General features: G+C 37.1%; 2 protein-coding genes, 1 non-coding gene and 3 pseudogenes across 11 annotated transcripts; 2 read left to right on the forward strand and 4 right to left on the reverse strand.

Moving 5' to 3' along the window:
* Window positions 1-65,389: 65,389 nt before the first annotated feature.
* LOC112863290 (peroxiredoxin-2 pseudogene) lies at window positions 65,390-96,559 on the reverse strand (annotated as a pseudogene).
* Window positions 96,560-139,740: 43,181 nt separating this feature from the next.
* NAV3 (neuron navigator 3) lies at window positions 139,741-738,127 on the reverse strand. 9 transcript variants are annotated; one of them, XM_025927005.2, is made up of 40 exons: window positions 497,840-499,217; window positions 394,730-394,847; window positions 394,029-394,081; window positions 375,189-375,261; window positions 372,506-372,689; window positions 350,204-350,272; window positions 346,868-347,007; window positions 335,580-336,606; window positions 319,457-319,572; window positions 301,974-302,082; window positions 300,863-301,246; window positions 288,561-288,680; window positions 232,925-233,057; window positions 231,725-231,995; window positions 229,856-230,564; window positions 227,330-227,818; window positions 221,983-222,024; window positions 220,414-220,574; window positions 214,944-215,132; window positions 211,500-211,552; window positions 205,523-205,546; window positions 202,875-202,952; window positions 195,125-195,208; window positions 187,404-187,515; window positions 180,428-180,549; window positions 179,392-179,412; window positions 178,536-178,708; window positions 178,176-178,241; window positions 176,757-176,910; window positions 175,139-175,313; window positions 170,365-170,462; window positions 167,508-167,603; window positions 167,070-167,238; window positions 165,573-165,808; window positions 154,530-154,684; window positions 153,416-153,487; window positions 152,617-152,813; window positions 151,281-151,399; window positions 146,804-147,007; window positions 139,741-142,323 (listed from the first exon to the last, which is right to left on the reverse strand). In XM_025927005.2, the coding sequence occupies exons 1-40, from the start codon at window positions 498,080-498,082 to the stop codon at window positions 142,204-142,206; spliced, it is 7,158 nt and encodes a 2,385-aa protein (XP_025782790.1). In that variant the 5' UTR covers window positions 498,083-499,217; the 3' UTR covers window positions 139,741-142,203. The 9 variants fall into 9 exon arrangements, with proteins under 9 accessions (XP_025782790.1, XP_086568881.1, XP_025782791.1 ...); XM_086712755.1 differs by lacking the exons at window positions 178,176-178,241; window positions 497,840-499,217 and adding an exon at window positions 737,991-738,127; XM_025927006.2 differs by lacking the exon at window positions 178,176-178,241 and having other exon boundaries at window positions 497,840-499,212.
* LOC112863985 (U2 spliceosomal RNA) lies at window positions 356,618-356,694 on the forward strand (annotated as a pseudogene).
* Window positions 738,128-738,261: 134 nt separating the features above from the next.
* Window positions 738,262-974,796, reverse strand: LOC147579025 (uncharacterized). Its single transcript, XM_086715103.1, has 3 exons — window positions 974,723-974,796; window positions 973,724-974,354; window positions 738,262-738,399 (listed from the first exon to the last, which is right to left on the reverse strand). The coding sequence occupies exons 1-3, from the start codon at window positions 974,794-974,796 to the stop codon at window positions 738,370-738,372; spliced, it is 735 nt and encodes a 244-aa protein (XP_086571229.1). The 3' UTR covers window positions 738,262-738,369.
* LOC112864001 (U6 spliceosomal RNA) lies at window positions 755,474-755,580 on the reverse strand. The gene has a single exon (XR_003223932.1). It is a non-coding gene; the product is annotated as a U6 spliceosomal RNA (small nuclear RNA).
* A 58,742-nt stretch (window positions 974,797-1,033,538) lies between the features above and the next one.
* Window positions 1,033,539-1,034,815, forward strand: LOC112863483 (heterogeneous nuclear ribonucleoprotein F-like; annotated as a pseudogene).
* The last annotated feature ends 29,370 nt before the right edge of the window (window positions 1,034,816-1,064,185 follow it).

Genomic DNA, 1,064,185 nt, shown 5'->3' on the forward strand with positions numbered 1-1,064,185 from the left:
AAAAGTCAAATAGTCTCTTTTATTGTGAAGTTAAGTTCCCAATCTCTACTTCGTTCTTCATTAAATTTCTAATTGTCCAGAATTATGTATTTAGCATTATGTAGCTTTAATGTGTACAATGATGCCATACAGACAACTAGTTTTGTTTAAAGTCACCATGGGACCACTATCAATGACTCTCTATTTTTGAATGGATTCTACATCATGTTTGAGGAATAACAGCATTGTTGCAGTAAGTGAATACCTTCCTAAATATTATTTGAAGAGGCGAAAACTCATTCAGATGTATAAGTGCTAGTAAATTTGTTCAAAACAAAAAAGGCACGGCCATATAATCACACTACAAAGCTGATGACAACAGTAATAATAATGATCCCCTAGATGTGGCGAGTGCGTTAGGCCTTACTAAACCGTTTCCCATCCATAATTTCAATCAGTTCTCAAGACAGATGAGAGGCGATTCTGGCAAGCTGGCTCGCTCATTCAGGATGGGTGTGGAACTGTGTGCCCACCCGAGAGTCCATCTGTTGTCCTCCAGCAAAAGGGGCTGGATAGTTAATACTATGATCATTGTTTTAATGAAAACAATGTTTCTATCATGATTGTTTATTCCGTTTTTAATCATCAACTTTGGAATATGAAAATAAAAGTGGCAAAATTGAACCAGGTCTGGACAGACAATACTACTCGAGCAGGACGCACAGGTTGGAAGGGATCACCTATGTCATATTTCGGAAGAGGAAACTGAGGCCACAATAAGAGACATAAAAAAAATGAGGCAATCATCTGTGGGGAGTGTGTTTACATTTATCAATTTACCTGGCAATTTACCAAGTAATTAATTATTATTAATCACCGATTCTTATGATCTCTGCATTTAAAAATGTAGTATTACTCAATACTACACTAGACCGAGACATTAAAAATTCAAAATGAGATCTCTCTGAGAAAATGTTGACAGAAGGCCTGTCAGCGAGATGTATGTGCTAGTTCCTAGCTAGGCTGCTTCAAAGACAGGAAAAGAGTAAAAAATAAATCAAACATATGGATGCTCATGAAGACAGGAAAGATTATTTAACTTCATTATATTAAATATAACTATATCCTTTCTGATTTGATAAATATTTAAGGGTCTTTTATATTCAAGGATCAAAACTGGCTACGGATGGAAAATAGTCTGGCTTCAAAAATGTAGTTTAATGTGAAATGTGATAAGCAATTGAAATAAGCAATTAAAATGAAATAATGAATGTTGTAAGTGCTATGAAAACACTACAGGTAAAAATTACAGACAGCTAATTCTAACTAGTGGTAGGGAGGAAGACTGCATGAAAGAGGTGGCCGTTTTATTTATTTATTTTTTAAATTTTTTTTTTAACGTTTATTTATTTTTGAGACAGAGACAGACAGAGCACGAACGGGGGAGGGTCAGAGAGAGAGGGAGACACAGAATCTGAAGCAGGCTCCGGGCTCCGAGCTGTCAGCACACAGCCCGACAGGGGGCTTGGACTCATGGACCATGAGATCATGACCTGAGCCAAAGTCGGACCTCAACCGACTGAGCCACCCAGGCACCCCTTTAAAAGAGGTGGCCATTTTAAAAGAAGAACAGCATCCACACCTTTTAGTCAGAGAAAACAGCTTGAGCAAAACACAGAGGTTTTCTAAAAAAGTTCAGATCATGTAGAAAGTTCGACACACATCATGATTTGAGGAAAGAGCAATGCAGAGGAAGGATAAAAGCAAGAGATAAAAGCTCCGGGGAGTGAAATTGGGAGGGCCTGGGTTCCATACCAGGGAATGGGCTTTATTTTACTGACAATGGGGCACCTTCAGAGGATTTTTAGCAGGAACATACATGTTTAGTACACTGATGTAGAAATATTCTCCTATTAGCTATATTAAAGAGTATTAAAAAAGAAAAATGGTAGAGATGGTTGAGAAGAGAGCCAACCAATCTCAAAATTAGGAAGTGAAAGTAGGGAATGAAAAACAAACAAGACAGTTGAAGGGAGAAATAGCATGGCTGAAACCACCTGTCACATTAATTTGATGTTTCTACTTGACAATCAGTCATTTGTGTTCATACTTGTATTTGAGTTTCTAAATGATGTAGTTTTATAACACTAACAACCATATCAACTGGATAACAGTATAGATGTACATGGTTTTATTCTTTCTGGCATAAAAGGTTACCTAAAGGGGTGCCTGGGTGGCTCAGTCACTGAAGCACCCAACTCTTGATTTTGGCTCAGGTCATGATGTCAGGGTCTATGAGACCAAGCCCTGCTTCAGGCTCCACATGCTGACAGCAAGATCCTGCTTGGGATTCTCTCTTCCTCTCTCTGCCCCTCCCCTGCTTGTACGCATGCGTGCTCTCTCTCTCTGTCTCTCTCTCAAAATAAAATAAACATTTTTTAAAAATGGTATCTAACAAGGCCTACACAACATTTAATAAATTTTCATTTAATGAATTTTTTTAAAGGTCAAGTATGAAAAATTGTACTCTTTAAATGCCAGATTAACTAAAGAGATAGCAGTAATCACTTGCCTTGGTTTTAGGTTTTAGTAACCCAGCTGAGAAACCACCAAAGACCACAACCATTAAAAAGCCTATCTGCATATTCATGTATAGAATCACTCAATGTCTATATATAAAGTATATGGCTGGAAATAATATGTAAAAATGTATATTTTGGGGGCCAGAATGAGTTCTCAATCTTGGGAAGGATTTGTATGACAAAAGGAGGGAGAATTAATCCAGAAATTAAATTTTATATCTGAATGAAAAAATAAAGAAATCATATGATGATCAATTTGTTGCCACCTAGAAAGAAGAGGAAGTATAACATGGTATACTACCCAGTGTATATGAATATTAGAAAGAAAACATCTGAGTAGTTTATGTTTCTCTTTGTGACAGAGAAGCTGGCACCATCTGTGAAAGGAAAGCCCTCAACATACTATGTAGCATCAGGACTTGTGTCAGATTTTTGTTTCCATTTTATGTCACATTTCTGAACATAACTCAATTCAACATCCTGTTGCAAGATACTGGAACAAATAGAATGCCAGTTAATTTCTAGTGTCTTCATGTCACCTGGGCCCCTTGGGGTCTTACTGAATGCTACCGCCACTCGATCAGCCAGCCAAGGGTAGCCCCAGGGGACTATTTGTCTCCCTTTTTTGCTGTATTTTGTTGCTTTAGTTATTACTTTATCATGGGAATCCTTTTCTATGTAATTAGCTTTTCTCTTTCACTTTTAAATGTATTCAATCTCCTCCCATATTGGATTGAAGCATGTGTTTACCTATGGTTAATGAGGAATAGGGACAAGATGGGATCATTACAGCAGGCATACAGGGACAAGTGTTAATATTTAGTTTCCGATCACATATTGTTCATAGCGTCTTAAACTGACCTGGAGGTGGCCATACTCCATTTACTCATTCATTCATTCATTCATTCATTCACCCAACCAATAAATATTTCCTGAAAACCTATTTTATTCCAGATACTGTTCTAGACCCTGGAGATATATTGTGAACAAATCTCTTTTCCTCATGGAACTTATGTTCTGGCTATGTTTCTAGAAAAGCAAATAGGAGATACTTCAGATGACATTTTATGGGAAAACAAAGAATACTAAGGAGGATAGTGTCAACTTAAGGTTGGGGTGGGGTGAAGGGGAAGGGCTATCTTTAAGGGGGACTCAGTGAAGGCCTTGCTGATAAGATGACATTTGAGCACATCCTGAAAGAAAAGAAGTACTGAACCATGTGAATAAATGTGAGAGGAGAATTCCAGGCAAATGAAAGAGCAGGACAAAGGACCTGAGAAGGGAGAGTGCTTGGTTTATTTGAGGAAGAGTAAAAAGATTGGCCAATGAGGCCGGAGGGGAGTAAGTGAGGTAACCATGTGATTTGTGCCTGGGTCTTAATTTATTAAGCTGACCTAGTGATGACACAGATTGGAAAGTATCAGTGAAAGAATTCATTGCTGACAGTTCCAGGGAAAACGACATGCTACACCACACAAAGCCACACTGGGAAGACTAGTGTTGATCAGGAGGTGGAGGCTTGAGTGAGGGGAAAGCACAGAACACAGCTGTCACTGGGATTTCTGTATGAAAGGTCAGACAGGGAAGGGTAAACAGCTTAGGATTGGCTAGTTTCAATACTTCTAGCAGATTTTGGAACGTTGGGGCTGTCTGTAGTTTTCTGATGTCTGGCCCTCATTTGGTTTGGGGCAGGAGAAATATTGGCTTGCTGTGGAAGTTAGGTATAGGAGGCTCAGGAAATATGGGCTCAGGAATGGCTGGAGGGCTTTCAATACAATTTTCAGGTGCCTGTGAAAACTGGATTACAGAGGGTTATAAGCAGGCTTGGCCATTAATTTGTCCCTGTGATTAGTGGATGCCACACAGACAAATATGAAATTGGGGGAAACACAGTACATAGTAGTAGGACACGAGGCCAGAAAAGTAAAAGGCAGGAGATGATTGATTCAGGTGTCTATAAGCCACTATAAGTAATCTGGATTTTACTGGAGGTAAGATAAGAAAGCAGTTGAAAAGTCTTGAGCAAAGGAGTGACCTGACCTGACCTACATCTTAAAGGGGCCTCCGCAGCTGCTGAACTGCACGGTAGAAGCAGGTTGGGGGAAGAGAGAAGAACATTAGTAGTATGATTTTTTACTTATTAAGTCTGCGGTATCTATTAGATATCCAGGTGTTGAAAGGCAAGTAGTTTACATGAATATGTCCCTAAGTATATATATTTGGAAATCTTTGGTGGATTTCAGACTTTTTGAAGGCCATGAGGCTGTATAAGGTCTTTCTAGAAAGTGGGCATAGCTATACAAGTTCAACTGAGCTCTGTGGCATTGCAGAATTGTGGGGTCAGGGTAATGTGAAGAAACCAATAAAAAAGACTCAGAGGAAAAGTCAGAAAGAAAAGAGACTATAGTGTTTTGAAAGCTGTATGAAAAACCTGTTTTGAGAAGGAAGGGATAATCAAGTGTCAAATTCTCTTCAAGATTTTTCACAAGATGAAGTTGACTGGATTTAGCACTTTGGAGGTCTTTAGTAACATTTATGTGTTTTGGAGGGATAGCATGGGTGAGATACTAATTAAAGAAAATTCAAGGAAAAATGTGAGGAGAAAAATTTGACAGACTATAGACCTTTTCATAGAGTTTTGTTGAATAGGATTTTGGAGAATGGCAAGGTAGAGGGACAGTTACAGATAAATACTGTGTCAAGGAAGTTGCTTTGTTTTTAACATGATTGCTATCACAGCGTGTTTTATTTCTATGGGACTGACCAAGTAAAATGGGGAAAAAATGAAAATACTGGACAGAGAAAGGGAAATTAATGGAGAAATATTCTTAGGTAAAGGGGGGGGGATAAAAATCAAGTGAGAAAACAAGAGAGTTAGTCTTCTATAAGGGCAAGTGCATTTAATCCATGGTAATAGTAGATATGTAATGGCAGATGTGATGGAAATTATTTGCTGATTGCTTTTTATTTTCTTCAGTATAATAAGAAACTGAGATTGCAGAATGGAGAGGAGGTATTGGATCTTTTCTACTTCCCACCCCTGAAATATATACCATCTTTCCATCATGGACAAACAATAGCTAAACTACTTTAATGTGTGCTTTCACTGGGCCACATCTCTGGAGAAGGGTGTATCAGTCTACACGACAGCTAAGGATACCCACCTCCATGTAATTCAGATGTGCCTCTTTGGAGAAGAGTTGCTTTATCCCTCCTCCATTGGGAATGTATTGCTTAAAATGAGTTTTCTCTAAGGATACTCTCTGCCCTTTGCAAATATGTTTTTACTAAATCTCTTACTGCTTGCTAGACATGTCCAAACTTTTACAATTCCTGGAAATATATTCAAGCCTGGTTCCAATGGAGATAGATAATAATGTTACACAAATATGTGTTTACCAATTCTGTTAAGTGCTGTGAAAGGAGGAGGTGAATGTTGAGCTGAAGTCTGAAAGAGGAAGAGAAGAGGCACAAGAGGAAGAGAAGAAAGACCATGCACAAAAACCCTGAAATAGGCCTTGAAGAAAAGATAACAAGCCAGTGAACCAGGGGCAAAGAAAGGGGAAGAGAGAAGCTTATAGAAACAGGGAGTGATAAGGTTGGGGAGATAGGCAGAATCTTATAGGTCCCTTTCTGAATTTCGGTTTTTCTCATAGTACCAATGGAAAGCCAATGCAGTCATTTATGCAAAAATATGACACGATCCGATTTGTAAACTTGCAAAGTGAGTTCAGATCTAAGGCAGCTAAAGATGAGACATTGGTTTTCCTTTTTATGCAGTGAGCTCCAAGTGTAGGTGTGGTGGTTTAAAGCAGCAAAAGAGAATCATGCGCACTTTACATGCGCAAAGTGCTATAGGTGTTTAAAGGACAAAATAATAAACATATGAAACAAAGCTGGGAAGATAAGACAGATCTTGTCCATCAGTTAATGCTTCTATCTTCCAGTTCTATATCACATAGACTTTAACCGTCTCAATATTTGTCCCACCAATATGTTCCTTTCCTGAATCTTCCCTTACTCTACTTTCCCCAAATCCAGTACTGATATCTTCTTCTCACCGAATCTTAACAACTGTCTTCTCTCCAGCTTTCCCAAAGCCTCCATATGCTCAGAACTCATCCTTCCCTCCACTGTACTATTTCTTGCTTCTGAATTTCCACCATTATAGCTGTATTAAGGTAGTGGTACTTCCTTACTTCCAATAAATTACTCACAGCCTATGAACTAGAGCTCTCTCTTCTTCTACCAATCTGTGAGAAACCCTCAATCTTGGGGCAGCATTCAATAATGAAATGAAAATACTTCCCAAGACTAAGCAATCATTTATTTGAAGACAACCAGGTAGAATTAATTCAGTTAACAATTTTATCAATTTGAGAATTTTGTCAAAATAACAGTGTGCTGAGGAATTACTATTATACCAGATACTGGTTTTCAGCTATATCTCCCCATTATACTCATCCAAAATTTCCTCATGGAGGTGGGAGCTCCAATTATAGAGCAAAGAGGGTAATACAGTTTTTCTTTTAATATGAGCAAATGTTACTGAGTATACTGAGCATTAATCAAGTTAAGGGGTGTTACAAACACTAATGAAGAAGAAAACAGAAAGTTAAAATATTTTTTAAATGGTAAGTGAATAATGTTTTCATATGGCCTACTTAAAAGGTACGTATCATTATCCTAAAGCATAAGGCATTATCCTAAAGCATAATGACAATAACACCTCCTAGGGTTTGTATTTTTCACATAATATGTGTAGGCTTACATACGTCAGCATGATTTTTAAATTATAGACCTGTTCATAGTGGTGATGAATTACTAATAAGGACAATATAGTAGTACTAATTCAAAAATCCTTCTTAACCATCTTTGAGACTTGCTTTCTATCTCTGCTTAGAGATTAATTTGATTTAAGGATCTTCTGAGTTAATTCCACGAGTGAGTTCTCATGGGTAGCATTCAATTTTTCCAGTCAATGGCAATTTTAAATGAAATTTCATCAAAGTTCAGTATAAGAGATAAGCTCTGGGCTAGGAAGACGTGCAGAGTTAAAAAAAATGACAACAGTCTTGCTCTTTATATTTCACATTAGAAATGACATTTATAAGGTGCGGAGGAGGACACTTTTCAGTTGCTTAAATAGACATTCCCTTCTCTGCCCTGTTCTTTGCTTGGTAGATCCTACTTTCCACATTATAGAGGTGAAAAATGCGACATAGTCACTCCACATCTCTAAAGTAGACCATGGGCATATGACTCAATCTTCATTAATGAAAACCATGGTTGAGTTTGTTGATAGGTTCCTGAGAAACATTTTTGTTCTTCGTAAAAAGAGAATATGGCAGCCTGCTAGTGATCATGAGGAAACAAACTTATGGACAGAAGCCAACACACTGAAATGGCAGAGCAGAAAGGGGTAAAGAACTTGAGTCCCTGATACTATGACAAAGTCTCTGAACCAATTTTGGAGCCATTCTACATTTGTACACACTTTGATCTATTACTTTTTCCCCTTATGTAAAGCCATCTTTATTTGGGAAAAATGACCTGATTAAATCTCTAAATAAGCATTTTAATTAAACATCTTACTAGTAGTTCCAGGTAGAAAGGTAATGGAGAGTTCTTATCTCTAGATGCTTTTAACAGAATCTATCTTGATCATTCAGATTGTTAATGGTAAACAAACCTGGAATTTATGAATTTATGAGGCATGGCCAGCTATAAAATGCCATGCCAGCTACATAATTAACAAAGTATAAAATTAAGAATTTTATGACCATCACATCTCTCTTTGTGTCAGCAATGCCCTACATGCATCACTTAGAATTATACTAAATCTGGGGCAGGGTGGATACTAACGTTTTAAGAAAAGGCATAGAAAACTGCTATTAGTCGCAAACTTCACCGTATTTCACCTCGATTTCCTTTGAGTTATAGAAAAGTTTGATACAGGGTCAGATCTCTGGATTTTGTGAATATAATTTGACAATGGAACCCTTAGTGGTATTTCACTGTCAGTCTTTATAACTTTCATTTTTTAGAGAAATATAAAATAGCAGCTCAAACAGGACAATAATATTTTCAGAAGATGTCTAAACAGGAACACTTGATGCTTTCTTCCTTCTAATTAACTCTGTGTGGGTTCTTCCTAACAAAAAGCCAGACTCCAAACCACCATGGATGAAATCTTTATTTGAAATTGTGGTGTGAAATCTGAAGAGAAAGGCTATACATTCTCAAGAAATCCTGGGTTTTGAGCTGAGTTCAATAAATGGTTGTCACATTTGAGGAGGGGTGCAGGGAGCAAGCATAAGATAGAGGGAGGACTATGTGCCTGGATGTTTGAATGTGTTATTGTGGAGACTAATGTGCTCTCAAATCCACTCTTCCTTCTTACATAATAGTAGGAATTTTGGTTGGGCACAAATCTGCTTAATGTAAAATAACATTCCCTCACTTCCTTACAGCTACATGTGGCCTCAAGACTAAGTTTTGGCCAATAAAATGTGAATGGGGTTGTCACGTACGAGTTCCAAATCATGACCAGAAAGGAAGCGAATACGCCCTCTGTTTTCCATTTTTATTCTCCTTTTCTCTGACTAGCAAAATCCATATTGTACCATGAGATGGAAGCTGTAAGATGAAAGGGCAACGGAATAGAAGGAGCCTGGATATTTGATATTTGTGGAATTACCATGCTAGCCAGGACTGAGTTCCTAGGCTTTCACATGAAAGAGAAAAAATTCCTTTTTGATCAAGCCACTATTATCTTTGTTCTCTGCTACTGAGCTGAACCAATATTTAAACTATTATATTCATTCACCCCCATAATAATTCAGCATTCATCCTCTCTCTCTCTCTCTGTCTCTAATATATATATATGATATTTGGTCCTTTAAATATATAAAATTTTCATTTTTTTCCCATTCTCTCATTAAAAAAATCTTAATATGCTCAACTCTAAGTGTTATTATTATGCAAGAAATGAATAGATAGTGGGCAACAGCTAGCAGTTTCTGACATATGAGTTTATTTTGGTAAATGAAAAAAATACAATTTTTAGTGGCACATGGGCTTAAAATATTATTTAACAAGTGTATTTCTCAATTATCACCATCCACAGATTTTCCTCACCTGTTATTTTAAGAATATGCTAGCATTTGCCTAAAGTTCTCAATATAAACTCTTTCTTGCACCATGAGTCTTCCCAAAATAATGAGGTACTTTAAAACTTGTTCCTAGAAAATTATTTTGGTTGGAAGAATGTCAATACAGAAGCTCCTATACTCATGAACTTTTAAATAAAGAAGTTTTGTGCATGTTGAAAAGCTGCATTCAACGGCAAAAGTACCATAATTCTTTATAAGCATTTGGAGGAAGGATAGTATAAGGTTATTTCATTTTCTTCCACCTATTTTGGAGAGCTTTTTCCTGTTTAGAATTGGTTTTACATATTTTATGAACTTATGCTTACCAACTTTGAGAAATACAAAAGCAGTGAGAATGTGAAAAGTTCTTGGAAAAGAAGACTTCTGATTTGGAATGAAAATAGAAAAGATAGAACTCAGCAATCTGTGAGAAAATAATGTTGCATGTACTGAAAGAAGTAATAGTAGGAAGTATTACCTTTAAAAAAAAAAAAAAGAGTAAATCATGCAATGTATGGAAAGAGCTACCAGCCTTTACAACACATAATTACCAAGTGATGGGAAATGGGAAAACCAGATCTGTGTGGCTAGATCCATAGTTGACAGACTTCACCAGATGTTGAATTCATTGTCAGGGCATTAAAAATATTGATTTCTGCTTGCCCCTCATCAGAGATTCTAATTTAATTAGCCTGTAATGTAGTATGTGGCCTGGCTATCTAGATTTTTTAAATCCCTCCACATGGTTCTAATGTACTCCCAAGATTGCGGATCACTGAATTAAGGTAATAGCATTAAGCCAGATGCCAATTAGTATAATGTTAAGGCAGGAGAAGGTTGGGAATTCATTCAAAACCTTAAATTTAAGACTGCAGAAGGGTCTGGTTATAAAAATGTTTCAAGCCACAGAAGGCCAGAGTCTCTTTCTCCATCTATATAGAAGTAGATCTGTAAATTCTGCAAGGGAACACCGGCCAATAGAACTTTCTGCAATGATGGAAATATTCTGTATCTTCGTGGTCTACTACAATAACCACTTACCACGTGTGACTATTAAGGGTTGTAAATTATGGCTAGGATGACTAAAGAAATTGCTAATTTTAATAGAGTTATAAATATCGAATATTATTTTGCAAATAAATATTTTAAAATATTATTAAATTTTAATTAATTTATGTCTAAATTTAAATAACTATAAGTGGCAAGTGGCTATCTTACTGGATAGCACAACTCTAAGATAAACTTAAAGAACATCAAGTTTGGGGTGCCTGGGTGGCTCAGTCAGTTAAGCGCCTGACTCTTGATTTCAGCTCAGGTCATGATCTCACAGTTTGTGGATTCAAGCCCCACGTTCGATTCTGTGCTGACAGCTCAGAGCCTGGACCCTGCTTTGGATTCTGTGTCTCTGTCTCTCTCTACCCCTCCCTAGCTCGTGCTCTGTCTCTGTCTCTGTCTCTCTCTCAAAAATAAACAAACATTAAAAAAAAATTTTTAAACAAAGAACTATAAGCTTAAATTATCTTTTGTAAATCTTGAGCCACTGTACAAATAGATTTATAAACAGACCTTCAGAACAAAAATCTGGTTGTAAATATATATCGTTTTTATTTTGATGATTTTTTTTATTAAATCAACCACTTAATCTACAACTATAAAAGTATGTCAATAAGTGTCACGTCTAAAATAAATTCTTATGAAGACACACATATGGAGATACAAATCAGGTATCTGTGCCTATAACACAAGCATGCATTCTTTTTTTTCTGTCTTTATTTGAATAACTAGAATTGTGTGCTTCCTATAAACTAGACACTGTATTTCTAGCTTTAGATGCAAATTCTCATTTTATTCCCATAATCATCTAATGAGGTAGGTACTACTATCCATGTTAAACACAGGAGGAAATGAAGGATCATAGCAGTTCATAATTTTTTAAAAATCCACTCAACTCATGAATGTTAAAGCTGAATGCTGCATTCTGTATTTCTTATGGTAACAGTTCACAAACACTTTTATAATTACATAGGGACATTTAATAATGTTAATTTTATTGCTATTCAACATTTCAATACCACCACTGAAATGAGTGCTCTATCAACAGAAAATAATTGGCTACTGGCTGAGCAAGGTGTTATTTATGCGTATTTGTGAATGCATTTTCATTTTGTTACTATACCACTTATATTTCAACAGCTCTAGCTCTCCAACAGTAGCGTGAACAAAGCCAAATTCTAGAAGCCACAGTAACAAAAATTCATTACTATTCATAAATTAGAACAATTGTCTGTTTCCTATTGGCTCCTGTAGTTTTGCCAAGGTAGCAAAAACAAAAGAAGGATAATGATTAACACCCGTGCCTTTTGTTTTGGAACTATTCATTAAGTAAAGATAATTTAGCCAAAATACACTTCAAAAAGACTTGCTGATTTGCACATTTCTTACAAATGCATTCAGCAAGTGACAATGGCATTTAAAAATCTAAATGTATAGTAAAAAGATATCACAGGGTTCTGAAGCAGCACAGCCATTTCCAGCTGCTGAAATGCAAGAATGAAGAGACAAAAAAAAAAAAAAAAAAAAGAGACCTTGCGAACATGTCTAAAAATGTGACACCAACACACTGAACATCCATCTCAAACTGTCTCCAGAAGGCTTGATGTACACTTAAAATGCACGGCACTGCCATACCAGGGACTTTTTCAAAATTTATCACCTGATTTTGTATATGTTACTCTAGATTCCACTAGAAAGATGTAGAACTAACTGAATTACTGTCACCAGCCAGTGAGTTCTTGCAAGGTTATTCTCCAGAAACTTTGAAGATGAGTATCTCCACGGCCTCATCTAATAGACTAAAGTTGCCATTTTCAATCAGTGATATGAGACAATACATTTGAAGATTTATGTTGTCATATATCCTCAATGCTGCCTTTACTTTGGGTGAACCAAATGTGTATGTTATTAATATTTCCATCTTTTAAAAATATGGAGTCATCTAAAATAAAATGGCTTCAATATCGAATAAGAGCTATTTATTGAATAATATACGATATGTATATGCCAGGCACTGTACTTGTTTAATCTCATTTAATCCTTTCAGTGCTATGAAGAAGGCATCATTTTTCCATAGTTTGCCTATGAGGAAACTGAAGCTAAGAGGTAAATAGCAACTGATGGGGAGATATACCTAGTGTGCTGTGCTTTTGACCATGCTCCTCTAGGCCTCACTGGGAATACACCTGGAGATAATTAAGCACTCTGGGCCTTTCTTGTCTGAAAATAGCCTACCATGTCTTTCCCAGAAAAAACAAAAACAAAATCAAAAACAACCTACTTTGAAAGACAGGAAATGTAGTCATATATATATATACTCCAAAGATACCCTTACTTTTTCCACAAGTTGTCCAGAAATGGTCAACAGAAATCATTTGTTTCACTTTTATAATATGTTGGAGTCTTTCTTATTTTTCCAATATTAAATGAATTTAAAACCATAACTTTATTAACTCAAATTCATTTTATTATGTCTGTATTCTACACTATGAACTGACTCCTTATTGAGAACCCAAATTGAGTCAGAAGTAAATTATCACAGAGCAACAGAACAGATGGTAACCTAAGTCTAGAAGAGAAAACAAGGCCATGTAAATACTAGAAAAAAAAATATGGGCACATTTCTTCATAGTCTTGGAGTAGAGAAAACCTTCCAAAGTATGACCTCAATTCCAGAAGTCATTAAAGGCTCTTTTGTATGAAAAACACTATAAGCAAAAGCAAATCACAAACAAAACTTCAAATTATATATCTCACAGCAAGAATAGATAAGAAGTTCCTGGTGGATTAAGAAGTTAAAAAAAACAACACTCATTAGAAAAATGAGCAAAAAATATGAACTTAACATTTATAGGCTAAACGTCTCTTAAACATAGGAAAGCATCATCAACCTCTCTCATAATTAAAAACGAAACAGCAAACTAAAAACTATACCAAGATATAATTTTAACCTATATAGATAGAGCAAAAATCTAAAATTTATAGCAAACTCTCTTAGCCAGTTTGTGAGAAAATAATTCCTCTAATATATTGCTAGTGGGAGTAAAATGGTGCAACCCCTGTGGAGGCAACTTGACAATGACCGAAAACAAAAATGCAGATACTGTTCAATCCATCCATCCCAACTACTAAAAATTTATTCTGCCAATTTACGTGCATGTGTACAATATGGCATGTCCTTTTAACATTTTTCTGTAATATAGCAAAAGACTGAGAAAGAAAAACAACAATGATCTATCAAAAGGTACATATAGCATAATTGACTCAGCCACTATCCTGTGGTTGGATTTTTTTTTTCTTCCTGTTTTCACTGCTCTCCCCCAATATAACATGCCCCAGCCTAGAGGGGAAATGATGTAAATTGGGCTGTGACAACATGGAATTCTGGGAGTCAGCGAGACCCAGATGGAACCAAATTAAAGGTTGCCAAGGAAACAGGGCAACAGAACTCACATGACCTCCCTGCTCTAGAGAGAATCTGGTGTGGCACAGTCACCAAGTCAGAGGGAGGGAGGCAAACTTGAGCCACGTCCCAGGCAGTAATTAGTGTTCAAAAGGAAATATAACTCTAAGGAAGAGGATGGAGGTCCTGGCATTAGAAGAAGAAACAGATGGAAGAGTCATTTGAAAGATACCCAGGTCTTGCAGACGTGATGAGAAAGAATAAGTACTTCAGATAATTTTGCTGAAAAATTTGCCTCATAATTTGAGAGTAATGTCAGAGACCTGAAGAGATAGGAAATACCTCAGGCAAAAACAAATCAAAACAAAACAAAACAAAAAACAAACAAAACCCACAAATAAGCAAATGCAACCTTCTTTCCTATCCTTACTTAGCCTGGTTAGGACAGATTTACTAAGATGTTGCCTGATAGGATTGTCAAGTTACATGTGTCTCTCCAGACACTTTTGCAGTTGGTCTTAACACAGTATAGGAACATTTCAGAACTTGATTCATTACTGGTAAGAAAGCTTTTAACATATTACATATTTAACATATTACATATTACATGACCAAAATATGGTCTTACTTGCCAGGCAGCAGACCTCCAGATCTTGTCGGTAAAAAAGAGACTAATATGCAATAAATGCCATTTATTAATAGAGTACAAGTTCATCTTCTGCTGATTGATATCCTTAAGCTGAATTACAATTACACAGACAGCAACCAATTATTTTCTATTGATAGGGCATTTATTTGTCACGGTTTTGAAATGTTGGATAACAATTATGATGGATGGCAGAGGGAGGGAAAGACAAGAGATAAGCATTAATTATATTTGTTTTTATTTTTTAACATTTATTCATTTTTGAGAGACAGAGACAGAGCGCAACCAGGAGTGGGCAGAAAGGGAGACACAGGATCTAATGCAGGCTCCGAGCGTTGAGCTGTCAGCACAGAGCGCATTGCGGGGCTTGAACTCACGAACTGTGAGATCATGACCTGAGCAGAAGTCAGAGGCTTAATCAACTCAGCCACCCAGGCGCCCCTAATTATATTTCTTATATGTGGCAGGAAAAGTATCAGCACGTGGCTTTCATTTTCTCACTTAATATTTTCATAAACATTAAAAATTAAGCATTTTTATCCTCTATTTTGGAAATGAGGAAACTGGGATTTGGATAGGTTTTATGATTTATCTAGTGGCAGAGATCAAACTTGAATATGGATGGTCTGATTCTAAAGTTTAGGCTCCTTCTAAATCACACTGCATTGTCTCTATGCCAAAAGCCAAGAAATGAGATTTCCAAACAGGTTAGACTTCCATAGTTTCATGGATGCTGGCAGAACACACGAAGACTCCTGGATCAGAGACCTATGATACTTTATTACTCACCGAAACAGAAATACCCAGAATATCATAAATTTTCATGTGTCAGTTCCTCAAGCTCCAGTTCCTTCAGGGTGACATAAAAAAAGGCACGTAACACCTACATATGTAATGGGCTGTGTTACAGGAGAAGAACCCTCAGTTTTCTTAATAATCCAAATTTCTTATAATGGCTGATAAGTGCAGCTGCCTTTTGCCTCAGGGGGCGATATTATTTCTATTATACTCAATAGTAAAAAGGCACTATCCCTATCTTCCAAGGCTATTTGCTATAAAACAATCTTAAAAAGATTATCCACAAAAAAAGCCATCTGTGCTTCTGTTCACAAGATGTACAGAAATGAGAGAGTCCTGTGAAGAACTATCTTCCAATACCAAATGAAGAATCATGTTATAATATTGTCTCACAAAGAAATTGTAAGAATTTGCAAATTCCTTGTGAAGAGTTTATATGTATAACCTTCCCAATAAATTCATCTGTACTTGGATAAAATCATCTTTATAATATTATTAATTTAATAGGTGTAGAATTATTCTCAAGGTTGAATCAACATTTGTTACTATAATTATTTCCATGCAGTTATATTTAATATTTGTTTACTCTTCTGCGAAAATTGTTCTATTATTTCCATGTTTCTCACTCAGAATTTTAAAATGTATATTTATGTGAGCTCTTTATATAATATAGATGTTAACTGCTTGTATCTAGTAAAATAGCTTTCCATTTTGTCTTATTTTCATCTTATTATATCTTATAAAAAGAATTTACAAGTTTTTTTTAATTGTAGAAGGCTCTATCAACATTTTCAATTACGTCATAAGATTGATAATTATTAAATTTTAATTTCACTACTTTTTCAAAAAAATTAAGTTTATATTAAATTGCTTCTGTATAACTTGGAACTTGAACTATTAAAATTAAAGACTTAAACTTCCCTCAAAACATAAGTTTTTCATAAGTACTTCTATGTTTATTACCTCAGTTAATCTCCAGAAAAATCTTATAAAATAGGTAGGATGGATGTTAGAGTCTTGGAAAGGATATCATCTATCATTTTATCTTATTTATTTAATAGCTGAACTTCTAAAATTATATATTTATCCAATAATGGTCTAGCCTATTCTTGAATACGCCCAAATTAGGAATCCATTATTCTTCAGTGACTCTATCTTGGCACAGGACAACTCTTTTACAAAATTCACCTTTAAATCAAAGTTAAATCTGTCTAACCCTTGGTTTCCTGTTTATACCCTTGGAGCCATGTAGAGTAAGCTTCGTCTCTAATCCTGTGACAATGAAGAAAACTTTTTTTTGTCTCTCCTAAATCTTCTCTTCTGTAGCATGAACATCCCTAGTGCCTTCAATCCTTCTTTTTGTCTCTTCACTGTGTGATTTACTATAGGCATGAACATAGGAAATCAAGGTCAGCTCAGGTCATGACCTTAGGGCTCCTGAGTTCGAGTCCCCTTCGGGCTCTGTGCTGATGGCTCAGAGCCTGGAGCCTGTTTCAGAATCTGTGTGTCTGTGTGTGTCCCTCTCTCTGCCCCTCCCCGGCTCACACTTCTCTCTCTCTCTCTCTCTCTCTCTCTCTAATAAATAAACATTAATTTTTTTTAAAAAAGATACATAGGAAATCAAAATTCTGGTCATAAACTGACTAATGAAAATAGTCATCTTTCCCAGGCTGATTTGAGATATTATACCAATTTGGATAACTTCACTTAGATTTCAAAGTCTTTTTTGTCATTTTTTGGTTCAGAGCCGTATCTCAATCTCACTGTCCTTCTTTCAATGGGGAAAGGGGTGATGTTACAAAAAAAGTTGAAGTCCTGGACTTGATTTATTTGATTCAGCCCAAAAAACTGCCATGGCATTTGACATCTTGATATAAAAATACATTGCATTTATAAATCTATATCTTGTATCACAATTTTATGAATATGCCTATATAAATCCCCTATCTGTGAGTAACAATACTGGATCATATACCCTCAAGCTTACCAGTGGATACTTCCTTTCTGATTAGCAATTGTTATAATTTGTTTTCTCATTTAGTAAGTTACTTCTTCTTTTTGCTGATACTCAAAGTTTAAACATGAGGTTTTCATGATAAATCCTCTTAAATGTCCTGTTGTAGTCCAGATGTGGTAGCTTTTCCATACTTCCATTATCTACACTATCATAAACATAAGAACGTAGTTACTTATAATACTCATAGCAATGAAGTTCAACATTAAAATGCTGAATCTTATCCCAATCATACTGGCATTATTCTAGGCAACTGTCAGGAAATCAAAAAGATGGGAAAAAAGTTGTTCAGCAATCAGATATGGTAGATACTATAGTAACAGGTTTGAGTCAGTTATTTAGAAATTTGTTATAGTTGCATTAAACAATAGCCAAACAAATTTGAAAAGAATCACTTCAATTGAGCATAAAAGGGCAGGAGGAATTTTTCTCTGTGCATAGGTCTAGCTGTACCTAGTACATTAAGTTTTCTTTTCCTCTGTGATTATTTAAAATAGCTTTGCAAGTGCTAAGGCTATAATTTTGGAATATGTAAAGTTTCAGGAGGCCATATTTTAGCCACAGAAATCTAATTGACCAGATATTGACTATATTTTGTAATATATAATTTAAGTTTCAATTCCTTAAGCTCAGGTAATCATAACTTTATTAGTTAGGAGTCAGTGGAACTGAGACTATAAGATATACTGACTTTTAATTATACACACAATTGATAGGAACATCTTGCTCCAAATGACTACTTGATTATTCAGTCAGTTCAAAAAGTAGTCAAACTAATTTTGTTTGAGTTTACTGGACTTTTTTAAGAAGAGTGATTATTGGGGCGCCTGGGTGGCGCAGTCGGTTAAGCGTCCGACTTCAGCCAGGTCACGATCTCGCGGTCCGGGAGTTCGAGCCCCGCGTCGGGCTCTGGGCTGATGGCTCAGAGCCTGGAGCCTGTTTCCGATTCTGTGTCTCCCTCTCTCTCTGCCCCTCCCCCGTTCATGCTCTGTCTCTCTCTGTCCCAAAAATAAATAAACGTTGAAAAAAAAAAAAAATTAAAAAAAAAAAAAAAAAAAGAAGAGTGATTATTTAACTAAATTAACTGGACATTTCATGCAAAAGAGTCTATTAAGTGAATATATATCTTTAATCACTGTGTTTTAGACATGAATAAATGCGAGTTAAAAATTTGACCTAATAATAAGTATTTGTCCATTTATCTAATCTAATAACATTTAAAAAATTTTTTTTCAAAGAATTCCTGTCTCCAATTATTGTTATAAGATGGATCCACTGGTAGGACATATATGTCACTCCACAAAAAAAAAATACAGTACTTACAAGATGATGTAGGATATGATTTATTCTATTTGAAATAATATCTTCTTGTAAATAAATTACAAACAATTTCATTAGAAGGATTTTTGAGAGTCTGGTTTTTTGGATTGATTATTTTAATAGGCTTGCCATGCATTATAAAATTGTTTGTTACAGTGCTTGTGGAATTTGAGCTGTAAGAATTGAACTAAATTAATTCTGAGTCTTACAGTGTTATTAAATCATATGAGACCTTGCCAATGTACTGCCTATGATGTCAGGATCAGATAGGATTTTGAAGAAAATACCCATTTAAACTAAATGCCAAAAAAAAAAAAATGTAGATGAAGAGTATCCATTGTAGAGAGATTTCAATAAAATTCCGTGCTTGAATTTTATTAGATGTTGAGAGAGAATATGGTGACCCAAATGCTTTGTCTACAAAAGCAGAACAACTTGGTTATAGTCCCCTTCATTGGCTGGGAAAAGAAGTGTCTCTAGGACCAGAAGCCTCATAGCAGGCAGATGAAGAGAGAGATCCAGGACTGAATTCACTCTGGTCATATTTTTCACTTATAGAATTTAAGAAATTTTAGGTATTCTCTACAATTCTATCGACAGTAATCCTCAGAGGCCAAAAAGAGTTTAGAAACAAATTGTCAGAAGTGGTCAAAAATAACCCGAACACCTTTACGCATAGTATAGACAAGATCAACTCTGCTTCTGGTATAGGCAGATTGGGACTTCAGGTAAAGTATATCTTAATTATCCAGGAGCATTGTTAGCTGCTCTCCACATGATTTTTAAGAATGGAAATACTGATATGCTAATATTTATGATAATATTTCTTATCTATGGAAAACTGCTAGTTGTTTCCTAACATCCTTTTCTCCTTCTTCCATAATAATAGGATTGTAGCTGAGCATGTGGTTACCCAGCTCGAAACAATATACCCTTGCAACGTATGGTCTTATGACCAAAGTCACAACAATGGAATGTGAGCTTACTGGCAACTGCCTCCTCACTTACTTTGAATGAAATTGATGCCATCCATTTGTTGTTTTTATCAGCTTCCACGAGTGGGTAATGACCTAGCTTCAACCATACACTACCTTTGAGGGAGGAGGGATAGAATCGAAGGACATGTTCCCTACCACCTCCTAGGTTGAGTTAGTCTGCCTCACCTAGCTGTGACTGGTTAGATTATGAAGTTTTAAAACATTTGAATCCCAGCATATTTGAATAACAATATTTGAGGATCTCATTGATAAGGCAATTTAGCCTTTACCCTAAGGAATATAACTATTCTCGTCTATATCAGTATAGCATCCTATACTGTGAAATTCTTAAAGGAAAGAAAATGACTTATTTACCTAATCCAGAGCCTGGCACTTGGTAGCTTTCAAAAACTATGTCCTGAATAGGTAATAAATTCTCTCCACAGGGTAACCAATTTTTGCAGTCTACCACAATGTTACACACACACAAAAACTGCATCTATTTGAAGATAGTAATCATATTACGCCTCTCCAGGCTAAATGCCAATTCTTCTAACCTTTCCATGTAAGACTGACTTTTCAGCCCTTTAATCATTATGTCACTGTCACTCTTGTACAAATCCTGTTTAGCTTCTCAACATGTCTTTAAAATGTAATGATCAAATATGCACATAAACTATACAGTGAAGGAGTTCAGAACGTGTCACCCCAAAATATGCTGCTTTTCATACTGACTACTGTGAGTTAAAGGCACTTGAAAAACACCAAATACAAGAGAATCACTCTGGCCTCCCATCTTTTTCTTAAAAGCAGGTGAAATTCCAATATGAAAGATGTCCTGCCTATACCAGAAGCAAAGGGGCATTCTTATTAGGAACAAGAAGTTGAGATAGAGAATTTTATATGCCTGGTTAAAGTAATTCTTATCTGCCTTTAGCTTCCTCACAATTATCTTTGTTTGACCTAATATTAAAAGCAAGTAGGTTTTGCCATTTCTTTGTCTTCATTCTTTATGATCACCCCATGTCCCATAAAACTTAATATAAATGTGTGTGCTTTTCTTCTGCTAATCTGTCATTTGCCAGTTTAATTCTCAGGCCCAGACGAAAAACCCTAAGAGGATCAAGGTAAAAATTCGCTTCCTCTGCAACATAAAGATTTTGACTAATGGAAATTAAAATGGAAGGATTATTTTCCAAGTGCTACATGTGACAATTCAGGCATATTTTAGTAGATTGGTAAAAAGGATTAGTTGTTCACCAGAGAACCACAGTAATAGCTATATTTATGTCGGGATCTAAAAAATGCTCTACTCTTTCTCTAAGCTATTTCTTTCCTACTGTAAATTATTATCTTTACTACTAGTACCTACTCACTGATGTTTCTTCTTCTTTTGAATTCTGTTATATTTTGTGACTATGTCATTATTATATTCTACAAATGTAGTAGCCAGTTTTGATTCATTTCACCAGGTTATCACAAAACTATCAAATAAGATAGAGAATATTTCTGTGAATTGTCACCTGAAATGTGACTCAGGTTGATTCAGAGCCACTGATATTTATCTATGCTGTGATCTTATTGGGTATCAACTAGTGAATCAGCTCCATGTAATGAAACTTGCTTTAATCAAATGGATTTTAGTTCTCTCATCTAATCATAAGCCCAAGAAGGGAACAAGGGAATAGCTACCATATCTGTCTTTTTAATGTACTGGGAGAGTCCAGATGATAAGAATTAAGCAGAATAAAAAAAAATAAAATCAATAATCATGTCTTTATTCACATTAGTCAACACAACTCTGTCTTCACTAACAGTGCTACGACATAACACTAACTTTGGTGATAGCATGATGTTTGATAATCTATTTTGGTATTTATGTTAAGCTATACTTTCTGAAACTCCTGGTTTTACTCCTCATGAAAAAGATTTCAGTATTTCTCCTTAACCAGCCCGCTGGGAATATGAGGCCCATGCTGCCAAGGAACATCAAGAAATACACAAAACCAATGTTTTGAAACTGTTTGGGCCCTCCCTTCAAAAAAAAAAAAAGAAAAAAAAAAACAAAAAAAACAAAAAAACTCATGGTGCTCTTCCTTCTTCAAATTAAGTCTCTTGAGAAGAAAATGGATGTGGATTTATTGAGTCTCTGATCAGTTGTGTCTATTTAAATAGATTAGAACTGCCCTATTTAGTGCGGAGTATTTTCTGTATACAAGATTCTTCAGATACATGCTTGATATTTGGTTGTTTTGCAGGTGGTTTACGGTCATCATCCTGGAGAGAACAAGAATTTTTTTTAATTTGTTTATTTTTTAATTTACATCCAAGTTAGTTAGCATATGGTGCAACAATGATTTCAGGGATAGATTCCTTAATGCCCCTTACCCATTTAGCCCATCCCTCCTCCCACAACCCCTGCAGCAACCTTCAGTGTGTTCTCTAAATTTAAAGTCTCTTATATTTTGTCCCCCTCCTTGTTTTTATACTATTTTTGCTTCCCTTCTCTTATGTTCATCAGTGTTGTGTCTTAAATTCCTCATATGTAAGTGAAGTCATATGATATTTGTCTTCGACTAATTTTGCTTAGCATAATACCTTTCTCGTTCCATCCATGTAGTTGCAAATGGCAAGATTTCATTCTTTTTGATTGCCGAGTAATACTCCATTGTATACATATACCACATCTTCTTTATCCATTCATCCATCGATGGACATTTGGTCTCTTTCCATACTTTGGCTATTGTTGATAGTGCTGCTATAAACATTAGGGTGCGTGTGTCCCTTCAAAACAGCACACTTGTATCCCGTGGATAAATGCTAGTAGTGCAGTTGCTGGGTTGTAGGGTAGTTCTATTTTTAATTTTTTTAGGAACTTCCATACTGTTTCCAGAGTGACTGCACCAGCTTACATTCCCACCAACAGTGCAAAAGAGATCCTCTTTCTCTGCATCCTCGCCAACATCTGTTGTTGCCTGAGTTGTTAATGTTAGCCATTCTGACAGGTGGTTTTGATTTGTATTTCCCTAATGATGAGGAGGACAATAAGCTTTTATGGTGCATATCTTCTATGTTTTAGTGTGACTATTTAATCTGTTCCCAAATTAGTGGATTAAGGGAGAATCTCAATACCTACTACATGTTTTTATTTAGGAGCCCTTTGACAACTTAGTAAGCCCTCAGAAGTCTCAGAACATTCTGGCCATATGGCAAGTATCATGGAAAAATATCTTGACTTTGAGATTAGATATCCCTTGGGTTGAATTCTCTACTTCTTATTATGGGGTCACCCTCATCAAGTCATTGGAAGCTTCAGTCCCTATATCCTTATCTGGGAATAGAATTTATGCTATCTCCCTGCAAGATAGGAATTGCAACGGCCCCACTCCATTTCTGTCGAACCTCATATTCTTTCCCAGAATGTCTTACCAGAGTTAGGATTTCACAGCAATTATTTCCAACTTTGGCAAAACTTTACTATGAGGAACTTAGGAAAAGACATTTTAGCATGCTTTGCACCTCCGAAAGTTGACAGCTTTGGTACACAAAGGCAATTATTGTTCATCCTTCTAGTTCCCAGAATTATAGATCTGTAAGTAAATAGTGGCTCATGTCACTTTTGAGATATGTATGCTATATTGCTAAAATAATGCACTAAATGTTGAAACACTGACAGCTAAAAAGATACAAGCCCAGCATTTACTCATCGTAATTCCATCTGAATCTCTGCCTCAGTAACGTGTTTCTGCCTTCCACTTTGCCTCTCTGTTTACTGTGTTTTTCACATTCTCACTGTCTCCACACTTATTATATAAGCTTGGGTACATTGTGTGTTTACTAAGTTTTACCATAAGAGGAAATTATTATTTCAAAATTCTATAAAGCTTCTATTGTAAGGATGACATACTTTATTCACATTGTCTTGTGGCTATTTTTCAGTTTTTTAATTCACATTTTACCAAAGGAATTTTAATGCCTTTATTCAAAACAAACCTGTTTTTCAGGTTGTGTGGATTATATGAAGTTTTAAACTTATCCTCGGATGCACAGTGAGTATTTACTTTTTAATGAAAAGCATGTTTTAAATAATCAGCATGCAATATTTTCCTTTTAACTCATATGCAATAATGGAGCAGCGAGAGGAAAATCTATGATCTTCCCTGTGAGAAACACAAGGGCTAGTTCAAACTCTATCTGCAGGCTAAAGGATGAGGCTGCATCCTGAATATTTCCGGCTACATGGGGAAGCCATTATGGCTCACAGACATGGTTCTCACTTGGCTTTGTCTCTGTAGATTTCTTCTTATAAGGACACAAGTCATGTTGGACTAGAGTCCCATCCTTATGATGTCATTTAACTTTAATTCTCTCTTTAAAGGCCCTATCTCCAAAAACAGTCACATTGAGGGTTAGGGCTTCAACAAAATGGAGTACATGTAAGGCAGGCAGGGGGAAGGGGGGGTACATAACACATGCAATTCAGTTCATAACAACATCGGTGCTATTCATAGTAGAGGAAAATGTGTCCTTTGCAGCTCCTAACCCCAACACCCTCACATAGCTTCATTGGTAAAGAAACAAGAAATTTACATTTCTGGGGTAACTGTTGATGCATGTTGCAGAGGAGATGGGAAAGTAAGGGTATAATTTGGTCCCACCTACACACTATGGGAGAGAAACTCTTTTCCAATGAGGGTTTCAACAAAGGCTTTCATTCTGAGGAATTACAAAAAGGTACTTTCTTAGTCACAGTAAGAAAGATCACTTATAGGACACATCTATGCATGCAACAAATATGCTTTGAGTGTCATTACTATGTGATTGCTATGGTGGACACAACTGTAATTAAATCAGATTCAATCTCTGTATTCATGGCACTTACATTCTGATAGCTCTTAAATACCTGTTAATCGTCTGAAGAAGAAAAAGAGAAAGTAATATTCCCTTTTCTAGAACAGGTGAAAAAAAGAGACTAAGGGGCTAGAGGATGATGGGGAGTGATGGCTACAGGGTACAGGGTGTCTCTGAAAGGGCTAAAGAAAAGTTTTAAAATTAGACAGTGGTGATGGATACACACTTTTGTGGAAAGATATTGGATTATTAACCTTAAAAAGGTGAATTTTAGTATACATCATTTATATCTCAAGAAAGTTGCTATTTTTAAAAAAGGCACCAGGCAGATTTCCTATCTTGGCCTTCTCTTTGTGGATGGTTTGAACACTTCCCAACCACTATCATAGGACCTTCCATTTCCTCTGAATTTTACCACAATGTTAGAGGCTGCCATTTATAAAAATACCCTACTATTCAGCAACTGCACTATTAGGTATTTATCCAAAGGATACAAAAATACAGATTCAAAGGGGACATGCACCCCAATATTTACAGCAACATTATCAATAATAGCCAAACTATGGATAGAGCCCAAATGTCCACCGACTGATGTAAGGATAAAGAAGATGTGGTATGTATGTGTGTGCATACACACACATACATACATAATGGAATATTACTCCGCCATTAAAAAAATGAAATCTTGCCATTTGCAATGACGCGGATGGAGTTGGTATGTATTAAGCTTAGTGAAATAAGTCAGTCAGAGGAAGACAAATAACATATGATTTCACTCATAGCTGTAATTTAAGAAACAAAACAGTTTGCTGTCATATAGCAAACTTGGGAGCTCAAAATGAGTTACTGGTACCGCTCTCAGTATTATAGGTTGAGCAGGCACACCTGGTACGTTTTTGTTCAAGGTTTCCTATGCAGCTGCAGGCAGATGTTGGTCCGGGGCAGCAGTTACCTGGAGACTTCACTAGGCTAGACATCCAGCCTGACTTACACACATGGCTGCAGCTGATGTCGGCTGTGGGCAGAGAGCTCAATCAGCGCTGTCTACTGTGGCCACTCCATGGGGCTTCGGTTCTCACAGCATGGACACTGGGTTCCAAGAGGGAGCATCTCAAGCACAGTGAGGTGCCAGAAGTCCAGATCAAAACAGTAAGTTTCTAATGAACTAACATTATAAGTCCTTGTATGTCACTTCTGCTGTATTTTATTGATGACTGGGCATTTATTCTACAAATCTCAGGAAGCTGTACCATGTAATGGTTAAACCAGCCTCGAATGCAGCTCCTGGAGCACAGTTCCTCTCAATCTGCCGACCTGTGAACCAACAAGGCTCTTTGCTTATCTGTCCCCACCAACACTCAACTTACAATGGTGAGGCAAGCATAGGATGAGGGCAAAAGATACTCCCAATCCAAAAGGAAAGGAAGGGAAGGCATGGAACTGTCACTGGTCCACAGCAGTCATTAACATTCTTCAAGGATGACTTAGGTGTCCCACTTACGCTGTCATATAGCATCACAGGCTTACTTTATTATTAAAATTATTATATTCCACGTAATTGCTTTTCTTCTCTAGCTTGTCCACTAGATGACAAGAGTCCTCATTCGTCATTGTTCTCCCCTACTGCCTACCACTTAAAAGATGCTTAATCAGTAGTTGTTGAGTAAATTAAGACCAGAAAATATGGAGTTGCTTTCCCTCTGTTATTGCGTGGCCTTGAATAGTCATTTAATTTCTCCATACTTTCATTTCCTCATCTGAAATGTGAGGAGTTCAGATTAGAAGACTTCAAAGACTCCGGCTGTTTCCATGATTCTATTCTATCACATCTGTAGTGACATCCGTGACCTTCAAAGCCAACATGAAATCTCAGAGGGCACAGGTAGTCAGCATTTATTTCAAAGTGCCCTGATGGGTGTTGAACAATGGAAATAAGGTGGCTCTGAACAACAACTCACAAAACAGTGACAAAGGAGACCGAGTTGCACAGCCACATCTGGCAGAATAGCAGAGGAACAGATTTCATCCTCAGGTGAGAGGGCAGTCCTCAGGAACACAGTCCAGCCATATCACAGCACAGACATCTGCAGCGCTAACTCAGAGGCCCCTTGTAAGGGTCTGGAGATAGGAGCAATTTATGCTCATTCCACCGGCTTTGCAATGCTTCCAAGATTCCAAGATCTCTGTTCTTGTTTGCATTAGGAAGAAGAATGTGGGTGCAAGCCTTTTTTGAAATTCTCTTTGTATTTTGAATTATGTCTTTCCATCATAGTCCTCTGAGTTCCTCCACTACAAGGTGTTGCGAAGGCAAAAGTCTACCTTTGGAGCCCTGAACGTATGTCTAAGTCATTTCCAAAAGACTTTTATAAGAGATGACCTTTCTCCTTGTCTTTCCATCACCCTTTCACATTCTTCCTTAAAAAAAACCCTCTGCAGCAGGATTTGTGGATCTCTCTTCATCTCCTTCCCTCCCTTGAAATCCTCATTTGCAATTCTAGGTCAGTGCTTCTCAAATTTTAGCTTGAATCAGAATCGCCTGGAAGGTTTGTTAAAGCAGATTGCTGGGCCCCACCTCCAGAGTTTCTGATTCTGGAGATGGGTCCGAAAATCTGCAATTCTAACTAGTACCAAGTGATGTTGATGCTGCCTTGGCAGGAGAAACACGGTTTCAGAACCCCACTGCTTTAGGGTATCCACCAAGAACAAGGTTTCAAATTATTTTCTGCACTTTTTAATGGCAAACTATTTTACTGCCTCCCCAAAATGGTAATTTTTGCTAACAGCATAGATTTTGAAAGCCCGAACTCTCTTGCTTCATGTGAAAATGAGACCTGTTGGCCTGCTTGCCTAAATTCCTGAATTATACAAAATAACAGGATATCTGAACAGACATCTGAGATGAGCCTTGATGAGGTAATGTCCCATCCACTGAGTTAGTTACATAGGAATTTTAATCCAAGGGAGAGAAGAGGGTTCCTCCTCATCTTCTTTTCCTTCCTGTAGAAGCATATATTGAGTGTTTTCTTCCCCATAATACCACCTAGAATGCTTATAAATAAGAACATTAAGATGACTAAATTCAGGGCATAAAAGAAAGAGAAAGGCCAGTTCTTCCAGGTGAAACTGTCCCCCAGATTTCCTATTCATTATTATCAACTCAACCCTACGCTCTCATAAAGTGGACAGCACTTTTTTTGAAACCACTTATAATCTGAGGATAGGAGGCAGGCAATTTAACCTCTCAATGCCACAATTCCTTCATTTATAAAGAGAATGGAATTTGCCTCCTAGTATTTTTATTAGGAGTACATCTCTAACATGCCCCATCATTGAGCCATGAAATTCTGCTGATTGCTTTTTCTCTTTCCTCTCTTCCTCCTCCTATCTCTGATTATCCTAGTATTTCATAAAAAATAAAGATTAAAAACAGATATTATGGGGAAGTGCCATAATTCACTATACTTTTATGTTTTATCTTGGAGTAGAGTATAACTGTTGTAAAGTTAAGATCTCTGTTGAAAAAGGATTCTTTCATGCTGTTAGCTTTCTAAGTTGACTTTCATTCATTTCCTATTTTTATTTATTAGTATTTAAATTCATAGTCACTCCATAGACAACTACTCTCTTTCTTTGTGTTTTAGTCAGTCCCCTTTCCAGAGTTTAATGCTTCCTTAAATTAGTGTTAAGACCTTGAGCAGGGCAGAAAATGCTTAGCGCATTAATTTACATATTCCATTTCGTCTTTTATGCATTTATGTAAGATAGTTGAGAATTTCCAGGGTTTGATAGAGAGAAATAGCAATAATACACATTTTTTGAGCACTTATGACATGACAACCATTGCTCTATTTGCTGCTGCCTTCTTTAATTTCCACCACTCTTTGATGTATTGTACCCAATGAAAATGTGTAAAAGGAGGCACAAATAAGTCAGATGACACACAAATCTCAACATCGGTTTCAGAGCCAGAATTTTAATCCTATCTGATTCCAAAGATCATGAGCTTACTTATTACACAGATTCCTGCTTAGACTTAGAATTGCTTTGGGTTATTAATACAATTCCCAACTATTATGTAGCAGAACAATTGCGTAAGAATTGCATCATTGATAAATGGGATTTTTACTTGGTACTCCCACGGGAGGCATAATAGTGACATATTCTCATTATCTGCTGACATTTTAACCATCTCTACTCTTTTCTCAATTCTTTTCTCCATCTTTAGCCATCAGTCTCCATGCTCTATACACACCATCAAAAATATATAGTTAGAAAAAGTCAGTTTCATCAGCTACCACATATAAAAGTCTAATCTTTGTCACTACATTTTTATATATCAGATTGTGGTAAAGGATGAAGCCAGAAGAGCTAACAGCTTTGTCCAGCCTTTTAAACCACTGCAGTTACAGTGCTATCTTTGTCCCCTGGCTGTGAAAGCAAATGTGCCTAAGCACTCTATCTCGTCTAAGTCAATTATTTTCTAAAATGCTCGGGAAATTTTATTTGTTGCTATTAAGACAAGTCAAAAAACTTCCATTATTTATGACCAGAATCTCTCAACATTTTTCGACTTAAAAATGCTGGAAAGAAACAAACTCAGCAGTTACTGTCTAAATCAGTCTGCTATGATTTTTAGGAGGACGGCAGGTACTAGCTTACATATATTACATAAAGGATATTGATAATCACAAGAGGACAAAAAATACACACATCACTAAAAACAGGAGAGCTTACATTTGTCAGCCATCCTTTTTCTGTATATTCCATTTGATTGGCATTCCTCTATGCTATGATCAGTTCTTAAACTAGAATTTTCTCCAGCAAGGGCCAGCAGTTGCAAGAGCCTTGATTAAAAAGAACAACAAACAAATAAACAAACAAAAACAACCTTCAGAGTTTTAAGAGACACAACATTTTACCTGGAAGAAAATACATTTTATCAACCTAAATCTGGGATTGATAACGAGAGCAAAGAGGGGAAGGCAGAAGGAAGGATATACATGAGAAATAAAGCCACTGATGCTGAAGTGGGTGGATTTGGAATGGGATGATGCCTAAGAGCCAAAAGAGAGTGTTTATAGAAGGAAACAGAAATAATTCAAAGCCAGTGAGATGGCTTCCTCAGGTTCCAACTAGCTCATGCTCTCTCAGGTCTCTGCACAGGCTGACAAAGGGTATGGGTGAGTGGAGGGATGCTGGCGAAGCCACACCTACCACATACTCAAATATTGCATGTACATCACATATTTCATCCCATGGTCCTCTACGGATTAGTTTCCTGTGGCTGCTGTAACAAACTGCCACAAACTTGGTGTCATCAAACAAGACAGAAATTTATTCTCTCACCTTTATGGAGGCTATAAGCCTGAAATCAAGGAATCAGCAGGGCTGTGCTCCCTCCAGAGACTCTAAGAAAGACTCTTTTGTTCCTAGCCTCTTTCAGTTTCTGGTGGCACTTGGCATTTCTAGACTTGTGGCTGTATCACTCCAATCTCTGCCTATGTGTCACATCACTTCCCCCCCGCCCCGTTTGGCTCTTTCAAATCTCCCTCTTTCTCTTCTATAGACACTTATCGTCGGATTTAGGGCTCACTAGGATAATCTAGGACAATCTCACCTCAAGATCATTAACTTAATCACATGTGCAAAAATCCTTTTTCTAAGTAAGGTAACGTTAATTGTTTCCAAGGGTGTGACAAGTGTGTATCTTTTAGGCAAAGGGCAGGAAGCACCATTCAACCAACTACATCTTGATTGAATACTTCTCATAAATTCAGTCTCTGATGGAAGTGAAATGGTCTCTTTATCTGGGACTAATTTTCTCTCCCTCAGGTGAGTTTGAACTTGGTCTTCCCTTAGTGCAAGTGTGGTTGGGAGAGAGAGAAGAAACAGAGTGGGATCCAGCTATACTTTACAAAGATTGGACCTTTTCTCCAGCCCATATAAAATCCCAGCTCTTTGAGAAATGCTCTAAGGATGGCTTAATATTATGATACTACCAAAAGAAATATGTGAAGAAAAGGAAAAAAAAACACACCCTTTCCATCACCAAAAGCAATTTTCTTAGGACAAGCTGCAAGTTGAGAATAAATCCTCACTCTCTCAGGCCACCAGGGATCTACTGAATGTGTATAATAGTCATAAATCCCAGGCATGAACAAACTAAAAAAGAAATGTCTAATCTGCACCCAGGACCAGAGTAAATCCTGCCCTTGAATATCTGGCTTGATGTGATATTTAAATGTTATTGTCTATGTTTCTGCAATAGGCATCCTCACCAGGGATGTTAGAAGCTTAGTCAATTTCCTAACATTAGAGGTGAAGGACTAATTATTGGTGACGAAACAAAGGGTTGCTTCTCAATTCTTATCTGATAGAATACTTCCCATTTTCTTTCCTAAAGCATATGGCTAAGATCTTCAGAAGGAGTTATGAATACTAATGACAATCAGACCCACTAATTGAGTTTTTAAAATCAAATTACAAATACTAGAATGGACTTCATGAAAGTCATTCCATTTGGCCAACTAATAGTAGATAAATGGACATAAGAACTTGAAGATTTTAACTAGTGTCATCTATGTCATACCCAGGAAGAAGCAGAAAAAAAATCATGCAACAAAAATAGTAACATGACAAAAAAAAAAAAAACACCTGAGATCCATTTCAAAAACCTACTGGATGTCTTGCACCTTGTCTTTTTCATCACCCATGTATGTATACACTGAGACAAACAACTGGCAATGGAAAAAAGAAAACAGCACTTGCAGAGTTTAGTTTCCAGCTTAGTTATTTTATTCTGCAAATGCCTTTCCTTTTAATTCAGTATTAATTCCATCACAGAGCACCTTCTCTGTTTCGCATTCCCTCCATCACCCTCATCTGTATGCTTCTTTAAAGACAAAGGTAACTTACAAAAACAATCTGCTTCAATGGAGGGAATAATGCAATGCATATTGATGTGGGAAATTTCCATCCCTAACTCTTAACGGGTTAACAATTGCAAAGGCAACCATAAGCAGATCTCTCACTTTGGTGTCTCTCTCTCTCTCTCTCTCTCTCTCTCTCCTCCCTCCATCCTCCCTTCCTCTTTCCTTCTCACCCTTTGTGGTTCCCACTTCCCGGATTCTGTTCCCAGCTTTTAAATGAGGACCCAGCTGTCCACATTGTGCTGTGATGGGAGGGGTGTCAAGGACATTTTGCTAGGCAGTGAACAGGACCATTGATCATTGTTTATCTTCATTGTTTACAGAGAATCTCTGGGCAAAAGAAGTGCTTTTGCCAGTCAGAAAGAATTGAGAATGTTGCATGGATTTGGCTTTTTTGAACAACACATGAGGCTTATTAAGTTCAGAATATTCAGCACGTTAAAATAGCTGTTTGCTTTTCATCATTGTTGCCTCAGTGAAGAAATATATGTACTTACATCTAAAAACATAAATCCAGAGTCTCTGTACAGCAAATATGGGGAGGAAAATCATTACTCCTACATTTCTATATTGAAGCAACGTGAGTGACCAAAAAAAACAAAACAGTCAAGCATAACCATTTTAGTCTGATAACTGTGCATTTTGTAGACAAAAAGAACAAAAGTAAAGAACACTCAAATTACCATTTGCAAAATAGCCATGAATTTTTAGCATACAGCATGAACCATGGGAGTGATACAAGTTGTTCTTTAAAAGCTTTGGATAAGCTTTTAAAGTTATGGATCTGCAACACAAACAAATTTAAACCTAAGAAGACATCCTGTTGCCATGACGATATGATATACTAGCTCCCTGTCATCATGAATCGTGGGCTTCTGGAATATGATCATACCCTGTACTTCAGGGCTCTCTGATAACAATGTGCTGCTTTTAAATCTTATTAATTTATTACTCAGATGTTTGTTTTTAGTCTTAAAAAATAGATATAATGTCAGGCAAATGATCTAGCATAAAAAATTTTACGTATGATTTCCTTTAAAATGTTTTTATCTAATGCTTGTGTTAACTGTGAACTTCACTGCAAAATCTTTAGAGAAATAGAGTCTATTGTTCAAAAATGATGTGTCGCTTGTCAGAATCACTAGTTTTTAATGCTTCTACGACAAGCCATTTGCTAATCTGAACCCTCACAGATGTTTATTTGGATATATTATTCATTAGACAATAATGTCTACAAATATGCTTTTTAAAAAAGAGAGAGAGGAACAAAGAACAGGCCCTAACTTGTCACAAACAGCCTGAACCAAAAAGAATCTCTTTTGAAGCAGGAAACAAACAGGGTAAGAGGCAGCCTACCCTGATTCCCTTCTTCCCGAGATTTTCCTTGCCTTCTCCTTATCTTAGTGTTTTGGAAGTGATAAGAAATGAAAAGCTAAACTGCATTGCCATTTTTCATTCTCCCAGTAAACATGTAATGAGCATTTTTATTTTTTAGTAGAGAAAAAGATCAGAGAAAAATAAGCTCAGCCTAGAGAGGAAGGCAAATGTGAGAAAAATAATTATATTACAATTGACTTAAGGGCTTTCGTCCTGAAATGTAAAAGAGTCCATAAAATCACAAAGAAGCATAGGCCTCCAAGAGCCTCTTGGCACAGATAAAACTCCAGAGAAGAAGTTATGTTTGAGGCACACAATTTCCCAGGCAATGAGGGATGAAAAGGAGGGGGACTATTTCAAGGAAAGGACGCATACGCAGATACAAAACTGGGGAATTCGTACCCTGTTCTGGAAATCCCACCAGGTCTGGATTCCTAGAGTGAAGTGCAGATGGGAAAACAGTATTAAAAATGTTTGCCATAATATGGAACCCGTACTTTGTCCTATACAGTACATGAACCCATCAAGAAATTACAAAGCGTGAGAAAGCAAAGTGTTTTAGAAAGATCACTCCAGCAGAATGGTGGAGGATGCATTTGGCCTGAGGTGAGGAAGCTATTTTAACAGTCCAAGTAGAAGAGACCTGAACACATACAGTGTCTATAAAAAGATTTGGGAAATCTTTGAGAGATAACTTTTTTTTTCTTTGAGTGGTGACTTTAACAAACCTTGGTAAGTTAAAGAGGAGGAACTATTTCGGGCATGAGTGATTGGATGAATGTTGTTAACAGTTATCCACAATGAGACATACGATTCTGGAGACAGTCAGGGCCAGATGGATTAGTGAATTGCAGAAAATCTCAACCAGTAAGACTACAAGAAGTGAAGACAGGAGATCAAATACTAAATGATGCTTACTTATACAGAGGTATAGAAACAAAAATGATAGCCAGAAATTGGTAGCCTTTCTTTCAACAAAGGCATTTCAAAATATTGAAATGTATTTCATATTGAAATGTATTTAAGTGTTTGTAGTGTGATAAAGATACCCACTGTTATAAGTCATACAGAGAAAGACAGATACGATATGTTTTCACTCTTATGTGGATCCTGAGAAACTTAACAGAGGACCATGGGGGAGGGGAAGGAAAAAAAAAAAAAAACAAGGTTAGAGAGGGAAGGAGCCAAAACATAAGAGACTCTTAAAAACTGAGAACAAACTGAGGGTTGATGGGGGATGGGAGGGAGGGGAAGGTGGCTGATGGGCATTGAGGAGGGCACCTGTTGGGATGAGCACTGGCTGTTGAATGGAAACCAAGTTGACAATAAATTTCATATTTTAAAAAAAAGTATGTATCATATGTAATACTTTATAGTACATTCACATACAATGTATAAGCATCATTTGTTCTCTGCCACAAATCTGTGTGACTAGATAAGGTATTATTACTTCTCTTACTTTCCGCAAGAGAAAACTGAAGGTCAGAGAGGTTAGCTAACTCCCCCAGGTTACGCAGCTGGTAATCCAGGACTGCTAAATCCATATTCTCCAGGTATTTTGTTAAATACTCTAGTTGTGCCTGCACAGGATATAAAGGTTTATTTCATTAAAGTATATAGAAAATAATTTCATTAATTAAGAAAGTACAGAAATGATTTCTCAAGTACACAAGTACAGAAATGATTCCACATCTTCTCGAGTACAGAAATGATTTAAATAACTAAACATATAATATCGAGATAATTGTCCTCAATATGACTCTAAGCTCATTTTTACTCTGAATTTGTGGAACTGAGATAGGACAGTTACAAAGAGAAAGAAGAAGTAGAAGAAATTGTCCTAACGTTTTCTGAAGAAGGTATTTTTAATCAAGTCAGAAAATCAATATAATTTTTACTCTCAAGTGAATACTGCTGGCCTTGAGCTGATAATTATTATCCATTACCTATTACAGATACACAAACAGGATACTCAGTTTTGGACTCACTAAGTAATGTGGCAACTTCTTAACTGAACCAATGAAAATAATCAATAGAAAGGATAAAATTAGTCCAAGTATTACCTCAGAAACGTTTCAAAAATAGCACACATAAGTCTCTTGCATAGATGCTAAAAGGTAAATGGTAAAATGCTTGGGAAATCTGCCTGGTTCCCAAAGAGTGGCACACACAAAAAATTGAAAACATCAGATTAAGAACTAAAACCAAAGCCACATTTTCACAGGAGCGCCTGGGGGACTCATTTGGGTAAGCAACAGACTCTTGATTTCAACTCAGCTCATGATCTCACATTTCCTGAGATCAAGCCCCACATAGGGCTCTGTGGTGACAGTGCGAACCTGCTTAGGATTCTCTCTCTCCCTCTGTCTCTCTGCCCCTCCTCTGCTTGAGCGATTTCTCTGTGTCTCTCTCTCCCAAAATAAATAAATAAACTTTAAAAAAAATCACGTTTGGACAAATAGCATTCAGAACTGTAACAGATTCTGCAAGAGTCATAGAGAAGTCAGCAAGTATCTTAGGAGCCATGTTTACCTTAGTGCGGTCACAGAGAATGTCTCCCTCTTATTAGTCCTTTGTAATAATGAAAATTAGTACTTGTGACGTTTAACCAGCATTTTATGTCACTTTACAATTTATTTCTTTTATTTCAGTCCAGAAGTATTTGTGTGTGTGTGTGTGTGTGTGTGTGTGTGTGTGTGTGTGTTAGGTGAGCAGATACTGTTTCCACCATTTAAAGATGAGGAATTGTTGCCTCAGGAAGGTTGATATCTGCCCAGTTTCATCAGAAGGAGAAGAAAGAAAATCAGAATGTGAATTCTTGTGCTCGGACTCTAAGTTTGTAGATCAGATCACAATACCACTCTATGTTTTTTTTTTTTTTCTATAACCTTCTAATGTAACACTCCCATGGTAAAGCCCATGGAATAATCTTGTACCAGATAGGAAGAAATCAGATCATATTGAGATGTCAACTGTCTCATGGCAATTATGTTTTATTACGAGATTACTCATCTGGTGCATAGATAGGTAATTCCTTTTTCTTCTCTAAACATAAAGTATGTTCACAATAGCCAAGGGTGTGTCCTAGGTCGTATTAAACCTCTAGTGTGTTACTATAGGACACAAAGACTGTATTTTAATTATATACAGTGATTTCATAACTCAGTCCCATGGCAAATCATTATAATAAGCACTTCAAAAGAAGCGTTATTTCTTTATGCATAATGCAAGTATCAAACACAATGACCTTTCTCATATTTGCACATTAGTAATTTTATTTTAGTAAGGGTAATAAACTCCTTTGCTTCTGGATTTGATCTTTGGTTTTGTAAAATATTAATAATCTGGCATTCAGAGTCCTTTATAAGCCAAATTTTAATGTCTCTTTGCTATAACCAAAAATATAAACATAGAATTCTCAGATAATAATTATGGATTTCCTAAGCCTCTTAACAATATTTCAAGTAGGCCAGCTAAAACATGCCTGCAAACAGAAAAGAAAGTCCCCAAAGCTTTAATCCTGGGACATTCTCAGACAATGAAGCAGCTGTGCTGGGCTTCTTTGGAGAGTCCTATGGATTTGTGCATAGTGCCATCAACGTTGGGCTTCCAGAAGGAGGCAAGTATTTAAGTTATGATTAAATTAGGTTTGGGATGCATTTATGAGGTACATGTATGTACGAATTTCTATCCACAAGTCTCCCAGACTAGATAAGACCCGAGTTTGAGCCTTGTCAACAGGTATATTGCCCAAAAAAGGAGTACAGATTCACACACTGTAATTATTATTATATTTTAATACTTACATACTTGTTGCAGTTATAGTTAATTATCATGTATTCTTTTCTTCAATACTTGTTGAAGCACCTACCATGTGCCAATCACTCTGCTGGATGTTAGAAACACAAGGAAGAGGAACATAGCTGTTCTCAAGAAGTAACATAATCTCCATCATCATCATTATCATCATAATAGCAAGTTATTATTATGAAACATATCTCGATGTGAATGTAATTTTTAGAAAAATGATTGCACAATGAAAAACAATTTTCCTACACATAAATTGAAGTATTTCCTCCTGAATTTTTAGAATTTTAGGGCCAGAAGAGTGTTCCCACCTATTTTCATCTGTTAAAATTTATATTGTCCAATTAACATCTTGGTGGGAAAAGTCAATCTTTAAGGCTCTATGTGAAAAATAAAAAAAATCCTGGGCATGCTCCCAAATGCAATGCTACCACCAATTCTAACAGGCTAGGAGACCGGCGATACAGAGAAAGAGAAACAAAGGAAAATTGCTGGACAATCTGAAGCAAAAACGATGGGGAGACACAGAGATAGAGGGAGAGAGAGAAAGATTACGTTATAAAAAGAAGGAAGGCAAAAAGGATCACAAAGCATGTATGAAGAAAAAAGGTAACTGAGGTTATTAGAAGGTAAAAAGAGAGTCAAGCAATATTCTTGTCCATGGCAGCAACACCATGATTAATCACATCACTGGTCACTAGTAATTTGTGAGATGTAATGCCTCAACGCCACCTATGCTACATTATTTATACCTGAAATAAAATCTTTGCACAACTATTATTCCACGTATAGTTACTCCCAAATCATTTCAAGAAAAATTTAATAACGTTGCTTGAATTGTTTGTAGGTCCAGTCAACATGCTGAAAGATTAAGATGCATTACCTATTCTCAATATGCAACACTCCACGATTGAGATATATATAAACTATGTCCATTTGTCCCTCCACGGCCTCCCCAAAACTTGACATAATTGCTGGGGTCTAGAAGTAGAGTTCAGATAATTAACTGTAATTTTGCATAAGTTATTTTACCCCTTGAGGCCTTAATTTTTCATATATAAAATCAATATAATAAAAGTATATCAGTATCATTATTAGAGTCAAATAAGGTAATTCACATAAAATTATTTTATTTATGGCTGGAACAAAATACTCAAAGAAGTTAAAAGAATTATCATCCTTACTATCATCATCTGTGTTAGCAGATTAGAAAGCAATAGTGAGCATCAAGATCGTAGAGTTCCGCTCATGGTTAACTGACCAATATTTTATAATACACCAGGGTGGATATTGGTTTAAAAATAAAAGGCTTCAGTTCTGTATCAGATTACAGATTTCTGAAAAAGTTTCTTTAACAGGTGTCTAGAATATGAGACCTCAGCTATCAGTACTGAGTTTAATGTAATTAGATGGAAATGCATAAATACTGTTAATATTTGGCATTATTGGAAATATCTGAGGGCCTCTGCATTATGGCACATGCCATTTCTGCCCATGGCTCTGAAAAGTGTTGTAGGTGACATGATAGGGTTACTACTCCTGCTGTAGTACACAGGGACCAGTATGCGGTTATATCTCTAATGTCTACCATGCAGGGTAGAACAATATTTTTGAAATTGTAAATAATTTCCCCCTTGCTAATTTCCTCTTTCACCCTCTGCTTCTCGGCTCCTGCTCTGCCCTCACACATTGCTTCCCCACGGCCTTTCTACTCATGTGATTGGGCTGTTCAGTTCCTACTCAGGGAGTGGAAAGCAAAGCAAAAGAGAAGTCACTTAGCGGCGATTTGTAAAAGCTTTGTAGTCACTTTAGGGGGAAGGAGAGAATTTTAAGCACAAACAAATTCTTTGAGAAAGGTAGGTTGAAGAGAATAGACACAGAATTAGGAGTAACAAGAAAAAATTAGAAGACTGTCAGATCATACCTGATGTGGCCAGGCAAACAAGAATAAAGCATGTTTTAAGAGACTTGTGTGGACCAGACGGGTCAATTAAGTGAATACCTGCATACTCAGACAACACATAAGACCATATGCACCCCCTCTACAGGAATTATTTAGTCCCTTCAGACTGCTGTAACAAAAATACCATAGACTAGGTGACCATTTCTCATATTTCTGGAGGCTGGGAAGTCCAAGATCAAGATGCAGTCACATTTAGCATCTGGGGAGAGCCCGCTTCCAAGTTCATAGATGGCCAATTGTTCACCATGTCCTCACACAAAAAGAGCAAGGAAGCTGTCTGGGGTGTCTATATTTTCTTTCCTTTTTTAAAAATAGAAACTGGCAGGTAGACCACACCAGGTGTGGCCCCCAGAAGCCCCTGCTTGCGACATGACCTACTTCTACCTACCCCAGACCCAGGACTGATCTTAAGGAGCCTGAATGCTGAGTCATCAGGCAGGCACCTACATAGTTTTCACCCACACGCCTGCCTTCAGTCGGGCCCTCCTGGCCTGTTGGATAGTCCCTGCCCTAGTTTACCAGATCATATTCCTAGAGCCAGAGCTTTCCAGACCTATGTCACTGATGAGGAGATTGAAATGGTGGTTCCCATCAGACTCCTTCTGGTCCTACTGTCCTTATGGGCCTTGGCGCCAGTTTGCCAATCATGATTTCCAGCTGTCTCCCCTGGGATCTCTTTACAGGAGCACTAATCCTATTCATAGGAGCAATGCCCTCATGACCTAATCACATTCCAAAGGCCCCACCTGTGAATACTATCACAGTGGGAATGAGGTTTCTACATAGAAATTTTGGGGAGACACATTGAGTCTATAGCAGAGATACTACATAAGCTTCCAGAATTATCCACAACCCTAGTAAAGGGGACAGATTTCAACCTGTTATTACAGTTCTGTCATGTGAGTAGCATGAAAGCTCAGACTGGAAATCGAATGTTTAGATGAGGTACAATGTTATTTTGGACTCAGGTTTATTTTTAATTTTTATTTTTTAATTTTTTAAAAATCATTTCTTTTATTTAAATGTAAGAATCATCTGTGGACTCAGGTTTATACCCACTCTACATATCCTAACTCTGTGTCACTTCATAATGTCTATATGTGTATTTAAATATACATACAGGCATATCAATATAGCCATGCATTATGGATTTAATTTCTATAAATTATACATAGTAAATACTACATATTTTTTCCCCAGGAATCTGTAAACATCTCAAAGCCAAGAATGTTCTTTTATTCATCTTTATATTAGCAAGACCAAACACAATCCCTTAATTTAGTAAGTACTTACCGTATCTCTTTATTAAATAATCATTGAGTTAAATTAAATGACTTAATTAAATGACTACATTAATTAAACTACTACTATTCAGTAGTACTTTTCATGTGTAAGAAAGTTACATGATTGGAAAATGTGCTTGAATATGTTAATTTGGAAGCCATGAGTAGGATGCCTTGAATAGTTCAAGGCTATTGAACTAATAGTTCAAAGAGCTACTGAAACTTTAGGAAAGAAGGGTGCAAGGATCTGAATGATGTTGGTCGCATTGGAAACACAAGTAGGACATGACTCAGATAGCCAAGTGGGAATTGATAAAACTGACAACAGTTCCCTATTTTAGAACTAGACCTTTAGTTGGGTTGAGCCTAATATGGTTTCTATCTCTTGGCCAAGTGCTTGAGGATACAAAGTAAATATTAGCTGTCAGAGATAATGAGGGACTAATAGAGACAACTTGAGAAATAATTCTGTTTTAGAAAGAATAGTATTCAAGCAGCTCATCTATTTAAATTTTATGCATTTAAATATTCTATTTATTAAAAAAAGCAAAACACATCCATTAAGACTTTGGAAAAGCCCTATGTAATATAAGATCATTAATGTGGTTCCAAGTACTCATCTTTAATAATAACAGTAATAGCAATTATTACCTGTTTTCAATAAACAATCCACATGAGTAAATTCATATGTGATACAACTTGCTGGACTATATATATATATGTGTGTGTGTGTGTGTGTGTGTATTTCAAACTGGAACTGGAATTGTTGCCAATTCTACACTTAAAGAAATAATAAGTACTGCAGTGCTTGGGGTCTTTATTACCTTTGAGCTTTGATGAAATAGAATTTATCTCAGAGAAGAAATAAAAAGAAGATATTCAAGTCTCCATGGTCACATCAAGGTGAAAAATAAACTTTATCATCACAGTGTGTAAAATTTAACCAGTATACCTTTTAAATAAAAAAAAAATGCAAATGCACTTTTAGCATTTGAATTTTAACTATAAAAAATAAGAAGAAAAACTAGTCAAAAATACCCTGAGTATATATAGAATCTTATAGCATTACGTTTGCCAGTAAATTTTATGCTTTATTTAACAGAGTATACCTTAGATGGAGTTGGTAGAAAATTACAATTTCTGGCCTTCTTTTGTGAGTTCCTTTCTAATATTAGACTCGATTTTGATGTTCTTTGATACAAATTCTGAAGGAAACCAATCTCTATTACGGAGAATTCTTTAGAAGTCATATTTGTACAACACAGTTTAATGAAATCCCAATAATTATAATACGTAGTAATGGAGTCAAATGTTTTTATTATATTTATGTTTTTAGTTAAAACATCATAAAAATTCCCCCAGTGCACACCAAAAAATGTTAGTTACACATTTAGTTAGTTACACATAGTAAACAGAGGGAATCAAACTCAAACTGAAAGGCAGGAAATAAAAGAAAAATTTGCAATCATAAAAATGGCAACTTATTAATGATGGAAATTAAATAATCAGAATAAACCACAGTGCTGTATTTAGAAGCCTTAACCTCTTGGCTGGGGGACTATTATGGAGTTAAGGAAGACCACTGATGAACTGCTAATGATCTAAAAGAATCTGAATGAAAGGAATGTGACTGCACAATAGGACCTCTAAAAAACATCTAGGTAAAAAAGAGGAGAAAACCATATGCCTCTAATGGCATATCTCACTCCAGGAATAAAAGTCCCATGCTCAGAGCCTACTTGTTCCTCCGTCACTAGGGTTTTCTAAGGAATATGTGGTTTCCAAGCTTCCTTGTGCACCTATCACAAAACTGCCTTGTATGCATAGTTGGGCCCTAATTCTTAACAAACTTTACAAACACTTTATTACTGTATTATTAACTTATTTCTAGTCTTGGGAGGAATGGCAAAGGTAGGAGAGAGATAAAAAAATAACCAGTGCACTTGCTGATATGGGAAACAAAGGCAAACGAAAAATTAAATTCCCTGTCTACAGCCCATTGACAAGTCCTTGAAAGAGGCAGACTGACCTTCCTCTAGGAGCTCAGCTGCCTCGATGATGATGACACTTTGCTATGGGCAAAAGGGAATCTTAGCTTAACGTTATCCTGACCCTCCAGGATCCTGTAAATCTACTTTAACATATAAAAATTCCTTCAGAAACTTCCCTTATTTCTATCTGCGCCCCCCCACCCCCTGCCAAGATATAGACTGGCAATCATATCCCAAGCTTATGGCCCACCAACATACATCTTAAGTGTCTCATGCCTGAGTTTTTACTAAACAAAAACAATAAACAAATTGTTTTCCTAACAAGAGCTAGCCCCCTAAAGGTCCTGGAAACCTTGCTTCCAAAACTCCTTAGAGACTTACACTATGCCTAACCCCCTCCCAATCTGAAGGTATATAATCAGTCACCCACTGCAACCCCAGTGCAGCTTCTTCTGCCCATGGGTCCTTTCCCCAGGCTTTAATAAAATCACCTTGTTGCACCAAAGACATTTCCAGAATTCTTTCTTGACCATCAGATCCAGACCCCCACCACTCCAAAACCACATCACTTGCATGCAGTGCCCACAGGCCATTCTGAAGAAAATGTTCAGGTCCATTGCTGCTTTCTGCTGGAGGTAGTGGCATAGGCAAGTGGCATTCAGGAGTATAGCCTACAATGCTCCCATCCCTTTTTTTTTTTTTTTTTTTTTAGAAAATTTTTTAATGTTTGTTTGTTTTTGAGAGAGACAGAGACAGAGATGGAGCTTGAGCACGGGTGGGGCAGAGAGAGAGAGGGAGACACAGAATCTGAAGCAGGCTCCAGGCTCCCAGCTGTCAGCACAGAGACAGACACAGGGCTCGAACTCACTAACTGCGAGATTAGGACCTGAGATGACCCACCCAGACACCCAACTGACCAAGCCACCCAGGCACCCCTACAATGCCCCCATCCTTAATATGAGAAATAAGAATGATGATTCATTTTCAGAAATACCAAATAAAAGCTGTGCTGTCTAGTAAACAGTAGGTTTACAACCTATTGGAAATATGTACGACACTTTCCACTCCCCCCAACAGTGGAGTCCCAAACCCTTAGACACTTCACTTCCTGGTTCTTTCCCTCTTCATTTTTTGGGCTTACTTTTGCGGGATTTGCAATGAGCATGCACCAAAGAACAAATGAAGGAGGGAATGAAAGTCTCTGTGTCATCTCAGGGAATGTACATTTGTTCCAGTCAGACTACTTTTTGCCTTACATGGGCATAGGTGACCTCCAGATAGGGCTGTAACCTCTGTAGTACTCAACCAATGAGGAATTCGGGGATAGACATGCACACTAGGAGATAAATTGTCTGTTGTAACTGCCCTGAGTGTGCCTGTCCATCGGACACTCACTCTTGCAAGAACATTAATTAAAGCCTTGTTTCACTGTGCTCTGGGTCCCTGTGTCCCTCCTTGATTGGTTTGGTGGGCTTATTTATTCCACTTAACTAAAGGTAACTGCCCAAAAAAGTTCCTTCATTTTCTGACCCACAGGATATCTGTAAGTATCTTCTAAGGGGACAGGAATCAATCTGAAATTTCTTCAGAATTATTTGGTATGAATATCCCTCACTGTCCTGTTGCCTACAGTGATGTTGGCTATGTCATTGACTACCAAACTATAGGATGGCCACTGGTCTATGCAGCAAAAAGCCCTGCCCCCAAAGCATTCCTTGAACCAGATGGTCAAGTTGCAGATCAACCAGATTATTCTTTAAGGATGAGGCCTGCAGAGAGATTCTGATGATATTTGCAAAAGCTCTCAGAAAGTCAAAGCTATGAAAAATATAAGCCATAATGATGAATAATTTAAAAGTAATTATAGATCTCAGACATAGGCAGACATAGAACAACAAAAAAAAAAGTCACCAAAATCATAGAACAGTTGGCTCCTGTGTCACTTTGACATACCCCCATCACATTGTGTGTGTGTGGTAATACTGCCTTACTTTCTGGAATTACAAGATGCTCCAGCTCATATGTATTTATTGAGTTGTCCTAGAATCAGTCATGTCTCCCAAGAGCCCTCATAATCAAAATCTATGTACTAGTTGTGCTCACTGCTACGGAGATGATATTAATGTAACTTTGGCCAAAATTGTCCAAGGCTGACAAACTTGGCCTTATCAATATAAAAGACCATTTACCACTCTTGCTACTCTACTAAAATCTAGTTCAACCACTAAACTTTTAATCCATCAGATCTATTTTATCCATTAGAACTCAGTTTATTCACTAAAGACAAATATAATGTGTAGACAAAGTACATGGCTCAGAGTGAAAGGTTGAAAATATCCTCACAACAATCTTCTGAGGAAAGACAACTACCATCCCAATTTGCCAATGAAGAAACAGCAACCCAGAGAATTCTAATGGCTTGTTCACGTCACACAGATTAGATAGACCTAGGTTGGAGTCCTCTTTTTTCCTTCCTTCCTTCCTTCCTTCCTTCCTTCCTTCCTTCCTTCCTTCCTTCCTTCCTTCCTTCCTTTCTTTCTTTCTTTCTTTTTCCTTCCTTTCTTTCTCTCTCTCTTTCTTTTTTTGAGTCTTGTTCTCTTAATCCCCACAGCAAATTGCCTCTTTTCCCCCCCTAAAATAATAATTTTCACTAATACTTTAATTCTTAAGGATTTCTCTTCTAAACCAGGCAAGGAAGCCTGGTTCGTGTAACTTTCCAGAATGTAGACTGCCAGTTGGCAACTTCAACAGAGGGCAAATGCGGGGTGTTTTTGCAGATGGCAGACATCACTGATGGATTTTAGTACTCTGCCAATGAGATCCTGCTGGCCCTCAAAGCCTTCCTCATCAGGCTCCAGCAGCCACCATGAACAAGTCAATGTCACCATCCCTGTGTACAAAATGTTGGCAATGTCATTCTAAAAAGGTAATTACATGTATATATGAGGTTAAATGGCTCTGACCAAGACAAGTCATAATTGCTGGTTCCCATTTAAAGCACATATAATATGTGGAAAAGTTGGCCTCAAAACAGAGATCCTTTGGACCAACTCAAAATATGAAATGGGCATCACTTCCTATTTTAGAAGTTGGGAATTCAAACCACAGATTTATTTCCCCCTCTGTGTTTTTCTCAACACAGAGATTAAAGAGCTTTACAGACCAGAGTCCTGAGGTTGAGAGCCCAAAATTATGACTTCTCCAATGTTATTTATGTCCCCCTTTTCCAGCCCCTGGCATTGATATAGTAGACAATCTTTGGTGATATGTTGTACCATATCAATAAAGATCATCTGTTCATTCATGTCAAGAATAGCACCAAACCTTCATCTTTGGCAATCTAAAGACTGTACATGAGATTTTACAGAAGTTTCTATGAGTAGAAGGTTAAAACAACGTTTCCAAACTCAGATTCCCAAAGGAGGAATAAAAGCTTCAGGATTTTTGTGTTATATTAGTCAAGTCATTAAATAAACAGATTATTTTCTTTTCTGCATCCATCTCAGGCAAAACAAAACTGATTTTTTTTTTGTATACATTAAGGCCAGGCCTCAGAAAGTGGAATAAATTGTACCTGAAATTGTGGGAAAATACTACTTGAAAAGAAATATAAACACTGAATCAAAAATCCTCACAGAGGTTTTAGCATGGTTCTGATGGTAGTTGAAAAGAGAAGTTGTCCTTTTTATTCCATGTAGAAAATGTTGATAGTCAGAAACTAACCATAAGAAGAGAGTATAATGCAGTCCATGGAATAACCAAGTTCAAATGAAAGAATAACAATATAAACTTCTAACATAAAATATATGCTATAATCTAATGGACTCCAAATTCAAGTAACAAAATCATCTGAAAAATTGAACAAGGCATTATAAGCAAGAAATCCTGCATATTTAGATCATAAAGATATGTTCCAAAATTCCCCTAAAATTATTTTTCTTTGCAAGACTGCATGTTCTTTAAATAATTGATATTCAATGAATTACATTTAAGTAAAATGGTATTATTGTTAATCATAAAATACAACATACTTATTACCAAAAAATGAAATAATACCAAAAGCTTAAAAGGAAAGCAAAAACAAGAAATCTAGCCATTCAGAGATCATAGCTAACATTTGGTTATTTTTTCAGAAAATCCATTATGTTTACACATACTAAGAACATTACATAAATTTTATAAAACAAAAGTTACATACTCTAACTTATTTGTTACAAATAATTATCACCTATGGGCAATTTTTAATATCCATGACCATCAATCAACAGAATAATTTATAATAATGAAATAATATTTACTGTGCGATTGTATCACATTTAACAATCCTATACTGATGCACGTATTTCAAATTTTTGTTACTATAAAATTGTGAGCACATCTAGTGTATACATCTTTATGTGTGTATGTCTGATTATTTATGACACATTCTTAAAAGTAGAGTTGCTTAAAAGTAGAGAGTAAATCTATTCATTTTAATTTTTTTTTTTAACATTTATTTATTTTTGAGACAGAGAGAGACAGAGCATGAACGGGGGAGGGTCAGAGAGAGAGGGAGACACAGAATCTGAAACAGGCTCCAGGCTCTGAGCTGTCAGCACAGAGCCCGACGCGGGGCTCGAACTCACGGACCGTGAGATCATGACCTGAGCTGAAGTCAGACGCTTAACCGACCAAGCCACCCAGGCGCCCCAATCTATTCATTTTAAATATGAATGTATTATGCCAAGCGATTATGCTTAGTTTTCAATAGAAAACTAGCTACAAATTTTCAAGGAAAATGCTTAATCGTAGTTGGTTAGACTAAATTTCTCAAGCTTAGGGACTGCTGTTGTCTTGGTTTCTGCCCTATTCTCAATGTCAGAACTGTGTCTAGCAAGTAGTCAGCATACAATAAATATTAGTTGAATAAATTAATAATGATTAGGTTGACTTAAAAACATTAATTTACATCTAATTAGTTTTATATGTGAAACTAAGTGCAATTGTTATTAGTCCCTACTCTTCAACATAACCTTTGAGAAAATTTTGGCTAGGAAGTTTAAGGACACATTCTCTCTCCTCACATTGCACATGAATTATGTACTCGTTGGGGTCTGCCACTGGTATACCGTATGGCAGTATACCAGTATCTATGACCTTGGGCTAATGACTTAATATCTTTGCATCTCCAATTTTCCATCTGTGGGATGAGTATAATAAACCCCACTTTACCAGATCGTGGGGATCGTTGTAAGATCTAAACAATGTAATGTGAGGTAAAAGCACTTGGTATACAATAAAATGGTCTACAAATAAAAGAGATTAACAATTAAAGACAGGTTTAGCTCTGGAACGCATTCCACTAGATTCATGTTAACCTGAAAAAGATTTCTGCAAACATCCTAAAGCTCCAGGCTCAGAGTCTACACGTTCCAGTGCCCACCTGCACAGGACGCATCACAATGGCGATTTCTTATAAGATTGGGAAATGGCATTTGTTTTCATTTTTATCTGTCCTACTTAGCCGAACAATGCTTCTTATTGATTTGCAGCAACAAAGTCACTTCCTTTTTCCAGGCATGACATTTGCTATTATCTCTTTGCAAGCACACAAATCTAAAAGCAACACCATAAAAAAAATAAAAAATAAAACCCTCATAGCTTAAGTATTGATTAAAATCAAGCTTGGTTCATTAAAAACACTGCTGGGATTTGAAGCACTTAGAAGTAATCTTTTCCTCAGCATTAAAAAATATAGTGATTTATAGATCTCTGTGGCTATAAATAGGAGTTAGTTGTTATTTAAATAAGCTTTAGATTAAGAAAAAAATTATAAATCAGAGTCCAAATTCTCTCCCTTATTCTATTTGGTACTAAAATATGGGGAAGATAATTTTCTTCTTACAACAATAATATATCTCATCAATTTTTCTTTAGCACTTTTTCTATTGTAAGGATCTTTTCTGTAGTATATTCTCTAGCTTTGTCTCATTCCTGAATTTCTTAGCCCTCTTCCAAAAGGGACAAGGTCAGGGATATGGTAGAGGTGAGGCTGAGCAGTCACTAGCTGCTGTCTTTAGGGATCCTCTCAGAGAGGGGAAAATCTGTGCTCCTGTCAAAAGGAAATATGTGTCCTGATCTCAACCAAGTGCACTGTGTTCTGCTTCCAGCCAGGTGTCATCTTGGTGGAAGGAAGAGCAGAGAGTCATATGACGACCCAGACCCTGTTAGAAGGGCATTCAGCTTATACCCTACTGTAAACAAAGGGAATAAATAAAAGACATTGAAAAGAATTCTTAAACTTGCTTAAAACTCTTGGAGACTAAATTCGGTCTTACGTTTGTGTGTTTAGTATGTTTTTTTGAACGCTGATGATCCTAGACATCAGTGGTCTTACACTTCAGTGTTAACACACATTCATCATCGTTTTTGCCCTCTCCGTGTATCAACTCTACTGTTATTGTCTCACTTTCTTTAAAATTGATAATTGTTTACTTAAAATGTATATTAAAGGCAGTTTCAAATCTACCACACTTTCAAACTATACACAGAAAATAATTATAAGTAAAAGTGCAATAAAAACAAAACAATGGTTAAAAACCTACTTTGTTATATTTGTCTGTCAAAAGCTATTTCTCCCTTTGTAAAAGAGTAGTAGAAAAGCGATAGGACGAAGTCTCAAAAACGCTTGATCTTAGTTGATCAGAGGATTGAGAGACAACTGGACATGGAGTCATGTTCTCAGCCGCTGCTATGAAACACTGTGTCCATGTACCACCTCACAGATCTCTCTACATCCAGCACTATCTCTACATCTACATCTCTACATCTACACAGCAACGCTGTATTATTTCATTTGGATCTGTGAAGTCTACAGAACTTTCAATTTTGGTGTCTCTACTTAAGAGGATAAAGCAGAAGCATGACAATCATTTTAGGGTGGAAACAAAATATTCAGGATGAATTTTCTTATATTCATCCAGATTTATTGATATTGCTTGGATGTAACCTCTGACCTTGACTAAAAAATCTTAACAAAAGCCATAGGAACATAAGGTATTCTATGAACCCAGAATTACCTCCACCCAAACGCGTCTTGGATGCAGAAGCAGAATGCAGTGGGTCTCAAACTTTTGTGTGCATGTAATTTCCCTGAAGATGTAAAAATGCAGGGCTGGGGTAAGCCTAAAATTTTGTATTTCCAAAGAAATTTCAGATGATACCAATGATTCTGGTTAGGGTGTGCAGTTGAGTGGGAATATTAGAGCAGAGGCTCTGGACTCAGGTTCTGGATTTCTAACCCACTAAATACCAGATCCATCTTTTTATAATTATGTGAATATGGATATATTATTTAATTTCTTGAAGTCTGTTTCCTCATCTGTTAAATAGAATGATAAAAAAGAAGGGGGGTAATCTACTTCACAAAAGAACACTTCATCTATTCTTTAAACAAAGACCTGTTGGTGCATGGGCCAATTTTAGTATTAACAGATCTTGAAAGCACCTGCAATATCTGATCATATTCATTGTTATCTTTTACTACACTTCTTTTAGCCCTGTTAAGGCTACATTGTAAAGTCACAATTCACTGACATGGTTGTAAAACTTAACCTGGCTTGTGATTATCCCTGTAACACTACTCTCTTTTTTTCTCCTTCTTTTTGTTTAACAATCCAATTTTCTGTCTTATTTTTTTTATTTCTTCTTTTTATTATTTTTTTAGAACAACATAAATGTATTATCTTACATAATACATGGACTAAAATGGACTAAACAGACTAAAATCAAAGTGTTAGCAGGGCTGTGTTCCTTCTGGATGCTCTATGGGAGAATCGCTAGAAAAGTTCCCTTGCCTTGTCCAGTTTCTAAAGGCTTCCTGCATTCCTTAGTCCATGGCCTCTTTCTCCATTTGCACAGCCAGCAATGTAGCACTTTCAAATCTCTCTCTGATTTTGATCTACTACCTCCCTCTTTCAAGTAAAAGGCCCAATGTAATCAGGCCACCCAGATAATCCAGGATAACCTCTCCATCTCAAGACCCTTAATTTAATTACATCTGCAAAACCCCTTTTGTCATGTAAGGTTACATATTTGAAGATTCCAGGGATTAGGATGTGACCATCTTTGGGGGCCATTCTTCTCTTTCTCCTCCTTCTCCTCCTTTTTACATCCAAGTTACCATATAGTACAACGATTTCAGGAGTAGATTCCTTAATGCCCCTTACCCATTTAGCCCTCCAGTAACCCTCTGTTTGTTCTCCATATTTAAGTCTCTTATGTTTTGTCCCCCTCTCTGTTTTTATATTATTTTTGTTTCCCTTCCCTTATGTTCATCTGTTTTGTCTCTTAAAGTCCTCATATGAGTGAAGTCATATGATATCCATCTTTCTCTAATTTTGCTTAGCATAACACCCTCTAGTTCCATCCATGTAGTTGCAAATGGCAAGATTTCATTCTTTTTGATTGCTGAGTAATACTCCATTGTGTGTGTGTGTGTATACACATATATACCACATCTTCTCTATCCATTCATCCATCCAGGCTCTTTCCCTAATTTGGCTATTGTTGATAGTGCTGCTATAAACATTGGGGTATATGTGCCCCTTCAAAACAGCATACCTATATCCCTTGGATAAATACCTAGTAGTACAATTGCTGGGTCATATGGTAGTTCTATTTTTAGTTTTTTGATGAACTCCATACTGTTTTCCAGAGTGGCTGCACCAGTTTGCATTCCCATCAGCAGTGCAAAAGAGATCCTCTTTTCCTGCATCCTCACCAACGTCTTTTGTTGCCTGAGTTGTTAATGTTAGCCATTCTGACAGGTGTGAGGTGGTACCTCATTGTGGTTTTGATTTATATGTCCCTGATGATGAGTCATGTTGAGCGTTTTTTCATGTGTCAGTTGGCCATCTAGATGTCTTCTTTGGAGAAGTGTCTCTTCAAGTCTTTTGTCCATTTCTTCACTGGATTATTTGTTTTTTCGGTGTTGAGTTTGATAAGTTCTTTATAGATTTTGGTATTAACCCTTTATCTGATATGTTGTTTGCAAATATCTTCTCCTATTCCGTCGGTTGCCTTTTAGTTTTGCTGATTGTTTCCTTTGCTGTGCAGAAGTTTTTATTTTGATGAGGTCTCAATAGTTCATTTTTGCTTTTGTTTCCCTTGCCTCCAGAGACATATTGAGTAAGAAGTTGCTGTGGCCAAGGTCAAAGAAGTCCTTGCGTTCTTTCTTCTTGAGGATTTTGATGGCTTCCTGTCTTACATTTAGGTCTTTCATCCATTTTGAGCTTATTTTTGTGTATGGTGTAAGAAAGTGGTCCAGGTTCATTTTTTTGCATGTGGCTGTCCAGTTTTCCCGGCACCACTTGCTGAAGAGACTGTCTTTATTCCATTGGATATTCTTTCCTGCTTTGTCAAAGATTAGTTGTCCATACGTTTGTGGATCCATTTCTGGGTTCTCTATTCTGTTCCACTAATCTGCATGTCTGTTTTTGTGCCAATGCTACTTTCTTGCTCTCCATCTTTAGCTAGACTAAAGTATCAGACTAAATAGGTCATGTTTTCTTATATCTCTGTGCCTTCAAGATACCAACAGCACTGCAAACCAAGGGTATTTCACCTTCTGGAGAGAACCAGAGTATTTTCTATCATATCCTCACCACCTTATTCTTTTTGCATTATACCCTTTATCCCATAACTTTTTAAATGATGCATTTTATGCCCTTGATTCTCTCATTATGATATGTTATATACCTTGCAGTAAGAACCCTGCATCAATGTACCTTCAGCACCAGGTAGTATAGGGAGAACTACGATTTTAGTCTTCACTATACTATTTGGCATAGAGGTACTAAATACTTGTTGAATTAAGGAAAATCAGAAACTAAGAGGATACATGCATGCTTATAAAGCCATTCCTCTCACTCATTCAGACAAATTTTCACTCATCAGGGAATATAATAATGTTTAACTAGCCACCACTCAAAACATGTTAAAAGATCATTATTTTAAATAATTTCTAAAATGATGAAAAATTTACTCATTATTTACAATCAGTAATTCTCAAAGTCTTTTCAAAAGAACTCTAGGTGTATCATGCTTACAATCTTTTTGTACTCTATTACATAATATACATTTGTGTGTTTATTTTAAAACACAAAGATTTTATCTTTTCATAAAGTAATGTTTTAAAAATTTCTTATCGGTTTCATTAAAGATGCTTGCAAGCATATCTATCAACTCCAGAAATAAGACTGAATTAAGAAAAACCCACATTAAATATCATATTTTTATAATAGGCAATGTTTTCTTTCCTTTTCAATATTTTGAGATCTCATGTTGAATTCTAAAAATGATTTTTCCTCCCATAAGAAACTATATATAGTTTATATTAATATATTGGTATATTTGAAATTAAGAAGCATTTTAAAATCATTGACACTTTATGATTATAATTGTTAAAAATTCTTTAAGTTGTGATATATATCATGTAACTTCTTAAAATCAATATATTAAACAATAAAGTTTAGTGGACAAAATGGCAAGAAGTTTTAAGCAATTTTTTATTTGCTATTTTTATTAAGTTATTTTATTGTGTTCTATAAACAGTATGTTTCTCTCTTTATCTGTAAAATCTTCTGATGGTTTTTATTGAAATTGTCCAGATTATCATTTATATACTACAAAAATACATAAATTTATATAATTTTTTTCTCAGGAGGCTGATTTATTTTCATCTTTGTATTGATATTTTAAGTATTTATTTATTTTGGGAGAGAGATCGAGCATGAGCAGGGGAGAGGGGCAGAGGGAGAGGGAGAGGGGGAGAGAGGGGGAGGGAGGGAGGGAGGGAGGGAGGGAGAGAGAGAGAGAGAGAGAGAGAGAGATTGAGAATGAGAATCCTAAGCAGGCTCCATGCTCAGCACAGACCCCAATGCAGGACTCGATCCCATGACCAGAGATCATGACCTAAGCCAATACCAAGAGTTGGACATTTAACTGACTGAGCCACCAAAGCACCCCTTTGGTATCCATATTTTAAGTAAACATGTAAACACATCCTACTTTTTATTAATTGTTTATTGCCACTTATCACCATGTCACCTGTTATAATTGGAATGATGATAGCATCTTCTTTGCTGTTGTCTTAAAACTTTAATGTTCCTTTAAACTTACGGTGTTGTTACACATTTTAGCAGATTCATTCTCATACTTCTAAGTTTCTTCAACTTTCTAAATCTCTGAATTATTGTTTTAAGTTAACAGGTTTTAAACGAAGTGTTGTGAATGAAAAATTATGAATGCAACCGAATCACAAGTCGCAGACTATTTGATACTCTTATTGATGAGAAAGTAGAACAAGCAATACAACATGTGACCAAAAGATCTGATCTACAATCAGGAAGAAGAATGGATTTTTGAGAGTCAACTTGTTTTATTTTTAGGTAGTTAAAACCAAAACTTAAGGTGATCTAAAGGTTTGAACCTTATGAACTTAAGATTTCATAAGGTGATAACATTTACAAAAGAGATTTTCAAGATCACCCTTCTAGCTTTCTCACTTCAGCAAGAAATCTTCCCAGATCATCCCTGCCATACATTAGTAGACTTTGTTTAATCTACACTAGTGCACCCTGTTCACACTGATAACAGCTATACCATAGAATTCCCTAGTATCACAAAACCACTCACTGCTAAAAAACATCTATGAGATTGGCTGACACAATAAAGTAGGATTCTACTGACTGCATATGAGCATGTATTAAAATACTTTTAAAGGCTATATGCTTTCAAAACCATTTTTCTCTAAATACTCATGGAAAATTTGCATTGAAGTGAAATGCATTGTGGTTATCCTACAGAAAACAACAGTATCCTGTAGAAACTCATGGTCATGCTTCTACGAGTGTCATCTGGAAGGTACTCTAGTTTGGGAAGCATGAGTCCAAGTGCTCTAAAATCCACCCCTGATTTAAGCCAGGTCACCAGAGAATTGGCTGCATAGAATAGACTTCTTCAGTCTTCTTTATTCAAACTGCGCTTTGGTATGATGCCTTCCCTGAATAGACAAGGAGGTGTCTTTTCTGGATGTATTCTAGCTGTTATTGCTGCTTGGTAGAAAACTCCTACTACTTTAAGAAAGTCCATTGCAAGATATAGCTAGAACAATAAGAGAGATGAAATACCAGCCAAATCTAAAACTAGTAACTGGGAGGTGTTTGGTGATCAAGAGTGACTTCATTTCTGTATCCCGACTCCCTACCTCCCCCCACCCCAACCTTTGTGCATATAATATGAAATGAATACATCAGATAATTGTATGTAAAATTAGTACATATTGGGTTTTAGTGTAAACTTTTTTTTACTGAATTGTAGTTAACATATAATATCACATTAGTTTCGGTGAGGCAACATAGTAACATACTTCATTATTTATATACATTATGAAATGATAACCACAATAAATGTAGCTATCATCTGTCACCATACAACGTTGTTACAATATTATTATTTATATTCTCCATGCTGCATATTACATCCTCATGACTTATTTGTGTTATAAGTGGATGTTTTTACCTTTTAATCCCCATAATTGATTTTATCTCAGTAGGATGACTTTAACAGTTGTGAATGTAAGGTACAAATATATCTGTGAAGAATATCTAATGTTAGTTAATATGCTTATTATCTGTAGAAATTATGGTTCCAACAGATAAGAAAGAAAAGTATACACAATTCAGAATTGAATGACTGAGGAAACACATTAGTTATATCCAACTGGTGGCATAGTCTTACCTCACTGAAGATTAGAGACTCTAATCTGACTTGTAAATTGACAATATTAAGACTGAAGTCCTCCATTTTGTGCTACCTGACTAACGTTCTCAGTAGCAAACGGCTCTCAGAAGGGGTTTCACTGAAGCAGTCAAAAGAATGCCAAACAACAACAAAAATCCCCTTACTTTTGAGCACCTGGATGATATATCCCTGGATTAGACTCTGGTTGATAAATAATATCAACTAAAAAGCCAACTCTAAAAAACTTGTCCTGTGGAGACACTCCTAAATTATTTGGAATGAATTTATCTCTTAAGACTTATGTCTCAAGATTTATCTCTCAATCTCTTAGTTGATATTTTAAAGTTTTTAACTTAAAGTATTTTCTTTTTATATTTATTTATTTTGGGGAGAGCACAACCAGGGGAGGGGCAGAGAGAGGGGGACAGAGGATCTGAAGTGGGCTCTGTGCTGACAGGCTAACATCAGCGAGCCAGATGTAGGGCTAGAATTCATGAACTGCAAGATCATGACCTGAGCTGAAGTTAGACACTCAACTGACTGAGCCACCCAGGTGCCTTATAACTTAAAATGTTTAAAAGCATTTAACTTTCCAAGTTTATAAAAGTGATAACATACTAATCAAATGTCTTCTTACAAGTGATTGTTCGCAATTACTAGACTTACAAACAAAATAACAATATTTATAAAGATTAAATCCTTAAGGAAGATCTAGCTTCTTTTTTCCCCTAGCTTTTTTATAAATAAAATATAGCTTTTAAAACCAAAATTGACCACTGAATAATCTTTTGTGTCTGAAAAAGCCACTTGGAAGCCATCAAAAATATACTTTAACAATACAAAGTTTAAAAATTGGTGAAATTACTTTTTCATAATCCCAATTTACACTATTGGTAAATTGGAACAGATATTACCAATCATAGCATGGGTCCTATTGTGCCTCTGGAAGGAAACAAGTTTTCACATGCAATTGATCAGTCAGTGATCTTCACTGGATATGGTATGACTTCTGAAAACTGTCATGATGCTCATATAAGATATATTCATTAATATGAAATAAAGTGGGGTGCCTGGGTGGCTCAGTTGATTAAGTGCCCAAATGTTGATTTCAGCTCAGGTCATGATCTCATGTTCATGAGTTTAAGCCCCACTTCAGGCTCTGCACTGACAGTGCAGAGCCTGATTGAGATACTCTTTCTCTTTCAAAATAAATAAACTTAAAAAAAAATAAAGTTATCCAGCCCACTGTATAACTGGAGTTCAGATATTTTCAATGGGATCTTTGTTACTATATTTAAATTTCAAATGTTGCATAATACATATCCAAATTTTTATTTTACTCTTTGTTGAGATTTGAATATGAATAAACTGGTGAAGAATAATTGTCAGTGAGCTATAGGACCCCAGGGCATACTTTTCATAGTATAGTTTATATAAACAGTACGACCTAAGATTGGCAGCTTGGCCAATGATCATCGATAAGCATAATAACTTTTCTAAAAATGGTACATTTTTTCAAGAGAAAAGTCATAAAGTTACTGAATTGTTTTTTGCTTACTATGGTTCATCTGAAATGTTAATTCACCATCTAGCACATTTTAACTTACAAGACAATATTTTATTTTTCATCTCCCAGCAGCATGCTGTTGTAACGACACATTTTTTTTTAATGGCAAAGTGAATTGAAGATTATCTAATATTGCTTCGTAATGTTATGAAAGGAATTATAGGCGTTGAAGTAATGCACATTACTCCCACATCTTTCACCTCTCTGTGCAGTCAGCCAAATTATATATTTATTAATTTTGTTAAGCTGGCCTCATGAGTCAATAGATTGAATAGAGTCCCTGTTAATTAAGTTTGCTGATGAAATGACTAGAAGCTTGGAGAATAGATTTGGAATTAAAAATTAGTTTAACCAGCTGGAGGGGATTCATGCATGGATAAGGATTGTACCAGATGACCTCTGTGGTCTTTTTCAACTCTGGGATTCTATAAAAGACTGAGAAATCAATATAACAAGAATTTATATAACATTTGTTCAATATAACAAAATGTTAGATGAAATGCATTCATTAAAAAGTATATATTACATATGATTAAAAGCAGCAATGAATGGTAAACACAGACATGGTTTTGGATTCCAGTTAGCAAGTTAGGTTGATTTAATCATGGCACTAATATACCTTGCTTGCTAAAAATTTTTCTGCAGAATATTTTTCACTACCAGCCAGAGACTGACTAGGTATTCAAACAACTTATAGTCTCTATATCAAGGTTAACCAATAAGGTTATGTTTTTCTGGAACTAATGGTACTCTTGTAGCTAAATTAAAATGTGACCAATGAAATGTGTATAGAAGTGATATACATCAATTTCAGGCCTTCCTTAGAAATGTGTTCTCATGCAATCCTACATTCTCTTTTTCTTTCCTTTTTCTCTTTTTTTATTTCTTTTTGACTTTGGTTGTCAGGTCTATTTTTTTAAATATAATTTATTGTCAAATTGGCTTACAGACAACACCCAGTGCTCATTCCAACAAGTGCCCTCCTCAATGCCCATCACCCATTTTTCCTTCTCTCCCACTCCCCCCTTTTCTTTCTTTTTTAGATTGACTCTCATGGAGTAACCCCCAGGGCAAATCTGGATGTCCTATATCAAAGATAGACTCAGATCTAAAATGATACATGCACATACACATACACATGTACATATATATATATGATTTTTAAATGCACAATTAGAAATAGCAGAAGTCATGAGTAGGTATTTAAAAAGAGACTATCAAAATATACAGTAAGGATATAAAAGGATACTCAACTTCATTAGTCATCAAGAAAGTGCAAGTTAGAACGTCAATGAGATATCAATGCATACTACCAAGATGGTTACAATTTAAAAATAACTTACAATGCCAAGTAGTGGTAAGACTGAAAGAACAGAAATTTTTATGCACTGATAGTGAAAATATAAATTGAGAAAGAGTTTGGTGATACTGCTGAAATTAATCATATGCATAACCTGTGATCTAGCAATCCCACTCCTATGTATTTACCCAATAGAAACACATAGATGGTTGTATCAAATGACATATACAGGAATGCTCAAAACAACTTTAATCATAGTAGGCAAAATGGAAAAATAAATACTCATCAACAATAGGATGGATAAGTAAATTGTGCTATATTCATTTAACAGAATGTCCTAGAACAGTAACAACAAAGCAAATTCCTTCATTCAAGACAGAATTACATTATGTTGAACCAAACAACCCAGAAACAAAGACTAACAAAAATAATTATATTTACATGAAGTTCAAAAATAGGAAAACTAATTAGTAGTAATATAAAATGGTAGTTACTTTCAGTGTGTTTATATGGGGGAGCTATTGACTTGTACTAGATTCAAGGAGGCTTCTGGAAGGCTGAGAATGTACATGTTTTGATCTGGTTTGTAATTCCACTAGTGTATTCATTTATAAACACTCGTGGAGCTTTAAACATAAAATGTGTGCACTTCACTGCAATTTTTTTTAACAAAAAAAAGTTAGTCTGATGAGTTTAGGTTAAATGTCCCAAATACGCATCTGAAATATTAAAAACAGTAGAAATCTTGTACCATTTCCTTTCTTGAAGGAGATTCAATTGTTTAAATGCAATCATGCCCAGAGGCAGGCTGAGAGATTAGATGACCTTTCTGGGTCTCTCTCAGCCCTATGATCCTATGATATTTCCTACAATGTGTTGTTTTCTTAAAACCCCCTTCAGTCTTTCTATTTCTCTAGTATCGTGCTGTCCAAGTCTGAATTTAATACTCTAAGGGGTTTCTCACAAGGGCAACCTAAGTAGAAAGCCTGTCACCACCCTAATAGGTAATATGATGGAGTTGTATCCAGTGGGAAACTTCAATGGCATTTTGTGCGGCCCTGCTATACAGTTGGATGGATAATGCAAGGTCATACACTATTCTCTCTCTGCTCTCACCTCTGGATATTTTAACATTTCTTCACAAATTTTCTTTCATGTTGCATGCTTTGTGCAAGACTTATTCACCGCCATTCCCCACCCCCAGAGATACTAAGTTGAATTCCCTTTTGTCATCTTCAGAACAATTTTTTTAATGTTTATTTATTTTGAGAGAGAAAACATAAGCAGGAGATGGGCAGAGAGAGGGACAGAGAATCCTAAAATCAACATGGGGTTCGATCTGAGTGACTGTGAGATCATGACCTGGGCTGAAAATAAGAGTGTGACACTTAACCAACTGAGCTACCCAAGTGCCCCCAAATTTTTAAACATTCTAAGTCTGTGAATATATGAGATGGAGAATATTGGTGATTTTAAGAACTTTTGTGGAAAAAATTAGTAGAAATATTGTCATTATGTAAACAAGGTGTAAACAAGGGGATTAATTGATCAAAAAACTTATTTTCTTTTAAACACATGCTACTGAAAGAGGATGCAACCAAAGAGAGAGAGTCTTGAAAAGAGATGAAAAACATTTATATAAAATACTGTATTGTAACTACAGAGATTTGAGATTTTACTTCTCAATTTTCTTTCATGACAATTATAAATGTTACTATCAATGCTACTAGTAAAATATTTGATTGACTCAGCTGCAGTTGTTAAATGAACTAATTCACACCAGAGTATGTGGCAATATGAATAAAATTATTACTGCTAAAATTTGGTAAATTTCAAATAAAATTTAACACTAACTTCCTTCTAATTTATGAAATGTGATACATGTATTTTGCATTGGCATTGTTGATTTTCCAAAAAAAACAATGAAGAATTGGCTTCCTCTCAACCATAGATATTTTAGGGACATTTTTAGCGGGAGAATTCACTGGGTACTGGAAGCTTATTATTTCTGGAAGTTACCCAAGTAAACCATTTACTCTGGAATAATAAGCTTATGCATTTGAAGACAACTGCATTAATTGACACCACAACATTTGTTCCAGACTTAAAGCTCTACAAAGGCTGTCATTTTAGGACACTTGTTCAAACTTTATGCCACTGAATGGTTTGGGGCAACTACAGAAAAACAGCATTCCATTGGTACTGTGCATCTGTGTATATAGCTATCTCTAAATGCAGCTAATGGAATCTCAGCATGAAACCAGAAAGATTTTTCCAAAGTCATTACAGTTGCAGGTTACTCTAGTTGAAAAATTGATTTTGCACAGGAAAGTAAAAATCTAACTTCACAATGTCATCAATCACTGGGAAAACATAACTGAAGCCTGGGTGTAAAATTTTTCCTTTCACTGTTCTTAGAAAATCTTTAAGTCAGTTAAATGTAACCAAAATATCAATACAATTTTAAGGAGAACTTATAGGAATGCAAATAGAATATTAGTGTTTATTTTAGAGGAAAAAAAAACATTAATACAAAGTCAATTCCTAGATATTGCAGTCCATGGAAAATTTGTAAGAAAGTACAAGGCAACATATTTTGTTTTCATTCAAGAAGAACCTCCTTGTTCAGATAACTAATGTCAGAGCTAAGAATCCTAAATGACACCTATCATATCAGCATGCCTGATAGGCAAATGAGTTTCATTTATTCACTCATTCAAGGATTTATTTAACATTTTTTTTTAAGATTTGACTGTTTAAGTGGCCTAGAAGGATAGATTTTATAAACCATATTAGCTTCATGTTTCTAAAAGCAGAAAATCAAGAAAGCATTTCTCAACATCCAAGGATTTCAAGGATACCTAATAGAAAAACACTGGCCTAGTTGATTTAAGATAAAAAATGATATCCTCATAAAGAGCTTTGTGAATGTGGATCCCCCAACCAGGGCCAGAATCCTGTTGCCACCTGTTAAACACACATTTGTATAAGTCAGAGAAGAATTTTCATTAATTTCCACTTTCTATATTTATAGATTTGGTGTTTTAGGCATCTTCTGCTTTAACGTTATACCTAACCTGGGGAAGGCAGCCTCCAAGATGGCTGCCAACAGCCAACTTCCTGGTATTCACACCCTTGCTTCACTTGAGTATGGGCTAGGCTTACTGACTTCCTTCTAACAAGTAGAATATACTGAAATTAATAAGAATGTCATTTATGAGATAAAGTTGTAGAAAAGACTATGGTCTCTACTTTGTTGCTTGTTCTCTCTTGCTCTCTTACTCATTTGTTCCCAGGGGAGCCATTTGCCACATTGTGAGCTGCCCTATGGAGAGGAGATGAAGAAGGTCTCTGCTCAACAAATGTTAAGGAATTAAATCCTGTCAACAACAATGAGGAAATTCTCCTGCCAACAAGCCATCAAATAACTAAATCCTGTGAGGAACTGAATCTTACCAACAACTATATTACTGAGTTTGGAAGTAAATCTTCTCCCACTTGAGCCTTCAGATAAGACCACAACTGACAGCCTAATTAAAACATCAAGAGAGATCTTTAGGAGTGGCACCCAGTGAAGTTGTGCTCAGCTTCTAGAAACAGAGAAATTTTAAGATAATAATTGTGTTCTTTTTTTTTTTTTTTATTTTTTTTTTCAACGTTTATTTATTTTTGGGACAGAGAGAGACAAAGCATGAACGGGGGAGGGGCAGAGTGAGAGGGAGACACAGAATCGGAAACAGGCTCCAGGCTCTGAGCCATCAGCCCAGAGCCTGATGTGGGGCTTGAACTCCCGCACCGCGAGATCGTGACCTGGCTGAAGTCGGACGCTTAACCGAATGCACCACCCAGGCGCCCCAATAATTGTGTTCTTTTAAGCCACTAAGCTTTGGGTCAATTTGCTATATGGCAATAGACAACTCACTTTTTTTTTTATCCCTAGCAAAGTAGAATTAACTTGTCTTTTCACGTCTTGTGATTAGCATTTATATTTAAAAATACTTTGAAAATATTAATAATTATTAAAATCGGGTTATGGGTATACTGGGGTTTATGATACTCTTTACCTTTTTATGTTTAAAAAACCAACACAACTTCTTAAAATGCTTTATATAATCAGAAAGAGATCCCAAATTTCCTCTTCTCGTTTTCTCCTCAGATTAAATATTCTTCCTTTTACATTTTCTCATAGGAATTATTCCTCATTTTTTAGATTTTTCCACATATTTTAGATTAATTTGATATAATTAGATACATTTGTCCAAAAGCAACTTGACACAAAAAAGAAAGCCTTAAGATATTTTATTTAATGTAGAATCTGTAGGATAAAAAGATTTCTAACTCACAAGTCTGTGCAGTAAGTGTGGACTTTATAATAAAATAAACCTGAGTTCAAAACCATGCAAGAATAGTTATTATTACAAATCTTCAATTTTTAATCTTTATAATCTGTTTAATAAAACTTGCCTCATTGGTCTATGACAGAGTATTAAGATAATACTAGCTCACATTTGGTGAATACTTATTATGTATCCAGCAATTTTTCTTTTTTTCCTTAAATCTCATATAATCCATAAAAGAACTAGTGAGATAGAATCTGTTATTATTTTTCTATTTATCAACAAGAAAACTAGACACTAAAATATTAAGTTAACTTTCCCAAGGACACACATGTAGTTAAGTGATGAAGCTGAAAAATGAACTGATATTTTAATCACTAAGCTATACTATTAATAAGATAATTATGTTATGTGTCTAAAACAGTATCTAGGACTGGCTTAATACTTTTCATCATCCTCATACAAAGATATATTTGAGAGGCAGTGAAATAGCTATATGTATTTGTCATGTTTCTGTTGACATACGCTGTATAACTATCCCCAAATCTCCATGGCTTAGAGCAACAAGCATTTAATTCATGCTTACAGGTCTGTAGGTTGGCTGGGAAAGCTCTATTTCACACTGAAGATTAGATTCAGGACCACATTTTTCTCATTCTAGTCTACTAAATATGTACTCAGGTCAAGTGCTTTTTATTTCAGATGGAAGACTCCAAGAAAAGCGAGCAAAAGTATTTAATGTTTCTTGTGGCTTCAACTCAGGGTTGGTATATTCTCAATGCACCTTCATTTCATTACCAAATGAAGTCACATGGCCAAGCCAAAGACAATGGCACAAAGAAGTATACTAGGCTCACAATGAATCATGCTAGGGAGGAGAAGAAAGGAGGAATTATAGATAAATAATACAGTTTACTATGGCATTCATGGAAATGTTATAAAATATTGACAACATAGAGTATTTAATGTTTAAACTCTATATACTGAAAGATTCTACAATTTTAGCATAATTTAAAAATTGTTTTCTATGTAAGGAAACCATCAACAAAACAAAAAGGCAGCCTACTGAATGGAAGAAAGTATTTGCAAATGAAATATCTGATAAGGGGTTAATATTAAAAAAATATAAAAAAAATTATACAACACCAAAAATAATATTAATTCAATTAAAAAATGGGCAGAACTCCTGTATCCCTTGGGTAAATTCCTAGCAGTGCTATTGCTGGGTCATAGGGTAGGTCTATTTTTAATTTTTTGAGGAACCTCCACACTGTTTTCCAGAGTGGCTGCACCAATTTGCATTCCCACCAACAGTGCAAGAGGGTTCCCGTTTCTCCACATCCTCTCCAGCATCTATAGTCTCCTGATTTGTTCATTTTGGCCACTCTGACTGGTGTGAGGTGATAGCTGAGTGTGGTTTTGATTTGTATTTCCCTGATGAGGAGCGACGTTGAGCATCTATTCATGGCACTTGTACCCCAATGTTTATAGTAGCACTCTCAACAATAGCCAAATTATGGAAAGAGCCTAAATGTCCATCAAGATGAATGGATAAAAAAATTGTGGTTTATATACACAATGGAGTACTACATGGCAATGAGAAAGAATGAAATATGGCCCTTTGTAGCGACATGGATGGAACTGGAGAGTGTTATGCTAAGTGAAATAAGCCATACAGAGAAAGACAGATACTATATGGTTTCACTCTTATGTGGATCCTGAGAAACTTAACAGAAACCCATGGGGGAGGGGAAGGAAAAAAAAAAAAAAAGAGGTTAGAGTGGGAGAGAGCCAAAGCATAAGAGACTCTTAAAAACTGAGAACAAACTGAGGGTTGATGGGGGATGGGAGGGCGGGAAGGGTGGGTGATGGGTATTGAGGAGGGCACCTTTTGGGATGAGCACTGGGTGTTGTATGGAAACCAATTTGACAACAAACTTCATATATTGAAAAAAATAAAAAATAAAATAAATAAATAAATAAAAAATGGGCAGAGGACCTGAATAGACATTTTTCCAAAGAGACGTATAGCCAACAGACACTTGAAAAGATGATCAAGGTCATTCATCACCAAGGAAATGTAAATCAAAACCACAATGAGGTATCACCTTTCACCTGTCACAATGACTAGAATCAAAAAGACAATAAATAACAAGGGCTGGCAAAGATATGGAAATAAAGGAACCCTCATTCACTGTTGGTGGGAATGGAAATTGGTACAGTTACTATGGAAAACAGGATGGAGGCCCCTCAAAAAATTAAGAATATAATTACCATGTAATCCAGTAATCTCATTGCTGGGTATTTACACAAATAAAATGAAAACACTAATTTGAAAAGATACATGTACCCCTATGTTTATTGCAGTATTGTTTATAATAGCCAAGATATGGAAGCAGCCCAAGTGTCCATCCATAGATAAATGGATAAAGATGTGAGGTGTGTGTGTGTATGTATATGTGTATATACACATGTACATATGTACATACATATATATCACTATTAATCCTAAGTGAAATAAGTCAGAGAAAGACAAATACTATACGATTTTACTCATGTGTAATTTAAGAAACAAAACAAACGAGAGAGAGAGAGAGAGAAAGACAGAGACAAAAGAAAATAGATTCTTAAATAATGAGAACTGGTGGTTGCCAGAGAGAAAATGAGTAGGGGGAGGGATGAAATAGATAAAGGAGTTTAAGAGTACACTTACCATGGGCACCTGGGTGGCTCAGTGGGTTAAGCAACCAACTTGATTTCGGCTCAGGTCATTATCTCATGGTTTGTGAATTTGAGCTCTGCATTGGGTTCTGTGCTGACAGTGCAGAGCCTGTTTGGGATTCTCTCTCCCTGTCTCTCTCTGTTCCTTCCCTACTTGTATTCTCAATCGCTTTTTAAAAATAAATAAATAAACTTAAAAAAAAAAAGTACTCTTAGCTTGATGGGCACTAAGATATGTATAGAATTGCTGAATCACTATATTGTACACCTAAAACTAAACTAACACTACATGTTCATTGCACTTCTAGCTGGCTGGATAGCAATTATGTCTGTCCTAATTTTTCATTGGTCACCTCTAGGCCTGTGCCTAGCTAAGTGGGCTTGAGGGTGGGGGTCACCACTCACCAGCTCCCAGCTAGAAGAAAGAGAAGGTCTTGGCCCAGCCTTCCTGGGTCAGGGTTTGAAGGGGCAGATCTAGCCTTTCCTGGGTCAGCAGCGGTATCCACGTAGGGGCAGAGGTGGGGGCCTAGAGCCCAAGCTCTCCACCTGTCAGCCTAGCTGTGTTTGGAGAAGTATTACTAGCTGTTGACCACGTCGTGATTGATTGTGGTGCTGCCTGGCTTCTATCCAATGGGACAGATTTCCCTATGGTCACCTGAGAACTGAAAGGCCCGGGCCAGTCCCAGAACTTTGTCCATGGAACCCCACAGGCAAATCATTGACAGTGATCTGGCCAAGGGCACCCTTGCTGGGGATAATAAAGAGGCCTGGTAGGCAATGCCTTCATCTTCCTTCTGTATGCCATAATCTTGGGGTAAGCTTATGGTTATATCTGCCGGCAGAGGCATGTTCAGGAGGCCCGAACCTCCTTCCTTCTCTGAAATGTTTATCCAAGACAGGTGGGTGAATTCAGTAGACAGAGACCCCCAGCACCTCCCAGCCCAGCTCGGAGAAGTCCTCAGCATGCTCTCTGAAAGTGATAATCTCCACGATGCAAACAGACAGAAAGAGGACCAATCCCTCTGTAGTTGGAAAGCTTCACCTCCTTGAAGGCGCCATCCACCAAAGAGGTGGTTGGAAGTTTGCAGTGGGCTTTTGGATATGCGTGTTGCCAGAGACCTTGACTGAATGCTGTGTGTGCAAGGGCGGGATGTGTGGACCGGCAGACACATGAACACGTATTAAAGGGGCCCATTACACTTCAATTAAAAAAAAATTAAAAAGGAAATAAATGCTTCCTGGCCTATAAGTCATTCTCTTGTTAGTACTGTGTATCTATTAACACAAGCCACTCTTTTATGTTTTTATGCCTTTTTTTATTTTTTTAGTAAGGAACACATGGATCTTGAGTCATTCTTAGGAAACTCTCCCTAACTCCTCTACTTAATGCCTAATGGCTCATAAGTAATATCTGTAATAATTATTTTAGAAATTATGTCCACAGTTACTATGATTTTAAATGTTCTGTTTTCTAGATACCTCTGAGCAAAAGCTTTCACAATTTTTGTCTGATTTTCGTGGGTAGAATACAGCTGACATTTGTTTTAACTAATTCTCCACAGCTGACCTCTTTTGCACTAGAGAACTTAACAAGGAAAGACTTAGTGTTTCAATTAAACTCTGTTATGCCTTATCGCTCTTTGACTATCAAGAACACAGAATTTCTACTGTTGCCTTTACCCAGGGACACCTCTCCTCAGTACTTTCACTTTACTCATTGTTTTGTTTGCTTGTTTTAGGATGAATGGTTTATGTGTCTGTCTCCCTCAAGAAAGGGATTGACCCTTACTTACCTCAGTACCATTTGTGCCTATTCCAGTGCCTAAAACTTAGTAGGTCCCCCAGCATGCTAATTAACATAAGATCGACTGAATAAATAGATGAGGTAATTTTCACCATATAGCCTGCCTCTCAAAGTTACAGAGTTCTATTTTGAAAATAATAGTTTCTGACTAAAAAAAAAAATATCCAAATTATTTTATGTAGAAGGGAAAAACTTCAATTATCACCAAGTAAGATAGAAAATGACCATCATTTGTAAATCCATCATGCAAGGCATGTTGGGGCCAAGACGGTAAAGTCAAGGAAATCTACACAGTTGGCATGTGTCTCCACCAGCACATGAAGACGCAACTCTAATCGCAAAGAATACAGGCTACCACACCGTGCAAGATATTAAGCATCCTAGGTATACGCTGGACCTCACACCCAGGGTTGCTGGTTAGATGGAAAGTAAATCCTAACAGGCATTACTGGGATTAAATTATTATTGTGGTCAGTTTTAAAGGCTGTCAACGTTCCTGTCCCAAGTTCACCTTTAGTACATAAGGGTTTGTGTTCATGTTGGCAACAGATCTCAACTTCAACCTTAGGAAGGAGAAAAACAAAAGAAGGAAGAAAGAGCATCACTGAATACTATTTTCTAGGAATTCCGCTGAATGCTCGCATATACATTATTTATTTATTCAATACATGTTTAATGAGTGTGTAGTTGTGCTATGCATCATTTTATGTGCAAGGAAGAAATAAAGGAGAGTGTGAAGTCCAGTGAAGGAGATGTAGAATTAGGTCTAAAATAATAAAGATGGTGTAGGTACAACTTGTTCTATGAGAATATACAAGAACTCCCAACCTGGACATGAGGGTTTTAGGAAAGCTTCCAGTGAAAGGAAGCAAATTCTAAGCTGAGAACTGGAAGGTGAATGAGAGCCAGAAGAACATTTCCAAAGAAACAAAAACATGGGCAGCTCAATTTATTTCTTTTATAAGTCATGTTGTGCAGTTTGGACTGAAGAATTTGAGGACCACTGTTGACTTTCATTTGTCAATTTGACATTGCCTTATATGAACATTCTTCCTTTTGGTAGAATTCCCAAAAGGAAGGCATAGAGATATTCCCTCCTCCAAACCCTGGAAAGTTAGGGACCTATGAGGGGTTGAACTCAGTCAATCAGAGAAGAATGTGCCTGTAAGATAGTCTTAGCCACAGCTGGTTGCTCTTATTTGCAACAAATTTCCTGACAATTCAGCCTTTAAAGGATTATAAGCAGAAAAGTAGCAGAGATTTGCAGTTTAGGACAATCTGTCTAGTTGTGCCGTTTGTAACATGAAGGAGGGTGGCCAGTCAAGGAGTCTAGTTCTGGGGGCCTGTGATCACCCAAACTAGAGATGCTGTTGGCCACCCATAGAGGTGTCACTGGGCAAGGAGAACAGCCAGTGGCCTTGAGGGACATTGACGGAGAATTTTGTTGGAGAACTTACAAATATGGAGTTAGGGAGGAAGAAAAATGGTGGCTTTCTTCTTTCCCATGGAAAACATTTACTGACCAACTTCTGAATGTACCTTATGGTATAGAGGCAACTATGTGGAAACTGTAACAAAGATTGCTAAGGGAAAAAAAAATAGAGGAAACCTAAAGGACATAACAGAAAAGAAATAATAGAGGTCCAACAGTTAGGATTTAAATAAGCAAAACTTTTTCCAAGTGCCATAAACAGTAAGAAATTTTTTTGCCTCACTTATCTGAAAGCTCAGAGATAGGATTGTTGATTTAATTTAGTAGCTGAATCTAAATCTCCCTGATATTTGCTTGACTATTTCATCCTGTTTCAGTGCCTTTTCTGATTGGGATGATATGAATAGGATTAGAGCAGTTTGGAACCACAAATCTGCCCAAAAATGCTCAGAAGAAACAAGTCACCTCTTTTTGTATCTATCTCTTGAGGGAAAGCCCATATTTTCCAAGGAGTCCCGAAAACCTCTCCCCCTTTGCCACGGTCACATATTAGGGCAGGTGTCCATTCCTGAAATAATTACTACAGCTACAAAATTACATGCACGACAGGCTTAGGCATGGGTTCCAGTAACAACATTGATTACGGAAAAAAAAAAAAAAATATATATATATATATATATATATATATAATAGTAATAAAAAAAAGAGGGTACAAATAAACAGTATTAGCAATTTCAAGAAACAAAATGGTAATAGTCCATTAGAGATTATTGTTCTATCAGAAGATAATATTACAAATAACTTTATGTGAACATATTGGAACAGATAGCTGAAATAGCCAATTTTGTATAAAAATAAGTTACTAAAATTGATTTAATAAGTCGGGGCGCCTGGGTGGCTCAGTCGGTGAAGCCTCCGACTTCAGCTCAGGTCACGATCTCACGGTCCGTGAGTTCGAGCCCCGCGTCGGGCTCTGGGCTGATGGCTCAGAGCCTGGAGCCTGCTTCCAGTTCTGTGTCTCCCTCTCTCTCTGCCCCTCCCCCGTTCATGCTCTGTCTCTGTCTGTCTCAAAAATAAATAAACGTTAAAAAAAAAAAATTAAAAAAAAATAAAAAAAAATTGATTTAATAAGTCAAAAAGTGGACTAGACCAGCAGCCATGAATAAACTGAACTGGTTGGAAAAAAAAAATAATAAACTAAAAACCTTTCTCTAAAATAGGCAGTAGATCCAGAACATTGTACCTGTCAGTGTTGCTAGATATTAAAGTTATTAGTAATCCTTATACTACCAAATTATTTTAGAAACAAAAAATTATGGAAAAATACCTTACCCATTTTATGAATCTAAAATAGAATACATGGGAATTAGGCAAGAGTATAATAGTTAAATCTAACCTTTCAAAATACATGAAGAAATCAAAAGAAAATATAGAAACCAAAGTCAACTCAGTGTGGAATTTAAAAGAACTCAAAAATACCATGAATGTTTATTCCAGGAATGCAAGGTTGGTACATTAAAAAAAAATAGCAGTTCAATATAAAATATGGCTCCGTTAAACTGACAGAGCATATGATGGAGAAAAATAGGTGCAGGAAAAAAAATCATTTAGAAAATTCAACACCCATTTATTTAAAAAGCAATTTAGGAGTAGAAGGGCACATCTTTACCTAATAAAGTACTATGAAAAATCTTTAGGAATATTATCCCTACAAGTAAAATATAAGAGTCATTCCTATTAATGTCAGAAATCAAACAAGTGTTTTATCATCATTCAATTATTGAACTTTGCATGGGATGTCCTGGCCAATATTTAATTCAAGAAAAATAAATATGAAGCATACAAATTTAAAAAGGAGTTACAGAAGAGTCATTTATATAGAACATCTAAGACAATCTTAGACAATCTGAGTTTAGTAAGTTTGCTGGATATAATAGCAACATACCAAAATCATTAGAATTCTTATAAATAAGCAATGACAAATTAGTAAGTGCTATACTAGACATGAACATTCACAGTAGCAAAGAAATTTCTGTTTACCTTTAGTACCTATTGAGAGTAAGTTTAACAAAAATTGTGTGAGATACTCAAAGAAAAAAATATATTAAAATATACAAAAGATGAATAAGTGGATAGAAATCAGATTCATATTTATACAGAAAGCAGAACATGTCCATATTGGCCAATTTTGTGTAGTGGGCATACTGGTTTATGTTATATTACTTATTGTACCTTGCTGTATTTTTTTAACTTTTCAAAACATAAACAAATCAATAAAAGGAGCTTCATGTTTCTGAAGAGAAAAATATATTCTACTACATGACTCAACAACATAAATTTTCTACTAACAATTTTCATAAATACAAGTTGGACACAAGTATTTCATTCCTAGAACCAAGCAGAAATGTTTCGTAGAGTATATGCCCAAAAATATTTGCTTTTAGAAGCCAGAAAATATGAAAGTCTATTTAAAAGCAAGTAGAAAAATATTACAATAGGATTAAAATCTTAAGTGAAAACTACCAAAGCGATTTTCTGTCCCCTTTTTTCCTAAAATGACATGTCAATATAGACTCTCAAGTATATGATAAAATTGTGATAGTTTTTAACCAATCAGAAAGCAATCAAATAAGCTAATGTGACTGAAAAGTGCTTATGAAGTAAAGTGACTAAGTGTTGAGAAAATATTTTTCAAGTTTTCCCAATGTATTTTTTAACAATCTCTATTTTTTTCATAAATATTGAATTCATTTCTGCTAAGACACAGAACCATATATATCTTCTGCCTGAAAGTTGCATTAACACCTTTCAGCATACATAAAACAGGATTATTTTTCCAGAGAATTAGTGAAGGATTTTTTTTCTTATCCTAGTTCCAAATTTTATTAGATATTTGACACTTTTAGATGACTTAAATTACTTTCAATGAGCTCAAGATATAGTTTTATCACATTGCTTCCTTGAAGGAGAGAAAACTGCATATTTGTTTTATCTTCTCTCCAAGACTAGACTAAACTAAAATGGGAATAAGCGCAATATTTTAAACCAAAAAAAGTATATTTGGGGGTCAAATATTGGCCTGTATGGGAACCTTGAATGTAGTTATTATCCTTATAAAAGCTAGGCGCTTGGAAAATCATTGGTGGTTAAATACAGGATCCAGACAGCTTCATGGCAATGAACTATAAATCCTGAATATATTCCTGACTAAATATGCACCGCTGTTGTCTCAACTATTAAAATTATACACCTGATTAAAATCCAATTTAAATTGTATTGTTCCTAAATATTTTCTCAATTGATTAGAATTAGATATGATCTCTGCCTGAAAGCTGATTTTGGGGTTTATGTGAATCATGCTTAGAATTGTACTCTGCTAGAGTTGGAGAGGAACACTCAGATCATCTGGGTCAAGCCTCTTTTCAATGTATGAATGATTTCCTTATATAACAATGCTGGCAAACAGGCCAGCTTCTGCTTTAACACTGCTAAGTACTTACAAACTTCAGTAGATAGTTTACATGGTCAATCTAATACCCAATATCACTACCTTTCTTTCTCTCTACTCACCCAAACCAGAAAGCCAAGTGTCATAAAAACAAACCCAGGCTTAGATAAGAAGACACTTTATTTAGAAGAAAGACTATTCCATTAGAAAAAGCTCCCTGATCTCAGAAATCTAGAAGTATTTCAAAATCAAAAAGAGAAAAACTTTTCTTATAGAGGGAGGGGTAAGCAATAAGGAAGAAGTTGGCAAAAGGAGGGAGATTGCCTATTTGGTGCAGTTTGACAGAGTACCTGTCTTGCTGTGGTCAGCTACTTTGCCGCCTAAGCTGATAGGGGGAGTGTGTTCAGCATTTTAGTGCTTGCTTAGGGGTCAAACTGATGTTCAGGGCCCTGTGGAGAAGACAGAAGCCAGACTAAAGTTTGGTCAAAGCAAAGCAGAGATGTAATAATGGTCAATTTGTGAGCACTAGGTGAGAAGCAGTAACGTGTATCTGGAAGATAGTTATGTCATATTGTCTTGGCTCTTGAGATGCAAGCAGAAGATAATTTCTGCTTTTGTTTTCTGGATGAAAAGGAATCCACATGGTGGGCAAACACCTTCTGCAGTCGTGATGCCTGGAAGTAGAACAGCAATCTGAGGAATATGAGGAAGAAAGCTACAAATGAGGGATGAGAAACAGAAGGACCCAGATCACTCAGCATCATTGAGTTAGCATAAATGTCTAGACTGAGACGTCTTTTTGCAAAAAATAAATAAAATAAAATGTTGTTAGGTTAAGTAGCGGTAGTCCAATTTCTGTTACTTGCAACCAAACAAAATCTTAGCTGGTAGGAAAAACATTTAATCATCTACTCTAAATTTTTTGCCAAAAATCAACATTAATTTATTCTTAAGATACCTAAAACCTCTACTGTACTATTCTTGAAAAAGTTTTCACATGTACAAATCTCCAGTCCTGTGGATTTTCAATGATTTTTCATAATTGTTTTCAAAAATGAAATGAAAGTAAATATATGCATATTTTACAAGAAACCAAATGTTAATGTTAGTGTATATGTATATGCATATATATGTTTTCAATCTGCCAATTCCTTTTATATGATAAATACTCCACAAATATTTTTGACTAATTCCACAAAATTTCTAAACCTGACAAATTATAAACATTGAGAGGACTTGGAAAGCTTCCTCAGTTTTCGTGTAATTTCAAAACATTACCACTGTGCTAATAGCTACATGACAAGCATTAACTAAAACTAAATATGGATATCTTTCTGAAAGTCTTTTTTAAAGTTAATTGAATTATTTCAATTGCATTAGAGAAGTACAATATTTAAAGAATTCCTGTGGTGAAACCTTTTACAAATGTAATGTCTCCCTTACCCATAATTTATCTGCTGGATTTTTCTATTACTCTAGGCAAAACTTGGAAGACACTAATGTTTGTTATGGTCTGTTATATAAGAATTAACCCAGACATCAGCAAACAATTTGAATAGTTGTCAGGGAGACAGGAGAAGCAAAGGGTAGCTCAGACAAAAACAAACAAACAAACAAACAAACAAAACTCTTCCAACCAAGAATAAGAATTCTACTAAATGAGTTGATTTACATCTGGAAGCAGCTTGATTCTAACTGACCAGCTTTGCTGCAGGTTGGTCTAGGTGCCACTTTTTGGTCTATGTAATCTTCATCTCCTAAGTAAATCTGCATGTCTCTTGGTTTATTAAGCCCCTCATTGTATCTATGAAGTTTCAAACTTGAAAGCTCACAAATTCCCTTCTATCAGATACATGTGCCTTTGTGGTTGATCAGAGTTCTGGCAGGTAGAAGATCTGATTGAAGGCTTGAGGCTGCCTAAGAGGGAGTCCTCTAGGATCCATATAGTATTATAGGAGAACTAGAAAGCAAAGACCAAGGGGCGCCTGAGTGGCTCAGTTGGTTAAGTGTCCGACTTCAGCTCAGGCCATGATCTCATGGTTCGTGAGTTTGAGCCCCACGTCGGGCTCTGTGCTGACAGCTCAGAACCTGGAGCCTGCTTCGGATTCTGTGTCTCATTCTCTCTCTTCCCCTCCCCCACTTGTGCTGTCTCTCTCTGTCTCTCAAAAATAAATAAAAATGTAAAAAAAAATTTAAAAAGAAAGCAAAGACCAATAAAATAAGTAAGTCACAGGGATGAAAATGACAGCAAAAGGAATATAGTCAATAATATTGTAATAACCTTGTATGGTGACAGATGGTAACTGTACTTATCATGGTGAGCATTTTGTGCTGTACATAATTGTCAAATCACTATGTTGTATGCCTGAAACTAATAATATATGTCAACTGCACTTCAATTAAAAAAAAAAAAAAAGATGCTCTCTACCCCACATCAGGCCATCTTATTTGTTTTGGCCAATGTAAGTGAAACTGACACATGGCATTTTTGAGCAAAATATTAAGATCCTTCATGAGGTTCTGCCATTTCTCATTCCCTTTGTTTTTTTCTGTCAAATGAGCTTCATGTACTAAGATGTTAAGGTCTGTTGTTCCAACTTTGTCCTGGATTGAAGATGTGAAGTAGAGTCACAGCCGAAGTGAAGGCAACATGTCATGTGATTTTAAAAATTATTTATTGTTGTAAGCCTTTGAGATTTGGAGGCTCTTTGTTATCAATCTATGCCAAGCTGACTAATGGAGCATTATTCTAAAATGGTAGGAATAAAAGAATGTCTAAAAAAATGAAGCAAAGACCAGATAATATATCCTATCACTGTCATAGTTAAACAATTTCCCTCAGGGAAGATAAATATCAAAATAAGTTTTAAATGTGTCTCTCCATAGACTTATTGAATGCTCAATGAGGAAAAAAATTAATCCAAAGAGGGATGCTATGTTACCATGTATCAAAAAATTATCTCCTTCAAACATAATGAATGACTGCAAAAGTTTAACAGTGTCCATTATAGGTATTTAAAATACATTATAAAGGGTTTATAGTTAGGAATTCAATTATTCATAAGTAAATGCATACTTCTATATTTTATGTTTCCAAACACAATATTCAGTATATTTTAGTTCTTTTAAAACATTTTCTTGGTGAAACATCTGGGTGGCTCAGTCAGTTGAGTGTCTGACTCTTGATTTTGAAGCAGGTCATGATCCCAGGATTGTGAGATTGAGCCTCACATTGGACTCCATGCTGAGCCTGGAGCCTACATCGAATTCTCTCTTTCCCTCTGCTCCCTTAAATTTAATGTTAAAAAAAAATTTAAAAGACATTGTCTTAACAATTCACTTTGAATAATCCAGTTTCTTTAGCAAAACTTCTAATCGTGAAATGCAAAAGCAAGCTTCCTATTTGGTGCTAAATGAAAGATGATGCATTCTCAACTAAAATCTGAAATATGTGTAATACTGAGTTTTCTATTAATATAATGCTCTTTATATAAGGACACAAAACAATAGAAATTATTGATGGCAAAATTTATAACATGAAAACTATCACCAAAGCCTTTAAATAAAACCATCATATATCAGAAAATGTCTGATATTATTTGAAAGGCATTCAATTCTGGGCACTTTCCTGGTATTTATAAAGAATTTTTACCTGAAAGAAGAAATGTGTTTCTTTTAAGGCTTTTACAAAGAAAGTGTTAGATTTTTTTTTATTGTTTTTGTAAATATACTCAACTATTATATTGATCGAGTTACAGTCCCAATATTTTGGCCAGGATTTCTGACCATAAGAGCTCTGCAAATCAAGTTTATATAATGTTTACTGCAGATTGAGTTCAGGGAGGAATAAGAGAAAGAAGAAAAAATTGGGAAACTAAAAGAATATACCTGTGGTACAATAACTGCATGTTTAATATTGAACAAGTGATAATTATTCTGTCAAATCTGCAACGTTTTTGCAGATCAACTGGCAACTGTTTTAAGGAAAAGGAACATTATTGTACCTTTTGATACACTCGTTATCTCTTCAATCCCTCTCAGCTGTTGTAACTTTGAGAAATCTATTTGCATTGGATGCTTACATCAGGGGACTTGAAAGTTTAAGCGTTGCTTTCTCTGAAAGCAGAGGGCACACGGAGCCAAACCGGTTACGGTGACTAATCATAACAGTCCCTGTGCCTGGGCTGGCTGCCCTCAGCCGGAGACCTCCACAACACTGTCATTACCGTGGGCTGTCTGCTGGCTGGCTGACCCCAGCTTCCCTCCGCTCCTCCAGAGCCCTTTACCCTCAGTGATTAATGAACTGTAAAATAACAACCAGTCTTAGAGCAAGCCAGAGTTCCTTCCCATGAATACTAAAGGAAATGCACTTTCTTCCCTGAAGCGGTCAAGATTTTATGGGCAAAACTTCCGTTTTCTTTTTCTACACTCTAGCTCTACTGTTTTGTCACCAGTCAATGGAGGAATCAGACATCAAACCAAGCACCCAAAGACCACTTCTTTTCTATGGTAACACTAAGGTGCTGTTATAGGTTCTCATCCATTTATTCCGAACTCCTCCGACCATTATGATTCATGATTAGCTCTTTCAAAACTTCCATCTTGGGGCCAGATCCCAAGGCACGAGGGCCCTTGCGAAAAAGAAATAACGCAGCGAGGCAAACACAATTTTAGAGCTGAGAGCAGGCTGACATTCTAAAGCTTGCACAACTGAATCAGGAGGGCTCCATGTGCATACCAGTGTTTCTTCGAACAATAATATTGTTTTCTAAAAAAAATAACAAAAAAAAAAAAAAAAACAAAAAACAAAAAAAACAAAGTGCGAATGCAGTGAGATCATAAGCCAAGGGGAAAACCACAAGTTTAGGAGAAAAGAAAACAAAATCTCAGGAAAGAGACGAGACCTGATTTAATGCTAGCATATTGATTTCTAGACTTCTCATCTAAACTGCGTTTCCCAGCAAACCCTTCTTGCTTAGGAATCACAATTGCAATTGATCTCAAAGATTATTATGGATACTGAGTATGAACAACTAAAAGCTGACTTTAGCTCTCCATGTACTTGGATTTAGCAAACATTTTGTAATTGAGTGCTTCTATGAATGCAATAAATTCATTCTTTGGAAACCATGCTTTGTCATCTCCCTTTTTATTACAGAAAAATAGTAAATGGTGAAATAACACATTATGCCAATTATAAACACTTGTAATTCCATCACTGGCTCCTAAAATTGCATTGGCCAAAGACACTTTTTTATTTTGTATTTTGTATTATCCTTTATGGCTTTTGAAACATTTAAGCTTCCATGTAGAATCCTTGTTTATTATATTCCAAGAATAAATATTTTAGTGTCCTTTGACATAGAAATTAAATTTGAAACTCTTCAGGCATCTTACATTAAAATTTATTTCTTTTTCTTCCAACACTTATTCTTCCTTGCCAATATCTAAGTAACAGATTATACATATAATTACATATATAATATTTTTTTCTGAGGCATGTGAATTCACGTCATATTAGGATAGTGTAACATTTGGATAGAGCACAAACATTATTTTTGAGAATTTAGAACAATAGTTACCCAATAACCTTGAGTTAATAATCTTCAATTATAGTGGCCAAAAAAAAAAAAAAATTCTAAAAACTTAAGGCATCAGAAAATGTTTTAAAATGACTACTATTTGTTTCCTAAAAATATGCTTTGTTAAAACAGAAACATTTTTGCGCTCGGCATATATAAAGGTCTTTCCTGATGAAAGTTTAGTTTCAAATATTTTTTACTTGTAGCTTCTGAATCACAATTGTCTTCAACTTCTTAGTATAGTGGGAAAAGCAACAGAAAATGATATGATTGGGAATTCATCTATTGAGGATTAGTGTGGGTGTTTGGGCTCTTTTAAACAAATGTTTATTATAGGGGCGCCTGGGTGGCTCAGTCAGTTAGGCCACTGGTTCTTGGTTTTGGCTCAGGTCATGATCTCACAGTTGTGAGTTCCAGCCCTGCATCGGTCTCTGTGCTGGTGGTGTAGAGCCTGCGTGGGATTTTCTCTCTCTTCTCTCTCTGCCCCGACCCCACTCATTCTGTCTCTGCCTCTCTCAAAAATAAATGAACTTAAAAATAATGAATGCTTATTATAAAATTCGAAATGACTAACAAAATAGTAAAAAATGCTGGGTTGCTCAGTTTTTTTCAGGTCCATCTGTTTTTGATTGTCTGTTTGTTTTTCCACTTGGAATCGGCCTTACTGTCATAGGAGTTCGGGTACGCAGAGATACATAACACGGGCCTAAAAGTTCCATTAAAAGGTCTCATGTTTTTCACAACTGTTTCAAGAGATAAGACAGCAGTACAAATTTTTAGAAGGTTCAGCTCAACTTTCTTGTTTATTTGTTGTTACTCTTTTCCTTGAGTTTTATCCACTCTCTGGTATCTTTCTCAGGCGATGATACTCTACAGCAAGGGCACAGGACAGCAGTTATGCCCTGATGAATCAAGGAAATGTGGCCGCTTAGAGCAATCACTCGCCTCATTGGCTGCATGGCATCATTGTGAAAGCAACTCATTGGTTGGCTTTTTCTATATCCAGGTGCTTCTTGATATAGCCATCAACCATCAGTTCTTTATATACACTAGGAACTACCTCTGCCAAAGCAAAGCAAGGCTCTGACAGACAAAAACGGGAAAATTACAAAAGAGTGAGAACAATAGAAATGCTTTTTCTTTAACCTTTTTGTATACTTCAACATCTTTCTTTGAAAACAAAATGAACCATGTAGGATAATTACTCTAAGGATTCATTTTATCCATAAGGATGTATCAAAAATGAACTTACTGCTCCCAAATTAGTCAAGGTGTAGGATTTACACCTGTCAGTTCTGCAAGTAGATGGCCCATTCATACATTCAATCATTTATTCATTCATCCAACAAATATTTATTGATAATATGTTGATTCATAGGAATTCTTCTGTGTGCCAGGAATTAAGTAGTATACAGGCAAACGAAACATTACCTAACCCCAAAGAATTTCTGCATAGAGGAAGAAGACAGAAAAAAAAATATTAGTTGACGATGAAAGATGGTAATTTCCCAAGTGCTCTGATTGACAATAAAACATGATGCTGTAACACAGTGTCTAAGATAGGACGGAAACAACTTCAGAGTATTCAAGGAGGGATTTTCTAAGCAAGTATTGTTTGAGTTTTGACATGAATGAGGAGTAGGAGGTGGTCATGAAACAGTTAAAGTAAAAACACTCCAGGCAGAAAGCTAGGGTTTGAGATTGAAACAAAAGTGTGTGTTTGAGAACTGAAGAAAGTTCAATATGGTGTTCTATTTTCCTCATTCTCATCTGCCACAATTTAAAATTTTGCAGAGAGGGACTCAGTATTCTTAGAGCCTTTTGAGGGCACAAAATCTTAACTTTCTGGTTTGAGGATAGTAGACTATTTTAAACTATTTTTACATCAACCATTATTCTGGAAGTGATTGGTGGGTTTGGTCTTTAGCTAAATGATCTGAACCCTAAGTTCATAGGCCACACAATCAATATTTATTTTAAGTAGTGTTACATGCATACACACTTGTGAAATTCAGAACAAACCTATGAGGTAGACATAACGCCATTTAGAATTGCCATGAAATTTTGTGAGTAGGTCTTAAATAGTTGAATCCAGAAGTATGAAATCCAGCATACCAACATTCTAAAACTCACTCTTATTGTGTGTGCAGATATATATATCTATATATATATAGATATATATATAGATATATATAATCTTATTCTCCTCATTTCTGTTGCATAACTTATTTTTCCTTCAAAGTGCTTTGCATCCATCTTCTCAACTATTTTTTAATGTTTATTTATTTTTGAGAGATAGAAAGAGTGAGGGAGGGACAGAGAGATAGGGGAACAGTGGATCCAAAGTGGGTTCTGTGCTGACAGAAAAGAGCCTGATGCGGGGTTTGAATTCATGCACCATGATATCATGACCTGAGCTGAAGTAGGATGCTTAACCAACTGAGCCATCCGGGCACCCCTCATCCATCTTTTTTTTTTTTTTTTAATTCAACTATTGTCTGATTTTTTATTACTTTGTGTTTGTTCCTATTTTTTAATGCCTTTCTGGTCAGGTCTTCCTGACTAAATCCTACTTATCTTTCAAAGTCCAGCTTAAAAGCTCTCCCTACCTTGATGTCCCTCTTATGCCAGAAGTAATAACATATGTCTCTTTCACACTTTGCACTTTGGGCATCAAGTTCCCTTCTATACCAGATTGCTTTAGGGGCAGAGAATCTGAGTTTCCTACCTTCATCTCTCACAACACCTAATGAATTGTCGACTTGGAACACATACTTGGAAAGGGGCAGAGATGAGGAGGTGAAGTCAAGTCTCTATCTCATACTTTTCAGACAAATGAAGGAAAATGTGCACAACTAGTAGAGAAAAAACATGGAAGCACATGGAGCCCGCTCCTTCCCAAGGAGGATAGTGACACATCTAATTAGTTAATTAGGGGGAAGAAACCGAGCCTGTCAATCACTGCCCCAAGATTTCTTTCCAGCAGCTTCACCTCAAGATGCACAGTTTCTCTGCTTTCTGAAAGCAGGCTCTGCCTCTGTCAATGAGGCATCTGCTTCTGAGATGTCTGCATTTCTGAGTGTATGGATTTTATTTTGAAGGAAAAATATGAGGAAGTCTGATTGTAGATACATATCTGAAGCACATTTTCTATTTCAACTTATTAGTAATAAGGCTGTGGTATTTTGATCTTGCTCTATCTTAAAACAAAACAAAACAAAACATTCACAACTGCTTGATGAACGAATGAAAGTGCAACAAGTAGAGGTTGATAACCCACCCACCTATCTCAGTCTCCTATTTGGGCTTATGAAAAATCACTACTCTTGGAAGAGTGAGGAAAGAAAGCAAGACTCTGAATCAGCATCCTCTTAGCAAAATTACCTCACCTGGCAGCCAAGATAGCACAACAATGCGGCAAAGGTATGCTTTGATTTTTTTTCGCCCAAATAAAGACCCTCTCAACTTTAAAGAATAGAGGTCTGAGTGCTAAATACCTTCTCAACTGACATTAACGAGAAGTTTCATCAGGGAGAATGCTTTACATACATCAAGAGGCCAGTGTTATGCATTATTAATCAGCCAGGTATCCTCATTTACATCAGTTCAACTTTGTATCCCTGAAGACTGATATTTTAGAAACTAGGAATTTTAAATTCTCAAGATAGCAAGATAAACGTAAATATTCCATGATTAGTTTTTACATAGGAGACTAATATCTAATATTCTTTCATATAAACTAGAACCGATGCATAACAGATACTTCCCCAGACCCTCTTGAAATTCTTGAGAGAGCCCCTTTGGGAAAACGTTATTGGGTCATATTGGAGGCAAAGAAATCTTTTAAGAAATATTTAACGTCATCAAAATGAAAGTTATTGAAGAAAGTATATAATGATTTTTGATCTTGATGTAGTTGTTAGGAATAGCTCCTCCAAGAAAATTCCCAAGATCCCAACAACATCTAAACAGTACATTTCTAAAACAAAGACCATGAGTCACACCAAAGAACTAGAGTCCTAAATTGATCAGCAAAGGAAAATACAAGTAAAAATCACTTTGTCTTGTTTTAAAAAGTGACATTTTCTTCTCTCTTAAAAATTTAATGTTTTCTAGCAGTATTTCTTTTCTAGAGTGGTCACAACTTCATCTTCAATAAGTACCAGATAATTTCTGGGAAGCAAACTATACCCAATTATTCTGTTAGGATACAACAATTACTTAACAATTTTATTGTCACTGAAAAAAATTTTAAAAAACACAATCTTTGTTTCATACAACTCAACACCCTCAAATCCTGCAGAACGTTAATTTAGATTTGAAACCTTTTTAATATTTATTTATTTTTGAGAGAGAGAGGAAGGGGCAGAGAGAGAGAGAGACACACAGAATCTGAAGCAGGCTTCAGGCTCTGAGCTGTCAGCACAGAGCCCGACACAGGGCTTGGACTCATGAACTACAAGATCATGATCTGAGCCAGAGTTTGATGCTTAACTGACTGAGCTACCCAGGTGCCCCTAGATCTTAATTCATCTTTTCCACCCTTTGGAATTTTTTCAATTTTTTGTCCATGAATTTGACATTTGATTTGAATTCACTGGAAGGGAATTGAAACTTAAGCCATTATGGTCAGTATTAACTACCTGTGCCAAGACTTGCCTATTAACAATTGCCAAAAACATCTGAGATGGAAACACTACATCACTGAGGTTATTCCATTGAAGCTAGGCTTCCTTCAGATGTGATCTCACCATCTAATCACATTTTCAAAAATTATTAAAAAACAGTATTGGTTAGGTGGAAGAAGCACCAAGCTTCAGTGAATCTAGAAATATCACAATCAAAGAAGCAACTTACAGTTGTTAGCCACTTGGCATTGCATGAATACCAGACTCTACTGAAACATTACCTCTCAATGGTTCTCTCATAAATTTCCACACCACCCGAAGTTTGTGTACAAATTGTTACCCACTCAAAAGTCTGTTAGCACCCATCCCTTGGTTGAGTCTTGGCCTTAGAGGAAAGGGATCTTTGGGCAGCTTTTGGTAAGGAAAAGTTGGCCCCAAATTTATCATATTTAAGTGAATTTTCCAAAGGAGGAAAATTCAGAACTGGGGATATCTCTCCAACTTACCCATCTGTACTTTACTACCTATGATCTATCTAGGTTCAGTTCATCCTCTGAAAACTCCATGCATGAGTACAGTGGAACTCAGGAAGACACTCTGGCCTGCTTGCCCATGGGCTTGCCCTCTCCTTCATAATAGACCTTCCCAAGACCATTACGTTTTGATGCTCTTTTCTTAAACTTTCCAAAGCCCACATAGCAAAAGCAGTTCTTCTATTCTGCTAGTACCACCACCATCTTTTTGTTTTCTTTCCAAGCAATGATCTACTTTTCTCCTCATTACCTAGTGAATTATGCCTATTCTGAAAATATGAAACAGAAATTAACACTTTGTTAGACTTAGTCTTTCAGTCTTTATATCTACAAAATAATACGATATATTCTGACAATTGCTCATGTCAAAAATACAAGACAGAGTTAGGACTTATAAAAAATTATAAGACTAAAACAGAGTAAATAAATGTGTTTTATTTGGGAGAGGGTGGGGAGGATACTTTTTCATTCCTCTGGTGTTCCCATTCTCATGGAGGAGACTCCAATAGGGTAACATTTCTAGGCTTTCTCTGTTCCATGACTCACTTCTCCCAAGGTGTAAATGATGACTTAAAATTATTGTTTATTTTGCAGTTCACTCACTTCACCTTCTCTTTCTCTTTGGAACCACAGTGTTTGCAGGATACACATACTTGCTTTGCTTCTCTATGTTCATACCCTAAGCATGAATGCCTAGCCCTAAAGCCAGGGTTGCCTGTGGCTAAGTCTATCTAATTCTCTGGTTCTGTATTAGATATTCCACCTTCCTTCAGCTCTAAGCCACCATCCACAATATCAGTCTTATCAATAATGCTGCTTTACTCTTTCATCCATATACCTCAGTTGTTCGGAACTCAGGTGGAGAATTTACTTTTGTTTCTTAGGCTCCCCAAACCCTAGATTGTTTGAAAAACAATGACAAGTAAAATGTAATGATACCACTTACTAAGGTCTATTCTAAGGACACATGGGAAAAAGGAAGAACTAAAGGAAGCAATCCCAGCTGCCATATAGTCAGACCTTATGGAGAACGGCGATGCTGTTCAATGTATAAAAACAACTTCAGCAGCACCTCAATTAACTCAAATATCTCATGCCCTGACATAATGGTGACTCAATAGTTCCATTTCTGTTTCTCTCTCCAATGTGTTTTTTTTTTTTTTCTATTCTAACTGCCTTTAATCTTCTCCATGATTTCTGCTTTTCATAGACATCAATTGCTTCATGGCTTTCGTTACAGATGAGTCTAACTTAGATCATTGGCTTTCTGACTTGTTCAGAGCCAAGCTATCATAGGTTGATGGATTATTGTTTTCATGCTTTTGACTTCATCCTACTCTAATGCTATATAACAAGCAATTTTCTTCCTAAGGCAGACTTTCTTTTGCTCATCCTGAAACCTCTTCTTTGATGTCTCCCTATGTTTGATCCTAATTATTTCAAAGAAAAGACAATGTCTTTGATGATATCCTTACTTGGTTAAGCGGCATATAGATATGCTCTAAGACACAGTACGTAGCCATTTCATTTACATTCTTTTTTACTTCTGTGTCAGTCCATCAGCTTTTCATTTTGTTTTCTTTTAATTATTATTGATGTTGCTGCCAGTTACCTAGTGCAGCATGCATTGGTATTAACATCCTGCACAGTGATAAAGAGGTAAATATATGTTTTAATCATTATCGTATCAGAAAATAGTGCAAGTTAAGCCATCTGTAGTTTTTTTTTTTCCAGTAGACGTCATGTCGCCCCACCCCATCACTTTCCATAATGATACATTCCACCTTCCTGTTCACAAAGATGAATTTTGGTCATAGTGTCCTTTGCTCCTGACCACAGTAAGTAGCCCAGAAATAGGTTCATGACCCAAACCAAATCAATCAGCCCTTTGCCAGATTTTATGGACCCAAGGCTAGAAGTTCGTCTTTAGAAAAATTCTCTAATAATATGCTTCCAAAACTATCCCATAATCCCTAATTTTTACAACAAGGAAAACACTTGTCTATTATAGAAAGAAACCATCAAAGAGACATAGTCAAAGAGAGACCCGGGTTGGTAGAGAGAGAGAAAGGAAAAGTTTTGATTGTGGCCAAGCCCCGGTTTTTATTCCTTAAACCTCCAGAAGTGCTCAAGTCCTTAATTTGTTCCTTCATATTGTGAACCATTCCAGTCCCCTTCCAGTAAATCTTCTTTATTGCTTAAACTAATTTGTGTTAGGTTTCCATCACTTGCAACTGAAAATGTGATTTGGCATCCTTCTTAGACTATCACACATCTGTGCTTCCTAATACAGAAAACCCTGAGTTTGTCTCTCAAACTCTATCTGGTACAAAGCATCTTTGTTTAATAGATTTCTCATCCAAGTCTACTTGAATATGCCTCTAATTCACCATGTGTAACACATATAAGTTCATCCTTTAACCTCTGATTACTTTTCCTATGTAACCTCCTATGTGTCTCTGTGATACTATTTTCCCCCAAAGTTGAAAAGCTTAAAAATCTCACCAAAGTCTCTTCCTTCTTATCTGTTTCACTTTAGTCTTGTCCATTTTCCTCATTATCCTTTTGATTTTTCACTTTTTAAAAAATGTGTATGATTTATTTTTGAGAAAGAGAGAGCCCAGTGGGGGGGGGGGCAGAAAGAGAGAGGAAGATAGAGAATCCAAAGCAGCCTCTGCGCTGTCAGTGCAGAGCCTGGTGTGGGGTTTTGGGGGGGTGGGTGCATGAATTCACAAACCATAAGATCATGACCTGAGCCGAACGCTTAACCCACTAAGCCACTCTGGTACCTCTCAATTCCTCACTTATTATTCATTTTCTCTAGAATAGCAGTCCGGATTTTTATGCAAACCTGTGTCTCTGGTTTTTATCCCTTATGTCTTTTACATGCCATTTGCACAGCAATTTATTTAGATGTCATTGAGCAACACTGCTTAACTTCAGATAAAACTTTTAAAGCTACAGGATAAATCTCAACTTTCTAAGTTGAAATTCAAGGCTATTTTGGTGGCCTATACCTACCATTTCTACCTAAGCTCCTAGTGTTCTTTCATAAATACTGCAATTATTCACATAATGTCCTCTAGTCACATATTTATGTTTCTACCTCTGCACCATCCATTTTACCTAGAATGCCTTCCTTATTTTCATCGTATTTTCCAAGCTTTATCAAGCTCTGTTTTTTCCTTGGAGAATGTGTTTGCCCAGAGGCTAGATAAACTAATCAAGAGGAACTGAAACTAAATGTGATGAGGGAGGAGAAAAACATCTAGATAAATATGTAAATCAATTTATTATGGAAAACAGTGGCTATGATATTCAAGGAAGGAAAACAGTGTGGGAGGTGCTAGTGAGTCATATGAGAAACCAATTGGACCAAAAATCATTAATTACACTTATAACCCAGATGCAAATATATATTATTGTGCAGGTCCCAAGTAATGTGAATGTTAAATTTTAAGAAAAAAAACAATTAAAATGGATGTGTAGACTTTGTAGAGTTTTGTAAGAGGGGAATACAGTGTTAAAAGGACATACAGACCTACAAAGAATGGAATTGTTTCATGTTCACCTAAAAAACCCAGTGTCTTAAGAAGTAATGATTACTGAAGAACACCTATATGTGTGTGTATGTACATGCACACACATATACACATATACATACATCCATACATCTAGGAGACATATATATATATATATGTACATATATATGTATATATGTGTATATATATGTATATATGTGTATATATACATATCCATATATGTCCTCCTATATATATATTTATATATATATATATACATATATATATATATGTATATATGTGTATGCATATGTATATATATTGGCAATGATTGCCCCAGTGAGGTTTTGCTATGGGGTTAGAGGTTAGATCACAGGGTTAGTCCTGGAGTTAGGGGCAAAATTAAGATTAGGGCCACCAAATGGGGAATAAGAAACTCTCTCAGGAGTAAGATTTAGTAGTATGTTGAAAGAATCATTTGAGTAAAAAAAGAGGGTCTTACAGGTTCTATATTAGCTTTGCTGAAAATTAAAACTCCTGAAGAGAGGAGAACTTATCCAAGGGAGATTATTTAGAACCTAATTGTGACCAATAAAAATGAATGATTGGCAAAAAGAGTAAGATACAAAAATTTAAAAAGATGTTAAAATACCGTGAACATGTTAGCCTGAAGAGAGCTGACATGACCGCATTGATGACAAGCACAATATGCTTTAAGATAGAAAGCACAATTAGGAGATAAAAAAATGGTCTCTATGTAGTAATAAAAATAATACTTAACTGGTAAATATGACAATTTAAAATCAGCATATACCTAAGAAGAAATCTCAGAATACAGTTGAGATAATTATCTAGAAAAATTAGAAATTCTGCTATCATAGACAGAAATATCTAAATACCTCCTCCAGGAATTGGAATATTCAGCAGATAAACAGTCAATAAGAATATAAAAGATTTGGGGCGCCTGGGTGGCGCAGTCGGTTAAGCGTCCGACTTCAGCCAGGTCACGATCTTGCGGTCCCTGAGTTTGAGCCCCGCGTCGGGCTCTGGGCTGATGGCTCAGAGCCTGGAGCCTGTTTCCGATTCTGTGTCTCCCTCTCTCTCTGCCCCTCCCCCGTTCATGCTCTGTCTCTCTCTGTCCCAAAAATAAATAAACGTTGAAAAAAAATTTTTTTAAATAAAAAAAAAAAGAATATAAAAGATTTGAACATATCTATTAACAAATTTGGTCTGATGACACATATAGAGAACTATCCATGCCAAGAATTAAAGACTCCACAGTTTTTGTAAACTCACGTGATACATGTACAAAAAAACTTATAATGCACCAAACAATAAAATGATTTTCAAACAAATACCAAAAATAAGTATCATATAGATTAAGTTCTTAATGATGAAGAACTTCATTTAGGTATACATTATTTTTAAATAACTTAGGAAACACATTAAAAAACACACAAACATTTGAAAAGTATGAATAGCTTTTTAAGCAGCTCATAAATTTAAAAAATAATAGAAATTAGAATAAATTCAAAACATTCAAATGTGAAAATGCTGCATGTTTAAAGTTATTAAACAAGCCAGAGCTTTACAAGTATACCTCACTACACAATTTTTTGCATAAACGATAAATTGCAAATTTTTGCCCAAATTTACTACCTGAATTGAAACTTCCTATAAAAAAATCCATATTTGTATACCAGAAAAAGTATTGAATTTATACACTACACAAGGCCATAGAAGGCAATGTGGCTTCATTTTATACTGGATTGTCTCCCGAGGATAGTATTTTGATCTCTTATTAATTAAATGACTCTGCACAATTGCTACATATTCCCATATATTCCCTGGGTACTATGGTTTGCTTATACTGAGCAACTTAGCATAGTATCAACCTGGATCTGGTTGGAATTAGTTATCTATAACCTACTATTTCATTGATTATTTCTGTTATAGAACATACAATGTATGTATGCATTAGTAGAATGTATACATTACAAATGTCATTTCCATCTGATATTGTATCATTGGTTAACAGTGAAAATAATGGAATAAATGGTTTTAGATGCTTTCTATTATACAAAAAGCCTTATATCAACGTTTTAGTGGTATGTGGAGTAACTTGACTAAGGGCTCTGGGTGGCCTGAGAATGCATTTTGTGTACCATTTAAAAATTGAAATAGAATATGCAAGAATGTTCAGGTTAACATATATCCAGGTACGTATTAGACATTGATAACAAAGGATGCCCATATTAACAATCACTGTATGGGGACAATAAAACCTTAATGCAAGTCTAGATACAAACAACTGAGGAAAAAAACAATGCAAGAATTTTATTTATGAGCATAGATAATATAATCCTAAATAAAATATTGTCAAAGAAAATGAAGCAAGGTACATAAAAATATCATAAAATTTGATTTACCATACACATTCAAAGATTATTTAATATATGAAAATGTAACTAATTATGCTAATAGATGAAAGGAAAAAACATAATTGCAACAGAAATGAGAAAGAGATTTGGAAAAAATTAACTTTTTGAAAACTATGATGAAACGGAAACTTATTTAACCTGTTGGAGGGTACCTGCCAGAAAACTACAGAAAACATTATGCTTAGAAGTAAAACAGGAGAAAGATTTTCTTTAAAGTCACCAGAAGAGAAGAATCTCACCATTACCACCGTAACAGTTACCTGTTGCTGTGAACAAATGGCCCCGCAACTTTGTGCTTTATGAAAACAATGATTTACTCATCTTCAGGGTTCTGTGAATTGACTGGGCAGATCAGGTGGGATGATTTGTCTCCTCCACCTAAGTCCCAGCTGAGCTTGCTAATATGGCTTTAGTTTGGCAGGAGGAACTCAAAATGGTCTCACTCACATGCCCAGTTCCTACCCTGGGATAGCAGGGTCCTCTCTCGCTACTTGTATGCACTTTCTCCCTGGATAGGCTTTCACTCCCTAGTGTCCTTCTCTCCATGGGACCTCTTCAGTGGAATTCAGGCTCCTTTACATCGCATCTCAGAAATCTCAGGGGACAAAAGCAGAAACTGCAAGCTTTCAAGTGTAGGCTTTTGAACTCAGATGCCACTGTATCTACGATATTCTATAGCTTAAATTAAGCTGGGATGCCTAGGTGGCTCAGTCCGACTTTGGCTCAGGTCATTATCTCATAGCTTGTGAGTTCGGGCCACCTCCGGCTCAGTGCTGACAGCTCAGAGCCTGGAGCCTGCTCTGGATCTTGTGTCTCCCTCTCTCTCTGCCCCTCCCACACTCATGCATGCTCTCTCTTTCTCTCTCTCTCTCTCTCTCCCTCTCTCTCTCTCTGTCTCTGTCAAAAAGTATAAACATTAAAAAAAAATCTAAATTAAGCTAAATACTAGGCCAGATTCAGTGTGGGAGATTACACAAAGGTGTGAGTACAGAGAAGAATTTGTTCATTGGGGATCATTTTGTATCAATCTATCACAGCCATTTCATCTCAAAGTTATATTAGAGATTTTACCCATCATACTAAAATGAGAAGAAGGAGAAGCATGATAAATGTGCTAATGATGATGGTATTAAGGATTGGGAGGAAACTTATTTAAAGATTATATGATTGCATATAAAATTGCATTTAGATTACATTATTGCATAGAAAATCTAGAATGAAAAAAGAAAATCTAGGAGAATTAACAAAAAATAAAAAATGGAAGAACAAAACCATTCCTGCTAATAATCTGAATATAAAATTTGCATATAAAAATAATTTTTATATACCACAAAGAAACACAAAAAACTTTTCAATTACTTGAAAAGATATGTACATTAGTAAAAAGTCAACATAAAGTATATAAGAATACCCAGCAAAGATGTTTAAGACCTATTTGAGAAAACTGAAAATATTTTGTTGACTGACATTTAAGAATACCAAGTAAGTGGAGAGATATTGCAAATGGAGAAGGATTCTCAGTATCATAAAGCAAATAATTTTTCCAATATCAGTCTATAAATTTAATGAAATTATAATCGAAATTACAAGGCTTTCCACAAAACCTAATAAGCTAATTCTAAATTAATGTCAGAGAGTAAAAAGCCAAGAATAGTCAAGACAAATCTGAGAAGGAAAATAAACGAGAGTTGGGGGTCTTGCCCTACTACTTATCAAGACCTAATTAGAGACATTAAGCCAATGTGCCATTGTTGTAGGGATATCACTAAATGAAAACCAACAGAATAGTCTAGAAACATGTATTCATATTTTCACAAATTACAAATGGTAGAAGTGTCATTAGTAAGTAGTGAGCCAAGGATGTGTTATGATCTTGACACAATAATTCATCCGTAAGGAAAAAATAGTAATTATATTCCTACATACTGTATAGGAATATAGCTTTAAAATAGAATAAATATTTAATTGTATAAAGTAAAACACTGAAATGTTTCTATTTTTTTTTTTTAATTTTTAAAAATGTTTGTTTATTTTTGAGAAGGAGAGTATAAGGACGGAGACAAAGAGATTGGGGGACAGAGGATCCAAAGTGGGCGCTGTGCTGACAGCAGACAGCTCAATGCAGGGCTCAAACTCCCAAACCATGAGATCATGATCTAAGCCAAAGTCAGATGCTTAACTGACTGAGCCATCCAGGTGCCTCAGTTTTTTGTTTGTTTGTTTGCTTTTTGTCTTTTAAAGTGGGCTTCATGCCCAGCATGGAGCCCAACATGGAGCTTAACTCATGTCCCTAAGATGAAGACCTGAGCTGAGATCAAGAGTTGGACACTTAACCAACTGAGACACCCAGGCGCCCCTGCAATGTTTCTGATAAAAGATAAAACATTTTTCAAGCTTTTGAGTAAACAGGAAGCAAAAAGCAGAAGGAATAAAGTAAAAGACTAATAAATTGGATTACATTAACAATGATAAGTCTCTGCACATCCAAGACACTGTAAGAAATGGAAATGACAACAGTACAGGGGAAAGCATACGCAATGATTCATCTGATAATGCATTATTACCAAAAAATGTTTTTAAAACTTTCAAATTAATGAGAAAATGAAGATAAAATAGAGAATTGAGCATATAATATGGACAGACAATAAAGATAGGAAATCCACAATGTTCAATAAGTAAATTAAGGTTACTCAGTTTTTCTGAAAATGCAAAATAAAAATTTATTTTTTTTTTAATTTTTTTTTTCAACGTTTTTTATTTATTTTTGGGACAGAGAGAGACAGAGCATGAACGGGGGAGGGGCAGAGAGAGAGGGAGACACAGAATCGGAAACAGGCTCCAGGCTCCGAGCCATCAGCCCAGAGCCTGACACGGGGCTCGAACTCACGGACCGCGAGATCGTGACCTGGCTGAAGTCGGACGCTTAACCGACTGCGCCACCCAGGCGCCCCGCAAAATAAAAATTTAAACAGGGTTTAGTAAATTTTAAGCCACCTGAAGATTATACAAGTTTTTAAGAGAGTAGAGACATTTACGTAGTGCTCATAGAGGTATGGATTGGTGCAATTTATTTGGAGAGTAATTTAGCAATAATATAAATTTAAAAATGCCTGTGAAACCTTCACACACTTATCATTGGAATACAGAGACAAGAATGTTTTATCAGCATTGTTTATAATAGCAGAAAACTGAAGTCCAATCTATCAAAGGAGAAGCATATTTGGAGTACCCATACAATGGGATAGCACATAGTTGTAAAAATTAATAAAGTAGAGCCATCTTATAAACACAGATAAATCTCACAAATACAATGTTGAAAGAGAGAAAATAAAAGGAAGTTGCCTGAGGCCTGTATAATTTGATACAAATTATATAAAATTATAAAACATTCAACTCAAACCAAATAACTTATATATGTTTATGTGTTCATATTGTTTGGTAAAACTATTTTTAAAAGATGAATTAGATTAAAAAAGCATTCAACCCAGCGGTTAGTTCAATTTCAAAAATATCTGTAATGTTTTATTTCATCATCTTGACAGTAAGCCCACTGATGTTCATACTGTATGCTTTTGTGTGCATGCCCTTGAAATATTATAAATATTAAAAACTAGAATTACAGAGATTGGGAATGATGCAGGAAATCTGAAATGTGGCAAATGACGATTTTCTATTTTTAAAAAGAAAACAGGGATAGATTTTTCATTCATTTTTCAACAAATATTTGTTGTAATTCCATTCTGTGCCAGACGCTGTCCTAGGTGCTAGAGCAACATCAGTGAGAAGAGAAATGCCCTCACTGCTTACATGGTATCTATATTCTGAGTATTACCTGACCTACAGTCAGAATTTATGTGGTTCCGATTCAAAAATTTCCAAACTAATTGTTTAAGTGCTGTGACTTGTGACAAAATGGAACAAGTCATAGCAGGCTAACTTTATTTAAAGCTTACTTCATTTATTTCATTTAAGGGATCCCCCCCCCGCACACACACACACCTTTTATGGGGGAATATTGCACAACTCAGTTCTTTACTTTGATCTACTAACATGTTGTTGTGTTTGGGTTTTTTTGTTTTTTGTTTTTCTTCTTTGTGGCTTGGGCAAAGATATAGATGATATGTTTATTTTTATTTTTCCACTTGAAACTTAAATAAAAAAATGTTCGTATGCAAATACCAGTATACCAAGTTAACCAAAATTATGTCAAATTTTTTCTTCTCCAAAACCACATTGCTTGCCATAAGTTTACAAATACTCTTGCAGCATGAATATATATATATATATATATATATATATATATATATATATATGTGTGTGTGTGTGTGTGTGATCACAAATTTTATATTATATAGATATAATCACTCTCTAAAATTTGTGATTATCAATTGCAGTGGTTTAACTGCTTTGTCCCAACTAGTTGTAAATTATGTTGATAGTTATATGCCATTAACAAATAATAGGTCCTGTTTTCAAATGATTTTCTTTTTCTAAAAGAGTAGATACATGTATCTCAGCAAAGAATTTATTAATAACTGTTACTTTAGAATGCATTATATTTCATTGCCACTTTTCATTTTGCTTGGCTTTTGATTGCAGCAGCTTATTAAGAAATACTTTCCAAAGGAGAAAATTGGCCCTTTTGGTTACCAAGATTCAATAAAAAGAAAAGATCCATCAGAGCAGAACATTTTGGCAATGTATACAATGTTAGTGCATATAGGAAAACTTCAGACCCCCAAAAAGGATTTGAACTCAGATGATCTGAACTCTACAGTCTACACTCTGACCTATCCACAATGTATAGCTGATCTGTTGTGCAGCTCCATCCATCCCAAATTTAAGCAGACAAGAGAATCACTCACAATACTGGTTAAAACACAAATGCAGCCAGCACTGGAGATTCTAGAGGTCAGGTAATTTGCATTTTAAAAAGCTATTGGGTGGAGCTGATACTGCTGATCCTGTCTGTGGTTTAAGGGGTTAAAATTGGCTCCCTGAGCATCTTTAAAGCAGGCGAAACTTTATTAGTCCAGCAGAGTAATTTGAAATCTCACTTCAGGCCAGCATGATGGAATAAACCCCTTTCATTCCTATGATTACATGAAACCCTTTCCCAAATCAATGTGGTTTAGAGCTCAAAGACAACAAAAGCATGGTTTACATAATAATTTGAAAGCCTGTCAAAATGAAAAAAAAAAAGGAAGCGCTAGGAAGCACTTTCTTATGATTGTTCTACAGTGAAAGTGAGGGTGACACGGCAGTAAGCGTCCAAATTTCTAAAATCTGTTGGGCTTAAGGGCTAAACCCTGTCCACCATCAGCTTACAGGTACAAACTCAAGAAATAATATTTCAGCCAAGACTGACTTCAGCTTAGGAAACAAGATGGGCATTTTATATTAGAAGCTTCTCACACACACTTTGGTTTCTAAAAGAGGAAGCTAACTTGGGGAAAACATGCAAATCTCAGCTCCAGAGATAGAGTGGGGGAGGCTGCTTTGAACAAAGCCTGAACATTACATTAGTCAGGTTCTCCCAGGCCCAGCCTATCTGCAGAAAGACAGCTGCTTGAATTTAAGCACCAATTAAAGATTTTGCAGGCTTTAGTCACTTTCTGTTACAAGAACATTTGACTTGTGTACTTAGAAAGAAAATCAGCGGAATATTCTATTTAAGGGGGAAGAAAGCATATGCTGTGAGTCTTTTACCATAAGAAGTAAATATTGGGGATAATAATTTTCAAATACAATGGCAATATAGTTTGGCTATGAAACCTCTTCACCAAGTGTCTGCTGGGCATGTCCTAAAATGACTAATTTGTCAACTTTCCTGCAGTGAACTCTACTTCAGAACTTGCAGTTTCAGGTCTTAAAGATGTAATTTTCTGGTATGCTTTACCTTGGTTTTAAGGTCATATCTTGGTACACAGTGATTTCTCAGAAGTCAAAAAGTTTGTTCAGAAATATTGCTAATTGTGCGGCGCCTGGGTGGTTCAGTCCGCTGAGCATCCAACTTCGGCTCAGGTCAGGATCTCGTGGTTCGTAAGTTCGAAGCTCGCATCGGGCTGTGCTGACAGCTCAGAGCCTGCTTCTGATTCTGGGTCTCTCTCTCTCTGCCCCTCCCCTGCTCACACTCTGTCTCTCCCTCTCTCTCAAAAATAAATAAACATTTTAAAAAATTTTTAAAAAAGAAATATTGCTACTTCTGTATTGGGAAAGAACTTGTTTTGAACCTGTTTCCCATATTCACGGGAACAGTGAAGAACAGTATTTCTTGATAGTTCTGCTCATTAAAAACAAACAGAAATGAGGGGGATGTGGAGAAACAGGGTATGAGCATTAATTCATGCCAGTTCACACCGTATTTTCAGTGCGTGTTATTAAAAGTGTTTTTGTTAGCAATTAAACCTGAGGAATGGGCTCTTGCTTTGGGAAACAAAATGTAGGTATATCCAAAATTCCCATAAATTATATTACTATTGATTGATATAAATTCATACTTTACAAGAAGCCTATAAAAAGTGACTACTGATTAGAAAAGGAACACAATGGAGCCATACACCTAGAGACTCTCAGTCAAGAGTCTCTTTCCACTTGATTCCTTAGACAATTTAGAATGTACCCAGAAGATTCCTTTTTATAACCCAGTGACAAGCCAAGGAGATGCTGTAATTTTACTACGTTAAATCTGTTTTAATTTTTCCCCTGTTCCCGAGCACGTAAGCACTATCAGGAGAACAGAAAATGCCTGTTTAGAAATTATTTGTGCTGACTACCATGTCTTAATTGTTTTTAAACTGCTCTGTTAAAAGATTTATTTTGAAATAAATATAATGATACAAGTTTATATCTGGGCATCCAGTAAATATTTGTTTTGAGGAACCTACAATATTCAGGACAAATTCTTTGGGGAGTCCATACAAAGAGCTTTATATCCAAGAGGGGAAAGGTTTGAAGGTAGATTTTGAGGGACTCCTTTTATTTTATTTTAAATCATGGCAAAAAATAACTCACTCATATGTCCAGTAGGTTTCAAAAATCATTTAAATGCATATTTCTTGCATAAGTCCTAGAGAGGAAAATCCTAAGAATTATCCAAGGGCATCGTAGCTGGCAAGGAAGGAAGTTTTTTCTAAGGAACTGACTTTTGACCTATGTTTTTCTCAATTAATATAAATCAGCTAAGTGGGGGCAGCAGGTGGAAAGGGTAAGGAAAATCTTGATCAAGCCATAGGGAACACTGGGTGTGAAACTGTGAAGAAAGAGGCAGTAGGAAGACCTTGAAAAATGGAATAAGAGCCACTGTGACCAAGCTAGAGAAAGCAATGGCAAAGAAAAGTCTGACATGAGGCTGGGAGGGGCCAGATCAGGAGGGCTTTGTTGGTGGCATTAAGGAGCTCAGACCATACTCTAAGAGTGATAGGGGATCACTGAGGGTTTTAAGCAAGGAGATGTTATCACAGCATTTACCTAAGAAAACCTCTCTCCACGCTGTGTGGAGAATTGATTGTTAAAAGTGGAAGCAGAGAGACCATGAAGTAGACTTTTGCTTAGTCCAGGAAGATGACGGCACTGTGAACCAATTTAGTGGGAGTGGAGAGGGATAAAAATGCTTATTTATAATGGAAAAGAGATGGAAATGAAGAATAAGGAAGAAGGAAGTAGCAAAGATGAGTCCCACATTTCTGGCTTCAGAAATGGTAAGACAGAGAAGCAGTAACGTGGACCAAGAATGAGGAGACAGGAAAAGGAAAACAAATTCAATAGTGTGGAAGTTTTCTGCTGCTGTTCCAATCAATGGAGATTAGTCCTGGAATCAACATAAAGTGAGAAAGGTGAATCTCCCATAAATTAGTCAGTCTTGGTTCCCAATTGCCTCCCCAAAACCAGCACTTCTCCCAGAGAAGTGGGTGTGGTCCTTGTGTTAAGGCTCATGCTCCACTTCCCCAAATACAACTGCTTCATCAGGTACACATATGGAGGAACTAAGGCATCTTACATCACTCGATACTAAGACATCATTTATCGCCAAAGTGACACCTTCCAAAGGGACATTGTGCTTCGATTGTGTTGATCCCATTTGTGCTACAGATTTCCATTCCGTTCCCTGTTGTTCTCTGCAACTCCCAATAATAGCATCACACACCCCCACTCAGTGCCTGTGACTTGCCACATCTTTCCCAGTGGAAGCGATATAGTTCCCACTGTCATCATCTTCATCCTTGGCCATGTGACTTACTGTGGCCAGTGGCACACAAGCAGGGGTGAAATTTTTTATAACTGAATTTAAAGAGTCATCAAATGGTTTCCCCTTGGCTCTTTCATCTTCTACCATGAAAATAACATGTACCAGAAGTGAGCTGTTCCTGAAATCTGAATCCCAGAATGAAGGAGACCCATAGAATCAACCTGCAAGTAAATCTAACCAGTATCTAACATGAAAAAGAAATAAATCTTTGTGTTTAAATGGTTGAAATTTGGGGGCCACTTATTACTGCATGACAACATAATCTAAATTGACTGACATAAAAATCCAAAACTACTTTTGCCTAAATTTGGATATATGAGAATTTCACTTTAAATTTAACTTTAGAACCTATCCCACACTAAGATGTAGCTCCAGGTACTTTTAGGGAGTTTCTATTACCTTTCTTAACTACAGATGGGCTCAGATCTCATACCTGAGGCCATTAATAGAAGACCTACAAGCAGGACAGTTTCAACTTCAAAATGATAAACATTGTTTTTGGTCCCTCCAACAAAAGCTAAAGATCTTCAGAGGGGCTGGCCCTGGACCCCCATCTGGCTCTAGTAACTTGTAATGACTTCCCTCATTCTGGTCCTCTGCCTGTAAGATTAACAGCATTAGAAGTTTTGTCATAAAAGCTTTTCTGAAGAAAACGGAATGGCAGTAATGACAAACACACACCCAAGTATTTCTTATCCATTTGTTCTCCCCGATCTTGGTTCAAGATGAACATCTCATTTGTGCTTTTACAGACAAATGTCTGGCTGCCTGCCACATTTCTTAGACTGGAAATCTGATTTTGAATTTTTCCAGAGGTAATGAATATTTCCTTTATAAAGTCTGTGCTAATTTGCCATATACACCTTCAAAAACTCAAGGTTTTTTTTTTTTTTTTCAACGTTTATTTATTTTTGGGATAGAGAGAGACAGAGCATGAATGGGGGAGGGGCAGAGAGAGAGGGAGACACAGAATCGGAAACAGGCTCCAGGCTCTGAGCCATCAGCCCAGAGCCCGACGCGGGGCTCAAACTCACGGACCGCAAGATCGTGACCTGGCTGAAGTCGGACGCTTAACCGACTGCGCCACCCAGGCGCCCCATCAAGGTTCTTATATAAACTCCTGGGTTTTGCTGAATTTTAGTCTTAGTATCAACTAACTTCAAACCCTGTCCATAACAATCTCTGTCTCTCTGTCTCTGTCCCTGTCTCTCCACACACACACACACACACACACACACACACACACACACACAAGCAAGTCCACAGGCCATCTATCACTATTTCTGAACATTCTCTTCTATATTTGCTATCTGGCAATGATGAAAGGTAGAAGAGGAAGGGACACAACACACCTGAGAGAGCGGGTCTACATAAACTCAGCATGAATAACCTGAGACGAGAAGAGGAAGACAGACAAGAGTTCATGGAGCTTTTCCCCTGAAGACGTATAATTTAGTATAACAAGATGGCTAGTGAAATGACAATAAGGTCCCTTAATGGGGCTTGAGCACCATTTGTCTCCTCAGTCCTTGATTTTTTTTTCCATATACAATATCACATAAAGAAATGGTCATGTAAGTTTACCCAAGGAAAGAGGGAATGTGGCCCCAGTAGTACCAATAATTTGAAATTAAACAATAAGCTCTAGGAAATAAGCCCATAGGAAATTATCATTTTGACTTAAGCTGTGACAAACAGATTTCTGCTCACTTCTTTTCTGGACATTAAATGGAAAGAAAGTGATTCTTTCCTTTAGCATTCTTCTCAGTCTTTGTATGCCAATCTTGCTTATGAGCTGTTTTTTCCTTAAAATTTAAACACCCTTTTCCTCCCACCCACAAGATAGAATGCCAAGTGTTATTCTCTAATCAGCTATTGATTTTGTGCCATCTGTTACCTATGAAGCATGATTTCAAGAAAAGCAATGGTGTGGCATCTCTTAGCTTAAATTGTTCTAGTCAACCTCTTCTTCCAAAGTGCTAGACACAAACCTGTTTATTCCCTGTCTGCCACCCTGATCTATGATTTTTTATTATTTATCATTTATATCTAAATGAATTTGCAAAATATAATGGAAATTCACATTTAAGTTGCTAGGTTGAACAGAGGCTTTTAAACCATTATTTTCCTCAGTCAGGAGGTTCTCATGGGCATGCCAGTCACCCATGTGAACTTTCTAATAAACATCAATTCCTATAAGTTTTCTTCACTTATTTCTGGCACTGCTAATTCTTATACCTCTCCCTCATTGGGATAAGAAAAAAAAATATCAATGAAGAAAATCTACACCATTCTTCAATTTGAATGTCACCATTTATTAAAAATAGTGTGGAGTCAAAGGATATTCTTTAACTGCTGGTTAAATGGAAGTTTGATATGATGTTATCATAGGAATCATAATTACACTCATTTTAAACATGTATTAATGAATGAACCAAATATCTCTACTATTTCACATGATGCAATTTCCACTTTCTAAATTTTTGGTCTTTCCCTTCTTTGTTTACCTAACCGCCTATTTATTTTATACACATTTTCTCTAATTATATTTCCTTTGTTTTCAAGAAACAGATATATATTAAGCCAAAACAGAAAGAGAAAGTAGGGTTATTATGATAATCATAAACATTGTAATTTATTGGACACTCAGAAATAGAAACCAAAGTACAATTATATCTAACTGGGACCATGACAAGAACATCATGGATTAAGAGAACTACCTCATTCTCTCAGGTCATAGTGTCTCTAACACATATATATTGAGTAACCTCTATGTTCCAGGCACTGTCTAAGCAGCAGAAAAATGAGACATTAGCCAATTATTGAAAATACTTTAAAAGTAGTAAAATTGTACAGAGTAGAAATATTAGATGCAGAGCTCAGTTGATTTTGAGTGTATAGTGAAGACTTCTGAGAAATGAAGCAGAGGTTGGAATCTTGAGAATAAATGGAAGGTAATCATGCAAGTGGTGCTATGAACTTTCAACTAGCACAACTGTGTGTTGTCTAAACCCCTTCTTTTATATGTGTGTTTCATTCTTCTGCCTAAGAAGTTTCTTTTGGCTATTTATAAGTTTTACATAGACACGAAATACAGATGACTTCAAATCTGGAAATTACACAACCATTAAGCTGTTACAAGGAAGGCTATGGTCTCTCTTGTTAGAACGGACAATCTAATTGACTTAGCCTGATCTACGGAGGGCTTGGCTAATATTAAGTGCTGCCATAGTCGAATTAGCCTCTGGAGCAGGAGTAGGGCAGAGAGGGTCTTGAAGTAAATGGCTGTGGTTACAGTCGAGGATATGTAAGAAAGAAAAGTAGGGGCGCCTGGGTGGCGCAGTCGGTTAAGCGTCCGGCTTCAGCCAGGTCATGATCTCGCGGTCCGTGAGTTCGAGCCCCGCGTCAGGCTCTGGGCTGATGGCTCGGAGCCTGGAGCCTGTTTCCGATTCTGTGTCTCCCTCTCTCTCTGCCCCTCCCCCGTTCATGCTCTGTCTCTCTCTGTCCCAAAAATAAAATAAAAAAAACGTTGAAAAAAAAATTTAAAAAAAGAAAAGTAGATTGCAGCAGGTGAACTGATTGACATGTCTAGAATACATATCTTTTGGTGAACACACACATATACAGTGCCTCATGGGCAGTACTCTATGTTGTTTCTCACTGGTGGTGAGCAGTTGTGCACACCCTAATCCAGCTTTCTCTGTGATTACTAGGCAGCTTGTGGCATGGGCTGAAGAATAGCCAAAGGCACCAACAGATTGTGGCTACTGAAATAAGTCCAACTTTCTTGGGAAAGGTATTCACGACCTTGGCTTGATTAGCTATGGTCTCTACCCCTGCATAAAGTACTATTACTGATTTGAAAAGAATGCTGTTGAATTGTACATGATGTGGGTATTGACATTAAAATTAATTTTGTTAATAAAATTAATACTATCAATATTAATCTAGTAGCAAATTGTTGGGTTCTAGAGTCAAACAGACTCTAGTTTGAACCCAAATACTATAAAAGCCTCATAACATGGTTAAGCTATAAGATTCTTCTTCCATAAAACTGAGATAATAATACCTGCATAGCAATTAAGAATCCTGTGGGACAGCACGTAAAAGACTCTCCCAAACAACAATGGCTTAAACATCGATGGCTAAATCTCTCTCGTACAAGAAGTACAAATATAAGCAGTTTACAACTGGTACAATGGCTCCAGAAAGTTATCCAGAACCCAGGATTCTTTGATCTGTCTGTTCACTTATGCTCAGCACTGGCTTCTATCCTCAGGCTACCATGGCCCATACTAGCTACTGAACCATTAGCAATCATCGCTGCATTTCAAAGAGTTAAAAAAGAGGAAGTGGGGGTAGAGGTTGGGTTCACAAAGAAGGATCTCCCAATGGCCTAAAGTTTCACACAGCAGATCTGTGCACACCCTACAGGTCAGTACTCATTCATGTGGGTGCGTGAAGGTGCAAGGTGGGCTAGGAAATTGAGTCCTTTAGCGAGGGCTGTGTCACTTAGATAACGTTTGGATGCAAAAGAGAAAAGGAAAAGTAGATTTGTAGGCAACCAGCCTTCTCTACCACAATGTTCCCCACAGGATTGTAGTGCTGATTTTCTCATTAAATGAGTTAATACATGTTAAACTCTGAGCACAGTGCTTGATACATTGTCAGCACTCAGAAGCTGCCATTATTATTGTTAGCCAATTGCCAGGGATAGAAAATTCTATTATTTAAAACTCATTGACAAGGGAATTATCTGTAATTATGGAATATGTAAATTCCTTTATTCTATTTGTACTGATTAAATGTTAAAGGAAATGATTTTTAAAAGTTACACACAAAATATGTAGGAAAAACAGTTTAAGCCAGTAGTTAAAAATTATGCTTAAACAATTATGCTTTGGAGAGTTCATAAATCAACAAAAATTTATGAAGTAAAAGGTCCAAAAGCTAGGAAACTGCAGAAAACTATATAGGAAAGGAAATGGTTTTCTTGATTTCTATAATAATTCTCAATAAATAACTTAGAAGAGATGATAATAAAATGTGGGTTTTTCCTCAATCCTTCACAGATTTTCACACAGTTCAGCACAAGTGCTTCTGTGGGTGGAGACGAAGGGGAAGCAGCATGTTCCTGTTCTTCTTAGACGTTTTCAGTCCCTGCTCACTGACTCTCCTTTTTCTATTTTCTCCATCCTCCTTTCTCTCCTTTTCTCGAAGTCTCCATATTCTTTCCCCCTCCCTTTGCAATTTCCCCTGGGACTGCTCTGTTGTGCTACTTTGCAATGTTTTTGAGGTTTGATGCAAATCCTCATCAACGTTTTTCATTCTTTTTTAGAGTATACATCATTCTGAATCACTGTTTCCAGGCAAGAGATGATGCCAAGTTCTCTTAATGCTAATTCTCTTGTCCAATGCTCCCTCGAAGTAAAATGGAAATAAACTGCCAGAAACATAGCAGAATGGGTCTCAGCATAACACAGACCTAGGTGTGTACTCCCTGTGGGAACTGAACTACTTATTCTCAGGCTCAGTTTTCCTTTCCCTGAAACTGATATAATAGCATATATCACGTGAGGACTTTTGTTACGGATTAAATATGATAGTGCATTTAACTTCATATTACAGTAAGAAACACGGAGCAAATAAATGTTAGCCCTGATAATAATGATGATAATAATGAAACTAGATATAGAAATTCTATAGCCAAGCCTCTGGTATCTACAAAGTATTGTTGTGAAATAATAGTAACCCTGCTATTAGGTAGATTAATGAGCACTTTCCACATGGAGCCAAACAAATAAACAAAAACTCAAAAACAAATATGCTATGTTTGATTCATCTTTTGGGTAAATTTCATTCCCTGGTAGGATACCACAAATAGCCCAGTCTGTCCTTGTGGCTATAGTCCAACAGCTAATGCTATTATGTACTTTCTGTATAATAATATAGGATGCCTACTGTCAGCCTTCCATCATTTAGTCTAGCTCAGAAATAAATCATCTCTCAGTATTTTTCTTGTATCTTGAAATTATTTCCTCATTGTTCATCATTCTCCAGGCAGAATAATCTAGACTTAATCTGGTAATCTACACAGTATCAGTCCTCACTGATAAACCTTTAGTCTAATTATCGTGGATATATTGATTCTTTGCCTGACCATCTGAAATAAATGCTCCCACTGATTCACTTCCTTCCAAAGCACATATGGTGTTTTTCTAATAGTTCTTTTCCCAAGGCACTGACATATCTTGACAGACCTTCCCTACCTCTATCAAAAGCAAAGGTTCTTAAGCTGTTTTGGCTGATGGATGTTTCTGAAAATCTGATGAAAAAGATAGCTATTTTGGAGGGGAAATTTTTACACATGTTGCTTTAGACTGAATATTTGTGTCCCCCACAAAATACCAATGTTAAAATCTTAAACCCCAAAGTGATGGAATTAGGAGGTGGGGCTTTGGGGAGGTGATTAGATCATGAGGGTAAAGCTGTCATGAATGGGATTATTGCCCTTATAAAAGAGACCCCCGAGAGACAGATGTCACCTCTTCCACCACGAAAGGATAAAACAAGAAGTCTGTGACCTGGAAGAGGGCCCTAACCCAACCATGCTGTCACTCTGAGCTCAGATTTCCAGTCTTCAGAACTATAAACATGAAATGTCTGCTGTGTATAAGCCACCCAGTGTATGGGATTTTGTCATAGCAGCCTGAACAAACTAAGACACCACTTAACCGGCAAGTGGCACTTCTACCTTCCCTTTTGCCTTTTTCTCCCCAGAAGCTATACCTTTCAAAGACTGCCCCCCAAAATCTCACAAATGTTCAAACTCCTTCCTGCGGTCTACACTCGGATCTATTGGGCAAAAGTTTAGTATTTTCAGACCTCCTAGGGGAAATTGATATTTCCCGCAGTAGCTTTGGATCAACTCTAGGCTAACTCTAGTTCCCATCCTCTCCCTCCATAATGGTTCATGGCCTCCTTTGCTTACCTCAAGGCCTTGGGGTAGGAGGTACTGAATGGCAGTGTTAGAAATCTCAACTTGGATTTACTGTTTTGGCTTTCTTAGAATTTACTTATTATAAATAAGTTTATTATTCTCTGTAAATTATGCTGAAGGTGTTGTTTTGGTATAGTTTTATTCTTCCCTCCTTATTGATCTATATTGTTCTGGAAAGAAACACCAGGACATAGGGACATAGGTAACCACTTGGCAGCCACTTCAACTATTTGAAATTTCTCACAGATAATTCTGCTACCAGTGTGAAGGGCAGGTTGGAGGAGAAGCTAAGAAATAAAAAGACTCACTAGGAGCTATTTCAAAAGTTTAAGTAAAATATAACGAGGGCCATGATTAACTCTGTAGACGAAGATGTGGTGGGTTCAGATGATATTAACGATTTGACAGGAGTCAAGCAGAACGAAGGAAGTATGACCCCTAGCTTTCTAGCTTAACCATTGCTGTCACTATGGTAGAATCATTTGGAGATAAGGGAGATAGGACTGGGGCAGATTGGGGCAGATGGGGAGTACAGATAGAAAGAATTTAATGAGTTTTATTTTAAAACTAAGAGTTTGGGATGCCTGAGAATTATCTAGGAGATTGTACTCACTGGGAACTTTAGAAATAGAGAATACACAAAAATGTTACTACTAAAGATAGAAATCTGGAAGTCCACAGCATAAAGCGGATAGAAGAAGCTGTGTTCATGTGTGAGGTTTTCCAAGGAAAGGGGAGCAGGAAAGAGTAGAGAGGAGGAAAGGATGCCAAGATAAAAACTGGGGAGACACTTTCATTGTCATCTCAGATCTAGGGAGAAGAACCAGTGGAGAGAGCTAGAAAAAAGAAGTCAGTAAGCCAGGGGGAAAAACTAGGACAGGCCCAATTTGGAAGCTGAGGGTGAAACCAGTTTATTGATGGAAAGGTTTGTCCATCTTGTGACTACTGACTGAGCAGAAAATAAAGGAAGAAGTGAAGATATGAACATCAAGTTGCTTGAAGAGTGAAGATCTACTGAAGGTTTTAGCATTAGGAGGTCATTGGTGATGTTTGTAAAGAACATTTCTTATGGGCTGCTGAGGGTGAATGTCAGACGACAGTGGGTTGAGGAATCAGTAAAAGGTGAAAAACTGGGGGCAGGAAGCATAGACCTCTTATCTATAGTGCCTTCTCCATGGCAGTCCCTAAAGACAAAATAAGGACAGTCATTAAAATAATACACCTAGTGATAGTTTCATAACATTTAACTTCTGACCTGTGGCACTTTTGACTATATGTGTACATACTGTTTCTCTCATTTTGAATTGGAAGTTCCTTTATATAAGAATATGCATCTAAGTCACGTTTGTATCCTGCAGAAGTGTGTACCTATGATGAATTCAGGAAGAATCTGTTGGCTAAATGAATGAACCAATGAAAGACTCAAAAAAACTAAGACCCAGCTGTGTTCCAAATCCTAGGCATAACTTAGTTCTCATTTCCAGGTGTCACTGCCTTGAAGAATGTTTAGCCTCCAGTTTGAAACAATGAAGAGATGCCGACTCTTAGCTTATTTTATGAGATGTGAATGACAGTCCCTGGCAGTCACAGCAGAGGAGCTATTAGGATGCACAGAAGACTCTGACAACCAGCTGAGGTATGTAAATGGCCACTCTGACAGCTCTTCTCCAAAAGGGCCCTTCAAACCCTAATGTGCTTTACCATTTATCTCTCGTTGTACAAGTAAAGAAATATTTTTTTCATCTGCAACTACCCACAGGCATTTATATAATTTTATTACTGCTCTCCAGTGCTGCCAGGCAAATGTCCTTTGAGCCTATTTTGATTAATAATATGGTTTGCATTGATTGTTTGATTTCCAAGCACGTCTCCAAGTGAGACCCCAGTGTGGACTTCCAGATCTTCTCCACGTCAGTTCTGTTTTGAAAGGAAGGCTCTGACTGATACAAGTTTCAGAGAACACAGCACTGAGCACAAATACAAAAGCAACAGCATGTACACAGAGCCACAGAAAGGAAGAGAAAACAACCCAGAACAAATGTGCCAGAGCTTAGTTTTTAAGAGGAAAGAAAGGAATGTGGGCCAAAATACCCCATGCAAGATTTCATAATCCTTTTGACTTTCACCCCAGGTGTGGCTTCCTATATAGGCCAACAATGTTTTTAGAAAGCCAAATAAAGAACTGTGATAGGAATGTTTCTTGTAATATAAACATATAGAAATGCTTAATTTGTCCAGCTGGTTGTGGTGGTTAGATCCTTAATTATTTGTAGGACATTAGCTTGAATTCTTCAAATGCCTTATGATTATTTGGGTAGAGATGTGGAGGGCATGATACATTTCTCCATATTATTTCAGCTTGCTTGTCAATCTCCATTCCAAATTATGTCTACCATGTATATAATACTTTGTTCTATACCCCACAACCTCTTCTAGTCACAGACTGATACATTTATTCTCCCCAATTCCTCCAGCCCAAGATGACAAATATTTCAGTTTTTACTTAAGAATTTAGAGACAATAGTGGGAGAGGTAGGTTTACTTAGCTGCACAGGAAAAACAACATTAACTATTAGACATCTCTAGCCCTAAAAGTCATTGAGCTTATCCAGGGAATTTGCAGTGATCATTTTTTTTTTACTAGGATTTTAGCTTTGCACCATATTGCCCCCTTTTTCCTCAAACCAAACTCACTCGGCCGTAGCTCCCACCCAATGTTTTAGATAATTTCTGTTGCAGAACAATTTAGCTGGCCCTCTGTTTTATTGCAAAACAGCTGCTCATGCCTAAAGGGCCTCATCCTCATATTTATAACCAAACATGACTCTTCTCTCCCTAGAAGGAGTTCTGCACCAGTCCTGAAAGGAATGCAGTTGTTCCTCTCTCTGCTACTTCAAAAGAGAACTTGCATGCTGGGCTCTTCCGTTACGGAAATTATGTACTTCTCCCATCACATTCTCACAAAAAATAAATGGAGCTACAAGGATTTACTTTGCCTCTTTTGCTTTTGCCCCCAAAGAATGTATCCTAATCCTCCCCATCTGGAGCTAATCTTTCTGTAAGGAGTCCCGACAAAATGGTTAAAGAAGGAAAAGTGGAGACCTTTAGTTTTGAGCACATCCAGTCCCCCACCCCCATCTTAGTCCACTACATTCAGAGAGTTTATTATACCCTGTGATGATTAATATTATGTGTCAACTTGCCAAGGCCACTGGATGCCCAGACATTAGGTCAAACATAATTCTGGTGTGTCTGTGAGAGTTCTTGAATGAGATTAGCATTTGAATCAGTAGACTGGGTAAAGCAGATGTAGGACATAGAATAGCTGTATCATGTTAGTCAGATTTATTACCTTGTCATTGTCTCTATTTGAAGATTAAGTATGGTTTAAGGAGATGTGTATGGGTACCAGTTTGAAAACAGATGGACCTGTGACGGTTAATTTTATGTGTCAACTTTTTAAAAAAGCTTTTCACTAACATGTAATTTTATCCATTTTAATGTAAGCAGATTTTCATCAACCCAAACAAAAATACTGAGTATATTTTGCATCTGTTTTTAAATATATTTCAATTAAATACAAGGTTTTCGGGGCACCTGGGTGGCTCAGTCGGTTAAGCAGCCGACTTCGGCTCAGGTCATGATCTCGCGGTCCGTGAGTTCGAGCCCCACGTCGGGCTCTGTGCTGACAGCTCAGAGCCTGGAGCCTGTTTCGGATTCTGTGTCTCCCTCTCTCTGACCCTCCCCTGTTCATGCTCTGTCTCTCCCTGTCTCAAAAATAAATAAAACGTTAAAAATTTAAAAATAAATAAATAAATAAATAAATACATACATACAAGGTTTTCTGAAACACCCACTTTTAAACCAATCATAGCTTGTACTCCACATAAAGCTGCATTAAGGCCTTTAGATTTTCTTAATACTGGGAAGATTGTGGTCACAATATCCAACGCTGCATACAATGCATAGTTTTGAATTTTCAAAAAAACAAAGGACAAAAAAAATGGACGCCTGGACACTTGGGCAAACATTCTTCTGAGTATCTTGTGTGCTTTTTAATAAGATTAACATTTGAGTCAGTAGATAGAGTAAAAGAGATTGCCTTCCCTAAGGTGGATGGCTTTCATCCAATCAGTTGAAGACTTAAATACAACAAAAAAGCTGTGTAAAAAGGTACTACTTTAGCCTGATGGTAGAGATGAGACATTAGTTCTCTTGGTTCTCAGGACTTTGACTCAGATGTAACTTACATGATCAGTCTTCTGGGTCTCCAGCTTGCTAAATACAGATCTTGAGACTTCTCAACCTCAGTCACATGATACAAGTCCTTATAACAGATCTCCCAGATCTATTTTACACCCCCCGCCCTCACACACACACACTTGGGTTCTCCAGAGAAACAGAATTTATAGGATTTATCTATCCATCTAACCATCTATCCACCCACCCACCCATCCATCCATCCAATCCTCCTGTAGGCAAATTCCCTCTTTCATTTTAGGCTATTCAGGACTGCCACACTCTCAAGTTCAGAGTCTACTATATCTTTGATAAATTCTTGATTTGTGTTCCTTTTCTTTTGCACACACCCTGTGCTAAGAGATATACATCTGTTCAATGTAATTTCCTGAATGAAAATTCTATTTCCTAGATACTATTTGGGTGCTGCACGCAAAGCAGTGAACCAAGCAGACCAAAGTCTTCCCTCATATAACCTACCTTCATTGGAGAAAGACAGAAACAACCAAAACAACAGGTAAATTATTTAATAGGATGGCAATGGCTACAGAGAAAATTAAAATCCAGGAAAATGAATAGAGAGGGGGTATGGAGGTTGCAGTTTTCAATTAGGCTGCCAGAGAGGAGCTCAGTGACAAGGTGACATTTAAGCAAATACTGGTATATGAGTTTCTTATCGCTGTTGTAACAAATTATCACACATCGAGTGGCTTAAAACAATATACATTTACTCTTTTATATTTCTGATGGTCAGAAGTCTGAAATCAGTTTCACTGGGAGGAAATCATGGTGTCAGTAGGGCCACGCTTCCTCTGGGGCCCCTAAGGAAGAATTTGTTTTCTGACCTTTTCCAGTTTCTAGATTACGTTCCTTGGCTCAGAGCTCCTTCCTCCATCTCTCAAGCCAGAAATACAGTATGTGGCTTTCGTGATCACATTGCTTTTTCTGCATCTCATTTCCCTCTGCATCGTCTTATAAGCACACTCATGATTATACTTAGGACCCATTTGGATAATTCAGGATAATCCTTCCATCTCCAGATCCTGAATTTAATCACATCTGAAAAACTCCATTGCCTTGTAAGAGAACATTTGCAGGTCCCAAGGATGAGAAACCAGATATCTTTGGGGGCCATTACTGAGCCTACCACAGAGTAAAAAAGCAAGCCATGCTCCTGTGTGTATGGGGGGAGATGTCTCCATGAACACAGAATGGCAATTACAAAAGTGCTGAGAAATGCATGTTCCCATGTATTCAATGAATAGGTGGGAAGCCAGTATAGCTGGAGTGAAGTGAGTAAGCAGAGTAGCATATGAGGTCGGAGAGATAAGGAAGAGGGTCTAGTGACAGAAGAGATAGGCCAATCCTCCTTGTGAGCTCATTTTAATTTAATCTTTTCCTTAAAGGCCCAAATATTAGAATCACATCCTAAATATTGGAGATTAGGGCTAAGAAAATAATACACTATCACCAAGTAGGATTCATTCTAGGAATGCAAAGTTGGCTTAATATTAAAAAATCTATTAATTTCAAATATTATATTATTTCTAGGGGAAAATTACAATTATATTCATAAGTGCTACAAATACCTTCGGCAAAATTCAACACCCATTATTATTTTTTTTTTATTTTTTTTTCAACGTTTATTTATTTTTGGGACAGAGAGAGACAGAGCATGAACGGGGGAGGAGCAGAGAGAGAGGGAGACACAGAATCGGAAACAGGCTCCAGGCTCTGAGCCATCAGACCAGAGCCTGACGCAGGGCTCGAACTCCCGGACCGCGAGATCATGACCTGGCTGAAGTCGGACGCTTAACCAACTGCTCCACCCAGGCGCCCCACAACACCCATTATTTAAAAAAAAAAAAAAAAATTAAAAAAAAACCCAAGTAAAAATTTGCACATACATGTTTTTTCAAAATGTGTGTGTGTGTGTGTGTGTATACTGTACTTAAGCTATTATCTTATTTAAATGGGAAAATACTACATGCATTTCTACTATCTCTTCTGTTAGTTGATACTGTACTAGAATTATTAGCCAAAATAATTAGACAAGAGAAGTCAACAAAAGGATAAAAATAAGAATACTATCTTTACTTGCAGATAAATAGTGCACTTGAAAATCCCTAGAGAATCAGATAAAACTAACTCAAACAATTAGATAATTCAGTGAAGAAACAAAATATTAACATGAAAAATCAATATCCTTCATATACACATGTAATAAAGTTAAGCATAAAGGTAGAGGGAAAATTACGTTTAAAAGAGCATCAAATAAAATAGACTACTTAGGAATAGATCTAATACCAAATGTATAAAATTTCTATGAGGAAAACTATAAAATACTCCCAAAAGTCATAAAGTAGATATGAAAAATGGAAAGACATGTCCTGTTCTTGAATAGAATGCCTCAAAATAAAGATGTCTGTTGATTCATAAAATTAATGCAATCCAAATAAAAATGCAAATAAGCTATTTTTGCAGTTAGATAATATGCTATTAAAATTCATATGGAAAAACAAACATGCAGGAATAATCTGGAAAATATGGCTAAAGAAAATTTATGAGGGCTAGCCTAGTAGATATTAAAACATACTCTTATAGAGTCTCTATAATTAAGAGTGTGTTACTATACATTTCTAGACAAATAGATCAGTAGATTAGAATAGAAAGTCCATAACTGGACACAAAGAAATGGAAACTTAAAATCTGACAAAGATAGCGCTGTGAAGCTGGACATTCTGAAATAAATAGTGCTGGGTCAAGTAAGGGGTCATTTGGAAAAAAATAAAATTAGATCCATATCTCACACCATAAACAAGAATAAACAACAAATGAATCAGGAATATAATTGAACAATGGAACCGAAAAAATAATAAGAGAAAACAAAGATGAATTCCTCTTTAACCTCATTATAAGCAAAGGCTTTCTGACTGTGTCTCAAAATCCAGAGGCAATAAGATAGGTAAACTTGACTGTAGTTGTTTTCTTTTCTTTTTTTTTCTAATTTGCATGAAAAAAACCACCATAAATGAAGTATAAAGAAAACTGAGAGAAATTATTCACAATGTATATCAAACAGCTAATGTCCCTAGCATATAAATAACTCTTCAAATTGAGAGAAAAATTACAACCCAATAAAAATGTCACAAAGATATGAACAAACAATTGTCAACACACACACACACACACACACACACACAAAATTCTCCTCAAACACAAGGAAAAAAAGTTCAAACTCACACATAATGAAAGAATCGCAAATTAAGACAATGCTAAAATATCATTTTTCATATATCACACTGCAAAAAAAATACAATAGAACATTCTGTTAGTGAGACTGTCACGGGAAATTGCCAGGTAGGAATGCAAATACGTAACAGCCCTTCTGGAGAGAAATTTAGCAATATGCAACACAACTGCATACGCATACATCTTTCAACCTAGCAATCACACTTTTAGAAATCTGCTGTAAAAAGACACCACCAAGAATAAACACATATGCATCAGGTCATTCATTGTTTGTAGGAACAGAATACTGAAACAACATAAACATCCATCCATACATAGGAAAGTGGTTGAGTACACTCTAGCACATCCACATGATGCAAGTCCTGTATAGCTGTAATATAAGCATTAGGAAGACATCTACAAACTGATATGGAATGATTTCAAGGATATGCTGTTAAGTGAAAAACACAAAGCATAAGATAACAGGGGATGTAAGAAAATACACATTTATAAGCTCATTTGTGCAAAATAAGTACTGGAAGGTCAAACCAGAAACTAAGAAGAACTGATTACCTATAAAGAGTGAGGGAAAAGGATGGCAACAAGGGGGGCGGGAAAGCAACAGGGTAGCAGGAACAGGACTAAATCACACTTTTCTGAGGGTATTTTTTGGTATAGCTCTGATGTATAGATCCATAGTAATGTTTCACATACTCAAAAAAGAGACAAATGAAAACCAGTGAGGTTGGGGAGGAACCCAAAATAGAATATAAACACCAACAAATGAACTCTATTATATGAGTCATATGAAGAGCAACCACATTTATTTGCAGTAGGAGAGAGGTAGGAAAAAAAGAACTTACGTACATAACTTGGGATACTTCAAGGCCAAAAAAACTGTGTATAAGTGCTGTGATCCAGTGATAAAAATGGTTCTTACAGAGATATGAGTGAGAAATTCAGAAACAATTCTTAAGTATACTAGATTTAAACAAATAAGTAAACATATGGTAGGTAGTAAGAGCCAGGTTTGTCACTGTTGGAGTACAAAGATAAAAAGCAAAGGATGAAAGCCAAAAATGAAGCTTTTGTTGGATTAAAAATTCAATATCTCAGTGAAAACTCATGGTCTTTAATATATGTCCAAGTGATAGATACATAAATATTTGAGGGTGCCTGAATTAGTATTCATACATGTGTCCCTTACCTCTGTCTGAAAATAGGTGGAAAGCAATGATATATCGGTAACAATGAGCACACATAATGCCCAGATCTGGTTTCTTTAATTTTTTTTTTTTTTTTTTTAGCGTTTATTTATTTTTGAGACAGAGAGAAACAGAGCATGAACAGGGGAGGGGCAGAGAGAGAGGGAGACACAGAATCGGAAGCAGGCCATCAGCCCAGAGCCCGACGCGGGGCTCCAACTCACGGACCGCGAGATCGTGGCCTGAGCTGAAGTCGGAAGCTTAACCAACTGAGCCACCCAGGAGCCCCTGGTTTCTTTATTTTTTGGTTTATTTATTTTGAGAGAGAGAGAGAATGCATGTGATCACGGGAGGGAAAGAAAGAGCAAGATGAAAAAAATCCCAAGTAGGCTGTGTGCTGTCAGTGCAAAACCCAACATGGGTCTCAATCTCAGCAACTGTGACATCATGACCTGAGTAGAAATCAAGAGTCTGACTCTTTAACTGACTGAGTCACCCAGGTGCCCCACCCAGATCTGGTTTCTAAACACTCCCTTCAATAAAAGGAACCAAGGATCCTTGAAGAAATAGTTGGTTTCAGGACCGGGGCAGTGAAAATATAAGACGAACCTGAAAAATACATGTTAACAGATAATATGAAAGTGTTTAAAAAAAAAGATAGAGACTTGTCAAAAACATAGACACCAATCCAAGTAAGTTTCTGATGGCCTAAGCCCAAATATTTGAGACCACACACACACACATTAGATTATAACCCATAAAAAAATCAATATCCCCAAAATGTTAAAAGGAGAACTACCATATGATCCAACAATTCCACTTAAGAATATTTATCTAAAGAAAACGAAACCTCAACTTGAAGAGACTTATGCACCCCTATGTTCATTGCAGCATTATTTACAATAGCCAAGATATAGAAGCAACTTAAGTGTCTATTGATGGATGAGTGGATAAAACAAATGTGGTATATATAAAAATTGAAATATTACTCAGCCATAAAAAATAGGAAATCTTCACATTTTTGACAACATGGATGAATCTAGATGATATTATTCTAAGTGAAACACAGCAAACAAAGAAGGACAAACACTATCTGATTTCATTTATGTATGGAATCTACAAAACAAAACAAAACAGAAACAGATTCACAGATATTAGAAACAAACTGATGGTTCCCAGAATACGAGTTTAGGGAGGTGGGCAAAATAGGTGAAGAGGATTAAGAAGTACAAACTTATAGTTATAATATAAATAAGTTATGGGGATATAGTTATAATATAAATAAGTTATGGGGATATAATGTATAGCATAGGAAATATATAGTCGACAGTATTGTAATAATCTTGCATAGTAACAGATGGTGACCAGACTTATCATGGGGATCCTTTAATAATGTATAAAATATTGAATCACTATTATCAACACCTAAAACTATTACGATATTGTATGTCAAATATACTTCAATAAAATAAATATTTGTGGAATAATAAAAAATCCACAAGTCCATATTTATACAAATAAATACAATTAAATAAACACATTAGGAAAAAAGATAGCCCTTGAACACAAAATTTCAATGAGTAACATAGAGAGAAATATGAAATCACCATTGACAGACACCAAAGTAATAACATTTTGCAGATAAGATCAACTGATAGATGCTAAAATTATTGGTCAAAATTTTGAAGAGAAAGTGGATTTGTCTCAGAGTAACTCCTGAAGATATTTATTAATGACAAAGGAAATGACAGTAATTTTACAGTGGAGGAATCCAACGGAAACCACCTTAGGCGAGCAATCAAGGTCAGCATCCCTAGTAATCAAACATATCAACATCACGAACTCCATGATACGATGTATTGAGGAGGACACATATCATTTCTGTGGTATACTTCAAAAATATAACTTCAATTCAATTATGAGAAAATTTCAGACATCCATGAATTCAAGAATATTCGACAAATCACTAATTGATAACTTTCAAAAGTGTCAAGATCATGAAGGACAAGGAAAGACTTATAAAAGATAGGAAAAGACAAAGGAACTTATAAACTGGAGGAGACTAAGGAGAAATACAATGTTATTTTTTTCATTTTAAAATAAGATGGGATTCTGAATGGAATTCTGGAATAGACACACAACATCAGTGGAAAAAACGGTCAAATTCAAATAAGGTATCTCGTTCAGTTAAGACTACACCAGTGTTCACTTCCTGGTTTTAATAGTTGCAGTATGGTACAGAGCCATAAAGAAGAGATGTATGGAAATTCTGTCCTATTTTTGCCAATTTTCTAAAATTGTAACTCTGAAATTACCTCAAACATTATTTTTAAAAATTGTTGAGCTCTGATTTATCTCAACAGCAATGTCCAAAATAATCTTATTGTTTCTTCTTGCAACCCAAAGTATTGGAACTATCCTGTGATCTATTTTTTAAGACTCCTGGTTGTTTGGCTTCTCTTTTGAGTGAATGCCCTGCTGCCTGGTAGCTACCCAATACATTTGCTGTTGCTCAGGATAACCAAAATCAAGTTCTGCTTGCTTGTAATCAAAGAAACATAACTGACACTGGCTAGTTTATAAGTACAACTTTTCAAATCTATTCTTAAGGTTTAGTTTTTCTTTATACAAGTGGAAAATGTATTCAAAGAAAAAAAATTTAAAGCGTGTTCTATTTGAGCTCTTTCTCTTTCATGTAATGTAAAATGCTCACATCCTGTTGTCTTAAAAGTTAAAACAAGCTTTAAAATTTAGAGAAGTTCTTCATTCCAAGTACAAGGATTTGGACAGAAGACATGGTAAAAGGAGACGAAGTTGGCTTTTGATAATAATTTTTACTGCTTTCAGTTTTAACGTGCCATGACTCAACTTCCTGTGTGACTACACCTGGAAGCCTCTTCTGTACTTAGTTATATAAACCTAACAGTGATATCAAATGGGAGGGGCTTACTCACTGGAAATATCTATTTCCTCATTGTGAATCTTCAACACTAATTTTCTGGCTTATTTCTCTCTTCACTCTTATCTCTGCCTCTCTCGCTATCTATTGTGGCTCCCAATCCTCTCTATGTCCACCAGGATCCAACAGCATTAATTTTAAAAAATAAGAGTTAAAATACCTTCTGACTCTCTCAGTTCGCAAGAAAAACTTCCTGATTCTGATGTGGGTCTGTATCAGAATGCAAACATATGTAATGATAGTTAGGACTAGTTCAGAACTAGGCAAATTGTGAAGAAATTGAAATTTATCTACTGTTCTGACCTTCCTTCTCATTTTTTTCCACTCAAATGTTCATTTATTTATTTGAAAATTATATACAGAGAGAGAAAGGAGAATACACCCATCAGAATTTCATACTTTTGTAGGAAAACAGAAAAACAAGCAAATATGGTATCATATAAGGGCTTTAATATGTGTATGAATCTTCTTTGATTTAAACACAATCTGAATAAATATGTGACTGTAATTAAAAAGTATGTTTTTAGCTTAAACCAATAACGACAAAAGAAATGATGGTGTAGACCTGGCAACCATTAATTTAAACTCTGGCTATAATTTAATTGTTTTCTTCCCCTGGCACTAATTTTTTTTTTTACCTTTCTTGTGCTAATCATAGCACTCTACTTTGTCTACAAGTTACCTTCAAATAACCATTTTCTCCGGTACTTTCATGGTATCTTATTTTATTTAAAATTTTTTTTATATTTATTTATTTTTGAGAGAGACAGAGAGACAGCACGAGAGGCAGAGGGGCAGAGAGAGGAGGAGACACAGAATCTGAAGCAGACTCCAGGCTCTGAGCTGTCAGCATAGAGCCCGATGTGGGGCTTGAACTCAGAGAGTGCAAGATCATGACCTGAGCTGAAGTCAGCGGCTTAACCAACTGAGCCACCCAGGTGCCCCACTTTTGTGGTATTTTAAAAGTGAGGACTATGCCGTATCTTTCCTCTTGTCTCTTAGCACTTAGGAATACTCCGCCTACACTGAGAATTTTTTATTACCCACAAATATTTCAAAACAACAACAACAGCAACAATAAAACAAATCTTATTTGGTAAAATCATTTTGGTGTGATGAATCCAGTCAAGTGAAAACATTGGGTTGGTTCCTATGTTTAATTTCCTGTTTTGTCTAATAACCCATGAAGAGCAGAGAACAAGAAGACCAAGGACTGTTATTTATTTTTAGCCAGCATAACTCACATTGCTGTCAACATGCAATTTAGAGCTGTCTGGAAGTCTAGAGTAACTCCTAAAGTTCTTTCCTTGGGTTCTAGCAGTTCCTTGAAAGCTATAATTTTCCAAGTGCTGGTTTTGCACTCCTGTGCGCTTTCCCACATGGCTGTGTTACCTATTGGACATGTCCTTAAGTGATTACCTTTTGTAGTATCAAAGTGATGAAAGTCATCCTTAGATTGTTACCTAAATAAAGAATTCTCCTCTGATTTTTCTGTGAATTATTGGTCAACTGATTTCTTTGTGTCTAGCCCATATATACACTAGAACCCATATGCTATAGTCATTAGGGCTATTTACTAAACAAGAAAGAAACAAACTTTTGTTGTGTTAAGCTTCTATCATTTGGGAATATTTATTACTGCAGCAAAACCTAGCCTATCTTTACTGGTACACTGCTGAGCTTACGTGATTAAATTCGGTGAACACAATGATTTCCTTTCCAGGACCTAAAGGTCTGGTGGCAGAAAAGAAGAATAAAGAAACAATTATGTCCTGGATGAAAGCATTCAATCTTTATTCATTCAATGACTATTTGAGTGCCTACTATGTACCAATCAGAAAAATGGAGAGCAAAAAGGTGGTTGCAACCCTGTCTTTATTGAGGCTATGTAAACCATTATCAAGAAGCCTACAATGCTGCTGATGTATGTAATGGCTATGGTGCTAAGAAAATACAAAGTGGGGAATTTTAAACAGGTCAGGGAACTCAAGAAAGGCTAACTGAAGTAGTTCGATGTATGCTGAGATGAATAATGAAAATGAATTAACAAGGAGATGTGGAAAGTGTTCTGAACACAGGGATCAGCATGTGCAAAAACCTAGTAAGAAAAAGGTAAGTGGGACAAATACCATATGTTTTACTCATATGTGGAATTTATGAAACAAAACTGATAAACATAGGGGGAAGGGAAAATAAAAAAGACATTGGGAAGGAAACAGGAAGAGATTCTGAACTATAGAGAACAAACAGAGTTGATGAAGGGAGGTGGGCAGGGGGATAGGCTAAATGGGTGATGGGTACTAAAAAGGGCACTTGTGACGAGTGCTGGGTGTTACATGTAACTGATGAATCACTAAATTCTCCACCTGAAACCAATTTTATCATATATGTTAACTAACTAGAATCTAAATAAAAACTTGAAATTTAAAAAAAGAAAAAGAAAAGGGTGAGTGGGAAAACTCAAACAAGGCCAGTGTGATAGGAGCTGAGTGAACAAGGAATGAAGTGGGATGAGATAAAGCTAGAGGTATAGGTAGTTCATGTTAAAAAGTTTTGTCTTAATCTTAAAAGCACCACAGACTATTGAAGGTTATTGAGGGGGTCACTGGAGATTAGATTTGTATTTCCAAAGAATCGTGTGGAGAACCAATCTGAGGGGCTACCAGTAGAGCAGAGGTTATTACAGCAGTCTAAATAGAAATAGAAATGGTGGATTCATGAGGAATCTAAAAGATAAAATCAACAAGGCTCAGTAATGAATAGGAGTTGAAGATAGAAAGGAGTAGGAATCAAGAATAATTCCTAGGTTATTGTCTTGAGTAACTGCATTGCTTATGGTTCCCTTCACAGAAATATGGCAATAGGGAAAAAGCGCCTGTGGGGGAGGAAAATCTTTTCCCTCGATCCTCCTATGTTCAATGGGTGGGGCCCATGAATCAAACTCCGAAAAGACAGATTAATAAGAGAAAATATGATCTTAAGTAAATACGTGCAAAACTTCACAAGGAAACATGTGGCTCAAGGAGGCAGCCAGATGACTGATGTTTATATTCCACCTAGGCTGAACAAAGGAAGAGGAGATTTGGGGTTTTGGGCAAGGAAGACAAGTTATGGGAAAGGGAAGGGAGGAAAGTATGGTAAGTAAGAGTTGCAAAAAAAAAAAAAAAATAGTATGCAGGTAAGTCTTTCAGGTAATAAAAGTTGTCTCCATGAGTAGCTCCCTTCCTGATAAGCAGATTTTCTTTACAAACAGAAATTATCTTTACAAAGGGGAAAATGTATACTCTATTCTTAGACAGTTAGGGGAAGGTAAAAAGCTTTTTCTGCCTCTCTTCTCAATTGCCTTTAACTCAAAACAATCCAAATGACAGGAGGCTTATTTTCAGGTAGCATGTTCTTGCACCCTTCATGCCCAACTTAGCAGAGCTGAGGATGAATATGAATTACTACTGAGATGTGCAAGAGGAAATGTCAGTAGTATTCAATACCACTGATGATCTTGTCTTTATAAAATACCTTTGTCTCTTGGTATCTACCTGGAATTCTTCCTATCTTTCTATACTCTCTTATTAAGTATATTTGCCTCTCCTGAACTCTAAATGTGAGCGTGCCCCAGGGCTCTGTCCTTGGACTCCTCTCTTTTCTCCCTTACTCATTCCCAACATGATCTCATCCAGTAGCGTGGCTTCCCATACCATCTACACTGTGACAACTTGCCAATTTGGATTTAAATCTCAGATGTCATGTCATCTAGAAGCTGGCATTTACTTCACAAAAATTTTATAGGTTTTCTCTCATGCACAGCATCTCCTGTTACCCATCTGCCTCCCACACTGAAACACACGAGGGCTTCCTTTGTGATTCACAGAAGAAGGAGGGCCTTGAACTCACAAATAAACAAACTTTAAAAGGCTATTTGAAAGGGAGCAGTTGTTTGAAAAGCATTCAAATATACATTTGAAAATATGGGGGAAAATCACCTGTTTCTTTTAGAAGGTCAACAAGAAATATGTAACTGAACATTACTTAAAAGTTTAAGATGACCAAGTAAGTAAAACAGATTATCTTTTTGTTATTTTAGTTTCCTTTAATGTTTTGAATTAGTTACACGGAGTCCTATTCGTTGAAGAGGGTCTGATTTCATAATATCCAGATGTGATTGACGTGGAGAACAAAGGCAAAAGAAATAAAAAAAAAAAAACATAAATTTACTTACAATAACTTACAGGCCACTGACATGTCCTTGAGACAGGTAGAGTGACCTTCCTCTGGGAACTCAACTACATTGATTTTAATACTTTGCTAATGGCAAAAGGCAGTCTTAGCTTAATATTAGCCCTACCTCCAAGATCCTATAAGTCTACTTTAACATAAAAATTCCTTTGGAAAATTCCTTTTTCACTACCCCCCAAGATATGTGATAACAATCATCCTCCAAGCATATGGCCCCCTGATAAACATCTGAAGAGTCTCATGACTAAGCTTTTATTAGACAGTGATAAGTGACCTTTTCCTAAAAATATCTAGCCCCCTCAAGGTCCTGGAAACCTTGCTTTCAAAATTCTTTAGAGACTTACACTATTCCTAACTCCATCCCAACTTGAAAGTATATAATCAATTGTGTGTTTGTCAAAGAGAGAAAGGGGGATGGACAGATGCAGAGGGAGAGAGAGAATCTTAAGCAGGCTCTACACTCAGTGGGGAGCCCAATGCAGAGCTTGAACTCATGACTGTGGGATCATGAAATGAACTGAAATCAAGAATCTGATGCTTAACCAGCTGAACCACCCAGGTATCCCTCAAGAATTCTCTCTTGACCATTCACTCCAAACCCCCACATTTCCACATCATGATTACTCCACAGAACAACATATTGTGTATGGAACGTCTCACCAGGCATCTCTACTAGGATGTAAAACCCATATCTCAAAGTTAATATGTCAAACCTGACCTCTTAATTCTTCCTACCAGCCACCTCCTGCCCTAGTTACCATGGCAGAAATGGTGACATCATTTCAGCTTCACATGGCCAAAATCTTTGGAGCTATAGTAGTCAGAATTCTATGGAGAAGCAGTGCACCAATAGGATCAACAACTTCTAGAAGGGACCTAAGAGTTTATTTGACTGAAATGCAAAGTTCAAGGTGGAGACAATTAGTGTGGGATGAATTTGGATTAGTTTGCAGGAGCTGAATATCAAATGCCTTATGGGAACTTTATGCACGATAATGGAGAGACATTGGAAATTTTAAGGGAAGCAACAGACCTTATTTTCACTCTAAAAAATAAAATCATCAATTCCAATTTAGACAATGTAGTAGAGGGCTAAAGAGGAACGGTTGTTTATAAAATGATCTTGCCTACAGTTAGTTAACTCTCGGCATTATTGTGTCTTCTTGAGAGAGACACAAAAGGGCCAACAACATTGTTAAAGATGGGAATCCATCCCCTACATTAAATATAAACAAAAATTATTAGGGAAAAATGATGTGATTATAGGTTTCTAAGTCTGTGTTGCATTGAAAGAAAAAGTCATTTTGAAGTAATAAACAAATATAATTGTAACAATGATTTGGGTACACATGAGAGCTGAGGTACTAATTATTTCCCCCCTCTAAAGTGCCTACTGCTGTTTATCAAGTTTGCAAGATAAATGCTTTAATTCATTACATTTACATAAATCCCCTTGCAGAGCCTTCTTTATCAGTGCACTTACAAAATGAATTGATTTTCTAACACTTTCTAACTTTTTTCAATTAGCATACTTACACTTGCACTTTATTAAATTCAGTGTTTCTTCAGTTAAAGTATCTTATCAACTTATCACAAAAAAAGTGTGGATTCCAGAATCAATCAAAATTTGAAAATTTAATTTCCTCCCTTATGAATAGAATCCACCTTGTCTCACCTTCTGTGAGATACCCACTGCTTTCATTAAATCAAAACCAGTGACTTTGCCCTTGGTAGGTTTAGCTGCCATAAAAGAACTGAAAAATTAAATTTCAAGGTGGTACAAAAGCTTGGTATATCATGAAGAAGACTGAATAAATTTTTTTTCAAAAAAATTAAACTCTCCAGGCATGAATTATCCTTAATATGAATTGTTCCCCCTTTTCTCAGAACATAGAACTTAGTTCATTTACAATTACACTACAGTCAAGAAACAAATTGGCACCCTTTATAATACTCGCTAAATATATCAGTATCATGACTATCAATATACATTTCTGTTCTTATTCACTTCTCTCAGTACCTCCTAAAAAAGGATGAAGTAGCATTTGAGAAATGGGAGGAAGAAACAGGAGGATATAGTTATAACTTTAAGCACGTTAAAGAATAGAATAGCTCTGAGGTGATCTATTGTACAAAGAGCTCTTAGGCACTCCCAAATATTAGCCTGGACAAGAGAACAAGCTGCCTGTTCCTCATTCTTTCTGCCTGGATACAGATTGACTCAGATTTGATTTAGCGCCCGTTTTCATCCATTTCTGAATCTTCTGATTGCAAAACCAATACATCCACCTTAACTAAATTTTAGACAGTTTTCTTCCTAACTATAGGCTCCTGACATCACTTTTATTAGAGCATTTACTTCGTTCTTTCTTTGACTGTTTGAGATATAAATTTTCTACCACCCAGAAATGCCATTCTCAGACCTGCGAACCACCTTTTTGAAATGTAATCATCAAGAAAGATGGTCTCAAAAAAAAAAAAAAAAAAAAAAAAAAGAAAGAAAGAAAGGAAATAAGAAAGGAAGGAAAGACAGAAAGAAAGAAAGGTCTCAGTCTCCCACTCTCTGTGAGAGGACTGGGGCCTAACTTTATAAGCACCAATTAGCAAATTCAGATGGCCTAATCACATTGACATCTAGGATTCTCCACTACTTTCCCCCTAGCTCACTCCAGTGCTGAAAAACTCTCCCACCTTTTGTTTCAGTGAAATTTAGTTCATTCCCTCTCTCCTATTGGAATAACCTTGACTCCTACTGTAATAGCCTTGAATAATGTCTCCCTTGTCTCTAGAACTCCGTCAGGTTCAATTGTCTTTGACATCACAGGCTGATGTTCTCCACTGATGGAGAAAGTCACAGACCTGTTTAAGAATAGTTTTAATGGTTAAGCCCAAAAAGGAACAAGCATACAAAACTGGAGGTTTGGGCAGTTGTGTCTGCTGACCAAGTGAGTTAGGGAATGTCTTTCCCTTGGTTTCCCCTTCTCATCTGCAGAAGCTCCAGTAGATAATTCCACTGTCCTGTCCCCTGCCTTCCAGGGGAAGAGGAGTGAATTGTTTATATGGTAACCTTCAGAGTAAGAGATCTGCTGACAATAAGATCATCTCGGCAGGACAGCCTGAGAGAGACTAAGCATTATATAAAGTGTTTGTTAAATTAATCAACCGAAATATAAACAAATAAGTTTCAAACTCAGGCACGGAGCAGGTAGATCATTTCTGACATCTTCAAATGCTGTTTTTCAGGTCAGTGCTTACAGCAAATTGAAGATATTAGACTTATAAATTCTGTTTAAAATACTTAAGGGAATTTAATTAACTAAGTTGCTCAAGGAATTGATTGTTCAAGAGAGTTTAAATCATAGACTTGAGCTAATCAATTTTAATTAAAGAATAAGCAAAAGAGTAAACGTGACTGCTCTTTCTCAAATACAATTTTTAGATCTATAAATGACATACAATTTGTGAAAAATAGCTTAAAGGCCAAAGAAAAATGTGGTTTTTGAATTTGTAACTTCGAGAAATTGTCAGTTCAACTGCAAAATGTAAAAGTATATTCATTGCCAAAAGGCATTCTAGAAACTCCCATTAACCATTAACATACCTTACTAATAATTCCAATCTTTCAGAGATTATTTTGAAAAGCATGACCACAGATGTGAATATCACTAAAAGATCAATGAAAGGATTTTGAATATTGACTATGGGCAAATTATCTGTATAAACTTCTTTGGATAGTTTTTTAAAAAAGAAACCAACAATCAAAAGATATGGCTCTTTAAAATAAAACTTCTGTATTCTAAAATGTCAAGAAAAATATTATTTGCCATTCTTAATTTATATTTATTTTAGTAAGCATATTGTTAAAAACAAGACAACAGGCCAAAAAATGGAGCCCTTTATGCCCCATATCACCATAGCAAGGCTTAACTTAATCAGTTTCAGCTCTCCCAGAAATAAAATCTTAAACCAGTCATACCTGAATCACCTGATCAGCACTAGTTAGGTAATCTGCCTCATATACCCCTACAATCCCCTAACGGAAAATAACCTTGCAGCGACCAACTCGCTTCTTTGTCTACCATAACTTCCTTGTTCACACTTACCTTCTGCCTATAGAAGTCTTTCTTTTGTACAGTTCCTTAGAACTCCTTCCTATCTGCTAGATTGGATGCTACCCAGTTCGTGAATCATTGAATGAAGCCAACAAAATCCTTAGGGTTTACTCTGTTGAATGTTAGTTTTTTAACAATATAAAATTTCAATAGGTCCTTCATTACCCAGTGATCCAACTCTACACATGAGTAGAGTTTTAGTTTTTAATGTTGTAGAAACAAACTAACACAGAGTCATTTATACTGGGAATAAAATGGAGGCAGCCAATGCAGGCATTAAAGAAAATAAAATTTAGCCTTACCTAAGTTGCAGGAATTTACAGCTCTTTTTAGAAATCAGCGGAGGACACCTGCCAGTCCCTGAACGCCAAATCTGTACCAGCACTGGACGTCCTTACTTCCCAGACGCAACCAGCCTCGTCCAAATGAGGAAGAAGACAACTAGGGTAACCAATCAGCTAGAAAAGCCAAACAACTTCCGCATTTGCCCTGTGAAGACTCCAGCTGTAAGCAACTAAGAACTCATTGTTCCCATAGCGTTGAGTCTTTAGATTGAAACCCTTGCAACAAACTCATCTTTTGCTTTTGTTTTACTCAGTGTGTGGAGTTTCATTTTTGACAATGTTTTAAGGAATGGGAGACACCTTTGTACTAGAAATAAGTATGATACAATTGTGCCCATTTAGAGAATTGCCACCTAATTTTATTACTTTAAATTATTATATAGGTAGAAGGCATTATGCTAAGTACCTTAACCTGACCATTGAGTGTCCTAGTGATGAATGTTTGGACACACAGACAAAATAGTTTTATTAAAAAAAAAAAAAAATGAAAGGAGAGAGCTGCTCTAGAAAGCACAGTAAGATTGCATTTTTTACTGGAGTTCCCAAAGAATCAGGTATATTTGCTCTAAGTTATAGAATAGGTAGGAACATGACAGTGGCTCTGATGCAAATGTCTTATATGTAACTAAGTGTCCATTGTCACATGTGACATCCCCAGTCATGAAACTGCCCCTATGGGAAATATAATACATTTCAAGGGGATGCAATTTATTCTGTAGCATCAGGAAATAATTTAGTGAGAAAATGGGAACTTCCCCTACTCAAACTTATGAAGCCAGGTCCTGTTTCTTCTTTGAGTAAACCTATCACAAAGATAGCATTACCATGGAAATGGACGACAGTGGAAAGTCAGTAGCACCTACTAAAAAAAGTTAATTGCAACATTCAAGAGGAAAAACCTGGAGAGACTTCTCAGAAGCTAAGTGAAACACAGGTTTGGGTTTTAAGTGTAATTGAAGGGAAATAAACTACACAGGAATGAAACATAGTGTAATGTGGGGAGCTGACAAGGCAGAGTGGAAGGAGGTGACAGAGACTTTTGTAAATGGATTTGAGGGAGAAGAGGACAGAGTAAGCAGGAGCAGAGAAATTCAGAACAGCAGTTACTAAAGCAAGTTTGGTTGCTCCCATCAATAACAAAGGGAGGCCATCATTGCACAGGTAGGAAAAAGAGAACACTGGAGAAGACAGCATGTCCCAAGTCCAGTCTGTTTTACCCAGCAAGGATTGACCCAGCTCTGTGAGCTACTGGAAAGAATGGCATGTGCATACCTGAGGGAGAAATTCAGACCTATTTTTCATTCAGTTCAATAAAAACCAAGACACAATCGACATAACAAAAGGTGTGCCGATTACTTAATATAATTCTAGTGCATTCATCAAAAGCCTTTCTCTCTTTAGAAGCCTGTTCTGCATAAGTTTTTAGGTGTCTCACAGAGCTCTTGAAATGCATCATCAAAGGAACACTCGTATTTACATGCATTAGGGAAAGCATAGGCAGGGCCACCTACTGGATATGCTGTGAAGTACAAGGAGAGGTTCCCCATTTAAAAATGCCTCCCTTGTGGGCTTGCTACTGTGGGGGTGGGGGGTGGGGGAATCTGCTGTGCGGAGACATTCAGGTTTAGGCAGTCTTTTCCTTGAAGTCCCAGCTTAAAATGTAAGTCTGCTTACTGGAAGGAAAACAAGATTTCTTTTTTTAGGCAGTATCCTCATACATAATGGTTAATAACCCTGTTGATGGCAATGTGGGGCTATCTCCCCAACTTATCTTCTTTGTGAAGAACCCCCATTAATATGAGTTGGCTAGATAGAAATGTTTTATTACTGTGAACCTGCTGTCTTGATCATAGCTCGCTGGACAAGGGAGGATACATGATTCCAGCTAGGCTAATCAAAATCTTTTGCTTAAGAATTTACACTGAAGTCTTTCATTCATTTTGATTGTATTTTTGTGCATCGTGTAAGGAAGTTTCATTCTTCTGCATGTTGCCATCAAGTTTTCCCAACACCATTTGTTGAAGAGGCTATCGTTTTTCCATTGGATATTCATTCCTGCTTTGTGGAAGATGAGTTGACCATATAGTTGTGGGTCCATTTCTGGGTTTTCTATTCTGTTCCATTGATCTATGTGTCTGTTTTTGTGTCTGTACCATACTGTCTTAATGATTACAGGTTTGTAAAACAGCTTGAAGTCTGGAATTGTGATGCCTCCAGCTTTGCTATTCTTTTTTTTTAAAATTGCTTTGGCTATTTAGGGTCTTTTGTGGTTCCACACAAATACCATATGATTTCACTTACACGTGGAATTTAAGAAACAAATCAGATGAACATAGAGGAAGGGGGAAAAAAGAGAAGGAAACAAATCATAAGAGACTCTTAATGATAGAGAACAAACCGAGGGTTGATGGAGGAGAGGTGGGGCGGATGGGCTAGATGGGTGATGGGGATTAAGGAGGGCACTTGTGATGAGCATGGAGTGTCATATGTAAGTGATAAACCACTAAAGTCTACTCCTGAAATCACTATGATCCTATTTAACTAACTAGAATTTGAATAAAAAGTTGAAGAAAAATTGAAACTGAGATACGCAGAAATAGGGAATTGCAAACTGAGATAGATAAAATAGCTCTAGGATTTTTCCCCTCAGATCTGAATTATGTAGGCATCACTTTTAAATGAGAAAAATATCATGGAATTCTGGTATGATCATAATAATTTTTTTCTACAATAAGACAAAATAATGGATAAGAATAAAACTATGTATTCATAACCACTACCCAGTTACAAATATAAAAAAAACTATATAATCAATAATAGTCAAATTAAGGTAATAAATATCATATGAAGAGAATGTTGTTTTGCTCAAAGTAAATCACTGAATGCTCAAAGTGTTATGACGATGAACCAGTTTTCCCATGACTAACCTTTATTTCAGCATGGTTGACATGATGGGGTTAACGTTACCAACATGTTATGCACCCATTGTTATAAAATGGCTTCGACTTAGTTCTTTTATCAATAGCCCTCAACATTTAGAGCAGCACTGCCTGCTTGGAACTCCATTATAAACATTCAAATTCAAGGTCTTAATGAAGCACAGAAATTCATTTACAGTATTTGGTTTTAAGATGGTTGTCTAAATGATTCAGAAGGTGTTTATTTCCTAAAAAATAATCATCATGCCAAACATCTCATATATTTAAATCCAAATAAAAATAACAAAATATATTCATGTTTTCCTAAGTCTCTGCAGGTTCCAATTTGAGCCTCATTGCTCCAGAGTAACACTATCTAGTAGAACCCTCTGAGCTCATGAAAATTTCCTATATCTGCACTTTCTGATACAATAGCCACTGACCACATGTGGCTATAGAGTTACTTAAAATGTAGCTAATGTGACTGGCAAATTGAATATTAAATTTTATTTAATTTTATCTAATTTAAATTTAAATAGCCATATGTGGCTGGCAGCTGCTGTAATAGCCAGCACAGCTGTACCTTTTTTTTTTTTTTTGAATACCTGTCAAATGTTGGCTTTCCAAAATATTACTAAAGCAACTTTTTGCATCACAAATTACCCATGAAATTTAGTACGTTAAAACAACAAGCATTTATTTGCTCACATAGTCAAGAATTTGAAAGTAGCTTAGCTGAATGTCTATATGAAATATTAATATTAATACTGTTAATATAATTGTATAGTATTAATACTTTCATTAATATTTCATATAAATATTAAGACACAGCATAAAAATAGTTTGTCCCGAGTCATTTGAATCCACACAATCTGGCTTCAAAGGCTATGCTGCTGCTGCTGCTGCTATTTCTTTTTTTAAATCTAGCATTTATTTATTTATTTGTTTATTGTTTACTTTCTTATTTTTAAGTAGGCTCCACATCCAGTGCAGAACCCAACACAGGGCTTGAGCTCAAGATCCTGAGATCAAGACCAGAGCTGAGATCAAGAGTTGGATGCTAGGGGCACCAGGGTAGCTCAGTTGGTTAGGCATCAGACTTCAGCTCAGGTCATGGTCTCATGGTTCATGGGTTCAAGCCCCACATCGGGCTCTGTGCTGACAGCTCAGAGCCTGGAGCCTGCTTCAGATCCTGTCTCTCTCTCTCTGTGCCCCTCCGCTGCTCATACTCTGTGTGTGTCTCTCTCTCTCTCAAAAATAAATACTAAAAAAAAAAAAAAAAAAAAAAAAAAAAAGAGTTGGACGCCTAACCTATTGAGCCACCCAGGTGCCCCCCAAAGGTTATGCTTCTAACTGCTGTACTGTCTTGGTACTCTAAATGAGATCCCTGTTCACTATAGAATGATTTCCAAACTTCTTACCTTGACATGTCGAACCTCCACAATCTAGCTCACAACTGTAGCTAATCCCATTACTTTAACGCTCATTGACCCCAACCTCCCTCCACACTCACCCCCAACTCGCTTTGCACCACCTCTCTCTGCACCTGTACGCCTTCTGAAACCGGAAAATCTGACTGAGGGCGTGATCACAGAGAAACCAGCACATGAGAAGCAGCAGGCCTCCCAACTGCCACGGTTTCATACATCTGAATTCAGAGGCTGTAGAATCCAACTTTGACTAACAATGCGATCTTTCAGACTGTTTCGTAAGTGTTTATTTAGACTCTCAGCTGAAGAACAAGGAAAATGAAATTTAGTGCCGAGCTGTGTGAACATGGTCTGACTCTTGGATAATTTATTTTTTATGACAGATTCCATTTTCTGCTGCTGGCATGATTACACGGGAATACATTTGTCCACTGAGAGTGCATTTGTGTCCTTTGCATGGGCAAACTCAGTGGTAGCACTTCATTTGTGCAATATTATTCACTTATCAGCCCCAAAGACAGAACATGCTCAGAATTACTAAGTTATTGGGATGTTATTACAAGAATCGGTCTTGAGAGGCAAACGGAACATTAGTGTGTAGCTTGAGATGGTCTCATTATCTTTAAAGTGCAGATAGCATTGAGATGATTAGTTTCCTGGATAAATTTAGGCTTGAAGAGGTATGACTATGCACTCTGTCAGAAATGTTGTGCTGCAGTGTTACTTATTGCGTAATGCAATTGTTGAAAACTAAAATATGTACAGGGTGAACCAGGTGGACGTGCACTAATAGGGGCTGGTACAATTCATTGGAGAATGCTCCTCTGAAAGACATCGTCACTTATCAAGTGTAGTCAGTCGTAACAGTGGAATGTGGCCCAATGTTGCTAGAAATTACGATTTTAAGGGAAATCAGATATGTGGATATCTATACCCTGATGTTGAAGTTTGGTAAGTGTGGTAGGCATAGTTCTAAGAATGATCCCTGATGACCCTCTTCCACGTGTATAATTACGTGTGTATAATTTCCCTTAGAATGTGGGTGGTATCCATTACTACGATGAGGTATTACTCCCATGACTTTTACATCTTGTGGCAGAAGGCTGATTATCTAGGTAGGCCTAATATCATCACATACTATCTAAGGAAGAAAGCAATAGAAAGATACCACAGGCTTTTGGTAGCCTTGAAACTATAGAAGGCTGAACCCAAGGACTGAGAAGCCCGTAGATGCTGAGATTAGTCCCAGGTTGTCAGCCAGGAAGAAAATGGGGACTTTGGTCCTTTAACCACAAGGAACTGAATCCTGCCAGAGACCTGAATAAGCTTGGAAATGAATTCTTCCCTGGAGTTTTCAAGCAAGAGCTCCTTCTAGCCAACACTTTCATTTTGGTCTTGTGAGACCCTGAGCAGAGAACCCAATGGAGCCCAGTTGACTTATGAATTACAGACTGTGAGCTAAAAAATGGGTGATGTTTTAGGTTGCTATCTATGTGGTTATTTATTACCCAGCAACAGGAAAGTAATATAGAAAGCAATTAAAATTATTTTAAAAATTGTTAGTAGATCAGTTAGTACACATCAATCAAACAGGCATTAGTTTGCAAGCTCTGGTGTAACTAAGGTGAGCTGAGCCAGTTCAGATGGAAGGGGGTCTAGCTTTCCTCCATCTTCTAATATAACAAACTATGCACGGTGCTTCTCATGCTCATTACTTAAAGGCATTCAAAAGAAATAATCTTTCGACTTGAAATGCAAATAAAATTGTCCACATTTTCGCTAATGGGTGAAAGCATTAGAAGAAATGCATGAGTGTGTTAATAGAGACAATTTGTTGGCTTTGTGGATATTTTCTGTATATTCAGTCATTGAGGTAAATGTTAGGTCACTGAGGTAAATCAAAAGGATGGGAAATTTCCTTAACATTTTTTTTCCCCTAAGAATGAACTGGGGATACTTGTGTCCTTAAAACCCTTTAATGTCCCCCTAAACAAATCAGTTTTATTTATTCTTGATCGAGGATACAAGGATGTATCTTTAAATACATGGCGACCAGGGACACCTGCGTGGTTCAGTCGGTTAAGCATCCGATTTCAGCTCAAGTCATGGTCTCATGGTTCATGAGTTTGATCCCCACATCAGACTCTCTGCTGTCAGCACAAAGGAAAGTCATGCCCTTTCCCCACTCGCATGTGCTCTCTCTCTAAAATAAACAAACACTAAACAATTTTTAATAAAAAAATAATAAATAAATGGCGACTATTTGCATCCCTAAAGTTTTCTAGCTTGAATGCCATGTACTGAATATGGGAAAGTTTAGAAACTCCATAGGAGGTAGTTTCTCTTTCGGCAAATTTTGGAAGATTATTCCAAGTGGCTCTGGGAATAAATTTGTTCTCGTTTCATGACCCAGTAACAACATTCTTTGGCTAACCTGTTTCTTAAATGCAAATATGATTAATCAGTAAGTACCTTCTCTTGCAGCCCTTAGAAGACTCTCATTTATTCAGTGTAGTTAACACCTAGTGTGTTCAAGGCACTGTTCAAGGACGCGAAGGGACAGATACGACTGAAAAGACATGATAGCTATCTAGCTTCAAGTATCTTACTACGTCCTTTTCTTTCCAAATTTTTCTGTTATAGTTAAAAGTGGGCCTATGTGAGTTCTATTAAAGATGCTACCAAGATTTCCCAACTATGCTCCCCCTGACACAACCAACTTGAAGACAAAAGACAGTTGGACTCACTCAGCTGTGGGTGAAAAAGCTGGGGGAGATTCAGCGTCTCCCCAGTATGTGTTTCCCACTGCTTTCAGAGACTCTGCCCAAGGATGCTTACTGCTTGAAAGCTGGTAAACTGGATTTGCACACAAGCGGATTTAAGCGACTGGTTTGCCCTCTGGTAGATAAATGTGAACAGTTGCGTGTCTTATTCACATAAATTACTCTTGCTCTGGGCAAGTTCAAGTGAAGGGTAGGGCTTATAAGAGCAGGTTAGGGCCTTGGAGAAGTTTTAAGGGTAACCCGAGTCATAATCTTCATGTGAGATTTTTACAAATGCAACTTCTTTGGGCTCTGGCTTAGCCCCCCCCCCCCCCACCCCCCAGCCTGCCACACCTCACTCTTCCTTTCCAGAATATTAGGACTTTATTTGCACAAGCCCCTCACCCTTGCGGGGGGGGTGGGGGGGTGGGAGGGGAAGATGCAGTGTCCTTCTACTGCTCTTCCCAGGTGAAATGTCTCTTCCCTATGGCCTAAGGGCAAAATGTGGGGCAAGGAGAAATATTTCCTTTCATTGGCACTTACAGTGCCTTCAAAATTAGCCATTTGTTTATGCAGCGGAGTCATAAGATAATGGATGTTCATTAAATAAAACAAATATCATAACTTTAGAGAACACAGAGGATTCTTGGTATCTGTTTGGAAGTGCTAAAACTTACATAAAATATAACTGTCACACTATCGTTGTTTCTTTTGGCATTTTCCTGTTAGCGTCCTATGCATATTAAACAAGGCATGCATTTAATTAACTTGTTCTCCTTTGATTGCACAGTAGAGTTTACTCTAGGATTCCACTTGTTCTTTAGGTTTATTGGAAGAGTTATATAAAGTTATTTAACATAATTTTTTAATACTTTCTAAAAATTGGATACCCTACTTTGTAGGTATATCTCTATGATATTATTAACACATCATAACGTTACAGAAGTTACAATTTCTTTGGCCACAAAATCTTTTTTCCCCCCTTCAAATTAACCCCTGGGTTGATTTCTCAATGAAAGGTAACAATGTAAAATTGCCTATGGCATTTTTCTATAGAATGTTCAAACTTACAATGTTCAAACTCCTGTCCCACTTTTGCCTTACTGATGTTAAAATCTGCAACTTGACCTTTCTTTGAAATTAATGGTCACACAGTAACTGCAGGTCGGGTTCTAGCAGTATCAATATTTGCTTGGCTGGAAAAATGTTTTCATCTGTTTGCACATGGTCTATTTTCTAGTTCTCTGAAGGTCCTGCATATCTTTTGCAATTCATTCTGTGAGGAGGAAATTTCCAGAGCAGACTGCAAATCCATGGTGTTCTGCAGGAGCAACCCAGGAATCATTCTCATGCCAGCTGGTCACCCAGAAACTTTCCTCTTCACTCGTGTCTTATGCCAATGGCATTTTATTTTCAGGCTGACAGTTAATACATTAGTACCAGTTATAATTTTATTTGGTAGAATCGTCAATTCATTTTACTTCAACCCCAATGTGTGCTTGGGCTATTAATAATTTCAAATTTCTGGGGGCACCTGGGTGGCTCAGTCGGTTGAGCGACCGACTTTGGCTCAGGTCGTGATCTCGCAGTCCGTGGGTTCGAGCCCCGCGTGGGGCTCTGTGCTGACAGCTCAGAGCCTGGAGCCTGTTTCGGATTCTGTGTCTCCCTCTCTCTGACCCTCCCCCATTTATGCTCTGTCTCTCTCTGTCTCAAAAATAAATAAACGTTTAAAAAAATTAAAAAAAAATAATTTCAAATTTCTGAATGTGCCACCAGTATGACGGACATGTTTTTTTTTTTTTTTTTTTTTTAAAGCTCGTTAATAAAACTCTTGGTTGATGCTGAAAAAAAAGCAAACAGCTGAAGAGCACACTAAAAAAAGAAAAGGCTAATTACTGTGCTACATTAGCAAGAGGACTACTTGCGGAATGTTCTTTATAGTCTGTTCTGTGGCTTCTGCAGATGAACTAAATTTCTAGGAGCAGAACTTTAAAAAATGTAGTCAAGGAAAGAAATAATCACTGAACTTCAATATATAAGGGGAAAAAAGGGGAAAAAACCCACGTAATATTTGAGAAGTACTTATACAGGTTTCAGGGTTTCTAGGAAACCAGATTAGCAATTAGAATGTTTGGTGAACAGTGAATGTGGGCAAGGAAAGTGAATCGCCCTGAGGGATATTTTATGCAGATGAGGGAAAGCACTGCTTTAATCTGCTTCTTCTCGTTCATATTTAGTACACAAACCCATGTTTTATGTATTTGTAGATATTTCTCTTATTCTGTCTCTAATCTCTTAAAACATTCTCTGCATTTATATATGTCAATATTATTGATAGTTTTGCAGTGAAGTTCGGATCTCGCTTTGGGGGCCATTCTACTATTAAAAATGTCTTTGAATGGTTACACTTTCTTTCTTTTTTTGTTTGTTTTTAATCTCAAGAAGAGAATCATTTCCTGACAGGCCAAAAAAAAAAAAAAAAACCACAAAACAAAACAATTTGAGGAAAGTTCCTTCTTTATCCAAATGTAGGATGAGTAGGCATCATTTATCGTGGGATTACAGAATAAGAAATATATATAGCAATTTGGAATTTAATTTTTTTTAAATTTTTAACTGTTTTATTTTTGAGAGAGAGAGACAGAGCAAATGGGGGAGGGGCAGAGAGAGAGAGGGAGACACAGAATCCGAAGCAGGCTCCAGGCTCTGAGCTGTCAGCGAAGACCCCAGTGTGGGACTTGAACCCACAAGCTGTGCGATCATGACCTGAGCCTAAGTCAGACGATTAACTGAGCCACCCAGGCACCCCAGAACTTAATATTTAACTTAATGGTAATTATCAAAAATCTAACCTTAAAACTCATGCTCAATTTATGTTAACTCTGTTTGGAATAAGTTGCCTATGTGAATCTACTTTTTAACTGTACATTTTTGAATTCTAAGTACAAATCCGGTTCTTCTGATAAAGATTGTGTCCAAACTGACATGCGTTATAAGTACAAAATACATGCTGGATTTTGAAGACTTAGTTAAAAAATAGAAGAAAATGCAAAATATATTAAACATCTTCTTTAAAACATTTCAGCTTGAGGCTGAATGGCTCAACTGGGTGGCTCAATCAGTTGAGCATCCGACTTCCGCTCAGGTCATGATCTCACCATTCCTGAGTTCGAGGCCGCCTTGGGCTCTGTGCTGACATCTCAGAGGCTGGAGCCTGCTTCAGATTCTGTGTCTCCCTCACTCTCTGCACATCCCCCACCCCACTCGCATTTTGGTTTTCTCTCTGTCAAAAATAAACATTTAAATTAAAATAATAAAATAAAATAACATTCAGCTTGATTATATGATGAAATGATAATATTTTTGATATGTTAGGATAATAAAGTACATTGTTATAATCAATTTCACTTTTCTAATATTATACGGCTACTGAAAAATTTTAAATTGTGTGTGGCTCTATTTCTATCATAGGTGCTGCAAGAGTCCAGAATATGAGGCCTCCCAGCAAACATAGTCCATGTGTATTTCCCTCCTCTGAGAAACCACTGGTATGGGAAACACCCTCCTCTAGCTTCCAGTGGCCAGACTGGAGGATTTATCTCCAATCACTTTGAGCCTGACTCTGGCTGTTCATTGTGCTTGCTTTTGACCTTCATAGTTCAACCAATACCAGGCTCCTGGTTGCATTTCCCCATCACTCTCAGAGTTTCTAGCCCACCAGAAACCAACTACAGAGATTGCCAGTCCGTACAACCAGTGGTAACTCACAGCAGGGCTAGACAAGGGAATGAAAGCAGTTTACCAGGACAGCCATTTGGGAACTAGGCAACTCACCTTCGGAGAGGTGCTCATGTTAGGCAAATGATCATTCCACCATTTGGGAATTTGGTCCAGCTTCTATACCTTGGACATCTTATACCCAGCTGCCTGAAATTGACACACTGAATACAGCTATTGAAAATACAAGGACTCAAGTGTTCATGGATGGGCTATGACTAGACTTCTAGATTTTCTACTATTCCCTGGGAATATGGTTTTTGGGAACTGATAAATACACATCATTTGTATCACAATGATGTCTAGAATGACTCTTGTTACATTACGCGTATTTAATTATCTATCACCATCTTTAGGGGATAAAACCTAGATGAACACAGATGATGGGTTAATTGATTCTTCCTGGACAAATCACAAAACATCACAAGGTTACAGATTTCTGACTCCAAATTAATGGTCTTTCCATTACATTATACCCCTTCTTTATAAATGTCACATTAAATGGGCATATATCATGCAAATTGGAAAATAAAGGCCAAATGAACTATAAAGATGTCCACCACACCTCTCAAGTTTTAGTCCCAGTCTTCTTGACTTGGTCAACATCTTTCCTGTGGGAAAACATCCCAGAATGAAATTCACAACTCCACTTCTCATTTCTATGTGAAGAATTCCTATTTTGATCTTTTCAGCCTCCACTTGTCTTCTAGGCTCTAGCACTACACTTCCAACAGTTTTATCCATTTCCCCAAAAACCCACACGCTTAAATTGTACTATATATAACTAAGTCATCTTCAAAGAACTTGAAAAGCTGAAAGAAAAAGAAAACTTGGTAGAAAGTATGGTAGTACATTACATCTAAAGGGAAAACAAATCCTAAGTGGGAGGCAGTATTTTGTCTGTACGGGGTTACACACACCCTCAGGTTATCCACTTCCTTCCTTGGTCACAGTTTTTTTTTTTTTTTTAAATTGTTTTAAATGTTTTTATTTATTTTTGAGACAGAGAGCATGAGCAGAGGAGGGGCGGAGAGAGAGGGAGACCCAGAATCCAAAGCAGGCTCCAGGCTCTGAGCTGTCAGCACAGAGCCTGACGTGGGGTTCAAACTCACGGACTGTGAGATCATGACCTGAGCTGAAGTCGGACACCCAACTGACTGAGCCACCCAGGCGCCCTTCTTGGTCATAGATTTTAATTTATATGGCTTCCCAGGAAGCTCCTCACCTGTAATAGTGGCTCTTCTTGAGTTCAGTGTTTTTGTTTTACAAAAGCTAAAGTTCCGTTGCTATCTCCATGTACAGAAATAGTTTTTTTTCCAATATGTATGCATTCAGAATACACTATATTGCTATATTCTAAGCCCTGAGATTGCATGATAAGTGGCATAAGCCTGTAAAAAATATATATACATATGTATATTATGTAAGATGATTATATATAATTTCTAGAAAAGCAAATAAATCAGACTCTTGACTCAGTCTGGAGGACCAGAAAGGCTTATCTAAGGTAATGGGATTGGAGACTGTGTAAAGGCCTTGGGGTAAAAGGAAGTAAATTACTGTAAAAGAAATATTGTTTCAAACCTAGTCTGGGACAAAATGTTATCGCTTGATATAATTAGCAATCTCCTTATTTGAATAGCTCAGAACTCTGGTAATTTGTTTCGCAATTTCCATAATTATTTAATTATTTATGGGATAAATATTGGTCTTGGGAAACCAGTCACTCCTGCCTCCACCCGACAATCAAGGGTGAAGGAGAGAAACTTTTAAATTGGCCCACTAGAGGTTTTTCCCATGTAGCAAGATTATAATAAAACTCTGACACATGCTCATAGGTAAATTGTCTGGAAAGCTGTGGTTATTGTCTCAGTGATTACTTCCATGTCTGCAATTAGGTTACAATAACAGAGAACAGAACCAAAATAGGGGCACTGGATGTGTGAAAAAGGCAGCTCAGGGAGAAGCAAAATCCAAGTTGAGAAAGGAATTGTCCTTTCATATTGGAATCATATTCATTAACACGAGATATAAAAGAGAGGGGGTGTGTGATCACATTTACATTTTATAAAGATCAGTCTTTCAATACTGGTGCTATCCGACAGGAATAGAAATATGTGTGTCACAAATACGGGCAACATATATTTAATGGTAAATTTTCTAGCAGCCACGTTAAAAAGGTAAAGAGAATCAGGTGAATTACTTAATTACTATACTTAATACAACCCAATATAAACAGTATTTTAAGATATAATCAATGTAAAAAATCATTTACTCCGTTGTTCATCAACTTAATACCATGCTATTCTAAAATATTAAGGTGAATTGTTAAAAGTTCCAGTGACAAAGGAAAGTTTATTATTATTTTTCACAATTTTATGGAAAACAGCTTGACAACTTTCATTTTCCTCTACTAAAATAATAGTTCAGGATGTCTTATGTTTAATTTCTATGAATATGTTTTCTTATTGGTGAACTCCTACCTAAGAGATAATGGATACTTGACAAAGAAATCCTCTGCATCATTATCCAGATCATTTCCACTAAACTAAAAATACTGCACTCTGTAATGAAATAGTTTACTTGTTGGTGTCACCCTACAACCCAATAAAGGAAAACACAACAGAAACTTCTTTTTTAAACATCTTCACTGATCAAAGACATAGAACTAGACATTTTTAAGGTGGCTTATTTCTTATAAAAACATAGGGCCTTTTAAATGTGAAAATCCAAAAGGCTGAAATGAAGACATTTGAATTTCTCCGAATTCAAATATAATTCATGTGATCATTCATTCTATCAGTGTCTGAAAACAATCTTATGAATAGATACTATAATTATCCCACTTTATAGGTGAGAAAATTGGATGGAAGACATGTTTTTAGCAAGACTCTAATATTACCAGTTTACAAATTGAATCCTGAGAATATGTTATACTACTGATATAATTCTTATCATGGCCGTGTCATTGCAGCAGCTAACATTTATTCCAAGTTTCATGAATGCTTGACATTGTTCTAAGTGCTTTACAGATCTTAACTCAGTCCTCCAACAGCCCTACAGGTTGGTATCCTTACTCTCTTTCTTTTCTACATGAGGAAATTAAATTAAAAGATAAATGCTTTTCTTTTTAAGTTTATTTTTAGAGAGAGAGAGAGTGAGTGAGTGAGAGATGCGAAGGGGCAGAGAGAGGGAGAGAGGGAGAGAGAGAACTGTGAGATCTCACGAACTGTGAGATCATGACCTGAGCCGAAATCAAGCGTTAGACACTTAACCAACTGAGCCCCTCTGGTGCCCCTCATTAAATCCTCTTTTAAACTTTTAGTTCTAAAATATGTTAAAGCAGAATAATTTTTGGGGGGTGCCTAATTTTTTAATTGAGATTATAAAAACTCCCTTTATATTAGAATTTTTTTTCAAAATACCTTAGGTACCAACTCCAGTAAATATAATGTATATTTGGATGATATAAGTAGGTTTTTGTAAAAATTTTTTTTTTCAACTTTTATTTATTTTTGGGACAGAGAGAGACAGAGCATGAACGGGGGAGGGGCAGAGAGAGAGGGAGACACGGAATCGGAAACAGGCTCCAGGCTCTGAGCCATCAGCCCAGAGCCCGACGCGGGGCTCGAACTCATGGACCGCGAGATCGCGACCTGGCTGAAGTCGGACGCTTAACCGACTGCGCCACCCAGGCGCCCCGATTTTTGTAAAAATTTTTAATGTGTATCTATTTTTTAGAGACAGATAGAGATGGGGAGGTGGGGGGGCGGGGAAAGGGCAGAGACACACACACAGAATCTGAAGCAGGCTCTAGGCTCTGAGCTATCAGCACAGAGCCTGATGTGGAGCTCGAGCTCATGAACTGCGAGATCATGACCTGAGCCAAAGTGGGACGCTCAACTGACTGAGCCACCCAGGTGCCCCAATATAAGTAGGGTTTTGAGTTTCTTAAAGTTTATTTATTGAGAGACAGAGAGAGCGTGAGCAGGGGAGGGGCAGAGAGAGAGGAGAGGGAGAATCCCAAGTAGGCTCCACGCGGTCAGTTTGCAAAGCCCGATGCAGGGCTTCAACCCACAAAACTGTAAGATCATGACCCTGAGCCAAAATCAAGAGTTGGATGCTTTTCTTTTCTTTTTGTTCTTTTTGAGAGTATTTATTTTTTTATCTAAATCAAAATTGGTGAACATACAGTGTAGTAATGATTTCAGCTATAGAATTTAGTGATTCCTCACTTACATAAAACACCCAGTGCGCATTCCAAAAAGTGCCCTCTTTAATGCCCATCACCCATTTAGCCCAACCCCCCACCCAACACCTCTCTAGCAACGCTCAGTTTGTTCCCTGAATTTAAGAGTCTCTAATAGTTGGGGCATCTGCGCGGCTCAGTTGGTTAAGTGGCTGACTCTTGATTTCGGCTCAGGTCATGATCTCACAGTTCGTGAGTTGGAGCTCCACAGCCAGCTCTCAGTTGACAGCGCAGAGCCTGTTTTGGATTCTCTGTCTCTCTTTCTCCCTCTGCCACCCTCCTCCTCAAAAGTAAACTTAAAAAGAAAAAAAAAGTCTCATGGTTTTCCTAAGAATTGGACGCTTAACCAACCAAGCCACCCAGGTGTAGAGAGAGCCGCCCTCTCTGCCCCTTCCACATGCTCTCTCTCTCTCAAAATAAGTATTTTAGAAAATCGAGGATTTAATGAAATATAAACAAAGAAACAATAAGTTGATTTAGGTAATATCAATATTCTATTTTATATCAATTCTTATTTTATAATCAAACATTTACACTAGTCAGAGTTTTCTAAAAATACTCACTGAATAAATTTCATTAAAAAATATTTCTAGTACCCTCAGTTCATTTCTAGTACCCTCAGTTTATTTATTTCTAGTACCCTCAGTTTATTTATTAAAACCTATGGGTTCTTTCTGTAAGATATAAAAAATGAAAATTTACACACATCCCTGTTGATGGCGTATTAATAGTACAAGCAACGTTTGAAGGCTTGACACTTTTGGCACATGGTTATTCAGTTTTTCTCCATACACAGACACCACACCTCGTTGTCAATAAATAATTCCACTTTAATGGCAAAGTAATAATTTAGACAGATACAGGGTGCACGTTTGCAAAAAAATATATGCAAGCTGGTTTACAAGCTAGAGGAACAATAAACCAATAGAAAATACATCATCCAGTTAAGTCCATTGACACCAAGTACTTATTGTCGGGGCTTTACAAAGACTACAAAACTTTTCAGATGATTTATTTCACTGTTTCTGCCTATTTACATGATATGTTACATCAAAAATGTACAAAATATAAAATGTTTACAGACAAATGTTTCACAAACTAGTTTAAGTTGTAAACTAGGTGAACCTACTGGGATGTATTGCAGGGATTTCTGTTTATGATCATGTTTGGACTGTGTTTCTCGAAATGGCAGGGAAAGATTAGCAATTGTTTTAGATCACGTATTATACAAGGGCAACTAGTCACTCATCCAGCTACATATAGTGATGTTTCAAAACAGCTTTGATCCATGTTTGAGGCTTCAAAGTCAGGGTGACAATTCTATGTGCATAAATTCGGTTCAGATTTCCCTTAGGGCAATAGCACCGGGTAGGACCTAGAGACTTAGAGACACTCTGAAAACTGCACAGATGTCTTGTGTTGTTATTGTTCTAGAGCAACTGACCCACGGGTGGTCACAGAGAGTAGCACCAATTGCACCTCCTGAAAGCAACATATTTTCACGTGCATAGAACAAGTCTACACCATGGCCTAGCCCTTCGGTTCTAAAAACTTAAAGACCCGTCCTGTGTATGGTGGTAACTTCTCCAATGATTCCCATCAGTTTTCATGCACTCTCTTTAAAGCCTGCCACAACAGATGCACTTTTGGACATTTTTCTTTTCCAAATACGTATTGGCTTCATGAACAGTTTTGAAGCATGCTCACTCTAGCACTGATAGCTCCTGCATAGTCATAACAACTGTAAGTACAGGACAAACACGCCGGATAATAACAGCTTCGAGGGTTTGCATTCTGTATTTGTTCGCAATGTACAGGAAATCTCAGCAAGCGAAACACCGCTTAACACCAACGGGATAAGATACATTTTCGTGTGTGTCTGTTTGGATTTGTGCGAGTTTTTAAAATGATTATTTACAATACCTACCCAGTAGACTGTGCAAATCTAACCTTCTTTTACAGTATAAACGCTTCCTCTTCCACAGTGACTACACTGCTTCAGTGTTCTTTAATGCTGAATTTCTCGTGTACGACAATAGCAATCGAAACAACATGCTCAAAACTAAGAGTAACAGTAATAAGAAGAAAAGGAATCGGGGAGGAAAGCCAGACAGTTGTGCTCATGTTGCATCTCCAAATCTCCCTCCTTCTAAAACTCTCTTGCCTATAACTGGATGGAGTTCAGCCACATGTCTTCGCTTTTAAGTGACGGTCAGAGAGGGTTTCCGGGTTACTTGAACATTTTGGAGAAAGGGCAATCTAAACACCCCAGGTAAAAATACTGATTTTTTTTTTTCTTCTAACCAATTCTTCCAAAAAAAAAAAAAAAAGATATATAGAGATGAGGCTATTGTATTAACTGGCATTGCTTGGTTGTAAATGAAAAGACAGTGGAAATTACCAGTGGTTTAGGATTTAAACCAGCTGTTAAACTGTTGTAGAAATCTGTTTTAAGGCAGTGAGACAGCACCATAGGAAATGTTCCTTCTTTCACTGAAAAGGCTCAAACGAACGAAGCCCTAAAAAAGCCTTTTGTCAGTGTCGACTAGTAATTGGTATAAAACTCTTGTTAAGGGAGTGGGCAGGTGGTTTACAAAGACCACTGTGGTAAAAACAACCTTATAAAACCTGTGACTCATACACGGAAAAGTGCGCGGAGCACATCGTGTGAACGTGGCAGTTAGGAATCACATTGGCACGTATCCAGCTCGCCGCAGTAGTGTTTTCCTGGCGGTAGCACAATTCCCTTTGTGCTGATGGAGGGCTGGCCTCGCGGCTGCATTTTGCAATGGGGTGAGCGCACCACACGAACACTACTGGAGCCCTGGGACCAGCACCATGTGGCACAAAGGAGGCTGGACGGAGAAGGGGCCCTGCCTGGGGAGGACGGCCCGTCAGAGGAAACGAAAGGAGGGGACAAAAAAAGGTCTGCACTGTAAACTTTTAAAGAGGAGAAAAATAAAGTCCAGTTTGGCTATCCCGTGTGCAATCTATTCGGTTGCCCTGTCATTAGGGTCCTTTCCAGTTGAGCAGTGGAGCCGTACGTCACTCCACGGATATAAAAATGCCTAGAAACAAAATAAAGTTAAGCTCCCATCTCAATTTAGCATCTTGGCGGTTCAGACTCGGTTCAGCTGCCTCCTTGGAGACCACAACTCTGGGTCAGGGCCCCTGACAGGGTGCTTTCATACTGGCAGTGGTTTAGTGAAAATACTTTACTTTTTACACATTTCGAAAAAGCATGAGTCTCTTCCCCTAACTTTTTTCACCCTCTAGAGAGTAGATTCGAGAGATGAGTCTAAAATGTCTTCTTGGTGGCTGGTGCTATCGCTGTCACAGCTTTGTGTGCCCGAGTAATTGGCTGCTTCTTGGAGTTTCATTAGCATATTCATCTGAAGAAAGAAAAAGAGACATCCATGTAGGCAGTGATGCAGTGAGCGAGCCAGCCCCACAAAACACACGGCCCTGAGCCACACGGAGGCACCGTCTCATCCCGTCCAAGTGAAACGGGAAAACAATCTGAGATTTTTATTAGTTGCCTCCAGCTCCTACACGGTTTCTCCCAAACACGGCTACGCCACCAAACCATAAGGACAAAACAGGGCCTCGAGACAGCTCTTTTATTTGGGGTCGTGAATGAATACTGCTCCAGCAGGGCGACTGGGAAGGAAACCCTATCACAGCTGGACATCTGGGCTCTTTGCTGGAGAGTTCGCCAAGCTGCCTAGCTTTTTGGCGGGGAGAAGCAGAAAGCATTGAATGGCAACGGAAAGTCGTGAATGTTCATACACACGCAGACGCGCACACTGGCGCCCACTCGCGCTCCCCTGAGAGAAGGAGGGGACGGAGGGGGATGAAGCCAGCTGCCGCACTCAAGCACACCATCTGCTGTTCAGGAGCTGACCTCCAAGGAGGTGAGTGAATGAAGCCGACCATGAGTGTTGGAAGAGGGAGAAGGAAAGAATCCCTGTCAAGTTTCTGACGTTGTTGCAATTTCTGGCTAAAATATGATTGCTACGCCACTGAAAACAAGAGCCGCCTTCTGGAACAGCAGCAGCTGTCTCAGGTCTCCCAGCTGATAGGACAATGGCAATATGTGTTCCAGTAAAAGGGGCATATGCGTGAAAGCACCTGGGGAGAAAGACAGCTAGCGTTTCCATGTCTTACAAAATAAAAGGCAGCCACCTTGCTTGGCTTGTGGTAAGATCTGCAGACCCACTTTGGAGACAAAAGAAAAATTGTTTAAAAGCAAATTGTGGATGGATTGTGCAACCATCTGAGAAAGCGCAGAAAAACTGGCACCTGTCTTCATGAAAGGAGTGGACTTGTTTTCTTGTCAAGGGATTCTATAAATTGTAATCATCTTTCTGTTGTTTAATGCAGACTAATGTATTATTTTATAAAGTCATCAAAGTTGTTCTTTTTTTTTTTTTTTCCAACCTAGAGAAATAGAGAATCTGATCCAAAAGAAAAAAAATCTTAAAAAAGGATCCCTTAGTGATACGTTAGGCTATGCATGCTTGCGGGCTCAGTGTAAAATGTGTGTTCAATAAATGCTTTTGAAATAAATGATAAACTGATAATCACCAATTACAGCAAGTATGCCTTTCTCACCCCAAGAAGTTCACAGTTTATAGCACATTTTAAAGTCATTTTCATATTCTTCAGGACAATATTTTTCAACATAATTGTTAGTCTAACTCTCTGAATTTATTCAATCAGCTACATACAGATTTGAAAGTAGTGACAATCTCTCAAACCCAATAAGGCAAAAAGCCAAATCTCCATCAACGCTTCCTCTCTCTGTCTCCCTCTCTCCCTCTCTCTCTCTCACCCACACACCCTAACCTCCATTCACATTCATACTGTCTCTCTCCTTTCTGGTGTCAATTCCTCCCACATTAGTCGCCAGCTGTATGTTCAAGCATTTGAGTAAAGAGAATTTGTGAAATGCAATTGTGTGTTGAGCGTCCTCCTGATTTACTAAGAGTAGAAATTGTAAATGAAGTCTGTTTAAAGGGTTATTATTCTATCTCACTCATAAATGTTTCAAATCGCTTGAATGCTGAATGCTATAAACGTTTTATGATATAACCGAAGTGTTATTAAAGTCTCAATCTATGAAAATTGTGCCATATAGTAAATACATTTTGTTAGAATAAGTTCCAAGTCTCAGATCCATAATAAATGTACACAAGGGATTTACTTTGCTTTCTCACAGTTCAGGTCAAAGGAGATTACAAGAGGGGGCAAGGTTACATCTGAACCAATAATCATGGGGATAAATCATTATTTTCTGCACAAGAATTTCCCTCCTCTCCTCTGCCTTGTCCTTGGTCAGGTCCTTATCACCCCTGCTATTTACAAATCTGCTGGGCTCCCAGCCTCCAGCCTCTCTCTTTTAATCTGTCCTCAGTTCTGTTACCAAAGTGATCTTTATAACTTGCAAATCTAGCTAAGGTAAATTAAGTGCCCTGCCCAAACACCTTTGGTAATGCCTCATTATCTGTGTGATTCCTTCAAAGATAAAAAAGCCTTGGGCATAATGTAGCAATTGCAGACTTTTGTAGCTTCAATTGTTCTTGCCCCTTTTGTTCTAATCTCACCAATCTGCATATAGCTTCCTAAACTCATCATTTTTATTATACTGTTTCACAGTTCCCCTGCTGCTTCCTTGATCTTGGATGTTCTCCAGCCAACCTTAATCTTGGATGTTCTCCAGCCAAGGATGAACTTCTATTCATCCTTCCAGATGCAGCTCAAGTATCTCCTTCTCTGTGAAGCTTTCTTCTAATCACTTCCTCAATGGACTCACAACTTCACCTAGCATGTGACTACTATTCTTTAACTATAATTTATATAAGTAGACATCTCTCTCCACTAATGGACTGTGAGCTTCTTGGGATCAGAAATGATATTTTATTTATGTCCTGACCACCAGGTCTTAGCCCTGAGTACATACTTATTAACACTTATGGAACTATGAATGAGTTTATTGATAATGAATCAAATACTGGGAGATGCATCAAAAACCTGAATCCTTGTTCATATCCAAATATGTATTTCTGGCATTAAATAGTGGATTTTTTCCCAAATACTTTTTATTTAGATTGGACCACAAATATATTTTACTTGATGTTAGTAATTATAGAATTACAACAAAATAAAAGCAGACCAAGAGGATATTTATTTTTTTATCAGAATATGCCTGATCCAAGATTTACTTTTAGATAAGTCTTCTATTTAACATTTCATAATCCCTGTTTCTTAAGATATTTAGTTGAGCAGCTGTTTAAGAATCAGATTTTTTTTAACCCTAATTTTCCCTCAGTATGGGAGATTCTGGACCTCTTTTCCACACTAGAAGACAAGAGCACTTAGAGCCAGGGAAGATTGCAGGGTTTAGCTGATGAGGAGTGTGGGAATTGGGAAAGCTGAGGGCATAACTTACTCTACAGTATAATTCTCAATACAAATGCTATAAAACCTCTCCCTACTGCAGACACAGTCTATCAACACTACAAAGGTAAGACTAGAAGTAATAAAAAAAATTCATATGTGATAACCCATACTTGTACTCTAAAGCTTATATTTACTGTTAAATGTTAACCATTCTGTAAGCAATTAATTAGTGTATGCTCACAATTATGTTGCATCCAAACCAATCCCTCTACCACTGTTGATTTCAAGCTATGTACAAGCTAAAGGGCCAGCTACCTGTAATAAAAATACAAGTCTAGGCCCTTAAGGATTTGATGGTCTAGAGCAAAAGTCCAATATAGGAAGTCCTATGTAGGAGTCCCCCAGACTCTAAGCAGGTCTATAAGTGTACTTCCATGACTCTATGGAAGCCTTTGAAATAGTATGCAAATTTTCCTGTGTGTGAGTGCACTTTGCTGGGGAAAAGATCTTAAAAATCTCTGAGGCTGTTCACATGTAACCCCCAAAATGTTAAGAATGGTCATCTGGGATGATAACGTTGTATATGTATTGGGGTTGAGGGTATAGGAATATTCCAGAAAATATCAAGTCATTTTATGTTCTTGGGTATAATCATAGGTTATGATTTTTAATCATTTTCTTTTTTGTTCATTTGTTTTAAGTAGCAAAATGGCTTTTTTTTTCAGTATCTTTTCTTCCTGTATGGAATGTGCAAGTCCAGTGATTTCTTTAGAATGGCAAGCTAATAAACACACTACATTTGATACCAATCTATATAAATGCATCTACAAACATAAAAAAATAAATACATAAAGATAAAATATTTTCCTAATAATACCCTTTACTTAATATTTTCAGAGTACTCATACTTTGGAGTTTTACTCATCTTTATGAAGCTACACACAATTGCAAATTAAGCAGGACAGGGAGAATCAGGGAGAATAAGTCCCCTTTGATTTCCAAGTCAGTTTATTCTTTACCACAGGCAACAAAAGACTAATTCTAAATTTAGTCAAACTAGTTGATATATGTAAAATATTCTTTAGTTCTCCAAGTGTATGTTACATTATTTTCTTTTTTAAAATTTAAACACAAAATTCAGTGTTCTCTTAAATACCTAGTGAATTGAGTCTGTAATGTTGAAGATTTATTAATTTATTTACACAGTTTTACACCTAATAAGATAAAAATTAGGGTCAAAGAATACGGCCTAGTTTTAGAGTTTCTTGATTTTTAAGCATTCAAGGTTGGCCTTTAAGAATTTCACCCAATGAAAGCAGGCCAAAGGTAAGAGTTAAAACTAAATACCTATATCAGGACAGTACCAAATCCTACCTAAGATAACTATATCCTTGGTACAAATGACTAAATAGTGATGACCACACACTGTAATTAAACTTATATTAGAAGGATCACACGTCAGTTTCTTACCAGAGGATCCCCTTCCGTGTCACTTTGTGGAATGTGCTTTGAGGTTGTGGCTTCCTTAGTGGCTATGCAGCCTTCGTACCCAACATCTTCTGGTCGCAACTGAAGTAATGCTGGACCATCCTGAGGCAGAGACGCTGAGCTCCATGGGTATGTGTCAAGCACCCACTTTGAGGGGTCTTCCCAAGGTGCCCGTTTCCCATACATCTAAAAAATGGTTACATATTTAATAAACATAAAATATATTTCTATTCAGTAAAACAGGTGACACTAACTTACTGATTCCTTTGCACCCTGAGTTCTTAGGGGCCTTTCAAGCGGACTGTGTCTGTGTACAACTTTTCAGATTATAAATACACATCTGTGTACATATCTCTCTCGAAACTTGAAGGAGAAACAAAATGAAGGCTGACCATTTGGGCTAGGTGGTGGTCACCATTTGGGAGACAGGGTGAGGGAGGTTTATGTAAAACGCATATAAATATCACGGCGCACATTTATCTTTATTAGTAATTTTATTAACCAAAAGAAAACTCACAGCTGAGAAAGGAATGTTCCAGTGAGGGAGAACTGAAACAAGGCATGCTAGACAGTAAACAGAGTTCTCTACTAAAGTGCACTTTGGGAAGATGATAAATCAAATAAGAGACTTTTTCTCTGTCAACCTCATTCTACTCAAACTTTCTTTGAAAATAAGGATCCTTTCTCTGATAGCCATTTTCTTTGGATTAATTTCCCCCAATAATTTCATTGTTCCCTGTAAAAACTCTTTTTAGATATATATTTATAACGTCAGTGGTAAAAGAAGAGAAAAATGGGAAATGGAAGGACTCAAGTGGAAGGAGAGTCAGTATGAAAGAGATAATAAAGCCTTGTTAAAGTACTGGCAGTGGATTCGAGGGGAGAAGACGAGTACAAGATATGCTAAAAGTTTTTTAAGCTGGAAGAAAAAATGAAACTATTAAGAAGGGCACACTGAAGAGAAAGGGGTAGAGGGGACTTTGTAAACAATCACAAGGCCGCAGGGGGGACAGAAAGACAAGCTAAAATGAAGAGGAGACAGCAGTAACATGGGCAAACTTGTTCTTTGATGTACTTCCCTTTCCTTGACCTGCTCGACTGAGGGCAATCCTGGTTACCAGGTGCATATTTGGTCCCAGATAGCATACTGTGAGCTGTTCTCTATGGCTTATTGTGGTTCAGTTAGACAAGAGCAAAATGGTGGACATTGACACCATAAAAGACACATGGATTGCCTTCGAATTATCTTTTGGGTTTCTCCTGGAGGAACTATGCAGGGTTGTGTCAGCCGTGACTTGAGAGAGAGAGAGAGAGAGAGATAGGAGGCCAGGTCCTGATATCTGTGTATTTCCTGGGAGATGATGGCAGGAGTAGCAATCCTAGATTTTTTTTTTTTTTTTTATATAGTTCTCTTGTTTTGGAGCAAAAGTTTTCTCTAGTTAAAAACCTGCTTTATAGATCTGTAAGACAAAACATGCTATACAAGTTAAGCTAATTGAACGAAAATTTACATTTCTTGGAAAATATATGTTACAAAAAGAATATGAAAGTCTAGAATCAACTGATGCCAACCTTTTAATGAATCACCAAGGAGAGCAAAATTGGAGGTGGCTAATAAAATGCTAAATTGGGGTGCCTGGGTGGCTCAGTCGGTTAAGTGTCCGACTTCAGCTTAGGTCATGATCTCATGGTTTGTGAGTTCAAGCCGCACGTCAGGCTCTGTGCTGACAGCTCAGAGCCTGGAGCCTGCTTTGGATTCTGTGTCTCCTTCTCTCTCTGCCCCTCCCCAACTTGTGCTCTGTCTCTGTCTCTCAAAAAAAAAAAAAAAAAAAGAAATGTAAAAAAAAAAAAAAGAAATGTTTTTATATTAAAATTAATAAATAAATAAATAAAATAAAATGCTAAATAGGTCCAATTCTATATTTCAGAGTAAAATAGATACTATATAAAAGTAATGGAAAGCAGATATAGTTAAGTATTTAGAATACTATAAGTAGATTGTTCACATTTCAAGAAAGGTAGAATCACCAGAATAAAAATCAGAATCCATTGTTATCACCAGAGGTTTTGTTTTTTTTTTTCCAACTAGAACATCTGGCAGAGAGTATCCCCATATGATTCCTCATCAAAGCATTCATTTAAAAAGAAATTTTTCCACTCCTCTCAACTCAGATTTTCATTTTTTGCAGTCAGGCTTTGTTTTTTCACCTCTTGTTCTAATTCAAGGTTTTGAATCCAAGGAAATGGTTTATAACACAGGCGATTCCCTTTCTTCCTGCTCTTACAGAAAACATATATGTGGACCGCCCCAGGAATATCATCTGCCAATGGATTTCTGGATTTCTTATCTCTCCATTGTGTTAGATTTCCCCCTCTACACTCCCTGCATCATGGTTGATTTAGTATCCACACTAACCTATTACTAAACATCTACACCCACAGCAAGAAACAAGACATTTCTACCCCTCTTCAAAAATAATTTTGAGGGGTGCCTGGGTGGCTCAGTTGGTTAAGTGACCGACTCTTGATTTTGGCTCAGGTCATGACTGAATGTAGATTGATGAGTTTAAGCCCACATTGGGCTCTTAACTGACAGTGCTGAGCCTGCTTACGATTCTCTCTCCCTGCCCCTCCCCTACTTGTGCGCATGCACGCTTGTCTCTCTCTCAAAATAAGTGAACTTAAAAAATTGGTAATTTTGAAATATCTCCCAGTTTTAGTCTGGGAAACACATTACTCTAATGGTCATACGTTTGCCTAAATGGAAGCTGTATAAAATTATAATTTTCAGAATAGTGTTTTATAAATAATACTGATTAAAATATTAAAAAAAGAACTTATGTACTTTTTTTTAAGTTTATTTATTTTGAGAGAGAGAGAGAGAGAGAGAGAGAGAGAGAGAGAGAGAGAGAGACCATGAGTGGGGGAGGGGCAGAGAGAGACGGAGACAGAGAATCCCAAGCAGGCTCTGCATTGTCTGCACGGAGCCTAACATGGGGCTCGGATCCATAAACCCTGACATCATGACCTGAGCAGAAACCAAGAGTCAGATGCTTAACTGATTGAACCACCCAGGCACCCTAGAACTTATGCCCTTTTCAAAAATGATATCTAAGGAAGCTCAGTATTCTTAGGTATTAATGTTTTTGAGTTTGTAAAAGCTTCTTTTTCTTTATATGTATTAGCAAGTACAAAATAAAGAGAATTTTATATATAAAGACTTGGATGATAGCTTATTAATACTGAAACTATCTGAAGAAAGCATATAATTCATTTAGATATTGGTTTTCATAATTATGACTTCTAGAATATTATACATTTTCATATAATTTTTTTTTGCATAAATGATTGAAATTGAGAGACTCACATCTTAGCCTAATAGTTTTAGAGGAATCCAGAAAAGTGATATATTATACTTAAAAAACAGAAACCTTTGGTATAGTCTTTTATTTTGTTGAAACCATTTACTGGCGCTAGATTGGCTCATACTCTTAAAATACGAAAATGGATTATTTAAATCTGCAAACCAGTTGATAGCATTCTCTAGGGTTATTATCTCTGAACATCCTCATCCACATAATATTTATCATGTTTACCAGAACCATCATGATGGTTCCAAATGCTGCCAGACTGTTATACTAGGTGAGGAGAGCATGCTGGGAAAGAAAGGGGAAGGACACTGCAAATGGCAAGATTTCATTCTTTTTGATCCTACCATAGTTTTCATTTATTTTACTTTTAATTTTTTTAGTGTTTGTTTACTTTTTGAGAGTGAGTGAGCATGAGTGGGGGAGGGGCAGAGAGAGGGAGACACAGAATCTCCTGAAGCAGGCTCCAGGTGCTGAGATGTCAGCACAGAGCCTGACACAGGGCTTGAACCCATAAACTGTGAGATCAAGACTGAGCCGAAGTCAGACGCTTTACCGACTGAGCCATCCAGGCCCTCCCCTACCATAGCTTTTAAAAAGTCAACTGCCTTAGAATTTAGAGCACTCCCTCAAGATAGTAAAGGATCTTACAAGTGACGTTAAAGGGCTTCAAAAAATGAAACATGCTAAAAACAGGGAACCTGTAAGCAAAAACTATTTGTTGCAAATTACATGATAAAAGAATAAGTGTTCAAGACCCATGTAAACATGCCTGTCTTATAAGATGTAGCACTGTCCAATTAACTGGCTATCAACTAACTGCTATTATCCATGGCAATAAATTTGGCTTTAAATGGGTGGTTGTTGGAATAAGTGTTTTCTCTTTCTTCTACATATTTATTCTCAGAAGAGAACACATAGATAAATAAAGTGCGATATATTAGCTGATCTTTAGAATTTTCCCAGTATTTTTATGTAGTTCATGCCTTCAGTTTTCTGTACATATACTGAGAGAAAAAAGTGTTTTTGGCTTTCAAAAGGATGATATTATTTGTTTGTTTTTAAACAGTAAAGAAAATTGGGTGCTATACCTGAAGACCTTCTCTCACTGCTTCCAGAATGTAAGGAACCAAAGAATAGTTCCAGAGATCCATGAACCAAACTCTAGAAGCTTCTACATCCATAGGGCAAGGAAGGAAAAGTCGGGGACCTAAGAAGAAGAAAACAAACCATTTTTGAGAAGCATTACATTTAACAACCTGAACACATAAATATTCAGACATCATTTTTTGGGAAGTAATAATATGCCTTGCAGGATTCTTAAGAAATTATAATCTTGCCCAGCTTGATTATTATCAAAGTACATTTTACTGATGACTCACTCTTCTGAATTCCCCTTCCTTTGACCCTAAAATCTTAATCTAAAATATAATATATTAGAGTTGGAGAAACCTTACATGTCATAATCCAAACCCCATGCCCCATTTTACAGATAATGAAACTGAGCTGAAATAAACTGCCAAATATAAAATATGTCATTATTTGCAGAAACGGGACTCAGCTTTGGTCTTCTGATCTCAAATGTTAAATTCTTCTTCTCATTTACATTGTATCTTATTGACTGCATCTTTATGATCCATCAGTATGGGAAAGAGACTTTTATACATGCAATTTAAGGAGGAATAGAAAAATAAACATCTTTATGTCAACTAACAGGAAGTAATTCAGTTTTATCTCAATGAAAAATATAAAACAACTTCAATTATCCATAAAACACCTAAAGTGTTTCTAACTAAAATCTTCTCTCACAACTATATTTGATGTGAATCACTGATTAAAATTTGTTTTTAGGGGTGGCTGGGTGGCTCAGTCGGTTAAGTGGCTGTCTTCGGCTCAGGTCATGATCTTGCAGTCCATGAGTTCAAGTCCCGCGTCAGGCTCTGTGCTGATAGCTCAGAGCCTGGAGCCTGCTTCTGTTTCTGTGTCTTCCTCTCTTTCTGCCCCCCCCCCCATTCATGCTCTCTCTCTCTCTCTCTCTCTCTCTCTCTCTGCCTTTCAAAAATGAATAAATGTTAAAAAAAATTTTAAATAAAAAAATAAAATAAAATTTGTTTTTAGCATAAGAAAGGACTTGAAACAGATAACAATTTATTTCAAATGATTATCTGATTTTTAAATATTTGTCTATGTTAAACTTATTTGATTTCAGTCAAATCTTAGGAAACCATAATTGTCAGCCAAAATGAATGTAATCAGAGATATAAAGCTTACAAGAAGGCAAACTTTCAGAAGGGAAAGAGAAAACTTAAATCTTTGGAAGCCTGAAAAAATTAGCTTCACTTGTTATTTTCTACCATCCAATCTGGCCATCTTCAGCACCGTACTCTTAGTTCCTGGAAAATGGCATATTGCAATTTTGGAACTCACCAATGGTAACATCAGAAGAACTGTGTGTTTCCAAAAAACTGTTGAGATGATGCCATGTCTTAGGAATCCAATCTATAATTTTGACTAAGTCGTTATTGCGTATATTCCTTTCAATTTCTATCTCTATCAGTTTTCTTCGAAGATATCTGCCTAAAAATCCTTTCACTGGTTCTGTGTGGTTTGCGCATAGCACCCACCTACAAAAAGGAAAAAAAATCATAAATCTTTAAATAAATTAAGTTTTAAGCCCACAGCATTCTCTTTCCAATTAAAATTAAGAATGTTCCTATTTTAATTGGTGGCTCACTTTAATGCTCAAAGGGGTTACAGATCCATTAGCATTAGAGGCATATAAAGCAACTAACTTTTCTTTTTGAGCTAAAGGGAAGCTCTTGTGTGTCAGAAGTGAGTGGGAGTATACACGCTGAGTCGTCTTCTGTAGGAGAATCACAAATCCTGAAATAGGAACTCTCTTCACATTCCTCACACTTAGAAGAAAAATGCTCTACTTTAGCTGGTGACAATGCGAGCAGGACAAACATTTCTTTCCTTTTCTTTTCTCTCTCTCTCTCTCTTGTTTTTAAAGAAACACTTCTGATTATGGTTGAGGATTACAAAACGTCTGCTCGAGAAAGAATGTCAGAAGAAGTGAGAATTATTTTCACACCACAGGTCACCATGGGCAGGAGTTGTCAATGTACAAATGGAAGAACACTAACCAAAAGCAAAGAGAAAGAGATGCTACAAAAAAATAAAATAAATAATAATAACAAAAGTAAAACATTCGGTTTATCTTTACCTGAAATTGTGATGCAACTCTAGATTTGGTGATGAAGAAACTCCCTGATTCATTGTTCCAATAATATATGGACTGGAAAATAAAATAAAATGTGTGGATGTACTGAAGGTAAAAGAGATTAGTACATTAAAATTGCCTTAAGAAAAAATTTAGGTAAATATGGATTATTCCATTTTAACATTAGGCTTTAAAAGGGTAATACTGTCATGTTAGGTTGAAAAATAACAAAGAACATTGAGCGGAAATTTGGATTTGGGAGTCTAATTTCAGGTCTGGCATCCTAGGAGAATTCTTGTACCTTTCTGAGTCTGAGTTTACTCATCTATAAGATAAAAAGGTTAGATAGAATAATCACAGTAGCCTCATTTCACTAAGATATCTTATGGCTCTTACGATTATAATCAAATGCATTAATTTTTCCTTTTTTTATTATTTCATAGATATTTTAAAGTTTCTTAATAACATGAGAAAACTTGCATTCTTGTTTCAGTGCTTATCTTATGCTGATCTATTTTTAGCATTTAAAAAATCTCTAGCAGAGATTAATTGGGATATTTGCACCATTAAAACTAATATTTAGCTTGCTCATGTATACCCTTTCTTTAGAGGCCATACTATAGTGAATCTTTAGTGGGTTTTCAGATTTTTTTATATCCGACTTCAACCTTTTACTTTCAGAGTAAATAGTTAAAAATTAGACTCATTAATGGAAAGAGATATATCTGAATGCATTAAGTTTATCTTTATGGGAAGGATGAATTGAAACTTTGATATAGAGTAAAAATGAAACCAGAGCCCTAAAGCTTCATTTTAGTTCTTCATTTCCTTGATCCATTCTGTCATGGATACTGGTCTCCCAGACCTTCAGCATATCTGTAGAAGCTAACACCATCAAGTAAAACATGTTTCCATAAAAGTTGCCTGGGACTAAGTGTTGAAGGAATAAACAGACGTTTGAAAAAATGCACAGGGAGTTTTTAAAAATGCTTTATAATATTAATGAAGCTTCTCACATTAATAGCATCCACTGAAAACCATGGGTTTTAAAAGGTGTAAAGGCATAAGAAAGCAAATTTTATTATCATTTCATCATTCAAACCTTTCATAAGCATACCATTTGTTGTATTTACAGTTGAGAAAACCATTGAAGATATCACTCAAAGAGCCCACATGATGAAGATTATCAAGAATTATTACAACAGGGAGTTCTACACCATTATTATCAGCACTGCACTGTTCAGCCAGGTTAGCTAGATACTGTTGCAACTCCTTGAAAAAAAAAAAAGAAAACAAATATTAATGATAAATTTATATCAGTGGTAAGCAATTCATCGTTTAGGAAGAGCACACTTTGTCTTCCATCCAGTATCTTTTAAAAACCCATAGGTCATTCCAGTGATATAAAACTTTATTCTACAAAACAAAAAAACATATGATGCTGAAAGGATATATTTTATAAAGAAACGAGCAAAGAGAAAAGCCAATACACAACGCCTGCAGCAAATATAAAACTTTAAACACAAAAGCATGTTTTCCAGTTGTTGTCTCCCCTTAAGAAAGAGCAAAACAAACAAACAAACAAACAAATAAATAAGAGTGAGGGAGAGAGAGAGAGAATTCTGGATATGAACTCTTACAATAAACCACAAACATCAAGACAAATACCATTCTTGCTTTTGGTATTAAAATGATAAAAGTGGATTTAAGCAAACCTTGTAATTTCAAAGCTAGAATAAATCCAAAATGGCACAGCTAAGTTTGTGCTAATACTTCAACTATTTTAATTCCAATTTATTTTGATAGGATGCATGAAAGCACCGCCCCAGGACTTAGCCAAAAGTGTGGTTATTTACTTATCTATAATCTGCATGAAACTTCCGTGATTTTAAACAAAGACAAAAATTTTTATATTTCACTGGGTCACTTGACATCAGCATTTCTTCAACTTCTTGAGTTTTTTAACAGGTATTATTCCTTTCTGATAGCTTTTAATCTAAATATGATAACCGGTTTACTGTTTGACTGCTCTCACAGATGGGTAGACCAGGAACATAATTAGTTTTCTTAGAATTATCCTAATCAGTAAGAGCATTTCCATAATATTTGCATATTTACAATGACATTTTCAATTTGTAGATCTTGCTCAGGGTTAAAAAACAATTCCATGATTCCAATTTTTGCCTGCCAGTAAATATCTGAACTCCTCACCCTAGATGCCACCTCTCTCTGTCTGTAATACCATTTTCAGAACTAAAAGCAGAAAAGGATAAGGGCACCCGGGGGGCTGAGTCAGTTAAGTGTCCAACTCTTGATTTTGGGTCAGGTCTTGATCTTATGGTTTGTAAGTTGAAGGCCCAGATTGGGCTTTGTGCTGACGGTGTGGAGCCTGCTTGGGATTCTGTCTCCCTCTCTCTCTGTCCCTCCCCCACTTGCTCTCTATTTCTCTCAAAATAAATAAAAATAAACTTGAAAAGAAAGGAGAAAAGGCTACAAGCAATGGCCAGGATTCTGAGGCATTTAGTAATATATTCATTTAAGTTTAAATATAAAATTTGTTAGGAAAACTAATGCACTATTAATCTTATATTGAGCCAATCACATTGAATAAATATTGCCTAAATCAGAGAATACAGAAAAAAATGTTCAAACTAATGAATGGTCTGGACAATTTCATTTACCTTAAAAGACAAAAATGGAATTTATATCAATAATCTAACTATATTAAGTCATTCATTGATTTATAAAATATTGACTGCCTCTCTATTACGTTCTTAGTCCTAGACAAACCCCTGGAGTATACAAAAATAATGAATCACTGCTCAAGTTAGTTTAACATGAATTATGAACTGAATCAAGTACTTTTTTGAGCATAGAGGTTAAAAAAGTCTTCCCTCGTAGGCTTTAAGAATGTCACGTTAGGTACTAAAATTTAAATATGATAAATCATTTGAAAACAAGGTACTAGTGTATTAGGAGCTGTGAGAGGTCAGGGGAGGAGATTTTGCCTAGGTAGTGGGTATCAAGGAAAACCTTCCAGAAGAGGTATGCTGGAACTTGGGTGGTAGAAACAGCCACAACTAATAAATTCACAAAATGAAATGTAAAACATCCCATGAGAAAGGTTAAAGGAGGGATGTGGCCTGTAGAAGGAAAAAGGATTAATTCCAACTGGGGGATCCTGGTGGACTCCAGAGCAAGGTAGAATTCGAGATGAATTTTGAACAATGAATGGGCTTCCAAATGAAAAGTATGTAGTTAATCTATCCTTTCAAAATAGCTTTAGCAAGCACCTATTATGTTCCAGGTACTCTGGCACTAAGGATTCCAAGATAATCTCTGCATTCCAGGAATTCAGAGTTGATAAGCAGAAAGGCAGGTCAACAAGTAAATCAAAAACACAGTGTGGTTAACGAAATGCACAAAACACTACAGGGACATTTAAGAGAGGCACCTGATCCAGGCTTGTTGTTCGGGAAACAACAGGGTACATGGGGACAAATTATTGAAGTCCAAATAATAAGGAGTGAAAGCTGGACGGTATGAGCATATGATGTGCTTGGGGAAATAAGTGTTCTGTTGTTGCAAGAGAAATGGTACATGGTACTGATGGTTGCAATAAAAAAGAAAATAGAAAAACTTTGAGTCTGTGCAGAAAAATTTGGATCTTACTATATAAACAAATGAGAACCATTGACATGTTCTTTTCAGTAGGGAAAGGGCAGTTTATTTATCAAAGGAAACACAAATATGAAGGAGATGATGATTAATTAGAAATGGGAAAAACACTCAAGAGCCTATTGCCTACAATAGAGGGTTACACATGTGTGTGTATAAAAACAAAACAAAACAAATTCACAGTAAAAATATATCAAAAAAGCATACACATAAGATTTTGTTCAGAGCATGTAAACCTTACTTGTACTGCTGGGAAAGACTTCCTGGTAGTAGTATTATTTGATATTAACCTTTTATTTTTAATATTAGGTAATGTTTTGATACTTAAAAAGTGGAAGAAGAGCTTTCCAATTAGAGGGAGAAGAATAATCAAAGGCCGAAGTGCACGCGCGCGCGCGCACACACACACACACACACACACACACACACACACACACGTAGTATCCAAGCAGGAAAGAACTAGTAGAATATGTTTTGCGTATATGAATAATGGTAAGTAAATTGGAAAGAAGAGTTTGCAACCCTGAATGATTTGAAAGGTTACCGGACTTTTCCCGTCAGCAACAAAGAAACATTGAATGTTTGTCTGGGGTTCTGAGCAATGTAGCCAGGATCATGATTTCAAAGTATGGTAAGTATAGTGTAAAGGAGGAACAGAAACCAGTCAAAGAGAATAACAAAATTGTTGAAGCCAAGAGACACTATGGGATTCAGTAGGGATAGTAGAAGTGTGGGAAGATTTTTGATCTAGTATGGAAAGCAGTGGGAAAACATTGCAGGATTTTAATGCAGTCAGACTTCAACAGTGGAAAAATATTCTGTTTTCCATGAGGTGAAGGGATAAATGCATAAAGAGAAAAGGAAAATTTAAAAAAAAATTTTTTTTCAACGTTTATTTATTTTTGGGACAGAGACAGAGCATGAACGGGGGAGGGGCAGAGAGAGAGGGAGACACAGAATCGGAAGCAGGCTCCAGGCTCTGAGCCATCAGCCCAGAGCCTGACGCGGGGCTCGAACTCCCGGACCGCGAGATCGTACCTGGCTGAAGTCGGACGCTTAACCGACTGCGCCACCCAGGCGCCCCGAGAAAAGGAAAATTTAATAGAACTTTTGAATCAAGCAATTAGAAGACAATTGCAGTCATCCAAGTGATAAGTGTTAATTTGGGTGGGAGGGTGGTGGTACTGGAGATGGATGGAAAAAGATGGATTTAATATTTTTCAGAGCTGAAACTGGGTTTTCTAAATATGTGCACCTCGTATGCTGATAGAAACATATGTGTAAGCTAAGGGAAAGGCCTACTATTTGGAAGAGTCGGCATGGCTAACAGTGTCCAACTGGAGTCAACACAAGTTGAAACCAGGAGAGTCATCCAGGGGAAAACAAATGGGAGATAATAGAATGTTGGGGTATATTTTCATTTACTGGTAGGTGAAGGAAAACAGTCAGTGAACGAGACTTTTAAAGAGCTTACTAGAGGGAAAGAAGAAAACCCGGAGAGAATTATAAATCATGAAAATTAGAGGGATTTCTAGAAAGGGAAGATTACCTACAGCAATTTGCTATACATCAGCAAAAACCAGAGAGAGAGAAAAGATGCCAAGGGCAATGAACTTGGTAATTAAGACATCACTGAGTGATTTTGGAAAAGAAGGGCCATTAGATTCTATTATAATTCTCTCATCTTGAGAAAGGTAGTAGACCTCTTTGGGTACCTAATGAAAGCTGTAGGCCAGTTGCGAGTGGAAATACGGATACACAAATAATTTTGTCATATAACTTAAAAGAGTTTTTCTCAGACCCCTTTGAAATCACTTTATGATCCCCGCTGTAGCTTAATTGGTTTTAAATGTTAGATTGAAGTATTGATGCATTAGCATTAAAAGTTTCATGTCCAAGATCTAATTAAGCAAAGGAAAACAGGTATATCTACCAGATGGACACTGATAATGAGATGAATCTCATACTTTGAAAATACACATGGAAACCTGCAGTTATATAAAACTGTTGATCATTGCTTTCTCTGGTTTTGACTCCAGACACATCAAAAATGAATCTGCCAAGTCCAGTTTTCTGATCTTTTCCTACCTAACATTCCAAGTGTTCTCAGCTGGCCACGTATTATTTACTAAATCCATCTCTAGCCTTCTGGGCCCGCTACATCAAATGTCACAAAGTGTAATTGTTTATGTGTACCGCTCTCGATCAAAACATTCCAGCTGGCAGTTTGAGGGAGGGCTGGGACAATGGGAAGAGGACAGAATGTAAGATGCAGAGGTACCGAACACATGAAAAGATTTTTTCCATTTCATGGTTTTATTGTTCGATTTTTTTTAATCCGCAAGTGCCTTTTGGCTTTGTCTCTTCCGTGTTATCTGCAGCAAAGCATAATGCACGTCAGCCATTACACGGCTTCATTTTTCAGAGATGGGGTCTATTATTTCATGCCTCATTCACACGTTACTTTAGTAACTCCACACTGCTAGCAGCTGTCCCTCAGTCTCAGCTAGTCATCCCTAGTCCTTTATAGCCGTCCCACCACCCCCACCTCACAAAAAAGCAAAGCAAAGCAAACAAAAACCACTGTGGATTCTCTGGTAACTTGGCAAGAATTGCCTAAATTCTCTAGCAAGAATTGTATCCAGCGCTGCCCACAGCTCATTCATATCTTATAAACAGAAAGAAACAATAAACATTTGTTAGTTGTATTTTGTGCTTTCTTGGTGCCAAATGCCACCTGATTTGTCCACGGGTTTTTCCTATTATTGTTTCCTAGCATCATTCATTCTGTTCCAATGCTCTCGGCAATGATTTTTCATTATATTGTAATGAGAAACATTAAACTGACCCATTAATGACACAAGTGATTTTATTCAGAACAAGAAGAAAACAAGAGTGTTGGTAATATTTGGTCAAATTTTTTTTTAAAGATTTATATAATATTATTAAGAACATCTCCAAACACTAAGCCTTTTTTTTTAAACTGAAATAAAAAGAACCTATATATAATAGTGGGTTTGGGTGTGAGGCAAATTTTATAAGTGCAAATTAAGTGTAAGTAATTTTAGAAGCATACATTTTATTAGTATAAATTAACTGACTATATCATGCCATGTTAAACTACATCCTAATGAAGCCCAAATCACTCCAGTTGATTAAAAACTTGATTTTAAGTGATCCGCAATTTTATCAAAAGAAGTTGTAATAACTCTGTTCTTCTCCTTTTACAACTATTTGTTTGTTTGTTTGCCTTTCATAAAGAAACTTCTCAAGAGTTCTATCACAACAACGTTGGGGGAAATCCAAAGAACACACTGAAGATGGCTAAGGGACATAATCCTTTCTTCATTCTGGCTGAAAAGAAAAATACTGGTGGTAAATGCTTTTTAAGTAAAGTTCTGAGGAGACCCAAGATTCACAGGAAGCATTAAAAACGTAGACTGTAGGGGCGCCTGGGTGGCGCAGTCGGTTAAGCGTCCGACTTCAGCCAGGTCATGATCTCACGGTCCGTGAGTTCGAGCCCCGCGTCAGGCTCTGGGCTGATGGCTCAGAGCCTGGAGCCTGTTTCCGATTCTGTGTCTCCCTCTCTCTCTGCCCCTCCCCCGTTCATGCTCTGTCTCTCTCTGTCCCAAAAAAATAAATAAACGTTGAAAAAAAAAATTTAAAAAAAAAAAAAAACGTAGACTGGAGCAAACAAACAACTGAGCTCTTCCTACTTCTGCTGAGAGAAGGGCCAAATATTCTGCCGCAGATTACATGCCTCTCCTTGGTTGAAATGAAAATGGGTGGTTCAACCACAATTCGAATGGTGCTGAGTTCCAAGGAATTATTCAGAATTCATGTGCTATAACGTTTATTTAACTTTAAGAGATCCCAGCATGTTTTATGTACATCACTGTTCTCTGTGAAAAGTACATACAAGATAATTTTCAACAAAGGTCTATGTGTGTATCTGGGGGCTGGTGTCTGTATGGGTCTGTACTTGTGAAAGAAATATTTATTGAAAGCTATTTACATTAATTATATAATTAATAACTGCAGGCGACCCTTATACTGATTGTGTTTGCTACCTGTACTGTTATTTCTCTCTCTCTTCTTCCTTTTGTCCCTCCCCTGCTCTCTCGATCCTTTTCTCCCTTACCCCCTCTGTCTCCCTTCCCTCCACTCTCTCTCTCCCTTTTTCTCTCACACACACAGACACACAGACACTTAGCTTTTGCCATGACCATATTACAGTTGGGAAAACCATGGCAAAGGAAATTCAACAATCTGCTGTATATTCCACAGGTGGTCAGTGATAGGGACTTAAAAAACTACTTCGTTAAGAACATTTTTGTTGAGAAAGAATTAACAGACATCACTGTATAAGTTTAAGATGAATAGCATGATGTTTTGGTTTATACATATTGTAAAATGATTACAACAGGTTCAGCTAACATCCACCTTCTCAGATAGATCTGATAAAAAGAAAAGAAAAAAAGAACAAAATTTTTCTTGTGATGAGAATTCTTAGAATTTACTCCCTTAACAACTCTCATATATATCATACAGCAGGGTTAGCCGTGGTCATCATGTTGTATATAACAACACTAGTATTTATTTACCCTGTAAGTGGAAGTTTGTACCTTTTAACCATTTTCCTACAATTTCCATCTCTCCATACTCTACCTCAGGTAATTTTTTTTGTTTTGTTTTGAGATTCCACATATAAGTGAGATCATACATATTTGTCTTTCTCTGACTTATTTCACTTAGCATAGTGACTTCAGGGTCCATCTATGTTGTAGCAAATGGTAGGATTTCTTCATTTTTTTATGGATGAATAATATTCCATTATATTATTAGAATTCCATCAAATATACCATTTTTTAAATCCATCTATCCTTCCATGGACACTTGAGTTGTTTTCATGTCTTGGCTATTGTAAATAATGCTGCTATGGACATGGGAAGGTGCAGATACGTTTCTGAGTTGGTGTTTTCATTTCCTTTGCATATATTCCCAGAAGTGGAGCTGCTGGATCATATGGCAGTATTTTTAACTTTTTGAGGATCCTCTGTACTATTTTCCATAGTGAGTATACCAATTAACAATCCCACCAGGAGTGTACAAGGGTTTCTTTTTCTCTACTTCCACACTAGTATTTATCACGTCTTGTCTTTCTGATGATGTCCATTCTAACAGGCATGAGGTGATACCTTTTTGTGGTTTTAATTTTCATTTCCCTAGCGGTTAGTGATATTGGGCATCTTTTCATGTACCTGTTGGCCTTTTGTATATCTTTTATGGAGAATATCCATTCAGGTCCCTTGTCCTCTTTTTAACTGGGTCAAATGTTTTGTTGCTATTGAGTTGTATAAGTTTTTTCCATATCTTGGATATTAAGCCCTTATCAGATATAGATGGTTTGTAAACATTTTCTCCCATTCTATAGGTTGCCTTTTCACTTTGTTTCTTTTGCTGTACAGACGTTTTGAGCTTGATACAATGCTACTTGTTTATTTTTTTATTTTGTTGCTTGTACTTTAGGTGTCTTAACCAAAAAATCATTATCAAGATCCATGTTAAGGAGCTTTATTTCTATGTTTTCTTCCAGGGGTTTCATGGTTTCAGGTCTTACTTTTATATCTTTAATGCACTGCAAGTTAATTTTGTGAGTAATGTAAATATGTGCCCAGTTTCATTCTTTTGCATGTGAATATCTAATTATCCCAGCACCATTTACTGCAGAAACTGTCTTTTCTCCATTGAGTATTCTTGGTTCCCTTATCCAGCATTAGATAATGGTATATGCTTGGATTTATTTTCAGGCTTTTGATTCTGTTTCATTGTGTCTGTCAATTCTACATGTCTGTTGCTGTGCCAGTTCCATACTGTTTTAATGACTATAGAGTAGAGATGAAATTAGGAAGTGTGATGGCTCCTGCTTTGTTTTTCTTTCTCAGGATTTCTTTGGCTATTCAGAGTCTTTTGTGGTTCCATATACATTTTATGAGTGGGTTTTTTTTTTTTTTTTGACTTCTATAAAAAATGCATTCGAATCTTGATAGAGATTACATTGAATCTGTAATGGCTTATGCTACTATTGATACCTTAATAATACTAATTCTTCTAATCCATGAACATGAGATACCTATCCATTTATTTGTGTCTTCTTCAATTTCTTTCATCAATGCATTGTAGTTCTCAGAGCAGAGATATTTTCTCTCCTTAAAGTTATTTCTAAGTATTTTATTGTTTTTGATGCTAATATAAATGAGATCAACTTCTTTCTTTCTTTTTCTGAAAATCCATTGTTAGCATATAGAAACATAACTGATTTCTGTGTGTTAATTTTATATCTTGCAACCACTAAATTCATTGATTAGATCTAACAGTTTTTTTTGTGTGTCTTTAGGATTTTCTATATATAAAATGTCACCTGCACATAGAGATGATTTTACTTCTTCTTTTCCAATTCTGACACCTTTTATTCTTCCCCTTCTTTTTTTGCCTAATTGTTCTAGCTAGGATATCTCATACTATGTGAAATAGAAGTGATGAGGGTGGGCATCTTTGTCTTGGTCTTGATCTTAAAGGAAAAGCTTTCAAATTTTACCACTGAGTATGAGGTTAACCATTGGCTTGTCTGTATGGCCTTTATTATGTTAAGATGTTTTTCTTTGATGCCTAATTTGTTAAAAGTTTTTATCATAAGTGGATGTTGCACTTTGTCATATGCTTTCTTTGCATCTATTGAGATGATCATATGATCTGTTGTCTTTCATTCTATGAATGTGACACATCACATTAATTAATTTCTATATGCTGAACTATCTTTGTATCCTAGGTGTAAATCCCATTGGATCATGGTGAATAATCCTTTTAAGGTGCTACTGAATTTGATTTGCTAGTATTTTTTTAAGTTTATTTATTTATTTTGTGAGAGAGAGAAAAAAGGGGAGAGGCAGAGAGAGAGGGAGAGAAAGGTAATTCCAAGCAGGCTCTGCACTATCAGTGCAGAGCCCGACAGGAGGCTCGAACTCATAAATTGTGAGATCATGACCTGAGCTGAAACCAAGAGCTGGACGCTCAGCTGAATGAGCCACCCAGGCGCCCCTGATTTGCCAGTATTTTTATTGAGAATTTTTACGTTTATATTCATCAGGGATATTGCCTGTAGTTTTCTTTCCTAGTGGTGTCAGGATAATGCTGGCCTCATAGAATGAGTTCTGGAATGTTCCCTCATCTTCAGATTTTCAGCAGAGTTTGTATTGGTGTTCTTTAAATGATTGATAAAATTCACATGTGAAGTCATGTGGTCCTAAGCTTTTCTTCTTTGGGAGATTTTTGATGATTGCTTCAATCCCTTTACTAGTAATTGGTCTATTCAGATTTGCCATTTCTTCCTGGTTCAGTTGTAGCAAGTTGTATGTTTCTAAAAGCTTTTCCATTTCTCTTAGGTTGTCCAGTTTGTTAGTATATAGCTATTCATACCATTAAGAATGTTTTGTTTACTAAGCTATACGTCTGGTTTATTTCAAGAATCCAGTGGGTTTGGGTTGCTTTCGTGTGTTTATTTCTGAAAAATTGTAGGGCTGAAGCTTCTGAGAGACTGGGTCAGTTTGGATCATCTAACCAGGTTATCTTTGGAAAAATAACATGACCCAATATCATGTGGATTCCATCAAGTTATTGCTTATAACAGATACAGTTTCCTAAGAGATGCTTAGGTTAAATTGATTGAGGAAGTAATTAATTATTACAGGCAAAAATATTATAATGTCAGGAATATGTTAAACATTAACAATTTTCTGTTTAGAATTCCTTATTCTATTCATAATATATGAAATTACTGGCTAGGTTTTATAGCTTCCTCATGCCTATTTAATAGCTGAGAGTGTTCAAGCTGATTATTATGGTACATTAGAACTTAGTTGATGGCAACATGAAATATCGTTCAATTTCCTAAGGTTCCTAAGCAGAAATTCTAATAGAAATATAATGTAAGCAAATTGCTGTTCCCAGAATTTCTGCTTAGACTATTCTAATCATACCCATATCCCCTTTGTTATAATACCCCAGTTTATTCCCACCTATTTGTTAAGATACAGGTCAAGTTAACTTTTTATAAAGCTCTAATTCTTACAGAAGAGTTATTCTTCCCTCTTGCTTCTATAGAACTCTGCATGGATCTCTTTCTACTCCAACACCTCTTAAATGGATGTCTAAGAGAAATCGGACAATAGAGACCATCATTTTCTTCTGTATATTCCCAATGCTTGTGAAGTTGCCTGATAAGTGAATGCTACTGAGTATCAGTCTTGCTCAAATTCATGAAACAGGGTGACGTCATCCATCAGATTTCAGTTTTAGTCAGAGATAGATATGTCTCCATGTTCAAATTGGGTAATGGGTCTCACACAATCTTATAGCTTAATTGCTTAAGACACTTAAATCCATAAGTAAACAATGACAGTTCTCTTAGGAGTTTGTGACTTACCTTACTTGACTTGTGGTCCACATTAAAAATGGCAATTGCATCCTCTGTTTTTTTCCTTCCAGATTTGGTTATTACATATTCAGCAAGTTTGTTTGCTAAATAGGTCTTTCCAGTACCACTAGGTCCCGAGAGTATAATTCTGTGATGCTCCATCAACAAGTTAAAGTACCTTTGGGTAATTGGTTTAGGAATCAGTGTATCAAAAACAAAACTGTCCAAACTGTTTTCTTCTACCCCTGAAGGAAGAAACAAAGGGAATAGCATGCCTTATTGTTCTACATAAGCTGGGATTTAAAATACAGTGCTGACAACAGAGTTATTAGTTTCAGGGATGCAGGCCTTGTAAAATTCTTTCCTTGATATTTCTATCTCACAACCGTGTGCTGCCGTTTTAGCCCCCCCCCCATAAACAAACAAACAAACACATCAGTAATAAGGCAGAGTGAACATCCCAAAGAAAGTTAGCTGTTTCCTTTGGTTCAGGCTTAGCTCTATTGTCTACTTCATGTTTCCCAAGTAGGTTTCCAGACAGAAATGGAAGAATTACTATAATTTCTATCATAATATTTTCCTTGCCTTTGAAGGTGATAGTTTTGTTAAGAATAAATGTAAATATTAAAGCATATGTGTACATTCTTCCCTTTTCTTTCTATTTTTCCCTTCTCTTTGTTTTCTCCTATCTCTCATTACAAATCCTAGCTGTACAACCACTTAAGCTTTTGAAGAATAGAAACTGTGATATTTGGCAAGGAATTAAGAAGCAGAGCAACAGTATCTCCTTTTACTAACCTAAGCACCTTAATCACAAAATCAAATATTGGCAAATTCCTCTATTAATCCAGTTTATGTAGATGTGCTCTGGCTCTTTAACATATATGAGCAAGGAATTATGGAGACAAGTATACTTTAGATATTCCATTTGCCTATAATTAATCACATCATCCAAAGCAAACAGAATTTCTCATCCCCGATTCTTAACATCTATTCTCTATCCCCAGTGGGTATTTATTGGGTACACACACATATTTTAAAATCAAAGATACAGTGATGAATATATTACTTTGGGATATGCAATGAATTATTTGAATCCTCCCTAAATGAAAGATGGTACTGGAGAAAACCTAGAAATTTGAAATTCCCTCACCACATTCCTCTTCTTGAGTCTTAGAGAATCTTCAAAATTTCACATCCCAGAACTCAAAGAATTTCATTTACTTCAATTTTGGTGTTTTTAGTAGGGTTTTAGTGTTTTAGTAAGATTTTAGTGTTTTAAAAATAAGTATGTCTTGTTTCATATTAAAACCATTGATGTGGTTAAGAGAGCTTTCAAGTAACGAAAACTTGAAGTGAAATTGCAAACAAAGAGGAAGAAAGAAAGAAAGAAAGAAAGAAAGAAAGAAAGAAAGAAAGAAAGAAAGAAAGAAAGGAAGGAAGGAAGGAGAAAGAAATGTTGGCTAAAAGATACAGTTGTGTTTTTCTTTTCATTTTTCTTTTTACCTTTCAGGTTCACAGTAATGACGTTATTATCTCCAACAAGATATCCACAAGGCAGCAGTTCAGGCACTTCTAGGCTATGGGATCTAATTAAATCTCCTATACAGTAGCTAGCAATGCAGTCCGAGCTCAGACCAAGGCTAGTGGATGTATCAATTCGGAACACATATTCCTAAAATGATACACACAAAAAAGGAAGTCAAAACAGAGATTCAACTCATCTACTACAAATACAAAACTCCTGGGGATATGAAACTAGCTGTCAAGATTTTTGAAATGGGCAATAAAAGAATTATTAATATCACACAGCACAACGAGAAAGCTTTCCTTACTATTTGAAAGGGAGGTAGGAAAAGCAAAGTCCACGTTATTAAAGCTAAGGAAAGCATGTAAAATAAAACATATGTGAAACTTAGTATCAGGAAATTTTGTACAACTTACCTTAAAGAGACGTCTGATTACACCATCTAAGACATCCCACTTGGTTTTTCCACTAACACCAATGGATCCTATCAAATAGGCCTGAGACTTCTGATCCTAAATAAGAACAAAGAGAACCCAATAAAACCCAGTCATATGTCTTATTACTACATTTCCTACTAAAACATATTAATGTACTACTACTAAGGACTAAAATGTTTATTAAGCCTATAGGTCTTATTGTAACAGACCTGCATGGTATATTATATAAAATAAAACACACCCCAACAAACTAACTAAACAAACAAACAAGGTAACATCAATAATAACAAAAACAAGAAAGAAAGAGATGAGATGAAGTGGTATGGAAAACTAATTCATGACCTGTTTGGTAATAGGGAAAATAGTCTTTTGCTTTAATGCAGCGGGTGCCTTCTTGAGTAGATGCAGCTTGGTAGAAGGGAAATGGTGATCGAGAGGCAAGAGAACTATTTCATATGAGACCTACAACTTCCTCCTACTAATTTTGTGGCCTGATCTTTGTTAAGTCTAAAATTCAGGTTGTTTTCATGTATTGATTTAGATGATATCAAATCCAGCTTTTAAAACTAAGTTATCCACAGTAGCATGGCCTTCACATATTTACAAAAACAGTTTCCACTTTGAATTTATCAAAAAATTTACTACAAGAACATGTCAGGGAATCCTACAGGAGCCATTTTATCGAGCAAAGAATGGTCCCAAATTTAGTATCTTCTTTTGAAAAAAAATTTTTAATGTGTATTTATTTTTGATAGAGAGAGAGACAGAACACGAGCAGGGGAGGGGCAGAGAGAAAGGGAGACACAGAATCCAAAGCAGGCTCCAGGCTGTGAGCTGTCAGCACAGAGCCCGATGAGGGGCTCAAACTCACAGACGGTGAGATCGTGACCTGAGCCTAAGTTGGACACTCAATTGACTGAGCCACCCAGGTGCCCCTATTATCTTTTTTTGTGGGATGGGATTTTGAGGACTTTTTACATATATTGGACAAATAAACAATTCGAGATTTATAGTCTGAGTGGGGCCTCTTTTATGATGACTGGAAATGGTTACATAAAATAGTGATCATGACTCCAGTAGATATAATTAGCTAGTTGCTATGTTACAATCTTGGTTCTAGTCACTAACTGTATTATCCTCAAGAGGTGGTAGAATAACAACTGAATCAGATATTAGAAGATAAGGATTCTACAATGCACAATATCTACCACCTCACTTAAGAAATGTGACTTTAGGTAAGTCACCTAGCCATCTCATCAAGAAGCCTTGATTTCTTCATCTATAACATTTGCCTCTATAAGGGTAAATGATTATTACCACTATTTAGATATAATCCAAGTTAGAAGTCAATACCTTTTTCAGAAAAGGTTAAGAAATTCACAACAAACCATTGTGATTTTTTTTTTTTTTTTTTTACTACTCTTATGGACTGAGTGTTTGTGTCTTTCCCAAATCCACATGTTAAAGACACAATCCTGTGTGATATTTGGAAATGAAGCCATTAGGAGGTAATCAGGTTAAGTCAGTAGAATGGCGCTCTCATGATGGCATTAGTGACCTCATAAGTGGCGGGGGGTGGGGAGAGGGAGACACCCAACTTTCCCTCTCCCCAAGTACACACACTGAGGAAAAGACATGTGAAGACATATTGAGAGATGGCTATCTGCAACGCAATGAAAGAGTCCTCACTAGAAACCAAATTAGCTAGCCCCTTGGTCTTGGACTTTACCATGGTGTGAAAATAAATTTTTTATATGTAATACAGCCAGTCTATGGTATTTTGTTATGGCAGCCCAAGAAGACTAAAACAATTCCTTTCAATGTTCAAAAACATTGCCTTTTAGAATTATGTTAAAATGGAAAACTTGCTTTCTAGTAGTATTATAACCCAGTCAAAACAAATGTGTTCATACAATGCTTTGTAAGTAGCTGCTTTCAAATTAGAGATAGCTTAAGCTTCACTGAGACTATTAGAATCTTTCACATGAAGACCCACTTGGGAAAATCAAGCAAAAATCTACAGCTCAAGAAGAAAGTTTATGGCATTGGACTTCTTGGAATATTTTCTCAGTGTAAAAATTCACAAGTGCTATCTTACTTTTTAAACTTCAATATTTCAACTATTTTAAAATTCCAAAGGACTTTTCTGTTTTTCTGTTTGATGGGAACAAATTCAGATACTTGCAGATTTGTATTCTTGGCCACTCGACTACAAACTCAACTTGAAATAATATTTATAGTTTTCAAAAAAGACTTGAGTCACAAGGACACTGTCAATTTGATAGCAATAATTGATTCCAGAAAAATTAAAATATTTGCCTTATCTTCTAAGACTTTGCTTATAAATGACACATAGGTAGCATCAATAGAATTTTCATACTAAGTTCATTAAATACATCTTTCTAGTGTCTAGAATATTCATCTAGCATATAGTCTCTTCTTTGTACAAAAACTATATTGACAACCCTGGCAACGTGTTACTACACATCATAAATATCCCCTGTATTTTACAGATGACACCAAAAGAATGTTAGACAAGATGTTTATGTCAAAGAAAATAATGATTCTTTTCTGAAGCGATAGAAATGAGAGTGGTTGACAATCACTATTGTCATCAGTGAATGAACATGAGATATTGAGACATATTTCTCCCTATATAATGATGTAATTTCTTTTGAGTCCCTAACTTTCATGCTTTTATGACATATTAAGTGAATGACAAGATACACACTGCTGATAGCATATTTACCAGGACAAATATCCAATATAAGATACATTTGATTCACGGTCATGTTCATCCTTTAGGAATATTTAGAATTTAAGATTAAAAACATACCTTTGCTCGGCCGTAGCCCTTGCTTATGGAAACTATAATTTTCACACTGCGGCCATCTTTGTGTCCAGTTGTATCACCAGCATCGTCGAGCAAAATATCTACCAAATTTTCAAAGAAGTAAGTAAACACGTGTGCGTGTGCGCACACACACACACACACACACACACACACACACAATAGAGTCATATTAGCTTGGAATTGTTTACTATCATTGTTTTCTCCCTCACAGTTTTCTATCTATCAGTAGGAATATATGGCCTTTTTGCTTCCCATTCTAGCCTAACTGGTTTGAAAAATCTCAGCTTTCAAGAAGATGAATTACCGTGGTTGGGCTGAAGGTTCAGTCTAAGAATTTATTTCTGCTTCCAAAGATCTTCACTCACATGCTGGGCCATTGCCCTCAGATGGGGAAATGAAGGGTTTCTTTTCCTATTGCACACACGTCTGAGTAATACCTGGGTAATATTCAGTTACCATCATTGCAACTGTGACACACTGAAAAGCCATTTGGTTTTTCTATCCAACCTAAAATATCCAAGCTCAATACCCATGTAATTTATGAAAGCTAAGGTGCTGAGATTGGGTGTCAACTAAAATTAGTGCTAAGCATTTGGCATATATCCAGCTATGTTACTGCTTACCTTATATCTATAATTATTAGGTACTGTTACTGAATTTCAACCACAGCATTATACTTCCCTATAGAAGTATATTAATTATCACTCTCCTGTACCCTTTATGCTTATGGTTTTAAAACCAAAACAGTATTTCTAGTAATCAGCTAAGACTTACAGAAGCCTGATAAAGCTAGCTAACCTGCAAGCACCAGCCTTTAAATATAATTGAAGATTAATTTTCAAACTATACCATATGAGATTAACATCCAATTTGGATAATTATTAATGTCAACTATCCCACATATATGTTACTATAGAGCCACATTTAATATGGCTTTGAGGATAATGTTATTATAGAGCCATGTTTAATATGAAGATAGTGCTTTGTGCAAAAAGGAACTCAGTTACGTGCTAAAGAGCACATGAGCCTGGTGACAAGGGGAGTCAATTACTGTGACTAAATTTATAGAGAAAAGGGATGTGAATGTACTCGCAGAGAAACAATAATTTAATCAAATAGTTTTTGAAAATAGAATGGTTCTATTATCTTAATAATTAAGAATATGTCATTTCACAAAGGAAAGAGTAAAAAAATGCCTTAAGATCATAACAATAAAAACATCCACAGATTTTGAGTAAAATGGATATTTTTGCCAAAAATTTTTAAAATATCAAAGACAATCTCCCTACTGGAAATTCAATTCTTTTGCCAGATCAACATCCTCACAATCTCTTACTTTTTTGCTTATCTCAGTCAAAAATAAAACCCTTTTTTAAGTGTCATTTAATCTTCTTGCTCTTTTTCTTAGAAGTTTAGAGTGGCTTATGTTGGCTGCATGCATGTAAATTTCTGGTATCCCATGACCAAATTATCTATCTCTTTAGTACTTTGCTCAATTAGTTCTAAATGTTCATAAATATTCAAAAATACTTCTTAAGCCTAAAAGATACCAGGAACTGTGCTGGGTATTGGGAAGGAATACCCATTCAGGTGAAAAGGTAAGAAGGAAAATGAATTTCTTGCTCTTTTGGCATGTGTTAAGTGCCAGAAATAAAGGCATGAGGCAGTGAAATAGAGTAACTGAAGGGAGGCTGCTCTACACAGATAGGGCATCCTAGAAGGCTTCCATGGGGAGGTCGTATTTGGAGATAAGACCAGGTGGCTGAGAAGTGCTACGCAAGTAAAGACCAAGGAAAAGAGGTCCAGAAAACAAGAACAAATGCAAAACCCTTGATGAAAGAGCTATGTGTGTTCAAGGGTTTGGGTGGTAGGAGGGTGGAGATCAAGGGGTTGGGGGGACTAGTATGGAATGATGTGGAGGCAGCTAAGGGCCAGATCATGAGTGGCCTAGTACTCCACATCAAGGTATTTAATCTGATTTCTGATCTACTTCTCTGCCCAAGTTTGTCTTGGAGCATGTTTCTCATTTCACTTTATGCTCACTCTTAAAAACTGCCAGACTGTGAAATTCTTCCTGAAGGCAGTGACGTACATGTCTACCAGTAAATGAATGAATGACTGTCCTTGGCTTCTCATACGGCTACTTAAAGGAAAAGAGTATGGGAGTTAAAAGATCAGATGCTGGATTCATCCAGACCTGGGTTCAAATATTAACTCTACATCTTACTAGTTGCATGATCTCAAACAAATCATTATAGTTTCTTTCCTAAGTGTTGGTTTCCTCATCTGTAAAATGGGGCTCAAACAGCCCTTACTTCATAGGGTTACTGAGACCATAAGAGATAATGCTTTCACAACACTTTTTCCCCAGTGTTTAATATCGCCAGCTGTTGTAACCACTATTCACTTTGTGCAGGTGTTTACTGTAATCCCTTCTCCGCACAGTGGGAGGAGTACATCCTGACTCACTCCGTGTCCCCTCCTGTCCTCACCATATCAACAGGATGATCACCTGAAGAAACAACTCCAAGAAAAAAATGAAAACCAGCAAATTTGAGGTAAGGGTTCTCTGTGGGGTTTCCTTAATGGAAAATAAGTTATGGTTCTCTGTCAATATTTTAAGGAAGAATAAAAAGATCTGCCATTTTGGTTACAATTCAATGAAGTTATGACAAAAAAAAATGAAGTCTTTTCAAATTTATGTCTTTACTAGATGTATGGAATGTGTAGTTATATTTCAGGAAATGAAAGTTTGTCAATTATCCACTCTCCTGCCTACTTCTCTCCTTTTTAAAAAAAAATTAATCATGAAGCCTAGAAATTTTTTTTTTTTGTTAAAAAGCCACAGCATAAAGGCATTTTTGATTTCCAATTCTGAATCCACTAAACAAGAGTGAGGACAATGAAAACAGTATCCTAGTCATGTGATTTAATGTTTTTTTTTTAATTCAGATACAATTATCACTAATGAAAAATGATTAAAGAAATAAAATAATATAGAACTAAAGATAAAATGTATACTTAAAAAGTACATCTTTGAAACCCCCTCAAAACATTTGCCCCAAATTCTGATTCACGGACATCAGTATTTTCAGGCTGATGAATACAGAGATTATAAATTTGATTTATTATATTTTATATTTATCTTTATGAGTTTTAGTTTTTCCTAGACATGAATTTTTAGTTTCATTTTTACATGGCTTCTGTTTCTAAACTATCTTTAGTACTAACTGTGCCTCCTTTAAACTTTACTGTATTTCCATGAGATAAAACAGTATCACATAACAAGCAGTGAAATCCTGCCATTAAGGTACCAGCCCTTGCTCGTCTTTCCTTAAGGAGTCCAGCGAGGACACAGACACTGACTGCCTTTGGCTGTGGACCCTACTTTCACTTCTCTGTTAGGCTCATCACGGACAACATATAGGATTTTGCTCAGGGCCACCAGAATCTATACATTTAAAGTTTTGTTTTTTTTTTTTTCTTTGTTGACATCTTTTGAAGAGTGTGGATGATGACACCTTACAGACAATTTACACATTCAAGTTACGACCATAGTCCCATAGTTTGATTCTGCTGAATGATTTTTAAGTTCGTTTAATTATGACCTCTCTCTGTTTCTTCTTGGCTACTAACATTGGTTTTACTTGATGCTTAGTCTCAGAATTCATTTCCCTCCCCCAATACCTGCCAAATGTTATATACAGTGTTTTCCTGAATTTCAGGGAGTTCCTACTTGTCTTTTAGTTGCCACTTGCCTCTTCTAAGAAGAAAGCAAGTTATATATTTAAGCCCTTCATTTTACATTATGAACAGCAGATGTAACAGAATTGTTAACATTCTGACTTTTTAGAAGAGGTATGACTTATTACAAATTTTCATCAATATCAGCATGCTGTATCTCTGTTTCTCTTCTTCATCTCTATTTTAGTGTAATTTAAGGCAAGCCGGGAAGAACTATATAGTTGTATAATGGAATCCAAAGTTACCCAGGAACATGCATATCATTGGTTTCCAAGCGTCATCTGGTGGCTATGCTTTGCAATTACCACAGATCTTCATGTAACTCTTTCCTAAACTAAATCTTATGTACATAAAATGATTCACTGCTATATACTTTATAACTGATAGTTCATCAGATACGAAGACAACATTATGTCATATGATTCTATTTGCGATGAAGTAAAACTGTACCCTGGTTCCATCATTAGTACCGCTGCACACAATAACAGAATCCAGTGAATTCTTTACATTTGTTGAAAATTTAATAGAACTGTGATGTACTAGCATTATGTTCTCTCCAGGTAACGTCATGCACAATCATCTGGTCAAATTTAGGAATAGGTCCTGATGCACTCGTAAATGGGCTTTGTACACTTAAAATACTGTACGACTGTGTGGGATTATTAGCATTATATTCATAAATACTAACGATCACCACTGAGAATATCATTTCTTTATTGTGTTTGTAATCACCAAGGAAGTATTTCTCAAGCACAATTTTTTAAAATGATATGGAAACCATTATGTCTTACGTCTGTCACTCTTTCACAGAGCATATTCTTTTAAAAATATAACAGAGTAGAATACATTTTTAGGAGAAGAATAGGACTATTTCTGAGAATTCAGAGTGCTAACATGTTTAGGAGAGTGAGTTTAAGAACAGCGGTGGGCACGATTCTCCAATGCCAGCCCCCTCTCCCCTCATGAAATCATAGGCATGATTTCATTCAGGCAGGTGTGTGCACAAAATTACCTGAGGTAACAGATTCTGTGATATTCAGGTTGTTCAGAGAAAGTCCTAGTGACTGGCGTGAAGATGAGGAGGACGAACTACTTGAGGACTCTGACGGAGGACGAGCAGGCTTAGCTGCGTGACCAGTTTCTGCCTTCAGGCGGTCATTTTCGGCCTTCAGTATTTCAATTTCATTCTGTTGTGAAGACGGAAAATACAGGAAAACAAAATCCGGCCAGTTTGTGTGAGAAAATGGCACCAACTCTTTCATCAGAGGTAATTATTTTGTTTATTAAATAAAGCATGTGGTGATATGTTAAGTAAACAAATATAGATTATTAAAACAGGATTTTCTTCCAAAGAAGGTAAATTATTAACCTAGTCTCTGTTTCTTACATACATACATAGATTCATGTATTCACGAATATAGACACACTAACCCTTAGAATTTATATAAGTATTTTTTGAATGTATCATATATTTGAGGGGTCTTCTAGGACTTGGTCCCATTTGAATTAAGAGTCATATATTTGAAGAGTTTGCAAAATTTCTCATTTTAAATGCATTGTTAAATCTCACAGGTAAATAACGTCATTTGTAATAGTCTGAACTCACGTAGAGTCGACAACCCGAGCAAAACAGAAACAGTATCAATAAGGTGACTTAACATTACTGCAGAATTCCATCCAACATCTGAAAAGTTGTTGTTCCTTCAAAATGGAGCACTAAGCTCATAAAAACAACAAAAACCTTTTGATGAATACATATGGTAGCAGATAAATCTGCTCAGCAGTGAGTTTTTCTTATTTCAGTCAACTGTGGTACGGAGTGATGACTGGTTTACAATAATAAAATGAAAACTTAGTCTGAGCCCAGCCTGGTTCTGAAATTAGCCTTCAGATGCTTCCCCAAAATACAAAAGCTTTACTTTTACAGATGGCCTTCCACACCACTGTTACTTTGCAGATTTAGAAGGCTTGTGTTAAATTTCTGTAGTTTCCTCATTACGTTTTTTTCCCAATAGAAAACAGGTAAAAGTAATTGAAAGTCAGATGTCAAAAGAACGGAAAAAAAACAACACAAAGGCAAATCGTGGAAAAGTGTAGACACAAGGGTTGTAGTAGTTCCTTTAAAAACCCGGCCCTCGGGGCGCCTGGGTGGCGCAGTCGGTTAAGCGTCCGACTTCAGCCAGGTCACGATCTCGCGGTCTGTGAGTTCGAGCCCCGCATCAGGCTCTGGGCTGATGGCTCGGAGCCTGGAGCCTGTTTCCGATTCTGTGTCTCCCTCTCTCTCTGCCCCTCCCCCGTTCATGCTCTGTCTCTCTCTGTCCCAAAAATAAATAAACGTTGAAAAAAAAAAATTTAAAAAAAAAACCCGGCCCTCAAGTGAATCCAGTCACTAGTACACGTGTCTTGAATGGCCCTTGAGTGCAACTGGCCAGTCTGTGCTCCTCATTCCAGTCTTGGATTTGACAAAATGCTCCATTCAGTATTAAGAAATGAGGTGCAAAGACTGAATAAACAGACTGTGTTTCCACAGTGGGTTTAAAAGTGAGATTTGTTTTTATAATAACCAAGAGTGGAAAATAAACAATATTTTCAATCTCTCCTCTGTTCCTTGAAGGTGTTTCAGCACTGACCTGCATCCGGTTCATGGCTTCCCGGATCTGGTCAAGGTGATGAGCAGAGCTGAGGGCCTCCAGTCGGATATCTGTTAATTTTAATTCCTTTTCTCTGAGTTCGCTCTTCAGCTGCAGAATTATCTCTGCCTCAGCCTCGGTGCATTCACAGATCCTAAAGAAGGAAACAAACACAAAATCAGCGGTAGGGGAAAGCCGGAGGATTCGGAAAAGCAGTGCTTCTTTTAAGGCTGAGCTGCAATATTATCCAGCAGCTACAGAAGTTATTTGCTACCAGCAATACCTAAAGAGAAGGAGAAAGAGTTTTACAAACGGCAACACATTCACAGGTTCAAAACTGAAAACAGTAGCTGTCTTTTTCCTTTAATCCTTTCTTCCTATTTTCTGAACTTTAAAAACAATCCATTATTACTGAATACCAAGTAATCTTCAAAATTCCCTTGTTGCTCATATTCATGGGGCTGTGGAGTCATAGTATGACACCATTTCATTCTACCATTGTTCAAGGGACTTAAATCTCTATTTGCAGCTTATGAAACATTCTTTTTTTAAAGCAGTTATGATATTCTTAAAACATTGATTTATTTTTCTTTTTTTTTTTGTAAACCGCCAAAGAATAACATTATTTGCCACAACAATGTCTTCAAGTTACCATGAAAATCCAATATAGATATTGTAGAAAATAAATCAGAGAGATTAGTTTTGGATATTTAACTCATGGAGGAGGGTTATACAACCCTCCTGGTAGGCTCAGCTGATTTAGGAGATCGGACTAATGAAGCTAAATCACAGGTTTCAACCCATGCAAGCAGGCTAGTCGAGGGCTACCTAAAAGTCATATACATTATTTCTTTATTATTTTGTTATTGTTGTCTTGTGGGCAGTTTTGCAGGAAATATGGTGAAAGAACTTGTTTTATATTAACTGATATCTCTTCCATTTAAAATGCGAGGACTACATTTTTGCTTTGTTTGTTTCTTACCAAAATGATAGTGTTATGTTCCTCCTTCCTATACACGTGATGGAATTATCTAGGATCTACAAATGTCTTAAATGGTCCTACTAGTGGCTCTGTGCTACGTGAGAGTTCTCTGCTAGTCACAGTCAAGAAAATTTGATTCAAATAGTATCTAAAACAAGGAATCACCACATCGAGTACATGTTCTACATCCAAAGGTTTCATTCATTCTTGTAACAACAAATAGCAATGATAAAAATGCTATGCTAGATTATCTCGTGGAATTAAAGACAAATGGATTACAGCTTGGTTTTAGGAAAACAGCTTTGACTTCAAAAAGAGAAAGACAGAGGTTTTTATCATTGAAATGCATGTGAGTGGTTTTAGAAAGAGCAAAAGCAGACGCTGCTTAGGTTAGAATCTGGGTCTTTGCAAATTTCATGCATCACACGCCATTTTACCGGGATCTATGCTTGTAGATCACAGGGCCATTTTGCCGTTTCTTTGGTGGCCAGACAAGGGGTGACCTGCATTGAATGCACAGTGAGACAGATACACGGACAAACGCAAGTGAAAAGAAGTGAGAATAAATGACTCATAAAAGTGGAGAATGAACTTCAAAAACATGCCAGTTCTAATATGTGAAAAGCAAAGGAGAAACAAATGCTGTCCATAGTTCTAAGGAAGATCTGAAAACGATCGGCACAGATGGTGTTGCCGCTGTGAAAGTACAACCGGACTGCGTTTAGAACACAAACATGGGCTTGGCCCAAAGTTGCTTTTGAAAAATACTTCAGCATCCTGCTGACGGAGTGACTTACGCTGAGGCGGATTGTGAGGGCTTCATGGACGCGGACCCACAGTCACCTGCATTATGGGGCAATTTAGGGGATGCTGGAAGGGATGAGTCTGTAAGCTCTTCAATGTCCGAATGTGAGGAAGGAGGCTTGGTGGACTTTTTCTTCCCAAAGGCTTGTTTGAATGAGCTTCGCAGCTGCAAAGAGGACAGAAATTACCTTTCTTGTCTATTTGCACTTGGCAAATTTTGCTTTGGGGCGTTAGTTTGCAGATGCTATCCTAGCCACTGCCTGGGGTCAGTATGTACAAGCAGAGGATTAAGAGTTGCAGCACGGTATCTCTAGAAAAAAATGATACCATGTTTTGTGGTTTGTCTTATTCTTATATTAATCCAGCGCAGCGCAAACACGGAAGGCTTTTCAAATAGTGCAAGGTCAAGGGCATGGCTGTCAGATCACTCATTTAAAACTAAGTACCTTGAAGGGATCTCCACTCCCAATGCTTCTCTCTTCAAGGCAATTTGTTTTAAATGGCCACTTTAGCGCTACAATCAAGTCATGTCCTGCTGACAGTATAAACTTAAAAAGCAAAATGAAATCAAATTCACCTAACACTTCATTAATTGTGATTTTCTATTCAAATTTTTCAATTCCCGTACTATTCAAAACCAGAATTGGTATCCCCTACAGCGCTATTCAGAAAGTGGTTTTACCTCCTCTTGAAAATTTGAGATTAAAATGAAAAGACACAAAGAAAAGACATACAAGGTAATCTGTTTTTAAAAGGTATAAAAAGCCTACTGCCAAAATGAATAGCATTCATGCCAAGGTAGGGTATTTTTTATAGATGCATGCCAAATTGTCCACGGTTTATATTCACCTCACTTCCTCTAGAGTTCACCTTGCAGAAACATGAAAGAGTGTGGAATTACAAATCAAGGGAAGGAAGGCTGATCAGTATTTTAAAATATTACCTGTATAAACATTTTTTTTAAACAAAAAAATATATATATTTCTTTCATTATTTATAGTAGGCACTCCAGTAAAATCCTCTGATGGTTTAACGTTTTGGATTTCATCAAGAGTTGTACTTCTTTCAAAAATCGACCTTTGTTTCATGGCATTCAAAGAAACCCTTTACTTCGTGGTTTTTAAACATTTTGCTGTGATAGCATCTTCTCCGTTTTTTTTAGCAAATGCTTTGTGCTATCATAAATTAAATCTCTAGCAAATGTAAGGCAGTGCTCTGTTGAAGCAGTTCTGTTTCTGCTATATTCTCTTGGTAAAAAAAAGATAGAAAGCAGACACTCATGTAGTTCATTTCTCGTGAGGCGAAGCTTTATTTACACTATAAGCCCCGTGGAAGTGAGAGGTGCGAAGACCGTCAAGGTTTCTTCTGTCCCTACTTTTACAATCTATTTCTTCTCCTCTTCCCCCAGCCCCACCATCAGTACCATCACCACCACCACCACCACCACCGCCACCACTCCCACCATCTCTCTTTCTTTCTCGCCTCCACGATAAATCCCTGCCCTGTCATTTACTAACAGACGTTATCTTCTTTTTCCTTACAACAACTCTATAAAGTCAGTGTTGATGAACCTATTGTTACAGATGGGAAAAATGTAGGCCCCCTCAAAGGGTGAAGGAGCCTGCCTATGGTCCCAGTAGTAAGTGGCAGAGTGGGGATTCAAACCCAAGCCTGGTCCTGACTTCAGCACCATGCCACCCTAATTTTGGTGACGAGTCCAGCATTCAAGAGGCCAGTTACCTGAATGACAGTCTTTGTAAACCGCTACAGATTTCTAAATCTCATAAGGAAAAAACAAAAACAAAAACAAAAACAAAAACAAAAACCTGACTCATTGTGCAATAATATGCTTCTGAATGAGATGAAATGACCATGGCTTACTTACCCAGTTTTTCTTTTTCTTTTTCTTGGAGTCAGCATCATTACCACTACCAATGCTGGAATGGCTTGTGGCACTGTTGATACTAGAAACACTTTCAGAGGAATGTTGTCTTCTGATACGGAGATCTAGCAACAGATAGACAATATCACATTAGCTCATACACTTTCACTGGGAACAAATGAGACCATTAGGCTTCCTGAGAGGAAGTCTGCTAATAAAAGTCAACATGGCTTTGTGCAAATCGTTTCAGGGCAGCTTTGGTTTTTAAGTGTAATAAAATACAACCTTCTTTGCTTTAATTAAATGCGTTATCTTCATTAAGATTCATTGAACATCTCATATAAGTCTGTAGCATTGGTGGTTTAATGAGTTCCAAGTTTTTACCCAAAAATGAAATGCTATGCTACTGATTTCCACTGAATACCTGGATCAAACAGATCTTCCAAGTGATTTATTCCAAATGATTACTCCCATGGAGTAAATGGAAACTCATAACTGCATGAGAATTAATTGTGTCTTTTTAATATTAGTGCTTTGGATACAGCTACCGAAGCCAAGTATATTAATTTTCCATTTCATAGAATCATACCATGATAGAGCCAAAACAAACCTTGGAAGTCATTTAAGCACTTCAATTCACAGATGAGGAAATTGAAGTGCAAAGAAGTAACCTGACCGAGGTCAAAGAGTCAGTGGGGGGAAGACGCTCAAGAGAGAATCTGGGTAGATGACATGTATACACTAAACGGAGCACATATTTAAGACAACGCATCATAATCCCTGCCCATGACGTGGAATAGTAATGGTGACAGTAACAATAACCACAGGTAATAACAAACCTAGCTTTTACTCTGTGTTGACTCTGACCTGGGATTATTTAATTTCATTCTTAAAGCAAGTGTTGAAATGAGTTTAATTACTAAAAATCATTTGACCAGAGTTACAGAGCTGAAACACAGTAGAGCCAAGCCGAGACCTGGACAGATTGTAATGTCTGTCGTGCTAACTGCCATGTGATACGGGCTTGCCGTGCTTCTACAAAGCATGTAGTGCTTCTCTAGTCACACAAGACGATTTGAAAAAAAAAAAAAAAAAACTTTTGGCATTTATTCACATTTTGAAGATATCCACTTACTCCATAAAATCAGCCTATAAGATTAATTTACAGTTGTTGAAATTGAAATTTTACTGAGAGTTAAATAAGTAATTTTACTTACTGCTTACAGTGAACTAATATTAAGTGTTAGCGGAGACACTTCCAATTCATAAAATTACTTTTAAGGCCCAGTCTACTTTAAGGTCAAATCTATTATTATATTTAATTGGCATCAACGCAGATTAGCCGAGCAAAAAATTTCAGTAGAACTTATGTCAGAAATCACTATATAGCTTTCAAAAAGTTTCCATAGAAACAATAGTTTAAAATCAAAGCTTTCCAGTTGACAGATGTATTTAACAGTACAATGCCCCATGACAATGGAACTATAACTGGTTCCTTTTAAAACATATAATCAGTGAACATGTGTGTGGGTATGTAATATATGTATACATATCTCCATCCTTAGTCATATACATATATATCAACATATACCTCAACTTTTTCCCTTAAGATATTCAATACGCTAACAAATTTTATAGGAGCCAAAAATAAAACTATTTTTCAGACTCTGTAGATTGTGGCCTCTTAAAAGTGCTTTAAAAAATAATGATGTGTTTACATGCCCCAAACATTACCAATGTCGCAACTTAAGGCATTTATAGTATCTTTTAATCAACTAATACTAGAAGTTGTATGAATAAAGAAAAGAAGAATATGTTGGTACTTATTTGTATCTTACATTTCTGCTGTGCTTGGCTATAAGCTTTTGTGATCAAGATACATTATTTTTTAGGTTTTTTTCCTAGTAATTGACTTTCACAACTAAAGCAATGGTACTGGATGTTAAGGTACTCAAGAGTTTTTATTATATCCAGTATTAATAAATTGTATTTGGCTTTGATTAACCTTCAAAATTTGAGAAGAGAGGTAAATTCTTATAATCATAGGTCAAAAGTAGTCCTTGTAGGTATTATTTATCTTCAGTTATGAATGCATTCACCAATAAAGAATAAAGAGAGAATCTGGGCATAAAACATACTTGTTGAATTATTATGAACCGAATTCATTATACTGAAAAGCAAATTTCAGTAATATCATGGAATGAAAGGAATTTATTTTATTCATCTCTAACAATTTCTTGCTAGTGTTTGTAAGTATTTGATTCAGTACATGTGACACTATAGAGCTTGGAAAAGAACGGTTGACCAAATGGATGTGAACCTTATGAACGAACGGAGAAGCTTATTTTAAAAGTCTGTATTTCAGTTACGTGTTTGTTCATCCATTCATTCCCACTTCCCACCCTTCTTACCACCGATGCCCCAGCTGAAGCTATTACTAACGCTTCTCTGCTTTACGTCAAGAAGAGCTGTCCAAGTTCAAACCATTCTGTAAACAGTAGCTAGAGAAATCTTTAAAAGGAAAATGTCATCATCACTCCCTTACTTCAGACTTTTTAGTAGATTACCATTTTAAGAAGAAAGAAAATATTTCAACTCTTAAAAATGGCCTAAAAGTCCCTCAGTAATCCGGTCAGTAATTGTCTCTCTAACCTGGTTCTTCTTATTTTACCTCTGCTCATTGTATCAGCTCCATAAAGGCAATAGTCTGCTTTCTATCTCAAGACTCTTCTGGAATACTCCTCTTTCAATATTTGCCATATACATTGATAATTGTTCCTTGGATCTCCCCTTAAATGTTGCTATCTAGGAAAGGCCTTTCCTGACTATGCACCTCCAGTAGGTTCCCTGCTACCTTTGCTTTCTATGGCACTAATTCTTGTCCATTTTTTAACTTATAACTGTTTTGCCATGCATATTCAGCTATACCTATGATCACAACAATTGCTAATTTTCTGCTCTCCCACAAGATTTAAGGGTTATTTTTTTTAATGTTTATTTTTGAGAGAGAGAGTGCGTGAGAGAGTGGGGTAGGGGCAGAGAGAGAGGGAAACAGGATCCAAAGCAGACTCTGCTCTGATAGCAGAGAGCCGGATGTGGGGCTCAAACTCATAAACCGTGAGATCATGACCTGAGCCGAAGTCAGACGCCCATCTGATGGAGCCATCCAGGCACCCCAAGTGTAAATGTTTAATGGAGACAAAGATTATATCTGTTTTGTTTACCGTTGTAGATCCAGGACCTTGTGCACACTATGGCTTATGGTAGGCAATCAATAAGTGCTTATGGGCAATATTATTCTTATTCATTCAGCACAACTGTTTGCCTAACATTCCTAAAAATGTATTCACTGTTGATAGCAATTTACTACATGTTTTGTTAAATTGGTACATCTCAAGGAAAAACTATTCTATGTTTATATACAGAGGTAGTGACTTAAAAAAAAGTGTATTTTGAAAAATAAAAGTAAAATTTTCTATTATTTTACCTTTCATATATGGTTATATATATGTATCTCTGTATCATTAAATTTACCCAGAGATATATTTATAACCTTTTGTGGCAGTGGACTGTGAGTCCTTGAGAGTAGGGGGCTTTGTTTTTTTATCTTTGTATTTCAAGATCTAACAGAGCGACTAGTATATATCAGCTATTCAGATAACATTTGTGCATGAATAAATAAATTTATTCTATTATAGACTGCTATTATTTATCAGGCTCTGTTAATAAATGGGATGAACACATAGAAAATAGAAAGTTACATTAATTACGTGATTTTGTCTCAGTTTGACCTGTCTATAAAACTGTTGCCTCACTCCAAATATATATTGTAAGACTACATGTTACAAATTTACCTGACATAAATGTGTAAAGCTCTCGAAAACCAAATCTCAATATGATTTCGGACTATAAGTTTATAGCTTATAGCTTATACAATCACCATAATGACCCATGGAAAGATACATAAACAGTCCAACAGACTTTATTTTCTGTATGTGATGCCAATGGTCAGATAGTAAGAATCAGTTTGTGTTCACTGAATATATATTATTGAAACATAAATATCCTATATACACTTATAATTGTTTTTGTCAGTTTTAAATCTTATAAAAATATTTTTTAATCTTTCTTGACCAATTTGAATATTAACTGTTATCATTTTACTTATTTTATGTACCCCTCCCACATTAGTGAGCAGAGGAATTCCTTTTTTCAATTCCAGTAGATACATTAGGGTACTTGTTGCCTAAGATAAAAGGAATCCTTCCAGAAAGTTTTACTTCAGTGACTTGTACTGTGTTAAAGAAAGGATTAAGTCTTTTTCAATCCCTTCTCTGGACCTATTTACAACATGAAGATTCAGAACATAAGCTGCTTTATTATAGCTCTAAGATAAGCTTTAAATATGCAGTAATTTTCCATGTAGCATATAAATCAACTCCCCCGCATGGAAAGTTGCTAAATTCCTAACAGAAGTAGCCCCTAGAGGACTAGTTTGTCCTTCAGTTTAAGTATCTCTCACTTTATAATTTTTTTCTAAAATTTGAATTCTAGTATTTAAAAAATTGCATTTTTTAATTTTATTATTAAAAAAAATTTTTTAGTATTTATTTATTTTTGAGAAAGAAAGAGAAACAGAGTATGAGCAAAGGAGGGGCAGAGAGAGAGAGGGAGACACAGAATCCAAAGCAGGCTCCAGGCTCTCAGCTGTCAGCACAGAGCCTGACGCAGGGCTCGAGCCCATGAACTGTGAGATCATGACCTGAGCCAAAGTTGGATGCTTAATGGACTAAGCCACCCAGGCACACCAAAAATTGTATTTTCTTAAATTAAAATTCAAATAAACCCCTTTTATGTGTACAGCACCCCCACAGTCACTTGGATTGAGAAAACATACCACCCTACCATTGATTAGAAAAGGCAGACCTTACATAAATTAGGGCACCAAAGTACAATGCAAATTTTGATAGAGGAACTACAGTTATCTCCAGAAACATACCACAAGGGGACCTCATTAATTTTAAGGGTCAAGGAGGCATATTTAGGCTAACTCTCTTAGGTCTCAAAACGTTTTTATGCTGAGCACACAAGGCAGAAAATTTTAAGTAGAAATAAACAGAACATACAAAAAACTTTTAGAGAATTAGAAGAAGTCAGGGTAGCTGAAATATACAATGTGACAAAAAAGCAAAGCATAAGGTCTAGACCAGTGTCTAGCAAATAACTGATAATCATTATATATTTGTTGAGTGAACAAAGATGACGAAGAGAAATTATGTCATGTTAAGAAGTTTGTATTTCATCCTAAAGGCAAGGGATACCTATAGATATTTGTTGTTGACTAATGCTCTGGTTTCAGTGTGAAGAATGATACAAAGTGGTTTTAAGATGAAGGGCAGGAAGGATTTAGGAGTTTGTGGTCACAGTTCAGGGGAGAGATAAGGGATGGTAATAGTAGGATCTGAGAAAAGGGAACACATCCAAGAGATATTTAAGGGGTGGAATCAATAGAACTTGGTGACTTAATGAATGAGGAGAGGAGGATATATGAATGAACATCTAGGTTTATGGCGGGCTAAATGGAAGAATGGTGGTGCCACTTACTGAGGCAAGGAACACTGAAGGCAAAGCAGGTCTGAGAGGGAAGATGACAAGTTCAAATTTGGAGATGTTGAATTTAACATGACAAAGAGACATCCAAAGATAACCAAGTGGAGCTCTCTCTTATGCAGCTCGATTTATAGATCTGCAACTCAAGAGATGAGCCTGGCCTGAAGAAATATTTTTGACAGTTATCAATGCATAAATGATAATTATAGCTAGAGTATTAGATGAGTTTATAGATTTTTAGATAGGAGAAGGGAATCACAATGCACAAAATCATAATGGAAGAGAGTTTAGGACTGGGTTCTAAGAAATATCAGCATTTAACAAAACGATACAAATGAGTAAACCTGCAAAAGAAACTTTCAAAGAGATTTCAAAGCAGCAGGAGAAAAAACTAAGAATGTGAATATTACAAATATTACAAGAAATTAATGTGTCAATTAGGATGGAATGGACATCAGTATACAATGCGGTCTGCATGTTAAATACAGTAAGAATTTTAAATGTGGTACTAGATTTCGTGTCGTGTAAATCATTATTGATCCTGGAGAGAACCCTTTTGGGTTGATGGTAAGAGATGCCACACTCGAGGAGTCCAAAGTGTGACTGGCTGCTGGAGACATTAAAAGATTCCATAAAATGTTCCCAGAATTCCCCTGGAAATGGAAACATACATGATAGGGCATTCAAGATTTATAAAAGCATTTGTTTAGCTGGTGAAGAGTTGAGCATGTTGAATGCCATTGAAAAGAGGTAGGGCATGAATAAGTAGAACCTATGCAAAGAAAAAACTGACATGACATTAACACAAAGCATTTCTACAGTGGGAAACTAAGGGGTGGGGGTGATGGCAAAGGAGATTATCTTATTATTGTTTAGAACTGACAAAGCATAGTAATAATTAAAAGTAGACTAACTTTTAGTCCTTTTTCTTATTGTTTTTAGCATTTTCATAAGAAGTGTCCCTTTTTAATGCCTCCACCCAGAAGGAGCTGTTCCACACACCTTCTCCTTGGAATTTGACCATATTAATTAATTTATTTTCTTTACAGATCTAGACTTTGATGGTCTTTACAGGGTTTGTTTTGCTTCAAGTCAGAGATAAATGTATTAGCCAACCTCCCCAGCCCCACTTTCACCAAACCAAATGGAGAGAAAGGTGTGTCCTACTATAGAAGCAAATTCCTTAAACTTAATTAAAAATTTATTTGATGAGGAAAGCTACTGTTCTTAAATTCTGGGATTCTGACTGCCTTAATACCAACTTATTCCTTATAAAGGACAATGCCACTGAGTAAAAGCAGCTTCACTCTAATGAATCAAATAGATATTCATTACATTGAATGAAAAATGGCAATACTTCTAAATATACCTTTGGGAGGGTGGTCTGGACCATTCAGTGCTCCCTGAATAGCTGCCTGGGCAGCAGAGTTCTGGGCCTTCAGCATTTCAATGGTTTCTCTTAGTTCTATAAGTTCAGACTCCTGTGAAACAAATAGAATTTAGAGGTTTTAGTACCTAGAGAGAAAAGTAAAATGCCCTTGCTTATAATTCACTACCAACTGGGTTCAATTGTACGTGATGTGAACATCCTGAGAGATTTGGATGCCTGACTAACCTTGTCAAGTTGCATTTAACGACTTTTCATTTAGTTAAATGTAAAGGAGAATAAAAACAAAAAAATGCCTTGGCTATTTTCTTATGAATGTGACCTGCATGGTCTTTATTCCTTTCAAAGGGTGGCGCCTAAAGCTGGACAGTTCAACACAAAGCAAGATGTCACATGGCTCATTTTATACCAAACCTATGAATACCACCAGATTACATCACAGGGTTAGCTATCAGGATTGTACTAGTGAATCAGACTGCATTTTACTGTCAGCCGGAAACCCTGAATGAATGACTTCAGATTTTGTCTCTTTGATTTTGCACTTGGGGAATTGATTCTTCATACCCAAGTATAAAAAGAGGTACTCATCCCTAACTCATTGCTACTAAATATCATATCATTAAATTCTGCTTTGCAAATCATGGTCGTCTTAGATTCTGCTACTTTTTATCCAGTAAGATTTTTAGCATGGAGACCTCAATTTTACCAAGCCAAAACAACACAGGAATTTTTTAAAGTGAATAAAAATATATGCAATGTGCATTCCTTAAATAATAGTACATCAAAAAGAAAAAAAAAGGTAGCTTACAAATCAATTTTTTATACAACATCTGTTTTCTTATTGAACTTAGGGTAACTTTAAGATGTGTCTCAAAGAACATACAAATATGATCTTTCACAGTTATCTAAATGAATTATTTAACCACAAGTGACTATGAGGCAGCATCAGGAAGACATGTGCCTCACTGCAAAATGAAGTAGAGTGTTTTTCTAGCATTGGCAGTATTTCCATTGGGAGCCCCCAAACCAGGAGTATCCAGAATTCTTGGCCGTGATAGCAACTCTAAAAATTAGAATTTTTGTCAGCCTCTTAGAGGGAGAATTCCTAGGTAATGTAATTGTCATTTATCATTTTCTCTAGCATCGTTGGCAGAAATCCAAAGAATCAGGCTTGGGTTCTTCCCTCCATAGTCAGTAGCTTATTCCTACTCTCTGTCTTCCGAATATACAAAAAAAGGTAAGATCACAACATTGCCTTTGTAGGAAACTGCTTCAGATATGAGAACATCCAGAGACTATTCGAAACTTAGACACTTAAAAAAAAAAAAGGGGGCAATGCTAACTGAAATGATATCCGAGTTTGGAATAGATACCTAGCACATCCTGGAACTATTATCACTGGATATCTGACGTATTTCTAATGGACACAGATATTAAAAAAATAAACCCTCTTACAGACTTCTAATAGTTTGTAAGCCAAAGAATTACATAATGAAAATCAGTAACAATCTCGTGGATTCATAGATGGATCCTTAAATACTTGACTGTAATTCATTTGCATGTATTTTTCACAAAAGAAACAGGTTTGTGGAAAAGCTCCACTGTCATAATACAAATTTCGTCATAATTTCTGTCTCTCCAAGTTCTATCTAAATTTTGTCCCTTGCTCAATTAGTAATAGGTAAGTTTACCAAAATTTAACGTATTTTCCATTTAAAATACATTTCCCAGTAGATAAAATGTTTACTGAAAATTCATTCTGCCTTTACCAGAAAATTATTCACAAAAGGAGATCTACTGTACATACTTAATCAATCACATAATTTAAAGAGTAGTTTTACAACGTGTAAACTAGAATACAAGTTAAATTTTGATTAAAATCAGATTTTCATCCTTGAATTTAAAATCAACAGTGCCTGTACTGTGGATTAAAATCTGCTGAAATATGTGGCTTTAAGTTGAAAGAAGTAAAATGGAAATGAGATCTCATACTTAATTTTATGAGTAAGCGGACTTATTTCAGGGTCTAAACTTTAATGTTTTCTACGGAAATCTCTTCTCAAAACTGTTATAATGAAGATTACAAATGGAATGTTCAGGGAATATTGCTTTTTCAGAAAATAGCTTTTAATGTGAGGTAGAAGAATGCTCACTTTTAAAACTAAGTATCTTCTAAAAAAACATATTAAGCACGTTAGTTATTATGCAGCATGACACAGTAGACCCAAAGGAAGAATAACTAGGTAACAGATATATTCATTATATAGTTTGGGAAAATCACATACATGAAAAAATTAGTTTAGCCAAATTCATCTTAGTAGTTCTTTAGGGGAACTTCATAAGTACATGCAAGCACCTATAAAATATTCCAGTGTCTTTAATTAAAAGGATAGGTAAATTTGACAGTGATAATCTGTTCAAACCTGAACTAGGTATCTATATACATGCAAAAATTCCTTCCTTCTTTCTTATTTCAGTTGATGAGATCCATCTTCCACATCACTTCAAACTACAGCTATCCTTTTCTCTGAGTCTTCCCATATGATTTTTCCCTTTGCTTTAAATATTTTTCTCACCATTAAAGGCCATGGTAGAATGAGCTTGAAACCTCTTAGTTTGCCTTTCAGAAAAACTAAAGCCCTTCTCTGTGCTTCCAGATCATTTAAAGCATTCAGCTTATTTAGCTGTTGTAGACTTTATCTTTTCACCTGACTTAGGATCTCAGTAAATGTTGGGGTGATTTTGCTCAAATGTTCTAGTCTATGTTAAACAGGTGTTTATCTCCTAAGAATAATGTAAAGCTTCAATTCTACTTATATTTTAACAACAGGGTGTTTGATCACCTATGGTGCCATATAAAAACATCAGTGACTTTATTATTCATTATAAACAGAAAGTCTGGATATGGCTAAATCAGTGAAATCATTTCCTTGGGTTGGCAACAAAGTCAGGGTTATCCTTTCTCTCTTTTTCCAGTAGTAAGTATATAAAGATTAATAGAAGGCACTTGAAAGTGAAAACTTGACTGAGACATATAAATTGTTTTTAAATAGTTTATTTTTAGTTTTCCTTTTCTTCTCCTTCATAATTATAATTGATTGTTCACATTTATTTTTAAGCCATATTTTTCTAAGGTTATTATAATGCTTGGAATTTGCAATGCTGCTTCCAAGTACAATTATGAATTCCTCTTTTTTTGCCGTATAATTAGAAGCAAGTTCTAGAAATAGCCAAATATAAAATCATTTGATACTCTGAAATATTTTCATATAGTGTCTTTATTTTGAAAGTGACCAAATAGAAGATACTTGAGTTTTAAGAATATTACACTTTCAGGAAATAAAAAAAAAAACTGGAAAATGTATATGCCATCAGGATAAGGATTTAAAGTCTCTCCTAATTCAGTAGTATCCATTTTCCTACTCTCTTCATATATACTAAGGAGAAGATTGAGGCTAGGATAATTCTGTACAGGATCTTGGGAATAGATGATCAGATCATATTTCATTGATGTTTCTCACTTTTCAAACGTGGTACTTTAAAACTTGGGAACCAAAAATTTATTCACTTACAATAAGCTATTGTAGATAATGATGTCCCAAATACCTGCCATTGATGTAAGATTCCAGTTTTCCATGAAAGTTTCTTGTGTACAAGAAGGTGGATGGAGGCAGTATCTTTTCCAATTGTTTTGTACATGTCTCTGAGGCTAAATTAGTATCAAGGTCAGGCTTGGAATGCTTCAAAATGAGATGATCAAGTAGTTTGTCATAATACTCACCTTGCTTGGTATCCTCTCCAACCTAATTTCCTAACTGCATCTGACCTCTTTCCAAGTTTCTCCTGGAAACTTGCAAATTTCCTACAAGCTTGGCAATAAATCTCATCAACCAACTTGACCTTCTAGGCAAGGTTCTTAAAAATTTCTGCTAAACCTGTCTTTGGTTTCATCACACTGACATTCAGTTAATCTTACACTATCTAGCTGTAGTTTCTTTGAACACATCCTACTCCCCATCCCCGTGTGTGTGCCTTGAAATCTTGTAAATGTTTCTACTGAAAGAAACCAGACAGCCCTGATTCTCAGAAAATACACTAGTTCATCAAATCCCAGTAGTATAAGTAACTTGCATCCATGAAAAATTTATGGATTCAAATTACCCTATGGGAGGGACAGAGAAAGACAGAGAATCTCAAGCAGGGCTTGAACCCACAAACTGCGAGATCACGACCTGAGCCAAAACCAAGAGTCAGATGTTCAACCAACTGAGCCACCCAGGTGTCCCTTGAAATCCTATATTTTTATCATAATCTGTCAACTACTGGAATATATACTCTTATAACCAGTTATACACAGTTTACATATATAGAATGCATATATTATATATGTACACTATAAAATATATGCCATATACATATAGTTCACTGCTAAATTCTCAGTAGCTAGAGCAGTGTCTTATACAGAGTAGAAATTCAATATAACTTTGGTGAATGATTAAATGGACAAATGAGCCTTGGAACTCCAAGAACAGAGTTTCAAAACCTCTGCTCTATATGCTCTAATCTTTTTCCCAGGATTGTTGGATCACCAGAGAGCAATATACCCTTTTATCTCAGCTCCCTGAAGAAATGACTTTACTGAAATATGATTAAATGTTATGCCCTCAGCTTTTAGAGAAATGTCTATTTGAACAGTGATTTTGTCTTTTGTTATTCCATGACCCCAATTTTAAAAACTTTACAATAAATTTGTCCTTGAATTCAGTGCCAAAAAGTTTGTCTCTCCGATCTAAATTATACTCTTCTGGTCAGAAAATGAGAGCTACACATGCCAAGCCATCCCCCTTTGTGTGCTGGCTTCCTTGACATTCAATTCCATTTTGTGCTTTGCAGTAGTAATTACATAGGCTCAGGCGTCTTGTTATATACATTCTTCTACTGGTTTTCACTAGATTCCGTTACTGAGTTGTGCCATATCGTATTACAATTAATTTTATGATTCTCAAAACCACCTTGGATATAGGCAAGTTATACATCTCAGATGTATAAAATAAATTACTTACTAACACTGTTGTGTGCATACAGCTTGCAATGAGACAAGCAATCACTTTATTTTCAGTTAAAAAAGGGCAAGGCAATTTCAGACATCATGGCATCTTCTGAGAAAATTTCATAATTTTGGCAATGTTACGTTATGGATAATTTTAAAATTCCAGGTACTATGCAGATGTATTTAAAAATATTTGGGCATTATTCATAGGCATTATGAAAAAATTAACAATGCGTAGTTTTCCAATTTTTGTAAGAAATTTTACTTATAAATGTAAAGTAATTAAAGGAAATATGGGGGGGTGAAAAACATTAATTTTGACTTCTTAAAGATATGAGACTTAAATACTAGCTATGATTTCTAGTGATATGCCTGGCTTATGGACAATGATAAACTTGGTTTATCCTATATCTCTTAAGGGGAAAAAGGAAAGCAATGTAAGAAAGGTAACATTTTTGACTATCCACTGTATGTAGTGTTATATAGTACCTTATTTGTTCCTCATAATGCTTCTGTAAGGTAGTTATTATAATCCTGATTTTTAAAATGATGAATTTAAAATAAATAAATAAATAAATAAATAAATAAATAAATAAATAAAATGATGAATTTGAGGGTCAGAAAAGGAAAATTCCTCAGCCCTTACAGAGGTTCCACTGACGGGGTGCCTGGATGGCTAAGTTAAGTGCTGACTCTTGATCTCAGCTCAGGTCATGATCTCATAGTTTGTGAGTCCAAGCCCTGCATCTGCTCTGTGCTAAAGGCATGGAGGGAGCCTGCTTGGGATTCTGTCTCTCCTTTCCTCTGTCCCTCCCCAGCTTGTGCATGCTTTCTCTCTCAAAATAAATAAATAAACTAAAAAAAAAAAAAAAAAAAAAAGAGGTTCCGCTGAGATCCACACTCAAGCTTCCTTATATTCTTTCCCACTTGGCTGCCCTAAAAGACCTTTGTAATCCTATTTGCCAAGTTCTTAGGTTACATAGCGAAGTGGTAAACTGTACTGCCCCTCTCCTCTTCAAAAAAGATTAAGATAAAATTCCTGTGCTCAAAAGGCATTTGTCATCTTCCCTTACAGAACAGGTTTGACAGGCATGGATAGTGCTCTCTTTCATGGGCAAGAGGGAAATCTGTGACACAGGAGCATCGAAGACAAGGGCAAATAACGTTAGAGTTTGCTAATTACACCAGGCTACAAGAGGAATATTTGATTTTTCTCTTTAGTGTAATTGGGCTGTTCATTCAGGGTTTTTTTTTTTTTTTTAATGTAAAAATTGGTAAACGAACACAATGGTAACATATGCTAGCTCTCTAAAGCTAATGACATACTTTACGGAACTAAAGACAAAACTGAAACCATCTCTAGGGACAGATATAGGTACAGATTCTGAAAATAGCCAAAGCTTTTCAGATTTTGGATCTCTGAAAATTAGATGAAAACTGGACATCTGCTCAGATCATGCACATATGCAGGTTTTACAAATGTTTCCATACAATTTTAGAGACTGCATCTGTCTCTGACACCCATCCAAGGACCCAGGTTAGGGCCAAAATAATGGCAGAGAGGTAAGTTACTGGTCACCCCATGGAAACTGTCCATACTCTTTCTAGGCAACGTGAACCTTTTTGATATGTCTGCCTTGTGACCTAAATTCTGTTTCTTTCTTTTTAGAATTCCTTCTCCCACTCCGTAAAAACCCGTCAGGTTTATTTTAAAGCTTTTCATATAAATTAGCTTTACTTTTCAAAGACAGCATCCCCAGATGCCAACTAGTCCTTGTTAGTGCAAACGACCCAAATCTTCATTTAGCATTCCGCATTTCTAAACTTCAGCTCAGGATCAGTGTTTCAGTCTCATCTCACAGATGCTGTACCCTGAGTCCCTTTACTTTGTAGAGTCCTCACTCTCCTCCAGACTTTCCTCACGCTTATCTCAGATTATAGCCATGGTCTATAACTGGGTTTATAGACCATAAATTTGTGAAAATTCTTGTCAGACTGTAATTCTTGTCAACTGCATAACAAATTGTTCCTGGAATATTCTAACTCTTCCCCTATACAACTGCTTCTCTTTCTTAAAACATTTGGTATTCTTTTATTTTTTTTTTTTATTTTTTTTTTTTATTTTTTTTTTTTTTTAAATTTTTTTTAATGTTTTATTATTTATTTTTGAGACAGAGAGAGACAGAGCATGAACGGGGGAGGGTCAGAGAGAGAGGGAGACACAGAATCTGAAGCAGGCTCCAGGCTCCGAGCTGTCAGCACAGAGCCCGACGCGGGGCTCGAACTCACATACCGTGAGATCATGACCTGAGCCGAAGTCGGACGCTCAACCGACTGAGCCACCCAGGCGCCTCAACATTTGGTATTCTTTTAATGGGTCTAGTCAGAAGTGAAATAGATGGCCTAGAAAGAACTTTGTGTGTGTGTGTGTGTGTGTGTGTGTGTGTGTATTCTAATATAGATGAATCTGAATCATAAGTCTTTAAAAATTAAAATCTGACAAGAAAATGTATTATCTTGTCATTGTTCCAATCTAATAAGGAAGGGATCCTCTGAAGCATTATATTTAAGGAGCTGCATCTCAGGCATTGTTTAAACATCCTATGTAACTTGCTGTCTTATTCGAATCCCCTGTGGTGATTCTTGAACATACCTTCTGTTCCGCTGTCATAGTTAGACTTTGCAGTCGACCAGTCATATTCCCTAAACTCTTTTCAAAAGCTGCTACAAGGTGAGCCTGTGAACAAAACGGAAGGAACACATTTTAAATGTCAGGACCTTACGCAGATGGATGAAAACTCTTCATTTTATAAAATGCTGAACTTCAGGTGTTCTAATTCTTTAAATACTATGACCATCTTGGTTAGCTCTCAGTGATGACTCTCCTTTAACATCAATCTTTATTTATTATTTCTAAACTTCAGTTTAAATTCAGTGTTTCCATTTCTTGACATTTAATGTGAGTTCAACTTCTGAAAAGGGATGGCATTTTGCAAATAATAACACCTTCCGGCCTGCATCTCACAGAGGATTTGACACCCAAAATGCTGAATAAAGTTCTGAGTTGCCAAGTTTTTAGACTTCAAGCTCAAGGGGAGGTCACTGCAGTAGTCAATGGACAAATGTTTCTCCTTTTTATACCTGCATGATGACCTTTGGAGATATTGTTAGTTCCTTTATTGTAATGACACTCTCCTTCAAGTGTCAGACATCTGCTGACAGCTTTAACATTATCTTTCCTTTTTTTGTGCTTACAAAGAATTCAGTCGAAAAGAGTTGTCTTCATTCTCCAAACTCTTTTTAATAAAATGGCTTTTATTTCTACTTTATTCCCTTCAACTAAGGAAGTGCAGGTTGGCCGGCTAGAAATAACACTCAGTCATATTTTATTTAAGTTTTCATGGCTTTCGGGTTTTATTTTAAATCTCCCGGAATTATACATATTGCTGTATAAAACCATAACTCTTATGATTAAGAAGTATTTGACAATCTTACGGCTCTAAAATAGGCCCGATTCTGTCGACATGCCATTATCCAACAGCTTCACCCACAGAATATTAAGCATGAAGAAGAGGTCCTTCAAGCTTTCACGGTAGCTTGAGGAGAGCTATAGGGGTGTTATCTCACACTCATCCAATCTTATTGTGCCCTTACAAAGGTGCAATGATGGACTATTTCACAGCCTACACCTACAATGAACTATGTGTGGGAAGAAATTTGGTAATCTTCGGCAAAAGATTAATTCTTTGAGGGAAGGGAGTAAAGGACTTCTTAAAATACATCACCTTGTAACTCTAGCAGAGCTGAAACGCTGAGGTAACTATTATCAGATGAATCACAGGAGTCCAAGGAATTAGGGCACTAGAAACATTCCATTATTGGTAACAGCTAGAGGTTTATTTCATTATTAATAACAGCCAGAGGTTTATTCCATTATTGGTAAGAGCTAGAGGTTTATTTCATTGTTGCCAACAGCTAGAATGTACAAGTCCCTTCCATTAGCATCACGACACAAAGGTGTCTTTGTTCTTAGCTCTGAGCTTATGCTGGGCTGGGCTCCCTTTCTTTTCCTGACATTGCTATATAGAGAAGGATAATTGGTGGAGAATACTTCTATTCATCTTCAGTCTACCAGAACAACTCTTTATTCTTTTTCCACTCCCTCTTCTCTCTTTCTCCCTCCCCCCCAAATTGTCTCTCTCTCTCTCTCTCTCTCTCTCTCTCTCTCTTTCTCTCTCTCTCACACACACACACACACACACACACACACACACACCCTTGAGAGTTCTACTCCAGGGTTCATTAGCAGATTTAATTGGAAAAATAACAGTCTTTTAAAAAAAAAGGAATAGTAGGGGTGCCTGGGTGGCTCAGTCGGTTAAGCATCATGACCTTGTGGTCCATGAGTACTGGCCCTGTACCGGGCTCTGTGCTGACAGCTCAGAGCCTGGAGCTTGCTTTGGATTCTATCTCCCTCTCTCTCTGCTCCTCCCCCACTCGTTCTCTCTCTCTCTCTCTCTCTCAAAAATGAGTTTCAATACTTTTTTAAAAATTAAAAAATAAAAAAGGAATTGTATCTTGTAGTTTAAAATGTTTTCAATGGCAAGGAATAGCATTACATCAGACTTAATATTTCAGAAATTAACATAAGGTTATGTTGTATTTTCTCTCACGCGTAAACTTTTTTATTGTGAAAATAATTCCTGCCATATTAAAAGTGAACAAAGTGAAAATGCGGCTGTAGTTTAAAATGTTTTCAATGGCAAGGAATAGCATTACATCAGACTTAATATTTCAGAAATTAACATAAGGTTATGTTGCATTTTCTCTCACGCATAAACTTTTTTAATGTAAAAAAAATTCCTGCCATATTAAAATTGAACAAAGTGAAAATGCAGAGCTCACTGGTTCATCAGTCACCAGCCAAGTCCAGAAATTGGACATTTGAAGATGTTAGAAGTTCTCTCTTACCTCTCCCCTATTACTGTCGCCTCTCCCTGCCCCAAAGATAACCACCATTATCGCAACATTGGTGGTAATTATTGTCTTGCTTCTCTCTATAGTTGCACCACTGAGCTTGCATTCCTAAACACTATGTTTTAGCTTTGTCTATTTTTAAAACTTTCAGAGTGGAATCATATGGCACAATTATTTTGTGACTTTTCTTTTGCTTAACATTGAGTTTCTGAGATTCATCCAGTGGTAAGCAGCAGGAGTTAGATTTTGCTGTAATGCATTGCTCTATGTGATTTATAATGTATTTGTCTATGACTGACCATTTTGTGCTGATTCTAGTTTAGATTATAATCAATAATCATGCTGTGAGCATACAATAGGTTTCTAAATCCTAAAATAAAATTGCTCATTTTCTTTTAAAATAGTGAAAATTCTGGCCAAAAACCATTGTTAACATGTACTAAAAGAAATGTAAGAATGTACTCAATATTGCAGTTTTAATTCTCTCAAACAACTGTAATGCCTAATTATTGGATGTAAAAACTAGAAGAAAATTTATACTTTACCTTCTATGCATATTTTATCAGTTGAATGGGAGTTAAAATGACAAAGAATGTAGGAATGTGAGTATGCCGAATAAATATATTGTCTGTATTTTGGAGCTATAAATATATTGCCTATAATTTGTAGCTATTAATTAATACAAAATGTTCACTATGAGAATGTCAGTTTTCAATCTTTGGAACATTGCTACTCATTAATTATTCATAAGAAATGTATAACTGGTTACCAAAGAACATTTTGAGTCACATCGTTCTCCATGAAAAATATGTTAGAGGTATGTTACTGAAATACTGCTTTTAAGTTTATTTGTCTTGGCTTACTAACTTTGTTACTTTGAAGGTAATAAAAGGATAAACTTCTCACCAATTGGATTAATGGAAAGAGAGTACAAGATACAAATAAAAGAAACTAAAATGGAAAGTAAAACTGATTAAACTATAGGACAATATATCTCGTCCGAAAACCTTAACAAAATTATGACTTTTTAAAAATTGTGGATTTTTAGAGGGACTACTGATCATGATTTACTTGGGTCTTACTTCTCCATTACCAGCTGCATAATTTGAAAGCCAGAGTAAAATTGTGTCAATATGATAATGACTACATCCCAATGTGTGTTAGGTGAAGTCTGTCAAGGTAATAAAATAAGCAAGACTGAAGAGTAGTTACGGATGGTATTTCTAATACATACTGACTTCAGTTTTTGAATCCTAGAATACAATCTGAATAGACATGTAAAGAGAATTATCATACTGCTAAACAGTAAGGTGAAATATTATGAAAAATGCCTGCATTATATTTGTTCCCCCAGAATTTAGTAATGGTCCACCAAACAAAAAATATACATAGGTTTTGGTGGAGATATATCTATCTATCTATCTATCTATCTATCTATCTATCTATCTATGACTTTACTTTGGAAATCAATAGATGAACTGAAAATAAATGAAACTATCATAATTAAGGTTTCACATTTCTTCTACACATTATAAAATTGTCCCTTCAGTTTTTGTCATTGTTAGTATATGCAAAACTGTTTTCTGTTAAAGGAGATGCAGAAAAGCAAGAGTAACTGCCAGGTTATATAAAAATATTAAATAAAGCAAAAAAAAAAAAAAAAAAGGACACAATCCTAAACAAAATAATACATTTGAGATTTGGGGCTAAAATACCAATGCGCTGAAAGGAAAAAAAATAAGTACCTTTTTTTTTTGTGACATGTTCATTCAATGGTACCTTTGAAAAATGGTAACAATAACTAGCCTCAGCACCTACTTCTAGATGATCTAAGAGCTGAGATTTGTACAACAAAATATATTAGAACACAAAGAAATGCTTCCCACATGTCTTGGCTGCAGAAAGGTGTGAGTGAAAGGCCAGGGGGCACCTGACTGTATGATGTGACTATACATTTGCAGCTGCTTGCTTGTGGGGCTTCTGTTTTCTTCCTGTGCATGTGTGGGGTATTGATTTAGCTAAGGTCCGACCACATACTTTCTTTCCTTTCCTTTTTTTTTTAATTTTTATTTATTTTTGAGAGAGAGAGAGAGAGAGAGAGAGAGAGAGAGAAAGTGCTTGAGCAGGAGAGGGACAGAGAGGGAGACACAGAATCAGAAGCAGGATCCAGGCACTGAGCTGTCAGCACAGAGCCTGATGCAGGACTCAAGCCCAGGAACCCTAAGGTCATGACCTTCAGGTGATTTCAGAAGATTTATAAAATGCATTATGAAGTAAAAAAAAAAGGAGCATGAAAAATAGGATATAATTTTAGGCTCCTTTTCATGTGCAAAAAGTTCTGCTAATGATAACATAGATGTAGCCAGAGGAAGCTGGATACATTTGGGCATTTTCTCTAAGACTAGCACTTTTTAAACAAAATTATCTATTTGACACTACTTCCTCTAATTCTGTATTCATTCTTTTTTTTTTCATTATTATTCCTTGAGGAGATATTATAGATGCTTTTTCTTCTTTTTTTTTTAACTTTTTTTTTCAACGTTTATTTATTTTTGGGACAGAGAGAGACAGAGCATGAACAGGGGAGGGGCAGAGAGAGAGGGAGACACAGAATTGGAAACAGGCTCCAGGCTCCGAGCCATCAGCCCAGAGCCTGACGCGGGGCTCGAACTCCCGGACTGCGAGATCGTGACCTGGCTGAAGTCGGACGCTCAACCGACTGCGCCACCCAGGCGCCCCTAGATGCTTTTTCTTCTAATAGCACCCTTCCTCCATGACATTTTAGCACCAGAGATATGCTGGATACTTTTTTATGCACTCCATGTATATCTGTGCTTCCATGTATATCTGTGCTTTGTGCATAAAAAGAGTAAGTTTTTTTTTAACCACACACACACACAAAAAAAAACAATTTTCACCCTCTGGTGGTCATATCAATGCTCAGCTGAGAATATGTGAGCCAAAGTCATGAAAACACATCAGTGAAAACAGTGTGGTATGCATGATTAAAGGAGAAGTGGTAGGTAGCCAATGGCTGACAACTTTAAAAAATTTTTGCTCCCTTTCCAAACAATGGCACAGAGTCGAATTTCAGGACTGTTCCCTTATGTTAAAATTTGGTTGCTCACGTGTGTGTGTGTGTGTCTGTGTGTATGTCTGTGTGTGCGTGTGTACAAGCCTTTGCAGGTGTGTGTTGCATCTATGTATTCATGGGAATAAAAAGATCAAAGTTGGAAGGATACATAAGAAACCAACAACCGAATGTTACACAGCCATACAAAAGAATGAAATTTTGCAATTTGAGACAACATGGATAGACCTAGAGGGTGGTATGCTAGGTGAAATAAGTCAGACTGAGAAAGACAAAAACCATATGACTCCACTCATACATGAAATCTTAAAAGAAATGAACAAACAGAAGGCAGAATCAGAACCGTAACTACAGAGAACAAATGGATGGTTGTCAGAGGGGAACGGGGTGTGGGGGTGCTGGGCAAATAGGTGAAGGGGAGAGGGAGATACAGGCCTCCAGCTATAGAAGGAGTAAGTCACAATCATAAAAAGCAGAGCATAAGGAATACAGTCATATAGTCAGTGATATTGTAATAGTGATGTAATGGGACAGATGTAATGGCACTTGTGATGAACACAGAATAATGTATAAACTTGGGAAATCACTATGTATATAGTGATATGTACAAATCACTATGTATATAGTGATATAATATATAGTATATATATAATGTATAAACTTGGGAAATCACCTGAAACTAATGTAACATTGTATGTCAACTATACCCTCCCCCCAAAAAAGAAACCAATAACCATGTTTAGGAAGGGAGTTTTCTGAGGGAAAAACAAATACACACTTTTTATTGCATCCATTTTTCTAGTTTGAGTTTTCCTTTTTAACAGAATATTAATATAATGCGTTTTAAATGGAAATAGTTTTAAAAATACCGTGTAAAGCCCAAATTCCATAATGTATAGCAGACATTTATCATCCTAACATCTGAATATATAAACCCATGCAAGAGACATTTATGAAATAAAATAAAATCCTGAGTAATCATTAAAGACATCTGTAAATATCTTGACTCTCCAATCCATAGGGTCTATCATTGAGCCTTCCTCATTGCAGATAAACACAATTCATGTGTTTCTGGCATTTACATTGTAATATGTTCTCTGGGTGCTGAGTCAGGAACCTAGACTGAGTGTTTTACAGTGTTATTCATCTAGCCTATAGTATAAAATTTACAGTTGCTTCTGAACTATTTCTTTAAGAATTATTCTTAAACATAAAATATAGGTTAAATAATTCTGTCCTCTTTCAGTACTGCCTAAAAATTCTCTAAAACCTGCCATTATTTTTAACAACCCCCTAACAACATCGATAAAAATGAATACAGCCAACCCCAAATTAATTTGATTCTTCCCACGTTGAAAAGATAAAATCAATTCAAATCCAGTGCTGAAATGAATACATGGTGGGTTAAAAAGACTTACTTCTATACTGTGGAAGTTATATTGCACAATAATTTTTATCCTTAAAATCTCTCTTAATCAGCTCGTACCCCATGGGCCTACACCTGCTCTCTCTTGCCCTGTCATGCTTTGTCTAGGAGATAGAAAACCTCAATGGAGAGCAGAGTGGTGAGGCAGAGGAAGGGCCCAGAGCTACACGCTTCAACTGAGCAGATTAATGTTGAGTGCAGGTGGCAGGGCGTATGGCAAAACAGTGGGAGCTTCCTTACCCCTCACTGGTGTTTCTAACACTAATGTTCCTTAGGACCAGGCACAATGTCACAGGCTCTCCTTTCTTATTCTGCATCTATTCTGAATATTCCTGGCACATTGAAAGATATTCAATAAATGTTAATATTATTGATGGTCATTGGCATCATTTTTGCCATTCTCAGCTGGTCAAACTGCTATGAGAAGACTGCCCAGGTTTTTTAGGGAACTCTCTCTCATTTCCAATATAGCTTGGATACCCAAATGTAGACCTAAGTTAATTTTTTTTATAATTAATTGGGTGCTTAACTAATTGCCCAATAAATTGTGCTGAAGAATGCAGGGCACATAGAATTTTTTATCTTCCAAAGTTAATCGCTGTCAACCACCAACTGTATTGTGGTTTGAAAAATATCTACGGAGAGTAATAAAAATAAGACATAAGAAAAGAAATAGCCCTTGTAACTCTTACTAATGTTTCCAACCTAAGAAGAAACAAAAGCCCTTTAACCACGTCAATTTGGGTTTACATTTTATTACTTGGCATGCAGGGAAGTTTACGTTTGTATGAGTGACTGAAGGCTGTTTTATTTTTGGACACTTAAAGTTTGTGAGGCTGTTACTAAAATTATTCCATTTACTATATAAAAATCTATTCTAATATATCAAAAAAATCAAGAGTGACTTACATTTGCTGAAAGTTGAGATGTGAGGGTAGCAACTTTTTCTTGCGATGCAACCAGCTCTCGCCGCAGTTTATGGATTTGCTGAATGTAATTTAAAAAAAATCAATTCAATATGCTAGTGGATTGTTACTTAAAACTAAGAATCCAATCCAAGAAAGCAAATACTATATTCCGCTCATGCAGCCCCTTAATTACTGTATCAGCACCAATTCCTGAAAAACCAAAGAAATGTGAACACTAGCTATACAGTAACAGTCAAATACCATGTATAAGAGAAGTAAGTGACTATGTTCAATATGACCTTCAAGGTCAGGACTCACATTTGCAAATTAAAATTTTTTTTAACATTTATTTATTTTTGAGACAGAGAGAGACAGAGCATGAACGGGGGAGGGTCAGAGAGAGGGAGACACAGAATCCAAAGCAGGCTCCAGGCCCTGAGCTGTCAGCACAGAGCCTGACGCGGGGCTCGAACTCACGGACCACGAGATCATGACCTGAGCAGAAGTCGGATGCCCAACCGACTGAGCCATCCAGCTGCCCCTCAAATTTGCAAATTAAAGGAATGTACTGAAAGTTTTAGCATGGAGGCTAGCATGGAGTTTTAGCAAAGAAAAAAAAATACTTTTTGTTTTGTTTTGTTTTTTAGTATGTGCTTTTAAAAATTTTCTAGTTTGGCAACTTCGCAGCATTAGACTATCCCTTAGCCACTGAAAGTTGGCTCCGATCCAATGTGTAATGATTCCATATTTGAAAATAATTTTATTAGCTGGAGTTTTAATGGCTAACATTCTGAGAGATGCCTTCCCGAATCTTTATTATAATGCCTTTTATTCATTGAGCTACTATTAGCTCAGACTAAAAATGTTTTATAGATTAACCATAGCTTAAGAGGGGAAAAAATCAGTAATGCTGTTCAAATAATGAGATAAACCAATAAAATAAATATGCTAAAACGTCTACCTCTTTAGCTAAGTTCACACTGTACCAAAACTGAACCAGAGGAAGAGAGTAGTTCATATCACATTTAAATTGTTAATGTAAGCACTTTCTGCAGTTAAAACTCTGTGTGTGTCTCATGTTGCTAAGAAATGTAAACAGCGATTAGTAAGGGTAAAACATCTACAGTCATCTGAGACTAAGTCTACTGGTCTACTTCTGGTCTCCAGGGATTTTAGTTATTTAGATGCTAAACATTCTACTCTAATTCTTCTCCTTTCTCTAAAAAGAAATCTTCTATTCTTGTGGTTGGACTGTTGGAATACTGTCTCAGTTTGAAAGAGCATTCTTGACACAGTTCAGCGTCTTCTCCCCCACTTTTTGGCAGAAAAGAAATGGTAGTCAATGTCGAGAGACTCTAAAGACCTTGTGAATTTTAAGCTGGAAGCAGAGACGGTGAACATTTATATAATTTCAGCAAATGTGATCCCATTTCACTCCAGTTTTTTTTTTTTTTTTTTAATAGATACACCAGCCCCAAATAGCATTGCACTGACTTGCATTCAAATGATGATGACCAGACAGTCCCAGAAAACAGACCATATACTTTATCCTAAACCAACACAAACTTAAGGAGCCTTTCTCAAGATAATAGCCTCTATTACATGATCCTTTACAAATTAACCCAGGAAACCTTAAAGGAAAGGAAATTATTTTTTAAAAACCGTCATCCATTAGGAGGCAGAGATGACAAAAAGGGGAGATGGGTAAGGACTAATCAGGCAAATAGGCAGCATTTGTTTATCTCAGCAGCCATATTACGACCAAATTAGCACTGTCAGGTCCATGCAATATAAATAAAACACTTTAGGTTTTTTTTTTTAAAAAACATACTAACTTTTTGGTCTAGCAGTGATAAAGATCAAATGCTATAATCAATACTATTTCAGTATTTTTAAGCATAGCATAAATTTTCCTTTAAGGGCTAATAAGGGCAGAGATCCTTTGCAAAGGCTATTGCCAAGACATTGATTTTCTCTGTGGTCTGACTGCCTCAGTGTAAACCAATCAAATATCATTACCACACCTTGAATAAAGTCCTAATTAAAGTCCTCCCGCTCTCCTTGGATAGGAAAATTCTTTTACAAAGTGAAATAAAAAGGATACTCTCTCCAGGTTGCAATCTGATTGGTACATGATTGAGACAAAGTGCATTTGTGAAATGTGTGTGATTAGAACAATATACCACACTAGACATGAAGCGGTGATTAGAGCGGCAAAGTCCCGGCATGAAACAGATGGACTGTGATGCTGGTAGCTCTGTTATGGAGGTCTGATGCCTAAGGTTCAACGGTTTCGTTAATCCTATGCAGTTAGTCTCACAGGCTTGGGGAAAAGAGACTACAATGAATTGGAAAGACCACACATTCATTCATTCATTCATCAGATCTAATGAGTGCTTACTACTACAGGCAAATTTTTGGTTGTTGATCTAAAACTCCATTCTAGAATGTAAGAGGTAAGTTTGCTTTTAAAAACTTCCTTTCATTTTCCTTAAGAGTAAATATCCGAGACCATTTATCAACTAGAGGATCACTTCTGTTGGCAGTGCTGGAGAGCTATGCTACTGTATCACACAGCCCTCTAGTGGTACCTTCATTTCATCACAGATGTAAACAAAGAGTGGAATATGAAAACGCTACAAATTTTACCTCTGAATGAGCTTTTTCTTCAGCCTGTAAAAGACAAAAGGAAAAAAAAATTAACTATAAGTGACTAATGTCATTTTGCTCCACAAGTATAAATGTATAATTGTACTGTATTAAAAATATTATTATGATCCAACCTAAGACAATTTATAAATTATTATTATTATTATAGTAAAATACATGTTAAAATTTCATAGTATTATAAATTATTGTTATATTTATACTATACTTACATGTTATAAATATTAGACTAATATTCTATTATTATAACAGGAACCGTTAAGATTGCAAATGAGTACTTCCTTATATACAAATGATAAAATTTTTTGAAAATGTAGGTTATTTGATTCATGGATATATAATATGCCTTAAAAGCAAAGTTAGAATTAAAAGACAATGTTATTCTAAGATTCAGACCATAAGCAACAAAAACAAAAGTAATCATAACATTTCACTCTAAAAAAGATGGGTGTAGGAAAAAATGAAATATTGGACTTTTTCATACATATTAGAAAATACACTCCATGATATTATAGACATCATTAGCCACGACTTGGGAGTCAGAATTTTATTCTGTGATTTACAGATCATAAAAATGCCAAATAAAGCTGGAGGGAAAATATTGACCTCTACTGATAACTGGGTAAAATCACTTTATTAGTTTCTGTCTTCTTTTACTGTCGCTAATGATTATTAAGTTTACTGAGCTGCAAGTCAGCAAAACATTAAAATTCTCCGCGTCAAGATGGTGATGAAAGTGGCTGACAAACATCTTTGGTCATACACATTATGCAAATAAGGACTGCTTTAGGAAATTGAAGGCTGTTTTGGACTCAGTTGCAGAAAATTCCCAGCTCTGTTTTTCTTCTTTGTGCTGGGCTGCAAAATGCCAGAAAATGAGTTATGTAAACCATTACATTTGGGAAGCTCCCTTATTCTGGAAAAAGGTGGAGAATGAATAATACCGCTGAACAGTACAAATCGGCTCATTGCACTGATCAATTTCGAAGCTAAAAAAATTTTTAAAAACTCTCATTTCCTATCTTTCTTTTGGGGACATTTCCTGGTTGATTGATACAAAAGTACCTGAACCACTTTTTTTTTTTTTTTTTTTTTTTAGAAAATATACAATAAAACAAAGTAACAACATAAACATCAAGGTATTTTTTTATGCATAAGCATTTTTGAGTTTTCCCTTTCCTGTATTTTCTCTACTCTTAAAAATAATGTATCGTTAGTAATATTGTGTTGGAATAACAGAGTGGTTACATAGTAAAATCCTAATAGCCTTTATAAGAAAACTGTGTTTTAAAAATAAATGCTAACATAAAGCTTGAATATTTTACATCTCAATTTTAATTTTTAAGTGAAGATTTTATTTTTTAATTCTAATAGTTTTAAGGTTTCCTCAACAGTTGGCGTTTGAATCGGAAGTAGGGAACTAATTTTAAGATGGAAATTTCACCTTAAAGAAAGCTGGAAGTTATTTGCCTTAAGATATATGGCACAATTAGCTATGACGATTTGTTTTCCCTAGAACTTGGCATGTTTATTGCCACTATATTTTGCCCAAATCCTGCTTCAAGGCCTGCTAGCATTATATAAAACTGATAATAAATAATTTGTATCTTAAAAAACGCAATGCATCCTATTTAACAAAAAAGTCAAGAAAGATATTCATATTTCTCATTAAAAAAACCTTGACTAAGTTATTTATAATACTCATAAGTATAACCATTACATATTAATTCCATATGGGTTGTATATAATGATTTTTCTCATTGCTATATTTTCACAACTATCTTTTCCTTTAATCTTTGCCTTCTTTCATACCTCATGGCTATTAGTACTAGGTAGGTGTTACCATAAAGTGGAAGCACTGAGGCAGAATATCAATATTATACTTCTTTCAGCAATTCAGGCACAGAATTAATAACATCATGAAGAAATATGATTACTTGCCATTTTTAAATGATGGTTTTGAACCAAGTTCAATGTCTGGAGAATGGTAGACAGTATAAAACATTTTGCCTAAATAAAATTATATCAGATGATTCTTTACTCCATAAATCATTAATTAGCCTTTCATTCACCCATTCAAATTTACTAAAAAAAATTACTTCAGTATTAGTTGTGTGTTAGGAAATATGCTAAAGGGATCCACAACAAACCAAACATGTCCTCTGCTCTTATTAAATCAATATAAATTAGATTCCAGGTACAAAAAAGATTCAATCAAGTTTTTAATATACAAGTCCAGTCAGAAAAAAAAAGCTATTTATTGCAAGGATCAACAATTTCAGTGCTTAAAAGGACCAGGAATATAAAGAATATAAAAGGCTCTGGGAATTAAAAAAAAAAATCATACAGCCTCCCTAGGCTTTTATTTTCCCCACTTTTCATAAAGATACAGATAATCAGGAGTATGTCTTTCCTTCGAGAAATTAAACAGCACAATAATAACTAAGAACCCGAACTCAGCTTCAGTGTCAGGAAGAAAAAAGGTTGTGGAGGCGGGAACCGGCCTGAGAATATACTCCAGCATCTAAAGGGATGATGCCAAGTGACTGTAAACCTGGAGGAATTCATCTCAGTGTTACTAGATATTCAGGTTACATTAAAAAGAACTTAGAAATTTGAATTTTTAGATAAAACCTCTGGATTTCACAGTGTTGGCTTGGATTTTAAAAGAAGCACACAAACTCTAAGTTTGCCAAAGGTAAGAACTTGGCAGATCAGATTAGGCCTATGATTTTTTTAATGTTTATTTATTTTTGAGAGAGAAAGAGAGAGAGAGAGAGAGAGAGAGAGAGAGAGACAGAACATGAGAAGGGGAGGGGCAGAGAGAGATGGAGACAGAAGCCGAAGCAGGCTCCAGGCTCTGAGCTGCCAGCACAGAGCCTGATGTGGGGCTCGAACTCACAGACCGTGAGATCATGACCTGAGCTGAAGTCAGTCAGATGCTTAACCGAGCCACCCAGGTGCCCCTAGATCAGGCCTATGATTTCTGATCAATATGTAAATTCCCTTTCTGCTCAGGAATATTCTATCAGGTGATAATCCTCAACTTTGCAACACAATACTTTTGAAAAATTTACCAAACTGTAAGTTGTAGAAGCGTTAAAAGATCTATAGGTAAAGAATCCTTCCAATGAGACTTGTTAGATTGGTGATTTTATAGGCAAATGTTCTTTGCAACAGGCCATTGTTATTAGTTTGTTTTAATATCTTGAAGTGCAATACATCCAGCAAAATATATAATCCTGTAAGTTGTATAAGTGTTAATGTTATATGGATAATGTTAGAGTAAACATGGTTTATACTCATGGTTGACGAGAGCAGTGTTTTGTCTAGTAAGAGCAGATAGTGTCTAATATACTACTTAAAAAAAGAACTTTTTCTCCTCCTAGACACTTGAATTATTTGATGAAGGAAATAACCATGCACAGCTATGTTACTACACTACATAAATTCAAAAGATGCAATTCACATCAACTATGATATAAATGGTGCTCCTAGAATCACTGTGTATCAAAAATTTATAATTTTTGTTATTTTTGGTATACAACATTTCTGGTCTTCCCTAATAATTACACAAAACCCTTGAGACAGATGGGATAGATCTGGCTGTTGTTTTCCAATTTGATTTTACAGGTATAGTCCAAAGAAACTTAGCAACTTTTCTGATGTCACACAGTAATTGCTGATAGAGTTAGGCAAGAATGCAAATCAACTGAATCTTGATCTAGAGTCCTTAAGAAGGCATGAAAAATAATGACAAACTGACTTTTTACCTCATGGTTCAAAAAATACTTTCACAGATATTTTCTCATTGTCAGTGGAATCTAAGTGAATGATAATGGGGGACTGAAGTCAGAATGACTCCTCATCATCTTTGATTTTTGGTTTTTCTTTTTATTAGTCCTCCAAATATGCATTTATTTGAATTGTTTAACTATAGGTTATTTGTGAACTCAAGAATATAATTTCCATCATTTTCAGGACAACCACGTACAGTCTCTGTGGCTTGAAGACCTGATACATTCTTTTCACACTTAACACAAAGGTATATTTCATTTCTAAGTTTTGGCATATAGGTATATGTATGTAGTCACTTTCGTCTCTGTTCCTATCATATATTGCACTCTTACTACATACTCCTCATGTATGCTTTCTGATTGTCCTTATCGTACAACATCTACTCCTACTTATCTACAATTATTAAAATGAAGCCCCTTGTTCCTTATGAACCTGCAATACCCAATATAGAAGCTACTAGACATACGTGCCTATTTAAATAATTTAAATTAATTAAACTTAAAAATTCAGTTTCTCTGTTACCCCACACTTTAAACAGTCAATAGCCACATGTGGCCAGAGGTCACTGTACTGGACAGTGCAGCTAGAAAACCTTCTTATTGTCATATAAAGTTCTACCGGACTCTGGTACATACTAATCAGCCATCTGTTTTCCCTCAAACCAAGCTCCTTTTCTTCTGGAATCTTTCTCAGGCTGAATGAAGGCAGTTTTATTCAAATGGTGGTTTTGCATATATTTAAAATATTACGATCATGCTGCATCGTTTGATGCTATGTAGGGACTTCGGCCGCAATGCTTTAGGTCAGAGGTCATCTCCTGAGCACACAGTGGCCCGGGGCCAGTGAGGAGGGTTAAGTGTTAACACAGTTCTTTTATGTGTTTTTGCCAAAACATTTCACCTTTCTACTTCTTATCCACTTGCCTAAAGGATTACATTTAAACAATAATAGTGATTTCTTCATTTACAGAGTGTAATTGGCAAATTTAATCATGAAAAGGAGACATGATGAGAAAAATATTGCTTTTCCCAGTAATATTTCTGATCTTGTGTAACTATCCAAAGCAATAAATATGTGAGATGAGCTTATAAAATGAGGGCCCTAACATTTAAGCCTAATGAAATGAGTGAAACAATTAGCGTTGCCCATCAGGCTTAATTGCTCAGTGATGGCCAAGACTGAACTTTTTATGAACCTCAGCTCTGGCTAAGAACTATTTGCACTGCTGAAGTCTCAGTGAGATTCAGTAAATGAAATACACCTCACTTTTACTTAGGCATGAAGGAACCCTCCTATTAAATATAACATCCTATAGATTTTCTTCTTTTTTTTTTGCAAAAAAAATGAAATTATATTAAGTGGACAGGAAGCTCATCTTGGCAAAAACAGATTATAACTGCACACATCAGGAAAATAAGTTGAAACATCGGCATTTTTCTCTTTGCAGAAATAGTTTTAAAAATCATTCTATTTCAGGGGCGCCTGGGTGGCGCAGTCGGTTAAGCGTCCGACTTCAGCCAGGTCACGATCTCGCGGTCCGGGAGTTCGAGCCCCGCGTCAGGCTCTGGGCTGATGGCTCAGAGCCTGGAGCCTGTTTCCGATTCTGTGTCTCCCTCTCTCTCTGCCCCTCCCCCGTTCATGCTCTGTCTCTCTCTGTCCCAAAAATAAATAAACGTTGAAAAAAAAATTAAAAAAAAAAAAAAATCATTCTATTTCAGAAGGTATGTATTTTTAAGAGTCTCTAGGCCTTTTACGCCTTTACACTTTGGCACAGAGGAACTTGAAAAATTAAAATAAGAAAATGGAGAAAATACCATTGAAGAATTACCAGTCATGGCTCAGAGAACCAAACAAGGAAAACCAGTCAATATTATAAATTTATGGGAGAGTACATGGTTTCAGCGATTCCCAGTTATACCCCAAGAGGTCTTACGAAACTCAGTTTTTCATGCACTCATTGATTTTAATAAGTACATAAAAGTCCAGCGAAAGCGCATAAAACTGGGCCACAGAAGGTCCGGGAAAGCACCCGCCAGCTATTGGTTATGGTAGCTGAGCGTATGCCCTCATTTCACTGTGCAACTTCTGTGTAAATGTCAACCTATTTAATCACTGTGTGCTTGGCCGAGGCAGAAGCTCCTTGTTAACAACGGATACTTACTGTTGAGTAAAGAGAAGAAGTGCTGGAGACCAGTGATAATGAAGAGCCGTGAACTGGAAAAAGCAAAAACGAACAAGAGGTAAAATAATGAAGCGTGCTCAGAAACACCCGGCCTTTGCTAGAAAGTGGAGACTAGGCAATTAGGGAAATAAAATAATACAGCTAGATACAAAGATCTGAGAACAATTCTCCTGCCATTTCTTGGAGGTCGAAATGTTGAGACATGGGAAGGTCCCATACCTGTTCTCCTAAAATATCTCCCTCATCATGTTATGGAGAGGATTTGGCCAATACAAGCCCTGTAGGCATGCTGTTGACAGATTCAAAGTTACAGTAAACTTCCACATAATAAATTACCAGAAAATCATGGAAACCTAAAGTTGCCATAAACTTATGAACTTAAAAAAAATCTCTTTATTTTATACATTTTCTTTATTTATTTAATTTCATTTATATACAACAAAGGTCCATTTTCAATGTTTTTTCTCCATATACTTTCAGGGACATAAGCATTTTATTTAACTTGCTATTTCAACATTATCTGTGATGAGTTGATAATACTCATTTAAATGGAGAATTATTGTTTCTTTTGTAGTTTTAGTAATGGAAAATTACTTATTTCAAGGTGGTGTCTCAATGAAATTAAGAATGGAAATTGAGTACTGGCTTTTATCTAGGTATACCAAAATAACATCTTAGGCAAGTGGTAGACTGCTTTGTATTTCTCGGCAACTAATGTGTTAAGCCCAAAAGGTAGATAAAATTGTGCTTAATTATAGTTATAGAAAAGCCCTTCCTCTTTTCATTGTGGGATAATATAAAGTTATTTCTGCATACTCATCCATTAAATAGTAGTTGGTCCCACCCAATGTGACAGGTCCTTTCTGGATCCTGAGACTATAAAAATTATGACACAATCCTAGGAGCTTGAAAAGAAGTAGAAAGATATTCAACTAAGAAGATAATTATAAAAGAGTAACATAAATACTACTGAGAGCAATACAAGGGGTACAGCAAGGACACAAGGTTGGTGCTCACAACCTGGTCTGGAAAGGCTGGCAAAGCCGTGCAGGATTGTGGCAGTGTGGCTCAAAAGAAAGGGATGAATTTGAGGGACATCAGGAAGAACCTCTTTAAAACTGACTGACTATAAATGCGGGTCAAAGAGGAAAGAAGGACAACCCCCAGATCTCCAGCTGGAGCACCTCCTACCACTGTGTGAGATGTGCAAAATGTTAGTCATCTAAAGAACACAAAACAACCAAACAAAATCCCACATTCTTTCAACCTCTAATAACACCAGAATGGACTAAGATTTTCAACACGGTGTAATGAATTGGGAGAATGAATGGTGCAATGAATTGGGAGATCCCATTTTTTGGTCTGTTCCTGCTACTTACTATTTATAGGTCTATGGACTCCTAGTTCGTGGCACGTTCCTGATCTTCACTGTGAGCATTGAGCAGGGAGGGCATCAATAAAGCCCTTCCCATCTCACTAGTTCAATAATCCCTTGATTGCAGACCATATTGTAAGAATAATAATCGTTCAGTGTTCAATGGATGGGCATCAAGAAGACATCTTGCCCACTCAGGGTGCTGTTCAGCCATTTAGATTATTTAATCCTCATACACAGAAGGCCAGACTTCCTCAGCATATGAACAGTATTCTATCTGTAAATGAGCACTCTAGAGAGCCATCAGTATGCTTGGCAAATTATTTTCACAGTATTGTAAGATGCCTGTCTGTGAAGAGAGTGATAGAATCATCTCAAAAAAGCTATGACTTTATATTGCCAATTAGGTCAATTCTGTCTATCTATTCTGCCACAATCAGCAGACTCTCTGGATATAATCCACTCTCTGTCACAATGAACTCAGTGGTTTGCTTAATATCACAGAAGGTAGTGGCAATGCTGGTCAACGAAATTAGTGCCAGCAAATTAAGCATACAATGGTGGCCTGAAAACATTAAATCAATTTTCACAGCCATCTAAACTTAAAAAAAAATGTTTATTTATTTTTGAGAGAGAGAACACGAGTGAGAGAGGGACAGAGAGAGGGAGACACAGAATCTGAAGCAAGCAAGCTCCATATGGGCTCAAACCCATGAACCATGAGATCATGACCTAAGCCAAAGTCAGATGCTTAACTGACTAAGCACCCAGGTGCCCCCATAACCATCTAAACTTTTAATCAGAAAAGACTCTAAGAAAGCAAGAAGATGAAAGAGAAAGGAACGAAACTGTTCCCTAATTTTGTTTTCACGACAAACCTGTAAAATTACATCTGCAGGAATTAGGATTGATAAAGTTAAAAATCCTGCACAAGTTCATACCACAAATAAATGGGTGGCCAGAGGCTTAAAACCTGGTATGTTTTAAGATCTGGAGTCCTTCTTTTCTATGTTATTATTAAGGACTAGGATAGTTGTCTGATTTTATGTCTGATTTTATTGTGATCTGTTCAAACTTTTATGTTTACCTGTATTTTATCCATAGCTGATATGCTTTATAATATGTGTGCCACAATTTTCCTTTATGGATACTTTAAAAACTCATTCATTAAATCAAAGAGGAAGTCTCTCAAATATTATCAAATTTCACTCTTGAGATTATATAGTGTAGAAAATTATATACGTTTAAATATCAATGAAGCCTTTTTCAAATAGAATTTTTATAAAATATTCACATAGAACCTTATTGCATTGGATAAGGAAATGAAACTTATGAAGCAAAAGTAGACATAATATGAATTCTAATATGATATGATAACAGAAATTAACACCAGAGGGAGTTTCTGAGAATACAAGTTGTCAACGTGTGGTAGTTTCATAAGATAATTTTTCTGGTTTATGTATCTTTATGGTTCTTTAACTGAGATGTCAAACAAAACATCTGCTCTGATATTTGACACACCAGGACAAACAGGCTCTAAAATTATGAAGCTTTCTTTAGGAAAACACTGAATTTATTCTGAACTATTCTAGAACCAAGTAATAATCTAAACAATTTCTGGCATATTTGCAAATGCATAGAGAAACAGAAGGTAATTGGGGTGCCCGAGTAGCTCAGTCGGTTGAGCCTCCAACTTCAGCTCAGGTCATGATCTCAGGGTTCGGGAGTTCCAGCCCTGGTCGGGCTCTGTGCTGACAGCTCGGAACCTGGAGCCTGCTTCCGATTCTGTGTTTCCCTCTCTCTCTGCACTTCCACCGCTCTTGCTCTCTCTCTGTCTCAAAAATAAATAAACACTAAAAAAAAAAGAAAAGAAAAGAAACCGAAGGTAATGCAGACTCAAACTTCTTCAAGCTTCAGGGCTCCCTAAATGAGAGTTATACTTACTCATTTATCTACTCTTCAGAAATCCTTGTGATGTGTCTGATGTGACAGTTTTCATCTCTGAGTTAAATAAAGTTAACTCCGTCTTTATTTCCCCCTTCGCCTACCTTCTTCCATGCTGTCTCGGAAGGAGCCTGAATGACTGATGGCACGTGGCCTTTCTTCCAGAGATGTGGCACTCCCACAAAGCTGGGAGTCATCGTAGAGATCGAACGAAGAGTCTTGGGCTGGGATGCTATTTGAGCGCATCATGCTGGGCCCAGGAAGGTTAAATTGAGACAGATTGGTTGGGCTCACTGAAAAACAAAGCACACACAGCCTCGTTATTCTGAGGCTTGGATGATGAAAATAGTAGGTTGATGGAGAGTGAGAATGTGACCCCAATTCTACGGAAATGTGATTTTAACAGGTGTCTCTATTTAAGGTAGGCTGAGAGTCTGCCTCTGAAGTGGTCGATAACAGTTTCAGTGGAGTCCCTCTTTTCTCCTAACACTTTCATGGCAGGCAATATGTCAATTTCTAAAGCAACATTAAACAAAGCCACCAAGCAACCTCTCCTGTTTATGCTAGAAATACAGTAACAAGTATTTCCGGCTGGCAATTAAGAAGAAAAGACTGCCTTCATAGAGTCATCAGGTTTCTTTTAGAGAAGAATACATCTGGGAAAAACAAAAATGAAAAGGAAACACAAGGAATCTAAATTTCCCAAGAAGATCCTTTTGAAGTTCCCAACCAAAGACTTTTAGTCATTTTGAGTTCTGAATTTATGTCAGTTCATGGTCAGCACCATCACTGCTATCAGAGTTAGGTTATAAGAGAAGAAAATAATTTTTTAATGAAATGTAATATACATGGTATTTATAGCTCATCATAAGGTGAATCAATCACTTTTTCTGCTGTGTCTAAGACAACAGTGCCATAGTAAGACTGTCAAAAGTACAAACCTGTTGTTTCCCAAGCAGTACCTTATGTTCATAATTTGAAATACAAATTTATGTACTTAGTGCCAATTGCCAGAGTTCTAGTAACACTCAATTTTTTAGGCCAAATGATGGTCATGAATTTAAAGAAAGATGTGTGATTGACTGAATGTATGACTTCTTTTGAAACGATACTAACTTAAATGTGGAGTAAAAGCAAAGCAGAAAATTAAGAAATATATCATAAATGCTCATATTTAAGACAAGCAAGCTGTTGTAAGTATCTGAGGAAGCAGGCAGGAACCTCTTAAGCAATCACAAAAGCTGCTGGGTGCTTTCAAAGCCTTAAAGAATTTATGTCATTGGCTTAAAATTCATCTGATATCATTTCAAAATCTCCAGGTTTTTTTTTTTTTTTTTTTTTTGACACAGGCACTACATTTCTTAATATATAATGACTGGCTTTCAAAACAATGTAAAATAGGAGGCCTATATACTATGAGGTAGACAAAAGGGAATGCATTCTATTTTCTAGGCACTATGCTGAATATTTAATAGATATTGATGAATTAATACACAGAACAATCCTCTGATAGAGCAGTTGTGGACTGGATTGAAAAAAGGACAAAAAGGGAAAGAAATACAAGACTTAGAATTATATTGTGAGTGCATATTACATATAATAAAAAGTGAAAGAAACTATGGATTTGCAAAGTGTACAATCTGTAGGAAAGAAGGAAAGAAAGAAGGGGGACCAAGGAGAGAGAGGAGAAGGAGTGAGGGGGTGGGAGCGAGGGAGGGAGAGAGGGAGGGAGGAGAGGGAGAGAGAGACAGAGAGACAGAGAGAGACAGAGACAGAGAGATTTTTTTTAGCCAGCAGTGACTAATTCAATCTGATTGCTGACTGACTGCGAATAGATAACACTGAAGAACATTCTAGACTTGAATATTTATGTTTAAAGTACCTGGATTGGAGTAAATCATCCTATTCTATGTTCACAGTATGAACTGTCTCTTTGCTAAATGAATGAAATATTCAACACATTTATAAATAAATGTATTATGTCAATACATATCTAGAGGTTAGAAAGACATCTTATTCACTATTTGGCTTTGCATAATTCTTACCAAAATGGCTGCAGAGCTAGCCAAGTAAATTGTCCTTCTATAATTTCAAAACATAGGACTTAACTCATTCAAGAAATAGGAATGAGGATTAGAGTGAATTTTAAAGCATATAATTTGCCTTTACAAACACTTTTGATAGTGTATCCCTTGGAACTATACCCCTATGCTATTTAAGAATGTTCAGTTAATATCTATGACAGGTCTGATTTTTTTTGGTGCTGTGGTTGCATAGAAAGATCAACATGGCATGGCCCTGAATGCAAGAATGGCCACAGGGGGTAGAGGAGGGGGGCTGGGCATCTGACTGAAAAGTAGAAAAAATAATATGTGAATAAACCAAGAAAAATTATAAAATAGAAGACAAAAATATAATGGAAAAAGAGAATTTCTATAATGGGACACAAACTAGCACAAGCCTTCTAATGGTGGCCTTGCTTTCCAATTGTTTCAGGCAAATATTCCAATCTCTACCCTTCAATTTCTTCACAAATTATAAATTTGAAAAACGGCAGAATAAATGACCTCTAGGACCCATTCAAATCTAGGAGACACATTCAAATTTCTAAATAAGAGAGATGTAGATGTGACAATATATTAGAGAAAAGGGACCCACTGACTTTGCCTTATATTTCAGAGCAAAGCCACTTTTTAAATTAAATTAAATGTTAATTAGTGGTGATTTGAGGAGATAGGAACTAATAGAAATATGGAGTGGGTTTTTAAATACCTCAGAGTCCCTCGACTTTGCTACTATATCTTGACATATTAGTTACTGGGTTTCTGATATTATTTTAAAATAAGAATATTCATATGAACGCTAATTTTAACTTATTTTGTGGAATCTGGGACTCTAAGAACTAGGTAGAGATTCAAGAAAATTTTATTTGATCTTTTAAAGGAAGAACTTCAAAAGTCTAATAAATCTACATTTAGGTAGTTTCTGTTACGGGTGGGTTTAGACAAGAAGCTAGAGCTGTCATAAGAATTTAACTAAAAGATGAATAATTGAACCATAGGTAGATGTCTCCCATCTCCAAGATTCTATGCTCTCATGAGTATAGAAGAATGGGGTTAATTCTAAATAGCTTGAAAGGTGAATATGGAGAGGGAAATAGAAACTTCCCACACAAAGTTGTTTATAAACAATCCTCTATACGCAAAAGGGTCCACAAATACATAGGTGAGAGGCTGATAGTAATGCTTCTACATGCTAAACGTGCAGCAAGGTGAGAAATAAAGCTGAGTAATCGTCACTCACAGCAAGATGACAATGAGTCTCACCAGGTTATGAGATGCCTTGCAAGGACAATGATCAAGAGTAAATAAAGTTTCATCCAAAGATGTATTTTGCTTACTAAGTTATTCCGATTTGTTCTCTTGAGTGGAACAGTTTCTATTATAGGTAACATACATGGTGGGAATTGCACACAAACCAGTTTACTTTGGCAATAGCTTATGGTAGTCTACATATAATGATGTAACTGCAGTTCTCTTAAATTTCTGTTATATGTGACTTTTTATGGCAATATTTCTAAAAATTTTATCTATTAATATATTTTAATAGGTAGGAATGATAAAGAAACACATTGCAAATGCTGACTGTTAGTAGTAATCAGTTGCTGATCATTCAGAAGAGATAATGTTCAAATTGAAAACAAATGATGACCAAAGCAAAATGCAAGACAATGGAACCCATATTCAAGTTAAAAAATTCCATTTGGTGTATTTTTATAAGTTTAATGATAAAATAATCCTATTTATGATTATTTTAATAGTATCCACTGTTTTGCCTAATATGTTGTCATGTATGGGAAGGTCTTCCATCATAAGTATCAATGAGTGAAAATATTGAATATGAGAGTAGAGGCAGTAAGATCAATTTGAAATCTACAGCTATTGTCTCTGATAATGTAAGGCATGTTTTCTAATAAAAATGATGAGGTAACAGAGTCTATCAAGTCTTATACTCTCCTCAGTTTTGGTATACATTAAATCAGTCCCTCATAATATAACCTAGGTCTTATGGGTCCATTTCACAGTTGAGAAAATTGAGGCTAAATGACTTTGTTGAGGTAAGACATAGTAAGTGGTGAGGGTTTTTTTTTTTTTTTCCAAATAATAATGGAACAGATGGATTTCATCAGAATAATATAAATGAAAAAATAGTGGGGTAAGGATTCAATTACTCAAATTAACATCAGGTATTAAAAAGAATGGTAGGAGACATAAGATACCTAGCAAACAGCATTCCAGGTGGTTTGGGTTTGTTGCAAATGTTGCATAAAATTAGAGTTTATTTCATATTTCTAGGACTCCATAAAAAACCTTTTTAATCCATTTTTGAAGATAAAATTTTAAGCTTCTTGCCATGTTTTATAATTACAATTCAAAGTAAGTAAAAGCTATACCATTCTTTGCCATTATGAGGCAAAGAAGTCTCATCACTGTGTAGGTGTATATGTGTAGCAACAAAAACTTTGTGTCTAATAGGAATTCATTAGATCATATGGAACCATGACTGAAATAATGGTTTCTCATTGCCAGAGGCTTATTCTGTGTAGCAGGAAGAGTTACAAGAGAAAAGAAATAGCCTTTGTTGTCCTCACAGGACTGAAAATGTTGAAAAGTCCAAACTACTGAAGAATTTGGACAACCGGTGGGTCCGTTATTAGAAAAAAAAAAAGTTTTGAAGCAAAAAGAAAAAAAATGAGGCTACTTTATATGTAAATTTATAGAACATAAATCTGTTTTTAAAAGCATTGGCTCTATCAAATCATAGCTGGTACGTTTAGACTTTTTTTCTTTATTTTATCATGCTTCCCAATGTTTTCTGTGACATTTACACAAATGATGCTATATGTCATACAAATGATGCTAAGCACACAAAGTAGCCCAATGGTTAAATTATCATTTTTTTTCATTGCACTTATCCAAAAATGTTCCCATGGAATTCTGTTTATTTAAAGGACAGTTTTAGCTTTAAAATGGTATTAATTTTGATCACTTTTAAAGAAGCGATCTTAGAGTCATGGAGTTATGGGTTTTTTTTTTTTTTTTCTTTTTCTTTATATTTTATGCTTCTCTACAAAAGTATGAGAAATTCTGCTAAGGACTTTAAAAAAACATTTTTAAACAAAAAATAAGGAGCTGTTTTATTGGTTTTTAAGAGGACTCTGAGAAAACTCCACAGGCTTGAAGTCAGGTGTTCTGGGATCACTTACTGCTTGTGCCCCTGATGAGTGGAGAGACTTTTTTTTTTTTCCTCTTTTGCGTGAAATGACCTCTCTGTGCCTCTGGACCTAGACTGTAAAGTAACAACAGTAGTACCTATGTCACATTGTTGTCACGAGCAATAACCTGCATAACATTTGGGAAGTATTTTGTGAATAGTAAGCCATCAAACAAATAAAAGGTACTGTTGAGGTATCTTTGTCTTGTCTTTAAGTGAAGAATTTTTAAGAGATTCGAGGACTCCTGTGAGGGTAAGTGGTGAAAACAACACGAGGAAATTGGGTTTAGGCTATTTTACCCAAGTTGGAAAAGTGGTATTTTCCTGTCGCAGAAGATGACATGGCAGAAGGGGAGAGCAGAGGGGACTGGCTGCCAGCATCCTGCAGCCCTCCAGTGGAATGGGAACGCAGCCACTCTTTGCCCTCTTCTTGGTTGGCCTGCCGAGACGATGGGGTATATCTGCAAAACAGCACAGCTAAGACACGTAAGCACATCTACAAGGGCAAGGCAATACCAGGACAAGAAAACAATTGAGAGGAGCTTACTATTCAGATTGAACAACATTCTCCAACAGATTGAATCTAATTATAATTGCTTAGTTCTTCCAGATGATCTGACACCATCTGTTTGAATCTCACAGGAAAAGAAAAATAAAGGATTTTGAAAGGAAAATTATGCTTCTGTGAGATATGTAGTTGAAAATCATAAGCAATGAGCAGACAGCCAAGTTAATTGAGAAGGACTCAAAAGCACAGTGCTTGGAAGGATGTGAAGAGGGTGAAAGCATGGACTAAATATGGCAGACAGTGGAAGGCCAGAAGCCAAGAGAACTGAAGTGATGGATACAGAAAAGCACAGGAAATGGAACACAAACTGACAGAAATTGTTTGGGAAAAAAAAAAAAAAAAAGAAGAAAAAGAAAATAAACGTTTATCTCATTAAAATGCCACTTGACATCATGTCCAGATTTTTTTAAAAAAGAAAAAAAAATGGGCTCACTTTAGTGGAAAATAGATTTCTGAAGCAAAATATTGAAATGGAATAATTAATTACAAGCTGTTTGCTATTACTCAGGGACTGAAGAGGGAAAAAAAAAGATAACAGGGAAAGACCTATTTGGCCAGTGCTCATTTTCACCAGAGTAAGTTCTTAGCATCAAAGAACAGTCAACTCATTGTGTTCATATGTGTTATACCTCTATTCATAGTTCATTTTATATCCTCTCCTCAGATAAGAGTGTACAGTAAAGGATGGCCATGGATTAAATTTTCATTTTAGTTTTTATGATGAACTGAATGATTATTTTGATATTATTACGTAATACTGGAGTAATTCATATCTAAATTGACCAGCACTCCTGAAAAACAGAAATTAAAATTCCTGAGTTTCTACCAAAAGGATTCTGTAAAAATTCATACCTTAATTACAATATTTGTCCTCTGATGATGAAAATATATTTTCTTTGATTCAAATTAGAGCATCCTTCAGCCTTTCAACATTAACTGGCCACATCTGTAGACTATATGGGTTGAGGTTTTGCAAGCATATGCCTCCAAGATGCTAAAGTTAGGGAAGTCAATTTTTTTTTAATTTACAGAAGTTGGGTTCTGAAATCTACCAAATGTTGCTCCCCCCCAAATAATGGTATTTACATTGGATTTAATGAGTCTTGAGCCCTACAGGTATCTCTAACCTGAGGCTTATCCCACCAAATCTTCAGGCCAGAGAAAACATCAGGATGAAAAGTGATGCCATCCTCAATGGCAGATACGTCATTGCAAACAAAGAAAGAAGAGGGAGAGAGACAGCACACAAAGTTTACATAACAACAATGAAAGGCAGCAATTGTGCTGAGAGAAATATATACCTTAGTCCCTTTTTGGGTAGTGTATTTCTGTCAAGCTGCATGCTGTTAAAACAAAGAAAACCCCTAAGGACATAATGTAAACAAAAACCTCAAAATTACACATCCAACAAAAATGATTCACTAAACTACACAAAATAAAATTTCTGTAACACACATTTAATGTTTAACTTATTGGAAAAGGACAACTAAAGGTGACCAGATGTCCATTGTTGTAACACATTCAATGACAATTTAGTGACAGGATCATGAGCAGGTAGATTAAATGACATGTTAACATTATTCCCCAGTAGATTCTATTTATTTCCTCCTATGGTAGTTTTTGCTTCCCTGTGCAACTGACTAGACTCTCACTGTGATTTCATACGTAGGAGAGTCATGTGTGGAAATCAGATAGATCTGCTCTGCCTAAGTTAAAGTGACCACTTCTAATGGACAGAGGAGAGGTAAAACACCATTTGATATTTACTTTTGTATTCAGATTATTTTTATGAAAAACAAAGGCAGATTTATTCTATTTGCATGTAAGAGAAGAAAAATAATATGTAATAAATATCTGCTTGAAACGTCATGTTTTTTGGCACCATTTATTTAAATACTTAATGAAATTATGCCATCTTTTGGAAATTATAAGTTAGGTATTTCAAAGGCTATACATTGTATCAGTCACTATTTTAAAGAATCTCAATCGGTCATAGAAAGAGATGAAAGGATGTGTCTGGAGAAAATGAGAAATGGCCTCTCTAAAAATAGAAGAGGGTGTCAACAGGTAAACGGGACAAGTCTAGGGATTTCTGTTATAATCTCTGGCATGTGGATAACCAAAGAATAAAATTAATTTGAATTTGCAGAATAATAGCTCTCTTCCAGTAGAACCCCCAATGATCAAAATTAAATACACAGGATATGCATGATGGGAATGATATAACACAAATGCAAACACATCGACTTGAAAATCAATCACTCAAAATCAAAGCTAAAATGTTTTCTTCTGTGGGTACTCCATTATTTAGCACTGCTGTAGAAAGCCACCAAAGGCGTTATATGACTTTATTTATAGGGAATGTCCACCTAAGGTAATTACTCAGTTATGTAGAGGCTAGTTCTAGTGTACGTTTTGACTACAGAAGTTTTTTGAATAGTGTGGATAGGCAAACAAAAAGGAATCGTATTGAACAAATATGAAAAACCTGTAAATATGAACTACGATTGTGCTAAAGCATTAATATGGTCACAAGCCATTTTAAAGATGACCTTTGTCTTGTGTGCAAATTTATTAAAGCTGAACATTGCAGAGGAAATTGAAAAGAGGCATTGTTTGCCAACATTATCAATTGTATAACATGTATATGTTTCTAGCACACAGAGAATTTAATGGAAAAAAAAAACCTCAGAAAAAATGCATTTAAATTTGCCAATATAAGTTAAAACTTGAAGTAGAAACATCTGTTTGAATCTGGATATTAATGGTTTTATAATGTAGACACTTCTCACATATCCCGAAAGGTCACAAACTCACTGCTTGCAGGGCCAGCAGGCAGTGGGAATGAGGGAAGTAAGGCTCTCAGCCAGCAGTCTGAGGAGGTCACGTACTGTCTATTTAAAGGCAATAGATGCTGTGCAGAATTGTGCAGGCAAGTTTGCTCCATGTGATATGTAAAAACAAGCCAGCAATTTCTAAAGGTGGTTACTACTTTCAATTATTTTTTTAATGTTTATTTACTTTTGAGAGAGAGAGAGAGAGAGCACAAGCAGGGGAGGGGCACAGAGGATCCAAAGTGGGCTCTGTGCTGTCAGCAGAGAGCCCGATGTGGGGCTTGAACTCACGAACTGTGAGATAACGACCTGAGCCAAAGTCTGATGCTCAACCGACTGAGCCACCCAGGCACCTCAAAATTATTTTTACAGTTTGGTTATTTTACAAAAAAAGAAAACAAACTAAATAAAATAACCGTAAACTGGTTGTGGCTCCAGGGCCATCAATGATCTGGGGCAGCTAGAGAGAAAATTACTGAAGAGCTTTTGGTTATTATTTATTATTTTACGATATTTTAATGAAGAGGAATTTAAATTAAAAAACGACTGATTCAATAACATTGAGATGTGAATATATCAATAAAATATTTGAAATTGTAGATAAACAGGTAAGGCATGAACTTATACACATCTCTATCATATCATTCTAGTTACTTTGTTTTAAATATTTATACTCTAGCACACTTTCTCTCAGATGGCTCTTTGGTTTCCTTAGTGTTCCCAACATGCTGCTCCCTGCTTAATTAGAATTAAGCCAGGATCTCTGATAGGATCTAATTTTCTCTTCAATAGATCATAAACTTTCTTGAATGCACTTTAAAGGATTAGAATAAATTGCTACTGCCTGCAGTTTTGTTTCCAAGAAAGGAAAATACAACCTGTCATATCAAAAATTATTTTGATCCAGTAATTTACTAGGAGGAACTAATTAATATTTATATCACATATTATACCTATGAAAGTATTTTATTGTTCAAATTTAATATTCATCAGTACATTTCACTAAAAATCCAGGGCAAAATATGCATTTACCTAAAATTAGTCTTTTTGGGGCACCTGGGTGGCTCAGTCGGTTAAACGTCGGACTTCGGTTCAGGTCATGATCTCATGGTTTGTGGATGCAAGCCCCGCGTCGGGCTCTGTGCTGACAGCTCAGAACCTGGAGCCTGCTCCGGATTCTGGGTCTCCCTCTCTCTCTGCCCCTCCCCTGCTTGTGCTCTGCCTCTCTCCCTCTCTCAAAAATAAATAAACATTTAAAAAAAATTAAAAAAATAAAATTAGTCTATTTAAGATTTATTTTAGAAAAATTATTTATATTTTTAATACTGGGATACTTCCATTGGTAAAACTGGTCTATTTCAAAAACTGAACAACAATAATAACAAAAGATTTGCTTAAGGAAAATAAGTAACTGCATATTTGCTGGTGTATTTCTAAGTGAAAATATATATTGGCTACTGCTAAAATATAAATCAAAGTAAAATACTAACGTTGCATTTATATCTATAAACCTCAATGTTATCATCTGGTTTGATCTGACGGTTACTTGGTTATAAATAGTTACTTGACTATTTTTGATATCTGAATGCCAAAGAAATAGGTTGATGGCTCAAGAGTCAACTTGTTGCAGCCATATTTATGATTTAAAAAAAATCAGTTTTTTGGAGGGTGATTCGGGTTAATAAAAAATCACCTATTTGCAGGGTGCTTAGTTTGGTTATAAAAGTGTTATTTGGATTTCTCACATATGAGTACACAATCAAAGATACAAACTATAGACTGTTAACAGATTTTCAATATAGAGTAAAACCTTGGATTGTGAATAACTTGTTTTGCAAGTGTTCTGCAAGACGAGCAAACCTTTCTAATACATTTTAACTTGATAAATAAGTGATGTCTTGCAACAAGAGTAGTACGTGATGCCAAACGTCACATGATCAAAACTCAGACAATCGTTCTTGAAATTCGATTTGATAGGAGTGCTTTCGATTACAAGCATGTTTCCAGAATGAATTATACTTGCAAACCAAGTCTTTGCTGTAATTTGATTTACTCGTTAAAAGTTTTGAAAATGACATATGAGGATACCCATTCGCCTGAAAGGGCAGAAACTCAAATCTAAGATGCTGTAGAAAGCCTAACTTCTGAGATAGAAAATGAAATGAAACAGTACTTACAACCATTGTTTTTTGTGTATGCAGCTGGTCTTTATGCCTGCTATCTATCATGAGAAAACTAGAAGGTATATAGATGCAAACACCTACAGTTTAATCTCTATTACCCAGTTCTTTGTCTTGTGTCTCTTGGTCCAGTTATTTATTTATGCAGAAAAATGTTATTTTGTAATTAGCAGCCCACCATAGGAACTATCAAGCATAAATATTTCAGTTCTAAAATTCTTGGGTCAGGGGGATGTCTTATGGGCATTGCTGTCCATGTACCATGAGGGGGCAGGGATGTACGGTGGGATGGAAGCAACGCTCAGCATTTTACAAAGGCAAGAGAAACAGAAGAGCAACGGGAAATCCCGGATTAAGGGACAACCAGTGCCATGTGGTAAGAGCTTTAGTTGACCTTTAAAAAAATGATTCTGGGAATAAGGCTGGAAGTCTGGAAAAGAGGTGATATGTCAGAATGACTAACAGACTGAACAAAAGTTTAGGAAATGATCTGAGGCATTTTCATCGGCTAGTGCTTTTCCCAATAACATAATTAAGACATATGGCCAAGACCATTTCTGAAAAGTTGTAGGTGTGTCAAGAAACAAATAACATTAAGTTAATCTTGGAGAAAGTGGCCATTTCAGGGCATTTTCCTGGGGGAAAGAGTCAGTACCAAAGTATCTGAGAAAGGATTTTTGGGGTGAGAGAATCTAAAGGCATTTTGGTCAGCAGTGACACTTTCTGGTAAGTATATTAGGTAAGGAATACCTTCTTATGTTCTTTTTAAGTTAAAAAAAATCTCATTAAACCAATGGGAAACACCTTGTAATGTGATTTATTCTCAAGGGGCCTATTTTTTTTTTAATTTTTTAACGTTTATTTATTATGGAGAGACAGAGAGACACAGAGCATGAGCAGGGGAGGGGTAGAGAGAGGGGGAGACATAGAATCTGAAGCAGGCTCCAGGCTCTGAGCTGTCATCACAGAGCCCGACACGGGGCTCGAACCCACAAACTGCGAGATCATGACCTGAGCCAAAGTCGGTCGCTTAACCAACTGAGCCACCCAGGCACCTCAAAGGGTCTATTAAAAATATCACTGCTGCTACTAATTTTCTCTAAGCATTCATACCTGACAATTGACTTTTTTTTTTCCAATTCAGCTAGGATTCTCCAGTGATCTTTTTGCTATTTTCCCAGAGAAGTGATAATAAAACAAACTTAACATATTGCTCAGAGCATGATTGTCAAATCCATTTACATTCGGTCTTTAAAAATACTCAAATTATCATAAGGAGCTCTGTTATCTTGGAGCTCAGGCCAAATCGTTAACATGTCTGGAGAAGACATCACTTAATACACAAACACAGGCCTTGAATTTTATTCAAATCGCCTATCTGGTATATATGTACGCATTCATATTAAGAAACTTAATTATGCAACTATCCTATCCGTGATGGCTTTTTCCCCCCTTCTACATACTTGGTAATATGCGCAAACAAAAGGCCCGTTAATCTCACATCCCTTGAATCCTCTGTTCCCTTGCGGAGTGGCTCTCCCATGGACCTCAAGGGAATTTAGTGGGGCAGGAGGGTAGGCGCAGCGTAGGGAGGAGGCGGCGAAGACTTCGTCGATGCCTCTAGGAAAGCTCACCTTTCTGAGAGAGTAGATCTCACACTACCCGTTCTCATGAGCAGGCTTTGCACCTCGTGAGCGCCTGTGGTCAGTCCGGACAGGGAGCCATGATGGCTGAGGGGGAGGTCAATAGACTCAGAGCTCGTATGGAGGCTAGTCATGGACTGGTAACTCGGAGTGTCCTTGCTGCCGGCAGAGGAACTGCTCAGATTGGCAGCCCACACGAGACCACCCGAGGTGAAAGAGTGAACCGACGCCGGGCTGGAAGCCAACGAGTGACTTAAGCTTATAACGTCTGTAGTTAAGTCTGAGGGTTTATTGAAGAGAGGGCTGCTGCTGCCACTCAGCCCACCAGCACTGCCCATGCTGCCCGTACCAGACGACGGTGACTCCAGACTGCCTTGCCGCGCTAAAGTGGTACTAGGACTGGGCATTACTGAGGAGGATTTCACACCCTCAGTATTAGGTGCAGGGGCAGATTTGCCACCTGCCTTGGCACCAAACAACCTAAAAGAAAAACAAATAACAACTTCAGTTGTTCCAAGAAACCGACATCCACACTCAATATTTAGGGTTACAGTACACAGAGCCAAGCGTGCTTCGGTGTGCCCAGCCACCAAGCACTTCCCGTCTCCGTGTCAACGAACGTTACGAGCTTGCACTTCTTAATGTCGTGCCAAAAAATGTCTCGTATGACCATAAGGGTCAGTCGGTACTGGGCCGCCGCCCGCGTGGTGGGGGGAAGCGGGCAGAACAAAAGGAGATCAAACATGAAAGTCCCTGGCTTTCACAGTTTAAGTGATCATGAGAGTCTTTCAAGAAAGAGAGCTTGAGCACATTTGCTGGTACCTATTTACAGAGCCATTATAATGAAACAACTTCTACGCATTCGGTACGTAACACTTAAAATCTTTTCTCTCTTTTCTCTCTCTCTTTTTTCTCTCTCTCTTGTAACAGTCTGCTCAAAATCTAAAAGGAATGCTTAAGGCAAGGTTCGGGAGGTTATGTTATGTGACTGGTGGCTTGAGTGGCTGTCAGAGAGCAGTTGGTTAGAAACAATATTGGACACTGTTGGCAACATGTTGGTTTGTGTGCGTTTTCCTCAAGAAAGACCAAAGGGTTTTATGTCAGTTGCCAGTGCTATTCAAATACATATTTATAATAGTGATTTGAAACAGAGGTGGTGCTAACTTGGATGTTGGAGTTCAGTTCAGAAAACATTTTAGTTTTGTAAATGAAGCAGATGATATCATCGAATTTATGTAAATATGGAAATAAAGTGATATGGAGTAATGGCATAATGATTACTAACTAATTAAGTTGCAATGAAATCCATATTTCCTACAGTGAAGTATTTTATGGCGAATATGAGAAATTGTTTCATAGGTAATGGGCCACTGGAGGGCACTATTGGCTTTTATTTAAGCAAGAGAAATAATTACTCCCACGATAAGTCATTATTCTTTCGGATGAGATTCAACATTTCAAAAAGCCAGTTTTTCAGAATTAATATTGCTACTGAGGAATATAACCTCCAGGATTTCAAACAATCATGTAACTGAGATTGCTTGAAATGTAAAAGTAAATGTTTCAAGACCCTTTATTTCCCAGTTTGGTCATCATAATAAAAACAAACATTAAACATACTTAACACGTAATGAACTATAAATCATACTCTATCATATCATAGATGAGGAAACAGACCCAGAGAGGTTCAACCATTTGTCGCAAGTCTTTAACCACATGTATTTCCCTGCCACTTAAAACACAGTAGTATTTAAAAACAATGATATCTCACAGCAGAATTCCACATATTTAATATCGAAGACAGTCCTTGTATAGAAACTAAGTTATGCTGCTTATCAGTCATATAAAGGAAAGCGATGAAGCTAGAAAACCTAGCTCATTCCTTAGTTGTAACCCTGTGTGAAATATCCAAATGTTTTCAAATTCCGTCCATGATATCGTGCCTTTATTTTCATTAATCTGTCAAGATCGGGTACTACATCAATCTGTCCAATGTAATCTTTTACAAGAAAAACAATTTCGTCTACGTTCATGATCATTTGACTCATTAAGAGCCAGCAAGATAATAAACACTGGAAACAAATACCAACAGTCATAAAGGCCCATTTTGCTTTATTTGTAATTGTGGAGAGATGGAAATCTATGGAAATTTTATAAGCGATCACTTAGTTTATCACTACCCCTAGGTATTGCCATCTGCTCTTAAGTTTCTTATAAATGCTGTTTTTATGTTGCTAATATTAGATGAGAATGGAACTGGGAAGCTTGAGCATTTCTCAAAATGAATTCCATTTTTTATTTTTTGCTGGTTATTTACACGACCAGCTTTTTAAAACTCACTGTACTCAGAAACTGAATAAAAGATTCTAAGATTATACATACCTTACAATATACATGTAGGGTATATATACTCAGGATACAGGATTTTGGACACATATATTTTATCGACACACGGTTTACATGTCTCCTACGGCATAGCATACTCTATTTTCCCAGCATCATCTTACACACTCTTACCTTCGGAACGTAGGTGAGGCAATGTCAGGATACTTGGATCCCGGCTGCCTGAGCCCTTGTGTCCCGCAGGCGCTGGCAGAGGTGGGGCTGGATTTGGGGGACCCTGACAGAGAAACGCTCTCTGAATCTGAGACGGCCACTTTTTCCTTTTCCTTGTCTGTTTGGTTGACAGTGACGGGACTCGAGCGCCCTGACCCAATCTTAGTAGGTTCTCTGAGCTTCGAGGTGGTGGCGCCAGCCGACTTGCTGCTGACATTGGAATCAATACTGCTGGTGCTGGACCTGTGGCCGCCTCGGCCGGGGATGCCGCTCGCGCTGGACTTGGAAGGGCGGGGCAGGCTGCGGTACTGCAGGGACGACTTGGAGCTCACGTGCAGCACGCCGTCGTCCTGATTCTGCGAGCCGTCCAGACTGGTTTTCCTCCCGGCGCTGGACTTCCCACCGATGGCAGCCGACTTGGGAATTTTACCCAGTGTTGCCGATCCGCTTGTAATTGTGGCTCCACTGCTCGTGATCATAGTAGATGAGCCTACCCCGCTTGACTTCTTAAATCCAAAAGAGCCGGGAGCAGTAGATCTTCCAATGCCCGAAGGGGGCTTTTTCCCCTCGTCTCCACTGCTTTTTCCTGCATCTGAAGGAGACCTCTGTAGAGATGATCCTTTTAGAGGACTTTTGCCTTTCTCGGAAGCTTTGGCATCATCGGTTTTCCCTAATTAACGAGAAATACACAAATATGCATGCCGGCACGCTTCGATTTCATAATACTCTTTCTCTAAACCATGTGTAAAAAATGTGAACACAACTTTATGTTACTTCAGTTCCGAAATATGGATTAATATATTGAGAGGGTTGAGTACAATGCTATAAAATTATGGCTCTTAGAGGAAATGTGATGACTGATGGAGATAAAATGCAAACACATATTTTTGCAATTTATTATTGTCTTTTATCTCACAATTCTCTTCTTTTATCAGGATAGCACTTAATCTTATCAAGCTAAGTGCCAGAAAAAGAATTCACTTGAATATATATAAGATTATTATATTTAGAGTACCCTGGTACATCATTAATTCAGGTGGCATTATTTAAAATTGGGCACCGTTTCCTTTTTTTCTTTCTTCTAACTTTATTTATTTATTTTGAGAGACAGAGAGAGAGAGAGAGAGAGAACATGAACAGGGGAGGAGCAGAGAAAGGGAGAGAGAGAATCCCAACCAGACTCTGTGCTCCTAGCACAGAGCCTGACGTGGGGCTTGAACCCACAAACTATGAGATCATGACCTGAGCAGAAATCAAGAGTCGGACACTTAACCAACTAAGTGCCCATAAAATTAGGCACCATTTTAAAAACAGGGAGAGAATCTTAAAAAGAAGAAAAAAAATGGTAAAATTTGGCAGAATTATTTCACTCTCTTCTTTCATAAAGTGTAATTCACAAATGATGTTTCAAATCTCCAGAATTCCAACCCATTAGATTAGTGTGATTGTTCTTGCCTCTCAGTGGTGGTAGTAAAAATTAGAGGTATGCTTACCATAAATATTCCCAACTTTCATAAGGAAGTCAGAAAGAATGCAATCTTGTTTTTATTAGGCAGACTTCTTTTATTTGCACACGAACAGAAATGACAGCGGCAGAATAGACACTCAATAGCCCCAAATTATGATGGTGCTCTCTAGAGAATGCCAAATTGTTGTATTCATGTGGACTTCTATGGTAAAGTATGTGAAATTTACATAGGAAAAAAATAACTATACAGAGAAGAATAGGATTTAATTAAAAAATAAAGCTATCATTAAAGAGAACCAAGACTGAATGGAAGCTATAAATTAAAACCTTTTTGCATAACAGCTGTGAAATGACAAGCCTACCAGGGGTCTTGAGTGCACTTGTTCCAGCTTTCTGCCTCGATGACGCTCCCCCTTGGGCAGACATGCCTCTTCTCCAGGAACCTGTCTGGGAGATGGACAGGGAGGCCTTCTGCCCTGTCTTCTCGGGGTCTTCAGGAAGTCCTGAGGAAATAGCCTTCCACTTGCCGCCACTATCCCCATGGCTGTCGAGGTCCTCTTCTGTTTTCTTCAGCTCCTGGGTAGCATCCCATGTCTCATCTGTTGTAGAACGTTTCTCTGAATCTGTCTTCAGCTATGAGGAAAATATTACAAAGAAACTTTGTGCAGAAAAATCTATGAAGTGTGAATAGGCATTGCAATGTACTTTCAGATAACTGGTTAAAAAAAAAAAAAGCAGCACTGATTTATATTTCAAAAGAATCCCAGAGACTCCTATTTTTATCTCTGCCTTCTTAATTTGTTTCATTAATTTTAGTCACATAATGCTCACTTGCACATATTAGAGAATGTCGGAATAAATATGTGCAGAAAACCCCAATTACATACTCCAGAGAGGAAGAAATTTTCTATGTCAAATATAACAAGGAAAAGTAAGACAAGATAAAACTTAATGATCTAATATCCATTCTTGATTTACGATTCTCAAGAGATGTAGTAATTTATTTCAGAGATCAATACAAAATTAATGAAGAACTATTTAAAGTTAGACTATTAAAATATTTTTTGAGTTAAAAAATATCAATATTATAAAAACAGATATGGTAAAAACAAGTCTTTCTGGGTTGGCTTATAATCAATAGAAAAAAATACATATACACAAGCTGCTTCAGTTTATGCAATTATTTCAGATTAAGGGGTCATGCTATATATATATATATATATATATATATATATATATATATATATATTTAATTTTATTTTAGAGACAGAGAGAAAGAGAATGTGAATGGGGGAGGGGTGCAGAGAGGAGAGAAAGAGAGAGAGAGAGAGAGAGAGAGAGAATCTCAAGCAGACTCCATGCTCAGCATGCAGCCTGATGTGGGACTCGATCTCACCACCATGAGATCATGACCTGAGCCAAAATCAAGAGTTGGAGGCTTAACCAACTGAGCCACACAGGTACCCCTGTGCTACATTTTAATCCAATATAAATAGTTGGGGGGGGGGCGGTTGGGGAGAATCCAGCAGAAGCACTGGAAAAAGAAAGAAGGCAATTCTCACCTGCGTGTTCTTCCTGGAAGGGACAGTGATGTTAGAGTAAGAGCTGACTGAGGATGTCGTATTCAAGTCATCTGTGCTGATATTATCGAGGGTGTCACTGAGACCACTGCTCACAGAGCTGCTGTCATCCCAGCTAAAGGCAAGACACACAGCAGCAATGAACTAAACACAGGATGCATAAGGAAGTCACCTATATTTCCATCTAACACTTATCATGTCTTGGAAGGATGATCCTCATTTTTTAAATCTCATGATGAAAAGTTATTGACTTTCCATTTTTGGAGAATCATATTAAATAAGAATTGAACCTCATCTGATATATGCAAAGAATCAGCGCAGATCTGGCCTCCAAGGGAGTGTCTCTAGAATGAATGAAAACACCACTACAAATACAACATGGTATTAGGAAAGAATAAAATTAACAATGACTTTTTTTCCCCTGGAAAAAGCAACATTGCATATAAGAATTTGTTCTTTGTTCTGAAAATTAAAGAAAAAAAAAAAAGAACTGTGCTTTAGTTAGGAATCAAAGTAATTCTTCATTCTTCCTCCTACCTTAGTAACTACTTCTAATGATTCACCAACTTTTGAACATTGAGTTTCACTTCTAGCATATCATTACTCCTGCCATACCTCACAATTTCTGGCCTGGACAAGAGACAATACCCTCTTATCTGGCCTTCCTGCCTTTGGTCTTTCTCAATACAACTTCATTGCTAAATTTGGGTCAATGATAAAAAATGATCAAAAATTCACATCTGGCCATGTCACCCCTCCTCTTCACAGACTTCTCTTTACCAAAGCCATAGATTCCAAAATAAAATGCACCTGCCACACAGGATGGGCAAAGCAATCCATTGGGGTGTAAGAAAAATATCTGAAATTCTGAATACATTTGTTTTTAATCTAAAGAAGAAAACAATCACATAAGCTATATTAATATTCATGTGCAGGCTAACATGTGCAACCTCATTTAGTCAATGTGCCAGATGATGCAGAAGTAATGTAGGATAAGCAGGGTAACTTGAATGAGAAGAAGAGCAGCTCCACAGTTCCAAGGAGTGGGACATGGTTCTCTTCTTTATTGTCTGTTTCTCAGTCTATTGTGATGTATTGCTGCTTACCTGTGCTCTGTTAAACAAAGTCATCCACATGGGATACATATGTTAGAGGCAGACAAAAGTTAAGTCTCATTAAATGACAAGTCACTTTAAAAACCTTCTACAAGTAATCCATATATTAAGAGAATATCCTTTTTAAAGTTTTATTTATTTATTTACTTATTTAGAGGTCAAGCCGGGGAGGGGCAGAGAGAGAAGAAGAGAGCATTCCACGCAGGCTCCGTGCTCAGTGCAGAGCCTAACACGGGGTTCCAGCTCACGAACCACGAACCTGAGCTGAAATCAAAAGTTGGAGACTTAACCGACTGAGCCATCCAGGTGCCCCAAGAGAATATCCTTAATGAAAGCATAAGCAAACCACAGAGGAACTGATACTTTTCCTACTTTGGTATACACACTGTTAATGATGATCCCGCCCCTGCTGTATTTTGTTTGCAATATTAGCTACTGATAGCATAAAGCATCATGATTACCAAAGATATTTATAAGTCAGATTGTTATCAATGACCGTATTTTAATTGAGATATAATTGACATGCAACCTTATATCACTTTTAGGTATACAAATAATGATTTGATATAGGTATATTTTGCAAAATGATTACCACCATAGGTTTAGGGAATATCCATCACCACACTGTTACAAATTTTTGTCTTGTGATGAGAACTTTTTAAGATTTACTCTCCAGGCAACATATATATATATATATATACATATATATATACATATATATATATATATATATATATATATTTATTTATTTTGAGAAAGAGAGAGAGATCACAAGCAGGAAGGGGCAGCAAGAAAGGGAGAGAGAGAATTGCAAGCAGGCTCTATGCTGTGAGTGTGGAGACTGACATGGGGCTCCATCTCACAAACGATGAGATCATGACCTGATCCTAAACCAAGAGTTGGATGCTCCACCAACTGAGCCACCCACGTGTGTCCAGAATCAGTATTTCTATTAATAGCCTCTTCCACTGTCAATCTTAGCATCAGTGACTATAAAGTCAAATGCCACAACTCTTATGGTAATCATAACCATCACTTATATTTTACAACCATTTAAAATCTCAGATGAACACAATAGCTTGGTGGTTTAGATGATATAAGTGACAGAATCCCAAACAATATAAAAACATTGCAATCTAGAAATAGAAAAGTAGGGGCACCTGGGTGGCTCAGTTGGTTAAGTGTCCGACTTTGGCTCAGGTCATGATCTCATGGTTCATGAGTTGGAGCCTGGCGTCAGGCTCTGTGAGGACAGCTCAGAGCCTGGAGCCTGCTTCAGATTCTGTGACTCTCTCTCTCTCTGCCCCTCCCCTGCTCATGCTCTGTCTCTCTCTGTGTCTCTCAAAAATAAATAAACATTAAGAAGCATTAAAAAAAAATTCTCTTTTTCCCTTTCTTCGACCCCTCCCCTGCTCACACTGCCTCTCTCTCTCAAAAAAAAAAAAAAGTATAGTAAAATATATCTAATTAATAAGTTAAATATCATAGATCATTATAAGAACATAAAGAAAAATTTTCCAAATTTAGCTTAGTGTAATAAAAAGACAAATAGAGTCATAAAATTAAAGTCTTTATGTTATACACCTAAAACTCATATAACTCTACATGTCAATTATGCCCAATAAAAAAATTAAAGTCTTTCATGTGAGTCTTCTTTAGAGGTTCACAGCTAGTATGTTCACTTGTTATTCTGACTTTACTAGCTCATAGTGTTGTGTGAGAAGCAAATGAATCACTTCCATAAACTATTTTATAATACCTTATACTTTTCCATCTCTTCCAAGATCTCAAATTCTGCAATCACATTTTTTGACCACAATATTCCATATTTCCAGCAAGCTAAAATCTACTGATTCCTAATTTTTATGTAAACTTTATAGAGAGTTCCTCTTATGCATTTTTACCAGCTTTCTTGTGTTGTTGTTGTTGTTTTTTTCATTTTAGTGAGCTCTTTGCCAAGCGATGCAAGATGCAAAGGTGCTGAAGCAAAAGGAACACTAAAATAATAGTGCAACCATTACTCTTCTAGTTCTTGCCACCCTCATAGTCTTCCATATCTGTCTTGACTTTATATTACTTAAATATATGTTTTCTCCATTCTTTTTTTTTGAAAAATACAAGACAGTCAGCTAATTATAATGACTAACATAATACATATTTTATTATATACAATACGTTTGATTATATAAAATAAATCATTGTTACGATTTCTCAGGGCTACTTAGAAATTCTGTTTTATCCTAAAGTAACCTTCCTGTAGTTTGGAGGAAGATGGCAGCAAAGTAGGAGGACCCTAGGCTCACCTTGATCCCTGAATACAGCTAGATAACTACCAAATCATGCTAACTACCCCAGAAAATGACCTGAAGACCGACAGAGCAAACTACAACTAAAGGCAGAGAAGAGGCCTCATCAATGAAGGTAGAAAGCGCAGAGACATGAGAGAAATCAATTGTAGCTACTGTGGTGGGAAGGGAGCACAGTCACAGAGAAGTGGGAGAGACAGAGTAGCACACAGGTGTGTGCACAGGAAAGACAATTCCCCATAACAACTGGTTTGGAAGCCAAGAGTGGCTGAATTTCAGAAGTTCTTGCAACCAGCAGGGCTGAGAGCCTAGAGTTTTAAAGGTCAGTGGGCTTGCCTCAGGGAGAACCCAGAGGGCACTGCACTGCTCTTATTGAGAGGGGAGGGCATACAGCCTGGGGCCATATAGCATGGAAACAGCAATCTGAAGAGTGCCTGGGGCACACAGCGTGGAGGTCATTTGCTCTTCTTGGAGTGTGTCCCAGAGAGGCAGCATTCATGGAGAGACCCCTTCAGGAGCAAAGGGACTAGCTAGCACCATTTCCTTTTCCTGCTCCTCTGCACAAGCACAGAGCCACCTGTGGAAACCAGTGTAGTGTCCACACTTGCTACCTAACTTCCATACACCAAGCCCCTCTCCCCAGTCCAATTCCCCTGCTCGGTGGAACCACCCCTCACAGTTACACTTGTCTTTGTCCCAACGTGGAAGGCCCCTCTCTCAGAAGACTGGATGAAACACCTTTCCATACTGTGCCTTTCAACCCTGGAGTTTCGCAGAGCGTCAGTTCCGGCAACAGTGGCAATAGGTCTCATTTCACAAGCAGACCAGAGCACATCTAGTTAAAACTCACCACATTCTGGACAGGGACCAAATACTTCCCGCAATAAACAAAGAGAACCTCTGCAGATGACTGGTCTGAAGGATAAAGTGGCGAGGACATAACAGCAGGGTGCACACAGCATACATTCGAGACACTCCTAAAGCAACAGGCCCTGAGAGACAGAGAACATCATACTACAGGGCATTAGAGAACCTCTTCTTCATAAAGACATTATCTTTAATAGCAGGAGACTAGCTGATTTTTCGAACACACAGAAGTAGGAAGAGACTGGGATAAAATCAGTAGACAGAGGAATTTGTTCCAAATGAAAAAACAGAACAAAGCCATGGCCAGAGATTTAAGGGAAACAGATATAAGGAACATGCCTGATAGAGAATTTAAAGTAATGTTCATAAAGATACTCGATGGGCTTGAGAAAAAGAGTAAAAGGCATCAGTGAAACCATTAACACAGAAATAAGGAAAAACAGCAGAGATAAAGGGCTCAATAAGTGAAATAAGAATTAATGATGGAATGAACAGCAGGCTGGAAGAAGCAGAGGAATGAATCAGTAACCTAGAAGAGAGTGATGGAAAGTAATCAAGCTGAACAAAAGAGAGGAAAAAGAATTATGCAAAATGAGAATAGACTTAGAGAATTCAGTGACTCCAACAAATATAATAACATTTGTATTGTAGGAGTCCCGAACGAAGAGAAAGGAGGCAGAAAATTTATTTGTAGAAGTAATAGCTGAAAATTTCCCTAATCTGGGGAAGGAAGCAGATATCCAAATCGAGGAGGCACAGAAAGAACCCACAACAAAATCAACAAAAGCAGGTCTACACCAAGACATATCGTAATTAAAATGGCAAAATGTAGTGATTAAGAAAACTCCTTAAAAGCAGAAAGGAAAAGGAAGACAGTTACCTGCAAGGAAAATCTCATAAGGCTACAAGCATATTTTTCAGCAGAAACTTTCCAAGCCAGAAGAGACTAGCATGATATATTCAAAGTGCTGAATGGGAAAAATCTGAAGCCAAGAATACTCTACCCAGCAAGGCTGTAATTCAGAATAGAAGGAGAGATAAGTAGTTTCCCAGACAAATAAAAACTAAAGGAGTTCATGATCACGAAACCAGCCTTGCAAGAAATACTAAAGGGGACACTGTCAGTGGAAAGGAAAGACCAAAAATGACAGTATGAAAGTAGAAAACACAAAAGCAGTAAAAATGCAGTCAAGGAAGTAACAAAATGAAAAGGATGCAAAATATAACGACAGGTACCTTAAACATGGGTTCAAACTTAAATGGCCATCAACTTAATAAAGGCTGCTATATGCGGGAGATATTATATATAAACCTACTAGTAACCACAAATCAAAAACCACTAAGAAATATGCAAAGAACAAAGAGAAAGAAATCCAAATACATCACTAAAGAAAACCAGCAAACCATGAAAGAGGGCAAGAGAAGAAAGGATCAGAGAAAATCTTCAGAAATAACCACAAACAAGTAATAAGATGGCAATAAGCACACATCTATCAATAATCATTTTGAATATAATGAACTAAATGCTCCAATCAAAAGATACTGGGTGACAGAATGGATAAAGAAAACAAGGCCCATCTATATGCTGCCGACAAGAGAGTCGTTTTAGAGCTAAAGATACCTGCCTATTTAAAGTGAGGGGATGGAGAAATATTTAACATGCAAATGGATGTCAAAAAAAAAAAAAAATAGAACAGCAATACTTCCATTGGACAAACAAGACCTTAACAAAAGACTCTTAACAAGAGACAAAGAAGGGCACAATATAATAGTAAAGGGGACAAGCCAACAAGAAGATATAACGACATAAATCCAATATTTATGCACCCAATATGAAAGCACCTAAATACATAAATCAGTTAATAACAAACATAAAGGAAATAATTGACAATAATACAATAATAGTATTGTATGGGACTTTAACACCCCACTCACATCTATGGACAGTTCATCTAAAAAGAAAATCAGGTCTGATCTCGGAGGCTGGGCAGGGTCGGGCCTGGTTGGTGCTTGGGTGGGAGACCGCCTGGGAATACCGGGTGCTGTAGGCTTTTGCCTTTTGCCTTTTGCCTGTTGCCTCTGGCCTCCTTGACCTCTCCTTTGGCGCCCGCCGCCCCTCCCCCCACCCTCCGTGTGTGCCTCTCTCCCCGGGGAGGGGAGCGCGGCTCCGGGGGCCAGGCACACCCCGGCCACTGCTCCCTCAGCCCCTCCCGGGCCGGCATGGCGGCCTGGCCTGGCCTGGTCTGGCCCCGCCCCGCCCCGCCCCCCCTCCCCCCCCCCCCCCCCCCGGGCCCGCACGCCCCACGGCACTTCATGGGGGGTCTGCTCCCCGCACCAGGCTAAATTCCACTGCACCGGCTGGAGGCCACGCCCCCCAAAAAAATAAAAATAAAAATAAATAAATAAATAAAAAGAAAATCAACAAGGAAACAATGGCTTTGAATGACACATTGGATGGACCCTATAGATTTAACAGAAATATGTAGAACATTCCACCCTAAAATTGCAGAATCCACATTCTTTTCAAGTGCACATGGAATACTCTCCAGAATAGATCACATATTAGTCCACAAAACAAGTCTCAACAAATTCAAGAAGACTGAAGTCATACAATGCATCTTTTTTGAACATAACTCCATGAAACTAGAAATCAATCACAAGAAAAAATCTGGAAAGACAAAAATACATGGAGTTTAAACAACATGCTACTAAGCAATGAATAGGGCAATTGGGAAATAAAAGAAGAAACAAAAAGAACATGGAAACAAATGAAAATGAAAACACAACAGTCTAAAACCTTTGGGATGCAGCAAAAGCAATTCTAAGAGGGAATTTTATAGCAACACAGGTCTACCTCCTGAGGCAAGAAAAATCTGAAATAAACAACTTAATCTTACACCTAAAGGAGCTAGAAAAAAGAACAACAACAAAAAAAAAGCTAAAACCATCAGAAGTAAGGATATAAGAGAGATTAGAACAGAAATTAATGATATAGAAAGTAAAAAACTCAATAGAACACATCAATGAAACTGGAAGCTGGTTCTTTGAAAAAAGAAATCAATAAAATTGATAAACCTCTAGCAAGATTTATCAATAAAAAAAGACAAAGGATCTAAATAAATAAAATTACAAATTAGAAAGAAGAAATAACAATCAACACTACAGAAATACAAATAATTTTAAGTGAGTATTATGAAAAACTATATGCCAACAAATTGGACAAGCTAAATGAAATGGATAAATTCCTATGGACATATAAACTACCAAAACTGAAACCGGAAGAAATAGAAAATTTGAACAGACCAATTGCCAGCAATGAAATTGTACCAGTAATAAAAAAAAAAAAATTCTAATAAAAAGAGTCCATGACCAGATGGCTTCATAGGCAAATTCTACTGAACACTTTAAATAAGAGTTAACACCTACTCTTCTCAAACTATTCCAAAAAATAGAAAAGGAAGGAAAACTTTTAAATTCATTCTATGAGGTCAGCATTCACCTGATAACAAAACCAGATAAAGACACCACACACACACAAAAAAAATTGAACTACAGGCCAATATTTCTTTTTTTTAAGAAATATTTAAGAAATCCCCCTCAGGGGAGGGGCAGAAAGAGAAGGAGAGAGAGAATACCAAGCAGGCTACACGCTGTCAGGAAAAAGCTTATCTATGAACTATGAGATCATGACCTGAGCTGATATCAAGAGTCAGATGCCTAATCAACTGAGCCACTCAGGCATACAGGCCAATATTTCTGATGAATATAGATACAAAAATTCTCAAAAAAAATTACCAGCAAACCAAATCCAAGAATAAATTTAAAAAATAATTCACCACTATCAAGAGGGATTTATTCCTGGATTGTAAAGGTGGTTCAATATTTGCAAATCAATCATTGTGATACATCACACTAATAAGAGAAAGGATAAGACCCATATGATCATTTTAATAGATGCAGAAAAAGCATTTGACAAACTATCCATTCATGATAAAAACCCTCAACAAAGTAGGTTTAGAGGGGACATACCTCAACATAATAAAGGCCATATATGAAAATCCACAGTTAACACCATACTCAATGGGGGAAAAACTGAGAGCTTTTCTCCTGAGGTCAGGAACAAGACAGGGATGTTGTCTCTCACTACTTTCATTCAAGATAGTCCTGGAAGTCCTAGCCACAGCAAGCAGGCAATGGAAAGAAATAAAAGGAATTCACATTGGTAGGAAGAAGTAAAACTTGCACTATTTACAAATGACATCATACTATATACTGGAAACCTAAAAGACTACCAAGAAACTGCCAGAACTGATAAACAAATTCAGTAAAGTCACAGGATACAAAATCAATGTACAGAAATCTGTTGCATTTCTATACACCAATAATGAAGAAGCAGAAAGAGAAAATAAGAAAACAATCCAATTTACAATTGCACCAAAAATAGTAAGATACCTAGAATAGATGTAATGAAAGAGGTGAAAGACCTGTACTCTGAAAACTATAAAACACTGGGAAAAACTGAAGATGACACAAAGAAATGGAAAGACATTCCATGCTCATGGATTGGAAGAACAACTATTGTTAAAATGTCTATACTACCCAAAGCAATATGCAGATGTATTGCAATCCCTAACAAAATACCAACAGCACTTTTCAAAGAACAAACAATCCTAAAATTTGTAGGGAACCACAAAAAACCTTGAATAGCCAAAGCAATTTTGAAAAAGCAAAGCAAAGCTGGAGGCCTCACAATTCTAGACTTAAAGTTATATTACAAAGCTGTAGTAATGAAAACAGTATGGTACTGGCACATAGACACATACATCAATAGAACAGAATAAAAACCCAGAAATGAATCCACAATTATATAGTCAATTAACCTTTCACAAAATAAGAAAGACTATGCAATTGGAAAAAAGAGTCTGTTCAACAAATGGTGTTGGAAAAACTGGACAGACACGTGCAAAACAATGAAACTGGACCACTTTCTTACATGACAAACAAAAATAAACTCAAATGGATTAAAGACCTAAATGTGAGACCTGCAACCATAAAAATTCTAGAAGAGAGCACAGCAGTAACTTTTTTGACATTGGCTGTAGTAACTTTTTTTTCTAGATAGGTCTCCTAAGGCAAGGGAAATAAAAGAAAAAAATGAATTATTGGGACTACATGAAAATAAAAAGCTCCTGCACAGTAAAGGAAGCAATCAACAAAACTAAAATAAAAGGCAACCTACAGAAGGGAAAAGATACTTGCAAATGACATAATCAATAAAGGGTTACTATCCATAATATATAGAGAACTTATAAAACTCAACTCTCAATAAAGAAATAATCTTATTAAAAATAATCAGAAGACATGAACAGACATGTCTCCAAAGAAGACATCCAGATGGACAAGAGACACATGAAAAGATGCTCATCATCACTTACCATCAGGGAAATGCAAATCAAAGCTACAATGAGATAGCACTTCACACCTATCAGAATGGCTAAAATCAACAACACAAGAAACAACAAGGGTTGGCAAGGATATGGGAAAAAAAGAACCCGCGTGCACTGTTGGTGGGAATGCAAACTGGTGCAGTCACTCAGGAAAACAGTACGGAGGTTCCTCAAAAAGTTAAAAATAGAACTACCCTACACAAGCAAATAAGTCAGTCAGAGACCATGATTTCATTCATATGTGGAATTTAAGAAACATAACAAATGAGCAAACGGGGAAAAGAGAGAGAAAGAGAGAAAGAGAGACCAAGAAAAGAATTTTTAACTAGAGAACAAACTGATGGTTATCAGAAGGAAGATAGGTAGGGGGATGAAATAGGTGATGGGGATTAATGAGTACACTTGTGATGAGCACCAGGTGATGTACAGAATTGTTAAATCACTGTATTGTACACTTGAATCTAATGTGACACTGTATGTGAATTAACTGGAATTAAAATCAAAACTTCAAAAGAAGTCATTTTCCTCAAATTCCAGAAGCATAGTGTTATTTCTCTTCTTCCTTTGTATTCCAAACTCTTTCTCCCAATACTGAAATTGTTTTTACAGAGGTCAATTAATCCATGAATTGAATGCTTACTATGTGTCCCACTCTTCCAATTACTTTATATTATATAATGCTCAAAACTATTGAGACAAGCTTTAAAAAGATTAAGAGGCTCAGGTTGGTTAAATGATGAGCCTAAGAGCCTGTGATGGAGCTGGGATTTGAACGCAGGAATTCTGTCCCAAAGCTGATTAGCATTATGCTCCCCTGCCTCCCGTCTCTTCACCCCTTCTCTCTTGAAATAGATCAATGATGAGTCTTTACAGGCTCTTCGCAAAGTTCACAGATCCCTCCAAACCCGTTACCTTTTCTTCTTATTTGGGATTCTTTTGAATTCCTCAATATTCAGAAACTAATCTTAACTCATCTTTTACTTTCTTCTTGGAAATTCCCTAGTCTTCCACAACTTCAATACCACCTGTATCATTAGGACACTTAGATTCACATCTTTAATCAGACTTATTCCTGACTACCAGATCAGCATTTCCAGCCTTCTACTGGACAGTTTGTCGTGGATGTCCTGTCAACATTTCAAAGCACTCTGCCTAGATTACATAATTTCTCTTTAAAAATTCTTCTCCCTTTCAGTTATTGACATTACCTATTAACCTTTCTGCCATGAAATATAAGTGTCATTGCCTCTCTTCTCTCATTTGGCTCCATTCTTAGTTGTCTCTAAACCTTGAAAATCCCCCTGGCCACAGGTGACACCCTTTTGTTCCACATACCCACTGCCTCTGCTTGTCCTTCCTTCCATAAAGCTATTAGTAAGTATCTGCTCTTATTCATTAAGTGATGAATAAATTATAGCCCCCCTTCTCGAGGAACTCAGTGTTTATTGTTGGAGACAAAAACTTAAACAAGTGATTACAATATAAAATGGTAAGTGTTGTAAAAGAAGTGTGTGTTAAATGTAGGTATGGCATGTCAAAGCTACTCTCACTTACTTGCGGAGTTGAAGAATTATTTCACAATAGGAAGGTCATAGAGTGATCAGATGAAATCTACGTTAATCACTGTATTGTAGCGTATATTGCCTGTGATACACATTTTTTTGTACTTTTCTATATTCTTGATCATGATTTGAATTACCTGAAGCCAGGGACTGTATTCGATTTATCTTTATAATCCTAGCACTTACCATGGTGTCTACTATTGAACAGATGACTAGTAGATGCTTGTTAAATGAAGGAAACAATTTTACTTTTGAAAATGCTGCTTCGATCCAGTAATGCTAAATTGAATTGAATCCAATAATAAACGTAGATTTTGAGAAAATGTTGTTTAACATATTTTTTTGGTAAACAAACTTAAAGGAACAAATTTTGATTGATGACAACATTATTTCCAGAATCTATTCTGTGATTTTGACTTTCATCTTTGATTTTGTAGATACCAGAATTCTCCCTAGCCAGGATGCAATTAATCTTGTTTATTATGGCACACTTAATTAAGTTGAAAAGCTTCATAAAATAGAGTTCTTTTTCCTGAAAAAAATGATAATTTACTCTTATAATTGGCTCTGAGTAGTAGGTCTCAAGCCTCATCAATATATTTTCTCCCTCCTTTCATTTTTAATTTCATTAAGATGTGCTAAGAATTCTTGATGATAGTCCTTATAAAAGGGCAACTTTTTTTCTCCTCCAAGTTACAGATCTGTCACTCTGCTAAATTCTTCTCAACGATCTAGGACAGCTCTATAAATTGCAGATCTGTGGATGTTATCACACAGATTGCATTTACACATTGGATTGTTCCCAGTTCTGAAATACTATGATTGAAGCTGTTAAGAACATTCACATACATTCCAATTATGTGACATTTTATAACAGGCAAAACTACAGATATACAGGATGATCGGTGATGGCCAGTGGTCAGAAGTGTGGGAAGATTTATAGTGGACATACATGATTTGATACATATGTCAAAACTCAGAGCTGTAGGGGAAAAACAAAAAATGTAGCCAATTAGCCTGTTGACAAATTACAATTTAGATATACACAAGATTACTAAGTATTCTAAGAGGAAAATGATTTTTTGGCATGCCTTTTACTATATATATTTTTATTTTATTTTTTCAAGTTTATTTATTTTGAGATAGACAGCGTGAGCAGGGGAGGGGTTAGAGAGTGAGGGAGAGATTGAGAATCCAAAACAGGCTCCATACCAGCAGCTGTGAGGGGCTCAAACTCATGAACTGTGAGATCATGGCCCGAGCTGAAACCAAGAGTCAGCCCCTTACCCTACTGGGCTACCCAAGCACCCCTGCTATGTATATTTTAAATGTTCAATAACTCAGTGGGGCCAGGTATCTATTTTACTTATCTGGTAGTGCACTTGTAGCTCTGACCCTCATGTTGACCTCTGGATTTACACTTAGAAGTAGAACTGTTTGAGGTGCGCCTGGGTGGCTCAGTCGGTTAGGCGTCCGACCCTTGATTTCAGCTCAGGTCAGTCTCATGGTTTGTGAGTCTGAGCCCCACGTCAGGCTCTGCACTGACAATGCTGAGCCTGCTTGGGATTCTTTCACTCTCTGACTCTCTCTCTCTCTCTTTCTCTCTCTCTCAAAAATAAATAAATAAAATAATAATAATAAAAAAAAGTAGACCTGATTGAAAACAAATGTGTTATACATTCAAGGTCTTTTTTTTTTTCTTTCTGCTTTTTACAATGAAGAATTCTGAAATATTAACTGAAAAATAGTTAAAATAAGTTTGCAGATTTAAAAATGCTAGTCCTATTTACAGGTAATTTTTCAACACAATCCTATTTTGGGTGTATTAGCAATTCATACAGGAGGTATTTGGTCAGGCTCTTCAACAATTCATATTGCAAGGTCAACTGTCCTACTTATACCTGTACCTGTAAGAAGGAGATTTTCTTTCAATAAATAACTAATTCCTATACTTCAGGCATTCAATAGTAACCTCAATCTCAATTTGCTAGTTCATTAAATATTCCATTAATGAAATAAATGAGGGTCCCCTGGTGGCTCAGTCAGAAAGTGTCCAACTTTTAAAAATTTTTTTTCCATGTTTATTGATTTTTGAGAGAGAGAGAGAGACAGAGAGAGAGAGAGAGAGAGAAGAGAGAGAGAGAGAGATACTGAGCATGAGTGGGGGAGGGCCAGAGACAGAGGGAGACACAGAATCATAAGAAGGCTCTAGGCTCTGAGCTGTCAGCACAGAGCCTGATGCAGGGCTCAAACTCACAAACTGAGATCATGACCTGAACCAGAGTTGGATGTTTAACTAACTGAGACACCTAGGTGCCCCAGTGTCTGACTCTTGGTTTCAGCCCAGGTTATGATCTCCTGGCTTGGTGCTGACTGTGCAGAGCTTGTTTGGGATTCTCTCTCTCCTTCTCTCTCTACCCCTCCCCTGCTCACTCCCCTTTTCTCAAAATAAACTAACAACAAACAAACAAATGAATAGGCAAACAAATAAATAAATGAACATGGGTTCACCAACAATTCCTGTAGTACTGTGTGCCAACCCCAATTCAAGTCCAGTTATGAGAATGTTGTCTACTAAGGTGACATTATTTTTGATTTCTATAAAAACATCTTCTTAGTCCAAATCATTTAACAATATACTTTTTTGTTAGCTTGTTTTATTACAAGTTAAAATAAGAAATAGCCATATAAACAATGTATATCTTCTTGAGTCTTTGATTACATATATTATGGCTGTTTAGAAAACATAACTGTAGACATTACAAAATTTTGCCAGTATCTGAGTGTTTCTAGGACAATGCTGTTGGAACAACTGCCTGAGGTATGCCATAGTGTTTCAAGAGTATAAATTCTTCCTCCAGGTACCAGCACATCACACTCCCTCATGCATTACTATCCAATGATATCCACCAAGTTCTTATCCTGACAGTAATGGTCCAGTTAGACTCTGGATACACCATGAATAGATTATTATACATGCTTTAGATCTTTGGTGCCACCCCCACTTATGTCTCTCAGTCCCCTAAGACATCACTTTGATTTATTGGACAGGTCTTACACCAAGTTCTAAATCCTTCCCCTACCACAACCTCACTCTGAATTCTAAATTAAATTTCATATACATTTGGTCCCATTTTCAAGAACCTCAAGATTACAAACATTTTAAAAATGTTAATTAAAAAAAAAGGTTAAGCAAACTCAACATTTTTATATAGTACTGAAATGCAAATTCTGGAGTCATGTTTGCCACTTGTAATCAATGTAGAAAATGTAAAGTGTTGATCTCAGTGTTGAGACCTGTGAACATTCATATATACAGGATGACACAGTAGATGTATTTAGGCACTGTAAAAACTCTCATGCGATAGACATATTGCTCCCTTCCAACCTAAAAATTGGCAAACCTTTTAACAATATATGACAAAGTATAAAATCTAAGTACTTTATTAAATATTTCTTAAGACTAATAACAATTATTGAATGAAGAGAAAAATGAAGTAACCTTAGCTATCCAAGAAATCATTGTGTAAAAACTTCTGGATATGCTTCTTGTTTCTAAGGGAAAACTACATAACGTTTGAAAACAAAAGGAAAGCACCACTTTAAAAAATATCCTGTTTCAGGATAGCTTTGTTTTCTATTTCCATTATTTATGGCAATTCAAATAATGCACATAAGGAGATACAGATACCTTTAATATATACTTGACACAATGACATTTGCAATAATAATTTTGAAAATACTAAGAGTCAGCTGGGTAGGTTTTGCGCTTTGCTATCAATATGTTAAATCAATTAATTTCTCCTCAAAACTAAATAAACACAAAACCATATAGACCTACACCATACTTTTTTTTTTTTAATCAACAAACACACTACACTACCTGTCAAGTTTGAGCATGGCAACCACCCAAGTGTAAATTCTGTAGTACTTCAGGGTCATTGACAGAAAGCAATGGAGTGTATTTCAACAAAGATTTATTCAGCATTTCCCTGGAAAAAAAATTATTACCAAGAAAAAAGAACCAGTCTTTAAAGGGACTTCTGAATTGGAAAACCCTAACTATATAACAACATCAACATACTAAAAATAATTTTATAATTTTATGTTAAAATATTCTCTTCCATTTATAAAATATTTATGGTTTTTAATTGCAGGATTTTTTTTGTTGTTCTAGCTTCTACCTTCAAAAGTGTTTCATCCTACCACTTTTCATTAATTATGCGATACAGTAGAGTTTGAGTAGTGGGTTTACATTCAGTTGAAATGCCATTTTCTCTATGAAGCCTCCTGTGATTTCCAAGCAAACTTTAATTCTTCTACACTGTGTTTACTACTAGCATGCTTCCATTGTACAGCAGTTGATCTGCTTACAAAGCAATTTCAGTCACAAAGTCATGGTTGAGGGCAAGGAGAGTGGCTTGTCTCTTGGAGTCTCCGTGCCCAGGTTGGCATCTGGCCCGTGAAAGGTTCTTGATGTTTGTGAAATAAATGCATAAATGATCTAGTCCTACATAGGCACAATCTACAGCCTTAGTCTGTGATTCATTCACTCATCCTAACCCTTAAACAGGCAAATAATCTTAAATTGTGGTTAATAAAAAAAAAACCAAGGGGAAAAAGTGAGAGAAAAAACGAGAGGGACCTGCTAAGGTTTGGGTGAAGAAAGAATGAGTGCTTTGAGGAGGTCATTTTCAATAAGCATTAAGCAGACAAGTGAAGGGTGAAGAGAGGCCCTCCATCAAAGTGGTGGGGGAGAGAGCATTAAAGGAAGGGGAAACAGCAAGTGTGAAAACCTGGAAGCAACAGAGGTCAAGGTACAGCAGGCAAGGGAAGTTCTGAGATTGAAAAAGTAGGTCTTACACACAGTGCTGAGAAGTAAGACTTCCTTAGAAGGACAATAAAAAGTCATCAAATAGCTTTAAGCAGTAAAATGACATGAGCCGATATATAGTTTTCAACTATTTTAGTCTTTTGAATATATTGGAGGTAAGTAAGATTGGATGCAGGAAGCTCCATGAGGAGGCTCTTGTGACTTTCTTTAGTTTTTGATCACGGGATACAAGTAAATTAACAAAAGGCAGTTTCAAGGTATATTTGGAGGTAGAAATGGTGGGATTTGGTCTCTATATACTTGGTCTCTATCCTGGATTCCTGACACAGAGCTCCTAAAACTTTTGTAATTTCTTGAGTGATAAGGTACTAGGATCATCTTTGTTCTAATAGTTGGTCTTTGACTGCAGTACATAATACAGGGCTCCTAAATCTCTTGGAATTTCCTGGGTGATAGGAGCATCTTTTGTTCTAATGAGGGAACACTTGATTGGCTCCTGGATAGCTCACTGATTGTTTTTACCCCAATTCATAATTATTTGCACATTTAAGCGTTAGAATGAGTGAACAGGGGGTGCCTGGGTGGCTCAGTTGGTTAGGTGTCTGACTTTGGCTCAGGTCATGATCTTGCGATTCGTGGGTTTGAGCCCCACGTCGGGCTCTGTGCTGACAGTTCAGAGCCTGGAGCCTGCTTCAGATTCTGTGTCTCCCTCTCTCTGCCCCTCTCCCGCTCATGCTCTGTCTCAAAATTAAATAAACATTAAACAATTTTTTTTAAAGAATAAGTGAATAAATCACAGATTAATGCCTTAATGTTGTGACCATATAAGACCAGATCATTTATTGATTTATCCCACACCTCTGTCCTCCAGGATGGGAAAGAGGCACAAGATTCAGTTAATAATGTATCATGCCTATGTAATAAAGCTTCCATAAAAATCCATGAATTACAAAGTTTGGAGCGCTTCCAGGAAGGTGAACACATGGGAGGTGTTGGGAGCGTGGCGTGCTGGGAGAAAGCATGGAAATTCTGGGCTCCTTCCCTATATTTTGCCCTATGTACCCATTCAATTCAGATGATGTTCAGATGATGTTCAGTATCCATTGTCATATCCTTTATAACAAGCCAGTAATTAAAAATAAGTGTTGCCCTGAGTTTGTGAACCATTCTAGCAAATTATCAAACCTGTGGAGGGAGACATGGGAACCCCCAACTTATAGTCGGTAAGTCAAAAATACAGGAGGCCTAGACTTGCAACTGGTATTTAAGTGGGGGAAGTCTTAGGGAATGAGCCCTCAACTTACGGGATCTGACACTCATTCCAGGTAGTTTGTGCCAGAACTGACTTGAATTCAACTATAGGACAGTCAGTTGGGGCGAGAGAATTGGTCAGTGTGAGAAAAAAAATCCCAAACATTTGGTGTCAGAAATATTCCACGAATAGAGATTTTTCTTTTAGTTGGAATGTGGTAAAGAGAAAAAAAAAAAAGGAAAAAGAAAAAGACTTTAGATCTTTTGCATACTTCCCACTGGCAATAGAGACATGAGTGATTTTTTTTGAAAAGTAAAGCATCCATCAATAGGATTCAAGACATAATTTTAAGCCCAAATTCAGTTTGCACTTAGTACCATTATTTTTACATACCAAGAGAAACTGATATGAATTTACTATATCATAATTTAAGTGTATAACCCTTGATAAACTGGCAATTCATATAAATATAAAGTCTTTCCATTTTCATTATTTTTAGTATGCACAAAATGCTATGTATTTATCCATGAAATATTTATAGAGACTATATTAATACCACGTGCGTTTTGGGTAAGGCGAGCAATCAATAAACTCTATGCACTGAACTTTTCATTCCCTTTTCTTTCTTCTAGGAAACAAATAATGAAGATTTATTCTATTGTAGCATCAGATAAGGTAAGATAAATGAAAAATGAAAGGCCCTGTTCTTTATAAAAGAAAGCCCTAGGTAGATTTGGTTAAATGATGAATGATGTTAGCTTGAAATGAATTTATGCAGTCAGGCAGATTTTTATGTTTTAATGATATCTGAGGCAGATAAGAAACATCTATTTTTGTTTTTATTATAATACGAGCTGAAATCAAAGAGATAAAATAAGCTTACTTAAAATTACTTTGCTGAAACACATTACTGGAACAATGCTTATTGTAATTTTGCTAGCTTCCTCCAGTGTTCATTTGCATCATGCTATTATATGGTTGAAATAGGTACAAGTTTATTTAAAAGCTTCTGTTAGTGATAAGCTGAGAATATAACATACGCAATGAAAGTTAACTCAAGGATTAATTAAGGTCCATTGGTATCCTTTTATTTCTTATATTAATTTAAAAACCAATATGTGTTCATTGTGGAAAACTAGGCAGTTCATAAATAATATGAAAGAGACAAAGTAAATCATCTGCCATCCACCCAGCAGTAGCCACCATTAACATTTTGATGATTTCTATCCATTCATTTCCTGGATGTATTATATGCACAGGTGTAAATTTACCTGGTTGAGACCTTCTGATTATAATATTTGCTCATTATTCATTTGTTTTATGTGACATTGTAATGATTTTAAAGTCCTTAAAATATTTTTGACGTAAGTGTATCATATGAACTATTATATTTTTAATCATTTCTGTTTTAGGAAATATAAAAAACTTTATAATTTTCTAACTACTTTAAGTATCATTGCAATGAATACCTTTGAACATTTACGTTGACATATCGGGTTACATTTATGATTATTTTCCTAGGATAAATTCCTAGAAAGAGAATTACTAATTCATGGGATATGAACATTTGAAACACTGCAGATGCAGCATATCAGTTGAAGAACACATCATTTTCTATTCTTGCCAGTCATATGACACTGATATCCTTACAAAATCCTGGGTAGTTTCAGGTCATGTGGCTTTCTTCAGTAATTTGAAAATTTTCAAATGTGAAATAGTTGATCAGTGTATTTTTAATTTACATTGATCAATTTATGAGTGAGATTACAAAATTTCTATAGGTATGCTGGCTATTTTTATATCCCTAAATTATGTCCTTTCTATATTCCTTCAACAGAGTTTAAACACCTCATTTGTATTAGATTTTTATGTATTACAAATTGCTTCAAATATTTTCCCCCTCCGTTTCTTGGTTTTTACTTTGTTTGATGGTATTTTAATATGTAGGGTTCAAAAATATTATAGCCAACTCTATAAATCTTTGCTTCTATAAGATCTTCTCCCAAGAATTTTTGTGCATATAATTCTATTCCTCTTCCTTCCCCTTCTTTGATATTCCATTTTTATGGTAAGGTGAGAAACTCTGATAAATATTTATTTCTATTTATTATTATGGTTCACTTATCAAGTCTTAATATATGAGATATACTAGAGTATTTTTAATGATTATCAAATATGTTCCACTGACCTAGTTGGTGATTTCTCTAGTAATACCATGCTGCCCTAATTATTACAATGAGTTTTTTTAAGGCAGACTATGACTTAAAAATATATACTTAACTAAGGATTCAAACCTTTTAAAAACCTCCAAATTATAGAAGTTAGCTATTATTCTAAAAAAATTATTACCATCCATAGTTCTACTCAGTAATGCATGAAACATTTATTGAATTGTTTCATTATGGCAGATATTGAGAATATAGAAATCAATGTGATAGTACAGAGAAACATTTGCTTAAATGTGGAAAATGTGTAATTCTTACTTTTGAGAGTTCAGATTATTTTTTTTTTGATATCTGAACATTTAGTTATAGGCATTTTACTTAATAAATAGCAATCATAGCTATTAACCCTCAGCAAAATTGTCTCCCTTCTCAAAAACCTTTATCACTTGAAATATTTTTGGCATTAGTTATTTCTTTCAGAAGAATAGAAATACCCAAATTACTATAATTTCAAGGTTGCATGAAAAGAGAAACGTTATATAGAAATAAAAGAGCTTAGACAAAGCTCACCAACTTAGCTACAAACCTAACTGCAAACAAGGTTGAAAATGGAAATCTGTTCTGTGTTATCTTGCTTGATAGAGCCTACACTAAAGTAATAAGAATTCATTAAAATATTTTTGAGATAAAATATTAATAATCAGAAATATTTTTGCTTTGAGATATATAAAATATGTAATATAAAAACATCCCAGATTCTTCTATTTTAAAACATTGGGAACGCTGCCTTGAACATTCCTTAAAAGAGTCAGTCTAGTGAGTGAAGATCTCTGGAAGGGGTGAAAGATAGTTCACAATGAGAGAGACATTTGCCAGGAAAAATCACATCTCAGCACTGAAGAACAACAGATGGCAGCAGTAATAATGACAACTTACAGCAGATCCTGTCTGGCACACTTTCAAAATGGTCATTTATATTTCCTATCACAAACAGCTAACTGTTGTCTCCTTGTATTGTGTGCATGGATAGAGAAGACAAAAAAATGCAAAAAATGACATGTGAACTGCCGTAACAGGGAAAGAATTAAACTGGAAGAGCAAGGCTGAGGTGACAACAAGACCCTGGTCAGGTGTCAGTTTCCTGAGATTTCCCAGGCATCGACCCCGTGCTGATGGTTTGCCTAAACTATCTCCAGGTCTGAAGTGTTGCCAGCCACTCCTGGTCAACCATCACACTTCTCACAGCCTGGGTTGATGTTTCTGAGCTGTGCCTTGACACTCTCATTTGCTTTCTGCTTTCTTCCAGATAGGCTTTTGTTGCTAACCCTGAACCATAATGCCTGATCAGATTTATTTGTGTTCTTCCCAGCAGGAAGTGAGGATTCATAAAATATGCTTAAAAGAGGAAGCAGGGGTACCTGGATGGCTCAGTCAGTTAAGCATCCAGCTCAATATCAGCTCAGGTCATGATCTCACTGTTTGTGAGTTAGAGCCCTGTGTTGGGCTCTGCGCTGACAGCTCAGAGTCTGCTTGGGATTCTCTTTCTCTCTCCCCCTCTCTCTGCCCCTCCCCTGCTCACTCTTGCTCTCTCCCAAAAATAAATAAATAAACATTAAAAATGATGAAGCAGTGGTTGGTCAACAGACCATCTCTCACCCCAGGCAGACAAAGTGGAGTCATGACACAGCCAAGAAGAAAGTCGCGGTAGAACAGAAGCAAGCAAGAGAGAGGTCATTGGGTCCTAGCACAGTGCAAAATTAGCAGATTTATAGGAGTTGAAAAGACTCAAAACATAAACAGAAGAAAAGATGTGATATTATCCAGATGTGATTTTTCCAAAAAAAAAAAAAAAAAAAAAAAAGGCTTTGGCAAATGGAGCAGTGTTTCATCTGAAAAAGGAAGCATTTATATCACTAGAACAGAAATCAACTTCCCAGGATTTGGTGAAGGCAAACAGAAGGGCTTGGCAGAATGATGTAAAGATGGGGAGGAAAGCAACTTTTTTCCTGGTTGTTTGTTTGGGATACAGGGTATGTTGTTATTCTTTGCTCTTCTCAAGAGAGAAGAGCCAGGTTGTATCCTATAAGTATGGGGGAAGTCCATTGGCTGGGCATATCCTATGTGGTGCTGATTCATAGGATTGGTCTTGAGAATTCTCTTTTTTCCAAATAGTGAATTTAATACCACTCTGTGTTATTTCAGTAATAATATATATGAAATACTCTTCTCAAGCAGAAATGAGGTAAAATGTTAGGATCAAACTGAATTTTATCAGTAGGGTTTATACCAATCTATTCTATCTCCTGTTTTTTATATGGGTTCTTTCTAGGGCTGCCCATAGCCTGTGTAGCAAGTACGTTTATATAGTTCCATGGGAACATGGTTTTGAAAGTAGTGTGGTCTAGGTTTTAGCTACACAGTCATTCAGCCATGTGTACTCGGTTGTGTACAACCTGTGCAATCCTGCATGACCGTCCTGGGTACTATCATGGAAGCATTTGCCCAAGACAAGAACCTGCATTTCTCCATCTTGCATAACCTTAATCTATATCCAGTTGGTCCCCAAGCTCAATTTGATCTGTAGTCCCTCCATCTGCACCTCTTCACCCCCACTGCCACTTTCTTAATTAATGATCTAACCACTTCCCAGTAGACTACTGCCACCTCATAATTGCTATCCCTGCCTTGGGTCCGGGTTTCCAATGTATCCTCCAAAGACCCAGAGTAAATTACTTAACATGGTTTGTAAAACTTGGCATGGTACAGAGACTCTTGAAAGTGTATGGTTCAGCCTGGTTCCCTATTGCTTCCTTGCATACAGTCATGTTGAGCTACTTTGTACTTCAAGTGTTCTCTCTGTTTGACGAATTCATGCATTCACTAATACATTTCTCTACACATACATTCTTCTCAGACTGGCACATGTCCTCAGTTAAATTGTCTTCCTTCTCAAAAACCTTCAAACACCTCAGACTCTAAATGACCTTCTTATGCATTCTGAGAGTGTCCAATTCAAATACTTTTAATTTTCATTATAGCACTTCTCTCACCAAATTGATATTGTGTATTTTATTTATATTTTTCATTGGTATGTGATCTGCTCGCAGGTATTTATGGACAGATTTTGGATTACATGATAAATTTTGTAAACCTTTATATGTATTTGCCTATATATGTGTGTGTATTTACATGTATACAAACACCCTAACTTATATTAGTAATAGGTTTATACAAGATTGGGGGATTTTAGGCTCAGAAACCTAAAAAATGACAAGTCCTCTAATCCCTGGTTATCTTTTAGAAAAAATTTCTGAAAATAAAATAATTTGTTAATTTTTCCCTCAAATGTGCACACATGAAAGACTCGTTTCAGAACAGTAAGAATTCAAATGAGGCAAAAGGTAGAGATGTTGGCATTCCTACACCACAGTCTTTCTTCTGATCTTCCTTTCTTTCTCCTACCTCCTCCCTAGATGGTCTCATTCAATCTCATTACAACATATTGCAATTTCTTCAGTTCAGTCTCTATGAAGTAGCTAAGTTTTACCGAGTGGCTGAAATACATGAAAGAAAAGAATCTCCAATTCTAGAAGCATTGTTTGTCTCACTCTAGAGAAGACAAGTAGAAACTAAGACTAAGTGAACTACAAATATAACTCTCCCATCTGTGTTCACTCCAGAGGGTGGGCTCTTTGAGTGAAGTGCTGAAATGAACATCAGGAATACTTCCATTCTGTTTATAAACCAGATTCATTCATGTTCTCTCTCTCACTTTACTCTTCTGTCAAGATTTGAGTTTGAATTCGTTGAGGAAGTTTACAGAAGTTGCTTCCAGAAACTGGATTATCTTCTTATTCCATCTTCATAACTTGCAAGACTTTCTGGAACTGAGGTCTCATGTAGTGTGCAAGGTCTTGACAGAGTAAATGCATAGCATGACACGCTTTGCTATTGTATCAATTATAACAAATCAAGACATACTTTGTAATATCTCTGATGTGCAAGGCACTATACAAGGTGTTATATGTTTCTAAGTTATAATCTGGCAATTCAAAACACCTTTACTTTTTCTTCAATCTCTTTCTTCAATCTTCACCATATTCCTGAGTTTTCTTAAGAATATAATAGCACACATTTATAGCTGTATATTTATGAAGTGTTATAATTATGACCTCAAAGAATTAAGTACTTTAGGATATTGATAATGATATGGCAAGGTTACTGTAGTCCTCAAAGTTTAAATGTGCAATTTGCAGTCATCTCAGTAATTGTCTGTAGTCTATCAAGTACAAATTTTTGGTTTGAGGAATTATTTTCTTCTCATTAAAATGTTATTACATCAATTGAATCATTTCAACTAAAAATAAACAGCCCATTACTTAACAACCTGGACAGAATGTTAAATGTAAGGCATTTGGAATTAATATTTTCTAGATTGCTTCTGGGATTAAGGACAAGCCAATTTCATTGTTGCATCTTAGAAGGAAATTCTCAGCTGGCTCAAGACTTCACAAATATCTCTAGTGTTTTTAATAACCTCTTAAATGAAGGGAGACAGCATGAATGACTAATCCTCTCTATTGAAATTGGTACTTTAGAACTTCTTAAAAAATAGGAATAAAATAAAATGATTATTATTTTTAAGACTCATGTCACTAAACAACATTTCTTTGAATGTGCTCTGGAATTAATATATCTCCTAATGTAAAAGTAAAGATGATTTTGGGTAGGGGATAATGTTTACTGGGCAAGAAAAAGCTTGTCTATTTTTCCACTTAATGATCTGCTGTCCTTTTGTTTTTGTTAATCCCTAGAGTCCTTTTGTTTTGCCAAACTGAAGTACAGATTTTATAGCTTCTAGTCTCCACAGCTTTTCCACTGCTCTGCAAATCTTTATACCATGGTAATGTTTGTTTTATTTCCAAATATGTAATATATGTATATATGTATGTAAGTACGTATGTGTGTGTGTATGTGTGTGGATTTGTTATATTACTTCCATCACAACTTTGTATACTATTAGAGGTAGAGTACTTTAGAGTTCCTAATCAAAGCAGAAAATGCCCCTTCTGTTCTTTTATTCCATTCTTGATTTATTGTGCACCTACTATATTCCAGGCTTGGTACTAACTACGGATTATAAAAGGATAAATAAAAATTAGATTTTGTCTTTGATGTACATATAGGATGGAGAAAAAGATAGATGGTAAACATCTGTAACTAAGAACCTGAATTTTTGCTTATTTTCAGTCAAATAACAGAAGAATAAGAGTGCATGATGTAAAACTTACATCTGAATCTGGTTATTCTCACAAAAAAGGCAGTCATTGATTTGGCCACAGAAATTTGAGAATTTTATTCAATGCATCATATTCACTGTTTATTGTTAAATAATTTCTTCTTTCATTTATTTATCCTCCTCCAAGGATTTACTCGGCAGTTACTCAGCCTACAAAGATGAACAGAACAAAATCCAGCCACCTAGGATGTGACCAAATGAAAATTACTGCAGGAAGTAGACATGACTAGGCAAGTTTCTTTGGGGGATTTGACCAACCAACCAGCTAATACTTAATCAATATATTAAAGTCAAATACATACCTTCTCTGTGCTATGCAACAGGGAGAAACACAATGTTTGCATCCCCTTAGAAGGAAATAGCCTTAGAATTTGGTTTAAGGTCCACATGTGCATGGATGAGACAGTTTGGAAAATAATAAACACTTTCAAAGGGTGAGTTTCTTTCTTGCATTAGAAAAATATTACCATACCAACATGAGCACATATTTCAAGATGTGTTTATTTTATATACTACAATGCTCCTTCAATATAAGCCAACTATCTCATATGGGGCTGACCTCTCCCAGCCTTCTCAACTCCCCATTTACACAGGCTCCATTTGCAATGTTACTTAAAATGGCCTTGAATTTGAATGTGAACTTTCCACAAATTCAGGAAATTCAGCAAAAAGCTAGGTGAAATGGAATTTGTGCCCCTGGTTCATCCTGTGCGTTACTGTATTCCCCGTGCTTTGTATACAGTAGCTTGTGTATTGCTGAAAGAATAATGAATGAATGCTGAAGGCTGAAAAAATATTAGGAAAATCAAAATACCATTTTCTTGCTTTATCATAATTACTGCTCTTTAAGTGAGAGCTAATTTGAGAATGGACTGAGCATGATAGTGCTTCTTTATATGATGCCTGGCTTTAAAAAGAAGTCAAAAAGGAAGAAAAGGAGAAACTGAACAAGAAATGTAGCCCATTAACAGATACATTTCTTGCTGTACTATGATTAATACATTGTTTTAACATTTATTTTGAGTTAAGTTTTCGGTCAGTTGAATCTGCTGAGTAATGAGGATTTATCATAGGATCAGTTGCTGAATTAGTAATTTTCAACAGTTTAAGAATTTTCAACATTAATCTAAGAACAATTTATTTTAGCAAGAAAGGGCCAATAATGCACCTCTAAAGAACCCAGCAAAATCATCTCCTGAAGCCAACTTGAAGTTTACAAAATGAAGGCTTTATCATCAAAGAGCTTTTATTTTTTTTTTTTTATTTTTTTTTCAACGTTTTTATTTATTTTTGGGACAGAGAGAGACAGAGCATGAACGGGGGAGGGGCAGAGAGAGAGGGAGACACAGAATCGGAAACAGGCTCCAGGCTCCGAGCCATCAGCCCAGAGCCTGACGCGGGGCTCGAACTCACGGACCGCGAGATCGTGACCTGGCTGAAGTCGGACGCTTAACCGACTGTGCCACCCAGGCGACCCAAAGAGCTTTTAAATAAACGTCAAAACATCAATACGAATCAGTAGGTATTATTCCTATGATCTTTAACACTTCAGGCATATATCTTCAGCAGAGTCTCCTTGATTAACTAGGTTAGTAATCAGTTGTATTTCAAAAAGGCATTTTCAATGTAAACTACACTCTTTTCAATTATTGTATGCTATTTTCCAATATCATAGTTACTTGAGTAAAAGGCCAAATCTCTTTGGATATATTCCCAGAGAGAGAGAGAGAGAGAGAGAGAGAGAGAGAGAGAGAGAGAAGGCAAAAATAACTCTGACACTTTGCAAGATACTATTCATCTTTCACTTTTATTGTTAGAGCTTGGAAGTGAAAGGATGGATACCATGAAAAGATGTAGGGTATTTTCACATCTTTTTAACATTTATCTCTAAAATCAGTGAATTTTTGAAAAAGGAAGGCAACTGTTACAGGGTCTTCTTTAGCACCTTAATGATAGGTCATAAAGACAGTTGTATGATGTGTCAGCCATAGCAGTTTTTGTTTTAGAGAAAATTTAAAACAAACAAACAAACAAAAAACCCCACATGGTGGTTATTTTAAGAACATACAAAGCAAGATCCCAGGGTTATTCTAGAATAAAGTTCACAGTATACCAACAACAAAGCTCTGGTTAATGTCAATCGTATCGTGACCATTGGGAAAATATTCCAAAAAGCTCATTCATCCTATACTTCATATTTTTCTAACAGTTTGGAATCATTTAAGACACAATTTCTATAGTGAGATTTGACAGGCATCTTTACGTAATGTGGCTAATGTTAGTAGCCGAGGCTTTAATTTCAGATAAGCTTATATCTGAATCTTGGATAAATATCTCAACACCTATAAATTTTCTATTGCTTAATATGATACCATCTACATTCATTCGCAGTACTCGAAGCAAAGAGCATGGTTGTAAGAACACTTGCAAATTAATTCAACTTTCAAAATATTTGGATGGTTCTGTATACAAAGTACAGTAGCCATCACTTGATGCAGGGGATAGTGGAGATACAAGAGAAGGAGAAACCTATGTTATGATTCTAATTTCGCAAAAAAGTGACAGAGGTGAATTAATAAAATAAGTAAACAAAATCATATAAAAGTCAGGCAGTGGAGAGTAGAGAGAGAGAGATTATATCAGAGTTTGAGAAGTGGGTAATGTTTAGTAGATGCAGAAGAGAGAGCAAAGGCTTAGAGGGACTGTAGACACCAGTCCATCTGGAAATCAAGATGTAAACTGAAAAAGAATAGAAGATGAGGTTGAATAGATACACTAGGGCATTTTGGATCTGAAATTAGTTTTTATTAGATGAGATAGTGGCTAAGGAAGAATGGTCAAGCAGGATCGATGTATGGTGGGGATCACAGGTATCAACCTACATATGGTAAGGAGGGAGAAGGGAAAAACAAAAACTTCCTCAGGCACTTAGTATCTCATCATAACTCCAAAGCCTTACTTTCTATCTTTAATTCTGTTACTAACTGGTACATTCAAATTGAATATTCAATTGGATAAAAAAAAATCATTCATAATGCTAAACCTAAAAACCATCAACCCAGCTAATAAGATAACTGAACTGAAGTTTATTTCATCTAGAAATAAGGGAAGGAAACTAGATAAAGAAAACCTTTGGAAAGCCAAGTATATATTTGAAAAAAACAAACTGTTCAGGACACTATGGACTACTTTTTGATAAATTAGAAACACCAGTATGTTTGGTTCTTTCAATATGTTAAGATGAAGTTTAATATGGTTATAAGTTCATCTGAAGATCTCACCATATGGCTTAGCATTGATTTCTTTCTTGTTAATTTCACCTGTATTAGCTTTATTTCTACTTGAATTGAAAACTCAGAGGGAAGAAATATAAGCTTATAAATGGGTTGAATTCTACAAAGTTGTTTTTCTGCAGGGCAGTGGTAGGGAACAATGAAGAGCCAGTGCACTACATCACAAATATAAATTACTCTCCCTGCCATATTTGCAAAGAGAGTACAACACACAATCATGCCTATTATGCTGATCTCAAAATGTATGGAGGGTAGAGTCCATTCATAATCTCGAATTCTAAAAGATCAATAAGCAGTTACTATCAATGAACTGTACAATTTCTTATGAAAGGTCAAAAGCTAAAAGCACTAATTCAAACACCAGGAGGAGATGTTTAGGAGGTTATAATATGCATAGATGTTTTCTTGGACCCCATCTTTGCTGGTACAGTTTGTCTTTGGTTCCACTATGTAGTGATTTGATCCAGATCATGGTCTCAGATTCTGGGTGACTTTCAAATTCTCTGGGGACCCCAGCTGGTAGTTGCTGTCTAGGAGAAGGAGGACCTTGAGAGATCAGTAGTCAAAGGGGCAATTGCACTTACATGAAGTTCTGAGTTAGAGGACTTCAGTTGCTCCCTGAGCTTCTCTCAAAAGAAGGACAGAAAGAGAAAGAAATGGTATAAAGATCTGATTCTCTCTTCTAGAGAGGACACTATCAGCATCACCTGTGAGTTTATACTCTCGTGCATTTCAACAAACTTCTAAAAGTCTAAAAGGACAGTTGCAAAACTAATGTGATCATTGGGTCTGCCTAGTTGAGAACGCCCTGTTTGTAGGGACAATCCATTCACACGTTGGATAATAATAGTGTTTTATTTTTTGTTGGAAAGAAAAGAATGATTGAATGAATTTTACCTTTTAATTTGTTATCTTTGTCTATAATATGCTATACATTTATTTTTCTTCACATACATTTCAGAACGATTAACGAATTGATTTTAATGTATTTTATATATTACATGAATTATATATCTATAATATTATTGCTATCATCATAAAAATATTTATATAGTGGGTGAATAACCAATATATAAAATTTAATGAAGCTTATATACTATATATGTAAAAATAAATCGGGGGGGGGGCGCCTGGGTGGCTCACTCAGTTAAGATTCTGATTCTTGGTTTCAGCTCAAGTCATGATCTCGTGGTTTGTGGGATTGAGCACTGTGCCTACTTGGGATTCTCTCTCTCTCTCTGCCCCGCCTCTGCTCTTGTGCCTGCTCTCTAAATAAATAAACAAATAAATAAATAAATAAATAAATAAATAAATAAATAATTTAAAACCCAAATATGCATAGGAAGTAAGGTTGGAAACTAAAAGAAAAAGAGTAACATCAACTGTGTTTGAGGAGATGTGTTGTTTTTTTTTAATTGAGCAGAAACTTCCTATGATGTCCTATTACTTTTGCAATAAAAAATAATTTGTATTAATCATGTTGATCTATAAGTGAATATTCAAATTATTATTCTATTAGGAGTTCTTATATAAAACTAGAGAAAATAAATATATCCTAAGTAAATAAAAAGTATAAGACTATGCAAAATAATCAGCTAGCCATTGTAATTCTAAAATACCTTGCATAATTTACAAGGTAAAAAAATCAAAAGACAACAATTCATTTTAGTGTTTATATGTTATAAACTATTATTTCTAGAAACAGACAAGAGGTGAGACCTTCTACTTTATGAAGAATCTTTTTGACCATAGTTAGATTACTTTACCATCCACTAATACAGCTGTCATCAAATTTAAAAAAAAATCAAACAATTTAAAACCGCATGCTAAAGCCCACCCAGGTCACCACCACAGTTCCTAAATACCCATTTCTTTGACTGTTCATTGTAATTTGGAGGGATTATGTTGGTAACGTATAGATGCTTTGGGGCTCCTTCTGAATACACCAATTACCTTCTAAGCTCATTTGTGCAGGAGAAGATAGAATACACATGTGGATACCAACAACATCCTTAATCCTCCCTGAGGCTGTTGATTTTCAGCTAAAAGTCTGATTTCTAGAATTAGATCATACATGTCAAGGTCTGTTACAAACTCAGCTCTCATAGAAGATTTATGCATCTTGGCAGCTCAGCAAAGAAATCCCCGATTTCAGTGAGATCAAGAGAACCATTTTTAGAAAATCACTGCCAGACCTGAAGCTAATTTCCTCTAATTCTATGACATCTGTAGGCCTCATATGGGAGTCTGGGTTTTAATCAGCCCTGCAGTCTAACAAATGGCTAGTGATGCTTCAAGAAAATAAACACCAAAAACCATTTCACAGGAAAACCACAAGATAAAATAAAAGAACAATATGGGCCCCAGGCTCTAGAATACATACTGTATCATTGACAACTTTGAAGACTTTATAGGCATTTAATTCAAAAATAGGAAAAAGTGTTGGTGTCGCAAATGGAATGTTCTTCACTAAAGACTTTTTTTTTTTTTTACTAGTATGAAAGATGGCCAAAGAAACCACTATATCCTGAACACACAGATATCTTTCAATGGAAACCATATTTCAATGGAAAGAAGTGATGGCAGAGAATGAAATGCAAAAACGAATCTGGGCCACAAGTGGGCTATGGAAATACCGAGCGTGAAATAGATACATGTTTTCAAGTGTTTAATTCTAGCCAACTTTTAAGAGTTGCCTTCATTATTTCTTCAAGCTAAACGGAATAGTCCCTCAATGGGGGACTATAAAATTGTTCAGCACCATATGATTTTTCATTAAGCATAAAGCTTAAGAAGGTGAAGGTAAATAGTAACAACATTGTCCAAATTGTCTTTCCTAATTTCACTGTGCTAAAAATATCGGTAGCAATAAATATGCATGCTGCACAGTCATACTCCTGCAAGGAACAAGAAGTGAGCATTTGGGTGTAATGAATCTGGAAATAAATATGTTATTACTCAAAGTCCTGCATACATTTTCTAATTGAATTTAATCTTATTTGCATTTTTCACATAATTGGCTAATAATACAAATCCCAGGCATTCTTGTTAAATTGTCAAATGAATCTTTAACACTAGTAAATAAAGAACATATGCTTATGGGAAAGGCTTCTAGAAATGCAAAGGTAAACAAAATCAGAGTCAATGTTTTCTTTTTGTAATCGTTAACAATACTACTAATACCAATTCAATATTCAAAACAAGCCAGGAGCTGCCTTAACATTTTACAGGCATAATCTCATTTAAGTTTCTCAACAATCCTATAAGGTAAAAGTTATTGTTACTATTTTGTTGAGGAGGAAGCAGGTTTAGAGCAATGAAGTAATTTGCCCAATCTAAAAGAGTTATAAGATGGCGGTAGGGGAAGGTAAACGCCTATCTTTGACCCCTGAGCATGTGTTTTCAATTTCTATGCCATATTGTATCTCTGATAAATTCACGTAATTTGGAACATATTGCTGAGTGTGTCGACGTGATTTAATAGTGGATCACCAATCCACATGTCTATCAGGACGCATTTTACTTCACATTTGAGCTTGGATTTTTTAAAATTTGTGAACCAGGTTACTCTGTTTCTTATAGTTACACCCTTCATCTTTCTTTGCCAATGATCTGTTCTTGGCTTTGTTCAAAATCCCCAGCCCTGATCTTTCCCTACGTGCCAAATTTTCGTTTCAAACTGTCTGCCTGATGTTCCTGGATATTCAACCTGTATAATATATATTTCTTCCTGAATTCATCTTCTTCCTTCCCAAATCCATCCTTTCTATTAGATTTTCTATTTCTGCCCATTATTTTGACAATCACTTAGGAGGACAGAAACTAGTGTGAATCACCACAATCATTATAATAATGGCATTATTATTCATAAATGTTCTATACCCATTGTATAGAATGGTTTATGTGGTTTATACATGTCTAGGTTTGACTTTGATCTTTTTTTTTTTTTTTACCATTTATTTTATTTTTGAGACAGAGAGCTTGAGTGGGGGAGGGACAGAGAGAGCGGGAGACACAGAATCCAAAGCAGTCTCCAGGCTCCAAGCTGTCAGCATAGAACCCGATGTGGGGCTCAAACTCAGAAACGGTGATATCGTAACCTGAGCCAAAGCCCACGCTTAACCAACTGAGCCACCCAGGCGCCCCTTGACTTTGATCTTGGCCATGTGATGTGTTCAGCCAATGAAATGGAAGCAGGTATGACATATCCTACATTCTTTAGGGAGCAATGAGCGTTTCTCTCAGCTCTCTTGTTCTTCCTCTCTGTCTTAAAAAAAAAGATATTGCAAACAGGGGCTACTTGTTTGGTCTAGATCTAGGTGTGAGAAAACAAGTCAGGCCACAGCATTCAACCCACAATTTGGCAAGCATTGAAAACAAGGAGTAAATGCTCGTTATGACAAGCCACTGACATTAGATTATTTATTGCTACTACCATTAGAGATTTTTGTCTTATTCTCACCTGGATATCAAATCCATTGCAATTTTCTTTAGTTCTACATTTGCAATGTAGCTTCTATATTTATTTATATACTACCATTACCACTACCCCCACTGTTCTATACTACCTTACCCATTTCTGATGATTGCAATTCTTTATGCCTGTCTTTTTCTCTAATTTCTTGTTTATCAAGATAACTCTTTCTCAAATGAAATTTGATGAGTTCACGTCCCTATTCAAAGACCATAAATGATTCTCCAAGGTTGGGGTGAGGGAGGTCTCACAAAAGACTAAGTAACCATTTTTTCAAATAGTGCTATAGGTCCAATCAGAAAGGAATGAGAAGTAACCACTGGATTTAGCAACATGTGTCTGATGTGAATGAAAATCATTCTAACCTTACTAAGAAAGTCATTTAATACTTTAGTAAGAACACTTTTGGGGTAAAGTGGAGTGGATTTAAGAGACAACAGAAAGAGAGAAATTGGAGACAGCAGGATAATTTTTAAAAAATCTCTTTTCAAGAGTTTTGGTTAAAATAAAAAGGACAGAGAAAGAGGGCAGGCTCAAGGGCCATATGGAATTAGGTGAGAGGGCTTTGCTTTGTTTTGCCTTATTTTGTTTGTGGGGACAGAGAAACTTCAACCTTTTGGTGCACTGATGCTAATACCCTAGCAGACAGAAACGAACACAAATTGATGATAGCAGAAAGCTTAGAAATAATGGAGCTATACCTTTGAACAGAAGAGAGGGGATAGGACCCAGTGCCTAACTGGAGAATTTGGCCTTGTATAGTACCTGAGACAGTTCCTACAGAGCAACAGGAGGTAATATAAGTGAGTTGTAAGGAAGGAGGTCACAAGGGTGATGAGAGCGTATTTGAACTGCTTTTTTTTTTTTTTTTTTTTTTTTTTTGTCTTAGAGAAATCTTAAACATGCTAACTGCGAATCAGAACGGAAAGAAGAGATCAGCGGTTTGAGGAGAAAGAACAAGCGTGAATTATTTGTCAAGAGAATGGAAGAATAAGTGGACCAGGGAAATGTAGGATTTCTGGGAACACTAGAAATCCACTTGGGATTACTACCAGTCTGTCAGATTTTTCAAACTTTCTCATCACATTCAGCTGGGAAGGTGCAGAACAGATGAAATGTTGGGCTTAACTAAAGGTTGAAGTTCTGCTAGCCAGTTAAGGAAAGACAGAAAGAGGAAGTGGAGTAGAGGGGTGTCTATATCCAATAAAGAGAGTTTTCTTTATGGACCATGGACTCTAACCTTTACAACGAAGAATTTGAGGGTGCAGTGAAAGTATGGGATTCCGACAAATTTGGAATCGGTGGACTGCAGGTGCTGGTAGACTATTTTTCATGATGCTGGGATAATAAAAAGAGTGAAGTGGAAAAGTAGAAGCAGTTATTGCAAATATGATACTCAAAATCATTTCAGTGGAGAGGGTGAAGCTTTTATTAGCAGTGGGAATGTGTGGCTAAGCTCAAGTAGAAGGCAAGATCATTGGAGGATAAGGTGCCAAGGCTCTGAGAAACTAGGCTGTTGCAAAGTATATGTAGCTACTGATATTATATTATGGCAGGAGCAGTGTTAGAGAAAGTGACCAAAAAGGGGGGCATGGGAGTTAAAATCTTGAATAACTAAGGGAGAGTGGCTTAAGGATCTTGGAATTACAACACCAAGGAGGGATGATAGGTAGGTGATGTAGACGGATGGTCTTTTAAAACTCGATGTTTTCAGGGAGGAGAAGGAGGGAAAATGTGTTCAAGGAAGGAGAGTGTTTACCTTTCTTAAAGGAATATCTACTGATCAGAGTCAACAAACATTATTAAGCCTTTTATTGCGCATAGATAGGTACAACTAATGAGCCTATTGGTTCAGCTCTGCAAGGCTCAGGATGGGCCTAGCACAGAACTCTATCTGAAAGAACATGCTATTCTTAAAACTTGTGCACAGATATTTTTCAAAACAGGTCATTAATTTGACAAAACAGTTGAGTGAAAATAATTCATCAGCCCATACATTTATATTTGAAAATGTGCATATGTCAGGGAATGAACTAAATTAAATAGCACCCAGGGAAATAGCTAATTAACGTCCCGGCTTTAGGAAGCTTGACATTTTGAAATGGAAAATTCTCTGTGTAATGTAGTCAGAGGTAAAAATACAGTGTGGGTTCCAAAGGGAAAGGGACCAAGAAATGTGGAGGACTCAGCACTGAGACGCTGGACTCCAGGGAGGACACACAGTAGCCCTAGGCCCTTCTCCTGGGACAGGGAAAAACAGTATCCTTTCTACATAAGAAGAACAGCAGAACACCTCAGACAAGACTCTCTCCTCCTTCAAGATCTGCCCCTCTCAAATACCCGCTATGTATAAATAGGTCTCAGCCAGGGGGGTTCAAAGAGAAAGCAAGAGACAAGGAGAGTGAATGGTCGTTGACAGTGAGCAAGAGACTGTCAGGAGGACAGACAGCTAAAATAAGCTGAGAGGGGCATTAATGACAGCATACACTTCCTTTATTCATCTCCTGCCATTCACATCCCATAAAGGGTTGCAGTCGGTACCTTGGGGCCCTCGAGCTGTGCTGAGCACCAAGACCTGTGTCTGTGCGAGGCCCACCCTGAGCCTTGCAGAGCTAAACTAACAGGCTCATTAGCTGTGCCTATCTATGCGCAATAAAAGGTTTAATAATGTTTGTTGACTCTGATCAATAGATATTCCTTTAAGAACATGCCTTTGAATCTGAAAAATCAACCTCAGTCTCTCTTAGCACATTATGGTGTTACACACTTCATAGGGTATCAGAGATATTATAACACTTTAAGTAACTGAATGCTTCATATACCCTTTAAACAAAGACTCCTATAACTTGATAGGTTTTTCTCCTGAGGTGGGGCGGGGGGGGGGGGGGGGGAACCAATTGAGACTCCTTTATTTTCTGCCTTATTGCTTTTCCCCTTCAGACCTTCTAGCTTGTCACATACATACAATCTCTAAAATGCGCCAGACTCCATTTATGATTACTAAATTGCCTGTAGTTGACAGGATTTCGAATTAGCCTATTTGTTATTACCGCATGCGTGTGCTCTGCTAAATAAAGTCATAAGACAAACAAGTTTGAGATAATTAGATGGGGCTGATTGTACCTGCAGTATGCACTTGACTTTCATGATTAATTCTGTATTGAAGGCTACACATATTATCGCGCTCTGTGAAACAGAGCACCACAGTAGGAGAAAAAAGTCCAGGGTCCCTAGTGACTACCAGCATCAATTTCAACACTATTATCTTACCATGACTCCAGGAGCTTGGAAAAACTCCAAGGCGGCAGCCAATCAAGGGTTATGATCTATTTTAGATAAAAACTAAACTATAGTGGGAAAAAGTAAAATCTAAAATCATAATCAATACAGACACCCACTGGGTTAATGAGTTGCCGTTATTACAATAACAATGGAATCAGAAAGTTAAGGAAAGTATCTCTTCAAAGTGTAGTGATTACGCCTTTAATCCAAAGAGAGCATTTATGCAGGTGAAAATTTATTTTAAAAGCATGTTTCAAGATTAAAAAAAACATTTAAAAGTTAATTTACAGCTCACTCTATATATCACACGGACGACTTAATTTTACAAAAGGGTTCCTACTGATCTTTAGAAAATGAGAGAAAGAGGCCTGTTCTACAATTGATGCCTGCTTATCAAGTGGATGCAATATTCTTCTCATACTTTCTTTGTACCTTTATACCTCAACCCATACCATTTGAGTATATACTATGGAAAAGATAATTTCAAGTGAGAAAAATCTGAACTATACCACATCCTTAAACTATTCTAGTCAGAAATGTCAGGAAAGAAAGCTCGTGTGGATACAGTCTGCGATCTATTATCAACAGGGTGTGTGTGTGTGTGTGTGTGTGTGTGTGTGTGTGTGTGTGTAAGAAGGACCATGTTCAGGGGCGCCTGGGTGGCGCAGTCGGTTAAGCGTCCGACTTCAGCCAGGTCACGATCTCACGGTCCGTGAGTTCGAGCCCCGCGTCAGGCTCTGGGCTGATGGCTCGGAGCCTGGAGCCTGTTTCCGATTCTGTGTCTCCCTCTCTCTCTGCCCCTCCCCCGTTCATGCTCTGTCTCTGTCTGTCCCATAAATAAATAAAAACGTTGAAAAAAAATTAAAAAAAAAAAAAAGAAGGACCATGTTCATAAGGTATTAAAATATTAAATGAACCCATTTAATATTATAAATGTATTCACTCTCAGTGCCTCAGTTACCTTATTTGCAAAATGCAGAATGTAATATTTTTGATTAGTAACATAAAGCACTTAGCACAGCATCTTTTATGTAGTTAGACAAATATAAGTCTCCTTCCCCTTCTTCCATTTATAGGGAATAGCCCTCACTTATCCCCCATGGAACTGATAGAAATTCCACTTGGTGAACAGGCCTAATCACTTCCCGGTGTTCTCTTTGAATATGGTTCCATTCGAGAGATCCGATCAGTGCACCAGGGTATCTAACCATTCTATAACTGAAGAAGATTCACGTTTGTTTTCTTATTTTTACAGAAGCGAGCATTTTTAAAAATCGACACTTTCTTCTGTGAAGACAGGGAAAAGGGGGCATTGTTCTTGAAATGAGGTAAATACTTTTCGTGTATCTCATGTATTTTCTATAATGGTCCTACTGACCATGGATGTTTTTGGAATGATGAGGCAGATGTTAAACACCAGATGTCAAACAACACATACCAAAAAAACACCGCTTGTTACTGCAGATAAAAAACTCATCAGTCATGAAAATAACACATAAGTCGTTGGTAGGCTTCAAAGGAAGATGATACCATGCTTTGTTTCAAAGCATAGTTCTTTAAAAATTGATCTCCATGGACTAATTTTTCTCAAGACAGTCTCAGGTATGTGAGCTATCAATCTAAGTCTTTATATTTAAGAAACACACACAGTATTTTCATTAAAAAAATCCTTTAGAATTCCTGCACTAACCCACCCTTAACCTGGTTGTAAGACTCAATGGCATGTAGACTGTGCCTGCTGTGACAGCTCTAACGACAAAAGATCTGACACTTCCTAACAACAAGGCATATTCACAGCTGGGGACTTCAAATGACAGATTTATTTTAGGGTCAATTCTGTCTGCTGCTTGGACGCAGAAGGATGTGATTTGTGTGAGTCTTCTTGATAGACTTAGGGAACCAGTGAGTTAAGGCTCTTAACCAGAGGAATATTTATCAGAAATATAATCAAAATTAATTTTTTTCCCTATAATCGATTTTTGTAAATAATTTTAGCCCATTCGCTAAAATGATTAAACACTCAGATGACTGAGACTATGCCCCATTTTCTTCTGGGTGCTTTGTAAGGTTGAGGCAGCAGGTCTCACAGGGTCGTCTTTCCATTTTCTGTTTTTAGTCGTCTGTTACCGTGCTGCAGGGTTTCTGAGAAAGAAGCTATGGCTTTAAATTCAGAAGGGCAGAAAGAATGAGACACAACTCGTACCTGTTACTTTACCTCCTGGCAATGGGGTTTGATGTAGTACAAAGAGAATGAGAGCGTTAGGGTCAAATGGTATGCCACTCCCTCCCCCAGCCAAAATAATGTGCCTCAGTCCTAACCTACAGAATGTGACATTATTTGGAAATAGGGCCTTTACAAAGTTATTAAGTTAAACTGAGGTTAGTAGGGTGTGCAGTAATCTAAGACGACCTGTGTCTTTATAAGAAGGGGACATTTGGACACAGACACACACAGAGGAAGACAACGTAAAGCCAAAGAGAGAAGGCAACAAATACAAGCCGAGGAGGGAGGCCTAGAACAGGTCCTTTCTTACGGCCCAGAAGTGTTAAACCTGCCAACACCTGGGTTTTCGATTTCTAGCCTCCAGAACTGTGAGACAACACATTTCTATTGTTTAAGCTACCCACTTTAGGGTTGTTATGGCAACCCTAGCAATCATACAGAGAATAAATATCAGGCCTAAGAGTGGCTTGGAAGAGGGGTCAGCAATCCATGGCTGCGAACCAAATCCAAAGTGTAGACCCCGTGAACTAAGATTGGCCTTTACATTTTGACAGAGCTGAAAATACTTGTACGTTTGTTGTTCCTTTTATCATCCGATTTCTTGATTTTACATCTCACCCTGAAAAGATTAAAATATCTTCTGTCTGATCTTTTCCAGAAAATATTTGCTAATCCTTGGCCTAGATAAGGAACAAGTTGAGCTCACTTTCAACTTACCTTTTAATTATTGCAAGTTCAGTTAACCTCACTGACCCTTCCTAATTTTATTCATAGAATAAGTCTTTTTAACAACTTTCCTCACTTCGCAGAATTCCTATCAAGAAATAAACAAAAAATGACAACGTGGGATAACTTGAGATATGTAGAAATGTCCATACACATATAATTATAGCTTTTCCCAGAAATATTAATATAAACTACATGTACACCAAATTTCAAAAGTCTATACTTTTACTCTATAAATTTTCTAAACTCAGAGATCAGTTCTGTGTTGTTTTAGACAAAATCAAAATATACTTCAGGATTTTTGAGGAACATCGCCATCAGATGGCCTAGTATTATACTTTGCTATTTAAATTTCTGGTTTGAGTGTCTTGGTCAAAATTTTTAAAAGATCAACAGCCAGAATCAAATTAACACATTGTACACCTTAAACATATACAGTGTTATACGCCACTTATGTCTTTTTTTTTTTTTAAAGAAGAAAATAGCAATAATCTAGATGATATGGTTTTGGAAGACATTCACACATAATAAATTATTTTCCATAGTGCCTTCAAGTGTTAACAACCTTAACTACATTTTTCTTTTTAGACCTATGCTTTAAAAAAACAAAAAAAAAAAAAAAAAAAAAAAAACCTCTCCACAAAATAAAGCATTAATGCATCCATCTATTCATTCATTAAATAAATATTTATTGAGATTCAGCAGGGCATCAGGCTCAGTGCTAAATGCCAAAAATATAAAGTCACATAAGGTACGGAAAAATATTTTTGATATGATGTGTAGGGCATTATATAACACAAGGATGCACATGATGAAATGGGGTTTCAGGACAATGGATGTATATTTGGTAACAAGAACTGCATTTGGATTTGGGGTTACAGGGATGAATGGGACATAGTCCCTATCCTTGGATACATCACAGGCCTCTGGGAGAGACAGAGACATAAACAGGGTCTTCAAAATAGTATAGTAAATTATAAAGTTGAAGTACAACCTAGTTCACAGGGGTGGTGCACCGAAACTGCTAAGGTTTTGAGGGGAGTTCACAGAGGAGACAACATCTGCAGTGAATCTTGCAGAATAAGTAAGAGTTATGAAGGAAAACAGAATGAGTATTCCAGATTGAATATGGGATTCCAGGTCTAAGCAAAGGCATAAAACAGCAGAGTTGGTGAGGGGATAAAGAGTTGGATATTTTCTTTTTTATTTTTTTAACGTTTATTTATTTTTGAGAGACAGAGAAAGACACGGCGTGAGCAGGGGAGGGGCAGAGAGAGAGGGAGACACAGAATCTAAACCAGGCTCCAAGCTGTCAGTACAGAGCCCAACATGGGGCTCAAACCCATGAACCGTGAGATCATGATCTGAGCCAAAGTCAAACACTTAACCCACTGAGCCACCCCAGGCTTCCCAAGAGTTCGATATTTTCAAAGTGTAAACTGTAAGGCCAGGCAAGGCCTGAGACCAAGTAAAGCTGTGAACAGAAGCCAGGATGCCCAGGTTTAGAAGAGAAGGGAGGGAGGGAAAGGGTGCACTGGTAACTGTCTAGAGTAAGCATGTTAAGATGTAAGTAAAGACTTAGGCAGTTAATGTGCGTCTTTGGCTGTGTTCACTGGTTCAAGAATGCACATATGATAGCCTGTCCAATCCTTGTAATTTCTAGAAATCTGGCAGAAGCATGCTTTTTCCCCCATTGGACTTGAGCCTTGAATTATGTAAGGACTGAGAATAAGCTGCCGTAATAAGAGGAGCACTAAGCCTACCCATGCAAAATACCACAGCCCAGCCAACTGATAAAGAAAACTGGATACTTTATTCAGCCACATCTAAACTCAGAACTACTTATAGACATTTCAGTTATCGGAACAATGCATTTTTTTTTCTTAAACCACTTTGGGTAGGATTTTTCTGTCAGGTACAATGATGAAAGACCTAATAGTATTTATTACTAGTTGTTACTACTATTTCATACAATTTGTAAGTATCAAAATGAGGCCGAGAGGCCACTAGCTTAGCTGTGATCAAACCAAGAATCCAAACTCGAAAACCCTTTTAAATAACCAATTATGCTAAATTCTATCTCACAATACTATATTTTCTCCAAATGTATACTGCTTATTTAACGACTTATGGTAAGTACATGGCAGATACATGGCAAAGGTGGAGGGTAAATGATGGTGCTGATCGAGTGGAGTCACACCTGGTTGCCATGATTATGGGGCTAAGTAAGGGGGAAAGTTCCATGTTTATCACACAAAATGTATTTAATTACTTCCTGGTCATCCCACCAAGATTCCGTATTTTCCTGCTCCAGAGAATAATCTCATCTTTTGCTATGATATTTGAACAGGGGCAGTTGCCTAGTTTTTCATGTGTTTGGCTGGGAATCTGGGGGTCTGATTGCTTCTTAAAAACGTTTTAATACAATTCCTTCCATTTTTACTTCACATTCATCCCTACATCCCAAGGTAACCAATCCTAAAATTCCTAAGCTTTTTGGCATGCCTACGATGTGACTTGCATCGCTTCTTGACCTTACCCACAGTGTTCTACAGTTCACTCAGTGCTTTCCTGGGGCTGCTAAATCAGTCTTCATTCTTCCTCTGTTTTGCCACTTTCACAGTTTTTTGTTTTGTTTTGTTTTGTTTTGTTTTTACCATTTTTGCCCTCTGTATTCTGGCCCTTGTGGCTTTATACATTCAAGAAAATCTTTTCACTAAAATATTTGGACAGTTTTTAATAGCATTAGGACTGGCATGATATTTGAATCTGAAAATATTCCTGCTATAAAATCAACAACATCAACCTATTCTAAAACTTTAGTGGTTAATTGGAATCAGAACAGCATTTCTATTGGTTTTTACTATGAACAACCTGTTCTAGCCATTAGCTGATCAATCTGGCTTAGAAAAGAAGGTCAGGGGACAATTAAATTACTGAGTCAAACTGAAGCTGGAAAAGATTTCAAAATAAAAATATACATTAATGTCATTTTTAATTCCACTTATTTGTTTTACTTCACCTGCCCCAAATTATTTTTAATTTTAGCTAGTATATATCCTGGTTATCAAGTGGACATGGCTGGGACAAATCGGCCGGGGTCAGAGTAGAATATACTGTTAGAGAAACAAATAATAAGGTTTTATTCTGTAAGAAATAAAGTACGCCCCAATATTTAACTAAGTTGAGACTCCTAAATACAAAGAACAAACGGAGGGTTGATGAGGGCGGGGGGAAGGGGAAAATGGGTGATGGGCATTGAGGAGGGCACTTGTTAGGATGAGCACTGGGTTTGTAAGTAAGCCATGGATCATGGGAATCGATCCCCATAACCAAGAGCGCACTGTATATACTGTTAGGCAACTTGACAATAAATTATATTTAAAAATAAATAAATAAATAAAAACATTTAATTAAATTTAAAGAAGAATCACAGTTTCAGTCAATAGTGTTTCCCTTCTATTTTGTCAGCGGCAAAATCTGGCTGAAAAAAAAATTTTTAACTATTTATTATTTTTTTATTTTAATTTTTCATTTTTTTAATGTTAATTTATTTTAGGGAGACACAGAGCATGAGCAGGGGAAGGGCAGAGAGAGAGGGAGTCACAGAATCAGAAGCAGGTTCTAGGCTGTCAGTGCAGAGCCCAATGTGGAATTCGAACCCATGAGACGTGAGATCATAACCTAAGCTGAAGTTGCATGCTTAACCGAGTGAGCCACCCAGGTGCCCCTGGCTAACAAAATATTTTAAATTTATAACAAACTCATGAATCCTAATAGTGTACAAAGCCCTAAATATATACTTGAAATTAGAAAAAAAATCTAAAATGAAAATAATTTATATAATCTTAAGGAATGATATTTACACAGAAAAATAAAATAAAATTCCAAATGTTCATATGTGTATGTGTATACACACACACACACACACACACACATACATATACACAAACATGCCCATGTAGACATCTGAGGGATCTTCTATAAGTTCAAAATTTAATCTTTTTAGAAAAAAATACATAGATATAAACATACAATCAGATAGGTAGGATTCTGCTAATGACTACCAATTAAACCAGAACTTTGATGAATATCTTAAATTTAATGGTTGACTACACAAACTCCTTAGATATAATTCATTCCATGACAGAATAGCATACCATCACTACAAGTCATAACTTAAAATAATATTTACTACTATGTGTATTGTTTATTATGTAAGTTAAGCAAGCAGGATAATATATCCTATAGAAGGTACAACCCAAACTATGTAAATGGAGGGGAGGAACATGCCTGGGAGGAAATCTGTCAAGGCAATTGTTTGGGGGATGGAAGGGTAATGGATTACTTTGGATTCTTCTTTATGCTTATACGTATTCTGTGAATTTTCCTCAGTAATCACAGAAAAGCTTTAAAATAACAAAATAACTATTTAATTCAGAAAATAAGCACTCATTTGTAATGAAAACACTTTCATTTGCAACTTATCTGAAAAAAACATATGGAAGCTCTGTTAATGCTTAAAAAAACCGCAGCTCGCTGCAAATAACTTTAACCATTTCAAACACAAATTAAGTCAAGCAAGGAAAAAGAATATAAACGAAGCACACATGACTATTAAACAAGTCCATGTAGCCCACTCTATACAGCTGGAGTGAGCAAGATGCAGAATTTATCAGCTGCCAGCCGGAAGCTCTCAATTTAATGATCCCAACTTGAATGTCTCACTCCATTAGTTGGCCTATTAAAAAAAGAACTCATCCCTAGTTCTTGCAGGGGAAAAAAAAATACGCAAGTGATTCATGTATAGATGCAACCTCTTGAATCAAATTAAACAGTTAAGTTAGCTGATATAGTCTCTCCTATATTTTGCTCTTTATGAAAAAAAAAAATTCATGTCCTATAAAATCCCACCTTGCTTTTCCCTTCATATAAGTACTCTTTTAATATTTTCCTGTATATAAGCTGAACATATTTCTCCCTTTTCTATTTTTTCTAATGTTTCCTTGAGCCTGTTAGAAATAGATATTTCAACAGACATTGGGATTTAAGACTATGATACATTATATATATATATATATATATATATATATATATATATATATATACACATACATATATGAACAAACCACTGCTAAATTGCTTTACTCATGTTAACAGACTAGCCAGCATTTTAGAAGCTGTAACACATGTGAAAATATTGTTCTGTCAGTTCTGTTTTTAGGTTTATCAAAAATCTGCAGTAAAATAGAATAGGATTATATACTGAGGGAACTTAACCAACATTTATGAAGTCGAGTAAAAACATAAACCTGCTCATATCTTACAGATATGTTTAGACCAAAGGGAAAAATGAAACAATTTACAAAATCAGAAAATGTATATCCAGGCAAATTAAAAAACAAACAAACAAACAAAAAACTTTTATCTAGGGGCACCTAGGTGGGTCAGTCAAAGTGTCCGGCTTCAGCTCAGGTTATGATCTCGCGGTTCATGACTTTGAGCCCTGTGTCGGGCTCTGTGGTGAGAGCTCAGAGCCTGGAGCCTGCTTCGGATTCTATGTCTTTCTGTCTCTCTCTCTCTCTCTCTCTCTCTCTCTCTCTTTCAAATAAATAAACATTTAAAAAATAATTTTTTTTTCTAAATTAATGATATTACAAATAATAGAGCACAGGAACTGGATTCAAATTTTACCACTACAGTTAATTAACAAAGTGTCTATAGGCAAGTTTATTAATCTAAGAACTCTTAGCCTTATAAAGCGGCAGCAACAAAACAAAACAAAACTTCATAGGGCTGTTGTAAAGATAAAATGTAACAATGTATCTTTTAATATGAAATTTATTGTCAAATTGGTTTCCATACAACACCCAGTGCTCATCCTAACAGGGGTTTCCCACCCCTAAAGGGGTCACCCACTTTCCCCTCCCTCCCACAACCCTCAGTTTATTCCCAGTTTTTAAGAGTCTCTTAATAAGGTTTGGCTCCTTCCCTCTCTGTAACTTTTTTGTTTGTTTTTTCCCTTCCCCTCCTCCATGGTCTTCTGTTAAGTTTCTCAGGATCCACATAAGAGTGAAAACATATGGTATCTGTCTTTCTCTCTATGGCTTATTTCACTTAGCATAACACTCTCCAGTTCCATCCATGTTGCTACAAAAGGCCATATTTCATTCTTTCTCATTGCCAAGTAGTACTCCATTATGTATATAAACCACAATTTCTTTATCCATTCATCACTTGATGGGCATTTAGGCTCTTTCCATAATTTGGCTATTGTTGAAAGTGATGTTATAAACATTGGGGTACAAGTGCCCCTGTGCATCAGCACTCCTGTATCCCTTGGGTAAATTCCTAGCAGTGCTATTGCTGAGTCATAGGGTAGATCTATTTTTAATTTTTTGAGGAACCTCCACAATGTTTTCCAGAGTAGCTGCACCAGTTTGCATTCCCACCAACAGTGCAAGAAGGTTCCCGTTTCTCCACATCCTCTCCAGCATCTATAGTCTCCTGATTTGTTCATTTGACTGGTGTGAGGTGATATCTCCGTTGTAACAATGTATTTAAGTAACATGGCATGTTGGCTACACATAACTAGTCCACAATGCTGAAAGCTACTACAGCTAAGTTTTATCATAACAACCTTGACTCCTCCCCTTCTTTCTCCTCATTACCATCTTCGTAAGATTATTAAGAAATTATTTTGGAAGGAGATAAGGTAAAACTACTGCATATATAAGAGTACTGAGGAATACCTCTTCAATGGGAAGAATATTCTGTAATAGTAAAGTTTAGCTTCAGCCAACTTTAATGTCAGGAGGTGGGAGAGCTTAAAGTCACCTGTATGCATGTTTTGAAAAACATTAAGCAGTATCCTAAACAAAAATACCTATAGCCTGGGCTAGTTGTATTGTCCCACTATCCTTGCAATCTCAATGGCCTTTCAAACTTTAATAATTTGTACTCTAATTCCCTTGAAAACAGGGTCCCCAGGATTGAACACAGTGCTTGGTAGAGGGTAGGTTCTCAATAGTGCTTCTGGTGTGAATTAATTCTGTGAGGGGTATTACTTAAGAGTACTAGAAGTTTATACGATTATTCACAATGAAGTCAGTTAATTCTGAGAATTGGAACCCCAAAAAGAAGTTCAGCAGCAGTTCATAAACCTGCAATGGTGAGCAGGGTGTCAAAGGGAAGTTGAAAGGACAAATCAGACTTTTTCTGCTTCTCTAATAATTTGCACTGGTCTCTTTCTACTTAAGAGTAAAGAAACAAGAGCAAAAAAGGCAGACCATCTGATTATGAAGTGAAATAATTATATTTACTTTATCTATTTCCATCTCAGCCTATTAATCCTTTTTGTGTTTGCTTTTAATTACAACGGAAAGCTAGTCAGCTAATGAAGGAAATACTTAAGATACGGGACTCTACTGATTCTGTGAGTATGCTAGGACAAATCAACACAGAATAGAATGAATTATTAGAATGTACACACACTAGGGAGAAGCATCATGAATCTGACCCCTGGAGATATTTGCTTGATGGCTTAGGAGAAATCTCTGTTGCCGTCACTTCTCCTATTTGGACAAGTTGTGGAAATATCAAAGGCCTCCCATTCTTAGAACTAACTCTTCACAGGATTTTGTGAGAATTTGCATGTTGCATGGCTCCCTTTGTAAAGGCAGTACTGTATTCTGCACATTGATACCAACTGTAGATTTAGGGCAAAGGGACCCAGAATATACCACTGTGAAGAGGTTGTTGGATTTTTTTCCCTGAACTTTTGTTATTGCCTAAAAGTAGAGCCTCCCAAAATAATTCAACTGTCATAAATCCCCTCCCTGGGAGTTCTGTAACCAGAGAAGTTTGAATCCTATCACCCGAGATGAGAAGTAAGGACAATAATCACTTAGACATGGTTATGAAACTACGTATCTCTCATCTCTTCTTCTAAGTGTCCATTTATTTTTCCCAGAAGTCATCTGTCTTCCCACAAGTGCCCTTCTCCCTCTCCCCTTGTCCTATCAAGGGAGTAAATCCAAAGAGTACTTTTTTTTCTAATATGAAATCTTTGTCAAATTGGTTTCCATACAACACCCAGTGCTCATCCCAACAGGTGCCCTCCTCAATGCCCATCACCCGAGGAGTTCTTCTCACAAGAATTTTTTTCCTCTTTTCTTTCCTTTTCCTTGTATCCATATGAGAAGATGGATATTAGTCGACCCTAATGTGGCAATCATTTCACAATACACGCAAACCAAACTGTCAGGCTGTATGCCTTAAACATATGTGGCAACGCAGGTCAATTATTTTTTAATAAACTGGGGGGGAAATAGATGGTACTTAGTCCCAAATTCTAGTTTCCTCTTTGAATCACATTTTCTGTCAGTTTCCCACATACATATGCAAATAAAAAAATCTGTCTTTTTTTTTTTTTTTAATAATCTCCTTTTGTCATTGTATTTGCAGGCCCCAAATTCTAAACCTAAAAGGACAGAGGAAAAAGCCCCTGACTGCCCACAACAAGGGATTCAGTACGACTAGACGTTTCATCCTAGGCTTCCCTTTACATATTGAGTTATAATGACTGATAACCTGAGAGCCATGTAAAATCACGACAGTCCCTTAATGCCTTTTGTAAACTCTTCCATCAGCCACGATTTCAGCATCCGGACTATAGTGTAACAAATAAAACCAATCTATCAGTGAATATACTACAAAAATAATTTCTATGATGTATTATGCTTTTACTTTTCAAAAGGTCATGGTTCAACAAGCAGAAATCAGTAAAAATGTCAATAGTTAAATTGGTTAGCTTACAATTCAAAATAACAATCACTGCATTTAAAAATATACTTTAGATAGTAACATAATAGATAATCCAAAATGGACCTGGAGAATAGTATCTTTCTCATTACAATACATGGGATTTTGTTAATTTTCCAAAAAAGAGTTTGTTACCTGGCGGTTTATCTTCCTCTCCTTTGAGACTCATTCTGTCATTATATGGACTTGACGGTCACATGGATAATCCATCTTAACCAAATTTTGACTTCTATGGACACTTTACTTGAGTAACTCAGGCTATTGCTTATACCTCGCTCAATCATCTCAAATGTTAAGTTTCATACTATTTTATTTTATTCTTTTGCATAAACCTTCTCCAATTAACTTCATTTGCCCATGGAATTTGACATTGTTGCCCATTTCCTCTACTCTCCATTTCAAAAATATCAGAAAACCCCATTTGTTCTTCAGCTTTGTGTTGCAGCTATTTTCTCTCTCTCGCCAATGGTTACTTTCCCTTTCTTCACTCTTTAAATGCCAAGGGTTCATTCTCAGTGCCTGTTTTCCCACTCCACATCACAGATACAAATGTGCTCGTAGCCTGCACAGCGCTCATTCACATAGCGGTTTAAACTAAATAAATTAGTTATCATCATAATAAGCCTCCGGCCAGCTCCATGGAGGGATGCTAAGGCTGGGAAACTGACCTGAGATCATCCTGTCATGCATTACAAACTTGGGAATGTGCTCAGATAGGTTTGCCTCAATTACTTGCCTCTGGTAGGCTGGCTTCTCATGACTGCTGGCATTTTCTTTCCGTACAGCCAATATCATCAAGAGCGTTATCTCTGTGGGAATCTTTAAGGCACTAGGAGTTTACATGACCATACATGAGAACGTTCACTGTCTCTTGCTTTATATAAGCTTCTCTGTAGTTTCCTACGTTATCTGCCATTGAAGAAAATGTATATCTTTATCTATCTTATAGACCTATTAAGGTTCAGTTACAGATATTTAAAAATTGGAAGGTTTCTCACAAAAGTCCAGAGTCTGACTTCACTTGAAAAATCAAATGGCTTGGCAGTCTTTAGCCCCTCCTTTCCACATTTCTGCATTTCCACAGGCAGCAACCTCTAGAGCTAAGGGTGTCTACCTCCTTCAGATTGATCATGTTGAACATAACCCTTCTGCTTTATTCATTTCACGTGATCTTCCTGATCCCTGAGGGATTAGAGATTAATAATAGACATACTATATAGAGTCAGTACTTTAATCCAGCATTTATACAGGGACTAACCTATATCTCCAAGGAGAAAACCACCACAGAATGATACAGTGTTATGAACTGAATTGTGCCCCATTCCCCCCAGATGCCAATGTTGAAACTCTATTCATCAATGTGACTATATTTGAGGTAGGGCCTTTACAGAGGTAATTAAGGTTAAATGAGGTCATAATGGTAGGGCCCTACTCTGATAGAACTGGTGTCCTTTTAAGAACAAGAAAAGACATGAGGCATCTTCCTCTTTCTCCCTGAGGGAGCACAGGGGAAAGGCAGTATGAGGACATAGTAAGAAGGTAGCCATCTACAAATCAGGGAAAAAGCTCTCACCAGATAATGACTTTTGCAGCACTGTAACCATGGATGTGTTGCCTTCAGAACTGTGTGATATCATATAGCTGTTGTTTAAGCCACCCAGTTGCTATATTTTGTGCATAAGCAGAGTACTGTCCACAGACCAAACCCATGTTCCTTCAGAAATGGTGCCCCTGGGGCATCGGGGTGGCTCAGTCAGTCAAGCGTCCGACTTTGGCTCAGGTCATGATCTCAGGTTCATGAGTGCAAGCCCCACATAGAGCTTTGCACTGACAGTGAGGAGCCTGCTTGTGATTCTGTCTCCCTCTCTTTCTGCCCCTCCTCCACTCATGCTTTCTCTCTCAAAATAAATAAATAAAATTAAAAAAAAATAAATAAAACAAGAAGAAATGGTGCCCCCATTCCAGCTTCCTAGCTGGGAGCTCATCTTCTTTCACTGGACTCTTGAAGTCACTTCCTGAGCCGTCTGCCTGTCTTTGTGCCATCTCTATTCACTATTTGCTGTGGGGGAGTTCTTTTTAAAATACAGTAATTATAACATATGCTCTTGCTTTGAAGTTTAAAAATAAAATGAATTAAAATAGTAAAATAGCCCCTTATACTTATAGTTCCTCCAGGTCCTTTGTCTCTTGTCACCCTCGCCCACATTCCCAATGCACCAGCAAAATCACATCATTAACGGGTCTGACAAAGACTCTCTTCTTGACCAAACTTTAGTTAATCTCCTGTGAGGTCTCTTCTTGGACTAGGCCTTGACTTTGACCCATTGCTGGGCCTCCAAAGCCCAGTTTTAGCAAGAATACTGCCTACTAGGGCATTTTCGAGAGAATCCTCTGCCTTTGATATCAGAGCACCTGTGATAATCTGATAGTGGTCCTCATCCCCCATGCTCAGGATCTGATCACCCTGGGCTGTCTTCAGCAGGGATCCTAGTGGGCTTAACAAGAATTCCCCTTCCCTTGATGTCTGCTCTCAGTAATTTTCCATCCACTGACCCACGCCCCGCCATTCTGCTTGTTGGCTATGAATCCCCACTCGTTCCTGTTGTACTCAGAACTGAGCTCAGTTGTATACGAAGATCTCTTTTCCCCTATTACTAGAGTTCCTTATGAAATCTGTTTTCATTGCTTTAAAAATGGCCCACATCTGGTTTTCTGTAACATGCCCTTAAACTAAACTCTTCTATGCTTCTATGCTCTCCACCCCCACATTTCTTCAGCTATCTCCTAGGCCATATGTCAAAAAGTCTTATGTTTGCCCCATTTAAATCACACTGCTTTTTGAAGCCTTTCCTTATTCTCCCAGGTAGGAAGGAACTTCCTGGGGTGCTTCTAAGGTACTTTGTATATACATCTATTACAACTGACTCGATTTTATTATCACTTTTAGTTTTTGCTTATATTACATTGTCTGACCATTAAACTCAGGGTCTCTCATCTTTATTATTTTGTCCTGTTTTTACCCAAGGAGCTATTATGCTGTCATGCAGTTAGGAGGTAATTATACATTTATTAATCAAATATTTGTTAATGCTAGCAGAGGAACTAGTGTCAGGACAGTAAAAGGAGTTAATAAAAACCCAAACAGCTATTCCCCAACTATCCCCTCAAATTACCTTTCAAATATAGTGCAACCCAATTGTATAAGTGTATATGAATTAGGATTGACTTCATTATAACCAGAGTCAAATGGGTAAAGCCCACACATTTTGTCTACTATGAGTTTATTTGTGAAGTTCCCAAAGCATCTCCAACATGTCTACAAAGATTAGTCCCATTCTGTAATCTTTTTTTTTTTTTTTAGTCACTGTAGTGAAGAAATGGGGTTGGTATTGGATTGATATGGAAAATGAACGAACTGCAGTATCTTTGAGTACTAAAATACTTAAAATATATCATAGTTATCTGTTCAAAGCCCTCCTCTTTACTTTGGGGCCATTTCAATTGTTGGGAAGAAGATTTCAGCTGTTGTCTATGGCCCATCAGATTTTAACCAGACGTTAATCAAAGGGGAACCTTATAACCTTCACTAAAAAAAAAAAAAAAAAACAAGCAATTCAAATCCATTGCTATCCTAGCCAGCTGGCTACTTTGCTCTTATGTAAGTGCTTTTTATTGATATAGCTTATAGAAAAAATACCTAAGAAATTTGAAAACTTAACTGCTGGGTTTATTTTTGCTCTTCAGCTTTCTTACCAGTGAATTATTGCAAGCCTTACATTTGCCAATTTGCTAAAATGAACCAAGCACTAATACTTTTCATATTATTTAAAAGAACCTTGACTAAGATAGCTGGGAAACCACAAATACAGGAGGTAAAAGATCTAAGTCCTTGTACAATTATATCCACTAAACGAAGGCATTAAGCAAAATAGTATTTCTCAAAATATCACAAAAATAAATTGTTATAGAGAAAAAAGCAGGGGAATCAGTGAGTGATAAAAAAAGCTTTTGGGAAGCAATGAGTTAAAAAAAAGTTAAGCAGTTTTTAAGTACAGAACTTCTCAGTATTTTTTTTAAGTAAAACTGAGCAAAGAGGTATCACCTTACAGCTATTCTTGCCTATCTTATTTGGAATGGATATCAGAATTAAGAAAGCTTTATGAAACAACATCCTGTACAAGGAGATTTTTAAATTAACAGAAGGACTTACACAACTATAATATTTAATAATTTATTTATTTATTTAGTGCAACAGAAGGACTTACACAACTCTTTTATTTATTTATGCATTTATGTATTTATTTATTTGCTTACTTACTTACTTACTTATTTTTAGTGTGAACAGGGAAGAGGGTCAGAAGGAGAGAGAGAGAATCCCAAGCAGGCTTCACACTGACCATGGAGCCTAACATGGGCTCCATCCCACAACCCTGCGACCATGACCTGAGCCGAAATCAAGAGCAGGACACTCATATGATATTTGCCATATGAGAAATTTAAGATACAAAACAGGTGAACATAAGGGAAGGGAAGCAAAAATAATATAAAAACAGGGAGGAGGACAAAACATCAGAGACTCTTAGATATGGACAACAAACAGAGGGTTACTGGAGGGGTTGTGGGAGGGGGGATGGTCTAAATGCATAAGGGGCATTAAGGAATCTACTCCTGAAATCATTGTTGCATCATATGCTAACTTGGAGGGAAATTAAACAATAAATAAATTAAAGGAAATGTCAAATAAAAAAAAAAAAAGGGTTGGACACTCAACCTATTGAGCCACCCAGGTGCACTTGCATTTTTAAAGTTATATACATCCTTAGGGGCGCCTGGGTGGCGCAGTCAGTTCAGCGTCCGACTTCAGCCAGGTCACGATCTCGCGGTCCGTGAGTTCGAGCCCCGCGTCAGGCTCTGGGCTGATGGCTCAGAGCCTGGAGCCTGTTTCCAATTCTGTGTCTCCCTCTCTCTATGCCCCTCCCCCGTTCATGCTCTGTCTCTCTCTGTCCCAAAAATAAATAAACGTTGAAAAAAAATTTTTTTTAAAGTTATATACATCCTGATTCACTTCCTGAACACAGAATTTTAAAAGAGCTTTGGACTTATCTATAATAAAAGACAAATCCCTCTCTCTGTTGATAGCAGGATTTTCCCTAGGACTTTATTGGTATTTAATATATACAAGTGACTAAAGTGGTTTTTGTATTCCTTAAATTATATAATTCTTTCACAAACCTCTTAGGCAATTCTCAGAAGCTGAATCTAATGAATGGAGACAATTTATTTCTGGTGCAACATGTCATTATTTGATCTAATTTAAAGATTAGTGCCATTGTTGTTTTTATGTTGTCTTTCCCTTGACACAGCACAGCTAATGAAGTGAATAAAAACGTCAATATGTCATTTTTTAATGTTTAAATGTTTATGTTAAGTGTTCGTGTTTTCATACACCTGGCATCTGTTTGTTAATTTTAGGATAGTGATTCGCTAACTTGAGCACACACAAGAATCTCCTGGAGGGCCTGCTGGAGCTCAGATTGCTGGGCCCACCCCAGTGCTTCCTACTCAGTAAGTCTTGGATAGAGCTGATCTGCATTTCTATCAAGTCCCAAGTGCTGCTGATGCTGCTGACGCAGTTACCACACGTTAAGACCTGCTGCTTTCACAGGCCTCAATTTATTAGACACACATCTGGGTTTTTCTGTTGCTCTGAGGCTCCTCAGCCAGGCCCCAATCTGGAGTCTTAAAGGAGTCGGAGAGTTATCCCAACTGTCTCCAAAATAAGGCACCTTTGTATTGATCCCACAATCTCATTTCCTAAAGACCAATAGACTCTCCCCTTCCTTTAATATTCTCCACTGTCTGCTAAGAATGTGCAGGTCATTAGTCTCAAAATGTAGTCCACACTGTAGATTTTTCCCCCTCAAATCACTGCTCCCTGTATTTCTACATAACCCATTCCCTCTCTTATACGATATCCTTGCAGTATGTTGGGTCTTTCCTGGCCTCATTTGCCTGTGTACCTAGTTGGACTCTATTGCTAGTCTATATGAATGTAGAGCTTATATTCATTCCTTGGTTCATTCACTCCATAGCATTTGTTAAAGGCTCAAAGTGTAATGATGACAAAATTCTGCATTCATGCACTTACACTGGAATGCGGAATATATAAGACAAACGCGTATACAACTAAGTATGATATAAAGACGGGATGTGTACACTGAAGAAAATAATATAAGGTCACAGGTAAGAAAGTGACTGGAAATCAAATGCATTCTAGCCTCTGTGGAATCATTTTTCTGAGAAGGAAACATAAAGCTGAACTGAAATATCGTGATGGAGAACACAATGTAGAGAATGTAGAAAAGGGCATTCCAGGCGGAGGAAGCATCAATTCAAGGGCAGAAAGAAGTCCAGGGTTGTTGAAGGAGTCAGCAAGGGAAAATGGTTGAGGAGTTCAGGTTAGGGGTAGGGAAACAAAAATTGTTCATACTGCTTTTGTAACCACATGATTCTCTCACACACAGCTGGTATGCAGACTAGGAGACTAGGATATATATATCCTGGGGGAAACTGCCCTCTGGCCAACAGGAGTTAAAATATCAACAGCATCATTTAAAGAGTATTCAGAACCCCAAATCCCCTCCTTGCCTCAGCTCTGTAAATGGCTGCCATGTCGATTCTCACTCCAGCAGATGTCTGAGGTTTTATTCTCTGGAGAGGTCTCTGATCTACGGATGCCAGGCACATATCCAAACCCCTAACTCATACCCTCCAGCCTAACCCTAGCTGTAACCCCCTGGACAGGTCTCTGAACTGCAGGATACCAGGCACATACCCTCAACCTCACCCTCACGCAGATCTTAGAAAGCAGCTTTCTGAACACATGGTAAGAAAAGCTGAGAAGCAGCCAACTTAACCCAGAGAAGACCCCCAAATATGTAACAAGTGATGGTATTTCTGAAAATGGGTGTGACGGCAGGATTAAAAACAGAAGGACCAACTGAATATCTATTTAAAGCATATTGAGAGCCCTCAACCCATCCCCCCGCCAATATATCAACACCATTTGAGTGAGGAGAAACTGACGACTAATATCAGAATCTAGCCTCTAGAGTTGGCTATGTTGAAATGCACAATGAATTGTACACAGTTCTTATTTCAGAATGCAGATACATGAAGCCACAACCCTTTGTCTTCATAAATGCTGACTTTAGTAAAGAACCACTCTAGGTATTGATATATCATAGTTTTGGAAACGACAATCCCTTCCTGACGAATGAAGTCAAAATTCTGAATGATGAGAGGGAAAAATCAGGTCAGAAGTATACCTTACAATAGTATTTTACAAGAACAAGATTCTTTAACAGCAGTGATTGTGATCAAAGTGACAAAACAACTCCTGGCAAAATAATAACTAGCACATGCATCAAACACACACACACACACACACACACACACACACACACACCTTTAAACAATCTGAAACAATTACAACACAGAAATTAGCCTAAAGCAAGAGTTTTATGCTTTCAACAAACCCCTCAAGAAAAGCATCCTGTTTATTGTACCTGATAATTTGAATTATGTTTCAATCTTTGTATCATTAGCCTCCAGGTAAATCTGAGAATATCTGAACTGAAAGGAACTTATTAGCCAGGGTTCTTTTCAAGTAAAGAATGTAAGTCTATGTTTACAATTTTGCTTTTACGGATATTAAAATTTGCCACCATGTAAACTGAAATTTGTTCGATATTCTCACCAGTGCAATTGTTTTAAGTATACAGGACTAAACAAGTCTTGTAAGAAAACCCACCTTAGTTTTTAAAATATTCCAAAACGACTATTAGATAAATATTAGAAGTCCTTTCATTTATACTGTAAAACTTCTCAGATCTCACTCAGGAAATTGCTTTATGCACTTCTCACCATCACATTACTGACACCATTACCTGTCGGCATCCACTGTCACATCGTGAACCCCTCTTTGGATGACATCCCTGGAAGTCGCTGTGTCAGGTATTCGGTTCAGACTTCTAGTATATAGGTTGAGCCCTCCATCTGTCATGTACCTGAAAACAAATGTGTCATTAATCAACAGAAAATTAAATGATCTCATCTGTATAATTTAGTTTCATAAAAAGTATTCACAATTTTCAATAATTATGTAAATGTGCCCTATCACAGTTTTTTCTATATAAACATTTTACCCACCAGGAAAAGTTAGAGCATCTTTTCAAGTTTATTAGGAAACCAATCTTACTTGCTACACCAAATAACTAGCCTATGTAAAACCTCCATTTATTTCCCTTTGGTTATCAAAATTTTAAACAAGCTTGGAGATAATATAACTCTTAGCAAAGTAAGAGCAAGATCATTTCATCTTGTAAATCTCATTTTTGAAGATTGAAGGTCATAGGAGTAATGTAATATTATTAAACTTAAAATTAGATGAATTTTTTTGATAAGTAAAATGTATGCTACCAATCGGCCACTATGATAAAATAATAGCCTAGATGCATTGTTTAAAATGTTTCCATGAACTGTTCTAAATAGTTTACATGTAATAACATTACGACTGTCCCATTAGAGATAAAATGAGTGAACATGAGAAGGTTAAGTCACCCAGTGTTCCTCAACCAGTCGTAGCAGAATTAAGAAATCAATCTAGGAATGATCTGAACCATCATGCATTACTGTCTGAACTGAAGGGCCACACTGCCCCACTTCATACCTTTGAGAGATACTTCCCTGTCATCATGGGACCATCACCATTGCCCAGGGATGGTCATGTTACTAATGGTCATCTTCCTTCCTTGGCTATGGAGGATTAGAACACATTGTTTATATAGCCTCATGCTGGGCTATATATCAAATTTTTCTTTCTTGAGAACTAGGATTAAAAGATAGGTCATCAGTCTTTCTATGCGAATAGAGGTGATGATCATGAAAACTAAGGAGATGTATTTATTTCCACAAGATGTAAGGAGTCACAGAGAAAGTTGGTCAGCAAAGTAAAAACAATGGCACAGATGCACAAGAGGAAGCAGACACTTGGCCATGTGGTTTCAACTTGTCCTTGGGTTCTAGGAGATAACCTTCTTTACAATCATGTTCCCAATCTGTTTAAGCAAATTGGAGTCAATTTCACTTTTTGGAATAAAAAAATATTCAATCACGGCCATATTGAAGACTGACCAAATAGTTAAAGCTAGGATTATCAAACTGGCGAATTGCTTCGATGATTATGAATTCTGCCCTTACTAGTTGAAGGGCCTTGAACAAGTTTCTTAACCTGTGCCTCAATTTCTTCCACTGAATTTGGGAAGAATAAAATCTGCAGATAGATTTTTAAGAAAATTAAAGGAAGAATACCCAAAGCTCTTACTATGAGAGCCCTATAACTAGTAGCCACTTGTGATTCACAAAGTCTCTCCCACATATTTTGAAAAGGAAATATATGCATTTTATTTACAAAACAACACTAAGTCATTCTGAATTATCCTTATAAGATAATATAGGTAATAAGGTAAAAGTGTTTAGTTAGTGGCAAATATTTTTCTCTTTCAAAATTGTGTTGTAAAAGTTTGAGGGAAGGGGCACTTGGGTCGCTCAGTGGTTAAATAGCCAACTCTTAATTTTGGCTCAGGTCATGATCTCACCATCCTGAAATTGAGCCCTGCATCAAGCCTCACATCAGGTTCCTCATGAGGCTCTGCACTGGGTGTGGAGCCTGTTTAAGATGCTCTCTGTCTCTCTCTGTCTCTCTCTCTCTCTCTCTCTCTGCCCCATCCCTGCTCTTGGGTGTGTGAATGCATACACATCCTCTCCCTCTCTGAAAAATAAAAAATAAACAAAAGGTTGAGGGTAGTAGAAATCTTCTCTCCAGACAAGTGAGACACTCTTTTTCTTCTTCTTCTTCATTTTCTTTTTTACCAACATGCTTAATCCTAAACTTAGTTTCTGGAGGAAGTTATAACAATGTACACAAGTTATGTTTCATGTATGTCTCACTGGTCTGCTTATTCATTTGTGTATCTCCAACAGTGTTTAGCACAATGTTTTGTATATCATTTGGGATCAACAAATATATCGAACATTTGTTCAGCTGAACTTAAAAGGCTTCCATATTGTAAAAAGAAAGCATCATAGCAGATCTTGGGGCAACTTTACCCATGATGGTGATGCATGGAAACAAGAAATAAGATGACAGATCACTTCTATTAGAAACATAACCTTTCAATTATTTAATACTTACAGAAAAGTAAGTTCTATAGACAAAGGTCAACTGCTTTGAAAACCAATTTGCAAAAGGAAAAAAATGTTTAAAACTTCAATAAATTTACTAAAATCTTTTTTCAAGAAGTATTTTAAAGGATATTCCTTTTTCTTGGGCTCCTCGATTTTCCAAGTAATATCAAATAGGTTTCCAACAGGTATCAATTAAAACAAAAAAATGAGTCAGTTCTAATTCCTCTGTCTACAGATACTCTCATTTGAATGTTGATAGGGCATCTTCATAATAGAACCATGAGTTTATTATTTATTTTTTTAATGTTTATTTTTGAGAGAGAGAGAGAGAGAAAGAGAGAGAGAGAGAAAGAGAGAGAGAGGAGGGGCAGACAGAGGGAGACAGAATCCAAAGAAGACTCCAGGCTCTGAGATGTCAGCACAGACCCTGATGCAGGGGCTCGAGCCCACGAACTGTGAGATCATGACTTGAGCTGAAGTCGGACACTCAATTGGCTGAGCCACCCAGGCATCCCACCATGAGTTTGTTATTTAAAAAACAACATACAGGCACCACACAAGACAAATTTCTGATTTAAATTATCTTGGTAATTCTTCCTTCTTTTCATTCTTTCTAGAGGATTTAAAAATCTAAAAGAACATGAATTTTATAGTTCCTCTACAAGAATTATGCTATAGTCTTGGGAGCTATAAATGTTAGGGAATCATTTTGAAAGAATAATGTAAAATTTGAAAAATGATTTCCTAAGAACATTATATCTAAACTGCAAAACTGACAGCCAAGATGAGTTTAAGAAGAGATAACAATCACAGGGAAGATTGTTAGCACAAAAAAACTGCAAAAGAATCGTGAAGGTTACTGACAAAAAAAATAAATTATCTCAAAATGTGAAAGTATTAGAATAATTTTAGTCACATTCAAATTCTATAAGCTATGAGGGGTGCCTGGGTGGCTCAGTCGGTTAAGTGTCAGATTTCAGCTCAGGTCATGATCTCATGACTCATGAGTTCGAGCCCTGTGTCAGACCCTATGCCAACAGCTCAGGGCCTGGAGCCTGAGCTTTGGATTCTGTGTCTCCCTCTCTTCTCTCTCTGCCCCTCCCCTGCTCACACTCATCTCTCTCTCTCTCTCCCCCTCACAAATAAATGAACATTAATTTTTTTTTAATAAAAAAATATTCACATGAAAAAATAGTCTCACAATTTTTTTTTTTGTGTGAGAATTTTTCCTAATTCTTCCTCACTTACACTGCTACTCTGCTTCTTTCTGTACAGGCAAATTTGCATACTTATGGCATATTTGCCTTAGGTGTCTATTACCTAAATTAGTATTTCTAGCCCATATCGTTTCACCTTGTTGTAAAATAAGGTATTAAATTGCTTCCAAGGCATGGATAGGTGGATGTCTCATAAGCATCTCAAATCTAGTATAAACTGACCATATGTTATCTTCATCACTAAGGCTCGTGTTCCTTGTGTGTGTGTTAGTATAGTTAAAGGCAAAGACACCGTCTACCCAATCAACAATATAGATACGTGCTGCTCGTCACTCACCACACTCAGCTATTACAAGATGGAGTCTGTTCAAATCTGTGAATCAGTATCATTATGCTCTAATTATGTCTGGAATTCACTGCAATAGAGAAACTTTGGAAAAATCTTATTTTTCTAAATTTGTTTATTTTGAGAAAGAGAGACAGAACAGGGAAAGAGCAGAGAGAGAGGGAGAGAGAGAGAATTCCAAGTGGGCTCTGCACGGATATCACAAAGCATGAGATCATGACCTGAGCCGAAACCGACTCAGACACTTGACTGACTGAGCTACCCAGGCTCCCCTAAAAATCTTATTTTTTATATTGTTTAATCCTACTTTCATTTCTCAATGAACAGAAAGATATACAATTGTACCATCATAGCAATTTCATGCTTTTTGAAAAAAAATTTAGAGGGAGATATATACTTTTTCAGATATATAAGGTATAAAAATACATATCAAAATAATAATAAAAATAATATCAACTTTCATGTACTTACTACCTGGCTTCAGAAATAGGACATTTACAGTTTTTGCAATGGCCATATAGCCTCCCACCCCTCATATCCCCAAACCTCCCCTTCAGAGATAACTAATGTCCTGGATTTTGTAAGCATTCCTTTACTTATATCTTTGCCACATAGGCATGTATCCTTAAAACTAAATTGTTTAGCATCTCCTGGATTTGAACTTCCTATATATTGAGCCACACTACATGTTTTCTTGTGACTTCTTTCCTTCACTCAAAATTACATTTTTATAATCAGCTATTCTCATGTGTATCATTGTCTTATCCATTTTATTTTTAATTTTTCAATGGTTTTTATTTATTTTTGAGAGGGGGAGAGAGAGAGAGAGAGAGAGAGAGAGAGACAGAGAGAGAGACAGAGTATGAGTGGGGAGGGGCAGAGAGAGAGGGAGACACAGAATCAGAAGCAGGCTCCAGGCTCTGAGCTGTCAGCACAGAGCCTGATATGGGGCTCGAACTCACAACACCATGAGATTATGACCTGACCCGAAACTGAGACTCAACGCTTAACCGACTGAGCCACCCAGACGCCCCTGTCATCATCTTTTATGTATAAACAATAATTATGATTTTGCTTTGCGGTTTAGTTGCTTTTTCTGTTTTTGTGGGGATTTGGCAAAATTCAAAACCGATAATGCACCACAACTTACTAGAATTCTGTGTTTTTACATTCGAATTTCTTATCAGCGACTGCTACAATGAACTACTTTTTAATGACATGAACATGCGAGGCATCTAAAGTTTTTGGATTTGTTTTTCAATCTCAAAGGCACTCTAGTTCAGCATCTTCCTTTAGCTGAACACAGATAATATTAAGTATTGTCCCCTAGATCAAATATGCTAGCTTAAAAAAAAGAAAACTATACCAATAATGAATGCTTGCTGTGAAGCTCTGTTATATTATAAAAAATCAACTCCTAGGAGAGAAATGTGCACATTCAGACACGGAGACAATCTCACAAGGTCAGTATGTCATGATGGCTGAGTACAGACTGGAGCCAAACTGCTTAGGTTCAAGTCCAGCATTGCATGCTTTAAGGAATTTTGAATTCCCAGAAGCCAGTTAACAAATTTTCTGAGTTCTAGCTAAAGTCACTTAAACTGTCCAGGCCTCAGTTGTTTCATCTATAAAATGGAGATAGTAATGATAGGCTTCCCTGTTAGAGTTATGGTGAATCATATGTGAGTTAACACATGTAAAATGCATAGAACATTGTCTAGCACTTAGTACGTGCTATGTAAGTGTTGGCTATTATTACCAGCTATTTTTCCATTAGGATCTCCACATTCACTAAACATAACTCTCATATCTTGAATATGCAATTAATTGAAGCATTAGGATTAGGAATCTGTGGTTTGCCATATAAACCCTTTCAACTCACTGCTTTAACCCTGCCCTTTCCAATGTTAGTCATACTTCCTATCACCAAGTTTACTAAGTGTGAATTGAGGGAGGATCCAGAGAGAAGGATCAAAGCATTCACCTCCCTTTCCAAAAAGTTAATTGCCTAGAATTAAATTACTTTGTGTTTGGGCCATGTGACTTTAAGTAGAATTTCAGGTTATATTCTGGCCCAGCTATTTACACTGTGACATCTGCAGATAACTTCAATTTCCACCCAGTTAAAATATGTAACTTTCTCCCCAATTTTCCAGCATGTTCTTTCTTTGCTTCATAAATGGAGACTTTTTCAGGGCCTCATTATAAGCAAGAGGCTTTCTCTGACTAATTCCTAATTACTGGCAGATTCACATTCCCCAAGTGTTTAAAGTAATTTTAAAAAGAGAAGAAAGAGATAAGTCTTTACATGCTTCAGGAAATTCTGAATTCTCAGAATGCCGATTAACTAGTTTTCAGAGTTCTACTTAAGGTACATGAGAAAATGAAACTCCATTCCCATTCACTTCATGACATTCCTTGTGATTACAGGAGAAAAAAAAAATCCTAAATTAAACACCTTCATTCTTTACTATGTCTTTTGAGCTCTTTGTCCCTTTAATCAGTGAAACGTACTTTTTAAAAATTGGGAACAGAAAATTAACCTTGTGACTCAATTTCTTCATGAATCGTAGCGCAATTTCTATGCCCCTTTTTCTTGCTTAAAACATCATCAAATTAAAATCCTCCTGGGATGTCTCTAGTCTTCTCGTCTTCCCACCTTTTAATTCTAGGCTGAGGCATCAGGCTACATCCTAGAGATGCCAAATTTTTTTGTGTGTAGACTGGTGAGCAATTAAGTGCAGCACACCGTGGGATGTCCTCCACACAAGACCCCTCAATCCCACTTGAGCTGAAACCAGCCATACCGCCTGCTGATCACGGCTAGTCACCTTCTGCCCAGGGGACAGCATTCTGAGTCATTCCTTACATGTCCATGTTCTGTACTCTGCCATGGCAAAGAGAAAATGTATAATGCCAAACAGGTCAACCACACCAGGGGAAGTTTTCATACAGGATTTGTGTTATTTTTAGCCTTTTTTAAATATACTGAATACTGATGACAAAAATAAAACATGTGAACCAGTGATGATACTTAAATGGGCCCATTTGTAAAACACTCCAAGACTTCATTTGAAACACGGACAGGAACAAAAATGAACAGAAGCCTGAAATGGGTTCCACTGAGGTATGAAACAAGTAGGAAGGACAATGGATATGACTTTTTTTGTGTTTCTCAGGAGTGAATTCAGCAGAACCTAGCTAGCCCTCCTCAACCAACTTCCTCTTCCTCTTGGGCACACAGCTAACCCAGATTTCCTGGCCTCCCTCACAGTTAGATGTGGCAACAGAGCCGTTTTGGATAAGGAAGTGTGGGTAGAAGTCATACGCGCAACCTCCAGATCTCGTACGTAGGGAATATTCTCACACCGCAGTTCTTCCTTTCTTTTTCCATCTGCCTGTTGAATATCAATGCTCAGGGTGACACTGGAAACCTGGTGGGCCAGAAGCAGAGTAACTTCCATCCATCTTATTCTCTGAGAGACTATATGGTATACACTCCCAACTGAAGTATGCCTGTAATATGTATTATTACATACAGAACTCAGCTGTTTCAAAAAATTACCTTAAGGAAAAACTCCTGATCCAAGAATCTATACACACACACTCACACACATGTGTGTATATAGGACACGTTCGTTCACTGAATAAACGAGCGTCTACAAAAATATTTTAAAAACGAAGATGTGGTTTATACATACCACGGAATACTACTTGGCAATGAGAAAGAATGAAATCCTGCTGTTTGCAACAACAGGGATGGAACTGGAGGGTATCGTGCTAAGTGAAATAAGTCAGTCAGAGAAAGACAAGTATCACATGTTTTCACTCATATACGGAACCTGAGAAACTTAACAGAAGACCATGGGGGAGGGGAAGGGGAAAAACAGTTTCTTTTTTTTAAAATTTTTTTTTTTCAACATTTATTTATTTTTGGGACAGAGAGAGACAGAGCATGAACGGGCGAGGGGCAGAGAGAGAGGGAGACACAGAATCGGAAACAGGCTCCAGGCTCAGAGCCATCAGCCCAGAGCCCGACGCGGGGCTCGAACTCACGGACCGCGAGATCGTGACCTGGCTGAAGTCGGGCGCTTAACCGACTGCGCCACCCAGGCGCCCCGGGAAAAACAGTTTCAAACAGAGAGGGAGGCAATCCCCTAAGAGACTCTTAAATGCAGAGAACAAACTGAGGGTTGATGGGCGGGGGGGAGGGAAAATGGGTGATGGGCATTGAGGGGGGCACTTGTTGGGAGGAGCACTGGTTGTTATATGTAAGCGATGAATCACAGGAATCTACCCCCGAAACCAAGAGCACACTGTATACGCTGTATGTTAGCTAACCTGACGATAACTAAAAAACAAACAAACAAACAAACAAACAAAAAAGGCCGCATGTAAGTCACATGGCGCTGTGTCTCTATTGCTCACCACTGCACACACGGTCGCAAAATGCTGCTTGGCACATAGGATGAACTTAGACATATTTTTTGGATACATACACCCGTATTTACTTCAGCTGAAGATCCCTCTTCTGTCTCTCCATTCTTTCCCCAGGAGTCCTCATGCCCACAAGTTCTACTGTCTTCTCTGAGACCACACTCTCCATCGTAGCTCTACCCCGAAAACTACTTCTGCATTTTCAACAACAAACTTTTATACCACACTGTCTCCAACTCTACATTGGAAACTCTACACTCAGCATCTCCTCTCTGCTTTCTCAAAAATAAAAATCATTTCTCTCTGTCTGCCTATTTTCTCTAAAGGTATAGTTTCCTACCTCCTGTGCTTACGAAATGGGCATCGTATCTGAATTTTCTGCCTCTCTGAAGCCCTCATGAGTAGCCTATCATTAATTCTGTACATTTCTCCTCTCTGGTACCTCCCATTCAAATTCTTTCCTTCTTTCACCCCTGTCAAGGCCACTGTCATGTTTCTGGACTACAAAACTTGGACGTGGACTTTTGCAGTAATGTCTGAAACCTGCCATCAGAGCTGCTCCCCTCAATCCATTTTGCAGATTTACCCTAAAGGGGGTTTTCAAAAATCATCATCATATCTTATTCTGTGACTATTCGATAATCTGCTTTCAATTGTTTAGAGTACACTGTGTAAACTTTTTAGCATAATGTTATTGAGGTCTGGTCACGATAGTCCCCATCTCTCAAAATTAAGTACTCAGATTCCATGAATCTCAGTTGGGGAAAAGGTCAGTGAATATCATCCAATCCAAGTGTCCCTGTGACTTTGAAAATTATTTTTTTAGTGAAGCTTATCAAATGACATTCTTTCTACAATATTTATACTTTTCTTACAAACATGCTCTTATTACATTTCCCTCCTCTTTAGATATTTATTTGTTTATTTTTATTTTTTAGAAAGAGAGACAGAGTACACAAGGGAGAGTGGGGAGGGACCCCATGACTCTGGGATCATAACCTGAGCCCAAATCAAGAGTTGGGTGCTCAACCAACAGAACCAGGCACCCCCATAGCTATTTCAGTGACAGAATGTAGGGGCACTTGCATGGCTCAGTGGTTTAAGCATCAGAGTCTTGGTTTTGGCTTGGATCATTATCCCAGGATCATGGGATAGAGTCCTGCCTTGGGCTCCAGCTGAGCTTAGAGCTTGCTTGGGATTCTCTCTCTCTCTCTCTCTCTCTGTGCCTTCTTTGCTCTGTCTTTTTTCTAAAATAAAAAATAAAAAAAAATAAATCAGAGACTATAACTAAACTATTTCCTTTTCTTATTCCCTCCTTTCTATTTCATGCCTGTATTTAGCACTTTCTCCCTACTCTGAACTCTTACCTCAGTTTTTTTTTCTGCACAAGACCTTTGAAATGACTCACATGTTACATTTTCAATGTCCATTGATTTCTGGTTTAAACTGCTCCCAAGATATGCTTTCCCTCTCCAGATAAACATTTTACTTGTTTATAAGTAAATATAATCAATCCTCATTATTCATAATACCACATTTGCAAATTTGCTTACTGGCTAAAATTTGAAGCCCCAAATCAATAATTGCAACATATTCATGGTCACTCACGGACAGGCACAGAACAGAGAGAAATTTAAGTTGCTCATGAGGACATTCCAGGCTGAGGTCAAATAAGGTGATATTCTGCCTTCTTGATTCAGCTCTCCTACTGCCAATGTGTCCTCTTTAGTCTATTTAGAGCCACATTTTTCACATTTTTGTGCTTCCTGTTTGAGATTCTGGTGTTAAGATGTCCCCCAAGTGTAGTGCTGAAGTGCCCTTGTGTTCCCAAGTGTAGGAAGGCTGCGATGTGCCTTATGGAAAAATATGTGTTAGATGAGCTTCATGCAGGCATGGATTATACTGCTTTTAGGCATGAGCTCAATGTTAATGTATCTACAATATGTATTAACAGTACAATATGTATTAATAATATCTACAATAATGAATCTACAATATGTATCCCCAATATGTACTAATAAATAAGCTCGCTTTAAATTGAAATACACATACAACAAGACTATATTCTGATGGTTTGATGAAACTATTATGACCAAAAGATCACAGGAACTATATCTGTATTTCCCCTAGGAGCAATGGTTCAGTGTTCACTAATTCAGTGTATGTAGTGATTTTATAGAATGTAACTACTGTAAATAATGAGATTGACAGCTTGTGTGTGTATGTGTCTGTATATTATATATATACACATATATGTATGTGTGTCTCTGTATATATAAATATGCATATACATGTGTGTATAGATATGATATTTATGTGTATAATTAAATCTTCATCCAGTAGTAAATATAAAAAATGAATACACACATATGCTCTCATTTAAAGAGACAAAGAAAGAAAAAAGAGGATATAGGAGGGAGAGTGGAAAGAATGGGTGAGAAAGGAGAGAGATGGGAGAAAAAGTTCATGCCTTAGATGTTCCTGCATTGCCACCATGCTCCCTACACTGGTGGCATCTAACACGTACAAAAATGATAACAATAGCATCCATAAATCAGTATGAGTGTGAATGATAATAAATGGAATTATGATAGTGACACATTTATTCAACACTCATACTGTGACAGGCTTTGTGGAAGTACAATTTTGTAGATTATTTCCTCGATTCCTAATGGTTTTGGAGAGATTCTGCCATTTTATCCTTATTACAGATAACAAAAAGGAGTTTGGATAACTTAAGGCCCCAAGCGGTCCACAGATAGCTATGGTCAAAAGGAATTTAAATTGCACTCTGACTCCAGTGGCAACTCAACTATTTCCTACCCTAACTGACCACCATCCGTCTCCCTAATTCTAAATTGTTGGAATTTAGCCACCACGTAAGGTGGTCACAAGGAAACACTGGATACAGAGCAGAGCTATAAATCTGATCTAAAGCTTGTCTGAATTATTTTAAGGTCTTGTCACCTTTCAAATAAGATTTTCTTTTTTCTTTTCTTTTCTTTTCTCTTCTTTTTCTTTCCTTTCCTTTCCTTTCCTTTCCTTTCCTTTCCTTTCCTTTCCTTTCCTTTCCTTTCCTTTCCTTTCCTTTCATGAATGAAGTCAGGGTTACTCATACAGGAGAATGATTTCCGTTACTGGTCCTCTCAGATGTCTAAGGACAAAGAATAAGTCAAAACCCAGACTCCCATGAAAATGACAAAATTGATTGGGAAGCTTTTTGTTATATCACAGACCCTAGGTTTTGAAGTCAGATATATCTGAGTTCTAATGCAAGTCCAGCCTTTCTTCAGCATTACACAATTGTGGCCAGCTCAGACCAGTTTTCTTGTCTGTAGGGAATTACAATTAACAGAAGCAGTTTTAATAGAGTTTCCTATTGCCTTTGTTCATCCTCAGATTGAACTAAATATTCCAAACTGCCAAAATCTTTAAAAGTTTTATAATCACAACAGTGTTTTTTGGGAATATGATAGGAAACAGAAAAACAACAACAACAACAACAAAGGCTAAGATTTAAAAAAAAATATCATCAAAAGAGATTGAAGCTTTCAATTTGAGGTACATAACTGAAGAATGCTAGAAAATATTTGTTCCTCCAAGCAGTTATAGGCAGCTTTGATAAGCCAAATTAAAACAAAAAAAAAATTGCAGCAGCTCAGCAAAACTCCTCCTGTCCCCTTCCCACGTCTTTCACTACAAAATCTGTTACTTAAGAAGCATGTGAAAATCACTCTGAAAAGCCCAGGGCACATTTGTTTCTCTAAACTAACAATAGAAAAATTTAATGGCTCACAATGAAAAGATTTTATAGAAATTTTAGATATTTTACTTTTCAGGAATGAGCAGACGAGAGGGCCTGATATACCTCCAAATAACCTTTGATTTATTATGTTTTCTAATGACTTTGTAAGCTCACCTATATACCCTTCCTATAGCTAATGCATCTTAGGAGACCACCCTCCCTGTTTGCATAATGCTGGTAGAGCCCAGGGCCACTTACCCACTGTTGATGTCATCAGCTCTGAGACTTTTCCCAAGGATATCACCGTCACTCATGTATCCACCAACGTCAACTTCAGAAGACATGTCCAGGTCACTGCTTGCTTTCTCACTCATGTCCATCTGTGATAGGTTTCCCAGTCGAGACACAGCTGCTCGACGGAGAGGTGTTGTGTACATGAATCTCGAAGGGTCTGTGTGGATAAGTCGGCTGGTACCACTGCGAGGGTAGCCAGCCCCCAGGGAAGGGGCATCCCCAGCCTGAAGTCGAGGACACGCCTGACCCAACCTCCAGGTCATGGGAGTGGGGCGGCTTGTCAAGTTGGGTATGGTCCTTCCGTTCACTTCTGTTGTCACAGTGCTGTCAAATGTTGTCTCCAGGGTGCTGTCAACAAAGCGAAGAAGTCACTATACTCTGATTCACTTGGGGTCATAGACCGAGAATGCACTACATGAGGACTGGAAAGGCTAGAGTTTCTTAGAAGCATGCCATTTTCACGCAAGCCAAATGATGCACTCATCGTGAGACGTTATCTCGGCATTCTTATGAGATGCAAGACACCTCTGCAGAGGTCAAAATGTGGGAGGGGCATTCTGAAGTTTGTTTGTTTTACTTTCGTGCGTTCAAAAGAAAGGCCATCATCACAGTTTAGATAAAGCAAATTTTTGTTTCACACTTTCAACAAACCCTGAACCGAACCCCTTACAGCTTCTCAGAACGATTCTGGAAGTTGACCAAAATTATTCTAGAAAGTCTCTCTCCCCTCCCCTCCCCCCTGCCAGATGCATTTCAACTGCAACGTCCATCGCGTTCTGTGGCACAGGTATGCGAATCTACTTAGTAGTGATGGTGGCAATTTCAGTAGCTAATTCAGTTTGAATGGGACACTCTATTAAAGACGAGACGGATAGGAGAAAAAAAGTCCCTGGGTTTGTGCTAAGAAGTCACCAGTTGAATGTCATGTAAAATTTAAGTGAGAAAACAGTTAAGGAAAATTAAATTCTTTATCATTATAATAAGTTAGTGCTCAGTTGTCATTTGTCTTTATTGGCCCAAAGAAATGTAGAACTGAGAAAAAACAAACAAACAAAAAAACAAAAAAAAAAAAAACCTGTGGCTTATCTGGGTCCCACGAAGACTGGACATAGTCTCCTCTAAATTTTGCCTCAAGTCTGCTATATTTTTAACTGTTCTCATTCTTCTTGTTTCAGGATCTTCACCTAAAAAAGTAACATAATAATAAACTTGTTAGTCAAGTCATTTCCTGGTCTCAGAATAACTGTATACATAGATAAGTAATACAAATTCCTCTCCTTAAAAATAAAATAAAGGTAAGACATTCCAAATGCCTGTTATCTGAAAATTATGATTCTCCTTTCTACAAATAAAATGTGAATGGAAACAAATGTGACATTACAAGTAATAAATTGATGATAAGAAGTGATGATAACCCAATAATATTTTATAGATTTGTGACCTTAATCATTGCAAAGTGACAGTGCTTAATTCAGCAATACACTGTAGAGTACTGCATGCTACTGAGCTTAATTTAAAAAACTGAAATTATTGGGATTCTAATTATCACCATAATTACTTATTTCTAGGTATATTCAGAATAGTAAGATAAACTTACCTGGTAGCAATTATACATTTGGACTCTGGGGAGTAAGATAGAGGCCTTTTTTTTTTTTTTTTTTTTTTTAGAAGCAATACATTTGTAAGTCTTTTATTTTATTAGACTCATGGATCAAAATTCACAACATCAGATAGCTTTATTCTCAATTCCTTCCCCGCTTTCCACAGGGACTCACAGCATCCACATGTGACATTACAGTTCCAGTAAAGTCCTTGGCATCTCAAGTCAGCATGTGTTTAATAGGCACGAGACAAGCAGCTTTGCCAGTGTGACAAATGCTGGCCTTACACAACCACTACCCATCATTTGGAGGTAGAGGTGCCAGAAAACCAGTTTGATTATGCGACGTAACACCTTCCAGGCCAGTGGCCATTTGAAACTTGTCTGGATAATGAGAAGAACATGGGGAGATGGCAGGGGAAGTACAGTTTCTCTTCTGTTCAATTTGGGCTCAAAAGGATGTTCCGTGATGGGAAATTTTAACAAGAAGGAAAGATGCAGGAGGACAGGAAGGGAGAGAGGGACACTGATAGAGTAAAGGGAGGACAGGAAGGGAGAGCGGGGCACTGATAGAGTAAAGGGAGGGAAGGTATGAGAAGGAGAGGGGGAGAAAAGGAAGGCAAAGGAAGGGGATGGTGGGAAGGAGAAGGGAATGGAAGCAAAGGAAAAAGTGGAGGGAAAGTGAAGGTAGAAAATAGCATATATTAAACTCCAGTATGAAGACTGCCACTATAGACAAGTCAAGATACATATCTACAATCTGTTTCAAGAATAGAAGTAGATATTTGACGTGTTCATTTTCTTCCTCAGAATTTATGCCAGATTAAAAAAAAAAAGACACATACGCAACAAATACACCCATTTAACATTTACAGTATAATCATAGAGTTGGTAGGGATTCCAGAGAATGCTTCTTCTTACCTCAGCCAGTGAGGAAACTCATCTATGCCTCACATGATCTATGCCTTACACGGGTGACAGCCATGTGCCTCTGCCTGAAACCTCAAAGACTGGAAAGCCTTCCTCTTCAGGAAGAGATGGCTCCTTCTATTAGAAACTTCTAATTGTGAAAACATTTCTGAGGATGAATAATTTGCCTCCCTTTCATTTCCATCCAGAGGTCCTAGTGGCTCTGAAACTGACAGAACAACTTTATACTACCTTCACCATGGGCAGTTAAATACCAGAAGACATCACCCAAACATTACTACATTGTTCATTATTCCTCATCCTGGATGGTTGCCAAAACAACCATCATTTTGCTTCCAGTCCGTAAATTTCTACTTTTTAATTTATAAATTATTTGAATGATTAAAATATGTTTAAAAGTAGCATTATTATTTCAAACTTGAAAGTATAAAAATGGTCCTAAAATATATTTTCAAGAGCTAGAAAAATATATTTCGTACCCTCGTGCACATGGCATCAACTTTTCCTACACTAACTCAAGTTAACACAATCCTTAACCTTATAAAGTAACATCACTTTATGACTCAGAACTGTTAATAACCCTTAAGATTCTAATCATGATACTTCTGGAACTTATTCCCATCCTTCTCATAAATATAACATCATATTTTAGAAATGGCTAGAAAGCCTACCTTTTACTTCAAAATAATCTGGTAAAACCCTGAAGACAAAGAAGGATTTTTTAAGGAAAATCTTAAAGGGAAGAATATAATTACAGCCAAAGGAAAGTCAGAGGTCAAGAAGAGATTTTACTCAAAGTGGGCAAAAAAAATAGTGAAGAATGGGACAAAATCAGACAGGCACTAAAGCCAATATCAGAATATAAGATCTCATACAGTAATATACCTAAGTTTCTAAGTGATGGTAAGAAGTGACAAGTCTTCTTTTTTTAAGTTTATTTATTTTTTTTGAGAGAAAGAGAGCATGCACAAGTGGGGGAGGGGAAGAAAGAGAGAGGGAGAGAGAGAGAGAATCCCAAGCGGGCTCTGCACTCATGACATGGAGTTCGAACTCCCGAATCGCAACATCATGACTTGAGCCCAAGTCAGAAGTTTAACCGAGTGAGCCACCCAGGCCCCCCAAGAAATGACAAGTCTTAAAGGAGGGAGTTGTTGAGATAACCTTTATTGGAAGGAGGAAGGGATGTAGTCATTGACCTTACACGAGGTGGTAGAATATACCTTTACATGTCCCCTGGCCCTGGTCCCCTTCCCTCTGTGAGAACTTCTACACTGGAATCAGGCTGCCTGTCAGCCACTTGTCAACTCACATAATAACACTGATATCTTAATTTCTTTCAATATCTTTTATTTTTTTAATTTTTTTAACGTTTATTTATTTTTGAGACAGAGACAGAGCATGAATGGGGGAGGGCAGAGAGAAGGAGACACAGAATCTGAAACAGGCTCCAGGCTCCGAGCTGTCAGCACAGAGCCTGATGCGGGGCTCGAACTCACAGACCGCGAGATCGACCTGAGCCAAAGTCGACTGCTTAATCAACTTAGCCACCCAGGCGCCCCTCAATATCTTTTTAATATAAATTATAGAAACACTGTGTTTTCAGACATTCCATTTCACCTAAATGTTTTTTCACATCTTCTTCAGCTCCTTTTATATGTTTTATTTATATACTTTTTAATTTTTTTAAGTTGATTTTGAGAGAGACAGAGACAGTGCAAGTCAGGGAGGGGTAGAGAGAGAGGGAGACAGAGAATCCCAAGCAGGCTCCACTCTGTCAGCTTAGAGCCCTATGTAGGGCTCGAACCCACAAAACCATGAGATCATGACCTGAGCCAAAACCAAGAGTCAGACACTTAACTGAATGGGCCACCCAGGCACCCCAGCTCCTTTAATTAATTAATTAATTAATTAATTAATTTTTTACTTTTTAAAAAAGTTTATTTATTTTTGGGGGAAGGAGCAGAGAGAGAGGAAGAGAGACCCAGCAAGCTCTGCGCTGTCAGCACAGAGCCCAATGTGGGGCTCTAGCCTATGAACGAAGAGGTCACGACCGGAGCCAAAACCAAGAGTCAGACACTTAACCAACTGAGCCACCCAGGCACCCCTCAGCTCATTTTAAATGTCCTTCTTCCAATCCAACAGGCATCTTAGATCCTAAATTTTTCCAATTGAATCCATTTTTGTTTATATAGCTTCTCTCATATTACAAAACCACACCTTCTTCCCTCCTTTGGTTTTATTCATTCATGATATTTGCTCATAGGGTACTGCACTGTTCATGAAAATCAGACAAATGGATCTTTTCTCCCGGTCCTTATTGAGCAAAACATAATTTCTGCCTCATTCATGTTAAGAAAGATAACAACCAAATCAACATTTATCACAGTAAATGTTCTCAATGACCCATAAAAGGCAAAATACAATTAAATACACCTACAATCCCCTTAAGGATTGCACAAATCTTAAAACATCCTATAAATGTGTATCCAAATGATGCCTAGAGGATTGGGGGAGAGAAAGGAAGTTCAACTGAAAAGGCCAAATGTAAAAGCACAAAGTGGATTATTCAGTAACAACCAAAGTTAGTAGAAAAAACACACGATAAGTTAATTTAGTCTCAAAAGCGTTGTATCCCCTCTCACTTTCATAATCTCTGTTCCACTAAGGCTCAGTTTAGCCCTACTCTTAGCCCCACTTGCAAAGGACACTTTATAAGCAATGAGAAAGCAGTTTACAACAACGTTAAAAACATGAAGATAATCACAGATATACCATTTGGGAAAATGTGCATAAGGCCTTACTATCCTGTCTGACACTCAAGAGGCTTCATTCAGGAAAAATAGTGGCTTCTGCATTTTTGCTTAATATGTGGTCCTGCTCTTACATTTTAGGCTTTAATTATATACATTGTAATTAAGACTGTCAGCACTGTCATCTTTTAATAGCAAATCAAATTATATATGAATGAACCTGGTTCACAAAGAATTATAGCCTCTACACCAACCACATTGCAAATGTTATTTAGAGTACAGCTGCCTGATGTATTTTGAGAACCCTAATTTTGTAGATGACCCCAACAATGAGTTGGACGGAAATTTTTCAACTCATCTCAAGCCAGATATTTTGGGCAGAAAATAGCAAAAACATGGCTAGTTATCTTTTAAAATCCCCCTGTAAAGTTATAGCACAGACCTTAGTCTAATCTATTAGGATACACAAGTTTAAATTTTTTTTTTTTCAACGTTTATTTATTTTTGGGACAGAGAGAGACAGAGCATGAACGGGGGAGGGGCAGAGAGAGAGGGAGACACAGAATCGGAAACAGGCTCCAGGCTCTGAGCCATCAGCCCAGAGCCTGACGTGGGGCTCGAACTCACGGACGGCGAGATCGTGACCTGGCTGAAGTCGGACGCTTAACTGACTGCGCCACCCAGGCGCCCCAGGATACACAAGTTTAAAGAGCAGAACTCAAGGAACTCTGTCTAAAAATTCACTTGGAAGAGGCCATTTTGAGTCAGAAGCAGAACCCAGTCAAGCACGTGGTAGAAATCTTGAAATTCCCGTGTGCTCTGGGCTTGGATATATTTACCAACTTAACATGCATCATTATTTAGGAAACTGCATTGGAGTGCTTCATTATCCTGACATGATTATTCATGTCACAACTATTTGAATAAACTCTTCCTTACTTTCTCACTTGCATTTTCAAAAACTGGCATAAGTTGGGGTGGGGGGAAGCCTTAAAAAGAATAACCCTATAAATATAATAAGCAGATGTTTGGTTTAAAAACCTTGGAACATACAGACTTCTATTGAGAGATTGCCCTCTGACAGTAATGCTCCAAGTTATTTATGCACAAAAAGGCGAATGTCATATATACACCCACGCACAGCATGCTATAATTTACCAGAGCAACCAACAAATCCTGCCAGGGGACTGCTCTCTGTTCATATCTTTGAAAATACTTATGTAAGAGGTACTTAGAACAAGACAAATGCTACTATTTTAAAGGCAAAAGATGAATATTATTTGATTCCACAGTTTCAGAAGATCAAAAAAAAATTAAAAAGATCCTTAAGGAATAATACTCCCTCTCTTGCCTTTGTACTGCATAGAGGTCTTTTATGAGAAACAGTTCATCACAGAAATCACACAATGGTGAAGAAGTAAATCTTCTATGTCTAAGCACCTGGTGTATTCAGATTCAGATTCAGGAATCACTATTCCCACAACTGTGGAAACATTACTCTTTTAAAGCCAAACTGACATGAAAAATTGAGCCATATTTGCCTCTGCTGTCTCTCTAGGCTTTCTTCTTCTAAAGCTGGTTCACTAAGACTCCGGAGAGCCTCATAAAACATCTTGTAATAGGAGGGTCTACATACAGAATAAAAACACATCTACATTTAGCATCAGTTGTATGAATCAGAAACAAAGAGATCACTGGTCAGGTTTAATTCTTTTACATGTGAGGAGTCCTATAGTGAGGTGTTTTTTGTTTTTGTTTTGTTTTGGTTTTGTAAACATACATGGTAACCAAATATGACGTAGTCAGTGGTTTAAAACTTATGGATTTTTGAAGAAGGAACTGTGTGATATAAATGTCCTTTGGTAGAGCGCTCAATTTAGACATGACAACTAAAATGTATGCAGTCTGGCTATTTAGGCAGGCAGCAAAGTGGAAAGCGAAACAACACTGAAGAATTACTTCAGACATCTCCATATCTAGTTAACTAAAGATTATGTCAGAAGTTATCACTGAGACCTATGTCATCAAAAAGCCCACTTTGTGGGAACAAACAGTTCATGGTCATCTACATAGCAGTTTCAATCATTACAATGTACACGCTCAGGAGAATTTGTTGCCAATCACCACCCCCTCCCCCCAAAAAGTGGTGCGTGAGCAAAGCTGTCAAAAGATACCTCTGCATTTCTGGAAGTGTTCCTAGAATACATGGTACTTACCACTGAGGCACAAACAAGGACCGTCTATGTGGATGCCACTGAGGCAGTAGAAGAAAACCAACTTTACAACAAATTTACCCAAGAGGCCCTTCATTGTTCATTCCATATTTGTGGCGAGGTCACCTTGAGGGAAGTTAAAAAACTAGGCCCCATTAATTACTAAGTAAAAAAACATGTTGGAATTTTAAGACGTTACCACTCCTTTATAGATATCTAGAATATCCTGGACATCAGGCCAAGAATGCCCAGGGCAGATTGCTAATTATTTTCCTCCAATAGACTTTACACCCGGTTCTCACAGCTTAGCTTTACAAAGCCAATAATCACAACAAGTAATTAAAAAAAATTTTTTTTGAGTAACGACAGTTTAAAAATCCAGTCAGAAGAATGGAAGCTATTTGGCTAATGCAAATGTGCAGCTTCTTCAAATCCCCTCCTCATCTTAGGAACACACCTGACTTACCTAACAAGTCAGTGTAAAGTGCCTGTTCCAGGTCACCCAGCATCGTAAGGATCACGTCTTCATCCAGATGAGCTGTGCCTTCCCGCAGGCAGCTTTCTCCCTCTTCTTCAGCCCAGCTTCTGCTGATGCTGCTTTGCCTGGAGGACACGTTCTCATCTTCGGACCTGCTGTCTTCATCACTCTCCCCTTCCAAGCCTTTTCTGGAAGACCAGTCCTCCAAGCCCTCACTGCCCGACTGGCCGGCAGGCAGGAGGTTCCAGGCGCCGGGGCCGCTGGCGTGGTACAGGGACTGCACAGAGCGCGAGAGAAATCTGGACAGCGAGCGCCTCTCTGCATAGTCGGATTCTCTCTGGCTGGCCTTTGCAGCGTTTCCAAACCAGTTGGAAATGCGCACAGTGGGTCTCCTGTCCCCCTCGCTGGTGAGGGCAAGATTGGTCAGAGACTTCTGTTTCTGAAGGCAGGCTCCCTTTCTCCTTACTTCTTTGCTCCGAAACACAGAGAGTTCAGCCGGCCGCTGCATGGCTCTTCTAGGGGCTTCTTCTTTTCAACTGGACTTCACATTGTCTTTTTACACGGAGATGGCAACCGGCGCTTTTTGGTTTTAATTAACACATGCACTTTAGTAAAAGCCCCAGCAGGCTCCAACATTCACATAAGATTCTAGAGCGACAGTACAATCAGTCAGTTGCCCACGATTTAGCTTGCCACATTCTCCCCCTAATCAGCAGTACTTACAAACATTTTGCTGGAGCGTATCTGAAGCAGAAAAGAGTTCACCAAAGACACGGCTCCAGCTGAAAGTAGCACAGGAAGCCAACTACATTTTCCAGTCTTCATCCAATCACATATCTCAGCAGGACGATGGGTCCACATTTCCCTCTACCACCTCTATGTTCTCAAACGCGAGGTAGTGAAGCACCAGTGATCTCGCTCACGTTTTTTTTTTTTTTTTTCCTACCTCTCACCAGCCCTTCACTGATCTAGGTCTGCAGCCCTTGACTCTAGATGAGCTGACACAGCGCAGCATGTACAGCCTCCACAGCAGAGCCCCCTAAGAGCAGAAATTAAGCACTGAAGCCCAGTGCTGCACGAGCGTCTGGTGTTTTAGTATTCCACCTGCATTCTCAGATCTATGGCCCTTCCTTGCTGCTGCAGTGGATGCTGCTGGCTGCCATGGCAGCAAACATCCTGCTAAATTAAAACAGAAGCACTGAAGCGGCTGTCCAGCCCAGAATGCCACAGGTTTCAAAGCCAAGCCTGAATGAGATGCTACACTATTCACCCTATGCACATTTAAATCACTCCTGGCCACCCAGCCCCAGACACGGACACACACACACACACTCGCACACACACATTCTCCGACTCTGGAGAATGACAGACTAATTCTCTATAGCTGCAGGCAGCTGAAGCAGGCAGATCTGCCTTCTGAATGTTGGGATTTGTGCTGTAAAAGCACAAATCAAATTCAAGAGTGTAAAGGACCTAAAAAACGTAGCATGACACTCTCCACTGGCTGTCAGATAATGCTTTAAAGGGAAAGACTTCACCTCATCTCTCAAGGGCTTATTATTCTGAAACTATTTTGTAAAATCCTACCACGACAATAAAAATCAAGATTTCTTTACAGAAAAAATAGCCAAGAAAATAACACAAGACGGTTCCCCCCCCCACACACACACAGTATTTTCACTCAAAGCACAAAATTAAAAGTTGTTGGCCAAGTAAGTAGAATATAACGATGTGACAAAAAATATAAATATGGTTTTTGATACTGAGCATTTTTTCTGGTCTATTCTATTAACCTACTGTAGCATCATCAGCTCTTTATTTTTTGATATTTTAATAAAAACAGAAAACCTACAAGATAAATTTATTGTATTTATCTCACACTGCTTATGTATATATACGACACCAGCACCCTGAAATCTGATTTTAGGAAAACTTTTTTTAAGTTCATTTATTTATTTTGAGAGAGAGAGAGAGAGAGAGAGAGAGAGAGAGAGATTGAGCACGAGCAAGTAGGATAGGGGCAGAGACAGAGGGAGAGAGAGAGAATCCCAAGCAGGCTCTACACTGTCAGCACAGAGCCCGATGCAGGACTCAAACTCACCTTCTGTGAGTTCATGAGCTGAGCTGAAACCTAGAGTCAAACCCTTAACCACGTGAGTCACCCAGGTGCCCCAGGAAAACTTTTAAAACACTTACTAGGTGTAGTAGGGACCATGTGTACCATTTAGAGCCAGGGAGAAAAGTACTATCAATTTTCTTTTGAGGTTTTGTGCCCATAAACATTCCATATTAAAAGGAGGAAAATGGAGAAATACGTAGAAATAATTGTGCCATTCTAACTGTTACATAAGTCGCTGTCATTTTCTGAACTAATATCATCTAATTACTTCTGAGTCTACTTCATACCACTTACCTCAACTATGGGAAACACCCCAATTTCTTAACTATAGAAATTAGCATTATAATGCACACTACCTACGCCTTTACATATGATAATAATCTACTTTACCAAGTTAATTAATTCTTCTACCCAGGCTCAAGATAGATCATACATAAATCCTCCGTTTTACACACATATATAAAAGGGAATTGAAATGAAAATCACAATTATTTCCAAAAAAATTTTTTGCAATGAAGCAAACACATAAACTTGTGATTGTGAATACTGATTCTCAATACATCTGTCTTTAAAAATAAATGTTTTGGAACACGTGGTGGCTCAGTCGGTTAAGCCGCCGACTTCAGCTCAGGTCATGATCTCACGGCTTGAAGGCTCATGAGTTCAAGCCCCGCATCAGGGTCTGTGCTGACCGCTCAGAGCCTGGAGCCTGCTTCCGATTCTGTGTCTCCCTCCCTCTGCCCCTCCCCTGTTTGCACTCTCTCTCTCTCTCTCTCTCTCTCTCTCTCTCTTTCTCTCTCTCTCAAAAATAAATAAACATTAAAAAAATTTTTTATAAAATTTATAAATGTTTTTATAAAATGTGCTTAAATGAGGGTACAAATGTCAAATCACAGAAACTGATGATTATCCTTATAAAAACAATCATTTTACAAAGAGTTTTTTAAAAGATCAAAATGCCGCTCCCCTTTTGATTCGTAAGTAAAACATTTCTTTTTATTTGCAATTACTGTGACCTAGTGAATCACCAGGTTATAAGACTACAGTAAATATACTGATGTTACAATACTTCACTTCGTTTGACGTGTATTACACTAAAGCACCCATGTAGTATAAGACTTATGAAAGCCTTCTAGATTCACACACACACAAAAAGGGAATTCTTATGCTTAAGACATCAAAATAATGGAAAGCAATAATTATGTCCTCTTTATACAAAGGAGTTTGTGTACCAGTCAGTTTAGACTAGCTCAAACTTTCATGTTCAGAACTCTTGGAGGGCTCATTAAATTATAGCTTGCAGGGCCCCAGCCCCATCCTTACTCATTCAGCAGGTCTGAAAGGGGCTTGAAATTCTACATTTCTTACATATTTCCGGGTGATGCAGGTACTGTTGGCTCTGGGACTCCACTTTGTTAACTCCTAGGCTGATACTAGTGGTTTTCAACTGGTTCCCCCCTAGGGGACATTCAGCAACATCAGGAGACATTTTCTGTTGTCACAACTGGGGAGTGTGGTACTTCTGATACCTAGTAGGTAGAGGCCAATGATGTTTTTATACCCCCTACAATGACAGGAGCCCCCCCCCCCCACAATAGAGAATTATGCAGATTACAATGTCACAAGTGCCAAGGTGGAGAAATTCTGGCTTAGACTAAGTTAGGTTAAATTTACAAGTGCTCTCGAAATTCCAGTGGCTTACAAACCCAAAGATGCATTTTTGCTCACATTAATGTTCACTTTGTTGGCTGCAGCTCTGATTCAGGGACCCTATAGACCCATGCTAAAAGCACAATACCAGTCTTCAGACATGTTGATCTTATGACATGATCATGAGAGATCTTAGCACTGGCTCTTAAAGCTTCTGCTCAGGAACGGCCCATGTCATTTTTCCACTCGCATTTCATTGGTCAAATCAAATCACACAGTCCCTCCTGATTCAGTGGGTCAGGAAGTAAAATCCTCCAGTAGGGGTGAACCCAGGAAGGGGCTGGTAAGGAGGAGCTAGTTATTTTGAAGAAATAACCCTAATAGAAAACCTCAAAAGGGTACTTTTTTTGTTTGTTTGTCTAAAAACACTGTTGTCAACTCACAGCTACAGAAGTTTTTCCCCTGGAACGACATCAGTTTGTCAGTTTACCCTGAACAACAAAGGGGATCCCACTCATTGCTTCCCTAGAGGCAGCTATACCTGCTTGTTTCGGATGTGCATTCATATATGGGTATAATTATACTTATTTGTATTCACCCTTATAAATGTATGTTACACGAGGTGGAAGAAGCTTCAGTGCATAGGAGATGAATATCCACAATCAGTACTAAAACTCTCTGGTTTTGCCAAGACTTAACATAAAGCATAGCTACTGTAATGTTCTAAAAAGGAATGTTTCTCAGTGTTTTAGTAAACATAATTGTAAAGTGACTATTTAAGTAAAAGACCTTAAGTGATTTAAATTACCTGAGCTTGATTTCTTAATTTTTATAAAAATTCAAGAAAAATGCGACTTAAGTGATCATTTACAAAGGTCTTAAATACCAGATATTGACCATTATTCAAGACAAAGTCTGGTAAGTCCGAAAAGAAAACACATGTAACCATTAACTTATCCTTCTGCTTAAATCCTCACGTCTAAAACGATTTCCTGAATTTGTCAAATTATTTTATTACTTTTTTACATATGGCATGCCAGCTTTGCTAACATTAAGTCAGCCTAGCATCTTTCAATGTTTTTCATTTGAATATAAATTCTAGATAAAGATTAAAAAGGGCATTAAACAAATGTTATACATGTTGGTAAAAAGCCTTATGTGTGTGTGCACGCATGCGCATACACACACACACACACACACACACACACACACACACACACACACACACACAAAGGGCAAGTGTGAACCTATATATAAAAAAGAAAAAACTAAACTAAAATCTTTCCTGAATGATTCCCGTGGACTAAAAAATAAAGCTCCCTTTATGTTTGGCAGGATCTCTTGGCACTCAATGAATGGGATGGTCTCTGAGGCCAATGAACGTAAGAATGAAACCCGAGCCAAAACAATAATATCTGAACCATCATTTTGGCTGGACTTACAGTATCAAGGCTGTGGCATGAATCTTAAAGGATAGGCTGGAAGCAAGAAGCTTGTTCACCTGTTGCCACAAATTATTTAATAACATTTCACCTGACTGTAATAATTAATGGGACCACCATTATTAGATTGGGTAAATATCATTAGGTTTTTTCCCTTGAGAAAATGACAAATAATAGGACACTTGAATGATTAACAGTATCACCAACCTTTATGTGTCATACATCTTGTAGGTCATGCAATAGGGATGTTTTTCACATTGTTTAAGCACAAACAGGGATTTTCCTTTCCCTTGCGGAAGAGTGCAGGGGTGGAGGGAAGGATAGTATCAGGCATGGCTTGTTCACAGAGGCTCAGACATCCCCTACAATGACCTGGAGCTCATTCTCTTCTGTTCTAAGTTCCGTTTTCTCAATGTTTGTTTCACTTGAGGATGAAGGTAACTGCCAGCAGCTACCCGCTTCTTTTGATAGCTTTAGGTCTCGTGGATAAACAGTGTCTCTTTTCTAACAGTGTTAGGGAAAGTTCTGAGATTTATTCTCATTAGTTCTGACTAAACTGAATTGGGTCACATAGTCCATTCCTGAAAGAGTTACTGTGGTCAAGGGAAAAGATTGTTTTGATTTGATCTGCTTGGGTCAATTTCACTTGAGCCACTTAGACAGTGATTGATTGATAGGGAAATGGTTTCCCCCACCAAAAAAGAAAAAAAATATATTAAGGTGCTATTATTAGTAGATGGGGTAAGGGAGGCTGGTCAGGCAAAAGTACACCAGGACATCAAGGTGTATTTATTGTGAAGCCAAAGGTTCTTAAGATACAGAGGTCTAACCAGCTTAAGATACTTCCTAAAATACTACATGTAATTTTATATTTCTATTTTTGCATTTATTTTCAGGTTCCCTCAAATTGCATAGGCTTCAAAAATTCACAGAACCTGGATCTTATCCTGCCAAGACTAAATCCATCAGAGTTCTATACCATTAAGTCTACCTCCCTTGGAGAACAGAACAGAATTCTTCCCCAGGGAGGACGCCACACCAACCATTAGCAGTATGAATTCAACAACAGCAATAGTATTGATATTTTTTATTATAGAAAACCAGCGAGTTACCAAGATTTCAGTCAACTGAGTGTCCAGTTTTACAATAAGAAACTAATGAAAATAATAAGGTAAGTAGAATTTCATTTTTCAAATTGTTTTTACTGAAGTTATTTCTTCCTGGAATATTATTTTAAGCCCTATATAACTCTTTACAGCTAATTTAGTTGTTCCTAGGTATCTAGTAATTTAATTATCTGTGGTGTTAAAGTTTAATTCTTACTCTTCTATAGGAGGACTCATGTCTTAGTCATGTTTGTCTTCCCAACCTTTGGAAAGACTGGCATGTATACACAACCAGGTGAAGATTACTGAAAACATGGATGGATGAATGAAACTGTATTTTAGAACAATCCTGTGAGTTTATTAAGTATTACAGTCATCTCTCTCTCTCTCTCTCTCTCTCTCTCTCTCTCTCTCTCACACACACACACACACACAAAGGAAACCAAGGAACAATTCAGCTAAATAATGACAGTGCAGGGGCCAAAATTATTTTCTCTACTTCCTAGAACATTTCATTTCCCCTAATTCATTTTGTCTTCAAAGGAATATTCTGTGGGCTTGGCAATAATTTCCAGTGATTTTGTGGTCTATGGTTTCTCTAGCAGCCAGAATGTAGTAAGCAGCAACAACAGAAATCAGGAAGAGAAGAAAGAAGGAAAGGAGGGGTCAAGAGAAGTTGTTTTTTTGCTTTTTTGTTTTTCAAAAATTGAAACTGGAGAGATATCGTATCCTGAGGACTAAAGAGAATGATTTGGTGTAGAGGGAGCTCTTAAGGAGGTAGAAGAGAAAGTAATCCAAGAAAAGGTGGTAAGAATGGGTATAAATGTTGTGTATAGGCAGATGTGATGGCAGGGTTGTATAAAATTCTTTTCTCTCTGCTTTAATCTTTTTTTCAGTGAAGTCAACATCAAGGTCATCAGTTAGAGGATGGGAGAGTTGGTATGGTAAATTTGAGAAGAAAAGGCATGAAATTATCATCTAAGAACTTGAGAGGGGTCTTAGATGAAAAAAAAAAAAAGAGTGAATGGACTGGGGAAATACAGAAAGATTGCTCGGCCACAACAAATACTCATTTGAGGTTGGTGATCATAAATGTAAAGTGAATCACATCCACATGGGACATGTTTTTTTCTCCAGGTTCATTCACTTATGGTACGGAACTGGTGGAGAGTTTAATGTAACCAGGTCTGTGATTTCATCAAATGAAGTGAGAGAGGAGGAACAGTAAAGAGTATATGCAAAAGTCAAATTGCATTCAGTTACCACAGGGATTCAGCTGATTAAGGGGGGGAGGGTGGTAAGAAAGAATATGAAGAGTTTGGTGAGGGTCAGTAAAAAGCTGTAGGATCAATGAATTTAGAAATCCTAGCAGAACCAGTGGTAGAGTCATGGAACAAAAGGAAGACCACTGAAAAGCTAGTATTTAATCAGTAAGAATGGGGTGCACAGAAGTGAACTGATAGAGAAGCCGCAGATTCTGATGATGCTCAGCTCAAGGGTGTGCCAGTGAAAATAAGTAGCTCAGGAGGGATTAGAAGACAAGATCATTGGAAGAAAGGCCAGGGGATGCTAATCATTCTCTCATCACTGGTCTACCTGTATACTCTCATCTGTGTTCTTCCAATTATAGTACTCAATTTTTACCCTACTAATCATAAATGAATATCATCTTTGTTCTGGGAAATCCCAAGCTTGCACTGAGATAAATTTTATTATTTTTATTATCATTTTAAATAAATGTTAACAGAAATGACACAATCAGGAAAAGACGCATTTCACCATTTATGCTGTTTTCTTTTATTCCTATCTAAATCACAGACTTGAATCTATTATTCTATAGAAATAATTAATAAAAATGCAAAATAATATTATACCCTGTGATAAATCCATTAAATTATTGGGGCGCCTGGGTGGCGCAGTCGGTTAAGCGTCTGACTTCAGCCAGGTCACGATCTCGTGGTCCGTGAGTTCGAGCCCCGCGTCGGGCTCCGGGCTGATGGCTCAGAGCCTGGAGCCTGTTTCCGATTCTGTGTCTCCCTCTCTCTCTGCCCCTCCCCCGTTCATGCTCTGTCTCTCTCTGTCCCAAAAATAAAAATAAAAACGTTGAAAAAAAAAATTAAAAAAAATTATTATATTCTGTTAAAGTCTACTTTATATTCCACTTTCAAGTGTTATATTTATTTTTTTAATATGTTCATTTACTTTGAGAGAGCGAGTGGGGAAGGCGCATACAGAAAAGGAGAGAGAGAATCCTAAACAGGCTCCACACTCATTGCAGAGCCCCACAGGAGGCTTGACACAGGGCTCAATCTCACGACCTTGAGATCATGACCTGAGCCTAAATCAAGAGTTGACGCTCAACCGACTGAGCCACCCAGGTGCCCCCCACTTTCAAGTGTTATACTTAAAAACATCAGAACGTTAAATGGAAATATCAACTAAAAATGTGAAAGAAATGATCAAATGATGGACAGAGTAAGAAAATGGAGGAAAAATTCACATGTGGATTATTTATTTAAACAGATACTCAGTGATATACTAAATTCAAAGAAACAATGTTCCTTTGTGAAATTCCCATAAAACCTAAAATTCAAACTGTATAAAAGCATTTTATCCTACATATTTGAGCTCTGGTATTTCATAGGCATACTGATACATAACTGAAGACATTCATGAATAAAGAAATGTGTGAAGTATATGCATCTCCATGCCACACCAGGTTTTAAAAATATCTAGTCACAATACAGATATGCATCATCATTCTCATTATGAGACTATCTGGAGCTATGGGAAAGCCAAAACTTCCCCCAAGTACTTGAAAATTCTGTAAATACAATCCCAATAGCTATGTCTTAGCATTACCATATCTACCTCTACCCGGAACTGGCCCATTGCAATCTTCACACAAAACCTCTGATGCCTGATGATACCATTGATGATTCCAAAGGAACCCTCATAATGTTGTGTTGTCAACGGGATCAATATCTACTGGTGGATATTGCAGGAATGGCTAATGCCTGCCACAGTGTTCAAATCTGCCAAAGAGCTTCTGCCAAAGAAGCTCTTTAACCCCCAAATTTGTAATATGTTTATTTCCATGAACTTCAGGACAATATTTTGAATCTTTTGAGCACTAGAACATTTTTTAAAAAAATTAAATAGTTCTTTCATTTTTTTTTCTTCAGAATATATAAAGGCTGACCAGAAACTTATTGGAATAAGAGAATACCTCTACTTCTATGAATTCTTACTCTTAGAATTAGAAAAACTGTCCTCAAACTCTCTTTCCCCTTAGTATGTTTTTCTAAAAAATTCTTTAGTTGCTCATGAATACAGATTTTTATATATATTAGTATTAATTAATATATATAATATATATAATATAATTATACCAAAGGCCTTCCATATATGCCTACACTCATTTGGGTCCTATAAAAACACACTGGATTAAAGCAGAGAAGCTGGTTTTATATACTTACAAACCTAACAAATTGTATATATGTTTTTTTCTTACATTATTTATATGTAATGAAATATTTCCATAATTAGAATTTTTCCTAAATACACATTTGGAGCCATTGTGTAGGAATGTTCTAAATAGTAGAGAACTGAAGACAGAACAGGATGGGATTGGCCATGGAACATTTGTATTGACATCTGATCCTTAACATATTTTAAAATCTCCAAATACATTCAAGGCTGTCTTATTTTATTTTTTTTTATTTTTTTATTTTTTTAAATTTTTTTTTTCAACGTTTTTTATTTATTTTTGGGACAGAGAGAGACAGAGCATGAATGGGGGAGGGGCAGAGAGAGAGGGAGACACAGAATCAGAAACAGGCTCCAGGCTCCGAGCCATCAGCCCAGAGCCCGACGCGGGGCTCGAACTCACGGACCGCGAGATCGTGACCTGGCTGAAGTCGGACGCTTAACCGACTGCGCCACCCAGGCGCCCAAGGCTGTCTTATTAACAATGAAGCTTCCCCAGGTTTTCCATGATTATATTGAACTTGACTGAGGGCAACAATGACTTGAAGGCCTCAGCCTCTAAAAGCCCTACCATTCTTCACAAAATTCTTCACAGAACAACAAAGAGATCACCCTGAGCAAAGTAGACAAATATCTAAGAATCTCTGATGTATAAGATGCACACAGTCCATTTATGCTTAAGAAAAAACAGTACAGCACAGATATGACTTTTATTAAAAAGACTTATGGAGAGATTGCAAAAATTCTGAGGTTTGTCCTACCCATCAGTCAGGTCACTTACCAGATATCTCCTCTAGGCACTGCTTAGCAGTTTTATTATATGATACATCCATCTTAGTAGGACTGGTACAGGAGTCAGCAGATGGTAAAGAGGTGCCTTCGTTTTCTGAATGTGATCTGAAATTAACCAAAAAGACAGAAACAAATAGCAATTGCTGTCGTCAGTGACTCAAAATTCCCTAGTACAAGCAGAAGTCAACATTTCTATTGTAGTACAAGCAGAAGTCAAGTTTTCTGTTAAGGCAAGTAAGCACTTCCTTATGACGACGACATTCCTAAACTATTTGTAAGAGAATATCCTTATTTTCATATACAACCCAAGTAGGAGTGAGATATTAAATCATATTTCTTAGCCTTTTCTACATCTGAAAGCCTGTAATTACCCATAGTTACATTTGGGGAGAAGCACAAAACTTGAAAAGATCCAACTTTTTCTGCAGTTTTAGATAAAGTCTGGCTAAATTGCACTCTTGTGAGAATAACTAATAAAAATACTGAAAGCATCCCTATAGTTTTTTTTCATGAAAATTCTAGGAAATATATCCTAAAACAGAAAGTGTAAGTAAAAAATTAATGTTGAATTTGTTCTGAGCCATAAACATCGCTATAATGTCTCAATTTCAGAAAAGCCAAAGTCAGTCAGAACCAAATTCTCATTATTAAAATTTCATCTACCTTATGTTTTATATTTGTGTGTGTATATGTGCGTGGCTATGTATTTGTGTGTGTGATTAACATGTAGAGAGTAGGTCTCATCAGATAAAAGTACACAACAGATGGACTGCATATATTTTGATATTCTAATCTTCATGCATTACTTCTTTTATGCACAAGCAAATGTTTTAAGAGGCATGATCTTTCCTGATGCAGCTTCAAAATCCACATATATTTGATCCGAACCACCACATCTTAAAAAAAACCAAAAACTAGAGGATGAACTAAGATACAGGAGGAGGCAACCTTGAAGCCCCATTTGTATTACTGGGTTTGGACCATGGTGAGTGACCACTAAATATTTCTCACTTTTAAAAACTATACAGAATATTCAAAAATGTGAAAGAGGAATTCAGTATGCTTTTTTTTCCTGAATCAATTTCTTTAAAATTTATTTATTTATGTATTATTTATTTATTTTTGAGAGAGAGAATGCGCATCTATGCAAGCAGGGGGGAGGGGCGCACCAGAGGGAAACAAGAATCCCAAACCAACTCTGCAGGGTCAACACACAGCCTGATTCAGGGCTGCAACTTAAGAACAGTGAGATTATGACCTGAGCCGGAAAAAAAAAAAAAAAGTCAGACGCTTAGCCATGTGAGCTACCCAGGTACCCCTGAATCAAAGTTTAATTAATATGTTACTTTTATTCTAAGACCTCATGTTGTTTGAGAGAAAATAAAGTGTAATCACTGATATCCACAATACTTTATATGAAATGACATATCCAGAAACTCTGAAAAGCTCATTAGGATTTTAAGAAATCGTGGAAAACATTATCCTATATGTATGGACGAATGTGTATATATAGGAATTAATATACAAAAGAAAGAGCTAAGTGAGAATTCATATAAATGGCCTCTGTTGATTTCTAGCAGACTGTCCTTATTTTATTCTAACTTGAAACTGAATATAAAAAGCATGGCAAAATTAAGAAAGAGGATATACTGTTCAAGTGAAAGGACATGACATAAAGGCCAGTAAAGACCTCAATGTTGCTAAAATCAACGCCTTTTAGTCTTTACCTTCCTTGATGTCTTGGCAGCATTTAGAACAGCAGACCATCATTCCTTTCATGAAGTCATCCTACCCTGGCTTCTATGACAAAAACTTTCCAGTTTGTTCCCCATTCTCTCTGGATGCCACTTTCCCCCTCTTTTGCTCTCTTTTACCCAATCATTAAATATGGTTCTGGGTAGTGAAAAGAAGGGGATACAGAGGGCAAAACTGTGGGTTCCTCAAAGCAGTATCTTAAGCTTTTTCCAGTTTTCATTGTAGTCTCTTTAGATGATCTCAAGCACATTCACTGTATTCATGATTACCTAGCCACACATGAATTCCATATTCTAGCTCTAACCCAGCACTTTCCACTGAATTCCAGATGTATAGCACAGCTATTTAATTGACATTACTTCTTAATTGTCACAAGATATCTCAAATCTATCATGTACAGAATTAAACTTGTAATCTTTTGTTGTAATCTAAACTTGTAATGTCCCTTGTTCATGGTATCCTGGATGAAACCTTTAGGGAAACTATAAGGTGGCTTTGTGTGGTCTGATCTCTGTCTGCCTCTCCAGTACCATCTTGCATGTGAGTCTTCTTATCTCTCATCTCTGTGGTCACACGAATTTTCTACCCACTTCTCATAGCCCCCTGCCTCAATCGGGCTTTTACACTCCATTACTTTCCTTCTCTCTTCTTCCAATTAAGTCCCTCCCTTCAGTTCAAGTAACTCTTAAAGAACCATCTCTAATTTTCAGGTAAAGTCCCAAATTGTAAGTACTTATCTACTCTCTGTATCTATCTTGACAGTACTTCGTACACTTCCAATGCAAAATCTAATTATTTGATCAATGTTTATCTCCCAAACTAGACTCCACTGCCCACGTTTAAGCTCGCCGTTGTACCCCAACGCCTAGCCTTGGTCTCGCAATGTATTGCACTGAGAAATAAATAAATGAACAAATCTTATTAGCCATCATCATAAAATAGTATTAGTGTACAGCATATGGAGGGAAGCATGGTATAATGGTATATGCAATGTATAACTTGGGTCTCTAACTAACTAGTTATTAACTCATGTGACCTTGCTAAGTTACTTAGCCTCCCTAAACCTCAGTTTGCTCATGTATGAAAGAAAAATATGTGCCTTCCAAAGTAATTTGAACTCAAGTGTTATTATTACTAATAATAGTAGTTCATTTCTTTTCTTCTCTGGCCTCCAGGTTCTCCTATATCCCCTGTCTTTTGATAGCCCCACCTTCCTCAATGCTAAAGCCCACTACAGTCGGTTCTTCTACTTGGGCTTATTTCTTGTGGGCCACTGCACCTCCCTGACCTGTTCCTTAGCCAGCTGTCCCTGAATGAAGGGTTAAAATCCGCTGAAGTTTTCTAAGGATATTTATTACTTGCTGAAGAGGTTTAAATGGAGAGTATGTAGTGAGATTGGAGACCCCAGGGAAACTTTACTGGCTGTCTGCCAAGAAGCCTCAGAAAGGCAGGGTGCCTTGGTGAACTGGCTGTGAGCCAGGATTGGCCTATAGTCCTGCAGACTCAGTATTCATAGACTGATCTCTCAGAAGCTGAGTCACATTAAGTAGTTCACTTTGATGGCTGGCTATAGCCCAATGCCAATTGGTTCTTACGAGAACAAGATCAGTAGCTGTTACCGGAGCCTGAATGCATGTGATCATGCTAGTTACAAAGGTTCTAGAAAAATCTGTGTCAAGTAAAAATGTATTTTGAATGTGTTTTGAGAGTAGAAATTCTGCTTTGCTCTGAATAAACAGATCTTAAAAAGTTGCTCAGGAGCTGACGGTAGCTATCTTCCTCAGCGTATGAGACTTGGTACTCAATTCCATCAGCTGTCTTCAGTCCCTATTATCTGAGGCTCTTATAAAAAGTATGCACACTACTAGGGGCACCTGGGTGGCTCAGTCAGTTGAGCGTCTGACTCTTGATTTTCGCTCAGGTCATGATCTCACAGTTCATGGAATTGAGCCCCATGTCAGGCTCTGTGCTGACAGTGAGGAGCCTGGCTGGGATTTTCTCTCTCCCTCCTTCTATGCCTTCCCTGCTCATATGTGCTTGCTTTCTCTCAAAAATAAATAAATAAATATACATATATTTTTAAGTATGCACACTTCTGACAGCTCAGTGATCTATTAGAACATTTCATTTTATTTTGGTTTTTAAAAATCTGTCAGTGTGTATTTCTGGCTGATTCCTGCTTTATTATCTTTTTTATTTTAATTTACAGGAGGTGATTTTTTTTAATCCTATTTATTTTCGAGAGAGAGTGAGAGACATGGTGTGAGCAGGGAAGGAACAGAGAGAGAGGGAGACACAGAATCTGAAGTAGGCTCCAGACTCTGAGCTGTCAGCACAGAGCCCAATGAGGGGCTCAAATTCATGAACCATGAGATCATGACCTGAGCCAAAGTCAGACATTTAACCGACTGAGCCACCCAGGCGCCCCGACAGGATACAATCTTATTTACCTTATTTTCAAGTTCTTTGGTGTATTTTCCATGGTATTACCTAAATTATCAACAATAGGGAAGCAGATTGATCAAGGAAAGGAACATGGAAAGGGTTAAATTTTAAATAATTTATAAAAAGGACCTACAAGACATCTCGTTTCATATGTGCATGTAAATGGATCCAGGTCTCTGGTCTACATATGCTACAAACCATCCATTTCTCCAGATTCCCACTCATTGTATTTTAGAGTGGATTCAAATTTTAACTCTAGTCTCCAGAGGGGCAATCACTGCTAACTGGTAAAGATTTAACTTTTATACAAATGATCAAAGAAGTTCAGTTAAATCTCTGAGGACTCCCAACATGTCCTCTCTTTTTGTGCATGTTTCACTCTGATAAAATAAAAGGGCTTGGGGTTGATTCATGAAACAATTTATGAAGACTTCAGAATCAATACTGTTCTCCAATCAAAGGGTTCATTTTGACAGATACAGTGAATAATGCAGTGGCATCATTCACTGTTCCTACATAAACTGATACTACATTTTCCTCATTCTGATTGGAAAAAGGAAAAAAAAAATAAGTGTCATGATGTTCCTGTAAAATATTTAAAAGACCTGAATTGTGCAGACTAATTACTGTGTATTCACAACGTGGTCAACATGTTGCAAGTACCTACTGAAACTGTCAAATATAGCATTGCAAAAACACCATATTTAGAGTGTTAACAAGCCAGGCTCTCAGGGTTAGTATCTCTTACTAAGAGTGGTAGCGGTGAAAAACGTAGAGTTCACTGATGATTAACACAAAAGCGATTTCCTGTTTCTGTGCACTTACCATGTGCCAAATACTATGCCTGGTATTTTACTGATGGCATTTCACTTAAATGTCCCAACAATCCTATTGTTATGGAATGAATGTCTGTTTCCTCCCCCAAATCCTTACATTGAAAACTAATCTCCAATATGATGGTATTAGGAGGTGGAGGCTTTTTGGGCTGATTAGGTGTTGAGAGTGGAACGTTCATGCCTGGGATTAGTGTTGTTTTAAAAGAGACCCCAGAGAACTCCCTCACCCCTTCTGTCATGAGAGGGCAGAGTGAGAAAATGGTCATGTGTGAACCAGGAAGCAGCTCTCACCAGACTTGGAAATTCCAGCACTTTGATTTTAGACTTCCCTACTTCCAGAACCATGAGAAATAAATGTTTGCTGTTTAAGCCACCAGGTCTATTTTTGTGACAGCAGCCTAAACAGATTAAGACACCTATAATATAGGTGCTATAGATAGATTCAGGCTTCTAGAGGTTTAATAATTTGCCTTATATAACAAGCTGGTAGACAGTTATCCCATATGTGACCCTGGCTACCTCTAAACACTGTTCTATTAACCACTACCCTCCAGTTTAACACCATTCAAATGCCTCTGGACACTATTTTAGTACACTTGAGCTCTCCTTAGCTGACAGATACTTCAGTCACTAAGTGAATAACACACAGTATTTGAAAATGACAATAGCTACTGATCTACCTTAAATATTATTCTTTATTCTTTACTACCTTAAGTTTGTACTCTTACAAAAAAGAAGCTATTATATATACCACTCAAAGGACTTCAGCAGTAAGTCCTAGATACTATCAATTAGAAATTTCAAATATCATAAATATGAGTGTTTGCTCATTAATTTATATTAAAATATATCCTCCCCTGGATTCATCTTAATATGGATATAGTCACACATGTAAGCACAAATGCAGCTGGGTTGAGACAGCAACATTAATAGTCTAATAGTTTGATTTATAAATCAAACAAGGGCAAAGAAAAGTAAATATCTTTCTAAAACTACCATGGTTTTGCTCTCTTCTTTCCTTCCTGTTGGGAAGGCAGACAGGTGACACCTAGGGCCAAGGACAGAAATGAGTCAGGAGGAACAGTACTAAGTGTGGATGGGAAATTTGTTATTTCAGGATGGGTTGAGCAAATAAGAAGATATATGGAGAATAATGTGAGCCAAGTTTCTCAGTTAACAAAAGGAAATACAAGTATGGAAAGGAAATATGTATGTATGTGTGTGTGTATATACATATACATAAATTATGTATTATATGCATACATATCTATGTATTGTCCTTAATTTATGAAGAGGTTACATTCCTATAAACCCGTTGTAAGTTGAAAATATTGTAAGTTGAAAAGGAATCTAATATACCTAACTGACCTACCATCATAGCTTAGCCTAGTCTACTTTAAATGTGTTCAAAACACGTGCATTAACCTACGGTTGGGCAAAACCATCTCATACAAAGCCTATTTTACAATAAAGTGCTGAATACCTCATGTAATTTATTGCATACTGTACTTAAAATGAAAAGCAGAGCGGTCGTATGGAGACACAAAGGTTGTCAATGCATTGGTTGCTGACTCTTGTGATTGCCGGCTGACTGAGCTGAGGCTCCGCCTGCTGACGGGCATCACGAGAGAGGACAGTGCTGCATATCACTAGCCCCGGCAAAAACCAAATTCAAAAGTATGGTTTCTGCTCAGTGTGTATTTGCTTTCACTCCATTTTAAGCGGAGGACTATCTGTCTGTGTGTATATATATCACAGATAGCTCACAGACACTGAGATAAATAATGATATAAGTGTGTGTGTGTGTGTGTGTGTGTATGTGTGTGTGTTTGCGTGTGTGTGTGTGTACCTACATATATTTTACCATTTAGGAAACCAGGGAGCAGTGAGATCTTGGTTTCTAAATATCACTGTCTACAAAAAGAAACCAGGACTCCTTAGTAAAAGCTGCAGCCAAGAGATAGGGAGAGTACAAGATGAGCCTGAACACCTGGAGCTGAAAAGAAATAAAGTTCTCAAAGAATAATGGGGCAGAAGCCAGCTTGAAGGGGATCCCAGTAGTGAAACCTGAGAAAATTTAAGCATTAAAATAGTCATATCAATGGGTTAGAATCCACCTAATACAATGGGAATCCATTAATCCATACAATTTGAAGAGAGGGGAAGAGGGGGAGGGAGAAGGAAAAGGCAAAGGAGAAGGGGCGTCTCTTAATAAAGAAACCCAAGGCAGAAATGTGGAAGGAATGATAGGATTAGAAGTCATTTGACCTCCACTCAACTAAAATATTAATTTATGGGAAAAAATCTCAATGGATGCTGAATCCTAGAGGCAAAAGAAGATCCAGGAACAGAATTTTTACAAAGAGTCTCAAGATACCTTTCCACAAAAATACTCACTGAATACAAACGGGGAAAACTCTAGAGTGAAAAACTATGGCAAAATTATCTTAATCGAGGGATTAAATTTCACATCACCAAAATGGGAAGTATCAGTGTTGTTGCTGTCTGATAGGATGCGATGGGAAGAACACAGCATCACTTCTGTGGCATTCTGAATAAAAATATATAATACACATCTAGTGATGAGCAAATATCAGACAAGCCCAAATTAAGAACCAGTCTACAAATGCTTATTTTCACCACATCAGCGTCATGCAAGTCAAGCACAGATCAAAGAACTGCTCCAGATTGAGGGAAAATAGGCAGAAATGCCAACTTGGTACAACAGTCATCCTGAATTGGTCAAAGGGTATCTCTGGGACAATCAGTGAAACTTGAAAAAGTCTCTGGCTGCCGTGAGTGAAGTATGTATGGGAGTTCTTTGTACTATTCTTGCAAATTTTCTGTAAGCTTAACATTTTTCCAAGAGCAAATAAAATATAGAAAGAAGAAACAGCAGTGGTTTGATTGGGCAATCTGGCAGCAAACCTCGTAAGCCAACTACAGAAGGTATTCGATGAAGCTTCTCCGCTGAGAGAATGCCAGCTCCTAGCACTATCCCACACAACAGGCCCTCTTCTAGTGGTGTCTCTATATTCCATCTTAAAAATACTGCTGTGCGAAGGAGTTTAAACTGCTACCCGATGCACATATATATCTCAAACCTAGCAAAAGACAAGCTCTCAAGGCCGGCATTCAATAAGCTGCACTTTGTACTGATGACCAATTATGCCCAGTTCACATAAAACCACAATTGCAGCATAATCTGTAATAGTAGCTGCAGGGCTTACAAAAGCTTTTTCTGCATGATGGTTATCTGCTCTCCATCTCAATCTTGGTATACTCACAGCTCCTCCTACTCAGTTTACTGGTTCAACAAATTAGCCAAACTTAAAACCATGTGCGTAAGCATTTTCAAAATTAATGTTTTGCATTCTTTACCTTTCAGAACGTAGTATATTTAAGTGTCAGTTTTTCTTGTCACTTTGTAGGCAAATCTGAACTCTCACAAAAACTGGCTACAACAAAAATGTCTCCTGAGAACCCATGATGCTGTTGTGTAAGATACATTTTGTGAAGAAAAAAACCGAAACCTCTACATTCAGACTTTACTGACCTAATTTTACAATTCAAGTGTGTATAGAGGGTCTCCTCCTATATTTAATTCATACGTTTAAGATGCATGATGGTTTTCTTCTCTGTATAACAGTGTCTTGCCTTATCTATGTGTTGGGTTCTTTCTGCGTGTGTGCGTGCGTGTGTGTGTGCACAAATGTGCATGCAAGTGCAAACGACCCCCACTCCTGATTCTACTCCCTTTGCCTTAAGATGTTTGCTTTATATCCAATGCACTGTTTTCCTGGCATTTACTACAAGTGGTCAGAAAATAAAGAAAAGAAGGTGGACCTTAAAATAGCAAGTTAAGAATCTGGTTAATAGCTCTTTTGAAAATTATTGGGGGCTGCTAAAAAGACTGAGGTTTGGGAAAAATGTACACGTCTCTCTTTTCTCTTTAATTGACTATTTACTGCACTATTTGACTTAATATGTCTTTACCATCACGAGGAATTATAGCTCTAAAGTGATGAATACACAAGCTATGTAAGAAAAATGACATGTAGGTAGAGGGGAGGCATTTTTTTAAAAATAGAGCAAAGGTAGTAACTTTTGAACTCCAGGTGAGGAAAACAAGTTTGAAGAAGACAGCATAGAGTCAAACCAAGAAAGAATACCAAGAAAGAACAAGAAGAATGAAAAGCTTCTTTTCTGAACGACGCTCTTCTTTCCCTTTCCTTTCCTCCTGTAATTGGGACCTCTAATTCAAATCTTAACAAAGCTACCTCTGAAAGTCAGGAAATTTCTCCCTCATATAGCCATTGAGCATTTTAACCTATGATGTTGTCTTCCAATAACAATCTAACTTACACAGTGAAGACACAGCAATTTTCATAATCATGCTTCACACACTTGTGCTCTCTCTCTCTCTTGCACACACACACACACACACACACACACACACACACACACGCACACAAGTCTAAGGGCCTGATATTCAATAATTTCTGTTACAATTAGGCTCCAATCAACCTTCATTTTCCCGGAAATCTATTTTACTTGTTGACTGCCCTACACATCTGGTATTCATCCTGTTTATATGGTTCCTTCAGTGTTGCAATTCCTTCCTTGTCCCCCTCATTTCGGCATGCCTAAATCCCACTTATCTTTCAGAACCCAGTTCAAGTGCCACTTTCTCTGATTCCGACACCTAGCAGTAATTTTCCATGTTTTGAAGTCTCAATGTACCAAATCTGGTTCGCTGTTGGAGAGCTTTAGACATCTCACTTCATTTTGTAGTGATCTTTGAATCAGTCTCTTGCCTACTATACTGTGGACAACAGAAAGAAAATGACATTTGGGATGTGTCATGTTTCACTCTATCCTCATGTTTTATACATAATAGATTTTAGTAGGGAGTTACTGGAAGAAGAACAAAATAAGTGAATGAATGTCCTGAAGAGAAGAAATTTCATTCTTTAAATATTTTAAAGCTGTTTATATTTCAGTTAAACCATCTAGCTCATTTATAGGAGGTAAGAGATTTCAGAAGTTTCTCTGTTTCATTATACATTGCTGCTAATTGTTCTATTCAGCTATAGCAGGTGAGTCTAAACCATGTTGATGGTGTTTCATTCAACAATTTCACATGGTGCCCATGGTAGGTAGGTTCTGTTCTGGGCATTACACTACTAAATAAAAAATATAAGAGCTGGTATCAATGAGCTTGTTATTTATAGCTGGAAGTGGCTGAATTTTTTTTTTGAGAGAGGGAGCAAGTGAGCGAGGGGAAGAGAGGGAGAAAAAGAGAAGGGGGGCTCACCTGAAGCAGAGCTCTTGCTCATTGGAAGTGGGGCTTGAGCTCACCCCATGCAGGACTCAAACTCACAAACCGTGACCTGAGCCGAAGTCAGATGCTTAACCGAATGAGCCAACCAGGTGCCATGAAATCATACTTATTAATAAGTTATCAAAATAATAGCAGGGGTGCCTGGGTAGCTCAGTTGGTTAAGCGTCCAACTCTTGTTTTCGGTCAGGTCATGATCTCAGTGTTCGTGAGATCGAGCCCCACATTGGGCTCTGTGCTGATAGCATGGAGCCTGCTTGGGATTGTCTCTCTCCCTCTCCCTCCCCCTCTCCCCTGCTTGAGTGCTCTCTCTCTCTCTCTCACTCTCTCTCAAAATAAATATTTAAAAAATAATAGCAGATAATAATAAACTTTATGAATAAAATATAAGAAGATGATGTCATAGAATTCTGGCAAAAGGCATACTGAATGTTTCTTTGGATTAGATGGCTGGAGATAGCTTGTGTGAAGAGGTAGCATGTAAGCAGAGATCTGATGAGAAGTAGCCTGCTTTGCTCTGGAAGAGGATTGTCACAGGTAGAGAGATCATCTATGACAAAGGCACCAAAGCAGAATAGGTTAGTTTGTTGAGAAACAGAACGAAGGCAGGGGTTTAGTGCCCTACAGGAGAAATGGTATGAGTGTGGCCTGTGGGTTAGATAGAGGGTCAGATTATGTAGGGACTTGTAGGTCTTGGCAAGGTGTCTGGGTTTCATTGTTTTCAAGCGTAGTGAAAATCCAATAGATTGTCTCATAAATTGGAATGACATATATAATGTACACTTTTAGGAGGTTAGAGCCCCTGCTGTGTGAAGAATGCTGTTGGAAAGGGCCAGAAGTGGAATCTGGAAGACTCACTGGAAACTAGGTAAGTACTGGTGGTGACATGACTTGGACCAGGAGAGGGGGGTGGAAATGGAAAGAAATGCCTGATTGAGGGTATGTTTTGAGGGGGAAGAGCCAATAGGACTAACTGAAAATAAGATGTGCAGGGAGAGAGTGATTGAAAATCAAGAGTAAAATATGGATTCTTTCCAAATTTTCTTCTGAATTTTCCACTCAATAATCCCACATCCCAAACCTCTACTCTCTTCTACATTATTTCTTGTATATACTTCCATAACAGCAATGATTTTTAATTTTTATTATATTTTATCATTATGTCCAATAGACTGAACTCCCTGAGGGCAAGGCAACATCTTTTTTTTCAATATATATATGTAATTTATTGTCAAATTGGTTTCCATACAACACCCAGTGCTCATTCCAACAGGTGCCCTCCTCAATGCCCATCATGCAATTTCCCCTCTCCCCCACCCCCCATCAACCCTCAGTTTGTTCTCAATATTTAAGAGTTTCTTATGGTTTGACTCCTTCCCTCACTGGAACTCAAAGTCTTTTAAAAAAAAATCTTTGTAGGGGCGCCTGGGTGGCGCAGTCGGTTGGCGTCCGACTTCAGCCAGGTCACGATCTCGCGGTCCGTGAGTTCGAGCCCCGCGTCGGGCTCTGGGCTGATGGCTCAGAGCCTGGAGCCTGTTTCCGATTCTGTGTCTCCCTCTCTCTCTGCCCCTCCCCCGTTCATGCTCTGTCTCTCTCTGTCCCAAAAATAAATAAACGTTGAAAAAAAAATTTTTTAAAAATAAAAAAAAATAAAAAAAAAATCTTTGTAGTTCTTAATACATAGTATTTGCAAAATGAATGATGAGTACATAAATAAAAACGTATTTGGTATTTTCCCTTTACCTAAACAATGGCAACCTGTCATTCTACCACTTATTATTTTTCGTTACATTTATTTATTTTTTGAGAGAGAAAGAGAGAGAGCAAGGGAGGGGCAGAGAGAGGGGAGACAGAAGATCTGAAGTGGGCTCTGTGCTGACAGCAGAGAGCCTGATGCAGGGCTTGAACTCACTCACCGTGAGATCATGACCTGAGCCAAAGTTGGAGGTTTAACTGACTGAGCCACCCAGGCACCCATATTTCTTTTCTCTCCTTTTCTTTTCTTTTCTTTTCTTTTCTTTTCTTTTCTTTTCTTTTCTTTTCTTTTCTTTTCTTTTCTTTCTTTCTTTCTTTCTTTCTTTCTTTCTTTCTTTCTTTCTTTCTTTCTTTCTTTCTTTCTTTCTTTTATATATATAGAGAGAGAGAGCACATGAGCGGTAGAGGGAGAGAGAGAATCTTAAGCAAAGTCCACACCCAGCACAAAGCCTGATGTGGGAATCGATGTCACAACACTGAGATCATGACCTCAGCCAAAATTAGGAGTGGGATGCTTAACTGACTGAGCTACCCAGGCGCCTCATCATTCTACCAAATCTTAAATATCTCTGGTAGCTGGCTTAATACAATGGCAGTCTATTCCATTCAAATAGGTTTAACTATTGGGAACTTTTTATTTTAAATTGAAACATTCTTTCTTAAAATTTTCCACTTTTGATTTCAGCTATATCCATTCATTAAATGGATAAAGATATACTAACTTAAAAACTACTTTTATCACACTATAGAGATAAATGAGTCACAAAAACTTAATTTAGAACATGCTTGCATTGTATAGGAAGTAGGACTAATATGAAATCCATTAACTTCCAGAACTCAACATTATATTTATAGAACTCTGACATTCAATTTGTAACAAAGAGTATTATGAAGCATATATTAGAGTTCCAGAAGTAATAATTAATAGCCTAGCATGACCTAGAATCAGGGTGAAGAAAGGAGAAAAACATCACCCTCAGCCATAAATCTTCCCATTTTATAGAAGTTATTAAATTATCTTTAAATATCAAAACTATATACATTATACACACACACACACACACACACACACACACACACACACACACAACTTGAAAGCAATTTGGCACTTCCTATCCTAAATGGGTTCTGATTAAGAATTCTGCAATCTATGATAGACATTTTTCTGGCCAGAATCTTTCTAGTAACTATTTCTTGCAGGAAGAACTGGTGAACAAAGAAGGGGCTACTATAGGTCCAAGCACATTTGAGTTCAAAGGCAAACCCCTACCAGCCCTGTGACTTTAAATGGCAATTACTATTCTGATTTGAAATCTCTGATTCTTCATCTTTGTGAAATGGAAATAACATTTTTCCTCATTTGTTGATGATAAAGTTTAAATGAGAAAATGAACATAAATCTTGTGAAATACAGACTTGTACTAAGTACTCAAGAACATTATAAAATAGTCAGTTATGCCTGTTATCAAATAATTGGCAATCCAGAAAAGTCTGTCAGGCATTTTGCAGGAAGAATTCTTACACGGGGTTGGAACAACAGAGTCAAAAGTAAATCAAGGGTTACCTAATCCAAACAATATGATTCTGTAATATAAATATCTTTTACTGACAGTTAAAAAGCTTAAATATTGATTAATCTACCTTGAGGGGATTTACATTATCATTTACAAAATTATTCTGAATTTATAAGAGACTTCCAGCAACTATTGCCTCATACGCAGACTATGACGTGAAATTTTCTAATCAGACGGTTTTATTTTCAACTACCTTATATTATTCATAATAATACCACTAATTGGTGATGTTTATAAGCCATTTACTCTGCATCTGGATCTGTGCTAAAATCTTTACATGAGGTTGCCTTATTTCATCTTTAAAACACCCCGAGTGGACCTTCTTACCCACCATACTTCACAGGATTATACACTGAAATTTGGGGAAGACTGTTCACTATGCGGCGGGAACTATCCTAAGCCTTGTATAAATATCAACTCATTTCATCTTCAAAATAGCCTTAGGAGGCAGCTTCTCTTATTATCAGCCCCATTTTACAGATTAAGAAATCAAGGCTCAGAGTCTTTAAATACATTACCCAATGTCACATGGCTAACAAAGGACATTGTCAAGATTTCAACCCAGCCAACTTGGCTCCTGGGGTCATCTACTCACCAACACAAGATGTTGTTTCTGAACAGTGGTAGAACAGGCAGAATTCACAGCCCATAGTCTTAACTACTTGGCTGTATTATCTCAGTTTTATCATCTCCATTTTAAAAGGGGCAAACAGAAACTAAGAGGTAGGAGAATGTGGCAAGGTCACACAAATGATCCATACTTAAACCCCCAGGCTGTGCTGTTTCCTCTTTTTAATAGTGAGAGTTGCATTTTTCAAATGGAAACGACCAAATTTGTGTCCACTGGACACTTTATGATAAACAAACAAAAAACCCCCAAAAAAGCCTGTTGCCACTTCTAAAAACATGCTTGCTAACCTGGCAGGCACAATCTTTCTGCTTAGATTTACGCTTTCCTGTGAAATTCATTTGTGGTGATCTGAGATGACTGATGCTTCTACAGAATACATTTGAGATGCACATGTGTGCTGAGTGTGACATACTTAACACTTGATAATTTTTCTCACATATGTGAAATGTGGATTATGATTTTGACATCTTCAATTCTCATTTGTCACACAGAGACTCTGGAGTTAGAGCTGAGTCCCATCTGATCCAAATACAAAGGTTTTAAATGAATTACTGCTCCTAAAGGCAGAAAAGCAGACTTGAAAAAGAAGCTGAGATATAGTAATTTTAAATTTGCTTCGCCGAGTATATAAAGCACCAGAAAAGCACTAAGGTTTTTCACTGAAGGAAAACAAACCCTCATAATTACTTTCTTTACATAAAAAAAACCCCATACATTTAATAAATTTAATACATTATTAAGCTATATAATATTGACCCTGACTTAATTATAGCAGGTACTGCCTCCTATTCAGAAAACATCTTTCCTGTTACTGAACTGCCAACTTGCCAAAAGGGCAGACGTTATCCCTCCCTAAGTATCTCCTGGCAGAAAAGACCATGAATAAACATGGAGGCAAAGCAGTGACTGACATATTTCTAATCAATTAAGACAATCCGCACAATAGGCAAAACATGCCATTTTTATAACTGTATAGAATATTTTAAGATATAGCACATGTTGGCATATTTTAATACACATAAGTACAATGCAAGAACAAATTAATAAAGCACGAATATAGTAATTATATAGATCATTATGTGTGCCTAGAAACTAATGCTTAGCCAGAGAAAAGTAATATAAATTGTATGCTGGGAAACCAATACCTTATAAACAATATTCAACAAACACTTACAATGTTCCAGAATATATAGCAAACATAGGAATTTTCCCTATTACTCTTCTCCGCGCTTTAAGGTAGATACTATTATTCCTATTTGACGGTTGAAGACAATGAGACCAAGAGTCGTAAAGTCACAAAGCTGGTGCGGGCCAGGGCAGGACATTAAAGCCACGTGTGTCTGACTCTAGAGTCTGCCCCTTTAGGCATTTGGGTGTACTTGCTCCCAAGGGTGAAAAGAAAACTATCTGTAAACGTTATAAAACTGAGAATTGTTTCAAAAGACCGATAATAAAAATGGTAACAGACACAGGGAAAAGTCATGGCATCTGGGTTTCATTTCACCTTTGAGAACAAGTTAGTTAACTTCCTAAAGCCTCAAGTTCTTGAAAAGAGGAGACAAGAGGGCAGAAGAAGGGAAGAGGAAGCGGAATAGGACTAGAGAATACGGGTTACGTTTTTCTTAAAAGATGAAATTCGAGGCCTTTATCTTCAGGATGAAACATTGTTCCAAAATGACCACCGCAAAACACAATGCTAGTAACCGTGTTTCTTACACTGTGAGCATGAAGGCCTGCAGGAGATGACAGCTGTGGACCAACAGGGGCCACCTTACCTGTAAATGAATGGAGCCACCGTGGCAGTGTTGGGGTGGCTGTGTTGCTGCTGCTGAGGCAGGTGGACGGCACCGTTCCCCGCAGTCTGCCCACTGCCTTGTGCCCCTAGCACGGCACAGGAACCGGCATGAGAAGCTTGGCCGGCTTCCCTTCCTTCCAAAGGAGCAGGGCAATTGGATGTGCTTGCTTTTTCAGTGGTAACGGGCTTAGGTAAGGACTGGGAAGGGCTTCCCTTGGTAGTCCTGAATTTTTCTGACTCTTTGCTCACTGCACTGCCAGATGAAATGGTTTGCTTTGCTGTTGGCACCTTCGAGCCCGGTTTGGGAATGCCGCTGGAAGAGGGGATTAAGCTTTCTTTCTTGGCTGCTGTCGTCTTGCTACCCTTTGGGATCAAGCTTGCGATTTTAGAGGTCTTTTTTGGAGCCGTCTCTGTCACCTGATCCTTCTCGTCCTTGACTGGTTTTTCAGTGCAAACTTTATTTTTGTCCCTGTTCTTTTCCTCTTTTTCCTTTGGCTGTAGCAAAGACTTTTTATTGCTGAGGTTTTTGCTTCCAGCTTTTGGAGGAGCTAATTTAGGTGACACTTTGGGGCTGCTGTTGGTTGAGCCACCGCTATTCAGACCACTGCTAAAACCTTCCATTTCACCAGATTCAGAAAAGGCATCGTCATCCTTCCCGCCATCACTGGGTCCTGAACTGGGAGACTGTGGGGGCCGTAAAGCAGTCCGGGCATTGACCAGCTTGAATTTTTCAAGCATGGATTTCTGTCCTGAGGGAGCTGTTTTGGCCCCTTCTGACCCAGGAGGCTTCAGTCTGTCTGCAGAGGGTGTGGGAGAGGTGGCTGGGCTTGGCTGCTTCACGGTCAGCATGGTGGAGGTGGCGCTGTGCTTGACATTCATGGACTTGCTGCGCCAGGGTTTGCTGGCACTTGGGGAAGGGATGGCGGAGGCAGGCAGCTGCCCGGCAGTGCCAGGGGGCTGTGTGTTTCCATTTACACCTGAAGACGGTTGAGGTCCTTTGGAGGAATCTGGACGTGAAGAAAAAAATGATCAAGAAAAGGCTGATGACTTTTGATCGTTTATTTCACACCACAGAGTACTGCTAACGACAGACACAGGAAAGGATCTCTCCTGTAAGCAGAAAAGAGACATGCTATGGGGCATCGATCACTCTGTGCTATGGTTGTCTTTGCACCACGTACCACAGATTCAGGATCTGAGAGCCACTGGTTTTAGAAAACAATTATTTTCCCTTCTAAAATTTTCCTAACCCAAAGGAACTTCGCTAGTCATACACATCCAAAGAGAAAACACTATCCTTTCTTAAGCAGTTCTTTGTATTTCTCCCAATTATTGCTGTAGTTCATAGCAGTAAATTGACATTCCACATAGTTTTATAAAATACGTTGTATGATAAGTGTTGAGAAATCACTTTAACCTACAGGAGACTAGCTTTTTGTCAGCTGATTAAATGTGCTTATGAATCATGATTTAGCTCTCAGTATTGTTTGTTTTAATCTGAATTTAAAAAAAAGCATGAAATCTATGCTTATATGGGTCAGATAATGTACTGTTACATATATAGACACACACATTATATATAACATATATAAATATACATCATATGTAACATAAAATATATGTTATATATTACATATATTACATATCACACATATTACATATAATTTTAATATATACTTAGATATATTACATATAATATATATTACATAAAACATATGTTATATATGCAACATAAATTACATATATACTATATAACAACCCCGTAAGGTATGTATTGATATTATTCCTGTTTCACAAATAAAAAACTCGTAACTTGTTCAAAGTCACTCATCCTGGATTTGAACACAATTCAGAGCTGGTGCCCTTTACTAACATACCTCCTGAAGTGATGTGAAGAAACTCTAAAGACTACTAAAAAAATCAAGCTATTTGGGGGGGGGGGCTATGAAAAAAAAGTACTTTATAATGCATGTGTTTACTCACTTTACTTACTTTCCACTCAGAAATCTCATTATGAAATGAACTGTTATATGACTGTTTTAACACTGATTAATGCCTGATAAAAAGTCTCATTTTTAAGGATGAAAAACTAAATCAAAAAAGAGATTTTATAACAGGGCATAGAATAGAAAGAACTGAGCTTGGAGTTTAAAGACCTCAGTATAAATGTTATTTAATATTGAGGAACAGTATAATTCTGGTCAAGTCATTTACTCTAAATTTCATCTACCATAAATGCCTCCTTCTTTCATCTTTTTTTTTTTTTGAGACATGAAATGATCAATGATTAAATTAGATATTTATGTAACAGAGGCATCATTTAGCACTGTTAACACACTAGACATTGACAAATAAATGCAGAGCTGTTTTTGACGAAATGTCCAAAGGAAATATTTTATAAATAATATCCTTTTCCTAATATTCAAGAATTAGAGCCCATTCAATTTCATCAAATATTTACAACTATAAAACTACAATACTTTTATTTTTAAATGTGTTCTTCAAAATGCAGGGAAAATAATATGTAATCAAGCCCATTTGTACCAAAAACTACTTTTAACCATTTTTCAGAAAAGGAAACTACTATAAAACAGAGAAAATAAAGAAATTAGAGACACAAAAATAGGTTAAATTATTAGTTAAGTATTTGTGTGAGTTAAGCTTTTTAAAAATAAGTGCGCCTAAAATGATATAATAGATTTGTGAAATTTATATTAACAAGAATAGACAAATGCATTTTATAGTTAATATTCACTTTTTATTCCAAATTCTCATTTAAATTAAAGTTAACATACAGTGTAATATTAGTTTCAGATGTAAGATGTAGTGCTTCATCACTTATACAAAACACCCACTGTTCATCACAAGTGCCCTCTTTAATATTTCTTTTAAAAATTGGTATACAAACATTAATTCTAACTCTCATTACCTTTCTACATTTCCATATTTCAACTGGCAAAAGTTACTGTAAGACTGTACATGTATACTTTATGTTAAAATGTAATAGTCTACTGAAAAGTCAAAATGCTTACATGGCATATTTAAATTGTACAGCCTATGATGATAAATTGATGTTTTTCAATATTCAGGTAATATCTGTAATTGTGTCCATTTCTAGAATGTCTGTAGAAATCCATTAGGTTTGTATATAAACACTAAGGTATTCTGAAAAACAGTAGGAGTATCGACTAATTCAGGACAAACAAATCTAACAAGCTTCAAAATAACCCGTCTCAAATACATTCACTCTCTGTTAATGGATTTCAATCTTTTACTTCAATCTCTTTTAAGTACAGGTAGTTCCAAATTTATTTCGCTTACATGTTAAGATCCCTTTCAGAGACTGACAACATGTCACCAAAATTTGAATCTACCTGCAGGTAGAAATGCCTACCAAATATTTCTTCAGAATAATTTCTATTTAGTGGTCAGGTCTCAACTTTGACCTCGCTTCCTCTGGACAAAAAGAAAACAAAACAAAACAAAACACAAAAGCATTATCCCCACCCCCATTTCTGATCATCCTAGCATCAAGTCTGGGTCTGGTGGCTCCTTTACATTTTTCCATAGCTTATTATTTCCTCCCTTATGACCATTATTACTCGAGTGTAATTGCCTGTTTCCTATACTGCACTTTGCGTTCCATTAAAGCAAAGACCAAGTCTGTTATTATGCATAGAATGTCTAACACCCTAAGTGTTTCCCATAGAGGTTCTCAAACTTTAATGGGCACAGAAGTTATCTGGGGATCCTATTGAGCACACAACACATTGTGATTCTGCAGATCTGCTATGGGCCCTGAGATTCTGCATTTCTAATAAGCTCCAGAGGCTCCTGCTGCTGCTGCTGCGTCACAAACCATGTTTTGAGTAACAAAGGTTGAACAGACTCGGAAATCCTGGCAGTTGCTGACATCAGTTTTCAAGAATTTTTCTTATGCCAGTACCCAATTTGGTTGAATTTGTCACATGGTCCATAGATGTGCAGTATTAATATTCTTTGCCTTCTGAACTTTCAGAGTTCGGCCAGTTCGATATTCATGGGATGCTTGGCAATGTGTGGCTAGGGATATGGCAAACAAAAGAAGCCTGTCAGGTTCTCCTGACGGCCATACATATAGTGTGTATCCTCTTTGTATTTACAACTCGATTAAGAAGTCGGGAGACTCCTGTCCCTGCGTGCCTGGGAGTTTTGATGGGAATGAGAAGAAAAGGTAGGAAAGAATCCACCAGGATGTTTAAGTGTTCTGCCATTAGCTAGATAGACTGCTATAGCAGTTCAAGTACAGAAGAGGAATTTCAACATCACCACTCTCAAAAATGAGACAGGAGGGACTCCAAATTATGACATCCACATCCAAACCATGGACACCATCACAGCAACAGCTGTAAAACTGTTCTCAGATGAGTACACACATATAAGACACTTCTCTAAGCTCCACTCTAAATCTGTCCCCAGCCTCTCTCTATAGAGCAGCAGTGAGGTGCTTTGGGTCTCATTAAGAGGACAAATCATAGGTTGCTGTGCATCAGGAAGGCACTGGAATAATAAGAGTCTCCCCGGACTCCTCACAATAAAGGTTGCACAACAGCAGCCACTGAAATGGGAGGGTCTGTAGCTCCGACAGCGCCACGAGTTCTAGTCTCTGTGCAATTTCCATGTTCAGTATTAAATAGCCTGGTCTCACGGATATATTTCTGAATGTTGATAACTCAGCTTCTGACTATGAACGGGTTGTTATCTGGGTATGAGGAAAGGAACAGCTACCCAATGCACATATTTAAGGGCATTCTTGCAATGGATCTGTCTTGAATCTGCAGGACCTATGTCTACAGTTCTGGCTTCTTGTCTCTAACCTCTAAAGAGACATTTTCTCCCACTTGCTCTCCTTTCTCTCCTCCCCTTCCTCCGCCTCCACCTCCACCATCATCAACCCCACTACAACCAAATAATATTATTTATCAACTGCTTACTTTTTCCAAGTACTCTGATACTTGCTATCACGTTTAAAGCTCTTCATATGTAGGATCTCACTTACACCCATAATAACCTGTAATATACTTATGATTTCTCATGTTATAAATGGGAAAACTGAAACTTAAAAAGAGAAAGTAATTTGTTCCAATTCACACATATAGTAAAGCTCAGAAAAGAGAGAGGCAAAATTAGAGCTCAGGTTTTTCTGACTCCAAATTTTGGAGGCTCTTCACTCTCTCTTTCTTTTCCCATATGTTCGCTGCACGCCCAGAAATTCTACTGGTGTGGCTCTCTAGAAAGCCACGTTTACCACAATAGTGAAGCTAATTGGGTACCTCCTTGAAGCATGGTGTCTTTCTTTCTCAAGAAGCAGAATACAAATGGGGAGAACAGTACAGGAGACACTCTCTACTTGGTACATTATATACTACCTCCTTGGGCACTCGACTTGAACCACCCGGCTGAGTTGACATAAGAATAGTATTTAATTCATGCTCAGAAAACACGTACATTGACAGAGTTAATTTTTAGTCATCTCATCTTAAAAAAAAAAAATAACATTGATGACCTGGAAAAAAGTGCCAATCTAGCTCTAAAATTAATACATGTTGATAAGTGTGGCAGTCACACAGGCATATGGCTAAGTTTAGATAAGACATTTCTCTGTGGAACTTCAGCTAGCTTTAGAGTTTAGCCCCATGTTGCCTGCTGTTACCCTGAGAGAGGTGACAGGGGTGGTCCTCAACCTATTTACCTCTTCTTCCTCCCTGAAGAGTATGTTGCTTAGATGGAAGCAAACTAGCTTTCAACTTACAAAGTAACACCAAAATAACCAAAATGATGACAATAGCACCATTCGTTGGAAAGTATTCGCTGAGTAGCAGACATTGTACTCCTTGATACACAGGATCCCTGCTAAATACTGGGCAACGTTAACATCACAGGTCATTGGGAAAGGAAGAAAATGATTTGTCGATGTGACCCTGGCAATTAATTAATTTAGACTCGCATTTCACAATAACATATCAAAACACATTTGAACATTTTAAAAAGTAAAAAGAAAAAAATGCAGAATTCAAATCCAAATATGTCTTGTTACCAACTGGCCCCTTATTCACCTCACCGCACTATCTTCCATAAACAATTGCCTGTGCCATGCACAGGCAATCATCAATGCAATCGATGCATTGACTGCACAGGCAATGCAATCATCAACTTTATGATGACTTAACAGAAACATGGAATGGTATTACCGGAACCCTAGAGGTGCTATCCATTCTGCACGTGCTCATATCGTACCACTTGCAATGTTACAGTGCCACTTTGTGGAGCATTGTGAAATTTAGGGAAACTTCTATTCGCCAGCCACTTTTTTTTAAGTATGCAATTTATGTACTGGCATGAATAACACGTGTACACCTCAATATGGGATCATTTATACATAAGGAAACAACATATATTCTCAAGTCTATTGATTCACATCATCTAATACACATACTGAATTATGTTACCTCATGAAAAATCTCTAAGATTAGCCTGAAATTTTCATTTAACATTATATTTTAGGCTTCTATAAGTATCAAGGAAATAAAGCAAAAAGTCATGGTGGAACACATAAATAAATCACTAGTAAAGCAATGTAATAAGTAAAAGATAATTGCATTATCTTGAAAAGAAAGTACAACAGTTTAGTTCTTTAATGCTATAGTAATTCAGAGCATTAAAAAAAAAAAAAGGAAAAAAGTACTTAAGAACCAGATAGTTATGTTTTAGCAGTCAACATTCCATGACTGATGTAACCTTCACATTAAGCTTTACAAAAGCTCATTACTTTTCAAAAGTTCATTGCCAATGCTGCCAAATTCTCCGTATCAGTCCTTTTAAATCTATGTTGAGTGTAGATGAAAGTGAACATGTCCACACCAGAAGACACTTCATTAGGATCCAGGAGAACAGAAAGGACATCTCCTTAGTAGATACACAGGTACAACGTAAAAATCACTTGGGAGAAACAATGAAAAGATGGCAAAATGCCCTCTGGTACTGTGGCATGTTTCTTAGCAACACAGAAAAACAATTCTCTGCTAACAAACTGTCAAGCAGTAATTGTTTACAGATCATAGTTCAGAAACTGAATTCCAAATGAAGCTAGGGATATTTATGTCCCTAATAATATTAAACTGTATCACCTTTTGCAGATTTAATACCCAGATTTTATACAACAAGAATGATTTCTTAAGATAGTTTGCTTCAGGCATATAGAGTGTGTATCTAAATGAACCAGGGCATCATCTTCACAAGATCACAAGATGGGTATTTAATTTTTTTTACAGCATAGATCTATGTGTAGTGTATGAGCAAAGTGATAAATGCTGGGGTCGGAACGTATTATTCGATGTCCGTATCTGAATGGCAGGTCGCCAAGAGAAGAAATTTGGACTCTCGGAAGAAATGCTTCTCTACAAACAGAGCTATCTTCATTTTCCCACTTGTTCTGAAAAATGTGTTCCCACTTTCAATTTCAACAGAGGGTGACATGGCATTGCCCCCAGCTGTGACAACGTTTCTCTCCTGCCTTCTCTGCAAGCAAGCATCTATGGCCATGCTCACGGACATTTAATTCATTTGCTAAAATGGTGAAATGAACACCCTCTTTTTTGAATTGTTTTATTATTAAAATTATGTTAGATATATCTTTGGAAGTTGGTGACTCTCTACTGATTTCCTTTCATTGGATAAGTCACACAGTTTGCAAGTAAGTTAGTTTTACAGTGCCATACATGTGAAAAGCTGTGCTTTCACAGTATGTTTTTTAATAGAGAAATGAAACTGTTTTTGCTGTCAATAAATATTTATTATCGATTACAAATTCTAGAGATTCTTCAAGCGTTCATGTAACTCATCACCCAAAACTTATTAAAGAAAGTAGAAAGTATACTTCCTCTTAGAAGCATTTCAGGGAGCATGTTGTGGATAATGTGGATAATACCTCAAGTAAAATGTATTAATTTATTAAACTTAAATATTACAACTTAATAACTAAGACAGGAAGAGCAATTAATTAGAATACTCAAGTTAGTATTTTCTGAATTCTGTCCTTATAATACTATAACCTTTGAAAAATCTTATTTAATGTTCCCCTTACTTGATCATATTTAGGATATGTATGCAAACTAGTCTGTGATAGAGATAAGCTTGTCAGCAGAAGGAATCTTACGTTTTATATAAATTACACTACCACTATAAATATCCATGACAAAAGGGTAAATAAAACATTCTTACCCAAAAAATATACCACTCTAATAGTCTAAAGAGTAAAGTATAAATGGTTTCATTTGTGATGTTTGTTATTGTTTTGTTTGCTCTTATAACTTAAGATAATATTTTAGAAATATAAAATAGAATGACAATGATTAATTTTGAAACACTGAGGGGTGCTTGGCTGGCTCAGTTGGTAGCGTGCATGATTTCTGATCTCAGTGTTGTGAGTTTGAGTCCCACCTTGGGTGTGATTACTTGAAATAGACAAATGAATGAATGAATGAATGAATAAATAAATAAATAAGTAAAATCTTTTAATAGAAAGAAACATTGATATTGCATTTTTCATTAAGTTGTAACTCCGTGTTAATAGAAAATACTATGTAGCAATCATATGATGCAATTTATGTTTCAGTCATTTTTGACAGTTTTCAGGCATCTAATGCCTATATTGGGCATATTATAATATTTGTGAAGGTGTGATCACACACCTTAATGCTTTAGAACTTTTAGTTAGTTGGAATCAAAAGTAAAGAAAACTCTGATATTTTGCTGCAGTTACGGATCTGAGGAAATCTGCTTTACATTGTCAAAAACTTCATAATGTATGTCATCTGTCTCCACCTTGTGGTGGTTGTAAATATTGCTACATCCTAGTTTTGCATTACTTCCTAGACATATGTAAGAGAGGTTGGTTGAATGGCTATGGAAAAATAGAAATGCTTGTCTACTTTTAGATTTTTACTTTTAGACACTAGAAATACAGAAAATAATTTCACATGACAGAAAACTTCAGATACACCATGATATCAAAATGTTAGCTCATCCAAAGCATTTCTAAATTTTTTTGCCAATGTTATTAGTCATTTCTTGCAAAAATTTCAGATAATTATATAATCTCATAGTTTAAAATTTTTTTTTCAACGTTTTTTATTTATTTTTGGGACAGAGAGACAAAGCATGAACGGGGGAGGGGCAGAGAGAGAGGGAGACACAGAATCGGAAACAGGTTCCAGGCTCCGAGCCATCAGCCCAGAGCCATCAGCCCAGAGCCCGACGCAGGGCTCGAACCCACGGACCGCGAGATCGTGACCTGGCTGAAGTCGGACGCTTAACCGACTGCACCACCCAGGCGCCCCTATAATCTCATAGTTAAATTGGATATATGAAGAGTTCATTCAACATATCTCTATGTCTAAACAAACTTTCGCTTAGAATTTCATAGCACATTCAGGCTCTGTATGACACTTTCTAGGAAAGTCACAAAACAAAGAAAATTGTTGTCTCCCTTTTCCTCAGGAAAAGTGTAAATCTTCAGTAATATTTCTCAGATTCCTGAATCAGAAGCTTTCTTCTATACTTTAAAGAAATTCCTAACTTACAATTATACATTATTTTCTTCCTTTGTTCCATTTGATACAAGAACAGAGGGTATTGCAGGGATCCAGGGACATTGCTTTGCCTTCAGGGATTTATGGTCTGTTTTAATTTTTTGTCTGTTTGTTTGTTTGTTTTTAAATATTTGTTTGTTTATTTTGAAAGAGAGCGGTGGGGGGGAGGGGGACATGCATGAGCAGGGAAGGGGGAGCGAGAGGGAGGGAGAGTGAGAATCCCAAGCAAGCTACTTGCTGTCAGGGCAGAATCCCCACTTGGGGCTCCATATCACGAATCATGAGACCATGCTCTGAACCGAAATCAAGAATCAGAAACTTACGGACTGAGCCACCCAGGAGCCTCTGTTCCAATTTTGTTTTAGTGGCTGGGAAATCTTCACAAAAAATGTCCAATTGACAGATTATCTGTCAGTTCATGTCTAAGTTAGAGAAAGCTGTCTAATCAGATACTCTTAGGAAACAATTTGACATGATCTAATCTGAGCGATAAAGTTCCTATCCGGCTGAGTTTGCCTGCTATTCTATTAACTAAGCATATTTTCCACTTATGGACTTCATGTTTTGCTGCATGGAAAGCTAAATACTGTAAAGAGAAGTTAAAATTGTATTGGTTTGCAAAAACTACCACAAAATCCACCCGAAGGCCTTAGTCCCTCACGCAGTCACACTGCCTATAACAGTAGAGTTTCTTGATTCCCTCACGGTTTTGATATACATTGAACGTGCTCTCACTTGTGTCCACGCTCCACAGTGCAATGTATCAAGCCAGCACCTAGTTAAATGCACACTGCACAATACAGAGAATTGTGTATCATCTAGTGAGAATATAATTTGTCTTTAACACAGACTTCCACCATACCTCCTTTCTTCCTGATGATTTTGTGATTTGATATTTCCATTCTGCACTCTTCAAGAAAATAAAACAAACATGGATAACTTGTCTCTTTAGGGAAAACTAAGGTCACATTATTTCTGTGATAGATTAAATATCTATCCTAATTATGCCTCAATTTCTGATGCCCAAAAGACTTACGGCATTTATGTTAACTGAAGCTAAATATTCAAATAAGTTTAATATAAATTTATCAATTTATAATAATTGTTCATAAAACATGAGAAGGCAAAAGAGGAGGAAATATTTTTGGGAGAAAGATTTTAGACTTGGGTATACAATTAACCACTTTAAATTTTTTATAATGTGTCATTTATTTTTGAGGGAGAGAAAGGGACAGAATATGAGCAGGGGAGGGACAGAGAGAGAGGGAGACACAGAACCTGAAGCAGGCTCCAGGCTCTGAGCTGTCAGCCCAGAGCCCGACGCAGGGCTCAAACCCACTCAAACTGCGAGATCATGACCTGAGCCAAAGTCGGATGCTTAACTGACTGCACCATCCAGGCACCCCTACAATTAAACACTTTAGAATGTATGAGTCTACTTCCTTAAAATGTTCTTTAGAATGAAAAGCCCTGAAGAAAGCTAGAATTCAGGAGGGGGCAGTTTGAAAACATGAAACTGTGCTGGTAAGAACTCCATTCCAAAAGCCATTAACACTGCTCAAATATTGGACTTAGTATGTAATTTACAAGGCTAATACCTTAGCCTTATGCCATAATGATGTAACAGGCAAACACTTACCTTTTTCATTTCCATTTGCATAATTTGGAGGCTTGTTTTTGTCAATGCTGTTAAAGCTCTGACTTCTCCTATTTAAATTAGAGGCTCCCTGGGCTTTACTGCTGCTGCCTGCAGCTGGCACCCTAGAGGGACCTGGAAGCCTGAAATAGTATAAGAAAAACTACATCATTATTGTATATTGCAAAAACATAGGGGTAGGAGGTGCTGAGCAGGGAAGCCTTAATGGGAAAGGCACAATATAGGATGTTCTAAAATCTATTTAGCAGAAAATTGGTGGCTTACGTGATAAATGGCTAAACACAAGGATTAAGAATCTTCAGAAAAATCTTGTCTCACTTTTCAATAAATCTGCCCTCAAATGATATTAACAATGTAGAACAATTAGAAATAATGTAACCTTTAACTTAAAAAGTCATTCTTACCATACCCCTAATAATAATAATAATAATAATAATAATAATAATAAAATTTTGACTTAAAACTACTATAACAATTACATGAAAAGCAAGGGAAATAACAACACAAATTTATTATGTTCTCAGGGTATTAATCACCTATTTGCAGTTATTATTAAGTTGTTCTTTTCAATGTATGGGGCATTTGTTTTTATCCTCAGCTCATAGCTGTAGCCTAAGTCAACTTGATAATAAGAAAAATAAAGGTACTGAAAAAACTGCTAACAGCAAATGCTTATAGTATATCTAAGGTAGTAAACTACTCTTATTAAAACATGGTGCAGAGACAAGGTCATGAATTAATTTATATTTCATTGGTCTGCCTCAATTTTTTTTTTCTGTAACTGTTTTACCAAAAATAAGTACCAAGACTCTACTGGTTATCTTGCAAGTGTGGCCAACTGATCACAGAGGTGATATAACAAGAAAGGATGAAGGTCTCAGAGCAAGAAAATCTCTATGAGCAGAATGATAATGTAAAATACACCTACAGTGACAGTAACTTTAGCTATTCTTTGTGTATGGAAGACAGACCACAAGGAAATACAGACAGACTGTCTTAAAATTAGGGTAAGTTTCACATTAGGGTGTGATTTAGAGTTATTTTACATGGACTAACACTAAATACCAATGTGGATAATTTATTTCACTGCTAAAGTAGTTTCCACAATAAAATTTCAAGTATCAATTATTTCATGAATTGTGCCTAAAACATACAATCACTATATTTTATTTTATACTATTAACATACTGTATGTATAATAAATAATCTGTATCAATTAAAACTAGTCATTAGGAACCAATGTTGGCGTCCTAGGTCCTATTTAAAAACATGATCTTAAAGGATGTCAGCATCTTTGCCAGCATTTGCTGCCATCGTGTGAATGTCACTGTGTACTTCTCTGACATTTTCTATTTTAAAAGAAAAAAATCCAGAACTTGAAAATGAAGCACTGAAATTTTTACTGTTCTCTCATATTATATTTTTTAAATGAAAGTATAAAATAAAAATAACTGTTATATTGATGCACAATATATCACAATTTCAAGATAAGTTGTTACTATATTCGTACTTTAACCCACCTTTATAATTGATACATTACCTCCATAGATTATTAGGAAATCAAACTCTTAAATACTATAGGTACCTTTAAAAAATAGCAACAGGTATTGCAACATGGAATGAACATCAGGAAAACTCAAGTACCAGCTTAAAAACAGAAGTTCTGCTTTCTTGGAATACTTGGTAATTTCAAAATGTTGATTGTATTTTGGAGTTTAAATACATATGGCTAATAAATAGCTCCTTCGGCTGTTTTGCCGATTAGAAATTGCCTCACACATGAGATTGGAACCTTTTCGATGATTCCAGCATTAACTTTTGCTCAAATGGATCCACAGGGTATGTAAGGACACCACAATTAACTACAGACACCAAGAATTTTGAGTACCAGTGACTGCACTCTGCAGAAAGAACTCAATTAATTAATTTGGCCAAATGTCCCAATCATAATAAATCTGAGAACTACTCCTGCAGACACAGCTACAGACTTAGAAAGTTCATTCCAAACTCACATGTATAAACACATTTTGTCACACAACTTGCCCTGCTTGCAATGAAACTTGACCTGTTTCTAGAAAGCAATTAAAATACATTTTAATCTTTACCGTGACCCATGAAGCCAAATGATCTTCAGTTCTCAGAAGAACAAATTAAAACAAATTAAAAAATCCATTTGCTCTTCTCATTACCCTAATGTGACAGGCAGCCAGAGTTCCAGATCATTCATCAAAGTAATAAAAAGAGAAATAAGAATGAAGCCAAAAAAAGACAAGAGAGAGAGATATTCTATTAAATCAAAGTACTAAAGTATATTTTATATGCATGAGCCTTAGAAGTGGTAATAAAAAAATGCTTATTGTACATGGCAGGTCACTGTTCTTTGCACATCTGATTTCATATAATTTTTCTTACTTTTAATTAAATACCCTTTACATTTTTCTCTCCAGAATCGTTTAAATTACTATGGAAATGAACATAACTTAGAAAACCAGGGCAAGAGGAAAAGAACATACCTCAAGTCAAGGCATCAGAAGCAGTCCTTGTGGTCAAACAGTGCATAGTATGTATGATACATTATCAGAGCAGTGATTAGGGAGCCACCCCTGAGATACTCCTCCAGTGAGAGAGGTGGCACATATAATCACATAATAATCAGGGGTGCAAAACACATTTGCTGTGGCTCCACTCAGCTGCACCATTGTGCCTTTGGTAACTTAACAGTTTTAAAAACACATCACTTTCAGCATCAGTTATAAAGCAGTTATTTTCCATAATGCAGTCATTTACTATAACAGACTGTCTTTAAAATATGCATGTCATAAAGAAGCAACAATTTAAACTATTATAGATAAAAGAACAGTCCAGGTTAACCTGGTGACCTGGTGCTAACCTACCCACAAATACCTGCCAATATTCCTCAATTCTGCTTCAAAACATGCAGTAGTTAATGCATGCCCATTTCAAAAAGCAATCACATTCTTGTGTGACTTCCAGATTCTGTAACCTGGAAAGAATGGGGCCTTCAAAGTCATGTTTTCCTTGACTTTCTCTAAGCCTAGAAGCTAGACTTCAGCCCAGTTATAACACTATATGTAACAAAACCAAAACAGAAGAAGCCAAAACCCATTTAATGATCTAACACAGACACGCTCATCCCTGAGAATGTGTATGCAAATCCAGTTGGAGGAATTCATCCCTCTAAACTTTTCATCCAGAAGTATGTGATTTATGAAAAAAATTTAGAATGATAGGACAAAATATCACTGGGCAGTTACTTTATTATCACTAACAAGCAATAAATTAGAGATATTAACTGACCTAGTAGGCTTTTTTTGACTGGTTGCAATTCCACTGTGATTAGATTGAGTTGCATATCTGGCTGCCAGACTGTATGAGGAGAAACAGAGAAATTGAATTAAAGAGATTCTTTGAACATGGAAAGAAAGCACAAAATTACAAGAAAACTAGGAGTTAATGAAATGCAATTGGAACATGTATAAGCATGTATAAAGAATAAATTAATTAGAAAATTATGATAATGCAACACATATACCATGAACTTTGATTAATGAACACACTATGAAATAATGCCATGCACCCCTTGTCACGGTATCATCAATGATGTTAAAATTATGGTTGTGTGATATCGTTCATATTATCTTAAGTAGTACTTCATTGCACAAAAAATTCAATGTTTGTAAATGACTATGAAAACTTCAGGAAAGCTAAAGTCTGACTTTACATGGTACAAAGATATCCTTCTCAAAAAGGTTAAAATGAACAGAAAACATGTAAGAGTCATTATCTTCTTTAACAAGTTCTTCTAATTTGATGCTTTAACCAAAATGCTATCTTGAAAACCAAATGACTAAAACATCTGGTGTCTGACAAATGTAATGTGTTGTATCTTGAATGCACCTAGAATGTTTTAAGGAAGTGAACAATACAAGATGTTTCTCTAAAGAGAGAGCTATGCAAAAGTCAAATGGATTAAACTAGAGTTAAATTCTTCAAAAACAAACTCAACAACTGTTAATGACAACTTCTGGGCATTCTTGAACAATAATTCTTAATAATTTTTTTAAATAAAACTCTTCACTCCAAGACACAAAACAAAGCATTATTTAAACCGAGCTCTAAAGAGCAGTGAATACTTTGCAAACAAAATGAAATTTTGCACTTGAAGTTAAGCTAATTTTGGAATTACCTGAATGTTCCGAAAATTAGTGTTTTGCAGGCTATGGTCAGACCCAACTAGACCTAAAACATGTTCAGATACCCTGTAGTGATCATGCATTGATGCCTGAGTGGAGAATCACTTTTCAGGTGAACTGTGAGGACCGTACATGATGTGCATGTAGTTTCCAAAGTCTCCAAGGAAACAGGAACAACATGGGGGTGTTAGAATCGGGGTAAAAGGGTCAAAAGAGCCCTGATGCAGTTCATCCAGTTGCTTTGCTGCCAAGCAACAGGGATTTTAGTCAAGGCAAGGATTTCTTACGGTGTTGACATGCTTCCTAAGTTAATTCTCCCTCCACTAGGGAGCAAGAAGACCTTTTAGACACTGCCTGGGTAGAAAAGGATAAAATCCGCATAGCTAAGGAGCTTTTCATAGCACTTATTTTTCACATTTGACATGTGAATTATTATTATTTGCACATAATAACATCTGCATTCTAACTCCCCTGGACACTGAGACAACTGGCCCCATCTGCTGAAACTACCTCGGGTGACAATGACATCAGAGAATAATTTAAAAATAAAAACCAAAGTGTGTGAATGAAATGAGATATTAATTTAAAATCTAAATTTAAAATAAAAGCACCCAAAGTGAAGGAATATTTTTTGTGAACTTCTCAGTCTACTTTGTGAATCTAAGAGAAAGAGACCTACCTCAAGGTTCACTACTATATCCTATCCTGTACTCTCCAAAATTGAACACACATATGAGCTGGAGAAATGACAATGAAATAATAAATCCTTCTTAAGGGAACCGAAGACACCTCATAGGGGTTTCTTCCATGATTTTAAAGAAGTACAATAATTTCTAGGAGGGAAGTGGGTAGGGGGAGAAAATCTAGAGAGGTCAACTGACTTGCTAAAATCAGTTTGGTTTTTATGGCCCATGTGTTTTCTAATTCATGATGAGATAATAATATTCTATGTTTGCCTAGATTTTTGCACCAAACCCTCATATTTTAATCCTTTGACGCTTGGCTTCTGTTCTGCTTCCCTCGCACTTGTGAAACTGTTATGTGAAGAACACGGAGTTTTCTTTAATTCTCACCATACTCTAACATCTTTGTATTTGGCCATATTGCTCACTCTGCCTTTTGCAATCTTTCTCTTTTATAGAGTGTAGCACCAGTGAGCTCACTTGATTTGCCCACCATCATTATTATCCATTTTCTCTTTCCTTCGCTGGGTCCTTTTCCTTTATCAAGGTCATAAAGGCATGGTTTTTCATATGCCCTCTCTCCTCACACACTTGTATGCATTCTTTCACTTAGCAATTCATTTCTTAGCTAAGATTTTAAATAAAATCTATTATAAAATAGAATTAATGTGTGCATTGCATCCCCAGCCCTCAACAATAACTGAGTAAAAGATGCCCGTTTCCATGATCTTCAAAGTCACCACATTAAGCACCATTTTCCTTCTTTTATCCCCCAGGTCTTAATCAGATCCCTCCTCTAATTTCTTGTTTCTATTCATAAGATCATCATTTTCTTTAGTCCAATGGGCTTGAGACCTCAACAGTTGACTCTTCTCTTTTTCTTTGTAATTATTGCAGATATGCATTCAATAGGCTGTCACGCTGATTCAGCCTCTATAAGTCCATTTGCATGTATGTTCTCTTTCAATTTCCTTGTTTACTGCACTAACTCAAACCCCCAGTACTTCCCACAATGCCTTCGGCTCCTTATTTTCCCCACGGTGCTTGTAATACCATATCCCAAGTTTCAGATGTACAAACAGTCTAGTAATAGAACAGGTGAGGAGGTACAGCTAATGCAATTTATTGGTAAAACAAACACAAGGGACATGTAGACACAGCTCTGAGGCAAGATGCAGTAGATAAATACAGTCAGAACATCGTTAAACTAGGAATTTTTAAAACATCTGGATTGAAGAGTATGTATTTTTTTCCTAGAAAGATTGTTCAATGAGACTTCTTCTAACTAGTGGATGATAAAAATATCAGAAACAGAAGCACAAAAGAAATATTTTGAGACTCATTGTGGGTTCCACTGAAAGAAGTATCTGCTCATCTAGCTGATAAAGTGAAATATCAAGGGAATGCTTTTTATTTCCCTAACATGGAAGACAAGAGGAAGAAACTAGAGGCGGTCAAATTAATTTTTAAAAAAATAATAAAACTCATCTGGTCTTCAACACACAGAAAGATCCAAACTACCAGACCTTTCTAATGTAACTTCAGCGCAAATGCCCATGTTGAACTATAATATCCACTTGTTATGAGGATAGAAAGCTTCTCAGAGTAAACAGATCCTGATTGTGACTTACCCATTTTTACTAACTGCTAGTACCTGACCACTCAAAGTGTTGTCCAAAGACCAACAAAACTGGCATCACCTGGGACTTTTTAAAAAATAATGAGGGGGCTCCTGGGTGGCTCAGTCAGTTGAGCGGCCGACTTCGGCTCAGGTCACGATCTCGCGGTCCGTGAGTTCGAGCCCCGCGTCGGGCTCTGTGCTGACAGCTCAGAGCCTGGAGCCCGTTTCGGATTCTGTGTCTCCCTCTCTCTCTGACCCTCCCCTGTTCATGCTCTGTCTCTCTGTCTCAAAAATAAATAAACGTTAAAAAAAAATTTTTTTTAAAGAAAAAAAAAAATAATGACCCTCAGGTCTCATCTGCATTTTAACAGGATTCTTACGCATAATAAAATTGAAAAGGCTGTGCTCTACAGAATACTCACAAATGTGCAATCTTGCAAAAAAACCCCACAAAAAACAACAAAAAAACCCCACCTTCCATTCTGTAAAGTCAAACAGCATAATCTAAACATCTCAAGCCATGCCTCATCTCCTATCCTGCAACAGCTTTAGATACTATTGATAGCCTCCTTCTAGAAATCCTCACCTCACATAGCTTTCCTAAAGAAACAGCTACCTCTCCAGCTACTCCTCCTTCCCAAATATAGATCGACTATCTCCACCCCCTAAATTTTGTACCATTATCATGAATATTTTCAAAATTGTAATCCTAGGCAACAGGCGATCTATTCTTCTATTCTTTTTACCTCAGGTGTTCATTTTATAGTCAAATCTCAACCCTAACCTCGAGGTCTCTTTCCTTTCCTAAATATCATCTTGACATCCCCTAGATATTATACCTGGATCTATCACCTAGATTTCTCCCAGATATTCCCAAAATGTTCATAACAATTCATTCCCCTTCTTTCATACCATCCTCCCTCTTTGTCATGTAACTTGACTGTCACCATTTTTTCTGTTGAACAGTATGGCATTGCCTCAGTCATTACCCACTACTTGCTTTCTCTGTCAGTCATCTCTCCCACAGAGCCTAATAACAGCTCTTCTTTGTTATCAGTCCATTTTTTATTTCCACACAAATCAGATCATTCTTCTCATAATCAACAGAATGAACTTTCCCAAGACAGAATGAATGTCAACCCCTTTTCTTGAAGTTGCTATTGACTCCTCATTGCCCACAGGGTAAAATCCAAGCCCTGTGACTTGGTGTGCAGCGTTTCTTTCTGCTTTCTCAGATTCTTTACAGCTTTGTCTCCTCTGTACATCTCTGCTCCGTTTTCTCCACTGTCACCACACCTCTGCTCCGTATCTATAACCTCTTCTCCCACGGGCCCATGGCTTTCTTCATGAGGTTTCCTTCATCTGAAAGACCAATCCTTCTCTTCCCTATATTACAAAACCTTACCGCTGCTTCAAAATCCTGCTCAAATGTCACCTTTTGTTGAAGCATCTCTCAAGTTTCCCAAAGTTAGTTTCGTCCTCCCATGGTCCACAGGTCTTAATTCTTCTCTAATTAGTAGGTTAATATGGGAGTTTATCACGATATTTGCCTGTGTCCTGAGCAGATGTATCGTTCACTAGGACAGGAATTGTGTTATGTCAACTTTTGCATTCTAATTCCTCTCATGGGGGTGATATGTGTTTAATCACTAAATACTTGACTGATATTAATTGAGTGTTATTTTTTGAACAAAGGTATGTTATATCCCCAACTTTTATGCAGGAGGAATCGTTTTAAGAATGGATATATTGGAAGTATATTAAAGGATGGAACAAAAAGACACTCATTTTCATTGTGTCCTTAGTAAGTGATCAGCAGTTCACATTTATTTTCTCACTTGTTCCTTACAATAGTCCTGCAAAGGTGAGACTCTATCCCTGACTGAAACTATGAAACTAAAGATTTTAAACATTCACTTACCTGTATACATTATACATCTTAAAAATAACAGTACTAAAATTTGAACTTTGGTCTGTTAGATACTATATAATCTGTGCTATGCTCTATTATACTATATCGTTTTCATGCAAACTGATTACTAATTGCAATATTTTAATGCTTCTTTTTCTATTAATTCATTGCCCTATGGATTTATATCTCCAAGACAACAACAATAACAACAACAACAACAACAACAACAACAAACAATTTCATTGCTGCTACAAATAGCAACTCTTCCAGTATCAAAGACATCTACTTTCAAAATATATTCTTTAGCACTCAGATATGTAATATTAATAATTTATTTCAATGGGTCACTTTATATAGAAATCTAGAATAGGCAATAATACAATTTGAAAGAGAAAGATACTTTTAGTACCGAAATAACTCTCCTCACAATTCTTCCACGTAAACAATATCATTTAAATTGTTAAGCAACAGGGGCGCCTGGGTGGCTCAGTCAGTTAAGCATCTGATTTTGTCTCAGGTCATGATCTTACAGTTCATGGGTTCGATCCCCACACTGGGCTCAGTGCTGACAGCTCAGAGCCTGGAGCCTGCTTCATGGATTCTGTGCTCCCCTCTCTCTCTGCCCCTCCCATGCTAGTGCGCTCTCTCTCTCTCTCAAAAATAAACATTAAAAAAATTTTTTTAAAATTGTTAAGCAACATTTAATCAGGGCTAGGAAATATGGCATAATAATTATAGCCCCCTGCTCCCATACCCATTGCACAGATGATTAACCAGTCAATCACATAATTCTTTCCTATTGAGCCCTGTGGTAGCTCCAAAATCCTTGGCCAAGACTCAGGTAATCTTTTTTGCCTGAATTGAGAGAATTTATTAATTGAGAGAATTAGAATGAGAATAAAAACTTATTTGAATCTCTTTATTGTCTCATCAAAACATTAAGAAGATTTGAGTGGCTCGGTACAGATTTTTATAGAAGGTTCTATTTCTATTATAGTTATGGGAACAGTAGAACTCCATGCAGAAGTGAAAGTTACATAATCTTAAAAATTATGTAAAATCTTAATGTTTAGTTTTTATTTTCAAAACCAAATTGGACCCATAAAAAAAGAACACATGAATCATTACAAGTTACCAACACATAATATCTGAGTCTCACACAATCCGTCATTCTTTATCTACATCAGCTATTACGAAGTTTCTTCTAAAAAAATATCAGTTGAAACAACTCATATTTGAGCTGTGTTTAATTATTACGATAATTGAACATACTTATTATGACATTTGAAAATATTTTATTCTATCGCTTCTTGGCCTTTTGGCTAAGATCAAGTGTGAAAATATTTTATTCTTATTTATTGATTCTACAGATATCCTTTTAACACCCATGATTTGCCCAGTTAAGAACCTGGAGAACCACAGCAACTTGTTAAGGAGTTGGGCCTTTGTCCTGAGGCAGTAGGGAATACCAAAAGCTGTTGACTGCAGAATAAAGGATAAATTCTCAGATTAGAGAGACTTTCTCTTAGGTGGGTAAAGGAGGAACTAGAGGAGGAAGAAAGTTGGGGTATTTGTCAAGGCTGGAACCCAGAGACCAAATAGGAAATCACTGCTATAATTCAGGCTAGATTTGAAGAGTGTCTGAATGAAGACAGAGGCACAGGAAACAGAAGTAAATGATTAATGAGAGAAGTTAATTGTACCTGGAGGAACTGAAGAAAAGGGAAGAATTTACGAAGGCTCCTGGTTCTCTGGCTTGAGTTGCACAGGATAGTTACATACATGCAGAGTAGGAAAAGCAGACTGAACATCCCTGGCATAGTGTATGAATGGAAAAAATAAAGACTCGACTTCTCAATCATGTCACTAGTCACAGGGTGAATGAATTAACAGGATATATTGGAAAGATGTATACTCGGTGGTGAATAAACTCACCTTTACAGTGGAGCTAAAGTCAAGATCACTTTAAGAGGAAATCAACTGCACATTCCTCAGAGTTTTTACAGTGGAAGGTAGATATAGATATTATGAAATTTGATTCAGTTTTATGTTGTATTTATTCTAATAAGCATGTATGTATTGATGTAATCAACAGGTTAATTAATCATTAAAGACTTTTATTGACCACCCATATGTATGGCACTGGGCTAGAAAAATTCAATTTGGAAAAATAAGATTTACACATGCATGGTTTAGGTTTTACTGTGAGAAGTATAACACTTAAAACCAAATATACTAATTCAAACTCCTGTCTAAAAAGTATAATTTGATATTCAATGGAAACTGAATTTACTTCAAGCTTGAAAGGAGCAACATGCAAATATTAGGCAGGTACATAAAAGTGATACATTAAAATTTTCATTTTCTCTAAATTATTAAACTCCAATGTCAGTAGTAAAATCTAGTGTATGCGTTAGTAGCACAGGATTTCGACTCAGGCTGCTCTATCTGAATCCCGGCTTAGCTGTTGCTATTCTCTTTGCCTGTTTCCTCATCTGTTAAATGAGGATGACAACTTTGCCTACCTCAAGTTTTTATAAGGTTTGAACTGTAAGTCACTTCAAAGGGTGTCTGGCTTACATAAGTGCTATGCCAGTTGAAAAGAAAATTCAGTGGGATTCAGGTGTACTAGATTTCACAATTTGAAAGACAAGGTTAAAATGTCTCAAAAGCTGAGGCATTCCTCAATAACAACAACAAAAACAATTTGTCTTTAAGAAGATATCAAATAAACTACCATAACTCCAAATGTATTGCAAAACAATCAAAAGGAAGTCTCTCAAATGCGGTTGTCCGAAGTTTGCTCTGAGTTTGCTCCCTTTTCCCCCCAGCTTTATCCTTTTTCCCTGAGCAATCTCTTCCACTTCTATTGTTTCAATCAATAAAACATGGTTAAACAAAGTTCCCATGCCTGCATCTCTGGCCCTGACCTCTCTACTGGGCTCCAGAGCCACGCATAAGGCACCGCCATCTAGAGGTCCCATTGAAATATCAACTTGAAGGCCAAGGCTGAACTTTTTTCTCTCCATTTCCTTCATCTGTTTTGATGATTGTATTGTTTTTTTTCCTGACTGAAATATATCGCTATCCAATGAGTCAGAAGGAAATAAAGAAAGAAAGGAAGAAAGAAAGAAAGATGATAATTTTATTTCACCCTTATCTCCAAACAATCCCCAAGTCCATTTCCTAGTCAGAACCTCATGTCTATTAACATTACACTGTTCATTTTCCTGCCACTATAGCTGCAGGGTCCCTCCCAATCCTCCCCCGAATGCACATCTTTTCTCTACTCTGTCACCAAGGTCATGTTCCTAAGTTATAAATGGCATCATTTTTTCTCTGCTAAAAAAAAAAAAAAAAATCTCCAAGACAATTGTCCTTTACGTTCAAGAAATGAGTCCCCACTCCTAGACATAACATCCAAAGCCTCCATAAATTGACCTCTGCCTGCTTCTCTAGTCTTATCTTTCATCACACCCTGTGGCAATTTAAACATAGAACTATAATAAATTCTTTGATGCTCCTTTCATTAAGAGGTGAAATCTTTGTTCCACTGACACTTTCCTTGAATTTGGGTGGGCTTGTCACTCCATTGACCAACAGGTCACCATGTGAGAAGTACAATGTCCTTGCGACTGCCGTGCTGGGGGAAGCTTTGTGTAATCACTATTCCCACTAAGCTGCCAGACACATTGAGTGAAAAAGTCACCTTGGAAGTGGGTTCTCCAGCAACAGATGTTCTGCCTCCCAGCAGTCTGTGACACCCCAGCCACTCCACCCTTCCCTGTAGAGGTCCTCAACACTGTGGGGCAGAGACAAGCCATCTCTACGGTGCCCTGTCTGGCTCCTGGGCTCACAAAATTCATGAGTATAATCAAATGGTTATTGCTTTGCACATCTATATTTGGGATATTTTTTTGAACAGCAATGGATACTCAGAACACACTTCTATTCACACTGTTTCCTTGTCCACATACTTGCAGTTTCCTGAATATAAATGGCATTTAATTCATCAGTGACTTCATATGAGCTCTTTCCTCTAACTGCGGTCACTGAGTAACTCTGTTGGATTAGTTAGCAAACCCTGATTGAACTATCTGTTTAAATATCTAGGTTTTCTATTACATTGTCAGCAATTTGAATGGTAAAATCATCACCATATCTCAACCACACATCGAACATAATTCTTGGCACACAGTGGGGACTGACTCTTTGTTTGCTAAAAGGTCACAGCTGAAATTTTAAGTCACCAATGAAAAAGAACACTGGGCTCTAATGTAACATATGAAGAATCATTAGGAACAATATCATCTTTCATTAAAATATTTCATTTCATTTCCATACAGCATTCTTTGATTAAGCCCAACTGCACAGTGATGTACTCATTAAAACAAAAATCAAGCACAAAAGAGTTAAAATTTATGTACTTAATACAAAAGTGATTGAGTAAACTAAGTTTTTTAGAGTAAGGTAGAATATAAAGGCAATTTTTCATCTACATACATTCTTTTAACTCCTCATCTATATTAAGAAACTTGAGAGAAAATTACTTTGGAAGCACCCTTTATTCCTCTCTTGTCTATTTACCATTAAGTCTTATAGTCACATAAACATATTATGAGTAAAAATCCCTCTACAGAACCCTTATGTAGTCAGACATTTTGTGCTTTTGATTCTCAAAGAAAGAGAAAAACACACTTAATCATAAAATCACATTTGTCTTTTTAACGGCACTATTCCCAAGGGACCAAGGAGACCTACAAAGAAATCACAAAATAGAAAGTAAGAAATTTCCTGGATATGGGTTTCAGTGGACAATTTATAAATTCCAATTGTACTTTTATTGTTATCATGTTAAAAAGTTAGAAATTATTCCCTTCCAAATACACTGAAAATAGCTTGAGATCTGGAAGAAGTCACCCAACATATATTATAACTAAGTCCATGGGAACAAAGTCTTAAAAGATTTTTAGACAACAATAGATACAACAAAATAAAAAGTTTTGAAGATAGGAAAGCACATCCACTAACATTTTAAGACTGAAATAGATTAAAATATATATCCTTATATATCCTATAATTGCTAAGAGTAGATAAAAACCCATGCATTCAGAATTAAGATTCAAAGAATTCTCTACACCAAATTCTTCCTTTATTATAAAGATTTTCCCTTTTATAGGATCCTTGTGCAGTGTTATAAAATGGTAACTGACAAGCTATTGGCTCTAAGAAAGATGAAGGTGTTCAACCACTTCTGTAAAAATATCTTTTGCGCCTCAAAACCAAATATGTTCCTTCAGAAATATTTAAGATATTCTGCAACAACTATACTCACCATCAGAGTATGTGATAAAAATACTCTGTCCCTATGCTTCAGTTTAGCTGAGACAACACTGAAAACAGTTATTGCCTAATCCATAGATGAGTCAGAAACTTAGCTTTCATCCACATGTGTTTCTTTTTAGTAGCTGGGTGGCTGAAATATCATCCTGATTATATGTGAGACAGGTTACTGTGATAACTTATCCCATTAGTGACATATGGTATGTAAATAGATTATAACCTCTGTGTTATCTTAAATTTCAACTGACAGTTAATAAGGCCACCTGCATGGTCTGTTTTTGTGGGATCTCAAAACGGTAACTAGAGAGGGAGATGCCTGTGTAAGATATTACCACATCAAAGTCTCATGCTTTTTTAGGAACGTAGAACTTCAGGATAAAGGGCAACTCAGGAAACCAGGCTCATATTTCTCTCACAATCTTACCATAAATGAAATTTCCCAACAATGCTTTTACTTACACATAGCTCAAAGCACTATCTTGCTCCATGGATCTTTGCCACTTATAATTTTCAGCATGGAGTAAAATTGTATTACAATAAATTGAATGCTCCATTCCAAAAGTTCATTTTAATGCAACTACACACACACACACACACACACACACAGAGGACCCTGACTACTTTGGTAAAGACTACCCTGATTAGTGAAAAATCTGAATTACTTAATACTTGTACGACTTAAAAAGTGCTGTAATAAGCACAAAATATGTTAACTATTTCTTAGTACATGTTTCTGAAAATGACTTTATTATACTTATAAAATAATTATGTAACTGAATGCTTACACAGTTTGAAGATCTAGGAAAAAGTCATTTTTTTAGAGTTCTTATAATTGGACTATTCTCAATTTATTGCAAAACAATGTAATCATCAATACATTCAGTTTCATGTTATGAAGGAGTGGCTGTGGTCTCAAAATATCTCTGATGGTGAGCTTTGGTCCAGAGTCTACCTGACAGTTCTTGCAGGAAAGAGGGCTGGTTGTGTTTGTACATCTTTTCAGACTAAGAGGTCAGTCAGAAAGGGGGAGCCTGTGGGGGTTGTCAGAAGGGGAAGCTCAGGAAATGGAATATGAAGAGGCAAATGTTAACAGTGTGCTTTATGATAAGGAGGGACCCTTGACTAATGGTTGAAGTCTCATAGGCAAGACTGTCTCAGCTACAGAAATGTTTACAAGTCCCCTAAATCTAACTCGGTGCTCACCCTGTCATCCCCTGATTACTATTTGGTTTTCTATGTAGCTCTAACTATGGGAAAATAATTCAATGGTCATACTGGCATGATTATTATAGTTATTATGACAGTTGCATTCTCTATTGTTAAGTCAGTAAGTTGAATGCAGTCTCTAGTGGAAAACAGATTAATATAAAATAATTTCATATGGTATAACCGGAGGTATAATAATTAAGTCTACATTATCAGTGCTCTATTTGAGAAGTGCCCCCATACATACTAAAAATCAAATCGAACCAAACAACATCTAGTGTTTGGGAGACAATGTTTGTAAAATATATAAAAAGGATGTGAAAATGTCCTATGGTAAAATGTTGAAGAAATAAATTGCAAGTTATCCTGAGTCACAGGATACAATGATACACAAATCACATTGTTGGTTGTTTTAAGAGCAAACTATAAAGCACTGGCTAACTATTGTTTTTACTTATACATTTATGTCAAAAAACACAAGTCTTAAGTTAAAATCGAAATTAGTAGGCAGTCTAATACTTTATATATTATATTCTCCTAACTCCCTCGAAAAAGTAGGGTAGAACTACAATATTTTTATTATCCATCTGGAGACTTAGACTCAGTTAATGGATTTTTATTTTTTTTTAAAGAAGAAAAAAGAAAGTTATCAGAACCAGAAATGATTCGGTCCATGCCTTCTGAGACTCAAATTCATGTTATTGTTTTCAACGTTTATTTATTTTTGGGACAGAGAGAGACAGAGCATGAACGGGGGAGGGGCAGAGAGAGAGGGAGACACAGAATCGGAAGCAGGCTCCAGGCTCTGAGCCATCAGCCCAGAGCCCGATGCGGGGCTCGAACTCACGGACCGCGAGATCGTGACCTGGCTGAAGTCGGACGCTTAACCGACTGCGCCACCCAGGCGCCCCCATGTTATTGTTTTCCCTAATGTGATGCCATTAGCACGCTTAAAAGGGAATAATGAAGGTTTAAGTTCACAACATCAAGAATAACAGGATAGAAGAGCCATCAATGGACAAGAGACTTCAACAGACTTTGAAAAACTGAAAATAAATGGAGTAATGTTAATGGAAAATACATAGGAAGAGAAGCTTCATCCCAGTGTACACATGCAGGGAGGATTCAGTCTAGAAGAATAAGGAGGAAAGCTGGACTAGGAAATTGGAGGTAAAATGAAGAGACTACAAAAAGGAGATTAATCAAATATCCACATCAATCACTATCAATGACCGCTCTATGGCCGGATATAAACAAACCAATTAATTAACCTTCCAAACAAACAAGAAGCAATTTTAACTACCAACAACTGAATAATCCAAGAAAAGGAATGCTGGCATGGAGGGGTTCCTCAATACACCTGGACTCATCCTTCTAAAGCATCATTAAATGAACATTGGCTCATTATTTCAATTTTTTTTTTGAGTTTATTTATTTGAGAGAGACAGAGACAGGGTGAGTGGGGGAGGGACAGAGAAAGAGGGAGACAGAGAATCCCAAGCAGGTTCTGCACTGTCAGCACAGAGCAACCCTAGACCATTCTTAAAATTGTCTATTAGTTAATGGCTGCATTCAAACAAATATCAACTTTCAATAGAAACTCAAGACAGCTGTTGAAAAGGAAAGAATCACAGTATATGTTTTGATTCCGCAGAACATATTTCTAATACCCATTATAGAAGTACTCCATTGGTTTGAAAAATCTTGGAATCAATCTGTACAAAATAGAATGTAAATCTTATGAGCCTTAATTTTAAGAGTGCAGATGACAGAGGATGGAAATTGTTAGTGGAGGCGGAGAACTGAATAGAAATGTTAATAGCCATATTTTATAATACAGAACACCCAAAGATATTCTACAGTTGAGAGAGAAGCAAAGATGTTCCTTCATTATATAAAGTTACAAAGTTAAACAATAAAAGAGCTAAAAAGAGTGAAATTTCACTACATTAGTAGCAATCCTAGGAAGACCTGTCCACACACTAATGACCACCTCTAATTCCTCTCTCTCTCCTTTTCCATTGATTGTCCATTTCTCCTTGATTCTCATCAAGTTACCACAGTGACCACTCCACTGAATAGCTCTCATCAGAGTCTCCAATGAAAAATCCAGGAATCAGATCTCGGTGCTCATCCTGCTTTTGTGCAAGTTTTGAGGCAGTTGACATTCTGCAGGTAGGTAGGCAATGGTTAGAACCACAAACTCTGTAGCCAGATCGCCTGGATTAAATATACAGTTCAGTAACCATGAAACTTTGTGCAATCTAATTGGTCTTTCGATTTCCAGTTTCGTTTTTAATCTGATCACTACGATTACTTACAATAGCTATATCAGAGGGTTGCTGTGAGGAATGGAATAATTAATAAGTATATAAAGTACTTAGAATGGTGACTGGGGCTACATATAAATTATTATTATTAATCTCCTCCTTCTCCTTAGCCTACTTTCTTCACTTGCTTTCCAGGCAAACAAATTCTGGTTTTCTTCTGACTCTACAGGCTGCCCTTTTTTTAGTTTCCTCTAGCAGGTCTTGCAATCACTCATTGTCTAAATACAGTCTGGCTCTTGGCCCCAGTCCTCATCTTCTCTTCATCTGCATACAGACTTTTGGTGACTTTATTGTATCTAGGCTCACAGTTTTTATAATTTCTATATGTTTGTATTCATAGAATTTTCATATATGGCCTACACCTGTCCCTTAAATACAGTCTTGCAATTCCAATTGCCTTCTTCGTATTTCCTCTTGTATATACCTAGTAGACATCATAAAATCGACATGTCCATAAGTAAATGTCTTTCTCCATACCAAATCTGCCCCTCCCACATTCTTTCCCTTTGCAGTAAATGGAATTGCCTTTCCAATGAGAATCTCCTCTCTGTTTACCAATCCCACTTCAAATCTGTCAGCTAATTCTACTGACACTGCCTTCAAAACCTATTTTGAACTTAACTTCCTCTCCACTTTCAATATGGTACTCCAAGCTTTTCTCCATGACCTTCTTCCCTTCTTGTTTTTACCTTCTCCCCATTAAAAACTATTTCCAACAAAGCAGCCAGAGTGACCCCTTGATTTTTATACCTGTTTACACCTCTTTATGGAATATGGTGGCTTCCCATTTCTCCTGGAATAAAATCCAATGTCCTTGCAGTGGCAAAAGGGTCACATCATGCTAGTGTCTCCCTGCTCTTCATCTGAATTAATCCTACTCTTTTCCTGCCTCCTTCCCTCTGATCCATCCCAACTGGGTTATTTACTCTTCTTAAAATAAACCAGACAAGCTCCTAACTCAAGGTCTCAGCTCTTGTCTTCTGTCAGCTTGAAACTCTCTCTCCCAAGATAGCCACACTGCTGATTCTCTTACCTCCTCTGCTCAATGTCATTTGAGTGAGGGCTCCATATTTAAATTTGCAGGAATATGGCTTCTACACAGCATCTTTTTTTCTGGTTTGTTTTTCTCCACCATCAGCTGTCCAGTTAGTGATACATATTTTAATTTTTTATTGTCTCCCATCACTAGGGTAGATGTAAGCTTCAAGAGGGCAAGGATTCTTTAATCTCTTTTGTCCTCTGCTGTATCTCAAGTGCCCAGAAGAGTGTCTGAAGAATGCTAAGTGCTTAAAAAATATGCATTGAACACATTAATGGAGGATGGGAGAGATGGGGAGTGTGTGAATCAAAAGAGAATGACCAAATCAATGAATACAAACTAGTGTAGAAGTATTTTATTTAGCTATATGGGAGTAACTACCAAAGGAAATACCTGAAATAATTAAAGTGTTTACCTCTTTAATAATAACTAAAGGGTTTATCAGACTGGGCATGAGACGGTCTGAGCATCAGGCCGTTGTTTTTAATAATGAGGATGTTATTACTTTGAATTACTTTCACATATTTAAATACAAGTTAGAAGTGGAATGGACAGAAGTGATCAGAGAAAGTGAGAAGGGAGAGACGAGGCTGACTTGAGGTTTCTAACATGGGTCAATATATTTTATTATACATATGACACGATATTTAAGGGGGAGAAGGTATAGCGTCAGTAGCTGAGTTGAGTGTCTATTACATGCCAAGTGTTGTGCTAAGGAGGCACTTTATACATGAATCACTCTCTGAGGACTTCTCAATGCCTTCATGAGGCAGTTACTTCCATTCCAATAGTAGAGGTAAGAACACTGGTATTTGAACAGGTTAAAATCATTTGCTCAATGCCACAACACTGGGAATTGGCAGGCAGAATTTAAACTCACGTTTGCCTGACTCTAAAATAACCAAAACTGTATAGATGCTGCTTCATCTATAACAACAGAAGTATGAGTAGTCGTCAAGCCTTTTGAACAGTGAAATAGGGGCGCCTGGGTGGCGCAGTCGGTTAAGCGTCCGACTTCAGCCAGGTCACGATCTCGCGGTCCGTGAGTTCGAGCCCCGCGTCAGGCTCTGGGCTGATGGCTCGGAGCCTGGAGCCTGTTTCCGATTCTGTGTCTCCCTCTCTCTCTGCCCATCCCCCGTTCATGCTCTGTCTCTCTCTGTCCCAAAAATAAATAAACGTTGATAAACAGTGAAATAAAAGCACAACGTAAGCAAACTGTGTATGTGCGTATTATATGCTCTTTTATTATTGCACTCTCTTGGTTTCCTAAATCAGGCAATTAACAAAAACTCTCTATCCCTTCAATTATTCCTCTCTAGAAAAGAAAAAGTCCCACTTAAAAAATATTCATAAATGTCCTTTGTGTTTCGTTTGTTTAAAGTTTAATTGATTCACTGACTTTTTTGAAGAGCACACTATAGGCCACAACACAGAGCTGAGTTAAGAAACTAATTGAAGCCAGGTTCACGAGGGCTTAAATTACCAGAGCCTTCCTGTCATCTTAAATTAAACTTCCTTAATATACTTTGCAAGATTTATAACCCCAGGCTGAAAAGCTGTAAGCAGTCCCAGTTTCTGAGTGAATCCCCCAGAAGGAAATGATGTTTCCTGGAAAAGAGACAGGCAAATGTCCTCAATGGAAAGAGGGTTCCAAGAGCAACGTGTGTGGCGGGGGTCGCGGGAACCTTTTCAAGGGGCTGCACAGGGAATAGATAAGTCACTCAAAGAACACGTGTCCATAGATTTTGCTATTTGGCGTGCGAGTCCTCTGAGATAGTTCGTATAAATTGCAAGTGGACACATATTTGATTTTCTCCTACAAATGAGAAGCAGAAGGGCAAATGATCAGCTGCGGAAATCATAATCTCCCCAATTCTCAAAATAGCTGTTATGGTAGTTCAGAAAGATATATCTTTGTCGCTGCCTTTCTTACTTCTATGATCTATGTGATTTCTTACCTATTTCTACTTTTACACTTAATTTCTTTTCTTTTTCACACGTTTTATTTCTATAAAACATGAAATCTCTGTTCATGTGATTCAGTGATCACTATTTGTGAGTTGGTAAAATTCACTATGTAGTAACAGGAAGGAAAGTTATTTAATCATCTGGATAAAAATTAAGCAAAAAGTTCCACATTTTAAGAAAAAAAACCCTCTTTCTTAAAGCTTTTAGCAAATAAAAATCATCATCTTTTACACATAGTATCATGTTAACACTTCATGTATAGCTGGACCAAGACATAAGAAAAATAATTTTTTGTTTTATAATCTTCTTTCACTACAATGATTTACCAGATATTCTTAGGAAGATTATCCATTCATGATATGCATTCTGCTCATTCCTGGCCAGTCTCATGTGTCAGACATTGTGTAAGATTTGGGTGAAATTAAACTTCCTGTCATCTTCCATGTCAACTAGAACTCTATGGTCAAAACTCAACACATGGAAAAGTATGATTAGCAGAAATAACCTGAATGCCCAAAACATACCTACTGATCAAATGAATTTTCTGAGTTTGAAAATTAAAGCATTCTTCCCTACTTTTTTTCTAGAAAAAGAAATAGTATCTTCTGATCTTCTAGTTCAAATTTACAGAAAAGAACGATGACTTCAACTCTTACTAAAGATTTTTATCAATTTTATTAAAACATTTCTCATATTTTTCCAGTTGGTTTAAGAAAGGGTCTTTACTATTTTCAAAATAAAAAGAAAAGCCAGAAAAATAGGAGGAACTAGTCTTATATTCACATTAAATAAATGCAAATAGGATGCTTTACATTACATAATCCAGCAAGATCTTTAATCTTTACTCATGCAAAGTCCTTCCAAACATCACTGACAAAGAGAATTTAATTTTTATGTTAAATATATTCACATTTTTGAGAATTGAAGACTTGATTAATCAAGGCTTTATCACTCCAGATATAACCAAGTATTCCCGGGGAACGTTTAAGAAATTTACAATCCGAGTCCCCGCCTTATTTTAATATAGATACTACAAATGGATAATTCCAGGAATAATAAGAATTTCCACTGTACATCATTTTGAAACTAATTGTATTTTAATAACATGACCACCCCAAGTCAAGGATATGTTTAATTATTTTTATTCTACTAATTTTATAAATATACACAATTGTCATTTGGAACTACTTACACTTGCAACTACCCATCTTTCTATTTAAAATTGGAAACAGGTGGAACACAGATTTGTTAATTCTTACATTATCTCATTTCAGAAATAATCGTAGAAAACTACTATGTGTAAGGCCCTGTGCTTATTATTATAATTATTACTATTATTATTACTGTTACGAGTACTACCACACCAGTAATTAAGATATAACAAATCTTGCTGTACTGATAGTGCTTGCCTTTTAAATTTTTTTTTTTTTCAACATTTATTTATTTTTGGGACAGAGAGAGCCAGAGCATGAATGGGGGAGGGGCAGAGAGAGAGGGAGACACAGAATCGGAAACAGGCTCCAGGCTCTGAGCCATCAGCCCAGAGCCCGACGCGGGGCTCGAACTCACGGACCGCGAGATCGTGACCTGGCTGAAGTCGGACGCTCAACCGACTGCGCCACCCAGGCGCCCCAGTGCTTGCCTTTTAGAGGGAAGTGGCAATAATAAATAACGGATATAAGAAGTGATTTGAGGTTAAAGGTTGATTAAGGCTAAGCTAAGGAAAAAAAGAAAAAGTATGGCGAAGTGCAATGGGGAGCAGAGATGGGACGCAGGCAGGGTTAAAAGGGTGGTTAGGTAAGCATCAGTGGGAAGGCAACAGATGAGCGGCTGACTTGAGGCAGATGAGAGATTTAGCCAAGCAGCTATCAGAGTATTCCAGGCAAAGGATCAGCAAGAACACATTGCCTAAGGTGAGAGAAAACCTGGGCTACTTGGAACCATTGCAAGGCTTTGAGCAGAGAGTGACCTGTGCCAGATATGTTCACAGTGTCTTATGCTGTACTGACCCAGTGAACCTAAAAACAACTTCATGAGATGGGCACAGAGACGTCAGGCAAGTTGCCCCAGGCCACACAATTAGGCAGTGGGAGAACTGGGATCCAGGTTCAGGCAGTTTGATTCTAGAGGCAAGTTTCTTGTTGCCACCTGAGCAGGATACACACACTTACACACACACACACACACACACACACACACACACACACACACACACACAGGTATGCTCTCATGTATGTGAGCCTACATACCCACAAACATGCACACGAAAGTGGAGAAAGAGCTGAGAAACCAAAAAAGGAGACTCTGTTACCCACACTCGATTCCTCTTGGTCCATGTTTTATTTTCTCTCTTGTATACTTATTAACCTTTAGGTCAAAGTGTCTGTTTAAATGAAAGATGTTCCAAATGATTGAAAACATTTGGAGATATTTTTAAAATAGCAAAACCAAGTTACAAATTCTTAATGTATAAAATACTCTGGGAATATATACAGTTACATCAATTTATTTTAAATAAACAAAAAGAATAAAACAAAATAAAACTCTCACTGAACTGAAACAATGTGCCCTTAAAATTTTTTGGAGCTGACAGAGAAAAATATAAGAACATTTTCTGGCTAAATATCCAGAATACTATAGCAACCAGTTATTTAAGCTATTTACTTGGGAAGAGATTTAGAATCAACAGAAAGGCTTCATAAATCATGACTCATGACTCACACTTCAGGAGAATGAAGATAAATGTGTCACTGGGTTATTTTTTTCTGCATTAATTATCTTGGTTCTACTATAAAGACATATAGTAGATATCCTTTCTTATGTATATTATCACTACGGGCTTTTGAAAAATACATACAACGATTGTTGTACATAAGTCCACATAAATTCTAATTCATAGGCTATTCTCTGACCAAATCTATACAAATGGAAATAAGTATTAATGTTTGAAATAATATTCTTCAAAACATATAATAAATTCTATTAAAATTAAGACTTGTAGCCCCTCTACATCAGAGACATAAGTGCTATATTTACTACAGCAAGTACTCCACATTTATAAATTATTGGTCTAGAAAGTAATTAAAAGTAATTAAATTTATCATAAGAAAAAATTATTTAGGAGTGTGCCTCAGTCTTAAAGGATACCGGTGAAAAGAATACTCCTCAAAACCTTTCAGAGAAAAAAATAAGCAGGCTCTCCCCAAAATGGTGTAAAATTACCATGCCTACTATATAGGGTTTTGTATCTTAAAAAAACACAATTCCATAACAGTCATGCATATCCAGTAAGAATGAGAAAAACAATCTCCCCAAAAGGGTCATAACCACTGAGAACTTCTGGGCAAGAAATTCCACATGGCAGATACAGAAATAGAATGAGGTAAAGCAAAGACAAATGATACTCCATATCACTTCCAGAGGTCACATGTTTTCTACAATACATACCACTTAACTTCCTATGTTTTTTCCACTACTATTCCTGCCTTTTGTCCGTGGTTTAAGTAACTTACACCAAACTCTAGGAATTATTATTTCTGGCAGTTTTTACAACCTAGATCTCTTTCTACCAACTCCTCCAAATAATAATACATAATAAAAAGCTATTTCCTTCCCCCCCCTCCCGCTCCTCTCCATTCTTAAGGAAATCCAAAGAACTTACTCCGTATTTTTTTTCACTTTGACTTTTGCATAATTTCACTTACATCATAAATAGCCCAGACGAGCTTAAAGAACAGAAACATATCTGCATTGAGTGATGAGAAATATCTTTTATCACTCCATGAACTCTGTAGTATACCCTATATTTTTTGATAAAATTCTAATTTTTCTATATCGATTTAATAATTCATTAGTGAATAAAATCTGCCAAAGGGAATAGAGTTTACATGTTCATATAGAGAAAAGAAATATTGGCTAATATGAAGAAAGGGCTAGTTGACAGGTGAAAGAGAAGAAGATTTCTGAACTGTTGAATATTTGACAATAAGGATGGGGCGTGTGCTTTGTGAATGTAATTTGGACTTTAACTTTTTGAGTCAATACTAAATATCAAAAACAAATTCAAGGTAAACTGAGTGTTACTAAGTTTCAGGTTTGTCTTCTAAGATGGAAAAAGTTAAATATTTACATATGTTTGATATGTATATATACTCTTCAACATGGTGAGTATTTTCATATTGGACATTCACCCCACTAAGGAAAAACAATCAGCTATTTACACAATAGAGCTAATGACCTGATACCCTGGTCATTGATGAGCAACAAATGAGCAGTATGCATGAAACTTGTTAACTTAATTTCATTCTGTGATGATTTTTTGATGTGTCAACTCAGTCCCACTTATTCAATCAAACACTAATCTAGGTGCTGCTGTGAAAGTATTTTGTGGATGTGGCTAAAATCCACAGCAGCTGACTTTAAGAGAGATTATCCGAGATAATCTGGGTAGGTCTGATTCCCCACCTGAAAGGTCTTAAGAGCAGGATGGAAGCTTACTTGAGAGAAGAAATTCCACCTGTATATAAAAGTTTTGGCTCATGCTGAGAGAAGTTCAGCCTGCCTTTCCTGCTCGGCTGCCTTTAGGATTTCAGACTTGCCTAGGGAGTCCCCATGATCATGTAAACCAATTCTTCACAATAAATCTCTTAATCCCTTATTGGTTCTGCTTCTCTGGCTGAACCCTGACTGATAGAAAGTCCAAATTGGAAAACGGCAGTAATGGAAGGGTAAGGAAGGTGCCGTGATTTGTCAGCACCTCACCCCAGGCTGTGTCTACAATGAGCCAACAGTATCAAGTCAGACGAACACATACATGTGTGTTTATAAATACACACACACACACACACAATCATACATTAAAAACAGTATGTCCCCAAACACTCAAATCCCTATGTTTAACAGATCTGAAACTTTTGACAGACTTAATGAATTTATCAAAAGACTCAAAGATAATTGAGTAGAGAATAGGAGTACACAGTAGGACTCAATAGCACATTCTAAGTAATAATTTGCAGAAGGAAATAACCCGCCGCATCGCTGACAAGAAAGACATTTCACACACTTTGATACAAACCATAATCATCTCTAGAAAACAAACACAAATATTTCATCCCCGAAGTGATAAATGTTGTTCATCCAACCAAAAGAAAAGTGGTTTTAACTTGTGTCACATTAGTCAAAAAATATCATAACACTGATACAACGACATAAATCGGTTTTTCAAACTCACAAACAAAAACTCATTTAAAAACGAGTTGTATCTAGACACGTTGATTTCAAACACATCTCTGCTTCCCTCCTTACCTGGACTGCATATCTTGCTGGCTTTTGGCCTGACTGGCTTCTGCCTGAGGGGAGGCGTGGCTGACTGGCTGCTGAAGCTCCACCAAGGACTGGTAATACTGTTGCTGATGGTGTTGTTGCTGCTTGTAGCGAGACAAACTGAAAAACAGCCCTAGAATGGCTTTTAAGTTTCCATTTCTTATTTCTGTATCAAAGGGAAAATATACAAACAGTAAAAACATACAAATGAATGTGGTTTTCCTTTTTATTATTTGTTTTACAACTGAAATTCTAGTTGCCATTGTCTTAGACTAAATCTGTGAAGATGGAAATGCAACTAGAGTCTCTCAGTCACTTGTGAATTTCTGACATGTAGCATTTCCGAATAGCTCGGAGCTTCAGGGACTGAGTCACGGGATGGGGGGTACAGAGAACAAAACTTGGATGAGCAATGCTCTTTGCTAATCCTTAACTGCAATTTTTCTGGAGTTTGCTTCTTCCTACAAACGGATGGGCTGTCTTGTGCTGATCATTTGATTAGCATTCTGCTGCCCTCACAAATACACAGCTGTTATCAACATAGTGATGGCTCTGAAGTGGAGAAAAAAAGCCACCTAAATGTTGGTTGTCCTGCATTATCAATCAGGATGGTATGGGTGTACTTTGTAATGGCAACTGGATTTATAACAGTCCTAAATCACCCAACAATAAATTTATTAATATAGCTATCTATCTATAAATATACATAGATGGACGTAGATAGATATATAGTACACATATATATCATAAAGTCAACATCGTATTAATTTTTAATACTCCAATTCTTTTATTTATAACTCATGTTATATATTAATAAATAATAAAGACCATGATATTAGATAACATAACTGAATTAATGTAAATGTCTAAATCCTAGTAGAAATACATCAAGCTCCTTTATAAACGTTTCTAATATTGAATAAAAAGTTAAATGTACAAAGTAAGCTACAATCTGACTCTAGCTTTTTTTCTCTTGTAGTTAAAACTTAGGAGTAGAGATGGAAGTAAAGTCTGAAATAAGGCTATGAAACCTATAATCACATTCTAAATAAAACATGCTGTTGGCAATAAAATATACATCCTCCTGTGAGGTCAGGGTTTTATGCCTCCTTTTTGTAGTTTAGGGGCATTAACAAACTATTCTGATTTGTTGCTCTCTGATGGTTTATAAATGTCACATGGAGTCCACAGTGGCATTATTCATATACAATGAGAACGAGAATCCTGCCCCCGCCAAACCTTCTCACAGTGGCCATGATATAGAAGAATTAGTCTGATCGATAAGAGGCTACAGTAAGAAAGTATTAATGTTCCCATGTACCCCTGGATGATCATAGCGGTTTTAAAAAATCTCTGGTTTTATTAATATGCATATTTAATTAATTTAGAAAATCATTTTTAGCATTCATATACTTTTAGAAGATAAATGAAGACCAATGGGTTTATGTTAATAAAGGATGTCCCATGAAAAGGAAGAGACATAAAAGGAACAAACTGGAGCCTTTCTAACCTGTTTTTAACCACTAAAAAAGTGAAATATTTTCCTGGGGAATTTTATAGCTTCTATTCAAAATTATAGAACCATCAGTTAGGTTTGAACCTAAACTTGTTGGCCACCAAATGAGTAATTTAATATTATGCAACATATATAAATATAAAAGATAAAAGAAATTTAAAACAACAAAAATAAATATAGAAGAAAAATTGGGAAAGCTCAATAATTCTACTAAATGTTCACTGTATTTCAGAAGCCACATAATTCCTTTTTCCATGGCAGCAAAAATTTTAAAACAGAGGTGTCTGATATTTCTAGTATGTGTCGGGTAAAAGGCTATTCGGAGAAAATAGTCATAGTAGAAACATTAACAGATCTAAATTGTCAGAGTATATACAAGTATTAAGCAGAATTTTTATATATAAATTAACATTCTAATAAGATGGTTTTTGTTAATGCAGATCTCAAAGGATTTGCTATTTCATAATTTTAACAACTAGATTTCATTAATAACACTTGAAAAGTTTTCCTAAAAATATATGTGAAAGAGAAAGTCTCAGAAAAAAACAATGACAGTACCAGTTCAGTCTTTTCCCACTTTTCTGTATTTTAATGATGATCTTTTAAGCCTTTAATGACTTTAAAGCTTTTATATATAACAGTTATTAAATATTGTTAGTGATAATTATTTAAGACCTCATGGTGCGTAATTTAAGCTCACCAAATATTTCAACTAGGACTACCAATTTTATATTATAGAAATTTTCTTGACAAAATAATATTTCCAAATTAATTATACTATTTTTACCTGTATTTAGGTCCACTATTACACAGCGTTATCTACGTATACATCTATCCCTCTACTTAAGACTCCAAAAATACTATACACTGGTAATAACATAAAGATTTTTTGTTAATCTACACCTCTCTCATACACTTATTCATGTAAGTAACAGTTTTGGCAAAATATGAAACATATATAAATAATTAAAGCATAGGTTAATAACCACTGCGTTTATGTTTCTATTATTTTGGAAACTTTACTGATTTCCTTTATATATTAAGAAGCTTTGTGCTCCCACTTTGCTTGTAATACAAAAAAAAATTTTTTTTTTTTTTTTTTTTTTTACAAACTTAGGTGTTATTTGTGACAACTATGCCTTTTCTTACCTTCAGCAGATAGACCTTGAACATTTACTCCTCTGGCTGCTAGAAAACTAAGGCAGACATCAACATTTTCAATCTGTAATATGAAAAGCAGTGAAAAAGCAACTTAGAGGGTTATTTTTAAATAAACAAATGAGCTAAAATGAAACCAGAGAGTAAGATAAAGAAAGAATGAATACTTTACATTCATTTCATACTACAGATCTTTACCAGAGTTTAACTAGAATTTTTCCAGCTAACTGAAGAACGAATATAAAGCTTGCATTGTCCAGTGTGGTATTTACAAACAATTCATAGAGGCCTGATCAAGAATGGCATTCTTACAAATTAGCAACCCACCTACTTAACATAAATCTGGATTTTGTGCTTCACAAATAAGTCTCAACGAAAGCATCCATAGAAGAAGACTGTTGCTTATGCAAGTTACAGAATGTTCGGATGTAGGTAATTGAGATTCAATCAGTGAGATTTGGTAATATGCCAGAAGGGTTGATACAGCATGAAAGAAATAAAGCGAATTTTCATCTTAAATCATAGCAAGTCTTTATTTTTAAAACTGTATTTGGGGGCTCCTGGGTGGCGCAGTCGGTTAAGCGTCCGACTTCGGCCAGGTCACGATCTCGCAGTCTGTGAGTTCGAGCCCCGCGTCGGGCTCTGGGCTGATGGCTCAGAGCCTGGAGCCTGTTTCCGATTCTGTGTCTCCCTCTCTCTCTGCCCCTCCCCCGTTCATGCTCTGTCTCTCTCTGTCCCGAAAATAAATAAACGTTGAAAAAAAAATAAAACTGTATTTGTATTTCTACAATTGTATATTCCTCTGATTAAATAAATATAGGTATTGGCTTTGTAATGTAAAATTGTGATGCCAGGGTGCCTAGGTAGCTCAGCTGACTCTTGGTTTCGGCTCACGGTTTATGGGTTCCAGCCCCACGTTGGGCTCTGTGCTGACAGCATGAAGCCTCTTGGGATTCTCTCTCTCCCTCTCACTCTCCCTCTCTCTCTACCCCTCTCCTGCTTGCTCTTTCTTTCCAAATAAATAAATCAACTGAAAAAAAAAAATGTGATGCCATGGCTAAACAGTTAGTTTTGATATGATTACTAGCTTGTAACCATTTAGAATGATATGCAAACAAAAAACATAAAACAAAACACAAACAAACAAACAAAACCCAAATGACTGATTTATGTTACTTTACAGGTTGACCTCAATACTGACCATCATGTTATACAACAAAGTGAAACAGCTAAGAATTTGTAAAAGAGTATAGGAAACTAGAAAGTCCTGTTTCTTTATGAGTCATCTCCCTGGGTTGTTTTGGTATTCCATAAATCTTGGAGTTCTAAAGTAAATAGAAGATTTAAAGTTAATCCTTGGCAAGGTATTGTTTTCTGTCATATTAAATTATCATCCAAATCTATGCATATGGACATACAAAGTTCTGCCAATGTCCTCTCTAGCTTAGCTTCACAGCAAGGTCAAAGTGTCTCTTAGAGAAAAGAAAAAGAAAAAAAAAGAGATTAAAAATCTGTCCTTATAAAATGGACAACAATTTACATTCCATTTTAAATGTAATTTTATGCAAAACTAAATTAATAACATTCAATTAGATATTCTTTGCTTAAAAATGCAGCCAAGATCTACACATTTGTTTTGTGAAAAATGATTTTACGGATTTATTTCAAAATAAGTTTTACTAAAAAACAAAAAGTAAGTTTTATTTAAATTATTCTATTGAAACAATAGATTTGAAGTCACTAAGTCCAACAGGATCAAACAGACCTTGTTTGCTCATTAGCATGTGAATATCCAATAATGCTAAGGTGCTGAAATATATTTTACATTCTTTATTTACATTTCACTTTGCTACTATAAAATAAGACTTGGAAGGAAGGAATTGAGGAGGAAGGAAAAGAAATGGGAAAAAGATGATATTCTATTGTATCCATCTAAAATATTATTTTGAACTTTTTTTCCAGGACCATTACAAACAAGTAAAAAAAAACACACTAAATAATTACTGTGGTCTAATACTGAGAAAGAGAATTGAACTGAATATTTTCAAACATTCACCCTAATAGTCTTGCTGTTGTTAACTCCATAGCAATTATATACCTTTTACAGAAAATAGGAAGATTCCTGATCCAAACATACATAATTTACAGCAAAATGTTCACAGGCTATTATTGCCTAAATTTCAGTTATTTTTATTATACCTGAACAGATTAATTCACTGTAAGAATCACAAAAGGTTAATAGATAGAGTCTGTAATTAAGAATGTAAGATAGGTTTTTTGTTTTTGTTTTTTCTTTTTGTTTTTGTTTTTTGGCTACCTTTGAAACCACTTAAAAGCAAACTGGTGCCTGGAGTGGGTATCGGAGACCAAGAGCTCTTTCAGCATGCACCATAAATTAGAAAGGAAAATAAAAGGGCCCTAAAAGAGTAGAGGAAAAAAATATTTAAAATGCATTCTATATTCCTTACATAGTTGATTTATCAGGGGCTTTCAACATTTTGGGATATTCCTTTATAGTTATTCATTAGGAGTACCAACAATTCAAGATAGTTAATTCAGTTCTGCATTACTGGTATAGTAGTTAAGTAACAGCAATAGAACAAGTAGTTGAATACTTAATTTCCAGTAGGACTATTAAAGCCTACTCTATTATAATATATTCAATGATATTTGTTTATATATTCAGGCATGGGGTTTTTGAGACTTCAAGCCCCTGGAACATAGGAACTACATTTTGTTGACTCATGTAGTTTCAGCAACCTCAGATGGTGTTTAGTATCTGATAGGTGCTCAGTGCACACTTCAGGAAGAATAGAGGTAAAAAGGAGCAGTGGCCAGCCCATCCCTGTACTTTTGGAAGAAAGGAGTGGAGGGGTGGTGGGGGGAGAGAAAAGGAGGAAATGGGGAGGAAAGGGGAGGGGAGAGACATCATTTGATTCAGAGTATACAGGTTCAATTATCTTTGGGATTTTTAAAAATATACTAATTTTCTGTGCCTGACTCCAGACAATATAAATCAGAAATTCTGTGGGTTGGGGCTGAACATCAATTTGTTGTCAGATTTTAGCTCCCAGGGTCAGCCTACCTTCCTCTTTACAGATTAAGCAACTGACCTGCAGAGATCTCATATAAAGATGAGCAGAGGAAGCCAATAAAAGAGTGTATACTTTTTATCCCCAGTTTACATGAAATCCAAGATGTGTAAAAGTAAATAATGAAAACAAAATCAGAATAGTGATGAACTTTGGAAGGGTAAAGTCTGGAAATCTGCAGGAGGGGACCAGGCATGCTGAAAGTGTCCTTTGTTCTGATCCGAGTGTGACAACACAGGTATATACATTTTAAAAAAGCAATCACCTATATACTTGAGATTGGAGTATTTTTTATACTTTCCATGTCTTTATTAACCTCAATTCATATTAGAGTACTTTACACTCTTTTATGTATGTTTTACTTCAATTAAAAATAAAAATAAAATGATCAGCCCCTATTTTATTGAAAATATAGGCATATAATGGGTGCCTTGTATGAAGGCTTGATGGGTGGCTGTTGCAAGTAATTAAGTGAATGACGATGGTGTTTAAGACAATGGTGGTGGCTGTGAAGGTGAGCCAGATTCTGGACGTAAGTTAAAGAAATCTGGTGGGAAGATATGGCCTGTAAGAGGAAGTGAGGAGTCAAGGATGACCATGATACTATAGAATTCATGCATTTTACATCTTATGCCTGTGGTATTTTATATACCTTATAGCAGGAATACAGAAAAATTCATTCTCAGTTCTGTGGGCACCACCCTTCTCATATGGCTCAAGAAAAAGTCCCATCCATACCTCCTAGTCACTCTAAGACTTTTATTCATTTATCTACTACTACGTCATGCACAATTTGTTGGGTCTATTTGTGGCTTACGTTTCATTGGCCCAGAACACCCATATTGCCTCCCTCTTCCTGTTCAATTTAAGCATGGCTACATAAAATATATAAAAATATTGACTTTGTAATAAAAATAAAACAAAGTTTCTAAGTTATAAATCTACTCATTAACATCCAATTTCTAAGTTCTAAATCCAGTAATAAGATCTAGTCGGAGGTTTCAAAATGTTTGGGTGCACTGAGCCTTGAGGCTTTTGGTTGTATGAAAATATCTGATGTTATCACAATGTCTAAACAAAAAGACAATTTTCCTCGAATAAATACAAAAATAGACTGCTGTATGTTTTCCTTACTGAAGACACAAATTCAATAGCAATTGGTTCATATTTTTACCTCAGTAGTTTCTATTTGTATAATTAATATTAGTATTTTGGAGCACTATCATTTAATTGTGTTTATGTTTTATAAAATCAAACCCTTAACTTATTCATTCATCAAGAATTTATTCAACTTATTTTATGCATGGAATTATGCTCAGTGTTGCAAACATAAATTTCAAGACATAGCCATGACCCTTGGATCTTTTCTAAAGAGCATTGACTCATTTGCAATATTTTCCACACTCTTGTGAAAAATCAAAGGCATTTTTCAAAAACAAATTTCGCTGATCATCTAATTTTATAAATGTACATTTATCTTGAGCCTTGCGAACTTGCTAAATATGAGCATGCATATTGCTAAATCACAAATTGGGTTTCAAATGAGGAAGAGAAGGGTTTTCATTATTTTCACTTACAAAAGCTGTAGATAGTCATCAGTGTATTTGTGCCTTCAAAATTTTTTAACCCTGAGGGTCAATATATATTTTCAACATTAAACGTAGTGAGAGGATATATTGGAAATATTTATATTTTTTCATAAGCTATTCCAAAAACTGCAGAATTTTAATTACCACATTTCTTTATAAGCTTCATGTTTTATGACACCTAGCCTTTTAGTATTTTTACCATGAAACTGGTATAATCTGTTTTGGAAAGTCTGACTGGAGGCATCTTTCACAATATTAACAAGGTTCTAGCCTGTCCATTCACATGTTTCTTTCACTTTTAGTTATCGATACTTAATTAAAAATATATTTAAGTCCTAAATATCTGGGTATGATTAATATCAACTTTATAGTTTGTCATTAAATTTAACATCAGCACCAACGCTTAACAATGAATGAGAAATTCATTCAGCAACGATTGGCTGTTTATTACATGCAAAGAGCTCTGCTAGATGGTGAAGGGATATAAAAATGAATTATAAAGTCTTTGCCTTTGTGAGCTTATAAAATAGCTGGAGACAAAAAAAGATTCATAAACCATCACAACACAAGGCATAATATGATAAATTCTAAAAAAGGATTATAAACAATATTTTTTGGCAGTAGAGAGAATGGACTTATCAATTTTCACTACAGACCCTGGAAAAGCTTCATAGAAGAACAATCATTTAAACTTGAGGGCTAAGTTTGACTTTGATAAGGTAGACAGGTATCAGAAGGAGGGCCAGTCATGCCCATCAGAGTTCCCAAGAGCAAAATTGTTCCATGAGAAAAGAGCATGCCAGTCTTTACTCTCTGCAGTTATGTTTACAAAGCTGAATTTTAGCTGGAATTGAAAAGCCTCTATTGCCCCTTGGATTCTGAAAACACTGCAGTATAAAAAGTTAAATAACTGTAAACCAGGTAGCAGACATAATCCTTCAAAGTTTGAGTTCTCTCTACAAATGCAATGCATCCCGGTTAGGGCATGTCTGAAGTGCCAGATAATGCTGTTATGAATCATACATAGAGAATGTCTACAAGAATATAGACTAAATTTAACTTTTGTTATCTCTGGATGGTACATTCTCTTGTGACTTGTGCTATTTTTGATTAACTACACATCTTATTTTTTCATTATAAATGTGTACTGGTAGTGTCACTATATAAATGAAATAAATGTGATTTCAACCAAAAAAAAAAAAAAAAGGTAAAATTGCTCAGTGTGAGTGAACTCCTGTCCCATCACGAAATTCAAACAGTAATATAAATTTTAGCCAAAGGTTTTAATCAGATACAAATTCATCAGGAGAATTTTTAAAATGCAGTCATGTTTCTGCATTCATTAAAATTCTTCATGTTTATTTTAATTCATGTATTTAACAATTAACTATTCATTGAGCATGTCTGGGTCCTTAAAAATATATAGTTTTATAGGAGAGAGAAGCAATTCCAATGTAATGCAAGGAATGTTATGGCCAGAAAAACACAGACTCCTGGAGAAGCATGAACAAAGGCCTATTCCTGACCAGAGGTCAAGTAACTAGGGAAGGAGAAAGTTATCAGTAACTAAGACTTAACTAACACTTAGAAAGATATCTTCATCTGAAGTTGCCATTACTATACCATTTTATACTGAGAAAGATGCTGATCAGAGCATTCAATTGACAGCCTCAAAGTCACAAAGAGAGAATATATCAAAACTAGAGCCATGTCATTAACCCCCACATTTTTCTCCTTAAAAGGAAGACTGAGCTAGTCGCTGAAAGGTTAGGAAGAGTTAACCAAATAAGAGGATGTGGTATGAGGTGAGTCCAAGGAAGGAACACTGTCTGAACTGGCCATGATTGAGAAACACCGTAAGTTAAAGGGCTGACAAAGAATTCAGAAGAGCCGGGAATATTGAGAGTAAAAGTCACCTAAATCTTTCTTCACTACTTCATTGTTTACCAATGTGAATAAAGGCTACTCCAAAAGGTGATAACCTTCAATCCGTTTCAAGATCCAAAGTAGGAGGAAAGATCATGCAGCAGGGACTCCAGGCATAAGCATCTTGAAATCTGGAGAATCTGGTGGCAGGAGAGAAGGCCATCGAGATAGACAGAGGATTGCTGGACAACATGTGCCATGCCCTGGTGGGAGTCTGGGCTCATCTCAAAGCCCAGGGAGCTAATGGTGTGTTTTATGCAAAAGAGAGAAATGCGCAGTGTTGCTTTGAAGACATGATCACACAGCACATACACAGATTTATTGACAGTAATAAAAGTTTCACACATCATTTTCTATTTATACTCTTTGCAATGCACTCTGATTTTTCAAAATTATACTTCAGTGTATTTCATTTTAAAATGTCATTTTTAACATATTGCCTTTACAACATACTAGGCAAAAAAAGCCCCATTTGGAAAAAAAACTCTATACTACATGTCACGAATAGAAGCAGGGAAAATGGCTTAGAAGCCACTTTTCTCCACCTCTCAATGACCTAGCACAGGGAGTTCACACAGAGTTTTAAGCACATAGGTTATTTACTCCAAATGCAAAACCCTTTTAATGTTCACCATCAACTCCAGTAAATTTTATACAATTTTTCCTATTCAATAGAGACTTGGAAAGATAACTTACTTTTAATAAATATAATATTAATATTTAATAAAAATATTTAATAAAATAGCAGAGCCAGAATTCAAATTCAACCCTGTCAGTCTCCAATGAACTTGAGCTTTCTTCCACACTAAGCTTTCTACCACTGTAATTTAGACATTCATTTAAAAGAATTTTTTTAGGGGTATCTGGGTGGCTCAGTTGGTTAAGCATTCGACGTCAGCTCAGGTCATGATCTCCCGGTTTGTGAGTTCAAGCCCCGCGTTGGGCTCTGTGCTGACAGTTCAGAGCCTGGAGCCTGCTTCAGATTCTGTGTCTCCCTCTCTCTCTGTCCCTACCCTGCTCGTGCTCTGTCTCGCTCTGTCTCTCAAAAATAAATAAATGGTAAATTTTTTTTTAAAAATTTAATGCTCATTTACTTTGAGACAGAGAGAGAGAGAGAGAGAGAGAGAGAGAGAGAGAGAGAGAGAGAAAAAAGCATGAATGGGGGAGGGGCAGAGAGAAAGAGACAGAGAACTGAAGCAGACTCCAGGCTCCGAACTATCAGTGCAGAGCCTGATGTGGGGCTCAAACTCACAAACTGCAAGATCATGACCTGAGCTAAAGTCAGATGCTAACCCACTGGGCCACCCAGGCACTTCCATGTAATTTAGACATTCTGACTAAGACATTTCTAGCCTCTGACTCAAGCTCTCTACATGACTGACAGATAGCCAGGACCCAGCGCCTGGCACAAAATAAGTGCTCAATAAATATCTGGTTGAATGTAAAGATGAAATTGTGTAGTATGAGGGGAAAGACAGAAATAGTATGCAAAATCCACTCATTCTGTATAAATTCTAAGTTCGCAAAGTTTAAATGCTTCCAAATTAATTCTCAAATATCCAATGTACTTTTATATGCTGGCATATTGACATATAGAATGACTGATGTGGCCACAAGCCAAATACTGGCAGTCTCCAGAAGTTAGAAAAGACAAGGAATGGATTTCTCCTACAGTTTCGGAAGGGAGCACTGAACTGCTGATACCTTCATTTTGGCCTTGTCATACTGATTGTAGACTTCTGGCCTCCAGAACTGTGTGAGCTTAAATTTCTTTTGCTTTAAGCCACCAAGTTTGTGATAATTTTTAACAGCAACCAGAGGTAATTAAAACAATTTTCTACTCGATAGAGCAGTAGACATAAAGAAACTTTAGCAAAGCTAAGGATGAGCTGGGATCCGTGAGCAGGCACATTTCCAGGCTCTGCCCTCTGAGTTTTGATTTGTTAAGACTTTGGGGAGGGAAGGTAAAAACATGGAGTTTGGATAGTTGCCTCCTGTCACTGCAATGCTAACCCACCCACTTCCCTTTTCCATTTCAAGTTACTTTGTGCTGTGGGATAGAGAGAGGCAGAAGGGATAGTAATTTTGTTTCACTCATCCCTTTCTTTTTGTGCTGAGTGGTCTGTGGTTAGATTCAAGGAGTCAGTTTATGAATTAAGCAGTAAGTATAATAATTGAAAGTTTTTCGGTCAAGTAAAACTGGGTTAGCATCCTACTTATGCAACTTATACAAGGTAAAAAATTTGCAAAGTTTTTACTCTCCTGAAGCCTCTGCTTCCTTATCCATGGGATTTTTAATCCATGGGATTAAAAATATTTTCCACATAATATACGAGGATTAAAGATATTTATAAAGAGCCGAGTTCCATACTAGGCATCAGTGTATGTGTGTATGTGTATATATCTACATATACGTGGATATATCTAATATATATATTATATCCATAATAGAAATGCTTTATGTAAACATATATATTCTATAACAGAATCTATGTGTGTATGTGTGATTAGACAGATGTATATGTATAGTGTATATATATACATATATACAGGTATGGATACAGATATGGAAAATCCATTAGTATTTTATCAGATAAAAAATTATTTTTTCTTTAAAATTCTACTATTCTAACTGGCTTGGTAATTAGAGAATAATAAATATTGTTTAATATTTTTTACAAATATAAAATTATAAATATTACCGCAGTATTTGTCGAGCTGAAGATATACTGTGTGGGTTTTAATGAATTCTTACTTTTCAGTTTGTTTCAGAAGACAAAACAAAACAAAGAATCTTACTATGAGGTTATAAAATTTTTCTAAACTTAACGCATACTTCTATATAGGACTAAAGTTACTTACAACAACTAATTATTTGCCAAATGCATAATGTTACCACAAATCTATGCACTCTTATATAGCTCACATACCCACACCCTCTCCCAAACTAACCAAAATTTATATTCCTTCCATACGTAGGAAAAATAAGTATGGTATTAAAGAAAAATAATGTATATTATAAGCTTGGGGGGAAGGGAAGAAAGAGGGACCAAAACATTAAAGAAGGAAGAGAGAGAGAGAGAGAGAGAGAGAGAGAGAGGAGGAGGAGGAAGACAAAGAGGAAGAATAGAAAGAGGAGGAGGCGGGGTGGAGGGGTTGAAAATCCAAAGACTTGAATTCTTCTGTTAAGCTTATTTATTAGTAAGTTTAAGCAATTTGGTCTTGACTCAGATAAACATGAGACCAAACACTGGTTCCTCTCCAGGCAGGCTCAGTGAGACCCCATTCCTTTGTCTGTTTGCTAAAATACTACGTAAAAACTGCAAGCCAATCATCTAGCATAGCACCCAATATACATGACTGACATTTAATCATTCATGTCAATCAGTAAGTGATGCTGATATTGCTGAATGCTGTACAATTTGGTTTCTATGATATGATTTCACAAAATGTTTTGCTAGGTTTGAAACATGGCTAACACAATCAATTGGGCAATATGATTTTTCAGAGGCATTCCATGTATTTTTGTCTGTGTCTATCCACATCTGCCAGTTTAACTGACTTTATATTAAAATCATTTAAACATAATTAATAAAGCAGCTACTTTGGGTGTATCTACTGACTTTCCAATAATTTATCTCATTCAAAATAAACTTTTCAGATGATTATACTGAGATCAGATGAATAAGATTCTCCCTAATTCATTTCCTTTTTCTCTTTTTATAGAAGTAATTTTTAGAGCATCATTTAATCTAATAGGTTTTAACAGATTTAAAAAGAGTTCTTATTTAAAATGGTCTCATATCTTAGTATATTATTTGCCTAACTACCAGTTTTTAAAATCGTTCCACTATTGGGGTGTCTGGATGGCTCAGTCAGTTAAGTGTCTGACTTCAGCTTGGGTCATGATTTCACACTCTGTGAGTTTGAGTCCTGCGTTGGGCTCTGTGCTGACAGCTCAGAGCCCGGAGCCTGCTTCAGATTCTGTGTCTTCCCCTCCCTCTGCCCCTCCCCTGCTCATGCTCTGTCTCTCTCTGTCTCAAAAATAAATAAAAACACTAAAAAACCCTTTAAAATTAAAAAATAAAATTGTTCCACTGTTAGGTATTTTACCACTGATTACTATAAGTGATAATTAAAAAAAAAAATTTTTTGAGACAGTGAGTGAGAAAGGGAGGGGCAGAGAGAGAAGGAACCACAGAATCTGAAGCAGGTTTCAGGTTCTGAGCTGTCAGCACAGAGCTCGACACAGGGCTCGAACCCACGAACGGTGAGATCATACCTGAACTGAAGTCCAGTGCTTAACTGACTGATGCACCCAGATGCCCCTGTAAGTGGTAATTTTCTAATAAATTTCAAGAAGGGGATTGAAAAACATGGAGGGGAAAGTCCTTTTAAAAAAGACCAGTTTATTGAAGGTAATAAAAACTAAATTTATGAAAGGATTGTTACAAAATATGCTTTCTAACACTAGGTATGATTGTACTTTGTGTTTACTGGGATATTGGCCTAGAGGTAGGAAACAATTAACAGTAATTATGTTAAAGATATCAGAATAAAGAACATGCTAAATGTTTAAGAAAGTGGTTGATATTCAAATATATAGTTGAAATATTAACTATAGTTCACAATGGTTATTATACATACATATATAAAGCTTACTAATTTTCCTCAAATAAAATAAAAAACATATATTCTCTCCAAAAAGAAAGAAAAACAAATTATACTGAATCCAGAATCCAATTCAGAATTGTTACTTTATTTAAAAAGAATTCTTTGTAAAAAATAAATGGGGTGCCTGGGTAGTTCAGTTGGTTGAGGGTCTGACGCTTGATATCAGCTCAGGTCATGATCCCAGAGTCATGGGATAGAGCTCCAGTTGGGCTCTGTGCTGGGCCGGAGGCTGTGTTAAGATTCTCTCTCTCCCTCTGTCCCTCTCCCCTGCTCACACACTCTAAATAAATAAATAAATAAATAGATATAGATAGATAGATAGATAAATTCTTTGCAAAGTTACTTACTTTATTTCAATTCCTTTGTTTTTTAAAGTTTATTTCTTTTTGAGAGAGAAAGAGGGAGCATCCATATGAGTGGAGGAGGGGCAGAGAGAGAGAGGAAGAGAGAGAATCCCACGCAGGCTCTGCACTCTCAGCACAGAGCCTGATGTGGGGCTCGATCCCACGAACTGTGAGATCATGACCTGAGCTGAAATCAAGATTTGGATGCCTCACCAACTGAGCTACCCAGGAACCCCACTTTATTCCAATTTCTATTTGTCCTACTAATAGCACAAACCAATTTAAATATTGATATTCATGAGAACATTTAAAATGTGTATTCCATAATATAAAGTTAATACAGAAAAGCATTCTTGTATTCTCAACATTTATTTAACTTCCTTAATATTTATTTATTTTGGGGCAAGAGCAAGCAGGGGAGGGGCAGAGAGAAGGGGACAGAGGATCTGAAGCAGGCTCCACGCCAACAGGCTGACAGCAGTGAACCTGATGAGCAGCTGGAAGTCATGAGCTGCAAGATTAGGACCTGGGAGCTGAAGTCGGATGCTCAACAGCCTAAGCCACGCAGGTGCCCCAACATTTATTTAATTTAATGGCAGACCAGACAACTCCCATAAAAATATAATTCTCATGCTATTACCGTTTTTCTTTTAAATTAGATTTAATATAATTTAGGAAATATCTTTCTCACCTTACTATGAATATACTTTTAAAAAGCTATAAAGAGCTAAACCCCAAATATACCTCTAAAACACTGAACAGGAGCCATGGTGTTTGCTGTTTTTAAATCAATCTAGCAAGTCAGAGTTCTATTGGTCTAATTTCCTCAATGCAGAAATGACCAGAGACTGAGCATTCACTGGATATTTTTCTCGGTCACAGAGTGACAACTGAATTCCAGTGACTACTGTCCTTTCAGTGTAACACCCCTCCTTTCAATCCTTCAAGTCCTTCGTTTGAACTTTAAATGCTAGGGGCGCCTGGGTGGTGCAGTCGGTTGAGCGTCCGACTTCAGCCAGGTCACGATCTCGTGGTCCGTGAGTTCGAGCCCCGCGTCAGGCTCTGGGCTGATGGCTCAGAGCCTGGAGCCTGTTTCCGATTCTGTGTCTCCCTCTCTCTCTGCCCCTCCCCCGTTCATGCTCTGTCTCTCTCTGTCCCAAAAATAAATAAATGTTGAAAAAAAAAAATTTAAATGCTAGTACACAGAGCAACTTCTAGAGACACATTCAGTTTTAAAAATCATCAGGATATTGTAATAACTTAAGTATACATTTCTTAACACTGGTAGTTTATTCTTTTGTTCCAAAGTGTGAGCCTATATGAAAAGAATGAAATTAAATAGAAAACCTCAAAGTAGAAATTTCCATTTAGCATTTCGTTAGAGATCAGAGCTATATTTGTAGTAAAGCATTTGTCTTCATTAAGCTATCTTTTTCCAGCCATTCCAGAAGATGAACAGTTTCAAAAATGGCAGGGGATCATGTGAATGGACTAACTTAGCAATATTCCACTCCTCTGAGTCATAGTGCGAGAATCCTGCAGTGTGCCATTTATAAGATTTTATTAAACCTTTAAGAGCATTCCAATATTTTATCTCTTCCCTATTTGGTTAGAAACCTCATCTTCCTATCTTACCTAAATAGGTCCTTTATGAGAGAACCAATTACAAGCAGTAAACTTTAAAGGACAGAATACTGATAAAAGCACCAAATATGTTTACTAGGAAGAATAGTTTCACTGTACAGATGAGTGCAAACTATTGAAATGGGATAAAGATGCCAATAAAATCCATCATGTTATTATTCTGGAAGTCACAACGTTGTGGGACTTGGAACTGGAGAGTTAAGGGAGAATGAACCTATTTTTTGTTTTTGTTCTTGTTTTTTTTATCTTCTAGGAACAAAAAGGGGTAAGAGGCACAGGGATAAACATTCCCCAAATCACCATCTCAGAAAATTTTAAACAACATGGTATGTTCAAAGGAAGATGGAAAGTTGTGGCTGAAAACAATGGAGCTCTTACCGTGAGATAATGGGAGGAGCCAGCAAAAAGGAAGGACAGGCTGTGAAGCACATTTGTCACATCCTCAGCTATACCGTAGAATCAGAATTTTGGCTTACTTCACATAAACACAGTTTCTAATCCCTCTACTGCATTTGTGAAGATCCTTAAATGTAACGGTCTATTTTAAACTAAAGGAAAATTTGTCTTCAAAACAACTTTTCCCAAACGTGTCTTACATTTTTGTCTAAGAACCTAGCACTTGTGCCTCAGCATTTCAAATACATGTTGGGCATTTTTCTGCTATTTTTAATCTGCTAGGCATTCTGGACATTCCTAGTATTTATAGTTTACTAATTTATTTCCTCGCGTAATCTCACCAAAGTGTGGCATGCAGCATATATTTTGAATTCTGAAACCACCCACCTAGAAATTACTCAACAGGTGCTATCCATATCAGTAACTTCATCTTTGGATAAGGTTAAATATAGTGTTGAATAAGCTCCTTCAAACTGAGTTCTGTTTTTCAGGATGAGTTTAGTCTCAGCTCATTAAGGAAGATAACTATGACTTTGAGACTTAGAATAAGCATGAATCAAATTCTTCCAAAAATTACACTAATAAATTGGTGCATTGACTAGCTCATATTTCTTTAAACATATGTTCTTTGGCCCACTTGAAAGAATTAGTTTTCTTCATCTATTTCTTTTTTTTTTTTCAACGTTTATTTATTTTTGGGACAGAGAGAGACAGAGCATGAACGGGGGAGGGGCAGAGAGAGAGGGAGACACAGAATCGGAAACAGGCTCCAGGCTCCAAGCCATCAGCCCAGAGCCTGACGCGGGGCTCGAACTCACGGACCGCGAGATCGTGACCTGGCTGAAGTCGGCCGCTTAACCGACTGCGCCACCCAGGCGCCCCTCTTCATCTATTTCAAGACAACATACGTGAGTTTTTCTATAAGGTATTATAATTAGAGAATCCCACGGAAAAGTGCACATTATTATTCTCTAATACTCTGCAGTTATGTTATTGATGAACTCCTTCAATTTCTATTTAATCCATTTTCAGGTACCTTCATTTCATGCAATCATATCCCCTTGTGACATGACACAAAGGAAAATGTACCCTCATTCTTTTCCAACATTAAATCTTCTACCCAGGGGGCGCCTGGGTGGCTCAATCAGTTAAGCATTGAACTTTGGCTTAGGTCATGATCTGGAGGTCCACAGGTCCGAGCCCCGTGTCGGGCTCTGTGCTGACAGCTTAGAGCCTGAAGCCTGCTTCAGATTCTGTCTCCCTCTCTCTCTTCCCCTCCCCTGCTAGCACTCTGTCTCTCTCAAAAATACATAAACATTAAAAAAAAATTTAATCTTCTACACAGACTTCAAATTTATTCCTTTGCCACTTGCTTTAGGATTTGGCATCATCTTTTGTCTCCCCAGTCCCCTGGATTCTTCTCTCTCCTTACTGCTTCCTCCTCCTCTGCCTATTTCCCCCCTTCCAAAAGCTCCCCTCACCCTTCCTTCGTCTCAAACTATAGCTATATTTTTGTTTTTCTCTTCAACAGGAAATTCCTAGAAAGATTATCCAAATCTCAATAGACAGGGGCACCTCTCTTACTCCTTAATTAACACATGGTCACCCTATAGAAGACATTTGCATCAAGGTCATTAATGCCTGCCTAGTTGCTAGAACCAACTTCTTTGTTGAGGTACACCAACTAGTTGGCTAAGTAGCATTTGACAACCTCCACCGCATTCTGCTCATCTTACTTTGCCCCATCTCACTGGGTTAGTCCAAGTACTCTAGTTGAAGCTACTCTAGCTACCCTAAGGATCAATAATCCCCATCTGTGGATCCATCCTCTTAAAGATGGGCTCACTCTCTCACTACTCTTCCCTATTTCTGATTCCTACACCTTTGCTCATCACATACATATTGATATTCCCCAGTGTGAGAACCTCAAATCTCTCCCCTCCTGACTTTATACAGGCCTTCTGTTGAAATCTCATCCTTTTTCCATGACTTCAATCATTACCTGTGCACTAGCTATATTCTACCTAACACCTTATTGTGACCTTCAGGAACACATGCCTAATTGCCTGAAGTCACCTCCTACTTGATGTTCCAACGGATAGGTCAAACTTTACTTTCAAAGTATGAATTTGTCATCTTCCCCCTTCTACCTTTAGTCTGTTTTCTCCCTCTGTAGTAATCACGTCTAATAGTAACTTCTCAGGAGAAACTGTGGGAACATTCATCCTCCCTATATTCGTCATCTCCCGTCCCACATCCAAATGAAGATTTAACGCATATTCTACAATTCCCAGAAAGCATCTAGGATGATTTTTTTTAAATACTTACATCAGATCATGCCACAGCCAGCTTTAAAAGTCCTCAAAAGGCTCCTCAACCAACCCCATACTTTAGCCCTGTGTGATCAGACTTCCATCGTCCCATACAAACACCTCACTGCACTCAAGCCACAGTGGACTCCCGTCACAGTACTTCTGTTCTTACCTATGCAGCACTGTTGCTATTATTTGTTTCAATATTTGCTCCTTTGATCCTCAAGGGTCCCTCAATCTGGTAGCTCAGGTGCTCAGCAAATATTGGCTAAATATGAATTACCTGACTACTATTCATCAAAATATTCATCAATATATTGTAGATTCATATCACAAGAGACTCTGTATTCTTAAAGGTTTAAAACCATCCAATAAAAGTTATCAAGTTTGAAATTTAAATAATTTGTGACTACAAACAGGAGCATACCTAGTTTTTACTTTACCTTTCCTTATTCCACACAAACAGCAAGCACCATAAAAAATCAGATATTCAAAAGGATGTGGTCAAAGCAGTTTTGTGAGTAAGGATAGCACTCACTGTTATTAATGTTTCACCTCTTGGTTGTTAAGCAATAAAGAAACAGGCAACATCCTGTTTGGAATAGATATATGAAATTTATAAGAACTTCATAAGCCCAGTCATACTCTGTCATAATTCTCTTTCCCCTAATTTCTTGTCTCAGTTAAAGTCTGGATCTTTATCCATTAATAATATAGTGCCAATGCCAATTCTCAGGAATAGAGGCAAAAGTAATTCAACTAGAAAGCTCTATTTTTGTTATATGCATTATTCTGAATCAACACATGGAGGGCATGTCAACTTCAGATTCAAAATTCAACCACATCAGAAAAAAATGAGGATACAAGTCATTCTTAACTCAAAATCCAAAGTGATTCCAACTAATACTGTTTGGCTGGAAAAACTACCTTTTTCATAGCATCTACATCCCTCAGGCTTTGGTTTTTCTGGTGTGTGTGTGTGTGTGTGTGTGTGTGTGTGTGTGTTAATCAAAAGCAGAAATATCAACACGACATGTATACTAGATGTTACATGACATTTGGGGGCTAATAAGGATTAGGAAGTAATAAAAAAATTAACAGAGTCTAATACTCATGAGAATGTTTTCACAGATTTGTAGAATCTTCGGTACAGATGTTTCAGATAAATATGTAGGGACTATATTCCTATCCATAGTTATGAACTTCGTAGGTTTTTTTTGTTTGTTTTGTTTTTTCTGTCATGAAATGTTAGCTTGGCTGTTTATTGGATTCTCTGTAATCAGAATCAAACTGGAATGACAACAGACAAGACCTATTTTACTATCCAACACCTCCTTATAATTGAAATAATGAAAGTAAACCCAAGTGTTGAGTTTAAGAAACATAAAATATGATATTCAGGGACTATACAGATTTTTAATATAAAGCTCTAAAAAATGTTTAACATGTGTTAATTCATGAATATGTCTTAACAAAGTTTATAGCAGCACTATTATATTTCCATATCAGTTTTGGTAGTAAAGAATATCCATAATTATAGGTCATTATCATATCCTAATTAGGGTTCATTATACAGATGAAAAAGCTGAAACTCAGAGAGGTTACATCATTTTCCAATATCACACAGCTATTATTTTAGCAGGGTCTGAAGGTATTATAATTGCTTTCAGTAAAATTATAATTAATTTCCATAGTGCCATGCTTGTGCCCAGAATAATTAGATCAAGAAGTCCCCTTAACACTGAATTATTTTACAGAAAATTGTTTTTTACCGAGATTTTTTTTCACAACAGTTATGCAGGGTTTATGTATTGTAATAGTGCCTTTGAGTGTTTATTAATCATATACACACACAGACACACACACACACAGACACAGACATACACACACACACACACGACATGCTAGTTAATCACTCTTTAAGAATAAATTCCTTTTATTATTTTGGATTTCAGTTTTCTGACATTAAGTAAAGCAAGTCAGCACATCAAAAGAGTTCTCCTTTTTTCATTCTCCAATCCCTGACAATCGAGAAGTCATTACATTCACTTAAAATGTCTATTTTGCGCTAGAGTTTTGAAGGAAGCCTCATCTGATGGATTTTGGCTATCACTCCTGATTATATCTGCTGATATAACTTTAATGAAGGCATTTGTATTTCAGGTTGTCCTAGAAACTTAAGTTGTGGCTATTTAATAAATAGAGGGGTAAGTTTTTACCTCAGCAGTTTATCAATCTATTTTTTTCATTATAAAACTTTAAACTTTACCAGTTGGTAAAGATAAAAAGAGAGATGGGAAAGGCACAGACCTCTAGATCAACAGCTTTCTGAAAAAGGCTATGAATCATATCTCATGATCAGTCACTGTTCAGAAAACGTCCAGCAGCATGCCTTTGGAGCTATTTCCAAAAGTGCTGAAGAGTCTCTGTGTTTACACTGGACTTTGTTATGAACAAGGAAAATACTATTTATGTATTTTTCAGATGCACATGGCCAGCTCTGTTCTTCAAACCAGTTGTTCAGACAAAAAGGCTCCACTTAAAATTGGAAATGGGATTTACTGCCAGCAAGACCAGTATTAAATTATTCAGCCATCAGAGCAACAACAACAACAAAAAGTCAAGGATCTGATAAAACACCTGGACACATGTTATTCAGGAGTCATCCATATTCAGCTGTGCTGATGCTATCATTTGCCCATAAACTGCACCCAAAGAAATACATATGATAGAATGTGATCGAATGGTTTCTTAAGCAGGAATGCATGCAAAAGAAATTTCTAGTCCATTTACAAATGCAGTGTAATCAAAAGTGAAGGTAAGCATTATATTTTAAAATAAATTTGATTCTTACCATCTGAGATTGACTCCTAGGACATCCATTGATATCTTCAACTTTTTCATTTGCTAAAGCCAAGAAATAAAATAAAAGAGAGAAAAAAAGAATGACATGCTTAAGCAATGAAGTGAAACACAAAAAAAAGGAGACTAAGAAAACACAAAAACCAAAACCAAAACCAAAACAAGCACAATGCTGCTGCTACATTCACTCTGTCTCCCCAGCCGCGTACAAGAGGACACACTTGTTAGCCGCCGCCAATTCCATATGCACAAATCAGGCAAAAAAAAAAAAAAAAAAGTGAGTGAGAAGGAAGTTGCTGCTAATTCTTTAGCCTGTGCCAAATGACTGCTGACATGAAACCTTTCACAATTGTCCCTGCTGGATCAGGATACAGTTTCAAGGAATCTCAGAGTGTATGAGTTGCCCTAGCTAACGAAATGCACACATGGGAGACATATGGTTTAATGAAGCGTTCATTTCTGACAATCCAGTGGATGTAAAGATACAGTTCTAGCCATTTAAAAGTATAGCCAAACTGCTTTTTTCAAACATTCTCACATAAACATTTTTAATTAAATCACGGGAGAGCTACATTAATCTCAGAGACACAGGGACTAAGTTCATATGCATTCAACTTAAATTGTGTTTGACCAAGGCGGGTGGGGGGGGGGGGGGAGAGACTTTCATGGTTTTTCCCAGAGGGCAGGTCTTACCAATGATCTGGATGATTTCGGCTAGCAGCACTCCATCTGCAATGTCTTGTTGCAAATCCTTGATCAGCCGCTTATGGCCTGATTTTGCTAGGTAGTGGTTGGCCCAGTCAGTGTAAATCTGTTGAACAGAGGGAGAGAAGAAGGGAGATGGTGTGAGAGAAAATAGAGACAATAAAAATGCTTAAGACAAATGTTGGATTCAAAGGGAAGCTATTCTGGATCACATTCCAGTTTAAGAAGTCATAGCTCAAAAGGAAATAGTTGTAAAATAATTTTATACAGCTCTCTCTCCCACTTATCTCTTGTTTCAAAGGAGGATGAGTCACTCTCTTTCAAAACCAGGGACTAGTCACTTGTGACACAGCAAAACTCCCTTCCCCAATGACTACCCAGGAAACTCCTGTTTGCAAGTCAGTTGGGTTTTCACTCTTTCCCCTGCTTCTGTCCTATCGAAAATAATCCTGCCTGTCCTCGTAAAAGGAAATCACCTGTACTGATTTATACAGGAACCTATTACAAAAATTTCTGTTTCTCTAACACTTTATTAGATTTGTCATGTGAGATACTACATGTGACAATATTTTGGCATCGTGTTATAAAATAATTGCAAATGCCAAAGTTATTTTATTTGGACTGCCATCTCCCATTTAAGCCTCTTGAAATGTGTTTATATAAGAAAATAGAGGAAGCAAATATAGTTATTACATAGAAATCACAACATAGAGTGTAGGAGTGGATTATAAATCTCAAGATTGGCAATCTGTCATAAAGTAGAAGTGACTGAAAGTAAATTACGATATAAAGAAAAGCTGGAATTGTTCAAAAATTGTCACAAAAATAAAAATCTACTAATTTTTCAAATGTTATGGGACACCCCTAAGGTAATGTAATCTAAGTATAAGGAAATAAATAAGCATTAAGATGTTTCAATTTTACAGACGGCTCTTTCAGATACATTAGTCAAGTTTATTACAAGGCAAACTACGGTATGTAATATGTAACAGAAGAACACAGTGTCTGAAATGATAACAGAGGAGGGGAATTGATTGAGAAATATACATATAAAAGTGTGTTAGAGAAGCACTGGAATTAGAACAGGGAACATAATGGAACCTGGGCATAAGAAGGGAAGGGAAGGGCCTTCCCGACAGAGAATACCAGTACAGAAGGGCAGAGTGGCAAAGGAATCAGGCACAGTTGGAAAATCTGTAATTAAGGCAGCAAGCCTTAATGAGGACAATTAGACTGAAGAGGTAACTTGCATCTTTTAGTCATAAGCACTGAAGGCCAAGAAAATTGGAAAAAAAATACTACTTTTTGCTTCTAACAAAACCAATATACGTGTTTTCATAAAAATAAAACAAAATAAGTCCGAAGTGTAGAAACTAAGAACTAAAAGTTTCCTCACAACTTTTCAATAATTTTTCCGCTTTTCAATAATTTGGTATGAATAGGTCTAGAATTTTGTTTTATGCTTACACACTGGACCACATGACACCGTATTACACACACATATATACACACACGATAGGATTTTTAACCAAAAATGTCTCAAATTTCACTTATCGTTCTGCACTTTTCAACTTTCTATGTAACAGTATTTTAGTAACACTGCTATAACCATTTTACATACATATGTCTCGCTATTTTTTCGATATTTTTTAAATGCTTATTTAATTTTGAGAGAGAGAGTGGGGAAGGGACAGAGAGAGGGGTGGGGGAGAGAATCCCAAGCAGGCTCTATGCTGTCAGTGCAGAATCTGACAGGGGGCTTGAACCCATGAACCATGACATCATGACCTGAGCCAAAGTCAGATGCTTAACTGATGGAGCCACCCAGGTACCCCAATGTCTCACTATTTTTGATATTATATTGTACATATCAATACCCCTGTTGAAAGATTTAATTTGCTTAAATCTGTCTCTACTACATATAAAGTTGTAAGAGAGAGCCTTAAAAATGTATCTTTCACACTTTCATGCTCCTATTTTTATAGGACCCAAACCTAAGCAGGGCTGTTAGGTTTTTTTTTTTTTTTTTTCTTAATGAATCCTAGGTGCAAACATTCCAAAATACAGTATAGTCAAAGAAAATGTTTATTTTAGAAAATATAAAGTAGAATCTTAATTCAACACAGTGTTAAGTTTCCTAAAAGAGTATAAACAATTGGAAGCATCCAGTTGCATAAGAAAAATAAATGAGATGGCAATGTTACACCTCCTTTCACCATATTCATAATCTTTATACCAAAGATATTAGTATAAGAAAATATGCTTGCATAACTGCTCAATTAGAAAGCAAACACACAATTTCTAGATAGACACTTTTTTTTTTATTCAGGGGTCATTTGCCTCAAAATTTTATTCTACTTGTATTTACTATTTTGCAATAGGAAAATTTATTTTTACAAGGATGTATACTGTTGAAAATCTAAAACATTGAGGACTTTCCCCTCTACACGCCAGGCAAATCATAACATTAATTGCTTGGCCTTCTACTAGAAATTTCAGGTTGAGCCAGACTTGATTTGTGCCATTGTCTCCATTGGCAGTGAGTTACAAGGACCGGTTGGCTGACTTTAAAGGATCCCTCAAAGATGAAGAACATGAGTTCTGGAGTCAGTAGACCTGGCTTTGAGGCCCAGGAGACCTCTTACCACCCATGGGACCTTTGGACAAGTTTCTTATCCTCTCTAAACCTCAAATTCCTCATCTGCAAAATAAGCATAATATTAATACCTACATTGGAGGGTTATGGCAGGATTAAATAAGACAGCACTTGTAAAGTATCCACCACAGAATTAGCCCTGAAGAAATGTCTGCTATTATTATCATCATTATGGCATCTAGTTTTCTTTGCTATGATGGCTTTCCAACAAATATTTATTAAGGTTATTGTTTTGTAGAGGTTAAAAATTTTAGAGGATTGGCAGAAGACTGAAAAAATTGTGCTCCTTAGGGTGTCTGGGTGGCTCACTCGATTAAGAGTCTGACTTCAGCCTAAGTCAAGATCTCACCGTTCCCTGAATTTAAGCCCTCTATCGGGCTCTGTGCTGACAGAGCCTGGAGCCTGTTTCAGATTCTGTGTTTCCCTCCCTTCCCCCCCCACCCCTACTCGTGTTCTCTCTCTCTCTCTCTTTTTCTCTATCTACTTCAAAAATAAATAAACATTTAAAAATTTTTTTAAATGTGCTCCTTGTTAATTCTGCCACTACTTGTATCTCTGACACCTCCTGCCTTCCAATTCAATGTGGCCACAGATCTGTCTGCCATCTAAACTCAGAGGAAGGTATCTAGTTTAAGGCTGCCATGTTCTCATTCAGGTTTGCAATGCCTCCATTGTGACACCACCCCCATCAAACTCTAGGTTACATGCATTGTTTTATGATGGCATTAAATTAGGCAAAAAAAAAAAAAAAAAACTTATTTAAATATACACAGAATGGGATATATTAGAAATGAAAACAAGAACACTTTCATTCTCCAAATGCATGTCAACAGTGCCTTAGCTTATATCCAACTTGCTCCTGGACTTAGGTAAGGAAACAGATGGGAAGCCAGCTGGTTGCCTTCAAGACTGACTGGAAAAGCCTCTGACTTAGCTCATAAAATGTTTTTCACTTGGTCCAGATTTCTTCCAGAGGAATCCCAAGCCTAAGTGCTTCGACTTGTATACCGTCTTTAATATGTGAAACATTGCTCAGACCATAATCTCTGACTTCAGTTGCAATCAGCAAAACCAATTCGGACTATATGAATAAACTAAAAATAAATCTCCATTTAAAAAAAGTCCTTATGCTTCACTTATCTTTCTTAAACATGTGTAAAAGATACTTGTGACCTACTTGAGACCTTTCCTTTGGAAAGGATGTTATTATCTAGATGAAATATAAAACAATTACAAAGTAACTTATAAGTAGATCTTTAATATTACACATAAATTTATTTTTGCCTTTTAAAATTTTATATATGTAAATTGAAGAAATAAGTGGAAATATGAGATGTATCTTTAATGAGACAGTTTTCAAACAAAGGACACATGGCATTTAAATATATGCAAAACGCATCAATAAACTTCCTGTACTACTCCAGTGAGAGAGGATACCAACAACCTCATCAACTGTCACATTAGAATCTATTGTTCAAATAAATACAACAGAATGGCAAAATCATGTCCAGATTTTGGATCTGAACTCCAAAGTTGCCTCTGGTTCATTACCAGACACACACACACAAAATCACAATATTTAACCACTTAGCTTCACTTGAGATACAAAATGAGTGGTAATGGTTTTTGTAGGATTACGCTATAAAGTAACTATAGGTTTTTAGTGAACAGACTGATATGATGGGGAACAATATCAAATTAATCATAAATTAATGTTCAGTCATCTAGGTCTGGCTGAAGCTTTAAATATAACTTATCTCTAAATATGTGGAGTCAATTTTCCTCACCTGTTTTAACTGCAATATTATAAATATAATGTTATCTGATATGGTAATTATATTTTAGAGATTCAGAAAATTAATGAGATTAGACTTAACAAAGGAATACTCAGTTCAGGTAAAATCATATATGTATTAATTCATTTACAGTAATTCATTATGATAAAATCAAAGATACCGTGGCATAATTTATATTTCATATTGATCTGCATGAATTTTAAGACCTATTATGCAAGACTATGTACTCCTTGAGAAATATTCCATATTGTTGGAAATTCTGCCCCACTCTTAAAAGCCGTGTGAACATGGGTTGAATGTTTATTTTCTCTCAGTTCCAGAGTTTTTCTCTTCTGTAAAATGGCAACAATAGTATTACATACTAATGGGATTATTGTAAGGATTGAATGAATTTATAGTTTTGGAACACAGCCTTTCACTTAATAAGTACTTGTTAAATGTTAAATATTACTATTCACTATTACTATTTTAATGTAAACTACATCTATATTAATTATAATGAGTTTATATTAAATATAATGATTATGAACGATTATCATTTCAAATCCTTAAATCTTAGCTATTTGCCCAAATGTAGTTAACCTAAGGAAAACTTTTGCAAAATGTAATGATCCCTTAGCTTAGCCATTTGCTCTTATATTTCTTTTACAGTGTTTTTTTTTTCTCATTATAAAACAATGGGTTCAAATAGAAGGCAATATATGTGACACCATATTGCTTCTGTCCAGTGAACTTGTCATAGTAAAACAACATCAGAAGATCTGATTTTCCACAGAGTCCTAAGCTTTTGTTTATAGTATTTTTTTTTACTACAGACAATATAACAAACAGCATCTGTATATCACAGCAAGCTGCCCCTGAACTTTAAAACCAATATTTAATTTAGCATTTGATGAGTGTATTATAAATAACCTAACCACAATATAAAAATAATTATGAGTACTTTTGTTATTGCATATACTACTCTGAGATATATAAATATTTCAAAGAGATACAATATTTTAATGAGTATTAAATGATCAAAGACATTAAAGAAGTAGTAGAAGAAAAACAGACTTCATTTAACCCCAGAGGTTGTTTTAATAGAAAGACGCAAATCTATAACCTGGTTAGAAAATATTATAAATGTAGTCACATGATTTTTACATACTAGCTGAACTAGTTTTAACCCTGCACATATTTATACACATTAGTTTTTTTTTCCCAACATTCAAGCAGTAGTTATATATCCCTATAAAATACTACTCTCTGATATGTTCAAATTATCAACTTTGAGAAATCATATAGGATTTTTTAAATCTTTAAAAGATAGAAATTGGGTTGAAAACAAAGAAATTCAATGGCAATAAGTAAGCTTCTATATCTTAGAAAGCAGTGTAAGACAAATTACATAAAGTTAACAAATAAATGGATCAGGGAAATGTGACTGTGACATAAGTATTCTTCCCACAAAGATGAAAACTATCATGGTGCTATGATCATTAGTAACCATGCTTACCAACCTGAACCAGTCATTCCAGGGAGAAAAGATGCACAGGGGAAGGGGAAGAATCTGGAACTGAATGAACTTTTTCCTCAAGACTGAACTTTAAACCAGAAGTGACTGAATTATCTTGCATTTGGAGAAATAAATTTTCTACTACTGCACATAAAGAAAGGCTTGGGAGGTGGACCTACATATTTATTATTTTTAAAAGTTGTAATTTTGCACATCTAAGTTTAGTACTCAAAAAGTCATGAATGTATGCAATACTGGATAAAGAAGGCTGGAAAATTACAACATGGAATTAAGACATAAGACATGCTATTTTTAGTTTAAAAAGCCAATCACAGACTGAATCTTCCGTTGATGTTACAGAACTAACATGACCACCAGATCCACTGAGTCAAATTTCATGACCCTTACAGACCTAGAATTCTCAATACTGAGGACCACGTGGTATTAGTAGGAAGTGAACCCATTCAAAGCTTTTGGTAATGTTGAGATCATCATAATATATGTAACAGATTCACCAAGTAAATGGTTGAACTCAGCTAATTTATTTCTGTTTTTACATCAAGGTAAATTCTGGCTCTTTATGGAGTTTCTCAATCTCTGTATAATTGCACCAAAAGGAATAAAATATCTAAGAATAAATTTAACCAAGGAAGTGAAAGACTTATACTGTGAAAACTTTAAGACACTGATAAAATAAATTGAAAAAGACACAAACATATGGAATGATATACCATGTTCATGGATTAGAAGAATTAGTATTATTAAAATGTCTGTACTCCCCAAACCAAACTACAGATTCAGTGAACTCTATATCAAAATCACAGGACTGAAACAAATATAGTTTAGTTCTAAACTAAAAAAGTATAGAACCACAAAATACCTTGAGTAGCCAAAGCAATCTTGAGAAGGAATAACAAAACTGGAGGTATCACAATTCCAGATTTCAAGATATACTATAAAACCATACTAATCAAAACAGTATGGTACTGGGACAAAATAAGACACATAGATCAATGGAACAGGATCCACTTCCCAGAAATGAACCCAGGTGTATATGGTCAATTAACCTATGACAAAGAAGGCAAGAATATGAAATGGGGGGAAAGACAGTCTTCAATAAATGGTGCTGGGAAAAATGGACAGCTATCTGCAAAAGAATGAAACTGGACCAGCTTCTTACATCATACACAAAAATATACTCAAAATGGATTAAAGACCTAAGTGTGAGACCTGAAACCATAAAACTCCTGGAAGAAAATATAGGCAGTAATCTCTGCTTTTGACACTGGCCTTAACAACATATTTATGGATATGTCTCCTCAGACAAGGGGAACAAAAGCAAAAATAAACTATTGGGATCACAGCAAGATAAAAAGCTTCTGCATAGTGAAAAAAATCAACAAAATAAAAAGGCAACCTATTGAACAGGAGAAGACATTTTCAAATTAATTCTGATAAGTGGTTAATATCCAAAATATATAAAGAACGTGTAGGACTCAACATCAAAAAGAAAACAATCTGATTTAAAAATGGGCAGAAGACCTGAATAGACACTTTTCCAAAGGTAAGATCCAGATGGCAAGAGACATAAAAATATCCTCAACATCAGGGAAATGCAAATCAAAAGCACAATGAGATACCACACCAGTCAGGATGGTTAATATCAAAAGCACAAAAAATAACAAGTGCTGGCAGAGATGTGGAGAAAAAGGAATCCTCATACACTGTTGGTGGGAATGTAAATTGGCACAATCACTGTGGAAAACAGTATGGAGGTTTCTCAAGAAATTAAAAATCGAAATACCATATGACCCAGTAATTCCACATAGGTATTTACTCAGAGAAAATGAAAATGTTAATTTCAAAAGATATATGCCCCCTAAGTTTGTTGCAGGATTATTTATAATAGCCAACTCAAGTTTCTGTTGATAGATGGATAGATAAATATGCGGAATATTAGCCATAAAAGAGTATGAGATCTTACTATTTGAGACAACGTGGATGGACCTAGAGGTTATTATGCTAAGTGGAATAAGTCAGACAAAGGAAGACGAACGTCTTGTGATTTCACTTATATGCGAAATCTAAAAAAACAAAACAAATGCACAAACAGAAACAAATCCACAAATACAGTGAATAATCTAGTGGTTGCAAGAGGGGAAAACGGGGGGGGGGGTGGTAAAATAAGTGAAAGGGATTAAGAGGTACAAACTTCCAGTTATGAAATAAATAAGTCACAGAGATAAAAAGTATTACACTAGGAGTATAGTCAATAATTTGTAATAATGTTGTATGGTGTGTATTTGTCATGGTGAGCACTAAGTAGTGTATAAATGTGTTTTATCACTATGCTATACACCTGAAACGAATATAACAATGTACATCAGCTATTCTTCAGTAATAATAATTGTTTTAAAAAATTAAGTTTCTGTAAAGTTTAAATAAATTGAATAAAATATATAAAACAACTTCTTAGAGGGGTCATTAAATTTATAACCATTAATTATAACCCCCAAAAGTACTGAAAAGCATTCACTTTTCCATCTAAATCTTTGGGGATTCTGCAAAAAAATAAAACTTTAAGTTTGTGTGAGAAAATTTTTTTTTCGAGTTTAAAGGTTGATTTAAAAGTGACTATTAAAGATTGAACAACTCCAGAAAATTCGTGAATGGTCTATAAAGGCAAGAAAATTCTAAAGAAAACATAAAATTGATTCCGATAATTTCCTCTAACTTTTTCTTTATTTCTCATATCCAATCTCTGACCCAGTTCTGTTAATTCTATATCCTGAATGCCTCTTGACCCCTCTGCCCCATTACTGCTATAATCACCCTGGTTCAGCTTTTCATCATCTCTCACCCAAATTGCTTTACCAGTCCTAAAAACAGTCTGAATGTAGGCAGGCTAAGCAATAAACTGTTTTATACACTATTGCTAGTGATGACTTTAAAATGCAAATCTGATCAAGTAATTTACCTTCCTACCTAAAAATCACCCAAGCACTCCCATTTACTTTCAGAAAAAGAGCCTCTTTATGAAGCCAATGTATTCTTTTTAAAAGTGAATTGGCTTCAAGAAAAGTGGCAGAAAGAAAGAAAGAAAGAAAGAAAGAAAGAAAGAAAGAAAGAAAGAAAGAAAGAAAAGGAAAAACGAAAAGGAAAGAAAGAAAAGGAAAGAAAAGAGGAAGGTACGGCTATGAAGGTTCTAGAAGAATGAAGATTGAGGAAAGCCACACAAAACGATGATATTTGATAAGCAGAAAGAAGGGGAAAGTATATTCTACTGACAGATACAGGAATAACGAAATCTACAAAGGGTCACAGGTATGAAACAGCATGCAGAATTCACTGAATATTGAATAATTCCATTTGGTCACAGCATGGGGAAGAGGCACATAGAAAGACTAGAAGTAAGAGAATAGGAATCAGGTGGAGTCATATATAAATATAAGAGGGCTGCCTCAATATTTTTAGGTTAATGTTAGCTTATTTATATATAGGGATATAAAAATGATAGCTCTGGCCGTGTTTCTAACTGCCGCTCTGGTGCCGCTATGGAGGATAGTTTCGAGCAGATAAAAACTGAACAAAGGGAGCCTACTTAAGAGGCTAGTGTAAGACTTCCACTTTCTAGAAGGTGCAGTACTTTTCTGCCCTGTATTTTCTAGAAAATTTCCCTCCAGACAGCCAGAATACAAATAAATAAATTAATTAAATAAGTAAATAAAAGTCAAACTCTATTTCCCATGACCACAATACATGGACACAGAAAACCGATGAAAGAATGATAAATGATTTAGCAAAGGGGAACAAAGGAAGAATAAACCACAGGAGCCTGTAGAGGGAGATATCAGAGCAATGTAAACAGATTTTCCCACAGAACCCCAGAAGAGCTCAGCAAGTGTGGGCATCAGACCAGATGGAAGGTGGGGTGGACCAGAGTGAAGAGGCCTATGGTTACATGCCTCCCCCTCGCTCCATCAAGAGCCAGTAAATGTTGACCAGGGAAAATCCAGCGTTGACTTACCAGTCAGACAGGAAGGTGGAGACATGGGAATGAAAACCGGAGGTTAAGTGAAATTATGCTTGCTGATATAAAGACTTGAGCAACTGTCTTCCCTTCTAGGCTCCTTCTTTTTCAGAAATGCAGGGTGGTGTATCTCCCACCCTCATTCCAGCCCCAAATGGAAACTCTTTCTCTGACTACAATGATCATACCTAAGACCAACAGGCACTGAAGTTCAAGGTACCCAGTCCATCAACCAGCTGGCCAGTGGGGAGCCTATAGTGAATCCCCCAGGACGTTAAGGATTGTGCGTATGTATGAACAGAGTTGCGGGTTACCAAATGCTTTATGAAAGCCTCTGAAATAAACTGTCGGTACTAGATAAACAGATCAAAAAGAAGTCAGAATAAAATGGAGTGAAAGTCAGGGGCAAAAGGAAACTTCAAGAAAATTTATTATTTTTTAATGTATATTTTAATGAGAAAAGAGTAACTTTTAACACTAGAGAAATCACTCAGTTTACCTGACAGTTGAATATCCTGCGTAAGTGACACAGAACCTCACACCTGCAGGTAAGAGAGAGTGGGCTGGAGAAGCTGATATGGGACAATTACATAAAATGCCACTTGGCAAGCAGAGAAAAAGAATGATTGCACATATTCCCTGGCTGGTAATTTGATCCTGCAGAAGGAGGTAAATACAATTAAAGAGGAAAATTGGGAGGCATATGAGAAAATTATAATCATGGTGTCTCCTACTTAGGCTCCAAAAAAAAGTCTGGCTTATAGCCTATAATAGGACCATCTTTAGGTGATCCATATTAAGGATACACTTAGAGTTGTACAGTTGTGTGTGGTGATCTTGACAGGCTAATATAATAGTACTCTAAAAATGCCTTTAGTTTTAGGTTTTAAGAAAATATAAATAATCCTTTAATGTTTTAATTCTTATTTAATTTTTTAAATATTTATTTATTTAGAGAGACAGAGAGAGGGAGAGAGAGAGCAAGCGAGCCTGCATGAGCAGAGAGGAGGAAGAGAGAGAGTGAGAGAGAGAGAATCCCAAGCAGGCACCACATGGAGCCCGACATGGGGCTGCATCCCATGAACCGTGAGATCATGACCTGAGCTGAAATCAAGAGTTGGACACTTAACCGGGCTAACTAGGTATCCCAATACCTTTCATATTTTTTAAAAAGGGTTTGATTTTATTTGCAAAGATGAAAACACCCTAATGCTGATGAATATATTAAAATTCCAGTCCATGTCACATATAGTACTAATAATACATTCCCTGTGAAGGGATTACCAGTCTTAAGCAAACATGACTAAACTTCATTTACATGCATAAATATCACTTTCCATTATTAGTGCATTTAAGTTTCCCAGTTCTTTGAGTTCATTCCTATCTAAGAATACACCTAAACTGTCTGATGTACTTATTGTGACCATAAGCCAGATGGAACAAGTAATCAACATCAATATTTTCAACTCTGATGCAGGCAATCCTACCCATCCTCTTCCTTGATATGTGGCTATAAAATGCACCCCTTAATTCAAGTTTCAGATTTTACTGGAACCAAAATTAGATTGATATTTATCTGTTTAAATTTATAGCCACAAATTATTAGCTTGGACTATAATGAATAGATGTTAGATGTTAGATCTGTTAGGTGAACAGGTATAGACCTCAGTGTAAGCTCGTAGGAAAAGAAAGGATGGGGCTTATTGTGCAAACTATAGTATGTTCTCATCTTTTTCACCTGTGGCTTCTTTACAGAGAAAAATAACTGAGGCCATATATAAACTGTGGCATCCTATTTGCAACTCAAACCAGCCAACAATGATTGAGCAGAGCTATGCTGGGTATTACAGGCAACACTAAAAGGATAAGACGCATAGTTTGTCCTTGAGGAGGGAAGGTGGGAGGAGAAAGGGAACAGGTTAGCCCATTTTGAGAACCTACTAGATCTCTGCAATACTGACTGCCTAGTCTTCCCCCATCTCACCCAGTGAGTGGTAGTGCACCCACCGGACTCTTTATCCAACCCACATTCTTGCGAAGACTTCTCAGCATTCATTTGAGCCCATGTATGGCCCTCTCCCATCCAAGTACTAACCAGGCCCACCCCTGCTTTGCTTAGCTTAGCTTCTGAGATCAGATGAGATCAGGCATGTTCAGGGTGGTATGGCCGTAGACATATGTGTCACTCTCTAATCCTTACTACTCCAAATGTAACGAATACTTTCGCTCCTGAGTCAGTATCTTCTCCCCTAACCTTACGTGTTAACAAACATCCTGGGCAATTTCATTATCAGTATAGACAATCTATCAAACACGATGCCAGAAATTAAATATATAATGAGGAACCATCTACCCTATCTTAAATGCACAGTGCCTATTAATGACTTTTTCTTCTACAGACAATATGGCACTGTGGGAATTCTTGAAAAGGGAGTTGAATATTATAATTATGTAGCATGATTCTAGTATTAACTTAGATTTTATTTCATTTAACTTCAGTTGCATTTCTACTGCTACCAGCAGTATGACAAAAAAAAGGACTGAGGGGAGGGGCTATACAGAATTCTTTCTCCAAGATGTAGTATCTATTTATAATAGTGTTGATAGTAAAGCACTGTTTTAAACATGTAAAGTGATTTAACTCACTCAATCCTCAAAGCTCCCTACGAGCTCCATTCCATTTGGAGATGAGGATCTTGAAATAGAGAAGTGAAGTATTTTCCCCACATCACAACAGTAAGCGCTGCATAGATCCCAGATTTTCTGGCTCAAAAGCCACACTCTCAGCCCAAACAAAAGGTAATATTTCAGTTATGAGCCTTCCTTAATTCCAGCCTCTTACAGTTATTTCCAATGTTTCTGACATCTATCTCAAAATATGGTGAAAAACTTCCTTTATCTGACTGCCACAACATCTGGCATTTATAGAATGCTCTATGGGGAATGCATCCTAACAGCTTGCAAAATTCTAATAACGCAGGTGACAACATGAGCTAAAATCTGCATATTAAACTGTACCAAAGAGTATTTTAGAAAAAGTTAAAAGAATTTTTAGTACTCACACTTTTCTAGTGGGGAAAAGGCATGTTACTTGAGATTCTTTTGTTGTTGTTGCTGTTTTGTTTTATTTAGTTTTTTTTGTTTTAATTTTTTAATGTTTATTTATTTTTCAGAGAGAGAGGGAGACAGAGAGAGAGAGAGAGAGAGAGACAGAGAAAGAGAGACAGAGTGCGAGTGGGAGAGGGGTAGAGAGAGAGGGAGACAAAGAATTGACACAGGCCCCAGGCTCCGCGCTGTCATCACAGAGCCCGACGTGGGGCTCGAACTTACGAACCTGAGATCATGACATCAGCTGAAGTCGGATGCTTAACTGACTGAGCCACCCAGGCGCCCTGAGCTGCTTTTTCTTTCATTTTATCACACTCTGTAATTGATGTAAATTGATAATGCAAATGAATTCAAGGTAAATAGTAACAACCACTCTTCAAACATCAAATAACATGGCAGAAAATATGTGAGAACATAATGTTAATGAAACATCAAGTTAAGAGAGAATAAATATGTCTAAGTCTTAGCATTTCAGAGTTTCTAGACTTCTGAACTGGGCATTTCTAATCGCATACCAATAATTAGCAGTGAGGAATTGACTAATAGAAAAACGCTTAGTGTAAGCCAATGGTTTTCAAAGTGTCGTTCCGGACCAACATCATCAGAGTCCTATAGGAACTTGTTAGAAATGCAAATTATCAGTCCTCACCCCAGATCTACTGACTTAGAGGCTCTGGAAGGGGGGCCAGTAATTTGAGTTTTAACATGGCCTCCAGGTGATTCTGCTGTGTGCTGCTGTATTTAAGAATCAAAGGTATAAATGAATGCTGTTCACAAATTTCTAACACTTTAAATTGCATTTTAATGTAAAGAGAATGCTATTTCATTGTAAGGGAAAGATGACAAAAGACTAATGGCTTATATACTATTGCCCCTTACCTCCTAAATGTTTCTTGCTACCAAGAAAAACACATGGAGCCCATAAAATACTGATTATAAATGCTCTTGGCAAAACATTCATCCTCATGTTTTAACTCCTTTAAATTATTAGAGATCGAGGTAGGCATTTATTTCAAAGTTTTTTTTTTCCAAAGAAAATCATTTCTTTATTTAGAAAGAGGTGAAGAAGGAGCAGTTCACATTTACTTAGGCTGAAAACACAGAACTTGGAAGCCGAGAGAGAACACACTCCCTGCTGTGCTAAAAAGCCACAGTGGAAAGTAATGGAAATACAAATGCAGTACCCTAGGGGTTATAATACACCCATCCAACCATGGAGAGGCAGCAGGAGTAACATTTCTGGGAGGGAAAAAGGAGACCTTTCAAAATATTTGTTTTCTTGACATCTTTCTTTCCTTTTTTGTTATGTAACTCTAAGCAAATGCAACATTAGGTAGAAGATTTTGTTGACCCTTACTAGAACATATTCTATTTCCATAAATAATTTGAAATGCTTGAAGCTATCACAAATTATAATAAAATACACACACATGTACATGCATGACACATGGTGAGATCTGCCATCCAGTTGGCTGTTTTCTAAAGACACTCTGAGGGGAAAATAAATTTTAAAAAAATAAATAAATAAAATAAAGACACTTTGATAGATCCAAGTTACACTCCATTCAGACACAATTATCTGTCCGCTTCCTGCAGGTGGTTTCTCTTCCTGCAGTGACATGCTATAGCTCCAAATCACCACGGGTAGGGGCTAGAGAGCCACGTAACTCAAGACCATCAGCCAAAGGCTGCGACTGTGCAGCTTTGTCACAGTGCAAATAAAACAGCTCACAGAATCAAACAACCGCGTTAGTAGTCTCCTGACAACTAAGAGAGCACCAAGACTTTAGAAATCGCCACACTAGCAGCCACCTTAAAAACCTCCGTATTTCTTCCTGAAATTCTTTCATTTTAAATGTACCCCTATTGCCAGATTGCTAAGGATTCCATTTGAAGCCCTTAGAAATTATTGCACTACATTAAATAAAATGGGAAAAAAGAGAACAAAAACAGTTTTCTCACCATGTGATTTTATATTGTATTTGTATACAAATGCAAGCAAATAACAATGAAAGATTCTAAATCGGCCAGTATTTTAAGTTCAAGCCCATAAACCAAATTTTACAGTCTGTTTTCCTTATAAAACCTATTCCCGTGATTGAAGTTGTTCCTTAAGAGGTATGTGAAAGGCTGTGTGAAACATTCATCCAACATGGATGACTCAGTCAGTTAAACTCACTAAGAAGGGAGGCTGATCTAAGTGGACGTTCTTCAGCTCCTAACCCCTCCAAGAAAAAAGATAAATTGTGAAGGGATTCAGAAGTGGAAAGTACGGAGCCTGGAGTGAGAAATTCTAGGCTCCTTTCCCAGTCTCACCTCTTACTATAGGATCCTGAGTTTCCTCTTTTTTCATGCAAGGATCACATCCTTATCTACTCAGCCTCTCTCAGAGGATTGTTATGAGGATTAACTGTGTAGAAAACATTTGCAAAAGCAAAATGTGTTACACATTGCAAGGCATCATTATTATAATCAATAACATGTTACCCATGAATAACATTCAAAACCACATTCCCCCAAAATAAACATACAATAAGTTCAAATAATATTGCACAGGCATAGTGAGGGAGACTACTCTTTGTTTTTAAATCGCCTTAATGAAACACAGAAACTAATTTGTTACCATGAAATAAACTTGTCTTGAACTTCTTCCCTGTCCATTTCTGATGTATTACCTAGTCTATTTCAAGAAAGGTTATAATGCTTCATCTGTGTATTTTGACAATGGATGATTGTACAACTACTCCTCACATTTTATAAAGAGTTGATCCAACCAGGAATGCCCCTCCAGCCTCCTTATGACGGGCAGTCCTCTCACAGCCACCCCTTGTCAGAGAACCTATTACACTTTAGCTGCTGTTTGGCAAAATCTGTGCTCTACCTTCCAGGCATAGAACATTTCTAGCAAGGAATTTCTCACACAGGGACTTTTTTTTCCTGAGAGAGAGAGAGAGAGAGAGAAAGAGAGAGAGAGAAAGCAAGCATGAGCAGAGGAGAGAGGCAGAAGGAGAAAGAGAATCTCCACGCTGAGCACGTAGACTGATACAGGGCTCAATCCTGAGCCGAAACCAAGAGTCAGATGCTCAACCGACTGAGCCCCCCCTCACCCACCCAGTGCCCCGTTCTCAGATAGGGACTTCATTTCTAGCTTTCCTTTCCTTACATTTAAGTGGGGACATGTGGACTAGTTCTCACCAATGGAATGTGAGCTGGAGTGATTGGAATCTCCTCCAAGCCTGACCCATATAATACCCCACACCTTATTCTTCATCCCTTTTGCCCTCGGGCTGGCTGGAAACACATACCTAAAACAGGACATAAAAGCCACATAATAAAAATGGCAGTTTTCATCAGTGTGAGTTTCTGAATGACCCTACACAACAGAACATCCCAACTCCACACCCAACAACCAGGAAACACCTTGGACTGTGTGTATGACAAATAAACAGCTATTGTGAGGAACCACTGAAATCTAGGAGTTTGTTACAGGCTAGCAATAATTAATTTATTTTTAATATTTTTAAGTTTATGTATTTATTTTGAGAGAGAGACAGAGAGAAAGAGGGGGATGGGCAGAGAGAGAGAGAGAGAGAGAGAGACAGATAGAATCCCAAGCATGCTCCCCACTGTCAGCACAAAGCCAACGTGGGGCTTGAGCTCAAGACCTGTGATGACCTGAGTCAAAACCAAGAGTCAGATGCTTAATTGACTGAGCCACCCAGGCATCCCATGGCTGGCATTAATTTAAATTACAGAGACACTCTCTTTGCAGCCAAAGACTCTTTGAAGAACCACTCCCCTATGTCCAAGCATTCACAATGAGTCCAATAGAGGGCTAACTTCCATTCCCAATATTGCTATTTCCCTTCCAGAGACCAACGTCCTGGAACCACAATCCTTACCAAGGACTTTCTCTTCATTCTTGGAAATCTTCTAATTAATTCATTGAATGTGCATCTTTTGGGCACAAGCTCTTCATCACTAGGAACTCCTCTCTCTTCTTTCTGAAGTTCTAAGATTGGACCCCCACAGCAGTTCTATTCAGTTTGTTACTATTGGTCCTGGGGTGGGGGTGTGGGCATAGATTGGTTAAATTTTCTTATCCAGGATCCCTGAAACTTGGTATAATATTTAGGTGTTTTTCTTGTTTCAACAAATTATGATGAAAACAGGACTAAGTATTAAACATCTAATATCTCTACATCTAATTGCTCTAGAATTTACAAATGGATCACGTCTTTTGTTCCTCACAATACTTTTTTTTTTTTTTAACATTATTCATTATTTGATAGAGAGAGAGCGCGCGCACACGCGAGTTGGGGAGGGGCAGAGAGCGAGGGAGACACAGAATCCGAAGCAGGCTCCGGGCTCTGAGCTGTCAGCACAGAGCCTGACTCGGGGCTCAAACTCACGGACCGTGAAATCATGACCTGAGCTGAAGTTGGTCGCCTAACCGACTGAGCCACCCAGGCACCCCACAATCTTTTGAGTTGAACAGAGTAGGTGTTATAATCATAGACCTTCTTATTTTTTTTCTTTTTGAAAAATGTTTATTTATTTATTTTTAGACAGAGAGAGAATGTATGTGAGCAGGGGAAGGGCAGAGAGAGAGAGAGAGAGACAGAATCACAAGCAGGCTGTCAGCCCAGGCTGTGCACTGTCAGCACAGAGCCTGATGTGGGGCTCAATCTCATGACTGTGAGGTCATGACCTGAGCCAAAATCAAAAGTTGGACACTTAACCAACGGAGCCACCCGGGCACCCCTGGAAGATGATTAATTTCTAAATCCATCGCTGCCTCTCTTCTATCTTAATTCTGACGTCTGCATATGAAATTAAATTCAATGGCTTAAAAGGTATGTAAACACAAAAAATGGGTTTTTAATTTCTTATTATTTTTTATTTTAGAGACACAGAGAACTTGAGTGGGGAGAGGGGCAGAGGGAGAGAGAGAGAATCTCAACCAGGCTCCATGTTCAGTGCAGACTTCGGTGCAGGGCTCAATCCCGTGACCCTGGGATCGTGACCTGAGTTGAAATTAAGTCAGAAGCTCAACCGACTGAGCAACACAGGTGCCCCATAAAGAGTGGCTTTTAAAATTCAGAATTCGTCACTGTCATAGTCCAGTTGGTAGAATTCTGCAGTGATAGAGAATGTATTTTTTAATTTCTCAAACTGGATTTATGTTTGCCATATCCTCCTGTGACATTCCTTTACTCTCCTCTTTATGTGCATTTTTGTGCCAAGAAAATACCATTGATAAGATTAATCATGGTATTTAAAAACAAAAATGAAATATCCAATAATAGGGAAATTATTACTAAGTATTATTTATTCACACTATGAAATACTGAGTAGCCATGAAAAATAAAACTTATATTTGTACAGCAAAATGAAAAAGGAGGATGCAAAAAAAAGTAGACTATAAAACCATCTTCAGATGTGGATATAAAAAAATACTAGAAGTAAATGCAGGGTATACCAGTATTTGGAATGAAGTGATTAGATGTACGGAATTTTTTAAAGATTTTAATTTTATTTTTATTATAAATATATTTATTGTAAGTATATGCTATTTATATTTAATTTGTTATGTTTATCTAATTTATATTTAATTTTATATTTTGAAAATTCTGTAATGCTATATTTCATAAATAAGTAAAGCTGATTTCTAAGCATCACCATTCAGGTATTCCAAGAAATCAGTGAGAATATTTTGAGAGTATGTTTTGGCTTTCTAGGGGGAAAAATTATGCAGTGAGACTTTGAATTCAAATCAGTAATATGAACTCTATTCACCATCATTCCCATAGAGAGAGCTGCAAGTAACAAAATGGTTTTGGACCACACATAGGTCGAGGTACTCCTGTCAAGCTGACAAGAGATAAGCCAACTCTGGACAAAAGTTGGGGCCAAAGTTGGCACATGGCCTGCAAGGGCAAAGTACTTGGGGGTGGCCCATTGATGTCAAGAAAGTCAGACTGATACTTCTGTAGGATAACAACAGACAGCAGGCACATGGGGACTGCTAAGTGAGAACAAACACGGAGGAGAGATTTTCCCAGAAGCAGAAAGCAGAGGCAGGTGAGTAACTAAAAGATCAAAGGATCACATGAGAAGCAGGATGTTCACAGGAGCCCAGTGAACAGAAAAGCAATTAGAGAATCGAATGCAAAGCAGTGGTTCACAGCTCAAAGATTTTCAAACACAGTGGCAGTGAGCCATCCCAGAGTAGCTACTCTGGCATCTTCAGGGAAAGCAGGTAATTGGAACCGATGGCTGAATTAAGGAGTGTCTTCAGGATTAACGGAGGCAGCAGCTTCCTTTAAGCCAAGGACCAGAAGCTCTTGCACTGCAAATTTACTGACACAAAGATTCAGAGATACAGCTTTGATCTAATTGCCACAGTCCCCACTAAGTCATGAAGGGCACCCCACCTCAGTATAGCATTTACTCCCACGTGCTAGGCACTTTACAGGTTTTGTATCATTTATTCTCCAAAGGATCCTATGAGATGGGCATTGTCTATTCATTTTACATAGGAGATGACTGAAGATCAGATCAGTTTACTAACTGGCCCTAAGTCAACAAACAGTGAGTCAAGGAGCCAGGTTAGAAACAGCTTCTCTCTAACACCCATGCATTTTCAACAACACCACACTATCTTCTCTGTTGGTATAAACAATAAAAAAAGGTAACTTTACATTTTCCAAGGTGTTTGTCCTTGTACTGCCCTTTATATGCCTGTGGAATAACTGCTTTCCCTAAGAATATGTCACTCTAACCGTATATTTTTCGGTAGTTTTTTCCATCTGTTCACATTAGAAAGCTCATTAAATTCAAGGTAAAGGTATTTAGCTATGAGAAAAAAACTCATTGTTAGACAATCTTTCTCAAGTCAGTTCCAAGCTGCAGCTCTTAAAAACAGCATTTGTTTTTGTTTTTGTTTTGTTTTGTTTTGTTTCTGGCTCTAATATATTTGGGTTAATAGCAGTAACAATTCATTGGTTATTCCACGATGCCAGTCTCTATGACTGGGTACGGAGAGCTAATTCGTGGCTGGAGGAATTATAAAGGGCCCTACTGTCCCATGGCTATAGTTCTCCAACAGTTCTGTGCATAATAAAGATGAAATGTTGATCATCATCTCTATGACTCCATAAACGATTTGCAGTTGGTATTAATTTAGCAGAAGAACATTTATTGGTCTCTAAAATCCCGAACTATAATTTGAATAAAAATTAACGTTTATAGAATTCCATATCTTGAAGATACATGTCCTCAGTTACTAAATTCATAATGAGAAAAAATTCACATCTTTTCTTGAAGATACATGTCCTCAGTTACTAAATTCATAATGAGAAAAAAATTCACATCTTTTCTCCTCTAAATATAAGGTTAAGCCTCTGTCAAGATGTCTATTGAATATTTCACATAATTCAAGCCTTAAATCTCAGCTTCTTCACTGGCAGTTGAGCCTTGAAAATGGGTATCCTTTTCATGTTTTTATAATGAGATAATTAAAAACCCACTTTTCCTAACAAAAATTCTCTACTCGGAATTACCAACAGCCCTTCCGTTCCCTTTGCGGACCTGGGTGTGGGAAGATAACCCCAAAGAATATAGAATGGTGATATTTGAAGGTCTCATACTCATTCACAAGGAAAAATGGTCATTAATGCCATCTTATTCTCTGATATCTTTTCTTTCCCAAGACAAGTAGCATCTCAAGTGTAATTTTTAAAATAAAACTTTTTTGACAAACCTTGATGGTTAACATTTGGATTTATGCTTGCAAATCAAGTCTAAAATGATGACGAATATTTGGGTACATGAGCTAAGCGTCTGAGTAATGGGGCATAAAAGTGAGTTCAATTTGTATTTGTCTTTCAGCCGGTTCTAATTTTCACAATAGGGCTGACCTCTGAACAACACAGGTTTGAGATGTACGGATCCATTTTTACACAGGTGTTTTATAATAAATACAGTACAGTACTGTAAATGCATTTGCTCTTCTTTATGATTTGCTTAACATTTTTTCTCTAGCTTACCTTACTGTTAGAATACAGTACAGAATACATGTAATATGCAAAATATGTATTAATCAACTGTTTCTTTTTGTCCTTGTCTTGCCCTTGTACTACTTCCAGTCAACAGGAGGCTATTAGATTTTTGGAGAGTCAAAAGTTATATGTGGATTTCAGAATGTGTATGGGAGGGGGGTGGCCCCTAACTCCCATACTGTCCAAGGGTCAACTGTATACATGTCTGTAAAACGTTAAGTTCCCATAATACCAAGTCAATTGTGTTTCAAGAAAAATTCAGTGAAGTTATTTATTTACTCGATGAAATTTGAAAGTAAAAAGGTCAGTTAGGACTTAATTCATTTTATAGTTTTTGGGCTTTTTATTGTATGATTTTTAATTTTATCAATTCCATTTTCTTCATGTGCAATATTAAACCATTCTTAAAACAAAATCCAATTTTTTCAGATAAAGGAAAACAGTTTGAGTTGGATGAAGCAATTGAGAAAATTAAGTACACTATGTAGCATGGTATTCTTTATTTAAATATTAATTATGAATTTAAGAGCGTTACTTATATGTGTACATTAGCAATAGTAATAGTAACAATAAAGTGTATTCAGCTCTTACCATGTAGAAGGCATTGTGCTAGGCTCTAACAGGTACAGTTAATGCAATCCTCAAAACGACAGCATTAAAAACAGTGTTATCACTACTCTTATTTTGCAGATGAGGAAACTAAGTTTAGAGATATTAAGCAAGTGGTCGATATAGAAGTGGTCATAAATGGCTGAGCCTAGACTATTAACCAAGTCTAACAAACTCTGGAGCTCTTCCTAATACGTGTTGTTTTAAAGGCATTCGGTGAATATTGCTTTAGATGGTGGTAAGTCCTACACCTGCCATTTTACAGTGTGGTTTCCAAAATAAAATGTAAATAATTTTTCCGTCGCCTACAGAAACCATGGGTTGTTCCCTTCAAATTGCAATCACATAGGTCCAACAGTGACAAAAGGCCACCAGACAATCAAAGCTCAATTAGGTTTTCATATTGAATTAACAGTGGCCCTCTGAGAGCCCGAATTCTGTTGATCTGATCAAATTTAAGCTAAGGGAGTATAACTGCCACTAAGCACAGTGTTAGATAGTGTAAGACAATGCAGATTGTCTGGATGAAAACAGATCTATTCTTATAAGAAAACAGGTGTTTGTTAAATTAACATGATTTATTTTGCCTTGAAATATACAAAGATGTCCTTCAGTGGTTGCTAGGTAACATTTTAGGTTACAAAATAAGCTAAATCATAGATTTTAGAGTATTTTTCTTAATTATACTCATAAAACAGGGGGTTAAAAAATGAGACACAAGGTCATGGCTTAATTTGACATGATATAGTCCTTGCTATCCCCACTGCCACTTAAGCAGATTGATGATAATGAGGTGTGAGCATTTTCATAAGCTAAGCTGGACCCCAATAGCTGAAGTCTCCTTTTCTACCTGTACCCCAATAGTTGAAATCTAATTCAGTAACATTCATGTGAGTCTTCTGATACAAAAGTACTATACAGGCTCATTCATCTATGTTTACACTATTTGGTTTGACCAATGTTTCGATTCATGTGGATGCCTGGTCAAGATAGCATAAAAAGGAAATCTTTGACCACACTTTGAATCTCATCTCAGACTAATCCATGATTAAGATCCTGCTCTCCATGCATCCATTTCTTTTTGCCCATGGGCACCAAATATTTGTTCCGTTTGTTCTCTTTCTGTAATAGTCATACTCATTCCAAACCTAAATTTCACTCCCCAGTTCAATCACTGAAGATTCCAATTCTTCTTCTTATTATCTGTGAAAATATCCTTTCTCTTATAGTCCCTACAAACCAGCCCTCTGGCTCATTCTTTCCCCTGGCATGAATAAATCACTTGGCTAATTGTGTATGTTTTCTTTGGTAATTTTTGCAATAATGGGCACAACTGTCACTTTCCTCATAATGATATGGAGTCTATTTCTCCATCCTTGAATTGAGGCTGGCTATTTGACTGGCTTTGTTCAGTGTGACTTTGGCAACATGACATACGCATAACCTGGAAAACCCCTGTGCAATGGGCCCTGCCTGTTTGACACTCTCAGAACTCTGAGCTGCCATGTGAAGAAGTCTGGACTACTCAAGGAAACACCATGCGGCAAGAAGCCCCAGGCACCCCAGCTCTACAAGATGAAGCCATCAAACACCACCCTTAGAAACAGTTACCCAGCTGGCTGGCAGCTGACCACAAATATGAATGAGCCCATGGAGCAGAGAGGACCTGCCCTCATGAGGCCGGCACAACTGTAAACTCACAAAGTTGTGAACCAAACAGATGGTTGTTGTCCTAAGATAGGGAGTTGGGGGTCGGTTGGTTTTGTATCAAAAGCTACCTAATACGTTTTCTAATAACTCAAAATAGGTGTGGATGTACTAACAGAATCAGTAGCTAATAGCTCTGGACTTGCTGGCATAAATTATCTCCATAATATAGACTGTAACCATACTCAGCCAAATGGATTCTGTTTATGGATCACTGGCTAACAGAATGTCAATCTAATAAGCATGCTAATACAGTTCCTAAAATAAAGTAGCCTTGACCATGAAAACTTATCCAAAGGAAGGGTTGCAAAGTGGTGTTTAATATATTTCATTTAGGAAGAACTCTAACAATGAAAGCAAGGGGAACCCCTAGGGTCCAGAGAGAAGACAGAAATATCACAACTGACCATTCCATATGGAAGGACAGATGCCAGAACACTGTTCTTTAGGAATAAGACTCTAATGTTTGATTTTGATGAGTTCAATCTGGACTTTATATAATTTGTTGATCTTCCTGTCTGAAAACAATGCTGTTGACTGCATATAGGTGAATGAAAGCTTTACTAAATGCCATCCCATGCCTTCTGTCTTTAAGAATAGAAAGTATCGGGACATCTGGGTGGCTCAGTTGGTTAAGCATCCGACTTTGGCTCAGGTCATGACCTCACGGTTCGTGGGTTCGAGTCCTGTGTTGGGATCTGTGCTGACAGCTCAGAGCCGGGAGCCTGCTTCAGATTCTGTGTCTCCCTCTCTGCCTCTCTGCCCCTCCACCTCTTGTGCTCTCTCTCTCTCTCACTCTCAAATATAAATGAGTATTAAAAAAATAATAGACATTATCAATTGAAAGGATCCATTTGATCACTACCTTTATTTTTATTTTAAGTATGCTCCACACACAACATGGCGCTCAAACTCACAAATCTAAGATCAAGAGTCACATGTTCTACCGACTGAGCCAGCAAGGCAACTGGTCCCTGCGTTTAGATGCAAAAAAAAAAAAATCACTGCATGAGTCAGGGTCCAGTCAGGAAAATAGAATCCACACTAGATATTTTACGTAGAAGGAATTAAATTTGTGGCCATTGACAAACGTGATGGAACAGTCATGAAGACAAACAGGGAACGTTTAAGCCGGGTGTTAGCAAGAGCAGGAAGCCATTCAGCAAGAGGGAAATTAAGTGTGGTATTCTGAATCCTAGAAGCAAAATGTAAGTGATGGAAGCTAGAGCTGGCAGGATATGAGGTCACAGAAAATGAGACACACCCACTGCATAAGATGCAAACCTGCCACCCAAAAGCATTCACTGAGTAAAATAGTTTTTAATACAACAGAAAAAAAAGATATGAGGTTGATTTTGTGCTTTTTGTACTTTCGTTGAAATGTATACTAAAATGTATGGAAAACCCGCCTTCCTCCTATTTCAACTGATGCCTGATCTTATTTACTCTTGTTTCTAATATGGTCTCTACACCATAGGTCCCTCTCTTGGTAGGCTTTTAATAATTTCTTCTTCCTTGCTTCCTGGGCCTTTCAGTGGAAAGCTGGACTCCCACAAGGTGCAATCAGAAAGAGGTTTTAGTCTTCTGCTTCTAAACAGTCCTCTGTATTTGTTCTCTCCTCTTCTCTAAATGAAGTATTAAGTCAGTTGTACATATTTTCCAATGATCTTCAAATAGCAGATAGTTCTTTATTTTCTGCATTAAGAAAACCTGTGCAATGGACAACTTTCATAACTCCAGGCTAGCTTCAGGGCATTGCTTTCACTGATCCCTCTCTTCCCTCATAATGCTTCCATCAATACATCGTTCATGTAACCATTTCATTCACGTCACCATTTCATTCACGTCTGTGTTCAGATGTCACAACCTCAGGGAAGCCTTCCTGAAATTCCTGGATAAAATACTTTCCCCACTGCAATTCTATCCCTAACACCATATGCTGCTTCATTTTCTTCACGTGCTTACCATCGCCTGATACACTATACACTTATCTCCCAATTCCCTCCATCCCCTCAAGTAGAATGTAAGCTTCACGTCATTCGTCACTCTGCCTCGTTCATCGCTGTATCTCCAGCGGCTTGAACAAGATGGGATAAACAAATATTGATGGGATAAAATGAATGGATGAGGAATGCATGACACCACAGAGTACACCTAGTAAAGATCTTACCGATCTTACAATGTTCTTATTGTTACAGCTCTACCAGAGAGGACAACATTGCAGTCCATGTGATTATTTCTTCCAGATAAAGTAATTATCTCCAAAGATCATAGAAAATTTACCTTTCTGATCCTGACATTTTCTTGCAGATAAAAAACGGCAATAATTACAGTAAAAGATGCAAACAATACAGTATTTAGTTGAATTACTTGATTCTGGCTAGAAAACCTTTTCTTTCTTTTAACATGAAAAGACCCAGTGGGAAATGCCTGGATTGCATGTCTGTTTTTGTCAAACATTCAACAGTAACTGATAATCTCTACATCTGTTATTTATTTGACAAGTCTCCAGAGGGCCATACAAGTGGAAATTTCATCGAAGCCCTAAACAAACTCTGCGTGCAGCTCGATGCAACGCCAGGAAGAAGTTTTAACTGTCATAGAAGTGTGAGGTTTAATTCAGTCATCCACACACATGGCAACTTAGTGATGCATTTTTCTGCACAAAGTACGTAATGGGAAATTCTGTGATGTGTCCGCTATCGCATTTAAAAATAAAAATCAATTACACATTGAAAGTAAGCTACTTGACTCTGGGAGGAGGCAAGAGTCAAAGAAAATTTGCAGCTGGTCAGGAAGTAAATCCAGGGTGGAGAAATCTTTGTGGAGCTCAGGAAGAGAGAAGGATTGTAAGGCATGAAGGAAGACATTTAGATTTTTTTTGTAGTGTTTTCAAGATTCTAACAACTGGAATGAAAAAGATGTATCCTAGCTCCTGAACTTATATTATATAACTAAACTCAATGATCTCAGAAATTAATGAACTGTATTTGATTTGGATTTTTTAAAACCTACAAATAATCTATTCTGTAAATAATATGTATGCTACAACACACACATTAGGCATAAAATGGAAAACTCCAGGTCATGAAACAAAGACAAAACATTTATGCATTTCCTCACTGCTAACAGGTTTTCATTTATAGTTTTAAGTTAAAAATATCTGTTTTCTGAATGTGAGCAGATATCTGAAAATTTCTTTTTACAAGCTATTCACTTCAGTCTGCAACAGACTGGGCAAAACCCCATCTCTATTTTCGTGCAAGGGGATGAGAAACAAGCAAGACACACAGGTTATCCCACTGGGCACCAACAAATCCTTTGAGGAAATTTACTCCATTCCTGGGACCATAATTTATTTTAATGGAATCACAAAACAAGAAGTTGTCCTTCCAGTATAATTTTCAGATCAAGGTAAAATCATTTATCTTGCAATTTCATGACATCAAAACATCTGCAGTAAAACACTAGAGAGCACTCCTCACTAAGGTATCAAAGTAACCGCTAAACTCAGAGGCCAGCTGAAGTACGAGCAGTACAGTCATCTGTGTACCTCCAAAAACATCTTCCACCTTCTCAAATGATTGACTGATTGACTGTTTGATGAGTGAGTAAATGATTGAAGTTCTAGGAATCAAAGGCATGCTGTCTTTACATGCCAGTAAGACCAAGTAGTACTAGTCTATAGAAGAGATTGTTAGATGATTCTCCCTTGAAGCAGTTTAAAAAGTTGGCATAGATACAAAATGTAAAAATTATGGGAAGCATTAACCAGCTAAACATCTGCTGAAATTTTCATTCAATTAAAAGCAGAGCATCATAGAACCTCAACTTGGCTTCCTTAACATGTCATGGCTCAGAAGTGGAGGGGAACTTCGGGTCTAGATATGATTAAGAATCACAAAGAATTAAGAACAAAAAGTCAAAATTCAATGAATCTTTATTATACATTAGGCACAATGCTGAAAAACAAAAAGCTGTATGACAAACCCAAGATCCACATCAGACTCAGAAAGGATATGTACAATCAACAGAAAGAACTGAGGAAACATACTTGTAAAATCTCTATAGAAAGCATGTAGCCCAGTATAAGAAATAGAGATCGATCCAGTTTTCAAAACCAGGGAAAATGTCTTGCAGATCACTAGCTTGATGTGTGAAATATTGAACAACTGATTTGCTATCATTTGCAAATTAAAAGATGTGTACAGCCATCAGATTTTGTTTACTAGGAACAAGTCAATTCAAATTAAGACCATATTATTGTACTAGGGTCAGTAAGTGTTCCTTGGCTTGTAGACTCATCACTCCATTCTCTGCCTCCATGGACACACTGTCTTTCCCTGTGTGCCTGTATCCAAATTTCCCTCTTCGCAAAAGGACACAAATCACTGGATAAGGGCCCACTCTAATCCAGTATGATTTCATCTTAACCTGACTACTTTGGCAAAGACCCTATTACCAAACAAGGTCACATTCACAGGTACAATAGGTTAGGACTACAGCATATTCTTTTGGGGGATGCAGCTAAGATTACATTGTCTTTTTTTTTTTTTTTTTTTAAGAATGACACGGCAAGTAAAAGGCAGTCTTAATTTAAAAATGGAACTACTTGATTACAAAGTCTATATTTCTGAAACTGGAGAATGAATGCCCTGGAGTTATAAAACATACAGTCATCAGTGGTATAAGAATCTTTTTGGTTAACATGGTCCATCCTCTGTGGAAATCAACTTTATCTACTGACAGGTGACTTAAAACATTACTTTTATATTAAAATTAAAACATTTTGTAATGGAATGAAAAGTTTTCAGGGGGATTATAAATAATTTTCATTTCAAATACATTTCTCAAGTCCAAAGGACTAATTTTTGGCAAACAATAGAGTGAATACTCACTCGAGGAGTCTATAGATGATGTTTAGGTTAAAAAGAAATTAGAGAAGTGTTGTTGGAATGATTATATGCTTTCACATATAGGATGGAACATCATTCGCCAAGCTGTTGTGGACAAAGTCCAGGATAAGATGCAACTCTTTGAATTGAAACTGGTAATAAACCAAAATATCCCATAATCTGTCCTCATTAGTTTATCTTCTAACAGAAGCACAGACACAGGCTTGAGATTGGAAATCTTAATTTTGGCAAGATAGTTCAACAGTTTTATAACTATGTGGTGGCAAGATTTCATGATCTCAGTCATCAGTACGTTAGGTACATTTTATGAAAATGGCAGATTCTAATCCCATTTCCTCAAGGAAACTCTACATCTTCCAAAAGCTAGGACAGACCACCCATCTGACTTTCTTTTGCCATGAAGTCTTAAGGGACTGGATCACTTTTCTCATTAAGATGGCTCTTTGCTCTCTCCACAGACACATTGCTACCTAATTATTCTACAGCCAATGTTTGGTTGACATGACATTGCCCTAAGGGTATTCATTTAGTCTTTCACTCACCCACAGTCTCTTTATTATGCCTCTACTATTTCCTAGGTAATACGCTACAGGCTAGTAAAAGTATAAAAAGAGAGCCAGCCACTCACTCACTTCTATCCTAAATACAGATATTTGGGGGATCTTCCTTCTACCTCTTCGGTTGTTTGTCTCTATTTATTAGCATCTATAAGTATCCTCACTGTCTAGCCCTCTAGCTCTGTCTCTCCATGGTTTTTATCATTTCTCATTTTTTCCCCCTTGCCTCAGCTTTCAAGTAAAATAGCTTTGGAGGCATATCACCATCCTATCAGGATGCACACTTTCTCTCTGACCTCCAGGGGACCCTTCTGAACATATTTGTTATAGGGCATGGCCTGTGTGCTTTCAGTTCTATCTTTCCATAGAGGTCACTTGTCTGCGTGCACTGGGCTTTCTGTGTCACTAATTTCAAGTGCAGAGCAAGTCGTTGAAACTATAGTTTCCCTGATAGGAAGATTTAATGCTTCTTGTGGCCATACATTAGCAAGTCGCTGAAGTTAAGGGCAAACATAGATTTAGGCATACACAAGAAAGAGTTTTAGATTACACTAAATTTTTAGCAATCTGTTAAACATAATACCCCAAATGTCCTCTGTAATTGAACTCTCTATGGAGCATAGTTTAAGAATGTGTTAATAATAAAATAGTGTTGTTCTAAAATGAACCTTAAAATAAAAATAGTAAGAACATTGTAAAGATGTCTCAAAAATGACAACAGCAACGGGCGACTGGGTGGCTTAGTTGGTTAAGCATCCAACTTTGGCTCAGGTCATGATCTCATGGTTTGAGTTTGAGCCCTGAGTCAGGCTCTGTGCTGACAGCTCAGAGCCTGGAGCCTGCTTCCAATTCTGTGTCTCCCTCTCTTTCTCCCCCTCCCCCATTCACACTCTGTCTCCCTTTCAAAAATAAATAAACATTAAAAAAATTTAAAAAAAAGAATGACAACAACAAGGCATTTAAATTATTGCTTAAATATGATTATACATCTTTGTCCCTAAAGGTATCTATCCCACCAAGAGAAACATACACTAAACCTATTTTTAGGCATTCATTTTTGTGTGTTTAAAGTAAATTGTGATACCTTTAAACACATACATTGTAACTGTAGATTCTGAGGCTAGTCCAGTCATTTCAACAGAATCTGTGATAAGTCATAAAAACTGGTGCAATTATTCCAATTGCTACAATTGTATCTAAAGTATTCATGAAAAATTATTTGTACAAGAAAAGTAGAAAATAAATTCTCCGTTTCCATTGAATCATGTTAGATAATGGATGATGCATACAAAAGGTGGCTGAACTTCATGCCAGTAGCTGATTTTTTTTTTTAAATTTTTTTTTTTCAACGTTTATTTATTTTTGGGACAGAGAGAGACAGAGCATGAACGGGGGAGGGGCAGAGAGAGAGGGAGACACAGAATGGGAAACAGGCTCCAGGCTCCGAGCCATCAGCCCAGAGCCTGACGCGGGGCTCGAACTCACGGACCGCGAGATCGCGACCTGGCTGAAGTCGGACGCTTAACCGACTGCGCCAGCCAGGCGCCCCTAGTAGCTGATTTTTAAAAGAGGAAAGTATGTCATATGTTCCAATAAAATGTTCCAAAAAAGAACAAGCTCTACTTATAAGAGAACTAACAAGCTGGTCTGCTTTTCCTTTTGTGACTACAAGCACCAGCAGGTAGTACCAAAATCTCCTTATAACATGATTTCCCTTTTTACACACTCAGTTGGCATCTCTTGTGATCCTTCCTCCTATCACACTATTCATGCTGACCGACCTTGACCAGGGTGAAATAGAGTCATTACATAGATGGAAACATGCCTCTCTGAACTGATGTTCCAGCAAAGCCAAAAAAGAAAAAGGTCCCTGAAAATTTTTCAACCAAATATGTTCTGATACATTTACTGATTTTTATTTCCTGTTCTAAAATTTATGTCATCTTTAATTATCAAACTGTTGCAAAATCCTGCACCTACAAATGTAAATCTTATAATGACAGTATAAGCCCTTGTTAGTATTTATATTAGGAGCTTTATATCTAGTACCTAATTTAATGCTTACAACAAAACTTTCAGGCAAATATTATTATCCAAGTTTTACAGATAAGGAAACAGCAGCTAAGAGAACTTAAGTATCTTGAGTAGTGCCCAACAACAAATGGAAGTGTTGTTATTGAATCCAGTCTGCCATTTTCACATCTATGCTCTTTTCACTGAACTATGGAATTTTGGGTTTGTTTTTACTTTCAAAGTCTTTAAATATAAACTGTTCAATCTATTTTCACGGGCAAGGATAAAGCGCTGTTATTGTACATAAGGAGCAATCTGATCTATAAATTATGCAAAGGAGAAAATCTCTTAGAATGATGTGCTGAATGTTTCCCTGAAACACTGTGAATAGTGAGGCGGTGGAAAAAATCCATCCATTAATCAAGGTATTTTAGCTATATCTAAGCCAGTTATCAAGAAAAAGCATACACTTTTATGATGAATACCATTTTCAAAAGACAGTGTAAAATCAAACCATTATTATGAAATGAAAATGATATGATCACCAAAAACTATTTAGACACCAGCAGTCAGAAAGTAACAAGAATATATTATTTTTAAGCTGCATTTTCTCACTCATAAAAATATTTGTTTCATTGTTTCTTTTTCCTCTAATGAACATATTTACGCACATTTTGATAAGCGATGCCCATTTGGAAAACATTTTATATTTCTGAAATAAATAAATACATAAATAAAGATATCTAAGCTTTCAGTGAAGCACAATATATTCAGCCCGTAAGAAACCATAAAAAATATGTCAGCTTCAATACTTTCTAGATGCATATGCAGTGGTTTTATACTTACAGTATGGCAATTATTTATGTATATTTTCCAATATGTAATTAGTAGTCTATGTGGAAACAAGCAATTCTGAATACAAGTTATTTTGAAACATCCTGCTGACAAATAAACATATAATCTGTGATTGGTACTTACCTACAAAACCTCATTATGTTTTAAAATAAGAATAAAATATAAGAAAATATGCCAAAAACCATGGTTAACCACAATTCTATAGTTTCGACATGGGGGTAGTTTATTTCTGGCTTTCCAGGATATTATGGAAAAAAATTATGTGGCAATCATTGTGTTCAGTACACAGACCACTAACTTTATGTAGCTATTCATCACTGTGAAATCATTATTCTCTTTAAAGTTATATAATGCTAGCTATTTTACTTCCAGTTATTAAAGTGTTATATAGTATAAATAGTTTAATAGCTAACATCTATATTGATTTCCTGTGAGCCAAATAATCATCTGAACCCTTATATGAATTAAATCATTAAGTCCTCACAACCACTCTGTGAGGTAGGTACTATTTTTATCTCTGTCTTACACAGAGAGGGATGTAAAAAAAAAAAAAAAAAAACTGTTGAAATCAGACACCTAATGTATGGTAGAGATGGGATTTGAACCCAGGCTGTTTGGCTCAGAGTTTTAATACTTTGCTACACTGCTACAAGATTATTTTTTAATCCTTTAAACCTAGTCCATTCCCTCAAGTAATCATTCCTTCCTGGCAGTATTGATGGTTGTCCTAATATGTCATTCAAATTACAAACAAAACAAAATACACCACACACACACACACACACACACACACACACACACACACACTTTTTTATATGGATTGCAATAACCGTAAACTCATGCAAAGATTTAGCTGAAAAGGGAGTTTATTATGAAGATGCAGAGGTCTGTCCTAAGGTCATTGTGCTGGGTCTGGAAAACCCATAAGCAAGTAAATGAAATTAACTAGAAAGCCCTTGGAAATAAAAGCTTGCTCTTTCCTCTCCTCTCCTCTGCTCTCTTTCTCTTTCTGTTTCTCTTTCTCTCTAATATCTTCCCATCTTCATTCTTTGCTGATGGGCCTAAATTGGCTTCTCTACTCTTAACATCCATGGCAAATCCAGGTCTGATATTTCTGAACTAATATACCCGTAACTCTACCTAAATACTTACACTCGTGGTCCATAATTTCTAGACAAAAGAAATAGAATGGGCTTGCATCAAAAAGCCACCCTTTATCTAATCAGAAGTTACCAGAGTGGTTAAGGTTGCATAGCATGCTACCTATTCAGTAGACTGTGGGAAAAGCACTCAGAGAAGTCAAGGAAGCAAACAGGCACCCATGACAGGTCTACTCCAGAATTTATCAGCAACCCAAATGTTCCAGTTAGCTCAGAAAGTTTCCTTTGTGAGCAACACACAAAACCACATTACTGTAGGGGCACCTACTGGCTCAGTCAGAAAAGCATTCAACTCTTGATCTTGGATTCGAGCCCCACAATGGGTGTAGAGATTACTTAAATGAATAAATAAATACAAACTTTAAAAAAATTTAAGTTAATTACTGTGTTAATATTTGTGCTTACATTTTTATGGGTCTGGGCAGTCACAGATAATATAGCTTTTATTAAACAGTAAGTTGTAAATGACAAACTTATTATTTCTAGATTCTGAATTGCATTCTGAGTAATTCAAAAACCCCCAAGAGTGAGAAATGCATTAAGCGAGGAAACAGAATCCACTGCATGTAAATATATAACTGAATATGTAAACTGAAAATATAAACTTAGTTTATTTGAAAGTCAATATGAAAAAGGAAAAAAAAAATACAAGTAGTTATGGCACCAAACTTGGACAAATCACTCAGGTTTTCTAGGTTCTTGCCATCCTATAATTTGACTTATACATTTTGAAGGCCTCTCTACTTTTAAGATTATATGCCACTTTTTTTTCCCTTCTATAAGTATAGTACTTGAGGAAATGATCTAGAATCTAAAGATAGATAATTTCTTTCAAACAAAATGATTCACTGACTACATAAAAAAAATCTATGGAAAAGAAAAACATATTCCCACTTGTACACTACCAGAGAATAATAGAAATAGAAATGATATATTTTGGGTTTTTTTTCCCCAAAGTAATTTCTATAGCTTGTAATACATTTATTCATCTTAAACTGAATTTTGAGATTCCAGTTGGCATTTAAAAAGAACCAGGTCCCTGAAGACATAGATAACATTTTGTTATGCCAAAAGGGGAGTTTTTAATGAGATAATTTCAGATATATCCAAAGGTGTTTAGAGACCAGGGAAAGAGCATACTGGATTTACTATCACCGTAAGTAAGTATAAGAATAACTTTTCATTCCTTGACTTGTGCATTAAATACATAATTTTTTCAGATCTTTTTCTTAGTATGTTTTTTAAATTGGTGTGGCATTGCTTAAGCATTGGGATTTTAAATGTTTATTTACTTTTGAGAGAAGTGGGGAGAGGGGCAGAGAGCCCTTGACACCAGGCTTGAACTCACAAACCATGAGATCATGACCTGAGTGGAAATCAAGAGTCAGACACTTAACTGACTGAGCCACCCAGGTGCCCCTTTCTTAGTATTTTTAAAACTAAGGTACTTGCTCAAACTAATGCAACCATATGGCGATACCAGCACAGAAGGAAAACATACACTGACTCTTGGGCAGATAAAGTGTAGAAGAAAAATTTGAGCAGATAGAAGGATAATGAAAGAGTCATGACAACAACTTCTGGCTCTAAGCCCAAAATAAGTTAGGAAAAAATTAAGAAAATCTGGCAGCAGGTCTAAAGTAAATCTAATAAGTACTGCCGTGCCTTTCTATTCCCCATTGCTTGGTTTTTGTGACCACCTACCGTTTGGAATCATCTTTATTGCATTTTTCATAGCCCCAGTCTCAAAGTCTACACAACATAAAAACAACAAAATAGTTCATTCCATCTAATGGCTGATCAGCTCGTCAAACTACTGGTGTTGTGAAACTGAATTGGTGGAACAATTTCACAGAGTCAGCATGGTCAGTCCAGAAGCCAATTTCAGTTGTAGCACCATCCTAATTAATGATGAAGTAATAAAGATAATTCAGAGAAGTTTCACTATCAATAAAATATCTAGTCAAAGTTCCAGAAGGTAATATTTGGAACAACTACAATTTAATACAAGAAATAAGAATTAAGAATAGAAATCACTTGTTTCAGAGACAGGACTGAAGGTAAAGACAATTATGATAAGATCACTTATGATGCAGCCCCAGCCCTTCCTCTCCAAGCACCGTATGGACATCCATATGGCGGACGACGATTGGTGAAGCCAGACGGTGACTCCATGTGCCAAGGAGAAAGACATTACTGGAGAATTTCAGAGCTGCATATTCATGAAAATCCAGGGACTCCAAACAGAAACTAAAGAAAAGAAGCTGCCTCTTTAAGGAACTAGGGTAGCTCAGCTGAGACTGGTAGAAAAGGGCAGCTACAGCTGAGTCTGAATCTGAATCAGAGACAAGGAATATAACAACAAGAAGAACAACAGCTCTTGCGCAGATAAAGTATAGAAGGAAAATTTGAGCAGATAAAAGTACAATGAAAGAGTCATGACAACAACTTTTGGCTCTGAGCCCAAAATAAGTTAGGGAAGAATTAAGAAAATCTGGCAGTAGTTCTAAAGTAAATCTAATAAGTACTACTGTGTGTATATTTGTTATGTGTACACACACACACACAAACACATAAATATATATATGTATATATATATATATACACACATATACATGTACACACACATATATATACATATAAACATTTGTTTTATATATAATAAATAATAATACTATTCAAAGGAATCAAGCAATACGACTGCCAGGTTTTCTTTCCATAAAGAAGCAAAGAGGCAGGCACCAGGCCCAACTTGCATGGAAGCCTTAATGAGATTCTAAATTAGAAGAAATTGGATGAGAACAAAATGGGCTCTTGTACTGAGAAGTCCATTTAGCAAATTTGGACGTGAAGGGAGCAAAATGATGGTCAAGATTTCAAGAGAGTAGCCAACGAAAAGAAGGTCAATTACCACATAGCAGAACACAGAGAAGAAAAAGATACTAGGAATAGAAATTAAGTTAATTAAGTTATGGGTCTCTGGTAGCTAGGAAATGAACAGTTTGTTTTGAAAAAGTATACAAAATTTAAAATTGTGAACATCTAAAATATGCCTCCCTTGGTGATTCAACTATTATGAAAATTTTAGACTTTATATGCTTCCCCACTCCAAAACTCACATTAAACCTTCAGGAAGAATCAGTTCAAATCTATTTCCTCAAGAAGTCTTGGACAAGTGATCCTGCATCCCTACAATTTAATCCTCACAAAACTCTTGCCCGTGCACTCTATGACTCCATGTTCCATCCCTCCCTATCCACGGCCTTTGTCCAGGTCAGTAATGACTTCCAAGTGCTAAATCTGCTGGCCAGTTCTTATCCACTTGCCTTGTCAGCAGCGTTTGATGTAGCTGATCATTTTCTTCTCCCTGAGCTCCTTCTTGACTTGGCTTCCAGGATGACACATTCGTAGGTTTTGCTCCTGCCTCCCAGGCCCCTGCTTCTTAGTCTCCACTGATGTTTTTTCCTCATCTCTCTGACCCCTACACATTGACATTCCTCTAGTTTCAGTACTTGAACCTGTCCTTTTCTCAATTAACACTCTCTCCCTTGGAGATTTCATCAGGTTGCCTGGCTTTAAATACTACCCGTATATTATTACTCCAAAATGATTAACTATAGTTATCACCCTCCCCCACCCCAAAGTCCAGATGCATATTTCCAATTGCTAACCCAATATTTCTACTCGGATATCCAAAGAGCATATTGTGATGATTAATTTCACGTGATAAATGGATGGAGCCACAAGATGCCCAGATACCTGTTAAAACATTACTTCTAGGTGTGTCTGTGAGAAATTTTCCAGAGGGAATTTTGAGTTGATAGCCCTCTCCAATGTGAGTGGGCATCGCCTAATCTCTTGACGGACTGAATAAAACAAAGAGGGGAAGGATGAACTCACGCTATGCATATCTGATTAAGCTGGGACATTGATCTGCTGCCTTTGTGACTCCTGGTTCAGGCCCTCAGACTCAGACTGGAACCTATTCCACTGGCTGGCTGGCTCTCAGACCTTCAAACTATGCCATCAGATTTCTTGGGTCCCCAGCTCTCAGTTGGCAGAGGGGCTTCTCAGCCTGCTAACATCATGAGCCAACACCTTACAACAGATATCATTATAGCCTTTGGGTTCTGTTTCTCTCAAGAACCATAGCATACATCTCAGACTTAACATTTCCACAGCTGAGCTGTTGAGCCTTGCTTCAGTCACACTGGCTTGTCATGCATTCTTTCCCATCTCATTTTACAGCAAGTGTACCCTTCCAACTGGTCCATCTAAACCTCAGCAGTCATCCTTGACTACCCTTTACTCTTACATTCTATGTATGATCTGTCAGAAAATTCTAGTAACTTGATGCTTTAATTTATATTTACCACATGTTTTTAACTGAATAAAAAACTGATATTCACTGAGTTTGACTAGTTTGATGACAGATGAAATGAAATGTAAATGTATTATAAGAAACCTTCTTTACCATGCTTGTGAGAGAAAGAGTGATAGGATATGATCCCCTCCCTCACAAGGAAATACCAAGGGCCAGAAATCTAGTGTCAGTTCAAGAGTGTGTGGTCTCAGTCTACTTAGCTAATTTCCATAATCTACATATTCTCTTCTATGAAATGGGAATACAGTTATCCAATCTGTAATGGTTGTTTTAGGAAATAAATGGAATGTAAATCTCAAAATCAATAAATGCCACGTGAAACTAGGTATTTATAATAAAAATCATTGGTGGGCACCTGCGTGGCTCAGTCAGTTGCGCGACTGACTCTGGATTTCGGTTCAGGTCACGATCTCACAGTTTGTGGGATTAAGCCCTGCATCGGGCTCTGTGCTGACAGCACAGAGTCTTCTTGGGATTCTCTTTCTCCTTCTCTCTCTGCCCTTCCCCTGCTCATGCATGCTCTCTCTCTCTCAAAATAAATAAGTAAACATTTAAAAAAATATTGGTGATTTAAAGCACCCCAGGATTAGGTCATATGTGGACTACTTGGTGAAAGAGTTATGAAAAAGCAAAGGGGTGTAAAACAGGAAGGTGAGCTCAACAAGAGGAGAATACATAACAAATACATAGATTTCCTCCCCTGAGACTTCATTAGAATTGTACAATTCCCAGTGTTCTCAATAACATGAATACTAATTAACACAGACATTTATACATGCATACCCCACACGCACCTGCCAAATCCCCTCTCCCCCACCAAACACACACATAAATGACAATATAAAGCAAAAATAAGAAATAGGAGCCCAGAATTCACTGATAAAAACTACAGGTACAATTCATGGAGAAATAATGCAAAAGAAGGAGCCACAACAGCCGGATTAGTACTTAGCAGAACTACAGGCTTACAATTTGAATTGCTGTGACAAAGTAACTTGCAACTGAAATCAACAAAGGTGTAACCAAAGCCTAGCTAGGAAAAGACCCCTTTGTTCCAGGGTATAAGAAATATGAGAAAGCAGAGACGAAGCAAAAAGGCAAGAAAGGACAACAGAGAGAATGAGGTCAGAGCTCTAACACTGCATGAAGAATGCCAGTAAATACTCAAACTTTCTATCAAGTTAAAGGAGGGATGTGATGTGACAGTAAGCACTAGTCATTTAATGAAACACCCTGTAATGGCTTCAGATTTATTTCCATGAGAGTTTAGATGAGCTGTTGTCTAGGACAGACCAAGTATCAGTGACAATCAATAATGGGCATGGGTAAAGCACAAGAAGAAAAAGGGAAGGACCTACAATTCAAAGTCACAGCCTTTAGAGAAAAATCAATTTGTTCTTTCTGATGCCTTCCTAGACTGAAGCTTGTCAAATATTTATGAGCCTATAAATCATCAGGGGCTTGTTGAAATGCAGAATCTGCATTTCAGATGCATCTCTTAGAAGGTCTGGGGCTGAGCCTGAGATTCTCTATTTTTATTTTATTTTATTTATTTATTTTTTAAAGTAATCTCTATATCCAACACGGGGCTCGAATTCATGACCATGAGGATCAAGGGCTGCATGGTCTTCTGCCTGAGCCCACCAGGCGCCCCTGAGATCTGTATTTTTTTTTTTAATTTTTTTTCAACGTTTTTATTTATTTTTGGGACAGAGAGAGACAGAGCATGAACGGGGGAGGAGCAGAGAGAGAGGGAGACACAGAATCGGAAGCAGGCTCCAGGCTCTGAGCCATCAGCCCAGAGCCCGACGCGGGGCTCGAACTCACGGACCGCGAGATCGTGACCTGGCTGAAGTCGGACGCTTAACCGACTGCGCCACCCAGGCGCCCCGAGATCTGTATTTTTAACAAACTCACAGGTGATGCTCTGGTCAGTGTCCAGTGACCACAGTTTAATTGGTGAGACTCTGGTGCATAAGCAACTTGAGAGCCTAAAGGGGTTTTCTGTGGCTGTTCATTGGCTTCTTGCAGCTTTCCTCTGTTTGACCCACACAGTTTAAAGTCCACATTTAAAAAGCAGATTTCAGGGGATCCTGGGTAGCTCAGTCGGGTTGAGCGTCCGACTTCATCTCAGGTCTTGATCTCACAGTTCGTGGGTTTGAGCCCTGCATTGGGCTCTGTGCTGACAGCACTGAACCCACTTTGGATCCTCTGGCCCTCTCTCTCTCTGCCCCTCCCCCACTCTGTGTACATGCACACACACACTCTATCTCTCTCTCAAAACTAAATAAATAAACATTAAAAAGTAGTAATAAAAATGAAAAGATTTCACCCAAAGATTGGGTTTCCTGGTTTGTTTAAAATACTAGGAGAGATGGCATCACTGGGTCTGAAGTGTTACACGTCAACAATCAGCTGGAAACGAGTGAAAGCCACCCCTTTAGAGAAGGCATGTTCCCCTCCAATCCCCCACAACCCCCTTGGTTACCAAGTACATCTCTGATAGAGGCAGGAGCCATTTGCTAAGCATCATGCAATTGTTAGGTTCATTTTGTTCAGTAGAGAAATATATGTCTCTGTCAAAACTGAGAAAATAAACTTTATCCAAGTTGTATCACGTTGTAGACATTTTCCGTATCAATCATTTATATTATCTGTCAATCCCCTTTCAATTTTTGACTTTGTAACACCTGGTCCATTTCAACTACTGATTTTGAGTACCTAGGACACAGCCCGGCAAACAGTAATGTGAAATGAATTTCTAATGGAAAACAGAGACTCAGCATCAAGGGCATTGTTTTGGAATCCTTTAGTGGTGCTCTGTTTTGTTACATTAATGTTTCCACCATAAAACTGGTTTTCCCATGCAGGTAGATCCATGTACTATATATCTACCTACAGTGAGCCCCTAAGTTCACAATCTTTTAGATGAACTTTGTAAACCGAAGAACTGAAATATTAGATGGGGCTACAGTGAACTGCCTCTTGAAAAGATCATGGTTACTGGCATCAGATATTTTAAAATTAAAAGTGCATCCTTACCATATATTGCGTAACTCATTAAGTTTCTAACATTAGCACTTTCTCAGATTTTGACATATTTCCATTGTCCTAAAAAACAGCATAAAAGTGGAACGCCTGAGTGGCTCAGTTGGTTAAGCGTCCGACTTTGGCTCAGGTCATGATCTCACGGTTTGTGGGTTCAAGTCCCACACTGGGCTCTGTGCTGACAGTTCAGAGCCTGGAGTCTGCTTCGGATTCTTTGTCTCCCTCTCTCTCTGCCCCTCCCCTTCTCACGTGCGCTCTCTCTCTCTCATAAATAAATAAATGCATAAAAGAGTGTCCTTTTTTTCCTTATTTACAGGAAATTGAGATAAAAAAGGAAACTAAATTTGCCTCAAAAGATCAGCATAAAATTAAATCCCACTTTCAGTAGTTGTAAATCATAATTTATACTTTTTATGAGCTCTTTGCAAAGAAAAATGACATATGACTTTTATCAGATCTGTGCCTTTTATTTAAAAAGAAACATTCAGGGGCGCCTGGGTGGCGCAGTCGGTTAAGCGTCTGACTTCAGCCAGGTCACGATCTCGCGGTCCGTGAGTTCGAGCCCCACATCAGGCTCTGGGCTGATGGCTCAGAGCCTGGAGCCTGTTTCCGATTCTGTGTCTCCCTCTCTCTCTGCCCCTCCCCCGTTCATGCTCTGTCTCTCTCTGTCCCAAAAAAATAAATAAACGTTGAAAAAAAAAAATTTAAAAAAAATAAAAAAATAAAAAGAAACATTTGGGTAAATGTTTCCAGACAGAATTTTACATCTATATATACATGGTATAGAGTGAAACGGCAATGAAGGAAGGCAGATATGAAACAAAATCATAATGCCTGCTTACAGCACATACTTTTAAAAAGTTAAGAAAATATGCAACTGTTAATATATTTTATATAAAACTCAAAAGCTCAGGGGTGCCTGGGTGGCGCAGTCGGTTAAGCGTCCGACTTCAGCCAGGTCACGATCTCGCGGTCCGTGAGTTCGAGCCCCGCGTCGGGCTCTGTGCTGACAGCTCAGAGCCTGGAGCCTGTTTCGGATTCTGTGTCTCCCTCTCTCTGACCCTCCCCTGTTCATGCTCTGTCTCTCTCTGTCTCAAAAATAAATAAACGTTAAAAAAAAAAATTTTTAAATAAAACTCAAAAGCTCAGAAATAAACTTTTGCATTGAGAATAGAACTGCTGAGAACCTTAACAACCACAATCAAACCCAAAATAATATGAAGGCAGGTTCTAATCAAAATGCTTATCTTGTATTCGGAGAGTATATTTTAAGTTTTCTATGCTACAGCATGTTTGAGAATCAAAACAATGTTCCCTTTATTGTTTACCATAAAATGATTGGCAAGTTTTGAAAATTCTACCATCCACAATCTCCTTTTCCCTTCCTCCTTCCTTCCCACAAAATGCACGTGCACCGCAATTTCGTTCTTTTTAAAATCTATTTTAAAATCCGGTCAGCCCCAGACAAACCAGCAACTCTCTGTTGACTCTTCACCTATTTTGTTCCTACTACTGGCTTTGTTTGCATTTGTATCTCTATACCCTTCATTGTACTTTGTGTCTAGGGTCCTAGATATGCAAAGCCCCAGTGGATAAATCTGTGAAAATACATACTTTTCAGGAAATATTGCTATCCTTATATTGTTTCTATCAGAATTCATGATCTTATTTTATTTCAAATATTTGCTAATACTTTAATGAGTTACTCCTCTACAGGTGGGACATTTGATGATGAGAAAATAGGAATATGTGAGAACTATCTGCTACTAGACCAGAGGTAGAAAACTGGATTAAGCCCTCCCAAGATGCCATGTTTGACAAACACAGTGTTTTAAAAATATTTGGGCTAGTTTTTAAAACTCAGAATATTTCACATAAAATTCCACATTTCTGGCTTCTTTTGAGAACCAGGAATTTCTAGGAACACCAGGCCCATATTCTTGAATGTCAATACAGAGCTGGAGCTGCTCTTTTAATATGGAGCCTGCACTTGTCAGTTGGCCACTTCTCTTCAACATCCCTGGTTGCTTTCCACACATTTACTCTTCTTGTCTGGTCACTGTAGACATTTCTTTGAGTTTACAATTCCTGTGCTGGATATTACCTTGTTCTTTCTAACTCTACTAACTGCAATTGGTAGGGTTGATTAAAATAATGAGGTCCTAAGAATTTTTTCCCTAATAATCAAGCCTGTTTTTCTAGCAGATTATTGTTCTCCAAACCCAAATTACTGTAATTTTTATCTTAACATGAAATAACACTTAGAGCGAGATTTAAAAATATATAGCAGACGTATATTTTCTATAACTTTTATCTTGGCTTATGAACTTTATTTTAAGTCTTATTTTAGGGATAGAAACCTTTCCAGGTTGTGTTCATAATTGTCATCCTGGAGGACAGTGACAACACCCTCTTGTTAGTTAATTGGAAAAATACCTGGGCAAAGCTCCAATGTCAACCAGACTACAATTAAGCTGCTGTAGTTTCTGGAAGTCAGGAGGTAAATAGGAAGCTGAAGTTCTGGAATTCAGATCAAATCACATGTTTGAAAGGAGAATCCAGGTAAAGTGTCAAGAAGTTAGAGGAAGAAGGCAGCACTGATGAGCAAAAATAAGTTTCCCTACACCATACTAGGCACTTTTTGTAGGAAATAAGCAGTTCTTGGTCTATGTTTTTTTTTTTTTTTTTTAATTTTTTAAATGTTTACTTACAGACTCAAAAAATGTTTCTGAGAGACAGACAGACAGACAGTGCGTGAGTGGGAGGGGCAGAGAGAGAGGGAGACACAGAATACGAAGCAGGCTCCAAGTTTTGAGCTGTCTGCACAGAGCCCGATGTGGGGCTCAAACTCATGAACAGCGAGATCATGACCTGAGCCGAAGTTGTACCGTTAACTGACTGAGCCACCCAGGCACCCCTGGTCTATGGTTTTTTTTAAAGAATGCATTAGTGTAACTAGAGGAGACTTATGATTACAGTTGAAGTTTTCATTTTTATACCAACAATTAAGAGGAAGATGCTTCTCTACCTCTGACAAACTCACCGCTTTAAACATCCCTGGGAAAAAATCTGATTGAAGTTACCAAAGTCACTATTCGAAAGTATTATCGGAGCAAGGTATCATTCTTGCCCTTTAACTCTATGATCTTGTACCCTAGATTTTATCTTTGAGCAAATCTCACCCTTTACAAGTCAGATTAAGCTTGCCTACACAATTTTAATTAAAAATTACCCTATTAGATTGATTCTCTGATTGTTTATATTAATAGATTTATTTTTATCAATTCATTTTGGTTAAGATTGTTTATTAATATGTGCATAAGACAATTTCATTATAAGTACTCTATGCAATTCAATTCTAATAAAAATGTATTAGTATTAAGGGCTTCAACTGTGTCTCTTCTTTTTTTTTTTTTTCTTTCTTAACTATCTTAGTCACTCTCCTGAGTTTTATGCTTGAGGAAAAACTTCCTATTGAACAGCAGAGGAAGTATGACTTAATAGTAAACTCCTAAGAAAATATTTAATTTGATAGAGTGGGACCTCCGTAAAATTTAAGAATAGAAAATTTATTTAAAAAAATTACAGTATGATTTACTTCATTCTTGAGTTTTTTAAAGATACTAACTTTCATTGATTAGTACCTGCATGTTCCTTTGAATCCTATTTTATATTCACAAAGACCTTTTCCACACCATGTAAGGAAAACAAACAAACAAACAAAAAAACACTACAGTTAAATGTAGAGTAATTTCTTATAAACATGTTGGTATTTCCAAACACTGTTCTTCAGTAAACTAACACCCAGTTTGATATTAATAGTCACTGAAAGGCAGTAAATGATTACCTTGAAACTCATCACTTACGAACACCGCTACTTTAGTGACTCAACTAATATTCAAGTTAGTCATCTATCCAATAATTATCACCTGTCTCTCCTTTACCTTTATAATAGATAACATATATTTTCACATTTTACCTGGTAATGTACTAATCACTTGACATCTAATTTCTCAATATTATTCCTATTTTGAAATAAAGAAAATGGGGACTAACAGATTTAAATAATTTTTTCAAATCATACAGATAATGAATTGTAAAGCTGAAATGAATTCAGAGTGTGTTGAGCTTGCCTCCTCTATAACTTAGGGAAATCTTTCACGATCATTTGATGCAACAAGAAATAATTTTCCACCAGCAAGATCTAGACAGCATTAATCAACTCAACTTTGCACTGAATTCTTCTATTCAGTGACTATAGGCTATGTCATTGGCTTACAACTTCCACATCTCTATTGGACATTAAACATAAGTCATATTGTGATAATTTATTAAGCAATTTTTTAATAAGACCATTTTTGCTTTCTATTTTAAGATTAGTTTGGATCGTTTCTCCTTATCACCTGCGGGTATATTGTTAATATAATACCCTGACCAAATATTATCATCATTAAAGCGTTCCATGGTCAGATAAGTTTGAAAACCCTTGCATGTAGATCAATTCCTCTAAACCCATGAACCCAACAGAGTGGGCGACTTGCCCTTTCAAAGGCTTCTGCTAGACTACTAGCTAAGAAATCATACCTGCAACCCTGCTGGTCACAGAGCAGCAAAGAGGAGAGAATGATGGGATCAATGACAGCTTTAAGTTGAAGAAAAACAAATGGACTTAAGATACATGGTTCATCCCTGGAAGGCAGCACGGTGTTAACAGAGTGCATTAGACTGGAAGAACTGCATTAGACTTCAAGGCCATCTGTATAGCTGTTGACTTTTGGGATTGCACACAGATCCCTCACTTCAACTTGTTTCATGGAAGGTAGTAAATTGCTATATCTGTTTGTGATTTACATGAAATAGTGCATCATATTAAATCATTTTAAATTAGGTTGTTACTGTTTCTTTTTTTTTTTTTTTAATTTTTTTTTTCAACGTTTTATTTTTATTTTTGGGACAGAGAGAGACAGAGCATGAACGGGGGAGGGGCAGAGAGAGAGGGAGACACAGAATCGGAAACTGGCTCCAGGCTCTGAGCCATCAGCCCAGAGCCCGACGCGGGGCTCGAACTCACGGACCGCGAGATCGTGACCTGGCTGAAGTCTGACGCTTAACCGACTGCGCCACCCAGGCGCCCCAGGTTGTTACTGTTTCAAAAAAAGTAACAAGTCACAAATAATAAGACTGGAAATTTGTTAGAGTCCTCAAAAAAAAAAAAAAATAGGCCTACATTTGAGAGTGAGATGGCCACTACCGCCAAATAGACATATTACCCGTCAAGAATATAAGCAAGGAAATATGAGACAAGGCACTTTATGGTATATGTTGAGTCCAACATAATATGCAAACAATGTTCACCACAGAAACAGTTACTGAGTTAATATCAAAATGAACTTTGGCAGTAAATTCATACTGAATCACAACATAGATACACAAGATACCATATCTAAATTACCAGGAAAATATATTTTGTCATTTCACTTGGTTTCACTTACCTATCTTTAAAGCTGTAATACTAAGAAAAAGTTCTAATATTTCATTACAAACACTAACTTAACAAGGAGTCCTACTTATAAAATGGGATAATCTTGCTTAAGAGAGGGTAGAAAATATTTGACTAACCACCCTTGCTTTGGAGAACCATGTTGTGTCTAAATTATTAAATAATTTATTATATTATTAATATAATAAAGTACATATATATGTATGTGTGTATGTATATATGTATATATATGTATATATATGTGTGTGTGTGTGTGTGTGTGTGTGTGTATATATATGTATGTGGTGTTGGGCACCACCACTTCCCTTTGAATTAGTTTCTGAAATGTTACAGGCATTTTAGGTATTGGTGCGATTTGAAGATACTTTCATAAGAACGTGCAGCTTTCTTTCAAGGTTTACATATAGCTCTTTAAGACACTTTGGGAGGGGCACCTGGGTGGCTCAGTCGGTTAAGCATCCGACTTCGGCTCAGGTCATGATCTCACGGTCCGTGAGTTCGAGCCCCACGTCGGGCTCTGGGCTGACAGTTCAGAGCCTAGAGCCTGTTTCAGATTCTGTGTCTCCCTCTCTCTCAGAACCTCCCCGTTCATACTGTCTCTGTCTCAAAAATAAATAAACATTAAAAAAAATTAAAAAAAAAAAAGACACTTTGGGATATATCCAATGAACACTTATCGTGGAGTACTTTGTGCAAAAAGTCATCTACATGGTTTAAATACTAATCTTCTAGTTCGTATCATGAGATTTAGGAATATTTTCTAGGTCAAAATAGAGCAGGTTATTTACCCTAAGAAGTACTGTAGAAATGTCAAAGCAAAACAGATATTCTCGCAATTAAAAAGGAAAGGTAACAAAATAGACATTTTAAAAAAAATCCAACCATGGATAGCCAGATATGAAGCAGACATGAGCTAAGGCATAAAACTGTATTTATCTTTATTTTGTAATTTCTTTGAAACTAATGAAATAAAAATAGGCTGCAAATAGCAAAGTTCTCACACAAAAAGTTCATTCATCAAAAAATACTTAGTCAAAGCTGAGATTTGATTGAATTTGGATTATAATTTGTTTAGAACAATAATTCATAAAATGACGCCATATGAGACTAATACACATACAGTTAAAAATTACAAGGATTGTAAAGATTTAGTTATCATTCTTAGGTTTTTCTTCTTATTTTCTCCTCCCACTAGGTATGGTTTCAGTTTTAAATAGCTACCCAAGCCAGGCCTCAGATAGTTACAGGACAAGAGAGGTATCTACTACGTGTATTTATACACAATCCAAATTTATAACACCTGTTCTTTGTATATTCTGAAGAAGATACCAGATGCATACGAATGGTATAACTATTAGGCACTATTTCTTATGCTCATGTGAAGACTATAATTTTCTTCACTATACTATGAGATTTTTTAATTACAATAAATAAATGACACCTATTGGAAAATTATGAATAAACCATGGTCTCCTATAGTCTACTGTGTTAGACTAAGAGATGGATAATGTATATTCAGTATAACATAAGTCTAGGACAGAGCCACATCCATTGCGATGATAGTAGGGGAAGGTTTCGAAGTTCAGAAGAGCTGGGAAGTTTTAACCACTAAACAGCAGGTTGTGTGAGAAGCCATTCAGTGTTACTAGAGCAGGGAAATGAGTCTGTAAATGAACGCAGGGACCAGATCATGGCGTTCTTGGATGCCATGCTGTGCAGATGGGACTTCACCTGTGGCAAGAGGGAACGTTCACATGGATGTGGTATGGTCACATCTACATTTCTCAGGCAGCAGGTGAAAGATTGGCTGGGAGTAGTAAGACAGAATTGAGACTATCAAAAAGGTGCTTTTAGGGAGTAAAGATGGGAAATGATAATGCCTGGAACTAGGGCAGTGATAATGGAGATAGAAGGGGGAGGACAGGATTGAAAAAAATACTTAATACTAGGACTTGGTGACTGATGTGATACCAGGAATGAGACTAGATATTTGGTTTACATAAATACATAAATGATGTTGCTTTTAACTGGGAGGAGGAATTGGCAAAAAAAAAAAATATGGATTGTTTCTTTAAATAAAAGTATTCTTAAATGAAAACATTTCATTGCTTCCATTGTCAGGAAAGGTGAAGAAGATCATGAAATTAGAGCTGTTTCTCAGTCTGGATTAAATTTAGTCTTAAGCAACAGGACAGTTAGGGGATGACTCACTTTGCTTCAGCAATGCTCTTTTAGGAATGTGGTCCCTCCGATATATTGAAGTTCATGTTAACATGAAGGAAATGGGCATCGGTAGATAAATTTAGAATGAATATTAGCAGTCACTTTGAAGTGAACATCATAGCATAACCTTATATTTTTGATTCATGAAAATACTCTTCTTTTTTTTAATGTTTATTTATTTATTTTGATAGAGACTATGAGAAGGGGAGGGGCAGAGAGAGAGAGGGGAGGGAGAGAGACAGAATCCCAAGCAAGCTCCGCACTGTCAACATAGAGCCCCACGTGGGGTTTGATCCCACAAACCTGAGCTGAAATCAAGAGCCTGATGCTCAACTGACTGAGTCACTGAGGTGCCCCATGAAAATACTCTTCTGCGGCAGATACAAACTATAAAAAGCAAGCAACCTCCAGGTATAACCAACATGACTATTATTTCTATATACAACAAACTATCACACATTTATTGAGCACTTCTCTGCACCAGGGAGTGTTGTGAACTATCATTTTTTTTCCTGAAAATAAGACACCATATATACATACCTAGCTATATAAAAAAAACACCCCAAAACCAAAAGACAAATAGCAGTGCAGCCTCTGCAAATTTCTTGGTTTTCTTAGACTTCAGATTGACTTTTTTGTATAATCAGATGACTGAATTCTAAGAGAGCTGTTCCAACCCTGTGACATATATGGGGAAACCCAGTCATACTTCACTATAACAAAACACTTACTAGCTTCTAGAAAGTTTAATATTATAATTGCTTTTTTTCTTAATCTGTATAGGAATCATCTTATATTTTCAGAAACAATGATGAAATACTTAGATGTTTAGACTCCTTTACCTTAAAGCAAAAGACACAAAATTTGACATGATATCCTAGTCACAGATGTTGTGTTCTATGAGTGCAACTTTTTCCAACAGTCAAGATAAGATTCCATAAATGCTTCATCTATCATCATTCTCATCCTTATCACCATACTTGTGATAAGACATAATTTTTCACAATATCATTTCGGAAAATGGGAACATCTCATAATTATTTGGCGTTGTCAATACTTTTTTCCTCCCTCTAAAGTTTCATTAAACTGATGGTAAATCTGAGAATTGAAGAAATAAGGAAATAATCAGAGCTACCATTTATAAAGACGTATAGTTGCTCTTAGGCACCGTGCTAAAGGGCACCCAGCTTTAACTGAACTGACTGGTCTTAGAAGGCAGATGTGTCTCCATGACTTGAAGGAGCTATAAAAAAGATCAAGGCTACAGTGAGGGCTGGGCTTCCCAGAAGGTTGCTTTGGACTTTATCTGAAGTTACTATAAAATCACATGAAAAAAAATTTTTTAGGTGACCAAATGTAATTTGTTTTCTACTTTTTAAATAAAATAATGGCAGGAAACAATAACCAATCTTTTCTAGGAAAGATTTTCAGCTAGACCTGTATTTCTGATTTCCTTGTGATAAACTGAAAGGAGAAACAGAAAAACAAACTGAGCAATATAGGTCACAGCAAAACCGATACCATCTTTGAGAAAAAGAAAAAGGAAATTAATTCTCTTTAATGTGAAATATGCTAGTCCATGCACATGCTCTCTCTTGCATGCTCTCTCCTAGCAAACATGTTAGAATAAAATGGCTTTCAAATGAAATATAATTTCAAATTATTTTGCTGACCAGTGGGAAAGCTGTTAATGACTGACAGCTATATTCAACGAATGCTAATGGATGGTTAAATATGATCCTCAGACTTCATGGAAGAGGCCAGCTGAGCTACTAAGTATTTGTAAACACTGTAGTGGCTTGAGGTTTCACCTGGGAATACAGTGCAGTCAACACTGGAGTGGGGTAGGGAGAAAACACAATCTTAAAGCCAGATCCTCAGGTCAAAATCACTACAATAAAAATTCCTTTGAAAAATGTTACGGCCATAATATACTCATATTTATGCACTCATATTTCTACCTGAGATTCACTGAGTTAACCTGAATGAAAGTTGCATGCACAAGTATCTAGGTATTTTGATTTAAAGATAATTATTAAATATCATTAACTGGCAAGGTAGGTAATGACAGCATCCAAGAACTGTACGAATCCAAAGGGCGCCATTCACATGCTGTCTACGTAGATAATATCTACTAAAGTTGTACAGTGATCAGTCTAAGCAATGCTTCATAGAGACTGTAGACAGAGAAGTTTAAAGATTCCTACTTGCCTTCAGGGTTCTCCTCCTTCTACTTAAAAAAGAGTCTCTATAAAGTAACTGCATTGCCCATTTTCTTCACAATTGCCCATTTTCTTCACAATTAGGGGGAATCGCATTTTACATGACACGACTCCACTAGGAGACATCTGTTATTTGCTAAAGAAAGGTTTCCTCCCTCAGGCTCCGTGCTGATGTCTTCCCAGAATGAGAAATACAATAAAAGGAACAGAATTATTCCACTTATTACATCTTTATTACTTTGAAATGGAGGTTCAGACAGGTTTTTGTGAAGTGCCATTCATTGGGAAGTTGGAAAGGCTTGGGACTCCTAATCACTCTTAACCCATTGCAGAATTATAAAAGGAAAACTCATATTAATAATAACTACTACCATTTATTAGGCACTGAAGCTAGGCACATTTTTACAAACATGATCTCATTTATGGTATCCCTGAAAGGAAGAGATTATCAACATTATGTATCAATGAGGAAACCAAGAACACAGAACTCAAGTAATTTATCCAAGGTCCTGGCTAGTAGGCAAGAAGGCCAGCTTTTGAACCCACACCCATGGGACTTCATTATCACTTGCTTTGTACTACAAATTATGGAAAAGATGACTTTGACTTAACATGAGAAAGTGCTTTTTAAAAAGTTATAGCTAACCAACAGTGAACCAAACTGGCTTGTGAGGCAGTGAACTCTGATAACTACACATAATAATTATGTACGTCTACATACAGGCCCTTTATAGTTGTAAAATAACGTTCACATCATGATCTCATTTAGCCTATATAGCTCTGTGGGGCAAATATTATTTTAATTCCCATTTAATATGAATTCTGTGAACATGAATTTTACATCACGTAGAGAGCTGATTTAGATACCTGCTAAAACCCTATGGTTCCCTGAAAGTGTGGAGGAGAAATTTTTGACCCTGGGGACTTTCGAAAGTTACTTGCCTAATCTGAACTGTTATAATTCTCCCTTCCTAACTTATAAATAGTTCCTCTAGCATCAGCTGTATATAGTGGGTGGCACAGAACAACTGACCTCGAGGAACTGTTAAATTCTTCGGTTCGAGGGCTGCTCTCTCTTGCAAGAGTCAGTAAAAATGAAGAAAATGCTATCTGGGACAAAGGGTACGTAGGCATAGACACAAATATGCTCAACCGGGAACAGAAATCTACAAATAGGGGTCTCCCTCCTATAAACACCTTATTGAACTGTACGAGGTTAATATAGTTAAATTTTCTCGGCCATTCTCAGAAAGCAATTCAGGTCTTTTCTGACAAAGGCTGTTTCTACAGCAAAGACAATAGAAACAATGGGAATTCTGAAAACCATTATGCAATTAAATATAGTCAGCATGTCTAAGCTCCATCCAACAGAGATATCACAGATCAAATTAACTTTGTTTTAAAAAGACCTTATTTTTAGTACAGTTTTAGTTTTATAGAAAATTGAGAAGATAGTACAGAGAACTCTGATATACCCAGCACCCAATGTTGTCTACTATTAACATCTTAGATTACTATGGATATTTGTTACATTTGATGAATCATCAGTGTTGCTACATTATTATTAACTAAAATCCATATTTCATTCAGATTTCCTTAGCTCTGAATGATTGTCCTTTTTCTGTTCCAGGATCTTATTTGGCACACTATGATACAATTTAGATGGTGTGTTGGCTTAGGCTTCTCTTGGCTCTTCCCAGTTTTTCACACTCCTCTTGATTTTGATGACCTTGACAGTTTTGAGGAGCACTGGCAAGGCATTTTATAGGATATTCATCTATTGAAACTTGTCTGATGTTTTTCTCATAATTACACTGGTATGAAGGTTTGGGAGAGAAAGACCACAAAGATAAAAGTGCTATATTTCTCATATCAAAGGTTAATACTACCAACGTGGGGATTAGGAATTTTGATGTCTTTTGATGTTGACTTTAGTCACCTAACTGAAGTAGTGTTCATCAGGTTTTTCCACTGTTAAGTTTTCCTAACCCTCCTCCCCACCTACTTCCCATACCTTATTCTTTGGGAGGTAGTCACTACATTTAGCCCACAATTAAGAAGGTGGGAGTTATGCTTTCCACTTTAGCGTGGCGTACCTATGTAACTTATTTAGAATTCTTATGCATAGAAGAGTTGTCTATTCTCCCCATTTATTTATTTATTCAATTCTTTATATTAGCATTGGCTCATGGGTATTTTATATTGTGCTATAAGCTATCAAACAATAATACTTTATTTTATTCTTCAAATTATTTCAATTTTGGTAATTGGAGGTTCATTTAGTTGACTTTTGTATGTCGCTTTAATGTACTCCCACCAATGATATACTCATTTCAGGTTTTGGTGACTTCCTTATTTTATGGCACTACAAGATGCTGTACCATCATCGTATGTGTTTCTTATTCTAAAACCAGCCACTTCACCAATGCTTTGATTAGAGAATGGTGTGAAAAACCAAGATCTGCATGGTAGGTATGCTCTTAACTACTGGGATGTCCTTGCATTCAGATCCTCTCAACTGACAGAGCAAAGAAATATGTATGTGTGTATACTACCCCATGTTTTTACGTGTGTCTATAAATATTTCTATATTTAACTATCTGTATTTATGTTAAGCTAAACATGAATTCAAATGGGTATCTCCAATTATAATCCATTACTGTATGGATTATTCTAGCCTCTCCGCTTGTTTATCTAAAAATTCCCACCTGACAAGATCACATTAACTTTGTTTTTAATGTTTATTCACTTTTGAGAGAGAGAGAGAGAGAGAGAGAGAGAGAGAGAGAGAGAGAGAGAAAGCAGGGGAGGGGCAGAGAGAAAGACACAGAATTTGAAGCAGGCTCCAGGCTGTGAGCTGTCGGCACAGAGCCCAATGTGGGGCTCAGTCTCGTGCACCGTGAGATCATGACGTGAGCTGAAATCAGACATTTAACCCATTGAGCCACCCAGGAGCCCAAGATCACATTAATTTTTGATTCCCAAATTTTAGTGTCACTGTCACCACCACCAGCATCTAACACGATCATGGAATCTTTGAAAATATATTCAAGGTAACTCTGAAAGTCCCCAGATGCCTACAAATGGATGTGCCAGGTGCAGCCACAACATGAATGGAATCTGCTCTGTCCTTTCTTTTCTTTCCTAGGTTCTATATGCGAGGAGGCAACCTCTGTAGGCAAGAAATCCATCCCCTTACCATGTTACAAGTCTCATAACAGACGAGTTTTGGCAGGTTTTTTAGTCTGGTTTTATAGGATTTAAGGTCATCACAGGTGCCAGGTGTCACAGAGAGTTCTCTGGGACCTATTTTCAACAAATGGAATATTAGATATATCTCACTTATGTTCAGGGGGGAGCAACAACATATGTCACAGTACTACAAGGGGGTTTATTTAAAGTAGCAAAAACAACAGCAACAATGATGGGACATACTCTGGGTTTACAAAATGTACTAAACACCACATAGGATTGTGAGCATACCTCTAATACAACCCAAATCAAAATAAAATAGTGTTTTAAGCACTGTATGGAAACAATGAAAAGAAACATCAATTTATATAGAAAACATACTTCTAGAGAAAAATGGATTATCTACATAGAAGCATGAAATTCATTGTTACCAGGTTTCTTATCAGATGTAAGAAAACACCTGGCAATGTCATTAGAGCTCTGAGAAAAAAGTATATAAATCTAGGCTTTTATATCTATCCAGCCAAGGTATTAATTACATATAAAGGCAACTCATAATTATTTCCAGACATGCAAAGCTAATGAATATACTAACCATATTAGAATAAATTAGTAGAAAATGTATTCTCATATTTTAAAAACTGATTAAAAGAGTCAAAAGAGATACAAGTGACCAAAGACCACTGGAATTATTAAGTTTAATACATTTACTAACTTAACAATAGTTAACAAGTGGAATTAAAATCCCAAAGATACTGATGTAGAGATGGAATCAGCAGGAGTAGGGAGAAAATAATAGGGACATATTCATTCATGTACATAATGTATATACTGTAAACTTTGTACAGCTTAAAATATTCTGGCATTTCTTATGAAACGTAAAATATAACACAGCAGTAGTTTATGATAAGTAAATGTAAAATAGCACCTAAAAGTTCTCAGTGAATTTTCTGCACACTGTTGAGTAAGGGTTGTAGAGGTTCACGGAGCATACTAAATATCTCGTGAGATATCCAAATCAGACAATTTCAAAGTAAGACAATTTCTTTTTTTATTTCACTTATTTATTTTAAAATTTTAATTCCAGTTAAGATACAGTGTTATATTAGTTTCAGGTGTATAATATAGTGATTCAACAATTCTATACATTACTCTTAAGGGTACTCTTCATCCCCTTCGTATATTTCATCCATCTACCACTCACCTCCCCTCTGTAATCATCAGTTTGTCCTCTATAGTTAAGAGACTTTTTTGGTTTATTTCGTCTTATCTTGCTTGTTCTGTTACCTAAACTTCACATACAAATGAAATCATATGGTATTTGTCTATCTCTCACTTATTTCAGTTAACATTATATCCTCTAGATCCATGCCTGTTGTTGAAAATAGCAAGACTTCATTCCTTTTTATGACTAATATTCCATTGTATGTATGTGTGTGTGTGTATATATATATATATATATATACCACTTCTTTATCCATTCACGTATCAGTGGACATTTGGGATACTTCCATATTTTGGCTATTATAAACAATGCTGTAATAAACATAGGGGTCCATTTACTTTTCAAATTGTTTTAATATTCTCTGGATAAATACATACTAGTGTAATTATTGAATCATATGGTAATTCTATTTTTAATTTTTTGAGGAACATCCATACTTTTCCACAGTGGCTGGTTGCACCAGTTTGTATTCCCACCAACAGTGAACAAGGGTTCCTTTTTCTTCACATCCTTGACAACACTTGTTTCTTGAGTTTTTGATTTTAGCCATTCTGACAGGTATGAGCTGATATCTCATTGTAGTTTTGATTTGCATTTCCTTGATGAGTGATGTTGAGCCTCCTTGCATGTGTATGTTGGTCATCTGTATGTCTTCTTTGGAGAAATGTCTGTTCATGTTTTTTGTCCATTTTTTTTAACTGGTTTGTGGACTTTTTTAGGTGTTGAGTTTTATAACTTAATTATAAATTTGGGGTACTAATCAAATATATCATTTGCATCTATCTTCTCACATTCAAAAGCTTGTCTCTCTTTGTTTTGTTGATCGTTTCCTTTGTTGTACAGATTTTTTTATTTTGATATAGTTGCAATAGTTATTTTTCCTTTTGTTTCTCTTGCCTCTCATATCTAGAAAAATAGTGCTATGGCAGATGTCAGAGAAATTACTGCCTGTGCTCCCTTCTAGGATTTTTATGGTTTCAGGTTCACATTATATCTTTCATCGATTTTGAGTAATTTTTTGTGTATGGTATAAGAAAGCGGTCCACTTTCACATATTACAAGTAGCTGTCCAGTTTTCCCAACACCATTTATTGAAGAGACTATCTTTTTCCCATTGTATATTCCTAACTCATCTATTAAAGATTAACCATATAATTATGGGTACATTTCTGGGTTCCTTATTCTGTTCTATTGATCTATTTGTCTATTTTTGTGCCAGTATCATACATTTTGATTACTATAAGAGACCCTATGATGCCCTGCAGTGCATTGTCCCCTGTTCACTAGAACCTGACACTTCAGGGTGTCTCCCATGTGGGTTGTGTGCGTCCTCCTGCTGTGGCTGACATACTTTTGCCTTCAGTCCATTTGTCTGCAGTGGTTCTCTTTCCCTGTTGTGGGCAGGGTTTGGTCGCTGGGTTGTTAGTGAGCCAGTCTGGGGCCACGTTGGGTTTAAGTTGAGTCAGATCAGGTGTTTGCCAGAGACGTGGTGGCTCTGAACTGCAGGGGAACTTCCCCTGAGAAACTTCAGCTGGTGGGTGGGGCCTGCAGTCAGACCAGACATCTGGCCCCCAATCCTGTGCTGGGTCCCAGACAGACTGGTGTGTGTGATTATTTTCCCCTCTTCCTGAGACAGGATCACTTTGGAATGATGTTGGCCCCTGCTGGGGCTGACTGCACACCACCAGGCTTGAGGCTCAGCTTTGGATGGGCTTTGGCCAAGGGCATATTGGAGGGGGGCAGGTCTGCAGGAGAACGTGGGGGCAGGGCATAGTCCCAGCAAAGTCCATGCAGGTACACTGCAGGAGGGGACCTGCTTTCCCTGGAGACCAAGGTGGCCTGAGTTGGATGAGGCCGCTCCACAGAAGAATGAGGGAATATGGTACACATTTTTGGCAAGGTTTGCTTGGGTCTGCTGTGGGAGGGGACCTGGAGCTAAGGCCTGGATGAAAGAGGTATCTTTGCAGAAGAACATAGGGGGCGAGTGTGCTGTTAGCAACTTAAGTGGGGAATGTGGTATGATACTGGTTTCTGTATGTGTCTGCGTGTCTAGGCTGGGAGGCAGGCAAGGAAATGCACCAGCCAGCTTCCTTGTTCCAAGAGAAGTCTCCCAAGGATTTCTGCCCTTCCTAACGAACACTTTGAGATTAGTAAAAAAAAAAAAAAAAAAAAGTCTCCCTCCCATATACTCCAGGCACTTTCAAACGGATACTTCTATGCTGTGTCTTTGTGGGCTGTTTGTTGTGGTGTCTCTTTAAGGATGAGGAATCGGTTTCCTTTTGCCCTCCCAGCTCTCCTGAGACCAGCCTGCTGATTTTTAAAGTTCCACTTTTGGTATTAAGCCCTGCTGATTATATGAACTCAGAAAATTTGGCCTGTCTGGTTTTCAAAGCCAAATGTTAGGGGGATTTGTCTTCCCCATGTGGATTCCCTGTGCCTGGTGTTGAGGGTCTGTTTTCACGCCCTCTCAGCACCCCTGGCATCCCTCCATCCCATGGACAGTCCCATGGGTCAATTCAGTTTCCAAACGTGTATCTGTCCTTCCTACCCTCTTTACTGTGGGCTCTTTTCTCAGTTAGCTATAGAGATTCTGTTCTTCCAGTCTTCTGGTCGATTTCTGGGTTATTTACACTGATGTGAGTGTCACCTAATTGTATCCAGGGGCAAGCTGAACTCAGGGCCCTCCTCCATCTTCCCAAAGTACCAAATTAAGACAATTCTCAAGCACGGTCATGATGGACACAGAGGATGATTTCTCTTATCTTTCAAAATGCACAGAGAATTCATGATCATTTTCATGGAGAACTGAAGGAAGAAAAAGGACTTTTCATCAGAAACACATAAAGCAGGAAAAAAAAAGTAAGCAGCCAAAACCTACTGTTCGAACAGCCTTGACAAACTGGTTCACCACATTAACTTTTACACTAACCCAACAGTCAAAAAATGACTTATAAATCATCAATATTTCTTTTTTTAATTTTTAAAAGAATTTTTAACATTTATTCATTTTTGAGAGTGAAAGAGACAGAGCATGAGCGGGGGAGGGGCAGAGAGAGAGGGAGACACAGAATCTGAAACAGGCTCCAGGCTCCACACTGTCAGCACAGAGCCAGACAAGGGGCTCGAACTCACCAACCGTGAGATCGTGACCTGAGCTAAAGTCGGACGCCCAACTGACTGAGCCACCCAGGCGCCCCATTTTTTTAATTTTTTAATCTTTATTTATTTTTGAGAGAGAGTCAGAGTGTGAGCAGGGGAGGGGCAGAGACAGAGGGAGACACAATCCGAAGCAGGCTCCAGGCTCTGAGCTGTCAGCACAGAGCCCGACATGGGGCTGGAACTCAAGAACCAGGAGATCATGACCCAAGCCGAAGTTGGATGCTCAACTGACTGAACAACTCAGGTGCCCCAAATAATCAGTATTTCTTAAATTTGATCACGGGAAATACAGTTAAAAACATATTCGCTTTTAACTATGATTTTTTTCTTTAGTCTTTAATAGTTTCTGCTAATGGAAAATTATCTTCCTCTTTATATTTAAATGATGTTACAAATAGATTCATCATACTTCGTGACAGTTTCCAACTAAGTTAAATGCATGTGTGTATGCATTATTGAAAACCATGAACAACTCTTCAATTTGGTTAAAGGCACACTAATAAAAAATAACTCATTCCTCATGAAACAGGCCATTCATCTCTTTCATGAATAAATTCAAATTATTATCATGTTGATCCCACTTTCCCATCTTCCTGCCCTGACTACCATGAGGGCTCTGAGTGGTCTTTAAATTAGAGCTATATGGATTATTTATTTCCCATTAGCTTTCCTCTATTCCATCAGTGTTAAAGACGGAGAAGGGTAATGGCCAATCTGCATAATCATAACATATGGTAGGAAGGTACAACTTCAACTTTGGTGAACTAGTATAACTTTTGTATCCAAAACAATTGACTATGAAACCATTTGAACACAGTAAAATTATATAATATATGGGGCGCTGGGGTGGCTCAGTCGGTTAAGCATAGGACTTCAGCTCAGGTCATGATCTCACCATCCGTGACTTCAAGTCCCGCGTGGGGCTCTGTGCTGACAGCTCAGAGCCTGGAACTTGCTTCAGATTCTATGTCTCCCTCTCTCTCTGCCCCTCCCCCACTCATGCTCTGTCTCTGTCTCAAAAATAAAATAAAATAAAACATTAAAAATTTAAAAAAATAAAAGGGGGGGCGCCTGAGAGGCTCAGTCAGTTAAGTGTCTGACTTCGGCTCAGGTCATGATCTCACAGTTCGTGGGTTCAAGCCCCGCATCAGGCTCTGTGCTGACAGTGTGGAGCCTGGAGCCTACTTCTGATTCTGTGTCTTCCTCTCTCTCTGCCCCTCCCCTGCTCACGCTGTCTCTCCCTGTCTCTCAAAAATAAATAAAATGTAAAAAAAAAAATTATATAACATATAAAACAATGACTATAAAATAATGATAGAACCATAAACCAATTATATTTCCATATTTGTTTTCATACCTACATTATTTCTTTTAGAATTTGATGGAAAGAAGGCCAATAACAGAACGTGGTGCCATTATGTCCTGGAAAAAGACTAAAACCTGAAATGCCAAGTTGCATCCTCAATACGCCATATTTTTCTAAAAAGATTATGAAGGCAAAGAGGAAATCATATGGATTGCTGTAAGTATTGCTTATTGATACAGGAACACACAAATAGAGGCAAAAGAATAATGTAGGCCACTTATTAATAATGGATTTGGACAAGACTATGAATGGAGACATAAAAGCAGACTGTGGACCACTCATTAATAATGTGTTTGAAATGTATTATCTAGCATGTAATTTGCACACAGCCTAAATATTTCCAGTCAATAAAATATATAACTCCTATGAGCAGGAATATAATAAAATAGTATCTATTTAGATAATCAAATGATACCTGTTTTATTCATTTTTACTAGATTCAATTTATTCATTTATTCATAGATTCATTTAATAAACATCTATTGTGCATGTTCTCTATGCCAGCCAATGTTTTAGGCACTGAGAACGCAACAGTGAATGAAACAAACTCCTTGCTCTCACAGAACTAACTTTGTAATTGGAAAATTAATTGATAATTTTAATGTATTTATAAGTGCTATGAAGAACAATAAAGTAGGATAATGAGTTGAAAAGTGATAAGATGTTCTTTTCAGAAGTATACTCAGAGAAGATCTTTTAGAAAAAATGCCATTTGAGCAGAAAACTGTATAAAATAAATAAATTAAATAAATAATTAATTAATAAATAAATTAAATAAATAAATATACAGAAAACTGTATAAAATAAAGGAATGAACCTTGTAAACAGCTAAGGGCAAGACATTTTATTTATTTTTTTAAATTTTTTAATGTTTATTTTTGAAAGAAAGATAGAGTGTGAGCAGGGGAGGGGCGGAGAGAGAGGAAGACACAGAATCCAAAGCAGGCTCCAGGCTCTGAGCTGTCGGCACAGAGCCCGACAGCTTAGAACTCACAAAGCAGGAGATCATGACCTGAGCCAAAGTCAGATGCTTAACCGACTAGGCCACCCAGGCACCCTGTGGGCAAGACACTTAAGTCCAAAGGTCCAGACATAATCAGTCCAAAGGTCCAGAGGTGACTATGTATGGAATGTTCAAGAATAGCAATTCTAATGTTTATAACCTTTTGGCAGTTTAAAGGTGAAGGGGATCTCCAAAAAAATTTTTTTGGAGAAAATATACTTTATAATGTCTTCCTCTATATAAAAACAAACAAATAACCACAAAGAGCTCCCTTTTACCTCTATTGATGGCAGCTAAAATCTTGCCACACAAAAACAAACAAAAACCCTTACTCTTGTGAAACAACTACTATTTATAAAGTTAAAATAAATGCGTTTTTCCTATAATGAAATATAAATTTGTTGTGTCACTTTGGTTAATTTTCTCTACACATATTTTTGTCATTTTTAAAATATTTTTAAGTTTATTCATTACTTTGAAACAGAGAGAGCAAGGGCGAGGGGTGGGTAGAGAAAGAGGAAAAGAGAAAGAATCCCAAGCAGGCTCTGCACCATAAACGCTGAGCACGCGGTGCTGGAACTCAGGAGCCATGAGATCATGACCCGAACTGAAATCAACAGTCAGACACTTATCCAACTGAACCACCCAGGCACCCCTATTTTTGTCTTTTTTTCATGGAAGCTATTAACTCCAAACAGAGCAACAAAATTGATAGAGGGTAAGAATGAAATAATCATTTACTGGGCCAGGTGCCTCCGAATGTATACTTTACTCATTATAATAATATAGTATGATAGGCTACTAATATTAGCCTCATTATAGATCATACATCTAAAGCCTCACGGGTTAGTGTAACTTGCTTCAGAGTAGCTCCCAAATTATAATTATAGTATGAAGCCATTCTGGAAGATCCCTAAGTTTCTATCTTAGACACAAAGAAGCATTCACTAGGAACTAAAACAATGCAAGTAAACTTAGGTGTTTTTAAAATCTACCCATCCCATTTGCAAAACTTAGAAGTAATGTTAACACCTAGTGTTGACTGGGCTATAAAGAAATGAACACTCTTACACATTTTTACTGAAAGAACAAATTGATACAATAGAGAGGAATTTCACATAATACAGTATGATCTAATATGCTATAATATAATACAATGTAATTTACATGTTTAAAAATGTTAACACGGTGTGGCTTTTCTAGATAGTTACCATAAAGGAAAAAAAAATCCACAATGGTTCTTTACTAAGACATTATACAAAGTTGTAAGCAAAAATTACATATAATAGCAATGTTAAATAATAACCATGTAATGAAATAAATTTTAACAGATCTATGGAAGAAACACTTTCAATCATTTAAAATCAAGTTCCTCAAAATATGAATGGATATGCAGAAACATTTAAGGAATATTAAAGGATATTATAAGATATATACAAAATACATATCTTCATACATATTAAAACTGAAAATACACTAACATGTTAAAACAGATTAGTATCTGATATGTGAGGTTACAGGCCTTTTAAACTTTCTTCCATAGTTTTCAAATTCTTTGAAATGAGCATACATTATACTTACTCGACACCATAGGAGAATTAAAAACATGATATAAAAATCAACTTCACATTGATTAAACCAGAGCCATAATTACATTATTTAGAGGGTTCTAGAAGTTTCAAAACATATAAAGGAGACATACTAAAATCTTAGCAAACATTATCTAAGATGCAAGTGGCCAAGGCTTCAGCTGGAAACAAATGAAATGTTTCAATTGACTTTTCTCAGTATCTGTGCCTCTATTATACATTTTCTTGTTCAGCAGGAATGTCATGAACTAATGATTTTATCCCAGAAACTTGGCCTGGGGTCCTAGAATCTTCAACCACGGCTTTTCAGAACCTGAGGCTCTGTCGCAACACCATGTTCTTTCCCCAAACAACTAACATTTCAAGGTTCTCTCTCTCAGCGCTAACGTTTGCATTTCCACTAACCGCTACCCTCATTGGTCTCTTCATTCTCTAAATCTTTTTGTTTTTCCGAAGTTTAGCACGTACACTAAAGTTATAATACAGGTAAAGTTAACATATATTCCACTGTAGTTAGGCAGCAACACATAGGACTCCTTTTTTCCTTATTAGCTGATCTCAAACACAGACTTACCTTATTTCATATTCAGTTAAAGAAATGGCAATCTGTTCCCATTCTAGAGAAAAAACGTGATCAATAAACTGCAAGCAGAGTACACAAAACTATCATGTGTGCTACCCTTCAATTTAGGAAAATCTCAAAAGTAATTTTTCTAGAGTTGATTCTCCTCTTGCATGCTGATTTATAAACGTTATTTCTTATATAAAATTCTATCTGCTTAGCTCTGTATTGAAATGTATTTCACATACGTAAATGGACCACAAGCTATTAAGGTTTAGTGAAGCTGGGCATATACACTTCCAATACCCTTGTAAATGCTCAGGTTCAAGAGCTGGAACTACCATAAATGGACCTCTAGCATGGACCACTTGCTTTTGCAGCTAGATTATTTTATCTTTGTCACATCCGTTTGATGCACATGTGGGCATGCCCATGCACAGGTGTGCAAATTTTTTTTATCCCTGTTTTCCCCAGAAAACCCTAAGGATAGGACAGAATCCAGAAGCAATGTGAAAATGTCGAAAAGGAAGCCATGTTTACATAGGCTTTCACCTTGGTTCTAAGTAAAAATGATCAACGTACTTGAATTTTATGAAAAATGACTGTTGTTTTCAGAATTTAATTTAAACCCTCTTCCTTGCTTGGTTTGTTAGATCCTCATGGATTAGCTTCTTCTTGCCAGGTCTGCCACTGTCTGGCTTTCTCTTCTCAACTCTTTTTAAACACTGGTTATTTTTTTCCAGTCTGCTCCCTTCCTTTTCGTTCCCCAGTGTGTGATGCACTCCCTGTCCACATGTTCTCTGGCATCAGTAACAGAAGCACCATGATGAACTTACTGACTTGTTAAAAATGTTTAAAATCTCACTTTCAGTCCCAATATTTCTCCCTATTTCTGATTCCTAATGTCTCACAAATAAGAGCTAATTGTTTTCTAGAAAATTTTTGGTAGAAATTGCCTTTGAAAATATTTTCTAGGCTTTATTTTGACTTATTTGATCACCTAAAATATATAAACTTTACCTCTATATATTCTCTCCTGAAAAGTACACAGATGTGATGACTATTAGAAGTTTTTATATATACTATTTATATATATATTATTTTTCAGTACATATTTGTATATTTTATTAGTAAATTGTCATGGACATAAACTTTGAAGTGGTAACAAGACTATATGTGTATTTACTTATTTTATATCCATTACAAAAATGATACGCAAAATAGAATTGAAGGTACACATCATGCATTAATGCATTCATCACATTGTATGTCTAGTATGCATTAAACACTGGAAATATATTTTTGGGCAAAAAAAAATCACAAATTTTGCACCCATAAAGCATCCGGCCTAGTGTGAAAAAAAGATATTCAACAAATAATTATAATCAGTATGTTATTAAAGATTGTTGCAATGACATGGGTGGAGCTAGAGAGTATCATGGTAAGCAAAATAAGTCAGTCAGAGAAAGACAAATACAGTATCATTTCACTCATATGTGGAATTTAAGAAATAAAACAATCACAGGGGAAAAAGAGAGATAAACCAAGAAACAGACTCTTAACAATAGAGAACAAACTGATGGTTACCAGTGGGAGGTGAATGGGGGGATGGGTGAAATAGGCGCTAGAGATTAAGGAGTACACTTCTGATGAGCACCAGGTGTTGTACGTAAGTGTTGAATCACTAAGTTGTACACCTGAAACTAATATTATACTGTATGTAGACAAATAGAATTCAAACAAAATTTAAGAAAATGAGATAAGGGCTCTGAATGAAAAGAACATGATATCAAAAGAGAGCACAAAGCAAAGGAAACTGATTTGGATTTGGAGGGTGGAGGCAGGTGGTCATGGAAGTTGGCCCTGAGGAAGTAAAGTCTGAACTAAAATCTGAAAATGACTTAGAGTTAACCAAGTCAAAAGCAAGGGATGAAATCTTCAAATAATAATGGCACTTCCAAAAATCATGAGGAAAGAAGTGGGGGCATACTATGTTCAAAATGGCGCACGTGACCAGGATCACATCTAATAAGACAAATTTTCATTTACTTAGTAAATGATCACGAATATAAACTGTCATTACATTGGATGATTAGTTTCACCAGGAACATCACCACCATAACATGTTTTTCTTTTTTTTTTTTTATTATTTTTTTTTTCAACGATTATTTATTTTTGGGACAGAGAGAGACAGAGCATGAACGGGGGAGGGGCAGAGAGAGAGAGGGAGACACAGAATCGGAAACAGGCTCCAGGCTCTGAGCCATCAGCCCAGAGCCCGACGCGGGGCTCGAACTCCCAGACCGCGAGATCGTGACCTGGCTGAAGTCAGACGCTTAACCGACTGCGCCACCCAGGCGCCCCCCATAACATGTTTTTCAATACAATATTGTTTCTACTTGATATTTATGGCCCCAAATAGGGTATTTACTTACTATATGTCAAGAACTTTATATCGTTATTTAATGGAATCCTATAACAGCTAGGGAACTGATGCTTATAGAGGTTAGGCAATTTGCCCGAGGTCACAGGGCTGATAAGGGGCAACCCTGGTTCAGTCATCCCTGTCCAAAGCCCAGCTTCTTCCCGCTTGACCTCATTTCCCCCATATTAATTAGTATTCCACATTCTCAGCTAATAGAGAAGAACATTCCCTCTCTTCTTAAATGATTACTTTAAATGGCTTGTACTGACCTGCAAGGGTAGTTTTCACACAGTGATGTTAAAGCATTCATACAATTATTTAATTGACGAGGATTCATCCAAGAGTTGAAATTTTTAGGAAGACCTATATTTAGTCCAGAGGAATGCCTCCCCTGGCTCTGTTTCTCTCATTATAATTCAGTGATCTCAGCATGCTGTTTATTCTCCTCAAATTCTTCCTAATTTTAACAGCTCTCTGCAAAGTTTGAAGCCTAAAAGAAAATGACTCAAACTTTGGTTACCATCGAACTGATGAATCCACAATGCAGGGTCTGGCTGAGATGAAGGATGGTATCTAGTGTGAACAGACTCCACTGTAATCTTCTCCAGTGCCTTACCGACACACGTCCGTACTTGAGTGGCCTTAGCACCCTGCAATCTACTAGGTCAGCTTAGTGCAAAATTGCAGACTACAAACCTTTTACACTGTTTTTGGCCTAAGAAGTGGGCTCACAATAGTACCTTAGCATCTACTCTATTGTCATTAAAAAAATGTTTGGTGTTTTGTTCTGTTTTGCTATACTACAGTTACTCTAACTAATTGCTTTAGTGTTCATTACACCATTGGATCTGTTCAAGGGTTTAGTGTCACAGCTCTAGGAATGGCCTGCTACCATGCTTGGAAACGGTCACATTTTATTCTTATACTCTAGAATATTCCACATGTCTGATCCTATTTAAAAGCACATCTGTTTCACTCCTTTCCTCACATCCATCTATTCATTACTTTCAAGGGCCATTCAACACTCACCTCCTTGTAACCATCAGGTTCAACTATATGCTGATTTCACTTAGTTTAAATAACTGTAGGACCTTATGTACTAACCTGTTTTTTAATAGCAACTTCTACATATTTTTAACATGACTTAAGCCCTGTGTATGTTTTTCAGCTTAGATATGCCAGACACACTTTTAGAGAAAAGATTAATGGGAACCAACATGTAATAAATACAATGGTCCAGCAGAACAAAGAATAATTATACTATCTTGGATTTCATCCATCTCCACCTTCAATATTTGCATTTGTCATTTCTAAATGTTGGCTATCTTTTAAACTGTTAAAGTTATCACTTGCTTTGACTGTCACGTTACTGAGTTTAATTTACACCAAGTTATTTGCATGTTCTAAAGAAAAAGTGTATCTTTTCATAGTTCTATTTGGTTACATTGAAAAGGAAGCTAAGTATAGGTGAGAGGTTTTCCACAATGTATCTTCATTGGGGGTGGATGTTTCTGGTTACTCGATGGAATAATTTAGCTATAAACCAAAGCACTGATTGGATATAAAGAGAATTTCTTTCCATTTAAAACTATTACAGGAGTTATTCCTAAGTTATTCAGGAATATACAGTACTGATATATCATTTATGCCTCAAACTTACAAGATTTTAAATTCTAATTAAAAGGCAAATTTCTTGAGGCGCCTGGATGGCTCAGTGGTTAAGCATCTGATTTTTGATTTTGGCTCAAGTCATAATCTCATGGTTTGTGAGGTCGAGCCCTACCTCGGGATCTGTGCTGACAGCACGCAGACAGCTTGAGATTCGCTCACTCTCACTCTCTGCCCCTACCCCACTTGTGCACACATGTATACCCAAGCACTCTCTCAAAACAAATAAACATGAAAAAAAAATTTTTTAAGTACTCTCTTCTTTAAAAAAAAGGCAAACTTTTTGTAACTAACCAACATAGTAAAACTATCTCAAGTCACTTCTCAACATTTTTCTATGATAGTAATTAAAACTGTATAAAATCTTAGTTATTGGTCTTGATGTGGGATAGAAAAAAAATGTTTGCTTCAGCATCCTGTGGTTGCTGGATCATCTTCCTTCTCTGATTCAAATCAAAGTTCCTCTGTGGCTGCATAGACCAGGAGGCCTGTGGAATTTGCATGAGCCAGTAGCCACTGAAGCTAACTCATTCCTACTGTACCAAGGTCTATAAAAAGACTCCTTTCTTGCATCTGGTATCATTGTATGAATGCTCAAACCCAGACTAATTGAAACTTAAGCCTCATTTGTTCAATTTCAATTCACTACATTCAAAAATTCTTCTTCTTATGGATATAGATTTTTGCTTTTTCTGCCAACCATATGCTCAGAACTTTGTTACATTATATAAAATCTATTTAGTAAACAATAATAGAAAAAATGTTATCACATATTGTTTTAGTGGTAGGCTGACAAACTTGTATACTGTGAGGTCAATGAGCAACATCCCTAAGAGCAGCATGTTGTCTTTTTATGCATTTATAAAGGCAAACATTGATCACCTATATTATACACAAGTTAAGAGACATCAAAACTTAGGAAAAAGGGAGAAGTAGGTAGTAGTCGCTAAGCAAACAGATTAGAGTGACAAAAAATATGCATATGGAAGAGAACAGTTGTTTATATATTGTAGGAAGTTATAGAGCAGAAGTTTTGTTCACTTGTTTTTGTTAAATAATTTATCTGGTGTGCCTGGGTGGCTCAGTCGGTTGAGCAACCGACTTTGGCTCAAGTCATGATCTCACATCTCACGGGTTCAAGTTCCACACTGGGATCTGCACTGACAGCCCGGAGCCTGGAGCCTGCTTCTGATTCTATGTCTCCCTCTCTCTCTGCCCCGCCCCCACTCTCACTCTGTCTCTCTCTAAAACAAATAAACATTTAAAAAGTTTAAAAAAATAATTTATCTTACAACTTATAAACATTCCTAAATATTATTATTGAACACTATTTTCTTAAATTTTAATACATAACAAATTTAAACAGAACACAATTTTTATTACTACTACCAAGAGCAGTAACCAAATACATTTTAAGGATCAAACATTAACCAACGAGCACATCTCAGATATACTTCAAAGACAGTCATAGTTCCAAAGTGCAAATTCTCCCTTGTAAAAGATATTGGTAATAATAGAAGATTAGAAAACAAAAACAAGTTCCATTATGCCTGTTGGAAAAGGACTTGAAATATTCAGTGGTCACACAGACATTATGAGGGTAAAGGGAAAACATCTATTCTTTCTTATTCATTGGAGATGTCTCACATATCAGATTTTCCTTTCACACAAAAGTAAAATAGGATAAAAACATACAGACTCATTCACATTAACTACAAAAGAGTTTTGAACTGCTGAGTGAATAACTTATCATTTAATCATATTTTTACACAAGAGGCTAATGTAAATAAACATATTCTAGATTTCCTCACCAACGATTCACATTTCATCTAAATTCATCATATGTTAACAATACAAATGCCCTTCTCATAGGTCTTATTATGAGACATTTCGTGTCCATTATAAATTAAAATAAATCATAAAATATGCCTGATGCCAGCAATGCTGGCAAGGAGAGTAGGAAGTGCTCTGAACCTTCATTGGGTTACTCCTGGCTTAGCTCATTCATATATTCCTTCATTTATTATTTATTGGAAATTATTGAGCACCGGCTTTGTGCAAGACACTACTTAGGACATAAAGGGGCCAGGGTTGGAAAAGTATAGGACAGGTAAGGCCTCTCCCCCTCATAGTACATACATTCTTCAACAAAATGAATAAGAGAATTATAGACTGAAATACCTACTGTGAAGGAAATTTTAAAAGGGTAACATGATATACACTGGATGGGTAGCGGGGACTTCCGAAAGGAAAGGGTTGCTCAGGAGGTGAGCCGAGACGGTGTTGGAATGTATTTCTGAGAGGAGTCTGCTTCGATTCAGATTAGCCACAGAATTTATATAATCTGTGTTCTCTTGGCCATCTCAGAAACTACAACTCATTACATCTTTGATGCGTTTGGAAACCTACTTTGATGCATTGGCCCTACTTCTGAGAAGATGAGGAACTGAAAAGGATAGAAGAAATACTATAACTTGCCAGTCCTTCAGTAAAGGTCTGAAAATGGAAAGAAAAGAAGATATAAATAAGGGGTACATGAAGGAGCTGTAGCAGGATGAAAGCACAAATCAAATTAGAGATGCCCTGATCATGGTATTTAAATAAATATTTCTGTTTACATGTCTTCTAAGATGTACCAAAGATGTGTCAGTCCTGTCCCATTTATATTATAGGCTCTGCTATAAGAGGCATCTTATACACATGCATAAAGGCATCTTTTTCATATACATAAAAAAATGAAATATATGTGTGTGTATATATATATATGTATATATATATATATATACATATATATATATACATATACATATATATATATATATATACAGAGAGAGAGAGAGAGAGAGAGTGAGTGTGTTTGGAGATCTGTTGCTATTAACTTGATTGTCCCGCAGGACTCTTTTAAATGATTTTTGTTTCCTGTTCTTATCTTATGGTTTAATAGATCTATTATTTAAAACAAAATAAACACTGAATTGTGAGGAAATGGTCTATAACTGCTTAACCTTAGCTCTAAATGTCCTTACTTTCAAAGGTCTGCATATACTTAATGTAGCCTTGAAACATGATATGTTGTGGTTATAGGATTTTTCCTTATACATGCAATTAAACTTTTTTAAACAAAAGAATACTTTAAAGACTATAGGAACACTGCTAACTAAAATAAACCCTACACGCATTTATGTCAATGAATGCAAAGAATCATAGTAAAAAGAAAACTAAAGAGTTAGATATGTCATGACCCAAACCAACAGATTTTAAAAATACCTGCTAAAATGTTCGGTAGAATAACTTATGCTATTATTTATGTCAGTAAAAAAACAAAAAAAAAGCTGAAAGACTTAATTTGTCCACTGAACAGCGATTATAAAGAAGGAACTATGAAAGGATCAAAAATAACTGGGTGAAGGTGCCTGGGTGGCTCAGTTGGTTAAGCATCAGATTCTTGGTTTCAGCTCAGCTCATGATCTTACGGTTTGTGAGTTTAAGTCTCACATCCAGGTCTGCACTGACAGTGTGGAGCCTGCTTGGGATTCTCTCTCTGTCTCTCTCTCTCTCTCTCTCTCTCTCTCTCTCTCTCTCTGTCACACACACACACACACACACACACACACACACACACACACACACAATGCCTGGAAGGTTTGCAAAAGTTTAACCACTACCCAGAGGGTCTTCCACACATATATACTGACATTGGTGAAGAGAACTGAGTTTCTATGACCTTAAATACAGATGAGTCATCGTAACAATCCTTAGGAAAATTACTTAAAAGTTAACCTTGTCAAATAAGCATGTATTCTGATATACCTATCTTGAGCAGAAGTGTTATTTGTTTACACTTTACATTTTGTTTCTCCAGTATTTGGACAGTTTGCACTGCCAGCCCTCCCATTTTAAATAGAAACCTGTTGTATTTGGTATGAGCAGCTGCAAATAATTTAACAAAGATTTTCAAGATGTCAATTTCTTAAGTATATGTATGCAGTTCATCAAGTCACTGGCAAAAGAGAGTTTTCATTAACAAAGAAGAAAGGGAATTCGGAATGGTAACATGCAGTGTTTAATATGATAGAAATAAAGAAATGGAATACTTCAGTTCAGTTTTTTCTTCAAGATGAGAGAAAAAAAGAAGGCAAAGGTTTCATGACCTTCTAAAATTGAGTGTGACGAGTATCCCCTTTCATCCTGCCCCCACTCAAGTTTTAAAATAAATAGTTACTTCATCCAAGAAACTTCTGCCTGATTAATATGGAAACATTAGATAAGCTATTTAATCAAAATAATGTTAAAAAAAAAGGTCACACATCACCCCAGTGAAACAATGCTTTCCCTTTGTACTTGCATTTATTTAATGAATTCAAACAGAAAGAGAATAATAATGTCTTTTTTATAACTTTTTATCGTTCACTTAGTATACTCATTAGGGCTTGCTAGGAAGGATTACAGAATGGATTATTAATTTAATAAATGTTTTCTCATTTGGTTCCACCTCAAAAACAGAACATCAAGCCAAAGTAAATACTCTCAGATTATTCTACAGATTCTATAGGCTGGCCACAGTGGATCCAGTATCAGTTTGAGATGATTCTCCAACTTTCTCTCCACCTCCCCACAAACTCCTTTGGCATCAAAAAACGCTAAACAAATTCGTCTTATTGACAAGCAGAACTGATTCAAGAGGGCAAGATACCTCATTACCTTTGTCATGAAACTAATTAAAATGGCACACCAAATTTTCCTTTGGACCAAAGGCTTGTCAGGGACAACTGATAAATTGCTCCTTTCTTTACAGTTCACTTAAAAGTATTTTTAAATTTTTTTTTCAACATTTATTTATTTTTGGGACAGAGAGAGACAGAGCATGAACGGGGGAGGGGCAGAGAGAGAGAGGGAGACACAGAATCGGAAACAGGCTCCAGGCTCTGAGCCATCAGCTCAGAGCCCGACGCGGGGCTCGAACTCGCGGACCGCGAGATCGTGACCTGGCTGAAGTCGGATGCTTAACCGACTGCGCCACCCAGGCGCCCCAAAAGTATTTTAAAAAACATTATTTTAATGATATAGAAAAGAAAATGAATTGTTACTTTATTCAATACTCCTCCAAACACCCATGAAAAGAAATATAATTCATTTTAATGTGTGTCCCACGTCTGGAGAAACCTCAACAGAACTATATTTGCCCATTATTTAAAATAACAATCATCACAATATTATACACTAGAAAAATTAGAGAACATGTCAGAAATGAGACAGCAGAACACTATCTTTCTCATGTGTGGAATTCTTTCTTGACCTTTGATTGTATATTTTAAAGGTACTTAGACACAGTTTCTATGTCAGTTGACAAAAATGAAATCAAACCTAATGTTTATTCACATTAATATTAGCCCGGTAAGAGAAGGATTATTTTTCTAATGGCTCAAAAGAATGAACTTCATTTTTACAATTACAGAATTTACACATACTATATGATAGAATATATCATAGTAAACAAGCTTAAGACAATTACTTAAGATCTCAGAAAGTTTCTTTAGAGCCTCCTCCAAGATTCTGGGGTGTTTTTTGTTTGTTTGTTTGTTTTTCCCCATAATCTACTCCCTCCCCAACCATAACAATTTAAAACTCAATAGGCTTCTATGATATTGGCTAGGAGGTAATAGGAATCCTAAAACACGCATCCTTTTGCTTACAAAGCAGGCTGCAAATGTCGAGGAGATTCCATGGGCCATACTTCATTTATTATTTATCTGCTTTATTTTTCCACAATACAACAAGAAACTCTACTTGCTGAAGCATTTCTGAATGTGCTCTTAAGAGAGATATACAAGATGGTTTCATTGGAACTTCCTTCCAGATTTCTTGGTATCTGACCAGAGCATAAATGGCAATAATTAAACATTGTCCTCTCTAATCATGACTGACACCATATAATAGGAGGACAGGAGAAAAAAGTCACAAAACCTCTAGACAGCCTTGATTAAGTAAGAGAGCTCATGCAGACAGATGTACATAGTTATTTGCACAAAACAGAAGGAAAAAAATAAAAAAAGAAGAATGTTTCTCTTTTTAAGCTGAAAAATGATGTAATCAGTCATGACCCCGGTAAATACCACAGAGCTATATGATTTTGTGCTCATTGGTTAATTTTATCTCTACTACATAGGAGACAACCATGGTTATGGCATCCAGCTGAACTCTCATGAACTGAGCTCATGAATGCTCAGAACAAATGTCTCCATGATAAAAAAAAAAAAAAAAAAAAAAGAAATTAATGGGATTTTCCAATGCCATGCTTTTAAATGACTCATCATTTCTTCACAAACATGCTTCAGATGAATATTGTAGAGTAGAGCCAAATAATTCAGACGAAATGATCAAGTTTACCCACTCTGTAAAGGATAGTTTTGATCCTCAAGCCCTTTATTTCCCTTCAATAGGCCAATTAAAACAGCTTGACTAAGGATTACTGAAATACTAAGTTCACTGCCATTCAAAATTGTATGAGACACTGCCAGCAATCCTTCGCATTTGATTGTAAACCCATATGGAGCTCTACATAAAAGTTTAAACCTGAGTTTAGGCATTCACATCTGCACCTAATATTTTGACAGTAAAAACTAACTTTATTTTCTTTAAATGTCAAATACAGACTTGGGAGTGTTGTATTTTATTCAAATAAAAGACTGCCAATTTATTGCAATCTCAAAGTAGTAATGCTTTATTGAATAATTGCAATTTTTGCCCTATATTCAGAAAACATTAAAAAAAAGACAAATATTGTTTAGCAACTAGAAAAATAAATATAACTATTATTTTGTTTGAATATTTATGATTATCAATTTTGGTGTAGCACTACTTTGGATATGGTTATTTCTAATTCAAGTATAAAAAAGGATGTAAAAGTTATTATTTAAACATCAGCTACATTTTAATTATTTAATTTTAACTAATATACATAATAAAGGTTAACAATACATATTATATATGTGTATATCTGTTTATATGTATAGTAATATATATACACATTTATATATGTATGTGTTATATGTACAAATATATGTGTATTTTTATGTATATGTTTGACATACATGTATCTATAGACATATAAAAGTAAAGTAAGCACCCCTCTACCCTTGATCCCTAAGCTTCTCGGTTTCCCTTTCCTCCCTGGAGGTAATCACTGTTACTACATTCTTTTTTTTTTTTTTTTTTACATTTATTTATTTTTGAAAGAGAGAGACACAGCAGCAGTCGGGGAGGGATAGAGAGAGAGACACAGAATCAGAAGCAGGCTCCAAGCTCTGAGCTGTCAGCACAGAGCCCGACACGGGGCTCGAACTCACAAACTGTGAGATCATGTCCTGAGCCAGTCAGAGGCTTAACTGAGCCACCCAGGTTCCCCGACTATATTCTTTTTTTTTATTTTATTTTTACATTTTATTTATTTTTGAGAGACAGAGAAAGAGACAGAGGGACAGAGGACAAGTGGGGGAGGGGCAGAGACACAGAGGGAGACACAGAATCCGAAGCAGGCTCCAGGCTCTGAGTTATCAACACAAAGCCCAACATGGGGCTTCAACTCACAAATGGTGAGATCATGACCTGAGCTGAAGTCAGATGCTTAACCGACTGAGCCACCCAGACGCCCCTACTATTTTCTTAGGTATCTTTCCAAAGCTTGTTTGTACATAAATAAATATATATGTACCTGTACGTATAAATATATTTTTTGTGTATTTGATTACAAAAATGAAAGTACACTACCCACCATGTTCTGCGCTTTACTTTTTCCACTTGAGACCTGAGTCTCATTCATTATTAGTACATGTAGGTCAATCACATTCTTTTTAATGAACAGCAAAACATTTTAAACGTGCTTTATTATTAATAGAAGTTGATCTAAAATTATGACGAAATAGAACTAAGCATAAAATAAATGAAAATGGTGACAGTGTAGGCAAAAGAAGAATAGGATAAATGTAAGAATTATGAGGCATGCCAAAGTTCAAATTCAAGGCAAAGTTATCATTTTAAACATTTTCTTGAAAAGCAGAAATAATACAGCAAAAAGGTTATCAATATAGTGTTTGCTATCACCAAAAAACTGTTCTTTCAATAGAGTCACAATGATTTTCTTCAAGACTGAAAAATTACTTACTCTATCAGACAATCTTCGCCCTGGGGGCCAAAAGCTATATTTCAAGGAACTATGTATTTCTCTTAGACAAAACTGAATAATTCTAAGACGAGCATTACATGTCAGGTTATTTCTGAGATACGTTTGCAGTAAAACTTTCAGGGATTTACAATATAATTTCTAAGGTGGTAACAAGAGCATAACCAATTCCAAAGGGAAGTTTATTAGTCTGATAAAAATATACAAAGAGTTTCATGAATTAAATATAATGACAACTAAATTGATTTTTTTTTCTCCTTTCTCTAAAAGATTGAAGAGAGATCTCGAACAGTTGTGATACTGACTTGTACTTCTCATTCATTGATAGTGTGGCTGAAACTACGTCATTGTGAATGACACACCCTTAACTCATTTAAAATAGAGTAAAAGTCTACATTTTTTATAATTGTAATGAAAATAAACTAGAAGAAATACTTGTGAACACATAATGCCAGTCAATCAACATAAAGGGTTTATAATCTTAAAACCTTATCTTATAATCATATGGGGTAAAGAAACTTGCATCTCTCTCAGTAGAAAACTGTAACAGAATTTATACAAGGTAACATATCCTCTCTAAACACTGCACGTGCAATTGTATACTTAATGAGATTTTGTTAGGTTTTATTCCAATTGGTTTGGGCTTTGGTAGAGCAGCTATGGTTATATGGATAAGCATGCTTATGGTGCAGGATTTTCCTTTTAAATATTTTCCTGGGGTCTAACATGAGCAAACTTTTGGTTTGTGAACTTTTGCTTTCCCTGAAGAAAAGCGGTCATACTACAGTGAAAGTAGAGAGGCTCCCCTATTTCTGGAAGTCGAATTCCCACAGTGTGAAAAACCACAATGAGATAGTGGTAATAAAATATGGCTGTAAGTTCCCGATCTCTCTTCAACAGAGCTGCTTTCTCACTGACGCTTCTGGTAAATCTCTGTTAAAATCATGTATGTAAACAACTGGAGTCTTAGATATTAACATGGAGGGTATAAACAGTATACTTCCTGAGAACCTGAGGTATTGCTGAACCTCTGGAAATCTTAATTAACAGCACAGTCCTCACAAAACATTTCCTGGAACATATGTACTCAGAGTCAAATTCTTCATCCACATGGAATCCAATCCCCCCCCTAAACCTCCTGTCTCCCATTTTCATTTTCTTTTCATGTTTTCCACCTCCCATGAATAGTGAATTTTTCAAGCCATACTCCAGAGCTTAAAATACTGCAATGTACTTTACAATGTGGATGATGGATAACTTCTGAAATATTATAAGCTATTGTGTTTTATTTTAGAAGCCACTGCCAAAAGTAAAAATCAGAGGCCAGATTCCTAACTCCCTTGGAACTCTCCTATAGAAGTGACCCCTTGAAATTCCTAAGCCCATGAAATAAATATGGATTGTATTTTGTCTCAAATGCAAACTGTATTTTTATTCTTGGCAAATTACAGGGGTAGAATTTGGTATGTAATGTGAATTTTCTTACCACTCATATAATCTTTATCCTTACAAGATATTAAAAACAAATAAACAAACAAAACAACAATAACAAAACACATCAAGTCTGTGTCATAAAAATGTAACCAACTCCATAGCAAATTTAAGTATGTACATGTGAGGGGTGGTCACTTGTCATCTATATATTTCATCTGTGTAATACAGATTTTTATTATCCCCAGTTTCAAGACATGTTTTTTTTTTTTTTTTTTAATTTTTTTTTTCAACGTTTATTTATTTTTGGGACAGGGAGAGACAGAGCATGAACGGGGGAGGGGCAGAGAGAGAGGGAGACGCAGAATCGGAAACTGGCTCCAGGCTCCGAGCCATCAGCCCAGAGCCCGACATGGGGCTCGAACTCACGGACCGCAAGATCATGACCTGGCTGAAGTCGGATGCTTAACCGACTGCGCCACCCAGGCACCCCAAGACATGTTTTTATATATGAGGATTTAATTAAACTTTTTGCAACCCTCAACTATGATTAATTCCTTTGAGGAAAATATTACACAAGGCAGACTTTTTCCCAAAACCTTGCTTCTTCTTGTCCTCGAAAAAAATCCAAGAAATATCATATATAACTAAAGACAATAGTTTAAAATTCAGAGAAAGGGAACTGTTGGGAACCAAAATGATGAAACCTGAATATTCATCATTACAAGTATTGCTGAATATTTGAAAGAAATAGAATTGATTACACTTTAATTTTAGGAGCTGAATTAATGAGACCTAATATTTTTGAAATGTTTTAGTTTCGACTTTCCTATTTCATGTAACCATCATCACAACAAAACAACAACAACAAAAAAAAAAAAAAAAGGAAGGAAAAAGAAACAAAAAGCCCTCCATGATTATCATATAATTTCAAAGAAAACTGAAACCACAATCTTGAAGTATGTGACAATAGTCACCACTTATTAAAGGGCCACTTTATCCCAGGCCCTGTAAAAAGATATGTAATCCTTACAAAAATTCATAAAAGGCATATTATAAGCTCCATTTTGGAGACAAAGGACAAGCACTCAGAGAGGCTAAAAAATATGTTCAAGATTACTCCCTCAATAAGTGGCAGGGTTGGAATTTGTATATAATACTGTCTGGTTCCAACATTCATGCTTGAATTACTCCTCAAATTTATCAGAAACAAGTAAGTTTGAATGTCGCAATTGGTATCTTATTTTTCAGGTTATCAAATGAATATATTTGTTTTAAAAACGTTAAAGATTTATTCAAAGCAAACCAGAAAAATAGTTTTAAATATTCAACAATGCTACGTGAAGTCTAAACAATTAGAATTTAATCCTTTTTATCCTTTCATTGTCCAAAGTAAGTAAAAATTTAGAACCACTCAAGATGTGTAAAGCTAATATTCAGAAAATATCACATCTTATTGCCAAATTAAACTATTCAGACTGGGGGCGCTTGGGTGGCTTGGTTGGTTAAGCGTCTGACTTCAGCTCAGTTCATGATCTCACGGTCCGTGAGTTTGAGCCCTGCGTCGGGCTCTGTGCTGACAGCTCAGAGCCTGGAGCCTGTTTCAGATTCTGTGTCTCCCTCTCTCTGCTCCTCCCCTGTTCATGCTCTGTCTCTCTCTGTCTCAAAAATAAATAAACGTTAAATTTTTTTTTTTAAATAAAAAATCTATTCAGACCATAGAACACATAATACCACACAATCTGGGGGAAAATTTTTAAAAAGGCATTCCCTAATATTCAATTATTTAATGTTATTCAGAAAAAGGATGTGGATAATTAACTATATTTTCCCTCTTTTCAACCTAACATTTTAATGCTATATATTCCCAAACATTATAAAATAATTTAATCGTGAGAATATTATTTTTATTAATTTACTTTTTGCTACATCAATTCAAAACTGTGACATTTTTCTACTAGACAATATTCCAAGAGAGTATTTTTAAATTATTTCTGGAGTTAAAAACTTTAATTGAAAGATTATAGTAAGCTGAAAATAAGCCCAATGTAGTCTTAATTCAAATAAATCTAAGCTTCCAAAGTGTATTTTTACACTTTAAAACAAAGGCAAAGAATCCTGTGTGAGAACAAAGCCCCCAAGACTCAGAGGATGCCAACAGCCAACATTCAGAATTTATGAACAATTTATCAGTATTTCCTCCTAATTTTCACCCTGTCATTATCACCTCATAAAGTGGTATTTTCACTCAGATTTAAATAGCTACATGTTACAAGAAGAAATAATAGGAAGAATCCTCTAGCAAATAGAAGACCAAAACCTGTAAGCCCTACCGTTTTCTGAAAGGTAAAAATAAGTATATAGTGCTCCTTTCACTCCATAGCACAGGTGCCAGAATAAATCGGATTTCTGAAAAAATTATATTGATATGAAATTAACAATATTCCAAAATTTATGAGAAAGAATTTTAATAATAAAACTTACATGCAAATAAAGTTCATAGCATTATTATGGAAATCCAGTACATATCTGTATGTTAGCATTTGCTGTATAATACACTATCAAAAATTTAGTGACTTCAACGATTTTTTTTTTTTTTTTAGCTCATGGTACTATGGGTTGACAATTTGGGCTATAATCATCTCAGATGTCATTCACTTGGTTTTGGCCAATGTCACGCAGGTAACTCCAATATGCTGGTATGCTGGGTAGTGGATGATTTTGTCATATGTCTAGCATTAGCTAGCCGTCAGGTAGGGCCCTGGGTCATATTGCCATTCATTAGCCAGTGGGCCAGCCCAGGCTTACTCACATACAGTTCCCAAGAAAGGCAAGTGGAAAAGCTACAGAATTTAGCTTGAAACTGAGGCTCAGAATTTCCAGCATCTCGTCAGTCAAGTACATTCCATTGCTCAAAGCAAATCCCAAGGCCAGCTCAGGCTCAAGACGCAGATAAAGAGACTCTTGTACCCTGCCTTGAAGGAGGGAACTGCAAATTACTATAGAATGTTTTCTATCACAATGTCATTAAACAAACACTTTATGAGAAATTTTTAAAAACTAATGTAATATTTTTAGGAACATCACAGACTTACTAAGAACAGATTCTAGCAAATTAAACTTCTTTCCTTTTGGGACAGTGTTACAAAGCTGGTAGCCAAGGAAGTGACAAAGACATAAATATTTTGATTTCAGCAAAAATTTTTGATGATGATATCATTTATTTTTAAACAAAAACATACTAAAATTCAGTCTATACAATATAAGAGTTGGGTAATTTCAAAAATATTTAGATAATTATAATTAAATAATGATGACTCACAGACCACTGTCTACATAAATAATTTTAGGGAACATTCAAAAGGATGTACTAATTAGTGTTTCTAAGTAATAGATGCTTATACTTAAAAGAATTAGATGGCATCCCATTCAGTTTAAATATTAGAAAAGGTAGTAGAAATGGCTAGCATGATTGATAAGTAAACAAAGAGAACTTAGCACCCTTGGATTTAAAATCCCATGTTAGGGGCGCCTGGGTGGCGCAGTCGGTTAAGCGTCCGACTTCAGCCAGGTCACGATCTCGCGGTCCGGGAGTTCGAGCCCCGCGTCAGGCTCTGGGCTGATGGGTCGGAGCCTGGAGCCTGTTTCCGATTCTGTGTCTCCCTCTCTCTCTGCCCCTCCCCCGTTCATGTTCTGTCTCTCTCTGTCCCAAAAATAAATAGAAAAAAAAAAAAAAAAAACTTTGAAAAAAAATTAAAAAAAAAATAAAATAAAATCCCATGTTATTATCCAAAGAAAAATGCTATGAATATTTTGGTGATTTAACTTTAATTATTTCAACATAGACAACACATACATGCACACAATTGGGTTACAGTGATCAGACAGCTTTATATCCTTTTTCATTTACCTTTATATTAAAAATATAGTCCTACATCATTAAATATTCTTGGAAGGCAAGGTTTCTAATGACAAGTAACTTTTGTGTGTCCATAAATTACGTGAAAATGTCAGGTCAGGTTGACAATAATCATAAGATCTAGGAGATTTTTTTTAAAATTCAATTTAGTATGTACAAATAGTATGAAACACTGCTGAAAAGATGATAAAACTTCTTTAGGTTGAATCAACAGAAACAGGCTGGTTTCCCACACAGGAATCATGGAGTGTTTCTTGGTAAAAAATCCTGGGACTGGAGCTTTCTTTAACTTTTAATTTTAAATTTAAAGATGTCAATAACTAATTAGGCTCTTTCTACAGCAGAATGACCAGGATGGTAAAGAATCCATATAATGTATGGAATAATTAAAGGCTTTTGCCCCAAAAGGAGGAGAAAAAGTTGAGGCATGTTCATATTTCCACCACCCTGTAAAGCTATGAGCTGTAAAAAATGTGTCCTTTCACATGCCTGCTTCCCAAGTCAAAGGCTGCACTCTTCTAGACTTTTATTCACCTTTGTATTCCTGACACGTATAAAGTCTGGGATGCAATATGACTCATATAATATCTGTTGAATAAATAAATAAACAAAAAAAATACATTAGTGAAGGAGAACTAGTAAATGAAAATTACAGAGAGGCAGTTTTTACCTCAGTATAAGAAAAAATGTACTTCGTGAGACACTAACCCCTCTTCATCAGAAGGATTCTGTCAAATTAACTGAAGGGGTCCTACATTAATATAAGAAATTTCACCAGATTACTTCATGAATTCAGAAATAATATGAGACAAAATAGAATGGACATTAATTTTTAGAAATATGGACAAGATAATCTCGATTCTATACCATGAATAATTCTGCATGTTTTAGTAAATATATGTAAATACATAAAAGTAGCTATCAAACATACTATACATATTCAATTTTCTATCTCAAATTTTTTTTAAACATGGAATAGCTTTGTGACCTTTGAATAGGCAGAATCTTAACAAGACGCAGAAAAATTGATACATGGGATTACGTTAAGAACTTATGTCCTTCAAAAGAAAACATTCCTAGAGAGTGCAAAGGCAATCCACAAGGTGGGAAAAGATATTGACAAAATGTGTATCCAACAAAGGAGCCATATCCAGAAAATATAAAGAAATCATACGGACCATTAAGGAAAAAGACTCATCACTCATTAGAAAAGTGAGGAAAAAAACCTAAACAAACACTTCACAAAATAGGATATCCAAATGGTCAATTAAATATATGAAAAGATGATCAATGCCATTAGACATCTGGAAAATGTAGATAAAAACTACAATGAGGGACACCTGGGTGGCTCAGTCGGTTAAGCGCCTGACTCTTGGTTTTGGCTCAGGTCATGATCTCATGGTTTCGTGACTTCGAGCCCACATCAGGCTCCAAGCTGACGGTGCAGAGCCTGCTTGGGATTCTCTCTCTCTCTCTCTCTCTCTCTCTCTCTCTGCTGCTCCCCACTTGCACTGTCTCTGCCTCTTTCAAAATAAATAAATAAAATTAAAAAATTTATATATAGGGGCGCCTGGGTGGCTTGGTCGGTTAAGCGTCTGACTTCATCTCAGGTCATGATCTCACGGTCTGTGAGTTCGAGCCCCGCATCGGGCTCTGTGCTGACAGCTCAGAGCCTGGAGCCTGTTTCAGATTCTGTGTCTCCCTCTCTCTCTGCCCCTCCCCTGTTCATGCTCTGTCTCTCTCTGTCTCAAAAATAAATAAACGTTAAAAATATATATATATTAAAAAAAACTACAATGAAATCCCACTACCCAGAAGATACTAAGAATTTGTGGTGTCATGGCCATAAGGATATCGAGTATGAGCAGAGATGTGGAACAATAAGTGGTAATGCAAGGTGGTAAGTAGTATCCATTAAAGTTGAGTATATGCATTGTCTATGACCTTGCAATTTCATTCCTAGGTATTTACCCAACAGACACCTTCTTATATGTTCACAAAAAGTCATGTGCAAGAATTTTCACAGCATTATTCACAAAGCCCAAACTACAAACCACCTAACTGGCTCTATTAATGCCAGAATTAAAAAAAAATAAATTTGGCAGAAACTCACACTCTGGAATAACATGAATCCATTAGCACAAACCATTCAACACCAGACACAACAATGTGCAAACATATGCGAACATAATGATGGATAAAAGAAGTAAAACAGAATACATATTTCATAATTTTCCTTGTATATAAAGGACAAAACAGGCAAAAATTAATATACACTGTTAGAAATTAGGATAGTAGTTTCGATCACTAGAACTCAAGGGATGAGGGGGCTCTGGGATGCTGGCAATGCCTGTTTCCTGTTCTGCACTAGTTGTACTGGTGTGTTCTATTTCCGAAAATTCAACAACTATATATTTATGATATGCATACATGTTTTTGGTTTGTGTTTACTGTGCTTCAAATTTATGTGTTTACTATGCTACAAATTTAAAAACAAAAGTTAGCAATGTTTTCTAACAAGCTAAATATTTTACCAAGTGCTTTCCATAAACTTACAGTGAATGATATTAGGCTATTATCCTTCTTAAATAGAATATAAAGTTTTAGGACAGTTATTCCATTTTGAAGATCAGTTAGTCTACTGCTAACCTGAATTACGTGATTACCCATACTTTGAAAAATCACTTCTTATTTCCTAAGAGTCGTTTCATTTATCCTCTAGCTCTGATTTCCCAGATGAAGTTTTCACTCAATTCCTGCTTCTACAGTAATAGTTCTTATTCCTCTATACAATCCACAGGAATTACATAAAAGGCAGTAGTAGCTGGGTCATTTGACTCCTGTCACTTGGCTCCTTTATTCTTTGCTTTCCTTGTCGGTAACACATGCCTAATAGTACACAAAAAGCCTAAATGGAAATGCATTTAAAGTATCCCCAACAGTGTCTGGAGAGAATTATTTAATGAGTGATAGCCAGTATCAGCAGTGGTGTTTCATGAGTTACATATAGACATTGAGACCACTATTAAAAAATGCTTTCAATATTCTACAATGCAAGTTGGGGAAAAATACAATAAGTTGTGAATTTCACCATATCATGATGTATACATCCCTATATTTATATAAAAGGGAATATATTTTTGAGACATATAACAGCATATTCTTGTCCTTATTTATCTTTGTTTTTTAGCTGATCTTTGGTTCCTCCATCCATTGAAAGGATGACATTTATTATTTCAAGAAGACACAATTTAGCCACTAACAACAACAACAAAACTCATGGCTCAACTTTATATCAAATATTTTTAAGTTCATAGTGACAAAATAGTCTTGAAAGCCAGGCTTTTCAACAAATTTCTTTCAACAAGAAAAAGTGTTTTCCATATTGCAAAAGTGTAACCTTTACCTATCAAATGAAAAACCAGAACACAGAGTTGTATGATAAAACAAAACACAGAGGATGCAGGAAGTATTTTCAGAGAAGCTAACTATGAGGGTGAGATAAAGAAAAGTACAAATAGCAGGAAAGAAGACAAGAGATTCAGAAGGGGTATGTCTCATATAAAACAGCTTTAGAATCTGAGAAGGAATCTGATGTCTCCGTACCCGGCTATTGAACTACCCCTGACTCTGTCCCATGACTATCGAATAAGAAAAATTCCCAGGTAGGATGAAGATCAGGGAGAAACCTAAGAGTACTTGTATCTTGTTTCCCATCTATAATGCAGCGTGCCCTTTGCCCTTTGTGAATAGCCACAGTACAGGGAAAAATGGCAACCGGGCACGGTTAGGCAAGTGGAGCTGCAGAAAGCATTCCTGATATATATGAATGCAGAAGTTTCTGTGTATCCCAATGGGGTTAAGCAAAAGTGTAGCAGACTAGTGTACCCAAAGAGAGCTGACATGAAGACAGGTAGATAGAGAACTTGGGCAATGGTAGCCCTCAATGGGTGTCCACACAGTACCCAAAGGCCAAGTCTTAACCAAGAATAATACAGCATGCCCAGTGACCAGACATATGGGACTATCTCAGCACAGAACAGCAAGGATCCAGATGGTAGCAAGCAAACCAGAGTTTCTCTCTCACTCCAGCACCAATTGCCCTGAGGACATACGGACTTCCCTAAACATACTGCATCCATACATCCACAGATGACCTTTTATAAATAAGAAAAAAATGAGAAACTTCATGAAGAAAGGAAAACAGCACTGACAAGAAGTTTGACCTTCAGATTACTACATATTTACTTTAATGAGGCTTTTTTTACCACCACCCCCCCAAAAAAAAGATCAAATTAGGTTTCTCCCATCCTTACCAATCTCCTTTTCTATCATCATCAGCAAGAATGGAGGTTTGAGAGCAAGAAGAGATATGTTGGAGAAACTACTGAGTTATATTTTCTTGTGTATCTAAGAAGTACTGTCTTAAAGCCCTTTAAGTAAAACATATAAATTACAATACACTTGGCTGAATTTACTACGGTACAATGGATTTGTGATTATTTAGAGGAAGATTCAGACCATACATCACCCTAGACAAGGAAAACTCTATTAACATCCATAAACCTACCCTGGCAATAGCACATGGACATTGTTACTGAATAAAGTGATCTCACCATTTATATTCTAACTGAAAAGGATATCAAAGAATGCCAAGATGTTTTTAGGTGTTGAAGCATGACTTGAACACATTCCATCTCCTTAGTGGTTCTTCAGCACAAAGCCATGGCTGGTTTGCTATTGAGACTATGAGTATCGGATTTGATGTTAAAGTTACATTCATTTTCCTAAACAGGTTTGTTAGAATAACCTAAGTAATAGTTATCAACAAATAGGACTCTCAGATCAGGGCTTTTATATTCACTTTTTAAGATGAAGTTGGTTTAAGACAGTCCATTTCAATTTTTTGGGACTTAATTTTACCAATGGGCAAAAAAGAGATACTTGGATTAGGAGATCCTCTACTCTCCCTTCCACTATTAATATGTAATATTTCGTGAGGCAGATTTAGAGACATAGGAGACCACCATTGAATTAGTGTAGATTTGTTCAAGAAGGACTAGTATAATACACTGAGGCCAAAATTATAAATATTTTGGCCTTGAATCACTGAAATAGCAGAAATACACCAGGATAGAAGAGCCAAAATTTATAACCAAGCCATCATGAAAAAAATCTAGGATAGCTCTTTGTGAAATACAGACATGAGGTAAACCATGGGGTAGAAGAAAAAAGTTACAAAACTCACTGTCAATTTTTCCATTCAACAGTTATGTTTAAATTCTTACTGCATGCAGGGCATTGTACTAGATTCAACAAATGGAACTGGGAAAACTGGACAGCTACATGCAAAATAATGAAACTGGACTACTTTCTTATACCATACACAAAAATAAACTCAAAATGGATTAAAGATCTAAATGTGAAACCTGAAACCACACAGGCAGTAATCTCTTTGACATCAGCCTTAGCAGCATTTCTCTAGGTATGTCTCCTCAGGCAAGGGGAACAAAAGCAAAAATAAGACTACTGGAACTACGCCAAAATAAAAAGCTCTTGCACAGTGAAGGAAACCATCAGGAAACAAAAAGGCAACCTAATGAATGGCAGAAGATGTATGCAAATGATATATCTGATAAGTGGTTAATATCCAAAATATATAAAGAATTATATAATTCAACACCAAAAAAAAAAAACCAAAAACCAAAAAACAATCTGATTAAAAAATGGGCAGAAGACCTGAATGGACATTTTCCCAAAGAGACATACAGATGGCCAACAGACATATGAACAGACGCTCAACATCACTAATTGTCAGGAAAATCCAAATCAAAAGCACAATAAGATATCACCTCATACTAGTAAGAATGGCTAGTATCAAAAAGACAAGAAATAACAAGCGTTGATGGGGATGTGGAGAAAAGGGAACGCTCATAAATTGTTGGTAGGAATTCATAGTGGTGCAGCCACTATAGAAAACAGTACAGAGATTCCTCAAAAAATTTAAAAATAGAAAAACAATACAATCCAGTCATTCCATTAGTGGGTATTTACCCAAAGAAAACAAAACCACTAATTCAAAAAGATATCCCTCCCCACATGTTTACTGCGTGATTATGTCCACTAGTCAAGAAGCAATCCAAGTGTCCACCAACAAATGAATGGATAAAGAAGATGGATAAAAATTTATATAATGGAATATTACTCAGCCATAAGAATGAAATCTTGCCATTTGTGACAACATGTACAAACTTAGAAGTATTATGTAAAGTGAAATACATCATACAGAGAAAGACAAATGCCATACGATTTCACTTACACGTGCAATCTAGAAAACGAAACAAAGAAACAAACATAAAAAGCGGAAAGATAGTCATAAATACGGAGAACAAATTGGTTGGTTGGAAGTGGGAGGAAGTGGGGATATGGGCAAAATGGGTGAAGGGGAGTGGGAGGTACAGGTTTTCAGTTATGGAATGACTAAGTCATGGGGATGAAAGGTACTGCGTAGAGAATAGAGTCCATAGTATTGTAATAGGGTTGTATGGTGACAGATGGTGACTACGCTCATGAGCAGAGCATAATGTATAGACTTGTCTAATCACTATGTTATCCATTTGAAACTTCAATTACAAAAAATACATTGCTTTCGACATCTCAGTGGATGTCAACTTGAATCAAATAGGCCTTTCCTTACAGTAAAGGATTAAATGAGAACATTCATTTCTATCAGATTAGGGAGAACTTTGAAATTACCAAGACTGCAGCTGTGCTAGGAAAGACTAATTTCTCAACAGTATCTAGGAAGGACTGGTATCACTTTCGTAGCCACAAAACTCAAAGAAAATACTACTGTTATACAATCACTGAGAGGTTCAGAACCTATGATCTATAAACCTCAGCTAACTGGCAAACATAGCACAATCTCTCTTTGGGAGCATATATCCAATTGAATGGAATCATGCTGGGAAGACTAATGTTTTTGGACCTTCTCAAGGAGATTTTTTTCTATTTACCTGGGTTCTGCCCTCTAAATTAAAGAGGCAATAGAATTGAAATCACCTACTGTTCCAGAACATATGAAAAATGTAGGACACATTTTGTTCCACAGATGATAAGGTAGGTACCTCTTTATCCTTTATGCCACTGCCAGGATAAACTGTTCCCAGTGTTTAGTAAATTATGGGCTGTATTAAAAATAGTATGAGCTCATTATTCCTTATTTGTAGTAGAGGACAAAGTTCCTGTGTGTCTCCAACTTGACTACTTCCAACAGAGAAATGGTTTTGATTTATTTGGACTAAAATATTTGGGAGTATAATGGAAGGAGGGTAAGAACTTCTTGCTGATTTTTCCCATTAAACATTCTTGGTCAAACCTGAGAAATTACTCCACAGGATGGATCTTATATTCATTCAGTAGCCTGAGTTTGCAGCAAGAAGCAAAATTCATCAGCTTAACTCAGAGCAGTCTTGTTATTTCAATATGGCTGTTTCTATTTATAAAGTTACACAACCCAATTGGTTCTTTCTTCCTCCCTGTCTGAGACACAGTTGACAAAAAAAAAAAAAAAAAAAAAAAAAAAGTACACCACAAAAAACCACAGTCATTACATAATTGCATTGCCAGGAAATCCAAGCATTTTCTGGTGGAGAGTAAAAGACCCACACCTTGACTTATGTCTTACTCATCCTAAATTACATCTGCTCTTTGGGACACTTTCTCCTGGCTCAAGAATTTGCTCTGAAGTTTTACTACATTCATTAGAAGACCGTTTTTGCTATTCTGACTATTCATGTTGTGGTTTTACAGATGTCCTGTAAATGAAAGCCTGCTGAACAGGAAGTACCCCACTGCCAAGTCCTTTGGAGACTAGCAACACATCCACAAGAGGAGCCAGGTGGTAAGACATTTGAACAAAAGTTTTTCACAACCACATTTGAAAAGAAGAAAGCAAAAGACAAGGCAGGCATTGGCACTCACTCTAACTCTATGTTCAACTTAGTGGCAGCTGCACTAAATGGATACGTTCATGCAAATCAACGTTGTGACAGGGTGGTGTATATAGGAACTTTCCTCTGGGAAGCAAAATAAGCTACAAAAGGAAAAGCATGAACATGAATAAAATGACAAAGATTTTCTTGCAACTTCTTAAGGTAGTAAATTTGATTTAAATTGAATTACTATTTTTCAAGTCTGGAAAGAAGAAAAGGATATGTCAGTGCTTGTGACATCCACACTCTACTGCGCATCTTTTCTCCTACTGCAAGCAGAATGAATTGTAGGTAAAGTCAGCACCTGGGTTACTCTGCCTAGAAAGACTTCTTTCCCTTTGAATTCTCCCCAACATTCTCTTTCAGTTGCATTTTATCTTCTCCCTCCAAATTTGCTCAGCTAGATTCACATAGACCATACATAAAGGCTAAACAAAATGTGTTTCGTGCCTGAGGGAATTAATTTTCTGCCCGGGATAACTAGACAAAATGTGATGCAATTCCTCCCTTGATTTTAAAATGTTTTGTTATCTTGAAGGCAACTCTTCTTGTCCAATAAAAACAGAGAAGGAGAATGGGTGCCCTTAAAAAAACATATTTCTGAAACCTAAGATTCTCACACACACAAATGCTTCTGATAATTCTGGGTGTAGACAGATGCTCTCTTCCTTTTTGAGCTTCCCAAACATTCTGTCAATGGTCTATTGTTAAAGTGGGGACTTTCTTCCAGACCACATCCTGTCTGTCTTACAGAGGAGAAGTATGCTGCTGCAGAAAGATGAAAGTCCTGTTCCTTGTGGTGTAGAAAGAACTAACTGCACATACTTCAAGGTATCACTCTATTCAACTCAGGACCCATAGGACTCATGTTGGAAATTACGTTGGAAATTCGTTTTACTGACAGCTCTAAGTCTTTCACACAAAACGGAAGAGAGGACATTCATTATTGTCAACATGAGTTAAAATTGTATGGATAAGGGGCGCCTGGGTGGCTCAGTGAGTTAAGCATCCTGCTCTTGATTTAGGCACAGGTCACGATCCCAGGGTCCTGTATTGAGCTGGGATGCTGGCAATGCCTGTTTCCTGTTCTGCACTACTTGCACAGGTGTGTTCTGTTTCTGGAAATTCATGAGCTATACATTTATGATATGTATATCTTTTGGTTCGTGTTTATTATACTTCACCACAAACTTAAAAATAAAAGTTAAAAATGTTTTCCAACAAGCTAAATATTTTACTAAATGCTTTCCACAAACTTACAGTGAATGATATTATGCTATTATGATTCTTAAATATAATAGAAAGTTTTAAGGCTTAGGGCTCCACACTGAGCATGGAGAGTGCTTGGGATTCTCTCTCGTTCTCTCTCTCTGGCCCTCCCCTAATCAGGCTTTCCCTCTCTCTCAAAGTAAATAAATAAACATTTTTTTAAAGTATTGTATGGATAAGGAAGGAACAGATGTAAACATTTGAGCCTCATAAAAAAATCACTATTCTTTGAAAAGCAGAACTTCCATAGAAATTACTTCTAATCTGAATAACTGCTGTTAAACAAAAGATAGATTGTTCTGTCTGAATAGAAAACTGACAATGTCTGATGATAAATTCTTAATTAAATGAGGCAATATCTTAAAATTGACTAATATAAAATATATTTTCATCTACAAAATTAAAATTCATAATTAATTCAAAAAAACAGAATAATGGGAAACCTGGGTGGTTCCCTTGGTTAAGCGTCCGACTTTGGCTCAGGTCATGATCTCACAGTCGGTGAGTTCGAGCCCCACATCAGGCTCTGTCTGAAAGCTCAGAGCCTGGAGCCTGCTTCGGATTCTGTATCTCCCTCTCTCTTTCTGCCCCTCCCCTGCTCATGCTCTGTCTATCTCTGTCTATAAAATAAATCAAAACATTAAAACAATTTTTTTTTTAAAAAAAACAGAATAGGGGCGCCTGGGTGGCGCAGTCGGTTAAGCGTCCGACTTCAGCCAGGTCACGATCTCGCGGTCCGTGAGTTCGAGCCCCGCGTCGGGCTCTGGGCTGATGGCTCAGAGCCTGGAGCCTGTTTCCGATTCTGTGTCTCCCTCTCTCTCTGCCCCTCCCCCGTTCATGCTCTGTCTCTCTCTGTCCCAAAAATAAATAAACATTGAAAAAAAAAAATTAAAAAAAAAAAAAACAGAATAAAACAAACAACAACCAAAAAAAAAAAAAAAAAAAAAAAAAAAAAAAAAAAAGAAAATCTGATTCAGGATGAAAGTGACTAACCATCCCAGTTTGTTCTGGGCTGCAAGATTCCCAGAACAAGAGACTTGCAATGCTAAAATCAGGACAGTCTTGTGAAAACCATTAAAATTGGTCATCCTAAGTGAATTTAATTGAAAATTTTATTTTAATGGTTTTGTATAGAAGGTAGGGATAAATACAGAAAACAATAACTAAAATCTGTAATAAAAATGTTGAGATAATTGTTACCTAAATTACATAAGAATGTCTCTATAGCTATCCATAGGAAACATTTCTTTGTTCACCCAGAAACAAAGATGTGAGTCTGCTGAGCAAATATTAGCTCATGCTTTGGGCACTGATTAAAACATCACTTGCTTAACCTTTATGTATCAGCAACTCAAAAGCTAAGATCCAAATGCGTAGATAGATGACTTCCAGCAATGATACAATACATCACAGCACAAATTTTATACACCAGCCTCTTCTGTATCATTATCCTTTTCTATTTTTTTCATCTTGTAATCCCATTTTATTTGCATAATTTTCAAAATCTTTTATGTCACATACATTTTTTAATTCTAGTAAATCCTTTTTCAAACAAGGCAGGATCTAAATCAGTGGTTCTAAACTGGGGGCAATTTTTTCTCCCGGGAAAGTCAATGTGTAGAGACATTTTTAATTGTCACAACTGGAAGGGACAAATCTATCCTAAATAAAACAGACATACTCTAAATGTATAATAAAAGTAATGATTATTGAAAATTGGAATTATAATCAATTGATATTTCTAGGTAATATTAATTAAAAATTTAATGTTGCCATAAAAAGAATGAATATACATTTTTAAAAGAGTCCTGGTTGTTGCATGTATATTTCCCATAAAGCCTATCACGCTAAAATAAGCTCATTTTATACACACACACACACACACACACACACACACACACACACACACACTTTGCCTTCTGCATGACAAGTATGCAATAAATAGGTAATGGTGGACAATAAATAGTTGATTGGATGAATGACTAACAAACACAAGAAAAGCCACCTAGAATCCATGAGGTATACCTAGAAGTAGCCATTGAGGGATTTACATTTGTGAATTAGCAGGCTGGTTTTAGAATACAATGGGTCTAGCCTGAATCAGAGGGAAAAAACAGAGAGAACATATTGTTGGAGATGATAAACTTTGTGTTCAATGGAAGAAAGCAACTCACAAGTGTGAATATCAAAAAGTCAGCCACAGGAAGGAAGAAACAGCTATAAAAAGCAGATGGTTTAGAGACAAAGGCAATGTGAAATACAATCCAAAAAAATATATGGGTCAAAATGATAACATGAAAGGTTCTGACAAAAATATCACTGTGTAGAAATTCAATAAATTTTCCAAAAAAGAAAGCACAGAAAATTATATTAAAAATGAGAGCATTCAGGGGCAATGAGGAGAAATACACAACCTGTGTATTTCTTAGAGTCTAAAAAAGGAGCAATTTAAATTGATTGTCAAACAGAAACACAAAACTGAGTAGAGATAGTCCCATATGCAACACTAAATCTAAAGACCGATTAAGTAATTTAGAAATTTATCTTTCATTTGAAAAGAGGTTGTTACAGGTACTGCTTCTTATATTTGCTCACCCTAGTCCGAAAGGATCAGTGGGTTGCTTCTTTCAAGGCTGGTGGTGGGTTTGTCAATGACCCATCCACACATTCCCACAAGGTCCACTTTGGAACCAATTTGCAATGTGCTGACCAAAGCTACATCCTATCTCTAGGCCAAGACAACAGATCTTCCCTCAGACAACTATGCCGCCACCCACTGGACCATATCTAGAAGTCAGCTAATGCCTCCCTCCTGCTGTGATGCCTGACTCCTATTGGATTCTTTCAAGGTCACTTCTAGAATTCACATCCTACACTGCCTTAGTTTTTCTGGTTTCCAGCACTGATAGAGAGTTTCCAGAACCAGCAAAAGAAGAATGCTAAAAACTGAGTAGTAAAGCAAATAGAAACAAGGGCACAGAACCAAGGTAGAGTTGCTTTCCGGATCTGAGTTTGGAACAGCAGATTAGAACAGGAGAAATTGAAGGCGGTTCACAAAATTGTAAGGTAAGGAACAGTCAGAGGAGTCATGAGAACACAGAGAGATTTTTATTTTTTTTTAATTTTTTAACATTTATTTATTTTTGAGAGACAGAGTGCAAGCTGGGGAGGGACAGAGAGAGAGGGAGACACAGAATCTGAAGCAGGTTGCAGGATTCGAACCCACACACCATGAGATCATGACCTGAGCCGAAGTCAGATGATTAATTGCCTGAGCCACCCAGGCGCCCCCACAGTGAGCTTGTTATATGATACTTCTATCTAGATGTGCCTGGTCTATTTTTTTTAAGCTGAGTTAACTACAAGATTTTCCTTCTGTACACCTAGTAACCTGAGTGTAATGATGGTCTTCCAGTTATTCAGTGTGCCCTGGACAGCTTGACAATGTGGAAGATAACTGAGTAGAGGTGACATGTGAAATTTCTAAGTCTCTTAAGCAATCTTCTATTTTCTCTTTTTCACTGACGGCTGGCTAGAAGTGGGATGATGGAACCAAAAGTTGGAAGGAATCTGGTTTCCTGAATTATCAGATGCATGTGTCAGCAAATGTTTCCTGTAAACGGCTAGATAGTATATATTTTAGTCTTTGTAGGCCATACAGTCTCTGTTGTAACCATTCAACTCTGCTGTTATAGCACAAAAGCAACCATAGGCCACACACAAACCAATGGCATGGCTGTGTTCCAATAAAACTTGACGTAATAAACTTGGGTGCCAGCCCAGATGTGACCTATGCACCACAGTTCCTCAAGCCCCCACTATATGTAACAGCTAAATGAATGAAAAGTAAATTCCTACTGTGTTGAGCCACTAAGACCTTGAGCTCATGTGTTAGAGCAGTTAGAATTACTTTAACTAACACAAAGCTATGTTGATGGTTTATAAAATGTAACACATTTCATGATGGAAAATTGTGAACCTGTCCCCCTCAGGTTTTCAGTTTTACAAAAGAGTTCTTCACAACATCGAAATATACAGAAAAGTAATGATTTGTTGTTTTGTTTCTTTTCTTTTATGGAGACTACATCATGTTATTTTATTGGGAAAATGGTAAATGTTTGACAATGCTGTCTCATCTGGTGACTTTATCTGCAGGCAGAATTGCGACACTTTTTAACAAATCATTCCATTTACTGGGAACAGTGGGGAATTCCTGCCATGTATCCAGTTAATGAACTCTCCCACAGATATTGAATTTCCCTATTGGCCCGAGTGACTAGAAATCCAAAGAAAAGCACATTTTAAAGCCAAAATGGAGCAATGGTGGGTGCTGGGGGGAAAGGAAGAATTAAGAGTGAAACTTGTGAAAGATTAATTCATTACTACTGGCAAGGATCCATAGTTTTCTTTCTTTTTTTCACCCCATATGTGACTCAATATCCACAAAGAGAGAAAAGAATACCATTGGTTTTTAACTCTAATTTATGAATTTTAATCAGAGAGAAATAGAGAGGGAGACTGACATAGGACTCAAATACACCTACATTGAAATTCCTGCTACACTTTGGCACCAATCTGAACTCAGTTCCCATAGACTTTCAATCATAGTAATAATAAACTGTGTAGAGGATGTGCATGTGGTAGGTACTCAAAAAGTATTAGTGCTTGTCATTAGCTTTGTTACTTGCTGCCAAGCTCACAAATTATCATGTCCAAGTACACTGTAAATTTTTGTTTGAAAAAATGCGTTTATCCTTCAAGCCTTAAACTTTTGTGAACTGGTGATAATTAATAAATGAATCCAAACATCGATAGCTTCCTTTACTAGATTTGCCCCTCTTCCAATGCTCTAAAGCTCTGTATTTTAGTCAAGATTTTGCTCTATCCGCACTCGTCTCCTCTTCTGTATTTTTTTTTTTATTTTTTTCAACGTTTTTTATTTATTTTTGGGACAGAGAGAGACAGAGCATGAACGGGGGAGGGGCAGAGAGAGAGGGAGACACAGAATCGGAAACAGGCTCCAGGCTCCGAGCCATCAGCCCAGGGCCTGACGCGGGGCTCGAACTCACGGACCGCGAGATCGTGACCTGGCTGAAGTCGGACGCTTAACCGACTGCGCCACCCAGGCGCCCCATCCTCTTCTGTATTTTTGAACTTCTCTCCCTTTAACTGAATCTTCCCAAGTTTCATTTCATCATTATCTTTCTAAAATACAGACTTACTCATTTCATGTTGACACCCTCCTCCCATCTGCTAAAAAGTAAGTTCAAACAGCTTACTGGAATCTAATGGCCATCTTCCTCATGCCTCAACTCAACCTCATCTCTCTTACTTGCATCCTGCATTCTAGGATTGGCGAATAATCTGTAGTGTTCTAAACACAGCACAATATTATACATCTTTGTAAATGCTAGCCCCCTAAAATGTTCTTTTTTCCAAATATATTTGGCTAAACAAATTGACTCAGCAAAATATGGCTGACACATTATTTTCCCTGTGCATGGACAATTAATCACTGCCTCTTTTGTTCTACTACCAATTCTTAACATCATGAATTTTTGTGTGAAACTGCTAGATATTTTTATAACACTATATCATAGGTAATGAATGTTCACCACCAACTATATATTGGGTGCTCTGTTGGAATATAGTTTATATGCAATGTCTCGTTTATTCTTCAAAATGATTTTATGAAGCAGTTTATCCTCATTTTATAAATGAAGAAACTAAGACTTCAGTATTAATTGACTCACCAAGGTCCCTGAGCTAGTAAATATTGGAATGTTCCAAAGAGAGAATTGTGCTTAGCAGATGTCAAGTGCTGCAAACAGGATGAAAACAAGAGCTAAAATGTTAACATACATATATACATACAAAAGAAATATTAACCAAGAAGAGATGTCTTTCAAAACCTGTTGGTAACCTCTAGGAAAACAGAAGGGGAGTCAGAAATCAGGAAAGCTTGGCATTGAATACAAACTACCCTTTCAAGAAATATATTTGCAAAGTTGAAACAAAAGGAGTGACCATCTGCAACAGATTGAAGGAAATAATACTAATATTAAAAAATAGTAGAGACCTGAAACCATAAAACTCCTAGAAGAAAACATAGGCAGTAATCTCTTTGACATTGGCCTTAGCAACACTTCTCCAGTATGTCTCCTCAAGCGAGGGGAACAAAAGCAAAACTAAAACTATTGGGACTACACCAAAATAAAAAGCTTTTGCACAGTGAAGGAAACCATCAATGAAACAAAAAGGAAAACTAATGAATGGCAAAAGATATACGCAAATGATAAACCCAATAAGGGGTTAATATCCAAAATATATAAAGAACTTATACAACTCAACACCATTAAAACATAGGCAGAAGACCCAAATAGACATTTTCCCAAAGAGACATACAGATGGATGGCCAACAGATACATGATCAAAAAGACAAGAAATAACAAGTGTTGGTGAGGATGTGAAAAGGGAACCCTCATGCACTATTGGTGAGAATGTAAATTGGTGCAACCACTGTGGGAAACAGTACAGGGTTTCCTCAAAAAAAATAAAATAGGGGCGCCTGGGTGGCTCAGTCGGTTGGGCGTCCCACTTTGGCTCAGGTCATGATCTCGCGGTCCGTGAGTTCGAGCCCCGCGATGGGCTCTGTGCTGACAGCTCAGAGCCTGGAGCCTGTTTCAGATTCTGTGTCTCCCTCTCTCTCTGACCTTCCCCCATTCATGCTCTGTCTCTCTCTGTCTCAAAAATGAATAAACGTTAAAAAATGTAAAAAAAAAAAAAACACACAAAGACAATATGATCAAGTAATTCCATTAGTGGGTATTTACCCAAAGAAAACACTAATTCTAAAAGATGGATGTACTCCTGTATTTATTGTAGCATTATTTTATAATAGTGAAGATATGGAAGTAATCCAAGTGCCCATCGACAGTAAATGGATAAAAAGGATGGGGTGTGTGTTTATGTGTATATGTGTGTGTATATACATATATATATATATATAGATATATATAGATATATAGATATATATACACATATATAATGTATATAATGGACTATTACTCATCCATAAGAAAAAATGGGATCTTGCCATTTGTAACATGAATGGACCTAGAGGGTATCATGCTAAGTGAAATAGGTCAGACAGAGAAAGACAAATACCATATGATTTCACTTATATGTGGAATCTAGAAAACAAAACAAATAAGCAAATAAACAAAAAGGAGAAACAGATACATAAATACAGGTGGTTGCTAGAGGGAAGGTCAAAACAAGTGAAGGGAACTAGAAGGTACAGGCTTCCATTCATGAAATGAACACGTCATAGGGATGAAAGATACAGCATAGGGAATATTTTAATGATATCATAATAGCACTGTATGGTGACAGATGACAGCTACACTTGTGGTGAGCATAACATAAAGTATAGAGTTGATGAAACACTGTGTTGTACATCTGAAATTAATGCAATGTGTCAATCACACTACAGTATTAAACAATGGCAAAAAAGTGACCACATGAGTATTTTTGGAAGCTGCCTGTAAAATACTGTTTCCTCAACTGAGTTTGATTTTGTGCCTCTCTCTGGAAACATTTCACAATGTCTGGACACATTTTTGGTGTAACAAATGAAGAATGGTACTGGTATGTAATCACTAATAGCATGAATGCTACTAAATAATCTATAATAGTAAGAATGACCCCCACAACAAAAAATTATCAGGTCCAAAATGTGCCAAGTTTGAAAAATCCTGGTCCAAAGGATCCATTGGAGGGGAAGATATTGAAAAAAATAAGAGAAAAGAGATAACGGATAGGACAAAATTGGTAAGAAGGAGAAAGGAAATAGATAAACATGTTACCTTTAAGAAATATTTATCAAGAAATATTAACTTCATTTTAGAGGATACAGAGATTAAAGTTCAGAGAGTTTAAATGACTTACCCTTTCAGGATATCCTGCTATCCTTTCAGGATCTAGCAGAAGTTTCATTCAAATCTTTGAGCACCCAATGTGATGTTCTTTTAACTATGCCACCTTATACATTAAGTTCAAGATTGAGGATAATTCTTGGAGATGTGATAGCATGCAGCCATGAAGCAATTTTGCTTAAAAATTAATGAAATGTCTATTGATTTTATATTTCTACTACAACATACTTAGTGCCTTTATTTATATTAAAGAAGAGAAACATATCTATAGTCCCATAAACATTTAAGTAACTCGGAAGGACATGTTCTGCAAATTGGCATCAAATATATATTCAATATTGACACCTGAAGAACAATGAAAAAAAAATTGTATGGGATTCTTAATAACACTTAATCACTTTTAATTTACCCAAGAATATTTAGTAATTTCGTAGTTTAAAGCATGAGATATAATTCTTTAAAGACTGGAAAGCACAAACTAAAATAACAGACAAGAGTATTAAATTGCTACATTTCTATGAATGGTTACTCAAGAGAAATAAATGTACAATATTGAAAAGCTTAGCATTTTTCCAGTAGAGAAAATGTTAAAATTCAAGGATCATTACAACATTCTGCATACCATTGCTACCACAAAGGCAAAAACAATTAAAACGACCATCAACAGTTTAACTGTGAAACTTGGAACATGAGCCATAACTAGAAAAAGAAACAACCATGTTTCTTGAAGTACAAATAAGTAAATGTGCAAGCACAGCAGAAAGAGGCAAGGAAGGCGGAATCATCTAGGGAGCGGAGGGCTGACCTGTGCAGCTGTAGGCCTGGCGAGCTCTGGAAGTGCTACCATGTGAGCCAGCCAACAGGAGTGTCGACAGTCCTCAGCAATCAGGCATCTTCTCCAAGAAGGAAACAGCTGGAGGCCAGAGCCAGATTCGACTCTATTGACATCTGCTGCTATAATCCTATCATGGCCTTTCTTATATTTATTTCTATTATTGGAGCAATTCGGTAGAGACCGTGTGTCAATTTAATTGTCTTCTCCTGATAATTCTAGGCACTTGGGCACACCAATGATGTATTTGCAATTCACTAGCAGTGTTAACCAAATATTTAAAACAAACCTTCCTCGTCTATATAGAACAAGTCAATCAATAGCCCTTCTTTTCTCCCCCTGACACAGCAAAATCTTCACTGTTGCAGTGTTAGTAGTTAAGAGTGATGTCTTCTGGAAGCACACAGCCTGGGTTTGAATCCCTCTTCTACCACACTCTAGCACTGAGATATTGGTAAGTAATATAACCTCTCTCTGCCTCAGTTTCTTTATCTATGATATGAAAATGTCAACAGTGCTTATATCATAAGGCTATTGTGACGACTGACAGGATACTCCATAAAGTGCTTGGCCCACTACCAGGCATATAACAAACCTCTGTAAACATTAATTAATATTTGTCCTTCTCTGTAATGATTTATCCTAAGTATCATTGTCAGCGTAATTCTGTCCTATTCTTACATAAGAGCCTTCCCCAACGTCTACTAATGAAGTCTGCCTCCATGTATAATTTGACCAGAACCTGCTCCTCTCCATAAACAGTCTCCTCAAGTTATAAAGGTTTATTCACTGGGCATTCTGTGCAAACATCTTCTCCAACAAATGCTTTTTGCTCCATATATCTGGGTCCTCTCTGCCCATTAAATATCAAATACTTGATGAAGTCTTTGCTGAATGCTCCATCCAAATTGGATTTCTTTCATCCCTTAAATATGACAAACATATTGCCCTCATTAGCAACAATATTCATATAATATATTTACTTGTCTACATTGCTCTTCATGTTTTTTTTTTTAATTCAATGTAAGGCCTTAAGTATCTTCTGTTTTTAAACCATTAGTGCTAGCACTCTATGAATGAAATGTTAAGAATATATCTCTACCTTAATTGTCCTTAAAAATGTCCATACTAACATGGACATAAAGGCAACTACTCTTTTTAGAATTTCCTTTAGATCTCTCCAACTGGATGTAAACTTTCCTTCCCTTTAACCTCCTCAACAATTTGTTTACTCTTTTCTTTGACTTTTGAACAGACTCAAGAATGGGTGAGATTTGGCAGGTAGGGCATATCTAGAAAAACTACTGCAATTACATCATGAAGAGAGAGCGTAATGCAACAGACAAATGAAATAAAATAAAAAGTAAAAAATAAAACCTTTGTAGAAACAAACCTGGATTCAAATTCTGGATCTTGGTACTAGTTAACCATCTGATCTTACGAATGTCTCCCACTGAGTTTATTTCTCTGTCAATGTGGATAATATATAAGCCTTCTCTGAAATGTCATGAGGGGAAAAAAAAAAGAAATTTCCCATAAAGCACAAAGTAGGTGTTCAAAAAATTAATTTTGATAGCAATGTAAAGAATCTTGAGTTTGCATAGGTAATTCAAGAGGGAAAAGGTAAGTGAGCCCAGAACTAGAAAGAAACTGAAATGAGAGTAAAAATGAGAGGTAAAAGAGAGGTGGCAGACCAAGGGGGAAGGAGGCTGAAGGAAGTGGTAGGTATGGCCAGGGGACTTTGAAGAACAAGCACGTGCCTAATCCTTAATTACATGTGATTTGCTAAGCTGTGACAAAAATAGAACCCCCCTTTCTCAGCTTTAATCTCTAGATTCTTAAGTAAAATTTCCAAAGCAAAGTGACTCTCTTCCTTATTTGGATGAATGCCCAGGAAGAATGGAAAAACCAATCCATATGAAGAGAGGCACTGGAAAATTCAAAGAAGTAAAGAAAGCAGAACAAGAGACATCTAGAGAAAACACAAGTCCTTGAGATATGGTGATGGAGTTTCCAAATTTATGTGGCACGGAATCTGGAACTAATGTTATTTATTTGGTAAAGGATAGTGAGACTAAGCATTCTGAACAACTGGGGACACCCAGGAAGGAGACATCTGGAAAATAGTAGCTACGTGGAACTACAATAGAAGAAGAAGAGGTGTCAACAATTGGAGAATGGAATGCCTGAATGAAAGAATTCTAAAACACCAGAAGTGACAAATTTACCAAGCAGTAAGCAGGATGGTGAATGTGTTGTATGTATGTAGTGGAGAGCCACAAGAAGAGGGGAGATCACTATGGAATTATTGCAATAATCAATAGGAAATGTAACAAGGGCCAGTAAATGAGATTGTGTATAAAGGAATAAACCCAAGCTCTAATATGGAGATAAACCCCCCCAACTTCTAGCAAGTTATAGAATGTATATTGCCAGATATTAGATTAGGAATTCAAGATCAGGTGACAGGAATGGTGGTATTTACAATAATCAGTAACAAGAATAGGAGAAGGGAGTGCTGGATTGAAGACACATTTCTGACACTGTCACATATAGATTTGTTTCCTCTAACCATACCATAAGGTTATTTGGTGCAAGGACTAGCAAAGTGCACCACATAAATGTTTCTTAATGATAGCCATCTACTGTGGGTACTGTACAGGGTCTCCTTTTCCTTAGAAATACAACCCATAATTTTTAGCTGGGCACATGGCTACCTAGAATAAACACTACATTTTTCAGTCTCCACTGCAGCTAGATAAGGCCTGGGAATGGTACACAGGCCAACTGGATGTGGAAGAATCCTTAATGAAACAGTAGGTGTCCTTCTAATTGAACAAAACTCAAATTATCCACTCAAGACTGAGAGACAGATGCCACAAACTGGTGATGATGGGCAAAAGACAGAGATAGATTCCCTGACAATTGCATGAGGCCACTTTATCAGTTATGGACTGCTTACTTCCAAATATTCCTTACATGAAAAAGAAATAAACTACTATGTTGTTTATCCTATTGTTATGTTTTCTACTCTTTGCAGTCAGATCTAATTATCTCTAATACAACGTCCTTGATCATTTTTGCTCTTTTCTTCAGTTCTATTTTTTCAAGGTTTATAAAATTCTTTAAATATACTTTTTTGTAACGTTGAGAAATATTCTGAAATGCTGACAAGTCATTCTTTAAATTTGTTTGAAAAAGTTTTTAATCTGATAAGTAGCATGTTAAAAAACATCCCATAAATACAAAACTGCTTACCACAGAGTCTTATTGGAATATCAGATATGTGATTGATATGTGTGTTAACCAAAGAGGTCAACCAAATTGGATTGAAAACAGTACTTATGGTGCACAAGTCTTAGGCCAGGGCCATTTAGCGAAGTGGAAGTTTGACTAAACCTGCAGATGTTAGCCATGGTCAGCAAAGAAAAAGGGCCTACCTATTCTTTCCATCTAATCCAGAGGAGTCATTGTGGGTACACAGAACATTAGAACAGGCTTATAGGGTATTTGCTTTTAATTATCTGCATAAAGGTAGATATTTTTAGTCTTTTGTTGATAACTTATACTTCTCTACTTTTACCCTGAATTGCTTATATTGGACTAAGAATTATAAGCCTACAATCAATTATTTTTTAACTGATTTTTCTTGTGTGACTTTCTAATGTTTTCTTAAAACACAGAAGGAATAACATAACTTGAGAGCTACAAATACTTTAAAAATCATTCACTCTAAACCCTATATTTTATAGAGTAAATGATACAAAGAGACTAATGAATTTAACCAAATCTTTCTCAGAATAATTATTCATTCATTGATTCATCCACTAATGTATTAATCCATTCAAATACTATTGAATTTTAGGCAGAAAGCACTAGGCAGAGGGAGCTGTAGCATAGCATAAATAAGGCCTTGCCATCTACATATTTTCACAGTGGGAATGGAAATAAATTATCCAGATAATTAAAACAGAATGTAAATAAATGTGCCTTAAGGATTACTACAGGCAAAGAATCATAAGAGAGGAAAGGAGGGGTAAGGGGTAGCTAGCAAAGACTTTAGGGAAAAAGTTGCATTTGGCTATTCCTTAGAGGATCTGAACAGGTGGGGTTTCAGGCAAACGGGATGGCTTTCTTTTTAACTTGTAGATTTTATTTCAATATAAAGTTAGTTTTTTTTTCTGAAGTCATTTGAAAATTACATTTGGGCGGGAAAGTAAAATCAAAGCATTTCCTAAGCCAGAGGTGACAATGCTGACTTTGATTAACGCTGCATTAAAAAGTGAGGTTTATCAAGGTACAAATGAATCCCCCTAAAGTTCAGCAACTGAAAGACCCTGTTACCCCTCAGCATCTGGAGAAAACGTGCAGGATGGCTTACACACCAAGAGCTAGGAGCCACTGCTCCCAAAATATCATAAATTAAATGACTGAAAAAGATGTTAGTAATAAGTAAAACAGTAGGGTTTCAATTTACAAGTGAAAAATCCAGACAAATGTACAATATCAAGGAAAACAATATTTCATTTTTTCATATTGCAATGAAGTAAGCATTCTAAGATACATACTTTCAAGCAGGAAGTGTTTAAACTGCAAGTGACATTGAGAAAAAAGTGATGGCATCTATATGGATTTTTACAGATAAATCCTTCTTTTATACTATAATATGCATGAAAAATAGGTCCCTCTTTTCTCATATTTGTGATTGGTTATGGTTATTAGAAATGAAGAAAAAGATATCTAGGACTAACTAGGGGCTTTATCAAGAAGTACTCAGTGACAACAAACATGCATTTTCAGAGAAATTTGTTCATGACTTTTCTACAACTGTAAGTTATCAATACACTTTTACATATGCTAAATATTTAGCTGTTCAGTCATGCAAACTACTTACTTTCTTACTCCGGATTTCCTCTACCAATCCCCATTTCACAACAGGCTTTATATCCCACCTAAAAGGAAATTTGCATTCAAAAGTCTTCAAGTAACCTTCAGCCACTAACCTTACTGTCTTCTGTCTCCTTAGCTTTCTCTTGGAGGGGTTTCTTCTCTCCAAATTCACAGGTTGCTTTTAATGTGAGCTGACAAGAAAGCATTGAGCTCTCCGGTTCAGTAAGTTCCAAAGGTCTTGAAGAATAGGGCTGTGACCCAGTAGTGCCAAGATTTGGTATCAGAAGAGCAGTATGAGCAGGCTTTGACCCAACAGCTGGCTGTCTCAGTTTTGAGGCAACCCCAAGTACAGGCATGGCTTCTATAAAAGTATCTTCTTGCTGCCAAAGAAAATGCTTCTAACCTCAGTCTGGTAGACTCCAACTTTAGTATTTCCAGAACAAATACTTTAAACAAAACTAGCAGTCATCATGATTTAAAAAAAAAAAAAAAAACCTAATAATATAACTTCCAGGAAGAGGCAAAACTTCCCTTCATCTTCAGTTAAGTATCTTTCTTTCTTGCTGGCTTGAATTCTCATATTCTCTCATCTCTCTCTCAACCTCTCTCTCTCTCTCTCTCTCTCTCTCTCTCTGTTCAGTGAGTCAGTGTCTATGTAATATTAAATACTCCTTTGGGGAGTAAACTTTTCTTGAAGGTAACTGCTACAAAGCTCCTTCTCTAGGATTAAAGAGCTCCTGCTTTTTTTCCCTCCTACCACGGCAGTCTGAGTCTGAGCACTGAGAATAAAGAAGTGGAGAGAAACAAAAGGAAACGTCCTCAGTCCAACTGTCAAGGCAGCCAAAAGACCACAATAGTGGAAGGACAGGAGTCCTTCCTGACTTCAGAAATAACCAGCCTATCTTCTCTTTTTAAAGAAAATCATATTTCCCCCAGTTTAAAAAAAAGAATGAACACGATTAATGGCCAAAACAAACAGCTGTTGGAAGAACTTTTAGCCCGGAAACAATCTCAGCAATGAAGCTGTTTGTCTGATTTCCAGCTATTTTTCACTACTGACAGCCATGAACCACGGTGCTCATTCTGTTTTATCCCATGAAATCAAGTTAAATTCATGCAATAGTGCAACTTGCCAAAGCTGTTAAATCAGCAGACTATACCTGCCTAGGTTATGAAAACACAGTAAATATGGACAGCAATCATATTTGCTATCAGTAATCATTGTTTCTAAATTTAACACCAATAGTGATTAAAAAAAATTCACAGCTATTCCATGTAGGTGGAACGTACTACACAGCAGTTACTGGACCAAGTACTTTATGTATTACCACATTTAGCCAATGAAATGACTCAAGAACACACACTTGTCTTCTCCACTACATAGAAAGGATAACCAAGACTCAGATTCTCTTAAATAATCTGACCAAAGTCATAGAATTAGGAACTGGAAGAGCCTTTACTACTTAGAGTAATTTCAAAAAACATCATAGAAACAACTTAAAATAATGCTGTTATTTGAGCTCTTCAGGTCCAAACTAAAATCCTAAGGTAATAAATACCCAAATATATATTCTGTGGCTACGAATAATGCTGCTTCTCTCCATAAAATTATTTTACTATGGTTAGATTATGTTCCATATCTGGAAAAAAAACATGTCAGGAACTATAACAAAAGCAAGGGGTACGTTTTTAAGAAAACATCTGTCATGAATGCATTATCGTCTGTAAAGTAGTTGCACTTAGATAAGTTTCTCTGTCATTCCATAAACATAATATTTATGTGACGGTGTTGAGATTTCAACAGCAATTTCCTATCTGGTAATAAGAATTCACTTAGTTCATATTCCTCATGTTTCTGTTGAAGAATCTAAAAGACACAGGTGGACTCCTTTTTTCTTTTTTTTTTTTATTTTTTTAATGTTTACTAATTTTTGAGAGTGAGACAGAGTGCAAGTGGGGGAGAAGCAGAGAGAGAGAGGGAGACACAGAATCTGAAGCAGGCTCCAGGCTCTGAGCTTGAGCTCAAACCCACGAACCTCAAGATCTTGACCTGAGCTGAAGTCAGATGCTTAATTACTGAGCCACCCAGGCGCCCCTTCATTTTTTTCTTTATTTAGAAAATCTCTGTTCTATTCATTAAATATATTAAGAATTAGTAATATTGCAAGAGAAGTTCATAGAAAAATGAGTGGACATTTAATGCACATTCAATAAATGGTAGCAATTACAAGAATCGTAACTATTACTGTAGAAAACACCTCTTTATAGTCAATTATTTTCTTTCTCTACTGTTTCCAGCTCTATAAAATATTAAATAACTTTAAGTAAGAAGCAGTAATTTACAGATAAAAGCTAATAACTGAAGTTGAATTTATATGTTCTTTTGATATAAGCATAGAAGAAATTCAAATACGAGTTAGAAATCTTGCCAACTTTAAAAAAGAAAGTAACTCAAGTGGGATTTAATGGTATAATAAGAAACAAATACACTAGTGGGAATGAGAAACGAAGTGATCCCTCTGAGGAAGTAAGTTACTTTATAATTAACAAACCATTTAACACACTGTCCCTTCCAAAGACTATAAAATACTGCAAAGCTGAAGATGTTCATGTTCCTGAAATAGGGGTTTAAAGTAAATAAGAACATATATGTATTGTGGGGCGCCTGTGTGGCTCAGTCAGTTAAGCGTCCAACTTTGGCTCAGGTCATGATCTCCCAGTTCGTGAGTTCAAGCCCTGCATCAGGCTCTGTGTTGACAGCTCCAAGCTTGGAGCCAGCTTCAGATTCTGTGTCTCCACCTCTCTCTCTCTCTCCCTCTCAGAAATAAACATTAAGAAAAATGTATATGCATCTTGAAATCCCCACATTGCAGACAAAATGGCATAACCAAAATAATAAAACTTGTGGGAAAAATAGGTTCTGGGAAGACCACTAAAACATGCAACTTTGGGAACAGATCACTAGCAAAAATAGTATTGGTACCTTGGAAGACAATTTGGACCACCCAAGCAAGCAGTCCAGCCCAGAGTTTTAAAAAAATACAATTGATAAGAAGTGATGATAATACTTTATTAGAATTGGTGGGAAAAATCTAGGTGGAAGGCAAACTGAGCCAATAGGCTCGCCCGTGAAACAGGCACAGGGGGCAGTACAGTCTGCAAATATTTGAGAACCACACAAGACGAGGGGTATGTACCTCTGGCCAGGGAGCCCCAAATGCACAGACACTTGTTTTTGTTTGTTTGTTTGTTTGTTTTGTTTTGTTTTTAATTTTCTTAAAACCAAAAGGGCTCCTGTTGACTCTTCAGTATCAAACTTGAGGACTTCTTTTCCTGCCCAAGGTTATAATTTAACTCTATTCTGCCTCCTTTGGACTAGAATAAATCATAGTTAAGGCTATGCAACTTCTACATTATACGAGCATAATTCTATTTACCAACTGCAAATGAGCTCGGTGGTATTTTAGAAACATATGCTGGAGCAGAACATGCTATAATTCCCGATATAATCAAATTGGAAAAAAAGTATTTACATTCAATAAGATGTCTTTTCACTTTGAAACACCTTTTGCTTCCTGGATAATATCATTTCCCTGAAAGATAGGGTTGAAAACAGTTGCCACTGTTGACTAATTCTATGAAATAACACCTACACCAAGAGCAACAAAAGCAAATTAACTTATTCTAGAGAATGAATTGCATGCCAGGAGTAGTCATCACATTCCATCCTAAAAGAACATCACCTTTAGATAGGAGACAAAGGTCCAGAAAAGTTAGACACTTAGCTTAAAGTCACAGAAAAAGGGGTTTCTCAAACTGGGTTCAACAAACCACCACCTGGAGTGCTTGCTAAACATACAGATTACTGGATTCATCCTAAACCCACCAAATAAGAATCATGAGGGCAAGGGAGAAAATCTGACAATAGAATTTAAATAAACTGATTGTCCCAGACACTAAACTTCAAGATCTCTGTTTTGGAGGATTAGTAGATTGACAGTTCAGGGAAAAGGCTACAGTTATATCGCCTGGAGTCAAATCCCTGTTTCCTCACCTGCTAGCTATATGAACTTGCAAGTTGCTATGCCTCAGTTTCGTCATCTATAAAATGGGAAAAAAATAATTTTGCTTCTTTTACAACATAGCTGTGAGACTTAAAAGAAATGAATGTATGAAGCCATTAGAACAGAATCCACCACATAAAAAATGGCCAATAAATGTTGGCCATTAATGTGGTAAGACATATAATGACCCTGAGAATTACTGAGGTAAGGTCAAAAAGCATAAGTAAAAAAATTTGTCAGGATCATAAGGGTCACCAGAACTGAACTCAGGGGGGAAATCTGGAAAATTAAAATGAGATAAATTACTTGTCATTTTCCCAAAGCATACGACCTTCCAAAATCAAGGTAGAGTTTAAGGCAATAAGAGAATTCCAACCTGGCTAAATTTTAACATGAGTTATTTTAAAAAATAAATAACAAAACCTCACGAATTATAATTTACGAACTACTATTTATTTACAAGAGAGAAAGAAAAAATAACCGACTATCAAACAACATCAAGAAAATTCTTGCTAAAAGAAAAACATAGGACTGGTTAGTCAACTCAGATGTTTGCTAAAATAAGAGAGTCACATTCCTATTTTTAACAGCTTGACTAAAGTAAAAATTACACGTAAAATTCAACAATTCTAAAGAAATAATTCAATTTAACCAGAACCACAGCAAGATTGGAAAATTTCCTTCATCCCCAAAAGGATCTCTCATGTCCCCTTATAGGCAATGCTCCAGTGCCAACTCAAGCAACCAAAGAGATATGCTCGGACACAAGTTTTGTTTTTTATAGGAATCCATTTAATTAAAATTAGGCAGTCTTTTAGTGTCTGGCCTTTTTCACTTTGCATAATGCTTTTGAGATTTATCCATGCTATATGTATCAATGATCTTTCTTTTGTATGGCGGAGATGTGTTCCATTGTGAAGATATGGCACAGCTTGTTTATGAGATGGGGGACATTGTGAATAAAGCTCTATGAATATTTGAATATGTTTTGCGTTTATAATTTCTTATGGATATATAATTCAGAGGTGATTGCTGGCTTATTCGATTAGTATATATTCAATGGTATAAAAAACTGCCAAACCATTTTCCAAAACATGGCATTTTGAACTTCCACTAGCAATGGATAGTTGTCAGTTGTACACATACTCGTCAGTACTTCATACTGTAAGTCTCTAAAGTTAGCCATTCTAAGTGAGGTGCAGTGGTATATAAGAACAGTTTTAAACTCTTCTAATAACTTATTTCTGTTGAGTATATTCTTATGTTTTTTTTGTCATGTAATCCATATAGCATCTTTCATGAAATGTCGGTTCAAAATGTTTGCTCTTTTTTTTTAATCTTATTATTGAGTTTAAACAGCTTTTTACATATTTTGGATACACATCCTTTCTTAGATATACATTTCAAAAATATTTTCTCCCAGTTTGCAGATTGTCTTGTTTAAGAGAAAATTCTCGGTATATTTCTCACATTTTTGCAATTGTGTTACCAGAGGCCATAACTAACTGTACTTTTATGCTGAACTATGTTTTCATGAATTTTGCTTGTTTTCAAGCAAATAAGCTTGGAAGATAGACAAAAATAGCCTTGAAGATAAAAATGATGTTTCCCTCTGGAGCAAAGAACAGGCTTATTTTCTGCCCATTATAATAAACATAATGCCTCCCTCCAGATAAAAATGTCAGGAAGCTTTGCTCATAACTAATCATAAAAGATTTGTGTTCCCTAAACTCAAAGTTTCTCTTCTATAACCCAACGCAGTGCATGTGCAGACATCATCTAGTCCTTGTCACATTGTCCTATAGAAACTGGGGCTTGAGGAACCTGTACAAAAAGATGTGATATTCTGGCCACCGCTGTTGCTGTAAGTAATAAATCATCCCTGGTCTCTAAGGGAGGACTTTAATCCCTTTTGCCAAGTAGAGTGTTTCAGGAGTCAGTGGCACTTTTTGTGAAGATACACGACATTAACTTACTAGTTTGCAAACAGAGTAAAATCTCAAACCCTTCATAGTTTTTGACATGTTAATATTGTTTTTTTTTGACAATGCTGTCAGTTTCTGCTTTATGTGTTCTAAAGCTCTATCATTAGCTTTATACTCGTTTAAGATTATTATTTCCTTTTGATGAATTGACTCCTTTAACATACATGATGAAAAGTCCTCCTTTATATTTGTTAATATTTCTTATTATAAAGTTTATTTTGGCAATATATGATGTTTCTTTTCATAAGTGTTTGGTATCAATTTTCCATCCTTTTACTTTAAATATGTATCTTTATACTTAAAAGTGGATTTCCAGTAGATGATGCATACTTCATCCTATTCTTTTATTCTTTCTGATAATCTGTGCTTTTTAAATGGAGTACTTAAGCCATTTCAAATTCGTGTAACTATGAATATGATTGGTTTAAGTCTACCATATACCATTAGTTTTCTATTTGTTTTTATTCTTTTTCCCCTTTATTCTTTTCATCAATTCAATGTGGTTTTTTTTCTTTTTTTTTATAAATTTAAATTGTATTTAGTTAACATACAGTGTAATTAATGTTGGTTTCAAGAGTAGAATTCAGTGATTCATCACTTACATTCAACACCCAGTGCTTATCACAAGTGAACTCCTTAATACTCATCACCCATCTAGCCCATCTCCCACTCAAGTGCCTCCATCAAACCACAGTTTGTTCTCTATCATTTACACTCCTGGGGTGCCTGGGTGGTTCAGTCTGCTAAGTATCTGACTCTTGGTTTAGGCTCAGGTCATGATCTCATGGTTTGTGAGTTCAAGCCCTACATTGGGCTCTAGGCTGACAGTGAGAAGCCTGCTTGAGATTCTCTTTCTCTGTCCCTCCCCCACTTCCTCCCTCCCTCTCTCTCTCTCTCTCTCTCTCTCTCTCAAAAATTAACATTAAAAACAAGAAGTTTCTTTTGGTTTGTTTCCCTCTCTTCTCTTTTTTCCTCCACTTTCTGTATGTTCATGTTTTGTTTCTTAAATTCCAGATAGGCATGAAATGATGTAGTATCTGTCTTTCTCTGACTGATTTATTTCACTTAGCATAATACATTATAGCTCCACCCACATCATTGTAAATGGCAAGATTTCATTCTTTTCGATGGTTGAGCATTGTTCCATTGTGCGTGATACACATTGATAGATACATATCACACCTTCCTTATCCATTCATTAGTTGATGGATATTTCCATAGTTTGGCTATTGTTGATAATGTTGCTAAAAAAATTGGAGTGCATATACCCCCTCAAATCTGTATTTTTGTATGCTTTGAGTAAATGCCTAGTAATGCAACTGCTGGATCATAGGGTAGTTCGATTTTTAGTTTCTTGAGGAACCTCCATACTGTTCTCAGAGTGGCTGCACCACTTTGCATTCCTGCCAGCAGTGCAATAGGGTTCCCCTTTCTCCTCATTCTCACCAACATCTGCTGTTTCTTGTTTGTTAATTTTAGTTATTCTGACAGGTATGAGGTGGTATTGTGGTATTTCCCTGAAGATGAGTGACACTGAGTATCTTTTCATTTGTCTCTAGCCCTCTGGGATGTCTTCTTTGGAAAAGTGTCTATTCGTGTTTGCTGCTGATTTCTTCATTGGATTATCTGTTTTTGGAGTGTTGGGTTTGATAAGTTCTTTATAGATTTTAGATAATAACCCTTTATCAGATATGCCCCTTGCAAATTTCTCCCATTCTGTAGGCTGACTTTTAGTTTTGCTGATTGTTTCTTTCACTGTGAAGAAGCTTTTTGTCTAGATGAAGTCCAAATAGTTTGTGTTTGCTTTTGTTTTTCTTGCCTTTGGTGAAATCTAGTAAGAAGTTGCTCTGCCTGAGGTCAAAGAGGTTTCTGCCTGTGTTCTCCTCTAGGATTTTGATGGTTTCTGTCTCACATGTAGGTCTTTCATCCATTTTGAGTTGGGTTTTGTATGTGGTATAAGAAAGTGGTCCAGTTTCATTATTCTGCATGTCACCATCCAGTTTTCGCAGCACCATTTGTTGAAGAGATGGGTCTTTTATCCACTGGATATTCTTTCTTACTTTATCAAAGATTAGTTTACTATATCATTGTGGGACAATTTCTGGGTTGGATCAATTCAGTGTTTTAAACTAAGTTAGCAATTTTCCTTCTTCAGTATTTTAAAGATGCCAGTGTATTGTTTTTAACTTGCATAATTTCCAATGAGAAGTCTGTTGTATTTCTGATCTCTATTCCTCTCTATGTATTGTGGCTATTTTATCCAGTTTCTGTTAATATTTTTTTCTTTACCTAATTTTTATATATTTCTTCTGTTTTGTGTTCACTGAACTTCTTTATAGTTTTGTCAAATAGGAGAAATTTTTGACAATTATTTCTAAAAATATTGGCCTACTTCCCTCTTTGTTTCTGGGGCTCTAATTACACATGTGTTGGACCATTTGCTTTTCTTCCATAGGTTACTAATATTATGTTTATTCTTTAAACCTTTTTAATGCTTTTATTCATTTTGCATTCATTAATTTCTGCTGTTATGTTTTCAAGTTCACTTTACTTTTCAAATCTTTACTTCTATAATACTTAATCTGTTTTAAGCTTATCTAGTGAATTTTATTTCAGATAATGCATTTTTCAACTCTAGAAGCTCTACACAGTGTCTTTTATATTTAACATTTCTCTTCTCATCATATTTATGTTCTCTTCTACCTTCTTGAATTTAGAGGCATATTTATAATATGTGTTTAATTTTCTTGTCCATTGATTTCATCATCTCTTTAATTTTCACACATTTCTATTAATGGATTTTTTCTTTTCTTTCTTTCTTTCTTTCTTTCTTTCTTTCTTTCTTTCTTTCTTTCTTTCTTTTCTTTCTTCCTTCCTTCCTTCCTTCCTTCCTTTCTTTCTTTCTTTCTTTCTTTCTTTCTTTTTCCCTTTTGGATATGAGTCATTGATACACTGTAATATTTTACTGCATGTTAGGCATTTTTACTGCATGTTCTGTGCTGGATTTCAAGGTGTGTTTGACTTTGTAATAGTACACAATTCAGCCACTATTGAGATCTTCTTATAAGCTATGTTAAAGAAGGCATAGAGGAGCTTATTGTCTAGAGCTAATGTAACTCCACTCCTAAGTAAATATACTTTTTTCAACTCTGACAAATGCCTGAAGACTTAATTGGTCTCTCTACTTTAGCTAGGGGAAATACCACGTATTCCTAGACTTGTGTGAGTTCTTGGAATGGTTTATCATCTGTTTTTCTGGTGCTTTCTTCCTTGGTCTTCTTATTTCCTCTCAGACATGTACAATTATGTCCTCTATGAAACAGTGGAGGAAACATCTAAGTTTTGAGTGTTCATTCTCATTCTCTCATTCTTTCTCTCTCTCTCCACAGTTCCTTCTTTTCTAGTAATGTGCCTGAAAAAAATTAGACCTCTAGACTACCCTTAACTTTGATTTCAATCTCTATATTCAAGCACGACTCCCGGACTCCATTTAAATTTTCCATCCCTACTGTGTGATCTGGATAGTCTCCAGAAATTCAGCTGATACAATAATAGGATTCTCCTTTTATTATCCTTCTCTCATGGATCATAGACCTATGCTATCTTTTGTCCAATGGCTGCATAATGTTGTGTTATATACTTTGGCCAGATGCTAGTTTTTTAATGTATGAGAATATATCAGATCCCTGTTAATCTACAATGGTTAGAAGCATAAGTAAAGAGTTATACTCCTAATTCTTATTTTTCTCCAATCCATCCTGAAAACATTGGGTGTTACTAGTTTTCACTTTAGATCTCAAAAACCTCCATTGGTTTGTTAGTTTCCTTCACCTAGCTAAGAACTTCCCTTAAACCTTAGAGAAGAAATATTTTGTACTAACAGCTTGCAAAGTGTTTGACTGACTGAATCAGATAGCCTTCCAAATCTAATGAGAAAATTAAAATTAAAAAAATAATATAAGACATAGTGAGCATGGAGTTAAAACAGTTCTCCAGACTTGTCTTGAAACACTTAAAACACCGAGGTCTATTTTAGAATATCTCTTGCCAGAACCCCCATTGGCATCATTTTTTTTCAGGGATCTGGGAAAAATTTGATACATAGAGAAGTATTAGCCATACAGTATATTTAAGGGGGCAATAAGCCAAGATATGCCTTTATTATAGTATTGAGCAGGGGGAAAGAAGGTAAGCCAGCTGTCTAAAACATAAAGGCAGGTGATGAATACAAAGAAGCCAATAATAAAACAGTTAATGGGCATTTGGAAATGCACATGATGCCCATTAAAATGAGGAACAATTCAGGAAAGGTGGAAGCTGGTTATATCTGCTCTACAGCATACATTTACCATCTTACAGGCTTCCTTACAATATGCTACTGATGCAGTTAATTGAGCAAATAAAATTCATCAAATTCAGAAGGCCGCTTAACCATGAAGCATAATGAAAAGCAAATGTAGTGAGCTTTGAAATGGCATTGCATGTTATACTCTCTCTTTTAGAATATCATCCCCCAGAGTCAAAAATACATACATCTGGAGAAAGGACAGCTATTTTATTAAAACAAAATCTATTCGATAGTCTTGCCAGATAAATTTCAGGGCCCCAACAAGGCAGTAGATCTTACAAATCTAAAGAAACTCTCAAAAAGGACATTGACAACTTTTAAAATAGTTACACTTGAAGGAACTATTCTTGTTGGCATACATGTACAAAAATACATTGCACTGAAAAGATAAATAAGAGCACCTTAACCCAAATCATGAGAGCTTGGTCCTGGAAAGTGCAGCCAAATAGTTTTAGCCATAACAATATATAAAATAGTGCTTTATGAAAGTATCTTTTTCACTACTGTTCCCTTGCCACTTTTATTATTTTTAGCTTAGCTTTGAATATTATATATAAATAAGACTTGGTGAAAATAAAAAGGAATGACACACCGAAATATAACTGGTTAAAAGGTAAAAATAAAAGTGTTGGTTGCAAAGGTTGTACCTTAAGTTGTGAAGAAGTTTTAGGAAAATCACTTGGAACATTGCACATTCTCACATCCCAAGAACCCTAGGCCAGGCAATATAACCATCACCCTTATTCTTTCAGAGTAAAAATGTTAACTATTCTGTTTCACTTCAGATATATTGACGGTGCCTCAGGTTCCTTTTAGGAACTGAAAAGAAATATTTTCTTAAGTTTTCTTTTTAGGCTATTTATTTTCAAGTTTTAACCCAGGGTAGGAATATAATCACCTGTAATTTCCACCCCAAAGATGAATTAAATGAATTGTTGCCTGTGATCAGAAGATATTTCCCTTAGTTGCAGCAAAGGGAATTTTAGGTTTGCTAACATTCATATCCATTCTACAAGACCACCCAGAAAACCCACTCGAACCAACAGCTTCACAAAGGTGGTCTTTATCAACTCATGCAACATTTTCCTGCAAACTCTGGGGATATTTCAAAATAGCTGTGTGCATGGGGCCAGAAGAGTGGGGAAGGAGGAGGCTATTGAGAGATTCAGCAGGATAACTCCTTATTCAACCTACCTAAGACATGGAAATAAGAATGGGGGATTAGAAAGTGTGAAAAGGAAAGCATGGGGTCTACTAACTAACTTCCTACTATTCTGAGTGTTTTATTCAGCTGCTTGGTCAGCAACATAAAATTACAAATGCATTATAGGCATGTTTATTCCACTGGTAAAAATAGTGATCCAAGGCCACCACTTGTGGTTCTAGTACCTTCTACATCTGGAGTGGTGCAGGGCACATTATTCTCAGCTGTATACAATGGACTTATTTTCAATAGGCCAGAAAGAAAATGAGACCAATAACTGAGAACCATGCTTCTCTGTCAGGAACATTTAATCCATTAGATTTAGAAATATGCAGAAAATAGACCATAAAAAGATGCAAGCTTCAAGTATACCCTTCAAAGAAAAAAAAATCTGAATGAATGAATGAATGAATTCAAAGTTTTCCTCTTACTTTTTATCTGCCTTCACCAGAATAGTTGTCTTTAAAGACTTTTTTTACTGACATTATTATCATCCTGACTTCGCCATCTGTTTTCTTTGCCAGTTTTCTCACTAAAATGTTGATGTCCACATATATACATTCCCTTTGTTTCCATATTGTCTGAGTCTCAAGGGTTTCTTTTCTTGAAATTTCACAAAGAAAGGATGATTACTGACAGCAGTAGAGACTGCTGTCTCTTTCTTATATATACTTTGCTTATTGGTTTTATGAACAACACGTATGTTACCCTAAAATATCTTCCTCTTTCCTGTTTTAAATGCTTGAAAAGTAAAAATAACTGAATAGAAAAGAATAATGTTGAAAAAATATGAGACATTTCTGTAAAGATGACTTTTCATTGAGGAAATTTTTTATCACTATCAACATAAGATATATAGAATGAATATATATATATGTGTATATATATATATATATATATATATATTCAAATATATTCATTCTATATAGAGTTTTTAACAAAGTTGTAATTTTAGGCTAAGACTATGAGTTTTGTTTGTTTGTTTTGTTTTCTTAATTTTTTACCCTGCACCAATATTTGCTTGCTATATATTTTTACAACATCCTGTTTCTTATTCCCCTACAATGCTTCCACAAAATATTTATAAGCTTTAGAGGGTGGGCAAGGATGAGGATAGAAAAAAAATGGATAACTAAGGTTGGTAATCCAAAATTTCAGTCTATTTTTCTTTATTCTATAGCTAAATTTCTTAATGAATTGGAGAGAGTCCACAAACTTACAAGAAATGAGAATGAAGAAAAAACAATGCTGATAATCTGCTCTTAAGTAGCTGGTGATAAACTAGATTTCCATCTAATACAAGAGGAAGTTCAACGCTTACTAACCTCAGCTTAAAATTCTCATGATTAGTCAACTCTTGTACTTTCAGGATGAGTAGCATATGTATACCACAGTTTTGTTAGTATTCAGTTCAGGCATGAAGGCAAAAGGAGTGAGGTGAGGGAGAACCACTAAAAATATTTAGAAGATTCCCACTGGCCTCATAAAAAGTTCCCAGATACATCTATAGCTGCCATGAGTCTTCTCTTTGCCAAGTTCTATAATAGCAACAAGAAGCTTTGAAATCAATCAATTCCACTATCACTGACACATACCGCCTTAGTCACTGGAAAGGCCTGCAATGGATTTTAAGGATATGGAGGAAATTTGCACAGCCAAAATAAAATGAAATAAAGTACCATTCGATTTGCTGAAAATGGGATGGGCTGAAATCTATCAACAATGGGTACAAAACAGATCACATGTGAACTTGGAATATAGATTTAGGAAAATAAGCAATTTGCTAACTTTGAAAATAATATAGCTTTTCATTAATTAAACTTGGCTACTAATAGGTATATTTATTTTCATACTCTTTATCATAAGTAAAATAAAAATATATTTCTGGAATTGACAGGACAAAAGTTTCTTCTTTCAGATGCATGTAGGATGAAAGGTGAAATGTCCAAAATGAAAAATAATCTATTATTTCTCCTCTCCTATCAACACTTGCTGATGGACACCATCAGATACTAACCTACATTCTTGCAAATATAATGATTTATTCCAGACTTTCCTAACAGAAGTGTTAACTTTTACATGAGACCTTTGAAAACAAATGGTGTTAGCATTCATATACTCTTATTCCTGGGGACAACACAGCCAACTTTCCACACTTTCTGACAAAAAACAGGCAAACAAAGCAAAACAAAATTCTTTGAACAAACATAAATGGAAAGTTTCATAATTCTAATTGGATGGGATAGATTCTTCTCCCATAAAGCCAATTTCCCTGTTTCCTATTAAACATTAAAACTGCTCATTAGAAATATATCATTTTCATAGGACAGTTTTAAAAACCATGCCTCAAAGTATGTGCATTCTAGAAGTTTTATATCTGTAATTCTTTCTGAAATCATGGCATATTTGCATTTTCTACTGTACATATTCCAGATTCTCATGAAACAAGATATTTGGGATTTCTCTGAGAATAACATTAGGAAAAATATATTCAATTGTATGTCTTACTAAGAGTTATTTAAATTATTAAACTCTCATTTCCTTTGAAATTGCCTTTTGTTTATATTCATCAAGAAGGAATCCTTAACTTTCTCCTGCTCACTCGCTCTCGCTCTCTCTCTCTCTCTCTCTCTCTCTCTCACACACACACACACACACACACACCCTAGTTTCTACACATTCATTTCACCACACCTCAGCTTCTAATTCACCTGCTTACTGCATCTTACTTGTACTTTCTCAATAGCCTGAGGCTAGTTATGATAAAATCAGTTTCTACAGATGTAGGCCTCTTCATACTGCTGAGGAAATACACAAAAATACCGCCCGATCACTAAAAGATTCTTAGAAACACATTTACCCAGCTGAATTTCCCTCTGAGGGTTAAAATAAGATAAATGGGAAACCAGTGCTGATTTTTTCCCCACCAGCTTGTATCTCTCAACTGGGTTTTAAGAGCTATCATACATAGCAAGCATGTGGAGACCATAACTGCTACAGTGTACATAAACAAGAAAAATAATGAAAATAACACACCATGAAAACTATAATAAAGGTGAAATGGCCATTTAATTGCACATCTGGCAAAGCTAAGAACTGAAAAGAAGAAAATGCTTTGCTAGAAAAACCTCAGGAGAGGTTAACATTTGCCTCTGCAGTAAAAAGAAAGTCCAGTGTGGTCTTGACAGAATCACTAGAACTTTGCAGAGCATTTTAATCAACAAGTAATGTAAAGGGGAAAAAAAAGACTTTTTTTTTTATATTAAGTAAACTCAGCAGCTTTTCCTCTTGAGTTTTTCTCTAGAGGATTTGATTTAAACAAAGCATCCCTGACAAAGAATGAGGCTTATTATTCCTTCACAGAGTATTCAATATAAGTGTGAAATTACCAGTAAATCTTAAAGGGAGTAGAGCAATTTCAGGCAATGGTAAAACGGTGAGCTCCATTTAGATGAGCTTTAAAGTTTGCTTCTTCTCTTTCTCTCCATTTACATTTTACTGGTGCCATTTTTTCCTACGCATCTGAGCGCCTACAAAAATTCCATAAATGTATCACCAAAGTATATGTGGTAAACTAGGATTAAGGGTCAATAAATAGCCAATCAGAAGACGCAAGAGTATTTGAATAAATTGGAAAGGAAGTGAAGAAAATGAAAATAAAAGAAACAAGCGCAGTTTGATAGTAGTAGGTAAAATACCAGCTCTGGCGGTCTCCTTTTGCCCAATTTGGTTTGCTAACCAGAAGAATTCAGAGAGTTGTAACACATCCATGAAACTTTACCACTCTCTCTGAACTTTTAGCTTTAATAGTTCACTTGTAAACAATGAACATCCTCTCCCTCGTTTAGAGATCATAAAGATGTTTACAACTGAGCTGAAACATGAAGCCCTGAACCCACATTACTTATTTCAAACGTTTTTACATATTTGCCTATTAATATAAAATTTATTTTTGGGGCGCCTGGGTGGCGCAGTCGGTTAAGCGTCCGACTTCAGCCAGGTCGCGATCTCGCGGTCCGTGAGTTCGAGCCCCGCATCGGGCTCTGGGCTGATGGCTCAGAGCCTGGAGCCTGTTTCTGATTCTGTGTCTCCCTCTCTCTCTGCCCCTCGCCCGTTCATGCTCTGTCTCTCTCTGTCCCAAAAATAAATAAACGTTGAAAAAAAAAATTTTTTTAAAAAAATAAAATTTATTTTTTCCTCCGATCCTGGCCTAATGAAGGAAGTGGAAGGGTGGTAAATAATAAAACAAAGTGAACATAAAGCAAAGTGGAACAAGATAGCGTGCCTGTAAGCAATGTTCAAAGCCCGCCACGTGTAGAGGGGTGCAAGAACACAGCTAGGGGACTGCAAGGTCCACAGTTGGGTACAAGATTGATACAGATAATCATGTTTCTCAGAGGCTACCTGGTGCTTTCACCCTCCATTTTTCTAGTCATTTGTGCTTTCACTGAATAAAGATGTGGGACTCCTGGACAGTCCTAAATGATACAAACACTCATAGGAAAGGAAGCAAAAGGAAATAAATTCCAACATCTTAGAGCCTATCTGAAAACACAGACCCAGTACCAATTCCTTCCTGAAAATAAGAACAGTGATTTTCTAGTATATTCACCTTTCAAAAGGCTGACAAATTCCTTTTCTTTGCAAAAGTACACCTTCTTCTCGGATGGAGCTAACGTACTTGTTTACCTATTAATCATAGTAGAGGGTGGTTGACACATCTGGAAACATAGATGAATACATTAGGTGATATATTGATATTATGATAGATCATAAAATACCAGTCTGTTGCCAGACTTTCTGCTTCAAGAATATTTAAGAGCCTTTAATCTTAATCCCTTTCCAAGGACTACCATTTTCATCTCCTCCGTAACGCGTCGTAATTATCCACAAATCTCCAACAATCTATTCTTAATTATTCTTGCCTCAAGTTTCTTCCTGCCTTTGAAATTCTATCTTATATTTCCTCAATACTGCTGCTTTTACTCCCTGTCCTCTAAAATCACTTGATATATGAGACTAGCTCAACATATAATACAGCGCATTTCAGCTTCTCACCTCCCCTGGTATACACTTCTATATTAAGAGGTCCCAAAATACAAAAAGTTATCATTAGAAAATTATGCAGTTTTCCTTAGCCATCAAATGATTATTTTATTGGAATATCTACAAATTGCTAAGTACCACACCCAAGTTCTAGTTTTGATAGATCATACTTGGCAATCTAAAAATTACAGTGTACAGTTCAAAAAGGATGTGGAGATGAGATGTACGAAAGAAAAGATCTGATGAATTATGACATCTCAGGAAGCCATGACCACACTTATATTAGAGCATTTTAGTTCTAATATAAAGTGATAATTATATGAGACTATGACATAATTTTAAAAGCTGCAACTTACTGGCGATGATATTCATGATAATTTGGAAAGCTATTCATTAGGGCATATACCAGGAATTTTTAATGCATTATATTTAACTTAGATAATCATAGTAGAGACACTTAGCCTCACCAAACATTGAAAAGGCAAGGCAAATATTTACTATATGTTCCAGAAAATACATATACTATAATCCTAGCAATGAGAAAACAGTAGCATAATCACATAGCCGTATCTTCAGAGAACAAGACTTTTAAGTTTACCACTTGGATTTTTAAAGTAATTGCATTGCTGCCCACTCTAGGATTCTCCTGATCAAGGGATATCTTCATTTGCTTCTAAATAAACAACACAAGTAACTGTAATGCCATAAATAACAAGACTGCAATGAACTAAATAGTAAGTTATGACTAAAGTTACTGTCTGCCATTTATCTGCCTTTTGCATTATTTATTTATTCAGCCTAAAATTTTACTTTGAGATAATGAAGAACATCTGACTTGCAGTGAATACAGCCAGAACTAAAATTCAAGAAACGTGTAATCCTTCCAACAGCCGTCCTCACCACCTTGTCTATTACACTGTTATACTCTGATGTTCAGAACGATTCCCCTCCCTGACAGCTTTCAAGGACCCTTCCATTAGCAGCGCCAATGTAAATGACGGCAAAGTCAGTACATCTTACTGCATATATCTCAACTCTTCGGGAAAATAAAAATTGCTCTTCCTCTCCCAAAACTGGGGATGCACACTCAAGAAGGTATTCAAAGTTTTCAGCCTCACTGATTGACAGCATCAGCAGCAGAATTATAATCGTGAACAAGTTTAGAAATAGTCTTGTTTTAAAGCTTGTACATCCAGTATTTTACCACTTTGCTGTTGTTGGTTTTTAATCACAGGTGAGTCCGACTCATGGGCAATTCCAGTTTAATGAAGGAGGAAAGTAGGCCTGCTTATTGAGGACTCACTTTTTCAGGTTGCAAACTACTTCCCCACAGTTTTTTAGTCCTTTCCACAAAACCCTGTCTTTTCCCCTTCTGCAACTGCCTCTGCTTACTACACATCAGTTGTTTTTATTGGCTCTAACCCAGCCGATCCTTTTGAATTCAGCCTCCTCTCCCAGTTGTTGTTTTCTTGGTATAACATTTCAAATGAAGATCTCCATTGCTTTGGTGTTGCTTTATTTATTTCTCTTTTAATTTGCATGGTGTAGAGTTTGGTAGAAGCAGAGTTCAATGCCAGACCATGGCAGAGAAAGCAGAATGTCTGAATTGGAGACCACATCTTCCCAAAGGATTATTGAGCAATTCATCATAGGAAGGAAATGTTAAGAGCTGTCGGGATGTTCTCCCAAAATCACATTTCTTTCGACATATGAAAGACCATGAGTCTCCTTAGGCATTGAGACATTACTGCCTCTGAAAGATTAGACCTGTGAGTGTCCATGAACCTCTTGCGTGATATTAGGTCCGTGGTTCTTTAATGTTGTCAGGCTTCAGAATCAGCTGGAGGGTTTACTAAAGCGTAGACGGCTGGACCCCACCCCCCCGGGAGTCTCTGAAATGGTAGATATGGGTGGGTCCTGCGGATTTGCTTTCATAGTAAATTCCTAAATGCTGCTCTCAGGACCTTACTCTGGCTTTCGTGTGCCATAAAGAGAAGAGCAAGAAACAGGATTTACTTTTGACAATAACTTAGATGTATTTACATTAAATGCTGAAAAAAAAAATACTGAAAGATATGAGGACATTGAAGTTTTAGATTTTGCCTCTCTTCAATGAAATATTTTTGATTAGCGCCAGCCTCTAATCTTTTGAGTGTTTGGTATTAGTCATATGAACCAACTAGTACTGGCCATGTGGTTGCTGACCACTCATATCCTAATACTTCTTTATGAACCAACTCTTAAGATACAAATTTATTTGGTCTTCCCTAAAGCCTTTTATTTGGATGGGGTCTTCTTTCTCCCAGGCTATTTTCTGTGGGATAGCTGTAGAATTTGCAATAGCCCCTTCATGTGGGAATATAACTATTGCAAGGAGGATGCAGAGTTAGTTGTTAACAAAACTGACAGAAAAAGTAAATCAATCAAGCCTGCTGATATGAGTGGCAGGAACTAATGGGCACTCTCAGGGCCTCCTAAGATCAATTCCAGATTTGTTTTTTACTCTACTCAAAGATCACATTCCTGGGAAAGAAATTTGATTCTCGAAACGTGGGTCACATTCCTATCCCTCAGCCAGGAAAGTCGAGTTCCTTGATATATCATCCCACCAAGACAGTATCTAACTGCAATGGCTGGTCTCCAAAAGCAAAATGAGTGTACTATCAGCAAAAGAATTAGTAATAAATTCTTTGGGGCAGGTGGAAACAAAAGTTGTTCAAGGCACACAGGTTCCTTGCTTATACATAAACTGCCCAGGTGCCAATGGCTGAGAGAATCTCATTACCAATAAGATGCTGGTAACTTTATCTACAAAGAATACCAGTATCAATTTTTGAGTTTTACTCAGTGATCAAATGTGATTTTTGTTACATCAGAAATAAAGTTCCTTAATACTTTATTGCAACTAAATCTCTGATCTCTGAAGTGATCATGGAAATCAGGGTAGGAAGAAATGTCATTTATTAAATAGCACTTCACTGTTTATTTATCTTCATGTTTGACTAATTGGTTGTGTTTCCATCAGAATAGATTTCCAGATATTTCCAGTCCAAGGAGGGTATAAGGAAAGTGGAAGGAATAGAACTGGAAGTTGATGTTTGTTCCAATTAAAGAATTTGAATTGCATGGAGTTTAGCAACAGGATATGAGTTGTTATTTCAGGCTAGGGACAGTAAAAGAAAACAATGGAAAATACACATCTCACGAATGAAAAAGTCCAAGGAGAATGGAAAAAAAAAATCTATGCTTATGTTTACCAATTTGCTGAATATTACAAAGAAATTTCAAGGTTGAGGGTAAATAAAAATATAATGACAATGGAATCAGGACTCATAACTGAATTAATCAGCATCTCCTAAGTTAAGAATTATCTTGAGACGGCTGATTTAGAGTATTAAGAAAAAAAGCTTAAGGCCTCAAACAAAGCAAGAAGTAAATTCTATTTTAAACTCATATGCAGTAGAAAATAATTACAATGGAATATGTTTATGAAAGAAACAATCATAAACTTGAAACCAAGTTTTCCATTAATGCAAAAATTTAAACGCAATAGTTTTAACATTCACAAAATAATCTTTTATTATGATAGCCAATAAACATTAGGTCATAATTTGTCCCAAAATCACTATCATGTCATAAGATATGATCCAGCAATTTCACTTCTGGACATATACCCTAAAGAATTAAAAACAGATACTAAAAAATCACATGCACATGCATGTTCATAACAACACTATTTATAATAGCCAAGACGTGGAAACAGACCAAAGGTGCATCAATGGATGAATGGAAAAACAAATTGTGGTACATACATACAATGAAATATGCAGACATAAAAATGAATGAAGCACTGATATGCGCTACAATGTGAATGAACCTTGAAAACATGGTGAGTGAAAGAAGCCAGACACAATGGTTGTATAGCATAGGATTCCAACTTCTATGAAATATCCAGAATAGGTAAACACATAGAGACAGAATGAAGACTGGTGGTTGCCAGGGGCTGGAGAGAAAAAGGAAATGTGGACTGCTTAAGGAATACAGGGTTTCCTTTTGAGATGATGAAAGTGTTTGAAAATGTTAGATAGAGTTGGTAACACAACATTGTCAATGTGCTAAATGCCACTGAATTGTTCACTTTAAAATGGTTAACATCGTGTTATCTGATTTTCTACCACCCCAGTGAATGTCTCTCTTCATTCTTTCCATTTATCCATGTCTTTTTCTTCTAGAGCCAATTCAAATGTCACTTACTTATTCAGACCTTCCTTGTCAATTCCAAATCCAAATTGACTTTCACTTGCCTGAGTGTTTATGTTGTATTTCACATTCAGTCACTCAGTCAGCAGATATTTATTCAGACCCCACTAGATGCTGGGCATTGGAAAAACTTTGGTAAACTCATTCTGACAACTGGAAAGAATTATTTAATCAAGCTAAAGAAAGCCTAGTACCAAATCAACAAAAGCACATTAATAAAAAGAAACACTAGTTGAGGACATAAAACTAAATAAATAACCTGAGACTGGGTACACCATGGTGGTCACAAAAGTCTTCTCTTCATATGTATTTTATCATATACTCTTTCTCATTTTTTTCTTTAATGCTAGAGAAAGAGAGCATGTACGAGCAGGGGAGAGGGGCAGAGGCAGACAGAATCTTAAGCAGGCTCTGCACCATCAGCGAAAAGCCTGACATGGGGCTTGATCCAATGACTCTGGGATCATGGCCTGAGCCAAAATCAAGAATCAGAAACTCAACCGAATGAGTCACCCAGGCAGCCCTATACTCTCTTAATTATTAATAACTATAATTAGTTTTTGTAATTAGATGATAACATCCTGTAGGTCAGGAGCTTTTATATACTAGAAAACATGGCCAGAAAATGTGTAAATTATCCTGCTCTTAAGTGATACTGAAAGAATGAAAGAATAATAAATGATTACTAGATGTTCATGGACAATAAGAACAGAGGATGAAAAACTGTACTCAGAGAAATCTGTAATAGTACCTAATAACTACAATCCTAATTAACACTTTAGTCTTAAAGTTTTAAAAATTCATCTACTATACGTGTTTCATGTCATTTTTTAAATTTTATTTTATTTATTTTTGAGAGAGCACAAGCGGGGAAGGGGCAGAGAGATAGGGACAGAAGAGCTAAAGCTGGCTTGGGGCTTGTACTTAAAGCTGTGAGATCATGACCTGGGTTGAAGTTGGACACTCAACCAACTGAGCCACCCAGGTGCCCATGTCATTTTTGAGACACATCTTTTAAATTGAAAAGGTTAAATTTTTCCATTTAAGAAATCTAATTGCTATGAATTTTTCTTATCAGTAGTCATATCAAGGGGATGTGATTATAAAGCTATTTAAATATTAAAACTTTGCATGTTTTAAAGAGAGGGTGTTTATGTTTTGTTTTGTTAAATGAGCAGGTAGTTTGAATTAAAATAAGAAAACATAAGAAAACTGATTTAACGTTGGAACACCTAGGTGGCTCAGTCCCTGGAGCAACTGACTTCACATGGCTCAGGTCATGAATTGATGGTTTGTGAGTTTGAGTCCCGCATCAGGCTCTGTGCTGATAGCTCAGAGCCTGGAGCCTGCTTTGGAGTCTGTGTCTCCCTGTCTCTCTGCTCCTCTCCCCTGCTCACTCTCTGTCTCTTTCTCTTTCAAAAATAAATAAATGTTTAAAAACTTCAAAAAACTGATTTAACATAAAGAAATCTTGTAAGTGACAATTAAAAAAAAAAAAAACAACTTAATTGGAATATTGCCCTACCCTTCTTCATAGTGTCTAGGCAGAAATATTTGTTAAGTAAAAAGAATTAAAACATTTTTATGAAGTGCACTGCTGACATTGTACTTGAAATTTCTTAGTTCTACACCAATTAACATTTCTAAAAACTCTTTAATCCTGGAAATGAACATCTGTTCAAACCCTTGTTGGGCTGCAACATTGCCCTAATTTTTAAAATATTTTCTAATTTGAAAACAGTTCTCAGTCTATTAGTGAAATCATGCAATATCCTTTTAAACCGATCACTTATTTCACTAAGAACAGATCAGATTATTGATCAGTATAAAAACATGTAACAGATTTTATTTAAAAAATGTATAAAATGACTAATACATTCAGAAAACAGACCAACAGAAATAAAATTCAGCTGAAAAAGAAGGCAAAACCCAGATCAATCCTGAGCAGAACAGTTTGAATAGTCAGGCATTTCAGAATCTGGTTTTAATAGATCCTTGATTTAATATTTTTACAACAGCAAAGGTGACAAGCCAATAAAAATATTTGGCAATTCAATTTTTGCTGCATTGGAGCAACCAGGAACCCAACCAAAGGCAGATCTGATATAAAAACCAAGTACATATCTGCCAAACATTAAAGCCAAAATGATTTGTAATTCACCGTGGAAAAAGCCACACAACAGTGGTTTTGCTGTGAAATGGAAATTAGCTATTTAACCCAATTTAAATGACAGAGTTCAAATATAAAGAATAAACAACTCACATCAACAAAGTATGTTTTATTCTCAATTTTTTTCATAGCTTCAAAAACAAGAGAGTAACTAACTCCTCAGGTTCCTTGGCTAAACCATAAAAAATAAAGCAAGGAAGAGAGCTAGCCAGTGTGATATTTGTTATTAAGATGTAATTGAACATAGAATTTTATATAATAAATGTACCCTTTTAAATTATCGTAAGGGGTTTTCAAGTATTGAGTTCACAAGAAGAACGTAGCTTTTAAAGTTCTTTTTAGGTTTCATTAATGTAGTTTACGTCAAGCACATTTACATTACTCTAGGATCCATTTCTAGAAACTAATTATTTGAATTTCTCAGAGAAGAGTTCTGTTTTTCTTTTGAATACCTGGGAATAATAGCGAAAACATTTCTTCTTTTTCCATATTTCCTTCCTAAAAAATCACAGATAGCATTCATTGAGCTATAAATGTAAACCACACAATTAATGTAATATAAAATTAATGATACACTTAACTTCTCAAATCTCCTACATTTCATTTTTCTATTAGCCAATTATTGTGAGATGATTACATTTGCCATAAAAATTTATGCATGTCTTTTTAGCTGATTCCTGTCCAGTAACTCCTGGACATCTAGGCTAAGTTGGGCAAAGAGAGAAGAAAAAGGTGACATACAGGTAGCATCAAAATATATCCCAAGCCCTATGGGGTAGAATCGTTTCTCATATTCTTATATTTATGCAAAAACTGTAAGTACAGAGGCCTCTTTTAAAAGATGGATTATTTTAAATAATGTTTTAGTCTACTTTTGTATCTCTGTGTTCAATAGGGGGCCATCCATGCATTTGCTCATTTATTAAATATTCAGTCTGCCACTATGAGCAAAAGTGCCATAAACTGTGAGAGACGTAAAAGATGACATATCTCACTCAGTAACTTACTAACTGAAAAGGAAGTGAAAGGATTTCATTTAGAAATCATTTGAGAGGAACATGAAGTTCTCTGATATGCCAAGGGTGTTAGACACAAAAGGCTGAAGAATGGAGTAACTAGGGCATTAGGGACAGGTCTTAGTTCTACCAGGTAATAACCTGAAGTCATAGGAAGCAACTTACAGTGAGCACACCAAGATGTTGTATTAGTAAGAACAAAACCCAAGAAAGTAAAATTTAAGTTTTATATACCTAGTTTTCCAATTTGGATGGAACACATTACTGTTTCAGAGTTTTAGTGTAAAGAAAAAATATCCCAAGATTAATTTTTATTCGCTAAGGAAATAATAGGAGAAAAAGACAAATTAATGCTTTCTAAGTCTCTGAAAATCCATATTGTAGAAGTACATGCTCTCAAAACAGAAATTTCCAGAGATTCTGAGATCGTGGTAAGAAGAAATATCCTTCTCATTGTCTGGATGTACATATGTGTGAGAGAAATACAAAGAAATGGTGAAGATGTGGATTTGCAAAATAGGAGAGGAAATTAAAATTCCCATAATAATTTAATCTCCATAACACATCCAAAACTGCTTTCAGTTAAGGTTTAGTTTTGTTCACATTTTGTTTAATGTATGCTATGTGAGGATAGAAATGATATATACAGTATGTTATGTGATCATATAATTGGGAGAAAGATATTAACACTTACTGAGTAATGTCTATGTGACAGCCACCCTGCCATGTAGCTTTCATGTACTTAGCTCACAGAATCCTCACCACCACACTCTGAGGGAGGTTGTATCAAATATTATATATTTGTCATTGCTGTTGTTGTTGTTGGAACTTAGATTCTGTGAGATTAAGTGGTGTACCCAAGGTCAATCTAGATTAGAATCTGGATTTAAAAGTACATATTTTTCAGATTCTTTTTTAATTTCTTTAATATTTATTTATTTTTTAAGAGAGAGAGAGAGAGAGAAAGAGAGAACGAGAGAGAGAGGGAAAGAGAGGAGAGAGTGAGCAGGGGAGGGGCAGAGAGAATCGGAGACACAGAATCTGAAGCAGGCTCCAGGCTCCAAGCTGTCAGCACAGAGCCTGATGTGGGGACTCGAACCTGCGAACTGTGAGATCATGACTTGATCTCAAGTCAGATGCTTAACCAACTGAGCCACCCAGGCACTCCCAGATTCTAATGCTCAGGTACTCTAATGCTCTAATACTCAAAACAAAGAAACAGGTATCGGGTTGGTGAGAAAAGATGGTTGTCATGTTTTTCCATAATTATCTCTTTAACAAAATCATAGAATAATCTCTGAATAATCATAATGTTCTTAAAAGTGATGAGGAGAATCCTGGATGAATAAAAGGACTTAAGAGTACAGAAAAATCTAATGAGTGCTAGCATCTAACTTCCATAAAGAGCATTAGAAATAAATGAAAAGTTTTCTATTCATGGGTTTTATCTCCTAAATCTGTATTTACTAAAAATCAGATCTTAAAAATATTCCCCCAATTAACTTTTCACAACTTAATCTGATATAAACTGTAATATATAGGCCAATTCAACACATGTCAAACTGTGTTTTTACTTTATATTTTAAAATTACAGTTACATAATTTTTTCTAAGTAAAATTATAAATTATTTATAAACCATAGTTCCTCCTATTGCACTTAACCAAAAGACAAAAATGCCTATTTTCTTTGTTAGTAAATATTATAAAACTAAGGCTGATATCAAGCTAATGACTTTGGGAGGAGGGGTGCAAAAGCTCTCAATATTTTATAAATATTTAGAAACCATCATAATTTTCACATTCCCTCAATAGAAACATGAGTCCCAAGAACATCAGACCATTGTACATTCACTAGGACCCATTTACTTCACACCATATTAGAAAACACTTTCCTACAAAAGCAGCCAAACTGAAGTTGGGTGATTTGTAGATGTGAATGCCTCAGTTTATTAGCTTTGGGAGTTGAGTTCCATGTTCCATTTCTGCTTTGGGAACAGTTTCATTTCTAAAGCCCACCCATAAATACAGCTAGTCCCTTCCTGCTTTACCCTTTTCACTTTTGGCTTTTCCATTACTTAGCAAGCCAAATTGAATTTTTGGAGTGGCTGCCAAGTTCAAGGCCTCAAAAGCCATTTCATGACACTGCTATTGATGTTCCACAAGACTACAAGTCCATTATTATAAAACTACTATTCACCCATAGTTTGACATGTTTTAATTAAGTTATACCTCTCAGAAAGCAAGTGGATGTGATGGTGAGAACAAAACCTATTGGCACATTAATCTGGTTGTGCATTAATTTTTTATGACATTGATTCCCAGTATTCCCTGAGATTAATGTGGAGATTCTGTGACAAACAATGCAATAGCACTATAATCAATAACTAAAAATAAGGTAAGATATTATAATCATTTAATATTTAAGATACATATATATGCACATTTGTGAGACTGTAGAGTACAATAATCAAAAGTCTATATTCTGCAGTTGGGTAGCAAGTGCCCAGCCCCCATGAACCATAGAGGCAGCATGCCCTACTCTAGTCTAGGTGGGGAATACCTAGCCTCAGCACGACACAGCCAGTGGACACAAATAGCCCACACAGGGTATGCCCCTTGACTGCCTGACTGTGGTGGCCAAGGGAGAGTGTATCTCTGTGACCCACAGGTCTGAAACAATCAGAAAAAGAGTCCTTGGCAGGATACCACCTCCAGGGCACTGCATAAACAGCAGATTGAAACACATCCCCAGTCTTCCTATGAAAAGAGCCTATATTCTCATCATCATGCCTGAGGGACAACATTCAGGTTTGCCACAAATCCCAAGGCTGCAGAGGTGCCCCCAGAAAACATGGGCAGGAAAATATCATATCAGTGTCCGATTATGGCACCACCAAGGCTCACTGATATCTCCAAAAAAGGAGCTTGTATCTAAAGCCATAATTTTTGCAACTTTCACTCAGGGCACAGTTCCAGACCCCCTGGTCTGAAAATCAGCAGGGTTTACAATTGCAATCAACTAGAGACACTTTATATTTACATACATTAAAATCTGCTGCCTAAGAATCTGGTTTACAATTAGCCTGAAAGTAGGCATTTTCTGAGACCCCTTCCTTTGAAACACAGACAGGTCTTGGAAAACCCTTAACAACTGGGACCTATCAAGATTTAGATAATCACAAAGGTCCAAGAACCGACCAAAAGCTAGGGCAAGTTTGCACATAAAGGTTCATCTATACACAGCCCCTCCTTCAAGACAGGGAGAGGTAGCTGTTTCACCTAATGCACAGAAACAAGTATAGAGAATCAAGCTAAAGGAGGAGACAGAGAAAAACATTCCAAACAAAAAGAACAAGCCTTACGAAAAACCTTAATGAAAGAGAAATAAGCAATCAACCTGATAAAGAGTTCAAAGTAATAATCATAAAGATGCTCACCAAACTCAAGAGAAGAATGGGTGAACAAAGTGAGAACTTAAACAAAAGAGATGTAAAACATCAGAAAGTACCAAACAGAAATCCAAGAGCTAAAGAAAACAGGAGCTAAACTAAATATATATATATATATGGGATTCAAAAGCACATTAGATAAAGTAGAAGAATGCATCAGCAACCTGGAAGACAGGGTAGTGGAAATTACTCAGTTCAAGCAGCAAAAAGAAAAAAGAATTTTTAAAAAGTGAAAGTATCTTAAGGCCTACCTCAAGACACAATATCAAATACACAATCTAACTCTACATCTAAAAGATATAGAAAAAGAACATTAGAAGCTTATATTTAGTAGAAGGAAGGAAACAGTAAATATCAGAGTGGAAATAAATGAAATACAAACTAAAAAGACAATGGTGAAGACTGATGAAACTAAGAATTGGTTCACTGAATAGATAACAAAATTGGCAAATCTATAGCTAGGTTAACCAAGAGAAAAAACAAAAGAGAGAGAGAGAGAGCTCAAATAAATAAAATCTGAAATGAAAGAGAAGTTACAACTGATACCACAGAAATACAAAGGATCATAAGAGAATACTATGACAGTTACATCCCAATAAATAAGGCAACCTAATAAGGAATGGACAAATTCCTAAAAACATATGATCTACCAATACTGAATCATGAAGAAATAGAAAATCTTAACAGATCAATTACTAGAAAAGAGATTAGGTACACCTGGTTGGCTCAGTTGGTTGAACGTCTGACTTTGACTCAGCTCATAATCTCACCGTTGGTGGGTTCGAGCCCCATGTCAGCTCTGAGCTGACAGCCTGGAACCTGCTTCGGATTCTGTGTCTCTCCCTCTCTCTGCCCCTCCCCTACTCATGCTCTGTATGTATATGTGTGTCTCTCTCTCAAAAATAAACAATAAAAGAATTCAAAAATAATAATAATTTTTTAAAAAGAGAGATTAAATCAGTAATCAAAAACCTCCCAACAAACAAAAGTCCAGGGACAGATGGCTTCACTGGTGAATCCTACCAAACATTCAAAAACTTAATACCTAAGCTTCTCAAACTCTTCCAAAAAATTGGAAGATGGTAATGCTTCCAAATTCTTTTTATAAGGCCTGCCTTACCTGATACCAAAACAAGACATGGACACCACAAAAAAAGAAATTACAAGTCAATATCCTTAATGAACACAGAGGCAAAAATTCTCAACAAAATATTAGCAAAGCAAATTCAACAATGAATTTAAAAGATCATACACTGTAATCAAGTAGGATTTATTCTAGAGATACAAGGATGGTTTAACATTCACAAATCAATCAATGTGATACACCACATCAACAAAACAAAAGATAAAAATCCTATGATCACCTAACATAAATTGGTGCAACCAATGTGGAAAACAGTATGAAAGTGTCTCTAAAAGTTAAAATCAAACTAACATATGATCCAGCTATTCCACTGGGGATTTATATGAAGAATACAAAATAGTAATTGTAAAACATATGCACACCTAATGTTCACTGCATGACAATAGCCAAGATAGAGAAAGAAAATATATCCAATGATGGATGAATGGATAAAGAAGATATGAAATATATAGACAATAGATATACACACAATACTACTCAGCCATAAAAAAAGAAGATATCTTGCCATTTGCAACAACATGGATGGACCTCAAAGGTATTATCCTAAGTGAAATAAGAGAAAGGCCAATAACACCAATACTGAATTATTTAACTTATATGTGAAATCTAAAACAAAAACAAAAACAAACAAAAAAACATGGATTAAAAGAACATATTGATGATTACCAAAGGGAAAGGGTTTTGGGGGTGGGTAAAATGGGTAAAGGGGCTCAAATGTACGGTGATGGATGGTAACTAGACTTATGGTGATCATCACTTTGCAGTACACACAAGTATCAAATTATAATGTCATATACCTGAAAATTTTATAATGTTATATACCAGTGTTGCTCTCCCAAATTAGATAAATCAAATATATCCTGGTGAACACAAAAAGTGATAAAAATAATTTCTTCTAAGTACATAATAGAGGACAGAAGATTGTCAGAGTTACAGAAATCATTTTAAAAATTGATTGCAAAAATAGATCATATTGGCAGTTGCACAAGATGAATGTATTAAATGTCTCTGAACTGCATACTTTAAAATGTTTATTTCGCATCTAGTTCATTTGTGCTAGGAATTGTATGTACATAATCTCCACTCTCATAGACAATATGAGAAAGGGCTATTATTTTCATTTTATAGTTGAAAATTTGAACCAAGTTCACACATTATACATGAAAGCAAACCACTAGTCAAACCCAAATACCTCTGACCTTGCTGCATTATGCTCTGAAAAATATAAAGGTTGATGTTAAAGAGCATGGTTTTAGATAGATAGCTGGCAAGATTAATCTTCTAGATCAATAGCTGGGTGGCTGATTGATCTTGACTTAGGGACTATTAGAGGTGAAAGGATCTTAAAACCCACTTAATTTAAGTAACAGTAAGATAATGGAGTTCCTAACAATTTTATTTATTTGCTGAAGATTTTATAGATACTTAGAAAAGAGGACTTGGCTAGTATTACATTCCTGACCTCAAGCTCAATGTTTTTCTTCATATATAAGGTGGAAACTATAACTTTATATGTTAAACAGAAGATATTAAGAAATAATTATCACTTCTCCTTCAAATCTTAAGCAAAATACCGCCTTCTCAACAAACCCTTCTTGATTTCAATGCAATATTACACAATTATTTTTATTACACTTATATATTTTTTTCTTTCATAAGACTGATTACTAGCTATAACTATTTTACTTATTTGCTCAGTCATTCATTCCATTTTTGTCTGTTTTCTCCCCAGTAAAATATAAGTTCATAGAAGGTAGCCTCATTTGATGTATTGGTGAGGGCAGTTTGGCATTAGCAAAGCCTAAGAAAGGTTTTAACTTCCTAGGGTAACTAGACACAGAAGACCATAGGTAACCTCTCAGAAGATTCTCGCACTGGAATCATGGACTCAAACAGCCAAGAGCCAGCAGATTTGAAGGGCCATGGTAACATGTCCACTGAGAGACAGGTCTCTTAGTAGTTTCTGGTAGGAAGGGACGATTTGATAACAAAATACCATATATTTTAGTATGGTTTTCTTAGAAACAGACCAGATACCAAGACAGGATTAAATATGCCAACATTTTACTAAGGGAAACACTTATGAGAGAAAATAGGGAGGGAGCCTTAAAGATTGTAACTATCTTCAGACAGTAATACAAGTCTTATCTCCCAATGGAGGAAAGACGGAAGGAAGGCTGACAGAAGCAATGCCTTAGCCTGCGGTGTTATGGAAGAATGGTTCAGCAAGATTGTTCGGGTGTCTGTGAACCAAATCTGGCTATCAAAGAAATCCCATGTCTTCCAGAAATAGGTCTGCCTGAATATCCCTGCTACACTTACTCACTGGCTGGGAGAAGCCCCTGGGAAACTTGTATAAATGTGTCAGTGGCTTTCAAACCACAGTAGTAGGGGCTTTTGGTCAGTAATGCTCCCTGTAATTCGTAGTCTGAGAGTATATTCTCATGGCCACTATGATCCACATGTAATGCCTTAGACCTACATGTTACTTGGATACCATGGTAGGTAAGCGTACCACGGTGGGGCCCCAAGAAAGGCTGAAAACTATTTCTTTGCAGGCTTGACAGGAGGTTGGTTAAAAGATAAACAAAATTGAATTATAAAATAAAGACTTTTATTTCTTGCCACCCGAGTTTGTAAGCTGAGGTTTATACTTGTTGCATGTAGAAGGAAAAAGAATTCCAAATAGAAGGAACAGCAGATGGTCCAGAAATAATAATAACAATAAAAAAGAAAATAATTAAGACAATTTGGGGGAATAAAAAAAAGTGAGTCTGGCTGTAGCATACAGAGAGACACTGAAAATAGTGCTGGATAATACTGATGAAATCATGTAAGGTACCTTGTACTTAGGAGGCTTTTAGAGTAGTCCATACAGGTATTGGGCTCTGCCAATGTGCCTGTGGTGAACCATGGGATACTAATGGCCTTTTATGAGCCTCTGTAAAATAGGAATGATAATAACAATAATAATAATAGCAGCTATGTCATAGGGAGTCATGAAAACTAAATGAGATATATATTTAAAGCACTCAGTAAGTTTCTAAGAGATAAGCATGTTCAATCTTATTGTAGAATCTGTTCCCTAATACAAGAAAACATTCTATTCTTTTCTACCATTAAGCCCTTTCCATAAGAAGGAGTTAAGAAAGAAGGAGTAACAACACAAAAGGAAGACCTTTTTGTTGTCCTAGAGGAACCAAGAAAGCACTACGTTGAGATCAAGGTTGTTGCCTTTTTTCTCTTTGGGAACACACTGAAAGGGTATATGTGGAAAAGGGGGTGGTGGAGAAGAATGCCTTTAAAAACACGAAATAAGTGGAGAAAAACATAAAGTGGGCCTCAGTCAGCAGAGGTTTCCCAGAGTGGTGTGGCCAAGTGCAGTAGGCTCTAGTTTGCACTCCTGAATATTCTTGCATTGCCTGGACTCTGAATTAAGTTACTGGGCCTGCTAAGGGCCCTCTTGGAGGTAAATCCCATAGACTGGGTAAAAGTCCAGAATCTCAGATCCAGAGAGAGGAGGCTGCAAAGCCTCAAAGGCCAGCAAGTCTCTAAGACAAGAAAGGTCTAGCCAACCAGGGTACAAAGGTGGGTCACAAAGCCAGTCCGCAATCTATGCTAGTAGCTGTCCTCACTTGCAAGACTAGCAACCAGGTGAACAAGGGTACTCCTTCAGGGACCAGAGGAACCAGAAGCCTTAGTACCCAAGAACCCCAATGGTTTACCCATAAGATTATGCAACTCACTCATTCTTCAACACCTTACACCCAGACTAGTTTAGGAAAAATTGCCCCTAAAATAGGGGCAGACGACTGAAATATCCAAGACTGCATACTTTCTCCCAGAGATGCTGAGAATCACTTAAGTAGCCACTGTTATATATCTTACCTATTTTTTTTTCCACTGTGGGCCTTTGCGAAGGAGACGAACCCAACTTAAAAACAAACAAACAAACAAAAAACAACAACAAAAGAAACATTGTGTCCACTGTGGATCTCAGCTGTTTAGTGGGCAACTTTGCCATCATTTCTTTTATGGGTATTTCTATTACAAATAACAGTAGAGGCACCGAAGACAAGCTTATTCCTGGTAGCCTGATACGGTGTAGCAGGAAAAGAAGTTTCACAAAGTGTTTGAAATAGCTGAATCTTGAAAAGCTAACTGAGCATTTACACGGCAGATGAAGACAAGTACTCCAGACAGTAGGAACAGGAGGATAAAGCTGGGCAGTAGGTACCAGAAACAAGCAAACAAAAAAGTACTAAAGAAAAGAAAGTAGTTCAGTAATAGCTATCATAGCTAAAGGGGAGAGGGTCAGGGGAAGGGGAGGCTAATGACTAGTAAATCAAGTGACAACTTTGGTAAGAGGCATTCAACGAAGAGCTAGTAAGAAACTAGAAAAGTGTATTAGGGGATGGATATGATAATCAGACATTCATTCCAGGAAATCCCACTCTGGCAGAGAAGTAGAGAATTTATGGGGGCTATCTGAGATCAGAATAAGGGAAATAGGTTAGTTGAAATAATGCACACAAGAAATGATTACAGCATGAGCTAAGGTGGTGGCAACAGAAAGGGAAAGGAGAAGATAATGTATCAGGTAAGTTAGGTAACATAGTCATGACTTCTGTTACTGAATTACTGTGGATGCGGCAGGAGGTAAGAGGGACGGTTCTCTGATGGCTACCAGAACTCTGGCTGAGAAAGATGTAGGAAAGATGTCCATCAGGTAAGGGAAAGTAGGGGAAGGACTGAGTTTGGGGAACAAAGGAACAGAGAGGATAATGAATCACTGAGGAGGAACATTAAATTTTGTGTTTTAAGATTGCTTTAACCTACTATAAGGATTTCATCTCATGGAATCTCAATTACTGTGTCTTAGAAATGGAAATCCTACTATTTCACCATCCTAAAAGCAGTAGTCATGTTTGGAATCTCTACAGATTCTACATAATAGAAGGAAGGAGAAGGAAAAGGGAGGTGGGAAGGAAGAAGAGGAAACACCTGAAAAACTCTTTGTTAAAAAAAAAAAAAAAAAGCTAAATGCTTTCAAGAGTATTCCATGTGTAAAACTCATTATGTCAAAGTATAGAAAGATTCACAGACTTTTAGAGTGGCTCTAAAGCACCTTAGAGATCATGTAATCCAAGGGAGTATTTTTATAGATGAGGCAACAGGAGTAGAGAGGGGTTAAGAACTTGGCCAAGACCACACAAGAGAGACCAGCACGGGACAGGTCTTCCCAGCATGCTCTCTGCTGACCATCCATACTCAGTTTTTACTTAAGGTGAAGACTATTACAGAATGAGAATTGCATGTGGTGCATTTTCACCTGTTGTTTTTCTTTCTGACATTTGGGATTTCTAATTCTATTAAGAACACATCAACATTCTGAACACTAATAACAAAAAAAAAGAGATGTATATATGCTCATGTAATACACCTCCATAAAATCCACACTAAGGACATTATTTGGGTCTACAATTCCATGACGATTATCCATATTTTATATTTTATAGTTGAGGCCAACAAGGCACAAAAACGTTATAGAGCTAATAGCTCTGGGTCACAGAACTAATAACTTGTAAAATCAGGACTTGAACACTGGTAATCTAGCTGCAGAGTCTATATTCTTGAACTCTAATACAATGTCTCTTATGGGTTTTTTTTTGCCTCAAAATAACAGCGCTAATAAACATTATTATAATACAGGAAATATTTTCAACATGTTGCCATTTAAACGTAGACCTAAGCATTATCAAGGTAAGTCCATGAATAATTTAAAAATGTGTGCATATGTGGGGCGCCTGGGTGGTTCATTCGGTTGAGCATCCGACCCTTGGTTTCGGCTCTGGTCATGATATCACAAGTTCATGAGTTCGAGCCCCACATCTAGCTCTGCAGCTAGCAGCGCAAAGCCTGCTTGGGATTCCCTCTCTCCTTCTCTCTCTGGCCCTCCCCCACACACACTGTCTCTGTCTCTCCCAAAATAAATAAATAAATTTTAAAAATACTTAAAAAAATAAAATGTGTTGGTGTGTATATATGTGTGAATGTACATATATACATACATATGTAACTACTGAACTGTACACTTGATATTAATATCATGATAATCTACCAAACCAGCTTGGTAAATTACATTTAGATAAATAGTTCCCCAAAGACTGTTTCTGAAAACTACTTAACTTAGCTGCAGGAATTGCTACCAGGTGGAGGCTGATGATTTCAGATCCATTAGACAACAAATATGGCGGAAGCAGCAAATGCCAATAAAATATGTTGATCACATCACTGTCTATGGTAAGATATCCTCTGAACATCTATCCAGGTGCTGCTGTCTTAAAGGACAGGTGGGACATATGTGCCACACAAATAAGAATTTCTCTCCTCCTTAGTTATCACTGGTGTTCATTGGCTCAGGATGTCATTGTCCAAGCAGATGGGAGGATAAAGCATGTACAGTAAAATCTTGGTTTGTGAGTATAATTCATTCCAGAAACATGCTTGTAACCGAAAGCACTCATATATGAAAGATAATTTCAAGACCCATTGGCTCAGTTGTGATCATGTGAAATTTGGTGTCATATACTACACATATTGCAAGACATCACTTATTTATCAACTTAAACTTTATTAGAGGGGCACCTGGGCGGCTCAGTCGCTTAAGTGTCCGACTTCAGCTCAGGTCATGATCTTCTGGTCTGGGAGATCAAGCCCCATGTCGGGCTCTGCGCTGACAGCTCAGAGCCTGGAGCCTGCTTCGGATTCTGTGCCTTCCTCCCTCTCTGCTCCTCCCCCGCTCACACATGCGCTCTCTCTCTCTCTCTTTTAAAATAACAAACTTTAAAAAATGTTTAAAAATTATTAGAAATGTTTGCTCATCTTGCAGAATACTTGCAGAACAAGTTACTCACAACCCAAGGTTTTACTGTACTTCTTAACCAACCTACAGTAATGAATAGTTCTAAAACTTCAAAGTTCTTCTTGGATATTTGTAAGTAATGAGGTACAACAGGTGGTGACAGAACTGTGGATGATGTGTGCCGAGAGACTGAACGCCAAGACATCCTTTAGAAGAAAATGTGATTCTCTAAGACCTTAATTCCATCATGGGTAGCATTGGAAAAGACAGACCCTGGGCAGTTAGAAATGATAGAAGCTGGCAGTGTGGGGATAGGAAAGAGGAGAAGGTTAAACATTCAGAGATTTTTTCCATATTATCCTCCAATCTGTACTACTAACTCTCAACATCACTTTTTTTTTTTTAATTTTTTTTTTTCAACATTTACTTATTTTTGGGACAGAGAGAGACAGAGCATGAACGGGGGAGGGGCAGAGAGAGAGGGAGACACAGAATCGGAAACAGGCTCCAGGCTCTGAGCCATCAGCCCAGAGCCCGACGCGGGGCTCGAACTCACGGACCGCGAGATCGTGACCTGAGCCGAAGTCGGACGCTCAACCGACTGCGCCACCCAGGCGCCCCTCTCAACATCACTTTTAACAGGAACTTTTTCAAGGGTCCTCTCCATCTGAACTGCTTGAAAATGTTAAAAGAAATCACACTTTTTGTTTGAAATACATAGCTGTTGACATGCTGCCCAAATGAACAAAAATATTTTATTTGGCCCAATTTACAATGAAATAAAATGATGCTTCAGAAACACTCTCTTTAAATTATCCTAGTGTTACAAAGACAAAAAGTCACTTCAGCCTTAACAGATGAACAACATTAAAACGACATGTGAAAAATATTAAAATACATGTATAAGAGTCATCATTTGGAAATGATAGCAGGCAAAGGGGTATATGATGAACAATCCAAAATCACAAAGCTTCAACTGAGGGGACAAAACAAATAAAATAACATGAGTGTCCTCTCACTTCGTTGTAATCAGAATTCTCTTATTCTCTACCACATACTTCTCAAAAAGAAATAAATAGTGCCACATAGCAGTCAGAAGCATAACAAAATAGACATATTCAATTATTGTTGAGGAATGACTTAAATAGAGATTTTTTTAAGAGGTACTATTTGGCAAAAATCTCAACTGCAATCATTTTTCCTGGAAAGATTTCATGGGCTCCCACAGGTTAGGTGAGAGAATTTGATTCCATACTCCAAGCCCAAATTCTTATAAATCTACACTCATCAAATAAGTCACTCAGCTCCTCCTAAACCTTCAACTGTTTAAGGTTTAATATGACAAACATCTCTTCATCTCAGTATACACAGGCTCTGTTAGTAAGAGATTTGTACCAGAAGTAAAAGAGGAGGAGAGATGACCACAGGTTTCTTGGGTTTCCAAAGTATGTGCCTTGCAAATTGCCCCTGATAAAAGGCATCCTGAAGGTACTACACCAGCCTACCATTATTCCTTTCATTAGAAAGGCCATAGAGGGGTGCCTGAGTGGCTCGGGCTCAGGTCATGATCTAGTGGTCTGTGGGTTCGAGGCCAGCACCTGACAGCTCAGAGCCTGGAGCCTGCCTCAGATTCTATGACTCCCTCTCTCTCTGCCCCTCCCCTGCCTGTGCTCTGCCTCTCTCTCTCTCTTTTCTTCTCTCTCTCTCTCTCAAAAATAAACAAACATTAAAAAAAGAAAGCAAGAAAGCAAGAAAGCAAGAAAGCAAGAAAGCAAGAAAGCAAGAAAGCAAGAAAGCAAGAAAGAAAGAAAGAAAGAAAGAAAGAAAGAAAGAAAAGAAAAGCCAAAGAGTAAATAGTTCACACATACCCAGCACTCCAAACATACTAATATACTTAGAAACAAGGTAGTAACTGTCATCAGACTGAGCTCCTACTTATACTGGTCCTCCTTTGTGGAATTTCCCCTTTCTTATTTCTCCATTGACCCTTCAGGACCAGCTCAGTTTTTACCTTCTCGTGGAACTCATCTGTAATACAGCGCTGTGTTAACACTACTGAAAACTGTCTCTGAGAAGCTTATCTTCTTTCTTTATCCCTTTATCTTCTTTTGTTCCCCCATCCCCTCCTCATACTTCTTTATCTCAGTGCCTCTAAGAAGACATCTAACACCTCAACTACTCTTTTCCAATTAGCATCCCAGTCTCTGTTTAAGGGATCTCTTCTCAGTTCACATTATTTTGGGAAATGGTGCTTACTTCTCGCTAAGGAAGCCAAAACAGGAATATGTTCATTACCTTGCTCAGGACAGGGGCCAGTCAAGAGCAGAGGTCAATCTGAGGTTCTCCCAGGTTTTTAAATGAGTAAGTGATACCATAATTAATATGGGGACAGCTGGAGGTCAGAGTGGAGGCATAAAAACCACATGTCCTTCTGATCACCCCTCTGCTGTGCCTGTGGTTCCTGTTCATTTTCCAAGTCTGGACCTCCAGCTTCCCACTGACTCACTGAACTTGCATTATCCTTATTAATTCCCATTTTGCTTTTGTGAGTTAGCCTCTATGACTTGATTCTAAGATTCCCTGATACCTCTCCCAGTATCAACTGCACCCAAATTGATCCTTCCAACTTACTGCTCCTCCAGCCATACAAAACCATAGATAACATAAGATACTAATGCAAGGAACTGCTTCATGACCAAATTAACTAATTTTGGGCATGAGCTGAGTTCTAGTGCTGACTCACGTCTTTAACCTCTAACCTTAACATACCCTTAGCTTAGTAACTTTCTGCTTTAGATGATACTAGTTATACTGTTCTTCCTTTAAATTTTTTTTTAACGTTTATTCATTTTTGAGACAGAGCACAAGCAGGGGAGGGGCAGAGAGAGAGGAAGACACAGAATCCAAAGCAGGCTCCAGGATCTGAGCTGTCCGCACAGAGCCTGACATGAGGCTCGAACTCACGAACTGTGAGATCATGACCTGAGCTGAAGTCAGACGCTTAACCGACTGAGCCACCCAGGTGCCCCTGTTCTTCCTTTAGTTATGGTGTCCTGGCTTTGTGCTCCATGCATAGCCTAACTTCTGACAGTTTTATCTACCCAGCTACCAACACTTTTGGATCCTGACTCTAATCAGTATATAGATTGAGCCTCCATTCATGGTGTGTATCTTAATATGTCAATAAGTTCCTCAATCTTCTGTCATTGCTGATATTCAGAAAGACTCTTATAGGTTAACAGAAGAAATGAAGAGCCATCATTCCCTCTGTCCAGACCAGCAAAGTGCCTGTTCCCTCCTGAGCAACTCAGAATGGTAGGTACATAAAAATCTCTCTCAGCCCTGTCACTTCAAGGAATTCATTCTAGGCTGAATTCCACAGACTTTCTATCTTCTTTAGTTTCCCTATGCTTCTTGTTGCCTTCTAGATTCTCCCTTTCTTCATTGATAATTCTGTTACACATTCTATATGACTTTGGCTTGAGTTGTTCTCCATGAGATCATTGGACTCCCTGCTCAGTCCAGTATTCTCATCCATTTAGCAATAAGCTGGTTTGAGCAGGGTCAGGTCCTACTTATCTGGGAGAGAGGGGATGTTACATTCACATCCACAACTGAGGAGGATACTTGTGTTGAGGTTGTTGCATTGCCATCCTTCTATTTATCAAAATCACAGCTCACAGAGTGTTGAGCAGCAGGTATTAGCCTAAGAATTTAAGGTACAGGATCTTATTCGATCCTCAGAATTTCCCTCTTAAATTGACATTACTGTCCTCATTTATTGATGGAAAAAAAAAAACACCCTTAAGGTCAGATGCATTATATACTACACAAGTTCACAAGTTCACATAACCAGTAGATGACAGAATCAGAATAGAAAACCAAGTTACTCGGAACCCAAAATCTGTTATTTTAATGACTATAGTAGGACTCCATTCTGCCCCCCCCCCCCACACTCCCCTCCACACACACACAGCAATGAAAAAGTCAGCAAATCTTAAGCTGGTGATGGAGTCCTCCATAATTTGCCTCTATATGCCTTTGGAGATTCATCCCTCCCTTTGTCCTCACCTCTCTCAGCCACATGGAATCTGAACTCCTGGCAAACTAAAATGCATGTAACTACAAATAAGCTACACACTTAGATGGCAATCATTTTATCAAGGTGATTTCCTCTAATGTAAAATACGCTCACCCTTATAAACTCCATATTCAGTCCTACTCCTTCTATAAGACCCAGATCAAAGGCATACTTTTCCATGAAGCCTACCACAATCCCTGACTGTGAAATAACTTGCCTCTTATTTTAATTCCTGTATCACTTTATTTTCTTGCTACGTAATTTATACCTCTCCAACCCAACTAGATGTTGAGTTCCTCAGAGGCTCACGTCGTGGTCTTCTCTTCTCCATATGCCCACTGTGTATCAAACACTTCTGTGGTAGGCTCAACTGTTCAACTGCTGGAGTCACTTCAGTGCACCCCTGCCTGATCATATTCCCAGCACATCCTGAGGGAAGGGGGTGTGGTTGTCAGATGCTGGCCATCAGAAGCCAACAAATCTGCACTTGCTCTTCTTCCTTCCTAATTGCAAGCCTCATGTGCTCCATCTGGGGAGGTTCTCCTACCAGGCCTGGAAAGGTCATGTGTTTATACTTTACAAGTACAAAGGGGAGGATTGGCTCCAAGAGCCCTAAAAAGCAAGATATTAAACAGCAGCTGGAATCTAGAGCCAAAAACTGAAGTTAATATAGCACCATTTCAAATGGTGTCCTTCCTATTACAAATTGAAAAACAGAAAAACAATCATATATAGAAAGACTTGATGATACAAATGAATTAAAAAAAATACTTTCCAAGGATAATTGGTGATGGGCCGCCTAACAACATAATGAGAAAAACAATTGCTAAGGAACTGCTTCTTCCCGTGCTCCCTCCCCACCTCCACTTTACCTCCAGAGAGTCTGTAAACACAGCATGGGACATTGCGTCAGCGACTCAGTAAGGACTTCACACTAAGATGGAAAAGATAACTTTGCAAATAAAAAGAGGAAAATATTCAAGTGTATTCTCAGATGTGGAAAGCTCAACTATGTAATAAATATTCTAGAATGATAGCAACATGTGACTTGGTCTCTTTTCATCCGGATATTCCTTTAAGTGCCACTAGGAGTTTCTTAGGCTTTCCTGTTGCAAATGAGATGATCCCTCTGGAGAAGATACAGCTATGAAAAACTCAAGGGTGTGCAGAGGATAAAAACCATGCAGAAAAGTTTGATTGAAATGTTTCTATGTGTCTCTGTGCAAAGTAAGCTACCAGGTTACAGGCTGTTCACTCAAGACAGGGAATCTTGAATTCTTTCTAGGATGAATCACATCATAATTATGGTCAAATTCATGAGGTGAAGCTTTAATTCAATGAAGTTTTCATTTTAAATTTTATTTGAATCATGACTTTTCCAACTAAGGTGATCATAATTATTATATGGTCTAATGCATTTTTAAAATATATTTTAAGGGAGCAGAAAAACTTCATGAAAGAAGGGAAGGGAAGGGAAGGGAAGGGAAGGGAAGGGTAAGTTCATAAGAAATCTCAACATGCTGCTTAGGTTAGAGTAGGCATAGAGAACCAGAGCTCTGAAACAGAGCTCACCATCCATTGCCAAATTGCTCCAAAAGCAACTTGCAGTACTACTATGGATCTAAAAGTTTAGTATAAGTGAATTGCTTTGATTTTACAAATGTAGGATGTGGCACATAGACTTAGGCTGGCCTCTTAGGCTTCACATCTTTGTGTAACCTCTCCTGAGTGTGCATGGGACACGTTACTCACTTCTAGCCAACAGGCCACAGCAAAGATGTCGTTCCTATGATTACAATATACAAAACTTCCTGCAAGCCAATTTTCCCTAGTATCTCTCACTCCCCTTTCTCACTTTGAAGAACCAAGATGGTATGAATCCTACAACTACAGAAAACTGCCAAGAATCTTGCCAAGAAACAGGCAAGGAGAGGAAGCAGATGCTTCCCTAGTTCAGGCTTCTAGAAGAAAACACAGTCCTGGTCAACACAGTGATTTCAACAGATCCTAAACAGACCTATGACCCACAAAAACTATGAGATAAATAAATTTATGTTAAGCCACTAAGTGTGTGGCAATTTTGATGCAGTATAAACAACTAATAGAGAAGAACCAACACTCAAAAAGTATACCTAAGACAGAGTCAAGGATAAAGGCCAATTCTTATGGTTTAAATTTTCTCTCTTCACATTGCTTCCAGAGAAAATGAATATGACCAAGAGGGCTCAAAGGAACCCCGTAGCTTGATTAAACTTTAGACATATTTCTTCTTCTGTCCTCTCTTTTCTCAGAGAATTTACTTCAGAAAATTTACAATTGTAAATTCTTTCTCTGCCCCTTTTAGATGTAACCTTTTTCCCAGCCACTAGCCTATTCTACTACTTAAGATTGTCTGTCTCAAGGACCTGGGAGCCATACCTTTGAAACATAATCAACAAGGATTGAGCCTCAATCTCCCAGTCTCTGGGGGAGGGTAGGAATCTAATTTAGATAAGCTGCCATTTAGCAACCATGGTGACCAGCTTCTCCACTAACATCCTCCAGGATTTTTCCACTAGCTCAGATCAGAGCTTAAAAATTCTATCATCTTTTCTTTCAGCAAAATTAAAACAGTCTCTCTCCTCTATTACATAGTCTGTGACCTTATCACAATAGTCATGTCCCCTATTGAAACAGTTATGGATGAAGTCTTCCTTGTCTGTTTAATTCCATCCAGTGTCTGCCCAATTCCAAGAGGTACCATTCATATTTATTCACATTGAACTTCATGGAATTGTGATACATGGTGATCCAGCTGTACACAGTTCTTACCAATGAGAAGTTTAAAGTAGTTGAAATTTCTCTTCTTCAGCAGTCCTGGATGATCTCTGAGTATATACAGGCTATATTGAATTCTATTTCAGAATATGTCCATTTTATTGGAATGGTTAGTTTTATACCCCTTGAGATGTTATTTTAGTGTTGGTTTCACCCAACTCATGAGTAAAGGCCAAAAATTTAATCCATACCCTCTGGGTGTGATTTTTCAGGGTTGTGACAAAATTTCAACCCCAAACCACAAAGTTCAGTGATTGCACAACATTTATCCAAAGCTGACACTTGTAGCAGAAACAATGTGACCAATTGCCATAAAAGTGTCCCTACAAAAACAAACTTTAAGTATGGACTTCAATAATACATTCTGACTTTTATAGAATGACACAGGCTTGTACCTAAGAGACTTTTTTAATTTATAATTTCAAAGCCTATTAACACTACATGTGTTTTATTAATAATTTGAGAAAATTACAAAATCCAACACATATTTTATATCACAACTTAATTTAGTCATTTGAGACATCCAATCTCAATAATTACTAGGAAAATTGACTCTGTCTCCTTCGTCCCAAAGAGGATAGTTGATGCTATATAATCACACACATTTATTAGTGAGGATTCAGAATTCTTTTGCTTAAAGAAAATTTTCTACTTGACTAATACACTTTCCTTGTTCTAGCAAACTACTTACCATAATTTTTATATGAACTTTGTTTCCCAATTTTAATGTAAAATAATACACATTCATTGTAACAGTGTGGAAAAGTGTATAAATAACAAAAATGATCTATAATTTTACCAAAAAGAATCACTAATACTTTTGGTAATTTTGTTTTTAAGAAAAAAATGTAATCATACTGCTGAAACTCTTATGGAATCAGCTTTATTACCTTAACAGTTTGACAAAGCATTTTTTTTTCCTAGGTGATTACTAATTCTTTTCAAATATCCTTTTAAATGACCACATAATATTTCAAGGAATAAATGTATAATGGTTTATTTAATTCTTGCTTTCCTATTAAACATATTGTTAAGCATTAGAATATGCAAAATAGACTCTGAACTACTGGGCCAGATGGATAAGGAAAAGAATCTTCACATTTATTCCTATTAAGTTCTGTTTGAATGGTGTAAAACTCTCTGCTCTTGTTTAGACTTACACAGAAGCCATATTATATGTGGTGCAATCACACAGCATGGCTTTAATGAGCTTAGGGATTGGTGATTTTGAGGCGTAAGTTCAGAAAGGTGCAGTACCTTCATAAGGAGGTCATCGTCACTCTTGTATTGAACAAATGGTTGAATGAATGAAGTTCTCCATTATCAATAGACTGAGTTGGTCTCCTACATTCGATGACTTTCAGAAATTCAATAAAAAGTCTATAGGCTTATACCTTCATGTGTCTTCCTATAGAAGGACCATAGCTTTCATCAGATTTTCAAAAGGTCTGTGATCCACAAAAAGGATTTAGCTATTAAATATAGGAAGAGGTTAATACACATCAAAAAAATGTAATTTGTAATATATATGCAACCTATTGCCTATCTTCCTTTTCTGTGAGCTTAGGGCTGCTTATTTTTGTTTATATGATTATAAAATGTTGCCAAGCTAGAATTTACCCCATCAGCTTTTAGTCTTTGTTTTCCTGGGTCAGACACAGGTGGCAGTTGAAATTCACAGGTAACACACTAGCAGCCCTTTTGTGAATGGTCCAGCAAGTTGTATTTCCCCCAATAATTCCTGGCCAAAGAGAGATGGGGCCTACAATCCTTTTCATGCTCTGAACACAAAGCACAAGTCCTGACCTTCAGCTGTATCCTCTGGGAGGACAAGATTTCCTTTTTTTAATTCATGCAAAGCTACCACAAGGACTAGTAACCATCAAGTGTAAAAGGATTCCCTTCTGTTTACATGTAACTCCCAGCATTAGATGTAAATGTACCTCTTCTATCACATTGAAGAAAGTGAACAAGGCTCTTATTAAAGATCTCATTACAAGAACCACCCAATTATCACCAATTAATGTCAAAATGTAAACACCTTCCTCTTGTTTTATTATGTTTGATCACAAAAACATTGGCATTTGTGACCTACCTCATAATACACTAGAGTGCAATGCTATTGTGAGAAAGAAATATGTCTACCAACATAGATTTTGGAAGCTGTTTCTGAATTTATTTTTAATCTCATCTGTTCCCAAAATTCTAAGGTGGTCTTTAGACTATATATATATATATATATATATATGAATATATATATGGAATATATATAAATATTTATATGTATATTATATGTGTGTGTGTGTGTGTGTATATATATATATATACATATATACATAATAAAACAGGATATACATTTCTAAATAAATGAATACAGAAATTAAGTTGAAGGAAAATGAGGATAAGAAAGATAAGGTCAAAAGTGAAGTTAAAGACAAGTATGCACTGCAGTGAGATCTGTTGACTAGAGCTTGATCATGAATTTAGATTAACTTTTGCAAGAGAGCAAATACACACTTTCAAGGAGAATATCTATGCCTAAAGCCACCAGCTCCTGATATGGAATGGCAGTTTGCAAATCTATTTATTTTATTCACAGTAGAAGCACAACTAATCCTGCTACTAAGACTAGACAGAAATTTCTCCCAGGGGTCCTCATAGGAGGACACTGTGGTATATAAATATAGTAAAAAGAACCATATGTTTCATAAATCTTTATCTTTTAACTTCTTCAGTGGAGATTGTTGGATTCACAATACATTATGTTCAGAAAATTATATTTTAACAGAGATTAGAATACTGTGGTTTGGATATATAGTCTTTTGCCACCCCTCTTAATCAGAGAGAGATTACAGTCTATTGAATGCAGAGTTTCAAAGCAATCATTTGCTTGCAGGAGTCAACCTACAAGACTGTTTTGTGATGGTGAAGAATAACTGTTGCTTAGATTGGCATGTGACCTCCGGCATGCCACAGGTCACATGGTTGCCTTCATTCAATTTTGATACTTCCTTGGTCTTTCTAGTCCTTGTAGTTTGTAATTCTCAGTCTAGAGGAGTGGATGACCTGTATCTCCTTCAAGGAATTGTCCATAAATACTTTCTCATTCCAGTTCTGACAAGCATTTTGGTGCAGTAGTATCAAAATAATATCCTCTGAGAAGTGCCTTGAATCTAGCTACTGTGTGTTCCTGATTGAGAAGTGATTATACAAAAAGGTAAGCAAGGATAGGACCAGCATCAACTTAGGGAGGCTAAAAAAGTCCACTCTAACTCTTAACGGAAGTGGATCAAAGCGATTATTAGATAACAAAAGGCACTTCCTATTAGTCCTTGTGCAGTTTTTAAGAGTATTACCATCTGAGCATCTGAGTAGATGACAACTTTATTCTTTCTAGTTTCTGCAGATCAGCAACCGTGCATGCTGTTCACCTGAGCATTAAAATCACAACCGGAATGTGTTATGTAACTTTCCAGAAAACCATTTCATTCACAATGATTTGGTAATATTAATATAAACATGTTATGCACATTCAAGCCTTTTTAACCCATGACCCATTTCTTATCATGAGTTCAACAGGCAAGGTAAGTACAGCAAAGACTTAACAGACTTTGTGGCATTAAAATAAAAAAACTTGGGGCGCCTGGGTGGCGCAGTCGGTTGAGCGTCCGACTTCAACCAGGTCACGATCTCGCGGTCCGGGAGTTCGAGCCCCGCGTCGGGCTCTGGGCTGATGGCTCAGAACCTGGAGCCTGTTTCCGATTCTGTGTCTCCCTCTCTCTCTGCCCCTCCCCCATTCATGCTCTGTCTCTCTCTGTCCCAAAAATAAATAAAAACGTTGAAAAAAAAATTTTTTAAATAAAAAAACTTAATAGTGATTAATAGAACAATTCTAATGACAATTAGATTCTAATGTAGAAAAGTAGCCTGTGAATCTACCAAATTCTACTGTCTTTTTTAACTCATTAATATGACAGCAGTGATTGGTTGACATAGATTTTAAAATAAGATACAGTGTAATTACAAAAGTAAATAGGTGCGGGGCACCTGGATGGCTCAGTCCATTAAGCATCCAACACTTGATTTCGGCTCAGGTCATGACCTCACGATCATGAGATCAAGCCCTGCATCATGAGATCCAGTCTGGGGCCAGGCTCTGCACTGACAGCATGGAGCCTGCTTGAGATTCTCTCTCTCCCTCTGTCTTTGCCCCTCCTCCGCTCTCTCTCAATCTCTCTCTCTCCCCCTCCCTCCCTCCCTCTCTCAAAATAAATAGATGAAAAAAATTAAGTAGGTGAAATATCAAAGCTATATACTGTGTACACTAGGCAAAGTTACATATGACGTTGTCAAAATACATATTTGAAAACTAACTTGTGAGAGTTCTTCTATTAAAATTGCATCTCCCCATGCCCCCCAGTAGCATTCTCTGTTTGCCTTTCCTGTCTTGTGTTTCTCCATAGCTCTTATCAGCAGCATTTAACATATTACGTATTTTACTTTATTTATCTCATTTATAATCTGACTCCTTTGCTAAATTTTAAACTCTATTAGGACAAAGAATTATTTTCCCACTCCACCAAGCCAGAGACTGTATATATTCAGTGTGTAGAAATGTTCCTAGCACTTAGTAAGTACTTGATAAATATCTGTGAAGGAATGAACAGAATGGTTTGCAGTTAATTTTCTTTAAAATGCATAAAAGATCTTGCAAAAACCAAAGTCAAATAAAAGAGACATTAAATAGATTTTTTCCCAATATAAATGACATTTTCTATGTCGCTTTTCTTTTGAAATCTAGGTGCTAATGATCATAGTCTTTTGGCTTTTGTCTACAGTAATTTCAATACATTCTTATCTTCGAGCATTATCACTAGAGAAAACAGTACAAAACTGATGGCTGTGGCAAAGGGAGTTCTGATAAGATGCCACAGTAAATAATCAACACTTTGGGGAGAAAAGAAATCTCTGATTGTTTTGTTACCGAAGAGCATGCCAACTAGATATATATCACATAAGGATGTCATCTATTTTATAGGATGCCTTTGTAGCCAATAGGAGCATTCACCTGTTTCTGTCATCAAGGATGATTAAAAATTCAGGATGACAGAGTCTCAGAAACCAGCCTATTTTTTCACTATTACAATGTCTTCATTTAATATATAAGCTTTTGAAACATACAGATTTATCTGTTGTTCATGAATAGTCATAATGCAAACAACTAAAGGAGACAGGAACAGCTGGTAAGAAAGACTAACAATCTGTTTAGTGCATTAAGTCAAGTCTGGGTGCTATCATGTAACATGTGTGTCCCACGAGCACATTTTGGACATCAACAGTCATCCTAAACCTCAGTTAGAATTCAACACAGATTCCAACTGCTTGAACCATCAAGGATTTTCCTTTTAAAACAGCTTCTCATGTGACTGTGAGGTTTATCCATTGAAATAGAACCTCTCAAACCAAGAACTGAAATTTAAGATAAAAGGATAACCAAACCAAAAAGCTCAGTTCAGTTTTCAAGTAATATAAAATTCCCTACCTGCAAGCATCTCCTTACTAATTCTGTTCAGAGAAGTCACTGTCAGTGTTAACACTAGCATTAGGCTTAGCAAGGATCTGCTTCTGAAATTTCCTTATACAAAGACATACATTCATAAAATAAGTGACAAGTAGAGTTGAAATGGAATGAATAAAAAGATTTAGTTTGATCATAAGTCATTGCTTTTTCAAAATTAACTAAAAGATTTCAAAATTTTAAAAATCTCCCCTATTTTTCTTTTGAAATCATCCACGGGTGCCTGGTTGGCTCAGTTGGTTAAGCGTCCAACTACGGCTCAGGTCATGATCTCACGGTTCGTGAGTTCGAGCCCCACATCAGACTCTGTGCTGACAGCTAAGAGCCTAGAGCCTGCTTTGGATTTTGTGTCTCCCTCTCTCTCTGCCTCTCCTAACTCACGCTCTCTCCGTGTCTCTCAAAAATGAAAAATGTTGGGGCGCCTGGGTGGCTCAGTTGGTTAAGCATCCGACTTCAGCTCAGGTCATGATATCGCAGTCTGTGGGTTCAAGCCCCGTGTCGGGCTCTGTGCTGACAGCTCAGAGCCTGGAGTCTGTTTCAGATTCTGTGTCTCCCTCTTTCTTTGACCTTCCCCTGTTCATGCTCTCTCTCTCTCTCTCTGTCTCAAAAAATAAATAAATGTTAAAAAAAAATTAAAAATAAATAAATGAAAAATGTTAAAAAAAATTTAATAAAAAATAAATCATTCATCATTTTATGATCTGTTGTTCAGAAAGTACAAAGCAGACAAAGTTCTTGAAATATCAGTATAACTTAGAGATCAGACAAACCTAAGTTTGAATACTGGCTTGGTCCAGAATTAGCACTGTCACCTGAAGCAATTTACATACCCTTTCCAAGCCCCAGCATCCTCATGCAGATAGTTAACAATGTTAACCAATTCAAGGCTGATGTTAAGTTCTACATCATGCAAAGTCCTTAGCACAGTATCTGGTATATCTTAAAAGAATGATAAATATTAGCTATTATTAATAGATACCAATGTTGAATAAATGGTATAAATTTTTTCATACTTGGTCACATATAATGACTTTTGGGCTAATATAAACCAAATGGTGAAGTCTTAGACTTCAGATAAAAGCAAGGAATGAGCAGACAGGCCCCGGATGTTGTGTTGTAGCTGTGGCCACTACACTCTATCGTTAACTACTCAGATCTGAAGCTCTGGGCAACCACTAGGGCAAGGTTCCTCTAAATCAAATTCAACTTTCTCAAGAGTTCTCAAGAGTTCTAGAGCAGTTCAGGCAAAAGTCCCTACTAAATAATACTCTCTTGGTTACCTGGGAGGACAACTCACTGATTGGCCTGATTCCATGACATGCTCAACCACAGTGACATCTATCTCCAAGTCTACTTTCAGTGGCAAACCTCTGGAGGTCTCTAACTCAGACTTGTCTTCAGTTAGAAGTGCTCCATCTTAACACTGTAAACTGACAATCTACTCTATTGCCAGAGGCATTTTAGCTTCCTAATTTCTGATTTCTTCACTATGAATGTTCTCCTCAAGGCCACTATTCTTTGTCAAAAACCAGAGAACACAACCCCCATCCTAAGACTCTTGATATTACCAATGCCCCCCTCCCAAAGAAAACAAAGCGAAATCTAGAACTCTAGTCCTAACAGATGTTCTGTGTCTTACATTTTCATATGACTACTGCCATCTCAAATACAACATACCCAAATTCAAAGCCATCACTTTCTCTAAAAAGGCAACTTCTCTTTCTTATTTATTTCCTTAACTCTGCTTTAACAGAAAGTAACTCAAGTAACTCAAATATCCTAGTTACTGATCAAACATTTATTTCACTAGACATACATACTGATGATAAGCTACTATTTCAAAATAGGAATTGGCAGGTTTTTTTCTTTAAATTAACAATATTCACTATCAGATTAACTAGAAACAAAATCAATATAGGGTACGCTCAATTAATGTCTGGTAAAAATGATGGTAACTATTTTGAAAAATCACTTCCTGGGGCATCTGGGTGGCTCAGTCGGTTGAGCGGCCAACTTCGCTCAGGTCATGATCTCGCGGTCCATGGGTTCGAGCCCCACGTCAGGCTCTGTGATGACAGCTCGGAGCCTGGAGCCTGTTTCGGATTCTGTGTCTCCCTCTCTCTGACCCTCCCCTGTTCATGCTCTGTCTCTCCCTGTCTCAAAAATAACTAAAACTGTAAAAAAAAAAAAAAAAAAGAAAGAAAAAAGAAAAATCACTTCCTTGTTGAGTCAGCTGACTTTGTATAATGGCAGTATATTTAAAACACTAATATCAAAAACATTACTTTAATTACAAAATAAGTTGTTTTAATTGACATTATTACTAAATGATTATAATGATTCAGGTTTTACCTTACTAATTTATAAGAATGCAATACCTATATTTATTATCCCATAATCAGAATGTCTCATCAAGAATTCCTATAACTTTTCTTTGATGTGAATGTACAATATACTCTTTCAGGGCAAGGAAATGTACAGAAAAAGTTTCAGATGTCAAAGCAGTTATCTGACTAACTATACAAAACAGATCAACATTCCTCTTTTCAAATACAGTAACTATTGTACTATCAGAAAATGCTTCTGACAAATGGCATGCCCACTATGGGAGCTGGGCTCTTCTGTTAGTTATTACTAACAAACTGTGCATTTTACATATGTCTAAAGTTATAGTAGAAATTATATTTGAAAGCTTGGAAGCCATATATATCTGAGCTTTGTATCTAATGTAATTTATATCAAACACAGATTTGACTAAGAATTATTTCATAAATATACAGCAACTATATGTGGTAGTTAAAAACAAAGGTTCTAGAACTGACTTGCCTGAAGTTAAATTGGGGCTCAGTTCTTTACTGTAGGAGTTACCCTGAGCAAATCATTTAACCTCTCTATGCCTGCTTCCTCAACTGTGAGATGGCAATGGAAATAATTGGTTTTTAATGAGGATTAGACATATTAATTCATGTAGAACATATATTAATTCATAGTAAATTTTCATTCCATGTATACTATTAGTATTTTCCTAAATAAATCAATGTCAATGAGCAAAATGAACTTACGGAAGATGAGAGTTGCAAATACTATCAGGCACCACAACGTGCCATGTTTATGCTGGCTATTTTACAGAGATCATCTCATGTGGTTCTTATAATAGTCCTGTAGGAAATTATACACCTACTCATTATGGAGAGGTCAAATTAAGATTTAGTGAGTTTAATTAACTTAGATAGGATTATAAAACCACCACACTAGAAGCCATGATTGGAGCCTACCTCTCTGACTTTCCACCATACCTCTTAATAGTAATTTCTTCCCATTTAATAAAATTCTTAATTTCCAAATTTTAGAATCCTCAAATTTTTAAGCTGGGATACTGCTTAAGTATAATGTAATCAAAATAGTTACTTTTATAGGTAGGAGGAGACACCCAACTTACCCCCTTCACAAAAATTAAATCAAAATGGATCATAAACATAAATGTAAAACACAAAACTGAAAATTCTTAGAAGATGACCTAGATGACTTTGTCATGGTGATGCTTTCGACACAACAAAGACACATCCCATGAAAGAAATCATTGTCACACTAAAAGTCATTGAAATGAAAAACTACTCTGCAGAAGACAGTACCAAGAAAATAAAAAGGCAAGCTACACACTCAAAGAGAATCTTCAAAAATAATGATAAAAGTGTATTACATAAAACATGCAAAGGTATCTTAAAACTCAACAACAGGGGGCACCTGGGTGGCGCAGTCGGTTAAGCGTCCGACTTCAGCCAGGTCACGATCTCGCGGTCCTTGAGTTCGAGCCCCGCGTCAGGCTCTGGGCTGATGGCTCGGAGCCTGGAGCCTGTTTCCGATTCTGTGTCTCCCTCTCTCTCTGCCCCTCCCCCGTTCATGCTCTGTCTCTCTCTGTCCCAAAAATAAATTTAAAAAACGTTGAAAAAAAAATTAAAAAAAAAAAAAAAAACAAAAAAAACCTCAACAACAGGAAAACAAAAAACCCAAATAGAAAAAAGGGCCAAAGATCTTAATAAACATCTTACCAAGGAAGATATGCAGATGTCAAATACACATAACAACACTCCCCATATTATAGGACATCACAGAAACACAGAAATGAAAACAATAATGAGGGTCTCAGTCAGTTAAGTGTCTGACTCTTGATCTCGGCTTGGGTCCTGATCCCACGGTTTCTGGGATCGAGCCCTACATTGGGCTCTGTGCTGATAGCACAGCGCCTGCTTGGGATTCTCTCACTTCCTCTCTTTCAGGCCCTCCTCTGTTCATGCTTTCCCTCTCTCTTAAAATAAATAAGCTTATAAAAAATAGAAAATAATTTAAAACAATAATGAGATACCACTACATACTTAGAATGGCCAACATCCAGAACACTGACAACAAATGCAGATGAGGATGTGAAGTGACAAGAACTCTCAACATTGCTGGTGCTGCCCAATGATATGTCACTTTGGAAGACAGTTCGGAAATTTCTTATAAAACTAAACATACAATTGCCATACAATCAGTGATCACTCTTCTTGGTATTTACCACAGAGGAGTCGGAAATTTATGTCTACACAAAATCCTATAGGTAGGTGTTTATAGTAGCCTTATTCATAACTGCCAAAACTTGGAAGCAACCAAAATGTCCCTCAGAATGTGAATGAAAAAATGAAATTGTGGTATACCCAATGAAATATTATTCAGCAATAAAAAGAAATGAGCTATCAAGACATAATGGAAAGTTAAATATATATTACCAAGTGAAAGAAGCCAATCTGAGAAGTCTATATATAATTCCAATTATATAACATTCTGAGGAAGCAAAACCTATGGAACAATAAAAAGATAAAGTGATTTCCAGGGGGCAGAGGTAGGGAAAATGAATAGGCAAGGCATAGAGGGCATTTAATTTTAGGGCAATGATATAATATTGTACATTTTAATGATGGATATATGTCATATATTTTTTCAAGCCCATTGAATGTGCAACACCAAGAGTGAACTTTTAGGCAAACTATGGATTGATTATGGGTGATTATGATGTGTCAATGTAGGTTTATCCTTGGTAAAAAAAAAAAAAATGTACATTCTGGTGAATGACGTTGATAATGAGGGAGGCTATCAATGTGTGGGGGCGAGGGGTATATGAGTGATCTCTGTAACCTCCTTAATTTTACTGTAAACCTGAAACAGACCTAAAAACTTATAACAAAGTAAAAAAAAATAGGAGAGGACTGAAGCTCAGTGTGTTCAAGTATCTTGTCTTGAGGCCATGTAGCTCTCCTTTTTTTTCTTTCTTCAGCTATCAATATATTTCTTCATACTAAAATCATCCTTTTTGAATGTTAAAAGCATTATCTTGGCCATTACCTATAGTAGACAGTAATCAGATGAATATGTATTAGGCTACAATAACCGGGAAATAAAATGGGCCAACCACTAAGCAAAGTGTGAGCCAGGTTCTGAGACTGAGATAAAAGAATAGCTTTGTCGGTGAATTACAGTTGTGCCAAAAGGGGAGTTAAATTTCACTGGGAAAGGAAATGACGAGAGAGAGAAAAGGGTAGTGTTGATGTGTGAAAGGAACTGACAGATTTTCCGCACCTCCTTTAAAAGCAATTATAATTTCTTCTATTTCCTGTGTCTTCACTGTCTTCCGTTCCTCCAGCTCCTTCTCTTCTCTTGTATGATAAATGTAATCTAAATTTTTCTATCTGGGCAGAACAACAACAACACAAGCCTGCCTAGATAAGTGTTCAGTTGCCATTTCCTTTCTTTCCTCCTTCAAGAAATGAGACCACTCAACATCTCTTCTTTCTCACATCTCTTAAATTTCCCACCCTAAAGCAATTTTTCTCTCCCAACCAGTCATCTGGGATAGATCTTGCTCTGAAATTTGACAATCATTTCACATTTTTCATTTGGTTTGATGTCCCTCCTTTAAATTTCACCATTGATTCCTTCCTCCTTTGTTACATTTTTGTCTTATTTTCTTGATGTTTCTATGTTTTGAGAGAGAGTGCACACCTGCGTGTGTGCATACATCAGTGGGGTAGGGGTAGAAACCGAGAGGGAGAGAGAGAGAATCCCCAGCAGGCTCCACGTTGTCAGCTGCCAGCCAGTCAACCAACTGGGCCACCCAAGTGCCTCTCTCTTCTTATTTCTGTGTTATAATTTTCTCTTGATTCTCCTTATCTCATTCTTTGATCTTGATACCCTCATCGCTTCTAGTCAGTTTCCTCAAAGTTTCATCGTCTGCCTTCTTTCTACTCTCAGTCTGCATGAGGAACTTGTTTCCTTTTCTTCAACTGTACTGTCTCTACCTCTCCTGACTCAGATCTTACCACCTGACATGTGAACTCTACACTCCAGCCATACTGCTCCTCCAATACCCTGTGCTCCTTTGGAACTGCAGATCTTTCTTCCTGCTATTCCTTTTATTCAGATGGCCCTTCTCTTCTTTGGCTTCTTGGCAATTTAGCTTAAAAATCATCCTAACTGAATGTCTGAAACAGTCTCAGCTGCTGCTATTTCTTTGTCCTCATGAGTCTGCAGCACCTACCACATTCTTTTGAATTTGGACTTCTTCTCCAGTAGAATCTCTTCAAAGGCATCTCAAAAGATATCATTTATGGTCATCACCTCAGTAACTGTCATGGTACCTAGAATTCAGAGACCCTCCCACAATCAATTTTTGATAGTGTGATCAGTGAGCAAATTTGCAGTTATGGGAACAAGCAGCCGACACTGATATTGAGAGAGGCAATACAGCACAGAGCTGAGGCCAAAGTGGCTGAAAAAGGGATTTGTGGCTAAGGGCCTCAGGAAGGTCAGAGAACTTTGGGGCCTGAGGAATTCAGGTCTGGCAGCAAGACCGATGTCAGAAAGCTTCCTTCAACCCAGGGTATGAAAATACTATGCTCTTCCAACAAGATTTGAGTAAAGAAGAAACTTTAAAAGATTAGGATTTCTGGGGATTTCCACTTTCCAAACACCATTTTTAAATTTAATAGCCTTCATAACATTTTATGTTCATGAAAACTTTTAAACAGGTTTCTTAACCTAGCATAACTGACAACACACCATTAACAGATTTTACAAGAGGGCATGAGGAGGACTGGTTTGCTAGTGCATATGCAAACACTTCCTGGATGAGGTATACATTACATGAACTGGGATACCTTCCAAAACAATGAGACTTGCTTTTACAAATGTCACTCACACACTGACATGAATATATAGTAATTTATGCACCCAGTGACTCCATTTATAAATGAGAGATCCTGTAGGTAACTCAGAGGCATAGACCTCCCGTGAGAGAGTAAAATAAAGAACAAAATGCAATAATTCTAACAACAATGAAATATTTTATTGGGTTTAAAACCAGTGCAAAACCAATTTAAAAAGAGTCTTTTTTTAATGCCATGAAGTAATAAAAAAAATTAATGTCATGTTTAAATCACTGAAATATCAACTTAAATGTGGCTAAAGTCTATTTTGGAACTTTATTAAAGTGATCTTCAAATGTTTCAGGGTTAAATTTGTCTTTAAATCCCTAAATAGATAAAAGATAGTAATTTTTATCTTCCTTTCAAAATCTTCAATGACTGTTGTCAATTACCAAATGGCCAGAGTCCTATGAGTGGATCTTAAAGCATGCACCAAAATCTCTACAACTGCCTATGTGATAACATTTGCCTTTGACAAGTGACAATTGGGGTGATTTTATTGACTTTGAATGGATTCTATTACTCTGTACATGAATGCCAAACAAATACATAAACAGTGCAGATGATATTATGTACAACTTAATTAGAAAAGGCAGTGCATGAGCACAGATGGTCACACATATAAAAGAGCGGCATCTAAAATGCTGCTACATTTCAGGAGGCGTGCATCCACTTGTGGCAATAGTTAAATCAAGGAGGACAAATTTAGAAAAGATGACTTAGGGAAGAAAGAAAACTATTGTCACATAATTAAACAGCTATAGTGGGTAATACCACCTTTTACAGCTGGACAAGACAGGCCCAAGCCCTCATGGGCTTCCACACTTGAAATTACTTCCTTGAAGTTTTGGGTTTTTTTTTTTTTTTCTTTTTAAAATAGTTTTATCTCATTTTCTGAGATAAAATCAACATATAAAAAAATCTGCACGTATTTAATGTATACAATTTGATGAGTGGGACATATGCACAAACCCATGAAACCATCACCACCACTTATCCATCACTTACCAAAGTTTCCTTCGTGTGTGTGTGTGTGTGTGTGTGTGTGTGTGTGTGTGTTTATGTGTGTGTGGTCAGAGCACTTAGCATGATACGTATCATCTTGACAAACTTCTAAATGCAGATATATTATTAACTCTAGGTACTATGTACTACAGCAGACCTCTAGAAACTACTCATCTTGCAAAACTAAAACAAATTTTCTAGTTTTAAATTAACCTAAGTTCCTCTCTAGTGCCTTGAACTTAACCAGGGTCTGCAGTGCTATCTGGGTATGGCATTCCAAATTCACCCCGGACCACATGGGATGCATTCCTGTTTCTTCTGTTTAAGGTCTTCTCCAACTCTTTATCCCAAGTATGGGGTCAACCAGATGCTCTGAAGAGCTTAGGGACTCACATCTATCTCAGAGCTTAATGATCTTGTGGTAGTTATGGGCGAGTAGCCTGGTAAGGGACCCCTCCACTGCTCAGTGTGGTGTTTCTTTCATAGGATTGTACCAGAATTGTAAATGGGATTGTTTTCTTAATTTATTTGATAGTTCATTAATAGAGTGTAGAAATGCAACAGATTTTTGCATATTGATTTTGTATGCTGTAACTTCAGACTTCTCTTATTAGTTCCAAAAGCTTTTTGAGATGGAGTCTTTAGAGTTTTCTATATACGACATTTCTATATGCAATATCCATCTGCAAATTGTGATAGTTTTACTTCTTTCTTTCCAATCTGCTTTTTATTTCATTTTCTTGCCTAATTTTCTAGCTAGAACTTCCAGTACCACATTGAATAAGAAGGTAAGAGTGGGCATCCTTGTCTTATTCCTGGTCATAGAGGAAAACCTTTTAGGTTTACTTACACTACTTAATACGATGTTACCTGTGGGGTTGTCATAATATGGCCCTTATTATGTCGAGGTGTGTTCCCTCAATAATCCGTTTAGATTTTTTTACCATTAATGGATATTGACTTTTGTCAAATTGCTTTTTCTGCATCCTTTGTGATTTTTATCTTTCATTTTGTGAATGTGTTGTATGCCATTCACAGATTTGCAGACCATAAATCCCACTTGATCACAGTGTATGATCCTTTTACTATATTGTTGAACTTGATTTACTAATATTTTGCTGAATATTTTTGCATCTATGTTCATCAGGGATACAGGCCTATAATTTTATTTTCTTGTGGTATCTTTGGTTTTGGTATCGGTGTAATGCTGGATTTGTAATTAGAAGAGTTCTCTCCTCTTCCATATTTTGGAACAGTTTGAGAAGCATTAGTATTAATTCATCTTTGAATGTCTAGCAGAATTCACTCATGAAGCTGTCAGGCCCTGGACTTTTGTCAGATAGGTTTTTGATTACTGATTCAATCTCCTTGCTAATAATTGGTCTGTTCAGATTTTCTATTCATGTTCAGTCCTGGTGGATTGTATGTTTATAGGAATTTATCCATTTTTTTCTAAGTTTTACAATTTGTTGGCATGTAATTGTTCATTTTAGTTTCTTATGATCCTTTTTATTTTTGTGATATCCGTTATAACAAAGTTACTTTTTGTTATTGCCTTCCATAAACTAACTTTGGGCTTCATTTGCCTTTTTCCTTTAGTGGTTTTACCTTTAGTTTATTCCTTTTTTCCTCTAGTAGTTCCTTCAGTTGTAAACTTAGATTGTTTATTTGAGACTTTCCTTGTTTCTTGAGGTAGGCATTTATCATTATAACCTTCCCTCTTAGAACTACTTACGCTGCATCCCATAAATTTTTGTATGCTATATTTCCGTTTTCATTTGCCTAAGGTATTTTTTGATCTCTCTTTTGATTTCTTCTTTGGCCCATCGGTTGTTGAGTAGCATGTTGCTTAATTTCCACACATTTGTGAATTCTCCAGTTTTCTTTGTAGAAAGGATTTCTAGCTTCATAACAGTGTGGTCAGAAATGACGCTTGATATCACTTCAATCGTAAATTTATTAAGACTTGATTTATGACCTTACATGTGATCTATCTTGGAAAATCTTTCACGTGCACTTGAGAAGAAAGTGTATTCTGTTGCCTTTGGATGGAACGTTTTGTATATATCTATTAAAATCGTCTGGTCTAACATGTTGTTTAAGGACAATTTTCCCTTATTGATTTTCTGTCTGGATGATCTATCCATTATGTAACTGGGGTATTAAAGACCCTGGTATTATTGTCTCAATGTCTATTTCTCCCCTTAGGTCTCTTAATAAGTTCTTTATATATCGAGGTGCTCCTATGTTGGGTGTATATATTTACAAATGTTATATCCTCTTGTTAGACTGACTTTTTCTTCATTATGCAACACCTTTCTTTGTCTGTTACTACAGTATTTGTTTTAAAGTCTGTTTGTTTAATAAAAGTATAGCTGGGTTGTGTGTATGTAACATATATATATATATATATATATATATATATATATATATAACCCCAGTTATAATTTTATCTGAATAGTAAATGTACCATGACAAGAACACAAATTATGGTTCACCTCTCCCTCCATACTTTGAATAAGACATCCTTTCATGGTTATCACTGTACATGGAAATAACTTCTGAGGGAACCACTAGAAGCCAATGTTCATAGGAAGAACAATGGATAAAACAGTGTTATGAATAATGATCTATCATTAACTGGATGGCATCATGCGCTACAGAAGCAAGACTCATACTGTTTCAATACAAATTGGTTCTGAAGATTTGTGGGATTGAAGGTAATAACAGCCTTGCTACCCTTTCTCACAGTGAGAAATAATCAATTAGCCAGAAATTGTGCATTTAACAATAAAGAACATGAAGAGATGGGTAGAATTTGGAGGAAGAGCTCTGTTGAATTAAAAAAAAAAAACAAAACTTTGTAACAAATATCCCTGTTCATACATAGAATAGTCATCTTTAGAACATTTTCCATGCTAAAAAAGTTCAGGCAACACTGATCAAATATCAACAATGTTGGGATATGATAGCTTCACCATGTAGCAGATTAAAATAGATGATCTTTAAGGTGTTGTTAAATTATAGTGGTCTTAGATACCTTCTTCTTCAGTGAGAGACAGTGGAATGTCCAAAGTGGTTTTCAAAGAGGTTTCTATATAACTCCAGGTTTCTATAAGACATTGCTTAGTGTTTCTCAAAATCAACATGAAGCTGATAGAAATTTATGAATTTCAAATATCAGTATCTGTCAATTTTGAAAAAAAAAAAAAAACTCCTTGAGAGAATTTTTAAAACAGTCTCTGTTCTTTCATTACTGTTATGCTGACTAAACCACATTGCTTTGTGCCAAGATTGTGTGATTCTACTTAACATGAGAAACTATGTTAAATATTGTTTGAAAAATTACTTGGGTTCTATTTCCTTCATTCTTCTCTCCTCTGAAAAAGCCAGTAATTTTATCACTTTACAGGTGTAATTATAAGTATTCTGGACAAAACGATTATTATTATCACTACTCTATTACTACCACCACTGCTGCTACTATTAATAAGCCTAAGATATTCTCAATTACTCCATTTCTTCTTTTTTTTAACTTATGTTTGACTTCTAAGAGAATGTGAATTCAATGGGATTATTAAGAGGGCCACTATATATTATTCTCTTGATATACATCAACCTAGCGAAGACCAGAATAGCAAAAGAAAGGAAGGCTAAGTCAACGTGTTAGGCACTGTACTAATATAATCTCTGACAAGCTTTTTTTTAATGGTAAATTATTTTTCTTCTTCACATTGTATTTAGGAACAGCCTTAAGGGGTGATCTATAGATATATGCCTTCTGTCTCCCTAATAGATCTAATGTAGAGCCAATGTATCCTTTATGTCCATAGTAACCAATCATAGCAAATTCACTATTACATCTGTTCTGCAGGTTCTGTGCCTGGGTTAATCTTCGTTCAGATTATCATCACCTCATCAGTACTTGCCTATGGTCCCACGGTCCACTTCCAAGATATAGTGCTCCTTATATCATACAGAGTCCTAAATTGCCCATAGTTTCTTCCATTACCCAAGACCTATGCATTGGAAAATAATTTTCCTGGTCTTCCCTATTGCCGTCTGTAAAAAGAACTGGGCTACTGTCCTATTTCCTGTGCTGCTTCCCTGATTCATTACCATTCCTAAGGTTTTAAACCATTCTGGGACAAGGACCTTACTTTGAAATGCATCCAGGGATGGGCACCAAGAAACCCTTCTACTTTACCTAAAGCACTCTCTGTGGAAGACTAGTTTGCTTCTGTATGTACCCCATCTTCACTCTACACAGAGTACTTGCCACCTGCTGCATACCTACTTCCTGCTGATGTGCCCAATCGATTGGACCCCTTGTAGAGAGGAGACTAGCAATTTTAGATGCTAGTGAGCTTAAGTCAGAGAGTCAGCAGTAGAGGGGTGTGTTCAATTTTGCTTTTAAAGTGGTCAGGGCTTGCCACTACATAATCGTTTTCTAAAAGTCCAGTCCTCTGGGAAAACCCTGTCACTCTGAACTAATTATGGTCCTACCTCCTAGTACTCACAGTTGCTTGATTCACACTTGAGTTTGGTAAAATTGTGACACTCTAATGGTCCAGTGCTATGATCATCTACCTTTCTCTCTCTCTCTGTATGCTCTATGTTGTCCTGGACTCATACTGTACTAAGATCAACCTATAAGTCAATACTAAAAAAAAAAAAAAAAAAAAATCACATAATAAACCTTATTATGATTGATAATGTTTCTTTTGCTTTCACCAAGAATTTCATCTAAAATGGAATTCATTTTCAATACAACTTCTTCATAATGATGTCTTTGAAGTTCTACTTACTGACAGCTCAAGCAATATTAAAAACCAGACTACTAATGCCTTTTCAAGCTCTTCAACTGCTGCTAATACAAGTGACACTAAACAATAGCCAAAATCAACAAAGAAGGCTTAGAGATGCTAATGAAGGTTAACATTTTACTTTGAAATTCACATTTATGGCAAGAAACCCTGTCTCCAAAGCAAACTTGCATGCTGCTCTGTGGTTCCCCAGAAATCCTTCTGCCCACTCCTACTCCATTTGGGACATGGGGAGCAAGGCCAAGATATTTGCTCAGCCTAAAAATTATCTCCACCTGAATGTGTAACTAACATCCTGACAAAAGGAAAAATATTTTGGAGTAAGATTCAAAAGTTGTCTTTTTTATTTTTTTACATTGCTACTCAGGACTTAAAAGACACAGCTTTCCTCATAAACATGGATATTTCCTGCCATATCTGGATTTAATACTGATTCTAATCAAGATTCAAAACATTAAACATATTGTACACCAGAGACCTTCCTGATGTTCACAATATTCAAAAGTCTAAGATGTTCAAATCACCATTAGAAAGGTTCCAGTTCCCTCGGACATATAACTGATCCCAGGAAACCGCCCCCCCCCCCACACACACACAGAAAAAAAACTTGCAATTGTGCTTTGGGTATCTGCTACATGCAGAAACCCACTGGATACTGAAGCGAAACTTTACGTAGAAGTTACATGACAGAGCTCCAGATTCCAGAAAAACAGCAATACTGGGCAGACCAACTACTTTACTGAGAATAAGAGGTCCTCTAAGAGTCAGAGGATCATATTCAGAGCCTCACGTATATTTCAGTTAACATAGTTTTATTACCTATCAAATTAAGTTCAATTTATATCTTTCTGGGATTTCAAGACCCCTGGATCTACACACATACCTAAACCAGTCAAAAAGTAAGATAGTTCCAAAACTGAATCCCACCTCCACCATTTTAAAGTATGCAATTTTAGGCACATTTTACAATGTTTCTGTTCCCCATTTTCATTTTAACACTCATTTTTTTTTTTTTTTTTTGGTGAAGAGCTAGAGAACATTGATAAAGCAACTACTATAATCCTAGTACATAGGGGGTTATAGTTATGATAAATTTTCCTACTAGTCCAAACTGGAATTTAAAATGATGAAACACTGTTTTTGCCTATAAACTTGTAGGAAAAAAGAACAAGCTGGCAGTGGATTAAAGGTGCCACCCTATAAAAATCATCTTCTATAATGGTAAGGCGGTTGGATTGGAATTGTGATATTCAATACGGTAGCTACCAGCCGCAAGTGGCAACTGATCATTTGGGATGCGGTCAATCCAAACTGAGATATGTGGCAAGTATAAATACACATCGGATATCAAAGAACTAGTATTAAAAATACAAATGACTTCATTAACAATTTTTATATTGATGATATGTTGAAATGGTGCTTTGGCTTACATGAAAAATCTTAGCTTATTAAATAAAAAACCTTAGATTATTAAACTTTTCAAATATCATAAAGTCAGCTTTCCTATTATTGAGTTTTTTGCTCTGAATTCAAAATACTATTTGATGTTTTTCTCTCATTTGTTTTCCAAGGGAAAAAAATCAATTTTCCTCTTATCCTTAGCTCATTGGCTGAAGCGTTGTTTCCATTCCAAACAAATCAGTTTCTATCCTAGGAAAGAACATGTAAAATAAAATCTTATAGAAAGTATTATAATCATTTATATTTTATAGTTCTTTATACTGCAAGCAATTTCTAATTATTTAGACTGCATTTAATTGGTTAGTGATTTGGGACATAAATATATACATTCAATTCGTGTGTCTCAGTGATCTTTTCTAGGCCAGCTTTTGTGCATACAATGATAAAAGGATGTGGAGCTCCTATCTGGCTTTCTTTGGTCAGTTTTATTATATATTCTCTTGAGTGACAGAGTGTAAGATACATTTATTTACTGATCATTGGTTAAGTACCTGTTATGGGCCAGATACCATTGTTGATGCTACAGAGAACAGTAAAAAAAAAAAAAAAGGGGGGGGGGGGTGACCTGGGTGGCTCAGTTGGTTAAGTGTTGACTTCAGGACTTCATCTGTCCTGATGAGTTCGTGAGTCCAAGCCCTGTGTCGGGCTCTGTGCTGACAGCTCAGAGCCTGGAGCCTGCTTCAGATTCTGTGTCTCCCTCTCTCCCTGCCCCTCCCCTGCTTATGCTCTGTCTGTCTCAAAAATAAATAATAAACATTTTTAAAAAAGAAAAAAAAAAGTCTCTGTTTTTAAGAAGTTTAAATTTTGTAGGGAGGAAAAATCATAAACCGATAAGCAAACACATATGCATGTCAAAGTGATGAGAAATCAAAATAGAAAAAATATGTCCAGGTAAGAGGACCGAGTGATAGAAGAATTGATATCTTATATAGAGTGGTCAGAGGCCTCTCTAATGAGATGGCATTTAAGCAGAATAAAATTATAAGATAAGCCTCATACATATTTTTTAGAAAAGAGCATTCCAGTGGAAAGGATCGTGGCAAAGGCACCAAGCCTGGAGCATGTTTTGGGTTATCAAGAAGTCCAAGATATCTGGAGTGAAGTAAGCAAGGGAGAGAGCCATAGAGCCAGATTGTTTCAGAGTGTGTAAAACAAAAGAGGACTTCTGTTTTAATTCTGAGTGAAATCAGACATCTTACAGGGTTCTCATGGAAGTACACAAGATATGACTTGCACAGGGATTTTTAATGCATCACACATCCCATCAAGTGGTTCATATTTCTTATGTAATTTAATCCCAAAAGTTCTAATATCTCCACTCTACTGTTGACCAAACTGAAGGTCAAAGGGAATAAATAACTTGACCAAGATCACATAGCTAATAAATCAAGGGGTAGAATTCCAATCCTATTCTTCTCACTTAAAAACATCCAAGTCATTTGAAATTTGGCATCATAAAATGTGGATGAGATGAAAATTTCAAGGAAAAGAAGAAAATCATTCAGTACGTATAGAAATAACAGAGAATAAGAACTAAGAATGTCGATAGATTTTTCTTTCAGTTTTTGATCCTTCATATTAAAGTTTATACAATTACTATGGGGAACAGATAGCAGATGATATCTGATATATGTTCACAAAATAAGTACATGACCACTTAGAACTAGAGAGAGGAAGGCACATTTCAACATGTAAAGATAACAATGTTTAGGCGGTTGCCCCCCCACAAGGTCCCCAATTACCATCCCACCAGGCCCATGGCTGCAGGAAGATTATACCTTCCATCGCGTTGTCTTCAGGCAATGTGACTGATTTGGGGTAACAAAACATGAGGGAAAGAGCAATGAGACACATGCCTGCTGGGCACAGAAGCGGTAAGAGCCAGGATGTAGTCTTACAATCTCCCTTTATTATAATCTGGGCATGGCCCAGATAAGGGACTCAGTGGGAGTCCCAGGATGAAGAGGAACCTCAGACAATATTTAACATGGGCAAGTAATTAAGCTTAGATTTCACTAATTCATTCCCACTCTGTAAACTTGCAAAGTCACCTAATGGAAGTAAAGGGGGGAAGTAAAGTAAGTTGAAAATTGAAAGGTCTTCTTTAGCCTAGCTACAATGTACCAACTAAATATAGATGGGGAGAATCTGTGGATATCATGTATCTCAAAGACTTCCAAAGTACATCTACATTTTAGTTGTTAGGAACACTTTACTTTCAAACAAGAAAATAAGAATATAATATAATGAGAATAACTCAGAATATCAATTTTAAACCATTACTGAAATACTCAATCCCTACAAACAGCCAACCAAGAATCTTTACATAATCTTTAGCCAAAACCTAGAGTTATGGATATTTCTTTTTTATACGGCATTCCAAACTCATAAGCTACACAGCTCCTGAAGAAGCTTGTTTTACTGACATCACTGAATGTAACAAGAGAATGGCCAAGATAATCAAGATATTTCCAAGCACTCCTTTATTCTCACATCCAGAATAATAAGTAGGACGACATACTGGGTGAAAAAATAAAAATACATGCTTCCTGGAGATAGGAGAGAGAACCGAAAGTTCAAAAATAAATTTAACAGTTAAGCATGATATTAATAAACTTCAAAAACCATCTGAGCCAACATTGCACAAGATTATTCTATCCTATGGTTTTCAAATTTTTATAACTTTATTTAATTTCCATAAGCTCTTGTTCTTAATAACATGAATAATAATAAAAGGCACAATGCATTAGGAACCTACTTTGTGGTAGTCTTTCTGCATATAATTTTACATAGTCCTCACATACCCCCATGAGAATACTTTTGGTACCTCTATATTTCAAAAAGAACAAAATGAGAATAGAAAAATTATGATTTGTCCCTGTTCAGTAATGGTGCTAAGAATCAAAAGTTGATATTTTTTTTTTAATTTTTTAATGTTTATATATTTTTTGAGAGACAGAGAGAGAGCAAGAGCAGAGGAGGGGCAGAGAGAGAGGGGGAGACACAGAATCAGAAGCAGGCTCCAGGCTCCAAGCTGTCGGCACAGAGCCCTACGCGGCACTGCAACTCCCAAACCATAAGATCATGACCTGAGCTGAAGTCGGACGTTTAACCGACTGAGCCAACTAGGAACCCCAAAAGTTGATATTTGTGTTCCAAAGACCATTCTAAGTATTTTAGACTTCTTTCCTATACTTTCCTATAAACATATGAAGATTTTTTAGGGGTGCCTGGGTGGCTCAGTTGGTTGTGTCCAATTCTTGATTTTGGTTCAGGTCATGATCTCAAGGTTTGTGAGTTTGAGCCCCGCACCAGGCTCTGCACTGATAGAACAGAACCTGCCTGGGATTTTCTCTCTCCCTATCTCTCTGCTCGTCCTCTGCTCTCTCTGTCTCTCAAAACAAGTAAACTTAAAAAAATTTTTTTAAGTAAATAAACATATGAAGATTTTTTACATCATTTTATTTTTAAATATTTTATAAAATACTTTCAAATTTTGACTATTTAAAACTATTGAAGTTTATTATCCTAGAGTCTCTCAAAGAGGAGACTGTAACTCCCACCAGATATACGTAGGGGGCTTTGTGCCCTTTGTGTGCCCAGCACATAGTTGGCACATAGTAGGTGTGAATGAGCAAAGGGGTCAAAATATCTGTAGTCTATAGTAAAGTCATACATTTCACTTATATCTTGGGACTTATTAGGAAAATATAAACTGAAAATTATGGATTGTAATATAAGAGACTGTATCTATGTCAGAAATAGCCTATTAGGGAAAAAAAGGAAACTTGGTGAATAGGGTAGATTTCAGGGGGAAAAAAGGAAGAGACTTAAATACATCAAGATGGTGAGGTTCACATCTGTATCAAAAGGTCTACCTTCACGACCAACTGAGAAATGAGGGAAAATTAAATTACAAGATTTTTGTTTTTAAAGTCAGGAAAGAAACTTGCCCTGATATTGATAAAAATCATGCAGGAGGGGTGCCTGGGTGGCTCAGTCAGTTAAGCATCCAACTTCAGCTCAGGTCATGATCTCTCAGTTCATGAGTTCAAGCCCCACATCAGACTCTGTGCTGACAGCTCAGAGCCTGGAGCCTGCTTCAGATTCCGTGTCTCCCTCGCTCTCTCTGCCCTCCCCACTTGTACTCTGTCTCTCTCTCTCTCTCTCTCAAAAATAAATAAAGTTTAAAAAAAATTTTTAAAAATCATGCAGGATATCATATTTAAGTCTCCTGATAAAAGATTCTCTCTTCATGCCAACAATTATATGTTTTTGTTTGTCTGTTTGTTTTTTAAGCAACCATTATCTGACTATGTCTTTGGGTTTAGTGTAAAACCAGGAGGAAAATAACAGAAGGAGAAGGAGCATGACTTCAGTAGCACTGCCCTCCAAGGCAGGGGGAAAAAAACCTCATAGAATCATTGGTCTCATGAGCAATTCAGGCAAAGTTTCACATAAACAGCTAATTCATTGGAAGCATAGCCAAAAGGAACATTAACATTTTCCTAGGATTTCACAAAGTCTCACTGATACTAGTCAACAGAGTTGCCTTCCTGCCTGTTTTAGCAGCAGCAAGAAACCAGAAATTATGATTAAGAAACCTGTTTCTGTAGCTGTCCAAGTTTTAGTGGATAAGAATTAGATACTTAATTAACCTCAAAGTCCAGACTATACAAAAATCGAGAGCTACCATTATGTGCTATGAATTGAGACCATGAAAAAGAAAGACTAGGTAAAGTAGTTCTTTAGGAGCAGTGAAGGTCATCATAGTAATCCAATGTGGGAAAACGATAACAGCCATAGCTTGTACTGGGGTATAGCTTTAAAAGGACTTTCACATATATTGTTATCCCTTTCCCATGTGAGCATAAATGGGGAATTAGGCCAATGGATAATTCAATTCATTTCTTTGATACTGGTTCCATGTAGACTGTGGGCTTTGTAGACTAATGCTATGTCAACATCTACTTGAGGACAGTGAAGAACCTTTAGTAAATGGCTAAAATAGGAGCTTGAAATGAATAAAACTGACAGAAAGTTTTGGTGATACTGAAGGAGGAGATGCCGATAAGATGTCTATGAGATGCCTTTGAAGAAGCTCATTCAGAAGTATTTATTAAATAATTTCAGTGATAAACCTAAAATCATTGTTTCTGAAACAAACTCAAGTGTACCTAGCCTAATTCTTTTACACACACACACACACACACTCAAAATCACAGTTACTTATGTGAAATTTAATTGCACTAAATATGGCAGTCTGATCAATGTGTAGAAATTTACATCCTGGTTAGCGATCCATGAGTAGAATGGCAGAACATATTTTACTCAATTCTTCTTCAAATATAATTCAATGCATTATTAGCTTAGTAATCACTAACTATCTTCATCTGCAAAACAGTTCTTTTAAGTAGGCTCCACACCCAATGTGGGGCTTCAACTCATGACTGTGAGGTCAAGAGTCACATACTCTACCCCCTGAGCCAGCCAGGCACCCCATCTGTAAAGCAATTTTGCTTTAGACAAGAATTTTTTTTTATGTAGTGCATACAACTTTGGTGCCTTTTCTTAAGAAGCTATGAGTCTGGTGTTGTAGAACAATGCCAATAGATCTCCCCCTTTTCTCTCCCTTTACTAAACTGTGGTAAAGGATAAAAAAGAATGCAACACTTCATTTTTAATGCTATCATCATTCTCAATATGACCTAACCAGTAAAAACTGCAGAATCAGCAGTAGATCCAGACCTAGGGATTGTCTTTAAAAAGAGAGAGAAGAAACACACATGAGCTGCATCCAAGAAGCTGTCATTAGACTTAGGGATGAAGTTTGCTTTTGGCTACTGCTAAGCTCAGCAATTGCTACTTCTCCACTTGTGACTGGTTATCTACTTTACAAAGAAGAGATTTAGAGAATATTTTAAAAGGAACCTTTACTGTGAAAACCTTGGTCATAAACTTCAGTTGAAAACAAATTTTATTAGGTGCCTACAATGTACAAGGCAGGGAGCTCATGAAAATGATAAGTAGTTTTTTCCACCCTATAGGTTCTAGACACTCAATAAATATGAATAAATGGATTGATTTGACAGGTAAAGGTTGACAGCAATTCGTTTTTTACTATTTCTATGCGGTTTCAATTTCTAGCTTCACCATAGCTCTTAAAGATAGTTTTAAAAATTCCCAAAATATGGATGAACTGAGCTTACCAAACCTAACTTATTCCTAAAATGTAATTCAAAGCTTTACATCTTAGAGGTGTATTAGCACTCTGAAGCTACAAGGTCATCATTCAGTTTGCTATAGAAAAAGTAGAAGACTGTGTCAATGAGTTAGGAAGTTAGAGCAGGGTGGTAATGAAGCCAGAAAAGCCATAGTTAGCTCTCTAAAGACCTTAATCCCAAGTCTTGTCAAAACGGAATGTAGCTCACACATTCAGTTTTGAGAAATGAGGAGGAGGAAGATGATATTCTGTGCCAAGCACTGTGCTAGGTCACTTAATTTATGTAATCCTTACAAAAGTTCCATGAAGTCGAAACTTTTGATACCTCATTTTAGAGTTCACACAACAAAGACTCAAGGAGGTGAAACAACTTGTCTAGGCACAGAAGTGGTAGAACCAGGATTCAAACTCAAGCTGTCTGTATCTGAATCCTATACAATACTGACTCAGTCTTGTGGGATTGCAGCATGGAAAGGCATTGGACTTAAGGGCACTTAGTGTCTGTCCCGCATTGTTGTGCATTCCACTAAACTGAGACATTTTGCATTTATCTGCTTTTACCTAAAAACTAAGGAAAATGGACTCTTGCCTAGATTTCTTTTTTCTTCAATAGCAGTGCCAACCCTTGGATTTGTGCATAACAGCACATTCAGGTAGCAGTTCTGTTCCTGTAAGAGCAACACAAACATCCTGTCTATCTATTCCTTTAGAGAATGTCAAGCAAATAGTTTCCTCCCCAGATTCCATGTCAAAATGGAGTTTGTTTCATGTTTTACACCAAAGAGAGGGTCTATGCCAAGTTTAAATTAAGAACAAAAGTCAAAGTAATGGTGCATCAGTTGTGGGTTTGGCAATGGCAAGGAAAGATAGCCTCAAAGAAAACTCATACCTTTTATGGAAACCAAATATTGACCACAATTGGCACACAGAAGACTGCACGGACAAACAAAACTGCTGGATAAACAAATCAAAATTACATAGGAAGCTGACACCCATTCTTTACAGTGGAAAACCAGAGATAAAAATGAGTCACAAATTTTATATTCTTGGAAAGGATAAATGTCCACCCATCTGGTAATATGTTTTTTAAAAAAACTTCCCTGAAGATATCTAATATTTCCAAGATTTTCTTTAATAACAAACTAAGAATAACTGCAACGTGTTAATGTCACAGAATGACTGACTATAAACTCAGTTGTGAAAGGAAAAATAAAACATGAACAATGTGTTATTTGTACTGTGCGATTTAATAATATAACACGTATTCGCAGCTTCTTATAGCATTTCTAGATTATGAAAGTAAAGTATGCATATATCTGTGTGTGTGTCTGGTTGGGGTGGATTTGGGTTTGAGAGGGAGGAAAAAAGAATCCTTTCAAAGACAGCTCTCTACAAGACTGGTATTTTTGAAGTCGGGAGGCTTAGAAGGGCTTAAGACATTAGTCATCTTCGTTGTCAAGCATCCCATGTTTACTTTCCCCTACCCCCACACCAAACTCACCTTTCATATGCTTAATAGATTCTAAAGAAACAACACAATCAACTTGCTCAAACTAAGATTTACTGTCTCTTTGGGAAGTTACAAACAACAGAACACTTTAGCCCATCACCCCTAAAATAAAAAAGAGAATTCCAGACAATTCTTACAATTAGTCTTGAGATTGTAGCAATCACTAAGCAAATTAGAAGGGCGTTCATGTAGCCAGCGGCACCTTCGTTTTCAATTCTAAGTGAACTATAAAGTAAAAAACTGCATGCCTGTTAGTTTTCGAAACCTTCAAAATGGATATACTATCATTTCTTGTGAGCTTTTTGTTTTACCTTTTTTGTTTACCTGATTTGTGATAAAATCCATGTGAAAGTATTTCTGACCCCTTTTTAATGCTAATGGTATACCTTGCGATAGTCTAGTCTATCATTTGTCACTGTGTATCACAATTAGTGAAGGCCATTCCGGTCTTTAACTGGAGACCTGAGGTCCACACAACCTGCTTTACTTAGTACACCCAGAAATCTCACTAAAAATGAGAGCCCCAGTCATACTCATCTCAGTACGTAAGCCAGGGCCATCTTTCTTTTTGCGTTCTCAAAATTTTCACCTGTATTAAAATAATCATGGCATCTTTGACTTTTAAGGGGAAAACAGAAGCTGTTCCATTTCATCTTCACCAAAGATGTATCTTTGTATCTCTCACTTGGCAGGGGCCCATGACTTTTGGGAGAATCAAGTTGGCTTCTTGGAGCTTTTATTTGAAAGAAAATATTCCAGCATCTGTTCCACTGGTAATTTGAATATTTGAAAAGAACTGGTCAGCCTCCTTTTGACTAACTGTTTACTTAGGACTCTCTTAAAATGTGGCAAACAGACAACAGTACAACCTTCTGGATGCAGCCTAAATATCATCCAGTGCAGTGTGTCCATAACCTCTTCTGATCTTTCCCATGTTTCTATTGTATCTAAGGTTTTTACTTTTATTTTTTTATTTATTTTTTTTTTATTTTTATTTTTTTTTTCAACGTTTATTTATTTTTGGGACAGAGAGAGACAGAGCATGAACGGGGGAGGGGCAGAGAGAGAGGGAGACACAGAATCGGAAACAGGCTCCAGGCTCTGAGCCATCAGCCCAGAGCCCGACGCGGGGCTCGAACTCACGGACCGCGAGATCGTGACCTGGCTGAAGTCGGACGCTTAACCGACTGCGCCACCCAGGCGCCCCTAAGGTTTTTACTTTTAGCAGCAGCTTCACACTAGTGGCTCGTATGAACATTCTGGTCATATAAAAAAGCCCCAGCTTAACCTTTTTAAAAAGCATCATTTGCTAGAAAGCTCTGCCTGTACCACCTTAAAACTGCCCAAATTGATTTTTAAAATAAATATTTATGTTTAAATTTAATCCCATAATTTGATGCAGTCTGTCAACTTAAGCTATTGACTTTGTGCCCTGATTTTCTCACCCATCATATCAATGCTGCCTTCTATATTTCTATCATCTGCAGAAGCTGATTAAATATCTTTTATGCCTTTATCTAAGTTTTAATAGATTTTAAAAAAATGAATGTTAAACCTAGTCTCAGGGTGAAGCCTTCACCGTCCGATGTTTAGATATCCCTCAAAATAACAACTGTTAGAAATGTAACATTCCCTTTATATTCCTTCTCTGTTCATCTGATGTCCATCAGCACAGTCTGATGAGAATCACTCTTTAGAAATGGAGTTCACATCAAGTTTTCCTTCATCATGCCTGTCATCATTAAATAATAACATTTCTTTTCAAGAGTTCTGAGTAAGACTGTAGTGGTAGAATCTTTCCCATTTCACTCTGTAACATAGAATTTGTTGTAAACAACGTGGGATGGTTTTTAGCAAATGCTTAATATCACAATTATCTCAACTTACAAGGTCAATTTTTGTTTGTTTGTTTTTGTCTTTAACGTTTATTACTTATTTTTGAGAGACAGAGCAAGAATGGGGGAGTGGCATAGAGAGCGAGGGAGACACAGAATCTGAAGCAGCCACCAGGCTCTGTGCTGTGAGCACAGAACCAGATGCAGGGCTTGAACCCACAAACCATGAGATCATGACCTGAGCCTAAATCAGACTCTTAACTGACTGAGCCACCCATGCATCAACTTATAAGGCCAATTTGAATCTTACCCACAATCTTGATATATAATTTTTTTGTCATCTATAACAATGGAAATCTTGGATCTGACCATGAATAAAGCAAAACACAAATGGAGATGGAACGTGTATATTGATTGTGATAACCAGATTGCTCAGGCAGCTTTGTGGAGACACCACCATGACACTGAATGTTTGATGCTGTAATTTTCCATTAAGAATCACAGATTGTGTTTGACTGAAGAATCACTAGTAAGAAGTGATAGCACCGGAAAATTTATAATACTGTCATTTATTTTTTACATGCTGCTTTCTTTTTTTTTTTCAACTTTTTAAATTTTATTTATTCTCAACTCAGTTAACATACAGTGTAGTCTTGTCTTCAGGAGTAGAACCCAGTGATTCATCCCTTACATATGACACCCAGTGTTCATCCCAACAAGAATGATTTTTCTTTTAATCCGACAAACACTACATAGATTTTATCTACCATCTTTATTTTTCTTAGACAAAACTTGACAGAATGTAATCAACAGACTTAATCTATTGTCACATAAATGCATCTCATAATTCAATAAATTTTTACTTTAAAAAAAAGAATAAAAGAGTCTACAATATATAGCAAGACACTACTTTCAAGGCATCAAATGTTTTGGGTGTCAAAGTGCAACTGAGTCTGAAAAGTGTCTATTTAATTTTTCGATTTTTCCAAACTTTAATAACAATTCAGACTATACGGCATTTCGCAGAACTAAGCAGTAGAAATAATAATCCTGGAAAAATGAGTCATCATTTCATCTTTCCAAAGCACGAGAGTAACTGAAATGCTGTATGTGAGAAAAAGAGTTCCCAGTTGGCTACTGTCTTAAACTTTAAGTCCAAAAACAGAGAAATCTTCTTCCTGTTTGGTATATACGCACTTTGCACTCAGAGTCATTAGTCACATTTTTTAGCAATAACTCATTGTCCAACTATCTGATATCTTATAATTCTATTTCCCCAATCTTCTTCTCTCCAACTCCTTCTCCAAATAGATTGACATATCTTGGAAGACAAATCATTCCCTTTATTTCTATGTATTTCTCGTAAGGCCTCAAACAGTATTAGGTATGTAATATAATGTACACACACACACACACACACACACACACACACACTCACACAGTAGTATACATACCTGTACACAGACTGAAAAAAAACATAGGCTAGGAACTGTATTTTTACAAGGATTTACATCACAGCTTACACGGAAATGTCTTTGCATTGATTTCTAATGGGGCTCTCCTAGTGTTTCTGGGCAACCTCCTGCAGTTTTCATGTAAATTCATTTACATATTGACTAAAGCTGTGTTCGTGCTCTGATGGTAGATCTGAGCAGTTGTGATAGAAAATATGGCCCACAAAGCCAAAAATATACGCTACCTAGTTCTATAAGAAAATGTTCATCAACCCGTGATGTAGGTAAAGTATACAGAGTAGATCTCAACAAAGAGTAATAGTAGAAGCTGTACTACAGCAATAGGTTTTCTTTTAATTGCTATTTTACTGTTATTATCAGCTTGCCAATTGGGAATCAGGCTATTGCTCTTTACTAATGGATCCTAGGGTATGTTCCTATATTTTGACCTTAGGTCTTTAGCTAATCTTGTGGGGTCTGCATGGATGTCTAGTCTAAGTTTTCAGAGTAGGGCTGTCTTGATCTCTAATCCATTTTCCCATATAGATCCGTGTTCTCGTATTCCTTGAGAGTTCATCAAGGTCCCATTTATTTTAGAAGTTTATTTATTTATGTTTTGTTCTTCTATATCAAGGACTACCAGAAAGGTGCAATGCTATCCTGTTTGACTTAGAATATGCATGTAACTCCACATAGCCCTCATGATTACTCAGCAAGCCTTTGATTCAGCCCTAATGGAGTCTTGATTGCATTCTCCTCCATAGTTGAGCCCAAACTTTCCTACTATCCTCAAATCTTCTCAGTCTCCTCCTCCCTAAGTGCCCTCAACTCATCCAAGGATTATTTACTAAGCATAAACTCTCCTTCTTGATTTAGATCATGACTTCTGTAGATAGCACCTTGAAGCTCCTTTCTCCCCACTTGAAGATATAGCTGGCTTCATCTGCACACATCCTTTCATTCAGCTCCTTTCCAAGGAAATATATTTTATCTATGCTCCTGGGCTTAACCCCAGTCTTCTAGGCAATTTGTTCCATCAATTGTACTTTGCTCCTTTATCATCATGTCTTTCTCACCCATCCAACTAACTCATATATTTCCAGCTTTCAAAAGAACCAATGATTTCCACCTGGCTAAGTGGTCTAAACTCCTACTGGGATAATAAGAGGGCAGAAGATAGCCTCAGTGTCATGAAGAATGGATGATACAATACTTACCATTAATAAAGTGCTTGTTTTAATTAGTAACTTGTTTGATAAATTCCAATGATATGAAAATCAGAAAAATTACTGCAACACTTGTTTTTAAACAAAAGACAATACCTTAGTCCTAGACTGCTAGTTTTTTTAAATAAAATATGGTTATACTAGAGAGTTCCTCATCACACTTATTTAACACCTCATTTTCCAAAACAAGATGCAGAGATATAGTTACTGTTCACCCCTTGAAATGCAAATCACACATAGACAGATGAAATTATCTAGCATCAAAGGACATTCTGAGGACTTATTTTAGAACCACTGCACTCTTTTAAGTTCATTATCTTCAAAAATCCATTATGATTTCTGATAATAAATATTTAAATATTTCAAACATTATTATTCATTCTGTGACATACCTTCCCCCCTACTTTTTTTTAATTTTTTTTTTCAACGTTTATTTATTTTTGGGACAGAGAGAGACAGAGCATGAACAGGGGAGGGGCAGAGAGAGGGAGACATAGAATTGGAAACAGGCTCCAGGCTCTGAGCCATCAGCCCAGAGCCTGACGCGGGGCTCGAACTCACGGAGCGCGAGATCGTGACCTGGCTGAAGCCGGACGCTTAACCGACTGCGCCACCCAGGCGCCCCCCCCCTACTTTTTTTTAAATCAATAAATATACCATTAAAAACACTTGGGGAAAAAAGAACAAAAACAAACAAAAAAATCCCACACCACAGTGAAAATCTGAGCATAACAAAGAGATATATAGAATCCTAGGAAGCTCCACTGTTTACAAGCTCCCTGAAATAGACTCAGGAGAAAGACTCAGTGTCCTGTATATGCTTCCACTTATTAAATAGAGAAGTCCTTTTGCTATACATGAGGCTTCTCACTCACTTCTATAGCCCCTTTTGCAGAAACCTAAGATTTTAAAAACCAGGACAAGACAGGCATTTTTGAGGGAGAGATACCAGGGTTTTCAGCTTGGGAAGACTAGGTTCTCTATAAGCAAAACAAAACAAAACAAAAGACTGTACAATTGTTAGAGAAACATTTGTTGAAAACCTTTCCTTATCCCATCAACTGCCTCAGCATATTTGTCAAAAATCAATTCACCATGTGTGGGTCTGTTTCTATATGCTCTATTCCCTTCCACTGATGTATATATCTGTGCTTTCATCCACACCACACCATTTTAATAACAGGAGCTTTATAGCAGGTCTTAAAATCAAAAAGTGTAAATAAATAGTTTCATTTACCTCTTTCAAAAATCCTTTGTTCTAAGTTGTTTGCATTCCTAATAATTATTCTCTATTTCTAAAACACAAACAAACAAAAACAGCTGGAAGACAATTTCTATAAAGGATGCACAGGCAGGTCACTAATTAAAGATTTTTATGTGTAATGAGTGAGGAAACAATAAAAATAAGCAATAAGATCCTCAATATTTATTGAAGAATAAATGGTAATTTTTAAGGCAAATTTTGTGAGGCTGTATAAGAAAATCAAGAGATCACCATGTTCTTAACAAAGGAATTCAAATTAATTAAATAAGAGCTTATAGCCACTTTTTACATTTTCTATTGTATAAAGATCAATTAATGCCAAAAAGCATGAAGTCATAAAAAATTAGTTATCAATGAAGAAAGACCTTAATTTGCCATCATACTCATCTGCAAAACAAAATTCCTAAATAAAATTCAGCAATGCCAACAATTTGTGTGTGTGTGTGTGTTTGTGTCAGACAGAGAGAGAGAGCACACACATGTGCAAGCAGGGATGGGGGTTGGACATTTAACCAAGCCACCCAGATGCCCCAGTGTCTACAATTTTAATAACCAACCAATAATTTTCTATTTAACCACATTTTTATTCATATATAAAGGTAAGATAAAGACATTATCAGTAATTCAAACTATTTATCAAACTATTAGAACATGTACCTTACTTAGGTGAGTGAATAATGATTCAAATGTAACAGATCTTGAACAAGAAAGAAATGTTAGCAATCAGAATAAAAATAAGTTAAGTAAAAGTTGTCTAAATGTAGTAGGCATGGCAAAAACAACACTGAAAACAGTACAAAAAGTTAAAAGTACATATGTATAAAATGTATATATATAATGTAAAAATTAATAGCTGTAACAACCTAAGTCCAAAACTTCAGATTATTATATTTATAACAATGAAAAGTAATGAATAAGTTGATATAGGTGAGCAAAAAAATAAAAACTGCTAAGTGTATCATACTTTATATATTTTGTTTCGTTTCATTTCTCCATTTTTTTCTCATTTTCTTCTCTCTTACTATGTGTGCCAATTTTATTTTGTTAATGTTATTTTATTTCTTAAACTTTTTAAACATTTATTCATTTTTGGAGAGAAAGAGAGAGAGCACAAGTGAGGGAGAGGCAGAGAGAAAGAGAGGAAAGGGCAGAGAGAGAGGGAGACAGAGAATCTGAAGCAGGCTTCAGGATCTGAGCTGTCAGCACAGAGCCCGACACAGGGCTTGAACCCATGAATGGCAAGATCATGACCTGAGCCAAAGTTGGACGCTTAACCAATTGAGCCACCCAGGAGCCCCTGTGAACATTATTTCTAAAATCAACAAATATTAGTTCCAATCTTTACAGCCAGTGAGGAATGACATTTTAAGGAATACTTTTCCCATAAACTATTTTTTAAGTTTATTTATTTAATTTGGGAGAGAGAGACAGAGTATGAGTTCGAGGGGGAAAGGGAGAATCCCAAGCAGACTCCTCACAGAGTCCCATGAAGGGCTAGACTCCATGAATCATTACATCATAACCTGAGGCAAAGTCAAAAGCCAGATGTTTAACCTAATGAGTCACCCAGGCACCCCTCCCCATAAACTATCTTTTTTTTGATATTGGACTCTCTTAATCTAATAACACACAATCCACCTGGCAAACTTCCAGGCACTTCTTTTTATCTGAAAAACCAAGGGCCAGAAAGTTGCTCAGGATTCCTCTGGCCCTTTTCTCCCAACCTTGATCCTCACATCCCTGACACGGCCTCACCCCGCTAAAGTATTCACAGCATTTGGGAGTTCACCTCTTTGCACACAAGCTTGCATCATGGTTGGAGAGTGCCAAAAAGAGCCGAGGCTTCTCTTCCAGGAGCCGAAATTCACCTCCAAGCATTATTCACTCATGTGTTCTACTTCTGCCTTCTGTAGTCTACTGGCTAGCCTTCTCTTTTTCAGGGTAATCACGGCAGCTTCTCTCCACTGAAGACCATTCAAGACCTCTTACCCTTCCATTTATTCTTTTAGAAAATGTCCCCTGTGAATGCATCCAGTACTATAGATGTGGTCTTAACCTGAGAATGGGATTTAGCAGTATATTATGACAGGTGAAATACTTCCTTTAGCTGGAAATATGCCTTCATTAATGTATGATGAGTTCTAATTCCATTGTTATCCTGTTTTTTTTTTTTTTCCAAAATGAATTATTTAACATACCCTTTCAAAGTTAACTTATAAAAGAGCAACCCCTAGCCCAATATATAGCATATACATTTTCCCATAGATTTTTATTTGGCAAAATCAGGTTTCTTCCAACCAATAATGTGTTTTTTGACTTCTTTGATGGTCTTTATTCTGTTATATATCATCTTATTGCTTTCTAAATGGATATTTTCTTAGTCTTTATTCAGATACTTTGTACAAGTTTTCTACATATTAGAAATGTTACATTAAAGAGGAAAATGTCCACAGATCCAATGAAACATATTTAAGCATTAAACTGAGTGCTATGTTAGTTTTCTCATGTCTACATAGAGATTATAACTACATTGTGGAAGTTTTAGAAAGACATGCAAAATCTACCAAGAATAGGAACTGAAAATAATTGGTAGGCAATAATAAAAGGTATTCATAAGTTCCCAACCCAAAACTAGAAATAAAGTGGCATCTTTTTCTTGATTGTATAACTGAAAAAATAGATAATGTTATTAATTGATAATATGGTTATTATCAACTTAAATTAATATAAATTTTCTTTTAAGGCATTGATGACATTATTCTAATTCATACAAATGACTCAAACAGCTTTTACACTTTGTATTAAGATTTGATTAAACAATTTAAAATTATAGTGAAAAAAGTCACTGTGTGAATCATTATAAAACGCTAGGACATTTGTCTCTTAGACTCAATGTTTAAAGCTCCAGAACCATAGCCACTCACTACTTAAGAGAGACAATTATCCGTGTGGATTTGAATTTTCCATCATCTGACATTATTCCAATTTATTATTACTGTAATTTTCTGGGATCTGAAAGGTTGAGTAGAATAGTTGAGGTTAAAATAAAATCTGTTTACTTCTCACAAATTTATTTTTGTATCATTTTTAAATTTGCTGCTAAAGGAGTAGTTATGCTTTGGGTGGATTTGGCTTAAATCACTAAGATACAATTTTTACTACTAGCTAGAAACACCCAATTTAATCAGTTTTTCCAATAAAAACTGTCTTATTTTTTAATCTGGTACGACCTTAATTGTCAATATCCACTGAGTCAATGAATGCTGAGTTTGCTCTTAGTAAATGTAGCTTCATGCTTCACTGGTGAACATACACAGAGGTAACAAAACAGTATAAAACCTTATTCTCTACATTAAAAAAAGATGCTAAGATATGGGATTACACAGAACATGATACATATTTAGAAATATGTAATGCCCTTGTTTTAAGAAAATATATTTAAAAACAATTAAAAGCTAACATTTCTGTACCATGTAAGATGTGCCAAGCACTACTTTAAATTACCCCCTTTAATGTTTACAGCAACCCTATCAGACAGGTATTTTTATCAAAATCTAACTAAAGAAGAAACTGAAATACAGAGGCCAATTCCTTGCCTCAAATCACACAATTAGTACTGAAGCCAAGATTTGAACCTAAACCCAGTTCCAGAACCCACAACATGAGCCACTTTGCTATTCTACTTCCAATTACACTTTTTATCCCAAGTAATTTACTGAGGTATAATTACATCTAGAAAATGCATTAAGTCTTGAATATAAAGCTCACTAAACTTTGGCTTATGTACATGCCTGGGTAACCGCCACCCAAATCAAGATATATGTGTGTATGTATATATGTGTGTGTGTGTGTATGTGCACCCACTTGCACACTTTTAGGTCCAGCTCCCGTTCATTGTACTTTTGCTAATTTATTTAGAAAAGCTAATAAACTTGGAGAAAAAAGGAAGTGCCAATAGAAGCCAGTGATAACTAATATTTACAGAGTACTTGCTAAGCGACCACCAATGTAGAGGGTGCTCTATACCTAATACTTTCCATAACCCTCCCAACTACCTTGCCAGGAAGACAGTACAACTGTCTCCATTTTGCAGATCAGGATCTGAAGTGTAGAGTTAAAAAAGTAAAAAGTTAAGAAGTTCAAAAGGTAAAGAGGTAGAGGCACCTGGGTGGCTCAGTCAGTTAAGTGTCCGACTCTTGATTTCAGCTCAGGTCGTGATCTCACAGTTCCTGAGGTCTAGTCCCGCGTTGGGCTCTGCTCTGAGCATGAAAACAGTTTGAAATCCTCTCCTTCCCTGTCTCTCTCTCTCTGCCCCTCCCCTTCTCATGCTCTCTCTCAGAATAAACATTTAAAAGAAAATGTAAAAGGTAAAGACGTAAAAGGAGATGACAAGATTGATGAATATTAAGAGAGATTTTTCAAGCCCAAGAAAGAATTCCATAATCACCAGTTTAAATTTGATTTGCAATCCAGAATCCAAGCAGATGAGACTCCCTATCATGAGAGATTCACTACAGAATAAAGAGAAGGAAGCTAAAATTAAAGCATACATTCAGGAATATGAGGAGGAAGATTAACTTGAAGACAGGAAATCTTAAAGGATGCCCACATTAAAAGGGATGGGGCAAGGTATCAAGGGAAGACAAGACAGAAAAGGCTCCAGGCTCTGAGCAAAGGCTCAGAGGAGAAGTAGTGAAACTTTCACCCGAAAAGGACTAGAAAATCACGGGAAAGCATGCTTGAACCTTTCTAGAAAATGATCAGATTCAATCATCAAATCAATGGAAAATACTGGAAACACTTCTTTCAGAAAAGCAATGACCGTTGAATTCCTAAAAGGCAGAAGGTTTACTAGTAGCTGAAGAGCCCAATTAATCCCTATAAGTCCTTCCCAGAAATAACATATACAAACTTAGCCTTAAATTTGTGACAGTTGCTAATATTCTTTAGTTGTCCCTGCAATCTGTAGATAACGTTACCAAGTCTGGCCTTGTTCCCTTGACTTTTGTTTCCCCAGATGGAATGCTCACCCTTCTTCCCTTTTTATATGCCTTTAGTTTTGGTTCTTAATCCTGGGCATATATCAGAATCTCCAGAAGTGATTTTAAAACAGTATCAATGCCCACATCTTCAGGGAGAGAAGAAAATATAAAAGAAGCACCTGGGAGTTTTTTCAAAGTACACATGCTCCTTTCTCCACTCCTGTGATGTTGGGAGACAGGGTAGAGTTTTAGAATGTAGAGTTTGTAAATGACCCTTAGTGAATCCTGATATACTTCCCTCCTCCTGTTGTGACGGCTCCTTGGGTGAGCTCAATCTCTCCTGAGCCTTCAAAAAAAAAAACATTTCTGTGCTAAGGACTCCTAAGTCTTATCACCATTCTAGATCTCTCTTCTTCCAAACCCACATAGTCATGTGCCTAGTGCATATTTCTGCCTATAACTCCAAAGAAACATCAAAGTCAATAGATTTTAATTTTTTAATTTTTTTTTAATTTTTGAGAGAGTGAGAGAGAGAACGTGCAAGCACAAGTGAACGGGGAGGGGCACAGAAAGAGGGAGACAGAATCCTAAGCAGGGACCAGGTTCTGAGCTGTCAGCACAGAGCCCAACATGGAACTCAAATCCACGAACTGCGAGATCATGACCTGAGCCAGTCAGATGCTTAACCAACTGAGCCACCCAGGCACCCCAAGAGATTTTTTTTAATGTTCTCTCTGCCTCCCTGATCTGACTGGATAGTGTTAACACACAGAGAACCATCCTAAATTTGTCTTTCACCCCACATCTTTATTTCTTCATCCTCTCCCAGAGTTAAAAGAAGGCTGAAGAAAATTTTAGGAGAAAAAAAAAAAGTAGCCTAATTTTGGGCTCAAAGCACATCTTACCTGATTACTGCACTACGTTTGAATTGGCCTCATTGACACTAGTCTTGTTCTTCTAAAATCCATCCTCCACAGCACTGTCCAAGAGACTTACCCGACTATGTCACTCATTGACCTAAATCTTGGGCAAAAGCCAAGACTCTTATAGTGACCTACAGTGCCACCTAGGGGCTGTGTGCATACACACTGCATCTTGAATTTAGTTTCTTTAGAATAGTATTACATTAGTGGACCCCAATGATTCACAAATTCCAGTATTTGTGCTTTTGTCAGAGTTCTATCCCTGTGAACTTGTGTTTCACTTTAACTATAATCTGTCCTAAGCCTAAATTGCACTCTTGAGAATTCTTAACTGACATGTAAGGAGTATATCTACCTCCTCCAGAAGGACCTCATGGAGAGAAGAGGTATTGAGATTGCATAGAAGAAAGAAAAGCTATGTTGTCTCACTAGCCCAGTGGATCCCAGGTCCCAGTCTGTAAATTGGATAAATCCACATTAGTTACTACCAGCAGGACAGCAGAAGAACCATTCAGCTGAACCCAACCCAGACTGCAGAATCACGAGCAAATGATTGTTTTTTGAAGATATTAAGTTTTGAGGTATTCATTATATTTCAACAAAAATATAAAACAGCTTCTGGATCTGGGAAGGGTTTTCACATCTATTTGTGGTATATATTGACCATCAGTAGGAGAAAACTGATTTAACGTTACTTGACTATTTGGTAAGACTGAACAAATAAGGTTTTTTTCTTTTTTTTTCTTTCTTCCCTTCCCTTTCCTTCCTTCCTTCCTTCCTTCCTTCCTTCCTTCCTTCCTTCCTTCCTTCCTTCCTTCCTTCCTCCCTTCCTTCCCTCCTTTCTTTCTGAAATAGCTTCTAATCCATATGACCTGAACAATGTTTACTTGGATCCGTTATACAGAATGTAATAGTGGTCAACTACAAGCATTACAGATTTTCCAGAGTGTCTTTGCAAAATGTAATGAAGATACACTGCAAGAAGACATAGTTAGCTGAATGGCTAACAAGATCGGTAAGTCCATTTTAGAATCTGTCTTTGGGTAGCAGATGGGAAGTGTAGACATCAGAGGGATGCAGGCATACTAATCAAACCTAGGAATGGTGGTGTTAAAAATGCTCTATTGTTATTTTGATAATTCTTTTAAACATTTTAAAGATTTTGCTTCATTTTTAAGCAAATGCTACATTTTGCTACATTTTTAAGTAGTGGTATTCACTCATTCATTGCACATAGCACCTCCTTTTATGAACAGTTGTGTTTGGAGTTACAACAGCAGATTCAAAGGGCAGGTATGAAAAATCAAACTTTAAAGTAAGGAAGTAGGTTTTTATAATCTGTCTTCCAAAAATCAATATATATATATATATTTCTGATATTAATGATAAAATAATTTCTAATAGTACAGAAACTACAGAAAAATTTTTACAAGATAAACAATCACCCTGAATACTAAGAAAGTCTTTAATCAACCTAAAACAAAAAAAATTGGGCTCCTGCCAGGGGGCATTTTCAGCTTACAGGAGAGTTTAACATGTTTTTCTTCTTATTTTTACATCCTTCAAATTCAACTAACCATTGTTGAGCTCCTATGGTGAACAGTGACCTACACTCTCCTTTAGGGTAATATATTTATTAATAATATTCTTCACACACACTCGCTTGCATTGACATACAAATCCTATTTAAGGATAATTAAACTAAGTGTTTATATTCGAAGGTAAATATCATTTTCTAGCACTCTTATTAAAATGACATTGTAAACAAATCTCCAGCACACTCATTTTCAATAGGAATAAGACTTTAAAAGACTCTGTCACATTCTGCATAATTTTCCATTTATTTTGTTTAAAATATCTTCTTTATCCTGTTGTGCCTAATATATGTAGTTAGGTGAATAATCTCATGTTCCTGGTATCTGTGCAAAGGAAGGTTTATGATACCATTCAAGTGCACAAACACAGTGTACTCACTGACATTTAGACATCGATTTGCATACTATTTGCTTTTTCAGAGAGAAAATTGATTCACCTTCATCTTGTCCTTGGTAAAATGAGTTACTTATGCCTCTTCTTATAAAACATCAAGGCCAGCAGGAAAACAAAACAAAAAACAAAAACATCGGATGTTCAAAGGCAAATGAAGAGAGTAACCTTTCCACTCTCTTCAGTAGTAATTCTGTTGTTTTTGCTTCCTGATGTTTGCTTTTACTTAAAGGAACTGGCCACAGTTGACATATTAGGCAGTCCTGCCTAGCAGAGAATATATTTAATAGTAATTTGCTGGAGGCATGGCTTTGGGTTGTGCAGTGTCCCTGGAACTGGCAGTTTAAAATTCAAGATAGGCTGACTCATCCCTTCCACATTTGGAGGTTAAAAAAAAAAAATAAGGCACATCTTACAATTTACTGCATACAGATCTTTGAGGCCAGGTTGTAGATCATCTGCTCAGGCTGCAAAATTATATCCAAGTACGCAAATTGAAAACCTCAAACTTAGTTACTGTAACTCTGACTTCTATAAGGGTCATCAGACAATCCTTAAAAATTGTTTCGTTCTATGCCAGGTATTTCACATGTAGAGATCCAGCTATCAACAAGATATTTCTTAGAGATTATCAGGCAGGTAGCATACACATGGAATCTAGGGAATTAGAAGGACAAATGGACATGGCCTGTAATTTCAAGTTCATCATGAAGATAAAAAAAGTATTGCAATCTTGTGATTTATGAGAAATATATATTTGCTCATATGAATGAATACATTTCTCATATGTATTTGGTCTTCATCCATAGCTCCCTAAATCCTTGCAATTTCCAAAGCGTGGAAGGAGAGACTGATAGACTGGTTTCCAATGGAGCCAACCATGTGATTAGAGGTCCTACCCCCTGACTTCTATGGGGGAGAGAGGGAGGTTGAATTAATCATCAATGACCAATCATTTAATCAATCGTGTCTTATGCAATGAAGCCTCCATAAAAACCTAAAAGGAAGCAGTTTGGGGTTGGTAAACACATGGAGATGAGGGAGAATGGCATGCCTGGAGAGGGCTTGCAAAGTTCCATGCCCCTTTCCTCATACCTTGTGTTATGCAACTCTTCCATCGGGCTGTTCCTGAGTTATGTCTTATTATAATAAACCAGTTACCCAGTAAGTGAAAGTTTCTCTGAATTCTATGAGCTGCTCTAGCAAATTACTTAAACCCAAAAAGGAGGTTATGGGAACCTCTAATTTGCAGCCAGTCACGCAGAAGCAGAGATAACAACCTAGACTGGTAACCGGTTTCTGAAGTCTAAGGAGGGGGTCGTGGGAACCTCCAGTCTATAGTGAGTAGGTCAGAAGTACAGGTAAGAGCCTGGGCTCTTGCCTCTGAAGTGTGTGCATGTGGTGGGGTGGTGGGATAGTCTTGTGAGACTTAATTCTTAACCTGTGGAATCTGATGCTATCTCTGGGTAAGTAACATTAGAACTGAGTTGAATTTTTGGACATCCGGCTGGTGTCCTGCTGGGATGCAAGAACTATTTGCTGCAGGTATGGGGAGAATCCTCTACACACACATGTTGAAATTGGGTCTCAGAACCAATTTATGTATGCAGATAAAAACACAAATATAGCAAGAATTCAGAGGAAAAAAAAATGACTGGCTCACGGAAGACAGGATGTAAAAAAAGAGAATCTATCAAGTTGACAGATTGCTAGATTTTCTGCACCAAGTTCTGACTTTCATCCTGATGCACTTGTGAACAGTTCTTTCTTTTTAAGTTTACTTATTTATTTATTGTGAGAGACAGAACATGAGTGGGGGAGGGGTAGAGAGAGGAGGAGGAGGAGGAGGAGGAGGAGGAGGAGGAGGAGAGAGAGAGAGAATCCCAAGTAGGCTCCATGCCAATACAGAGCCCAATGCGGGGCTCAAACTCACAAAACTGTGAGATCATGACCTGAGCCGAAATCAAAAGTTGGATACTTAATTGAATGAGTCACCCAGGCACCCCTTTGGTCACATTTCTATCTAGAAGTTTCCCAGGTCACACAGAGTTGATACATTTCAAACTGAACTGATATTTTCCTCATCTCTCATATGCTCTTCTTCCTGGTATTCTTATACAGGTGAATAGTGTTTCACCCACCTAACTACCCAAACCAAAAAAGAAGGAGTCACCCTTATTCCTCCCCTACCCATTCTTCCACTAAGTCTGATTGTATCATTTTCTTGTCACTCATATCCATTCCCTCCTCTTACGCCTACTGGAACTCTACCTCAATCAGTGTCAGTCTCTTCAATGTTCTCATCACTGCATCCCCTCTTTAGATCTTTCCAACAATCTTCTACAATGTCAGAGAACCCTTTCTCCATTCACATTATTTTCTCACTTAAAATCTTTCAGTGGATCCTTCTAGCTATCAGGGTAAAGCCTACAGGTCTTCAATATGACAACAAGGCTCTTTGTGAATCAGTTTCTCTGATGTCTACTGATTTTCTCTACCACTTTCCCACATACATCTTTAACGTGTGCACAATACATCCTATGTTCTCACTCTACATAATTACTTTCAATTCCCCAAGTATACTCTGTTCTTTCACCTTCATGCCCTGTGTGCTTGCTATTCCTCTGTCGACAATGTAATTATAGGTGACATAGATAATGACTAGCCACACTAACCAGGCTGAGGAGTCAGGACACGCAGATTTAAATGTCAACTCCTCCATTCTCTAGCTGGGTGTCATTTGCCAATTAAACCCTGTGTGCCTTGTTCTTCTCATTGGTAAAATGGGGATGAAAACAATTTTTATCTCTGGGCACCTGGATGGCTCAGTCAGTTGATCATCCGACTCTTGATTTTGGCTCAGGTCATGATCCCAGGGTTGTGGGATCAAGCCCTGCATCGGGCTCTGTGCTGAGCAGGGAACCTGCTTAAGATATTCATTCATTCATTTATTCACTCATTAATTCATTCATTCATTCTCTCTCTCTCTCCTCCTTTCTCTCACTAAAAAAATAAAAATACATCCTAAAAAAAAAGCCATTTTTATCTCATAGAGTTGTGGTGAGGATTACATGAGACAATCAATATAAAGCAATGAAAATAAGACCAGAAGTAGCCTCACAGTAAATGTTAGCAATAATCACCAAAATTATATGTATTAATACCTATAGGAAGTGCTGAATTCTACCTAAGTTTGGGGAGTACTTCACAAAAATAATCAAGCAACTTAGATGCAATGTTGAGGTCCTATAGCTTAGTACCACTCACTCATGGAAACACCTTCAGCAGCAGTGAAAAGAGCCTCTCCTTAAATCTCCCTCTGTATAGAAATGTCCTCTGTGAGGGCATATTCTTCTCAAGTTCAGTTAATGTCAAGCTTCATAAATCCCTCCCCCTCTGTTCTTCTTTCCATTTCAAGGCCATATTTTTTTTCAGGAAATTTTCATCAACTGATATAGCTCTACTTCATCACTCCTGCACATGGCTGTAGAATAGGTTCTTGAGTTTGGGATGGGGGAAGCAGGGAGAAGGCACTAGGAACCCTGGTAAAGAGGAAGAAATTTGCAGTGACCCCAAACCTTTTTGGTGGTTCAATGCAAACCTTACTACTTAGGAAATTTAATTTGTGTGTTCTTTTATTTCTTGCTTTGTTTGCATACTCTTTTCTTCACTTCTGTTTTCATCTCTGTATCCTATAAACCAGTTCATACCTCTCCATACTAAAATCAACCTTCCCCTCAGTGTTAAATGCAGCAATGGTTTCTCACGTCTCTTTCTTCTGCCCCTCACAACTTAATTCTAGCTACAGTTGTGCTATATTTGCAATCTCCCTCAAGCAGCCATTCTCTAATTTTTAATTATTATAATATAAACATCTTATATTTGGAAATATTACATATTCCATATGTAATATTACATATTTACATATTCCATATGTAATATTACATATTTACATATTCCATATGTAAAATATTACAAACCTTTTAAAAAATTAAATACTACTTGAAATATTTTAATGACAACAGTCCTCTGTATCATCACTGAGTTCAGTTCCTTAAAGGTAACTATTTTAATTATTTTTTAATTCTTTTAAGTAATTCTTATAGAATTTATCTCAAATGTACAAACAATATCCAGGCTATTTACTATTTCAAAGTTCAACCATCTCTTGAATTCCTATATGGAAGATGAGGATGATTCTCTCTCATAGTTCAAATTTTACTCCCTGATGAGCTTTCTCCAATCATAGTTTGGATAGAAATGTATATTCAGTATTTATATTATAGTAACCAAGTAACTGTGTTTACTGCTAGGTCATGTATCACATCATAAAATCATTTACTCTGTTACACACCGTTTCGTTTTTCTTGGAATTAATTGCCTCTTTTAAAAAATCTGCATAGTTTTCTATGTTCCTAATTCTTCTGTAAATCTCTGGGATACAGCACACAGGATAGATAACCCAACATTTCCACCTTCTCTTTCCTCTGAAAGACCTTCATCTGGAGCCCTCCCTCCTACTCCAACAATCAAGAGGAGCTATTGCACAAGCCTAGTATGCAGGCATCACCCTTGTCCTGAACTTCCTTTTTCTGGAAATCACCTTCACTCCTCTATTGTGTTAGGACTCCTTATTCATGAACACCATGCTATCTTCATTCTTGACCTAATCCCTTCATTTTATAGACTGTAAATAATGTGAGTGGTAAAGTTTCAATATCATGTTTTTTGAAATACCGTTCTTTTTGTTAATGTCTTAATGTTGGTAGTTGACAATGTTACATTAGTTTCAGGTGTACAACAGTGATTTGACAATTCTTTACATTACGCTATGCTCATCAGTGTAGCTACCATCTTCCATACAACACTATTAAAATATCATTGACTATATCCATTAGGCTGTGCCTTTTATTCCTGTGACTTACTCATTCCACAACTGGAATCTTGTATTTCTCACTCCCCTTCATCTATTTTGCCAACCCCCCCCCACCTCCTTCCCTCGGGCAACCATGCTTGTTATCTTTATTTATAGATCTGATTCTGCTTTTTGTTTATTCTTTTTTAGATACCACATAGGAGTGAAATCATATGATATTTGTCTTTCTGTGTCTTACTTATCTCATTTAGCATGATACCCTCTAGATCCATCCAATGTTGCCACAAGTGGCATGATATCATCCTTCTTTATGGGGCATAATATTCTCTTGTATATCTATACCACATCTTCCTTATCCACTTGCCTATCATTGGATACTTAGGTTGATTCCATAATTTGGCTTTTGTAAATAATGCTGTAATTAACATAGGGGTGCATATATCTTTCTGAATTAGTGTTTTCGTATTCTTCAAGTTAAGTACCAAGTAGTAGAATTACTGGATCATATGGTGGTTCTATTTTTAACTTTGGGAGGAACATCCATAATGTTTTTCACAGTGGCTGCACGGGTTTGCATTCCTACCAACAGTACACAAGGATTCCTTTTAGTCCGCACCTTTGCCAAAGCTTGTTATTTCTTGTTTTTGATTTTAGCCATTCTAACAGGTGTAAGGTGATATTGATACCTCATTGTAGTTTTGATTTATACTTCCCTGATGATGAGTGATGTTGAGTGTCTTTTCATGTGCCTGATGGCCACCTGTATGTCTTCTTTGAAAAAATGTCTGTTCAGGTCTTCTGCCCGTTTTGTAATTGTTTAGTTTTGTTTTTAGTATTGAGTTGTGTAAGTTCTTTATGTATCTTGGATATTAACCCCTTATGGGATTTATTATTTGTAAGTTTTCTTTTGTTTTTAATCCTCATATAATTCAGAAATTAGCATAATATCAAATTCCTTATGAGTACTGCTAGCATTGTTGCCTTTAAGGACATTCTTCTTTGAAAGTTATCCTCCTTTCTGAAAGCTTTTAAGATATTCTCTTTATCCTGATTCTTCAAATCTCATGATGACAGGCCTTTTAAAAAAATCATTATTTGATGTGCAATTTCAATCTGGAACTTTAATATTTACGTCAGATTTTTCAATATATAAATTATTTCATTCCTAATTTATTCACTTTTATTTTCTGAATGCCATCTTACTGGGACTCCTGATAATAGGATTTTATTTTATTCACTGAGATGTCCCCAGCATCTAGAACAATAAATGGCACATAATGATGCTTGATAAAAATTGATTAAATATGTTAATTAGGATACTAGACTTTTTAGTTTACTTTCTTTTTTTTTTCCTATTATGATTCTATGTTTTTTGGGTTGCTGTTGGGTTTTTTGTTATTTTTTTTTTAGGTTTTCTAAGTGTCTTCTTCACTTTTAACTACTAAACCTCACATTACTATTTCTTTTTTTTAATTTCCAGAATCATACATTTTCATTTCTTAAAATCTTATTTTTCTCTAAAAGCTCCTTTTAAAATTTTTATTTATTTTTGAGAGAGAGAGAGAGCAAGTGGGGGACGGGCAGAGAGAGGGGGAGAGACAATCCCAAGAAGGCTCTACACTGTCAACATGGAACCCTACATAGGACTTGAACTCACAAACTGTGAAATCATGACCTGAGCCAAAATCAAGAGTTGGATCCTTAACCAACTGAGCTACCTAGGCACCCCTAAATGCTCTTTAAAAAAAATCTCATCCTATTTTCTCATGTATATTCTATTTTTTATCTAAACTTTTTATTTATTTATTTTTGCTATGTGTATTACAAATGTTTTCATTTCTCCGTAACTATTTTTCCTGATTTTTGCCCATATATTTTGTTTCACATTAAAGGAATTTCACAAATACCCGATTCCTTGGCAGTCTATGTTAAAGTGATGCATATAAAAGTAGATTGAGAGGTCAATATGAATGAGTAGACGTTACTGCTTCATGGGTCTTATAGGAAAGAGCAGAGTCTGTATCTTTTCATCACAGAAGCTCTAGATGTCAACATCTAGAAATCTCTTCTATCCTTCACTCACCTTTCTTGAGAAACAATTCTATCATTCCTTTATCTAAGGAGTTAAAAGCTTGGATGCTGCATCCTGGAAAAAGAAGGATTTTATGTTTCTCTATTTAGGATCTACCTCATCAATGGATTACCTTCTTTCAGGCCTTGTATTATGTGTGATATCCTGAGGTCATATTATTTCTGGTTCAATTTCACCTGTGAGTAAACCACCTTCCTTATTTCAGGACTGAAGAGGACTTATCACATTGCTGTGGAGCGAGTCTGAATTTCAGCTATCTTTCATCCCCTTTTTCAGTGATTCCTGTGACCTGCATTCCTGAGCCATTTTAGCATCCTAAGGTAAAACGATGTATATTGTTGGCTCTCCCTTCTTCAACGAATTGTATTTCAACTTCTGTACTCTGTTGACCATGTTTCCTTTTCACTTTCCCACATGCCATAGATCTCACTCATATAGTCCCCCCATCTCTTTACCATGTAGGTTTTTATCTTTGCTAGCACTTTAGCGGAATTTCAGAGGAAGTAAAAGTAAACGTATGAACTCAATCTTCCGTGTTTAAGTAGAAGACTTCCTCTTCCTTTTCAATGATGAAATCAGGCTTCTATCTCTTTCTTGCCACTAAAACTGTTTTAGCAAGGATCAATAAGGGCATTCTACATTCTAAGACCAATATACTGATAATTGTCCAAACCTATATATATCAAGCCCGGGCCTCTCTTCACCTCAGCATATACAAGTGTGTTCTGGATATTATTTACAAAATTGGGCTATTTCATCCACCCCCAAGCCATCACTGCCTCCAACTCACCACTTAGGCCAAAGATCTAGGTATTTCCTCCATGTCCCTTACCCTTCCCAATCTGTAGGTTAACTAATTTGAATTTAAATTAAAATAGGATTCAATAGGTATGACTGAATTAGTAAGTTTTATAGATCTGTTTCCTCTCTACCTTCAGTGCTAATGCTTTACTCCATTTTTTCATCAATTTACCTGGGCTACAGAAATAGTCCAATTATATTCTTTCTGTCTCTAGTCTTGCACTTTCCATATAACTACAAGTGAGAGCCATCCCAAACAATTTTTACGTTGTTGCCTGTTGAAAAGTAATGAAACATTTTTGCTCACAAGCCATAGTAACCAACTCATGCAACTTTAGGCATTTTTGTTTTAATTCATATGACCCAACTGCTGGAAGGGATGCCTGCCCCCATCATACCGGAATGAATCAGCGGTTCATTCGAAAGAACTTCAATAGACTCTCTAAGATCTCTTCTATGCTTTTCTTGGTGTGTCTTAGGCATTTGAACTACACTATGTCCCCAACACTGGAATGACAGTCACTTGCAAACTGGAGTGCACATTGCACCAGCTTTGCTACTAGGGAAGCAAGGATCTCTACTGCTTTATTTCTAATTTTTAAAATCCTACAGTAAGATACCAATGAGGCCGGGTAGAGTTCATTGACCATTCTGATAGCCAGTGAGAATGGAAATGATTGCCAGCAGTATAAACAAGGGAGCAGTTTCCCCCAAAAAAGAGTAATTATAAGAATGCTGGGCAACAGTGGCTGTCCACTATGCAATACAGACTCCCCGGACTTGAGTTCTAGCACAGTAACTCCGCAGCTATACAAGTAGGGCAAGTTAGGGGTGCTTAGGTGGCTCAGTCAGTTAAGTGTCTGACTTCAGCTCAGGTCATGATCTCACCGTTCCCGAGTTTGAGCCCTGCATCAGGATCTGTGCAGACAGCTCAGAGCCTGGAGCCTGCTTCGGATTCTGTGTCTCCCTCTCTCTCTGCCCCTCCCCCACTCACACTCCGTCTCTTGCTCTCAAAAAATAAATAAAATATTAAAAAAAATAAAAGTAAATTAAAAAAACTAGGGCAAGTTACTTAACTTCTGAGTGCCTTAGTGATCTAAGATATAAGAGTAATGACATTAATTACCTCATAGACTTGTCGATTTAATAAGCAGGAAATTCTTAGAACAAGTTCATCTCCATATAAGTATTAAATAAATATTATTCATGTATATGCAAACTGAATTCTCCTACCATGACCAACAGAACCCATTACAAACAGGCCCGTGTTAAATACTTCAGTATTATTTCTTCTCCCATTCCTCATATTAAGTCTTCCAAACTCTGCTGAACCATATACATTCTCCATGCCTCGTGGCCTTTGCTTATGCTGTTCTCTCTGGAATGCCTTTCCCTAATTTTGTCTGCCTATTGGCCGTGTAAGCTTCAGTTCAATATTGAAACAGTTATACCTTCAATTTGGTAATATTACTTCTAAATGATGCAAAACACAATTATTTTTGCAAAAAATGTTTTTTGTTCCTCTTAAGAGCTAAAATAGGAAGCAATGTCTTTTCCTCCCTCTCTTAATTTCAGTGCTATGCTTACTGTTGCCTTCTGTAAACTCAAGACTCCCCCAAATGTATCTCGAGCCCAAAGTGAGCTCTGAGATCTTGAATAAATTCTTAAACTCACCACTGAACCTCCATGCTTACGACTCGAAGGCCTCTCAAACTCCATATATTCAAGGCCGAACCCAATCTTCCTACCACAACTGCTTCTTCCCTGCCTATACTTATTCAAGTAAATGACCTGCTGGTCATTCTTGCCACTGTCACTATCCATTCCATTAACAAACTGTGGACATTTCTCAACACAGTCCCCTGCTACCCCTTTACTTCTGTTTCCTTAATTCATGATTAGTTAGCGCTGCAGCCAGAGGGATCATTTTGAATGCAACCTTACTGGATTTCTCCTTTGTTTAAAAGGAATCAATAGCTTTCCCGTCTATAAAACAAAATTCAGTATTCTTACTGTGACGTGTTAAGCCTTATATGATTTGGACTCTGTCTACCTCTCTATCTTTATCTTAAGTCGATCTCGTCCTCACAAGGAGGAGACTTGTCTGACATCTTCGGATTCCTCCAACTTGCCAAGCTACTTGCTGATTTGTGGTCTTTATTTGTGCTTGTATAGATCCATCCGTTCTTCCAGTCCCAGCTTAAATGTCACATGAACTCATGCCTGACTCCCCACATGAGCAATGTTCTTTCCATTTTTACGGAATCCTATTCTTTATTCTCATGCCTATGTTGGAATTTTAATTAATAATATTTTAATTAATTTCTTACTCTCTTTTCTCCTCCATTTTCTCATAAATTCCTCAAAGGCAGAGGCTTTTTCATGTTTATAATTAAACCCACATTTCTTTGCAGAACATCTCTCACATAATCGGAACACGATAGATATTTTTTGAATTGGTGAAATGGCCAACGTTAGGTAAGTGGGCAAATGAATTAGAGTAAATTCTTGTCATGGAGTATTCTGTTGCTGTGAAAAAATATACACTAAAAAGTGTCGATGTGTGAAAATGCAAATCAGAACTACAGGTGAAAAATACAAAAATACAAATTATATACATAGTCCTCTAACAGAAGATAGATGTGGCAGGTAGATAAATGGCTCCTTCCCCAAATCCCTGGAACCTGTAAATATGTTACATTATGTGGGAAAGGGGGAATTAAAGTTGCTAATCAGTTGACTTTAAAATGAGGAAATTATCCTTGATTATTTGGTTGGACCCCATATAGTCACAAGGGTCTTTTAAATCTGGAAGAGGAAGCAGAAGAGTCAGATTGAGAGTCAAGCTGCATGGGAGAAACTCAAGCAGCCACTGCTAGCTTTGAAGACACAAGGGAAGCACGAGCCAAGGATTGTGGACAGCCTATAGATGTTGAAAAAGTCAAGGGCATGAATTCTCCCAGAAACTCCAGGAAATACGTAGCCTTGCATTCTTAATATTACCCCAATGAGACCCATTTTGGATTTCTCACCTCCAGAACTCTAAGAGAAAATACTTTTGGGTTTTAAGACATTAGTCTGCAGTAGCTAATTTGTTACAGCAGCAACAGGAAGCTAACATAAGAGAATATTTGTGAAGAGGAGACTTCTCACGTATTTTTTCCTTTTCAAATTTTATATGGTTTTGCGGACAAGCTCTCCACAACTTGTATTTTCTCTACCTTTTGTCCTATCTGATCAGTATAGTTTCTAACACTGTGCTTCAGACTGCCATATTTCTACTCAACACATGAAATAAAAAAAAAAAAAAAATCTGGAGAAACTATCTGGCTCACAAACGCAAGCATTTTTTTCCCCAAAGACATGTTAAGTAAAAATGTAGACAGAACATATCCAGAGAAATTTCATAATTTTTCTTGCTAAAATGATGAATGAATACATTTTCATCAGGTACATTCATATTACAAAAGGACTTTAGAAAATGTCTATACAGCTTGATGACTTTTAGCACTGAAAGACAGAAATAGCTCCCAGGATAATACTATTGTCCTTTTACGGTTTTAACATTTTCTTGCACCTTTCGAGCAGTACTAAAACAAGCAATGGATTTTGGAATCTATGAAATATGTCATAGTTACTGAATGAGAAAGAAAAGGCAAATCCTCAATGATTTTTTTAAATTTTTTTTAATGTTTATTTATTTTTGAGACAGAGAGAGACACAGCATGAACGGGGGAGGGTCAGAGAGAGAGGGAGACACAGAATCTGAAGCAGGCTCCAGACTCGGAGCTGTCAGCACAGAGCCCGACGCGGGGCTTGAACTCACAGACGGTGAGATCATGACCTGAGCCAAAGTCGGAAGCTCAACCAACTGAGCCACCCAGGTGCCCCACAATGATTTTTTTTTAATACTACCAGCATCTCCTAGATGCTTAAACTGTCTGAAATATACTCTGTGAATAAAATACACATGGACACCTGATAGTTTATATTTAGGAAAGATGGAAGACAGCAAAGTCTTTAAGGATAGTGAATTCACTTATGAGATTAGGAAATGCACTCCACAATTATACACTCAGCAATACCATTCTCATCTCCATCATAGTGTGAGTGCAAGATAAATTGACCTTTGAAAGCTTTCAAATTTAAATTAGCATAAAACATAAGCTTTCTTCACAAACTTGACATGAAAGAATTTTTAAGAAGTATAAAATATTATCAATTATATGAATGTCATGTTCCTAAATAACTCATACATTTTTTTTTCCCTAAAGACTTTTCTAGTTATTTACTGGTTAACGGATTAGAAATCTGTTTTTGTTTGTGCATATGACCAATTCCCTGAAACTTCATAAATATCCTATCAAAACCATATGAAAATCTGCCACTGAGCACAGGAAATTACCTAGAGAGAGAGAGAACACCAAGAATAAAGGGAAAAACCTAGTGCAAAGCATTCATTGAAGCTGGTTTCATTTCCCTCCAGCCCCTTCTGGTGGCAAACACAGTGTATTGCTGAATCCTGTAGCACTGACAGAAATAATTTACTGCAAATTTTAACACTTAAGGTATTACTCAACATCTTTATTGCTTCTAAATCAGCCTAAATACATTTTTAACTTTTTCTGTAGTTCCAGGTATGCAATCATAATACAAGCATATCACAAAGGATTACTTTAAAGTCTCCTTCCAAAATTGAACATCTTTGAGCTAATTTACTTGTAGACATCATGAGTTTTTTCAACCTCTGCTCTTAAAAGAAAAAAAATGGAAAAAAGCAGGATCAAATATTATAAGACTATACACAAATACACAAGTACCCATATATAGAGTCTCAGCCTGGGATTATATATAAAAGAAGCATTTTTATAAGAACTGTGCCAAACTTTTCCTCATTAGATTTAGAATGTGGTATTATTTAGTGTCATTAATACATAACATTTCTTGAGATCTTATATGAATACCTGGAATAATGTTAAAATATGTCATACACATGATATTATCTGATTACACAGTAAGATAATGAGATAAGTATTATTATCTCCATTGAATGGATACCAAGATGTAATCATTTGTTTGGCAAATTTTTAAGTAACAAATAGAAAAATTTTAAAGTCAGAGACAACTATGAACTTTCATATTCAATGAATAACTGAATGAATGGATGTATCCATTACTTAAAATCATGTATATATCAAGGACTAAACATTGGGAATTTAGCATGAAAAAGACTCATCACTATATTGAAAGCATTCACTGTATGATTCACTGTATGCAAAAGGCAGAAATGAAACAATCAAACTATCATGGTATCTGTTGTGACTGAAATATAGGTACAAAATGTTAAGTCTACCAAGAAGATAACCCCTAAATGTATATGAAGACACAGAAAGGGCATCAGATGGTTAGTGATCAGAATCTGCCCATTAATCGCATTAATCCTCTATTCCCATGATCATTAAGCAACCAAGGAATTATAATTTGCCTTTGTACTTGGATTTCCTGCTGGGATAAGATGCATGAGCCAGAAGATTCAAGCCCTTCATTGCATCTGTCATAATTTGAAATGTGAGATTTATTTACATAAAGTGGACAGAGATCATCTCTACCTTGTTTATTACTGATTTCCCAACAGCCTACAGAGTACTGGGCACACAGTGTGTGCGACTTGCTAAATATCTGCTCAGTGACTCCACATGGCCGAAGCATCCTGCCAGCCTCTTTAAGGACATCTCTTCGTCACAATCCCTCAGCGCAGCACTATCCTATATGTCCAAACATTTTCAAAACTTTCTGATACCACTAACTGTGACAATTAAATGGCATGAATTCTGTAAAGGCGAAAGGCTAAGGCATACAGCGATTTACCCTTCAGTGTAGTTTACTGATGGGCATTTCAATAAAAGGCAGGGAAAGGAAGGGGACTGAGAAAAGATGGTTTGGACTATCACACCATCTCCAAGAGGGACAGACCATGCCACTGTCACCTCTGCATCCTACTACTCTGCGAAGTGTGTGGCACATAGTAGACAATCAGGTATCTGTTGAAGAATGGACAACAATATACATACAAAGCTACATATTTTGCAGAGTGGACCACAAATTAAGAGAATACTGAGTAAGAATCTGAAAGACATAAACACGGAAAATCACTAGAACCAGTCACACAAAAGCTACGGTAATGTTCGTGTATTCAGTCACAGCAGAAAGAAAGACTGTATACATTCATCTGGACCGAGCCTCATTGAGGTCTATGCCAAGTATGGCAAAGCAGTAGAAAAAGCACAATCATTCCTAAAGTCAGAGAACTGAACTTCATGAGTAAGGTTTTGGCTAGAAAATTGCTATCCCCATAAACATTTCATGATTTCCAAGGAACATGACAAAATTTCTATCAATAATGCCATAAGGTAAATATTTGGCTTAATTCAAAAATAGTTCAGATCATTCTTTTATTTAAACCATTTCCCCATATAAACAAAGCATGGAAATAGCCTGGATGCTCTTCAAAAGACTCTAAAGAACTCAATGACCCATATAATAACATTATTTAACAAAATTTCTCCCAGACTATAGCAAAATAGTTTTCATTTTTTTCCATCACTGCAATTTATGTGTAATATGAATACTGCCCATTTAAAACACAGAAAATTCTCATACCCCTTTAGTAATCAAAAGTTATTGCTAAACAGCATTACCAGCATAAGGCTTTGTAGAAGCAAGGTTTAAATATTCTAAATCTGAAAGCTATCACATACCATATCAACATTTTTATACTACCTGGTGCTTTAATATATAAATCCACAGCACACACTTCTCATAAAACGGTACCAGTATATTAATCACAGGAAGTCTTGAATCCCTTTTTCTGAAGGAAGGGTGCTTTATAATTCCTATCAAATGAACTATGTCAGTCACAGGCCAGTAGATAGTGTAGAAAAATACTACCAAACATGACTGAAATAATTGTCATGTCTTTCATTTTCTATAGAAATCCCACTCTTAAAACAAGAGAATACACAAAGACATGCATGTTGAAAGGGTTGTTAGTGGGTTTCATCGTTGTTTTCTTCAGTGCAAACATTTGTCCAAAAGAAAATTGAGTTGGGTTTCAGTTCCTTTTCAACACACAGAACACATGGTTTATGGCAATTGTTGCTACAGTGTAAAATCACAATTCTTTCAGGTGTGCTATTCTTCCATGTCTTACAAAAATCCAGAACAATGCAGTTTTCAGACCTCGTTTGGATTGGTTTTCCTGAATCAGAAAAGCCTCTGAAGAGAATTTTCCTTCAATTAATAGACTTTGCGATCTTCAATAAAGGAAAATGTATGCTACCTCACATGAATCAGATAATAGTCACAATCTGCTTTGCATTCCTTGAGGAAATGTACTAGGTAATTGCTACATTCCTACAGAGCACTTTCCAAAAATGGGTGTGTAGAAGTTAATATGGCTTTCAGCATTCCAGATCCTGAATGTAATACTTAATTATCTTAATATAAAGGAAAAATAGTAAGAATTACTGATTTAGCAAAGATAAACAAATAACTAAAGCTACTCTTTTTACTTTTGATTCAATGCTTCATGTTTTTATATCAATGCTTCTTACTTACAGGTAGCACTAATTTAAATGTAAAACATCTGGGGCGCCTGGGTGGCGCAGTCGGTTGAGCGTCCGACTTCAGCCAGGTCACGATCTCGCGGTCCGTGAGTTCGAGCCCCGCGTCGGGCTCTGGGCTGATGGCTCGGAGCCTGGAGCCTGTTTCCGATTCTGTGTCTCCCTCTCTCTCTGCCCCTCCCCCGTTCATGCTCTGTCTCTCTCTGTCCCAAAAATAAAAATAAAAAACGTTGAAAAAAAAAATTTTTTTTAAATGTAAAACATCTACCTAAATTACTGAATTTTAGGATTTAACATATCTGAAGTGGATATAGATGCATTCATACATGTGAGGGCAGTAAGCCAAACATAAAGAGAAGATACAATGAAATTTCAATTACTCAGAATTTGCAGTAGACTTGAATGTCTTTGCAATGCTAATAGTGAGGGGAAAATAGCAGCTGTCAAAATGAACTGTATGAATTAGGTTGGAAAAAAATCCACATATTCAGGATATATCCTACAGTCATTACACACAATCAGTACAATTCATTTAGTGTTTTATACCCTTACAATGTACTTACAAAAGTAATGGTGAATATTTGACTAGTGTTCAAATTCTACAAATGACAGAACAGAATTTCAGACATGTTGAATGACTGTCCCTAGCTCCCTAGCTTACAGTGAATTCCTTGGGTCAAGTCCTCTAATTTTATTAGAAAAAAAAACTAAACAAAACAAAACAATAAACAAAACCAATCTCTAAATCAGACTCAGACCACACTATGAAACTTATACAAATACAGAATATATTGTAATAGTGATACATAAATCACTTTTAACTCTGGTATAGAGAAGTTAAAAGACAAAAGTGTAAAAGATAACTATAACAATAAACTTATGTTAATGGATATGCAATGTATTAAGATGTAATTTGTGACATCAATAACAAAGTGTGGGTAAAATGAGGAGTAAAAAAAGCAGGTTTTGTGTGCAATTAAAGTTAAGTTGTTATGCGCTTGAAAAATATGGTTAGAACTATACGATATTTATGGAGTGTCATGGGAATCACAGAGAAAATATCTATAAGAAAAGAAAAAGAAAATGGAATCAAAGCATATCACTTCAAAAAACCCAACAAATCAGAAAGGAAGAAAGCAAGAGAGGGAAAATGACACAAAATAATTGTAAGACAGAAAGCAATTAACAAAATGGCAATAGCAAATCCATACCAAACAATAATCAAATGTATCAGATTAAACTTGCCAAACAAAAGACACGGAAGGGTTGAGTGGATTAAAAAAAGAATCCAGTTTTTTGCTATCTACAAGAGACCCGGTTTATTTTTTTTCTAATGTATATTTGCAGAAAGAAAATCCTAAAATTAATATGAAACCACCAAAGACCCTGAAGAGTCAAAACAATTTTGAGACAGAAGAACAAAGCTGAAGGCCTCACACCTTCTAATTTCAAAACATATTACAAAGCAAAAGTCATCAAGAGTATGGTACTAGCATAAAGACAAACATACAGACCAATGCAAAAGAGTGGAGAACCCAGAAATATACCCACACATATTTGGTCAAATGATCTTTGATAAGGGTGCCAATATAACAATGGGGAAAGGATAGTCTTCAACAAAATGGTGATGGGAAAACGAGACATTCACATAAGAAATAAAACTGGACCCTTATCTTATACCATACATGAAAATGAACTCAAAAATGGATTAATGGCCTTAAATGGTCTTAAAAAGAAGACCTAAGGCCATAAAAATCCTAGAATAAAACACAGGGAAAAAAAGCTTTTAAACACTAGCATGAACATAACATTGAAATGATTTCTTGGATATGACATCAAAAGCATAAGCAATTAAAGCAAAAATAGACAAATGGGATTACGTTAAACTAAAAAGCTTCTGCATAGCAAAGGAAACAACCAACAGATTATAAAGCAATCTATGGAATGGGATAAAATATTTGCAAACTATGTATTTGTCATGGTCTTTAATATCCAAAACATGTAAGAAATGCCTACAATAAAACAGTAAATAAACAAATAACCCTACTAAAAATTGGCCAAATGACTTGAACAGGTATTTCTCCAATGAAGACACACAAATGACTAACCTGTATATAAAATATGTTCGACATCAGTAATAATCAGGGAAATGGTAAGCAAAATCACAAAGAGCTATATCACTTCATACCTGTTAGGATGGCCATTATAAAAAATAAAAATAAAACAAAATAAAATTACAAATGTTGATGAAGATATGAAGAATTAAAACATTGTGCACTGTTTGGGGTAATGCAAAATAGTGTAACCACTATGGAAAACAGTATGGAGCGGGGCGCCTGGGTGGCGCAGTCGGTTAAGCGTCCGACTTCAGCCAGGTCACGATCTCGCGGTCCGTGAGTTCGAGCCTCGCGTCAGGCTCTGGGCTGATGGCTCAGAGCCTGGAGCCTGTTTCCGATTCTGTGTCTCCCTCTCTCTCTGCCCCTCGCCCGTTCATGCTCTGTCTCTCTCTGTCCCAAAAATAAATAAACGTTGAAAAAAAAAAAATTGAAAAAAAAAAAAAAAAAAAAGAAAACAGTATGGAGCTTCCTTTCAAAAAAAAAAAAAAAAAAAAGGAATTGCCATGGCACTCAGCAATCCCACTTACAGGTACTTATCCAAAAAACACTTAAAGCGGTCTCTCAAAGAGTTACCTGCACTGTCGTATTTATTGCAGCATTATTCAAAATATTCAAGAGATAGAAATCTCCAATCATCCATCAATGGATGAATGGATAAGGAGAATGTGACGCATACATACAATGGAATATCATTCAGCCTTAAACAAGAAGGAAATCTTGACATATGCTACAATATGGAAGGCAGCTATGCTCACCACTATACCACCAACACCTGCATATGCTACAATATGGATGGACCTTGAAGAAATTATGCTAAATGAAATAAGCCACTCTCAGAATAACATATACTGTATCATTCCAATTACCCGAGGTGTCTAAGGCAGTCAAACTCACAGAAGCAGGAAGTGGATTGGTGGTAGACAGGGGCTAGAGGAAGAGAGTAATCGGAAAGTTGCTGTTCAATGGGTATAGACTTTTAGTCTTTCAAGATGAGAAAGTTCTAGACATCTGCTGTACTATAATGTGCATGTAGTTAATAGCATACTGTACCGTTAATATTTTTAAAGGGTAGATTACATGTTATGTGTTTTTACTACAATTAAAAAAAGGAAGCATAAAAAATTAGATGTTCAATAATTCCCCACATTCACACATATGCATACATTCATGCACAAACGTGTTTAATTTTCAGCAAGCTGCATAGCACAGTTGCTTTAGTCTTTACTACAATGCTTACTGTATAATGAACTTAAGAGGCAGTTTCCTAAAAGCTTTGTTCTATAAGATTTCTGCTGTCAGCATAAGTGTCTAATCTGTTTGACACATTAGTTTCCTTCAATCATATCTCATTTAATGTTCATCAAAATCTAGTGTGGTGATAATTGTACATATACCCGTTTTTGCAGGTAAGAAAATTAAGGCACAGAATTCTTAAGTAAGGAGATAGTAAGTAGTGTGGCTTAGAATTAAGTTATATCTGTTGAACTCTGTTAAGTCTAGGATTCTATCCATGGTTTCAGTCCATGAGAAGAACTGGGCATTTAGATTCATTCATTGGTAAATCGATTTGTTACTATGTGATCCTGGGGAAAAAATAATTTCACTTGTACTTCTTCTATATTTACAGCTCATAAAATGTGAGTAATATATAAACTTAGTTATATGATGGTAATAATATAAAAATGAATTTTTAAAACTATTAATCCTTTGAAAAAATATAGAAACACAAGAATTAGTGATTATTTTGCACAATATACTTTGCCCAACCCTATATTACTTATAATTAATAATTTCTCCCTAACCATTACACAAGTTTCTTGAGAACAATAACATTTCTTGCCCATTCTTTTTCTCTGCGGTACAAGTATAGTGTTACACATAATTTTGTTTTAATGTACGTTTAAATAAATATTTCATATAAAGTACATGTTTCTACAAAGCACAATTTACTGCCCAAATTAAAATTCTCTATCATTGAGAAAGTGATGTATCATTTTCCCAATGACATCCAGCATTTATGAATCTGCCATTTTTTATCTCTGGGAACTTATAAATGAGAAATGATTTCAGTTGCTTAGATAAGGTGTTTATAAATTTTTATGTCATAACTGAAAAATGTGCAGGAAAACTAAAGGTCATGATTATTTCTTCTATTCCTCTAAATCAGTGACTGTATTCTAGATTGGACAAATGCAATTGTTCAGATGTGTAAAGAAAAGAAAATCTTATTATTCCTTTTTGGGAAATGCAATTAGATTTCTTGAAGTGCAAAACTTATTTTAAAAACCGATAGATATTACAGTATATAAACTCTTATTTAGAAGAAAAAATACTGATGACCTCAAGATTCCACTCTGGAAAGAAACTTGAAAAATGAGATTGTTTGAAATTCATTATAAGAGTCTGACAAACTCTAAGAAGTTTAAAGTTACAGTTATAGGTTTGCACCTTGTACATATAACTTGTAAATATACTGTACTTGTGAAATACAATGATTTTCCTTTTGCCTCTAAATCTGGATAATGGCTTCAGCTCTACATCTCTCTGAAAATCTGCAGCATAGGTATAAAGTAGTGCCTATAAATGTACCTAAAAAATAATTTAATAAAGACCTCATGCCCTCATAATAAAAATAAATGGCATCTGACAACAAGGACTAAAGTCTACCATAATTTTTTCTTCACTCAGAAAAATAACATACTATGCAGAGAAAATACACAACAAGAAGCAAAAAATAGCTGAGTCAGCAAAGCTTTGATATTCAGCCCATATGTGTCTACTTAATTAATAAGACATCCTGCAGTATAGTAACAAAAGATTGGCAAAAGGACTTTACTGCAAATATCATCAATGGTTTAATGTATCTAAAAAATAGTGTCCTCAGTAATGGCCAATTTCATTTCACTGATATCATTTCATGATAACATCTATGTTATAACAATTTATTAACCCTATTTCTTTTTGGGTAAAAATTATATTTCACTAGCTACAAATTTTAAAAATATTTAATACTGTATGAAATAAATATAAATTTTTAAATATTCTAATAATTTAATAACTACCTTATACAGACATAAATATTTGTTGTTCTAAATATTTCTTAAAATAATAAGCATTTGTATTCAAAAGTAATAAAAATAGGAAGTAGATACAATATAAAACAAAGAAATAAAAGTTTCAAAGTTCATTTTAATAGCTGAAATGTGGACATTTTTACTTAGGATTAGATTCCACTCTGTATCAAGGGCGTCTGGGTGGCTCAGTCAGTTAAGCGTCCTACTTCAGCTCAGGTCATGATCTCACAGTTTCTGAGTTCTAGCCCTGAGGTTGGGCTCTGTGCTGACAGCTCAGAGGCTGGAGCCTGCTTCAGATTCTGTGTCTCCCTCTCTCTCTGCCCCTCTCCTGCTCACTCGCTCTCTCTCTCTCTCTCTCCTTCAAAAAATAAATAAACATTAAAAAATTTAGATTCCACTCTATATCAAGTATATATTGATGAACATTGACTACAGATGTCATTTTCAATGGTGTAATAAAGATAGGGTACATTTTCAGCATAGCAGCTTTAGCTAATAATACTGTATTGCATATTTCAAAGGTGTGCAGAGAGTAAATCTTAAAAGTTCCCATTACAACAAAAAAATGTGTTACTATGTATCATAATGGATGTAACTAGACTTATTCTGGAATCATTCTGCAATATAGACAAATATTGAATTGTTATGTTGTGTGTTTATTTTTTTCAAGTTTTTATTTAAATTCTAATTAGTTAACATATAGTGTACTATTGGTTTCAGGGGTAGAATTTAGTGATTGATCACTTACATATAATACCCAGTGCTCACCACAAATGCCATCCTTAATACCCATTACCCATTTAGTCCATCCCCCACCTACCTCCCCTCTGGCAATACTTAGTTTGTTTTCTATAGTTAAAGATATCTTATGGTTTGTCTCCCTCTCTGTTTCCCTTCCTCTATTTCATCTGTTCGGTTTCTTAAATTCCCCATATGAATGAAATCATACGGTATCTATCTTTATCTGATTTATTTTGCTTACCATAATACATTCTAGCGCCATTTACATCATTGCAAATGGCATGATTTCATTCTTTTTGATGGCTGTGTAATATTCTATTGTACATACGTACCATATCTTCTTCATTCATTCATTCATTAGTCAATAGACATTTGGGCTTTTTCCATAATTTGGCTATTGCTGATAATGCTTCTATAAACATCAGAGGGCAAGTGCCCCTTCAAATCAGTATTTGGTATCCTTTGGGTAAATACCTAGTAACATAATTGCATTATATGGTATACCTGAAACTAACACAATGTTTTATGTCAATTGTATCTCAATTTTAAAAAAAGATACATTTTACTCAAATTTAATCCTCAAATCATACTTCCTATGATGCTCCCTTTTCTCTTATGGATTTAACATCACAATTGCCAGGTTACCAAAACAGTTCTATTGATAAGATTATAACTCATGTCTTCTAGTTGTTGTGGTTACAATTTCAGTGGGAGAGCCAAATTACTACCAAGAGTGACTTGCCACCTATGAACACTTATATGGCTCTTAATATAAATTAAATTCTTGTGGGTTAAATCATGAAAAGTAAATATATTTTTAAGTAAAGATACTTGGGGGATCTGAAAAATCTGTATGTTATAAATATTAATTCTTTTAATTTTTAAACATTTATTCATATTTGAGAGACAAAGCACAAGCGGGAGAGGGGCAGAGAGGGAGACACAGAATCTGAAGCAGGCTCCAGCCTCTGAGCTATCAGCACAGAGCCCAACACAGGGCTTGAACCCACCAACCATGAAATTATGACCTGAGCCGAAGTCAGATGCTTAACCAACTGAGTCAACCCAGTGTCCCAATATTATTCAATTATTTATGCCAAGTGGAACTTTTAATAACCTTTATATAAACTTAATTCCTATAGTCTATTTCAAATAGTAAAGATTCCCAAATTGTAAGGGATACTTTATAAAAGGAGGGAATTAAATAACTGAAAATTTCCCTCTAGACAGCACATAATATATTTGAAAGCAAAATCTTTCAATCCCACAATAAAAATTGGATTCAGAGATGTTTAGAAGTTTTATTATAAACAAAGCCATAGATAAATGATATTGACACTAATATATTTTAACATTTTCTTCAAAATCTAAAGGACAGATGCCTATTACTAATTGTACTACAGTAATGTTCTAAAGTAGCCTTATTCAAATCTATATGGGAGGAATAGGAATGGAATCTAACCCACACATGGGCCTGTGCCTTCAATTCTAAAAAGATTTGATATAGGCTGTAGGACACAAAGTTGAACAAGTTCCAACAGATCAGGAACTAGATCTATCAAGCAGTGATTGTGCAGAGGGCTTATTGGCACATGTAGCATGCATCTAGCAAGTGAAAAGAACAACAAAATACAGTGTCAACTGATGAATTTCCAAGGGTAAATTTGAGTATGGTTTAGGGTTGCATTGAATCTTCTCTACCCATTCATGTGGTATTATTCTGGCTATTTCTTCAGAGCTTCAATTCTCACACTTCTAAATTACAGTAATTTGACATCTCTATGCCTTCTATCCTCAATTTTTGAGCAAGGTTTTGAGAAGCAGAGCCTGTAACATCAATTTCCTTGGAATTTCTCCAAATGTCAATCACAAGCCATGCATTGCACATATAACAAACTATATTCCCAGAAGAAAACAGAGAAATACATCTTTTTTATCTCTAGAAAACTGAATGATATTTTCTGCCATGCAGAAAAAGATAAAGTATTTCCTTCATACAAAAATGTTGTAATATATTATTATTATTATTATTATTATTATTATTAATAGCAATTAACACCAACTGAGCACTTGATTTTGCTAGGAAATATTACCCTTCTCATTTTAGAAACAATTAAATAAATAAATACAAATAATTACGTAGTCCACAACATCAACTGAACTGGTAAATGTTAGAGGTAGGATTCAGATCCACGGCGTCTGACTGCAAAGACCATGCATGCCGTTAGCCACCACAAGATATTATACACATTTGTTTTATTTCCATTTCTGGCTTGTATAAATCCATAATTCATCTTAGGATGGAAAGAGATAAAAAAAGTAAGGATGGAACAGGGGAAATAAAAACCTCAAAAGGTCATATAGAAAAGATCTAAGGAAGATCATTAAATGAATCTTTAAAACACGATAAAGAGTAAAACAAAATAAACAGGAGGGCTTCTTAACATTGCATGAGCTTCATATACTCTATGTATTTCACTAAACACCACTGACTTTCACCTAAATGTGAAATTAAGAACAGACATATCATTAAAATAAAGTTTCAGACTAATATTTTAGGTTGGCAAACTGTTCACTCTACAAGTTAAAAACAGGATGTAAAATGAACACATGATAAGCCAAATTTTAAACCTCCACCACGAAAGGAATAGATAGGTGCAGATATACAGCATGGCTGGATAACTTCTGAACACACCTTATTTTTGTAGAAGATATACAATCTTGTAGAAGATTTTTGTTTGAAGATATATGGTTTTTATAAATGAATAGAAAAACAAATGCTTAAAAAAATCAGAAACCACTGCATACATACATCAACTTCCCTCTTTAAGATGATCAAATTAGTTGTGTTTTTTTACACTTAAATAAGCGTGCAAATATGCATAGGTATGTATGGGTAGGCCAACTTAGATGAAATGTAACCAACTGAAAAGGCCATTTCTTGGTCCTAGCACTGTCTTAAGTGGAAGAAACAAAGCCCTGCTGGCTGGAGCTAGGACCCTGACTCCAGAGGGGCGGTAGGGCAGTCGATATCTGAACTAAAGGTAGTTGGGGCCACAGCCACAAGCAGCTGTGAACTCTGGAACCATCACAGAAACAGACATCCACACAGGATTGAGCCAATTGTCCACTTTGTTGAGAAAACCAGCTATTAGCCATAGAGCATGATTTATGAAATATAACTGAGTAATTGTGTTAAGTGATTTCTATCCACTTGCTTGCCTGTTCATCAACATGAGTAATTTGTATGTATGAGTTCGTTTTGTTTCCATGCAAACTCTAGTCCACAGAACTGCAAGGCAATGGTTGCTATCTCAGAGAGATCTGCGTTGTTTGGCCTTTTATGTGAATTAAAATGAGCTCCATTTGAAAAGAAATATCCATAGCTGGGACTCACTACTACCATCAGTGAGTAAGAATTCAACAGGCAAAACTAAGGTTGTAGGCACCTTTGGCTCCTTATAAATATATTCTGGCTAGGACATTAGGTTAATATATACTTTACTGGAGTTTTAATTCTAATTAGAAGTGGCCTTTCACTAAGAACACTTTTTGGACCTCAAAATATGTTGGTTCCTAACTCATCAGTGATTGCTATCTTCCTGTTTCTGGAGTTTTAACGTAAGGATGGGGCTTTTAGTATATTTCACTTTGAAGGGAGCCTGTGTGCATTTAAACTGGTGTTTTCTGGAAATGATGACTGACTGCTCTCACAAGTGGAACAAATTCATGAGGGACAAACATAGAATGATAGCCCCTTCTCCTTAACCTCCAATGTCTTTCATTGGTCCAGCATTTTTTTTCTCTCTTGGGTTCCCCTTAGTCTCTGCTGCTTACTTTCACAAGAGTATCTCTTTCTTTCTGAAAAGAAGACTGTAGCTTAAGGAATAGACCGAAGTTAGACATGACAAAATGCAATAATAGAAAATAACACAGGATGGCTAAAAGCAGTGTTTGTTTTTACAAGTTACAGGTGGTTTAAATAGCCTGGGGGTTTGAAGGACAGATGCAGACAGACTGAATTCAAAGAACTAAAAGCTTTTTAATAGAGTTGTGGGTTTTGAGGAAAAAAGAGAGAAGACAGACTGAGTTCACTAGACATAGAGGGCTCTAGAAATAGCCCGCCAGAGAAATGGTAAAACCAAATACAGGAGGCAATGAATAGGAAACAGGAAGATCAAACTGAAGGAGAAAGAACCTCAGATCTATTGGTTGGTATAGAGGCTGAGTACAGAAGACTAAGCAGAGAATTTCCTGAGAGCTCATTTAGTGGCTGCCTAGTGGCTATCGGGATGGCAGCTTCCCACCAGCTAAAAGAGGATACTTCAACTGGAAAGAAGGCCTCTCTTCCCAAAGCCCAGGGCTGGAAAAGAGCTTAGTTCAGGAGTAGTGTTCAAGATGAGAGAATTGAGAAAGTGGGAATGAGAGCAGTGTCCCCAAACATATTGTTAAACATTGCATGCCTGCATCTAAGTATAACCAAGTAACTGTGTCTGATTTACTACAAGCAAATATAGCTTTCATGCTGTGATGTCCTCCCTCTGTGAGAAGAAAGTCCAGGGACTTAAAGCATGGACTCCTGGGAGGAAAAGACAGAAAAAAACACACACAGGCACCAAGAGTATGGAGGGACAGCTGCCTTCTTTCAGCTCCCAGCTGATGGTGATAAAAAAAGTTATCACTAGATTCACACCAATGAGAAAACATCATTCCAGACAAAAGCTCCCAGTTTGTGGATACCTCCCTCCTTTTAAGATCCTCTGTGCCACTGACATCCTGACTCACTTCCTTCAGGCAGCTGAGGAAACAAGACTGGCAAGCCATCAGGAGCGCCTGTCCCTCCCTCACCTGTCCCTGACAACATACTGGAGGCCACACCCACCAAAGGGCCAGGTCCTAGTTGTAATTCCTTCCAGTATTTAAGCTATAAGTTCAAGGTCAAAGTGCTTGCCTCTTCTCCCAGATTTCAGAAGTGTAGAGATGAGAAAAGAAAATTGGCACAATACTCTTCCAGTTTTGACCCCTGAAGTCAGGGAGGGAAAATCATAATACAAAAACAAAGAAAGACTAGGAACTTCCCTTGAGACTAGTGATGCACAGACAATGAAAGTCAGGGCAGAGGCCATAGCTTTAAAACAAACAAACAAACAAACAAACAAACAAACAAACACCTTCTACTTCAATCCAGAAGCATGGGGTTAGACCACATTAACAAAAGTGAGTCTCTGTGAGTCCCTATGAGTCTCTGTGGCTCACACTAGCACTTCCAATGCAAAATCACAAAAGGGATGCACATGACTTAGCCATTCTAAGCGGGTGTGATGTTTCACAAAATGCAAAGCACTCAAATAATTTTGTTGTGTACCAAACCGGTTCAACCAGCAATTATTTCCAAAACACGCAATTTTCAGTTACTTCATTTCTTTGAGAAAAGCAAAGTGACACAGTATTTGAAAAGTGTTTTAAGTCAGCTTGTAGTTTTATAAGGTCATTGGTTTGGGATGGAATCAAGAAATGTCATGGTACAAAAGTTCTGACCAATAAAAATTGAATAAAAATTCTTAGAAATAATTTTTTTAAACTATGTTTAAAGGCAGCTGCCAAAAAAGGAAAACCCTACTCAAAGAAATTTTGCCAAGCATATTAGATTAGTTCACTTAATCCACTGCCAAGAGCTAGAACAAGGAAAACACTTAGATTGTTTCTAGAAATATAAGTAACACGCAGTGCTATTTTTCTAATATGTCAGTGGAATTCTATGAAGATTCAAGAAAGCAGAAACAAAGAACTGAAGTCCTGTCAGAGATACTCTTTCAGGTCTTTGTTCTCTAAAAAGTACAGAACAATATCTCCTAATTTGTTCATTAAATTACAATTGTGCAATATATTTCCAATCACTTTTAAGTGATTTCTACTGGCACCTATGGGAGCATAAATCACATTAACATCCATTTTCCAGATGTAAAAATTGGTACAGGGGACGAATGAGTTTTAAATTCACAAAGAACATTGGCAAATTCAAACTTGAACTCAGTTTTCCACTTCTGCTTTTAATCCACTGAATTGGTAAAGCACAGGGCATCCAAAATGTTAATTATTTCTCAAGAGCTCCAAACAGGTAACAGTTGCTCAAAATCAAGTTCAGGAAAACTCAAAAGTTTTAGATTCACAAGCTAAATCTATGATCAGATTTGTAATTTGGGGGTCATAATTGAGAGAGTCCATACACAAGCATTTCATTTCTTAAGTGATTTTAAGTGTTTTGGAGAGAGCTAAACTTTTAATGATTTGAAGTATGGTACGTTTGGAATACATTAGGATATTTAAAAAGAAAAAATGCACACCCTAATAAGAATAATCACTGGTTGATTTTTTGTTGTTGCTAGGAACTATTAAATAACTATTGGCTTTCAAAATGCAGCTAAGACATGCACTACTATGAAAACAAATCACTTTAAAGAGTAATGTAAGCTGATATTGGTCTCCACTGATGCCCATAGTAGGACCTCTAGAAGGTTCAAGATTCTGTATAGTTTATCTAGATTCATATCATATAACTCTATCTATAAGGTTTGGCTTTAATTTGTGTTTTAAAATTTACATCCAAGTTAAATACTGTGTTTTTGTTTTTGTTTTTATAAATTGAGGGTTTGTGGCAACCCTGCATTGAGGGAGTCTATCAGTGCCATTTTTTCAACAGCATGTGCTCACTTCCTGTGTCTGTGTCACATTTTGGTAATTCTCGCAAGATTTCAAAGTTTTTCATTGGTCTTATATTCGTTATGGTGATCTGTGATCGGCGATTTTTGATATTACTATTGTATTGTTTTGGGGCATAAGACAATGAACTTAATAAACGTTGCCCGTGTTATGACTGCTCCACCTCATTCCCTGCATCTCTCCCTTTCTTTGGGCCCCCTATTCCTTGAGACAGAACAAGATATTGAATTAATTCAATTAATAATCCTACAATAGCCTCTAAGTGTTCAGGTGAAAGGAACAGTCACACATATCATTTTCAATCAAAACCTAGCCACGAAGGCACTTAGTGAGGAGGCGTGTTGAAAATCAAACAAGCTGAAAGCTGGGCCTCTTGTGCCAAATAGGCAGCCAAGTTGTGGGTACAAAGGAAAGGTTCCTGAAAGAAATTAAAAGCGCTACTCCGGTGAACACACAAATGATAAGAAAGCAAAGCAGCCTTCCTGTTGAAACGGAGGAAGTTTGAGTGGTCGGAATATATGATGAAAGCAGCCACAACATTCCCTTACGCCAGAGCTAACGTTGCCTTCTATTGTGTGAAGGCTGAGAGAGGGGAGAGCTGCGGAGGCTGGTACATCAGGTTTCAGTAGAGAAGCCACCTCTGTAACATAAAAGTGCAAAGTCCAGCAGCAAGTGCTGCTGTCGAAGATACGCTAAAATAATTGTGAAGGCGGCGCCACTAAACAACAGATTTTCAATGTAGGTGAAACAGCCTTATATTGGAAGGAAATGCCATCTGGGGCTTTCATAACTAAAAGGGGGAAGTCAAAGCCTGACCTTAAAGCTTCGAAGGATAGGCTGACTCACTCATAAGGGCCTAATGCAGCTGGTGACTTTAAGTTGAAGACAATGCTCATTTACCATTCTGAAAATCAGAGGGCCCTTAAGAATTACACTAAAGCTACTGTTTGTGCTCTATACATAGAACCATAAAATCTGGATGACAGCACATTTGTTTACAGCATGATTTACAGAATATTTTAAGCCTGCTGTTGAGACCTACTGCTCAGAAAATAAGATTCTTTTCAAAATATGACTGCTCCTTGACAATACACCTGGTTACTGAAGAGCTCTGGTGGGGATGTACAATAACAGTAACGTTTTCATGCCTGTTAATATAACGTCTTTTCTGTAGCCCATGGGTCAAGGAGTCATTTCAATTTTCAAATCTTATTATTTAACAAATCCATTTTGTAAAGCCACATAAGTGCCACAGAGAGTGATTCCTCTAATAGATCTGGGCAAAGTAAAATGATAATTTTCTGGAAAAGATTCACCGTTCCAAATGCCATTAAGAACATTTGTGATTCATGGGAAGGTGTCAAAATAACAACGTGAACAGGAGTTTGGAAGAAAGTGATTCCACCCCCCATGGAGAACTTTGAGGGGTCCAAGACTTCAGCGGAAAGTAGATGTAGTGGAAAGAGTAATAGATACAGAATTAGAAATGAAGCCTGAAGATAGGACTAAATTGCTGAACTATCATTATAAGAATTTAACAGATGAGTGAGGAGTTGCTTCTTAAGGATGAACAAAGAGTTTTGTTTTGTTTTTTAATGGAATCTACTCTTGGTGAAGATGCTGTAAAGAATGTAGGAATGACAACAAAGGTTTTAGAATATTACATAAAGTTAGTCAATAAAGCAGCAACAAAGTTTGAGAAGACTGACTCCAATTTTGAAAGAAACTTGACTGGGGGCAAAATGCTATCAAATAGTATCACACGTTACAGAAAAATCACTAGTATGAAAGAAAGAGTTAGTGTATGTGGCAAACGTCATTGCTGTCTTATTTTAAGAAATTGTCACAGCCACTGCAACCTTCAGCAGCCACTGCCTTGACCAGTTAGCAGCCATTAGGGTCGAGGCAAGACCCTCCACCAGCAAAAAGATTCTTAGTGAAAGCTCAGATGATAGTTAGCATTTCTTTGTAATAAAGTATTTTTCAAATTAAGGTAAAGTACTTTTTTTTCTTCTTCTTTTTTAGTTATAACACTATTGTGTTATATTATTGCATATAACAACTTAACAGATGTTATAGTATAAACTTAACTTTTATATGTAGTGAGTACCCAAAATATTCATTTGACTCACTTTACTGCAAGATTCGCTTCGTTTTGAAGTTTTTTTTTTTTTTAATGTTCATTTATTTTTTAGAGACAAAGAGAGACACAGCATGAGCAGGGGAGGGGTACAGAGGGAGACACAGAATCTGAAGCAGGCTCTGGACTCTGAGCTGTCAGCACAGAGCCCAACGTGGGGTTCAAACTCAAGATCCGTGAGCTCATCACCGGAGCCGAAGTCAGACACTTAACTGATTGAGTCATCCAGGCGCTCTTGCAATATTCACTTTGTTGTGGTGGTCTGGAACTAAGCCCACAATATCTCTGGTGTCTACCTGTAAACACTGTTCCCCTTCCTCTCTTCTGCATGACTCTTAAAGGCACTTGACGTTTATACACTCAGTGCCTTACAGAGCAGATTCACAGTAGGCACATAGTCAGTGTAAATGAAGGGGTTTGAAGCATTGAGGAAAAGAAAATTAAAACTACTTCGCAGTAAAAGAAAAAAGGTAGAATTCAAACTGGTCCCTGAAAAATGGAGTAGGAGTTTAGTAGGTAAACAAAGGAAAGGAAAGCATCCCAAACAGGTAAAACATACATATACAGATCTGCTTAAAATCAGTATGCAAAAAGATCATTCCTTTTCTCTTCCAGGTTTTCTCATTCTGGGTCTATCTTTTGCTTTCTAGGAAAAACTGATCAGGACTAATCAAGATAATCACGGTAACTTATTACTAGCAGGTCTTTGACTCTGCACAGTAAAAGTAGAGGTTCAAAGCAGGTCTCAATAGTGAACAGAGGTCAACGTGTTGAGTTGGCCCCGACTTTGAAGAAAGCCTCTTTATGTGTAATAAGAAAAGTATCTCAAATTCTTTGAACAACTTTTGGGAAATAGAGTGTGTACTTATAAAGTCACATTATTTTTTTTCAGCATTTGTAATGGAGATCTGTTGTTAATTTAGTTCCCAAAATGATTAACCAGGCTTTCTGGAGTAGTTTGCACACTGATAGGTCTACCTGAAATTTCATTAACTTTTTATTAATTCATATCTCTTAGCTATACTACAGGGTAATCTTCTTTGATTTGAATTATGAATCATAAAAGCTAGAAGTTGTTTAATAATAACTGTCTTGTCTTTATAAGAGAATCATATTTTCTGTTACAGATATCATGGACTGTAAGGCCACCCTCTATTATAATAGCTCTGGAAGGAAAACCCAATCACAGTGGGTAAACACATCAAAGATTCATTCTAATTGAAAAAATAAATACATATGAAAAAGTATGCAACTTAAAATCAGAAGTGAGATGGTTATTGTGTCGGAAAATTCATAAGACTAAGGGAAAAAATAGCAACTCTAATCCAGTTTTAAGAAACTTCTATTATTAATAACAGAGAGCTCTACTTCCTCAATCTGTGGCTAAGACAGAAGCTCTATGATGGCATAAATTTGGACTCTTTGTTCTCAGAATTCAGAATAGTACCCATGATTTCAGAGGGACTAAATCCATCCTTGAACCCAAGGGCACCAAATGACCCAGGTGAAACTAACTAATGAAGTCCATCTGGCTGGAGCTGCTGATAAGCATATATATATGTGTGTGTATATATATATATATATATATATATATATATATATATATATCCTTTCCACCACCCCCCCCCCGCCCCCAAATAACTGTGCCCAAGAATGGAACCATAGAGAAAAGTAATCCTAAGATTGGAAAGACAGTATCCTAAAAATATAATTTTGGAAATTTGGGTCTAAAGCCATTTCATAATTTTAAATTTCTAAGTTTTGTTAGCTAATATATTCCCTCTCAATTTCAAGCTAGAATGAGCTGTCATTTCTTTCACTATGATGAGAGAAAGGATCCTGTTTAATACACACTTAAATATGACAAAGATCCATTCACCTTATCTGTGTAAGAAATAGGGTTAGAGTAATATCAGGGTAGCAATAAGATTTCTCCACTCTGCTTATCACTATCTCTTGCACCTTAAAAATGACTTACTATTCACTATCAAGTTTCTAAAATAGTATCATAAAATAGTATCATAAAATCTTTTATTTCACAAACATAAACCAGATTTGAAATTCAAATAGAAAAAAGTAATGCTATTCCAGAAACTCACATTGAGTTGAAAATTACTAGATGGGCTAAAAGTCTTTGATCTGGTAGGACAGAATGGAAGCAAGACAGATGAATAAATCTTCAAAATGTTGGAAATAAAAAAGTTCTTATACATCTTCTTTAGGGAATTAGATTTTTTTATTTTTATTTATTTATTTATTTATTTATTTATTTTTGGTAATACAGCTTCATCTAGTCTAGTTTACTAATGTACAGTTTGTTAAAGTGGAGTCTAGTTCACTCCACTTCAGCAAATATCAAAGGTTGGATTTTCATTATTATTAATGCCCTTAGTAATTAACAATGATGGGAAAATTCTCATTAACAGGAACAATTTTCCCCTGAAAAAAAGATGATAAGTTTTGCTTTCCATGAGGCAATTTTTGTGGAATGGCATAAAATTTTTAAAGAGTTTAAGAGCAACGAATGCCGGATGACTGTGGGATTTTCAGAGCATGTGTGCCCAATACTAGTTTGGAAATCAAGCAAATAGGAATCAGGGCTGCTTGACCGAATCGCACGTAAGATACGGCAGCTTTCCTTGGTGCTTCAAAATGGAAGCTCTGTTAACAATATCTTATAAATTCCAGATTGGCACTATTGCTACTAATCCAATCTATGAATCACTTGCCAATTACTTTAAAGTATTACACAGGCACACACAGATTTCGAACCTTAGACCTTTTTAATAGCTTTATATATTAAAACTAATAAGAAAAAAGTCCTTTATCCAATTTAAAAGTGACAATGAACCAAAGATATAAAAATAGAGAAGACCTTCAGCTACACATTCTTTTAAAGTTGTTCATTCAATACATGTTTAATTCATCTCTATGGCTCAGATTCACCTCAAAATGGCACTGATCTCATCAACATCATCCATTCCATTCCTAGTGTCACAAGGGAGAGAAAAGTAACACAGAGAAGTCAAACGTGGTGTGGAAGATTATGCAAATGATGACTGGGAAGTCTAGGAGCGGTATCAAAGTCAAGTCCAGTGAGCCAACAGTCTACTTCTGTGGCATGTTTCAGTGGCTTACACCGCAGAAAATACCACTATTTTTACCTGCTCAGCAGTCATTCTTCTATTGACAGGATCTTGTTTTCATTGGAGAATTACTGCCTTCTCATTGATTTTAACTTTGTGGAAATGTCAAAAGGGAATTCTACCCTGTCCTGACCAAGGTATGCACATATGGCTGAAAGCAGGCCAAATGGTTCTCTCAAAAAATCTGAACCATCAATATTTGTGGAAATAGAAAATGTTACAGATATTTTGCAAAATTGGGGCAGTTTCTTACAAAGTTAAACATGTGTTGCCATGTGACCCACAAAGCTTACTCTTGGTTTGTTATCAAGATAAATGTAAAAACATGTCTACAAAACAACTTGTATAGAAATGCTCATGTAAGCTTTATTCAGAACAGTTAAAAACTCAGAAGCAACCCAAATACCCACAACTGATAAATGGATAAATTATAGTAAATTTAAAAAACTGAATATTATTCCACAAAAAAAGTAAACTACTGATATATGCAATACATGGATGAATCTCAAAAATATGCTAAGTGAAAGAACAGACACATGATTCATACAGTATTCATACAGTATGAATCATACAGTATATGATTCCATGTACATAACACTGTGGAGTAAAACACAAAACAAAAACAAAAACAAAAACTTCAGGGACAGAAAATATATCAGCTGTTGCCAGGGCCTAGAAGGGGAGAATGGGACTGACTTCAAAGATGCATAAGAGGGGCGCCTGGGTGGCGCAGTCGGTTAGGCGTCCGACTTCAGCCAGGTCACGATCTCGCGGTCCGGGAGTTCGAGCCCCGCGTCAGGCTCTGGGCTGATGGCTCAGAGCCTGGAGCCTGTTTCCGATTCTGTGTCTCCCTCTCTCTCTGCCCCTCCCCCGTTCATGCTCTGTCTCTCTCTGTCCCAAAAATAAAAAAAAAAAAAAAAAAAAAAAAAAAAGTTGAAAAAAAAAATTACCTTCAAAGATGCATAAGAAAACTCTTCAGGATTAAGGGATTCTATATCTGGGTTGTTGTGATAGATATCTGACTATGTATATTAACCAAAACTTATCAAACTATACCGTCGAAAGAATGACTTTTATGTATATAGCAATAAACCTGTTGTTAAAAAGTATTTTAAAAGGAAAAAAAAGAGACATTTTTTTTCATATACACAAAATTGAAGGCATTTGGTCACCAGTAGACCATCACATTATAAGAATTTTGAAAGAAAATCCTCGGGCTGAAAGGAAATAATACCAGATAGAAAGCTCAAATTACAGAAAGGCTACAGAGAAAGGGAAATTCCTGATATGCAGGTAAATGTAAATTATTATCTATTCTCTCATTAATTTCTTTGAAAGACACTTGTTTATTTGAAGCAAAAGCAATAATATTGTATGTGGAATGTTTAATGTTTATAGAACTAAAATATATGACAACAACAGCACAAAGAACAGGAATAAGTAGAAGTATACTTTTATATGGCTGTTACATTTTATGTGAAGTGATACAGTATTAACCATAAATAGACTGTGACAGATGAGGATGAATATTATAATCCCTGGAGCAACTACTGGAAAAAGAAAATCAGAAAACTATAATTTTAAAAAAGCCAGTAAATGAATTATAATAGTAAAAAGGTATTAAAATTTGATTAATCTGAATGAAACCAGGAAAAGATCTGAGAAAATAAATGTGACAAATAGAAAATAATAGAGATAAGTGGTGCCTGGATGGCTCAGTTGGTTAAGCACCTGTCTCCTGATTTCAGCTCAGGTCATGATCTCACAATTCATGGGTTCAAGCCCTGCATGGGACTCCATGCTGACCGTGCAGAGCCTGCTTAGGATTCTCTCTCTGCCTCTCTCTCTTCCCCTCTCTCTCTCTCAAAAGAAATAAATAAACTTTAAAAAAAAGAAAATAGAGATAATAAACTTATCTCAGGTGTAAAAATAAATACAATAAAGGTAAATGTACTTAACATTCCAATAAAAGGCAGAAAGTGTCCTACAGGATTAAAAGGCAAAACTAAACTATATTCTTGGCAAGAGACAGTTTTTTTTAATGTTTATTTATTTACTTTGAGAGAGGGAATACACATGTGCACGAGCAGGGGAGGGTCAGAGAGATGGGGAAAGAGAGAATCCCAAGCAGACTCTGCAGGCTGTTAAAGCAGAGCCTGATTCATGGCTGGATCTCATGAACCATGAGGTCATGACCTGAGCTGAAATCAAGAGTCCAATGCTTAACAACCTGAGCCACCCAAGATGCCCCTGCAAGAGACAGACTTTTAATAGAAAAACATCAAGGTAGGAAGTAAAGAAAGAAAAATAAATCGGAAGATTACACTATGCAAATAGTAAGTACATAATATGCAAACTGAAAGTAAGTATGACTATATTTATGTCAGACAAAGTAATCTTCAACACAGGATCACTGGAGTTAAAGAAGGATATTTTATACTAATGATTGGGTCAATTAATCAAAAAGACAGAAAATCCTAAATGTTCACATATCTAATTACAGAACCTCAAAAATGAATAAACCCATCACTGTAAAATAGAGAAATTAAATTCACACTCACACTTGGAGACATTAATACCCCAATATTCATAATTGACAGAACTAGAAAAAGTCAATAAGGATATAAAAAGAATGAACAACATTATCAACTAGCTTAACTGATATATATAGAACATAATGCCCAATAACTAAAGAATATATATATTTTTTTGCTCCACTCACATGGGACATTCACCAGAGTAAACCATACGGTAGGCCATAAAACGTCTTAATAAATTCCAAAAAAAAAAAAAAAAAAAAAAAAAATTAAATCTTACAAAATATATTCTCTGGCCACTAAAATAAATGAATTTTAAGAATTAATTAACAGTAAGATACATAGAGAAAAACCATTCAAATTTGGAAATTAAACAACATTCTCAAAAAAACAAACAAAAACAAAAACAAAAACAAAAAACAGAAAAAAAAGAGATTAGAAATCACAATGGAAACTAGGAAATATTTGGAACCCAAGGATAATGTAAATACTACATAAGAAAAATTGTGAGATGCAACTCTAATAGTGGTAGAGGGAAATTTAAACATTTAAATGCTTATACTGGAAAAAATGAATGGTTTCTAACTGAGGAAGTTAGAAAAATAAGCAACCTAAAGCAAATTGTTTTCTCTTACTAGACTATCATCTCCACCACTTTTTAACTTCTACATTAATGCCCATCTTACAAGGTCAAGTTCAATCATAGCTTATTCTGGGAAGGCCTTGGGAATTCCCTGTTAATTGTTGCCATCTCTTCTCAAGCTCTGGCACATGTTTTATTTCTTCTTGCACCGTATATAACTTCATTCCTTTCATTCAGTCTGCAACTTGAGTGCAGGAATAATATCTTACTATTCTTATTATCCATGGTGTTTGTCTTAAGATCTGCCATATATAGGCACTTATAAAGAATTATTTAATTCATGAGTGATTAAGGGAATGAGAGTGGAATGCAAGTCCATGAGTATAGCTGATTCCGAAACAACAAAAACATGAAATTAATAGGATATTCCTGAAAGGTTAAAATGTGGGAAACAGGAACTTGAGTCCCAAAAAAACCAAAAATAAAACATTATCATCTTCATTTTACAGATGAAAAAATTGAGAAAGATAGATTAAGCAACACAGCCATGGTTATAAGTGACAAGAAATCAGGATTTGTATCTAGGACAGTCTGACTCCGATGTACCTAATTTTAGCTAATGTGCTTAGTCATTTAGCTGCAGCCATTTCAAACTGTCCATCACTGTCTGGAGATGCCCCAAGACAAGACTGAGGGCAGCTGTCGGGAGAAGGAAGAGGAGTTGGATGATGGTGATGGTGACAATGACACTGATGGTGATCTAGAGGCACAGAGAGGGCTGGGAGAGTACTGGGCTCAAGGAAGCCTTAAGAGAGAGGTAACTGGTAGGTAGGAAGGCTGGGGAGTTCATTCCATGCTACCCCAGGCCAGGAGAATTACACAAGATACCAACATGTGCTGCTCCTCTGGGAGAAGGCAACTGGGTCAGACGCAGAGAGATATAGCTCAGCAAAAGGTGAAAAGCCCAGCTGCTGGAGAGGTAGGGTACCAGCAAGAGGTTTTCAACTATATCACCAAAGATGAAGCTAATGAGCTAAACATATGCTGATTTTGAACTGGTAGTGGTTGGAAATAATTAGAGAATGTGCATGAGCCAAAATCTATAACCAAGGAGGAGTTAGTGATAAAGCACACTCATTTCTAACATGTGTATATTGAAACGGCATTCGATTATAAACAGGTGAACAGATTAAGTGTAAGGAAGCCTTACTCCTTGTCATTATTTACTCATTCAGCAAATTCATTTGTATCTATCACGTCTCAGCCACAAGGACAGTCACTAGAGATAACGGGAAGAAAGCAGCATCACCCTTGCACAAAGAAGCTCAGCATTTTGCCACATGTCAGAAAGGAGAATGAATAAGAGCATCAATCATGTGCTTCCGAGAGGAAGAAGATTCTTACTCAACAGCAAGAGAGAAAGGCTACTTTAGGTATGTTTAACAGTGTTGAAAAATATCTTCAGTACAAGGGCTATGACTTACGAAAAATTCTTACTTAGGATGGAGTCAGTGCTGCTGATTAGGAAGCCAGAGAAGGTTTCTAAACCCAGGAAGCACGTAGCTAAGGGGCCCTCTGTGCTGGCCACAGCTCCTACAGAAAGTTCAGAGAGCACTAAATGGCCCTCAGGCCCTCATTTACTATATTAGATACTGAGCTCTTTGATGGAAAGTGTCATGGCTTATGTTGAGGAGTAGACATGGAATCATCTAAAAATTCCCCTTAGATGGGGTGCTTGCGTGGCTCAGGCACTTAAGTGTCCCACTCTTGATTTTGGCTCAGGTCATGATCTCATGGTTATGAGACAGAGTCCCACATCGAACTCTATGGGGCCTGCATAAGATTCTCTCTCTCCCTCTCCCTATCCCATGCCCCCTCCCCAGCTCATTCTCTCTCTCTCAAAAATTAAATTAAAAATAAAATAAAAATTCCCCTTAGAGTTCTCATTCTGTGAAAAATACATCTACATCAGCTCCATGAGTAACGCTCACTTTCCACTAATACACCTAAAGTTCCAATCCCAGGATGTGGTTTAAGAAGGCAGCTGCCTAGAAAAGAATTCACTCTAGGGATTGAGGAGGCTGTTCCAGCATGTGTTACTCAGAATAATACAGCCATGGAGAATGGGGCCTGAGGTAGAGGCACAGCTAGGGGAAAATGTGAGAGAGCAAGTTAAGACAGAGAACTCTATGCTATTTACTTAACCTCCCAATGTTGCCAAAGGCTAACCTGATGTATTCATCATCTCTTGCAACTTAACACATCACCACAGCCTTAGTGACTTAAAATAACACATGTTTAGTATTTCACAATTCTGCTGGGGAAGGAGACCAGGCAGAATTAATTAACTGGGGCCTCTCCTTCAGGGTCTTTCACCAGGCTGCATTGACAGACCTTGCTGTGTTGGCCAAGGGCAGAGTCACATCTGAAGGCTCAACCGGGGAAAAATCTGTTTCTGAACTCACATCGTTGTTGGCAAAATGCAGTTCCTTGTAGGCTGTTAGTCTGAGGGCCTCATGTTTTGCTGGCTGCCAGCCAGAGGCCTCGCTTACCACATGAGTCTCTAACGTAGTGGTTTGTTTCATCAAACCCAATGAGGTTTAGCATAGGAGTATCTTAATTCAAAACAGTACCATGAAGGATGGTATATGGGCAAAGGATATATTTTTAGGCTATAGGCTCAGACTATATGGAGTGGTAGCATATCTTTTCAGGAGGGAGCGGCCAAAGTTTTTCTTCCTTTTAATTTCTATATGGATGAAATGTGAGTTTGTGAGTTTTACATTCATTTCACAAATATTTATTGTTTTAATGGCATTGTTTTATGTGTAGGAAATACACTGGCATCCAAATGGACAGAGCCCTGTTTCTAAAAACCTTACATTCAGGAAGAGAGAGAGCTTCTGTGACGATTTGGAGGCTTGATAAAAGGTTACATTTACTGTATGATTACTGCCTGCCAGTCAATGAGCTAAGTGCTTTGCATGCATTTTATCTTTAAATAACTCTTCTACTGAATACATTATATAATTTAATAACCTTGTATATTAGATACTATTTTATATCCACTTTGCAATAAACTGTCAGTGGTGGTATAAGTGGTGGGTATGTGTTTTGATCACTGGTCTTTCTGATTCCAAAGTCCCCAACTTTAACTAGCTCAGAAAGCTATCAGTTGGGGAAAGACAAGAATACAAATAGAAAGGGATGCCTGGGTGGCTCAGTCAGTTAAGTGTCTGACTTCAGCTCAGGTCATGATTTCACAGCTCGTGAGTTCAAGCCCCATGTCGGGGTCTGTGCTGACAGCTGGGAGCCTGGAGCCTGCTTCAGATTCTGTGTCTCCCTCTCTCTCAACCCCTTGCCCCTTCACACTCTTTCTCTCAAAAATAAATAAACAAAAAAAGAATACAAATAGAAAAAAATACCAAGGATTAGACGTTGACAAAGACTCCCTTTGACCAAACTTTAGACGGGCTGCTATGAGCCTGTTCGACTAGGACTCACCCTTGGTGCCTGCCTTCAGTCTGCCTGGTCCAGGTGCAGAAAGAATCCTAAGTCCACTTAACAAGAATCACTGCACCCTTGATGTCTCCTCATAGTCTTTTTCATCCACTGATCCCTTGCCCTGCTCCTTGGCTGTAAATCCCCAGTTGCCATTGTTACATTGAAAGTTGAACCCTGGGTAGCTCAATTAAGCACCTGACTCTTGATCTCAGCTCAGGTCATGATCTCGCAATTTGGGAGTTAGAGACCTGTATTGGGCTCTGTGCTAATGGTGCGGAGACTGCTTAAGATTCTGTCTCTCCTCTCTGTGCCCCACCCCCAACCCACTTGTTCTCTCTCTCTCTCTCTCTCAAAATGAATAAACTCAAAAAAATTAAAAGAAATAATAAAAGCTAAGCCCTATCTCTGTCCCTTACTGCAACAGTCTTGACACCTACTGCAATAGTCCACACTGAAGTCTTCTGTACCATTTTAAAGAGTCTGAATATTTTTTTCTTTAATAAATATGAACTACAGAGGACGTCTAGCAAAACTGAAGACAGCTCAAGGAAAGACCATGCATATTAAAGGTTGCTTGGCAGTTGACTTTCAACTGTCAACACATGGGCCAGACACTGAAATTAGTTGTAAAGGTTTGAGTGCATGACACATTAGAGCTTCAAAAGACATAGGGACTCCATTTACAACCATTCCTGCGGTAGAAAATATTGGTCACAACAACATTCAATAAGAAAATTCTATTTCAGGACCTACGATTATAGAAAAGAAAATGGGAATATATATAGGAACCATAAAAATCTTGATATTAAGAATGGAATAGGGGATTGTGCTGTTATAGCAAAAGCCCAGGGCCCTGCAAGGTGTCCCAATTATCCTGCTGATAAGAGAGCATCTTAAGTATTTCTTAGAAATAGAATTCTAATTTCTTAGAAATTAGAACAATTGCGTCAGTTGGGATTAAAGGTTGTAAGCAGAGGCAGATGCCTTCTTATTTGAAGGACATTAAATTAAAAAGGGCACATAGAAAAAGAAAATGAATGGACTTCTGTGGTCCAAAAAGTCATAGGGAGTGATGACTGAGAGAAGAGTAAGTCTATGAGCCTGGTATCACCAGCGCTAATCAGGTATGTAGCAGATGGTAACAGGTGTTGCATCATGTCAGAAGAAAGGGTGGAATAAGTTGTTCAGTCCCAAGATTCCACCAAAACAGTATGAAGAGCTAACTCTAGTAGGATTTCCCAGAGTTCCCAGCAGGTAACTAGAAAGCATAATAAGTATCAGGTTGTCAATAAAGGCACTCCCACCTAGGGGTGATTTCATGTTTAGCATAGAATGGCAGTTTCACAACATAGTCATTCAACTGATGCTAGATAATGATCTTGGTCCAAGTGATTTCTAGATTACAGACTGGATTATATGGGACACAAGGTTATAGATGGAAAGGAGGACATGATTTTCTCATGGCTTGATATTCGGGCTCCTGGGCTGAGACACTGGTATAGTGTACTTGCTCATAGAATATAGGAATCTAGAAGTCACACCTCAGAATTCTCCATGGCTTGGACCCAGACAACCTCTCCCTACCCTCTCTTTTTCCATGACCTGGACACTCTGCCTTTCGTTCTGTCATTTGGAGGATTTTTGTATCTATTGTTCCTCTAACAAGAATGCCACTAATTTTCTGCCACCATATGTGCTTGGTTAAATTTTATTCTTCAGGTTCTGACTCAGACATAACTTTCTCAGAGAAGCTTTCACTGACCTCCCAGATTAGATCAGGTCTCCCTGTTGCTATGTTCTTAAAATTATATACTTCTTCTTTATAGGCTTACCATAATTACAAGATAATTTCTATGATTCCTTAATTAACATCTCTTTCTCCCAACAGATTATGAAGCTCCATAAGGGCAGAAACATATTCTTGTCTTTTTAAAAAATCACATATTTTCTCATTTTGCCTTATACCATAATATCATTCATAAACAACCAAAAATGAATAGCTGAATGAGTGAGGGAAATATAATTACTATACCTCTATATAAATAGCTAAACCTGCTTCTTTGTTCTAAGCATTCACTGTAGCTCACAACGATCACTAAATAATGGTGCTGGGTGGTGATGGAAAGGAGTTTTTGGACACAGTATGAGTAGTATATAGTGCTAGGTTCAAAGAATGTAGTATATCATGCTCAATAAAGAGCTTCAATGAGTTCATCTGATGCTTAACACAATCCTATAAGGATTGGTAATATCATTTCCTTATTACAAATTTGGAACACTAAAGCTTAGACAAGAAATGATTTACTTAATGCCATAAAGCTATTAAATGATGGAGCAGCACCTCTGACTCAAGTTGCTGGAGTCTTAATCCATTCAAAATAGCAATATTTATAAAATAAGTCCTTATACATATAGTACAACCATAAATGTAAAATATTTCATTATGGATTTCTCATGTAACATTAAAAAGTTAATCAAAGCATCCCCATGAAGTAATATACTCATTGTATGAATGGATATATTTCACCCTTAGTACTCTCTTTTTTTTTTTTAATATATGAAATTTATTGTCAAACTGGTTTCCATACAACACCCAGTGCTCATCCCAAAAGGTGCCCTCTTCAATACCCATCACCCACCCTCCCCTCCCTCCCACCCCCCATCAGCCCTCAGTTTGTTCTCAGTTTTTAAGAGTCTCTTATGCTTTGGCTCTCTCTCCCACTCTAACCTCTCTTTTTTCTTTTTTTTTTTCCTTCCCCTCCCCCATGGGTTTCTGTTAAGTTTCTCAGGATCCACATAAGAGTGAAACCATATGGTATCTTAGTACTCTCAGTACTCCTATCCTTGTCTTTCATTTATTTAGTCCAATGTTTACTGAGACACAATCTTGGGCATAGGAACTTCCCAACTAAATTGTGTACTAGCATCACTGGAGAGAGCTGGATACGGAGTAACATTTGGCATCTATGGATAAGCATCTAGAAACACTGCTGAAAGTGACACCATAGCAAGAAAGGTATAGTACCTATTTTTAAACAGGATAAGAGTTTAATTTTAAACTTGACATAGGAAAGTGATATAAGAACCTAAGTGGTTTCAATTCTGACACATATGATTTCAAATCCAGGATCCTGCATTTACTAGCTGTACGATGTGGGGCAAGTTACTTCCTGAGCCTCAATGATCTCATACGTAAATTATGATATAATGATACCAACCTCGGAGTATTATCTAGTATAAAGTAATCCCTCAGGACATCTGGGTGTCTCAGTCAGTTAAGTGTTACACTCTTGATATCGGCTCAGATCATGATCTCAAGGTTCATGAGATCGAACCCTAGATTGGGCTCTGTGCTGACAGTGAGGAGCCTGGAACCTACTTAGGATTCTATCTCTCCCCTCTCTCAAAATAAGTTTTAAAACAATTTTTAAAAAACCAATCACTCAGAAATGAAAATAGTAGTAAAATACAATAAATAATAAAGCTACAGGATTACATGAAAATTCGAAGACAGAAAAATTACATTTGTCATAAAGGATAAGTTATTAATATCTGGTCATTCATACAAAGTTGTATTAACAAATGAAAACACACAAACATAGGGGTGCCTCAGTGGCTCAGTTGGATGAACATCTGACTCTTAATTTCAGCTCAGGTCATGATCCCAGAGTCATGGGACCCAGTCCCACATGGGGTTCTGTGCTGACCATGGAGACTGGTTGGGATTCTTTCTCTCCCTCTCCCCTTCCCTCTCCTACTCATGCTCGCTGTTTCTCTCTCTCAAAATAATTACATAAACTTTAAAAAACACTCAAAACATAAATATCACATGATTTTTTATTAAATTTATGAGATAAATTATTTATTTTCTTTGGAAACTCACTTTTAGCTTCATAATGGTGCCCTATGTATTCAATCTCATATGTTTTGTAGGTACTTCCTCCTAGGAAATACCACTATTAAACCTTTTACAGAGCTGATGCCAGATCCTGCCATCTAACTTTCCATTGTAATACCTAAATTATTAAAGATGCAGGTTCAAATAAACTAAGCAAAAACAAAGGATTCGATTCATAAAGGAATGTCATACACTAATTGAATTCTGAAACCATAACTCACGGCAATCATGGATTGTTAATGGCTCTAAAGAACTTGCCACAGAATGATCAAATCTCTCTGACTAGCTTTCCCAACTGCTGCTCCATGTTATGATTTCTAACTATTTGGTTTCCTCTGCTACTGTTTTATTTTTACTTCAAAATTGTAATTTTGTATTTGTAAGTACTATTTTAAGTGTTCTTGAATTTAAAAAAAGACACGATAGGAAAGATACTCATTCACGTAATCCTTATCAGGATAGTGTTACTTGTTTCCTTTCAGTACACGCACAGAGTAGTCAACTTTCTACTTCATTAAATTGAGGCTTCCATTTAATCTGATTTCATTTGTCATTTACCAAGGCTTCACTGACTATTCACTCAAACCATTTATCAAAACAATCTGGTAGGTTCTAGGAAAACAAAGAGTAACGGATTGATCCTACCTTAACTGCATGAAATTTTATCTATTTCTTATTTGTCTGTAAGATAACTGTGATTTAATAATATTTTTTCTGGTATTATTTCATCCAGAATCTTTATTTCTTTAATGATCCTATTATCAACATAAAAATAATGATATTTAGTTGAGCTTAGAACTGGAAGATTAATATAAGGAAAATAATGGATATAACTTAAAAATAGGACAAAACAAATTTAGAAACAATTTATTGATAATATTTAGGCATGGTTTAAGACTTTTGCTTTAATTTTAGTAATCTGAACCTACTAAGCATAAATTCAAGAAATTAACACTGAATGAGTTCTCCTTTTCACATGAGGAAAGAAGGAAAAAGAGGCAATTTTTGAGTGAATATTATTTTAGACACACATATATTTTATTATTTATTATTCCCAAACAATTACTTTAATGAAGGCGAAAACTAAGGCTCTAGAAAGTTAGAAAACTTGCTTGACATCCTTCGGCCACTGGTGATGAGCACTGGAGTAAATGAGTCACTAACTTCTACTCCTGAAACCAGTACTACACTATTTGTTAACTAACTTGAATTTAAATAAAACATTGGAAGGAAGAAAAAATAAGAAATGAAATGCATAGCTATCTGGCCGCATAACCCAGCTTCTTTCCATTCCCCCACACTGCCCCATACACAGCAGAATAAGATAAGAATGCCCCTAAGATAGAAAGAAATAAAAATGTAAGTTTCAGGAATTTAAAATATATTTGTATCAGAATGATGTTTACAAAGGACCAAAACATTTTAAAGGATTTATTGTATTTTAATTACTTTGTTGGTAATGGCAATCAAGCATTACCATTTTTAAACAATGAATTTTCTTTTTTTTTTCAACGTTTATTTATTTTTGGGACAAAGAGAGACAGAGCATGAACGGGGGAGGGGCAGAGAGAGAGGGAGACACAGAATCGGAAACAGGCTCCAGGCTCCGAGCCATCAGCCCAGAGCCTGACGCGGGGCTCGAACTCACGGACCGCGAGATCGTGACCTGGCTGAAGTCGGACGCTTAACCGACTGCGCCACCCAGGCGCCCCTAAACAATGAATTTTCTAAAAATTTTAGTAGTGATTTTATATTCCAAGCTTCATAACATCAACACTAAATTTACCTCCCTCCTGTGAAGTCTCTCATTTGTCAAAGTGACCCAAGACTTCCCTGGGGCATCAAGCTGAGACAGTTTGTTTCTCAAGTGTTATCTAGGAACCATCTGTATCAGAATAACTTGTGAAATCACAAAGTATTCATATTCAGCATCACTGAGTCAGAGTGCTTAAGGACCTGAAAATCTGCATTTTATCAAACACCATAAATCACTCTGGTATAGATGGCCCCTGAAAAACCTACTAAAGCTAAATGTTAATATTCCCTAAGTGTGAGGACCACTTACCTATGACAGGAAAAAAACAAACAAACAAACAAACAAAAAAACTCAGTATTGATAATTGTTCAATTTTATTTCAGAATGGCAAATGGAGAAAAGACCTGCTCATGATCATACTTATTTTCGATGTGATCATCACTCTTGGAGATGGAGACTGCTACTAATACATAAAACTCTAAAGTCGAAATTGCTGACTTGTTGATAATTAGCCCTACTGTGATTTCTGAAAATATTAAAATATTCAATTGTATAATAAAATTCTAATAGCACCAAATAAAGGCATTCCTAAATATGTTGACTCACCATTTTTTTCTTAAATTAAACAAAAATAGCAAAAAAAAAAAAAAAAAAAAAGAAGAAGCAGCTCAACTTTAGCAATGGCCATTCGGAAATGTTGACCTTTGTAATAAACCCTTACCTCAGTTTAGGCTCCTATTTCTTTCTTCACTTTACTACATCTGAACACCAGGATAGTGTTTCTGCAATCAGCTCTCAGAGAAAAACATCTAAGTATAGTGCACCGCTACAGTTGCTAAGGTAACGACCATCTGCTAGTTCATTAAAAGTTTCAAGTTCACAGACATCTTAACCCACCTTCCTGAAACATACGACATAAAAGTCACTGCCTAGAGAAATTTGGGCTCTCCTGTATTGGTTATACATAGCAGATGACATCATGTACAGCATTGAAAAAGGTTGTTGTTTTTAGTTTACAATTTTTATTGCCCTCCAACCACTGGTAGAAGACTAGATATTTTCTAAAACGGACTCTTGGATGAGCTCATCTTGATTCATTCAGAGATTTTAGTGCTGCTTTGACTTGAAAACTGGTATATAGCGTTGAGCTTTTAGATTTTTTTCTACTAGCAGCAGATGTTCAAGACATGAGAATAACATATTTTGCTTGGAAAAGAAGCAGCAGCTTCAGCAGGAAATGTTATCCTTTTTAGACTTGTTAATACTTGGAAATAGTCTGCTGTGTGTGTTGAAATCTTGCATATTCAGTCTTATTGATGAGGTCTTTAATAACGCCCTCAACCTCATCGCCTCCTCAACCCTGCTATTCCAGTCTTAAATTCTGGATGACCCCTGTTTTCCACTTTCTCTATTATCCTGGCTTCAGTACAGCCCTTTTGGAAAAAGCTAGGAAACTATGTAAATTTGGCCCACCAATAATTCAGATTTTCCTATTTCACTTGGTTGCTTATCACTTCTTAGAAATTATTGATTATATAACACACTGCTCAGAACACTTCACTACACTTCCCTCCCAGCACCCCATGTTCACAAATCTCAATTTCAGTGACTCTCTCTTTTCCTCTGCTGCCTCTCCTTCTTCATTAACCACCAGTCTTTAATATTCTCCATAATCTAACTTCCATTGACTCCATTCTACTGAAACTTCATTCTCCACAATTATACAACTAACTGTAATAAATTATTTCTTATAATAATTGTGTTTTATTTGACCACTGGTTTTTATAGATACTCTACTTTTCTAGTCACATATCTGACAGCTCTTACTCTGTCTTTCCTTACTGAGTCCTTAATAAAAATCAACTCGACAAACAGTTACTGTGCATCTATCAATATATTAATGTTGTTTTGAACTTTTGAACTTTTGTGGACTGATAATAATTGTGTGAGGGGAAGTAGATTGGAAGGAAAATTTGACGAAGCAAACATAACTTAAAATTTTCATCTGTTAAAATTGAGCTTTTAGATATACTATTTAAGTGATAATCAGTGGGTTTCAATTTGCTACAATATTTATATTCCACTGGAATTACAAGTGTGTAAACAGGTGGTTGGGTGGCTCAGTCGGTTAAGTGTCCAACTTCTGTTCAGATCATGATCTCACAGCTTACGGGTTCAAGCCACGTGTCGGGCTCTGTGCTGACAGCTCAGAGCCTGGAGCCCGCTTGGGATTCTGTGTCTTCCTCTCTCTCTCTCTGCCCCTCCCCAACTCAAGCATGCACTCGCTCTTGCTCGCTCTCTCTCAAAAATAAACATTAAAAAATAATAAAAAGTGTGTAAACATTTCATGTAAAAGCAGTATTTATAATATGCTTAAAATCTGATCCTTCTGGAGATACAAGGAAAAATCAAGATATGGATTGTGGTATACTATATACAGAAATAATTTTGAAGAAATAATCAGTCAAAAATGGGTATGACGTACTGATGTTTTTACAAGTTGTTATTATGCAATAAGGTGATACATGGGACTCTGTCCTGACCTCCAAGTAGCTTATAATCAAGAAAGGCATTACCACGGCTTTAGTAGAGACAGTTCATAGACCCTATCTATATTCATATTACTGTTCAGTGGAAGAGCCTAAGAAGCCAGTTTTTCTCATGATTTTCCCTTTTTACTATGCTAGAATGCTTCCATGTGCTGTTCTTTTTTACTCATACTTGGCCTGTTTTGGGGCAACTAAATAGCCCACATAAATCTCTGGCAGATATAAACTTGATTAATTAAGTCACTCTTATTACCCCTAGGTATTTCCTGGGTCTATTTCCAAACCCTGGATTGTCTACAGATTCAGACATTTGAGGACTTTTTATATATTGGATTCTCAGAAATGCATTTGGTATAGACTCAGAGGAAGGATAAAGTGCAAGTTAAAGGACTCACTGATAAATAAGGGTTCTGAAACAGCTTTCCCTCTCTCTCTCTCTCTCTCTCTGTCACACACACACACACACACATACACACTCTCACATATGAACATGAAGTATATCCAAATAATGAAGAATATCCCTAATAAAAATCAAATATTAGACCTGGGATGATAAAACGCACCAGCTCACTTTTTTTTTCTATGTTTGAAACTGATCATATGTCATATTAAAAAAGGGAATACTGCATGTCAACGGCTCATGTTCTTCCAGTCTGAAGTTACTGAAGTAGAAAACTGGGCTGACCAAAGATAAGACATGAGAAAATGTCAGTTAGAAAAATCAAATTCTGTACCTGTATCCAATCACTATGTTGTATATGTTAAACTTATACAATGCTATAGGTCAATTATATCTCATTAACTCAAAAAATAAAAATAAAATTATGCATATGCTAATATTTTCAGGAAATTATAAACGTAGTTAATGTAAGATGCACAGTGGCTAATGGATAGTGAGGATGTGAAAACTGCTATGGAAAAAGACCCCACTAAGAGGCAGCATTGCGTTTTGGACATGTATACACAACTAGGCTTTTTAAAAATTATTATTCTCCTACAACTCTATGTTTGTATATTACAACATAAATCTTAATTAGAAAAGAACTGAGATTTAAAAACTTCATCAGAGCTTTTATATGGAAAGTTGTTTTAAGAGAATAAATGTCTAAAAAAGAGAAACAGGCAGTATTGTGTTGTAAGGGCTTGTTATGAAGCCAGATGGACCTGATTAAAACACTGGCTTCCCTCTGCCATGTACTTATGATTTGGGATAAGTTACATCAGCCACATAAGCATTGTGTAATCTCTATAAATGAGGTTAATAATAAAATGAAATAATACATGCAAAGTACTCGGCACTCAGGGACGCTATGTGTAGCTTCATCATTGACTGTGAGTTTTTTTTAATTTTTTTTAATGTTTATTTATTCTTGAGAGGGTGAGAGAGACAGAGCACAAGTGAGGGAGGGGCACAGCAAGAGAGGGACACAGAATCTGAAACAGGCTCCAGGCTCTGAGCTGTCAGCACAGAGGCCGACACGGGGCTCAAACTCATGAGCTGTGAGATCATGACCTGAGTCGAAGTCAGAAACTTAACCAACTGAGCCATACAGGCACCCCAACTCTGAGTCTTAAAGTAGCCTTACAAATCAAAATCTGATAATTCAATGAATATATATATACACACACACACACACATATATATATACATATATATACATATATATATGGTATAAAACAATTGTGTTAAGAAAAGACAAAGTACAAAACCAACTTTAGAACAAAGTCTCTAACTTTATGCGATAAACAATCCTTAATAATCACTATGGCTGAGCTTAATCATCATGGTAGGCTCTGGATAGTCATATGTCAGGACACTTAGAATCAGGCATGTTGGAGCAAGAGGGATTCCACATCCAGATAGTTAAATCAATATCTTTCTCTCCAATTAAATAGTGACTTAAAAAAACTAGACATTTATATTTAGTTAGCAATGCTAAAACAAAAACAACAACAACAACAACAACAACAACAACAAAAACACTACTCTCCTGGTCAATAATAGCTCCATACCTCTAGTAAACATTGTCAAAGTTTTCTGAAGTCTCTTAAGCATTCTAAATGGCAAGAGTACAGGGAAGAAAAATATATTTGATGTGGTTAACTTTTTCCATTTATAAATTATTATATACAAAAACAATTTGCAAAGTTGTTAATGGATCCTACTCCCCATTAGGCTCAGACTGCATAGAGTAGCTTTAAAAACACTAAAATTAATTCACTTTAATGAGGCTTGGAACAATTGGCAATGACCTGACAAAAAGGCATTTTTAGAGTTCTCTGAAGCTTACTCAGAGGAGATTTGAATCTTCAGGGCCATTCCAAAAGGCTCTTGGGAAGGGAGTGGGAAAAAAAAAAAAGTCTTAAACTTGTTTACTGGGTGGAAAAGGTAAAAGTAAATAGGAAGCAAAGATAAAAATGAGATATAGAAACAGCAGCAAATTTGTGCAAGTGGGTGTGTGTGCGTGTGTGTGTTTGGAGTGTGATAAATATTGGGCTAGAGAATCTGTCTTTGAAGATGCTGGGTGAACAAAGAGATGAAAGACAGTTAAGAGTTCATCATCATCAATGCAGTTGGAAACACTGATCAGCAGATGGCACACGTATCAGGAAGCCTGTTTCACTGCACAAAAGAATGGCTCTAAGACACTTTACAAATCTCATGGCATGTCGCATAGTGCTTCTTGGGAACATGGTGAAAAGATGCATACATGTTCACACATGTGTTACCTTCAGTAACACATTCATAAAATTAGAAGAATAATAGGATCTACATTAAGCATAAAGTGATGCTTAATAAAAATTATAGCTTCAGAATCTTGAAAAGGAATAATGAAACTGGAGGATTAACATTTTCTGATCTTAAGACTCAACATAAAGCTAAAATAATTGTAACAGTGTGGTACCGACACAAGGCCAAACAGATCAATGGAACAGAGTTAAGAGTCCATTAAAATCCAAATGATTTTTGACAAGGGTATCAATTGTAATTCAATGGTGAAAGGAAAGTCTTTCCAACATGTTTTGCTAAACTATATCTGTATGGGGGGTGGAAACTGAACATGATTCATACCTCAGGCCATATGTAAAAATTAATTAAGTCTGGACTATAAACCTAAATGTAAAAGCCAAACCATAAAGCTCATTGAAGAAACCGTAGGAAAATATTATCTCTCTCTCCCTCCCTCCCTCTCTCTCTCTCATATATAAATATACATATACGTATATATATATATATATATATACATATGTATATACATATATACATATATATATGTATGTATGTATGTATATGTGTGTGTGTATATATACGTATATGTATATACGTATATATACACACACACATATACATACATACATACAGAGAGAGCATGTGTGCATATGGGAGAGAAGGGCAGAAGGAGAAAGAGAATCTTAAGCAGGTTCCATGCTGAGTGCAGAGTACTGGGATCATGACATGAGCCAAAATGACGAACTGGGAGCTCAACCGACTGAACCAACCAGGTGCCCCAAAACTACAGGAAAATATCCTGTGACCAGTATGAAATGATTTCTTTAGAACAGAAAACTAACCATTGAAAAAGTATAATAAATACGACTTCATCAAAGTTCTGCTCAACAAAAGACACCATTAAGAAAACAAAAGAGCAAACCATAAAATAGAAGAAGAGTATCTGCAAATCACACACTGATATTCAGGTTATCTAAATTATACCTGCAAATAAATAATGACGACGATGCTCAAACAAGCCAGTTAAAAATGGGCAAAAGACTTGAGAGTCACTTTAGAAGAAAGTGTATCAGAATGTCAAAAAACATACGCAAACAAGCTCATCACAGTTATCAGAGAAACGTGAATTAAAACCGTAACAAGATATCTTTTCATGCTCATAAGAATGATTAAAATTCAAGAGGGGCATAGCATCTAATGTAGGAAACAATCCAGAGCAACAGGACCACTCAAGTATTATTGGGGGAAGCATAAAACCAATCGACACCTGTGGAAAATCATTCAGCAGGTTTTTTTTTAATTATGCATATACCTACCTTATGATCCATTATTTCTACTCTTAATGTATTTACCCAAAATAAATAAACAGATGTCTCCCAAATACTGAACACAAATATTCATGGTAATCTTATTCAAAATAACCTAAAACTGGAAACAACTCAGACATACATCAATAGAAAGGACAACTGTAACTTATTTATAAGAGAATATTCAGAAATTAAAAAAATAAACTTCTGATCTACAGCAAATGGATTAATCTCAAAAATATTATTCTTAGGAGAAGCCAAACATAAAAGCATACCTAATGTATAATCCATTGTTGCAATATTCAAGAACAAATAGGGGCACCTGTGTGGCTCAGTCGGGTAAGCGTCCAACTTCGGTTCAGGTCATGATCTCAAAGTTTGTGAGTTCCAGTCCCACATCAGGCTCTGTGCCGACAACTCAGAGCCTGGAGCCTGCTTCAGATTCTATGTCTCCCTCTCTCTTTCTCCCTCCCCCACTTGTGCTCTGTCTCTCAAAAATAAATAAATGTAAAAAAAAAAAGGAACAAATAAAACCATTCTATAAAGAAAGAAATCAGAAATGTCACTGCTCTGGGGAGAATGGGATAAACTGGAAAGGCAGCAATGGTCTGTATCTTCATTGAGGTGTTAGATGGTTTATATATATATTTATCAAAACTCATCGAACTATTCCTAGGATCTTGTAAATTTGACTGTCTTAAATTATACCACCAAAAAAAAAAAAAAAAAAGGAAAAGAAAAAGAATATCCAGGGGCACATGAGACACCTTAGGTCAGAAATCTATTTAGGGGAAAAAAAGCTAATTTTTTAACACGTTATACTGGTCACTCTTACCTCTTTGCAACTGCAAATGCCACTCAAATGTAGGTGGTTAAATCCAGGCAAGATTCTCTTTTGAATTAAATTTTTAAACAGACATTTCTGTAATAAAATAAGCATTCACCTTACTGCAAATACATTCTAGATACTGTCCTTATGCGTTGATGCTCTTTGTCCATTGCACTTACAGGACACAAAAGGAATGTCAAGGACTTCCTGCGCCATTCACAAAAAGGTATTTTTTGTGATGATATTTGATATCATCAACATAAATGTTACCTGCCTGCCTTTCACCAAAAGGCATCCAAAGTATGTTTACTGAACTTAATGTTATTCTTCATTAGACTTTAAATGTTATTGTGCTGAAGAGAGATGAAGTTGGGAAATATTTTCAAAATTAAATATTAAATATTTTCAAATGAAAAGATGTTTAAAGTAAAGAGCTCGTCAGAGAGCTGATCAGGCAATCCTGGAGCTAATTACAAGAAAGACAGAAATTCCAGGAATATTTAGATATTCAACAAAACTTCAGAAAAAGTTAAAGAAAGGATAGAGAAGATCCCAGGGCCAGAAATCTAGCAACGAATGTCACTTAAAAAACAAAAACAGGGTGGCTCAGTCAGTTGGGCGTCTGACTTCAGCTCAGGTCATGATCTCATGGTCCGTGAGTTCAAGCCCCACATCAGGCTCTGTGCTGTCAGTTGAGAGCCTGAAGCCTACTTCGGATTCTGTGTCTCCCTCTCTCTCTGCCCCTCCCCCACTCGCACTCTATCAAAAAATGAATAAACATTAAAAAAAGTTAAAAACAAAGAACAAAAAAACATTATCTTATAACCTTGGTCACCCTGGTAAAGAATAAAAGAGAAAACTATTTTAATAAATTTCCTCAGCTGGATGTAAAATGCCAATCAGTACTCTTCCTATGTGTCCACATTTGTATCACTCTTCAGATTCTACTCCATTTCTAACCCCTCCTCTTAGGAAGGGTCAAGACTTTGTTACCTTTATATATGTATGGAAATATTTTATCTTCAATTATTAACCGCTTTCCACACGTCTTAAAAGAAAAATTTGTTGATGGTTGTCAGAAAGGAAGGGGGGGGCAGAGAATGGACTAAATGGGTCAAGGGAATTAGGAGATACAGGCTTCAAGTTATAGAATGAATAAATCACAAGAATAAGAGGCATAGCATAAGGAATATAGTCAATGAGGGGTACCTGGGTGGCTCAGTCGGTTAAGTGTCTGACTTTGGTTGAGGTCACAATCATGTGGTTCATGAGTTCAAGCCCATGTCGGGCTCTGTGCTGATAGCTCAGAGCCTGGAGCCTGCTTCAGATTCTGTCTCCCCCTCTCTCTCTGCCCCTTCTCAACTTGTGTTCTGTCTCTCTCTCAAATATAAATAAACATTAAAAAAGAATATAGTCAATTATACTGTAATAGCAATGTATCAGGACACATGGATGGTATCTGCACGTGAAGTGAACATAGCATAACATATAAACTTGTGAATCAGGTGCATACCTGAAATTAATGTCACATTGTATATCAATTATATTTTTAAAAAATCAATAAGGGGCACCAAGGGATACTTCCAGTCTTAATACTGAGCCAATTGAGAAATAAGATTAAGCCAATAAAGTCCAAAAATTATCATTTTTCCTATTGTTGAAGCTAACATTGGCAACCATGGCTGAAATGTAAGACTCAAAAGATCTTAATTGAAAGTTCTTACTGAAAAGAAAACCAAAACCAAGCAGTTTTACCAACTTAGGAACAGAGAGAGATTTCACAGTAGCAATGAATGAAGAAAAGTGGGCTATTAACACCCAGTTTTTCCAGAGTCACAAATTAACTAAATTATGCCTCCCACTTTCCCTGAGAAAGTATGGGTAAGAAGGTAGAATGAAGCTTTGTTACTCTAATATTCCTTCCTCATGGAAGAAAATATCACCATCGGGCTGAAAGGAGAATATTTTTGTTTCCCACCCCCCATGTCTGCTGCATCCCTCCCCAATAACATAAAAGTATGTGGGGTCTTTTGTTTTGTTTTTTAATGTTTATTTGAGAGAGAGAGAGAGAGAGAGAGAGAGAGAGAGCACACAAGCTGCGGAGGGACACAGAGGGAAACACAGAATCTGAAGCAGGCTCCAGGCTCTGAGCTGTCAGTACAGAACCCGATGTGGGGCTTGAAGCCATGAACCGTGAGTTTGGCTAAACTGAGCTGAAGTCAGGCGCTTAACCACATGAGCCAACCAGGCGCCCCTAAAAAGTATGTGTTTTGAATTTTATCAGAAGTTCATCCAGACACTGGATCTCCAGAACCTGTTATTTTCCAGAACCTATATTCTCCCTCCATCAGTTAATCTCCCCTTTCCCTTGTACCTCTGAGTTCCCTTCCTCCTTCAGTATGGGTAGCACATAATCTCTATCGTTAAAAAGGTTTTCCTTCACCCAGGAATCCTCTTATACATATAAATCCTCTCTTTCCAGTCTCAGTTGAGCTTCTGAAGAGCAAATAGTGTGATGTTCACTTCCACACTGCCCATTACTTATACATCCTCTGTAATGCGGCTTTCCTCCTGCTGATATCTGAAATAACTGTATCTAAAGTCAGCAACTGCCTCTGGGTAAACAAAGCTTATGGGCATGCATCACCTCTTATCCCACTTGACTTCAATGTCAGTTGACAATGTTGACCATTCCCTCTTGAGCACGTCTCTTTGTTGTCTTTTCTGATGCTGTCTTTTCCTATTTCCCTCATACCTCTCAGGCTACTGCTTCTCTACTTAGCACTTGGTCCTCTTTTTCCACTGTGGTGTTCCTCACGGTTGCATCCCTACGTTTTTCTTCTCACACTATATACATCTGCTGAGCAGGCTCATTCACCACCCTGGGTTGAACAATCACTTAAACGTGGGTAGCTCTTGGGCTATTTTGTTTTTTGGGTCTCTCTCCTGAGCTCCAGACTCTTAAGCTTATCTCCTCCAAGTAAAGCCATTCAACATGACCAGAAAGAACTCATCGTCCTGTTCACATGTACTATCTCAGTGAATGTCATCAAACTCCACCCATTCAGTTCTCCTGAGGATTCAACCTCTCATTTATCTCATTTATCTCATCACTTCCAGCTAACACCAAGTCCTATCAAGTCTTCCTCATCTCATCCTATCCTTCAGTTTCCTCAGACCCTCTATTAGGGCCCTAACACTAACGGACATCTTCATCATCTCAGACTATTCAATATTCAAATATATCACTTTGGTAACACTGAAATTTAACAGAGCTAAATATAAAGTGCTGAATTCAGTTAAGGAAGGAAGGAAGGAAGGAAGGAAGGAAGGAAGGAAGGAAGGAAGGAAGGAAGGAAGGATCGATCCAGAGCTAGTGAATTGCAAATTCACATGAGTTAACATTGAATAGTAACTGCTTAGCAGACTAATATAATCACATTTCAGATGCCTTTGGTTCACAGATAAAATAATGCAAATTCAAACTATATGTTTTCTTAAAGTTTGCAATTACTTAAAAGATAATGAGATACTTAAAGAAGCTCAAAGGAAGCAGGACCTTGCAAGGCTCTAGAAACAGAAGCCAGAAAGCCTTCAGGAATCTGGGAACACTCTCTACATCTCTTCTCTTTCCTCCTTGTCCTTCTGTTTACTTCTGATCTCTCTGGGAGGAGACTTCTCTTTCTTAGGGTACCATATGGTATGAGATGGCTAAGGTACTGCTCCTGCTTTTTCACAACTCTCTTAATTCTAACCCCAGAAAGAGACTGATTAGAATCAAATGTATTTAAAAATCCTGAGAAAGGGAGAAGCAGAAGAAACAGACCCACTTGCATCAATTAAGAGTCATTAGGAAACTATGTGCAATTTAAGAACTTAACACAAAACAAAAACAAATAAACAAACAAAAACAGGCTCTTAACTATAGAGAACTGATGATTGCCAGAAGGTTGGGGGGGGGAGGGGAGAGTGGGGGAGAGGGATTGGGTGAAATAGATGAAGGGGAATAAGAGTACACTTATGATGAGCACTGAGCAATGTATAGAATTACTGAATCACTTATATTGTACACCTGAAGCTAACACTGTATGTCAATATACTTTAAAAAAATAAATAAAACAAAACACTAAAAAAAGGGGAGGGGAGAAAACACTTTTAAAGCATGATATTCCCAGGGCACTTGGGTGGCTTAATGTTAAGCACAGACTCTTGGTTTCAGCTCAGGTTGTGATCTCACGGTTGGTGAGTTTGAGCCCCACATCAGGCTCTGTGCTAACAGTATGGAGCCTCCTTGGGTTTCTCTCTCTCCCCCTCTCTCTCTCCCCCTCCCCTGCTCGTTCTTTCTGTCTCTCTCTCAAAATAAATAAACTTAACAAATAAATAAAATAAATAAACTTAAAAATCTTTTCTAATAAAAATAAAGCATGGCCAGTGATGACCTTGAGGTAACTCATAAAAGAAACACATTGCTTAACACATTCTATTTTCTGAATCAGATGTCTGTAATACTTAAGATTTCCATAGAAACAATTACTTTCCATTAAAATATGTTAAAGCAAGCATTGCAAGTTTAAATGTTTAAGCTTCAGTGGTGACAAAAGTTCATTTATCCATTCCTCTAGTATCCTGCATGGGTTAAGTATTCTGTTTCTAATCATTTCTCAAATAGTTTACACTTTTTTTAAAATATAGCATTATTGTTTTATGTCTGTTCCTTCCTCCTAATCTACCACTCCAATTTGTCCATTAGTTCTGTCCTTTTCTATTTATAGTTTATGTATAATTTATTTATAAATCTATATCGCATATTAATTCCTTAAGATACAAGCAATATTGCCAAACCCTAACAGCAAACCAGTGCTGAGGCCTAATATCAGAGCCTGCTACCTCTCCTTCAAAAAACCATGTTATTTAGCAATCTTAAAGTTGCAAGAAAAACAATTCTAAACTTAATTTAAATCTGTTGGTGGGGGGAAGGCCTATTACTTGCTATGTAAAAACTAACCAGTGAGCAGTAAATAAAGAGGTTGGCAATATTAGGGTAATACCACGGATGTTTTTTAAAAGACTTTATATTGTTTCTACTTTATTTTTTTTTTATATTTTTAATGTTTATTTATTCTTGAGAGATAGAAAGAGACAGCATGAGGAGGGGAGGGACAGAGAGAGGGAGACACAGAATCCGAAGCAGGCTCCAGGCTTCGAGCTGTCAGCACAGAGCTTGATGTGGGGCTCGAACCCACAAACCATGAGATCATGACCTGAGCTGCAGTCAGACGCTTAACAGACTGAGTCACCCAGGTGCCCCTATATTGTTTCTACTTTAGAGCAATGAAATTTACTTGTCACTTTAGTAGGTTGTTCAGACCTGAAATGTAGTTTGGCTCCAAAACATATTCATTTATGTATTAGTGACAGTGGTAGCAGCTGCTAAGGTTTACTGCAAGCTTGGTAACCGCTGAGCAATGCACGAATCATAGCAGTCACACATTTATCTTCTCAGCAATCCTGAGAAGGTGCTGGTATATCCCCATTTCACAGATGAGGCAATAAGGTTTAGTTTAGCCAAGCAACCTAAGTGCTCACAAGTGTCATCAGGATTAAAAGATCAATCCCTCTGCCCTTGACAGGCTACACAATATGCTGGGACCAGCACAAAATGAAAATGTGGGGACCCTTATTCAAAGATGGAGAACTTTAAGATGGCAGCAGCAGAGCATTAAACCAAGTGTGGTCCCTTCTTTTTATTTTGTATGTATTTTTTTTTTTTTTTAAGTAAGCTGCATGCCCAGCGTGGAGCCCAACAGGGCATTTGAACTCATGACCCTGAGATTGAGACGTGAGCCGAGATCAAGAGTCAGTCACCTAACCAACTGAGCAACCCAGGCACAACCCACCTTTTTTTTTTTTTTTTTAAAGTGTGGGTCCATCTAAGTACACCCATGGAGTCAGCCCTGCCTCTGCTCCAACAGATCACAAAATATGTGAAATCCTATCTTTTTCATCTATCTAAATTACATTCTTCAAAGAATAAGTCTTTGTAAAATGGCTAATTAGTCAATTATAAACGAAGACTCAGATTTCATATTATAGGCTGGATCTAGATACACTCAATAAATATTTGTTGAATAAATAAACTTACTTCTTGGCCGCTAACTAAACCCCTCTCTTCAATAACTCAGGCTGAAAATGCCTTTGGTTAAATGTGGGGATGGATTAAGAAAAAATAAATGAATCATTAGGAATCCATGTGCACCACTGGTGGAAATACTTCATGTTCATCTGTGCTGGTTCAGGAATTTTTATGGCTGTGAGAAATCATTTTTACAATCTAATTAACATTTCTATCTAGCTGACATTTAAATGCTGGGGCTCTAAGCAAAGCCTTCAAGAATGCACTCCTCACTCCCCTACTCCCACCTCTAATACATTCAATCCTCATCTCACCTCTACGTACTTAACTTTCCTTAACCCTAATGAACAGTTTACCAACAGACGAAAAATAAGTCCTTTCTCCTCAATCCATCCCCAGGTGAAGGATAACATAATCGATATTTGAATTATGCCTTTCAAAAGACATTAAAAGGTTAGGCTTGCAAGCCACACAAGAACAGTTCTGGGAAAAAGAGAGAGAGAGAGAGAGAGAGAGAGAGAGCCCACACCTTTCTAACCCTAGGAGATCGTGGGAAGAAAAAAATAAAATAAAATAAAAACCAAAATAAGATATGCAGTTGGCTCTGCAGGGGAAAGCGCTAAGGATAGCCTATCATCTGCCTAAAAGAGGCCATAGGAGGATACCGCCTTCTTGGCCCCCCTTTGTAGAGGGAGGGAGCAACCACATCAAGGTGGTGCAGTCCCGTCCAACAAAGGATAGTCTTAAAGCCAGCATTCGGAGGCGGCTTCTCACGTGAAGTGGATATGTTGAGAACCAGTAGGTTTACCACTGACCCCTTCTGGTGAGTGAGGGACTATGGAAACTCCCAGACCAAGGGCCAAATGGCAGGTAAAGAGAGGTCTTGAGGTCTACATTACTAGCTTCTGAGAGGAGTCTAGAACCATTGGCCAGGACCCATATACAGGACAGTAGAGCGTGCATCAACCCCATAAACTGGGAACAAGAACCTGGAGGTGACAAACTCCAGCTAGTGTACACATGTACACACAGACAAGCATGAGAGGGAACTTCACACCTCTCCCCACACCTCCCCACACCTCCCCACATCTCATAAGGCACAACCTTCCCAGAACACTCACCCCCTGACACCTGGATGTCACCACAGACACAGAAGTAGGTGAGAGGGAGGTAGTTTGAGCACATTTTTTATCTAAATGAGAGGCTGAAATTTACCTAAAAGGACCGTTTAAATGTTCTAATTGGACAAATTTAAATTGTACTGGTGTGATGGTCAATTTCATGCGTCAACTTGAGCAGGTTAGAGTTCCCAGTTATTCAATTAAACACTAACCTAGGTGTTGCTGTGAAGGTATTTGGGGGATATAATTCAACTCCATAATCAGTAGACTTTAAGTAAGAAGAATTATCCAAGCTATTCTGGGTGAGCCTTTCAGTTGATAGGTCGTAAAAGCAGAGCTGAGGAAAATTCTGCCTGTGAACAGCAGCTTTAACTCCTCTTCAGAGTTTCATTCTGCCCTGTTTGAAAGCCTGCCTTATGGATTTGCCTCACTTACCCAGCCTGTCCCCACAACTGTGTAAGCCAATTACATGCGATAAATCTCTTAATACGTATCTCTGGCTGAACTCAGATTGATATAATCAGATACTCACAAAAAAGACCACAATAATGATGAAAGATATAAAATACTACATTTTTCTTCACATGTGGTTTGTAGCATGAATAATTTAGTATGTGTAAATAAGCCCTACATACCTGGAGGATTTCATGCATACTCCCTCTTCGCCTGGAATGCTCTTCTCCTCCTCCCTCTCCTTCCAAGTACCCATCTAAAGACCTACTTCTGCAGGCACGCTTTCTTGACCACCCATCAAATTCAGGTCCTGCTATTAGATCTGCTCTTGACACCTGTTCTTCTCCTGTAGCTCTTATTACAGTTGAAATGAATGTTTAATTATTCAACATTCATTCGTCTTCCCCTTGAAAGTTTAAGCTCTATGTAGACAGAGGCCAGGTCTGACTTGGTCACCAATGTAGCCTCATTATCAAACATACTGTCTAGGACATACAGTGGATACTCAAAAAATATTAAGTGAATGAATGTGTATGGGCATAAAAGAATATAGATTAAAAAAAAAACACATATTCCAAAATTGAATATAATTTGAAAATATCTGCATTTGGTAGTTGACCCTTAGCTGTATTGTCCAAAGAAAACTTGTGTAGGATTTAGAATGTAAAATTGAGAGGTAAGAAATACAGGTATTATTAGCTTTGCCTGTGTCGGCAGCCCACTGAATATCACTGTGTTTGTGAGTTTGGGCTGTTATAACAAAATAACACAGACTGAGTAATTTACAAACAACAGAAATTTATTCCTCATAGTTCTAGAGGCTGGAAGTCTCTAGATCAGTGAGATCACACTGAGATCAGTGTGCCAGCATGGTCTAGTGAAGACCTTCTTCTGGATTACAGACTTCTTGTATCCTCGGATTGTGGAAGGGGCAAGGGATCTTTCTAGGACCTTTTTCATAAGATTACTAATCCCTTTTAGGAAAGCTACATCCTTCTAATTTAATCATCTCCCACAGGCCCTATCCCCAATATATAACCTTAGAGGTTAGATTTCAACATATGAATTTCGGGGAGCAGGGGGAGAGATACAGTCAGACCATAACAATCGCAAACTCTTTTTTAGTTAATAGGGCCCAAATCACATGAACTAAGATGGCCTAAAGCCAACGCTGCAAGATGAAGACCTAATAAATCTGTTCACCAATTTTACATTTATGTAGAAACATAGATTTTACGGTTCTCTGAGACAGCTAAATGGCACAACATTTTATGACATTCTTAATAGTATTTTAAGATCCCTTTGGAAATAATGATTCATCTCATGACTTGGGATATTAATTTGGATGTTAAAATTAGGTAATGAGAATATAGGGAGTTGTAAATATGTTTAATAAAAGCCTATATTCACAATCTAAGGCTAACCAAATTCTTGTTCTTTTGACACAAAAGGTTGAAAATGAACATCAAATACCATTTTAAAGAGCACAATTACATTAGGTACTGACTACAGTATATTAGAAAGGAAAATAGATATGAAAGAGAACTTGCTTAAAATTCTTCCATGAATTTCATTTTAAGAAATGAATCTTGGGGCGCCTGGGTGGCGCAGTCGGTTAAGCGTCTGACTTCAGCCAGGTCGCGATCTCGCGGTCCGTGAGTTCGAGCCCCGCGTCGGGCTCTGGGCTGATGGCTCAGAGCCTGGAGCCTGTTTCCGATTCCGTGTCTCCCTCTCTCTCTGCCCCTCCCCCGTTCATGCTCTGTCTCTCTCTGTCCCAAAAATAAATAAAAGTTGAAAAAAAAAAAATTTAGAAATGAATCTTCCCTGGGGTGCCTGGGTGGCGCAGTCGGTTAAGCGTCCGACTTCAGCGAGGTCGCGATCTCGTGGTCCGTGAGTTCGAGCCCCGCGTCGGGCTCTGGACTGATGGCTCAGAGCCTGGAGCCTGTTTCCAATTCTGTGTCTCCCTCTCTCTCTGCCCCTCGCCCGTTCATGCTCTGTCTCTCTCTGTCCCAAAAATAAATAAACGTTGAAAAAAAAATTAAAAAAAAAAAAAAGCAATGAATCTTCCCTGATGAAATCCTTCCCATGAGAAAAGGATCTCCAACTACCTCATCACTTATTTCTAAGTAGCTTAATCTTAGGAGAAGCTGAAAACAAACACACCATACAAAAATACAGGAATAAATATTCACTTCCAAATAAATTTGATGCTGTGTGTGAATCAGATTACTTGGAAGGGTGTTCAATAAATTATTGCATCTTTAATATTCTCTGAGATAAATACCTTCATTGGTTCAAGAAAGATTTCATGCTTAAAAGTTGACATAGGAATGTGAAAATATATGTTATACTTTGGGTATAAAAGAAAATCTTAATAGTTACCAGTAGTGTTTATTAATGCTTCTTCTTTCAATGAATCATAATAAATTGCTATTACAGCTATTAAACTCTGTTGAATCATTCATCCAGCACACTAATACAAGGCTCTTGCAATGCAATCTGATTGTAAGAGTAAATTTTAAATTCAATATATGTATAAACACTGAAACTAAAACTCATTATCGATGGAGTTTTCTTAATCTCTAAGAGAGAAACATCCTTCAACAAAAAGATGAGAAAAAAAATTATATTCCCAAGTGCCTGGGTGGCTTAGTTAAGCACGAGATTCTTGATTTCGGCTCAGGTCATCATCTCAAGGTTCGTGGGATCCAGGGCTGCGTCGGGCTCTGCGCTGATAGTCTGGAGCCTGCTTGGTATTTCTGTCTCTTCCTCTCTCTCTGATCCCCCCTAGTGTCTCTCTTTCCCTCTCTCTCTCAAAACAAACAACAAACAAACAAAATCAAGCTTCCTTTTAAAAACAAATTGATGTTCCTGGGGCACCTGGGTGGCTCACTCCACTAAGTGTCAGACTTGGTTTCAGCTCAGGTCATGATCTTATGGTTTGTGAGTTCCAGCCCCACATTATGCTCTTCACAGGCAGTGTGGAGCCTGCTTGGGATTCTCTCTCTCCCTCTCTCTCTGCCTCTTTCCCACTCATTCTGTGTCTCTCTCTCAAAATAAATAAACTTAATTTTTTTAATAGGTCGATAAACTAATATCTGATTTAGTAAGTGTAAAAAATGCTTTTAAAAATAGAATTTATATAGCAAAATATACTTGATTAATACTAAATATAAGAAAACACTTTCAAGTAATAACTACTCATTTGTACAAAGCTAAGAATCATTAATGTTCAAATACATATCATTTTTTTTAAAGTGGGGAAAAGAACAGGAAAAAGAAAAGGCATGCATTTTTTGGAAGTCTTTACTTTTTTTATTACCTTTCAAAACAGTCATAAAATTTTTAAATCCATTTTCACACTAACCACAACTAGTATTGCAAAATTCCTTGTGTCCTCACTTCACATGATCCATGAGAATGGAAACTTAACAAACCCTCTTTGCATTCTGAAAATTAAACTTGAGGTTATTATTTCCAAGTAACTCAGTACTCAATCCTCACAAACTCCATTTTAGTTTACATAATTTGTGCTTAATAAACTCTTCATGTGTACGATACCCTCATTTTAAGGTGACCATTACATATTTTGACTTCTTTAAGAAATTAACTAGGAAACACCCAGAAAACAAATCTACTTCCACAAAAAACCCATTGTTACCTAACCATGACAGTATAGAATATATTCAACAGAAGTATAATGAATCAAATCAACCTTACAAGAATTTCTTTCAAACAGAATCTATCCTCCTATCTGATGTGACTATCAAGGCAGAATTCTATATCAAACAAAAATCCTTAATCCAGACAGAATAAACTTCACAGAAGTACAATAGATATCTTTAAGTAAGAGGATTTAATTCATAATTCAATTTAATACTTTAGCAGAATATTTAGACTTACTTAGTACAAGCCATTTGGTCTACAATCTTTGAATTCAATCTCAGAATACATTAAATTGAAACTATCATTTTCTTGTGCACTATATTCCTAACAGACAATATTCAAGACGTTTGGCCTCTTCAACACACAACTGTGTCCCTTCATTTAATGTAAGTAATCTGACTTTTTGTGCAATCTAAGCATTATAAATTCATTCATTAATTGTACAATTATTTGTTCTCTGTCTACTATGTATAAGGCATTTGGTTTAACAGAAGAGTTATTGATATCACAAATCAAAGACGACTGTTCTGCCAGTAATTTCAGAAGAAATTGTTAATGGGTAGTTTGAAAGACACAATAAAGAAGTCTCTTAAATAAGCATGCACGTGATAGGAGCCACCTGGGGTGTGTCTACATGAATATATATAAAAGAATATGGAAATTTGTAGAAAGAGAGATCATTAGAATCAAAAATTGTGCCTATGTTATGAGCAATAAATTATAAACCTAATTTCATAGATTCCTGTTTTTTTTAACTGTCACGTAAGATAATCCAAAAACTAGCTAAATATTTATTGAATAAATGAATTAAAGTGAAATTACAAGGACTCTGAGATATCATATGATGTGTATTTCTTTTCTGACTTAAGAAATTATGAAAGTAACATCAATTCGGTAATTCTAGGCAAATCAGTTTAGCTTACAGTGGAATGTTTACAATCCGGGCCAAAAAAATCAGACAAATTGGCTGGGATCCCCAACTGTCCTCTGAGTAACTACTGATTGAGTAATCCTGGGATAGTTACTTCAACCTATCCTCGGTTACCTCAACTGCAAAATAGGAATAATCATGTACACTTGTAATAGACTGAATGTTTATCCCCCCTCTCCCTATTCATTTGTTGAATCCTAAACCTCAATGTGATGGTATTAGGAGGTGGGATCTTTGAAAGGTGGTTAGGTCATGTGGGTGGAGCATTCATTAATGGAATTAGTACCCTTATAAAAGAGACCCCAAAGAGCTTTCTTCTCGCTTCTGCCATGTAAGGACACAGCAAGATCGCTGTGTATGAGCCAAGAAGCTTGTCTTCACCAGATACTGGACCTGCTGGTTCCTTGATCCTGGACTTGCCAGATTTCTGAACTGGGAGAAATAGGTGTTTATTGTTTAAGTGACCCAAGCTATGACATTTTCATTTTAACAGCATGCACAGACTAAGACAATACTTCCAGGGATTTTATGAAAATGAATGCAATGATGTCAAAAATGTGCCAAGTATAAAAGACTGGCACGCAGTCGATGTGTAATAGTTAAGATTTATTTTACAACTTAATTTCAGAACATAGAAGATTTGAAAGATATGTGAACTCTAAACAGTCTTCATTTTCCCAAGATACTGGGATATTTGACCAATAACAAAGACCTCCTCACAACTTCCTGATAGAAAAGCAAATTATTTGCAGATAAGGAAAATATGATTCAGAAAGGATGCTATTCTTTTCCAGAGTAATACACATTTTTTTAATAAAAATTTTAATCCTCAGGGGCACCTGGGTGGCTCAGTCAGTTAAGCGTCTGACTTTGGCTCAGGTCATTATCTCACTGTTTGTGGGCTGGAGCCCCGCATTGGGCTCTGTGCTGACAGCTCAGAGCCTGAAGCCTGCTTCGGATTCTGTGTCTGTCTCTTACTGACCCTCCCCTGCTTGTGCTCTCTCAAAAATCAAAAAGTGTTGGGGCGCCTGGGTGGCTCAGTCGGTTGGGCGGCCGACTTCAGCTCAGGTCATGATCTCACGGTCCGTGGGTTTGAGCCCCGCGTCGGGCTCTGGGCTGACAGCTCAGAGCCTGGAGCCTGTTTCGGTTTCTGTGTCTCCCTCTCTCTGACCCTCCCCCATTCATGCTCTGTCTCTCTGTCTCAAAAATAAATGTTAAAAAAAAAAAAAAATTAAAAAAAAAATCAAAAAGTGTTTGGGGTTTTTTTTATTTAAAAAAATAAAAATTTTAATCTTCAAACAAAAAATGAATATGAAATGACACACGTCCCTAATGATTTGTTCCATCGTACTAAAAATGTAAAACCAAAAAGGCAGTAAAATTTCTGTGATACTGACTAAATACAAGAAATTGTGAATTACTGAAAAATGTCTCTGATTTACACAGAAATAGAATTGGGCTTCATAAAGTACTAAGAAGTATACTATGGAGTATGTCCTTGATTGAGCTTTAAGGGATCCAGTGATGTAAAGTGACGTAAAATTTTATATGCATGCGTGTCTATATGCTTGAGAGGAAAAAGTAAAGGGTTTTCACACATTTTTTCACAGATTTTCAAAAGGGTCCACAAACCAACCACAGAACCTCAGGTATCCCCACTCCAGAAGTGCTGACACAAGTTACAACTGTGAAGTACAATACAGCACAGTGTTGAAAACCTGAATTCAGGAACTGTCACTCAATATTTTTCAGGTACAAAGATAATGTGTTATCAGACAAGAATCTACAGAGATTAACAAGATTTCAGGGTGCTTTTTAATTTTTGTTTTTTAACCTAAATAAACATATGTAAGTGGAGACAGTTAAGATATCAAATCTTAACTGATAAATAAGTTTGAAAAAAGATTCAGGGGCGCCTGGGTGGCGCAGTCGGTTAAGCGTCTGACCTCAGCCAGGTCACGATCTCGCGGTCCGTGAGTTCGAGCCCTGCATCGGGCTCTGTCTGGGCTGATGGCTCGGAGCCTGGAGCCTGTTTCCGATTCTGTGTCTCCCTCTCTCTCTGCCCCTCCCCCGTTCATGCTCTGTCTCTCTCTGTCCCAAAAATAAATAAAAAACGTTGAAAAAAAATTTTTTTGAAAAAAAAAAAAAAGATTCATCGAGCAATACAGTGCTTTACTTTTAAAGTTCAACAAAAATTATGAATTAGCAAATACAATAGCACTGTGAGAACAGTGTCATCTGTGACTTTAGCAGAGTACTATTAAAATAATATATTCTCACTAGATCATATTTGCCTTCATTAATGAGACTGTCAAATTACCTATTTCTTTAATATAACTACAAGTGCACATTAAAGGTGTCAAAAAGAAAAAAAGTATTTTAAACTATCCTCAAGAATTGTGAAGAAACACTGGATGCCAATCCACTATTTAGCCAACTCTTCTAAGGAAATAAAAGCAATAATATGTTAAATGGAACTTCATTGTTCACTGAGTATCACAATTATTTGGTGCAAGCCTGGAAAATTACATGTTCAGCAGGATGATTTTCATGGGCATTTAAAAATTTTAAGGCTCTTACATTGCTAAAATAACTTGGATCAAAAACCTTCATTAAACATATTACTAGCTATTGCATGTATGTACTTTACCATTGGCAAGGACCAAAACCTGAATAATTTCATAGCTTGTCTATTTGGTTGACTTCATTTCCCATATGTCTACTATCATCAGACTAGCCAAAGGGTTAATTAAAAAATGGTTTACACAGCAGGAACTCTGAGAGATATTACATCAGAGCAACCAGATTTAATATCAGAGCAACCAGATTTAATAATATCTAAGATATACTAATCACTTATTATGTACCAGTAATTGCTATTCAAAACAGTATCTATCTACCTATCTATACATATACACACAGATATACAAGCACATGTATTCTGCATATGTATTGCGTCTGTGTGTGCATACATATATACACAGGTATATATATGTATATAGGTATATACACATACACATACACACATATCACATAGGGCTAAAGTGATAAACACATTTCCATCTTCATACAACCTGAGGAGCTAGGTACTACTATTATCTCCATTTTGCAGCTTGGAAACATGGCATTAAACACGGCAGTGTAAATAAACTGCCCATGATTACACAGCCAGGAAGCGACTGAGCCAAAATGTGAACTTCGGTAATACCATCCAAAGTCCTGGCTCTTATCTGTTGCTTACAGGTGCCTCTGGGAGCAGTGGCAACAAATACGTAAGGCAGGTGGTAAGGAGAAATGGGTTGGGAAGTAATGGTGACATGAAGGGATATGTATCTGGTAAAAGCCCTTAAGTTAATGTTGATTGTACACTGGGTATCATATTAGAACACAGAAGGGATTGAGCACGGCTGTAGGTATACACCCATGTACTCATGGTGTAAGCTCATTCCACACACTTGAAAGAGATGTTGCTTCATAGGTAATACAAGCCTTACTTGTAGTTGAAAAAGATAGCTTTGTATGTTTTTGTTTGTGTTTGTTTACTTTTTCCTTTGTGTCCTTCATTTTCAAATTGATGCAGTTTCAGAGCTGACAAATTGAAAACTCCTTAAACTTGTCTTTGGCTTGAAAAGTGAGGTATATTTTGACATATCTCACATAGTCAGATTATGATGTATGTTAGCATTATACCAACTAATACTGTGTAGAAAACAGATGTTTGTGTTTTATGTAATTAAAAATCTTTAGGCACAACTTAAGAAAAAAAAAGATTATCTTAGTAAAATGTATGATGTTTAAACTAACTCAGGATGTTAGTTTAGGAAAGAAAAAAACCAAGTGAATAAAAAAGATTTGTACTCAATGTATCCTTAAACAGTGTAATTTATAACATTTAAGTGAAAATTCAATAGATACATTGTTGCTATAAATTGCATATTATGCAATAAACATAAGGCATAAGCATTTTTCTTTCATGAAATCAAAACTTGACAATAAGGAATTCATTCTTAATGCATTTAGTATTGATCACATATGGACTTAAAATGCTCACCTTTTTGGGAAAAAAAAAAAGTAAAAGGTGGCTCTTATCACCAAAATGCTCTTGGATAAAATAAATCTATCTTATTGCCAACTTGCGGATTTTTTTTTCTTTTTTTTCACATTGTCTCTTTAGCCTAGGAATGAAGTCTAACACAGAAAACATATGCAATCTAATTGTCATGAAATGTAAATACATAATCATCAAGCTTTTATGTAAATCTCATTTTTATAAAGCTAAAATACCTATTAAATGTAGTTAGAGAAACCATAATACTTTGGAGAAACATGCAAAAATCCACTCCATCATTCAGCAAGCACATATTCAACAATCACTATGTGACAGACATGGGTATCTGTTCCCAAGGAGCATATACAGGCTATTTCTAAGAGACATTCATATCTTTTAAGGAGTCCTAAGGGTTTGACGAAAAAATCTAGTAGGACATTTGTTCTATAATGTAGCAAATTTATAAGATACAAGATTAATGTAAAAAATCCATTTTTTATAATACAAAGAATCTGAATGTAGTTAAGAAAGCAAATTACTCACAAAAGCATTAAAAGAATACTTGGGAATAAACTTAACAAAAATGCAAGACCTGTACCTGAAAACTATAGAACATCACTGAGAAAATTTTAAAAGACCCCTAACAAAGGGAAGTATGCCATGTTCACGAATCGAAGAATCAAGATCATGGATGGCAATTCTCCAAAGTGATCTCAGTAAAATTTAACTGAATCTCTATGAAAATCCTAGTAACCATTATTGTAGAAATTGACGAGCTAATCTTAAATTTTACATGGAAAGGCAAAGAACTCGGAATAGTTAACATAATTCTGAAAAAGAAGGTTGAAGTCAAAGGATTTATGCTGTTTGATTTCAAAAGTCAATATAAAGCTAGAGTAATCAAGACAGGATATTATTTTCATAAGATAAACATACACATTGATGGAACCAAATAGAAAGTCCAGAGATATATCCTCTAATTATGTCAATTGATTCCTGATAAAGGCACCAAGGCACCTCAAGGGGCGGAGAAAAATAAAAGCTTTTTCAGTAAATGATACTAGGATGATTGGATATTTAGATGAAAAAAATAAACTTAGATTCTAATTTCACATCATATACAAAAATAAACTAAAAATCTACAATAGGGGTGTCTGGGTGGCTCAGTCAGTTAAGCGTCTTCAGCTCAGGTCATGATTCCGCAGTTCATGAGTTTGAGCCCTGTGTCAGGCTCTGTGCTGACAGCTCAGACCCTGGAGCCAGCTTCGAATTCTGTGCCTCCCCCTCTCTTTGCCCCTCCCTCACTTGCTATCTCTCTCTCTCTTTCTCTCTCTCAAAAATAAAAAAAAAATAAATAAAAAATCAGTCATATATCTGAATGTACAACTTAAAACTATAGGGGCACCTGGGTGGCTCAGTCGGTTAAGCAGCCGACTTTGGCTCAAGTCATGATCTCGTGGTCCATGAGTTCGAGCCCCGCGTCGGGCTCTGTGCTGACGGCTCAGAGCCTGGAGCCTATTTCAGATTCTGTGTCTCCCTCTCTCTGATCCTCCCCTGTTCATGCTCTGTCTCTCCCTGTCTCAAAAATAAATAAAACGTTAAAAAAATTAAAAAAAAACTATAAAACATCTGGAAGAAATAGAAGAAAAGAGGACAACTAGGAGAAATGCTTAGATGTGGTATCAGGCAAACATTTCTTACATGTTATACCAATGGCATGATTCATCCAAGAAATAAATTGTTAAATTGAACTTCAGCAAAATTAAAAACTTTTCAAAAAAACACCATTAGGTAGGTAAAAAGACACAAGCTGAATCAAAACACTGCAGCTCATATATCTAATTTTTTTCTATCTACAATATATAAATAACTCTAATAATTCAATGAATAACTCAAAGGAGGCGAAAGATCTGAATACACCTTTCATTGAATACAACATATAAATGGCTAGTAGGTACATAAAAGCATTCTCAACAGCATTAGTCATTATATAATGCAACTTAAAACTGCAATAAGATACCGCTATTCACAGGAGAATGGCTAAATCAAAGACTTATAACTAATTTTGTTGAGGATATGGAGAAATTGGAACTCTCATTCATTGCTGGTTGGAATGTACAATGTACGCTCACTTTGGAAAATAATTTGCCAGGGATGGGAAGGAGGACTGACTGCAAATGGGCACAGGGGAACCTTAGGCAAAGACAGATGTGCTCTAAAATTGGATAGAGGTGGGGCGCCTGGGTGGCGCAGTGGGTTAAGCGTCCGACTTCAGCCAGGTCACGATCGCGCGGTCCGTGAGTTCGAGCCCCGCGTCAGGCTCTGGGCTGATGGCTCAGAGCCTGGAGCCTGTTTCCGATTCTGTGTCTCCCTCTCTCTCTGACCCTCCCCCGTTCATGCTCTGTCTCTCTCTGTCTCAAAAATAAATAAACATTAAAATTGGACAGAGGTAATGGTACATGACTGTATGTATTTCCTCCAAAGGGTCAAGCTGCAAATACAATGGCAAACTTTATAGTATGTAAGTTATTCTTATCAAAGTTGTTTGAAATAAATATCTTTAGAGCATTCACATACATACCTTACAGTATAAAAATGAGGAGGGGCGCCTGTGTGGCTTAGTTGGTTAAGTAACTGACTCTTTTTTTTAACATTTATTTTTGAGAGAGAAAGAGAGTACGCACACACACACACACACACACACAGACCACACACATACACACACACACACACACACACACACACACACACACACCCCATGCAAGTGGGGGAGGGGCAGAGGGAGGGAGATAGAGGATTCAAAGCCAGCTCTGCACTGAGAGCAGCAAGCCTGTTGTGGGGCTGGAATTCACAAAGGGTGAGATCATGACTTGAGCCAAAGTCCAAAGCTCAAACCAACTGAGCCATCCAAGTGTGTGGAGCCAACTAACTCTGAATCTCAGCTCAGGTCTTGGTCTCAAGGTTGGGAGTTCCACCCCACAGCTGGGTTCTGAGCTGCTGGTGTGGGCCCTGCTTGGGATTCTGTCTCCCCCTCTATCTGCCCCTCCCCCACTCATGCTTTTTTTCTCTCTCTCAAAATAAATCAATAAACTTTAAAAATGAGGAAATATTGAGGCGTTGTAGTGGCTCAGTTGGTTACATGTCAGACATTGACTCAGGTCATGATCTCATCAGGCTCCCTGACAGCCCCCTTCAGATTCTCTGTCCCCCTCCCACTTGCGAGAGCATGCCCTGCACACGCAAGCTCTCTCTCCCTACCTCCTCAAAAATAAATAAACATTAAAAAAAATCAGGAAATATCTAATCCATTTGAAAAATACAGAACTGGTTCACAGATGTGACTCTTTCCAATTTTCTTCCAAAGTCCCAATATTGTGATATTTATGATATCACAATATTTGACTTAAATTCAAAATGAAAAAATGGGAATCATCTTGGTAAAATTTTTCTATCCCATGCAATAAGCCATATCTTTAAAACGATGGCGATAGCTGACTGTAAAACTTCAATTAGACTTTGTTCCACCCATTATAAGTAATTTCTGATGCATTAATTTTATTTATGTAATTACCATAAAATAAGATGTCTATCAGACATTTCTTACTTCAGGCGACATTTGCATGGTTTTTCTTCACTCAGAAAACCAAAATTTTTTCCAATATACTTCCCATATAAATGCATATACGTGTTTTCAAACATAAAAATGTATGTATGTATGCATAAAGAGCTATAATGCATTTATGCATATGTATTTTGTACATATATTTTGTACAATAAAATTATGTTTGCGAATATAAAATATAAATATTTTAAGTATTAAATGTTATATAAATATATAATTTTTATAAATATAAAATATATACATTATTTAGTATTCAGACAAAAACACTACACCTATTCTCTGGCAAAAGTGCCTTCTGGAGGCTCCTCCCAGCAATATCCCATGTCAAGAAGAAACTCAAAACAAATGGTGCTATGACTTTTGTTTTACACATATCAATAAGGGTGTATGACTATAAAAAAGTTGGTTCTGAAGATATTTCTAATACATGAAAATATCAAGAAGTTTATACATTTTCAGTTAATCTAAATTTTATTATCAAATAGACTTTCCATTCTCAAATCTAATAGGACAAAGAGAGTAATTTTAATCCAGTTTTTAGTCAGCTTCCTCTTTTCAAATATATGTTAGATCATATCATCAAGTTATTAAGTAGCCGATCATTTTTTTTAAGATGCTATTCAGTATTTATCAGTGATTCATACAGCCAATAAATACCCCATGAGTACTCTGTGTGTATCAGATACTAAGCTAGGTATCAGTGATAGAGGAACAGGGACAGCACCTGCCCTAAAGCAACCAAGGAGTCCAAAACGGAGGGTTAGTATAAGTCCACCTAAGTATTTTGCAAATTTGGTACATAAGATTCTCAAGTCATGGTAGGGTTTGTTTTAGCAATGCTGCATTCTACAACCCTTTTCAAAAATAAACAAAATTAAAGGTTCTGAGTAGTCCTATAGTAAAGAGGACTTTCACCTTTTATGTTCTAGAGTTTCTTAAAATTTGACTATGAATTTTTCAGCCATTAATCCTAATAACATCCATTGAGCACACTTTAAAAAAATACTAATACCTTGGAATTCCTCATATAAAATCTGTAACTCTTTCATAAAAGAAAAGCGGAAATTTCTAGCATTGCTTTCATTTCTCAGTGTCAAGCTGATTACAGCATTTGTGGCTTGACAAACACTGATTGCTTGCTAATGGGCTCTACTATTTTGCCAGCTGGTGTGGAAGTTACATTGAACAGTCTATAATCTCACAAATCATTCTTTTATCAAAGATGGACATAACATTTACTTTCTCCTAGCCCTAAGGTTTATTTCTGATTCTTTTCTAAAATCAAAGATTATATTTTTGTCTCAAGTATTTGACTAATCTTTTAATACAAGGCCTTGAGCCTATGGTTTTGGGTGCCTTTTGATGGGTATGTGTTTTTTACTTGGTATTCCAGACACACATCTTTTTGGTGTTCTAGTTTGACTTTCAATTACTCCTATTAATTGCTCACATCTTGACTGCTTCTGACAAGACTGAAAAAGAAAAAAAAAAAAAATTCAGAACTTTGGGATCTGTGGCCTAAAGACATTCATGTATTCAACACCTACTTATTGAGTACCGTGATAAAGTGGTAAACAAATTAGGTAACTGGATTTATCCTCACAGAGCCTACAGGTTTGGCTCCACAACCTACATACTAAATAATCCTGGGGAAGTATCAAAATTAATGTGTTAAGTGCCCCTAGCTGTAAATAAAGATAATTTTAACATGTACCTTATGGATTTAATGTGTATCTTACAGTGCAAGGATCTAGAATACTGTCTGGAACTTCAAAACACATATCCAAATACTACTTTGCTATAGAAGCTTCCATTCTTCACTGTATGCTGGTTACATATTCTTTTTTGAACAGATGCTCTTTTTATTTAGATCGTTCTTTGTTAGTCGAAAGGAAAGGACCCTCTTGCACTTTTCTGTTTTCCAGGAAGCAGTAAAGCTGGGTCAAAGCAACAGGCTCCGGGATAGGGCAGAGCTCAGCTCAAAGCTCAGCTGCCACCATTACTTGCTCTGTGAACTTGACCCACAATATTTAATCTCTCTCAGCTGTTATTTTCACCATCTGTAAAATGGGGATCATCTTGCTGGCATCTAAAAAAGATTGTAATATATGCTATTCACGAAAAATGTTAAAATTTGAGGTTGTATGGAGTGAAGGAGTACAATTCAAACTTTTTCTTTATGACAGCTGTTAGAGGCACTTGGGTGGCTCAGTCAGTTAAGCATCTGACCTTGGCTCAGGTCATGATCTCATGGTTTGCGAGTTCTAGCCCGGCGTTGGGCTCTGTGCTGACAGCTCAGAGCCTGGAGCTTGCTTCGGATTCTGTGTCTCCTTCTCTCTCTGGCTCTCCCCCACTTGTGCTCCGTCTCTCTCAAAAATAAATAAATGTAAAAAAAAATTACAAAAAAAAAAATGACAGCTGCTAGAAGAAATACTACAATAAAGAGAAAGTTGACCTTACAGGAGTAAGCTCTCTGGACTTCGAAGCAATGTGGCAAGGTGTTGATGAGTAAATTCTCTGGGTGCCTGGGTGGTTCAGTCAGTTGAGCATCTGACTTCAGCTCAGATCATGATCTTGGGTTTTTGAGTTCAGGCCCCACATAGGGCTCTGTGCTGACAGCTCAGAGCCTAGAGCCTGCTTGGGATTCTATGTGTATCTCTCTCTCTCTCTGCCCCTCCCCCATTTGTGCACACTCTCGCTGTCTCTCCCTCCCCTCTCAAAAATAAACAAACATAAAGAAAAGAGTGAATTCTCTGTAATAAGATGGTTTGAATGCCACCTCAACCACTCCCTTAGCGTGACTTTAGGCAGGTTATTTAAACCTCTCTGAACCATAATTTCTTACTTATAAAATGGAGATGATAATGAAACCGAGTGCTTATTATTTGTTAAACACTGTTCTAAGTGCTTCTAGTTTCACTACTGTTAGCAACTCGAGAAGTAAGTGGTACTACTCTTCCCGTATTAGAGACCAGGACATCCCAGAGAGTTTAATCCCAGAAATCAAAGCAGAAAGCTACCGTTTTTGCCTTCCCTGTATCATTCTGCTTTCTTCTGGTCATCACACCCTCATTACTGCTTTGAAAGCCACTCTTTCCATACTAGTACCTGTCCAGCCACAGATAGAGAGCTGACTGAATACAAGTTAACTAGATTCTCCCTAAAGTTAGATTTGCAAGCCCTGGATGTGAGTTGTTAGATATAAAGCCCAGAGCATCTCTGACCCTTTCTTTTTCAAAGCCTGGATCTTCAGCTATTCCTTTTATTACATGAGCTACCAGACATCCTTTCCACAAATTCAATTTTTGTTTAAATGGCCACATTGTATTCTCTTGTATGTAACTGCAGTGGTCTAAAAAATAAATACCAGCTCAGCTGATACTCCAATTCTAGCCCCTGGAGCCTTAACATATGTAAGGAACGCTGGCCAACACTGAAGTGATAGTCACCTGTTCATATGCACATATACACCATCTAAGGATGTGGGTTCAGGAGGTTAAGGGCAAAGGCTTTCCTAATCAGAGACCCAGTTTCAGAGGTTTTTCTTTGGTAGGGGGGAGGTATGTGTATATTTGAAGGTATTTTAAAATCCCTGAGCTATAATATAATCTACTGCAATCATCGCCCATAAGCAGCAGTAACTATTAAAAGAAAAAGCATGGGAAAATATATTGGGAGTAGCAAACTAATCACCAACACAGAGGAGGAAACCCAAGAATCTATCATTCAGCACAGGTATGAAAGGATTAAGGGGTCACAGAGAAAAAAGCAGAAATTTTACTTCAATATTTTTTAAAGTCAATATAAGTATGATGGGGAATTCCCATGGGTTTTAATGGCCAAAATTTTTTAAAGAAATTGATGGAGCTCTGTTTGCCAGTATGTAATTATGCAAACATCTGGGCAGAAAAGTAGAAAGGTCTTATGATTCATTTGACTCTAAGGTACTGTGGTCCTCTCAGGCATTCTTCAGTAAAATGTATCAGCAATGTGCAATATATTTGTACTTTGATGCGTCTAAGATGGGACCTGACACTTTTTTTTTAAGTTTTTGACTATTTATCTACTTATTTATTTACAGTGAAAGCATGAGCAGGGAGAAAGGCAGAGGGAGAAGCAGAGACAGAATCTTAAGCAGGCTCCATGCTGTCAGCACGGGACCCAACACAGGACTTGGTTCCATGAACCCTGAGATCATAACTTGAGCCAAAATAACCTTGGCCACAGCAACTTCTTACTAGACATGTCTCTGGAGGCAAGGAAAATAAAAGCAAAAATGAACTACAGGGACATCATCAAGATAAAAACTTTAGCACAGCAAAGGAAACAATCAATAAAACTTAAAGACAACTGACAGAATGGGAGATATTTGCAAATGACATATTGGATAAAAGGTTAGTATCCAAAATATAGAAAGATCTTATCACACACAATACCCAAGAAACAAATGATCCAGTAAAAAAAATGGGCAAAAGCCATGAATAGACACTTTTTGAAAGAAGACATCCACATAGGTAACAGACACATAAAAAGAGGCTCAACATCATTCATCATCAGAGAAATACAAATCAAAACCACAATGAGACACCACTTCACACCTGTCACAATGGCTAAAATTAATAACTCAGACAACAACAGATGTTGGTGAGGATGTGGAGAAAGGGGAATCCTTTTGCAAGGTTGGTGGGAATGCAAACTGGTGCAGCCACTCTGGAATACAGTATGGAGCTCCCTCAAAAAATTAAAAATAGAACTATCTTATGACACAGCAATTCCACTACTAGGTATTTATCCAAAGGATACAAAAACTCTCATTTGAAGGGGCACATCCACCCAATGTTCACAGCAGTGCTATCAACTAAGTAGCCAAATTAGGAAAGAGCCCAAATGTCCATGGACTGATGGAATGGATAAAGATGTGGTGTATGTATGTATATATGTATGTGTGTGTGTGTGTGTGTGTATATATATACACACACACACACACACACACATATATATATGTATGTGTGTATATATACAGACATACATAGAATGGAACACTGCTCATCCATCAAAAAGAATGAAATCTTGCCATTTTTAACAACATGGATGGAACTCGAGTGTATTACGCTAAGCGAAATAAGTCAGTCAGAGAAAAACAAACATATGATTTCACCCATATATGGAATTTAAAAACACAACACACGAATATAGGGGAAAGAAGGAAAATAAGCTAAAATGAGAGGGAAGCAAACCATAAGAGACTCTTCAATACAGAGAACAAACTGAGGGTTGCTGGATGGGAGGTAGGTGAAGGGTTGGGCTAAATGAGTGATGGGCATTAAGGAGGGCACCTGTTGATATGAGCACTGGGTGTTATATATAAGTGATGTCTGAAACTAATACTACACTATATGGTAACCAACTTGAATTAAATAGATGATAGATAGATAGATAGATAGATAGATAGATAGATAGATAGATAGATGCAGTCAGACAAAACTGACTGAGCCACCCAGGCACCCCAGGACCTGCCACTTTTAATAACAGTCTTAGTTATCTGGATGAATTTCATCTAAATTTACAATGGCTGCTAAAAATTTATAAGAATATAATGTTTTCAATCCTCAGTGCTCTTACTCAATTGGGTCAGATCACTTGAAAACTGGTGGAAACTTTGGAAGCAGTGCCTATCATGATCAGTACGCTTATTTTGATTTTTAATCCTTTTCACTGGCCTAATCATACGTACTATGAAGGCCATCTCTATGATCCTTATTAGCTTGTTATTAAGCAATACCATAAATGAGAATTTTAAGTCATTAACTAATGCTTACCTATAAATGGTATCATCCTCCAAGAATATCTTCAAGCTTATTCTCCCCCTGAAACTAAATATCCTTTTACAAAAGTGAGTCACAATTTATGTAATTTTAACTTGAAGTAATAAGCCACACTAAACAAGTCATATCAAGGACATATAGAAATACATAATAGTTCATAACATATGACAAAATGTTCTTCTCTCCATCGGAGTTTTGCACTTAAATCTTTTCTCTTCAAATCATTCATTAGATTACTTCAGCATCCCCAGTAACAAGGTTTCCAGCTGTACTTGAAACTCAGCATCAAGTGAAATATCTACTGACAGCAGAGGAGTGGCAATCAGAGATTCTTCTCATCGGGAGGGTTCTTTATTCTTTCCAATATTCATGGTTCAGCTTAAATGGTTTATCTTCAGGAAAGACTTTCTTGATCCACCCCTTTCTCTACAGCCTAGGGTAAGTTCCCCAATACACCTCTTAATACACTTCATACTTTTTTCAAGATATTAAAACAAGAAATTAGGGGCGCCTGGGTGGCTCAGTCGGTTAAGGGCCTGACTTCAGCTCAGGTCATGATCTCACGGTTCGTGAGTTGGAGCCCCGCATGAGGCTCTGTGCTGACAGCTCAGAGCCTGGAGGCTGCTTCAGATTCTGTGTCTCCCTCTCTCTCTGCCCCTCCCCCGTTCATGCTCTGTCTCTGTCTCAAAAAAAATTAAAAGACACTAAAACAAGAAATTAAATTACTATATGTAATTAGTTATGTAAGGAACATTGTTTTATCATCAAATCCAAGAAGGGTTTGATTAACAGGTTTACTGCTGTATCCCTAGAATCCAACACAAAGCCTGGACTTAGAAAATAGCTAAAGAGAGGTAGAAACAGAAGGGTTTTTTTTTTGTTTTGTTTTTTGTTTTTTTTTAAGAATCTCATTATTTCAATTTTTTTTTTCAACGTTTATTTATTTTTGGGACAGAGAGAGACAGAGCATGAACGGGGGAGGTGCAGAGAGAAAGGGAGACACAGAATCGGAAACAGGCTCCAGGCTCTGAGCCATCAGCCCAGAGCCTGACGCAGGGCTCGAACCCACGGACAACAAGATCGTGACCTGGCTGAAGTCAGACGCTTAACCGACTGCGCCACCCAGGCGCCCCTAGAAGGTTTGATATGAGCCAAATATGGAGGAGACACACTTACAAGACAAAGACAGGGTGGAAGGATACCAGAGCCATGCCACAGAAATTAAACACCATCTCTAATTATATCTGAACAAAAAGATCTTTGTTTTGGCATATTCCGGCTAAATGATTCATGAAGGAGCCCAAAGTGAAATAAAAGAGGAACTCAAGGTCATCTTGGTAAAGAAAATAAAACTATTGCAAGGGAAAACAAATGTGTAGACTGTCATTTTTAAAAGAAAGAACTATTAAACCATTCATTTTCAAAGGCATATGTAAAAATCTTTAGTCATACAACATAGAGCAGAGAGAAAATGATATAGGGAAAATGATCTTGTTGTCATACTACAGAAGACCGTTCACATTCAGTCTATTGTAACAGTCATTTTTAAATAAGATTATAATAAGATCATATTAATGTATAGTCACAATGCACATGAATTTCGCTTTTATCTTAAAATTCATATTGAAAATTTGTATTTATATTTCTGACTTACTCTGCCTGTATGTTGAATTGCACTTTGTGAATCAAAGATAGTCCAAGAACTCAGCTGATAATGTGATGAAAACACTATGTGCTAATTTATGCCTTTTAATTAAACAAGATAAATTAAAACCTGAAATAATAACAATTGAACAAAAGATAACATAGCATATAGTGTATTACCACACAGAGGTTACATTTAACCAATTGTCTCTCTCTTATTACTAACACTCAACATAGAAACTAACATATATAAATATCATCAGATTTTGAACAATCTAAGGTCAACACTAACCTATGTTTTGTTCACTAAATTGTCCTCAGTACTTAGAATGCCTCCCATATAGTAGGTGGTCAGTAAATATTTGTTGACTGAATGAATGAACGACCTTCTCATTTCCTTTCTCCGTCCACTGTTGTGGCAATGGTCTCTCTGCAGAGCCACTGGTTTAAACAGGGTCTAATCCAAATTGTATTTTGAAATTTATTTAGGAAATTGGGGATGGAACAGCAAGGAGGAAACCCAGATACTGGGGATAATCTATGATTACAACAGATCATCTGAGCCTGATTCTATCTAGACCACCTTCCTGTAATTTCCTAGTTCCCGAATGGCTTACTCTATGACTTGCTGGAAGAATTAATGACCTCAGAGACAATTTATGGTGTAATCAGAGGATTTATAATCAACTCCAAAAGAAAAAAAAATGTATTTCCCCAGTAGACACCATAACCAATGAACCTTACAGCAAAGGTAGAAAGTTCTGGATGCTCACATCAGAGAAAGTAGAGCAGGTCTCATCAGATCTACCTTTCGTGCATGAGGCAAAGTAAGATAATTACTGAAAACAAACTGTCACCAAAAGTTTATGACATATATTAGGGGCCCTGATGGGTGTAGATTTCTACAGTTTCTTCATAACTGGATGAACAGTAGTGAGTTCAGAAGATATCTCTTCCACTGAGTGCGATGCTCCTACTCAAGAAGCAGAAAGGCTTGAATAATCACGTTGGCCCTGATCCAACTATTACCATTTAATAACCAGTCAGTAATATACTCTAAGACTCCACAAGCTGTGAAATATAAATACTACTATTAAGTTGCTTGTCTGCAGTGTTCACCACCTTTGATGCTTCTGACTTATAACACCAACCAAGAGCTCAATTAATTAAGATTAGGGGTGTCTATGTATGTATGGGTGCCTGTGTATATTTCTGAAAAAGTAATAAGGATCAGGTCTCAAACTACAGCTGAATTATAGCATAATTCCAGATCAGATCCTGTTTGATAATAAATTCCAGCAGCTTCTTGGCTTTTATACTGTTCCAAAGAAATTCCTTTGAAATCAGGACTTACTTTTACCGGACAAAGCTGAAACACTTAATGTTATTTAGTATGCCTTTCCAAATAGGCATAATTTTTCAAATAGGCCAAAATCTCTGTTTGGCCAGTGATAGAGAGTCCGACATGAGGGAAAAATCAGGATCTGTTTTCTTCTCTTTGTTATATCATTATTTTTGAACAGCTGCCAGGTTTCTCCTTGGTTGTGGGGGCCCCAAATGTAATATTATTGCATTCCCCCATCTGTTTTAAGAGAAGCTGTGATGTACACTGTAAATTAAGGTACAGAAAACCACATTTCTCTTTTATATGGCATAGGAAAGGTAGAGCTGTGCCTTTAAATCAAGCAATTTCCTGACTGCAGGCTTTATTTTTCTGCAGTAGTAAAACATAATACAGTAGTAATATTAGTAGGAATAGTGGTGTATCTATATTACTTCGTTCCATCCCTTAAAGTTAGTACAGTTTAACAATAGGACGAGCTATAAAATGTTAATAAATCACTTCATTTTATATCAAGTATAATAGAATCAGAAACAGCACTAAACAAGCAGTGACTTGATTCTGATCACGTGCCTTTTCAAGTGTTTCTAGAAGGATGGAATAAGGGTAAATGTAGATAAAATCTCATGTCCCAAACTTTCTCAAATTTCTGAGATTTAAAAAAAAACTGTCTATCCAGTTTCAGCAAAGAAAGACGTGCTACAAGTCTACAGCTGGTTGCAGAACAGAAGACTAATGACTTCAGCTTACTGTGATTTTAGCTGATGCAGACACAGAACAAAATATAATTTGGTGTACCAGCTAAGACATTTAAAGCCTTCCTAATGCATAGAGGCGCCTCTCTCCCTTTACCAAAAAAAAAAGAAAAAAAAAAGTCATTCCCCTAATTCCTTTTTTTTTACTGTAAAGATGTTAAAGACTTAGCCTTTTAACTCTTTTTATTGTATGATTACGACATAATTTATGTATTCTCTTCTTGACAGCATTTAGATTACTTCCAATGTCTTGCTTCCACAATTGTATTTCTTGCCACAATTCATGGATAAATTTCTCTAAGATATATACCTGTATACAGGAACGTGTAATGATTATGTACCTATCCATTAAGCCACAGGAAACTGCCATTTTTGAAGTTTAAAAACAGCTACATATCAGCAGGTTCAGACAGTTCAACCTAATAAAAGTGAAACTCGTGGGCCACTTCAGGATCACTGGGTTTTACCAAACTTCTCTCCAAAATGTTTTTGCAATTTATATTTTCTTCATCAGGAGCACTTTGAAGAAAGTTTTGTTTTACTCTAGTCTCCTTTGCAAAATGATTACTCATCTCCCACCAAGGAATTGCTTCTTTCCGTGTGTTGCAAAATAAGTCCCTTTCTTCTCTCTGCTCTGTCTCTGTGATTAGCGTTCCAAATACATCTTTTCTTTTGTACAGTGTACTTGAAAATTACAATCATCTGCTTCTCTGGAACACTTTAATAACATAATGTTTAGTTAAAGGAAACAAAGGAAGCATATCTGTACAATGGGGAAGGTGCCTGCTGTAAGAATCATCAACAAACCTTAATCTCTCAAGATGTGGATCTAAGAATTTAGATGATGGTCTGGAAGATGCTATACAAGTACCTTTGCCTGTGCCATTCCTTCAGCCATGGGGGTTACTCTCAACTCGTTTTTATATAATCAGAGCCCCCTTTTGAATGCTTGGGTCAAACGGTTCTCCCGGTCTTTTTTATGCCTCCAGCCAGACTTAGTTTCTGCTTTCTGTCTGACATCCGAGCAACTGTGCATGCGCTGCATTTCTATGTGTGCGACTGAGGCTGTATATGGGGTGTGCAGGTAGGGAAGGAATTAACACTAAACCTAGAGTCTTGGATTTTGAGGCCACTGATTGCTTGTGTCAGTCAGACGTCATTTCCTTTAGGAAGCTATTCTTCACCTCTGACATGGGAGCTTATTATTCCTCCTTTCACTTCTCCAGACACCTGAGTTATTTGTCTGCCATTGCACTTAACCACCTCTCAGTAAGATGCCTGTTGTCACACTGGCTTTCCTAATCCCTGTGGTTCCTATTCATCTTTACACCTGGCACCGAGCACCCTCATACTTAATAGATAAATAGTGATAGATAAATAGCTAAATAGCAATAGTAATGTCATTTTTCTCCTTTGACATTGTCTTCATATCATGAGGCAGCTACTGTTCTGGCAGTGACATTTCAGCAATGAACGAAGTAGACAAATCTTCACCCTCGCTGAATTACAGTCTGGATGGAGGAGACAGTCCACAGACAAACTGGTAAATTTACAATGTATCAGATCATAAAGAATGCTACAGAGAAAAATAAAATGTATTAAGTAAATGGATGAATGAATCATTCAGTTTCTGCTTCAGTGTTTCACTGTAAATTGCAAAAGAGCAGAGTGGTTCTATCTTGTTCATTTCTGAGTCACTTGTACCTAGACAAGTGCCTGGCATCTAGACTAAACTGCTTAACGGACTAAATTAATAAACGAAGAAATCTCGCATAGTCCTTTACACATGAAGGTAAACAAAAACTTGTTTACAGATCCTACATCTACTAGAAATCCACATCCACACGGAGACATGGGATAAAGTTATCCCAAACTTTATCTCAACAGGGGTTTTCGCTGAATCTACCTCAGTGGTTCTAAAGTTTCATTGTGCCATATGCCCACCATGTGAAAAAGTTTTCACATATTTTTCATGTGAAAAAAATTGTTTTCTGAATATTCATACCATTACATCAATGACCTTTAAATAGAACTATGTGGAATATAGTGGAGGTAAAGAATATATATATTTATAGCATTGGTCCAAATCAATATTGTATCCTTTCTAGAGTATGAAAACACTGCCTCATAAGTACATTAAAAAGGAGGTTCAAGGTTAAAAATGGTTCTATTCAAATAGAGACACAAGATTAAACAAGCTCATGATATCTACAATGTAGCCATTGCAGACATTTCTATGGTGATGCACTATAAATATCACTGATTTTGTTGTTCTTTGGAGAGTTTTAATGTATTCAAGTATGGCGGCAAAATTATTAGTATATAAACATGTCTCAAGTTCAAAAAATAGTGTAAGAATCCTCTTAAGTTGCTCTATTTTTCAATCATTATTTTCAGAATATTGAGAAGGTACTTAGTAAATGAGAGAATTGCAGCTCATGCAGTATGGTCTCTAGATTCTGTTTGAAAGACTGAGCACACTCATTACGCATGTGAGACCCATAATTTCTTATAGGAAGCAGACTCCCACACTACATGCAACAGCAAAGAAAAGGTATAAAGAACAGAATAGGCGTGAGGTGGTAGTGAGCTAAAAATAAGTATACTACATAGATCCCTGGACTTTAAAGAGAATAATGATGTAGTAAAGCAAAGAACTATCCTTTCTTGGGGCTGGCAAGATGTATAAAGCCAAATTCCAAGAAATTGTCCTTTGCTTTCAAACAAAGCAGGAGAAACAATTCCCCATTATTCTTGGCAAGAGACTGCCTTAATGAAGTTTGGCAATTCATAAAAATCATCCAAAGATCCTATTATTTTAATTAATGCATTTAATTGGGACAAGACATTAATTTCTCTCGTAAGACTTAGCTCTGCTATGCTTTTCAATTAATGATCAATTGCTAAAGAAATCCCCATAGACAAGAAACATTATGTTCTATGCTCTAGTGCACAAATAAGATGACAAATGGCATCAAAGTATATACCACAAAGGTTGCTTTATGATGCAGCAAATAGTGTCTGTTGAGAAACTTTGACTTGTTAATTAAAATGTCAATTCAAAAATTTTCTACAACAGTAGTCAAATAAGGAAATACTATTTAAAAAGCTTGATTCTGCTCTATCACAGTATAATTTAAAAAATAATGACATTATTTGAAATTATAACTGGCATACATGAATTTAATAGAACATAGAACACTGTGAAATATATGCAATATATTTAAAATAAAACACTGACTGAACTATTGAATTAGGTGTTTGGAAGACACATAAGAGAGGCAGAATTCAGCACAGATTCTGGAATTAGCCTAGATTTAAATCCAATGGCCATACTTACTAGCCATATGAACATGAGCAAGTTTTTTTTTTCTCATTTTCTTTTCTTTAAAAGGGGGATAATAATACCTACCTCATGAGGGTGAATAGGAGGATTAAATAAGTTAATATTTATTTTTATTTATTTTAATGTTTATTTATTTTTGAGAGACAGAGAGAGACAGAGCATGAGCAGAGGAGTAGCAGAGAGAGAGACACACACACAGAATCCAAAGCAGGCTCCAAGCTCTGAGCTGTCAGCACAGAGCCGGACATGGGGCTCAAACACACGAACCGCGAAATCATGACCTGGACCGAAGTCGGACGCTTAACTGACTGAGCCACCCAGGCACCCCATTTTTTTTTTTTAATTTTAGCGTTTATTTTTGAGTGACAGAGACAGAGTGTTAGCAGAGGAGGGGCAGAGACAGAGGGAGACACAGAATCTGAAGCAGGCTCCAGGCTCTGAGCTGTCAGCACAGAGCTTGACGTGGGGCTCGAACTCAGGGACCAGGAGATCATAACCTGAGCTGAAGTCAGACGTTTAACTGACTGAGCCACCCAGGCGCCCCTAAATAAGTTAATATTTTTAAAGTGCTTAGGACAGTCTCTAGACTACAGAAATTGCTACCTATCTGTATGATAAAAATGACTTAAAGTATCTGCATCTCTGAAAAACATTGTATTTCTGTCAATATTGTAAATTGCTTTGATTCTAGACTTGAACATCAAAAGCTGAAGAAATGTTACAATTTTCCTGATCATTGGGATGTTTTCCTGCAAAAATTCTAATAAATACTTAATCTTTACAACTGAAAGTAGCATTAATAATTTTTTACATCCTGGTGATGGTTTAAATATTATAATTCTATAGTCAAGTTTTATCACAAGCATAATATCTCAAAGTCAAACATTTATAGAGTTGATTTATTTTACATATTAAATCTATTATGAGTCCCTGCATATTTATAAATTAGTAGAATATTTTTAAAGGAAAAGTATGTCACTATTTCTGTGGTAATTAAGTAGTAGAATAGAGGGCAAGAGGAAGACCAGATTAAACTAAGATTTGAGTATTGTAGCAGCATTATATTAATTCTGTAACTTTGCAAAGTTTATTTAATTCTCATAGCTTTAATATCTTTATCTTCAAAATAGGGATAGTGATTGTTCCTACTTCACACTGTTTTTGTTGAGAAGATTAAATGTGCTTAATTCAAGCATAGTTTTCAATCTCAGAGCCTAGAAAAATTTAAGTGTTCAATAAATGTTAGCTGACAGTATTCGTTTTTACAGTCAAATGCTCTTTAATCAATTTTAAGGTGCCTCTTCAGTAAGTTAGAGAAGTTAATCAATCCCAACTTATTCGGAGGCACTAGGTAAAGTCACTGTTATGAAAGCTTATGGCATCTGAGAACATCCTTCATATTTGTTGTTGTTGTTGCTGCTGTTGTTGTCAATGAACAACTGCTATTAACACAAAGCTGTCATATAAACAACTCAGGAGAAAATTTTATTTACATATATTTTCCCAACTTAAATTATATTTCTCATTCTTATAGAACGATTCCTCTCATTTAGAAGGCAAATTTATCCTTAGAATAATATTTGCTAGGGTTAGATTATTAAGATCACTGCTTATAAATCTTTAGATATGAAAGATTTTCTCATTTCTTTTTTTAGACGTTTATTGTCTTAGTAAATTTTATCAGTCATAGAGATAATGTGTTCTGTTAATTACTGCTAAAGCCTTAGAATGCATAAGAATAGAATAAACAGAATATTTTTAAAGCAAGTCTAAGATAGAAAAAAAGGTCACACTTATTACAAAATTTCACATGAGATTCATCTTACATATTAAAACATATTTTTGTGTACTTAAGAAGGCAAAATTTGTCACTGATTAAAGGTGAACAAGCTGCAAAGAAAAGAGCATTTCTTTTTCAACATTTTTTATAACCATCTTAATTACACTAGTTGTGGACCCAAGTCAAGATTACTTTACAGATTGGTCCCCCTCATAGCAATGTTTATGGTATGACAGTGACTAGAACAAAGGACGTACTGCTCGTGTTACTTCATAAAAGTATAAAAATCATCTATGCAAGAGCAATTAGCATTTAATCACAGATATTCAATAAATGCTATGTAAAATTAAATTGATCAAAATAGCAATGCATGCAACTAATGCTGAATGGGATGTTATATAGATAAGGACCATGCAGTCTGAAAGTGGAACCTCAGGTGATGACAACAGCCACTGTTCACTGAGGACTTGCTCTGCACCAAGTACCAGTCAAGCTCTGTAACAATATATCTCATTTTACATCTCTCAAAAAGTGATTGTTGTAAAACAAGCTGAATTAATAAGGAGATCTGCCAAGGTGGCTGGAAACAAGACTAAAATACACACAAAAAAGTAAGAAACAGAAGAATATTCCATTTACATAAACAACAAATCCATTAAACACTGAGAAACAAGTTTTATAAGACAGATGGGAATTATATGAAGAAAACATCAAAATAATTTAGAAGGATTTAAAACAAGATCTGGACAATTAGAAATTCATTTTATATTCTGGAATGGGAAGATTTACTATGAAAATGTTATGTTTTCAAAATAAATAAATTTGACATGATTCCAATTAGCACTCCAATAATACTGTTTTACAAATAGAAAAAAAAATAAGCATATTTTACCTTATGTAAACATATCCTTAGAAATAACATAGCAAATGGAAATCGTTATCTTGCAAACGCTTTCATGAATAAAATAATGGTTTATATTTGAGATATTTTTTTTGACAGAACGTCCTGTTTACAAGAACTACCTAATACTTTAAAAATAACGGCTCAATGCTAACTCCACAATTTCCAGCCTCGATAAGAACATGTTATTCTGGGATGCAAATTAATTTATTTAGTTTCTCCTTTAAGTTTTTTAAGCAGGTTATTTAACACGTGGAAAGTGCTTTGAATCTTTTAGATTTTATTTCTAGCATAGTGTCAAGAAAAATATATAGTTACCTTTGATGAACATTTTCTATGAACTTCATCAGAATTATCAATTTTTAAAGGAAAAATGACTTATTTTAATTTCTTCATTAAGAATACTTGATATGCCACAATTATAGATTATCTTTAGAAAATGAAATGCTATTCCTTATTAGGTATATACTGGCTTTAAAAATAAGCATTAAGAAAAAAAGTGTTTAAGAGTATAATTCCTAGAATGGTGACAAATTCTTTGAACCCTTTTCTCTGCTTAAAAAAATATTTATAGTTAAATAGTTTCGGATTCATAAAGTAGTACAATTGGGATCTGGACTTAAGATACTAAGTGGAGATAACAATGAAACACAACCTTTAGGAATACAATGAGTTAATATGTGTAAAACATTTAACATACCGCCTAGCATATTATAAAAAATTGATAAAATTCACCTAATAAGTGTGTTTATTCTGATAGAAACATGTTTTCATTTCTCTCTGAATGAACCTCTACATCAAAATTGGAACTCTCTAGAAAAATAATTTTGTTCAAATTAGTATCATTATATAAAAGAAGACCAGTTGCAATGAGCTAATATTTCTGAGTGCTTAGTAGGTTTAATGCTAAATGTTAGTAAAAAAAAATTAAATTATGGGATATACATGTTTGTATTTCCCAAGATATATTCAGTATATTATTATCCAAAAACGTTTCTATGTGCCTTATTTTAACATATAAGTCCTCTATTAAAGTATAAAACAAGACACACACAAATATAGTTTATATATAAAGCTTTATAGAACAGGGGGAAAGCTTTATATATTGCTCTTAAAAGCCTCTTCATTACTGGTAGGATAAGGGATGTACTTTAGATTTTTTTAACGTTTTATTTATTTTTGAAAGAGAGAGCATAAGTGGGGGAGGGGCAGAGAAAGAAGGGGACAGAGGATTCAAAGCAGGCTCTGTGCTGACAGCAGAGAGCCCCAGCGGGGCTCGAACTCATGAACCGTGAGATCACTACTTGAGCTGAAGCTGGACATTCAACTGACTGAGCCACCCAGGCGCCCCTAGATTTTTTTTCTTTGAAAGAGTCAGTAAAGATAATAGATACAATAATAAACATTTGAGAACGAGATATATATAAATGTACGGAAAATGTACACTTATTATTGACTTTTTTACAAAGAACATCAAAAGGTTACAACCCTTTCGAAAAAGCACACATATGTTGCCATCCTTATTACAGTTAGATAAATGGAGGAATAACATGGTTAAGCTCCCAGGTGTGTGTCTTAATGGAATGAGTAGGATACGAAACAAATTTCTCGACTCCCAACACAATCTCAGTCCTTCCACAAAGCTCCAAATCACACAGGCAAAGCAAAACAGATCATTACTTGTGCACTCTTCTACATTCAATTCATGATCCAGCCAATGACTAGAAAAGGACAAAGTGTAACAATTTGGGGGTGACTGCAATGTACCAGGTTATACTGGCTATTTAGACAAACAGGATGTTTTAGTGATTTAGGAGAACAGAATAGGCCCTGGGCCCTGGTATACAATGACTGGCCCTATGACATTAGATGCCTTCCTTACTTGATCTTTCTATGCCTCAGTGTCTCTCTCCTGTCTATTAAACTGAACTGTATGAAATTACTCTCTTTAAGGTCCAAAATGATCAATTCTGAGGTTCCACCAAATAAAAGCAAGAAGCCAATGGTTCTTAACTCATAATTATTATACCTTGATATAATCATGTACAGGGTGGTATATAGTAAGAAGCTATTCAGGGTTAATATTATTATCCTCACAATGAGGGAAGCTGGTGTTTCCAGTCCCAGCCTTAGCATATGGTTTTAGAATTCTAACTGAGATTTTAGATTCCAAAGTCATTGCTGGCCCTCCTACACCATACTGTCAGCCACAGTGTCTGAGACTCTGCTGAAAATATCTAAGCTGCTTTTCTCTTCAGAAAAATTAACATAATGCAAATCCTGCTTTCCAGGGACATTTAATACATTAAAGCAACACATATTTAATCGCTATGAAATGGCCTTTGTTTCTTTCTTTATTTCTACGCCCCATGATGGATTACTTCCCTGGAGTTGCTATTTGCCAAATGGTACCCTAGTGTCCTGAAAGAGTTAAGGCAGCTTGTATATTTGCATAATTTACAACCAGGGAGTAGCTAGGGACTAGGAGAATCTGGTTCAGTAGGCCATTTAGAAACTCATTAAAATTCATTCATTCCTTATGCTTTTTCTGGTTATGACCAGAACCTGAAAACATTAAAAATATGATTCCAAAAGTAAAGCAGAAAATAACATAAAACCAACAAGCTTATATCCGTAACTGTAAACTCTTAAATTACCCCATTGTTTGGGGGCTTTTTCCTTAAACACAGAAACTTATTCATATATTCACATTAGGCAGTTAATTGAACAGAATAGAAGTTGCTATGGAAACAGTGTGGTATGCCCTAGTACTTAGTAAGGAAATGAACACTACTAATTATCACCAAATGTATGATATTTCTGCTTTTGTACTCTATAGTTTTTAATGTACAATCTGTTTAATGAGCAGCAAGTTGTTCACCCAGCATGCATAAGGTGAATGAGGCCTGAAAATGGATGATTAAATTATCAGGTGTGAATGTGCAAATTTTATTGAAATAAAGCAATAAAAGATATATCTTTCTCCCTTATATCTTAGCATGAATGATAGGCTTATTAAAGCCTAAAACCTCAAAGACCAGCAGTTAAGACAATTCGGAAAATGCGGTCAAGAAAAAAATTTGGTTTTTCCTCACTTTATTAAGATATTTCATACACCCAACACACTCAAAAGTCACGTATTAAGTGCTTGCTATGAGCGAGGTACTGGGGAGAAGTGGAGGCCTGATCTGAAGGTACATGGTTTTATTCTGTTGCAAAGCCAACTCTACTAAGTACCATAAAAGAGGGGAAAAAAGCAGGATCCTGGTAACACAGAAGATAAACAGATGAAATCTAGCCCAGGAGACCGATGCAAACGGTTTTCAGCCGGCATCTTTGAAGCGTGGTAAATCCCCCAGCGGACTGAGGTGCACAGAGCTGCCACAAGTAATGACTCACTCATCCATAGGCGCAGCCCCATCCCTGAACTCCACCAATAAGATGGTACAGACACTGAGTGAACAGGCTCCGTCACCATGAGTGAAAGGAATCTGGAGTTGGATGGCCTGCTGTTCACACTCTGAACTTCACAGAGTATTTGAAAGAGAATCTGGCATCAGCTTCCCTATCTGTGACCCCTATCAGTTGAGTCCTAGAGTTGTGTCCAAGTTGTGAGTGTTGCTTTTCTCTCATCTAGGTTCCATAACCTCCTATGTGAAACCTAGGGCGCTTCCTCCAACAACCCCTTCTGCAACCATTGTTGTCATGAGCTGGTCCCAACACAGACTCCCTCAAGAAGACCTTGGTTATGCCAAAATGGAAATTTTTAAGAATACTGGACAATGCTAGTACTATTGTTTGCAACTATCTGTCAAGCAGTCATTCTTTCTACAGTTTAGTTCCTCCTGTGTTCTCCCAAGCAGCTTTGGTCAGCATGGTACTCCTAGCATACCCAAAACTCAGAGTAACAAGCAGAATGTCATTTTAAGCAGAAAGGTGAGCTTTTAACTGACGTACAAAAGTTCATATGGCATATATTTAACAAATATAGTATATAATGACAGTAAAATAGAATATTACTGCATAAATAGCATAATACTTAGAAATGGAAGTTGGTACATCCTATGGAATATTTAATGTTTGAAAATTTATTCTAGGGAAAAATGAGAGAGAAAGGTATTGCGACAGTCTAAGCAAGGGATCAAGAGAACCAGAGAAGAACCCTATTTACCCACAACTTTACAAGTGAAACTCCCAAGGTCCAATCACAACGCAGATTAAATAATGTATATGGATAAACATTGGTAGATGATCCCGATGTTGTCAGGTCAGCTTCAAAATGTCAAACTAAAGGCCACTTACTGCAATTACAACTTAAAAGTCACATTACTTTCTGCTGTTTGTGTGATTCATACAGCATTCTCAAAATTTCTATTTTACTTCATTTAGCACATGAAGTTCATAATTAAACATTAATCAAACTGCAAATTTACAAATTTACAATAAACTGCAAATATTTATTGAATACTTCTATCTCAGCCACTTGGAATCTTGTGACAAGACTCTAAAGAAAGACAGTATTTATGAGGTTGAAAATAAGCCAGGCCTCATGTTTCACAACTTTATTATATCTACGCTAGGATTAATTATTACTAAGTACTATAGATATTAATAGAGATCTTAAAAACTTGTTTTACGCATTCTTAAGAACTTTCTTTAAAATGATAAAATTATTTTCAAACATATGAGCAATTAAGTTTTACTTTGTACATTCAATTTAGTACTCCCCATCAATTGAGAATGACACTAGGAAATTTAAAATCCTGGAAAATGCAAAAGGTACATTTAGATTTTGGATTCCTGAAAAGCAATTTTCAAAACAAGGAAAAAAAAAACCAGCAATGTGTAACATAATAATAGTTTAATGATACAAATAATAATTGAAAAATTGTGTCTTTTGCTGATATTGTGTTTCTTTTCTCAGGTTACAAATTTAAACCATGCTGTTAGCACCAATAATCTGATATAATTTCAAACTTTTTGTTTATGAATTTATCTATTGAGTCTGTTTTTTACTATTTTTATGTAGAGCTCTGTTTCAATTTTTCATTTGGCTTTTTCAGCTCATGGATTATTTGTTCCTTTTGTTTCTGAAGCTGCCTTTTTTTTTTATTTGAATCACTACATATCTGTTCTTGTCAGCAATAGTATTAACAGATAATAAAAAATAATTAACACTTATTAAGAGCTTACTATGTGCCAAGCATTGCTCACAGCATTACATATGTAGGAAAGCACTAAATCCTCACCACAATCCTCCAGTATTATTATTTCTAATTTACAGATGATGAAAAAGAGAGTAACTAATTTCCTTAAAGTTGCAAAGCTCATTAACAGTGATGTCAGCATTTAAACCCAGACAGTCTGTTTCTAGAACTCACACTCTTAACAACTTCACTATTATTTATACTTCATTCCCCAATAAAGTATTTCTTACATGCCTTTTAAACTTCATTCTACATATTGCCTATTTTACTACCAACCTATGGAAAACCAAAGTCAATGGTCAGAAAAATCTTCAAGCTAGAAGAGGTCACTAAAACAGCCCTGAGGATTAGGGATGACTGCCTTGAGTAATAGTGCAATATTTGGAAAGGCCTGAGGAAGTTCAATCTGATAGATAAGGTAACTGAGTTAATCATTTTTATTTTGTAATACAGTGTTTCTCAAGTGAGCATCCCATAAATTGAGGGTAATCCCTAAACCTTCAAGTCTTCATTCTTCTCTTTTTTCTACCAGCCTACATTATAACCATCAACACATCCCAAAAACTCTACCTTCAGCAGTCACCTTACAACTTTGTCCTTCCATCTGGCCCAGGTCAACCTTCATCATTCATCGGCTACGGTCACAGACTCTGCTTCCACTCTGGCCAGACCACAAAAACCACAAAGAGTACAGAGTGATGCATTTGGAAACATTTGTCAGATTGCATCCCTTTTACACTCAAGATCCCCCAGTGGCTTTTAAGGTAACTCTGAACAAAAGCTGTTTTATGGGCTACCATGGAGTTCCTGCATGTTTGGAGCTTGGCTGCTTCTCCAACTTTATTTCTACAGCTTTCCCCTTGTTCTGTGGTCTCCTTACTGGTCCTCACCATGACCAGCTGTGCTTAGAGCTTTCACTAATCTCTGCTGAATTGTGTTCCCCTCACATATTCATTTGCTGGCATGTGTCCTTTTATTTAGTTTCTACTCAAAGTGTCACCCATTCAGTCCTTTCTTGGCCAGCCCATTTAAAATAATGCTTTCCTGGGGCGCCTGGGTGGCGCAGTCGGTTAAGCGTCCGGCTTCAGCCAGGTCACGATCTCGCGGTCCGTGAGTTCGAGCCCCGCGTCAGGCTCTGGGCTGATGGCTCGGAGCCTGGAGCCTGTTTCCGATTCTGTGTCTCCCTCTCTCTCTGCCCCTCCCCCGTTCATGCTCTGTCTCTCTCTGTCTCAAAAATAAAAATTAAAAAAAAAAAAATAAAAAAAAATAAAATAAAATAAAATAAAATAAAATAAAATAAAATAATGCTTTCCATCATTGCACTACCTGACATTATTTATTACTGTCTCCCTTATTATTATGTAAGTTCGCAGAAGACATTGCTACTTGTTTCAATCCTAGGGCAGTGCCTGACACAACAGATGCTGAGAACACATCTGTTGAAAGCATGGATGAAGTCAAATACAAAATTTCTTCTCATAATCGTTTTTCTAGTGTAGAAGGGAATCCATCTCATTCGTTGTCTTCATATTTTCTTTAAGGAGAATGATCCTTAAACTTCTGCACTAAGTTTTTTTATAGATATTCTTATCTACAATTTTCCTCTGGAAAATGTCGTCGATATTTAAAGGTTTAACTGTCTTAATGTTACTGATAGGAATTATCCTGATTCTCTTCCAACAGAAAACTCAAGGAAAGCCCTGGCATTTGAGTATTCTTTAACGTGAAAACAAGTGCATAGGACCCCTTTGTCTATGGAAATGTTAGACCTTAATAATGGTGCACAGAAAAAAGCAAGAGTGTCCTGACCTTTCTCATCCCTAGTTATGCTGCTGAGTAGACCTTCCAAACCCCCACTGACTCTGTTCCCCCATTCACTGTAGGGCTATGCCTGAACTTGGAATGGAAAACTCTCTGTTCTGCAGGTGACCTCTCCTAATGGAAGGTGTTTCACTTTCCATATTTCCACAGATTCAATACCAGAGGCATTCCCAGGCATTGTAATAACTAAAAACGTCTCCAAACATTTCCACATGCCCACGGTTAAGAACCTGTGATAGATTACAAGACCTTGAGCTTCACTTTTGGCTTTCTGGAATATTCTCCTCCCAGTCTGACTTAATTCTGTTTCCTTTTAATCTATTGTATATATTATCATCAGATTAACCTCCTGAAGCGATTCTAATCAAGATGTCCCTGGTCCTCTGGTGCCTAAAAGACACTGGGTAAAAACAGACCTTTAGTATCTTTAAATTTATTGTTGTTATTTTATTTTTGGTCTTACAGAATTTAGAATTAAAAAAAAATCGATTTTCAGTAACAGAAAAGTACTATACTTTAATTTGAAAGGAACATATTCATGCTAATGTGTTCTGGCCTCAAAGCCCATCCTGTACAAAGACATCTAAAGGAGACATGTTGATGAATCATTCCTCTCCCTTCCTCAATGTTTGCCAAGTCACACTTCCATCAATATAGTTTTGTATCCATCACTTTCTATTATGACACTGCCTAACATGAAATTGCATTACAAACATTATTGACTAAAAATCACGGTCGGTAAATCACATTCTCTGGCACATACAAATATGCACTTTTGTACCTATCTAGATGATAATAGAATTGTTACATCTGCATCTAAATCTCAGTATTGTTTATAACACCCAATAATGTGGTGGAAAAATAAATTTTTTAAACTTAATAAATTATAGATACACATGTATATGTGTGTGTGTGTATATATATATATATATATATATATATATATATATATACACATACATATCATCTAACTTTGTTTCATAAATTCTCTATCTAAAACTTAATGTGATTAATATAACACATGTGTCAAAGTCAGGAACTAAAATACAAGAACATTATTGCTTTTCTAAATATTCTGGAACTAGTACAACTAGCTGATGCATCATGTTTTCTCAGTGTTTGCATGATCATTTCTCCTCCAACTTCCAATGAAAAATTCATATGGTTGAGTATCATACAAAGCACAATGGACCTTGATCAATGTGATTTGGTGGAAAACCATTGAAGGCTTGAAATTGGGTGCAAGGGTCTCCTGCCTCCTCTATTCAATTTCCTGATCTTTATAATGAAATAATAATAATGACTGGGGAAAGCACTATATACTGCAAAGACAAGGGGGCCAAAATATTATTGTCAGCAGACTATGAACCTTAAATCTGAACATGTCTATCATTCCCCATCCCCATTGAAGCCTGTATATGGTATTCACCCGCATCTTATTTCTCTGGTTCTAAGATATAAAGAATAGTAATGGACAGTGAAATGTGTATTATGTGATTGTAATGGGGAGGGTCATCTTTTGATAAGCCTTGTTGAGCTCAAAGGTGGCATATGCATTGGAGCTTTGTGGCGAGAGCAAGAAGTAATGGTGCTGTATTTGCATACTTCTAGCCTCCTCCTTAGGATTTAAACAAAATGATGATTATACCTGGAGGCTACAGTGGTTTGTTTCTCAGATTTGATTGGTTGTTCGATGTTTTGAATAGGAGGGCATTGCTTATATGTGTGAGTCTATAATCACAGCAACAAAATAGGGCCCAACAGTTGTAGGAAGACTTCTTAACTAACCAACCCCTAGGATTTTGTAGCAATTGATTTATATATACATATATATTAATCTATATCATATATATATATATATATACATACATACACATATGAAACATATATGGAGTAATTTTATAAGTGATAAACTTGTAAATGAAAAAGATTATTGTCTGCTAATACATCTCACAGAAAGACTAAGTTTCAGAATGAACTCAAATACATCAAAAATCCAATCCTTCAAGAACAGCTTATCTATAGAGCCTTGAAAATCTGAGCCATCCATTTCACTCCTCCTCATTTTCTCCAACTTCTCTACCCTTCACGCTGCCACATCTGTGCCTGTTTCAAACTTTTATACGTCACTTATGTCTCTCAACTCTTTTAACTGATTCCAATATTTGATGACTTTAGGTTTTCATAATTTGCTAAATTTTCAACTGTTCAATTCTTTGATATAAATGCCAAAATATTTTCCTTTTGTACTCTTTCAACAGCTAACTACCTTCTCCCTTTTTCACAAAATGGATGTTCAAAATCTGAAGTGTAATTTTGGAGACAGCACACAAGCACAAGTATACCTTTGTGTAAATGGATTCCATTTGTACCTCTGCACTTTTGACCCAGCAACACCTGCTAACATTATCATGATTAGCAAAAACAACTATATTTATTGAGCAACTAACTACATATGATATTAACATGTGACAACCAGTCTTCATCAGCCATAATCTTCATAAAACCCCATGACAGAGACCAGAAAGATGAGGCTCAGGGAGATGGGGATAATCAGTAAGTTTCCCAAGGTTTCATAGCCAGGGAGTGGCAAAGCTAGGAACAGGAGGTGAGAAAGGCTGAATTTCAGCTTTGGACTGTAACGTTTGAAGTGTTCCCAAAATTTATACTTTATTTTATGATATGGCCTAAAAGTTACTTCCTGAATGAGAAACACCCTTAATTTTATATTAAAAATTTTAAATTACAAACAGTAAAAGTAAATTCAGAATTATCTTTCACATCCTTTAAAAAAAATTCTTTACCCAAAAGGGATGTTTAAACATTTGAAAACTTCCAAACCAGATTAGTGTGTGTGTGTGTGTGTGTGCATGAGTGAGTGAGTGAGTGAGTGAGAGAGAGAAAGAGAAAGAGAGAGAGAGAGACAGGAAGGAAGAAGCAGAGACAGGCTGACAGACAGACTTAGGACATTTTTCTTATCCAAAAATTGCAATTCCCTTCTTCCCTTAAAAACTCTTCTACTCCAAAGTCATTTTGAGAATGGAATGCCTCGTGTTTCTTTTTGAAAAAGAGGTACACATGAATAAAAATGGTGATTTAAAGAAAGTAATTCACACCATGACATCTCTACTTACTCATTTTTTCTTTCCCACGTGTTCCCTGTGATAGCAAAAGTATTTATTCCTTCAATAGTCCAAAAACAATTAATGTCATACATCATGTGTGAATGCAGCTGACAGGACCGACACACCATCTGTAGCAACTGTGGAATGCCCATTTAGAAGGCTATGCACACCTGTAATCAAAGCTCAAGACAAGAATCTATGCTCAGATTCACAGCTATATTTTTAATACATGTGCTTTATTTACTTTACCACTAGAGGAAATTGTCGAGGAAGAGGAAATAACGAAATGCAACTGCTCTGGTGAGAACAAAGGGCTAGTAGAAAAGACAATCTGATTTTCTGGATCTGTCTGATGTGGTTTATGACCTTCATCAGCAGAAGTGCATAGAATCTAAAAAATATTATTGATCGATGTGCACTATTTTTAAGTATTTCAGGAAGCGTTGTGGCTTTTAATAGCATTCATAAACTTAAGGGGGTGGGGATAAGGACAGCTTTATTTTCTGAGGAAGCATGAAGAATCATGGTTGGCAGTGATCATGTTGTGCCAGTGTCATAAACCACTTTTTCAAAAGATGGCAAAGTATAATAAAACTCTTTTATGAAGGAAGTGTTTCATGTTAAGAGTATTCAATACACTACTAAACTGATTTATAAAATGTATTTTTAATGATTATGTTAAGATTCTTATTTTGTGAGGCCATCTCCCCAGTAAAAGTTAATATTCCTTAGGTACCAAGAACACAGTTCTTGGTTACATAACACAAAGCTTAGCCTGACAATACAACTAACTTAAAGACAGAAAAGCCTCTTTAACACTAGAAGGTACCTCTTCTAGGCTACCGACAATCAGTTTATTTAGACTTGATGTGCTTTCAATTCTCAATGGGTTGACAAGGGCTGATAATATTTACTGTAGTATCCTTCTTCCTTTTTTCTTCTGCCTGTATTTCTTTTAGGCATTACAAAATTAATGAATAAATTGTATAAAATACTAACATACAAGTAATATTCAACAAGTGCAACCATTTTTAAGGGGGGATCTCTTCAAGTTATTTTGTTAATATTATGAGAAATCCTATGAATACATAAAAACACATTACAAGAGTTTAGAAGTGACTTTATTTTGATAGTTTACAATTGTTTAACATTTTTATTGTATAAGTGCTTTCCATGTATCTCATTTATTTTAAATTTAAAACACTAATGACTAATGATAAAAAAAACAATTTATAGAATCATTGTTTATAATATCGAGCACAGATAAACAAAAATCATATTCCATTTCAAAAAGACAAAACAATCTGCAGAGCACTTAATATTCCACCTGTGTTTTAATAGTATCTGACTATCAAGAAGTTTAAAATCCTTCCATAGGAGTACTATTGCTCAATATAACAAATGATCCCCAAACCTAGTGGCTTAAAACAATAAACATTTATTATTTTGTGGTTTCTGTGGGTTATGACTTTGTTAGCAGGTTAGCTGAGCACTTCTAGCTCAGTATCTGTCATGATGCTACAGTCAAGGTGCAGGCCAGGGTTCACAGTCACTTGAAGGTCTGACGGTAGCTGGAGGATTCACTTCCATAATGGTTCACTTACACGGTCTAGACAATAGGCCTCAGTGTGCTTCTCTCCACAGAGATACCTTGTAAGATGGCAGCTGACCTCCCCCAGAACAAGGGATCCAAAAGGGCAGGATGGAAGCTTATAATGAGTTTTACTACCCAGCATTGTTCTATTGTTTATATGAGTCATCCCTATTCCATATGGGAGGAAACTGCTCAAGGGCCTAAATATCAGGGAATAGGAATTACTGGGGAATATCTGGAGGCTGGACACCACAATCACCTAATTTACAAGACGGTCCGAATTTTTTTTTTTTTTTTAATTTTTTTTTTTCAACGTTTATTTATTTTTGGGACAGAGAGAGACAGAGCATGAGCGGGGGAGGAGCAGAGAGAGAGGGAGACACAGAATCGGAAACAGGCTCCAGGCTCTGAGCCATCAGCCCAGAGCCTGATGCGGGGCTCGAACTCACGGACCGCGAGATCGTGACCTGGCTGAAGTCGGACGCTTAACCGACTGCGCCACCCAGGCGCCCAAGACGGTCCGAATTTTAAAACTATCTGGTCCACTCTGGTAAATTCAGTAGCCAGTTGTCCAAAGAGCTTCTAGTAGGTATGGAACTTGGTGAGAGAAACTATGAAATGTGTCAAAAAAGAAAAGTCACAGATGTCCTCAGGAAGCTCACTAGAATGAGCAAGATAAATGATTATTTGGAATTGTGTCAATGTTACAATGGATCCTAACTGTTCTTATTGACTTATAAAGTAATGAAACTAGTTACAAGCTCAAATAATCAGTAGTTTTAGTCCTTCAATAATAGCCTCGCATTATAAAATATAAAAGAAATGAAGAAGAGATATTGAACTGTTCTGCAGAACATCATTCTATCTTCATAGCTAATAAGAGGTCTTTGAAAATGAGGTATACGAATGCATAGAGCACACTTGAACATAACTGCATATGTAATAGGAATAACAGGCTTTGGGGTCAAGTAGACCTGGTTTCCCTGCCCAGTTCTGACATCGCATCATCCTAGACAAGTAACATTTATGAGCCCAATTTCCTCACCTGTAAACTTGCCCTCACCTAATCCATGGGTTAGTTATGGGTCACAGAAGCCAACACATATGTTGGAGAGAGCACCATGTCATATAAATGTTAGGAAGGGGTATGGCTTGTTTTTGAATATTATCCTTGAATCATGAGGGCAGCTAAGCATTCATCAGCAACTGCCCAATGATGATAATGATGAGGGAGCATAAGGCAAACTGAGGGCAAAGTACAGGCTAACAGCACCTTGCCCCTCCCCAGGTGGGATATGTATGATATTGCTCAGACACTTCTGTTGCTCAAGAACAAAGGGAAGGAAAGAAAACAAAATTGTTGACTGATAGAGATCACAGTCATGCTGGACAGGAGTCTCCTTCAGTTTACGGATAACAGGAAACTGCATGAAAAAGGCAATTTTATCCATAGCCTGATCTCCAGAAACCTACAGACTCTGTTTTCTGAAGCCCTAATATCACCTTTAGCAAGATGTAAAGGGGTTTAAGTGCTTGCCATGGTGATGTGGGAAACAAAGGAAAATGAAAAATTAAATTTCCTTAATGCTTACAGCCCATTGACAAGTCCTTGAAAGAGGCAGAGTGACCTTCCTCTAGGAGCTCAGCTGCCTCGATGATGACACTTTGCTAGGGGCAAAAGGGAACATTGGCTTAACATTATCCTGACCACCCCCCCCCCCAGAATCCTGTGAGTCTCATTAAACACATAAAAATTCCTTTGCAAACCTCCTTTATTTTTAACCCCCAAGTATATGTTGGCAATTATACTCCAAGCATATGGTCCCTAATATATATCTGAAGGATCTCATGACTGAGGTTTTACTAAATGGTAATAAATGACATTTTCCTAACAGCTGGCTCCCTCAAGGTCCTGGAAACCTTGCTTCCAAAATTCTTTAGAGACTTACGCTGTCCCTAACCCCCTCCCAACCTGAAGGTGTATAATCAGCCGTTCTTCACAACCCCATTGCAGCTCTTTTTGCCTATGGGTCCTGCCCCCATGCTTTAATAAAATCACCTTTTTGCACCAAAGATGTCTTCAAGAATTCTTTCTTGACTGTAGGCTCTGAACCCCATCATCACCCCAACACCCACCAATTAGATCCCTTATAGGTTCACAAATAAATAAGGTAGCTAAAAGACAGAAAAACCTCTATCAGATGAAACCTACGCTTTAACATTATTTGTAAAGAAGCAAACAAAAGTAGGAAATAACCAGGCTCTCCTCAGTCTGTAACCCTAGATTCCCCTCAGTCTGAACCGTTAGGATTCAGAAGGAATATTATAATCAGATAAGACTATCATATCGTTCTCAAGGAAAAATAAAGGATTCATTTAAAATCAATACTTCACTGGTGTAAAGAACACTTTATAACACTTTTCTAATAGCAAAATAAACTTAGAAAGAGTTGCAAGCTGAGAAATAAAAGTTGAAAGAAATTACTGCATTTTGAAATATTTCAAAGAAACAAATAATACTCACCTGTTTCTATATCAGATTATGCATAAAAGAAAATGTAATACTTTTGCCAGCGTGCCCTTCACCCTGTTCTTCACTTCCTAATCTTTTGGATGACCTAGATCTACAGGGCACACCTCAGGGTTTATCTTTTCCAGGAAGCCTTCTGATGTTGCTACCACCCCTGTACTCAGAATTAGGGGCTGTTCTCTTTAATGAGCACAGCACCCTTGATAATAATGCTGTTGATGCAGAAAATGAAAAGGTCTACACAACTAAGATATTTTAAGCACTTACTATGCATCAAGTACTGTTAAGTGATTTATATCTATGTTTTTGTTTAATTTTATTAGCAAGTATATGAAAGTAAATGGTACTACCATTTAATTTACGATTAAATTGAGATAGTCATTGTTGAAGATCATGTAGCCAGAAATGCTACAACCAGTCTTCGAACTCAGGCAGTCTGACTCTAGAGCTTAAGCTCCTAACTTCTAAAAGAACACTGCCTATATATTCATCAGAATACTCATTACATAGGACAGTGCTGATTTATAGAGGAGCTCATATATATACATATATATATATATTATATTTAAAATAACTGATTTGAAATATAGTCTACTGATAGATAATTGTAAATATTAATACAAAGTTGCTTCACACTAGTATACTCAGACTGAGGGCAAAAAGTTTCAAGAAGACAAAGGATTGGGGAACCTAGGTGGCTCAGACGTTTGAGAGTCCAACTCTTGATTTTGGCTCAGGTCATGATCCCAGGGTCATGAGACCAAGCCTTGGATTGGGGTCCACACTAAGCATGGAGCCTCTCTCTCTCTCTCTCTCTCTCTCTCTGCCTCTCTCCTCTGCCAGCACTTTCTCTATCAAAAAAAAAAAAAAAAAAAAAAAAAAAAAGACATGGTGTTCCCAACGTCACAATAAAGGATGACACTTGCATAATGACAGGCTATGTGTTTAAGAGGTATGTATGGGGGCGCCTGGGTGGCGCAGTCGGTTAAGCGTCCGACTTCAGCCAGGTCACGATCTCGCGGTCCGTGAGTTCGAGCCCCGCGTCGGGCTCTGGGCTGATGGCTCAGAGCCTGGAGCCTGTTTCCGATTCTGTGTCTCCCTCTCTCTCTGCCCCTCGCCCGTTCATGCTCTGTCTCTCTCTGTCCCAAAAATAAATAAACGTTGAAAAAAAAAAAAAAAAAAAAGAGGTATGTATGCCCAGACTTACTTTCCCTGTTGACTAGTGGTTCTGAACTAAGGGTGATTTTGCTTCCCAAAGGATATTTGGTAATGACTGGAGACATGTTTGGCTGTCACAACTGGAAAGGTGATGCTACTGACATCTAGTGGGTAGAAGCTAGGGATGCTGCTGAACGTTCCATAATGTGGGGAAGAGCCACCCACAACAGCTCATTGCCCAGCCTAATATATCAGCAGTGTTACAAACCAAGCTAGTCTTGAAATATTTATCTCCTCCTAAACTTTAATACATTTATTAATATTTAAGGAATCTCCACTAATCTCCAAATTCCATAGTGTTTTACATCCTAAGTAGTAGTAAAACTAAACATAGTTTCAAAGGGCAAGAGAGAGATAGGAATACTTTGGAAAATATGATCCCTGGGAAGATGAACACTGACCCCAGAGAACACTAGAACATAAAAATCAAAGGTTGATTGGAAGGAGAGTTATTTACTGAATACACCTATTTAGTTCAGGCCATTGGTAAGAAATGCAGAAACGTCCCAATCAATATACTACAATGTTTTGCTCAAAAAGAAACGGTCTTAGAAAGGCAAAATAGCTTTGCTGAGGTCCCAGGTTCAATAAAGTAGCAAGGCCCTGACTGCAGGAGCCTGGTCCAAAGCCTAGGCTCCCCTTTATAGGATAATACACTTAACTTATAGAGAAGAAGCCTACAGCAGGAGGAAGTAAAAAAGAACCAGGCCACTTAGTTCTTTTGGACACCTATCAAGTGAATAAATAGCTATCAGATCAATTTGATTTGCAGTTAAATAAATGGTTTCTTTGAAGAAAAATCCTGAAGTTTCTAACACACAAAAAGACAACCCCAGCAAATTACCATACGAAACATAAAAACAAATGACAGTGTGTGTGGGTTTATACTGTGAAAAGGCCATTTATTTTCCACAAACTACTCTTCCAGCCTCACCCACAAATACTGAAAACAATAATCCTTTTCTAACTTAAAAGTACTGGAAAGATACTGGATGCACTTAATACCAAGAATTTCCCTCTACAATTTTCTGTAAACATCAAATAATAGCAAAAGAAAAAAAAGGGAAATGAAATGGCATACTTCAAGAACAGAGAATCCCTTTAAAAAAAAAGGCTGCTTACCCCTCCCTGAGGCTAAAGGTTACTAACTCCATTTTCCAGACTTCCCTCTTTACTGCAATGTTCCCAATGCTCCCTAATTAGACACCAATTTAATCAATTTCCTTCAACACCAAAAACACCAGTAAAGGGAAATGAAAGTTGTTGAGTTCCTTTTAAACAAAGAACAACTTAAAACAGTAGAAGACTCATATGTGCATAAAATCTACTCATTGCATTCTTTATAACTCTATTCTGAGCAAAGTATGCAAATAACTAACCAATAAACAGATTAATAAAATCTACTTATTCTGCTCCCAAGCAAGGTAAGTCCAGTGGTCAATGAAAGATTGATCATTGCTGCTAAAGAAGGCTCCTTCAAATTGCAGAGGTGGTACTTTTAAAAATGAAAAGAAAGAAAACATTATTTCTGGAAAACTGTAATTGTATGAATAGAGTCGCATCAGAGAAAAATATCTCCTTGCTCCAAAATCTGTTGAGGTACCTTCTGAATCTACAAGTAGCAATAAATTTAAATAAATGCATGTCCACATTAAGCCAAATTACATTGGAAAAGTAACAATGATATAACTAAGGAGATTCCCAGTCTCTCCTACTGCTTCCCACATCCAGGGTGGGTAAGGAAACACTAATTCAGAGGACAAGAGACTGCAAAGCAAGGGGAACATGACAAGGTCCTTGACCTGTGAGAAGGCACACACTATGCGCCTTCACATAACCACGTCTACCAGGAAGAAAGGCATAATGACAGACATTACTTGTTTATCCAACAGTGGATCAGATACGTAAGTTTCAATCTATTAAAACTCAAAATTGCATATTTTCTACAAGTGCAGATCGTGATTGGAGGCATTATCCACATGAGTGATTGAAAAGTGATTCTTCCTCAATGAGGGTCAAATATTGGCTGTATAACCACCCAGTTCACATAGTCCTGTATATTTAAAATAATACTGTATTATGAAATGGTTTCTCTATCAATTACGCTTCTAAAAGCCTGTCCATACTTTTTACTATGGGATTATGAAATGATAATGTCTAATCTTTTCTAATATCACCTAAAAATGACTTTTTAATATTTAAATAAGAATCAAAATAGAAATGTACAATGAAATCATATCAATAAATACAATCCAAAATATCTGATATGAAGTTTCTGGGATCATTATCTCCTTAGCTCATTTACAGCATTTATGTACCTTTGAAAAGCCATGAGTGGTAGCAAATGTCTTTGAATAAATAAATAAAAGCTTCCTGAATCAACATTTTAAAATATGAAAAGAAGCTCAGTCCCTTTTCTCCCAATGGATAAAGTATTTTTAATCTGTTTGTGGTAAAAAAAAAAAAAGTATACTTGATAAGTGATTCTCAATTATTTATTTCTCCTTTCCTTTAATTATAACAGTTTTGTTGATCATTTTTTAGTATGCATTCTCAAAGTATTTCAGGAAAAATCAATGTTTTGTATGGCATGATTCAATTTCTGCTGTATGTGTATGTGTGTGTGCGTACTACATAAATTGGAGGGATACAAAAAAAAACCTGTTCACAATGGTTGCTTCTGGAGGCAGAACTGGGGCTTGACAAAGGATTTTTAAAAGACTTTTCATTTTATATAATTTTATGCACTTGCACATATTTCTTTTAAAATGAAATTTAAACTTCTTTAAAGTAAGAAAACATTTTATAGGAGGATAAATAGCTACTACTTATTTTTAGTATTTCACTTTCTTGCCAGTCTCATCAAACTCAATTGAAATTATAATTCCTTTTTCTCTGAAAGTAAATTATAAAAATCTATACATTGCAACTAATTTTCTCCAACTCAAGAGAAAAGCTTTCTGACACAAGGAAAAGATAAACAAAATGGAACATTAAAATAAACAGAAAATTAGAAGGCAAAATTGCTTGTCAAGAGAGAGACTTCACTGGCAACCATTGCCCTGCAGGATGTTCTGGTTAAAGTATTTTGTGTTCACCCTCTGATGTGGGTTATTAGGTATAAGACAAACGTTTCTCACACTGACATTTAAACTGAAAAATTATTTTTTAAAAAAAGGTTTTTAAATGTGTATTCATTTTTGGAGAGAGAGAGGGAGAGAGTATGAGCAGGGGAGGGGCAGAGAGAAAGGGAGACAGAGAAACTGAAGCAGGCTCCAGGCTTGGAACTGTCAGCATGGAGCTGGATGTGGGGCTCAAACTCACGAATCATGGAGATCATGACCTGAGCCGAAGTCAGATGCTTAACTGACTGAGCCACCCAGGTGCCCCCCAAATATTATTAAAGTACTCGAAATTACCAAACATGAATATTACTACAAAGCAGAGCTAAAAAATTTAATGACGTTTTTAAAAATCATCTGAGGGGGATCCTGGGAAGATGGCGGCATAGGAGGACGCTGGGCTCACTGTGAGTCCTGCTGATCACTTAGATTCCACCTACACCTGCCTAAATAACCCAGAAAACCGCCAGAAGACTAGCAGAACGGAGTCTCCAGAGCCAAGCGCAGACAAGAGGCCCACGGAAGAGGGTAGGAAGGGCGGAGAAGCGGTGTGCGCTGCACGGACTAGTGGGAGGGAGCCGGGGCAGAGGGGCGGCCCGCCAGCCAAGCAGAGCCCCCGAGTCTGGCTTGCAAAAGCGGAGGGCCGGACGGAGTGTGTTCAGACAGCAAGCGGGACTTAACATCTGGAAGGTTATAAGCTAACAGCTCTGCTCCAAGAACAGGAGGGCTGGAGGACAATAGGAGGGAGAGTTGTTGAGCCCCTGACGACAGAACGCAGCTTGGCGGGGAACAAAGGTGCTTGCCAGCGCCATCTCCCTCGCCCAACCCCCAGCCAAAATCCCAAAGGGAACCATTTCCTGCCAGGTAACTTGCTTGCACCACGCAAACACCAAACGGCTGTGCTTCTGCGGATCCATCCCTCTGGAGGGTCTGACTCCCTCCCGGTGCCGCAGGGCCCCTCCCACAGCAGATCTCTGAAGGAAAAGCGAGCTGAGCCTGCCCCTCCCGCCCCTGTACACCCTGCCGATCCACCCCAGCTAATACGCCAGATTCCTAGCACCACAAGCCTGGCAGTGTGCAAGTAGCCCAGACGGCCACGCCACCCCACAGTGAATCCCGCCCCTAGGAGAGGGGAAGAGAAGGCACACACCAGTCTGACTGTGGCCCCAGCAGTGGGCTGGGGGCAGACATCAGGTCTGACTGCAGCCCTGCCCACCACTGCAAGTTATTCAAGATAGCACAGGGGAAGTGCCCCGCAGTTCCCCACCACTCCAAGGACTATCCACAATGATGAAACAGAAGAATTCCCCCCAAAAAAACCTCCAGGAAATAACAGCAGGTAATGAACTGATCAAAAACGACTTAAATATTATAACAAAAAGTGAATTTAGAATAATAGTCAAAAAATTAGTTGCTGGGCTTGAAAACAGTATAAAGGACATCAGAGAATCTATTGCTACAGAGATCAAGGGACTAAGGAACAGCCAGGAGGAGCTAAAAAATGCTATCAATGAGCTGCAAAATAAAATGGAGACAACTACAGCTCAGATTGAAGAGGCAGAGGAAAGAATAGGTGAACTAGAAGATAAAATTATGGAAAAAGAAGAAGTTGAGAAAAAGATAAAAAAAATCCAGGAGTATGAGGGGAAAATTAGAGAACTAAGTGATGCACTAAAGAGAAATAATCTACGCATAATTGGGATTCCAGAGGAGGAAGAGAGAGGGAAAGGTGCTGAAGGTGTACTTGAAGAAATCATAGCTGAGAACTTCCCGGATCTGGGAAAGGAAAAAGGCATTGAAATCCAAGAGGCACAGAGAACTCCCTTCAGACGTAACTTGAATCGATCTTCTGCACGACATATCATAGTGAAACTGGCAAAATACAAGGATAAAGAGAAAATTCTGAAAGCAGCTGGAGATAAACGTGCTCTAACATATAAAAGGAGACCTATAAGACTCGTGACTGATTTCTCTACTGAAACTTGGCAAGCCAGAAAGGAATGGCAGGAGATCTTCAATGTGATGAACAGAAAAAATATGCAGCCGAGAACCCTTTATCCAGCAAGTCTGTCATTTAGAATAGAAGGAGAGATAAAGGTCTTCCCAAACAAACAAAAACTGAAGGAATGCATCACCACTAAACCAGCCCTACAAGACATCCTAAGGGGCATCCTGTGAGACAAAGTACCAGAGACATCGCTACAAGCATGAAACCTACGGACATCACAATGACTCTAAACCCATATCTTTCTATAATAACACTGAATGTAAATGGACTAAATGCACCAACCAAAAAGACATAGGGTATCAGAATGGATAAAAAAACAAGACCTATCTATTTGCTGTCTACAAGAGACTCATTTTAGACCTGAGGACACCTTTCGATTGAGAGTAAGGGGATGGAGAACTATTTATCATGGTACTGGAAGCCAAAAGAAAGCTGGAGTAGCCATACTTCTATCAGACAAACTAGACTTTAAATTAAAGGCTGTAACAAGAGATGAAGAAGGGCATTATATAATAATCACGGGGTCTATCCATCAGGAAGAGCTAACAATTGTAAATGTCTACGTGCCGAATACAGGAGCCCCAAAATATATAAAACAATTACTCACAAACATAAGCAACCTAATTGATAAGAATGTGGTAATTGCAGGGGACTTTAACACTCCACTTACAGAAATGGATAGATCATCTAGACACACGGTCAATAAAGAAACAAGGGCCCTGAAAGAGACATTGGATCAGATGGACTTGACAGATATATTTAGAACTCTGCATCCCAAAGCAACAGAATATACTTTCTTCTTGAGTGCACATGGAACATTCTCCAAGATAGATCACATACTGGGTCACAAAACAGCCCTTCATAAATATACACGAATTGAAATCATACCATGCATACTTTCAGACCACAATGCTATGAAGCTTGAAATCAACCACAGGAAAAAGTCTGGAAAACCTCCAAAAGCATGGAGGTTAAAGAACACCCTACTAAAGAATGAATGGGTCAACCAGGCAATTAGAGAAGAAATTTAAAAATATATGGAAACAAATGAAAATGAAAATACAACAATCCAAACGCTTTGGGATGCAGTGAAGGCAGTCCTGAGAGGAAAATACATTGCAATCCAGGCCTGTCTCAAGAAACAAGAAAAATCCCAAATACAAAATCTAATAGCACACCTAAAGGAAATAGAAGCAAAACAGCAAAGACAGCCTAAACCCAGCAGAAGAAGAGAAATAATAAAGATCAGAGCAGAAATAAACAATACAGAATCTAAAAAAACTGTAGAGCAGATCAACGAAACCAAGAGTTGGTTTTTTGAAAAAATAGACAAAATTGATAAACCGCTAGCCAGGCTTCTCAAAAAGAAAAGGATGATGACCCAAATAGATAAAATCATGAATGAAAATGGAATTATTACAACCAATCCCTCAGAAACACAAGCAATTATCAGGGAATACTATGAAAAATTATATGCCAACAAACTGGACAACCTGGAAGAAATGGACAAATTCCTAAACACCCACACGCTTCCAAAACTCAATCAGGAGGAAATAGAAAGCTTGAACAGACCCATAACCAGCGAAGAAATTGAATCGGTTATCAAAAATCTCCCAACAAATAAGAGTCCAGGACCAGATGGCTTCCCAGGGGAGTTCTACCAGACGTTTAAAGCAGAGATAATACCTATCCTTCTCAAGCTATTCCAAGAAATAGAAAGGGAAGGAAAACTTCCAGACTCATTCTATGAAGCCAGTATTACTTTGATTCCTAAACCAGACAGAGACCCAGTAAAAAAAGAGAACTACAGGCCAATATCCCTGATGAATATGGATGCAAAAATTCTCAATAAGATACTAGCAAATTGAATTCAACAGCATATAAAAAGAATTATTCACCATGATCAAGTGGGATTCATTCCTGGGATGCAGGGCTGGTTCAACATTCGCAAATCGTTCAACGTGATACATCACAGTAATAAAAGAAAAGATAAGAACCATATGATCCTGTCAATCGATGCAGAAAAGGCCTTTGACAAAATTCAGCAACTTTCTTTATTTTTTTTTTAACAATTTTTTTTTAATTTTTTTTAACGTTTATTTATTTTTTTGGGGACAGAGAGAGACAGAGCTTGAACGGGGGAGGGGCAGAGAGAGAGGGAGACACAGAATCGGAAACAGGCTCCAGGCTCTGAGCCATCAGCCCAGAGCCTGACGCGGGGCTCGAACTCACAGACCGTGAGATCGTGACCTGGCTGAAGTCGGCCGCTTAACCGACTGCGCCACCCAGGTGCCCCAGCAACTTTCTTAATAAAAACCCTTGAGAAAGTCGGGATAGAAGGAACATACTTAAACATCATAAAAGCCATTTATGAAAAGCCCACAGCTAACATCATCCTCAATGGGGAAAAACTGAGAGCTTTTTCCCTGAAATCAGGAACACGACAGGGATGTCCACTCTCACCGCTGTTGTTTAACATAGTGTTGGAAGTTCTAGCATCGGCAATCAGACAACAAAAGGAAATCAAAGGCATCAAAATTGGCATAGATGAAGTTAAGCTTTCACTTTTTGCAGATGACATGATATTATACATGGAAAATCTGATACACTCGACCAAAAGTCTGCTAGAACTGATACATGAATTTAGCAAAGTCACAGGATACAAAATCAATGTACAGAAATCAGTTGCATTCTTATACACTAACAATGAAGCAACAGAAAGACAAATAAAGACACTGATCCCATTCACAATTGCACCAAGAAGCATAAAATACCAAGGAATAAACCTAACCAAAGATGTAAAAGATCTGTATGCTGAAAACTATAGAAAGCTTATGAAGGAAATTGAAGAAGATATAAAGAAATGGAAAAACATTCCATGCTCATGGATTGGAAGAATAAATATTGTCAAAATTTCAATACTACCCAAAGCTATCTACACATTCAATGCAATCCCAATCAAAATTACACCAGCATTCTTCTCTTAACTAGAACAAGCAATCCTAAAATTTATATGGAACCACAAAAGGCCCCGAATAGCCAAAGTAATTTTGAAGAAGACCAAAGCAGGAGGGATCACAATCCCAGACTTTAGCCTCTAGTACAAAGCTGTAACCCTCAAGACAGCATGGTTTTGGCACAAAAACAAACGGATAGACCAATGGAATAGAATAGAAACCCCAGAACTAGACCCACAAACGTATGGCCAACTAATCTTTGACAAAGCAGGAAAGAACATCCAATGGAAAAAAGACAGTCTCTTTAACAAATGGTGCTGGGAGAACTGGACAGCAACATGCAGAAGATTGAAACTAGACCACTTTCTCACACCATTCACAAAAATAAACTCAAAATGGATTAAGGACCTGAATGTGAGACAGGAAACCATCAAAACCCTAGAGGAGAAAGCAGGAAAAGACCTCTCTGACCTCAGCCATAGCAATTTCTTACTTGACACATCCCCAAAGGCAAGGGAATTAAAAGCAAAAATGAACTACTGGGACCTTATGAAGATAAAAAGCTTCTGCACAGCAAAGGAAACAACCAACAAAACTAAAAGGCAACCAACGGAATGGGAAAAGACATTTGCAAATGACATATCGGACAAAGGGCTAGTATCCAAAATCTATAAAGAGCTCACCAAACTCTACACCCAAAAGACAAATAACCCAGTGAAGAAATGGGCAGAAAACATGAATAGACACTTCTCTAAAGAAGACATCCAGATGGCCAACAGGCACATGAAAAGATGCTCAATGTCGCTCCTCATCAGGGAAATACAAATCAAAACCACACTCAGATATCACCTCACGCCAGTCAGAGGGCCAAAATGAACAAATCAGGAGACTACAGATGATGGAGAGGATGTGGAGAAACAGGAACCCTCTTGCACTGTTGGTGGGAATGCAAATTGGTGCAGCCACTCTGGAAAACAGTGTGGAGGTTTCTCAAAAAATTAAAAATAGACCTACCCTATGACCCAGCAATAGCACTGCTAGGAATTTACCCAACGGACACAGGAGTACTGATGCACAGGGGCACTTGTACCCCAATGTTTATAGCAGCACTCTCAACAATAGCCAAATTATGGAAAGAGCCTAAATGTCCATCAACTGATGAATGGATAAAGAAATTGTGGTTTATATACACAATGGAGTACTACATGGCAATGAGAAAGAATGAAATATGGCCCTTTGTAGCAACATGGATGGAACTGGAGAGTGTGATGCTAAGTGAAATAAGCCATACAGAGAAAGACAGATACCTTATGTTTTCACTCTTATGTGAAACTTAACAGAAACCCATGGGGGAGGGGAAGGAAAAAAAAAAAGAGGTTAGAGTGGGAGAGAGCCAAAGCATAAGAGACTCTTAAAAACTGAGAACAAACTGAGGGTTGATGGGGGATGGGAGGGCGGGAAGGGTGGGTGATGGGTATTGAGGAGGGCACCTTTTGGGATGAGCACTGGGTGTTGTATGGAAACCAATTTGACAATAAACTTCATATATTGAAAAAAATAAAAAAAAATAAAAAAATAAAAAATAAAAATCATCTGAAAATTGGACATCCTCTATTCTCAAGAGTTTAGTCTTTACTTGTCTCTTGTTCTACTTTCTTGCCTATTTCTAAAAGTGTACAGATCACACACATCTTTGATCTAACATACTTGCCTCTTAAAATATTCTACTTTCCAAATAAAAAGCCAACAAGAGGTGCTTTTCTTCTGAGTCCATGGAGACTAGGATCCCATTTCCAGTTCTATCTGCAGAACTTGACAAAGTTTTTCCATGCTGTCAGGAGGGAGGAAGCCTTGGTTCCAAGCACTTAGGAGATGTTCTTTGAAATTTTCCTCTGAGTCTCAATAAATGGAATCCAAGTGATTCCAGAAAGAGTTCTAGGATGAGATCTCAACCACAGAGTTACCGCTTCGTCATCCATTCTATCCGTGACCAGTGCAACTCTTTCCATCTTACCTGGCTTCAGCCTACTTATCGGTAAATGTGAAACGGATTCCATGTCCTGACAGATCTCTTCCAACATTACAATTCTAGCCTTGAGTGAACTGTGTCAGTGATGGCCACTTTCTGTAATTCGTCCAGCAGCAAACAGACTGAACAAAATACCATATAATACCAAAGCTACTTACCTATCCAGATACCTGACAAAGAAAACACAGAGAACAAATGTAAGGTGTAGTTTAAAAGGGAGGGGGGCAGTAGCGGGACCATGGCCAAAAGATAACTTCAAACAAAATGTATTGTAAGTGATGGCACTTGAGGTTAATTAAGAGTGACTAAGAGAAACACTCTTTTTAAAATGTAGGCAATAATTAGTGTATCTTAGAAATCAATAATTCAATGGCATAGTTTATCTTCCTGAAAATAGTATTCAGCAGGGCCTTTTAAAATTTTAAACAGAAATATTACTCCAAGAATGCCTTATTAGATTAAAAAAATGAAGCCATGAGCAAAAGAAGGAAAAAAAATGTGGAAAAAGAAATTTTCAAGTGGTTGACATTCATTCAAATATGTATATTGAATTTCCCTCTCTTGTGCAAATCATTGAACCACAGATATGGGGTTTTACGGAAATGAGATAAAGTTTCAAGGAGCTTACAATCTAAGTATAATCCAAGTATGGTAATAGTGAAAATCAAAGCAAGAATAAAGTGTTGGCAGGATATGAGCCAAAGAGATCCCTTCTATCTGGGACTTCAAGAACTGATCTATGAAGGCAGTATCATGATGTTGATGAACATGTTGGTAGGTAAAGATGTTAGTGTTAGAAAGTGGCATTCTAGGGGTGCCTGGGTGGCTCAGTTGGTTAAGTGTCTGACTTCGGCTCAGGTCATGATCTCACAGTTTGTGACTTCAAGCCCTACATCGGGCTCTGTGCTGACAGCTCAGAGCCTGGAGCCTGCTTCGGATTCTGTGTCTCCCTCTCTCTCTCTCTGCCCCTCCCCTGCTCATGCTCTGTCTCTCTGTGTCTCAAAAATAAATAAAACATTTTAAAAAATTAAAAAAAGAAAGAAAGAAAGAAAGAAAGAAAGAAAGAAAGAAAGAAAGAAAGAAAGAAAGAAAGAAAGGAAGAAAGAAAGAAAGAGGCATTCCAGGGCAAGGGACTAGCATAAACCAGTGGTTCCCACAGTGTGGTCCCCAAACCAACACCATCCGTATCATATGGGAAATAATTAGAAATACAAATTCTTGGGCTCCAACCCTAAGTTACTGAGTCAGAAATCCTAATGTTGACAAGCCTTACAGTCTAAATTTTAATAATCACTCCAGGTGATTCTGATGTGGACTGAGGTTTGAGAATCATAAGTAAAGGTATAATGAGGCAAAACCAGTTTTCAAACGTTTAACAGTGGATTCACAATGTCAGAATCATCTAGAATGGATTACAAAAAAAAAAAAAAAGAAGAAGAAGAAAAGAAAAAGAAAAGAAAAACACCTTTCAGTTCCATACTGAAGTTCTCAATCTGCAGAGAAAACTCTCCAGGTAATATTGCTATGCAGCAAGGTTCAGGAACTACTGAAGTAGAGGAGGCTTAAATGGAAACTTCAGTTGAAACCAGGTTGCTGACAGCCTCAAATTCAAGTTTGAGGTGTCAGACCTTAGCGGGGAGTCACAAAAAGTCATTTCAGTGTTGGGATTCTTTAACCTTTTTGTTGACATATAACATCCAGGTATAGAAATGTGCACAAATCATACCGGTGCCAACTCAATGAATTACTGCAAAATAGCCAGTATTGAAGATTTTGTGAGCAGATAAGGAAATGCTTCAGAAAGATTTATATGCCATTAGGTCAGGAGCCCTGACTTATAGGAGCAGAGATCTGGGCAAAGGTACCAGATTAAAGGTTACTACCACCTGTAAGTGTAATATAGCAAAAGGACAGGTAGGATGTTTGTAGAGGATTCAGAGAAGGTGAGCTGGAGGACCTTAAGAGTAGGGAAAATGAGACCAAAAAGTGGTAGACGACTTAACCAAGGTCATACATCTCCCGGGTATATACCTCATCCCCAGTATTTCACACTACACATCAGAAAAGGAGATGGCCAGGATTTTCAAAGAAAGAACTGATGGTACATGGCCAGTGACTCTACGAAGAGAATAAAACAGAGAATTCCCAGTTTACTCTGCAATCCATAGATCTATGTGACTACAGACATGCTACTACCAGCCAGGACAAATTAAGTTGGAGACTAGAAAATATCTTTACAACATACAAGAAGGAGTGACCTCAGCTGCTTAGCATTTTTAGACCCAGCAGGGCCAAAGATACTCTTTTTTTTATACCAGCATCTTGTTATGGCCCAACTCTGCATCTAAAACAAAGCAAGTATTTTGCATATAGTACATAAGAGTCTGTTTAAATTACCCAGAAAAGATAATACTGTCTCAGCTGACACTTGTGATTAATTCTAATAAGGACTTGCTTTAGAAGGTTTGTGGCAGAACATTCTAAGCTGACAGTTCACATAAGACAAGGACTTCGCAGTTTACAACAAATATGGGAACAATAATGACATTGTACCATCTTTCCTCCTTTCCCTGCATCTGCTTGAGAAAAATGTCTGAATAACATTATAGTCTGTCCATATCTCAACATTTTTACAGATTTATGGAAGCAATATAAATGCATTGACACACCCATACAATGTCTTCCTTTATTATCTATTTGTTTGAAAGTCATTAGAAACCTGGCATCAGAAAAGCAATGAATGTATTTTCAATGGTTCCGTTCCCTTTTAAAGCCTTTCAATAGTCTCCTTTCTTATTGGATCTTTTTCCGTGCATGTCAATATTTAAGTTTTAATCAGGGTTTCACAGCGAAAAAAAAATGTTAGGCAAACATTTTCACATCACTGTGGCCCAATCATCTTTGCCCCAATCATTGTGCAATAGATGATATGAGCCAATCCCCACAAGCATTTATTCAGCACCAGTTATTTACAGAGCAACTCTACGAAACGCGGAGTTAATTCCATAGAAAGACAAGACAAAGTTCTTGCTCTCTGAATGTTTACATTCTGTTTAGGGAGACAAAACACGCAAATGAAAACAGTTAAATGATACTGCAAGGCAATGTGGGAATAAGAGAAAAATGGATCAGACAATAGGATTTGCATGGGGTTGAAACAGAAGAAAGAGGGACTGCCATGGAGGCAAAGGCTTGATAAGCACACAGTCTACAAGAAGACGTGTGTGACTTCAGTTTTATATAAAGTTAGCACTACCACACAATATTGATTTTGGCTTCCTGGCTACAATCCCCTCTCTTAGACACTTCATTCATTAATCTATCTCCTTCAAAATGTAAATGCTCACACAAAATCATGTTTTTAAGAAATCAGAAATATCTGGCATGTCTAGGCAAAAATGTGAGTCTGCAAAGTTTGATTCCCTCAATGTTCTCTGTCCCAGATTTGCCTTCCCTCATCTAGTTTTATATGAGTTTTATATATATAAAGCATCCCTTGTTGAAGGCTACAATTCCTCATAGATTCAAGGACATAGACTGACAGGAGTTGGGAGCAGTGAAAGGTTCTTCCTAAATTGCAGCATGAAGACAATTGCCCACTCTAATGTTTGCTAAGGTAAGTCTTGGATTTCAGGTAATTACATGCAGGCAGAAGTATTATGGACAGACTGAAATATACTTGTCTTAACAGGGGTGCAACTATTTTAAACGATTGAAGGGCTATATTCTTCAGATTTAAAACTTTTAAAAATTGTTTCATTCCCCTATACTTCATTAAACTACACTAGAGACTTGGAAATCCATTAATTAATTGTAGTGAATTTTTTTTTTGATAGCTTTTTTTGCATTCATTTGTCCCGTGACTGCAATCAGTTTTCAGGAGCAGAACACATAATCATGGCAAAGCCGATCAGTGTATTCTGTATCTGATGATAGTTACTGGTTCAAGGACAGCATGTGACCTAAAAGAGTCCAGTTGGAGTGAGTTTTAGGACTGTTCCTAGCAGTCTGGGGCAGACTATGTCTTGCTCTAAATATGGAAGGTCCCATGTTTCAGTCTTTTCACTCCCTGAGAGAAGCCTGCAGAAGACTGAAGTTTTGGCTTGGAGCTGTAAAGGGCCAAATAAACTGCAAAAAGAGGTGGAGGCAGTCTTGATCAAATTGGGCCTCAATTATTAAGTCAAATTATTTTACTGTTCAAGGCATTTTTAGTGGGCTTCCCCTTTCCCTGCAACTAAAAACATATGACTAATGAATTCAGTAAATGTTCACTGAGCACATGCTCTGTGCTAGGTTCTAGGATTGCAGCAAGGAATGAGACATAATTTCTGCCCTGAAGTTGCTGATATTCTAGCAGAAAAGTTAAAAAGATAAAAAGACTAAATCAGTAGTGTTGCAGTGAATTAAGAAGGTAAACACTATAATAGGATAATGGAATGCTAAAACGGAAGGGCATCCATTCCAGCACTGGTTCAATAAAAACAAGTTTAAAAACTTGATATCCAAACATCAGACTAAACCCCATCACTGGTTTATGGATTACCATCTGCCAGTTACAGTGTGGCTAGTTGCTTTGCACTCAATGTGACATGCCTGTGGCTTAAATGCTAAATATTAATATTTTCACCCAATATTAGCCCCTTGAAATCACCAACTCATTCCTGCAACAGACTGTCATTTATTGTGTGGCATGAAAGGACACTGCAGTGGACAAAATGCAAAGTACTGACTCTGAGGCCACAACCAGGTAATTTATTTTACCCGTGGTGTGTTTAAGAAGCAATCTCCGAGGACCTGAAAGTCAACAAATTCAGTGAGGCAAAAATTAACTGCTATTTTAAAAAGCGAAGGTGGTAAAATAGTTGGGTGTTAAAATACATTTCTGTATGACAGAAATGTTCCCTGTGGAGTCACATCCAATACAGGATATGAAAGCAAGTTAAAGATTATAAAGCACTCAAGACAAATGCTGGTTACTGCTATTCTTCCAGAGTGCGCACTTTTACAGTAATCAGAGTTTCAGGAAATACAATTATTTCATGCACCTACCTCTAGGATAAGATTGTATCTTTAAACTTAGAGCACAATATGAACATGTTAAAGAAGTCCCAATACAAATTAATGTGCTACAATAAAGAACTGTAATACCACTCTTCTTATTTGGATTTGTACAAATATAACCAGTTTGGAGTTTTGCTCCCTTGGTTTTTTGTTTTTTGTTTTTTGTTTTTTTTTTTTTTTGGTCATTGAGAAGGGAATATAATGAGAATCAATGGATTGGCTGACTGAATCTTCTAGTATAACCAGAAAGTGGGGAAGAAAACTAATATTTAGAGGTAATTATCATAGGGTGTTATTAACTATCTTGTTGGAATGATTATTCCCATTTTACAGATGATGAGGAGACTAAGACTAAGCAAGCTCAAATACTTGACCAAATGAATGACTATAAGGCATCTTGCTAGGCAGGATTCTAATTTATCTCATAAATTATTATAATTATTTAGAATTTCTGAATATTAGAATAGCTATAGCTAGGAGACACTTCTACAGCAGAGAAAACTGAACTGTTTTTGAAATGATTCATCATTAGTGATGATACAGACTCTTCTCTCTTTCTCCCCTAAGTATTGACTCCTCAATCCATCTTTCATAATTTACATTATAACTTAACTTAAATACTAGGCTCTCAGTAAATGTTGAATAAAGAAGAGCAATATAGGTCAAATCCTAAAGCAAACAACCATTTTTTAAGTGCACAATCTGAAATAGTTAAACAAGCCTTTATTTATAGTTTAAAGGAAGAAAGTTTATGTCTACACATAGTGCACTGTTAATGTAAGTGCAATGTTAATGTAAGAGTCTAGTTCTGTGAGAGATAGTGAGTAAATCTTCATAATATGCTACTTAAACATCCCCCAACCTATTTGGAATGTTACCAATAAGCACCATTTATAGACAGAGTTTAAACCTGTCTATCTAAATAAGGGCAACAGAAACATAAATGAACTGAGGACCATAGCAGCACAAGCTAAACGGCCTAGTAAACACTCAACAGGAAGGAAATGTCATCAAAGAAAAAGCCACACATAATGCAATGCCCAATGTGCATCTCAAATGCATTCTAGAGAGCTCTTTTTCTCAAAATACATCCCCCCCCAAAATATGTAAGAATAAATTTATGATTCCTAGAGGGAAAAAACAGTCATTTATTTGAAGAATATTTATTTGTGACCTTCTCTGTGCCAGGGACTGTTGTAGGTACTGTATTGACACCTCTGTTTATACTTTTACTAAGGTATCAGTAGGTATAGAACCACAAATTTTCCAGCATTCTTGATTCGCTTTCTCTCTTGTCCTTCTGCTACAAACACTGGCCTGCATGCCCTGGAAATTGTTCTGTCCTGAATGCTTGCAATTGAAAGTGTTGCTGGAGAATATCATCTATGCCATTTGGTTGTAGGATGGTTTCTACCTCCATGTAAGCCAAGAGCACTGCTCTGACTCATCACTTCTGTCTGCACTGAGTTCTGCATCTCCTTACAGCCCCTTCACTCTTCTTAGGTTCTCCACTCCAACTGTCCCATATACTCACTTGATTAGCCAGCTTTCTAATTCACAGAGAAAAAAAAAATATCAAACAGGAACTCTCCCAACTTATCTTTTCAAACTCCATCTCTAAACTTACCCATTACAGATTATTTTCTTACACCCTCTGCTCCTATCTTTCTTATGAAAGACTTCCTCTATATATTAAACATCTCCTTCCTGTACTTTAAGCTTTCCTTTGCACTGGCTTCTTCCTATCAGCCTGTAAATACATGTAAAACTCCCACACGGGGAAGGAACGCCTGGATGGCTCAGTTGGCTAAGCGTCCAACTCTTGATTTCGGCTCAAGTCATGATCTCTCGGTTCATGAGACTGAACTCCACATCAGGCTCTGTGAGGCAGTGTGGAGCCTGCTTGGGTTTCTCTCTCTCCCTCTCTCTCTCTCTCTCTCTCTCTCTCTCTGGCCCTCCCCCACTCACACGCACACTCCCTCTCTAAAAATACATAAACTTATTTAAAAAAAAAAAAACTCTGACTAGAAATAAGTAAGGGAAGGAGGAAGTCAGAAGGAAAAATATAATTCATTATAGATTTGCCCTCGATTCAACGGTCTATCACATCTCGCCCTCTTCATCATGACTATCCCTCCAGCTTCTGTTCATCAGCAAAATCTATGGAAGCATAACCTAAATTTTCTATTATCAGTTTTTTATTTTCATTAATCCACAGTTCAATGTGCATTACTCCCAACAATCCTTCAGCTTGTACTAATCCCAATGCACTAGAGTGCCTTTTGCTGATATCAGCAGAGACTTCATAAATGTCATACTCCATTCCGTAGCTTTAGTTCTCACCTTATTTGATCTCTCATCAGCACTTCCTACTTCTCAACCACCACTCCATCCTTGCTTTTCACATGCCAATAAGCTCAAATTGTTGTACTTACAGGTGAACCTGAGGGCCAGTGCCAGTGAGTCATACTAAAGTCTACCAGCCTTGGAAACCACCATGTACGGCATCAGAAGGTCTGGGATCTCACAGCATTGATTCTCCCATTTCCTCAATGACAATAAATAGAAATATAACAGAAGGCAATCTCAATGTAACGTGTACATTCCCTGCTGGGGTGGACTCTGTTTGAGGAAGCTAAATGATAAATTATTGCAAGAAACTGAAAGATATTATATCATTCGATTCTCTGAATTGAGCACTAAGTGCTTCAAAATTTCTTAGAATCACCTGTTGCAGTGGTCTTTGCTTCCATGAATAAAATAAGCAACAGACTGAGGCCATGGATGAAGGCCACTGTGACTGGACCCTCAGATTTGGAAAGCTGCTTTCTGATAGGCAGGAGGCTACAGCGTAGAATCACTTTTATGGCCACAGTAATATGTGCACGATATTGCAGATTGCTGTTACAGGAATAGTGAAATGGGTTCCACAACTCTGAAAGAGCATCCTAATGAGAATTCCTAAGAAGAATTCCCATCAGATGGTCTCATAGACACCTAAAATTTCATATATCCAAATGGAACTCATTATTTCCCTTAACCTGTTCTCCCCTGTTCATCTCAGACTGCTATTAGTGTGGTCATCTGATACTCTGTAGATAAACTAATTGTACCTCAATATCCATTCTCCCTCTCTTCCTTTAACAATGAAACTCCCACTTTTTAGCTAGGTTCATGGCCATCCAAAATAAAGGCAACCATTCCCAGCCTTCTTTACTTCTAGAAATATGTGACTAAGTTGTGGCCAACGGAATATGAGGAAACTTCCTGGCCATGCCACTTCTCCCTTTGCTCCTTCCTACTTCATGAATTATGGAGGTAACTCTTGGCAATGAGACCTCTTCAACCACATGGATGGAGTTTTATCACCCTGAGAGAAGGGAGAGAAACCAACAAAAACATATCTAAATCCGTAATACCACAGAAGCCCATATTATCTCTAGACTGCTAAATCTGGAGTGTTTGGCTGAAAGAGAAATAAATGTATGCATTTTTTCCAATAATTCACAATTAAAAGTATGTATACTAAAGGTATACAACATAGAAATTTGATATATGTATACACTGTGAAATAATCACCACAATCAAGCTAATTAATATATCTATAACCTCATATAGTTATTCATTCTTTTTGTTGTTGTTGTTATGGTGAGAACACTTAAGATTTACCCTCTTAGCAAACATCAAGTATACAATATAGTATTGGTAACTGTATTGTTGTATGTAAGTTCATCTTGCTTCACTGAAATTTTATGCACCTTTACCAACATCGTTCCATTTTCCTCCCCTCCAAACCCTGGCAATCACCATTCTATTCTCTGCTTCTATGAGCTTGAATATTTTAGTTGTTCATATATAGCAGAGATCATACCAGTATTTGTCTTTCTGCAACTGGCTTATTTCACTTAGCATAATGTCTCCTAGGTTCTTCCACATGGCTCCAAATGGCAGGATTTCCTTCTTTCTTAAGGCTAGAAATTTCAAAGGCACTGTTCCTCAATATACTTCATCCTCTACCTCTAATCATTTATCAAATCTTACTGATTCTATCATAGAAAAATATCTCAAATTCAATTCCTCTTTTCTAACTGCACAGACCCTGCTCGAACTCTAGATATAAAAGGGTCTGGCTTAGAATTTTCTAAGTCTCGTACCTGATACCCTTTACACTGTGGCCTATTCTCCAACAGCCAGTAAGTAACATAATCTTCCTATAAAACAAATCTCTTGATATCACTCTTCTGCATCAAAACTTCTGAAGGTTTCCCAATATGTACCAAATACTATCCTAATCTCTTAGCTTGGCATACACAGATCTTTGAAATCCTTCTCACTTGTTACCATTCCTCACGACATACCACATGCTCCTGCCACACAGAAGTCCCCATTATTTCCATAATTATTACAACCCTCACTATGCCTTTACTCATGGAGTCTCTTCGGCTGAAATGCCCCTTGCCCTTTCTTCTTAGTCATGAAAACACCTACTTAACCCTTACATCCCATTATAAATGTCTTATCTTCAATGAAGACTCTTCGAAATCTCCCACTAGTGATTATTGCTCTTATTATCTGTGTTCTATTATGTAACAGCAGCAATAAATCATATTTTAATTTACCTGTCTGTGTGTCTGACTCACTCTAATTTCTAAAGAAGAGAAAGCATTTCCGACTTACTCTAAATCTCTAAAGAATAGAAAGCATTTCTTATTCATCTTTGTAACTTGGTCACCCTGGCATGTATTGGACAATAATAAATATTTTGGAGTAACTGAATCGATCCTTCAATAGTTCAGTACGTCTGCAAAGATTGATGTAATAAACATAAGGAAGCATCCTACCAGTATAAAAATGTACAGTGGTAAGAGCCTTCCCTTACATTCAGGTTGGACTCCTCCCATCATACTCTCTCATTCTGGTGATAAAAGGGAAAAGCATTAACTGAGACAGTGGCCTAAAAGTCATAAAGCGCATGCATGAGTGTTGAAGCCACAGTGCTTGTTTCCAATGCTAACTCTGCCACAAACCGGTAGCATGTCATTCACCGGGCCACATCACTTTACCTTCTCTGTGCTTCAGTTTCCTCATCTGCAGTCAGAATAATAAGTTTTCTTAATCATACGGTATTTGTGAGGATAACAGGACTTTGGATTTGTAATAAGTTATAAATATGAAAATAGATAAGTTTACATACAATGCAGTTAAAACAGAAACCTCCACACTAAGCACTATAAAAGGGCTAGCTGTTATTACCATTTCAAAAAGAAAAGGGAAAAGAAAGCTAAGGAGGGCCAGGGTGCCTGGGTGGTTCAGTCAGTTGAGCGTTGATCGTCCAACCTCAGCTCAGGTCATGATCTTGCGGTTTGTGAGTTTGAGCCCTGCATCGGGCTCTGTGCTGACAGCTCGGAGCCTGGAACTTGCTTTGGATTCTGTGTCTCCCTCTCTCTGACCTTCCCCCATTCATGCTCTGTCTCTCTCTGTCTCAAAAACGTTTTTAAAAAAATTAAAAAAAAGAAAGCTAAAAACGGTCTTAGGCTACTTGAAGGAACAGCAAGGATGGCTAATTATTTGTATTTTTTTCTCACTATTATCTGATAGGGATACCTTTCTAAAACTGGGTAATAGTTACAGAAATAATCTATTCAGTTTTAAGGGTTACAGGATGGCTGGCAGAAGTCTGCCACTTTAAGGCCCAGCATATGGAAACCTGTAGAGATACCTGTAAAGATACTGGAAGCCAGAGCCCAATATCTGCTAGATGGATTCTGAACTACACATTCATCCCTATCTAAAGGTAATCTATCACCACGTGTCATGGGATAAACCAGAGTGATCTCCCTGGCCAAATTTCTGTCCTTTTCTCTCCAGTTCTGCCATCCAATGGATGCGTTTCTCTTACCTTTCAGTTTACATACTCATTCCCTGATCTATGATGCTTTTTTCCCCCTTCAGAGATAATGCACCCGCTGGTTGCATTTCTGCTAAATTCTCTGGTCTCTGGTCTGATCTCCAGACCTTATCTACATTACGGCTTCCCCCCATCCCTGAACAGCCCATACCCCATTGTCCTACAAAATTCCTGCTTCACAGGTTGGATCTGAAGCTTGGGAAAGCCTTGAAGGTTGCAGGATTAATTAGAGAGAATAGACAGTTAGGAGGGCAGAAGGACCTGCTTTGGAAACTTCAGTCAAACAGAGAATTGAGATGTACTGGGGCAGCGATCAGTACTAGATCAGAAACAGAGACCCAGTACATCAGGAATCCTACGTAGAAAGCTGAAAGAAGATGAGAATGCCCAAGATAAGCTTTACCAATTCTGCCTAGAGCTGGCCTGGGTACTAAATATTTCAACACAAACATCAAAACTCTAGTTTTGCATTCCCTGGGGTAAACTTACACTTAGGCTGCATTACTTTGACCACATGTATTACACATTTGCTTAAGCATCAATGTTTCTAAATATATTCCGACAGCTAGTACAGCTACAAAGGAGAAGAAAATCTGTGATGTTGTGTAGTTTTTCAAAGATCTGACAGGCTTCTTTAATAATTAAAAAGCTGTTCTACTGGCTTAATGGCAAAATATTTCTGCAAATTGACTTTCTATTCACAGTGCAAAAGGACTGGACTTTAAACTGGATAATCACTAATGTGCCTTCCTGCTCTATATTCCTTAAGGTTTGTTCATATTTGGCTCCTTATAAACTAGAGACTAACCAGATTAAAAATTAAAAATTTCTCTCAAGTGTAAATCACAACATTTTATTAGAGAAGGAAGCCTGATCTGAGTCTTTTTAAAAATAATAGTTAATATGTTTAAAGAAATAAGAAAAGCTGAGAAAGGTATGAGATATGGAAAGTGATGATAAAAACAAGTGTTTAAAAAAAACTTTTAATGTTTATTCATTTTTGAAAGACAGAGAGAGACAGAGCACAAGCAGGGGTGGGGCGGAGAGAGAGGGGGACACAGAATCTGAAGCAGGCTCCAGGCTCTGAGCTGTCAGCACAGAGCCCGACACGGGGCTCGAACTCACAAACTCTGAGATCATGACCTGAGCCAAAGTCGAATGCTCAACCAACTGAGCCACCCAGGCACCCCAAAAACAAGTGTTTTAAAATATTTGGACAAAAATATGTGTCACCACTACCAAAACATTAAATATCCTATCTTGGAATGGTTTTCAGCCTACAAAATTTTGTTTTGTTTTAGACTAATGAAAAATTTGGGGTATGCAAATTGTATTTTAGTAAATGGAATAAGCATTACCTTATAATTCACCTTACTGGTAAGTATACCAAATAAATTGTCCCATAGTAGAATATGCACAAGTCATGCTTAAATCTCACATCTGGATATATATCCAAAAGAATTGAAATCAGAATCTTGAAGAACCATCTGCATTCCATGTTCATTGCAGCATTATTCACAATAGCCAAGCCAAGGAAACAACCTAAAAGTCCACCGGTGGATGAATGGATAAAGAAATTGTGGTATATACATACAATGGAATATTGTTCACCATTAAAAAAGAAGAAAATCTCACCATATGTGACAACATGGATGAAATTCGAGTACATGATCCTAAGTGAAATAAGCCAGTCACAGAAGGATAAATACTGCATATTTCCAATGATATGAGGTATCTAAAATAATAAAACTCATAGAAGCAGAGAAAAGAATGAAGATTGCCAGGGGCGGGTGGAGAGGAAGGTGTTCAGTGTGTATAAAATTTCAGTTATGGAAGATGAGAAGTTCCAGAGATCAGATGTACAATATTATGCCATAGATAATGAGAATGTATCATGCAATGAAAACATTTGCTAAAATGGGCAGATCTCATATTAAGTGTTCTTAACACATAAACAAAAAAGGGCATGAGTCAACATTGGAGGTATGTTTATTACCTTGATTGTGGCAATAGTTTCATGGGTGTATGAATAGATACAACCTAATTCAAATTGTATACATTAAATATGTACTTTGTACAATATTGTAATAAAGCTAATTTTAAACAAATTAATAAAATGTTATGCTTAAAATTGTTATGCAATTTCTAGAGACTAATTAGGCAAGGATATAGTCCTTCAAATATATGTATGCGTTATCACCTAATGATTCCATTTCTACAAATTTATCCTAAAAACAAAGGATATGTTGATATACTTAGCAGATGTTTAGTTATGAAAAATGTCAATGGTATAATACATAATTGTCACAAATAAAAATTGAAACCATCAAATTCCAAACAATAATGAAACGGTTATTAGATCGGGATATGTCCATAAAAAGAGGACTATTCAACTATTTAAAATGATACTATAGACTAACACATATATTTTTTAAATGGCCACTTTATCATGAAACAAAAATTTCCACTGACAAAATAGGAGGTAAAATAACATTCTGGAAAAAATGATTTAATTTTCCACAATGTATGTATGTGGCTATATAACTTACAAAAAAAATAAGCTATTTATAGGAAGATGGCATGATTTTTTATAAAACTGAAAGACAATGGTTACCAGGCATGCATTTCTTCAGTACTTACAGCCTTCCTCATAAATTTATCACATCTGCACCTATCTTGTTCCCACCTTTTCCCTTTCCTTTTCCCTTCTTTTTTTTTTTTTTTTTTTTCAACGTTTATTTATTTTTGGGACAGAGAGAGACAGAGCATGAACGGGGGAGGGTCAGAGAGAGAGGGAGACACAGAATCGGAAACAGGCTCCAGGCTCTGAGCCATCAGCCCAGAGCCTGACGCGGGGCTCGAACTCCCAGACCACGAGATCGTGACCTGGCTGAAGTCGGACGCTTAACCGACTGCGCCACCCAGGCGCCCCCCTTTTCCCTTCTTCTACCTGGTCAGAGATGGGAGGAGGCTTTCTTCTTTGCCAAGCCTAATTCCAACCCAATCTGTCCCCTGCATACCCACCTGAAAACTATTATCTCGCTACTAGGTCAAATGTTACATCCTCTGTCAAAGTTTTCTGTTCCTCTCAGGTTAACTTGGACACAGCTTTATCTTACTGCATTTTGAACACACCTGTTTTCTTACTGTATTTCAATTGTTTGCATGCATCAGAAGGCAGAAACTGGAAACTATCTGAGATCAGAAAACATATATTTTCATATTTATATCCTGCCATTCAGGACAGCACCCAATACCCAAAATCTGTTCAGTGACTTTTGAACAAAAGTCATTAAAATTCCTCCTTGAAAATACAACTGAGTAACTCAAGATTCTCTAAAATGTAATCCCATACATAATGTCTATGCTCGCCAAAATCTTATTCAAGTGATTAAAAGTGATATTTTTCGTAGTATCACTGAAAATTACTAACCCTTGAAGATAAAGAATTTGCATATTTATTACCTGCTCTGTATACTGGAGCTTTCAAAACTTCCTGCCTTAGTGGAAGAGACAGGAATAGAAACAAATCATTTCATATCATATGGCTAGGACTGAACAGGAGCCACTGCAATTTGATATGGGAAAACAGAGAAGTCAACAATAACATACCTCAGAAATGTCAAACTTACCCCATAGAGAACAGGTTGAAGAAAGTTGTCACTTTAGATCTTAAATATCATTAACACGGACTAATTGTCATTTCGGGGTTTTTGTATTTCATGTTACATATCACCATCTATCGTGAGCCCAGCAAATGCTCACCAATTTTAGACTAATGATGGACACAGATCTCTACCAGCATATTGCTCTTTGAGTTGAAAAAGTGTTCATCCTTCCATGTTGTTGAATTACAGAACAGAATCGGTGGTTGCACGGGGAAGAAGCCACGCCCACCTTGTCTGAGAGACCCTTCAGGATTTCATTCTTACCAACAACTGTATTTTCTCTCTCTCCACCCCACCTATCATCTTTACTTTCTGGCAAAGTAATACTGCATATGGAGGCACAAACACACCAACCTGGTTCATGTCTCTGCATCTTCAAAAACAACCATGACTGGGGCACCAGGGTGGCTCAGTCAGTTGGCGTCTGACTTTGGCTCCGGTCATGATCTCACAGTTTGTGAGTTCGAGCCCCGTGTTGGGGTCTATGCTGACAGCTCAGAGCCTGGAGCCTGCTTTGGATTCTGAGTCTCCCTCTCTCTCTGTCCCTCCCCACTTACTTACTTTCTTTCTTTCTCTCTCTCTCTCCCTCTCCCTCTCTCCCTCCCTCCCCCCCAGTAATAAACATTAAAAAAAATTAAAAAAAACCAAAACCTCTTGTATCCCAACAAAATAGCCACCTATGTCCACCCCTTCAGCAGTTAATCACTATTTTCTCTTTGTTACCTCCGTGTATTATATAAGCTTGTCTAGTTTCATTGATTACTCTATTAAATCAGTTTTGTCTCCTCCTCTCCATGTGCGTTGAAAGCTGAGAAAGTATCAATTGCATCCTCTGCTCTCAACGTCTAGTGCTGTTATCTAAAATGACTGCTTCATGAGTAGACTGTTTAATCTTTAATTTGAAAATACAAAGACATGCTAAAATACTCTGACTTGCTCTATAGCCTATGAAACTGGAGTAACATGTAATGTTCAGAAATAAATCTGAGAATAAGATTTTATGCAATTTTACTTGGGATCTAAGCTGTGAATTACATATCTTGGTAGTATTACATTTAAATTTTTATTTTACTATTATTTATAGCATAAAATAGTTATGATATAACATACCAATCAATAAATACTAAGAATTATTTGATAAAAGGCTACATTTTGATCAAATGAGGAGTCTTTACAAAATAAAACCAGTTTTTTAATCTGCTCAAGTGATCAAAAATATGATTTTTCAAGATGTTGCCATACATCGTGCACTTCTAAAGGCTTAAGTGCATTGCCTCATTTATCTAACTAGTAACCATCCACGGATTCTATTATTATGCCCATTGACTGCAAGAGATTCAGAGAGATTAAGCCTCCAGTCTCATGCCAAATAACCAGGAGAGTGGTAGAGCTGGGATTTGAACTCAGACTTGTCTGGCCCCAGAGTCCAACCTTTTAGTCACTAGTTATAGGACTGAAATTACACATTGCTCAGAGATTCCCAGAATGCACCAAGTGAGTAAAACTATACATTCAGTGAATATCCAGTGTCGTTAAAGTAAATTTCCCCCTCCGTGAAACAAATCCTTTTAAAACTCAGTGCATTACCTTCATGTTCCTTATTATTTATCCACCAAACAAATGTAGCTGTCACAGAGCCAATTAGAGTTATGGGAATATGACAAACATTCAAATTATACATATACCTAGCAAAGCAAATACACTTCACATTTGTAATATGACGGCTTATTTCTTTCACAAACTTTTGTTCGGCATGATAAAAGATGTGCTGAAAATAAATATAAATCATGGAGGAATTTGTTCAATAAGTATTCACTTAATAACTACCATATGTCAGCAACTGGGCTACAGTATAAAAATTGGTAAGATACATTCTTACCCACAAGGCAATCTCAATCTACTGGGGAGTCCATCTTAGTAGGTACAATGAATTAACGACTGCAATTTAGAGGAATACAAATAAGGAGGTCATGCCAACATATCCTACGTTTGTGCATAGCACAAGGGACCATTTCCTTGGAAAACATTTTTTCTTAATGTCCTAGAAGAATATATATGCTACCACATGATCCTTAGAATTAAATAGACAACAAAAATATCCTTAGCAATATTTTATAGTCTGAAGCACAATCTGTAACTTATAGTCCGCTTAAAGAAATCAGATAGGGTGAGAGAGAACATACTGTGAACTTCTTATGGTTGTCAAAATCATACACTTATGAGAATAACAACTAAACCACAAAAAGGACAGATACACACGCCAGGCGTGTCAGCCAGGAAACAAACCAAATGATGGTGTTTATCATAATCAGTACCACACTGCATTCAACAGTATCTAACATCACAGATGTATTATATTTTGTAAGTATTATATTTTATTTATTTTATCCATGCTATCAGCGCAGAGCCCAATGCAGGGCTTGATCCCACAGAACCATGAGATCATGACTGAACCAAAATCAAGAGTCAGATGCTTAAACCACTGAGCCACCCAGTTGCTCCACAAAGATTATATTTTAATGATAAATTATTCTTTCCCCCACAATTGGGTTTTCCTTACTGGCATTTATTAAAGAAACACTCCCATTTAAGAAAATGAATAGCTAATTACAAATCATATGAAGTAAAACAATTATCCTACTATATATTGCCTGGTTTCCATTTTGAACTCTAGTCAGGAAGTCCTGGAAAACATGTCCTCTAACCTTTAGTCCATGAGTGCAAAGTGTTCCTTCTCCTCCTCATTTTCTTCTCCTTATTTCTCTTCTCCTCATTTCTTTTACTGCTTTTCTTGCCTGTTGTCATCTATGTGTTTTATGCCTGGTGCAGCCTGATCTGGCACTTTAGTGCCCTAAAACCCAATAGTGAACTTACTCCGGTTGGGGAACATTCCTTCCAAGTAAATATCCAGGCTGTTCTGCCAGATGTTCAACTAACAAAATCAATTACTCTACAGTATTTCTGTCCAGTCTTGCCGCCGGCAGACCATTATTGTACACAAGGATTTTTGACAAGTCAGTGGAAACTGGTTAAAATAATTGGGCACGTTTATTTAAGCACTGGAAGAAAGGCTAAGCTTTTTTTTTTCTTTCTTCTTAGCACAGATAGATGATTAGAGAAGATGATTATAAAATTCTGTGTGGCTGTTCTCTTTTCCATGACAATATTTTCAATAGTGTATACCAGCTACTCCCTCCCACCCCCTCTTCCCCTGTGAGCAATAGAAATGATTAAATAAAATGTCTGCAATTGTAAATGTGTGAGACAATACCCATAATTCCTCTTCTCAAAGACAAAATTTACTAGCATCTTTTTATTGTTGTTCCAACAGCAAGGGGACTTACTAAGATTTTCCTTTTATGAATTTGTTAGTCATTGGCATTAAGTAGATCTGCTGAAAATGATAAGAGATAAAAATTATGTAAAATCTGTTAAAAAATTAGTAACTAAACATGCAACAGACGCTGTGCCAGTATATATGTAAGTTTTGTGTGCTCAAGCTTACAAAGGTAGAAGAATCATGTGACGTTACAGAGAAGGTAAAATATTGAGAAAAGAGCATTAAGACATTAGACAATTTAAACAAGCTATAAACGCCTAATTTCTATTCCTCCTGCCCCAAATACTCCCTCCCCGCCAAAAAAAAAAAAAAAAAAAAAAAAATCACACATACAAAAATACCTTTTGGCTTTTTGGGAGAGAGAAAGAGAGGGGAAAAGAGAGATGGGGAAGAGATTAGGAAAGAGGGAAGGGAAGGCAAGGGAAAGGGGGAGAGAGACAGAGAGAAGTTAATGTGTTAGAATAAAATATAATCAGCTTTCTACTGTTTAAAACCTAAGGGATAAAAATATACACACATGCATACTCCACAGAGTAATGAGTGTTAATAGCATTGGTGTAACACTGGCATTCCTTTTCAAAAGATCCATTACTTTTAAAACTATAATCATTTCTAGACACCCAAGGGCGATTTGGGTTTCTCTTTTCTCTCAGAGGCCCAGTCTTGTCTGAAAGCTGGCTTCCATCCTCTTTGCAGGCTGGAAAAAAGCAGGGCTGTTTGCATGGCACCGCACCAAGCCCTTGAACTCAGAGACTCAGGCCATTTAGAAGCTCAGTTTTTACCACCTCCATCTGCTACCCAGGAAGAATTAGATCCCAATTGTGTAGGCCACTGAGAAAGGGTATTTGTAGAATTCCTCTGGCATTTCCCGAGCCCTCTGGGCTTTCCATTCAAATGTCAGCATTTTCTTTTCATTCAATAGGCTTTGCTACACAACACATAACACTGTATAAAATAGTCTGATAAAAGGAGAACAAATTCACAATACCCAGTATATGGGCAACCTGGCTAATCAACTGCCTGGAAATCACTCAGCCAAAATATTTAGAGGAATTTAGAAAAGTGTAGCAATTTAGCATTTGTAAATAAGCATAACATATGTCCTAGCACCAATCAAGATATCAGACCAAAGACTAGAACTACTGTTAGGCTCCAGGGCAAAATCTGATTATCTTCATTAAGGAAGGTCAGAAAATAAATCAGCCCTTAAGGCTATATTACAAAAGACATTGGGTGGGCATGGTGAGAAAGGGGAAGGATAGGGAGATACTTCAATTAAAATTTTAGAGTAACACAAAAGGAATCTGTTGATTCAGCTATAATAATATTTACATGAGATCAAAGAGTGACCACTCTCTCACTCCAAACCTTGTTCAAAATTCTCCAGATATAACATCTATCTACAACAACAGAACATTCTGAAAACGATCTATTACCTCTCTGGGGCTGCTTTAGAGCAGACACATTATGCAGCAAGTCCTAGGCAGCGTTAGAAAGTCTTTCTCTGGGTGACCTTCAGTCAGAGTGTGGACAGTGCCCCATCTGCCCCCAGCCAGCCTCCAGTCCCATGTTGACTTTCACTAAGCTTCCTAATGACAGGCAGCAGCTGGCCTTCAGTTTTCTGATCAGAAAACCTGGGAGGAAAGCCCAATGAGCTAGGCAGGATCCAAAGCTGGTTTTAGAGCCAGACACCATGCAAAGCACCTGCAGAGCCTGCCCAACAAGAGGCCCAGAATGTCTAGTTTCTAACAACACAGCAATCTACCACTGAATCTTATTTCAGAAGACATGCTCCCACAGAATGAAAAATGTATATCATAATTCACAAAACATCTCAGAAATTTGTAACATTCCTTTTATGTTACTAAAAATTGGGGAGACTTTCTTATTAGTATTAATATCAAGTATGATGGTGTATTTATATGCATATGAATACATTTCAATACATACAAACACACACATACATATAGAAATAGACATATAACACACACACATAAATCCAAGCTCATATATATATATTTTTTTTTTAATATATTTTTTATTTTATATTTAAATAATATATTTTTATATAGGATTTCCTCCTGGTGCACTCAGTTTTAGATAGGCAAACCTAGAATAATTTGCTATATGTTTAAATGGTTTTGAAATCAACTGGCACATTTGAATATGACTAATCAAATTGTTATATATAAGGCTTCCTGATCACTCAATTTATCTACACTGGCTGCTTCGAAAAGCTAGTAATTCTCTAAGCATCAGCTTCTTCCATCTGTGTAGAGTTTAATACTATTGACTATATATTTTATACATCTTCCTGGAATATCTTCAACTTCGGAGTTGGCACAAAATAATTAAAGAAGGAACATCACAAGTATTTCCCATACTGTAAAGTTTCCCACAGGAAATAATCCTAAAAACCCACAGAGGAAATCTGGTGGATAAGACTTATCCCATCGTCCACAAGAGTTAATAAAATAGACAAATATCTTCCAAAGTGCTTGAGATGGATGAAAGTAACAGATTTCTAAATTAATAACCACTTTCCTTTTAAGAAATAAGGTTTCGAATAGAAAATAATTCACTGAGGGACTTTGTTAAGAAGACAGTGATTTAAATGAGCAGCGAGCATCATACAACGGCACTTACATGGCCTGTCACCCTTATTATCACAACCACCTAACGAGCTGGATATTACTAAGCCCCCCTCTTCCAGATGAATAAACTGAGGCTAAAGGAGCTGCGACCACATGGAAAAGATGCAGTAATCTTGACACTCACATCCAGATCTGTAGGACTCTGTAACAGGTTGTTAATCACTGCAAAATCTGTCTATTCACAAATTCCATCTAAGCTTCTATATATAAAACCTTGATGATCAATCTCCATAAATGAGCACACTGATGTGAATAATTAAAACCACAAGTGTGAGGTCTTAACTTCATTCCTCCTGCTGAGGAATCTATTGTTGGGTCTTCTCATCTTAATCATGGAGGTCCCAAGCAAAAGGAAGGCCAGGAGCTTACCCTATCACTGTCGAACCATCCATGGTCCTGTCCTCCAGTTTTGCAGGTCCTGCCATCAGTTGACCTAAAATGCCAGATGCAGATTTGGGTACACAACCTCTTCTGGTAATTCCAATAACTGCCCTATAGTTAATGTTTTCTTCTCCATAGAGCTTTAAGTTTGTTTTAATCTTGTATCACTCAGGAATTACAGTAGCCAATAAATCTAATCTTTACTAAATGCTTAGTCTTTTTCCAAGTTTATGTGAATTATCTCTCTGAATGTCCTCAGCAACCATTTGAGGAAAGGCTATTACTGTCCCTATTTTGTAGATGAGGACGCGGAAGCATGAAGAGATTAAGCCACCTGATCAGGTTGATGCAGCTAGGAAAGAGCATAACCGGTGTTCACGCTCGGCCTGTCGGACTCCAAAGCCTGTACCTTAACCTCTATTCTTTGTAAAACATACGTAGTAGATGACTAAATTCAGGGTCAGTTTAAGATGTCCTCTATTGTGGTTCTTCATACAGTTTCTGTGTAAAAAAAATAAACTGGGTAAGACTTCAGCGAAGGACTTTATATGCGTTGATGGTAAACTTCAAACTCATCAACTATGTCAAAACTCTATTCTCCAAAGTCCACTGACCTCTTTGTCAGGGACAGGGTTTTGTGGCTCTTCTCAGTGACCTATGGACAATTATCCTCTTCCATAATTAAGGGACTTCAGCAGCAGCAATCCCTCAACACCCTACACACTACTCAACTAAGAGTCACAAGAGTCCAAAAAATAGGAACAAAATTAAGTTCTCGCCATGAGAACACCGGCACATGACTTCAAGAAGAGTATAATTTTCATTTTCGTTTGAACTATGACCCCCATATAAGTTAATACTTTTATATCTTAAGGGAGCAGAGTTTTGTAACATATGATATTTCTCTGATTATGAATTTACCTGTCATTTTCGGATATTCCCAACTGGACAACTATAGAGTGTATGTATGTGTATGTGTCTGTGCAGTATGTATGATATCTATAAAATGTACTTTCTGGACAATACAGTAAACACCCCCATACCACACGCACTCAAATACTCTGTTGATCCAAGCATGGAGAAATATTATTTGCAAATTTTAAGAAAGTATACTTTTGCAGATTTCTTTTTTCTATGAGGATATTCAATGTATGTGTTGGAACTCCTAATGTCACTTTTGTCATCTATACAATAAAGATAATAAAAGTGATTTAAAAAGAGCATCCACATTTTCCTTATTGAAGATGATGCTTGCTGACTAGTAGTCTCTAAGCAGGCTATGTCCTGGAAAGGGGAACTAACATTACAAACCCATTTTTACAGATGAAGAAAGTTGAATCTCACTATGGTTAAGTCACTGAACTAAATTCACAGATCTGCTAAGTGAGAGAGCCAGGATTTGAATTATTATCTGCCTCTTGTCAAGGCCGATGTTTTTCCTACTATTTCATGCCACTAAGACCTTTCTACAGGGGAAAAATTATAAAAAGTTTCTTCCTAAAGCAATCTTTCTTTCAGTTTTTAGATAGTTTATCTCCAGCCTCCTGGTAACCTGGGCTACTTGATTTTGATGGGGCTTGATGCTCCTATACCACCTTGATCCACTCAGATTCCTGGATGTTGGGCTGTTTACCTTAAAGCGCTGGAGTATCCCCCACATGGACAGTGTCTTTAGCTTGCTCCTACCAATCACCTCGAAGCTTTACTTTGTCGTACGCAATTCTAACTTGTAGCCCAATTCCCACCTCTTCTGCTTAGTGTCCAGAGAGCCAACTACAACTCCATTCCAAAAGGGATTTAAAATTTGGAATTTGTTATAGTTGGCTCTCCGGACATTGATCAGATGAGGAGGGAATTAAAATTTGGAGAGGCGCGCCTGGGTGGCTCAGTTGGTTAAGCGTCCGACTTCAGCTCACTCATGATCTCACGATTTATCACTTCCAGTCCAGCGTCGGGCTCTGTGCTGACAGCTCAGAGCCAGCTTTGAATTCTACGCCTCCCTCTCTCTCTCTCTCTCTCTCTCTCTGCCCCTCCCCTGCTTGCTCGCGCTTGCTCTCTCTCTCTCTCTCAAAAATAAATAAACATTAGGGGCACCTGGGTGGCTCAGTCGGTTAAGCGTCCAACTTCGGCTCAGGTCGTGATCTCGCGGTCCGTGAGTTTGAGCCCCGCGTCAGGCTCTGGGCTGATGGCTCAGAGCCTGGAGCCTGTTTCCGATTCTGTGTCTCCCTCTCTCTCTGACCCTCCCCCCATTCATGCTCTGTCTCTCTCTGTCTCAAAAGTAAATAAACGTTAAAAAAAAATTAAAAAATAAATAAATAAACATTAATTTTTTTTAATTTATTAAATTTGGAAAAAATTTTTAAGTATCAAAGTTACTTAATTTTATTTTTCTCATCAAGCAGAAAACAACGCTGTGTTAAATCATAATTTTTCTTTTATTGATAATACATATTTTGGAACAGCACTGCCTGAAACACAAATTTAACTGATGATGCCCTTTGCTGACTAGGTAATATTTTACTTGGTCCGGTTTTAGTAAAATTTCTGTCCAAGAGGAGCTTAGGAAACATATGGCTCTGTTGATCTTATCTTTTGGCAAGAACACAATAAAATATATATGGCCGATTGAACTACAATATAAATGGACACAATCGTGATGTTAAATCATTTGCTAAAATGATAAAGACTACTATGCATGTATTTTTGCAAGCACTTTAAGATTCTTTTTGACCTCAGTACTTTTGCCTGGATGCTAATTTGTTGCCTGACAACCTTATCATGTCCTAAGATTTGAAACCATATTCAATTCCCCCCCGGGGTCATGGAAAGCATTTTTGGAAAGTCTTCATGTTGGCTCAGTAGTGAAAGTTTACTGTCAAATAATTTATTATGGATACTAATGTGATAATTCACATTTTTTTCTTTATATAGAATACAAAACTGGTTATCCCACTCAGTGCTCAATGTATATTGCTTCTTAAGGTAAGGTGCTTTGAAGCAATCCATCTAAGCAAAAATAAACAAGATAAACAGTTCAAAGATAAACTTGGTAATTGGTCTGACTTTTAAGATCTTTGCAAACACTTTATTCTACTAAATTTATGGCAAGCAAAAAGGTTATTGACCCCTTTATCATTGTTCCTTTATCATGGAACAACAGTGGCTTCCCATTCCAATTTTATGCACTAAAAAGAAGAAAAATGCCTCCATTACTGCTCTTGTTCCTCTGACAAGAAGTCTAACTCTTGGATTCCCCTAACTTCTTATTCTATGTTACATTCTAACCAGGACAATATTTCAGTAGAAATATTCAACAGAACTTTCTGTAATTATGTAAATATACTTTGTAGTAGGGTAGCCACTAGTCACAAGCAATGACTGAGCACTTGAAATATGGCTAGCGCAACTGAAGAACTGAATTCTTTATTTAATTTTTATTAATTTAAATTGTAATAGTTACAATGGTTAGTGGATACTGCACCAGCAAGCACAGACAGAGCATTCAAATAATTTTTAAGCTCTAGTTTCTATTTTGTAGTAGCTGCTCTAACTTTACTTTCTCTTGGAATAATCCTAAATTTATATCAGGTGCTCTCTAAGACTTTTAGAAAAAACTCAACACTTTAGTTAATCAACATTCTATTAGAATTAAGTTCCTCTCCACAAAAGCCTATTTTTAATTATGTTTGTAAACAAGAGTATGAAAAGCCCATTATCTCTGAAAAAACAAAACAAAAAAAAAAAAAAAACTGTGCACTAATGGACTCCCAGTCTTTTTGAATACTGGAAAGAAACTAACCATATAAAACAAGCATAAAAAGGGATAATTATATTTTCTTATCCAGGAAAGTGCTCTCCTAACTGCTGAAAATAAAATCCTTCTTCAAGGAAAGATATTAATACTTCTGGCCAAATGATAGTATAAGAATTTACAGAATAGACTTCATGTACAAGGAGCTGGTGGCCAATATAAATTATAATATTACAGGAAGTCCATTACAGAATGGACATGCTTAATACTACAGAGGTAAGTAAATCAACAAACCTATTAACTTGTGTACTTTATATAGTAGCATGGCTAATTAAAGAGTATTTTAATTTAGTTTTTCATATTTGTGTTTTCTCTTCCTTAGCAAGTGAACTGCTGGAAATTACCTTGGAGTCATTGAAAACCGACTCCATCTAGGGTCCAAGGAAGTTCTACTAGAACCCAACTACCCAGCTAAAGAGTGCATAATCAAGCAAATTGTGTTTGTTGGCAGGAAAGGAAAATGGTAGCTGATGTCTACGGGTAACTGCCTAGAGAGGAAAGACCCTGGAAACAGATCTGATGCAGGGTCCCGGTGCTGGCTGACACCTGGGAGGTGAGTTTGACTGTGACCTGAAAGGGAGGAACGTCGAATAGTACAGCTACAGTAGCAAAAGCACAGTCCAGCTTGGCCCTAGGAAGCAGGATCATATTCTGTCAAAAAAACATCCTGAACCACCAGTAGGCAGGCATTACCAGTTAGGCAATGAAGAAACACCTGTCAGCACCATCTGGCAGTAAAACACAAAGCCATAGACTGATGAGACTGGGGTTTATCTCTACTCGGGTGGGTAAGGAGGAGTGCCCCTACCCTCCTCCACTTTCAACTGTGCCATCAGAATTCGCGAATACTACTCAGAAGTTGATAACTAGTGTCTGTGATAATACGATAGATAAGGGCATTTATAATCATTTCAAAACTTAAATAAAATTTGACTATCCTTTTACCCTACGTTTGTGAGTAAAAACAATCAAACCTTAAATATTATCTAATGTTAGCCTTAATTTTTGATACTGCTTGGAGATTGTCCAAATATCACATAAGTACCTGTATTACCAGTTTTCAACCATTTTAAGTCCTAGAGATGCCATCTCTTTTGCTTATAAAATATCGTGGATTAACTCATAAACAAATAGCTAGATGATTTGGAATGAAAGTTGTTCAACTTTTAAACCTATCATTTCTTTCATCTTCAAGAGCTAGAAGGCTTCAGAGAGTTAGTAGAAAATAAAGGAACTGCACAGAGTCATGCTTTGAAAATTCCACTCTTCCTTCATAGAAATAAAGATACAAGGGTGTTTAGGCAGATACTACTCAGACGCATTTACTCTAACCCAAAAGCCCTTGTCGTGAGTTAAAGTTTTCCTATTTTCTTATTTAACAATATACTAGCCTGAGAGCAATACAGGGATTTATAGCTTTCTTCTTTAGCTTTTTATCAAAAATTGCACCCCAATTTGATAAGTACTCATATAGATTTTTCTTCTTTGTTCCACAGCAACAGTTCTTGAGTTTGTATCACATGCAAGGTTTCCCACACAATGTTGACCAAGACAGACAGTGTCCCTAACCTAATAGAGGCAGATTATAAACAAGCAAGCCATTAAGTGGGTAAGAAGGAAACATTAAAAGGATTACTAGAAAGAAAATCAACAGAACACAGTGATGGAGTGGATGGGAAAGCACTTTCTGGAGGAAATTACATTAATACCCTATGCCTGAATGATGAGAAGTCATTCACGCAAAAAATAGAGCAATGAGTACTTTAGGCAGAAAGAGCTGTCAATGCCAAGGCCTGAAAGTGAGAAAATCCTTGATTGTTCAAAGAACTTACTGACAGATCACCAACACACCTTGGACAGAATGAGGGAGAGAAAAGGTGGCAGAGGAGGACTTTGGGGGAAAAATGGAAATATTATGCAGCGCCCTATGGGCCATGTTAAGGAGTTCAGACTGTACTCAAAATGCATCAGAAGGTCACTGGAGGGTATTAGGAAGGTAAGTGATAAATCTAGATGTGCTAAAAAGAAAATTATGGCTATACCCATGGATATTCTTAGTATCGTATATTTAGCTGGAACACGAATTTAGCACCTGATAAAGATATGAAAGACATTTCTAAAATGGTAAGTATTACAGAAATGTAAAGGCACATTTTTATTTAACGTTATTTTGTACTCTTCCCCCAAAGCAATGTGGAAATCACTGCATCGGTTCATGATTCTATGAAAATATTTTACAAAGCAAAGCAGATTAAGACATTATGTTGTTTTTCAAGTTTAACCCTAAATCCTTTCCCAGTGTTAATTAGAGAATAACAAGCACATACAAGGTGTTGTTTATCTGTTATTTGCAAGCATTACAATTTGCCAAGACCAGCAACTGTTAAAAGATACAAGCCCTTCTTACCAAGACAGCATGAAGTAAAACTACTACATTGCACCTAACAATATTGTTTAATCAAGCAGCCAGTAAGAGTTTCAGAGGAAACACCTAATTTTAATAAAAACCATAAAGTATAAAGTTAACTATCAGCAGCAAAAAGTGGAAAGTATTCAGGTGAATTCATGTAGTTTCAGTCACATTCTTGCCTCAGAACTAAACGTGCCCATTTGGATTAATACCTTAGAGCCATTAGCATGTGTGAAAACAACAACATTAGGAAAATGTCATAACTGTAGCATTGTTGAAAGATATTTATCAAAGTAGAAAGTCAGAAGGGCCATTTGTATAAAACACTATTCTCATCTTCATTTTGCATCAGATAAATCAAACACACTATAAATTAGATCCAAATATGGGCAGATAACCATTTTTTTTTTAATATTCTCTCAAAAATGATGTAGATATGGCTTAAAATGGCTAGCAGGCGTATGTCTGGGACAGACCCCACTTCCCATTCATTTCCACCCTGGTAAGCAGATTCTGAATGTGAATGTGGTCCAACAGAACATCCTGCCTCACTACAGGAGAGCTCGGTGGCTTACATACCTGCGTGTACTCACATGTGTCATTGGCACAGCCAGGGGACCAGGTAGCCAAGCTTTGTGGGTTAGCTGGTGGCTGATGGGCTGGCAAAACTGAGAAGCTGAGAGGGAGTGTGGCCCCACCTGTGTAGACTGGCAATAATTTTTCTCCATGTAGCCTATCAAATTTAAATATGACCTGTGTCCCTTACAACATATTTTCCTAACAATTAAATGAAGCTTCCTAATGTGACTTAATGAAATCAGTCACCTTTAATAAGATAGATGGAGAACCTTGAGTGCAACTTCCCAAACGTGACAAGTCTAATGTGACTAAACCAGGTTAACTGCAGTTCCCAAATCTGGACCCTCATTTTTCACATCTTTTCAAAGTCATTTGGGAGTAGCTCTCGAAAAACATCTGCTTAAAGAAAGTGTATCATACTCACATCCACCTAGAATAAAATTTAACATGAAAACAAAAAGTCATAGATTTATATTTTTCAAACAGATTTTTAGCAACGTATCAATAAGTTACATGTTTTTGAAGCACCTGGGTGGTTCAGTCAGTTAAGCGTCCGACTTCAGCTCAGGGCATGATCTCACAGTTCATGAGTTCAAATCCCACATTAGGCTCTCTGCTGTCAGCACAGAGCCTGATTCTGATCCTCTGCCCCACCTCTCTCTCTGCCTCTCCCCGGCTTGTGCTGGCGCGCGCTCTCTCTCTCTCTCTCTCTCTCTCTCTCTCTCTCTCTCTCTCTCAAAAATAAACATTTTAAAAATCTTTAAAAAATAAAATTAAAACTAAATCACTGAGCAAAATAAAAAGATGCAACCGGTGAGTTCTCTCATCTGAGACAAGTTCATTGCTAAAATGGACATAAAATTACTGGACCTACAATTCCACTGAGTTGCGAGGGTAGACAGAAACACAAGTAAAAGCTCTTTGCAAACTACAGATTGCTTGCTATTCAGATATTAGTTAGGAGCCTAACCCACTTTTTTATGCAAACAGGAGGTGATAGATACAAATGGATACATCCATTCATTAGTAACGCAGTTAACCAAGTAAATTGTATTACTGTTGCCTACCACAGAGAACTAGTAGGCACTCCATAAATACACAAATACACACTGAAGATCGCAAAACATCTCTTAAATCTGTGGTTGATTCTTTGATAATTTCCATCATCAAACAAAATATTATGCTACAATGCAATATATAGTAAAACAAAGAGCAATGTTACTAACCTGAATCCACTAACCTCCATCTCTGTCTCTGAAACAATGACTTCTCAAAACCTGATGAGTTATCAAAACCTGGAAGATAGCAAGCAATATGTAGAACCTTCTACCTACACTATAGAAGTATATCCATTGGGAGGGCGCCTGGGTAGCTCAGTCGGTTAAGCAGCCGACTTCGGCTCAGGTCATGATCTCACGGTTCGTGAGTTCGAGCCCCACGTTGGGCTCTGTGCTGACAGCTCAGAGCCTGGAGCCTGTTTCAGATTCTGTGTCTCCCTCTCTCTCTCTGACCCTCCCCCATTCATGCTCTGTCTCTCTCTGTCTCAAAAGTAAATAAACGTTAAAAAAAAAATTAAAAAAAAAAAGAAATATATCCATTAGGCACTAAGGAACCACTTTACCATTATGCAAAAATGCTCATAAGAAATTGCTTCTAAACAAGCAATGTAACATTGAACATTTTTAATGGATCTTTAACAAGTACATGCTCTGCTGTAATATGTGTCAAGAAACATTTATAAAGAATAATTTATTCCAGGGGCTCCTGCGTGGCTCAGTCAATTAAGGATCCGACTTCGGCTCAGGTCATGATCTCACAGTTCATAGGTTCCAGCCCTGCATCGGGCTCTGTGCTGACAGCTCAGAGCCTGGAGCCTGCTTTGGATTCTGTGTCTTTTCTCTCTCTCTCTCTCTCTCTCTCTCTCTCTGCCCCTCCCCTGTTCGTGCTCTCTCTCAAAAATAAACATTAAAAAAAAAAGTATTAAAAAAAGCATTTATTCCATGAAATACGAAAAATTGGTCATAAAGAATGATTCTAAAAATGAGAAAAAGGTATTTATTTTTACTGTATTAATGCTTGGAATGGACATCTCCAGATTCAAATTAAAGCACAATAACTGTGCGTGTCTATGAAACATACAAATGATTGAATATACCGAACTTAGTTTTAAGTCAAGGAAAATCAATACATATGGGGATGGATCCTCTAAATGAGTTTTAAGTTAGTTGTTGAAAATTGTGAGTGCATTTCCTATATATATCATGTAAGAAACACTGCTTAGGACCCAGGCCAATTGGAAAAACTACCTAGTGCAGCTGAAAGACTAATAAAATAGCAGTCCTTAGTCTCCCTCTAAAAACCTCTAAGCTCCCTTGATCCCCAAGTTACACAGAGGAGGATAATCAAGCTCAAGGAAGTAAAGCACAGAAACTATACATATGCTACTAGAATGTTAATACCTTGATGGCAAACATCACTTATTAATATATTTGCCCATGTTGTCTTATATGTATCTTCAAACATACAGAAAAGTTTAAACAATTTTACAGTAAACACCTTTATACATACCACTAGTTGGTACGTATGGTTAACATTTTACCATGTTTGCTTCATCACATATCTTCATTATATACATTTTTACGGGGCGACTGGGTGGCTCAGTCGGTTAAGCAGCCAACTTCGGCTCAGGTCATGATCTCGCGGTCAGTGAGTTCAAGCCCCGCGTCGGGCTCTGTGCTGACAGCTCAGAGCCTGGAGCCTGTTTCAGATTCTGTGTCTCCCTCTCTCTGACCCTCCCCCGTTCATGCTCTCTCTCTGTCTCAAAAATAAATAAACGTTAAAAAAAATTTATATACATTTTTACACTCTCAAGCTCACATTGGTAATGAAAGAAAGAAAGCCTGCATCAACTGAGAATTTTCCTCAAGTTCAATGTTCTTTATATCCTCTTGAAAACAGAAACAAAACTCATCCTAAATATTTAGGATTTAGAAAATACTTTTTTTATTTAAAATGTACCATGAGCTAAGGATAACTATATTTATCAATATGTCATGGCCAGAAAATATTTTGGTTTATCAAACTTGTCATCCTAAGAAAATTAAAGCCTTTGAACTCACAGACATCTTTTCTGACTGGCTCTAGGGTTGAACTCTAGTCACACGTAGTTAACCTGATATCCATACTTTCAGATGAAATTCCCTCGGTACCAACTATCCTCAGACTCTCTCCAGAAAACAGGCAAACTAAGCCTTGGACTCACATGAACTACTAACACCAAGTTTAATATAAGTCAAGAAACAATGCTCAGACCCACCACCCACCTTAAGCTCTAGTGCATAATCCAGGATTGGTTGGTTCCACTTCGGTGTTTTTGGGAGCAGGGAGGGTTTGTTCCCACTCCCTAATAAAGAAGCCCTTCACATTTTGGGAAGCCTAATGTTATGAGTGCTTAAACTGTTAAACACAGATGGTAGAGAGAAGTCTAAAATGAGTTGCTGTGATTACAACTAACCAGGAAGTCATTCAGGACCAGCATTGCCGGACCTCATAGGAAGTCAAGTGATGAGAAGGGAGGAACACTTGTGCCCATTAACTCACATTCTGGCCTATGCACACGGGAAAATAAACCATGCCCAACTCTTTAGTTCACCCCAAAAGCTACCAATTATTGAGTGTTTTGTAGGTATAAGGCATTGCTCCAAATGCTTTATATGTAATTGTTTTAAATATTCTCATTTTATAAAATAACACAAATGAGAAAACTAGGAGAGGACAGAGTTGAGTAATTTCAGTAAGTGCCAGAAATCAAATTCAGGCATCTTATTCTAGATCCTTTGCTTTTCACTGTTTACTACACTACTTTTTACTAGATCCTCCCAAAGACGTTGCTAGCCTGATGGGTGAGGTCATGAATGAAATATTGGGCCAAGTTTTATTATTGGGCAGTGTTTCTTTCTACTAAAGGTAAGATCATGGGCATCATCACTTTTTTTCCACTGTATTGCTCATCTGTGATAAACTCCCCCCACACGGTCCTCCTCTTTGGGTAGGTTCTCTGTCCATCTTCATCCACACAACTAACATAGTTAGTATTTTCAGGTCAGCTCACTGGAGCAGTGATCCAAGTTTTGAGGGTAGTAGGAAACCCACATTTGGCTTTTGGAACTGAAGCACCATAGCATCTAAGAGAAGATCTACTTTTAGGAGAGTTTGGGAGCATTTACATGCATGCTCTTTTCATAAAGCTAGTTCTTTGTTCCCACTTAGACATTGTTTTGTGTATATTTAGTTTCCCCAGCAAGGAACCCTAAAGGAAAAGAGGAGTGAATAGGAAGATTTCATATAAAAACCCATGCCAAACAATAGATTCAGTAAATGTCTCATAATTGTGTTTTGGTTTTTAGTGAATAGGTTGAAGAAGGCAAGAGATGGGGAAAGGAGCTCACAGCTCCTTCAACAACTTCTTAGGACAATTTGTGCTGCAGAGGCTGTTGATAATGGGGTGGCAGTGGGGGGTGGCAGTGGGAGGTGGCAGCAGCTGTCCTGTGAGTGGGTCATCTCTTAATTGAGTGTTTATAAGTCAGGGCTAGCCATATTGTACAAGTGAGGGCCAGCACACCACCATTATCTGGGTGTGCACTTAGGATATCCAAAAATAAAATAGGAATAAATAAATGAGATAGAAGAATTCCTGAAAAATTTAAATTCCAAATAACTGTGTTAACTTAGAGTCCAACACTAGCTGATGGAAACAAATACACCATATTGGCTCCAGAACCCCAGATACAGAATGTCTTAGTTTAGGCTTCTGCCAGAGTAGAACCTGAAAGAATGATTCAAGTGCAAGTAGTTAACTTAGCTGATGATGCCAGGAAATACTGGGAGAGAAGTTGGGAAGGGAGATAGGAACCAGAACACAGAAAATAAAGGGCATCTTACTCCAACAGTGGGTAACTAAAGCTTAATCAAATAATCCAGTGAAGAAATGGGCAGAAAACATGAATAGACACTTCTCTAAAGAAGACATATGGATGGCCAACAGGCTCATGAAGAGATGCTCAATGCCACTCCTCATCAGGGAAATACAGATCAAAACCACACTCAGATATCACCTCACACCAGAGTAGCCAAAATGAACAAATCAGGAGACTATAGACGCTGGAGAGGATGTGGAGAAACGGGAACCCTCTTGCACTGTTGGTGGGAATGCAAACTGGTGCAGCCACTCTGGAAAACAGTGTGGAGTTTCCTCAAAAAATTAAAAATAGACCTACCCTACGACCCAGCAGTAGCACTGCTAGGAATTTACCCAAGGGATACAGGAGTACTGATGCATAGGGGCACTTGTACCCCAATGTTTATAGCAGCACCCTCAACAATAGCCAAATTATGGAAAGAGCCTAAATGTCCATCAACTGATGAATGGATAAAGAAATTGTGGTTTATATACACAAAGGAATACTATGTGGCAATGGGAAAGAATGAAATCTGGTCCTTTGTAGCAACGTGGATGGAACTGGAGAGTGTTATGCTAAGTGAAATAAGCCATACAGAGAAAGACAGATACCATATGTTTTCACCCTTATGTGGATCCTGAGAAACTTAACAGGAACCCATGGGGGAGGGGAAGGAAAAAAAAGAGAGAGGTTAGAGTGGGAGAGAGCCAAAGCATAAGAGACTCTTAAAAACTGAGAACAGGGGCGCCTGGGTGGCGCAGTCGGTTAAGCGTCCGACTTCAGCCAGGTCACGATCTCGCGGTCCGTGAGTTCGAGCCCCGCGTCGGGCTCTGGGCTGATGGCTCAGAGCCTGGAGCCTGTTTCCGATTCTGTGTCTCCCTCTCTCTCTGCCCCTCCCCCGTTCATGCTCTGTCTCTCTCTGTCTCAAAAATAAATAAACGTTAAAAAAAAAAAAAAAAAAATTTAAAAAAAAAAAAAAAAAAAAAAAAAAAACTGAGAACAAACTGAGGGCTGATGGGGGGTGGGAGGGAGGGGAGGGTGGGTGATGGGTATTGAAGAGGGCATCTTTTGGGATGAGCACTGGGTGTTGTATGGAAACCAATTTGACAATAAATTTCATATATTAAAAAAAAAAGAAATAAAAATGAGATACCAAAAAAAAAAGAAAAGAAAAAAGAAATCTTGCCATTTGCAACTATATGGATGGAACTAGAGGGTATTATGCTAAGCGAAATTAGTCGGAGAAAGACAAATATCATGTGACTTCACTCATATGAGGACTTCAAGATACAAAACAGATGAACATAAGGGAAGCAAAAAGAACATAAAACCAGGGAGGGGGACAAAACAGAAGAGACTCATAAATCTGGAGAACAGAGGGTTACGGGAGGGGAGAGGGGATGGGCTAAATGGGTAAGGGGCACTAAGGAATTTACTCTTGAAATTATTGTTTCACTATATGCTCACTAACTTGGATGTAAATTAAAAATAAATACAATATATTTAAAAAAAAAAAAAGCTTAGTCCCACTGAGAAGCTCTCAGGCATGATCTCTAGGGCAGTGCTTCTCCAATACTGCTGTGCATTAATGAACCACCTGGATATCTTGTTCAAATGCACATTCTGATTCAGTAGTTCTGGTGTGGGGCCCGAGACTCTGCATTTCTTATACATTTCTGATTAGAATACTGTTACTGTTCCTCAGAACATACTTCGAAGACCTGATGATTTTTTGCTTATTTCTCATAAAAATTGCCCAACTTTGCATATAAAACTGACAGAATTTCTTATGTCCGGTGCTTTTAGAACATATCATTAAATCTGCTTTGCTTCATGTAACTCTTGTCCCAGGCATTTGTGTATTCACTGAATATCATGTCTGGGAGACATCTGGTCAGTCCCCAAGTAGGAAAAAAACAAAAAATGCTGCCACCCTGTCCTCGTGTGATTAAATCAGATGGCTCTGCTCACCAGCAAGTAGCCTGCTGTACAAGACACAAACCAGACAAGTCATTGCACTCCCCGTATCATCCCACTCCCAGCTCATGGCATCCCACTCTGACTCTTCTCTGCTTACACATGTTCTTGCTTCCCACTCCATTCTGGTGCCAACGTGTACTCTGATTTCATGATTAATCTCAAATCTTTGACCCGTGGAAATGAGCAAGTCCCCCCCCCGCCCCCGATTTTGATGTTCAGCACTTTTTAATGGTATTTTTATGTGCATTTATAGGTTTTTTGTCCATGTGGCTACCTCAGGGTAAGCTTTGTAGAATTCTCAGTCTACCCTCTTATAATTACCTGGAACCTCGAAGGAGGCAAGTGGACACAGGTGAACTATTGGTTTAGAATGACTGTGCTATGAGGTGCTTGGGGGGCTCAGTCTGTTAAGAGTCAGACTTCAACTCAGGACATGATCTCACACTTCATGAGTTCGAGCCCCGCGTCGGGCTCTGTGCTGACAGCTCAGAGCCTGGGGCCTGCTTCAGATTCTGTGCCTCCCCCTCTCTCTGCCCCTCCCCCACTCAAGCTCTGTCTCTGTCTCTCAAAAATGAACAAACGTAGGGCGCCTGAGTGGCTCAGTCGGTTAAGTGTCTGACTTCAGCTCAGGTCATGATCTCACGGTCCGTGAGTTCGAGCCCCACGTCAGGCTCTGTGCTGACAGCACAGAGCCTGGAGCCTGTTTCAGATTCTCTGTCTCCCTCTCTCTGACCCTCCCCTGTTCATGCTCTGTCTCTCCCTGTCTCAAAAATAAATAAAAAAACGTTAAAAAATTTTTTTAAATAAATAAATAAACGTTAAAAAAATTTAAAAATTAACAAACATTAAAAACTTTAAAAAAATAAAATTAAATTAAAAAATAAAATGACTGTGCTATGTTCAAAAGTATTTATTCATATGGTCAAATGGAGGAAAGTCTCAATCCTTTTAGGAACATAATTTTAAAGAGAAACTGACAATGATATGATTGGCCATTCAAAACAGGCCACACAATATTATAATATCTGCTTTAAAAAGTTGTATGTGTATGTATACACACACACTAGATATGAACACATAAAAATATAATAATATATGTATTGAAAGGTAAGAGCAAGTCAGTCTATTGATGTATTCCAAGTTTTTTGTATTGCATGTGGTCACATTTTTCCAATATATTTTAGACGAAAAAATTAGTTTCAGTCATTCCTTTATGGAATGATAAAAGCCAGAATTCACATGTTAATACCAAAACAGAAAAAAGCATTTAAGAATAAACAGGAATTAAAACTTACTAAACTTTATATCTTAGTAATCATTATCATTGAGAACATAATTAATGACAAGTAATAACCAAACAACAACTAACATGTAATTTTGCCTTCAAAATGCTCAAAATGTGTATCACATCACTCAAGTATCATCCATCCATCTTGGGCCTGTTGTATCTGTTTATTCTTATGAAGATTGTGCAGTCATTACACCTGTTGACATCTAAAATTCACCAATCAGGAAACAGAACATGGTCTAGTTTAGAACCAAGGAGTAGAACCATTAAGCATGGTATACAATATTCACTTTTATCTATTACCAATTCTTCCTGTTAGCACAAATACTGTTTACACTGAGAACATATGTGGTCAGGACCAAAAAGGCAAGTGGCCATATAAACTTTCAGAAGAGGTCTATTTGAGGACCACCTATGATATGATAGAAGAAGCTTTAAAAGAAGTTTTATCTGGGGCGCCTGGGTGGCGCAGTCGGTTAAGCGTCCGACTTCAGCCAGGTCACGATCTTGCGGTCCGTGAGTTCGAGCCCCGCGTCAGGCTCTGGGCTGATGGCTCAGAGCCTGGAGCCTGTTTCCGATTCTGTGTCTCCCTTTCTCTCTGACCCTCCCCCGTTCATGCTCTGTCTCTCTCTGTCCCAAAAATAAATAAACGTTGGAAAAAAAAAAAAAAAGAAGTTTTATCCAAGTTCATATCTGAGAGAGAAGTTTCTAGAATCACTGCTCAGCAGAAAAAGAGCCCACCTTATCTAATTCATTCTTAGAGAACTCCAGGTAAAGTGGCTAGGAGACAGCTGTTTGCAGCAGCTTTTTTAAGACACACAACAGGGGCAGAAATTAGGGGCAGTATCAAAGAATGCCACAATTTCAGTACTAGTTTCTTTGTGAACGTGGCCTTCATATTTGTGTCTCCACATGGATTCCAGATTTATATAATATCATTGCCGAATACCTGCTCAGTGAATTTCAAAAATTAAAAATTTGGCTAATCAGCAACCAGATGACTCATCAATTTTGTTGAAACCCACAGATAATCGATTCATATTAGCAGTCATGCTTCACATTGGATGATTAATAAATGATGTGACTTTGTTTCAGAAACCTCATGCTCCCTTACGGACCTTTTAACATATCTCAGACATACTAACAAAAAAGAAGTCAGGCAGATTTATGAAAATAAAGCACCATGTAATGAGTCCATCCTTCAAGAAGATCAAAGAATGAATGAAAAGCCTAGATCTATTCTAAGCCTTCTCTAGTGACTTATCTTCATATTTTCTCTTAAGAACACAGATTTTTAATCAGCTTCCAACATCAACAATTTCAAGTAGTTCTCAACACCTGTGAGGATAATCCCAATCAGCACACTAAAAGAAAAATAGTAAATGAAAAATTAGGCTAGATTTAAACTGATAAATTATTTTTGCTCTATAAAGCACTGGTAATCATTGTGAGCAAGGTTTTCAGTAAAATTATTGGAGTAGCCTAACATAGTTGTCTGCTGTTATGAACCTGGACCACACTCTTCTGTTTGATGTCAACTGAAAAACAAACAAAACTCGTCTATGGGGAGAGACACTGATGAAGCCCTCAATGGCACTTGCAGATGATGCTTTTTCTAACCCCTATCTAAACTTGATTTTAAGTCACAACATCACTGGAGTTGCCCTTCAAATAGCAAGCTTTGTCCATATCAGCATCCCCTTTTCTATTAATTAATACAATCATTTCTCTCATTTTACATGACTTTCCACATCTCAGACTCCCATTCACTACACTCAGATCGTGTTACTTTTGAAATAATTGCCATATCTTAAGAAGACATGATGTGTTAGAATTTATCTCGAGCTTTTTGCAAGGCAGTGTGAAAATAATGCTGACTAATATGTAAAAGATATGATTTTAGGCAGTAAAATCATATGACATCAATCTTAGACATTTCCATAAACGTAAATATCTCTGCATATATTCAGTAATACTCTTCATCCCTTTCTGCTTCAGAGAACAGAAAAACAAAGTTATTCCAACAGGTCACTAAATATTTATTGCATTTCATTGCCATAATTTCAAAATGTGTGTCCCTGTTACCCTTTTCAGCACAACCTAGCAAACTGTTGACTATGACAAATGCTTTGTTTTAATACACAAAATATTCATGGACCAATAAAGCAGTGTCCCAGGGCTGTCTGAACTGCAAACTGCTGCAGTTGAGTGACAGTAAAACCTACTGAGCTCTGCTTTTCAGTTCAAGTTCACAATTAATTAAATAGAAGTGACGTTTGTACCTATTGGGCTTTCACTGTTCCAGGGGCTTCTGCAGAAAGAATCCCACAAAGCAATAAAATTAGTGGAAAGGAATATCCCGAACTCACTGGCACAAGGAGCAAACATGGGTCAAAAGGTCAAGTTTTCAAAAATAAAACACCTCATTATGGGCATTCAGGAGCTTTGAGATGCCAGGATCATTTTCCCATCTGGGACATTCCAGAAAGAGAATGCCAAGTGCAGGATAATGGGCCAACGCTAACTGACCATTCTACTGATAAAAATCACAGGAATCAAAAAGAGAATTGAATTCCACCTACCCCTACACTAATCCAGGTTGAGTTGAGATTCTTAGAAGTATTCTCAGCTCCTGTAAGATCCACATCTCCGGTTTATCCATAATGAAGAGTTCTTCAGATAGGACTTGTAGATATGACACCTTTAAACTTTATCTATGTTTTCCAGATTTAGTCAGGTGATGGGGCATTATTTTAAAGAAGCCTAAGGAGTCACACACATTTTGAAAGCTTTAATTTTGAATAATTGTATATATATTATTTTATTTTATTTATATTTTTGTATATTGTATATACATATATATTGTATATATATTTTTGAGGAACTTGTCATTAATTTTACAGGACCAAATTTCTTAAGGAGAGACGGAAAAGGTAAAACCACCTTTCATCTTTATAGAAAGACACTTTCTTCATGAACTGGAAAGGACCAAGCATGCTCCTGGTATAGTAAGCACTCCATAAATTACCTCTTCCCTGACATTCCCTACTCACCAGAGTCGCACACATACAAACTCATGCGCCCAGTATCCTAACGGTTTCTATTTGGAAGTAGAGCACACTAAGTACAAATTCATACATTTTAAATCAAGAACAAAAGCTACTGGGGTGCCTGGGTAGCTCAGTGGGTTAAGTGGCTGACTCTTGATTTCAGCTCAGTTCAGGATCTCGCAGTTCATGAGATCGAGTCCCACATTGGGTTCTGCACTCACAGCATGGAGCCTGCTTGGGATTCTCTCTCCCCCTTTCTGTCCTCCCCCAAAATAAATAAAGAAAAAAAAAGAACAAAAATCTAACGAGTTATCTGTAGACTGAACAAAAAAATCAGCGGGGCAGTGTTCAAAATAGGAGCCTATATTGAAGTCAGTTCCACGCGTCTTGCTTTAAATATCTACCGCAGGCCACAAACACTGTGAGAAGAACACATTTTTTCAGTAGTATCAAAAAGATGCTTCACCTCTGGATTAAGTCACAAGTTGGAATAAATGTATTTTATTTCACTGTTGTGAAACGCTGTGCCTGTTAAATTAATTCATCACAAAGGACTACAGACACTCGAAGTAATTGCATGAATGATTTTATAATCTCTGTTGGCAATTGTGTGGTGGCAGGGCTGTGCCCAGAGTTTAGTCTACGAAGATTTATGATGTTACGTTTCATTTTTTCTCCTCAATGCAAACTCAAAAAACTGTCATTGAGACTAGGGGTTCCTGCTGACACTTCAATCTGAATCTTAAGTCCTTATCAATTAATCGATCAACATCTGAATTTCTAGCTGACTCAATGTGAATGCTCACACAAATCGGACACCCAGGAAATCATTAGTATCCCATTTTCTGTCTTGATAATGCTCACTGAAAATGTTCATGCCTCCTCCCATCTCCCTACCGACTAGAAGGCTACAGTTGAATGGGGATTCTCTTGTCCCACACTACCACACTGGTCTTTTTAATTTTCCCACAGAGCCATGGCTCTCCATAGTTTGCCTAAACTCTATTACTATTATTTATGAGCTGAACAGTCCTTTGTGAACTGGCCTGGGAAACTAAGCCTCATTAGAGACCATTGTTTAAAGTTTCATACAAGGAATTTTCAGAATTACTTGAAGAATTCACTCCATTCTTCAGCTTGCAATCCCTTCTGTGTTTGCAGAAAGAATCTCTTATTCAGGAAAGAAAATGATAGCACCTGCAGGGGTGCTTTTCTTTCCCGCCAGAAAAGCAGGACTTCCTCCAAAAGTCAGATTTCTGTATTATCAACTGCTTACCTATTACTTGCTTCCCTCTTAACCAATCTAATACAGTAAGCAAATTACCCATCATAGTTAAGGACATTAAAAAAAAATGTAGATAGAGGGGCGCCTGGGTGGCTCAGTCAAATGAGCATCCGACTTCGGCTCAGTTCATGATCTCACAGTTCCTGAGTTCAAGCTCCACGTTGGGCTCTGTGCCCACAGCTCAGAGCACCTGGAGCCTGCGTATGCTGTGCCTCCCTCTTTCTCTGCCCCTCTCCCGCTTGCACTCTCTGCAAACGTTGAAAAAAAAATTTAACGTTGAAAAAAATTTTTAAATAAATAAAAATTATAGATAGAGAAAATGATAAAATAGCCCCTCCATAGTTAAGAAATTTCAGAGCGTGGTTTAGATGGAAACTAATCTTGCCATCTATTTGGAATAACACCCTTAGTATCAGCGGAAGAAAAAAATGCTGACCACCAACAACATTCCTGGTAACACACTTATTTGTGCAGAAATTTATATCCACATTGAAGTCGAAATTGACTCTAGGCATCTTGGATTTTATGCTACTTAGTATTTCCAAGACTTACTTATACTGCAGGTAAACCCAATGAAAGAACCAGTTGGGCATAAATAATCCATCCATTTCTGCCCGGATTGATGCACAGCAATCACTGTAGCCCCTCTTCTAGTGGCACTCGTCAAAACGAATCAGAACAAATTAACAAGCTATTGTCTACATGGCCTCTTCGAAACTTCCTACCTCCAAAACTGCAAAAGAGCTAGTTGTCTCCTGGGAGTACAAAAGGACTAGTCAACAAATTTCTAAGACAGATGTAAACACAAACTTTAATCATGCCCTTAGATCCAGGTGTAACTAAAAATATCCTTTCTATTATCTCATTATTCCTTGATTTTGTGACTTAGCCACTGGGTCCCCACACACCTCTCCTATACTAATGGAATCGATGAAAGCACCACAAAAGATAATATATTTTATTAAGAGTGGGATTTCTCTCCTGGTACCATCTTTGACCCTTCTAGTAAGTACTCTCTGGATGATTCTCACTATAGCACAGCAGTTTAGCAGGTCAGAATTTCTAAGAAGGTAGAAAAATGAGGTTTAAGTGCAAACCTCAGCATTGAATTCCCAGCTTCTCACTCAGAACCTCTCTAACCCCATTTAAAAATAAATATTAGCACAGCACTATTTTGATATTTTCCATTAGTTCCTTTGACATCACACATGAAGAGTCAAACCAAAGCTCACAGCTTCCTCATGACTCTCTTTCCAGGCCAGCTGTAAAAATGAGAAGGCTTAAGTTGATGTGCCCCAAGGACATGAAATCGGAGAATTTCAAATGCCAACTACACCTTCTATTGGCAGCAAGGCAGGTGTTCTCTTTTAGGAGCGCTCTAACTTGCTCCATTACTCTAGCAATGCCCCATGACTCATACCTAATCCTGGATCTCAGAAAACTGTTCCATGAGGTCAGGCCAGCAGGTCACTAGAACACAGTCAAGAGTGAGAGAACACCATAGAATCCTTTGCCAACCTATTGGATGGATGAATTCAGAAGATTTCAGAAACAAAACCACCAAGTGGTAATGAGATCCAGACCCAAAGCTATACATGGCTATATGGAGGGATTTATTTCCATGAAATAGTATGTTATTTTATCTCCTAAACCACATTCATTTGCAATTCAGAAAATTCTCGCTAAGCATAAACAAAAAGGACCAAGCAAAAAGAAATGTATTGCATTACCTTCTTCTGATCTTCTAGCTTGTGACTCACTGGATTCTTCCCATGTCTGCTCATCTCTGAAGAGACATCCATCACAGTGGGTTCTTGCTTTTCAAAATGGAATCTCTTCAAATAGGCAGCAACCTAATCCAAGATGCAATCACCAGGAAAACACCGGCATGCCACATTTCCTATCACACACTGTCTCCGAACTTCCTCAACTCCAAGGAGTGATTAAAAAGTCCATTTATTGAATGGAAAAGATGAATTTTGCAATGTACTCCCAGGACTTTCCAAATCAGCATATCGTTTTTAAATGTTGATGTCTCAAAAAGCAAAATATTCATCCAGGAATTTTAACTCCAACTGCTATCTTTTTCTTTCTTCACAGTTTTCCATTTTAATAAATAATTACACAGTTCCCCTTAACCTGTGATTAAAAAAAAAAGTACACAGTTAATTGTCACCCCCGTCATTTACAGTATAATTAATGAAAAATTACCTAAAATGTGCAATTTAGAAAAACAATGTAGGCGTGGATTATATTTCACATAAAAGCAATAGCTGGTGAAAGGCATTATTCTTTACCCCTCTGGCCTTTAAAATACCAATTACAACCTGACTCAAAGCAGAATATTAAAACTAGGGATTCACAGCACATCAAAGCTAAAAGTCAATAGGGAATACATATACACTCATCAAACATGTGTATATGCTCCATGGATCCACTCATTAATTTCAGTATTCACAGAACTAAAGAATTTAAAATGAGCCCAATATACTTAGACATGATGTTAGACTGACAGTTCTCATAAATAACTTAAATTTCAAAATGAATTTATAAAGTTGTTATTATTACTCTCTTTTAAGATGAGGAGACTGAGATGGTAAGCAAATTTTTTAAGTCTAGTAAGTAGTAACAGGACTAGAATTAGAATTCAGATAACTTTGAACCCAATCCCATTCTTTTTTTTTAATTTTTTAAGTTTTTTATTTTAGAGAGCATGTGAGTGGGGGCAGAGGAAGACAGAGAGAGAGAGAGAGAGAGAGAGACAGAGACAGAGACAGAGACAGAGACAGAATCTTAAGCAGGTTCCACACTCAGCAGGGAGTTCAACTTGGGGCTCAATCCCACGACCCTGGGATCATGACCTGGGCTGAACTCAAGAGTCAGACACTCAACCGACTGAGCCAGCCAGATGTCCCACAAAACCCATTCTTTGTCCTAGACATAGATGTCTCAATTCATATTATATATTTTGTTCACAAGCATACCATAAATTAGTTTGTCAGGTGCCTTGCTGAATTATGAATGCACAATTTTCTCCTTTAAAAAGTCATATAAGCCAGTGGTTTCCAAACCCTGCTAGAAAATGAAATAATCTGGAAATAATCTTAATTACACAGATTTATTGGCTCCACCCAACATGACTAATGTAGAAGCTATAAAGGAGTGCTTGGAAATGTACATTTTTTTTTTATTCATTTCCTTGAAACACTCCTGATGTAGGAAACCACTGAGGAATTGAGACCTCCCACTACTGTAGGGCTTCCCAAACTTGTCTCCATTTTGGAGTCATAGGGAAGCTTCAAAAATTACTGATTATTATGTCCCATCCCCAAAGACTCTTATTTAGTCTGTATATGGCCTGAGTCTTCAAACCACTGCCCTAATGTATAAAATCCCTTAACATAATTGACCAACCACTGCCCAAGTACATTACACAAGAGAAAACAGTTATCTTGGGAGGCAGTTCCTTCCATATGGAAGCAGTCTTTAAATTTCTGGCCTTGAAATAAGTCTTCCTAATTTGGAGATCAATTCTGCATTCCTAAATACTTCTGTATATTTGTGGTTATTTATATCCTTGCAGTCATCAATGTACACAAAACATTTTTAATTTCCCCTTGTATCTGACAAGTCTTCAAGTAGCACCTTAGCCAGGTTAACCATCCCTACACCTTCACCAATTCCCCATCACCCTGGTTATTTACTTAAGAGGTTCACTTTTTACATGACTCATTAACTACACTATCAAGAGCTGAGCACCAGGGTTCGGCATGATGTATGCCTTTGAAGAACCTCACTGCCAGGTCCCACGAAACATGCCAGGCCAAGCATAAAATAAATGATAAACTAAATAGATAATGTCTGAAAAATCAGCTCCTGACTGCCTTTTGTACCTTTCCATACAGTTTCCTTTCTAGCCATTTTTTCCCCAAGTCTTGTTCCTTCCTCAAGTCCTCTGATGTGCTGCAGAGGTACACCTAGTTTATGTACTAATGGGAATGTTACCAGCAAAGAAAACAGCATGGGCCAAGGCTGGGACATGAGAGAACACATGGCCCATATGAGCTCAGAGTAATTCGATGAGGAGTCACTGAAATTTCTTAAGAAGAAATGAAGCATAATAGAATTTGTGGTTTTAAAAGTTCATCTTACCTGCAATATGCAAGATAGATGGGAGGGAACAAAACCTGTGACAGAAAACATTATAGATACTGCTTCAATCAAATAAAGAGACAGTAGCATCCTGAACTAGTGCAGGAGCTGATGAAATGGAAAGAATGACAAAACTAAGTAATATGATATTTTAAAGGTACAGTTGATGGAAATGGTACCTGATTAGACATGAGTGTGGGTGTGTGATGTAAGGATGTATTATTCCTATTAGCACAGGAAGGATAATATCATTATCTAAAACAGCAAATCCCCCAAGAGAAGCACTTTGGATGGAAGAAGATAAAATGACTTGTAAAGCACACAAAAGATGCTTGCTAAAATCCAGAAAATTACAAGCCAATCTCACCGATGGACACAGAAGCAAAATTCCTAAAGGAACATGAACTGAATCCAACAATGTACAAGATGGATCATACACCAATTCCAAGTTGGTCCTATGCCAGGAATAAAGATTGGTTTAAGGTTTGAAAATGAATCAGTATAATTCACATTAATGAAATAAGGAAGAAAAATGATATGCCCATCTCTATTGGTGCAGAAATATAATTTGACAAATTAAACACTGATTCATCACGCAAACACACACACACACACACACACACACACACACACACACACCATACACACACACCCTTGGCAAAGGAGGACTAGAAAAGGATTTCTATAATCTTCCTTTATCTGATAAAGTGTATTCACAAAATATCTATAGTAAACATCATACTTGTAAAAAATTAAAGACTTTCCATCTGCTCAGGGACAGCACATAAATAACTACCAATGTAAATTCTCTTCAGTATTGTAAATATTGTACTTAAAGTCCTACCATGCAGGATACAAGAAAGTATGAGAGAAAGAGAAAGGGAAGGAGAGGGATACAGGCATGCAGTGAAAGCACTGGAAAGGAAGAAATATAACTTTTATTTGGAAATGTTATGATGATGTATACAGAACATATCAAAGAATCAAGAGTTAAATTACTAGAATTAATAATTGAGTTTGCAAATTTCCTGGATACAAAATCAATGCATAACATCCCTTTATATTCCTTTATAATGGCAACAAATATTCAAAAAGATGAAATTTTAAAAAGATACTATTTACAGTGGCATTAAAAATATCAAATATCCTGGAGTAGATCTCATAAAAGATGGTTGAAAACTTTATAATAAAGCAATAAAACATCAAAAAATCAAAATATAAATGGAGCACTATGCTATATTCATGGACTGTAAGATTTAATACTGCAGAAACGCCAATTCATGCCTAAAAAATTTGTAGACACAGTCCATTACCAAACAAAATTCCCGGTTTTGTTTTTATAACATCAGAAGATGCTTCTAAAATATATATGGGAAAGCAAAATACCAGGAAAATCCAAGACATTATGAAGAACAAGTTTCAACTATCTGCTCTGCCAAATGTTGAGAAATATAAACCAACAGTAAACACAATGGGATATAACTGATGCAAGGATAGACAAGTTAACCAATGGATTCAGAAGCCCAGAAACAAACTCTTAACACATATGGGTCACTTGATTCAGTGCAAAGGTAGGATTGCAAAGTGAAAGGAAGAAGTTTTCTCAATAGAGTTCTGGCTCAATTAGACATTCATGTGGGTACAAAGTGAAATTTGACCTCTGCTTCACGTCAATAATCAATTCCAGGTGGACTGTACATATACCTGTGACAAGATAATAATGCCTCTGCAAGAATATATTAATGATCTGAAGGAAGAGAAACAAGAGGTCATAAGCACTAAACATAAAGAAAACATGGTAGCTAAGATAATATTAAAATCAAGAACTTTTATTCATCAGATTACACCAATAAGAAAATATAAATGCAACCCAGAGTAGGAAAAGGTACTTGTTATACATATAACTACATATAAAAACATTTAAAAATTAAGAAAAGACAAAAAAAAAACAGACAAAAATATTTGAATAGGTGCTCCAAAAAGAAAAGTAACAGACATGGAGAACAGATTAGTGGCGGGGAGAAGGATGGGGAAAAGGATGTGTGATGTGAGGAAGCCCTATATTAATAGAATAATTCTATCTTGATTGTGGAGGTGGTTACATGAATCTATACATGCAATAAATTTATATACACACACAAAAGAGTGCAAAGCTGGTGAAATATGAATACGTTCTTATAATTGTACCAGTGTCAATTTACTGGCTTTGATACGTACTATAGTTACACACAGTGTTATCAACTGGAGAAACTAGGTACAGAAATAAAACTTCCCTGTACTTTTCCCCGCACTTCTTATGAATTTGAAATTATTTAAAAATAAAAAGTGAGAAGAAAAGAGGATGCACAAATGCCAACAAGCATGAAAAAGTAAACACCCTCATTTATATTAGGAAAATGCTAGTGTAAACCAAGGTTTATGATTTTCAAAAATGGCAATACCCTCAACAAAGGTTTAGAAGAAACATACCTCAACGTAATAAAGGCCATATATGAAAAACCCACAGCTAATGTATGTCATACTGAATGGTGAAAAACTTAAAGGTTTCCTCCTAAGACTAGGAACAAGACACTCTCACCACTTTTATTCAACATAGTACTGGAATTCCGAGCCACAGCAGTAAGACAAAAAAAAAAAAAAAAAAAAAAGAATAAAAGACATCTGAATTATCACAAAGAAGTAAAACTTTCACTATTTGCAATTGGCATGATACTAAATACAGAAAAACCTAACAATACCAACAACAAAAAACTATCAGAACTGATAAATGGATTGAGTAAGGTCCAGGATACAAAATCAATGTACAGAAATTCATTGCATTTCTATACGCCAATAATGAAACAACAGAAATAGAAATTAAGAAAACAACCCCATTTACAATGGCACCAAAAATAATAAAATACCTAGGAATAAACTTAACCAAGGAGGTGAAAGACCTGTACTCTGAAAACTATAAAACACTGATGATGTAAGAAATTGAGGATCACACAAATGAAAGATATTCCATGCTCATGGATTAGGAGAACAGATATTGTTAAAATGGTAACAGTACCCAAAGCAATCTACACATTTCATGCAATCCCTATCAAAATATCAATAGCATTTTTCACATAACTAGAACAAGTAACACTAAAATTTGTTTGGAACCACAAAAGACTCAAATAAACAAAACAATGTTGAAAAAGAAAAACAAAGCTGAAAGTATCACAGTTTCAAGATAAACTACAAAGCTGTAGCTATCAAAACAGTATAGTACTGGCACATAAAAGAGACACACACATGAACAGAACCCAGAAACACCCCGTGATTCTATGATCAATTAACCTTCAACAAAAAAAGGTAAGAAAATGCAATAGGGAAAAAGGTCTCTTCAACAAATCGTGTTGGTAAAACTGGACAGCTACACGGAAAAGAGTGAAACCGGACCACTTTCTCTCACCATACCCAAACATAAACTCAAAATGAATCAAAGACCTAAATTTGAGACCTGAAACCATAAAATCCTAGAAGAGAACACAGGCAGTAATTTCGCTGACATCGACTGTAGCAACATTTTTCTAGATCCGTCTCCTGAGGCAAGGGAAATAAAAGCAAAAATAAACTATTGGGACCACAACAAAATAAAAATCTCTGTGCAGCCAAGTAAACCATTAACAAAACTAAAAGGCAACCAACTGAATGGGGAAGATATTTGTAAATGACATATCCAATGAAGACCTAGTATCCAAAACACATAAAGACCCACACATCCCAACACTAAAAACAAAAACAAACAAAAACCCACAAATAATCCAATTAAAAATAAGCAGAAGACATAAACAGACATTTCTCCAAAGAAGACTTACAGATGGCCAACAGGCATATGGAAAGATACTCAATATCACTTACCAGCAGGGAAATGCAAATCAAAATTACAATGAGAAATCACCTCACACCTGTCAAAACGGCTAAAACCAAAAACACAACAACAAGCATCAGCAAGGATGTGGGGAAAAAGGAACTTTCATGCATTGTTGGTATGAATGCAAACTGCTGCAGCCACCATGGAAAATAGTATGGAGGTTCCTCAAAAAATTAAAATAGAACTACTATACACTACTGGGTACTTTTTTAAATTTTTTAAAAATCTTTATTTATTTTTGTGAGAGAGAGAGAGAGAGAGAGTGCGCGCGCGCGTGTGAATGGGGGAGGGGCAGAGAGAGAGAGGGAGACACAGGATCTGAGGCAGGCTCCAGGCTCTGAGCTGTCAGCACATAGCTGAACATGGGGCTCAAACTCACGAACCGTGAGATCATGATCTGAGCTGAAGTCAGACACCCAACCAACTGAGCCACCCAGGCATCCCAACACCACCGGGTATTTATCCAAAGAATATAAAAATACTAATTCAAAAAGATACATGCACGCTGATGTTTACAGCAGTATTATGTACAATAGCCAAATTATGGAAGTAACCCTAGTGTTCATCAATAGATGAATGGATAAAGAAGAGGTGGGGTGTGTGTGTGTGTGTGTGTGTGTGTGTGTGTGTGTATAAATATTCCATGGTGTCTCTCACACACACACACACACACACACACACACACAATGAAACGTTATTTAACCATAAACAATGAAATCTTGCCATTTGCGACAACATGAATGGAGCTAGAGAGTCTAATGCTAAGCGGTATAAGTAAGCCAGAGGAAGACAAATGTCCTATGATTTCATTCTTAGAGGGAATTTAAGAAACAAACAAAGGAAAAAAGAGAGACAAACCATGGAACAGACTCTTAACTATAGAAAACAAACTGATGGTTACCAAAGGGGAGGTGGGGGAGGGAATGGGTGAAATAGGTGAAAGGGATTAAGAGTACACTTATCATGATGAGCACTGAGTCATATATTGAATTGTTGTATCACTACATTGTACACCTGAAACTAATATAACATCATATGTTAATTATACTGGAATTGAAACTCAAAACTTAGAAAAAATGTTTTAAAATGACAATACCAACTACTGGCAAAGACATGGAAAAACAAGAACATAAATATGCTGGCCAAAATATAAATTTGTACAGTAATTTCACACACACACACTCAAAAATGGTAACAATTTTTTTTAACCAAAAATTGTTAATTGCAAATCTAACAAGTTTGAAGATACACATACAGTATGGCCCAGCAGTAATACTCCTAGACCTGTAGTTTTCAAAACTGTACACATAGTACATGAAGAGAAATGTGCAGGACAGTTCCTTCAGAATAGCCAAAAATATGGAAAGAATACAAAAGTCCAACATTACAATGGGTAAGTAACTTGTGGCACTTTTATACAAGAGATAAACATACATTAAATAAAATGAGAAAACTAGAGACACTTATCAATATAAATATCAAAAATTTTAAGAATTCAAAGTCCAAAAGAATATATACTGCATGATTCCATTCATAGAAGTTCAAAAAATTCGTAAAACTCAACTATGGGGTTAGAAGTCAGGATAGTGGTTACCTTTGGTGAGGGGGATAAAAAGGGTTTTGACTGGAATTTAACTGGAGTTGCTATTAGTGTTCCATTTTGTGAATTGAGGGTGCACTACATGGATGCTACCTTTGTAACAATTCAGTGAGCTGTAAATTTACATTCTGTGCAGTTTTCTCGATGTCTAGTATGTTTTGGGAGAAAAAAGTACACTAAGAAAAAAATTCAGATACATCCTGTCTTTAGTATTCCCTTTAACGGTGCTCCCAATAAGGAACAAATAAGTATCCTAGACTCATGAAACCTGTTATTAGTGGGCATCATTCTTTTTTAAGGTTATGACCAACTGTTTGATTATGGCATAGAATTTTGCCTGAGAACAATGTCAACCTTACAAATACATGGTCTATCAAGTGTCAGGAAATGTATGCATCTCTAGACTTCCAACATATCTCCCATTTTCCTTAATGAGTTATTATAGCCTATTGACCATAGTTGTTATGCACATTTTTTGAAATTGATATGAAATAATATTGCCAAAGCATCACGAATGATCTACATTATTCAAGTTTATCCACCTTAGCTAATATCTTCCCTTATAACACTAAAGACATATGAAAGACACATAGCACTGAGTGCCTAATATGCACTCAGCACAGTCAACTTTCAAATTCATCCCTTGTCTTTATGGAAATTACAGTTTAGTAAGGAGTCAGGTATAAATAAAACTAATGAGTATCAGCATACTCTTCAATTTAGTCCAACATCAACACTTTAGAATACTGATGATTTCATATCAAGGATAAAAATCAATTTCATGTGGATAGAATTAATTAATGGAATACTGTACAAATAAAAATTAATTTGAATATGGCTTTGATTCATTTTAAATGCATAAAGAATATAATATGACCTCTTACTTTTGTGGAATAAAAAACATTTATTAAAAATTCTAAAGGAGTGGAGAGAAAAAGAGTGAATTTATGTATATTAAAATGATTCAAAAAGGTTATTCTCTTATATGAAGTTAATGGTCAATATATCATACTAATTCTTTGCCATTCTTACTCAATATAACTCAGTGGTTGGATTCAGTAGTGAAATCAAGTCTCTTAATGCCTAAATATAAATAGTTTTATTTTTCTAGAGAACTTACGGGGTTTCTGTATTGTCCGGAGCAACCGATGTATGTTCCCTGCAGCTGACGAGACAAAGAAGTCCAGTACCTAAGCGAGGTAAAGGGACCTGTGGCAGCAGGCTAGAATAATCATCTGAGAAGTAAACCACAGTCTTCTCTGATTGTAGATCTAAGATGTACAAATCTTAGAGACAAGATACGGAATTTGTGGTAGGAATGTTTGCCTGAATCTTTTTATAAAAGGGGCTCTGCTTGAAAGAATAATTTGCCAAGTGAGTGATTCCTCCAGGAGGCAGCTCTAGGCACCACTGGGGAAAGAAACTGAGGAGAGATGTGATTACTCAGGTCAAGGCAGGGAAGATCAAAGATACCCTACAGTGAAATCTCCAAATATCTCAAGCAAATAACAATGAGTCAGTTTAAATATCCCCCCAGCCTAGAGAATGAAGCCACCTTACCACAGGATCAGCCAATAAGAAAATGTCTCTCTGTACCTCTCCTCTTCCCCATTTCCTACAGAGACCTTATTGCGCCTGGAGGTGATGAACAAAGGTCCTTTCCAAACAGCAGGAATGTAGTATTAAGAAGCACTTGTAGTCAGTCTTGGTTTGGGTCAAGAGGAAAAAGCTTTTGAAGAAACATATGTTTATAAATATATTGGAATAAATAGTGTAAATTGTAAAGTGAAGTTTTGTGACATAAAGTGATAAGAAACAACTGAAATTTGCATCCAAGGACAGAAAAGCAATCGATTCTGCTAAGGAGTCTGAAGACATAGGAGAGGAGTTTGGAACAGAGATGTAGATTTAGGAATCACTGGTCTACAGAGGAGATGATGCATACACGTTACAGTAATAATAAGCACCAAGGAAAGAACTCCAGGGAGAGGATCCAAATTGCCAAATACTGCCAAAATTAACCCCAATCACACCACTTAATTAAAATCTTCCATGCTTCCCTACCATCTAAAGCCAAAAAATAATAAAAATAAAAATTCCTTAGCATGTCATTCAAAACTTTTCCCATCATGATCCCTTTTAAACTTTCTAATTTCAAGGGTGTCTGGATGGCTCAATCAGTTGAGTGTCCAACTCCTGATTTCAGCTCAGGTCATGATCCCAGGGTTGTGTGATTGAACCCCTCATCGGGCTCTGCACTGAGCATGTGGCCTGCTTGGGATGCTCTCTCTTTCCCTCTCTGTCCCTCTCCTGCTCTCTCTCTCTCTCTCAAATAAAAATGAAATTGATTTTATAATTTAATATATTAACACTTCTCAGCTTCTACATTTTGTTGTGGTTATATCATAAAACCAGTCCTGAGGACAAAATGCCATTTCATACCTTTAGCACTAACATATCTATACATGCTACACAATCCACTTTGTCAGACTTCTATTTATCCTTAAAAATTTGACTCAAGTCTATGTCTTCAGAAGGTTTCACTCTGTGCCCCCAAGTCCACCGTAAACAAGTCAGGCACTTTTTTCCCCAATGTTCTAGGAGGCATTAAATACTTCCCCCTGCTCCCACACATCCCTAATTACTTATCCTCACTAGATTGTCAGCCCCGATATACTTTCTTAGAATCCCCAAGTTATAACACAACACCTGGAAGCTGCTCACCATTCATTAAAGGATTCATGTAATTCTGAAGAAAACATATGACATGCATACACACATACACACATATTCTAACAATCTCTTATAAACCTAAAAAGGTTATTCCAAAATTGTCTCATCCTATGAAAAAACATATGTATCACTTAGAAGGAAGAGTAAGCCCTTTCTGATTTTAGCCATACTCTTTTGTACTGAGGTATCACATGCATAGAGTAAGTCACAAAAATCTTAATTGTAGAGCATATGATATACTGAGTTAATCACCACCCATATGAAGAAAGAGAAAATTTCCAGAACTCCAAAAGACCCCTTTATTCCTCCCTCCCTTAATAGGTAACAACTACTCTGTTTTATCACTGTGGATTTATTTGGTCTTAAATTATCATATTAAGTGGAATTATACAGCATGTACCTGTACGTTTTTTCCTTTTTTTTTTTTTTCAACATTAAATCTGGAAGATCCATCTGTGTAATTTTAAGTAGCACTAGGTAACTCATTCTTTTGCTCTATGGAGGGGATGGTTTCCTTACAGATCCCAATTCATGTAACTGACCAAAATAAAGCCCAATTCTACAGGGGGATTTCTAACTATCTTAAGCTCAGTATCCTAATTCAGGATTTCTGGACTCTTCACTTTTACAAATAGAAAAATAAGAAAGTTTGCTTTATTTCACATATTTTTCCCAGGCTCTGGAACCTCTATTCAAGTCCAAGAGAATGAAAAAGAATCAACAGTTCCTGTGCCAGACTACCGATGAAGTAACAAATCACAGATCCAGAAACCATTCAAAAAGGACTAGAAATTGCTTTTGGAATTTTAAGTATTAGAGGTGAATGGTCATTGTTTGCTCTTTAAATTCTGGTATTGAATTGTTACATATTCTTTACGTGGCTAAATCAGTAGATCTAAAGTGTAAAGAAGACGATCCAGGCCCAAAGAAAAGGATGGATCCTATAACCCTTCAGGGTAAAAAGTTGTTCCAGCAGAAGAAGATGTTGGGGTCAGAAGTTCTCCTTGCCCTTCCACTAATGTCCCAGACCAAAGACTCTAGTGTTACATGTACTAAAGGAATCCAGCACTATAAAAATAGAAACCTATTGGAACAATATGACTCACAAAAAATGTTAATTTTTTGATAAACATCAATTCCCATTCATGATTAAAATATAAAAAGAAAATATAAATAGAAAGAAGTAGCTCTAACAGAGAATATCATACTTAATGATGAACTATAAGAAGAATACATAGAATGCTATTTATATGAAGTTTAAAATTATTACTAGGTAGTATTTATAAATACAGATAAATATAGTAAAAGTAATTTCATATATTAAATGATAAACCTCTCCAAGTTGCCTGCAGCAATTTCTTACTCAACACGTCTCTGGAGGCAAGGGAAACAAAAGCAAAAATGAACTATTAGGACCTCATCAAAATAAAAAGCTTCTGCACAGTGAAGGAAACAATCAGCAAAACTGAAAGGCAACCGACAGACTGGGAGAAGGTATTTGTAAACGACATATCAGATAAAGGGTTAGTATCCAAAATCTACAAAGATCTTATCAAACTCAACACCCAAAAAACAAATAATCCAGTAAAGAAATGGGCAAAAGACATAAATAGACACTTCTCCAAGGAAGACATCCAGATGGCCAACTGACACATGAAAAAATGCTCAACATCACTCATCATCAGGGAAATATAAATCAAAACCACAAGGAGATACCACCTTACACCTGTCAGAATGGCTAAAATTAACAACTCAGGCAACAACAGATGTTGGCAAGGATGCAGAGAAAGAGGATCTCTTTTGCACTGCTGGTGGGAATGCAAGCTGGTGCAGCCACTCTGGAAAACAGTATGGAGGTTTCTCAAAAAACTAAAAATAGAACTACCCTACAACTCAGCAATTGCACTACTAGGTATTTATCCAAGGGATACAGGTGTGCTGTTTCGAAGGGACATATGCACCCCCATGTTTATAGCAGCACTATCAACAATAGCCAAAGTATGGAAAGAGCCCAAATGTCCATCAATGGATGAATGGATAAAGATGATGTGGTATATATATATATATATATATATATATATATATATATATATATATACACAATGGAGTATATTACTCGGCAATCAAAATAATGAAATCTTGCCATTTGCAACTATGTGGATGGAACTGGAGGGTATTATGCTAAGTGAAATTAGTCAGAGAAAGACAAAAATCATATGACTTCACTCATATGAGGACTTTAAGAGAAAAAACAGATGAACATAAGGGAAGGGAAACAAAAATAATATGAAAACAGAGAGGGGGACAAAAAAAAAAGAGACTCATAAATATGGAGAACAAACTGAGGGTTGCTGGAGGGAGGTGGGACGGGGGGATGGGCTAAATGGGTAAGGGGCAGTACAGAATCTACTGAAATCATTGCTTCTCTATATACTAATTTGGATGTAAATTTTAAAAAATAAAAAATAAAGTTAAATTACAAAGTTAAAAAAATAAAGATAAAAAAATAAGATAAAGATGCCTGCTACCATCATTTCAATAAACTGCTATATTATAGGCACTTATTGGCATGGTATGGCAAAAAAAATCAATAAATATAAGGATAAGAAAGGAGGAAAAAGTTTGCATATAATATTGACTACAAAGAGCAATTAAGAAAAATTATTAACAAATCATTTAGACTAAACAAGATTATTATTTATAATGCACCAGCAAAAAAAAAAACAAAAAACAAAAAACTTTAGATCAGCAACAATAAAACCAGTGACAGAAAATATAATTTCAAAACAAATTCCATTAGTAAGAAAAACATACGATACAATGTCCTCAGATAAACAAACTAGTAAACTATATTTCGATGTTTACATAGAAAATCATTTTAATTTAAAAACATGCAAACTATATAAATGGAGAGATAATACATGTTAATGTGTAGGAGGATTCAATATCTTAAGGATATCAGTTGTCCTCCAATTATTCCATAAGTTTATTTCAGTTCCCAACCTAAATGTCAATATATAACTTTATTATGTAACTTAAAAGCTGATGTTAACTTCATATGCAAGGACAAAGGGGTAAGACTAGCCAAGACAATTTTAAAAAATTGATGCTTTCAAAGATAACAAAATTGATAAAAAAAAATGACAAAGTAAGGGACAAGGAAAGTGACAAATAAATTACTGAGATAAAATATATAGCTTAAAAATAGATATGCCCACAAATATTAACATGCAATTCAATAAAAAAGACTTGACAATTTTAAAAATGATTTTGGAACAATTGGTTATGCACATAAGGAAAAATAAAGCTAGCATAAATAATTTCTTGTATAATATATAAAAAATATAAACTCTAATAAAGAGGGTGATAAAATTGACTAAAGCCATCTATACAACAAAAAGTGGACATAGAAGAGAAAGGCCAGGGATTGGGAAAATATATTTACAACACATATGTATACGTATGTGTGTGTGTAGAAATGAAAACCAAAATTCTTACTAAAAAACTAAAAATCAAAAAGACAGCCAACTTAATAGAAAACAGAACAAAGTATATGAATAGACATTCCCTACAAGAGGAAATATGGATGGCCAATACGCATGAGAAACAGAAAGTGAGAAAATACAATTTTTTTAAAAAGATGCTATGTCCCCCATCACAGATGGTTAAAATTTTTTAAATGTTACCAACAGCAACTGATGGAAAAGATGTGATGATTCTAAAACTTACATGAATTGATGGTGGGTAGGTACCTGGTGTGCTGGTTTAGTGCAAGCATTGTAGTGAGTAATGTGGCAAAATCTAATAAAATTCAACTATGCATCAATTGAATTCCTAGGGAGAAACCCATTCACTAAAAGATCTGTATGAGAATGTTCATTACAGCATCCTTGGCATTGATAATAAATTAAAAATAAACTTAATATCCAGAACCAGAAATTTAGATAAATTATGGCATATAATTGTATAAGGACATAGTTTGTAGCTTTTAAAATGAATGAACCAAAGCTCTACATATCCACATAGACAAATCTTGGTAGCATACTTATGCATCAAGTAGGGAAATTATGCAGGAATAGAGTGTGATACCATTTATAAGAAATTTAAAACATATAAAGCAATACTAAATACCACTTAGAAATACATGCAAGTATGGTAAAAGCATAAAAACATGTTAAAAGTAATGAAGCCAAAATTAGAACAGCAGGTTTTTTCCTGAGGTGAAGACATGGAAATGAGGTTGGGGAGGATTACAAAGGAAGCTTTAATAATGATGCAGTATTCCACATACTTAAAAAAAAGTGTCTAAAGCAATATGTTAAAATGAAGTAAAGCTGGATGTTGAGTACACAAGAGTTAATCATTATTATTCACTTTGGTTTTCCTAACACTGAAAACAGTTCACAATAAAAACAAGAAATGTTTTTTTTAAAAAGGCATTATTAAAGTATTTATTTATAATAGATAAATCGATCAACCAAACAAGTAACTATGGGACTATAGCCAGTAAGTTTCTGCAGAGCTATGACCTCCTCATACGTGGCATCTGACAATGTGGTCGGGGACAAGGGGCTCCTTTTGGTTGTCCCAAGAGTGCTGCTGGCATTTATTGGGAGGAAGGGGAAGAATGATAAATGCTTTACAATGCATTGGTACAATCCAGAGCAAAGAAAAATTGTCCCTACGTCTCCTGTGGACAGTTACCGTCACCATACCAAGTGACCCTGGAACATGACTGACTTGACCACAGTGTCAGCTCAAGTCCCTTCTCATGAAAAGATGGCCTTCTTCCTTGGTATGCTGGCTTTAATAACATTTTTGTTTTCTTTTCCCAGAGCTTCCTAGGTGTCAGAGATTGTTCCTGGACCAGAGAGAGAAAAGATGTGTGAGGTTCTGCCCTAGTCCCAACCCCTAAGCTGAATTCCCAGTTCATCCCCTCAGCCGAGGACCCCATCACAGTAACCCCATGAAATCTTTAGGCTCACTTGATTCAGCTACACACAGTTAAACAGACTTGGTGCTACTGGTTGTCCCATAAATGCCCCCAACAAATAAATGAATCCCTTTTTGTGGCATCGTAGCGAAACCGGCAACCAGAAAGTCAACACTAATAGAACATAAATTTTGTGGGTTAGTTTTCAGAAAACTGCAACCCAATTATGTAAGACAAAACAAGCTTCTCTCTCGTGTACCAAGTATTCGGGGAAAGTATTTAAAGAAACATAACTGCCTTGCATCCTTCACAAATGAAGTTCTTGTAAAATTCCATCTTTCTCACTTGAAATATGCAGAACAAATAAAAACAGCAGGGGAAAACATTATGTTCCTTGCAACATGGCTTCTCTGCTTCATTTCTGTACTGGAAATGGTAGGTTATTTGCTTTATCAGATGAATTGGCTCTGTAGCCCACTTTAAAAGAACATACATGGGTTTTCAGCAGCAGGAAGTTTGGACTTGATTAGTTCAAGATAAAAGTACACAAGGAGGGCTGAATATCATTCTGAGCCAATAAGTGTATGTGTAATGGAGATGGAACAGTACAAAACATTCATATTCTTAGGTACTAATGATAAGTAGGAAAAAAGCTTGCATCTTTTAGCTAAATTGTTTATTGTCTGCACACTCAAAGTAGTAATTCAAGGCCAAGTGACAGGAAATTACAGTTTCCTGGCTGACATCAATTCGATCTTCAGTAATAGTTCTGAAATGGGAGTTTCTAAGCCTTGAAGAGAAAGGAAACACACACACACACACACACACACACACACACACATGCAATAATTCAGGTCATAACCCATATGATATGGCACACATTATGTGCATAAAATGATGACGTATGCTTAAAAATCCAGTGCCTTATTTTATAATTTTAATCAAGCTTTTTATTTAATCAGGTTCTTACATTTAGTCCGTACATGGACTCAGTTATTTATAGAATACAGGCTCGCCTAAGGGAGATGTGAAACAATGGCTGTTTCTGGTTACAACAGCAAATAGACAATCATTTTTTCTAGGTAATCATAAAAGTAAACATACTGAGAATTGGTGAGCTAAAAAAAAGTTTTAATTTTTTTTTCCAGTTTTCTTCTTGTGGAAGGTAGTTACCTACATAATTCCCCCTAGACAAAAGGAGCATTCCTCATCTTTCCCACCCATGCCCATTCCATCGTATACATAATTACCTCAAACTATCTTGAGAGCAAAGACTGCTAACTGTCATCCAAGATCCACTCTCTATTTATCCTCAAGGTTCTAACTGTAGGCAGCATTGTAACTTTCTATGCAGAAATCAGAGACTGCCTTAACCAGTTTACTTGGTGGCTAGGTCTTGCCGTTCTATGATGCTATGGTCAATGGAATGCAAGCAGAAATTGCACGTACCAACTTTCAAACACGGACTTGAAAAGGATATTGCTTGTGTAGTGATTTTCTCTCTTCTCCTTCCCATGGGCTACAATGTAATGTTGTACCAGTCAGACAGCTTCAGTCATGTGACAAGGACACCACCCTATGGAATGGTAGAGCAATGAAATGGAAGGAATCTGGGTCCCTGGAACAGAACCTCTAACCTGCCCTGGAACACTGACCTACTCTAAATTGTTATGAGAGTGAAAAATAAACATCAATCTTGTTTGAACCACAGTACTTTTGTTACAGCAGATTCTCCTTTACCCTAAATTCAGAAATCTTGGCCTTATAGAGAACATGATAGATTGGACTGTTTTCAGTGAATATTCTCTCATCTCCCCTGTCCAAATACTTAGAATTTGTCCAAGTAACTGACTTTGCTCAAGAGAGAGAGCGAGCGCACACGAAAGAGAGAATTAACACAAGCAGGGGTTTTATGAATTTGCGTGTCACCCTTGCACAGAGGCCATGCTAATCTTTTCTGTATCATTCCAATTTTAGTATAAGTGCTGCCCAAGAGAGCACTGCAAGCAGAGATTTTAAATCAGCTTGCCTTCTTGCCTTCCTATAATCTTCCATGAGAAGAGCATGCCTCAGGTAGCCACTGGCCCGTGAAAAAAGGGGAAATGTAAGGGAGACCCATATCCATGTATCCAACCATGATGCCAAAACCACACGAGCCCAGATGCTTATTTTTCTAAGCTATTGAATTTGGGAGGAAGGGCGTAGGGTGAAGTTGGGCAACATTATTGAAGCAACATGCAATACTGAAAAGAATACTGATGACACAGAAAACAATGTGGACTTCACAAACTGGGAATTAAAAGTTTTCAAAACTTTTATGTGTAACTCATCATGGTTTCAATGCAATTTTCTGATCTTCAGAATAAAAAAGGTACAATATACAATCTTCAAGGACACCTACAACTTTAATACTCTAAGATTTCATACACTGCCTCCTAATTTCTGCCACTTTCTTAGCCAAGGCTATCTTGATCAGTGCATTGCAACTTTTAGGACATTCTCCTTGCTAAGAGGTGTTCTGAGCCCTCCCTGATTTCAGATCATTAAAACCAGATTTGTTACCATTTTATAGCCCAATGGTCTACACTTCAATTTCTATAATATCCTATCTTTGGACACTAGTGCAACACAAAGGAACAGATGCTATCTTATTAAATATCACAAACTGCATGTTAACTAGAGAATCAAAAGTCTACCCAGCCTATAAAACTGTGGAAATTTTCTATTAGAGGGTCCAATGGAATATTTTAAACAGAGTTATCGAAGAAAGACCAGCACTCAATGGAGAGTCACTCCTTTATGTGATGAGATTTATAAAAGGATGGGAGAGAAACCCTTTAGTGAACAGTCAGTAGTATTTGGTGTCTAGTAAAACCACTTCTTTGTGCATATTTTTTCTTGATAACAGCAGAAAATTTTTGTAGCTCACTATTCGCAGTTGTAGAATCTCTACATTCACAGCAGTTTCTTCTCCTGTGATTACAGGAAGACCACATTTCACAGTCACAGGGCTGGGAATACATTGCTTAGTTTTCACCGATGCACAAGTGAGGTTTCACCTCTGGAAGCGGACAGTCCAAGATGAGTGTGAGTTCTGATCACTCTTTTCCATCCGTGCAATTGACACGGGAAGAGTTTGAATCCCTCAGTTTACAGTTGAAGAACAGTCAACAAGGAAAGTGGCCTGATGCATATCAGACGATGATACAAGTGAGGAAAAACAAACAGACAAACAAACAAACACCTGTGTTTTGTTAAGCCATGTGGAATTTCTGATCACCACATTATCTTGACAGATACAAGAAGGATACCTTGGCTCCATCATCCCATAGCACCACACACTACTCTGCTTCTCTACTGGAACGTCATCACCACACGTTGAAAACCTATCTGTTTTGTTTTCGCATACATCAGTGAAATGTTGTTGAACTGGTAACGTCTGAATAAAGAAAACACAATAAAAGTTTCGGCGCCTGCTGGCATATACAACATGCCACTGCACAAAGTAGTCAATAAACTGTATGTTTTATGCAGTTCATCAATTTTCTTTTTAAGTTTATTTATTTATTTTGAGAGAGTGCAAGTGGGGGGGAGGGGCCAAGAGAGAGGGAGAGGGAGAATCCCAAGCAGACTCCACACAGCACGGACCCGATGTGAGTCTCTAACCCACAAACTGCGAGATGGTAGCCTGAGCCAAAACCATGAATCGGACGCTTAACCAAATGAGCCTCCCAGGCACCCCGATTTTCAAACGACTTGTCGATTTTCAAATGGTCTAGTTTTACGTTGACTTCTAATCTCATTATGAAATAGCTTTCGATAAACTCTAATAATTCATTTTAATATGCTTATAAACGTTAGGTCTCAAGTCATAAAAAACACACGAAGATGCATTCTTTTGTGTACAAACATTCATGATCCATTGAAAACGAATATTTTGAGAAACATGAAATATCATCAAATAAGTATATTCACAATCACTGCAGTACCTCTCTGGACAATGAGTCACTTAAGAAACAGTTAACACTACCTTATTTTCACTCTTCAGGAGTAAGTTATCTTAGCACATAGTTTAACGAATGATTGTGGAAATAAGGAAACGGGAAGGGAGAGAGGAAGAATACATTATCCAAAAAAAGAAATTTAATAGTTATTTCTTTTGTAAAGGCCTATGCTACGCTTGTGTTTCTGAAAATATGGCTCTTCATGTAATAGGTCAAGATAATGAACAAGAAAGACTACCTGATAAAGGGGAAACAGAGTGTTTAAAAACTTTTGAATCACCATTAATTCATCCACATGATACAGAATTTATATTTTAGAAATTAGAATTATACTGGACTTAATTTTTCTTTAATACTTTTAAAAAAGATTTCAGAGCAAACCAACAGTATAAAAAGTATGTTAGTAAGAACTAGCTGCTTCCAAGCACTTCAGCTACATGTAATCTGTTTACAAGTAATAAATGTGTTGATTACAAATGGTTCTTGTTATTCATAAAAGCAAGTCAGGTATTTCTTCATTCAATGAATGTGCACTGAGCACCTACTAAATGCCAGGAATTAACTTCACTTTATAAAGGCACAATAAAATGAAACGTTCTCAAATGTATTCTAGAAAAAAAGAGTTGAAAATGGTGAAATTAATTCTGATCCCGATTATCTGCATTAGTAACATTTTGGTAAAACCAGGGTAGTTTCAAATGAGAAGAAACCAAGGGAAAGTGTCCATGAAGACTGACAGACCTACAGCTTAAAGAAAGAAAAAGGACATTAACAAGGCTTGTAAAATGACAGCCTACCTGACCCAAAGGTTAAGTATTAGAGAGTGTGTGTTGAGGGTGTGGGGATGTCAGGAAGGGTGCTATGGTTTTATTTTCTTGTTTTTTTTTTTTTAATTGTCACTAGGCAAACCATGCATTCTCAATTTTCCATAAGCCGGCTTATGCCACTTGCTATTGTCTTAAAACTAGTCATCCACACATTGATTATAATTACTTACTCTCTAAACATGATTGATGCACTTGACATTGCAACCCCTGACACAGAGAGCTAGAGAAAAGGAAAAAAGTTTCCAGTACAGGGACAGGGGGAGAAGGAATTATTTATTTGGACATCAGTGGTGAACCTGTATTAACTTATGAATAAATTTATATCTACCACTCATTAAAAAACGAAGCCATCACTTTCCTCATTAAATGGCATGGGTTTAACCCTGACAGTCAAATTGTAGAGAGCAACTAGCATGATACAATATTTAAACAAAACAAAACAAAAAAGGAACAACCAAAACCAGGTGACCTTGATGCTATTCTCTGGAGGAAAACACTGGTTCCAATGAGTAGTATATCTAATTGCAAACAAGAAACACTGAAGAAATATCTGCCTAGTTCTGTAAAAATATGAACACACATTCTACTTACATAAATGATTTCAGCAACATTAGCTTACATGGCAGAGTACCATTTTGATTAAAAAATGGTTATATTAAGGTACTACATACATTTTCTTTTGCTGGCCTTTCATAAAGGCAATTTCTCACTCAATTTGTTTAGTAATACTACACAAAATCTCTTTAGCTTGTCAATAAACATAATTCTGTGATTTGCTTCTAAGGACTAGTTAGTGTTCTTCCAGGACCTAAAAACACATAGTGAGCTCAAAGGAAGAAACATAAATTCTGACTGAAACTGTGCTTCAATGGTGATCCTATAGAAGAATATGTACTGTTGCCGCCAGTGGATGAGTTATTTTTCAGCCTTAAGTTCTCCTTTCAAATGCAATGGAGATTATAATAGTTCAAACATACAGCATTTTCCATAAGCCATGCTTTGTACCAGAATCATTACCATCTCACTGAAACCTGCGAATTTGAGATTTTAATTCTCTCCATTTTACAGAGAAGGAAACTGAAGTCTACCAAAGGTCATCTGTTTAGTACACGGTACAAACAGGCAGCTTGATTCTGAATTAAAAGTGTGCTTTTATGAAATCGGAGAAGATATGTGAAAATGAAACACCCAATAAAGGATTAGTACCCAAAATATATAAAGAACTTCCAAAACTCAACGTCCAAAAAACAAATAATCCAATTAAAATGGGAAGAAGACATGAGATACACCTACAAAATATTACCTCACACCTGTCAGAATGGCTAAAATCAACAATATAAGAAACAGGAGATGTTGGTGAGGATGTGAAAAAAGGGAAACCCTCTTGCACTGTTGTTGGGAATGCAAACTTGTACAGCTGCTCTGGAAGAAAACTATGCAAGTATGGAAGTTCCTCAAAAAGTTAAAAATATAACTAACCTATGATCCAGCAATCGCACTACTAGGTATTTACCCAGTAATACTAATTACTAATGCTAATTAGTAATACTAATTCAAAGTGATACATACACCCTGATGTTCAGAGCAGCATTATCTACAATAGCCAAATTATGCAAACAGCCCATTGTCCATCAACTGATGAATGAATAAAGAAGAGATATATACATACACACACACACACACACACACACACAATGGGATATTAGCCATAAAAGAGTGTAATCTTGTCATTTGCAATGATGTGGATGTAGCTAGAGAGTATTATGCTAAGCGAAATAGAGAAAGACAAATACCATATGATTTCACTCATATGTGGAATATAAGAAACAAGTGAGCAAAAAAAAAAAAAAAAAAAGAGAGAGGCAAACCAAAAACACAGACTCTTAACTACAGAAAGGAAACTGATGGTTAGCAGAAGGGCAGTGGGGAGTGGGGTATGTGAAATAGGTGATAGGGATTAAGGAGTACACTGGTTGTGATGAGATGTGGGGGCTGTATGGAAGTGTTGAATCACTACACTGTATACCTGAAATTAGTATTACACTGCATGCTAACTGAAATTTGAATAAATTTAATTTTTAATTTTAATTAACTTAAATTTAAAATTTAAATAAAATTTTAAAAAAGCTTTTAAAATAGTTTACCTTTACTGAATGGTGACAGACAGTAGCTATACTTGTGGTGAATATAGTATAGAGTTGTTGAATCACTATGTATTATGTACAATGAGACTATTCTAACACTGTTTGTCAACTATACTCCCATTAAAAAAAAATCTTATGGGCGGCTGGGTGGCTCAGTCAGCTGAGTGTCCAACTCTTGACTTTGGCTCTCAGGTCATGATCCCAGGGTCCTGGATTCCTCTGCGCCGAGTATGGAGCCTGCTTGGGATTCTCTATCTCTCTCCCACTTTTAGTCTCACTTTCAAGCAGACGAAGCATGGAAATATAAGTATGCACACCAACATACATGCACACATATATACATGCATCTATATTTATGTCTGCATTTTTCTAATTACTTATGAATTAAAAACCATGAGATCATACTGATAGCTCTGATTCTCACCAAAACCATGGCTTCATATGAGGTGTCTCTTTTCTCTTTTCTATTTTCTTTCTCCAAGAAACCTGGCTCTTATTTATCCACAATATAGTTCTTCACTTACTCAGTTCTAATATACACATGAAGTAGTTTAGAATTTCCAACCCAGATGCCTCTGAGAAATGTCTCAATTAACTGCAGTATAATATTTGAATTATGTTCATTTTTGTCTCAAACCCTGCAGTACATAGCCAAATACTGTTTTCACAATTTGCCTAAATCTTTCCTTCCCCATCATCAGTGTAGTGATGTCATTCATCTATAATACACTTATATTCATTTGTTACTCTTTAAACTCCACTTTGGGTTCTCCCCATGTCCTGTTAATTGTAATTGTTTATCTCAGGGAAGATACATGAAGGACTACCATGTTTCCAAGACTCACAGCTATATAAAATCTATATTAAGAAACGGATCACTCTCATCTCAACCCTGTTTTCACTCATCTTCTGTGGGTAATAATCTCAGTTTCTGCTTTATCCTTTCTAAATTTATTTGGGACAAATAAACAGACACACTATATTTTCTTATACTCCCTATTTCTGATACAAAGAGTTGCATAGTACAGTCTTTTGCACTTTCTTTTCGTTTTTGTTTTGCTTTCTGCAGTTGTATAGTGTTCCACTGGGCAAATATACCATTGCTTACTCAACCATTCTTGCATTTGTCAACATCTGGGTCATTTCCAGTGTTCTCCAATTCTAATTTAAGTTGCACTGAGGAACCTTGTATAGGTATTTCCAAAAAGCTGTAGACGTAGTTACCGGGGAGAGTCCTAAAAGTGCAGTTGCTGGTTCAAAAGGTAGTAGCATATGTAATTTTGCCAAGTATTTCTAAATTCTCACTCAGAAGCATTTTACCGGTTTACATTCCCATCAGCAATGTTTGAGAGCACCTACTTACAGTCTCACCAATGGGATAGGTCATCACACTTTTTCATTTTCATTCACCTGATGGCTCAGAAATAGTATCCCAGTACTATTTTATTGGCATTTACCAAATTATCAGTGAATCTGAACCCTTTTTCCTATGCCCAAGGGACATTTTTATATATTCTCTCTGCCCCTCCCTCACTCACACACTCTCTCTCTCAAAATAAATAAGTAAAAACATTTAAAAAACCACAATGAATTAAATCATGTAAGCACTTGTCACCTTTTCCTTATATAATATCTTTCTTATTACCTTAATAGATATATTTTCATGTGTTCATTTAGTATTTGTGTATTAGTCATAAAAGCTAGGAACCATGTTAAATGTGTATGCACTAATCAGTCAATGCTTTGGATGAGCCCAAACTACTGACTCTGATATTATTGGGCCTGAGGAATATCATTTTATCATCTGCTATAATTGGCAGATACAGAAAGACTACAGTCAGTAAAGTGACGGTGTATCATCTTAATGTGGTGACATAGGCCCCATGGGGCATAACAGCAAGTACAGGTGCCTCACTAGGTTGTGAGTTTCTTGAGAGTAGATGCTGTTGCTTGTTACTCATTTATGTTTCCCATTTTTTTATAATCCCAAACGTGGTTCCTAGAAACACTCAGCAACATCCCAGTATGAAGTTCTTGCATCTGTCATCAAGAGATGTAGTTTGTCTCATTTTCTAGGTTCTTATAATCCCATATATTTGCTCCAATTCCCCTTCCTGAAACTTCCGTAGAACACATGTAAATAAAAGAAAATTACAACAAATCCCTGCCTCCCCAAGGAAACTCAAAGTAATTTTATCAAACAAATGGTATACCTTCCACATCTCTGAAAAGACCTTTTCCCAGTACCTGGTCTGAGCAAATTAAGGAGAACTAACTCCAAGCTGATTCTTCAGTAAGTAAGCATGCTCAGTTTTCAAAAAAAAAGTAACAAATGTTTTATTGATTCAAATACAATAAAGTAAAGGAGTTCTTTTAGCCAAGTTGGAGAAATAGAAGGTTTTATTCCTCTATTATTCTGGTTTTCAGATTATCATTTAATCTGGAAAGCAATATTTTCCCCTTGGTAAAGGAAAACCAAATTCAGAAAGGAAGATTATTAAAAGGAAAAGGCCTCAGAAACCAAATTCATGGAAATCAAACACAGAATCCTGAAAAGATGTTTTAGAATTCGACCTTGATTAAAAATCAGTCCTTTTGAGAGCTGAGAGAGTAAGATAGCTGCAGAGGAGGACCCTGGGTTCACCTCATCCCTCAAACACAGCTAGATAACTATCAAATCATTCTATACATGAATATCAAATACCCAAGAAATCGACCTGAGGACTCACAGAACAAACTGCACAACTAGAAGGAGAGAAAAGGCCACATCAAAGAAGGTAGAAGGGGAGACCTGGTTTGGAGGAGAAATGGATCACAGGTGCTATGGAGGGAGGGAAACCCTGGTCAGGGAGAAAGGTGAGAGCAAGTGTAGGGCACAGGGATACACATAAGGAGAACACTTACCCAACAAGCCATTGGCTGGGAAAGGTGTGGGTCTGATTTTCATGAGATTTTGCAAATAGCAGGGCTCAAAGACTGGAGTTTTAGAGGTCAGCAGGCTTGGTTGGCATAAAGCCCTGAGGACACTGACCTACACCTGCAAAGAAGGTAATAAAACAACCCCAGGGCAGACACTGCAATCTGAGGTTTGCCTAAGGTGCACAAGGAAAGACTGTTCTCTCTTGTATCTGTGAGAGGTGGTTTTTGCAGACACCTCTCCAGGGATAAAGGAGTCAGTGGATGCCATTCCCCACCCCCACCCCCCACTCCTGTATAGGATCAGAGACACCTGATGAGGGAGGCTAACCTGGACACCAACTGTTTAGCCCGTTTTTTTTAAGTTTTTTTTAATGGTTTATTTATTTTTGAGAGAGAGACAGAATGTGAGCAGGGAGAGAGGAAGACACAGAATCTGAAGCAGGCTCCAGGTTCTGAGCTGTCAGCACAGAGCCCAACGCAGAGCTCGAACTCTTGTACCTAGAGATCATGACCTGAGCTGAAGTTGGACACTTCCCTGACTGAGCCACCCAAGCACTACTAGCCTGCTTTGTTCCAAATTCCATGCCCCTGTGCTCTGGCAGCACTGTCCTTCTCAGTCAAACCTGCATCCATCCCAATGCAGCAAGATACTCTCCCAGAAGACCAGCACAGGGACCCCACACCAGGTCCTAAAGTTTGGAGTATTAAAAGTCAGCAGACCTGGTTGAGACAGAGCCCAAATTGCATTGTGCTGCTCCAGGCAGGGAAGCAACCCAGAGACAGACAGCACGAAAACAGCAATCTGAAAAATGCCTGGGACACACAAATCAACCTGGAAACAATGGCATTGAAAGACACCACTGGACCAGACTTAACAGATATATGCAAAACATCCCAAAGCAGCAGAAAACACATTCATTTCAAGTGCACAAGGAACATTCTCCAGAACAGACAATATACTAGGTCACAAGTCAGGCCTCAACAGGTACAAAAATATTGGTATCATACCATGCATATTTCCTGACCACAACACTATGAAACTTGAAGTCAACCACATGAAAAAATTTGGAAAGACTACAAATACACAGAGTTTAAACAACATCCTCATAAAGAATGAATGGGTCAACCAGGAAATTAAAGAATAAATAATGAAAATGAAAACACAAAGCTCCAAAACCTCTGGGATGGAGGAAAAGCAATCATAAGAGGGAAGTATATAGCAGTATGGGTCTACCTCAAGAAGCAAGAAAAATACCTCCAATATACAACTAACCTTACACCTAACAGAGCTAGACAAACAAAGCCTAAATCCAGCAAAAGAAGGGAAATAATAAAGATGAGAGCAAAAAAATGATATAAAAACTGAAAAAAAAAAACAGATAAATGAAATAAGGCGCTGGTTCTTTGAAAAAAAAAATAAATAAAATAAAATAAAATAAAATAAAATAAAATAAAATAAAATAAATTAAAATAAAATAAAATAGGTAAACTCCTAACCAGACTTATCAAAAAGAAAAGAGAAAGGACCCAAATAAATAAAATCACAGATGAGAGAGGAGAAATAACTACCAATACCACAGTAACACAAACAATTGTAAAAGAATATTATGAAATATTATATGCCACCAAACTTGCAATCTGAAAGAAAGAGAAATTCCTAGAAACATAAACTACCAAAACTGAAACAGAAATAAATAGAAAACTTGAACAGTTCAATAACCAGCAAAGAAATTGAATCAGTAATCAAAAATCTCCCAGCAAACAAAAGTCCAGGGCCAGATGGCTTCACAGGGGAATTCTACCAAACAATAAAAGAAGAGTTAATACCTATTCTTCTTAAATTATTCCAAAAAAATAGAAATGGAAGGAGAATTTCCAAACTCAAAGAGGCCAGCATTATGCTGATTCAAAAACTAGATAAAGACTCCATTAAAAAAGAGAACTACAGGCCAATATCCCTGATGAACATAGACGTAAAAATTCTCAACAACAGTACATTAAAAGAATCACTCACCATGATCAAGTGGAATTTTTTCTGGGCTGCAAAAGTAGTTCAATATTCACAAATCAATCAATGTGATATACCACGTTAATAAAAGAAAGGATAAGAGCCACATGATCCTCTCAATAGATGCAGAAAAAACATTTGACAAAGTATAATACCCATTCATGATGAAAACCCTCAAGAAAATAGAGACAGAGAGAACATACCTCAACATAATAGAGGTCATATAGGAAAACCCACAGCCAGGAATCAGGAATAAGACAGGGATGTCCATTCTCACCACTTTTATTCAACATAGTACTGGAAGTCCTAGCCTCAGCAATCAGACAACAAAAAGAAATTAAAAGCATCCAGATCAGCAAGGAGAAGTCAAACTTTCACTATTTGCATATGACATGGTGCTCTACAGAAAACCCAAAAGACTCCACCAAAAAATTGCTAGAATTGATATACAAATCCAGTAAAGTTGCAGGATAAAAATCAACGTACAGAAATCTGTTGCATTTTTATACATCAATAATGAAGCAGTAAAAAGAGAAATCAAGGAATAGATCACATTGACAAATGCACCAAAAACCTTAATAAGATACCTAGGAATAAATCTACCCAAAGGTAAAAGATCTGTATTCTGAAAACTATAAAATACTGATGAAAGAAATTGAAGAGGACAAAAGAAATAGAAAAACATTCCATGCTCATGGATTGAAAGAATATTGTTTTTTTTTCTTTTAATTTTTAATGTTTATTTATTTTTGAAAGAGAGACAGAGTGTGAACAGGGGAGAGGCAGAGAGAGAGGGAGACACAGAATGCAAAGCAGGCTCCAGGTTCTGAACTGTCAACTCAGAGCCCGATGCAGGGTTCGAACTCATGAATTGTGAGATCATGACTTGAGTCAAAGTTGGACGCTCAACCAACTGAGCAACCAAAGCACCCCATAAATAACAAACATTGTTAAAATGTCTATACTTCCCAAACCAATCTACACATTTAATGCAATCCCTATCAAAATACTACCAGCATTTTTCACAGAGCTAGAACAAACAACCCTAAAATTTGTATGGAACCACAAAAGATCTCAAATAACTAAAGCAATCTTGAAAAACAAAAGCAAAGCTGGAGTCATCACAATTCCAGAATCCAAGTTTTATTACAAAGCTGTAGTGATCAAGACAGTATGGTACTGGCACAAAAACAGACACATAGATCAATGCAACAGAATGGAGAACCCAGAAATGGACCCAAAACTATATGGTAAACTCATCTTAGACAAAGCAAGAAAAAATATCAATTGGAAAAAACAATTGGTTTGGGGAAAACTGGACAGCGACATGCACAAGAATGAAATTGGACCACTTTCTTACACCATACACAAAAATGAATTCAAAATGGATGAAAGACCTAAATTTGAAACAGGAAACCATCAAAATCCTAGAGGAGAACACAAGCAGCAACCTCTCTGACATTGCCCATAGCAACTTCTTACTAGATATATCTCCCAAGGCAAGGGAAACAAAAGCAAAAAGAAACTATTGGGATTTCATCAAAATAAAAAGCTTCTGCACAGGAAAAAGAATCAATGAAACCAAAAGGCAACCTATGGAATGAGAGAAGATATTTACAAATGACATATGTGATAAAGGGTTAGTATCCAAAATCTATAATGAACTAATATATTCAACACCCAAAAAACAAGTAATCCAGTTAAAAATTGGGCAGAAGACATGAACAGACATTTTTCCAAAGACATCTAGATGGGTAACACACACATGAAAAGGTGCTCAACATCACTCATGATCAGGGAAATATAAATCAAAACTACAATGAGGTATCACCTCACACCTGTCAGAATGGCTAAAATCGACAACACAGGAAACAAAAGGTGTTGGCGAGGATGCAAGATAGGTGAACCCTCTTACACTGTTGGTGGGAATGCAAACTGGTGCAGCCACTCTGTAAACAGTATGAAGGTTCCTCAAAAATTTCAAAATAGGGGCGCCTGGGTGGCGCAGTCGGTTAAGCGTCCGACTTCAGCCAGGTCACGATCTCGCGGTCCGTGAGTTCGAGCCCCGCGTCAGGCTCTGGGCTGATGGCTCAGAGCCTGGAGCCTGTTTCCGATTCTGTGTCTCCCTCTCTCTCTGCCCCTCCCCCGTTCATGCTCTGTCTCTCTCTGTCCCAAAAATAAATAAACGTTGAAAAAAAAAATTTAAAAAAAATTTCAAAATAGAACTACCCTATAATCCAGCAAGTGTACTGCCAGAAACTTACCAAAAGGAAATAAATAAATAAATAAATAAATAAATAAATAAAGATTCAAAGGGATACATGCACCCCAATGTTTATAGCAGCATTATCCAACAATAGCCAAATTACGGAAAAGAACCCAAATGTCCAGTGACTGATGAATGGATAAGAAGACGTGATATGCATGTGTGTGTGTGTATACACATATACAATGGAGTATTACTCAGCCATAAAAAAGATGAAATCTTGCCATTTTCAATGACGTGGATGGAGCTAGAGTATTATCCTAAGCGAAATAAATCAGTCAGAGAAAGACAAATACTATATGGTTTCACTCATAAGTGGAATTTATGAAACAGAACAGATGAACATACAAGACTCTTAACTACAGAGAAAACACTGATGGTTACTGGAGGTGAGGTGGGCAGGAGATGGGCTAGATGTGTGATGGGCATTAAGGAGGGCACTAGTTGGGATGAGCACTGGGTGTTGTATACAAGTGTTGAATCACTAAATTCTGTACCTGAAACTAATATTACATGATATGTTAGCTAACTGGAATTTAAATAAAAACCTGAAGAAGAAAAAGAAGAAAAAAACCAATCCTTTTGAAGTAATGGAAATTCCTTATTTCCAAGAAGTAATTCAATCGTTTACTTTTAGTAAGCTACCAGCTTAATGCTGGAATAGTCCAGGTCTGCTGGCCTCACAGGATCTGGACAAAAGAATCTGGCAATAATTTAAAAAAATATTTTGCTACATTTTACTTGGGTCCAGGAATCAGTAAAAATTTTCAACAGAAATTTAGTTATTGTATAACAACTGAAAATTCAAAGTACATGATCATTTTACTAATTTCTTACAGGGTTTCAGTCGGAAAATTAAAATACAAGTAGACAAAACAATGACAACATTAAATGATATTTGGAGGAAACATTAAGATTTTTACTAAATGCTGACATATCTTACTGCAATTACAGCAAAAAATATAAATGATGATAGAATATAACACTACTAAAAAACACTTCGTTTTTAGTTGTAGTCAACCAAGCACAGATTTTTAAAGTAGGCATTAACAAAAAAAAATCACTAATCATAAATTCTGGTTGTTCACTGATGTCATTTAATAGTCCCAAGCCACAAACCAAACTAACCTGTGAGTATAATTCATAATAAATCCAAATCTAAAAATATAGGGCTTTTAAAACCCAGGTTAGGATTTAAAATATTCTGCTATTACTTAAAATATCCTAAGTTCTGCCCTATGCCATAAACAAACATGGGTCACTGACTTTGTTAAAGACACACAAATCTTGTTTGCTCCAAAATTCTACAATGCAATTCACCAATGCTTTTGCAGTGTAGACTGTTCCCTTAGCATCATATTCCCCATTTCTCTTGTGTCTTGCCACCAGAGCTCAGTGCCCAGAACTGCTTCACAAGCGCTACATCAAACCTTATCATCACAGTGTAGAAACACACAAATTTAGTAAGGGTAAATGTTTAAAACAAATAGGCATGAGGAGAATTCATGGTATCTGGAATGGTATACTTAGCATGGTGAGAACTTTGTATTTGCCTAATTTACTGAAAAAAGTATTCAAGAACGAGTACTCATGCAGGGGCGCCTGGGTGGCTCAGTCAGTTAAGTGTTCGACTCTTAATTTTAGCTCAGGTCATGATCTCACAGTCCTGTGATGGAGCCCCATATCAGGCTCTGCTCTGAGTGTAGAGCCTGCTTGGGATTCTCTCTCTCTTCCTCTTCCTCTCTCTCTCTCTCTCTCTCTCTCTCTCTCTCTCTCTCTCTCTCCCCCTCTCTCTCTCTGCCCCTCTCCTACTCATCCTCTGTCTCTCTCTCTCAAAATAAACATTAAAAAGAAAAAGAAACAAAGACTACCCATGCCTACCCATGCAAAGGAAGGCTAGTCCTAGGAACAGGAGTTCCACTGAGAAAAAGCTTTTAAAATTATGCAGCCATTTGCATCATGAATCAAAATGAATTTCCCATAATCAATGTGATTCTTTTCCACACCTGGACCTAAACCTTCCTCCAGTGTTCTGCAAATTAGCATCGATGAGAGCCAAATATACTGAGAATGCTTCTCACATACCTCCAGAAGATAAAACCATTCATGCAAAGCATGAACTGAATGTGAATATGTTCCAAGGAGCTAAGTTAAGATACTTTAGATACTTTTGAAGCAAATGAAAGATTTATAATTAAATGTCTGTATAGGGATTATCATTTTGGAAGTATCAGTAGCACCTAGAGGATCCCTTGAGTCATGTTACCTAGATCTGTCCTGGAAATGTTATGTTTCAGAAAATACTTTTTTTTATTGCCTGGACTATGTAAATGAACTTGCACATATGAACTTGACACATGCTGGGGCTTGGGGTGGAGGATATGGAGGGGCTGGGGAAAGGCGAAGCAGGTGGCAGTCTAGTTCTTTCATACCTTGCTCTCAGAGTTAAACCATTCTAAGGTTCTACTCAGTTTCCCCTCCATTTCTTTCAGAGGAAGAAGGAGTACACAGTACAAAGGAAGAGATGATGAGAATGAGGTAGCCTCCGTGCTTTTTAATTTTTTCCCACATATCCTATGGAAAATACTCTAATGCAGTACCAAACACAAGCAAATTCTAAGTTTTTCCAACAGTTCACTGTCAATGTATGTAGCCGTTCATGGTGTTTTAGGGCTGAACCCACAGAACTGAATACACAAGTCACTCGCCAAACCTGACCATCCAATGACAAGTCACAAGCTTCAAATGAATGCTCTGTACACAAGACTGCCAAGAACATTTAAGAAGAGCAACCTGACCTCTACCAGACTCAGAGTTTCTACTGGAGTCTCTCCTGAATATACCACCCGCTGGGGGAGCAGGAATCCAATTTTGTTTAAATTGCAAACTGTGACTATGTATAATGTGCTTTTATGAATGTGTATATCTGCAGAAGAAACATTTATGTCTGAGAAATGGGACTAAAGGTGCTTTTATTTATAGTAACTTTCAAAGGATACAGAAGTAAAGCAAACAGTATAATGAATCTCTTTGTACCCAAAATTTATCATGGCCAATACAGTTTCAACTAGATCCCACTTCTTTTCTCATTTAAAATCATTTTGAAGCAAACTTCATCATTTATCATTTTCCTACAAATGCTTTTCATTAATTTTTTCTTGTAAATATTTCCCAAAGTTTTTAACATAACAATTTCTTTCTTTTATATTAGCGGGAAAAAAAAAAAAAAAACCAGTAAATGCTATCAAAAAAATACGGAATCCAAGGCAGTACCAAGAGACCATTAACAACTAAATAGAAATTGTAAACCAATATTAATAAGAAATATAGTGCATGATTATAATACTTACTGACTTGGCATTAGAGATCTCTTACTAACACTGCTTGTTTCAATTATCTTTCTGTTTTCAACTTGGGAGAATGGACAGCCCTTCCTCTGACAGTAAACAACACATGAAATAAGGATTAAAATACTGATTTCTTCCTCAATACCTGGCTGTTTAGTTTCCTTCTGTCTTCTCGGTTTTCCCTGTTTTGTATCACCATTAGCATCATTAGCACGTCCTTGTGCAATCCAAAAAGAATTCAAATGTTGAAGGAGTTATGATCTAACGTATTTACGTAAAGACTAATGAAAATTATGCGCAATTCACAGTGTAGCTTCAAAATATGTATTTTGTTAAAAAGTGCTTTTTGTTAATTGAAATATACATTATTTTTTAAAGGTTATAATGCCGTGACCCTTTTTTTAATGCCTATTTATTTGAGAGAGACAGAGAACAAGTGGAAGAGGGACAAAAAAGAGGGAGAGAGAGAATCCCAAGCAGCCTCTGCACTGCCAGCACAGAGCCTGACACGGGGTTTGATCTCACAAACTGTGAGATATGACCTGAGCCAAAATCAAGAGTTCGATGCTTGACCAACTGAGCCACCCAAGCACCCCAGTGCCATGACCCTTTTCATAATCATGTTAAATTTGTGATCTTAGGGGCACCCGGGTGGTTCAGTCAGTTAAGCATCCAACTCTTGATTTCAGTTCAGATCATTATGTCATGATTCATAGGTTTGAGCCCCATGTCAGGGTCTGTGCTGACATTACGGAGCCTGCTTGGGATTCTCTCAGCCTCTCTCTCTCTACCCCTCTCCCACTCATGCATGCTCACTCTCTCTCCCAAAATAAACTTATTTTTTTTTTTTTAATTTCAGGTCTTAAGCCAAAAGTAAAATGAGCTTTTACTTAAAACTACTATGTAAATCCATTATCAGCCACCTGTCGGAAAACGAAAGGTGATTTGTAGTAAGTAGGGTCCCAGAGAGGCCCATCATTCCAAATGCACCTTTGAAGACATGTGTTTTCACTGTATTCAATGGTATTCTTCCAGCTTGGGCCAACCTGTGTTAAGGGTCAAGTATGGAATATAGTAAACTGAGGTTCTTTTAAGATTGAAGGACCATGGGGCACCTGGGTGGCTCAGTCAGTTAAGCGTCCCGACTCTTGGTTTCGGCTCAGGTCATGATCTCACAGTTTGTGAGTTCGAGCTCCACATCAGGCTTCATGCTGACAATGCAGAGCCTGCTTGGGATTCTCTTTCTCTCTGTCTCTCTGCCCCTCCCCAACTCGCTGGCTCATGTGCCCTCTCTCAAAAGTAAATAAACTTAAAAAATAAAATTAAACTAAAAAGTGAAGGACCAAGTGGGATACATTAATAAAAATTAACATATTTTCTCCAAAACTTTGAGAGCTAACAACAAAAATCTGATCCCTAGTTTAATGCAATCAGTGTAATACAAACCACATACCCTTCTCCATAAGCAGCACTCCTTACCTGAAGAAAGGCTTGAGATGGGGCATCAGAAGACCTGACATGGGTGTGGTACCTCCCATTTAAATTCGTTTTCATCGGGTAGTTCCACTGTTCACAGTTTCAAAGAGGAATGAGCTTCATGAAATAACCAAAGATGCTTTCTAATCTAATCCTGACTTCAATTAAATACTCACTGAAATCCTACTATCTGCCATTTTAGAATTGTATCTTCTTCAGGCACTTGGGTGGCTCAGTAGGTTTAGCGTCTGACTGGCTCCGGTCACGACCTCACAATTTGTGTGTTTGTGCCCCACGTTGGGCTCACTGCTTTCAGTGCATAGCCAACTTCAGATTCTCTGTCCCCTCTCTCTCTGCCCCTCCCCCGCTCTCCTCCACGCGTGCCCATGCTCTCTCTCTCTCTCCCAAAAATAAATAAAACATTAAAAAAAAAGAATTTAGAATCGCATCCTCTTGCCTTCTTTTTCAATCCAACTGAAACTATCAAAAGTGACACTGCTAGGATTTCTAATTAAAACCAAAAGGAACCATTGATGAAATGTATGAATAACCCTCTCTGGAAAGACCTGTCTTGTCACTCGTCTCCTGGATTATGAAAATACAGCTGTGTCACAGCCATGCTCCCTGTTGAATCAAACCATGAAACGTGGGTCTCACTTGCAAAGCTGCTTTTACATCTGGTTGCTGTCAGGCCCGGTTACTGATCATCATTCTGAGGTGATTCCATCGATCGGCTACCAGGCACGCACGACAGGCAGAGGTCAGCTACCATCACCACACATCAGCCAGGGACAATACAAGCAGCACATGTCCACAACATGGCCGTCGAGTAAAGGGCATTCAGCTACTGACCCCAGACCACCTTTATTATCAAAACCTGAATTCACATCACATAAAATAATTAAGAAGATCAGTCCTTACAGCTGGTATGCAAAACGACAGAGAAGCCAGAACAGTGGGCTATAGAAACACCTGTTTTATTTCAAGCCAAACAAATTCTTAGGTGGCACCATGTACAAGAGAGAATGTATTATTTATTGAACACTCATACTACAAGAAAGCAAGAGGGCAAAATGATGTCTTAAATGAAATAACAAATCAATAAAAATTCACTCCATTCTACTTCAATAAGAATCTCAGAGGATTGTTGCCTGATTCTGTAATAAAAAAGGTATATTGCTTTGTGCTAGCACAGCAATAGTTTATCTCTATACTTCTTGCTATTTTGGTGGAAGGCAAAGGATTCTTAACATTTAAAAATGAAAATGATTCATGTGACGTCTCAGTTGCCAATGCAAATAATATAGCCACATTTCAGTTCATACACCTCCGTATTTTAATATTAATGTAAAATGGACATTAGTCCGATCTTGCTATGCCTTTGCAAATCTCATGATGCTTCAAGATAAAGTCTGATTTTTAAAAACCCTATATTTAAACAATCTTACAATCACATAAAACTTCTAGCATGGCTTAACAAACAGACATAAAAGTAAAACATTCAAAATAATATAGAGGTTGCCTGCACATAGTAATTTTTTTTTAATAAAGTGCTGTCTTTGGTCAGAAAAATTCACAACCTACAAGTTTATTTCTGCTAAAGATGAGTACTTACAGACCTCTAGAGGCAAACTTTACTATAAAGAACAATGCTTTTAAGCTGGGAGTTGGGTAGCCTTTCCCCAAGAATGTATGGGTCTGCTGACAAGAATTTTAGTATTTCAGGGATATCAAATATTCTAATCTCAGATTAGACTTCACATATCACATCAGGTACAATGACAATTCATCTGCCCTGAAAACCAACACCAGAAAGAACAATACTGCCTACATTCACGCATGATGTCTTTTTCCTCCAGGGTGAACAAATGTATTTCTTCATGCATAGTATTCTCAAAAACCTCACATATTTCTATTGTGCTCCAGCATTAACATTTTTAATTTTACTTTATTTATACTTAAAAAACCACTAACACAGAATACATATCAGACATTGTACTAAGAGCTTTACTGACCCTTTACCTTTATAATAACCCTATAACATAGATGATATTATCATCCCTATTTCACAGATGAGGAAATTGAGATATAGAGTCTAGTATTCTCCCAAGGTCATATGGCTGTTATGCAGCAAAGCTGAGATTAGAACCTAGGAATCTGACTCCACAAAAGATAATTCTACGACTTTCTACTAATTATGAATATTGATGAGGTGCAGCCACTTCATGCATCTTTTCAGAAAGCTTAGACTGAGAAAATGATTCTAAAATTCCCCTGAAGGTTAAATATATACAAATAGTAACAAAACTTCAGGAGAAAAAAAGGCAATGCTTTTCCCTACCAGGTGCTTAAAATACATGAGCATTTAATATACAAAGATGATCATTCAATTCAAATAAGCGAGAAGAAACAACCCGATAAATGGTATAGGGGTGACTGGCTAGTCCTCAACCTGGGAAAACAATTTAAGATGTCTGGAATATTTATATCTGTCATTTTAGTATATTAAAATACATTGATTAAAACATGATATTCTCATACTCTATATTCTAGATTCTGCCAAAGCAGACAATCATACCTCCAAAAAAGTTTTACCATCAGAAACATGAAACACAGGTAAGATTTAGACACTATCTGCTTTATACAGCCAAAACAATTTCTTTTAAATAATCACTGGAGCACCCGGGTGGCTCAGTCGGTTAAGCCTCCAACTCTTGGTTTTGGCTCAGGTCATGATCTCACAGTTTGTGGGTCCAAGCCCCACTTCGGGCTCTGCACTGATAGCAGGGAGCCTGCCTGGAATTCTCTCTCCCTATCTGCTCCTCCCCTGCTCATGTGCATGCTCTCTAAATAAACAAACAAACAGACTTTAAAATAGCCATTAATGGGGCACCTGGGTGGCGCAGTCGGTTGAGCATCCGACTTCAGCCAGGTCACGATCTCGTGGTCCGTGAGTTCGAGCCCCGCGTCGGGCTCTGGGCTGATGGCTCAGAGCCTGAAGCTTGCTTCCGATTCTGTGTCTCCTTCTCTCTCTGCCCCTCCCCCGTTCATGCTCTGTCTCTGTCTGTCCCATAAATAAATAAAAACGTTGAAAAATAAAATAAAATAAAATAAAATAGCCATTAATTTCCTAAGTGCTCTGGTTGAGATGTCTAGTGTTACTCACATCTAATTCTCCACTCTTTCCAGGTACATATAGTTTGCTGGGTTAAGTGCCTGCTTCCAGCCAATGAGACAGAAAAACTCAATCACAGTGCTATGACGGAAAATGTAATATATCCCAGATGGTGCGGGTAACTAGCAGTAGGGCTCCATCAGCTTGGGTCATGGAATGGCTGTGTGAAACACAGCACACTGCCACCTTCAGATAAAGTGCAGCAAGAGAAAAAAAAATACACTTTTTATTTTCATTGAGCTACAGACTTACAGGTTTGGTTATTTATTCCTACTGCATAGGCTAATCCATCCTAATTAGTATAAATGCTAACATGGCAAAATAATGTACTCACAGGGCTAGATAAAAGAATGATAGGTCATTTATAAAGCCACAGTGGAATTCAAATGAACATTAGAGAAAGTAAGTAATAAATGCTGTAAAATTCAAATCAACAGCTATCAAATTTGACAGGCTTTCCAAAAATGTAAAGGAAAATTACAAAAGTTGACTACAACAAAGAGTTAATGATAAAATTAAAGATAATTGATTTTTAACATATAGATGAGACTCATTATGGTCTTGATGAAGAGACTAAGACAAATAGAACAAATATAATTACCTAACACATTGTTAAACAAAGCTAAATAATGACCTGCAGGGTCAGTTGAAATGACTCAGCACATACACGTCAATAATAAAAGACAGAACAATGGGGCTGAGTTGGATAAAAGAATCATTCCAATAAAGATACATTCAAAGAAAAAATAAGAGCAATCTGGCCACAGACACTGGCTCTGAGATAATACATTCAACAGATAAGAAATAAATAAGAAGGATACCAAATACGGCCTTGCGGCTCAAAACTTTAAACACTCAGCCAAACGGTATTCATAATGCAAGTTTTTCTAAAAATGAAAATATTCATAGGATTTATAGGAAAGGAAGAGTTTAATTGCTTTCTTTTTATGTATTTTTTGTCAAAAACTTTAAAGACCATAAACTCAGGTATCCCAGGTACCTTATAAAAACCTGAACAAAAAAAGAGATCCTCGAAAGAAAAATGATTGCAAAACTTGAGAACCTAAGATTCGAAGGGTTTGAATACTAAATAAGAGCATGGAAGAGCTTGTGTATGTAGGACACAACATTTATGCTCAACTTAGAAAATTGAAAGAATTATCATACATTTTCTTCATAACGTTTTTTTGATGCCACAGTAAAATTTTTCACAGCTGACAAGAAATTTCAAGATCGCCATCAGCAGCATGAAACACCTGAGTGAGATGAGTCTGATTGGCTTGGATTTATTGATAGAGACCTGATTTTATTTCAGAAAGTTCTCTCCATTGCAGTAATGAGAAAATAATTACTATGCAAAAGCCTCTATCAACAAATACTTCATTCAACAAGTACTTCCACCAAGGTCCTCTGTGTATAACTGGTATGTAACAAATAATTATGCATGCAATAATTTTCTGATAGCTTCTTTACACATTAATGGGAAAAGAAATAATTTCCAGCATATCTCACCTCCCAGGTCTGGAGTATAAGTTTGTTCTAACTTTACATAATGTTTATCCTTGCCAGAATCCACACTCATATTCTATATTATAGACATTTTAATTGGTCAAAACCTTTACTAAATCAATCAATCAGGTATCTTAACAAGACACAGAAAGAATACAAGATAAGGCATTCCCAAGCGCCTAATAATGAAGGCAATAAGGACAGATCAAAAACAAAGACACAAGGAAATATAAGCAAAACCCCAACACAATTCAAAACTGACATAGCTATGGGGCAATACACAAGTGCCAAAGAGAAAGTTAATAATTGTTTTTTCAGTGACAGAAAACAGAAGGGCTTCAAGGAAGGTTTGAAAAGATATGTATGAATATTTTTTTAATGTTTGTAAATTTTAGCAATACTGACATAAAACTGGAAACTTAAGAACAAAAAAGATACATAATGCAAAATATATCATTTGGCCCATTCATGTTTATCTTCAAGTCCTAAAGATACCACTGGGCTGGGAAGGATCCATAGGCATCACTCAATTTATGGCCATGACAGTGGCCGGCACCAACAGCTACACAGTTTTCCCTATCAGACACCTGTGCATTAATCCTGCAAGGCTTCCTCTTCCCAAATTACTATATCCACTTAATCACAAAGGCTTGCTGAGTCAGTCTCTTAAATTCCTCTTCAGCCTAACTTCTTTATGGCTCTGCTGCCTCAGACTGACCTTAAGCCCCCTTCGTTCCTCACAGGGATCCCTAAGAACTTTCCAAATGGTTTACCTAACCCTTCTGAAATCCACTATTCACAGAGAGTCACCTTTGAAAGCAGATTCCAGGGGCACCTGGGTGGCTCAGTCGATTGAGTGGCTGACTTGGGCTCAGGTCATGATCTCGTGGTGCAGGAGTTCAAGCCCTGTGTCAGGCTCTGTGCTGACAGCTTGGGGCCTAGAGCCTGCTTTGGATTTTCTTTTTCTTTCTTTCTTTCTTTCTTTCTTTCTTTCTTTCTTTCTTTCTTTCTTTCTTTCTTTCTTTCCTTCTTTCTCTCTTTCTTCTTTTCTTTCTCTCTCTCTCAAAAATAAACATTAAAAAAAAATTTAAATACAGATTCCATAACAGCACTTCCCTTTTTAAGTGGCATTCATTGGCTCCCTATTTGCCCCAAGATGAAATCCCTAAGAACGTTCCAAATGGTTTACCTAACCCTTCTGAAATCCACTATTTCAGATGAAATCCCAACTCTGCAGTGTAACTTACAAAGGTTCTTAAGAATCTGGCACTGAGTATCTCTTCACCCTCATCACTGGTTACTCCACACCTTAACCTATTCCATCTCTGCTCCAAACACACTGACATGGTGAAATGTTGAATGCCAAATTCCCTTAACCAAACCATGTTGTTTTTGCCTTTTTTCCCCTGGAAACTCCCTATTCTATCCCTTCTTACCTAAATTCTGCTCAAAGGTCAGGCATTGGTTTAAATTCACTCCCTCCAGGTTCCTGACACTGACCTCTCACTCTTGGTGTGGTGTTCCTAATGCAACTTCGACAGCACCTGCTGCTTTCTTCCTATTATAGCAATTACTACATTATACTTCATATGTATTAAATGTGTGTGTCTCCACCCCTCAAATCCATATATTGAAGTCCCAACTCCCAACATAATGGCTTTTGGAGGTGGAGCCTTTGGGAAGTAATTAGGTTTAGACGAAGTCATGAAGCCCCAATGGTGGGATTAATGCCCTAACAGAAATACTAAAAGACAAGATTTCTCTCTCAGTACATTCCCCAATGAAAAGCTTTGTGAGGATATAACCAAGATGGGGACTTTTACTAAGAATCTGACCATGGCAACCTGATCAAAGATTTCCAGACTCTAGAATGGAAATATCTGTTATTTAAGCCACCAAGTCTGTGTTGTTACAGCAGCCTGAACTGAAACATTGTAATTACTTGCATACATGTGGGAACCCACAACTGAAAAGCACACTCCATGGGCACAAGGATTTGAAAATCTGGGTTCAACACCATAGTCTTAGCATTGACAAGGTCTCTGCCATATCAATAGAGTCAATAATGAAATTTAATAGGAATAGCAAGCTGGTGTGATATATTAATTAAATTTCCTAATGGAACCTTTGTTAAATACTGTTAAAACTCTGGTGCTTTCTTACATATGGAAAACACTTTAAAGTTTGGAGTTTACATTGTTACCCTGGAATAAATTTACCAAGCATAATGTTTGGAAAAGGAACAAGAATGGTAACAGTAAAGGTTTCGAGAATAGAGATACACTACTATTTGTATACTTTCAATCAAAAATTAGGTTCAAGAGAATTCTTTCTTTTCTTAAACAAGGCATTATTAGCTTTGAAATGCTACCACATTTATTCCATCTTTGCCCACTGAGTAGTAGGTAAGGCAGATCATGGATCTGACTTCAGCTCCAAGTCTAAGAAAGAATTAGTATACATCAATCATGGTAATTCTATTTCTTCTATCAATAATTATTTTAGAGATGGACCTGGGACCCAGTTCTGGCCAATAAGATGGGAAGTTTCAAGAAAGGTTAAAAGTATCAAAGGAAGTGACTGCTGAATATGAATGAGGAAACATGGCAAATGTACCATCTCGCTCCCCTACGAGAAGCATTGTGAGATGTCACACAAGGAGAAGGAAAAATCTCAGTGACCAAAAAGAATCTGGGCTGGGGCCCTAACTGAACTGCACCTCAAGCTCACTGTACCTTTGAATTTCCCTTTACATGAGACAGCAAAATTTCTTATCATTTAACCCAGTGGTAGATGTGTTTTGCCACCTGCAGCCTTCCTGATAGTCACTTACTCTCCCTAGTCCACAGTTTTCACTCTTAAGTGCTTGAAAAGATGAGCTCTAAGCTGGTATTTTCTCAATGTGGTCCAACAACCACATGCATCAAAATCAGTTGGGCACATTTAAAAACTGCACATTTTGAGGCTCCTGGGTGGCTTAGTTGGTTAAGCGTCCAACTTCAGTTCAGGTCATGATCTCGCGGTTCTTGAGTTCAAGCTCCACATAGGATTCTGTGCTGAGAGCTCAGAGCCTGGAGTCTGCTTCGGATTCTATGTCTCCCTCTCTCTCTGCCCCTGCCCTGCTCATGTTCTCTCTCTCAAAAGTAAATAAACATTAAAAAAAATTAACAAATGCACATTTAGGGGGCACCCGGGTGACTCAGTCGGTTGAGCATCTGACTTTGGCTCAGGTCATGCTCTCACAGTCTGTGAGTTCGAGCCCCGCCTCGGGCTCTGTGCTGACAGCTCACAGCCTACAGCCTGCTTCAGATTCTGTGTCTCCCTCTCTCTCTGCCCCTCCCCTGCTCACACTCTATCTCTCTCTCTGTCCCAAAAATACATATTAATTTTTTTTAATGTAAATTTAGTAGGCCTCACATTTGACCTACTAAACCAGATTCTTCCGAGATGGGTAAGAACCTCCACTTTAAAGCAGCATCCCAGGCTCGGCACCAAAACTGGAGACTTGCCCAGATACAGGAGAGGTCTGAGTGCTTTTAACAGTTCTAGGATCTTCTGACTTACAGATCAAAATCATTTCTCTTCCAATTGTTATTCATGTATGAATACACATGCAAAAATAATTGATAATTTAAAGAAATTATAAATTATTCTGATGAAGCAACAATCAAGTTTATACATGCATCTTATAAAATTACTATTATGAGGTTAGCAACATAAAAATATAAAACTGGCACTTTTATCTTGCCTAACAGCTGTGGCAAGAGATCATTTTATGCCTATTACTACTTTAACGTGTCACTGGCAGGACTAATGTTAGCCTAGGGTTACTCTGGCAGACTTAAAAACACTCAGTACACCTGAATCAAATTTTCAGTATTCAATTTTGAGCTTTTTGTACCTCCCTGAAAAACAAATACAATGCTAATAGGAAAGATGTATTAAGTACTTAATAACTACCAAAACTCTGCTGTGTGTGGATGTGTGTGTATATCTAAAATGCAAGGTAATACAGAAAAGCAAATTGATGGTGACAGAACAGTATAACTTTTTATTTAAAAAAACAACACTTACTGCTATTTTATCATTATTCCAATTAAAAAGTAGAAAAGCGGGGCGCTTGGGTGGCTCAGTCGGTTGAGCGGCCGACTTCGGCTCAGGTCATGATCTCGTGGTCCGTGAGTTCGAGCCCCGCATCGGGCTCTGTGCTAACAGCTCGGAGCCTGGAGCCTGTTTCAGAATCTATGTCTCCTTCTCTCTGACCCTCCCCCGTTCATGCTCTCTGTCTCAAAAATAATAAACTTTGAAAAAAATTAAAAAAAATAAAATAAATAAAGAGTATAAAAGCAAAAAAAGATCTACACATTGAAGTCTGGTCTTCAACCAACATGCACTTCTTGGTTTTGGGTATTGATATCCTTCTCCTCTCTAACATGTTAAGTGATAGGATCAAGGCTAATATCATCTCTGGCAATGAGAAAAGGAGGGAGAAACATGAAAACAAACAAACATACAAAACCTAACAGTTTTATTTTGCATGTAACATGTTGGAAAAGTTACCTGCTGTCAAACCAAGATTTAAAAATCCTTGGAAGTTTCATTTCTATTTCCTGCTTATTTCCAACTTCCATCCTATTTCCTCCCTGATACTTATTCCTTAACCAACCTCCCTCATCCACACACACACACACACACAAAGTCGGAAATGAAAGATCATTGTATTATACTAGAAACGGATTTTTTTTTAAACTCTCCAAATGTCAGACTCAGCTTGGTTCAATGTGCTCTTGATTTAATGCTGTTATTGAATTTCTTCTTTTTGGTACCTGCCTAGACAATCTCTATGAAACAAGAATTCATCTTCACATCTTTTTATTTTTTAAGGAAAACAGAACTGAGGGCCACTATGTGTTCTAGAGAAGAGTTTATGATATACATTATCAGCCGAAATAGGGAAACTCTCTTTTTAAAATTTCACATCCAATGTAACTTTATTACATGCAATTTATTCTGGAGATATGTTGCTGTGTTCCTCAAATTGTGTTAATTGTCTGGGTTTCTCAATAAAAGCAGGGTTCCTTGCTCCTTCTCTGGACCACTAATCAGTATGGCCTCAGCAACTTTCAAAGTAGAGAAGAAGTAGGATTCTTCTCAAACATAATTTATTGGTACTCAAATTAAGAATATACATACAACAATTATAACTTGAATAATCAAGAGGATTTCTTTAAAGCTTGTGGAAGTATCTTATAAAAGGTATACAACTTCTATCCACTGTCAATAGGTTGTTCATACCACTGTTGAGAAACTATGTTCCATGAATATTTTCATGTTTCTGCACATTCAGAACCTTTTGAGTAAAAATTATTGGCAGCTAGGCTACAGGATGCCTGAACAGTAACCACACATTGGAAGTTAGAGATAAATTTTTCTAGAGAGATTTAAGGGCTTATCTCCCTCAGAGCCACTTGCGTACATTTAAAGGGTAATAAAAATCTAGGGACCTTTCCCTCCCCTCCCCAGACAGGACTTATCTCTCTGTGGGGGACTAAGGGCTGATATGCTTGCTGCCCTACATAAACTCTGAGTTTCATAATTTGGGGGGTTCCTTTCCTTTGGTGCAGTCCCTGCATGCACAGATATATCTAGTCTGCATTTCACTGCCCTATGGAGAATTGCAGCATGAGGAGTGGTGTTGCTAAAATGCTCTGTGAGGAAATGGTCTTCTCTCTCATTCAGAGGTATCGTGTTTCTGTTAGCATATATATATGCACGCATTACCTCACAGGCAAACCTCTTAGCTTCTAAGGAGAGTGATGTCTCAAAACTGTACCATTTTTAGATTCAACAACTTCCCACCAACGCTTTTTATTCAGACTCACGATTTTCCACCTGCATTACCGCTGTAACCTTCCTTTCTTCCAGGGCTTTCTCCACATTATTGCTGCAATACCTTCCAAAAACACATCTCACATTCACCTACATTTCCCCTCTTTAAATACTGCCACAGAAAGCTGTCAAGCATTATATAATTTCAGAACAGAATCTTTGGAAGTTGACACTATGTGGCTCCAAACCCGGCTCTCCAAGTCATCTGTTACGTGACATTAAATTACTTAACTTCCGGGCACCTTAGCTTCCTTGTCTACCAAATGGGAATAAGATAATATATGCAAATAACTTAATTCTTTGTCCATGGTTAGCCTTCAGTAAATGGCAGCTATTATAGTCACTGATAGCACAGTTCCTCAACACCTAAAGAGCAAATTATGAAGTGCACAGGATATCCCATTGGAGGGCACTATACTCTGGCTCCAAATGTTCTCATTTCTGCACCTCAAACTCTACACACACTGCACCTCTCATCATCCTCAAGGCATGATCTACTTTCATGACTCCAGGGCTTTACCTAAGGGCATTTTTTCCTCCCTACCATGGAAGAGACTGCTCATTCTTTCAATCCCAGCTCTACCATAATGACTCCGTTACCTGTGCCTTGAGCAGAGTCCATCACTGCGTCCTCTTTGCTCCAGGACTGTATCTCTATCTGAGCTCTCTGTGCCCTCGCTGCGAGCACCGTTAATTGTTTAGGCATCTGTTTCCCCACACTAGATGGTGTGTTACCTAAGATAGAGTCAGTCTGGAATTCTACCTGTCCATCCATATCCAGTGTTTTTAAACATAAAGATATTACCTATTGATCAGACTTTCATAACAGAAAAATCTCCTGGATTAATAAGCATAGCAATTTTTACTTTCTGGCTGTTTCTCTATAAAGTAAAATTTTTCCAGCTCAAAATTTGCAGTTCCAAATTTTCATAATGAAGTTTTTACTCATATACCTTTTTTATTGTTTACCTATTTTGCCTATTGTTTACCTATTTTATTGTTTACCTATCTCATTTTATCCAAGTTTCCGGAGAAAATATCCCTACCACCCACCATTAGAAAGAAAGACTCTAAATACAATGTCATACCTTTTCTGTGTGCTCCAGATGTATATTCATTTTAGGATTTTTTTTTGTGGTAAAGAAACACATAAAATTTACCACCTTAACTATTTTTAAGTATAAAATACTTAACTATAGTTAACTATGCTATTAACTATATGCATATTGTTGTACAACAGATTTCTAGAACTTTTTCATCTTGCAAAGCAAACTATGCCCTTTGAATAGCACCCCATTTCTCCCTCTCCTCCAGTCCCTGGTAACCACATTCTACTTTCTATTTATTTGAGTTTGACTACTTTAGGTATCTCATATAAGTGGAATCATGCAGTATTTATCCTTCCATGACTAACTTATTCCACTTAGTCCTCCAGGTTCATTCATATTTCAGCATATAAAAAGGCTTCCTTCCAATATCCCATTGTATGTATGTGTGTGTGTGTACACACACACACACACACACACACACACACACACCACATTTTCTTTATCCATTTACCCATTGATGGACACTTCTTGGACATTCTAAATAATGCTGCAAAGAACATGAGTGCACAAATATCTCTTCAAAATTCTGTTTCCAATTCTTTTGCATCTCCAATAAATCTTGATTATATAAACAGTAAAAAAAATTATGAATGGGAATTTAGTAATGTATTGTTTGGTAATCAGAAATTTTACAATATCCACGTTTTTACCTGAAAATAGTATGCCAATTGTGGCAAAGATATGCAGTAATCGTCGCATAAGATTTTTCTTTACATTATGCACTTAAATAGGTCATAGTATACCTTCTTTTTCCTACCAATTATTTTCCAATTTCTAGGTAAAGCAAATACAAAAGTAGGACTATACTCACCTCCTCTTTCACTTTTATGTTGAGTGTCAGTGAACATAAATATTGCTGAACATAGCTGGTCGGACTAAATTTTTTGGCTTCTACCAAACATTATATCAAAAATTGTAATAAGTTTCTCTTACAGCCACATGTAGAGTAGACATATATTAAACCCAAATGAAGATTTATTAGCAAAATCCGTCTTTCTCCTTTTCCTTCAGTCTCTGCTTCTACATCCTTTCACTCTTATGCATGTGCACTGATGTCGAAAAATATGTTAATTTTTGAGAGAGAGAGAGAGTGGAAGAGGGGCACAGGGACAGAGGGAGAGAATCTCAAGCAAGCTCCACTCTCAGTGCAGAGCCCAATGCAGGGCTTGATCCCACAACCCTGGGATCATGACCTGAGCCAAAATCAAGAGTCAGACACTTAATTGACTGAGCCACCCAGGCGCCCATGACGTTGAAAAAATATTAAGTATTTTTACTTAACTCCTCACTGTAACACTTTTAAATTCAAGCATAGCTGACACACAGCATTACATTTTAACATTTTGTGATACCTTATTGCCATGATTTGAATCCAAGAAATTATACAACACATGAATTAAAAATACAGAATGACATTTACATCCCTCTCAAAATATTCAAATAGATATGCATTCAAACTCTCTTTGAAAAGAATCTCAAGCATGGAGCCTTTACTATTGGCTAAACTCACTTTTCATATACACTTTTATTAACGTGTAATTCACATACCATAAAATTTGCTCTTTTAAAGCATACAAAAGTCAGTGGTTTTTACAATATTCATGGAACTGTACAATCATCACCACTACATAATTCGGAACATTTTCATCACTTCAAAAAGACAAAAACAAAACAAAACAAAACCAAAAAAAACCTTGTAACCATAAGCAGTCATTCATTCCCCATGTCCTCATCCCTCCGGTCTCTGGCATTCACCAATCTACTTTTTGTTTGTGAGCATTTGCCTAACGTGAACATTTCATATAAGTAATCATATAGTATGTGGCCTATTATGACTGTCTTCTTTCACTTAGCATGTTTTCAAGGCTAATCTGCATGAATCACTAATTCATTCCTTAATGCCAAATAAACTTCCATTGTATGGTTCATATAATATTGTGTTATCCATTCATCAATTGATTGATATTTGAGTTGTTCCCACTTCTTGGTTACTGAGAATAATGCTCCCATGAATATTCATGTACAGTTTTTTGTGTGGAAAATTCCTTTTGGGTATATACCTAGAAGTGGAATGGCTAGGTCACGTGGTAACCCTTTGCTTAACATTTTGAGGAACTGCTAACCTGTTTTCCAAAGTGACTGCACCATTTTACAATCCTACCCGCAATATATGAAGGTTCAAATATCTCCACATCCTCACAATACTTGTTATTGTCTATCTTTCTGATTTTAACCATCCTACTGGGCATGAAGCGGTATCTCCTTTTGATTTGCATTTCTCTGATGACTCATAACATATACAGGTGTTTACTGGATGTCTGCATGCCTTCTTTACAAAAATATCAAGTACTTTGCCTGTTCTCAATTGGGATATTTGTCTTATTGAGTTGGAATAGTTCTGTGGGAGAAAATACAGTAAGTAAAACACACTGTAGGTTGTGGATTCACTTTCTTGATGGTGTTTTTTTTTTTTTTAAAAAAAACACAATTTTTAATCTTGGTACCATTTTGAGTTAATATTTGTATATGGCATGAAATAATGTTCAAATTCATTCTTTCATATGTAGATATCCAGTTGTCACTGCGCCATTTCTTGAAAAGGCTCTTCTTTTCTCACTGAATTATCTTGACACCCTTGTTAAACACTATCTTCTTAGAGGCAAATGTATCTCCTCAATAGAGAGAACAAACTGACATTGTAACTGAGTTTTCTAATTATTTTATCAAATATATTTACAATTATAGTTCATTTGTATAAGATTTTTTTTTTGTGGTTCTATCCCTAAATCTTCTATTTAAACTGGTAGGAACCCTAAAACAATTTTCATCTCAAAGGCAAGGCTTGTTTTAAAGTCTAATTTTTTTGCTAGGTATTGTGCTAACCATAATATATTGACTCTTCACAACACTACTAGAAAGTTCTAAAACGCATGTATTCATTTACTTATAGGTTCTACTATGGCGTTGACTCTTTTAAAGGGGATCCATGAGCAAAAGCAGGACTACTTATGCAAAGCCAGATTGCCTTTAAACCCTCAAATTAAAAACAAACAAACAGGGGCGCCTGGGTGGCGCAGTCGGTTAAGCGTCCGGCTTCAGCCAGGTCACGATCTCGCGGTCCGTGGGTTCGAGCCCCGCGTCAGGCTCTGGGCTAATGGCTCAGAGCCTGGAGCCTGTTTCCGATTCTATGTCTCCCTCTCTCTCTACCCCTCCCCCATTCATGCTCTGTCTCTCTCTGTCCCAAAAGTAAATAAACGTTAAAAAAAAAAAAAAACAAAAAAAAAACAAACAAAAAATGTCTATTAAGAAGTTGCTGCAGCTGAGGTCACAGAGGTTGCTGCCCGTTTTCTCCTCTAGGATTTTGATGGTTTCTGGTCTCACATTTAGGTTTTTTATCCTTTTTGAATGTAATTTTGTGTATGGTATAGGAAAGTGGTCTCATTTCATTCTTCTGCCTGTCACTGTCCAGTTTTCCCAGCATCGTTTGCTGAAGAGACCCTCTTTTTTCCATTGGATACTCTTTACTGCTTTGTCAAAGATTAGTTGGCCATACATTTGTGGGTCCATACTATGGAAGGAGACCAAATGTCCATCGACTGATGAACGGATAAAGAAGATGTGCCATATATATGCAACAGAATATTACTCAGTGATCAAAAAGAATGAAATCTTGCCATTTGCAGCAACATGGATGGACCTAGAGTGTATTATACTAAGTGAAATAAGTCAGAAAAATACAAAAATATGATTTCGCTCAGATGTGGAATTTAAGAAACAAAACAGATGAACACAGGGGAAGAGAAGCAAAATTAGATACAGAGAGGGAGGCAAACCATAAGAGGCTCCTTAATAGAACAAACTGAGGGTTGCTGGAGGGGAGATGGGTGGGGGATGGGCCAGATGGGTGATAAGCATTAAGGAGGGCACATATTGGGATTAGCACTGGGTGTTATATGTAAGTGATGAATCACTGGCTTCTACTCCTGAAATTAATATGCTGTACGTTAACTAACTTGAATTTAAATAAATAAATACAAAACAAACAAATGAAACAGTATGGTGAATAGCTCTTGCCTTGAAGCTGTCTGAAAGGCATCTGCTTTGCTAATAGTATCTAGTTCATTTTAGGAAACAAGTTTCCTTCCCTATGTGATATTTCAGTGGAACAATAAGTCAAGGTGATTCTTCCACTATGGACTCCCAAGGTATGCCTCAAGGTCTCATCATTGATTCTTTCTTCTTGCCATCTATGTACAGGTAAGGTGTCAGGCAAACTAAAATTCTGTCTCTTAGACATTCACGTAAGGGAGGGCCACCTAGCTGGCTTAGTCGGTTGAGCTTCCGACTTCAGCTCAGGTCATGATCTTGCAGTTCATGAATTCAAGCCCCACACTGGGCTCACCTCTGTCAGCCTGTCAGGGCACAGCCTGCTTCATAGCATCTCTCTGCCCCTCCCCCACATGCCCTCTCCCAAAAAAATTTAAATCTTAAAAAAAAATTCACATAAGGGAGTACAAGGGCAGGTAAGCAGTTTAAGTTCACCTATACCATAAAGCTGCCAGAGAAAGAGGATTGAAATTTTGCTGTTCCCATGAGCCATATAAGTATGCCTGGTTCTATCTAAAGCCTGGTTTACACTATCACTTTCGATATTGGGAACTATACCCTAAACTTCAAATAAATGCATTTATTTACTGAGTTAACCACAGTAACTCACTGCTTGAAAAAAAAAATGAACCCTCATTTATATAGTTAATTCCAAAGGCATTACCAGCGATTTTGATCTTGTTTTCTAGTATGATTTCTCCATGAATAAAAACTGATCATCTTTGAGAGTCTGTTTAATAGCTGGGTTAAGACAAATTACAGAATTGCTTGATTTAGTGAACCTGTTTAAGCAGGTGGTTTCTAATATCATTAATATCATAACTTATCTCTTTATCTGGGACACACCACCCCACTAACTTTAAGAGAACTCTGTACATGTGTACATTACTTAGACACTTCTGATTGAAGTTAGCCAAACTGCTTTGCTAGCCCTTTTCAAGGGAACATTAATCATAGAGGATAACAAAACTAAGGGGACAAATGAATATTGGCATGTGTTTTCAATTTGAAGATAAGAAAAAATTTTGAGTTAACAAGTTTTTTTTTTCCCCCCGCCCAAATACTGTGAATGGAGGCCCACTATGCAGGAACTACGACATTAACCTGATGAAGTGACCTATTGTCATAAGATTGCAAGTTCCAAAGTTATTAAAGATTCAAATTCCTTACTTCCTGGAGCCACATTTCTACAAAAGAAAAGAAACAATCACCACCATATAGTAAACATATTCTATGATTACCAGTTAATGAAGTCCTCGAAGTTGACTTAATCCTTTAGAAAGTTTAGCTTCAATCTATTCATTTAGTTTTTAAATACAAGTACTAGTCTACTTGGGTTGTCATCACAAAACACCAACAACTGGGTGGCTTAAACAACAGAAATTCATTTTCTCAGTTCTGGAGACTTAGAAGTCCAAGATCGAGGTGCCATCTGTCTTGGCTTCTGGTAAGCCCTCTCTTCCTGGCCTGTAGGTGGCCGCTTTCTTGTTTCGTTCTATGCTCTTTCCTCTGTGCATACAGACATAGCTATCTCTCTGATGTTTCTTCCTCTATTTATAAGAACTCTAGTTCTATCATATTGGGGTCACCCCTTACACCTCACTTAACCTTAATAACTTCCTCAAAGGCCCTGTCTCCAAATACAGTCACAATGGGGGCTAGTGCTTTAACATACAAATTGGGGGCAGGGGGATAATTCAGCCCATAACATAATTTTAAAACTTCCATAGTGTTTTATGTCCATTTTGGTTCCTCTCTCATTTCATCTTTTCCATAAACTTACACTTGTTATATTTATCATATATTCTCACTACGTCTTATGTATTTAAGTTTTTTATAGACCAGAGATATCACAACACATAAATGAGCATGCCTCCCTGGGGTGTTCACAATAATAACTCTGACACATCATTGCTTCTCATTACTAGTCACTGAACATATCTGTTTATTTAGAGAGATAACCACTGAAAATCTCTGCATTTCCTTAGATGCACAAACTTGTTTCCTAGTCTTCATAGCTCATTTTTTTCTGGTACTCCTTCATAAGAATTGACATTATTCAATTCAATCATGATACAAACATTAAGTGCCCTGCATTCATTAAGTACCTATTATTTGTTAAACAATGAAGCAGAATGATGATGAACAAAACATATGTGATAACTTAAAAATATGGCTACAAATTACTTGACCCTCTTTTTTTTTTTAATTTTTTTTTCAACGTTTTTATTTATTTTTGGGACAGAGAGACAGAGCATGAATGGGGGAGGGGCAGAGAGAGAGGGAGACACAGAATCGGAAACAGGCTCCAGGCTCCGAGAGCCCAGAGCCTGACGCGGGGCTCGAACTCACGGACCGCGAGATCGTGACCTGGCTGAAGTCGGACGCTTAACCGACTGCGCCACCCAGGCGCCCCAACTTGACCCTCTTTTTATCAACGAGTGAATCTATATCCTCTTGCCTTAACCAATGGAGGGGAGAATACAGTCTCAGGCTCTGATCTCTTCAGAGCGATGATTCAGTCTCTGTGTGAGTAAGGACTTTGGGTTCATTCATGAGAGGACTTTCTGACCAGTGCCAAGTCTCAAAACCTAGTCCCTGTTGGTAAGATCACCTTGAATCTGAGTGGGATTGACTGCAATAGTCCCCAAAGACATGAACATTCCAATTGCCAAAACTTATAAATACGTTGTTATATGACAAGGGGAAATTCAAGTTGTTGGTGGATTAAGGTTGACAATCAGCTGGCTTTGAGATTGGTATGCAGCTTCTACTTTCTTCTGACTTGATCCTGGGGCCCTGAGAGGGCATGTAACATATCTGGCATTCTGAAGTTGAATCTCTGAAGATACCAAGAATAAACTGAGAGGCCACAGGTAGGCACTCTGGTTGACAAACCTGACTGAATCACATCTTCAAGTCTTCTCAGTCTGGGTACCAGACACATGAGGAAGGAAGCCTTCACACAATTCCATCCTGTACTCCCTGCCCTTCTAGTCTTTCTAGTTCATGCTTCAGACACTGTAGAGCAGAGACCAGTCATCTCCATAGCTGGACTATGCCCTGTCCAAATTTTTATCCATGTAAGCCATGAACATATGAAATGATGGATGTTGTATACCACTAAGTTTTAAGGGTTTTTTGCTTGTTGTAATAGTAACTGGAACAGATTTGGGTTCCCAGAAGTGGGGTGCCACCATAACAAAACTAAAACACGTGGCAACAGATAACCAGAACAATAGATATGGTCTCATCTCTTACAGTCTATTGGGAGGTACAGACAAGTAAAGATGCAACAGCAGTGAAGAATAAAAAGTGCCACGATATGGATGAAATGGTTGCACTGGGTATGCGTAACATGAATACATAATCTTGTCTGTGTTGCTCAAGGAAAATTTCCTCTGTGCAGTGACACCTACACTGAAGGCCAGAAGGTAGGAAGACAGTAAACCAAAGGAAGATCATGTGTGAAGATGGAGTTGCCACATAGGCATGTAACATTTGAGAACATAAACTAAGTTTCTGTAGGCCTGGAGCTTAAAATGTGAGGGAATAAAAAAGGGAGTCTGAAGCTGAAGAAACAGGAGGTGGTCAGGCCTCAAAACACTTTATACAACATGTTAAGTAGTTTGTGTCTTCCCCTAAAGGCAACACCACTGATGTTTTAGCAGGGAGATGGCATGATTATACATCATGCTGTCTAACGGAGAAAGGATCAGTTGAAAAGTAGTGGCAGAGAGAATCCAGAAAGCCGCTGAAACAATGTAGGGCAGAGGCAGAGGGCTGAATTAAGTAGGAGCTATGAAGACAGAGAATCTGAGCAGATTCTAGAATGAGTTAAGTATAGAAGAAAGCAAAGTAGGAGTCAATGATGAAGCCCAGTTTTCCACTTTGGGCAAGGGACTGAATGATGGCACCAGATCCCAAGAAAGGGAATCAAGAAGAGCTGTTAATTCATACGAGATGTGTGGCTCCTTCTAAATATAAAATGGAAAAAAATGTATTATAAACCTGAGATATTGACAGATTTTTCATACAGAATACAGTTCTTCAGGGGTGTTTTTAAAATAGGTAAAGAAAAAATTTAATAAACATCAAGTATCTGTAAAGATTAAAACATTTAAGAAATTCACTATGTGGGTAAGATAATCAAGTTCTTCAAAAAAAATCAATCATGGCTATTTCCAGTTTTAACATTAAATACATAAATATTCACATCAGAAGGAAGAAACCATCCTTTAAGAGACTGCCTCTTCAAAAAGAAAAGATACCCAGATTCAGCTCTCTAGTCTTCCAGGAAATGGGAAATCAATGAAAATCTTCAATCTGGTGTGTTTGAAATTATTTAACAAGCCATCATGTGGCCAGTCAGCCAAATTATCTCTCATCTCACAGCCCAACCACCCTATACTGAGAGGCTAGATTAGTTATACTCATCGACTAAAAATAATCGCTTCCTTCCTTACCACAATTTGCCACTTAACTCAGCTGGGTAAAACAACACAATATTTATTTTGATTGACAAGATACTTTCAGATCTAATTATAATTTCCACCAGTTTCTAAATATGTTGTGTTTTCCATATGAATTCCGACACAATGGAATGATTTGGACATCAGTATGATTCTCAGGCACTGGTGATAACAAACGTCTGTATTGTTGCACATGCAGAGTAATAAATCAGTAGGATCAGTTTGTTTATTTTGTTACAGAATAATGTTAATAAGACCAAGGTTAAGAGCATAGACCCTTTTGAGGGAATTCAGAATTGCTTTCTTTATCTAGCACCCCTAGCAGAAGCTAACACGTCCATAAACGCATACCACTGATTATAAGAGCAGCCTTGCATCAAGGCTGCACTATGAAAAGTCCACTGACACTTTTAGGAAATCAAATCAATGTTTATGCCTGTTGACTGTGTATGAGGTGTTCTCATATTGGCCTACACACTGTTCAATCACCACAATGCAAAAAAAAATGGTGTTCTAATACCCCAGCAGTTTTATGTCTTACCACTGAAGCGTTTACCTTAGTTTGTTTTTTGCCGCACTTTCTTATCTACTAATTCTGCAGACTTGTGATTTTCTGATTAGGTTCTGCATTTGAAGCTCCACTTTGACCCTTGTACCCAGCAGTCAGATCCACTTCTGCAGCTACGTCACTCTGCCTCGTTACACAAGGACCATTCAGACCTTCCTTCTCACCACCTGGCCTGCAGCCACCATGATTCCACATGCTATATAATTCAGCCTGGCACATGGGCCACTCAGTCTTGGTTCAAGCCTTCCTCACACTTCCCCATCAGCTCCGAAAGCAAAGCCAGCCAAGATCACTCTAAAATTTAGGGCTGAACTGCCAAGGGCCTATTTAATATGCTACTTGAATGTCTTCCAGGCATCTTAAGTTGGAAACTACATTTGGAGCCTATCCCCCAACTTCCCAACCATCTTGATAAATAATTCCTTCTTCAAAATGGTTGCTTACACAGAAGTATGGGAGACATACTTGGAACTCTCCTTTCCCTCACCTCATCAAGGTCTGTCCCATCAATAGTACTTCCAAAACCCGGTAAAAGCACTCTTAACTATTCTCCGGTTACTTGTGAGATTTACTGATATTCTCCATTACTTCTATAAAAATACACTGACAAATGGCCATGGCACATGGAATGTTTGCACCAGTACAAAGTTAATTTCTAGTATCACCCTACATTATTATTCCCTCCAGTCAAATGATATCAATGCCAGAAGTCAGCTATACTTTTTTTCCAAACCTGCTTATATCAGTATGTACTTATTACTGAAATCAGATATTCTAATTAAATACTATATAAACTGGTAAAACTTTAATTTTAAAGCGTTTAATTCCACAAAAACTATGTAAAATATTTTGAAAAACTTTCAAGAAAAATTATTTTATGAATTTTTTTTAAATCACACACTGGAAAAAAAATAGAAAGTTCTCTGTTCTCATCCTTGCTTTCTAAAGACATCTACAGATGTCTTTAAATTCTTGCTGGACCATCAGTGAACAATACCAGTAAATCAGAGAATATATCTACGGGTTTGCATCATACAAAACCAAACCAAATGAAATCAACTGAGAACTGCAATTCACAGATTTATATTCAGCAAATGATCCCAACACTACATTCAAAGATTAGCAATGAGTATTTGTATATTTTAAGTTAAAATACAGAATGTGTTTATGTATTATTTACTATTTTCCTTCCTTAGCCAGCTTTTTCAATTAACTAATCAACTAGTAAAATTCCACTGGATAACACAAATAACAACAAAGCTACCATTTACTGAACCTGGAACCCTGTACCAGACACAGCAACTATCCCCACCTTACAGATAATGGAACTGAGGACTTGGTCTGTGCATCTTGGCTCTGTCTACTTATGCCCATCATCACTTTCGCCACCCTTCTGTTACTTCCATAGCCTCTCTGCCAGTCTCTACACTTCCTCACACCTTCTCCAACTTCCATTAATCAATGAATAGCAGAGAAGAAAATTTTTGTTTTTTTTTAAACTCTGGTGATGCCATCCCCTTACTTAAGACTCTTCAAAGTCTTTACACTGGGGAAATATTCAAAACCTTTCCAATGGCCTCCAAGGTTCTTCACAACCCATCACTGACACACGTGTCCATCTCTATCTCATAAAGGATACTCTTCCTTGCTCACTGCATTCCAGTTTCCTGGGCCTTCTTTCAGATCTCACAATGGGCCAAGCTCTTTCTCATCTCTAAGAGTTTTCCCACACTGCTTCCTCTGTTAGGAGCATTGTTTTTTCTAGTTTATCTTCACTTGTCAGATATCAACTTGATCACCAACTCATCTCTAAACTGCCAATCTAAATTACCTCTTCTTGTTAATATTTAAGCTCACAGCACCCAATACTTTTATAAGACTTATTACAATTGATAAATATGGATTCTTTTATCTGATTATTTTTCTCCCCTTTTTAGAAGGGCAAGGGCCATATATGTTTTAGTTACCTCTCCAGTACCTCCCACACTACCTTTAATTGAGTAGATAAAATCATGAAAAATCATTGAATGAATCAATCTGTCAATGTTCATATCCAACATAGAGAACAAAGTCAGAGCCAAAAAGTTTTCAAATAGTCATCTGACCCAAAAAGCCTCCACCACCAAAGTGCTGGCTAAAAATAACAGACAGTAATTCTTGAGTTATGCCGTGAAATATCTCCAGGGAGAGGGACTCCTCCAGAACATGTATTATACCTGTTCCTAGTTTTAGCATAATTATATTTAAGATGTTTAATTTATGAATTCAGAATTGTTTCTCTTATTTACAGACTTAGCAAATCTACTCAATATATGTGTAATGTTCACATTTATACTCAAGTTCATCACTTAGCCATCTATTTAAAATATAAAGCAGGGGGCGCCTAGGTAGCTCAGCTGCTTAAGCATCCAACTTTGGCTCAGGTCATGATCTTGCAGTTTGTGTGTTCCAGCCCTGCAATGGGCTCCGTGCTGTCATCACAGAGCCTTATTCGGATCCTCTGTTCCCCTCTCTTTCTGCCCCTCCCCACCGAGCGGGCGCGCACTCGCGCTCTCTCTCTCTTTCTCTCTCTCTCTCTCTCTCTCAAAAATAAAGAGACATTTAAATTAATAAATAAAGGTCCTCTGGTTGTATGTTAGATAGCATACCAGACATCAAAAGCAGTTTTTCCAGCAGAGCTCTCTAAGGGAGCTAATATCTCCTCTACCTACACTAACACCTCATCCTTTGAACTGCACTTGAGGAGAAAACATCAAGTCCTTACTCAAGCTCTATTCTAGCATTATTTTAGACACAATTCCAGATAGCATGGCTTATAGTCAGAACTAACAAATAAAGAGGACTGGCTTTCTAGAAGTTAGCATATCGCCAATGGTAAGGAAAAACAGTAGACATGAGAATTCACAAAAAGACAGCTGTCTGGACTGATTTAGTACATGGTCAAGCAGAACTACATATTTTAATATATCCTGAGAACAGTGTTTTGTCACTGGGCAACATAATAATAAAAATTTCTAATGATGACCCTGTATTAAAGGAAAAATTTATATTCACTATACACTGCTTCAGGAGACAAGGAAAACAGGATACATTAAAGGGGAATAAATCACCTTAAAAATATGTGTATCTAGAATACATCATTTCCTAACAACATGTTACAAAATCAAGGTATTACCATTTCTCAGAACTTTATATAATATACCTAAAAATAGACTATATAAGGGGCGCTTGGGTGGCTCAGTCACTTAAGCATCCAACTTCAGCTCAGGTCATGATCTCATGGTTCATGGGTTCAAACTCTGCATCAGGCTCTGTGCTGACAGCTCGGAGCCTGGAGCCTGCTTCAGATTCTGTGTCTCCCTCTCTCTCTGCTCCTCCCCTTTCACTCACTCTCTTTCAAAAATAAATAAACATTTTAAAAAAATAGACTCTATAGGTTTCAAACATACAACTTACTTTCCTAATATTCCTCTAAAGAGCAGGCACAAATATGAAAACATAAATTACCAAAATAAAAGATTAATGATTCTAGTTCAGTGATTTTATCATTGTAAAGCGCCCATCTATTAAGGACATGGCTAAGATTAACAAGGAAAATAAGAAAATAATACAGCATACAGTTTTAACAAGAATTTCCAAGGGAAGCACTTTAACCTGAAAACCTTGCAAAAAGATGAAATAGGCTGAAATAGTTTAACATTTCCAATTAATACAATATGACTAAATGATTTAATGCATGTATATATGTATATTTCTATTTGGTATTTGATCTTCATGCACAATACCTTTGGAATGTCTCAAAAAATACTCTTTACAAATTGTTGAAATAAGATCTCAAGTAAGTAAATGAAAACCTGCTAATCAATAATCCAATAGTCTAGTTCAAATACTCTGATTACTAGAAATATACTTACCAATCAAAACCAAATAGAAACTATTAAACTTCAAAGACATGTGATTATATAGTGTTTACTATGTGGCAGATATTGTTCTACATAAGCACATTATCAAAAAGATCTCATTTAATCCTCAGAACAAGACTAGTGAGTAGGTACTGTTATAATCTCGTTACAGTTGAAGAACCTAAGGCACAAAGATGTCTAAGTTGCTTAAAAATCTCACAGCCAGTAAATGATTAAAGTTGTATAAGAATTCTGAAAGCTCAGCTTCAGAACATACATACTTTTAACCGCTTCCAAAACACTATTAATGAGGACCTAATGCCTTTAAAAGACATAGCCTTATTTCATTTTCATAAAGTTATTAAGTTGAATAGACATAAAACTGATACAAAAGAAAATTGGTGAGAACATGTTTTTTGTAAAGTGTTTGTTATTACATATAAAGAAAGACACAAAGAAAAGTGCCAATGATTTAATATAAAATAAGGTACATTCAGTGATCTTCAAAAAAAAAAATCCTCCTTCAGCAATCTCAAATATTTACTGATTTAAACAAGAGGTTATAGAAACAATAGCAGTATACTCTATTCATAAACTGCCTCAAATCCCAGAAGCCAATGGTCTATAAACAGTAAGCTACTGTATAAATTAACAATATAACACAGCATCATAACCAATGCTTTAGAATCAGCACAGTCAAAAGGCATGCATTAGAGATGTAAATGAGGACAGGGTAAATTTAATTTCTTCCAAAATCTCAGATAAATATATGTAAAAGCATTACTGCTTACAACAGACATATTTTGCCTAGCAACTGAAATACTGTTTTTCCAGCTAACCAACTACAGTTCTCTAACAAATGGGAAGTAATATTAGACCAACCTTGTTAGCACCAGAACTCTCTTGGGCTGCAAATCTGCAAAAGATTCTCCAAGAGACAAAAGCCTCTCTCACTCAACAAGTCATTCAAAAGCACTCTCAGAGTGTTGGCTACTTTAGTTTTGCTTCCATATTTGATTCCATCTAATTATCTAATATCTTAATTAGGCAAGTTTTCAGACTCAAATATGAATTATTAAACTTCTAGATGATGTATGGTCTTTTCTCTTCTTCTACTTTCTGGCCAATTTTCCTTAGCAATTTCTAGTAAAATAGCAGAAAGACAAATAGAAGGATCAAAATTTAAAGTTACCCAAGTGTGATAATAAACACATTATTCTCTGCCGGAAATGCCCTTTTCCTGTCCTTGCCTATCTCAGTCTTTTTTTCGGACCTGCCCTATTAAACACCCCCTGATTCCGGTACCTTCCTGGAATTGAATTTAAATAGGCCACTCTTCTTGGAAATTGATGTTTTGATTTGTGAGCTCCCCAGGTTTGGACAGTTAGCCAGATTCTGGGCCAGACAAAGCAAAGAGCAGAATTACTCTTTGGAAGCTGAACTCACAGAGCACCAAGAGTGATGTGGGCACCTGACAGAATGACCATTCATTCACCGCCTCCACTACTATCCCTACCCAGTTCCTTGGTGATAAAATATTTCTGAGCACCTTCGGAACATGCTCCCATATCTGAGACACAGAGAGCTCCCATATCTGTAGCTACCTAAGAAGGCTGGCCTCCACAGTTTGAGCACATTCCTGGAGTCCAACGGTCCCACTGGTTTTTTGTTTTGTTTTGTTGTTTTGTTTTTGACCTCCACAGATGCTCTGGATCTTAAGAACAAGGAACCAGAAATCAAAGCCGTCTTCTACACAGTGGCAAGCACAATTCTCTAATTCTAAGCAAAGGTAGCCTAGGGATGGCTGAGTAATAAATACAAATAAATAGGGCTAGAGCAATGTATTCATTCACTCACTCTTCTATTATTTTAACCATCGGCTCGCTTGCCACCATGAAATAGTGCAAACATACCTGGCCTTGAAGCTGTATATAGTTGAGCTCAAATCTGACACTATAATTACTAAATGAATGGCATTGTGCAAGTTATTTACTTGTAAGCTTCAGTTTCTCCTTCTATACAAGAGAAACTATAATAGACCTGTTCAGGATGGTTCTGAAGGTGAGAAAAAGTTTTGCCTTCTATGTCCCAGTGACTCTGCCGAAAGTGGTGATATAGTGGACATGATCCCTGACGTTAGAGTGTTTGCAAAATGCCTGGGTGACTTTCATAACCACATGGTCTGGGTTCAATAAATGGCTGTTGACGCTGCTACTATTTTTGATATATATTAGTATTATTCTTGGCCCAGCCAAATGCTGACAATACTGAGCTTAGAGCTAAGCACCTCTCTCCAATAGGAATATATAATTCCATTTCTCTGTACAATGTGTCTTGAAATAAAGAAGTTTAAAGAGGGATATAATTATGAGAGAAGAAAGGGAGGTAACCACTGAGCAGACCCACTAGGACCCTACAAACATAGATACAACTTCACTGTGAAAAGCACCTTGGCTTTATATTAAAGATGCACAAGTTTCCCATTATGAGTCCTTATCTGGGCCTGGGGAAATTTTTCTCAACATAAGGGCTGACCAGAGAAAGGCTCTCTAACATTGCTTAAAAACCCTACCCTGTTAGGTCTGGTTACTCTTTATGCTTCTGTGACCTACCTTACTTTACCTCCACTATAAGATCTAGGATACAACTACTGCCTCATTTTTAAGTATTGATGTCTTAGTTCAGGTGACTGAGCTTTCCTAGGAAAGAGAACAAGGGGGCTATTCTGGGAAGAGAATATATAGCTATTCTGGTATACTCCTCCTGGTCCAAAACAAGCACATATTTGCCTTTGGGGACCCAAAGGGGAAAGTGGAAAGTGATATTGTTGTTGAGGACTAACCAAACAGGCCCCAAAGCAGTTACTAAAATTATCAGTGGAGAACAAAAAGTTCACAATAATCAAATATACATTGCAAAAGCTGTGACGCTGACTATACCAGATATTCCTGTTTTATTCACATACATGAGTAGGTACCACACAGAAATGGGGGAAACTAGTCATTACAAATTAAACAAATGAGCAAAGCACATTTGTGAGAGGTGTTTGTATATATACCAATATTTTATGGAGAGTTAGAAGTTCCCTTAACACCCAATCAACTGATATTTATTGAATACACACCATATGTCAGTAACTGTCAAAGTCCAGTAGGAGAAAGCCCATCTGATTTGGAAATTAGAGATGTCTGGTGGCCCAGACAAAATAATTTCAGCAGAGAGAATACAGTACAATTCAGAATGAAAGTGGGTTAGAGATGGCAAATAAAGACAAAGAAGAGATGAACGTAACCTCTTGTTGGTTATGTTAGGTTTTAATGTGATACAACAAAATTTACCCTTTTAACCGATTTCTAAATGTACAATTTAGTGACATGAAGTATAAATGTAACCTCTGAAGAGATTCAGGAGAAGAATGAAAAAAGTAGAGATACAATCAGAGACAGAGATAGACAGAGAAACCATGGGATGTTAAGCCTCAAGAGACGTGTGTGTGTGTGTGTTCCCGAGAGTGCAAGAATGCATGTGCGTGCATGCGTGCGCGCGTGCGCGCACACACACACACACACGGGCACCTGGGCACACATGTTCATTTTAATTTTTTTTAATGTTTATTTATTTTTGAAGGAGAGAGACAGAGCATGAGTGGGGGGAGAGCAGAAAGAGGGAGACACAAAATCCGCAAAAGTCTCCAGGCTCTAAGCTGTCAGCACAGAGCCCGATGCAGGGCTTGAACCCACAAACTGTGAGATCATGACCTGAGCCAAAGTCAGATGCTCAACCGACTGAGCCACTCAGGCACCCCCACACATGCTCATTTTAAAGCTGAGCCTTCTTGGAGAAGGAAGGAAGGAAGCAAACTAAGAGGAATTAACCTTGTATAGGAGAAGTCCTGCAGGTTTTTAACACATCATGTCTCTGGGACAAAAAATACAATTTTTTATGCAGGACTTTATATTATAAAGTGCACGGAGTAAATTAAACTGAAACACTCCCATTTTGAAGAACAGAATTCCATAAATGGAATGAAAAAATGTACATGAAAATTAGAGCTACCTATCTACTCAAACACAGTGCAAAATGCCATTTATGGTAGAGTGTTTTTGCCTTAGTGTTTGTATGAAACAGTGCTCACAGAAAAGCTTTTGTATTGGATTGCCCTAAAAATATATTCCTTTTGGTATAGGAATTTTCATCTTATATTAGTATCTTCACTGTCACTTGTAAAAAACTACCTAACTTAGAGTGGAATCTTCATGTGTTATGAAAATCAAAATTCACTTGATTAAGAAGCACTGTAATTTGTCACAAAAAGGATAAGATGTTTTAAGTAGAGATTTAAAAAAAAGAACCACCCTACCGCACAGATTCAAAAGACATATTGGGGCCTAAATAAAATACAGGGAAATAGGGGCGCCTGGGTGGCGCAGTCGGTTAAGCGTCCGACTTCAGCCAGGTCACGATCTCGTGGTCCGTGAGTTCGAGCCCCGCGTCAGGCTCTGGGCTGATGGCTCAGAGCCTGGAGCCTGTTTCCGATTCTGTGTCTCCCTCTCTCTCTGCCCCTCCCCCGTTCATGCTCTGTCTCTCTCTGTCCCAAAAATAAATAAACGTTGAAAAAAAAAATTAAAAAAAAAAATACAGGGAAATAAAAATGAAGCAGTCCATTTATCATATAAAACTAGGCTCCTCACTTCCCAAGAATAGGATACGGATAGGGAAAATAGTAACTTTTCAGTGAAGAAACCCTACAAACACTACGTTACCCAAGGGATCAAGATTACTACCACCAGGAGTAAGTCATATTGATGCCATGTATCTCCAGACACGAGGTGACTGGGAAAAAACTTCACCTCTCTGATATTCTTCCCCAACCCTCGTCACTCAGAGCTAATGACGATAAAAAATATGTATCAGACCAAACTAAGTGAAGGAATACTCTAAAAAATAACTGACCACTACCCCTAAAAGATGTCAAGCTCATGCAAAAGACAAGGAGAAACTAAATAAAATGTCACAAATGATGGGAGACTAAGAAGACATAATGATTGCAGGCAATGGGGTAACCTAGATTGAAGCAATGGCAGAAAAAAAAAAAAAAAGGACTCAGTGGAAAAACACTGAATTCCGAATAAATTCTGGAGTTTAGTTACTATCAGTGTGCTAGTTAATACTAATTTCCTAGTTTTGACCAGTACTTATACCATGGCTAACCTTAAGGGACATCAGTAAGGGTTTAAGGAAACTGTCCACTCTCTTCACAACTTTTCTACAAATATAAAATTACTCCAAAAAAAAATGAAGTTTATTTAAAATTAAACTTACTGTTTTTAATGATACGAAAACCCCAATGTCTTTTTCCAAATTACCTCAGATCGCAGTTAAACTATTGGCAAGACAGAAGCAATCAGTCCCCAGTTAAATTATGAGAACAAAATAAAAAGTTAATTTTGAAGTTATAAAAATCTTGGATCAAAATTAGCAACATGAGATGTACTGTCTACATTGTGAAAACAATTCAGTTTACAGTTTCTGTCCTTCTGCTCTTGAGCTATTTTTGCCATTTTATTGGAATTAGTTTTAAATATCCTTCTGAAAATATCATTTTTTATTAACTACCTCTCTTCTTATGCATGCAGATTTTATACAAACTTGAGCCAAACTGCTATGCTGAATTTTCTCTTTACAATGTGAAGGCACCTTGAGCAAGGGCTCTACTATGAAAAATAAGTAGGCAATATTCAAAAACATAAAAACGATCACTTGATTCATCAAATGATACCATTCATTTCATACTTCCACTCAGTTCTAAAACATGTATTTCCTTTTTCAACAGCCTTATTGAAGTATAATTCATATACCATAAAATTCACCCAGTTAAAATGCACAATTCAGTGGGTTTTGGTCTATTACCAGAGTTGTGCAACCATTACCATGATCTAATTTTAGATCATTTTTGTCATCCAAGACAGAAACCTCATATCCCTTAGCTGCCACTGTTCATGCCCCACCCTACCCTCAGCCCTGGCAACCATTAATCCACTTTCTATGTCTATAAATCTGCCTATTCTAGGCATTCCTTGAGAAGGAAATCATACGACATGTGGCCCTTTGTGACTGGCTTCTTTCAGCTGTCATAATTCTTTCAAAAGTCATCCATCTTGCAGCATATATCACCACTTCCTTTTTTTTTTATTGCTGAATAATACTCCATCGAGTGAATATACCACATTTTATTTATCACTTGATGGACATTTGGGTTATTTCCAATTTGGGGCTATTATGAATAATGCTTCTGTGAACATGCATTTGTGAACAAGTTTTGTGTGGACATATATTTTCATTGCTGTCAACAGTATACCTGGAAGTGGATTTACTGCACCAAATATTAAGTCTACGTTGAACCTTTGGAAGAAGTGCTGAGCTGTTTTCCAAAGTGGCTACACTATTTTACATTCCCATCAGCAATATATGAGGTTTCCAATTGCTCAATCTTCTCACCGACACTTCTCTCACTGTCTGTCATAAAACATGCATATTAATACTTATAATTTCTCTTGGTCATTTTACTCCCCATTAAAATTGTTCACTGTGTTTTACCCTCCTTCCCATGGACCTTCCTGTGTTGTCAAACAACTCTACCAAACACATTTTAAATGAAACAAAATATACTAAATCCATAATCCATCTTTAATCCTATTATTTTCTAAGTGTTCTACTTCATTCCCCTCTGACCTAATCATTATCCTTTTTTTTCTTAATAATCACTTTAATATGACTTTTCAAAATATAAATTCCCACTGAAGTAATTCTTAGCAAAGCAACTAATGTGACATGCATGTATAAGGATAATAGGAGCAAAATTAGTAATTGAGCCATGTTCATAGACTTCTCTTTCTCCAATAGAAGATAATTGTGTTAAGCGAGTTTCTTACTTCTGCCCATGACACACTCATGAATCATAAAATCAAGTGGATGGGTCATAACCAAAATTTTTAAATAGGCGGGGGGAAGGGGATAGAGAGCAGGGTAAGGGTGCAGCAGAATGGACTGGAATAACATAGAAGTGTTAAAGCCACTGCACTATTTTCCAACGCTTTTCATTTATTATATGCAGTCAACAAAGTTTGCAAGTCACTGCTGAAATCACAAATTTGATTTTCCCTTACCTCTTTCCTAAATATAAGGAATTTTCTCCCAAACTGAAAGAACCAAAACAGAAGAGAGGGACTATTTTTAAAAGGCAGGTTGTGACAAGGAATTTGGGGGATTTGGAGAAAAGAGCTGTAAGAGAAAAGGGAAAGTGAATAAATTCTATGGGCTATATCTTTAGTTCTTTCAATGTCTGTTGAAGATCAGAGCAAGTTAAGCAAGTTAAGAGTAGAATGTATTGTTAATTATCCTGGGCCATACACTTTGTTTTATGCCATGCTGTTCGGATACTAAGGAATGGGTGTCTAAGTTACCAAGGGCCACATAATATGTGCATATTATAAAAATATGCTCACTTATATAAACAAGCATTTATTATGGTTGGAAAAGATGACATACTAGCTCTCTGTGGGAAAAGAATTGATCTTTTTCAAAGATGACAGTTGCTTATAGTTAAGAGCATAAACTTTAGAGTCAAGCAGACTTTAGTTAATCTCAACTTTACTTCTAACTATACATGGTACACTAGGAAAATTATTAAATCTCTATAATAGTTAAATTTATTCTGGAAACACATTAGGCTGTTATAAAAATTAAAATTAATTAATTATAAGGCATATTTTTTAAATTAGGTACAATATCATAGGACCAAATAAGGTACAATATCACAGGACTAAGAACATAGTAAGTAATCAATAAATTGAAGTTACTTTTATTTAAATAATTGTATCACTCTTAAAAATATTTTAAAGCAGATAATCCAAAGACATAGTCAACTTTAATCAAGAGAAAATAATTGGATACAAAAGAAAATATCACTGGTGTAAGCTGTCAGACAAGGACCGGGAGCATTCAGTAAGCTCATTATTACTGCCAGTTCACATAACTACGTTCATTATAATTTTTTAAATTGAGAGGTGACAAATAAAAGAAGCCACATCATTCCTTGTGTTCCAATTTCCAATAATTAAAGGTAATTTAAGCTGTGATCAACTATGTAACAGTCCACTAACAGCACAGAAAAACTCCCAAGTGTGTACCAGCCAGGTAAAATTATTTGGCAGCAAAACATATACAGGACTAGGATACTGAAACTCAATTAAAACTTATGCATTTTTATAACACTGATTAAACTATACCACACCTTTGAAAGGTAAGTAGACTGTCATAAACACCATTTGTTAAATGCGGGAAAATTGGGGGAAATGGAGATCAAAAGATTTGATCAAGCATGTCTAGGAAATCAACAGCAAAACCAAAACTTCAAACAACTACTCTGAATTCATGGTCCTGTTTTAACTTGGCTAGATCCTTTATAATCAGCTCATCTAGAAAATGTCACTGACCAAGGTCCTCTAATGCTTGTTCACACAAGGGAATTATATAATGTGAGAAAGATTCCACAGTGACCCACAATCATCCCCCAGAGCTCCCACCAAGGGTGTAATTTCTGAGACATCTCTAAATTATGTAGTAAGTTGCACAGTCTAGTGGTATTTGATTGTAAATAATTCACAGATATTATAACCAAAAGTAAATCTGCAACAAAAATAGTAGCTAGCCTGTTGTCTAGTACGTGTCAGAGTGTGTCTACTGGATCCAAGAAAACAGGCACAAGATCTACTGTCTTAAGTAACAACTATTTTATTTCATCCCCTAATAAACTCGTACCCAAATTCTAAAACAATGATTATTCCTTTAATTTTCAGGGGAAAAAACCCACAAATATCCTTTATGTACAAAGCTTTATGTACAAACCTTTATGTACAAAGCTTTGTACTAAATATTAGAGCCCCATGCATTTAAAAAGAGATATAGGCATAAAGGTGCTATTAGTTCATAATAATACTTATGGAAGAAAATAAATAGGAAGGATAAAGAAAAAACAAATTAAAGTTAATTAGATACCACCAGAGAACATTAAGGTACTAAATTATTTCTCATAGAATTAATGATTGAAGAGGAAAATTAAAATCTGTGCTGCTGATCTTGTTTAAATTCTATTTCACAGTAACCATGATGCAAATTCTATATAAAGGAATTTTACCTAATAAATGCAAACAGAATAGAAGAATTAGACTGCCAACATTTTAAAATATCTAATTAACTGATTCACACAATGCTCTTCAGTGAATGGTAAAACCATTAGATGCAAAGTTGATAGGAAAGTTTATAAGGAAGATATCAGGTTGTCACCTGTCACCATCCAAACCCAATTTAAGCATCATTAAAGGTGCAGCAACCACACATTGTTTACCACCTATATGATGAACTGTGAAATACACAGCACTAGTTATAAATATAATTGCAAAAAAGATACATAAGTCTAATTAAGTTTTTCTATCTAATATCTAGTTACAAGGGAACATGAAGAATAGAGGAATAAGTTAAGTACCTAGACAAAGGAGCAGTCAGAAATCTAAACTCCAAAATATGGGACTTTCTATAGGACAACCAATGGCTTCTACAAAACAACAGAATGGGAGAAAGAGAAGAAGAATGAAATGAAGAGTGAGATGAAGAGGAAGAAGGGAAGAAACGATGGAAGGAAGGAGAGAAAATGAGGGATGATGGAAAGAAATTGGTCTTTAGATTAAAAGAACCCAAAAGACTTACAACAGACAAAGGACATAACCCAATACAAAGAATGGATCTTGTTTGAAACCTGATTTGAAGAAATTATCTGCTTAAAATACACACATTTTTTAAGGTAAATAAATGTGATTTTGCTGTGAACAGAGCATGACTTTTATGTCTTGCTCATTTTATCTGAAGTGACAACTCAATTGTATTTAATGGCCTTAATAATGGTAAACTGATAGTTCTAAGTGCTACACAACTCTAAGCTAACTCCAGTAGATACAGATGGGAAGCTCCAAGAGTGAGGGACCACGTTTATTGTATTTACTGCTGTAATCCTCAATGCCTACCATAGCGTCCACACACTGAGCACTCAGTGTTAACCCAAGTACTGTAACTAGGATAGTGTAAGAGGACACCTCAGAAGACTGCTGAGAGTGTTAACAAATCAACAATAAGAAATACTTGAAAGCTTTCAAGAACATGCAAATTGCTTAAAGTAACTGGAGTTTCACCGCACATATGGCAGAAGAATGAGAGGTGTTGCTGAAGTAGTAAGATGGAAGCAAATCACAATTATACTCTACATGCTATGAACTTTGTATTTTACCCTACTGGCAGAGACCAGTCATCAAAAGGGTTTGACTATACATAAATTAGAAAGAAGTTTTAGTAACCTTCTCTAGAATAGTGTTTTCCAACATCTGCACTGCTGACATTTTGGCCAGGTAATTCCTCATTTTGGGGTGCTGTCTTGTGCATTGTGGGGTGTTCGGCAACATCCATAGCCTCTCTCAACTAGATGCCAGTAGCAAATCCCCAGGTGTGACAACAAAATAGGTCTTGTGACATTGCCCAATCTCACCTGGTGGGCAAAATTTTCCCCAGTTGAGAAGCACCACACTAGAAGCTTCATGAATCAGAAGCTGACTCAAGTCCAGACAACAGATCAGAATGTTACCACAAAAGAGGAAGCACTAAGTGCCAGAATTAATGCAGTAGCATGGGAAATGAAGGAGAGGAGGGACAGATTTGAGTAACATTTTAGAAGTAAACATAACTTGGCCAATCACGGGCAATCAATGAGGATGAACAATGGATCAAAGATAATCTCCAGCTGTCTTGATTGAGCAACTGGACGGTGAGACTTATCAATCAAACACGGACCATAGAGGAGAGTGGGCTCATTTACTCATTCATCCAACACCCACCTAACCACTCTCTAGATGCTTATGTGGTGAACAAGAAAACCAATTTCCTTCTCTTGTTGAACTTAGAAGCTAACTGAGGCAGCAGGTGAACAGATGCAGGAATAAGGTAACTTCTGAGAGTGGATTTGTAACTGCTATGAAGGGCTAAAGCTTGTGGAAATGTTTAAGGAAACTGGAAAGGAAATGTTTAAGGAAGCTAGAGACCTAGTTTATTAGCCTCATTTGGTGATTTTATCATGCAGCCTTGGAATTGGAAGATGTGAAATTTGATACCACTTCTACTTTTAATTGGTTGTGTTATTTGGCCTAAGTCTCAGTGTCCCCAAACAAGGCAGGACAATAATACATAATAACAATTATTTAAGATGATTATTATGAGTTGTAAAGAGGAAGTAACATACTTGTATTTCTGGGTCCCTATGTGTGCCCATGTATGTAGGTGTACATATAAGTTAGTGCATTGTCCAGTATATGTAAAGTCTCGGTAGTAACAATTATTTATTATATTATTATTATTATTATTATTATTATTATTATTATCGAGTAGTATGGGGGGAGGCTGACAGATAGTATCTAAAAGCCTTTCCCAAAGCCATTAAGCACTTAGGTTTTTCATGCTTCATGTCTTCCTTCAACAAGTTTTCATCATGTGCCCACTCTGTGGTTGATACTGTTCTAGAAGCCAGGGACCCCACAGTGAACAAGACAGACCAGGTTCCAGGCTTCGGAACCAAAAGCTGTTACTGGCAGCTTCATCCTCCTCAGCAGCTGGGTCTTTTCACTTCACAGCCTGTCTGGGCGGCTCCTTGATGTAAAATCACCAAAATTCCCAGCATGACCTCATAGTGGTCCATTTCAAGGGCAATATACAATAGCTAAAAAGCTACATCAGGGTCTGGGGGTAGAAAGAACATTAGACAGCTGTTTCATCCTCACCATGCTGCAATGACACTAAGTTTTGAGTTGTTTGAGAGAAAAATGGCTTGGCTCTATCGCAAGTAATTCTAGTCAATAATGGCAGCCAAGCTGGAATCTTGCTAAAACTGCATCCTGGGGCCAGTTGTGCTCTAAATAATGACAGTTACATCTTCTAAGTGGGAACAATGGGAAGAACAGTTGAGAGCAGAGAACAGAATAATGGTGCAGACATTTGTGAACAATGGGTTCCAGGAAATGGACGGTTACTAACTGCCATCCCAGAGCCCCTTGGGAGTGATTCCACTGTCAGGATCTGCCACGTCGGTACTTCCCAACCTTGTCATACATTAGAGTCACCTGGACAAGTGTTAAAAGTAGTCAGGCATAGGGGCGCCTGGGTGGCTCAAGCAGTTCAGCTTCCAACTTCAGCTCAAGTTATTGTCTCACAGTTGTGGGTTTGAGCCCCACATCCGGCTCTGTGCTGACAGCTCAGTCTGGAGCCTGCTTAGAGTTCTGTGTCTCCCTCTCTGTCTGCCCCTCCCCAACTCAAGCCCTGTCTCTGTCTCTAAAAAATATATAAGCGTTAAAAAAAGAAAAGTAGCCAGGCCTAGGGGCACATGGATGGTTCAGTTGGTTGAGCATCTGACTTCGGTTCAGGTCATGATCTTAGTTCGTGGGTTTGAGCGTCGCATAGGGCTCTATGCTGACAGCTCAGAGCCTGGAACCTGTTTCAGATTCTGTGTCTCCCTTTCTCTCTGCCCCTCCCTCACCCTTCCTCCTTTCCCTTCCCTGCTCATGCTCTCTCTTTTCTCCAAAATTAATAAAACAGAAAAAAAATTTTTTAAATAAAATAAAATTTTAAAAAGCAACCAGGCCTACCCCCCCCCCCAAAGATTCTGATTTAAATGGACTGGGTGAGGGGCGCCTGGGTGGCTTAGTCAGTTGAACATCTGACTTAGGTCACGGTCTCACAGTTCATGAGTTCGAGCCCCATGTCAGGCTCTGTACTGACAGCTCAGAGCCTGGAACCTGCTTTGGATTCTGTGTCTCCCTCTCTCTCTTCCCATGCCCTACTTGTGTTCTATCTCTCTCTCACTCTCAAAAATAAATAAAAACATTTTAAAAATATAAATAAATAAACAAACAAACGACTGGGTGAGGTCTGGGGATTAGAACTTTTATGAAGTTCCCCAGTTGATTCTGAAGTTTTTGTGAACCATGGGTCAGAGTAAATACTGATCAAGGTATAATTTAAACTGAAATGTTTGCAATAAGGGCAAGATATAAGAAACCCAATTTTATCCAATCCTCCATGAGTCTTCTTCAAATTCGAGTCTTGACCTAAAAGTACTGATGACTGAACAACCCAAATTCAGTAACAAAAATTCAGAGTAAACTAATAACTATTTTTAAGAAGCTGCCTTATTTTTTGGTATATGTTACAAATAATCTAAATATAAGTAAACTATAATTAATAAATATAATTAACATAAATAAGAAAAGGAAATCCATTTTTTAAACTTCCTGAAAATAACCTTATCCTTCAAAATTTAATTTCGTTTCTTGATCCCTATCATCCCTCTACCACACTGGTAAACTGGATGCCAGGTTCTAAATTATCTTTTTAAGTTTATTGATTTTGAGATAGAGACACAGAAAGTAAATGGGAGAGGAGCAGAGAGAGAGGGAGGGAGGGAGGGGGAGAGGGAGGGAGGGAGGGAGGGAGGGAGGGAGGAGAGAGAGAGAGAGAGAGAGAGAGAGAGAGAGAGAGAGAATCCCAAGCAGGCTCCATGCTGTCAGCACAGAGACCAAAGTAGAGTATGAACTGTGAGATCACGACCTGAGCTGAAATCAAGAGTTGGACGCTTAACCAGCTGAGCCACCCAGGCACCCAATGCCAGCTTCTAATTTAGTATAGAATAGGTGCTCTGTATTATAGGATAATGTTACCAAAAGCAGTCAATTAAAATATATAAATAAATTTATATTTTAATTAGTGATTAAAAATATTTGGGGGGGGAAATAAGGAAAATAAGTCCTATATTTTTAATTGACCAAAAATAAATCAGATATAAATTTCAGAGACATTTTTTTCTGAAAAAAAATGCGTGAAAACATTTATAAAGCATTGTTCATTTCTGATTCACTTAAAAAAAACGATCATTTCCATTCCCAAGAATTCACACTGAATTTGCATTAGATTTCAGCAAGTAACTGCCCACTGTAGAATTTGACACCAGGTGTAGGGAAAGATGGCATCATTAAGCATAAGAGATGTTTGAATGGAGACTACTTTTTAAGATAATGATCAGTAAAGAGCTTAATAGTATACCAATTTTTGCTCTCGACCCAACTTTATATATGGATATCAAGCACTCTCTGTATATTAGGACCATAAAGAAAAATAAGCTGATTAGTCACTGAATCCACAGATGACCAAATTAATGTTACTCCAAAGACCATATTAAAGATGATCTCACATGCAAAATGGCTACCAGCCCTAACATCAATTGATCTCGAGGGCCAGTATTATTTTGAAATCAATTATTGACCTTAAAATAAAATAGAACATACAGGAGATACAAAGGCTTTTGTTTTACCTAGAAACCTAACATTCTACAGTCCCAGTTGGTGCCAAGTAGTATTAAATGATAATTGTGTGACACTGTAATGCTTTACATAGTGTTGTGCAGTTTATATAAAAATAAAATCTTATTACCTGACTTTACAGACAGGGGAAATAGAGGCTCAGGAGTGCTAAGTAACTCATCTAAGGATGTTTGGTTAGGAAAAGGTAGAGATGAAACTCAAAGCCAGATTTTCAAGGCTCCAGATAGAAAAGTTTTAGTTTTCTAAACAGTGCCACTGTGCCTTTTAAAGAATATCCCTAAGCATTTTTTTTTTCTTTTAGCAAAAGGCCAAAGAAGTAGCTTTACTTATTTTATGGGATGGAAACACTTCTTAGTTATGGGACCAGAAAGACAACTTTGTTTTCTTTTATTTTCTAAGGGGGAAAAGTAGGCAGATTTGTCATAAAAATGACAGAATCTGCTAAGAAACACCATTTTTAAGCAATTTCATCATGCTTCAGTCACAGCTGTCCATGAAAATTAATATGAGGAGCAAACTCTTCAGAAGCACTCAAAAATATTTCATTATAAAATCCCTATTTTAGCTTTCTTAAGTTTACCTAGTCAGAATCTTACAGTTTTTCAGATCACCCCCCAAACTCCTTGAAACATGTTAGTGACCTTTACACATTAACCACAGTAGAAACCATCATCTACCAATTTAAATTAACCTAGGCCTGGCACAAAGTAGGTGCTTCTATATCTTTGTTAAATCAAGTTATTTTCTCATTACATGCCTTTGTGTCTGAGATGTAAGTTCACATTTGTGTGAACGTTTAACCAGTCTTGAAACTAGAAACTCCTAAGGGCAGCACTGCACATTTTTCTGTTAATATTTACATCCTCAGCACGAATATGCTACTTGGCACACAGCTGCTCCTCAGTCCTGTTATCAAAGATTACTGAATAGGAGTGTCTGGGTGGCTCAGTAGGTTAAGCATCCAACTTTGGCTCAGGTCATGATCTCACCGATCCTGAGTACGAGCCCTGAATTGAGCTCTGTGCTGACAGCTCAGAGACTGGATCCTGCTTCATATTCTGTGTCTCCCTCTCTCTCTGCCCCTCCCCTGCTCGCACTCTCTCTGTCTCTCAATAAACATTATTTAAAAAAAAAAAAAAAAAAAAAGGACTACTGAATATATAGTCCTTAAAGTAGTGGAACAGCTTCAGGCTAAAGTAAGCACCCTAAGTCTTTGCTGTCATGTTGTTTGCTGAAAAATGAGTACATCACTGGCAACCTTACCACAACCTAATGTGGCAGATAAAGAACTCTGATAGTCTAGATTTCACTAGCATCTTTTTAAAAACTTAGAGAAATAATATAAGCTGATCAAAAATACTTGGCAAGGATGTATGCTGTAATGCCATCTCATAGGGATTAAATGAATCAGAGTAGGATCTGATTAAATAAGGGAGACATATCTAATCTTGGCAGTTCCTAAAATATGAATCAGATCAGAAACTTGAGACCATAAGGAGCAGATAAACCAGCCTCCTGGGCGTATCTCAGTCCTGACTAGCATCCAATTCCTTTCTTCAGCTTGGCAGACTGTGTTTTTCAAAGATAGTGGTAACGGTATCTTCCCGCCAGCATGCTTTCCCTGCAATGTGACCTATTCACTCTTACACCAACAGGTGAAGTCTGCTTCCCCTTCCCTTCAATCTGAGCTGGCCTTAGTGATTTTTCTGACTAACAGAATATGGCAGAAGTGAAGTTCTGGAACTTACAAGTCCAGATAAAAAGTCCTGCAGCTTCTACCTGGGCTTCTTGGAACCACCCAGCTGAGCCCAGTCAACTCACAGAACCCTGAGAGCTGATTAATAAAAGGTTAATTATTTGTTAATAAGGTTGGGAAAGATTTATGACACAGCAATAGGTAACAGGTAAAACACATGCGACCCCTACAATATGCAGGTACTGTGCTAGCTTATACTATGTGCTACAAAACTACTTGGGGCAAGGATGGAATTCAGAGCTACCACAACTATTAACTAAAAGTGTCTGATGGCCCATGTAACCGTGATCCTCTTATTCTGGCATCTTGCAACCTACCAGATGTGTTGCTTATTTCCATGTGGCTCTTCTATAACTTATCTGGACCCTCTGGCTGGAATACTCAGCTCCTCCCACTCCCTTCATTCAGCTGACCACTACTTAATGTCAGACTTCTTACATGATCATAACATCCTGTCATTCTCCACTACAGCATTCATCACACTTCTAATTAATGAATTAGCTATGTGATTATCAGCTTACTAATTTATCCCAATAAACAATGAATTCATGGAGAAATGAGACCATGCACTTCTTATTACAGTATCTTCAGGATGCTGTAATATGGCACAGTACTCTGCACATAGTTAAGATTTTTTTTTTCTTCTAAATGAAGGTAGGAGAGGTCGCAGATACAGGCCATTGGGAGAAAGATGCCTTCTCTTAAAACCAAACCTTCCTAACTTTGTTTCTCTCAAAGATGACTAGTATGCTTTCCAAAGAGCTTTGACAGTTCTAATGAGGGCTGGCTGGCTCTGGTAGGTAAGTCTTTATGCAGTGAAGTATGGCTTGGTGCAACAGATCTGTAATACAATAGCCAACATCATCAACTTCCTCCCCGCAAGCTGCCTAAAGGCCTCAGATGTCCAACTCAGCTACCACCTTACTCTAAAGGACAAGTGTGCAGTCTCTGGAATCAGAGGAAATCCGAGAGCTCTACAGTCACATTATAGTTGTAGAAATTCCTAGTTCTGCCTTGTCAGATCAGGCAATTTATTTCTCCAAGCCTCTTTTTCCAACACATAAAAACTAGAGATAATATATTTTCATGAAGTTATGAAAACTAAATAAAATAATTTATGGACAATTCTTGATGGACAATTCTTGACAATTCAGCACATGCAGTACTGAATGAAGTTATTTCCCTCTCTTTCGGAAAGCATAACCACTATTCTAAGTGTTTCCTAATGGATATCACATGGCAATCCACCATGAAAATTCAAGGAAAAATGTACATCAGCCTCTCTTAAGATAACAGACAACTTCTCACTGAATTTTTATCTGTTTTACTATAGGTCACCATTAACAACCTAAAGGAAACACTCATATGGTCATATGTTTAAGATGCAGGTAGGTGAGGTAACACCAGGCTAGCTGGAGGCTCCCTTCGGTAGTATTCTCAAGACACATCAGTTTTTGTCCATGCATTTTCAAGCTGAACCCAGGATTACTCTTCACGTTTGAAATCACAATTTAGAGAAGCAGCTTAAATTCCAGAGAAGAAAGAAATAATACTTCACACTTCACACTGACTCCAAACCGGAGGAAAAAGAACGACAGCCTCATCATCAATGTCTCAGCACCTGGAATTCACACATACCCCAAGAAGCTAAGTCATCCTCATCTTCCTTCCTTCCTTCCTTCCTTCCTTCCTTCCTTCCTTCCTTCCTTCCTTCTACTAGTTGGCACAACCATATGAGAAAAATGCTAATGACGCAGATACAGGAGGTGCCAGGAAGGAAACGCACGTAACTTTGATTTGAGTATTACCCAACCTCTACAAGCTCATCAAAATGTTTCTCTACACTCACAGCCCTTGTCACGCAGTATCTACTATTTTTTGACTACTTACCTAAGTCAACCTAAAGCTTAAGAAAAGGATAGATTTGAAAAATTTTAAATGTCAGAACATTTAAAATGGAATAAGAACAGTTAAAATACAAATTTCTGAGATATCAGAAACCATTTAAAAGAAGTGCAATCAGACAACACAAAGAAATAAAAGGAATCCGAATCGGCCAGGAGGAGGTCAAACTTTCACTCTTCGCAGATGACATGCTACTCTGTATGGAAAACCCTAGAGATTCCACCAAAAAACTGCTAGAACTGATTCATGAATTCAGCAAAGTTGCAGCATATAAAATCAATGCACAGAAATCAGTTGCATTCCTATACACCAACAATGAAGCAACAGAAAGAGAACTCAAGGAATCGATCCCATTTACAGTTGCACCAAAAACCATAAAATACCAAGGAATAAATCTAACCTAAGGGGTGAAAAATCTATACACTGAAAACTATAGAAAGCTGATAAAAGAAATTGAAGAACACACAAAGAAATGGAAAAAGATTCCATGCTCCTGGATAGGAAGAACAAATACTGTTAAAATGTCAATACTACCCAAAGCAATGTACATATTCAATGCAATCCCTATCAAAGTAACACCAGCATTCTTCACAGAGCTAGAACAAATCATCCTGAAATTTATATGGAACCAGAAAAGACCCCGAATAGCCAAAGCAATCTTGAAAAAGAAAACCAAAGCAGGAGGCATCACAATCCCAGACCTCAAGCTCTACTATAAAGCTGTAATCATCAAGACAGTATGGTACTGGCACAAAAACAGACACTTAGATCAATAGAATAGAATAAAGAACCCAGAAATGGACCCACAAACGTATGGGCAACTAATCTTTGACAAAGCAGGAAAAAATGTCCAATGGAATAAAGGCAGTCTCTTCAGCAAGTAGTGCTGGGAAAACTGGACAGCCACACGCAGAGGAATGAACCTGGACCACTTTCTTACACCATACACAAAAATAAACTCAAAATGGATGAAAGACCTCAATGTAAGACAGGAAGCCATCAAAATCCTTGAGGAAAAACCAGGCAAAAACCTCTTTGATCTTGGCCACAGCAACTTCTTACTCAACACGTCTCCAGAGGCATGGGAAACAAAAGCAAAAATGAACTACTGGGACCTCATCAAAATAAAAAGCTTCTTTCTGCACAGCGAAGGAAACAATCAGCAAAACTAAAAGGCAACTGACAGAATGGGAGAAGATATTTGCAAATGACATATCAGATAAAGGGTTAGTATCCAAAATCTACAAAGATCTTATCAAACTCAATTCCCAAAAAACAAATAATCCAGTGACGAAATGGGCAAAAGACATGAATAGACACTTCTCCAAAGAAGACATCCCGATGGCCAACTGACACATGAAAACATGCTCCACATCACTCATCATCAGGGAAATACAAATCAAAACCACAATGAGATACCACCTTACACATGTCAGAATGGCTAACATTAACAACTCAGGCAACAACAGATGTTGGTGAGGATGCAGAGAAAGAGGATCTCTTTTGCACTGCTGGTGGGAATACAAACTGGTGCAGCCACTCTGGAAAACAGTATGGAGGTTCTCAAAAAACTAAAAATAGAACTACCCTACAACCCAGCAATCGCACTACTAGGCATTTATCCATGGGATACAGGTGTGCTCTTTCAAAGGGACACATGCATCCCCATGTTTATAGCAGCACTATCAACAATAGCCAAAGTATGGAAAGAGCCCAAATGTCCATCGATGGATGAATGGATAAAGATGATGTAGTGTACACATCATATATACACACATACATACACACCATACACACACACACACACACACACACACACATATACATACAATGGAGTATTACTCAGCAATCAAAAAGAATGAAATCTTGCCATTTGCAACCACGTGGATGGAACTGGAGGGTATTATGCTAAGTGAAATTAGAGAAAGACAAAAATCATATGACTTCACTCATATGAGGACTTTAAGAGACAAAACAGATGAACATAAGGGAAGGGAAACAAAATATAAAAACAGGGAGGGGGACAAAACAAAAGAGACTCATAAATACGGAGAACAAACTGAGGGTTGCTGGAGGGGTTGTGGGAGGGGGATGGGCTAAATGGGTAAGGAGCACTAAGGAATCTACTGAAATCATTGCTTTGCTATATACTAATTTGGATGTAAATTAAAAAAAAAAATAAAGTTAAATAAAAAAATAAAAAAGAAATAAAAGAAGTGAAGAAAGATACTAGGAAAATGGTACAAAACGGTTCTGCCATTCACAATCAAATGTAGCACTTGGCTAAAATTTTGTGATGGATTTTATAGTACTCTTTGCAGGCAAGTTCATTTGAGAGGCAGATTTTGTTGGCATTGAGTCCTAGGAAGAATGCATTTTGTGAATCCTTATATGTAAGGGGGATGTTGAAAATGAAATGAAAAAATATCTTTTGAATATGGGATGGGAAAACTATCTTTTTAAGGCCATTTCTTATAAAAGTGTTTGATGAAGACTAAAGATATACAGTAAATAATTTCATAAGTTTCAATAATATATTCCTTAGGATATAACCTGATGAAGAGGTGTCTGGGTGGCTCAGTCAGTTAAGCGTCAGACTTCGGCTCAGGTCATGATCTCGCGGTTTGTGAGTTCAAGCCCCATGTCAGACTCTAGTGCTGACAGCCCGGAGCCTGGAGCCTGCTTTGGATTCTGTGTCTCCCTCTCTCTCTGCCCCTCCCTTGCTCATGCTCTCTCTCTCAAAAATAAGTAAATGTTAAAAAAAAATTTTTTTAAAGATATATGATTAAGAATTTACTGAACGCAAAGAAATATTGTCTGTAGGTACTTTTGACCTGTGATTTCAAGACACTAGGAATTTCTACTGAGTAAATTCAGAAAAGAACACAAGTAGAAGGGGTTTCTGAGTGTTACTTTTGACAGGGATATTTTTATGTCTATCATTACTTTAAAAAGAAAGGCTATTTGAATTGCAAAAAGAAAAAAAGTATGAATATTAAGTCAAAAGGTTAATCCTTTAGTAAATTATATCAAATGTTTGATCACCAAATTGTTCTAACATGTGTTTTTCCTATTTGCCATAACTTGTAAAAGTTTCACTACAGAATAGCACCAGAACACAGGTATTTGGGATCACTACCTCAGATAATTTTTCTAAAATCAGGGCCAGCTTCATGGATAAGTAGCCTGTGCAATCTCATAACAGCCTGCATTCAGAAATACTGCCTAAAATACTGTGGGTATCCTGTATTTTCAAAGTAACCTACTTATCAGTACTTTCAGGATTTTGTTTCTAGTGAGTACCCAAAGAACAAGCATAATACTATCCATTGGAAAGAGAGTAAAAGCCTTCAGAAACAAGAGAGGGAAGAGGCGAGCAGGCACTTTACCCCAAAACTGTGGCATCTGATTCCACCCAAATGAAAGGTCACTTCAGCTCTCAACAAGCTGTCAAGATGCCTTAGGAGAGAAGGCTCAAGTTTTTCTAAAGGAATAAAAGTAGGAATCACTCAAGTGATGAGCCCAGTACAAAGCTGAGCCTACACAGTTCTGTACCAGAGAACTCAAACAAATCTTGAATTGGGCCAGGAAAACGTTAACATCCTTTATTGCCACCCCCCTAGCACACAATACCACCTCTTGAAAGGCCTGCCAGAACGAATTAGCCCCCAAAATGATATTCAAGTTGTCTTCCCAGCTGCACCGTTGAAAAGAATTATTTAATCTTATTCATGTGAATTTGGACAATTTATACACCAGAAACAATAACCTACACTTGGCACCGTTGAAGTAAAAAATGTTTTTCCTGAAAATAATTAACCAAAGTGTGGTATGGCTTCAGAGCAAATTCAATATGGAATTAAGCCCAGTGGGTTCCACTTATGAGCTATATGACCTCAAGCAAGAAGTCATACTTAATCTCCGTAAACCTCAGGTTTCTCTTCCTATAAAATGGGTATAGAATACCTGTAGTTGTTAAAAGGACAGTTTAATATTATGGCTAAGAGCAGGGACTCGAGTAATCCTGGCCCTACAACTTAATAATTGTGTTACCTTTGTCTTGTTACTTTATCTCTGTGTCTCAGGGTGCCTACTCATCAGTTTTAAGTCCAAAAAACATGGCAGGTAGCTACCCCACAACTCTCACTAGCTCCCCTGTACTGGGTATATGTCCGAATACTATTATTATTCCAAGGCCATAGGGAATGCCATTGGGTAGTTCTGATCCTTCATTCTTAACCCTTCTTCAGATATTGAATAACATACCTATATCTGCTGATCTCAGTTTTCCCATTCTGCAGCACCCAAATTGCAGAATATCCCTTTAAGACACTAACCATGGACAAATTACTTAGCCCCACACATACGCATTCTGATGAAATACGGTATCCCTGACTTGACCTGGGCTGAGTCAGATGTGTCTGGCATGTGACCTCCTCCTTCACTTCATATAGATCAATAGGCATGGATTAATATTCTTGTGGGACTGAGATTTTACATTTAAATTATCCCTATCTGTCCCCACGAGAGTATAAAATCCTTGAGGGCAAGGGCAGACGCCTGTTCATCAGCTTTGTTCCACCAGTCCTCATCATACAGCACACCTACCTCTCATGGTCTATAGATTAAATGAAACCCTTTCTATAGATTAAATGAAAAAATTACTAGTAATGAACTCGGCCCAAAATAGATCCTCAAATTATATCATTCTTTTCTTTTCCACAAAATAAGGCTGGGCTAAGCTTTTAGCCATTTATTTTGTGTTAAATATTTTACTTGATTTTTGCCTTTGAACATTAAGTCATATATGATACGTGAATACTTCAGTTCTGCAATGTGTTGTTGTTGTTTTGTTTTTCAATTCAAGCCTAAAAATGGTCACTAGAACAATGGTTTCCAAATTCCAGAATGGTTGCTTGATAAGCAGTTGATGGATGGATGAATGAATGCATGAATGATTAAGGGCTTTTCAATATGCTCTATCATCTCCTCTCCCCATCACTGTAAATATAGTTAAGAATTTAGAGCATACCAGTAGTTCTAAACTCATAAAGACCAAAGCACATACACACAAATGCTTCATTCCAAGTCTTATTCCCACTCCCAAATACAACATTGAGATTTCGCCTTTATGGTGCAGTAAGAGAGGAAACTTTTAGTCTGGCAATATACGAAGTTAAAAGTCTCTGTCATTCCCCCATCTTCATTTAAGAGCTCAGCTTAACAAACCTGTCCATTAGATGTATTTCACATAAAGTAAGTTGTTATGACTCTATAAAGTCCTGAAAATTAAAGTCATATAAACATGAATAAGAATCACATAGAGCTATGCAAAAGTATGCTAATACTAATTTGCTTCTCTGTAAAATGAAAATACTACATAATGGAGAGTAGTTCAAAAAATTTTATATAGCATGGATCATGTTTTACTACAGAGATAAATATTTTCTAAAACATAGTTTAACCTCAAATGTCTTTTGTCACAAAGCTCCAACTTCATAATACTTAATAACCTGATAAAATATGATAATGGGTAGTTTTCCACAAACAAAAAATTCCTTTTAATGGACATCAGCTAGCCAGAAAATGAATTTCTGTTGGAGATGTTTTCTCTCCCTCCTTTCTTCCTCTTTCTCATCTCTTTTCTCCTCTTAGAATTTTGGATATTGTAAATGAAATATTCAGTAATTCAAAATGAAAAACAGGGCTTACTAAATTGCCTGGAAGAAACAGAACACAATATTTAAGGTGATGCTTCCAACTTACAGGCTTTCCCCAGGCTACGGCTAAAAAGAGGGGAGAGAAACCAAAATGTGTTTTTCCACTTCTACGTTTCCCACAGCCCCAAGACGACCTCCTGGCAAAGCTGTCATATCTCATCTTATCTTACATTCCTGGATGCCCTTTACTAACCTCTTAGTTGGTTTTCAGCTGACAATCTGAAAAGCACAACTGCAGTTTCCAGTTTTGACCGTAATCTTTTTAACTCCAGTCTCAACCACAGACTCTACTGTCTGATCATCTCCTTACCTGAACCCATTTGACACCAAAGTGCTTAGCAGCAAGCGGGACCACACATTCACCAACCACCTCCAATCTCTCCCCTCCTTTCCACTCAATGGCCAAGTCCCTCAATACCTTGACAGTGTCAGACAAGGCCCAGGGATACAGAATCAAATTGTCATAGACCTGTATTTTAAGAACACTGAAGCTGGGAGAGAATTTGTACCTTTGCCCAAATCACACACCTTGCAAGTACAAGAAAGAGGATTTGATCCCAAGTCTCTCTGATTCCAGAGGTCCCTACTCTTAACCTTCTGTGCAATACTTCCTCTATCTTTAAACACATGTGAAATAGGAATTACATTTATTTTCTATATCTCTTGAAATCCTGACTTAACAATTAAATTAGTTTTTAGAATATAGTAAATATTTACTCAAGTAGAAGTCACCCAGTCATCTGTTAGAATTTGTTTGGATAAGAGACTAGTATCTTTTTTTTTTTACATTTTATTAATTTTTGATAGAGAGACCGAGCACAAGTGGGGGAGGGGCAGAGAGAGACAGAGACACAGAATCTGAAGCAGGCTCCAGGCTCTGAGCTGCCAGCACTGAGCCCGACGTGGGTCTCAAACTCACAAACCACGAGATCATGACCTGAGCCAAAGTCAGACGCTTAACCGACTGAGCCACTCAGGTGCCCTAGAGACTAGTATCTTAATCCTGAGAGATACTAGTCTCTTTTATATATTTCATTCTTTATATTTGCAAATGACATACTTGACAAGGGCTAGTATCCAAAATATATAAAAAACTGAAACAACTCAACATCAAAAAAACAACCTAATTTAAAAATGGGCAGAAGACAAAGAACAGACATTTCTCCAAAGAAGATATGGCCAATAGACACATGAAAAGATGCTCAGCATCACACATCATCAGAGAAATGCAAATGAAAACTACAATGAGATGTCACCTCACACCTGTCAGAATGGCTAAAATCAAAACCACAAGAAACAACGAGTATTGGCGAGAATGTGGAGAAAAAGGAATCCTTGTGCACCGTTGGTGGGAATGCAAACTAGTATAGACACTGGAAAACAGTACGGAGGGTCCTCAAAAAGATAAAATAGAACTATCATATGATCTAGTAATTCCACTACTGGGTATTTACGCAAAGAATATAAAAACACTAGAAAAAGATATATGCATTCCCATGTTTATTGTAGCACTATTTACAATAGCCAAACTATGAAAGCAACCCACATGTCCATCAAAAGATTAACGGATAAAGAAGATGGCAAGAGAAAGTAACTCAGCCATAAAAAAGAACAAAATCTTGCCATTTGCAACAGCATAGATGATAGTAGAGTATATTATGCTAAGTGAAATAAGTCAGAGAAAGGTAAATACTAGATGATTTCATTCATATGTTGAATTTAAGAAAGAAAACACACAAAGAAAGAAGGAGATAAACCAAAAAACAGACTCGTAACTATAGAGAAAAGCCAATGGTTACCAGAGAGAAGGTGAATGCAGGGACAGGTAAAATAGAAGAGAATTAAGAGAACACTTATCACAATGAGCACTGATTAATGTCTAGAATTGTTGAATCACTATACTGTACACACTTCAGCGAAACTGATGTAACACTGTATGATAACTACACGGGAATTAAAATTTAGAAATAAATATTTAATTCTTTAAAAATCCATGTCTGAGGTAAATATTTCAGAATCAAGCTTAAATGGAAAGTAGGATTCCAAGGCAAAGGAAAAAGTAGGGAAGAGGAGAAAGAAAATACAAGGTGGAAGAGAAGGTATTATATAAAGTTTCTCAAGAAAACACAGCCATGACTCCAGCATGGTAGAGAGATGCCCTCAGATATGGATACTGTGTGGAAACACAGCCCCTTAGGTCAATCAGATAGGAGAGCATTTTGTCTACATATTTCTTCCAGTCATTTTTCCCTCACTGGTCTGAGTCAGCCCCAAGTCAAAACCCTCTAATATTTCCTGTTTCATTTATCCTGCCCTCTGCATAACTGCTGGAGCAGAAGCCAAAACCTAGGAATTGTTTACATAGCACCTCTTCTAAGCCTGGAAGTTTTATGAGAACCCTCCATGAGTCTTGTTAGCCTGGACCCCAAAGTCAGACCTGAGTGTCAGGACTACTGTGGCCAGGCTTTATCCCAGCAGACTATTATGAGATAAAGTGGTGACAATGTGCTGAGACCTTCCATTAGGCAAGTTAACAAGGCCTGGGGAGGCACAGAGCCGCGTCCAATACAGCTGGTTAGACAAGGATTCTTATGCTCCCTCCAATTCTAATGGCCTCTGATACAAAACATCCCAGGGGGGTTAATAACCTGCTGAAGATCAAACAACCAAGTTAGTAGAAGATCAAAATATGAACCCCTGAGAGCTTATCTGGTGTTCTTTCCACTACAGCACAGCCTCCCTAAAACTCCCTAGAATCCACAAAATGTCCTCAGGGTCCCTTAGACATAGGTAGCAAATGCCCAGAGGGCCCATACAGGAACCACAAACTAATAAATTGTGCCAGCTATCTGGATAGTAAATCACAATGACACATCTTTTTATTTTTTGAAACATGTAGTCTTTTGAATTGTCTTTTATGTTTCCAATTTTGATGGAACAAAGAATAAAGAAGTATTTCTTTACTTTAAGAAAAATAATCTAAGTGTGATACATGAAAACTACCCATGGTATTCTAGAACCAGCTCATACCAAACTGTATGGCTGTCTTCCCTATTCCTTGTCAAATGACATAGCATTGGTAACCTAAAATCCGCCATGTTGGAAAATCATAAAATGTTATAAATCGGGTTTTTTTATTTGTGAAGAGCCAAGTGGGACACATCAGCAAGCACACCACTACACACGGCCTCAGTTTTAGAGAAACTACAGAAAGTTATGGGGCATGTTCCCTTTAAAAATGGCAGTAATATTGGGGCGCCTGGGTGGCTCAGTCTGTTAAGCATCCAACTTCAGCTCTGGTCATGGTAGCGCAGTTCGTGAGTTTGAGCCCGCATCAGGCTCTGTGCTGACAGCTCAGAGCCTGGAACCTGCTTCAGAGTCTGTGTCTCCCTCTCTCTGCCCCTCCCCTGCTCACACTTTCTCATTCTCTCAAAAATAAACATTAAAAAAATTTTTTAAATAAATAAAAATGGCAGTAATACTGAGTTTCAGGAAAATATTGCCATGTAGGAATGCAGGCTCTACATGGTTCATCTTCCAAGTCTTCTAGGAAGTCAAAAACCCAAGTATTTAAATTAAAACCTCTCATTTTCAACTGTCAGCTTACTTTTTTTCCCTAAGCATCTCTGTAAGACAAGCTGAATCTCTTGGCTTCAAGTTTGCAAATTCTGGTTTAAAACAAGTATGATCCCAAAGGGTGCCATCCTACACATCTTCAACTAAACACCAGTAAGAAAGATTTGGTTAGAATTTTCTTTTTCTGGAAAAGGAGCAAAAGATACTTCTTGGACTCATCCTACATGACATATCCCTTTAACTTAGCAGCAGCATTTGGTATTTACCTGGCTCTTAGATCTGGTGCACCGACCTAATAGGAGGGTGACGGTCTGATGTCTTACAGTTCCTCTTCCAAATTTCTTTATTGGGCCAACTCTATTCATATTTCTTTACAAAGCTGCAGTTGACTTGCTGGCTGATTTTTTCTTCTTTTAATTTTTTTTTAACATTTATTTTTTGAGAGAGAGAGAGAGAGAGAGAGAGAGAGAGAGAGACAGAGTGTGAGTGGGGGAGGGGCAGAGAGAGAGGGAGACAGAATCTGAAACAGGATCCAGGCTCCAAGCTGTCAGCACAGAGCCCGACGCGGGGCTCTAACCCACAAACGGTGAGAGCACGACCTGAGCCAAAGTCAGACAGACACTTAATGGACTGAGCCACCCAGGCGCACCCCGCACTGCTGCTGATTTTAACATTAGCATTTACCTGAGTAAGCTGCCTGTAGGGTAATTGGCAAGACATGAAAATATTTATTCTTTTTAAGGAAATATCTTTATTATCTAAAAATGATAATAGATGGAAAACACTGGGAGGAAATCTTGTTTCCAAATTCCAAGTTATATTCTATCGGAAATGATGTCATTTGTTAAAAGAACATAATGAAGTTCCAGAATCTCTTATATGATCCACACACATTTAAAGACAGGCCCAGGCGGGTGGTCCCTTGCCTGGTGGCAGGAGCTGCGATTTGTGTAGCTTACTACGGTTTGCAACTTAGCTTCATAGACTCCTGGTGAACTTGAAGTTTGTTTCTTCCTTTAATTTGGCAAGAATCAAAGATTTCACTCTTTAAAAAAAATTAAACTGTATACATTTAAGGTGTACAACATGATGTTTTGATAGACATAGTGAAAAGATTACTATAGGCAAGCTAATTAACTTATCCACCTGCTTCAATCATTCTTACCTTTTATGTATGTGGTGAGAGCACCTGAATCTACTCTCAGCTAATGTCCAGTGGTGAGTACAGTATTAACTATACTCATCATACTGTACATTGTGTCTCTAGATTTTTTCATCCTACCTAACTGCAATTTTGTACCCTTTGACCAGTATCTCCCCATTGGCAACTATCTTTCTACTCTCTGCTTCTATAAATTCAACTTTTTTGGATTCCATATACAAGCGAGAACGTGCAGCATTTTTCTTTCTGTGTCTGGCTTACTTTGCTTAGCATAATGTCCTCTGGATTTATCTGTTATTGCAAATGATAGAATCTTTTTTATTATTAAATTCAAGTTAGTTAACATACAGCATAGTCTTGGCTTCAGGAGTAGAACTCAGTGATTCATTACTTACATATAACACTCAATGCTCATCCCAACAAGTGCCCTCCTTAATGCCCCTCACCCATTTGGCCCATCCCCCCACCCACCTCCCCTCCAACAACCCTGAGTTTGTTCTTTATATTTTAGAGTCTCTTATGGTTTGCTTCCCTGTTTTTTATCTTATGTTTCCTTCCCTGTGATCATCTGTTCAGTTTCTCAAATTCCACATAGGAGTGAAATCATATGACATCTTTTTCTGACAGACTTATTTCACTTAGCATAATACCCTATAGTTCCATCCACTTTGTTGCAAATGGCAAGATTTGATTCTTTTTCATCACTGAGTAGTATTCCATTGTTCTTATATATACCACATCTTCTTTATAACACCAGCATTCTTCACAGAGCTAGAACAAACAACACTAAAATCTGTATGGAACCACAAAAGACCCTGAATAGCCAAAGTAATGTTGAAAAAGAAAACCAAAGCTGGAGGCATCACAATGTTGGACTTCAAGCTGTATTACAAAGCTGTAATCATTAAGGCAATATGGTACTGGCACAAAAACAGACACACAGAACAATGGAATAGAGAACCCAGAAATTGGCCCACAGATACATGGCTAACTAATCTTCAATAAACCAAGAAAAAGTATCCAATGGAAAAAAAGACAGTCTCTTTAGCAAATGGTGCTGGGAGAACCGGACAGTAACATGAAGAAAAATGAAACTGAACTATTTTCTTATACCATACATAAAAATAAATTCAAAATGGGTGAAAAACCTAAATGTGTGATGGGAAGCCATCAAAATCCTGCAGGAGGAAACAGGCAGCAACCTCTTTGACCTAGGCTACAGTGACTTCTTACTTGACATGGCTCCAGAGGCAAGGGAAATAAAAGCAAAAATGAATTATTGGGATATCATCAAGATAAAAAGCTTCTGAACAGCTAAAGAAACAATCACCAAAATAAAAGGCAACTGATGGAATGGAGACAGGATTTCTTTTTTAAGACTAAATAATATTTAATAATATCTTTATTTACATACACACCAATACAGACATTTATAAACATTTCTATATCTAATAACATTCTAGATTTATATACATATATATGTCTATTCATATCTATATACTTATATTTATATAGACATATATAAACATTATAGATACACAGACATAATAGATGTATCACAATTTCTTTACCCATTCATTAGATTGCTTTCATACATTGGCTCTTGTGAATAATGGAACAATAAATGCAGGAGTGCAGGTATCTCTTCAAGGTACTCATTTCGTTTCCTTTGGGTATATCAAAAGAGGCACAAAAAAGTGGCCCTCTCCCTAGAATTTACATTCATGCCCAGAGAGCAGGATGCTCCTTTAATTTCTGACTATATTCTTTTTCTGAATTATCTCTGGCTCCATAAAACCTACTTTGCTGGATGTCTTGCTGTCAGATGTTCTATGTACATTTATAGACCAGTGGAACTTCACTAGTAAGCACAGCCATGGGGATGTGGAAGCATCGCACTGTAGGAAGTTAAATGGTTTTGAGTAGAACACGCAGGAAATATGGATGCAAGTATATGAGCGATTGGATACAGAAGAAACACTCCTTTAGATTCTACCCCAACTTTATTTAACTTAGGTTCAGTCTAAACCTGAATTCTCTTGAAACCACTCTGTCTGCCAACCCACAACCTCTTTGGACCTAAGTTTTTAAGTTTCTATTTATCATTCACATACTATCTAAATCAGTAGCATTCAGTTGTATCTTCCAACTTTGCAGTACCAAGAAACATAGTTGTATTTATGTACAAGATATATGTTGCACATATGTACAAGTTGTATAATATAGCTGTGTATATATATGTATATATATGTATATACATATATATACACAGCTATATATAATATATATGTATATAATGTATATAATATAGCTGTATATATATATACACAGCTATATATATGTACGCTTATACATACATATATATACATACATATACGTGTATATATGTATATATACATACATATATACATACATATATACATACATATATGTATATACATATACATGTATATATATGTATGTATATATACATACATACATACATATATATATACACACATATATATATATATATATATACACGCACACAACATAGTTGTATATATGTAAATGAAGAGTTGGGAACACAGGGAAAAGTTACTTCTAAATTGTTAGTTACTTTTTAAAATATAGTACACTCAATACATTTCAACTCCTAGAATACATTTTGGGTAAGTGTCTCTAAATTTACATTGGCAGGTACGATTGTTAATATGCTACGCCACATAAAATATCTGGAAACACAGAGGAAAAGGTAATTTTACTTTTTTTCTGATGAGCAATTGTTCAGACCTTGAGTACAATCAATATGTTTTTCCCTTATTCAGTGAAAAGAAGATTGGATAAGTGATCACACAGTTTTCTGTCTCAATTAGAAGGAGAATGCCATCCTTAAAATTCGTTTCAGCCCTTTATCTACAATTGGACATGCAAAAACAGTAGGTCTAAAGCACTGCAAAATGCACACAAATCCAACTGGGTTGAGATACCACATCCAAGACCTTAGCACCATTAATATATTTTTTGACTGAGCTTGTAAGTAACCAAACACAGGAAGAAATAGAAAACAATTAATAAAATAAATGGGCTGTTTCTCAAATGCAAATATTTTGGCTGAAGTTGAAGCATCATATTGTTTCTAGACACACAATATTTTAAGACAACAAAGCCAATATTCTCTTAAAATATACCACATGCAGAGGAGAAAATATGTAACCTACTGAAATATTGAGCAGAAGAAAATCCTTTCCCAATGAATACAACCATGTGTATGAGGAAGACTAATAAATATTTTACTGTTGACAAGGTTACTGGAGAGAAATTTTTTCTGTTGGTAAACTTTATTACCCAGAATAAGATACACTGATTACCAACTTTCATTAATCTTATTTATTAAGATTCTTTATATTCTACTAAGATTCCATTTTCCAAGTAACAAGAAACAAACAAATCCCCACGGCATTTACTTAGTATCTTGAAGTAAAGATGACATAGACAGGTTTTGCATTTTATGGCTTAGATCACCATTTAAGTTGATGCACATTACCTGGTGACATCAGGCTTTGGGACCAGGGGAAAAAAAACAGTTTCTGCTATGTCAGAGGTCAGTTATTCCTGTGTGCCAGGAAATGTGAACTTGTATACCTACTTTGTTATAATGTTCTTAAAAACCATAGACTTCATCAGCACACATTTTCCTTCTTGAAAGGCCAGATAGTAGCTAAAAATAAGACACAGCTTTATTATCCCCCTGGGACATTCAATCAAATATATAAACGGTGGGTGGAATGACTGACATATCCATGTTATAGTAGGCAATTCAACATTGCTCCAACTTCCAGAATATGTGGAGTCTATATTTCAAAAAAAGATATGCAGTTAGAAAAAATATATAAATAAATGACAAAAGAAAGAGCCCCAAATCAAGTCATCTTGTTGTACACCTTAAATTTATACATTGTTCTGTATCAACTGTACCTCAATAAAACTGGAAAGAAAAAAAAAAAAAAAAGAACTCAAAATGTAATGATGTACTTACTCTAAAACTTATCGGTTACAAATGTCTCTAGGAAGTTGTGGATGTAAGAAGCCAGGTCGATTAATGCTAAAAAGGAGCTGTAACAAGTTATCTACTTATCTTGTCTCTTAGAATCTTACTGCAGTGGTCTTAGAAGTACTACAGGCTAGAGAAGATTCTCATGCTTGTAGCAGGGGGGAAGAAGTTGATCAAAGTTTTGTTGAGAACTTTCAGTGCAGAGTTTCAGAACAATTTATTGAGATCCCGGATGAATTCCTTTATCAAAAGGAAGCAAACCAGTCTTTGCAATGTAAGGGAAAGGCCAATACTACCGAGCTTTTGACAGCAGTCTTCCTTTCTGTCTACTCTGGAGCACAAAGCAATTTCTGACTGCTCTTGCAGGAACTGTCTGGATTCAGACTTTTCTGGCTCTACTTCTAATACATCAATATTTGCTACAAAAATATGAGCATCAGACCTGTTAAACGCCTTCTAATAAATCAACTCTCAAGCAGACTGTCCATATATCTAAATGTTGGCTTAGTTCAAACGTAGCAACACATTCCCCTTTCTGAGCCATTATTTATTCTACATACACCATACACACGCGCGCGTGCAAGGAATGGTCAGCAGGAGAAAGACAGTGATGGTGTTAAAGATGTTTAAACTATCAACCAACCCCATCTCCTTGTTAATGATTCTGACCACCTTACAGTTAAATTCCTACCCATAGCCCCCATTCCATAAACCTATCTGCTTGAGTTACAGGAAAGGCCCTGACACATCAGCTTCTGGACTCCTTTGAAATCTGTCAGATTCAGGCATGGCAGCACTACCAAGGTGATGCGCACCTCCAAGACATTCAACCCCTGAAGATTTTAGTCTTGTGCATGTGACTGTGCACCCACATATTCAATGTGATTTCCAAACTTAACCCCTGCAGTAGAATCACAAGAAAGAAGGAAATTGCTATAGACCAACAGTGCCCCCCACCCCATTCCTATGTTGAAACCTAATCTCCAATGTCACATTAGGAGGTAGGGCCTAGAGGCGCCTGGGTGGCTCAGTCGGTTAAGTGGCCGACTTTGGCTCAGGTCATGATCTCGCGGTCCGTGAGTTCAAGCCCCGCATCGGGCTCTGTGCTGACAGCTCAGAGCCTGGAGCCTGTTTCGGATTCTGTGTCTCCCTCTCTCTAACCCTCCCCTGTTCATGCTCTGTCTCTCTCTGTCTCAAAAATAAAGATACGTTAAAAAAAAAATGTTTTTTTTAAAAAGGAGGTAGGGCCTTTTGGAGGTGATGAGATCACAAGGGCAGAGCCCTCATGCATGGGATTAGTGCCCTTATAAAAGACCCCAAATTACACTCCCATCTCTTGCACCACATGAAGACACAATTATAAGACACCCATCTGTGAACCAGGAAGTGGACCCTCAATAGACATGATATTTGCAGGCACCTTGGTCTTTTACTTCCCAGCCTTCAGGACTGAGTAATACATTTGTTTTTTTATAAGGCACCTATCCTATGGTATTTTGTTATAGCAGCCCAAACAGACTAAGATACAATTACTGTTCCAAATCCGTTTCTCATAATTACGACCATGACTTCAGCCTCTATCCCTTGGAGGTTTGGAGACAGATGCCACCTGAAGAGAGCTCATCAAAACCTCCTGACAGAGCTCTGCTTCAGGACAGCCAGCTTTGTCAGGTTGTGGGGCTTAGCTCCACTCTTGAATTTTCCCTTTTTTATCCTGTGTAATTTCCTCCTTTCTTCTCTACTACAATGATCTCTACTACATTCTAATTCTTCCCAAATGGCTTTGTACTAGATTTCACTTCTCATCTTTTGATCTGCTAACTGGCTTGTCACTGTCCTCCACCTCCCTGGCAGTCTGTCCACACAACCTGGACCCTTGTCTCTACCCATTCCTCACATTCACACTACCCAATCCTTGGGCTTTGCTTCTTGTGTCTCTTTGCATGGGAGATAAAACCTTTGCTCTTGTTTTTATTTTCAAAAAAAAAAAAAAAATTGTTACCTCTAATCTCATTTCCAACTCTTCGCATATCTCACATTTTCTTTCATGATTAATTTATGTTAATGCTGGGATTTATTACAGTTCTCTCCAGCCAAGTCACCAGGGAGCTTGTATAATATAAAGGTAATCAATTAGTAATTACAGATTGCTAAGAAACCTTTTTCCAGTCTCTGCAATTCAAATGCACTTACAAATGGGGAATTATTCAGAAAAGGAAAAGGGAAATAAAGGGATAAAGACTTTAGCGCCTGACACCTCTTGCAGGAAACTGGAATACAGACCTCGCCTCACCCCAAATTCCATCAAGGTGGGACTATAATTCTGATTTATTTAAGTCAAAATAAGAGATTTTGGAACACAGATGATAGAACTAGAGAATTACAATTTTTCTCCCACAGGAAAGTTAGATTGAAAGCATATAGCATACGCTAAATCAGAAATGAAGCATCCTGGACGAACTGAAGTTACTTTCATCACGCTCTTTGAATAGGTAGCCTTGCCAGAAATGTGTCATTAAAGAACAAAACTGTGGATCCCTCAGATAAGTTATGTTAATTAATGTGTCATTTACAAGTTATGTAAATACCTCATTAAAAACTGTAAAGGATTAAACAATTACTTGTCACATTTTAATGATGAATACAATATTGTAGAATGTCATAATTTAATTCGTTCATTCTGTGCATCAGACCCATAGACACCTAATTATGTATTTGTTATAATGTGTATAAGAGTCATCACGGCAGGCTTTCTAGCCAGTATCAACCACAGTCCTGATTTTAATTTCACCAACTTCAATTTACTATTTGGTCTCTTTACCTGAAGCAAATAAACACGCAAAAGTTCTTAACTCTTTTTGGTGGGGTGATAGGAGTATAACGATCCCTTTGAGAGACGAATAAAAGGTATAGACCCCCTTCACCAGGAGAAGCGGATGGGAACTTTTGCATGTACATATCATACATCCACATGAAGAATTTCAGCTATAATTTCAGGGATTACCCAGAGCTCCTAATTATTCATGGCCAGGGTAAGACCCCAAGGACACAGTATGACCTCAATAACACTGGGCCTATTCTGTTAAAATTTATAAACTTCCATCCTATATATGAAAGTATCCTAAGATTTTAAATGGAAACATACAAATGTGAAAAATGCCCAGAAACTGTACACTTCCGTTTTTAGAATATAAGAAAGAACACATTTTATTTAAAACACACACACATGTACCTTCACTGTCTAGTATAGTCAATACTAGCCATGTAGAGATACTGAGCACTAGGAATGCGACTAGTCTAAATGGAGATGCACACTGTTAATTGACCAGATTTCTAAAACTTGGTATAAAAAATATATAAAGTAGTTGACTAATTTTCATTTGATTATATGATGAAATGATGCTTTGGAAATATTGGGTAAAGTAAATTATATGACTAAAATAGATTCCTCTGTTTCCTTTTGCTTTTAAGACACAGGTACTAGAAGATTTTAAATTAGATATGTAGCTTGTATTATATTTCTCCTAGACAGTGCTGGTCTAGATAATGTAAATCAATAGCTATTCATTATATAGCTAATCCTACAATAGTATTGTATTGTCATAATCTTTCACCTACAGGCAATACGTACCTGACTTAGAGTGCATTTCCGATCTATGGATGTGAAAAACTACTATTACTCACTGCCTTGTTTCCTTCCTCCTCCATTTATACCACTAATGCTGCCTCTTCTGCTTTCCTGATGTGACCTTTTCTTCCATCACTGCCCCTGTCACTAATGTCCAGCACTGGAGACTGGAATATTCCTACCCCAGAGCGCCTTCATTCTGGGCCATGTGGCCTTTTGAAACAGTGTTGGACTTGGTATTTGTTCTCTCTTTTCCTTTCTTATTCTCTCTCAGCAAGACACAATTTGTATTATTGAGCACTGGCCTCAGAAAAGCTGACAATTATTGGGATTTTCTATGATCCCTGCCCTGAAGAAGTTTACCATCATGTATAAGACATTTAAATATAAAACATAAGACCAAATGTAAAGGAAGAATACAATCAAATGATGACATTTGTGGGATGGGCCATAACCACAAACCATAAAGATTTCCTTTAAAAACATAGTAAAAATTATTGCCTATCAAGTTTTCCATCCCAAATGTCACTGCTAGAACCAGAGTCAACAAGGTTATCTCTATATTGTTCTAATACATTTGACTAAAATGTGAAAAAAAATGGGAAAGTAACAGTTTACAGAAAAACAAAAGAAAAATATTTGACTTAACATTTTGATGATTAGAAGCAATGCCCTGAATATCTCAGGTATCATATAATCACATACAAATTCATGATTATTTTTTTATTGCTTGCAAGCAAATGCAATGTTTACATATGAAGAATTTAGATTCCTGAGAACTTAAAAGAATCCTGAGGAAACTTCAAAGCAGGAAACTGGAAACTTTTTATTTGATATTTAGAAGGATACAAGCCAGAGTTCAAACTGTTATCACCCTGAATGGTTGGAATATTTTCCCAGTATTTTGTTTGGTGTATCTTAAAATTGGTCAACTTATGTCAGTTCACAAACTTTTGTCAGTAATATGTATTGATCACCAACTATGTGATTGGTTTTTTTTTGGTAATGATTTTTTAACCACCTTGTTTACAATTCAAAGGATAGTATTTAATAAGAAGGTATGTCTGCCTGTTACCACCGATTTTTAATCTTGGTCAAACAAATGTGTTCCGTGTAACAGGGCAAAGTTCACAATCTCTCCAAGTCTTCAATCTCCATCCTTTCTGAAAAATCCATATGTCATACAGTATTCTGAAAGCAATTCACTTTCCAGCTTAACCTTGGCCTTTGCCCATAATTATAAAAGGCCTGCATAACAGCAGTAATTTGGTTTATTCCTGTTCGTGTGGCAGGGCAATCGATACTGCTGCAGCATTTCACACATCACCTCCTGTTTTCACTATATTCATTTGGAAGTACCTGCAAGAGTCTGCACAGGATCTATATCTGTATACTCAGAAATGAAACAGTAGTTGTCAAGAGACATACACTAAAGCAACTGAAATGAAGGCAACAACAACAAAAACTCTAGACCTTGCAAGATAAATAAAAGCACATAATAAATTATTTCCAGTTTTTGAAGCCTATGTGAAATGTGTAGAGCAATAATATCATATATATACATACATATGTATATATATATATATATACACACACACACATATATATATATATATATATATATGTGTATATATATATATATATATGTATATATATATTAGAAAATTGCTCGACAGGAAAATGTGACAGTACCATAGTACTTGTTACTATACACATGAATTCTTTTCTATATTCTGTGTTGCTGTATTCTAATTTCTGTATTTTTTCACATATAGGATATACCTGAAAGTATGTTTACTGTATTGTACACAAATCTAGAATGGACACACTGAAAAGAGTTTCAAGTAGTTACATTCCATAAACAGGATTTTATCTATGCTATACCTATCTGAACACAGGTATTCAGTAATTCTTTGTTGAATGAATGAATGATAAACAAATGCCAAAGTACAGGACTCTGGATTTTTCTTTAAATAGTGTTTATTAAAACTATGAATTATTTGTGCTATAGATTCTCACTGGCCTCTTTGTCCCCAGACAATGAGATGTGAAAATTTCCCATATTATATTCAATTGAAGATCAATGGGTGAGAAAAGGGAGAAGAGACTGGGAGGGTGGAAAATTCATCAAGTCGGTTTGATAATATGTTTCCTGTAGCAACAATCAGCTCACTGGGCAAATCAGCCGTGGGTCTGTTGTTTCATTTTTTTAATTTAATGATTTGGAAGGAAAACAAATTTAGCATATGATACTTTCTAGAGACACTACAAACACCAGTGAGGTCACAAAAATAGAAAACTATAGTCAAGTATCAATAAGAAACAGATTGTCCCTCAACTGAAATATGGTTGAGGGGAATCCAAGACAAAGTGTTTGAGTCAACACAAATACATACACATGTGTCCACATACACACACTCACGGTAGCAAGAGAAAAATTAGAAATAAGTATGTATATAATCATGTAGTAAATCTTTTTTCTAATAGCGGTATTACTAAGGTATTCTCCGCCATTTCATTTAATCTACTATAGTATTACAAAATTAAGAACATGTCTACAAATACCTAATAGAAGAGGAACAATATTTGTGAAGAGTATACGTCTCCATAATTGACCAAGTTGAATTTCTTTCCCAAATGTAGCTAAAGAAATAAGTGGCAACGCTTCGCAAACTTTTTCTTCTTCAGACAGCCATAACAAAATGAAACCGTTATTTCCCAAAGCTTCTTGGATTCTCTGCACTGGTAGAAAAATGGACTACTACTGTTTAATGCAGTGGCCTCAAATGATATTCCTAGTGCTTATTCATTCAAGGAAAATGGGTTCTTGTGACCCTTGCCTTTAGAAATTAAAATGACTAGGGGCGCCTGGGTGGCGCAGTCGGTTAAGCGTCCGACTTCAGCCAGGTCACAATCTCGCGGTCCGTGAGTTCGAGCCCCGCGTCGGGCTCTGGGCTGATGGCTCGGAGCCTGGAGCCTGTTTCCAATTCTGTGTCTCCCTCTCTCTCTGCCCCTCCCCCGTTCATGCTCTGTCTCTCTCTGTCCCAAAAATAAATAAACGTTGAAAAAAAAATTTTTTAAAAAAATAAATAAATAAATTAAAAAAAATAAAAAAAAAAGAAATTAAAATGACTAATTGGAGAAGTTATTATATAATTGAAAATCGTAGCATGTGTATTGGCAGCTTAACCACAGATAATTTCACCTTTCATTTACACCTCACCAACTCTCTGATGAACATGACCAAGCGAATTAAGGAACAATGATATAGAGTTTCATAAGATGCTTAATAATGACACTAAGAACTTTCCAGTATGGAAGACAAATTCACAAGGGAATAATTTGAGTACGATGACCTAATGGCTGAACTTCTGGGTTTGCCCTTGTTACAGTCAAAGTTTTACACAGGGAAATAGGCCTAAGTTTCTTCATTTTTATTTAGTTATCATCAGGAGGAGAACCACATGAAAGGTTTTACCAGGATGGCTTTAGGCTTTAACTGGTCGTTAATCAAGAATGTGGATCTGTGAGAATCTGCTTTGCTACTCTTCCTCTGGTAGAATAAAGATACTGGCAACCGTGTATCATGCTTGCCTTTTACCTCTTCATCTACTACTACTCTTCACATTTTTCTTGCTCTAGTTATTACATATTAAAATAGTACCCTTTTTAAAAATTTTTTTAATGTTCATTTTTGAGAGAGCATGAGTGGGGGAAGGGCAGAGAGAGAAAGAGACACAGAATCGGAAGCAGGCTCCCGGCTCCCAGCTGTCAGCACAGAGCCCAACGCAGGGCCTGAACCCACGATCTGTGAGATCATGACCTGAGCCAGAGTCGGACGCTTAACCAACTGACCCACCCAGGCACCCCACTACCCTTTTCTGAAGAAAGCCACGATTGAACACTGGCTCACCAAGACCAATGCTTACAGTTGAACACATTAACAAATTAATATTCATAATCAAGTGTGAAAAAGTGGAAGGGATCTGGATCATTCTCATCCATGGATAGGTGGCAGAAAAGAAGAAGGTGTGGTCCACCAAACAGACTGTGCACCCACTGCAGTCTGGGGTACGTCTACACAGATTTCCCATTTGTGGCTCTAATGCTCCTTCACCAAGTGCTACAGCCAGAAGTAGCCTGAAGGACTTGGCAAATCTTGGCAAGAACAGGGCTATGAAATGTTTCTTTCTGGGTTGATGTAACTAGTGACAATTTATTAGGATCATGTCATGTATCAGGGACATAATATTCACTGAATCGGTAAAACCTAGCTACAATCCTATGAAGTAGATACTATTTGTTTTCTTATTTTACAGATTAGAAAACAGTCATAGAGAGGTTAAGGTACCTGATTAAAACCACACAAACTGGAAGTGGCATGAACAACCAAAAAGACCTTCTTTCTTTCAATACATACACGACCATCAAAAGTTAAAATTATACCAGTAAAATAATAGCTGAGAAGATTCAGGAAGGCAGCCTCGGGAGTGATAATCCCATCTGTGAACAAATTATTCTTGTTTTTAATGTTTATTTATTTTTGAGAGAAAGAGAGAGTGTGCGTGAGCAGGCGAAGAGTAGAGAGAGGGAGACAGGATCCAAAGAGGGCTCAGTTCCAGCTGACAGCAGCGAGCCCGCTGTGGGGCTCGAACTCACAGAACCACGAGAACATGACCTGAGCTGAAGTCAGACGCTTAACCAACTGAGCCACCCAGGCACTCCCCGAAATTATTTTTTTATATACTTCCAACATTCCCAGTGTAAGAATCAAGCATTGAGGTAGATTGGGTCCTTGCTCAAGCCAGACAGCCTTCTCATTCAATAAAGTGAATACAATGCATTACCTGGCATTACCAATACCCCCTCATAAGGATTTAGTAGATAGCATCAAAATGTCAAATTCAAATTTCTCAGGAATGAAAAGTGATGTAGATGTAGTATGGTATTTTAGCAGGCGTGCAAAACAAAGAGACTTAGCTAGAATGAATGACAGTGGGAACTGGGTCAGGATGTAAGGCCACTTTTGGTAAAGGAGAAACGAGGATCTTATAGTAGCAGCAGCAGTAACAGCAGCAACAACTACTACCACACATGTTCACAGTCACAGGGTGCCTACCATGTGCCAGGCATTGCTCCAACAGATCTAAGTGAATTGACTCACGTCCTTCTCACAACAACTCTATAAATAGGTATTAATATTAGCCCCATTTCTTAAGATACAAAGTCACTGAGCCGGCAAGTCGTTGAAGCGGGGATTAATACCCAGGTAAGGCAGATTCTCTGCGTGTGCTCCAAATTACAACGACCATGCCCATATAGCAGTCCCTGAATTGTATGCAATATTTCGAGGTAGAGAACACAGAGGCCTGAGCCTTATTAGTCTATTCCTCCAAGCACCTCTCATAAGCTGTCTGAAGAAACCAAATGAACCTATTAAATTTCCAGTGAATGAGTCCATTTCTATGTGTTATTGAAGGTTTCTGATGATAATCACTTGAATTATTACCCACGCAAAAACTATAGAGAAGTACAGTGTCTGAAAGTGTGTATATGAAGCAGAAGGGGCACACTTCAAAAAGAAGAGAATCCAGGACTGAGGAAAACACAAGAGAAATTAGGAGTATTACTACTGTTTCTGCCTTGCATTTTAAGAAGCCCTTCTCTCCAACTTACTCTAAAATCACTTTTTATGCACAGTATCATCTATTCTTTCATTTTTAGGGCCAGAAATAAAGGAATAAATACAAAGGAGTATACACTCAAGTACAGAATTAGCTTTAATGACACAGCAGTTTTACCAACAGTGAAATGAACTCCAGATCATTTTAAAGAAAAGTGCATGGGTAGTATGATTGTTTGAATGTTTTAAGCTGTGTCCTTAACTTCATCTTCCAAGTTTTTAGAAAACGAAGAGTGAGTCTATATGCAGCTAACTTGAAGGAAAAATTGAAGAAAACTAATAAAATTACTAAGACAGAATGTAGAACTCTTATCCCTCAAAGCCACCATCTGAAAAGCATAATGAAGCATTCACATTTCTCCCAGAAGGCGTTAATCGCTTTAACTTCATTATGTTTAACATTTTTCCAACTCAAATCACAGCCATGAATCTTGCCACGGATCCTGGCTCAATATTCTCCCAGTCGTTCAGTGCTAGTCAGGTTTTGCACCTGCTTTCTGATTGCCTGCACCCATTTCCAAGTTGAAATCAATGAAACCCATTAGCATGTTCTCTACTCGGCACTTCAGTTTTGGATAGAGATGTATTATTAATGTAATCATCCCAGCAAGCCTGGTTTAGCACAGAAGTAAAATTGAAGGGTTTGCAAGAGAGAACGTTAATAAGAATACTTATTAAGTTGTATTGAAATCTAAATAATTGAATGCATATTTGATACAAATTTTAAATTGAAGTGGAGAGCACCAGAGTAGAGGGTCATCATTAGAGAACAGAGATCCTTTATACCTTTGAAAGACAAAGCATGATTACAACCATGTACCACTGCATTCATGATTTATAGCAAAGATCATTTATTTTTATATTGAAAGATAAAGGCTCCTTTTATGTTTTTACTAGGCTGAGCATTTTCTATGCATAAAGCAACCCTCCTTCTCCAAGTCAGGTAAAGACAGTGTAGAATCTCTACTATTTCTACCTCACTTTGGATCACTACATGCCAGGTAACAATTTCAGTCAGTAAAATGTAAAGATCCAGAAGAGGAAAAAATCAGTGAAGGTACTGATGAATTCATTCATTGCCCAAAAAGAGGAGAACTTCAATGTAACACTTAACAAATTAAAAGATACTTGGTTAAAGGCACTTGGGTGGCTCAGTCAGTCAAGCTCCTGACTCTTGATTTCAGCTCAGGTCATGATCTCATAGTTCGTGGGATAGAGCCCTGTGTCGGGCTCTGAGGTGATGTTGAGAAGCTTGCTTGGAATTTTCTCTCTCTCGCTCTCTCTCTCTCTCTGCCCCTCCCCCAACTCATGCACGCATGCACCCTCTCAACATAAACATTAAAAAGAAAAAAAATAAGATACTTGGTCAATTTTTTACTCAATGTTTCTCACCAAGTACCTTCCACTATTTGAAAATTAATGTTGCTTTTCAAAGTGTTTGCCTTAAGGTTAATATGACATCATCATCATAATTTTTTTCAATTTCCAACACACCCCATGTTGTTTAAACAATTCACTTTCAATATTCTAGGCACTTTTAACTTAAACAGTCACCAAAGCAGACATCGTAGAAGAGGAGCAACAGAAAGGTATTAACATAATGGTTGTGGTATACATAAGCAGCTGCCAGTGAGCATGGCAAAGAGAAGAGCAAAGCCTACATAAAAATGTTTGTAAGTTTTGTTGTAAGGGGAAAAAATGCACTCAGAGTCACTTTACTGGGTCATGAGACTGGAGAAACCTGCCTATCTTCTGATTGGATTGGCAATTCGAGGCTAGCGATTAATGATTTGATACAGCAATCCATTCCACATAAAGCACCTGCCTTATAATAGAAGCATGTGCTTCTCCGCTCACACAGTTATAGCCATCTCTCATAAGCCTCATGGCTTTTGGTTTTTTCAACAGTCTGCCTCTATTGCCTCTCCTATACAAAGCATCAGTCACCGGAGGATACATGTGAGAGGTACCAAATGGGAAACACACTTGGAATGTTGTTACAATAGTTCAGGTAAAAAAAATTATGAGTGCTCAAACCAGGATAGATATGGTGAGGATTACAAAGATACAGTTGAAATGGAATTTTAAGATCTGACTACTTCTGACGGACTTGTTACGGGCATGAGCAAGAAGGTGGAATCCAGTATGATATCAGGTCTCTAGTTTGGGTGAATCAACAGACAGTGCATTCCTCCAGCGGACATAAAGAACACTGGAGCATCTGACTACGAAGGTGACAGGTTCAGTCCGAGGCCTCTTCAGTTGGCCAGAAGGATACCAGCAGGGTTTTCATGCTTGAAACTCCATCGAGGGGTCTGGACTGGAGACAGAGATTTGGCAGCCATCAGCATCTTCTTGTGCTCTCAGATAGAAATATAATGCATCTCACATATGAAATTTCAAATTTTCTAGTAGCTACATTTTTTAAAGTTATAACATATTTATAACAAATAAAGTTATATTTTATTTTACCAATGTATCCAAAATATTTTTTCAGCATATGGCACTAGTTATATTTCAACCGCTAAGTAGCCATATGTGACTAGTGGCTACTGTCTTGTACACTACAGAATTGGGGGTGGTTGAAGACGTGAGAAAGTGTGTGTTACATGGAAAGTATAAACTGAATAAGAAGGGAGAACTAGAAGTGGATAATGCCAATAGAGATGATAAGAAAACAGCCTGTATCTCAGATGGGGAGGAACTTTCAACAAACCACACTAACTGGGAAAAATACAAACCAAAGCAAAAAGCTTTTCATGAAAAAGAGATTAATAAATAGTATAAAATACAAGGAAGCCCAGTTAGGCAAAACCTTAAATCCTGTAGTTACTGATAATGTTAGCAACCACGTTTCAGTAGTATTGGCAATAGAACTTGGGGCATATTCAGATCTTGTGGGGCATAAATATTAAGCAATTTTAGAGTCTCCTTTAAATGAAGAAAATTATGGAAGCACCTGGGTGGCTCAGCCGGTTAAACGTCCGACTTCGGCTCAGGTCATGATCTCACTGTCCGTGAGTTCGAGCCCCGCGTCGGGCTCTGTGCTGACAGCTCAGAGCCTGGACCCTGCTTCAGATTCTGTGTCTCCTGCTCTCTCTGCCTCCCCTGCTCATGGTCTGTCTCTCTCTGTCTCTCAAAAATAAATTAATGTTAAAAAATTTTTTTTAATTCTTAAAAGAAGAAAATTATGGGGCACCTGGGTGGCTCAGTCAGTTAAGCGTCTGACTCTTGGTTTCGGCTCAGGTCATGATCTCATGGTTTCATGAGTTTGGGGCCCCTTGTGGGGTCTGCACTGGCAGTGCAGAGCCTGCTTGGGATTCTCTCTCTCTCCCCCTCACTCTCTACCCCTCCCCCGCTCATGTTGTCTCTGTCTCTCTCAAAGTAAATAAATAAACTTACAAAAATAAAAATAAATTGTGAATACACTATTGTGTAGGCCCTTATGAAGGCCTAGGTAAAGGCTCATACAAACAGGAGGCCCTGATGTTTAAGCTTTGGTAGTTTCACGGAAAATCTGCCTTCAAATGGATGCACAGTTTCAGTGAAATTTAAGAATATGGAAACTTTGGGGGCGCCTGGGTGGCTCTGTTGGTTAAGCGTCCAACTTCAGCTCAGGTCACGATCTCGCAGTTCGTGAGTTCGAGCCCTGCATCGGGCTCTGTGCTGACAGCTCAGAGCCTGGAACCTGCTTCAGATTCTGCGTCTCCTTCTCTCTCTGCTCCTCTCCCACTCACACTGTCTCTCTCAAAAATAAATAAATGTTAAAAAAAATTAAAAAATAAAAGAATATGGAAACTTCTTTTAACACATTTTAAACAAACGAAAGAAAAGAAACCGCATGGTAACCACAGGTATATTCTGGTTAAGATGTAAGATCAGATAGAGTACCATTCAGCAAAAAATTTAACGTGAGCCGAAAGGTAAGGGAGTAGGGATGCCACAGAGGCAAGAACAGAGCTAAAAATATAACAATGTCACTGAAAGGCAGTCCATGCTGATGCACCTGCAGAATGTACTCCCTCTTGGTTATTCAAAATGTAAAAGAAGTCTGAGTGCTAGCTCATCTTTCCAAGTAATTTGGATTGTGCTTAGAAGTGTCCTCAAGTTTAAATTTCTTTAATGTCTAATTCTTTAATGTCTCATTTAAAGATTCATTAAAGAAAATGCAGATATCTAAGAATCCGTCAGCCTTGACCCCGGGCTCCTCATCATTTCTAGCCCATGTAACTTTCCTGCCATCCTTTTGCTCTTAGTTTTTCAGAGTTCACAAAAATAAGATGAAAGAAAAGAAAACGTTCACTGCTCCTCCAACAGTAAATACAGGCTTACATCATGTAACTCCTCTGCAATAATTCATTCTCAGAATAAAGCCACATATCCTAATTCTGTATAATTGAGAAATCCAGGCAAGCATAACCATCTACAAATTTCTGAGTAAAGCTTCTGCGGACTCACATGAGAAAATGAATGAGCGATTAAAAATGAAGATTCTTTACAGTTTCAAAGATAAAGCTTTCATTTAGAGTGGTCCTTTGCCATATGGGACCACCTGGCTGCTTACAGCAAAATCATGTCACCATGACTACTGAGCTCAAACTCTCCATAATGTCTTTGGGATTCTTATGACATCCCCCAAAATAAACTGTTAAAGCTACACTTCACAATAAACTAGTCCTATCCAAAAATAGAAAAAACAATTATCAGATTGTCCTTCAATGAACTAGAAGAGTACCAACACAGAGAATAAACATACTCTACAAAGTTCCTCCAGTTGAATCAGAATGGCTATAGACTTCCGGGAAATTTTAATAGTATTCAAACACAAATGGGAGGGTAAAAAAAACTATATTGCAAGAAACACTTTAGAAAACATATAACAATTCTATGTAAATCAATTTTTTCAGGTCTCAGCCACTAAGAGGTAGGAGCCATTTTCTTTATTTTATAAATGAGGAAATAGTGGTTCAGGGAAACAAATAACTTGCCCCAGTTTTAGAATGATGAGAACAACAGAATAAAAAACCTACTGGCTCGTTCGTTCGTTCACTCATTCATTCATTGGTCCTGAATTTCAATGAAGAGAATAGATTTGTTTTTACAATGCACAGGATTTTACAGCCACCAACACAGATTGGTACTTATGAATACAAGAGTGATCTTCATTTCCAAAAGTGACCAACTTCCTCATTAAAAAAAAAAAAAGTCAAATGATCGCACCACATTTATTTTTAGCTTATTCTTCTTCATGAGCAATTTTCAGGTTGCAGGTTTTCTCACTCTTCCTTTTAATACATTCAGGCATTTGGTCTTCAGACTGTTACAGCTCATTAACACAGAATTTCAGAAATCCTAAGAGAATAATTAATGGGATAGGATCCTTAGCTATCTCATATACATTTTTAATTTGACATTCAATGAACAGTAAAATTATTATAGCCCTACCAGTTGTGACATGTAATACCTATGTAAGCTTAACCAAGAAAAACATATCAAAGTCACTGCGTTGGGTAAATTATAGTATTCAGTCATCAGAGAAGGCCCCAGATCAAAGCAAAATTAATTCCATTCTCATGTGCTTTTCAAAGTGAAATTAGAAATAAGGCTTAAATAACAGTGGAAGCAAGGCAAGAGAATAGTCACAAGTAAACAATGTGACTGATACTAATTCTTATCCAAATGCCAAACACATCTGACAATATTTAGAATGCTGTTAATAAAAAAAAGGGGGGGAAGGAGATATTTTCTCATCAATTGTACATGAATACCAATAAAAAGCCGTCTTTCTAGGTATGTTTTATATGACTCTATAGCCAGCTGGTGCTTATGCTATTATAATGGCCAAATATCTGCCAGCCTTGCCTTTTCAATCCTCTAAGTGGGAGAAATTGCTCCTCCAAGGAATGGAATTTCTGAGGAGACCAGAAAGGGTATAGTGGTGCTCTCCTTCCATCTTACCACCCACCTGCTCTACGACACATGTCACTGAGTTCTGTGGTTCAGTGTTACTACAGAATGTTTGCCGTTTTGAATTCTTTAGTTGTCTGTTCACTCATGGAAAGAAGGATCAACCAAAGGAATATGGGAGCCACAAAGGCCTTCCCGGTAAAAGAAACATGCTTTCCTTGGTTTGTTCATTGGTGTTTTCGTGCTACCCAATATAACTTCCCTCATGATGAAAACAGGGCTCCTATGTCAAGAGCATTTTTCAAGGCAGTATCTTGAACCCTGTTCTGAACAATTGGGGATAAAAAACCTACTAAAATCTCCATCCTAGCTATCACGTAGACCTCAGCTTTCTCTTCAAAATGGCTCTTTTGTTATATAAAGTAGGTGGACATAAGACACACTGCTTCCTGGGATTCACTTCCTAGAAGGTGTTCAGTTTACTGTGACAAAATAATCCACTGAAATACTAAATTAGGTGTGTTCCTTTGTAATTCCTTATTCTGGAAATACGGATTGGCCCATTAAAAGTAAATGTGAGAAGACCTGAAGTGGGGAAGGAAGATTTCCTGAGACCGAGATTGGGACAGAGGTCTGGTGACTGGCAGCATGTTCTCCGTTAGGGACGTGGCAGGGTTTAGTAGGGGAACTGCCGTGCCGGGACACAAGAAGAGAAGAGGCCTGTGTAACACGGCTGCTGGATTCTCAACTTTGCTTAAGATTCCTAAACCCCAAATTACAGTATGGAATTCATGGAGTGAGGATCCCAAGGAAACATGTGCCTAGAAATGCGGGTATCCCTCTAATTACTGCCACTATACTAATCGCCAGTGTCAAGAGGGCCTACATCATTATCTTACTGGCGTACATAACCTTGGGAGCTCTGCACAACTGTGGAGAAAGGAAAGCACATAGAATTTTTAAATGAGCTAGAACTTCCGACCCCACCACTGCATTCCACAAATGGGAATTCTGTTCATTACAGAATATACAGAAATGCAGTATTTTCACCATCCTTACATTTACGAAAGGAGACAGAGGAGCTACCTACTTTGATGTTTTTCTGAGATTCCATCCCATACCCGCCATGTTAAGCCCCCTTACCACCCTAATCACAGAATATCAGGGCAGTGATTTTACGGGTCGAATGAAGGTACATTTTCCATTCCACAGTATCGTTCTTATAGACAGCAGGGTGCTGCAACGTATATCTGACGCAAACCTGGCAAATGTCTCAACAGTGAGATCTGAGGGATTTTTAACAGAATATATTACCTGTGTTCGGGTTATATATGAAGATCACAGGTAAACTCTTCCTAAAGCTCTTGGCTGAACCCCATTTGACTAAATGTGGGAACAACTAAAAAGCTGCTTCTAACCATTAAGACCACTACAAGCCTCAAAAAGCACAGGAGCATCTTGTTATGCAAATCACTGATACATGCGAGCAGAAAAATTTGCCAGCAGACAGAAGACAGAAAACATTTGCTTCAAAATACGCCCCAAACAATAAAAATCACCATTCGCACAGTCTACAAAAGGTTAAGAAAGTGGACTGCAGTGTCTATATGGGAACAAAGAGCCACTGTCAGAGACCCTGTCATTCAGTATAACTCAGAATGAAATTCTGAAACTATTATAGCACATCATGCTGCCAAGCATCAAGTATTCTTAATTATTCATATAAAAGCAAAGCTCATAAACTGTGTCATGTTCCAGAGAAAAATGCCTCTGGACCTGAAATACGCAGTTAGCTGCAAAGACTTAACCAGATCCTAGCTTTGCTGCTTACCAGCTACAGGAGCTTTGCCAAGTGGTAGGAACCTTTCCGTTTCTGCTTCCATAAAACAGGAGTAATGACGGTGTCTAAATTTTCAGATTATTTTGAGGTTGACATAAGAAAATATAGGTAAGGCACTGTGCTGAGTCATAACGCCTGGCACGCTGCCCTCATAATACATTAGAGAGTGTTGTTGCTAGTGCTATTCATGTTACTCATAAAAAGCTGCAAACGAGGGCCACCTGGCTGGCTCAGTCAGTGGAGCACACAACTCTTGATCTCAGGATTATGGGTTCGAGCCCCATGCTGGATGTAGAGATTATTTGAAAACAAAATCTTTAAAGAAAAGCTGCAAGGGGCGCCTGGGTGGCGCAGTCGGTTAAGCGTCCGACTTCAGCCAGGTCACGATCTCGCGGTCCGTGAGTTCGAGTCCCGCGTCGGGCTCTGGGCTGATGGCTCAGAGCCTGGAGCCTGCTTCCGATTCTGTGTCTCCCTCTCTCTCTGCCCCTCCCCCGTTCATGCTCTGTCTCTCTCTGTCTCAAAAATAAATAAACGTTAAGAAAAGCTGCAAATGAAAACCCTGAGGTGGCTCTGTTTTCCTTATGTCAACAACGCATTCAACAAATATTTTTAAAGCACCTACTATACAAATATATAGGGAACGCAGCACCAACTAGAAAGGCAAGCTCCCTCCTTCTCGATCTTTCATTCTAGCGGTGACATGGAGAATGATAGACAATAGACACACAAACAGTGACAGTGTTCTGCTAAAACATGTTTTGTTACATTTTAACATAAAGCTATATAAAACAGAGCTGAAGTGACAGAGTGACACGGAGAGCCGCTTTTGTCTGGGGCCAGGAGTCTGAAAAGTAAATATTTGATTTCCAAACAGCAGAAAGCTACCTGCCTGGAGAAGATCTGGGTCAGCAGCTTCTGGGAAAGAGAATATTAAGTTCAGAGGCCCTAAGGCAGAAAGGAGCCCCAAGGGCCTTTGGAATAGCTCCTCCCCCAGAATTATCATAACAGAAGAGTAGGTACCAATAGAAAGTATTTTGTTAATATGCGACATGAATCTTCAGGGAGAGGTTTCTGCTTCTCACGGCTGTACAGAAGCTGTAAGGCTCAGTCAAGAACATCCATCACTTAGCACAGGCATTCTTTATTGTGGTGGAGTAGAGAAAAATGCGCTGCCATATTTGTCTATTCTCTCAAACCTCTGCAACAATCTCACCTTGCTGACAGTTAATATTTGGGTTTTTTCTCATCATGGTATGTAGCTATCCCATTTAAGTTTAGACAATCATCGTTCTGGGACTTTATCCAAGCAAATAATGGGGTGGAAACCACTAAGTTTTCCCCCAAGTTCATTGTTAGAGACAGTTGTCAAGAAGACTCCTGAGGTCAACAGCAAAAGCCAACCTGTAAAATTATTTGCAGGGTCACTATATCTGGACATTGTTGTAAAAAAATAGAAAGGGAGAGAGAAAAAGAGAAAGAGAGAGAGAGAAAGAGAAAGAAAAGCAAGCAAACAAGCAAGCAGGCCAGCCAGCCAGATTAACAGAAATAGATTCTACTCTATCTACCCTTTGATCTTCTCCCCGCTTGCCTGCTTATTTTTAAGCAGGTAAATTAGTCCTTATTCAAGACTATGGACCCCAACACCAGAGGGTCCCCATCATTAAGGAGTCATAATGAGCCACTGATAAACTCTAAACACGTTCTGTACAGAATGACTGCCTGGTTGTAGAACGATTAGATGCATCCTTTCAAGAGTCAGCAGGCACTGTATCTAAATCTGTATCATGCCAGTCTCTGAGTAAGAAAGCAACATTCTTTTTGGCCAAAGACAAAGCAGAATGAACTGGGCATCTTACTGACTACTGACAAAATGGAATCAACTGGGAATCCTTACACACAAATCCCGTAACACAGAGAAAGTCACAATAGGGCACCATATTGCTTTGAAGAGAGAGAGATTGGGCATTATATTTGCTAGAAGGAAACTTTCTTTAGTAACAGGGTCTTCTTTTTTTTTCCTTTTCCCTTCCTACAGCTGTTTACTGAAAGAATTTTCAGTAGAAGATTAGGCAGACCTATTTTGCATAAAATAGAGACTGACAGAAGAGGATTATTATTAGCCTTTTGTTTAAGATGTTGTGGGTGTTTGTTTTTGTTTTTACTGTTTCTCTTTATAATTTTTCTACCCTGGCTTCCTCCATGTAAGACAGTGACATCTCCATTCACTATATCCTATTGTTCTATTTAAATAGAGAGAGATCCAACCTGCTAAATGGAGTCAAATTTTCAATATTTCATCCCTGCTTCTGACTTTTTTTACAATCCACAATCTCAGTATTAGCATGATTCTGAAGGTCCAAAAACAGCTTCGGTAAAAATTATTATTGTTATTATTATATATAATACTAATATATAATTAATATTAATATTAATAATTACATTATAATTGATAATAATGTAACTATTATTATATGAAAGATTAAATTCAAGACCGGCTTGAGCATTGAAAAGGTACTAAAAAACAATGAACCGAATGGAATAAAAGTGAATGTTTAGAAGCCCGGGTTTTGTAAACAAATCTGGGGTGGGGGGGAATGTAGATATAAGAAGTGATTAATTATCAGATATCTTCTGATTAAATGGTGTTTTGTTTTAAATTATTCCAATTGCATACAAAGATACATGTTACTGTGTGAATATAGAGAACCAGACAAAATATGTTTCGTTATGGTTGCTGCGTGTTTGTACACAATGTTAGTTAAGTTACATCTTCCAGGGTCCATTTCAAGGCCTTGAAATAACTAGATGCTGTTCCAGTGACGAGAGTTCATAAAACATGGACAGCTTGACAAATAGGACCATTTCCTCTCCTTTTTAAAAAATAACTAGGGGCGCCTGGGTGGCTCAGTCGGTTAAGCATCTGACTTGGCTCAGGTCATGATCTTGCAGTTCGTGAGATTGAGCCCCACGTCGGGCTCTGTGCTGACAGCTCAGAACCTGGAGTCTGCTTCAGATCCTGTGTCTCCCTCTCTCTCTGCCCCTCCCCCACTCATGCTCTGTCTCTCTCTCTCTCTCTGTCAAAAATAAACATTAAATAAATAAATAAATAAATAAATAATAAAAAATAACTAAAATAGAGGCATCAAACTATAGTTTGAAAAGTGTGGACTTCAACTGAGTTCTTCCAAATACTAAGGTAAATGAATAAAACCACCTCCTGGTCAAGTATATTTTTGATCCAAGAGTGCTCTATTGGGTCTCAGCCTTAGAAAACTCATACTAATGACAGGTACATCCTCTCCTGACAATAGTTACGTCTGGAGCAAAATAGAGTCATTGCTCAAATTCCCTCATGGATATCCACATTCCCAGGAATCCAGGAGTTAAGAAGGATACTCCTTGTCTGCATGGATGAAATGGATGATTTTAGATTCAAAACAAAATACACACACACACACACACCCCTGACATTATCTCAGGTAAGAATAAAGCTCTAAAATATCAACAATACATTAGACATGGTCAGTCTCCTGAGAAGATTATATGTAATGGAAAAATATACTCATCATATTGATTATTAAATTAGATAAACTATTGTGATGGTGGTTAATTTAAGTTTCAACTTGATTAGGCCATGAAGTGCCCATATATTTGACCAAATGCTATCCTGGATGTTTCTATGAGGGTGTTCTTGGGTGAAATTAACATTTAAATGGGAACACCTTAATATTAAATTAACACTTTAATCAGAGTAAAGCAGATGGCCTTCTATAACATGAGTGGGCCTCATCCAATCAGTCGAAGGTCTGAACAGACTGTAGGCTGAGGCTCCTCCAGGTAAGAGAGATTTCTCCAGCTAATTGCCTTCAAACTTCATCTGCAACATTGACTCTTACTGCCTGACAGCCTTTGAACTGGAGCACTGCCTCTCCCTGAGTGTCCTGTACCACCAGCCCACCTCTGAAGAAATGGGACTTCCCAGCCTCCATAATCACATGAGCCAATTCCTTACAATAAATTTATGCATACATACATGTATTTATTTTCTTCACAATATATTCATATATACATCTTAATTATATTAATCAGTTATAATATATAATATAGAGATATATATCCTATTGGCTCTGTTACTCTGGAGAACCTACTACAACTGTGACCATAATATTAATAGCCAATACTTACTGAGTACATATTTAGTGAAAGACACTACTATAAACAAAATCTCATTTAATCCTTACCATATTACTATTACATGAATACTATTATTCTCATTTTCCAGTTGAGGAATCAGAGAATCAGAGTTTCAGTATGTTTGGTTTCCTCATTTACAAAATGGGGAAAATAATAACGCCTACAGGATAGGGTTGGGAGCGACAATTGAAAGAATATATGTTAAAACTTATAACAGTATCTGACACACAGTGGTAGATGTTTGCTCTTAAAATTACTGGTAACATTGGTCATAGTATGCTGATCAACATCCCATAGCTATTACGTAGTAAAACTGAATCTTGAACCCCAGTCTCAAATAGACCAACTCCTAAACTCTCCTCTACACTACCGCTCATTATAAACAAGGGGACAGGGTGTAGGAAGAGTTCATCAAATAAATTATTTACAGAACCTCCCCACATATGAGGATATGAGGATGATGGGCCACGATTAATTGTGGTGATGGTATAAAAAGCAGCTCATTTCTGGGGCGAACAAGGCCTAGATTATTTAGGGCTTGATAGAGCATAACCGGCTTCCTGAATTGCACTTGAAAGCAAATTGGCAGCCAGAGCCGAGTGAGTGAAGAGCCTTTATAATGTGCTCCCTGTGGCTCACTCACTTAGCACTTTATACCACCAGAGTTTGTTCTATTTGCTTAGTTTAGAAGTCAATAAAACTGTGCACAGAGCTGCTAAGCACACATAAAACACAAAAATACAACAGTCGAGAAAAAAATAAATCAAAGAGAAACAACACTGCCATTCTTTCTGAATCCTCAGGTTCTAGACAAGGTTTAGAAAGGTCCCACCAACAAAAACATGCCCTTGACATCTTACTGAATAGTGAAAGTTTCCTGCTGATAAACAAACCCCTTTAAGATGATCTTAGTTACACAGAGTTGGTTGAAACAGCTCCTGGATGTGGTCACTAAATACAGCTGAATAAAGAGCTACTTGGATACCATGGATATAAAAGCTACAATACTTTAACTTCAACTTCAGCCCATTTTTTAGGAGTTCTTGGGACCCAGAATATGAAAGAATATGGCTTAGAGGGAAATATATTCAATCATAAGAGCCTTTAATCCTAATATTATGAATCCTAACACAAAAATATTCACCAGGCACACTGCAGTTTTATGATCTCAATTTAGAGCTCTCTAAAATCAAGGAGGAGAAATTTTAAGGCTTGCACCCAACTCTGGTGTGCTTCTTGCTCCCAGAGCAGAGGTCCCACAGCAGGGGATTACATCAATAAAAGCATGTGTCCCTAAGAGGCAGAAATATTAACATAACCTTATGACCCAGATCTAAGTTTTCCCACATATCACTCTAACTATCAATATATCACATATACTTTTGATGATATATAAGAAAAGCACTTAGTCAGACTCAAAGGTACACTAGCCAGTTGCTACAAATAGTTTCAGTGATTGCAAACGTTCAAGGTGTAGAAGCAGAGTTTCAGTTCCATTATGACTCAGTCTAATGCTGCTGCTTCTCAGTGTTTAGAAAGGAAATGTCCTACTTAAGCTGTCACTGTCCTAGTTGTTTTATATGTTCTTATGATTTGGAGTGTGCAAGTTATTAAATTGCCTTGAGCTTTACGGAGTTGAAATGCATCTGATAATCCCTCAGGTTTAAAAGCAATAAGGAGGACACTCAGCCACTTTTGTTTCTTAGCTTGGGGAATCCAAAACGCTCTTCATCAAATGCAGTAAGAATACAGAGAGAATACAGAATGACTAAAAATAATGCCAACGAGCCTGTGGATGTCAAACTAACATGGTTAAATGCCTTAGTGTAAGAATTAAGTACCTCTACTTGGTGGAGTGGAGATAGTATCTGACCTGTGGAGCAAAAGTTATAGAAAAGTAACTGCTAAAAGCATATAATATATATATATATATATATATATATATATATATATATATATATATATACATATATATATATATATACATATATATATATATATGTATATACATATATACACACACACACACACACACACATATACATATATATGTACATATGCATATATATATTCCTACCAGATAAAGCTTTAGATTAACTAGAATCTCAAAGTCAAATATGAAGCTGCTAGAGCTTATTAATGTATAAAATGGGATCTATGTAAAACTATGGTCAAAGGAGAATTGAATGGCAAATCAATAGACATCATAAAGATATTTCTCTGCAGCTCTTATGATTTCCAAGACACAAAATGGCTTCAACAATTTCATGGTGCCTGTTTGGAGGCAGGTCCCCTCTTTTTTCTCGCTTTCCTACTGTTTTTCCAGCTGTCAAACTGAATCTGCCCATGGCCAGGACATGGCCATACCAGGCAGTCTGTGAAAACAAATGGAATAAAAACAACAAGAGGAACAAAAACAAAATTAGATTACGTTCAGTAAAAATGATATTACTTCAAGCTAATTATGGATATTTGATGATTATTAATAAAAGCTTGTAGTAGAAGTACAGGGAGTTCCTCAGAGCATTTCCTAGGTACCCAAGACTCCAATCTCCAGTACTCTTGCATCTCCAGGGGGCTCTGTAACTGAACTCTAGCCAAGAGAACATGGGTAGAAGAGAATTCTGTCACTGCTACACTTGGCCCCTACATCGGCCTGCTTAGTCTCTCTCTTCACTCATCAGCCAGCTGCATAGGGGGATGCAGCTAGAATTCCAAGGAGGTTCTAGAGAGTAGACAGAACCATGAGAGAAGATTCTGGTTCCCTGAGTCATCACTTGAAGAAAAACAGCCCAGGTAAGCCTCTCACCTTCCAATTACCACTGCCTGTCCTAACGTAGGTATTAATATTCCAACTGATTTAAGATTCCCAAACTCTGATCAAAATATAGATGTGTGATGCTATGTTCCTAAAAATGAAAGCTAATATTCATCGACCATTAAATATATGCCAGGCACCTTCTAAGTGCTTCTTATACATTATGTCATTCAGTTCTCCCAAGAACCCTCTAAGCTTTATTACCTCCATGAGGAAGCTGAAGCTACAAGAGATTCAGTCAACTTCCATGGCTACACAGCAAGAAGCAGCAGAGCTTGGATGAAACTAGACAGTCTCTCTCTGGAGCCTCCCAGAACACAAGTCCATGGAGTCACTACTCTGTATGTCCTAGGCACTATCCCAGGTAAATGAGACACAGAGAATAAGAGTGCCTGACTTGGAACAGCTTGCAGAGACATGGACAAACAATTGAAAGTAAACATTTTGTTTCACTATCTAATCAATTCCCTAAACTACCTTAATAAAAAAACTAGAAATGCAAGTAAAATGAAAAGAACTTCCAGATAAATTTGGAATGGCAGCTTTGAGTGAACACTATCACTATCGTTCATTTAACAGAACAGATCCAACTCCTAGGCATCACCAGGAGGCCTTCCCTACCCAGAACCCCTTGAGGAACAGAATCATCCAACATCCATTTCCTGTACCTGGCAGGACAGGTCTTTAAAGGACTTCTCTATTAACACTTCCAGTAGCCTGGGATTTAGTTACGTATTAGGTCACCTCTTCATTAACTGTTGTCTGCACATTTGGGGAACTGCTGTGGAGTTCAAGGAAGCAAATTCTATACTCTTCAAGCTTAAGCCCTGTTTCCCTAAGTGATGCAAAAGTCTCTTTGGCCCACCTTCATTGTTTCTTTGTTAATCATGCCATCCTGTATTTTACTGGGTGTCTTATGACTGGATCTCCTTTCCTGACCAATCAAGCTACAGCCAACTGTGGTGAGCCACATCTGATGCATGAGCAATTATTGCCCAACAGCTTGACACCAAATATTTAATTGTGAATTAAAAAAAAACACTAATTAACTTAATAGATATTTACTGAATACTAGCCACTTCCCAGACATTGTTCTAGGAAGCTACAGGAATATAAAGATAAGCAACAATAAATGCATTCCCAGCCATCACAGAGCATATAGTTTAGCAATGACTTGACACTAACAGAATTCTAATAGATGCAAACTGAGACTGTGATAAGTACTATGAAGCAGTACATACATAACACCTCAAAAGTACAAGATCTAGTACAATAGGATAATGGGGATGGGAGAGGATAGAGTTAAGTATGGACTTAACTTAAGTTAACTTAAGTTAAGTTACATATAACTTAAGTAAGTTATATGTAAGGCCCGGCTGGTGCAGGGGCTATGTATGAAGAGAGAGCATGGCAAATACAAGAGAATTAGAGAATACAGAGACTGAGGGAGAAGCTAGGACAAGATAAAGCTGGTAAATTGGACAAAGGCCAGATCACATAGGATTCAAAGAATCTATTAAATATGGGAAGCCACAGAAGATTCTAAGCAACCCTACAACTGCCTCTAGAAGCATACCATTAGAGGGGTGCCTGGGTGGCTCAGTCGATTAAGCATCCGACTTCAGCTCAAGTCATGATCTCATGGCCCATGAGTTCGAGCCCCATGTTGGGCTCTGTGCTGACAGCTCAGAGCCTGGAGCCTGCTTCAGATTCTGTGTGTCCCTCTCTCTGCCCCTCCCCTGCTCATTCTCTCTCTCAAAAACAAATTATAAAAAAATAAAAAAATAAAAAACCTTCAGGAAACTGAAATCCATATTACCTGGGGGAGTGGCCAAGAGGCATAACTGACATGTTATTTATGCACACTCTGGGGGCAGTTTTCCCAGGAGCCATCTAATTAGAAAAAGTGCTGTGAAATGTATCTTTAACTTGAGCTGAAGTGATCAATGATACCAACTAGGCCCCTGAAAGCATTCAGGTCAGTTTCAGCTCACTGGCCAAGGTTGTTATGGGTGACAGAGCTACCCTAGACTTACTCATTTTGGGCTAAGGCACAGTATATACAATCACCAATACATCCTGCCATGCCTGAATCAATGCTAAATCAAGTGGAAAGGTCAATACAGAAACTTAAGGAGAAAGCACAAGGTTTTCATTTACACGGATGTTTTATGGGATTTGTTCAGCTAGCTAGGTTTCAGACCCTGTAGGGTATGGTTGGACCCCTGGATGGTGAGGTTGCCCTACTTGGAATCCTGTTCAGAGCAGACTTAATTAAATACCACATAAGATGAATTAAACAGATTTGCGGCAACTTCTGTTGGCCAGATTAGAATAGCCCATGGTGCAGCATTCTCATGGGTCAAGTCTCCAGAACCTGAGAGAGAGCAGAAATGCGGGATAGATATTATTGGGAAACAATTTTCCACAGGTCCCTTACATTTACGCATGTCTTGAGAGCAGAGGCACTAACAGCTTTTGTTCTAGACTGTTCTAGCAGCCTTTGTTGTATATACTATGCCTTAGCCCAAAATGAGTAAGTCTAGGGTAGCTCTGTCATCCCTAACAGCCTTGGTCAGTGAGCTGCAGCTGACCTGAATGTTTTCCAGGGCCTAGTTGGTATCATTGATCATTTCGGCTCAAGTCAGAGATACATTTCACAGCACTTTTTCACAGCATCTTTTCAAGGATGCTTGTATAGAAAACAGCCTTAGAAGACAGAAACATTATCTCTCTGTGGAGCAAAAGGCAGGTTTGTTTTCCTGTCCAGTATAATAAGGATAATGACTCTGTCCAAGGCAAACGTCAGGCAGTTTGCTTAGAGAACATAATAAAAGATTCAGTTTCCCTAATTTTGGCTGGGGTGTCCCTTTTATATAATGCAACCCACTGCATGTGCAGGTATCATCTGGCCCTCTTTGCACTGCCCTGTGGGAACAGGGTCTGAGGTAACTCGTGCAAATCCTAAAACTCCTCCACTGCTATCGTTGTAATAAAACCCTTTGTATCTGATTCAGAAGTCTTGTGCCTTTTTCCAGCAAACATGAATTGTAGCAGGCTAACTTAGCAGCTGGCCAAGTAGGGTAGAATCTCAGATTGTTCACATTTCTTAACACTCATAACCATCTGAGGTAGACATTTTTCTGATGAGAGTCTACCAAGTAAAGTGTAGGGTCTTAAACTATTCATTTAATTCGATTTCAAATATTCTTGCCCAGACATTCATTGTTAAATATGCTAATTTTACTTATTTATTCAAAGACAATTGTTTTATTGATGAGCACTAATCCCTTTATAAGCCAACTAGTACATGAGATTTCCTTAACCACAGGGGTTGGCACATAGCCTAAGTCGTTCCAAATAAAATAAATTCTAAGACTTCCATTCTAGGGTTGAGAAAGAGCATTTTGTACTTTTTCAGACTGCATGGTATAGGGTGTAAGGCCCAGAACTAGGTCAGCCATTTTCCTACACAAGAAAGTATTTCAAAGAAGACACTTCAAAAATAAGGATACAGATAAGACAATCACAGATAAATGGTGCTATAGCTGAGATCAAACCATACCCAAGGAGAACATATTACCAGACTTTTAGTTACATGAGTAAAAACAAGTGCCCTTAATTAAACCAATCTGCAATGCATTTTCTGAAACTTGCAACTGTCAGGATGTGGATTCATATAGTCCATCTGGCTTTAGAACACATCTTTATTTTTTTTGAGAGAGAGAGAGACACTGGGTGTGCACAAGGTGGGGAGGGGTGCAGAGGGAGACAGGGAGAGAAACAGAGAGAGAAACAGAGAGAGAGAGAGAGAGAGAGAGAATCTTAAGCAGGCCCCAAACTCAGCGTGGAGCCTGACACGGGTCTCAATCCCACGAGCTTGGGATCATGATCTGACCGAAATCAAGAGTCAGACACTCAACCAACTGAACCACCCAGGCGCCCCTAGAACACATCTTCATAACCACTAACTATACTGGCTCTCACGTTTCCCATTGTCAAGCACACAAAAGTTATGATTTGTGAAGCACTGCAAGAAATCAAGAAATGAGAAGAAAGGAAGAAAGGGAGGGAGGGAGGAAGGAAGACAATGAGCAATAAATAATTATCCCAAAGAGTCTTTTACTTGTTATGAAAGAAATAGTCTTCCATTGCCCAAAGCTGCTGACATGAAAACTATTCAAATCTAACATACAGATAAATAGCTACTAAGAGTAAAAAGTGAGGAAACAAAATCACTGAAAGCTACGTAAAGCATTTGGCAAAGGCATAAAGTTTTCTACCTATTAATATGGCCATCAGACATCTAGAAATAGCTATCAGGATCCTATAAACTAATCCAGAGCTAGCTTCAACGGATAAGAACAGAATGTTTGAGGAATTTCAAGTAGTAAAATGTTAATGCAGGATATAGTGGTAGGAAATTGATCTGGAGAGGCAGGCATCTAGGGATCAGATCATAAATGGCATCCTGACAGGATCGTGGGCTAGCCAGTTCCGTTTTTCTCCTTCAAGTCAGATGTTTTAATTTGGGACACACAGACCCTACATGTAGTCTCTGAACACTCTGAGACTATCATTACATTGTGTGTGTGTGTGTGTGTGTGTGTGTGTGTGTGTGTGTATGTACACACCCACATATATACACACTGGGAAAGGATCTACAACTGTTTTTAAATTTTTTATGTTTATTTTTGAGTGAGAGAGAGACAGAGTGTGAGCAGGGGAGGGGCAGAGAGGGAGGGAGACACAGAATCTGAAGCAGGCTCCACGCTCTGAGCTGTCAGCACAGAGCCCAATGCGAGGCTTGAACTCACGACCCGTGAGATCATGACCTGAGCTGAAGTCACACACTCAACCAACTGAACAACCCAGGTGCCCCAGATCTACAACTGTTTTTAAATTCTAAAAGGGTCCATGAATTAAAAAATGTTATGAAATCTGTTGGGGATATCTGCAGGAGGAATTTCTTCAAGGTATGCTTTGGAGACATGACTCTGGCACCAGGACTATGTATAGATTGGGCAGACAGTGCATGACACTAAAGGAAGGGAAATCAGATAAGAGACTATGGGAAATGCCAGGCTACAAAAGATACAGACTTCATGTAAGTCAGGAAGCACAGGAAGAGTTCCTGCTGAATAAGACCAATAAGCAACAATGTCCTTACTATAATCATGTATACAACCATAATAGGTCTATGAATGTATATATTTCAAATCACCAAGGAGACACTTTCAAACAATAGCATTCTATAAGAAGTAGTTTTCTGGTAAATCTCTGGATTAATTTCAATTTTCATTAAAACTGAGATTGGTTTTATTTTTCATCTTGATGAATGTCTTATTGTTCGCAGATTATGCTAAGTATTTCTGGCTAGTAAACTGTCAATCACAGAAATAACCTACAAAAAGATTGCACAAGGCTATGTGAGTGCAAAGAAATGTGAGCCAACATTCTTAGCCAAAATATGGGGCACCTTGGTGGCCCAGTCAGTTAAGCATCGGACCCTTGATTTTCAACTTGTGATCTCATGGTTCGTGAGTTCAAGCCCCACGCTGGGCTCGGTGCTGACGGCATGAAGCCTGCCTGGGATTCTCTATCTCCCTCTCTCTCTGCTCCTTCCCTGATCATGCCTGCTCTCTCTCTCTCTCTCTCTCAAGAAAAAAAAAGCAAAAACAAAAAAATATCTTAGCCAAAATAATTCAAACTATACTTGTAAGATAGTGATTTATGATATAAGAGAATGATTACACAATATATCACTAACAATAAAGAAAATATAAAGTCTTTTATACCAAAAAGTAATAAAAATATTAAATTCTGATAAGCTAGTTGTTGACAAGGAATGTGACCAATTCTTAAACTGCTAGTGGGAGAAAAACTTAGCTGAACAATTTTCGAGAGCAATGTGTAACACCTAGTAAAGTTAAAGACATGTATTCCCTTGATATCAAGGCGGAATAATGGCCTCCCAATGATATCTACCTCCTAATTCCTGAAAACTGTGAATATATTACATTACATGGCAAAAAAGATTTTCCAGATTTGATTAAGGATTGGAGATGGGGAGATTATCCAGATGGCCTGATGTAATTACAAGGGTCCTTACAAGAAGAAAGAAGTAGAACAGTCAGAGTCAAACAGCAAATATAGCAAAATGTTGAGATTTGTAAAGTTGAGAGGTGAGTATGCAACATTCTCTTTCCTTTGCTCGTTGTTGACTTGAAGAGTTGCAGATCCAACATTGTGCTAACTCTCCTCCCCATTACAACTCCTGAAACCAGTCAGATATTCCTGGGGATCTATCAGAAAACAGAGCATTGCCCTTCTGATCTTTTTTTTAGGTCAGAAAACTACCTAAAAGTATCAGACACTAAAGAGAAAATATTTATAAAGCCTCCTATATCCAAGTGCTAGAACTCAAAATAATTCAAGGAAATGCAGGTTTAGGAGGCCTTATGAAAGTGTATAAGGCAGGTCCTTCTCAAATTTTTGGTTTCAGAAGCCTTGTAAACCCTTAAAAATTGTTAAGGACCACAGCAATCTTTTATTTATATGGGTTGTTATCTATCAACATTTGCTATAAATATGAAAAGTGAGAAGCATTTAAATATTTGTTAATGCACTTTAAATAACAATATTATGCCCACTGCATGTTAAAATGTAGATACGTATCTTTTAGGGAAAAGTACATTTTCTAAAACAAAAATAATTAGTGAAAAGAGCTGTTTTGTTCTACATTTTTGTAAATCTCTTTACTGTCTGGCTTCATAAAAGCCAGCTGGATTCTATTGAGATATATTGTTTTCGTTGAAGTATATAAAGATAATCTAACCTCACAGAGATATGTAGTTGCAAAAGGAAAGCTTTTGTGGACCTCAGAAAAATTTGGGGAGGTGGGGGGGGGGGGAGGGGAGAAGGGGCCTCCAGGCATCCTCAGGCCAAACTATGAGAACCACTGGGGTAAAGAGGAGTGGTTCTTTATGCTCAAAAACTGAAGAAACATCCGATCAAAAGTGTAATGAATTATCTGGTAACCTGAAGACCACTCAAATCATAGAACACCAGAACTCTAATTTCCACCCGTACTACACACGCATCTTGAAGCTTAAAAGATAAAGGTTTTTGGACAAAAACAAGAAACTGCTACTTTTATCATTAGATGACAAACTTAAGCTTGAATATACAGAAGGTGAAAAAAATAAACATTTTTAAAGGAATTAGATAATTTTGATTCAAACGACATTTTGAAATACTAATAGGTGATACATTCATGATGGCTAAGAGAACACAGCAACATTTCAATCCCCATAAATGTTCTGTACCCAAAAGAAGTGAAAATGTTCTGGACAAGTAGCAAAAAATATTTCTTCATTGTACCTACTATTTGCTTTCTATGGAAAAGAAGTCATCCAAGAAAAGGAAAGTCAAAATATCAAATTATTTACAATGCTGTTACAAAACTTTATGATTAGTCATATTTTAGACAATAACCATTTGCCACAGAGGGTATCGTTTAAAGGAGTATTTGTATATCCAAATAAGGTTATTTCAGTCTAGAAATCAGTCAACAGGTTATTTGAAAAATAGTAACAGGGCGCCTGGGTGGCTCAATCGGTTGAGCGACCGACTTCAGCTCAGGTCAGGATCTCAAGGTTTGTGGGTTTGAGCCCTGCATCGGGCTCTGCGCTGACAGCTCAGAGCCGGGAGCCAGCTTCAGATTCTGTCTCCCTCTCTCTCTGCCCCTCCCCCACTCATGCTGTTTCTCTCAGAAATAAACATTAAAAAAAAAAAAAAAGAAAAGAAAAATAGTAACAATAGCAACCATGCCACTATCCCCTTCCCTTAGTACTCTGAGGGGAGGACAGGGAGAACCATAACTAAAACGCAGCAATCATGGAGAATCATAAATAACAAACTACAAGTTCATAGTCCATTCTCATCCTGTAGTCTGTACCTCATGGTATGCAAGCAACATTCTCAGGACCAGATCCTAATAAATCCTGATAGAAATACAAGAGCCTGAGGCTTATAGATAACAAAACTAACCTGGAGCTTATCAGATAAAATTCCAGTAAGGATAAGGGTGGGGGCAGGGAATTTTTACATATCAGTGGCCTTTACTCTGGGAGATATTTAACTCTGTGTCAACAGCTCCAACATACAAGATTCTAGGCTTAAATATTAATTGTGTAACACTGCCAGAAAATAAATGCAATTACTTATCTGCAAATTAACAATCTAAAAGTCAGCCAGATTTATTTTTGAATGAGCTTTTCTTAGGCTTTCAAAAATCCAGTGAAGAGGGAAGCCTGGGTAGCTCAGTTGGTTTAAGCGTCCAACTCTTGATTTTGGCTCAGGTCATGATCTCAGGGTCATGGGATCTAGCCCCACCTGCTTGAGATTCTCTCTCTCTCTCTCTCTCTCTCTCTCTCTGCCCCTCCTCCAAGTGTGTCTGTGCACTTTCTGTCACTCTCAAAATAGATCAACTTCAAAAAAATAAAAAAATATATAATAAAAATCAAGTGAAGAAATTAAGTAGATGAAGGGTTAGCAGTAGCTAATACAAGACAAAAGAATAAGCTAAAGAAAAGCATTATTTTCAACATCCTAAATGAAACAAATTAGTAAATTAGCAAGACTGCTATGTATACACAGTAAATTTTCCCATCACAATTTTTATCTAGCATAGGAGAGGTCCAGTGCATCTTATGGCAATCTACCATGATTAGCACAATCTTCCAACTTTCAAATTCATGTGTGGCTATCAACACTGTAAATTTAAATTCTGGAACAATGCCCGAGTTTTTTGTTAACTGAAAATCAAGCGTATCCCTGAAAGATAAAGATCCCCTCCCCTCCATGGTTTATTGCACATTGTGTGTCTCAATAGTTTCTGACAACAGACTCTTGGAGTATTTCTCTGGCCTGGCTCTGTGGCATTACTTCTCAAAAGCAACATGTGTTATTAGCACAAGGGGTGGGCAATTTTCAGAAGTAAGTTAAACAAAACACAAATCTGATTGATTTTAATTTAACACAAGTATCTGACACCTGGCATCCTAAAGAGGGAAAGAAGGTCATAACACCACATGGCATTCTGTGGCAACACAGGACTACTGCACCCAATAAGCTGTCATTATCCAAAATGATGGGAGGTCAGATTGTTGTGGAACTCAAAAGTTTTCAGATCTTAGGAAGGTAATATGGTAATATCCTATCTATTACACAAGTCTTGGCAAGGTTAGAGTATCATGCTACAGCCAAACACATTAATATCCTATAGCAACACTTACAACATACATCAACTGGAATAAAGACTATAAAGAGTGTCACATCTGATTCAGGTTAGATATTACAATTAAATGATATATGAAGAAAAAAAAAACCTTTTACCAGCCAAGAGTCCCTTGAATTGCATACAAACACTAAAGGAAAAAAAAAAAAAAGGCAAAGGAATGTGAAAACCAATATAATAGAGAAAATAAAATGGTTTGAGCAAAAATTTAATGATATGAAGGAGAAAAGAAGAATAAAGAATGAAAGAAGGCAAGTGGAGAGATAGGTCCACACTTTCATGGTGTAAACAACTAGAAGGGACTTTTAAGAGTTCGTGGCATAACATACCCATAAGCAAACTGAAAGATCAAGTTCATACAACTGGCTAGTGAAGGAGACTGAAGAGAACCTAAGGTAGTTCTTTGGTTTGTTAGTATTGTCATCCCACTAGGCAGAATGACACTCAAAGAATGCCCACACCCTAATCCCTGGAACCTGTGAATATGTTACATGGCAAAGGAGATTGTGCAGATGTGGTTAAGGTCACATACTTTAAAAGAGAGACATTATGGGGCGCCTGGGTGGCGCAGTCGGTTAAGCGTCCGGCTTCAGCCAGGTCACGATCTCACGGTCCGTGAGTTCGAGCCCCGCGTCGGGCTCTGGGCTGATGGCTCGGAGCCTGGAGCCTGTTTCCGATTCTGTGTCTCCCTCTCTCTCTGTCCCTCCCCCGTTCATGCTCTGTCTCTCTCTGTCCCAAAAATAAATAAAAACGTTGAAAAAAAATTTTTTTAAAAAAAATAAAAGAGAGACATTAAACTGTATCACCCAGGTGAGCCAAATCTAATGATACAAGCTCTTAAAAAACAGAGAAGTTTTTCTGGCTAGAGTCAGAGAGATTTGAAGTATGAGACAGACCGGACCCACTGTTGCTAAGAAAAGACACCTGGAACCCAGAAAGCACATGAAAGAATGCTGACAGACTCCAGCAGCAAAGACTGGCCCCTGGATGATGGCCAGCAAGGAAAGAGTAACCTCCATCCTACAATTCTAAGTAGAGCCAGAGTGAGTCTGTAAGTGGACCCATCCCCAGAAAGGAACAGAGCCCACCTGACACACAAGGCCTTGTGAGATCGTAAGCAAAGAACCCAGCTGAGCCATACTGTAACCAGATTTCTATCCCGTACAACTGTGACATAATAAATGGATATTGGGGCGCCTGGGTGGCGCAGTCGGTTGGGCGGCCGACTTCAGCCAGGTCACGATCTCGCGGTCTGTGAGTTTGAGCCCCGCGTCGGGCTCTGGGCTGATGGCTCAGAGCCTGGAGCCTGTTTCCGATTCTGTGTCTCCCTCTCTCTCTGCCCCTCCCCCGTTCATGCTCTGTCTCTCTCTGTCCCAAAAATAAATTTTAAAAAAACGTTGAAAAAAAAATAATAAATGAATATTGTTTTCAGTCACTAAATCTGTGGTAATGGGGTATGGCATTAATAGAAAACTAGCACAACCATCTCTGTGAAAAGCAACATTGACCATCTCCAATGGGTGGCTGGCCATAGAGAGAACCATCATGAGTACAAGCATACTCACAGTGAAGTAAACACAAGAAAGCAACAGGGATGACTAAATTTGGCTATAGTAAAGTGCAATTTGAATATACCAAAATATTTTTTCTTATCTATTACATGCTGGCAGAGAGTACACTAAAATTTATATAAATGATTATTTCTATTATTCGAGGTCAAAGCTCCATTCTTCTAATATCTATGGTATTACCATCAGTAGGCATTAAAACATCATGATTCTTTTACACAAACTGATTTTTAAAATTAAATAAATGGGGAGAAAATGTCTCAGTGAAAAGCATGTGTTTAAGTATGTATCAAAGCATATATCAAAGATAAACCAATGCAGTATAAAGGCAAAGGGGGTCATTCAAACTGACTTACATTTTAGCAAACATTTAAATATCATTTAGCAAATGATTATTTAAGTATATTATTTATGAAGACTAAGATTATCTAAATGAGATGTTGACAATAATTTGGACTTCAATGCATAACTAAGTTATGTCTCAACAAGCATGAATTGCCTAAAACTTTGTTTTCATTTAATGAATTTTTTTCAATGTTCATTCATTTTTGAGAGACATAACATGAGCAGGGGAGGGGAAGAGAGAGAGAGAGACAGACGATCCAAAGCAGGCTCTCTGCTATCACCAGGGTTTGAACCCACAAACGTGGGGTTTGAGCCCGCAAACCTCAAGATCATGACCTGAGCTGAAGCGGGACACTCAACTGACTGAGCCACCCAAGTGCCCCTCATTTACTGAATTTTAAAAGACACATAGAACATGGTGTTGATAATTACCTCATTATGTAATAGCCCCAGATCATATTACTATAATTTAAGTTATACAAACCCACACAGTTTAAGAATATTGATCTCTCCTTTGATTCTAGATTTTAGAACCCAAAACCAAAAGAAAAAGGAAAAATACATTTTTTTTATACTCCTTTGGCTAATTGTTTTTCTAAAGAAGACTCTCTATATGGGAAGGAAAAAAAAAAAAAAAAAAAAGAGGTTAGAGTGGGAGAGAGCCAAAGTATAAGAGACTTAAAAACTGAGAACTGAGGGTTGATGGGGGTGGGAGGGAAGGGAGGGTGGGCGATGGGTATTGAGGAGGGCACCTTTTGGATGAGCACTGGGTGTTGTATGGAAACCAATTTGACAATAAATTTCATATATTGAAAAAAAAAGAGTCTATAAGCATCATTTAAGCAAGATGAGTATTACTCTGTAATTGGAGACTGCACTTATGTTCAAGTTTCAAATGCCTTTTTATAGAAATGACAATACTACACTTAACCATTTTCAGTAATATAGAGCATAAAAAATTTCACACAAGTAAAAACTGCAGTACCCAATCCCATTACATATCATTTAATATTACCTGGGTGCTGTTTAACCGCAGTTCTATTTCTCATCAAGTCTAGTGCCATAAAATTCATACAAGACTCTTCAGCAATATTTTGAAAAGTATATCAAAACAATGTCAGGCCTCTTAAGAAGTTTTAAGACTTTTCCTGGCCATGTTTTACTTTCTTCTAAGTTATAAATTCCCACAGAGCAAACCTACACTCTCCAAATCAAATTATCGTCTTTTTTCAAGCATATTCAAAGTAGGAATGGTCTTCCCAAAACTGACTATGCAATGTACAGAACTCCTGAAGTTTGCCAAGTAGTAATGTGACTGTGAATTTTTAGTTACATTTCTTTTTTATCTAACCCTTTAACTTTTGTTGAAGTAGAAGGTGAGAAAATAAAAATAGAAAATTTAAACCTAACCATAAACCATACAGGCTGATTGTATTAAAATGTTTTAATATTTATTCAGAATAGGAGAGAACTGTCATAGTCATAATATTAAGGAAAACATTCAATTGGCAATATGTATTGACATTCAAAGGATATTTAATAACTATAGGTGTGTATTCAATAAGAGTGTAATTGATAAAATTCAGCAAGCCATTTTATTCTAATAGCTAAATTTGTGTTAACCTCACATTATCACAGGGTGTATGTTTGGCATTTACAATAGATTTCTTCTGAGTTGATGCACCTAAAAGAAGGGTCACCTACTTCACTCCATGCTTTCCTAAGTCATTTGTCCACCTGCATTTGTGATTTTCTTGAGTAAACCTAAAAGGTTTAAAGTATCTTCCTGAGTAATGGTCATATTCTTTTCCCTTAAAGACTGGGTGAAGTCAACCACCTAAAAGTAAATGTACATTCCCCTGCAAATGAGCATTGGTCCAGAGATGAATTTGGCCAGACTTGAAAGAAAGCCACAGAAAACCGAGAATATTAATAAAAGATGATGACCGCACCTCCCCCCCCCCACTCTCACCAGCCCTAGAGCTAATGCATATGCCTCAGGACACAGACATTCTCTGCCTTCTGATTTGGAAACATAAAAATTAAATTTTTGCAGACTGACCTTTCTCTAGGATTAAATTAGTTTAAAGCAATCTATAAAGTTTGGGATTTTCTGGGCCCTCAAGGTGGTTTACAGCTGTAGTAAATGTGTACTTTTGCTTAAAGCAAATGGTAGCCTATCCTAGATAATGGAAAACCCACTGGTTTTAAATTGGGAGAAGTTTGTATCACATAAATCACAGTCTTCCCGGAGAGCAGGCCCAAAGGGGAGTTGCTTAGGTATAGCAACACATTCATTAATCCTGGTATCGAACACAGCATCAAATGATAACCTGGCATTTATCTTTCATTTCTTGCTATACCATTAAAGCAACAGACACCTTTACATTGTTAGTATATAATTTTTTCCCATGACAATGTCTTATAGAGAAATGCATGTAACAGCAAAGAAGAAAGGAACAAGCTTTTTTGGCATGAAGCTGAATGACAATGAAATCTAGCATTTTGCAAATAAAAAGTAAATGCTGGAAAAGAAACTGGAAGATGATTACAGAAGTCGCAGACGCTTGCCTCTACATTTCATCATGTTGTAGCTCATAGATGTGAAATTTCATGCGGCAGAAGGTTAAAAATGGGGGTTGGGACTGTGAGAAGTCTCACTTGATGAAGCTATTCAGAATCCAGGATGGTTGGATAAATCCAAGATTCTCATGACCCCTGGCAGCATTCACATCTCATCACAACGAGGAATGACCCGTTGATGGTTTGGAGAGCATCGATCACGTCAGCACAGTCTGCCCTTGCTATAAACCATCTCTGTGATTTATAGGCATCGGCAGCCTGATGGTGCCCTTTCAGCTCTGCTGGGCGCGACAGCAGCCTCCCTCGTCGTTTCAGTGAAAGAAACCTACATTGGCTATTCAATCCCATCTTTCTGTGAGCTGAATTCTCATTATCTCACACACCTCGAAAGGATTTGTCTGTAAGGTTTCAGTACCTTTCAAGACCCATCTCTTCCCCGCAAAACATCATAAAATGATTTTGTTGTCTCCTCTGTAGACCTGTGTGCATAAGGAAGTTTAGAGTTTTATTCTTGTCGAAAAACTTAGAAAATCCAATCTATTTCATAGATTACCATTTCTGACCGACTTCCACTAGGTACAGCACTCCCTAGTTAAAACTACAAAAAATTCAATGGCCCCCTAATACATATGGGGTAACTTCTAAGTCATTGAATGGACATTTTGGTCCTCTGCAATCTAGTTCGGCATTTCTCAGCCTCACTATTGACATTCTGAGCCAGAAGATCATTTGTGATGTGGTTCTGTTCTGTGGACTGCACAATATTTAGGGGCATCTTCATCCACACTAACTAGATGCCAGCAGCCCCATCTCTCCCCTCCAGTTACAACAGCAAAAACCTCTCCAGACACTGCTAACTTTCACCCACAGTTGAAAATCACTGCTCTCGGCCCAAATCACCTTTCTGGAAATCTTCTCTCAACAGGCCCCAAAGTAAAGCTTCTGATCTACCTCGACTCGCAGCTGTATTCTAGAATATTACTCAGAGTTTCTCATTTTCATATTTTGGCAGAATATCCTACTTGTATCTTCTTCAAGATCCACCTTATATTCCCATTTCTAAAAGTTTTTTTCTGCACATGTCAGTCTGAACACTGAAGTTCATTTTTTAAAGATCTTGAATTGACCCCTGGTACTACATTTAGTAATTATGACTTCATGTACATCTCCTTAATCTCAGGCCTACTTATTTTATTTTATTTATTTTTTCAATATATGAAGTTCATTGTCAAATTGGTTTCCATACAACACCCAGTGCTCATCCCAAAAGGTGCCCTCCTCAATACCCATCACCCACCCTTCCCTCCCTCCCACCCCCCATCAACCCTCAGTTTGTTCTCAGTTTTTAAGAGTCTCTTATGCTTTGGCTCTCTTCCACTCTAACCTCTTTTTTTTTTCATTCCCCTCCCCCATGGGTTTCTGTTAAGTTTCTCAGGATCCACATAAGAGTGAAACCATATGGTATCTGTCTTTCTCTGTATGGCTTATTTCACTTAGCATAACACTCTCCAGTTCCATCCATGTTGCTACAAAGGGCCATATTTCATTGTTTCTCATTGCCATGTAGTACTCCATTGTGTATATAAACCACAATTTCTTTATCCATTCATTAGTTGATGGACATTTAGGCTCTTTCCATAATTTGGCTATTTCTCAGGCCTACTTATTATCTAATGAAGATAACATCGAGCCTGTATACCTGGTAATTGTGAAAAGCAAACAGTATGCGGAAGTAGTCCGACAATTACAAAACACAAAAGAGATGTAAGGTGTTATCAATAAATCGTAAAACACCTTCTGCTATTTTTCATAGTTCTTGTTATTTAGCTCTTATGTTGTGATTTACATGTTCACATCCCCATCACATCTTCATTATATGAAGACAAAGAGAATGCCCAGATTTTGAGTTTTCAACAATGACCAGGACAATTTCACATTTAATAAATATTTTTTTACTTGTTTAATTACTTTACTTCTTAAATCACAACCATTGCATGAGAGGTTAATTCAGCTTTAGATTCAATATCTTCCTACAGCCATTAATTACACAGAAAAATGTTCTTTTCCCTTAAAGTCTGGGTAGAGTCAACTACCTAAAAATAAATTTACATTCTCCTGCAAATGAGCATTTGTCCAGATGATGAATTTGGTATGAAAGACTGTTTGGCTACTCCATCATTCCCACTTCTCCCCCCGAAATAAAGCCAATCTGGTATTTCATTAGGAGATCTGAGACCAATTCTGAGAATTTAGGCAACACCATTAAGAAATTCAAAAGAAGGAAAGAACGTGAAAATAATCAGAACAGGGGTAAGGTAACAAGTGCTCAGTCAAAATCCCCCTCTCCTATCCTATCCAGCAAAAAGCCAACTTGCACCCTTTCCAAATTCTGACCTCCTTGAACACTGGCAAAGCTGTTTATATTTATAAAAGTCTCCAGAGTCATCAATAATTATGGCCCCAAAGCTGAACTATCTGTAGAATCCATATATCACTGTTGCATATTTCAAAATGGACTTAACATTTGGTTACAGCCAAGTCATTCAAACAAAAGTTCATGAATGAGATTGGTACCACAGCTTAGTAAAAAGTTAATCAGTTCTATGAAGTTAACTGGTATACTCAAACTCTAGGCAATTCCAAAACACTGACAAAAACATTTGAGATAGCAACATTTGTTGAAAAAGTGTGTGGCCTTCCACGTGATAATTATTTTAAAGCCATATTCATTTGTTTGGTTTTTGACAGTCCATTTTAAAAGTAGTTGTATTGTATAAAGCCAGAGTTCACAGGGGAAAAGGCAACAAGTCATAAGCATCACTTCTGAAATATAAATAAAATGATATGGAATCAATCCAACTGTGTTATGCATTTTATGTATATGTTTATTTCAGAATAAGGTATATTTTAAGTAAAACACAAATATGATTGAGTCATTAATGCTTTTGAAAAAACTTTTAGTAAATACTATCACAGAACATAGATTTTTTTTTTCTAATTTGGACTATGAGTAACCTAAAATACCTGTTGAATTAATTTATTCAGACAAGAACCAATAGAGATTGTAAATAAGCAAAGTGGATTCATTTTAAAATCTTTACTATCTCTAATCTTGAAATGTAGCATTCAAAAATAAATGCCCACTATAAATATGGTGCCTCTATTTCCTGCTTGCATTAAGCAATGAATACTCATGGGTGGCCCATTGAAAAAACAGACCATAGTTCACTGCAAATTGTACTCCAGAATCATATTGGCAAAGGCTGGAAAACCATCTGAGCTACAGATCAAGTCTGTACATAAATATATAGAGATACTCTTGTGGTTTATAAGTTCTAACTAGGATAAGAGCCTTTTTAAAAAAAATCAATACATTTCCTAATTGATCCACTAGAAGTTTCATTTTGACAGTGAGGAGTAGAGTCAGTGGTTGATTTAATTCAGCACTTCAGAACAGTGGACCATGATTCAGATGTGGTTAGAAAGAAAACTATTGAGATTTAGAGTTGGATTTTAGAGGCTGTTTGATTTCTAAAGCAGCAAACTTGACAGTTAATTGATAACTTGGCATCATAGATGAGTTGTAAAGTTACGCAGATTTCCCTGGAGTTAAAGAGAAAGGCCATACAAACCCTAGTCCTCATAATGGATCTGAATCAATTCAGTTCAAAAATATCAGGATATGAAAACTAAGTCATTTAAAATGTGTGTAGACCCAATGGGGGAAAAAGGTACTTTTTTAACCTATAAAATCTTTTTCTAAAGTATTCAACTAATGGTCTACACAGACCCTTAGAAGGTCATGTTTAATGGCTTTCTACAGTGCTTGGCTAAATGTTATCATGCTCACTAAAGCCAGATGAATTCCTTTATGATACCTCAATATTAAGAATTAAGAAAGATCAAATAATCTAAAAGTGCTTAAAAAAAGAAAAGAGCAGGCTGCAGTGATCTTCTTGTAGAAAATAAACTGTTTTAGCTAAAAAGAAAAACCCCAAACTCCTTTTTCATGAAAGCAACAACAATTCCTAATCTTCAAGTCTAAACTGGTTACATACTAGTATTATCAAGGGTCATATCAACTTATATTCAATGAAGTGCTGGAAAAACCTGGTGAACATCAGGAATGTTCTGTAATTTAGCCTGTCTCCTTTAAACATAAATATTATTATCCTTCCTGGGAGTTAAATCTTTAGAGAAAAAGGCTTCTGATAAAGAAAGGAACCCAAGGTCAAGGAAATTAAACACACTGCAAAAGACTCTAACTAGTCTAAATAAAAAGGCACTTGCATTTCCAGACAATTTTTCCAATAGCTTATAAAAGTAAATGATGGTCACAAACTCGGCTTTTAAAAGCTACTAATAAAAGCTAACACAGGGGCACCTGAGTGGCTCAGTCAGTTGAGTGTCCAAATCTTTTGGCTCAGGTCATGATCCCAGGGTTGTGGGATCGAGCACTGTGGAGGGCTCCAGGCTTAGCGTGGAACCTGATTGAGATTCTCTCTCTCTCCCTTCCTCCCTCTGCCCCTCTCCCCTGCTCAGGCACTCTCTACAATAAATAAAATTTAAAGAAAAATCTTAAAGCTAACACAAATAAAGTCATAACTGTGTACCAGGCTCTTTTCTAAGTTATTTACATCTATTTAGTTCTCCCAACAACAGGTTAAGTGCTATTAAGACCTCCAAGGTCATACAGCTAAGTGACAGAAGCAGGATTAGCCTATGTTCTCAGCCACTACTGTATACTGCCTCTGCTAAAACAAGCAACTGACTAACCATAAGGAACAGAGTCCAATCCTTTCAAAATTAGAAAAGGCTAGTAATCACAAGCAAAAGGTTTACACCCCAACAATGGAGGCAGATGGGAACCCCATTTACCACAGATACCTTAAGAAAAAAGTTCTCTTGGGATTAAATCTAAGTAACAGGTATCCCTAATTCCTCTTTGAATAGTTGGAAAGTATAAATGATGAATTAAATACTTCCTGAACACCTACTAAGTGCCCAATACTGCCAGGTACTGTGGGTAATGAAATAGAAATCAAACACATGTTATGTAGCCCACAGGACATTAATAAGGTTTATTCCAAATATCTTGCTAGATGCAAGAGGAAACAACACCAGAAATAATCAAGAAATAAGCTCATAGGTAAGGAACTGCAAATAATTGCAGCACAAGCAGCAACTCCTCTAAAAAAAAAAAAAATCTAGCTTCTACTTTGGAAGAGCATGAAACGTTGTCAAAGTTTACATTGACAAGATCTCACACAAGCTGCATTAAGATATCAAAATATCTCCTTGAAACCAATGTTAACAGTCCATCACAGAGAATTCCAATCATACAAATCAACAGGAAAAGAACATTCTAAGTTTATTTTAAATGTTTATTAATGCAAGATAACTTAATAATGGTTATTTTCATGGCTTTCCACACCTCTTCCACCCAAACGGGACAAGTAGGGAGTGAGTGCAAAGGATAGTAAGTAGAATTTAGTGAGTACCTTGTTTCTATAAGGAGTCTACAAGCTGCTGGAGGAGGTGGTGAAAATAGAGCTACTTTTTTTTTCTTTCCCCTATCACGCAGACCACTTACAGTTTTGCTATAGAAGAACCATAGAAAAATTAACTCCTGCCTGAACTGTTTCACTTTCCCCATTGAGTCCACAAGCCAGAAAACTCCCACTTATTCTCTATTTCTATCTTACTTAACCCTATCCATTGTCTCCTGGGCCCAGAGAAAAACACAGACTCATGGATTCCTCCTGCCCAAAGTAAATGCCAAATTTACAGTTCTTCACCAGAGCAATTTATAGTGCAATGTTTTGGCCCCAAAGCAATTATGGTGATACAGGAAGCTACAGAGTTTGCATAACTGTGTAATGACTATTGTCAATCCTCAGGTACAACTGTCAATCCTTAGCTCACTGCATACTCTTCTCAGTGTGTCAACATCCAAAAACTGGACTTTTGTTTGAAACTCAATCACGAACTCCAGATATGCCGAGTGAAGCTAACAGTTCTGCTGTGAACTTAGGCAATGATTACCATTCAAAAGTGAACACTTGCAAGGGCGCCTGGGAGGCTCAGTCGGTTAAGCGTCATGACCTCGGCTCAGGTCATGATCTCATGGTTCCTGGGCTCATGCCCCCATGTCGGGCTCTGTGCTGACAGCTCAGAGCCTGGAGCTGCTTCAGATTCTGTGTCTCCCTCTCTCTCTCTGCCCTTCTCCTGGTCATGCTATCTCTCTCTCTCTCTCTCTCTCTCTCTCTCTCAAATATATAAACATTAAATTTTTTTTTAAGAAGTGAGCACTTGCAAAATTTATACTGGCTTCATTCTTTTTTTGGACCTACTCTCAGCTCTTACTGATGACACCAGCACTTTGCGCCAGTGTGGAACAATTAAAGTATCAGTGCTCCAGAATACGTGGGGTATGAAAACCTTTACATTCATTTCTCCTTCATTTATCAACTATAGAGTTATTTGCCATCACGTTTTACTTCTGAAAATTATGGTAAAAAAATAAAAAGATGACAATCCAGTTCTGTATCATTCAAAATAGTTGCATAACTGAGTACTCCTTAAATGTGATAGGAATGCTTTCATAGTCAGAAACCTTGACCTCAATGTGGAGATGCTTGAACTTCATAAATAACTTGGCCTTGTAAATACAAACTCCTTCTCAAGGACTGCAGAGATTACTTCCCTTGATGACTCTTCATTATGAGGAGTGTGAAAATAAATTATTTTCTATTGTATAGATACTTGTAGTGTTGTCTGTCTTTTCTGGTATTAAAGAATAAAGGATGTTCTCATTGAGGATAACATTAATGATAAAGGCTAACACTCATATCTTTTTTAATATGTGAGTGCCTGGCATTGTTCAAAGCAGATTCCATATATTAAACTCAGGTTAACCTCACCACAACTGTATGAGGAGAGGTGCTGTATTATCTTCATTGTACAGGTGAAGAAACTGAGGCACAGAGACTAACAGCAAAGAAGTGGCCAAGCCAGGATTCAATCTCAGGCCGTGTGAGACTAGAGTCTGTGTCCTTAATACCACGCTGCCGCTCAAGTGCACCCCATGCATTTGAGGGGCAGCATGGTACCTGGGTGGCTCAGTCAGTTAAGCGTCCAACTTTAGCTCAGGTCACGATCTCACACTTCATGAGTTCAAGCCCCACACATAGGGTTCTGTACTGACAATGCGTAGCCTAGATCCCACTTCAAGTTCTGTGTCTGCCTCTCTCTCTCTGCCCCTCCCCTGCCCCTGCTTATACTCTGTCTCTCTCTCAAAAATAAACATTTAAAAAAATTTTAATAAAGTAAAATTTCTTTATAACTAAAAGTGTTCAGTATTTATTTCTCAACCTCTTTCCTGAAAATACATTTTCTGTGAGGCGATTTAGCAACAGTTCTACAATAAAGTTGAAGCTTCAACGGGGTACCAAGGTAACAATTTCTTATAATCAAAATTAGGAGCTTTTTGGGTCACCCAGGTGGCTCAGTCAGTTAAGCATCCAACTCTTGATTTCAGCTCAGGTCATGATCTCACAGTTCATAAGTTCGAGCCCCAAGTTGTGCTCTGTGCTGATAAAGATTGGGATCTGTCTCTCTCCCTCGCTCTATGCCCCTCCCCCACCCCACCTCAAAATAATGAAATAAACTTTAAAAAATTAGGATCTTTTCAGCAACTTCTTTATGTACTGAACTTATGGCAATGAAACACACATTTCATATAAATATCTATGGTCTTACCTCCCCCCCACAGGATGTGACGATATCTATGGGCAACAAGGTTCAAAATGCTTGATGAAAGCAGTAAGTGCTGCCCAGGTCTCTTGATTTTCACATAGAAGTCAAAGTACACGCAAGGATTTTTTAAAAATGCAATGGTAGGGGCGCCTGGGTGGCGCAGTCGGTTAAGCGTCCGACTTCAGCCAGGTCACGATCTCGCGGTCCGGGAGTTCGAGCCCCGCGTCAGGCTCTGGGCTGATGGCTCGGAGCCTGGAGCCTGTTTCCGATTCTGTGTCTCCCTCTCTCTCTGCCCCTCCCCCGTTCATGCTCTGTCTCTCTGTCCCCAAAATAAATAAACGTTGAAAAAAAAAATTAAAAAAAAATAAAAAAATAAAAAAAATAAAAATGCAATGGTAAACATCATTTTTTGTCTTTTTAAATTTTAGTGCTATATTTACATTCTACTAAACTACTTTGGTGATGAACAAGGTCTAGCGGAGAATTTCCTGCTAGAATGTAAGAGTTAATTGTCCAACTTCAGCTGCTAGAATTCTAGCCCCCTTTTGTAAGGTATCTTTCTTTATAGAACCTACAAGCCACTATTATTGAATGGATTAACTAATCAAGATATTAATTGGCTCATCACATTATAGGCAAAAGAGGTACAGTGAACACAACTTCCTAACCTCAAGGACCAAACACTATAGTACTTAAAGCTACTTTGTCTCAAAAAGTTCAGTAAATGAAAAACTAGGACAAAAGAAATGCTGTACTATTTTCAACGAAAAACTAACAGCAACAAAGACTTTGGAAAACTTACTTAGACCCTCTCTTTACAGGGACCACACCCTCAATGAAGAGGACGCGGGCAAGATAGGAAATGAGGTAGGATGCTAAATGCACATCTTGACTACATGTATCCCAACTTGAAGTTTTTTTAAACAACACGTTTGATGTAAACGAACACCTACACAGACTGAGTTCAGTTCATGTGCCCGTCAATTCCTACCTCCTCCTGCAATTGTCTTATCTCCTAGTTCCTCAGCAAGGTCTTCCCATTTGTTCCTTTCCCCCTTAGATCCTGTATTTCTTTTTTTTTTATTTTTTTTCAACGTTTATTTATTTTTGGGAGAGAGACAGAGCATGAACGGGGGAGGGGCAGAGAGAGAGGGAGACACAGAATGGAAACAGGCTCCAGGCTCTGAGCCATCAGCCCAGAGCCTGACGCGGGGCTCGAACTTCCGGACCGCGAGATCGTGACCTGGCTGAAGTCGGACGCTTAACCGACTGCGCCACCCAGGCGCTCCAAGATCCTGTATTTCAAAAGAATTTGCAGTAATTTCAGCCCAAAGGATGTTTAAATAGTGTATGCAGCAGTAACTTTGATAAATACATAGTTCCCCTTAGAGTTTTGAGAATAAAAATGATTTACACACAATTTAGAGAGTGCTTAAAAGCAGGCTCTGGGAGCAGAACCACCTGGATATGAATCTCAGTTCAGCCACAATCACATACCAATCAGGCATATGATCTTGGACCTGTTTCTCGACCTCTCTGTATCTCTGTTTCTTAATCTGTAAAATGGGTGTGACAGCAGCACTTACCTCGTTGGACTGTTGGGAGGGATTAAATGAGCAAATACTAGATAAACCCAGCACCTGGTGAGTCCTCCACAAAGATGAGCTACTACAACTATCTGAACACAATAGACTCCTAGAGGTCTGTAGACTGGCTACGGATGAAACCACTACATTGAGGTCTTCCTTAAAAAAAAAAAAAATCCCAAACAAAACATCAGATTAAGACATCCTTCCACAAGTCTATTATGAAACACAGTGCTTCCGTGAAATGGTGTATTAACAGTTGGCAATCCTTTGCAGATATGGGTTCATTTTCATTTATGAAAAATAGGCTAATCAGAGTTTGCTACAATCTTGACAGATGTTGTCTTATATTGACATTGAGCTTTAGTCCTCCATTTGCAGTTACCATGGTATCTTCTTTACTATTTCATTATGGCAACATATGTTTTAAAAGTGTTCTACTGCATTTTATACCACTTTTATTACTTTATGTCTCCACGTGGAAGAGCCCGCGTCCCAGCTCCCGAGATGTAACCTGGACAGCTTCTCCCCAAGCCACAAAACCAGGCCTATGACACCACTGCTATTTCACTTCTCAGGACCAGAATAACCAGACGGACAGAATGGGCATGTTTGGGAGTGAGTGACAGCTAACGTCTAGTTTATTGAACAATCACTGTGTACCAGGCCTGGCAGTAAACACTCCCCATGCATTAATGCTTACAAAACTCCTATAGGTTAGACATGATTGCTACCCACATTCTACTAAGAAACTGAAAACAGGGAGTTCCATAACCTGACAGGTCACATGGTCAGAAAATGGCAAGCCTCAGATTCAGATCCAGGCTTATTCCCAGAGCCTGTGCTCTTGCCATGTGTGTACTAAGACAACCCAGCTAGAAGCAGTATTTAAGCTCTGCATCTCAAATTATAGTGTATGAGTAGATCGATACCCAACTCAGGTTGTTACAAAGTCTAAATAACATGTATGGACTATATAGTATAATGATGACTAATACAGAATTGGCATTCAATAATCCTCTTTTTCCTCTACTCTCTAAATAACGATGGGGCTAAGGTATACCCAAAGCTCACCCACCAGAATATTTCCTCAGAACTTTGCAGAAAACATCTAACAAAAATGTCATGTTAAAAGTTTGTTTTTTCAAAAAAATAGTGCTGAAATAACTGGACATCCACATGCAAAAAATAATAATAATAATCTAGGTATTACATTATACCCATCACTAAAATTAAAGTTGATCACAGACCTAAATGTAAAATAAAAAACTATAAAACTCCTAGAAGATAATATAAAAACAATCTAGATGATCTAGGGTTTAGCAGTGACTTTTTAGAATGTACCACCACAGGCATAATCCATGGGGAAAAAAAAGAATTGATAAAGCTGGACTTCATTAAAATCACATTTTTTTTTTTTTTTTGCAAAAGTCACTGTCCAGAGAATAAAAAACCAAACCAAAGACAGGGAGAAAACACCTGCAAAAGATGTATCTGCTAAAGGACTGGAACTGTTAAAAGTCAAAAATAAGAAAACAACCCAATTAAAAAATGGGTCAAAGATCCTAACGGACACCTCACTGAAGATAGAAGGATCACAAATGAGCCTAAGAAAATGTTCCCCATCACACGGCATCAGGTAAATGCAAACTGAAGCAATGAGATGCCAGTACACACCTGTTGGAGTGGCCAAAATCCAGAACTGACAACACCAAATGCTAGCAAGGATGTGATGCAACAGGAGCTCTCATCAACTTCCGGTGCGAATGCAAAATGGTACAGCCACTTGGGAAGACCACTGGGTGGTCTGTTACAAAACTACACATGCCCTAACCATACGATCCAGCCATCACCTTCCTTAGTATTTACCAAAAGCAGTTGAAAAATTCACATCCACGCAAAAACCTGAACACGGATGTTTATACAAGCTTTAGTCTTAACTGCCAAAAATGAGAAGCAACTAAGATGTCTTTCAATAAGCGAATGGCCAAGGCTTATAAGTGCTGGAAAGAACTGAGCTATAAAGCCATGAATAAGACACGGAGGAAACAAAAATCATATTAGTAAGTGAAAAAAAACAATCTAAAAAGGCTATAAATTATACGATTCCAACAATATGATATTTTGGAAAAGGGAAAACTATGAAGACTGTAAAAAGATCACTGATTGCCAGGTATGGGGGGGGGGGATGGGAACAAAGTAGAGCACAGAGATTTTCAGGGCAGAGAAACTATTCTTTATAATATTACAACATGGGTATAGGTCATTATATATTTGTCCAAAACCACAAAATGTGCTACTCCAAGAGTGAATCCTAATGTAAACTGTGGATTTTTTTGTGATAATGATGTCAGTGTAGGTTCCTCAACTGCAATAAATCTATCACTCTGATGGGGGATGGTGATGATGGCGGGGGGGTGGCTATACATTTATGGGTGCAGGAGATATACGGGCAATCTCTACACCTTCCTCTAATTTTGCTGTTCACCTAAACCTTCTCCAAAAAGTAAAGCCTGTTTTTAAAATGAAGAGGTGTGTGTGTGTGTGTGTGTGTGTGTTTATTTCTTTTAGAACATCAGCTCCTCAACAGCAGGGGTAATATTGTCTGTATGTTCTATTGTGCCTAGTACACTGCAAATGCTTAATAAATATTGATGATGAGAGGCAGTAAGTCTTTAAACAAATTTTTTTTAACATTTATTTATTTTTGAGAGACAGAGCACAAGTAGGGGAAGGGCAGAGAGAGAGGGACACACATAATCCGAAGCAGGCTCCAGGCTCTGAGCTGTCAGCACAGAGCCTGTGTCAGAGCCGAAACCTACCAAACCTGAGATCATGACCTGAGCTGAAGTCAGCCACCCAACCAACTGAGCCACCCAGGCCCTCTAGAGGCAGGAAGTCTTGATAAGGGTAAAAATATAAATCTCAAGACTACAAATGTAGCTTTTAAATGTGTATATACACATGTACGCATACATGTATACATGCTATAAAAGTATATAAGCTTTTTTATGTTCTTTTTGACTAACTTTACAAAAAAAAAAAAAAGTCAGTGAAGGCCCCCTTGCCTCTGGTGATTCTGGGGTATGAGGGAAGATGTCAGAAGGGGGTTGTGGCAGATGGGATTTCTGTTCATCTACATGTTTGCTCTATGGCACCCTCCGTGATGCCCCTTCCTGCAAAAAGGTTTACCAGTTTAACTCATCCACAGTTACATGATCTGATTTGGCCAATGAAATCTAGGCAGAAGTGACAGACACCATCTCTGGCCTTATGAACCAGCGCACTGCGCATTTACCCTTTCTCTTGCCCCAAGACCAGCAATATTCTCCTGCCTTTCAGGCAGGGAATCAATTGAAGACAATGTGGAATCATGTGGCAGCTGAATCACAACAGAAATTTTCCCTAAGAAATAAACTTCTATTTTTAAAAAGAGCTAAGATTTGAGGGTTGTTAGTGCAGCATACGGTAGCCTATGCTGATACAGGATGCTTCCATCAGAGCTTAAATTTTGGAGGTTAATAAATATACAAGCATCCTATGGTTCTGTCACCCTCTTCACAACATACACACATGCTCTACAGCCAGAATACTGTAGCAAAGAAGTCTGACTCCATTTCTCTGCTCTTATGATGTTTTTATTTAACTTTCCTAAGTTTTATTCATGTTATTTATGAGGAGAGGGAAAAATCAAAGAAAAAAATAAATCCTATTCAAACTTTCACACCTAAAATCTTGAAAGCTTTCAAATATTTAGGTCCTATATTTTATTTAAAAGGATGATCAAAATTTAAAATTCTAGGATCCATGAAATTATTCAAAGTACTTCAAATGAATCATTCATCACTTCACTTTTACCCCAAGTACATGGGAGGGAGGCCTTGACTTGGGATGAGAAAGCCTGCAGGTGGATTTTGGTCCTGCTCCAAGCAGCTCTATTGTGACATGCCAATCCTATCCACACTCCCTTATTTGGAATTGATCTCATCTTACTGCCCCTACAGCCATGTTTGTGACAAGTGAATGGTTTACCTTTATTCAAATAACTTGAGACAATCAGCTACCAGTCTGCAAAGCCAGGCACAGGATCGTCCAAATGGACTTCATTCCCGAGCCTTCAGTGTACATGAGGTTGCATCACCACAAACATCTCTTATGATAGATTGAGAGGGCTTTTTTTTTAATTAACATGGAATCAAAAATACCTTAATTAAAACATATGTGCTGTAAATGAATTACTCTCTGAGCCTGGGTCTCCTGAACGGTCAAAGGGATTAAAACATCCTCACATGGTTGTGAGATTTAAATAATGTGAATACGTGCAACCAAATGGGAGTGACCAATTTTAAAGAAATTTCAAGGAATCAAGTCATATCACTGATCATTCTTCTAAATGCTCAGGCAAGGAAATCACAGGCAATCCATTATTTAACAACTATACCTGCTAATATTTACCTTAAATATATCAAACTTCATGCATGTATTTAATTTATAATGTATTAAAACTCCCTACACAATAGAAACACGGTTATTTTAAAATCCAAAACACATGCTGAAAAGTGTAATTTTAGTATTTTAGACCATAGTGTTTTAGTTTAAACTCAATGTTATTACATCCTTGTTCGCTACACCTATCTAGTCCTTGTTTAGAAACTCAACACACTTTGAAAGCATTGTTTCTTTGGAAAAGTATAATGTGCTGTAAGTTTCCTCAAACTGTTTAGAGCAAAAATCTAAAACTGCTAGGAATCCACCCTTGGGGAAAAGAGAGGAGTACATGGGGTTTAAGCTTGTCTTTTAAGTGCCTGGAGGAGTTTTATTCTCTTTTCCTATATGTAGCCTAGAGAACAATGATTACTGGATGAACTGTCATTCTGATTACCTACTTAATGCTGCAAATGTGGTGTTTACGAAGTACCATCCTCATGCAAACAGTGTTTTCTTTAAAGAAAAACATTGACCTTTTCCTCCAAAATGGCTTGAAGGAACTTAGCGAGCATTTCCAGAAAATTTATTTTAACATAATACATAAATTCTAGCATATGGCTCTGCTTTTAAAAGCAAAACAAATATTAACCGCTCATTAAACCATAAATCTCATTTTAGACATGATCCTTTTAGTTCCCTAATACTCTCTTCTTCAGGACCCCAAAGGTTGTACTTACCTATCTACATTGTGAACTGCCTGGCCAAAGACATTTTTCAACATAGAACATTATCTTACTCATCTTTCTCATCTTTTTGCGGATCCAAATTTGTGGAGTTTTGATTTGCTCCATTGGGCCATTTTTAATAAAATTCCTAATCTTAAAAATATTTTCAAGTTATCTGATGCTTCTATGTGTCTGAAAATTGCTTGATAGTGCAAAAATTGTTTGGATGTCTTCTCTGAAAGGACATTTAATAAAGTGGCATCCACATGTTGTAGTTTAATGACTAAAGTAGCAGTGATTCCAGCTTAAGCTTGATGTATTTCAATCTCAGCTACATAGGGGCAAATAAATAGAAAGCATTTACAACCATTCTTGGAGCCATTTTATTATATCCTAAATGTTATTTACTGCATAGTTTTCTCAGTTGCCTTTTCACATTAAAATGCTCAGCTCATTGCAATTTTCTCAGGAGTCAACCTAAGAAATTTAACCAACACAATACTGATCAAATGGAAGAAACTAAGTATATGGGATCATTCAAAAGAAACTAGAAAAATCTTTGGCTCAGACTCCAAAAATAAATTTATCATAAAGGTAAAATTCTGTACCAACGGTGAAATATGAATGGCTTCCTATTTCTGTAAACATCCCAGAAAGTAATTCTACTTGCAAATATAGCAGGCAGTTATATAGCTCATTAGAATATTTTTAAATCAAAATTAAATTATTTGTGTCACTTCCAAAGCATTTGAAGTTCTAAACCAGTGATTATCAAAATATGGTCAAAGGATCATTGGTGGTCTATTGATATCCACCAGGTGGTGTTTAAACAGACATGCAATACTATTCATGTTTTGAGTATATTAATGAGTGCATTAAGTAATTTGTTATAATTGCTGCTGATGAGGCATTAAGAAAGAACACTGTCCATCACTCCACTTATAACAGCCAACATCTCTCCTGTCTTTGTCTCATCTCAATTACAAGCAGAAATATATGACATGACTCCCCAGTTCTTTTGTCTGGAGTAGTCAATACTGAAAACATTAACAAAAAGATCAAATATCAAAAGTATCCTTCAAAAAACAAAAGTCCTTCAATGGAAGGACAGTCTGACTTGGGCCAGTGAGGATAAGCAAAGATTTGATCCTCTGGCTAATGGGAGAGACTTGTTCTCCTGAAGGAGCCATAGCAAGGTCTACACCCCATTTATGGAGTAGTGCCTATACAAGGTCTGCTCCTGCTTATATGGATTACATGTCGCAATAACTAATTTTAATACTTAATACTTGCACGTACATTAAATTCATATAAATTGGGAGTGTTTTTTAATACATAATGTGGCTTAGTTGTCAAGATATCTCAGCAGTATTTTTAATGGTAGATAGGAGAACTAATTAAATATCTTACAATATTCAACAAGAGGCAATAATTCAAAAGGAAAGATTTACTTCTATTAGTATGGATAAATCTGTACTTAAGCTCAGAAATTTAGATGTGTAATTATGAGGGGAAATATATGTTGGAGAGAAATTAGGAATTTTAAGCATGAGAACACACAGTCATTTTATCTTATAGTTTTCCTACACTTTTGATAAAATTAAAAGACAGAAAAACCAATCTCTGAGCAGCTGTTAATTAAATAAATTACTCACTTTAATAATGAATGATACACACATATCAAGAGAGAAATTATTCACTCCATGTCTAAGTTATCTAATGATGTTTGAACTTTGCCTAGCGCAATATAATAGAATTTTAACTTTATGTTAAAGTTGCAAGATCTTAGCACCTTTTTAATAATTGATTGGAAGAGAGAATTTCATGTTCATGCTTAAGAATGTTGCGTACTCAGTATCAAATGAAGTGCTATTTCAGAAAAAGCAAATACAGGAGTCTTGGCTCCTCTGACCTTGTAATTTTTGAGGGTCCTTGTGTAGAAAAAATAAATGACTCAAATACAGAAATCCCATAGACCTCATAAGACTCCACAGCTTTTACAAATGACTAATATCAGTATAGGCTACGTTCATGCCAGAGTCTTTCTGCCACCCAATTAAACTTTTTAGAGATACTATTTATAAGGATATAAAGAAAAATATGTATCCTGAGAAAAGAATTGCATGAATTCATGTCTGGAAAAACAGAAAGATTAGCAACACCTCTTTAAAAAAAAAAAAAAACTGAAGTTTTATTATAGGGATCAGTCTATTTGTTCTACCTTCAATATGATCATTTTTCCTTCATATTTCTGTACGTAAGAGTTCTCTGGATCATCAAGAATCTAGAAAATAACACATTAACAATAATAACAATTTCCAATAAAGTATCTACCATATGCTAATCACGATGTTAGGTGATCTATGTGTATTTTCTCTACTTAAAAAAACTCAATGCAAGTAGCTCTGGCTATCCCGTTTTACAAGCAATGAAATCGCAGGCTTACGAGGTTGAATAGCCTGTCCAAGGTCATTCAGCTAGTAACTACAAGAGCTAGAAATCAAATCAAAGTTAGCTTAAAGCTCTCACCCAAAGACCAAGGGGTTAGACAAGTTTTGATGTGGGCCTAATAGAAGAAGGCAGAAAAAGCAACGAGAAGACAGATCTTCTCTTCCCTGCACTACCTCTGTCCTGATGCTAATATCTCTTCAGCAGCAGCATCCTCTACAACAGGCCCTAACAGCACACTTCTCTGCCACGGCTGCCACAGGCATCACTCAATCCTGGCATTAATTAATACCAGCATGCTGGTTAAGAGTGAGAGAAAAATAAAATCTACAGTATAGTGTCACTGCGTGTAAGAAATGCAAGAAATTAAGTTACATGAGACTCCGCTTTTGAAAAGGAGCTTCGAGAATCATTAATATCTTCTACCTTTTCTTTTATTTTAATAACTAAGAAAACAATACAAACCCTAAAGACTTTTAAAACACACTTCTTGGAGACACATTCTTACCAGAATAATCTATGCAAGGTGTTAAACCCCATATTTTGCTCTTTATAAAAGTAAGTGTGGGGCGCCTGGGTGGCTCAACCGGTTAAGTGTCCAACTCTTGATTTTGGCTCCGTTCATGATCTCCCACTTCATAAGATCAAGCCCAGTGTGGGGCTCTGCCCTGACAGTCTGGAGCCTAGTTGGGATTCTCTCTCCTCACTTCACTCTGCTCCTCCACCACACTCCCACATGTGTACATATGCAAATGCTCTCTCTCAAAAAAAACAAAAAAGTAAGCTTATATATGTTAGAACTAGAACATAAGAGTGTTCATGCTATGAGTGACTGCATATAGTGGGTATTTCTCCCACAGAATTTTTATCATTTTTCTCATGCAAACCAATGTCAGTACAAGGACTTGGTCATTAATGAAGCCAGGACGGTCCCTGGGCACCAGCACTATCCACAGGTACCCAGTATTCCCAGATGCCAACACAGAGTTCACAATCATGTTTAAGTATCAATTCAGATTTCTTTCCCTTAATATTTCTTATAAAGAAAATTTCTCACAGGACATCTTTCATGCCCCAGTTTATTAAGTTTCATTTTTTATCTTTTAATTACCTAAACAGAAGTTACTAGGGATGCTGAACTCAAAATACATAATAATACCAATTAATAATAACTTGACTCCAAAATCACAAACCCTAAAATTAAAAAATTCATAAAATGGACTTAAAGCTAAAAACTTTTTCACTTCAAAAGACACGAGTAAGAAAATGAAAAGACAAACCAGACACTATGAGAAATTATTTGTAAATTGTATCTGATTAACAACTTGTATCTGGAGTAGACAAAGAACTCTTAAAACTCAGTAAATAGACAATTTAAAAATTGACAAAATAATTCAATGGATAGATGACCAAAGAAGAATGGCTAATAAGCATATGAAAAGGTGATCAACATCAATATTCATTGGGAAATGCAAATTAAATCCATAATGAAACACCACCATACATCAACTGAAATAGCTAAAATCAGAGACGGACAATACCAAATGTTGATGAGGATGTGGAAATACTGGAATCACTTGTATGTTTCTGGTGGAAAATGATCTAAATACTTTGGAAAATAGACTGGCAGTTTCTTAAAAGTGCAACAGACATACGATCCAACAATTCTATTCCTAGGAATCCAAGAAGGATGAAAACCCATGTTCACACAAAGACTTGTACACAAATGCCGATAGCAGCATTACTCGTAATAGCCCCCAAAATGGAAATAATCCAAATGTCCATATGTAAGTGAATGTGACATATCCATAAAATGGAGCAATACTTAATAATAAAATAGGAATAGGGGCGCCTGGGTGGCTCAGTCAGTTAAGCGTCCAACTTCAGCTCAGGCCATGATCTCACGGTCTGTGAATTCGAGCCCCGTGTTGGGCTCTGTGCTGACAGCTCAGAGCCTGAAGCCTGCTTCGGATTCTGTACCTCCCTCTCTCTCTGCCCCTCCCCCATCACACTCTGTCTCTTTCTCTTAAAAATAAACAATTTTTTTTAAATAATAATAAAATAGGAATGAATTACTGATAGCATTATGTTTGAGGTAGCACTAAGTGAAAGAGGCCTGGCACAAAAGATATACACATTCCATGATAGTATTTATATGAGATATCCAGAAAATACAAATTTATAAAGACAGAAAGTCTATCAGTAATTGGCTAAACTGAGATGGACTACAAAAATGCCCATAGGGATTTGGAGGTTGATGGCAATTTTCTAAAACTGAGTTGTGGTGGTAGTGGCCCAATTCTATAGACTTATTAAAAAGCACTGAATTGTACACTGCAATGGATGAATGCATTAGGGTCTAGACAGTTTACCTAACTCAGTTTTTAAAATAATAATGGCTTACATGGCTGTATTTTTTATTTTCTAATTGGAAAAAAAATAAATAAATCCAGAGAGGCACAAAAGCTAGTATCAGTGTTCCAATCACCTAGAAATAAGCCATGTTGACATGCCTTATATTTTTCCAGTTGTTTTCATACACATTATACCTCACTTACTTCAATTCTGTAAAGGAAGTAGAACTGTCATCCAAATACTTCATAAGTACAAGCAGGCAAAAATATCCAGAGAATTAACTAAATCAATACGTAATTAAACTAATCAAAACTGAAACATTTTTAATAAAATTCCTATTTGGTGTCTTTCTACTTTTCCAAGTTTTAATACATTTAAAACTGGTAAGCCACATAGAATTCATTTCTTATAGTTCACAGGTAACTGCAAAGAATTAACGACTGTTGGAAAGTTTATTCATTTCCTAAAGTGTATGAGGTCAATCAGAGTGGTAGATTCTTAGAGGTAAATCATAGCTGCAGCTTTGAAAATACCACGCACGCTCTTTGTTCCTGTTGCTTTCCTCTTACGAAACACGGAGAGGAAACTATGTCTTTCTCCTTTCACAGGGTTGTGACTGCCATCGCAGTTAAATTATATTCATACCCCTTCAGTCTGTAACTAAGGTTTTAAAGTTGTAATGAATCAGATGTAAAACTTCACTAGTTATTGAGAAAGCCCCTCAAAATTACTGAAGATGTTGTTCAACCTGAACTACTTGAGTCAGCAACATGAGCAGTCTCTGACATCCCTGTCCTCAAGGAACTCATGGCCTGAAGTGACAACAAATCATTCAGACGTACTATGGTCAGCTCTTTTTTTTTCTATCCCCTTAATATTTATAGGCCACGTCAGAATATATTTTTTTCTGGTAAAAATTTCTGTATGTGTAAATGGTTTTAGTCCTGGCAAACAAAAGTGCTATGTCACAATTTGGTATGACTTGGAGTACTACCTCTCCACAGAAGTCACTTTGGAATGCTTCAAGACATTCTGGATTGGGCAGAAGACACATCAAGTCACCCACGCCAAGCATCTTAATTCGCTGCCCAAAATGACAACTGCCTTGGGTAACGATGAGTTACACATACAAAATGGAAGACCTAAAGCTTTGGACATCACCGTTTAATGATTTGTATTCAAAATTACAAGTCCTGATTTAAGGGAAAAGGAGCAATTCCAGTCTTCAATGGGATTCCTAATGAAAAGTTTGCTCTAAGCTTAGCTGAGTGAACAAAATACATTTCCACAGCTGTTCCAATTAAATGAGGATAACTTAAGTAAACAAAAACTTATGCATATGATCTCAATAAAAACAACAGTGTCTTGTGGAGTCATGCTCGGGAATGAATCAACTACATGGTCATTCCTCCCAGAAGCTGAATGCACACTACAATGGTGTTCTTCAATAAACCCCCAAATCTACCTTCTTTTGCAAAATGTCAGAAAATGCCTGTAATCCATAAGTGTTCCACCCAGTCACTACTGTTTGAACACTAGTCAATGTTGTGCGTTTTTGAAATGAGCTGCATTTCCATTTATCAGCCAGATATTAAGAACAATCTCTACTGGAGCTCAGTAGAGAGGAAATACTGGTTTGTCACAGCGGAGAGCAGTTTGCATCCATGTCCTCTGCTTTTCCCTAAGAAGCTTTTTAATGAATAGAAAGTTCTTGGTTTTCTCCCTTTACAGGGGGTAGCTTTGAGTAAGATGATCATCAATAATAATAAATGTTTTACATTTCTATGCTGTTAATCTGAAGAGACAGACTTAAAAAAAAAAATACAGGAGTCTTAGCTCAGGTCAGGCTCTGGAGATTCACGAGATTGAGCCCCACCTGGGGGTGTGCGCTAACCTCACAGAGCCTGCATAGGATTCTGTGTCTCTTCCGTTTCTCACTCACACCTGCTCTCTCAAAATAAATAAAATAAAACTCTTTAGAAAATTCAGAAGTCTCTACATTCATTTTTGAAACTGAGACATTATTAAGGTGGAACAGAAGAACCCATCAAGCCCTCCAGAATTACTCAGCAACCAAAGAACACCAAAGGCTGGATGACTCAATAGAAGCCCCAAGAAAGCCACCAAGAACCATTGTCTACTATAGTGGCTTTCAATTTCTGCAACATTGTAACCTTTGAAACTGCTGTCTGACTCCACAGAGCACTCACATAGCTTTCCTGGGGGGGGGGGGGGGGCGGAATATATATATATATATATATATATATATATATATATATATATATATATACACACACACACACACACACACACACACACACACACACACTCACACACTTCCTCCTCTCTCTCCCTCTCTCTCTCCCTCCCTCCCTCTCCCTCTCTCTCTCTCTCTCTCTCTCTCTCTCTCCAGGAAGTTTTTCACTCAATTCAACCAACACTGTGCCAGCACATAGAATGCTTTGACCATTATGCTGTTGACTACAAAACAAACATCAATGAGGAGGATTTTTTTTATTTAATAGCAATGACGTTCACAAAATTCAAAACAGGCACATTTAATGAGATATTGGAGTCTGGAAGTTTGGAAGATCATTACTCTGGGGCTTAGACGTCAAAAGAATTCATGTTTAATCCTGCAGTTATTTGACCCGTGGTTAAAGAGAAGGTATGTTATCTCCTCTTTTGTAGAACCACTGAGGTGGGGTGGCCTCACTAAGCTCTATGCATAGGTATGGAACACTGAAGGTAAAGAATTAGGGGACAGGAAATATGATTAAGAAACCATGCGCAGAGCAATTTAGTGATTCTTGGGGGATTCAGTCCCTGGGAAGCCATACAAAATTTTCACCATCAATCCCATATTCTGGGAGGGTAATTAGGTCTCAGAGTCTCCACTATTCCTCAGATTGGCCATAACTTCATGACTCCAAATGGGTTTCCAAAAGGTAGGGGGAAAAATTTAATAAAACAATTGTCTCTAAGAGCTAGAAACATCCCAATCCTATCCCATCCATAACTCCTATCCCATCCAAATTGCATAGGGCCAGGCTGCTCACTTAAGCATCTCTCAGCCTATCTGTGGTTCTAATGCTGTTAAGATTACCACTTAGCCAACTCATTTTCCAAAATTATCCTAGTAAATAGGAGTTCAGATATTGCTCCTGCTCTAAGTTGCTAATAGAAGTGTATTTGCTGTAAGATTTTCCTAATATAATTTGGTGCACAGCTTCATGTTTCCTCACATTGATATAAACAGTAATGTGGTATTGTCTCAAAAGTATACAAGACATACAGGTTTTCAAGGCTCGAAATAATATTTAAAACATCATTAAAGAAGTGTAGTAATCTAATAGTTACAAATATAATTCAGAGCCCTTGAAACCAGACCAAAGATTTTCACAGAAATCTACAAAACTCTCATGTAAGTCTACTCAATTTTTGTGAAGAGAGTGCAAATTCTTTCATGACAGATTCAAGAAAATACTTACTAGTGAACAGAATTCTGTCTTTGATCCAGAAAATTTGATGTATTCCAAAATCCAGTTAAAAGCAAGTGATCTGCTCTCTAAACTAAATTTTGGTTTGACACTAAATTAGTTTCCAGTGTTTTCCTAGGAATTTAATTCCTTGAGATGATTGATAATATGGAGTTATGTGGTCAAGTAAGTTTGAGAAACACTGTACCCTCCTGCTGGATATTCTCAAAGCACAAAAGCATAGTCGAGGCTCTGAACAGTCTTTCAGTAAAGAACCCTTTGTCACCTATTTAACCCAGCATTCTATAGATTTATTAGGCACTGAAACCTTTTCTCATTTGATACCATTTTTCGTTTGATTAGTTCATGGCACCGGTATTCGTAACACACACACTTCTGCTAACTCTGCTCCCACTTTAATTTATGTGATTTCTCTATCTTATTTAAATAATTGAATAAATAATGAATAGTAATAGAGATTATTCAGAGGTTTGTTTACAACTACCTGGCTTATCATCTGTACCCTATAACTTAATTTCAGTAAACAGTTTCTAAATGAATAAACACCATCCACGTTTCTAGCAGCAGATGGTTGAATCATTTCCGCCCCCCCCCCCAAAAAAAGGTATGCTGAAGTCTTAACCTTCCACTATACCTCAGAACCTGATCTTATTTGGAAATAGGATTAAAATGAGGTCACTAGGGTATGCCAGTATGACTGGTGTGCTAACAAAATAAAAAGTTTGGACAAAGAAAAAGACATGCACAGAAAGATGAAGTAAAAACACATAGAAAGGGCGCCTGGGTGGCTCAGTCGGTTAAGCATCTGACTTTGGCTCAGGTCATGATCTCGCGGATTGTGAGTTCAAGCCCTGCATCAGGCTCTGTGCTGACAGCCCAGAGCCTACAGCCTGCTTCAGATTCTGTGTCTCCCTCTCTGCCCCTCCCCCATTCATACTCTGTCTCTCTCTCTCTCTCTCTCTCTCTCTCTCTCTGAAAAATAAATATTAAAAATTTTTTTTAAAAAATCACAAAGAGAAAAGATGGCCACATGACTAGAATGATGCATCTAGAAGCCAAAAACACCAAGGTTGGTGGCAAATACCGTAAGCTAGAAGAGTCAATAAAGGATTGTTCCTGGTAGCACTCAGAGATAGCACGGGCCTGCTAAAACCCTCATTTCAGATTTCTACCCTCCAGAATTGCTAGACAATAAATTTCTGGTTTTGGTACTTTGTTTTTGATACTTGTTACTGCAGTCCTAGGAAACTAACACAGATGGTACATCTACACATGGTTTATATCTTTTCTTATATGTTGGTTTGATATAATGAACTATGCCAGTAATAAATTACTTTCTTTTTTTTTTTAATTTTTTTTTTTAACGTTTATTTATTTTTTTGGACAGAGAGAGACAGAGCATGAACGGGGGAGGGGCAGAGAGAGAGGGAGACACAGAATCGGAAACAGGCTCCAGGCTCTGAGCCATCAGCCCAGAGCCCGACGCGGGGCTCGAACTCACGGACCGCGAGATCATGACCTGGCTGAAGTCGGCCGCTTAACCGACTGCGCCACCCAGGCGCCCCTAAATTACTTTCTTTAACAGCATCTTTCATAACAGGATCATTTATATATTGTTTTTACAAGTGGAGTTTTGTTTTGTTTTGTTTCAGAGAGAGAGAGAGAGAGAGAGAGAAGGTATGTGCACACACGCATGAGCAGGGGAGGGGCACAGGGAGAGGGAGAGACAAAATCTTAAGCAGTCTCCATGCCCAGCACAGAGCCCAACATGGGGCTCAATCTCACGACCGTGAGATCATGACCTAAACCAAAATCAAGGGTCAGAAGCTTAAACACCCAGCACCCCTGATAAGTTGAATGTTAGATTTCATTTAGCAAATCCATATCTTTTGGGGAATATATAAAAATCAAGGGAAATAATAATGAAAATCTATTTATCAATGTCTGATGAGCATTACTCTGAAATGGAAGAACTCTACAGAGAGGATCTCACAACATTCTCATTGGATTTACTATGGATACTCTACACATCTGGAAAACTTACGTACAAGAATTAGTCTTTCCATATTTCACAGTAGCTACTGCAGAATGCTGATAGAATTATCCTTTTCTGAAATCCTAGGTCATGGTCGGCTTGTTTTAAAGCCAACAAATACAGTCACAAGAGTAAAACAATTATATATTGAACCACAAGTGTGCATATGTTTTTTAAAGAGATACTACTCTGTGTTGATTGAGGTTTTTCTTTTCACTTTCTTAATGCACAAAATGCAATTCCTCACAGGGTGAACTAAGGGCATGAGTTATTAAGAAGTCAGAAAGGTACATAGTAGCTGATGGATCCATGGATCCATGTATGTGGACAGAAAAGTTGATTCTACAATTCAGAAATAAAGAGGCCCAGAAGAAAAACTGCTTTTTGAATTTGGATACCTTTCCATGTAATCAGATATCATCAAAAGGGCAGTATTCCTCTTACCAGTCCTACCTCAGAAGTAGTGACTTCCACCCTTAGGGAGACATAAGTTAACTAGGGGCCTGGTCATCATGGCTATCCAGGGCCCATACCCACTAGGGCCAGAAAGTACGCAGATGCCAATGGGGAAGCACACATCTGGTTGAGGAACCTAGAGGGCAATTTTCCCAAGAAGATGTTGTACAAATGTCTAGGCCTGGTGGTCACGGTCAAAAGTTAGAGAAAGGATGAGCTTTTTTCTTCCAGTTCAATAAAACAAAGTTTAAACTAATTATCTATACCCAACACATTGAAGTTATTACTACTAATACAATTTAATATTGATAACATTTATTGTACAAAGGCAGTGTCTATGAGTGTATATACACACACATATTATCTCATTATGATATATATCCTACTCGCTCATAAAAATATAAAAACTATGGGGCGTCTGGGTGGCTTGTCAGTTAAGTGCCTGACTCTTAATTTCGACTCAGGTCATGATCTCACAGTTCATGTGTTCGAGCTCCATGTCGGGCTCTGCACTGCCTGCTTAGAATTCTTTATCTCTCCCTCTCTCTCTGCACCCCCCCCCTCACTCGCATGTGCATGTTCTCTTTCTCAGAATAAGAGAAAAAAACTTAAAATCTAACAACTATGTAATTCTTGTTGAATGCCCAACCATCATTGGGTGATAGTGACAACATGAATGTATTTTTTTAAGCAGACATAACCAACCAAAGAACTTCTAAAAACTGCAGAGACTGGGGCACCTGGGTGGCTTAGTAGGTTAAGCATTGGACTTTATTTCAGCTCAGGTCATGAAATCGAGCCCTGCATTGGGCTCTGTGCTGGGCACGGAGTCTGCTTAAGATTCTCTCTTTCTCACTCTCTCTCTGCCCTTCCCCTGCTCACATGCTTGCTAACTCTAAAAAAAAATGCAGAGATCTAAGGAATAATTATTCCTGAGTGGTTCAAATAGATAAATGAAACATTTACCAGTAAAGAACAGTAGAAAGATTTATATGTTAAATGGCTGATTGGTTAAGACTGTCTTACTATTTACTCCCTATCTTAGTACTGAACTATTAGAAGAAGAGAATCTTTACTGTTTCCGTATAGTCTGTCCCATGAAGAATATACATTTTAGGGCCCACATTTGGATTCAGGTCCATATATCAATGGGTCCTACTCTTTAAGTCTTTATTTGTTCATTTAAGTAGCTTCTAAAAACAATGTGGAGCTCAAACTCACAACCTTAACGTCAAGAGTCACATGGTCTTCTGACTGAGCCAGCCACGCACCCTTGGTTCTACTCCTTTTAAGTGGGCTGATCAGTCTAAACCCCATAGAGGCTGGCAACGGTTTAAGACTATGAAGACAGGAACTGCTTATTTGGTAAGTATTTGCAAGGCATCAGCCATATTTACAGCTATTTCCTGATGCACTAAGGCGAAGCACAACCTGTATTGAAAAATACTGCACAGTGAAGAAGAAAATTCCAATACTCTAGATTATACATCTCATTATTTATTAGAGATGCATATCTAATGTCTCAGCACCACTGAAAATGTGCTAATGCTAATGAAACAAACACTGTGGCTTGTCAGTGGTGGATATTTAAAAACCTAGCTCTGGAAAGTGAGTCAGTTCTGTCACCAGCATTGTAATGACCTTATGACCTTGGGCTCAGAAACTACATTTGTAACAGTTCACTTTGTTTAAAAGCCAAGAAATCCCAATCTACTTCTCCAATATCACTGCGTTTGAAAATAATACAAGAACTAGGAAGTGCCAAAATACTTTAAATTTCATGCTGCTATTGGCTTCTCGGGATATTACCACTTCAGACAAAATCAGGAATGTCTGAGTACAGAGAAATCCAAGCAATCTTTGATGTTCCATATCAGACAGGGAAATGCTACAGACTGTCTGCTCGGTAAACATCAAGCTGCATGGCCTGGAACAATGCCAAAGAGAAACAGGCATTAATGAGTTATTTTCTATTGTTACTCACTGTATGGCAGTGCCTTATAATTATGCAAACTACTGAAAGGGCAATTTAAAATCTAATCAGGATTAGGAAAAATCCTTACATTATTGTATTTTTTGTAAGCCACATTTGTTTTAGCATCTACTTAGCTAAACTCATTCAGAGTATGCCCCTCCTATAATAAATCAATTTGAATTTATTTTGAATTTCCTTTTTCTTTATGCAGTGCAAATAAAATGAGTTAGAAACTGACCTCTGGAAAAATGAAGTCAGGCCTCGTTAGTATATATTACATTGATGGGTGAGGAGAAACTGAATTGATAGGACTTTTTTTAAGGCTGCATTTTTCGCATCCACTTTAATCATCTGAATCCTTGCAAAATACCAAATTAAGTCATTACAAAAACGCTTGAATCACAATGTAGAACACCGGGTTGTTTAATATAAAAGCTCCAGAACAATCACCCCTAGACCAAACTTGACACACTGAATCAACTTCGACAGAGTACACAGGCTTTTGAATTGGTTTTTTAGTTCTCGCACGGCAAAATTTCAAAATTACTCCACTGTAATATTGAGCTCCCTCCCCCAAATTGCCTTTTCATCCAACAATCAGAGTACTTAGCTAGAAGGCAATACATTCCCTATTACAAATATTGATATAAATACTTTGGAAAAGTAATGCCTGCTCATAACAAAACTCTCAGACCATACAGAAGGGATAAAATCAAGTCCTCCTCTCTTCTAGACCCCATTTCTATTTCTCAGGGGTGACCCACTTAATAATTGCATATTCTTTTATATATTTTCTGTGCAAAAAAAGAGCATCCTGCAATTTCTTTTCACTTAATAGGTTTTGGACATCTTCCCAAGGGTCTCTGTCAGTTGTTGTAATGTCTGTACATCTCACTGTAGGGATCTGCCATAATTTAATCAGTTCCTAATGTACTGGCAGTTCGGTTGTCTACAGTTTTAGACTTGCTATCTAAAACAATCCTATCATGAGCGCCCTTGTTCATAGATCCCAAGAATGTACTCTTCTGCTACATAAGTACATGAATGGCAATACTGCTATGTCAAAAGACTGTCAAACTGCCTTCCAAAAAGCATGTTCTGGTTAACCTTCCCATTTCTCTCTCCCTTCCTCAGGAAAAAGCATGGATAACTAATTTCTGTTGGCCCAAGTATCTTAAAACATATTGTTTCATTTACTCCTCTCAGTTTAATCCTGGAAGTTTTGTATTATCCTCCTTTTAACAGATCAGGAAACTGAGATTTTAAAAAGTTGGTTTGATGGAACACCAAGATTAAAACCTGAGATGCCCAGAGTTCCTAGATTCAATCTTTTTCCAATCTGCTACATTTCCATGTGAGTCTACAGCATAGTATGGTTTTTTTTAGGTCTATTTATTTATTTTGAGAGAGAAAGAGAGAGAGAGAGAGAGAGAGAGAGAGAGAGAGAGCACACAGGGGTAGGGGCAGAGAAAGAAACCCAAGCAGGCTCCATGCTGTCAGCATAGAGCCCGACAAAGGGGTCAATAATCACAAACCAGGAGATGAGCACCTGAGCTGAAATCAAGAGTTGGACACATAACTAATTGAGCCACCCAGGTGCCCCATAGTATGGGTGCTTAATCAAAATCTCACCACCTGTCTTGGGAGATTTCACTGAATAAAGCAAGCAGTAGGTAACAGATGCAATAGTAGCTGTAGAATTTCTATTTAGAAGGCACACAGAGGGGAGCCTCGGCAGCTCAGTCAGTTAAGCATCTGACTCCTGATTTCAGCTCAGGTCATGAGCCCATGGTGCAGAGCCTTCTTGTGATTCTCTCTTACCCCTCCCTCACTCATGGGCTCCCCCTGCTCTCTCAAAATAAATAAATAAACTTAAAAAAAAAAAAGAGGTGCAGAGAGTCGATATTCTGATTTTATGAGCCTCATAAATAGAAGTTAGGGGATAGTACAAGAAATAATTTATATTTTCTCTTGATTCTTTCAGAAACCCAATCAGCACACATAAGGAGAAAATAACTAAGTACTTGTCCTTCATGCTCTTGTGCTTTGAGACCTTGTAATTACCACTCTCACACAACCTGTGGTAATGAATTCTGTAGATAGAGCATCAACCTCAGCATCCTGTGGTTGTTCTGTTGTCCAAGGACACTCAGGTTTTACATCTCCTGGACACCAGGAATCAACCGTATTTTTAATCACACTGGTCCACGTGGTATAGAAAAGTGCTGTGATTTATAGTTCATTTGACTAGCTGCTTTCAATTTCCAAATCCTTCTCTCCACCAAACTTGAAGAAAGAATTTCTAGAATGGAAAACTATCTGACCAATTTTCCCAAGGTAGATTTAAATTACAAATTGTAACAACAACAAAAAACATATAGTCAGGGAATTATCAGAGGGGCAAAGAAATAATATAAACTCAGTCTTGATTATTTATCTATTTAAAGTTGAACTTTTTCCAGGAAGGATTTAAAACAGACTTATGAACATTTGGGAAAGGGGCACCTACGTGGCTCAGTCAGTTAAGCAACTGACTCTTGATTTCAGCTCAGGACATGATCTCATGGTTTGTGAGATCTGAGATTGAGCACCGGGTCAGGCTCTGTGCTGAGAACGTGGAACCTGCTTGGGATTCTCTCTCTCCCTCTCTCTCTGTCCCTACCCTGCTCATGAACAGATGCTTGCTCTCTCACTCTCTCCCAAAAAATAAATAAATAAATAAACAGTATTTTTTAATTCTACTGAAAGCACGTAAAGAGACGCACAAAAAAATAAAAGAAAATAAAAATATAAAAGCATTCAAGAGCTAAAGAGAAAGTGGTAAACCAAGGAGTCAGAGACCTGGTTCTAAGTGCTGTTCTGTCAAAACTACCTATCCTACTACACATTATGAGGCAGCAATGCAGCTGGTACATAGCTGGCCTTCAATCAACATTCTCTCCCAACTCCTAAGCAGATATCATGCCAGGTCCTGAGCTGTCCAATACAGATAGCCACAGGCCACATGTAGCCATTGAACACGTGAAATGTGGCCAGCAGGAATTGAGATGTGCTGTAAGTGCAAATACCCAAATTTCAAAGGCATGTTTTGTAAAAATATTGAATATCTTATCATCGTTACATACAGACATGCTCAACTTAAAATTATTGGTTATCTGTGAGTTAAATGAGATATATGAAAGTTAAAAAAGTAAAAAATATAAAATTAACCAGTCTACTAGAAAATTTAAAATTACATACGTGGTTTGCATTCTACTTCTATTAGAGCACAGTTCTAAACTCACGTTTCCCAAATTTTAATGTGCATGGACTCACTTGGGACCTTAAAATGCAGATTCCTGAGTCAACACGTATGGGTGAAGTCCTGAGGTATGGCATTCCAACAAACTCTAGGTGATCCCAATATGGCTGGTTGCAGACCTAACCTTAAGTGAGGCTCTGGACACACACTACTCTAAGTGTACTATGATGACCGGTGCTGGTCTGCAAGTGTGCATTACCAGTCTTAAATGAGGGAGGTACAGAATTGAGGAAAGTAACAATGAGCATTTAGAAAATATTACTGTGACTTGACATTGTTGTAACATCCAACTACAGGATCACTGGACTCATCATATTAAACAGCATATAAGCCAGTTCAAATACTGTCAGACCCATGTGGTAGAAGCTATATATATATACTAGTCATCACCAGTTGTCTACAATGACAGATTAGAATGTTAAAAGTTGACACTTAAACATAGTAGTTTCAGAAGCACTACTCTAGAACTTAAATCATCCCGGCCAAAGAGGGTTCATAGAATACCAGAGTGCGGCATATTAGGAAATGTAAAAACTTCCTAGATAAATAAGTTTAAGAAACATTAAACAAAATTGAAATTGGCCTCTTGGGGCGCCTGGGTGGCGCAGTCGGTTAAGTGTCCGACTTCAGCCAGGTCACAATCTCGCGGTCCGTGAGTTCGAGCCCCGCGTCGGGCTCTGGGCTGATGGCTCAGAGCCTGGAGCCTGTTTCCGATTCTGTGTCTCCCTCTCTCTCTGCCCCTCCCCCGTTCATGCTTTGTCTCTGTCTGTTCCAAAAATAAATAAAAAACGTTGAAAAAAAAATTAAAAAAAAAAAAGAAATTGGCCTCTTTACTGCATGACTTCCCAGAGCCTTCAAGGCTTGTATGCTTTTGGATCTCCAAGAGAACATAGCATATAGTATTTCCCAATTATTTTTGGTATCAAAACCCCTCACTGTACATCACCACCATTACCACATCTCAAGAAATAGTGCTTTGTAGAATACCAGTGTACGAAATCACTCTCTTAAAGCATTTAATCAAGAGATCTTGCTTTTTCAGCCATTTGAAAAATACCGTTAAGTACTAAGTAAAATTAACCTGCAGTACATTTATTACAACTATTACGGAATAGTTCAAGTAATTTTCATTTGCAAGAAGTTATTTATGTTTCTCTAAGATGAGACTCAGTCTATTAACAGCAGAATGGTTGTTTTGCCATTCAAACACATCAGTATAAGACATAATTTAAATTTAAAAAAAAAAAACATTGACAGGACACCACAGTATTTTAGAGTCTTACAGCAATACCATTTACAATTTTATTATAAAGCTAATTTAGAATTTAATTTAGATAAGTTTCGTGATTGGCAAAGCTCTCCTTCTCACCACTAATGAAATCCATGATGAAATACATCACCAGTCTACTTGGTATACAAAATTACTAATTAGGCTCGGTTCTCTTTTTACAAAATCATACTTCCTTGCTTAAAAGCAATCAGAGATTTTTAAGTGTACACTATGCCTAAGTTAGAGGGTAGATCTGTATATTCAAGGTCTTGACAAGGTTAACCTCCAGGACTAAAATTTCAGAAAGGAACAAGGCTGAACTCTACAAATAAAACACTGAAAATAAAAGATGGTTCTCCACATCTTTTAACCACCACTAACAATAGGAATACCTTTGGCCATAAAAATCACAAGTCTGTAGAAAATACTCATGTTCATTTTGTGAAGACAATAAAAGTAATAGCCTTTTTGCGTGTTCATTAGGGAATGGCTGCTAATCGGTGCAGCAAGTTCACTAGAGTTATATAATGTTGACAGGAAAATCAGCTGTTATTTCACATGCCCTTAGCATTTAGAACAGAATTGGCAGATATGAAGCATTCAATAAATATGTTTTTAAATAATGTGAAGGGCTCTTAAATGAAAAACAACATTTTAATACCAACTGAGTATACACTTACTGTAAAAAGATTAGAAAAGATAGGGCACCTAAAGACAAATGCAAAAAATGCTCATAATCCTCACGGTTCACATGTAATGTCCATTTGTACCTTGGTGCATGTACTTCAAGATGCTTGTTTTTTCAATAAACATAGAATTATACTCTAGGCTACATTTTCCCTAATGTTATTGGTATAAATTAGAATACACAGCTTCATAATGAATGGCTATGTGGGCATTCATTTTATAAATATGGAAAAATTAAGAAATGGCTCTACTATTAAAGAGTTAAATTACTCTTCCTTCCCTCTCATTTTCTTCTCTGTCTGGAGAGACATTCTTCTGGTCAAATCTTTGTGCATATTCTTAAAAGTTCAGGAAATATTTCTGAAAAAACCTGAATATTTTAAAGCCTTTCCAAACTGTCCTTGAGAAAAGCTACAACCTCTCCTACCCCAAAAGTAGTGTAGAAGACTAATATACAGACTTTTAACTACAAATCTGAAGTTAGTACTCAAGATTCTCATATTTTTACCTTATACCTCAACATCAACAAATACCATCCATTAAATAACAATCTGGTGCGATGGCTACTGAGAGCGATTTTCAAAATTTAACCTTTCCTTCACGAAACCAACCATATAAACAAATAACATACAACAAGGATTTGTTCTCAAGTACCCAGTAAGGTAAAAAAAAAAAAAAAAAAAAAAAAAAAAAAAAAGAATTCCAGAGCTCAATACTAAAGAAAAAACACAATGTGTGAAAAAACTAAGAAGAATGAGTCTCATCAGGTAAAATTTTGGTCTTGTAATTAATACTGTACTAACAACAGTATTAATATGATAATGCACTGAAAAGTGACTCCTTTATCTTACTCAGAAGTCAGGTTCTAAGCAATGTTTGAAGGGGTAAAGGTGAGGTGCTTGAGGAAAAAGGCAATATGTTCCTTCTTTTCTGAGGTGGAAGGACCATACAATGGGTAATATTCTTAGCAAAGATTACTAGAGAATATTTCAAAAATATTATAAATAAAAATGTAGGCAAATCAAAAACAGTCATATCATATTAATTTAATGGGCAACAATCCCAGCACAGTAAACAAGGTTCTTTAAGATTCATAAGATCATCAATTTTTAATGCATAAATGTATACAATGGATGGTGAGCTCATTCATGTCAGTGGAAATGACAGCTCTTTAAGTAAGATATGATAAACAAATTGTCAACAGAGAATCTGTGTATTAGTGGCCACTGTACCTAATGTCAGTCATCATCTAAAACAGACATGACCTTAGATTCCCCCAAACAACTTGTCTACCCAACTAAGTTACTGACAGTCAATTACATTCTGATTTATAAGATATTTCCAACAGACCCTAGTCTAGGTCACGCTCTTGTTAAAAATATAACCGTTTGCAAATCAGGAGGCCAGCAAGGTCTTAAGGGAGAGTCTCAGAGGAATGTGATGAGCTTCTTGGATGGGAGGTAGGAGGGAGGGGAGGGTGGGTGATGGGTATTGAAGAGGGCATCTTTTGGGATGAGCACTGGGTGTTGTATGGAAACGAAGTTGACAATAAATTTCATATATTAAAAAAAAAAAAAACAACTGGATTTCAATGAGACCTTGGTGGTATTAGTCTGCTTGAGCCTAAATGAAAGGCAGGAAAAGGGGGAAGATAGGTACATTTGTCTGTTTTTGTTGGGGTTTTTTTAGTCTAATTATCTCTTCTGCAAAAGTCATGGCCTCTGCCTTGAGAGAATACATCCACTCCTATGACAACATGGTCTAAGGCTCCAAGAGGTTCAGGCACTGAAACACCCATTTGTGTGAGGACCCTTGCATAACTGTGACATCTGCAACAGATATAATAGTGGCTGGTTTCAAAAATTTGGGATAAAAAATGTGGAGGAGAAGCAATGTCAGGAAAATCATCTGCTGATGACTTCTTTCACATAAGTATTCAAAATGCAACAAATTTCAATACGGAGTTTTCGTTTAAACAGTATCTGTAACTCCCACAATAACAAACTCTTCAAGCATTTTTCAAGACATATAACATATGTTTATTTTCCTTTAACTATAATTGGGCCTTTATTTAAAAAAAAAAAAAAAAGAAAAGAAAAAAAACATTGGATCACTTCTCTATCTTGGTCAAAGTTCCCAGTCATATGGTTATAATCAAGGGTCAAATTGCTAATGACACCAAAATCAATGAGAGCCCTGAAATTAGAGGGTGGAGTCCACGGGACTCCCACAGCCACCTTAACTCCTCTTTTAGGATAAAAAGAGACTTGAAGCACTCTTGTTTTTTTGTTGATTTATTTAGAACCATGTGACCAGTGCTGGGCTCCCTATTCCATGTTCAAATTTTTCACCACCACCCATTACACACACACACACACACACACACACACACACACTCACAAACTCACACACAAACACACAGAGGAGCAAGTGGGGGGAAGGAGAAAGGAGCAGGAGAAAAATATCTCTGACCTCATCATCTAGAAATAAGATATAAATTGGTAGGTTTCATGTAAAAATGTGCCAATTTCACATTGCTCAACTAACTGCATCATCTTAAAGAGACTTTTCTGAACTGTGTTTTCTTAAGAAAAAAAATCAAGTACATGTTATGCTGCCTCTAACAGAGATTACATAACTAAATTTTGATTTTTATTACTGTTACCTTTAAAAAATATCTTACCTGAGGGGTGTCTGGGTGGCTCAGTCGGTTAAGCATCCAACTTTTTTTTTTTAATTTTTTTTTAACATTTATTTATTTTTGAGACAGAGACAGACAGAGCATGAACGGGGGAGGGTCAGAGAGAGGGAGACACAGAATCTGAAATAGGCTCCAGGCTCTGAGCTGTCAGCACAGAGCCCAACGCGGGGCTCAAACTCACGGGGCTCGAACTCACGGACCGCGAGATCATGACCTGAGGTGAAGTTGGCCACTTAACCGACTGAGCCACCCAGGCGCCCCTAAGCATCCAACTCTTGATTTTGGCTCAGGTCATGATCTCATGGTTCTGCAAGGTCTAGCCCAGCATCCTGCTCCGTGCTGAGGGTGCAGAGCCTGCTTGGGACTCTCCCTCCCTGTCTCTCTCTGTCCCTTCCCCATGCACTCACATGCGCGTTCTCTCTCATCCTCAAAAAAAGGACTTAAAAAAATATTTGCTGACAACATTTAGTGAAATAAAAATTATCAGAAAAATGTATAGAGTTCAAAACAATGTTGACATGTGATTTTAAGGACAGAAACAATTCCAAAGTCTGCTGGTTGTGGAAAGCTTAAAAGTTTACTTTAGAGATTGTGTTTCATCCTGGACATATATTTTTTCTTGATTATAAAAGGGTATCTTCTCTGGTTATTCTGCTACAACTTCCTCTTTGCTTTCTACCATGAAGAAGCTAGGTTGAAAACCTTTGTTGTAACGGTAATCTTTTGTCTGTATTATAAAATGAATCAATTAATAAATTCAATAAAATTTACTGAGCACTGTTTCTGCCATTTTGAGAACTAGAAGCACAACAGAGGCAAAAATCTCTACCCACACAGAATTTTCATTGTTTAGACGAAATTGTGATTAAAAGTCTTACCGTGTTCAAACACTCAACTACAGCAAATATAGAACATTAAATACAGAACATTAAACAAATCTCATCCTCAAGTTGCAATTGACTTCTGGGTTTTGTTGTTGTTGTTGTTCCTGATAACTATTTCTGGTTTTGTTTTTTTTTTTTTACTTTTATAGAAAGTGAGTCCTAGACTATTCAGACCTGAGCTAGCCTAACAAAATAACTTAACAGATAACAACATGTACTAAATATCAAGAATTTCCATTTGTTTAAAAACGTGTTCCCACTTCATTAAGCAAAACTTCAAAGTTATCTAGAAGCAAGCGATAATGTTGATAAATCTGACTCTATTAATTTCTACATGAAATAGTCACCTGAATTTTTAAACTATTCTTGTCAATACCTCTTCCCATTTACCTTCCTACACCCTTCCCCTCACTATCTCTATAGAGGCTGGATCATTGTCAACGTTTCTGGATTTCGATTAGGTGATACTTGAGTTGAACTGCCTCCCTTACCAAGGCCCAAAGTAGATTTTCTTTGATTCCTACTTAGAAAACACATTAAAAGATAAGCCCCAATTAGATTAGATTCAAAATTATGCAAAAAGGGATTTCATTTAATTACATTTTGAGTGTAAATAAGGGTGTATTTAGCATAAGGAGATGAAAGTTGGACTCTAAACAGAGTTACACATGTTACCGTGTGACAACTAAGTCATCTCTGCTCGTACCAGAGAATTTGAACACGTAAAAGGATCATATACGCAAAGCACAAACACGAAAACAATGACAAAATTTGAACACGTTGTATAAGAAAAGTAAAGATGAAAGCATGCTGGTATTCCTCTGTTACTATTTTGATGTTAAGATTGTAACACTTAACAAAACTATCTGAAGAAAGAAGTTTTTCTCAGAAATTGTGACTAACCAGGAGTGTATTAATCAAGAAGCCTGTTATTTTTATGCTGGCATGTGGAAGAAAACTAACAATCCCTTGAAGTTTTATGTTATACTGGGATTTCACAATACCTAATTAGTTTTAATATAAAAGCAAATTAAATGTGCGTATTTTCCATCATAAAGACCTGTCTTTTTATCACGCAACTGTGAGAGTCTGAGATGCTGCATCTGAATCCACCAAAAATAAAGAAATCTAACTGCAAATAGACTATCTAGGAAGCCCAAACAATGCTCAATCATGACACAATGATCTTAGTTTGCAGATGTGAACATGTCTTTATTGAAAGGGTTGCTTCTTAAGATGGGTGCAACAACACCAATTACTCTCCATTCCTGAACCTCCACGTGCACAATGAGGGGATCAGGAAATTGAACCGGTGCCATGAGTAAAAGGGAAATGACGGAGAGAAGAAATGGGTCTGGGATTAAAGAGCTGGCATGCACACCACGGCCTTAATGGGCAGCGCTGACAGGGTTCAATTATAGTGGAGCGTGCAGCCTCATTACTGCCAGTGGCTGTCACTTAGGGCACTGGTGCAGAGGAGAATCCAAGGGACTGCACACAAAGGGAAAGAGAAATACATGAAAACAAAAGACATTTACAAAGCATCTTCAGGAGCAAAGACCCTCCCCTCCCCCCCAACAGATACACACACCACACACACAGTCAAGGACATACATACACCCATATCCATGCTCCACCGTTCCACTGATACACAGGCATGTAGAGCACACACAGAGACACGAGCTCTTTGTATTTACACACAGCGAGGTTTCCTCCAGCTTGGCCTGCTAATTGATTATTACATGAAGGGCTTTTAGGCAGAAATATAATTGAATTAAGAGCTAGTGTCAAGGCAGCTTTTAAAGATGGGACCTTAAATATTCTCTCTCCAAAAAATAAATCCACATTAAAATCGTTACTCTTTGTACCGGTCACTGGTGCCCTAGAGTTCCATTACTCCACACTATCCTGTTAACAAATTATCACCTTTTGCCACCTAATTTTCATTACAAGGTCAAGTAAGAAATTTTTAAGGAAGTATCCTGATTCCTTGAATAGATATATGTAAATTTTCTAGGCTATTTAAATTCTCTTCATGTCCTAATGTTTAAATGGAGGGATAAATGTGCTAAATGGAAATTTGGTAAGGCTTGACTAATAAAAGTTTCAACAATGTGTCGGATAAAGTCTTGCCACAGAAAATCCATTTCTAAAATGCATTCCATGAATTCACTTACAAAAGACAAAAGGCTATGTGCCTCTTTCCCATGAACAATCATCTGTCTCTAAAAAACAAATATACATGCAACTAACTGATTCAAAAACAGTGGCTCAAAGCATGAGCACCAAAAATAATCAGAGGTATTAATATAAAACAATTGTATATTTATATGCATTTAAACAAATTTAGTCTAGACATTTTTAACATACAAACATATGTTTAGTATGTAATGTGCAGTATATTCTTAGGATACTTAAATAGCAAATTTAATGCTGACATGTTTTTTTTTTTTTTCTCTTAGAAAACACCACCAGGTAAACCTTAACAAACCCATCTTTAAATAACAATTGGATTACTTTTCAATTATCTATGACCAGAAACAAAAGCCAATCCTAGTGGAGATAATTTAGGATATGTTTTAGTGTCTTTTAAAAAGAAAAAACAATTTAAAAAAACCTCTCAGGATTATTCAGAGGATAGTCTCCAGCTCCCCTTCCTGAACCTATAATAAATGTGTACAGTTGAGATTGATTTAAACCTGGGACTGTACCTCCAGATCAGAGGGAATAATAGACAAATGCACAGGGCACAGAACACTGGCTCAGATGAAGCTAAAACAAGAAACATGCAAGAAGAAAATGTCTCAAATGGATGGGCAATTTTTTTAACATTTATTTATTTTTGAGAGACAGAGCGTGAGTCAGGGAGGGGCACAGAAAGAGGGAGACACAGAATCCGAAGCAGGCTCCAGGCTCTGAGCGTCAGCACAGAACCTGACACGGGGCTCAAACTCAGGAACCGTGAGATCGTGACCTGAGCCGAAGTCGGATGCTTAACTGACTGAGCCACCAAGCACCCCTGGGTATTTTTTTCTTTTATCAACCAATCTATCCCTTAAAAAAGATCAATATCAGGGTGCCTGGGTGGCTCAGTCAGTTGAATGGCTGACTCTTGATTTTGGCTCAGGTCATGATCTCAAGGTCATGGGATCGAGTCCTGCATCGGGCTCCACGCTTCGCATGGAGCCTGCTTAGATGGTTTCTCTCTCCTTCTGCCCCTCTCCCCCACTTGCACATTCTTGCTCTCTAAAGTTAAATTTGTTTTTAAAAAGAAAAAGACCGATATGTTTTCACATTTAAAAAAATAGCCATTTTCTACAAAGGATTCATATTATGACCTTTTCTGATATAATCAGGTCCCAGAAACAAGGCATAATTATGATTCTGAATGGAAAGCACAATAAAATCAACCGTAAGATGAACATCTCCATTTGTTTTTTTATCACCACATGTATTTTCTCATTCTAACACTTACAGGTAATTAGAACACAAACAAGATTCACTTATCTCAACAAAGCATCCTTTACCAGGGATGGTTACACTCCGGTGATAAATTTTCCAGTTTTCCAATTTGAAACATTAACTTACCTAAGGCAGCCTCCCAGTCATCCTACCTAGTCATAGTCCAAGAGCTCCTATGGCCATATTCTACTGTGGCATCCCAAGCAGTGAGCACCAGAGAGGTGGAGCCATCATCTGCCTGGTCACTAATGATGTAAGAGTCAGCCTCCATGTTTGTCTGGAGTCTTACCCACAGTCTCCTCACTTCTCCATATTTCTCTCTCAAACCAGACTCCCTACTCCGGTCAATTGAATGACCTCAGTAGTTGCTCCCTAGCTACACTGTCAACAAGTTGCACCATGGGCACCCAACAAAAGAATTACTCATGTAACACCCACCATATACCTAGAAGAGTGAGAGGTCACTGCCTCGGAGGACTCCATACAGCACCGGGTAGCCCCCTGAACATGAACAAAGGCAAGACACTTAGTCCCATAAATCCACAGGTAGAGAAATTAAGGCAATCTTTACAGAGTTATAATAGGCTATAAAGCACAAAGAGTGAAATACATCTGAAATTTCTATGTGAAGGGCTTGGCTATTGGGAAATGTTGATTTTCCACCTCCCTATCCTTGATTGTATGACTTCATTTTGTCTTAAGAACCATAGCCCTTTGTGGCTTACATCCCATCTCAGATCTGCCAAGCTAAACCACAAGGGTGTAGGATAAGGACTGCCACAGATTAAGTGCTGTGCAACCACTAAAAATATATTTTATATATACCTCTGATCTCATTGACATAATTGGCACAGACCAAAATATACTGCAACCCAGCTCCTCATTTCCTGCCGACACTGCTAGAAGTTCATAGAAAGATCTCGACTTTTGGTCCTTATTACAGTTTTAAGAAGTCCTGTACATGTTTTATTCAAAATGTTTGTTGTTACTAAAAGATTCCTGTGTTCTCTTTTGAAAATTTCAAATGCTATCATGAGTAAGATTCTTTTTCCTCCCCAAATATGGGAAGCTACATACAAAGCCTCAGGTATGGTCACCAACGGAGAGGAAAAGTAAATGAAATTTAAAGCAATGTAGATAAAGAGGTAACAACCCACTAAATATTTTCACACTATAGTACAGACTGATTTAAATTTTTACTCACTATTCTTTTAATTTCTTTATTAACATGTGTGCATTTTTAAGCAAAATTAACAAAAACCAACATAAAAATTACACCTTTATTTTAATTAAAATTTAAAACTATAAAATTAAAAAAATAATTATTGACATTTCTCCAATGAGGAGATGGATGGCTTCCTATTATTTCCAACAGAAAATGTATGTCTTCTTGTTTCTTATGTATCAACTTAGCAAAACCTAATTCGTGCGTTACTAGCGTTTCCATCTTTGGACCTGGCCTCAAAGTCCCAGGCTTACTGGCATCTGGTGGCAACACGTGCATGCAATAGTGCCTCATCTGACCTAAGAGATGGACACAGCTAAGCCAGACTCAGGAAACATCCCACCAGTAAAATGCCTTTTCTCTTGGGAGTAAGATTTGATTGGTTTTCTGCCCCCAAGAGGCTGCCTCACCTTCAGCCAACAGCATTCATTTCCCCAAACTTGACTCAGCTGGGGTCTTCTGCTCTCACTAGACTTCCAAGTCTCTGATCTATCCTGACATTTAATAACTGCCAGACTCCATCATCATCCAGTGTGTGTTTCACCCCTATCTGTAAACAAGGTCCCTCATGCACACTCCATAAAACCAAATGCCAAGCAATAATGGAGGTTTTAACCATGGCAATCACTCAAGATACCATCTTTTCCCTTAACCCACCCTCCCCACCACTAAAACAAACAAATCCAAACACACATACCCTCCCTTTGATCCTGATCCTAGGTTCAAGATGCCCCACTCTGTATACACTAACTTCAGTTTCAATTTAAGGCCCATTCCATCTGAGGGATTCTGTAGATCATTGTTCCTCAAAGTTGAATGTACATATTACCTTAGTCCAGGCTGCTATAACCAAATACCATAGACTGGAAGGCTTATAAATAACAAATTTATTTCTCACAATTCTGGAGGCTGGGAAGTCCAGGATCAAGGCAGCAGATTTAGGGTTTAATGAGGATCTGCTTCCTGATTCATAGACCAGCATCTTCTCACCGTAACTTCACACAGCAGCAGGGGCAAGAGAGCCAATTGGGGCCTCTGTTACGAAGGCATTATTCCCAACCATGAAGGACCCACCCTCATAACCTAATTACTTCCAAAGGCTCCCCTTCCAAACACCATGACAAGGGGGGTTAGGTTTCATCATATGAATTTGGTGTGTTGGGGGCAGGTGGCGGGGGGGGGGGGGGGGGAACATCATTCAGTCTACACAGCACATACCAACAACCTGAGGAGCTAAATATGCAGATTTTGCAGGGCACCTGGATTCCTCAGTCGGTTAAGCATTAGACTTTGGCTCAGGTCATGATCTCACCGCCTATGGGTTCGAGCCTTGCGTCAGGCTCTGTGCTGACAGCTCAGAGCCTGGAGACTGCTTTGGATTCTGTGCCTCTGTCTCTCTCTTCCCCTCCCTTCCTCTCTCAAAAATAAACATTAAAAAACTTTTTAAGTATTTATATTTATATATATATATGTATATATATATATACATATATATACACACACACACACACACACACACACACACACATATATATATATAAATCTGCATGCATATGTGTGTGTATGCAGATTTTGAATCACTACGTCTGGGTTGTTCCTCAGATTCTGCATTTCTAACAAGCTCCCAGGTGATGCCCAGGCTACAGGTCTTGCTCATTTGAAGAGCATTTTCCTATATATCCTTTAGTTTCCTGGACCTTAACAGTCCTCTAATTGTTAGGCCTCACTTGCTCTTCTAGTGTCTACTCTTCCGACTAAATGTGAGGTGCCCTTGTCCCTTCCCACATGTTACCAACAACATCCCAATACAAATGTAAGGCTGTGATTATGTAAGATCAAGGCAGCTATTCTCTATGCGAAAAGTTCAGATATTTTAGGTCATGAAGCCCCATTAAAAAATCTTCACTCTACTCATCATCTATAGCTGGACTATTAGAAAATCTTAAATTGCCCAGTCATTTCAATTAAAGTAATTTATGTTAGGTATATACACTGAGAGATATAATCTGGGTTCCATTCTCATACTATGATCTCATTTATGCCATAATACATCGGTCACATATTTATAGGCATGATTAAGGTTTCTTGCAAATTTCCTAAATGGTACAGCCCTTGGACTTTATGGGAAACATCTCAGTATTACTTTACTCCATGGCTGCTTCTTCCTTTAACAATTGCAAAGGTTACATAATAATAAAATAATCCTATATATGAGCAAACCACATGCCTCCTTCACTATCCTTTAAGGGCTCTTTTGCATGAACATAAAAAATCTGCTCTTTTCAAAGGATTTAAGGGAGAGGAGTATCAGACAATGTTTAACACCACAGTTAGCAGCTCAAACTGCTCTAAACCCTTGAAGCACACATAAATAAAGCTAGATTTCATTGTGGGCCTGACAGCATTGTATAGCTCTAAATTTTTTTATTTTATTTCAATCCCACACAAAAGCATAGAGGAAGAAAAGAGGTGCTTATGGAATAAAAAAAAGTGCATCATGAAATATCATCCTAAGAAATAAAAAGAATGCCATTAAACCAAGAAATATCTTCAAGGAGTTTAACATTTTCTCAAGAATATACGAACATTGTGTCCAACACACTGCTCTTGATACATTTTAATTTGAGCTCCTAACGTGTACCATATTTGTAAGCAGTGGAAGTCTGATTACCAAAAAAAAAAATATATATATATATACATTTCCAATGATACTTTTCAAACCAATGAATTCTCTTTGCCCACAACTCCTCTACATCAAATTATGCCTCCCTTAGTTGCATATTTTCATGCCTCATGACATTAGTGACTGCTTCTAGTTACAAACAGCTTACTGTGGTTTACTTCTTGCCAGAACACCTCCAGCATACTCAGCTCAGGACCCAAGAGAATATCTGACCCCTGAAATTTGTATGCTAACACAACCATTCTATGTACCTCAGATGTGCTTCCAAGAATACCTGATCTTTATCACACCTGGGCAGAATAATGGATACAAGTGATACAAATGTTGGGGCACCTGGGTGACTCAGTAGGGTAAGCGTCCGATTTCGGCTCAGGTCATGATCTCACAGTTCATGGGTTCGAGCCCCGCATAGGGCTCTGGGCTGACAGCTCAGAGCCTGGAGCCTGCTTCAGATTTTGTGTCTCCCTCTCTCTTTGCCCATCCCCAACTCACGCTCTCTGTCTCAAAAACAAATCAACATTAAAAAAAAAAAAAAGCGATACAAACGTTAAGGAAATGGGTTATGGGGACATGTTTACCACTTCACTGATAAATGAAAAAACTTTTCCAACTGATCTTGGAAATAATTTTGTCCAAGATCAAATCCTGATACTTTATTAATAGTTAACTATTGGTCTTTTTTCTAATGCACTACAGTAGTTAACATCTCTCTGGGCCATTGCTACAAATCTTCGTCTTTAGTCCTAATACAAATTTCTCCTAATGTTATGTATGTTCTTTATTATTTAGAAGAATAGATCACATTTACTGTCCTTCTTCCAACTGTTCCTCATAAACTGACAATTTGTATTTAAATCACCATTTATTTATCCACATGTGAAATAATTTTCAATTCCTGTTAACTTTTACTCATAGGTCCTATTTCCCAAACCATTAGTCATATTCCAGATGTTTCCAGCAAAAACTACTGGAGAAGGATTACTCGTGATTACTGGATGCTACATTCCTGTTTAAACATCCCTATTTCCATTTCAGTCATCTGAACAAGGTAGAAGTAAAACTGAGTTTAATCAAGGGCTAAGAGATGTGTCTCTTGGGAATGGTTTCAACTACATTAAGTCTGGGAACACTACTATTTTAAAAAACCGATAATGGTTGGCATTCTGATTGCAAGTAAAAAAAAAAAGAAGAAGAAGAATCAAAATATCACAACATGTAAGGTTTCCACTGCCATGAAGAGAATAAAACTCAGATGACCCAATTTTAATTGGTTCCTATGAACTGTACAATTATAACTCTTTCAAGTATGCTTAGCACAAAAGAAAATTCCCACATTTCTAATGTAGAATTAGAAACCTTTCTAATCACTGTTCTGGAAACTCTCATTCTTAAAGTAAATAAGTCATTCATGATCCTCAACTCTGGAATTTTCTGTCTAAAAATGATAGCATTGCATTTATTTTTTTTCTAAATAAGAGGGAAACAGAAAAAAAAACTTTACTGAAGTTATAAAATTGGATATAACTCAAAAAATGACAAATTAGGTGGGGCAACACGTACACTCCCTTCATGATTTTGTTCTTGCTTTTATAAATCAAAATCTGGGATGTAAGTGCCAGTCAGACATATTCCACCTGGGATCTGAAAATACTGCTATATTCTTCCTGCTTATAATACTGCCACAATAATAGAAGTTCTGCAATCATAATTTACATCACTGACAGCTTTGGAGATAATGCAAGAAAAAAAGATTCCAGCTCTTTAAATTCAGATTGCTTCTTTGATGCCAACAGCAATGTGTACTTATCTTTTATTTTTCCTGTAAAAGAAAAGGTATGCATCAAACACTGGCTGATGACAACTTCAGTCAGAACTTACCACTTATACATAATCATTTCTCTGGACATCCTGGTGTTTTCATCTCGAACCAGTCCTGCATTTTCTCAAGTTGGATACCATTCCCCATTTTTACCCCTTTATTTCCACACAGAAAGAATAACTTGTTGATATCATTCATCATATCATTTATAATCTTGTCACAGTCCCCTTAACGAAGTTAGGTTAGATTTCAGTGAAAATTATTATTCCAGAGTAATTACCCCAGAGGGGGAGCAGGTAACTTTTCACTACACTTAGTATGTAGGGTCCGGAACTGCGTGCAAGTGAGGTGTGCCAGCAGTGTGGAAATTTAACCGAATTTAAAGAAAACCAAAAAAAGACGAATGCACAAACGTGCTGCTGCTTAGATCACTGCAGCTTCTAGAACCCACTTTCTTTTACGGATTTAAGAACAAAAAAAAAAAAAAAAAAAAAAGAAAAGAAAAAAATAATAAAGTTGTGCCTGAAAAAAAATTTATCTCTAACACCTCTTATCCTAGCTGCATTTTCTTCACAGTTCTGGCAACAATGACAAGACAGTAATAAATGGTATCCAGGAACTCTGAAGCCATACTCCTCTGTCTGCTCAAGCAGAAATAATAATTACCCAATTCATTCTTTCCCATTTCATCGCCACTATTCTGGATGCCAGTGATAAGAAGAATCAGTGAAGAGTCAAGAAGAATCAAGAAGAATCTTGCTCTTTGCAGTAGAAACTGATTGATGTACCTTATGGGTGCTCGTTCTCATCCTGAAAGGCTACCCTCTTTAGTGCAAACAAGTAAAACTTTTACAAGCAAGATTCAGTATAGAGTCCTAGGAGACAGCTTTAGATCCATTCCTATCCTTTCAAAAGAGAATTACCAAGAAGATGTAGAATTAGAGGTACTTCTCCTTTGATCAACTTTAGAAATTTTCCTACTCTAGCTCCCTTACTTTATAGATGTGAAAACAGTCCTGGAGAGGAAGTGTGACTTGCCCAAGGTCACAGAGGGGCTGCAAGACAGAGAAAGAAATCAATCCCTTTGCCATTTAGACATTTTGCTACCAGGTTAAAGATTGACTATATTAAACCATCATTAACAACTGCATCTAACCCTCCTGTCCTGAGCCCCTCTCCCAACCTTGGCCCATTTGGGATTGCCAGAACTTCCTTGAAGATTGAGAAGGGTGGACTTCGGCCTGAAAAACCCATAAGAGCAAAAGCATGCAGGTGAACCACTAGTCGGTAGGAGGACCCTCTAGGACAGCAAAGCCTGCCCCAGAATTTTCATCTGTTTTTGTCAATTCCCACATTCCAGAGAAGATCCAAAAACCACACCCCTCGCATATGGCACTTGAACCCCAAATCAAGCTTTCCGAAAAGCTTAAATGGGGCAGGGTTCCAAGAATCTATCCAGAACAACATAAAATGAATCCAGAGGCATTCGAGGCCACATGGACATAGCAGTTTCCGCTTCTCCTGCCCTCAGTAACTTCCTCTGCAGCTGACCCAATGTGGAGAGATGTCCAGAGCAAAGGGCCCTCACGAGCATTTGTATTCCAAGCCTCAGGGTTTCTAGTATTGTGCATTGGTTCCATTCTAACTAATCACCATGCTTTTGCAAACTGAGAAAAGCAAACTATAATTTGGAAATGGTTGCTGTTGTGTTTGTTTGATTGTTTGTTTCCTCTTTTACAGCCCCAGCACATAGCAAAATGCATCGCATGTTGTATGCACTTAACAGAGGGTTTTTGAAGAATTATTTTTTTTTAATGTAATGTTCCATTCGTGATTGTAGGCCATTCTGTCTCTGTACCCACTCTGTTGCCATGTTCCTGAAGACAGTCCTATACAAATGTCAGAAATAATGAAAGGCAATATTGATCCTAAATGTGGCTATATTATTATAGGCTACTTTAGGACATCCAGAAATAAAGCAAGACCTAAGAAACCTCATTAACCCATGAAAACACTGTAAGTGACAGATTCACTTTTGAATTTAACTCGGATATGTGCAGGTCTCAAGTCTATGAGCACAGAATATACTCAAGCATAGACCATACCCAAGGAGAGGAGGAAGTAGGCCCAGGTCTTTGTCTAAGGCAACTCTCATTCTGCAGTTCTCTCTGCTACATAATTGTTGTTGTAATGAGGTACAGAGAGGAGAGAGCTCCTACTGCATTTTGGGTATTAAATGGCAAACACCGCCCCTTTCCCAGCTCTTCAAGAATGTCATCTAGTAACAACAGAGTGCTAGACTCAGAGGGCAGCAGGCCAATACTCTCTTTCTACAGATAATACATAAATCTTCATAGACCTCTTCTTATACGCAAGGCAGCAAATGTTTGTCTAGTCTACGCCCAATCTCCTTCCTTATAATGTCCTCCACTCAGCCACATATATTTTTCCAGCTGTCTTTTCTCCTCTAGAGTTATTTAAATCTTCAGAATAAATTCACGCATTCCCAGAACCAGAACTGTACCCCTACCCTCTACAAAGCCTGCCACATCATTTACATACAATTTTAAAATTTGGTTTTCTATCTTCCAGCAGTTTGCATGGATATACAACGTGTCCCTCTGTTCAACATCCTTATCTACTCACAGACCATGAACATGGAAGAGCATTCCACTACCAAGAGCAAAAAAAAATACTCCCAAGAAGTTACAGGGATAGCCAGAAAGTGGGACAACTTCTATTTGAAAACTCTTGAAACGTATGTTGGTTGTCTGTATATAGAAAAAAAAACGGTGGTTGAGGAGACATGACTTACTAAGTGCAGGGAAGACTCATATCTGAAAATATCGTCCGCTGACAATTCTTCGTTTTATTATGGCAAAGCCCATGAGACTTAAGTTAGCAAGCTATACTTTTAAGAAAATGCAAATGTTAAGAGGCCCAATACAGTGACTCCTATGAATTATTTCCAATTTCAAACAAATTTGACTGATCATCTGGCTCTCCTAATCATTAACTGATTTCCAATACATATGGAACTCCTTATATACTGAAGATGGACAGTAAAAGATTGTACACTACAAGAAGTAAGTAGGATTAAGTTTGAAGTTTTGGAAAGGGAGCACTGGGAAATAAAAGAAAGAACAGAAAGCAAGACAAACGTCACTTGCCTCCATGTTGACAAAATGTTATCCTTCCTTCAAAAGGACAATATCCTTTGCTAAAGAGAAGCAGAAATACTTACTACTTTTACTTTCTGGGAAACATGACCCTTGAGACTTATAATCACTGAGCATTTCTGAATTTAAAACCTTTGCACTCACAGAGAGCACTTTAGTAATTCCCTGAACCTAAGCAAATCGGTACTCTTAGAGGGAAAAGAAGTGAGCTGAGAATGAATGACAGGAAGAAGGAAAAAAATTAAAGGAGAAAAGTCAGTCATTAGTTGAAAGGAGACAGTATCTGGCAAGACACTAACATAGAAAGGTTTACATATGGGGTTCTCAAACCAGGCTGATTTTTGTTCCCTGGGAGATATTTGGACAATGTGAAGATGTTTTTGGTTGTCACAACAGGGAGGGGAGGAATGCTTCTGGCACCTAGCAGATGGGGCTAGAGATGCTGCTAATCATCCTACAGCACACAGAACAGCCACCCACAATAAAGAATTATCCAGCTCAGAACGCCAGCAATACTGAGGTTGAGTAACTCTGGCCTAGACTTCTGTAAGATACGGAAAACGATTGCAGGAGCAATCAAACAAGGTTCTCTTACCAGGTACAAAAAGGTTTACCAGAGATTTCACTTTGCTTCTGCTCATCTGCGCAGCCCAGAATCGGGCCTATGTTTTCCCCAAAATTTTGTCTTTACCAAAATGTAGATACTAGTGTGAAAGGCTCTAGTTGATATCCAAGGCTTCATCCTCAACTGACCAAAGAAAATGAGCATGAGTCAGTACAGTGGCACTCAAACATGCAAAGTGATTTGACACAATGAATAATTATGGGCTGGACTGATACTAAAATCTTAAGAACCATATTTAGAGATGTAATAAAAGCGAACATTATAACCTTGGAATTTTTAGCCCATTCTATGAGAAGTATGGAAGTCCAAATGCATTCAGATGATTATGACAATATCAACTAGCCTTGATTTAAAACTTACTGTGTACCAAGTATGTGCCAAATTCTTTACATGCACAGTACTATGTGGTCATTATAAACTATCCATTCTACAATTAAGAAACCCAAGGCTCAAATTTGTGACAACACAGGTGAACCTCAAGGGTATGATGCCAAGTGAAATAAGTCAGAGAATGTCAACTACCCAATGTTTTCACTTATATGTGGAATCTACACAACAAAGCAAATGAACAAACAAACAGAAAGCAAAAACAAACCCATACACACAGAGAACAAAGTGATGGTTGCTGGAGGGGAGAATCAAGATGGGCAAATAAGCAACATGGGTGAAGGGGAGTGGGAGATACAGTCTTCCAGTTATGAAATAAATAAGTCACGAGAATGAAAGGTGCAGCATAGACACTATTGTCAATAGTATTATAATGGCATTGTATGGAAATAGAGGATAGTTACGCTGCGGTGAGCAGAGCATTATGTATACAGTTGTCAAATCACCATGTTACACAACTGAAGCTAATGTAGCATTGTATGTCAACTGTACTTCATTCGAAAAACCTGAGAGAGGTTTTTCTAATCAGAGGTTTTCTGATCAGAAGGACCACAGTTAGGAATCAAATCAAATCTAAGTATGTCTGACTCCAGAGTCTAGCTTCAACTCTTGTGCCCCACTAACTTCCTAATGAATCAGAGCACTGATCCAAGAGAAAGAAAACAATCAAAGTTACTTCGCGTGTCACTCAATTATTTGAGTGCCTCCTAAATGCTGAGAACACAGCAACCAACAGGACCCACAGATGCCCTGATCTCAGTCAACTAAGAAACTAGTGGGGATACAGAATCTGCAGTATGAGACTTTCCTAAGACTGCAACCAACACCTGAAGTCCACAAGGCTGAAACAGAAACAAAAGCCCAGTGCAAAGCATGGTTTCATCACGTGCTGAGTCCTCTGCTCTGTCAAAAATCAAGATGAAACCTCTCTCTCCCTTTCAGATGGAAAGGGCTTCCCTCTCCCTGCTAAAAATCATTGCCCAGCAAATTCTAAACAAAGATTCTGTATATTTAAGGACTTGTCACTTTCTATGCATCTAACTCTAAGAACAGATTTAGGACCTTCTTGACAAGAATTTGAAGCCCTCAGATCCCAGACCTCCAGTAATACAGAAAATAATGAAGGCATAAAAATACTACAAAATAATAAGGAAAAGAAGCTTCAAAAGCAATTGTCTGAAGCAGCCGCTGCCTGCACATACAACAGTCTCACGCATTATGAAAAACACAGTACAACAGGAAAATCCCCTGGATTAGGACACAAAAGATTGTATATCAAGTCACAGCTTTATCACTTACTGGTTGTGACCCTGGGCAAGTCAATTAACCCATTTCCTCACCTATTAAGTAAGAATAATAGCTTCCCTGCCTACCTTACAGAAATGCAATAAATAAAATAATACATATAGAAGGGCACTATAAACTGCCAAGGTTACCCAGTATGCTTGATATCTAATTTCATCATCTCTACCTCTTAGAAGCCCAACATTTGGTTAGAAACATAGGTGCTCAGCACAGACATGCCAGGACATCCCCATCCACGTGGTAACAGCACCCCATCACCACACTCCACCAGCAGAAGCACAGGCAAAGGGGCAGAACCTGACTGCAGTGATATCTCCACAAGATGGCGCTAGAACTTCCTTGTTTTCAGTTTCCATCTTTATTATTTTGCTTATCAACACAGAACCAAGTAGTTGATTTAGTTCTAGTTATGAACTCCCCTATTTCATATCTGAGCACATTTCTTATGATTATTTTGCACACATGCCCCCAACCCCACCTCAGCATGTACATTAGGGCTTTACGCTTTGATACATGTTTCTCCCCTCACCATCTATGTTACCACTACAAACCGAGTTTAGTTAACAACAACAACAAAAATGCTATAAAAAATGCAGGTGAAAAATTTAGCCAATAACTATTGAAGTACTATTAAAATATTCTAATGAATGCCCAACATATAAAGTGATGAACGATCCATCTATGTAACTGAGGGCAGAGACTTAGCTGCTAGTAGATCTGATTTGTAAACTATCCAAGTATCATGGTCCTTTACATTGAGGTAGGCCTTCTTCCCAGTACAAGCTCAAGGTGCCCACAGTAGTGTTTGACAGAAACTAAGTCAATTACGCAATGATGGTTTAAAGCGTAGGGTCTAGATCAAACTACCCAGGTCTTATAGGTACTCTACCATGTGACCTTGAACAAGTATCTGTGTGACCTTGGATAATTCACTTAACTTTCTGCATCTCAGTAGCTTTATGTGTAAAAAAGAAGATAATAGGACCTACATCCTAGGACCACTGTGAGGATGAAAGAAAAGTATCCAGGTAAACTATGTGATGCTGTGCCTGTCTTTACACTATACATTCAGGAAAGGTTTGCAACTACTTATTGAAAATTAAATGATCATCAGCTGACAGAGATGCAAGGTTTCACTTTTTCTACATAGGTATATGATGTAAAAGAACTCCTAATTCCCCTCAGGTCCGCTGTCATTGCTAAGCACAGCTTCAAGCGGTGAGCACATGAGGGTAAATTTTCAAAAAGCACGAAACATACCAGCAGCGACATATTAAGTACAAGTAACCAATCTGCACAGAAACCAAACCACAGCAAAGTGGTCACTCAGGGGAAAGCAGGATCTGGGTGGTGGTTGTAGGACAGAACTAAATTCCCAGCAGCCCTTGCACTAATGTAAAAAAGGCCTGACATGAGATGATGGAAGGCCAAGGAAAAAGCCCAGCCACTGACAACAAAGTGGGCCACTCTCAGGAGCGACAAGGGTCAGAAACAGATAATACGATCACAGTAAAAATTCCCAGTGGGGTGCAAGGAAGATACTGAAGAGAAAAGAATGGACAGGAAAGCCAGTAACATCATGAAAGATCATATGATGAATTTGCTAGAGATTTAAAGAAACCACAACAATCTTCAACTGCAAATATTAAAAAGATGCCGCACACAGAGATGGAAGCCCTATGCCAGAGCCGCACCCTACCTTTCTGGCCACTGCAGACATCTGTTGTTACCCTCCCCCAGTACAAGCCAGTCACTTCTGCAACAGCACTGGCTTTGAAAACACGAATTTGTCCCAACATGACAGATTATATTAGGAAATAATTTAGCATAACCAAATTTTGCATTTGCTTCCGTGCAATTTCATCTTTGGGAAAGACTGGGTGAACAAAGAGAAGGGTACCCAATTAAACCAAGCCACACAGGAATACAATAAATACAATAAATAAAAAACCAACCACCCCACCCCCCCCACACACACACACACGCACAGGCACACTTCGACACCCACCACCCCTTAGCTGCCGTCTCACGAGCCACTTGTCTGGTATTACAATTCTCACTCCCGGGCAGAAGCCCTCTTGCCGTGGCCTCACCATCATTCCCAAGCTGCGGCTCTTCTCGGGCCAGCTTCAAAAGGCAAATTTCAGATCTTTCAGATCTTCTGCAAGGCACTGCACCAGGTTTGTTGAAGTATTCATACCATTCTGAACCATTTAACGTGTAAAAACAGTGCTCAGGTTTATTAGGTTCTAGCTTTTTTTCTTCCGTGACACAAGGTTTTTTTAGTGCTTTGTCCCTGACCCCTTTTTTCCTCATAAGACCTTGGGGCTTTTCACTGTGTAATTTTGCAACCGTGATTTTTAAGAATGCATAGGTCCCATTATAGCAGAAATAACTGCATCCTGTAGTGACCACATATATACTCTCATGTTTTACACAACTATGTAAAATCATTCCCATTGACTAGAGTTCTGTCCTACATCTTAGGCTCAGGCTCATTGCTTCTCTCTAGTTAAATCCTAGTCCTCCTTAAGACTTAGCTTATCCAGACAAGCCTTTCCTGGCTGACCAAGCTGGCTACATGCGCGACCTTTCTCTGGGCTCGTAGAGCACGTGCCACATGTTTCCATCGTTATAATTACCATTGTGTACAGAAATTCTACCTTTACAGAGATCTCCACCACTGTTTTGAACCTCAAAAGCAGGAACCTGTCTTTTGTATTTAGGTAACCTGGCACAGCATAGGCACTTAATAAATGTTTGCTGAGGTAAATGAAACAGCAAAACAAAGCACTTCCATGTTTAACAACCCATTTGATATCTCACAACTCAGCAACAATATCTATACTCTACAGAATCTCAGGAAGGAAAAAAAAAAATACTAGAAGAACCAAGGATCATTCAAAATAAGCTGAGTGTGTTCAAAGCTGCCAGATCAATAAAAGAGGTATAAAATTAAGGTGACTCAACCGAAAAAGTCCATACCAAGGGACGCACATAAGAATATACTTATGTGGAAGGGGCCAGTATCTGAAAACATTGGAGAAATGAGTTTATAAATAAACTGTGAGTTCCATTATACACAGAAATAATGAGACTGTATTGTACCTACATAATGAACCCTTACCAAAATTTTCTTACTAGCTGCTACAGAATGTTTTCCCTTACTAAGAATCCTTTTAAGTAAGATTTTCCATATATGCCATGGGAAGGACATTATAGGGAAAGCTTAATAACTTTGATCTGAGGTGTGTTTAAGCCAACCATAAGGGCATATTTCTTGGTCTCCCCTGAATAGAGACCAAAATGACACATAATAAAAAGTTCCTTTTAGTTTAGGCAATATATATAATGAGACATGGACATTAAAAATTTTATCATAGGGGAGCCTGGGTGGCTCAGTCAGTTAAACATCTGACTTCAGCTCAGGTCATGATCATGCAGTTCATGAGTTCAAGCCCCATTGTCAGGCTCTGTGCTTCAGATTCTTTGTCTCCCTCTCTCTACCCCTCCTCCACTCACGGTCTGTCTCTCTCTTTCAAAAATAAATAAACATTAAAAAATTAAAAAAAACATTTATCATACATTCAGAACCCATATATAGAACAAAGCACTCAGTAAAGAACCTAACCTGGTGATTTTAAAGAACTTTTGTAGTGATGAGGACTACAGTCAAATTTCACCAAATGGCAATTATGCTTTATACTGCTTTCAAAGCTGCACACCACATGCAATGCAACAATTGTCCTTGAACCTGAACTTCACGCACTGCTCACATGCGAACACAAGAACAAGACAATGTAAAAACCAAATTACGTTCACTTCAAGACTCACTTTATTACTGAGAGAAAAAATGTTCCTCCAATTGGTAAAGGAATGAGACAGGAAAAACTCGAAGGACAAAATGCATCACAATGCAAGGTTATAAACAAAGGGAGAACTTCAATTCACAAAACATACTTCAAGCAAAAAGAAGAAGGCACTCCAAAGAAATTACAAAGTACATAAACAACATGCAGGAGAGGGCAAACAAACACTCTGCAACAAGCTTTATTTTATAAAGCCTGTTTTAAGAGGAGACTCTTCCAGAAAGACTGCCACAGGCTACCGCTGGACAAACACCTCAAAGGTGATTCCAATTAATTTATATGATTACTAACGGTGATAAAGGAATGAGCTATTTCTAAGGGACAAAATGCTTCCTTGGATATGGAGCAAAGGAGGCTTACGTGAAAAACCAGAATGATAGCGGTGGATAAAGAAACTGCTCTGACTCTGGTATTTTTTCAGCACGTGTATACAATGCCTCCCACAAAGCAACCCTGAATGGCTCTGCAGATCTTTATCACAAAACCCTAAGCATTCCCACTGCTCTTCATTCTCTGATGCCATATAATTCAGTGTTCGTTAATTTTTAATGATTTCTAATGGCACTTGAGCACTCTTCCAGGCCAGGTAATATTTTAAGTGCTTTATATATTCATGTATTTAATTCTTACAAGAAGTCATTATTACTGTTCCCACCTTACACATGAGTAAAATAATGGACTTATCAAGGATACACAGAACCAGAATGTGAACCCAGATAATGTAGATCTACAGTCTACACTACCACTGACTATACCAAATTATGAACAGATTACAACTGTCTAAATGTACCCCCCCCAAAAAATTATACTTAAGAATCCTTTTTAGAAGTGATCTACACGGCCAACATACCCTCGCTTGTTTAGTGATGTCAATTCCTATCGTACTTGTACGGTTCAAGGGGAGAATGTGTGGTCAACATGGCACTTGCAGCTAGCCAGCTAGAACCATGGGAATGGATCTAAAAGCCTCACCCCAATTTGCTGGAGTGCTACAGAGTGTCATTCACCCAGCGAGGAAGGAAAAATATACACAGCTACTAGGCCCAGCTCCAAAATGAAAAACAGCATGCTTTAAATTGTAATTTCTCTAGAGACAACACTTCCTCCTGTATTCAAAACTGCTGACAAAGTTCCCTCTTTTCCCCCTGAGTAATTTAAACTACAACTTGTCAATAGCCAAAGAGTTAGCTGGGCCTCACATAACCTCACCTTAACAACAAGCCCCCTGCAATATTCCTCCTGGCAATTGCACTTGGCAAACACTGATGGCAATACTGTTCCCACTAGGCCTAAAAATACAGAGAGGGAGGGATAAAGCTAGGTGCCCTGCATAAATGCGCCTTATGGATTTCGTTACTTGTTCCAAGAAGAGTTCTTCGGATGCTCCATCGTGTTAAAGATACAATGCCAGGAAGAGAGAGAGGACAGATTGGTAGAGTAGTAAGGTACAGACTAATAAGGACATACTTGGAAACCCAGTGCTAACAGCTAAACACCCATATCCAAAAGCACAGAAGGATTTTTTTTTATATCCCAAATTATAACTCAGTAACATCAACATTTAGTTCTCACTGCCTCCAAGAAATTATTCCTGATCCACCAAAGTTACTCTAGATGCACTCAAAGAACCTTCCATTCACTCTTCTGCCAGTACATTGTCCATTACAGTGTCATCTACAATTGCCCGTTGATTTGGTCACTTCATCACTGGGCTGCTTCCCATGAGAGCTCCCTAAGAGCAGACCCTGTGCCTTTTCACCATGTAAAACAGTAATGGACACTTTTTTTGTGTGTGAATGAGTGAATAATACAGACCAAACCAGCTGGTGGATGCTAAATCTAACCTCACCTTGGGGTCCAAAGATAACAGGAGCTGGAATCCACGCCTAAAGAACTCAGGACCACCTAACACCAATTCCAAGCTCACATAATATATTTTAGGAAGTGGGCAAAGAAAACAGTACATGTCTGTCCCATGTTGGTGTTTCTGGAAGGATGTGGAAGGATAATTATCAATAGGGGAAAATGACAAACAATACCAGAAAAAAAGGAATAGTGAAAATGACAATTCTGACTTTTACCTTACAGTCCATATTAAGGCGTTAAGATCCAAAGAAAATGCATGTACTGGGACAGTCAGGTGAGATTTGTTCTCACTTTATTCCTGCTTTATATTTTGCTTTATTTAATTGCCTACATTTCATTTTATGGGATGTTTACCTTAAACTGAATACCTTTTTGAAAGTATGAAAATCTGTATTGAATGGAGTTTGGGTGGGTCCTAGTGAACTAAGGAGAGAGAAAAAAAATCAGAAAGCCTAAGTAATATTTTTACACGTAAATAATTTTACAGTCTCAAACGCCCTTCCCTAAATAACCACTTACACATTTTATAATTTTTAATCTGTTTTTACTTTGCAAGAGTGAAACCAAATGGTTCTCATAGCTCTTTAACAGACTAGTTCTAAAATAATTTTAACCATACATCCTGAAGTTTTCACAGACACAAAATATAGAACTTGAAGGAGGGGGAGTGTGGAGAAAAAAAAGAGAAAAACAAAAAGCATTTACTCCATGGCACACAACATCAGTTAACACAAAATATACAAAGATTCGTGTACTGCTGCCATATTCCAGAGCCATAAGTGCTCAAGAATCGGTCTCCATTTGAACTTTGTGAATCAAGAACTATGTTCACAATGGGGCAATGCTGAGAGGGCTCCTCATGTCACTGACCATCATCGCCAGTAACAAATATTCACACCTGAGAACGAAAACAACAAGATGCTCTTCTAAAGCACTAAATGTGAAAAATGAACAAAAATAAGGATATTTCAGAGCTACTCATTCATTCATGCATGCATATATGCATTCATTCAACTAATCAGTGTTTCTTAAAGTCCTAGCATCCATCAGGTATTGTGCTGGGTTTTGATAGTATTAAAAAAAAAAAAAGTCTCTAGTTTACAGGGTTCATGATCTACTGAAGAGGAAAAAAATCTATAGGCAAATAATTTGAATACAGCTTAAACAAACATATATACGACTGTAGTGAGTGGAGTGGAACAGAGGTTTGTTCAGGAAAAAAAACACTCTGAAGAGAGAAGTGACACCCCAACTAAGTTATACAAGACAAAGGAACTTGCAATTGTGTGTGTCTGCTTCTATTTGTGTGGGATCAGAATCATGTGGCAGGGGTAGGGGAAGGAAGAAGGTGGCAGGACATGGGAACAAAGACCATGAATAAAGATACAAAGGCAAGAAAGAACATACGAACAAACAGTTGAGTATGCCTCAAACCAAACTTGTGATGCAAGAATGGTAAGAAATGGAGCATCACAAATAAACAAGGCTGATAGTGAAATGCCTTCTGTGCCATGTTAAGAAACTTGGACTTTTTCCCATCGGCAACAGAGGACTAATAGGTTTTAAAAAAGAAAGTGAGGTGATTACAGTTGAGCTTCTCAAGTGACTGTCTCAAATAGCACAAGTCTTGCATAAGTCATTATGGCACCAGGGCAACATGTGATATAGTTTTAAGGCACAGCAGTAAGACAGTGTTCAGAATAGGAGTGTTCGGGGGCACCTGGGTGGCTCAGTCGGTTGGGTGTCCGACGTCGGCTCAGGTCATGATCTCACAGTCCGTGAGTTCGAGCCCCATGACGGGCTCTGTGCTGACAGCTCGGAGCCTGGAGCCTGCTTCGGATTCTGTGTCTGCCTCTCTCTCTGCCCCTCCCCTATTCACACTCTGTCTCTATCAAAAAATGAATGTTAAAAAAAAAAAAAAAGACGGAATAGGAGTGTTCCGGATAGTGAATGGCGTCTTGATTAAGTCCATAAGGTTCAAGGGAATGGACAGAGCCCCAATAAAGACTTCTAGAAGATATGTGGGGCTACCTCAATTGCCAGGAATTAGGCACTCTTAAATACTGCCAGCGGGATTGTTAGTATTGTACAATTTACAATTAGGTAACAAATCCCTCAAAAACATTCATATCCTATGAGTTTTTAATTATACATCCAAAAAGCCAACCTAAAGAATGATCTCAATTTAGGAAAACATTTATACACAAAGATGTTAATCACAGCAGTTTTACGGTAGCAAATACTTCAAAAATAAATGTCTAACAATAGGGAAAAAATTGAATAAACTATAAGGGATTTATTCAATGAACTCATTGTAAACTCACTGTAATTTTTATAACATTTAAATCTTCCTTTGTAATAAGTGAAAAAAGATACACAAGTGTATAGAATATAGTCGCTTCTGAAAAACAGCTACCTATACATTAAAAGTGAGCAGACAGGGTATACATAAAAATGCTAGGAGTACTTAATTTTAAGTTGTGAGATTATGGGTAGTTTAATTTTGTATTTCCCAGATTTCCCATATTGTTACTGTAATTTGTTATTTGATGACTGGCAAATAAAATAACATTTAATATTAAAAACATTCTTTTTTTTTTTAATTTTTTTTTCAACGTTTATTTATTTTTGGGACAGAGAGAGACAGAGCATGAACGGGGGAGGGGCAGAGAGAGAGGGAGACACAGAATCGGAAACAGGCTCCAGGCTCTGAGCCATCAGCCCAGAGCCCGACGCGGGGCTCGAACTCACGGACCGTGAGATCTTGACCTGGCTGAAGTCGGACGCTTAACCGACTGCGCCACCCAGGCGCCCCTAAAAACATTCTTTTGGGCTCCTGATACCAGCTAAGATAGAGTAAGTCCACTATACTCTCTCTCTCTCCACCATTGATTATAACTAAAAACTCTGGACAATACACAAAATGCTACCTGACAACTCTGAAAAATTAACAAGAGTAAATGATTTAAGGAGCGAAGTCAAAACTTAAGAAACGACCAGTACAATGATGGTTTCTAGATCTTCTATGTTCTGGCTTTGACCCAAGGCTAGGCCTGAGTCCCTGAAATATATAGTGGATACAGATGGCAGAGAACTTCAAGAGAAAGCCTCTCTTTTTCTCTCCAGAGGACTGGAAAAGGGACTCCTGGGAACAGAAGAATGTAGAGAGAATCCTTCCTTTTCCCTCCCCCAGTCCTGCTTAGAGACCACTTGCAGCCACGATGTTGCACTACTGCCACACCTTTGACACACGTTTTCTTTCCAGATTCTAAAAGCCTATCTCTTGATTCTAAGGAATGGAGCTAATGAACCCAACCAAGTGATCTTAAGAATGTGAGAATGTCAGCATCTCTCTTCTGGTCCCTGTCTTCCCCCAAACTTCCCACCACACCCCCACTGCTCAATCCCAAAGGCAGCCCAGATAGTCAGAACTGTACAACAGCAAAGGGTGGTAAACTGAGAGAAACACTAGCCTTTTTAGCCAAAGAAACCGAGATCCTAGGAGTCCGAAAGTACTGGAAAAGTCCAATGAGGAAAGACCTGGAGAGGAGATCCCCTAATGCGGTATGTAAATATGAGTCCCAGGTCCACCCAACCAGTGCTTTCGTGACACAGACACAAAGAAACCTAACAAAGGCTTTGAGAATTAAGATAAGATTAAAATTACCACCCACATCCCAAAAGAATGGGAAATGCACAAAATGGATCCAAAACAGTACAGAAAAGGCTTAGAAAATGGAACATAGAGCAAATCACCCAATGAAGTGGTACAACTTTAGCAGGACTGACTGCCTGCTAAAACAAAGAAACAAAAGAAGTCACCAATCTCAGGAGGATTTTAACAAGATGCTGAGTCTCATCAAATATTCCAAAAGTCCAAGATTTAATCCAAACATATTCAACATATAAAAAACCAGGAAACTCTAATTCACAAGGAAATGAATGAACAATAGGGGTCAGCCCAAGATGATCCTGATCTTAAAATTAATGAAGATTTTAAAGAGGCAATTACAACTGTGGTATCTATGTGGTATCTATGAACATACTCTTGAAATGAAATTGAAAGAAACCATAAAAAAGAGCATATTTACTAGTTTTGTTTTTCCTTCTTTATCTCCTTATGTTGACCCAAGAGGAAAAAAATTTTTTAAACATCCACACACAAAAACCCTGAAATGTAAAATTCTGAAATTCAAAAATTCAGTGGATTTTATCAAGAGTAGAATCAAGATGAAAAAGGAAATGGTCAGTGAACTTGAAGACAAAGCAATAGAAATTATCTTCTCTGTTCTTCAGACTGGATTTTTTTTTAATGAACAGATCTCAAAGACATGTGGGACACTAAAAGGGCAAACATTTGTGTCACTGGACTCCTGGAGGGAGAGGAGAATGATAATGATGCAGAAAAAAATACTGGAAGAAATAATGGCCAAAAGCATCCCAAATTTGGTAAAATGCATTGATTTGCAGATTCACTATGCCCAGTGAACCTCAAATAAGACAAATTCTAATAAAAGCAAAAATGAGATGGATAATTCCTTGAGAGACAAACTATCAAACTGAAAATGATAACCTGAAGAGATCTGAAACTATTTTTAAAATTCGATTCATAATCATAATCCTTCCAACAAAGAAAACTCCAGGCCCACATGGTTTTACTGGAAAATTCTACCAAATATTCCAGGAAGAAGTCCTAACAATTCCACAAATTTCTTTTAGAAAATGGAAGAGGAAAGAACACCTCCCATCTCATTACAGGAATCTGACATTACACAGAGACTAAAACCAGACAAAGACATGGAAAAAAAGTACAGATATTCTTCATATGCAGAAATTCTCAAGCATATATTAGATTATATGTGTGTGTATCTGCACACACACATACCCCATATGTGTGTGTGTGTATGTATGTATGTGTGTATATACATTACTTCATAATTACTTCATAATTAATTAGGGCTTCTTCCAACAATACAAGCCTACTTCAACATTCTAAAAATAAGTAATTTACCTTATTAGCAGACTAGTAAAGAAAAACCATTATTACATCAGCAGATACAGAAAAAAAAATTGACGAAATTTAACACCCACTCACAATTAAGAAAAAAAATCATATTAGCAGAATATGAAAAAAGGGAATTCTCTTAATCTAACAAAGAGCATCCACAAAATAAATATACAGCTAGCATCAATCTTTCTAAGAGACTGGATGTTTTCCTCTAAAACTGAGAAAAATATAGAGATACTGGCTCTCACCATTTGTGCTCAACATCTCATTTAGAGTCCTAATAAGTGCAATAAGATGGAAATAAAAGAAAAGGCATACAGATTGGAAAGGAAGAGATAAAACTATTCCTATCTGTAAACAACATGATTGTCTATGTAGAAAAATCTCAAAAAATCCTCATAAGAAGCTTCTAAAATTAGTGAGTTTTCATAAGGTCACCTGAAACAACGTAGAAATGCAAAATTCAATAATATTGGTATTACTGATAGCCTAAGTGACAATGAGTAACTAGAATCAAAAAAATTTTAAGTACCATATATAACAGCACCCTCCACAATATTTAGACGAATGAAAGTTTAACAAAATATGGAGTATCTATGTGCAGAAAATTATAGAACACTGATGAAAGAAAAATAAAACATTTTTAATGAGATACAACATGTTCATGGATTGAAAGATTCAATGTTGGAGCGCCGGGGTGGCTCAGTCGGTTAAGTGTCCGACTTCAGCTCAGGTCATGATGTCACAGGTCGTGGGTTCGAGCCCCACATCGGGCTCTGCACTGACAGCTCAGAGCCTGGAGCCTGCTTCAGATTCTGTGTCTCCCTCTCTCTCTGTCCCTCCCCTGCTCATGCTCTGTCTCTCTCTCTCTCTCTCTCTCAATAAATAAATAAATAAATAAATAAATAAATAAATAAAGATTAAAAAGATTCAATGTTATTTACATGTAGACTATCCCAAATTTATCTATAGAAATTACATTATAGAGTCAATGTAATTCCTATAAAAATGTCAGGAGGAATATTTTTTTAATTTTTAATGTTTATTTATTTTTGCAAGAGAGACAGTGACAGAGTGCAAGTGGGGGAGGGACAGAGAGAGAGACACAGAATCCTAAGCAGGCTCCAGGCTCTGAGCTCTCAGCACAGAGCCCGACACAGGGCTCGAGCTCACAAACTGCGAGATCATGACCTGAGCCGAGTCGGACGCTTAACCGACTCAGCCACCCAGGAGCCCCAGGAGGAATTTTTTTATAACTGTCTAGAAGGTGATTCTAAAATTTCTACGAGAAGACAAAGGAACCAAAATAACACGAACAATTTTGAAAAGCAAAGTTGGAGGACTCATAGCATCCGATTCATAGGCTTTCTCTAAAGCTATAGTAATAAAGAGAATATCACACTGCAAAAACAGACACATTTAGGTGGAACAATGTAAAGACACCAGAAGTAAAACCACACAAATACAATCAATGTTGATCAGGATGCAAAGGCAATTCGAAGAAAGAAGAGCCTTTTTGACAATTGGTGCTGGAACAAGTGAACATCTACATCCAAAACAAAAACAAAAATAAATTTAAAAAGCCTTCCCAAAAACTTGACACGTTATACAAAACTTAACTCATAATGGATGATCAGACCTAAATGTAATTTATAAAACTATAAAACACTTTTAGAAGAAAACATGGGAGGAGTTTGTTTTTTTTGTTTGTTTTTTTTTGACCCCAGGTTAGGCAAACCGTCCTTAGATATACCAACAAAAGTACAATTTAAAAGAGAAAATATGGGGGCGCCTGGGTGGCGCAGTCAGTTGAGCGTCCGACTTCAGCCAGGTCACGATCTCGCGGTCCGTGAGTTCGAGCCCCGCGTCAGGCTCTGGGCTGATGGCTCAGAGCCTGGAGCCTGTTTCCGATTCTGTGTCTCCCTCTCTCTCTGCCCCTCCCCCATTCATGCTCTGTCTCTCTCTGTCCCAAAAATAAATAAACGTTGAAAAAAAAAAAATTAAAAGAGAAAATATGGTTAAAATGGACTTCAAATTTAAAACTTATCTCTGCAAAAGCCTCTGTTAAAAGAATTAAAAGACAAGCCAAGACCGAGAAAAAATTATTTTCAAGTCACATAATTGACAGAGGACTTATATCCAGGGTATATAGGAGCAGCACTTGTTAAGAAAATAACTTTGTTGTTTTCAAATGTGCAGAAGGTTTGCACAAACAATTCATTGAGGATCTACAGATAAGAAGCACAAGTAAAGCACAAATGTAGATTAAAACTACAATGAGACACTACATTCCCAGTGGAATAGCGAAACTGGAAGAGAGGAAAGGAAGGGAAGGGAGGGCGGGAGAAAGGAAGGGAGGGAAGAAGGGAAGGAGGACCAAGTGCTGACAAGGAGGCAGAGAAACTGAGAAGTTCATTACTTTGCTGGTTGGAGTAGCTCAAAATGTTACAGCCACTTTGAAAAAAAAAGTATCAATTTCTTACAAAGGTAAATATACACTTACCATATGATCCAACGATCACCCTCCTAGGTATTTATTCAAGAGAGATACCACTTACATTTACATACAAATTTATATGCAAATGTTTACAGCTGCCTTATTCATAACTGCCCAAAACTGGAAACATCCTAGAAGTCTCTACTGATAAATGAGTGAACAAACTATAGTACACCCATACAGTGGAATATTACTCAACAATAAAAAAGGAACCGTTGATACAACAGCTTAGATGAATCTCAAATGCATCATGCCGAGTGAAAAAAAGCTCTAACTTGAAAGACTACATATTAGTCCATTTATGTATCACATTCTGAGAAAGGTAAAACTATAGGGAAGAACAAATCTATAGTTACCAGGGATTAGGAACAGGAGAAGGGTTGAACTACAAAGGGAATTTGGGGACAGCATAAGGGAGTTTGGCGAAGCCAGGAGCTGTTCTGAACCTTGACTGTGCTGATGCCATTTGTCATAATTCATAGATCAACACATTAAAAAAGTGACTTTTAATATATAGAAGTTTCAAAACTAAGTAGCTTTTATATCCTAAGCCTCCTGTTGCCTTTCATTTAAGCTACAGTTCTCCCAAATCTCATAAGGAAATGTAGTAATTACATTTGAAACAAGGAAGCCAATAGGCAAGCACACACACATCAAGCACTTAATCACAATTCCCTAGGTCATCAATTATGTATATTTCTGTTTCAACTTCTTAGAAAGCAGGGAAGTAAAATGTATGTATTAGTATAACAAGGATCAAGATGCCTAAATGTAAAAGGCCTGTTTTAATCTTAGTCTGGCTCTGCAAACAGTAATGCTTATTTGTTTACCACTGGAAAGGCAAAGCCAAGGTAAATCAAACATTTCAGAAAAAGGGCGAGTTCTCATCTAACAGAGAACAAGAATTTCAAGCTACTGCCTGTTGTTGAGAGCCGAATAGGGATGACAGAAGAAAAGTCAATGTCATCAGAATTTCTACCCAAACATGACTTACCATGGCAATTCTGTTTTAAGCATTACCTGAGATAACAAAACCTACAGAATTTTATCTGCTTTCTACACACATCCAGAAGCCTTTGAAATAAAAAGCACACACACAAAAAACCAAAACAGTCAACTGACAGCACTGAACAAATAAGAGTTATTGCAAAATTGAAACCTTTTAAATATTGTTGTAAAAAAAAGAAGCCACTATTGACGGTATTGAACAAATAAAAGTTAATACAAGATTGAAACATTTTAATATGCTTTTTGGAAAAAAAACTAATCCTTTATTATGAGAATGATCTTTCAGTTAATCAAATGATTGCCATTATTGCAAAAGAACACGAAACAGTCTGGCAATGACATGATTGTAACCGTAACGCCTCCATGTAGCGGCCCTCAGCAGTATGCTGGCTGCCTCTGTCCACACCAGGGGAGAGCTGAGCCCGTATCTACAGGCTTCCCGAATTGCACCAGGAGCTGGGCTGGACAAATCAGGAGGCTGCCATTTATAAGGCCAACGTAACAGTACCAAACCAGATGAAATGACACAAGTGCCCCTCCCTGGATAGCAAGGTTTATACTGCATTATTGTGACAGAAGGTACAAAGTACAAACCTTAGGATGTTGTTCTGCAGAGTGAGAGTGACAGGAAAACAAAGGCAAGCAAATCAACAAAAGCAGACACAGAGGTATGACCAATTCCTGGAGAAATACTAGAGATTCGCGTGTTAGCCTCTGTCTTCCTGACTCTGATCAGCAGGATTCTCTTCTTCACAGACACCAGGATCGATGGTGAAAGACCCTCAGGGCTCTAGCACAGATTTAGATTTGGGGAGAATTGTGCATTCTCATTTTCTTTTTTTTTTTTTTTTTTTTTAATTTTTTTTTTCAACGTTTATTTATTTTTTTGGGGACAGAGAGAGACAGAGCATGAACGGGGGAGGGGCAGAGAGAGAGGGAGACACAGAATCGGAAACAGGCTCCAGGCTCTGAGCCATCAGCCCAGAGCCTGACGCGGGGCTCGAACTCACGGACCGCGAGATCGTGACCTGGCTGAAGTCGGACGCTTAACCGACTGCGCCACCCAGGCGCCCCTCTCATTTTCTTTTCCATATTTGCATCCAATGGTCAAAGTAATAGCTCAGTTTTAAATGCATAAATGAAGACAGCAATTAATCTCTAATAGGAAAGAAGATATAAATATCATTAGTATGAATGTCACCTACACTATCACTGAATATATTATATACATGAAGGTGCATGAAAATGAATACTAACCTTCATCTAAAATTTTTTGGCTTACGAGGCACCTGGGTGGCTCAGTCAGTTGAGTGCCTGACTTTGGCTCAGGTCATGATCTTCTTACCCCAGTCTGAGTCCATTAAAGTACAGAGGACTCAATTTGGACAGATTTTTCTAGCACCAGACACAATGTCTGAATGTAATTCTAAGAACTGATGAACAGCAGAAACATCCAAATACACACTAACAAAGCTAAAAGAAGCTTTTCCATTTATTCTTGTCTTCTTCAATATCTTTCAGTTATGCAGTTTCAGTGTATAAGCCTTTAATCTCCTTAAGTTTATTCCTAAGTATTTCATTCTTTATGGCGCTTAGATTGTTTTCTCAATTTCCTTTTTGGATAGTTCATTTTTAGTGTATAGAAACCCAACTGATTTTTATATGCTGATTTAGTATCCTGTACCTTTATTGAATTAATTTAACACTTTTTTGTAGAATCTTTGGGGATTTCAACATACATATAAGATCATGTGATTTGTAAGTAGAGATAATTTTACTACTTCCTTTGGCTTTGGATGCCTTTTATTTTTCTCATGTTCTTGAATTAGAAGACTTCACATTGTTGAAGTGTCTATACTACACAAAGTGATCTACAATCCTTATCAAAATCCCAATGACTTTTTTTTTTACAGAAATAGAAAAGACAATTCTAAAATTCATATGGAACCACAAGTGATTCTGAATAGCCAAAACAATCTTGGCTATGAAGTATGAAAACATCACATTTTGAAAGTATGAAAGTATGAAAACATCATACTTTCTGATTTCAAAATATATTACAAGGCCATAGTAATCAAAACAGTATGACACTGGCACGAAAACAAACACATAGCCCAACTGAAGAGGAGACAGAACCTAGAAATAAACTCAGGCATACTTATCAACTGATCTTCAACTAGAGTACTAAGAATACACAATGGGGAGAGGACAGTTTCCTCAACAAACAGTGCTGGCAAAACTGGACATCTTCAAGCAAAGGGATAAAAGTGGATCCTTATCTTACACCATACACACACACACACACACACACACACTCACACACACACACACACACACACACACGCAATTTACTTAAAATAGATTAAGGATTTAAACAAACTGAAACTGTAAAATTCTTAGAAGAAAATATAGGGCAAAAACTTTATGACATTGGTCTAGGTAGTAATTTCTTGGATAGGACCAAAAACAAGCAATGAAAGCTAAAACACACAGTGGGACTACATCAAATTAAACAGCTGCTTCAGGGGTGCCTGGGTGGCTCAGTCAGTTACGGGTCTGACTTCAGCTTATGTCATGATCTCACGGTTCAAGCCCCACGTTGGGGCTGTGCTGACAGCTTGGAGCCTGGATCCTGCTTTGGATTCTGGGTCTCTCTCTCTCTGTCCCTCCCCCACTCATATTCTGTCTCTGTTTCTCTGCCAAAAATAAATAAGCATTAAAAAAATCTTTTAAAATAAATAAATAAAAAGCTGCTGCATAGCAAAAGAAACAATCAACATAGTGAAAAGACAACCTATGGGAGAAGAGAAAATATTTGCAAACCACATATTGGGTAAGAGGTTAATATCCAAAATAGATAAAGAATGCCAACAACCACATAGCAATCAATCAATGACCCAATTAAAAATGGCCAAACACTTGAACAGACATTTCCCTAAAGATGACATACAAATGACCAACAGATACATGAAAACATGCTCAACATCACTAATTTCCAGGGAAATGCAAATCACAACCACAATGAGATATCATCTCTCACATCTGTTAGGATGGCTATTATCAAACCAATAAATAAGATTTTTTTGGCAAGGGCATGGAGATACTGGAACCTTTGTGTGCTGTTGATGGGAATGCAAATGGTGTAGCCATATGGGAAACCATATGGAGGTTGCTCAAAAAATTAAAAAACCGAACTACCCTATGATCAGCAATCTCATTTCTTGGTATACCTCTAAAGGAATTTAAATCAGGATCTTGAAAAAAAATAACTGCAGTCCCACATTCACTGCAGTACCATTCACAATAGCCAAGACTTGCAAGCAACTTGAGTTTCTGTTGAGAGATGAATGGATCAAGAAAATGTGATACGTACATACAATGGAATAATATTCAGCCTTTAAAAAAAAAAAAAAAAAAGGAAAGTTTTCCACAGAGAACAACATTAATGACCCTGAAGACATTATGCTGAATGAAATAAGCCAGTCACAGCACTACAGTTCCACTTATTTGAGGTATCTGAAGTAGTCAAACTCCTAGAAGCAGAGAGTAGAACAGTGGTTGCCAGGGACTAGGGGAAGATTGGAACAGGGAGTTGCTATTCAACGGGTATAAATTTCCAGGTGTACAAAATAATGAACTTCTAGAAATCTGGCATACAATATGGTACCTGTAGGTAACAATACTGGAATGCATACTTAAGAAACTGTTAAGACGGTAGATTTCATATTAAGTGCTCTTGCCACAATTACAAAAAGAATATAAAAAAGCAATTGGAAGAAGTTATGCCTTCTTGAGCATTCATGCAAACAGGACAGGAAAAATAGAAGGAACATAGACTCTGGCACCAAAGAATATCGTGTTGCAAATCCAGCTCCGCCACTTCCCACACATTTAATCTCTCTTAGGCCCAACCCTCTTATCACTAAAACCGGGAACTGTAACACTTCTTAAGGTTGCTCTCAGGATTAAAGTGTGGATGCAAATACCTACCATGGTACCTAGCACACGGTAGGGGAGAAGTGTTAGTCTTCTTCCTTTACAGTGTGTAATTTTCCTGGACTTCTTCAAAATGTATAAAAATGCTAGAGCAAGTGCTTCTGAGTACCTAATGTAATAACGTAATAAGAATAATGGACACGGAGACCAGGAAAAGTGAACTCAGTGAAGATAACAAATAGGACATAACTGCTGCCTTTATAAACACTTTCAGACAGAGCTTCAGAAGCTAGCCGACTGGCCCTAAGTCTTTCCTCTCCAGCCTACTACTTTAACTCCAGCCCATAAATGGTGCAAAGTAGTTCCTATCTGCCAGCTGCTCAGCATCCCACATGAAACAGCAGCACTCATGATCTAGTTCACACTCTACTGCACAGGCCATATCACCGAGTTGCACTACATTTCAGTAGCAACAGGCCCCTGCCGTAGGCTGCCGTTCATATAAAAAGAAGGCCGGCAGGAAAAAATCTTTTTTTTTTTTTTTTTGAAAACTGCTAAATATCTGCAGTGCCTCGTCCTCTACTAGTCACTAAATATAGTGATTCCAAACTCCTGCACTGTGCAGCAAAGGAGACAGGAAATGTTCAAATGCCCCTTCCCTCTGTCCTTCATTTCCTCCTGCCTTCCAACACAGAGAGCTAAGTACTATCCTCAGAACAAACTTTACAATGTGTATCCTTGGATAGGGAAGTTGGATAGGAGGCTTTCAACATGTCATGATGGATATGTGCCTACCAACTTCATGTTCAATCACTCTTTTAAAACAAAGGAGAAGGAAGAAAATTCAAAACCTTCTGAGGAATGTGTAGAAGTGACTACCTTATTATGATCTTAATGAGTTTTTGTCTTTCTCGCAAGGGAATTACCATAGTTACTGCCTTTAACATTTAGTAATGCCCTTTTGGTTCAGTTTGAAGAAAGATGTTCAAATGCAGTAATAATTATGAAAATACTAACAACTTTATTATAATAATGCATGTGAGGTCCCCCCCCAACTCTGATTAGCTCTAAATCTATGTTCTTAAATGAAATGCTAAAAAATTTCATGGTAAAACTATTTTGAGGAATCACCTTGTATTATAAGTAAATGTAATTGAAAAATACTACTACTCACTAAATTCATATAAAATATATTGGATACATGAACTCTGCTCTTAGAGAATGTATGTATTTATTTAAAGCTGTCATGATTTCAGGAATGCACAGTTCTTATAAACAAAAATAATTACCTTTCAGGATGTTGGCCTTGTATTCTAATGGTTCCCAACAAGTTCATCAAGATGCTACCTATATCTAAATGTCATGTTATAAAATTTTAAAACACAATTATGTGCATGAATTTAAAAATAAAGCATAAATCATTATCACAAGATCTCATGTTTATAAATTCTGAAAATTATGACAAAGAAATTGTGTCAAATAACAGTGTTGAATATTGTTTAAAATGTTCGAATTAAGTGATCTGAATCAATGTGGATACATAATTACATAGGTCTGTCTACAGGTTCAGCTCAGCATGAATGGTCTCATTAGAAAAAAAAACATTTAGTTTCACAATGTTGAAAAACTAGGTTTTACCTTTAAAAACTACATACTATTGTATTAAACCAATTGGCATTGACAACCAGATTCAAATCTACAGTCATAAAATGTTACCTGAAATATGATAGCAGTCCCTTTCAATTCACAAAGACAATAATGTGGTCATATCAAATCTATAGTGTCAATAGGTTTATGATCACAAACACTTGATGAGCTGAACAGTGAACCTACCCTTCAATAATGCCTGCAGTGTGACAGGGCCTGACGGTTACCATAGTGATCATGTGGCAGCTTCTGATTTATTACCTTGTTCTCCAAGACTGTGATGGCTCTTCGGCTATACCTTCAGCAGCAATTTCAGATTTGAGAGCTACACTATGATAAATGTCCACTATCTGAAATATATACTCAACAGAATGTAACCTTGGAGAGCAGTGCTTTAAATGCAAATTGCCAGTTCTGCCTTCCCCTTAGAATATGAAAGAGTGATTCCAAAGCCATGAAACAGAGAGACCTCTGCCCTCTGACACGCAGATTCTGATCCTTAGGGACTGTCATTTTCACGGATACCACCCAGTGAATAGTTAAGCAGTCTGAAACAGAAAATGAGGCAATAAATCTGCTGAGGTTAGCCCAAGTAGCGCATTGATTACGAAAGCAGGCATGCATCTGAGCAATTAGCAAGGCATTCAGTTATATGGCGCCAAATGTTCAATGTATTTAGGAAGTTATCACCACAGGTCAATAAATTATGTCATTTCATCTCAACTAATTGACACAGCTAACGCTTTCACATGGAACTCTGAAAAGAGCATTTCAGGAAATGAATCTCATAGTCAGTGTCTATTTGCCAATGCTTTCCAATTATACATGCCAAAGAATGAGGAGTTCATATAAAAAAAAAAAAAACTACCAGGTTTTATCTGATTTTTGCTTTAGGAAAACACATCACACGTTATACCAGTGATTTGTCTCAAGAGTTTGCCATGCAACTAGCTAGTACAAAGATATCAGCTGTCGTCACTACACATGTGAATTAACATCCCTCAAAGATTATGATACATATCGTTTCATTGCCTTACATTGTTTCTATCTAATGTTTCATTTGACTGCATGGCAATAAAGGACCAAGAGAATATGGCCTTTCAAGCTTATCAAGTTCATAAGCATCATACATTAATTTGTGTATAAGCAAGTCCCATACGGCAGCCAAGTTATTGATTCTGCCATCTAAATCCCTTGCTCTAACAGGAAGAATATTGCTTTTAGGGATAAATAAAACAATCTCCACAATCACTTATGTTCAGTTCTTAGAACTCTGTTTGCAGACATCTTTTCTAAGGATGAAAATGCACACAGTATTTTCACAGCATAATAGATCAGCGCAAGTGAAAATCTGTTTCTTTTTTGTAGGACTGATATTAAAGCATGACCATGGCCAAGGATATATTCTTCCTCACTTAAAAATTCAGGAGTGGAATGTATTTTCCATTTTCTGCTTTGTTGATTCATCAAATCTGTATAATTCCTGTCTGTGCAGTACGTTAATGAGCTCCCCATAAATCACTGCTAACTTAATCAAATGCTTACTTGATACTAAGTTTCATTTTTTTACTGGTGAATGGGACAGAGAGGAAGATCAAATAAACCAAAAGACTTTTCATTTTTAATAATTGGAATAGAAATATTTCCAGAATAGTTTCAGGAAGTATTTTCAAATTTCAAATCATATATCCTAATCAAGTATTTGGAGGGGGAAGGGGCAGAGGGACAGAAATTGATTACTTATTTGATTTTTTGCTGGATAAAAAACTCATTGATTACGGAAAACTACCTACTTACCCACTATGCTCCCAGTTCTTTATAGAAAATGGTTACCTATTAGGGCACCTGGGTGGCTCAGTCTGTTAAGTGTCTGACTTTGGCTCTGGTCATGACCTCGCAGTTCACGAGTTCAGGCCCCACATCAGGCTCTGTGCTGACAGCTCAGAGCCTGGAGCCTGCTTCAGATTCTTTGTCTCCCTCTCTCTGCCCCTCCCTCCCTCCCTCCCTCCCTCCCTCCCTCTCTGCCCCTCCCTCCCTCCCTCGCTGCCCCTCCTCCCTCCCTCTCTCTCTCTCTCAAAAATAAATAAAAACATTAAAAAAAAAAAAAGAAAATGGTTACCTATCAGTAAGCAGTATTTAACTGATTCTGGTCTGCCTGTTGCCACAACTAGGAATTCACAAGTACCTTGCAGGACAGCTTGTAGTAGCTTTTTATTTTGAATCAGGTACACAAGAGAGAGAATTCATATTATAAGGTATAAGAAGTCACAAGATATCAGCCTCTAGAATGGAATCTTTAATTTAAAAAAACTGTATCCATATATTTGGTAGTAAGAATTCCCAAAGTTAGAGAGAAATTTTGGTATGCCTCATAGCAGGTTCTACTGTCAACGGGACTAAGGGAAATACATAATTTGCAAAGCTGGCTTAACTTTACTCGTGCAAACAGTGAACTCATATTTTCTTAAAGGTCTCCACTCTGTTCATGTCCTTGAAGTTATGGCCTCAGCCCCAACACTCCCAGAACCAGGTCATCCAAACCCACCCTCCAGGTCCCAATTCTCATCACTTATTTAGCAGCTCCACCTCCACACCCAAAACCAGAAACCTTTCTCCAAAGACAGAACAAGAAAAACACAAATGGTTTTTCAGCACCTCTTTATCCTGTTCTCGTTCCTTTTTGCCACACGTAAGGCCTTGAGTGTAGTGAAGACATGTGATTAAAAGCAAGATGGAAGGCACATCTACCAATCCCTTCCTGTTATTTAATTCTGAAAGAATTACATCACCACCCACCCAGACCCAGTGCTAAAAAAGAAAAAAAAAGTGTTGACAGAGGTCCCCCGTCTTCAACACCTTCTGTTTCAGCAGCTCCTGTGAATTCTATCACTTCACTTTTCTTACCTACATAGCCCACTAGGAGTTAACAACTGTCATCCAGGCAAGAGTCATTGTGGCCCAGAGGTCAGCAATCTTATTAAATCCCTATGCCACCACTGGGACAAAGTAATACCCACACTGCTCGGTGCAAGGCAGGGGGAAAAAAAGAGAAAGTTAGAAAAGCCAGAGGGAAAATGAAAGAAGACTGGGAACTAGATGCCAGCAAGTGGTAGAGAGAAAACCACCAAATACTTCCCCACCTAAACTGTTCCTATCTTTCTTCTAAGAATTCACCAATCAAGAATGCATTTGCTATCATCAAATAAACTTCCCATCGGGGAAACTCCTTTAAGGCCAAGCACAAGCTTACATTTTTGTAATCGAGGTCATTCCTCTGTGAATACACTGCCCACACCCAGAAGTACTGGTGTAGTCATCCTTTGGCATTTTGTAGACAAGTGCTAAAACTCTGCAAGTACGCAACATATTGACATTTATTTTTATAATGGCAATGCTCCAAAATAGACTGAACCATTTTTCATTTTAACAAACAAGAATTGGGCTGGAGCAAACGCAAAGGATACAGCTTCTCATTTTTAATCTCATGTATGTATGCTAAATACATTATTAAACAATCTTTCTAGCACTAAGTCTCAGCTATGCAATTTCAGGTTTATGTCCCTTCTGTTTGTAAATGTTTATATTTGAGGGAAAACCCATGATCACGGAATTGTAAAGATCATAAGAGTAGATACAGACAGAGGCCTAGAGACCATTTTCAAACACACTACAAATTGAAGAAAAGGGATGTTTGCTTCATTTGTTAAGAGAAAATTTTTACTTCATGACACACAAAATTTCACTTATTTCAAGAAAAAGCCTTATGATTATATCCAAGAACATAATGACTCTGTGCTCATGTCGTCCTTTTTTTTTAATCACCTATAACAGAAGAGATATACCTAATCTAAAGATACTAAGAAACTAAGGGGGTCCAGCGAATGAATGTGAGAAGTAGCTGGAGGTCTGTAGTTGGCTTCTCCAGAAACCAAGAAACTCAAGGAAGGAGCTATATGTGAGGGGAATTAGACAAGCTCTTGATAGCACCAGACATCGGACTAGTAACAATGGGTAAGAGATTTATGCAAACAAATGACAATGAAAATAAGGGAAATTTTTATTTTGAAAAATTAGCATTATTTAAAGACAGAGAAAGCTTTGCAAGTTAGTGTAGAAGGATCATCTCAAAAGAACACCTGAGAAGAAGGTTATAGAGAAAATTCAAGCTTAAGAGAAATGACTCCATAACACTGCAGGTGTTTCTGGACCAGAGAGACGGTATTTCATCACTGGAAATGTCATTAACCAAGAATAGAAAAATGATATACTCTACTCTCAAACACTCTAAGGACTAATTAGCTACCCTGTTACTTGGTGCCAATGCCAACTGGTCAACTACAAAAGTTATTAGTATTTATTTCCTTTTTTCTAGAAATATGGTTTTAATCAAAATAGGGCTAAGCAAACGAACAAAGCAAATAAATGCTCCAAATATTCAATATGGCACCAAACACAGCTCAAATGTTTCATATCCCTTTCCTTCTCCTAATCCTGAGGCCATTTTCCACTGGCAGAAAAGATGGAACAGAAACAGAATAAACACAACAGAAGAAGTGCTTCTGATCTCTCAAATCAGCAACAAGCCACTCTTGTGCACCTTTAGCGGACATCACAAATCGCTTTAATATAATGTAATTTTCTGTAGTCCCCATATAAACAATCCTTTAAGTGGGGGGCACAGGGGCAAAGTGCTTGAGGAATTGGTCTTTCCTCACTAGTGTCACAGTCCTAGGTTTCCAGTAACAATTTCTGAACTAAATATTCTACTTACTGACATGTATGATACTCACTTGTTAGCTGATCCACAGTAGAGAAGCTGGACTATATATAGCTTTAAGTTCCCTTCCAAACCTAAGGGTCTATAAACTCATACAACCTGGAAATTAAAGCTGAATCAAATTGTAAGCAATATATGAAATCTGAAGAATTTCCGAACACTGATTTTTTCCTCTCAGGAAAGCAGAGATTATTATAATTATTTATTCACAATTTATGGGCCACCTACTAGTCAATAGTTGAGTACCTAGGTATTATTCCAGGAACTGAGCATGTAGAAATAAACTAAAAAAGCCACTGCCCTCATAAGCTTATATTCTAGTGACACATTTAAAAGGTACTTAAAGGGACGCTTGGGTGGCTCAGTCAGTTGAGCGTCGGACTTTGGCTCAGATCATGATCTCACGGTTGATGGGTTCCAGCCCCATGTCGGGCTCTGTGCTGACATCTCAGAGCCTGGAACCTGCTTGGGATTCTGTGTCTCCCTCTGTCTCTGTCCCTCCCCCACTTGCACTGTGTCTCTCTCCCTCTCTCTCTCTCAAAAATAAACATTAAAGGGGCGCCTGGGTGGCGCAGTCGGTTAAGCGTCCGACTTCAGCCAGGTCACGATCTCGCGGTCCGTGAGTTCGAGCCCCGCGTCAGGCTCTGGGCTGATGGCTCAGAGCCTGGAGCCCGTTTCCGATTCTGTGTCTCCCTCTCTCTCTGCCCCTCCCCCGTTCATGCTCTGTCTCTCTCTGTCCCAAAAATAAATAAACGTTGAAAAAAAAAAAAAATAAAAATAAAAAAAAAATAATAAACATTAAAAAAATTCTAATAAAAAAATAAAAGGTTCTTAAAGTACTTAAACTCTGAAAAGCTTAAATCATTTTAAACATGCATTTATATAGAAAGGCTAGGGGCGCCTGGGTGGCGCAGTCGGTTAGGCGTCCGACTTCAGCCAGGTCACGATCTCGCGGTCCGTGAGTTCGAGCCCCGCGTCAGGCTCTGGGCTGATGGCTCAGAGCCTGGAGCCTGTTTCCGATTCTGTGTCTCCCTCTCTCTCTGCCCCTCCCCCGTTCATGCTCTGTCTCTCTCTGTCCCAAAAATAAATAAACGTTGAAAAAAAAAATTTATATAGAAAGGCTATATAACATATATACTTCATGTGTAAATCATAGGTAAAATAGGACCTCAAAAGTTGAAAAAAAACAACCAAACTCTATTGAAAGTTAATAAATTATACACTAGATGGATCAAAAATAAGCAAATAGTTAAAAGCTAAAGAGCACCGTTCCAAAATCCAGACATATGGCCCCATAAAAGCACAGATCATGTGATCAAGGACCACTTCCTATGAATGCTTTTCTGTTTATTACAAGCTTTTAGTCATCAGGTAAACATTGGGTGCCCAACAGTCATTAACTCTACCCTTTACTCATTCTGCTTACTACTACATGCAAGGTACTATGGGGGGATCTTTTTTATCTTTTATATATAAAAGACATGGTCCTGTGTTCAAGGGGCTCAGAGTATACTAGACAAATTTAGACAAAGGTACAAACACAAAAATCATAATACAGTAAAAACAAATTACTGTAAAGAAGTTTGATAGTGCCGGGTAGTGCAAACTGTTGGAAAGAAAAGCAAGAGACAGATTTTGGAAAACCTTGAATAACTAAGACGGATCTATGTAGTATTCAAGGCATGGTCTCGGATATCTGAATCAGAGCCCAGGGTAGGTAATAGAGAGAACAGAGACCCAGACCCCATCCACCAGAAACAGGGCCAGGTAATCCCAGAGGGGCTCCCTAGGCAATTTCCCAAAGATACGCAGAATACGGATCCAAGTATTCAACATTAGACAGCAGGTCTAGATACAGGAGACACAGCCCTTAGTCAGGGAGGATCAAGGCAGGCAGGCCCTGGATCCTGGAAGATTCAAAGAACCATTACAGAAGCTCCAGCATAATGAGAAAATGTAGACTCAAGCTACTTATACTAGGTTTAAAGTCTGTTCACAAGAGAACCCAGTGAACAGAACACAGCCACTGTAAACAGCAAGACCAGAATCATGATTAATTTTATGCTAAGCCAAACAAGATAATTGCCTAGGTTTCTGAAATTCCCTCTAAGAAAGAGAATCCCCTCAGAGACTAGGAAGAAAATAATCTTACATACAAGAGCTGAGGAGTCCCAGCTATGGATTTTTTTTTTTTTTTGAGAGCGAGAGCAAGAGAGATTGAGAGAGCATGTACACACAGGCAATCGGGGAAGAGGGGTAGAGGGAGTGAGACTGAGAATCTTAAACAGAGCATGGAGCCTGACGTGGGGCTCGATCCCAGGACTCTGGGATCATGACCTGAATCAAAAATCAACAGTTGATTAATCAACAGCTGTTAATCAACAGCTTAATCGACTGAGCCATTCACCACCCCCCACTCCAGCTATGGAATTAAGATTGGAATTGGAGGAAGCCAGGGTCCAGGGCTGTCAATCCAGCTGTCCTGAAAGAACTCTTCATCTTCTAATAGAGTTGAAGGACAAGACTACTATATTGTATTGTGTGTGGAACATCTGCAAATACAAACAAGGAGATAGAATTTCCCCCCGGAAAACTACATTGTTTAAATCCATATGAAATTCAGAGCAAAACTCATCAATATTTTCCTTTAAAGTATGCAGTCTTGAGAATTACTAGAAGATTTGTGATCTTGCTAAGAAAAAAACTGTATATATTTCATGAAGAAAATAATTTAAACCACTAAAGAAAAAAATGACCTTCAACAAGTAACTTAATATCACCAAATCCTCTATAAATTAAACACAATTCATAAGGTCATTGTAAACATTAAATGAGATAGTAAGAAAACAGCTCATTCAGGTACATATTAGTCTAGCTTTTACAATTGTATTTCAATGAATATTCGGTGTCAAACATAAAATGTACTATAATATTATAAGAAAAGAGCAAACAATATAAAAGAAATAAAATACTCTAACAGGAAAGAAAAAAGTGCCAATTAAGATGCATCATTGAGTGCAATATACATCTTGATTTCAGAGATCTTAAAATGTGGGAAAATGTGTTTTGGCATTAAAGAAAAATTATACTAACAAAGTAATTAACAGCTTCCTTTAAATTTAGGGCCACACCTGAAGGTAAATTATCCATTCCTGTAGTGAAGATTAACTCCATCATTTCTTTAATCACAGGACACAACTATAGCATGACACAATATCATTTTTAGCAGCACATAAAGTACCATATTGGCCTTGAAAACGATCTCCAGAGAATAACCTTCTTGCCAAGATCCTGATGCTGTACCTTCTCTGATCCCCACCCCCTAAGAGACAATTACTCCCATAACAATGGGCACATTTGTTTGTTTCCTTCCAGTTAAGAAACTACAGCTGTGCTTTAAAAGCTTTTAAGGGAAAAATTATCTTATTGACTTCTGAATCCTAGCTCTGTAACTATCTGATGAATGGCTAATGAATGACTCTTTAAGACATCTTAAACAGCCAACACAACCAGCTTTAAGACAATCATCAAGGCAAATCTGTAAAAGGTAGAAAGTAAATAAGGCATAAGAGTTCCAAACACCCTAGTTCACATTTCTGAATCCCAGTTGCTATGAACCGAACTGTGTCCCCACCCAATATCTGTACATTGAAAATATGTTGTGTGTACCCCCCACAACATAATGGTATTTGTAAATAGGACTTTTGGAAGACCTAATTAAGGTTAGATGAAGTCGTGACGGTGGGGCCCTCATGAAGGGATAATAGGAAGGAAAGAGAGGGCACCTCCTCTATGTGAGGACACAGGGAAAAGGCAGCTGTCTGCAAGCAAGGAAGAGAGTCGTCACCAGGAACAGAATCCCTGGATACCTTGATCTTGGACTTCACTGGGACTTCCTACCTCCAGAACTGTACAAAAGAAGTTTTTGTTGTATAAGCCAGTCTATGGCATTTTGTTATGGCAGCCCAATTACACTAATTCACTAGTTTTACACCAAAAACATCCTGTCAAAGAACTGTTCGCCATAACTACCAACAGAGTTATGAATAACCTCATCTCCTAACTTACTAAACTGGAAGAAACCTATCTGAAATAAGAATGAAAATCTAACTCTGAAGACATGAAGGGAAAGAAAGTACTTTCAGGATAAAACCTCAGACAAATAATCAAATAGGACTGGGGGATTGGGCCTTTCTCCCTTAATGACAGCATAAAGGTAAACAGATGTGCTCCACAGTTGAGCTGGATTTCAAGCATGCACCGGTATTACTGCCAGGTCATCAGGTAAAGTGAATACAATGTGGCCACAGTCTCGCTAACAAGCAAAAAATAAGAGTATGAAATCTGCTAGCGTGCATATTTGGAGATGGGACTATACAGAGTAGAAGCCCTGTATTATTGTTACTAGAAACAGGAACCTCCAACAGGTTTCTTATTGTCTGTGTTGATAACAGAATTACAAGTTCTCATTTCCTGTGTGCTTCCCATGTGCCAGGTACTGTGTTAAATACATGAAAAATATATATTATCTCATTTAATTCACACCACAATCTTTCACTCCCCCTTTCTAATACATCACAAAGTCTTTAGAATCACAGCACCCAAATTTCTCAGTAGCCATTCCCTCCCTCTCCATTTCCACTGCTATAACCTTAGCAGTGGAACTGCTTAGACCCCCATCTCCTTATGTCATTACTAAACCCCTACTCTCAAGCCTCAGCCCTCTTTGGATTCATCTCCCAAATTTATCTTTATGAAATGCAGGCCTATCACTCTCTCTCCTATGCTACAGACCCTAAATCCTTAGCACAGCAGGTGAGACCCTGCATTGTGTGGTCCCTGTCTGCCCTTGGAGACTTCAACTATTGTCCTTTCCAACCATGTGCTCTAGGCTCCAACAATTTAGCACTCCCAACACAATTTTAGTACCCTACACGTGCCTTCCTGCTTCACCTCTGCTTGCCTCCTGAAAACTCTGACAAATCCTACAAGAGTCAAGTATCTCTGAAAACTACTATGGCCCTTACCCACACCCTAGAAACCACCACCTATCAAGAAATGACAGTCAAAATGTAGGCTTTCCCCCCCGCTCTTCAGGCGCCCACAGTGCATACCCTTTCTCTGGAAGTTATTGGGAGAGTACGGAGTGTTGAAAAGGAGAGGCTGGCTACCCACCCAAACGGCATACTTTAAAACTCAGTGAATTTCACCACAATCCAGGGTATGATTCTTACTAGCTCAATTCTATCAGTGACAAAAAATGTTGATCAGACTGGAAAAGCTAAATCATATTCCTACCAACCAAAGATTAAATGACAAAGATTCAATGACATACACACAAAGATGTAATGACATACATCAGATGCTTTCTCCCAGCATCTAATCAGGAAAGACAAAAATAAAAATAAAGTATGTGAAATGACAATGTAACAAATTCTTTCTTGTCTTTATTACATCTAACTGACTCTCATTGGGTTCTGATCCTACTCATGCCCACAGCAAGTCTTATTTTTATAGCTTCATTGAAGCAACATAGAGAATTTCTTTGTCTCCCGTGCCTTGGGAGACAATTTCCAAGAAGCCCAATCCTTAGATCTCTTTTCCTTCTCATTTTAATCTTCATGAAGACATACTTGCACCACATCATGCCAGGAAATGAGTAACCCTGCTAACAGCACCTAAAAAAATATGCAAACTACTAACATTCCTGAAGCCAAGAAAGATTTTTAACACATTGTCTTTATCTGATTTCCCTCCTAAAAATAAAAATTGAGTGACTGTATCAGGAAGTATATTTTGGTGGGTAAATATATAGGTCTTATGTACATTCCACTTTACTCCAGCTCTTCCAAATTTCTTCCAAGAAATTATGTACTCATATGAAACTAGTTATTATGTTTATTGAGAATAAACAAGGTCAGCATTTCAGCAGTCACACACACGAATGGCTATTTCTTTTCCCTGAGCTGTGTATAATAACCCAAATATTTCAAAACATCTCGGGTTAACACTTTGGGTTATCATCCGTTGATTGTCACTAGCTCTAATTTTGTATCACCAAAGGAGAAATTACTTGAAAGTTTTCAATGGAAGTATACATTTGGGTGCTCTATTATCAAGTTACTCTAATGTACAATTCTTCTGGCTAACAATATAGACAGTGCTGGATGAATCCAACCCCCTTGCTTAGAACCACAGCCATTTTTCTAACCAAAATGCAAATGCAAAAATCAATTACCTAAAAATGCCAGACAATGCTGTTGTTGAAAAAAAAATTAAAAAGGAACAAAGAGGCACATTAAATTCAAACAAATGAGACACAGGGAAGCTTCATCAGACAGAGATTACCAATTGCCTCAAAATCATGGTGTGGCATTGTTATTTGGATAATGTGAACCATGGGTAGACAACACAGTACACAAAAGCTGTTCTGAATTAGAAAAGCTACTGACTCTGCTAAATCACATACAATACACTGACCACTAGCACTCATGGGATTGTGGTCAATTAATCCAGCAAGCCAGCTGGGCCAGGAATGGATCTCAGAACATCTATGAAGTAAATAGTAGACAACAACTTTGTTCCTGCATACCCAGTTACTCAAATATGCTTTTTTCCAATCTTTTTGGATTGAAACAAAAAAAAACTAACACTTGGATAGGCATATACACTGAAAATCATCTTAAAAACTCCATTCCTCAATAAAAGATATCTTAAACAGTCAACATATTAAAGAACCAACATCAAGGAGGACACAGACCTTTCCACCCTGTCTCTTCAAGAAAGGATGCCATGAAGAGGGTTTTCATATGTCTTCACTAAGTATTTTTGCTTAGTTCAATTGCTGAAAATTACCAATAACAAAACAAGGAAATGCATTCCTCAGAAATCAAGAGTTCCAAGTTCTACAGCCAGTCTTCCTACTTGATGACACTGAAGAACTCCGGTTTTTAGGTAATGAGGTTTTGGCAACATTAGAAGACAGATATTAACTAACTTATTGAGATTCTCTCCAAAGCACAGAAAGCTTAGGATTTATTACTAACCATTAGATTTCCAGGTTTTTACATGAAATCATTAGGATAAAAATACAGATTTCAGTAGATGTATTACTTGTTTCTTAGAAGCCTCAACTCTAACCATCCCATAAAAATGGTGAGTACTTTTTCTTAGAATTCTCCCAAGGAAACTTCATAATCTTCCTTAACAATAAACCTGCATATTTAGAGAAAGAAAAGGTGAACAGAATGTTACACAAATTGCTCAAAATCAATGCATATATGGAATCCTGAAAGGCACAAACCACAGGAAAGGCCATTTTAAACATGTGGAGAGGGGAGTAGACAACACATCAGCTCATAATGAAGAATAAAATTATTGAGTCTGCCCCATAGCTGAATCACTACAGAAATGGTTAAGAACACAAGGTGAAATCCTGGCTTTGGTTTTCTCTTTATCATTATTGTTCTAAAGCACCATTTTCTCCGTGCTCTAGGAGATATTCACAGATGCTCTGCTGGAAACGGGGCCCCTACAGCCCCCACAGCTGAATAAAACAGTTAATTAAATAGGTTTCTCTGCTGCTGGACTTTTCAGAGCCTTGGAATGTGAATATAGATTCTGTATCTCCCAGAGAGGAATAAAGAATGCTTCATTACTCTGCCTTTTCCTCCCCACCTCTCCAAGGAATATCTATTAATCCTTCCTGAAACAGAGAACACTCTCCTACCTACTAGAATACAAGACAAAATCCTTATGTCTGCTTCCCCTCAAATTCCCCCAGCCCATCTATTTCTCCTATGCAAATTTAAATTCTGCTACAGGTTACTGATTATCAAGGCAATACTAGACATGAATGGTTTAGTGCATACGAAATGCTTGAATGAAAGAAATGAACCCTCTCTTTGATTGTATTGCCCACACCTTTTCCAGAGGACATCAAATTTACTGCATAAAGAATGAGATTAAATTGAACATTATTTCAAGCTTTTTTCTTTTTCTTTTTGGCAGATGACATAAAGACACTGCTATGATTCTAGGATAGTCTGCTCCAAGAATATGAACACAATCATCTACTTATCTCACTCCTTATCCCCCTCCCCCACCACACGGACATAGGATTTTGTGATAAAATAGCTCAGGAACAAAAAAGCAGCACAATCATGGTGTGACTCCAGCAGCTTCTCTTTATACAACCTGAAGCTTAAAGGGAAGGTCAGCAACATAAAAAAAAAAAAAAAAAAAGTGATGACTTTGAAATGTGTCATGAAACAGAGCTATTTATCAATATGCCTGACAAGAATAAGGTGAGAGCCCATTTCAGCTGGCCAGAATGACTGCTGTACATCACACTCTGAGGCAGTAAGCCAAGACAGAAGGAGTATTACCAAGTTGTTATGGTAACTAAATTGGGGCTGGTTCCATAAAACATTAGCTTTCCATTGCAGAGACGGTGTTTAAAATTCAATGGAAGTCAGGGTCTCTGCTCCAAATGAGGCAGCAGTGGTCACCTCAACCTATAAGCCAGTCCGAGAACTCCACTTGAAGAGAGCAGGCGGCAGCCACAAACCAGGATAGCTCAGCGGCTTCAGGCCAAAGGCCTTTGCCCAGTAACTGTCAACACCATGACATCATGACCTAAGTGACAACCTTCTCCACCTGACTTCACCGATAAATAAGCACAATCCGGAAAGGAAAAAACAAACAAACAAACAAAACAAAAGGTCATGGTAACCACAGCTAAAAGCAAAAATCTCGGTAGAACAAAGGTATAATATCAGCACATGCCAACAGCATTTCAGACTGAGGCTTTGGAATCCAAGAGATCCAGTCTGAATAGTGACCCTGTTTATCGACTACCTAGGTGAGCCGGAGAAAACACCCTGTTTTCACTTACGCCTGTCTGTACCGAAAGGTAATAAACGTGGAATAGCGGAGTGGTTAAGAGTATGCACACCGGCATCAAAGAGCCTGGACCACAATCCTTTGCCTGCAGCCATGTGGCAAGTGGCAAGACTTTAGACAAGTCACTTAACCTCACCAAGCCTCGGTGCCTTACCATAAGATACCATCCTCCCATGGTTGTGATGAAAACTAAGTAAGATGAAGAGTAGGAACTTCATACTTGTAAACCACTGCTACTGTTCCAGTGGTAGGACCTCTTTCCTCCTGTGACAGTATAATGGTCCCCCAAAAAGGGCCACATTCTAATCCTGTGGTCATTTATATGTCAAAAGGGACTTTGCAGATGTGATTAAATAAAGGATCCAGAGACGGGAGGATTATCCAGGATTATCCAGGTGGACTCACAAGGGTCCTTCTAAGAGAAGGAAGGGGAAGGAGAACCAGAATCAGAGAAAAAGAGGTGAGGACAAATGCAGGGGTCAGAGGAGAGATTTGAAGATGACCCACTTCTGGCTTACAAGATGGAGGAGGGGCCATGAGCCAAAGGAATGTGGGCAGCCTCCAGAAGCTGGAAAAGGCAGGCACACAGACTCTCCCCTAGAGCTTCCAGGAGGAACAAAGCCCTGCTGACACCTTGATTTTAGGACTTTTGACCTCCATGACTAGAAGAAATTTGTGACCTTTTCAATTCCTAACTGTGACATATTATGGTTGTTTTAAACTACTATATTGGTAGTATTTGTTACAGCAGCAACAGGATACTAACAACAACTGATATCGATATATTAAGTGGGAAAGTATGTGAATAAAGCATGGCACACATTAGACACGGAATAAATGATGGCTGCTGAATTACTGTGGAGAGATGTCCATAACCAGGGCAATCTCATGCCTCTCCAAGAAACCAGTTATCTAATTTTCCACTGCAGATCATATCTGTTACCTGTAGCAATATGGATGCCTCCTACCACATATCAAACAGTTATAGATAGGGATCATCCTCTAGCCGTTCATTCTCAGATAATCGCACCTGCAATAGTCCAGACAACTAAATGCACTGGAAAGGGAGGGAACATCAACCAAGAAGCAGCTGAATTCCAAAGATGAGCAAACCTAGATGGGAATACTATTAGCCCAAGGCAGTGCTAGAACTTAAATCAGAAAAAAACAAAAAAAAAAAAAAAAAAAAAAACAACCATAGTACATTAAAAAGAAATAACAGAAAAAAAAAAAAAATGTCCACTTGCCTCAGGTCAGGTCTAAGACCACTGAGCCTACGAATCTGATGACATTCATGTGAAGGAACCTCCCATTGATCACTGAGAAGGGAGGAGACACAAAAATGCAAGAGCCTGCCCCAGTCAATAATGAGGGAATACAAATACAGGAGTGATCAGAAGCTGGTTTCTGCTCCCCTTTGTTACAGCTAACGTCCAGTGTGGATGGAGTGTTACATTCATTCTCAGCCACTTGTCTGCTAGTACAACAGTGATGTGGTGGTGGGGGGGGGGGGGGAGGACTTAATTCCCCACCCTCTGCAAGGACCTTGGATTCCTACTGTCTGGATGTTACAGGCATAGAGGAGAGGCAGCTTTAATTGAGAGAACTGTCGAGACACAGCGATTAGGGTGATCTTAGGAACAACACTCCAAATGATGTTCAGGAAGATGGAGGAGATGTCTGCAATAAAGAGACTGGGAAGGGAAAAGAATACAGCAGAGAAACAAGGAGATAAAGAGCAAAATATAGAATTAATTCATTAGTTGCACTGGGGAAATTAGTAGGCAAGTCAAGGTTGTTACTTTTCTTGTGTACCTTCATACACCTCCCTGAAAATAGCCTTATGCTTTCTTACATTGTGTCTGACCTGTGGTCTCAGCACTGGAATGTTCTTCTTGATGAGTATGGAGGGTCAGGGAATGGCCCAATCACTTTCCTACACACACAGAAGAATTCCTCATTTAATATCTGTTTTTAAAGGCTTTATCTATGTCTCCACCCCTAAAATTACATTTTGAAGGTTCAGGTCTTTCCAACAAAAAACAGTAAGTTTAGAAGAAACAAAATTCGCCCAAGCTCCTACCCCTGAGAAAAGCAAATAGTTAAGGGGAAGCAGAAAAAAGACGATGAAGCCCAAAAGGAATACCTTGTTGCCTCAGGTGAGATTACATCCTTTCTCTTCCTAGGATTTGCACTGGCCCAATACTTAGATTTGGCGTTTGCCTTCTTGTCCTGAAGATGGGGCACAGGAAACCAGCGAGAGGCAAATGATGGGTGGGATACACTGGAGTGTGAGAGTTTTCAAACTGCTCCAGGGATCCCTCAGGATCTTCGGGCGGAGTATGCAGGGGCGGGAGGGTGGGGAACTGGAGCCCTGCCCCCTGCCCATGCTTCAAATTGAACTTGCCTCTTACTTGTTTTATAATTGGGCTTCTTGAAGGAAAAACTGCTTAAAAACATCTAACCTAATCCACCCATCTCATTTCACCAACAAACATAAAAAAACTGAAGCAAGGGTAATCAGTTTGCCCAGGATAGTCCTGGTTCATGTCTGATGACTCACTGTAATTTTGAAATGCACCTCCACAAAGGGACAACAAATGATGCAGTCACCCACAACAGAAAGGTCATAGATCTGCCTAAGACCCCACATTTTCACATAGTTCAGCCAGTATCAGAACGTAGCTCATAAAAGTCTTCCTCCTGTATGGTACTATTCTCTTATCAAGTAAATGTTTTATTTGCTTTTTGTTTTAATATGTTTCACCAACAGGGGAAATGATTCCATTATAACCTAATAATGGGCATAGAAAAAATTTAAATGGAAATTTTCCCTTATAACACACAGACTCTTCACCCTGGGTATTAACCAAACACCATAGAGCCTGCATGTATGGTCCTTTTGAAAAGTTATGCCAGGTGTTGGATTTTTTTTTGCAGTAGAGTTAGGACTTAAGGTATAAAAACTGTCTGAAGAGGATCCAGAAACATGCACCAAAGGATAGGAGAATTCCAGTATCAACAGTTCTTATGTCTACGTTTTCAATTGTATGTTTTTGAGTAATGTAACCAATAACACAAAAATTATGAAGTTGAATGCAAAATCTGCATTCAGATTTTGGATGACAGGTGAGATTTCATAGCACTTTCCTACCGGTTTCCATGAACCTCGGGGCACACATTTACTACAGTCTTCTCCCATCTTTAAAAGTACTGTGAGTTGATAAATGTTTCTGCAGGTGCACCACTCTTTATGGCTGATAGTCCTGACATGCCACATGGTCACTATCCTTGCCTTTCAGAACGTGACCTCATAGGTGTATGGGGCATCCCTTATTTTGTGCCTCCCTGAAAAGGGATCAGTTTTTACACCCAATCCTTAGGAACAAGTCCTATGTGGGCCATTAACATCCCAACAGGACTTCTTGCTAGCTAGGGGAAAGAGACTTCTGAACCTCAGTCAGGATGAAATCATGCAGTACCCTGGAAATGCTGACCCAGCCATATCACCTCAGCATAGCCCTGCTACCTCCAGAGGCCTGCCTAGAAAACACAAATGCAGAGAGAATTGGACAAGGGTTACAAGCCCCTTACCAATATACTCCCAATACCGTACACTCTCAGGTTCCCAGCAATACTCTAACATGCTGATGTGAAAAAATCTTGTCAATCTCTACTCATCTCCTAATATTCACCTGAAACCTTACTAGTGACAGAAGAAAAACTCAACAGTAGAAGTAGGCAATAAGCAATGGACCAGTGATGAGAAAAGCTCTGCCATGTTTTTCAATAGTCCCTGCAGTGGAACAATAGGTTACTTTCCCAACTCTTGCAGCTTTAGAAAATATTTATTGCATGTGCTCAGGGTAATAGATGCTGGAGACACGACTTCCTATTGCAACCGAGACCACACTGTAACAAGGAAGATGAATAGGTTATTTCACCCTGGCAATTGTTCTACCTTTGAATTTCCTAGTTTAAATGCTAAGATCAGACCAGCACTCCTATCTCCACTCCAAAATGGCTTCTGCAAATCTCTTAGCCTCACTGGGCCTCAATGAGGTGAACATACATATGACTAACTGTGTAAACTGCATAAGGTTTTGTGACTATCTAAAGCCCTATGCAAGCATATGGCTTCGAAAAAAAGAACCACAGGAAGTTGAAAACGGTTTTCTAGGAGACACAGGATACTGTCCCTATGACAAACTGATGTTGCCACCAAGGAGAAGGTTGTGTTCTTGGCCTTCGGAGCCTAAGGACACCTGGAAGAATTGGAGAGGAAAGGTTAATACAGAAAGGGAAACATGGAGACTCAAGAATCTAATGGCAGGGATGGTGGGAGAGAAGGGGCAGAATGCCAAACTAATTTTCTTCCCTAAATACAATAAAATGTTCCCATGGTCCTTCTAAAGTAATGAGTATTCCAAAATTTAAGGCATATACAACTTTAACCTTGTGAGCCTTATTTCCTCAAAAAACTATTTTGTTTGGGGGAGGGGAGGCATGCAGGACTGTCCACTTACAGAATTATTCCTCCCCAGTCATTTGTTTGGCAGGAAAACCTGATCTCCTTTATGTAATTAAATGATTAAAAGTGATATTTGACTGAGCCCTAGCTATACAAAGTGATCTTGAGTTGACTGAAGGACACATTCAAACTCTTTCATTGACAATGTTTATGTTTGGGATAATATAGCTTCACTCAAGGAGGGGATAAATATTTCCTATTTAAACAATTTCAACACCTATAATAATGTATTTATTCATCCCAGAGGCAGGTTTTATTAGCTCCTTTCAGGAACGGAAAAAAATGATAATATTAAGTCATATACTCGTGGGGAAATTGAGCAAAGTATCCACAATGATCATTTTCAGCAAGAATGGAAATAAAAATTGTCAAATTTGATCGATTTATGATGTATAGAAGAAAGAGACTGCATTGTGTAACTATAATTCACCATTCATTCAAACTACTGACTTTACAGAAGCCTATGTCACAAATGAGACACACTGATCCCAAAACACAAACAGAAAAGTGTTTTAAAAGAAGAGCTCCTTCCGTTTGTGCCTAGTAAAATAAGCAGATCAGGCTTCTTGTTTTCCTCCTTCCACTGTCATTACTGATTTTAAAATATGTTTGGCTTCCCTCAGTGCTGCAGAGGCATAACTAAAGACGTATCATGGTTGAGAAGGCCCCAGAAATAATTTGTAATAGAATCCCTGCGCCATTGCCTGAGCAACTAACTACATGCCTTGCTTAATCACAGTCGCGAATTCAAAAGTCTAGACGTTTGTGAAACAGGGTTCTAATTCCACTGTAATCACTTCTGTGATTTCAAATAAACCATTGAATTGTATTCTGAGCCTCAGTTTAGTTGCCTATAAATTGGGAACAAATACAGGTACTATATCCTTCCAAACTTTAAACTATTATATGCCAAACTAACCATATAAATGCAACAATGCAACAAATACAAACTAGGTGATTTCCTGGTAACATTAAACCGCCATGGGAACATATTTTTTTGTATACTTCCTAAAGATTTTTTTCTAAACCAATTTGTAGAAAGAGGAAACAATTTATTGTATCTCACATACTTTAAAGGCTACCATTTTTAAAATTGTTTTTAACCAGAGTAGAAAATAGAATTTGAGCACTTTGAGTCACCAGGCCTAAGGGACTCTTCTGTTACCTCTCAGAGATAGTCTGACCTGGCCATAGGCTATTTTAATTTACCCCCCATTGTCAACAGCTAGCTATCATGAAGGTGCAGTCCTTGGTCAAATCAATCAGGCCCTCGTGAAGAATAAAACCAATTTGAACAGATAGCAAATGAATCTGGTTTAAAAGTCAGATAAACTTAACAACAAAAATTAAAAAAATAAAAAACCCACAGTTGGCTGCAATTGCATGTAATTGCACACCCTTATACCTAAAGCTCATCAATTAGCAGTAAATTGTTAGAACCTGCTATTTGGTTTGATCCTTTTGAAGCTTCCAAAGCCTCCCCTTCTAGCATACAGCCATGAACCGTATTTCTGCTAGAAAAAGACACGGGCAGTTCCACTCTTCCATCCCCCTCTATTTTATCCTCTCTCAGTCCTGCAAAGCTTCAATACCTGAGCAAAACACCAGACTTTACACTACTTGGCTACACACACAAGAAATAAAAATCCATATAACCAGCATTCTAACCATAAAACCATTTGCCCGCATGGTATTCCCATCATGCCCAAACAAAGATGTTTGGAGGCTGAAATGTAAATAGAATTATTTGCTGAGAATGACAGGAGGGAAAATGAAATGCAGTACTACAATCTTCACAATTAGAACTCAGTCAATTTATTGTCCACTGCCTGGGTGCTGAATTTCCATCTATTCTTTTGATTTAACACACACACACACACACACACACACACACACACACACACACGAAAGGTTTAAGCATGAGGCACACACACAAATTCTAATATAGTGGAAGCAGGGAAGACGTGTAATGAAATCTTTTTCTGTCTACAAGGTCATCGTTCTAATTCATGGAATTCATTTAATCCTAAATCCAATTCAATGTGTCCTCCTCTACAAATAAATCTACACCCGCTCCAAACAAGAGCCCTAAGAGGGGGTTAAGAATGCAAATGAGAAAAACAACCATAACATGGCCACTGGTAAATTGCTCCTTTTGGGTAAGCAACACAAAAGAAGTATTTTTCTAATTTAAATATGTTTTAGAGGGCAATAAATGGCTTTATCAAAAAAATTAAACTGTAGCTCTAGGCAAAAAATCCAACTAATAACACGAGCGAGAGGTTAATTTTCAAGGGCTTGGATCTATAATTTACCACCCACTTCTTTTTCATTAATAGCACCAACTCATCATTAAAAACTTCTCTAGACTGTGCCTTCCTTGGGTACTGGTGATTCACATGACCGAGAGAGTAACAATCATTCATCATTCCATCTTTAGTAACTGCTCAACAAAAAAGACCAAGGTCTGACTTCACCTTTCTATTAGATTATATAAGAAGTTACAAACACTTAAAATTAAAAAAAAAAAAAGTCCTGCTGTTTAGAAACAGAATGTTTCAACATCATTTGGAAAGTCAGTGAAATAAAACCACACTCAGCCAAAGAAATTATCATGGTAATTACCTTAAAAATCTTGCTACGGTAATAGGGAGATAACTCAAAACATTTTTTAAAATAGCAAGGAAAATATAATTATCAATTAATAAAACCATAGATTGATACTTCATAGCCTATCTTGTAAAAATATCATTTGGTATTTTACTAACAGAAAGACCAACGATATATATAATACATCTTGGTATACAAGAGTACTGATATTGTGAGAATGTTTTTGTTTATGAAATACTTTGTACTCACTGATACACACATTTTTACCAACAGAACCACTAAATCTGTGTCTTACTCTTTCCTAAATATTTTTTATTACATTTAAAAATGGTTACTATCTGCTGACCCATAATGTGAATGATTTTCGAGTGAATATTCAAACACAGTTTTGTGGTTATCCACAAGTCACTGACAATTATTCAGCCTTAAAAGGCCAGCAGAAGCCATGACCAACCTTTATACCATTTTGGTGCCCTAGGCTTCACCTCACATTTCTCTGGACCAACTGAGTCATGGCAGAGGAAACTCTTTCAACCTTAAACATCCCCTGTTTTTTTGTAGATTGCCTCATGAAATGACTCTACTGATACAGGGACACAATAATGCTAATTATGGGATGAGATTGCAATAACCTCACTCAAATTTGACTAATTCCAGTCAGGGTTCCACACACCGTTGGCCACATTAGCGATTCCTTTTTAATTTATACCACATCTCATTTTCCAATGCTCTTTCCTCAGGCAGGTAAACAGGACAATCTCAGATTTCAAAAAATATTTAAAATTCAGCTTATGGATTTTGGCCTTTATTGTGAGGTTACAATAATACACACTGCATTTGACTTCTAAGGAAACATTCTTTTTCTACATTGCCAACCTCTCGCTGGACACCTATTCACTATTCTTAATAAAATCAAAATGCATAATAAATGTAATTTAATTATTATACACTTACTACGCAGTTGGGTTATTTAGCAACAATAGTCCACCTAATTGCCACCTCAATTCTCAGACAAGTGCTATTATCATTCCCACTTACAGATGAAGAAACTAAGATCTGGAGAAACTGAATCACTTGTCCACATACACAAAGTCTCTAAGAAGTGTTATCATATTGAAAGACTAGGCTTTTTATATGGTACTGCTCTGCACTAAACAATTTTACCATCTTGTAATTGTGATATCCCCTCTCAAACAGAATTCTATACATGGCATCCCTGTTCAATACTCTTCAATGATCGCTTCTACCTCCAGAATAAAGTACAAACTCCTTCATCTAGAATTATACACTTTCTGGGCTGCCTCCCCTTCCAGCTTCACCATGTTGCACCTGACCCATGTGCGCATTTTTGCTCCTGGGGACTGACTGTTCCCAAACTTCTCATGTTCCCCTAGGTCTTTCTCCACTTGTGGAGTCACATGCTGAAACATCCTACTCCCTTTTGTCCATCTGGTAGGTTCCCACTCATCTCTCATGACTCAGTTCAAGCATCTCCGCTCTGGGCATCCTTCCCTGACGCCCTGCCATCAGGAGGAATGGTCACTCCCACTTGTGCTTTCCCCTGCATCTTCTTCACACATCTAGATTGGCTATGAAAGTTCCACATTAAAACTACTGTTCAGGGTCTCGCCAGCAGTGAGATCCTTAAGAGCAGCTACTTTGCCATCAGTGCCTTTTCAGCAATAGACGAGCTTCAGGAAAAAACAAAGGAACAAATACATAAAAGGCACTAGTGGTGTTCAACAACAAACATCCCTTACTACGAACTCTGGAACTCTTAAACTTTGTAGCTGGCAAGACTGAACAACTATCAAGATGTGATTTACAGGGAGTAATGCCTACATCTTAAGGGGAGTTCTTTAAAAAAAAAAAAAAAACTCAATATGGAAAGCTCACTGTACAGCAACTGTACCTGTTAGCACAGATCCAAAGAGGAAAGAGCAGGACACTTATAGGAAATTACAAATAGCTCAACACGCCTTCAATGGGAGATAAAGATGACCCGACGCAAGAGGAGGCAGAGCCAAATCCCAGGGATCCGTATGCCATGGAGCAGATTCAAGTTTACTTGCATACTTTACTACCCCATTTCCCAATGACAATATCCATCCTTGCACTTCTGCATGTGTTCATGGGTCAAAAGCCACTTAATCCATCAAGCATACTGCATTTTCCCCATCCAGAAGCAGCCTTCCCCGCCTTTATCTGTTCCCCTCCGTGGATCCTTATACTTGTCTACAGAACTTGCCACGTTTTCCTTTCCACAAGTCTTCCCTTCCCTTCCCTTAAGGGCAAGGGCTACATCCTTCGCTCCCCAATCATCTCTAGCACATAGCCCAGAGCCCAATACATCGTGGCATGAAGAATAAGGCACTCTCTAGGTTCTGAAACTACTTTTAAATATACACTTGAATTAAAATTCAGTATTCAGTAAGTGTTGAAACAAACTTATGATTATGTGTCATAGCGATTACAGGATAGATTTCAAGGGACAAAATTTCTCTCCAGAGTTCCCAATGTGCCGGATTTTCACTTAGGCCCTGATCTAAATAAAACTATTTAAAATTGTGCATAAATAGCAAAATCTTATTATTGATTACATAGACATGAGGTCTCAAAACAGGTACTTGTCTAGAGCAAGTTGCAAAGTTGTATTTGAATTGCAATCACTTTTGCCAAAAGCTAAGAAAAGATTTAAAATGTCCTACTGAAAATGTTGATGAAGAAAAGTCTTGTGTTATTGATAAGGGCAATGTAGGCACTGGGGTAAAAAGGAGATATGTCTTTACTAAGGAATAAAGTTTGGATTCACACATTTGGTCATTAAGTACAGCTCAAAACCTACCAATTTACTGAAAATGAAGATCAAACAGGAACACAACCTCACACAACCACACACATACACCAGGCACCTAACAAAGTAAGACTCACTCTCCCAGCACTTGGACATCAAAAGAATCAATAGGACAATTGATGATCCTAAAGATTCAGCTACAAATCAAGGACACTGCAAGGGACATGCTCAAAGTTAAGCATCTTAATTTGACTCAGATCTAGTATCATTATTCTGAAAGATTTCACGGAATAACCTTCAAACATGAATCCGACAACTACAATCATTTCATAATAATGGGATATAATACAACAGCACAACATCATAAGAAAATAAACAACGTATTTTTACGTAAACTGCTGCCCCATGTTCTAAAATGCACTTTATATACCTTGTGGGAGATTTTCTAGAAACCATCTACACATAGACTTTGCCCTGGATTCTGCCATGAGAAGCAGAATATGGAGAGTTCTTCTACTTAAAATTTTAATGTAATTAAAGGTAAATGGCTGACAATGAGGTACATGGATGAGCCCAAGGGTATCCACCCTTTCTGTGATAAGACATTCATTCCAGGTGCCGCCTACCTTGCAGCCACACACACTGTAGGCAACTTGAGGTATAGTAGAGGGGAGAGGATTTCTGGCAGCCCAGAGGAAGAGAGAGTGCTGGGGCCACATTCACAAAATCATCCTGCAGTATTTCTTCCCCTCTAACCCCCAACCAGACTAGAAGGAAGGAAGGACAGGAGGCAGCTGCTCAATAATAATGAACACAATCAACAAGGACCAATGTGCATTTGCATAGTACCTTGGAGTTTGAGTTCCTTCACCTACATTACCTTGATCTGATTGACAGTGAACCAGAGTCATCATCAACCATCAACCATTGTAAGATCCAGGAAGGCAACAGAAATGAATACAAAGAAATCAGCAAAGGCTCAAAGATTAGGATGGTAACAATTAAAAGGCTTTCTTCTAAGAAGCTCTTCTTCCCACTGCTAAAAATTCAAACACCATTAAGTCAACCAGTGGAAACCTCAAAGTCAAGTCATCCAGTAAAAACATCAAGATTCCTGGTTCTCTCTACTGGTCCACAATCCCTAAATCCAATTCATATAGTGAAAGCTCTGAAAATCAACAAGGTTTTTATAACCCATTTCACTTTTGAAAGTAAAATAAGGCCATATAGTCTCTCTCACCATATTCATTTTCTATCACTGCTATAATTAATTACCATAGTTTTAGCAGCTTAAAACAACATAAATGTATTGTCTTTAGGTTCTGGAGTTCAAGTCCAACCAGGGTCTCACTGAGCTAACTGCATTCCTTTCTAGAGGCTCTAGGTGAGAATCTGTTTCCTTGCCCTATTCAGATTCTACAGGCCACCTGTGTTTCTTCACCCATGCTCCTCTTCCCCATTTTCAAAGACAGGTCACACCTCTCTGACCCTGTTCTCATCATCACATCTCCTCTGACCACAGTTGGGAAAGGTCCTCTGCTTTCTTAAGGACCCATGTCATTAGATTGGGCCCACAAACCCCTTAAACCTTAATTACAGGTGCAAAGTCCCCTTTGCCATGAAAAGGGACATATCCACAGGTTCTGGGGATTGGGATGTGGTATTTTGGGAGAGGGGCATTCTTCTACTATTCCCACTTATTCTGATTATTTATGGATTTCCTTACAGAAATAGTCATTTATTGAACCAAGAGACACTGCCCCAGGCATGGTCAGATTGTTACATAATGCACTGTGTGTGTGTGTGTGTGTGTGTGTGTGTGTGTGTGTGTGTCCGCGCGCGCGCACGCGCGTGTGTGTGTACACTACACACACAGACACACACTATTTTCTTTCTAAAATACAAGAAAGTCCACATTCTGAAATACTTATCCCTAGGGTTTCAGTAAGAGATTCTGACCTGTGCCATAATTTATCCATACTGTTTGTTCTCTCCTTCCTCAGCAGAGCCACCTCTGACCACTCCCTTCAAAGGAGGAATTGCTCTTCTATTAGGAAAGATCCAAAAACAGCGACTTAACTTTAATTATTAGTGGGCAGAGTGATTATGCTTTAAAGAGCACAAAACCAAGGTCTACTCCCTCTCACTCTCCTTTGACTTCTGGGTTTTATATGGCTATGGAGTTAAATTAGGATCCCTCTTTCTCTTTTTGACTTCCACTCCCTAAACTGTGTTGAGACCAGAGCATATCAAGACTAAATATATATACATATATGGATTCAAGACTAAAGTATGTATTCTAAACCATCTTCCAAAGAAGCCTGCATCAAGGGAAAATTGCACCATCTCAAGGTGTTAATAAAATGGTATTCTGATTACCATTCGGCTGCTATTGCATGCAAAGATCTTCCCTGGGGTCCTTGCACAGGGATGGAGGGAAGGGCAAGGACGATTCAGATATTTCTGGGACCCTAACATACTACCAAAGAAATCCCACCTCAATTCTTAAACTCTACATTTAACAAGCACTAACATCAGGAAGTTTAAAAGTTCATGAGATGTATTTTTTCCCTACCAGAGTGGAAATGCATTTCCCAAGTATGATACAGACATTTGCCCTATAGGGAATACCCTGAAGAGACATTATTAGTTAGTTCGCAAAAAGGGAAAAAGCTATAGGTAATGGCATAATTTCTAATGCAACTTCCTGTGACATTATTGAGAGTTTATCTGCTGGAGGCAGAAAAGCCTTTGTGGTTACTGAGGCCATATATAGGAGACCTTCAAAAGAGCATTAGCATTCATTAACAGTGTAGAACTCAGGATAACTCTCAATTATGGTAACATAATTCAACCTGATCTTAGGTTGAGTGCAGCTTCACCATTATAAATTGTGAAGTCTAGCTATAAATAAGCAGCTAAACACTCTGAAAAATAAAAAAAATAAAATAAATTCAAATTAAGCACATTCAACTGCCTCTAAGGCAGGGCAGGGACCTTGTCTTACTCATTTCTGTACCCCTGATATCCTCATCACAGCATAGAAGCCAATTAATGTATATCTATAAACTTTACTTTTGTTTAAACATCATGTTTACATCATGGGGTAGGGTAAATTAATGCAATGCCACATGTGCATAGCACATAAAACAAGCACACAAGATGGGACACATTATCCATCAAATACACAAAAGCACACTTATCAAAAGACATCTAAGAAAACACTCCCAGACTTTATACACATCTGCTGTAGATCCTTTTTACTGGCAACATGGAGTGGTTGAATTTCTACATATTTCACAAAGAACAAAAAAATCAGATCTGTTTGTTTATTCTCGATTCTAAAGGTAGTTCTTACTGCACAATGTGCTCAAACATAAAAAACTAGTAACTTCATTAACTTTCTCCTGAGGCTGGTGATGCAACTTATTTCCGAGGGCCTAAAAACTAATTTCTGAATGGCTGCTTAGTGGTTTTCTGAGTCCTCCCAGGTGAGGTTTGTTCAAATAGCCAAGGAACCCCCCCCACCAAAAAAAAAATCAATTTCAATTCCCAGAGAGCATGATATTGGTGTAGGTCAGTGAACACCATTACTGTTTCATCCCAAGATAACCACGGATCTGAAAAATTCTCAGGAGCAAGAATCCTATTAATTACACTACCTAACAAATCACACAGCAGAAGTACTAACACCTGATGCTCCAGACCATAAGACTGGTGGCTTATTTATGAAAAGAGCCTAACACTCACACCAATCTAAAGTCTTAAAAACTTTACTTCCTAGTATTTATTCTCCAAGGTTCCTAGCACCAACTTATACATATTAAGGATTCAGTCACCTTTTAAATTTTTATGGATGGTAATTTACATAGATAAAACAGATTAAGTAAAAAGTGACGGAATTGTCTTTTCTTGGTTCTCTAATCCATACATTTTCAGATATATCAAAACCTTGCACTTACATAGAACCTATTCTACCTATGATAAATATCCAAGTTTTAGAGTTCATTAAACTTTTAATGAGATAAACAATGAGAAGAACAGATCGATACATATGATCCAGAACCACACTTAAGAAGGGAAGGAAACCCAAGGGCGCCTGGGTGGCTCAGTGGGTTAAGCTTAAGCGTCTGACTTAGGCTCAGGTCATGATCTCACGGTTCATGGGCTCAAGTCCTGTGTCCAGCTCTGGGCTGACAGCTCAAAGCCTGAAGCCTGCTTCAGACTCTGTATTTCTCTCACTCTGCCCTTCCCCCACTTGCTCTCTCAAAAATCAACGTTAAAGAAAAAAAAAAATTTTTTTAAAAAAAGGGAAATCCAGCAATACACACAAAAGCCTGAAATACAAATTCATAAAGAATGGCTGCAAGAGACAATGTTACCAGGGTCTCATTTGGGGCATATTATAGTTTGGGCACTTTAATCTTACCTTATTTAGTAGGCAACAGAAAAAAAGTCTGTAGGACAATGAAAGCTTACATCATTAAGGACTTCGTGCGTGCTGGGGATAACCTGAAGGTAGACTATGATACTATCTCAAAATTTACCTAAATATAAGCTAAAACATGTCCCAGTACTCAACCCCCAGCCCTGATTTCTTTCAAAATTCCACAACAGTGGAATTGCTAACATATACGATTGCCAAAAGGAAGGGCTGGGATTAAGTTCCAGGTTAGCAACTAGTGAAAGAAGAAACATCGTGTCTTCTGCTCCTTTAATTATGGATAATGTGCACAAAAGAGTCACTCTGAGGAGTTAAAGTATAAAAGGGTAAGATGCCAATAACTCACTGTGGTAAGTGTAGACTTTAAACAGCATTCTGTCGACCAGAACTCTATTAGCTGTATCTATAAAACAGTAACTAGTATTTATAAGAATAATCCTAAAGCAGTTTAAGGTTTTTATATTGCTGCTGCATAACAAATTACTCCAAAATTTAGCCGTTACAAATAGTAAACATTTAATAACTCATGCAGCTCCTGTAAGTTACAAATTCAGAAGTGCCTTAACTAGATGGTTTGTGGTCTTTCAAGAGTATACAGTGTATTACCCAGCACTGCAGTTATCTGGTACTTCCCCAGGGTTAAAGGACCCTTTTCAGATGGCTGGTAAACTGAAAAACTGCTGGCAATTAGCAAAAGGCCTCACTTCTACATAATTCTCTATGGACTGCTTGAATGTCATCACCATATGGCAGGTGGTTTCTCCCAAAGTGAGTTATCCAAGAGAACAAGGCAAAAGTGGCAATGGCTTTTATGACTTCGCCTCACAATTCAAATGCCATCACTTCCGTCATATCCTATAGATCACACAGAACAACCCTGGTACAATGTAGGAGGAAACTTCAGAAAGGCATGAATAGCAACAACCAATGACCACTGGGGACCATTATTGCAGGCTGGCTATTATTGCAATCTTGAAATAAGCTTCCAAATGAAAGATAACACTCAATATAGTTTCAGACTGGTTTTATATAGCCCAATTCCTTAATAACTATTCTTAAATATGATATGTCTATTATTTTGACTTGCCATTAAATGCTCAGTCCTGTAATCTAGTAACTTTTATCTCAGAATTCATATTATTGATAGTAGTAACAATATTATTTTAAAATCAAATATTCTAGATTCTCAAAACCTGAGTAAGTTAGTTTCCATGGTCAGAGAATCAGAGAATCAGAGAATCAGGAAGGATCTTAAGAGGTCACCTACTTTGTTGAAGCTGAATGACAGGTCCTTGGGAATCCAGTATACCATCCTTTCCACTTTTATGTTTATTCAAAACAGTCCATAAAAATAAAAAAAAAACTTAAGCATACTAATCCAATACATTCATTTTACAGATGAAGACATTCCCTTAATATATAAAGAAACTTACCTATTCAATGCAGCTCTTAATATTGGAACTCACAAAAGATAAAAAGCCAAGATGAAACATGACATCTTTAAACAAGTGACATCTTCTCATCCATAAGACCTTAAATAGCTTCACACACAAAAACTGTCCAGCAACTCTCTTTAGCAAAAGCTTGTTGCTTTAGGATTACATTAGGGTAACAGTAGTCGGTTGTCGTTGTGACTAAAAAGCACTGTATACCAAAGGTAGGAATTTTATGCTTGTTAAGTTGTTTAACGGACATACTACTACTGGAGCTAATCCTGATTTCAAGTTTCAAGTACTGAATTTAAAAAACCCATGGATAATCTTGATGCTACATATAAAAAAAAAGAATAGGGGCGCCTGGGTGGCGCAGTCGGTTAAGCATCCGACTTCAGCCAGGTCACGATCTCGCGGTCCGTGAGTTCGAGCCCCGCGTCAGGCTCTGGGCTGATGGCTCAGAGCCTGGAGCCTGTTTCCGATTCTGTGTCTCCCTCTCTCTCTGCCCCTCCCCCGTTCATGCTCTGTCTCTCTCTGTCCCAAAAATAAATAAACGTTGAAAAAAAAATTAAAAAAAAAAAAAAGAATAGGATAAACTTTTCTGGAAACTAGAAGAATGGATAAAAAAAAAAAAAAAAAAAAACTTGTATTATTTTCTCCTAGGCACCTGGTCAGTATTTTCAGTTTAAGACTATGGGGAAAAGCAAAGTTGGGGTTGGGGAGAAGAGGGAAAGAAACAGAGTGGCACAGCTCCTATGTGGATAAGTGTTCTGTATGCGTCATATCAGACTTGGAAAGAAAAATAAATCTAATAAAAATAACTACAGCCTTCTGATACATTTCAGCCACAGCAGCAGCAACACCAATAATGATAGTGAATGTGCAATGAAGACTTACTACATGCCAGGAACACTCCTAAATATTAAATTAATAGAGGCTCTCGTTTAATCTTCACAAAAATCCTTCTAAACAACTATTTTACAAATGGGGAAACAGATTCAGATTAAGAAAATTACCAGTGACAACCTACACAGTAAGTGGCAGAGCTGAGATTCGAACTCAAGCAGTTGACTCCAGAAGCTACATCTTTAAGTGCTGTGCAGTGCTGCCTTAAAATGGGGCAATAAAATCAAGTAGCCATCATGTTTGGTTCCCTATAATAAGGTAATGTAAGAAGGTGTTCAATAACAATGCTTCTCTTGATTGAAAAAGGTGCTCATGGTCCGACTTTGCGGTCTCACTTGTATTTGCAACATTAGCATACAAAAAGGTACCATTTCTTCCTCAGTGCTACCCCTACAAACCTACCAAAAGGTACCAAGTAAGGTTAGAGACTTTGATGTTCCCCAGTAGAAAAAACTGAAAGCTGGATAGGAGGCCCATGGTTCAACATATGAATGGACTACATAAAAATATATACAAATCAAGACTAAAGAAATACACGAGTCTGTTTCAAATCCTCCCGACTACACCTGAAGTGTTACAAATTACTTCTTGTCAAAACACGGATTTTCCCTTCTTTTCTCAAAAAAACTTTGGCCCTGTGCATTGGCAGCGTTTCCAGATCGTGAAATCTCGAGGTCCCCATTCTGTCAAGTACTTATCCAAACAAGCACAACTAGCAATTGTCCCAACCGCTATGCTCTTATGAAAACGTTGCATAGTTTAACAAAAAGTATCATTGTACAAACGCTGTTTAATCTAATGACATGAACAAGCAGCTTTTGAATCCCTACAGGGACCAGGGTTATTTTCTCTGAACACTGTAAAATCATTTTAAGATAAGAGAATAGTAAACACGTATAATTTTTAAAGACTTGGAGTTTTTTTGTTTTTTTGTTTTTTTTAACAAGACTGCTGAGTTACATAACCACCTTGAATGATGCATTAAATTCAGAATCTATGCTACTGCATTGCTTGTCCTGAGACTTCATCTGGGACAGAGAAGGATGATGACCTACGGAAATATCACCACCAGAGGCTCATATCAGATATTATTGTTGACAGTCAGACTTGGGAGGAAAAATGAAGTCTGGGCAGAAAGATACCTCTGGGGATTTTTTTCCTACCCTGAGGTCCACTTAACCTTGCAGAAAATTACTTTTCCTTACAAAATGGGAGGGTGGGGGTTGGTGTTGGAAGAGGAGATCTTACACTGTTTTTTGTTTTAAAGTGGGAGAAATTTATTACTTACTTGCATTGAAGTAAAAGGGTGGTACCTGCTAGGATTGTTCAGTTCTGGATACCAGGTTATGTGATTAGCCATTAAGCATCTACTACCCATATCCATAGAATATAGAGAGTAATCACCTTCTCCTGAATGGAAAGAAATATTCAGCATCATTACCCATCTGTCAATGGCACAAGTAAAGATTTCCTTTATTCAGAACACTTGTCTGCTGCCTCTCAATGTGTGCAGTGTGTATCTTCTAGCATCCACCAGGCTACAAAGGTACACCTATGTATATATGTCATATATGCATATATTGGAGAATTCAAAAATAGGAAAAAAAGATTATTGTGCCCATTTTTCCCCTGGATAAAACAAAACTAAGTAATATCTGTGAATAAGGAGACGATCCCAAGAGTAACTGTGATCCAGTGACAAGTAGGAAAAATAACCTTGGTCTCTTGGCTTCTACTTCATGCATAGCTCCCTGACTCCCAGCATTTCTAAGGTTCACAGACTCTCATTTGATTTGGTGATATTCTCACCCTAATGATCCCAGTTACACACAAAGTCAGACACATATGCACATGTCTCCATAAATTCTTTTCTCTTACAAAAATAACAGTAAACTCAGGTGTTTTCTGAGAATTTTAGAACACTCCTCAAGTAAGTAAGGAGCTAAGGAGAACTGCAAACCTAGGCCTGGGAATCAGTGTTCTGAGTGAAGTCAGAAAGTTTACATCAGACTATTCATAGGAGCCAACACACTTTTCCTATCAAGTCCCTGAATGATCACAAAGTGTGGATTTCTGTCCACACTTCGGCTTGCACCCAGGACAACCACTTCCTGTTGCCATGGGTAACAAGGATCAGTCACTTGGAGCCCTCCAGACAACTTGAAAGAGGTCTTATCTTGTACCATTTTCAGAATTAACAAAATATATTCTCGGTAATTAGCAGTGCTCAGCAATACAGTCTATTAAAATATCAGATCAAAAACATCTGTTAATCCCTCTGCAGGAAAATGGGGACTTGAAGTAAGTAAACTTGAGGGATTCTCCCCCTCTCATAAAACAGGTAACTCATTATTACCAACCTTTCATTAAATGATTCACATATAGATGCAACCACAAGGAGGAAAGACGGTTTGGGGATCAATGTATTCAAAATAAGTAAATAATTTATGATGTGTCCCTAATACACCATTTAACTTCAAATCATGCAAGGATTAATCAGAACAGACTTCACGTTAAATCCTTCATGTACACATGCAAAAAGAGGAGCGGTCACATGAAAATATTAAATGTACAAGAGGGCATGGCATCTCTTAAACCAAAGGCAAGAAAAATGAACATTTCATTGAATCTATAATTAACTGTGCATTCAAGTGCCATGCAGTCCGCCAGGAACATCTTGTACATACGTCAAGAGAACCCACTCAACCAGGAAACACCAAACATCAGAAGTCAGGTGAAAACAACAACATAGGACCATTAATTACTACTATCGCTGCTCACTAGAAGGAAGAAGAAAATGTTGAAAGAAAAAACATGCTTTTTTGGATTTCACTGGCAAGGGAATTTTAAGTCTTCTGTAAATATTCATCTGAACTGGATAAACATGACCTACGGTATGAAAAGTATTAGATGTAGAATTAAGAAGATGAAAATACATTTAAAACCTACAGCTTCTTAACTGGGTAAAAACAAAGCCAACAGTGTGGAGTGGCATGGCAGTAATGATCTTTTCTTGATTAGAATTATCGGTTATATTTCCCAATATATCAGTAGTTTCTCTTCTTCCTGATCCATTCTCTGCCCCAAGATCCAATGATAGTTGAATTTAAAAACAAATGTGCAGACAAAGGAAAGGAGGCAAGGGGACCTCACTAAAACAGAGACCTTTTTCTATATGAACTATATACCACTGAAACAGACCAGAGGAAAACCACTGATTAGCATTGTTTTCACCCATGAAATCTTTTGACCTCAGGAAAACTTGAGAGCATAACAACTAGATCTTTCGGGAAACAAAAATCCACAAAATTTCTATTTCTGGTTAAAAGGAAGCTGTCCTGTCTTATCCCTTTGTTTCCACATGATACAGACATCTCATGTTTCAAGGAGAAATAAAACCATAGTGAGGAAGTACCTCAAACATAAACAAGGCGGAATGGGTTCCATACTAGAGCGGCTCCACTTTTAAATAAGTTTTAACTTAGACCTACCTAGTACAGCTCTACACATGCTAAGAACCAAAGCAAAAGTCGGGTTTTATTGTACTATCGTGTCCTCAGGACTAAAGTCTGAATCTAGTCTTCAGGTCTCGTGTCTTTCACACAGGAGTTGCTATGCCTTCTCTATTCCTTGGCATGGTCTGTCTGAACCCTCTACCCGCTTGACTCTGTTACACCTTCTACCAGAGGATGCCACTTCAGCCAGCTGGGACTTTAGGAAGCAAGGTTCTAAACCTTAATTATGATCCACTCATTCATGTAACTGGAAAGTGTAAAACTGAATGAGGGTTAAAGAGGAGATAATTAAGGCAACAGAAGTTGCATGTTCCTCATAAACTGGGGGAGGGGGAGGGGGTTATCTCTCAAGTGCCCTGAAATTAAAATTCAAAGAAGAGTACGTATAGATCAATAATTTGAGACTTTCTGTAGAAGATCGTATTTTTAAAAACGTAAGATTTCTTTACATCCATGGCTTAGGAGGATTTAAAAACATATTCAGCCCTTACAATACATGTCATACTTGGAGCACGGAAGCGAGCTGCAGAACTCTGATTCTGACATACAGCCCAGCTTAGAATGCATTTCTGCAGAATCGAGGGAGATCAATAGACTCAGGAAACAAATATGTTGATGGATGAGGACAAGTCTGAAAACGACCTGGCTGAGGTGGCCACGCTGCAGGTTTCACGGCTCTTCCCATGTTGGCAGAAGGGAAGGGTTACCAACGATCCCCTTTCTTTTAAGAGGGAGACGAAAAAAGGAACCGAGGGGAGGAAAAAGAGGGAAGGGAGGGAACAGAATGGAGCTGATGATGAGAAAAGGAAGAAAGAAATGAGAACGGGGAAAGAGAAAGAGAGAAACCCGAAGAGGGGCGGGGGAGTAGGAAGGAAAGCTATGATGTTTGGACGCTCGCCAGCCACCCAGCCGAGCGCTCCATCGCCCCCAAGCCTGCCTCCCTCGCTCTCTCGTCTGGAGCCGTGGGGTTCCCCCGGTGCGCCGCCCTGGTGCGGACAGCCCTCCCCGCGACCCCAGCCCAGCGCAGGCCACGCCGAGATGCCCCAAGTAGCCCCCAGCAGCCCGCCCAGCCGAGCCCGCCACTCCCTGGACCGCGCTAGCCACCCCCGCCCCGACTGCTCCCGGCGCCCCCATCACTAGTCTAGGGAAAAGCCGAGAGATGGGGAAATCAAAAAGGGGAGGGAGACGACCAAAAAAAAAAAAATTTTTTTTTTTTTTAATAATGTGGTCATAGGTCCTGGGGGAGCACAGGGAAGGAGACCCGTGGCAGGCACCTGGGAAGGAACACGCTGTTGCAAATACCCCGGGCTGCGTCGGGCTGGGCGATTTTCCACAAAAGGAAGTTTGGAAGGAGCGCAGCGGTTTGCAATGGAAGAGAACGGGAGCCCAGCGTTACCTGACTGAGGTCAAGCCGGCGGGCCGCGGAAATCCTCAGGTTTGCGATACTGAGCCACTTGATCAGGTTACTATGGAAATCGTCTTGAGAAGGAAAAAAAAAAAAAAACCGCAGCCCAGGCACATCCTCGTCACCCCGAAGGAAACTGCTGGGGCCGCCGAGCGTGGGCGCGGGACCGGGCGCGGCGCCTCTCCCGGCCCGGCTCGCTCTTTCTTCCCTCCTCGGCCGGGCCGCGCCTCCCCGCCCCGCGCCGCCGCCGCCGCCGCCGCCGCCGAGCAGCCCGCGGGCCGAGCGAGCCCTCCGCGGCGCGCAGCCGGGAGCGAGAGCGCGAGCGAGCTCGCAGCCACCAGCCGGCCTGGGCGCCGAGTGGCGCTGTTTCCCGACCGCGCAGCTGGAATTTAAAGAGACAGACGCCTCTCGGGGTCTGGGGCCCGTGCCCTCAGAGGGGCACGCTGGGCGCCCACCGTCTCTGCCCGGGCGGGAGGGACAGAGGAGGCCGGGAGAGAAAAGTTTCGTGCGGGGACGGCGGCGGGAGTGCGTGAAGACCTGCCTCGGCCTCCTCTCCAGAATGCAGAACACAGGCTGCAAGGAGAGAGTAAGAGGGCTTTTTTTTTCCCCCCTCCCTTGGAGACTAAGGGGGAAATGATTTGTATGCTCAACAAGTCATGCACCTATTTTCAGCTGCGCTCGTTTTCGTCCTTGTGCACCGACTTTTTTTCATTGAAAGCACAGAGACAAATGCGGGTTCATTCCTTGTTTTATGTCAGACACCAAGCAGAGAGACACATGGGTTTGGAGCGAAGGTGGTGGCGGGAAGATACAGCTGTCAACTGTCTTGAAAAATCTTTCTCTCTCTCTCTCTCTCTCTCTCTCTCTCTCTTCCTCTCAACCAAGGAAGCCTCTCCTTTCCTCTTCCCTCTCAGCCCTGGAGAACAGGCTTGAATGTATATTCCAGCCTCTAGTTAAGTGTGCTCCGACAGATCACTCTCCAGTTGGCACCTTTTCTCTACAGCCATGAATGCAAGCTTGCTTCTGTTGCTGCGAATAAGCAAGAATCTAGCAGAAAGAAGCATCGAGTCTGGCCCTTTGCTATCCCTAGCTACACCAGCTTTCAGTGGCCACTTCTCTCACTGCCGTTGCAAATGCGGCTCACATTTGTGCTGTTCCCCACATATAGCCCAAAGAATGTGTTTATAAATGTACACATATTTATTTGGAGTATCAAATTATGATCCAATCAATTTATTTTGCTGTTCAAACAATCACCTTTCACTGCTTCATATACTAAACAGCCTTTTTTGGTACCAGTTCAACACAAATTTCCTGGGGGGAGGGGGGCAATAAGGAGGCTCTCCCTGTGGTGTCAATAAATGTGAATGACACTCTTTGGGGTTGATAGAAAGTATTCTCAGAAGGAATAAATCGAAGTCTAAATTACCAACATCCTGTGGGCAGGAGTCATATATTATTCCTACATCTTAGACCTTATATATTTTTATGAGCCCTACACAAACACGGAGGCTACATTCTAACTCAAGTGTCTTAAATTTCTTCTTTACCTCTCCAGATGATCTTACCCCCAGGACTCACACCTGCTCCATACATGCATCTTGTCTTTTACCTGACTTCCAGAGCAAGCCTTCAAAATATAGTAGTCCTATCTAAAATTATAAAATTCTTCTATACTTCGCCATTTCCTCAAGGAAAATGGCCATTTTTTTTTATTATGGAGTAGAAGAGTGTTTCTCAAGTTTTTGCATGCATCAGAATCACCTAGAGGCCTTATTAAAAGATTTCTAGGCCCCATACTCATGCTCAACTTTTCCCTTTCAATAAGGAATAGGGTGAGGCATAAGAATGTATAAAACAAGATCCTAGGTGATGTTGATGCTGTCAGTCTGGGACCCACACTTTGAGAACCACTGGCAGAGATCTTTGATGATCTGGCCCCTGCTTATTTCTTCTGCTTCATCCCTCACACCTGCCCCACAGTTCCCAAGCAAGGTGAACTTACTAACTTATACTATGCTTTCCCAAATAGCACCTACTCAGCCCCACCTTGCATAGGCTGTTCTCTGCCAGGAATGTTCTCCCCTCCACTCTCCCCCATGCCCCCAGTACAGCATCTGGGTAACTTGCTCAACCCCTAAAACTAAACAACTTCAGGGTGCCTCCCCAAACACTCCAGGGTCCCACATCTGAGTTTAGGTCTCACTCTTTGTGCTGCCTCTGTACCCACTTTTCACACCTTAAGTATAATACTTACATATTTATTTGTCTCCTTCCTCATTAGACTGGGTAAGCTAAGGGCAGGGACTGTAGCTTATTTATCCCTGTATCCCCAAGTGCCTAGCACATTGGTCAGAAAGTTGCAGCTCAATACATAGGGGCAGGGGAGAGAGGGAGAGATGACATTTTTCATCACTGATGATTCTAATGATGTTCAAAGACAAAAGAGTGACATAAGGGAAGTAGTAATAATATTAGGACAGAGGGGAAGAGAGAATTAATATTTATTGCATGTATCAGATACTAGGTTAAACGCTTTGCATGCTTGCTATAGACTGAATGTTTGTGTCCCTAGAGGGATGTTTGTTTTCCTTGAGTGTTGTGTCCTTTACATAGGACTATGCTAACATCATGAAATTCTGACAGTTGGAGGGTATCTTTAAGGGACGTGGTTCCTAATTTTAGCTGCATACTAGGGCCACCTGGGGAGTTCTCAAAACTTACAGTGCCCAGGTTGCATCTCAAAACAACTATATCAGAACCTCCAGGATTGGCATCTAGATGTCGGAATTTTTTTTTAAGTTTGTTTATTGAAAGAGAGAGAGAGAGAGAGAGAGAGAGAGAGAGAGAATCCCCAGCAGGCTTCGCACCAGCAGCTCAGAGCCCAGCACGGAACTTGAACTCACAAAATGCAAGATCATGACCTGAGCTGAAACCAAGAGTCATTTAACCAGATGAGCTACCCAGGTGCCCCTATGTGTCAGGATTTTTTTTAAGATTTCCAGATGATTCTCATGGGCAACCAGTACCGAGAACCACTTATTTTGAGATGATGTACAGTGGGACATAAAGCTGGCTATTCATTAGATCACCTGAGAAATTTTAATGGCTACCACGCCCACACTCACTGCAGAGGTTCTTGTTGAGGAAAACCTGTCTCAGAGCAATGGTTCTCAAAGCAGAGTCCCCACAACAGCAGCACCATCTGGGGACCTGTTAGAAACGCAGATTCTGACTCCCTCCCACCTCAGACCCACTGAATGAGAAATGTTTGTGGTGAGTTCCAGAACTCTGTATTTCAACAAGTCCTCCTAATTATTCTAATACACACTGAACTTTGGGACCCACTGCCTTATAACACGGTATTAGTGGCATCATTCTCCTTTAGATTTAAGAATTCAGCATTACCTTTAGCAAACTTCTATTGAGCTCTTAAATATGGTGGTCCTGACCGTCACTTCTAGTTTCTAGTGATGAGGATGCTGTGGTTCCAGGGATCACACTCTGAGAACCACTGTCCCATTATGAGTCAATCCCTATAATTATTAGGAATCTTGAAATTTGTTTCATTTTCTTGTTTTCAAAAGGGACTGCAGGGGTGGAAAACTTCCTTTCTTTCCTTCTGGCTTCTTAGGTGGGTCTAATAATCAAATCGACCCAAGACAGATTAACAAGAAAAAAACAAATTTCGTATGTATGGGAGCCCCAAAGGTATAAGACCCCAAAGACAGGCACTAGCTAAGGAGAAGCGGTTAGGGATCTGGGGCTTCAAAGGGGAAGAAGACAATTCACAGGAAGATGAGAAGAGCAAATGTTTGGTAAACAAATGTTTGCCATGCCACACAGATAAATATTTCTAATGTAAAAAGTTATCTTTCATATACAGTCCTGGTACAAGCTCTCTATCTAAATTATTTTCAATTAAAAAAGAGAAGCAAAAAAAAAAAAAGTTTTCCTTGAGTCTGCTGGGTCTTAATTACCTTCAGCTCAAAATCCTCCACATGCCAAAGTGGCACATTTTGGGGGCATGTATTCTGCTCTCCCTGAGAACTTATCCCAAAATGAAACCAATGTGTTGGGGCCGCACCAAGCTTATTAAAAGAAATTTCGTGTACCTAATTCCCCAAAGTATAAAGTTATGGGATGATTTTGTATGCAACATGTTTTGTTTTGTTTTGTTTTGTTTTGTTTTGTTTTTACCTACTCTTACATACTGGGTAAAAAAAAAAAAAATCAGTATTCAGAACTAAAAGGTACAGGCACCACAGTTATAGATACGGCTGTGAAGAATTCAGTGATTGTACTAAATTGCACAAAAACTTTAGGGAAAAAAAAAAAACATGACCCCTTCCCTCCTCTAACCAAACCACCAGATCTAGAGCATAAAAGCCGATGAAGAGTTTGCCCTCTCTGGCTACACCAATCAGCCCATTTACCTTCCCCAAAGAGGCTACTCTTCCTGTAGTAGCTTTAAGAAGAAAGAAAACCCTGGTCATTCTCAAAAAGTAAATACTGTTTCTTCTTGGTGCCTTGGTGTGAATGTAGCTATGTAAATCCTGTCCATCCTAACCTACAAATGTTAAAAGCACCCCCGTTCCCACAGCCTGGGCTTCCTTCCAGGGAAAAGCATAGAAGCACAGATCACTGAAAGCAAGCACTGTGTCACTAATCTTTGCCTCTAGTCAGGCAGCCAAAGAAAACCCCCAACCAGAGACTCAAAAGAAGACACCCCGGACCATGAAATCTCCTTTCATCCTTTTAGCTGCTTGAATTGATTTCAGGCTACTAACCTGGATCCTTTAGGAGAGACTCTTTTGGGGATAAGCTCTTTTTTTAGAGTAGGAGACCCTGCCTCTCTACTTGGCAATTGCTTTTGAAAAGTTCTGAAATAGACTGTTAAACTGCATTTTCTTTCTGAGACTTCTTTAGGATCAGTGGCATTTCTGTATTTAACCGATGAGAGCTCCTGGGAGAGGGTCGAAAGAGCTGCCAGCCACAACATCAGGTGCAGAGTTGCTGACAAGAGAAAAGGCTTTCTAACGGTGATCTACCAGCCTGTATTTGCCTATGCTTTTTCAAATAGCCACAATGTTAATTACTACATCAGCTACTGAACTGCTTACTCTGGAAAGCTCTTAAAGTTTGAATGAAGTCTCCTCCTACCCAGGCTGAAGGAAATAATAGCCACCGCCAAACTGCAAAATGTCACATAGATTTCTTTTTATAGGCATATACACTTAAATAAGCAAGGCAGTTCCAAGAAATGTAATTAAGTTGCTTAGGTGAATGGAGAACAGCAGTAAGTAGCCTTTAAAAATATCAATTTTGATGAGGAAATGTAGAAGGAAAAAAAAAGTAGATAAAGATGACAAGAAAAGGCATGTAGGAATATTGGGGAAAGAGATTGCTGTGCATGACAAGGTGGGCTTCATTTGGACAGTGTCATTTATAGACACCTGGGGTTGTTTCATTTTTGAGTTGTTCTCCTTGGAAAAGGTAATAAAAAGCTAAATTTTCAAATCAGACGACTCTTTTTTTTTTAATTTTTTTTTCAACGTTTATTTATTTTTGGGACAGAGAGAGACAGAGCATGAATGGGGGAGGGGCAGAGAGAGAGGGAGACACAGAATCGGAAACAGGCTGCAGGCTCTGAGCCATCAGCCCAGAGCCTGACGCGGGGCTCGAACTCACAGACCACGAGATCGTGACCTGGCTGAAGTCGGACGCCCAACCGACTGCGCCACCCAGGCGCCCCCAGACGACTCTTAAAAATAGAATTTAAAAGTAGCAGTGAGGTAACATAAGAAAGTGTTCCTGTTCTTAAGAGAAGTCAGTGGAACTTACACGGACATGGCCACAACAACAAATATTTAAGAATAAGAAGGTTTGTTTCTTATTTGTACATGAAAATAAGAAAGTGTCTCACCGTATAGATAGATAGATAGATAGATAGATAGATAGAGATATATAGATTGGATATAGATATAATCAGGAGAGAAAATGCAAATGTGACAAACGTTAATGAAAGGTGACATAGGGGAATAGATGCGAGTTGTAATAGACGTCACATTTCCGTGGGTTTAAAATTTTTTCAAACTAAAAAGCTTATTTGAAAAAGAATTGATTAACAAAAGTGCTGCAAAATACGTTACCCAAAGTCACAATAGAAAAAGAGCTCAAAATGAAGGTCCTGAAAATAGGTTTCCGTCTGTTCTGAAGAACCATTAACAGGAGATTGGCGACATGTCCCCCTCTTGTGTAACATTTATTGTCATTAAAGATGTGGCACACACATCTAGCCCATCATATCTTCCAAGTATTGCAGCATATTTCTCTGCACCATGGTGACCTTTTTAATATTCCGCAAATTGATTTCCAGGCCATTCCCACTCCCCCTTGTTTATAGCCTTGGTTGCCCAGAAGAAAATGAGCAAGACTGGCCAGCTGTGAGTCCTGCATTTCTGTGCTCATCAGTGCTCAGAATCACATTTCTCTTTCCCAGAGGCCTCATAACAACCTTTATTGTTGGTCTGGAGACGAGCAGCACCAAGAACCTTCTTTAAGGACAGGTTTAAGAGCTATCGGCAGTTGTGTGAGTTTCTCAGAGGTACTCAGTTGAATACCAGTATCAGATTTAAACTTTTCTGCACTGCCAACTATGACAGTAAAATTATCAACCTCTAGAAAATGTAGAGTGTACACAACCCTTAAAACCATGTTATGTTCACGGTATTAATGTATTTTTCCATCATTAAGTCACCTTTACTTGTTCTCACGAATTTTTTGACCCATAAAAATGTCCTTCTTAATGCTACATTTGCATGGATGCTGATCCTACTAACCCATGGTAAGGTTTCCTCTAAAAAGCCCTGCAACAATCAATCCCTACCCCTGAGTCACACCCAGATCATGAATAAGAGGAAGTTGGCACCTGCCTTAAGCTTTATGACTTAGAATTCCCTAGCAGACCCACATTCCCATAAATAACAAATAAAAAATGGAAGCAAAATAAACCAGGTGTATTCAATTTCTTCAAGGCACCTGCTCTGTTTCTGTTAGATTTTCTAAGTAGGAGGGAGAAAAAAAAAAAAAAAAAGAGATTCTGATTTCCAGTATTTGGTCAACCCTGACTTGCACACATTTCTTATCTTTTGGAGGAAACAAGCAAAAATGGTAGAATTAGGTAGCATGAAAATCAAATGGAACAGAGAGTGATTTTTTTTTTCTACATGCCAGAGGATATAGAGAAAAGATAAAGTTAGAAAAAGTTCCCCACTTCTTGCCTCACACTAACAGTGCAAATCAAATCTCAAGATGTGTTTGCAAGGTAGACACACCAAGAGAAGAGTGTTCTCCTTTCCTTTCAGAAACAATCAGGTAAGGGAATTTCTGTTTGAGTAGTTCAATATATAGGGAGAGGAATCATACATTGAATTGCACTTATCAGTGAATACAGAACCGCATTCTCAAGAAAAGCTCAATAAGTACAAAATAAGTCCTAAATGAAAAGGTTGTGTCACCCCTTAATTATTCAGCCCTGGAGAGAATCTAGTTGAATATGTCAAAAGCTCAGAAACATGAGAGTGCTGCCCTTCAAATCGACAGATCTTTTGCAAAATTCGTTTCCCCTAATGGGAACCCTGTTTGTTTCTATGTCTTTAGAGTTCCAAGTCCTACTGGAAGTTATATGGAATGGGGGCGTGGGGGGTGGGGGGTGGGGGAAGAGTCCTGAACCTTTGTAGTAACTGAGTGTGGACAGATATTAGTAAAATTGTACTCAGTTTTATTCCACCAAGCATGGTGACAAGAGTATAACTTTTTCTAATACCAAGGGATTGACTAAGGCCAGTTTGGGGAGGAATTTCATTAGCTTTCATTTATGGGTTATTGGTTTTTTTCTGATATTTTTGGCAAGGTGCCTTTAGGAACTAAAACACCAGCACAGACCAGCATATTGATTTGCTCCTTCCACTCACAAAATGCCCTCTTAACCATAGCTGTTAGGAAATCAAACATAGGAAAATTAACTTATTATAAAAAAAAAATATGAATAACAGACAAATAGAGGATACAGCCCTTGGGCAAAATAATAAGTTAAATATAAGATGAAGACATCTTGTTTCCTTAACTTCATCTACTCCACAGCTACCTGTCACTACATGCAATCCCAAAATATTCAACCTACATGTTACATTTTATATAGTATAGATTAGATATAAATCTGACTTACTGAATGAAAAACTTTTAAACCTGAGTTCTAATATATTACACGTGGAGTTCAGTCTACATGGTTGGTGAGAATGAGCTATATTTCTGATTTATATATTTCATTAAAATCCACTATTTAAATGCTTCCTTATTGACCCCCAAATAGGATCATAAGCATGTGTATGAGAGAATGTATGTACACATGGGCTTTGACTTCCTGTTCTCAAAAAATTCTTAATTATTTCCTCTTTCTTAAAAGGAACATATTATTTAACTTAATAAGTACCCCACTTCTGCTTATGACAAACCCGGATACTTCATTTTGAAACTCCGGACACTTCACTCACAGCATAGCTCTTCTGCACAAACACTTGGTTCAAGTCACAATCTGCAATCCGAGATCCTAAAAGGATGGATAGGGACTGAATCACGTGACAGGGAATGAGGAGTCATATCTCAGCTCCTGTAATAACTGTCATAGGAGAGCAGATGTGAAATGCTAATGTCTGTCTCCTTGATGTTTTGCAGACTAGTGAGGTTTTTCTAGTAATTTATAAACTTGAAGTCATAAGCACTTATGAAGCCAGTTTTATTCCCAGCTTAATCAGGAGTCTTACCTAAAAAGGTGGCAGTTACTCCTGTCAAACAACTATGTTTGTTCTGTGTTAATACCAGTTATCATCAATCTGCATAAGAATCAAAGTTTATTCAAGTCTCCCACCTTTAATTGTATACAGTATCCAGTTAGAATGATGGCTTCTGGTGCTGGTGAAGATAAATGATTATCTCCTTTACAATAAATCTGTACTAATATATCTGAAAACATCTAGAAAAGAACCAGTTCTTTCTTACCAATGCTACAAACAGGGCTCGAGTGCAGAAATATAAATGGACTGCTGGCCATTCTTATGCCAAAGAATATTTGGCACATGCCCAAGGAATATTCATTAATTTAAAAATGAAGCAAAATTGAACAAAAATCTCATAGAGTGTGCTGTATAAATGATAAGAAAATATGTCATTCTTCCAATTTATTTCCTGAACTCTGAGATCCTTAAGAAGTGATGAGGAAAAGCTTAAAGTTATCACAGACAGATATTTGTTCTACTGAAGGCAAGTGTAAACCCCTGGCGAAGCACTTATTTTGAAACACATATATCCATGAAATTTACTCAAGAGCATCTGACTACCTTTGAGAGTTATAGGAAATGACTCAATCAATATATTCATTTGAAAACTGAGATCCAAAGTCTGTAGTCAGGATTTATGGCCATTTTATTACTTTTTTCTTTTTCCCTAAACTTTTCACCAGCCCTTCTACAGGCTGTTATATCCTGATGTCTGTGGGAGGTTTCCAACTCTGTTTCAAATTCTAAAAAGAAGAGAGTTTACATGTTATTTCTGTAGACCATCTAACTATTGAAATCCTTCAAAACTCTTTAACAGGAACTCCATAAGGATGTGATCTACCCACACAAGTTGATCATATTTGTGTCTAAGAATCAGTTAAAATAATTTTGGAAATAATCATCAGGATTATAACCTATAATTTCATGATTTGTGAGTTTTCCAGAGTGCATATCAAGTAATCAAAGCAATAATACATTAATGCATACTTTCCCCTAACCTTGTCCATAAAGCCTATTTGTTTGTTTTGGTTTTGTTTTTAAAGTTTATTTATTTATTTTGAGAGGGAGAGAGAGTATGTAAGTGAGGGGGAGAGAGAGCATCCCAAGCAGGCTCTGCACTGTTAGTGCAGAGTCCAACGTGGGGCTCAATCTCAGGACCACAAAATCATGACCTGAGCAGAGATCAAGAGTCAAATAATCAACTGAGCCGCCCAGGCGTCCTGTTTAAAGCCTATTTGGACTTATATTATCTTTAATATAACAAAGGCCTTTACTTCTTGCATAAGCATTGTAATTTAATAATTCAAATACACATTTTCTTCTGTATTCTGAGATTTCCTCATTTACTATAGTTTATAATTTGGCTTAAAACATTTTTTGTTGCCAAAGTGTAAATTTAAATATATCTCAGGAGTTGTCACGGGATGGAATGGTAAGAAGGCATTCCTTAAGGATGATTAATCAATCAGCAAATCTGTTGTGGACCTACTATGTGGGAGTGTGACCCCCACTAGAAGAGATTGCCAAAGTTACAGAGAACAATTCTTGCTGTAAAGAAACTTTTTGTCTACCGGGGGTGACAGCATGTGAAAATGAAGCACTTAAATAGTAATACTTGAGAAGATATACTACAAATGAGTAGTCTGCCATTAAGAACAACCAAAGACAATTTTGCAACACTTAATTTGAATGTTCTGAGGAAATGGGCTTAAAATGAGCTTTTAATTGGGCTATATATGGCCTTGATACTCCAAATGTAGTACAGAGGACCAGGAGCAAATTCATTACCTGGAAACTAGATACGAATGCAGAATCTCAGGCCTCAAGCCAGACCCATGAATCAGAATCTTCATTTTCACCAGATCCCAAGCTCAATTCCATGCCCATGAAATTTGAGACTGTACTGGTAGGAAAAAAGCAATCTTTGATCAGGGCCTATAATAACAAGATAGGTGATGGGGCACCTGGGTGGCGCAGTCGGTTAAGCGTCCGACTTCAGCCAGGTCACGATCTCGCGGTCCGGGAGTTCGAGCCCCGCGTCAGGCTCTGGGCTGATGGCTCAGAGCCTGGAGCCTGTTTCCGATTCTGTGTCTCCCTCTCTCTCTGCCCCTCCCCTGTTCATGCTCTGTCTCTCTCTGTCCCAAAAATAAATAAATGTTGAAAAAAAAAAATTAAAAAAAAAAAAAAAAAAAAACAGAGTCTAAATAGTAGAGAGCCCTGAAAGTTCAACTGAATTCATTTTACATTTGCAGTGATCAAGCATAGACTATATCAGAAAAGAGATATATGGGGAACAAGGACACCAACAGAAAACCATAGCCTGAAGAACATACACCATGTATTTTGGGGACTGTCCATAAAATTTCCTCCTGTGAGGAAAAAGAGCTAAAGGCAACATTCTTACATGTACCCAAAAAAGAGAGAGGTGAATCCAGTTGATGAGAGCCTGAGATTCATTGAGCTGTGTCTTGCTAGTGGGCCTTAACTCTGTTTTTCAAAAGAATGAATTATCCTGCCCACCCCTTCACTACAGAACTATCCTATACTTCTTGTTTTTGTGAAATAAACACCTCAGAGCAGAGTTCACACATCCCACCCATTGGGTGGGATGGAAGAAGCTGGAAACCTGCTTTCCTTCTTTGCCTTGCCTAAAAATGGACGTGTGAGGCAGCCACCTGGTCCTTGGCGGGAAGCTCGTTAATTAGGTAGGTTTTTGTTGGTCAAGTATAACTTTTTCATCATGCATGCAGACTCAAAATATACAAGACATTTTTTGTCTGAGGACCGAAGTCCCAAGATCTAGAGACTTTATGGGATGTAAAAAGCCACTCCTCAACCCAAGCCCACAGAATTGGAGATTTTTAGAGAGGGTAACACTATATCTTGCAATGTAGGAAATCTTTGAAGGTAAAAGAGAAAATTATTCAAAACTACACCAGTTTAACTGTTGTAAACTAAGACCATCCTGAGCAAACCTGTATTCCTGATAAATTATAGTGTGCTTGCACAAGAAACTAATATAAAATGCCCTAAAAACTTGGAATGTAAATACAATAAAATCTCATCCATTTTTCCAAATAATATCTTGAGCCCTTAATGTCTTTATTTATAGGTAGTCATGTACCTTCTTTAGAACCCTCCCTTGCCCCATCAACCATAACCCCCAGTGTTCATACAACCCAATGTGCACACCCGAACAGGAAGAACACTAAAGTCATGTGCATTGCTTCTTGCTGCTATATGGTTGGCCCAGTTGAAGCTAGGTTCTACAAAATTCCAGAGTCAATGCCAATCCACCACTGAATTAATGACAATCCAGATCCAAGTGCAAGCCACTGTGGTTCTGCAAGGAAGCAGGAACCTACCCCCTCAATGCTACAGGAGAATAAAGTGCCCTCACTTGAGCTCCCACCGCATGTAGCTTTCATTTCAACATTTTGGTGTCCAGATTGGTTCAATGTCAGCCACCCAGAGACCACTTCAGTTTCCCTCCCCAGGTGGTGTCAGGCGGTTTTTCATCTTATATTCTCCAAACACAAAGCTAATACTCTTCTGAGGAAGGTAACACTGTGAATCAAAGGTGATTTTACCCTACTACTGAAGAACCCTTATATCTTTGTAGGAAGATGAAGCCTGTTGACACCTTTTATGATTCCAAGACAAAATTTTGGCACCTCTCTTGAAAGAGATTTAATAAAAAAGTAAAATATGATATTCTATTCTGCACATATTAACATAATTGAAAGGTGTCTCCTATTTGTCAAGTAAGTGTCTTGTGATTTAACAAATACTAGAGAAAGTATTAACGTTGGTGTTGGGGGTGGAAACGATGGTATATCGACTCTAGTTGATATAGAGTCATTTCTCAAGAAAAGCTTTACTGAACCTAAAAATGTATTAGACTTCTTAATAGACCAAAAAATAAAAACAAGGAAAGAAAAAAATAAAGTCAAGTGTGAAATAAAATTTTAAGTCTGAGCGATGAGAGTAATGCTGAAGCTATGAATGAGTGGGAGTTAAGTAAATGTAGCTGATTTAGGATAAGAAATTATTAATTCAGTTGGAGAAATACTACTTTTGAGTTAACAGTAGAACTTGCAAGTGGGAATATCTAATAGACAGTTTTAGAGCAGGGTTGAGGATTAGAAGTTACTACACAGAATTAGGAGTATTTCACTTTTAGAGGATTATAGCCTCATGGATGAGCTTATTTAGGGTAAAGAGTAGGATGAAAAATATGGGTCATCAAAGAGGTCAAAGAAAGTATGGGCGAAAAGACAGGGCAGTGTTGACTTGGAAATGGAAATGAATGCCAGTTAAACACAGAAATCTGAAAAGAGAGATGACATGGAAAACCTAAAGAGAAATTCAACCAGATGGAAGTCAATAGCATTGAATGTTGTGGGGGGATCAGAGAAGACAGAGTCTGAAAGTAAACCCTTGGATTTTATGCAAAGGAAAAGGTACAAATGTTTGAATGCCAACTATGTGCTAGGTGTTTTTACTTACATGAAATGTTTCAAGAAAAAATTCCGGCAGTGTCCTAGGGTGTGGAAACCAGACAGAGAAATTTGGCAGGGAAAGAACTGAACAGTATAAAGCGGTACCTCGGGAAACAGTAGGGTCAAGCTAGGGTTTTTTTTATTTTGTTTTATTCTATTGTAACAAGGTGGAGCAAAGTACTTACTTAAAAGTGGGAAGAAACCTAGAAAGAGAGAGAGATTGGAGGGGTTATGATAGAACCTGAGTGATTACAATGGTAAGTGTTAAAAAGTTGAAGTTTTGGGGCACCTAGGTGGCTCAGTCGGTTGAGCATCCAACTTCGGCTCAGGTCATGATCTCACAGTACCTGAGTTCGAGCCCCGCATCGGGCTCTGTGCCAATGGCTCACAGCCTGGAGCCTGCTTCAGATTCTGTGTCTCCCTCTCTCTCTGCCCCTTCCCCGCTTATGCTCTGTCTCTCTCTGTCTCTCAAAAATGAATAAACGTTAAAAAAAAAAAGTTGAAATTTCAACATTAATTTAAAATAATTTGCAATTTTATATTCTCTCTCAAAGAGTTAATTTCATATAATTATGCATGGAATGAGTCTATGGTCTTTATCAGCTCTCCTTGTCTCCCTGCCCTTTGCTTTTATGGCTTTGCATTTGTAAATCATAGTCTTTTTCATTCCATTATACCCTTGTGAACAGTTAACTGGTTTTACAAAGAAATATAAATTCTGAGTAATCAGCCTAATTGTTGACCCATTTCTATGTGTATAAATTATTTTAAAAAATCCACCAGGGAATTTCAAATCTTCTCTAAAAAACAACCAGATGTTGTTCACATCATTTATTATAATAAAACATTTTTAAAGGTTTGGTCTCATAGCAGCGATACTCCTACTCCCCCAAAATCATTTTGCCTCATACCACACTGATGTATGCTAAAAAGTATAAAAATCTATCTGTGAAGTAGAATAGCTACCAACAAGTAATTTCCTCATTGCTTGCATTACTAAGCTCTTCTAAATACCAAGTATTATAATGCAATATTCTAATTTTTGTTTACATGTATTCATTTTTGAGAGACAGAGACAGAGCACAAGTGAGGGAGGGGCAGAGAGAGAGGGAGACACAGAATCCAAAGCAGGCTCCAGGCTCCGAGCTGTCAGCATAGAGCCCAACGCGGGGCTTGAAATCACAAACCATGAGATCATGACCTGAGCCAAAGTCGCTTAAACCAACTGAGCCACCCCAGTACCCCAATAATGCAACATTCTAAACTGGCAGTTTATTTCCTGTATGCAGAGGAAAATATTGCCTTATCTAAACCAAGACAAGTACCTTCTCATCCTTGTCATCCCCCTAAACACGAGCAGCCCAATTCCCTAGGACAGGGAAGCAGTCTCAGCTGCATCAGCTGCTCCCTGGCTTCCCTGGGTAACCTCCTGAGCCTAAATGTCCCGTGGGCAAGATAAAATTACAGTGTGACAGGCTATGATTTGCTCTTACAACTAAATCCTATCCTAGACGTACAGATACAACAGCAACTCCATCTCTGCCCAATAGCCAGTCACTTTTGGGTGATAATTACTAAGTATGGTTACTTCCCCAGAAACCAGAAGCAGAGATGCCACTGAATCACACGTGGATATATCCCTATTGCACACCGAAAGGAGACAGGTAGACTGAAAAGGAAGGCAGCAATTTTTGGTTTTGTTGCCACATTAAATATAAAGCAGAGTAGAATTCACTCAACAACAACAAGCCAGTCTACTCTTGGTGGGCCGCAGAACTAAAAAGAATTGAAAATAATAAAATTATTCAAACAGTGTTAATAAATATTTATGATGCTTAAATTCAAGCTGACTTTTTTGACTTAAAAAGATGAAAATACAAGTGAAGGAATAATTGTAAAAGTATTTCAGAAGACATACCCTATAGCTATTCCACAAGTTTACGGAAAGAATCTCTTGGGCTATTGATGTATGTGAAGCTGATTTAAAAACAATAGAGTGCTGTATGAGTGTTATTCTTAGCATTGGAAAATTCAAGATATTATTAGTAAATGGTCATGACTATTGGCCACACGTCATCATAGGCCAGTTATGAAATCTACTCTAAATAAATGTTAAAACATTTGGAGGTGCTTAGACTGATATCTGTAAGGTTTCTTTGTAAAACAAATTTCAGACATCTTCTTGTTAATCCTTAAAGATAAGCAGGTGTCCATTGCAGTGTATTATTATTTCAAAACTGATAAATCTAGAAATTTTCTAAGAATAAAAAATCAGAGATCATTTTTTAATGTTTATTAGTTTATCTTGAGAGAAAGAACAAGAGAGCGAGCAAGCTTGAGTGGGGAAGAGGCACAGAGAAAGGGAGAAAGAATCCCAAACAGGCTCCACACTGTCAGCACAGAGCCCAACACGGGGTTCGAACCCACAATCTGTGAGATCATGACCTGACCCAAAATCAAGAGTTGGACTGTTAACTGACTGAGCCACCCAGGCGACCCTCGAAGATAATCTTTTTCTTTTTTGCCATTGCAAAATTGCTCATCAAATCTTATGTAGAATTCTTTAAAAAAAAATTTCTTGTTACAATCCCCCTATTATGTCTCTCCTGAAGTATTAATGTCAAATAATTATAAGGTTCTTTTGTACTCTTCTTCAGTAACACAAATTATAGGCAAGACTTCAAAATATTCTAAAGAAGTGCTTCTCACATTTAATGTGCATACAGATCATCTGGGGATCATGTCAAAATGCAGACTCTACTTCACTGGGTCTGGGACGGGGCCTGAGGGCCTGAGATTTTGCATTTCTAGTAAGCTCCCAAAGATGTCAATGCTAATCCAGGGCCAATCTTTGAGTAGCAGGAACATATATTATATATATAAACATTATATTATATATATAAGCAGTGATTCTTGGTTATTTATATATGTAAACATATATATATAACATATAATCATATATATAATATATAATCATATATATGTTATATATAACCCATATATATATATAACCCATATATATAACATATATATATAACATATATATATTCTTGGTTATATATATAAACATATATATAACATATATAAACATATATGATATATCGTGTATATAAACATATATATTATATGTTATATATCATATATACATACATACATATATGATATATATATAATAAAGAGGGAGACATAGGTTATAAGAAATTGGCTCACATGATTATGGAGGCTGAGAAGTCCCAAGATCTGCAGTTAGCAAGTTGGAGACCAAAAGCACCAGTGGTATAGCTCCAATCTGAAAGCCAGCAGGCTCAAGACCCAAGAAGAAGGTCTTCTTTCAGTTTGGGTCCCAAGTCAAGAAAAGACTGATGTCCAAGCTCATGTGGTCAGGCAGCAGGAGCCTTTGTACTTGTGGGAGGGTCAGCCTTTTCATTCTATTCAGCCCTTCCACTGATTGGATGAGGGCCACCCACATTAAGGAAGGCAATCTGTTTAACTCATTCCACCTATCCAATGGTTAATCTCATTCAAAAACATTCTCACAAACCCAGAAGAATCTTTGACCAAATATCTGGGCGCCCCATGGCCCAGTCAACTTGACACATAACATTAAACATCACAAGTGCTATTGCTACTCTAATATATATGTTCTTTTATTTCAGCCAGGTATTAATAATCTAATTAAAATAATTTCAAATAACTTACTTCAAACTCCTAATTTATTACAAGCCTGACCCATAATAAATTAAGGAGACAAATAGCATTGATTGATTTTAGTACTTGCCTTTAAAGTTAATAAAAATACTCCTTCTTACTTAAAGAAGGCAACATTTATCTCAAAAATGCAGTTTTAAGGGGCACCAGGATGGCTCAGTCAGTTAAGCATCCAACTCTTAATTTTGGATAAGGTCAGGATCTCACAGTTTGTGTGATCAAGGCCCGCATCAGGCTCTGTGCTGACAGTGTGGAGGCTGCTTGGGGTTCTCTCTCTTCCTCTCTGTCTGCCCCTCCCCTGCGTATTCTCTCTCTCTCTCACACAAAAATAAATAAACATTTTTTTTTTAATCCGGTTTTAAAAGTTAGGTAGGCCTATATTGCATGTATTTTTCAAAGTTGTATTATGACCTGATAGGAAAACACAAAATTAAGTCATCCAAGATGTAAGTTTTATAGAAAAAGGAGAGGTATCATAAAATATATGTGAAAATTAATTTTTCTACTATAAAACTTCTTAGAGTCTTTAACATACTAATCATTAGCATCTCTGTATGCTAATAGGTAGAAGTATATACCCTTCTATATATTCCAAGAGGGAAATATATCACATTTCATTGAATCTAAATGCCATCTAATGCTAACACGTATCACTTTAGGTACAACTAGACAGGTAATAATAATGCCAAGTAAATAGGAAATGATGTTTTTTGAGTCACTTATGATTTTTAAAATACTGAGTTTTTCTAGATTTATAGGTAGCCTTGATCATATATCACTCATGTGCATATATAAAAAGGAAAGTATAAGGAAAAGTCACTGATCACATTACTAACAAAATTTCTTCACATTCAAAGTCTGACTTTTCTGAAGGACTTTTCAACTGAGTTTCACTATCATTTTTCCAGACAACATTTTCTCCTAATGCAATATTTCCTAAAAGTGTTTCACTATTATCTCTAGAATATACTTCTAAGACACTTATACCTATTTTGGAAGTTTTTAAGTTGGCATGTTCTTTATTAGATGTCAAAGAAATTTTTAGCAACCAGCCAAGAATTCAAATATATTGCATATCTAGAACCTGCTAGTCAGCTGATTGTATTTGTAAGACACATCTTGAATTCAGAGATGTTAAAACTGAAAACATACAAACACACACATACACATGCACACACATTTCCTCTTAGGATCAATGGCAAAATATTTAGTCCCAAATTTGTCTAACCAAAGAAGAATCCTTCACTTTTTAAAGAACTATATCTCAAGGTATAAGTCTCATGAATCTTACTTTTGAAAAATACCACCTTAAATGTATTCATTCTCTATATCCCATTCCCTTTTGGCCTAAGTTGATCTAAATGATTTTTTTTTGTTAGTATATAACCCTTCTGAATAAAAAATTGTGCCTATTTCTTCTCCCTTCTGCCCTTCCACTGTGTCTGAGACACTATGCATTACACTTTAGGTGTTCACTAAACGTTCTGCTAAGAAGGTCCAGAACTGGTCATCACAGAAATTTTCCTAGCCTGCTTTCAAAACAAGGTTAATTATTTTTCTGTCTGTCTTAATGACTAAATCTTTCTTCCTAGAAATGTCTATCAAATAATTTCTTGCCTTTTATTCTCAGGTAAATATCCACTTTTCTGGACACACTTCGTGATCATTATCATAACCGTATTCTAAAGGGCTGGTGTTTACGGATAGTCTGTAGTGGAGTAAGGATGAAAAAACCTGAGTTCTAATTATAACTCCGCCATTTGCTGACTATGCACATTACTCCCCCAATCCTCAGTTTTCTCATAAGTCAGATGAAGATAACTCTTGTCCAACTAGCTTCACAGGACTGTTGTAATAATCATTATTAGAAAGAAATATACCAAAAAGCACTAAAAGCTACATAGTGCTATCTCTGCTTTTATTATATGCATTACATTAAAATTCTGTCCAACCCTCAATTTGGCTTTGCTTTTGTTAGTCATCTGACATAAACTGTAAGCTCCCCAGAGAAACTTTATGAGCACTTCCAGAGTATCTTTTCCACTGAAAAACATCATTAAACAGTAATAGTCATGAAATTTCTGAGAACTATTCTCTTTGAGATAATAACCATAAACATATAAAAGTGAGTCCCCTGAGGCCCAGTGAATCCATTCATTGTGGTCTTCCTAGCTATATTAATTAAAAATCAAAGGTTTATTTTTGTTAGTACGAAAGATATATAGGAACAATAATGAAATCCTCTCCATTACTATTAAAGACTTGACATTATTTCATTGGCATTTGATACAGCACTGTCAAGTATCAATATCACAGTGTTTCACAGATGAGAAAAACAAAGCTCCAAAAGGTCTACTACCCGGAGTAAATCATCTTGCTCACATATTCAGAGCAGAACTAAGGTTTTAATCTCAGAATGCTAGGCTTTCTCATACATGAGGATTTCTCAGTCTTAGCACCCTGCACATTGTAGGCTGAGTGATTACTTGGGGAAGGGGCTGCCTTGTGCATTTCAGAATGTTTAGCTGCATTCTGGCTCTCCCCACTAGATACCAGCAGTGCCCCTCCCCCACCAAAACAAAAAAAATGTCTTTAGATGTTGCCAGATGTCTTTTAGGGGCAAAATCAACCCCGACTGAAAACCTGTCATACATCATACCACCTTTATAATAGCACTTGTATAGTTTTTCCGATAATTTTCACATGCTTAATCACTATTATATGTCAGATAACAATGATAACTTAGGACCAGAGGTATTGGTTTCCTGTGTCTACCATAAAAACTACCACAAACTTGATGGCTTAGAGTAAGAGATTTATTCTCTCACAGTTCTGGAAATAAGTAGTCCAAAATCAAGGTGTCAATAGACCTACACTCCCTCTGAGGATTCGGGAGAATCCTTCCTGGCCTTTCCCCAATTCTGGTGGTTCCAGGTATTCCTTGGCTTATGGTTGCAGAACTCCAATCTCTGCCTTTATCTTCACAGTCTTCTCTGTGTCCTCTTCTTTTTTTCAAGTTTACTTATTTATTTATTTTGAGAGAGAGAGAGAGAGTGAGAGAGAAAGAGAGAGAGAGAACAAGTGGGAGAGGAGCAAAGAAAGAGAGAGGGAGTCCCAGGCAAGCTCTGCAAACACAGGGCTTGAACTCCTGAACCATGAGATCATGACCTTGGCCAAACCAACTGAACCATCCAAGCACCCCTCCTCTTCTGTCTTTTATAAGAACACTTGTCATTAGATTTAAGGCTCACAGGAGAATCCAGGATGATCTCAAGATCCTTCATTACATCTGCAAAAATCCTTTTTAAAAATAAAGTCTCAGGGCACCTGGGTGGCTCAATTGGTTGAGAGTCTGACTTTGGCTCAGGTCATGACCTCACAGTTCATGGATTTGAGCCCCATATCAGGCTCTGAGCCTAGAGCATGCTTCACATTCTGTGTGTCTCTCTCTGCCACTCCCCACTTCTGTGCTCTCTCTCCGTCTCTCTCTCTCTCAAAAATAAATAAACATTCAAATTTAAAAAATTAAAAAATTAAATCTATTCATAGGTCCTGGGTGTGGATGCATCCTTTGCGGGGCTACCATTCTACTTACTTCACAGATCAGACCCTTTTCCTAAGAATGTAAAACACTTCCTGGATAATCTATCACCTCATTAGTTTCACAAATGCTCTGGAAAGGGCAGGGAAGAAAATGAGGCATCAGGAGATTAGGTTGCGAATCACAGATTTACTAAAATAATCTTCTAGTCCCTGTCCAGGGCCTTCCCCACTGGGTCTATAGCAGACTGGTGGAAAGATCCAGCTGAATCACATCCTGCTTTAGGAACCATACAATTCACAGTTGAGTTCTGGTGGAAAATTGAAAAGCAAAAAAGAACACAGCTGGATATTCAGATCCTTTTGTTGATTTAAAAAAAAAAAATCAACTGTAGATTTCTAAAATCAAGATTTTCTGGAACCTAGTGAAAGAAAACAAACATGACACCCATTTAATAAAGTTGCTCCTGAATGTGTAAGTGTTCTTTGAAATTTATCCCTGTATATGTGTTGCATGTTAATTTTTTTTAAATCTGTGGTTATAGAGTCATGAGCATTAGAGATACACAGCATTAGCTTTCATAATGCATGATATTAATCACGCTCATACATACTGAGACTGATTCCACAGAAAACTATGAGATCATGCTCACTTAACAGAGCTTGGTCACAGAGTAATGGTCTGCTGGTTTCCCCAAGATATTGCAGTTCTCTTTTTGGTACCACTGCATTTTCATTCTAAGCAGTGTTGACATTTTAACCAGAGTATCCAGTAAGTTATGAATCACCAGTAGACACCAAATGACTCAGTTATAGAATTACAACCATGATTTGTGTAAAAAGCCTTTTTAAATATAATATATCATAAATGAACAATCCCCTTCTTGATTTCTCTAGCAATAGTCATACTCTTTCTTCTAAAGGTTAGCATGAAGATGTCTAGTCACTTATTCATTTTCCTGATCTCCATTTACAACTGTAAACGGAATTCACCAAAATTATATCTTTATTACATCCTTTGTTGCATGTCTTAGATTTTATTTGAATAGTTTTTTTTATTTAAAAAGATATTCACATGGTTTCTGTTTTTTCTTTTCTTTCTTTCTTTCTTTCTTTCTTTCTTTCTTTCTTTCTCTTTTCTTTTCTTTTTTAACAGCAAACAGGAGTGTAGGATGCAAAGTATAAATTTCTTCCCAAGCCCAGGTCTCTGTTTCAGTCCTCAGAAGCACTCAGCATTAATAGCTTTGAGGGTACCTTTTCAGAAATATTTTACATAACCTCAAGTCTCCTTTTAAAGAAAGCCCTTTCTATTAAAGCACAAATCATTCATACTTAATAGGAGAGTTCTCCCATTTTTCTTTTAGACTACGGTCTCCAACAGGATTAACCCTAACCTGCTCCAAATCTTCTGAGTGGATTTAATCAAGTCATTTGACTCATGTAGGTATCATCTCACAGCTTGGAAAAAGAAGCATATTTTTAAAAATAGCTTACTAATGAATAATCTTCAGCAAGCCCTACTCTTAATGTTCTGTGTACCATATTCAGCTCACTCAAACTTTATCTTATGAGGGCCTTTTAAATTTTATTCTTGGAGAGAAATAATGTATCTTATTTTATATATATATATATATATATATATACTATAATTATAAAAATAATTATCTTTTAAGGAAAAAATCTAGAGGTATGCATAAGCCAGATTTAGATTTATCTTATGAGGGCCTTTTAAATTTTATTCTCAGAGAGAAATAATGTATCTTATTATATATGTACACTATAATTATAAAAATAATTATCTTTTAAGGAAAAAATATAGAGGTATACATAAGCCAGATTTAGATTTACACTAGCACATAATAAAAGTACACAATACAACTACATATGCTAACACAGGACCTGAAAGAAAGCAGGCAAAATTTAAAACAGGTGAAAATTTAGCTTTAATTAAATATTATGAATGGCCTAAGAACTGTTTTTTAGCTGTAGCTTCTCTTGGCCTTCTGCTACAGATTTATTGTAAGAAAGAGCATGAGAGGGCTTAGTGAATGTTTTATAATATTGTCACAGTGTCTGAAACTTAACGATTCTGTTAACCTGTGGGTATCCAACAGAAATGGGCCAGGAGGTTGGGAATGGTTAGAAGATACCACAAGATTTTGATTCCCTCCCTCCACCCATACACACACATAACACACATGCTTTTGTCAGATCTTTCAAGAAGCAGACACCATGACAGAATGGCATATTTAAGAAATTTATTAGGGACCCACCTGTAAGAGAAAATGGGGAGAGGCTGAGAGGGCAGTGAGACGTTGACATAGGTGTGCCCTAGTGGAAAGAGAGCAGAGAGAAAGAAGGGAGGAGGGTAGGATGTGTCTTAGCAGGACATTCAAAAAGAAGTTTGGAAAGGTCATGGGAGATGGGTGGGAAGGTCCTCAAGCCAAAATTGCCTATCAGAGGAGACCCATCGCTCCCAGGGAGATGCCTGCCTTAACATCCCAGGTGTGCTTAGTTATTGGCTGAGCACAGCCTGTGGGAGGCATGGCCTCAGCACAAACTTGGTGGTGAATATCAGAGCCTGACACCTGCGACCCTCAGTTAATTATACTCCCTGTAATTGGCAATCCAAAAAGCTCACATGCTTCTAACCTATACACACCATCTCAGGTGAGATCTGTCGCTCCAAACATACCTTAGGATGATCATTAGAGCCATATACATATAAAATTGAAAATATTTGTTTTCAGAGTTTCAGCATAACTCACCAACTCCAAGCTTACTCTCAACAGAAGTGTTTCAAGTTCTAAACTTTCTCTTGGTCAACAAAACCAATAAAACTAATAAAAGCAATAAACTAATAACAACAATAATAAAAAGCAATAAACAATAACAAAAACAATAAACTAACCCACACTAAGAAGGGAACGATTCACTCTGCTTCTCGCTTCCTGCTTCCTCTTCTTTAACTTGCCAAGTTGAATGGATCTTTACTGGTGGATACATTTTTATTGAGTAAATTTTACATGCAGCAAAATACACAAGTCTTAAATGTAAAATATGAAGAGTTTGGTATTAACTACATTCATGTGACTACCATCCCACTCAAGATTTAGACTACCCCAGAAAGTTTCATCAGGTTACCTCTCAATCAATTCTAACCTTCCTTTAAGCGACCACTGTTCTAATTTCTATCACCAAAGATTAATTGCAGCTATTCCTGAAGTTTGTATAAATGGAATCATACAAGATATATTTTTTTTGTGCATCTGACCTTTTTACACTTTGCATAGTATTTCTGAGATTTATCCATGCTGTTGCAAATGCATTCAGTAGTTCATTCCTTTTTATTGCTGAATAGTATTCCATTGCATGGAATTACCATAGTTTATTTATCCATTCACTTGTTGATGGACATTTGGCTCTCCAGTTTGGGGCTTTTATGAATAAAACTGCTTTGAATTTTCATGCAGAAATTTTTGTGTGGACACATGTTTTCTTTTGGGGGATCAATCTGGGCCATAAGGTAGGTGTATATTTACTTTCTAGTAAAACAGTTTTCCAATGTTTGTACCATTTTATATTCCCTAACTTGTGGAAGTTTGAGAAATATCAGATGATATTTAAACATTTTTAAAAATATTTATTCATTTTGAGAGAGAGAGCATGAGCAGGAGGACAAAGAGAGAGGGGGACAGAGGATTTGAAGCAGGCTCTGCACTGACAGCCGCAAGCCCAATACAGGGCTCAAACTCACAAACCACCAGATCATGACCTGAGCCAAAGTCGGATGCTCAACCAACAGAGCCACCCAAGGGCCCCTCAGATATTTTAGACCTTCTCCCAAATCATACTACCCAACTAACTTTACCTAATAAAAGATTAACCCCAGCAGAGGTAAGAGAAAGAAATCGTTTCTTTTTCTTTTTATTTTTTTTAAATGTTTATTTATTTTTGAGAGAACCAGAGCATGAGCAGAGGAAGGGCAGAGAGAGAGGGAGACACAGAATCTGAAGCAGGCTCCAGGCTCCAAGCTGTCAGCACAGAGCCCAACGCAGGGCTTAAACCCACAAACTGTGAGATCATGACCTGAGCTGAAGTCAGAAGCTTAACTGACTGAGCCACCCAGGTGCCCTGAGAAAGAAAGCATTTCTATATCTCTTTGCTTTAGCTAAAGCATACAGATGTTCTAAAACCCCATTATAGTGATGGGAAAACAAAGTTCAAGAAATATTGAAGCTTGCTCAATATTTGCTCAACCAAACTTCAAACTCAGCTCCACTCCTTTTACAGTAAAACCAATAGTCCTTCCCCCAAATAAACTTCCAAAGTTTGGAAGAAACTAGAGAAACCTCAGCTTTAGCCAGAGGCCAGAGGCTAAGAGATGCAGTTGCAAACTCTTCTCTACTTATTGCAGAAAGTAGGGTACAAACCACCAGCTCTTTTTTATCAACCTTGCCCTGGGTCTCTGTCAGTGCCATCCGCTGTTTCAGAAACATAGGGGATTTGCAAAGGACCTTTTGTCCACCTTGTTTGTTTTTCCCTCCGACCCAATCTGGCCACAAGGGATTATTATTGTTATCGCCAATTAAAAGATAAAGAAACAGAGTCTCTGTTTACATAATTTGTCTGAGATTACACAGATTAGTGGGTCTTCCCATAATATGCTTACTGCAAAATATAGTACAGATTAAAGGCCAAGCAACAGTGCACAGTGAATCAATGGATGAGTCATAAACAACTATTCTGGCTTCAAGTTCAGCTATCTTTTCATTAGACTGTTTATACCAAAACCTTATTTTTCTCAAAAATTTAAAACCAAGAGGCTGGATGATATGACTTCTAAGATTTTGTTCAATTTAGGAAGGCTAGGATTCCATGTGTTTGCACTTAATACAAGCCTTACAGGAAAAGAACCAGCATTTTCCTCTGGAAGCACCTTAAAATTACCAAAGACAGAAATCTGAATCCTTGAATCCATGAGGTGTACTAATGAGTAAAAAATTCCCACGGATGAAGTCTGTCAAAAACTAAGAGCCTATCCAAACACCTTTGAGCACATTCCCTTCTTCCAACAACACAAATATCAGATTTCTACTCTTAGTGGGTGAGAGAAGTTCGGGGAAAGTCATTTTCATGGAAAATATAAGTACCTTAATTGCCTATATAACAGCATTCTAGGAAAAATAGAATCTAGAAATATAAATTAGTTTAGAGAAAAACAGGAAGAGAAAAAACTATGTACCACACATATAAATCAATGCTCAAAAAATAAGTCAGGAAAGGCCAATCATCTCTTGGTCATGCATACAACTCCAGGTTGTCCCTAACAGTGTCACGCTCTTCCCTTTGGTTCTTTGTCAATCTCATTGCTGTTGTGTTCCCAAGCATTGGAGCTTTGCCACTCACCTTGTATCAGAGTAGGCATTAGACTGAAGACATTAGTTTTGCCAGGTTGCTGTCCATGATATAGCCAAGAGTCCTTTTCTAGGGTAGAAAAGAAATGAAACTCTCCACTTCCTCTTCTGAGTAGAAATCCTGCCAATCTTGTCTTTCCAATCCACATTTACATTTTCAGTTCAGACACTTAGACAACCGTTAAAAGTCCCTCTCTTTCTATGTGAAATATCAAGAAATAATTCATTATTCAATCTCTCCATTCTATTGCACATATATCAACAAAATTTAATCTGTGAGTATAGATCGCCGTAAAGAGTGAGCTTCCCTGATATGTTTTACATAATTTCATGGAAACTGCAGCTTTAAATCCACTGGGAATATAATATTACCATCTTCACAGTATTTTCTTAGGCACAACACTCAATCTCTCATCAAGCTGAATGATCTTACCCAAGATGATAATGAAAAGACCTTAAAGGTCCTTCAAGTAAGCAATAATACTTTTTAGAATAGACTGGCTTATCTCTGCTTTTGGTAAGGTTTCAGTATGCACAAATTGTGCCTTGATTCTTCAATTCCAAATCCTGTTGTTTCTGAAAAAAGAATACTCTTGCTCCTGTGGAGAGTGAAATTGACCCTATTTTTATGTCTGGGGTAGCTCATGTTTGTGTGTTTCACTATATATTATGACAGGAAATACTATAATTAATTTTCTAAAAGTAATATCTTGAACTGAGAAAATAAGCTAAAGGCAAATTATATGGTGGACCCCCACCCCCAAGTTTTAATCATATCAATTTTTTTTTCATTATTATTGGGAGGTTGGGAAACAACTCTGTGCCTCCATGTTATGAAAATGCCTTCTCCAGAGCCTCCCACCTTCTCTAGCTTTCTGTGATCTACTATATGCCCCTTCCTCTGATTTCTCCAATCAGTTCTTGTTTCCTTCCACTTCAAGGACTTAAAACATGGTGAAAATCTGTCTGCACCCCTGACTCCCGAAGTACCCTACCTTGCAAGTGGTTAAGGATACTCTATTCCTTCTTCTTTCAGATTTCAGCTGTGTGGTCACATCCTTCAGGAAAGCACTCAGCTCACTCACCAGCTCTCATTTTTTCATGTGTTTCCCCTTCATTATACTTATCAAAGTAGTCATTTTATTTATGTGACTTTTTGATAAATATCATCACACCCATTCCATGAGGAAAAGCCATAGCATTTTTAATGATCATCAGCACCCCTCCTGGCACACAGTGTTCAATAAAGATATTTATTCAAGGAATTGAATTTTTAAATGCAATCTACATAAAGAACATAAAACAAATTTTAGTGAGGAAGATCCTAAGCAAGAGTAATTACAATATATAAAGAAATGTTTTGTTTTGTTTTTCCTGTGTAGACATTGGAGGAGAGCACTAGTAGAAGCTAAAGGGAAATTTAATTAATACTGACTCTAAAGAAGAAAAATTATGATATTTTCTTGGTGGGGAGAAGAACTGGTGTAAAAATTGATTTGGGGATTCTGTATCAAGTTTCCTGGTGTTTTGCTCCGTTATTTGTATAAAAATGACTCCTTTTCAAGCAATAAAAGCTCAATCTCACATTCAAAAATGTCTGCAGCAAAATTGTTGCTTCAACATTTGAACTTGAAAGAAATCATTTACAAACTTGCAAATGAAAGATATTATCCTCTGACTTGCATTCTTACTCAGGACCAATAAACATCCTATTTGTATATCATATTTGTGTACATCCTAGAAAGCACGGGTAACTGAGCTGGCCTCTTTTACTCAAGTAAGCATAATAATCTAAGGGGACTCATAACATGTAGAAACAAAAAAATCATGATGAAAACTGGGGTTACCAATCTTTACTTGGCTTTTCACTGAAGTCTTGTCTTTTAGGATTTATATCCTTTGTTTTCTATGAAACTGCTGAGTGTCAAAGACATGGGTATCGCAGAGAAAAGTGAACAAAATTACTGTCACTGACTCAGAAGCAGCCATTCAAAATGCTACATTGAAATTAAAAAGTGGCTCTCTCCCAAAGCATAAGAGACTGTTGAGAACTGAGAACAAACTAAGGGTTGATGGGGGGTGGGAGGGAGGAGAGGGTGGGTGATGGGTATTGAGGAGGGCACCTTTTGGGATGAGCACTGGGTGTTGTATGGAAACCAATTTGACAATAAATTTCATATATAAATAAAAATAAATAAATAAATAAAAAATGAAATGAAAAAGTGTACTAATAATGGGGTGTGGAACACAGGTGGGGTACTGGGGCCACCACCCTTCTCTCCCACCCACTCAGTAATTGTGCCTGGAACCTGTATTCCTCATTTCTGTTTGTTGATTGAGTGAATGAATGAACAAATGAATGAACAAATGATTTTGATGGCATCTTAGCATGCATTCATAATGCATACTATACCCGTATGATATTTCTACTGGGAGCATCAGAACCTCACTTCAGGGAATTTCCACTTCTGGTAGAATGATTTAATTATTTAATAAAATCTGGAGAGGGTCTTCAATTTGGAACACTTTAGGGAATACAAAATGTCAAGTGAGAATAAGTAAACCTAAAAGTTGAATGAGAACTTAATAAATTTGATGAAATTTTGTGGTTAGTGATTGTGAACACTATCCAAGGATTTCTGCTAGAAAATCCTTATCAGGTAACTCTCCGGTCTATTCTAGTTTCTATTCTGTATTTTTGTCTGAACATCTCTTCTTGCATCTTTCCAAGTTCTGCTATTCTGTGGTTTATTAGTTAGATTTATTATATTAAATTTAATAATAATATCAAATTATTAATTATTAGATTTATTATTAGGCTGATTGTTGCAATGAACAACCCATAGGCTGTAGTGTCTTAATCCAAGAAGGGTGTCTTTCTTTCTTGGGTCACAATTAATACAGATTGAATGAGATGGAAGGGTCTTCCACTCCACACCATTATAGGCTCCTTCCAACTGGTGGCTCTGCTGGACTCTATCTAGTAGTGACTAAACCTCAGAGCCCATCAATAGAATTTCTAGATGCACACCAGCTAATGAGCAAAATTTGAAAGGGATTTGCACATTCTTATTATAATGGCAGGAACCCCTTTTATCTGCATGCGTTGATCAAAGCTCAATCACATGCAATGGGTAGAGAGATTTAGAAAAGCAAAATACCAAGGGAAAGAATTTGAAACAGCTGTATCTAGTCAGTTTCTGCCACAGCGTCCTGCATCTACTGGTCCACATTGCCCTATTCTGGGATGTCACCCTTTTGCCTTGAGGATATCATTTTCAATCTCCATTTGTGGACTTGCTGAAATTTGCCTTATAATTATTTACCCATTTTTTTTTTTTTTATTCCTAAGTATATTTCCTCCAACCAATGTGCTGTATAAAATGCTGGCCATGAATTAGTTATTAACCTGGAATGGCTTTTCTCTGTTCTAGCTTTGGCGACCTTCTGCCCTTCTGCGGTCAGTCTGCCTGATACATATTCTTGCCCTGCAGTGACTAAAGGGTCTTGAGACATTCTCTGAGGCAGAAGAAAAGGAGCTAAATAGGGCCTTTATCTTCCATTGAGTGAAAAAGCCAATTAAAAATCCCCACAGTAGCAACAACCACAAAGCATTCCTTCTTAATCCTTTTATCACCTCATTTTACAAAAAGTTATTAATATTTATGTTTGTTTATTTGTGTTTATCTGAGACATCTGGGAACCTTTACTCTTCAAGCATGATTCTTCCTTCCTCAATGTACTGCTTCCCTAGGCTCAAAAAGTACTGCTAAAGAATAGCCTCAAATGAATCTCTGTTTCCTGGATGAATCGCCCCCTAGCATCTTGAAAAGCTTCACTTACATTTGTGTACATTCAGCTCAGTAGGGTGGTTAACCCAAACCCTTCGCATTTTTTTTCCAACCAGAGAAATGAGAAAAGAACTCCACTTTAATTTTATTTCAGTGATAAGAAAAATTATAAAGTTATTTTATACTAAAAACCTTAATATGGTTTGAAAATCTCAACAATTTTTTTTATCTAAAATGACTTTAATGGATTTTCACTAGTATGCCATTAATACAAATCCATTTTGTTTTATTGAGGTCAAACTACAGTCCCTTGTCTTGCTCCCTGGGAGAAGGAAATTAGGTAAAAATTAGCTCATTGTGGTTATATTCGCTCTGTATTGCTGCATAAAGGAGAAGACTAACTAAAGGGCAAGCTGATACCTCACAAGGATGAAGCACTTTACATTAGGCCAGAGTTCCTGTGATGTAAGGGGGAAATGAGAGTGGGAAAGACAATCTATAAATAAAAGACTCAAAGAATCATTGAAGGTGGAGGTTATTGACTTTTGGAAGCTCTTCTTAAAAATTAGCCTGTTTTATGTATAAATGCATTAGTTACTAAGCCACACAGAAGGTCAACTTTGCTTCACTTCTCTCTTTAGCTACAAATATATATTTTTTTCCTATAGGTGTTATTTTACTCAGAAATCATTTCAGTTATAGGTTAAGTACTACACACATACACACAGAGCACAAGCATATAAGGCATAGTTAGGCTTCACATGGTACAAATGATACATCCACATGACCAAATATGTATACATAAATATGGATAAGTAAACATCACAGGTATGTGGTATTGGAGGTTAGCTTTAGCTTTTTCAAGCTCCATTCTATCTTCCTTTTAGTTGGAGAAGCTGGAAAACTTAAAATATTTGGACTCCTTTGAATCTAAGATTCTTCATGCAAATTCAGTTATGTCAATTGGATGCTCCTATGTGAAATTTGGGAGACAAAGTCAGGTGAAAGAATTGTCTTGTTCCTTCTTAGGTCTTTTTATTGGCAATCAATGTCGCGGAAAAGGAAGTTACTTTCTGCAACAATGATTCAGAATCTGTTTACCAGCTGTGCAGTTGTTAAGAAATGATCATGTCATCTCATTCTAATCTTTGGATCAAAATTGTGGGCCCATTCTCTAGATCCCTGGATAGTGAGAGAAAGTTGTCCACAGCAGCAGCTTCATTACAGAACTGGTTCATTATAGATGACTAATCTGGTATCAAAGTTATGGGGTGTGTTCTTGAACTCATAGCACCACTTATAATATTAAAGGTGCTATCTCCCCTAAACAAATTATGAAATATTCCAGAAGTTATTTCTGGAGCCCCATCCTAGAACCTACTTCTTCTCTCCTTCTAACAACCTTGAACATCATATGTATTTCATAGATTGCTAATTAAAGGGATGTAGTGTTTAATTCCTTGCACTGAATGAACCCTAACTGATCAATGGATGATATTTTATGTAATTTTTCAGTGTATTCAATCGTTTTCTGTGTAGTCCATTTGCCTGTATCTGCTACATCTAATGCAGCTTCCTATGAGTCTGCCCACAATTTCCCTCAGGATAATTTGGTCCCCTCCAAAGCTCTACAACCAACCTTGTGTCATTGTCCAAGAAATTCTAGGGACATCTTTGTCCAAGAGTCTCCTCTCTGAAGTCGAATTTTAGCTTAGTCTCTCATGCTTTTTGCTAAATTCCTGCTTATATTCATTCTCTGTCTCAATCCTGATGTCACTTTTATGTTCAAGATATTTTGTTATATATATTTTCTGCAATTTTGATGAAGTTATAGTTTTCTTTTTTTATCTTGGATAAATATAAATTTTACAATAAATCCTTCTTCTTTGAGTTTATGGAAGAAGAATAACAATAACAATACAGCAGCAAAAATAAGGTTGTTCAGTATGGTCTCTATTCCCTGTGTTGGAGAAATCAACGAATCAAAAAGGTGAATCAATGATTCATAATTAGATCCAAGAAGGACTATTAAAAAAAAAAAAGAAGTCTACATTTCTTGCATTTCGTCTCTCCTTGGGAGGTCATCAGGCATTTTTCTACATTTTTATCCTTCTTTTGTATTGGATAGTATAGTGGAAAGACTGGCAAATTTTCGCAATGGATACCCTGGCAAGATTCACGGGGACAGAGCCTTTCATCGCCATGAGCTAAGACTCTTATGACAAATTAGGAAAGGAAAGTCTACTGCCTTCCAGCCCCCATGCCACAATTTCAGAATAGAGTTTCAAGACCAATATGCTATCTCTACAGCAGAGTGAGAGTAGCATCTCCAAGGAGCAGTGGTGGAGTAGAAATGTTATTGCTGCCCAAAACCTTTATGATGATCCTCTATTTGTTGTTGTTTTTAGGCAATGAACTCCTTTCTTTAAGGAACTTCCCCTTACCCACTCCATTATACTTTGTTGGAAATATCACTGACAATATTCCACCATATCTTATGCACAAGGTGGTTTTGATTCAAGTTAGGCCAGTCATCCTCCCTCTCCCAGGTGTCTGAAAACTGAATTAAGACCCACAGAGACTGAAGACATTAGAGCTGGGGCACCCATTGTTAGAACTCTCGAAGATCTTCCATGCACCTTTGCTTCTTTCTTACCTGGTTATTTTTGTAAGCATTTCTTTTGATTTTGTGAGTGCGGTAGTGTAGTTTTGATAAGCTCTACTTTATTTAAATTTTTGAGACTGAATTTTCTTTCCTTCCAACCAGAGGACCCTAACTAATCCTATTTCCTTTTCATTTCACACAGTCTAATAGATTCCTGACAGCCAGCAAAGTCCAGCTTAATATTGCTGGACAAAAGCATCCTGTCATTTATTCATTCAACAAATATAGATGGAGATTTTTCTAAGTGACACTAGTAGGAATACAAAGATGAAATAAAATATTGCCCTCAGGCAGCTCATATTCTAGCAAGGGACAGATTCGAACTGGGAAGTGATGGAAAATTGCACTGGAATGGGAAATCGAGCCATATTAGTAAAGCCAGGGTATTACCTCAGAATACAATGGAGAGAGAACAAATACCACTAGTTGCCCTCTCCCCCATATTCCTTCTTCTTTCTCATACTATTAGCATGCACGATTGTAAACTGGACACTTCAATGCAAAGAATAAAGAATGTATTTGCCAGCTTCCCTCAATAGCTAGCGGTGGCCACATGACCAAGTTACAACCAATGTGAAGTGAACAAAAGTAATATGTGCAATTTGAAGTCATGCTTTTAAAAGGAAACTTGCCCTCTCCTTCCCTTCTTCTCCTTCCCACTGGGAATGTAAATTTAGAGATGGTGAAGCAACTTGGACCATGCAGATGAGGGCAGCACAGTGAGGACCAACTAGAGTGAAGATGCCTGGGTCCCCAGCTCCATAGGGCTTCCACACATACCCTGGCCTAATTACACTTAGACTGGTACACAAAAATAAATATCAACTTTAACCCCGTGTAAGCCAATGTATAGTGGCCAACTGTCACAGCAGGTGATTTAATAACCTAACTTACCACTTAAAGATAGAAAGTCAAGAAGTTATAATTAACTTTGCTTTACAACAGGGATCAGCAAACTATGGTCTACCAGCCACAGGCTGCCTGCTTCCTGTTTCTATATGGCCCACGAGCCAGATGGGTTGTTTACATTTTTAAATGTCTGGAAAATATCAAAAGAATAATATTTTGTGACACATGAAAATTATATGAAGTTCAATGCCCATAGAAAAAATTTTATTGGAACACAGCCATGTTCATTCATTTATGTATTGTCTATGCTGCTTACACACTACAACAGGAGTTGAGTTTGCCAGTTCCTGTTTTAGATGATCACATCAATGAATGCAGCAAATTTACTGAAGAATGAAAAAAAGAGAATCAAATAAGAGCCAGTCAGAAGGCTACCCAGTGATCCAGGTAAAAGAGATAAAGGAGGACAAACCAAAAGCAGTGTAGACAAACATAGTCACTATATTAAAGAGCTATTTGGTAAAATTAACATGATTGAGACATTTCAATCCAACAGAGGTATTGACGTCACGGTGAAATATGAAAATGGTCCTTTTCCCCAAATTCTATGTGTCTGACAAACTATTAAATTATTAAAATAAAAATCCTTTATTCTATTCAAAGTTGATACTCAAACCTCTGCTGGGGATCTATGAGGGATGCCCAAATCCATGACTGTTAGCCTCTCTGAGCTTTGCCAACATTTATTTTCTCCCATCAAATTTAAATCCAAACTTGATCCTCGGCAGGAATTTCTCCTGCCTTGGCTTAAGTGATACGAATTCTAGAACGTGTCTTCCCACCTCCTCTTACTCAGGCAGCAAGGCATCCTCAGATGGCTTTGCTGATGCCCTATTTATTTCAGACTTAACAAAACAAAACAAAAAAAAACCTGTTGTTCTCAGTTTTAAAACTTCTACTCATTGCCACAAATGCTCAATATTTGTGGAAATTAGAACTGCATAAATAACTCATACCATCATTCACGTACATCTTACTCTTTTATAAATAATAACCAAGTCATCACATACATATTTTTAATCAGCCTGTAAAGTCCCATTTTAAGGCCTCCTGGTCAATGGTTAGACCAAAACAAGACACATGGACCTTCCCCTGCCATTGCAGCTCTGATGTTTTATCAATACAGATGTGACTTCATGATTGAAACAGGGCTGTATTTCAACTCCAGGTTAGATGGTATATATGTTGTTGCAGTTCACTCATTCATTCATCCATTTAACAGGTATTTATTATATGCCTCTTATGTTCTGGTAGGGATGCCAGACACTGGGAATATCAGACACATAAGGGCTCTTTTCCCTGAAGAGGGTGGAAAAAGATTCCAAAGTGAAGTAAGCATTGCTGAGAGAGTCATTTAAAGTAAGGCCTGGGGGCGCCTGGGTGGCTCAGTCGGTTGGGTGGCTGACTTCGGCTCAGGTCATGATCTCGCGGTCCGTGAGTTCGAGCCCCGCATCGGGCTCTGTGCTGACGGCTCAGAGCCTGGAGCCTGTTTCGGATTCTGTGTCTCCCTCTCTCTGACCCTCCCCCATTCATGCTCTGTCTCTCTCTGTCTCAAAAATAAATAAACGTTAAAAAAAATTTTTTTAAAAAATAAAGTAAGGCCTGGAGGACAGTGAAGCCTATCTACAGGCCTCTTCACCTATCCTGTTTCAGTTTTTGGAACACCAGGGATGTTTGACAAGGTACTAGGATTTTCCAAAACAAGCTGGAAAAACATGAAGGAGAATTTGCATCATTGCTTTTTTCAATCACGAGACAGCATTAATAAGAAACTAACCTAGTTCACCTAATTACATTTCCTACTTTGTATTCAACTTGAAAGGAAAAAAGAAAAACACACATCATTGTTACAAATATTATTGTGTTCAACCTGTTTTTCCCTTCTGTCAACATTTAAATATTCTACTTCCCTTACTCCTACCTACGATACAAAGATTTGTATTGTTCCCGAGTGAGATATTTCCCAAAAATAAGAGGAGGAAAAAACATATATTAAGAATTTCCTCACCAAGGATTTTAAAATAACAGAATGTTTACTGAAAATTGGTTCACATTTGCCGGCATCCTGGCAAGTCTCATTCAGGCAACAGCTACAACATGGGAAATTGTATTGATGACTGTTCTTTGAACTTTCTCAGCAGCTGCCAATTAAATACCATTTTCACTTGATGGATAGGTGAGCTCAGACTCTAGTGAGTTGATGTGGAAAAAAGCAGCTTCCTGCTCTTAATAGTTTGAGACAACCTAAGTGTAAGTAATCAAAACAAATATTCATGGGAACTTTCAAGTGGCATCTTCATTTGGCAGTGCGTGGACAACACACACTGGAGAGCAGACAGACATAATTTTTCATACGTAGGAGTCATTAGTCTGCTTTCAATTCTCTCCCATTGATTTACCAACTAAAAAGGGTGCGGGGGAGGTATGCACATGTTGTCAAGTCAGTAAGAAAATTTGGAGTTATTTTAGAATCTTGATCATATTGTAAAAATGAGGTTTGTCCTCATCCCTTGATAAAACAATAAATTACCTTTTGCTTTTGTCTCTTTCTGCTCACAACACCAAATACTAGGTTTGGGTAAATGCATGTCTCCCTAAAAATAAAAAAAAAAGTACTACAAAAGTGCAATAAAATATTCTGTGTCTATTTTATGTAATAATGCTGTGTTCTCATTTTCAGTTAAGTATTTCACGTTATGATTTGGAAGAGCTGGTCAGACCATAGATTTGAGTAAACACGTTGTATCGATCTATTCTATTTATTGATATTGAAAATCGATGCCTCCATAATTAAACCAGTCCAGATGAGAATAAAAATTATGAGTATCAAGTTTTATGTGAAAAAAAAAGTTATAGAAGCCACAGATATGATATACATATATACACACCCACCCACACCCTTCACCCACACACACCCACCCACGCCCTTCACCCACACACACCCCTACCCACACATAGGCATAGCGCTAGAATTGCCATATTTTAGAATAACAAAATAAGTGTATATTCTGAGAAAAGAAGCCTCTTTGACATCAGGAAAAATCAAGATTATAAAGTATTTTTTAATATATACATTTTCATAAATTTTAGGTACAGTTGACAAACAGGACAGTTATTTTGGTCCACTTTAAATTTTTAATGAAGAATGATAATTATTATATGCATTATTTGTAAACAATGTTTCTAAGAAGGTTTAAAAATTGTAGGAAAGATAAGCATCTGGCTGAGTCTTATTATAATTTTTATTTCCATAACAAATATCTTTTCTATAGAGTCTAAGGCCTTCTAATTGTATGACAACTATCATTTATAGACATTTTTACCTACATGTTCTCATTTAAACCTCACAATAATGCTGTCTGACATTTAATTTTTCCTCCTTTTTACAAATCCCAAAACAGAGGCTCAGTAGTTAGGAACCTAGCCCAAGGCCAACACACCCACAGAAAGGTGACAGAATCAATATACAAATCCATTTCTTACTCTGTAGCTTTTACTAATGAAATAAAGTATCAGCCCAGCTAAATAATTTATCACTAATTATTAATTAGTGAAATGAGGTAATGAGGTTTTACTTTATCATTCATAATTCAGAGATGCCACTTTAAGACCAACACAAAAATGGCATGGTAGCATTATGGTAAGACACTTTTTACCTGTTGTTATTTTTAGTTAAGTATTTTGTATTATGATTTGAAATATCTGGTTGGTTTATAAGATGTTTCGGGCCTTCAAAAGATTTTAGAAGTGAAAAACTCAGTTCACTGACCTTTATTTCTAATGAGTTCTCCCACATCCACCTCAACCTCACACTCTTCCTGTCATCATGAAAGCGTGACTCAGAACATGTCTAATTTGGGCATCCTGATCTTTGGTTACAACTTTCCCAACTTCCACGTTTCTTGATCAACTATTCCTGCTAAACTCTCTAACCCTTTAAAGTCCTTGGTACTCAGTAACATTCTTGCTAATACTCTACAGTCTCTGGCCCCACCTGAGAAAACACCAATCCCAATGTACTATCAGATTTTCCTGTGTCTTCCCATTTATCTGAGTATCACTGGAGAAAGTCATTCAGCAGAGCAATTTGTCCCACTCTAAGTTCATGGTTATCATTCTCAAATTGATTCTCAATACCACCTGGAACTCCTGGATTATATAGTCTACTCAGTCTCTCACCGACTGGACTAGCTAAAACATTCTCCACTCTTCAGCAAACCAACATCCTCAATTTCCTCTGACCTTTGGTCTTGGAAGATGACTTCCCTTACATACTTGGAGAGAAAATAAAATCTAGTGGAAAGAAACCCTTCCACCTCATCTCCCTCTATCGAATATACAAACAGATATTTCTGCACCCATTCTCTTATTCTTTCCTTCAACAAATGTTTATAGAATGCCCACAACACTCCAGGTGCTGTCCTGAACTCTAGAGCTATAGCCGTGAACAGGGAAGTCTTTCTGTCCCATGGTGTTCCCTGACAGTGGGCAAATACCCAAGATACCCTCAGAGAGGGAAAAGTGCTGTGAGGAATAAGAGATAGGGTAATGGATGAGGTTTTGATCAGAGATGGTGAGAGAGGATGGCAACATAAGATATAGTGTCAAGGAAAACTTCTCTGAGGAGGTGGCATTTCAGTTATGACTCACATGACACCAGTCATTCATGGGAAGATCAAGAAGGAAAGCAAGAACTAAGGTCCTGAAGAAGGACAACTTTATTACATGTTCAGGAACAACAAAAAAGTCCACGTGGCTTGAACAGAGTAAGCAAGAAGGAGAATGGGATGAGACAGTGTCCTCTACTCATCCGTAAGCTATAAGAAAGTGGATCTGAATATGGTCTTTCCATCTGTGCTTTGGAACCCATACCCTTTGCCTTCTTAAGAACCCTCATTACTGATATACTACCTCTGTCTCCTCTGCATTCTCTTTCAAGCTGATCATTTCACTCAGCATTAAAACATGTTCATGACACTAATATTTTAAAACACATCTCCACTTTCTCCTCCAGATTCAGTCTATCCAAAGTTTAAAAAAAAAAGAGTTGTCTATACTTATCCCTTTCTTCCCCTCTCACTCATGCTTCAAAATCTCTCCAGTATATTTTCATCTCAATCTTTGATTGAAACAGCTTTCTCTAGAGTCAAAAGTATCTCCATTTCACTTGATCTCCCAATGACATTTGACTCTGTTGAATTTGATCTTCTCCTTGAACTACTTTCCTCCCTTTTCCTAATGGCTCTAATGACTTTCTTGGTTTTCCTTTTATCATCTGTTAAGCATCTCAATCTCAGTAATATTTACAGACATGTCTCCTCCACCCTTCCATTATTAGTGGTTCTCAAACTTCATCAGAAACACCTGAAGACATGTTTGGGGCATGTTGTTGAACCTCACCTCCAGAATTTTTTATTTGTATTTCCAATAGATTCCTGGGTGATTCCCATGCTGCTGGTTTAGGGATCACGCTTTGAGGGCCACTGTATTAAATAATACAATTCTTCTAGACTTGGTCATAGCCATATTCTTTTTTTTACTTTCTACTCTTTCTATTGATGATTTCATGTACATCCCTAACTTCAATTACTAGCTTCATTTCAATGACACACAAATTTATACACCCAAATATCTAATAGGAATGAAAAATCTCCACTGATGTGCATCAGTTACCCCCAAACTCAAAGTATTTGTAATAAACTTATGAACTTGTAATGAACCAGTTACTTTTCCAGGGATGTCTATTCAAGGAAATAATATCTTGTCTATCCTATTAAGGAAGTCAGAATCTAGGATTCGTCTTCAACACTTCCCTCTCATTTACTACCTCTCATATCTAAAACTTTAATTCCTATTTTAATTCCTAAATATCTCTCCATGAATTGTTCATGGCTCTCCACATACTTCATTACCATCTCTGTCCAGACTGCCATCCTCTTTCTTGAGCCACTGCCTATAGCAATCTTCTTGATTTCTTCCATCTCATTCTTCACACTTTATCCTAAGTGATCACTCCAAAAGGCTCACAACAACTATCTACCTAAGTTTCAATGGTTTCCCATTGCTGTAATTACAGGATAGAATATTCTTATGCCCTGCATGGTCTGGTGCCTACCTGTGTGTCTCCACCTCATTTTACATCTTGCTCTTCGCTCTCTGTCCCCAAATGTCCTATCTTAGTTTCTTAAAGCATTATGCTCCTTCAGGCCACAGGTTCTTTGCACATACTTTCCCTTCAAACAAGAACTCTCTTCAATTCCTCTTCTTCTAGAATGTCTGGTCATCCCTCATATTCCCTGTTCACCCTTCATAGTCAAGGTCAGTGTCTTCTGTTAGATGCTTTTATAGCACCAGGTACCGTCACTTCAAAGTAATTTCAGCTTGTAAATATATACTTATTTATGTGAATGTTTCATTGAAGTCTGTCTCCCTGTAAGTTTAAACTCCTTGAGGTCAGGGACAGAGTCTGTATTTTCTCACTATGACTTCTCTGGGGCCTATCCAAAGTGATAGGAAGAAGGCCCTCGATAAATATATGTTAAATGAAAAAATATAGGAGATTGGTTGTTTACTGTTTAAATAAGAAGTTTATCCCTATTTTCCTAGAGGCCTTTGTTCTGAGCCTTTGGGGCCCTTCTTCAGCATCAGAATTTCATTAGCTGGTATCAGCATCTTGGTTATTGTTATGCAAAAGCTACTAAGTGTGTATCCCCAAAGGCTGGATTTTGCTTAGAGTCTCCTAGGAAATGTGAGTGTGTGCACACAGGCTATGGATATTTAATATTAACTGACCTCCTACTGTGTTGCTCAGAAAGCAACTTGTGATTTGCTACCACTCTAATTTTCTTACTAATATTGTATCATGACTTCCAAATCCTCAGTGGGTTTAGAGCAGCTGTTAGGGGATATAAGAAGTAAAATTTGATTGTGCATGGAAAATTGGCCTGCATCTGAGACAAAGAGCTTTGGCTTCCTTATTCCATTTACTGTACTACAATTATCTGAAATCTCAACCTCCTTGGATTGCAAGGAACTGCAACAGCTTTAATTAATGCTTTTGCCACTGTTCCTATTGATTATTGCAAATGTCTGTATATCTCTCCAAATGTTGTCTTCTGAGGGTTCTGGGTACTTCAAAGGACCTCTGCTGTTGCTGCTTTAAGACAGCTCATTAAAGTTCGTATAATAAGTGACCCCTCTGTTCTTACTTCTTCAGGCTTAACGCTACTTGGACCCATGCTGCTTTCAGATACCATCCCTGTTCCTTGTTTGGAGAATCTCTGCTTTTCTACAACTGGCTTTGTGTTTCTAGTGATCAATTCAAATTTCTCTTGCAACTTCATTGTTTAGGTGATACTTCACGTAAGCTTCTTGAGTGCACTATGCTCAAGATACTATTTTAAAATTTTGCTAAGCCACGTCATCAATGGCACAGAATAACTCAGTGAGGTTTAGGCTCTGTTTTGAAAAAGCAAAATTACACTGTTTCACAATATTTCTCTTTTTTCCCCTAAGTTCTTGATGAAATGTTTAAGAAGAATAAAGGAGAATAAATACATTATTTAAATTCCAGGTTGTCTATAGCAACCCTTTTTCAGTCTAATTAGGACCAATAGGTTGTAAAATGCCTAAAGCAAATCCATGAACACTTAACTGCTTCTCTTCTGGATCTATACAGCATTGACAGACAGAAGATGCAGTCACCTCCTATTTGATGGGGGCTAATGATTTGATAATGCATTCATTGTGTCAGATGTCAGGTGTGCAAGAGAACTGTGAGAACTACAAAGAAGAAGCAACTCTTGCTAATAATGTCTTCCTCCCTCCTTTCCCCAAGGTAGTGTCACTAGCAAAGTGGTCTCCAGCTCATGTAGGTGGCGACAGAAGAGGGACCTGCAGGATCAAGGGCACCTTCGCAGTGATTTGCCTAGACTGCAGTCATAAGGGCTCTTGTTCATCTGCCTAATGTGTTAATGGGGATGTGTGTCGGCATAAGCTTTGTATTTATCAGCTGCACCCTCATCTTTGTCTGCTTAGGTGGTCAGAGTTTCCAAGGGAAGGAAAGCAAGTGACTATATTTATCCTTCTTGTTCCCAACCGGAAGGTAAGGGTTTCTCATGCTGTGATATATGGCAAGGCAGATGACATTTAATGAATGAATATGGCAACCTTTTAGATGAGTTAGTGTTGCTCCTCACATGAATTGATGATAGAGTCAAGGTTATAAGAACCAAGATAGGTTCCTCCTTTAGAGTAGGAGGTAAGGGGATAGAACTCCCCAGCTGTTCAAAGACAATGAAGTAAAAGTCTCTGTCTCTCTCTCACACACACACACACAGACACACCCACACGCTTTTCCTATGAATTATTATAATTTAGTTATGCTAGTTAATCTTAATATCTTTATTTTTTAAGTTTATTTATTCATTTTGAGAGAGCGCGCGCGCGCACACGTGCGCGTGCGCGCACACACACACACAAACACACATGCAAGCACGTGCAGGGGAGGGGCAGAGAGAGAGGGGGAGGGAGAGAGAGAATCCCAAGCAGGCTCTGCACTGCCAGCACAGAACCTTATGCAGGGACTAAGCCACCCAGGCACCCCACTCTTAACATCTTTAAATTAGAAATTACAGTAAATAACAATTATGAGCTATAACTAAAAGTGATAGGGCTGAATTCTAAAAAACATAATGGAATTTTTATATTATGTAAACAGGCTATGTTCTCTTTAAGGAAAGAAGCTGCATGTTTATTGCAAGGATTCTATTTTCTAGTCTTTTGCAAACCCTCATTTGGGAATGGGCTTCAGAACCTGGGCATATTCTTTTGAATACCGTGCAGACTGGCAAAGCTTCATCTCTTCAGGGTGTGTCTAATTTGTGAAAATTGACAATAGTCATTCAGAGCTAAGTTCAGTGATCAGAAGTAGATGACCAAACTGGGTGATATGCCCTGAGCTCCAAAATGAAGTGCAGTTCTACAGGAGTGTGTCTAATTTTCCTATGCTGGCTCCTTTGTTTATCCCCCGCCCATCCACCAGCACACCTAACAGAGCAACAGACACCCTACTGGTGTTCATTATTATCTAGTAACATTAGATTACTTAACTTGTTTGCGTTCAATAGTATTTCTCAACTTTCTCTCAATCTCCACCCTGTTTCCAATGCATAGATCTTGAATCCAGTACTGGATTCCGCTTCTGGCTCTTTGAACTGAAAGTTAGCAATGATTTCTCCAATGTTTGAACTACTCTTTTTCCAAATAGACTCTGACTTAAAAATCCCCTCTTACCTTTGGATGCAGTATGTTTGCTGACAAAGGACTCCCTCCTGTACCTTGCTCCCCCGGGGAAACCCAGACCCTGACGTGAGCTATGTGGGCCACATACTGAGAATTCCACTGTCATGAGCACATTTTCAAATGACGCTTTTCAGAGCTGTTTTAACTGGTGTTGTTACTGCTGGAATAACTATTTAATAAGCATACAACCTTCCAAGATGACTTTTAAGATAATACTCCCTTGAATATGTATATGCTGACATGAGTGCTTTTTTTTTCCCCCAACTTTTCATTATGGAAGATTTCAGATGTTTCTGCTCGGCTTTGAGAACCAACAACTTTCTCCTGTTCTTGCTTCTCAACTTTCTTCCAGATTTTTTTCTGGAGTATTTTAAAGCAAATCCCACACACCAAATCATTTCTTCTAGAAATACATCATTACTTATCTCTAACAGATAAGGATTTTTTTAATCACTATTTTATTATGGTACCCAAAAATTTTAATACAGTCTTTCTAATGCTGTCTACATTCTAAACTATGTTTAATCTTCCCAGTATCTCAAAGTGTCCTTTCAGACCTCATTTTGAATCAGAATCCAAACAAGAGTCACACATTACATGTAGTATGTCTGCAAAGTCTCCTTTAATTTTAATAGATATTTTTGCTTTACATAACATATATATAATTACATGCACTACTATTATAAAATTTATTTTCCATACCTAAATTATAAAGAGATGTTTTACTTTGTTTATATATAAGTAAAAACCTTCTGGTTGCATGGAGCATCAAATTCCTATATAAAGCACTGAAATTCCTTCAGCAAAGACTAAAGAAAGGAAGCAAGTTCACCCGTTGTCTAAACAGGACAGGCATATGAAGCAGTGACCCTGATTTTTTGATGGCCTCAAATTGTTCCTTTTTGGCCTTTGATTTTGATTCCATAAAAATGGTAACTCATCATTTCTGTAAGTTCAAGGTTTATAGATATTGTTTACATCACTCTGCCTCAGATTTTCCAATATGAGCTTTCAAAAGGAGAGTCTATTTCAATGATAGATGGCTCTTCATTACATTATTTTTTACTCCTTTAGTGTCACATAAATCTGTTAAGTCTTAATAGAGACATATTGTAGGAAACAGACATTTCAAAAAAAGTGGTAAGCATTCTCCAAAGTACGATTCAAATGATAACAATGTCCATTAATTTATAAAATAAAAGCACAATAAAATCCCAACATCTTTTCATTAGCTCCATAAAAAAGGATACATATTTATACTGTCTTATTATATCTCCAATTTGCATAGCTCTACCTGGGTCTTTATGTTAAATCCATTTTTTTCATTTAGTGCAGTTTCTTTTCAGTAGCATAAATAAATATGAAAATAGATACAGACTAAAAATGTGCTGTAAAAGTTTATAGTTAGAAAAAAACTTAATTGAAAGATAATTAAAAGATAATCCTGGTTTAAAAATCAGCATTCATTTAGCCACATATTTCAGTGCACTAATGGTATTACTTTATGTCATGATTTGCAAATTCACTATTGAATCATTTTAAAACTGGTATATGAAATGTACAAATGCAGCCCAAGAAACAACAGGTTAAAAGTCTTGCTTCAGATGGAACTAATTCTATGTTCAAGTTATGCTCCTGGTGGGGGTTGAGGCGGGGGGCAGGGGGGATGTGGGGGGAGAGGCTGAAGAATTTAATTGAACATTTGGAATAGCAAAAGAGAAAATTAATGTATTTAGGAATAGACTGACGCAAATAACATTCCATTGCATTAGCATTTATTTGTGCAGCAAACAGTCTCCAGTTGAGCTCCTGTGCCTTAGATTCTTAAGGTAAACATCTTCTTTTGCCTTAGAACAGATTTGAACCTGGCCTTAGAAAGCATTCCAAGCCAGCAACTGCTATTAAAAGACCCAATTCTATAGCTCACGTTCCCATGTGCATACTTCATTGATGTCAATATTAAGGTTTTAGATATGAAAATCTCCTACCCTTATTTTTTTAACTGAAGGAATATAGCAATTTAACACCCACTCTAATGACTATACAAAGTGTGTGTGTGTGTGTGTGTGTGTGTGTGTGTGTGTGAGCACATGCATATATGTAAGCCCATGAACACAAAAAATAAAGACAATTACAATTCAGGGTGTAGTAACTTATAGGAGACAGTAATGTTTATAAGAATAGCCATCCAATATTCTACAGGTTTCTTGATGACTTTTCACATTATAAACCAGTAAGTCATTCCACTAAAAAGCTATAACGATCACTTTCCTGGACCAAAACCCATCCTTTGGTGGTAATGGAAGCAATCCAGCAAAGAAAGAAATATTAATAAATATTTAATATCTGGATTTAAATTCCTGCCCAAGATCTGAATGACATAAAATTATAAGGAATAACAATTTTGAGGATCTCTTGAGCGACAATCAATATTCTCTTCCTAAAAATGCTTAGAAAGAATTCAATTTACTTACTTGCTCAGTAAGTCCTGCTGAAAATTCTGCCCAAAAAAATAAAAAATAAAAAATGTAGCAGTCAGTTTGTGTTTTATTGGACACAGGAGATTGATTTTTTCAGGAATCACAAGGTAACTCCCTTTGCAAATCCCAACTGCCCCAAATCCTCTATAGTGTGAATAATGATCTGTGAGATTGCCTTGTGAGTTTGTCTTTGTAGTACAGGTTTTCCTAAAAGAAGGCTATAATGATAGGCTCTACAGTGTCCACAGATGGAGAATGAATTCTGGAGATAATTTAGCACAGCTGGGCAGCTGTGGCTTCCCCACCAGAGCAGGTTACTAGGCTATGACAGCAGGACAAAGCACCAACAGAGACTAGGATCAAAGAACAAGAGATAGGAATGACCTTGTTTTTCTAATCATGTACCTTAATGCTTCCCAAAGGTAAATACAGTTTATTCTTACACATTCTATTGTTTAAAAGATCTAGTCTAATTTGGCCACTTTCCACAACCATTTCAATCAATATTGACAAAAGAGAGAAAGCCACAATGTGTCCAATGGCACAAAGTGTTCTCATTAATTTAGTTATCTATTAGGCTTCAAACATTTGAAGTGTAATATTGAAATTTAACATTTTAATCTCCCCAAAGTTATAGAGGTTGAGAGACATTTACGGAAGATTATGCATATTGTTTATAGTACGCAATAAAGATTAAAGCAATTGAGGGATTTGTAATGCTAATATTTAGGTTTTTTATTTTTACTTGAGAAAATTAACCATATTTTTCATAAAAACTAGAAAACATTAGTCCCCACAATTCCACAAAATAAAATAATCTCTTTAGCAACCAGACAGGAATGACAATGCAAATTGATTCTGATTATTTTCTACTATGGTTTGTATAAAATATGACCTTTCTCGGGGTACCTGAGTGGCTCAGTCACTTAAGCATCTGACTTTAGCTCAGGTCATGATCTACTGGTTTGTGAGTTCGAGCCCCACATGGGGCTCCACGCTGACAGTGAGGAGCCTGCTTGGAATTCTCCCTCTCTCTCTCTCTCTGCCCCTCCTCCACTTGTGTGTGCTCTTTCTCTCTCTCTCAAAATAAATAAACTTTCTTTAAGAAAAAATAAAGACCTGGGGCGCCTGGGTGGCGCAGTCGGTTGAGCGTCCGACTTCAGCCAGGTCACGATCTCGCGGTCCGTGAGTTCGAGCCCCGCCTCAGGCTCTGGGCTGATGGCTCAGAGCCTGGAGCCTGTTTCCGAATCTGTATCTCCCTCTCTCTCTGCCCCTCCCCCGTTCATGCTCTGTCTCTCTCTGTCCCAAAAATAAATAAATGTTGAAAAAAAAAATTTTTTTAAAAATTAAAAAAAAAAAAAAAGACCTTTATTCCTACTATTCTAATATTTGTTGTTTGTTATTTAAGTTCTCATTATACATGCTGTCTGGGTGGCTCAGTTGGTTAAGTGTCCCAGGTCACTTTTGGCCCAGGTCGCCATTCACATGGTTTGTGAGTTCAAGCCCTGCACTGGGCTCTGTGCTGAAGCTCAGAGCCTGGAGCTTGCTTCAGATTCTGTGTCTCCTTCTCTCTCTACCCCTCCCCCACTTGCACCATCTGTCTCTCTCTCAAAAATAAATATTAAAAAAATTTTTTTAAGTTCTCATAATATGTAGAAGAGGACTTAAACATAGAAGGTGCATAGAAATAACATTTGTATTTGTAAACAAGATTGCTTAATCAAGAGAACAGTTTCACAGTATGGCCTAAAACCCTTACCACCCATCCAAGTTTTCAACCACATATTACTTCCTAGGGAAGAACAAAGAAATAAAAATAAATTGACATTATCCTTTCCCATTTTCTCTTCTTCTATCAATGTCCTCTGGATGAGTGGCTATTTGTAATTTCCATCAGATATTAAAATATTTTCTTAAAGTTTTTCCGGGAATAGCAATTCTAGGTATACAGCTACCAATTTCCTGATCCCATTAAACTTAACTTACATGAAAAGGTCATTTAATAGAATGTTGTCAACGTACAACTACCCATAAGAGAAAATCTTCATTGCAGAATCATGAAGCCATGCTTAAGCAGGCTTTGGTTTTATTGTTCAATGGAGCAAAACTCACAAAAGATGACTAGAATATCCTAAGGAGAACTCCTCTCAGTGAAAGACCATTTCGCTTTCAGTTGGTAACACTTCTTTCTTTCTGCTGACAGATGGCTAGGCTTTCAGGCCTTCCTGGTGGGCTGGCACTAGCCGTGTCCAACATTTGAAAAGGGACAATATTATTTTGTCTGTAAAGACTCACCCCAGAATACTTACTGCATTCCCATACATAATTCAGGAATAAAAATATATACAGAAGTATATAGGAACTAACTGTTCCTATATATATGCTATAAAAGCTATATTCTTAGAGATGGCTTTCTGGGGACTGTGCAAAGCCAGTGTTACTTGCTGTTCCACTTGTGTTCAAGGAGCTTAGATATAGGCAGTTTCCATAATACCTCAACATGACAATGCACAGAACAACCGAGGCAGAGCAGGGTGTTGACTACAAACCACATCATTATATTATTCAAATGTTACCTCCTAAATTTCTGAACTAACTTCTTAATTCTCTGGGTCTACATGAAAGCAATAGACTTCCCTCAGGATCCAAATGTGGTCTTGCATATATGGGAGTGGCTTTACTTTCAAATTCTGCTCAAGGAAACGCAAACTAAATGTCTTTGTAGGAGAAAGGAGTAAGGTGTTATGTATGATGTCACACAAGACATAATTTCCCAAAAATGCTCCACATGACAATTGTATATAAAGACAAAAGTGCCATTTTGAAATATTAAGTCAAAACCGTGCTAGTCCAATGGAGATAAAGGCACTTTAACAAGTGAAGTTATTTCAGCTAGTGTCTTCTTCAACTAAGGCAGCTTGTTAAATTAGTTTTAAATTTAAAGACTCTGAATTCCAGCTTAAAATGACGTCTAACAAACCACCCTTAACACACATTGCACCATCACCACATGAGATTACGTGAAGGTAAAGAACAAGGCAAAAAGAAAGAGCAACACCAAGAACAAGTCCTGATAATCACTCTGCCTCCAGAATCAGGGAAATTTATTCATTGCAAGGTCAACGGAACCAGACTGATGAAAGATCAAATCAGTGACCTACCCCTGTTACACCACAGGAAAGGGCTGGGCTCACTCCTACGTAGATAGATGACACTTTTCCATCTTCTGTCATTCCCCTGGTTCAGAAACAACAGTTTGTACCCAGCAGAAAACCAAACATCTATCTTTCTATCATATGGGTAGACAGAGGAAATCAAAGTGTCATTGTCCTTGTTCTCATTTTCTATACATCCTATCCCATATTGAGCTAAAAATTGTTAATAACAAAACACAGAGTAGAATGTTAGGGACAGAGGTCAATATTGAGACAGTTCAAATAATAGCAAAATCTAGAAACCAAGGAATGATAATAAAGCAGATAGGAACTAAAACCAGTTTAACTTAGTGCCATGTAAGCATAATAAATTTTGTTACAAAACTGAATACAAATATCTGTAACAGTACTTCAACAAAAATATATGTTATTAAAAAGTAATTTTATATGTATAATTTGTGTTTTAAACCCTAGATTATATAAACAAACAGGGAAGTGAGAGCAATTGCTTAGACCCCCAAAACTTGGAAACATCCTTGACGCCTCTCTTTGACTCGCATCCCGTATTTAATCCATAAGCAAATGCTGTGGCCCTACATACCTTCAAAATGTACCCAGACCCTGACCACTTCTCATCCCCTGCACCTAGGCACCTTCGTCTCACACCTGTCTTATTGCAGTAAGCCTACTAACCTATCTCATCGTATCCTATTTTGTCCCATTTTGTAGTCTCTTCTCACACTATAGTCAGTGTGGTCCTTTTCAAAAATGTAAGTCAGATGTTATCAGTTGCCTTTTCCACATCTTCAAATTGTTTCCCATCTGACTCAAGGTAAAAGTCAAAGTCCCAATGTGGTTACAGGACTCTATAAAAGCTGGCCTCTACTGACTTCTCTGACATCCCCTACTACTTCCCCCCCTACTCACCCTGTGCCTTGAGAATGCCAGGTGCTCACCAGAATCAGTACCCTTGCATATGATGTACTCTTGCCTAGACCCTACTTCCCCTTGATATCCACATGGCTCCCTCCCATAGGCATTGAACATAGCTGTAAGGCTCTTCACATAATCCATATGAATGGTAATCATGAAAGTAAAGCAGTGTATGACCTGCACAACTGCACGCAGTGGTCCTACTCACTCTCTCATCTCTTTAAGGTCTTTGCTCAGAAGTCACCTTCTCAGGGAGGCAGGCATCCCTGATCATCCTACTTAAAAATGCAACACTTCTCCAGAAATGTCCATACTCCTTCTCCACCTTCGTTTCCTCCATAGCATTTATCACCATTGGATATACTATAATATTTCATTTAATATAACACATCACTAATTATAAGGCTCACCATTTCTTTTAATGTTTATTTATTTTTGAGAGAGTGCAAGTGGGGGAGGGGCAGAGAGAGGGGGACAGGATCCAAAGCGGGATCTCCCCTGACAGGCTGATAGCAGTAAGCCTGATGCAAGGCTCCAACTTACAAACCATGAGATCAGACATTCAACTGACTGAGCCACCCAGGCGCCCGAGTCTTACCATTTTTAAAATATTCTACCCAAAAAAGCACAGCCAATTGAACATGATGAATCATCCATTGTAAAGACATCCTGATTTCAAAGACGTTAAATTGTGGGGGAAAAAATATACTTCTTTGAATCAATGAAATATGGTCATTTACTTGCTTACTTATTGTTTATTATCTGTCTCTCTCCACTAGAATTAAACTCCAAGATGGCAGGGACTTTTATACTTATTTTTCACAATTGGAATAGTGCCTAGGGAATCATGATAGGTATTCAAGAAGTATTTTTTGATTGAATGAATGAAAGTGGGTAAAGGTGTGTTAAGTTTCTCATTTTACATAAAGAAAATATAAAAGATGATACCTTACTTCTGATATTTACAATTGGCTATAAATATAGGTTGAATATTTGGGGTGGGGGGGTAAAATACTATGTAATTCAAGATTTAAAAATCAAAAGGTATAATATTCGGGATGCCTGGGTGGCTCAGTCGGTTGAGTGTCCAACTTCAGCTCAGGTCATGATCTCACAGTCCGTGGGTTCGAGCCCCGCATCAGGCTCTGTGTTGACAGCTCAGAGCCTGAAGCCTGCTTCGGATTCTATGTCTCCTTCTCTCTCTGCCCTTCCTCTGCTTGTGCTCACGCACACTCGCTTGCTCTCTCTCTCCCCCCCCTTCAAAAAATAAATAAACATTAAAAAAAATTTTTAAAGGTACAATATTCAATAAAGATATAAAAATCATGAACCTTAACAGACTGTAAACTATGGTCCCAGATTCACAAATACACACACCTTACACATCAGAAACGGGTTGCAAAACAAGGAGAAAAATACAAAAATATAGTTTTTATGGGAGACTTTAATATACCTTTTCCTGCCTTTGACATATCTACAAAGATAGAAAGTCACATATAGAAGAATAATATAATTAAATAAATTGAACAAATATATAGTTAGCTATGTAAAATCTTTATTTTCAAGTGTCAGGAGAATATTTCTAAAAAGTGTTCATATTCTCGGTCATAAAATACAATCTAAATAGTCATACTAGTTTAGCAAAAAGCAGAATACAAACACCAGTAACAAGGCAAAAGCAAAAACAAAGAACAGAAAGCATGAAATATATCAGTTATAGGGGTCACCTGGGTGGCTCAGTCAGTTAAGCATCTGACTCTTGGTTTAGGTGCAGGTCTTGATCTCATTTTGTGAGTTCGAGCCCTGCATCAGGCTCTGTGCTGACAGTGTGGAGTCTGCTTGGGATTCTCTTTCTCTTCCTCTCTTTCTGCCCCTCCCCCACTCACACTGTCTCTGTCTCTCTCAAAATAAATAAAGAAACTTAAAAAAAATTTTTTAAAGAAATACATCAGTTATAAGTTATTTAAACTTCTATACTAAATAAAGATTCAAACCATTCCCTATTCTATAACTGGTAGATAACAAATGTTTTATTCCCTTTAATGAAAGTAGGTTCTGTGATTCCTTTCACTTACTGTTTTAATCTTTTGTAACATAAACTATGCTTATTAGTTTTTATCTTCAGTTACTTGAACAATATATATCACGTTTTAATTCCACTAGCTGTTGACTTAAAGATATGCAACACGTGCTAAGTGAAGATAGCCAATATATGCCAACAAAATGTATCCAAAACAGAATGTGTGGGAAAGCTTACAAGTAAAAGTGTGGGAATAATTAATAAGAAAAACAAAGAACAATAACAAAGATAAAAACAAAACAGAATAAAACAACGAAAAGCAGGATAAAAAATTAAGTTTTGGGGGCGCCTGGGTGGCGCAGTCGGTTAAGCGTCCGACTTCAGCCAGGTCACGATCTCGCGGTCCGTGAGTTCGAGCCCCGCGTCGGGCTCTGGGCTGATGGCTCAGAGCCTGGAGCCTGTTTCCGATTCTGTGTCTCCCTCTCTCTCTGCCCCTCCCCCATTCATGCTCTGTCTCTCTCTGTCCCAAAAATAAATAAACGTTGAAAAAAAAAATTAAGTTTTAACGTCAGAATACAGCAAAACAGTGGAATCTTAACAAGTCTGAGCTGATTCTTGGGTCAAAATAATGAAACAAATAAATCTCTGTCAAAAATAAATTTAGAAAGAGAAAATAAATCAACAATGAGATATAAAAGGAACTAGAAGGCCTCACAGACCAGGTTGCTGGCAATCAGAGTGGCAAGATGGACTGATGGTAAACCAGGGTTGATCTTGTACCTTCTCCTGATCCTGAAACCAAGAGGCTAACGTTTAGCAGCCATGAGAGGGATAGGAAGCAAGCAAGACCTTGGGGACTAGCCAGGAGGGACTTGCAGTTGAGATCAAAGCACAGATGTAGGAAGGCTATATCCTCAAGGAAACAAGACACAAACCAAGACTTCCTACTACCAGCAAAAGAAGGCAAGAAAATGCATGAATCCCAACCTGGGCTCTGAGCAGGAGTATAACATGACTGTCAAAGAATTAATAGCTCAAGCCTGCCTTCAAAGGAGTTTGGTGTTGGATTTTATACACATATAATCCCAGAAATCCCAAAGCAACAACACTTAAAATAGCCCAGACTGGTAAATGGCCACGCTACCTAAAAGAGGAAAATAATCCTGCATGAAGGGATGTCTCCCTCACAAGACTCCCATATATGAAGCCCTGCTACCCATATTTCACCATCCAAAACACATGAGAAAAGAAGGTTGACCCATGAACAAGGGTCAACAGAAACAACAAAAGCACAACACAGAGAATTAGACTGTCAAAAATTTTAGATATAAGAATTATTGGATATAAACTATAAAATAATTATGTTAAAAACACATGAGAAATAAAAGATGGAATGAAATCCATGAGAAATGAACAAAAGATCATTTTATTTCCTAACATTATGACAGACAAAACACACTGAATGACCCACTAATTGAAAGCATTTAAATGCTGGATACTATATAAAGAAAATATTTTTAGCACATTATTGCACTGACACAAAAGCAAATAATTTGCAGGTCCTCAAAATGCACTGAAAATTGAAATCCTAAAAGGAAAATGACACCAAAACTGGCTGTTGCCCTGAAGATTTCTGTTGCCCACCTGGAGACCCTGAGGTTTCATTTCAATTTCTACGTGAGACTCTTCTACATGAGGTAACAAAAGTTGGAGTTTTGGGCCCACCTGAGTTAGGAACCTAATAAGGGATCTTAAACTGCAACACACACACACACACACACACACACACACACACACACACACACACACACAGCCTACCTCTATCAGTGTAATAATGAATTAGAAATAAACCCGCTACATAGAAGGAGAAAGCCAGGAAGTTGCCCTAATGCAGCCTTTCCATTTGATGGAGGAGGAAAAAAATCCTCTTCAAAAAATTTGTATCCATAAACCAATACACCTGCAGGTTTTGTTGCACATTCATATTACTTATATGATAAAAAAAATACCTAAGTGGAAAAATTAAAGTGGTTCTGGGTTAACAATGTCCCCCAGGTGGCTGGCAAAAGCAAATAAGAATCCTCTTTGATGATTTTACCTTTAGTTTGAGTTTCAAAAAATTCCTAAAGATGTAGTCCTAGGAATAATGCAGCTTACACTTAAATTTCATAAAATACATTAAAAAAATGTTTTAATGTTTATTTTTGAGAGAGAGAGAGAGAGAGACCCAGAGTGTGAGTGGCAGAGGGGAAGAGAGAGAGGGAGACACAGAATCCAAAGCAGGCTCCAGGCTCTGAGCTGTCAGCACAGAGCCCGATGTGGGGCTTGAACCCATGAACAGTGAGATCACACCTGAGGTGAAGTCAGACGCTCAACTGACTGAGCCACCCAGGTACCCCTCATAAAATACACTTTAAGAAAAGGAAGATAACATGAATGAAAACAAGTAGAAATAACAGCTGCAGACACAAACCCACAGAAATCAGATAGTGACAATGTCAGATATAGAAAAATATTATAATTAACATATTTAAAGAGTTAAATGAGAAGCTTGAATATATGAGCAACAAATGACCAAAAAGAACCTAACAGCACTTCTGGAAGTAAAATATACAATAGATGAAATAAAAATACTCAGTGTTGGGGCGCCTGGGTGGCTTGGTCGGTTAAGCATCCAACTTCGGCTCAGGTCATGATCTCACGGTCCGTGAGTTTGAGCCCTGCGTCGGGCTCTGGGCTGATGGCTCGGAGCCTGGAGCCTGCTTCAGATTCTGTGTCTCCCTCGCTCTCTGCTCCGCCCCTGTTCATGCTCTGTCTCTCTCTGTCTTAAAAATAAATAAACATTAAAAAATTAAAAAAAAATACTCAGTATTGATTAAACAATAGAGTAATAGAATGTAGCTAAGAAAGATAAATAAAAACTATGAAGAAAAGTGAAAACACATGAAATCTAGAAATAGATGGTCTCATGTATATCTATTTAGGGTTCCAAAAGGGGAAAAATAGAAAGAATGGGAAAGAGGATCTCTGTAAAGAGATACGGCTTGGAATTTCCAGAATTATTGAAAATCACAAAACCTCAGTTCAAAGAAACCTAATATATTCCAAATAGGATAAATAAAAAGAAATCTACATCTAGACACAGCACAGGAGAACATCAACTTAAAGGAGATCTTAAAACTATCAAGAGGAGGGGCACCTGGGTGGCTCAGTCGGTTGAGCGTCCGACTTCGGCTCAGGTCATGATCTCATGGTCTGTGAGTTCCAGCCCCGCGTCGGGCTCTGTGCTGATGGCTCAGAGCCTGGAGCCTGTTTCAGATTCTGTGTCTCCCTCTCTCTCTGACCCTCCCCCATTCATGCTCTGTCTCTCTCTGTCTCAAAAATAAACGTTAAAAAAAAAATTAAAAAAAAAAAAAACTATCGAGAGGATAATGAATGATTGTTAACATAGAAATGGCAACTAGGCTGAATGTTTACTTCCTGAAGGTAACAGTGTAAGCCAGAAGACAGTAGAATGGTGTATATCTTCAATGTGTTGAAAGAAAATAAATATCAACTTAGCATTCTATACCCAAAGAAACTATCTTTGAAATATGAAAATAAAATAGACATTTTAGACAACATAGAGAGCTTGTCACCTTCAGTAAGGGAAATTCTAAATTTTATATATATATATCAGAGAGATGGAAATCACATTGATTGGAGCAGCACTATTAATAGAAACATATACATAATCCTATATTCTCTGGTAGTCGCATTATGACCATTGAAAACAAAAGGTGAAAAATTGATGTTAATAGTTTGTTTAGCCAAATGTATTAAAAATATCATTTTAAAAAATTACTGAGTAATACAAATTACTGATGAGATAGTTTACATTTATTTTTTCATAATAAGTTTTTGAAATCCAGTGTGTATTTTATATTTACAACACACTGAAATTGCAATGCTGACATTTAAAGTGAAATGGAGTCCTATGACAATCATACATGCATGTTTAACAGAAAATGATTTTCCACTCCTTTTTTCTAAATATAAATTTACACTGACTCAGAAAAAACAATATTTAGTTCCTCAGCCTTACTAACCACATCTCAAGTGTAAAATAGCCATATGTGGCTAATGGCGACCACATCGGACTGTGAAGATATGGAGACTTTGTGATTTACCATGGAATAATGAGGAATTATGTTGGCAAATAAGAGAAAATTTAATTAAGCATTGTAACAGTCAACATCATCCTCATTGCCATTATCATAACCATTATTATCATGGAAGATATATAAGCAGCCAAAAACTAAGATAATGGAGGAAAATAGCCTGTAAGTTGGGCAGGAGGAATTAGAATGAAAGCATTTTTAAAACCTTATATTTTTGAGAGAAGGGTAAAATCTTTTAGACTTTGTTAAATTTGACGTGCATGTCAAAATATATAGGGTAGAGTGATAGAAGAAAATATGGCAGAGTATGGACCTCCAGGAGCCATCCTGCCCCTAAACCCCTAAATGTTTGGCAAAACAAAACTAAACAAACCCTGTTATAATCACAACCCTGGAAGAGAACAGAAGGTCTACAGCAACCAAGCACAGACTCAGCCAGCAGAAAAGCCTCCAAAATAAGGTAAGAGTTCTTTGTGATATTCTAACTTCTAGCTCCATCCTCTTTCCTGTCATGGTGGCATTCTTGAAAATGGCAGCCTGCATTCCCAGGGTGGGTACCTGGAACCAGAAGAACAGAAAGGGTCTGATTCCCAAGGAACTGTGTTTCTCTGTTTTGACCTTGCTAGAGTTCCCTTCAAAGACTTATGCAAGAGTCTCCCCTTTGTTTTGCCTAACTCTGAACTCTACCAGAGTGGAGTGGCTATGTGGTCCTCAAAAACAATGAAAACAAATAAAATGAGCAGGTTGCTGTTGCCTGGGGGTAGGAGGCTAGGGGAGAAAGCTGGGACAAACAAAAGACATGCCAAAAACCTAGGAGGGAGAGCTAGGGAGTGCAATTTTGGGGGGGGAGTAGGGTAGAAGAGAGGCTTTATAATTGATTTTCAACAAGTTCCATAGGACTATTCAATGGTGAAGAGTCTCTTCAACAAATGGTGCTGGGACAACTAGATATTCACATGTAAAAGAATGATGTACAAAAACTAACTCAAAATAGTTAACAGATCAAAATTTAAGCTCTACAGCAATAAAATTCTTAGAAGAAAATGGGAAAATTTTCTTGGCTTTGGCAATTGTTTGTCAATGGTTTCTTTCTTTCTTTCTTTCTTTCTTTCTTTCTTTCTTTCTTCCTTTCTTTCTTTCTTGTTTACTATTTTCAGAGAGAGACAGCATGAGCTGAGGAAGGGACAGAGAGAGAGGGAGACATAGAATACCAAGCAGGCTTCAGACAACTCAGGGCTCGAACTCATGGACCAGGAGATAATGACCTGAGCTGAAATCGAGAGTCTGATGCTTAGCAGACTGAGCCACCTAGGTCCCCCTTTGTTAATGGTTTATTAAATGTGACCCCAAAAATACAAGCAATGAAGGAAAAAATAGACAAGCTAGATTTCATAAAAATTAAAAACTTTCATGCATAGGGGAGCCTGGGTGATTCAGTCAGTTAAGCATCTGGCTCTGATTTCAGCTCAGGTCATGATCTCACAGTTCATGATATCAAGCTCCGTGAGGCTCTGCATGCAGACAGCACGGAGGCTGTTTGGGATTCTCTCTCTTCCACTCTCTCTGCCATTCCTCTACTTGTGCTCTTTCTCTCTCCCTCTCTCTCTCTCTCTCTCTATCTCTCTCAAAAAATAAATTAATAAATAAACTTTAAACATTTGAAAAAACCCTTTCATCCATCAAAGGATACTCTAAAAGTGAAAAGACCATCCAGAAACTGGGAGAAAATATTTGCAAATCATGTATCTGATAAACGTCTAGTATCCAGAGTATATAAAGAACTCTTACAACTCAACAGCAGACACAAACCCAATTTAAAAATGGACATTTCTCCAGATATCCAAATAGGCAACAAACACATGAAAACATGCTAACTGAATTAGTCATTTAGAAAATGCAAATGAAAAGCACACTGAGAAACTATTTGTAGTAAAAAAAAAAAAAAAAAAGAAAATAAAAGAAAAAAGAAAAAGGAAAATAACAAGTATTTGCAAGGATGTAGAAAAACTATAAATCTTATGGATTTCTGGTAAAAATATAAAATTGTACAGTGCTGTGGAAAACAATTTGGTGCTTCCTCAAAAATGTAAACATGGAATTACCACATAACCCAGTACTTTCCCTCATAGATATACACCCAAAAGAATTACACATAGGTGTTCAAACAAAAAGTTAAGAATGTTCATAGTAGCTCTATTTACGATAGCCAGAAGGTAAAAACAACACAAATGTCTATCACCAGATAAATGAATAAACAAAATGTGAGATATCCATTCAATAGAATATTATTCAGCCATAAAGACAATTATTGCATATGTTACTGATACATGCTACGACATGGATGCACCTTAAAAACCTTACACTCAGTGAAACAAGCCAGATACAAAGGACCACATACAAATGTACATACAAATGTACATAATAGGCTAATCCATAGAGACAGAAAGCTAATTTGTGGTTGCCAGGGGCTGGGGGGAGAGGGGAATTGGGAACGACTGGTTACATTTCTTAAAACATTTATTTTTGAGAGAGAAACAGAGCACAGGCAGGGGAGGGACAGGGAGAGATGGAGACACAGAATCCAAAGTAGGCTCCAGGCTCTGAGCTGTCAGCACAGAACCCCACATGGGGTTCAAACTCATGAACTGTGAGATCATGACCTGACCTGAAGTTGTACACTTAACCGAATGAGCTACCCAGGTACCTTGGGAACGCTTAGTGGGTACAAGTTTCCATTTAGAGTGATGAAAAATTTTGGAAATATATAGTTCTAATTGTACATTGTGTGCAATTTGGGCTGGCTGTGCATTGTAAATATAGTTAATGCCACTGAATTGTACTTTAAAATGATTATGATCAATGTAATGTCATTTTACCACAATTAAATGTGTGTTAACCACTAAATGATTAGCCAGAGGACATATAATTTCTAAACACAGGAAGTAGACAAAAAAGAATAAAAAACTGAAAAAGTAGCACCCGAAAGCAACCCACTGAAAAATATATTCAGTATGATTAATAAGCTCTACACTCATGTATGCGTATTTCATGTTTTCTTCAAAAGAACAAGATACCATATAAAAAACTCAGCATACAAAGATCTTTATAAATGTTTATTTTAAACATTTTTTATAAGGTTTATTTATTTATTTTGAGAGAAAGACCGTGCGTTCACAAGCGGGGAAGGGAAAGAGAGAGAGAGAGAGAATCCCAAACAGGCACTGCACTGTCAGCACAGAGTCCTATGTGGGACTGATCCCACCAACTGTGACATCATGACCTGAGGCGGAATCAAGAGTGGGTGACTTAAGGGACTGAGCCACCCAGGCCTCCCTTTCACAAATGTTTCTTTTTAAGCTGTATGGGTTACACAGTAGATTAAGCAGAGCTAAAATAATAAATAATTAGTAGACTGAAAGATGGATCTGCTGAAATCATCCAGAATGCAGCACTCACACACATTAAAGACAGGACAGAGGTGCCTCTCCATGCTCAGCGGTAGAGCTTGCTTAGGATTTTCTCTCTCTCACACTCTCTCTTCCTTCCCCTCCCCCTGCCCCTCCCCACCCCTCGCACCTGCTAGTGCTCTCTCCCTCTCTCTATAATTAAAAATATATACATTTAAGATACATATTTTTTAAAGTTTTTTTTTATGTTTATTCATTTTTGAGAAACAGAGACAGAGTGCGAGCAGGGGAGGGGAAGAGAGAGAGGGAGACACAGAATCTGAAGCAGGGTCCAGGCTCAGAGCTGTCAGCACAGAGCCCGATGCGGGGCTCAAACCCACAAACTGTGAGATCATGACCTGAGCCTAAGTCGGACGCTCACCCGACTGAGCCACCCAGGCACCCCAAAATATATTTTTGAGAGATTAAAAGTCATAGAGAATTGGTTAAAGTCTTTATCATTGGAATTCCAGGTGGAGAAAATGAAGAGAATTGGAAAGAGGGAATATTTACTTCCGAGGGATAATTTTCCATAATTGATGACGATTCTTGCTTTTCATCCTCTCATTCAGAAAGTGCTACAAGCCTGCTGTCAGCCTATTTCAGTGAGCTCCTCCTGCACCTGTCAGTGCCTGTGACCTTCCCTGTGCTTCCCACAGACACATTGCTCAGATGCGCCCCTGGCGGCCGAGGGCTGCAAGCTTAAAAGCTCAGTTTCAACCCTCCTATGAAACCTTTGCCTACAGCCAGTTGAGTTTCCATTTCAGGCTAGTAACAGAAGGAGATGCACCTGGACTTTCCTGGAGCCCTCTGCGTTTTCAAGGGTCAGGCGGAATTAAGGGTTCTTTGACTGTAAACTGCACTTGTTTGACCAGTCCTGCTCCCCTCAGCAATTTGTCACCTACCAGAAGTGTCTCCAACTGTGGGCATCCCACCCTTATCCTAGAGTTGTTCTTTAAGCCACAAAAAAGCTGCATCCAAGTTTATTTGACCTCTGTTCTCTCAAGTGTCCATGAGGCTGCGCCCTGAGGGAGGTGAAGGCTTTGTGGTCAAGCTCCGTGGCCTGCCCTGATCCTGCTCTGTTGAGGATGTGCAGAATTTCCTTTCTGACTGCACAATACATGATGGGGCTGCAGGTGTTCATTTCATCTACTCTAGAGAAGGCAGACAGAGTGGTGAGGCTTTTGGTGAGAGTGGTAAGGGCCATGTAAAAACGGCCCTTAAAAAAGACAGGGAAAGCATACCACAGAACCGAGATGGACTGAGTGTTGAAGCCCCGTGGTCCAAACGGTGCTGACACCACCAATGATGGCTTCGTGCGGCTTCGAGCTCCCCCATTTGGAGGCACCGAGAAAGAAATTGTTCAGTTCTCAGGGTTGGAAATTATGCCAAGCAGGATCACATTGCCTGTGGACCTCAGGGGCAAGATTAGAGGGGAAGCCTTTGTGTAGTTTTGCCTCACAGGAGTTAGCTGAGAAGGCCCTAAGGAAGCATAAGGAGAGAATAAGGTGCAGGTATGCTGAAGTGTTCAAAAGCAGTCAGGAAGAAGTTAGGTCATACTCGGATCCCCCTGTGAAGTTCATGTCTATACAGCAGCCAAGGCCCCAAGATCATCCTGGCAGAGCCAGGAGGTGTATTGGCATCATCAAGCAAGCTGGCCCGGAGACGATGAGGTCTGGTGATTATAGTGCAGGCTATGGGGGCTCTGAGGACAACGGCAGCCTCAGCGATGGCTACAGCTTACCACTGATGTGTTTGGGAGAGACCTCAGCTATTGTCCCTCAGGCACGGATGACCACAGGTATGGAGACAGGGAGTTCACTGTCGGGAGTAGCACTGGACAGTGTCCACATGAGAGGGCTACCATACACACCCACAGAGAACGACACTTACAACTTCTCTCCGCTCAACCCTGTGAGAGTGCATATTGAGACTGGGCCTGATGGAAGCATGACCGGCGGAGCTGATGTTGAGTTTGCCACTCACGAAAAAGCTGTGGCAGCTATGTCCAAAGACCAGGCCAACACGCAACACAGGCACATAGACCTTTTCCTGAATTCCACTCCTGGGGCCAGCAATGGGGCGTATAGCAGCCAGATGATGCAAGGCATGGGAGTGTCAGCCCAGCCTACTTACAGTGGCCTCGAGAGCCAGTCTGTGAGTGGCTGTTATGGGGCTGGCTATTGAGGCCAGAACAGCATGGGTGGATGTGATTAGTTTTGTAGGAACATTTGCACTATTGCAATCAAATTTTCACAGGCATACAACAAGCAGTGAAAAGCAATTATTACTCTTAGAAGAAGCTGTGGGACCCATTTTGCACCATGAGTTTGTGAAATCTGGATTAAAAAATTACCTTTGCAGTGTTTTCTCATGCAAACTTTCTTCTAGCTTGTGATAATGAGTAAACTAAAACTATTTTCAGCTTTTCTCAAGTAACATTTTGGTTGTGTATTTCAGAGTGATGTTATCTGAGTTAAAGTGGTTTTAAGTACATTGAATGGATCTTTTACACCACATTGCCGTGAACACATTGGGGAGACATACTTTTTTGGACAACTCAAGGTGCTAGATCCCTCATTCAAAGACAAACATTTCTCATGTTTGTTCATTCTAGTTTATTTTCCTTTAAAGTCTTTTAGGTTAAGTTTAAGCTTTTAAAAATAAGTGAGTTTTGAAAATTGAGACTCATTACTAATACTGTAGGAATTGGTGAGGATTTGACTTAAAACTTACCTGTACTGTAATTTCCTTTTGGGTATACTTTGCTAGGTGGGACTTAAGTTTTTTTTTGTTAACTACATTTTTTTTCTTAAAGATTTTTCCACAATGAAAAAAACAATAAAGTGCCATAAATTATAAGACAAAGAATCTCTATTTCTGTTGAGATTTAATATATGTGAGTCAATACAATATCCAGCATTCCTAAATTCTGTCATAAATATTTTCCTCAAGGTAGCCTGGCAAGTATTCAGTACTCATAATATATGCTAACATGTATATACCTCATTCAACACTTGTGATATGACTTTCCCAGTTCAGAAATGGTATCAATGTACTCTCTCTTGTAGTTAAGGAATAACAATCTAAATCCATACCAGATCCTGGTAAGCAAGCATGGTGATAATTTGGAGAAAAAATGACATTGAACATAAATATTTTTTTCTTGGCTCCAAATTCTACCTTATGTGGGAAAATTTCACGACCACTGGATCTAGCTTGGAAACTTTTCCCAAAGTTTAAGTGGTACTGTTTGTTGATTTTTGAGATAGAAATAGATATATCTTAGACATGGAATATGCTTATTAAGCCAAAAGTGAGGTAAAATGGAACAGGAACAGTTGAACAGGAACAATTTTGTGGAACATGAAGTCATTATAAATATAGTCAGGTTGAAGAGTTACTTGGTACCTATTGATTTTATGCATTAGTTTAAAATATAGGCCTGTCCCACTTACTCTTTCCATTTAATATATGTACAGTGCAACCCAATAAATTTGCTTAAGTAATTGATCCACCTAACTAGCTTTAGATTTATTTCTTAAAAAACATAAAGCCAACTTATATGTCTATTGTATCTTCCCCATACTTCCCCAGATTTGCAGTGATTCAGAACCAAGCTCATTTCTTGCCACAACTTTTGGGTATTGGTTTATACTAAAATTCTTTTTTCATGACCTAAATAAAACAAGTGTTAAAAGAGGCCATTTAAAATAAGCCAAGATGCAGAAGTCTTTCTCCAACTGTACCTTTATTGATTACAATGTGTATAACATGCCATTACACCAGGAAAACAACACCCTACTAATCACTTTGAAGCCTACTGTTGTACTTCCAAGACCTTGAACTTTCCCTTGCTGCTACTGGGTATGTTGTGAGTGACTGTATTGACTTTAAATCATTATGCTTTGGAATTAAGGGTAAGGATGTTTAGCTAAATAATGTTGGGTACCTGAAATTTACAAACATGAGTTATGTGTAAATTCAGTATAAGTAACATACATGAAAATAGTTTAGAGTAAAGCCAAAATTCCCTGTAGCCTGCTTACACAACCTCAACAGATAATCTTGTCCAATTTCACATGGTAGATCCAATTTTATGTAGTCAGGCTGAGGACTAAAATTGTCAAGGAATGCACTAGGAAATCAGGTCTCTATTCAGATTTTTATTATTATCATCATCATTATCATCTTGGCTTATTGACTAAATAACTCTCGCTTGCCTAGTAGATCTGTGAATGTATGTGCCTATGGAGCACTTGAAATGCAGTTAGTCCAAATTAAGATAAATAAATTAAGTCCAAACATCTTAATTTGGATTAAAAAATCCACACTGGATTTTTAAAAATTAACATGAAAAAGAGAATGTGAAATATGTCATTAAAATGTTTTATATTGATTACATGTTGATAATACTTTGGACACACTAGGTTAAATAAAATATATTCTCACAATTAATTTCACTTGTTTTTGATGTGAGTAATAGAAACTTTTAAATGACATATGTAGTGCATATTTGTGAGTTTCATTACATTTCTACTAGATAGTGCTGTAGCGGATTGTCAAAGATAAAGTTCTTGTTCAGTCATGGCTGTACTTTTTGACTCAAGAATCCCAAAAAGGGTCACTCATTTGGGTTAACGCCCCAAAACACTAATTTAAAATGTTAAGTATTAGGCCAACAGAGCTAGCACAGGGATCAGTATTAGGTTTATCTGGTCAAAGTATTTTTTCAAAGACATGTATGATTGTGGCACTACAATTTCCTAAGATTTAATGACACCTTGAAATTTTAGGAACCAACTTTTTTGGATGCAACTTACCTGTCTTTCACATTTATAACATATACATTATTTAAAGTATGTAGTATGTGTATTTTATATGTATATATATATGTGTGTGTGTGTATTTTATATGTATACATATGTATATATATATACATATTTTATATGTATATGTATATATATGTAACTTAATATTTACTTGATAATTCAGTATACAAATTATATACTTTATCCTACCTTATATTTAAAAAATAACACTAGGGGGGCACCTGGGTGGCTCAGTCAGTTGAGTGACCGACTTCAGCTCAGGCCATGATCTCATGGTTTATGAGTTCCAGCCCCGCATCGGGCTCTGTGCTGATAGCTCAGAGCCTGGAGCCTGCTTCTGATTCTGTGTCTCCCTCTCTCTCTGCCCCTCCCCCACTCATGCTCTGTCTCAGAAATAAATAAACACTAAAAAAAAATTTTTTTTAATAAAAGAATAGCACTAGGGGAGCCTGGGTGGCTCAGTCCACTGAGCATCTGACTTTGGTTCAGGTTGTGCTCTTGCAGTTTGTGGGTTGGAGCCCCACATCGGGCTCTGTGCTGACAGCTCAGAGCTTGGAGCCTGCTTCGGATTCTGTGTCTCCCTCTCTCTCTGCCCCTCCCCTGCTTACACTCTGTCTCTCTCCCAAAAAAATTTAAAAAAAAATTATAAATAAATAAATAAATAAATAATAACACTAAGTCCGAGTAACACTATGAAAAACAATTCTTGGTCTTATTATTATCGGTCTTATTTTATAATGCCATAATAAAAACTGTGGCTATAATCTGGTTTACACAGGAAAACATTAAAGATACTAGAGAGTAGAATAAAATCAATTTGGCAGATTTTAAGTCATAGTAAGCTAACTCTTCTGCACTTCACTATTTGCAATGAATTATGCTGTTACAGACATTACAACTTTTTTCTTCATTTCTAACTCAGTAACATGTCATTTTTTTTTACTTTGTTCTTATATTTTACTTTATCTTTCAGCTTTCTAAGTGAGAGTGTATTTCTTTGATAATTTAGAAAAATACTTAAAGTAATAAAGTTTAATGAGAGCTCAAAGGAAACAGAGTGGAGTAGACATCCACAGTTGGTCACTAATTTTCCCCCTTCTTTTGGGTACAGCCCTGGTTTTCCTTCAAAAACTCTCCTCCCCCAATCTTAGTCTGATGGTTTGGATGGAGTTGGATTCCGTCCTCAGTACTTACTGTATCACAGCCCCTTGGCCACAAAATGGACACTCATCAGAGTCAATTCGAAATTAGTCCCAAGACTTTTACCAGACAACCAACAGAGATACTCATTTTTCCTAAGGAAATAGGAGCCATTATAAGTCATCTTGCACCACAAGGTAAGAGCCCTTCTAAAACTGGAATTAATACAGAGAAAAGAAGAACAAAGAGAAAGAGACAACATTGTTTGTGCTCCTGGATCCTGTTGTGTCTAAAAACAGTCCACATTTGGACAGCCCAGATGTGTGTGTCAAAAAATTACCCAGAATTCCTTAACATTGTTTGGGTTGGCTTCTCTGTGGCAGGTTGATATTTAGCTAAAACATACCTACATGGCTATGGCGTTTGTTTGTAGAACATCCTGACAAATTGGTACCTATTCTAGTAATCAATTTGATTAGTTATTGCCCACATCATTCTGGTTGATAAATAATTTAAATATCACCCTTCTTTTTCATCAAAATAGTTTGAATAGTAAGGTAGGATTTGGAAACAGCCGTATATAAAGAATAAGGGTAACATTTTAGTTAACAGAAAGAGAATGAGGGAGGGCAAAATACAAACCTATGCACAAAAATATAAAACAGGTACTTTTACCATAAGGTTAGAAAAAGATATCAAGACCTTTTCAGCCATAGCAGATCATGTGCTCTCTTCAAGCACGTTTCCTCTTTCATTAAAGGAACGTTCAAAATAACTGCTCTGCTGTCTTATAACATGTGGGATTCTACCTAGAGAAGCACTTTCTGTGTACACCATTCTATGTGAAGAAACAGTGATAATGAAGACAAGAGAATGCTTCCTAACTATCAAGTATTATTACTCCATTTGATTCATACATCTGATTTTCAGGTTATTTATATTCCCCATGTGTTTCTAGTACAGTATCAACTGAGTTTCCATGTAAGAAACTAGGTACTTTGTTATTATAGACAATATTGTTTCAATCTTATCACCCTTAACATTATTCCAATGATACTTTCTGTTTATGAACGCACGTTGTTATTCTCGTCTCAACATCCTCTGTCACACCAACCAGAAAAATATAGTTACTTTTACCTCCACTCTCTTTAAAATTCATCCAAATTTTCCAAGCCACAATATATTTTCATATGATTTGTTACCTTGAGCAAAGAGATGTCCTTTTTTATGCTTTAATTTTTACACTCACCTGGTATTTTTTATTTTTTTTAGAGTTTATTTATCTATTTTGAGAGAGACAGAAATAGCACAAGAGGAGGAGGGGCAGAGAGAGGGATACACAGAGAGAATCCCAAGCAGACTCTACACTGTCAGCACAGAGCCGGACCAGGGGCTTTGTGAACCCATGAACTCTGAGATCATGACCTGAGCGGAAACTAAGAGTCAGATGCATAACCGACGGAGCCACCCAGGTACCCCGGCTATTCTTTTAATGAAAATAATATTTTATGTTTTTCTTGTTTAAAATGGGACTCATCTTAGTAGAAATTTTGAAATATACATATAAAATATATCTAAATGATTATAATCTCAATACCCAAAAATAATGACTAGTAATTCTAAAGGGATATTTTAGGGGTATCTATTTTATGAAATATTTTTCACACTTAAAATATCCTTCCACGGGCGCCTGGGTGGCTCAGTTGGTTGAGCGTCCAGCTTCGGCTCAGGTCACGATCTCGCGGTCTGTGAGTTCGAGCCCCGCGTGGGGCTCTGTGCTGACAGCTCAGAGCCTGGAGCCTGCTTCTGATTCTGTGTCTCCCTCTGTCTCTGCCCCTCCCCCACTCATGCTCTGTCTATCTCTGTCTCAGAAATAAATAAACATTTAAAAAAATTCTTCTATATTATTAAGTGTTATTACAAGGGAATCTCTAAGTCATATCTTTTTTTTTCAACGTTTATTTATTTTGGGGACAGAGAGAGACAGAGCATGAACGGGGGAGGGGCAGAGAGAGAGGGAGACACAGAATCGGAAACAGGCTCCAGGCTCTGAGCCATCAGCCCAGAGCCCGACGCGGGGCTCGAACTCACGGACCGCGAGATCGTGACCTGGCTGAAGTCGGACGCTTAACCGACTGCGCCACCCAGGCGCCCCTCTAAGTCATATCTTAATGTAGCATTGATTACCCATCATTGTTTGTACTTTAACCTAGAGCATATCCCATTTTAGAAAACGGGATCAAAGGGTCAGCCACACTAGACGGTTCCTAATGTCCACCAGGTTAGACACATGATACAAAAGTATGAAGTGGGCACACATTCAACGGTATTGCAGCTATGTAAGTGGTACCAATGATAAGCAGGGGTCCAACGGGAGTTGTGGCACTACTTACCCTTCAGACCATTTCGTAAAGGATTCTCAGGAAAGTGGCAACTTTTAAAAATGAATTTAGAACATGAGAAAATTAAATTTATCGAATGATAAATACAGATGTAGATATTAAAAACAAAAGAGACCATCTATTAATTGTAAATCTTTGGTCAGCTGTATTGATGATACATACGTTCCCATGTTTGCCATTTTCTCTTGCTTCTGATAAGACTTGACACAGGAGTTCAAGAAATCGCTCCGCAAAGACAAGATCAAATTCCAGCAAGAGGTTCTCTCTGACAGGAGAAGGGTGGAGGGAGAGAGAGATGGAGACAGAGAGAGAGAGAGAGAGAGAGACAGAGAGAGACAGAGAGAGACAGAGAGGGAGAGAATCCATGGAAAATTCTGAAATTCAATTACTTTAAAGTTACTCATACTTTGAAATCCCTATAAACACTATCCTTAGATCTGGTGTAGGCATTAGAATTGCTCTGCCATTTGCTTTGTAGACCCAGGCCACTCATTTAGCTTCTTTGTGTCTCAGTTTCCTCATCTGTAAGCTGCAAAGTTCAATTAGGTGGTCCTTTTTAGCTCTAAAATAAACACAATTCTAGGATACTGTTACTGTCATTGAATAGGGATGGTTGACAGTACTCAATATTTATACTATTGAATTTCCACTAAGTACTCACTGCTACTCATTAATTCTTGTATGTACCCCTTAGTACATTCTTCCTCTTGTGCAAAACCAATGCCACACTCTCTCAATCTCTATTTCTCTCCCTTTTGTCTCTCCATGAAAAGTGTTCTCTCCCCTCTGCGCCACCGCAATTTTTCTCTCCCTCAATTCACTTCCACATACCTCGCACCTACCATGCTGTCTCCCTCCAACTATCGAAATCCTTCTGCCACTTTGCAGACACTCTGGGTGTTCCAAGTAATCTGACCTCAATCCAGCTCTGTTTGAGGGACAAGGAAAGCCTAGGGTTCCCCTACTTCTCTACCATCTTAACTCCTCCCCCCCCACCCCTTAGAACATTCTGCACAGTAACTGGCCCAAAACCTCATTAATCTCAAATCCCCTTCCCATCCCACTATCCACATTGAGCAAATGTGGACCCAATCAATTAATTCTTCAAGTAGACACAGATCAGCTACCAGTGACTGGTCTGTAAAAAGCAACAACATAATGAAGATACCTCCTGGGATAGTTTTGGTAATATCTACTTGAAGCTGAAGAGCCATCACATGCACACTGATAATGAAAATCACAATTTGGAATGCAGTGTTTTCTTCTACATTTTGATTCATCTGTCATTTTTTTCCCACATGCATCTGTTTGATGACCAAGTGTTGGAAATATACATAAATGTCACAAAAAAGTTGATGATGTACCCATTATGTTAATTAAATTCTTCCCCCTTATTTTTGTTCTTCTAAGAAATTGCTAAATGATTTAAGTGCTAAAATTAAGTGGCTGGTCCTGAGAGTAGGGCCATTTCACAGTAACAGTTGAATAGAGAGAATATGTTAAAATTAAAATAAGCTTAAGAAAGAATTGTACACTCTGACCAAGGTGGGAAAATTAGCTGAAATATCTGCCAAGGGAAAGTGGAAAGTTCTAAGATACCAGATGTCTCTGTGGGTTCCAAATTTGGAATTCTTTGTCGCCTCTTAAATCTTCCCTCAGAAGTACCAAGTCTTACAATGCATGTGGTTTGGCATATGGGCTGTTATTTTGCATTTCTAGACTCTGAGTCTGCCTCTTCAATCAGTATCCAAGCTATTTTGCTAAGTTCTATGATAGCTTGGGATGCATGGCTCTGAAGAACATGAAGGAAAGAAATAATGACTTATTCTTTCCTCCATTTCATTGTAAAAATCTGCAGGTAAGATTTAGGGTCCAAGAAACCATAACTGCTATCTTTCTTTTCTTTCTGTAAGTCCTTTTGAATTTTGTATGTGGAGGGTGAGTGGGTGTGTGGAGAAATAGGGGGTAAAGATGCCTCCCCATATTTAAAAAGCCTTAATTTTTTTAAATAATAAATTATCAGAGAGGGCAATTGGGATCTTCCTCTATAGTCCTATGTCTCTCTTCAACACCAGCCACTTTTTGAATCTTCCTATTAAGAACTAACTGTGACACCTATACCTGATTTCAGGTGATCAAGACAATAGGGACAATGTAATATGAAAGCCAGTCATTCTTTTAGCAATGAATGTCAAATTGAAGATGAATAAATAATGGGAGAAGAAAGAACAATTAAATCCAATTAAGAAATCTCTAATATAAAATAGTAAAAGAAACACCCATTTCAAAACTAAGACATTCATTCTCATTCACATCTCATTTTTTGTTTTATAATTTTTTAAAATTGTTTAGAGACAGCAAGAGAGAGCACGATCAGGTGAAAGGGGCAGAGGAAGAGAGAGAGAAAATCCCAAGTAGGTTCCATGCTCAGCACAAAGCCCAATGCAGGGCTCCATCTCACCATCCTGGGATCATGACCTGAACTGAAATCAAGAGTCGGACGCTCACCTGACTGAGCCACCCACATTTTTCTTCATTTTAGATGGCAAGAATATTCAGGCTTGGTCACTAGATGGAATGTATTATGTTGATGGCAAATCACTGATTTGTAAATGTTACATAACACCCTCGAACATGAATAACTTACCAGCTATTTTCAATTATTTAAAGAATCAATTGTTAAAAATGTAACTAAAACCTAAACGGATAATTTCAAACCTTCCAACTTATCAGTAACATGAATAATGTAAAATACCTTTAAAAAATCCTTTTTTCTATCAGTGAAAAAACTGTTGCACAAAATTGAGTTTAGAACTGTCTTTTATAAACATGCTAAAATACTATTTTAAAAATAGTGACAAACCTCTTTGGAAAATGGCCTCTATAATGAAAAATCAATTCTGGCAGGATCATTACACATATTAAACATTCATGGGAAAGGTAGAACAGCCAGCAGAGTGTTTAAAAGTAGAAACAAGAAAATATAGATGACCTACATCACAAGCTATCTCCTGGCAGAGGCTTATGGGTCCTGAAATTAGAGGAGACAACCAAAAGTTACCAGACACACAGACGTTTTGTCCCTTTTATTTTGTACCCAGACAGAAGGAGCCATAGCTGCGGGCAAAAAAAAGATAAAGGTGCATTTTTGAAACTAGACCTCTTAGGTTTAAAAAAAATGAGTTGAGAAAGCACATAAATATGAAGTTGTGAATTATGTGATGAGCTATGGAATGATGCGTTAGACCTGTTTTTCTCTCTGAATCAATAATGAGGGGGTTTCCTGAGTGGAGGGCTAGAACCCAAGGTGAACATCCAAAAGACTCCCATTGCTGAGTCATATCAGACAGAGGGAGATGTCATGGAAATCACAGCTGGGAAACTGACAAAACGTAATTACTCAACAGACTTCCCCACTTCTTCCTTGCCAAAGGAATCATAATGGTGCAGGGTGGGGGCGTGTCAATGTGCTCAATGTCAGAAGATGACTCTGGTTTGTCTAATCCAATCATAGAAACCCTGTTCTCCTTTGCTAGCCAGCTATTTCGCCAATATTCTGTGCAGCTGTGGGGGTAGGAATGGCAGAATATGTGATTTCATTCTTGCCAATGAGTCATGAAGGAATGCCTAATAATGAACCTCTGGGAGAAATGTGTCTTCCTGAAACAAGAAGAGCTCTTTTCCCCAGCCCGTGCTCCTAATCAAACATCATGTCAAGAGGCCATGATGCTTTTTCAGTAGCCATCTTGTAGTTTAAGAACCAAACATAAAGTTGAGGATGACAGAGAAGAAAGACAGGACTAACTCCTTGTTCCTTGATATGAATTTTGGTCTTCTTTACCAAATCTAGAACCAACTATTCCCAGACTTCTCACTCTGTAGGAAAATTAAAGTCTCTTTTGTTTAAAAAGTGTTACTTGCAGCTGAATGATCCTAATAGAGAAACTTAGATTGTAAAAGTAAGAAAACTCCATGATTCTAAGGTGGGACAGTCACTGCCCTCTTTGTGATGGTGACTATGGAGATGAGAGAGGAAATCCAGACTAGGTTATGCTGATAAACAAAGGAGAGGGAATCCATGTCCAGAGGTTCATCTTTGTGCTATTTCTACCTCTGATAATGAAGTTTTCCACCATTAAGTGTAAGAGGACACATGTTCTTCATTAATAGAATCAACACCAGACATGGAAAAACCACTGGTAAAATAGTCAACAAACTCCTCAATGAGTCCTGCATCTTGCCTGTGACATTTTATTTCATTTGGCATTCATATAAATAAGCTTATTAGAAACAGATATTTTGTTTCTAAGAGATATCAGGGAATTCAATAATGCCTAGAAAGTTCCTAAGCGACGGTTCGTATATGTTTGTTTTATATGTATGTCTTATATATAAGGTATGTTTTAAGCTTTCATTTAAATATGTGTGTGTATATGTACACATAGACACCAAGAAACACAGGAGACACTGTATTTAAATCTCTACAGAGATTGTAGTTAAATTTTAAATTTCCCTTATTCTAAATTTCTCAAAGGCACTGTCCCACAGTGCAATGCGCTTACTGGAGAACTAATATTAATTGACCAAAAAACCACTTTTAAAACTTGATAAATACTCATTTTGTTCATTGCATACATTGTATTTTCTAGGTCTTTATATAACTTCTTACTCATACTCAATATAAGTTTTTGTGTGTTTTTTTAAATTATCTGAGAGGCAAAACCAGGGTGATGCTAATAAAAATGTAAATTTAACTATAATAAAAATGTGGTTCCTTGCATATCTTGGAGTGTTAATTTGTCATCAGTCCTCTGTTCTAGCTTTGACTGTGATATTGATTTGGGATACAAATTTTTTCAGCTCTTCCTTTCCTTGCAAAGTTTCCACCAATGCCCAAATTCAGTCTTTATCCTTTTGCCTTTATTATGAGTACAAAAAAATAGGCTGGAGCATCTTTTTTTAGAACTAAAAAAGTTTTCACACTTGCATAACTCATGCAGTTGAAATGGCCTGAAATCAACAGTCCCCAGAAAAGCATCTTTGAAAAGACACCGAGGCTGAAAATCAGTAACTGCAAAGAAGTGCTTTGAAAAGAACGGTAAGGAAAAGCTACCGCGAAACTGTGCTGGAGAGATAAAAATATCTAGAATGAGGAGACATTCACCTTGGAAATGTTCTTTATGGTTTTGAAATTTTTATATGTCTCAGTTTTTTTTTTTTTTTAAATCCCTAACGTTGTCCTGGGATTACAGATGTTTGAAGCTCCCAAATTGGCTCTGCAATTCTTGGGAAGAAAATTAGATTTCTAGAATAGCTTTCTCACTGAATAAAATATTAAGATAATTACTTACATGGCAGAAGAAATGAGCAGGTATTGAGTCTGTTGAAGTCCCCCAAGAAAGGTAAAGGAAAGGTATGGAGACAGGAACAAAATTTGCTACAGGAAGAAGCAAATTTCGAGGACCAGGGCCTTGCTTTGGAGGAGCAGGGAGAATAAGCAGGTATGCAACAAAGAGGGGTCAAGAGAAAGGGGGTGATTTGAAGAGACTGCATAAGAACTACAGAGGAGGTTTTCTCTTTAAGGAAAAGAATGAAGTCCTGAGAAGTTAGAACTCTGACCTCTCTCCATCTCTCCTTCATACACATTTTCATTCTCACTGTGTGTCTCTATCTCTGTCTGTATTTTCGTCTTTCACTTTCCACCTCTCTCTCTCTCTCTCTCTCTCTCTCACACACACACACACACACACACAGGTAAGGCCATGGAAGTACCCTGTTCTACAATCCCTATAGGATCTGGCCTAAAGCAAGGAAGGCCCGGAGTGTCTGTGTGTGGGCAGATAAGGCGAGCCTCTGTGTAAGTGAACATTCCCAAGAAAGCATGATTGCTAATAGGCTCATGGACTCCCCAGGGACAAGGCCTTGACCATGTCACTATCCAAATTTGGCAGTTGTCTCCTTCATATTTCCACACAACTCTCTCACGACTTGTGGGAATTTCATTTTCCCTTTTTCTCTCTGTCCCATCTGGAAACTATTGCAATGTCTGTGTTCACTTCCCACAGTCCTTTTCATCCTGAGGCTGAACTAGGCTTTGCTGTTCTTTCCTTTCACATAGGCCTGTAAGGTATGTCTTCACCTCTGCCTTCTTCCCTCTGCCGATAGTTGTTTAGGACATAGAACCTCCTATCCCTTTGTTATCTTCTTTATTGAAAACAACTTTGTTGCCTAGACTTGCCTAAGTTCTTGGTGTCAGTCAAACATCCTATGAAATGCTGAGCCCTCACTATCCAGGATATGGTACAATTTAGATGTTCTCATGTATGAATATAAGCAGGGTAGTCAGTCATTTGAACCCCTCTAAAGCAATGCTTTGTCCTTGGAACTTTTGGGATACCAGAGTGGTCATTAGCTCTGGGCTAGGATACGTCAGTAAAGGCCCTTAGCTGAAGTGAATTCTGCCCAACTTCTACATACGAATGTATTGGAAGAATATGAGGGTAGGATTAATATACTCACAGAATTGATAGAAGATCAGAATAAGTTTCCACTGTGGACAAGAGAGTTTGGAGGGCTGGGAAAGAAATCTCAGCAATGGCTTCGTAGTAGAAACATTTATGTCCTCATGAGTGAGTGCCAAAGATCACTTCTGTGTTTGATTCAATTAATTCAAATTCAAGGCCAGGACAGACATTCGACTAGCTGAACAGAGGTTTAATGCGTTCTCTTGGGCAAACAAGGGGGGGGGGGGACCAAAAGCATCTAGCCCCACTGAATTCCATAGGAAGAGGTACAAATCTGGATTTTCCTGCCCTTCAAAACTACACACATGCGAGAGAGGTAACTCTCTAAAACAAAATTATGATGGTGTTGAGAACTACGAAGAAATGCCAAGTAGCCCAAAATTATACAGGTACACTACACAGAGGTTCCTGTTGCCTAAGGTTGTACCATGTCTGGTACATGGTAGGTGCTTAATAAATATTTGTTGAACGACTGGAATATTCCAGCCTTTCAGAGGTCCTGATGAAGTCTCATCCTAGGCCAGATTATGCAAGCAATTAATGATTTTCAGATAAATTCTTTCTGGAGCCTCAGTCTGGGACTACACCAAACCAGTCCCTGATGAGAAAGGTATTAAGTAGGATATGGGTTAAAGGAATAACCAAAAAATATGGGGACCAAGGCCAAATACATCTGTCCATTTCTCTCTTTCTTTTTCTGTCTTTAAGTGACCATTAGATCCTAGTTTTATTACCTGCCTTTAAGGCAGAAAAGAGTCTTAGTGTTATTGACTGTGGACTAGTACAATATCACAGGTATTTGAAAAGATCATAGCAAAATTAGCACTAAAGAGTTGAAAGGAATGATTCACATGCTCACAACATCCATTGTTTGAATGCAATTCATCTGACCAGTACAATGAATTTTCTCTAGGGTCCTTCAAAAAATATTGTTTTATTCTTTCTGCTCATTGGAACAAAGAGTTTTCACTCAGAAAGTGAAGACACAGCAAGCTTTTGTGGATCTAGCATTTAAGGAAGATTATGTACCCTTTATTTCTATAGTATCCTTCCATTACTTACTGAACAATCACTCAAATATGTAACCCTTTTATATAAGAATAGTTGTAGATAAAGAAAACCTTCCTAGTTTTGTGGCTACCCTTGGCCATAAATAAAAAATAACCCTTTCCTCTCCCATAGAAACTGATTATAATTAGTAAGTATTGTTTTCATGTTGCCTTTTCCTACTGCAAATTCTACAAATGTTGAAACAAATGATTGAAAGAAATGTTTTCAACAAGAAACAGTACCTAAGGCATCTTTGATTCATAAGCAATGCTATAATAACCATTAATGATGAGTGCAGGAAAAAATGGAAAAGTATAATTATTATATTTTAATTATTTGATAGTAATAAATTTTGAATTCTAAAACAATTTGGAGAATTATTTTGGCTTTAGATTGATCCATGTATGCTATAATCAACTGATAAAAATAAAGAATATGAATTGGCAACCTGATTTAAAATTTTTAACAACTCCAGGTAATATAATGCACCTTATGGATGTCTGTATACTCTGTCTCCTTCAGAACTAAATTCACCTGTTCACTCAGCTCTTACAGTCCTTGTTTCAATTCAATTTAACAAGATTTAGTGAGCGAAAGTTTGGAGTTGGGTCTTATGTTAGAACAAGATATGCGAAGGAGAGTAAAACCAATTCCCTGCCCTGTATCAAAGTGAAGTACAAAGTTGTGTCTTCTGGGGTGCCTGGGTAGCTTAGCTGATTGAGCAGCTCAGGTTATGATCTCATGGTTTGTGAGTTTGAGCCCTGCATCAGGCTCGCTGCTCTCAGCACAGAGCCCACTTCAGAACCTCTATCCCCCTCTTTCTCTGCCCCTCCCCCTCTCAAAAATAAATAAAGATTAGAAAAAAAGAAAAACAAAAACAAAATTGTGTCTTCAAATATATAAAGGGTGATTCTGTGGGAAAGGATAGAACGTATGTTTTCAAAATTGGCCAGTCTGCAATGACATACAAACCCATCCACTGGCTGGTTAGCTGGGAGAAACCATACTGTACAAGTCATTTGATTATTGCCCCTGGGAAGCCTCCGGTTTCAAATCTTTGTAAAGCTGAAGGGGTATTGCTTACAACCTCTCTGTTTTACAGGCTTATTCTGTTGATAAACTGTATGTTAGTTTTAAAGGTCCAAATTTCATGAGGACACAATAAACACACAATTTGATTAGTCAATCTAACCCTTTAGGATACATAAAAATGTGATTAGTGCTTCCACACATTTGTTTGTATAAAAATCATCACAGAATCGAAAATGCCACCCTATATTCTCCATAAACTCTATAAAGAACACTGTAAGCTTAAAGAAAAAAGTGTCTGCTCTCAGGTACAGAATCAAAGTGGGCAGAACTGGTGACATAAATGAGGATAGACCCATGTGCTGAGTGACCTCTGGTCCTTTCCAGACACAGAAAGGGAAAATTAGCCTGAAGGATCACTAAAGGTCTTAGAAATAAAGACAATTACATCGTAGTATATAAATGTTGATTAAAAGCGTTGATATCAAGTTCATGTCAGTTCAAAGGTAATTTGAAAATTGGTATATCAAAGTTGACTGAAGGAAATTGGGAAGATGGGCACCTGCGTGGCGTTGTCAGTTAAGCATTGGACTCTTGATTTCGGCTCAGGCAAACTGTAACACTGAGCCCTGCGTCAGGCCTCTTAAGATTCTCTCTCTTTCTGGCCCTCTCCCCCTCATGCTCTTTCTCTCTAGGAAGAAAGAAAGAAAGGAAGAAAGAAAGAAAGAAAGAAAGAAAGAAAGGAAAGAAAGAAAGAAAGAAAGAAAGAAAGAAAGAAAGAAAGAAAGAAAGAAAGGAAGAAGTTAGAGGAGAATAGAGTAACATAGGGTGCATGATAGCCATATTCAAATATACAAAGAGCAGTCATGATCTGAGAGGTCAGAATTTGGACAAAAGAATGTCTAGAGATAAAGTGAAGCAATTTCGTGTTGATTAGGAAGAAAACTTTCTAACCATCATAATTTTACAAAATTAAGAGTGGGCTATCTTAGAAGGGAATAATTTTCCATCGCTGTCAATGCTCATTGAGTCTGAAACCACATAGTACCAGGAATAATGAAAAGAAAGAGGTGGAGGGGCACCTGGGTGGCTCAGTTGGTTAAGCACTCAACTTCAGCTCAGGTCATGATGTCATAGTTCATGAATTCAAGCCCCATGCTGGGCTCTGTGCTGACAGCTCAGAGCCTGGAGCCTGCTTCAGATTCTGTGTCTCCCCCTCTCTCTGCCTCTCCCCTGCTCATGCTCTGTCTCTCTCTCTCTCTCTCTCTCAAAAATAATAAAACTATAAAAAAAGTTTTTACACAGAAAGGAGGAGGAGAAGGATGAAGAGGAAGAAGAAGGAAACAACCACCACCATCACCATTTGTTGAGTTCCTGACCACGTGCCAGTGCTTTACATGCATCATTTCATGCAGTCCTCACCACAACCCTATCTTGTATATTATTATTTCCATTTTATTTATTTATTTATTTTTTTTTAATTTTTTTTTCAATGTTTATTTATTTTTGAGACAGAGAGAGACAGAGCATGAACGGGGGAGGGGCAGAGAGAGAGGGAGACACAGAATGTGAAACAGGCTCCAGGCTCTGAGCCATCAGCCCAGAGCCTGATGCGGGGCTCGAACTCACGGACCGCGAGATCGTGACCTGGCTGAAGTCGGACGCTTAACCGACTGCGCCACCCAGGCGCCCCATATTATTTCCATTTTAAAGAGAAGAATCTGGGGGCATAAAGGGTATAAATAACTTTCCCAAGGCCACACAAGTAATATGTAGCTAATCAGAGATTTAAATTTAATTCTGACTCCTAAATCTATCACATCACATGCCTATCACATCCCTATTATTGGAGATATTGAGTAAAAAATTAAATAGGTTTTTAACTTTTAATTTTTTTAACATTTATTTATTTTTTGAGAGACAGAGAGAGACAAAGCACAAGAAGAGGAGGGGAAGAGAGAGAAGGAGACACAGAATCTGAAGCAGGCTCCAGGCTCCGAACTATCAGCACAGATCTCAATGTGGGGCTCGAACCCACAAACTGTGAGATCATGACCTGAGCTGAAGTCGGACGCTTAATCAACTGAGCCACCCAGGTGCCCCAAACACGTTTTTATTTTTTAAAGGATGGGTACACCGATGATCTTGTGCTGTTGTTATTCTCTCTGAAACTCAGAGATTCTGCAACTCTACAAATATAAGGCACAGGCAGATTCCATGCCATGCAAGTGTTATTATCAAGCTGGCTATGACTGGCACCATGACTGGAACCTACTTCCCGCATCTCAGTCAGTCCCGTGCCCTTTTCACAGTATCATTCTGCCTTCCAAGTATGAGTTCAGGTATAGGGAGAAGGAAAGCATGGACATATGATATGGAAAAATTCTCTCCAACTAAAGCTGAGAACAGGCAAGACTGGAAAGAGGGTATTTGCCCCTCACGTGATAGGACAACCTGTAAAAGAAAAAGGATGCAGAAGACAGCTTTGTGTTTCACAAGCAAGTGAGAAAACTCCTTAAAGCTTGAGAAGGATTGAGATGCCGAAAGTGGAAGACATGTATGCTAGCTCTAAGAGCACTTACAAAGTCGTAAGGGTAATATGGTAACTCTTCCTTGGACTTGTTAAACTCTTCAGTACATGATCTGGCTTACATCCAAGATTTCTTATTTCTTTCCATAGTCTGTTTGAAGTAAAGTACTTTTCTATAGCTTTTCTCCTCCAATCTTCATAATAACCCTGTCAGTAAATGGGAAATATATTAACAGCCTGCACCCTTTTATTTTTTTTTTAATTTTTTTTAACGTTTATTCATTTTAGAGACAGAGAGAGACAGAGCATGAATGGGGGAAGGTCAGAGAGAGAGGGAGACACAGAATCTGAAAAAGGCTCCAGGCTCTGAGCTGTCAGCACAGAGCCCGATGCGGGGCTCAAACTCACGGACCGCGAGATCATGACCTGAGCCGAAGTCGGTCGCCCAACCGACTGAGCCACCCAGGCGCCCCATTGCACCCTTTTATAAGTGAGGAAACTGAAATCCATGAAGGGGATGTAAATGAGTCAGTCACACAGCTGGTACATGGCCCAGCTGAGATCATGCACATATGCCAACGTGCAGAGCAATGCTCTTTCTCTGACAGTATATCGACTCTCTTCTCTAGGCTGCAAGACAGGCTAACACAGAGGACTTCAAAAGCAAGTCCAATAGCTCTATGCATGTCTTATACTACATTTCCTTCATATACTACTTTATTTTTCAAAAGAGAACTTGGCTTAAAGTACTATAAATATCATGTTTACTAATCCACCCAAGTAGAATTTTTATGCCCTAAATGTATATCTATTTAAGTTAACTTAATGATTTAAAAAGCCATATTTAGAAACTAGTAAATATGTAGATCAACTTAGGGGTTCATTTGGAAAAAAAGGAAAAAAAATCACTAGGAAAAGCAGAGCAAAATCCATTGACAAGGAATCAGGAATAGACATATTTGTAATTTTAACACAATTAAATGGCATATCCCAGTAGAACATTATTTTTAATTCTGTTTTTTGTTTTTATCAGCATTCATGTTTTTCATGTACCAATAATTGAGAGTGCAGAAAGTGATTTTCTCAAGGGCAATGAGGTGTATACATCATGTATACCATATATTTGTAGAGCTTAGGGCCAGAGGAAATAAACAGATTTAACAATGAATAAACATTAAGAAGACTAATACTGAGGGTTTGAAAGGCTATCACCATCTTTTTACTGAGAACAAGGAATCCAGACTCCCCACAAAGCAGGATGGTAAGGAAAGGAAAAACAGGCTTAGATAAATTGAAGATAGCAGGTTAAAATTTTCTTTTCAACCTATTTCATTGTTTGAGCATACTAGAAACTCCAGAGGGAAAGTCTCCCCACCTACTTTGAATCGCTGAAGCAAGCATGCTTAAAAGAAGGGAACATCTTTGGATTATTTCTTTCATCAACAGAAAATACACTTCTTGGTCATAAACACTAGAGACTACAATGACTAGCATTCAGAGAAAAACTGTGGGGGAAAATTCTGCTTCCACACCAACAAAGAAAGAAAAATCTAAAAAACAATTTATAAATGAAAACCATATCAGATTTTTTAATGTAGGTAACAGATTGCTAGAGGTTATAGGCCAATTCTAATATGTTGGATGCTTGCTTTCTTGAGGGTAAGTAGGTGATGGAATATAATGGACAACCTTGGGACATTCTAAGCAATAGTGTAAAGGCTGGGTTTCCAAGGAAACAGCACAATACATACTCCAGACAGCTAGATTAAACCAATAGGGAAGAAATAATTTAAAACAAAATAGTGCCAATATGAAAGATATTCCTCAACATGGTCATAATTGTATATAGGACCCTCTCCCCTTTAAAGTAAAATACTGTAAAATACTTGGAGACTGAAGAACATCCTACTAAAGCATCAATCGGCTAACCAAGAAGTTAAAGAGGAAACTAAAAAATATATGGAAGTCAATGAAAATGATAACACCACAACCCAAAACCTCTGGGACGCAGCAAAGGTGGTCATAAGAGGAAAGTATATAGCAATCCAGGCCTTCCTAAAGAAGGAAGAAAGATCTTAGATACACAACCTAACCTTACACCTTAAAGAGCTGGAAAAAGAACAACAAATAAAACCCAAAACCAGCAGAAGACAGGAAATGACAAAGATTAGAGCAGAAATTAATGCTATTGAAACAAAAAAAACAAAAAACAAAAAACAAACAAACAAAACAGTAGAACAGATCAATGAAACCAGAAGCTGGTTCTTTGAAAGAATTAACAAAATTGGCAAACCACTAGCCAGTTTGACCAAAAAGAAAAAGGAAAGGACCCAAATAAATAAAATCAAGAATGAAAGAGGATAGATCACAACTAACACAGCATAAATAAAAACAATAATAATGGAGTATTATGAACAATTATATGCCAATAAAATGGGCAATCTGGAAGAAATGGACAAATTCCTAGAAACATATACACCACCAAAACTGAAACAGGAAGAAACAGAAGATTTGAACAGACCCATAACCAGTAAGGAAATCGAATTAGTAATAAAAAATCTCCCAAAAAACAAGAGTCCGGGGCCAGGGTTTCCAGGGGAATTCTACCAAACAATTAAGGAAGAGTTAACAACTATGCTTTTGAAGGTGTTCCAAAAACTAGAAATGGAAGGAAAACTTCCAAACTCATTCTTTGAAGGCAGCATTACCTTGATTCCAAAACCAGACAGAGACCCCACTAAAAGGGAGAACTATAGACCAATTTCCCTGATTAACATGGATGCAAAAATCCTCAACAAGATATTAGCCAACTGGCTCCAACAATACATTAAAAAAATTATTCACCGCGACCAAATGGGATTTATACCTGGGATGAGGGCTGGTTCAATATCCGTAAAACAATTAATGTGATTCATCACATCAATAAAAGAAATGACAAGAACCATATGATCCTCTCAATAGATGCAGAGAAAGCATTTGACAAAATATAGCAGCCTTTCTTGATAAAAACCCCCACGAAAGTAGGGATAGAAGGATCATACCTCAAGATCATAAAAGCCATATATCAATGACCCAATGCCAATATCATCCTCAATGGGGAAAATCTGAGAGCTTTCCTCCTAAGGTCAGGAACAAGACAGATGTCCACTCTCACCACTGTTATTCAGCATAGTATTGGAAGTCTTCGCCTCTGCAATCAGACAACACAAAGAAATAAAAGGCATCCTGGGGCGCCTGGGTGGCTCGGTCGGTTAAGCGTCCGACTTCGGCTCAGGTCATGATCTCATGGTCCGTGAGTTCGAGCCCCGCATCGGGCTCTGTGCTGACAGCTCAGAGCCTGGAGCCTGCTTCGGATTCTGTGTCTCCCTCTCTCTCTGACCCTCCCCCGTTCATGCTCTGTCTCTCTCTGTCTCAAAAATAAATAAACGTTAAAAAAAAATTAAAAAAAAAAAAAAAAAGAAATAAAAGGCATCCAAATTGGCCAGGAGGAGGTCAAACTTTCACTCTTCACAGATGACATGCTACTCTGTATGGAAAACCCTAAAGATTCTACCAAAAAACTGCTAGAACTGATTCATGAATTCAGCAAAGTTGCAGCATATAAAATCAACAAACAGGAATCATTCCTATACACCAACAATGAAGCGACAGAAAGAGAAATCAAGGAATCGATCCATTTACAGTTGGACAAAAAACCATAAAATACTCAGGAATAAATCTAACCAAACAGGTGAAAAATCTATACACTGAAAACTATAGAAAGCTTATGAAAGAAATGGAAGAAGACAAAAAAAATGGAAAAAGATCCCATGCTCCTGGATAGGAAGAACAAATATTGTTAAAATGTCAATACTACCCAAAGCGATCTACATATTCAATGCAATCCCTATCAAAGTAACACCACCATTCTTCACAGAGCTAGAACAAATCATCCTAAAGTTTATATGGAACCAGAAAAGACGCCCAATAGCCAAAGCGAACTTGAAAAAGAAAACCAAAGCAGGAGGCATCACGATCCCAGACTTCAAGCTATACTACAAAGCTGTAATCATCAAGACAGTATGGTACTGGCACAAAAACAGACACTCAGATCAATGGAACAGAATAGAGAACCCAGAAATGGACCCACAAACATATGGCCGCCTATTCTTTGACAAAGCAGGAAAGAATATCCCATGGAATAAAGACAGTCTCTTCAGCAAGTGGTGCTGGGAAAACTGGACAGTGACATGCAGAGGAATGAACCTGGATCACTTTCTTACACCATACACAAAAATAAACTCAAAATGGAGGAAAGACCTCAATGTAAGACAGGAAGCCATCAAAATCCTCAAGGAGAAACCAGGCGAAAACCTCTTTGATCTTGGCCACAGCAACTTCTTACTCAACACGTCTCTGGAGGCAAAGGGAACAAAAGCAAAAATGAACTACTGGGACCTCATCAAAATAAAAACTTCTGCACAGCGAAGGAAACAATCGGCAAAACTAAAAGGCAACCGACAGAATGGGAGAAGATATTTGCAAACGACGTATCAGATAAAGGGTTAGTATCCAAAATCTACAAAGAACTTATCAAACTCAACACCCAAAAAACAAATAATCCAGTGAAGAAATGGGCAAAAGACATGAATAGACACTTCTCCAAGGAAGACATCCAGATGGCCAACTGACACATGAAAAAATGCTCCGCATCACTCATCATCAGGGAAATACAAATCAAAACCACAATGAGGTACTACCTTACACCTGTCAGAATGGCTAACATTAACAACTCAGGCAACAACAGATGTTGGCGAGGATGTGGAGAAAGAGGACCTCTTTTGCATTGTTGGTGGGAATGCAAGCTGGTGCAGCCACTCTGGAAAACAGTATGGAGGTTCCTCAAAAAGCTAAAAATAGAATTACCCTGTACCCCGCAATTGTACTACTGGATATTTATCCAAGGGATACAGGTGTGCTGTTTCGAAGGGACACATGCACCCCCATATTTATAGCAGCACTATCAACAATAGCCAAAGTATGGAAAGAGCCCAAATGTCCACCGATGGATGAATGGATAAAGAAGATATGGTATATACACCATATATATATATATGTATATATATATATATATATATATATATATATATATATATATATATAATGGAGTATTACTCAGCAATCAAAGAGAATGAAATCTTGCCATTTGCAACTACGTGGATGGAACTAGAGGGTATTATGCTAATTAGTCAGAGAAAGACAAATATCATATGACTTTACTCATATGAGGACTTTAAGAGACAAAACATTAACATAAGGGAAGGGAAACAAAAATAATATAAAAACAGGGAGGGGGACAAAACAGAAGAGACTCATAAATATGGAGAACAAACAGAGGGTTAGTGGAGGGGGTGTGGCGGGGGAATGGGCTAAATGGGTAAAGGACACTAAGGAATCTACTCCTGAAATCATTGTTGCACTATATGCTAACTAATTTGGATGTAAATTAAAAAAATAATTTTAAATAAATAAATTAAGTAAAATACTCTATGAAGAAAACATAAAATCTAACAACAAAAGAATATATGTAGATCCTAGAAGCATCCATTGGGCTAAAAGGCAAGAAGTAAAAAGGGCATATACATTCTCCCTATCTTAAAGATGACCAAGTGAAAGTTTTCTGGGGTTAAGTAACTTCCCAAGGTTATGCAACTGGCAAGTGGCAGAAACCATCTGACATAGCTGTCAGGACCAGTATGTGTACACTTCCACCAAGAGGCCTCCACCTAAACTTGGGGCTGAAACATATCAGGGGCCAAATGGGCCCCTGTGTAAATGGAAATTTCCCTGTTTGTTTCAATAGCTACAGTTTAGTTCCACCAATTCTGTTTAAAGCCTTTTTTGCTCAACCTGCCATGATTGGGTATATAGACCCAATAACTCAGGAGAGGGGTCAGGCTTTGGAATAGATTTGCAAGTCATATGCCTATAAATGGTGCTTTAAGCCATAGGTTTGGCATGTCCTACAGATCATTAAAAGATAAGAAGAGCAAAGAGATAACATAGTCCTGGGACATAGGGATAGTTAAGAGCTTCAAAGAGGGAGAAATGTTTTAAGTTTTTTTAAAGTTTGTATTCATTTATTTATTCAAGAGAGAGAGCGAGCACACGCACACAAGCGGGGGAGGGAAAGGGAGAGAGGTTGGACAGAAGATCCAGAGCAGGCTCTTCACACACAGCAGAGAGCCCAACATGGGGCTCCAACCCATGAACCGTGAGACTACAACCTGAGCCGAAAGCAGACACTCAACCGACTGAGCCACCCAGGCACCCCCAAAAAGGGAGAAAACTTAAGGGGGGAAAAATTGGCTTCCAGAAAGAAGGATCTGAATGGTAGGAAGAAAACCAGGAGAAAATGGTTTTGTAGAAGCCTCCAGCAAGGAGACAATTTCAAGAAAGAGGGAGTGGTCAACTCTAAAATATTATAAAAGGTCAAGTATTATGTAGCATTTATAGGTTAGACAGTATTCATAGGATAAAGGCCAATTTCAGAAACAGTTCCAAACCTAAACAACCAAACTCTCTAGAATATAAGATGGCCCATTTTTCATCCTAACATTTATAACCATACCCCTAAGTCTGGCCATAATTCATTTTGTACAGATAGGAAATAAGATCACAGGGGCGCCTGGGTGGCGCAGTCGGTTAAGCATCCGACTTCGGCTCAGGTCACGATCTCGCAGTCCGTGAGTTCAAGCCCCGCGTCGGGCTCTGGGCTGATGGCTCAGAGCCTGGAGCCTGCTTCCGATTCTGTGTCTCCCTCTCTCTCTGTCCCTCCCCCGTTCATGCTCTGTCTCTCTCTGTCTCAAAAATAATAAAAAAAAAAAATAATAAACATGAAAAAAAAATTTTTAAAAAAGGAAATAAGATCACATAACTCTTCAGCTCTCTTACATCATATAATCCAAGAATCCTAACCTTCCTCAACCTCCTTTCCTCAATTAGTTTATAAAACCTTTATGTGTGACTCACCTGAACCCCCAAAGCCAACCTTTCATCTCCCATGCAGCTTACCATTTTCCTCCTCCCTTGCTCCTCGTTCCTACAATGATATCTGATAATGATGATGATGATATTAGTAGTAATAACAACTCCCACTTATTCAGCCCTCACCTATATGCCAAATATGATGTTGAGTACTCCACATGACCGATTTTTAATTCTTACAACAACAGGGTCAGAGACGTAAAGGAAGTTGCCCAAGGCTACAAAGAAGGAAGGAGCAGAGCCAGGACTCCAATCCACCTCTGTCTGGCACCCCAGCCTGAGCTCTCCACCGCCACCCCATACTTGGAAGCCTCTGCAAAGGCACATCACAGCCAGCTCTGTTCCCAGTGGAGAGGACGGCATAGCTGATGCTGATGCTGTATACGCGTGGCCTCCTTGCTGTAAGCCAGGAGACACTACTATCCTCCATGCCTAGATGTAGGCTAACAGGTATCTCCCTAAAGGCTACTCTATTTGCTTCATTCACAAATAATAACTGTAAATGGCACTCTCATATCCTACCTCTGGCATTAATGCAAGCACAGTTCTTCATCAAAGACTTCCCCACCATTTTATGAAATAAGGCACCAGAGAGCCAGCCCCAGTGGACCCACAAACTTGTCTAGGCATGTCTTAATCCAAAAGAGAATACAAGTTAGACCTCAACTAAAATCTCTAACATGTAGACATCTGCTTAAAATTGAGTTTGACAGTTTTAAAATGCTGAGCTGCAGAGAGACTTGATCTTTTAAGAAACAGAGACAAGGTCAAAAAACATAGCTGCAGGACAAAGAGAAGGATTGGGGCTCCCATAAGCAAAGAACTTAGGCCCTAAGTTTGGAACAGACTGGGAAAAATGGGGAAGGATCTCTTTTTTTTTTTTTTTTTTTTGAGAAGGAGAGGTCTTCAAATGCTCAAGGAGCACTAAGTACCCAAGGAGATTTGCCCTGAAAGGAGAGTTGGTTAAAAGGGCAATTTAAGGTTAAAGGGAAAGATAAACATAGCTTTACCAACATAGCTTTACCAACACAAAAGCTAATCAGAGCTTTAAACATAGCTTTACCAACACAAAAGCTAATCAGAATTTACAACTTACGAAAATTTCTTTGCTTTCTCTGATAAAAAGAATTAGGTAACTGACCTAATCTCATTTTTGCTTTGGCTACCCAAAAGTTTGGCACTGACTTTGAGGCTTAATTATAGCACTAATAATTACAATGTGGGTCTTTACAAGCTACATACTATTTCTTTTCCCCCTTCCAAAAATTTTTTTAATGTTTATTTATTTTTGAAAGAGAGACAGTAGGTGAGCAGGGGAGGGGCGGAGAGAGAGGGAGACACAGAGTTCAAAGCAGGCTCCAGGCTCTGAGCTGTCAGCACAGAGCCTGATGTGGGGTTCAAACCCTCAAACTGTGAGACCATGATCTGAGCTGAAGTTGGACGCTTAACCAACTGAGCCATCCAGAAGTCCCTATTCCTAAATTTTTATTTGTATTTACATTTAACCACTTAATAATATGTAAACTTTGAGAGAAAAATTTTCATCATACACAAATAATGGAAGATGATTGATATATGATGATACATAGATATGTAGATACATAGATACACAGACATAGATACACAGGTGATGACTGAAAGATCATTGATAAATTAGTATAAAATAGGAAGAAATTTGGCAGGCTTTGGTGATTCACTGTGAGAATATAGGAGATACAAGAATTAAAAGAGCAAAAAATGACTTCCAAGTACTCTAACCCTAGTGGCTAGGGAGAAAGTGTTGTCATTCGAGACTGAAAAATACATCCTGAGAAGCTGGGAAGGATAATGAGTTCAGTTTGGACAAGTTCAGTTTGAAAGGCCTGGAAATATCCAGGAGGTAGTTAAATATATGAGTCTAAAGTTTGGAGGAACGTTCTGAACTGGAGATATACTTTTTTAGTTTGTTTTTGTTGTTGTTGTTGTTGTTGTTGTTGTTGTTGTTGTTGTTTTATAATAGCAGTGTAAAGAATGTAGTTTAACGTGGGAATAAAAGCAATCACCCAGGGAGAACGTCCCCTTTTCCTGGACTTAGCCATAATAAGAGGTGAAACAATTCAAGGACAAAATTCTCATTAACACCAGCCATAAAAGGCAAAACAAAATAGGAAATAGGCCAAAAGTTCTGAGTGGAACCAGCAAAGCACAGAGTTTGGAAAATAAAGGAATCAGCGTGTCAAACAAAGCAGAGAGATGCAGTGAGAAAATACTGAAAATACTAAAAAAAAAATTGGGGGCAGTTAGATTACTCATGACCTTATGAAAAGTAGTCTTAGTAACATGGTGGGAGCGGAAGCCACTCACTTGAGAAGTATAGATGAAAAGAAAGGAAGATACAAAAGGCATAAACCCCCACAGAAATCAGAGATTTGAGAAGTTAAAAGCAGAGGGAGGCTTGTGTTTTACCTTCTGGCTGGAAGTCTTATGGGGACCTTGTGACAAGTGATGAGAAAGGGCAAAGGAAGGTAAAAGAAGTTCAGTGGCACACTCTCCAGTGTGGCACAGAGGAAGCATCTGAGGCCTCCCTAATTTTCCCCCAAAGGATACACAGAGGTGCTGACAGAGCCAGAGAACCAGAAGTGGGCCTGGGCTAAGGATGAGAAAACCACAGAATGTAAGACCCATGCAAATGGAATCTGTTTTGGGCACCAATGATTTCCATGAATGCCGGGATACCTTCTGCAAGAACTAGATGCAGTCAGCTGCACCCCAGCCAACACCAATGCCCAGAGGTAAGATCAACTTAGGCACACTGCATTTAAAACTAGAAATGGCCTTGGGAAAGCTCAGACCAGGAGCCCTTGCCTCCATGCCAGAGAGTCTGTTAATATCTGTGATCTTAAGAGGAAAGGAGAGAACTGCTCTTAAGAAAGGGAAGGAATTGGAGTGCCTTGATGGCTCAGTCGGTTAAGTGTCCAACTCTTGATTTCAGCTCAGGTCATGATCTCAAGGTTCATGAGTTTGAGCCCCATGTTGATCTTTGCACTGAAAGAATGGAGCTTGCTTGGGATGTTCTCTCTCCCTCTTTCTCTGCCCCTCCCCTGCTCATGCTCTCTCTCTCTCTCTCTCTCTCTCTCTCTCTCTCAAAATAAATAAATAAACTTTAGGAAAAAAAGAAAAGAAAGAAAGGGGAGAAATTGTCCTGGTAAGGAGTATAACTTTGACTTGAATGATCATTTATCCAAATGACTCTGAAACAACACAAAAATTACTATTAAAAGTTTTAAAAGACTCCATACTTCAGAAGGATGCACTTAAGATTTTGACAGCATTTTTTTCTGGTTTTATTTTTCCCTCTACGAAGGCAATGAAGGTTAGAGTGCAAAATGATATCACTTACAAAAAATAAAAACACATTCTAATATTTACATGTTATCTATAGTATATAAGCTTTCATTTTTCTGTGTTTGCAAGCAAGAGGATGATAGTAAAATAGTTGCGTGCATTTTTAATTAATATGAGGGACTACCCAATAGGAAAGTAGAAGACGGAGATTAAGAGGGCCAGAGGACGTCGTTCCAGATGACAGAAAGCTCCGAGTGGCAGCAGCTTTTTTCATGAAGGTAAAAAAGAAAAGCATGGAATTATAGGTGTTGTTTTGTAGAGAAGGCAGAAAACTGACAACATCCTGCAATTCTGTGGTTCTCTGCATTTGAAGGGACACAGTGGAAATGATAAATTAATGGAAAAGCCATATTTTAGTTCTGGGAAAGAAGTAGCAAGAACATTCTATAAAGAGAGTGAGGATCTAGGAGAGCTGGTTTATGATGGAATGAAGTTTGAATAGGGTAAGCAGTGGAGTCTGGGTCCCCTTTCATAATCATGATGCTAGGCAAGAGATAACCACAGAATGAATATGTGTGGTTATGGGATGAGCCAATTTTGATGTTTCAAAGGGAACCATGCCGTAAGTGGCTTCAGTGTGAATACAAGAAGAGGTCCCAGCTATAGTTGGAGGCCTTGTGAAACCAACAATATTTGACCTAATTTGAACCCACCCAAGGTCAAAGCAGGCCAATTCTCAAGGATGGTGGCCTGGTCTGTGGGTTCTGAGGCCGATTCTGGTAAAGGTCCTGGTTAGGCACTGATACAAATTTGAAGAGAAATCAGCCCAAGCTACCTTCAACCCTCACTATCCTGGAGGTAACAAACTCCCTCACTGACCAAAGCACAGGCATTTTTCAAATCACCAACCCTTTCATCAGCCAAAGTCTCTTGTATACTCTTTCCTCAGAAGACTGTTTTATAAAATGTTATCTACTATTGAGAGGCAAACATCGATCAGAGAAGGAAGTCAAGTGGTCAAGAGGTAGGAAAGTCATCAAAGCATTAAGCTTTCCCCGTAAATTCTGGGGAAATTTTGTAGATCATCTGCCAGAATTTCTAGAAAGCCTGACCTGGTGGAGCAAGAAGAACAAAACAAAAAGAGCAAACTGGAAGAAGTGTGGAGAGGTTTGCGTTCCTTTAACCTCAAGAGTGACAGACAGCAGCCAAGAACACAGAAAGACATTTTACCAAGTAGAGGCAAAAGTCTTAAACTCAGCTGTACATGTTCCACTCCTGGTTGCCCCCACCCAATCATAATGACATTACATGAGGAAATGCAAATTAATAATTAGATGATAATTAGAGGCATGGTTACTCTTGGCCTTGTTAGCTCAAACTTGGTAGAAGGACTAGGGCAATAGAGCTCAACTTGGCTGCATATTGGAATTACTTGGGAGATTTTCAAAGGCTGACTTTTATAAGTTCCCCAGGTGATTTTAATAAGTACCCCAAATTATAAACTATTATTCTTGGGGTATTCTGAGGGAAGTTTTACTAGAGGCAAAGAAGGGGGAAGAATATGACTTATATGCAAAGGAGATAACTTAAGCATGTGCACATCAGAGTTTCTGAGTTCCATGGAATCTTTGTTTCTCCTGCTGGTCCAGATCAAGTAAATAAACCATGCAGTTGCCTATTGCATGGGTTCACATGATGTATACAACAGGAAGGGAACTGGAGAACCCAGA

The sequence above is a fragment of the Puma concolor genome, chromosome B4, assembly GCF_028749965.1.
Source record: "Puma concolor isolate L17-30 chromosome B4, mPumCon1.1.hap2, whole genome shotgun sequence".
NCBI classification, from domain to species: domain Eukaryota; kingdom Metazoa; phylum Chordata; class Mammalia; order Carnivora; family Felidae; genus Puma; species Puma concolor.

Excerpts from the sequence above, each read along its gene's own strand:
- NAV3 (XM_025927005.2), bottom strand. The coding sequence starts at position 498,082 with ATGCCTGTACTTGGGGTTGCCTCAAAACTGAGACAGCCAGCTGTTGGG. Across the intron at positions 372,690-375,188 it reads TCAAGGTCTATCTGCTGAAG|AAATAAGAAATGGAAACTTA; the intron begins GTAAGAAAAGGC and ends CCTTTGATACAG. Across the intron at positions 215,133-220,413 it reads ATACCACTTTTCCAACTTGG|TGAGCCCAACCAATCTGTCT; the intron begins GTAAAATAGCCT and ends TTTGTTTTTCAG.
- LOC147579025 (XM_086715103.1), bottom strand. The coding sequence starts at position 974,796 with ATGCTTCTTTCTGCTAGATTCTTGCTTATTCGCAGCAACAGAAGCAAG. Across the intron at positions 974,355-974,722 it reads TTCATGGCTGTAGAGAAAAG|TCTCCAAGGGAGGGGGGAAA; the intron begins GTGCCAACTGGA and ends TTTCCCCCTTAG. Across the intron at positions 738,400-973,723 it reads GCCGGCTTGACCTCAGTCAG|GTTAAGGGGAACTGTGTAAT; the intron begins GTAACGCTGGGC and ends TTTTAATCACAG.